Source organism: Talaromyces marneffei, chromosome 5 (genome assembly GCF_009556855.1).
Source record: "Talaromyces marneffei chromosome 5, complete sequence".
NCBI classification, from domain to species: Eukaryota; Fungi; Ascomycota; class Eurotiomycetes; order Eurotiales; family Trichocomaceae; genus Talaromyces; species Talaromyces marneffei.
Window position 1 is genome coordinate 897,669 of NC_072352.1, and position 1,090,761 is coordinate 1,988,429.

General features: G+C 46.3%; 386 protein-coding genes, 3 non-coding genes and 1 pseudogene across 390 annotated transcripts in view; 198 read left to right on the forward strand and 192 right to left on the reverse strand.

Annotated features, from left to right (window-relative positions):
• Positions 1–724: 724 nt before the first annotated feature.
• On the reverse strand, positions 725–1,762 carry EYB26_006649 (uncharacterized protein; the record flags this gene model as incomplete). The annotated part of the gene is made up of 3 exons (XM_054265925.1): positions 725–1,292; positions 1,349–1,485; positions 1,553–1,762. The coding sequence occupies 3 exons, from the start codon at positions 1,760–1,762 to the stop codon at positions 725–727; spliced, it is 915 nt and encodes a 304-aa protein (XP_054121900.1).
• Positions 1,763–2,167: 405 nt separating this feature from the next.
• Positions 2,168–3,814, forward strand: EYB26_006650 (uncharacterized protein; the record flags this gene model as incomplete). Its single annotated transcript, XM_054265926.1, has 6 exons — positions 2,168–2,260; positions 2,322–2,438; positions 2,531–2,746; positions 2,814–3,321; positions 3,372–3,517; positions 3,599–3,814. The coding sequence occupies 6 exons, from the start codon at positions 2,168–2,170 to the stop codon at positions 3,812–3,814; spliced, it is 1,296 nt and encodes a 431-aa protein (XP_054121901.1).
• Positions 3,815–5,928: 2,114 nt separating this feature from the next.
• EYB26_006651 (uncharacterized protein) lies at positions 5,929–7,643 on the forward strand (the record flags this gene model as incomplete). Its single annotated transcript, XM_054265927.1, has 4 exons — positions 5,929–5,969; positions 6,026–6,366; positions 6,437–7,198; positions 7,255–7,643. The coding sequence occupies 4 exons, from the start codon at positions 5,929–5,931 to the stop codon at positions 7,641–7,643; spliced, it is 1,533 nt and encodes a 510-aa protein (XP_054121902.1).
• A 1,117-nt stretch (positions 7,644–8,760) lies between these two features.
• Positions 8,761–10,125, forward strand: EYB26_006652 (uncharacterized protein; the record flags this gene model as incomplete). Its single annotated transcript, XM_054265928.1, has 1 exon — positions 8,761–10,125. One exon carries the CDS (start codon positions 8,761–8,763, stop codon positions 10,123–10,125), a length of 1,365 nt encoding a protein of 454 aa, XP_054121903.1.
• A 695-nt stretch (positions 10,126–10,820) lies between these two features.
• Positions 10,821–11,366, reverse strand: EYB26_006653 (uncharacterized protein; the record flags this gene model as incomplete). The annotated part of the gene is made up of 1 exon (XM_054265929.1): positions 10,821–11,366. One exon carries the CDS (start codon positions 11,364–11,366, stop codon positions 10,821–10,823), a length of 546 nt encoding a protein of 181 aa, XP_054121904.1.
• Positions 11,367–13,522: 2,156 nt separating this feature from the next.
• On the reverse strand, positions 13,523–15,368 carry EYB26_006654 (uncharacterized protein; the record flags this gene model as incomplete). Its single annotated transcript, XM_054265930.1, has 5 exons — positions 13,523–13,685; positions 13,755–14,642; positions 14,705–15,009; positions 15,074–15,154; positions 15,207–15,368. 5 exons carry the CDS (start codon positions 15,366–15,368, stop codon positions 13,523–13,525), a joined length of 1,599 nt encoding a protein of 532 aa, XP_054121905.1.
• Positions 15,369–17,380: 2,012 nt separating this feature from the next.
• EYB26_006655 (uncharacterized protein) lies at positions 17,381–18,310 on the reverse strand (the record flags this gene model as incomplete). The annotated part of the gene is made up of 1 exon (XM_054265931.1): positions 17,381–18,310. One exon carries the CDS (start codon positions 18,308–18,310, stop codon positions 17,381–17,383), a length of 930 nt encoding a protein of 309 aa, XP_054121906.1.
• A 1,044-nt stretch (positions 18,311–19,354) lies between these two features.
• EYB26_006656 (uncharacterized protein) lies at positions 19,355–20,284 on the forward strand (the record flags this gene model as incomplete). The annotated part of the gene is made up of 1 exon (XM_054265932.1): positions 19,355–20,284. One exon carries the CDS (start codon positions 19,355–19,357, stop codon positions 20,282–20,284), a length of 930 nt encoding a protein of 309 aa, XP_054121907.1.
• A 701-nt stretch (positions 20,285–20,985) lies between these two features.
• On the reverse strand, positions 20,986–22,653 carry EYB26_006657 (uncharacterized protein; the record flags this gene model as incomplete). The annotated part of the gene is made up of 2 exons (XM_054265933.1): positions 20,986–21,922; positions 22,007–22,653. 2 exons carry the CDS (start codon positions 22,651–22,653, stop codon positions 20,986–20,988), a joined length of 1,584 nt encoding a protein of 527 aa, XP_054121908.1.
• Positions 22,654–24,081: 1,428 nt separating this feature from the next.
• On the forward strand, positions 24,082–28,260 carry EYB26_006658 (uncharacterized protein; the record flags this gene model as incomplete). Its single annotated transcript, XM_054265934.1, has 1 exon — positions 24,082–28,260. One exon carries the CDS (start codon positions 24,082–24,084, stop codon positions 28,258–28,260), a length of 4,179 nt encoding a protein of 1,392 aa, XP_054121909.1.
• Positions 28,261–28,812: 552 nt separating this feature from the next.
• On the reverse strand, positions 28,813–30,161 carry EYB26_006659 (uncharacterized protein; the record flags this gene model as incomplete). Its single annotated transcript, XM_054265935.1, has 4 exons — positions 28,813–28,887; positions 28,956–29,029; positions 29,091–30,077; positions 30,143–30,161. 4 exons carry the CDS (start codon positions 30,159–30,161, stop codon positions 28,813–28,815), a joined length of 1,155 nt encoding a protein of 384 aa, XP_054121910.1.
• A 680-nt stretch (positions 30,162–30,841) lies between these two features.
• On the reverse strand, positions 30,842–33,534 carry EYB26_006660 (uncharacterized protein; the record flags this gene model as incomplete). Its single annotated transcript, XM_054265936.1, has 5 exons — positions 30,842–30,864; positions 30,918–30,993; positions 31,046–31,961; positions 32,028–32,509; positions 32,587–33,534. 5 exons carry the CDS (start codon positions 33,532–33,534, stop codon positions 30,842–30,844), a joined length of 2,445 nt encoding a protein of 814 aa, XP_054121911.1.
• Positions 33,535–34,500: 966 nt separating this feature from the next.
• Positions 34,501–37,427, forward strand: EYB26_006661 (uncharacterized protein; the record flags this gene model as incomplete). The annotated part of the gene is made up of 22 exons (XM_054265937.1): positions 34,501–34,545; positions 34,654–34,677; positions 34,805–34,928; positions 34,981–35,013; positions 35,063–35,102; positions 35,162–35,170; positions 35,225–35,289; positions 35,342–35,466; positions 35,517–35,589; positions 35,650–35,678; positions 35,732–36,119; positions 36,177–36,208; positions 36,262–36,338; positions 36,386–36,429; positions 36,489–36,517; positions 36,571–36,585; positions 36,650–36,661; positions 36,722–36,763; positions 36,831–37,004; positions 37,062–37,214; positions 37,273–37,331; positions 37,391–37,427. The coding sequence occupies 22 exons, from the start codon at positions 34,501–34,503 to the stop codon at positions 37,425–37,427; spliced, it is 1,629 nt and encodes a 542-aa protein (XP_054121912.1).
• Positions 37,428–37,951: 524 nt separating this feature from the next.
• EYB26_006662 (uncharacterized protein) lies at positions 37,952–40,388 on the reverse strand (the record flags this gene model as incomplete). The annotated part of the gene is made up of 9 exons (XM_054265938.1): positions 37,952–38,545; positions 38,609–38,715; positions 38,772–38,867; positions 38,922–39,032; positions 39,089–39,487; positions 39,681–39,693; positions 39,781–40,045; positions 40,134–40,216; positions 40,272–40,388. The coding sequence occupies 9 exons, from the start codon at positions 40,386–40,388 to the stop codon at positions 37,952–37,954; spliced, it is 1,785 nt and encodes a 594-aa protein (XP_054121913.1).
• A 1,708-nt stretch (positions 40,389–42,096) lies between these two features.
• EYB26_006663 (uncharacterized protein) lies at positions 42,097–44,084 on the reverse strand (the record flags this gene model as incomplete). Its single annotated transcript, XM_054265939.1, has 3 exons — positions 42,097–43,417; positions 43,489–43,528; positions 43,586–44,084. The coding sequence occupies 3 exons, from the start codon at positions 44,082–44,084 to the stop codon at positions 42,097–42,099; spliced, it is 1,860 nt and encodes a 619-aa protein (XP_054121914.1).
• Positions 44,085–49,282: 5,198 nt separating this feature from the next.
• EYB26_006664 (uncharacterized protein) lies at positions 49,283–50,834 on the forward strand (the record flags this gene model as incomplete). Its single annotated transcript, XM_054265940.1, has 2 exons — positions 49,283–49,421; positions 49,501–50,834. 2 exons carry the CDS (start codon positions 49,283–49,285, stop codon positions 50,832–50,834), a joined length of 1,473 nt encoding a protein of 490 aa, XP_054121915.1.
• A 2,129-nt stretch (positions 50,835–52,963) lies between these two features.
• Positions 52,964–54,885, forward strand: EYB26_006665 (uncharacterized protein; the record flags this gene model as incomplete). Its single annotated transcript, XM_054265941.1, has 2 exons — positions 52,964–53,047; positions 53,137–54,885. 2 exons carry the CDS (start codon positions 52,964–52,966, stop codon positions 54,883–54,885), a joined length of 1,833 nt encoding a protein of 610 aa, XP_054121916.1.
• A 627-nt stretch (positions 54,886–55,512) lies between these two features.
• EYB26_006666 (uncharacterized protein) lies at positions 55,513–57,502 on the reverse strand (the record flags this gene model as incomplete). The annotated part of the gene is made up of 5 exons (XM_054265942.1): positions 55,513–56,428; positions 56,485–56,919; positions 56,979–57,221; positions 57,284–57,390; positions 57,449–57,502. 5 exons carry the CDS (start codon positions 57,500–57,502, stop codon positions 55,513–55,515), a joined length of 1,755 nt encoding a protein of 584 aa, XP_054121917.1.
• A 484-nt stretch (positions 57,503–57,986) lies between these two features.
• Positions 57,987–59,642, reverse strand: EYB26_006667 (uncharacterized protein; the record flags this gene model as incomplete). The annotated part of the gene is made up of 2 exons (XM_054265943.1): positions 57,987–59,147; positions 59,217–59,642. The coding sequence occupies 2 exons, from the start codon at positions 59,640–59,642 to the stop codon at positions 57,987–57,989; spliced, it is 1,587 nt and encodes a 528-aa protein (XP_054121918.1).
• Positions 59,643–60,196: 554 nt separating this feature from the next.
• On the reverse strand, positions 60,197–61,648 carry EYB26_006668 (uncharacterized protein; the record flags this gene model as incomplete). The annotated part of the gene is made up of 1 exon (XM_054265944.1): positions 60,197–61,648. One exon carries the CDS (start codon positions 61,646–61,648, stop codon positions 60,197–60,199), a length of 1,452 nt encoding a protein of 483 aa, XP_054121919.1.
• Positions 61,649–63,278: 1,630 nt separating this feature from the next.
• On the forward strand, positions 63,279–66,905 carry EYB26_006669 (uncharacterized protein; the record flags this gene model as incomplete). Its single annotated transcript, XM_054265945.1, has 4 exons — positions 63,279–63,378; positions 63,433–63,702; positions 63,874–64,955; positions 65,007–66,905. 4 exons carry the CDS (start codon positions 63,279–63,281, stop codon positions 66,903–66,905), a joined length of 3,351 nt encoding a protein of 1,116 aa, XP_054121920.1.
• A 1,238-nt stretch (positions 66,906–68,143) lies between these two features.
• Positions 68,144–69,373, forward strand: EYB26_006670 (uncharacterized protein; the record flags this gene model as incomplete). Its single annotated transcript, XM_054265946.1, has 1 exon — positions 68,144–69,373. The coding sequence occupies one exon, from the start codon at positions 68,144–68,146 to the stop codon at positions 69,371–69,373; it is 1,230 nt and encodes a 409-aa protein (XP_054121921.1).
• Positions 69,374–69,591: 218 nt separating this feature from the next.
• EYB26_006671 (uncharacterized protein) lies at positions 69,592–71,693 on the reverse strand (the record flags this gene model as incomplete). The annotated part of the gene is made up of 4 exons (XM_054265947.1): positions 69,592–70,433; positions 70,488–70,615; positions 70,679–71,401; positions 71,470–71,693. The coding sequence occupies 4 exons, from the start codon at positions 71,691–71,693 to the stop codon at positions 69,592–69,594; spliced, it is 1,917 nt and encodes a 638-aa protein (XP_054121922.1).
• A 519-nt stretch (positions 71,694–72,212) lies between these two features.
• EYB26_006672 (uncharacterized protein) lies at positions 72,213–74,861 on the reverse strand (the record flags this gene model as incomplete). Its single annotated transcript, XM_054265948.1, has 3 exons — positions 72,213–72,618; positions 72,698–74,729; positions 74,795–74,861. 3 exons carry the CDS (start codon positions 74,859–74,861, stop codon positions 72,213–72,215), a joined length of 2,505 nt encoding a protein of 834 aa, XP_054121923.1.
• Positions 74,862–75,991: 1,130 nt separating this feature from the next.
• Positions 75,992–78,085, forward strand: EYB26_006673 (uncharacterized protein; the record flags this gene model as incomplete). Its single annotated transcript, XM_054265949.1, has 7 exons — positions 75,992–76,202; positions 76,275–76,493; positions 76,555–76,816; positions 76,907–77,176; positions 77,259–77,566; positions 77,626–77,856; positions 77,958–78,085. 7 exons carry the CDS (start codon positions 75,992–75,994, stop codon positions 78,083–78,085), a joined length of 1,629 nt encoding a protein of 542 aa, XP_054121924.1.
• A 1,071-nt stretch (positions 78,086–79,156) lies between these two features.
• Positions 79,157–79,840, forward strand: EYB26_006674 (uncharacterized protein; the record flags this gene model as incomplete). The annotated part of the gene is made up of 1 exon (XM_054265950.1): positions 79,157–79,840. One exon carries the CDS (start codon positions 79,157–79,159, stop codon positions 79,838–79,840), a length of 684 nt encoding a protein of 227 aa, XP_054121925.1.
• A 961-nt stretch (positions 79,841–80,801) lies between these two features.
• On the reverse strand, positions 80,802–82,391 carry EYB26_006675 (uncharacterized protein; the record flags this gene model as incomplete). The annotated part of the gene is made up of 3 exons (XM_054265951.1): positions 80,802–81,245; positions 81,320–81,629; positions 81,697–82,391. 3 exons carry the CDS (start codon positions 82,389–82,391, stop codon positions 80,802–80,804), a joined length of 1,449 nt encoding a protein of 482 aa, XP_054121926.1.
• A 1,740-nt stretch (positions 82,392–84,131) lies between these two features.
• On the reverse strand, positions 84,132–85,442 carry EYB26_006676 (uncharacterized protein; the record flags this gene model as incomplete). Its single annotated transcript, XM_054265952.1, has 4 exons — positions 84,132–84,518; positions 84,599–84,812; positions 84,916–85,202; positions 85,275–85,442. 4 exons carry the CDS (start codon positions 85,440–85,442, stop codon positions 84,132–84,134), a joined length of 1,056 nt encoding a protein of 351 aa, XP_054121927.1.
• Positions 85,443–87,524: 2,082 nt separating this feature from the next.
• Positions 87,525–89,092, reverse strand: EYB26_006677 (uncharacterized protein; the record flags this gene model as incomplete). Its single annotated transcript, XM_054265953.1, has 5 exons — positions 87,525–87,760; positions 87,826–87,953; positions 88,023–88,397; positions 88,515–88,909; positions 88,988–89,092. The coding sequence occupies 5 exons, from the start codon at positions 89,090–89,092 to the stop codon at positions 87,525–87,527; spliced, it is 1,239 nt and encodes a 412-aa protein (XP_054121928.1).
• A 726-nt stretch (positions 89,093–89,818) lies between these two features.
• On the forward strand, positions 89,819–91,764 carry EYB26_006678 (uncharacterized protein; the record flags this gene model as incomplete). Its single annotated transcript, XM_054265954.1, has 7 exons — positions 89,819–89,988; positions 90,055–90,148; positions 90,225–90,349; positions 90,409–90,567; positions 90,642–91,011; positions 91,090–91,497; positions 91,564–91,764. The coding sequence occupies 7 exons, from the start codon at positions 89,819–89,821 to the stop codon at positions 91,762–91,764; spliced, it is 1,527 nt and encodes a 508-aa protein (XP_054121929.1).
• Positions 91,765–92,731: 967 nt separating this feature from the next.
• EYB26_006679 (uncharacterized protein) lies at positions 92,732–93,508 on the forward strand (the record flags this gene model as incomplete). The annotated part of the gene is made up of 1 exon (XM_054265955.1): positions 92,732–93,508. One exon carries the CDS (start codon positions 92,732–92,734, stop codon positions 93,506–93,508), a length of 777 nt encoding a protein of 258 aa, XP_054121930.1.
• Positions 93,509–94,561: 1,053 nt separating this feature from the next.
• On the forward strand, positions 94,562–95,531 carry EYB26_006680 (uncharacterized protein; the record flags this gene model as incomplete). The annotated part of the gene is made up of 2 exons (XM_054265956.1): positions 94,562–95,029; positions 95,241–95,531. 2 exons carry the CDS (start codon positions 94,562–94,564, stop codon positions 95,529–95,531), a joined length of 759 nt encoding a protein of 252 aa, XP_054121931.1.
• Positions 95,532–98,827: 3,296 nt separating this feature from the next.
• Positions 98,828–100,226, reverse strand: EYB26_006681 (uncharacterized protein; the record flags this gene model as incomplete). Its single annotated transcript, XM_054265957.1, has 2 exons — positions 98,828–99,045; positions 99,104–100,226. The coding sequence occupies 2 exons, from the start codon at positions 100,224–100,226 to the stop codon at positions 98,828–98,830; spliced, it is 1,341 nt and encodes a 446-aa protein (XP_054121932.1).
• Positions 100,227–102,723: 2,497 nt separating this feature from the next.
• EYB26_006682 (uncharacterized protein) lies at positions 102,724–104,325 on the reverse strand (the record flags this gene model as incomplete). The annotated part of the gene is made up of 2 exons (XM_054265958.1): positions 102,724–102,913; positions 102,977–104,325. The coding sequence occupies 2 exons, from the start codon at positions 104,323–104,325 to the stop codon at positions 102,724–102,726; spliced, it is 1,539 nt and encodes a 512-aa protein (XP_054121933.1).
• A 1,984-nt stretch (positions 104,326–106,309) lies between these two features.
• EYB26_006683 (uncharacterized protein) lies at positions 106,310–109,459 on the forward strand (the record flags this gene model as incomplete). Its single annotated transcript, XM_054265959.1, has 1 exon — positions 106,310–109,459. The coding sequence occupies one exon, from the start codon at positions 106,310–106,312 to the stop codon at positions 109,457–109,459; it is 3,150 nt and encodes a 1,049-aa protein (XP_054121934.1).
• A 326-nt stretch (positions 109,460–109,785) lies between these two features.
• On the reverse strand, positions 109,786–110,806 carry EYB26_006684 (uncharacterized protein; the record flags this gene model as incomplete). The annotated part of the gene is made up of 3 exons (XM_054265960.1): positions 109,786–110,327; positions 110,387–110,464; positions 110,548–110,806. The coding sequence occupies 3 exons, from the start codon at positions 110,804–110,806 to the stop codon at positions 109,786–109,788; spliced, it is 879 nt and encodes a 292-aa protein (XP_054121935.1).
• A 2,061-nt stretch (positions 110,807–112,867) lies between these two features.
• EYB26_006685 (uncharacterized protein) lies at positions 112,868–114,454 on the reverse strand (the record flags this gene model as incomplete). Its single annotated transcript, XM_054265961.1, has 2 exons — positions 112,868–113,969; positions 114,027–114,454. The coding sequence occupies 2 exons, from the start codon at positions 114,452–114,454 to the stop codon at positions 112,868–112,870; spliced, it is 1,530 nt and encodes a 509-aa protein (XP_054121936.1).
• Positions 114,455–125,147: 10,693 nt separating this feature from the next.
• On the forward strand, positions 125,148–126,399 carry EYB26_006686 (uncharacterized protein; the record flags this gene model as incomplete). Its single annotated transcript, XM_054265962.1, has 3 exons — positions 125,148–125,275; positions 125,343–125,725; positions 125,780–126,399. 3 exons carry the CDS (start codon positions 125,148–125,150, stop codon positions 126,397–126,399), a joined length of 1,131 nt encoding a protein of 376 aa, XP_054121937.1.
• Positions 126,400–126,740: 341 nt separating this feature from the next.
• EYB26_006687 (uncharacterized protein) lies at positions 126,741–127,505 on the forward strand (the record flags this gene model as incomplete). Its single annotated transcript, XM_054265963.1, has 1 exon — positions 126,741–127,505. One exon carries the CDS (start codon positions 126,741–126,743, stop codon positions 127,503–127,505), a length of 765 nt encoding a protein of 254 aa, XP_054121938.1.
• A 394-nt stretch (positions 127,506–127,899) lies between these two features.
• On the reverse strand, positions 127,900–128,696 carry EYB26_006688 (uncharacterized protein; the record flags this gene model as incomplete). The annotated part of the gene is made up of 4 exons (XM_054265964.1): positions 127,900–127,980; positions 128,048–128,195; positions 128,261–128,461; positions 128,560–128,696. The coding sequence occupies 4 exons, from the start codon at positions 128,694–128,696 to the stop codon at positions 127,900–127,902; spliced, it is 567 nt and encodes a 188-aa protein (XP_054121939.1).
• Positions 128,697–130,315: 1,619 nt separating this feature from the next.
• Positions 130,316–131,122, forward strand: EYB26_006689 (uncharacterized protein; the record flags this gene model as incomplete). The annotated part of the gene is made up of 2 exons (XM_054265965.1): positions 130,316–130,967; positions 131,064–131,122. 2 exons carry the CDS (start codon positions 130,316–130,318, stop codon positions 131,120–131,122), a joined length of 711 nt encoding a protein of 236 aa, XP_054121940.1.
• Positions 131,123–134,373: 3,251 nt separating this feature from the next.
• On the forward strand, positions 134,374–136,313 carry EYB26_006690 (uncharacterized protein; the record flags this gene model as incomplete). The annotated part of the gene is made up of 7 exons (XM_054265966.1): positions 134,374–134,454; positions 134,528–134,669; positions 134,773–135,158; positions 135,240–135,686; positions 135,750–135,919; positions 136,013–136,089; positions 136,138–136,313. The coding sequence occupies 7 exons, from the start codon at positions 134,374–134,376 to the stop codon at positions 136,311–136,313; spliced, it is 1,479 nt and encodes a 492-aa protein (XP_054121941.1).
• Positions 136,314–136,663: 350 nt separating this feature from the next.
• EYB26_006691 (uncharacterized protein) lies at positions 136,664–138,370 on the reverse strand (the record flags this gene model as incomplete). The annotated part of the gene is made up of 2 exons (XM_054265967.1): positions 136,664–137,928; positions 138,028–138,370. 2 exons carry the CDS (start codon positions 138,368–138,370, stop codon positions 136,664–136,666), a joined length of 1,608 nt encoding a protein of 535 aa, XP_054121942.1.
• A 1,245-nt stretch (positions 138,371–139,615) lies between these two features.
• On the reverse strand, positions 139,616–141,259 carry EYB26_006692 (uncharacterized protein; the record flags this gene model as incomplete). The annotated part of the gene is made up of 1 exon (XM_054265968.1): positions 139,616–141,259. One exon carries the CDS (start codon positions 141,257–141,259, stop codon positions 139,616–139,618), a length of 1,644 nt encoding a protein of 547 aa, XP_054121943.1.
• Positions 141,260–141,888: 629 nt separating this feature from the next.
• On the reverse strand, positions 141,889–143,103 carry EYB26_006693 (uncharacterized protein; the record flags this gene model as incomplete). The annotated part of the gene is made up of 3 exons (XM_054265969.1): positions 141,889–142,246; positions 142,337–142,479; positions 142,600–143,103. The coding sequence occupies 3 exons, from the start codon at positions 143,101–143,103 to the stop codon at positions 141,889–141,891; spliced, it is 1,005 nt and encodes a 334-aa protein (XP_054121944.1).
• A 471-nt stretch (positions 143,104–143,574) lies between these two features.
• EYB26_006694 (uncharacterized protein) lies at positions 143,575–145,442 on the forward strand (the record flags this gene model as incomplete). The annotated part of the gene is made up of 5 exons (XM_054265970.1): positions 143,575–143,706; positions 143,760–143,854; positions 143,909–143,998; positions 144,061–144,880; positions 144,936–145,442. The coding sequence occupies 5 exons, from the start codon at positions 143,575–143,577 to the stop codon at positions 145,440–145,442; spliced, it is 1,644 nt and encodes a 547-aa protein (XP_054121945.1).
• Positions 145,443–150,262: 4,820 nt separating this feature from the next.
• EYB26_006695 (uncharacterized protein) lies at positions 150,263–152,142 on the forward strand (the record flags this gene model as incomplete). Its single annotated transcript, XM_054265971.1, has 2 exons — positions 150,263–150,770; positions 150,824–152,142. The coding sequence occupies 2 exons, from the start codon at positions 150,263–150,265 to the stop codon at positions 152,140–152,142; spliced, it is 1,827 nt and encodes a 608-aa protein (XP_054121946.1).
• A 1,859-nt stretch (positions 152,143–154,001) lies between these two features.
• Positions 154,002–155,898, forward strand: EYB26_006696 (uncharacterized protein; the record flags this gene model as incomplete). The annotated part of the gene is made up of 6 exons (XM_054265972.1): positions 154,002–154,385; positions 154,450–154,697; positions 154,756–154,929; positions 155,177–155,385; positions 155,479–155,562; positions 155,744–155,898. 6 exons carry the CDS (start codon positions 154,002–154,004, stop codon positions 155,896–155,898), a joined length of 1,254 nt encoding a protein of 417 aa, XP_054121947.1.
• Positions 155,899–156,597: 699 nt separating this feature from the next.
• EYB26_006697 (uncharacterized protein) lies at positions 156,598–158,185 on the forward strand (the record flags this gene model as incomplete). Its single annotated transcript, XM_054265973.1, has 2 exons — positions 156,598–156,713; positions 156,766–158,185. 2 exons carry the CDS (start codon positions 156,598–156,600, stop codon positions 158,183–158,185), a joined length of 1,536 nt encoding a protein of 511 aa, XP_054121948.1.
• Positions 158,186–158,438: 253 nt separating this feature from the next.
• Positions 158,439–159,641, reverse strand: EYB26_006698 (uncharacterized protein; the record flags this gene model as incomplete). The annotated part of the gene is made up of 4 exons (XM_054265974.1): positions 158,439–158,462; positions 158,533–158,735; positions 158,785–159,018; positions 159,113–159,641. The coding sequence occupies 4 exons, from the start codon at positions 159,639–159,641 to the stop codon at positions 158,439–158,441; spliced, it is 990 nt and encodes a 329-aa protein (XP_054121949.1).
• Positions 159,642–160,808: 1,167 nt separating this feature from the next.
• EYB26_006699 (uncharacterized protein) lies at positions 160,809–162,660 on the forward strand (the record flags this gene model as incomplete). The annotated part of the gene is made up of 5 exons (XM_054265975.1): positions 160,809–161,087; positions 161,150–161,207; positions 161,272–161,751; positions 161,813–162,042; positions 162,103–162,660. 5 exons carry the CDS (start codon positions 160,809–160,811, stop codon positions 162,658–162,660), a joined length of 1,605 nt encoding a protein of 534 aa, XP_054121950.1.
• Positions 162,661–162,849: 189 nt separating this feature from the next.
• Positions 162,850–164,030, reverse strand: EYB26_006700 (uncharacterized protein; the record flags this gene model as incomplete). Its single annotated transcript, XM_054265976.1, has 4 exons — positions 162,850–163,277; positions 163,328–163,702; positions 163,766–163,951; positions 164,003–164,030. The coding sequence occupies 4 exons, from the start codon at positions 164,028–164,030 to the stop codon at positions 162,850–162,852; spliced, it is 1,017 nt and encodes a 338-aa protein (XP_054121951.1).
• A 628-nt stretch (positions 164,031–164,658) lies between these two features.
• EYB26_006701 (uncharacterized protein) lies at positions 164,659–165,531 on the reverse strand (the record flags this gene model as incomplete). Its single annotated transcript, XM_054265977.1, has 2 exons — positions 164,659–165,103; positions 165,209–165,531. The coding sequence occupies 2 exons, from the start codon at positions 165,529–165,531 to the stop codon at positions 164,659–164,661; spliced, it is 768 nt and encodes a 255-aa protein (XP_054121952.1).
• Positions 165,532–168,922: 3,391 nt separating this feature from the next.
• Positions 168,923–170,273, forward strand: EYB26_006702 (uncharacterized protein; the record flags this gene model as incomplete). Its single annotated transcript, XM_054265978.1, has 3 exons — positions 168,923–168,925; positions 168,982–169,543; positions 169,603–170,273. The coding sequence occupies 3 exons, from the start codon at positions 168,923–168,925 to the stop codon at positions 170,271–170,273; spliced, it is 1,236 nt and encodes a 411-aa protein (XP_054121953.1).
• A 511-nt stretch (positions 170,274–170,784) lies between these two features.
• On the reverse strand, positions 170,785–174,166 carry EYB26_006703 (uncharacterized protein; the record flags this gene model as incomplete). Its single annotated transcript, XM_054265979.1, has 6 exons — positions 170,785–171,485; positions 171,536–172,649; positions 172,701–172,765; positions 172,815–173,477; positions 173,529–173,729; positions 173,782–174,166. 6 exons carry the CDS (start codon positions 174,164–174,166, stop codon positions 170,785–170,787), a joined length of 3,129 nt encoding a protein of 1,042 aa, XP_054121954.1.
• A 3,954-nt stretch (positions 174,167–178,120) lies between these two features.
• EYB26_006704 (uncharacterized protein) lies at positions 178,121–179,077 on the reverse strand (the record flags this gene model as incomplete). Its single annotated transcript, XM_054265980.1, has 1 exon — positions 178,121–179,077. The coding sequence occupies one exon, from the start codon at positions 179,075–179,077 to the stop codon at positions 178,121–178,123; it is 957 nt and encodes a 318-aa protein (XP_054121955.1).
• An 822-nt stretch (positions 179,078–179,899) lies between these two features.
• EYB26_006705 (uncharacterized protein) lies at positions 179,900–181,640 on the forward strand (the record flags this gene model as incomplete). Its single annotated transcript, XM_054265981.1, has 2 exons — positions 179,900–180,177; positions 180,236–181,640. 2 exons carry the CDS (start codon positions 179,900–179,902, stop codon positions 181,638–181,640), a joined length of 1,683 nt encoding a protein of 560 aa, XP_054121956.1.
• A 142-nt stretch (positions 181,641–181,782) lies between these two features.
• On the reverse strand, positions 181,783–182,940 carry EYB26_006706 (uncharacterized protein; the record flags this gene model as incomplete). The annotated part of the gene is made up of 3 exons (XM_054265982.1): positions 181,783–181,863; positions 181,943–182,580; positions 182,655–182,940. 3 exons carry the CDS (start codon positions 182,938–182,940, stop codon positions 181,783–181,785), a joined length of 1,005 nt encoding a protein of 334 aa, XP_054121957.1.
• A 784-nt stretch (positions 182,941–183,724) lies between these two features.
• Positions 183,725–184,246, reverse strand: EYB26_006707 (uncharacterized protein; the record flags this gene model as incomplete). The annotated part of the gene is made up of 2 exons (XM_054265983.1): positions 183,725–183,830; positions 183,912–184,246. The coding sequence occupies 2 exons, from the start codon at positions 184,244–184,246 to the stop codon at positions 183,725–183,727; spliced, it is 441 nt and encodes a 146-aa protein (XP_054121958.1).
• Positions 184,247–186,052: 1,806 nt separating this feature from the next.
• On the reverse strand, positions 186,053–190,651 carry EYB26_006708 (uncharacterized protein; the record flags this gene model as incomplete). The annotated part of the gene is made up of 4 exons (XM_054265984.1): positions 186,053–189,630; positions 189,680–190,193; positions 190,257–190,562; positions 190,613–190,651. 4 exons carry the CDS (start codon positions 190,649–190,651, stop codon positions 186,053–186,055), a joined length of 4,437 nt encoding a protein of 1,478 aa, XP_054121959.1.
• Positions 190,652–191,233: 582 nt separating this feature from the next.
• Positions 191,234–191,819, forward strand: EYB26_006709 (uncharacterized protein; the record flags this gene model as incomplete). Its single annotated transcript, XM_054265985.1, has 2 exons — positions 191,234–191,341; positions 191,391–191,819. The coding sequence occupies 2 exons, from the start codon at positions 191,234–191,236 to the stop codon at positions 191,817–191,819; spliced, it is 537 nt and encodes a 178-aa protein (XP_054121960.1).
• Positions 191,820–191,915: 96 nt separating this feature from the next.
• On the reverse strand, positions 191,916–192,746 carry EYB26_006710 (uncharacterized protein; the record flags this gene model as incomplete). The annotated part of the gene is made up of 1 exon (XM_054265986.1): positions 191,916–192,746. One exon carries the CDS (start codon positions 192,744–192,746, stop codon positions 191,916–191,918), a length of 831 nt encoding a protein of 276 aa, XP_054121961.1.
• A 1,336-nt stretch (positions 192,747–194,082) lies between these two features.
• EYB26_006711 (uncharacterized protein) lies at positions 194,083–196,218 on the reverse strand (the record flags this gene model as incomplete). Its single annotated transcript, XM_054265987.1, has 5 exons — positions 194,083–194,829; positions 194,881–195,548; positions 195,603–195,752; positions 195,813–195,981; positions 196,117–196,218. 5 exons carry the CDS (start codon positions 196,216–196,218, stop codon positions 194,083–194,085), a joined length of 1,836 nt encoding a protein of 611 aa, XP_054121962.1.
• A 1,517-nt stretch (positions 196,219–197,735) lies between these two features.
• Positions 197,736–199,323, reverse strand: EYB26_006712 (uncharacterized protein; the record flags this gene model as incomplete). The annotated part of the gene is made up of 2 exons (XM_054265988.1): positions 197,736–199,077; positions 199,130–199,323. 2 exons carry the CDS (start codon positions 199,321–199,323, stop codon positions 197,736–197,738), a joined length of 1,536 nt encoding a protein of 511 aa, XP_054121963.1.
• Positions 199,324–200,618: 1,295 nt separating this feature from the next.
• Positions 200,619–201,392, reverse strand: EYB26_006713 (uncharacterized protein; the record flags this gene model as incomplete). Its single annotated transcript, XM_054265989.1, has 1 exon — positions 200,619–201,392. The coding sequence occupies one exon, from the start codon at positions 201,390–201,392 to the stop codon at positions 200,619–200,621; it is 774 nt and encodes a 257-aa protein (XP_054121964.1).
• A 1,785-nt stretch (positions 201,393–203,177) lies between these two features.
• EYB26_006714 (uncharacterized protein) lies at positions 203,178–204,444 on the reverse strand (the record flags this gene model as incomplete). Its single annotated transcript, XM_054265990.1, has 2 exons — positions 203,178–203,813; positions 203,896–204,444. 2 exons carry the CDS (start codon positions 204,442–204,444, stop codon positions 203,178–203,180), a joined length of 1,185 nt encoding a protein of 394 aa, XP_054121965.1.
• Positions 204,445–204,803: 359 nt separating this feature from the next.
• Positions 204,804–206,779, reverse strand: EYB26_006715 (uncharacterized protein; the record flags this gene model as incomplete). Its single annotated transcript, XM_054265991.1, has 6 exons — positions 204,804–205,736; positions 205,789–206,105; positions 206,156–206,198; positions 206,251–206,336; positions 206,505–206,674; positions 206,769–206,779. The coding sequence occupies 6 exons, from the start codon at positions 206,777–206,779 to the stop codon at positions 204,804–204,806; spliced, it is 1,560 nt and encodes a 519-aa protein (XP_054121966.1).
• Positions 206,780–208,049: 1,270 nt separating this feature from the next.
• Positions 208,050–208,740, reverse strand: EYB26_006716 (uncharacterized protein; the record flags this gene model as incomplete). Its single annotated transcript, XM_054265992.1, has 3 exons — positions 208,050–208,139; positions 208,221–208,414; positions 208,491–208,740. The coding sequence occupies 3 exons, from the start codon at positions 208,738–208,740 to the stop codon at positions 208,050–208,052; spliced, it is 534 nt and encodes a 177-aa protein (XP_054121967.1).
• Positions 208,741–209,555: 815 nt separating this feature from the next.
• Positions 209,556–210,242, reverse strand: EYB26_006717 (uncharacterized protein; the record flags this gene model as incomplete). Its single annotated transcript, XM_054265993.1, has 5 exons — positions 209,556–209,693; positions 209,746–209,794; positions 209,851–210,096; positions 210,167–210,177; positions 210,237–210,242. 5 exons carry the CDS (start codon positions 210,240–210,242, stop codon positions 209,556–209,558), a joined length of 450 nt encoding a protein of 149 aa, XP_054121968.1.
• A 2,287-nt stretch (positions 210,243–212,529) lies between these two features.
• EYB26_006718 (uncharacterized protein) lies at positions 212,530–213,339 on the forward strand (the record flags this gene model as incomplete). The annotated part of the gene is made up of 3 exons (XM_054265994.1): positions 212,530–212,682; positions 212,739–213,074; positions 213,124–213,339. 3 exons carry the CDS (start codon positions 212,530–212,532, stop codon positions 213,337–213,339), a joined length of 705 nt encoding a protein of 234 aa, XP_054121969.1.
• A 354-nt stretch (positions 213,340–213,693) lies between these two features.
• EYB26_006719 (uncharacterized protein) lies at positions 213,694–214,710 on the forward strand (the record flags this gene model as incomplete). The annotated part of the gene is made up of 1 exon (XM_054265995.1): positions 213,694–214,710. One exon carries the CDS (start codon positions 213,694–213,696, stop codon positions 214,708–214,710), a length of 1,017 nt encoding a protein of 338 aa, XP_054121970.1.
• A 370-nt stretch (positions 214,711–215,080) lies between these two features.
• On the reverse strand, positions 215,081–216,446 carry EYB26_006720 (uncharacterized protein; the record flags this gene model as incomplete). The annotated part of the gene is made up of 4 exons (XM_054265996.1): positions 215,081–216,041; positions 216,098–216,170; positions 216,229–216,342; positions 216,431–216,446. The coding sequence occupies 4 exons, from the start codon at positions 216,444–216,446 to the stop codon at positions 215,081–215,083; spliced, it is 1,164 nt and encodes a 387-aa protein (XP_054121971.1).
• Positions 216,447–218,043: 1,597 nt separating this feature from the next.
• On the reverse strand, positions 218,044–220,031 carry EYB26_006721 (uncharacterized protein; the record flags this gene model as incomplete). Its single annotated transcript, XM_054265997.1, has 4 exons — positions 218,044–219,420; positions 219,611–219,851; positions 219,914–219,949; positions 220,009–220,031. 4 exons carry the CDS (start codon positions 220,029–220,031, stop codon positions 218,044–218,046), a joined length of 1,677 nt encoding a protein of 558 aa, XP_054121972.1.
• Positions 220,032–220,292: 261 nt separating this feature from the next.
• On the forward strand, positions 220,293–221,569 carry EYB26_006722 (uncharacterized protein; the record flags this gene model as incomplete). Its single annotated transcript, XM_054265998.1, has 4 exons — positions 220,293–220,333; positions 220,382–220,547; positions 220,605–221,264; positions 221,318–221,569. 4 exons carry the CDS (start codon positions 220,293–220,295, stop codon positions 221,567–221,569), a joined length of 1,119 nt encoding a protein of 372 aa, XP_054121973.1.
• A 591-nt stretch (positions 221,570–222,160) lies between these two features.
• EYB26_006723 (uncharacterized protein) lies at positions 222,161–224,688 on the forward strand (the record flags this gene model as incomplete). Its single annotated transcript, XM_054265999.1, has 4 exons — positions 222,161–222,256; positions 222,329–222,446; positions 222,497–224,011; positions 224,066–224,688. 4 exons carry the CDS (start codon positions 222,161–222,163, stop codon positions 224,686–224,688), a joined length of 2,352 nt encoding a protein of 783 aa, XP_054121974.1.
• A 612-nt stretch (positions 224,689–225,300) lies between these two features.
• On the forward strand, positions 225,301–225,897 carry EYB26_006724 (uncharacterized protein; the record flags this gene model as incomplete). Its single annotated transcript, XM_054266000.1, has 1 exon — positions 225,301–225,897. The coding sequence occupies one exon, from the start codon at positions 225,301–225,303 to the stop codon at positions 225,895–225,897; it is 597 nt and encodes a 198-aa protein (XP_054121975.1).
• Positions 225,898–226,059: 162 nt separating this feature from the next.
• On the reverse strand, positions 226,060–226,347 carry EYB26_006725 (uncharacterized protein; the record flags this gene model as incomplete). Its single annotated transcript, XM_054266001.1, has 1 exon — positions 226,060–226,347. One exon carries the CDS (start codon positions 226,345–226,347, stop codon positions 226,060–226,062), a length of 288 nt encoding a protein of 95 aa, XP_054121976.1.
• Positions 226,348–228,096: 1,749 nt separating this feature from the next.
• On the forward strand, positions 228,097–229,113 carry EYB26_006726 (uncharacterized protein; the record flags this gene model as incomplete). The annotated part of the gene is made up of 3 exons (XM_054266002.1): positions 228,097–228,644; positions 228,700–228,992; positions 229,043–229,113. 3 exons carry the CDS (start codon positions 228,097–228,099, stop codon positions 229,111–229,113), a joined length of 912 nt encoding a protein of 303 aa, XP_054121977.1.
• Positions 229,114–229,777: 664 nt separating this feature from the next.
• On the reverse strand, positions 229,778–231,301 carry EYB26_006727 (uncharacterized protein; the record flags this gene model as incomplete). The annotated part of the gene is made up of 2 exons (XM_054266003.1): positions 229,778–230,563; positions 230,642–231,301. The coding sequence occupies 2 exons, from the start codon at positions 231,299–231,301 to the stop codon at positions 229,778–229,780; spliced, it is 1,446 nt and encodes a 481-aa protein (XP_054121978.1).
• Positions 231,302–234,788: 3,487 nt separating this feature from the next.
• On the forward strand, positions 234,789–235,331 carry EYB26_006728 (uncharacterized protein; the record flags this gene model as incomplete). Its single annotated transcript, XM_054266004.1, has 1 exon — positions 234,789–235,331. One exon carries the CDS (start codon positions 234,789–234,791, stop codon positions 235,329–235,331), a length of 543 nt encoding a protein of 180 aa, XP_054121979.1.
• Positions 235,332–235,969: 638 nt separating this feature from the next.
• EYB26_006729 (uncharacterized protein) lies at positions 235,970–238,891 on the reverse strand (the record flags this gene model as incomplete). Its single annotated transcript, XM_054266005.1, has 9 exons — positions 235,970–236,129; positions 236,190–237,088; positions 237,153–237,251; positions 237,301–237,558; positions 237,609–238,070; positions 238,125–238,370; positions 238,434–238,574; positions 238,644–238,711; positions 238,792–238,891. 9 exons carry the CDS (start codon positions 238,889–238,891, stop codon positions 235,970–235,972), a joined length of 2,433 nt encoding a protein of 810 aa, XP_054121980.1.
• Positions 238,892–239,295: 404 nt separating this feature from the next.
• On the reverse strand, positions 239,296–239,666 carry EYB26_006730 (uncharacterized protein; the record flags this gene model as incomplete). Its single annotated transcript, XM_054266006.1, has 3 exons — positions 239,296–239,370; positions 239,438–239,552; positions 239,635–239,666. 3 exons carry the CDS (start codon positions 239,664–239,666, stop codon positions 239,296–239,298), a joined length of 222 nt encoding a protein of 73 aa, XP_054121981.1.
• Positions 239,667–240,635: 969 nt separating this feature from the next.
• EYB26_006731 (uncharacterized protein) lies at positions 240,636–242,306 on the forward strand (the record flags this gene model as incomplete). The annotated part of the gene is made up of 3 exons (XM_054266007.1): positions 240,636–240,699; positions 240,764–242,071; positions 242,164–242,306. 3 exons carry the CDS (start codon positions 240,636–240,638, stop codon positions 242,304–242,306), a joined length of 1,515 nt encoding a protein of 504 aa, XP_054121982.1.
• Positions 242,307–242,824: 518 nt separating this feature from the next.
• Positions 242,825–244,699, forward strand: EYB26_006732 (uncharacterized protein; the record flags this gene model as incomplete). The annotated part of the gene is made up of 3 exons (XM_054266008.1): positions 242,825–242,926; positions 242,990–243,131; positions 243,195–244,699. The coding sequence occupies 3 exons, from the start codon at positions 242,825–242,827 to the stop codon at positions 244,697–244,699; spliced, it is 1,749 nt and encodes a 582-aa protein (XP_054121983.1).
• Positions 244,700–245,779: 1,080 nt separating this feature from the next.
• On the forward strand, positions 245,780–246,583 carry EYB26_006733 (uncharacterized protein; the record flags this gene model as incomplete). The annotated part of the gene is made up of 1 exon (XM_054266009.1): positions 245,780–246,583. The coding sequence occupies one exon, from the start codon at positions 245,780–245,782 to the stop codon at positions 246,581–246,583; it is 804 nt and encodes a 267-aa protein (XP_054121984.1).
• Positions 246,584–247,086: 503 nt separating this feature from the next.
• On the reverse strand, positions 247,087–247,183 carry EYB26_006734. The gene has a single exon. It is a non-coding gene; the product is annotated as a tRNA-Lys (tRNA).
• Positions 247,184–247,333: 150 nt separating this feature from the next.
• EYB26_006735 lies at positions 247,334–247,430 on the reverse strand. The gene has a single exon. It is a non-coding gene; the product is annotated as a tRNA-Lys (tRNA).
• A 757-nt stretch (positions 247,431–248,187) lies between these two features.
• EYB26_006736 lies at positions 248,188–248,284 on the forward strand. Its single transcript has one exon. It is a non-coding gene; the product is annotated as a tRNA-Lys (tRNA).
• Positions 248,285–250,365: 2,081 nt separating this feature from the next.
• On the reverse strand, positions 250,366–251,321 carry EYB26_006737 (uncharacterized protein; the record flags this gene model as incomplete). Its single annotated transcript, XM_054266010.1, has 6 exons — positions 250,366–250,568; positions 250,637–250,695; positions 250,760–250,811; positions 250,869–251,013; positions 251,075–251,108; positions 251,248–251,321. 6 exons carry the CDS (start codon positions 251,319–251,321, stop codon positions 250,366–250,368), a joined length of 567 nt encoding a protein of 188 aa, XP_054121985.1.
• Positions 251,322–251,796: 475 nt separating this feature from the next.
• Positions 251,797–252,463, reverse strand: EYB26_006738 (uncharacterized protein; the record flags this gene model as incomplete). The annotated part of the gene is made up of 4 exons (XM_054266011.1): positions 251,797–251,895; positions 251,957–252,089; positions 252,151–252,378; positions 252,444–252,463. The coding sequence occupies 4 exons, from the start codon at positions 252,461–252,463 to the stop codon at positions 251,797–251,799; spliced, it is 480 nt and encodes a 159-aa protein (XP_054121986.1).
• A 527-nt stretch (positions 252,464–252,990) lies between these two features.
• EYB26_006739 (uncharacterized protein) lies at positions 252,991–254,500 on the forward strand (the record flags this gene model as incomplete). The annotated part of the gene is made up of 3 exons (XM_054266012.1): positions 252,991–253,624; positions 253,674–254,338; positions 254,393–254,500. 3 exons carry the CDS (start codon positions 252,991–252,993, stop codon positions 254,498–254,500), a joined length of 1,407 nt encoding a protein of 468 aa, XP_054121987.1.
• Positions 254,501–255,682: 1,182 nt separating this feature from the next.
• EYB26_006740 (uncharacterized protein) lies at positions 255,683–257,070 on the forward strand (the record flags this gene model as incomplete). Its single annotated transcript, XM_054266013.1, has 4 exons — positions 255,683–256,118; positions 256,167–256,246; positions 256,295–256,773; positions 256,824–257,070. The coding sequence occupies 4 exons, from the start codon at positions 255,683–255,685 to the stop codon at positions 257,068–257,070; spliced, it is 1,242 nt and encodes a 413-aa protein (XP_054121988.1).
• A 736-nt stretch (positions 257,071–257,806) lies between these two features.
• EYB26_006741 (uncharacterized protein) lies at positions 257,807–258,672 on the forward strand (the record flags this gene model as incomplete). The annotated part of the gene is made up of 2 exons (XM_054266014.1): positions 257,807–257,847; positions 257,898–258,672. The coding sequence occupies 2 exons, from the start codon at positions 257,807–257,809 to the stop codon at positions 258,670–258,672; spliced, it is 816 nt and encodes a 271-aa protein (XP_054121989.1).
• Positions 258,673–258,915: 243 nt separating this feature from the next.
• EYB26_006742 (uncharacterized protein) lies at positions 258,916–260,008 on the reverse strand (the record flags this gene model as incomplete). Its single annotated transcript, XM_054266015.1, has 2 exons — positions 258,916–259,827; positions 259,889–260,008. 2 exons carry the CDS (start codon positions 260,006–260,008, stop codon positions 258,916–258,918), a joined length of 1,032 nt encoding a protein of 343 aa, XP_054121990.1.
• Positions 260,009–262,094: 2,086 nt separating this feature from the next.
• EYB26_006743 (uncharacterized protein) lies at positions 262,095–264,333 on the forward strand (the record flags this gene model as incomplete). Its single annotated transcript, XM_054266016.1, has 6 exons — positions 262,095–262,136; positions 262,192–262,458; positions 262,521–262,668; positions 262,727–262,814; positions 262,871–263,785; positions 263,832–264,333. 6 exons carry the CDS (start codon positions 262,095–262,097, stop codon positions 264,331–264,333), a joined length of 1,962 nt encoding a protein of 653 aa, XP_054121991.1.
• Positions 264,334–264,469: 136 nt separating this feature from the next.
• On the reverse strand, positions 264,470–265,456 carry EYB26_006744 (uncharacterized protein; the record flags this gene model as incomplete). The annotated part of the gene is made up of 1 exon (XM_054266017.1): positions 264,470–265,456. The coding sequence occupies one exon, from the start codon at positions 265,454–265,456 to the stop codon at positions 264,470–264,472; it is 987 nt and encodes a 328-aa protein (XP_054121992.1).
• A 584-nt stretch (positions 265,457–266,040) lies between these two features.
• EYB26_006745 (uncharacterized protein) lies at positions 266,041–267,967 on the forward strand (the record flags this gene model as incomplete). The annotated part of the gene is made up of 6 exons (XM_054266018.1): positions 266,041–266,140; positions 266,191–266,577; positions 266,630–266,913; positions 266,965–267,183; positions 267,238–267,312; positions 267,368–267,967. The coding sequence occupies 6 exons, from the start codon at positions 266,041–266,043 to the stop codon at positions 267,965–267,967; spliced, it is 1,665 nt and encodes a 554-aa protein (XP_054121993.1).
• Positions 267,968–268,145: 178 nt separating this feature from the next.
• Positions 268,146–269,819, reverse strand: EYB26_006746 (uncharacterized protein; the record flags this gene model as incomplete). The annotated part of the gene is made up of 6 exons (XM_054266019.1): positions 268,146–268,357; positions 268,416–268,467; positions 268,538–268,644; positions 268,707–269,007; positions 269,071–269,198; positions 269,297–269,819. 6 exons carry the CDS (start codon positions 269,817–269,819, stop codon positions 268,146–268,148), a joined length of 1,323 nt encoding a protein of 440 aa, XP_054121994.1.
• A 520-nt stretch (positions 269,820–270,339) lies between these two features.
• On the forward strand, positions 270,340–271,871 carry EYB26_006747 (uncharacterized protein; the record flags this gene model as incomplete). The annotated part of the gene is made up of 5 exons (XM_054266020.1): positions 270,340–270,687; positions 270,751–270,894; positions 270,962–271,091; positions 271,142–271,769; positions 271,832–271,871. The coding sequence occupies 5 exons, from the start codon at positions 270,340–270,342 to the stop codon at positions 271,869–271,871; spliced, it is 1,290 nt and encodes a 429-aa protein (XP_054121995.1).
• Positions 271,872–272,582: 711 nt separating this feature from the next.
• Positions 272,583–275,380, forward strand: EYB26_006748 (uncharacterized protein; the record flags this gene model as incomplete). The annotated part of the gene is made up of 4 exons (XM_054266021.1): positions 272,583–272,737; positions 272,811–273,257; positions 273,305–275,046; positions 275,103–275,380. 4 exons carry the CDS (start codon positions 272,583–272,585, stop codon positions 275,378–275,380), a joined length of 2,622 nt encoding a protein of 873 aa, XP_054121996.1.
• A 609-nt stretch (positions 275,381–275,989) lies between these two features.
• EYB26_006749 (uncharacterized protein) lies at positions 275,990–277,527 on the forward strand (the record flags this gene model as incomplete). The annotated part of the gene is made up of 2 exons (XM_054266022.1): positions 275,990–277,299; positions 277,362–277,527. 2 exons carry the CDS (start codon positions 275,990–275,992, stop codon positions 277,525–277,527), a joined length of 1,476 nt encoding a protein of 491 aa, XP_054121997.1.
• A 223-nt stretch (positions 277,528–277,750) lies between these two features.
• On the forward strand, positions 277,751–278,599 carry EYB26_006750 (uncharacterized protein; the record flags this gene model as incomplete). Its single annotated transcript, XM_054266023.1, has 2 exons — positions 277,751–277,931; positions 277,998–278,599. 2 exons carry the CDS (start codon positions 277,751–277,753, stop codon positions 278,597–278,599), a joined length of 783 nt encoding a protein of 260 aa, XP_054121998.1.
• A 209-nt stretch (positions 278,600–278,808) lies between these two features.
• Positions 278,809–281,295, reverse strand: EYB26_006751 (uncharacterized protein; the record flags this gene model as incomplete). The annotated part of the gene is made up of 2 exons (XM_054266024.1): positions 278,809–281,132; positions 281,217–281,295. 2 exons carry the CDS (start codon positions 281,293–281,295, stop codon positions 278,809–278,811), a joined length of 2,403 nt encoding a protein of 800 aa, XP_054121999.1.
• A 1,070-nt stretch (positions 281,296–282,365) lies between these two features.
• Positions 282,366–284,187, reverse strand: EYB26_006752 (uncharacterized protein; the record flags this gene model as incomplete). Its single annotated transcript, XM_054266025.1, has 2 exons — positions 282,366–283,404; positions 283,460–284,187. 2 exons carry the CDS (start codon positions 284,185–284,187, stop codon positions 282,366–282,368), a joined length of 1,767 nt encoding a protein of 588 aa, XP_054122000.1.
• Positions 284,188–285,776: 1,589 nt separating this feature from the next.
• EYB26_006753 (uncharacterized protein) lies at positions 285,777–287,549 on the reverse strand (the record flags this gene model as incomplete). Its single annotated transcript, XM_054266026.1, has 5 exons — positions 285,777–285,967; positions 286,028–286,154; positions 286,214–286,861; positions 286,915–287,016; positions 287,169–287,549. The coding sequence occupies 5 exons, from the start codon at positions 287,547–287,549 to the stop codon at positions 285,777–285,779; spliced, it is 1,449 nt and encodes a 482-aa protein (XP_054122001.1).
• Positions 287,550–288,827: 1,278 nt separating this feature from the next.
• On the forward strand, positions 288,828–289,932 carry EYB26_006754 (uncharacterized protein; the record flags this gene model as incomplete). Its single annotated transcript, XM_054266027.1, has 3 exons — positions 288,828–288,896; positions 288,950–289,075; positions 289,123–289,932. 3 exons carry the CDS (start codon positions 288,828–288,830, stop codon positions 289,930–289,932), a joined length of 1,005 nt encoding a protein of 334 aa, XP_054122002.1.
• A 1,436-nt stretch (positions 289,933–291,368) lies between these two features.
• Positions 291,369–291,689, reverse strand: EYB26_006755 (uncharacterized protein; the record flags this gene model as incomplete). The annotated part of the gene is made up of 1 exon (XM_054266028.1): positions 291,369–291,689. One exon carries the CDS (start codon positions 291,687–291,689, stop codon positions 291,369–291,371), a length of 321 nt encoding a protein of 106 aa, XP_054122003.1.
• A 3,409-nt stretch (positions 291,690–295,098) lies between these two features.
• On the forward strand, positions 295,099–297,651 carry EYB26_006756 (uncharacterized protein; the record flags this gene model as incomplete). The annotated part of the gene is made up of 3 exons (XM_054266029.1): positions 295,099–295,798; positions 295,847–296,916; positions 296,965–297,651. The coding sequence occupies 3 exons, from the start codon at positions 295,099–295,101 to the stop codon at positions 297,649–297,651; spliced, it is 2,457 nt and encodes an 818-aa protein (XP_054122004.1).
• A 1,122-nt stretch (positions 297,652–298,773) lies between these two features.
• EYB26_006757 (uncharacterized protein) lies at positions 298,774–299,803 on the forward strand (the record flags this gene model as incomplete). Its single annotated transcript, XM_054266030.1, has 3 exons — positions 298,774–298,887; positions 299,089–299,685; positions 299,762–299,803. The coding sequence occupies 3 exons, from the start codon at positions 298,774–298,776 to the stop codon at positions 299,801–299,803; spliced, it is 753 nt and encodes a 250-aa protein (XP_054122005.1).
• A 383-nt stretch (positions 299,804–300,186) lies between these two features.
• EYB26_006758 (uncharacterized protein) lies at positions 300,187–301,702 on the forward strand (the record flags this gene model as incomplete). Its single annotated transcript, XM_054266031.1, has 3 exons — positions 300,187–300,228; positions 300,297–300,445; positions 300,514–301,702. 3 exons carry the CDS (start codon positions 300,187–300,189, stop codon positions 301,700–301,702), a joined length of 1,380 nt encoding a protein of 459 aa, XP_054122006.1.
• Positions 301,703–302,156: 454 nt separating this feature from the next.
• Positions 302,157–303,270, reverse strand: EYB26_006759 (uncharacterized protein; the record flags this gene model as incomplete). The annotated part of the gene is made up of 3 exons (XM_054266032.1): positions 302,157–302,342; positions 302,400–302,971; positions 303,030–303,270. The coding sequence occupies 3 exons, from the start codon at positions 303,268–303,270 to the stop codon at positions 302,157–302,159; spliced, it is 999 nt and encodes a 332-aa protein (XP_054122007.1).
• Positions 303,271–304,417: 1,147 nt separating this feature from the next.
• Positions 304,418–306,108, forward strand: EYB26_006760 (uncharacterized protein; the record flags this gene model as incomplete). The annotated part of the gene is made up of 2 exons (XM_054266033.1): positions 304,418–305,036; positions 305,102–306,108. The coding sequence occupies 2 exons, from the start codon at positions 304,418–304,420 to the stop codon at positions 306,106–306,108; spliced, it is 1,626 nt and encodes a 541-aa protein (XP_054122008.1).
• Positions 306,109–306,578: 470 nt separating this feature from the next.
• EYB26_006761 (uncharacterized protein) lies at positions 306,579–308,217 on the forward strand (the record flags this gene model as incomplete). Its single annotated transcript, XM_054266034.1, has 3 exons — positions 306,579–306,620; positions 306,709–307,640; positions 307,737–308,217. The coding sequence occupies 3 exons, from the start codon at positions 306,579–306,581 to the stop codon at positions 308,215–308,217; spliced, it is 1,455 nt and encodes a 484-aa protein (XP_054122009.1).
• A 137-nt stretch (positions 308,218–308,354) lies between these two features.
• EYB26_006762 (uncharacterized protein) lies at positions 308,355–310,188 on the reverse strand (the record flags this gene model as incomplete). The annotated part of the gene is made up of 3 exons (XM_054266035.1): positions 308,355–309,546; positions 309,612–309,747; positions 309,798–310,188. The coding sequence occupies 3 exons, from the start codon at positions 310,186–310,188 to the stop codon at positions 308,355–308,357; spliced, it is 1,719 nt and encodes a 572-aa protein (XP_054122010.1).
• A 1,107-nt stretch (positions 310,189–311,295) lies between these two features.
• On the forward strand, positions 311,296–313,166 carry EYB26_006763 (uncharacterized protein; the record flags this gene model as incomplete). The annotated part of the gene is made up of 5 exons (XM_054266036.1): positions 311,296–311,497; positions 311,560–311,565; positions 311,631–311,682; positions 311,738–312,484; positions 312,557–313,166. The coding sequence occupies 5 exons, from the start codon at positions 311,296–311,298 to the stop codon at positions 313,164–313,166; spliced, it is 1,617 nt and encodes a 538-aa protein (XP_054122011.1).
• A 1,082-nt stretch (positions 313,167–314,248) lies between these two features.
• On the forward strand, positions 314,249–315,369 carry EYB26_006764 (uncharacterized protein; the record flags this gene model as incomplete). Its single annotated transcript, XM_054266037.1, has 2 exons — positions 314,249–314,712; positions 314,787–315,369. 2 exons carry the CDS (start codon positions 314,249–314,251, stop codon positions 315,367–315,369), a joined length of 1,047 nt encoding a protein of 348 aa, XP_054122012.1.
• A 1,087-nt stretch (positions 315,370–316,456) lies between these two features.
• On the forward strand, positions 316,457–318,076 carry EYB26_006765 (uncharacterized protein; the record flags this gene model as incomplete). Its single annotated transcript, XM_054266038.1, has 1 exon — positions 316,457–318,076. One exon carries the CDS (start codon positions 316,457–316,459, stop codon positions 318,074–318,076), a length of 1,620 nt encoding a protein of 539 aa, XP_054122013.1.
• A 1,154-nt stretch (positions 318,077–319,230) lies between these two features.
• EYB26_006766 (uncharacterized protein) lies at positions 319,231–320,643 on the forward strand (the record flags this gene model as incomplete). The annotated part of the gene is made up of 5 exons (XM_054266039.1): positions 319,231–319,426; positions 319,506–319,562; positions 319,628–320,081; positions 320,148–320,243; positions 320,319–320,643. The coding sequence occupies 5 exons, from the start codon at positions 319,231–319,233 to the stop codon at positions 320,641–320,643; spliced, it is 1,128 nt and encodes a 375-aa protein (XP_054122014.1).
• Positions 320,644–321,724: 1,081 nt separating this feature from the next.
• EYB26_006767 (uncharacterized protein) lies at positions 321,725–323,502 on the forward strand (the record flags this gene model as incomplete). The annotated part of the gene is made up of 2 exons (XM_054266040.1): positions 321,725–322,932; positions 323,025–323,502. 2 exons carry the CDS (start codon positions 321,725–321,727, stop codon positions 323,500–323,502), a joined length of 1,686 nt encoding a protein of 561 aa, XP_054122015.1.
• A 669-nt stretch (positions 323,503–324,171) lies between these two features.
• Positions 324,172–326,058, reverse strand: EYB26_006768 (uncharacterized protein; the record flags this gene model as incomplete). The annotated part of the gene is made up of 5 exons (XM_054266041.1): positions 324,172–324,692; positions 324,761–324,841; positions 324,890–325,143; positions 325,200–325,290; positions 325,345–325,411. 5 exons carry the CDS (start codon positions 325,409–325,411, stop codon positions 324,172–324,174), a joined length of 1,014 nt encoding a protein of 337 aa, XP_054122016.1.
• Positions 326,059–327,719: 1,661 nt separating this feature from the next.
• Positions 327,720–328,556, reverse strand: EYB26_006769 (uncharacterized protein; the record flags this gene model as incomplete). The annotated part of the gene is made up of 2 exons (XM_054266042.1): positions 327,720–327,920; positions 327,984–328,556. The coding sequence occupies 2 exons, from the start codon at positions 328,554–328,556 to the stop codon at positions 327,720–327,722; spliced, it is 774 nt and encodes a 257-aa protein (XP_054122017.1).
• Positions 328,557–329,815: 1,259 nt separating this feature from the next.
• On the forward strand, positions 329,816–331,309 carry EYB26_006770 (uncharacterized protein; the record flags this gene model as incomplete). Its single annotated transcript, XM_054266043.1, has 3 exons — positions 329,816–329,870; positions 329,920–330,286; positions 330,343–331,309. The coding sequence occupies 3 exons, from the start codon at positions 329,816–329,818 to the stop codon at positions 331,307–331,309; spliced, it is 1,389 nt and encodes a 462-aa protein (XP_054122018.1).
• Positions 331,310–333,691: 2,382 nt separating this feature from the next.
• On the forward strand, positions 333,692–334,757 carry EYB26_006771 (uncharacterized protein; the record flags this gene model as incomplete). Its single annotated transcript, XM_054266044.1, has 2 exons — positions 333,692–333,940; positions 334,002–334,757. The coding sequence occupies 2 exons, from the start codon at positions 333,692–333,694 to the stop codon at positions 334,755–334,757; spliced, it is 1,005 nt and encodes a 334-aa protein (XP_054122019.1).
• Positions 334,758–334,985: 228 nt separating this feature from the next.
• Positions 334,986–335,435, reverse strand: EYB26_006772 (uncharacterized protein; the record flags this gene model as incomplete). Its single annotated transcript, XM_054266045.1, has 1 exon — positions 334,986–335,435. The coding sequence occupies one exon, from the start codon at positions 335,433–335,435 to the stop codon at positions 334,986–334,988; it is 450 nt and encodes a 149-aa protein (XP_054122020.1).
• A 411-nt stretch (positions 335,436–335,846) lies between these two features.
• Positions 335,847–338,599, forward strand: EYB26_006773 (uncharacterized protein; the record flags this gene model as incomplete). Its single annotated transcript, XM_054266046.1, has 3 exons — positions 335,847–336,000; positions 336,058–336,112; positions 336,163–338,599. 3 exons carry the CDS (start codon positions 335,847–335,849, stop codon positions 338,597–338,599), a joined length of 2,646 nt encoding a protein of 881 aa, XP_054122021.1.
• Positions 338,600–338,804: 205 nt separating this feature from the next.
• Positions 338,805–339,980, reverse strand: EYB26_006774 (uncharacterized protein; the record flags this gene model as incomplete). Its single annotated transcript, XM_054266047.1, has 1 exon — positions 338,805–339,980. One exon carries the CDS (start codon positions 339,978–339,980, stop codon positions 338,805–338,807), a length of 1,176 nt encoding a protein of 391 aa, XP_054122022.1.
• A 494-nt stretch (positions 339,981–340,474) lies between these two features.
• On the reverse strand, positions 340,475–341,589 carry EYB26_006775 (uncharacterized protein; the record flags this gene model as incomplete). Its single annotated transcript, XM_054266048.1, has 3 exons — positions 340,475–341,266; positions 341,327–341,502; positions 341,556–341,589. 3 exons carry the CDS (start codon positions 341,587–341,589, stop codon positions 340,475–340,477), a joined length of 1,002 nt encoding a protein of 333 aa, XP_054122023.1.
• A 402-nt stretch (positions 341,590–341,991) lies between these two features.
• EYB26_006776 (uncharacterized protein) lies at positions 341,992–343,005 on the forward strand (the record flags this gene model as incomplete). Its single annotated transcript, XM_054266049.1, has 1 exon — positions 341,992–343,005. One exon carries the CDS (start codon positions 341,992–341,994, stop codon positions 343,003–343,005), a length of 1,014 nt encoding a protein of 337 aa, XP_054122024.1.
• Positions 343,006–353,009: 10,004 nt separating this feature from the next.
• On the reverse strand, positions 353,010–354,252 carry EYB26_006777 (uncharacterized protein; the record flags this gene model as incomplete). The annotated part of the gene is made up of 2 exons (XM_054266050.1): positions 353,010–353,995; positions 354,075–354,252. 2 exons carry the CDS (start codon positions 354,250–354,252, stop codon positions 353,010–353,012), a joined length of 1,164 nt encoding a protein of 387 aa, XP_054122025.1.
• Positions 354,253–355,332: 1,080 nt separating this feature from the next.
• EYB26_006778 (uncharacterized protein) lies at positions 355,333–355,942 on the reverse strand (the record flags this gene model as incomplete). The annotated part of the gene is made up of 3 exons (XM_054266051.1): positions 355,333–355,726; positions 355,827–355,858; positions 355,919–355,942. 3 exons carry the CDS (start codon positions 355,940–355,942, stop codon positions 355,333–355,335), a joined length of 450 nt encoding a protein of 149 aa, XP_054122026.1.
• Positions 355,943–356,239: 297 nt separating this feature from the next.
• EYB26_006779 (uncharacterized protein) lies at positions 356,240–356,950 on the forward strand (the record flags this gene model as incomplete). The annotated part of the gene is made up of 3 exons (XM_054266052.1): positions 356,240–356,378; positions 356,446–356,502; positions 356,634–356,950. The coding sequence occupies 3 exons, from the start codon at positions 356,240–356,242 to the stop codon at positions 356,948–356,950; spliced, it is 513 nt and encodes a 170-aa protein (XP_054122027.1).
• Positions 356,951–357,176: 226 nt separating this feature from the next.
• Positions 357,177–359,639, reverse strand: EYB26_006780 (uncharacterized protein; the record flags this gene model as incomplete). The annotated part of the gene is made up of 1 exon (XM_054266053.1): positions 357,177–359,639. The coding sequence occupies one exon, from the start codon at positions 359,637–359,639 to the stop codon at positions 357,177–357,179; it is 2,463 nt and encodes an 820-aa protein (XP_054122028.1).
• An 86-nt stretch (positions 359,640–359,725) lies between these two features.
• On the forward strand, positions 359,726–361,462 carry EYB26_006781 (uncharacterized protein; the record flags this gene model as incomplete). Its single annotated transcript, XM_054266054.1, has 4 exons — positions 359,726–359,941; positions 359,995–360,093; positions 360,156–360,329; positions 360,389–361,462. The coding sequence occupies 4 exons, from the start codon at positions 359,726–359,728 to the stop codon at positions 361,460–361,462; spliced, it is 1,563 nt and encodes a 520-aa protein (XP_054122029.1).
• A 327-nt stretch (positions 361,463–361,789) lies between these two features.
• On the reverse strand, positions 361,790–362,148 carry EYB26_006782 (uncharacterized protein; the record flags this gene model as incomplete). The annotated part of the gene is made up of 2 exons (XM_054266055.1): positions 361,790–362,043; positions 362,115–362,148. 2 exons carry the CDS (start codon positions 362,146–362,148, stop codon positions 361,790–361,792), a joined length of 288 nt encoding a protein of 95 aa, XP_054122030.1.
• Positions 362,149–362,664: 516 nt separating this feature from the next.
• Positions 362,665–365,173, forward strand: EYB26_006783 (uncharacterized protein; the record flags this gene model as incomplete). Its single annotated transcript, XM_054266056.1, has 2 exons — positions 362,665–362,889; positions 362,957–365,173. The coding sequence occupies 2 exons, from the start codon at positions 362,665–362,667 to the stop codon at positions 365,171–365,173; spliced, it is 2,442 nt and encodes an 813-aa protein (XP_054122031.1).
• A 1,303-nt stretch (positions 365,174–366,476) lies between these two features.
• Positions 366,477–367,306, forward strand: EYB26_006784 (uncharacterized protein; the record flags this gene model as incomplete). The annotated part of the gene is made up of 2 exons (XM_054266057.1): positions 366,477–366,978; positions 367,050–367,306. 2 exons carry the CDS (start codon positions 366,477–366,479, stop codon positions 367,304–367,306), a joined length of 759 nt encoding a protein of 252 aa, XP_054122032.1.
• A 911-nt stretch (positions 367,307–368,217) lies between these two features.
• EYB26_006785 (uncharacterized protein) lies at positions 368,218–369,032 on the forward strand (the record flags this gene model as incomplete). The annotated part of the gene is made up of 2 exons (XM_054266058.1): positions 368,218–368,757; positions 368,817–369,032. 2 exons carry the CDS (start codon positions 368,218–368,220, stop codon positions 369,030–369,032), a joined length of 756 nt encoding a protein of 251 aa, XP_054122033.1.
• A 372-nt stretch (positions 369,033–369,404) lies between these two features.
• EYB26_006786 (uncharacterized protein) lies at positions 369,405–371,159 on the reverse strand (the record flags this gene model as incomplete). The annotated part of the gene is made up of 3 exons (XM_054266059.1): positions 369,405–369,462; positions 369,522–370,860; positions 370,910–371,159. The coding sequence occupies 3 exons, from the start codon at positions 371,157–371,159 to the stop codon at positions 369,405–369,407; spliced, it is 1,647 nt and encodes a 548-aa protein (XP_054122034.1).
• Positions 371,160–371,689: 530 nt separating this feature from the next.
• EYB26_006787 (uncharacterized protein) lies at positions 371,690–372,421 on the forward strand (the record flags this gene model as incomplete). Its single annotated transcript, XM_054266060.1, has 1 exon — positions 371,690–372,421. The coding sequence occupies one exon, from the start codon at positions 371,690–371,692 to the stop codon at positions 372,419–372,421; it is 732 nt and encodes a 243-aa protein (XP_054122035.1).
• Positions 372,422–372,799: 378 nt separating this feature from the next.
• Positions 372,800–374,328, forward strand: EYB26_006788 (uncharacterized protein; the record flags this gene model as incomplete). The annotated part of the gene is made up of 5 exons (XM_054266061.1): positions 372,800–372,965; positions 373,024–373,052; positions 373,102–373,364; positions 373,413–374,092; positions 374,144–374,328. 5 exons carry the CDS (start codon positions 372,800–372,802, stop codon positions 374,326–374,328), a joined length of 1,323 nt encoding a protein of 440 aa, XP_054122036.1.
• Positions 374,329–376,641: 2,313 nt separating this feature from the next.
• Positions 376,642–378,283, forward strand: EYB26_006789 (uncharacterized protein; the record flags this gene model as incomplete). The annotated part of the gene is made up of 2 exons (XM_054266062.1): positions 376,642–376,704; positions 376,769–378,283. 2 exons carry the CDS (start codon positions 376,642–376,644, stop codon positions 378,281–378,283), a joined length of 1,578 nt encoding a protein of 525 aa, XP_054122037.1.
• A 478-nt stretch (positions 378,284–378,761) lies between these two features.
• On the reverse strand, positions 378,762–380,767 carry EYB26_006790 (uncharacterized protein; the record flags this gene model as incomplete). Its single annotated transcript, XM_054266063.1, has 5 exons — positions 378,762–378,835; positions 378,904–379,597; positions 379,656–379,933; positions 379,991–380,329; positions 380,398–380,767. The coding sequence occupies 5 exons, from the start codon at positions 380,765–380,767 to the stop codon at positions 378,762–378,764; spliced, it is 1,755 nt and encodes a 584-aa protein (XP_054122038.1).
• Positions 380,768–382,453: 1,686 nt separating this feature from the next.
• Positions 382,454–384,576, reverse strand: EYB26_006791 (uncharacterized protein; the record flags this gene model as incomplete). Its single annotated transcript, XM_054266064.1, has 3 exons — positions 382,454–383,691; positions 383,748–384,021; positions 384,079–384,576. The coding sequence occupies 3 exons, from the start codon at positions 384,574–384,576 to the stop codon at positions 382,454–382,456; spliced, it is 2,010 nt and encodes a 669-aa protein (XP_054122039.1).
• A 6,844-nt stretch (positions 384,577–391,420) lies between these two features.
• Positions 391,421–394,303, reverse strand: EYB26_006792 (uncharacterized protein; the record flags this gene model as incomplete). The annotated part of the gene is made up of 3 exons (XM_054266065.1): positions 391,421–391,860; positions 391,926–393,941; positions 394,000–394,303. The coding sequence occupies 3 exons, from the start codon at positions 394,301–394,303 to the stop codon at positions 391,421–391,423; spliced, it is 2,760 nt and encodes a 919-aa protein (XP_054122040.1).
• Positions 394,304–394,919: 616 nt separating this feature from the next.
• EYB26_006793 (uncharacterized protein) lies at positions 394,920–396,209 on the forward strand (the record flags this gene model as incomplete). Its single annotated transcript, XM_054266066.1, has 4 exons — positions 394,920–394,934; positions 395,007–395,102; positions 395,154–395,886; positions 395,938–396,209. The coding sequence occupies 4 exons, from the start codon at positions 394,920–394,922 to the stop codon at positions 396,207–396,209; spliced, it is 1,116 nt and encodes a 371-aa protein (XP_054122041.1).
• Positions 396,210–396,515: 306 nt separating this feature from the next.
• Positions 396,516–397,886, reverse strand: EYB26_006794 (uncharacterized protein; the record flags this gene model as incomplete). Its single annotated transcript, XM_054266067.1, has 1 exon — positions 396,516–397,886. The coding sequence occupies one exon, from the start codon at positions 397,884–397,886 to the stop codon at positions 396,516–396,518; it is 1,371 nt and encodes a 456-aa protein (XP_054122042.1).
• A 384-nt stretch (positions 397,887–398,270) lies between these two features.
• EYB26_006795 (uncharacterized protein) lies at positions 398,271–399,295 on the forward strand (the record flags this gene model as incomplete). Its single annotated transcript, XM_054266068.1, has 2 exons — positions 398,271–398,599; positions 398,671–399,295. The coding sequence occupies 2 exons, from the start codon at positions 398,271–398,273 to the stop codon at positions 399,293–399,295; spliced, it is 954 nt and encodes a 317-aa protein (XP_054122043.1).
• Positions 399,296–400,111: 816 nt separating this feature from the next.
• EYB26_006796 (uncharacterized protein) lies at positions 400,112–401,998 on the reverse strand (the record flags this gene model as incomplete). Its single annotated transcript, XM_054266069.1, has 1 exon — positions 400,112–401,998. One exon carries the CDS (start codon positions 401,996–401,998, stop codon positions 400,112–400,114), a length of 1,887 nt encoding a protein of 628 aa, XP_054122044.1.
• A 2,039-nt stretch (positions 401,999–404,037) lies between these two features.
• EYB26_006797 (uncharacterized protein) lies at positions 404,038–406,588 on the forward strand (the record flags this gene model as incomplete). The annotated part of the gene is made up of 7 exons (XM_054266070.1): positions 404,038–404,065; positions 404,124–404,462; positions 404,515–404,667; positions 404,718–404,791; positions 404,842–405,211; positions 405,265–405,404; positions 405,464–406,588. 7 exons carry the CDS (start codon positions 404,038–404,040, stop codon positions 406,586–406,588), a joined length of 2,229 nt encoding a protein of 742 aa, XP_054122045.1.
• A 774-nt stretch (positions 406,589–407,362) lies between these two features.
• Positions 407,363–408,218, forward strand: EYB26_006798 (uncharacterized protein; the record flags this gene model as incomplete). The annotated part of the gene is made up of 2 exons (XM_054266071.1): positions 407,363–407,679; positions 407,747–408,218. 2 exons carry the CDS (start codon positions 407,363–407,365, stop codon positions 408,216–408,218), a joined length of 789 nt encoding a protein of 262 aa, XP_054122046.1.
• A 367-nt stretch (positions 408,219–408,585) lies between these two features.
• On the reverse strand, positions 408,586–409,881 carry EYB26_006799 (uncharacterized protein; the record flags this gene model as incomplete). Its single annotated transcript, XM_054266072.1, has 4 exons — positions 408,586–408,914; positions 408,969–409,098; positions 409,154–409,576; positions 409,636–409,881. 4 exons carry the CDS (start codon positions 409,879–409,881, stop codon positions 408,586–408,588), a joined length of 1,128 nt encoding a protein of 375 aa, XP_054122047.1.
• A 3,575-nt stretch (positions 409,882–413,456) lies between these two features.
• Positions 413,457–415,067, forward strand: EYB26_006800 (uncharacterized protein; the record flags this gene model as incomplete). Its single annotated transcript, XM_054266073.1, has 1 exon — positions 413,457–415,067. The coding sequence occupies one exon, from the start codon at positions 413,457–413,459 to the stop codon at positions 415,065–415,067; it is 1,611 nt and encodes a 536-aa protein (XP_054122048.1).
• A 449-nt stretch (positions 415,068–415,516) lies between these two features.
• Positions 415,517–418,346, reverse strand: EYB26_006801 (uncharacterized protein; the record flags this gene model as incomplete). The annotated part of the gene is made up of 5 exons (XM_054266074.1): positions 415,517–415,740; positions 415,806–416,902; positions 416,949–417,168; positions 417,233–418,165; positions 418,226–418,346. The coding sequence occupies 5 exons, from the start codon at positions 418,344–418,346 to the stop codon at positions 415,517–415,519; spliced, it is 2,595 nt and encodes an 864-aa protein (XP_054122049.1).
• A 1,752-nt stretch (positions 418,347–420,098) lies between these two features.
• EYB26_006802 (uncharacterized protein) lies at positions 420,099–421,445 on the forward strand (the record flags this gene model as incomplete). Its single annotated transcript, XM_054266075.1, has 5 exons — positions 420,099–420,248; positions 420,301–420,336; positions 420,406–420,623; positions 420,685–420,797; positions 420,859–421,445. The coding sequence occupies 5 exons, from the start codon at positions 420,099–420,101 to the stop codon at positions 421,443–421,445; spliced, it is 1,104 nt and encodes a 367-aa protein (XP_054122050.1).
• Positions 421,446–423,419: 1,974 nt separating this feature from the next.
• On the forward strand, positions 423,420–424,157 carry EYB26_006803 (uncharacterized protein; the record flags this gene model as incomplete). The annotated part of the gene is made up of 1 exon (XM_054266076.1): positions 423,420–424,157. One exon carries the CDS (start codon positions 423,420–423,422, stop codon positions 424,155–424,157), a length of 738 nt encoding a protein of 245 aa, XP_054122051.1.
• A 679-nt stretch (positions 424,158–424,836) lies between these two features.
• On the forward strand, positions 424,837–426,171 carry EYB26_006804 (uncharacterized protein; the record flags this gene model as incomplete). The annotated part of the gene is made up of 1 exon (XM_054266077.1): positions 424,837–426,171. One exon carries the CDS (start codon positions 424,837–424,839, stop codon positions 426,169–426,171), a length of 1,335 nt encoding a protein of 444 aa, XP_054122052.1.
• A 775-nt stretch (positions 426,172–426,946) lies between these two features.
• EYB26_006805 (uncharacterized protein) lies at positions 426,947–427,403 on the forward strand (the record flags this gene model as incomplete). The annotated part of the gene is made up of 2 exons (XM_054266078.1): positions 426,947–426,955; positions 427,008–427,403. 2 exons carry the CDS (start codon positions 426,947–426,949, stop codon positions 427,401–427,403), a joined length of 405 nt encoding a protein of 134 aa, XP_054122053.1.
• Positions 427,404–429,266: 1,863 nt separating this feature from the next.
• On the forward strand, positions 429,267–431,694 carry EYB26_006806 (uncharacterized protein; the record flags this gene model as incomplete). Its single annotated transcript, XM_054266079.1, has 2 exons — positions 429,267–429,634; positions 429,870–431,694. The coding sequence occupies 2 exons, from the start codon at positions 429,267–429,269 to the stop codon at positions 431,692–431,694; spliced, it is 2,193 nt and encodes a 730-aa protein (XP_054122054.1).
• Positions 431,695–431,978: 284 nt separating this feature from the next.
• Positions 431,979–433,767, reverse strand: EYB26_006807 (uncharacterized protein; the record flags this gene model as incomplete). Its single annotated transcript, XM_054266080.1, has 6 exons — positions 431,979–432,741; positions 432,796–432,826; positions 432,881–432,948; positions 433,006–433,123; positions 433,180–433,564; positions 433,618–433,767. 6 exons carry the CDS (start codon positions 433,765–433,767, stop codon positions 431,979–431,981), a joined length of 1,515 nt encoding a protein of 504 aa, XP_054122055.1.
• A 4,030-nt stretch (positions 433,768–437,797) lies between these two features.
• On the reverse strand, positions 437,798–438,751 carry EYB26_006808 (uncharacterized protein; the record flags this gene model as incomplete). The annotated part of the gene is made up of 1 exon (XM_054266081.1): positions 437,798–438,751. The coding sequence occupies one exon, from the start codon at positions 438,749–438,751 to the stop codon at positions 437,798–437,800; it is 954 nt and encodes a 317-aa protein (XP_054122056.1).
• A 1,575-nt stretch (positions 438,752–440,326) lies between these two features.
• On the reverse strand, positions 440,327–440,854 carry EYB26_006809 (uncharacterized protein; the record flags this gene model as incomplete). The annotated part of the gene is made up of 2 exons (XM_054266082.1): positions 440,327–440,619; positions 440,686–440,854. The coding sequence occupies 2 exons, from the start codon at positions 440,852–440,854 to the stop codon at positions 440,327–440,329; spliced, it is 462 nt and encodes a 153-aa protein (XP_054122057.1).
• A 1,726-nt stretch (positions 440,855–442,580) lies between these two features.
• EYB26_006810 (uncharacterized protein) lies at positions 442,581–445,033 on the reverse strand (the record flags this gene model as incomplete). The annotated part of the gene is made up of 2 exons (XM_054266083.1): positions 442,581–442,691; positions 442,751–445,033. 2 exons carry the CDS (start codon positions 445,031–445,033, stop codon positions 442,581–442,583), a joined length of 2,394 nt encoding a protein of 797 aa, XP_054122058.1.
• A 580-nt stretch (positions 445,034–445,613) lies between these two features.
• EYB26_006811 (uncharacterized protein) lies at positions 445,614–446,961 on the forward strand (the record flags this gene model as incomplete). The annotated part of the gene is made up of 2 exons (XM_054266084.1): positions 445,614–446,098; positions 446,157–446,961. The coding sequence occupies 2 exons, from the start codon at positions 445,614–445,616 to the stop codon at positions 446,959–446,961; spliced, it is 1,290 nt and encodes a 429-aa protein (XP_054122059.1).
• Positions 446,962–447,291: 330 nt separating this feature from the next.
• On the forward strand, positions 447,292–447,771 carry EYB26_006812 (uncharacterized protein; the record flags this gene model as incomplete). Its single annotated transcript, XM_054266085.1, has 4 exons — positions 447,292–447,387; positions 447,462–447,493; positions 447,588–447,669; positions 447,745–447,771. 4 exons carry the CDS (start codon positions 447,292–447,294, stop codon positions 447,769–447,771), a joined length of 237 nt encoding a protein of 78 aa, XP_054122060.1.
• A 646-nt stretch (positions 447,772–448,417) lies between these two features.
• On the forward strand, positions 448,418–449,945 carry EYB26_006813 (uncharacterized protein; the record flags this gene model as incomplete). Its single annotated transcript, XM_054266086.1, has 4 exons — positions 448,418–448,614; positions 448,682–448,709; positions 448,765–449,278; positions 449,329–449,945. The coding sequence occupies 4 exons, from the start codon at positions 448,418–448,420 to the stop codon at positions 449,943–449,945; spliced, it is 1,356 nt and encodes a 451-aa protein (XP_054122061.1).
• A 1,236-nt stretch (positions 449,946–451,181) lies between these two features.
• Positions 451,182–452,622, forward strand: EYB26_006814 (uncharacterized protein; the record flags this gene model as incomplete). The annotated part of the gene is made up of 2 exons (XM_054266087.1): positions 451,182–451,277; positions 451,336–452,622. 2 exons carry the CDS (start codon positions 451,182–451,184, stop codon positions 452,620–452,622), a joined length of 1,383 nt encoding a protein of 460 aa, XP_054122062.1.
• Positions 452,623–452,774: 152 nt separating this feature from the next.
• On the reverse strand, positions 452,775–454,045 carry EYB26_006815 (uncharacterized protein; the record flags this gene model as incomplete). Its single annotated transcript, XM_054266088.1, has 2 exons — positions 452,775–453,559; positions 453,631–454,045. 2 exons carry the CDS (start codon positions 454,043–454,045, stop codon positions 452,775–452,777), a joined length of 1,200 nt encoding a protein of 399 aa, XP_054122063.1.
• A 315-nt stretch (positions 454,046–454,360) lies between these two features.
• On the reverse strand, positions 454,361–457,248 carry EYB26_006816 (uncharacterized protein; the record flags this gene model as incomplete). Its single annotated transcript, XM_054266089.1, has 8 exons — positions 454,361–455,029; positions 455,078–455,373; positions 455,425–455,559; positions 455,609–455,743; positions 455,796–456,739; positions 456,791–456,942; positions 456,992–457,149; positions 457,224–457,248. The coding sequence occupies 8 exons, from the start codon at positions 457,246–457,248 to the stop codon at positions 454,361–454,363; spliced, it is 2,514 nt and encodes an 837-aa protein (XP_054122064.1).
• Positions 457,249–457,623: 375 nt separating this feature from the next.
• Positions 457,624–459,582, reverse strand: EYB26_006817 (uncharacterized protein; the record flags this gene model as incomplete). The annotated part of the gene is made up of 3 exons (XM_054266090.1): positions 457,624–458,802; positions 458,865–459,076; positions 459,231–459,582. 3 exons carry the CDS (start codon positions 459,580–459,582, stop codon positions 457,624–457,626), a joined length of 1,743 nt encoding a protein of 580 aa, XP_054122065.1.
• A 508-nt stretch (positions 459,583–460,090) lies between these two features.
• EYB26_006818 (uncharacterized protein) lies at positions 460,091–463,268 on the reverse strand (the record flags this gene model as incomplete). The annotated part of the gene is made up of 10 exons (XM_054266091.1): positions 460,091–461,167; positions 461,218–461,572; positions 461,627–461,798; positions 461,854–461,946; positions 461,999–462,320; positions 462,379–462,578; positions 462,634–462,961; positions 463,020–463,045; positions 463,114–463,153; positions 463,212–463,268. 10 exons carry the CDS (start codon positions 463,266–463,268, stop codon positions 460,091–460,093), a joined length of 2,670 nt encoding a protein of 889 aa, XP_054122066.1.
• Positions 463,269–464,847: 1,579 nt separating this feature from the next.
• On the forward strand, positions 464,848–465,425 carry EYB26_006819 (uncharacterized protein; the record flags this gene model as incomplete). The annotated part of the gene is made up of 3 exons (XM_054266092.1): positions 464,848–464,979; positions 465,040–465,181; positions 465,247–465,425. The coding sequence occupies 3 exons, from the start codon at positions 464,848–464,850 to the stop codon at positions 465,423–465,425; spliced, it is 453 nt and encodes a 150-aa protein (XP_054122067.1).
• Positions 465,426–468,336: 2,911 nt separating this feature from the next.
• Positions 468,337–469,689, reverse strand: EYB26_006820 (uncharacterized protein; the record flags this gene model as incomplete). Its single annotated transcript, XM_054266093.1, has 1 exon — positions 468,337–469,689. The coding sequence occupies one exon, from the start codon at positions 469,687–469,689 to the stop codon at positions 468,337–468,339; it is 1,353 nt and encodes a 450-aa protein (XP_054122068.1).
• An 874-nt stretch (positions 469,690–470,563) lies between these two features.
• Positions 470,564–471,904, reverse strand: EYB26_006821 (uncharacterized protein; the record flags this gene model as incomplete). Its single annotated transcript, XM_054266094.1, has 2 exons — positions 470,564–471,820; positions 471,872–471,904. The coding sequence occupies 2 exons, from the start codon at positions 471,902–471,904 to the stop codon at positions 470,564–470,566; spliced, it is 1,290 nt and encodes a 429-aa protein (XP_054122069.1).
• Positions 471,905–472,598: 694 nt separating this feature from the next.
• EYB26_006822 (uncharacterized protein) lies at positions 472,599–473,107 on the forward strand (the record flags this gene model as incomplete). The annotated part of the gene is made up of 3 exons (XM_054266095.1): positions 472,599–472,631; positions 472,691–472,741; positions 472,787–473,107. The coding sequence occupies 3 exons, from the start codon at positions 472,599–472,601 to the stop codon at positions 473,105–473,107; spliced, it is 405 nt and encodes a 134-aa protein (XP_054122070.1).
• Positions 473,108–473,480: 373 nt separating this feature from the next.
• On the forward strand, positions 473,481–475,766 carry EYB26_006823 (uncharacterized protein; the record flags this gene model as incomplete). Its single annotated transcript, XM_054266096.1, has 5 exons — positions 473,481–473,754; positions 473,817–474,518; positions 474,569–475,367; positions 475,425–475,683; positions 475,749–475,766. The coding sequence occupies 5 exons, from the start codon at positions 473,481–473,483 to the stop codon at positions 475,764–475,766; spliced, it is 2,052 nt and encodes a 683-aa protein (XP_054122071.1).
• Positions 475,767–476,380: 614 nt separating this feature from the next.
• Positions 476,381–477,002, reverse strand: EYB26_006824 (uncharacterized protein; the record flags this gene model as incomplete). The annotated part of the gene is made up of 3 exons (XM_054266097.1): positions 476,381–476,458; positions 476,522–476,814; positions 476,888–477,002. The coding sequence occupies 3 exons, from the start codon at positions 477,000–477,002 to the stop codon at positions 476,381–476,383; spliced, it is 486 nt and encodes a 161-aa protein (XP_054122072.1).
• A 404-nt stretch (positions 477,003–477,406) lies between these two features.
• Positions 477,407–479,192, reverse strand: EYB26_006825 (uncharacterized protein; the record flags this gene model as incomplete). The annotated part of the gene is made up of 2 exons (XM_054266098.1): positions 477,407–479,038; positions 479,091–479,192. 2 exons carry the CDS (start codon positions 479,190–479,192, stop codon positions 477,407–477,409), a joined length of 1,734 nt encoding a protein of 577 aa, XP_054122073.1.
• A 302-nt stretch (positions 479,193–479,494) lies between these two features.
• EYB26_006826 (uncharacterized protein) lies at positions 479,495–481,647 on the reverse strand (the record flags this gene model as incomplete). Its single annotated transcript, XM_054266099.1, has 2 exons — positions 479,495–481,363; positions 481,423–481,647. The coding sequence occupies 2 exons, from the start codon at positions 481,645–481,647 to the stop codon at positions 479,495–479,497; spliced, it is 2,094 nt and encodes a 697-aa protein (XP_054122074.1).
• Positions 481,648–483,396: 1,749 nt separating this feature from the next.
• On the forward strand, positions 483,397–485,433 carry EYB26_006827 (uncharacterized protein; the record flags this gene model as incomplete). Its single annotated transcript, XM_054266100.1, has 1 exon — positions 483,397–485,433. One exon carries the CDS (start codon positions 483,397–483,399, stop codon positions 485,431–485,433), a length of 2,037 nt encoding a protein of 678 aa, XP_054122075.1.
• A 553-nt stretch (positions 485,434–485,986) lies between these two features.
• On the forward strand, positions 485,987–487,709 carry EYB26_006828 (uncharacterized protein; the record flags this gene model as incomplete). The annotated part of the gene is made up of 5 exons (XM_054266101.1): positions 485,987–486,014; positions 486,077–486,135; positions 486,197–487,454; positions 487,504–487,577; positions 487,632–487,709. The coding sequence occupies 5 exons, from the start codon at positions 485,987–485,989 to the stop codon at positions 487,707–487,709; spliced, it is 1,497 nt and encodes a 498-aa protein (XP_054122076.1).
• Positions 487,710–488,646: 937 nt separating this feature from the next.
• EYB26_006829 (uncharacterized protein) lies at positions 488,647–489,387 on the forward strand (the record flags this gene model as incomplete). The annotated part of the gene is made up of 4 exons (XM_054266102.1): positions 488,647–488,774; positions 488,830–489,036; positions 489,116–489,260; positions 489,325–489,387. The coding sequence occupies 4 exons, from the start codon at positions 488,647–488,649 to the stop codon at positions 489,385–489,387; spliced, it is 543 nt and encodes a 180-aa protein (XP_054122077.1).
• Positions 489,388–490,863: 1,476 nt separating this feature from the next.
• Positions 490,864–493,194, forward strand: EYB26_006830 (uncharacterized protein; the record flags this gene model as incomplete). Its single annotated transcript, XM_054266103.1, has 12 exons — positions 490,864–491,017; positions 491,077–491,134; positions 491,197–491,335; positions 491,404–491,482; positions 491,532–491,718; positions 491,791–491,896; positions 491,947–492,071; positions 492,141–492,185; positions 492,235–492,338; positions 492,391–492,446; positions 492,505–492,620; positions 492,675–493,194. The coding sequence occupies 12 exons, from the start codon at positions 490,864–490,866 to the stop codon at positions 493,192–493,194; spliced, it is 1,689 nt and encodes a 562-aa protein (XP_054122078.1).
• Positions 493,195–493,452: 258 nt separating this feature from the next.
• Positions 493,453–496,165, reverse strand: EYB26_006831 (uncharacterized protein; the record flags this gene model as incomplete). The annotated part of the gene is made up of 3 exons (XM_054266104.1): positions 493,453–494,024; positions 494,081–495,844; positions 495,928–496,165. 3 exons carry the CDS (start codon positions 496,163–496,165, stop codon positions 493,453–493,455), a joined length of 2,574 nt encoding a protein of 857 aa, XP_054122079.1.
• A 901-nt stretch (positions 496,166–497,066) lies between these two features.
• On the forward strand, positions 497,067–497,786 carry EYB26_006832 (uncharacterized protein; the record flags this gene model as incomplete). Its single annotated transcript, XM_054266105.1, has 2 exons — positions 497,067–497,469; positions 497,530–497,786. 2 exons carry the CDS (start codon positions 497,067–497,069, stop codon positions 497,784–497,786), a joined length of 660 nt encoding a protein of 219 aa, XP_054122080.1.
• A 189-nt stretch (positions 497,787–497,975) lies between these two features.
• Positions 497,976–499,140, forward strand: EYB26_006833 (uncharacterized protein; the record flags this gene model as incomplete). The annotated part of the gene is made up of 4 exons (XM_054266106.1): positions 497,976–497,986; positions 498,067–498,421; positions 498,477–498,709; positions 498,768–499,140. 4 exons carry the CDS (start codon positions 497,976–497,978, stop codon positions 499,138–499,140), a joined length of 972 nt encoding a protein of 323 aa, XP_054122081.1.
• A 546-nt stretch (positions 499,141–499,686) lies between these two features.
• On the forward strand, positions 499,687–500,388 carry EYB26_006834 (uncharacterized protein; the record flags this gene model as incomplete). The annotated part of the gene is made up of 1 exon (XM_054266107.1): positions 499,687–500,388. The coding sequence occupies one exon, from the start codon at positions 499,687–499,689 to the stop codon at positions 500,386–500,388; it is 702 nt and encodes a 233-aa protein (XP_054122082.1).
• Positions 500,389–501,064: 676 nt separating this feature from the next.
• EYB26_006835 (uncharacterized protein) lies at positions 501,065–507,656 on the reverse strand (the record flags this gene model as incomplete). The annotated part of the gene is made up of 5 exons (XM_054266108.1): positions 501,065–501,209; positions 501,266–503,935; positions 503,992–507,337; positions 507,389–507,429; positions 507,484–507,656. The coding sequence occupies 5 exons, from the start codon at positions 507,654–507,656 to the stop codon at positions 501,065–501,067; spliced, it is 6,375 nt and encodes a 2,124-aa protein (XP_054122083.1).
• A 5,648-nt stretch (positions 507,657–513,304) lies between these two features.
• Positions 513,305–517,768, reverse strand: EYB26_006836 (uncharacterized protein; the record flags this gene model as incomplete). The annotated part of the gene is made up of 3 exons (XM_054266109.1): positions 513,305–513,463; positions 513,516–513,704; positions 513,755–517,768. 3 exons carry the CDS (start codon positions 517,766–517,768, stop codon positions 513,305–513,307), a joined length of 4,362 nt encoding a protein of 1,453 aa, XP_054122084.1.
• Positions 517,769–518,596: 828 nt separating this feature from the next.
• Positions 518,597–519,952, forward strand: EYB26_006837 (uncharacterized protein; the record flags this gene model as incomplete). Its single annotated transcript, XM_054266110.1, has 4 exons — positions 518,597–518,796; positions 518,859–519,034; positions 519,098–519,735; positions 519,791–519,952. 4 exons carry the CDS (start codon positions 518,597–518,599, stop codon positions 519,950–519,952), a joined length of 1,176 nt encoding a protein of 391 aa, XP_054122085.1.
• A 96-nt stretch (positions 519,953–520,048) lies between these two features.
• Positions 520,049–520,598, reverse strand: EYB26_006838 (uncharacterized protein; the record flags this gene model as incomplete). Its single annotated transcript, XM_054266111.1, has 4 exons — positions 520,049–520,115; positions 520,184–520,286; positions 520,354–520,459; positions 520,527–520,598. The coding sequence occupies 4 exons, from the start codon at positions 520,596–520,598 to the stop codon at positions 520,049–520,051; spliced, it is 348 nt and encodes a 115-aa protein (XP_054122086.1).
• A 1,320-nt stretch (positions 520,599–521,918) lies between these two features.
• On the forward strand, positions 521,919–523,436 carry EYB26_006839 (uncharacterized protein; the record flags this gene model as incomplete). The annotated part of the gene is made up of 3 exons (XM_054266112.1): positions 521,919–521,985; positions 522,147–523,011; positions 523,067–523,436. 3 exons carry the CDS (start codon positions 521,919–521,921, stop codon positions 523,434–523,436), a joined length of 1,302 nt encoding a protein of 433 aa, XP_054122087.1.
• A 250-nt stretch (positions 523,437–523,686) lies between these two features.
• Positions 523,687–524,923, reverse strand: EYB26_006840 (uncharacterized protein; the record flags this gene model as incomplete). The annotated part of the gene is made up of 2 exons (XM_054266113.1): positions 523,687–523,893; positions 523,952–524,923. The coding sequence occupies 2 exons, from the start codon at positions 524,921–524,923 to the stop codon at positions 523,687–523,689; spliced, it is 1,179 nt and encodes a 392-aa protein (XP_054122088.1).
• Positions 524,924–525,605: 682 nt separating this feature from the next.
• EYB26_006841 (uncharacterized protein) lies at positions 525,606–527,605 on the forward strand (the record flags this gene model as incomplete). Its single annotated transcript, XM_054266114.1, has 5 exons — positions 525,606–525,677; positions 525,732–525,811; positions 525,877–525,955; positions 526,010–526,951; positions 527,003–527,605. The coding sequence occupies 5 exons, from the start codon at positions 525,606–525,608 to the stop codon at positions 527,603–527,605; spliced, it is 1,776 nt and encodes a 591-aa protein (XP_054122089.1).
• A 189-nt stretch (positions 527,606–527,794) lies between these two features.
• EYB26_006842 (uncharacterized protein) lies at positions 527,795–529,316 on the reverse strand (the record flags this gene model as incomplete). The annotated part of the gene is made up of 3 exons (XM_054266115.1): positions 527,795–528,199; positions 528,265–528,939; positions 528,990–529,316. 3 exons carry the CDS (start codon positions 529,314–529,316, stop codon positions 527,795–527,797), a joined length of 1,407 nt encoding a protein of 468 aa, XP_054122090.1.
• Positions 529,317–530,069: 753 nt separating this feature from the next.
• Positions 530,070–531,619, forward strand: EYB26_006843 (uncharacterized protein; the record flags this gene model as incomplete). The annotated part of the gene is made up of 3 exons (XM_054266116.1): positions 530,070–530,624; positions 530,677–531,154; positions 531,207–531,619. The coding sequence occupies 3 exons, from the start codon at positions 530,070–530,072 to the stop codon at positions 531,617–531,619; spliced, it is 1,446 nt and encodes a 481-aa protein (XP_054122091.1).
• Positions 531,620–531,668: 49 nt separating this feature from the next.
• Positions 531,669–534,030, reverse strand: EYB26_006844 (uncharacterized protein; the record flags this gene model as incomplete). The annotated part of the gene is made up of 6 exons (XM_054266117.1): positions 531,669–532,106; positions 532,155–533,053; positions 533,101–533,525; positions 533,590–533,645; positions 533,704–533,878; positions 533,936–534,030. The coding sequence occupies 6 exons, from the start codon at positions 534,028–534,030 to the stop codon at positions 531,669–531,671; spliced, it is 2,088 nt and encodes a 695-aa protein (XP_054122092.1).
• A 1,365-nt stretch (positions 534,031–535,395) lies between these two features.
• Positions 535,396–536,355, reverse strand: EYB26_006845 (uncharacterized protein; the record flags this gene model as incomplete). The annotated part of the gene is made up of 3 exons (XM_054266118.1): positions 535,396–535,601; positions 535,661–535,775; positions 535,837–536,355. 3 exons carry the CDS (start codon positions 536,353–536,355, stop codon positions 535,396–535,398), a joined length of 840 nt encoding a protein of 279 aa, XP_054122093.1.
• A 1,069-nt stretch (positions 536,356–537,424) lies between these two features.
• EYB26_006846 (uncharacterized protein) lies at positions 537,425–539,950 on the reverse strand (the record flags this gene model as incomplete). The annotated part of the gene is made up of 1 exon (XM_054266119.1): positions 537,425–539,296. One exon carries the CDS (start codon positions 539,294–539,296, stop codon positions 537,425–537,427), a length of 1,872 nt encoding a protein of 623 aa, XP_054122094.1.
• Positions 539,951–540,319: 369 nt separating this feature from the next.
• Positions 540,320–540,906, forward strand: EYB26_006847 (uncharacterized protein; the record flags this gene model as incomplete). Its single annotated transcript, XM_054266120.1, has 5 exons — positions 540,320–540,351; positions 540,522–540,600; positions 540,661–540,721; positions 540,782–540,813; positions 540,877–540,906. The coding sequence occupies 5 exons, from the start codon at positions 540,320–540,322 to the stop codon at positions 540,904–540,906; spliced, it is 234 nt and encodes a 77-aa protein (XP_054122095.1).
• A 1,114-nt stretch (positions 540,907–542,020) lies between these two features.
• Positions 542,021–543,718, reverse strand: EYB26_006848 (uncharacterized protein; the record flags this gene model as incomplete). Its single annotated transcript, XM_054266121.1, has 1 exon — positions 542,021–543,718. One exon carries the CDS (start codon positions 543,716–543,718, stop codon positions 542,021–542,023), a length of 1,698 nt encoding a protein of 565 aa, XP_054122096.1.
• Positions 543,719–544,565: 847 nt separating this feature from the next.
• On the forward strand, positions 544,566–546,486 carry EYB26_006849 (uncharacterized protein; the record flags this gene model as incomplete). Its single annotated transcript, XM_054266122.1, has 2 exons — positions 544,566–545,965; positions 546,027–546,486. 2 exons carry the CDS (start codon positions 544,566–544,568, stop codon positions 546,484–546,486), a joined length of 1,860 nt encoding a protein of 619 aa, XP_054122097.1.
• A 1,962-nt stretch (positions 546,487–548,448) lies between these two features.
• EYB26_006850 (uncharacterized protein) lies at positions 548,449–549,996 on the reverse strand (the record flags this gene model as incomplete). The annotated part of the gene is made up of 2 exons (XM_054266123.1): positions 548,449–549,688; positions 549,773–549,996. The coding sequence occupies 2 exons, from the start codon at positions 549,994–549,996 to the stop codon at positions 548,449–548,451; spliced, it is 1,464 nt and encodes a 487-aa protein (XP_054122098.1).
• Positions 549,997–550,497: 501 nt separating this feature from the next.
• EYB26_006851 (uncharacterized protein) lies at positions 550,498–552,900 on the reverse strand (the record flags this gene model as incomplete). The annotated part of the gene is made up of 2 exons (XM_054266124.1): positions 550,498–551,646; positions 551,698–552,900. 2 exons carry the CDS (start codon positions 552,898–552,900, stop codon positions 550,498–550,500), a joined length of 2,352 nt encoding a protein of 783 aa, XP_054122099.1.
• Positions 552,901–553,474: 574 nt separating this feature from the next.
• EYB26_006852 (uncharacterized protein) lies at positions 553,475–555,013 on the forward strand (the record flags this gene model as incomplete). Its single annotated transcript, XM_054266125.1, has 2 exons — positions 553,475–554,454; positions 554,515–555,013. The coding sequence occupies 2 exons, from the start codon at positions 553,475–553,477 to the stop codon at positions 555,011–555,013; spliced, it is 1,479 nt and encodes a 492-aa protein (XP_054122100.1).
• Positions 555,014–555,578: 565 nt separating this feature from the next.
• Positions 555,579–556,505, reverse strand: EYB26_006853 (uncharacterized protein; the record flags this gene model as incomplete). Its single annotated transcript, XM_054266126.1, has 4 exons — positions 555,579–555,930; positions 556,015–556,115; positions 556,178–556,407; positions 556,466–556,505. 4 exons carry the CDS (start codon positions 556,503–556,505, stop codon positions 555,579–555,581), a joined length of 723 nt encoding a protein of 240 aa, XP_054122101.1.
• Positions 556,506–557,002: 497 nt separating this feature from the next.
• Positions 557,003–558,327, forward strand: EYB26_006854 (uncharacterized protein; the record flags this gene model as incomplete). Its single annotated transcript, XM_054266127.1, has 5 exons — positions 557,003–557,100; positions 557,172–557,263; positions 557,317–557,375; positions 557,427–557,568; positions 557,618–558,327. The coding sequence occupies 5 exons, from the start codon at positions 557,003–557,005 to the stop codon at positions 558,325–558,327; spliced, it is 1,101 nt and encodes a 366-aa protein (XP_054122102.1).
• Positions 558,328–558,683: 356 nt separating this feature from the next.
• On the reverse strand, positions 558,684–560,098 carry EYB26_006855 (uncharacterized protein; the record flags this gene model as incomplete). Its single annotated transcript, XM_054266128.1, has 4 exons — positions 558,684–559,007; positions 559,069–559,430; positions 559,484–560,016; positions 560,076–560,098. 4 exons carry the CDS (start codon positions 560,096–560,098, stop codon positions 558,684–558,686), a joined length of 1,242 nt encoding a protein of 413 aa, XP_054122103.1.
• A 909-nt stretch (positions 560,099–561,007) lies between these two features.
• Positions 561,008–561,880, forward strand: EYB26_006856 (uncharacterized protein; the record flags this gene model as incomplete). Its single annotated transcript, XM_054266129.1, has 6 exons — positions 561,008–561,010; positions 561,160–561,216; positions 561,287–561,302; positions 561,384–561,509; positions 561,575–561,787; positions 561,846–561,880. 6 exons carry the CDS (start codon positions 561,008–561,010, stop codon positions 561,878–561,880), a joined length of 450 nt encoding a protein of 149 aa, XP_054122104.1.
• Positions 561,881–562,273: 393 nt separating this feature from the next.
• EYB26_006857 (uncharacterized protein) lies at positions 562,274–563,367 on the reverse strand (the record flags this gene model as incomplete). Its single annotated transcript, XM_054266130.1, has 2 exons — positions 562,274–563,300; positions 563,354–563,367. 2 exons carry the CDS (start codon positions 563,365–563,367, stop codon positions 562,274–562,276), a joined length of 1,041 nt encoding a protein of 346 aa, XP_054122105.1.
• A 1,147-nt stretch (positions 563,368–564,514) lies between these two features.
• Positions 564,515–566,385, forward strand: EYB26_006858 (uncharacterized protein; the record flags this gene model as incomplete). The annotated part of the gene is made up of 3 exons (XM_054266131.1): positions 564,515–565,218; positions 565,270–566,037; positions 566,091–566,385. The coding sequence occupies 3 exons, from the start codon at positions 564,515–564,517 to the stop codon at positions 566,383–566,385; spliced, it is 1,767 nt and encodes a 588-aa protein (XP_054122106.1).
• Positions 566,386–568,060: 1,675 nt separating this feature from the next.
• EYB26_006859 (uncharacterized protein) lies at positions 568,061–570,060 on the forward strand (the record flags this gene model as incomplete). Its single annotated transcript, XM_054266132.1, has 2 exons — positions 568,061–569,995; positions 570,049–570,060. The coding sequence occupies 2 exons, from the start codon at positions 568,061–568,063 to the stop codon at positions 570,058–570,060; spliced, it is 1,947 nt and encodes a 648-aa protein (XP_054122107.1).
• Positions 570,061–570,853: 793 nt separating this feature from the next.
• On the reverse strand, positions 570,854–571,375 carry EYB26_006860 (uncharacterized protein; the record flags this gene model as incomplete). The annotated part of the gene is made up of 2 exons (XM_054266133.1): positions 570,854–571,005; positions 571,087–571,375. The coding sequence occupies 2 exons, from the start codon at positions 571,373–571,375 to the stop codon at positions 570,854–570,856; spliced, it is 441 nt and encodes a 146-aa protein (XP_054122108.1).
• A 1,174-nt stretch (positions 571,376–572,549) lies between these two features.
• EYB26_006861 (uncharacterized protein) lies at positions 572,550–573,716 on the reverse strand (the record flags this gene model as incomplete). The annotated part of the gene is made up of 3 exons (XM_054266134.1): positions 572,550–573,172; positions 573,291–573,438; positions 573,498–573,716. The coding sequence occupies 3 exons, from the start codon at positions 573,714–573,716 to the stop codon at positions 572,550–572,552; spliced, it is 990 nt and encodes a 329-aa protein (XP_054122109.1).
• A 4,948-nt stretch (positions 573,717–578,664) lies between these two features.
• Positions 578,665–579,783, reverse strand: EYB26_006862 (uncharacterized protein; the record flags this gene model as incomplete). Its single annotated transcript, XM_054266135.1, has 3 exons — positions 578,665–578,841; positions 578,899–579,591; positions 579,655–579,783. 3 exons carry the CDS (start codon positions 579,781–579,783, stop codon positions 578,665–578,667), a joined length of 999 nt encoding a protein of 332 aa, XP_054122110.1.
• Positions 579,784–590,844: 11,061 nt separating this feature from the next.
• EYB26_006863 (uncharacterized protein) lies at positions 590,845–592,689 on the reverse strand (the record flags this gene model as incomplete). Its single annotated transcript, XM_054266136.1, has 7 exons — positions 590,845–591,126; positions 591,186–591,736; positions 591,804–592,032; positions 592,092–592,200; positions 592,254–592,369; positions 592,428–592,466; positions 592,522–592,689. 7 exons carry the CDS (start codon positions 592,687–592,689, stop codon positions 590,845–590,847), a joined length of 1,494 nt encoding a protein of 497 aa, XP_054122111.1.
• A 3,112-nt stretch (positions 592,690–595,801) lies between these two features.
• Positions 595,802–597,838, forward strand: EYB26_006864 (uncharacterized protein; the record flags this gene model as incomplete). The annotated part of the gene is made up of 4 exons (XM_054266137.1): positions 595,802–596,027; positions 596,085–596,371; positions 596,437–596,533; positions 596,598–597,838. The coding sequence occupies 4 exons, from the start codon at positions 595,802–595,804 to the stop codon at positions 597,836–597,838; spliced, it is 1,851 nt and encodes a 616-aa protein (XP_054122112.1).
• Positions 597,839–598,428: 590 nt separating this feature from the next.
• EYB26_006865 (uncharacterized protein) lies at positions 598,429–600,421 on the reverse strand (the record flags this gene model as incomplete). Its single annotated transcript, XM_054266138.1, has 4 exons — positions 598,429–598,641; positions 598,730–599,183; positions 599,257–600,043; positions 600,124–600,421. 4 exons carry the CDS (start codon positions 600,419–600,421, stop codon positions 598,429–598,431), a joined length of 1,752 nt encoding a protein of 583 aa, XP_054122113.1.
• A 7,091-nt stretch (positions 600,422–607,512) lies between these two features.
• Positions 607,513–608,970, reverse strand: EYB26_006866 (uncharacterized protein; the record flags this gene model as incomplete). The annotated part of the gene is made up of 1 exon (XM_054266139.1): positions 607,513–608,253. One exon carries the CDS (start codon positions 608,251–608,253, stop codon positions 607,513–607,515), a length of 741 nt encoding a protein of 246 aa, XP_054122114.1.
• Positions 608,971–610,400: 1,430 nt separating this feature from the next.
• EYB26_006867 (uncharacterized protein) lies at positions 610,401–611,874 on the reverse strand (the record flags this gene model as incomplete). Its single annotated transcript, XM_054266140.1, has 3 exons — positions 610,401–610,769; positions 610,840–611,146; positions 611,213–611,874. 3 exons carry the CDS (start codon positions 611,872–611,874, stop codon positions 610,401–610,403), a joined length of 1,338 nt encoding a protein of 445 aa, XP_054122115.1.
• A 1,247-nt stretch (positions 611,875–613,121) lies between these two features.
• Positions 613,122–614,089, reverse strand: EYB26_006868 (uncharacterized protein; the record flags this gene model as incomplete). Its single annotated transcript, XM_054266141.1, has 5 exons — positions 613,122–613,161; positions 613,221–613,436; positions 613,493–613,554; positions 613,611–613,942; positions 614,002–614,089. 5 exons carry the CDS (start codon positions 614,087–614,089, stop codon positions 613,122–613,124), a joined length of 738 nt encoding a protein of 245 aa, XP_054122116.1.
• An 808-nt stretch (positions 614,090–614,897) lies between these two features.
• EYB26_006869 (uncharacterized protein) lies at positions 614,898–617,019 on the forward strand (the record flags this gene model as incomplete). The annotated part of the gene is made up of 4 exons (XM_054266142.1): positions 614,898–615,224; positions 615,299–615,572; positions 615,623–615,767; positions 615,816–617,019. The coding sequence occupies 4 exons, from the start codon at positions 614,898–614,900 to the stop codon at positions 617,017–617,019; spliced, it is 1,950 nt and encodes a 649-aa protein (XP_054122117.1).
• A 446-nt stretch (positions 617,020–617,465) lies between these two features.
• EYB26_006870 (uncharacterized protein) lies at positions 617,466–619,889 on the forward strand (the record flags this gene model as incomplete). Its single annotated transcript, XM_054266143.1, has 3 exons — positions 617,466–617,471; positions 617,551–617,661; positions 617,779–617,874. The coding sequence occupies 3 exons, from the start codon at positions 617,466–617,468 to the stop codon at positions 617,872–617,874; spliced, it is 213 nt and encodes a 70-aa protein (XP_054122118.1).
• A 514-nt stretch (positions 619,890–620,403) lies between these two features.
• On the reverse strand, positions 620,404–625,362 carry EYB26_006871 (uncharacterized protein; the record flags this gene model as incomplete). The annotated part of the gene is made up of 1 exon (XM_054266144.1): positions 620,404–625,362. The coding sequence occupies one exon, from the start codon at positions 625,360–625,362 to the stop codon at positions 620,404–620,406; it is 4,959 nt and encodes a 1,652-aa protein (XP_054122119.1).
• A 2,547-nt stretch (positions 625,363–627,909) lies between these two features.
• Positions 627,910–628,572, forward strand: EYB26_006872 (uncharacterized protein; the record flags this gene model as incomplete). Its single annotated transcript, XM_054266145.1, has 1 exon — positions 627,910–628,572. One exon carries the CDS (start codon positions 627,910–627,912, stop codon positions 628,570–628,572), a length of 663 nt encoding a protein of 220 aa, XP_054122120.1.
• A 3,445-nt stretch (positions 628,573–632,017) lies between these two features.
• On the forward strand, positions 632,018–632,749 carry EYB26_006873 (uncharacterized protein; the record flags this gene model as incomplete). Its single annotated transcript, XM_054266146.1, has 4 exons — positions 632,018–632,107; positions 632,160–632,473; positions 632,590–632,660; positions 632,730–632,749. The coding sequence occupies 4 exons, from the start codon at positions 632,018–632,020 to the stop codon at positions 632,747–632,749; spliced, it is 495 nt and encodes a 164-aa protein (XP_054122121.1).
• A 2,107-nt stretch (positions 632,750–634,856) lies between these two features.
• Positions 634,857–635,989, reverse strand: EYB26_006874 (uncharacterized protein; the record flags this gene model as incomplete). Its single annotated transcript, XM_054266147.1, has 2 exons — positions 634,857–635,506; positions 635,578–635,989. The coding sequence occupies 2 exons, from the start codon at positions 635,987–635,989 to the stop codon at positions 634,857–634,859; spliced, it is 1,062 nt and encodes a 353-aa protein (XP_054122122.1).
• Positions 635,990–639,144: 3,155 nt separating this feature from the next.
• Positions 639,145–641,271, forward strand: EYB26_006875 (uncharacterized protein; the record flags this gene model as incomplete). The annotated part of the gene is made up of 4 exons (XM_054266148.1): positions 639,145–639,382; positions 639,438–639,724; positions 639,815–639,911; positions 639,968–641,271. 4 exons carry the CDS (start codon positions 639,145–639,147, stop codon positions 641,269–641,271), a joined length of 1,926 nt encoding a protein of 641 aa, XP_054122123.1.
• Positions 641,272–642,498: 1,227 nt separating this feature from the next.
• EYB26_006876 (uncharacterized protein) lies at positions 642,499–643,272 on the forward strand (the record flags this gene model as incomplete). The annotated part of the gene is made up of 1 exon (XM_054266149.1): positions 642,499–643,272. The coding sequence occupies one exon, from the start codon at positions 642,499–642,501 to the stop codon at positions 643,270–643,272; it is 774 nt and encodes a 257-aa protein (XP_054122124.1).
• A 5,966-nt stretch (positions 643,273–649,238) lies between these two features.
• Positions 649,239–651,008, forward strand: EYB26_006877 (uncharacterized protein; the record flags this gene model as incomplete). The annotated part of the gene is made up of 2 exons (XM_054266150.1): positions 649,239–650,133; positions 650,274–650,290. 2 exons carry the CDS (start codon positions 649,239–649,241, stop codon positions 650,288–650,290), a joined length of 912 nt encoding a protein of 303 aa, XP_054122125.1.
• Positions 651,009–651,615: 607 nt separating this feature from the next.
• On the reverse strand, positions 651,616–652,401 carry EYB26_006878 (uncharacterized protein; the record flags this gene model as incomplete). The annotated part of the gene is made up of 1 exon (XM_054266151.1): positions 651,616–652,401. The coding sequence occupies one exon, from the start codon at positions 652,399–652,401 to the stop codon at positions 651,616–651,618; it is 786 nt and encodes a 261-aa protein (XP_054122126.1).
• Positions 652,402–652,812: 411 nt separating this feature from the next.
• Positions 652,813–653,490, forward strand: EYB26_006879 (uncharacterized protein; the record flags this gene model as incomplete). The annotated part of the gene is made up of 4 exons (XM_054266152.1): positions 652,813–652,869; positions 652,970–653,030; positions 653,182–653,311; positions 653,388–653,490. The coding sequence occupies 4 exons, from the start codon at positions 652,813–652,815 to the stop codon at positions 653,488–653,490; spliced, it is 351 nt and encodes a 116-aa protein (XP_054122127.1).
• A 687-nt stretch (positions 653,491–654,177) lies between these two features.
• On the forward strand, positions 654,178–655,566 carry EYB26_006880 (uncharacterized protein; the record flags this gene model as incomplete). Its single annotated transcript, XM_054266153.1, has 2 exons — positions 654,178–655,426; positions 655,487–655,566. The coding sequence occupies 2 exons, from the start codon at positions 654,178–654,180 to the stop codon at positions 655,564–655,566; spliced, it is 1,329 nt and encodes a 442-aa protein (XP_054122128.1).
• Positions 655,567–655,745: 179 nt separating this feature from the next.
• EYB26_006881 (uncharacterized protein) lies at positions 655,746–656,591 on the reverse strand (the record flags this gene model as incomplete). The annotated part of the gene is made up of 2 exons (XM_054266154.1): positions 655,746–655,962; positions 656,029–656,591. 2 exons carry the CDS (start codon positions 656,589–656,591, stop codon positions 655,746–655,748), a joined length of 780 nt encoding a protein of 259 aa, XP_054122129.1.
• A 283-nt stretch (positions 656,592–656,874) lies between these two features.
• On the reverse strand, positions 656,875–658,678 carry EYB26_006882 (uncharacterized protein; the record flags this gene model as incomplete). The annotated part of the gene is made up of 2 exons (XM_054266155.1): positions 656,875–658,360; positions 658,416–658,678. 2 exons carry the CDS (start codon positions 658,676–658,678, stop codon positions 656,875–656,877), a joined length of 1,749 nt encoding a protein of 582 aa, XP_054122130.1.
• A 742-nt stretch (positions 658,679–659,420) lies between these two features.
• On the reverse strand, positions 659,421–661,360 carry EYB26_006883 (uncharacterized protein; the record flags this gene model as incomplete). The annotated part of the gene is made up of 5 exons (XM_054266156.1): positions 659,421–659,885; positions 659,933–660,344; positions 660,391–660,473; positions 660,525–661,192; positions 661,243–661,360. The coding sequence occupies 5 exons, from the start codon at positions 661,358–661,360 to the stop codon at positions 659,421–659,423; spliced, it is 1,746 nt and encodes a 581-aa protein (XP_054122131.1).
• A 4,090-nt stretch (positions 661,361–665,450) lies between these two features.
• Positions 665,451–668,181, reverse strand: EYB26_006884 (uncharacterized protein; the record flags this gene model as incomplete). Its single annotated transcript, XM_054266157.1, has 5 exons — positions 665,451–666,515; positions 666,566–666,728; positions 666,786–666,892; positions 666,950–667,642; positions 667,702–668,181. 5 exons carry the CDS (start codon positions 668,179–668,181, stop codon positions 665,451–665,453), a joined length of 2,508 nt encoding a protein of 835 aa, XP_054122132.1.
• A 1,177-nt stretch (positions 668,182–669,358) lies between these two features.
• On the forward strand, positions 669,359–671,617 carry EYB26_006885 (uncharacterized protein; the record flags this gene model as incomplete). Its single annotated transcript, XM_054266158.1, has 2 exons — positions 669,359–669,622; positions 669,683–671,617. 2 exons carry the CDS (start codon positions 669,359–669,361, stop codon positions 671,615–671,617), a joined length of 2,199 nt encoding a protein of 732 aa, XP_054122133.1.
• Positions 671,618–672,281: 664 nt separating this feature from the next.
• Positions 672,282–674,191, reverse strand: EYB26_006886 (uncharacterized protein; the record flags this gene model as incomplete). The annotated part of the gene is made up of 4 exons (XM_054266159.1): positions 672,282–672,293; positions 672,352–672,898; positions 672,950–673,993; positions 674,154–674,191. 4 exons carry the CDS (start codon positions 674,189–674,191, stop codon positions 672,282–672,284), a joined length of 1,641 nt encoding a protein of 546 aa, XP_054122134.1.
• A 721-nt stretch (positions 674,192–674,912) lies between these two features.
• Positions 674,913–676,809, reverse strand: EYB26_006887 (uncharacterized protein; the record flags this gene model as incomplete). The annotated part of the gene is made up of 4 exons (XM_054266160.1): positions 674,913–675,763; positions 675,822–676,023; positions 676,086–676,124; positions 676,180–676,809. 4 exons carry the CDS (start codon positions 676,807–676,809, stop codon positions 674,913–674,915), a joined length of 1,722 nt encoding a protein of 573 aa, XP_054122135.1.
• An 823-nt stretch (positions 676,810–677,632) lies between these two features.
• On the reverse strand, positions 677,633–679,824 carry EYB26_006888 (uncharacterized protein; the record flags this gene model as incomplete). The annotated part of the gene is made up of 5 exons (XM_054266161.1): positions 677,633–678,338; positions 678,399–679,197; positions 679,259–679,315; positions 679,387–679,685; positions 679,745–679,824. 5 exons carry the CDS (start codon positions 679,822–679,824, stop codon positions 677,633–677,635), a joined length of 1,941 nt encoding a protein of 646 aa, XP_054122136.1.
• Positions 679,825–680,369: 545 nt separating this feature from the next.
• EYB26_006889 (uncharacterized protein) lies at positions 680,370–682,089 on the reverse strand (the record flags this gene model as incomplete). Its single annotated transcript, XM_054266162.1, has 3 exons — positions 680,370–680,795; positions 680,900–681,903; positions 681,963–682,089. 3 exons carry the CDS (start codon positions 682,087–682,089, stop codon positions 680,370–680,372), a joined length of 1,557 nt encoding a protein of 518 aa, XP_054122137.1.
• Positions 682,090–682,499: 410 nt separating this feature from the next.
• On the forward strand, positions 682,500–683,697 carry EYB26_006890 (uncharacterized protein; the record flags this gene model as incomplete). The annotated part of the gene is made up of 4 exons (XM_054266163.1): positions 682,500–682,653; positions 682,712–683,044; positions 683,108–683,310; positions 683,374–683,697. 4 exons carry the CDS (start codon positions 682,500–682,502, stop codon positions 683,695–683,697), a joined length of 1,014 nt encoding a protein of 337 aa, XP_054122138.1.
• A 231-nt stretch (positions 683,698–683,928) lies between these two features.
• On the forward strand, positions 683,929–686,237 carry EYB26_006891 (uncharacterized protein; the record flags this gene model as incomplete). Its single annotated transcript, XM_054266164.1, has 4 exons — positions 683,929–684,042; positions 684,107–684,201; positions 684,267–684,930; positions 685,011–686,237. 4 exons carry the CDS (start codon positions 683,929–683,931, stop codon positions 686,235–686,237), a joined length of 2,100 nt encoding a protein of 699 aa, XP_054122139.1.
• Positions 686,238–686,421: 184 nt separating this feature from the next.
• Positions 686,422–688,170, reverse strand: EYB26_006892 (uncharacterized protein; the record flags this gene model as incomplete). Its single annotated transcript, XM_054266165.1, has 1 exon — positions 686,422–688,170. The coding sequence occupies one exon, from the start codon at positions 688,168–688,170 to the stop codon at positions 686,422–686,424; it is 1,749 nt and encodes a 582-aa protein (XP_054122140.1).
• A 704-nt stretch (positions 688,171–688,874) lies between these two features.
• Positions 688,875–690,692, forward strand: EYB26_006893 (uncharacterized protein; the record flags this gene model as incomplete). The annotated part of the gene is made up of 2 exons (XM_054266166.1): positions 688,875–689,703; positions 689,773–690,692. 2 exons carry the CDS (start codon positions 688,875–688,877, stop codon positions 690,690–690,692), a joined length of 1,749 nt encoding a protein of 582 aa, XP_054122141.1.
• Positions 690,693–692,434: 1,742 nt separating this feature from the next.
• EYB26_006894 (uncharacterized protein) lies at positions 692,435–693,604 on the forward strand (the record flags this gene model as incomplete). The annotated part of the gene is made up of 6 exons (XM_054266167.1): positions 692,435–692,498; positions 692,586–692,669; positions 692,734–692,885; positions 692,947–693,198; positions 693,272–693,383; positions 693,450–693,604. The coding sequence occupies 6 exons, from the start codon at positions 692,435–692,437 to the stop codon at positions 693,602–693,604; spliced, it is 819 nt and encodes a 272-aa protein (XP_054122142.1).
• Positions 693,605–695,295: 1,691 nt separating this feature from the next.
• On the forward strand, positions 695,296–696,534 carry EYB26_006895 (uncharacterized protein; the record flags this gene model as incomplete). Its single annotated transcript, XM_054266168.1, has 7 exons — positions 695,296–695,325; positions 695,404–695,439; positions 695,493–695,589; positions 695,650–695,737; positions 695,790–695,883; positions 695,940–696,273; positions 696,326–696,534. 7 exons carry the CDS (start codon positions 695,296–695,298, stop codon positions 696,532–696,534), a joined length of 888 nt encoding a protein of 295 aa, XP_054122143.1.
• A 508-nt stretch (positions 696,535–697,042) lies between these two features.
• On the reverse strand, positions 697,043–697,624 carry EYB26_006896 (uncharacterized protein; the record flags this gene model as incomplete). The annotated part of the gene is made up of 2 exons (XM_054266169.1): positions 697,043–697,553; positions 697,608–697,624. The coding sequence occupies 2 exons, from the start codon at positions 697,622–697,624 to the stop codon at positions 697,043–697,045; spliced, it is 528 nt and encodes a 175-aa protein (XP_054122144.1).
• Positions 697,625–698,483: 859 nt separating this feature from the next.
• Positions 698,484–699,356, reverse strand: EYB26_006897 (uncharacterized protein; the record flags this gene model as incomplete). The annotated part of the gene is made up of 3 exons (XM_054266170.1): positions 698,484–699,184; positions 699,248–699,272; positions 699,324–699,356. 3 exons carry the CDS (start codon positions 699,354–699,356, stop codon positions 698,484–698,486), a joined length of 759 nt encoding a protein of 252 aa, XP_054122145.1.
• A 775-nt stretch (positions 699,357–700,131) lies between these two features.
• Positions 700,132–701,192, forward strand: EYB26_006898 (uncharacterized protein; the record flags this gene model as incomplete). The annotated part of the gene is made up of 4 exons (XM_054266171.1): positions 700,132–700,177; positions 700,246–700,300; positions 700,365–700,705; positions 700,768–701,192. 4 exons carry the CDS (start codon positions 700,132–700,134, stop codon positions 701,190–701,192), a joined length of 867 nt encoding a protein of 288 aa, XP_054122146.1.
• Positions 701,193–701,249: 57 nt separating this feature from the next.
• Positions 701,250–702,233, reverse strand: EYB26_006899 (uncharacterized protein; the record flags this gene model as incomplete). Its single annotated transcript, XM_054266172.1, has 3 exons — positions 701,250–701,297; positions 701,353–701,988; positions 702,042–702,233. The coding sequence occupies 3 exons, from the start codon at positions 702,231–702,233 to the stop codon at positions 701,250–701,252; spliced, it is 876 nt and encodes a 291-aa protein (XP_054122147.1).
• A 346-nt stretch (positions 702,234–702,579) lies between these two features.
• EYB26_006900 (uncharacterized protein) lies at positions 702,580–704,415 on the forward strand (the record flags this gene model as incomplete). Its single annotated transcript, XM_054266173.1, has 1 exon — positions 702,580–704,415. The coding sequence occupies one exon, from the start codon at positions 702,580–702,582 to the stop codon at positions 704,413–704,415; it is 1,836 nt and encodes a 611-aa protein (XP_054122148.1).
• Positions 704,416–707,422: 3,007 nt separating this feature from the next.
• Positions 707,423–708,906, forward strand: EYB26_006901 (uncharacterized protein; the record flags this gene model as incomplete). The annotated part of the gene is made up of 3 exons (XM_054266174.1): positions 707,423–707,691; positions 707,751–707,912; positions 708,012–708,906. 3 exons carry the CDS (start codon positions 707,423–707,425, stop codon positions 708,904–708,906), a joined length of 1,326 nt encoding a protein of 441 aa, XP_054122149.1.
• Positions 708,907–709,051: 145 nt separating this feature from the next.
• On the reverse strand, positions 709,052–710,419 carry EYB26_006902 (uncharacterized protein; the record flags this gene model as incomplete). The annotated part of the gene is made up of 1 exon (XM_054266175.1): positions 709,052–710,419. The coding sequence occupies one exon, from the start codon at positions 710,417–710,419 to the stop codon at positions 709,052–709,054; it is 1,368 nt and encodes a 455-aa protein (XP_054122150.1).
• Positions 710,420–710,691: 272 nt separating this feature from the next.
• EYB26_006903 (uncharacterized protein) lies at positions 710,692–711,194 on the forward strand (the record flags this gene model as incomplete). The annotated part of the gene is made up of 2 exons (XM_054266176.1): positions 710,692–711,125; positions 711,173–711,194. 2 exons carry the CDS (start codon positions 710,692–710,694, stop codon positions 711,192–711,194), a joined length of 456 nt encoding a protein of 151 aa, XP_054122151.1.
• A 361-nt stretch (positions 711,195–711,555) lies between these two features.
• On the reverse strand, positions 711,556–712,261 carry EYB26_006904 (uncharacterized protein; the record flags this gene model as incomplete). Its single annotated transcript, XM_054266177.1, has 2 exons — positions 711,556–711,891; positions 712,001–712,261. The coding sequence occupies 2 exons, from the start codon at positions 712,259–712,261 to the stop codon at positions 711,556–711,558; spliced, it is 597 nt and encodes a 198-aa protein (XP_054122152.1).
• Positions 712,262–712,682: 421 nt separating this feature from the next.
• Positions 712,683–714,605, reverse strand: EYB26_006905 (uncharacterized protein; the record flags this gene model as incomplete). The annotated part of the gene is made up of 3 exons (XM_054266178.1): positions 712,683–713,998; positions 714,073–714,443; positions 714,547–714,605. The coding sequence occupies 3 exons, from the start codon at positions 714,603–714,605 to the stop codon at positions 712,683–712,685; spliced, it is 1,746 nt and encodes a 581-aa protein (XP_054122153.1).
• Positions 714,606–722,656: 8,051 nt separating this feature from the next.
• Positions 722,657–725,928, forward strand: EYB26_006906 (uncharacterized protein; the record flags this gene model as incomplete). The annotated part of the gene is made up of 5 exons (XM_054266179.1): positions 722,657–722,900; positions 722,970–723,675; positions 723,723–723,946; positions 724,001–724,697; positions 724,749–725,928. 5 exons carry the CDS (start codon positions 722,657–722,659, stop codon positions 725,926–725,928), a joined length of 3,051 nt encoding a protein of 1,016 aa, XP_054122154.1.
• A 631-nt stretch (positions 725,929–726,559) lies between these two features.
• On the forward strand, positions 726,560–727,937 carry EYB26_006907 (uncharacterized protein; the record flags this gene model as incomplete). The annotated part of the gene is made up of 4 exons (XM_054266180.1): positions 726,560–726,688; positions 726,745–726,878; positions 726,927–727,381; positions 727,432–727,937. 4 exons carry the CDS (start codon positions 726,560–726,562, stop codon positions 727,935–727,937), a joined length of 1,224 nt encoding a protein of 407 aa, XP_054122155.1.
• Positions 727,938–728,403: 466 nt separating this feature from the next.
• On the reverse strand, positions 728,404–730,053 carry EYB26_006908 (uncharacterized protein; the record flags this gene model as incomplete). Its single annotated transcript, XM_054266181.1, has 1 exon — positions 728,404–730,053. The coding sequence occupies one exon, from the start codon at positions 730,051–730,053 to the stop codon at positions 728,404–728,406; it is 1,650 nt and encodes a 549-aa protein (XP_054122156.1).
• A 510-nt stretch (positions 730,054–730,563) lies between these two features.
• Positions 730,564–732,006, reverse strand: EYB26_006909 (uncharacterized protein; the record flags this gene model as incomplete). The annotated part of the gene is made up of 3 exons (XM_054266182.1): positions 730,564–731,418; positions 731,476–731,904; positions 731,971–732,006. 3 exons carry the CDS (start codon positions 732,004–732,006, stop codon positions 730,564–730,566), a joined length of 1,320 nt encoding a protein of 439 aa, XP_054122157.1.
• A 683-nt stretch (positions 732,007–732,689) lies between these two features.
• EYB26_006910 (uncharacterized protein) lies at positions 732,690–734,982 on the reverse strand (the record flags this gene model as incomplete). Its single annotated transcript, XM_054266183.1, has 2 exons — positions 732,690–734,513; positions 734,560–734,982. The coding sequence occupies 2 exons, from the start codon at positions 734,980–734,982 to the stop codon at positions 732,690–732,692; spliced, it is 2,247 nt and encodes a 748-aa protein (XP_054122158.1).
• A 356-nt stretch (positions 734,983–735,338) lies between these two features.
• EYB26_006911 (uncharacterized protein) lies at positions 735,339–736,830 on the forward strand (the record flags this gene model as incomplete). Its single annotated transcript, XM_054266184.1, has 4 exons — positions 735,339–735,461; positions 735,519–735,891; positions 735,949–736,742; positions 736,792–736,830. 4 exons carry the CDS (start codon positions 735,339–735,341, stop codon positions 736,828–736,830), a joined length of 1,329 nt encoding a protein of 442 aa, XP_054122159.1.
• Positions 736,831–737,929: 1,099 nt separating this feature from the next.
• Positions 737,930–739,547, reverse strand: EYB26_006912 (uncharacterized protein; the record flags this gene model as incomplete). The annotated part of the gene is made up of 5 exons (XM_054266185.1): positions 737,930–738,399; positions 738,458–738,785; positions 738,841–738,969; positions 739,022–739,103; positions 739,177–739,547. The coding sequence occupies 5 exons, from the start codon at positions 739,545–739,547 to the stop codon at positions 737,930–737,932; spliced, it is 1,380 nt and encodes a 459-aa protein (XP_054122160.1).
• Positions 739,548–742,010: 2,463 nt separating this feature from the next.
• Positions 742,011–743,107, reverse strand: EYB26_006913 (uncharacterized protein; the record flags this gene model as incomplete). Its single annotated transcript, XM_054266186.1, has 2 exons — positions 742,011–742,110; positions 742,161–743,107. The coding sequence occupies 2 exons, from the start codon at positions 743,105–743,107 to the stop codon at positions 742,011–742,013; spliced, it is 1,047 nt and encodes a 348-aa protein (XP_054122161.1).
• A 407-nt stretch (positions 743,108–743,514) lies between these two features.
• On the reverse strand, positions 743,515–746,562 carry EYB26_006914 (uncharacterized protein; the record flags this gene model as incomplete). The annotated part of the gene is made up of 3 exons (XM_054266187.1): positions 743,515–744,474; positions 744,526–746,192; positions 746,250–746,562. 3 exons carry the CDS (start codon positions 746,560–746,562, stop codon positions 743,515–743,517), a joined length of 2,940 nt encoding a protein of 979 aa, XP_054122162.1.
• Positions 746,563–749,403: 2,841 nt separating this feature from the next.
• EYB26_006915 (uncharacterized protein) lies at positions 749,404–750,681 on the forward strand (the record flags this gene model as incomplete). Its single annotated transcript, XM_054266188.1, has 1 exon — positions 749,404–750,681. One exon carries the CDS (start codon positions 749,404–749,406, stop codon positions 750,679–750,681), a length of 1,278 nt encoding a protein of 425 aa, XP_054122163.1.
• A 771-nt stretch (positions 750,682–751,452) lies between these two features.
• EYB26_006916 (uncharacterized protein) lies at positions 751,453–753,099 on the forward strand (the record flags this gene model as incomplete). Its single annotated transcript, XM_054266189.1, has 3 exons — positions 751,453–751,558; positions 751,609–751,660; positions 751,719–753,099. The coding sequence occupies 3 exons, from the start codon at positions 751,453–751,455 to the stop codon at positions 753,097–753,099; spliced, it is 1,539 nt and encodes a 512-aa protein (XP_054122164.1).
• A 507-nt stretch (positions 753,100–753,606) lies between these two features.
• On the forward strand, positions 753,607–758,101 carry EYB26_006917 (uncharacterized protein; the record flags this gene model as incomplete). The annotated part of the gene is made up of 4 exons (XM_054266190.1): positions 753,607–753,698; positions 753,771–756,941; positions 756,990–757,716; positions 757,769–758,101. 4 exons carry the CDS (start codon positions 753,607–753,609, stop codon positions 758,099–758,101), a joined length of 4,323 nt encoding a protein of 1,440 aa, XP_054122165.1.
• An 892-nt stretch (positions 758,102–758,993) lies between these two features.
• EYB26_006918 (uncharacterized protein) lies at positions 758,994–759,473 on the forward strand (the record flags this gene model as incomplete). The annotated part of the gene is made up of 3 exons (XM_054266191.1): positions 758,994–759,083; positions 759,138–759,370; positions 759,440–759,473. 3 exons carry the CDS (start codon positions 758,994–758,996, stop codon positions 759,471–759,473), a joined length of 357 nt encoding a protein of 118 aa, XP_054122166.1.
• An 838-nt stretch (positions 759,474–760,311) lies between these two features.
• EYB26_006919 (uncharacterized protein) lies at positions 760,312–761,576 on the forward strand (the record flags this gene model as incomplete). Its single annotated transcript, XM_054266192.1, has 7 exons — positions 760,312–760,387; positions 760,446–760,483; positions 760,537–760,578; positions 760,641–760,754; positions 760,817–760,950; positions 761,004–761,181; positions 761,241–761,576. The coding sequence occupies 7 exons, from the start codon at positions 760,312–760,314 to the stop codon at positions 761,574–761,576; spliced, it is 918 nt and encodes a 305-aa protein (XP_054122167.1).
• Positions 761,577–762,380: 804 nt separating this feature from the next.
• On the forward strand, positions 762,381–762,718 carry EYB26_006920 (uncharacterized protein; the record flags this gene model as incomplete). The annotated part of the gene is made up of 2 exons (XM_054266193.1): positions 762,381–762,406; positions 762,493–762,718. The coding sequence occupies 2 exons, from the start codon at positions 762,381–762,383 to the stop codon at positions 762,716–762,718; spliced, it is 252 nt and encodes an 83-aa protein (XP_054122168.1).
• Positions 762,719–763,089: 371 nt separating this feature from the next.
• On the reverse strand, positions 763,090–765,255 carry EYB26_006921 (uncharacterized protein; the record flags this gene model as incomplete). The annotated part of the gene is made up of 2 exons (XM_054266194.1): positions 763,090–764,252; positions 764,511–765,255. The coding sequence occupies 2 exons, from the start codon at positions 765,253–765,255 to the stop codon at positions 763,090–763,092; spliced, it is 1,908 nt and encodes a 635-aa protein (XP_054122169.1).
• Positions 765,256–766,616: 1,361 nt separating this feature from the next.
• On the forward strand, positions 766,617–767,238 carry EYB26_006922 (uncharacterized protein; the record flags this gene model as incomplete). The annotated part of the gene is made up of 3 exons (XM_054266195.1): positions 766,617–766,787; positions 766,919–766,928; positions 767,030–767,238. 3 exons carry the CDS (start codon positions 766,617–766,619, stop codon positions 767,236–767,238), a joined length of 390 nt encoding a protein of 129 aa, XP_054122170.1.
• A 594-nt stretch (positions 767,239–767,832) lies between these two features.
• EYB26_006923 (uncharacterized protein) lies at positions 767,833–768,710 on the forward strand (the record flags this gene model as incomplete). Its single annotated transcript, XM_054266196.1, has 6 exons — positions 767,833–767,843; positions 767,898–768,140; positions 768,209–768,241; positions 768,301–768,361; positions 768,429–768,473; positions 768,549–768,710. The coding sequence occupies 6 exons, from the start codon at positions 767,833–767,835 to the stop codon at positions 768,708–768,710; spliced, it is 555 nt and encodes a 184-aa protein (XP_054122171.1).
• A 327-nt stretch (positions 768,711–769,037) lies between these two features.
• Positions 769,038–770,422, reverse strand: EYB26_006924 (uncharacterized protein; the record flags this gene model as incomplete). Its single annotated transcript, XM_054266197.1, has 2 exons — positions 769,038–770,342; positions 770,390–770,422. 2 exons carry the CDS (start codon positions 770,420–770,422, stop codon positions 769,038–769,040), a joined length of 1,338 nt encoding a protein of 445 aa, XP_054122172.1.
• A 510-nt stretch (positions 770,423–770,932) lies between these two features.
• EYB26_006925 (uncharacterized protein) lies at positions 770,933–772,324 on the forward strand (the record flags this gene model as incomplete). The annotated part of the gene is made up of 2 exons (XM_054266198.1): positions 770,933–771,145; positions 771,197–772,324. The coding sequence occupies 2 exons, from the start codon at positions 770,933–770,935 to the stop codon at positions 772,322–772,324; spliced, it is 1,341 nt and encodes a 446-aa protein (XP_054122173.1).
• Positions 772,325–772,698: 374 nt separating this feature from the next.
• Positions 772,699–775,361, reverse strand: EYB26_006926 (uncharacterized protein; the record flags this gene model as incomplete). Its single annotated transcript, XM_054266199.1, has 7 exons — positions 772,699–772,911; positions 772,974–773,081; positions 773,144–773,529; positions 773,586–773,698; positions 773,747–773,823; positions 773,874–773,931; positions 773,980–775,361. The coding sequence occupies 7 exons, from the start codon at positions 775,359–775,361 to the stop codon at positions 772,699–772,701; spliced, it is 2,337 nt and encodes a 778-aa protein (XP_054122174.1).
• A 591-nt stretch (positions 775,362–775,952) lies between these two features.
• EYB26_006927 (uncharacterized protein) lies at positions 775,953–776,434 on the reverse strand (the record flags this gene model as incomplete). Its single annotated transcript, XM_054266200.1, has 4 exons — positions 775,953–776,076; positions 776,128–776,137; positions 776,199–776,223; positions 776,282–776,434. The coding sequence occupies 4 exons, from the start codon at positions 776,432–776,434 to the stop codon at positions 775,953–775,955; spliced, it is 312 nt and encodes a 103-aa protein (XP_054122175.1).
• Positions 776,435–777,572: 1,138 nt separating this feature from the next.
• Positions 777,573–779,832, forward strand: EYB26_006928 (uncharacterized protein; the record flags this gene model as incomplete). The annotated part of the gene is made up of 6 exons (XM_054266201.1): positions 777,573–777,740; positions 777,860–778,315; positions 778,376–779,052; positions 779,105–779,300; positions 779,357–779,728; positions 779,782–779,832. The coding sequence occupies 6 exons, from the start codon at positions 777,573–777,575 to the stop codon at positions 779,830–779,832; spliced, it is 1,920 nt and encodes a 639-aa protein (XP_054122176.1).
• Positions 779,833–780,640: 808 nt separating this feature from the next.
• Positions 780,641–781,994, forward strand: EYB26_006929 (uncharacterized protein; the record flags this gene model as incomplete). Its single annotated transcript, XM_054266202.1, has 3 exons — positions 780,641–781,029; positions 781,114–781,791; positions 781,877–781,994. The coding sequence occupies 3 exons, from the start codon at positions 780,641–780,643 to the stop codon at positions 781,992–781,994; spliced, it is 1,185 nt and encodes a 394-aa protein (XP_054122177.1).
• A 6,394-nt stretch (positions 781,995–788,388) lies between these two features.
• EYB26_006930 (uncharacterized protein) lies at positions 788,389–789,652 on the forward strand (the record flags this gene model as incomplete). The annotated part of the gene is made up of 2 exons (XM_054266203.1): positions 788,389–788,972; positions 789,037–789,652. The coding sequence occupies 2 exons, from the start codon at positions 788,389–788,391 to the stop codon at positions 789,650–789,652; spliced, it is 1,200 nt and encodes a 399-aa protein (XP_054122178.1).
• Positions 789,653–789,973: 321 nt separating this feature from the next.
• On the reverse strand, positions 789,974–790,922 carry EYB26_006931 (uncharacterized protein; the record flags this gene model as incomplete). Its single annotated transcript, XM_054266204.1, has 3 exons — positions 789,974–790,526; positions 790,594–790,718; positions 790,776–790,922. The coding sequence occupies 3 exons, from the start codon at positions 790,920–790,922 to the stop codon at positions 789,974–789,976; spliced, it is 825 nt and encodes a 274-aa protein (XP_054122179.1).
• Positions 790,923–791,176: 254 nt separating this feature from the next.
• On the forward strand, positions 791,177–792,199 carry EYB26_006932 (uncharacterized protein; the record flags this gene model as incomplete). The annotated part of the gene is made up of 5 exons (XM_054266205.1): positions 791,177–791,452; positions 791,505–791,724; positions 791,772–792,049; positions 792,105–792,118; positions 792,169–792,199. The coding sequence occupies 5 exons, from the start codon at positions 791,177–791,179 to the stop codon at positions 792,197–792,199; spliced, it is 819 nt and encodes a 272-aa protein (XP_054122180.1).
• Positions 792,200–792,365: 166 nt separating this feature from the next.
• EYB26_006933 (uncharacterized protein) lies at positions 792,366–792,791 on the reverse strand (the record flags this gene model as incomplete). The annotated part of the gene is made up of 1 exon (XM_054266206.1): positions 792,366–792,791. One exon carries the CDS (start codon positions 792,789–792,791, stop codon positions 792,366–792,368), a length of 426 nt encoding a protein of 141 aa, XP_054122181.1.
• A 5,287-nt stretch (positions 792,792–798,078) lies between these two features.
• EYB26_006934 (uncharacterized protein) lies at positions 798,079–799,623 on the reverse strand (the record flags this gene model as incomplete). The annotated part of the gene is made up of 4 exons (XM_054266207.1): positions 798,079–798,246; positions 798,310–798,990; positions 799,049–799,061; positions 799,121–799,623. The coding sequence occupies 4 exons, from the start codon at positions 799,621–799,623 to the stop codon at positions 798,079–798,081; spliced, it is 1,365 nt and encodes a 454-aa protein (XP_054122182.1).
• Positions 799,624–800,773: 1,150 nt separating this feature from the next.
• EYB26_006935 (uncharacterized protein) lies at positions 800,774–802,892 on the forward strand (the record flags this gene model as incomplete). Its single annotated transcript, XM_054266208.1, has 3 exons — positions 800,774–800,788; positions 800,845–801,236; positions 801,290–802,892. The coding sequence occupies 3 exons, from the start codon at positions 800,774–800,776 to the stop codon at positions 802,890–802,892; spliced, it is 2,010 nt and encodes a 669-aa protein (XP_054122183.1).
• Positions 802,893–803,226: 334 nt separating this feature from the next.
• Positions 803,227–803,925, forward strand: EYB26_006936 (uncharacterized protein; the record flags this gene model as incomplete). Its single annotated transcript, XM_054266209.1, has 1 exon — positions 803,227–803,925. One exon carries the CDS (start codon positions 803,227–803,229, stop codon positions 803,923–803,925), a length of 699 nt encoding a protein of 232 aa, XP_054122184.1.
• Positions 803,926–803,997: 72 nt separating this feature from the next.
• EYB26_006937 (uncharacterized protein) lies at positions 803,998–805,227 on the reverse strand (the record flags this gene model as incomplete). The annotated part of the gene is made up of 4 exons (XM_054266210.1): positions 803,998–804,507; positions 804,567–804,662; positions 804,714–804,985; positions 805,044–805,227. 4 exons carry the CDS (start codon positions 805,225–805,227, stop codon positions 803,998–804,000), a joined length of 1,062 nt encoding a protein of 353 aa, XP_054122185.1.
• Positions 805,228–806,190: 963 nt separating this feature from the next.
• Positions 806,191–807,214, forward strand: EYB26_006938 (uncharacterized protein; the record flags this gene model as incomplete). Its single annotated transcript, XM_054266211.1, has 4 exons — positions 806,191–806,359; positions 806,437–806,489; positions 806,563–806,717; positions 806,773–807,214. The coding sequence occupies 4 exons, from the start codon at positions 806,191–806,193 to the stop codon at positions 807,212–807,214; spliced, it is 819 nt and encodes a 272-aa protein (XP_054122186.1).
• Positions 807,215–807,587: 373 nt separating this feature from the next.
• EYB26_006939 (uncharacterized protein) lies at positions 807,588–808,887 on the reverse strand (the record flags this gene model as incomplete). Its single annotated transcript, XM_054266212.1, has 4 exons — positions 807,588–808,144; positions 808,200–808,727; positions 808,782–808,802; positions 808,857–808,887. 4 exons carry the CDS (start codon positions 808,885–808,887, stop codon positions 807,588–807,590), a joined length of 1,137 nt encoding a protein of 378 aa, XP_054122187.1.
• A 398-nt stretch (positions 808,888–809,285) lies between these two features.
• EYB26_006940 (uncharacterized protein) lies at positions 809,286–811,418 on the reverse strand (the record flags this gene model as incomplete). The annotated part of the gene is made up of 5 exons (XM_054266213.1): positions 809,286–809,533; positions 809,586–809,834; positions 809,886–811,088; positions 811,149–811,297; positions 811,354–811,418. 5 exons carry the CDS (start codon positions 811,416–811,418, stop codon positions 809,286–809,288), a joined length of 1,914 nt encoding a protein of 637 aa, XP_054122188.1.
• A 343-nt stretch (positions 811,419–811,761) lies between these two features.
• On the forward strand, positions 811,762–812,868 carry EYB26_006941 (uncharacterized protein; the record flags this gene model as incomplete). The annotated part of the gene is made up of 1 exon (XM_054266214.1): positions 811,762–812,868. One exon carries the CDS (start codon positions 811,762–811,764, stop codon positions 812,866–812,868), a length of 1,107 nt encoding a protein of 368 aa, XP_054122189.1.
• A 152-nt stretch (positions 812,869–813,020) lies between these two features.
• On the reverse strand, positions 813,021–814,601 carry EYB26_006942 (uncharacterized protein; the record flags this gene model as incomplete). The annotated part of the gene is made up of 6 exons (XM_054266215.1): positions 813,021–813,144; positions 813,194–814,049; positions 814,102–814,137; positions 814,195–814,354; positions 814,418–814,474; positions 814,533–814,601. The coding sequence occupies 6 exons, from the start codon at positions 814,599–814,601 to the stop codon at positions 813,021–813,023; spliced, it is 1,302 nt and encodes a 433-aa protein (XP_054122190.1).
• Positions 814,602–814,731: 130 nt separating this feature from the next.
• EYB26_006943 (uncharacterized protein) lies at positions 814,732–816,264 on the reverse strand (the record flags this gene model as incomplete). Its single annotated transcript, XM_054266216.1, has 1 exon — positions 814,732–816,264. The coding sequence occupies one exon, from the start codon at positions 816,262–816,264 to the stop codon at positions 814,732–814,734; it is 1,533 nt and encodes a 510-aa protein (XP_054122191.1).
• A 155-nt stretch (positions 816,265–816,419) lies between these two features.
• EYB26_006944 (uncharacterized protein) lies at positions 816,420–816,812 on the reverse strand (the record flags this gene model as incomplete). The annotated part of the gene is made up of 1 exon (XM_054266217.1): positions 816,420–816,812. One exon carries the CDS (start codon positions 816,810–816,812, stop codon positions 816,420–816,422), a length of 393 nt encoding a protein of 130 aa, XP_054122192.1.
• A 351-nt stretch (positions 816,813–817,163) lies between these two features.
• EYB26_006945 (uncharacterized protein) lies at positions 817,164–818,908 on the forward strand (the record flags this gene model as incomplete). The annotated part of the gene is made up of 2 exons (XM_054266218.1): positions 817,164–817,330; positions 817,390–818,908. The coding sequence occupies 2 exons, from the start codon at positions 817,164–817,166 to the stop codon at positions 818,906–818,908; spliced, it is 1,686 nt and encodes a 561-aa protein (XP_054122193.1).
• A 1,226-nt stretch (positions 818,909–820,134) lies between these two features.
• EYB26_006946 (uncharacterized protein) lies at positions 820,135–821,025 on the forward strand (the record flags this gene model as incomplete). Its single annotated transcript, XM_054266219.1, has 6 exons — positions 820,135–820,171; positions 820,229–820,248; positions 820,331–820,365; positions 820,425–820,438; positions 820,516–820,851; positions 820,916–821,025. 6 exons carry the CDS (start codon positions 820,135–820,137, stop codon positions 821,023–821,025), a joined length of 552 nt encoding a protein of 183 aa, XP_054122194.1.
• A 465-nt stretch (positions 821,026–821,490) lies between these two features.
• EYB26_006947 (uncharacterized protein) lies at positions 821,491–823,669 on the reverse strand (the record flags this gene model as incomplete). Its single annotated transcript, XM_054266220.1, has 6 exons — positions 821,491–821,691; positions 821,773–822,893; positions 822,952–823,102; positions 823,156–823,186; positions 823,236–823,245; positions 823,306–823,669. The coding sequence occupies 6 exons, from the start codon at positions 823,667–823,669 to the stop codon at positions 821,491–821,493; spliced, it is 1,878 nt and encodes a 625-aa protein (XP_054122195.1).
• A 747-nt stretch (positions 823,670–824,416) lies between these two features.
• On the forward strand, positions 824,417–825,415 carry EYB26_006948 (uncharacterized protein; the record flags this gene model as incomplete). The annotated part of the gene is made up of 3 exons (XM_054266221.1): positions 824,417–824,476; positions 824,537–824,817; positions 824,869–825,415. The coding sequence occupies 3 exons, from the start codon at positions 824,417–824,419 to the stop codon at positions 825,413–825,415; spliced, it is 888 nt and encodes a 295-aa protein (XP_054122196.1).
• A 586-nt stretch (positions 825,416–826,001) lies between these two features.
• EYB26_006949 (uncharacterized protein) lies at positions 826,002–828,559 on the forward strand (the record flags this gene model as incomplete). The annotated part of the gene is made up of 7 exons (XM_054266222.1): positions 826,002–826,116; positions 826,175–826,198; positions 826,263–826,314; positions 826,370–826,384; positions 826,438–826,460; positions 826,513–828,394; positions 828,448–828,559. 7 exons carry the CDS (start codon positions 826,002–826,004, stop codon positions 828,557–828,559), a joined length of 2,223 nt encoding a protein of 740 aa, XP_054122197.1.
• Positions 828,560–828,942: 383 nt separating this feature from the next.
• EYB26_006950 (uncharacterized protein) lies at positions 828,943–830,309 on the reverse strand (the record flags this gene model as incomplete). The annotated part of the gene is made up of 4 exons (XM_054266223.1): positions 828,943–829,442; positions 829,524–829,830; positions 829,888–830,105; positions 830,159–830,309. 4 exons carry the CDS (start codon positions 830,307–830,309, stop codon positions 828,943–828,945), a joined length of 1,176 nt encoding a protein of 391 aa, XP_054122198.1.
• A 1,101-nt stretch (positions 830,310–831,410) lies between these two features.
• Positions 831,411–834,428, forward strand: EYB26_006951 (uncharacterized protein; the record flags this gene model as incomplete). The annotated part of the gene is made up of 2 exons (XM_054266224.1): positions 831,411–833,823; positions 833,884–834,428. 2 exons carry the CDS (start codon positions 831,411–831,413, stop codon positions 834,426–834,428), a joined length of 2,958 nt encoding a protein of 985 aa, XP_054122199.1.
• A 4,068-nt stretch (positions 834,429–838,496) lies between these two features.
• EYB26_006952 (uncharacterized protein) lies at positions 838,497–840,010 on the forward strand (the record flags this gene model as incomplete). The annotated part of the gene is made up of 5 exons (XM_054266225.1): positions 838,497–838,960; positions 839,012–839,134; positions 839,199–839,253; positions 839,304–839,443; positions 839,536–840,010. 5 exons carry the CDS (start codon positions 838,497–838,499, stop codon positions 840,008–840,010), a joined length of 1,257 nt encoding a protein of 418 aa, XP_054122200.1.
• A 689-nt stretch (positions 840,011–840,699) lies between these two features.
• EYB26_006953 (uncharacterized protein) lies at positions 840,700–841,666 on the reverse strand (the record flags this gene model as incomplete). Its single annotated transcript, XM_054266226.1, has 6 exons — positions 840,700–840,736; positions 840,808–841,058; positions 841,112–841,317; positions 841,386–841,452; positions 841,523–841,581; positions 841,645–841,666. The coding sequence occupies 6 exons, from the start codon at positions 841,664–841,666 to the stop codon at positions 840,700–840,702; spliced, it is 642 nt and encodes a 213-aa protein (XP_054122201.1).
• Positions 841,667–842,164: 498 nt separating this feature from the next.
• On the reverse strand, positions 842,165–843,757 carry EYB26_006954 (uncharacterized protein; the record flags this gene model as incomplete). Its single annotated transcript, XM_054266227.1, has 1 exon — positions 842,165–843,757. The coding sequence occupies one exon, from the start codon at positions 843,755–843,757 to the stop codon at positions 842,165–842,167; it is 1,593 nt and encodes a 530-aa protein (XP_054122202.1).
• Positions 843,758–844,203: 446 nt separating this feature from the next.
• Positions 844,204–845,951, reverse strand: EYB26_006955 (uncharacterized protein; the record flags this gene model as incomplete). Its single annotated transcript, XM_054266228.1, has 2 exons — positions 844,204–845,814; positions 845,880–845,951. The coding sequence occupies 2 exons, from the start codon at positions 845,949–845,951 to the stop codon at positions 844,204–844,206; spliced, it is 1,683 nt and encodes a 560-aa protein (XP_054122203.1).
• A 523-nt stretch (positions 845,952–846,474) lies between these two features.
• On the forward strand, positions 846,475–846,574 carry EYB26_006956 (annotated as a pseudogene). The gene has a single exon. The product of its transcript is annotated as a tRNA-OTHER (tRNA).
• Positions 846,575–846,905: 331 nt separating this feature from the next.
• EYB26_006957 (uncharacterized protein) lies at positions 846,906–849,487 on the forward strand (the record flags this gene model as incomplete). The annotated part of the gene is made up of 4 exons (XM_054266229.1): positions 846,906–847,046; positions 847,124–847,420; positions 847,478–848,645; positions 848,694–849,487. 4 exons carry the CDS (start codon positions 846,906–846,908, stop codon positions 849,485–849,487), a joined length of 2,400 nt encoding a protein of 799 aa, XP_054122204.1.
• Positions 849,488–851,195: 1,708 nt separating this feature from the next.
• On the forward strand, positions 851,196–851,996 carry EYB26_006958 (uncharacterized protein; the record flags this gene model as incomplete). The annotated part of the gene is made up of 1 exon (XM_054266230.1): positions 851,196–851,996. The coding sequence occupies one exon, from the start codon at positions 851,196–851,198 to the stop codon at positions 851,994–851,996; it is 801 nt and encodes a 266-aa protein (XP_054122205.1).
• Positions 851,997–852,378: 382 nt separating this feature from the next.
• On the reverse strand, positions 852,379–852,822 carry EYB26_006959 (uncharacterized protein; the record flags this gene model as incomplete). The annotated part of the gene is made up of 1 exon (XM_054266231.1): positions 852,379–852,822. One exon carries the CDS (start codon positions 852,820–852,822, stop codon positions 852,379–852,381), a length of 444 nt encoding a protein of 147 aa, XP_054122206.1.
• Positions 852,823–883,971: 31,149 nt separating this feature from the next.
• EYB26_006960 (uncharacterized protein) lies at positions 883,972–886,347 on the reverse strand (the record flags this gene model as incomplete). Its single annotated transcript, XM_054266232.1, has 1 exon — positions 883,972–886,347. One exon carries the CDS (start codon positions 886,345–886,347, stop codon positions 883,972–883,974), a length of 2,376 nt encoding a protein of 791 aa, XP_054122207.1.
• Positions 886,348–887,341: 994 nt separating this feature from the next.
• Positions 887,342–888,586, forward strand: EYB26_006961 (uncharacterized protein; the record flags this gene model as incomplete). Its single annotated transcript, XM_054266233.1, has 2 exons — positions 887,342–887,655; positions 887,713–888,586. The coding sequence occupies 2 exons, from the start codon at positions 887,342–887,344 to the stop codon at positions 888,584–888,586; spliced, it is 1,188 nt and encodes a 395-aa protein (XP_054122208.1).
• An 891-nt stretch (positions 888,587–889,477) lies between these two features.
• EYB26_006962 (uncharacterized protein) lies at positions 889,478–889,792 on the reverse strand (the record flags this gene model as incomplete). The annotated part of the gene is made up of 1 exon (XM_054266234.1): positions 889,478–889,792. One exon carries the CDS (start codon positions 889,790–889,792, stop codon positions 889,478–889,480), a length of 315 nt encoding a protein of 104 aa, XP_054122209.1.
• Positions 889,793–890,556: 764 nt separating this feature from the next.
• Positions 890,557–890,916, reverse strand: EYB26_006963 (uncharacterized protein; the record flags this gene model as incomplete). Its single annotated transcript, XM_054266235.1, has 1 exon — positions 890,557–890,916. The coding sequence occupies one exon, from the start codon at positions 890,914–890,916 to the stop codon at positions 890,557–890,559; it is 360 nt and encodes a 119-aa protein (XP_054122210.1).
• Positions 890,917–891,311: 395 nt separating this feature from the next.
• On the forward strand, positions 891,312–892,622 carry EYB26_006964 (uncharacterized protein; the record flags this gene model as incomplete). Its single annotated transcript, XM_054266236.1, has 5 exons — positions 891,312–891,542; positions 891,593–892,015; positions 892,332–892,340; positions 892,395–892,481; positions 892,545–892,622. The coding sequence occupies 5 exons, from the start codon at positions 891,312–891,314 to the stop codon at positions 892,620–892,622; spliced, it is 828 nt and encodes a 275-aa protein (XP_054122211.1).
• Positions 892,623–892,763: 141 nt separating this feature from the next.
• On the reverse strand, positions 892,764–894,756 carry EYB26_006965 (uncharacterized protein; the record flags this gene model as incomplete). The annotated part of the gene is made up of 4 exons (XM_054266237.1): positions 892,764–893,509; positions 893,583–893,887; positions 893,949–894,057; positions 894,150–894,756. The coding sequence occupies 4 exons, from the start codon at positions 894,754–894,756 to the stop codon at positions 892,764–892,766; spliced, it is 1,767 nt and encodes a 588-aa protein (XP_054122212.1).
• A 1,181-nt stretch (positions 894,757–895,937) lies between these two features.
• EYB26_006966 (uncharacterized protein) lies at positions 895,938–896,602 on the forward strand (the record flags this gene model as incomplete). The annotated part of the gene is made up of 2 exons (XM_054266238.1): positions 895,938–896,038; positions 896,110–896,602. 2 exons carry the CDS (start codon positions 895,938–895,940, stop codon positions 896,600–896,602), a joined length of 594 nt encoding a protein of 197 aa, XP_054122213.1.
• Positions 896,603–898,065: 1,463 nt separating this feature from the next.
• EYB26_006967 (uncharacterized protein) lies at positions 898,066–899,175 on the forward strand (the record flags this gene model as incomplete). Its single annotated transcript, XM_054266239.1, has 3 exons — positions 898,066–898,378; positions 898,433–898,884; positions 898,945–899,175. 3 exons carry the CDS (start codon positions 898,066–898,068, stop codon positions 899,173–899,175), a joined length of 996 nt encoding a protein of 331 aa, XP_054122214.1.
• A 170-nt stretch (positions 899,176–899,345) lies between these two features.
• EYB26_006968 (uncharacterized protein) lies at positions 899,346–900,641 on the reverse strand (the record flags this gene model as incomplete). Its single annotated transcript, XM_054266240.1, has 1 exon — positions 899,346–900,641. One exon carries the CDS (start codon positions 900,639–900,641, stop codon positions 899,346–899,348), a length of 1,296 nt encoding a protein of 431 aa, XP_054122215.1.
• A 709-nt stretch (positions 900,642–901,350) lies between these two features.
• EYB26_006969 (uncharacterized protein) lies at positions 901,351–901,904 on the reverse strand (the record flags this gene model as incomplete). Its single annotated transcript, XM_054266241.1, has 4 exons — positions 901,351–901,379; positions 901,474–901,523; positions 901,592–901,800; positions 901,866–901,904. 4 exons carry the CDS (start codon positions 901,902–901,904, stop codon positions 901,351–901,353), a joined length of 327 nt encoding a protein of 108 aa, XP_054122216.1.
• A 233-nt stretch (positions 901,905–902,137) lies between these two features.
• EYB26_006970 (uncharacterized protein) lies at positions 902,138–903,343 on the forward strand (the record flags this gene model as incomplete). The annotated part of the gene is made up of 2 exons (XM_054266242.1): positions 902,138–902,209; positions 902,291–903,343. 2 exons carry the CDS (start codon positions 902,138–902,140, stop codon positions 903,341–903,343), a joined length of 1,125 nt encoding a protein of 374 aa, XP_054122217.1.
• A 1,805-nt stretch (positions 903,344–905,148) lies between these two features.
• EYB26_006971 (uncharacterized protein) lies at positions 905,149–906,267 on the forward strand (the record flags this gene model as incomplete). Its single annotated transcript, XM_054266243.1, has 1 exon — positions 905,149–906,267. One exon carries the CDS (start codon positions 905,149–905,151, stop codon positions 906,265–906,267), a length of 1,119 nt encoding a protein of 372 aa, XP_054122218.1.
• Positions 906,268–907,312: 1,045 nt separating this feature from the next.
• Positions 907,313–908,841, forward strand: EYB26_006972 (uncharacterized protein; the record flags this gene model as incomplete). The annotated part of the gene is made up of 6 exons (XM_054266244.1): positions 907,313–907,409; positions 907,513–907,549; positions 907,611–907,707; positions 907,763–908,477; positions 908,534–908,696; positions 908,763–908,841. 6 exons carry the CDS (start codon positions 907,313–907,315, stop codon positions 908,839–908,841), a joined length of 1,188 nt encoding a protein of 395 aa, XP_054122219.1.
• Positions 908,842–909,494: 653 nt separating this feature from the next.
• Positions 909,495–910,684, forward strand: EYB26_006973 (uncharacterized protein; the record flags this gene model as incomplete). The annotated part of the gene is made up of 2 exons (XM_054266245.1): positions 909,495–909,881; positions 909,968–910,684. 2 exons carry the CDS (start codon positions 909,495–909,497, stop codon positions 910,682–910,684), a joined length of 1,104 nt encoding a protein of 367 aa, XP_054122220.1.
• Positions 910,685–911,057: 373 nt separating this feature from the next.
• Positions 911,058–914,477, reverse strand: EYB26_006974 (uncharacterized protein; the record flags this gene model as incomplete). The annotated part of the gene is made up of 7 exons (XM_054266246.1): positions 911,058–911,543; positions 911,605–912,203; positions 912,258–913,689; positions 913,749–913,904; positions 913,971–914,092; positions 914,155–914,239; positions 914,298–914,477. 7 exons carry the CDS (start codon positions 914,475–914,477, stop codon positions 911,058–911,060), a joined length of 3,060 nt encoding a protein of 1,019 aa, XP_054122221.1.
• Positions 914,478–915,006: 529 nt separating this feature from the next.
• Positions 915,007–916,380, forward strand: EYB26_006975 (uncharacterized protein; the record flags this gene model as incomplete). Its single annotated transcript, XM_054266247.1, has 4 exons — positions 915,007–915,191; positions 915,248–915,254; positions 915,319–915,467; positions 915,525–916,380. The coding sequence occupies 4 exons, from the start codon at positions 915,007–915,009 to the stop codon at positions 916,378–916,380; spliced, it is 1,197 nt and encodes a 398-aa protein (XP_054122222.1).
• A 1,763-nt stretch (positions 916,381–918,143) lies between these two features.
• On the forward strand, positions 918,144–920,124 carry EYB26_006976 (uncharacterized protein; the record flags this gene model as incomplete). Its single annotated transcript, XM_054266248.1, has 7 exons — positions 918,144–918,187; positions 918,247–918,324; positions 918,379–918,665; positions 918,717–918,787; positions 918,857–918,912; positions 918,983–919,695; positions 919,754–920,124. The coding sequence occupies 7 exons, from the start codon at positions 918,144–918,146 to the stop codon at positions 920,122–920,124; spliced, it is 1,620 nt and encodes a 539-aa protein (XP_054122223.1).
• A 1,033-nt stretch (positions 920,125–921,157) lies between these two features.
• Positions 921,158–923,600, forward strand: EYB26_006977 (uncharacterized protein; the record flags this gene model as incomplete). Its single annotated transcript, XM_054266249.1, has 5 exons — positions 921,158–921,289; positions 921,344–921,474; positions 921,533–922,085; positions 922,141–922,900; positions 922,957–923,600. 5 exons carry the CDS (start codon positions 921,158–921,160, stop codon positions 923,598–923,600), a joined length of 2,220 nt encoding a protein of 739 aa, XP_054122224.1.
• A 460-nt stretch (positions 923,601–924,060) lies between these two features.
• On the reverse strand, positions 924,061–924,967 carry EYB26_006978 (uncharacterized protein; the record flags this gene model as incomplete). The annotated part of the gene is made up of 2 exons (XM_054266250.1): positions 924,061–924,822; positions 924,899–924,967. 2 exons carry the CDS (start codon positions 924,965–924,967, stop codon positions 924,061–924,063), a joined length of 831 nt encoding a protein of 276 aa, XP_054122225.1.
• Positions 924,968–926,074: 1,107 nt separating this feature from the next.
• On the forward strand, positions 926,075–928,401 carry EYB26_006979 (uncharacterized protein; the record flags this gene model as incomplete). The annotated part of the gene is made up of 2 exons (XM_054266251.1): positions 926,075–926,087; positions 926,138–928,401. The coding sequence occupies 2 exons, from the start codon at positions 926,075–926,077 to the stop codon at positions 928,399–928,401; spliced, it is 2,277 nt and encodes a 758-aa protein (XP_054122226.1).
• Positions 928,402–929,011: 610 nt separating this feature from the next.
• EYB26_006980 (uncharacterized protein) lies at positions 929,012–931,474 on the reverse strand (the record flags this gene model as incomplete). Its single annotated transcript, XM_054266252.1, has 1 exon — positions 929,012–931,474. One exon carries the CDS (start codon positions 931,472–931,474, stop codon positions 929,012–929,014), a length of 2,463 nt encoding a protein of 820 aa, XP_054122227.1.
• Positions 931,475–932,821: 1,347 nt separating this feature from the next.
• On the reverse strand, positions 932,822–934,521 carry EYB26_006981 (uncharacterized protein; the record flags this gene model as incomplete). The annotated part of the gene is made up of 2 exons (XM_054266253.1): positions 932,822–934,063; positions 934,141–934,521. The coding sequence occupies 2 exons, from the start codon at positions 934,519–934,521 to the stop codon at positions 932,822–932,824; spliced, it is 1,623 nt and encodes a 540-aa protein (XP_054122228.1).
• Positions 934,522–936,326: 1,805 nt separating this feature from the next.
• On the forward strand, positions 936,327–939,216 carry EYB26_006982 (uncharacterized protein; the record flags this gene model as incomplete). Its single annotated transcript, XM_054266254.1, has 7 exons — positions 936,327–936,449; positions 936,518–936,622; positions 936,680–937,774; positions 937,832–938,458; positions 938,514–938,793; positions 938,849–938,939; positions 939,000–939,216. The coding sequence occupies 7 exons, from the start codon at positions 936,327–936,329 to the stop codon at positions 939,214–939,216; spliced, it is 2,538 nt and encodes an 845-aa protein (XP_054122229.1).
• Positions 939,217–940,483: 1,267 nt separating this feature from the next.
• Positions 940,484–942,735, forward strand: EYB26_006983 (uncharacterized protein; the record flags this gene model as incomplete). The annotated part of the gene is made up of 5 exons (XM_054266255.1): positions 940,484–940,526; positions 940,585–942,196; positions 942,255–942,424; positions 942,483–942,506; positions 942,566–942,735. 5 exons carry the CDS (start codon positions 940,484–940,486, stop codon positions 942,733–942,735), a joined length of 2,019 nt encoding a protein of 672 aa, XP_054122230.1.
• Positions 942,736–943,522: 787 nt separating this feature from the next.
• Positions 943,523–950,272, reverse strand: EYB26_006984 (uncharacterized protein; the record flags this gene model as incomplete). The annotated part of the gene is made up of 6 exons (XM_054266256.1): positions 943,523–943,573; positions 943,631–948,451; positions 948,516–948,869; positions 948,933–949,583; positions 949,660–949,948; positions 949,995–950,272. The coding sequence occupies 6 exons, from the start codon at positions 950,270–950,272 to the stop codon at positions 943,523–943,525; spliced, it is 6,444 nt and encodes a 2,147-aa protein (XP_054122231.1).
• A 1,210-nt stretch (positions 950,273–951,482) lies between these two features.
• Positions 951,483–954,480, reverse strand: EYB26_006985 (uncharacterized protein; the record flags this gene model as incomplete). The annotated part of the gene is made up of 5 exons (XM_054266257.1): positions 951,483–952,761; positions 952,826–952,935; positions 953,008–953,040; positions 953,099–954,367; positions 954,424–954,480. The coding sequence occupies 5 exons, from the start codon at positions 954,478–954,480 to the stop codon at positions 951,483–951,485; spliced, it is 2,748 nt and encodes a 915-aa protein (XP_054122232.1).
• A 3,122-nt stretch (positions 954,481–957,602) lies between these two features.
• On the forward strand, positions 957,603–958,455 carry EYB26_006986 (uncharacterized protein; the record flags this gene model as incomplete). Its single annotated transcript, XM_054266258.1, has 2 exons — positions 957,603–957,947; positions 958,012–958,032. 2 exons carry the CDS (start codon positions 957,603–957,605, stop codon positions 958,030–958,032), a joined length of 366 nt encoding a protein of 121 aa, XP_054122233.1.
• Positions 958,456–959,445: 990 nt separating this feature from the next.
• Positions 959,446–961,349, forward strand: EYB26_006987 (uncharacterized protein; the record flags this gene model as incomplete). The annotated part of the gene is made up of 2 exons (XM_054266259.1): positions 959,446–959,593; positions 959,659–961,349. 2 exons carry the CDS (start codon positions 959,446–959,448, stop codon positions 961,347–961,349), a joined length of 1,839 nt encoding a protein of 612 aa, XP_054122234.1.
• Positions 961,350–961,976: 627 nt separating this feature from the next.
• On the forward strand, positions 961,977–962,744 carry EYB26_006988 (uncharacterized protein; the record flags this gene model as incomplete). Its single annotated transcript, XM_054266260.1, has 3 exons — positions 961,977–962,010; positions 962,064–962,137; positions 962,316–962,744. The coding sequence occupies 3 exons, from the start codon at positions 961,977–961,979 to the stop codon at positions 962,742–962,744; spliced, it is 537 nt and encodes a 178-aa protein (XP_054122235.1).
• A 493-nt stretch (positions 962,745–963,237) lies between these two features.
• Positions 963,238–964,029, reverse strand: EYB26_006989 (uncharacterized protein; the record flags this gene model as incomplete). The annotated part of the gene is made up of 4 exons (XM_054266261.1): positions 963,238–963,339; positions 963,393–963,789; positions 963,857–963,942; positions 964,003–964,029. 4 exons carry the CDS (start codon positions 964,027–964,029, stop codon positions 963,238–963,240), a joined length of 612 nt encoding a protein of 203 aa, XP_054122236.1.
• Positions 964,030–964,503: 474 nt separating this feature from the next.
• Positions 964,504–966,054, forward strand: EYB26_006990 (uncharacterized protein; the record flags this gene model as incomplete). The annotated part of the gene is made up of 1 exon (XM_054266262.1): positions 964,504–966,054. The coding sequence occupies one exon, from the start codon at positions 964,504–964,506 to the stop codon at positions 966,052–966,054; it is 1,551 nt and encodes a 516-aa protein (XP_054122237.1).
• A 439-nt stretch (positions 966,055–966,493) lies between these two features.
• On the reverse strand, positions 966,494–967,612 carry EYB26_006991 (uncharacterized protein; the record flags this gene model as incomplete). Its single annotated transcript, XM_054266263.1, has 3 exons — positions 966,494–966,952; positions 967,017–967,463; positions 967,571–967,612. The coding sequence occupies 3 exons, from the start codon at positions 967,610–967,612 to the stop codon at positions 966,494–966,496; spliced, it is 948 nt and encodes a 315-aa protein (XP_054122238.1).
• Positions 967,613–968,186: 574 nt separating this feature from the next.
• EYB26_006992 (uncharacterized protein) lies at positions 968,187–969,662 on the forward strand (the record flags this gene model as incomplete). Its single annotated transcript, XM_054266264.1, has 4 exons — positions 968,187–968,426; positions 968,504–969,016; positions 969,093–969,439; positions 969,503–969,662. The coding sequence occupies 4 exons, from the start codon at positions 968,187–968,189 to the stop codon at positions 969,660–969,662; spliced, it is 1,260 nt and encodes a 419-aa protein (XP_054122239.1).
• A 434-nt stretch (positions 969,663–970,096) lies between these two features.
• Positions 970,097–970,757, reverse strand: EYB26_006993 (uncharacterized protein; the record flags this gene model as incomplete). The annotated part of the gene is made up of 2 exons (XM_054266265.1): positions 970,097–970,484; positions 970,558–970,757. The coding sequence occupies 2 exons, from the start codon at positions 970,755–970,757 to the stop codon at positions 970,097–970,099; spliced, it is 588 nt and encodes a 195-aa protein (XP_054122240.1).
• Positions 970,758–971,488: 731 nt separating this feature from the next.
• Positions 971,489–972,968, reverse strand: EYB26_006994 (uncharacterized protein; the record flags this gene model as incomplete). The annotated part of the gene is made up of 4 exons (XM_054266266.1): positions 971,489–972,104; positions 972,168–972,296; positions 972,357–972,692; positions 972,751–972,968. The coding sequence occupies 4 exons, from the start codon at positions 972,966–972,968 to the stop codon at positions 971,489–971,491; spliced, it is 1,299 nt and encodes a 432-aa protein (XP_054122241.1).
• A 448-nt stretch (positions 972,969–973,416) lies between these two features.
• On the forward strand, positions 973,417–976,687 carry EYB26_006995 (uncharacterized protein; the record flags this gene model as incomplete). Its single annotated transcript, XM_054266267.1, has 12 exons — positions 973,417–973,451; positions 973,541–973,704; positions 973,770–974,194; positions 974,248–974,469; positions 974,523–974,640; positions 974,701–974,817; positions 974,873–974,898; positions 974,952–975,162; positions 975,213–975,283; positions 975,331–975,770; positions 975,823–976,035; positions 976,093–976,687. The coding sequence occupies 12 exons, from the start codon at positions 973,417–973,419 to the stop codon at positions 976,685–976,687; spliced, it is 2,637 nt and encodes an 878-aa protein (XP_054122242.1).
• A 501-nt stretch (positions 976,688–977,188) lies between these two features.
• On the forward strand, positions 977,189–978,175 carry EYB26_006996 (uncharacterized protein; the record flags this gene model as incomplete). Its single annotated transcript, XM_054266268.1, has 5 exons — positions 977,189–977,199; positions 977,391–977,514; positions 977,574–977,621; positions 977,690–977,917; positions 977,981–978,175. The coding sequence occupies 5 exons, from the start codon at positions 977,189–977,191 to the stop codon at positions 978,173–978,175; spliced, it is 606 nt and encodes a 201-aa protein (XP_054122243.1).
• A 994-nt stretch (positions 978,176–979,169) lies between these two features.
• Positions 979,170–980,266, forward strand: EYB26_006997 (uncharacterized protein; the record flags this gene model as incomplete). Its single annotated transcript, XM_054266269.1, has 3 exons — positions 979,170–979,294; positions 979,356–980,089; positions 980,151–980,266. The coding sequence occupies 3 exons, from the start codon at positions 979,170–979,172 to the stop codon at positions 980,264–980,266; spliced, it is 975 nt and encodes a 324-aa protein (XP_054122244.1).
• Positions 980,267–981,228: 962 nt separating this feature from the next.
• On the forward strand, positions 981,229–984,477 carry EYB26_006998 (uncharacterized protein; the record flags this gene model as incomplete). The annotated part of the gene is made up of 1 exon (XM_054266270.1): positions 981,229–984,477. One exon carries the CDS (start codon positions 981,229–981,231, stop codon positions 984,475–984,477), a length of 3,249 nt encoding a protein of 1,082 aa, XP_054122245.1.
• A 181-nt stretch (positions 984,478–984,658) lies between these two features.
• Positions 984,659–985,965, forward strand: EYB26_006999 (uncharacterized protein; the record flags this gene model as incomplete). Its single annotated transcript, XM_054266271.1, has 2 exons — positions 984,659–985,044; positions 985,104–985,965. 2 exons carry the CDS (start codon positions 984,659–984,661, stop codon positions 985,963–985,965), a joined length of 1,248 nt encoding a protein of 415 aa, XP_054122246.1.
• Positions 985,966–986,784: 819 nt separating this feature from the next.
• EYB26_007000 (uncharacterized protein) lies at positions 986,785–990,491 on the reverse strand (the record flags this gene model as incomplete). Its single annotated transcript, XM_054266272.1, has 4 exons — positions 986,785–986,866; positions 986,922–989,805; positions 989,864–990,294; positions 990,352–990,491. 4 exons carry the CDS (start codon positions 990,489–990,491, stop codon positions 986,785–986,787), a joined length of 3,537 nt encoding a protein of 1,178 aa, XP_054122247.1.
• A 974-nt stretch (positions 990,492–991,465) lies between these two features.
• Positions 991,466–992,029, forward strand: EYB26_007001 (uncharacterized protein; the record flags this gene model as incomplete). The annotated part of the gene is made up of 4 exons (XM_054266273.1): positions 991,466–991,589; positions 991,661–991,785; positions 991,857–991,928; positions 991,994–992,029. The coding sequence occupies 4 exons, from the start codon at positions 991,466–991,468 to the stop codon at positions 992,027–992,029; spliced, it is 357 nt and encodes a 118-aa protein (XP_054122248.1).
• A 523-nt stretch (positions 992,030–992,552) lies between these two features.
• On the forward strand, positions 992,553–993,266 carry EYB26_007002 (uncharacterized protein; the record flags this gene model as incomplete). Its single annotated transcript, XM_054266274.1, has 1 exon — positions 992,553–993,266. The coding sequence occupies one exon, from the start codon at positions 992,553–992,555 to the stop codon at positions 993,264–993,266; it is 714 nt and encodes a 237-aa protein (XP_054122249.1).
• A 125-nt stretch (positions 993,267–993,391) lies between these two features.
• EYB26_007003 (uncharacterized protein) lies at positions 993,392–994,306 on the reverse strand (the record flags this gene model as incomplete). Its single annotated transcript, XM_054266275.1, has 3 exons — positions 993,392–993,618; positions 993,670–993,762; positions 993,814–994,306. The coding sequence occupies 3 exons, from the start codon at positions 994,304–994,306 to the stop codon at positions 993,392–993,394; spliced, it is 813 nt and encodes a 270-aa protein (XP_054122250.1).
• Positions 994,307–994,641: 335 nt separating this feature from the next.
• Positions 994,642–996,948, reverse strand: EYB26_007004 (uncharacterized protein; the record flags this gene model as incomplete). The annotated part of the gene is made up of 4 exons (XM_054266276.1): positions 994,642–994,747; positions 994,805–996,614; positions 996,685–996,718; positions 996,778–996,948. The coding sequence occupies 4 exons, from the start codon at positions 996,946–996,948 to the stop codon at positions 994,642–994,644; spliced, it is 2,121 nt and encodes a 706-aa protein (XP_054122251.1).
• A 728-nt stretch (positions 996,949–997,676) lies between these two features.
• EYB26_007005 (uncharacterized protein) lies at positions 997,677–998,482 on the reverse strand (the record flags this gene model as incomplete). The annotated part of the gene is made up of 2 exons (XM_054266277.1): positions 997,677–998,286; positions 998,340–998,482. The coding sequence occupies 2 exons, from the start codon at positions 998,480–998,482 to the stop codon at positions 997,677–997,679; spliced, it is 753 nt and encodes a 250-aa protein (XP_054122252.1).
• Positions 998,483–1,000,270: 1,788 nt separating this feature from the next.
• EYB26_007006 (uncharacterized protein) lies at positions 1,000,271–1,002,009 on the reverse strand (the record flags this gene model as incomplete). Its single annotated transcript, XM_054266278.1, has 2 exons — positions 1,000,271–1,001,733; positions 1,001,802–1,002,009. 2 exons carry the CDS (start codon positions 1,002,007–1,002,009, stop codon positions 1,000,271–1,000,273), a joined length of 1,671 nt encoding a protein of 556 aa, XP_054122253.1.
• A 1,786-nt stretch (positions 1,002,010–1,003,795) lies between these two features.
• EYB26_007007 (uncharacterized protein) lies at positions 1,003,796–1,004,379 on the reverse strand (the record flags this gene model as incomplete). Its single annotated transcript, XM_054266279.1, has 3 exons — positions 1,003,796–1,003,883; positions 1,003,942–1,004,230; positions 1,004,286–1,004,379. The coding sequence occupies 3 exons, from the start codon at positions 1,004,377–1,004,379 to the stop codon at positions 1,003,796–1,003,798; spliced, it is 471 nt and encodes a 156-aa protein (XP_054122254.1).
• Positions 1,004,380–1,004,926: 547 nt separating this feature from the next.
• EYB26_007008 (uncharacterized protein) lies at positions 1,004,927–1,006,521 on the reverse strand (the record flags this gene model as incomplete). The annotated part of the gene is made up of 6 exons (XM_054266280.1): positions 1,004,927–1,005,146; positions 1,005,200–1,005,768; positions 1,005,817–1,006,176; positions 1,006,232–1,006,315; positions 1,006,368–1,006,422; positions 1,006,481–1,006,521. 6 exons carry the CDS (start codon positions 1,006,519–1,006,521, stop codon positions 1,004,927–1,004,929), a joined length of 1,329 nt encoding a protein of 442 aa, XP_054122255.1.
• A 516-nt stretch (positions 1,006,522–1,007,037) lies between these two features.
• EYB26_007009 (uncharacterized protein) lies at positions 1,007,038–1,007,447 on the reverse strand (the record flags this gene model as incomplete). Its single annotated transcript, XM_054266281.1, has 2 exons — positions 1,007,038–1,007,157; positions 1,007,205–1,007,447. The coding sequence occupies 2 exons, from the start codon at positions 1,007,445–1,007,447 to the stop codon at positions 1,007,038–1,007,040; spliced, it is 363 nt and encodes a 120-aa protein (XP_054122256.1).
• A 1,051-nt stretch (positions 1,007,448–1,008,498) lies between these two features.
• EYB26_007010 (uncharacterized protein) lies at positions 1,008,499–1,011,266 on the reverse strand (the record flags this gene model as incomplete). Its single annotated transcript, XM_054266282.1, has 7 exons — positions 1,008,499–1,008,788; positions 1,008,850–1,009,054; positions 1,009,106–1,009,274; positions 1,009,330–1,010,317; positions 1,010,432–1,010,534; positions 1,010,838–1,011,083; positions 1,011,147–1,011,266. 7 exons carry the CDS (start codon positions 1,011,264–1,011,266, stop codon positions 1,008,499–1,008,501), a joined length of 2,121 nt encoding a protein of 706 aa, XP_054122257.1.
• Positions 1,011,267–1,012,490: 1,224 nt separating this feature from the next.
• On the forward strand, positions 1,012,491–1,014,349 carry EYB26_007011 (uncharacterized protein; the record flags this gene model as incomplete). The annotated part of the gene is made up of 8 exons (XM_054266283.1): positions 1,012,491–1,012,604; positions 1,012,675–1,012,739; positions 1,012,840–1,012,924; positions 1,012,991–1,013,038; positions 1,013,089–1,013,149; positions 1,013,199–1,013,754; positions 1,013,809–1,014,109; positions 1,014,161–1,014,349. 8 exons carry the CDS (start codon positions 1,012,491–1,012,493, stop codon positions 1,014,347–1,014,349), a joined length of 1,419 nt encoding a protein of 472 aa, XP_054122258.1.
• A 1,582-nt stretch (positions 1,014,350–1,015,931) lies between these two features.
• EYB26_007012 (uncharacterized protein) lies at positions 1,015,932–1,017,080 on the forward strand (the record flags this gene model as incomplete). The annotated part of the gene is made up of 5 exons (XM_054266284.1): positions 1,015,932–1,015,992; positions 1,016,050–1,016,093; positions 1,016,147–1,016,243; positions 1,016,299–1,016,971; positions 1,017,026–1,017,080. The coding sequence occupies 5 exons, from the start codon at positions 1,015,932–1,015,934 to the stop codon at positions 1,017,078–1,017,080; spliced, it is 930 nt and encodes a 309-aa protein (XP_054122259.1).
• Positions 1,017,081–1,018,654: 1,574 nt separating this feature from the next.
• On the reverse strand, positions 1,018,655–1,020,221 carry EYB26_007013 (uncharacterized protein; the record flags this gene model as incomplete). Its single annotated transcript, XM_054266285.1, has 4 exons — positions 1,018,655–1,018,750; positions 1,018,804–1,019,663; positions 1,019,717–1,019,891; positions 1,019,970–1,020,221. 4 exons carry the CDS (start codon positions 1,020,219–1,020,221, stop codon positions 1,018,655–1,018,657), a joined length of 1,383 nt encoding a protein of 460 aa, XP_054122260.1.
• Positions 1,020,222–1,020,705: 484 nt separating this feature from the next.
• EYB26_007014 (uncharacterized protein) lies at positions 1,020,706–1,022,843 on the forward strand (the record flags this gene model as incomplete). The annotated part of the gene is made up of 4 exons (XM_054266286.1): positions 1,020,706–1,020,714; positions 1,020,794–1,020,850; positions 1,020,946–1,021,791; positions 1,021,842–1,022,843. The coding sequence occupies 4 exons, from the start codon at positions 1,020,706–1,020,708 to the stop codon at positions 1,022,841–1,022,843; spliced, it is 1,914 nt and encodes a 637-aa protein (XP_054122261.1).
• Positions 1,022,844–1,023,146: 303 nt separating this feature from the next.
• Positions 1,023,147–1,024,040, reverse strand: EYB26_007015 (uncharacterized protein; the record flags this gene model as incomplete). The annotated part of the gene is made up of 2 exons (XM_054266287.1): positions 1,023,147–1,023,689; positions 1,023,744–1,024,040. 2 exons carry the CDS (start codon positions 1,024,038–1,024,040, stop codon positions 1,023,147–1,023,149), a joined length of 840 nt encoding a protein of 279 aa, XP_054122262.1.
• A 1,105-nt stretch (positions 1,024,041–1,025,145) lies between these two features.
• EYB26_007016 (uncharacterized protein) lies at positions 1,025,146–1,026,912 on the forward strand (the record flags this gene model as incomplete). The annotated part of the gene is made up of 7 exons (XM_054266288.1): positions 1,025,146–1,025,170; positions 1,025,262–1,025,302; positions 1,025,368–1,025,394; positions 1,025,466–1,025,541; positions 1,025,619–1,026,149; positions 1,026,202–1,026,625; positions 1,026,684–1,026,912. The coding sequence occupies 7 exons, from the start codon at positions 1,025,146–1,025,148 to the stop codon at positions 1,026,910–1,026,912; spliced, it is 1,353 nt and encodes a 450-aa protein (XP_054122263.1).
• Positions 1,026,913–1,028,209: 1,297 nt separating this feature from the next.
• EYB26_007017 (uncharacterized protein) lies at positions 1,028,210–1,032,368 on the forward strand (the record flags this gene model as incomplete). Its single annotated transcript, XM_054266289.1, has 6 exons — positions 1,028,210–1,028,222; positions 1,028,287–1,028,438; positions 1,028,517–1,028,640; positions 1,028,692–1,028,886; positions 1,028,948–1,032,267; positions 1,032,339–1,032,368. The coding sequence occupies 6 exons, from the start codon at positions 1,028,210–1,028,212 to the stop codon at positions 1,032,366–1,032,368; spliced, it is 3,834 nt and encodes a 1,277-aa protein (XP_054122264.1).
• Positions 1,032,369–1,032,998: 630 nt separating this feature from the next.
• On the reverse strand, positions 1,032,999–1,035,939 carry EYB26_007018 (uncharacterized protein; the record flags this gene model as incomplete). Its single annotated transcript, XM_054266290.1, has 4 exons — positions 1,032,999–1,033,045; positions 1,033,094–1,035,191; positions 1,035,242–1,035,472; positions 1,035,532–1,035,939. The coding sequence occupies 4 exons, from the start codon at positions 1,035,937–1,035,939 to the stop codon at positions 1,032,999–1,033,001; spliced, it is 2,784 nt and encodes a 927-aa protein (XP_054122265.1).
• Positions 1,035,940–1,037,051: 1,112 nt separating this feature from the next.
• On the forward strand, positions 1,037,052–1,038,971 carry EYB26_007019 (uncharacterized protein; the record flags this gene model as incomplete). The annotated part of the gene is made up of 10 exons (XM_054266291.1): positions 1,037,052–1,037,085; positions 1,037,138–1,037,241; positions 1,037,314–1,037,563; positions 1,037,618–1,037,648; positions 1,037,714–1,037,804; positions 1,037,862–1,037,899; positions 1,037,956–1,038,044; positions 1,038,112–1,038,464; positions 1,038,527–1,038,695; positions 1,038,766–1,038,971. 10 exons carry the CDS (start codon positions 1,037,052–1,037,054, stop codon positions 1,038,969–1,038,971), a joined length of 1,365 nt encoding a protein of 454 aa, XP_054122266.1.
• A 505-nt stretch (positions 1,038,972–1,039,476) lies between these two features.
• Positions 1,039,477–1,040,145, forward strand: EYB26_007020 (uncharacterized protein; the record flags this gene model as incomplete). Its single annotated transcript, XM_054266292.1, has 1 exon — positions 1,039,477–1,040,145. One exon carries the CDS (start codon positions 1,039,477–1,039,479, stop codon positions 1,040,143–1,040,145), a length of 669 nt encoding a protein of 222 aa, XP_054122267.1.
• Positions 1,040,146–1,040,236: 91 nt separating this feature from the next.
• Positions 1,040,237–1,042,050, reverse strand: EYB26_007021 (uncharacterized protein; the record flags this gene model as incomplete). The annotated part of the gene is made up of 3 exons (XM_054266293.1): positions 1,040,237–1,041,427; positions 1,041,498–1,041,896; positions 1,041,955–1,042,050. 3 exons carry the CDS (start codon positions 1,042,048–1,042,050, stop codon positions 1,040,237–1,040,239), a joined length of 1,686 nt encoding a protein of 561 aa, XP_054122268.1.
• Positions 1,042,051–1,043,042: 992 nt separating this feature from the next.
• On the reverse strand, positions 1,043,043–1,046,799 carry EYB26_007022 (uncharacterized protein; the record flags this gene model as incomplete). Its single annotated transcript, XM_054266294.1, has 6 exons — positions 1,043,043–1,044,157; positions 1,044,220–1,045,165; positions 1,045,221–1,045,452; positions 1,045,801–1,046,246; positions 1,046,298–1,046,324; positions 1,046,536–1,046,799. 6 exons carry the CDS (start codon positions 1,046,797–1,046,799, stop codon positions 1,043,043–1,043,045), a joined length of 3,030 nt encoding a protein of 1,009 aa, XP_054122269.1.
• Positions 1,046,800–1,050,139: 3,340 nt separating this feature from the next.
• EYB26_007023 (uncharacterized protein) lies at positions 1,050,140–1,053,906 on the forward strand (the record flags this gene model as incomplete). Its single annotated transcript, XM_054266295.1, has 3 exons — positions 1,050,140–1,050,196; positions 1,050,264–1,050,628; positions 1,050,690–1,053,906. The coding sequence occupies 3 exons, from the start codon at positions 1,050,140–1,050,142 to the stop codon at positions 1,053,904–1,053,906; spliced, it is 3,639 nt and encodes a 1,212-aa protein (XP_054122270.1).
• An 800-nt stretch (positions 1,053,907–1,054,706) lies between these two features.
• On the forward strand, positions 1,054,707–1,056,800 carry EYB26_007024 (uncharacterized protein; the record flags this gene model as incomplete). Its single annotated transcript, XM_054266296.1, has 4 exons — positions 1,054,707–1,054,891; positions 1,054,975–1,055,056; positions 1,055,117–1,056,157; positions 1,056,225–1,056,800. The coding sequence occupies 4 exons, from the start codon at positions 1,054,707–1,054,709 to the stop codon at positions 1,056,798–1,056,800; spliced, it is 1,884 nt and encodes a 627-aa protein (XP_054122271.1).
• Positions 1,056,801–1,057,237: 437 nt separating this feature from the next.
• On the reverse strand, positions 1,057,238–1,058,152 carry EYB26_007025 (uncharacterized protein; the record flags this gene model as incomplete). The annotated part of the gene is made up of 1 exon (XM_054266297.1): positions 1,057,238–1,058,152. One exon carries the CDS (start codon positions 1,058,150–1,058,152, stop codon positions 1,057,238–1,057,240), a length of 915 nt encoding a protein of 304 aa, XP_054122272.1.
• A 2,868-nt stretch (positions 1,058,153–1,061,020) lies between these two features.
• EYB26_007026 (uncharacterized protein) lies at positions 1,061,021–1,062,293 on the reverse strand (the record flags this gene model as incomplete). Its single annotated transcript, XM_054266298.1, has 3 exons — positions 1,061,021–1,061,845; positions 1,061,906–1,062,220; positions 1,062,291–1,062,293. The coding sequence occupies 3 exons, from the start codon at positions 1,062,291–1,062,293 to the stop codon at positions 1,061,021–1,061,023; spliced, it is 1,143 nt and encodes a 380-aa protein (XP_054122273.1).
• Positions 1,062,294–1,062,701: 408 nt separating this feature from the next.
• EYB26_007027 (uncharacterized protein) lies at positions 1,062,702–1,064,096 on the forward strand (the record flags this gene model as incomplete). The annotated part of the gene is made up of 1 exon (XM_054266299.1): positions 1,062,702–1,064,096. The coding sequence occupies one exon, from the start codon at positions 1,062,702–1,062,704 to the stop codon at positions 1,064,094–1,064,096; it is 1,395 nt and encodes a 464-aa protein (XP_054122274.1).
• Positions 1,064,097–1,064,361: 265 nt separating this feature from the next.
• On the reverse strand, positions 1,064,362–1,065,902 carry EYB26_007028 (uncharacterized protein; the record flags this gene model as incomplete). The annotated part of the gene is made up of 3 exons (XM_054266300.1): positions 1,064,362–1,065,312; positions 1,065,373–1,065,819; positions 1,065,894–1,065,902. 3 exons carry the CDS (start codon positions 1,065,900–1,065,902, stop codon positions 1,064,362–1,064,364), a joined length of 1,407 nt encoding a protein of 468 aa, XP_054122275.1.
• Positions 1,065,903–1,066,685: 783 nt separating this feature from the next.
• Positions 1,066,686–1,069,193, forward strand: EYB26_007029 (uncharacterized protein; the record flags this gene model as incomplete). Its single annotated transcript, XM_054266301.1, has 1 exon — positions 1,066,686–1,069,193. One exon carries the CDS (start codon positions 1,066,686–1,066,688, stop codon positions 1,069,191–1,069,193), a length of 2,508 nt encoding a protein of 835 aa, XP_054122276.1.
• Positions 1,069,194–1,070,116: 923 nt separating this feature from the next.
• On the reverse strand, positions 1,070,117–1,071,438 carry EYB26_007030 (uncharacterized protein; the record flags this gene model as incomplete). Its single annotated transcript, XM_054266302.1, has 6 exons — positions 1,070,117–1,070,154; positions 1,070,233–1,070,566; positions 1,070,672–1,070,867; positions 1,070,936–1,071,060; positions 1,071,121–1,071,160; positions 1,071,230–1,071,438. 6 exons carry the CDS (start codon positions 1,071,436–1,071,438, stop codon positions 1,070,117–1,070,119), a joined length of 942 nt encoding a protein of 313 aa, XP_054122277.1.
• A 288-nt stretch (positions 1,071,439–1,071,726) lies between these two features.
• EYB26_007031 (uncharacterized protein) lies at positions 1,071,727–1,072,214 on the reverse strand (the record flags this gene model as incomplete). Its single annotated transcript, XM_054266303.1, has 3 exons — positions 1,071,727–1,071,903; positions 1,071,973–1,072,022; positions 1,072,076–1,072,214. 3 exons carry the CDS (start codon positions 1,072,212–1,072,214, stop codon positions 1,071,727–1,071,729), a joined length of 366 nt encoding a protein of 121 aa, XP_054122278.1.
• Positions 1,072,215–1,072,583: 369 nt separating this feature from the next.
• On the forward strand, positions 1,072,584–1,073,688 carry EYB26_007032 (uncharacterized protein; the record flags this gene model as incomplete). Its single annotated transcript, XM_054266304.1, has 5 exons — positions 1,072,584–1,072,602; positions 1,072,655–1,072,893; positions 1,072,957–1,073,272; positions 1,073,329–1,073,425; positions 1,073,481–1,073,688. 5 exons carry the CDS (start codon positions 1,072,584–1,072,586, stop codon positions 1,073,686–1,073,688), a joined length of 879 nt encoding a protein of 292 aa, XP_054122279.1.
• A 1,810-nt stretch (positions 1,073,689–1,075,498) lies between these two features.
• On the forward strand, positions 1,075,499–1,076,929 carry EYB26_007033 (uncharacterized protein; the record flags this gene model as incomplete). Its single annotated transcript, XM_054266305.1, has 1 exon — positions 1,075,499–1,076,929. One exon carries the CDS (start codon positions 1,075,499–1,075,501, stop codon positions 1,076,927–1,076,929), a length of 1,431 nt encoding a protein of 476 aa, XP_054122280.1.
• Positions 1,076,930–1,077,655: 726 nt separating this feature from the next.
• Positions 1,077,656–1,078,504, reverse strand: EYB26_007034 (uncharacterized protein; the record flags this gene model as incomplete). The annotated part of the gene is made up of 4 exons (XM_054266306.1): positions 1,077,656–1,077,718; positions 1,077,812–1,078,035; positions 1,078,097–1,078,355; positions 1,078,418–1,078,504. The coding sequence occupies 4 exons, from the start codon at positions 1,078,502–1,078,504 to the stop codon at positions 1,077,656–1,077,658; spliced, it is 633 nt and encodes a 210-aa protein (XP_054122281.1).
• Positions 1,078,505–1,079,041: 537 nt separating this feature from the next.
• On the forward strand, positions 1,079,042–1,079,923 carry EYB26_007035 (uncharacterized protein; the record flags this gene model as incomplete). Its single annotated transcript, XM_054266307.1, has 2 exons — positions 1,079,042–1,079,445; positions 1,079,554–1,079,923. The coding sequence occupies 2 exons, from the start codon at positions 1,079,042–1,079,044 to the stop codon at positions 1,079,921–1,079,923; spliced, it is 774 nt and encodes a 257-aa protein (XP_054122282.1).
• A 983-nt stretch (positions 1,079,924–1,080,906) lies between these two features.
• Positions 1,080,907–1,082,010, forward strand: EYB26_007036 (uncharacterized protein; the record flags this gene model as incomplete). The annotated part of the gene is made up of 2 exons (XM_054266308.1): positions 1,080,907–1,081,831; positions 1,081,883–1,082,010. 2 exons carry the CDS (start codon positions 1,080,907–1,080,909, stop codon positions 1,082,008–1,082,010), a joined length of 1,053 nt encoding a protein of 350 aa, XP_054122283.1.
• A 1,242-nt stretch (positions 1,082,011–1,083,252) lies between these two features.
• EYB26_007037 (uncharacterized protein) lies at positions 1,083,253–1,083,930 on the forward strand (the record flags this gene model as incomplete). Its single annotated transcript, XM_054266309.1, has 1 exon — positions 1,083,253–1,083,930. The coding sequence occupies one exon, from the start codon at positions 1,083,253–1,083,255 to the stop codon at positions 1,083,928–1,083,930; it is 678 nt and encodes a 225-aa protein (XP_054122284.1).
• Positions 1,083,931–1,084,274: 344 nt separating this feature from the next.
• EYB26_007038 (uncharacterized protein) overlaps positions 1,084,275–1,090,761 on the forward strand; it is a gene marked incomplete at both ends in the record, with an annotated part of 6,742 nt that continues 255 nt past the window's right edge. The window contains 14 exons of the mRNA XM_054266310.1: positions 1,084,275–1,084,423; positions 1,084,473–1,084,953; positions 1,085,041–1,085,169; positions 1,085,215–1,085,440; positions 1,085,498–1,085,632; positions 1,085,699–1,087,556; positions 1,088,078–1,088,219; positions 1,088,291–1,088,397; positions 1,088,479–1,088,696; positions 1,088,753–1,088,968; positions 1,089,029–1,089,342; positions 1,089,396–1,090,129; positions 1,090,181–1,090,547; positions 1,090,609–1,090,761. The exon at positions 1,090,609–1,090,761 is cut by the window's right edge and continues 255 nt beyond it. Coding sequence (XP_054122285.1) covers positions 1,084,275–1,084,423; positions 1,084,473–1,084,953; positions 1,085,041–1,085,169; positions 1,085,215–1,085,440; positions 1,085,498–1,085,632; positions 1,085,699–1,087,556; positions 1,088,078–1,088,219; positions 1,088,291–1,088,397; positions 1,088,479–1,088,696; positions 1,088,753–1,088,968; positions 1,089,029–1,089,342; positions 1,089,396–1,090,129; positions 1,090,181–1,090,547; positions 1,090,609–1,090,761 — 5,229 coding nt within the window. The remainder of the gene's footprint in view (positions 1,084,424–1,084,472; positions 1,084,954–1,085,040; positions 1,085,170–1,085,214; positions 1,085,441–1,085,497; positions 1,085,633–1,085,698; positions 1,087,557–1,088,077; positions 1,088,220–1,088,290; positions 1,088,398–1,088,478; positions 1,088,697–1,088,752; positions 1,088,969–1,089,028; positions 1,089,343–1,089,395; positions 1,090,130–1,090,180; positions 1,090,548–1,090,608) is intronic.

Below are 1,090,761 nucleotides of genomic sequence, written 5' to 3' on the forward strand. Positions count from 1 at the left end.
ACATCATGTTATTGCCAATTCGGAACCACGAGAATGGAAACTTTGGCGAAAACCGGGGTCTGGAACATACTTAATCTAGAATTGGAGCGATTTGGGACCCTTAATTTGCATTTCATTCTGTGGCACGAATGATGATCACAACTTGGCCCCAATCTGCAATGTCAGAGTGTCACCACCCCCGCAACTGAATCTATAAGAGGGGGGAACTAAGGCGTCTCGAAGACGCTCCCTCGTGCTTGATTGACAACCTAGTATAAACTGGGAAATGTATTCAGGATTGGCAAAATGTAGATGTAGCATCGAAACGAAACGAGTTACGAGCATGCTAAGTTGGTATTTCCAGGCATTTTGTTCACAGTTGAGATGTACGGGGCTAAATCCACAAATCATGTATCCTTATACGCTCAAACTGGATTCTGAATGTAAGCATAATCAAATCAAGCATTCTAGAGAGTTGTAAAATGGTTCAATTCCTAATGCGGACCTAGTAGGGAGCTTGCTGTGATGCAAACCGACAGATCTAGCTCGTAGAATGCTTCCAAAACCACCAACGATCATGAATCGGGTTTACTGCCATGTATATTGGGAGACGCGCCATAAGGGATATATACGGCCATTCCCCCAAGACCACGAAGTTTAGGAATAATGGAGATACTAGTAGGTCGCAATTGATCAACTTGTTTAGTCCTAGCTCCACTAGGTAAATGGCGACATGGACTATTCTTCAAAAGTTCCACACATCCTCTAGCACGTCAGCATGTGCAAGCCAAATCAGTGCATTTTCACCTTCTTCCTTTTTCAACTCTGCAGCTTGCTTAATTATCTCCCTAGCCTGCTCTTCATCCTCATGGAAAGAGTCTGTAGAAGTCACCTTGACCCCTTTTCCAAAAGGAGCATCCGGGTAATTAACGAACATTGGCGTATGGAAACAGTCGCCCCCTAAAAATGCCCACTTGACTACCCCATCTTTACGCTTCACACGAGCTAGTGCAGCCATATTTCCAAGGCAGTGTCCAGGAGCATCAATGAGCCAGAAGCTACCGTCACCGAAAAAGTCATGGGCGTTCTTGAACGGACCCAACGGCTGCCACTTCTCCGGTGCAGTAGCGGGGGACGGAATGCCATCAATCGGCAACACTGATTCTTCTTTACTCCAAATGCGTCCATCAAAACCGCCTTCGGGATCGGTTGGCCATGTTGTGGATGTCCATTTCAAAGTATCTTCGTGGCAGAGGACTTTTGCATTCGGGAAAAAATCCGATGCTGGGAATATATGGTCCCAGTGTGCATGACTAGCTGTCGTTTAGTTAAAAGTAGGTATTCTTTTCAGTGAGCTGCTCCATCATACCTAACGAATATATATTTCACATCCTTCGGATCGGCCCCAACTGAAATGACGTCTTGCGCTGGATCACGTTCGGCTGGAATCGTGGAGAAGACTTTGTGCTGGACCCGCTGGATTCGGGGAGGATATAGAGACAGATCCTATTAGGCCATATTAGCTTATATGGACCACTCTTGGTTGTGATGAAAGATAAGATGTGCATCTCACATGTGCCACTCCAAGATCAAACCAAAACTTGGTGTTTGATGGAGCATGTTGCATGAAGAATCGCCACGATGTCCCGTGGAATTCACCCTTGAGACCGGCAATTGCCAGAGAAGCGTTGATCTTCATCCATCCCGTTTCAAATGCTGCTATAGAAACAACGGCGTCTTCGGAGCTCGCGGATGGGAGAGGATTGCTTTCTTTATACGACATGTTTAGGTATATGTCTTTGCTCGAAATAGCGATAAAGTATGCCTTATTTACTCTATTCTTATGTAGAGTAGCAGTGTATTTACACCATCTTGATGATATAGTATGATCGTTAGAAACAAGTCCGACTTAGGGTTACACAACCCTCGTATTCTATATGTTCGGATCAATTCCTTCGGCCCGATTAGATCTTCACCTAAATATCGATCGTTTCGTTCACCGAAGGATCCCTCCCATCTCTGAGACGAGTTATGCACTGGATTTCTCGTAACTAGTAGAGTCAATTTCCCATTTACATCCATTCACTGCCTAGCGCTACTTGACTAGGAAACGTAAAATCGTGCTAGACTCTGACCATCCAATAAATAACCAAATCAATCCTTGTCAAACTCTCTCCAAGTTTCGAAGATGTCAGCTTTCATATTTCCACTTGATATTCCAATCGACAGCCCGTTTGGGATCTACAACATTCCCTTCGGGATATACAGTACTAAGGACAGAGTCAGTCATTCATTTCTGTCTTCAAGAAACATAGCCCTTTTTTGCTCATTGGTGAATTCAGACTCCACGGGCAGCCACAGCAGTCGAAAAATGGATTATCGACCTTGATGCTTTGCTGAATCATGGCATCTTCAACAATAGAGAGCATGCGAAGTTACTTCAAGGAGTATTCTTGCAGGTTAGTAAACAAGGACACGGATCCTTTAGAAAAAGAGATTTTGGGAATTCCACGTCCAAGGATTATTAGCTGAATATGGTTGGTGACAATAGCCTGTTCTGAATGACTTTGCTGCATTGCCAGTCACTGTTCGCCATTATGTTAGGCAGACTCTCATCGAGAACCTGAGCAACTCTGGATCTCCGCTTTATACAAACCAAGAACTACAAACAGAAGCATTACTGCCCTTAGGCGAAGGACAGATGCATCTGCCCATGAAGCTGACGGACTATACGGATTTTTATACGTCAGTGGTGCATGCACAAACTGTCAGTACCAAGCGGACTATATCGATTTCCTCTGGTGTTTCGTGCCGTGAACTAATAGAACAAACAGGCCGGTAGAGCAATGAATGTCCCCATTCCACCAGCATTCTGGGAATATCCGATGGCTTACAATGGCCGCGTATCATCCGTATTGGTCTCCGGCACCGATGTTATTCGTCCCAAGGGATTTTATCCCTCTGAGGCCGGTGACGACCGTGCCAAACTGCAGCCCTCACAGAAACTGGACTTTGAAATGGAACTTGGTTGTTTTATTTCCCACCCTGTCGCACCGGGAGATGTGGTCAGCGCCAACGATGCGTGGAAGCATGTGTTTGGATATGTCCTCCTTAACGACTGGTCCGCGAGGGATACACAGCGTTACGAGATGCATCCATTCGGGCCATTCCATTCAAAGAGTTTTCTGACCAGCGTTTCGCCTTGGGTGGTTACTCCCGAGGCACTTCAGGGCAGCTTGGTCGGCCCGACTCCTTCGAATAAGATGCCCATTGACGCTCATCTTCAGAGCGATCCAAATAATCATGCTGGGTATGATATTGAGTTTTCAGTATTCTTGTCTCGTAAGTTATGTCGTGAATTGGAACAAATGAAAGAGACTCACGACATAAAGGCAATTCCTCTACGCCCGTTAAGATCTCACGATCATTTCTGAAGGACTCTCATTGGGACTCCCTTCAGATGATCGCCTACCAGTCTTCAAGTGGCTGCGGCTTGCATACAGGCGACCTTCTCGGCTCCGGCACAAATTCTTCGCCGGTCAGTATAGGATAGCTCAGATCCGAATAGCATTCTTCAATGATCGTTGTTTGTGTTGTTTAAATTGCTAACTCTCAATAGACACCAGAGGAACGGGACCCATTATCGCCAGTTGGGTGCGGATGTCTTTTTGAGGCAGTTTCGGCAAATATTAATCTTCCCATGGTGGCGGATCAGAAGGTTACCTGGCTGGAAGATGGTGATCGTGTGACCATGGAAGGCTGGTTCACTACGCCGGACGGCCAACGAGCAGGATTCGGGCCGTTGACTCATTTGGTGGTTCCAGCAAGGCCGTAGACGGGATTTCTACTACCATAAAATTTTATTATTTGCCGGGGGAAGAAGTCACACCATTCTTTTGGTATATGCTTCTTGTAATGATCAATATCAGGGCTACCTAGCTAGACAAGATCCACTTCACCTCTGTTTCGCTAGTCGCATTTCCTCAGATCTCTAAATCCTCCAGTAGATACCTACCTACTACCTATTTAGCGCCCTGTGGGCCAATGCGCAAGATGTGATACAGAATTCTCTCTATCCTTGGGTATAGTTTGTTGACGACGAGAACATGGCACGATATGCTTCAACACAAACCTACTCCCAAGTTCATTGGCGTTTCTCGGCTGTCAACCAGCCATTCACCAGGGCCCACACCCCCATACCTATTAACATAGACGCGGGGAATAAACATGGCCTGTCTAATATTTATCCACCAATCATGTCAATCTGTTCCCATCAACCATCTCACACCGTTTGTTATTGAAGCTATAAAAATTAGCAAGAACACATAGCAATATCTGGGTAGTAGGTATGCTGACATGAGCTCAAACCTTACGTGGATTAATCAAAGTCAGGAAAATGAGCTCCCATCGCGTGGCAAAATCCTATGCGAGCATAGGGCTATCATTACCCGACTCAATCCGGACCCATCAATCATTCATATTAGTCAAAATTATTTTCTAGTCATAGTAATGTTTGAATATTTTCTAGGCGCGCCAATATACCACAGCACAGACATTGTTTCGCGGAAACTAACTGGTCATGCTCTCCCATGACAAAGTCAGCTACAGATACACACCCTGGTAGATGCGTTTGGGATACAGCTCTTCAGTATCATAATGGCACATTCTATATAATTACTGCAAGCTCTGAGCGGTGTTGTCCGCAGGGTGATGATAGGGTGTGGTCGCGAGGTTCTTACGTCAAGGGTGGCAATGTCTGGGATTCGACTTCTTGGTCCGGCCAGGCGTATTTTGATGAAGCAGGGTTTGATCAAGATGTATGTACTTCTCATGCTGTTCATACGAAGTATACATTGGACCACATAGTATCATATAAACAGCAGAACCTTGATAATCTCATAAACTTTTGAGACGATTGTGGAACCGTATACGATAGCTCGATCGCACTCCAGGCGTCAACGTGAAAGATTTCGCGATGCACATTCGCACCATCAATCTCGAGACTAAAATTCTACCTCGGAGCCGCTTTTCATGAGAGAACCACCGTCCGGTGTATCTAAAGGGTTATACATCTACAAAGGTGGGAACTACCACTACCCCCTTGCGACGATCGAGATGAGTTTATCTCAGGGAACTGATACACAGCAACACATTCCATAACAGGACTCAAGAGCAACCACAGCGCGTAGGAAACGTGGCTAATAAGGTGATGACAAGGTCAGCTCCGATTAGCCTCCAGTTTATAGGAGTTATGCTGGGTTTATTTTACTGTGTAGTTTGGGACATATCATCCCTGTCCAACGCCAGAGGACTTCATTATGTTCAGGTACCCAATACCCGCCAATGGATCAGATGTTGTAGACCCTTGGAGATATGTTTTCAAATAGAAGAATACTTTTGATTCAGTTGCTCACACCAACAATAACTTTAAAGGCTATACCTCTTTCGGATTTGTATATTGTTCTGGGAACATTTGACAACGTCGTAATTCAATAGGATGGTTGACATGCTTGCCCAAATATACGAACGAGTCATAGGCCTTGACCTAACTTATTACCGGAAAAAAACAATCAAGTCAGGCAAAATCAGCTGCCAGAAATTTTTTTAGCGCAATTCCCCAAATGTTGGGGTTTGCGGAGGGTGGAAAAACAAGGGTCCCTGAATCCGGGGTCGATGTGAGTGGTGGAAAATATTTCAGTCAAGCAAGCCGTAGTCCGGAGTATATTAAAGCGAAATAACGTTTTAGCACGTGTGTTTGGATATTGGTCCCATCCATGATAAGATGATAATAAATAATGATAAATACTTTGTTACTGACCGCGGGTTGAGAATCTATCTTTTGTAGTCAAAGCCCATTGCTCCGTGACTGAGGATCTGACTGATAGGTAGAGGCCTGGGGAATCCAAACACAAACATACGTCTTGTCTAGTGATAATTATCGTGGCAAACATGGCGGTGAATATGTTTCACTCGAAGAGAGTGTACAATTGGTATGAGACTCATTTCTCACTTGGCGGCACGACGACTCAATGCTCATGTTTCTTAGGTACATCTCAATAGTCGCCGCGGCGTGTATGGTGTTATACGGCTACGATGCCTCTGTTTTCAACTCGGTCCAAGGCTCTGCAAACTGGAAAGCATGGTTTGATCATCCTAGCACCAACCTTGTCGGCACAATCACCACCGTCTACTCCGTCGGAGCCATCGTCGGTGGTTTCTTCTTCGGAGGACCCATTGCCGATTATTTTGGCCGTAAAGTCGGCATGGGTATTGGTTGCGTGTTTGTTATCGTCGCCACTTTCTTGCAATGCTTTGCTCCGTATCACAATATTGGATGTTTCTTGGCTGGAAGATGTCTTATCGGTATTGGGCAGGGTATTGCATTGAGTGAGTGCCTCTTCCCTTGGCCTGCATGAGAAAATTGAGAGTCGTTTGCTAACAAAGATTTTACTTGTAGCTTCCGGTCCAATTTACATTGGAGAACTCGCTCCTCCGCATATCCGTGGCAAAATTATGACCCTATGGCAGACGTTCTATTCTGTCGGATCATTCATTTGCTTCTGGGTCAATTATGGCTGCACAAGGCATGTTGCGAGCCTCGGTGAATGGGACTGGAAGATGGTTGTCATTTTCCAGCTCATGGTCCCCATCATCATTCTCGTTTTGTTGCCAACGATTCCTGGCACACCACGATGGTACATCCAGAGACACAATGATATCGACAAGGCCCGAAACGCCTTGCGTAGCGTCCGCGAGACGGAGGAGGAGGTCGAGGAAGAACTTACCCACATTCGCGGAGCCTTGGAATACGAAAAGGAGGCCATTTCCAGCACATACAGTGCCCTCTGGAAGGACAAGTCTATTCGCAAACGTCTGCTTTTGGCATTGGTGATCAACGCCGGACAGCAATTGACTGGACAAGGATCTTTGAACTCCTACTCTACCATCATCTACCAGAAGGTCTTCAATTCTGCCAGTCAAATTGCGCTGATTAATGCTTTGAACGCCACATTCGGTATCTTGTTCACACTCAATGCTATCTGGATGGTTGATCGATTTGGTCGCAAATTCCTTCTGATCGTTGGTGGTATTGGCATGGGTCTGATCATGATCATTGTGGCATCAGTCGAAACTCAAACTCCAAACACACCTAGTGGAGCTAAAACGGAATCCGTTGGTATCGCGCTGGTATTCTTACTGTTCTTTTTCATCTTCTTCTGTGAGTTGAATCCGTCCTCCACGCCCCTCAAGTCAAAGATTAACGGTATATTACAGACAAACCTTCCTGGGGAGCCACAGTCTGGATCTGGACATCAGAGATCTTCTCCATGAATGTTCGCGCTCAGGCAGTTGGAATGGCCTCGCAGACCCAAAACGTCGCCAATACCATCTTCCAACAATTCTTCCCAACCTTCCTCAGCCACGATGGATTCTACGCATTCTACTTCTTCGCTGGAATCAATATCCTTCTTGCCATCTTCGTGTTCTTCTTCATCCCAGAGACCAAGAATGTTCCCTTGGAAGAGATTGATGTTTTGTTCGGTGGGGCAAACCATTCTTCCCAGGGAGAGAACATGTTAGCGGAGAGCAAGTTGCAGGGAGCGACTCATGTTGAGCATTTGCCTGCAAGCAAGGGATCTCATGTTGAGAATTCAGCGGTTTAATTTTGATAAGCGACGTCCTGTTAGTACCAAAGTCAAGCTTTATATAAGCACTGCCTGCATATGGCTGGAATATATCTCCTCTGCCGCACTCTCAAGTAATGTACGCCCAACTTGATATAATAATTACGACCTTGCATTCTCTTCAACATTCGTGCCCGAAATAACAAAAGGGAAGCAAAGCTGAGATCAAACGCTAGAAACCCTAGAATCAAAGCCGTTAGTTCCAGCGCGATGCCCCTCTTGGAATCCACGAGCTGACAAGAGCGGTGATCATGCTACATAAGATGCTCTTCCAGCTACCTTATATCCCCAATCTCCAAATTCCAAGTGACCAATTCCTCTCGTCTGGTTATATTGGTTGTTTGTCCTACATCTCGGTCTAAGTTCTCCTTTTTTGAAACCGGGTGCTCGAACAAGCATCTAACAATCTCCAACGACTCATTATGGTTACTGACTTAGGCATAGTCTAGCCTATGTTTGAGACATGGATGACAACCCTGGAAGACCATTACTAATCAAGCCTCTCCATTTTGGTGCAGGACCAACACAGTAGGTACATAGCCAAGCGAATAATATTCTGCATTAAGAACGATACCTGGAAGCTGCATTCCGCCGTTTTCGCTTTTGGCGGCAGTTATATATATTCAAAAAGCAGACTCATCTGTTTTAATTGTTCTTTGCTCAGTGGTGAATAATTCGTTCAACCGACAGTCGGACCTAACCAGGAAGCTCATTGATCAATTATTCTGATCGCCAATAAGTTAAGTTAACTAACTAACTAGTCTCAGCTGTTGATGTATAATACACGTCATTTAAAGTGGGGACACAGGGGAGCTTTCGTGGCAATTGGATGTCGACATCGCGATATAGCGTCTTTTCCTGTAGAAGTATATAAGACGCAAAAAAAATCCTTTGTCTGCTTGTCAATTCCTCCTGCTTAACTTCCTATCTTCTTCACAGCCCTCCTACGTAGCTGTTGACCTGGTTGTTGTCAAGCTCACCGTGTACAAAAGGTGGGGGTTTCGATAACATCGCAAAGTCTTCGATCGGAATTCGTTCCGATCATTCACTTATCTCCCCCAATCAACCCCTCCCAGGCTTCATCGAGTCAGCAAAAATGGGCTCAACCAACCACTTCGACGCCAAAGTCCTCAGAGCAGAAGGCTTGACATACTTTACTCCAGCCAACAATGCTGCGGTCGCCCTTAGCGAGGATACCACTCTGGTACCCACGCTATTCCGTCCGCTCAAAATACGTGACGTGACTCTCAAACATCGCATCATCGTGTCGCCGATGTGCATGTATTCCGCCGAGGCAGACCCTAAATCACCTGCCTTTGGCGCCCTGACGGACTACCACATTGCGCACCTGGGTCATCTCGCGCTCAAAGGCGCTTCACTAATCACCATTGAAGCCCAGGCGGTACAGCCTAACGGACGTATATCGCCCAATGATGTGGGGTTATGGGATCACGACCTAAACTCCGAGCAATTCCGTGGCCTCAAACGTGTGGTAGATTTTGCACATGCGCAGGGCGCGAAAATTGCAGTGCAATTGGCGCATGCAGGACGCAAAGCGAGCGTTATGCCGCCTTGGGTAGCTGCTGAAGAGGGGATGCGCGGTTTGAGGGCGGAAACTTCCCAGTTTGGATGGCCTCAGAATGTTGTTGCGCCGACGGGTGGGCTGGACATGGTTTGGTCCGGGGGTGGTGCGGAGGATAAGCAGTACCATGTACCACGGACACTGTCAATCGATGATGTCAAGGAACTTGTCCAGGCTTTTGCTGCATCTGCTGCGACAGCAGTGAAGGCTGGTGTTGACGTTATCGAAATTCATGCAGCGCATGGGTATCTTTTGCATCAGTTCTTGAGTCCCGTGACCAATAAGCGAACAGACGAGTATGGCGGATCATTTGAGAATAGAACTCGCATAGTTCGAGAAATCGCAACGGCTATTCGCACAGTGATTCCATCTGGAGTCCCACTGTTTTTACGAGTCAGTGCAACAGAATGGCTTGACGGTACCGACGTTGCCAAAGAGTCTGGTAGTTGGGATCTTGGATCTACAATCAAATTGGCCAAAGACCTTCCTAGCTTAGGCGTAGATCTGATAGACGTCAGCTCCGGCGCAAATCACAAAGATCAGAAAATCGATGCCCATACATCCTACCAGATCGACCTCGCCGCTCAGATACGCAAAGAGTTGCACGAATCAGGGGTCCACAATCTACTGGTTGGTGCTGTAGGCTTGGTAACTACATCTTCCCAGGCCAAGGATATCGTCGAGGGTGCGGATACTTACCCTAGCATTGTCAAGGATGAGGCCGAGGCGGCCAAATCTCTCCTCAGTGGCTCTGAGCCAAAGGCTGATGTTGTTTTTGTTGCACGTCAATTTTTGCGTGATCCTGCTTGGGTACTCAATGTCGCCAAAGAGCTTGGAGTGAAGGTCTCTGTGCCACATCAGTTCCAGCGCGCTCTTTGAGTGGATATGTTCTAGGATAGATGCCGTTGCAACCGTTGGGTCTTTGCTGGTACGTGTGGGGCAGGTGGCTGGTTCTTTTGTACCGGGTTGGAATATAGACTTTACATAATCATAGAGTCAAGTAACTATTTTTTTGTGGTCATTGAAGAGTCATGTGAATATTAGCATATGCGTATGAAGATTTTGTTGATGCCCATAGTTCCGACTAAAAACCTTGCAACAATCGATGGTCAAATCTTTCTAAACCTTCAGGCACGGCTTTACTATTCCGACTCCACGGGTAATCATTTCTCCAACGGTCAAATGCTATATTCCTTTATGTGGGGTTTAGTGTAATATGGTGTTACGAGGGTCTACGGGATACTTTGGAAGATAAGTTGTTGTGGAATCAAAAGTAACAATTCTGGATATCTGTAACTGTGTTCCAGACACACTCTGAATGAGAAGAGAAGAAAATATACATAACATATACATAACATATACATATAGACCAGACACACCACCTGTGATGTAAACGAGACTATAGTAAGGTCCATAGTCCTTTGAGAAGAAGAAAAAAAATCAAGAGGTAACTCTCATGAATGAAGGAATGTATAATGCCGTCGAGGCATCCTTGAGAGTTTCCTTGTGGTATCATGTAGTCATATCATATAGTCATATCGTATGGGCAAATCATACATCATATAGTCACTGATTTATGACGGGGGAACAGGGCCGGTAGGTTGACCAGGAGCATTGGTATCAAAGTTGTAGAGAGTCTCATCAAGAATCTCCCAGGTGATGTCAGCATGACCGTCGGCGCAAGCAACACCGCCCGAAATCTCGTCAAGAACGGACAAGCTGAAGTCAAGACCAGGAGCACCCTGGGAATTCCAGGTACTGGCATCAGGGGAACCCAGACCGCAGCGTTCGCAACCATCACCAATAAAGAGGGGGATGTTTGAAGGCACACCGTTAAAAGAAACAACAACTTTCTTTCCGCAGTAGAGACCAAGGTTGGAGCGGAGCTGGGTGTTGTTCATGGCGACGATGTAGTTGGAGTTGATGTCGTTGAGGGTCAAGGCAGTGTCGTGATTGCACATGACCGGGCCCATGTTCTGGTATTTGAAGGATGTGCCGCAGGCGTCGACTTGATCGACGTCGAAGTAGTAGGTACCAAAACCGGCACCACTGAAGATGGTCTGCTGACCGAGAGCACCAGCGAAGAGACCGGCAGCAGCGGCAATGAATTGAGCCTTCATTTTGATTATTGTAGTAGTGAAAGAAAGAAGGACAAAAATGTCAAGTATCTTTTATGGTAAAGAAAGACTTGGAAATTGTTCCGTCAAGGAATGTGAATGTAAAAGAAAGACTGACTTTGGAAAAGAAAGAAAGACTTTGTCAAAAAGAAAAACGAATGACTATATCAAGAAAGAGTGGCTTGAGTTGATCATCGAGGAAATGAATCTAGAACATGGACGAGGTGTCAGCCCCTTATATATCCAAAATCTGACTTCATGTGACTCAGCACAAAACCCAGCCCCATGTTTAATTCCCTGTTCCTCGCTCCGTGAAATGTTTTCAATAGAACCTTCTCCTATCTCCTGAATAGATAATTGGGTCTTCGGAGCTTGTCTCCAATATCCAATCACAGAGTGGGGAAATATGGAGTGGCGATCCTCCACGAGGTTTTTCACCCAGGTCCGCGGTCTCCACAGAAAGTTCTTGTTTTTTCGTAATGGCGGTAATATTTCCATTTCCGGCGATTTGGGGAACGTTCTAGACCGTAGAGTGTCAGGGGAGCGTGCTCTTCCTCCACTTCAGTGAGCTCCGCATCTAATGTTGAACTTGTGATTGGCCTCACTCATAATGGAGACAACAAATGTGTGTGTATGGGTGCCCCTGTGCCAGCCTATGCGTTCCCTAAAGGTGATTGCTATGCATCGCCATATTGAAGACACTATATTGAAGACACCACATTGAAAGGCATATTCCCTCCCACTGAGTCGCGGATAAAAGAGCCGCTTCGGCAGAGTGACACAGCCGGACGAACACGTGGAGGGAGGGCGGTTAACGTACCAATGGCGATCGGCAATCAACTGTCTAAGAAACAACCAAGCAAAGCATTGATGAAGAACGAGCATGTGCAGGCCGCAACATCGTATGGAAGACAGTCGGCCACGCCGAACGACGATATTGGGAAATTTAGGAGCCTGGAATGATGCTAGGCTGGCATGATTCGCTACCAACGGGGTGACGTGCCAATGTGTGATGGTTCTGAAGTTTCTGGCATGCTACTTAGTCAGCCGTTTTGGACCTGTCGAGGGATACTACGTACTACATAGGATGTAGAGGAAGACATAGCCGATACCGGTAGCCGGTGATATCTGCCGGGCGAGAGTCGGCGCACTCTGTACTACGTTGCATATCGTGCGTGCCTCGTAATCAAGCGTCGTGTCGGACCAGACTTGCTCTCTATGCGCATGGTCTCCAATTGGCGGTCATGGCTTAGAATAAGCTTACAAATGACGGCAGTTCCATGGTCAGACAAAGAATGCGTGGAAATGCGACGACGATGGATGAAGAAAGAAGAATAGAGTTTTGGAACTAGCGGAGACTAATGCGGCTTCTCAAGTTTTGATTGGCCTGAAAACCGAACTGGTGGCGTCTGCAAAGCAAGCCCATTGGCCCCACCAACCCACCCCATATCAGCCTCATCTGGATCGTCTCCACAAGGAGATGTCTGTGGTGACGTCTCATAGGATAACATCGACATGAAAATCAATTCGTGGCAAGAAAAGGAATAGCCGGATGGTTTCTAGAAAAACGATATTGGTACTAGAAAACTCTTGAGAGCGAAGTAGTCTCCGTACTCACTCATTTGTTACTGGTTGATGTCCTTGCAGTGAGGTTGGATAAACCTTCGTCCATCTTCTACTCGGTTGCCACGCAATCTACCGGAGTAAAATCGAAGGGTTTTCACTTGATCCAAACGCTGGAACCGGGTGTTTCGAGTCTGTGTGCAAATGTCGCTCGTCTTTTACCGCAGTCGTGGTAGACCCTTTGGGCTACGAATCGAAAAGCAGGTGGTGTGTAAGCCCTCCAGGGCCGTGTCAAGATCTACTCTATTATAGCAGTACTAATATTACCATCAACACCAATTTGACTACCTATGTACAAGGGTAATTGCACTTCACCCATCCATGCTAGGAATTGGTCCAGCTGATATTCTGTCACTCAATACCATGCGATCTACTATTCCATGATTTCACGCTGTATCGCGCCAAGATATTTCCAAGGTTATCAATTACATCTAGCTATCATTGACATTAAATATACCCACACATTATCTAGGTACAAATCACATGCCTAACTGCCTTGCAACAACTCAGTCAAATGTCGTGCTCATACCCCAAATCTATCCAAGACTTGCCAAGGTTAGAAGTAATCGGACAGTCGTAGTCCCCAAGACGCATCCAGTGTCGTGTGTAGATGGAAGCGCCGTCTGTGGCCCGGTTTGGTTATTGTACCCTAGTTGCAGTAGCGTGGACTTTTGCGAGTTATATTGAGGGAATCCGTACCTAGACATACTATGTCAGTTTTCGAACATGTCCCATGTTACCTTTGCTAGTAGAATCAGTAATACTCACTTATTCAACCCGTTCTCAGGATCAGTAGCAAACGCTACCCATGCCTTCCTCAAATAATTCGCAATCTGAGTTTCCTCCTCTGTACGAGCCACAAGACTTTCTAAATCCTTATCCGTATCGAAGATAAGCGGAACTTCACTGCCATGCCAAGCTCCAGAATCCGGGGAATTTGTCAACCTCAGGTTAGGAAACTCCCCAAAGTATCTATATCGCCAAGTCGGGACGTGATTGCTCACAGACGCCTCAGCACGATAACTGGCGGGACAAGTGTAAATGGCAAGGTTGAGATAATCCCACTGAGCCTCGGTAAAAGTCACATTCTGGGCTCCAAAGACTGGGCGAAATAGGCCGACTTCGTAGTTGTTGCTTCCCAGGAAGAGTGGTCGTTTGATGAAGGCGCCTGCAGCTGAGCGTGCGACGTAATCGCTGAAGACGGTTATGTTGTCGATGGTCGGACCAAATTGGCCCGTCGCGCTGGCTATACCTGTGCTGACTGGGATGGCGTCGTGGATATCTCGCCAATCTTTTGATCGCATGCAAGCGAGTAACTTGTCCGGGTTTGAAGTTGCATTTCCGCATCCGAGGGTGGAAGTAACATTGTACCATCTGGAGGCCGATGTGGCTTGGTCCGTTTGAGCACCCGGTGTGTATACTGTGCCAGACTCGGAGATGAAGCCCGCCACAATAGGATCTGAGGTCCAGGCATAGGCGTAAAAGTCGACCGATTCTCCGCCCGCCGATTGTCCGAAGATTGTGATACGGTCGGGGTCTCCGCCAAAGGACGCGATGTTATCGTGGACCCATTCTATGGCGAGGCGTTGGTCGAGAAGTCCGAGGTTGTTTTGTATGTTTGGGTCTCCCGGAAAGCCGAATATATTCAACCGGTAGCTATAAGCAAAAGATGGAAGTCAGCATCTTTCAACTATCAAATGTTCGTCAACAAGACTGACTTTGCAGAAACTATGATCACATCCTCACGATCCACGATGTACTTTCCATTATACGCCGGGTTATTAGTCGTGCCAGTATTAAAACCACCTCCATAAATCCAAAATAACACTGGCTTCAACGTGCCATTGGCGGCCCGCTTCGTCCATATATTCAAAGTCAGACAATCCTCGCTGTATTGCACACCAGGTTGTTCTAGAAGATTTTCCAAGATTGGTATCGCCTGCGGCGTGAGACTGAGCTCCTTCGATCGAGCCACAAGCTCCCCTCTGGATGCGAACGTAGCGTTTGCCGGACAGGTATATCCCTATTCTTGCTATGAGCCCTAGACAACTAAAGAATTTGGATTCAATTAACAAAACTATACTCACAAACTTTGTAGCATCTAAAATCCCAGTGCCATTATACTTCACTGGAGGGGCCCATCGTAATTGCTTGATTGGAGGTTGAGCCTGTGGCGAATTAGTATTCCAGCCATCTTTATGTGTTTCAACGTTCACTGACGTAAGGTATACCCAGGTATTCTTCGACTTGATTCGTTGTTCCTGATGCGTGTTTGCCGTGAATCCGACATGAAGTTGTTTGAGTACTCGGGAACGAGGTTGCCGTCTCGCATATAGACAATCCAACCCCGAGCAAGAGGACAAAATCTGTTCTGGAAAACATGTGCATATATATCTTGGTCTGTGGAAGGGGGGGAAGCCCTTGATATTTTACTGTTCAAAAATGGGTAACACCCATAGAAATCGTCTCACAATTAGACGTCTTCACAAAGATAAAACAAAACTATAATATCTTTTTGCAGAAGCAGGGTTTGAGTTGAGGTACCATTTTTTTTTTCTTTTTCTCAAGGCACATTACTCCACGGACGAGGGACATCATCCAAGTCATGAGCTCACCTAAAATGCTAATGCACTCGAATGCGTGCGTGACCAGATGTTACTCAACTGGGTACTCGATAGCTGGCGGGGGTGGTGGTGGGTTACCCTACATGGCCCCGAGACATGGTGATGCTACTTACCTCTGTGGGAAACACTTTTCAAAGTATTACGTACCGACAGGACAGCTCAATAGATGGGATGCCTATTTCGAAGACGAGCAGTGCTGTGTACTACCGGGTACCTTATCTCCGAACCTATCAAATCCAGGTCCCACGAATCTGCACAAAAATCAAGATGGAGCTAGGGTTCCTTCCGAGTCAAAAGATCGTGTACTCTGACCCAATAGCATCCATCTAAATCGTGTAGTTCGTGGATCACGTTCCGCAAAAAGTTCTACAAGCGGCGAAGTAGCAATTGTGACAGGTGTGCCCCGCAGCCTTAACGATTCGATGCTGTCAAATGATTTACTACTCGTACATAGCCCGCAAGACACTCAAACATATGTAATACTGTGGAAACCATATCCACCAGGCGGATTACTTAACATGTCTATATTCATTGTAAAATTGAGAACTCTAGTCTGTTGGTTAATCTTTCTCGGGTCACAAAATTACGTTGAAGATAGTCCGAGTAGCGAGGGAGATCGTCGTGGTTTTGATCGATGCACCATCTAGGCGAACCATATCAGCTACCATATTGATTTGTGTCTCCACATCGACAACGAGCGTATTAAAATGCGATAGTACCTAACCTTTCTTTAAACAAATTCGATTTTTTCCACTCACGCCTGTACTAGAGACAACGTATAGGCCGCTTGCAGATGCATCAGCTGTTGGCCGGTTAAGGAATGTGTCAGTGAGCCAAGCCCTAGGTGTACCATACCATCCATGCCGTTCCCGTACCTGAGGAATCGGCCCACCTCAACAAACACCCGGAAATGGTTTAAATTCGACTGCCACTGGAAATGAGTGCTAGCTTTAGTTTAATTTGGTTGTAAATACAACCGATTACTGTTGTCGAATTCGTCACATATATAGACCGCGTATCCTATAATAAACACCCACGGTCGTCGTATCGCCGGATGCAACAAGACTGGGTAAACCCGTCCAGTCGATATCGCCCATCATGTATGGGGCGCTGGCGCAAATGTCGCCGACTGTGCTTAACAGCTGGGGTTTAAGTACAGTTTTATTGAATCCAGTTCATAGATGAGAGACTTTTCGGTTCCTGGTTCGGCCGCTCCTCCTTGGGTGAAAGCTAACATTGCGGCCTTCGACGGTGATCCTAACAAGATAGTAGTATTTGGAGGATCTGTGAGAGTGCCCGCTGTCGGATTGCTCATCGCATCACCTCTCGCCATGAACCACTACAGTTGTTTCGCTGAAGTCTCATCTTACCTCTACTAAAACACTTACATCTCCGACGGGAATCCGACAACAGGCCACGGCGCTGATTCCCAGTGGTTTGTTCGGCGTTGAAAGACCGCGTAGTACAACATGGCTACGACAAGCCTCGATTGGTCAAGACACCAGTTGATAGTCCCCCGTAAACACCGCAACTATATGCCACGATATATGCGCATGATCGGGATAGCCAAGGTGATTCCGCTGTGTCGATTGATATGATGGCACGCATTAGACCGGACGCCCAACCATGTCTGGGCTGATATGGTGCGTAAATGTTGGTAGAAATTGCACGTGTCTGGTCGTGAAATATATATATATGCATGTATGTATGTTGAACACGGAGCAGATCTCCAATGACGAGACCGCAACTCAGCAGTTAGCTTCATGGCAGTCATGAACCCGGGGACCGAGAGGCCGATCCATTGAGTTGACTTTTGATACGCGCAGTGCGCTTGAAATTATACAAATCCTTCCTCCGAATCGGGATATCGCCGTATTTCTTCTCGAGCTCCGCCAGCACTTTTCTCGCCGGCACCTTCGAATTAAACATGGTAATGATCTCATTCTTGATCTCCGGCGACAAAAACAACTGCCTCTGCTTGGCATGCTCTGCAGCATCTTCCGACAGAGGATGATTATGCACATCAGACACCATGGTCGCCTTCCACGACCCTTCATCTCCGGGCTTAATCTGAAATCGGAATGGACATGAAACTTTCCTCGTTGGACGGGTATAACGACGTCGACGATCAGCCTCAGTGACTTGGTGACTGTTCTTGTATGCTCCACCGCGATCGCAGCCGAGCGTCACGCTCCGGACATATCCCAAGGCGGTTTTGTTGGAGCGCTGGATGACGATACCGTAGCCTTGTTTGTGTTTTGCGAGCCAGCGGTTGATTTCGTCGGCGACGTCCCTGTAGCCCATTTGCATAGGATACATTGTCATGGATGGCAGGGAACCTCGAGTTTGAGGTTCATCGTCGGAGATAGTTGGCATCGCGTTGTTTGAGAACGGGTTTGTGTAGTCATCCTCCGAGTCGCTGCACAGCGAGTCCGAGTCGCTTGCTTCTCCGGCTGGTCGCAATTGCTTTCGAGTCGTGTTCTGTGTCGGTCGGAATTGGCCTTGGAGCGCGTTCTGTGCTTCTGCTATCTTAGCTGATGCCTTTGAATTGCGGAATATAGGGGTGTCGGTCTTGTTTCGAAACGATGGCTTGTTCAAATAAGGTCTGAAGTCGAATGACGTCGAGTCTGAGGTTTGCATTGAAGGCCCTGGGGCCGGGTCTAATGCCCATTTGAATATGCATGACCTGAAATCCGCCATTTCCAATTCCGCGACGCGGTCAATTGAACGACGAGGTAGGTAAGCCTCTAAGTTGGGTGGTTTGAAAATAAATCAAACCCCAAACGCGTTGAAAGATAAATGATTTGGTGGAATTGCGCCTTACCTGATTAGGGTTAGCATCGTTGATATCATTCTTTCTTAGGGTTATCTTCAAAAGTTCACACGAGACGTCCGGCTATCCACTTCTAGGCCATGAGTGCCCTATCTGAATCGATATGAAACAGTGAATGATCCATAATAGTTACTTGGCATCCACTTGTTGTACTACGCAGTAATATGGATTGACTTGCGGGATATCGCGATGAATCAATCCTTACACTTAAATTAAGAAGCACTTTATCAAACGCCTGATGCGCTTGTTCCGCATCATCACAATCACAATTAATCCTAACAACGTGTGATACGCCAGCATACCATAGTATAACTAGTTAAGTTACGTTAGTAAGATAAGACCTGCTGACAACGCTCAACCGAAGCGAGCTGGAACACATCAGGACAGTCCTACGACAAGGATTCTTCGAAGGTGTTCATGTCCACAGTCGCTGGCGGCGGCAAGGTGGAAACTATACCGTACCAGTAGGGTTTCTGCTCGGTACGACGGATCCGGGAGCCCTCAATTGGCCGGGATGGACGTCGCAGATACGGTAACACTAACCCCCATTGCGAGTAAGATCAATAGAGCATGTCTTGCCTTACTTGGCAGATCATGGTACCGCAGAAATGTTTTTCGTTCTTCGCATGGACTACAGAGTATGTTTTATCAGTGATATGGCTGCCTACATATAGTACGTGGCGCCTACGTAACTTAACTAAACTCTTAGTTTGCTTATGGCCAGTCTTGGCAGCGGTTCAGTCGACTCTTGATCGACGGGGTAGATAAGGACTTCCTCCCTCACCAATATTTCCCCTTTCCCCAAACTTCAATCGATCAAGCTCCTTTCTACGTCCTCTCAACCTCCTCTATCAGTTCGATCGCCAACCCGTGAGCCGGCAGCGAGCGCTGCTGCTGGCACTACCGCCATCATGCAGTTCGGCAAATCAGTTGGAACAGCGTGCAGTACCTTCGCTATAACCAATATCGACGACCTCTTCGTCCTCGTAACTTTCTTCGCCGAAGCAACCACCAGCACCACCCTCTCCCCCCTCAAGATCACCATCGGCCAATTCCTCGGCTTCACGATAATCGTAATCATCAGCATGATCGGGTTTGGCGTCTCGCTCGCCATTCCCTCTGAACCGATTGGCTTCCTCGGTCTCTTGCCTATATTGCTCGGAGTATGGAAATTACTCGAGGTTGTCTTCCCTCCTGAGGAGGAAGAAGAAGGAGCAGCGGCAGGATCGAGGATTGCGAGTATGAAGAGCATATTCAAAGTCGCGGCTATCACCGTGATGAATGGGGGAGACAATATCGGAACATACGTTCCTCTGTTTTCGCAAGCAAAGGGCGCAGAGATAGCGGTTTATGTGGTTGTGTACTACATCCTGCTCGGCGTGTGGTGCTTGGCGGCATGGTTGTTAATGGGGCAGAAGTATGTTCTACGGTTGGCGGAGAAGTATATCGCCTGGGTGATTCCGTTCCTCTACATGGGCCTCGGGATTTACATCACCGTCAAGTCGGACTGCTACCCGTGGTCTATCGAACATATTGATAACCGGTTCTTGGCGAACCCGGGGGAGACTATTATGGCTATTATTTCTGCCGCGGTGCTTTCGGCGGCCATCGGAACGATGCTTTGGGTTAAGTTGCGGAAGAAGGCACTACAGTCTGAGTCTGCCCAGCAGATGACCGATGCTGAGGATCCGCTGGATAAGAATGCAAGCCCTCCTTTAGATCGCGCGGTTGATGATGATGCACATGCAGACAGCGACACGATTGGCATAGTAGGGGTAGATAATATATTACCAGTGGACGATACACTTCGCAAGGGTGGGAACAAGGATCAACAAACCTAAAAGCATTTGCTCTTCACGAACACCTACAGTATAATCATTCCAAAACCCAAACCGTGTCTGCGAAGCTACAACCAATCATGGAATAGCGGAAGCACACGGTGAGGCAGACCGATAGAAGTCGTTTGCCATCAGGTTCTTTCAGTACGTATGACCACGGGCTGGTGCTCGTTTGAGATTTTGAGGACCACTTGGAAGCAGGTTCTTCCTATATAAAGTGATGGGATATTCCAGTAAAGTATAAAAACTATAGATTTAAGTAATTATAATTACACTGAGCCTAGTCGGCCGTTGGACAAAACGGCGAGCCCATCTGCGACTACCGTCATTCCTTCGATATTGGGAGTTGGTAGTCTAGTTTGGTATCCGGTGGGACGAGTTCAGCTGGCCTCCTGGTACATGGAGGATGCTGTCAAATGTATCCATTGATGCATTCTTGGTATGAGAAATGATTATCTACATGATTCTTGTATCTCTACACTTGAGCATCAAGTGATGTAACAAGCATATATGAGTATAAGTTTTTGATTGGATATATCAGTCAATTTGAGGCCTTGGTTCACAAATCCTGAAACTAGGGCTTGATAAAGTACATAAATCTATAGGACGTGTTTCTCTATCGTAAAAAGAAGAGTCTATATCAATGTACGCTTCTCAAATAAACACCATGTAGAAAGTCTGATAGCGCTGTTCGTAAACCATGATCAATAGATGTAGACAAACTCATCATTCTTCCGGTCCGTCAAATCCGCAAACGCATTGTCGCCAATGTCGTCGTTTTCAGTGGACTCGTTGTTCTCCTCAATGTCATGATAATGTTGCTGCATAGAGTGGTCCACCAATTTGGCCGGCTTGCCGTTCTGAACACGCTTTCTCTCCTGCAACTTATTGAGGAATAAGAGATTAGCCCATTGGATGATGATAACTGCAACCAGCGATGAAAATATAGCAAGACAGCCCCGAACACCAGGGTGATAGGCTGGTGCATCTTTTGAGTTGAAGAGCAGAGGGCCGACAATGTTCCCGGCGCTGCTAGCAGCATTGTATGCGCTTGAGATGAAAGATCGCTTGGTTGTTCCACCAGTGTTACCAACAATCCATGAGATTACAAGCGGGTTACCTCCGTACAAGAATGCCAAAAGGTAGTATCCTACCAACAGTGGACCTTGGTTTCCCGAGTGAGGGATCACATAAAGCATAGCTAACCCTGCAACAACAGGAAGCATCAATCCTACCAACACCGCACCCTTGAGATGCGCTTTCTGCGCAAGCCAACAGCTAAGCAGGATGACAATGCACTGCAATGCACCAAACGGCATGCTCATCAAGCTGCTCTTCTCGGCGTTGAAACCGAAGCCGGAGAGAATGGTAGGTCCGAAGACGTTTGTGACGCTGGCGCCAACATTGAGCATCATGCTCATGGCTACAAATAGCCAGGTTTTCGGCTCGAGGACTGCTTCCAATACGTGATCCCATTTGAACTCGCGAGTGCCAGCGCCGGTTTGGTTGGCACGTAGGCGCTCGATGGCTATGACTTTTTCTTCCTCGTCTAGGAATCGAGCGGATGGGATGTCGTTGTCCAGGAGAATATAGATTAGTGGCACTGAAGCGACGGTTAAGAGTCCGACAAATAAAAAGATGCTTTAAACAAGTTAGCAATCAATCAGTACACCCCGTGAAAGTTCGTTTCGGCGATAAAAATGGACAGATAAACTAAATACTTACATTTGCCATGACTTTAGAATGTCGGAGTGGATATGGGAAAGACCGACACTCAGTCCAGCTGCGAAGATATTTGCCAGTCCATTCGTTCCATACCACGCAGCCACTCTGACAGGTTGTTCCGCTCTCCTGTACCACTGGGCAGTAATCATACTAAACAGCGGAAGACATCCGGCTTCAAACAGACCCAGGAAGAAGCGAGTAGCCATTAAACCGCTAAAGTTTGTGCACGCTGCCATGCATGTCTGCGCAATGCCCCAGCCCAGAACGAGTATGGGCATCAGGATTCGGTGCGGAACACGAACAATAAGATATGATGAGAATGGCTGCCATGCTAACTGCGCAATTGAAGAAATCGAACCGATGAGCGAGTATTGGTTGCCAGTGAGTCCGGTATCCGTCTTCAAACCGAATGTGGCTCCATAACCCAGGACAGTCTTGTCCAGGATTTGCAAGAAATAAACCCAGATGAGAACGACGAGGATAGTCCTGTCGGTCTTCCGACAGATTCGCCTGGACTCGGCTTCTGTGATGATTATTCTTGGAGGATGTGTAATGCTTGGTTTCATGAGATCATTGTCAACCATTTCATGTGCAGTGGAACTCTCCACGTGTAGAGCGCCGGGTTCTGGGTTCTTGTGATCCGTCATCTTCTATAGATTATATTGAAACCATGCAGGAGCGACAAAGGAGTTTTAAGATATGAAGAAATACGGTATGGTTACTTGAGAACGCTGCAAGGGAGGTGAGAAATATAAGAGAAGAAAATCTGAAAACTTCCTACCAGTGACTATTTAAACCTGTATATATCGACTTCTCCACGCTTTCAGTATTCAAACAGGAATTATGGAGTAGACGTTGAGAAGAAGCAAAGCCCGTGGGGTATCGCCAATCGTAGTCGGGGGGTGAGAAATTCAATTGCCGACGAGCGAAACCTCGTCATGACTCTCGCTTGTGCGCTTGCGTCCCACACCCAGCTAACCCTAAAGATAACGAAAATATGGAGATTAGAGGGTACAATCCCCATAAAATTCGAACCCCGACGTCCTGAATTCAATACCCGACGTGGAGACTCCAGAAAACCCCCACACATCGAAAGGATTGCATGTCGGTTTGTTCCGCTCACGTTGATCCTGCTTCGATAGATTTAGGGTTCCAAGGTTGGTTTTGATAGCAGGACGATCATATGAAAAGCTACACAGGACGCACACATACTGTAAGAATAAGCATCAGAACGCCATAACTCCAAACGTCGACCTCGTGCCAGCTGAACTTTCTGCTTGAAAACGTCGGCTATTGACAAGCGCAAGTGGGCATTCTCAACAATAAACTTTCGGCCAATGTCCAATCATGCAATACACATTGATGGGTTTCTATTCGTGGCGTTCAAAGTACGTAGTTTTGAGTCTTTTGACCATCGTGCTTTCCTCGGGTTTGTTATGCCGATGCCGATGCCCGATCGGATGTACGGAATACCATTGATATGATACAGCCGTAGCCCTAGTTTGACTCGAGACTCCGATATATTTCTGGCGCTTTGGAGCATTGAATCTTCGGTCTTGCTCTTAAAATCTGGGTTGGAACTATTCCGGCGACGGAAGGGTTCGCAGAACAACAGCATTTTATCAGTATGAAACTAGATCTATCCAATAATACCCTCAGCCCAGCCTCTGTCCCCTGCAGGATACAAAACTGGTGATGGACGCATCAGCCTCATAAGGTTTTTTTGCAAATGCTATATTATTGGGACATAAACACAACGCGAGCTATTTCCCAGTGAGGTGGAATGAAATCCGTGACCTGTGCTCAGCCGCATTTCCTGCGCACCGTAGACTATTTTGCGCGGGTTTGATTGGATGCATCTCGCCTTTGAGGATGACAGATCTATCGAGCCTTAGGGGCTATGCTCCTGTCAGCCTCATGAGGTGGCAGGGCTACCCCAACGTTGATGCCTTCGCAGAATTTTCGTCCGTATAACAGAATAGATGGATAGATGTTAATTCACGCGATTCCTGGCTTGGTACTCTACCTCGTGTTTTCAAATATTAATTCACTTCAATGTCTTTAAGCGCTGAGATATGGCCGAAGCAATCGGACTACTGACTGGCCTGATCGGAGGCTGCGATGTTATTTTACGTGCCTCGACTGCGATAGTTGCCTATATCTCAGACATCAAGGATGCGCCCAAGGATATCAAAAACCTTAGGGATGAGATAGAAAACCTCGAAGCAATTGTTTCTGCGGTACGAGGTTTTTTCCAATCACCGAAAGCGAGTCGGCAGGAGTTCGTCGCCTCTTCACCCATTACGTCCATTGTCCAACAATGTGAAAGCTTTGTCACGGAGCTCAAGGAAAAATTCGAGGTTGACGCGAGTAAACCAAAAGCGCTATGGGTCTTGGGATCAAAGGAGCGGTATCGTTCAGCCCTTCAAGATGCAAACCGCTACACGGGCATATTTCAGCTCGGTCTGAGTCTTAGCGGCTGGGGGCTTCTTTCCAAGTCATCTGAAGAAGCCATGGATGAGATGAAAGGTATTCGCAAAGACCTTCAGAAAGTGATAAGAATAATAGAACCTATCGATGAGATGAAAGCGGACGTCAAAGAGTGGAAGGATCATGTCAAGCTTATCGAAGGGGCGATGGAATTCTGCAAAAGAACGACTGGGGATACCGATGCAGTTCTGACAGTCGAACAAGTCTTAATGAGAAAAAATGAGGAATATCTGGCAAAGATTCGGACGCGTGAGAAGGAAGGGCTTTTAAACTTCATCTCAGAAGACAACTTCCTTAACAAACACCTTGATGTTGTCAAGGTCCGGCACAAAAATACGGGTTTGTGGATCCTAGAGAAGCCCTCATTCAGAAACTGGTTCCAAACGCCCTCAGATCACAAGTCTCTAGAAGGATCAAGGATACACTCCACTCTTTGGTGCCATGGTGCGCCTGGAGCTGGGAAGACGGTGATATTTAGTAGAATGGTTGATTACATGAAACAGCAACAGAGCAGCCTAGATATTGTCGTTACGGCGGTCTATTTGAGTCATAACAATCCATCAATGCATCATGTCGATCGCATTTTGCCAGGTCTGGTCAGGCAAATTTCGGAGGCATTATACGATGGTCATGATAATGTTAAGTCATGGGTGAGGGAGCTCATGCTGCTTTGCAAGGGTCCACCGGAAAGAAGTCTGTCGCCAAATGATTACATCGACTTGCTCCAGAAATTGACGACCACTGGTAAGACCTTGATTGTTTGTTTCGACGGACTCGACGAACTTCCAGAGAATCACCGAAGGCAACTACTGCAAAACATAGTGACAATGGCACGCTTGCCCAGAATCAAACTGCTCCTTATGTCCAGGTCAAATTTCAACATAGGTAGCCTACCATGTCGAGAGCTTCAGATCTCTGCCCGCGACTTTGACCTCCGAGAATTTCTGACTTTCGAATTTAATGAAATCCACGGATTGATGGTTCAAAACAGTCCTGTAGAAAAGGCGAACAATCTTCACAGGCTTGTGATTGACAGAATCATCGCAACTTCAAAAGGCATGTTTCTTCTCGCAAGCCTCCAGGTGCGCCAACTTGAAACAGCTACCTCTATTCGAGAAATTGAAGACGTTCTTAGTGAACTACCAGAGGAACTAGAAGGACAATATCAGAGTTATGTCGCTCGTATCAAATCAGGACCCCGTGCAAAGCTGGCTATGAATGCTCTGAGGTGGGTTACGTTTGCATATCGTCCTTTAACCCCAGACGAACTGGTTGAGGCCCTCGCTGTACGATATGGGGATTCCGATCAAGATGAAACTGGATTTACCGGTATTGGGACAATTATAGAAGCTTGTGGGGGGTTGATTGCGTTTGACCGGAACACAAATGATGTTCGACTTGTCCACGAGACACTGCGAGAACATCTAGAAAAACACCAAGTTGAGCTGTTCAAAACCACTCATCTGTCGATCTTGGCGATTATCGCGACTTACTTGAAGTTCAAGCCTTTTGGGGAGTCATGCTCTCCGATGACGGATAAGCATTGGTTTGAATTACGGCACATTTTAAAAAAGTACAAGCTGGCGGAATACTGTTTTCGACACTGGGACTATCATGTCAAGCAAGCTGGAATACCGGCATTGCCTGTTGCACTTCAGATTTCAGAAACAATATCAACATCTGAAATCCTTTTGCAGTTTGTCACATTGTTGCGGTTACTACCTTCTCCTGCATTTGAAGCAGGACAATTTACACCGCTGCACGTCGCGGCCCTGTGGAAAATAGTGGCCTTGATACCAGTGATCATGAGAAGGAGCCCCTCCACGCTGAACAAAAAGTCATCTTATGGCTTTACGCCGCTTCATGTGGCCTCTACAACGGGGGACTACTGTTTTGTTGAAGAATGCATCAAGTTCGGGGCAGACATTCATGCTCACGATAACCAAGGCAGAATGCCCATTCACCACGCAGCGGCATTTGGAAATTCGGCACTACTTCCCCTTTTGTTAAAAGCGAATGGTGTCGTCTCACCTATCTCTGGCGAGACTACAAAGGATTACCATATGAGTCCACTCCACGTAGCCATTTCGAATAGGCACCTGGAATTCGCCGAAGGTCTACTACAACATGGAGCTGACCCAAATGCTACAATTGTTTCGACGGGCCAGACAACACTCCACTATGCATACCAGTTCTGCCCCAGCGCAGTGATTCCGCTTCTTGATTATGGAGCTGCATTGACGGCTAGCTCAATTAATGGTCGGACATGCCTGCATTGGGCGTGTCTGGCGGGTAGTATCTCCCTAACTATGCGTCAAGTTCTCCAAGACCAATCGGCAGAGTCTCGAGATTCAGAAAACCGTACACCTCTTCATATTCTATCAAGTGCGAGACAGGCAGATATTGATACAGCGAGATGGCTTGTAAAACTCGGGTCGAATATCAGTTCTAAGGACAAGGATGGAATGACGCCTTTGCACGTTGCCCTTCGCGCACAAAATTTTGAGTTGGCCGATTTCCTGGTTACGAAGGGGTGTGAAATTGATACTGCGAGCACGGATGGCGATATGCCAGTCTTGATAGCGGCACGAGATAACCACTGCCCGGAGAGCTTACTCATGAAGATCGCATGTACACTCAGTCGGCCTGGCCGGGATACCTTGCTTCATCTAGCTGTCCGCCGCCAAAATGCGGATGAAGTATCCGGTCTATTAAAGTGCAAGCTTGACGTAAACGCTCAAGATCGCCGTGGTGAAACGCCACTTCTTAGCGCGGCCCGTCTCCATCGTGTCAAAAGATATTCTACTATGGGAAGATCCCGGTCTGACATCGTCAGTCTCCTTCTGTCTAGCGGGGCAGATCCTGACGCGCAATCCCAGGGGGGGTTGACACCAATTCAGATAGCAGTGATACGAAATTCATCGCAATTGCTGGCCCAGATGCTGGGATCCGAATCAACCACAAACTATGGGAAGAGCGACATATTGCCGAATGGCACATCATTATTGCACTATGCTGCTATGTTCTCCGTACCGTGTTTTGAAATCCTTTTTGTACATACAACCAAATTCTCTCCACTAGCTGATCACTCTACTCTACTAGTTGACTTGATCTATCAGCTACAGGGCTCTGAATCATCAATCATCCAGAATGAAAAGTTTGGAGTAACGACTGAGCCGCCGTCGAGTCTCGACAAAGGTTACCGGATACCTGGAGGTCATCAAAGTCTCGAGCTGGAAGATGAGCCCACCATTTGTCAAACCTTATTATCCCACTGCATGCCCTGTGAAAGGTTTGTCTCACTTTGCGAAAAGATATGCATTGTGGCAAGTGCTATGCCCGACGACCAGCGATTGGAGATCTTGATCGACACATCTGTAGACGAATGGTACGAACGGATTACGCAAGCAGCCAGCCAGGATGCCATGCCCGATATGGCCTTGACACCATGTCAAAGGGTGGCAAGACGAGCATATGAAGCAATGACTCAACCCAGTCGTGGGTTTTCAGACAGCATAAACATTGCAAACAACGCAGAGAATTTTACATGGGAAGACGGCGTATCATTGTTGAACGATAGGAAGAGGTCTAGTCGTTTGGATTTCAAAAACAGAAGCAGGTTCAGCTTGAGGCCTGTATTTGGGGAGGAATCGCGTATAGATGGCCGACGACCTACGATGCACGGCATCATGTTTTCTGGAAGACAACTTAAACATATTGACAGGAATCGTGAGCGGACAAATATGAGCCTTCTCAGAAGATAGGTAAACAGTTTCCCGGATATAAATAGTTTTACAACGCAGCTTCAACCAAGATCATTCAGCATGTTCTGTAGCGGTGATACATGGGCCAATCTTGTTCCTAAGTTCTTCTATCAATGTGTGCGTGTTAATTCATGGTTATAGTACTTGATGCTGATCGACACGAACTATTCTTTATTTCAATTGCAGGAGAGTGGAGATTTCTCCAAATATGTCGTCGTTAGGGAATGTAGATATTTTGCCTTAAATTAGAGTGCAAGTTTTTGTTTCCTGCTTGTCAGAAATGTTTAAAGATCGTAAAAGTTTTTAGTTTGCAGAGTCTACTAAGCTATGACTATAGTCTTAGGGCTTTATGGCTTGGAAACGCTGGAATGTTACACATTCAGAGCGTAACCGTATAATATTTGGTTACAGAACATTATCATAGTGTAGCAAAGGCCTAGAATATGGGGATGATCAAGGAACTTGTTCCCCTACATGTCTACCGCCACGAAATTTGAGTTGTCATGATAAAACTCTCAGTACTGATTTTGTCAAGACGAGAACCTGGAGTTACTATACTGACACTTGAGCACCCTGGAGTCCAGATGGACCCTTATAGAGTTGTTGCTCTATTATAGATGTATTGACCTATAGATTTTATTTGTCAGTAACCGTGATGTCCACAAAGACAGAAACCATTTAGAAGAACGACTTACGTGTTGAAGACCTAGATCCGCTACGTTTCTCACACCCAACAACCGCATACAAGTTCTTATTTCGTCCGCCATAACTATCAAATCGGGTCAACAGTTGGGAATCAATAGAAATTCGGCTTGGAATATGGAACTCACTTTCAATTGTCCTCTCAACTCCACGAACCCCTCCAGCACCAAGTCCCCAGAATACTGATCGACCAATACCGACACCTTTCGCACCCAAACATATCGCTTTTACAACATCTGTACCCCTGCGAATTCCTCCATCAACTAGAACATCCACTTTGTCAAATACCTCCGGGCAGTATTTGCGGATTTCCAATAATGTATAAATTGACGGAGGAGCGGTGTCAAGTACACGGCCGGCATGGTTCGACAGTATGATACTCTTCACTTGAGGAAATTGAGAAGCGATATACGCATCTTCATGTGTTTGTACGCCTTTCAGAACAATAGGTAGTTCTGTGTGTTGCGTAACCCATTCCAGTGTATCTTTCCAAGTCAGATCATACGCCGGTCCAGAAATTGATGCAACGGCAGGTTTGAGTCGTGACGTGTTCTCAATTTTGTCTTCTGCTTCTCTTCTACCACCTTCTTTCCCCCCAAGCTCATGTTTCCCTGGAACTGGCTCATCAAGTGTCAAAACAAGACATTTGATTGCTTTCAGCTTATTGATTCGTTCCAGCACTACTTCACTTTCTTTCCGGTCTTGTTGAACATAAAGCTGGAATCCATGACTTTGATCTGGACCAGCATCGACAATCTCTTCGGGAGTCATAGAAGCATTATTTGAGATTATGTGCATAATGCCTAATTCCCGACATGCCTGAGTGATGCCTGCCTCTCCAGCAGGATGGAATCGTCGGGCCATTGCCATGGGGGAAATGAAAATCGGGAGTCCTGAGAGCTGTCCCATTATTTGCGTGGATAAGTCGCATTTGCCAACGTCGACAAAGATGCGGGGACGCAACAGAATGGACTTGTAGGCTTCTGCGTCCAGACGTTTGGAGATGAGATCTCCTGAAGCGGCAAAGTTGAATGCCCATGCTTCTTTGCTGATTAGCCGCGTGGCTAGTTCTTCGATCTCATCTAGGCTTTTCAACGCTTCCAGCGACGGATATTCTGGATGGTTTGATTCAATTTCTGCTTTCTCTTTTTTGGGGTTACAGTTTTGTTGATTTGCTTACCTTCAAAAACTTCACCCATGATGGTAATATATATAGTAGATTGACTGCGTTAACGAACGCTGGATTGCACTTCAATGAAACGGATGTAGCATAGAAGAGAATTAACATAGAAATATTAAGTCTTCAGCATAGTCAGTGTACATACGACATGTCATCTATTTGTACCTTGCAAGGTTGGTAGTCAATTGACAACAAAAATTGTGGTGTCGGCTATTGACCGTTGTTCTCAAGTTCAATAACCGACGAAACATTATTATGTACATTTTACCCTTCCCCGAACGCATTTTTCCCCAGACATGAGACCAACAGATTAAAAGTAGAAAAAGTAAATATCCACAATGTTCGATTATGGATATATTTGAGGGCGTTTTGCTATCTATCTGAAGCCCATATTGGGGCCTGTATTTAGGCCGGTATTAGAGCACGGCACGTCCTGAAGCCTAGATTTATTTGTTAATAGGTTGGGACACGTGCTTGTTGGATGTGTTGGTAAAAAATCGACTGGAAAGTGGCTAACTATTTAATCAGAAGTAAACATACAATACAACATTTACATATGCCCGAATGTAATTCCTATGGAATCCCAATTATGGTTTCAACATAGCTAACTATAGACTGTCATACTAGAGCTCTGACATATCCGAGCAGGAAAAGCATTTAATATGACAGCATTTCGGACAGTATGGATATTTTGCAAATTCAGAACAATTGCAACATCGCCACTGTGTATCATACGCATTAGATGTAGTTCTAGAATTCCCATCCATGCTAATACCGAAGTGTGCACTCGTGTCTCTAGAAGAGGATGCCGTTAAAGCCGATAATGCAACAAGGATGGGAATTGGAGTCAGCTGATAAAGCATATTAGAACTTTCTTTGATTCAGTTCGGTGATGTATCTCACCAGATATGATTCAGTAGCCCTATCGTGAAGATGACTGGCCGTATATGCCGATGATAACGAAGGGGTGATCCGCCTATCTGCATTCTCATGTTTAAAAGGCAAAGGTCTCACTGAGGGAAGAGGAGGTTCTTCGAAGCCTATATTATCTGTATTCGGTCCTGTACTTCGAGCCAACTTCGAATCGTCACCAATATCTGGCATGTCGTTTTTGAAAATCCAAACCTTTGAATGTTCGCACCGAGGACACAATTCTTCTTTATTTTGACTGCGTGAGCCCATATCTCTTCCCTGGATTAAGGATGAAATATCACAAAGTTGTGGTTCATTGTTGTGATTCAGTGACATGCCAAACATAGTAGTAGCAATTGACCCAATCACTGCACCCAGAAGCGAAGCAGTCCACGTAGTGATCCAACTGGACATATTTCCTGTTGCATCCTTCTCCGTCAATTGTCTGATTAGTTCTTCGATTTCGTTTGTGGCCATCCACGACGACTTGAGTGATTCGTGGATGGTTACGAAAGACTGCTTGTGAAGCTCCAACAAGCCTTTCAGTTCCGAGTCATTTGAAGGGTTTTCCATTTGGCCGATTAACGTATCGAGTATAATTCCAGTGCTTCTATGTAACTCCTGCCGAAGAACTTCAATTGCAAAAATCATCTCCTTACTCCTCAACCCACCAGTGCGGACTTTCCTGCTTCTGGTACGTAGTATTGGGGAAATGCCTTGCTTTGTGGAGTCAGCGCCAAATTGCATTGCCTTCTCATACTTCTGCCGTGATTTGAGACTTTCTATATTCAAACCAAGCTTTGTATTATCAATGCTGTTCAGGGCCTGAATGAACTTTGCGGCTACATTGGCTGCATCCGGCTCCATAACCGGTATTTCATGCCTAATTACCTTGACAACATTTTCGCTTTTTGGAACCACGTTAGACTCCGTTCAAACCAAACTCAAATCCAACCAAAACAGGCTTACTTACAGGCCATGTAACCACAGAAGTGTATGAACCAGTTTTAGAGAGTGGCTAATCGCGTCCTTTAACTCCATTATCTTTCCAAATAATTTTTTACCTTCAAAAGACCAGTTTTTGCTCTCCGGATCTCCATTTGATTTCGATATTTGCGAGCTGACAGTGGGATAGTATACTTCCAAAAAGTGTAGAAGGCGATCCAGTGGCGATTTCATGATTTGGAGAAGACGGGTTATGTCGGTAGTAAATTGTCCACTGGGAAATTCAGACTCATATCTTTGAATATCTTTTAGAGTAGCGTCAAATTCATGCAAGAATTCCACAGCTTCCGCAAAAAGCTCGTCATCGTCGTCCTCCTCCAAAGTCTGTATCGCCTTGGCCACAGCCTGTATGCCTGTCGCTATGTACTCGTCCGACCAACCAAAGTATGGAGCGGTCATTATGCTTTCGAATGGGCAAACGCCAAGGTCGGGGAGTAGATGAAAATGGACCTTAGAGAAATACATTCCTCATTAGTAATGGTCTATGGTTTATTATCTTGTGCAAGTCTCCCCTCAATAATACCTACCATCTTATTATCCGTGACTGGGGGCTTTTTAACCTCAGTTGTAGGAACCCTAGAAAGCAACTCTTTTGCATATGCTGCCGCCATTCTTGCCGCATATCGCTGCCATGCCTTGTTCTTGTGAGAGTCAGCGTAATCGCATATTCCCCGTATGACAAGACATGGGAGGATGTTCATCAGGCCTGCTGCTTCCATCTCAAAGCATAGCACACCACCAAATTCTGAACTCACTCGATCTCTCTCAATGCCATATCTCATTACCTGACTGCCTGATGCAATAGTGCCATAGTGTATCACAGGTTCCTGATTAGCTCGTGGCTTTCTTCTCACGATCTTGTCTCTGTCACATTTCTCACAAATAGGCCCTCCAATATGACAGGAGTCTGCTTCAAAAAGGATGTCTTGACCCGGACTTTCTATTTCCGCTCTTGGCGTAGATGCATATTGCAAGACTTTGCTTTCGCCTCTTAGGTGGTTACTCCGCATTTTTGCAATGGCCTTCAGCAGAATTTGTGGAGGCGAATTTAAAAACCCTGTTCGTTGAAAGCCACCAGGAGTGTTTTTCCCAAAGTCGTATTGCACGACTCCCCCATGTCCCTTATCTGGGCGACTGACCACCACATCTCCAAGTCGAATGTCGTTCTCTACGGTTGGAACGCCACCACCCACACCGACCATGAGCCCGAATTGGATAGAGGGAAAAGTTGACTTCATTTGTGCCGCAACCGCAGCAGCTGAACCTACCCCAATCTGACCATCTGGAAGGCATGCGATAACCACCTTATGTCCACAAATAGAGCCAAGTGTGTATATATTTGTATCCAGGCCATGGACATGAGTGTCACTGTGTCTCTCGTCCAGCATGTCTTGTGCGGCGGCGAGTTCGGTAAAGAGGGCACATACCCAGCCAATGGTGTAGTCTTCAATCCGGACTGCATGTGATGCTGACATATTGATGGTACGCTGTAAATGTCGATGCTATACCTAGCTATTACACCCGAGGTAAGTACCCCAAGGTCGAGTAGTAGTCGGTATCTAAACGAGGAGGCGCGCTGATTGTGTGTGAGTGAGACACCCATGGAGAAGAACTCATCAGCCTTTTCTGACTTTCTTTTTGTTTGTTCTGTTTGTGTTTTTGCATGTGTTTTCTTTTTTTCCCCTCCTTCCGTTTCATCTGAATTCAGCCTTGCCATTGCAAACTGATCCCTGTCAAGGAGGCGGTCAAACCTTTCTGCTCCAACCAATGTAAGACTGTGTAATATTCATCCTCATTAATAATCAACCCGTAGGTTCAGCTGGTACTGGTAGATAAGACACTGGGCAGGTCAGTTGATTAATGCTCATTTTCCAGTTGATTTTGAGTAATACCATCGGGGTTGCTCCCTTCTGCATAATCGTTTCCAGATGATGACATGTTGGAAGGCCAGCACGTATCTAGTATTTGGTCCATAAACCAAAAGGGAATGGACATCTAAGAGAAATGCAGAACAGAACCGTCACACGAGAGATCTTATATCAGATAGCCCTGAAAGCATCATGATCGTTTTACTGATAAGGGTTAGAATTGCCCCTCATTGAGGAAACCCTATAATCAAGAATTATGATTCGTTCGATAAGCAATCACATGATTTCGTTATCCGATAAGTGGGAGAAATTTAAAGTGGAATTTCTTTAGTGTTCTTATTGGCCAATTCCTTAGCTCTCCTTCCCCTAAAAGGACTAGCTCCGAGTCATGAGCTTGGCATGCTGATAAGAGTCATACCCCAGAACATTTTTTTTACACAGCGCCAACCATAGTCTTTTCACTTCAAGACTAGGAGTGAGCCCACAACATTCCCTACACCTTCATTTCTACATAAGACGAACCTTGCGATTATCGTCAATACTTATCGATATTTCTCCGAAACTTCGAACATAATGTCATCCAACCTCGAGGCCGAATCGCCTCACAACAACTTCGATGTACGTATGCTACGCACAACTTGGGATCGATCACCACAGATGTGGCGTGCAGACGCAATTGATTCACACAAATGAGAAGAACGAATTGGCTGACAGTTGTTTTTATAGACTATCCTCGTCCTTGATTTTGGCGTATGTTATTTCGGCAGTTCCTTAACCCCTGTTTTCGGCCGGCCACACGACAACAAAGCGATGTTTCTACCGCACGGCTTCTGAGACCCTTTTAATGGCAAATACTAATTTCCGTCATTAATTACAGTCTCAAACCAGTCACCTTATCCTTCGCCGACTTCGTGCTCTTGGCGTCTTCGCTGAGCTGCTTCCGTGTACCACCAAGATCGCTGAGCTGACATGGAAGCCCAAAGGAATTGTGTTCTCTGGAGGTATATAATTTTATAATGCTTAGATCGGACGGAGATCTGATTGAGATACTAGGTCCCGCTTCTGTCTATGATGATGGCGCTCCCCGTAAGGTTTTCGTCTCCCCAACGCCTGTTGTACGTACTCATATATGTAGATGTTGACCCCGCTGTTTTTGACCTCGGTGTGCCCATTCTGTGAGTTTATTTTCTCTCCATTCATCAAGATTGAATATGGACTAACACATGGCATATAGTGGTATTTGGTATGACTTATTTCCTTATTGAAGCACAGTACGACGCTAATACTATCCTCCAAGCTATGGTTGCCAGGAGATCGCTTGGCGCATCAACTCAAAAAATGTTGCCCGCGGCGAGGCGCGAGGTTCGCACCCCTCCGTACACCATCTAGAATCATTTCTGACGTGGTTTTGTAGAATATGGTCACGCCGACGTCAACATCGTCAAAGTCAATAGCCATGTCGACCGGCTCTTTGCTGGCTTGGGTGATGGAATGCCCGTTTTTATGTCCCACTTCGACAAGCTAGTTAGCCTGCCTGAGGTCAGTGAATTCACTTCGGATTTCGTAACCACTCTTACTAAATTCAATAGGGCTTCGTGGTCATTGGTGCTACCAAGAACTCAGAGTACGCCGGTATCGCTCATAAGGAGAAGCCCATCTTTGGTTTGTCTTCCAAACTACCTTGTGGCTCAACAAAGAAATGTTCTAACGCAAGGTGACTAGGCGTTCAATTCCATCCTGAACTCGAACATGTTCGTTACCCCAAAACATTGCCCTTAAAACTCTCGCTGACAGTCAATTGTAGACACCCCGCGGCGTTGACGTTCTCCGCAACTTTAGCGTTGATATCTGCGGAGCCCAACCAAACTGGAAAATGGGCGACTTCGTCCAGCTCGAGATTGCTCGCATCCGTGAACTCGTTGGTCCCCGAGCACTCGTCCTTGGTGCTTGCAGTGGTGGTGTAGACAGCACTGTCGGAGCTAAATTGATGCGTGAAGCTATCGGCGACCGCTTCAAAGCTATTCTTATCGACAATGGATTCATGCGTTTGAACGAGTGCGAGGAGGTCAAGAAGACACTCGAGGAACACCTTGGCATCAATCTCACTGTTGTCAACGCTGGCGAGCTCTTCATGAGCCGTCTTGCGGGTGTTTCTGATCCCGAAAAGAAGCGCAAGATCATCGGTTCGACTTGTACGTACATTGAGATGTCTGGATTCGATTGATTTATGGGTACTAACGACGTCAAAGTCATTGATTTGTTCGAACAAGAGGCTATTAGGGTAAGTCCAACTTTATCTCACAGTATACATGTCTTTCTAACGAGATTTTCTAGATCGAGAAAGAAGCAGAGAACACCTCCAACTCCGGAAAGGTGGAATGGTTTTTGCAGGGAACCCTGTACCCTGATGTGTAAGTCATTTTGATCTTATGTTTGAATTCAAGCTAATGCATTTCAGTATCGAATCTTTGAGTTTCCGTGGTCCTTCAGCCACCATCAAGAGTAAGCGATTCAAAAGTCGTGTAGAGGATGAAGTGGATAAAAACTGACATTAGAGCCAGCTCACCACAACGTCGGTGGTCTACCTGAGGTAAGCAATACCGTCGTGCTCAACAGGAAATAACTTGACTAACTATCATGTAGCGAATGATGAATGGCGTAAGTTAAATTACACTCACAGATTTTGATTTTCACTAACATGGCTCGATTTTGACCTATTTAGCAAGGCTTGCGTGTAAGTACACCTTTCAACTCTTCATAAACGCAGAGAAGACTGACATGGCTCTTTTCACAGCTTATTGAACCTCTCAGACTTTTATTCAAAGATGAAGTGAGGGTAAGCAAAAACTTAACATCGGTAATCTCATCGTCAGTCATACCAAATACTAATAAACTTCATACAGGCAATCGGTCGCCAACTCGGCATCCACGAATCCCTCGTAAACAGACACCCCTTCCCCGGTCCCGGTATCGCCATCCGCATTCTCGGTGACTGTACCGAAGAGCGCGTTAAGATCGCCCGTCAGGCCGATCACATCTTCATCACCAAGATCAAGGAAGCCGGTCTTTACGACCAGGTAAGTCGTATCACCACACCAGCATCAACAAACGCACGCTAATTATTTCTGTTGTAGATCTCTCAAGCTTTCGCCGGTCTCGACACAAACCGTAGCGTTGGTGTTTTCGGTGACCAGCGAGTTTGGGGATACATTGTGATCCTCCGCGCCGTTCGAACCAAGGATTTCATGAGCGCAGAGGTGTTTAACTTTGATCACGCTTTCCTCGGAGTAAGTCACGTCTGGGTTATCTTCATTCTTGCACATGTAACTAACCTGTCTACCTCAGGATGTTTCTCGTACCATCTGCAACCAGGTCGAGGGAGTGTCCCGTGTCGTCTATGATCTGTAAGTAAAAGTCTCACCCTCCATTAGTTTCAAGCACCGAGCTGACATTGTCTTTCTAGAACCTCAAAGCCTCCTGGTACCATTGAGCTGGAATAAACAGCATCATGGAAAGCGGACAAACAGAAGATAAATCACTTGTCGAAATGAGCTAGAAGAAACATAGGAATTGAATTATATGGCGTTTTGGAGACTTTCTTTTGGGGAAAAAGCACATAGAGCGGGAAGGACGAGGACGGGGGTAGAAATCATTAGCGGTCTGCTGAGGAGAGATGCAGAGTATAGTATAAATTATAAGTTATAACAGAATAAAAGTTCTCAATTATCTGTTTACAAGCAGCTCTGGTGCGGATGCTGTAATTTTGGCTCTAATCTTTTGCGGTGTTCTGGTATCTTTCAACCTGGTGAGGAAATCAACCCTCTATATTTAGCCTAGAATAAGAGAATGTGTTTAGAGAATAACACCAAGCAAACCAAAAACCCTATAGCCTATTTTCATTGCAGGTTTGTATCATCACTGATCTGGGCAAATCTTATGCCTATATTCATTTGTGCCATCGTTCAACATTTTTTCTTGTTCCATAGCAAGTAAGAAACGCATCAGCGTACCACCCGATAATACCCTAGTTATAGTAGGTAACACTGTACACGCTGAAACCAATAGGTTTCTTGGAGTACATAAGCTTACCCGCACCATTGATCTCCAAATATACCCCATTAGCAGTCTGAATAGCATACTCACCACTTCCCAGGTACGTAATATTATACGTATGCGCATCCTTGGCCGAGTTGGTGAATTCGCTTCCAGTAGTGAGGTATCTGCCATCCACAGCACTGTAAATATTGAACGTAGTTCCCTCCTCGGTAAGAGCCTTGAGAACCCATCTCTGACTCTTCGCATTATGGCTTGAAGAAGCCTTGCTAGTGCTCAAAGACTGGCTGTTTCCGCCGTCGTTGGTCAGAGCGTAGCCTTTGTACTCAAATACGAGATAGTGGCCCTCAGTCATGTAGCCGCGAATACCTTTGAAGCCGTCCTCGAAGTAGAGGGAGTCTTCTTCAGTTTGGTTACCGTAGGGGATGCCGGAGATGTATTGGCTTCCGGAGCAGGAGCCCGTCCATTCGACGTGGCAGAAACCACTGTACATGCCGATTAGTTGTCCGGCGGAGTTGGCCATGGGCGTGTTTGGGGTGGGGATGATAGGGATGCTGTAGTCTGGCTGTTTGTGATATTTAGCATGGGAATTTATGCTTAGAGTGCGTGCAAGTGGCGAAGGTCTTACGTTCTCAAAATTAAAGGCGTTGACAAGGTCGGACATGTGCTCGCGGCGCCATTCGTTTAGTTGGGGTTTGACAATGTTCTTGTAACCTCTGGCGGTGAGGTATTGCTCTGAAGTTTCATTCATTAGTATAGATCACGATGTGTCGGATTTTAGAGCAACTTACCGAGGAATTGAATGATGGACGAGTGATCCGAACGTTCATTGAAGACGTGACCACCACGAGTGAATGGAGAGATGATCATGAGGGGGATACGGACCCCTTTCGACATGTTAGTAGGCTGACTTATGTTTCCTGATGGGAGGAAATGCTTACCAGGACCAGAAAAGGTGTAGCCCAAAGTTCCATGAGGATCCTCAAACCATTCACCAGCGGTGCCATTGGGAGAGATAAGGGGCATAACAGCGTCACCCCAGCCACCGCCCTCTGTCTTTATTAGCTCATTTCTTTCTATGTGACTTGCCGAAAGGTGATATACGTACCATCGTAGTTGAGGAGAATAACAGTCTCATTTCGATCTTTACCGTTAATAGCAGACCCAACAACTTGATTAATAAACCATGACGCATCAAGAGGGGTGTTAGGCGAATGCTCCTGAAGCGCACCAGGAGGGAACACCCAGCTGACTTCAGGCAAGGTTCCAGCAGCAGCGGCCTCCTTAAATGCATCAAGACCGTTTTCACCGTCAAAGGCAAGGCCACGTTCGTACAGGGTAGAATTGGTGGGTGCGTTTTGGAAGGCCTCAAAATAGAAGAGACCGTTGTTGGTGGCCCAGTTGTAGGAGTTTTGGTATGAGCGCCAGTCCACGCCGGCTTCGTCGAGATACTGGGAGAAGGCGGGCCACTTCAATGGGAGACAGTCAAGGTTAGGACCAGAGCAGGCTGTTTGAATTTGTTAGTTGAATCATGTTATCATGTATATGCTTGATGAAAACTTGCTATTGGCTTGTTGGTCGTCTAGGACGACACCACCGGCGCCAAGGGGCTGGGGACCTCCAGGCACATTAATAGATCCGGACTAATTCAGATGTGAATATGGGATCTTCCAGCATATTACTCACATCAAGATACATACCTGCCAGAACCATCTGTTTGGGTCAGTGTTGGAAGCGATACTTGCCTGAGACGGGAATATGTGAGCAGCATGATATGCCTAGGCAACGGTGGGAAAATACATGATAATGATCGGCAACAGTATAAGATTCAGCCAACGCAAAGTGATACGGAATTTCCTGACGCTTAAAGTAACCCCAAGACTGGGGAGTCGAAACCTGCGCCCAAGCATTGTTGAGGCCACCATTGAAAGATCGGTGGGTAGGAATCCAGTTGTTGGCACCGGCGCAGAGACACTGACTCTTATTGTAGTTCTCCTCTCCTCCAAGGTAGTTCAACCAGTAAGGGAGGAGGTAGTCAGCCTTGGTGGTAACGCCAGTGAGGTTCCTATAACGTGTCAGGAAGTTATGTCTTTTTGTTTTCTTATATGCACTACAACAGCATGTCATGCAGGCTCGAAAGAATCTCCACTTACTGGTACCAAACCGATTTGCCGTCAGGGTTGATCTGGACGTTTGGATCCGCAAAGCCTCGCACTCCTGACATAGTACCAAAGTACTAATCAATGTTAGAAACGCCCTCCCTCATGTAAACCAAACAGGGTTTCACTCACGTGCTGAAACGAGCGGTTCTCCATCATCAGCATGATGACATGTTTGATGTCCTTCAATGATGCCGCCGCGTTCGCGGCACTGGCAAGGACCAACAGTGCAACAAGGTTCTTCTGCATTGTGTTTTGCTAGACCGCTGCTCTATTACAGGCTAGGCACAGCTTGGCCAGACAATATTGCTGAAGGATTGAAGACCTCTACTTATACAAATATCTTGAGATGCCGATAGATGTCAGGTTCAAATTATTCAAATGATAACGTGAATAATCGAGAGGCGTCGTAAGCTTTCTGGGCGATAAAAACTTAATCGACATGTAATCCCATGGTTCCAGTTCAAGAGATCACACGTGTTACAGTCTGACGGATACTGTTGGTTCATGGACAGCGAATGCAAGCATACAAAGATCGGAATAAAAACTCTACAGTAGTATGGAGTAGTACTGTTTCTCTCCCACGTGGATTGATGATCCTAGCTCGTTTGTTCTTGAATTGTGCTGCCGTCCTAGCATCAGAAAACAGTACCAACGTTAGAACATCAATAATCAGCTAGTAAACGACAGAGGGGCTAAGCTCTCGCTCAACCAAGCTTGTGGGAGTAGCGTAATGCAATGTCATGACTCGACTGCCAATCAGACAAAGGGTCAGCCAACATAAAAGGAATGGTAGTTCTATCTCATCTTTGTCTGCTACTTTTAGATCTTGAATATCTTCGGCCTCTAGATTGGCATTCACAGGTCCCGGTCTATAATTGAATAAGAGAAGCATATATACGCAGCAACATTACAACATGTACAGGAGCCAGATGATATCGTTCGGACCACCATGGAAGTCCAACTCGAATATATGGGGTCTCCACTAACTTAGTTATCGAAGCTCCATATCTCAATGCTTATATCAGCCTCTGTAGCGTGCATTGAACGCCGCCAAGAGGTGTGTACCTATATAACAGAACCAATGGGGGGATCCCTCGTACTTCAATAACGGGCAAGTTATTGGTCAAGCCACAGGGGATTCAAGTATCGCCCCTCGATACCCTCGAGTCAGAAAAACATAAAAATCATCCGGTCACGGACCATTTCAAATGTTCTCTGAATCAGGGGATTGTCGGACAATATCCGGTTCAGATAGGCCCTCGGAATGATGACCGATTGTATTATAAACGTCTACTTTCCAAAGACAACATCAAGAGCAATCGAGTATCATCCAGGCATCGCCCCTGAAGATAGTGGTATGCAGATTAAGCATACATACATAACTTAGGTTACATTGGTGTCTGGCCCTGAGGCCTTGCAGAGGAGTTCGCATAGAGAGTGGTCACATACATAGCGTTGTAGGGTCGTACGTCCAAGTTTTACGAGAAGTCTTTTCTTTACTTTCTTAGCACTACCCAGAATTTCTCCATAATCGATTCATCCATCTTGTATGTATGTTGTTATGTTACTTCAATTTACATACAACTCTGTATTGTACAATAAATAGATCATCGCACCAAGGCGCGCATTTAGCACGGGGGAGACCATGAGTCTAGACGCTTAGTGAGTGTCAAATCCGAAGTGATCCCTTTGAAACGTGAAGCGAACATCACAATTTAACTACTACGAGCAATTTCCACTTTCGGGAATTTCCGATCACATACCTCGTTTTGGAAGGGAAAGGGAGGGTACAGCCGTACAAGGCTACCAGCCCTAAGTGAGCACTTTTTTCATTGCACGTGTAGGATCCAGTCTAGAAATCGATTCGATTGGCGCTTTTTTATTGTGTGCAGAACAAGAGGAATTGCAAACCATACTGTATCATCACCATTGCCTACCTAGGTACCTATCGAACTCATATAACTTCACAAGAAGCCGACTCCCTCAACATCTGGGCAACAACGATAAACCCACCAATGGCTGGCGCGCCAAATGACCCCAGACACAAAATATACGCAAAAAACTCTGCTATATAATTCCCAAATCCGTGCTTGATCCGGGCATTAGCCTTCCCCCTCTGTATTTTTCTCGCACTATCAACAAGCCCCGTGAAGTTTTGCACAAGTAACAGAGACAGGAAAGGCTGGAGCGGTAGGCCCATCCCTACAGCCAACCAACTCATTGTCCACGCTCGTTGAGCCACAGTGCTCGATCCAGTTTTGAATTGTGTCATGCCGCCGATGACAGCCAAGGGCAAGGCGACAATGCAGACACGTACAGCTCGAATCAGCCACTCGCCAATGGCATGATATTGCTTGGGGTTGGCGATGCTGAGGAACTTGCCGCGGCGTTCTTCTATGGTTTGGAATCGATAGCAGTTGGGGCAGATGAGTAGAGGTTTTTTATCCTTTTTATCCTTTTTGGCTTTTTTTGTCTTCTTTAAGTTCTGCTCTTCGTTGGTTTTGTGGCACTCGGATGATTGTACAGGGGCTTCCAATCCCCCTTCGTCAGCGGGAGGCGTAGTCTTCATAGCAGAAGTCGAGGAATGAGCTTCCACATGCTCGTCTTCCAGCGTCGGCGCCAGTTCATTCTTCTCGGTAGCCATTGGCTCCACTTCGCCAGCGAAGTAGATCTTCTCGCCGAGTTGAAATTCCCACCGTTCCTCTGAAGACTCTTTCAGGGCGGCAGAGAAGACAAAAGTATCTTCTACTTGAAGGTGTGTCCTTTCAAGATTTCCAATAATTCCTTGGAACTCACCTCCACGCTGTGAGGCCTCATCCATCATCTCAGTGTGAACAAGATACAAAGTTGAGTATCGAGGAGTAACCAAATTGCCCAACAGATTGACAAAGGACATGATCACATATGGTAGGACAGTAAACGAGAACGCCGCATATCCATACTTGGGAACCTGGTCGCCTCGAGATCGGTACAACCCGGTCAACGCGTAGATGATCTGGACAATCGAGACCAACGCGGACGCAAAGCTGTAAGCCGATGAAAGTTTAAATTCCGACTTTGGGAGTTGATTCTGATCTGAGCTGTCGCTCGAAACAGAGACTGGCTCGATGACAGCATTTGCGGGTACATAGGCCAGCTCGTATCCATCCGGCAGTTTGTATGTTCCGAAAACTTGATAATTGTGGCCGACAATTTCGAGGCGTGTAGAAGATGCACCTATCTGTAGCCATAATGGACTTTCCACTCTTAGCTCGATCGGATCGCGGTGTGCTTTGCTGAACGAAAAAAAAAATATTAGCTACTTCAAGTAGTCCGCAATTGTTTCACCAACTGTATCCCAACTTACAGCTCTTCGGCATATTGTTTGATCTTATCCTTATTTTTAGCTGGATATTTCAACATGTCAGCAACCTGTTACAAGTTCATCTAAAGTGTAAACGCACACATCATTTTATAAGCTTCATACTCATCATCGTCATCATCTCGCAACTCCTTGGACAAGAACGACAACGACCGAAGCGTCTCCCCCGAAATCGGTTTCCAATCCTGCGAACGAACAACCATACACAAAGCTCTCGAGCGAAGAGCTTGCTGAATCGGATCCTTATAAAAAGCCGCATGTCGCACCATAGCCAGCAGTCCGCGGCCTGCACCTGAGCTGGGCAAGAAAATCGCTAGCACCATGTTCACAATCGTTATACTGACGGGTTCGCCAGGGAACGAGATGACGGTGGCAGCGTGGGATATGTAGTTGCCCAGGAAAAAGGACGCCACGTCTATCCATGTCGTCGGCGTACACCAGACGTTTGTATTTGGGTCATAGGTCACACCTGGGGGGAGAGTGACGGTATCGCGGGCTGGGAGGACGGCGGCCCACGCTCCGTATACGAGCGCGAGTAGGGCCAGGATGTATGTCCTAGGGATGAAAAATGAGTATGCCATGGTCGCAAATATAGGCGACAAGCACAGATCTAGCGGACGACATGAACTGGTTGTTGGACAGTGAAGTTATCGTGTGTTTTTACTATTGTCAAAACACGGCTGTCACAATAACTCAGGAGAAAATGCGATCATCGCAGGTGCGGCTGAAGTCAGCTCGAATTCTACATGCATTGAACTATTCCAGGAACCAATCATACAATGGTTGATGCACAATCTAAGCTAGATATAGTTAGGTGTATGTGCTAACTCGATTTTATCTACGTCTCGTCCAATAAAACAGTCCAAAAGCTCAAGCTGGCTGCTTGGATGAGCCCCATAGTGAAGCTCCCGCTAGCCGTTCCTGGACAGCCTGAAGATGCTACGGAGTATACGTACTCTGTAGATAAACCGACACTAACTAGTTAGCTAAGCTCAATCCGTATATGTTTATATACACAAGCTTTTTAGAGCTTATTGAATTACTTAAGTTACTACAGAGTAACTAGTTAGTTAACTAGTTAACTAGTTAGTTAGTTAGTTAACCTAACTAACTAGTTAGCTAACTATAGTTATCTGAATCTTATGCTTTATTATACGGGATGGGATGTTAGTAAACACGAGATCGCCTACGCAGTATATAACTAACTATATAATTTTGTTCGAACTCATCAAAAATTTCAATGTCAATACTACAATCCCATCTGATTCGCATCTTACCACATCCCCCATACACGAGCGTTGACAATCTCTATTGTTCTCCTCCGGCTATTTTCTAAAGGAATCTTATAGCTGGTACAGAATCCGCGTATAAATATTATGGATGTATGACTTTTTCTATTTGAATTTGACGCCGAGATCCCTTGTACAAGGCTACCTAGGTATGCTATAAGCCCATGTTGGAAGAGTATATAATAATATTCTTAGTAACGCCGTTATGTATAGATTATTGTCTGAGTATGGACCTGAATTTGCCGTGTAAATTCCATTTGCAAGAACTAACGTACAAAACCTATGGGCAACCATCTTTTGTATATGTTGATCTATGTACTGAGTTCCCTAACCCCCGAAATCCCTACAATATAAGGTATATTTGTCTGTATCACAATTCATTGATATATTTAATCTCATATCTTAATAATGGCCTATGCTAGTGATTAATATATAGATCCCAATATATGATTCCTTAATATATACACCAATATACGCCTGATATACGGAGGAATGTATGGATCTGTATTATATACCGCTGCTTATTAATCTATGCTGGACACTAGTTAACTACATAAGTTATATTATGCGAATCTATGCCTCTGATTCTATATAAGGAACTATGTTCCAGGTAGTCCTTAGGTATCTTGATATTGGACCAAACCTTATATCTACCGGCGGTAAACCCCTCCAAAAACTTCATACCCGCGAGCAAGGACTTCCTCGATTCTTACTCTTTGCCCTAGAGAAATATTGAACTGACTAAAATCTTACAATCCAAAGGCTTCGAGATACGGGATATCGAGCAAATCTCTATTTCGGATTCTAGAGCGCCTAATTCGTACATCCTGATTTCCCCAGCACCTCATTGTAAAGCGCGGGATTAGTATATGCTTAACTAAAAAGTGCCAAAGGACCCTATCTATTGTTGGTTCTGTAGCGTTTAATTCGCCTACCCCTGGAGAAGGTATCCAGGAAACAATTCCCAAGGTGACCCTCCCCGAGACCACGAGGTCCCCGTTGTTGATTCGTACGTTCTGGAGTCTCCAGCACCTGATTCTGGAGCGCTAGATTCCTACTACGTATATGCTTGATCCGAAGGCGCCAGTGCCACCACCCAAATCCAACGTCAAGATCCCCGTTTCTAAGGACGCAGGAACATGCGTGCGAATGTCCTTGCAGTCCTATTTCGCCTATGTCAGTACTACGGTTGACAGTACAACACACACCTCTAATAGTAACGATACAATGTTGCCAATATCGTTCGTTACGTTCAGGCACCACTTCCAGCGCCCCTGTTGAGCCAAAAAGCCGTCAAACTCGCGATACCGCTACTTCTCACCACTAAGCAGATGTATTAAGTAACTGTATGTCATGAAGCACGAACCGTAATCTTCTTCTCTGAGATCCTTTTATCCCATTTGTCGTTGTCGATATAAGCTTATCCCATATAAGCATATTCTTGTGTAACACACAGCTCTCTGCTTTAGATCTGTCAATCATGGAATCTACCGTAATTCTCACGGCATCGATTCGTGATACGAATCGTAGGCCCTCTGCCCGTTCTTTGAATATTCCTTTTGCTTGCACCAACTACATGTCCGTCGTTATCGTTTCGTGGTCTTTTGAGGGACCGCTAGTGCCGGAAGATCAATCTCATGATCTGGCGCTGTTGCATGTAAACGAACGACGGAACGCGATTACAGGTACCTACCACATTACGGAACAGAGTTAAATCGACAATTACTTTGCTAAATCATTTGTAGTATGATTATCCGGTCTATTGCCCTAATGACTTGAATCCAGAAGTACAAACTGACAGTTTCCTCATTTTGTTGATATATGTCTGTTTCCCGATATATATATATAACCGTGCAGGCAGAGTCCCGAGTGTGCTAAGTAGGTAACTAGTCGTTTTGCACATATTAACCCATCAATGGATACATGTATTAATGTAACAAACAGGACGTTTTCAGGTTCTAGAGCGTCCATTGCATTTTTAACACAGGACCCTAAGAATAGAGCTGTGCAACTCCATTCGTCTATCAGGTGAGATAGTCATATGATGGCGCCGAGAGGGGCCGGACATGAAGTCTATCTAGGGATATCTACCTAGGTATTTGATGACAAAAGATGTAAGTGCATGTATGACTTTTCGCCATGCTAACAAGAATAAATAAACATGTGCCACCGACTTTGGCTCAAGAGGAGCTGCCCTTTTGAGGGTTCTCGGCAGTCGCCCACTTAACTATCTGCATATTCTCGCCGTTGAAGTACAGGCAATGATAAGTTTCGTAGTCGAAGTTTGTAAATGTCGGTCGTGACTACAGTCTTGCCGATACATTGCCCACTCCGCGAATACTATCTATACAAAGTATGATTGGGAAGACTTGCCCTGGCTGTGGTGGTGCGGGAGAAGGATCTGGAAGCCTTCATCTCATTGGCTGGGTGGCCCATTTACGTAGTACGCATGTCCAAACAAACATCTCCATGGAAGACGGGGAAGAAGATGTGGGGAAGACAAATGTGCATGACACAAGGCCAGTCGGAGCACCATTCATTCATTGATTATGGAAGCTATTCGCGAATCGGCAACTAACTACTATGAGTATGGTCGACGCGGGGCATTCCTCATCTCACTGGTTTGCAGTCTCATAGCCAAGTCATTCGAATTCTACAATGCGGCTCTATCGAGCTACTAACTACTGTGTTTTTTTATGTGTCATGCAGTGGTGATTGGGAGTGCGGTAGTGAGATTTTCTCAAGAGAGGTTATGCTCGGTGTATGGAGACTTGGGGCTCTGATGGTGACGTTCGGTGTTCGGAAGTGTCGGAATGCAAGGCTGATACACGAAGTCTACTCCGTACAGAGAGCATAGGTGAACGGCGTGCAGCTGACACTCTGATGTTTCTTGACATCTGTGATTGAGATCGATTTCGATGGTTCAATGAATCAAAAAGTGCGTTTCCGGCAATATTACTTCCGATTCAAGCGCATTCGATCAACTCTATTGTGTGTCCAAGATCTTGTCTACCCGAGTTGTCTTTCGGAGCTCGGCTCTGCATCTTATACGGTACCCAGTCAGGCCTACCGTATTCAATGCAACTGTTTCTCCTCCCCAGCCACCTATCCGATCAATTGTGTGTGGCGTCGCCTGACACAAAGTGGCAATCACCTGCCCCAGAATAGAGTGTGATAGAACTCTGACTTCTGTTACCTCGGCATAGCTCTCTTAACATGCAGTATTGTTGTGTTTTTTCTCCAAACCAAAAATGCAGATGTCTTCTCAGTGGGACGTTAGTATCATGCTACTCCCACAACCAGGCCGCTATTGCCGCTGTCGGCTCTCCAATTGTCACCACTGTTAATATCATGATCATCACATACGCAGTGAGCCGTTTCCGGAGCGAGGCTGCCAGGGTTGGTGTTTTTTTTTTTTTTTTTTTTTTATCGCTTTTTGCGCGCCAGACTTAGGGTTTTATTGGCCCTTTCGGTATATGTACCTGGATAGGTATACCGATCCGATAATCCAGGCTTCCCGCAGATGCTGTAGAGAGTCGAGTTTTATGCGAGCAACGGCGTCATGTTCGCATTCATTGTAGTTGCGAGTGTAATCCCGACGATGGCTGTAGAATGGCAGGGGGGGCAAAATATCGAGACGAAGAAATCGAAAAGGTTTCATCGAACCAGATGATAGATGTAGAGCATGCGCCTTCATCAATTATCACATGTCACGACTGGTAAGCTTTTATCTTTGAAGAATGACCTCAATCTTAATATAAGTAAATGGGCTGCATGAAGTTTAACACAATATAAGCAATCAAAACACGTATATACAGTGGAGACTGCGAGGTAAATAGTTTATACTGACCTGCATAATATTTTTCCGTCCCTGTTTCTAGGGCTTTGCCGTCAAATCAGATAGGCCTTTACAAAGTAGAGCTAACCCAGCGGTTCCATTCGAGAGTGGACACAGGAATAGCTTCCTATTCTATACATTCTCCCGTATGAGCGGGGGAGTCTAACCCAGTAGAGATATAGTTTAATTTATTAGGCTTGGATTGGTTTATATTCACTGGTCTGTTATTATGGATTCGTTGCGCTTGTTGCGATTTGCCGCAAATTGTGTTTCAGGTGGGCCTGAGTCAAGACATTCTTGGTGCTGAAGATCATCTGCCTCGGGTCGGCGTGGTGTTGCTGGCCCCCATGATTGGTTTCAATATAACCCGCCGGGGTTTGCACTTTTGCCCGATTTAATGTGCTTACTCTGTAGTATGCTGTAGTACGTACTACTCTCTGTACATAGCGTAGTACTAACTAACTTACGGAGCACAGAGCTATATCATCGGCGACACAGATTTCTTCATATATAAGCTCTGCTTCATACCGCCATGAAGGAGGTTTTGTTTTGTTTCTTGTTGCGTGCAATCGGTTGCTGATCACTCTGAGCTTACTCAAGAGGTTGGGCCATTCAAACCGTGTAACCGGCGACAAGATATATCAACTCCAAGATGAAGTCTACAACTACCCTCACCGCAGCCGCAGTGCTGTTGGCCGCGCGTAGCGTGTCTGCCGACGTCAACTACCCTCCTCTTCCAGCGGACCTGACGACCCCGTTTCAACAGCGCTTGGCGGTTTATGGACCTGGAGGTAAGAGGATCTTTTTTCCCGAACCCGCATTGCGACAAGTAGAATTGTGCTTGAGCTGTAAATTAACCTTTGTGCGCAGCCGTTTCTGTCGGATGGAACACATACGCCTCCCAGAACTCAGCTTGCGTCCAATACGGAACATCCAAGACCAATCTCAACTTGAAATCTTGCTCAACCTCTAGCTCCACAACGTACGCGAGCTCGCGCACGTATTCCAGTGTCGTAGTCTTGTCCAACTTGGCCCCAGCAACCACTTACTACTACAAGATTGTTTCTACAAATTCTACCGTCGGGCACTTTCTCAGCCCCCGCAAGCCAGGTGACCACACCCCGTTCAACCTCGACGTAGTTGTTGACCTGGGTGTCTATGGTGATGATGGATACACCGCCAAAAGAGACGACATCCCCGTCGTTCAGCCCGCGTTGAACCATACCACCATCGGCCGCCTCGCCACTACAGTGGATGACTATGAAATCATCTTGCACCCCGGTGATTTCGCCTATGCCGATGACTGGTTCGAGAAGCCTCACAATCTCCTCCATGGCAAGGACGCATACCAAGCTATTCTCGAGCAGTTCTACGACCAACTTGCCCCTATCGCCGGAAGGAAGCTTTACATGGCCAGCCCTGGTAACCACGAAGCTGACTGTACCGAGATTCCTTATACCTCTGGATTGTGCCCCGAAGGTCAAAAGAACTTTACCGATTTCATGCACCGATTCGGATCGACCATGCCTAGCGCATTTACCTCTAGCTCTCAAAACCCCTCCTTGCAAGGACTCGCTGCCAAGGCCAAGAGCCTCTCCAACCCACCTTTCTGGTACTCCTTCGAGTACGGCATGGCTCACATCGTCATGTTCAACACCGAAACCGATTTCCCCAACGCCCCTGACGGCCAGGGAGGTTCTGCTGGACTCGGCAGTGGCCCCTTCGGCGGCCCCAGCCAGCAACTCGAATTTTTGAAAGCTGATCTCGCCAGTGTCGACCGCGCCGTAACACCCTGGGTCATTGTCAATGGCCACCGTCCCTGGTACACCACCGGCGGCAGCTCAGCAGGATGCGCACCTTGCCAAGCCGCCTTCGAGGACATTTTCTATAACAATGGCGTTGACCTCGCCATTTTCGGTCATGTCCACAATTCCCAACGGTTTATGCCCGTGTACAACGGTACCGCAGACCCCAATGGAATGGTTGACCCCCAGGCACCAATGTACATTATTGCCGGTGGTGCCGGAAACATTGAAGGATTGACCGCTGTGGGCAGCGTGCCATCGTACAACGCCTTTGTGTATGCCGATGACTACAGCTACAGCACCCTCCGATTTTTGGACTCGAACAACTTGCAGGTGGATTTCATTCGCTCCTCGACCGGAGAGGTTTTGGATTCCAGTGTTTTGTTCAAGAGCCATTGATTGAGAAGTCATGTACTGCAAGAAGACAGGGGGTGTTGATGAAAATATATACTTTCGCTAATTTTACATAATTAATGTTTTGAACTCATTTCTACGCTCATTCTCCAGAACGTGGTGTACAGTCTATAACTATGTTTTTTATCGAATACAGTGTATAAAGGCATGAAATCTGTTTATATAGCGTAGAAATCCTAGCACGAAGATAATCTCATAAAGATGTTCACAAGCTGAAGCGTCATACGAACATAATGAGTCTAGTAGCACAGTGACCATGTCGGAAACCACATTAGGATCCTTTAAACGGCTGAGATCGGCCCGCTACATCGTCTCTTAACCACGGTAACTCCCCGAATGCACATTATGCATCACATGCATCGTCGAAGCCCTAGTCCGTCTACCCACAAACGCCGAAATCAAAACAATCATGGCATCTCTGAATCGACAGCAGCAAGGAACGCCCTAATACTCAGTAACTCAGCACCCCAATGCGCCTGCTCAGAGTCCACAGTCTTGTATCCACTGCTGATGTCTCCAGAATGATTCATGTAGCCGGTTACCTGCGACTCTCTCCTACCGACATAATACGGCGAGGTGGAGTAGGCATACTGGAACAGACAGTCGAAGAAGAGAATAACTTGAGTACCCATGTAAAGCTTCCTTCCAGCGATAGGGCCAAGTTGGTCGTAACTATCATTGAAGGAATGCCGATGTTGACATCTGCATAAGAGGTAGAGAGAGATAGCCTCGATGCAGTTATATGTCACTTCATGCATCTGCTCAGCCCCATCCTTTGATGAAAGACCATGTTATTCTGACCACGATTATCGTCAACAATAAGCATATTAGGCGGTACATATCATCATTAAATAGAACATAGGAGTTGATAAATTTACAGATTACCCTATTGGGATATTGCACACAAGGATATGATTGGCTCGCTCAGCTTTCCGCAAATAGATTATCTAGCGTTGTAGCTTATTCGGGGGGATTTCATTGCTACGCCTGATACAGCTAGGTAACTTTCTCCAAACGGCGGGCGAAAGACCATAGACATTCCGCGCATAGATTGGAGGTTCAGAGTCTGTCTCCGGAATTTCTTATTCTAGTACATGCACACGTGCTAGCTTAGATCAACCGACCAATTGGCCTGCATCGGAACATGAAATAAGCCACGGACCACGAATGCCTACGTAGTAAGGTACCATGCAGGGGCACAACTCCGCCGATATTTTTTATCGGCACTAGCTTTCGGCGGAGATACATAAGGTTCTTCAGCCTTGGAATGATTCCAACATCAAACTCAATCGACTCCCTATCCGACCTATCCATTCATAGAGCGTTATCGAAAGACGCTAGGCATATTGCTGACTAGGTATATTGTTTACCATCAGCTTAGTTTGCGTTTGTCAATCCGTTGATTGGATGCCAGGATATCGGCATGCTTGATAATTGGCGCATATCGTTACAAATAGTTATGTACCTTAAATTGCCTATTTCGGCGGAAATAAATATCCAACCGCTTCTTGTAAAATGTTTGGTGCGTCGTGTCGTGCTTGGTGTAGCACCCGTCAGGCAGTCCATACCATATCAGCCTTGAACTTTCCAATGCCAACTGACAAGCTCATATGGTCGACGCCATAACCCAATGACTCAAACAAACTGCATATATACTCAAATTAAGGTTCCACAAGTCAGACCACTTACAATCATATACTATGTACAACACTCTCCACCTGACAAATTCCCGCCAATCATCCCTGGGCAAATGATTTGCATTAAGGTTGCTATTCCAATTTATCATTTTGGATGAGATATACGCGCCGATGCCATCAGCCACGAGTTAATTTAATTCTAAGAGCAAGTTTTCTGAAGGGGTCGTATACACCCTAAAGCATAAGCTGAATGTACGTAGTGGTGGTATCTCGGATCGGAATCCTGGGTTTCCACCGAGATTGGGGAATGGGGTTTCGTGGTTACGGCTGAGGTTGATATATCGACACTTTGGTACATACTGGCTAACTACATACGCACCTAACTGTTATCTATATTTGATCCGCCAGTGTTCTGCGAAATAACAAAATAAAGCCCAGCTATCTTTCTACAAGCCCATTGCGAATCGTGTTAACCAGATGACCCCTCCAACTGGTAAACGACCTGCAGCATCAAGCACCAGGAGTAAGGCGTGTCAGGAATGTCGCTCCGCAAAAGTAAAGGTATGACTTAGATACATGCCCTCAGAAGCTTTTCGCAGTCAAAGTGACCGATGCAGAAAAATACAGGTAACTGACGAGTCATATGACAGTGCGGTGACCAACGACCCAAATGCTGTCGTTGCGTCAAAAACGGTTACAAATGCCAATACCCAGATCCTCTCGAAGTCAACTTTCGCAGCGAAAACGACAAGGCCGCCGCGCGCGCTGAATCGTTATGGCGCCAGAGGTCGACTGTTCTTACAGAAGGGCGGAATGACTCTCCGCGTTCCAAACCTAGTAGACGAAAAGCCTCGCCATCGCACACGACTATAAGTCGGGGCGGTTCCAGCAATGCTTCATCATCATCATCATCATCATCATCACCATCATCGATCAATGGATCTCCACGAACTCATCGTGAGATTGAAAATGATATTCGACAGGACGCTGTCACGAGATTCTTCCGAGATTTCGGGTGCACGTCGAAAATGAGGACGCCCTGGCTAGACTTTTTCCGCATGTTGCCTACATTCTATAAAAAGCCATCGGGCGACAATTCACCTATTGTGAATATTATTCTAGCTGTATCGTTAGCGTATCTGAGTCGCGATGGCTCATATCCGGGGTGCGAAATCATGGCTCGCACAGAATACTGCGAAGCCATTGTCAAAATCAACGCGCACCTGCAGCAGCAGCAAACCCAAGTCCCCATTAACGAGTTACTCGCTTCAATCTCGCTAATGGAATTTTTCGAATCGTTGATGCCGAGTGCAACTGATTCGGGCACCGGGAAGAAGTATTTCACGCATCTCCGTGGCGCAGTTGCCATGGTTCGAATGATTGAGATGCAGCCTATGGATAGATCGCATTTTGATCCGAGAGTGGTTAATACTATTTATTTCCAGACTATCATCACCTGTATACGAAATCGGATGCGTCCGCCATTGTCGATTCTAAGCTGGAATGTGCAGACTAATAGCGCACTGCCGCGGAACCCTGGAGCGCTCATATTGCATTTGATGTACCAGGCGGCCTGTTGGCAGGCAGATATGGACACCGCAATAGCCAACGCCAGCATTGACCCATGTCAAGCCGAAGCCCAAATCATCGAAACGCTTGCCACGCTACGCAACGCCGACATTCGTATCTTGCGATGGGAGTCTACCCTCCCACTGCATCTCGTGTTTAATATCAGAGACATCAACGACCAAGGCGATGAATACCCCCTGAGTCGTAACCACGTTCTTTTGAGTCTTCCAGGCGCACCCCGGAATATATACAGCTTCCAATCCTGCTGGACCACCAGTCCCCGAGTCCTCGCCTTCGTCGTCCGCGCTGTCCTGCACAGCAACATTGTCAAATGCTGTACCTGGATAATAAGCCAATTACAATCTCAATACCAATATGGTTCCCAACCCCAATCTCAAGCTTCGGCCGAAGACTGGCTATTCCAAAGCCACATCTCGCGCAACGTCATAATCGACATGATCGAGCAAATATCGTCTAGTGTAAATTCTTTGCTTATGGACCCCTTTATTACGCCCCAGCAGGTATCTGAGAAACAACGACGGGAGTGTGAAAACGAGAATGATATGGGCAAGAGCATGCGGTTGATGGGTCTACCGTGGCCATTGTCCGTAGCGACCACGGCGTTGGCGGATGAGTATGTCCTCGCTGGTGTGGGAGAGAAGCGGGCGAGGTGGTTAAGGGTTGTGTTGGATTATGTGCATGAGCATGTTGGTGTGTCTCCTTTACCTCCTAAATGGGTTGTGTTTGTTTGTGTGTTTGCTAATGGGTTTTGTGGTAGGGATTCGTCATCCGGCGTTGAGGGAACCTTCGCCGCAGATTGGGGTCATTAATAGGAATATATTGGCGAGTCATGATGAATTTGTGTTTCCTTTTCCTATTCATGGATCCGTAGATCTGTCCTCGCAGAATGGCTTTGGGAATTTGTGGTTGTGAGAGCAGTCTTTGTGTTAGTTATAGACCCAACACATCCGCGTCTTTTTCTTCTTTTTGGGTGGTTTCCTGCATGTTGAAGTTGTGTTTTCCCTTCAAGGCGTCTGTCGGGGTTTAGTTGAAATACAGATGATTTGGGAAAACAGCGGGGGACATACATATACGGACCAGAAACACTAATATATACCCTCCAAATCCTTAAGGATTCAATCCATGGATGTTAAAATCTCACACTTCGCCGTCCTAAATGTAGTCAATACCGCGTCAATACCCATGTGGGAGCATATCAAATGCACAACATCGGCGCGAATATCCGACATAGCCCCCTTGTGACTGGGCTCATATACGTCGCACCACCTTGCGAATGAGGAAGTTAGGTGCGAACAGAGAATCCCGGGTTTGGTTTTCCCGCCCTTTCTGGGGTTCGATGATGATTCTTGGGATCATATGCCTGGTATTGCGACTGTGAACGAATTTGCAATCTATTCTTGCGATCGCAAATTTCCTGCGAAATGGAACTTTTGTTGTCAGGTAGAACTCGTCGGCCCAGGGAGACTCAACAATGACTCATTCCAGTCAAAGTCCAGAAAGAAGTCTAGGTCAGCCATCTCCATGGTATAGTCGTTGGCTGGTTTAGTACCATTATCGACTACCATCTCATTCTCTTGATTCCTTTTCAGAACCACCTGATGAACAAGCATTGTGGTGCTCCGAGCAACATTAAACCCCATTCTCGCTTTGCCTGTAAGAAGTTCTCCGGTTTTTTCTTCAGGGGTCAAAGTCTCGCTATAAATACTCAAACGCTCAAGGAGGTAATTAGTTCGCGTAATAAAGTCGCTCTGGACGAGTTCGAATTTGCGCGTCAATTCCCATCCTTGTCGTATGGCGATTGTCAGTGCACTGTCGTCGGCGAGGTAATAATACTTGGAGCATTTCAATAGAATTAGAAAGGAGACAGCGGCTGCTAAGGTCTTGTATATTCGTGTAGGCAGTTTGATGAGCGGCTCTTGTATGGTAGATGCAGCTTGAATCATGCCAATGGAACACATGTATCCTTGCACGATCCATTGGGATCGTTTCTCGCTGCCTGTGGGGTCAATATCATCGCTGTTGTTATCTGCAGCTGAGATGGCAATGATGTAGAGTATCAATTTGCACGTGCAAAAGGATATGTAATCAACTCGAGTCCAGTATGGTGATAAATGCGTTTCTGCGACGCGGAGTTCGCTCTCAATGATTGGAACGACATAGTCTGCTTTTGGGATTAGACCCGTGGTTGAAGAGTCATAACTACCGAGCGTTGTAATGATTTTCAATATATGATGAGCAATGTGCAGTTGACAGTACAGCGTATCTGGAAGCCAGGTGGGTTTCGCAGTGAGCGCATCTAGCAGACCACGATCCAACCGGACGGTAGGAGGGATTCCAAGTTGACCATTTATACTTTGCTTATGGTTAGTTGTCGATCTTTTCGTAATGTTCAAGACTGATAAACCCACCTAACGTTACTAACAAAACAAAAAATCCAAGCTATCCGACTAGGGACATTCACGGCATCATGGACGGCCGAAACTCGATCAAATTCCGCTGAGAAAGCCGGTCGATGCAAGCCCATGCGAACGCAGATCTGCGTCGCCATATTGACAAACGAAAGAGATGCATCCATTGGCAACTTCTCGAAGGGAAGGTTCCAATAACCCAGCAGTAGAAGAGCTTGCATGGAAAGAAAGTTTGCATTTGTTGGACGGATGGAGTCATACGCCATGTTGGTGACTTCGTCGACTAGAGGCGAAAACAGGTGTATCAGGTCAGGTTTATCTCTTAATGCGGTGAGCATGACTGTCCAGAAGAGGAGTGGACATTCGTCGGACTGTGCAATGAATGAGGACGCTGGTGGTAAGATTGGGCAGATGGGGTGGTAGTATTGATAATATCTGACGACAAAGTCAATATGGATGAGTTCTCATTCAGTGCTGTATTTTTGACTGCTTACTCCGTGAGAAGTTCCTTGATCAGCGCTGACGATAATTGCACGCTACCAATTGACCTTGATGTCGGTACCACAAGATCATCTAGTAGCGCATTGACTTGGGATAGCGGAACTCCATCTGAAGACTCTGATAACTGTACAGCTGGAGTGTGGGATCCATTCGATGCGCTATCATTTGGTTGTTCTTTCAGGGTATGCATAGCCTCTTTAGCTTCTCGCAACTCTTGCTCGATCTGTTGCAGGCGTCTGGGCACGATGTTAGAAATCAAACAATGGATTTGATTTGATTCTTGAAATGTTGCACATACTGCCTTCTCTTTGTCCGCTTAAAAGTCGGATCTACAGCACAAAATTTGCCTGCCTTGGTGCATCTCGAACATCCCGCGGGAAATTTCGATGGCGCGTCGCATGCCAGCTGGTGCCGTTAGGCGCGTTGATACTATCTATCGGCTTGAGGCTATAGGTAGACTTACTTTCATCTGGCGGCAATGTATGCACGCCACAAAATTTGATTTTCGACCTCGCATCGTGAAGCGATGATTCGATAACAATCCGCTTGTGCGATGAAAGGCGGTTGAGTTGGAGACGTTGAAATAAAGATTTCTGCGACCAGAAGAATCGAATCGAGTTAGGTAGTTCCGCCCTCCTGCATACCACGTAGTACACTGTACCACGAGCCCCAATAGTCTGGCATCTTATAGATTTTATACCAAGTACTTTTATACTTTATTTCGTCGGTGGTAAGTATTTTCTATATAAAATAGATCTATCTTGTTAAATTTAGTTGTAGCTATACCTCGCAAGTATACCGCCTGTGTATATACCTAAACCATAGGAATCGGGACTACCTAGGTACGTGACAAAAACTTTGGAATCTTTTTAACAAGAAAATCACGGATCGAAGGCAATTTATAGACCCTGAATGAGCGAAGATCATTGATTATCAATATACATATTAGAATTAACTAGTTATCTAGTGGATATATCCCAAATCCCTACAATTATATTGACTCACCACCCGTCCAAAACCCTCAACCTCGTGCGCACCCCATCCTTCGGAGAAGTCCCAATACCATGCGTACTCAACTCAAACTTGCCATCCGGATCCTCAAGATCCATCTGAAACCTCCCTACAAGCGCAGCAACCAAAAAAGCCAATTCAGCCCTCGCAAACCCCGATCCAATGCAACTCCTAGGACCATGTAAGAAGGTAAGAAATCCGAGGTGGTTCTGGACACCACCGGAATTGGCTCGTCCTTCACCTAACCAGCGTTCCGGATCAAAGGTCGATGCTGTTAGTCCCCATAGTTCTGGGTCGTGGTTGATTATTCCCATTGGGATGATGAAGCCTGTGTTCTTGGGGATATGATACCCTGCAACTGTCGTGTCTCGAATGGATGCTCGAGCTGTGGCGGGGATGGAAGGGTAGAAACGGAGTACTTCGTTGCAAAAGGCGTGGAGATATGGGAGACTATCAAGTTCCTGCGCCGTGATGATAGATTCTGGATCGCTGATTGAAGGCAGACAATCGCGCACTTCCTTTCGCAGTCGGCTTTGTATGTCTTGATGCTTGCAAAGAGCGTATACCGCCCATTGAAGAGAATGACTGGTTGTGCCATGACCAGCTGCGAGGAATGTCATCATCTGATCCACGAGATTTTCATTGGTAAATGCCTCGCTTCTCAGCGCAACGGAGATGATGTCCACTCCAGTTTGTGACTCTGGTTTGTTCATTTTCTCACGCTTTTCTTGAATTAGTTGGCGGCAGAGTTGCCGAATATACTTCGATCCTTCGTTCAATTGTCGCACCCGCGCAGTCGGAATCTTCGTCATTAGCACCTCGTAATTCGAAGTGAGCAACGACAAAATGGCCCCGAGCAGAACTTCAACGCGAGAGGGAGGAGTTTGGGTTTTCTCATAATGCTGGACGAGAGCGTTTGTCGGGTCTCGCAAAAACCGAAAATCGTGGTCCATTCCGGCAAGACCGAGGATGTCGAGGGTCGTTCGGGTTGCCCAGGTTTTCATGACGATGACGTCCGATTTTGAAGATCCTTGGTGCGAGATTTCATGTTCAAGGACTTTGACGAGATCTCTCGACTTGGACCAGAAGATCGGGTAGAGATCTTTGATGTGGCGGAAGGAGAATGCTGGCATTAAACCTTTACGTTGGGCCTGGTGCAATCATGAATGTCAATCGAACAGATGGGTTGAAAGCTCCAAGGAAAAAAAAGACAAGCATACCTTATGTGTCTCGCCTTCAGATAAAAGCAGCCCATCACCACCAAACACATACAATTTCCGCCGGACGGGCTCGGGCTTCACAAACGCCGACGCTTTCGTTACAAGAATATCGTTCAACGCCTTTACACCAGTGACTAGAACTCTCTCGTTCATATCCTTGCGATAAAATCGAAGGAGACCATTATTCGGCACAGTCGCAGAGGCATAGCGCAGGGATGATACCACTTTCCGTGAGCTGGTAACCTCTTTCTCGTCGTCCTTTGATGGGGGTTTTGCTATCGCCAGCGGGATATGCTTGAGAGGAGTAAAGAATTTCGGGTAAAGATATTTCCTATAAATGAATCGCACGACCAAATATGCTAATATCGCTAGCATGGCCATGAATGGCTGAAGAGGACTAATGGGGGCCGAAAGAGGCCGCCACATATTGCCTAGATTGGCCGTCAAACCCATCATATTAAGTACGAAATTAGTACTTCAGATGTCGCATTGATATTGTTCAAAGTATCATGGCCCATATCGACTCAATAGTACTGGCCTTAAATATAGACGTCTACATGTGCACCTTGCTTCAGAAAGGAAACCGACTTCGGTATCTAGGCCGATCTTAAACCGAGCCAAACACTTAATGACTTCATTCTAACCATAAAGAATTTGTTTTGCTCAATAATGGGATCCATGTGATATAGACTATATCGGAAAGTGATCAACATCGGTTCTTTGTCATTTGCATGCATTTTGCGCCAGTGGGAATCCGATTTCGCGTCCACTGGTTCATCCAGTCTGATAAGTATGGCGATACCCCCCTTAAGGAGTTTATATAACACCGGACCAACAAATGCATTGTTCGATGCCCAACCTGGAATAATTAACGTACAATTTATCCATTCACATCGTAAGGGCTAAAGTGTGGTAAACGCTGTATTGTTGTATGTACATGATAAACACCCAAACAGCCATCAATTATGAGAAATCACCATTCAGTCCTTCCACGTAATAGTTTTGGTCTGAACCCACTCCTCCAGGCCTTCAACGCCATTAAACCGACCATATCCACTACTCTTAAACCCACCATGCGGCAAACCGCTCTCATCATGTATACTCATGGCATTAATATGCACAGCTCCCGACTGGATCTGCTTCGCAATTCGGAATGCGCGTCTGAGATCTTCTGTGTATACAGAAGCAGCCAAACCGTACTCGGTGTCATTGGCAAGTTTGATGGCTTCTTCGTCATTTTCAACTGTAAAGAGAGATACTGTAGGTCCGAATGACTCGGTGTGGTAAATGTCCATTCCTTCCTTTACGCCTTCTAGCACTACAGGGCGCATGGCGGTGTTGAGTTTGGCGTTATGGTTGGGATCACCGTGTACGACCTTTGCGCCCTTTGAAATGGCATCGGCGAGGAGTTTCTTGTTCTTGGTAACGGGCAGTCCGTTTACCAATGTCAATCCATCAGGGGTACCAAAGATTTGATCGATTGTTTGCTTGAAGATTTCTTTGAATTGATCTGCAACAGCTGAGTGGACAATCACACGTTCTGTGCACATGCAGACCTGACCGGAATTCAGGAAAGATCCAAGAGTTGCACCTAGAGCAGCGTCTTGGAGATTGGCGTCCTCGCATACGATGGTAGGGGCCTTGCCGCCAAGTTCCATGAGAGTTGGCTTGAGGAGTTTCGCTGCTTGACTAGCGATAATTCCACCGACGAGTGCGCTACCAGTAAAGTTGATCTTGCGGACACTAGGCGACGCGATGAGTGCTGATGTGACTTCGGCGGCGTCTTGCGGGCAATGAATGATGGTATTGAGACATCCCTTCGGAAGCCCGGCTTCGTGGAAAATGGAAGCAATCTTGTAGTAAACACCGGGGCTGAATTCAGAACCCTTGAATATAACCGTGTTGCCCATCGCCAGAGGACCAAGACATGACCTAACACCGAGGATATAAGGCGCATTCCATGGAGCGATCGAGAGGACAACACCGAAGGGTTCGCGAAGGACCATGGCGGACCTGCCTTCATCGCCGACTGTCGGGACAGTTCCACGGATAGTAGAAATCAATCCTGCAACGGCCTTACATGCTTGCACCGCTAGATTGTGCTCAAAGTCGAACATGGAATCGACTTCTCCGGTCTCATTGTGGACAACTGTGCGCAATATCTCCTTATCCCGTAGTAAGAGGTCTGCAACCCGGAGGATAATGTCTCTTCGATCGTTGGGCTTTGTTTGTGACCATGACTCGAAAGCGGCTTGTGCGGATTCGACTGCTCTTTTGGCATCTTCGACGGAGGCAGAGGAGCATTTGTAGACGGGTTGGCCGGTGAGTGGCGAGACTACATCGTACGTCACCTCGGTAGTGATTTCCTTGCCATCTAACAAGAGAGGGATGACCGGTCCCAGAGGGTTACTGGGATTATTTATCGAGCCCATGATGAGATATCAAGGGGTGTGTCGCGCGTACTCGGCACTTAATCAGGAATGTGAAGTTGCTATGAATGGAAAACAAGCTGGCGACTGGGATTAAACAAAAACGCTGCAGAAAATTTGGAGATTGCGGGGCATTTACCATTTATCAATCTCCTCCGCACAATAATGATTCAATTCATATTCAACGTTTAATAAGGGCGCACGCACCCTCTCTTGTCTCCATTTGACCCTCTTTGGTCCCTCTATCATCCATATGAAACGGGTATTACCCGCCTTCGGCTACAAAATTCGGCACCCGGGTTTGAATTCCACCATTCTACTACATACTCTACGTTGGAGGTATTTAATAGAGGCGATTATTAATCATATTACAGAGTATGGACGTCTGCAAGATCCTGACTGGCTACAGGGCTATTGCTTACTCCAACTGTATCAAGGCTAGGCGGACCTGGTTCTTCATGAGCGAAAATTTGCCAAGTTGCCAAGTTGCCAAGCCGACCCGGGAATATTGAATTTATATACGGTGCTACATACATATTCAACGGAGAATGACGACGTGCCTGATTCTACAGTCTAGGGAATAGGGCCCTGTTCATGACTAGAAGATCTGTGGAGTAAACGTGGAGTCGACGAGCACTCTAGGAAGAATCCGGAGTACGTAGATAACTATCGACTTTCTTTTGCAGGGGAAATCTATCGGGGAGAACAAGGTTTCAGGTGTCCAATCGTAAAATGGGTTTCGCCATCTGACCTGCCGAGATTAGGAGCCGTTTCGGGTGTGGTAGTTCTGATCCCACATCCGCAGATATTGTCCATTGTCGAGTGGTGTATGTTAACTACCCCAGCAGTATTGGTCACGAAGGGGTCGTTTCACTCATTAGATCAACTTGTTTCTAATATCTGTTTCAAGTGGTTCCGATGGAGCGAGCGTCGGTCACAAAGTTCCTCTCAGCTATGCCTTTTCTAACGGCTGTAAACAACGCAAAGCCGGGCGAGCGCCATACTGTGAGTCTATGATGCCCCTCAACTTTGGCAGGTTGACGGGGAACGATCTTTTTGTGCAGTGATTTTATTCGCTTCCTGAACTCTCTACTGCCTTCCTTCTCGTGTGGATATCGTTGGTTAAATCAGCCAAACGAGGCTTATAGACAAGCCATAACATATTGGACATTTGCGTCCAGGGATGAATCTGAAGCTATTGTTCCGGAGACCGTAACACCTCCCATGGTGAAGTTGGGACTCGAGACAAAGGCAACGGTCCATGCACGGCATGCTAATTGTAACAAAGTGAAGCATTCTGAGACCTATCTTTATCCGCGGATTTGTTGTACGAACCTGGACGGAAGAATCTGTGCCGCTATAAGTATGGCACGTCTACCCTGTTAGATCATCCAGTTTGATGGTCAGAAACGATACAAGATACTACTTATATGACATCACATGAAACACCAATACAGCACTGAAAAACAGTGCAGTTGACAAGCGGCTGACTTTCGACCGCTAATCAGGTGTAGATGAGTTGACCAATCACTCCAGTACTGGCCTTACCCCGCCGACTCCGCTTCCACATTCCAAACATCGTTGTGCTATTATCACCACAATCATTGTCGTTTATTATTATTGTTCTGTGATCATGGCAATGGAGTCTTCGGTATCATTTCATAGCCAGAATTCTGGAATGCAGATAGGGATTAATTACGGCACAACCAATACTTACTTCGGTCCTCAAGCAGGTAGATAAGATTATGCAACCTGTTTCAATTTGGGGATCTTATTGACGAGTACAGACCCCCTAGACAAGCTACCAATTGCGTATGGGGCCGAGTTCGACTCGTACGCGGATCAGCATGAAGATTTTTGTCTTCCAGGCACCAGGACCGAGCTTCTATCCCAAATCCTAGCCTGGGCCGAGTCACCGGACGGGAAATGTATATTCTGGTTGAATGGAATGGCAGGGACAGGGAAGTCTACTATTGCCCGAACGGTTGCGAGATGCTTTGAAGAAAAAGAGCGGCTTGGCGCCACTTTCTTCTTCAAACGGGGCGAAGCCGATCGGAGTAATGCAAGATATCTGATATCTAGTATCACGAAGCAGTTAGCCACCAAACATCAGCAACTGGAGCCTGATATTGTGAAAGCTATTAAAAATCATCCAAATCTCTTATCTAAATCTCTTAGCGAACAATTCGACAAGCTACTTCTCTAACCTTTACTCACATTCAATCCAGATCAACCAGCAACGGTGGTGGTTATTATTGACGCACTAGATGAATGTGATCAGGAAAATGATATCCAGATTATACTTCGACTTTTATTTAACTTGCAGAAAGTGACGTCTTTCTGTCTACGCATATTTCTGACCAGCAGACCGGAACTGCCAATCCGTCTTGGCTTCAGGCAGAGTAATAACCATCAAGACTTGGTCCTCCACAAGCTTCCCAAACCAGTTATTGAACATGACATTCGCCTATTCCTAGAACACAAACTGTCAAAAATACGGGACGACCATTTACTTCCCCTGGAGTGGCCTGAAAATGAGAACACGGAAAAGTTGGTAAAGATGGCTGTCCCCTTGTTTATTTTTGCAGCCACCATCTGTCGGTTTATTGGGGATATAGACTGGCTCCCCGAGGAACGTCTTGCAGCTGTTCTCCAAGATGAAGCAGCAACATCAACATCAGATATTGAAAGAACGTACCTACCGGTATTAAATCAACTCATTAAATCAAAGAATGAGCGTGATTCCGAGCAACTCATAAAAGAGTTTCAGAACATAATTGGAGTTATTATTCTTCTCGCTACTCCTCTTTCCGTTGTTGTCCTTTCACAGCTGACTGGAATACCCCAACGTAATATCAGCAATCGATTGAATAGATTCCACTCAGTCCTAAATATACCAGAGGAGCCTCACCAACCAGTCCGAATCCTGCATTTGTCATTCCGAGACTTCCTCATTAACACAACAAGTATCTTCTATGTGGATGAAAAAGAAACGCACCAGAAGATATTCCTGCATTGCCTCCGTGTTATGAACGCTGCCTTGAAGCAAAATATCTGTGGTCTATCAAGCTACGGGACACAAAGAACAGATATATCTGATAATCAAGTGAACAAACATATCTCAACAGACTTGCAATATTCCTGTCGGTATTGGATATATCATTTTGAACATAGCCATGGTCATATCACTAATCCTGTAGCTTTTAATTTTATGAAAAAGCACTTCCTTCACTGGTTGGAGGTACTGAGTCTAATGGGTATTATATCACAGGCGGTGGCAATGATGGATATACTTCAGTCAGGCGCTAAGGTAAGTTTTTATGCATTTGCACTCAAGTAATGACTAAAATCAAGTATACAGGATCCTAAATATTCCGACTTTCTCTATGACGCAAAACGATTTATTCTGAAGAACACCTACATAGCAAGTCTTGCTCCACTCCAACTATATTCTTCTGGGCTAGTATTTTCACCAATGCAAAGTACGATAAGAAAGATGTTTTTTGATAGCAGTCCCAAACAAATAAGCATACTACCACAAGTGGAGGATTATTGGAGCCCAGGACTACAAACCCTCGAGGGCCATTCAGCTTCGGTTATGTCGGTGGCCTTCTCTTCCGATGGCCAAACAGTGGTGTCAGGCTCTGTAGACCGCACTATCAAGCTCTGGGATACCAAGACCGGTTCTGAATTGCAGACGCTCAAAGGCCATTCGGCTTCAGTTACATCAGTGGCCTTCTCGTCTGATGGCCAAACGGTGGCGTCAGGCTCTTGGGACAGTACTATCAAGCTCTGGGATACCAAGGCTGGCTCTGAACTGCAGATACTCAAGGGCCATTCAGCTTGGGTTTCATCGGTAGCCTTCTCGTCTAATGGCCAAACAGTGGCGTCAGGCTCTAACGATGGTACTATCAAGCTCTGGGATACCAGGACCGGTTCTAAACTGCAGACGCTCAAGGCCCATTCAGCTTTGGTTACGTCGGTGGCCTTCTCTTCCGATGGCCAAGCAGTGGCGTCAGGCTCTTGGGACCGCACTATCAAGTTCTGGGATACCAAGACCGGTTCTGAATTGCAGACGCTCAAGGCCCATTCAGCTTTGGTTACGTCGGTGGCCTTCTCTTCCGATGGCCAAGCAGTGGCGTCAGGCTCTTGGGACCGCACTATCAAGTTCTGGGATACCAAGACCGGTTCTGAATTGCAGACGCTCAAAGGCCATTCGGCTTCAGTTACATCGGTGGCCTGCTCGTCCGATGGCCAAATAGTAGCGTCAGGCTCTCAGGACTGTACTATCAAGCTCTGGGATACCAAGACTGGCTCTGAACTGCAGACACTCAAAGGCCATTTAGCTTCACTTACATCAGTGGCCTTCTCTTCCGATGGCCAAACAGTGACGTCAGGCTCTGTGGACTGCACTATCAAGCTCTGGGATACCAAGACCGGTTCTGAACTGCAGACACTCAAAGGCCATTCAGATCCAGTTACATCGGTGGCCTTCTCGTCTGATGGCCAAACGGTGGCGTCAGGCTCTAACGACTGCACTATCAAGCTCTGGGATACCAAGACTGGCTCTGAACTGCAGATACTCAACGGCCATTCAGATTCAGTTTCATCGGTAACCTTCTCGTCTGATGGCCAAACGGTGGCGTCAGGCTCTTGGGATGGTACTATCAAGCTCTGGGATACTAGGACCAGTTCTGAACTGCAGACGCTCAAGGCCCATTCAGCTTGGGTTTCATCGGTAGCCTTCTCGTCTGATGGCCAAACAGTGGCGTCAGGCTCTAACGACGGTACTATCAAGCTCTGGGATACTAGGACCGGTTCTAAACTGCAGACGCTTAAGGCCCATTCAGATCCAGTTACATCGGTGGCCTTCTCGTCCGATGGTCAAACGGTAGTGTCAGGCTCTTGGGACCGCACTATCAAATTCTGGGACACCAAGACTGGTTCTGAACTGCAGATGCTCAAAGGCCATTCAGCTTCAGTTATATCAGTGGCCTTCTCGTCCGATGGCCAAATAGTGGCGTCAGGCTCTCGGGACCGCATCCAAACATTCTCGTCTGACAGACACGATCATGACTCAACTCCATATAATTCTAATCCTCAAGTATCTGTAGCCAATTCCTGGGTTTCCTTCGCAGGTGAAACTTTACTATGGCTTCCTCCCGAGCACCGTTTTAATTGCTCAGCTAGCAAGGATGCCACCCTTGCCCTAGGGTATATTGATGGGCGGGTTTCTATTATAGGCTTCCATACATCATAGATTAACTCTCATTCTTACTGTACTAATCTCTACTATTTTCTAATATCTTTTTCCAAAGGAGGATCTGGGATAGCTGGGTATTTTATATTGATTTCCTTCGCATTTTTCTACATCATTCAGAGGTGATGTGGTAAAGTTGCCACTTAGATCTCCTTTTAGCAAAAAGCTATCCCCTTAGTTCTATTATATTTCTTCAATTGTAAGGCCTGCGTTCCGCAAGTGTCCTTTTGCGCTTTGCTCCCTTGTACCTACTTTTTCAACATACTATTTAAGAAAGTTATTAAATCCTTGGTTAGGGTTATCCTCGTACGATTGCCAATGATGTCGGATAAAGGCGTTTAGCTCAGCAAAGAGCTCCTCGATTGGATTCAAATCTGGATAGTGTGGGGGTAAATATACAAGTTTGACACCAGTTATTGAACACATCGCTTCTATATTTTCAGGATGATGAAAAGAAGCGTTATCCATAACGATAACTGACTTTGGTTCTGACCATTTCCTATAATGATGAAGCAGCTCCTTAATAAAATCTTCAAAGAATGAGGCATCAATGGAGCCTCTAAAGATATAAGATATAAGAACTCTATCCTAAGTATAGGCTGAAACGATTTGATTTCGTTGATCGTGATAAAATTTGATTACTTAAGATGGCGCTATGCCAAGAGGAGACCAGCCTGTTATTCTGAAGCTTACTCACTTATTACATCCTGATTTAAGTTATTTATATATATTAAGTAATATGATCACATAGCTCACCATAACTCCTTCTATAGACAAAGCGATAGTTAGGTTATGTACCTCGAATGCATCCCATGCAATAGCTATAGGATTTCATCCAAAATCGGCCAATCATAATTAATTAATCGCATAGCTAGACCATATATTAGGCATAGCGGAGGTCGTTTGCTTACCATGCATGGACTAGTGTGGGAGTAGAATGGCCAATCACTGCTTGTCATTATGAGTAATTCTTTCTAAGTTGAGTCTCTACCAATGATACTCAGTACAATGGGTCACCTCTCTACATCGGGATGCGATAGCCTCAGATTTGAGAATATAATATGAGCCAAGTCTTCTTGGGGTTCCATGTCCTTGCTGTCTAGCAGAACACAAAACGCAATCCTGTGTACAGGCTTTCTATTAGCAGGCTGTTCGCCCATGCTCCATCTAGCAGACCCCCATTGATACCACCTGTACCCCTTAATTCTATGTCAGACACTCACCATCTGCTACGCGACATGAATCCGTCATCATATCCCGTTCCAGCAGGATTGTACACAATACCAGACGACTTGCTTGACCTACGACCAGATGAAGAAGTCGACCAAGACCTTCTCAGCCCTAAACCAGTCACAGACGAGAAAAACATATGGTTCTTCTGGCATGCTAGGTACAAGAATATGCATCCATATACACGACGAAACGTTCGTTCTTGGCACAGACGTCTTACAAAACGTGGCTGGGTAGTACGTGTACTAGACCGGGACCCTTCCTCGCCCCTCAATGTTGCCAATTTTCTGGATATCTCTAACCCGGGTATTTTCCCTGGTGCGTTTGTGGACGGTACGATAGGCGGAGATTATGCACCTCAACACACCTCCGATCTTGTACGGTGGCCGTTATTACTGAAATATGGCGGCGTATATGCAGATGTAGGGTTGATGCAAATCGGTGATTTGAATCGTCTCTGGGACGAAACAATTGGCAATCCAGAGTCACGGTTCGAGGTCCTTTCTTATAATTCCGGAGGTGTGGATGGTCGCGGTTTAATGAACTACTTTCTTGCATCTAATCGCAACAACCCGCTTTTTGCAAGATGTCATCGCCTTCTTCTTGAGTTATGGGCCGCGGATGGTGGGCAAATGAGCACGGAGGGAATGCACAGTAGTCCCTTGTTAAAAGAGGTACCGTTGATGGGTGGTAGTTTTACCATCCAGGAAGATGACAAGGTTCTCGGCCCGGATGTTGTCAGTCGCTTGCTGACGGATTATATCATTCAAGGACAAGTCTTGACTATGGTCATGGGACTTATCGACGATGAAGATGGGTGGGATGGACCCCAGTATGTCGCGGACCATGTTTACGGCATCGAATTCATGGAAGGTTCTCAATTGATCAACGAACTGACACAATGGGATGGCCAAAAGGCCTTTGATCTCATGTCGCTTGCACTTCCAAAACCAGGCGAGCCCGAAAGTTCGGAACAGAAAGAAGCACGAGAGATTGTGGAAGGCTGTCTACAGCGAAGCTTTGGCTTCAAACTAGCACATGGAATGATCTTGAGAGTATTCAAGGTTACGCTTAGTTCCTTGTGGAGGGATAATCCGGGCTCGGATAATGTGCCTGGGACATATGCGCATTGGTTTCGACATGCTACGACGTATTGGAATCAAGACCATATTCCGCCGACGTTGGAGTTCAAGGTTATACCAGCAATCAAGAAGGGTCCTCTATTAAGAGCATTATAGATAATTATCTTCACATGCACACGATGACATATTTTTTAGTTAGTACATATATACAACACTTCAGTATGCATCGTACACAAGTTTGGCATTATCGCATCTTATCATCTTATCATAGAAGATAAAGAGCGTTCAATCTCGTTATGTATACGTTTTGCTACCTGGAATTAATCATATCGAAACGGCAATATACACATCTGACGTTGTGATGTAAACGGCAACTAAGCAACGTCCGCCATCAGCCATCTCAACAACCTAGCCAATTCCCTAATCCCACCGCCCTCTTCGCTCCAGACCTCTAGCCTCTCAATAACAACTCTCACACTATCCGCCCACGCAGGGGGGACGACTACATACTCCGCCGAAGATATCCCATTGACTTTCCCCCTGAAAGCAGCAATCAAACATAGTGAATGATTAAATCTTACGCGACATGCTCCCCAGGATCCTGGATGTCGGAAAAATGGATTTTCGGTTTGAATGCGATATACTGATAGAGCTAATCCTTCACTGGCTTTTGTACCGTATAGGCGAGCTTGTTCGTGGCTGAGGGTTGTACCGCAGTGCAGACAAAGATAAAGATGAGCTCGGCAAAGAAGCTCGCGTACCTCGACGTAACGTTCACGGACGAGTTTGACAAGTTCGGGTTCATTAGATGGTGGCAGGGATTCAAGCGGTCGATTGAAGCGGAGTACTGGTGGGAGATATTCAAGCCACTGCTCAAGCTGGTAATCAAGTTTGGACAGTGTTTCGGCGAGAGTTGATGCGGTTGCAGAGTCTATGTCAGGGCTGAGAATTACGACAGCATTTCGAGTGCGATTGAGAAGTCTGCGGAGAGAAATTTCGGCGAGATAGTAGTAATGTGAGGGCGAGTCTTCGATGGATTGTTCGTGGTGATTGCTCCCTGTTGAGGATGAATGAGGTAGATTTGAAGAGGTCGAAAACGTTGGAAGGGAGAATGGGAAATCTGATTTGTGCAATGTGCATGAAGGTAGATCAGCCAATTCGTAGCGGACCTCGCATTCGGATTTGAGACATGTCCAGTACAATCGTTGCTCGAGGCCTGTTTTCCTTTAATATAGAGCTGGGGAAGAAGAAAGACAAATGAGTGACATACTTTGTTCCTGTTTAGATCTCTCCGTCCTCCCATCTCGGTGTTTCACGTTATAAGCCTCCCATAACATTGATGCGGTACGAAACATCTTCCAGCCCGGGATCGGCTCAATATTGTACTGATACCACATTCTATTACTGTCAGTCAGTCATAACCTTGACCCTTGAGTTCAACCAAAAAGACTATTTGCATACCCAAATAAACAAAAACACACAACCCCCAACAACGAGTCGTCCAAATACGCCGTCGACATCCGCTCTCTCGCCATCAAGAAATACCCCAGTGACTCTCTCATCCGATGTTTCGGAATTGAATTGATTACAAAATCCCTTTGCGGAAACCCTTCATACGATATATAAGCCATTTCCGTCCTCCGATCGTCATGCGGATAATTCCCCCATATAGCAGCTAGCGACAGTACCAGCAACACCAAGCACGACGACGGACTCCAGTCGAACCCTTTTTCCAAAATCTTGGTAAGATGCTCATCTAATTCATATGCGTCGACGATGGGATTTTTGGTCTGGATTTTAGTCATGTAGATATCCCTTAACTCCAATATGCGTCGTCGTTGAGAGCCGTCGTAGCCAATCGTGTTGGGAAGCATGATTTGTTGATGACGGGGGTCAACATTCTTCTCTTTTTCCGCATGGGCATATGCAGGAAATGTATTTACTGGTTTGTTTCTCGGGAAAATGGGCCAGCTGAGAATCATATCTGATCCAGTGATAGGTGTTTTTGGAGTGTCATTTCTAGAGATTGTCTCCAGATCGACGTCTTCAAGTGAGATCTGCCAGTCCCGTGCCACAGTAGTGAATGGAGTCCGTCCCCTATCTGTTCTCTGAGCTACTAATTCAACGAGAACCTTCTGCTGGCTCTCAACGGCTCCAAGTATACGTTGACCCCACGATTCAAATCTTTCTCAAACGTATCAGTACAAAATAACACTTTCTCGACATTGCCATTGGGGGAGGAGGTAACGTACATTGAAAAGGGATCCTTATCCGGATAAACACACGGCACTCCTTTCTTCAGACATTTTGCGCATACCGGCCTTGCCGAGTCACATCTTGTTTTGCTAATGCGACACTCGTCGCAGGCCGCTAGGACGCGAGTATGCTTGCGAGTGACTCCCTGGGACGAAGACTCTGATCGGCTGAGTTTGCGCTTTTTGCTGGTCGGTTCAAGGTTCAGATCAGTGTTGTCCATTTCTTTACTTGTTTTTATCCCCCGTTTGATAATAATCCCTGACAATTGGTGTGTGACCAGGGTGGATGAAGGTCTCGACGTTTTGGTCGGTGGGGGGAGGTTGGGAATAAATTAACTTCTGAGCTAGACCAGTAAGACCTGAATGTTTATGTGCATTGATGTTTCAAAGTGAACGTCTATTGCGCTTATTGGCGCAATCCAATCAAGGCCGACACTACGCACTTTATGTACAATTAAATACTTTGGAAGACGAATTGATTAGACTACGGCTGGAAGATAGTAGTTCTGAGAGAGCTATTTAGATCGTAGGCTTGGGTTACGATTTAATAACTTCTAGATCCTTTCATGACAGCCGATCTGGATCCTGTGGGGTAAATCCCCATTTTCTCACAGCCTTATGGTTCAACGAAAGAATTACTGGCAGAGGATTCTTGAAGGTGTATTCATCCAGATAAATTGTACGAAAGGCCTCGTCATATCGTCTAAACGAATCTATCTGTATCCAAGTCTCGTAGCAAATTACAACCCCAACCAATATCTCGTCTCGGGTACCGTTAGTGCTGCTTTCCCAAGTATATCCACACTCGACGCTCCCACCAGGACCTCATAAACTCCCTTCTCACTTTTCCACATACTCTCAATCTCATCCCAGAAACTGGTAGCATATCTGTCAACCGCTATTCTTACTGTTTTTTCTTCTCCTGGTTCGAGAAACACTTTTTCAAATCCATGTAGTTCCTTGATTGGCCGCGGTGTGGGCGAGTTGGGTGCAGATATGTAGAGTTGCAGGATTTGGGCGCCGGCTCGTTGGCCGGTATTTTTGAGGTAAAACTCCACGATGCTGGGTTGTTCAGAGTCAAATGTTTCTGGTGTAATTGTAACAGTCGGCGATGTGAGTTCAAATGTGGTGTAGGAGAGACCGTGACTAAAAAAAAAACGTCCCAGAATTAGTGAAAATTAGTGAAAACAAAGCACTTAAAGCAGAAGTAGACAGATGAGCTCACCCAAATGGAAACAACACATCCCTCCCAGTTGCTTCATAAAACTTGTATCCAACATAAACATCTTCGCTGTAAAGTACTCTACCTCCAACGCTCGCAAAACTCAAATAAGCAGGATTATGGTTAACATGCACAGGCCACGAGAGGGGAAGTCTTGCGCAAGGGTTGACATCGCCAAACAATACATCTGCAATTCCATGGCCGGTCTCATTCCCGCCATACCACGCTTGAACAATACATGAAGCTTCGTTGGCCCATGGCATAGTAATGGGCGTACCGGATTGATTGACAATGATGGCTCTGCCTTGAGTTGCGGCGAGTACCTTTGTAATCATCTCGTCGACTCCCGGTGGAAGATCCATGTGTGGTCGATCGAAGCCCTCGGATTCCCATTCCCCGCTGAGGCCGGTGCAGATCACTGTATAATCAGAACTAGCAGCGGCCTGCACGGCATCATTAATCATTTGATTCGCATCCATGCGTAGACAGGCACCAAGATGTGCTGCTCCACCGCCAAAATTTACCATGCCAATTGTTTCCATGGTTGTGGTGTTGGCAGAGCCAAACTCAATGCGCAGCTTGTACTTTTGATGTTTGACAAGCAGTTTTGAGCCAGTCATTTGCACTGTACCCTTACCAAAGAATGAAGTACCCCGAGTTTGCTTGGATGTATTGTCGATAACCAGCTCGTCGTCAATATAAAGGTTCGCGGTCCCGAAAACACTTAAGCCGAAATCCCATGTACCTGAGACGTCGGGTCTAAACTCTCCAACTAGCGATGCCCAGAATAAGGCGCGATTTAGTTCTGGGATTTCGTTGTAATCCATAAGCTGAAAGGCTGTGCTGGCGATAGACTCCGTGCCAAGCAGTTTTCTGTCTGTTATAGTAGGAGGCTCGTTGTAGAAGTGCATGACGGCGCCGCTTAGCATACGGTGGATGACTGGCAACATGTTGTGCGCGTAAGCTCCGACTTCGTATGTGACTTCAACATCGTTGGGAAGAACCTCAGTAATCGCATCATACAGCGAGACTGAGTAATATGGAAGGAGAGCTGCACTTCCTCCACCGCAAATTTGCAGATGCTTCATATGGGAACCAATTAGGGCTATCTTCCTGATATTCTTTGATAGAGGCAAGATACTTTGCTCATTCTTCAACAAAACGACGCTGTTAGAGCATAATGTACGATTGAGCTTTCGGTCTTCCGGAAAGTCACGGCCTTGTTCAACAGGGGAGACTTTGGTCTGACTAGCTCTCTTCACAAAGTTTAGTACATTGCGAGACCGCGCATCGATTGTCGACTGCTTGATGAGACGCGCTTGGACTGCAGAATCGATGTATTTCCCACGGTATCTCGAGACCCCAGGCATCTCAAGGTCAACTCCTGCTAGCATGGAGTCTATTGTCGTGTATGTTCCATACCAATCACTCATAATAAGCGGCTGCCACTGCCACTCATTCCTCACTACACCTTCCAACAGCTCTCGGTTATCCGCTACATGCTTCCCATTAATTTTATTATAGGAAGTCATCATTGCTCCCGGTTTTGCATCCCTCGCAACGATTTGGAACGGCCGCAAATACACCTCCCTCAACGCACGTGGAGTAATCAAACAATCCACCGCCCTCCTTTCATGTTCCTGATCATTCCCCACAAAATGTTTAACGGTCGATATTACCCCGGATCCGTCTTGCTCGCATCCTATAATCATCGCCGCAGCCAACTTACCGGATAAATGCGAATCTTCAGCAAAGGACTCAAACCCACGACCACCAAGAGGAGAGCGTTGTATGTTGACAGTTGGCCCTAGCCAGCAATGGGCTCCCTTGGCGAGGCATTCTTGGCCGAGTAAGTTGCCGGCTTGCCGAAGTAAGGATTTGTCCCATGTTGCCCCTAGGGCTGTGCCACAGGGAATGCACGCGGCAGGTACGCCAGCGAAGAATTTGGTGCCTCTGATGCCGTTCGGACCGTCGGTAACTCGGATGGGAGGGATGTTATGCGCGGGGATGGGGTGAGTGTGCCAGAAGTCCGTTCCTGGTGGATTTTTTTTTCTTAGTCCAATGTATCAAAGCTAGAGTTGTGAGTGATGATCGAATTACCAGACAGAAGTGCAATTTTGTCATTTTGCCTCAATTTGGCCAGGACAGCGTCCACATCAAATGTCATTGTGGGCGTTGTATATTGGGTGACTTAGGTATTGAAGCTACTTCAACAGTGTATGACCCTGAGGCATATGAAGCATACCAAGGAACGGTTTTTGTAACTCGATGTTACTACCTAGGTAATATCCGGGGCCGAATTTGATATTTTAATGAGTAACTCGAAAATACTTTTTTCGCAACGAACATCCAGTTGGGGACTCTGTCTCTGAATCGACATGTCTCGCCTTAAATTTCAGTGGCATTTTCACATCGTGTTGATGAAAGACAAGGATTTGGCCTCACTCAACAGATAGTACAGATTGTAAATCGGGGAGCCTCCCCATCCCCGCCTTCTCTATCCTTGTCAACCAGAAAACATGACCTACTACTTGGCAAGTAGTACTTGCCTGCCCGCCGAATCAAACCAGCCTATCGGAAAAGGGCGCTTCTCTTTCAATAGACGATTTCCGGCTGTCACATTATGGTTTCATGAATTTATCCAGTAGTGCCGAAACTATTTTGTATTTTTTTTAAAGATTTCTTAGTTGACGAATAACGATGTCGGGGAGTCTCCCCGAACTTACATGCGGGGGCGAGACTTCTCCAAGAAAACCCTAAATCTTGGCTTGATTCTGGGGTCCCATTCACCAGGTTTTTTGAATGGGGATTTCCTTGGCGTGGGGGTTAAATCTGGAGAAAAGTTCCTTCTGAACAAAATATTCTACATAGTTCACGGTATTGGGCAAGAAGAATGCAAAGGCCGCCTGAACTTTGACCTGGTCAACTCAGATGTCGGTTTGCAAAATCAGCAAATCATTCGTTGAATGGCTAATATATCGTTTAGCAAGCGGTCGAACCCGCTTGGCAGCTGGTCATTCCTTCCTCTAAATGGGAGAATTGTGACCCTAAGTTATACAGCTTCGAAGTGCAGCAGGGGCCGTCATCGTTTAGGGAAACTGTAACTTCAAAACATGGAAAAACGGGAGAAGGTATTTAGCCACCGGAAGCTATCGTTTACGGTAATACCGCTGAACATCAAAGCCTCCGTCTTATAAAGAGGACATGCTCTCCCTTGATCGAGTCCCACCTGCCGATCCCAAACATCATCCATCTTGACATAAAACATACCAACCTTCATATGTAATAGGAATCACAATGGTCGCCATCAGTAAACAGCGACAAGAGGATGTCTCTGACCCCATGCTCACTGGTCTCCTCAAGGACGACCATACCCCATGGTACCGCAAGCGGAACCTTCGCTCCCTATATCTGATTCTTTTCCCTGCCTCGATGGGAATTGAGATTACGTCTGGCTTTGATTCACAGATTATCAATACGGTGCAGATTGTACCCTCGTGGAACAAGTGTAAGTCTTGCGTTGTCTTTCCGTTGAACCCCGCGGGATTGCTACTGAGACTGATGGTGGTGGCATGACTAGACTTTGGCTCTCCAACGGGCAATATCAAAAATGGAATTCCGGAATATGCGATTGATCCTTCATTGAAAGGATTCCTTGGAGCTGCATATTCGTTGGGGGCAATCTGTGCTTTGCCGTTCATTCCCTGGGTGAACCAGCGATTTGGAAGACGATGGACTATATTTATTGGATCGATGATTAGTCTTGTCGGTGCTTTGATTCAGGGATTTTCCAACGGCGGTACGCATATACTTACTTCCCTCTTCTTCTGCCTTTTTCATGGCTAATTTCAATGTCACAGTGGCAATGTATATCATTGCCCGTCTTCTCCTCGGCTTTGGTATCCCCTTCTGCATTGTAGCAGGCTCCGCGTTGATCGGTGAACTGGGCTATCCCAAGGAACGGCCCATCCTAACGTCTCTTTTCAATTCATCGTATTTCATAGGCCAAATCGTTGCAGCCTCTGTTGGACTAGGGACGGTGACTATTGCCGGAAACTGGGCTTGGAGAATCCCTTCATTATTGCAAATTGCGCCGGCATGCATTCAAATTGCAACTGTTTTGTGAGCATTCTTCTACTCGATTTCTTTTTCTTCTTCTTCTTCTTCTTCTTTTTTGCAAAAGCAGTGATCACTGACAAAGGATATACAAAGCTTTCTGCCTGAGAGCCCCCGTTATCTCATCAGCAAAGACCGCTACGAGGAAGCCCAGGCAATCCTGGTCAAATACCATGCCGAGGGCGACGCCAATTCGCTCTTCGTCAAAGCCGAAATGGCCCAGATAGAGAAATCCATCAAACTGGAGATGGAAGATTCCAAGCAGAGCTGGCTTGATGTGTTCAAGACATCTGGGATGCGGAGGAGGTTGTTCATTACGGCTTTCTTGGGTCTGTTCACGCAGTGGAGTGGGAATACTTTGATTACGTGAGTTGAGCCTACAATCCTGGAGAAACGGAAAAAAAAAAAAAAAGGGGAAGAGAAGGCTGACTAGGATACGCTGGAATAGGTACTACTTGAGCGATATACTCAATCTCATCGGCGTCACAGACAGCGTAGTCAAATCCAAAATCAACATCGGCATCGCCTGCTGGGGTCTAGTCACCGGAACAACAGCTGCCCTGTTGGCACCACGGTTCAGACGAAGACCAGCCTATCTCTTGAGTGCTTGTAGTCTATTAACCGTCTATATCGCGTGGACCATCTCCATGGAGAGGTTCATCGATACGAAGAGCCATGCTGCTGCCATACTAACCATTTTCTTTATTTTTGCCTATTCTCCGGCTTATAATATTGGATATAATGCTTTAACGTATAGTAAGTACTCCTTCAAAGAGATTCAAAGAGAGGGGCCATGGCTGACAAACTCTCTATAGCATACCTTGTTGAAATATTCCCCTATACCAGCCGTTCGCGCGGTATCTCTTGGTTTCAATTCTACGGCCGCGGCGCAGCATTCTTTGCAACTTATACAAACCCCATCGGACTGGCACGTATTGCTTGGAAATGGCTGATAGTGTATTGCTGTTGGCTGGTCTTTGAAATTGTTTTCATTTACTTGTTTTTCCCCGAAACGGCGGGAAGGACCTTGGAAGAGCTTTCGTTTTGTGAGTGTTTTTTCTTCTTCTTCTTCTTCTTCTTCTTCTTCTTCTTCTTCTTCTTCTTCTTCTTCTCTCTCTTCTTAAGCAGATTGAACTAATGGAAGCAGTGTTCGAGGGAAAAGAAAAGGCGAATGAAGTCGCAAATGCGGCTGCGACTCAGATTTTTGAGGGCGCCGAGAAGAGAACTATGGACGCCGCGCATGTTGAGGTTGTGGATGAGAGAAGAGCTGTATAATCGATTCCATGCGTGAAATATCAGATGATATGAGTATCGTCTTTTTAGTTAGGTAGTTTTTACCTATACGGTATGAGTTTGGATTGAATTACTTGAATCGTTTATATAGTAAATCGCCAACCTCGTGCATTGAGTGGTATAGCGTGCATTACAACCATGCCTATGTTCCATCACCACGGGAACAGCAATATTAGTTACTGACAACCACAGTCGTCGCATTTTCGGCTTTTCCAAAGTTGCAAGGTATCTTCAAAGATCATCTGATCTTTGTAAAAAAAAGTTCTGAATCATCCAACGACGGGTGCATAAACTGATACTCCGTAAACGCCATTTCTCCATGAACGGATCCAAACATGGGATGAAGTAGCAGGATGTTGGCACAATACAATGTAACGTAAGTTAGTATAGATGAATTCTTATCTATACTCGAGTCATTATCGCATTGTTAGTTATCCTTGTTTGGTCGCGCTGACCAACATTCTGCCTCGCCTCTGTGACGGAAAGGGCTAGATCGGCTCAGATCCACATGATCCGGTTAAGAAAGAACAAAACACCGACATGTCTGCATGCGTCGGCAATCTCATGTACAGGTCATATGGTTAGAGCTTAAAGCCGAAAAATATAACTACATACAACCCTTGGTAGTTACCAGGCAGTTAAGTAACTACTAATGCACCCTCGTTGGCCCCTCAGCTCAACTAAGCCCCTCCACGGCACGCCTGAGGGTCAGAGCTGAGCCGTTACTAATCATGCGTTAGTAGTTAACTAACTTAGTTAACTTAGTTAACTAGTTAGTTACCTATAACTAAGTTACTTAGTTAAGATTTCCCGAGCTTTTGTTGGCGCCATCTTGGTGGTGTTGACTTGGGACCCTGACATCAGAATACGACATTGATGGAACGGTTCTATAGTTATAGCTGTTGAACTTTTGGGTGATTGTTTGAAACAGAGCCGAAGTTCTACGAGTATAAGAATGGACGTAGATTCTTCGAATTTGTATTATTATTTCTTTGTTGTAAGCATATTATTATTATTAAAGATTAAATTAACTCGCTCTTCGTCCAAGTCAACATGCGTTTCCAACCACTTAGCGTTCTGGCTATTCCCGTCGTCGTTGCTGCTGCTTCAACAAGCAACACTGCTCTGCCCTCTCTCAGAGTACCGGAGTGCCCTCGCTACGGCGTAGCCACCATCAATAAATCCGATCCGGACCGTACACCATTCCCACTCACGACAGCATCACTATGCTACAGCGCGACATCCCTTGAAATCAAATTCGAAGCCTACAACGAAACAAACTTCTACTTCAACGCTAGCCAATCAACCAACGACAATATCTGGGAATACGAAGTAATGGAAGCCTTCATCTACCACGGCACCAACGATCCAACGACCTACCTCGAGTTTGAAGTTAACCCCAACAATGCCACTTATCAAGCCTTTGTCTACAACCCTTCCAAGATTCGCGCGGCAGGTGCGCCCTTTGATCATTTCTTTATAACTGATCCGGCGGCCGACGGTTTCTCGGCCTCAACTACTTTGGACCCGGGGGCGCAGACTTGGACTTCGACGGTGCAGATTCCCATGGCTTTGTTTAATGTTGATGTGCCCAGGGGCTCGTTGTGGCGGATGAACTTCTTCCGTACGATTACTTCGCCGGATACATATCCTGATCAGATACTCGGTGCGTGGAGCCCAACTAGTCAGGCTAGCTTCCATATGACCCCGTTCTTCGGCCATGTGGTGTTCGTCTAGGCCTAGCTAGGCTCGTATTGTTGCAGTCATGATGCATACATATTAATTGTTTATATTGCTACGGTCTTGGAGAAGTTGCTACATCTTTTGTACATACTGTGAAGGCTCAAACAATAATCATATTGGCAGCTAGAATCGAGAAAACTAAGCATAGGGAAGGAAAGAAAGAAACAGGAACATGAGGCTATTCCCCAGTAGCTATATCCGTGGCGTGCTCACGTGACAGTAATAACCCTCTTCCCGCAGCCCTACCCGCGTGCTCTGGATTCACGTGGTCGGGACTACGTTTCTCCGTCTCCGCAACCGCGCGAACGTCAAACCGCACTTGCTTCCGAATAACTTCACGTCCGGCCGTCACACATACATTGAAATTTCTTTTTTTTTTTTTTTTTTTTTTTTTCAACACTGAGTTGAATAGCATATCCTACATACATGCGGTATCGGCAACCTTGTCGGGGATACCCCAGCATCGGCACATGACTCGAGTGTCCCTCGTAAGTACGACTACGTAGTACAAACTGGACCTCTAGGAGACTAGAGGAGATAAAATAGTTCAGTTTTCGATCATGTTTCCTGACGTCTCAGCTTTGGAGACAATGAACTGACGTACCCATTAGTTATACCTTGGAAGCCGCCCTTAATAACCATCAGTATAGATATATATATATAACTATATATATGTTATGTATGGATCCATGCAGATGTATTCGCTGCATGTCATAGACTTCACGAGACGACACGAAATTAGGTACATACCGATACCGTACCTACCTAGGTAACGGACGGACGGTAAAAGGAAATTTAAAATTTAATGGATGTGCAAAACTTTGGTCAAAGTATTTATGAATTTAAGAATATCCAAGAAGGGAAAAAAAAAAAAAAAAAAAAAAAAAAAAAAAAGAGAGTGAATAGGCTTGGTATCTAAAACAGTTAAACATCCACCCGCTCAAGAACACACATCCTATGAACTATACTGCCGCTGCAAAATGTCCAGCAAATCGACCATCTCATCCGGATACATCCTCTGCCTCTCCACGACCAGATCGACTAATGTATTTATATACGCATTCCCCTCGTGCAAATGCCTCACTTCTCGGAGCCGTTGCTCCGCCCAGTCACGATGGATGGGGTCTTCGGTCTCAATCATGACCATGAATATTGACCAGGGCATGCGGTGGAGGAGTTTTGGTTCGACCGAGTATTGTTTGTAGAGGAGATCCAAAAGGGTGGTGACGGCTTGGCGTTCGACGTCGTTTGGTGGCCGGGATTTGGCGTAGAAGATGCGTCGGTGGTACAGGATTTGAGCCTCAAAGGCGCACACAGATAGATAGATGGTGAATAGGGCGCGGTAGGCGAAGAGCGAGGAGGAGGTGAATCTGGCGGTTATGAACATGTCGCTGTAGAGCTGTTTCATGAAAATGTCGGTCAGTATATGTTGTGTACTATTTGATTTGAGAAAAGACAACGTCTAAGACTCACCTCTCGGATTCTCATTATTTCGGCGTACAATTTGTCTGGAGTCATCGAAGGGTCATCGCTATTCCCCAGAGCTAGCTGCCAGATCTTATTCCCGATGATGATAGAATGGTGATTAAGTTCCAGGGCTCTATGATTCTCCATGTCGTCTAATATCTGTGTCTCGGGGTATTCCTCGGCCCACAGACATCGGCCCCAGATGCGTGCACACTGATGTAAGTAATCCGGATGTAGTGCAGAATGTCCGGACTCGACTAATGTATTGTATAAAGACCCCGTAAGGCCTCGGGGATGGCCGGAAATCTCCATATATCTGTCCCCAAAGTCAATAAGACACTCAAAGAAAATGAACTGAAATAAGATTAGGGGGGACAACGTACAAAATCCAAAGCAGAAGCTGCGACGGAATAAACGACATCACATTCTTCGGTCTCAGACCCGTCGTTAATATCGTATCGGCAATATTCCTGGTCACAAAGATCTCCGGATGCGCTTTGAGCATACACCGTACGCCCTCTATATGCATTTGGAAATGTTTCACCGAGTGTCCGAAATTCCATTCATATGTGATCATGAGAAACATGACGGAAAATATCATTTCGGATTCAGATTCTAGCGCCTTTTCGACGGTTCCGGGCTCATCATCATCATCATCATTATTATTATTGGCAGCGTTTCCGTATTCTTCGAGGTATTGGCGGAATTCTTGTACCGCAAGTTCATAATGATATTGGGCGCGTCGTTTGGTTGCTTCTTTCTCCGCTGCGGATGAGAAATTTCTCTGGCGATGCATGTCACTCGCTGCGATAGCGAGCATCATGCGCATTATTATCTTGTTGGTTGCTGCGGGACCTTTGTATAGAAGCCTGAGGCTACTCCATTCCCAGTTCTTCATATAATAGAACACGACTGAGGAGGAGGGAAAATATCGAAAATAGTTTTGGTCTGCGGCGGTCATGGTAAGTGCATTGGAACAGGTTATTTCAGGACTGCTCAATTCCATGGCCCTGGGATCGAGAAGTGGGGTGATCAATTCTGATATCGGAATGGTAGGCATCGACACGCCCGAGGACATGTTCTGCAATCCTTCATTCCAGGGCCAGGGCGTCGTTGTGACTGTAGTCGTGGTGGTGGTGCTACACGCTCCTCTCCCCAACAGCTCCTTTGTCGTCCACGACGCCGATGTCGATGGCGCGCCATAATTCCGCCGTAAATATGCCAGATACCATTGGCGACTTTTTGCCGCAGGCTGTGCGTGTCGAAGTTGCAGAGTCTTGCCTGATTGTTTACTGCTGAATCCCCATTCACAGGTGATACCCAGCCTGTCGCAGCGATGGCATACAGGCCGAGTTTCGTCGCACTTCACTTTGCGTTGGCGACATGTCTGGCAGCCTATGTAATAGGCGGGTCACTCATTAACCAATGCACCGTCCGAGTATTTTCTGTGTTCATGTGGGGAAGCAAACTGCTCCTCTGCACACTGTACGGAGTACTCACCATTTTTCGATCTCGGAGCGTTTCTGCCGGACATAACTTGCTCACGGTTGTTGGATGGAGATTGAATACGTTTTGCTTAGAGGCTAGAAGGGAGAATAAGGAAGCTCTCAGGCCTCGGACATCTGCCAGTGGGGGTGATTCAATGATCGAGAGGAGTCAAAAATAAATTAATTCGTAGGCCTAGCCGACGTTGACTCTCGAGGGAGGCCGTTGACTAGTTAGCCGCCCCGGATAATGTCAGAGTGGATGAGTGGATGAGTGGATGAGTGGATTGGAGGGGGGGATTGGGGGTGGATAAATAGTTTAGTTAGTTAACTCAACTATTTAGCAGCCTGTTATCTAATTGAAATTGCTGGATGGGAAGGTTGAATGTCGCGATGTTATCTCAGATTGCCAGGCTGTGGTCAGGTGACTTGGCCTGGGGCTAGATCGAAACAGCTTTTCTGTGGTCTGAGCGCGCGACGCAGACACTTACTCGTCGTACATCGCAGTAGTATACGTACATGGTATTACGCGTACGAGGAAGTTACCAATCCACCCTGAGCAGTCGGATTTTCGTTTTCTTTTTTGCAACGGAACTTTTATAGTAGGTTAGACATATAACTCGATTTTCACGCAAAAATCGGCCCTGGTGGTTGAGCAGAGGAGGGGTGTGAAGGGACAATGATGACGGGGTATGAGGATATTACCTGTTACCGTCGACTCCTCCGTACACACTCTGTAGTACTGCCAGGAGACTAGCAGTACTACTCGATCCCCCTGGCTTGTCTCAGTGACCCTAGGCATCTCTTAGTGGTCCTTTTGCTCCATCGGCTGTGAATTCTGTGATTGGCTGCATGCAAAACCGTAGCCAATCGGATGCCCGCGATCCAAAGCCACGCTACTCCGTAGTACAGAGTGGGAGAGTCGACTCAAGTCGAGACTTGAGATGCAAAGCCCGCGAGATAGGGGGGATGGTTTACTGGGCTTGCGCTCAGACAGTCAGACTCGATATTCGAACCACACCTTTCCTTACTGGGCTAGCCAGTCTGGGAGCCTACGATAAGTAGCACTCCGGAGGACCACGCCACTCTGTAGACTAACTCTTTAGTACGGAGTATGTGCGGAGTAGCCCACGGATTACGGAGTCTGCACCCTTGGACGTTTGCTACAATTGGCCACAATGGTGGTGTTGGTGAAATAAAATAAAAAATGCATTCATGGGTATATTCAACTCGCGCCAATCGCTGAACGACAAATCATTATATACATGATGGAGACGGACACCCATAACAGAATTATTTACAGAACCTCCCACAGTGCCCGGCTCACTAGCGCTCTAGACGGATATGCGTGATTGCCTCGTTGGCTGAGGAGGAGCGACATAATTGACATGGGCAAAAGACCCCAACCGCTGTTGGCCTAGCTGGTCCTCCATTGTGGTGAAGGGATGCGATTTCGAATTCGAAAGAGTCGCATATTTGGTGGTCGGGTTTATGACTGACAGCTCTAGGGTTCCTGCTTCGGAGTCAATGTCGCGCAACGACGATTTTCGCCGTCCCTCTCGATAGGAAAGCGGATTATTCGAGGAGAAGGTATATCCAGAGGATCCTAAATCGAGATTGGGGTCCATTCTGCGCATCCAGTAGACGTGCATGCGGTCCAGGGCGGTTTTGAAGTCGTCCAGGATGACGGTGTCGCAGAGGCATTTGAATATAAATGATAACTAGCCAAGTTCCAGTTTGATCAGTAAACAATTCTCAAGATATGATATCTTTCTGTAGAGAGGTGGGAAAAAAAAAATACCTTCCAGAATGGCTCAACACCCGTCGGTAGGGCTGAGGAGAACACCCCCGTCACACTCAGAATATCGAACACGGTAAACGCCAGTGATAGACACATGGATAGCAGCATGACGCCAAATCGTGGGCTGACTTTGATGAGCTCCAGAAGGCTGAAATCGTACTGTTTTTTGATAACGTAGAATAGCGAGCACGTTGTGAATAACCACCACGGGTCACTAACAAATCCGATTAGCACGTTCCCTTTCTTTCTTTTTTTCTTTTTTCTTTTTTCTTTTTTTTCGTCTTTATTCCCACACCAACGGAATCGAGAAGTCATACCGAAATAGAGGCTCGAGTGGCCTCGTCTTCAGGAATACCTGATTAATATTATTGAAATAGGTGAAATTCGCATAAATCTCCAGAACCCAGTACGGCTGCACTAGGATGACGCTAATAATGTAAAATCGAGAGACGTTCGGGGACAGAAACGGTCGGTTCTTCATCCAGGCAATCACATTGTGCAGACTCCAGGAGACGTTTAATCCGATCGCCGTCACCGACAGATACCATCCGTACGCGGGCTCGTGTGCGAAAATCCAGGTTCCGTGGAACATGGCCAGAAACAGCTGTTTTTCCCCTAGTTATCAGTATTCTTGAACTGCATCGCCTCTTGTATCTTCAGGTGTTTGTGTGCTCACCTCGGCGAGAATCAACTTGTGTAGCAGAACCCTCCTTCGCATGTTGGCGATGGTAATGGCAAACATCACCAACAGCGCTCCTACCAACAACCCCTGCCCCCATGCCTCGAGCACGAGGGCGTCGGCCTGCGTGGGCCGAGTAACCCTTTCTGATTCCGGTACTCCCATCTTGGGTATATCGTACTATACACTAGGCATAATGATATGACAGCCGATGGATCGGATAGTATTGGACCAGGAAGCGCGATCGTCGTTGGAATATATATATATGTGTGTGTGTGTGTGTGTGTGTGTATATACACCTATATGTATATCGTATATTGTTCAGATAATAGTCGGAATCGTGATAGATATCAAGTCTTTTGTTTCATGACTTTTCCGAAAATGGTTTTCTTTTCGTTGCGAAAGTCAACGGGCAACAATGTCGCTTTGTCGAAACTGTACTGTATGACTCGACAAATGTTTCAAGATGCCGCTAAATCTTTATAACAATCGCTTCACAGGAAAAACGAGTCTTCGCTCAATATGCAAAACAAAAAAAAGCCCAAGTTCCGAATGCACGATGACGGGGTCAATGAACTAGTATTATAATCCGGGGAAAGCTGGGGGGGGGGGGAGTCGGTTGGGTGACTCTCCTCTTTTTGCCTCAAACTAACTACGAAGCACACTACGTAAAACTAAAAATTCGCACATAGACTTTTTCAACATCTCGCTAAGCTAGCACCAAACCTTATACGAGTTCCAAAACTCGCTGCCATTTGGAAAGTTTGAACGAGGAAAAATCGCCGAAGTTTGCTCCAGCGAACCCAAACTTCGCAGAGTTTATGGGGAACGGAGTTGGATCCATATCCGGCCGATTTAATAAATTAATATGGCTAGTGAAATCTTAAATGATCGCCTCTCCCAACGCACTTGTGGCAAGGGAAGGCATCTGATTCGCCTTGTGAGTCAGGACCGAGGTCAATGCACGGAAATGATTCAAAGGATCAGGACTCGAGAACGTCAGAAGTAAACAGACGGAAAGAAAATACTGCATTTTTTTTATCAGGTGCCGGCTAAAATCTTTCTTGCACAGATACTCCCGTATAAAGGATCCGTGGTTGGTGGGCGCACGGGAGCGTTTCTTGAACAGGGAAGAATTGCCTGGGTGGTGATGCGGTGGCGACTCGCGTCTCAACGGGGCCACATAACTACCGTGTATGAGGTACGCAATCCAGACCGACGCCACCTCGTGGCCCTGTCGGCGTCAACGGTCCAATCCCTCGCGCGACATTTGTTGCACTGCGAAGCGAGACGAATCAGATGCTGCGGGGTACGCGTATTTGCTAATCCGCGAGTGGTTTAGTGACTGTGCTTAGCTTTTCAATTTTCCGTTTCTTTGTCAGCCCAGCCAGTCACGGAGCGTCGGCTACTTTACCCGCCGCCACATCGAGCGTTGGTCGTCGGCATTTGGCTTGTCCAGGGTCTGCCGAGTCTCTACGTACTACTATAGTCCATACTCCATACTACATAGTAGTAAATTAGGACTTAGGTAGTGCCCTGCCGTTTTAGCCATACTACGTACTAGGAACTAACTAGTCGGTCGGTTTATCATCCGGACTCTAGCATGATCGTACCACAGGGAGAGGCGCATTTTCCAAGAGATGAACACGCCATACTATCGGTTATAGTCGCGGAGTATACGTACTACGTACATAACTACCTAGTAACCTAGTACTACTACTACTACTGTATGTGGAAGTCCGGCCACGCTAAATCTGCACTAGGGTTAGGGCACTAGCATTAGGGTTCGTAGGGTTATTTATAATGGAGAATCTTAGGTCCCGCAGTAGCGTATCGTCGCAAGGAAGCCCGGACGCCTCCCATTCGTTCATGGAGGACCCGAATTTTGCCATCAGAAAACGACCCCAGATTTCCTCGGAGACGGATGCAACTACCACGACAGATGTATAGTGTGTTGGGACATCGGTTCAGGCAAGTGGTCGAAGTATTCCTTCAATTTCATTCAAGAAATTGCTATCCTGGTCTGATTCCCGTTTGTGAACTGTCCGTCCATTCCGTCCTCCATCGGATCTACGGATATATAAAATCCCTATCATGTACAGACGGTTAGGTCCCACCAGGTCTGGTCTATACACAGCATTCCTAGGTACATGCCTCAAAAGTCAAATAAATATTAGACTTTGCTAGGTTGCTTCTAGCAGTCCATCCATGGATATATATTATAGACGCCATAAGGGCCACCGATATTTATTTATCGCTCTCAATTGCCTCCTTCCATTGCTCCCGCGCCTGCTGCAAAAGACCCGCATCAGCCAACATCTCCCAGCCGGTCAAGGCAAGACCCTTTCCGACAATGATAGCTTCGCCGTGTGCAGCGTCGGTTCCCGCCTCAGCGGTAAAAGACGGGTGATGGGGATATGCGCCCGGCACGCCGCGAATAGAGAACACGCTGTGCAGAGTTGGGACGACGTAGCTCACGTTACCTGTATTTCTTGTTAGACTTTTGGGTAATAATATTTTGAAGGAGGTAGGTTGGGGTGCAACAAACCGATATCCGATGAAGCGGTCGCGACTTGCTCGACCTTCTTTATGATGGAACGGTCGTAAAGACTCATGTTCTTTTTGTATCGTTCACACAGTGTATCGTTTAGCTTCATGTCTGTGTATAAACTGTCTCTGTAATCGCAATGTCTTGTTAGCATCTTCCATCGTATCCGTAGCTATAGAGGAGAATAGGGGACATACTCTTCCATCTTAACCTCACATCCCGTCGCCAACGCACCGGCTTCAATGCAACTCCGCACACGGGCTGTAAGCTTATTCAAACCCTTCAATGTCGGACTTCGCACTTGCCAATATGCCTTTGTGGAGGAAGGAATGACATTGGCCACCTTGGGTGTGTCGAGGAAAGCGCAGTGAATACGCTCGTCGGGCAGAATCTGCTGTCGTAGGATGGCCACGTTATTGTAGGATGCTACCAAGGCGTCGAGAGCGTTAATGCCGTCCCATGGGTTACCACCGGCGTGCGCATTTTTGCCTGTAAACTCGACCTGGATCTGTTTGCGGGCATTGAAGAGTACGCCTGCAACACCATCGCCTAATATGGATGGGCCGCCGTGACTGCCATCGTGTGTCAGTGAACGATGACACGGGATTGCTTTTTTTTATCTTTTCTGTTTTTTTCTTTTCTTTTTTTTTTTTTTTTCTCGTTTCTTTTTCGGGGAAAAGGCAACTCACGCCATCAACGAAATATCAACTCCCTTATAAGCTCCATTATCAATCAACTGCGCTTTTCCGCCGCCATTCTCTTCGGCGGGAGTTCCGAGGAGTTGGGTGCGTCCCGGGATACCGAACTTCTTCAACGCGGCGGACAACGCCAAAAATGCGGCGATGCTACTCGTGGCAATCAAGTTGTGACCGCAGGCATGGCCCATATCTGGTAAAGCATCATATTCCGCATTAAAGTTAATAAGAGGGCCTTCTTCGGGGTCACCGCTGCTACTGCGCGCTTCAAAGGAGGTCTCTAAACCAAAGGCATGGCGAGTCACTTGAAAGCCTTGAGACTCCAGGAAATTGCAGATTGTGTCGTGAGCATGATGTTCTTCGTAGGCAAGCTCGGGGTTAGACCAGATCTAAGACAAAATAATTAGTCTTGGGTTTTGTGTCTTGTATTTTGTCAAGACGGTTGTAGGTGCTTGTCAAGAACTTACCTGTCTATTTACTTCGCGCAGTTCGGTCTGTAGTGCTTCAACGGCAGAGTCAACAACTGCCTTTACTTCATTGATATCGATCTCGGAAAGTGTTGCCGAAGGCATTTTGGAAAGATACCAAGACAAATTAACCTTAAGAATTGACAGCTGATAGTGAAAATCTTATGAGCAAGGGGCGGAGAAAAAGGTTGCACCATATCCCTGCACTGCACAACAGCCATCTTATATAGATAAGACCCCCAAAAACAGCCGAGGCATCGTCGTCTAACGTCGTCTAATATCCACCCAAATATATGGCTGTGAACCCTGATAACGCTTTTAAATCCACTTACACTATATTTTATCTCTACTTATGACACTCGTTATACAGTCAAAGCTGCTATCAACACACAAATTGAAGCATTTTCTCCAAGCATTCCCCGTCGATCATCTGTGCCGCATAAAATCGCCAAGCGTCAAATTGCCGACGTGCATGCAGCTCTGCCGATGGGCCAATCAGCGGCGCGATTCTGCCGATGCAGTGGGGATATATCGGGGCAACAGATATCGCCTCAATATAGGAGAGAAAGGTTGGCCCCCATTGGCTCGAGCTTATCCTGGCAAACCTTGGGTAGACTTGCAGTCGAGATAACCTCGATTACAATGCCATTGAACATACGTTATTCATTGTCTAAGGAGCATACTGGAATGTTGTATATAATTGATGATGTTGTCCATGCATTGATCGGTTCTGTCTTCCGTCAAACGTCCACAATCAAGTCCAAGACTTATACTCCTTTTTCACCTTGATTGAGAGATCCTTGGAAAGGAGAAAGTCCAGTGTCAACAAACATGGAGAAGGTCCACGAGCTGCCGTCTGAGACGACGCAGATCTCCGACCTCAAAGACATGGCCGCCAGCGAGATGGCCACCGACGGCAAGGACATTGACTTGGGCCAGATCCTACAGGTTGAGACCTCGCCGGAATTGGAACGAAGGGTTCTCATGAAGATCGACTATATGTCAGTTCACTCCCGTCGTCGATCTATACAAGTTCGATTTTGCTAACGGATGATGTAATCATATAGTATGATCCCCCTCATGGGCGTTTGTTATATGCTGCAATTTATGGACAAGCTCGCTTTGAGCCAGGCCACTCTATTCGGCATCCGTCAAGACTTGGTATGATAAACTTCCTTCTTCCCCTCCCCCTCCTGATCGATTGGTTATAGGCTAACGGGTGAGTGATGTCATATAGCACCTCCATGGCACGCAATATGCGTGGGCATCCGCTGTATTCTACTTTGGTTACTTGCTCTGGAGTTGGCCAACCACATACCTGATCGTCCGATTGCCCTTGGGAAAATATTTGTCTGCCTCGGTGTACGTTTCTTCCTATCATACCCTACAGAGAATATCTGTGTGGTCCTAACGAACGGTAGCTTTATCTGGGGAGGTGTTCTCATGTGCCATGCGGCATGCAAGAACTTTGGTGGCTTGATGGCTGCCCGATTCTTCCTCGGAGTGGGTGAAGCTGCCATTGCTCCAGGTTTTGCCTTGCTCATCGGCATGTTTTATAAGAGAGAGGAGCAGCCAATGAGGTAGGTTATATTACGTTCCCATTTAGCATTCGGATTTGTGACGCACGTTTCTAACCATCAACCAACAACAACAGACAAGCAGCCTGGTGGGTCGGAAACTGTGTCGCCAACGCAATCGGCGGTTTCACCGGTTACGGCATTGGTCACATCCACACGTCCAATATTGTCCCCTGGCAATACATCTTTTTGATTCTCGGAGCCGTGACTTCAGCCTACGCATTCGTTCTTGTTCTCTTCCTCCCAGATTCCCCGTCCAACGCCAAGTTTTTGACTGCCCAAGAACGAAAGATCGCCATTCACCGCACATTGGAAAACAAGACCGGTATTTTGGATGCTGGAAAGTTTCATGGCAAGCAAGTTTTGCTTGCATTGAAGGATCCCCAGGCATGGCTCCTGGTTTCTTATACCTTCTGCGTAAACTTGTGTAATGGAGGTATCACCACTGTAAGTTCTATTTCCCGCCCTTCCCCATCATAGATTTGTGTATTCAGTACATGGAGGAATACTAACAAACGCGCACAGTTCTCCGCCATCATCGCCACAGGTTTCGGCTACCCCGCATTCAAGATCCTCCTCATCTCCATGCCTTCCGGTGTCGCCCAGCTCATCTTCCTTTTCTTAACGTCTGGCTTCGCCACCTACGTGAAATCCACACGTATCATCATGATGATTGTCAACTGCCTCGTCTCCATGGTTGGATACCTTCTCGTTTACCGCCTTAGCAACGACGCTCGAGTCGCCAAGATGACTGGTCTCTGTCTCGGTGCAGTCTTTGCTGCCAACATTCCCCTGTCGCTGAGTTTGATTACTTCGAATGTGGGCGGTATGACCAAGAAGAGTACCGTTAGCGCCATGCTGTTCATTGCTTACTGTCTTGGTAACATCGTCGGACCTCAATTCTACTTGGCGTCTGAGGAGCCTACTTATGATGTTTGTCCCCCCCCCCCCTCTTGTCTCATCATTTCCGTGGAAGTAAAATACTGACAAGCAATATAGACTGGTATGCGATCTGCTATTGTTGGCCTGTGTCTAGGTATTGGCTCTCTTATGGGTCTGTACGTTTACTATTCTTGGGAGAACAAACGACGAGACCGACTATATGGATCTCCTGATACATTGACCGCTGATCAGGAGTTGCAGTTGGAGCTCCTCAACGTGACTGACCAGGAGAACAAGTCTTTCCGCTACGTTCTGTAAATAGGGGTGTTTTTTTTTCTCTTTTGTTCTACGCTTCTAATGTATAGCTACCATAGCACGGCGCTCCACCTAGTGTGATTGGAGATGCAATTGACACTTTAATTGAAGGATATTGAGTTATGTTTGATAGCCTAGCCATTCCTCACTAATCTACATATTTTTTTTTTTAAATTCCTTAAAAGTGAAGAGAATCTTTTCAACTATGTAGCACTCATGGTCCTTTCTTGAATAATTAAAAATTAGAAGACGAGCTGAATTTTCGTGTTAGCGTTGAACAGTCCTGAGCTTCATTTCAAAATATCAACTGTCTTCACTCTCAGGTCGCTCAAATGAAATAACCCAGACCTATCAATACGTTCAAGGCAAGTGACAATAACAGACAGAAGAGTGGAATGATTTTAACTAGATCTTTGTCCAGTGGGGAGATATAAAAGATTGACGTTTGATACCTCTATTGACTACACAATGAAGATCAACATGAAGAGACAGTCCTGGGTTCTGATCCTCAATGTGAGAGCACGTAAAAGTTGTCTGTAATCACCGAGGAGCTATATCAAGGTTCGATTCGATTGTTTGCAATTACAGGCGCTTGTTTAGTACTCCAGATATTGTGCTTGAGATCTACTTTTATGATATAAAATCTCGGATTGGCCCGCTACGCACAACAACGAATGTTTGCCCTAATTGCCCGACAAACAGTCGTTGATTGCTCGAACTTTCCCTTTTTGGTTGTTTGCACTTATTGACTTCGAGAAAAGGCAATTTTTTTCTCTTCATGTCAAATAGTTCGCCTGCTATATAAAGCTTAGTGTGGTCTGGGTCAAAGGATATAAAATCGCTTGCTGGCAAGGAGTCTTTTCTTTTTTTAACATCGACACCACACGTATCTCAGAGAGATCCGCAAAAGCTCATCCTGCCTCTATATCCTCTTTTCTCAATCACCTCAAACCAGACGACGCGGGCGGACATGGCCTCCCAATCGCAATCTTCAGCTCAGGATCAAGAAGTAAAGGAGCTATGCGTCATGTGCAACAACAGCCCAGCTCGGCGCTGTGGACGTTGTCGCAGCGTCTTCTACTGCTCCAAAGATTGTCAAAAGCATGACTTCTCTACTCACAAATTCCTCTGCAAAGAGTATTCGGAACAGTATCCACGACCTTCGCCAGATCACAAGCGTGCAATACTCTTTCCAGCCGACAAAAACAAGCCGCGCATGATTTGGATGCAGTTTAAGTCTGGGTATGATAGTGGTTATTACTTCAGAACACCGGACTATAGTTGGATTGGAAACGCTATGCCAGGGTTCAGATACGTCGAAGTCAACAAAGTACGGGGCAGAAGGCTTGGCCGTGGGTTCTCACCAGGCTCCCGCGAGAAGCAAGATGGCTACTGCATCAAATTTATGTTCCGTGATAACTACCTCGTTGACGGCTCATTTACTAACCGTAGTATTGAGGCGTGTGTTAGGCCATGGGGACCACTTAGACGTGTACCTCATGGCCCAGTGGTCGTAAGCAGAACAGTGCCAGATGCATTGGATAGAACATTGTTTGGCGAGGACGTTGACGATGTTACACTGGCCGATTTTCGACATGCCATCAACCATTTGTGGAGCTACTACGGCACAGCACGCGAAAAGTTTTCTGAATCATCGCCTCTTCCTCCTTTTCCCTTTGCTCGTGCTCCACCGCCTGCTCCGGCACCTGCTGACGAGGACACCGAGATTACGCCCTCACAGGGCTGAACGGCGATGCGATACTCAGCATACAGGACTGTAACGAGGTTGGGAATTTGCATTCTGAAACACCCGATTGGGCTATCTTTGCTATTCGTTAAGACGGGAACGACTCCATCTTTGGGAGTTTGACGGCGATATGCTGTGCATTACACTGAATGGTGCGATGGGGTTTGGATCTGCGAACAATTTGGTACACGAGGCCATGATTTGTGCCAGTACGTTACTCGAGATCATATGGGGAAAGGGAAAACGGGGCTACTTGAAAGGTTCAAATACTTCGTCCACTGAGAATGAGCAAGCTGCTTCATGATTCATTGCAATAGGTAGCTTTTCACAACTAATGAAATGACTCTTGGAATTTCGTCTTCTTTCCCGTTTTTCAATATGAGTTTTGTACAACTGTACAACGTCTAGAGATTCAAAGTTCTACTAGTAGATTCTCTCTTATGACTCAAAACAAACGAAGGAGAATGAATAGAACAGACAAATTGTCACATCTCGACCAGAATTCCAAATAGTTTCCATTCCAGTCTCTCTTTCAGTGGCTAGGAGCAATATGTTATCCACCGACGGATTCAGATGGGGGAGCTGAAACCTTGGATGATGAAGTTGAAGCTATCCATGGTACACGGGAATATCTCCGCTATCGCCGGAAAATATCTCAGCCTTATCTCCCCTTCACAGATCTAACCAATCGGAGACTCTCTGCCGGGCACCAAGCTCTCTGATTGGTTCATATATTCAACGATTGAGCAACAGCAGAAACACAATTCCAGAGAAACAAAACAAAATGGCCTCACAAACACAACCTTCGCCTGATGTGGAAAAACCATGCGTAATGTGCAACAAAGGTCCCGCTCGACGGTGCGCACGATGTTGAAGCGTTTTCTAGGTATTGGTCCCAGGCATGCCAAAAGAGCGATTATGCCAGTCACAAACTGCTCTGCAAGGCCTACTCGGAGCAGCATTCACGACCCTCCCCGAACCATAAAGGCGTCGTATTCTTTCCAGCCGATGAGGACAAGCCTCGCATGATTTGGATGAAATGCGAGGAGCACGATGACGAAGGTTATGACTAACTATACAACACCCGACTTCTCATGGGTCGGGGGCAACACATTATTCTCGCCCCCTGGAACATGGAATATTGAAGAAAACAAAGTCCAACGCCGTAGGCATGGCCGTGGTTTTGCGGGGTGGGCTGATTCAAATGATGGTTATTGTGTTACATTGGTTTATCACGATAACTATCTCAACGATGGTTCAGTCCCCAATCGGAGTATTGCAGCGTCTGTCAAACCTTCTGGGTCGCTTGCACATCCATATAGCGGTCCCATGACTGTGCACAGGATGCTTCCCAAAGAGGCCATTGAGAATATAAAGTTTGCCCAAGGCCAACCGGTATCACCTGGACAAGAGGCCATACTCATGAGCATGTTCGGAAGTGCTTCATATGTCGAGGCGTTTCACAACATGGATGAGTGCATGTATCCGAATGCAGAGTCGGCTCATTGTCAGTCAACTATGGTTAGGGGCGTTATTGCCCCAGTATCAATATTTCAAGTACAGAGATGAAGCAATTTATCTCTAACATTGTGCTTATGGAAATGCTCAACTTTCTTTACGTTTGTGCACGAGGAAAGTATGGATGAAAGAATTCCACTTGAGCATGAATACCGTGATATTGGTCGTCGCTGGTCCAAGTTTTCCATGGCAAAGTGAAAGCAACAGGTTCTAGACCAGCTATATTCTGCTTTCAGAAGCTTGCCATTCCGGAGCGATAGAGGTGATTGAGAAGGAGTGGACTAAAGGTCCCTGGGCAATGGGAGCCCCTAGCCCGGTCATGATGCCGGGTAGCATGACCAGCGAGGCTGGCGAAGCAATCCGATCAGTTTTTGATAAGGTCCATTTTATTGGTACTGAGACGTCTCATGTCTGGAAGGGATATCTTGATGGAGCGGTGCGTTCAGGTGAAAGGGGTGCGGCAGAGGTCATTACTGCTCTCGGTCTACGGCCGGCTAAGGTCTAGGTAGTAGAATAAACCTGGAAGTAGACTTAGTCAGATCTGCACGACTCTCTTTGATAATTTCGTTACGTTGCTCAACCCTTCTCATAAATATAACACATTTAGCGCGTTGATGGGCTGCGGATACGATCTAGCTGTATCAATTTCTCAGTTATGCTCGGAGCGGCTTGCTGAGAGCACTATTTTCGTTATGTGTGTCGTGGTCGTCATGGTTTTAGGCACACCAAGCCAAATAGGGAAACCATATTGACAGTATTACGAGCATTTCACTCATACTATTTAGGCAATCATCTTTTCCCAGAGGGACATACGCATGGAGTTACAGTACTCTGTATCCGTGGCTAATATTGCCAAATAAGACCAACGCATTTAGTAGTATATTTTGAAAAATGAGGTCATGGCGATAACATTGAAAAAGCAGGGAGTGAAGGGGTTGCTTAGCATATCATTAATAATAGTTCTACCAAGTAGTAAAACCACCAATGCCCGTTCTTCATAACATTGAAATCGTCGGGATCGTGTGACCTGAAACCAAATACACGTACCTCGACTTGAAGCAAATCACTAACCGTGAAGCCCTATTTACCTAGGGAATCGGCAAGGTGGAAACCCCTGGCTGTACACACTGCCAGTGGGGAGAAGGGGCCATTACAACAACCTGCGTCATGGTTTCGATAGATGGAGAGCATTTGCTTAAAGGCAGCTGTGCGGACCGCCATTCAAATAGCACTGGTAATCGTTGTTCCCTACACCGTAATACGGTGTTAATCAGGTCTTTGGAGTGTTGTACTCACTACACCACGCCTCCGAATCCAGTTTTTGTCGTTAGCACTCTCCATACGAGGTCCCTTTACACCCTTGCTGTATGCTGCAATAGAGCCGGTCGTCTCATATTGATTGCGTTACATATGCCAAGTACAGATGACTAAATTATAGATTCACTATCAACATACAAAGTGTTGCTAAAACAGAGCTCATCTTAGCTTCGCCATCTGCATGGTTACTAGACTCTAGCACCGCGTTGAGGTGTGAGCTCGTTGCGAGAGGCCGTTTCTTCAACGGGAGGCAATTTTTCAATGGGAGTGGGGTCGACGCTACATATGTACGGTCTCACTACATCGCATTGCAGCTTTCATGTTCATTATTGTGATCCAAACCTTTCTCCAAATGAGCCTCTCGCCATTTCCACGCAAGCCGAAGCCGAAAGAATTCAAAGCGACGATACTAAGTACCCTAACCCTAGAAACCTGTTGGAACAAAATTACCGCTTTGCCAAAAAGGAGTACCCCTTAGTGGAGCTTCTTGGTAATGCTTCGTATAGGGTTATGTGACGTGCAAAATCACGTGATTTATTTCTAACAAAACCCTAACTCAAAGCCATTTCACGTATCCACGGAGTTGGGAGGGCCTAGAACTCACCAACCCAAAACATAATTTCCTTGTCTTACATCTCAGTTTAGGTTTACGATACGATCTTGGCCAAATCCCGAGGGCATCCATCCGTGGACGAACTGGTAGATACGAGGTTCGCCATCTCGATCTATCTCCCCGCTTGCGAGGCTGCCACTATACCCATGCTCCCAGCTACTTTAGCTGCATTCAGCTGGAGACAAAAACGCAATTGTACGTATATGCTTTGACCGAGTAACATAAAAAGCAAATACTTGAGAAAAAGCTCAGAAAAGAAAGCAAAAAAAGCAAAAACTAAGCGAGTTGCAGATAGTTTGTACCAAATAAGTATATGATCTACAAGGACCCACGTGTTAGTTCTTACCGGGGTTGTATTTCCATGAATACCTCTTTTTGAGTTTGATACGAGATGGAAAATTCTGTGCCTGTTTTCCTTGGGTCCAGCCAGCCTTGTAGAGTCCTTGGACTAGAGAACGGATCGAGCCGTGAAGTTTCGGATAGATACTTCCAAAGTTCGACACCAGAACTTTCTATGCTGAAACATAATGGAGAAACTGGGCATATCATGAAGTCAGTCAACACTAGCGTCCAAGACAATTCTAAAATCTTGCAGGGATGACTGTCGTTCATTCCTGCAAGCGAGGATTAGTTGCATAATTGCTCTTCTCCCCAGTCTAATCAGATCTCTTACTCTATACTTGATTGTTATTAAGCGCCTAGCAAGCAAGCACTAAACTAATCTGGATCTTGATGGACCCTCGAGGTGGAACAAGACGTATGTGGCTTGCTGAGTCTGACATGTACCGCACTTTTGCGGTATCGGGAATCGGAATCCTGCTGTGGTGCCTGACAAGAAACCATGGATGGATTGACTCGTGGGTCGGGCTTTGATAGCCCTTGGGAATTGATCGGCGTCGAATGGGTCTGCAGTGGAACTCCCAAGTGGGACTGGTTCAATAGCTTCTATATATCTCATATTCATGGATCTTGGCATCGCCATATGTCATAAATCCAAGGAAGTTGATCCAAATCGAACGTAGAGAAAACTCGGATCTTTTACCCTTACAAGTAATACCCGGACCAATCCACTTGAAGTACTCTCTACCGTTGGTAGCGAATTGCTTCATCTAAATACAAGCAATACACAGTAAGTCAAGAAATGGGCGGGAAATATGCAAGCCACACACACGCAGCCAAGATTCGATATCGGTGATTGTAGCCTTAGCTTCAAGCTAAGTTTAGCCAAGCCACTTGTTATTGTTGTTATCGTTCGAAACTGGACATGGATGAGTAAGACCTGGATTCTGAATGAGGCCAGTTCGTTATCAAGGACACAACGGGTGGTGCCACGCTTCTCCAAGCGACTAGTGACGCTATCACCAACAATGGACCTGAGATGTCCACGAATCTTGGCTATCGGAAACTTCACATGTCGAAGGTACAGCTGAGTTAAAGATTGTATATGCGACAATCATATTTCAAATTATATTGTCGCCTACAACTTCCAGTTTCGGTGGTTGTTGGTTTGGTAATGAAAACAATAGCCAGATCCGATGGGGTGGCATCGAATGAGAGACATGTATTATTATTTCGTGTGATATGTACAAAAAGGCCATCAATGGACAAATATGTAAAACGATTGGAAGCTAGAAGGATTAACCTCCAATACATAACTATCTCAGTGGCATAATAGTAATGCGAAATAAGATCGGTCATACAAGGATCCCTGGTTGTGGGTACCTTGTTTAGGGTTTTGGACTCGTCACAGTCAAAATTGAACAAGCATCAATTAAATTCTGTACAAAAGCTTTTGACAAAAAGCAAAAGCAGTCACAAAGTATAACAGGAAAGAAGTCAAACAAAAACAGAAAACTTTCATATCATTTATTTCAGGATGTAATGAACTCGTAAAAAATGTGACTGAAATACCTACTCGGGACCACGATCAGACGTTGGAACAGCTCAGCTGCAGGCACAGTAACCGCAATGCAAGTGATAAGTGTCACCATGACTGAGCCTCCGTAGGGGATTCCGTGGTGATTTCGAAGACTCTCGAATACAGGGATGCCCACAATGTAGGCAAGAATAGATTGAAGGAGGAAGTAGCCTTTGATAGATCAGTATTTTTGCACCGGATGAATAAAAGAGAGAATCGATCCACTTACTCAGTGACCGACGACCAAGGAACAGCAAGAACTTGTTCTGCAAAACCCGCTGCAGAACTTCGTACGTCTCCAAAAGGGTGAAAATACCCAAGATTGTAATATAAACATCGTCTCTTGCAGAGATATGCTCGGTTATGTAATTTTCGTCAAGGCCGGCGGTAGTGTAAGGATTTGAATGAATCCTCCATTCCGAATAAAACAACTGTGGTCGATAAGCCACCCACAAGTACTGCATGAGAAGCCCGCCGATGAGCAATAAACAGCCGACAAGCCATGTGGGAATGCGCCGAGGCTGACCATTTCTGGACCTCCAGACAAGACCACGAAATTGGACGGGTATACCAATCAATGCGTTTTGTTTGAAGTCCATGTGCATTACCATATCACACATTAGCAGTCCGGATACAGTGTACCAAGCCCAGGAGTTGCACCACCAGGCAGCGATAACGAAGAAGATGCCGAACTGCACTCTCCACGCGGGCCGTGTGTGAGGCACAATTACCATGATCATGTAGACAGTGTAGCTTTGAATGTAGACCGCATTGATCATCCAAAGTGTCTGCGTGGGAAAAGCGTAGTTGCCCGATTGAGCTCTGAAGCCATGCGTGGTCCAGAATAAATTAAATACGGAGTTCCAATATGACAGTGTCGTGGAAAGCTCGATTGGAAATGGCATGGAATTATTGTTAGTGGTGGTTTTGAACTGCCATATTGTATTAAAAGTATTAGAAGTCATCGACCCTTTGACGATTGCCAGGCAGATTGCAGCCGGAATACATAATTGTAAGGCGCGAGTAAGAAGCGAGCGCGCAATTACCGGCGATGTTGGGTTGCGGAAGAAGGGGATGGCAATTGAACGTGCCGATAGAAAAATAATGGATCCGTATAGGAAATATTCATTCCAGAACAGCACCGAGAGCACTTTTCGCACAATCTCCTGGCCAAGAGGACCATGAGGATTACCGGAGGCATACACCGTCGTCGGTGCAAAAGTCTGTAGGAACATCCATAGGAAGGACTGGATAACGAGTATTCCGCGAAATCCAATCAAGTACTCTTGTTCATGCTTTGTTGGTGGTGTCACAATATGCTTTCGCAGTGACTTCAGGTCGAGTTCGACCATGGTGAATTATGAATTAAACTGATCTTGATGTCGTTATCTGCTCGATTCGAGCGTTCTGCGAACCACCCGCTAAGGTGATACAAAATATATCAGAAGTAACAAAAAGAAGGTTGCTCAGAAACTCGACTGCATCAAAGAAGCAATTGCAGATAACCTCAAAGAGCCAAGCAGACCTGACGCTTGAGCCTGTCCATGAGTTTACTTGAAGAAGTCTTGTCCAAAAAGCCAAATAACAGGATACCAGCTAGCTACAGGTGGCTCCACAGGGGCAAGCTCCGTGAAAACCAGATACAACCTATCGTCCTACCTTTGACCCAGATTTCGTGCTACCACATCCAGCCAATCTCCGGCATGGCTATGTAAAGACAATACGGAACTCCGCCCTCCGCGTATTCTATGGATTTTGAAGTAAAAAAAAGACAAGTACACCTATAACAATTGCATTATTATCATACACTAACTGCCAAGGACAATCAGGTAAGAATCACAGCAGCTACGGCCCTAGTTGTTATGCATGTACGGCTTTGCTGTCACCTAATGTCGCCACTCGGTAGTCAGAACAGGGATTATTCAGGAAGCTAGGAAGCCAAGATATGATTTTCGCATCTGATTGGATTGATGATAATTGGGTTACTTGGCAAGGACTCTTATTTCGTCTCTCGGTTCACTGTATTCGACGTAGTATCCCGTATGGGCTAGGTACCTCGGGCGGGTACACTGCAATTAGGGCTAATTGCATTGCAACATATCCACAAGCCCACTCAATCCTTCCGAAGATTCTCAAAGTTATGAACCAGATGATGTTTTACAAGGATGAAATTGCAGAATCGCCATCAACTTCCTAAAAAAGACGTCGCTGGAAATCTGAAAAGGTGGATCTCGAGAAATAACATTAGTTAACTAGTTAAGTTACGTTAAGTTGCTAACTAACTAGTTATGCCGTCAGCGCTGAGTCAGCTCACGCAGCGTACATTTATTTCCAGGGGCGGAGAGACCTGCTGCCCTACTCTTCCATAAACCAGACTGATAGGCTATGGAGCCACTAAACAATACCCGCTCTCTGATCAACGGCGAAGCTAGAGGCTCACTACTCAAACTCGGTCCTGAGCTCCACTTCTGCATCCTACCCAACTCATCTTTTCCTTATCGTGGTCTAGTGCTCGTATGCTTCAACTACAGAGTATGTCAGAACAACTAACTACTGCAGAGTAGTACGTTTTTTACAGGGGCCTTCTGCGGTTATTGAAGGCTGGACAAAATATCCGCACAAATGATACGATTTTGCTCAAGTTACACAATATACGGAGTACAACGTCAAAAGCAACGTGGGCGTATTGTTTATTGTTTATTTGTTGATTGCTCTAGGCTTATTTGTGACAACTCTTGCATCTTCTTTATTCGACTCGATTGTGCAATGTGTTATCTCATTGCCTAATGCCAAAGAGATTGATCTGCAGATGGTTTCAAAAGTCTCGATAATCATGTACGGTATTCAGACCTTCGCCTACTCGAGAATGATCTTGATCCGTTTCCGTCTATTGTTGTATTTGTTTCCTGTAGCAAAAGACCCCTACCATGTTGACACTACTGGTCCGGCTGTTGTCCAGCAGCTGTCGACCTGGATGAATTACTCATGCACTGCGGATTAGCAACTTATCGAATGTGGCGGCGGGAAACGGGCTTGTTTGATGAAACAATTGCTTAATTTAAGGCTGAACTATGCACATTGATCCTTTCGGCCCCAAGCGGAATTTGAGAAGTTCTAAGGATCTTTCTTCTGCTGTTACTTTTGTTGCTATTACAGACAGAGTACTCGCAGTATGCTATATCTGATCGGCATACCGACTAGGGTGTCAGGGGTTTTGATCCTTCAGGGTTGCAGACGCCACCGACCAACTGACACTTAACAATTAGTCTAGAGACATTAGTGCGCATGACAGATAAGATTGAGTGCAACTTGAGTCTTAAGCCAAATCCCTTTATTAACACTCTTGTTCATCACTTTGATTGTATCAGTTTGTCATACGAAATCAGAACTCCGACTCTTGAGATGCGTGGCGTATGCCAAGATCCTGTTGTGATCGTGGCTGGACTAATTATTGAATATTATTGACACTCACATTCCTTTTCAGCTGAATTACCCTTGTGTACGGAGTACTCTGTAGCTTCAAGATAAAAGTATTTAATCAATATTCAAAAGTGACCCACATGCAATGGGATTTCCTGCAGTCGAGATACCAAGACGGACCGAGGATCTTCAGGAACTCTTATCTATGAGGCTCCCGATGTTACATGGAATTCTCGTATTCTGAGCCCCTATCATGCTTACAGTCAGATTTCACATGAAAAAATTAATGTATCCGTATGTAATTCGGTTGTAATGTCTATATACGTAAAATGCAAATTAAGAACCGGCTGAAAAGATCTACACTAAAATCATAGCCTCATAGAAGCGGCATCAATACCTAACGTTCTCAGATCATCCGGCAATACGACCTCAGTTGCGTGGAGTCGGGTTCCACTTAACGTACTTACTCACTTGACGTGCATGGCCGAAGAGACCAATGACCGCAGTGAGTACGAGCTGTGGAAGATATGTGGCCGCAAATATTGGGATTGTGTACCAACGACAAAATTCAGATCGGAAGTGGAATGTGACCCAGAGTGTGCCAACAAGCGCAAGGAGACTGTCCCGGGATGTATTAGCTCCAGTTATGGAAAATTCAGCGCAAAGAAAGCTTGTAACATACCTGAAAATGAAGAGCCACCAGGCAATTGGATATTGGAAGAAGAGGAGCTTGTACAAATCGTCGCCGCTCTTGGGGAACTCGGTTATAACCACACTCAGCACAAGACAGAGATACTGAGTAATGAGATAGTAACTGATTTCTCGAACAAATAGTAACGAGAAGATTCCAAAACGTTGGCGCATGGAGCGGTGTTTGCCCTCTCGCGACCGACTCCACACTAGGTGAACATGGCGCATACTAGCCTGTATCCACCCTTGGGACCATCTCAGACGCTGTTTCCAGAATGCAGAGAATGTGACAGGTGCAAGCTCAAAGGAAGTCACGTTAATGTCGTGTACTGCTTTTGCTCCGTGGCCAAAGGCACGAAGAGCGGAGTCAATATCTTCTGTAAGCATGGAGTCGTCCATTTTTAACTCTCGCAGGAGCGAGGTACGCCAGTAGCCGTTTGAACCACAGAAGAGACCAAAATGAAACATGGCAGAGCGACCAGGGTGGGAAACTGCGTAGATTTTGTCGAATTCAATGGCGATCATTGAGGTAAGGAAGTTGTCGGTAGCATTGAGCACCACACAGCGACCCTGGACAATGTCCAATTCTTTGTCTTTGGCAAATTGCTCCATTGCCCATTTGGGGGCGTATGGGTGTGGGTAGTGGTCACAGTCAAAAATGGCCGAAATGTCGGCATCGGTCTGTATCACGTTGCAATAGTAGTTGATGTTGTCGGCTTTGGATTTTGAGCCTGGCACCTTAACAACCCGCATGTTTTTGGGGTATTCATCCGCCAAGGCAAAAAGTTCAGATTCCAGAGGTTGAATGGCGTAAGGTGTGTTGTATAGCAGGTTGACTCGGTATCTGTCCCGAGGGTAGACAATCTCTTCTAGAAGGTATTTCAGACGGTCCATGACGATATCTTGCTCGTTTGGTAAATAAGCTACAACAATAATGTCAAGCTTTGGAAGTTTATTTTCTGCTGTAGGAAACACCCAGTTCTTCTTGGAAACCTTGTCCACAGCTCTTTTGGCATCTTGAAAGTTTCCTAGAGCAGAAATAGACTCTATAACAGTGGCTGTTGCAATGTATGTGTTGGTCATCAAGTAAATAAACCAAAAAACTTCGTTGATTCCGGATGTGGCATTCATGTAAATGGTGGTGGAGAAGACGAAATACGACAAAACAAGAACGAACGGCGTCCAGTCTTGGACACCGTCTGATGTAGTCGTGAATGCCCATGCGACATCTTGGTAGACCTTTTTTAGGCCACTCTGCACATTGCTGCGTCTTTCAGACGACCGAATTGATTCAACCGGGGTCTGCAATGCATTAACCTCAACGTCAACCTGTTTCTCCATGTTTACAGGTATTGACACTGAGTTGTTAATGTGACAAAGATTGTCATACAATCATGGATTGAAAAAAGAAAGCAAGTCGGCAAGTGCATGAAGAGAAGAATTGAGAGAGAAAATTATAAGTTTTCTACAACAAGTCTAAGCTAACGAAAGATTGCAGTCTACTTAGATCCTAGTCAACTACCTTAGCACAACGCTTTTCTACGTATGTATTTAATCCTCCTCAGCAAGTATTAGCCTTGCACCCACAAAGACCCCAGTCATACACTCGAGTAACAAAGTTTCAATCTTTCAAGACCGCTGGCGGAAATATTTCGAGGACCAATTGGCATGCAACGTTGCGCGATGATCCCAGAAACATCGAAAAGCGCCGAAGTTGCCAAAAGAATCATGATTGACGAATAAGAATTACCATACGACCGCACGCACAGATACAGACTACGTACAAAAATCACCTCCAGAAGTTTAACAAGCTGATCGATAAGACTCTGACCCATGTGTTGATACTGGGCCGCCGCTGCATTAAGCAGGTAATCTTCTTAATCTACTCTGAAGCTTGAATATAATCATCCCTGTCTTGGGTAATAGTATCATACCTAACTCAGTCCCATTGTTGTGCAATCACCGAAATGCATAAAGATTAACATCAAACTAGAACGCATCGAGGGGACCAATCCACCCATTTCCGTCGTGGTTCCAACACTGAGCTTACTATCTATGCTCTATCTGTTCTTCTCGCGGGTCGAATATACACATGTAGTAGTACATACCCCATTTCATCGGTGTTTGCTTGTTGTCTTGGCTGGTATAACCTGATCGGTGACGCCGCCAGACAGATTTAGGGCTAGTATCGGCAGCTGATTGTACCCATTTCCTAAACAGGCAATACTTCCACCCGGCAATGGGGCCAGTCTATGAGCCGCGGGGCGCACCAAAATACGACGTATTTCTTTTCAGGACAGTAATGTTTTAGTCTCGTGTCTTGTTCCTGGTTATCAAAGCGTGTACCCACTAGGTGGCGATGGTAGCCGAGCTCCGACGTGTATAGAATTTCTTTTTCTCCTTTTTAACTTCCAAAATAATCTGCAACTGAGAATGTGATGCAATGCAATGCAATGCAGCATGGTTCAATCCGGAGTCCCATGCTTCCACTTTTTTCCGAACCAGCTACGTGTAGTTAACTATGAAGTTGCGCGATTATGAAATAAACTGGAAAAAGAAACAATAGGCCAGGATCTCAAGGGCTCTGGTCCTTGCCAAGCCAGTCTTGATGACTTTGGTCGCTTGTTATAGCTAAGATTTGTGATCTACAGGCACGATGGTGCTAAAAAAGTGACGGGTTACAGACTTACAGTTGGATCACTGCCGATCAAGCGGCCCACTGTTGGATCGTTTAGACTTTTACGTCAGAAGATAAGCAATCAGTTAATTAAATTAACTTACTGATAGTAAATTATTTTTGGAAGGTATCAATTGTTTGTTCGTATCGGTCCATTACTAGCAGTAATATTGATTATTGTTGATATTGCGAGATAACATCAGGATCCTTGTATGTCCGGCCAATTGCGACATGACCTTCGGCCACTTGTTCTATCTCCTTGTCAAAAATAAGCTACAAGTCTTGACTTTGTTACTTGAGAGCATCGCCCTAAGGTAGCGTTTCACGGCTTACCATAAGACTCCTCTTTCTCTGCCGATCAACGAGCAAGTTTTGGCTGCCGGTCCGTTGCATTCTCACACACGGATAGATTGGTATTTCACCTTCCTAATTAAATCTCGGAGTTGTTCCTCGTGCCACCGTATAACCTATTGGTTTCTGAGGTTCGGGGTTTTCTTTACACAATTCCGAGCAGCACAGCATACGAGTCAGAGCGGGAATCTGTCGTTGCTGCTTTGTCTCTTTCATTTTTTTCTTTCTTTCTTCTTTCTTTGTCGATACCTCATACTGCTGAGCACATAGTATCTTGGCACATTGTGCAGGAAGACAATGTTTCCTTCAGCATGGCGAGGTCTCCTATTCGCTTTCCTCGTGGTGCTAAAGACTGCTCAAGGTGCTACGATCACTACTAATGTGGAGGATTGTGGCTGCGGATTCTACGATGAAAATGCAGATCTATATTTCACAGACTCAACAATCGTCTATTTCAATGAATCCAGCTCAATTCCTTCAGATTTCGTGGTTGAAGAATTCGAACATCGCTATGACCGCGGTTGGAATAATATGTACCGCATGGGTGCGGCAGTGGACAATGTCCAAATCACCCGAGATGTCACTGCTAAAAACCTCACAAGCTTGGAACTTTCTTGCCATCCACCGGAGAAAGAGCATCTTGTTGTTGGTTCGAGTATACGTACTTCGCGCCAGGACATCTTTTTCGGCTCCTTCCGCACCACTCTTCGACCTGCACGACAATGGAGTCTAGGTTCTGTGATCTCCATGAATCTAGTTCATAATCAGACCGAGAGCTGGCAGATAGATGTCATGAACACCGACAACCGCAATCAGTCTTGGGTCGATATGCTCATGCGCGGGCAATTTGCCAACACGTGGCTCGGCAGGAATTTCACCAATCTCACTGCAGAAGGCTTGAATCCATGGATGTATACCGAGTACCGTGTTGACTGGACTCGTGATTCGATCAACTATTACATTGGTGATGTACTGAGAACGAGCTACAATACTTCTGTCAATTCCAGCATACCATCGACACCGGCACCGTTGAAGTTTCAGCATTGGTCTACAGGAAACAAGTACACTTCCCAGGGTCCACCCATTTCTACAAACCTGGCAAATATTGGGTATACCAGGCTGTTCTTTAACTCTTCTACTTGGAACGAGACCACACGCACTGCTTATGACCAGAGATGCTCTACACAAAAAGCCTGCAACATGAATGATCTATCCTTGCGCGGGTCCTCACATTTTGAGCCTGAAAGCTTAGATCCTTGGAAACAGTATCAGCCTCCGTACAGAATCAGATGGGCACCACTCATTATCGATATCGTTTTTGCCGCCGTCTTTTTGGTTCTTACTGGCAAAACTCTCTGGCGACGGTTCACCTGGCATAAATTGATGATCTTCCTGGGTGTTCATGAACGAGATCCTCCCAAGCCTAGATCCTTTGATGCACCACCTCCCTCAACTGCATCTATGGACCGAGACTCACAAACCAACCGTGACTCTGCCGATACTGGAAGTAATTCACCGGTATCTCACAATAATGAGCACCCTAATATCCATCGAAATGAGTCGTTCAACACGTTGCCTCCATACAAGGGCAGTCAGACTCCTCTTCCTCAATATCAAAGTCCCGCTGTCTCTCGTCGACCTTCATTATCAAACATGGCTGGAAACTCCTTTGCTTATCCGGTTAGCATAAATGGTACTATTCAAGTTGAATCGTCTCGAGTAACATCTCGTGCTGCTTCCCGGGCACCTTCTCTGCACACCGGTTCTATAGTGGACTATTCTACCACTCCAGGCCAGGAGGTACAGGCAACCGGCGTTACGAAAGTTGAAGACAATTCTGAGAAGAATAAAGAAGTCGTCAAGACCGAGGCTGTTCCTGTCGCGAAAGATGAACAGACAAAACCCGGCGAAGCCGGTAAAGATGGCAAACCCGCGGCTGGTGCTGCTGCAGCTTCTGCAAAGCCACCCCGTGTCGACTACCTAGCAGGTTTTATCTCTATCAGTGCCCTTCTAGTGACGGTCAATCACTTTGGTTTGACCTACTTCGGTGCTGTCATTATGCCCGGAAACTCTCCCCATTATCAAAGTGAGACCATTGCCCGAAAGACGTTTGCCACCTACTTCCTTGACCCGCTCTGGATTGGACCTTTCTTGATGATTTCGACTCGGTTCTTGTCATCAAACTATATCCGTACCGGAAAGCTAGACAATATGGCTCAGAAAATTGTTGCACGACCTTTCCGTCTATTGACACCTGTTGCTTCCATTGCGTTTTTGGAATACTTCCTTATGGATGCTGGTGCGCTCAACTGGCTTGAATATCTCCCTTCCGTTACTTGGTCAGACTGGCCTTTTACAGCTATTACTCTAAACCCGGGCACTTTCATCTCGGAAATCATTCAGCTCGCTTTCCTGATTCCGAACGCAGCTCCCATGATTACAACCAACTACAGCACTGGTGTACTATGGACAATTCCCGTACAGCTGCAGGGTGCATGGCAAACTTTGCTTGGTCTAATCATGATCCGACAGATTAAGACACCCTGGAAGAGATTTTCCTTTTATTTTTTCTGCACAATCATGCACTGGTACGCTCTCTCATGGGGCAGTTATTACTACGTCGGTATCCTCCTCGCGGATCTAGACCTCACCTACAAATACAAACAGAAATGGCTCTACCCCAGACCATGGTTATATTGGCCCGTTCTCATTCTCATGGCCTGTACAGCAATTGGAGCTTTCAGTATCGATCTCGTTACACAGCATAACGGAATCAATTACGCACAAATCGAATACGGATGGCACCCAGACCCAAAGACAGGTAACAGTTTGGCCCAGGAAAACTCGGCCCCATATCCGGACTACTTTATCCCTCGTCTGAACGCGTTTTTGGCGACGATTACCATGCAGGGCGTCGTCGAGATTTCGCCAACATTGCAAAAGATGCTTTCTGTCAAAGTGTTGCAGTGGCTGTTCCCTCACATTTTCAGTATTTACCTGATTCACGGTTTTGTTATGTGGTCTGTTGGCTCATGGGCTATGATTTCCATGTTCTCACATGGTTATCCGTACTGGCTTTGTACATTGGTTACTGCAATTGTCTGCTATGGCACCCTCTTCGCAGTGCTGCCCATACTCACTCCACCTATTGAAGCGCTCGGTAAGGGTTTCACTCAGAGACTATGGCAGTTCGCTAGCTCAGAACCAGTTGAGCGAAAGCCGACTACTTATCCATTTGGAGAGGAGTTTTTGACTACGCGTGACCAGCTTGAGAATTCTTCTAAGCCTGGAAGTTTGAATGGCGTGTCGCCTTCGCCTGCTCCTTCGTCTTCAGGGGGTGTTACTGTTGTAAATGAGAAAGACGTTAGTGGGAAGGGGAAGGAGGTTGACTTGACCGTGAGGGAGCTCAAGAATGGGCGGATCATGGAACATGTCAATGAGTTTTAGATTTCTCTCATTTTGTTATGCATACTTTTATTTCGGCGTTCATTTTTTGTGATTCTATTTATAGATATTGGTTTATAAGTATATATGACGATGCGATCAGCTTGTAATAGATGGACAACATGTTAATAGTCAATAGTACATTTTGATAAAATGTTTACTATTTCTTTATGATTCTGATGGTCTAAATTTTTCCAGGAGCATACTACCTAGGTAGTAGTATCAGTAGTTAGTGTACAAATCACAGACTAATATATATACGGTTCATCAATGGTGTACATCTACCAATGGAGAGGAGTATTTACAATGATAGTAGACATAGAAATGAATCAAAACTTGAAAATCTGGTCCTTTTTATATCCCAACTCCCCCAGGATACCTGATTCTCCCCATCCTTTCCCAGTCAATGCGCTCTCCATCGCAGGAGGTCCGCAAACAAACACTTTATCCGTGCGAGCAGGTAACACCTCCTTCAAGAGCTCTTTCGTAACATGCCCCTTTCTGACGGTAGACCCCTCCTCAGGCTTCGAGACTGTATAGACAATCTTAAATTGATCAGGGAATCTCTTCGCATAACTCTCAAACTCCTCGCGTAAAAGAAGGTCGCGCTCAGTATTCACTCCAAAGATTAGTGTCAACTTCGTGCGATCTTCCGGGTTGTTCAAAACTCCTTGGATAAGTTGATAGAGCGGGGTGATGCCAGCACCTCCGGCTATGAGAGTTATGTGGTCGTGTTTGTTGGGAATCCAGGAAAATGCCTTTATGCCGAATGCGAAGAAGAGGGAGTCGCCTGGCTGTAGGGAATGTAGGTGTGTGCTGACTTTGCCGCCGGGGTACTTTTTGACCATGAGGTCAATAAAGCCTGATTTTGCTGTATTAACTAAATTAGTATGTGGCTAGTTAAGCGAATCACTAGTGACCTAGACATACAAAGATTGCTCACTGGTGTATATGGTCGAATGGCGGGTGTCAGGCTTCCCTTGGGCCATGACAAGGTCAATACGGATGCTGAGGTACGTTAGTTAGAATTCACAATCCAAGAGCTCGTACCTGAATCAAATCATATCAATAATCGAAATGGTGCTACTTACAAACGACCGTCAGTCCAGTCTCATCCTGGGCATTTGGAAAAGCGAAGCATAATCTCTTCGTGTTATGATTGATATCCTCTATTTGTTGCAATGTAAGACTACCTGCCATTCCACTTCCAAAAATCTTTCGAGGCTGAGAAGATGTCGAGCTCTGCATATATGAATAAGCTGTGTAAAGACCACCGGCTGCAGCAACACCAAGCACCAGACTGCCGGGGATACCCGCTTGCTTGATAATGAAGCCACTGCGCGATGCCATCTTGTTGTATTTGTTACCCCTCGTGGCTTGTTCTAACACGCTCAATCAAGGGTTTCGCAAGCGTATATGTTTGATGAGATATCGCCAGAGGCGAAGTACCACGTCATACTCTCTTTTATATTTCAGATGGCTGAACATGTAAACATGGCCTGATTCAGCTTACTCCGCAAAGCCCCTGCTCCTTCGTATACTCTGTAAGACGTATAGACCCACTTCTGGCAGACTTCCAATCAACTAAGCTAAGATTACTTATCTCCGGGCCATAAGACGAATCAAAGTACAGTCCTAAATCATCTTATCCCCGACGCCCGACAAATGTCAGTCAATCAACATCAACGAGAGAAATCGGCCAACAAAAGTACCGACTGCCGGTGTCAGCCCATTAACTTCTTTAGTAACTAAGCGACGTACATGTAGAAGTATCCTCAACGGTGACACCAGTCAATAGAAGCACCGACTACGCTCCGAGAATCTGAAGTCGACTGCAGGTACACAAATGCATCAAGCATGCATCACACAGTACAGTACCTAGGGCAACAGCACGGCAAGCCCTAAGGCCGTCGAACGGGGGAAACAAGTTACTCTCAATACCCAGCTAAATGATACAAACAAAAGTGCTATATTATTAGTGACAAGCCGCCGGCCTAATACAATGCTAAGGACCTCAGTCATACCGAATTATTGCCTAACAACATCATCTCTTCGTCCACCGTAGTTGCGCTAAATGTGCCAAGCAGTCACTATGCATATGATTTCGCTCAGCGACAACTCTTCCTGAAAAGAAACATATCTCAAACCGACACAATTCAACATTCTTCTAGTACCGTAATTTTATGTACAGACATAGCATAGCGTAGGGCTACTAAGTACGCAAAGTCTAGACCTACCTACCGAATGCGGAAAGCCTTTTCTCTGCCTCCCTAGCATGACAGCCGATCTGTAAGGAAGCTCCAGAAATGATCTGCATAGATAGCGATCGGGATCTGTGCTCGGTGATCAATCTAGGTCCCCGGAGTCCATGCAATCCATTGAATCGTCTGCTTGCGTGCTCTTGTAGGAACCCCGTTGTGCGATTTAGATTAGATGCATCATGGCTGCCTAGGTACGATATTCGATCTGTTTGTGATACTGGCTCATAATCCTAGCCCATGTAACTCTTGGATATTGGTAAAACCCCCATACGTAGTGATATAGTGGCGTTCTGCCTACCTATGTAAACACAAATACCAGCAAAATAGCAGTTCAATTAATCCACCCGTCCATTCATCCTCGTCTATCCTCAATAACCGAAAAAGAAAGCGGTATTTTGCCGAAGAAGGCGTAGTAGGGGATGAATGAGGAAGAAGAACAAGACACGGAAGCAAAGAAAGAGGATGGAGGAAATACGGGGAAGGCGAGAAGGAGAGTGAGAAGAAGGGCATGTGCTTCTATTACTGGGAAGAAAGGAGACCATCCAAGTCCAAAACAGATGAAAAAGAAAGTAGAACAAGACTGCTAGGGCTAAGATGACAACTACGAAGAGGACAACGAGGACGTTGGCGACGACAACTCAAAGGATGAGCCGCATAGACAACAGAGGGTTCGTACACGACAAGACTGAAAATAAAGCAAACGACGACCTCCTCAGAGGGCGACGAGGATGGTGATGTGGCCATCGTTCTGTATATCATGTTATTATCTAAAGCTCACTGATTAAAGAATATGACTGGATGAAGTTTGATAACTTGTTAATTGTTCAAATGTATGTATTCGTACATTGACTTTGAGTCATGGAATTCTATCCTGCTAGAAAAGATCCCAAAAATGATTTTTCCATCAGGAGATGGAATAAGGTAAAAGGTGGAGGTGAAAAATACACAATGCAGCTCTATTTCGGTACACAAAATGGGTATATCTAGTCGTAAGAAAACAATGAGATCCACAAGGAATCTGATCAATTATATGATCAAGGATGTGATGAAGTGTGATGGGACTGGGATCAGATGTATGATCAGGTGGATGGTCCAAGATGATTATGATGGTTGCGATCGTCTTTGATCGAGGTATGCGAGGCGTGGAGGACTATACAATGGCGTCCCGTTGATCAATCCACACTAATTCCGGGTGGCTCTCAACATCATCAAGATGCACCGTCGCCGAATTCGGTATATATTCGCTAATTCCATGTATTTCTTTCAATGAGCCGAGTTGTCCAGCAACAAACTTTTGAAATAGGTCATGTATATGAGTGTCATAGTATGGGTTTATACCAGGTTGGTAGCCGCGGATCGATAGGGATTCTAAATTCGGGGGAAGGACGTCGGCGAGAGGTATGCTGGAGGAGGTAAAGTCACTGGTGGTGCCGTTCGCCATTTGAAAAAGACACCGCACGCCAATGCTCAGTCTTCGCAACGCTGTAAAATTTCGCAGACATCCCATTTGTGTAAAGACGAGTTGAACGACCGATTTCTGATTGATAAACGCCTTGCGTTCTTCTTCTGTCTCATCGATGACTGCTTCCTGTGTCTCGTCGCGGAGATATTCTTCGAATTCTTCTCGTTCTAGTTCATCCGAGTAGTCCGCGTCTGTGTCGAGGTTGAGCGATTCTAATGATTCGCGATGGACCAGTAACGCCCTGAAGATCGCGGGAAATGCCATGTGCCAATTGCCCGTGTCTTGAGTGGCTCGTCCACCGACAGAGTGTGTGAAATGTCGGAGTATTTTGGAGGACGCGATGATCGAACAGAGGAACATCGTTGGTAGAACAGAATGAAGCAGCTCGATGTGATCGAGATTGGACGACAATGGGGCGATATCTTCACGACCGTTCTGGTCGATTTCCATCCCGCCAACGCAAATGTGTTGGATGCAAGGTAATTGGTGAAAAAGCGACATATGGTATAATAGGTCGTATTGGTTGAAGTATAATGGGTCGTTATCAAGGGCATCGTCGGTGTGGAGCAAGTCGACGCGCCGTAATCTTTGGAGAAACACGGAATTAAAAATGCTGGTAGAATGTAATAGGAATTGTTCGAGTGGTAGCGGTGGGTAGCCTTCTTTCATGAATCGGCCTATTGGGCGCATTTTTAGAGAGTCTAGGTTAGGACAAACGGACATGAGGACAGCTGCCAAAGATTGAATCATGTGTGAGCCGCGAGTATGTCGACCACCTCGAGCACGGGATCTATATAAGTCAGCTAAATGATCCATATCAAAACTGCAACGTTGGGTCGGTACGCACGAATGGAAGCCACTGGAGAAATCAAGGTCGAATTGTCGTTGCAGCAGCATATTGAGAATCAACTCTTCGTCTGCACCGTACCATCCGGCATTTCGAACAGCTAACCGTAGCAACAATCCGTCCTCTTCGCTGACATATCTCTGGTAGGCAGTTGGCTTGTACCATCCATGAAATTGCGTGTCTCTGAGAATATCAATGTGTTTTATATATAACCCCAACTCTGGCTGGCGCAGGATCGCTATGAGCAATTCAAAGGCCTCGTCACAGTCTTGTTCGGACCGTAATCGGACCACGTCAGGAATATTAATCGGATCAAAGCCCGGCGCAGTCTTGCCCATTTCCAAGCTCATGACATTGTCTAGCGGAAGCAGTGTGCTGGTCGAAAGAGCGGCCATGGTAGACACGCGGAAGAAGAGGGGGATGTCCATCTCTGCGTCCATGGATGTAGAAGGGGAAGAGGAGGGGGGAGCTGTGAAGACGAATGAGCCCTCATGAGGCGTAACGTGCTCCCACCCCAATCGACTCGCCGTTTGTATCTTCTCTGCGACCGAAGTCATATATTCTTTTGCCTCTCGACTATTCCACCCCCTTGTCACTCCTACCCCCTCGTCCGTCTCCTCCTCGATTAACCGGTCGTTGTAGTACCGCAATGCGTGGTCGTCGTGGTCATCAATAAGCCGATCTACAGCGTAAGAAGGTGCGAGCAGAGGTCCATCCGGGCCAACGCCTTCTCGAAGCCCGAGAACTGCCAGGGTGGATGTGGTGGTGGTTGTTGGTTATTATGACGGATAACGATTGGCATGCCCGAGGGGCCGGGGTGGGAAGGAACGACAGAATGCAATTTATAGGCGAAACATCGGTATATGCTCTTATTATATAGATCCGTCCTTTTGTTCCTTCTTGGTGCCCTTGTTTTGATTTGTTCAATCGATCAACGGAAGGGATGTGTGAGGGTTGATATCGGTTGGTATTTGGTAGCGCTTGCGCAAAGTGAGGATCGTTCCGCACTTATGAAGGGGGAGACAGAAAGGAAAGAGAAAGAAGCAGGTCCAGATGATGATTATCAAAGAAAGAATGCCATTGAGATCGTCCCAAGGCGGAGAAAAAGGACGTAGAAAGGTAATTGGGCGAGGATCTCTTTTTTTGGTGGTAGTCTAAGACAGATCGGGGCAGCGTAGACTAGAGCAGATACTAGACACCGGACGCCAACAGATGCGAGAGGTGGCAGCAGTAGTAAGAAGTGGTAAGTACTAAGACGACGTCAGGCAAGTACCGTGAAAGAAAGGGAAGCTCCTGCTTGGCGGGCGGCGACGGCATGTCCCTCAGTAGGCAGTTTCTCTGCCTGATTTGCTATCTGGCCTGGCTGCTGTACTAAAGCAATTTGATATTTCAATGCTCGCTGGCAAATGGGTGCTCGAGTGAGTGATCGATCGGTCCCTGGCGTGCAGCAGCTGCAGTGGCACCTCGAAACGGAATAGCCGGGAATCGCGAAGGTCAGGAAAGAATTGACTTGTTAACGAGTGCGTAGTGCGTACTCCGCACAGTGTATACAGTGTACAAGAATGGGTAATGGATGCTGGACAATGTGGATATGAAAGGGGAGCAGCACGGCGAAAAGAGAGAAAGCGTGAAACTGGCTGATAGTCGCGGGTGGAGAAAGCTGCACGTCGTCGATAAGTATTTTCCTATTCGAGGTACTCCCTCGGTATTACCGCGCTATACGTAATTTACAGCGGGATTTCGCCGCGGTCTGCAACCTTGACCCGCGCGTAATACGTATTGCCTACTCCATTCGAGCGGTTTGGCAGGGTGTTGGCACTGTTGGCTATGATGCCCAGACCAGCACTGCTCCTTGACTACGGAGTTCTCCGTATGTAACTAGAGTATATAACTAGCATGAGTCCTGTCGCAGTCAGGCTCGGTGGTGCAAATCTCACTACATCAAGGATGGCGGGTGTTGTACCTGTAGTGTACTACAAGGATGGCTCGGGACAATAAACGGTCTCGTCTCAACAGAGTACCGACCGGGTACATAGTAAACCCGAGAGGCAGTCTCTTCGTGCGTATAAATACATCCTGCGAGTAGTTAATCAGACCCCAAGTCAGCAACCCAACACAAATTGTAAATTGGCATGGCACATGCTGCCGTACTCCTGCATGGGTGAGACTTGCAGTCTGCATCATCATCATCATCGGTTTGTTGCTAGTTACTACGGGGTCGCTGAATGCGAATTCCGTGCAAGTACAGTACTTGCCTGATTCAGTTGCTACATGGTGCGGATAAACGTAGTCCCGCGGTCCGTATCTCCACTCGTTGTACAGAGTACTTCGTATGTATGAGCACGGCTCTAGTTAACTAGCAGTTAGTAACTTACTACGTACATAGTTAACCTAGTTACCTATGTAACACACGTACTATACTATACGCTCGTAATATTACGCGTCATGAAACTTATCGGTGCGTCATGTAACTAACTAACTTAACTACTATGTAGGTGGTGATTTAGCGCTGCAGATCTGGGCTATACCGCGTTTGGAGCAGCACTGGCTCAACTATTTGTCGTTATTATTCCCCCTTCGCGCACTCGCCGCCAATCAGCACCCCGAATGCCTCGTCTAAATCGGGCGCATCTCGGCTGGCTTTGAAATGTCAGATGCATGTAAATCATCCCTGCTACGTCGTAGGCGTACTTGCCTTTTGCGTACAGTACTGACAAGGTAAGTCAGATATGATTGGTGGACATTTGTACATACTACCAAGTAATTTACTATGTATACTTGTGTCAACATTGGGAAACATACATAACTTGGTACATAGTACATGCACATTCTTGTGATGTTCTCGGTCTCTGTACAGTATCCTCCCGTAGGCGAGTACATAGTATAGCCACGACACCAGCCACTCCTTTACGGCTCTACATGACATGTCTCTGGATTGATCTCATGTAAGCAGAACGTACACGTACTGGGCATTATGGTGGTACGAACCTCAAGTAAGCATGACGCATCGAGAAACCACTAGTCGACACGTGAATGACATCTAGACATTCCACCTTTTTCTAGAAACAGTCACTATATGACTAGTATAGTTCGCGCACTATTTCTCACTATAGACAGGGCTATGCTAATGTTTACGGCAACCACTTCGAATCGCCGCCTACCGAGACCTGTCTTTCCAGTTCAACGGAAATATAACGGCGGGTACGACGACGATCTTATCAAAAATTGTCGATCTATCGGCTGATTCGGGTCCTTGCCAGGTAACTTAGACTGATCAAAAAATGGTGGTGATATTTGCTTCGACATTGGCGGTCAAATAGATGGGCAAACATGGGCGGAGATGCCCAGACATCCCCCATACTAGCCAACTTGCTCCAGACCGTTTTAACCCCTGCACTGAACTTAGTAGCCTAGTTAGAGAGGGTAGTACCACATATGTCGGCTGTTCGTCGCTGTGCCGCATTTGACAGCTATACAAACCCTGTTGGGTAGCACGGTATGCAAATCGATTGACAGCCATCGCCAATCAATCGCGACGAAAGAACTCGTACACACACTAGAGCTGGTAAGAGTTCAACTGATAGATTAAATACACCCATTATACCCCCATTCGCCTAATGAAAAACTTGGGATGAATTTTTTTTTTTTTTTTCGATGACATCCTTTCCCCATTCATCCACCACTCTCTTATGAGATAACTTACCAGTGTTACGACTGGCGCTGATCAACTGTATACGCTATTTCGGTAGTCTTTAATTTTGGCCCCTGGTATTGGTTTGATCGTACAAGTGATCTTCGAATATTCTAAAGCCGATAATTGGGTTGGCGACGTAGTTGTAGACGCTTTGATAGAACTGATGATTTTTGACACAGCTGCGGCGTAGATTCAAGGATTTTTACAGTAATTTTCGGATATTCTCAAGACACTTACTGATGGAGTAGTGGACTGAGATTTGGGCGCTTTGATAGAATCAATGCTAACAACTGTGCTACGTAGGCGTCTGTGGCATAGGGCCAAGGGTTTGATATCTATAATTAGCACAAGTTCTACTACGTTAGTACGTATGCCAATCATTATTTATCAGGTAATAAATGTGTATAGAAAATAAAGGATCTCATCTAAACGTAGTAGCTCCTGCGACAAGCCTTAGAAAACGTATCAGACAAGTACAGAGAACTAATCTTAAATAACTCATTAAGACTGATAACTATAGAAAGCGGCATATATTAAGTTACTTAGTTCTACTAAAGCGTAACTAGCTTACTAAACTTAGAGTTTAAAGAACTATGTAACTATACCTAGGTACAGTCTGGTTTGAGATATTATAGAATGAATATTGATAATATTTAAGGGGTTCGGCTGGCGAGGCTTCTTGATACACAGAGCAGGACGTTGAATACAGAAGGTTCACTAGTCGTGTTTCATTTACTTTCATTTTGACTTGAAAATAAGAGTACCGTTGTGAAGTTTTGGTAGGAACGTATCTGAGATCGCAGCTGCGTACGGAGAAGTAGCATTATACGGTATATGGAGGGAATACTTCTTTGCTAAATCTTTAGCTATTAGAAAGTCTATTCCACTCATATTCCAAGGGCCTAAAACTAGTAACAGACTTAAATCTGACCGTCAAGATGCGGTGAACGTAGGGGCAAGCTAACGTTTCTTATAGACATCGTACTTAAGAGTTTTAGAATTAACTTCAATTTGGGTGCATATACCCAATGCAGATTCGACCATCGTGCCTCGAGCTGGAGACTGCATGGGATAGAAGACGTGGGCAACTTTAAGAGACTTTTCTGTATTGAAAAGTATCGACCCGTTATACTATTAACTTAAGTACTTGGAGAAGAGAAGTCAACGTACGGATTTTGTTGATTTCAATTCTTGCTTGTTCTATATTTCTCTTCTTCTTAGCAATATAAAATGATTGGTCGCAGTACCGTTGCCTGTTATATTACGTATATTAGAATATCTTTTTCTATTAAGGAAGAGTATAGAAAAGATAACGACTCTTCGTAGTACTACTATCTCGTAGATAGCTGAACTAAAATTTCTCATATCTTGTAAATTAAGTCTTGGTAGTAACATCGGTACACCTAGACTAAGGAGCTAGTAAAATTACCAAGCTCTAGACTCAGGCCTTTGGTAATGAAAAAGTTAATAGACCCCATTAATATGAGAAATACTAGCCAGATGAGTAAATATAAGGCTTTCTCAGTCTCTGTGGCCTAACGAAGAAGAATAAGTTCAGGAAGAGGGTATGGCGTCCTTGTAGATAATCTAGAGTCCACAGGGCCAAGCTCACTCTTTAGATCGTCGATTATCTAAGCCACAAAAGAAAACCCGCCAATCAACAAAGTTATTTACTCGTAGTACGTATAATAACTGTTAATAAGTATTAATAACTTAACAAATTAACAATAGGGTGTGGTACCTTGTCTTGTGGGCCAAGACTAAGCTAATTAAAATGGGTCTTTGACTTTGAATGTTCCTTGTTTATATATATTATTATATCCACTTTGTCCACTGAATTTATTCGCCCAATTTTGAAGTTTGGACACATCTTGAGTAGTGTTAATCGGATTTCCAGATCTGCTGGCAGCTTCCATTTATGTCTCGTTTCTTTATATCCCAGTAGTATCTATCTGATTCTGTGAACTCAACTTGGAAAAATATAACATTCATTCGTAGCGGTTGAGTTTGGAAACCACAACTCCCTGCATGAACTGACCTAGCCACTCATCTCATGTCCAATTCTTGGTTGGCAGTTATTGGCTTCATCATCTATTTTACAAGGACCGGTTTTGATGTGGCTCGTCCCATGTCAGAGTTCTAAACAAATGAACCATGCATAGCCTGGTAATGCAGATGTTGGTTTACTCTTTTCGATACTGGTTACGTTCTGTACGTATCTGGCTATCCGATGATCGAAACGTTGAAGTCAGCCATTTTCTTTTCTCTCTCACTAGCCACGTAGTAGTAGATATCGACCAGGCAGGGCTCGAAGCCGATATGACGGGACGCCGACTCCCCGCAAATATCAAATCATGCTGGCCACCTCCGCAGACCCATTCGGCTCAGTCGATACTGAACCAACAGTCAAAATTCATGGCATTCGCCGAAGCATTGGATGTCTGGTTACGGCGTCCTCCGTTCTCATATTGACACAAACACCCAAGTCACACCCGCGGCGATCCGATTTATCCCAACCGATTCAGCTGACTTGTCCCGCACGTCAACGACAACCGTCAAACAAAGAAACCGAGGTTGTATCGCTGCGCCGCATTTTCAGTAATAGATGATTGATTGGCGGGCCTGACCAACAAGGACTACGTAATTTGATTATCTATTTGCTAGGGAACGAGGTCATTGTTGCCGACCAGGGTCTCTTGAGACCGGGGGTGGTCGAACCACTCTCTTCAATATACAGTTTGACATACGTGTTCTGTCGCATCATGTTTTAATCCATGGATTGATGGATGATGTACTTTGGCTCGGAGCACAGCCGAGTTGAGCCACTTGACAAGCTCTTCGCACGTTATTCCTCGATCAGGCAGCCCATTCGCGGCTACTCATGCGAGACGTCTAGTAGCAGCTGCATCGCTGCAACATGCATCTGTCACCTGGCTATTGCGTGGCATCGGTGGAACGGAAATAGAAGGATAAAATTGAGGTGAACAAAGAGCGTGTTTTTTTTGTTTCTTTTTTTCTTGCCAATCTAAATTCTGGAGTTGAGTACTCCCCGTTTCAGTATCATCGCCCGATGAGCTGCAGACCCTTGTCCGCCACCCAGCGCCCAGCCTCCGAGAGCAGGGGACTGACTGGCCTGGGGTATGTGTACTATGAGTAAGGATGTTTATTGACCACACACCGCATGAGTCGGTCGGGATTTATGTGTTTATATTTCATGCATATGTTTCTTGTGCTTGGTCTTTAGATGCGGACGAATCATCTAGTGTAAAAGGTGGAATGAAATGTGATAGGAGAAAGAGAAAGTGAAGCAGTGATTTACTTGTGTCGAGTCGTCATCAATCATCTCGCTCAGAACGCTTGTTTTTGGTGATTGGACATGTACGTACGTACTACATCGTAGCAGATGAAAGAAATTCATTCACTTTTCAGCGGTAGCGAATCGGAGCTCGAGTTGTACCTGGAAAATCTTCCAATAAGACGGCTTAAAGCGGGGAAAGTATCCACTATGCCACGCGATGTGCAGTATGGCGTCCTTTGCTAGGCCAAAAGTAGCAGGTATATGGTTCGGAGGAGCCGATGATTGGATCAGACGAAACAAACTGGAAAATTGAAGGCCCACTGTGGATGACTGCTTTTGTGGGTCATAAATAGATTATTACTACTTTGGGATCTCCTTCTTTGTTTGGTTAGTTTCGAGAGAGATAAGGCATCAAGATGTTTGGGCATACTGAATGATGCTTAGAAGCTGGATGCCCTGATGGGCAAAGAGAGACTGGTAGAAAATGTGTAGGTAGTTATCTACAGAGTACAAGTTTCAAGAATTTTAGCTGTAGTAGGAGTAATATTGTGAATGTAGACCGGCATCCATGGATATATATATATCAATATACAAAGGTAATCAATTAGTATATCTAGGAAATATATTGGACTGGCCAATACGTACGTAGGTATATATATACACCAATGTAAGATTTCTCCTCGGTGCGTTTAACTGAATCTAACACGAGTTCCAAGGTTGATATGGCTAGCAATAGGATGGGAGACGAGCACCCAAAGCTAGATTTCAAGGTGTGTCAACTGGTATAAAACGCCATCATGCACATAGATTCACGGATTACCTGAACAAGTACGTAGCAATACGATATCAGCAGCCATAATATAGACTGCATTCAAATCGCTGATTAAAAGCCACCTCTGAGGCTCGCACGTTTGATCAGGCGCGGAAAATGTTTTTTTGAAAAGAGGCTTGGTTCTGAGATAAGCCCTAATTCAGCATCGTCTGCGTCCATACAAGATATGGTTTGCAATTAGCCGACATGTTCAGTCATCTACCAGTGAAACAAAATGTGACCGACTCATCATTGAATTGGTTGAAGATTATTCCTATCTGTCCAAAGCTGACTTCAACAGATTGGAGATCTTCAGTTCAAGTGTTCATAGAAATAGCACCGCGGTCAAATACTGTATGGAGGAGCTTGAAAATTTTCCTACACCAAGACATACTTACAAGCGCGATCGTTCTGTCGATTCATGTCCACTTCGAAGTCTGGTCTACTAGTTAGCTCGCCGGGTCTGATGAGCGCGGACTACACTGTCAGGGGTGATGTAGGAAGTTGAGCACCCCCCTTTCGGCCTGTGACTATGGGTTGATGTGATCTTCAGCCTCGAGAATAGAGATGAGGTATACGCATGTCTATACAATGTCAGGGGCTACAACTCGACTATATTTGGCACCACCACTTTTTTTGGATTCGAGGTTTTAGTTGGACGTGTTGATGTTGGGTCTCAAAATATGAGACCGCAATCTGAAGAAGCTTCACCGATGATTTGATCATTTCTACCCGCTGTCAGCCGAGATTATGAGAGGCCTGCGCCGAATCTCGTAGTCTCGATAAGCTTGATTGTATCCGTGAATATGCCGTTGAGTTTCAGTGGGATTTTGAAGGATTTCTCATGGAAATCCAGAACATGTCAACCCAGTTGTGGATGGAATAAATATTGCGGTAGTAGGTGACCACTACGACTAAGTGAGTGTTGAAGTCTCTATTAGCTGGTTTCTATTTGCTCAATCAAGGTTCTCATCCGTCTTAAGAGAGTATTACGTCTAAGCTGCTATTTGGATGGTGGTCGCAAGCGATCATATACTCTACAGTGCCTATTGATGGATAAAGTTGCATGTGGCTTCAATGAGCTCCAAACGGTACTCGGCAATACGTTTTCGTGCTCCAAGCTTTTGTCATATCTGTCGAGTGTTGACATTATGAAGGCAATAGTCCTGTTGGTGGCCAAGCCCACTATAACCAAACTCCCTTTCGTTCTACTACCGAGCATGCGGTGGCTGAATTTACCAAAGAGAGTGATCAACTGATCCTCACAAGCAGGCTATGGGAATTCCATGAGACGCGCGATTAATTGAAAAGCTGTGGTGTAGAAACGACGATAGACCATCTACATATTTTGGCAAGTGTGGCACACATGTTCCTCAACCCGATTTGCGCTTTCTGTGGTGTGGAATGATTGTAAGATATCTTTGCTAACGCTGTCCTCCTAGTATACGATGTACTTTTATATGGCGGATATGATCTAAATATTTTAGATGCCGTGGGACTGCTCCTGACTCGGACAACGCACATCTGGTCTTGACAGACTCGAAACCGGAGGTGATTTGTACTTTAGAACATCTATCCAGGCAATCTAGAAAAGTACTCACCTAGTTTAGTCCGGCTTGGATACTAGGCCTTATGAAACATCACGTATTGCCTTAAAACTGGTGCGAGGCATGGACATGAATCCTTGTCAGATTTATATTGGTCAAAAGTCCATATCGAAACGAGTTGTCTGAGTTTGTATGTCACTTAAAGTCCTACCAGTCACTATTCCATCATTTTGCGTACATATCAGTGATTCGAATCGATTGATAAATCAAAATTCTATATTTATGTTCAAGGGACCAATCTTCTGGCATCCATAGCAGTAACTGCGTTGCTTCCGGTATCTATATGATCAGTGACGGCTCAGTTAGGCATGGCGACTAGGTAAAACGAGGCAGAATGCATATTCAAAAGGATGATTGAGGTGCAAAAGCCTAAATGATGTCGTGTTTAGAAGCATACAAAGCGTGCCACCCGGCTTGCATTTCAAGCACAGGGCCTACAGTGAATCTTTCACCTAGAAGGATCTACGTTGAAACAGCCCGTTCTTACGGATTCTGGGTTGTCCTGTATTTGTGTCCTATGGCGTCGAGTTCCTTCAGGTAATATTTAACTTTTTTAAGTGTGATTTAAATAGATGCACGTGGCTTTGCTGATATTCAATTGGGACGACCTGGCCTAATTGCTGGATGTGTAAAAATAGAACGGGCGAAGGGCTGGGTATGGATTGCTTTAAACGCTACCGGTATAGCTCTGAACCTCCTGCCTACAACGGGGGCTGGTAGTTGGCCCGAAACAACGCCAAGTAAGGGTGAAATATAGGTAGCAATGTGCTGGCATTTAGCATCAGATTTAAACACTTCAAATTCAAGAGTCAAACGTTTACAATTAGCCATCATGTAAATGGCCACGTGCGATCCTGTACGAAGTCTCGCTGAGTTTCATGTAGTACATAGTAGTATTTCTATGTCTAAAGTCATTAAAGTCATGGGTAGAGTGGACTCTTTGATACTACGCAATTAGTGGATCTGTGAGAATCAGCCGGCCCTAAAACCACCGAAAATTCCTAATTTTATGCGGGTTACGGAATTTCTTAGCGGGTGGTTGACTGTCAATACTCAATGGGAGGCCTCCCTTGCCCGAAATTCCAGCCTTGATGGACCCGTTGATGAATAAACGAAGCAAAACAGGACCATAAAGTAACATCGTCAACACACTGCTATCCATTGCACATCGAAACAAGTAAACAACTACCGGCTGACTATCCACTGATTGGACCACGACCCCAGATCCCAAGCTTTAGCTGGTCAGCGTCGCATTATGAGGCGGCTGAGCTAGTTTGTCTGAAGGGGCTGGAAGCCAGGGGTAGTCTAAATCACACACTACGCTTGATCAAGTACAGTGCATTTCTCTCGGACGAATCCTAGAGCAAGCCTCGGATCACCGGGTCTTCACTCTTCAGCTTGAGGGACGAAACGAAATGTCTTCAGGGCTCCAGGTCTACTCCATCCTAGCATGATCCTACCGCATAAACAATAGCATTGCGCTAAAATGGCGACTACCACTGCCATGTAACGGTTTACCTACTTGGCTACGAAAGGCACCTCTCTTTCGAGTAATGTCGGGCTGTCTCATAGTTTTGTTTATAAAACGGCGTGTGTCTGCGCCTATATAACTAAGCAGGCACGACCCTGATTTTGAAGGCCAGAGTGTGGCACGGCATTGATCGAATATTACCACGTTCTGTGTCTATATACTATAGTATAATATCACATAATGTATATCAACACCAAAAATTTGGGGATTGCCCTTCTGGCCCCCAGTCTCGTCGCTGCGAACTCGATGAAGGCTCTCCTCTCCAAACGGGATGCCACAACTTACCAGCAAAACGCCATCTGTACCGCGTGAGTAATCTAGGCGACATACATTGATGACCCAGAAGCATATAGCTAATTTGATTTCGCCAATCAGAGATCAACTTCTCCGCTACTACGGAACAATCAACACTGGCCTCTTCGGGCAAGACCTCTGGTGGCAATCCGCAAACTTCATCTCGGCTCTGGCGACATTTTTCCAGCTTGACCCAGACTACGGCTCCATTCACAACAACATCTTTGCTGCAACCCTCTCCGAAGCCCCTGGGTATGGCAACTACCAAAACTTCCTCAACGGCTGGTACGACGATGAAGGTTGGTGGGGAAATGCATTCTTGGATGTCTACGATTACACATCCGACCATGCCTATCTGAACCAGGCTATTACAATCTATAACGATATGGTCGGTGGATTGGGAACACCATGTGGTGGTATTTGGTGGGACAAGGATCGGTCATATGTGGCCGCTATTTCAAACGGTGGGTTCGTACCTGTGACGTTTCAAAGATGGAAATACTAATGATTTACAACAGGCCTTTACACTGAACTCGCTGCTGGTCTTGCCCACCGCACAGGTAACGGAAATTACCTCGCCAATGCAGAGGCAAACTGGAACTGGTTCTTCAGCTCTGGCATCGTCGGATCCGACCACATTGTCAGAGACGGACTCCAGTCCGGCAACAGCTGTTCACTCAACGGCAATGTTTTCACATACAACCAAGGAGTGATTCTCGGCGCAGCAGCAGAGCTCTACAAAGCGACCGGCAACCGGGCCTACCTGGACACAGCAGCAGCTCTTGCTGATGCCTCCACTGCCAGCGGTTCGTACGTGACCAGCAGCAGCGGCATCTTGACTGAGAGCTGTGACAAGAGTGGCAGCTGCGATACGACCGCTGAGATGTTTAAAGGCGCTTACATCCGAGGATTGAGGAAATTGCAGCTCGTCGACCCGGAATCCAACTGGTTGAACTATATCACTGCCAACGCGCAGAGCATCTGGAGGAACGACCTCATCGTGCCGAATGTTAACGGCAACTGGGAATGTACTGTTGGCTCTGCTTGGGCTGGTCCTTTCAATGGCAACCAGGCCAATGCTGTCACTCAGGGAGCAGCTTTGGATGCTCTCAACGCCGCTCTTGCAGCAACTCGGTAGATGATCTCAACTACCATTTCCTTCTAGGCGATCAATTCGCGCCCATCCTGTACATAGTCACTTATCCTAGTTGGAACAAAAATTTCCAAGTCCCTCGTGTCTTTGACTTTACCGAGATAGCTGCAAACCTTTAAAGGGGTATTAGATATCGCACGCACTTCCCTTGACATGTTCGAAAGATATTTTTTAAGTAACTCGAGATCGTTTATTGGCCGCTCATTATTTGGTTGATGCTTTGTTTGTTTTCCATGTTTGCATTCTCCATTCCCGCTCACAACCACAATTTCAACGATTTTGTATTTTGTTTCTATCAGGCCGCACGTCCACACATTCTCATCATCATGCGCAGACCTTATGTACGAAGGTTACCAGCATGGTATTATCGGGTGATTAAAACAGATCTAGACGTGTATCCACAAGACTTTGATGAGGATCTTTCCGATCTGGAGGTTAGCAACACTTGCAGGAAGGAGGAGGTAGAGTCTAGAAAACGTGATGACGACGACCACCAAGAAGAAGAAGAAGAAGAAGAAGAAGAAGAAGAAGCTGATGACGATGATGAAGACTTTGAAAATGCCCTTGACTTGGAAGATGGGCAACCCTCTGAGTCAGAGGATGCGATGTCTGAAAGATCGTACGACGGATCTGATGCAGACTATTACTATGAACCAAAAGAAATGCGTGAAGACCGCAAACGGGAACTGCGAGAAGAAAAGGAAAAGGCATACGCTTTCGACAAAACTAAAGAACTGGAAGTTCAGAATGCGTATGACATTACGAAGCTGGAGAAGGAGAACCCAGTTGATTTACGTCTTTTTGACCCCAATACCAGCAACCTCTTTAGTATATACTCTACAGATTGGGTACAGCACTGTTACTCCTCTTCGCATCACGCTTCACCGTATATTGAGTTTTATGTCTCGGACGAAGATCCCTTACAGCCATCGTCAGAGCGAGAAAAACACGCAGATAGACGGCCACATATACATTTATGGGTCTCTCGACACTCCTTTCGAGTCATTCCATCCCCCTCAACATGCAACTCTCGACGAAATCAAGTTGAAGAGCTACGATGGCAAATACAAACTCACGGTTCAATTCTTTAGCCACGACTATATAAGGTTGAAAGTTGACCAGAGAATCTTTTTTCAGAAGACGCCGCGGCCTCCAAAAGCTCCGGATTTCTTCGAATTTGTTGGTATCCGGCGTAATAGAGAAAAGGAAAGATTGGAGAGAGAAAGAGAAGCAAAGAAGCGGAAGCGATCACCCTCGCCCCGTGATTTTTGGTTTGATAGGACTCATCCGTGGCTTTAAGTTTGAGGGAGTACAGTCACTACAGTGTATTATTGTCTTTGGGTCCTGGGACGGGGTCATATCAAAATGGTGTATCTATGTAAGTATATATATACTGTACCAACAGAACTTGGAGCCTCCATAAACAATCAACGATCAGCATAAAATCATTCTATAAACGTGGAATGAAGCTTATTTCGAATGAAGCTAATCAGTATCCTCACATTGTGTGAGGCCAATATCCTCCCTTCCATCTTGCCAGCTCGAGCAATTCGTACACCGAATAGCCTTTTCGCATTGGAACATACGGATTAATTCATCGAGACTTTATAGACATATATAAGGAGCGGCTTACCTTGCGATTGATCCATTTCCTGCAATATTTACACTTCACGGTCCTCTTGATCATTGACCCGTCATGTGAAATCAGGACGTAAAAGTGAGCCAGTCCGTATAAGACCATGCCGACGCCGAGGAAACTTATCACGTTGTTCAAGAATGCCCTATATTTGGCTTAGCTTCCATCCACCTAAATTTCAACCCACGGATCAAAAAAGAAAAAACATACCCATAAGCCATGACTAGGGCTCCATCATCCCGCGCCTGTGCCAGCGTGTTGTAACCTCTGGCACGATCATAATTCGGCCCTTTTTTCAAGACCTGGAATTTCTCGTCGAGATTACGGTGAATGAAAGGCAGCAATGAGATAACCGGAAGAATCACGTCGGAAACAAATGATGTTACGACCTGTGTGAACGCTTGACCGATCCTGAGAGAAAAAAAAAAAACACACATGGGTTGTAGTGTTAGATCGCTAATAACTCCCCAAGGCTGGACGGAAAATAGTATCAAATGGATGGAGTTTACATCAAACCAATAGCGACTTCGAGAACATTGTCTCGCATGGCAAAGTCGATAAAGCCATCCCAAGCATGTCTGATGCGATCTGTCGCATCCGAGCTTATAGTCAAAATAGCATCTCGACCGTCTTCTAGGCCTCGCATGATTTCTGGCTAAGTTTCCGGAGTCGTATACGTCACTCAGAAGAAGGCTGCACGAATTGGAGAACGATAGAAAGTATACAATTTGAAAATATCGCAACAGTTCGACTAAATTAACAAACAAATAACTAGTCAACTAACGAATCTCTGGCGGGGTAAGGGGGTCGTCCATCTCCCAGGTGACCGCACGGATAGATAAAAGTGGATTAGCATACGTAGGAGCTATACGGAGTACTACGAGTAGATCGGCCCGCCATTAAGAAATTTTTTTTTTTTTTAAGACCTCCTTCGTATGGTCATCTGAAACAGCGATCATAGCGACTTTCCACATGGCTGTAACTAAATCTGTGTGGTGGAACCTAAAATGGCCAAGTTGACTGCAAAGTACACACGAGGCTGTTATGGCGCGGAGGCGATCTATGAGCGGTGGACCAGGTCGGTAAACATTGCTCGCAATTGTTAACGGCGCGAAGAAAATTAATGCACCACTCTATTGCCGTTCAGGCGATTGTTCTAGAAGAATAGACACAATTAAGGTTGTGTTGCAAAGTACGTAGTTAAGTTAACATCAAAAATTTCATCCATACTCCGTAAGTGTTCTCACCAAAGGTACATCCATCTGGGGAACTGTGCCTTGTACATGGAGTTCGGCCAGTTAGGGCTCGGCGGAAGAATATTCAATGGGTTCATGATCAGCCACATTCTGGGATACAAGTCAGTGACATCCGTATAACAACAGCTTCTTATACATGAGTGGTCACCAGGGACAGCAGCCTGTCGACAAGCAACCCAATCAATTCAACGATGGGCTGTCAATCACAGCCTAGTCGCATGGGAAAAGTGGAATCGGTGAACTCAATTTCCAACAAAGCGCTGCGCTAAGATATCCATGGATCCGAGCCTTGGGTTCCGGATATATTGACACCAAAGCACGTTGAAGGTCATTTGATGGAAGCTACATCCGGCTAAGAAGATAGGCCACTAGCCCAGGCGGACTTATGAAGCCTCACGCCATCAAGTCTTAGATAGTACGAGCCGTCTCCGCACCAAAAGGGTGCAAGAACAATGAGGGGCAACGAAACCAGTATTTGCTTCATCGCTAGGCTGATCCGGATACTATTTCCTGCCTCCCCCCTCTTTTCCAACAGGTGAACTCATCCTTTTTGATGCTCCTTTCTGCTCCTCGCATGCTGTCACAATGGTAAGCGAGAAATCAAACAAAGAAAATCACGTACATGAAGAAAAAGAAAAACAAAACCAGGCAAAACACTGTACGTGATTTGTTGATTTCAACAAACACGCCCTGAAAGATAAAAGAGACAGATTCGTGACATAATGCCGACCTGTCTTCCCATGACTCGTTCAACCTTCCTTTTTTTCGATGCCCTCAATTCTTTTTCAACCGGACCCTTTCATCATCATTACTTCGTTGTGTATAATCCGCTTTCAATAAGCTTAGTCGTGGGTCGACCGGGTGTACCTGGATGTGACAGCTGAAAAATATACTCCATTGCAAGGTTCGGAAAGAGAGACAATAGCATCGAGTAGGTAAACACCTACGTACTTGTTTCCTTCCTCCCAAGATTGCACACCGGCGGTCAATAGCTTACAACGCTACTACCATGACAACTCCTCCGACACACTACAGGACAATTCTTCCTCATGGCGCGAGCTTTGCAATCAAGCCTGAACAGTTCGCATCCGATAATTTGGAGCGCAAATACCGAGTTCAGAAATCGGTAATTCGTCAATCATCTCTACACTGTTTCTGTCTCTACTGTTATCAGGGGTTTGCACGCATGGAGGATTTATATCGCCACGCCTCCGACAGCGGCGAAGGTCATTCTCAGATTCTCCGCGAAAACCGGAATAGGGAACCTCGCGGATTCTATAATTTTTTCCGAGAAGCTCTGAATCTGACCGAGGCGCATATTGATGACTGGACTATCTGCCACATGCGAATACCCGATCTCTTTGATCCCGCAATCTTGATGGAGTTACTCAAGACGAAGAAGGGCTACGAATCTGCCATCGCCTTACAAGAAGCTGTCATCATGGCCACGTCGTTGCGCGCCACATGTCCAATATGTTACCGTAGTTTTAGTCTCCACGCAACGCTGAAAACACACTTCAGAGATCATGGATCGGAAGAACATACCAAGTTGTTGGCCGAACCAGACGGCAGGTTTGATACTGGAAGAGTGATAATGGAGCTGGTCAATTCAGCCTGGAACCCAACTGGCAATATTTTTCTAATTGAGCCTCAGATGAAAAGTATGGTTTCTTTTAATTCCATTTCGAAATCATTCTTTGCAATGCCGTTTTCTCTCTTGGGAGCTTTGCTAACAGCATGGGCACTTCTATGTATAGCATCAACCACGATATATAATGTGATCACCGGAGAAACACGTGTGAGAACTGTTCGTTGACCGGTTGACCTCGACAAAAAAATCAGTGCATTTTTAGTAGCGTTCCTGGGAGGCTGTTTTTCGCGTCTCATCAAAATGACACACGAAACAAACATTTGTGTATATGGATATAGAATGATGAATACATTGGCGATGAATTCACGACGGATATGGTAATCTTGATGGACACATCGGTTTTCGGGTTTATTTGCATGAATTTAGAAGTTCGCAGTTTTGGTTTATGCTCGGTTTCGCAAGGAAATGTATTGGGAGACACACTATATTTAATTCGCGATAATATTGGAGTTGTTTATGTCCTCTGGTAGACTTCTAAGGCGTAAGGCATGCATTACAACTCGATTTCAGACCGTTGTCACGTTGCCTAACTGGCTTGCGATCACAATAGCGATAGAAGTAGCCCTCAGTTTCATAGAAAGTGGTGCCAACTGTGGGGGGTCTAGATCTACAAGTTCTTGGAGCAGAGGTTAGTTAGCGGATTGTGTGCTTATTTCAGCCTTTCAGGAAATATTCCGGGCCGATGGGCAGTCTTTGGCTTTCACTCTACCTAGGTACGGATTAGATTATACAAAAATCGATGTAGTTCCGTGTCGTACGCCAGTTACTGGATCCCCTCGTTGAACAATAATTTTACACACTTCGGCAGGACTGGACGATCCTGTAACCTTCGGAGGGACTAAATTCCTGTGACACTCATAGGTCTATTTAAAGCGGTAGAAGATTGCCAGTTAACTACATGTAGTCATGTACTCCGTATGTGCTCAGGTAGATTACTAACGGAGCAATATATATTGATATGGGTTAGACGCGACGAATGTAAATTTGTTCATTCCGCATGGGCCTCTGCATACCAATGGATCCATAACTTACATGCCCCTTGTGTCAAATAAACATTCGGGCACCACGAGGGCTTGAATGTCAGATAAGAACAGCAGCAATCATGTAGGCCTACACAACGCTCAATTGAGTGGCTGAATGGGCCTGTTGCCCACGCACAGTAGCAATTGCTTCTCGCAGCATTTCACCACATCAACTATTGAAATTCCCAGCCTGATTGGAAGAAGAAAGGGGGAGATCATTGCAATTTCCAGTCCACGTCATGCGCCGACGAATCCACAGGCCGCTAAGTGATTCCAGGGCATTTGTGGGCTCAGCCCGTGCGACGAACAAGCTTTAGGGGGGGGGCACGCTGCGGCCTGTCAAATGCCATTTTTTACGCCATTCTTCTCCATTTTTGAATGCCAGATCCCGGATTAGTGACTCCGGGCAGGGAATAGAATTGGTTGAAATTTGAGCTGCAATTTAGTTGGCGAGCTGCTAGGTAATTCGGATTCATAATCCGAATTTCTCGTCTAGAATTATTTTGAACGCACAGTCTCGGACTGATACTGCTAGAGTATACTCTGTATAGACAGACCATCGACCATTTCATTCTTTTCTGATACTCCTTCCGGCCCGCAGTTCATCAATTATTGGTTCTACATACAAATCGGAACGAGCACAATATTCTCAAAATGGAGAACAAACGCACATTCGATAACCTCCTGATATTCTTTCTGATCGCATTGGCTCTACTTTGCCAGTCAGTGGCAGGTATTCCTCACATCGATTATGGTAAGTTTGGACGACGAGAATTTTAGCACCGGGAACCTTGCCAGTGATTAGAGATCTCAAATATGCTTATTTCTGACATATTTTTTCAATAGATTCGGAAGATGCCCCGGACTTATTGACACGAGGTATTGAACAAACCGTTCTAGAAACAGGCAAGTCGGAATTTTACTTTCTTTGATTGCAAAAAATCTCCCCTCAAGTCTAGCTTGCATGCGTCAGTAGCGTGGAGTCTGATGAACATATGGCCTATCATTCCATTCTGATAAATGCAGTTTCTTCTTGTGTGGGGGTTGTGCTGTATGTCATTTTGACTGACTTCTTACTGCAGTGCAATGCTGGTCATGCCCAGAGCCATGCAGTTTGATGACTTGTTGCAACGATGGATATCCTTTTTGTACAGATAACGATGGTTTTTGTTATTGCAGTTCATAGTAACATCATTGGAATAGATGGATAGTTGAATTAATGTCTCGGTTCTCATTATCTTCATCGCTCACCTAGGTGCATAACCCAATTTATTGCGCTGTGGCACATGCTATACCAGCTGCGAGTGTGACAGACTTCTATTATTGATAATCCCTGAGTTGTGACAATACCACGCTGAATCATTAACATCCTTACCAACGAAAATGGGGCAACGATCTATCATGACAACATGCCGATGGGCTCGGAAAATCGCAGATGGCAACTTTCTATTGAAACTTTGCGGGCACATACATGTGTATCACTGATCAGATTTCCCTCTAATCTTTTATGCTCTGCAATGAACCAAAGGACGGACTCAATCTTGAAATATATCCGACTCTGTTCAAGGCAATGGTCATGTTCATTGCTGACGCGACAACGCGTTATCGAATGGAGTGTTTGTTGACGCACTCAAGCATTATGAATCGAATCTCAATATCCTCATCTATTATGTCTAGACTGAAATTCTGTATTCGGAGGTAGTTGACATGGTATGGCAGTGCTAAGCAGATTGTGTTGTAGATGATGGGATGCGTCTCGGGGAATTCAAGCATTCCCCGGCGAGATTGACACGGGTGCCCAATGCACCTGAAGCAAATGGTCTAAGAATTCCAATCGCCTCTAGAGATGACAATTTATTAATGCATTAGTGAATTGCAATAAACGGATGCCATCTGATCATCTCGGGACGGACTCTATTCTATTCAATTGGCGCGACTTCGACATGCGTCTCTGACTCTCTGCCTGTCATATAGCGGTGGTATTTGTGATCTGTCATTGAATTATCGGAGAAACAAAGATATCTGAAGATGATCGACAAAACAATTCCCATTGTGAGTCGTCTTCTATCAATGCAATATAACGCCTTTTCCGGTCGATCGCTGTAAAAATGGAACTATGCCATTATCCCCAATTAAGTCGGTATGTGTTCGTAGCATTTTCCAGTAGGGCTTGTCCACTATTTACGGTACCGGTAAGTGCTAGTGTCATGAACGGACATTGTATTCGGAGTTGATATCGCCGATTGGCATCTAGCTTGCTATTCAATTACTCAGATGAAAGTACAAAACTATGTCATGGGACACTTTGCGGTCTCCGAGATTTTGAGAATTTTACACATTCTGTTCAATCTTACTGTGGGCTAAGCAGGATACCAGTGTAATAAATCGTGCATTATGGTGTCCGCCGCGGTCGAGCTTCTCAATTACTCCCTTTCTCTAAAATTCCTGGTTGGAACTCTTGCGGTCTTGGTTCTGGTTGGTTCTGCAACTTGATTCTTATGTGACATTTCTCAAAACAGGAATTTTTGTGCTAATCGACTCGTATTAGAACATTGTTTTTCGAGCACATCAAAATGCTCTGTCGAATTATCCCGGACCATGGATTTCCAAATATACTGACCTTGTCGCGAAATATTATTTCCTCTCAGGCACTAGGCCACGCTATGTACATGCACTTCATATGAAATATGGTAAGAAGCATCATGGGTTTACCACCATTACCTATTGCATTTGCATAATCCGTTTTTGTTGTATGTCGTCTAATTGGAAGCACCATTATCAAATAATATTTAGGTCCCGTCGTCCGAGTCAGCCCCTATGAACTGGACATTTCTGACATTGATGCCGTTAAGGAGATTCATCGTGTGGGAGGGCGATATCTAAAATCGGAATTCTACGAGAATATCGGCCATCGAAGCTTGAAGACATTGTTCAGCACAACTGACCCAACCCATCATGCAATTCGACGACGACTACTGTCCGCGGGCATGGCACGCAATAATCTCACTCAATTGGAGCCAATAGTTATGGAGCGAGTACAGCTGACCATTCGCCGTATGGGGGAAGAGAGCCAAAAACGCGGAGTTATTGATGTGTTCAAATGGTGGACGTTCATGGCGACAGATGTAATCGGTGAATTGAGCTTTGGAGAATCCTTCCGGACGTTAGATAAGGGTGAAGTGAGTTCGGACATGAGGGAAAAAAAATCCATTGTTAAGGGAAAAACAACTAACCATTTGACTAACTATTCAAATTGAAAGAAAACTCAATACATCAAAGACTTGGAGAACATCTCCTCCTTCATGGCAATTCGCACCACTTTTCCGACTTTGCTTCGATACGCGCAATTTCTCCCAATTTTTCCAGTTCTCAAAAGAGTTTCTGCCGCCGGTCAAAGAATGTTTCAATACGCGCAGCAAGCCATTGGCCGATACCAATCAATGCTTGAGCGTGATCCCGATCCTAAGCAGACTCTCTTTACAAAAATGTTCAAAGGCGGCTCTGAGGGACTTACACAGTTTGAGATTACGTTGGAAGCCGGTGGTTATATAGTAGCAGGCAGCGACACAACTGCTATCACATTGACCTATCTTGTATGGGCGGTTTGCAAGAGACCCTCAATACGTGATCGATTGGTGGCCGAAGTTAAAAACTTACCAGAGGATGTGAAGGAAAAGGACCTACGTGACTCACCATATCTGAATCAGGTAAGTTTCTTGGAGAGATCAGCCTCTGTATACTCACTCAAACATGATATTTATCTCCTGTAGGTCATCCACGAAGCCTTGCGGCTGCATTCAGCGGTCCCTAGTGCTTTGCCACGAGCTGTGCCGCCTGAGGGAGCTACTTTAGTTGGCTACAATATTCCAGGTGGTATTACGGTGTCTACGCAGGCATATTCTCTGCATCGTAACCCAGAAATCTTCCCAAATCCAGAAACGTAAGGCATCCTTATTTGTTCCTCTTTTTTTTTAAAAAAAAAAAGGTTCTTTTGCGAAGCATAACTAATGCGTCATCACACCTTTTTATACAGCTTTGACCCTAGTCGATGGGAGAATCCGTCAAAAGAGATGAAGAATATGTTCATGCCATTTGGAGGCGGTTCTAGAAGTAAGTTCACTTCTCAAAATATTGGAATCCTAGCTAATAAATCTGGAGTTTGTATCGGCATTCATCTGGCGTGGATGGAATTACTGCTGGCCACTGCCCTTTTCTTTCGCACATTTCCTAACGCGTCCATTTCCAAAAAAGATGGAATGTGTGACCAGGATATGGAAGCCAAGATGTTTGTACTTGTATCACCTAAAGGACGACGTTGCTTGATTGAGACTTGATGGGGCCCCTGAAAGCTGGAACATATCTCAATTTTCCTCAACGATGGACGGCACGTAAGCATAGTTACATGGCAGCTGGAAGGCAAAATTCTTCATAATGATATTTTAACCGTTTCAGTGTCTACAGTGTTAATAAATTAATTGTAAAGCTTAAAAATGGGAGTCGAGATAAGTTTCATGCATGGTTGGCTCTATCCTCGATGCAAGTATCCTATTTCAACCTCTAAGTACAAGCTTTTAAGCTGTCCATTTTGAGATTCGTTTGATTTATAAACTACTGAGTTAGAAAGCATATGATTGAAGCAGTAGCACGTTTAATAGAGGCAAGAATCATGACACATGAAATATCTCTACTCCTTCTCGGTGTTGACAACATCTCGCGCAGCATAGGCATCAACTTCTTCAGACGCAAACTTCCTTGCACTGACTTTCCTTGAAAAGATAATATCTAGCTCCTCGTAAGTTCTGCCTTTAGCTTCTGGTAAGCGAAAGTACGACCAGATAAATATAATAAGCGCAGTGCCACCCCAGAAAAAGCCCGTCTTGCCGGAAGCATTCCATGCCGTTGGGTTCATAAAGTATGGTTCGAGAACCTGACTCACGATGTTGACAATTTGATACGATACCCTAGCAAGAGAAACCGTCAAGGCGCGTAAGCGTATCGAAGATGTCTCTGCCACAATTGCATAGGCGATGGGTCCGACGGTTAGTGAGTAGACCAGTAGCCAGAAAATGCAAAAGCCAGCCTCTACCCAAATAGCACTGGTTGAGCTGGATGCGGCGTTTATTATTCCGATAATTAATAAGGTCACACAAAGAACTCCCTGTCCAGTAACATATAGAGTTCGTCGGCCAAAGTGTGTGATCAGCCACCAGGAACAGAGGGTACCAAGAAAAGCGATCGCGGTGCCACCTAGGTTCAATTGATACGCATGATCAGTACTCATGCCTGCCGTTGTGAAGAAGTAGCTTGGTGAGTAGGCGAATGAACTGCCTGACATGATCTGGCCAACGAATGCGAGACAGCAGATCTCAGTGCGGCGGAGGTCGGTTCCCTTGAAACAGTCCATATATGAGGTTCCAACCTCCAAAGAAGACTCAATTTTGGCGGTATGCACTAGCATGGCCAGTTGACCATTAATTTGTTCCTCTCTTTTGTTTCCACCAAGGCGGCGCAATGAGTGTTTTGCTTCCTCCAGACGATCATGTCGAACTAAGTACCATGGTGATTCTGGGGCGAAGAAGCAGACAATCATGAGAGGTAGCGGCCAAATCCATTGCAACGCAAACGGGATACGGTATGACCACTGATCTGGTCTGTCCACTAGTCCTTGCAAAACGCCAGCAGCAATGAACTGTCCAATTGCCCAGCATAAATTGACGTATACAGTGAGATAACCTCGAAGATTAGTTGGGCATACTTCAGATGCATAAGCTGGGCCGACAATCGCAAAAACACCCCAGGCTAAACCACAGAGAAGTTCACCAGCCACGAGGACTCCGTTCGATGGTGCGAAGAAGACGATAAAGAGCAAGGCGTTGAGGAGGCCGAGGGAAATTATCATGACCCAACGATAACCAACGACTGAAGTCAGATAACCGTTTAGTATGCCACCTGTTTTTGTTAGCTTGGACAAAGTTCATTGAGTCTTCGTCCTCAGCTTTTGAAAGAGAACAGTGGGCAAAAATGGCGAAAGAAGGAGAGAAAAACTACCAAAGATTGTTCCCACTGTACTGGACATGTTCAAAGCAGATTGCCAACGAGCCGGAATCTGCCATCCGGTGGTGCCACCATAATCGACACCATATTTCTTGGTGAACTCTGGATAGGCGAAGAAATTTCCAATCAACACGAGGTCATAACCTTCCATGATAATCGAAAGTGAGATAAGCATAGACCATGCAACCGCCTTTCGATTTGCGCTCAACGCTTGCCAGAGAGTCTGTGAATGCTCTTCGTCTGACGCCAGTTTGGCTTCGTTAATAGCACCGCTGCCTAACGTAGTTTCCACATGGCTGGCAGCGGACTTTTCGACATTGATCTCCAAAGACGCCATGACGGGAGTTGAGTTTCCTTGCCTTCGACTGCCTTAGTCGACCAAACGGAAGTTTTAGGGAAGAAAACAAAGGAGGGAGAATCTTTGCAGTAGTTATGAGATTTTTGAAGCAAGGTGGTGGGACATATTGCATTCAATATTAACACCCAGAACTTTTGCACTAGGCGTTTCGACATGGGCTCGAATATCAACCATGTGATTGTATGGAAAGTCAGTCATTCTGAATTTTACCGACGAGACCAATCGCCAGCTTACAGAATGAATACCTGACTGTGGAAAGGCGTATGTTTACTATGTGGGGAACTTGGATAGTAATTAGCCTTTTACCCCGGAATGCGGAGGGACAATCTGGGGGCGTTCATTCAGAACTTTGAATTGAACTTTTGAAACTCAATCACTGACTCAAAATCAACGTCAGGGAGATAGAAACCAATAAGAGCTAGAGCTGCATCCACGAATTTGGCCTTTGGCAGCACTTCCCTGTCCAAAGATTGCTCTAGCACAAATTTCTTCTGATATACGAATGATGAATTCTTCGATGTGGCAAGCAACAATGGACAACAATGATCGAGGCCAAAGGGCCTTTGTCCAGAAATTTAGCCGATAGCCAAGCTCTGCGAGTCAGGATTGGCTCAACATGTCATAATGTCTGAACAAAAAGCTATCTTCTCTGTACGTAGTGGTTTTTGGACACTGACATGCATCGCGTTAAAAGGAGCGCGATTGCAAGGATTCATTCATATTGGTGGACTTTCATTTTCCCGGACAGGGAGCGACATTCCGCGACTAGGGAGGAGAGGGGAAAATAAACAGTTCTAGAGAGCTATCGCCTCCATGAAATGTTTTGAGTATAATCCGATTTTAAAGTTTAAAGCAGTCAAGTCAAGAAACTGTGTGATGGTTGACAGAACAACTGTCTGTTGTTGATGCCAAGGCCTTGAAGATTGTATAAAGGCCTTAGACTGAGTTAGCCACTCTATAACGCAACAAGAGTCTTGTTGATATATCCTACATGTTCGTGAGACCCAGTCGAGCTGCGGCTTACTGAGAGTTTCCCAATCGTGCACTACCGACGCCTATTGAAAGGTGGATAAGAACTCTCAACCTGTCGTGAGGTTAAGAAACGCCCATTGCACCCTAATCATGCTAGCGCGGCCCAGACCATGATAGCTTCAGTGTATCTAGCTGTAGCTACTTCGACGCTGTAATTCATAATCCATACCAATATATTCATGTATAAAGTTGCTAGACAACATAGTGCTGCTCTGTCCTTTTGGCCCCGCTATCTAAACAAGCGAGCAATTCCTTCTCATCCCTGGGGACAAGCTTGACCTTAAAGTCCCTCGGAATGGCCACAAGTGCACTTTTGATGGCATTGTAATGCGCATAGTGGGTATTCGGTGGGAATTCCTCGCTCGCTACAATTCGATAGCTACTCAGCAAACGTATCAATGCCGTATAAATCACGCGGTTGGCGACGAATTGTCCTGAACAGGCCCTTGCTCCAGCGCCAAAGGACATATGTGGTAAGCCTTGGATGGTTCTTTCGACGGGGATGTTCTCTGGATACTCCAGCCATCGCTCCGGGTTGAAGCTATCGGCGTCGTTCCCGAAATGGTCAACATCATGATTCGCCGCTTGGAGATTTACCAACACCATCGTCTTGGCTGGTATTACGACGCCGTTATCCCAGGTGATATCGACGGTGGTCTTTCGTGGTAGATTCATCGCAGACGCAGTATAATATCGCTCCGCCTCCTTGACTAACGCATTCACATACGGGACCTTTTCCTCTATGAAGGATTCTAAGAAGACGTCTTCCATATTCGAGTAGTACCGTTGGATATCCTCGTAGGCCCGCTCCTGGAAGATCTGCCCTGCTTCTGTAGCCAAACTGCCGATGCAGCTTGTTAAGGTGGCAGGAATAGTCTCGAATCCACCGGACACAAGCGACAGACAGATTGATGAGACCTCTACGTCAGTCAATCGGGTTTCCTCTCCCTTGAGGATGGCAGCCGACACACATGGTTTGTCTGTGCCATTCCGGATATTTTCTCGGACAGTGTCGAGTAGAAAAGATAAATATTTGTCTCGTCGCCTTCGAAGTGTTTTTGCACGTTCTGTCTTTTTATTTCCTGGTAGATACCGCAAAATAGGGATGTAATCCTGGTAATTCTCCGAGGCGGACCGTAGCAGGGAAATGGCAGAACCAACTTCTAGGATTTCCCGGAGGAGGTCATCGTACACACCTCTCATGCGAATGCCATAGCAGAGTGTCAGGGTAGTATTCAGTGCCAAACGTTGGATATACGGTCTTATCTCGAGCTCTTTGCCCCCCTTCCCATCGGCATAAGTGTCGGAAATCAAATCATGGGTCTCCAAGTCGAACATATCATGGTATGAGCGGATCGCGGGTCTCGAGAGAACCGTACCGGCTGCTCGGCGCCTGTTACGGGTCGAGTCATCCCACGGACTGGAGCCGATGGTGAAGCCCTGCGTAGATGAGATAACGCCATGGAAGGTGTACAGAGTCGGCCGGTCGATGAGTGCAGATTGGTGCGAGACGAGGATTCGACGAGCATCTTGGAAAGAGTTGACCACCACGGCGGTTGTGTTTCCTAGGCGGATCTGGAAGACGGATTTGTTGTACGTTCGCCATAGCTTTTCGCAGACGCTTGCATGGTCGTCGCCAAGGAGATGCAGATGGCCGATTATTGGAAGGGCGTTGGGGATCGAGAACAGGCCAGCAATAGGCGGGTCAGACAGATGCGAATGGAGAAACAATACTACCAAGATGGGAAACAATAATGCCCAAGGATAGAGCAACAGCCATTGCCAGGACCACGTCCCCTCTGGAATAAGTGAGAAGGGTGACAGAAATGTGTACATCCTCAGCGTTACTTTCTGCCCTTCCCTTCGTTTTCCTGACTCCTCTGAAAGTGGAAAGGAGTCAACGACTGCGGGTTAAATCGCAGGGATAGCAGACTTCATGAAGAAAATTATGGAAATTGGAAGAAATCCCCTCTAGAGATGATGTATTTGGGAAAGTACCCCTCTATGCTACACTACATGAAAGGCGGTCTATACGCATGCCATGACGTTACACAAAGAACGAGGGCTAGATAACCCTATCGCTCCACGTAACCCTAAATAGTCTCGCCGTCTTTTGCTGTTAAGATCCCGGAATCCCTCATTGCTAAGCTTTACTACACCCGCATATGTCCAACGTTAAGTTCCACTTGAGTTGCGCAGGCTCCACTGATATCGTTATTCCTCCTAGTACTACGTACGAACAAATTGGGTCGATTCAGGGAAACCAGGGTCCAAAAGATTCCGGAGGATCAGCAGTGTTCCTTTTGTGGCGTAGGAACGCTCCAATCACCTCGCGTTGATATCATAAAGGAAATGGAGAGCTCCATTTCGGGAAAATGGAAAGCAACCAATACAAGTCTTAAATTTAAATGTACTCTTACCTAATTCACATAAAGACTGCGGACAGAGTTGGTCGGGACATAAAATCACTCTTCTCCTCCCGCATCTGCCCTATCCACCGTCTCTCCATGCACCTCATACCTCGTTGTGACCTGAATCTGCCCCGGCATACTCGCTGAGCCGGTTAACCTCTCCGATGAAAGGCTGAAGCCCTTAGTGGCGCGTGGTTTGAGCGGTATCGATGCCGACAAATCCCCATTCAATCCGAAGCCGGTCTCAATACTGGAGAGGAAATTTCGCAGATACAGGACACATGTGCATACCAGGCAGCTACACTGGATGATCTGCGTGGTCACAGAAACAGTCCATTCGGCGAAGTAAGGGTCTTCGGCGGTGGATAAGTTATGCCACATCACCATATCGGTAACACAAGCTGCAATTGTACTACATGAAAAAAAAGAAAACCAATAGGGTAAAAAAGAATCAGTGCGACTGTATCAAATCGCCAATGTTGTATTGATTGGTATTACTCACCATAACCGTAATACAAAAGGAGTGGAGAACACAACCTTGCGCGAGATAGGCCACTGCACCTGACCGATAATGTAGATAGGTATGACGATCAAGGCGGTCTCGGTGATGCTGTTGTACACATCAAAGACGATCCACCATGCGGTCTGTTGCACAACAATATTAGCATGAGCTCTGAACGATGGAGCATTCAATGGATTTCGCCCCCCGCGTTTCCATTCTTTCTGGAAACTGAGCCTTTTTTTTTTTTTTTGAGGTTGCCCTACCCTATTGATACACCTGCCAGAAGCGTAGTTCCATGTTTGTGGTACCGAGCAGGAAAATGAGACCACAAAGATAGAAATTAAAGTAAAAAGAACGATGAAGACGCTAATGCCGTGCATGACTCGTTTGTGTCGTTGGTTTGGGGATAATTTGACTAGAAGGAGGAGGAGGGAAAGTTTTGACAAAGCCAGAGACACAACGTAGAGGATATTCGCTGCCATGGCGGCTTTCATAGTCTTGTTTACTTTGTCGACAGATAAAGTGTTGAAAGGTTTACCAAACCCGTCTGCGGCTCGGAGAATGGTGGCCAGCGATTGTGCGGCGCAAAAGACTAATGCCCCTGTGAGGAGGTAGTCATCAAATTCAAAGCGCATGGCCTGGCGCGAGATCTTGACAATCGAGCGCATAACGTAGGCGAATGCGGCGAGGACGAGTAATAGCCATGTCGCGATGAGGATAAGTGGAGATTTGTTTGTTGCGGTGATCCGAACGCCAGGGATGGCCATGAAGAACGATAGTAATCCTAAACGGCAAGTGAGGGAAGAGATAAGAATACAAAGGTAAAGTCAGAGATGAAGATATAAGAACGGTTGCGGGAGAATGAGTCAAGAGGAAAGAAAGGTAGATAGATACGTTTCAGAGACACGGCTTTCTATTTGGTATGGATGATATACTTGATGTCCCAGGAAGGTAAGGGCAAACCGCATCTTTTCAGCCGTCACCTCTACACATGGGTGAATGTAATAATACAGTAAAAGCAGTAACTAGTTAGTAGCAGTACGGAGTAGTTGGATGCTGAGCTGATTATTTAATGTGGTAACCCCGGCACCCTCAGGGCATGCTGCTGCAGTGCCACGTTCTCCTTTCTTTTTTTTTTATAGCTTTCCTTACATGATCATCCATCCTTTTTGTCCCTTCTTCTTCGTGTTCTTCTTTAATTATTTCCATTAGTAGCTTTTGCGCACCTGAACTCTATGATGGAAGCAATTGAGCTTCAGTCCAAGACCACCGTCTCTGCCGCACACGAGACGGATGGCAAGTCGTCCATGGATCGTGAGCAGCGCGACCGTGCCCAGCTCTTGAGACTGGGCAAACGGCCTGTTCTGAAGGTACCTCTTATTATACCAGTTGTGATATGTTTACCTGCTTATACATTGATCAGCGAACATATGGCTTTATGGCTATCCTCGGCTTCACAACCACCATCCTCGTCACCTGGGAGGGCGTTCTTCTAGTTTTCAACATTGGTCTAGAAAAGTATGTCTCATGCTCCTAACGACATGTATAAGAGTTGTTAACTAAGTATTATAGTGGCGGCCCTGCCGGGATGATTTATATGTACCTCTTTGCCTGGGTCGGCGCCTGGTGCACCTTTGCTTCACTATGTGAGCTAGCTTCCATGTAAGTATAACTAAGTATAACAAGATATAACATTGAATGAGTGGAAGACCTAATATTTAAAGGGCTCCCATATCCTCCGGTCAATACTTCTGGGTCGCAATGCTTGCACCCCCCTCGTGTCAACGTTTCCTGTCCTATCTGACCGGCTGGATGACATCCATAGGCTGGCAGGCTCTGGTCGCCTCGACGGCCTACATTTCCGGCACGCTGATTCAGACATTGGTCGTCATCACAATCCCCTCGTACGAAGCGACCAGTTGGCGAGGGGTCCTTCTTATCTATGCGGTACTCCTGTTTGGATTCGCTATTAACACCGTCGCCCGTCGCCTACTGCCCACCCTTGAAGGCCCGGTACTTTGCCTCCATATCCTGGCATTCTTCGGTGTGCTCGTTCCGCTATGCGTGCTCAGCTCCAAGCGTGAGTCAGGTGAGGTCTGGACTTACTTTGTTAACGAAGGCGGCTGGGACACACAGGGACTTTCTACCATGGTCGGCCTACTTATGTCTATTTTCTTGTTCACTGGTGTTGATGGCGCCATCCACATGTCGGAGGAGATTAAGAACGCTGCAATCGTCGTGCCCCGCTCCATCATGACCAGCATGGGCATTAACGGGGCCCTTGGTTTCGGTATCCTGCTCGCTGTAGTCTACGCTACAATGAACATCGAAGATACTCTCGACAGCCAGGCGGGTGAGGCTGGGTACCCTTTTCTATACGTATTGCAAGATGGCATTGGGTCACTCGGTGGTGCGGTGGCCATGGGCGCCATAATCGCCGTGATGCAGACCTTTGGTAACGTCGCTGATATGGCAGCTGCCTCGCGTATGTGGTGGGCTTTTGCTCGCGACAAAGCCATTCCCGGCTGGAGCTTTTTTCTCAAGGTAACAAACACCGGGTCCTAATAAATCAGTTAAATGGTATTGATGTTGTTTAAAGCTCGATTCTCGCACCTCCCTACCCATGCGATGTATCTTATTCACGGTCATCGTGTCTGCCCTCCTTTCCCTGATCAGCATTGGCAGCACGACAGCTTTCAATGATATTGTCGCCCTCGTCACATCAGGCTATTACTCCTCTTATCTCATGGCGAGTGGACTCCTCTTGTACAGACGGTTGACAGGAGCCATCGTCATGCCAGGCATGGAGGACTCACCATACGAACCGGTCAATAATGTTGGGCGACGACTTGTCTGGGGCCCCTGGCGCATCCCCGGTATTCTGGGTGTTTTGGTTAATGCATTCTCCGTCATTTACTTGACTGTCGCTCTCTTTTGGTCCTTCTGGCCCTCGTATTACCCCGTCACGGCTGAGAATATGAACTACAACATACTCATCATCGGAGCTACCTTACTTTTATCCATTGCCTATTACATCTTTCATGCACGGAAGGAATATACTGGGCCGATTATTGAGACGGTGCCATCTGATTTCGAGACACGGTGAAGAGAAAATGCTACTCTTATACTGAATGGCCAAGGGTGTACAATACATATAGTAAAGATATAAGAGGTTGGGTTGTAGCACCATATATATGTAGCTTCGGATTGAATTATCTCCCTCGGACGCTCGAGATGATAACTATCGGCGATGACTCGTGTCCAGACGATAGGCCTGACTGGTGGGATTATGAATCGTTTACCGTTCTTCAAGAATGGATGTAGAGAGTCTATGCCTCACGTTCACAGAGTGATAGTTTTCGTCCCCCGCAAGTGCAATCTTCGTAATTTTGATAGTACTGAGTTCCAAAAGCAATGGAAGAAATTCAGCGTTGACTATGAGGTATTCAAACATTAGAGGACTACACCCTGGCCATGAGGTATATCAAAAAACTGGAATTGGCAGTCAAATGTCCATGGGAGAGACGCAGCAATTGATGTCCTTGATGCAATGATATAAAATTCGATTTCGATACCGCGACCTGTCATGACCGATAATATCTGAAAAGATTGCTTGCTACACAAAGATACTCCATTGAAACAACATAATCTGAAAAAATACTCTGTATTACCAACTTAGGCACCATCTTCTGAGACAGTGTTCAAATTTTCAACAGGAGATTTGTTCTATAACCGTGGAAAACGGACCAGAGCTGAGAAGGACTTCATATACTTCTCAGATCATCAGATACAATCTAAATCAAGGATTTCGTGTCTAACTCTCGATGTCACAACATTGAAATGGATGAAGCAGAGATCTTCCCAGCGTGCATCTATATCTACATACAAACAACAGGCCAGAACCTCTAACCTCAAGCTTAATGTTTATTGTTCTTAGGTAAGTTAGTAGTAATTGGTAACTAGTTACTTAGGAAACCTTGTAATCAAGGATTTTACGCTAGAACCAGCTAAGCTAAGTTGAGAGCAGAACAAAATTCCAGGATTACCGCTCGATTGCTCGATATTCTCCCTATTGCTAGTTGGGCAGCGATTCTTTTTATAAGTTATGTGAAAATCTAACAAATTGGGTCAACAATTTTGAGGAAGGTGAATACTTTCCCATATGCCGATGTCCATATTGACATTTCACCGTGCTCAATTCACCGTAATTCACCGTTCAAATCTCGTGTATGAATCCACAAAATCCGAGTCAACGACATTCATTGTTAGCCAAATTTGGATTAGCGCTAGATATTTCCAACGTCTTGTACGGGGTACTCTGAGTAAGTCTGCACTTGTAACTAATATAAGGGATATGGAGAATACTCCTCATGACCTATTGAATATCCTTTGGTGTTCGGTCCTACTGACACAGAGAAGACTTGAACCATTTTAAGGCAGCCCCCTATTAGAAATGATGCCCAACTACCGTAAACTACCGTTAACTAATACCTAACCGAATTCGACTTATCAGAATCGGGTACCCGATGGTGTGGGTTTCCTTTATCATAGGGTTAAGAGTGTTCATCCGAGATAGACGTAGAATCATCAACTTTAATCATTGATTATTGTTCATTAATCAATCAAACGATAAAAATCGATAATTATGGAAGAGAGTCACACAGGAACATTCAGCTCAAACAATCTTAATAAAAGAATCACAATCCGTCCGGCAATTGTGTCCGATATACAATACCTACCAGCCATAGAAGAGTCTGCATCGGAAATATTTAATTCAATATCCGACCTCAAATTCATTGCTGCGGACCCGCCTCTTTCCACTGATATGCTTCATTCTTTTTTAACCTCAGATCATCTATGGGTTGCTACCACCAGAGAAGACAAGTCCGGGACAGAAATTCCTGTTGCGTTCCTGGCAGCGAAGTGCATTACTCCGGTACGACGCAGTCAGCGCAGTGCCAACAATAACAATTTGTCCGAACATCTATATATCGTCGAGTGCTCCGTCCATTTGTCGTTTCAAAGACAAGGCATGGCAGGCCGCATGTTAAGTACCATTGCGGACTACGCGTGCGAGCATGGGTTCGGATGGTTAACCTTAATAACGTTTCTGGATGTGCCGTGGAACGGAAGATTTTACCAAAGACACGGATTTGAAGAAGTTGAAGCGGCAGGCATGGGGGATGAGTATGTTGAGATTCTAAGGGAGGAATTAGACCAGTGGAAAGATTGGAATCCGCACAGATGGAGGAGGGGTGTTATGGCGAGGAAATTGTGATTGTATATTCCGGAAGCAAGGTTGTATTTACGTATCCCGCGGGGGTCTTAACTGGGATTTATACCTGGTCGGGTTGGACGACTGTTATAGATTGTGTCAATGGTCCAGCTGACTTGAGCGTCTATGCAAAGCTATATTCCTGGATATAGTCTCTAGGTACCGCTAAAAGTGGTGATGTTCTACGAGGAGAACTTGTCCAAGGGTTGAGCAGGACCGAAATGAGTACTGAAGACGGCGGAATCAGTTCCGACACCTCGGGAGGCTTGATGCCGAATGAATTAATATGGTATTTACGGTTCGGCATCCATCCTCCTTTTAGATGTTGAGAATAACACCTCTGTCTCTCTCTCTCTCCCCTTGAGCCTCAACAAAAAATCATTCGGCTCCATCGACTAGACACTATTCTTGTTCGTAGAACTCAGACTTGGCATGTGATAGATCACAATGGAGTTTTGAGTTTCCCAAAGTCGGAGAAATTAATTATTTCGGCAAGCCACAAAGCAAGATAGCTCTATAATATGGATGAGAAACGCCTTAATACAGCAAGTGCCAAGGGGTAGTAAAATGTGAAGAATTGAACCCGTGGAAGTGGTTCCGTGTGATGCATGAAGCTGTAGAGTTTCATGTAACTACCCGGCAGCTTGGAGAGACTGCTTAACAGGTATATTATCGTAGATAGGGATAGTTACATAGTAAAGACAACCGCTCTTGCTGCAAGTTTTACGGTGCAGGCTTGGCAGAAATGCCATAGATCTAAGCGGTTCTAACTTTCATACAAACTTATAAAGTGGCCGAGTGGAAATGACGTCCATGTTTCCTCTAGTCTCATTCGTTGGATTCGAATGCCTCGTTACTTTTTGACTCTTTACCGTACCAAAGTAATGGTTAAATGGGGCATATATATATATATCCACTAGAGGAGTTATGACACCTCCAATCGCTTGCACGTACTTGAATTAATAGTAGCGATCAGATCGACCGAATGTGGAGGGCTTGGAGGTCATAGCTCAAGTCCACCGGGGGGTGAAGAAATTGGAGTATTGGTCTCATTCGGGAGAAGTATACGCGGTAGACTGTATTCTGATTTGTCAAACATGACGCCGCGAGTAGGATGTCACGATAATAGGTATAGGAAGCTAGCAAGCAGTTCAGGGCTGTTGTCTGCTTTACGGTGGTTTGGAAGTTTATACAGTAAGTAGTACGTACAAGCCATTCTGGACTCAATCCATTCGTCGCCTTGTGTTTTGTGCTCTTTGGGAGTTGGACAGAGGGGCAATCACGAGATACAATGGGAGTTACTGCGATTAGGGTTTGACTTGTCACGCCGTGTACTGGAGCATCTGAGATATACTTTGAAAGCCCTGGCCGCTATTGTACGGAGCAGTGCTTCGTCAGATCGTGACATTAAACTCGTAATCGTGCTCGTACTGCAGCAGCCACCCCCATCGCTATCGATTGGAAGCTTACACAATGTCCCTGCCTTGCCTATAACTATCGATCTATCTGCTGGCTACCCACTGATAAGCCCACGGATCGGACCGGCTGGGCACATTGCAGTAGCAGACACGTAGTCAAGTCGATCGTACAGAAGCCAAGATCTGCTGGGCGGCGGCGGTTCGAGAAGAATCCATCAAATAAAAAGTAGAAGCTACGGCAGAGACATACAGAGTAGATAGCGCGTCTGGTCCGGAGTCAACGAGGGCTTCGAAGTGGGCTGGTCAGTAGTACGTACTACGAGTAAAGCCTCCCAGTCGGAAGCGAAGCGCGGACTCGTAAGAGAAGAAGAAATCGCTAGAAAATTAGGACGAACTAGTGATTGTAGACCAGGCCCAAAGAGGAAATGTAATGTCCACTTATCTTCACAATTAAAAGCTCCTGATTGGCTGCTCATGCACGATCCGAGGCCGGAACGCGGCATTAGAGAACAGCCGGCGGAATTACGCACTCTGATTGGCCGAGACCAGACACAAAGGGTAGGCGCCAACTGCCCTCGTCCTTCCTTCCTGCTGCTCAGTCTCGGTCGGTCGCTCCTTCCTTCGCGCTGGCTGAACCTGGCTGGCTCTCCCACTGTTTTTCCCTCATTTCTCCGGCCATCCACACCCACCACGACCTTACCATCACCATCACCATTCTCCGTGAATCTCTTCGACCTCGCTCTCCCCCACGCACCTGCGCTATTCAGTACATATTATCTTGATCAGCTCATGCAAATGACCTCACATATCCACGTTTTGCCCCAAGCCACCCACTATCCTGTCCACTGCAAATTCGAATCCCGGTCCAACTTTCCACCGCCTTCTGCCGTGTCACTAGCTTAGTCGGCGTTGACCTCACTTCGTCGAAACGAACGTCTTCTCCAGACGGACAGATCCTTCAGCTCAATTCTAACGACATCCGTTCTACAATCATAGCACTTTTCTCGCAACAATACATTCTCGTTCACCCCCCGACATCGCTATAATATTGATCTCGCCGGCGCTTTCCCCTATCGCATACTGGGCTCTTCGACACTTCATGTCATCCTGCGATCGGATGGATGTCTGAATAATACAAACGCAAGCGGCTGGTCGTCAGTCTGATGGCGTCTTGGCTCGACCTACGAGTTCTACATAATTGATCAGAATATTCCCCCCCCCCCCCCCCAAAAAATGGACAACCCTGTTCCATTCACACCCAATGCTCTCACACCCGAATCCTCTCGTCGTACCAGTCCTCCCATGTCTGCCTCTGACTCGGCCCCGGCCGGCTTCAACTTCATCTCGGTCGATCCCTCATCACGAACAGAGAGCTCCTCCAGCCGAACACTCATTCGAGCCAATGCGGGTCGATATATATGGAAGCGCCGCAAGGCCGGCACCAAGGAACCCGTCAGATCGAAACCATACGAAAGACCAGGCATACAGAGCCCTCCTCTATCCAGCCCTCCCGCACATGATGAGGTCGTTGTGAAGTCGGAACCCGACAATCAGGAATCTCCTGTGATAAAAGAAGAAGATATCACCCCATCTGACACCACTCTTGTACCATATAAACGCGAACCGTCATCTGATACGATTGATTTGACCGCTTCGCTTAGTCATGGCTTGAAGACACCCATGCTGACTGTCTTCGGGACAGAGGTACCCGAGGATACTGTTCGGCGGACAATTAAATACTGTTAGTATTGGCCATCCTCATTGATTACTAGATTGCATGCTAACGATTTCTAGCCGCCTCTGTCGTTATGACAAAAATGCTACCTCAGGACACCAATTCCGATACGCCCACAATATCTGATATATGGCTTTCAAGCGCGCTGCGCAGCCCCGCTCTACTTTCAGCATTTTTATACGGCACACTCAGCCATGAGTTTGTCCTTGAGCGTATGCAAAGCGGAATGCCTTCGAGGCAGAGACGGCAGAAAATGCTACAAATCATGACTGCAGAGAACGAATCGATTAGGAGGATTAATCAAGCACTGCAAGACCCAATGGCTCAAAAGACGGATGAGCTGCTTATGGCGGTGTTTCTCATGGGATATAGTCGTTACGACGAAGCCGTTTTTTCGCCTGGTCGTGACACCCACAAATCGCCTTTTAATGACGTTCAGTGGGCCAACATATACTCATACCTAGATTACGACGAGGTACATGTCATGGGTCTGATACGATTACTTGAAATACGAGGCGGCTTCGACGCTATTGAGTTGGCCGGTTTAGCCGAGATGATGTCTCTTGCGACGGTCATGTTTTCGTCCAAGTTTTTGCGAAAACCACTTTTCCCTTATACACCAATCATTAAGACGGCCGGACGACACCAGCAACCCGACTGGCCTCAGCCCATCCAGTTCCTTTTGGAAATGTACAAAGGAGGCGATTTCCCCAAAATGATTGAGCTTGGTCTTCCAAGTGAACTTATTACTCTATTCAAAGATATGTACAGTTACAACGCTGTCATTGAACTATACATGCAAGGCATTTTTGCTGGCTCTTTTGTGGGCTCCGATGCGCCAATTATGGCCGATCGCCGAAACTCAATCCAACACCGAGCTTTATCGTTGCCGACCGCAGACGAGTTGGGCATGGGCGAAGTGTGCCCAACCTATGAACCACTTAGGCTTGCTACGCTGATATATTGTTTAATTACTATCTTTCCTCTGGTTCCCGCCATGGCTCCTTTCTCTCAATTAACCGCACAGCTGCGGCAAGCTTTGTTCAGCCAATCCCTGCCGAAGGCCTGGAAATCCGTACCCGAGCTCTTTGTGTGGACTTTGGTTGCTGGCGGTATCGCATCCAGCAAAACTGAGACAGTTACCTGGTTCGCCGCGATGTTGAGTCAGGTCGCTGTTGCAACGAATCTATCGACGTGGGCAGATGTCAAGAAGATACTCAAGTCTGCACTATGGCTATCGCCTATTTGTGACGAAAAAGGTGAAGACCTGTGGAAGAAAGCCGATAATCTTCGCTCTCAAGTCCAACGCCATCAGGAGCAACAACAACATCAACGACATGACGTACATATGCGATTAAGAGCCGAACCGGCCAGTTAATACGTCAACGTGCTTCGATCTATTTTTGGACTATTTTTTATACAACTTGGCTGTTTGATCTATATACATACATGAATATATATTTATATATACGCACAAACATATATATTTGGAGTCCGGGCAGAATACCCCAAATGTGATGACAGGAAATGACGTGTACCTCCACTTGTGTTTTGTTGTTTTGGTTTATTTGATTCCTTTTCGATTCCATTCTGTCCTGACCAACCTCCCGGCCATGGTTGGGGACCATTTATAACTTTGAAATTAGGTTATGACGAATATACTCAACTTGATAAATTCATTTGGCAGGCATAGTAGGGAAATCATTTTGGCCCTTACTAGACTAGAGTATAGGTAGTGCCAAATGACAAGGGACATCTGCAATCCAATGCCTGAAATTGCTCGAATTCGTAGCTGGGTACTCACACTGATGTCTAGTTCCCCATATCTCCCCATCGTTTACCCCAAAAGGAGAGAAATCCCACGACCTAGCTAGCTAGCTACATTATACCAAACATCCTCAACTCAAGCGGGGCCAACATTGTTAACATGAGGCTCTGCTCTATTCGTCACTCCCCCACATACGTAGATAGCTACTTGCGTAATTAATTGCTCAAAAACAAACGCACGCATGGACCGGTCCATTTCCACTTTGGTGTACGCATCAGAGTAACATATACGCGTGGACTTCATGTGCGGTATGTACGTTATCTGTTGATGATGGTAGCACTCCATAGAAAAGGGGGAGTATTCAACGCAGCAATGGGATATCGTATTACATCTGATGGGGAGGGTAACACATGTACGTCCCAGGAGGTATGTCCAGTATGCAAGTGTGGGCAAATCTTCTTGATGTTATTCCATTCTTATCTAGGATCTAAATATTGAGCTAGTTAGTATACTTACCTCATCAGGAGAATAATAGATAGAAACTGCATATATCAGTACCTATATATAGCTAGTAAGCTAGTTACTATGTGTATGTATATTGACAAATGCATCACTTAACTGTAAACGAGCTCGATGTGTGCTATACGTACTTAGTAAGGCCTTTTTTTTAAAAAAAAAAAAAAATAGTCCATACAAAGGCTTGTGCATACTATTCCGACCATCACATCTGCAGTTGGGCGGTGATCGTCCACCTCCAAGGCTTCTTGTGCAACATTGAACTCGACCGATTAGGTTACTAGATTTTGATACGATGCTTTGAGTTACCTACCTACATATATATTTATATATAAATATATATATGTACATGGTGCATAATTGAAGATCGTCAACGTATTTGGGTGGCTCACCACATGTGTTTTGTGTAATTGCGATTTCGGGGGTTTGGTCTTTACTGCGAGGTATGCATATATGTACACGTACTATTTACGCGATTGTGGAGCATATCAGTGTTTTCTTTTCCAGAGTATTGATTACATAGTGGTGATTTACCATTAGATTATCTATTCAAATGATCTAACATAAACTACGGTAAAGGCCCAGTAGTTATCGTCAAGTTTCGTTTCTTAGGTGTGTCTAGGAATGAGGCTGGGAAGTACGGTTGTGGAAATTGCCTATTTGGGAAATTACTTGGATCGATCCATTCGGTCTCCAGCCTTGCCTGGAATGTGCATATACCTGTACTACACATCGAAGATCTCTCTTTTTTTGGGATAATTATCGCTTATACAGGATTAGCTAAGATAATATTAGAATTTTCTAACTAACTAACTAGTTAATTTTCAGTTTATGGTTAGAAGCATGAAGCAGGACTTCCCAAACCCTCCCAGTAATATCGACGAGATTCACGAAGAAGATCTAGCCCACAAGCATAGAGATTCAGACTCAGATCTTCCGCAAAAACGCTAAACATGCATACAGATACGGAGAATAGCGCTACCGACACCGAAGCGATCTCCTCACCACACTTATCATCGCCTCTAGACCTTCAAGCCCTCATTTCCACGGCCTCACCACACCACCCCTCCCATTGGCCGCTATGGCAAAAATGGTCCATCGCAACAATCTACTGTCTCCTGCAAGTCGCAGTAATGCTTCTCTCGACAACGTACACTAGCGTAGAAGCGCCCCTACACACGAAATTTGGCGGCTCTACACAGGTCATTGCTCTGGGACAGTCCATGTTCATAGTCGGAAATGCGGCTGGACCCGTGTTTTTAGGCCCGTTGAGTGACCTCGGAGGACGGAAATGGGTTTATGTTGGGAGTGTTGCGATGTATGGGTTGTGTCAGATTGTAGGTTCTTTTTTTTACCTAGCTTTTAGGGCTTGGATTATTGTCCTGATAAGATTGTGTATAGGGATGTGCTTTAGCACTCAATCTGCCCATGATGATTATCTTCATGCTCCTGTCTGGCGTTGCATGTAGTACAGCAATGTCTAATATCGCAGGTACCATTGCTGATCTTTTCGGTAATGCGGATAATACTAGTCAGCCGTTGGCGCTCTTTATTGTGTCGTCGACGTCGGGCTCGAGTCTAGGCGGAGTCGTGGGCGTGTGGATTGTAAATAATCCTAATATGGGGTCGATCTGGATTTTTTGGATCAAGTATGATTGCTTGTTAAACAAAGCAAAAGAAAATTGAAGCTGACAATCTGTGTGATAGTGTGATTCTAGCCGGGGTTTTTGTGTTGATTTTGGCTATCTTGCCAGAAACATTACCCCGAGTTGTGATATCTCGAGCGACACGGAGCTCACAAGCAAAGCAATCACAGTCTGAGAGTGATGAGCAGCAAAAGGAGATTACAAAATTGAGAATGGCCGTACTCAAAGAAATACGGTTTGTGACGACGATGTGTTTTCGGATCTTATTCACCGAACCTATTGTCACATGTTTGGGGCTTTTCAATGGATACATATACGGACTGTTGTTTTTGTATCTGTATGGTGTTTTTGATGTGTTTGTTGTTAATAATCGCCTCTCGTACGTGTCTCTCTTCTCTATTCATTGTCAGTGTCAAGAACTTGAGGGACGAAAAGAGTCAAATTTAAAACACTAACTCTCAACCCATGTTGGCACGTTACAGTGTCATCGCCGCAAACCTGACATACCTCAACTTCGTCGCCGGCGTGGTAATCATGTTTCTCATCTTCGTCCCCATCCAAACATCCCTCTACAAGCGGGACCGCTTGGAGCACAATGGGATCGCACGCCCCGAAGCCCGCTTCTTACTCTCCCTCATCACTGTGTGGGGATTCCCCATCTCTTTGCTCTGGTTTGCATTTACGTCTAGTGGTAATGTATCCTACTGGTCACCCGTAATTGCAGGCGGCGTGCTGGGGGTCGCAGATCCGCTGTTGTGGTTGAGTATACTGAACTACATCACAGACAGCTATCCGAATGTGGCTGGCAGTGCAATTGCCGCGTTTCTTATCCCGAGTCAGCTCTTGGCGGCGGGATGTGTTCATATAGGTATGTGTGTGTCTGTTTTTTTCTCTTGTGTACCTCCTTTTTGCCTCGGTACTCTATTCAGGGCCGGGCACTTTTCCGGTTTGGCTAGAATCGACATGCCTACCCCGTGGGGCGTATATCTTTCGGCCCCCTGCTTAGAATTTTTTCCCTTTTTTTTTTTTCGTGGGCTGATATTTTATAGGTATCCTCATGTTCGAAAACCTGAGCACTAGGTGGGCATTCGCTATATTGGGGTTTGTATCGTTCGGCGTAGTAGCTTCAGTATACGTTCTGTATTTCTGGGGACCGGCACTCAGGAGAATGTCGAAACTAGCCATGAACCCGAGCCCGTCTTAATCCTAACAATAATAAACAATTAATCTACCTTTTCAATGCATTGATCCCGAGTCCCTTGGCTTTCTCGGCATGTTACCATGTGTGCCGTATCAAACAGTCAAACGTTCCTAATTGGCCCACACAATACCCCTCGTCCCCCAGACTCCCGGACCTCGTATCTGAATCCAAACCGTCCCGCAAGAAGATCGTTCATGTTCGTGGTTCGATGGTCAACCATTGGTAGGGAAAAGGGCCAAGGAATGCCATGCAAGCGGGGAAACTCGACAGGATGACAACTACATTGAGCTTTTGGGCACTGGTCGTGGCTCGGATAATTCTTGGGGAAAACTCATTCCCCGCAAAAAGGAAACTACACATCCAATATGCCCTCCCAGCGTGAATCAGAGTTTGAACCCCCGGAGATGGAGGAGGATAAAGATTGATAACCATCAAGTAATATAGTAGTGAATGACGGTCTAGATACTCGGCAGTTATAGTCGGTAGGATAGGTGTAGTAGATTTGCGACGAGAGAGTGGTTGAGGTCTAGCTTAGGAATGAGCGCACATGTGCCTAGAAATAGACAGACATTTATACTAAGCTCTTTCAGATATGACGAAGTAGCTTAAATAGCCCGTGTATTTCCCCTGTTCTGGATTGAAAGGTTTGCAGTTTTGTGCACGATCATTAGCTGGTACTAAGATACGTCCATATACTACGAGATGGAGTCACATATTGCAAATGTTGAGAGGATAGTGCCTCAGGAGGATAAGCCTGAAAGCTTTCATATTGCCAAAGCTCACGATGCTGCTGAGAGAGGATATGCGGCAACTGATCGGTAGGAGAATCATTGTCCATGCCTGTCGTTCAGCCCACTGACTACATAATAGATATGGCCAACCTCTCGTCGAATTCGACGCCGCTGCCGAAAGACATCTGGTGCGCAAAATCGATTTTTTCATCATTCCAACAGTTGCCCTGCTGTACCTCTTCTGTTTCATCGATCGTGCCAACATTGGAAATGCCAGACTCGCTGGCTTCGAGAAGGATCTCGGTCTAACAGGAAACGACTACAACATCGTCCTATCCGTATTCTTTACCTCATACATCGTATTCGAAATCCCGTCCAACATGGCATGCAAATGGCTTGGTCCCGGAAAATTCCTTCCAGCGTTGACCTTAGGGTTTGGTATTAGCAGTCTCGGAACCGCCTTCGTCAACGATATTCACGCTGTTTCTGCAGTTAGATTTTTGCTCGGTATGTTTGAAGCAGGTTTACTACCTGGTATTGCATATTACATGTCGAGATGGTATAGACGCAGTGAACTCGCTTTCCGGCTATCATGCTACATTGTCATGGCTCCTCTGGCAGGCGCCTTTGGAGGTTTGCTGGCATCGGCCATCCTCAAGCTAGGATCTGTCGGGAGCCTGCACACATGGCGCATGATCTTTGTCATTGAAGGTATTATTACCTGCGGCCTTGCTCTCATCGGATTTTTCACCATGACCGATCGACCATCCACCGCTCGCTGGCTCAGTCAGGACGAAAAGGACCTTGCTATTGCGCGCCTTAAGTCTGAGCGTGTCGGCGTAACTGAAGTTCTTGAATCACTTGATAGCCGAAAAGCGCTTCGTGGAATCTTTTCACCTGTTACCTTAATGACTTCCATGATCTACCTCTTGAACAATATCACCGTCCAAGGACTAGCAGTGTTCGCACCAACCATCATCAGGACAATCTACCCTTACGACAGCGTCATCTCACAACAATTGCATACCGTGCCTCCTTATATTGTTGGAGCGTTTTTCACCCTTTTCATTCCATTCATGAGCTGGAAATTTGATCGTCGCATCATCTTTTGTATCATCGCCTCTCCACTCATGGTCATCGGCTATATCATGTTCCTCGGGTCTGAGAACCCCCAAGTCCGGTACGGCGCTACTTTCCTTGTTGCGTCTGGCGCATTCTCCTTCGGGGCGCTCTGCAATGCTAATGCGTCTGCAAACGTTATTTCCGACACTGCCCGATCCGGTGCAATTGGTACTGTTGTCATGTTCGGTAATATCGGAGGCTTGATTAGTACATGGAGTTACCTCGCCTTTGATGCGCCTAATTATCATATTGGCAATGGGCTGAATTTGGCTTGTGCTAGTGTTACTTTCTTGTTAAGTGTGGGGTTGTTGATCTGGATGAAGTGGGATAATGGGAAGAGGGAAAAGATTGATGTTGATTCTGTGTTGGAGGGCAAGTCGATTGAAGAGGTGCAGGCTATGGATTGGAAAAACCCGGCTTGGAGGTGGAGGTACTAAGGAGGAAGCATTCGGTTATTCTGTTTTCGGGTGTGTCTCTCATTTTAAAGGTTCGGCAGAGTCTCAATCCTGTATCTTGATGTTTTGGAACGATAAATCGAGATTTGTATAAATGAAACTTATCAAACTACAAGATAACTAATAGTGTTGAGCGTTATCTTGAGCAGTGTTTGATACAACTAAAAGCAATCATCAAATAAGGGACATTCATCTATAATCAATAGATCATCACAGTGATCTGTCGTTCCAACATTCACATCGAGAGCCTTTCGTACGCCTGGATGTCATCGAGTCAGCTATATGTCAAGGTATGTTAGAAGTCTATTTGAACACCATGATTTTCTTACCGTAGCCAAATCATCAACAGATGTTGAATCATTGTCAGTAGAGTTGTCAGTATCCGAGAATCCTGGCTCGTCATTTCCCAGCACAACCGAAGAAATATCATCAATGATGTTCTGGTATTGCTCTACTTCCGGCAATCGTTTGCTATCTATGATGAGTTCCTGTGATCTGATGTCTCGAATGATATCCTCTTGTTGGAATAAGTCTCAAGAATTAGCGTACTGTGACAATTCCGGTGGATAAACGGTACTCACCTCCGTATTCTTCCATGAAGAATTTAAGAATAACGGGGTCATTCCTCTGTCGGGGCTTAAATCCAAGTAGCATGGCAGCAACATGCAGCGACCAAGGGCCGTCGAACAGGGTTTTGGCGATAGCGATGGCAGCGTAGACCTCTTCTTTTGATGCAGGTGGTGCATTATTGCGGTAATAGAGATGGGTACGAGACCACATAACAGGGTTTGCCCATTTGCTCCAATTCCGTTTATCTTTTCAATTCAATTGGTAGTAGCTGAAAGAGACCCAAGTCCATCATTTCTCGAAAGTTGACGTGTATGCACTCCCCATTGAGAAGATCCAAACCTCCCTGAGTGAGATATTCCCCGAAATAATATTTTCCGTTACGCATCCTATTGAAATATTTGAGGTCTTTATGAGACTTGCAGTCGCAAGCTGTGTTCAGGACGCTGAGCAAGTCTATATCTTTGGCAAATACGCCCTTTGGCATATTTCTGGTATCAATAACAAAAATTTTGATATTATTGAAATCCCTATCCTCCCACCACTTTGTATATCGATAGAAAGCGTACTTGATCAGGAATAGGAGGGAACTGGACCAACTCATAAAGTTGCAATCAGTCTCATGTCCATAAACCGGTTCCATGTGTTGAAGAAGACGTTCAACTGCATCGCATCTTTCAAGATCGAGAAAGTTCTCATTCAGCGGTTTAGGGGGGCAAACATAGGATTCAGTAGTTGTTCCGTCTGTCGAAGGGGCAGTGAGACGAAAGAGATACGTGGGAATCTGCTCGGTGTTAACGAGGTTATCCGCTGTCCAAAATGGCACCTGATTCCGAGACGCGTTGTCGTCTGTGGATATAGAGTGAGGCATAATGTAGATTTGTTCTTTGCAAGTATGGTAACGCAGCTGGGTTCGGAAATGACAGGAGTTTAGGGTTATGTAGTCAGATGGTAGGAAAAAAGTAATCTGAATTAGATGATGAATTCAAAATGTCCGTCTGAGCTGGGCAACCAGACCGAGTTTATAGTAGAATTCAATCATCTAAGGCATAAAAGGCTTTCATGCAAGGCTGTTTATCCTGAAGCCTCCTGCTTGTTTTCTATCATGTGTGAAGGTGGCGGTGCCTTTCCGCACTGCTCATTTGTTGAATCTCATACGGCACAGGTGGTTATTTGGATACATTTCCTTGATTTAATTTTGAAGATGATTCTAGAAATCATTATTTATACATTTATAGGATTTGTTTGCTTAGTTACTTTGGGATTGATTGATTACTGTTAGCCGCTGGTGTTGGCCCTAACCTGCGTAAAAGTAATCAGTGAGCCACTGAGCATAAAGTTGTGAGATGCCGAGCATTTAGAGTCACTCATTCCAGTTCAAGGTTTACCAAGGTATCGTTATTAAGAATTAATCTTGACTTCAATTTGCTTGACTATCTACGGTCACAATTCCAGCAACCCTTCAAGCCCTAGCCCTAGCCCTAACTGCCTAAAACCCTAATTTGGTAGTCTCGGCTCTTTCCGGGCGTATCATCGACCCGCGGCCGAGACGGACTGATAAGATCTCCCATCTTCCATCTCTCGAGAACTCAATTTGGTACTGAAGATACTTATCATACATCGATAAATAATGGATCCGTGTAGATTGTCAGCGCCATCTACGGCGCGTAGAAAACGTCCACGCCCCGCATATTCTTGTATTGAATGCACGCGTAGAAAGTTGCGCTGCTCCAAACAGATTCCCTGCTCGGCATGTATCGAACGAGGTATTGAGCAGCTATGTCGGCGTCGCCCTGAGAGCGAGTCAGTAGCTGGAAGACGATCTTGCCGAACAACAAGAACTGAATCGCCTACAACAAACAATGACTTGAGTCACGCTTCAAGGAATACTCCAGCTTCAGTTATTTCTTCCTCTGTCCTATCACCTCCGCAATCTACTCCTACAGCATCCGATGGCATACAGATTGCGAGATCTCATGCTCCATTAAATCGACCAAGGCAGAAACCCGTGGAAAACATCGCCCAGGATGCAGCGGTAATGCTGGAGTTCTTGGCCCTCAACCGCCAGCGTGTGATACAGGTCGCAAAAGTTGGACAGCCTCAACACTCAGGCAGAGACAGCAACACGGTTGAGACTTTTGATCCACTTTTAACTCTTGAGAAAATCAGGGCAATAATGCTTTATCACGAAGAGTCGATTTCTTGGATCCATAATGTCGTGCACTTACCCACCTTTCGCAAGCAGTGTGAGCAATCATTCGCCGATCCAACTCAAATTGAAGGGTCATGGGTTGGCTTATACTACGCCATGCTAGCGGTAAGCTTATAGGCGACCGGGATAAACTTTCACGATGGTGTGGCTGATAGAGAAATGCACAGGTAACTCTCTACCATATGGATCCCTTGCTACTCCAAGAACTCGACATTCATCTTCCTCGTAAGTCTCTCTCGGCGGCATCGACACTAGTACTTGCTAGCGCATGAGCTCATAGATAGTCTAGCCGAAATATGCTATCAGAAGAGCATCGACAGTCTTAATGATGCCGACTTTATGGTTAATCACAATCTTTTCAGCATCCAAGCAATATGCCTACTTATATATATTGGCCACAACATTGGACAGTCTGACAGAATATCTGTGTTACTAGCGAGTGCAGTCCGAATAGCGCAGTGTCTCTGTCTCCATCGTCTTGGATCCGACCCAAGAGAAAATACCAATACAGTTGAAGAGTCTCCGCGGGCCATGCAACAACGTCTCATTGACCGCGAGATCTCCAAGCGTGTCTGGTGGTTCTTAGTCCGGCAAGACTGGCTGCAAATCCCTTTCAATAACACATACAATATCCACCCAACGCAATTCAACACTCCAATGCCGAAGAACTGTGGAGAAGAGCCATCTCTCATGTTTTCCTCAAACGCTGTTATTGACCATGACCAGGAGCACTACACGCAAGGAAGTTATACTATGGTGCTTAACCATGGTTAGTCCACCCATCGCTGTACCATAAAAGGTATCATGCTAACTTGTAATATTCATGGCAGTGGCTGTTTTGATTTGGAAAACGCAAGACCAACTGTGTCAACAAGGTCACCCAAATGCAGTTGAAGGTGGCCTTCACAAGTTGTATGGAGAAGTGATACAGTCTGATCGTGAGATGAGAGAGTTGATGGATAAGATGCCGAGTTTTTTCAGGAATGCATCTAGAGACCATGAGCTTCCTACTCATATCCGACAGCAGCGGGAGGTGTTATCGCTTTCATATGCACATAAAGTACGATGATATCTATAAGCCCGGGTGGATAGAATAGTGGTTGACTTATCTGTTAAATAGTTCTACTCGATACATCGACATTTTCAAATTCCCAGCTTCAAGGATCCATGGTTCGCATATACCAAGGTTTCGTGTCTCCCAATTATGCGCCGGAGTCTTGCCACAATACTTTCGCTACCAGAGGGCCCTTACACATCCATTGTCAGGAGCCTGTGGACAGTAAACACACAAGTTTTGACGACGGTAGTGTGGCTTCTATTCGAACTTATATTTTCAAGGGGTACCGGTCCACAGTTGCTTGACCAAAAAGAAATACGTGGCCTGTCATTAAAGAGCTCGAACTTTCTCCAACAAAACCAGACCAAGAGCCGGATCGCGAAACGAGGTGTCTCCCTGATAAACACTCTCTTGGAACTGGATAGGAGTGTAGAAAGAGGCGATGACACAGAATTCAATCTTCAGGAAATTATATCCCGTGTTGAGAAGAACGATCCGGACTCAGGTAGAGGGTCGGGTGGAGTGGCTTCTACTGAGCTCAATGGTAACTCCTTTGTGGATTGGCTTTCTAGGGATGCTGCAATCTTGGGTTTTACAATGGATATGTTATACAGTGTATAGAATCAGATTATGTCAAAATGGATATAAAAGATATAAAACATCGGCAGGATTGGTTGGAGACGACGGCTCTGATTTCCAAATCCTCTTAGCTGAAGATGTAGGCAAGACAGGGTAATCAACCTTGCAATATTTGGGTCGCATCCCCAATAACATTGAACTACTGCCATGATTGAGGAAATCGCAACTTAGCTAGCTTTCCATTTTCCCGGCTTCTGGTTCCTTGCGAAGTTCCCCAATAGCATTCTCGTCCGATGTACCGTAGGTGTCCGCATAACGCCCGGCCATCCATTCACCCACTGTAATAGGGGGGTACTTTGCTCCTTCCTGACCATACTCACAGCTGGGCAGGCAGCGGATTGTGTAGTCAGGGTTTCCAGAAAAGAAGAATGGTACACTAAAGCGCTCTTTTCCACTTTTATTGATTACCCGGTGCAAGGTAGAAAGGTATCGATCGTTTGTCCATCGCATCATCATGTTACCTAGGTTGACCACATAGGCCCCTGGGACTGGGGTAACATCAATCCATTGAGAAGAAGTGTTGTTCCACACCTGTAGGCCGCCTACTGTGTCTTGCAGTAAGATCGTTATGGCGCCGAAATCTGTGTGGGCACCAATTCCTGGGTCATTCATTAGCAAACTCGGCATGAGAAAAGACCAAGAGACTTGCCTCTCTCTAACTCTGATGCATCGGGCTCCTGAGGAGGGTAGTGAAGCAGACGGAGCACAGCAACCGGGTGCTGGCAGAATTCGCTGAAAGTATTTTCATCCAAGTCTAGGGTCCGAGCAAGCATTTGTAGAATCCCCATTGCTAGCGATGTGAGTACACTGTGATAACCATCTACCACATTTCGAAAGTCTGTAGGGTTGCTAAGTTCTTCCGGGTACTTGTTTGGCCCTTGACCAAATTTTTTCCCCATCACATATGGATCATTAAGCGGTAAATCTTTGGCAAGGTAGAAGCCTTCTTTCAAATCTCCTTTTGTTCGTTTCTCGAAATTCTGAGCCCTAAGACGCTCGTATCCGCGATTGAAGCCTCCAATGTCTTTCGTCCTCCGTCAGCGGTCACGGCAACTTATTTCTGAAAAGCGGAACGTTGGTGGTCTACCTTTACTATATCTCTCTTTGACTTCGATTGGCAGGTCAAACAGCTTTTTACTTTGGCGAAGGATAGAATCTTGTAAATCGGATGAAACCGCATGATTGACAAGTTGAAAGAAACCAAATTCCTGACAGGCATGCTTCAGTTCCCTGACAAGATTCTCTTTTGCAGCACATTCCGGACCGTAGAATGCTGGCTTCGAATCAGTACAAGCCTATCGTCTTGGAAGTTTTCGTTGCTTACGCGCAAAATCAATGATTGGGGGCTCCATTTTACCCCAGTGGTGGTCGACGAGAGCGAAGTTATAAGATAACGAGTAACCAGGATCTAGGTAGTAATCGGTTTTGTGTGCCTTGGGGAAAGAAAAACAATAAAGCAAATGAATATGTGACACCACTGCCTTTTAAGTGTGAAACCATTAAATTCTCGGTCGCGGGTGGTGTGCTTATCAGTTTGCCCTAGGTAGTTACCTATCTACCGTATGGAGCTAGTTATCCATCCGCGGCCGAGTGCTGATGACATGAACAACGATATGTGATTTTGGCTGTACTGTACAACAGGTTCTCGTTCGAATATAGGGTAGAGTTTCCAAATCGTTGTCTTTTTGAGAAAAGAAAAAAAAAACGATCTCTGTGATGGACTTGAGGAGGCTGCGCGTCAAATCAAAAATCTCCAGGATCAGGACAGTCATTTGAAATGGAGTAAGAAGCAATATCTTGGCAAGATGGGCAAATGTATAATTTTGCATGACTTTCTGATTCTTCACAAGTGCAGAAGCACTCTACGATATCTGGAATCGTATGCTTCGTGTATGGAATCCACACTACCCCCCAGGCACTAGTGTATAAACATTTTTCAAAAGGGAATGCTTAAACTCATTAATGTACAGTATAGTTAATTCAAATAGGAACCGCAATGACATTCCCTACATTCGAGACAATAGTCTTGCTCTTCCCTCCCAAACACCAGCAAGTACCAGGCGTCTGCGAGCCCGTCCCTTGAACGTTGTAAGTGCATCCAACGTCTGTCCGGCTCTGAAAATAGTTCATTGTATTGCACATACTCAGACACTGATCGAATGTTGCCAGCACAATCGACGATAATGTCTCCTTTCCGCTGCCACTGAAATCAGAGTCGCAAATAATGCGGTACTGGAGGGGTCCAAGACTCTCCGTGTGCGTTGTGCCGTTGGCGCTGGGGCATATATCGGTTGATATGGGGATGGCTGTGCTTGATGGTGTCGAGCTTGTCGTATTGCTTGCCGTACTTGACGTCGCTGAGATGGCAGTACTCGCCGGAGTTGGTGTGGTTGTATTGGATGGCGTTTGGCTTGTTGTTGAGGAGCTACTATTCAGTTAGAAAACATTATTCGTTATTGTATCTTTTCACCTCTTATTCCTTTTTTAAATCTTTCTTAAAGTGTTCAAAGAGAAAAATCTTGCAACGTACTTTGATTTCTTGCTTGCTAACACACCCCCTACACCACCACCCACTGCGCCGCCGACGATGAGTATCACAATAATACATACAAGCCAAAAAGTTGTCGCCCGCAAGCCGCATATTCTTCTCGTCCCTTCTTTTTCATCATTGCCGACTTGTGAGGGCGGAATATAACCGGGAGAGCCGCGAGGATACATTGCCTGAAGCCCATCCGACCTTTGATCATGGACTGCTTGGAGACCATCGGCGTTTTGGTCATGGACCACCTGAAGACCGTCCCAATCGCGGTTCCATGGCAATTTTGCATCTTTCAGGGAGAAATGCTTGCTCATGTTGTCTGCTGATAGTTCGTATGAGGATACGGAAAGAAAGTTGCGCTTGTCTTGAACAACATGAGGATGAAAAGGCTACTCGCAGATATTGACAGACGTTATGTTATGGCTCGGTTATTGCGGCGCAGAAATATGCTTATCGACCAGCCCTCATTGTGGGTATTGGCCAAGTAACCCCCTTGATAAAATGGCGCACACAGTTCTACTGTAGTACACACAAATATATAAGGCAGCCTATGCCAGATAATAGAGACCATGCGCCCCTGTGGGCAATTACATTAACATCAATCTTGACAGCGTCAGACCAAGCAACCTGGTAGCTAGACGCTAGTAATAGTGATAGTGCCCCGAGCTATAATTTTAGAGGCGTTACAGCTGAGACGCTAGTAGCCAATAAATGGGCTTACTCTATGAAATTTAATGGTGTACTTTACACAGCCAGCTCTACATGGCTGGTTTTCTTACTAGTAGTGGGTTATCGAATGGCAATTCTGGGCAGTTAAATGCACACTGACTCGGCGATTGGGTGATATTACATAGTGTGTAGACTGTAGAGCCAGACTTGACTCAAGTATGACGGGTATGATGGTATGCAAGCACTGCGCCGCATGGTACTGCAGTGGTGACATAACCAAATGGGTGCCTCTCAACGATCTGCCATTATCTAAAATTATCTTACTAGTGCAATTCGTTGAGTATGGTTCTTTGCATAGGTACAAAAATAGACATGGACGATACCCGATTGATATGCAGGCAGGGCACGGCGTCTAACCTTAGCCACTTAGAACAGCCATAACGTACTCCCTTCTAACCTTCTTACAGGAATAAATCTAATCATGTCGCTAAGTAAGTTATATACCTAGATAGATTAACTAGTTAACCAACTACCACGATAAGCGCTTGGGTATACTCACTACGTTTCAGTCGAAGTGGTAAATCGGGACGACCCAATCGTTGATTGGTAGGCTTTAGACATGAAATTCTCACTAATGCATGAAATCCTCTTTCTAAATTCTCTGTTTCATATTCCTTGCAATTGTTTGCTCTTGAGCTGGAACTCTTCTCTAATGGTCAGATTCTATGCCTACGAGATCGATCTCTTGCGAATTTAAGTGGCGACCATCTGCGACTCTGTTCACTGCATGGGCTTTCCTCCCGTCGGCTGCCGTATGCTGTACGATCGCCCGGATCATTGTTGGAAGCCAAGCATACAAGGTTGTTAGTTGATTCTATCGTTTTGACCAAGTAGTATTGCGAGAGTTGTATAACATCTTGTCCCGATGGCTTCTGAAATACTTAATGGTTTACGGTAATCATTTGGTCGAATAGGGCTAGCCCTTCTCAAAGCCTCAAGCCGCGACTAGCCCGTAGTGTCTACCAATGCCCCTGGAGACCGACCACGTACTCTCAAGAAGTGTTAGGGTCCCTTATAGGGGCTCCTAGTCTCCCACTTCCGCCAAAAGAAGCGTTTGTGTACGAGTACGTTTGGGGTGATATGTATATCCATAACCCTAAGCTGGCGATCTGCTAACAGCTATATGACTGGAGGCAAATCACGCCATGATGGAACTGGAAGCACCAACGCAACGAAAGTCGGATCCCTCAACTTGCCAGTGTGTTGAAGGGTTTGGTTGATACAGTGACTTAATTATTTTTAATCTCTCATGAATATATGATTCTGATTCTGCGGTCAGAATTTGAACCCTTGCCCTCAGCCAATAACGTAGCACCAGCCGGCGTGTCCGTAACGTTTCACAAGAACAAAAACACGTCATTCGCACCCCAATTCCATGCACCTAGACCGCATGTAACTGTACATAGCTCAGATGTCCTCAATGTTACCGATCTCAAGTCATGGGACCATTCTACCCCAGCTCATGGTCACACTTGAGTAAAGATCTCGGCCGTTGATCATTTCCACTCCAACCGAGCGGATCGGATTTCTAGAAACCCGACAAATAAGTATCCCTGCTTTTTTGGCTGTCAAATGACATTTAGAATACGTCGGCTAGGCCGGGCAACTGCGTGCTTATTTGAATGATAAATGCCAAGCTACCTGTTTGAAGGTTTGTAGAAGTAATCTTGCACGAACTCGGAGGGGCGCCAGTAGGCGTGTGTTACTGCAACTGGGTGAGGGGGGTGGCGGAGGGGTGTTGGGCTGGAGAAGTATCGTCTCGAGTATTCTTATCAGGATAATACCTTGTAGCTGTAACTATGTAGCTCTTAGCCAAGAAAGAGCAATAAGAATAGATAGGGTGGGACTCTACTGCATTTACTGACCATGAGTCATAGCCATCGATATAATACTGGTAAAATGTTATCCATAAGACCAAAACTCTACCTATCAGATCTATGTCCTGGTTTCTGTCGAAAATATGTGTACGGCCAACTCTAACGTGCAGGCTGGAGACGGTATGTCTAACCAGTTGGTGAGCTCCAAATCGACCCATGCACTTAATACATCATAGGCTCAAATAACCAAGATCAAAAGCCATTCAACAGCCACCTTTGATCTGATAGGTCAACATTTCCCAGACCTGACACCCATTCCCGAGTCTTGTACTAGGCACATTGAACCCTTGTACGTATGTAACCAGGAGGGGCTTTTTTTTTGCCCCCCTCCCCACCTGAACATACACCCTCAACTTTGAACCAAGAAACAAACAACAAACCGAAACTGCCGAAAAGGTTGGATAAGGGTACCTAAGAAGAAAGTAGCAGATCTTCCCGAGCTGGCTGCGTACCTAGACTCCGGGACGAGCCTACAAGTTAAGTTATAGATAGATTAAATGCAAAGCTAACGTCGATCATTGTGTCCTCAACCCAATTTGATATCAGACACAAATCAAAGATGCTGGTCAGAAACCACGCGCCATCAATAACGTGGTTTATTAGATGTAGTAGATGAGCTGACCAAAGTTGGAAGGGGCTTCATGTTTTGGTGATGTAACCAGTTTGCGTCAATTCACTTCGCCAGCTGGGGAAAGCTCCCCATTGGTGGTACTGTGGAGGGGTTCGTGATGGTATTTCTTCCAAACAGGAACTGCTGGAGACTTGGAAGAGCGACTGCATGGTTACTACGTGGTAGGGTATGCAATGTAGCAATGGAATGGGGGTGATCATGAGACGTCAGAGGATCAGGGTATAGGTACATAAGTTGGATGTATCGAGGCGGGGTAGCTGTCTTGGTATATATGTAAACGAACATGGTTTCACTCATTCGAAAGGAAATAAATGCAAAAAGTCAGAAATTAGATCCACAGAGATTCTGTGGAAATTCATGGTCAACCCTTAATCGAAAACGAGCAAAGGGGAAAGAATGATATCTCTACTCATTGCCCTGTTAGCCCTAACCAGGCTCGCGGCCAGCAGAGCCGTGTTTGCGCATTACATGGTATGTATACCTCTAAACATTCGAAGCAAATCTCTCTCCATCTAACGACTTTGTAGGTAGGCACAATGACCTCCACCGAGGCATCCCAAGACATATCCGATGCCATCGCCGCTGGTTTCGACGGCTTCGCACTCAATACGCACACCATCAGCGCCACGGACACCTGGAACGCGGACGCAATCACTTACCTCCTCGACGCCGCCTCGGGCACAAGCTTCAAAATGTTTCTGTCTTTCGACATGTCCTGGGGCCTCGACGTTAACAGCCTCGGCTCATTCCTGACACAATTCACTAATCACTCACAATACTACACTACCTCCGACGGACGTCCATGGGTCAGTACATACAGTGGCGGTGCGTCGACTACCAACGACGAATGGGATTCGTCATTCATTCAACCCCTTGTGTCGCAGGGAGTGACGCCTTATTTTGTGCCGAATTTCGATGATTGGTCTGGTTACCCTACGGGATTCTTCGATGCGTTCCCTGTGGTGGATGGTGCGTTTAGTTGGGAGAGCGCGTGGCCTGGTCCGGGGACCGCGGCCGCGAATGTGAGTGATACTGTGGATGAGAGTTTGATTGAGCAGGCACATGGCGTTGGAAAGGTTTATATGATGCGTGCGTTCCTCCCTTTTTTTTTCACGGCGGGTTCGTTGGCTGATAGAGGATGAGGGAAGCACTGTCGACATTCCAATTCAAATACACCAGCTCAGACCAACAGTGGTACCGCATCGGCGAAATCAATCTACCAGAACGCATGGCTCAAATCCTGGCCCTTCAACCGGACTTTGTGGAAGTCATAACCTGGAACGACGCTGGCGAATCACATTATGTCGGAAATTTTTGGCCTGAGCAGATCGCCGGCACGAACGAGGGGAATTATGCGAATGGGTATGATCATACGGGTTGGCAGCAGGTTATCAAACCGTTTATTACAGCCTACAAAAACGGGGCGACGGAGGTAGGGCAGATGGAGAGCCAGAGTGGGGGGCCGGAGGGGGCGGTTTGGTATAGGACGCTTTTGACGAGTGCGAGTTGCGCGAGTACGATTACGAATTATCAGCAGGCGAAGGATGCGGTTAATTTCGCTGTTATTTTACCTGCGTCGGACACCCCGTATACAATCGAAGTGTATAGCAATCATAACTTGATTCGCTCGTTTTCGGGTGTGCAAGGACTCAATTATGAGTCTGTGCCAGGTTTGCAAGCGGGCGGAGGACAGTATATTCGCGTCCTGGATGGTGGAGGGAATGTGGTGGCTGTAGCGAATGGGACGAAGGATGTGTTGAGTGAGAGCGCGGATGCGTCGGTATGTAATTGGAATTATGAGGTTGTAGGGTTGTCATAAACATACCCTAATGGAGGGCGGTTAATTGGGAAATTTTTTGATTGTTACTGTTTTGGAGTAGGATCTGTCAATTGTCTATCTCAATAGGCTTGAACGTCTTAGGATTTATGTAGATATATCTACTACGAGTAATTTCGATGTTGATTATGACTATAGATTCGAACTATTGAGTTGCTAAAGAAATGAAAAACGTGAAATATCAAATCTCATTTAAGCGTACAAGATGCAAATGCAGACGTAATCAAACTCATAAGAAATATAAACGAACTTGAAATTCTAGAGACTGTACAAGTTTCGGAGGTAACAGATTTTTGATCGTATAAGATCGTCAAAATGGGCTTCTGAACAGAAGTTGTAATGACATACAAGACAACATACCTGTCATGTTCAGAAGTGAAAAATAGATATTAGACAATAGCGTAATCAGTCGCTACCTCTAAAAAGAGGAATGAAAAAGAAACAAAACAAAGAACATATGCAACATTTTATAGAACAGAGAACGAAATAAGCTCTAGATCAGAGCCAAGATGGCGACAGCACCAGCAAGGACACCGGCCTTACCAACCTTGACGGCTGAGGCGGCACCAGTGAAGAGAGGGGTGGCAGGTGTGGTGGTCGAGGAGCCAGGGGTGTAGGCAGGCTTAGAGGAGGGAGATGGCTTGAAGGATGAAGGAGCGGGACCAGTGGATGTGATTCCAGCGGGGGGAGGGACAATAGTAGTACCTTCCAGAGACACGGAAGTTGGAACTGGAACCGGAACCAGGGTGGTGGATTCACCGCCGGGGACGGGGACAAGAGTGGTAGATTCACCAACGGGAACTGGGACCACGCTGGTCGTCTCTTCCCCAGGGGGGACAATGGTGGTTCCGGCGGGAACGATGGGGACAGTTGCCGTGCTTGGCACAACCACTGCAGGAGGAGTAGAGGTCGTTACTGCAGTAACAACGATGGTGCTTGTTCCAGTGACGGGGATGGAGAAGGTGGAAGTTCCGCTTGTGGTAGGGACGTAAGTCACAGGGCAAGTGGTTGTGGTGTAGGTGATTGTGACAGCAACTGGAGTAGGGGTTGCTGTAGCTACTGTTGGAGCCACCGAAGTGTGAGGCTGGCAAACATCCTTGGTGCAAGTAACAGTCTGGGTAACAACGATGCTGCTAGTGCCAGTGGTAACTGAAGTTACGGTGCTAGATCCAGAAGTGAAAATAGTAGTACCAACTATATCAAGGTTAGCAAATATATGATGCACTCACGGCGAGGTAACATACCAGGGCAGGTGGTAGTAGTATAGGTCAGAGTCTTGGTAACCACGGACTCTGGGGCGGATGAAGTGCCGATGGCGCCGGCAGAAGAGAACGCTGGGATGGGGCTGACTGTAATGGTTGAAACAGGAATGCTCGTTTCAGCAGGAACGCTGGTGACGGCAGGCACAGTAGTTTCTGCCGGAACAGTGGTTCCAGCGGGCACGGTGGTCGCGCCAGGTACAGAGGTCTCACCGGGCACCGTAGTCTCGCCAGGGACAGTGGTATCAGGCACAACAGTTGTAGGGACAACAGTCGTAGGAGCGACGGAGGTGGGAACAACAGTAGTAGGGATAACAGTGGGCACACCAGTCGTATGTGGCTGGCACACCTCCTTGGTGCAGGTCACTGTCTGGGTAATAGTGATGCTGCTAGTGCCAGTGGTCACGGAAGTAATGGTGCTAGAGCCTGAAGTGATCGTGGTCGTTCCAACAGGGCAGGTAGTGGTGATAAAGGTGATGGTCTTGGTGGTGATAGACTCGGAAGCGGGTCCAGAAGGAGTGACGGTGATAGGTGCCACGGTGGTAGGTGCCACAGAGGTTGGTCCGACAGCGGTAGGTCCAGCGGAGCTAGGCACAGGTGTCACTGTTTCGCTCACGACGGGAACGGTGCCAGATCCAGGAGCAGACTCTGAAGAAGGAACCGAAGTCGGCCCAACTGAAGTGGGAGCTGGGGTACCAGTGACTGGAACAGTGGTCTCACCGGGGGCAGTGGAAGAAGTAGTGTGTGGTTGGCAAACCTCCTTTGTGCAAGTGACGGTCTGGGTGACAGTGATGCTGCTGGTTCCAGTGGTGAGAGAAGTGATCGTGCTAGAGCCTGAAGTGATTGTGGTGGTTCCAACAGGGCAGGTCGTGGTGATGAAGGTGATGGTCTTAGTTGTCACGGGCTCTGTTGCAGGGCCAGAAGGAGCAATAGTGGTAGGTCCGACTGAGCTAGGGCTTGGAGTTCCAGATCCAGTTACGACAGGAACAGTAGGGCTGACGCTGGTAGCACCAACGCCAGTAGGACCAACACTGGTGGGAGTAACGGTGTGTGGTTGGCAGACCTCCTTAGTGCAGGTCACAGTGGCAGTCACAACAATCTAACCTGTCAGTCCTGCGCTGCTTCATTAGGTTGGCATTCTTGAACTTACAGTGCTGGTTCCAGTCGTCACGGAGGTAATAGTGCTGCTGCCAGAAGTGACAGTGGTGGTTCCAACTATCTCCAAATTAGTAAATATACATTTGGCCACAGGAAAATTGCATACCTGGGCAGGTGGTGGTCGTGTAAGTGATAGTCTTGGTGGTTATTACTTCTGAAACAGTTGTAGGTGCAGCAGAGCTGATAACAGGGACTGAGGAAGATCCACCGGGCACACTGCTGGAGCCGCTAGGGACCACTGGAACCGAGGAAGAAACTCCGGGGACTGCAGGAGTGCTAGAAAGACCAGGTACTCCTGGAGTGCTGGTCCCGATAGAAGCCGTAGTGGGGGAAACATCGGTAGGTATGGAAGAGACACCGGGTATGACAGGAGTGCTGGAGACGACGGGTACAACTGGAGAACTGGATACGACAGGCACAACCACAGAGCTGGATACGGCGGGTACAACCACAGAGCTGGAGACTACGGGTACAACTGGCGAGCTGGAGATGACAGGTATGACAGGAGTGCCGGAGATGACGGGTATAACAGGAATGCTGGAGATGACAGGCACGACTGGAGAGCTGGAAGAGACGCCGCCGGTAACGATGGTAGTTCCAGAGACGGAAGTGATGGCCACACTAGGAAGAGTAACGCTAGCAGATGGGATAGTGTGAGGGGCGCAGGAACCCGTGGTGCAAGTCACAGTGTCTGTGACGACAATAGTGCTGGTTCCAGTGGTGAGCGAGGTGATGGTGCTGGAGCCGGATGTAATAGTAGTCGTGCCAACTAGAGTATGTCAGAGACAGAAAACCCATAAGCCTCGGTATTAGAACTTACCAGGACAGGTGGTGGTGGTATAGGTACGAGTAACAGTAGAAAAGATCTCAGACCAGACAGTAGTAACTGGAGTGACGGTAGTAGTGTGTGGACGGCAGACTTCCTTTGAGCATGTAATGATGTCTGTCACGATAACGGTGACGGTTCCAGTAGTGAGTGCAGTGATGGTGCTGGTACCAGAAGTAAATGTAGTTGTTCCGACTGAAATTACATGTTAGTGTTTTCTCTCGATACAACCGAGGAAATTACTTACCGGGGCAAGTTGTGGTAGTGTAGGTTGAGGTCTTGGTAGTAACACCACCGGTTGGAACAGCAGGAACAGAAGCAGCGATTGTTGTGGGAATCCATGGCTGAGAGCTGAGACCAGCGGGCGAAGGAGATTCAGCTGGGGGAGTGACAGGAACGACAGTGTTGCTCTCTCCCGGAACAGTGGTGAGGGAGTTGGGCGGGCTCCAGCCTTCAGTGGATGGCTGCCAGGCCTCAGAGCTGTGCCATTGGGAGTGAGGTTGTACACTTAGGCTTGGGCTTTGAGGTTGAGGGGCGGAAACAGTAGTCTTGTCATCATCGCATGGCGTGGTTTGTGGTTTGCGGGCAAGGGCAGTGCTCGCCAGGAGCACGAAGATCGCAGACACCTTCATTATGATTAAGTTGAGTTGTGTAGTCTTCCAACTCTTCCGAGAAGTGGTTCTTCACGGGATTATAACGACAGACAAGCCTTGGGGCAAGCGAGTGATCGGCAGATATCAACAGCTGCGTAGTTCGAGGGGAAAGTAACGAAGGTCTTCCTCGAAACGCCTACTCTGTAGTTGAAGAACCCAACCAGGAAATGCGAAACAAGAAGAGAATATATAAGCTTGATGAAAGCAGAAATCAGAGACAGTAGCACAAGAAGAAAAGAGAGAATAACAGGATGAGAGAAAAGCGAGTGGGGATGAAGAAGAGGGAGTGGGCGCATAAACGTAATATAAGAGCAGAAGCCGGGATGGACGAGAGGATTGCATTGCATCTGCATGGCCGTAGGCTGGACTGTGGGGAGTGTAGCTTGACTTCATCATGGATATAGCTCTGATCCATGTAATTTATGGCGCCAATGGAGTCCTGGTCGGCGTTCTGATTAGCGAGCAGTCGAGAATCGACGATCAGCGGAGTGGCGCTAACACTTTCGTCTAGGAGACTAAAATAGGGCATGTCGTACGGCTAGTACAAGGCCATCGAGGGCATCTATTCCTGTACGGAGTATGATGAAGAATCGAAATGTTTGCTCGATCTGGCTTGGGGATGATGCTGTTGGACGAGGGTGCATCCTATGAATAGCACCTCGCGCATAAAACAAGCCAATCAGAGCGCCGTCTTGGGGTGTACACCGTACTTGGCAGGAGCGTCCCTAGCGGCGCCTGCCACATGCGACCGCGCTTGCCTCTTTGGGACTTGACGGTGGGGCTTGCCCTGGTCGCGACTTCCTTTTTTGGAAGCAAACAAATATCGAGCTTTCTTTTCCCGGCCCGACTGTGTGCCTTCCCCCATACTCGTAGTACACTACTCATCGACCCTCTGTCTCTACCTGAGACTGTCGTATACTCGGTTAAGTTATTCCTTCCTGACGATTTGATGATTTGTTTCATCGCTGAACCCCACAGTCACGCACCCTGCACGGACATTGGCCGGTTGAGTGCCATCGCGAAACAAGCTCTGGATACTCCATGTCCCTACCAACATCCAGATCGCCCCGATGACCCTCACAGGAACGTGGTTGTCATTCGATGGTCATGTCTCACCGATGGGTCTACAATCAAGCATCGTTAATTTATTCGGACTCCCTGTAGATGCATGTCTGAGATGACCAGCACGGTAACGTAAGGATGTTGGTTGGCAGCTACACTCGTCATCTATGACTGCCAAAGGTCATCTTCGGGATGTTGCACGGTAGATACCACGTCACTACAGTAATACATCACAGACGGCAACTTGTACGAATAACACCCGGCATCTCTGCTGACCAACTGCTAACGGAGTATATTGGTACCTTACACGATAACCATAAACCCGATCCCTCCGTTACTTTGGATCATGGCTGTGCAACGCCCTCCCATGTCATACAGTCATACGACATAGTTGCCTAGTCTCGTTTCAGGATTCGACTACTACGACATGTTCTTGAGAACGATGAGCTTGAATCGAAACAAAACAAACTACAGCCTGAAAATGGGAAACCATAAATACATCTCTTGACGCAGACTGGACGAAGCTTGACGCCCAGTGAGCGCCCACCCAAATGCTGAAGAAATCAACTGCTAACGCGGCGTACTATTTTTGACTCATCAGTAACTACGTACTCCGTAACTAACTTAACTAACCATGTACTCCGTAGCTATGTATGGCAGTCAGCGGCTACAGATCAGCAAATCCAATGGAAGCCGACGGATGTACAACGTCTGAAACACAGGGGTATGAAACAGAGTTGGCCAATCGCTAGTCAGACTACAAATTAAGCGCTGGAGCCAAGACCCGCAGCGATGGCTGGTTGTCGTTGCTCCGACGGGCCGAGAACATTATTTCAGCCACGTTATATCTAAACCAACTCTCTAACTACTAGTTACGTGGTATGGTATTGTCCAATTATCTCTTCATCTACGAAGCAACCTTCAGTCCACATTTTGAGTCGTCCTATCAACGGATCCGTCCCAACCCACCAGCCACAACACTCCGACTGTGGCGTCGCACTATGAGTTTGTAACGGCCCGTCTTGGACTATGCGCACTTACATTCTTTAGTGCACACTCTGCTGTGGGGGACAGACAGATAGAGTGGTGACCCTTGTTGTTGGACTAATCTACCAGACTTTTGATGGGAGAGAACATTCGCTTCTCAGACTGGAATATCCAGAGATTTCCAAGTTCACAGAGCAGGGTTACAAAACATCATAACCAAGGCTCACATTTCCCCGAGGCGCCAACTCGACAACTCAACGACCCAACAACCCGACAACCCGACAACCCGACAACCTAACAATGCAAGAAGGAATCAAAAAGACCCACAAAATGTCTCGAAATCCAATCCCTACTATTCCGTGACGGGCAATACAAATCTATTTGGGAGCTGTCGGCTTGACCCGGTTCGGATTGTTTGGTGACCGAAAATGTGCAGATTAAGACATACATAACCGAGATGCTTAACTGTGCCAGTTCCATGGAAGACAATATGGAAGCGATTGTACATGCAGCAATTCCTTGATGTCAATAAAAGCCCGAGTGAGACATCACGCACTACCTAGGTACCTAGATGCTTATTTGTGTATGTATATTTCCAAGGAAGAACGAACACGCAAGTGTAAATGTTGGATTCGTTGCTCGCGGGCTTTGCTTCTACGTGTGCGGAGTACACATGCTATGCGTTTTCATCACATTCAAGGATCAATCCAGCATGTTTGTCTCATTCTTCCACCACGTCCAGCACTGCAAAGCACGAATGCCATTAATCCGGTCGAACAGAAAGTTGGACATGAATAATACACTGGATCCCTCAGCGGGGAAATTTATCCAATATTTCTTCCGTACCTAATAAATGGCAGGGATAGGATAATTCTGGACTTGCCGTGGAATTCGATCGATCACCCAACAAACGTCTGGAATGGATGGTGCGTAGCCCACTAGTACTACGTATGTAACGATATCAAGGTTCGGAAATTAAGATGACCGCGAGGATGACATGTTCTATTTCCTGGGTGGCATGTGTAGAATATTACTAATGGGCATTAAGGAGCGTGGGGTTCATTCAGGGAAGATTTTGGGGGGGGTGTCCCTGGGTCGTGGTGGTGTAAATTTATTTATTCGTTGTCGAAGTCTACTCTGTTTTCTTTTGCTGTTCATGAAATTGCGTTTTTCTATTCTATGATTTATAATTTTCAAGGTTGGGCTTGATGAACCTCGGTAGGCTTAAATGGAGAGGTAGGTATTCGGATTATATATTTGAGTATATATATAGTGTAGTGATATGTCACCATGAAAATAGCCCGGAGCAATCCCTACATGTAACGCCTATGGAACTTTAGAAATATAGATTTTTGTACATGCCCCCCAGTTGACCTGCCGTGTAGATAATAAGAACAAGATCAATTTAACAAGAATCCCTGCTCTCATTGAAGTGGCGATTGCCAACTTTGAAAGTTTGTGAGCAAGGAAGATACGCAATATGATCGTCTCGAGGCTTCTTGCATAAAAACCAACGCTAGGATTTTTGACCGCGTTGATTGCGGAACATGGACTTTATTATGTGTTTGAGGGCATGGAGTTCCCTACCTTGGAACGGAAGGGTCCTTTGGGATATGTCTTTGACTCGTCGACTTTCAAGCAAGTTGGGCTACAGTTATTATACGATTGTCAAACTCTCAAGCCCGGTTGAGCGAGAAAAGGAATATCCCCCCTGTAACTGTCATACAGTAAGAGTCGTCTTCTTGCCTGGATAGTCGACTTCTCGGCCAAAATATATTTCATGATTGATATTATCTGTCAGGACACGGTGACACAATGCATCCGATGTTTATCGACAGGCAAAATGTCTCAGAGTGATGTCAGACTACCCACGGAATATGGCGTTCACAAGTTCTGCAAAAGCTCCTTGATTTTGGCCAATTGCTCGCGTAACCGGAGGGCCGCGTTATGGTTATCCGGCTCTGCAGTGTCATCCTCCTGATCATCATCTTCCAGTCCTTCTATCACGACAGACTTCAGTAAAGACCGGTATCTCGGGTTTTCAAACACACCAGGCGGGTCGTGCTGCCTTTCCGAGAGATTACCACAGGCTGAAATTCTGTATTCTGCGGGCAAGCCCAACGCGTTATCCATAAGTTCGAATTGATGCTCAAATGCTTGTATAATGATCTTCATATACAAGAACCCCTGTGGCAGAGAGAACCCTCCAAGTTGAAGGCCGGGCTCACATCTAACGTTGGCAGCTTCGTGGGGGAATTCTTGAAGAGCAAAGGTTAGACGGGAGAATATAACGTCAAACATGCGTATAAACAACAAATATGTCGTTATAATCATTAATATCGTCGGTTTGTTAAGCGTGTATTTTGCGGGGTGCATGTGCCAGAAATTGGTTGAGCTCACCCTGTCTTTTGTCTTCTCGGATTCTGTTGGTTGCTTGGACGTAGACTTGGTCCAGGTTCTGACAATATCGATAAATTCCGCGGTGCTTCGCAATAGTAGCCCGACCGGGTTTTCATCGAGTTTCGAGTCATTCGGTAGATTGAGGTATGGCATCGATATTCGCCATGGAGGAGGGCAAGATTGGTTTTGTAGAAGCAAATGGCACTCGGTGAGGAAGTGATTCAGTCTCGACAATGCGGATAGTGTATCTTTAGGATATGAAGACTCGAGGCTTGAGACACTCTTATCTTCTCCGGGGCTTTGTTGTGCAGAGTCTCGAGGTGTTGGCGGGTATACCTCAGGGCCAGCTGAAGGGGTGGTGGATTGGTCAAGAAATCCTTGAAGTAGATCGTGGCCGTTTGATTCAAGAGGCGGGCCTAGGAAGGAGAATAGGTCGTCCATCGTGGTAGAGAAGTTGTCTGTCTGTATACCTGATATCATCGGGTCCCAAGATTGGGGCTGCAGATATATTGCAGAGTCTGCCTCAGGTTGTGGCGTGTCTATCTTTGGTGATGTTCTTAGAGCATTCTGCTGGGTTGTTGCACTTGGAGACGTTACTTCGTTCAATGAGTGACGATTGTTAGCTTGAGTCTTTTGTGGCGTATCCAGAGGCATCCATAAATAAGATTGTTCTATATTATTGAACAGAGGTCTCCGTAACGGCCGTCCCATAGGCTTTGCTTTACTTGTCGTACAAGTCGCTCCGGCACGATTGCATCGAAGACATGCGCCATCGTTTTCGCGGCGGCACCGCAATTTCTGATCTCGACAACGATCACAAGCTGATCTCCTGACACTATACATCTCAAATACGGCCGAAACGGATGAAAAGACAGGAACATAGAAGAGATATCGTTGGAGATTGTGCAGTTGTCTGAAGAGATTCGGTGTTGGACTAAGCCAGGCTGGGATGAGTGGGGCCGACTCCGAAGTTCCCTCCTACTGGCCAATCAGGAGAGAGAGAAGTACCCGAATTATAAGCCCTAATTTGTATCGATATGGATGAAAATAGATCAATGAAGAAAGGTATAAAGTGTTTCTACCTGCTAGATATGTGCATAGAAGCAAAAGTTACAAGGCTTATCAGAAAACCACGTTCCTCAAGACTGGTGCACAAACCCGACTCTCACCTCTGCTATTTCCTTCCTTTGTTGACCTCGACATTCGTTTCCTCATTTCTTATTCAAAGATCTTTGTCTCATCTACTTATCAAGAGGATTCATAATGTCCAGTGAACATGATCAGGCTTCTCCTGACAAGGAGCAGGCCACAGCATCTACACACTCGACGGACCAGAATATCATCGGCAACATGGCCGTCGCCAATCAATTATCAACCAAAAAAAGCTACAGATTCTGGGCTATAATTGCAACATTGTCTATCGCTGGCAATCTTGCATCTCTTGAGGCTACGATTGTTTCAACCGCCTTACCAACAATCATTACCGATTTACATGGTGCGAACAAGTATCTATGGGTTGCAAACGCATATTTATTGGCAATGTAGGTTCCATAACTTTGCATATAGCAACATCAGACTGACAATTTTGTTGCGGAATAGGACTGTATTACAGCCCATCTATGGTCAATTGGCAAATGTATTCGGAAGACGATACCCCATGGTAATCGCAACGGCACTCTACACACTCGGAAGCGGAATATGTGGCGGTGCTACCAGCATCGAGATGTTGATCGCAGGTCGAGTGATACAAGGTATAGGAGCCGCTGGGACAACAACCCTGACCGAGATTATTGTTTGCGATATTGCGCCTCTCCGAGAACGAGGTTTCTATCTTGGTATTGTCATGGGCACAAATCTGTTTAGCTCTGGGCTTGGCCCGCTATTTGGAGGATTGATTGTGCAGAAGACCACCTGGAGATGGGTGTTTTATTTGAACCTTCCCATAGGCGGCCTTTCGTTGGCTGCACTGATCTTCTTCCTACAAGTGGAATACGACAAGGAAATGACAATCACCAAAAAGCTAAAGAGGCTGGATCTCACTGGAAGTGTCATATTCGTGGGCTCCGCAATATCCATCTTGATTGCTCTAGCCTGGGCCGGTGCAACTTACTCTTGGTCCTCCGTCCAAGTGATTCTCCCACTTGTTTTGGGTTTTGTTGGCCTAGGATGCTTTCTGGTTTATGAAACATTCGCCGTTGATCCCATCATGCCACTTCGCCTATTCCAGAATCGAACCTCGCTTACAGCGTTTTTCCTCACGTTCCTCCATGCTATTAGCTTCATGATGCCACTTTACTTTCTGCCAATATACTTCCAGTCTGTCCTCGGTGCTGACCCAGAACGTTCGGGAATTGACCTACTGCCTACCATCTTCACAGTCATACCAGGTGGCATAATTGCTGGAGTTCTCCTGCAGCGAGTCGGACGTTACAAGCCAATTCACTTCATTGGATTTGGAGCCATGGCGGTATCATTCGGTCTATTCTCGTTATTGGATGAGAACTCTTCCACTGCAGCATGGGTACTCTTCCAGATGCTCATGGCTATCGGCCTCGGCCTCATCGTGCCTACATTACTTCCAATGGTGCAAGCCGAGTTGACCGACGCAGATACCGGGAGCGTAACCGGAGCATGGACTTTTCTTCGAAGTTTTGGAATGACCTGGGGTGTCACGATTCCATCTACTATTTTCAATTATTGGACTAGCCACTTGTCGACTCGGATTCAGGATCCAAGTGTGGTCTCTTTATTAACTGGTGGACAGGCTTATGAGCATGCCACAAAAGATTTTGTCGATTCCATAGCTGATCCGATCATAAGAGCTCAAGTTATCTCTATTTTTTCAGATAGCTTGAAAAAAATGTGGCAAATAGGTATTGCGTTTGTTGCTCTTGGGTTCTTGGTGGTCTTTATTGAGAAGGAGGTTCCTTTGCGAAATGAACTGGACACAGAGTATGGTATCAAAGAGGAAGATATCAAAAAGGAACCGGAGGTTGCGGTGTAGAAGGAGGACGTGCTGAATCAAATTGTGGGATGTATGATTACCCGGGTATATCTAGAGGGAGGAAATAATACACATCTTATGTGTATTCACACTCGAACCCAACAAATCTTTCAGTAGAGCCACTCACGGTGACGTTATAGATTTACTTCGCTTTCTCTGAAATCCAAGGAGGCAGCAATTGGTAGAATACACCATGTCCTAACGTCGCGCAGATGACCCCAACCTATACGTTAACACATGTTAGTCCATATTTAAATAACATACCAAACCCATAGGCATGGATTTGAAGCTACAGCACTTACCCAGTGTATCCAATGGTACCCAGGAAACCCACTACCAACGTATACACCAAAGCAGCGGGCAGGGTTCATACTAGCACCAGCATATCCCGGTTTCTCATACCCAGACCCCCAGCTCAACAACCCCAGCGCCAGACCTACAAGCCAGGGCGCCAACGCCGGTCCATAGATCCGCTCCTGGCGCGGATTAAGCGCAACACCAAACGCAAGAAAAATTAGAATAAGAGTGCACATAAACTCCAATACCAACGCCTGTCGGACCTCAACTAAATTCGTCTCGACGAGACAGCCGCCAACCGCAAAGTCAGATGATCCGTAGACGTCTTTGAGCACTAGCCCTGCGAGAGCACCGCCGGCTGTTTGCCCAATCAGATACAAGACCATACGTGGGAAAGAGATGAGGCGCGCGAAGAATGTTGCAAGAGTGATGGTGGGATTGATGTGGCCACCACTGACGGGTGCAAAACAGTAGATGAATAGGGTGAGAAAAAACCAATTGGTGATTCCACCGACAAGAGGACCTAAGAAGGAGGCGGTTCCGAAGACGCCAGCCGAACTTGCCGCCGTTGATGCTGATGATGACGACGTCGGTTTGGGTTGGATTGCAATCCAGCCGGTGATGAAAATGAGCAGAAATGAGGCTGTAGTTTTCATCAAACGTCCCAGAATCAACATCAAATTTGCAAGTATGTATAGATATCTCAGGACTACCCACCTACACCCTCTACGATAGCAAACTTCCACAAATTCAAATCAAGAAATCCACGCAAATCCAAGGCTTCGGAAATTCTCATAAACGGTGCCGCGTCCGGCACTGCCTTGAGATAATCCGAATTCTTGGGATCATTGCGATCCAACACCAGCGACTGATTGCCACCAATACGACCGGCAAAGGGCTGCACGGCCGGCAGTGCGCCCGTGATAGGGCTCTCATACCTCCCTGGCAGAGCAATCTTAGTGTCACCCATTTCATTGTCTGGCGGTGGACTGCGTGGTTCCATTTTTTGTTGTCTGTTTCGGCAGTCAACAAAAGATGAGAATAAAACTCATGCAGTTGTCAGTGTATCAGGAAAAGAGAAGGCCATCTATCAGTGGCGGAAAGAATCGGAGAGGATGTCACTGCAACAGCACGAGAAAATTATTTGTAAAAATCTTATAATTGGACTTTAAGTCTCCTATAGTTGATATTTTTGAAGAAAATCAAATTGACTTTTTGAGACGATCAAAATGGAGAATGGTAGTTAAATTATCATGCGCTAGGTAAGACGCTTAACTACGGTGTAACTACGGTAGTTAACTTCGTTGAGTTAGTTACTTTTAAATTAGTTAATAAGTTAGTTACCTTTAATAAGCAGCCTTGGCGGTGTGGCGGTGTAAGCAGATGACTAATGCTTGGTATCAACCCTAACTAACTAACCAGAAAAACGCCCAGTCAAGTGCCATTTTTGTATTGTGACCCCTAATTCATATGCAAGAGATATGTACGGCCGTTATCACTTGTTGTTTGTTCTTGCTATATATGCAGTTGTTTCTTGGCCCTCGGCACTTTGTTGATCAACCTCAATAGAATAACTTTGGATAGGGTTGCCTCCTCAGATCGAGCAATATAGAATTAGTGCATTCGTAACAATCAAAACATTCATTGAGTTTGGGTATTGGTTCTAATGCATTAATAAACCCCTCATTGACATATTCAAAGAAGCAAAATACATCAATAATGAAAAGGGTAGTGGCGCATAAGAGTATGCCATCCACCAGTTCAAAGACTAGCATCAAGCATATTGCTCAATCAGAATCCAGAATATGAAATGAAAATAAAGCGAAGATGTTGCCTTCGGTATCAATAAACTTGGCGATAGAGTACATTCCTCTTCCGAGAGTTTGTTTGTCTCTGCATCAGTAGTTATCAGTCAAATTGCCCTGAAAGAATAACGTGCAGAAATCGCTGTGCAAGAATCAAGTATCAACGTACTGAAATATCCTCCCACCGCCATTTACAATCTTTTCCAACGTTTCATCCATATCTTCAACTGCGAATGAGCTCGTGGCTCCCAACAGCGGTCTCCATTGTTGCTCTTTTATGGTCACATCATCTCCTAACAGAGAGCTCGTAGCCGCTGCACTCATGTCGAAAAATTGATCTTTACGAACCAGGTTAAGACTTCCCCGAAAATTCCCCTTGTTGAAAAAATAGACTCTCTCGATGCCATCGAATTGTTGATCGTAGCCTTCTTCGTGGATGTTCCATTGGAAGACATCTCGATAAAATCGGATTGCGCGTTTGGCGTTTGTCACTGGGAGTTCCATCCAGCATGTTTCGCCGTACTATAGTTCAGAAATGTTTGTAAGTTCTTCCATACTTGTTTGGTGGGCAAGGGTTTAGCCTCGTGGATCTCAGGCTTAGTAGTAAAATTAGGATGTCTAGATCATCGCTCGGACACTGAAGGGGGCCACGTCATCAATTCTGGGGGCATGAGGGGCTTGGTAGGGGTCATTTTCATACACGACTCATTCTGATGGTACTATCTTGGCTGGATTTGAAGTTCTGTTGTTCAATCCTTGTACGGACCGAGTGTTGACGGTTCGGGAGAAATGAGACGGTACTCTGATTAGTGCGTATGTCCAAAGTGTTCCACAGTGTTGACAAATAATCAGATACACTCAATTTGAGCGGATACTTTCCGATGCTTAGAAATTCAGGGTCGTATTATGATAGAATCAAAGATTTAGCCGTGTCTTAGAATCAATATTTGACCAAAATAGTCTGATGCTAGTCTGATACCTAGGTAAAGAGGAGATGTGGAAGGCAAACACATTGCAATAGAAATAGGCACATCTTTAAACCAAACCCACCAGTCTGACACTGGTCTAAAACCTCAGTCTAACCAAGTGATCAACAAGAGTTCAGTATGTTAGTTCCTCGGCATCTATAATTAGTCCCTTCGGCAATATGTATGACTTGCCACGCAGGAACCACGACCCAAAATAGATTCTCATGGTATGGCAGGTTACCGATATCTATTGAACCAACAGTCTCAAAAGCTCAATGCTGGGGAAGTTGAACCGTGCCATGACTCGTTCGGCTTGACACTCTCCAATCGAGATGAAATCTGATATGTGAGGATTTTTGGAACATCGTATCGATCATGCACAATTCTTCCTTGCAAACACTATACGGAGATAGCGAAATGAGATCTAAGATCGGTTTTCTGAAGAAAATTATAAAAATGGGGATGAGTTCGCACGAGTTGCAGCAGTCTGTGAAGAAGATTGGATGGTCAAATGCGCGGACTACGTGGTACCTAGCTATATCGCAAAAGATATATTATGGAGGATCCTAGATAAGATCTGTTTTAGCATGAATTTGGACTTCGATCCAGAATACTTTCAACGCTATTCTAATCTCTTGTAGCACATTTGTCGGGCCAATGTTCTCGGTGGATAAGGACTAGATGTTCTATATTAAGCCACACAAAGAGTCTAATGTTTCTTTAAAGGCAACCAAAATCAGTTGAAATGCTACAATTTGTTGTGTGCTCAAGTGAAAGACTCCAGATGCAATGGAACCTTGGAATGCAACGATTGGGCTAGTTGGGAAGAATGATCGATAAGTTCCCTGAGTCAGTTCAAAGGAGCGTGTTGGGGTATTCCCGACATAGCACTGATGCTAAATCACTTTAATCTTAAAATAGATTCCTGGAAGAAGTTGTACAGTCCCATTTGAGCATCTACCACAGTGATTAAACCCATTCAATACTTGGCATACATATCCCTTCAACTGTACAGAGCTTTGAGATCAACATAGTTCAAGCTTCGTTTCATCTTATATCTCTCACCCCGAGGTCTTTGTGGATAATTTGTTTGCCTTATACGCGACTTTAGACGAACGACGATATACAGGAGCAAGGTTGGAAAGCCTGTCATGAATAGCCTATTCGGAGGGGGGATATTTCCTAAGCTCTAATATACTTGCATATCGAATCTGGTCTTTAGGAATTTAGAGTGACCAGACTTCAAGCTCCACCCCCAGCGCCTACGAGATCCACCATGTATCTTCATGTGTAAAAAAATTAATAATATCAAACTGTCATTTCTATACACAGCATCAACTACTCAAACACGCCCCTCCCTCTCAACCCTCCCCTTATCCAACACAATATAATAATCCGCATCACTTATAGCCTCCAACCGATGCGCAATCGTAATCACCGTACTCTCCTTCATCTCCTCGCGAATGATTTTCTGTATCTCCAGGGACGTCTCATGATCAATCGATGCTGTTGCTTCGTCCAGAATCACAATGGCGCTACGTCTCAATGCCGCTCGCGTCAGGCCAATAAGCTGTCGTTGTCCTTGGCTCAGATTCCTACCTCCGGCTTCGATTTGAAAATCTAATGTCCAGCCGTGGCGTGCACAGATCCGTTGTAGGGCATCGGCGCATTCGTGATCTGAGAATTCATCTGTGGGATCAAGGTTTTTGCGGATGCTGCCGGGAAATAGGATCGGGTCTTGGGCGACGAAGGTGATGCGTGTGCGCAGGGCTTGTTTGTTGACTTTGCTAATGTCGATTTTGTCGATGAGGATTTGCCCCTTGTCTGGTTGGAGGACGCCAAGCAGGCTTAAAGCCAGAGTTGATTTTCCGCTGCCTGTGCGCCCGATTACTGCTGCTGTGGAACCGCCGGGGATGACTGCTGAGATATCAATCAGAGACGGGTCGAGATGAGATGCGTAGCGGATTGTGGCGTTGTCAAAGACAATGTCGCTGCCGAAGCGTGGCCAATAAGCCGGTGGATCTATTTCGCCTTCTGGCTCTGTTTCAACATGACGGAGTTCGTCAATACGTTCCACGGAGACAAAGTCCATCTGAAGTTGGCCGTATTGTCGACATAGAGCATGGGTCGCGTCGACGAAGTTGTTGGCTGTCACAAGGAGGAATGCAACCAGACCGGCCGATGAATTCGTATACAGTGCCAAGGCAGTCAGTAGAAAGGTGGAAATACTTGACAACGCTTCAAAACGGTACGACAACCAGCTCTGAAGGGACCAGTAGAAATGGTCCATTCCTTGGAACTTATCAACAACCTGGATAACGCGGTCTTGGAAACGAACTTCTGCGTGAAAGGCGCGCACGGTGGTCAATCCATGCAATAACTCGCCAAAATTAGAGAGCAATGGACTCAAAGACACCATTTCCAATCTTCGTAGACTTTGCGAAAGAGGCAAAAACCACAAGAATATAGCGACAAAGCTAGCTGTTAAAGCAACAGCAAAGACAAGGAAAGCCGGAGTCATTGAGGCAATCACGACAATAGAAGAAACCCAAATAATTATTTGGAATGCTATTCCTGTAAATTGAAGGCTGATATTACGGTCGACTGTACCGATATCAGATGTTAGACGATTCATCAATCGGCCAACAGGAGTAACGTCGAAGAATCGAAAAGTGGCCTGACTGACGCGCTGCATAACCTCTCTGAACATGGTTTTTCCAGCGCAATACACAATCGTTAGCATGAGTAGTCGTGCTATGAGCATAATCACGGCTCGAACAGCGGCAAATCCAAAGTATACAGCCAACCAAGGACGAACATCTTCTGCTGGAGATGGCATATGATTGCGGTCCAACGGCCAGCTGCGCATACTGACATTGTCATAGCCCATGATGGTCGGCGCATGCTCCATTATTGCCCATTGTGCACTCAGACTTGTTTGCAATTCGGTATAGCGGGGCACAACCATGAATTGACTATATGCTTCACCCCATACCTTGAGGAACCAGGACTGTAGAATAGCCAGAGCGCGGTGAAGCACTATGACGATGACAAGAAGTGTCCACCATTTGAGATTTCCAGCTTTTATATAAGCCCAGTACACGCGAGTCTGCACACCCCAGTCGGCTCGATGTTCTTCTTCGATAAATTTGTCCGCAACGACTGCAGAGACTTCATCTTCGGTCTGCTCACTGCCGGGATGCTGTGTTTCATCCTCGTAGGCGCCACGGATGGAAGAGATATCTTGCTTTCCAACGCTCCGGACCTTGCCTCCAGCAACTTCCACAATCTGATCAGCATGAGATTGCACCAAAGACACACGGTGCGTAACGAGTACAATTGTGCGATCTTGCATCAATGGTCCAAGCAGACATTTGCGCACGATGAATTCGGCTGTATTATGATCCAGTGCAGACAATGGGTCATCCAGAAAAAGAACCCTGGCTGCGCTATACACTGCTCTTGCGAGAGCCACTCGTGCCTTTTGTCCGCCTGACAGTCCGATTCCATTCTCGCCAATGAATGACAAGTCGCCATGTGCAAAGTTGGCTAGATCGGGGACCAAGGCGCAGGCTTCTAGGACACGCTTGTATCTTTGTTCATTGTATGGTGATGAAAACAGGATGTTATCACGGATGCTCATACTCTGCAGCCAAGGTGTTTGGGCACAATATCCTACCATTTCGTTCGGTAAATGAGAAACGCCTTTCAATTCATCAAGTTCGCCGAGTAGAGCTTGCAATAGTGCAGACTTTCCAACACCTACCACGCCACAAACAACAGTCAAGCCTTGCGGGATAGTCAGACTGACATCCGATAATACTGGAATGTGCTTTCCAGGCCAAGCAAACGAACAATCTTCCAACTTGATTGGTGAGACATCAGACACCATCTCCCCAGCCCTTGCCTCCTTGTTCGGCTCTTTCATAAAGTCCTCAATCCTGCCCATTGCAATGGAAGCATTGATAAACATAGTGATCAACGATGGAATCTCTTGCAATCGCTCTTCTAGCATCTGAAAGAGCTGGAGCGCCGGGAAGATGACATCGATGCTCAACGGGTGACCTGCAAGTATCGTGTAGCCGTATAGAGCAACGACGGGGAACACCCCACTGCTAAAGACTTGCACAAACGAGATCGCAATCTGCAATAAGCTCGTAATGATCTGTACATTTAGCTCCTTGTCACGAGCTTCCATGACCTGGCGAAGCCAATGGTTCTGCCATCCGTACCAGCGAAGATGGCGAAGGGCTTCCACAAACTGCGACGAGATTTGTAATCGAGCATCAGTGACGGCTCGGCGAATTCGACCCCATCGCAGAACATAGCGAGTGATGAAGCCATTGATGACTTGAGAAAATATGACTGTGAGTACTCCCAGGAAACACGAAGGGCCGAACAAATTCCAGACAAGAACGACAGCAATCACGAGACCGATGGGCTTATCGATAATTTCATTGATTTCCCAAAACCGCTGTGCTACTTCATACACATCGCCTCGAAGTAGGTTAAAGATTTTACCCATGGATGCGGTTTCTTTGGCCACTTCTTTCTTCCGATCTTTGCTTGTCCATGGAATCAGACCGCATAATTTTCTGCTTTTTTTGCCTTGTTCGCTGTCGCCGTTGCCGTTCGTGTGACCATTCTCTGTGGTGCCATTCTCCGGTTCCTCCTTGCTCGACATTTTCTGGCCAAATGTATTCTTTCGTGACAACGCTTTCTCATAAACCATCATGATCATTTCTCCTCTGCTTCGCTCATAACATCTTCGGCCGTACCAGAGGTTGAGAACTTGCGTTTGCGCAAACAGCAACCGCACGAGGAGCATTATTGCTGCGTAGATCATGGCTACCCTCTTGTCACTTATTTCGTCAGACAGAACTTTCAGGAATTGTTGCAGAAGAAGCGGTGACGAAAAGTCTGTGGTCAATTAGCATTTGGGCCTCTATCGATGAGGAAGTATACTCACTGAAAGCCATCTGTACAAGGGAAATGCAGCTAAGAATGAAAAGGTCTATTCCATTAGCTCGCAGTAAACGTCTCAAAACAGATCCCCGAAGTTGCCGAAAGTTTTCATGGAGCCTTCTATGCTGAAATTCAAATCCAAGAAGCCAAACGTCATCTTCGTTTATTTTCCGTTTTCGTCCAACGGAAATCAAAGGCGACATCCACGAGACGGTGAGAAACTGCCACAATGACAGGTCATCCTCAGGACTGCGTAGGGTATCAGATGGTGTTTCGCCGACTTTGCCAATACCGTCTTTAGGTAAAGAAGGTTCTCGAGCTGGCATTGATAGAATGATGGTTATTGATCCTACCGAAGCTCCGATGACTGACTTGTGTGCAATACGACTCAGAAGATGGTCAATGCTACCGACGCCGGAGATGCTGTATTGTGCTAGAAAGGCCAAAGCATAGAATGCGAGAAACGAAGTAGGGGCCGTTCGTGGTCTTTTGATAGCTAATACAAGAGATGCAAGGCCCTGGTGGCGTCAGTACTGCATAAGATTGACGATAGACATAGTCTAAAGAAAAGCAAAACCTACCCATGCTACTGTAAACATGACATATCCAAAGAAAGGAGTCTTCACAAGCTGCACAATCTCAGCGCCAAGACTGATGAGAGCAAGTACAAGAAGAGCCCAAGCCTGTGACGGCTGTCGGCGCGTCACCGGAAGCTCATCTGGCGTAGTATTCTCTTCTGAAACAAATGGAATGGTCCATTTCGGCCGCCATCTGTACAGATATTGGCTTCCGAGCAGGTACTTGACCGCGATAAGCACGATTACGAGCGCCGGGATAGATGCAATATACGGCAAAGCACATCGTGAGAAGGTTGCATCAGCGGAGTTCTATCAAACAATCAGTTGAAACCTCGACTGATTGAAATTCTATGACTCACCCATAAGGGATAGCAGCTCAATTGTTGATCATCTCGCATGATGACTTCAAGAAGCCTTAAAGATCAATGGGGTGAAACTACAGCAACAAAGCCGAACGCTTAAAGGTCGCCCCAGCAAGTCACCCGAGAAGCTCAAATAGACCTGGCTGGTTTTAAGAAGACATAGATTCTTTGGACAGACATGGATTCAGATGATGACAGAGAGGTCAGGTATATTGGACGTTGAAGAATAATAGACAGATGGCTCCGGCGGGTCGGGCCCGTAATACCGGTATGGATACGACGCGCTAAATTTAGCACGAATTTTGGAGCCGGAGTAGATAGTGGGGGGCATCATTCTTCCTTTTGAAAGCACAACCTAGGACATTTCTTGACATCTTCTGAGTTCCTCGCTCTTGACGCGAATAGCCAATCATGCTGTCGACAGTCTAGTATTATTTTGGGTATGACACTACACTAAGTCCTGAATAGAGATCTACGTGGCATGGAACTCTGTTCCACAGCTAAGATTATCTGGATATAAACCCCTCCTGTTCCCCGCTCTATTTATTCCATACCTTCGACATTCTAGGCTTTTTCTTCATTGACCCTAGTCTCTCGGACACATATTAAACAAGAAAAATGGCAATCAAAGATGATAGCGACATTTCCGAAATCACCGGTGGCTGCTTATGTAGATGTATCCTATACACAATCCACTTCAACAACGACCATCCTTGGCCACCAAAAGTACTTCCCTGCTCCTCCTACAACCGTATACTGACTGACAATCAGATAGTCAGCATCATGCCAATGTACCATGTGTCGAAAATGGACTGCAAGTCTTTTTCCTCAATTCCTAACTCTATCTGCAAAGCAAATCACTCCAGAGCTGTCCACATATGCAGCATACAAAGAATATCGTTCCTCAGAGACCTGTCTACGCGGGTTTTGTGTACAATGCGGAAGTTCGCTGTTGTGGAGGACGGAGCAAAAGCCGGAGGAGATCGATGTATTTCTGGGAACGATTGATGAGAAGTGGCTTGTTGATCGGAAAGCCGACATAGCGACTGCTACTGGGAACGGCAATAGCGAGTCTACGGGAAAGACTCTGGGGACACCTATGCATGCGCAGTATTACTATGAGAATGTCATTGAAGGCGTGACGGACACTGTGCAAGGTGGGAAAAGATATCTCACACATTCGTCGCAATGCGAAGGCTTCTAGTTTTTGAGGTATAAGTATACCTCGGTACTGGTCATGAAGGCTATTAAATATGTCACAGGTGATAGTGGGTTTGAAGTGCCTATATAAGGTACTAATCTATTTACCAGGACTTCCTAAAACACAAACAAAGTTATGTGCCGTCACATCCGTCAATGCATTCTTGACCATATTCCACACATTCAAATCATACGCCTCGCCAATATGGCCCACCGGATCTAGAGGGCAATAATCCTGCACATATACATTCCACACTCCCGCCTCCTCGATCTCCGAAGTGGACGTAGGTGTGACCAGCTCATCATCCTTGGAGATAATAACCGTCACATCATTACCCGGCTGAACAATGGGGGTGCCATCATTCAACTGCGCAACAGCCGCACCACCATCCGCCAAATCATTGCATGCATCGCAACCAAACGTATCAAGCACCTCTTGCACAGAACCATCAACCCCCAAAGCTTGAGCCAATGTAATCAACCCCGCAAAACTAGTGCCGTGCGTTGGCGGCGCAATAGCGACGATCCTTTGCACAAGCTTCGATACGCCGGGCTCGAACTTCGGCACATATAACGACTGGAACGCGCCCTCCGAATGTCCTACAAGATCTATCTTAGCGCTACGCGTATTCGCAGCGACCTCCTTTATGAAATCCGCAATCTCGACGGCGCTTTCCTTGATTGGCAGAAAACCGCCCACGAGCGGGAAATCGGGGTATGCGCCATACGTGGCCCGGTAAACGCAGAAGCCTTCCGTCTTGAGCCAGTCGCCGAGATAGTTTATGTCTTCGTAGTAGGTTGCACCGAGGCCGTGGAGGGTTATGACGGGGTTGTGGACGGAGATGCAGGCGTAGTCGTTTGCCGGGTCGGGGATGAGGGTTGCTGAGACGAGTGTTGCTGCGAAGACGGAGAGAATCGAGGAAGAGAGCATTATGGCGTTTATATATTATATTGCGCGCATGGACAGAGAAAACAATGAAATTGTAATTAATTAATGAAGGTAGTAATTAGGGTAATAGGTATTTTCAAAGAACGAATGAGCGTATCTAGGGGTGTAGATAATGCCCGGCTTGATGGGGTATATAAAGAGCAACAAGAAATCAGACACATGCAAAAAGACCTAGAAGCAATGAAAAGAAAAGAAATGGAAATCAAAACTCCATCAAGCTATGCAAGTGCAAACTGCAAAGAATAGTCCGCTCCATGACCTGAATAAGGCTGGCTGGCTGGGTAGACGTAGGACAAAAAAGAAAAATGAGATCCGTCACGTCGGCGTTCGGCAAGCTAACCAATATTATGGGAGCATACATGCTAACTAAAAGCCTAACAACCAATCCGTCAGCTTAGAGTTCACTAAGGCCTTGGAAGGCAAGCCTTAGCTCCCAATAGTTCGGACCTGGGCTTACGGATTATCGTCCGCAGTTTACTCTTCGTCACTGTTTTTAGGTCATGGGAATCAGAAAGATCGATCGAGTGTGGATAGAAGCAGGTCCGAGCCCTGTCACTTCAATATTTGGGATGGTCCGAAGCGATTACGTATACGTGCATGGATTTTGCCCAGAATGTGATGGTATGGAAATCCGGCGCTGTCATCTAGGTTTCCTAAATTATCGACGCCCGGGTCGCGGGTCTCGAAGAACAGAGACTAATTCCTCTGTTTGTTTGTTCGCTTCGCCGGATTGTGTTCTGGTGCATGCCAATTAACTACGGTGATGTTTAATCGTTCGGTGACAATCGGGGTCCCTGAGCCTGAGCCGAAGTATTCACGAGCTCTTCAACTTGATGGATTGCCCCAGTTTCTGTGCGACGTGCTTTGGGCCTCTCACATTGTCACAATCACAGTTACATCGCTTTATGAAACTGACTGAACTCTTCCAGCTATATGGGGAAGGATGTTTGGAGGGTTGGTATGATCTCTGCCGTTGTGACTACTTCATCATACTACTAGTAAATCGATGGCGCTTTGGTTCGTTCTTCGGATCATATTCTGAGAGCAATGTTTGCAGAATACCTCTGAACCTCGTGGTTCCTTTCATTATATCATAAGAATACCACCATGCCGAGAAACTCGTCGCTCATTACTCATCGCTCATCCAGGTCTCAAGCTCTCTCGCTATATTCACACTGGAAAGCCATCAAAATACTTTTCAAGTCATATCTTCATCGCCCGATTGTGTAATAATGTTATTCAAATGCACGTTTGACATGATCTTCATCATCATAACCCTTCATCCATATCATCAATCAGTCATAACCCGTGTAATGGATCAAGGAGGAGACCCAGGACGAGTAGTCAACTCCGGCATAAAACTTCCCCATAACCGCAACGAATGCCGCTTCTCAACAAGATTAAACACTTGGCCCATGAACTCTCGCTCCGGACCACCAGGCGGAAACGCCTCCCATGCAACTCTTGTCGCAAAAGCAAGTCGGTTGATCATGTTTCCCGGTGCACGGCGAAGGTAATCCTCCAGGCTACGTGTGATTCCACATGCAAATTGGTATTTCTCCGGCATACTGACGGTGCCTTCGGGTCGATCATCAATAGTGGAGAATATCAGTCTGATCGCGTAGTAGAAGCACATAGTTTGTAGCAGCCTCAGATCTGGGTAGACAAGTGGTGGTGGTTCGACAATCTTCATTGTTCGTAGGTCACGACACCGAAAGATCGGGAATGGGTCGGTAGACGATTGGGGTATTTCCATCTCTTTTATTGGGCCTCCGGAATAAGTATCAACGTGTTTTCTCTTCCATTGTTCGAATCGATTCGTCAAATCGCTCAAGGCATTCCATAGGCGTGCCTGTTTGGCGCGTAATTCGCCTTTTCCTAGTATTTGTGACTCTTGAGCAGCAACGAGGTCATCATGTTCTCCCAGTAATGCAGGTATTTCAACGACAAGATCAATCAAATAATGCAGCATATCTTTCGTAGTCGTGCCCATAGACCATGGTATATTTTTCCAAGCATCGTTGTCCATGAAACATGGTTTTCGATCGACGAGTGAGACTCCAACCTGGAAAAGTGTAAGCGGTCATTTCTTTTGGCACTGGGGTTATGAACCCACCCAGTATGGCCGTAGCTCTGCAAATAACAGATGTTCAACACCTTGGACATGGTTTTCTGGTCCTCGATGCTGTATCAATTGTGCAGCTCCTCTAACGTGCGCCACGACGCCCGCATCCGACGTTCGTTCGATACTCTCAAAGGCCAAAAGGAGCGTTACAGTAACCAGTGTTGCTTCCGAGCGACTCCGTTCTGGATCCAACAATGCCTCCTGCAGCGACCGCAAGACTTTAGGGTAAAGTTTTATCCCAGCCGCTTCGATACGAGGGTCTTTGACAGTGCGGCCAAAGAATGTCAACGATACAGCATCATAAGCACTTGATATCAATGGAGAAAACATTCGAATCTCAGCACCGGCCCGCAAGGCTCCCGCGTGACCGGAGCTTGCGTCAACTTCGGGGCTAAAAGCGTCAACAAATCGTTGTATAAACAAATCTAGCATTGGTTTCTGTGGCGCAAATCGAGATAACGGACCACTCCAGTCTTCATCAACAGTGATACTGTCAGTACTGCTACTGCTGCCGCTGCCACTGCTACTACTGTGTGAGTCACTGAAACCTGAATATGGCTTCCTTGATCGAACGAGGTGCCATCCTTCCAGGGTTTCACCGTCGTCGTCTTTGTCGTCAAAGCTAGCAGGAGTAAGCATCCGCAGAGGTAAGTTCTCTACTAGATATCATCAGCATGTCATTTGCGACGAAGTAATCAGGTTTCTCTTCTCACCTCTTTTCACAGTGGCTTTCGAGAGACGATCTTGACGGTTAGTTCGGATACTGCCAACTAGATTATCAACTACGTCGATTGGTTCTGAACGGATTGCTTGGAAGAGTCTTTCGAGTTCGGCTAGTTTGCGAGTCCGCGCTTCTTGTCCGCCTTTGCTCATAAATCTTCAGTAAATAATCAGCTAATTCTGTTCAAGAATTGGATACGTACCTTGTTGATTGATTCTCGTCCTCAACTCCTTAATCTCGTTTCGGAGATTTTGAATCTCCTCCGCCTGGGCGATAGGCTGCGCTTCATCGTCATCCGGCCCAATATCGTAGACACATTTTGAAGGATGGCCATGAGCACAGCAAGCATGGCATGGCTTGACTCGATCACACTATAGCATAAGATCCTAAATGAGCCCATTGTATTCAAGATATTGCTTCTTCCGTTGTAAAAGACATTAATCATATCCATACATATTATGAAGACTTGCAGAATAAAGATAAAGATAAAGAGAATAATAACAAACCTTGACTTTACGCAAACGACACACACGACAAGATCGCGACTGACGGGTAGCAGTTTTCTTGCCTTTGGGGTTCTGTCCCTCGCCACGGCCTTGGTCCGCCATTGCGGCCAGTAGCGACCGGGGAGGGTTACCGCCGCTGTGGCTGGGGCAGCGCAGAGCCCAAAGTTCCCCTGGAGATCGATCGATCTACGCCTAAGAACGACTTTCAAGCCCTAAACCCCAGAAAGTGGCAGAAGCTGAGAAGATTATGGCTTTTTTTTTTTTATTGCGCAGTCCACGAACAGGAGCGTAGGAATGGGCAGTCTGAGATTGTTAGATCTCGGAGTTGCTCGCTCGGGAGAAACTGTGGCCCAAAAAGCGATCTGGTTTGCTTATTTAGCTTTACAGGCTATGGCACAGGGCCCATTGGCATACGGCGAAGGCCGTCGGCTATCACCAATAATGTCGTCAAGGATGGCAGCCGGGGCTTGGTTCAGCTAGCCTCGTTATAGTCGATCACTTCAAAGCCCCACCGAGGAGACGTCGATTTGGCTCAAGAGAATGCCATCGTCGATTCGTTGCCCATGTATCACATCCAGATGGTCGGCTCTCTAAACTCGGTCTATCATATTGAGCATGGCCAATGTTTCGATGATTTTCTCATATCCTTGGCCATCAATTTCGATGCCTGTAGGACCTGGATTCTGACTGTCACGCTTGAGCGGAATAGGCTCCATCCGGGCGATGGGGCTTTCTGTGAGCGCTATGGGTGCATTAGCTCAACGGCTCAACGGCTTGGATACTTGATTGGACTGATCCGCAATAGCTCCTTGCATTGGCGTCGAGAACGGAGATGCTATCTGGATTTTGAAAATTCTGGCGCAAGCGAGCCATTCAGATTGAAGAAGAATGGTCTGAGATGACAAGCCACTGCACACCGGCCACACCGCACCGTCTCGCCGTCTGTCCGGTGGCTGCTTGCAGTTCTAGTTCGGGATGATGACTGAGATAACAAAGTTTCAGGATCGAATTAGTTGGGATATCCGCACAAACATGGAAATCGGGATTGAAGACACGCTATATTATACGAAGCAGAGATGAAAACCCGCATGGATACGAGGACGAGAATGCGCAGTACGCAGGACGTAGACTATATGGTAGAGACCTGTCCGATTCATTCCCGAACATTGGCCGCGATCTAAAAAGCCCCGCAGGAATAAGATTTGACGAATTGTCGGATCAAGATGATGATGAGGATGATGAGAAATCGCTGGGCAAATTGACGAGTTGATGGCCTGGGCTTGTGTATGACTAGTCAAATTGAGTCCGTCGAGTCATGAGTTGAGGTTGTGAAGTGGTGTGTCGTTGTGGGCAGCTCCTTCCTTTTCTGATATTAGTGCCTGCTGCTGCCTGAGACTTCCACCAGCATTGCTCTTTCCTCGATTTATCTAACTAACTTCAACCTCATGATACTACTGGAAAGATTACTGAGACTGTGTGCCCATCGTCTACTTGTGAGAAATGGTTATGATTGGCTTCAAATTGATCGATGCATAAATCATTCAGCGAACATACACAACGAGCCTGATATCCTGGCGCTCACTTCTAGTGGGCCAATTATAGACATATGGTCAATGGCATTATAGAACATAACGGAATCCCTTCTGCAACCGACGAGCGGCCGCAATGTCAATTCCTTCAACTTCAGCAGTCTTTTGCAGGCGTCGCAGGTCTCGTTCGGTCAAGATACCGTCTTCATTCTCCATACGCTCCAGTCGCTTGTTCTCCGCCCTGAGATCAACATACAAGATCACACCGACGATGAAGGCTACTCCCAGCATGGCAATACAAATGCCGAGAGCAGGGCGATAATGAGGCGCATCCTGGTCGCGGTAGGTATATGGAGTCCAGATACTGGCTGAATTGGCAATCGAGTTGATAAAGGCATATGCGGCAGCACGCTTTGCCTTAGGACGAGCGATAGTAGAACCAATCCAGCCGAACAAAGTGCCGATCATGCAGAAGGCAAAGTTCATCAGGAAAAGCGACAAGTAACGCGGGCCAAAGCTGGATGTTGTCATGAAGATGATGAACCCAATGATGGAGATTGGAATGGGAATTATAAACGCGATGAATCGCATCTGGTACTTGTCCGACAGATGGTTGTGAAGGATGGAATAGCCAACCATGAACACGTATGGCGGCGCAACAAGCAGCAATGAAATAATATTGTTGTAGCCCAGAGTCTTAGTGAGGGTTGGGAAGAAGTATTGGAAGCCAGTGGCAGCGGCGATGCACATGTATGCGATGGCGAACAAGTAGGTACGTTTGTCGGTGAATGCGAGCTTTGCACCGCGCCATTGGCTCATGCCACCGGCTTCATCGGCGTCGGCCTCTGCGGCATCAATGGCAAGCCGTCGCATTGCAACAGCCTTCATTTCGGGGCTGAGGAGCTTCCAGGTTTCGGGGAAGTCGGGAAGGAACAACATGATGAGAATACCGATGAAGATTGTGACTGATCCTTCAATAATGTACAGCCATTGCCAGGCGGCCATTCCACGGGCGCCTGCGAGACCGGACAAGATGCCAGCGGCGATGAGATTTCCAAAGGCACCACTGAGGAGAGAACCAGAGTAGAAAATACTCATTCGAAGAGCGAGCTCTTTCTTGGTATACCAGCTGGAAAGGTAGAACAAAATACCGGCAAAGAAAGGAGCCTCGACTACACCGAGGATAAACCGACACGCGACAATCGCGCCGTAGCTTTTGACCTGGCTAGTCAAAGCCGAAACCAAACCCCAAACGATGACGAAGAAACCGATGTATAGAGATGGTCGTCCTGCATAATTGAGGGCCAAGTTGGAAGGGACTTGCATCAAGATGTATCCAACGAAGAGAATGGATAGACCGGTCTGGTATTGGTTGGCGTCCATGTGCAACGAGGTCATAAGACCTTGCAATTTGGCAGAGGCATAGTTGTTTCTATCAATCAGTTAGATTTTGAATATCGCCCAAGTCTGTACCATTGGCTTACCGATCGATATAATTCATGAGATATACAGTAATGACGAAAGGGAGGATAATGGAGTCGATGAGGCGTCGCAGCTTTTTCTCTATGATTTTTTCTTCAGGAGTCAGCTCGGTGAGGTGGATGATTTCCTCATGCGTCATTTCGCCCTTCTCCCCCATCGCATCATGGTCGTGGATGATCCCTTCTTCGCCTGCCATGTTGACACCAATACCGAATACTCACAGAGCACCGTCTAAGGATGAAAAGAAAAGAAGAAAGTGAGCACCGCTCTGGAAAAAGAAATGTCAAACGTCAAGCCGATCGCCATGTGGTTTATATACTTGCAATTTGAACAACCAGCGTGGGGGCGATCACATAGATTACACAATTGCCGGCCTTGTGTTACCTGATCCTTTTTGCCGATATCTATAGAGGGCAAAGACCAGGTTCATTATTCAGGTCCAGATTCGATAATTAAGCTTAGACCCTGCTACTCCATACAAGGTGGAGGGAAAGGTCAAAACGCGGGGTGTGATACAACAGTACAACTTGCTACTGGTCCAGAATATTGAAGGGCCACATTGCGTGGGGGATGTGCTGTGTACAGTTTCCTCATCTGGGAGCTTCCCCAGCTACTACCTGGCTGACTTGGCTTAAGGAGCTTGGTCAAGCTTACCTGTGCGTTTAACTTCTGAAAGCTTTGAGCGGTACCCGGTGTTTGCCTCAGAGGCGGTGTTCTTTCGTCGAGTGAATCAGGAAGGAATACATGAACATGATCTCAGATGAAGTAGTACACCCGTTGTATCTTCCAACACAGTATTGGATTACATCTAATGAAGAACATTCCATTCATCTGCTCCAGCTTCAAATCATCTACTCCGTACAATGTCATATGATCCTACAGAATAATCCAGTCAAGCAGCAAAATCTGGGGGAGGGATGTGAGGGGAAATGGCCCCCCATAGCTAAAGGGAAATCCACTCAACCTCCACCAGAATAAGCTAAAACCACAAATCCCGGAAACCCCGTCCAATGAAAAGTTCTACACCCTATTAAAATGCGTTCAAGTGTCCAATTATATCCTCCGAAACGGTCAATTTAGCCAATTTGAGCTGGTCAGACGTAATTCCGTGGGGGTTTCTGTCAAGGAATACTTCATTCGGTATCCCGGACATTCATTTGGCTCGCGGATATAGTAACTATATATTTGGGGATCAGACAGGTCAGCAAGGATTAAGTTAAAGTTGTGGCGATATAAAGCGCATCGGCGAACCTATGATGTGGATATGGTATGTCATTTGAGGAGGAAGACGGAGTAGAAGCTTGTATACTAAATGTGACTTGAAAACGCAACAGAACTTGCATTGATATCGCTCGGAAAATTGCATGCAAGTCTTCACATGGAAATTATTCGGAGAAGAACAAAGGAAAGTCAATAGTATTCCCTATCGCGCGCGCATTACTCTCGAACATGTTCGATCAAACTTAAATATCATACAGCATTGCCGTCATTTCATGATTTGTAAACCGGAAGTGCCTCCTCATCATCGCCCTTATCCCCCTTCACCGACGAATCATTACCATTCCCTATCCCTCTCTTCTCATCATGTTTTCCGGCACGCTCAACCCCGGATCGATATTCACCCTCCTCCAAAGCCCTAAAAACAACCTCCCTACTCTGATCAACCCTGCCCACCAAACACCCATCCCTCCAAATCCCATTCTCAAGTCTCATCCCTTCAAAGTCTGTCTTGTAGATAATACAATCATTCACAACACATTTCTTGATCGTAGATCGCTCCACCAGTAAAACTCGTCGAAGCAAACTGTCGTTGACCGTTGCCTTCTTGACTCTCAACACATCCGAGATTGTAGATTTTGTGATTGTCACGCGTCGGATGTATACGACATTCGACACCGTCGCAGACTCCACTTTCGCTCTCTTGAGCGTCAATACGTTCATGAGAATGGAGTCCTTGATGAGACTCCATTTCACACTCGGCAGTGTGTCAAGCGTGCTATTCACAACATGGCAGCGTTTCAGGTAAGAAGATGTTATAGAGCTAAGAGCGATTTTGCATCTGCGTATGCGTGTCTTCTCGTCCGCGGATTTGGTGTCCGCGTTGATGGAGTCGTTGTTGATGGTGCTGGCGCTGCTGACGCTACTGAGACTGGTGGAGCGTTTGAGCCTTTCGGAGGCTTGGGGTTTGGATTGGGGGTAGTCGTTGTTGATGGCGGCGAGTATTGAGATTGCGTGGGGGCATGGCTGTGGGTGCGAGAGGTGCATTGTAGGGAGTAGCTGAGGAGTTTTGTCTCTAGTCTAGACATTGAATTGAATCTACCAGTGTGGGTGGGTATGAGGAGATTGTATTGTTATTTTGAAAATGAATGGTCCTGTACCATCTTTTTCTCGGTTTATGGAGTATCTATTGACATTTATATACTTTTTTGTTCTGGTCTACAGAATCTCCTCAAGTATTCTGCATTTGTATGTCAAAACCGAGAATATCACGCTATTCAGCCAGAAATGCGGATGCCTACCCTGCACACCAACAACGTCATACTACGTAGTAGAATGGGATCAAAGCAATTAATCATGCATATCGAAATAATTGTTCTACCTAACCTATGCATTCTATCATGGTCTATTAGATTAGATAGAGCTATGGATTATATGGCAGCCTGGAGGTTCAATCTCGGAGATTGATATAGACGCTCGGAGTAGGCTTGCTTAACCCTACGAGGTAAGTCGGCCCTTGAAGTTGACCATTTGAACTACATCTTTATACATACTCAATCAGTTTAAGTGTGATAAGATCGATTATTTATTCGAAATCATGATGCCTAGTTTTGACGTCGTTGTTATGTCTTTCTACTTATTACTGTTAGGGTTTGTTTTCCGACAGGTTCTACCCCGGACGGTGATATTCCCGATCTTTATCTATGCAAGCCACGAGTCAGATTAACTTTGTAGAAAATGGAAGCTGAATATATCGCTCTCTGGAGACCGAAAACATGATCCAGTTGGGAATACATGCATACGTTGAGTGTGACGCTAAATCATGCACTAAGGTCATTCCGAGTCATTCGACTGGATTCGATATACCAAGTGTCGTAACTGTGTCGATTTGTTATAGATAACTTTCTTTTCCGATCTCACTGGATAGAGATGGTGACACATCTCCAGTTGTTTTATGGAGATGCAACCTCTCCCACCAATCCTCCATCTCCTGGACGAGATACTCCATCAAATCCTCTCATCCGCCTGCCTAAACAAACCACGTTCTGGAAGGAGCCGGTTATGGGAATACAAAAAGCGTTCCACAGTCCAGAATATTGCGTTTATATGCTCCTCATTCAGACACATTTCGCACCCTTCCATATTCGAGTAAGAACCTCGAGCTCCTCCGCTGTAATGATCACTGGAGCCAGCTGTCGAGCAAGCGATTTCATTTAGAATATCGTTATCCCTTCATTGCAGAAATTGGAGATGGAGGGACTTCGTCGAAGCACCTAGCCTCCGGCTCCAAACAATGTCTATTCTACTTTCTCTCAGGTAAACTTTTTCTTTGAGATGCTGACATGCTCTCTCCAGCAACGAACGGCTCCATTACACACAAGTCTCACACTCGGTTTACACGACGAAACACCAAAGATGGTATTCGAAATCATCTCTTGATCTCAAGACCTCACCTAATTTTGTCTCTACAAATCCCGGAAGCGAAGTATCTACCATGTCGATGGACGCTGCCTATAGTTCAATCGTGGCTGCAGGCTCACAAGAGCACACTCAAATACATCATGATCAATGAATTACCGTATCGGAAAGTAGAGACCTGGCTATTCAACGCCATGTAATTCCCTAATCTGGAACACCATCTATCTCGATGGCTGTGGAGATCGCCTCTTGATTTGGACCGGGCTACGGCTGACACGGAGTTGCTACTGGCGTTAAAACTTCGTGTGTTTGTGTGGGATTTCACTGCGAAGGGTAACGGATTTTGGTGTGAATAGGAGCTTTACGTGCCTTTTTATCGTACATCGCCATTCAAGAATATTACTCTATACACCCTCATTTCCTCCCGTCTTTCGTCAATCCTGTTGGCGTTGTCGTCTTCCACCATTCAAACGCATCCCTCATTGACTCCTCGAGCCCTTTGTTTCTTTCAGGCCTATACCCCAACACTCTCGTCGCCTCGCTGATATCGTAATACCTCGTCGAAACCGCATCTCCAACATCATCCGGCGAAATCGCCGTCTTTGTAAACAAACCTGCAAATCTGAGAATGGCTTTGAACAGCCAGACCGGAATAACTGTATACCCCCCATAATTCTTCTCCGGGTCATTGTCGACGACACGCCAGATCATTTCTTGAAGTTCCCTGAATGGTTTGGGTGTTCCATCCGTTACGAAAAAGGCGCGGCGGTTTGCACTCTCTCCGCCCTCCTCATCATCATCATCAATCTTGCCGCCATTCTTCGGAGACAAACCGAGGAGGTTATTCATAGCCAGCACATGCGCCAAACCCACATTGTCAGCCGAGGAAAAATCATACATATTCTTCCCTGAGCCCAGGGAAATCTTTCGAGGACTCGTAGCCACAAGCGGGAAGAGGTTCTGATCTAACGTTCCAACCACGCCGTGTGTACGGATTGCGCATGTTTTTATCCTCAGATCTGTAGACAGGATGAGGGATTCTGCTGCGGCCTTTTCTCTCCCCAGAAATTATTACCTTGTCAGCAAAACAACCTTCAAATGAGAAAAGAAGGGGGGGGGAAACAGGGCTGACCTTCGATCTCGCATACTCACTATCCCATTTTCCCACCTCCCTATCTTTCAAATGTTGCGTCTCTGCTTCCGTGGCATTCACAAAATCCATCCAACTATCTGGTTTCACGGCATCGCAGGAACTCGTATATACCAGCCCTCTCACTTCTTCAGTCCGCTCGGCAATATCAAGAACATTCTTAGTCCCTTCGACATTGATCTTCCACAATCCCTCATTGCTCAATTGCCTCTTGCGTGCGGCAGAGGGGATTATGGAGGCTGTGTGGATGACTGCTTGAGGCCGGACGGCTTCAAAGACTGCGGATAGAGAGGTGGGGGATGTGATGTCTGTTTCATGGAAGTGTAATTGATCTTTGTGTTGCGCGAAAGTTGAAAAGGGGTATGTCTCCAGAGATGGGGTTGTGAGATCCAGGACGTGGATTTGCGCGTTTGGGTGATGTTTTAGCAATGCTTTGATGGTTGCGAAACCGATGCAGCCGGCGCCTCCTGTTATGATTACTTTAAGTCCTTCGTGCGTGGTGGTCTTGGGTTGAGGGATTGATTGAGACATCTTCTTGCTTTATTTTATGATAACCTCCAAGTTAATTCTTTAGAAATAGAAAAATCAGGGGAATAGAGATAATTATATAGTGCGGACTTAGTCGCGCCTCGCCATGCAGGCTCAGCACGACATTCCTATTTGGGATTGGTGACTATATCTGTTACATCCCGACAGATCCAACATCCAGCAATAATAAGAGCATACAATGACAAACACACTCTGGACTACTGATAATGGTGTATAAAGAACATTTTAATCCATTTCTTTTATACGGGTAATATACACACGCGCTAAAAGAAAGCGGAGACAATATGCAAGTGACAAATGAAACAGACAGTCGGTTAAACGGTATTTGATATTACATCTCTTTATGAAGAACCCTCGAGCTCAGCCAAGATCTTCTCACCCTTGGCACGGGCAGACTCAAAGTCACCAACCATGTAGAAAGCAGCCTCAGGGAGGTCGTCACCTTCACCGTTGATGATGGCCTTGAAACTGCGGATGGTGTCCTTCAAGTCGACGAGCTTACCCTCGATACCAGTGAAGACCTGGGCGACGGTGAAAGGCTGGGACAAGAAACGCTGCAACTTACGGGCACGCTCGACGGTAAGCTTGTCGGCTTCGGACAATTCGTCCATACCCAAAATGGCAATGATATCCTGGAGGGACTTGTACTCCTGGAGCATCTGCTGGACACGGGTGGCGGTGTGGTAGTGGTCCTCACCGACGACACGGGGATCCAACATACGAGACTTGGAGTCGAGAGGGTCGACAGCAGGGTAGATACCCAACTCAGAGATACCACGAGACAAGACAGTGGTGGCGTCCAAGTGAGCGAAGGTGGTGGCAGGGGCAGGATCAGTCAAATCGTCAGCCGGCACGTAGACGGCCTGGACGGAGGTGATGGAACCCTTGGTGGTGGTGGTAATACGCTCCTGCATGATACCCATGTCGACGGCAAGGGTGGGCTGGTAACCGACGGCAGAGGGGATACGACCCAGAAGGGCAGACACCTCAGAACCGGCCTGAGTGAAACGGAAAATGTTGTCAATGAAGAGAAGCACGTCCTGACCTTCCTCGTCACGGAAGTACTCGGCAATGGTCAAACCAGTAAGAGCGACACGGGCACGGGCACCGGGGGGCTCGTTCATCTGACCGAACACGAGGGCGACCTTGGATTCACCCTCGAGCTGAATGACACCAGTTTCCTGCATTTCGTGGTACAAATCGTTACCCTCACGAGTACGTTCACCGACACCAGTGAAGACAGAGTAACCACCGTGAGCCTTGGCAATGTTGTTCTACGCTTTCGTTAGTTGTCGTAAACAGTCAGGCAGAAAGGTAAAGACGTACAATCAACTCCTGGATAAAGACAGTCTTTCCGACACCGGCACCACCAAAGAGACCAATCTTTCCACCACGAGCATAGGGGGCAAGAAGATCGACGACCTTGATACCAGTAACCAAGACCTCGGCGGAGGTGGACTGTTCAGCGAAGCTGGGGGGTTCGGCGTGGATAGGAGCGAACTTGGTAGCCTTGATGGGACCACGCTCGTCAATGGGGTCACCAGTGACGTTCATGATACGACCGAGCGTACCAGGACCGACGGGGATACTGATGGGAGAGCCAGTATCCTTGCAGGGAGCACCACGGCTAAGACCCTCGGTACCTGGATGGTGTTAGTGATGAAGATGGCGTGTTTGAGTCGGCCATACATACCGTCCATAGCAATAGTACGAACGACACTCTCACCCAAGTGTTGCTATTGACCGTTAGTTTCGTTCATTGAAACGTACTGTAGCTTGAGTACTTACGGCAACCTCGAGCACAAGCTTCTGGCCGTTGTTCTCGGTCTCAAGGGCGTTAAGAATGGGAGGAAGGGACTCGGTGTCGAATTTCACTATTATCCATATCAGAAATCGTTGTTGTCATTGAATTCACTGGTTTTGGCAATGAAATTGGCGTGGTGTTGTGTCCAGAAAAGATTTTCCTCAAGCTGAGCTTGCCAGCTTGCCAGCGCCCATGCCAAGACCTCCGGGTAGAAAGCGTAGAAAAACGTGTTACATACCGTCGACGACGGCACCGATGACCTGGTGAATCTTTCCAACGAGGTTGGCATCTGTGCTTGCAAATCGAGCAGAGAGCGCAGGAAGAGCATTGGAACGAAGAGGCTCGAAAGCGCGACGAGCCACAGTCGGCCGGGCAAAGGCAGCCCTGCCGAAGGTCCGGGCGAGGCCGCTGTAAAGAGAAGAAAAATTAGAATCCCGACGTCTATAGTCGAAGCAGAAGAGGATGGGAAGGAGAGACAAGCTCAATTGACTCGTTGACATACCTCTTGAACATTGTGATGTGTGTTTAAGAGCGAAAGGGGGGAAAAAAGATGGGGGAGAAGGAGAGAATGAGATGGACTTTGCCAGAGGAATGAACTGAAGAGTTCTGGAGGTCGAAGGGGAGAGGTGCGACGGGTTTGCTGGCGTTGCGCTTCGGACGGCGTGTTTTTCCGGTTCCCGTGACCCGACCACACCCGACCTAGCAACCGTTCACCATCAACAGCAAGTAACTCTCGAAGATTGACCACAAAATTGGTTTTATGTGTTTCTGCCAGTATACTGCGTCTACGGATATGATTGTTTTACGGCTTTAGTATTGACCAGCAATATACAATTTCTCTGTATAGCTACAATAGGTGGTTCGTCGTGCCCTTCCAACCCGTTCCGTAGTCGGGGTTTCAGGCCCCCGTACTAACCCATCTCATCCAAGTCATTTTCTCGTCAAGTTTTTCACCTGCACACGAATGGATATTAGGCCGGGTTCTGAGTTGAGGAAAATCATCAATTGCAGATATATTTTCACAGTAAGATATAAAATTTAGGAAGTAAGATCAATTGGTATATGCATAGAGTAACAATTGAATTGACTTCCATACATATAAAATATGTCGTAGCTCACTGAGCTGTTGGTGCCTGAGGCAAAGCCGGGTAACCGGGTGTAAAAAAAAGAAGATTGGAAGATTCCACAGGTAGCCGTGAGGGATGACGTCCCACCTAGAGGGAGGTACAGTATTGGGACTTTTTATATTGGTATTTTGACTTCGTACATTATGGTGGTACGATCAATTGATCCTCGTTACATTTGTAGCAGAAAATCCAATTGCTCAATTATATTTAACTAGGATAAAGCTCCCTAATGCAATTAATGCCTAATATATTATATCATTGATATCTCCCTCGATCCGAGCGATCCGTGATTTATACCAGTTGACTTGCTTGTATATATAGCAATATCAAAACCTCGACTTGATGCATGTAGGCACTCGTTGATAGTGACATCACTTGTAATTGACTCAAAATAGATAGCTCTTTTCTCTAATATAGCTCACAAAACTAATAAATCCAAGTTACAAAGGAAATAGATTGACTATAGCACAAGTGGTAGACGATACACGGGATTTTGCTCAATTCGATGGCAACTAAAAAGAAGAGTGAAGACTCAAGGCGAGATATTGTATATATTGGAACATGGCGAATCTATCTTTCTCGCTCTGTCAGTCCTCTAATCTTATTTTTGCCAAGGTCCTCCTCCCAAAGTTGTGGTTGTTGTTGGTTATTATTGTTTATGAGGACTTGGCAGGTGGGCTCTGGACGTAACCGGGACCTTCGTAGTTGGGGCTGCTGATACCGGTGATGGGTTCAATCATTTCTTTCTGTACGTAGGAAAACATTGGATTAGCAATTGTATCGAAGAGAAGAATAAGAAGAAGCAGAAGAATTAAAGGAGGACGCACCTTGGCATATTCGTTGCTGGCCTCTTGCCATTCCTTGGTCAATGTGCGAGGAGGCTCCCTGGCAAACAGACGAGTAGAATAGAACACAGCAACAGAGATGGCAACCAATTGGGCGACCTTGGACAAGACCTTCCAGCCTTCACCCTTGGGAGTTTCCTTGCGAGGACCGTGGGATCCGAACGCGATCCAGTAAGCTGGTTTATATTAGCTCAATTCATTCTGCAGCAAGGAAAAAACCAGCTGTTCCGCGACAGCTCGTTTTGTACGTACCGGCCTTCTTCTCCTGCAAAGTCATCTCGTGCCAGTCAACCTTCATACGATCCCGGAGCTGCATGAACAAATCGGCCTGTTCCTGAGGAGCCATACCCTCCCAGCGCTTCTCGATACCGGCGAGCGTGGGGTTGGCAATGGCGTGTTCAGAGGCGGAACGGGTCTGTTGAGCAGCTACACGAGCCATTGGGGTGGCAGCGGCTCGGACAGCTGGGCTGCGAGCAGCCTGGGAAGCGGCGCGAACGAACATTGTGCGTTGGGAGAAAAACGAATTGTCGAGAAGAAACCGAGGTAGTGTAGTCGAAGATCGAAGGAAAGGAAAAGAGAGCAGTGCTCCTCCAGAGAGAGTCGATCAGCTACAGAGTGTGGAGTAGAGATTGGTCGACCAGGTGTTGAAGGTGGTGATGATTTGCTCTCCAGGTGAGGTTTCGTGAGGTGGAAGTTCGGGAGCCGGGTTTGGTCATGGACGGTTTTTGCGCGGTTGTGATTGGTTGCCGGGTAAAGGCGCTAGTCCCGCGGACCCGAGACTTTGCCGTCTGTTAACAGCACGTCGTACGATCATGCATCGAGTCTTGACAATATTTATTCGATACGAGGCTATTCTTGCAATGTGTACGTCTTAAGAGGCCCATGAATTTTGACATTAGACGCTATCTCGGTACTAATATCCTGCAAAACAATGGTCACGTCGAGCTCTCATCATTATCAACGCAAATCTAAACAAGACTAAGGAGAAAGAGCAGAGGATATGTCTTCGTGCTGCTTCAACAAGCTCATACACATTTCATCATCAGAAACAAATGCAATGCGAACTAGGAAAACTATTCGCCTGTCAAGTCCCAACCAAGCGAGCTAGCGAACCTCATAACGTAAACGAAAGAAATCATTTATGGAGTGAAATATTGGAAAGCCGCAGTCCTTTTCATATATCAGGGGAACGCGAACATTTGAATTGTGTGTGTGTGAATTTTACAGCAGTGCAGTCTGCAAATGCAAGATTGTGGAAGCACATAAAGGTCCATATTTCCCCCCGGAAACCGGCCGGTGTGTGGAGAGTCATGTAATTTATTGGCCCTTGCCCTTGCTGACCTCGGCGAGGACACTCTTCCATTCAATGTCGGACTTGTCATCGGCGTGGATGGACTGGGCGACATTCACGGCGTTCTTGAGAACCTCGCGAGTGCTGGCGTAAAGCATGGACAACTAGGACAATCAGGAACACATTCTAGCCAAGTCGACAAGCCGAGGAACTTACGCGGGTGGGAGTGTCTTGGGGAACCCATGAGATGAAGATGATCTTGCTCCTGTAGAATCACGCTTAGTCGTGTCCCATCTGATACCGACGGGGGGAAAAGTATACCTCTGACCCTCTCCGGGAATCTCAAACTGAACATCGTAGGTAGCATATCTGGGGGCAGGGTTTCCAGCAGCATCCTTAGCATCGGCGAGCTTTGTACGGAAAACCTCCCAGTCGGCATCATCGGAAACGTCCTCGACGACGACGCGCTTCTTGTCGTCGGTGATCTTGTAGATGACGAACTTGGTCTTTCCACGGCTCATACGGAAGTCGTTGAACTTGGTGATGCATTCATCATCGATGGTGACACTGAATTGGTTAGAATGGCTATCGGTCGTGTGCGCTTTATCAACGACAAGCGAATGGCGAAGTAACGTACCCTGATGCGAGCTGTTCATGAGTTAGTCGCAATCAACATGGAGGATAATTCGCAGAGCGTCTCAACTTACAGACATGACGATAGATATGAGTTGGTCTTAGGAGAAAGGTAAAACTGTGAAAGAAGCATATGTCAGTGGCGGTATAAGGATGTAGTTAATATGGGTGCGACCGGATTGCGGGGAGGGGGTATTCAGCAAGCTGGAACTCAGCGATGTAGTAGCAGCCTAGCAGAAAATACTGAAGATAGACAACGTACGGAGAGAATTATGATATGAAATGTTCAGTGAAGTGAGAATGTGTGAGATTGACAAGTTAATGTGCGAAATGGTGTAGGTTGGAGAATAATATAGGCAGCCTGGCAGGCAGACCGGGAGAGATGATGGAGGGGCTAAGCTGGCTTGTTTACTCGGGGGGTTCGGGCCAATCAGCGCTTTTGTTGTGCTGGGGGGGTGGGGTTACCAGCCTGATTCCTGAGGCCACAATCTGCGTACAGTTTTTGGGATCCCTCACGTGGTAGGAGGCACTTGTCTTCTCTTTATCTTGCGAGGGTCACCACGAAGATGAGCTCCAGGGACATCGGATGCCTGTTTCAAGATGTTGAAGAGTGAAGTCGGCATGGTAATCAGATTTGGGCCGTTTGTCTCATAATGTTTCATTGCATGTCAGATTAAAGCGGGCTTCAGAGCGAAAAGTTGATACAGCAATACATCGCGCCTGTCTCAACGTGTTCTGTTCCTGATCCTTGACGCAGAAGTAGCAAATACTCGCCGTCATCGCCGCCTTAGGTAAGTGGTGATTAATCAAAAACCGAGCCAGTACAGACTTTCTACACCCAGGACCAGCAGATACAGTCAGCGATCCCGACTCCGCGTCGCCATTTCTCGCTCAGAAAATTCAGAGCTGCGGTCCGGTAGATCCTCAAAATACTCCGAAGTTGAAAATCGTGGATGTGCTGATACAAATCGACCTTTTTGAGCTCTGCTCCCAATTCCTCGAATTCATCCTGCGAGTTAGCGTCCCGTCTTCGTTGTGGTAATAATAGATACCCAAGCTTGTGTAGTACTCCATACGTGAATCCATCGTGATTAGCCTCCTCGGCCGTCAACAGATTCATCAACGGGGGAAGATTAATACATACGCCCGCCTAGACCAGGAACGCTTGTGGTGAAGAGGAGTCCGCCGAAGAGACGAAGTCCTTTACGTCTTGGACTAGACTGGCCACTTGAGAGATCTGGTCTTGTAGGATGTAGGTGTGCCCCGCAATGTTGTATTTTGTTTTCCGAGACTCGAATTCTTGGAGGCTGGTGGACTCTGAGGTTTAGGTGGGCTTGACGTTATGGAGCTACAGGTTGGCGATGAAGTGATAGTGATCATCTGTTTGAGTCCTATTCAGTTCCTAATCCCTCGTCGGAGCCTTTGAGTTTGTTATATGTCCGGTCCCAAAGCGAGACTTTTGCAGATGTCGTTGTTGAAGTTGATGAAATCCGTACAGACGAGCGTGCTTTCTGATCATTGACACTCGGATTCTGTGACGACTCCGAGGCTGGCACAACCTTAGCACTGAAAGCAATAGGTCTGACGACTTGTGGCAAATAACCAAGGTATATTCATCATGTCTATCTCGACTACTTTGTTGTTGCTGCCGAAATGGTTTGTAGGCGTTGCCTGACTAGCATCGCAATGTCGTCCTAGGAATAACTAACAAGATTCAGATAGTTTTTTTAATGATCAGATAGGCATTAAATGATATCAGGATATCAAGCTGCGCTACAGCTGATGAACTGGTAATTCAGGGCTAAATGCAAGCCTAGAGTACTGCTTCCATTCAAGTACAGACATACTACTGGTAGTTCTTTACATATTGATATATTTACATTACACACGCAAGAGGGGCACAAACCAAAAGATCAAAATGGGTCTATTCTATACCAATTGGATTACCATACTAATAACCCTATGTACCGTAATCCTGTCCACACAAAACGGGGCCTCGGTTTTTGGCGGGGTTCTATTTTTTCCTGTTTTCAGTGGCACAACCTTTTCGGATATCCGACCGACATGCCGTGTCAGCGTCTAGATCACTCTGGAAGCAGGAAGGATTGCATGCTCGAAGTAATGATGGCAAATCTTCGTGAGCTCAACCAATACAGTACTAGGTCGGAATTAAGGACCAGTAGATTATGATAGAACATGGGAATGTTTACTAATTCAAAGAGTCTCCACATCTAATCAATTAGAATGTCTCCTCATTCGTCATTTGTGGAAGGGGTTGCGACTAAGTTGACTATAAAAGACATATCTCCGCTTCCTTGCGGGTTTGTAGATAGATTTTATCCATTGAACAAACTAGTGGTATTCAATATGTCGACTCCCAAGATCACGCTGTATACCAGCCATCTCTGCCCATGGGCACATCGTGCTCACATTGCGCTCAAGGAGCTGGGACTCCCGTTTGAGGAGGTGCTGATTGACTTGTCGGTTCCAAGAGAGCCGTGGTATTTGGAAATCAACCCTGTACGATTCGCGCATCCATTCTCGCATGTTTGTGCGCCCGGCTAACTGGTAGACAGCGCGGCCAAGTCCCTGCACTCGTCTACGATGGCAACATCATCACAGAGTCAGCCATCGTAGCTCGATTCCTGGCTGATGCGCACCCATCACATCTCCTACCTCCCTCCACAGGCATAGAGAATGCGCTCTACCGTGCACGCCTCGACTGGTTCGTGGATGCATTTATTAGCAAAGTGAACCCGCACTTATTTGGCAGTGCTCGCGCTGCCACTGAAGAGGATCGCGACAAGTCTGCTGAATTACTTGTGGCGGCTGTGGCCAAGGATATTGAGCCTCGTTTGGTGGAAGGCAAGGGTCCTTTCTATGGTGGCAGTGAGACGTTGACTTTTGCTGAGGTATGATTTCTTATTAAGCCGTGTTGGGAAAAGACTGACCTGAATAAAGGTACTCACTGGCTCATTCCTGCTTCGTATTAATGGCCTCTCCAATCCCGAACATGGCCTGCTTAGTGCAAAGCTCCCTGCTCTCTTGGACTCGGTGCCCAAGTTCAAGCGCTGGTTGGAAGCCACTGTGCAGCATGCGAGTGTGAATTATATCTGGGATGCGGCCAAGGTGGCTGGCCATACTAGGAAGGTATTTGCTGCACATGCTAGCAAATAGCAATCACTTCCTAGATTATGATCTATGAAGATATGCAAAGATATATAGCGGAATGCGATGATTTTTAATTCAGTCAGATTGTTTCAAGTAGGATTGCCCAAGGAACAAAGCAACGTGACTACAAACGACCCGCCTGCCTTTTTCGGCCGTTTGTCGTAGACTCCCGACAGTACTCTCTCCTTCCTTTATTTTCCTGCTCCTGCCTTTTCTTCTTTTCTATTTCCCTTCTTCTCTCCCCCTCCTCTTGTTCATCAACAAACTCTTGACTCTCGTCTTGACATATTTTACTTTTCTGTCATATACTATTCATCTCTCTCGAGCAACTGACAAGACCACGGCAACACCGACAACATCATGGGTACTCGCAACCTCATCTGCATCTGGTACAAAGGCCGCTTCATGGTCGCCCAGTATTGCCAATGGGACGGCTACCTCGAAGGCCAAGGTGCAACAATCCTCCAATTCCTTCTCGTCCCTGGCAACATCGAACGCCTGAAGAAAGGGGTGGGACACATTACTCCAGTTAACGATGAGACCGTCCAAGAGATACTTAGCAAACACCGTTTCTCCACCTTCAAAAACAATAAAAAGGTCTGCGAATGTGGTGCAGCCGTGCCTTTCTCTGTTCAAGAAACGTGTTTCCCGCCAACCTTGAATCGCGACACAGGTGCTAAAATCTTTGATATCATTGCCGCGGCTAGACTTGACGATTACATTCCTATTCGCTTGCAGCTGGACTTTGCGACGGATGGCCTGTTCTGTGAATATTGTTACTGTGTCGATCTTGATGCGGAGGTCTTTGAGGTCTTTGGTGGTGCCACTCGCATCCCCAACACCAAGGACGATGAAAAAGTTGAACCGATTGGTAAAAATCGATTTGTGGAGGTTTGCAAGGCTGAAAAGGAAAAGGACGTGCCGCTGTTGGGCAAGTCGATGCCGTTGTTGCTCAAGTCCTGGCCGCTGGCTCAGTTGCCTAAGGATCTCGATGATATGTTGAGTCAGGTTGCGGCTGACAATGTTGGGGAGTCTGAATATGAGGACGGAGGAAATAATAGAGAAGATGATCTGGACAAGAATGAGAAGGGTACTTTGAATGACGAGGATGACAAGAAGGCCGGAGATAAGGACAAGACCGTGACTGATGGCGATGACAAGCAGCCCGACGACGCGAACAAGAACGCCGTGGTTCCTGATGAGGTCAAGGAAAAGGCTGAATACGAAAAGAACATCGAAAGAATCGCCGAAGATTTGCTCATAGAATCAGCCCAACAGGAAATCAGAATGGAAAAGGAGAGGGCCGCCATGCAGGCGACTGCAAATGCTGGAAACAAGGAACGTACCTTCACTCCCAGCATTAGAGAGACTAAGTGATGTGACCAGATACTTAGAGCGGCATGCTCTGAATCATATCAATTCGAGAAGGGGGTATTGCGAGATTATCATTATTTCAGGGGTTAGAAGATTGTACTATTACACAGGACAAGGCAGTGAATAGTAATGAAATCAAAATGGACATGTAATAATTAAACCTTTTTTCTCTTCTCTAAGTATATACGTGGTAAACAAGCTCATAAAGAAATGCCAATATCCAAATTCCATACGCCGACACATGCTCGCATTATCCAAAGCCAACCAAACCAAATCGAGTGAAATGTAGCTGTAGTATATATATGTATGAACAACGCATATGACACAAATAGAGCATATGTACATGTAGACGAAAGAAAACAAAAGGCGAGAATTATAGAAGAGGCACATGCAACAACTTCGGTAACTGTCTCGGCACCGATCTAATGGCATTCATCATCCTCCTGCGTAACTGCAGGAGGATGGTGACGACTCGCCGCTCAAGTCTTGTATCGCCTCGTGAGCGCAGCCATACCAACACAATAGAAAGTATTACACTCTGCCAGAGGAGTTGCCGCAGTGTATGGAACAGAAACCATTTCCCCCATGACAGGATCCAAGAAAAGAAATTTGATGGTTTTCGAAGTGAGGAGTGAGAGTGATGGGTAATGGGCAGGGAATCGAGTTGTTCGCGCAGAGCGGCAATTTCAGTGGTCATTTTTGTGAGGGCTTGTTCGATGCGGTGACGCCAGTCTTTTCCTTGTGATAGGCGGCGTTTTCGTTTTTTGCGTGTGCGGTGGTTGGTATCTTCTTCTCCGAGATTATCGTCGTGGTGGGAGGTTTCGGAGAATGAGGTGCCGGTTCGAGCTTCTTGGAAGTCTTCTTCTTCATCGTCGTCGTCTTCATTTTCATCATCTTCGTCATCGTCGTTATCGTGCTCGTGTCGATGCAATCTTACGTCTGCTTCATCGGGCTGACTGACAGGACTTAACACCCTCAATCGCGAATCTCCAGACCGTCTTCTGTATATCGCCAAATCCTCATCTTGATCCTCAACATCTACTGGCGATGAGCGCTTCATTCGATCTTCTATACTTCCATATCGTCTCGGTGCACTAGCAGTAGATACAGACACGGGTGGCAGAGTTCTGTTCACTTGTATCGGACTCGAAGACGACGCTGACGACGATGCGGCATTATATTTGATTTGATCCCAGACAAACTCGAGTTCTGCCACGAGCTCTCTCGCTTCTGCCGTTTGGGAGGCGTAGAGATGCATTGTGTTGATTAGGGTTGTGATGTAGCGCCGTTTAGCCTCGGTCCGCGAGCTGCCACGTTGCGAGTACCATGCGTCCCTTCAATAGATCAACGTCAGTATAATCATGGTTTAGGAAGCTAAGAGAAAGGTTACCATTTTTCGCGCTCTGCTTGTACGTCTGGCGCGTCACCAATTGGTCGGTCCATGATACCCTCCACATCACCCTCTGTATATCATCACTTAGCATCAATCCAACCTTGCGTGATCTCGGGAGTAGAACGAACCCATGCTCTGCTTGTATAATCCATATAACTTCAATCTCTCCGCTGCCGGAGGACGGGCACTGCCCGTCCTCGGTATCTTCTTGACCGTATTGAGCGCATGGACAAAGACTCGATCTGTACGCCAGAGTGAAAAGCAATTGTTAGAAAATCTGTTAATGGTATGTATTTTTGTCCAGGCGAGTAAAAAAAGAATAATTCGTACCGATAGAGTCCGACATTGCGATCCGAGGTTTCCTCTCTGCTTCTGCATGAGCTTTAAGAAATCGCTGGCGCGGCCCGCATGCCAGCTGAACCTGTCGTTATCGCGCAACTAATTTGAGATAGATAAGGTTGCTGGAAGATATCGAGGTAAATAAATGAAAAGAATGTCGCGTCGCAGTTCAATAATTATTGGAGCACGTTCGTTTAAGTCGATACTCCGACGGAGAAGGGAGCGGGTTATCTCGGTAAAAATACCTGAAGCAGCCGAGCGACAAGCAGCTGCTGCTGTCAGGAACGCGACAGGGGCGGATTATATCAGAGGCGTAATGTAGTTGGTATGGCAATCAGAGGTCCATTTGTTTATATCGATTCAAATATAGAGAGAAGCAATCAGCGTTCGAGACGGGAGGAACGAATTGGACGAGGTCGCATGTCAACGATAGCAGTTTAGTACGCGATAAGAGATAGGTGTTGGTAATTGGTTGATACGAAATGACTTGTAGCTGGAACGAAGACAGCACTTAAGCAGGATAATGATAGTCAATTAGTCTTGGAAGAACATATGAAATAGAAGTATTCTGAAAGATAGTAGCAGAACGTGTCAGTGATGCTTGCTCCGTAAGAATGTGATGATGTCCAACGATTGAACCGCGGCTCAGAGACACTCCACAGCGAGCTAGAACAAACTGGGTTAGGTTACCGTACAGGCTGTTCCTCTGGTTGAAGAAACATGACATCTTCAGGAGGCCCATATTGACAGTCGGAATGATTCTCTTAGATCTTCGCTTGTCCATATCCTTGGCGGATTCTGAAGAGTACTATTGTCATTGGAGCTGGGGGGGTTGATGCAGCATCTGCTGCTTAGGCTACTGAAGAAGGTGAGAATCTAATATCTTTTTTTATCGGTGCAAAACAGATTGCTTCATCAGGTCGAATCGACCTGGCCGTGTTTGGACGGCATTTCGCCTCCAATCCAGACCTGCCTCAACGACTTTTTTGAAGGATATCCCTTGACCAAGTATCATCGTCCTACTTTTTACACTTCTAGTACTGAAGGGTATCTGGGTCGGTCTCGTTATGACGAAAGTCCAAGCCGTGAAATAATGAGCTTACTTACCTGAACGTACCTTGCGAGGACTGCGGTTCGAAAATCTATAGATATTGAGCGAATAGACATAATACTAGCACAGAATTGTTTAGTCAAATGACTTGATTCCTCTTTTTTATTTTCACATTCGTATGATACATGACCATTTTCTGCCATAGCACCTCTGCTCAGATCCCAAAATTCATCGACATAAAACTCCCCCCACGAACAAGTTGACATGAATATAGACGAGTACAGACCAATGAGCGCTGGGAAAAAAGTTTGGATATCATCTCGTGATAATGATAAAAAAGCATACATTTTCTTTTTTTCAAACAAAGATTTTCACGTAACGTGCGACCCTCCATATGTGTTGTACTGCGCCGGAAGAAAAGCAAATAAAACAGAAGACTCGGAACAAACCTTTGGTTCGCAGCCAAAGATAACGCCAAAGTGCCACAAGAGAAGAGTTTCGATGTTTCTGAACACGGTTGAAAGAAACCTCACAAATTGACGCAAAATTACAGCTAAGACTGTGTAGGAACGCCAGTAGACTGCGAAGCACCCCGGCCACGGTAGTTTCCTCGTCCTCGGTTTCCATATCCACGGTTGTATCCTCCGCGGCCATAGCCACGTCCTCTACCACGTCCGCGATAGCCACGATAGCCGTCCACACTGCCTTGACCGAACGTTTCAATGTTTTTCTTTTCTTCTTCACCACGGCGTTCACGAGGACGAATTGTGTTCTCTTCCCGATCTCGGATCTCGCTCGAAATGTTGTCGAAGAATGACGATGATTTGTTGTATGCTGAAGGAGCTGCCGAGGGACTTGTTGGTACCTCTTCTGGCTTAGTCTCCTTCTCTTCCTCGACAATAGGAGATCCAGTAGCGATTGCTTCCTTCACTAGATCTTGTTTATTGAACTTGGCGTTCGCGGATTCAAAGTCAAAATCGGTATCTGGAAGCTCTAACTTTTTGCCTGCAACATGTGGACCACCTCGCGGGCCGTGGGTGCGGCCGCCTCGTGGGCCATGGCGTGCACCGCGATTCATACGGTTGTTATCGTATGGTTTCAGATCATTGAATCTCTTCGTCATGTCGTCAACACCGGCCTCGGCCGGTTTCTTTGCGCCAGGTTGCGGAAGTTTGGCCATTGCCGCTGCAACAGCAGCTGTCGCAGCTCGGGTGGCTTCCGTGATAGCTGCTTGTGCTGTGCTTTGAGATGCAGCAACTGCACCCTGCTGCGCGGTTGAAAGTGGGACTGTGGGCTTAACAGCTGGGTTGGCGATGGGAATGGCGGGTATGAATCTGTCATTTTTAGGGCCACTAGGAGGCAATTTCGACGGTATCTGAGGAGCAGGCGCAGTTGCAGTTGGTGCTACAGGGGCAGCTCCACGGGCGACTTCTGCAACGGTAGGCTTGGGTTCGACTGGAGGTGCTGGACCTTCTGGCGCGGCACCAGGTGCTGGAGTCGCGGTCTTGCTGGTCGGTTGAGGTGTAGGAAGCTCTGACGTGGGTTTAGGGGGGTTAGCAGGAGCTCCAGGAGGTCCACCAGGGGCACCTGGACGTTGCTGGCCAGGTGGTCCAATCGGTCCCTGGTGTTGAGGAAATTGACCAGGCGGGCCAGGTGGGAAACCCTGGCCGGGAGGCGGGAACCATCCAGGAGGAGCACCATATGGAGGGAAACCTGGGCCAGGAGGTCCATAGCCAGGAGGACCGAAACGCTGTTGACCGTAGGGAGGATAACCGTATCCTTGGAACGGAGGTTGCTGAGGATAGCCAGGAGGTGGACCAGGTCGGCCACCTGGAGGACCGGGGGGTCCGGGGGGACCAGGAGGGCCTGGAGGAGGGCCTGGGGGAGGAGGTTGCTGTTGAGGAGCTTGAGCGCCAGGGCGGGACATGCTCTAAATACATTTATCAGCGTTGGGATCCAGGTCGGCAAGAAGCAAGAAGGAAAGCAATATAAGCTTGAATATCAGAAGGAAGGCAACGGAAATATCCACACGGTTTTGCGCTCTTGGAACAGGTCTGTGTTTACATCCGAAATACTTCATCATGGAAAGGGCAGGTAGGAGGAAATCGATCAAAACTCACACCGAGGATAGCAGGATCATCTGGAACTTGCGAAGGAGGTACTTCTGGCTCTTTCTTCTCTTCGGCGACACTAATATCCTTTACATCACTGCCTCTGAAAACAATGTATTCGTAGATAGTCGTAGATGCAGGGACCTCTTCAGTGGAGTTGCCTCGTCGTCCTTCAGTACCGTGCGAGACGACATTCTCAAGTGCGATTGTCGAGGCTTCGGGGTTGATTTCGTGAAGTGTGCCGACATAGCTTCAAGTAGGTTAAACGAAAGTGATCAAGACTAATAAAAGCGATGGGGAAAAATGGCATACCGAATGTCGCTCTTTGAGATCAAGTTGAACCGCTGGCTATTTCAGGTTAATACAGCACACACAAAACTATCGAACTGTCTCAGGACTGGACTAACCCTATTAGATGGTTCATATCCATTTTGACAGATTTGCGCGCACCCGCGCTTTGAAAGAAGAAGAGCGATAAATAGCAGAAATAAAGAATGTAGTTGTATCAACGAAGATGGGTTCAGAGAGGGATGTTGGATGACGAGGAAGCTGCTTGTGGCTTGAGATTGATCACTACGGCGGCCTTCGGCAACCACAAGAGCAGTTTGATTGACAGCCCACGCCAAACTCCGCACTAGCCCCTTTAGCTACCAATCTTTTTAACAACACATACTACGTACAAAAATTGAAAATGCCGCAGTCATCACATCGAGAAGATTTTTTCCAGACGGAGTAAGTGAGTCTTAGAAAAGTTGGTGATCAATTAGCTAACTCGCATAGTGCGTCTATAGAAGATAGTGATCGCAAGGTCGCCAAGTCCAAGAATGAAAATGGCAGTCCTATAAGATTACAAAGCAAGATATTAGCCATTATAGCTGATCCTTTCAGTACAAAGTCTGTTTTTGTTGCTGAAAGTGCTGGTTTAGTAAGGAAAGTTGGCCTAGAAGTAGGTAGGCAAATCTCTTGAATTCTAGACCAGACTTTTATGTTGACTGAAATCTAGACGGGTGAAACATTGGGTCTTTACAGAGGCCCAACTGCCCCTGTGACAAGTGTTACATTTAGCCCAGATGGCAAGTTGATATTTGCCGGTTGTTGGGATAAAACCGTCTGGAGCTGGGATGTGCGGTCCAGACAGCCACAACGACGATATGAAGGCCATTCGGATTTTGTAAAGTCTGTGACATGTGCCCGCATTGGTGGTAAAGATATTCTGATCTCTGGTGGAGCCGACTCCAAAATCATAACATACGACATCGCCAGTGGTGAGAAATCACAAGTTTTGAAAGATCACTTGAGAGGCGTCCAAGACTTGTGCATTGATCCGACCACTTTGGACGAAAGTCAACAAACCATCAAGTTGTTCTCAGCTGGAAGTGAGCGAGAAATTCGAGAATATACAATCGGAGTATCAACGGCCAATGTCGAGGATCCACTCATTGTTCACGAAACAAGTGTATACAAACTATATTTCGACGAAGATGGCGACTTGTGGACCGCTTCTGCTGACAAGTCGGCAAAATGTCTTACGCGAGACAGCGGCTGGAAACCAAACTTGACTCTCGAACATCCAGATTTTGTCAGGGATGTGGTAGTCTTTGAACAAGGAGGTTGGGTCATCACGGCATGTCGCGATGAAGAGGTTCGAGTATGGAACAAAGCGGTATGTTGGGTCTCGCGCTATTTGGCATAATAGACCAATGCTGACTTGAATAGACGGGCGATCTTTACCATACTTTCACGGGGCATTTTGAAGAGGTGACCGGTTTACTTTTGATCGGAAGCCTGGTTGTTAGTGTAAGCATAGATGCGACTATCAGACAGTGGAGTCTCAAACCGGTAGACCTGAAAAAGGCTATAGAAGAAGCTAAAAAGAAACCCGTCGAAGAAGAACAACCAAAGCAGGAATCCATGCTGACTGAAGAAGAGGAGCGGGAGCTGGCCGAGTTGATGGGAGATGATGATTGATTCCGAGACCGTGTTTAATCTGGCAAATAGCTCGGCGATACCTTGGGGACATACACTCCGTATTCACATCTTCATATTCAATTGGTTGATCAACATACAGCTATATTTTACTGAGTATAAAACTGATTGTATATTCGTCACGTGATTCTCTTCTTGGCATGCCTGTTTGCGGCCGAGCCGATCTGGAAGGCGTCTTCCGAGCGTCATCCCCTCCTTCCTTGGTTCCATCGTCTGTCCGTCGGGTCTGCCATACAAATGCAACTGCCAAATTATTCTAGCATCTTCTGATCCTTAATCATTCATCACTTGATACAAAACAGAAAGACATGTCCTTTTTTTATGAGACGCTGTAGACGAATACATTCATCCTTATCTATTAGCGGGACCAGTCCCTGGTGGAGCATCCATACCAACTGCCATTTACATCATTGTTTCGTTCGGTGGGGATCGGTAGAGCTACCCCTCGACGCGCGACGAAGCTACTTATCACCTTTAACCTCAACTTCGTTAGCAACAACTGCGCGAGGATCAGTGAATCGCTTCGACATAAATCACAGGAGCAGCGGTTTACGGGCAATTTTCGTACCAAACATGGCCGATAAATCTAATGCACGTTCCGAGGAGCAGCACGCGACAACGGATGCGTTGAAACTAGTCAATCGTCTGAGCGAAAGCCGATCTCCTTATGTAGGTCATCCTGTAGTTGAGAACGCATTACATCGCGCAATTTCAAACGAGATCACATATTAACGTTGGTAGGTCCGTGGCCACATGCACAATCCAGTTGCCTGGCAACTATGGGACTCGAAATCTATTGAACTGGCAAAGAAACATAACCGACTGATTTTTGTCAGTATCGGTTACTCAGCTTGTCATTGTGGGTGCTCAGTTTACAAATGTGATGGTTTCATGCTGATACGAGTCTAGGGTGCCATGTGATGGAAAAAGAATCGTTCATGTCGACAGAAGTAGCGACCATCCTCAACGACTCATTCATACCGATAAAAGTTGACAGAGAAGAACGACCGGACATTGACGATGTTTACATGAACTACGTGCAAGCCACGACAGGCTCGGGCGGCTGGCCGCTAAATGTTTTCCTTACTCCAGATCTTGAGCCCGTCTTTGGAGGAACATATTGGCCGGGTCCACAAGCAAGCTCACAGTCTCAATGGGGAGCCGAGGGTCCCATTGGGTTCGTTGATATTTTGGAAAAGCTCCGCGACGTCTGGCAGACACAACAAGCCCGGTGCCTAGATAGTGCGAAAGAAATTACAAAGCAACTGCGCGAGTTCGCAGAAGAGGGCACCCATACACAACAAGGAGCCAAGGGCGGTGGTGAAGATTTGGAAATTGAGTTGATTGAAGAAGCATTTCAGCACTTCGCATCTCGATATGATCCACTATACGGCGGGTTTGGCCGGGCGCCTAAATTTCATACACCAGCAAATCTCAGTTTCCTCATCCGACTTGGTATGTATCCGTCAGCTGTGTCGGATATTGTTGGCCAGGATGAATGTGTGAGGGCCACAGCAATGGCGACAAACACCTTGTTAAATATTGCTCGCGGTGGAATACGAGATCATATTGGACACGGCGTGGCACGATATAGTGTAACGGCCGATTGGCTATTGCCTCATTTCGAAAAGATGCTGTATGACCAGGCTCAGCTGTTGGATGTCTATGTGGATGCTTTCCGGGCAACACATGAGCCGGAACTCTTGGGTGCCGTCTACGACCTTGTAAGCTACCTGACAAGCGAGCCAATACAAGCTTCAACCGGTGGGTATTATTCCTCCGAGGATGCTGATAGTTTACCTACGCCAAACGATACGGAGAAACGGGAGGGGGCGTTTTATGTGTGGACCATGAAGGAGCTTAAACAAGTTTTGGGACAACGGGATGCCGGAGTATGTGCACGACACTGGGGTGTGCTTGCAGATGGTAACATTGCCCCTGAAAATGATCCTCATGATGAATTCATGGATCAAAATGTCTTGTCTATCAAAGTCACACCGAGCAAGCTTGCAAAAGAATTTGGCTTGAGTGAAGAAGAGGTCATCAAAATCATAAAATCAGGAAAACAGAAGCTTCGAGACTATCGAGAAAAGATACGCGTGCGACCTGATCTTGACGACAAGATCATTGTGGCATGGAATGGATTGACCATTGGCGCACTGGCAAAAGCCAGTGTTTTGTTGGAAGAAATTGACAAAGTCAAAGCACAGCAGTGCAGGGATTCTGCGCATAAGGCTGTGGAGTTTATCAGAAAAACGCTATTTGAGCCATCAAGTGGTCAGCTTTGGCGTATATATCGTGATGGACATCGCGGAAACACGCCTGGATTTGCTGATGACTATGCATTTTTGACGTCTGGACTTATTGCCATGTATGAGGCGACGTTTGACGATAGTTATTTGCAGTTTGCAGAACAGCTACAAAGTGAGTCGTCTATTTCTAGCACGATCGAGATTTATTGGGCTAATATCTGAATAGAACATCTCAATCAATATTTTATGGCACCCGGAGGAGAATCTGGTACATCAGCAGGATACTACACGACATCGTCAGAACCCATATCAGGCGAACCAGGTCCGTTACTCCGACTAAAGAGCGGTACTGACTCGGCGACACCATCAATCAATGGTATAATTGCGCGGAATTTAGTCCGACTGGGAACACTTCTAGAAGATGATAACTACCGACGACTAGCACGACAAACCTGCAGTACCTTTTCGGTGGAGCTAATGCAGCATCCATTCTTGTATGTGAACATACTAGATGCGGTGGTTGGTCTGGAGCTGGGTATTCGAAATATCACTGGCGTTCTCGCGACGGATGTCGTGGCTACACCGATTCAAAAAGATGCCGCAGCAGAAACACAAGCGAATAAGACCACGGCAGACGTCGTGCGTGAACGAGTACGCGCGGAGGCAGGCTCAGGAGCGTCTACATCCGTGACGACGGTGTCGATGGTCGACGTCCGAGGATCAAATACATCGACATCAACATGGCTCCAGTCGCGAAATCCGTTATTCAAAGATCTCAAACCTGGTACGCCACCGAAGAATTACTTGCTTATCTGCGAGACGGGCAGTTGCCGGATGGTGGATGTTTGAAAAGTTGTATAACCATTGTCTTTTATCCGATATGTTGCGGTGTTTGTTTATATATTCAATTTAGTTTGAATCTAAGTGAGTCATGCTCTTGTCTCTTGTCAAACAATTACCAATAAAAAATAGTGTTTAGGAATAAATAGTGTTTAGGAGTACAACGATTATAGACCTGCTATTCAAATGACTAGGAACCTTTTCTCTATCTTTGAAATTCTGGTTGCATTCTTAAAGGACTTCGTATTGATCTACACGTTTATTCAAATCATCTTTATGATTGTTGCAAAGTCTACAACTTAATCATCCAATGAACAGTAATCACACAAGTGAGTCTGAACATGAACATGTCACCATATGAGAAAGCCTTGTCCAAGCCAAAGGAGCTGTCTACCACAAACGTATATGTAGACAACGACGAATAATGGAAAACTCCGTCCAACCCAAGAAAATCAAGCATAAATATAGGACAAAGGTAGAGCAAATGGTTAGGGATATATTCTAATCTACAAATCAACACACTTTCAACAATTCCCAATCTCTTCATTTCCATCTTCTCCCTCCTGGAGTTCATCAAAACAATTCCAACTCAACTTAACGAAAGCAAGGAAAGAGAGAGAGATGCTGCCCGTCAACCTCCTCTCCCTCACCCGCCCCGGCACAATAACATACCTCGACATCAACGGCGTACAATGGGAACTCTGGCTCTCCCAAATCCGTACTGACGCGATCATGAGCGACGTCTGGCAATACATCGACCCTTCCATCCCCGACAATCAGATTCCACGTCTCACTCCCCCGCCACCTGCTACACCAGCCACGACCGATATCGTTCGTATTTTTGCCGAAAATGATAATGATGATAATAATAATAACAACAACAACAAGGCAGCGGTTAGTTGGGCCGTAGCAGCCCTCGTGCAGGACTGCGTACGAGAATGGAAGTTATATGATGAGAAAATGGAAGCGTTGAGGGTCATTAGGGCTTTTATACTCTGCACGACTCCTGCGCAGTGGACTATGCATTGGGGTGTCGTTGGTGGGGGTCCGTTTGTGGATGTGAGGGCTTTTTTGGCTTCTTTGAGTGCAAGAGTTGGAGTGATTAGGGCGAATCGGCAGCGGCAGCAGCAGAGGTTTTCTGGTGGTAGTGGTGGTGGTGGTAATATGGCGGTGGCGCCGGAGCATTTTATACCTCCTTTAAATGGGGTTTGGGAGTGAGTAGTTTTGTACTATGGAGTTGGGGTTGGTGTTGTTTTGCTTATTGACATATATACTTTCTTTGTATTGTCTGTATTCAAATCTCTGTTTCGAGTATTCAGTATGTCCAGTCACTACTTATTCCCATATAAATAAACCCTTCTGTCATGTGAGCAGCTGAAACTACCGCACAGAATCAAGAATCTCCACAATCGAATCAAACTCGGGCAACCCCGTATACTTGGCCAGAACATCTGTCAACGTCATCTCAGCAATCTTTCTGATCTGCTCGTCGCTCGTAACGCCCACTTGCGACAATCGATTGGGGAGGCCCAATTGCGCAACGAGTTTTGCGACTGCGTCAGAAGCGGATTTCTCTTGCCAATAGGAAAATATAGAAGCCGAAGCGGTATGCTTTCTGCCTACAATATGTGCAATGACGTCACCAACCAACAGCGCGTACGTCGTCATGTCCAATAATTGGTGACATTGATGATTGCAGTCACTCAGCTGAGGGCAAATTGCTGTCTGGCAGTGTCTGCCATTGTACGGTCTACAAGCTGCATAAACCAGGATAATTGACACCAGCAGAGCGAGAGAGGGAAGACCTCTTATCAGCTTATCGACAGCGATGAGAAAATGCCTGGCTGAGGCTTGACTGCAGTCGCATTTGATTGGCCGTTTCGATCCCCGGGCACGGACAGCTGATTTCTTCGGGCGGGGCCGAATCGACGGGGCTGCTTTGGCGCAAGTCATCAACGTGAAACAATGGCCTCTAAGATTCAGGGTGTGGCTGGCCTAATATGAGCATAATTTTTGCTCGGTATTCGAACTGCGTGGAGATTGCGGTGACTACGTCGCAAATAATGGGTGCTTAGGATAGGAATGTGTACCGGAATGCCAGCCTCATGGAGTTGATGCTGGAGTGGCAATGAATGCATTCTGGACCAAGTAATGGATAAGCGCCGAGGGTGTTTCGTCGGCGATAGTATCAGCACGATTCAGTAGTAAGTACGCTACATAGACAGTCTCTCGTTCTCGTCGTATGTAGTTACACTGTCTACAAACGGCGCAGCGTGAAACGGCAGTCATACTGCGTATACGTACTAAGAAAAAGCCCCGCAGCCAATCATTTCTACTGCCAAAGCGGGGACTGGCCCCCTTTGTACTAAATTCAGGGGATGCAACCAATCACGGCACTCTGCATAGTACACATGCCCCCACTACGCGACACACCCCTGCGTGCTTTGATTATATCTTGTCACCCCGAGCATCTTTCAGATTCCGCCCTCACCAACCATCTCCTGATCCCAGACTGCCGCCCACACAGTGGGACATACTACGGAGTAGCAGTACTATGCACTAGATCGAGCAGGATGCCAGCACACGTTACTCACACAAAACTCGTCCGTCACTCCAGACTGATAGACAGCCATCCGTCGATCGCTCTTCCCCGCCATCGTCGACCATGTCACAGCATGTAGAAATACGATCGAGGATAATCGTCCGATTTCGTATATGACCCTGAGTCTGCCATTGCAGTCTGCCCACGCACTCGCCCAACTACTAATACGGCCAAGACCCTTGAAAGCACTTCGGACCCTGGAGCACCGTGTCACCGCTATACAAACCTTGCCAAAAAGAAAAGTCTGGCGGCCTGGATAGACTTAGCACTATCCATTTTATGATTGTTCGTTTCCACCTCATTTCCGGTCTGACCCCTGCCATAGTCAATATAACTTACAGCTGTCAGTGATGCCTACAGAGCACACTATACTTGACTTCTATGCTAGTGCAAGCTATATGTGATAGCATGGTAATTAGGTGGCTTCCCAACTTCCCGACTCCGTAGTAATTTCAAGATCGGCACAGGCCCGCTCCTTCCCTTTTGGTTCCAAGATTGAGGCCCACTCGCGCCTTCCAAACTTTATAACTTCTTGGGTCCCTTTCAACTTTCCTTTCGTTTCTTCTTGTTTATTCTTTGAAAGACTTCCGCTTCCTTTCTCTACTTCGCCTTTTTCATCTACCTCGCTGTTCACTCCTTTACAGCGTTGTTCAAGCAGTCGATCTGCTTAGCCGTTCCTTACCACCATCACCATCTTCATCATCATAAGCCCCTCGCCACTCGCAACTTCCTGGAGAAGCCAGTCTACTCACAGTTGATCCGTTGCAATCGTCTGAAACCTCGGATCTCGAATCTCGAATTGTAAGAAATACAAAATGAAGGGCTCATTGTTCGTCGGCGCTTTGTGCGTTTTGGGTGCTGCTGCCAGCCCGCTCAACAAGCGTGTTTTGGTCACCGATATCGAAGTCACCGTGGTCACCGTCACCGTTACTGAGACTCCTGGCGCTGCTACAACCTCTGTGCCTGCATCAACCATCTCTGTCGCAGCCACCACTAACCCCGTTGCCGCCGCTGCCAACGTGAACACCGATTTTCCTCTCCCACCATGGACTTCGACTGAGACTGAAACAGCCATAGTCGTACCCTCGTCTACGCCATCTACACCTACCTTTGTTGCCCCTGAACCTACAATTGTTGCTCCCGAACCTTCTATCACTGCTGACCCAACCACCGCTGTTGTCGAGACTACTTCTACATCTACCAGCGTTACTCCAGCTGGCACTGACGCTGCCTACCAAGCCAAGATCCTCGACTCTCACAACATCCACCGTTCCAACCACTCTGCTCCAGCTCTTGCCTGGAACGAAACCCTGGCCCAGTCTGCTCTTGCTTTGGCCAGTACCTGCGACTACCACCACGATACGTGAGTCTATACTATCAGAGTACCAGTAATTATCGAGCATGACTGACTTGTGTAGCTCCCTTGGCCCCGCCGCCGGCTATGGCCAAAACATTGCCTTTGGCGTCGGCTGCGACAACGTCGACCAAATCATTACCAACATGATGTACAACGAGGAAATGATGTACTATCAGGGATTGTACGGAGAAGCCAACCCCGACATGACCAACTTTGAGAACTGGGGTCACTTCAGTCAGATTGTCTGGTTGGACACCACCACCGTCGGCTGTGCTACTGTAACTTGCTCGCCTTTGGCCGAGTCTGGCTCGAGCATGTCCTTGCCATTTACCGTTTGCAACTACTACCCAGCTGGTACGCTTTCCCCCTCACACATGAAATCTAAAACGTACTAACGAGACTAGGTAACTACGGCGGTGAATACAGCGACAACGTCTTAGCACCATTGGGCAACCCCATGGTCGTCGCCCCTTAAATGTATGATGGTATATACAAAGTCAAGATATATGGACAGTAACTATTCTGTAAAGCCTAACAAGTACTGATTTGTTCTATATTCATGTTCATATTCATGTACATGCTTTCGTTTTCATCATATTTTCTTTCGATTCTTTTCCTCTCCAGCTCTGGAAGATCATCTTTTGATTCGACTCTTTGAATAAAAAACCACTTACATTCATCAACACGCTGGCTGTGTTTGCCCTACGGTTTGATAGTAATCAAGACGGGGTTTTGACTTGTTATTTTTGATTTCACGTCGGCATGGCGAGTATTCAAATGTTTAGACTTTAGGGCGGAGTCACTAACGTCTCTGTTTATTTGTAATTATAGGTAGTAACTAACTTAGTTAACTTGGTTATCAGACGATAGAATTATGACGTGTAGCCGTCTGAGGACTAGGGCTAGGGCAGGTTCAGGGTTTGTATTATCTAGAGGAAATCAGGGCAATTCGGGTTTGCGAAATCTTTTTAAACAGATAGATAGTTAACAGGGGTTTAGATAGACATGCACGTATATAGGGTATATACAAATCAATCGGACACATGCAACACGCCATGCTAAATTCCAAGAGAAGAAGAAAAGAAAGAAAGAAAAGCCATAAAACACCAAACGTATACGCTCATTTCAAGGGGAACAGATCAACGAGCCCTCTCAGGCCTAAACAAATTCTCATACTCATCAATCAACAAATCCCTGACGGTCTTTGCCAAGGGCCATCTCGCCGCAAACTTTTTCAGGACTCCCAACGAATTCCCAAACTCATTTTCCAGTCTTTCTTTGAGAGTGGCGTCAAGAGATGGGATGAGTAAAGCGGCCATTTCGACGAGCATGGCTAATGCGATGGCGTCGATGATTAGGGGGCTTGTGCCTCGGACCAGACGCGGGTCGTTGAGTTGGGTGGCGAGATGTTTTGCGGTTGAGATTAGGTGCATGCTGGATGGGTCGGAGGTTGGGTTGTGTTTGAAATCATTGCTGTTGGGGGAATGTTTGGATTGTAGAATAAAACTGCTGGGAAATACAGGCGACGTTATACCCGATGAGTACGATGCTGATTGGTCATAGAAAAAGTTTCGTTGCAGTTTGATAGGCGTCAGTTGGGAGGTTTGCCGGTAAAAATATATCATTGCCGAGCAGGCAATGACTTTTGATTGAGAGAGCATTTGCGCGATGTGGTCGGGTTGGGAGATTATGCCGCCAATGGAATATTTGTGGTCTACGTGCTCCATTAATCGGGGATAGAGTCTTTCGAGCTGGTTGGACGTTGTTGTGTCGTCGTAGCGAGAGTTCCGGGAAGAGAGTACTGAGCCTAGGAAGTGGGCTGCGGTTATTCGATAGGCGAATGAAGGTAATGGGTCGACGAGTTGGGCTCGATTCTGGCAGTGATTGAGGAGGTCCTGGATTGTGTCTTGTCCGTGGGACGGTGACTTTCATTCAGTCAGTAACCTTCCTGTCTTCAAAAAAAAAAAAAAAAAAAAAAGGGGGGGGGGTTATGATATACTTACGCTGTATATGTGCAAATCCATCATCCCCTCATCACACGGCAAAGGCACATCCGACGCAACTCTATACAACTCTGCACTCTCCTCAATCAACGCGCACAAGAGACTCTCCACAACAAACAGCTCCCAATAACATCGCCGCCACATTTCCTCCAACAAGGGCGAGCCGTAGCCATGCACAACAGAAAACGAGTACCGATGCATACCGAGTTTGAGTGCGAGACTCGTCGCAGATTTGATGAAGCGGATTGCATCGAGGAAATTGCCGTGGGCGTGCGCGGTGATGGAGAGGAGGAGCATGCACTGGACTTGATAGCCGTCTTCTTCGGGCCGCGAGAGGCACGAGAATGCCTCTCTTTCTAGGGCGTTTTGTGCGGTGCCCTCTCTACCGGGCGACTGGGATGGTTCGGGTAGCGATCCTGATATTCTCCTCCTGTGGCCACGGTTACTTGTTTCATGCTCTGTGGTAGTGTTACTATTAGTGGTAAGAAAGTGACTGCCGATGTATTGCATTACGGCGATGACTTTTTCAGGGATATGCTGTGTTCCTAGACCCCCTTCCAGCACTTGTAATGGAAGTAGTAATGGGTGTGCATCGTGAAAGTATTGGTAGTATGCCCGGATGCAGTAATTGGAATGAAGTTGTTGTATTTTCTGACTCATTGTGCTTGTTGATCTGTGGTGTAGATGTTGTGTCGTTCGGTTATTGTAATTATAGTTAGAAGGGCATGGGTTCGGATAGAAAGGGGCTTGAATCGTCGGGTTAAGGACGTTGACTGATGAAGGAATTCGTTGAGCCATGGGTGCAAATGACTTTTGTAAAAAAAAAAAAAAAAAAAAAAAAAATTGAAGTTCTCAAGGAATATCAAATTTTGATATAATGTCGTCTGTCATTAGATATTGCTTTTGACCATTGACAATATACCCGTTCCACCTGATCAGGTTCAGATTGATATCACACTCGATTGAGATTGTGAAGCGAGCTAGAGCATTGGGATATCAAAAAATTCGCATGCAGTTTTGGTGCGCGTGTGCTCGGAATCCCTCGGAGAACAGAATGTCGACCGAGCCCTGACGGCCAGATACTGTCCTCGCGATATTTAAGAGAACTGTTGTTGCTTTTGCCGTCGTCGTCGTCGTCGTCGTCGTCTTGACTCGATTGTCGACTTCTTGCGGAAGCCTACTCGTACCAATAGACGATTTGACGAAACCCTAATTCAGCCGAAAAGAAGAGACGACACGTCTATCATTCATCGAACCGGACAAAAGTTGAAACCAACAGAGTCAACGGACCCATTAGGGCTCAGACTCGCATCAATCCATCCACTAAGAGGTTCAGACCAGCATGGCCCAGCCAAGTTACCTGTATAATGTGTACATTATGCAAGCAGGTCACGTAGTAGATTACTTGTCTAGGCAAAAGGTTGTAACCCCGATGACAGGCTATAATTATACCAATTATCAGTTCGGCCACCCACGGTCACACAGTGCGTACACTTACACAGTCATACTACGGTACATGCGGCTTTAAAGTTGCAGCTCCACCTTTGCATGATATTCCGGGCTCCATCGAAGTGCATCTGGATGCCGGGACAAGCCCTTGCCACCATGGAACTGAAAATTACCGTGTCTGGATATCTCCGTCCAACGAGTTGCTCAGCAGTACCGAGTAAGTTAAGTTAACTAGTTATTACTAGTACTATGTTGAATACGTAAATCCTTCGAATGAAATTGAACATACGTGTACATAACAAGCTTTCCAGGTAAATATTCTCCCAACGAATCACACTCGACGTGCACGCGTCTGCCCCGTTCGGCGAAGGAAGCTGGGAGAACCCCGATGCTTGACGCTACTATAAAACGACGCAGTGACTCCGTAAGTATTCGCAAGACTTCTAGAAGGCGAGCACAATGTGGCCGGAGTATTAATTGTTGAGATTTATGCTTATATGCGACAGGGATGCCCGGCCCTGTCCAACCATTACTCCGTACGAACAAGTCCTATGGACTGACTTGTTTCTTAGTACGTCATGATTTGGAATAACCGCCTAGTTAGTTACTTTGTATACCTACTATATTTACTCTGTAGTACAGAGTAAACTCCACTCGCCGCCTTGCTTTCGTTTATTTTCTTTCGTCTTCGCTGGCAATGATTACATTGATTAGCGCTGAAGGCGAACAGTCAGGAACACCTGTTCGTTCATTCGCACATCCACCTTGAAGTCAGATCCGATCCATCGGCATACTTTAGCCACTTTGGTTAGTATTTACACTTTTCCATGCGCATATGGTCGCCGAACCAACAAAGCTCACACCGCCGACCGAGTCAAATCATCTTGGATCCCCGTTTCCTCGTTACTCCATCGCCGTTTCTCTCCTGTCAGTTTCACATCTGATGATCAAACCAAAACGGGGAATGGAAAAGGAAAAGGAAACGACGCCGGAGTTAAGTCAAAGGGACTGACTGATTGCCTGCGACTAGCGGAGAGTCATAGGGCTGTCTGTGGGCCGGTTACATTACCGGTAATTACGTACAATAACTACGCATAAATTACGCGAACTTGCATAAATTTCCCGCCACACTTTCCCGCATAAGGCTAGACCGAGGGTTAGGTCTAATTAATTGGCAATGATTTGGAATTATGTTTTAGCATCTTTTTTTTTTTTTTTTTTTTTTTTCTTGTCTGTCCATCAGATCTCGCTTCAGCTCGGCCATTCACCTTGACGGAAAGGAAGCTGCATGGAAAGTCTGCCAGTCGGATCTGCCGATGTTGAAACCAAAAGGACACTGAATGCATGGTATGGATAATGGATGGCGTCAGAGCTAACTAACCCCGAGCAAGAGCGAAACATGAATAATGGTCGCCGACCTCGGGGTATAACTAATGCCTTGCAATTTACGACCTTTTGCTACTCGGTGTGTTTAGAACGCAACGAATGGGCGTTATGCTCATATATGAGAGTGTATGATATTCTTGTTTCAGCGCTACTGGTGCTTCGAATCTATACTCCGTGCTCAGAATGCAGGTTATCGTAGTAGTAGTACGTATATTCCAGAGAAGAACTTTTGTCACTTAGCAAAATGAGGACGGAGTGTGATGAGTGCATGGACCTTGAACCATGATCGACTTCTCAAACATCGGGGAGGGTTAACCTGAATTAATCAGATGTACCCCTAAATAAAGGGGAGTTCCTAGCTACTGGATTGTTTATGCCACGAGGGCTTCTTTCTAGAGAGCTATCTGTTATGGAACGCTTGTCACATCGATTTTGCGAAACTATACAAACAGCCACCCTCCTAACAGGTACCTCGGAATCGTCGCCTATTGCAATATTGATATACATAATTCGAAGCCTTCCCAAGGTATGCACACGAGGTACCTCTAGATATCCATACCTCATAGAAAGCCCCACGGCTTATGAGATATCCCATCAAGGTCCAGCGTACGACCCAAGACCATCAGAGATAGTTAGCGTCTCAAATTCCCAAACAACTAACGCAATGATACTTTTTTATGACAAACTGTGCCAGACACCTCCCTCAGCATTACCTCCTCCGGTCTAGACCACACGAAAGGACAAGGAAGCATCTCGGCTGATATATCCCTGGAGTTTACGGTGCTGTCGTCAGAACATTAACCTAAGTTTGGAAGCAATGCCTTTCTACTACACCGTATGCCGTGGGTAAAAAGCGAACCTATATTCTAAGGATCGTTGACGAACATTGCATGAGGTATGGACGACTGCGCTCAGAAAAAACCAACCTCTCCAGGCATGAAGCTTCCATTCATTTCCTCCCCAACCCGGATCAATTTCACGAGATTGGCCATCTGGAAAAGTGATGGGGCGTCTTGGAATTGAGCCAAATTATGCACAGTAAGCCTCTAGCGTAAAAACGCGGGGATCTTGAGGGTATGTATCACTGCCGGTTAAATAGGATTACTGTGGCTTATACCGGTAAAAGTCGGATTGTACTATGCGTACCCAGTTATCTATTGCTAGCTAATGTATAGTGGGCTGACCCCCATATAACCACTAGTTATAGCTGTAAATGACTACACAGTCGACAAATAAGGCATCGGGCTACAGATGTCTGTCAATCACGTTGGACACTTCCTACTAACGAACCTTCTCGTGCCTGCTTTCCAGAATGGAAGCCGAATCGTCAATACAACTAGTGTGGCCTACCAAATCTCGCCCGTCCGGTTTGACGACTGCGCCTTTTCTGGCGGCAAGACCTATGATCCGTGGACCGGCTATGGTCAGGCAAAAATCGGCTCAGATCCTATTCACGTACGGCCTCACCAACAGACTCAAGCAGCGAGACATCGTCTCATTTGCCTGCCACCCTGGATCCAATCTCGACACCAAGCTTGGCTCTCATATGGTCGTGGGCGACTATGTTGACATCCTGCCCATAACGAAACGCAATACAGGCAAGGAATTTGCTTGTGTTGTTGGAGATGAACCGAGGTTCAAGACGTATGAGCAGATCGGTGCCACGCCTCTTATTGCTGCGCTTGATTCGGATCTTGCGGTACAGGCTCCGGCTTATTTGCAAAATATTCTGGTTGTGCAGCCTCTTGTGGAGCATGCTTATGATCCTGATCATGTAGAGAAGTGTTGGAACCTGAGCGAGAAGCTTGTTGGTCAAGAGTTCACATTTACTAAATTTCCGCTATCCAGAGATTAGTCAAGTAGTACTTAAATGGACATACGTCATTGCCCAAAAGTTACAAAAACAAATAGACACTCTTAGGACCGACTACGACTGATAATTGTCGGCCGACGAGATGAGTCGGTGTTGCCGTATTGGGCCTAGCGCAGCCCTAACTGCCTTTTGCAACTGACATCACGATCACAGCAAACATTCTGTCGGCTGTGGTCAAGTCTTTTGACAAAGCTTACTTGGTTTCCTAATGCGTTTTTGGCGTCGTCTTGGGTGACGAATTTAGCTTGTTGGATCCGGCGCAAGCGCCCAGCTCAACCTTTGCAGTTGCATAATTATAAGAATCATAACTACTCGGACCCTGGAAATGGGATTTCGATTCCTCTCATATTTCGTGATGAATCGGTTTTTGATCTTATTTTCACCACTATGTAATATCTGCTATCTGACTATCCATGTCGATCTATCTATGCATCACACGATCTCACTCATAAAACATAGATCATGCAACTCCCCTCCAGGCTTCAAGCTACCCGCCCAATGCAACGCTAGCAATACGCACTGCGGTCTTCCGAAGATGCTTGGTACGACCAAGTGGCCGGACAAACGGGTGGGTATTGGTAACAGTCTTGGAGACACATGTCTTCACTCTGGGGAGAATCTCAGTCCCGCGGACTTGGTGGCACGGCATATGATTTATACGCATGCAGAGGGGCAAATACCGAGAGAACAGAAAAAGGTAAGATATGCATAGCCAATTGAGATGTGGATCTTGATCGGGCCATCAGATAACTCGCATAAATAGTGAAGGAATGGGTTTGACTTTTGTATGTCAATTAGTTTCATCCCGACTCAACCTCGGATATGCGCGGCACTGCCCACCAGTCATGGTACCGCCCTGTCGAGCCAACTTCTGGAATCTCGACCTTGATTGGCAATGACTTCTTTCCATTAGTCGTCGGAACAGACGAGGACAAGTTCATCTTGCCGAAAATCTTGGTGACTGTCTGAATCGCAATACTAGCGCCTATACATGCTCGGAGTGAATCCTTTGTGTTGCGTTGCCAGTCCGCTTCAATGGCCGGTCTGCGCACTGCTTCACCGCTATTTTGTTGTTTCTGTTGCGTTGTGGTTGTGACAAAAGCGCCCTGCGCAAGGACCGCTTCCCATGCTTTGCGAGCATCGGCAATTGCGCCGCTAGCTCTCTTGAGTAAGTCGCTATCAGTCTGACCCTTGAGGGTTGCATTGTCCTCGTATTGGTCGTATGAGATCAATTCCGGTAGACTTATGGGCAAAAATGGTTTCATACGAAGTTCATATCGGAATCGGGCGCTGGAGTATGCATTTTGCGAAGCTGCATGAGGGAGAACCCTGTGGCGCTCGAGGAATACGTATAGCGCTTGAAGGCCAAGAGATAATGTCTCTGTTGCTATGAGCCAGAGACTATGACGGCCGAGGATTGTGAGTGTTCGTTCAAAGGTGGCTTCGTTGCCCCTGAAACGTTTGCTTCTTCTGCCCTCTGCGTGAACGAACGCTTGTATTCGTTCAATGTGGAGTTGATGGCTGGAACATAGATGTGACAAATACCAATACATTCCGCCAAGTTCCTCTGGGGCGTAAATAGATAACTCAAATCCCATCTGGAAGATTAGTTCCATTTGTTTTAGTTTTTCGTGATATACCCAACTGCCTAGTGGATAAGCATAGGTTGATTGGCCGTTTTCTAGGGTCAATGATACTTCGCCGGTTAACATTTGAAGATGTGTGTCGAGTTCTTCAGCCTGGAGAAACACCCAAGTTAGCTCAAGGTCTCTATCTAGGCGTCACTTTCAGCTATATGTGTACCTCAATTTGAAGATTATCCCATTCCACAATAGAGTGACACAAGGCACGGCGTACTCGAGATCGATTCAAACACGAAGTGCGAAATGTATCAACGAACGGCTGCCAATAATTAGAGAATATACAACTGGATTGGACTCGATACACTCACGTGAGCAACCCTAGCCACAAATGAATCCATACTCTGATGTATTTGAAACCGAGGATCACTCGGTAATTCAATCTCTTCATTCTCCGGGTCGAGCAACGTGCTCAACGGTAGTACAAGGTCTCTGAGGTCGTCGTAGAATAGCTGCTTGACGGACTTTGAGCCTAATATCTTCATCTCATTCACAATAAAGGCTTGCATAAGACAGCGGATATATATCCCTGGATGCGGTTTTCTTGATGCAATTGTCCAGACGCAGACCTAAATATCATTAGTTATAAGAATCGTGAAGTGTAGGATGCGATATATACTCTTAAGTCGCTCGGACTGCTATAAAGCAGTATGTCATGCATATCAATGGCATCTTGAAACAACCGTTTTAGGTAATCGATAGCAGCCTTGATTTCGATCGTAACCATTGGCCGAGGCGGTATCGTACTGGCCAATTTTCGCTGAATCTTCAATGTGAAAGACTCTGGAACGGGTGTTCCATAAGTTGCCGACTTCTCAACAGGAGCAATCAACGACAGACAAGCCTTGAAAGGCTGTTTATCTTGCGAAAATGCTGCCTCCATATCCTTACTTAACGCCTCAAGGAAGTGACTCCTTAACTGTAACCTATCAATCAATGCATCTCTGACAGCTATACTTAATCCATCCTCCCCAAGCTTCTGCAAATAACCAACGGCCGCATCGAGGACTTTCTGCGCAGGCTCGATATCAAACTCGCTGAGTAGACTGCGATTATAAAGTTGAGGAACAAAATCCTCTTCCTGAGCAGTATCAGAAACACTCTTCCCTCTTGAGACAAACACATTGATGCCAACCTCATAATAATATTCTTGAGTAATCCTCCGATGGACCAAGTCACAGCACTTGACCAACCCCAAACAGTATGCCCTTAATACGAGGTGCACTAAAGCTTGCTGTTGCTCGTTCTCTGATTGCATTTGAGTATCACCGCGGTGGAAGGTATATTCGTCGAAGGATTTGGGGACGGGCCAGAGGAGTTTGTCGAGATATACCGATGTGAAGAGGGTTTGTGAGAGGGGGTGTCCCATATGCCATGCCATCTATTGCATCGTATTCATATTTCTTTTAGCAAAGTTCATCTTAGGTAGCACGGGTAAACAAACCTCATGGCATAACAACTGATCCATGAGTCCCAACACTTCTTCCGGTTGTAATTCTCGCATCACATCGTAGTCATACTCGAGCGCTTCTGCATGGCTTTCACCTGGGCCTAGGTATCCACTGTCCATCTTGGAGTCCATGATCTAAAATTCCTCCCAGGGGTGGTGAGCATAGAACGATCATCGTTGAATTCGGCATCTTTCGCAACAAACCTCCAACGCCCCGACGGCCTCGAATAATGTGAAATCGGCATCTTTGACAAGCTCGCCTTGCTTTAATTCTGTTCAAATGTATCCGTCAGTTTCGAGCGGTTGCAATAGAGTTAACGAAAAAGTAGTTCGCGGGGGAGGAGTGACGCACTAGAAGCAGCGTTAACAAATTCCCGAGTAATGTCCCGCGCGACCATTTGCGGTGTTGAGGCCAGACGAGGAGGGACAAAAGTTGGGTCATTTGGGAGCATGGCGGAATTTATAAATGAGGTTTAACCTGCAAGTATTGACATGCAGATGCGGAGAAGCAAAGAGTGGAAGGGAATGTCATGCGGAGTGTATTATTTTCATGAAGTGGGAAAGAAGCAGCGGCTACCATATGCTTAACTATGGGTCTCCGTGCCTGAGTCTATAATCGTGAATTACTTGTGTCACCGAATACATACGATTTTACGGTGGAACAAATTGAGAAGAACAGTCTATTTCTTCATGGAGATCGAAAAAGAAATAGTCTCCAAGTATTGCTACAAGAATAAGATGTACAACGACCCTCTTGTCTGTCCGGCAATCCTTCTTCACCTTTGCCAGATTACTCAATTATCTTCCTTTTCCCCAGCAACTTCTCGGCTCGGACATGTATCGTAGTGTTCATCGCTTATTTCTCGGCGTGAGCAACCTGTGCATCGGCGCCGACTTCAGTGAGATGCTTGACTTCACCCTGCTTTCCGCTCTGTCCGTAACTGTCAGCCCCCATCATCCACCTCCAAACCAGGTATCCCTCAATGAATATTACTAACCTCCCACTTGGCGAACTTCAAATCGGATTGTCCACGGCGTTCAGCATCGAGACGTTGAGTGTCCTTGAGGGATCGGCGGACCGCACGCGAAGCAACGGCAAGGTATTTGTTGTAACTGTTTTCAATGACATTCCTCCGGTTAGCGATTGCGACCGACAAAAGAGAGCAAAGTGTTGTGGAAGCGACGAGAAACGTACGTTAAGCCGGCGGCTTTCCAGGCGGCAACCATTTTGACTGATGGTGGAGGATGTGAGGAATGGAGGTTCTTGGTGGAAGTTGTCGAATTGTCGAGCTCATCTCGGGTTCAGATGGAAGGAGACGAAAAGTCCGCCGGGATGTCACGTGGATCAATATCACGTGATATAACATGGATATCTATGCCAGGCAAAGGGGCATGATCTTTTGCAAAAGTAAATTAAATAAATTTTCTACTGGAGGTCTCTTAGCATATAATTCCGCAGTCCGTTACAGTTTCAAAGTAATCTTTCATCTTGGTGGCTGTCAGATGGCTGTTTGTTAGGTAATGTGTTGTGGTCCAACACCACTGTTATTATCCAGAGATTGTTTGTATTCTGAATATCACAGCCTAGATCTTTATGCTAAAATACCCGATTCCTTACAGTTCTAAAAAGCTAGTAGAGCATCTTTAAACTAATAAGTATAGAAAGCGTCTTTGTATATATAGTAAGTAAGAGAACAACAGTCCTCTCACATATCAAAACTCACAGTAATCCAACTCCTCCAGCTTGAGCATCACGATTTCCTTTCTACGTAACGCAACATGTCTTAACTTAACCCCACCTGGGCACTCAAGACTAGTGCCCCGAGTCAAACGGCCCTCTCCATGAATCTTCCCTTCGTCCCTTCATCCTTATCTCTCTCTTCTCATCCTTCTCACTTTGACATTTGGGGGTGTCGGTTCTATTTCTTGATATCGTGGGCATCCCCTTCATCTTCAATTTGTTTTCTAGATATTCAAAGTCTCTCTATATTATTACCAGCAGACATCAACCTCGGAGAATTCTCTTCCTTCCTCGCCCGACGGATGGAAAATATTACCACGGTCACCTCACTTTTTGCTCTCCGTGAGTCGACTCGCACTTTTTTGACTGCCGATTTATGCTTTCCTTGTTCGAGAGACGCTTTTTGATCTGAATATTGGCGCCTATTTGGCTTCTTGACGCGAGGCCAGTTCAGAATGGCACGCGAAGTGAAGAAAGCTTTGAATCGCCCTCCGACGCGTAAGCTGGTGCGATGGAATGGTACGTCTCATTATGGATAATCTCTTCATTCATCCAAACATCAGAAAACAATTGACATGTTCAGATGATCTTGACGAGCTCCTTCTCCTCACCATCCAGTCCGTCTGCAACAAGGAAGGTGTGAGGCTTCCTTGGGCAGAGGTTGCCAAGTCTATGGGCAATAATGTCACTGACGGAGCAATCATCCAACACCTTGCCAAGTTGCGTATCCGTCGCGTCGAGAAGAATAAACAGGTCCCTCCTCCTTTGCGTCGTGGTGGCGGTTATTTTGGTGCTTCTAAGACATCGGAAGCTCCTGTGACGCCTCTGTCTCCAAAGGAAAAACCAGAAGCCGTGATGGAGCGTCGGGCAAACCGGCGCAGTCAGACTAAGATCAAGGTCGAGAAGGGTGCTGCTAGAAAGATCACAGATATATCTTCAGATAGTGATGAAGAATGGACGTCCGATACTCCAAAGACCAAGAAGTCTAAGCAGCGTCGCCCTCAGAAGAAACGAAAAATTACTTCAGTGGAGCCCGAGCGTCTAGAGCCTCCAGTAGATGACGTTGCCAGTGATGATGATGCCACAGTTGAGGTTACCGAAGCTTCCCAGCGAAGTGATGAGCTGGTGGCTGTTGGCGCTGACTTTCTTGACTTTCTCGGCAAAAACAAAGCACAAGAGGAAGACCGTGCAGCTACTCCTAGCGAGGATGAATATCAACCAGATACCAATAAGTCGTTGATCGTTACACTCAAACCCGGCACCAACAACATGCGTCGACTGAAATACAAGGGCACTGGTGTATTTCAAGACCGAGACCCTGAGCAGCGCTGGGAGATGCCTGCACCTGGTCCAAACGGCGAATTCTGGGGCTTCAGTAGGGACTATTATGGGCCAATTCCCCAGTCCGCTCAACACTCCCACAATCCCGGTCTCCTCCGCGGAGAGTGGCCACGTGAAGTCGCCTTGAGACAGTATGAAGCACCTCAAGCAGTGACATGGTCAAACGAGACTTATCATCCAGATCCGAGACTTGTGCATCCAGCAGTATTTCTAGAGGACCCGAACTGCGAGCCTCAGTTGAAGTTCCATCGCAAGCTACGCACCACAGAGGAGAGCAATCCTGGGGCTCGAGTTTTCGACCAAGGAGGTCCAGCGTATCAATCGTACGCCAACACGCATCGAGAGCTTCCAACATACCGCGACTCGAGCTGGACCACAACGCCAACGCATTCGTATAGGCATCTTTCTCTGCGTGATTCAGGTTACAGCAGCGACTTTGATACCGTTCGCCCAAAGACTGAAGAAAAACCGGATACTCATCAGCTGTTGGACACGAAACACACTGGAACAAACGATGCCCTTGTGGATCGTCTTGAGGAGCTGCCGCCTGGTAAGATATTTGCTGATGGAATGATTGACGAAACCCTCGTCGCAGAAGCAGCAGGTTTGGATTGGTGGCAGCGCTAATTGTTATATACCCAGTGAACAAGAACTACCTTGATAACCCAACGGAGCAGCTGGCAGACAATGAGCAAGACAGTGGAGTCGAGCCTTCAGCATTTGACGCGGCCTTCGAAAGCTTTTTGGAGCCTATCCATGTTGACGATATATCCGACTTATTTTGACGCGGTGACGGGTGCTTCTTGAAATTAAGACAATTTGATTTACTACCTTTGAACTTGGAGCTGGTTTTTGATGCGTTTTGGGAGTTTCTAGGAAAGGAAGGGACCTTCTCCAATTGTGTTGTTCTCTGGCACATTCTTTATTTCTCCTCACAAAAGTCGTGCAAAAAACATATATCATTTCTTCATGGTGTACTTTACATTTCTTCACTAAGAATGACATTTTTCCTGCTTCAATTGGCTGCTATTTCGTCCTGATGATGTTGACCCACGTGACTTGCCGGATTCTATGAGGTTCGCCCGACCCGGCAAGAAATGCCAAGACATCTGGGGAATCTAGAAGAAGCTGGAAAATATTTTCGGTATTTTGGTCGGCTTCATCTTCTTCCTTTCTATTCTCCATCCTCAATTCCTCCTCCCTCCTCCTCCATACTTTCGGCGTCCCGGCTGGCTGTGTGCTATTTATTCTATTTATAAATCCTTGTATTATCTCTTTTATAATTCCTTGTACTCCCATCACAATGCAGCGCGCTTTCTCATCCAGATCCGCTCTTACCCGAGCTCCTTTCTCCAAGCTCAGAGCCTCGGGTGTCAGCGTGCAACAGCAGCGATTTGCCCACAAGGTACGTCTATACCCATCAAAGAGGGTTATGCGATGAGTAATTGGGCTTACTAACTTCTATTAGGAGCTCAAATTTGGTGTTGAAGCTCGTGCCCAGCTCCTCAAGGGTGTTGACACCCTTGCTAAGGCCGTTACTTCCACTCTCGGACCAAAGGGTCGCAATGTCTTGATTGACCAGAGCTACGGTTCTCCTAAGATCACAAAGGGTATGTCTAACGAATTGGAATGAATTGGCTTTCATCTTGATAAGTTTGTGCTAACTTGTATAGATGGTGTCACTGTCGCCAAGGCTGTTGTCCTTCAAGATAAGTTCGAAAACCTCGGTGCCCGCCTTATCCAGGATGTCGCCTCCAAGACCAACGAGATTGCCGGTGACGGTACCACTACTGCCACAGCTCTCGCTCGTGCCATTTTCTCCGAGACCGTGAAGAACGTTGCTGCCGGCTGCAACCCCATGGACCTCCGCCGTGGTACTCAGGCCGCCGTTGAGGCCGTTGTCGAATACTTGACCAGCAACAAGCGTGATATCACCACCACTGAAGAGATTGCTCAGGTTGCTACCATCTCCGCCAATGGTGACACACACGTTGGTAAGCTCATCTCCAACGCTATGGAGAAGGTTGGCAAGGAAGGTGTCATCACCGTCAAGGAAGGCAAGACCATCGACGATGAGCTTGAGGTTACCGAGGGTATGCGCTTCGACCGTGGTTACACATCCGCATACTTCATGACCGACGCCAAGGCTCAAAAGGTTGAGTTCGAGAAGCCTCTCATCCTCCTCTCTGAGAAGAAGATTTCCGCTGTTCAAGACATCATTCCCGCTCTCGAGGTCTCCACTCAGCTACGCCGTCCTCTTGTTATCATTGCTGAGGACATCGATGGTGAGGCTTTGGCTGTCTGCATTCTCAACAAGCTCCGTGGTCAACTCCAGGTTGCCGCTGTTAAGGCTCCCGGATTCGGTGACAACCGTAAGAACATTCTCGGTGACCTTGGTGTTCTCACCAACGCCACTGTCTTCACTGACGAGCTCGACATTAAGCTTGACAAGCTCACCCCCGACCAGCTCGGATCTACTGGTTCCATCACCATCACCAAGGAAGACACCATCATTCTCAACGGTGAGGGCAGCAAGGACGCCATTGCTCAGCGCTGCGAACAGATCCGCGGTGTCATGGCCGACCCCTCCACCTCTGAGTACGAGAAGGAGAAACTCCAGGAGCGTCTCGCTAAGCTCTCTGGTGGTGTTGCTGTCATCAAGGTCGGTGGTGCTTCCGAGGTTGAGGTTGGTGAAAAGAAGGACCGTGTTGTCGATGCTCTCAACGCTACTCGTGCAGCTGTTGAGGACGGTATCCTCCCCGGTGGTGGTACTGCTCTCCTCAAGGCTTCCGCCAACGCTCTCACCAACTTGAAGGGTGCCAACTTCGACCAGCAGCTCGGTATCGACATCATCTGCAAGGCCATCACCCGTCCTGCTCGCACCATCGTTGAGAACGCCGGTTTGGAGGGTAGCGTTATCGTTGGCAAACTTACCGATGAGTATGCCAGTGAATTTAACAAGGGTTTCGACAGCTCCAAGGGCGAATACGTCGACATGATTGAAGCCGGTATCCTTGACCCCTTGAAGGTTGTCCGCACCGCCTTGGTTGATGCCAGCGGTGTTGCTTCCCTCCTTGGTACAACTGAGGTTGCTATCGTCGATGCTCCTGAGGAGAAGGCCCCTGGCCCTGCCCCTGGCATGGGTGGTATGGGCGGTATGGGTGGCATGGGCTTCTAAACGCCGTCGCCTTCCCGCTTATCCTGAAAACACACCTTCTACTTTGTCGATTTGAGCGTGTATTGCATTTGTAATATGGCAAGTTTTTTCTTCCGTTTTTTTTTTCCTTTTCTTTTCTTTCTGATGTGTTACCACCCTCAAACCCCTTTTATTCCCTCCGCTTTCACGGCCAACCTTGCAACCTCTAAACTATTAGAAATCTCCGACAATATCTCCACTCAATGCTCGCATTTATTTTCACTTGAATTTGGCGAAACTAAAGATTATGGCTGGCTTGGTTTGGAAAAAACGGTTTACTGTACTATACGTTACCATGTACTTTAATCTTCCTCTCTGACTGAATGAAGACGAGTATCGTTCGATTTGGATGTTCTTAGATGTGTTCGTTAGACCTAGGCGACGGCCTCATAAGCTTATCGGCATCCTCGTTTAACATGTGATGCAATACCTAAAATCAGAATGCCTCCGCTATATTGACTTACCTATCGATGATGATTAGGGGCACCTCTTATTACTTAACGGGCATAAGGTTTGATATTATTCGTAGAGGAATGGGGAGACCTTCTGTTCTATGGCCAGGTACTCTTGCCAAAAATGATGCTGTAGGTAGGAGCTGTCCTATATGAAGGATCAAAAAGCCTACTTATAGATTAGATTAGGTACTTGCTTTTATGTTCGTTGCTTGCAATTCCTCCATTTCTAAACAGATTTGATCCTTTCAAGATAAAGAACATAGTGGGTAGAGATTCATAATGGCTTTTGTCTACTCGAAACAGTAACAATGAGCATTCAATGGCTTTAAAAGCTTCATATTCTTTGAGATACGAGACTATGATGTTGTTGTTTTATTATCTGTATTGTTCTTGTCAGTTCTTTTTGCTTATTGTCAATATTTAAAGGGTGCACTCCTTCCAGCTTCCAAGCTGAGGAAGATTAATAGATGCTATAGATCATGTCGAAGCGGCCCCCAGTATCTCTTGATTTCAGTAAAACAGCTCTGTATCAATGAATCAATCCTGCAGCCTTCAGCCAGTTTCGATCGCGAGTGAAAGCACACCCTTGGAAAGAAACAGTCGAGAAATGGGGTCAGACCAACCCCAAACAGCCAACAATGGCGCCGGCATCAATGCAGATATCCAGGAGCGTTTATATGTCCTGCAGCTAATGATTGAGAGGCAGCAGCAACAGATCGAAAACCTACAAGAAATAGTCTCCGGTTTACAACTCGAAAACTTACAGTACCGATTTTCAGAGTTGAGAGGGGCGAACTCGGATGATATCACGTTGTACAACGACTTGGAGCAGCGCATCGTAGAGCAGGACCGTGAGATCTCGGGCGCTTATGAGGAGCAACTTCGCCAGCGGGCATTTGAGCTAGATACACTTAACAATCAGAGCCGTCATTCCTCTTCGTCCCGGAAGTTGATCGACACGAACTATGTCACCCACGAAGCCAACATCAAGTTAGACATGGAAGCTGTCACATACTTGGAAGACCAGAATCCGCATAGAATAGCCCGGGTAACAGGAGGGTTCGAAAAGCGATACGGCATTTTGGTAACCGACTATTATGAATTCGGATTCTGCGATGCGCCGGACGCAGTTATCAATGCTCTAAACAAGAAGAGTGACTTGGAACACTTGCCTCGCTATCGGAACTGCGGTGGTGATGATTTTAAACTGAGAACTATTGGAATTTGTGAGTCAATCATTCATCAGTGGAAGACATACAATACGCCCTCTGTTGAAATATTTGATTTTTCTATTGCGCATACAGAGAGACTGGTTGAGCAGGTCAACGATATGATTGAAATCTTGGATGATGAAATCCAGGACTCCTCATCGGATGATACTGATCTCTCGGATGAATGTTCTATCATTTGAACATTCGGGGCTCTCTATTGATCATGTTATTAGAGACTATGGTCATCAAGATTAAAATGACTATGGGTAGTCTAGCTTCTTCTAATCGTGTATGGAGGATTCTGGGTGGCTATGATAGACAATTGAGTCAACCCACCATCATAGGATCTGATGTAGAAGTGCAATTGCTACGTTCACTGGTGCTAGAAAAGATATAAGCCAGTTTCAAGGGGTTGTGGCCGGTAGCTGCCTTATATGAGGATTGATCAGTTCGATGCCAGTGATGGATCGTTCTGAATGTTCACTCTAATATCCACTCTGTTCGGTATCATATTCTTCACATTTCCGTACAAGTAGGGTGTTCTGCTTGATTGCAGCCGGTTCGGCCTCAAATAATAGCGGTTGGCACAGCGATGTAATCAACTTTTTGACCTCGCCTATGATGAACAGGCTTGACAATAATTTAGGAGCATCCTGGGGGGAAGAAAATGTCAAAAATCAACGAAAAAGAAAAAAGAATAAGTAGCCCGATGCGGGACTCGAACCCGCAACGTTCAGATTGCTGAAGATGAGGCCTCAGATGATAAGAGTCTGACACTCTACCGATTGAGATAACCGGGCATGCTTGGTGGTTGAGAGCCTGGAATAGTGGTTGACAGAGTGGTAAGGTCTATTTTGACCCGGCCAATAAAAACAAACCTTGATGTTCACATAATTTAGAAGGCCTCGGGGGAAGAAAAAATGTCGAAAAAAAAAAAGAAAAAAAGAAGTAGCCCGATGCGGGACTCGAACCCGCAACGTTCAGATTGCTGAAGATGAGGCCTCAGGTGATAAGAGTCTGACACTCTACCGATTGAGATAACCGGGCATGCTTGGTTGAAGAGCGTGGAAAACTTTCGACCTATCATGTCAAACAATCTTTACCAGGTTCCTTTTACCTTCCTCTACCTGATCTCCTTGCGGGGAAGTTGGTCATGGCAACTTGTGAATATGTTTGGCTGTAGTCCCCTATTTGGTCTTCAATTCTTACTGGACTTTTCGATTTGGCATAATGTTAATGGACCTTTGATGTCGGGAATAAAACCTGGTGTGTGATTGTTCCAGGTGTTTTGTGGAATTACTCTGGGCATGGGAGGGGATACTGATATATATATATCTAGCGCTGGTCATACGGTACTCGTACCCCTGGCCGACCGCTAGTCTCCCCGTGGCACGTTCTGGTTGGCTTATTAGCTGCCACTGTCTAGACCTTATCGGACTGCTTCCTACAATGCGGAGTAGATCGCTATCTTATTCATGTACGTAGTTACACAATGGATGATACTTGTTGATTTGTTATCTCTCACACCCATGTAATCATTTCCTGAACCTCTGTACGATACCTGGCAAGGTATTTGGATGACATACTGCAGCACACTGCAGACGACTATCGCTGTACAAGAATCCGACAGAGAACCCTAAAATTACCACTCAGATGACCCTCAGGTTCTTCACTCCTACTGCTCGGCGCGCCCTAATGACAGCAGCCCACCCGGCGGGATGAAACCCGTCTGATATGATTCCATCGATTCCACTTACAATTGGTTCATAAGCCGGTTTTCCAGCCGTAGTCTTCAACCAAGCATGCCCGGTTATCTCAATCGGTAGAGTGTCAGACTCTTATCACCTGAGGCCTTATCTTCAGCAATCTGAACGTTGCGGGTTCGAGTCCCGCATCGGGCTACTTCTTTTTTTCGTCGAATTCCTTGATCTTCTTTTTTTATTCTTCTAGCAGTGGAACTTTTGGGTATGCTATTGCGAGGTTGGATTTATTTTGGGACCTGATAATAATGTGATACTCTAGACTGAAGAATATTTTCATCGTGCCCTTGGGTGCAGAAAATACCTCGCTCCCTCCCAAGGTCACGAACTGCCATATTTAATATCGACCCAATTCACACTTTACCTTGACTCGAGCTGACATGCGTTGATTTACGCAATAAATCTTCACGTCATATCATAACCTTGAAGTGCTGCGCAAAAATGAACTTTTCAGTGGTCCACCAGTAATCTCATCACGTCTCCGATTCTCCTTCACGAGTAGACCACAACAACAGAGAAGTGACCAACGTACCACCACAAAGCCCAAGGCCATACCATGGCCCAGAGGATACCGTGGGGATTCATTAGGTCGATACAATTGACACCCTACAACAGCACCAATATCACCGATAGAGATCTGAATAGCTGCAGCGACGCAGCGCTTGACCTGGCCTGAGACATTTGATGCAACCCATGTGAAAATCAGGGTTGCAGACAGAAATATTCCAGCACAAACAAACCTTGACATCAAATAACAATGCATTTAGAGTCTTGCATTCCCTCTGTGAGAGGAACCTGGCTTGTGCTGGGAAATCCTGGATGAGAAAGAAAGAGGTTCCCGCAATCAGCACCATTGCAATGCCTTCGATAGCGAAGATCCAGAACCACCCATGTTTGCCCGCAACGCCGCTCATGTGTCCTATTCCATAAGCCAGGATTCCGCCAAAGGGGCCAGCGAGGGAAGTCAATGTATAAAAGAGCGTAACTCGGCGCACCTGTGCTTTACGTCCATACCACATACCACATTGAAAGATAAAGGATCGCACCAGGAAACACACCCGCCTCTGTCACACCCAGAAAGAATCTCGCAGCCAACAATCCCCCGAAACTAGTTGACAAAGCCATTAGCGTAGCGACTATGCCCCATACACATCAACGTCGGTAACCATATCCGCGGCGAAGTCAATTTCAGTGCCCTATTCGAAGGAATCTCGAATGCGCTGTATCCAATGAAGAATAGTGTGACGAGGTATTTTTCGCTAGTCATATATAGGTGGTTAGATTGTCGAGTTTTGCGTTGCCGATGTTGGAGCGGTCGAGGAAGGAGAGGAAAAATAACAAAGTGATTGGTGAGACGATTACCCAGTCGAGTTTGCGTTGGAGGTGAGTCTTTTCCTTTTCTGTGATGCTATCGTTATGATTATCATCTTCTGTAGCCTGTTCTATGTCGGCTGCAGTTTGAGTCGTAGTTTTTTTCCAATGATGGCCGCCATTTTGCCATTAAGATTGGCAGAGGTCACCCAGAACCCCTAGGTGTGTTTAAAAACTCGAATCATCCTCCTAGGCCATATCCAAGTTTATATTCCTTTCAAAATCTTTAAGAAACATCATACAAACAACCATCCACATGGCGTCATCCAGTACTTCATGATCATTCTCATCGCAGATAAGATTTGCAAAATCTCCTTCCTAATCCTGCCTAGCATATACATTGATATCAGATGTAGCAGGTTCATGAAGTGGATTTTGAGTAGATTATTTCTGCAGATCGAAGGTCAATTAAGGTGTAAGTATACAACCCTAATTGCTTTAGTTGAGTATTGCACCAGGTGCGGAGATGGTCACGACATTTGGAGTGACTTGTAGATCGTTTAGATATGTATATGGATAACACTATGTAGGAGTTGTAGCTAGTAATATTGCTATGCTGTTTTCACGTTATTTGATGTTTGTCTTCATGTATTGGCGATTAAATATCAGGCTTTAATAGCGTTCAGCTATGCCGGAGCTCTATCATGCCCGAAATTCATATTCCAGAAGGATAAAAGGACGCAGAGGCAGATAGTTTGATGATAGAGAATAATCAGAAAACATATATAGTAAGTAATCATAATGAACTGCCATACTGTCATACGAGCACCGCGAGATCAAGTTGAACCACTATATCATACCCTAACATGAAAAATACACCTCAATAGTGCAACAACCTATGGATTGCGTGATTACAACTTCTGCCTCTCCCTTCTCCTCGCAACCTTGAGAGCCTCCAACCTTAACGCAAACTCCTTGATCGCAGGAACATGAACCTTGTGATGCTCAGCAGTGGCATATTTGGTCTTCCCGTCCGGAGATTCGATATATGCACTGATCAGGGCCATGGTTTTGCCGTGTTGCTCCACTTGGCAGTTTATTCGTATCGCCGTTCCTATTCCGAAGTTAGCAGCTGATTTTGGTACAATGATTTGGTTTTGGAGAAAGGGATGGTATACGTACCCAATGGAATAGCTTTGAGGTATGAGATGTTTAATGTTCGTGTAACGCCTGCCAGGAATCTGCAGAGATCAGACTTTGCCTTATGTAAAGAGACATACTTGTAGAAAGATTTGTCAGGCATACTCCCAATATCCTGGCCGGGAAATAGTCTGCATGGTAATCGCAGTGCACATATCTACCGCCCAGTCAACATCCACCATATTCACTGGGCTTTTGACAGCAAAGTACTTACCAAATATAACGCCATAAGCTCCTCCATGAAGGACGCCATTCATATTACACCATGTCTCGTCGACCGTCATTTCCCAGACACATGAGCCAGAGGGATCGGCATCGATAAATCGGAGGTCTTGGGTTAGGAGTTTTGTGTCGTAGCCCTTTGATTGGAAATATTAGCGGTGAAATATTATGAGGCAGGTTTCATATGGGGATGAGTACTTTGAAGTTCTTTTCGAGAACCAATTGTTTATATCTGTGATGCTGGTCAGCAGGTGTTCGGTGACATATATAACTCAGGTTGAACATCGACATATTTTGCAAGAAACCAGAAATACAAGAAGGATAATTGAAATGGGGCCATAGATCAATTAAACCAACGTTAGAGAACTTACAATTCCATGAAGCTCTCTACTGCCTCCGTGGCATCCTGTTTGGTGAAAGGTTGACGTCCATCCTTGGTAGCCATTGTTCCTAGTCACCGTTCTCTTTTTCCAAGAAGCCGGTAAATATTTTTGAAACTCGGTCTAAAACATCAAACAAGCAGACTAGAAAATAGATATAAAAAGATCTCACAGGATAGCTCGAGTATATGGCGAGTGATGGACTAATTGTTTGTCCTTGAGGGGTCGCGAGGTATGCATACATGTATGTGAGTCTTCAGATGCATCGGTCCGAGGTAAGTTCCTTCCTACACATTTCGCACGATGATGGTATAATACACCTTTGAGACCTCTTGATAGGTGTTAAAGTGGTGGAGCTCTCTTGAGCTGTTTAACAAGCTAGTCCAGCCCTGCTAATATAATTCTACAGTTGATGGTAAAATAAGTTCAATCTTGCTTCCATAATTTCCCACTAATATTTACACACATTCTAACTGGACGGAAAATAAAAGAACAAACAAATCGATGCTGATGTTTATGACATGAAGAATAATTCCTTTTCTAGTACTGGTTTCCAGGGTACTGGGCGTAAATCTGTTTTGGTCGCAAATGGACAGGAGTCACATTTTCGGGGGTTCCAGGGATAGTCTTCTTGAGGCCCTGTAGAAATATCCGTTAGTTCATGTTGTTGATATTTTAGAGAAGTGGAGAGGAGACGCACCAGCTTCTCAAATACACATTGGTTTAGGTCAATCTCTGGTTTCCGGCATTCGAACATGTGGTGGTTGTTGTTCTCGAGGCATTGCCAGTGAGCGTTGAACTGCTTCAAGCAGTGGGTGTTGATATCCTTGATCCTGTTGAATGTCAGTACATATTCCCTTGTGGTCCTTCGCCCTTGACGACGTAGGTACATACACGCTGGCCGCACAGCGGGTGACTTTGCGACCCTCCTTGAGACAATCCAACTCTCCACGGCCATTGGCCTCGGCCTTGCACTTCATGTAGTCATCGTTATAGGCACGGCAGCGGTCTCCGATAAAGAAAGATGCGCTCATCAAGGGAGCGGATGTGGCGCCAATTTCCTGGACCTTGGGGATGTCATTTGGCATCGGCGTCGTGTCGACGAGGATGTGTTGACTGAATCTGTTGGCGGAGTTCAATTAGCATCTTGTATATACTTGAAGCCAAAAAATAAGTGGGAGAAGTACTGAGGTTCTCTGGCCGCCATCTTGTCGAATGTTTAGGGCTGGTAGGTGCTCAATTCCAGATTAATTGATCAATGAAGACGAGGTCGGAATTTGGAGGAGCTGCGAAGTTCACGGCAAGCCCTTTAGCCACGATCTGATTGGTTTGTGCCTTCCGGAGCTGTGATGCTGACTAACCAGACGATCACCAATTGACGATTAATAGAAGAAAAATAAGAAGAATTAGAAATAAAAATAAAATAAAAAGAAATAAAAGTCTCAAGTTCTATCTGCCTTCGTTTGTCGTTAACTATTCATTGCTGTCTATTTTTGTAGAATCATCACGTGACCTTACCGCATCAGGCGCCAATCTGAATGTTTTTCTTGGAGCTCCGCGCTAACAACCAAGCTCTCTCAAGAGTCTCACCAGCTTTATGAACACCTCCAGCTCGGGGTTTTTGCTTGCACACTGACCTAGTCGCTCTTTTGAAATAACGCTCTTCGTTCCGTCAAGCGAAATCTCTCATTTGAGCCTTTAATTCTATTCTGCTGTCGATTATCCAGGACCATCATGTCGCTTTTTGGTGCGCAACCCCAGCAACAACAGTCTGGAGGATTGTTCGGTAGTCCAGCGACCAAAAGCCCGAGCCTATTCGGTAATACACAGCAGCAACAACCTGCAACAGGCGGCTCGCTATTCGGCAACGCACAAACCAAACCAGCCACAGGGACAGGTCTCTTCGGCTCGAGTACTACAGCTCAACAACCTGTCGGTGGTGGTGGATTGTTTGGTGCATCAACAACAACCCAAACACAGCCGCAGCAGCAAACTTCAAGTTTATTCGGAGCGTCGCAGAACAAGCCTGCTGGAGGGGGTTTATTTGGAGGTCAACAGGCCCAGACCGCAGCTCAACCACAGTCGACAGGTCTCTTTGGAGCAACAACCCAACAAAAACCGGCTGGAAGTTTGTTTGGAGCAACTACACAGCAACCGCAGCAGACAGTGACGAGTTTGTTTGGGGCGACGAATGCTGCGCAGCCGCAGCCGCAGCAGCAGTCGGTATTTGGTGGTGGATCCATGTTCGCGAACCAGCAGCAGCAGCAACAACCACAGCAGCAGCAACAACAGCCGCAATTGGGACAGTCTTTGGGTCAATCGCAATTCGGATCTTCGTTATGGTCACCTGGTCGTGCGATTACTGGAGGTATGTATTCCTCTCCGGATTGGTCTCTAGTATATAACTAATTGAATAGTGCACCGTACGGTACCTGCACAGATGGAAATCATAAAGGATAAATGGGATCCTACAGTTTTAACATCGCCTTTCCGCGCATACACCTACAATCACCCCGGTGAAGACCAGGCGCCCTTTTTTCAACCCACATCCGATGACGACCCAACAAAATGGGAAGAAGCACTAAAAGCTCGACCGGGTCCCGGCTACGTCCCGGTTATTGTCAAGGGCTTCATGGAACTGGGAAAGCGCGCAGCCCGACAAAAGGATTACCTCAGCGCTATACAAACGCGCCTACACGAAATCAACAATTCCTTGACAGACCTACTCTCACGCCACGACCTGAAGATTTCGGTGAGAATAGCTGACTGTCGACGAAAACATCTTGTGCTCAGTCAACGGTGCCTTTCTCTTGCAGCAAAGACCCAGATTCTAAGGAATCGGGGGTATGCGATGGATGATGCGGAGGAGGAACTCAAGAAGAAATTGATACAGTTAGAGCGCGCGATTTTTGATCCTTCAATAACGGGGAGGGCGGAAGAGATTTGGGCGCGGATGCTTGCCATACGGGAACATTCGAGACGGCTTGCTGCTGAGATTGAGAAGGCTGGATCTGTTGGTGGTGGTGTGCAGAACGATGGGGATGATATGCTTGATGAGAATGCCATCAAGACTGCTAAGAAGGTATGACCACATCATGGCCCTTACTATGCAAACACGTTGCTGATTATTTTATAGATCCTCGAAGATTACGCATCTCAAATCCATCACCTCAACAAAGAACTAGCATCCGTACGCAAAGAATTAGACGAGGCGCAAGAGCTGGTTGGCACGAATAGCCCTTGATCAGTCTTTATCTTGGTCTGCAGCTCTTGTTAACTTTCTTGGGTGTTCAGTTAGCTTGTTCAATAGAAGGATTTTTAATGCTACGTCTTCATATCTCGTGGTATCTGTTTATTTAGTTCAAACACATTGATTGGTTAGTCATTATGCGTGGGATTACAAAAGAACTCGGCGTTGGAGCGATTTGTTTCATCTTTCATGTATTCTTAAGTTAGCGAGGGGACATAGGAAAATAAAATAGTCATAACATATTTCGAATTGGTACAGAATGGGTATACCCGAAACCCGAAGTGTCTAGTTAATAGATATAGTACATGATATTTGTCAGAAGATCCATGATTTCTTCCAGTTGATGAGGTTGAATGCGGTATTCACGCATATAAGAGCGGACGATACGAGATGAGGATGGCGAGGATTGTCGAGTTTATAGGAACTTCTTAGCGAAGTCGATTGCGAATGGGGCTGTCCAAAAGACATTCTGTCAGCCCGTGGAAGATCACGACCTGGTGAAGGTTAAGGCTTACAGAGATAAAGAAGGATACCGCCGACAACAGCGAATTGGATGGTCTGCTGTGCCTCGATCTCGCCGGCCTATTTGTTCGGTAGAGTCAGTATTTCGTAGTTTGATGGGGGATAGATTTGTTGTTGAGTGGTATCAGATGTGCTTGTTTTCGACGGTCAAAAGTGCGCAGGACGGGCTTGAAAGGTAATGGCTGAGTGAGGAATAAGAGTGTACCTTGATCTCCTCCTTGGATAGTTGTTGCTCTGCTCGCAAATGATAAGTTAGTGATAGTTCGATGAGGCGATTATGAAGTTTGAAAAAAGTTCACGTGTTGAGTTTGCTGAGCTGTGTCACTTACCTCCGCCGAACATTTTGATTGATCAAGACTTGGTCTTCGACAAGGAATATATTATTGGTAGTGAATAAATGATCCTTAATTATTGTTGGTGATTAGATGTGAGAGACAATGAAGTGAAATTTAGGCAAGCTTTCAGCGGAAGTACCGTAAGAGTAGAATGCACGGACCACACCTCCTGCCGAACTTTCAGAGTCGCCTGCAACTTCGCGTTTGTTTCTTGACCAGCCACTCTCGCTGCATCACTCTTCTTTCGAAAAACGAGCATTCAGCATCGGGAGAAGTGACCAACTGCAGGAAGAAAGAGATTTATACAAAAAGAGTCAAGATGTCAGCATCGCCCGAACCCCAGTCAGACTCCCCAGCCGCTGATCGCGACGAACTCCAAGCTGAACTTGACGACCTCAACGACGACGGCGGAGATGCAGCGGACGACGCAGGATTGTCTGACGACGAGTCTGTCCTCTCCGAAGTCGACGAAGCTCAATTTGAAGACTTCAACCCTGATGATGTCGACATTGAGGATCGACCCGCTCTCGACGTCGATGCTGAGAATCTAAAGTTGATTGGTCGTCACAAGCGTAAGAGACGTGATGATGAAGATGGGGAACCAAAACGGACACGGGAGGGGAGGAGAGAGAAGAAGAAGCGTGCACAGAAGGATTCGGATGTTGAGTCTGGGGATGGGAAGGCTGTGCGGCGAAAAGCGAAACCGAGACGAGAGGCTACACCGGAGGATGACGAGACGCTGAGTCCTGAAGAGAGTAAGTCGAAAACTCCATGGCGACTGAGAATGATATTAACAGATGTAGGACGCCGCCGTGCGCTTGATCGTGCCATGGACGCTGCTCTGAAGCAAAAGACGAGACGACGGAGAAAGGCAGATGGAATTGTAAGCTTTACAGATGAGAGTAATTACAGTGTATACTAACAGTCCTAGGACCTCGAACAAATGGCCGACGCAGAAATCGAAGATATGCGAAGACGCATGACAGATGCAGCTCGCCTCGACGCTGAGGCCCGTCGTCAAGGCCAACCGGCCATGCACAAACTCAAGATGCTACCAGAAGTTTTAAATCTGCTGAATCGCAACCAATACACAGCCAGTCTCGTGGACCCGGAAATAAATTTGTTGGAAGCCGTCAAATTCTTCTTGGAGCCGCTCGACGATGGCGAGCTTCCTGCCTATAGTATTCAGCGTGATTTGATGGATGTGCTTGGCAAGCTTCCTATCAACAAGGACTCTCTCGTGGCTAGTGGGATTGGCAAAGTGATTGTGTTTTATACCAAGAGCAAGCGCCCTGAATTGAAGATTAAGCGACAGGCTGAGCGCCTCTTGGCTGATTGGACTCGACCAATCCTTCAGCGGTCGGATGATTACTCGAAGCGTGTATATGAGGAGGTCGAATTCGATCCTACGTATGTTTTTATTCTCCTCTTTCTTGCCATACCAATGCTAATTTGAACAGACGCCTGGTCAACCGCGCCAATATCGCTCAACAAACTGCCGAAGAAGCGCGTGCGCGTGAGCTCCTGCCACCTCGTCTTGCCAACCGTGCTCGTCGTGAGATGGGTCATACCTCGTACAGTATCGTTCCTCGCTCGACGGTTGTTCAAGACAACAAGTTTGCGCGCCCAGTTGGTGCCAGTGGAGAGGATCGTTTCCGTCGCATGAAGGCACGGCAGTTAAATGCAGGTAAACCGTCGCGCAGGTGATAGCCTTGGTGTTTGTACATTAGTTGCCTTGAATAGTCTCTTCCTTTCGTCCTTTTCCCTGTTACACATATTGACAGGTTTCATGCTTGATCTTCATTCTTCATCACTTGGCGCGGTGGGCTTGGAGTTATGGTGTTTTGTTGCATACGGTTATTTCAGTGAATACGAGAATCCGGGATTAGTATAGAAATTGTAATGAAGCATTTCTCTGTACTACTTTATAAGCCTCCTTCACTGCCGAGTATGCCGCGATGCTGAACATGCAATGTGACTTGACGTGAATCGGGTCATCGGCGAAATGGTGAATGGAATCACGTCCTATCTTAGTTTCTAATATTGAGATAAACTAACTAGAATAGACTGAAGCTATATACATCGGAAGCAACACACGTGACATAAAAAAAAACCTTCCGGCCAGACCCGGACCTACAATGACGTCGTACCACAAGAAACAAGCTGATTGGCTCGGCTGACGCTCGGCGCCCACCAATGATCCCCGAAAGGTGACACTAGGGCCGAATAGGAACTACTACAGCTTCCTTACGTTGCCAGAAAGTTGATGGTGGCGCAATGTCATTCTCTTTTTCTGGTTGATGTCGCCTGTCTATATAATAAACCAGCGTTCTTCTCCCCTGAAATCCAACCATTCAAATCGACTACACTTACATCTCCAGCAGCTGCAAAGTTACAGCAAGCTCCATCGAGTAGATCATACGATACACATCATACACACAACATGAAGCTTCTCACCAAAGAAGAAGAAGCTGCCCACTACCGGTACGTCTCTTTCAACCTCTTTGCAGTCGTTTGGAAACTAATCGAAACAGGGCCGTCCTCCAAGGAGGCACCTTCGGTACCGTTGTCGGTCTCGTCGGCGGCTGGGCCGGTGTAATGATGGCCTCTCGTCGCTTCCACACAATCCGCAACCTGACCCTCCCGATGAAAGCGTTCCTGGTCACATCATCTGGCACATTCGTCGGCATCATTGCTGCCGACCATTCCTCTCGCCAATTTGAGGCTGCGCGAAACGTCAAACTCAAGTATCTGGGTGAACGAGAAGAGCGACTCCGCCGCGAGGAGTTATCACAGATGTCCTTTGGCAACAGAATAACCGCCTGGGCACGTGAGGAGAAATATAAAATTATCGGTGCAACATGGATTGCCTCTATTGTAGGCAGTTTTTTTATGGTTAGCCGCAACCCGTATCTATCCGGCCAACAGAAAATTGTCCAAGCGCGTGTGTATGCGCAGGGTTTGACGTTAGCGGTGATGTGTGCTAGTGCTGCATTTGAGATTCAAGATCAACGCAGGGGCCAGGGATTGTTGGAAGCTGCGAAGAAAGGAAGGGAAGCAGTCAAAGAAACTAAGAATCAGCCTGCCGAGCATCACAATCAGAGACATGATGAGAATACGGATTTGTGGGAGGATATGGTTGCGGCGGAGGAGCAAAAACTCAAGTTGCGTCACAAGTCGCTGTATAGCCACGAGGAGAAGAAGGGTGCTGTGACGGAGGCGATCAACGCTAAGAAGGAGGAGGCCAAGGAGGATGACAAGGAGAAGAAGGAGGAAAAGAAGGAAGAATCTGAGGAAGAAACTAAGTAAACCCGTTTCTTCTCTTTTGTTTCTTTCCATGCCCTCATGACGTTGCATATGTTTCACGGAGTTCTGGTTTGGCAGCGAGGTTCGATTGTTCTGATATATAGATGTACGTAATATAGGTGTTAGAATCAATTGTTTGTACAATAGCCAATCCGTTCCAAGTATTACTAACGATCTATGTATTCCAGTCTATATACGCCATATCCTGTCTATGTACCTAGTGCCTATATCTATGCTTTATAGCGATTAATTCGTCCAATCACGAAACAAGTTACTCTCCAACGCAATATACCCATTCACCATCTCCATTCCCTTCTTCCGCTGCTCCTCAATGCGATCCCACGTCCATTCTTCGCTCGACCACGACGCTGCATTTTGCTGTTGCTGCTTATGTAGGATCTCCGGCGCCTGATCCCCTAGCTTCGAGACTTCTTGCACAAGCTTGATTTCGTCGAGGGTTGTATCCGTCAAACCGTCCAGGGTTCCCGGTGTATCGATCGCCGAGCTCGTCGCTGTCGTCACCGCAGGACCATTGGCTGGGCTGGTGTTGTCAGGACGCGGTGGTAACAATCCACTAGCCCTAAAAACCCTCTCGATCGGAACCGTCAAGCGACCCTTCTTAATACAATATTTACTCAACCCAATCGCCGCCACCGTCTTGTCCCCCTTTTTCGCGCCCTTTTTCTTATCGGCGATAAGAAATACGGTAACGATATACATCCACTTCTCATCCCAAGCCGCAACGTGCGATCTTAACTCAAATCGCTGAAGAGGCTTGATCTCCCTCTTGAATGAGCAATACGTGGCCCCCAACGCAATGAACATAGGCAGCTTCTTCTTTGGGGCGGGTTTGCCCTCTGCAATAGCCGCAGCGGCGATTTCTTCGTCGAGTTCTTTGCTCACGATCCCGGCGCCGGGGGTGTATAGAGGTGTAACGGCAGCAGTACGCGAAATGTCCATGTCCGCAAAGTATGTGCTGTTGGATTTGTGGATGTTGTAGTCTGTTTCCATGATGGAGACGTAGCTGTTTAATGAAGCCGCAGCAAACACCGGGTGGGTTGGGCGGCCATGAAGGTCAACGGGGGCGAATTTGGGGGTGAAGTTTAGCTTGAGGGGGTCACGACGGAGATTGCGGAATATTTGGTAGAAGACGTTATACTTGAAGTTATTAGTTTTTTTTTTTTTGAAGATCTGAAAGCCCCTTTGATAGTATACGTACTGTCCATGCAAATGGCAGGGATTTCCGGTTGAGTAGCGCGAATGCGACTATCAGCGCCGTCTTCCAAGATACGAGTGACGTCCATGTTGAGACGTCGCTGAGAGTGGATAGGAGAGCCATTGTAGGTTCTGGCTTTGGCATATGTCTGAATTGAGTCGTGTTCACTGATTCAGAATCTTTTCTTCTGTGAACGCTTTTCGAGAAGAGAAAAGAAAAGAAGATGGATTCTCGAGATGGCGATTGCCTGCGATGGGGCGGTTTGGGAAGCCTCGGCCGAAAAATCTTGGCATCCAATGCCCTAATCTAACGACACGAATGGTAAGTTACTCAATACTGATTTATTCAGATACCATGTTTGCTCTCCGCCAGTATTATATTTAAACATTACTGACCCTGGACGGGGTGGAAGTGCAGTATATGAAACTCGCTCGCCGACATTGTTTCTATGCCTTTCATGAAGGAAATTATGGATGAATAAGATGCAACTTAATAATGACATGGACTAGGTTGACCAGCCTACTTTAGAAAGGATATGAATGACTAAAACTCGATTAATCCTTGCAAATCAAGTTATTTTGTGGTGCAGTTTTGCCGTGTCATCAAGCTTTCATTGCAATGGAGAGAACACATCAGGAACAATGCTAGTTTTACCTCCGTTAGAAAGAAACCTAACAATGAGATAGCCACAGAATGATAGTCAAAAGTCAAGAAACACAAACACTAGCCTTTAGACAAAGGCTTATTGGTTATGAGCTGCTTCTGAAAGGATATTGTGTTGTTTGTCTGGGCTAGCATAGTGGAAGCAAGGTTTCAATATTGATAGAGGTGAGGTCTACTAAGCAGTAAATACGGTATATGCCGTAAGCCATGGCTTTGCCAGACATTGTTAGAGTAACCCAAACCCTTTTGAGAGTGTTGCTAATAGACAACGTCGGGCAAAGCCGTCGTTCCACCGGGGCGCACATATGACTCGACTGTTGAGGAAACAAGCCCTCTGATTTACCTTTTTTGTTTCCATATCTGGAATACTGTCAACAATGTGCCTGCTCAACACAGCCATTTCCACAAGTATAAGTTCCAACTTATTTGCTACTTGGTGCGATTTCAGAGTACAAATACAGTTTTCTGTTGCTATCTCTCCATGAACTTATCAACCTACACAAGGCCACACTTAGTAATGAACAGCTCAGATAAAGGCCCAGTCTCCAAGCGGCTCAAATCGCATCACAATCCCCAAGACACCATCGACAAGGTTCGCCCTGGGGATGATGTCTGGATGGCCCGTTTACACGTCCGGTTTAAGCAGTACCTTAAATGGCTGCCACCTTATTTCAAGTGTTTTTGTGATTTATTGCCACCTGATATTGGGGTTAATATTATGAGTGATGATGGGTTGGAGACTAAGGAGATTGCTATGCATTATCTTACCTCGAGGCACAGGGCATTTATTGATCATACGGATCCTCCTCGCTCAGAATCTCGAGACGATGGTGATGATGGGCTAACGAGTTCTTGAAAGCATTGGTTGTGAGACGTGACGAGTTTTGGTGAGGACAGATTGGCCATGGCGTTTAGCGGCGAGATATTTTGGTTCGGTGGCTAGTTTGAGAAGGCAATGGTGATGGATCTAGTGCCTCCGGTCTTGTGATTAGGGCTTCGTAAACCCATGCCATTTTAATAAGCCAATCACCTTTCAGATTTTGATATCAAGCTCCCTCCCTCCTAAAGAAACGTTTTGTTCGCATCAATATACTGTTATTATTGTTTAAACATGTAAGAATACATAGTCAGAAAGAACGCAGAAAAACCAACAAAGACAATCACATGTCAGCCTTAGGTACAAATGGCTGTGGTGTAAGAGAAAATGCCTGGGATATAATAAGGAAGCCTGTTAAGTGGAATTTCTTTGCTTCTCGCGGAAATCACCGTTGTTTTGTTTGCTTGTAGGGCAATTTTGCAATTCTCCTATCTGGGTTAGGGGCATATGAGTTCATATATCCCTCTGAAAGAGAAGCATTCTTTCCTACTTTCAGTTATCACTTCAACAGACCCCTCAGTCATCAAAACCTCACCAAATATTCTCATCTCCCATTATTTTATTTTCAACACAATCAGAACTTGCAATAGCATGGCAAAAGACTCAAAGCAGAACATGACCAGCCTCTAAAACGAGGAGCAAACCCACATCCTCGATGCCATCGACGAGATGCGAGACCTAGGCGTCAACGAAGACATTTCCATTCCACAAGTCAGTTTTACACAATCATAAACTTCTAAAACGCATCAATACTAACTAGTCTTAGATCGTCGTCGTCGGCGACCAGTCAAGCGGCAAATCATCCACCCTCCAGGCAATTACACACACGCCCCTCGCCGTCAACAGCGAACTGTGTACCAGGTTCGCAACTCAAATCGTCCTTCGACGGACCACTGAAGCTTCGGTGAAAGTTTCCATCATCCCTTCTTCCCGTACGGATGAAGAGACGAAGCAGCACCTGTTGAAATTCACGCGCGAATTCTCGGAGGAGGAGTTTAATGAAGATGGTATCTTTGCGGGGGTTATTAATGATGTACGCCCTTCTCTTCCCCTTGAGGATCCTCTTTGGATGAATATTGACTGATGGAACTATAGGCAGCAGAACACATGGGTCTTCCTACCCCCGGTGCAGAGAGCAAAGACGGCTTCGACAAGAGGTTTTCAGGAGATGTGCTTCAGATCGAGGTATTCGGGCCCAAGCAGCCTCACCTTAGTGTTGTTGATGTTCCAGGGCTTTTTCATAGTGGGTGTTCTTCGTATTTCTATTTATTGATGGTGTACTGATCATGTTGTGATTCTAGACGACACCATCTACCAGACCAAGCAGGATCTGGAGATTGTTCGCTGCCTTATGAAGGATTATATGGATAATCCAAGAAGTATCATACTGTAAGTCAATATGACCTAAAATATCCGAGGTACAGTTCAAAAGCTAACAGCAACAGGGCCGTGATGGATGCTCGTGTCAACCTCTCCAACCAAGAAGTCTTTCGTCTGGCACGCGAAGCCGGTAAAGACGGCTCACGCACCGTTGGCGTAATCACCAAATGCGACGCTCTTCAGCGCGGAGACGAGAAGGAGGTTCTTAACATTGCACAGAACGCCGTCGAAAAGTTGACGCATGGATGGTTTCTGGTCAAGAATCGATCAACTCAAGACCTTAACGACGGCGTCACCCTTCAGGAGCGAGACGTTAAGGAAAAGGCCTTTTTTCAGGCCGCCCCCTGGAATTCGCTATCAAAGGAGCGCGTGGGAGTCGAACCGCTTACACCCTTTCTTTCCAATTTGCTCTTGAATCATATTAAGAAGGAATTTCCGGTGCTGTTGACTGAGATTGAAGCTGTCGTGACCAAGACGCAAGAGCAGCTGAATGGTTACGGAGAACCTCGTCAGACACTGTCTCAGCAGCGTCGGTTCCTGAGACGAGTGGCAACACAGTGCCAAAAGTTTGTTGAAAGCAGCTTGAATGGTGTTTATCTCAATGATACGGAGTCTCAAATCCCTGCTACATTGCGATGGCGCATACGTACAGAAAACGACGCGTTTGCGAAAGACTTTGCCAAACGGGGACACAAATGGGTCTTTAAGAAACCCGACAACCAAGATGACCCAGTGTTTGCCAGTCATGAAAACGAAAAGCTACCTCATATAAAGGATATTTACTTTTGGATTCGCAAGCTTCACAATGAATTTAAAGGGATTGAGCTTCCAGGAACTGTGAACCCTCAATTGATTACGATTATCTTCCGCAAGCAGACTGAGCCATGGGGAAAGCTTTCAACGACTCACCTGTCCACCGTCAAGACTATTGTTGATCAATATCTCAAGTCCACCTTACAAAAGTCATTCAAGATTCATACGTGCTTCAGAATCTGAAAGATTCCTTCGCCCGCGAATTCTTGAAAGACACTCAAAAGCTGATGAAGAGTTGCAAAAACTTTTGGGAGATGAGCGTGAAGGTGTCTTGCAGACAGTGAATCATTATCTTGCGGGGACCTTGGAGAAAGTACGCTCTGATCGTGAAGCACAGCGGCTGAAAGATGCTGGGTACCAGGAAGGTGTTGAATATAAGTTGAAGTTCGAAAACGTGCCCAAGCTTAGAAGAACCAGCAACGACACCAGTGCTGTTCACAACATTCACGACATCGTCAAGTCGTACTACAAAGTTGCTATGAAGCGATTCCTGGACAATGTTATTATTCAAGTTGTCGAGCGTCACGTCCTTGGCCTGAACACCCCTCTGCGTCTGTTTTCTTCTGATTTTGTGGATGATCTCGAAGATGACGAGATCAAGTTCGTTGCTGCTGAGAGCTCTAGTATCAGCATGGCTCGCTCGGATCTTACCACGAAGCTTGAACGCTTACAGAAGGTGCTGGATATTGCGCGTGGTGTTTTGTGGAGCTACTAGAATGGATTTCTGATTGCATTTCTTTCTGTATTAGACTGAGAAACCTTGTATCACCCTAAAAATGCCTGCAAAAGACTGGTTCAATTTATAGTGCAATGAAGCCTGATGATACATTCTTTCCATATCTAAATCAAAACTAAAAAATAGCCATACAGTTAGGAGGACTGCTCACACCTCGAGCACAATTCAATGGACTACTGCTGACAAAGAAAGTCCACCTATTATGTTGCTTACAAAATTCAGCCAACCCATCCAAATCAAACATCTCGCCAATAGGCAGACCCCAACCCGCCAAAATGTGATGATGCAAATCAAACTCCTCCTCAATGGCTGGGTAAACCTCAAAGCTGACGGCATCACTGGCAACGGCTGAGAAATGGTTGTTCCAGAGGAATTTGAGGACACGCTCGGATTGCTCAATACCGGCGTGTTGGGGGACTGCTTGTTCGGAGTAGGTTTTTCGCTCTGCGGCGGACATTGCATTCCAAGTTTGTGGGAGACCTACGCGGAGGAATAAAATGTCTCCTTGTTTGAATTCAATATTGCTCTCTTTTGCGATGGCGAGGACGTCGTCGAGAGTGACCTTGTGGCGTGTCAAGGCATAGTCCGGCTTCAGACCCTTGGTGCGCTCAGCCCAGGAGGCATAATCGATCAACACACCACGACCAGCAATTCCCTTCTTAGCCCAATGCCCAATACCAATACGAGATGAATCGGTGTTCATAATTTCTTCCACCGTTGTACCGCCATACCACAGCTTTCTTTCGGGGTTCTCCTTGTCTGGCCAAGGGGCAGAATGATGTCTCAAACCATCCCATTGAGAGGACTGCTGAGGGTTGAAGTGGTACTCATCATCTAATGCGACGCCATTGCTGCCATCCACGAATTTGATCAAGTGGTTAAACGGGCGACGACCGAATCCGGGCGGGTTGAGGTTCTCGAGTTCCCAGTTTAGGCATACGCGTTCTCCAGACTGGATTTCAGTGCGGGCAGCAGAGGAGACGACTTCGGGGGTTAGGAGACGCAGCATTCCAAGACCTTCCTCATACGAGCCGGAGGCAGCTGGCCAGTACTGGCGAGGGTTGGGGAGGTCCTCGTACGTTGCAGGGAGAGGGTCGGACATTTTGCCTGTGCTTGAAGATGTACTGCCAAGCGGAATTATAGCGACAAGGATTGTTTATATATATTATAGCAAGGACCAAAAGAATATAGAAAAACAGGATAAAGGAAAACGATTGAGGGAAAATATAATGTGTTCATTTCAAATGAGCGCCGGCTTTTCTCCCGGGGGGTCCTCCCATATCAGGAGCATCGGAGATGCTCCGAGTGGGGGACACCATGCTCCGATACTTTTATTCAAAGTTACAAACTATAGCAATGAGCTTGGACTGGCTTATATGCATTCTTGTTGAAAGGCTTAACTTAGAACTAATATGATACTATCTATTATCTATTATAAATTTATATACCCAGTATGGTTGTCATCTTAGTTGAATTTAGCCAGAATTTGAGAGACCTGCTTGGTCTGAGTACAGAGTGTAGGTACCGTACGTACCACGACACAACGAGTACCGGTAAACCTCAATAGGTTTGCCCCACCGCGGGTTCAATATCTGGTAAATCTCCGACTCAACCTCATTGGCTCTTTTATTTCAACTTCAACTCCATCTACTCCAGAACTAGTAGCTACATTCATCCTACTTGGCGATGTCAGATTCAAATAAAAACCGGAATAACTCCGGTCGCAGGGTAAAGCACTCCCGAGGTGGCTGTTCCACCTGCAAACAGCGCAAGATCCGCTGTCCAGGTAAGTCCGGTCTAGAAACATTGGGAAGCCCGACACTAAAGATACAACAGAAAATAAGCCAATATGCAACCGCTGCATAAGTGACAACAGAGTATGCAATTATGGTATACAGCTACAATGGGAGGACGACTCTCGTAAACGCGGTATCAAACATGGACGCACGACTCGTGCTGACCGCGTTGCCTTGTCGGCCGCTAAGACGACGACATGGCTAGGCTTTCCCCGAGGTCAGGGCGGTAGATATTTTCTGAATACATTTACGTCTGATATCGATGGAAAATTTGTGGTGCCTGTGATGCAGGGACTGGATTTCGAGAGGGACATGATTTGGAAGAGAGATGCGATGCTTCATATTACGCCCACGCGAATGCCGACGTTGAATTTCGCAGCTTTGAGGAATGAAACCCTCGATATGGATGGAATTCTGTTTGATTATTGTAATTCGTTCTTTGCGCGTCATCTAAGGAACAGGTACTGATCTACTCGCAGATGACAGATCCGTCTCTCACTCTATAGTACTTCTTGACTCTCCCACAAATCTTTTCCGCAACCTGATTCTTCCATTGGCAACCACAAACGAAACAGTCATGCACATGGTTCTTGCTCTGAGTGCATTGTCACTCGCAGCAACCGGACAAACACAATATTACCCCTTGGCACTGCGGCATAAGCAACGCAGTATGCGTCTAATTCGAGAACAAATTGCGTCCAATGCTATTTCTGCCGCGAATGATGCGAACGTAATTGTTATTCTGATGCTTTCTGTTTTTGAAGTAAGTTTTTCTCTCTCCTGATGGGTAGATTGCTCTAACCCGTGTGATCAGATTTCTGATAACTGCCAAGTATCATGGTCAACGCATTTATGCGCTGCAGTTGATTTGATGCGTCTAGCTGGTAGTAGATCTTCTGCTCCGATGCAGATCAACTCTCAAGTTATTGAGTTTGTCTCGAGATTTTTCCTTGTCAAGGACGCACTGGGGAGATCGGCGTGTCGCAAAGTTGCCAAAGTGATGCACGAAGTACCGCCGGTGGACTCCAACGAGGCGAGTTGTTGTTGATCGATCCATTTGATCCAAGGCTTATGAACGTGAATATAGATTGATCCCTCGATTGGGTGCTCATACGAGCTGGTCAATATAATTTCGAGAATTACGGATTTGGCAAGAGATATGGTGAGACATCAAGCCATTAAATCCCCATCATTGAAAGTTACTAATGTACTTTCAGCGAGACCCGGCAGCCAACAAAAGAACATGGCACAGCGAAACGCGCCAAGTAGAAGAGCAGCTAGATACACTCATCCAACTCCTCCCTCCAACATATCTCCAGCATATGGACGCCTTGAACGCAGAAATCCTGACCCCACCACCCACATCCTCCGGTGACCCCATCGCAATCCTCCTTAACACCTCCCTTCTAATCCAAACAGCCGCAAAGCTCTTTTTCCAAGCCACTCTGCGGTCCCTCAATCCTCAAACACCCCAAGCGCGCTCCCTTATCACAGAAATCATTGGATATACCCAACAACTTTCACCAACTCATCTTCGGTCTGCACATTTGTGGTCACTGTTCGTCGGCGCGGTGTATTCAACAGGTGATGATGACGAGCGTGTATGGTTCTTGGATCAGTTTGATATTCTGGAGAAAAAGTCGCAGGGTTTGGTTGCTAGGGGCGTCTTAACAAGAGTAAAGGAGATTGTGGATAATGTGTGGAAGAGGAGGGATCTGGATTGTGATGTTATTGGTGTTTGGGAGTCGCAAGGGGACAGGATAGGGGATTGGGAGAAATATGTCCAGCCTTTGAGTGAGGGGTTATCTTTAGGCTAGAGGAGTTCTATCTGCATGAAAACTGCTAGCGTAAATCTGATATAATGCAGAGGTTACTACTTGTAATAAGTGATTATCAGGTGCAGAAGACTATCATTATAATAGAGTACTAACTTGGTATGCAAGCATCTATCTAGCTATACTGAGTCTGTTCTTCTCTAAGATAACAGACTGCACACTATACAGCATCCCCACGGTCCTGTTTCACGGGAATATCTCTACCACCCGACGCAACTTGAGCCGTCGGCAATTCCAGCATATCGTTTATATGCTTAGTGTACATTGGCCTTGTACTCCTTAGCCGCACACCGTATACCTGCAGCAGAATATACAACGGAATAAGGCCAAAGCTGCATATTATACATTGCGTCGCAAAGGTCCATGCATATCCTATAAGAAAAGTTACAGTGAGTACTTGGTACATATTTGACTGAGAGTATGGACTTACCTGAACTTTCAACCCAGTAGTATATGAACCAGGGATTGATGAATGCCGAAAGCTGTATTACCAGGCGGTATTAGTATCAAAAAGAGAAGAAAAAGGGAGACGATGGGGTGTGGGAGGCTCACATTGATAATGACAGTATAAAACGTAATAACTTCATTCGCGTGCTCCGGATAATTGTCAACAATATATGCAGACAATACTGTATTTCCAGTTTGCAATCCCAGAGTATCTGTCACCAAAAGAAATCAGCCAATGCTTCTCATACTTCCAAAATTTCGAGGGTGAACTTACACAAGAAAAAAGCAACCTGCCCAACCATCCAATGCCAATCCCTATCAACACTAACCCCCCATAGCACGAGCCCCACCGACGACACAACAGCGGCCGGATAACCCAGCCAAAGCCTCATTTCGGGGACACGAGTGCCGCCATTCTTTCGTGTGAGATGACTCATTAGTTTGTCACTTAGGTTTCCTGAGCAGACCACTTCGGCGAATAGCAGTCCCACTAAGAGGCCAATTAGGAGGAGACCTTGGGTGCGGGGGAGTCGTTGATGTAGGCGTCTGGGACGAGGGTGGAGATGCTGCAGATCCTGTTGAAAGAGAGGGATCGATTAGAATGGATATAATGTGTAGGGGAAAGAGATAAGGCGTACCACCAGCATTGAAGGAAGCAGTAGCCGAGAACGCTGATAACGATTGTGTGATAGCGGAATAAGTTGAAGAATTGGATTGTTGTTGTCCATATTTTGGGATGAGGGACTCCGGAAATTTTTTTCACGTTCTATGGAGATTATCAAGATGTCAGAAACTGTGGGACGGAATCTATAAGATGAAGAACACCCAACACCGTCCCAGCATTCGCCGCAATAGTCCACATACCCACCCTCAGCCCCCTCTCATGCTCAAACGAAATATCATGAATAATCACAAGCCCAATATTTGCCGATGGCCCCGCCCCCAACCCCTGAAAAAACCTCGCCGCCATATAGCCTTCAAAATTAATCGTCTTGATCGAAGTACATCCACTCGCCAGCACAGCTAACGCTGTACACGCAATCAACACCGGTCTTCGTCCATATGTATCCGCCAATGCGCCTACAAGCAACGGGCCAACTGCAAGGCCGAGACATGGTAAGGCAAAGCTCCAGCTTACCTGCGAGTAGTTGATGTTGAGTTGTTCTTCCAGAAAGCCAAAGGAAGGGATGGGTGCGGTGGTGAAGTAGGTTAGCATAAAGTAGCTATAGACAACAATGAAGAGACATGTTGATTTGCGGAGTAGCGACCAGTTGAGAGGGTCTTTTAGGTCGGAAGTAGGTGTTGGACTTAGAGGGTTGCCCTTTGGGTCGAGTTTTTCGAGGCTTGCTGGTGCCGTGATCGGATGGGTGGTTTTTTGGATATCCATTTTTGCGATGATAGAATGTATGAACCCTGTAGCAAGAGCATGAAGGGAATGGGAGATCATTTATATTCATATCCATATCCTTTATTAAAAGCATTATCGTCATCTAGTTAGACCAACCTGCCTGATTAAGCTTCCTTCCATGGCTTGGCTTGTTAGGGCTACTGGTGTGATGCTCTGATAAGAGGTCACTTCTGATTGGCCACATTGGTCATCTCCTCGACTTTCCTGATTCGGAATGGCTCTAGATTGTGGGGACGTCCATATTGGTTCTCTATTGCTCTTTTGCTCGAATTACTGAAAGAAGTAAATATCGTAGTGTCGCATCTGCTACTTTGAATAATTCGTGTTATCTTGAGGGTGGGTAGTTGTGTGTCTCAAACTATATCTCCTCAACTTGCCTTATCCGGCTCGACTCTTGGAGATACTTAAAGATCATTATCTGTCTCAGACCTCGTTGGTTTTGAGCTTACTTGATGAGCAATTAAGCCTTCAGATACCATCTGGCCAAAAGCTTAGCACCATGTTCCCTATCGCTGGCCTAGCACTATCAGCCTGGTTGCTATACGTCTTGGTCAAAGCAATCTGGGGATGGCAAGCCAAACTACCTGGTCCCTGGTATACAAACATCACCAGCTTCGTACTGAAATATCACGAATTCACAAAAAATCGTCGACTATGGATTCATGAATTGCATAGAACATATGGACCAGTTGTTCGTGTGGCTCCGAATGAAGTCTCATTCTCGAACCTGGAAGGAATGAAGGAGATTTATCAGAGCGGAAGGAGTGGATACGACAAGACTGAGTTTTATGATTTATTTAAGCAATATGGGTATCGGACGTTGTTCACGACGCCGAGCAAGGTTGATGTTAGTAGAAGACAGCCAGAAAACACTTATCCAGATGTTTGCAAATACTGACAAGAGTGATAGCATGCTACGAGGAGGAGGATACTTGCAGATAGGTATTCGATGACGAATTTTCTTCGTGCGCCGATGCTTGAAGGGTTTGAGAAGAGGGCTGCGTCGGTATTGAAGCAATGTGAAGCATCTCGTGGTGGTTATCTGGATGTCTACGTATGGGCCCTTTCATGTAACCGAAATACCATCATAAGACTCTGCATCGAGACTGAGAGTCATATAGGTCACCCTGCATTGTTATGCATTGGACTGCGCTTCGCATTTTCTGTTCAATCCTGGCGGAACAGATACTTTGAATAACGTGGAAGACTTCAAACTCATGCAAGAGCTGTCGTATCATGATAGTATCAAACGTAAGTCCTCCGATGCTCCACTCGAACCGTTGATTCTCAAATCGAACTAGAACGATATATCCAACATTACTGGCCAGCCTTGAACAAGATCTTCGCATCTTTCCTCAGCCCTAAGCGAGTATCTCTTTCGAGAAGCTATGTTCTTGAACAAGCGCATCAACAAAGCCCTCACGAGTCATCTCTCATGCACAAATTGCAAAGCAAGTCTTCTGAGCTCGCTCCAATCGAGATGGCAGCGGAATGCATGGATCATATGGCGGCTGGAATTGACACTACCGGGGATAGTCTTTGTTTTCTGATGTATGAACTGTCGCTGCCGCGCTCACAACATATACAGCAACGCCTTCGCCAGGAGATCTCCCAGAATCCGGATGCAAGGATAAATGAATTACCGTATCTTGATGCTGTTATCAAAGAGGGTCTACGCCTCTTTGCGCCAATCCCGATGAGTTTGCCTAGATATGTTCCTGAAAATGGCAGAAATATCTGTGGTTATGACTGCCCTGAAGGCGCCATAGTGAGCTGCCAGGCATACTCGCTTCATTTAGTGAATACAGGGGCGTTTCCGAATGCCGAGTCATTCATGCCTGAGAGGTGGTTGCAGAAAGAAGGAGAAGCCGAGAGGAATAGACTGTTCTTTGCTTTTTCTGCTGGTGGACGAGGGTGTATAGGTAAACAGTAAGTTTTATACTTTGATACGGTTGTCTCTCGGTGTACTAATTGGTGCTATTGTAGTCTAGCAATGGTGGAAATGAAGACGTTATTGCGGGGGATCTATAGGCAATACCGAACGATGATAGCGCCTGAAATGAAAGGCAACATGTCAATTCACGATCAGATCATAGCGTCCAGACCCAAAGATCAGACATGTCTTCTCGTTTTTGATCAGGTTTGAACAAAAAACGATCCTCGAATGTGAACGGAAAGGAGCCGTGGGTCCTCGGTTCTTGGTTTCGGGAGCAGCCATTGCATTTGAAACATATATTTGGTCTAGTCACAATGGGCAAATAGATTGATCCCAAGTCATTAAGTAAAGGAGACATCCGTACCAACATCTGTTGTTCTTATATGAAATGGAAGAAGTAGAATGGAATTGTTGAGGCAGGTGGAGCCCGGCGGTTGCTCACAACAACGGATGCCTCAGGCCACAACCGTCCGTCTGTTGTCCGACAGTCCCGACTACGTAACTGGTCCCTCGTTACTCCCTTAAGCTTCTGTGCTGGAGCATCGCATGATCTGTATCCAGCACTGTCCTTAGAATTGTTCTTTCTTATACTTTGGCCATCACCGCGTGCTCTACGTCAAGTGCTCAGTTATTTGCATGTGACCAACCTCCCCGGAACGTCACCATCTTGCCACGATTCCATCTCCGCCCGAGCTGCTAGTAGCTACAAACTGATCCACAAATCCCCGTATCGCCCACCTTCCTGTCGCTATCCTCCAGACAACAAGTAGCTGTGATATTCGGTCTAGAATAGGAGGCAGAAGAAGATGGTGGATCAACGTCCTCGCGCTGGAAGCAGGAGCTTCACAGCTCCCAGCTTGATCGGCACGAACGGACACTTTGCGTCTGTGGGGGATGCGGCGCACGATCCCAAGGCTTATGAACATGGAGTGCAAGTAATTGACGAGGAAAAGGAATTCAAGTGAGTCTTTACCGGTTTTAAATTTCTACTTTGAGACGCCTCTAATCGGACCTTACTAACAAACAACTCTCAGTCCCAATCTATCCAAGTACCTCTCGCTCGAAGATGTCACCAATGCCGGCTTCAACTACCACCTCATCTCCGTATTCGGATCGCAATCAACCGGAAAATCCACACTCTTGAACCATCTTTTCGGCACTCAATTCTCGGTCATGTCCGATAAAGAGCGAAGGCAAACAACAAAAGGTATATGGATGTCAAAGAACAAGACGAAACATGAGGACCCCAATGCGCGTATGGCAGATAATATCCTAGTCATGGATGTCGAGGGTACAGATGGTCGCGAACGCGGTGAAGATCAAGACTTTGAGCGCAAAAGCGCTCTGTTTGCACTGGCGACAAGCGAGGTGTTAATTGTCAATATCTGGGAACATCAGGTCGGGTTGTACCAGGGTGCGAATATGGGGTTGTTGAAAACGGTGTTTGAAGTGAATCTGCAACTGTTCCTCAAGGATAAGAAGTATGCTTGCTTTTCGCTTTGAGAGAAATTAGCTAACGTTGTGATAGCACAACTCATCGCTCCCTTCTCTTCTTTGTCATTCGTGATTTCATGGGCAATACGCCGTTGAAGAACTTGGAAACTACTCTTCTCGAGGATTTGTCGAGGATATGGGCATCGCTATCCAAACCCCAAGGCCTAGAACGCTCAACCATCCATGATTATTTCGACTTTGCGTTTTATGGACTGCCGCATAAAGGCTACAAGCCGGATGAGTTCGCAGCAGAGGCCAAGAAGCTTGGGTCACGGTTCCGTGAAGGTCGACGAGACCGAAAAGAGCAACTTATGGGTGCATCTATTGAGAATGGCGTATTCTTACCCGAGTATCACCGGAGAATCCCTGCCGACGGGTTTGCGCATTATGCGAATGGTATCTGGGATCAGATAGTCAACAATAAGGATTTGGACTTGCCTACACAACAAGAGCTACTCGCGCAATTCCGATGCGATGAAATTTCGAGAGAGGTTATTGCCGCCTTTGATGAGGCCATTGCTCCATTCGAGGAGAAGCAGGCTGCAGGAGTGCGCGCTGGTGAACTCGTTATCCTTGGAGGATTGGGTGCAGCTATGCGAGGTGCGCGAGTGAAGGCTGTCAAGAATTTTGAAACGGAGGCCAGTCGTTATCACAAGGGTGTATATCAACGAAAACGCGCCGAATTGGAGGGCAAGATTGATACGAGACTGAAAGCCCTTTTCCAAGGTCAGTTGAATGCAGCACACAAATCCGGTGTTAAGGACTTTAGTGATGCTGTTTCCAATGCTGTCAAGGCTGGCCAGAAAAAGGGTGCGAGCTACGACTTTGCGGAGATCGTCAAGCAGGAAACCAAAGCTGCCCTTGAGCGATATGAGAAGGAAGCTCGCGCGTCCTTGGTGGAAGGTACCTCGTGGAGCAATTATAAACAAGAGCTTAAGCTGTATCAAAAGGATCTCGCGGAAGTCAGCGGGCAATTACGCCGTGACGAAATGCGACGACTTGCAACAAGAGTGGAAAGATGGGTGCGATCTCGCCTGTCTGACTCTGTTAGTCTCGAGTTCAACTCTCTCGGTTCTGGACGTGGTGGTTCTGGAGCGCCAGAGACTGGCGAGAAGCCATCAGAAAGTAAAATCTGGGACCGTATTTGGAATTTGTTTGTGGAGACTGTTTTAGATGCGGAACGACGATTTACGGACCGTGCTACTAGTTTTGATGCTAGTGTTGATGAAGTGGATGTTGGTCTTTGGCGGCTCCGGAGAAAATCTTGGGGTGTTTTGCGTCTCAAGGTTGAAGAAGAGATGATGGAGGGCAATTTGCTGTTGAAGCTACGTGAGAATTTTGAGGATAAATTCCGATACGACGAAGCAGGTGTACCACGTATATGGCGTCCTACCGATGACATTGAAGGAATTTATACTCGTGCCCGCGAGTCTACTCTGACGCTTATACCCCTCTTGTCCAAGTTCCACCTAGCGGAGAACAACGCTCCTCCTCCTCTTGATCGATGGGTTGGACACACCCCCAGCTCAGCGACTGCTGCTGACGAGGAAGACCTTACACCAATTGGCGGCGTTGATGAAGAAGATGGCAAATCTCTAGAAGAAGAAGTGACCATCCTCAATGATGCTAAGCGCCAAGATCTCACTGTGCGTTTCAAAAAGGCCGCCGACGGTGTCTACGTCGAAGCCAAGCGCAGTGCCATCGGTGGTATTACACAAGTACCACTGTACTTTTATGGATTGCTTCTTGCGCTGGGTTGGAATGAGATCTGGGCTGGTACGTTCTTCTAAATCAAATCTATCTGCGAAATATACTAACGAAAGTCTACCTAGTTCTGCGCAACCCGGCTTACTTCTTCCTCCTATTCGTCTGTGCAATCGGCGCATATGTAACCTACCAACTTAACCTCTGGGGCCCCATACTGAAAATGGCCGATGCAGCGTCCAGGCAGGCTCTCGAAGAATTAAAGAAAAAACTACGGGAGTTCCTTGAAGCATCCGATACCGGACGGCAGGCCATGGCTATGTCTTCAGGAGAAGAGTACGAAATGAGCTCATTGAACCGAGGCGGAAAGAGAGTCGAGGATGAAGATGAGAATGATGATATATAGATATATAGGTCTCCTTCCTTTTCTCCTGACACTGCTCGTTGGTATGAATATGTACTAATGCAAAGCGATACGTTGTTGCTTGATGTAATTATGATACTGGGACATGAATGATATAAAATTTAGTAGTTCTAAATGATAGTAGATGCAAATATCAGTATTTGGCTATCCCCAATCCCCTTGTTCTTAAGGGGCAGTCCTTAATATCAGGAATTTACATCATACCTAGGTACGGATTAGGCTTTCGTACGCTGTATGTGTGGACTGTCAGGTCTGCAGCCCCTGAGGCCGTGGAGTGAAGGTATAGCTTGTGTTACTTTGTAGAGGTACATACAGATGACGGCATAATATAAAATTCAATTGGCTATATAACTAGTTAACTTCTATGAAGTAGATTTCGCTTATTTAAATAATAGCTTAAGGCATCTCGATGATTGGGCGGAGATAAGCACCTTGATAATCGAACCTACTTCTTAATTGGAAGGCAACTAGCTATTTCTCAACATCAACTTCTCACAATTACATGTATATTTTCTTATTCCAAGGTTTCACCATTCCAAAAAGCCATGCAGAGTCTTAGCACCATAGCCCATTGAGGCCGTAAACAGCAACATGCCCCTCCGCTCCCACCACGGCTGCGCCCGGTGCAAACACCGACGACAAAAATGCGATGAGAAACAGCCCAGTTGTACTCGCTGCAAAGAAGCTGCCGTGACATGCGAATATGTTATTACTCTCAAATGGGATGGCCGGGTGCCTCGGAAACAAGAACAAACTTCATCTCGACGGAGGCCGAGGCGGAGGATTGCTTCTGCTACTTCTTTGACGGTGTCGGGCATAGGACATAGTCCCGAGACTCGACTCCTTAAAGACGAGGGGCTCAAATTAATGGAAGTAGACATTTTTTATGGTCTAGATTCCCGCGACAAGTTACTGCTGAATCACTTTATAACCCATGTTTCTCAACTGATGAGTCACGCCTCCGTGCGCGATCAAGCATGTCAAATCCTGCCTGTGGCGCTGGGAACGCCCTATTTACTATATGCTACACTAGCCTTTTCGGCACTTCATCTCTCAACTTTGCAAGGAGGTGACAATGGAGGGGGACGGATATCCGATACATTGGTTACAGACATTCTGGCGTGTAGCATCACCTATCTACGACAGGAACTTGACACCAAAAACCCCACTTCCGAGAATACACCAGCTCTGTTACATACCGTGAAGACTTTATGTCTCTTCGAGATCTACTCCGGCAAACATGGCTCCTCCTGGCGTGCCCACCTAAAGGGGGCGCGAGCACTGCTCATAACCACGACAGCCTGCCGAAACACAACGAATGAATTGCATGGAGGCGATTGGTTAATAGTGAGATGGTACGTTTCCATCGAAGCCCTGTCCGCATTAACGAATGACGACACCCGAAATGAAGAGCAGCAGGCTATTCAGCTCATAATTGATTCGGTAGCAACCCAAGGCTCTGTGCTGGATGTTTATGCGGGTTATGCGGCGGATTTGCATTTGGCATTCAAGGATATTGGGGGGTTAATGCAGCGGTTTGCATCTATGAGGGAGAATTACTGCGGCGATGACATTCTGGCTGATCTACTGAGACATTGCGATGAATGCATCGAGATTGAACAACGAGTCGAAAACATGATCCATCGAGATCGGGACGGCGGACTCAAGATTCCAGCTGAAATCTCACTTACTCCAGAGGAGTTTCAGATGTTTAGCGCTTGCAATACAGAATATCAGTACTCAGCGCTCCTACAGATTCGCCGACGACTATATAACATGCTCTCAGGATCCGAGCAAACCCAGCAGTGCGTTAGAGGTGTTCTGGATGCAGTGTGCAACGTCCTGCCGGTTACAGTTTTGTCGCCGTGGATTTTGCTTACGACGCCTATATTTACCGCTGGGTATGCCTTCTTATTTCCAATACAGTGCAAGATCGGCTCAAGCTAATGGTAGTGGTCTACAGATGCGAAGCCATAAACCAAGATCGAGAGACGGTCAAACAATTACTAGTGGAACTGTACACGGTTCTCCGCATTCGGAATATCCTCAGAGCACTCGAAGTATTGGAGAAACACTGGGAAAGACCAGATGATAGCTACACAGACGTGGCTGATTTCCTGCCTTTTTGAATATGGTCAATAGGGGCTTGCTGTGCCTAGGACAAAATAGGAAAGTCGAGGAGATGCGAAATTCAAATACGATAACGGCGATAACGATACCTAAAGATAACGATAAGAACATCCATCTTTGTATGAGGGGAATCCATCATCAATCAACATCACAATATAAACACAACCCATTCACATTCTCCCCTTCACCAGGAAATAATATTTTTTTTCTGCAATAAAAGAAATGACAGTCCGTGCCTCAACATTAATAAGTGTCCAATGGCCTCCAGACCCCATCTCCCAGGGCCCAGACACCCTCGTCCTAAGCGTGGGGACATACTATGTCGATCTGAGAGTAAATCGTGACGACGGCAGCATCTACTGGGCTTTGGCTGGACGAAGAATAGTCGTTTCTGAGGAGCCTCGTACGTCCCCTTTCCTTCCTTCTACCGTAATCTCTCATATTGCATGGTAACTGACTTTGGGGATAGGAAAAGTAAAATTCACACACGAAATCGACTCTCATCACACCAGCCCTGCTACTACAGAGGAAGAAGAGGAGAATGGAAAAGGGGAGGAGGAGGTCGCAGATGAAGGCCTCTTCACAAAATTGCCTAATGGCGATGATCTTGAGATAGGCGAAATGCCTGCTCCGCATCGCGGGGGCAAGGTTTCAGCTTATAGGGAGGTGTGGCGCGAGTTGAAGATCGGGTTTGATCATAGTGACTCTGGCGAGGGTGATGAGACGTGTTGGATGTTGGAAAGTTTGGATATGGAGAAGAGGAAGAGGACGTTTTATTGCAAGGTTGGGAGGTTTTTTCTTGCTTTACGGCGGATGGAGAGTTCGGAAGTTGAGTTTTCGGCTATCAGGCAGGAGCAAACACCTTCCCAAACAGGGGGCAAAGAGTGGGTTACTAAGTATAGTATTGGCAAAGAAGTGGATGATATGTTCCACATGTCGACATCGTCTGAGTTTGTGCTGGAAAATGTAACCACTGATAGAGTGTCGTGGAAGGTGGACGATCAAGTCGTTACAAAGAGCAGGGAAGATGGTGCAGTACGGGAGGTTTGTGTTGTTAGGGCTGCCAATTGATTATTTTGTTCATATAAAAATATGTCCGACAATATAACGATATACATAGGGCGAATAGAGGAGAGTGGTATCACAAACAAACAACGCCCACCAGCTTATTCCGAAAGAATCAACGCCGTCCCTCTGGTATATTTCCTATAATACGTAATACTCCAGACCCAACCGCCCATCCTCACGTATAACCTCTAACTAGAACCTTCAGCTTATAGCTATTGTATACCAGCTCCACTAGTCCAATCCAAATTCCATCCCTGATCCAGATCTAAGGGAATATTCGACCAGAGGCTCAAATCCTCATTATTCCCCCAAAAACCACCCATAAGCCCGGACGCCATTTGATCGGGGTTATTACTGTTCACCATCGACATGCCCGAATTGGGGATCATTCCTGCGTTTGGTAGCGTCATGATATTCTCTAGTTGGACACGTGAGGAGTCATCCCATATTGAAGGGGTCGTTGTCGGATTGTTTATGGCTTGATTGTGTTGTTGGTCTGGACAGTCGGCGACGGAGCAGTTGCTGAAGTCGATGTTTGATTGGGGAGGGGTGTATAGTTGGAAGGGGCTTGGCTGTTCGGATGTAGAACCCTTGACAGAATGCTGACTAAAAATGCTGCTACTGCTGGGAGTAGGTTGTTGCTGTTGCTGTTGCTGCTGCGGCTGCTGATTAGCGGAAGAACGATTCCGGATTTTGCATGCCTTTTTCCCTGGTATGACGGTAACGCTGCCAAAATACGGAACTGAGACTTTGCAGGACACGTCTGCAGAGCATTCCATTTCCATGTTTTTGCTGAGTCCCTCCAGAATGATGAGTGATTGTTGCGCGACAGTGCCGGCATGTTCCATTGCTGCGTGACGGAGGACTTCTGTCGTGGCGTCAATGATTGCCCAATCCTTATCGTCCTGCTCTGGGCTGTGATTTGGAGCATCTTCAGAATATCCGATAACATTGATAATCAAAAGCATGGCCGCTGAAAAGGCTTGAAAGTCGATAAAGCGGCATATATATGGACTTATCATATCCCCAGACCGCAACTTGTTATATGCAAGCAGTGCGTTCCGAGATGATTCTAATGCGGCTTCTCGGCTGAACTGATACCGGCGGTCGATATGGGATTGTAGCATGAATGGCAAATGTAGCGTGGCTCGCATATAGTGGAACATGAATGGCAACAACAACCGCTCAACACCTTCATCAATAGACAATTTCTTTTCCGGAATTTGCTGCTGCCAAAAATGATCCGGCATGGATCGTGCCATGGCGCTCATGTCTTGATCTAGCTTCAAGGTTTCAGCAATCGACATCTTAGCTGGATCCTCCTGATTTCTATCGATTATGGGACCCATGATTAGTGAAAGTTGAAGACAATAGGTTTCCATATTGCGAGGTTCTGTTTTTAAGCGCCGTTCGACCTGTGGACGGTACAGGCGTTCCTGAATTGCATATGGCAGCCCTAAAATCATGCAGAGAAATCGATCATTCAAGCCAAGCATTGTCCAAAGTTTAAGACGCCGGTCGTAAAGTTTGTCATCAGGATGGGGCTCTTTGGCAGTGGATATGTGCAAGCCAGCCAACTGTGCTAATTCAACTCCACGTCTCGTCGTAAGCCACGCCTTTCGTGGCCGTCCAATGTTCGTATACCACTTTGAAAGAAGTAATATCGCCTCAAGACTGGGTAGAGTGCCGCACAAATCTTCATCCTTGATAATCAAACGATCAATCGTGTCCACACAGCGATCAGCGTACTCACACGGAACGATCGGCATTTCGAGAGAGTTGTAATCAAACCCGGCCGGAAGTTGGTCGATACACATCAAGTGACAGAGTATGAATTTTGCAACGTCTCCAGGGGAATTTGGTATTTCAAAGTAGTCCCGCTCACCAACGAGAAGTGACATGTCCTTATCATGTAGTTCAGGAAACATGTGAAACCATACAGACCACCAATCCACAGCTAAGTCTCGAATGCGAAGGAGATCGGCACGAGGTGGAATTAACTTGACGAGCTCGTTTCGCGCTGCAATCGCCTTTGGCGAGATGGCCTGTGTAGCGGCAACATTTTGGTTGCGTGTTGCAGTTCCCTCGGTGCGAGAAATAACATTGTTGTTCAGAAGCTGTAGTACGGGTGCGTTCTCGATCTGATGACTTTCCGTGATTGGCGCACCCTCGACTATCTCGCTTGCAACCGTGACGGTCATCTGCTTCCCCGAAACATTGTGCTCAGGATATTCGTCTATGTAATGCTTACGCGTCTGCATAGGCGGGTCCTTGGGATGATCAATCTGAGCGGGAGACGCGGAAGATGATGACGGGGTGGATTGATCCATCCGCTGCATGATATCTCTTACCACATTCTCTAGCTGTGTTACTCGCTCACGAAGACTGTAGGATTGCTCTCCTGATAGAGGACCGGTGACCTTTGGATCCACAGTTCCATGTTCTTGGTCAATGCATTCGAAGCCCCTCGAGTGGCATTCATTGCATATACTGGGGCGATCTGAGTCATATGTGCAGCGAATCTTTCGTCGACGGCCTGTTCAGGTTAATACAGTATTCAATTGAGGAGACTATCATGAAAGTCGCATCCAACGTGGAGGGATTTGCAATGGATGCTCACATTCAACACAACTCTTTGTCCCCTTTCGCATCTTCTTCCGGGGCGGACCCTGGGAGTCTAAGAATCGAGCCGCGGACATTATGTATACGCACTGTTTCGACCAGACTCAATTGGTAGCTTCCGTGGACTTCCGGTCGATTAAAGCTCACACAGGTCAGAGGGGCTCACAGCCTCAGCATCAACAACTGGGACAAGAAAATTGGATGTCTCTGGCCCGTATTGTGTGTACGCGAGACAAAAGTAAAGAAAGCAACCTAGCAACTATCAAATTCAAGATCTTGCACGCGACGCTGTCTTGTCCTCCTCGATGATGAAAGACAATTGGCTAGAAGCTTCGACCAGGCAGCAAGATTGAGCAACTTGCAATCAAAAGCTTAGATCTGCTAATTAGCCGGATTTAGATTGGAGACAAGTCTTAACCCCGACTTTCGTGTTATCTGATGAGTAGTTAGGGGTAGCTCTGGCAAAAGGCTAGGCGGACGAAAAAGCGGAAGTTGTGACGCTCTTGCGCGATGCGGTTGTATCAAAGCACAGATATAAAGGCTCGGTGATGGCCGCCTACTCGTCTACTCGCAAGTCGCGACGTGGCAGACTGGCGATATGTAGGAAATAGTTCTATATCGAAGCATGAAGAAGTGAAGCACGTTGATCAGCTACCTAACTCAGTTACCTAACTTTAATCAAGTTCATGATTACGCAAGCTAACGGACGAAAACGGCCGGATTATATTTTCGCAAAAAAAGATAAAAAGAAAAGTGGACCGGCCCGCTAATTCAAAAAGTTTAATTTTTTGCAAAACTAAGAAAGTTACCGCAAAGTTAGGGCTGAGGACGGGCGTTTTTTTTGGGACGAATGAGAAGCTCGAATTTACTGTTTTCCTATTTGAGAAAGCGATGTGTAAGTGCGTATGCGTAGTCATGCTCAGTCATGGATCCTTGGCTTGACTGTTTAAGTGATCTAATTTGATTACTGGTGTGTTGATCAAGATGGTAATTAATAAATTGATATAATCAATCTAGGTATTGTTCCTCATATTCGCCAAACGCCAAAGCAAAGTGCCTATTGATTTGGTACATCTATGCCTGTCATCATCTATCAAAAAGAAGGAGATGTTATCTAATTAGTAAATTGAAGTCCCCGCGTAAGAGCCTAAGCAGCGCCCATGCCTGGTTGCACCTTGCCCTTGAGGCTCTTCCACTTCGGGAAAACCGATATAATGCAACAAAAGCCTCCAAGCGCAATCGCAAGGATAAAAGCCACTTTGAGACCGTCCATGTAAGCATGCAATATACCCGGTAATTGGGCTTCAGTAAACACTTTACGCAGGTCCGTGGCTCCAGTGGCAACGACAAGGCCGGGGCTCACGTCGGGGGCGTAGATGGGCAATTTCTTCACCAGGGTGTTTGTGAAACCAGCCTGGGCGCCAGAGATCCAAAGGGCGCCGCCGATAGTCTGGAAGAATAGCGTGACGGCAGTAACGTTTGAAACATCAGAAGAGTCGACGATGGCTTGGTTGACAATAATAGCGATCTGACTGCCGAGTCCAGCGCCAAAGCCACAAATGACTTGGTACCCGATCCATTTGCTGTGACCGGTGCCGATGTCGAAGGTGTAAATGAGACCTGCGCCGATGGTCTCAATGACTACGGCGAGAATCATGAGATAGCCGTATTGACCGAATGCGGTGATTAGAAGACCAGACATGATGGCGCCCAAACTGCTGGACAGGATGAAAGGGACGTTGCGTATACCGGACTGAGAAGCCGAGACATCCTTGATGGATTGGAAGTAAATCGGGAGGTAGTAGATCATGATGAACATGGGTCCAATAACAAACAAGACGTAAGCACATCCGATGGCGATGGTACGATCTTTGATAATTCGTTTCGGGATCAAGGCGCGTTCTCCAGCATATGCTTGGACAAAGATGAATGCGATAACCATCAAACCGAATCCGACCAATAGACCAACAACTTCGGAGTCGCTCCATGCCTTGGACACGCCGGCCCATTGCATAGCAAGGAGGTAGCAGATTGTGGCGCCAATGATCAGAGTTGTTCCAAGGGGATCCATTTGTAGAAGTTTCTCCCTGAGCGGGGCGTCGACTGGTTTGGCTGTGGCGGGAGTCTGGAAGAAGAAAAGGATGATAGCAGCGCTGAGACCTCCGATGGGAAGATTAATGTAGAAACTGTTCCGACAATTAGCGTCATCTTCTTCGCATTCTTTCATGGAAACAAACTTACCACCACCTCCAGGAAACATTACTAGTAAAAACACCACCAAGCAGGGGACCAACCACACTAGCAACAGAGAAAGTTGCTCCCAACACACCAGTAAGCGCAGGTCGCTGTCTAGGCGGCGCCGAAAACGCGATGATAATATAAACACCGCTAGAAATACCAGCACCACCAATACCAGCAATAGCACGACCAATAATAAAAGCAGTACTATTCGGAGCAACCGCGCAAAGTAAAGATCCAACCTCAAAGACGAATATGAACAGCAAAAAAGACGTCTTCATGGGGAAGTATTTGTACACTTTTCCGGATGTAGATTGAAATGCGGCCAGCGTCAAAAAGAAGGCGGATCCATACCAGGCCACTTGGTCAAGGGAGTTGAAGTCGTCTGTGATTTGGGGGATGGCTGTGGCGACGATTGTCATGTCCAGAGCGATCAGGAACATAGATAGGATCAAAGAAATGACGATGAAGACGAGTTTGGCGGCTTTGGGATATTCTGGTTCGTCATTCTGCTGTTCATCCGAGTCGGTTGGGGATGATGCTTCCTTATCGATTGATTTTCTTTCGTTCTTTTCATCGCAGATAGACGAAGGTGCATTATTGTTCGTCTCGCCAGATGAGATTGCTGTATCTTTCACGACGGCAGACGCGGACTCGGTGTTGTCATGATAAGTCTGGCCTGAGAGAGACGACGCCCGAGTCACCGTATGGACGTCTAATGAGGATGCCATGGAGACTATTTGCTGTAAGTATCTCTCAATGGTATCCAGGGTAGAGTCACGTCAGTTGCTCAAATTTCCAGCAAGCAAGCAATTGCTCAAGAACCTTTATCAGACCTCGCCTGTGCTGAATGCAGGGAAAAGGAAAACTTCTAATGGAAAACGGCTCAAACGCCATCCCTATATACTACGAGCATTACTTCCTCCTCTCAGCCCATGAACACAAATAACTACCTAAAGTCCGGATCCCCGATAGCAGACATTGTCAGATCCGGCCGAAAATCGCTTTTCCAATGGGGGTACATAGCTACGGAGTAGAGTCTGAGTGGATGAACATCTAAGTTTCAGCCGTGAAAAAGAGCTGAGGCTGCTCTAATTGGCCTTTTTCGCTTTTGGGGCTCCATAACCACAACTGACGAACGAGGCAAAGATTTCGTGCGCGATTACTAAGATGACGGTAGGTAACTGGAGTCTAAGGCGTGCAAGGAACGGAGATGTTTCGTCCGTCCATGTTGTTTGGGCTGCCAAGAGCGCTTGCTTATTCATCTACGGACAAAAAGGTGGCCGATCATTATATGTTGACCACTAGGATGTGTAGATTATGTTTGTTGATATGACTTGTTCGTATGGAGTATACGGGCTTGAGTACCTGAATGCATGCGAATTATATTGCGAAGTTCGGCTTGCCATTTGAGGGTTGGATACCGACCGGTACGGCCGATTCAGCTATCCCTCTAGTTAGTACTTGCCTCTGACTCGGGTGGATCGAATTAACGACACAGGAAAATATATGATGCTAGATTTATGAGAAATTAAACATTTTTTCAAGAAGTTGCGGACGGAGAAAAACTTTCCTTCCGGTGGTGGCTTGTATGAACCGCGTGTATCATACTCTGATGGAAAAGGAATCTATCAAGGATATCATAAGCAAACTTTTTATGAAACGGGGTATGTCGCTTTCTTTTCCTTTATGCTTGCCAAGAGAAAAATGGATAAGGTAAGTCTCAAAAGTCATGATAAAAAAGAATGTACTCGATTCATCACATATGAAAAGGGGAATTTGTATAACCAAAAAAAATCTCATAATATGTCTTGGTGTTTCAACCAGAAAGGAAGAACGAAAGGAGGTTCAAGGTGATATCAAAAACGACAGCTGAATTGACACGAGCAAACTTTTGTTTCCCTCAAATGAACACCACCGATTTCTTCCCAAAGCTAGCTTAAGCTCACAACAAACGAAAGCTATAAAAAGAAAAATAAGACATTTGCGCGTACGCTACAAGTACCAAGAGAGTTGAGAGATCGATAACATTCCAAGATTCAAGAGGGATTTGGGGTATTGTTTTGAATGAAAAGACAGCAAAAATCTTCACTTCAAATAGAGAATAAAAACCGGCTTGCAGCATCACTAGCAAAAAGAAAACATTCTGTGGATGAGGTAAAAGCAAAGATAGGCAGACAATTTAGAAACCAGAGTCATCAATTTACCGAGAAACAAGAAGGGGTATTTGCCTTACAACAGCAAAAAGGACCGCGGGATAAAAATTCACCAAGCATGGATTTTCAAGAGCTGAAAATCAAGACAATGAATAACAATCAACTCAAGCCTGGTAGCCGCCCTGGTTGAAGTTGTTATTCTGGTTGTTACCAGGCTGCTGCCAGTTGTTACCTGCGTTGTTTTGTCCACGACCGTAACCGCTCGCATTCCCAGGAGCTTGATAGCCCTGTCCCGGAACAGCTCCAGAGAAGTTGTTACCCTGTTGATCCCAACCACGGCCAGCCGGAGCAGGACCTGAATGTTGTCAGAATACACGCGTGCCTCGGCCGTGGTGATTCTACTGAGCGGGCTCACCTTGAGGACTCATCGGACCTCCGGGCACCCCGTACTGCGGGAAGTAAGGGGATGCGTTGAAGCCAGGGCCACCTTGTTGAGCTTGGTAGCCGTCAAATTGACCCGTAGGCGGACGATCCTTGCCCCACTATATTCCGTTAGCTTCGAACCTTCAGTCATTTGTTATATTTGCATGATTCAACTTACGCTACATTTCAGTGGACGACCATTGACTTGGTATCCATTGAGCTGGCAGATAGCCATGGCTGCATTCTCGTGAGTATCCATCTTCAAGAAAGCGAATCCACGGTCTGCCTGCAAACGGGTTTCAACAACATAGCCAAAGTTCTGGAACAATGGAACGAGGTCGTTCTGGGTGGTGTATGGAGTAAGGTTTCCAACATAGCAAGTTGTTTGCCATTGAGGAGTCTGAGCGACGACCATGTCATAGCTATTGGCGCCGTGAGTCGGGAAGTGATGGTGACCGAATGGTGCAGTGGGGGTCATGCCCATCGCAGCCATAGCCTGCTGCTGCGAAATGGAAGGCTGTCCCTTCTGGTTGGCCCAGTTGCAGCGAATTGCCCTTGAACCCAGCCATTCACGGTCCATCGACTTCAAAGCTTTCTCGGCGTCCTCGAACTCGCGGAATGCGACGAATCCATATCCCCTAGAGCGGCCAGTCTTCATGTCCCACATGACACGAGCTTCTGAAACCGAGCCAAAGGCAGAGAAGGCTTGCAACAACACTTCATCATTGACTTCATTGCTCAGATCGCCGACGAAAATGTGGAAATGGTTTGACGTGTCCTCCTTGTGGGTGTTGTTGGACTGGTAGGCCCAGTTCACGCGGATTTCCTAAACCAATAAGTTTCACCTCAGTATGATCGATGGTTGGGGTCACTACTCACGGACTGATGAATGCGACGGCCGTTGAGGGTCTGCATGGCTCTTTCAGCGGCGCCGGGGTCGTCGTACTCGACAAAGCCGTAGTTCATGCCTTTGCTTTGGAACTGTTGCTGATGATGTCAGTCTGTGAGGATGGACACTTGAAAGGTTGAAGACAGCGAGAAAACAATCGAAGCGAGTTTGACTGCCGAATGGAGGGGTCGCAAGATGAAACATAGCAGGAATGTGACCAACGGTGAAGAGAGTTAATACTCACATTCTTGTCTGGAATAATCTTGACGCTCTGCACGTGGCCAGTAGTCTCAAAGATTTGCTTCAAAATGTCTTCGGTGACTCGAGCATCCAACCCGCCAATGTAGAGAGCTCTTTTATTTGGTTCAGGAGCTGCCCGACGCACAAAGCCGCCCGTGCTGGTAGGCGACATCATCTGCCCGGACATGGGTGAGGTGATGGCTGTGGGAATTGGATTTGTATTTGGGATAACCACGGGCGGCAACGAAGGAGGAGGCATGTGAGCACCTGTCCCCTGGCCGTTTCCTTGGGCGGAGTCGAATTGGGGCTGGCCTGGTGCTCCGGCGGATGGTTGGGGGGGAGGGGGAAGAGTGGACGAGCTCGTAGGCGGCGCGTTTTCTGCCATGGCGAAAGGAGTGGGCTGGATTCGAATAGTTTATTGTCTGTATAAGGGTTGGGTAAATCTTAGTACGGAGACAATAAGAAACTGATGGAGTGGGTCTTCAGGCACAATAATAGAGAACCGAACAAGAACAAGAAACCCTTTCATATAGAGAAAACCCATGAAAGATGAAGAGGGAAGAATGTTGACGAGGACGAATAAGAAGGATGAAGCGGTAACAGATGTCGTTCGGGAGGGAGGGTACGTAATTGCATACCTAAGGCACCAAGTATATCTAAATAACCAAAAGCTCTATACGCCTTCCGGTAACCAGTATCAAGCCGAACGAATTACTTTGCTATCTTGCTCGATGCGAGAGAGAATGCTGAGGACGAAACGATAGATTGGGTAGCGATGCGCTTTGAGGTCGAACGGACGTAGAGGAGAAACAAACGACAACGCGGCCACAGCAAAAAGAAAATAGGGAAAATAGCACACCCGCACTAGTAGAAGGGAAAAAAGAGCAAGTGTAAGAACGAAGCGAGAAGCGAGAAGCGAGCACACTTGCGAGCGAGGTCAAACAATTGAATAAATGAATAAATACTGGCAAGTATAGGGACGATAAGCAACGACAACAATGGAATCAATAAACAAGCGAATTGAATGGGAGGAAGGAAAGAAGTTTGGATGGGCAAGAGCCTCTTGGGGGAGGAGGGGGCCCGCTAGCCAGAAGGGGTTTAGCGCGTGTGATCCCTTAGTGCAAAGTTGGCCGGCCCGGAATCCGGAGAAGATGTACCTCAACCTAACTATTGAACCTAGCAGCAAGAGTGCGAGTTACACCTTCTTCGCGCCTCTCTTATACACACGGCTAGCTGCCGTTGAACCGGCTCAGGTCGTGCAGCTGTGTGGATTATTGCAGATACGATACAGAGGGGACTGAATTCTGATTCGACATACCTCGGAAAGGTTGTCAGGCCATCCGTCAAAAGGCTCCAAGCCAAGGGCTCCAGGAATTCACGTGTTTTTGACAGCCAACGAGGTGCCACTCGGCCTTATCAGCTTCCAGACCAAGCAGAGGAATACTGATTGTGCAATGTACACACTGGCACACAGCAGCCCCAGCATTCCTCGTCTCCACAGCTCCATTGCTTACAACGAGTCTAATTGAGCCAGGCTACCTCCTTGCATTCTTCTCTTCAAACACCGATAAAGGTTTTCGGTGCAAGGCGCTTTATTCTTCAAGGCCAGGTGTAGGCTTCGTTTCATCGCGTCGTGCTTCACAGCTATCAACGGCCCAACAGCATGGCTACCCCACGGTCTGCAGCAACTGCCGAGTCTCTTGCAATCTTATCAGATGCAGTCAACCAGACGGTATGTCATTACTTATGGCACATACAAGCGCACTGCATGCTAACACTACACAGCTTATTGACACTGGACGCTTCTTCAAAAGTGCTGGGTCTTTGCAAAGCCGCGCACAGCTCAAGGCCTCCATTCCTGCATCGTACCAGCGATTTCAAACTGCCTTGGACACACTGACTGAACAGATCGTAAGTCTCCGCAACATTAATCCATAACCATGCTAATTCTTGAATAGTTTATTGCAAAAGCGTTTCTGGAAAAGGACTACGAAAGCGTAACTGCGAAGAGACTTGCACCAGAGCCACAACCCATACCAGAACCAGCACCTGTCCCGGAACCTGTCACTGCTCCTGAACCTCCACCAACCGAAGATGTTTTCATGCCGGAAGCACCTGTTCCGACTGTAGGTGAACAGGTTAAAGAGACTATTGAGAAACCAGAGCCAACGGAAAAGCCGATCAAGACAGAGCCAACGACAATGCCGGACTCCGGCATCTTCGGCGAACAGCCGATAGCCAGCACTGAACCTGTTACTACCACTGCCGCGACAGAACCAATCGAAGCTTTGAAAGTGGAAGAAACAGCCGACAAAGGCACTCAACAACTGCCAGTTAGTATGGGCGACGAAATGAATTTCGACCAAATGCTTGCTACAACTGGCCAGGCTCCGAATGATTTTGATTTGAACTTCAACTTCACTAACGACGAGATTGGAGATCAGAACTTCCTTGCAGGTGCAGATTTTGGCAATACGAATGCTACAATGGGCGGAGAAATCAACAATGATAATGGTGCGAATACTATAAGCTCTCTGCTTCCAGGAATTGAGCACTACGCTTCCAATAATGCCGGCGATAGCTTCAACTTTGACCTACCGAAGTTAGGTGATCAGCAGAACGGTGGTCAGGATGATTTGATGGCACCGGGTGAATCTAGCTTTGATGACCTGTTCTTGGAGAAGAATGACCTAGAAGGCGACGACAATTTACTTGGAAGTGGAGAATTTATGGAATTGGGGGAGCTGGATGATTCTTGGCTCAACTAGTTTGGATTGATTCCAGGAACTGCGGAAACAATATGTTCGAAGCGAAGTCTGCTATGTTCTAAACATGACCTCGTTATGGAGCCGGTTCGTCGAGACGGACATCAACGGCGAGATGAGGTTAACTACAAGCAACCAATATTTATCCACACATGATGCGAGCTAAACAACAGAAATTAAGGTACTGACAACCCGCTGTACTGAGAAAGATCACAATGCTTGGGCATCAAATCCATCATTAATGCCAATAGATTGCTCATAGACAACATACAATAAATAATTACTACCTAACTTGCCAATTTGCACTAAGTAATCAATAATACGAAAATTGAGGCAACAGCCAATTACCTTGTTGATTGGTGAATCATGTGAATTATCAAGCCCTATCAATCTATGTGGGCGAGAGTGCAGCTTGATGACCATATTCGTCCAGATGTCTTGAATTGAGTTGTATTCATTCTCTTCTCCTTTTTTTGATTCATGACTCAAGTAAGTATCGAATCGATCTGTACTCTATACACCCCGAAACACTATCATACCTTGGCACGGCTTTGTGCATCTTTATCCAATATCCATATCTAGAGGCGGGGTCAGCCCCTGAACAAACATCGAAGAGCTGAATTAATTGTGTAACCACAGTCTTGCCCTTCTGACTGCGTATAAAAGCAGGCTCGAACTAGGTGTTTTCAGTACCAATGAACGTGAAAACCTCTTCTTTCTTTCTTTCTTTCTTTTAGACTGAAACTGACATTGTTGTGGTTATGTGCCAGACGCCTTTGGTTTATACGACTACTGATTGCCTTTTCGACCTGCTAAATAATGGATTCGTTCCATGAAAAGACCACAGCCGAGGAGGTGCGAGATAATATATAGAAGGCAAAACATGTATTGAACGAGAAGCTGCTCGGCGGAAAAGTTCGACGTTTGAACACAGGCATACACAAGCGAAACAGATGATTACTGCCGGATAACTGGGGATGGATGACTTCGTATACTCTTGCGCAATAGGTGTATTCAATTCACACCTGATCCTTTGTATCTAGCTGATTAAGACTATATTGCAAGAAAATCGTATCAATCTTAATCAAGAATTTTGTCAGGTCAACGTTCAACAGATAAGTACTAAACAGGCTTTTAATAAATTCAATGAAAAACTCACCATCTCCCCTTCTTAAACCCAATCTTCTCCAACCTGCCCCTTTCCACAAACCCGCGCTTAATATACCACCTCCTCAACGCATTGCCTCCATCCGGCCTATCCGTATCAACAGCCATAACAGCCAATATATTCCTTAAGGAGACACCTACCCCATTCCCTCCAGGGAAGACTATCGTCGAGACCGCACCACCATTCGATGCACTATCTCATAGGAAAGATGCAGCACTGACTCCGCAGCCTTGAGAATGGCCGCCAGAAGCCTCGACCCCACCGAGTTTGATTAATGGTCTGGATGCACGAAGAGCGTCAGCTCAACGGTTGGTGCATATGAGAGCACGTGGCCTCGGTAAGGTGAGAGGTATGTATATCCAAGGACGAGGTCAGAGCCATCCTCTTTGTCCTTGTGTTTGAGGTCTTTATCGACCGCGACAAGGTACGGTAAACGGTGTTCTTTGAGGTCATTGTATTTACCTAGGATGGTATCAGGTGGTGGTGGGGTTTTCATAAAAGTGAGGACTGTGTTTAGGATGTAGTGGGTGTTTATGGCGCGGATTTGGGGGAGGTCGGTGGGGGTTGCGTCGCGGATGATATATGTAGTCATCTTTTTGCCTTGGAAAATGTTCAATGTTTTTTATTGCTGGGTCGGTCAAACTGTCAACTGGTGATGGCAAACTAATTGTGGAGTCGGAGTAGAAATCAGATAACGAAAGATGCGGGTTTTTGCTGAATGAAGAGAACTCCTCCCAGTTTGTATATGGTCATGTTGTATTTAGTTGGTTATTCCCAACACCATTTGTATCAATTGTATCAGCAAATCCCAGTATTATGCCAATTTAGTGATTAAGAGTGCTCCCAGCTATCACAGTTAGACAGGCTCAGCCGTCTAATAGACTGCCCTCCATCCCTGTATACGGTCAACTCTCAAGACCAGAAAGCACTGTATACACCAGGATGGACAGAATCAATCCGCTAATCTGGGAGCTTTTCGAGGTCGACAATAGCTCCCATCCTTTCTAGAGATTACCAAATCAATAGCATGGCAGTAATGAGACTCAATGACAATGCGTTTAGTACTAGTAGGCAGGCACAGAGAAAACAGCGTCATTCTGGCCTAGGATCCCTGGCTTATATTTAGTCCCTCCATCTCAGCTTTTGCCTTTTCAAATCTGCTGGCGTGACTACGAAAGGAAAGAACAATTACTCCATTTATACCTTACAGTCGATATCGTCCTGGCCAATAATCATAGAACGCCACTATGTTTAGACCCCATTTAAAAGGTAACTTGCAAGAGACCAATCACCAAACGAGTACGTGGCTGACTTACAACTCCTACACCTTCAGTTCGCTCTTATCTTTTGATGGTTTCTCGTCTAGCATGAAAGGGTCTGTAAAGACCGAATTTGAAATCACGCTTCAATTCTAAACTTCGTAAACCGATACGACGGCAGACCCATTATATATAAATCATGTTATCTCGTGTGTATCCGAAGCCATTCCACCAACTAGCGTTCAATCTAGAATTTTACGATTAGGAAGGAGGTTCTGTATAGAATGCAAAGTTTATTATGTTCTAGAGGACGGGCCACTCTGTATGCACCCACTTCTTACTTAATGGCCACATGGCATCCGGTGATGTCAAAAAGGATCAACAAAGCGCAATCGCACATGGCAATCGAAGCTTTGAAACTGCCTACCTGCAATCCTCCAGTCATCAAGATTTTCTCTGTGGTCATCTGTTCTTTTGAATTCGCCTCAACATCGCCTATTCGGGAAGGATGATGTTATAAGTGAGTGCTGAGACGGAGTTGCCGTCGAATGGTGCTCCACCTAGCCTTAAAAGTCACGGGTACCGCGGAAACGTTGCCATGGGCTTACTACATGCCAAGTCAAGTTGTTCATAATGGTCCATATCTGGACTACTCCGTAGATCTAGAAGATATAGACTGATCCAGGATTTGGTCTAGATTCCACTCAGATAATCCGAGATTCCAGTCCCAAGAACCGAGGCAACCGTTAACGTGGGGATGGTGCGCCTAATTCATGGTGATGTAATAGCACCAATAGAGAGATTGCCACGCAGACGATGTTATGATCAGAATGAGGGAGGTAGATTATACATAGTATGTCGAGGCAATGTTCATTCTGCTCTTCAGAAGAAGAAGTAGTTCCAAGCAAGACGAGAGATGTATTGTAATTACCCTGCGTTCGAAACAAAAATCTGAATTTGCTACGGAGGACCGACCTACTATGTAACTAACTAGTTAACTCACTAGTACTCCGTAGGTTGTAAACTAGTTAGCTAAGAGTCAATGATGTCATGGCACAACCATGGTTCATCCCCGCGAAAAGAGCCGCCACTATCAAGCCGCCGCCCAATACGTTTTACCGTATTTTTACACAGTACTTAGTAATTTTTTACACAGCTGCACGTTATTGGCTCCCATCCTGGGCGTAGTAACTACTATATCGTAGTAGTATCTCGGACGCCAATGCACTGCATCGCCCATAAATGCGCGTTCGATGGCCAGTGTACATTGTCTAGACTCTCAGACAGACAAATGCTATATGTATATGCCCAATCTTCAAGTGATCATGGGATTCATCCTCAAAAGCCCTAGGCACGGCATGAGCTCTCCTCGGAGAAAGGTGATCCCCCACATTCGTCTACAGTCTAGACTGCGTCGCACTAACCACCATAACTGAAACTACTTAAGTAGCTAACTTCAGTGGTGCTCGTGACTAAATGCTGTGTTGGGTAGGACGCGCCGCTGGGCGTTATTGGCATGCTGATCAATGAGCAATAACTAATCCACCCCCAAAGGACTGTGAGTCTACTGCGTAGAGTAAATTAAGCTGAATATAAGTACTTGTTGGTACATTATCGAAGTGTCATCGAGTGCGTTTGCCGCGTATTAAGCGTTACCGTAATTTTAGCCACTGGTGAGTTTCAAGCCAAGCTTTGCGTAATACGTGACTAGCGCAATACGGGACGAACAACGCAGCCAGTCACAGCGCGCGGCGTTGATCTGCGTCATCGGCCCATCCGATCCCATTCCACTCGCTCTCATCTCCATCTCGGGATTCTTTTGCGCTTCTCTGGTCTTGTTCATTTAACTACCACACAGCACATTGCACATAACTATAACTCTGATATTCGGATTGTCTCGCGCAGATCAGTCATCGGCTCGACTTGACACGGCGCATACATATTACATGCGTATGTACATACAGACAGCGCCCCCGCTGACACACACACACACACACACCCGTAACTTATTCCGTTGTTCCGCCGCTGCAGGACCACATCGACTAAAGCAGCCTTAGTCCTGCTGACCCCATTCCGAAAGATCCGTTCTGATTATTATTTATCTACATTTTTTTATATCTCTCGTGTGATATCTTTTATCCATTTTGCTTCCTTCATATGACTCTTTCTGCCGCCGTCTGACCACCAACCCACCCTCGAATCTTATCGTCCCCGCCGGACGTCGTACACATCGGACGTTTTGTGACCTGTTGCGCAATTCGAGCAGGGAACTGGGTCTAGCGAAGTTATACTTTGGTCACACTACAACTCCCAATCGACAGAGTATACTCCCTCAGAATTGAGCGCAAGAGATCCAAAGGTGTGGTGCATAAGTGGTCATTGATCGTCGCCGCTACTATTGATTTTCCTGCGGGACATCACTCCCGACACAGAAGACTAAACTGTACGTCCCTCTCATCTATCACATTTCCATTACCTTGTTTTAGGTTTATAGGCCCATCCCTTGTTTATATTTCCTTTTTTTTTTTTTTTTTTTGGTCACTTTGTTTTTTGTGCCAGATCAGAAGAACGCCGATCGGAGTCGTCACACCTGCATTTGGGTCATCTAGTTTGTGTTTGCAATTGATGAATGTACGACAATAAATACAAGATGTTGTCGCATTGCGAGCTGCAACCGAGATTATTCTCTCTGGCTGTGCTGCCCTTGGTTATTGTTACGGTCCCAAAGTGCCCAAAAGCGCAATGCGCTATCGTCCCATGATAACCTATGCCGTAGGCAACCCACGTGCTAACCATGGACCGAGTAAACAGAAATCAACATCTTCGTATTCAGATCATATCATCCTCCGATCTTGGCGCAGAGCACGTCGTCCCGATCTCACAGCTCCGTCCGGCACACATTTAGTTGAGATTTGCGAGAAGCTATTGGAACGGCCGCGAGAAAGTGCAAAACGATTCCTTCGTCTGCGGACTTTTGCTAGTCAAATAGTCGAAGCAAACAACACAATGTCACTCAGTGTTCCGAGGCCGGGTCGATCCCGGCCGCATTCAGAGATCTTTGTTGGTGCGGATGAGGAGCGAGTCGCTCAGTTTATGGCTGCCCAGATGCGGGATAGCGATTCCAGCAACATCTCACTTAACGGGGGAGGCTCTCGTCCCAGATCTCGGGGTCGATCAAATAGCGATGACTCGAATATTATGAGTAACGGCGCGATGCCGACGTTGCGCAATGAGCGAGTGGTTGCTACGGGAAATGGGATTACTGTTAGTGTTGCTTTGGCCGAGCCTTTGGTGTTTTTGCCGGGCTATGATCATAGTGATCCAAGTACGAAGAGGTCGGCCATTTTGAGAGGGCATTTGCATATCAAGACGACGAAGTCGGTCAAAGTGAAGAAGGTTTCGATATGTTTTCGTGGGCAGGCGCAGACAGATTGGCCGGATGGTACGTATTCTCCAGCGGTTCTTCAATTTCTTTCTAACGTTGTTTCAGGTATCCCTCCTAAGAAAATTTATTTTCACGACAAGAAAGACATTATAACATCGGGAATGATTTACTTCAACCAAGGAGAAACCTCCATTGTCCAGAATCCGTACGGCGCTCATTACTACAAAATCACAAATACGATACCATTATCAGCTACAAAAGAACCCAAGATATACAGCGTGACTACGACGACAAGAGAATTGTTGAAGAACGGCTCTACAATGACCGTGAACAGAGAGACTGCCAGAGACCTGAAACGATTATCTTTGCAGTCGAATCATTCACGCAGTTTCAGCAAGAACGAAACCTCCAGCAGCAATCAATCTCAAGCTGTACGAAACTATCGACTCTTCCCTCCTGGCGATTATCTATATGCATTCGAGTTTCCCATCGACGGATCAATGCCAGAAACGATCAAGAGTGAACTCGGTTTTGTGCGGTACGACCTCGAAGCCATCGTCGAACGATCTGGCGCTTTTCGTCCCAATCTACTCGGCAGCACAGAAATTGAGGTGGTACGAACCCCAGCCGAGGGATCCTTGGAGCAGGTCGAGCCTATTGCCATATCCAGAAACTGGGAGGATCAGCTTCACTATGACATTGTCATTTCAGGAAAATCGTTTCCCCTGGGAGCACAAGTCCCAATTGCGTTCAAATTGACACCCCTCGCCAAGGTCGAGTGTCATCGAATCAAAGTCTATGTGACGGAAAATATTCAACACTGGACGCAGGACAAGTTTGTGCATCGATTACAACCGCCGAAAAAGGTGCTGTTGTTTGAGAAACGGGCCGATTTACCCAGTGTCAGCACGTATCCTGGAAGCAGCATGAGAGTCACCGCTGGCGGTGGTGTGCCATGGGATCAACGAGAAGCAGCTGCTCGAGGGGAGGAACAGGTCAATCGAGGTGTTTCTAGCTTGTTGGGAAATCTGTCGAATGATGTAGGAGTTGGACCTACTGAGATGGAGTTTAGTGTGCAATTGCCGAGTTGTCATACAATGAAGGGGAAAGATGAGGCGCATCGGTTGCATTTTGATACAACATATGATAATATTCAGATAAATCATTGGATCAAGGTACGTCGTCTTCTGTTATTTGATCTAGAACCTCGGCTAACGATATAGATCGTAATGCGTCTGTCAAAAGTCGACGAAAAAGATCCGAATAAACGGCGGCATTTCGAGATTTCTATTGATTCTCCCTTCCACATTCTCTCTTGCAAAGCGACACAAGGAAACATCTTCCTTCCAGCATACAGCGACCCATCTTCAGACCCAGCAATCATCCAGGACGAATACTCCTGTGGCTGCCCCGGAGCACCAATGACTCGACGAAGCACACCAACCAGTCGCATCAACTCCTCAACTTCATTAGATCAAATCAGCAACACTAGTATCGACTCCAACGGCGCAAACCAAATCCGTGGCCTCCCTCGCAGCTTCACCAGCGGCTCAGGCGGCCTCTCCCGCCCAGAAGCAGCGCACATAGCCCACGAAGCCCCCAACGAACGCGATGCGCGACCCATACATCTCTTGCGCGCACCCTCCTTCGCACCTCCGGCATTCGAAGAACTCGAACCACCGCCACCACTCATCACTCCTCCCCCAGAGTACGCAAGTATCGTGGGAAACAACGACCGGGAAACCGTCTTGACGGATTACTTTAACCGTCTATCCTACTTCGAGGAACAGGATGATGAGGAGAGGGGTCTGGGAAGGGTGGATGTTCCGCTTACGCCGGGGGGACGGGTGCATCGTAGTATGGATGTGCCGAGGGAGTGGGTGAGGTTGGGAGATGCTACTGTTCAGTAAACTTCGCCTTACACATATATTTTGAGCAGAGCGGTAGCTCTGCGTATATATACATACTTTCACTCACTTGAAACAGCATTTTACGATTTACGACACTCATGATACGCGACCGACATGTACGACTCGATGTCTCTTTGTCTTTCACTTATCCATATATACACACTTAGACCACGAACGGCGTTCATTTGTCCATCTCTTTTCTTATATTCTTCTTATTGTTGCATCATGCTTTACCCTGCATATAGGTTGGTGGGAGGATCTCTGTTATTAGGCTCGGAGGTGGGAAAAGTGTGTCTATATGATTCAATCCTGTTTATATATGCTATAACATACTCACATACTCATGGAAATATTCATTGTATATAACACCAGTTAACTAACTATCTAGTAACTAACTAACTAGTTATCTAGTGAATAATGTAGTAATCGCTTCAACATGCCTTGGCTGGTCTAGCCGACAGCTTAGATCGTTTTGGGTATTTATCTGGGCCGTGAGTGGGGAATCTCTAATCTGTCGATGTTGATAAGAGACTTGAATCCCGAGGTGGCTCTCCTTCTTGCTAACTTCTTCATTAATGTTTTCTTGTTTAAATTTCATCTCTGGCTTTTATGAACGGAATTGCCTATCTTTAGGGTACTTTATTTAAGTCAGTAACTAACCATTTTGTTGCACTGGTACCAAGATCTTAGGTGCTTGAATCTCAGATCTCGGATTTCGATCTCGATCTCGATTGATTTGACGGAGTGCAGACCAGACGAGTTTTTAGCGGTAAGTAATAGGCTGGCTCCTCTCAATTCAACACGTCACATTGAATTTCTCTGTTTTCCTGCCCCAGTAAACTTTGAAATTGTTCTGGGCATCGTTATTTATTGTCATGGTCATACAGCCTGGCTACACAACCATGCACAATCTCTCGATTCTGCACTTGTTGTGGCTTGAATGATTGGTTGATTGCCTCCGCCCCATTCTGAGTCTTCAATATTTGGATAGATGCATTGTCACACAAGTCTCGAGACTTTTCGCGAACTTAGCACTTACTTGCACTTTCCGTGAGCATTTATCTGACATTCATCCTAGTTTTTTTTTGAGTCAACAACAACAACAGCAACAGCAACAGCAACATGCCAATCCAAATCCTCCCCCTACAACAAGAAGACATCCCCGGCGTCGTCGACTGTATCCAAGAAGGCTTCGCCGACGACCCATACCATCTATGGGTCTTTGACGGTTCAAAGGTGAGTCTTCTTCCCCCTCATATCCATACCCCTCTCTCGCCCATCTCTCGGTGAATCTTGGCTAATCTATCGAGGCCGCTCACCGAGTCAAAACCCAGTCCCTACCTAGTACCTACTGAGCTAGGCTAGGCTAGGTAGGGGGCACTGGTTTTTTCTCGCTGCCTTGCCCCTCGTTCCTTTCCTGGGAAAAAAATGATATAGTTTAACAAAGACAGGAACTCAAGTTCTCTCACTGCAAGATGTTTATGGGGGATTAATAATGCTTTGTTTTATGTTGCGAAGGAAGTTGGCCACCACCAACAAGAAGAAGATGATAATGGTGATGATGACAGTCAACAGAAACAGCAGCAACAGCAACGGGATGGGAGGATTGTGGGCGTATCATGTTGGCTTGCGCCGCAGCCCGCTTCTACACCCCAAAGCTGGTATGCATGGTATCAACTCCAGCTTTTGTCGTTGAGGCAATTGATTACGAACATCCGCTTCCTCGGCCACGGCGGCTTGATTACGCAGCGGTACTGGATATGGAAAGAGCAACAAACAGCCGCCCAGCAAGAGATATGGACTGATAAAGAGCGGGGTTATTACTTTTGTAATATGGTGACTGTCCGCCCCGATGCTCAAGGGCAAGGGATTGGGAGACAGTTGTTTGAAGTGGTGATGGATCAAGCCGATAGGGAAGGGGTCAAGTGTTATTTGGAGAGTTCGAAGGGCGAGCCGAATGTGAAGATTTATGAGAAGTTGGGGTTTGGGTTGGTGAAGGAGATTGATTGTGCGGATGGGGGGGATGTTTGTCGGGTATGTTTCTACTGTATTCCCTTGTGGTCTCTTGAGAGGAGTTTGGTGTGAAGGCTGGCTGACTGGTGATATCTAGTTGTTTTGCATGGTTCGGGAGCCAAAGGGTGATAAATCTTGATTGTGGATGGGCTGACTGTCGACAATTTTTGAGACAAGTTGATAAACGGCGTATACAGACTGTTTTCGATATTAGCATGCGATTCTAGCTAAGAAGTACGTACGGAGCACATATGGAGTAGTTGAATAGTTTGTTAAGAGTAGTTAAATGTAACTTAACTTAAATCCGGGGAAGGATTACATAATTAATGCCACCATGGCACCAATGACGCAGACCCACTTTTAGTGTAACCGGTACATACGTAGCTCCTGCTCAACCGCGAATAACCTCATCCTCACAACTTCGAGAATACAACTTCATCGCACTGCCGTCTACTCGCATGATGATGAACCACGACTTTGCTCCCCACGGAGGATAAAAGATATACCACCGACTCAATAACAATGAAGAAAACACTCCTGCTCGTCTTTATCCACGGATTTAGGGTTCGCCCCTCCTCCTCCTCCACAGTCACAGACATTGAAATTAGGCCGCTGATACTTGAGTTCCGCAGGGCGGCAATGATACTTTCCTCAAATTCCCAGACCAACTCACCGCTCTCGTGAGACATGCGCTCCCCAATATATCCGTGCAATACGTGACGTACCCCAAATTCGAGACGAGGGGTGACTTGAAAGAATGCGTGGGGAGGTTTCGGGAATGGTACATCTATCTACATACAAAACACATATTGAATCATTCTCCTAATGTGCTTTTTTTTTTTTGGACAGGCTCCAGAATAAAGTAATAGACATCGAAGTCGCCAACTCCACCCCCTCACCAACCATCGATCCCTCCGTACACGTTATCCTTATCGGGCATTCAATGGGCGGCATCGTTGGCGCCGAAACTCTTTCGCTGCTCGCCTCCGAACAACCCATCCCTTCCCTGTCTGCATCACAAACAAAAGAATCCGCGCCTTTCTTCATGTTTCCTCATGTCCAAGGGTTGATGGCGTTCGATACACCGTTCTTGGGAATTGCGCCGGGAGTCGTGTCGCATGGCGCGCAGGAACATTATAAGACTGCTTCGGCGGCGTACAATACTTTAAATGAGGTGGCGGGGATTTTTGGATATAGGGGGAATAAAGCTGTCACTGCTGGCACGGCAGCGACGACCACATCAACGACGACAACGACAGCTGGTTCTGTAACGTCGAAATCGGGAATATTGCCCCTCCCACCAGCAACGACGGACGCAGCTGCAGATGCTGCGGCGACACCTTCGTGGTCCCGATGGGGGAAAATGGCCATGTTCGCCGGTGCAGCTGGCGCAGTTGCGGCCGGCGGTGCAGCAGCACTGTACTCGCAACGGGAGCGGTTCAGTGAAGGATGGCGATGGGTGACTTCCCATCTCGAGTTTGTGGGTTGTCTTGCGCGGCCCGGCGAGCTACAGAAACGTGTTGCTTCGCTTGCGGATATTCAGCGAGAAAGGGGGATACAAGCGATTAATTTTTATACCTGTCTCGGCCAGGGGGCTGCGCCGAGGCCTGTTGATCCTGCCTCCAATAATGCGACGAAGTCACCACAATCCTCGCTCTTCCTGCGAATCCCCCGCGCCAAGGATCGCACATTTTGCCATCTCCCCGAAGACTTTGATGCCAACGACCACTTGCTAGCGGGGGACGGAACACTGGACCATCCCGGCCTGCGATGGGTTCTTGCGCTGAATGATAAAGCATCTGATGAGACCACGGCGCATATCAATATGTTTGGGCCGAAGGAGAACCCAAAGTATTACATGTTGACGCATGAGGCGGCGGATGTGATTGTGAGGTGGATTGATCAGGGGTGGTATGCCAGTGCTACTACTGAGCGGGAGGGTGGTGATGACGGGGCGATGAAGGAGCCGGAAGAGGGAGGAGAAGGGGAAGGGACAGGGAAGGGGAGGGAGGACAAGGAGGACTTCATTGTTGTATAGAGTTCATGGGGTTGTATAAGGTATATGGATGGAGACGACAGATGAATGTTAAGTTTCGAGACAGTATATAGTTATATCTATTATAATCACATCATTAACAAGAATCGACTGCCAACGAAGTAGTTGTACAACAGCCCCAAAGTAAAGAAGAAAAATTATTATACCGCAGCGGCATGTAATAGTAAAAACGAAGATAAATAAATATATGCTTTTGAACCAGGACCAAAGTGCTTGCTCAAAGACAAGCGAAAGTGCGAATGGAATTAAAAGAAAAGAAGAGAAAAGAAAAGAAGAGAAAAGAAAAGAAGAGAAAAGAAAAGAAAAGAAAAGAAAAGAAGAAAATGGTCATGTGCTGAGAATGCCCTTACAAAAAGAGCAGGCCAATTATACAAAAAAAACGCCGTCGTCATAGAATTAGAAAATAGCTCGTTTCAATCGAGTTCAGAGAGGTTGATTAATATCCGGAGTGATTAGCGCCAAAAGTCGATGAGCGATAGTGCGTGCTGGGTGCGTATTCGGAGCCTCCGTCGGGATAGATGGTGAGGCGGCGATCTTCTTCGTTTACTTCCTTGATGTCCCAGTTGTTTGATTTGACGCCGACGGAGAATTCGAGGTCTTCTTTTGTGATGGAGTCCCAGTACTTGGTTCTTTGTTAGTTTTGATAAGATATAGCGGGGAAGACACGTGAGGGGGGTACCTTGTAGATCATCATGACGGCAAACAAATTGCAGATTGTGCCAAAGAACAGACCATCGAGATAATGCTGTATACTGTCGCAGATCTTGGCGCTCAAGGCGTAGACCAGGACTTGTCCAACAACAAAGAAAAATACGCCCAATGAAATATGTCCCAACGGCCACCTGTCATCGAGCGTGTTCCAGACGAGCAATAGCTGCATAATAACGTAGATTGCAAGACAGATCGCGTTCAACACATAAACCACGACAAACAGACCCACGGGATTCGCAGGATCGAATCCAACCCATCCCTTGAACGTGAAAAGAGAGATGATGTATGATATAACGAACATTCCTGCCGAACTCGCTCGTAACAACCATACGGAAAGATTTGTCCCGTCTTCGTAGAGTTGGAAGCCCACAAACCCGTTGATCAAAAGGCAAGTACAGGTGGCTGAGGCGAGACCGTTTTGACCGGCCACGAACCAGGGGAATGGGCCGCTGCCGGGTGGGACGACGCCTGCATCGACGACGAGGGAGATTGCGGTGAGGAGCATGTAGAGGTAGAAAAAGTCGGTGATTTCTTTGCGGCCTGTTCTCTGTCAGTATCGAATCCCGACGATGTTTTCCCGAACGGGCGCATAACTTACCAACGGCGGTAAATTTCGATCGAACATGCAGAATCATAATAACGGTCATGGCCAACGCAGCAATATGCGCAAAATCAGATGCAGCCTGGAAAATGATCGTATTGCCCACGTCGATGTTTCGCGCATAACAAGTTGCTAGGATTCCACTGGAGCCCTGAATGGGCGACTTTGGTCCGATCAGCGCACATTGCGGTATGGGTGCCGTTTGGCAGAAACTGTCTAAAACGGTGATTCCGCTCATTTTGATTTTGATTGATATTTTCGAATCGCGTCTTTCAAGATGATCTGGGTGCGGCAACAGTAGTGGGAGGAGAGCCCTCCAGTGCCAGGCAAGAACGCCCCGAGAGGGAGGAAAACGAGAGTCGGGTTATTGTATTGTAGCGAGCGATATGGTTTGCGTGTATAGCAAACCACGTAAAGTGTTGAAGGGTCGAGGAATGGCGATTCACCACAGACTGAGCAAGACCCGACGAGAGGCTTTGAATCAATCTTTGAACGACTCAGTCGTTGGATCTGTTGCTCCGCCAATGTCTCACCCTGGCGCATCACGTGACGATGTTCTAAGTTTAACTTTTGCTATTTTAGGGTTAGCCCCGGATCCACATGGAAACCCACCTCGACGACGCCAAAATCACGTGGTACCGATCTATAAAATCGTAGCCAATCAGAGCATTCGTTTCAGTTGACCATCTACAAGAACTCTGCTATAAGAACCTAAGAATAGAGTAACTCCCCTAGTCAGAGCTATAGAAATATAGCTCTGTTGGTTTATCTCGGTACCAAAACACGAACCAAGGATTGGGATATTCCATGGTGGTGACCTTATTAATATGGTAGAACCGATTCCTAAAATTCGGCGCTCTAACAAGACGGGTATGAATCATATATTCCAGATAAGTTATTGTTGAGATACAATGTAAGCATCATCTCGTTATTTTTAATAAATTCCTTTACCAGCTTGTTTAAATTGCTAGTACTGTTTGGCCTATCCTGCTTGAGATATTTATCTAGCCTATTAATTGATCCCTCCCGAATGTGCTGTGTTGCATCCAATGATTGGCTGTTATTCCTTGCACTTCTGACACAGTAGTATACAGTAGTTGCACACGAAGTGAAATGTCACCTGCTGCCTTCTGCACATCTTCTCCCCTTTTGATTTACCTCAAGAATCGAGAATCGGAAAAATAAAATATTTCGATGTCCCCAGGAGCAAAACTTCCGAGAATCCGATCTCGCCGCAGCAGTTTATATACATATCCCACCTTCGCCATCGATAATTCTTGCGACCTGAACTGATACAGACTGCGCTCGACCTTTGATGCTTTGGTGTGTAAGCGACGATTATAAATCAACGCATCCGTCCTGTAACGATCACCACCGAAGTTATAATGGCTTCGCAGAAAGTCTACTCTTACATAGCAGCCGGCTCAGTCCTCTTGATCTCTATCCTCGTACTGCGCCGTAAGAAGGCAGCGAAGGAGCAGCAGCCTCCTGCACCACCAAAGCCGCACCCGTTGGCAAACACACCACCTGAGAAACTCCCTCAATACATTCAGGAACTCCTTGCAGCAGTTCCTGGCTGCGTTGTTCTCCAGAGCGATGTCGAGGCTTTCCAAAAGGCTGTAGATTATAGCTGGGCCCAGCAGAACCGCGAGATCATCCCCGCGTGCGTCCTGCTCCCGCAAGACACGCATGAGCTCAGCAAGATTGTTGTAATTCTGAAGAAGGAACACGAGAAACGCAATCTGGCTGGGTCACCGGTTGAGAGCTTTTTTTCGATCAGGAGTGGTGGCGTCAATCCAGGCCTTGGGGCGTCAACCGTGAAGGATGGCGCTGTGATTGACCTCAGCCTGTTTTCTGAAATTATTCCCGCTCCTGATGGAGTTACTGTAACTCTTGGAACAGGTTCCAAGTGGATTGATGTTTACAAAACTCTGGATGAGAAAGGGTTGACTGTGATGGGAGGAAGAAACGCACCCGTTGGTGTAGGTGGGTTGACCTTGCAAGGTAAGATTTCTTCGGCGCAATATCAATTATACCGATGATTTCAATGCTAAGAATCCGGAATAAAGGAGGCATATCGTTCTACTCTCCCAAATATGGCTTTGTCTGCTCCAACTGCGTGAGTTATGAGGTTGTGCTCGCCGACGGCAAAGTTGTTACAGCGTCTGCCTCAGAAAACCCTGACTTATGGAGGGTGTTAAAGGGAGGCGGAAACAACTTTGGCATTGTAACTCGATTCACACTCCGCAGCTTCCCTTCTGCACCTTTGTGGACTTCGGGAATAGTGACACTGGCCGCTTTTCAGTATGAAAAGTCACTGAAAGCCTATCATGACTACCTTGCTCACACGAGTTCTGGCAAGCCCGGCGCATTTGATGAGGACGCTGCTGGTCCGATCCTCAGTTTTATCTATATACAGAAACTTGGCTTTCAGATCCTTGCACTTTCAATCCTGTATACCAAGGTTCCAGAAAGCAAGAAGTGGCCGGCTCACTGGGATGCATCGGGCTTTAAATCGCTGCGAGGCATCCATAAAGACCGAGTGGAGACCAACACCAGCGTTGTCGAAAGATTTGGTAGTACTGCACCAGCTGGAACCCGTCACGTACAAGGGACGACGACTATCCGCAATGATCTTGAAACTATAAAGAATGCTTACGCTATTTTCTGTGAGACTACAACTGAACTACGCCGCGTGGATGGACTTGTATTTCCGTTTATCTTCCAGGCAATCTTGCCAAGATGGATGAACAAGGGAGACCCAAATATCTTTGGCCTTGAAAAATGTACTGAGCCATTGATCATCATCAGTTATTCCGTCACATGGACTAAAGCCGAAGACGACGAGTTCGTTCGATCGACTATCCGGCGCAGTATAGAAAGGATAGAGGCAGCCGCAGAAGCGAGGAAGACGGGTCACCAGTACCGCTTCATTAATTACTGCATGGAATGGCAGCGGCCATATGAAGGCTGCGGCGAAGAAAACCTCAAACTCATGCACGAGGCGAGCCACCGGTATGACCCGACTGGGCTGTTCCAAAGCGGGCGTGCTGGTGGGTTCAAGCTAGACATCTAGTAGCGTAGCTAGGTGCCTGTGCGTATAGGTCCTTAGTGGCGTAGTATTAATTTCAATCTCAAAAGCCAATTCGTCCGAAAACCAAATACACGGTATCGTAGTACGTATATTCTCTTCCTTGACTAAGAAATAGTTAGCCACAATGCCCAGCTTTTGGACTAAATTTTCCGGTAGCTTTCAGGGAGATATGGTTTCTGAAGTGGATAAAACGCTCAGGCTTTTTTAATACCGTATCTTTAAGCTTTGGAAATCTTCCTGTTTGAACCGTTTGGCCCCCATTTATTTATAGGATGCATTAGGTAGGTACGGAGTTACAGCGCATTTGCGCTTTGCTAGAATCAGCCAGTGGCTTTTTGTAGGTAAACTATATAAATCCAGATGTACTAAGACCGCTCAAAAAGTTGGAGAGACAGGATGTGTCCATATACAAAGCAAAGGAATAGGTTAACGAGCACAATTAACCCAGCATAATGGCCAACATAACCAATATAGGAAGCGCGTCAGCATTCTGCGTAAGGCCAATGTCAAAAGTCCTAGTCTCTTTCTCAAACTTGAGAGTGCTAACAGCTGCATGTTTCTTTTTGGTTCTCTTTCTCGTAGTGCTCCATTCTGTCCCTCCTGCTCCCAGACAAGATCACTTTCCCGGGCAATGAAACCTACGCGGCCTCTCTCACTTCCTATTACTCCGCTCAGGAAAACAGCGTCAGCCCAGCGTGCATTGCATCTCCGCAAAGCGCCGAAGATGTCTCGAAGATTGTGCACACGCTAACCACCGCTGTGAATACCAATGCTAGTAATAGCTGCCCATTCGCCATCCGGTCAGGCGGCCACACGAGCTATGCTGGCTCCGCGAACGTCCAAGATGGAGTCACGATTGATATGCGAGGTGTGGATGGCGTGCAATTAAACAGTGACAAGTCCGTTGTCTCGGTCGGTGCGGGTGCGAGCTGGGGCAGCGTATACGAATATCTCGATCCTTACAACCTCAGCGTAGCCGGCGCGAGAGATTCGACGGTCGGGGTAGGTGGTCTTATCACCGGTGGAGGCATCTCCTATTTCGGACCTCGCTACGGCTGGGCGTGCGACAAGGTGCTCAACTACGTCGTCGTTCTCGCGAACGGATCAATCGTCAATGCTAACAAGTACGAGAACCCGGGGCTGCTATGGGCGCTACGCGGCGGCTCGAACAACTTTGGCATCGTGGTTCGTGTAGATCTACAGACTTTCGCGCAGGGAGAGATCTGGGGAGGGGTTGTGTTCTACGACTTCTCGACTATGGATGAACAGATCGAGGCTATAGCTGCGTTCAGCCGCAACGATACCTACGATGAGTTTTCTTCGCTGGTGCCCAGTTTTGGGTATTTTAATGGCAGCTCGTTTATCGTCAACAGCTTGGAGTATACGAAACCGGTCGTGAACCCACCGGCTTTCCAGAAATTGATGAGCATACCGTCCTTGGGGAACACAATGCGTCTTACCAATATCTCAAATCTGGTCGGCGAGGCGGAGAGTCTACAGATGAATGGGCTACGGTACGTTTGCCTTTTTTTTTTTTTTTTTTTTTTTCACACTGATATCCCATCCTGCTAGAATAGTTGGGTAGCTGATTGATTGGGCTGTGGTTTTAGGAGTGCGTCTGCCGCCGTGACCATAGATTCATCGGTTGAAGCACTGAGAGCAACCGTGGGAGCCTGGAACGCCAGCGTCTCCTCCGTCAAAGACATCACCGGCATAGTATGGGCGCTTGCCATGGACCCCCTCCCGCCTGCCATGTATAGTCAACACGCTGCAACGAACGCTCTCGGCTTGACGAGCCGAGAAGGCAAATCCTTGATCATAGTCAACTTGCGTGTTACCTGGATTAACGCAGATGATGACGCCAGGGTGGACGGCGAGATGAAACAGCTCATAGCGACTATGGAGCGAGAGGTTGGTTATATTGGGTCTCTGGATCCGTTTGTGTATTTGAACTACGCCGCGCCGTGGCAGAAGCCCATTTCTAGCTATGGACAGACGAGTATGCAGAGGTTGACCAGAATTCGTCAGGAGTACGATCCACGACGGGTGTTTACAAATATTGTGTCCGGCGGATTCAAAATTTGGAATTAATCAAAGCTGTAATGGAGGATGGAAAAAAAAAAGTAATTGCTACAAATTTAATATCTTCAAACTTATTGTTACCCCTAGCGAAATTATAGTCCTTTCTTCGTTGGGAAATACGAGCTGTACGTGATCTTCCAGTCCATCTAAACCCTCTGACAGACCAGCTTCACGCGGGACGGGTTGCTCATCTTCAACAACATATCGTAGTTAACATCATCCGCACAGTTCTGTGCCCGTTTCCTAGCGTCGACTTCGGTCTCGCCTTTCCCCAACCTCGGACGCACGCGATGCTCTTTGAATAAACACGCTATAAAAGCCACCACCTCGGCCTGTGAGAACTTCATGCCGATGCAGTTCTGCGGGCCCTCCGACCACGGGAAATATGTCCCCTTCCGTGGCACGAATAGCTGTTCGGATTTCCCATCAGAATGACCAGGAGTCATAGTATCGGATGGCAAAATCCAGCGCGATGGGCGCCATGTATATGGGTCATCCCAGTATCCCAACTCTGTCTGGATGCCCAGTAACATGGGGAAAACCTCAGTGCCCGCAGGAATAGTGAGCACCTGATCTCCCCCCGCATTGAACGACTCAATAGTTTTAGAGGCGATCTTAGGCAATCCTGTGATCGGAGCGTAGAGCCTTAGCGTCTCGTAAAGCACTGCCTGGCAGCGTTTGAGATCATGGAAAAGAGAGTAATCCCAATCCTCCACTTTTCTGTCTCCAATCACAGTTGTAAGCTCTTCGCGGAGCCAGTCCTGGACATCAGGGTTCGCAGCCAGACGCATCACGATGAAGCCTAGAGTATTGGCAGTAGTGTCGTGACCTGCGATATTCATCACGAAGACGTTGCCGAGTATCTCGTCGATGGAAAGCTGACTCCGTTTGGGCGCCTTTTTGACCGTGTCTCCTGCGTCTTCTCCTTGCTGCGAATCACTTTGGTCAAGGGCGCGCACGAGAGCCGGTATGATCCCATCGTGTTGTGCTTTTCCTTCACTAAGGGCCTTGGACTCCTTGTTCACGACATTGAGCATAGAACTCTTCATAGACGCAGCTGCTTGTCCAATCTCAACCCAACTCCGCGGAACAAATCTACCATTAAGGAAGCGGTAGGGCACCAGCATAAGAAAGATGAGGTATTTGTGCACAATGTAGAGACAGTCTCTGTAGCTTTCCGTGCTGAACTTTCTATCTTTCAACTTCACTGAACCTATGAAGTCGTAAGGTTCATGGAATGCCACTGCTGCGAGCACGTTCATGGACAGCGTCCGTAGATCTTGCTGCACATCTGGTATGTCACCCGGAGCTTGGGACTCCCAGTAGCGTGCGATAGACCTTTGGCCAGTCGAGTCAGTTTTGGAGACTTCTTTTTCCTGCCAAAGGGAAGAATTGATACTCACTGGGCTTGGCGCAAAGTCTCATGCCATATGAACTTCGTATTCGCCTGGTTGAAAGGTATGGAGACAGCTTTGCGATGACGCGGCCAATCCTCCAACTTGACTGTGAGAATAGAATGTCCAAATACGGCAAGAACTTCTGTCCAGGTGTTAGAATACGTTTTCGTCAAAGTATCAGATTAGACTTACGGTATTTCTCCACTGGGCGCACAAAGTCGCGCCATCGTGCGAGTATCTCCTGAATCGCGTCCGGATCTGAGAAATGCAAGTGTATACCTCCTGGCGAGACGAGAGCCCATACGGGCCCAAACCGGCGTCCTGGGCTGCTCTTCTCAAGAAAATGCCAGTTCCGATGAGAGAACCGCACAAAGTCCGGGTATGAGCTCCATGGAATCGACAAGAATCCCAAGAGTTTCCATACCAAAGGCTGGATAATGACCCAGAGAATACTGTTGGGATCAATGGGGATTCGGACGACGGGCACCTTCATACATCGCGCTTTCTGGACGTTGGACTCGAGACAGAACAGGGTCCAGATCACGTAGCCCAGAGCTGTCCCCAAGAGCACATGAATAAGCATGGTATTTACAGTACAGTACCTATTATCGATAGGCACAAACTAGAACTAGCTGGCAAGGGGGGGGGGGGGTTCTAAGAGAAAAGTCAAAGCATAATACAGATATATACACATATTACCCTAGGTTAGGTAGAGTCTGGTTCGTAAATGTGGTCTTCTTTCTTTTCCCCTCCGGAACTTCGCTGAACCAGACCGTGTCTACCAACAAATTTGAACAAGTTGACAAAGCCGTTTATGTATGCAAGTATGGATGCATAGTTAGCCAACGCTCCACGAACTAGACCTATGATTGGCCAATAGGGGGCGTGTTCGTATCGTACTGCCCTAAAATAAGTTAACTTATTTCCTGTACTAATTCTGTCCCCTTCCCAACTCGGACTATCCGACGGTCAGCCTAGTAGGCTAGTGCCAACGAACGTCACCCCACTACAGAGTAGTGATGCAGAGTAAGTACAGACGTTGGAACCAACCTGGTAATTAGATTAGTTGCATCAAATTGATATGTCTTGACATGAGATATTGCCAGGGGACTAGCACTTTTTGGCCCCCTTCTGTACGCTGCACTGTTCTGCACCTGCTCACAGCACTAGTGCAAGTCAAAGCGGCAAACGTTGATGCAATCCACCACTGAACGGTCACCCCAAAATATCTATAGAGGATAAAGGGAAATCTCGGTGTTGATACCTCCACAGCTACTGGTAGATAACAGCTACAATGCTAATCGAGGCCCTGGTCCATGGTCAAGGGTCGGTATATTGCTTCCTTTACCTCCGAGGAGACGGGACAGAGGGCAGAGAGTGGCTAATCGGGGCGCTTTCTCCGAAAAATGATCCTAGAATCACTCTGAATTTTTGGCAGGCTTACTCAGAGTGCATTTTCGTACCGTAGCATTGCTCGGTACTCTCGTACCATATGCGGAGCTTAGCTGCTGCTTCTTTTTTTCGCCTCTAGTCTAATCAGGCGGATCCTAGATCTAGGAAAGTCTTTTGTAGTTTTTTCTGGGCTCTAGTCATGTATCAGTCCCCCCCTCTCTCCCTTTTCGTGCCTATCCTCAACTCCAATTTTTGGGTTGCCGGTTTGATTTCCTGCACCACCACCATCTAGTCCGTCATGTCACCTGCTTCCAGCTTCATTACGACCCCTTTCACATTCCAGTCCTGGCCATTGGCCGCGAAACAGGAAGAGCTATTGATCGCAGGGAAAGCGGCAAGTTGTCTGATACTTGCGCTGATCTTGTGGCGATTATGGAGGTTCACGGTCTCGCCTTTCTTGCATCCTGAGCGGCCGAGAGAACTTCCGTATTGGATCCCATGTAAGTTTTTCCTTGGGAATGCGGCCTGGACTTGTGGTCATTGCTAACAAGCTGTTATATAGTTCTTGGTTAGTACAAGCAAGATCATCAGATTTGCAATTGACCGGTTGGTCCTGACATGATACGTTCTTAGCCCATGGCCGAGCTTTTTTCCAGGACTCAAACGGGCTCATTGCTAGGGCTAGGTAAGCAATGCCATGACAGCATTGAGGTCACTTCAAAAATTAATAGAAGGTGAAGAGACCATTTTCGATATACGCAAGAGCCCATCGCCTTGACGGCGTTCGGCGTAACTTTCTACGTGGTCACACAAACCAAACAGTCGGCCGAGGTGTATAAGAACAAAGACACTCTGTCGTTTGAGAACTTCGTTCAAACGCTCATGAGAAATAACGGCAACGAAGAAGATGTCATTCAGCTCATGTATTCCTCGCTCCCGGCGGACAAGATTGGTTTCCCGAATCCATATGGCGAGTCTCTAGGGGTTCTGGCTCAAAAGATGCACGCCCATCAACTTCACCCAGGTGATCAATTGGCCCTTTTGCAGAGCCAGGTCACTCAACGTATCGATTACCTCTTGCGCATGGACACGCTGCTCGGAACGTGCAGCCCGTACGCAACTTCTAGCAGCCCACAGCACATTGAAATTCCTCTCTATAAATGGTGCTCCGACTACTTCATCCGTCTCGGTCAGCATGTCTACTTTGGCGAGAAGCTCGATCAGATCGATCCCGCGCTTCCAGATGTGTTCTTCGTGTTCGATGAGCTTATCTTCAAGATGCTGTACCAGTTCCCGGGTTTCTTGTCCCACGACATGTCCAAACCCAGAGCCCAGGTGATTGCTTCATTGAAAAAGTACTTTCAGGTGCCTCAAAGCGAGAGACAGAGCAGTGCTGCGTGGCTGATCAACGCCATGGAAGACGAGATGAGAGCGATCGGAGTTGATGATGATAATTTGGCTGTCGTGATTTTCCATCTCTACCTTGCGTTAGTCTCCCATTTTCCTAAAAAAAAAAAAAAAAAAAAAAAAAAGGCGCAATAAGGCTCATACTTTTTCAGGATCAATACGAATACAAGGAAGAGCGTCTTCTGGCTGCTGACCTACCTTCTCCATAATCCCACCCTTTTGGCTAGATACCGCCAGGAAACAGGACCTGCTTTCAAGGACGGCGAACTAATTGACGCATTGTACATTCAGAACCCCGCCACCTGCCCAGAAGTCTCCATGATATGGCATGAGACACTCCGGGTCTCTGGCTGGGCAGCTTCGGTGCGATTGATCATGGAAGACACAATGATCGGCGGGAAAGTCTTGAGCAAAGGTAATCGTGTGATCGTGCCTCATCGACTACTACATTTCGACGAGAGCATCTTTGGTGCGGAGCCGAACAGTTTCCGGCCTGAGCGATGGCAGCAGAAGGACAATCTGGAGCGCAGCCCGTCCTGGCGGCCGTTTGGTGGCGGCCAGACCATGTGCAGCGGCCGGTACCTAGCACGTTTCTCAGCGACGACCTTTGTGGCGATGCTGTTGCAGCGCTTCGATGTGGAGTTGGTGGGGAGTCCGAAGCTGCCTGCGGCCGACGAGGGAAGACCGGTGTTGGGTATCATGTCGATCAAGGAGGGACACGATTTCAATGTCCGACTCTCGCCGAGGAGGAAGGATAACTAGATACGGTGCTACGTAGTAGTTTTGTTTTGTTCTGCAACTCGTCAAGGATTAAGATTGTCGATCTTCACATGCTAGATACTCTTTACAATGATAGATAGACATTGAGCACAGCCTATCTCTCGTGGACTCCACATAGTGAGTCTCAAATATGCGATACTCTATACTCGATACAGTAACTATACCGGCAGATGGTGAGCACTCTGTAGAATGGTATGTACCGCGTAGTAATCATGGTGGGTGCTGTTCGCGCGCCATTACCATTAGTTAGTTACCCACCGCCCCGCACCGCGATACTCATACTCTGTGCTTCGTGCTATACTCCGTACTCATGGTATCTATACATATCGCGGGGATATACTTCGTGCCAGGGCAAATTAGCATTTAGCAAGGAGTCAACGGCGCACTGTGTTACAGTTACACTGCATTGGAGAGCGTAGGTCTGGGTGGCCGATTTTCCCTCGTCGAGCTCAGCTCGGCCATGTTTCCGGTCTGCCAGCGTACCTTATACTCGTAGTATCCTCGTAGTAGGTACAATTATACCGTATATGGGATGGGACGTGTTGTTGGATTTGGTTAGTGCCGCCCCCAATTAGGCACCACATACAGAGTAGGTACTCCGTGCCCTAGTAGGTACTAGGTACTAGGTACTAGGTAGTCGGTACTGCTAGACTACTAGTACGTACTACTACGGTACTAGGTACATCGTCGACTAAAGTTTGCCAGGGACCCATACAGGCCCCGGCTCAATTAAGTTATGTTAGCGCGGTGGGACCAGGCCGTGCTTCCCGTAAAAGTAAATAAATGCCCCGCACCAATAGTAACGTGTGTTAAAAGCAGGGAAATCTATAGGCCGATAAACTACACCTCATCATCTCACCCTTGTCTAGTCACTCTAGTCCACTCTCTTACAGGAATGCAGTGCAGGAAAATGGACCTAGAGCATTGGATTACAAATTTAGTTACGGAGCTGGAAATACGTAGTCACATTACGTGGACACTAACCAAATTCAAATAAATCTGGGGGCAGGATCGATCATAGCTAGCTAGCTAGACGTTCAAGAGCTCCTATGCCCGCACACAAAATGGAATCAACTACTGCCAAAGGGACCATCGTCATTACGGGCGCCAACGGCGGGCTGGGAAGCGCCGTCGCAAAGGAGATTGTCTCCAAGCCTGAGTTCGCCGCATACCATGGCCTCTACCTTGTCCGAGAGGCGGCACACGCGCCTGCCCTCGACTCCGTGCTCGCCACGAACTCAATGCATCCTCACGAAGTTCTCTCGACGGACTTGACCGATCTCGATGGTGTCCGCAAAGCCGCTGAAGCCATCAACCTGCAAGTCGCAGAGGGTAAGATCCCCCCGATACGGGCTCTGGTCCTGAATGCTGGATTCCAGGATTTCGGCAAACAGACCTGGACCAAGGATGGATTCGATACCACGTTCAGCGTCAATTATCTGGGACATTGGCTCTTGACGCTACTCTTGTTGAAGAGCATCGATAAGGAGGCCGGCAGAATCGTGATAGTTGGCAGTCAGGCTCATGAGTAAACACTCCCCTTAGATGCCCCTTGAGGACATGGAATAAGCTAACAGGCATCTTTTTTTCCCCCCAACTCAGTCCTAACGATAAGCGGAATGACTCCAGCAAAGCTTTTGTCGACGACAAATACAACCCGATGATCCGTGACAAAGAGAATTTTGAAGCAATTGCCAAGGGACAATGGAGTTCTGCGGTGGAGGACACGACCTGGCGCAGCGGGTTCCGTCGTTACGGTGCGTCCAAGCTCTGCCTGACTACGATGATGCACGAGCTCCAGCACCGCATGAATACGGATCCTCAGCTGAAGAATGTGTGCATCTTGGGCGTTGACCCGGGTGCCATGAGTACTGGCCTACAGCGTCATGCATCGTGGCTCATCCGCGTGCTGATATTCCAGATCATATTGCCTCTTACATTGCTCTTGATGTCAAATCCACCCTTGCGCCCAACTCAGAAGTCAGCGTCGGATATCTTGCAGGCGGCTTTCGATTCAAATGAGGTCCTAGGCCAGTACCCCAAGGATCTGTATTTCAATGGCGACGAGCCATTGGAAACGAGCGAGGAGTCGAGGGATGCCCAGAAGAGAGAGTTGGTGTGGAAGGAAAGCGTACGCTATACACAGCTGAAAGAGGGAGAGACTATCCTAGCGGCCTGGGAGTGAGGGTTGTGTCGTCCGTTTAGGCTGGGTCAAGTGGTTTAATTAATATCAGACTTTTAGTTGTCACTTAAAAGTCCCACCAAGGACTTCGTATCACGGTGATAAAAGAGCTACGTCTGCTGCTGATACAGCCATTTCATTTTCAGTAGGACTAGCAACAGGGGCGCTCTTATAGTTAGGTATCTAGCCGGAAATCATTTACAACATAAACACTATATTGTCACGAGCAAACCATCCAATAGGAGGATAAAGACATTGTAAACATACGTACTGCGTACTTCTATCTACGTGTATCCTGATTATTTCCTATATCTAGTTTAGCGTCCTCAGCCATCTATCAAAAGACCCAATGTTTCAAACCTCCCCCCACTTGGTAGCGGTAACTGTAATTGCTTCCCTATCGCTGCGTCCCAGATACGGAGCATATACTTTTTCTTCCCTTTGGCCTCGGTAAAGACCGGAAACCGTTTGTTGTGCTACATTAGTACTACAAACCATAGATACATTGCTGCATGTTCGATTCCATATCAAGTGTTGGCTGCATGCCAGCCAACCAACAGTCTCGGCTCTTGCTACTTCGAGGGTGATTGGTCAGTATTAAATATAGTATTATAAAACCGCCCGCTACAAAGCCTCTAACTATGTAATATTAACGAACTTAACTGATAAGTGATAACTACATAGACATATACGGCTGAGTAAGCCTTCTGCAGTGCAGTATCCATTTAAAATGTGGGCTCGGACTCGTAGCTGCACGCTGCACGCTGCACGCATGCAATGAGCTGTTCCGGAGCAGATAGTAGGAAACAAGCAACGACGGCTGGTTCTCTCGGTGAAGACCAATACGATATTGAACCTATTCCCAATTCCTGGCAGATGCGCCTCCCCATTATCTGAGTCAGGGTTACATCCGCCAGAAATCCGGCGCTCCAGCTTGGAGCTCTTTTTGTGATTGAGTATTCCTTGACTAGAAGCTCGTCTGGTGTCTGGTGCGTAACATCGTCATTTTTGTCGCAGCTTCGTTACGGACCATCTGATCATCATTTTTTTTGACTTGTCATTTGTCTTCTTGGTGCCTGTCCCACTCAACATGCTCTCTGAGCTTCTTATCAGTCCTGTTGCCCTACTTCTGGGCTCGTGTGTCGTCTACTGTCTGGTATCGTTCATCCAGTACTGCCGTCGTCTCCCTAACATTCCCGTCATCGGAGCGCGCAAGGACGACTGGTTCCCCATCTTTCAAGCAAAATGGCGCAACACGTTGAACTTCAAGGCTGCCATGGAGCAAGCCTACACGCAGCATCGCGACAGCGCCGTCATTCTCCCCGTCGTTAGTGGGGGTGACAGCGTCATGCTGCCGTATTCCGAGATAGAGTTTGTCACCGAACAGCCAGATTATATACTCAGCTTCAAGGAGCGCGCCGCCCAGATCTACCAGACTGATCACACATTCATGAACCCGAGGATAAATAGGGCGGCGCGCTATGATACCATTATCCGAACGGTTATGACGCCTCAGGTCGGGAATCTGATACCCGCGCTATCAGATGAGGTAAATTGGGCTTTTGATGAGTACTGGGGCACCGACACATCCCAGTGGAAGGAGGTATGCGTCTTCGAAACGGTGCGCCATATCGTCGGCACTGTTGCGAATCGCGCCGTCGTTGGTGCTCCGTACTGCAGGGACCCTGGGTTAGTGAAGAATGGCATGGCTTTTGCTATAGATGTGCCCTTTAGCGCCTCGATTTTAAATCTTTTCTGGGAGCCATTACGGCCCTTCATCGCCCCTTTCGTCACCATTCCAAACCGTATCCATACGCAACGGTTCCGGAAAATCGTCCTGGGGGAGATTGAAAAACGATTGCGTGACTACGATACACGTCGAGCAAATCCAGATGATAAATCGCTTGACCCCGAGCCTAATGATTTCCTCCAGTGGGCGATCCAGCAGGCAAAGGCATCTGGTGACCCATACATGTGGCGGAGCGAGACTCTGGCGGATCGTCTTCTGATCCTCAACTTTGCTGCCTTGCATACATCATCTCTCTTCGCGACATGGGCTATGTTCGACCTTGCATCGTGTGAACCCAAGGTCCTCGATGAGCTGCGCGAAGAGATCACATCGGTGCTTGCCGCGCATGGCGGGCAGTGGAACAAGCGGGCAGTTGCTGAGCTCGAGAAGCTGGACTCTACCATGCGCGAGAGTGCGCGGTTGAACTCGGTCCTCGCCGTGGGTCTCAGGCGTGTTGTCCTCGCCGATAATGGGCTGACTACACCGTCCGGCGTGCACCTACCCAAAGGAACGCACATCTCTGTACCAGTCTACCCCGTCATGCGGGACGACGGTCTCTACGCTGACCCTAATACATTTATGCCATTTCGGTTTTCTGAACTGCGCCGTAAACAACAGCAACGCCTTGAAGGAGGAGGAGACGAAGACAAAGAACAAGAGAGTAATCAAATTAACACGAAGCGCATCCCTAATAATTTCACAGCCACCGGTCCTGACTTTCTCGTCTTTGGCCACGGGAAGCACGCCTGCACCGGCAGACACTTTGCCGCTACCATGCTGAAACTCATTCTTGCTGAGGCTCTTTTGAAATACGATTTCGAGAGACACACCGAAAAGGTAGAGGGGCCGTGGTATGGAGATTTCCGCCTCCCGCCGATGAAGGCTTGCATTAAGATCAGGAGGAGAGAGACACCAGCGTAGAGTAGGCTGGATGGGCTTGCTCTTGAATAATATATACTTACGAGTACTGCCTAGAGTTCATTCGTACATGACTTTCTTCGGTTTCTTTTTCTTTTTCTTTTTCTTTTTTTTTTTTTTTTGGTTAAGACTCGCTTGTTTCTAAGAAGGGATATCCTGTATGTCCAATTTGGCTATACTACGAGGACGGTAGTTGGTGTCGGCAAGTATAAATTGGCGTGCTAAAATGGGCAATTTTACACCGGCTCGTATCATGAAAGATATATTTGCCAGCCGTTAAGAGCTAAGACGGCGCAATCGGATTTGTTTTGGTGTGGTGCAGTATACTTAGTAACTGCTGCGGACCAGCTTCGGGTCCCCTTCCCATCGCCCGAGAAGAGGGGTCCGTCTCCTCTTAATGTTACATCTTATGGATACTAAGATCACCAAGCCAGCCAGTCCACACAGTGAAACGGATGATGGTCGGATGTGTACTACCAGCACTACAGTACTAGTAATTGTGCAAAATCTGAAGCGGGCTAGGTAGGGCATGTTGTGTGTCTGCAAGGCGTCATTGGCGAACCCTGAGTGGATCATGCTAGTAGGGTGAGTGTGAGTGACGGACCGCAGATGCAAATAAATTAGTTATATCCTGTAAGGATTATCATGCAAATGTACTCCGTACAATTCTTGAGACCGATCCGTCCAATGGGCATCATGTGAGCTGAGAGACGGCTGGAACAAGCAATTCCACCCGATCAGGAGGAATGTTGATAACATACAGAGTAGGTATAACTTACGGACATGCACCACCACACCCTTGCGGCGTACCCGCCTATGGTTTTTGGCCCCAAAAGTCTTGGTTTTTGACTCTTCCAGTCTGATGAAAGGACGAGGCGCATACTCCCCGGCCAACCTTTATCCTCTCTCCAGCCCTGTTTTCTAAACTGAAAAAAAAAAAGGTAAAAGCGCCCAATGCTTATTCTCCGATCTCAACCTTACTCGCCAGCATATCGATAGTCAGAAAGCTATGCATCAAGAATAAGATCTCTCAAGAAGAGAAGCCGAAAAAAAGAGAGATAGAGAGAGAGAGAGAGAGTGTGTGTGTGTGAGAGCGCTCGCTCGCGCGTTCTTCTTGATGTGTCTATGACCGGCGTTCCTCTCTCCCCGCACATATTATGGCTTCTTCAGCAGTACCGATAGATCTTTGCGCCATACCGGCGGGAGTCTCACCAAATGGAGTATACAATTTCGTCAACCCGCCGTCGCTCTTCACAGCGCTTCTGGTCATCAGTGTAGCTTTGGGTGCCATCTCGACGATATTTGTGTTGGGGCGCCTTTTTGTCAATCGGAAAAAGTTGAAGATCGCGGATTGTAGGTGTTCACCCAACATCTTCTCTTTGCGGACACTCTACGGAACGAAGCTAAAATTAATTGCTTTGAAACTTGATAGATATGACATTTATTGGCTGTATAACCAACATTACATATACAGGCCTCATCCTTGCTAGTAAGAGGAGCTTCAATCTCACCTCCCATCTAGTGATCGCTCTTCTCACTGTGGACGTTTTGCAGGGCCAGATTCCTACCGCCATATCTGGGACACTCCGGTCTGCGATTTCAATGGCCAGTCGCTCAAGATCCTGTTTGTCCAGACCATGTTCTTCGGCCCGGTGTTCTTCTTCACCAAGGCTGCCATTCTGTTGTTGTACAGCCAGCTCTTCGCGATAGAGACGCGCTTCAGGATCGCTATATACATTAGCATTCTCGTCACGCTGCTCCTGTATCTGTCGGAGTTCCCGCTGGCAGCCGTCTACGCAGCGCCGAGGCCGGGCCACTCGTGGGATTCTTTGCTGGAGAACTTGACGACTAATGCACCGCGACTTGCCCTCGGCGGAGCCGTGCAGAGCGCTATCTCAACTGCGCTGGATATTTACATCTTTATTCTCCCTCTTCCCATTCTCCTGAAGCTCCAAATGATGCCCAGACAACGCTTGCAAGTTCTCGGCATCTTTTCTACGGCTCTTCTGTGAGTACTGCCCGCCATTGTTCTTTGAAGAGAAAAACAACAAAGCTAAGATATCTTCCTCTGTAGCGGAGTTGGCGCTAGCGTAGCGTCACTTATCATCAAGATTAGGCTCATGTCGTCGGCGGACTCTAGTTGGCTCGGTGCTCAGGCCACCATGTGCACGTAAGTCATTCCCCATCTTGCATTGCCCTTTTTGCGAATAGCGTGAAACTGACGTGTGTGCGACATACAACGTAGAATCGTCGAAACTAATATAGCGCTTATCGTTGGCTGTATGCCCGCATTTGCGCACTTTGTGTCCGTCTACATACGCGGCTCTACGTTCATAAAGACTCTACGGTCGAGGCTGATGAGTGGGACTGGCCGCACGCGCAACGTCTCGGCACCTTCGAAGGACGTGATTACCTTTGGCTCAAACCAGCCGCCGAGACGGAATAACTACTTTGAGCTGACGGATACCATGTTGCTCGAGACGCGGTCGCCAATGGTGGATGGCAGGTTAGAAATGGACCACCACGCCAAATCGAGTAGTACTCAGAGTGGAGTGGAGAACGCTGTATGATAAATCGCATTGAAATATGTACGTAGTTATGAAAAAAGCACGTCCTGGATAAATAAGCATGAAAGTGAACGGACAAAACTTAGCGCAGTTTTCAATCTCTTCTTTTCTTTTCTTTTTTCTTCTTCTAATATTTTCACTGCTATATAGCAAATGAGATGGGTATCCGTGCTCGGTCAGGGCCGTGCTGCACGTACGCAGGTATGTCCAAAAGGAGAAAAAAAGGGAACATTCCAGAAATGGAAGAGAAGGGTCATTCGAGTTAGCCTCATTAACTAACTACCATTCTATTGATATAGGGACGCCATAAAGTTAATACGGAGTATACTGACTGGCTTAGCAGCTCGCGTATTTAAGCCTGTGGGAGGAGGCCCAGAGGACAAAACTACTCAGTATGGTAGTAGTGTACAAACTCTAACGCCTCTGACATAGCCCGCCACGAGTGATAATACGTATAAACCTACTACCATAGTATATCAATCAATAGATATCATTCGAAGCAGTAAGCCAATACAATCCAAAGAGGAATGTTCCATGGAAATTCCGCCCACGTGGTTCGCGTGGAAGCAAAAGGCGGAGGTCAGACGGCATGTTTCAACCCCCCCCCCGTCGCATCTTGGCTTCGCTGCATAGTGGTGCATATCCAATCTGCCCATCTGCGAAGGAGTACATACTTGTAACTACCTACTATGTAGTAGGATACGACGGCTATCCCCGGTAATTTCGTTAGTTAAATGGGGCCGTAGAGGGATAGCAATCCTGCAATCCTGCAAGCGGTCAAACAATGCTCGACCACCGGGTTCCTAATCTCCGGGCTAGCAAACCTCCTGATTTGTGCTATGGAACCGGATTCTTGATATCTAACCATCCATATAGTTACGTAGCTATCAATTAACTATCAATATACGCAGTACTCACCCCACCCCTGCTAAGCTAACTATACATTTGCACGCCACCGCGTGGTCGACCGGCGCAGAGCCCAAAACAACACAGGCTAAAGAGCGGGAAAAAGTCATTGTTGGCTAGATACAAGCACCGGTATCCGCAGCTTTGGGATACCTATAAAGAGCCCCTCCCCACGTCAATGCATCAGAAGCTTTCCGAGATCCACGAGCAAGGTTTGATCCCACGCTCTGGGCTGCCGTTTGCAACCTTCTCCTCCCGTGTCGCTCTCTCTCTCTCTGCTGCTGTCTGCGTTTTCTCTATCGAGAAATCAAAACATGGCCGACCATATGAGTCTCCGTCAACTATGCGTAACGATCCCCCTCCGTTTTCTTTTCATTTCATTTCCCCTCCAATTCTGTCGGATCCGATATCCCTCCCTTTGGCTGACTTTTGTCAATGGATACAGTGTAAGGGCTTGACTGTTCTTCTCGGTGCCAAGAATGTCTTGCTCCCAGGCAGCGCGGGATACAATGAATCGCTATCGTCGTATTTCTCGCCCCAGGCATCCTCAGTCCACCCGTTGTGCTTTGTCACGCCGCAAAGCTCATCAGATGTGTCCAAAGTTGTCTCAACTCTGGCGCACAGCGGCATATGTAACTTCGCCGTTCGATCCGGAGGACACACTTGGTTCCCCGGCGCTGCGAATGCGCCCTCGGGTGTGACCATTGACCTGCGCGGTCTGGACTCGATCAAAGTCCACACACAGAACTCGAGCGTATCTATAGGCGCAGGTGCGACCTGGGATGTTGTATATTCGAAGTTAGAGACCTACGGGCTTAGTGCTGTTGGTGGTCGCGTGTTAGGAGTAGGCGTGGGAGGACTGACTCTCGGGGGAGGCATTTCCTTTTTTGGTCCTCGCTATGGTTGGGCTTGCAACCAAGCACTCTTGTATGAGGTCGTTCTCGCCAACGGATCTATCGTGGAAGCCAGTGAGAGCCACAATGCAGATCTCTGGTGGGGACTCCGCGGAGGATCGAACAACTTCGGCGTCGTTACTAAAGTCATTTTGGCAGCCTTCGAGCAAGGCCCCTTGTGGACGACTACCACTGATAATACACTTGCCTCGGTCAACGACCAGGTCAGCATCTACTCTCGAATCATGCAGTCACAGAACTACGATGAGAATGCATCTTACCTGTTCGGTTGGGGCATCTCGCAACCACTGAACCAGACTGTGCCTATCACCTTGAACCAGCTTGTCTACACAAAGCCGCAAGGTAACAGCACCCCGGAGTACTTCCAGGATATCGTGAATCTGCCAAACCTAGCCCCTCTCCAGGCCGCAGTTGTTAATATGTCGACGATCGCTGTGGCGGGAGCCGCTGCACAGCCGCCACAAGTTCTGCAGTATGCATATCCCACCCTCTCTCCTATCCTCTGCTTTTATCCAAGCAAAAGAAAAAAAAAAGTATTGGCTCTTCTTACTAACTCTAAAATAGATACTTCACTGCAACAATTACATATGTGCCTACGAAAGAAATGCTCTTGGCCACTTTCAACGCCTACAATAACAGCGTAGCATCAATCCAGAACCTTAAAGGGGTAACTTGGACTGTGATCATAGAGCCCCTCCCACCGCAGATCTACGCTCGTGGAGCTACCAAAAATGCCCTTGGACTTGCCGACAACACCCAGTCGCTCGCCGTGTGTCTGGTCTCGGTATCCTGGGTTGACCCATCGCAGAACAATCAGATATACGACCTGTCGCGTGGTCTGCTGGATACCATAGAGAAGGAAGCAAAGAGGCTCGGCGCCTTTGACCCATACATCTATCTTAACTATGCCGCGCCGTGGCAGGACGTCATCGCGAGCTATGGCCGAGAGAGCGTCAGTCGGTTGCAGAAGCTGCAAGCGGAAGTTGATCCCCACAAGATATTTCAACGTCTTGTTCCTGGAGGATTTAAAATTCCTTGTTGAACCTAAAATCTTTAGCCATAAATAAATTATTTTAATAGATATTGTATGTCTGCGTTGGTTGCAATACAATGTTCAGACTTGGTGACCTCTCGGGGGGAGTAGATAAGAGCCCACCTGCCTAGTCAAGGAGTTGCTGGTAGAAGGACATACGCCGGCTTGGAGCAATAGAACTAGCATTTTGCTTTACTACGTAGGGTGTCGACGTGGTGATTATATTCCCTCGTTGACTATCTTATAAAATGGGGGAGAATTATCATGGCGCGAGCTCGTTCTCTGCCATTATGCCTGATTGCTGTTGATATGCCTCCTATTACTCCGAACCCCGACTACCGGGGCAACAGATACTCCGATCTTCTAGTATATAACTGTGTACGCTCTAACTAGCTTTGTGTAGCTCTTTAAGCTATGTCCTCTACTGTGACTATACTCGTAGTAGCTCCGAATCAAGCCCGGCTCTGCACCCTGATAGGAATGCGTCTGCAGGGTCAATATACTAGAAGTTTATTATTTGGCTTGCCCCTAGAGATGAGTTGCGCGGAGAATTGACAAACACATATAATAAAATTCGAGGAAGCTTGACTATCTGCGCCTCAAATTGCAAAAATACCACCAATTGCATTGAGACATGTAACGCATGTTCGAGCAAGTACCTAGTTACCTAAGGTTTCGCTAAAACTGATACCTAAAGTCCGGTGCTCGATCACTCCATTCGTCCTGTGGAATGGTAACTCCCTCCGCCAAAGCTCTATCCTTCTCTCGCTCTCTCTTCTTGTAAAGGCCCAGTACAACCCACCATCCACACCATGCAAATACCAAACAACCAAGTGACCATGAATGACCCAACACGAATCCAGGCGCAGAAGAAGTTTGGTATACCTGACCTGCAACAACGCCTCCGATATTGATTAACGACAACAAAATGCCAACGCTAGCCGCTCGTTTGCCATCCGGGGCACAGTTTGAGGAGAGCCAGGCAATGTTCGTTCCGGTACACAAGTAACTTGCCGTTGAAATGAGATATGTTGCGAAATATTGAACGCCCGCCGAGAGACGACGGCGACTGTTGGCAACCAAAATGGCGTAGCCGACTATGCCGAAGGGTGCAGAGATGATTAGGGACAGGAAACGGGCTTTGTATTTGTCTGATAGAACTGCACCGATGGCATAGACAATTGCACCCCATAGATTTACTATCAAGTGGTTAACAGGAGTTTCCGAGGAGAATTGTTTAACTACAAGGGCGCGAGTAACTACTTACCCGGAACGACCAGATACTGGGCTTGGATAATCGAATAATGGAACCCATCCTTCAGGATGATTGGAAGAAATGTGCCAAAGCCTAGGGCTTATTAGCATAAGTCATGTTGAAACAGAACCAAGGCTTTACCATAAAGAATCGTAACGACACATATCTGTATACTTCCGTGCAACCAGCTCTTGACATCCTTGGCAGCCATCTTGACATCTTTCCATTTGTAATGACTCTGTCCACCACTATACGCTGCAGTTGCCTCGGCGCGGTGTCGCATAATTACTCTGTCGTTTTCGGTCAAGAAGTACGCAGTCTCAAAGTTCTTGGGGACAATGAATACACATAGCCCTGCGAAAACCAGGGTAATGATCCCTTCTATGATGTAGAGCCTTTTTTGTTTTCAGGTTAGTTCGAGAGTTCGTACAAGTACAGAAGGGTGATATACCATCGCCAGCCTTTCATTCTAGCCACACCATCCATATATAGGATTGCATATGCCAGTAAACCGCCAAATGCTCCGGATAAAGCAGAAGCCACTGTTTATTCCGTCAGCTAGTTATGTAAATCCCAGATATGACCCGAAATCTCACCGAATAGAAAAGATATTCTCGTAGCCAGTTCTTCTCGCTTGTACCAGTCACAGAGGAACAATATCATTGAAGGGAACAAACAGCCCTCAAAAAACCCTAAAAGAAGCCTAGTCACGGCGAGGGATGGAAAGCCCTGTACAAATCCAGAGCACATGCAAATCAGACCCCAGCAAAACGCGATGAATGGAATAACTCGATTGTACTGGAGACGTTTTACTAGAAGGGAGGTCGGGAACTAGGTTAGGTAGTTAGGCATGGCATGACTCAAGCGAGTAAAATGGTTTGTTGTGTGGAATCCATACTTCAGCAATGATATAGAAGATATAGAATATCGAGATGCATATCTGTAGGCTTATTAGTGCGTTGATAGATATTAAGATGGAGTGGACACTCACATTCAATTGGTTCCTCTTGAGTCCAATATCAGTGCTGAGACCCTGTGTAGCTGCAAAGCCGATCCTTGAAAAGAAATACTATATCAGCAAAGTGTATCGGAGAATCCTTGGCTAGAAGAGTACACACATTACCATGATCAAGGTATGAGATCAGCATCAAAAACATCATGACCGGTGCAATGAAACAGTCCAATTTCCAGACCACGGCCCGTTCACGTTTGGCATATTCTTCATTTGAAAGCCCCTCGCCGGCGTCACTGAGGGTAAACTTAGTAGGTTTCTGATACTCGATTTGTGATTCATGTTCTTTTTCCTCCATTGTTTTTGAGACCTTGTGTTTTATATTGAGAAATAGGAGACAAAGCGATCAAATGAATCTTTAGTATTCCGACGGTGAAATCAGACTGTATTTGGGAACTCGAATATCTGTTGTTGTACGTCTTATATGTAGCATATTAACGTCAAAAAAGAAAGCAGAGAGATCCATGCTCAATTGCTAAAAGATTATGCATAAAACGCCACCTCCACATTACGCAATAGTGAATTCTTTTACCCCAATATTTCCCCAGGTTTACCACATAAGCGTGTATATTGTTACAATTTGATGTAGTACTAACTACATGGTGGATCGGAGATCATCCCGTAGCATAGGGCACCCGGCTTGTATCCCGGACGGCGAACCAAGTATTTGGAGAACCGCGATGAAAGTCAGAGACTTTGTACAGGTCTGAAAGGGCAACGATCTATAAGGCATAAGTTGATTGCCAGGGATGACTGATATACTTGGAGGAGCCTATAAAGAGATATGGGTATCATTCAAGTACGTGTATATTATAGGAAGCATTTCAAGTTATTGCACTAGTTATTTGTAAACCAACGGCACGAGGACTCCATCTTAGACGAGAATCTGTAAATACAATTCTTTTGAAAAATTAAGATCCTTCATGTTAATTAAGACTTACTTATAAAGTGAAAAGGAAAAGTTAATCCATGTCCTCATTAGGAATGTGGCATTGGTAAGTTTGTCTAAGACTAGGGCTATCGGCATGGAATACAAGAACCCCTATTACAAGATTTGTTTGCCCTTCAATAACAAAAGGAAACTATTCTTGAGCAATTTCAAGTATTATTCGTTGAGCCAGTTCCCGCCCAATGCCCACGGTACATTATAAATATCAAATTCTTTTAGCCCTTCTTCGTCATTGTTCACTGAATGGAGTACACCCGCCGGAACAAGACTTGAATTTCATTAATAACCTCCTTCAACATGCCAAATGTACAGATCGGATCATTAGCCTCGATTGACAGATTTCTGCAGATTTCCGAGTTGCGAGTCAAGCCAAAGAGCGAATTTCTGTCAGATTGGGCACAAATCCCATATATACATGGATCTATATTTTATCAGTGTTTCCGGGGAATCTTACCAAACCCTGAGCGGTTCAATGTCACGTTCAATATCTTCGCTCCACTCATATATAGAACTCATATATAGAGGGATCCCAGTCACGGTTAGCCAAGCTTGGATATCTTTCATTCCCAATACTTCGAGGGGCAAAGCACAGTTGAATATTCCTTATGATGCACCATCTGCTACAACTAGAATATTCCGTATATCTGATCAGTCTTGCATAAATCGCGCGAAATAAAAATGAAAATCTTCATCTATTGCCCTAAGACTGTTTTTTACAATCAAGAAATAAGAAACAACGTGTTGAAGCAAATTTAGTATCCAGAAAGATCCATGTTGTATTTTAATAGCTCGAATATTAAACAGTACCTCCACATTAACTATAAATAGTGGATCTTTTACCCCAGGTTTTACCCACACAGACTAAAAGTGTGGATCGACTACGTATTATGTGCCATTGATATAAGACCGGAGATAATCCGGTGTGGCACTTGCATATTTTCAGTAGGAACGCTCATGCATTTGGAGAAAGGCTACGACCACAAAAACTAGAGACCAGGCAGGAGCGCATCCTAATGAGCTAACGCCTTCTCCAACATAGGAAAAGCAACGTTTGCAGTGTGCAGACTCAACGCTGTAGCAATCTCCAATACCTCCATGATCTCTTGTGGGGTTGCCCCATACCCCAACGCATTTTTGATATGTAGCTTCAAACCCGGTACGTACAGATGGGTTGCTGCAACGTCAAAGGCACAGTAGATCAGCTCTTTTACCTAATACATCCAACCCGTTTAGTGACTGATTTAATTAATTATAGCGTTTGGTTGTAGACATACCTTTGGCTCTAGAGCTCCCCGGTCACCATGTTCAGTCTTCTTGGTCCACGGCACAGATGAAAAGTTCAGATAGGCTTCAAAAAAGTCTGGATCGAGCCGTAGAAAATCTTCCCAAAATACGTGCCAGTATCCACGATTCTTTGTAAATTCCGCTTTGAGTTGTTCTTGTCGAGTGTCAAATGGTGTTGCTTGTCCGGCTGGATGGTTCTCTTCTCGGAGTACTTCCGCGAGTACAGGGATGCCAATGTTGCACGCATGTATACCGAGGGTAGACGTTAATTCTATCACCTCTACTATCTCCGCAGATGTAGCTCCATTTTCAATGGCTGTTTGAATGTGTTCTTGTACACCGGGTGCATAGAGATGAGTCGAAGCGCTGTCAACAGCCAAGGCACAAAGAGATTGGACTTTTGGGGTTAGAAAGCGGTGGGTCTTTCGTTTGGGGACACTGCGTAGGTCGAAACTCGCTTTGAAAAATTCGGGACTTAGATTCGAGATGCTTTGCCAGCCATCTTTCCAAGCGTGTTCGCCGAATTGGGCGACAAATTCATCTCTGGCGGATTCTGACGACATGGCGTTTGCATATACTTTAATGCCCTTGGTATGGGATGCTGAAGGCTAGGAGACCGAGGTTGTTAGAAACTCTGAAATTGGTAAACACCTTGTGAAGGGCAAATGTGGGACTTTATATGGCTATCCCCTCAATGTTTACCCCCCACACAGGGTAAAATCTACTCGAATACACATTACTGTATACGTGAGGGGTTAGGAAATGTTTTAGGAAAATTACTTCAAACTTCATTCATGGCTTTGCTCATTGAGCTACTACTACTACTACTACTACTACTACTACTACTAAATCCTGAGTACAAATGAATTCATGAGCCCTAGAATCTAGACTTGTTCTGTGGATTGTCCTCCCATTCAACATCATGCGCAAAGATAACCTGCACTCCTTGGTTTTCCAGCTCTATTATACGCTCAATTGTCTCCTCTGCTTTCTTTCTATCGGCGTGAATGCAGCATACATGGCTTGCACCATCTAACCATTCTCCAATTTGCGCCTCTTTGGGCATTATTCGCCTATCATGACATGCATCTCCACCGAGATAAACGTATGATCCGGTATCGGTCTAGACGAGTAGATTTATAAGCCCAGGAAGATGCCCAGGAGAGTGAACAATTTGGACGGTGCCGTCATTAAAATATCTAGTACTTGGATGTTCATCTCTGGGAGCGTAGACCAGGGGTTGTCAAAGTGTGCATCTCCTGGGAGCTTGGCTGTTGTAGTATCCTGGGTTTCACAGTCAATTTCAGGATCACTCAGTTCGATAGTTCTATCCTCTGGTAATATACCATCTTCGAAGAATGAATGACTACCACGCAAGGAAGATGATCCGACAGGTTTGAACAAGTCCTTCTATAGACCAGTCGTAAAACTGGCCAATCAAGGTCTTGACTTATAAAATACGACTAAAAACTCGAAATTGTTTCTGCCCTCGTAATTATTATGCTAGCGGTATTTTTCTACGAATGATACCTGACTCGTTTTCAATCGTCTTTATTGCCTTTCGCGCCTCTTACAATGTTCGCTCCCTCATATTCTCCAACCTTGATTCGTCATGTCGAGTGCGACATTCGTTGAGACAGAGCGCACCCCGCTTCTTTCCACGAGATCTGACGAGGCAGCGGATGATGAAGGGACCGCTCCATCGATCATAAACCCCGATGACGGGTTGAGAAGAATCGCAGATTCGCTTCCACCCTCGATCTAGCTCATTGCGACGATCGAGTTGTGCGAAAGATTTGCTTACTTTGGGACCGTTGGACCGATGCAAAACTACATCCAGAATCCCAGGTTTGATCCACTGCGGCCAGGCGGAATCGGTAGGATGCAATATCCGCCATGATTTCTATGCCAGTCTAACATGAGTAGGGCTTGGACAGGCATCTGCGACAATGGTGAACCAGGGATTTATGCTGTGGTGCTACATCACTCCGATACTGGGCGCCGTGGTTGCAGAACAATATATCGGGAGAGTGAAAACTATTATTTATTCCTCGTCCGTGTACCTCTCTGGATTGGTCATTTTGTTTCTGTCCTCGTTATCAATTGCGCAGGACATGGAAGTGTCGCTACCTGGATTATTAGTGTCTTTGTTCTTGATCGGCATGGGTACTGGCGGTATCAAGACCAATGTCAGTTCGCTGATCGCAGAGCAATATACTGGTCCCAAAGAATCCAGACGCGTTCTGAAATCAGGGGAGGAAGTCATCGTCGATAGAGATTTGACTATTCAGAGGTACCTATCGCGGCCTTGATTGCTTGGTATTCGTTAAATGCTAACATGGCAGTAAGCATATTCACAACCTTTTTCTTATACATTAACGTGGGCTCTTTTTCATCCCTACTCATCACAATGATTGAGAAGGAATATGGCTTTTCTGCCGCATTTTCTCTTCCAGTGATAGCTTTCTTCATTGGTTTCGTGATCATCCTCGTCAGCAAAGACCAATATATCAGCCGGGACCCCGATAGCTCCATTATCTTCAATGCCTGTAAGGCATTCTGGATTGGTATCAAGCACAAGGGCAATCTCCACTACGCAAGACCAAGCTACCTGACAGACCAAGTTCCAGCAAGAAGGCTCCCTTGGGATGATTACTTCGTTGACGATTTGCGAAGCGCCTTCGCCTCATGCAAAATCTTCATCCTATATCCGATCTACTGGGCAGCCTATTTACAATTTCTAACGAATTTCGTCTCCCAAGCTGCGACAATGGAGACACATGGAATTCCCAATGATATCATGCCGAACATAGACTCTATCACAGTCCTGATTCTCCTTCCTGTCCTGGACCGCGTTGTATTTCCTTTCCTGCGAAGGCTGGGAGTTCCCGTTCACCACGTGAATAGAATCACGATGGGGTTCCTGATATGCGGCGTTTCGATGCTCTATGCCGCCTTTGTTCAACGAACTATTTACGCTGCGCCGCCTTGCTATGACCGCCCAAGGGCCCCTGAATGTATGGGCGGGAAGGTGCCGAATCAGGTTTCTATATTCCTCCAGTCGCCTGCGTACGTACTGGTCGCTGTCTCGGAGATACTTGCCTCCGTAGCAGGTGTCGAATATGCCTTTACGCAGGCTCCCAAGTCAATGAAATCACTAATTATGGCCCTGTACTTGTCGACCGTATCGGCGGGGGCCTTGATAGCCATGACGGTTTCGCCGCTGACAATCGATCCGAAACTGCCATGGATGTATTTCACTCTCGGGGTGGAGAACTTTATAGCTGGCGCTTTTCTTTGGATTGTCCCGATTTAATGATGCATCGGTCTGGGCTGGGTTTCATTTGTTCGGAGCCCGTTTCAACGCATAACATTAGATGCTACGATTTGTACGGTTCATATACAGTGGCGCTTGTAGGCTATAGTTAGCCACAAATGTAAAAACAATAAAATGACCATTTTGTCCTTAACGTGCAAATTGGCCGCCATAGTAATCCAGCCAAGCTAACCTAAAGTCAGCCCCCCCACGGTTCGGGACGCCCCTGAGGAAGCCCCGGCGAATCAGAGCAATCCAACTAATATACGCCAGACATAACGTTGCGTGTAGTTGTATTTCATTGAATTCCAACATTTAGTATCTACGCCACAAAAGACACCCGGCTATACACGGAGTGCTTGTGTTCGGATGGTATAGCTGCATGTCACATCGTCGGTCTACAGGGTGTGACCGGGGCCATCCCTATCCCTCCAGGGTATAACGTATACGCTAGATGGGGTTTTGCAGGTGGTACAGCTTTTCCTTTCTAAGTGAGACCATGACTGCAATGGAAGAGCAAATAACGTATAGGGGCCCTTGCGGCTTCATGCCTCCGGGCATGATGAATTTACTACTACTACTACTACTACTACTACTACTACTACTAGAACATGACAGGATGTAGGACTTTATAAACTCAATTGTGAGACTGGAGAACAAACAGAACTAGTTTTGCTATTTTAGCTGATCACTGCTATCCATGTTTGGAATATGAAACCACAAGATACATTATCATCACACTTCGCTCACGCCAGGGAGTTGTGATGCCCCAGTATGTGAATCTTTCCGCTGCAGCGATGAAAGCCACCACCCACACTGTTCCTGGGACCTTCGCCAGAACCAGAGGTAGGTCAAGATCGATATCTGTTGTAGGGGCTGCTGTTCGTAGAGTCATTGTCTGGGACTTTTCTGTCGAGTCGTCTGTCGCGGGCATAGTTATCTTTCAAGTATGGACATTCGGGCTATGATCACGATTGTTTCTGGGTAGCAATACCAATCTCACATTAACGATAAACTTCAAAGTGAAAAAATAAAATAAAAAGTAAGAAATCCTCGAAAACAGTACGGTGAAAGATTTGCGATGAGCCAGGTCACGGAATTGGAATAAGCCTGATTGGGTAACATCGGACAAAGCGATGTTTATCTTGAACCAATTGGCAAGTTGATGGAATTGCCCCTGCCTAGACGGTGGTGCCATATCTGACTAGCCACTAGGCGAGGGATATAGCCTACGTGAGCTCACACAACAGTTAGCTTAGGCAACCACACAATACTACGTAGTAGAGAGATATTCAGTGCCTTTCCACGCGCACGTGATAAGTTGTATCGGAAATCGGAGGAAATGGAACTCAGCGAGAATCTTGTGTAGCTGGACGTGTATAGAAACCTAAGTTAATAGTTAGGAACCGACTCAAGTGCTAGTCGAATGAGCTATATCCACTATCTCACTATATCTTCTCCCCCTCCCCCTCTTCTCTAAAATAGGGGCTGGGCTCGGAGGTGTAGTTATCTCTGGCGTGATTTCCTTAACAGAAATGACACAAACAAGGTTTGGAATGAGACTGAGACATAAGTAGGGTACTCCGACCTTCCACAGGCCTCTGTCGATTCGGTCATGGGATTTTTTCCATAATTAGACAGTTGCAATGTGCTTCATAATATTCTTTTTTTTTTCCACGGCTATGTTTGTCACTGGATCTGTTTTGCTTATGACAGCAGCATCATGGTCACGACACCCCAATGATGACAGCGCTTAGTGACCCCCCGAAGATCCCTACAATTGACTGGGCCGACTTTGCCGAAGGAGACACTGAAAAACGGTTCAAGTGCGCCCAGGGCCAGGTAGATGTCTTCAAGAAGTTTGGATTCGTCAAGCTAACCAAATCATGGTCTCTCCGATGAGTTGATCCATCGACTATTCGATGAAGTAAGGAGATATCTTGGTAAGTCGTCCGGCGTAGAAAGCGTGCAAATCCACAGTGCTGGGCAACGTAATTCTCGTTTTCAAAGAAGGCTCTTCTTGAATAGTAATCGTTGATGACATGGCGCTATGAGATCGATATACATTTGGTGAGACTAATAATGGTCACAAAAAAAGGTGTTTAGGTCGAATGGCACGTAGTCTGAAGTACACAATTTTCATCCACCGAGGTACTCATACCCCCATGTACTAGTCTGCTATCAGGTTCTTGCATAAATCCTATGTCGTATTTTGGAGAATGTGGAAGATTTGGAGACCAATGTGGTATAGAAACCTTCTAAAGCAACGGTTAAGTGGGAGTTACCCCAACAGCATAATTGTGGAGAGCACGAACTTGTTATGTCTTTTTGCATCTAAGAAAACCAAGGTTTCAGCTTGTGTATCACTATTACCTCAACAGAATGCCTCAGGATTTCCAACAATCACTGATTATTGAAATGAAAAACAACATGATTGACGAATCAACTGTTGGGTTCATCGGCTTAGGAGCCATGGGCGCTCCCATGGCAATGCATTTGGCAGAGAAATTGCCTTCCGGAACAAAGATTTATGCATTTGACGTAGTTCAAAGCGCAGTCGATCAGTTAGTTACACAGTTTCCTAGCAGAGTCTTTGCAGGAAAGAACGCCCGAGACGTTGCCGAAAAATCCGTGAGATTTACCTTGTATCTAAGTATATAGCTACAGTGAATCTAACTCCATGGCTCCTTAGAATATTATATTCAGCATGGTTCCTGAAGGCGCTCAGGTCCGTAGCGTTTACTTACACCCTGAAACAGGTATATGCACAACAGACATCAACAATAAGCTCCTCATAGACTGTTCGACGATCGACACTGCAACAAGTCTCGATGTCAAAGCCCATATCGAGAAGAATTTCCCTTCAGCATTCTTTTACGATGCGCCTGTCAGTGGTGGGGTGATCGGGGCAAAGAAAGGAACAATCGCTTTCTTTTTGGGATGCGCAGAGGATGATGGCAATCTTCCAAAGATCAGCACTCTATTGAGGATGATGGGGAAACAAATCATTCCATGCGGTGGCCCCTCACTCGGTCTCGCTGCAAAACTTTCAAACAACTACCTATCCGGCGTAATTGCCATTGCATGCTCCGAAGCGTTCGATATGGGTATGCGATCTGGTCTTGATCCGCGTGTTCTAGCACGAGTGTATGCGGCAGGAACAGCACAGAATACGATCAGTGACAGATTCTGTCCCGTTCCAGGCATTGCTCCGGAAGCACCTTCTACAAAAGGTTACAAAGATGGATTCAAGGTGCAATTGATGAAGAAGGATTTTGGTTTGGCTGTTGACATGGCGAAGAGGGTGAATACACAACTCGTCCTAGGTGATGCAGGACTTGCCACGTATCAAGCGGCTAGTCAGGATCCGAGATGTAAAGATTTAGATTCGAGAGTGGTGTATAGGTACTTGGGCGGTGATGAAGATTGGGAGACTCGCTTCAAATAGTTACAATTGCCATCATCAATCATCTCAGTCTTCTAAAATGGATGTTGGATTGCAAGAATGAACGTACATGGGTTTATAGTCTTGAGGATGTTCATTTTTCGGCAACAAGAGGTGTCTAATGTTGAATATTCTATTAAAATGCTTCATTTCTGCTCATCTCTGATACAAGTTAAATCCACTACTGGATCTCTTCCGTGTGGCTGTCTTGTTATCATTAGGCATGATTATTTATAATGTGACTTTCTTTCCCAAATCCCGAACATGCTCGCCCTTCTCGGCCATCTCGTTAAGAACCTTTTCCGCAATCTTCATTGCCTCAACACCCGCCGGTACACCACAGTATGTGGTTGCGTGTAGAATAGCCTCCCTGATTTCGGTTTCGGTCAATCCGTTTCGAACAGCACCCCTCACATGCACCGCTAATTCGGGTGATCTGTTGAGCGCCATCAACATGCCAATATTGATTAGTGAACGCTGTTTGCGCTCTAGACCAGGACGAGTCCACGCATATCCCCAGCAAAACTCGGTGACCAGCTCTTGACCAGCACGAGAGAATTCGGTGGAGCCATTGGCCAGGGCACGGTCGACGTAGTCATCACCTACGACTTCACAGCGCACTTTAAGACCTTCATCGAAAAGGACTTTGTGGATGTCGGGATGATTTGGATTTGTCGACATATTGCTGTTTATTTTTGTGATTTCTCTTCTCTTTCCGAAACACTCTCGTCGATTGTCTGTTTGACTTGGTTTGTAATCGTATCTATGATGTATCTGTGATAGGGAACTTGGGAGGTTGTAGAAGAAAAAATAATTGCGTACTAATGAGGGGAGATTTAAATTGGGTGCTTATTGTTAACACTATCAAACCCTAACTAATCCAATCTGTCCGCCCCACGTCGGCGAGATGGCTGTGCCGCTGTGGAGAAGATGTGGGGTGAGCTTGGGGTATGCATGGGGTACCAGTTGGGGTAAAATGCCCACTTGAGGAGAGATCGATCGGCTTTGCAACTTCCCCAGATCTCGTCCAGCTGCCAGTTCACTCCTTCTCCAACATATACAGATGCATCAGTTCGGTAACTCCTCGCAAACATGCATGAGGGTACTCATGGTACCGAGCATACTGGGCCTACCTCCAGCTCCTTGCCTTCTGGGGGCCAGGCAAAACGAACGAAGCGGTTTCAATGCCATTACTGCCAGCGATTGTTTGCCAGGCTAGAGCATCTACAGCGACATGAAAGGACCCGTATGTTCGATTCTCCAATTACATCATCAAGATACACATGACCTAACAACTTACCAGACACACAAGAAAAACCATTTGCTTGTGTTCAATGTGATCAACGCTTCACACGAAGGTAATCCTGAAGTTCAATCGTCTTGCTATCCAGCTCTCTGATATTAACAGTGACCTACTTACACGCCACGAGAGACTGTTACATTCGCTGAATAGGAGAAGTAATACCGAGTCAGAAAAGAGCGATAGTCATGGGTCGCGAGTTTGGCGAAAACGAGACGCCAGAGTGGCCGGGCTGGATGAGCAAGACAACAATACAATCTCCTCTCCCACCATAATGTTGGCTCCTACAAGGGTTTCTGATGAAATCATTGATCAAAATTTAGCAACGCAAAGTCACGGAATTTCGCTCGCTACACTGTCAATGGCCGCTGAACATGCGGCCATGCAGGGAATAATACCTCCAGAACAAGACGATCAGGTCATTATATCTACCAATCATGATAATAGATTGCCTTTCCCAGAGACAGAAGCTCTCGGATCTCGATCGATGGATCCGACTTACGGATTCGATTTCGAGGACACGCTCGATAGTCTGGCAACCTTTCTAGATAACGGACCGGTCGCATCTCATCATTTTCCATCCTTTATCAGTGCTGAACAACCCATTCCTTTTTTTTCGCCGGGGTCTGCTTCGAATGGAAATGACACAATACACCAAGGCTACCAACCTCGAGAGAACCTTACAGCCTCGGCTCCTGAGCAGTCAGGTTCATTTTCTCGATTTGGCTCTCGTCTTCCGTCTCTACAACCAGAGGAATCACCTGGTCAACGTGAACAGAATTCCAGCGCGTCAAAGAAGCCAATATCAGACGTCTCTTTTGAAGATCGACAGGTTCTTGCCTCAAAACTGAAAGAATTTGCTGGAGTTGTGCCCTCTGATTTTCAGTTACCATCACGTCTGGCACTATCTCGCTACTTGGCCGGTTACATCAACGGGTTTCACGAGCATATGCCCTGTCTGCATATTCCGACCATGTCAGTTCAGAATACTTCAATCGAACTACTACTTGCCATGGCAGCTGTGGGTGCTCAATATTGCTTTGAGGGCGAAAAGGGCGTGGAACTATTTCATACAAGTCAAGAAATTGCTATGCGGAGAATAAGACGGCGCGATGTGCGTACTGCGGATGCAGATGCAGAGCAGCCACAAGGTGGAAACTTTGGTTGGTTCTTGGAAGATGGGGGACTCGACTCACCTCGCCAATCTTTGCATGTGCAGCCATCTCACTTGAATGGCCCATCATCTGGTCTTCTTGGTCTGCCCATCGATCAAGGTCATGGTGAGGATTTAATGCAAACCGCACAGGCATTATTTCTTCTCATGGCAATGGCAACGTGGGCTAAACACCAAGGGATTCTCCGTCAAGCGCTTGCTATACAAAGCATCTTAGCAACTCTCATTCGTGAGGATGGACTCAAGATGGCTCCAGTGGTCAACAACGACTTGGCTTGGGAGGACTGGGCTCACTACGAAAGTATCAAGAGAACCAAATTTATTGTCTTTTGCTTCTTCAACCTTCATTGCATAGTTTATAACATCCCATCCTTAATCTTGAGTTCTGAACTGGACTTGCCTTTACCCTGCGACGCCAATGAGTTTAGGGCGCCATCTGCAGTACGGTGGCGGGAGGCGAGAAAGAAGAACCGACGCCCGGAAGCAAATTTTCAGTCTGCTTTCAATAGTCTATTTGACAGATCTAGCCGCGTGAGCTTGGAGAGTTATTTACGCATCTCGTCACTGGGAAACTACGTTCTCATCCACGCCCTTATCCAACGCATATTCTTCATACGCCAAATCGCGGGCTACCCTACTCCTTCTCAGCCCTCTGCATCTGTCCAGCAAAATGAGCAGAATCAGGATAAGGATGAGGAGACTTCTTACTTGGAACAAGCTTTACGAAATTGGCAATTGGGATGGAAACAGAACCCAGAGTCCTCTTTGGACCCTTGGGATCCCAATGGGCCGATTGCATTCAATTCGACGGCCTTACTGAGACTGGCATATATTCGCTTGAACAATATTTTCATCGGACCTGCGCATCATACTCTTGCTTCACGTGATCCCAATCGAATTGCTGATTCATTTAGAGAAAGTTCTCCAACTAAGATACGGCGGACGCGCAAACTGGTCAGGGCGGTACTACATTCGGCACATGCACTGAGCATACCAGTAAAGATTGGCATTCGACTAGTGGCACGTACGCAAAGTTTTACCTGGTCTATACAGCATTCTATATGTTCACTCGAATGTGCTTTCCTTTTATGCAAATGGCTTGAAGCCCTTGCCTTGGCAAATCCTGAGACGGAAGTATCTGATGATGAGAAGAGAATTTGTTGGCTAGTCAAGACAATGTTAGATGAAACCGAGTATGGAGTCAAATGTGGTGATGAAACGGCCCTTCAGTCTCCCACTCTACTTCGACAATTGAGTGCAGGTGTACTGCGGGTATGGGCGCAGATTTTCAAAGGTGCTCAAACATGGGCAATTGTGGATATAATAGGGACAGCCTTGAACACCTATGCTGATATGTTAGAAAACAGCTGATCCAAGTCTCTCGCCGTGCAATTTCTAAATGAGAAAAGAACGATATAATGATATCACGAAATTTGCTGTAATCAATAGGAATACATAGCATGTCACTACTCTCATATTTTTGGACCTCTACCCAATACCTTGAAACCCAATCAGTGATGTAAGAACACCAGTCTGTAGTCTAATGTGCTCTTTTGAATGGCTGGTTATACATTGCTTAGGTTTCATCTTGGTAATGAAAATCAATCACCAGCTTACCCGCCTGCCCTGCTTCGTACGCATAAACAAGCTCATTCAACTTTTCCAGTGGAAACGTCTTAGTTTCTGGCTTGATTCTATGTTCCGCAGAAAATCTGACCATCTCTCGCAGCAGCTTATTACTACCAGACAAACTTCCTATAACCCTAATATCGCGGAAAACCAAGTCTTGCGTGGACACGACGAACCCTTGCTTGGGAAATGAGACCACAACACATAGGCCATGGTCTTTGAGCATGTCCACCCCATACTGATAAGCTTTCTGGCTTTCTGGGAGGATAATAACAGCATCAAGACCAAATTGACCAGGATTTGTGTTATCGTCTTCTTTCTCAATGGGCGCAATAGCTTCGGCTGCAGTTTGTGTACGAGAATCGATTATCATAGCCCCAGAAATATTGTTCAAATTTCGGACTAGTTCAAGCGCTGTATCGCTGTTGTCAACTCCATAAACCTTTAATCCCATAACCGTCGCATATTGTAAGCCTAAATGCCCTAATCCGCCTCCACAGCCGATTATTCCAAGTCTTTGACCCCGTTTAAGGCCAGTCTTTTTTATTGCTGCATATATGGTGATTCCTGCACACATCAACGGGGCTGCTTCCACCTGCGTAAGCCCAGATGGAATTGGTGCAACTTGTCGCACATCAACCAAGGCATATTCTCTCCATCCACCATCCATACCAATTCCATTCGTCTTGACATGCGGGCAATATACAGAGTACCCCTTAGGGTCGCTATCTGGAGTGTTTTCTTCAAGACACTCAGCGCATTTCCCGCATGGATGATATGCACGAGAGCTAACTCCGACCCGGTCACCAATCTTGATATCTGTCTGAGCCGGATTGGCGGGTAGCTTGACAACTGTGCCGGTATATTCATGGCATCCTACAAGCGGAAACGAAGCTTTTCTGGCTGCCGCCATTTCGCCAGATGCAATGACATGATCTGTATGACAATAGGAGGCGGCATCAACCCGGATGAGTATATCGTATGGATGGACTGGGTTTGGGACAGGCACGTTTTCTCTAAGGACGTACGGTGTATTGAAAGCGTCGAGGTGCTGTGCTTTCATTGTTGTTGGCGGTTCGGCTATAGCCTTTAGGCCAAGGTCTTCATTTCTTGAATCTGACATGATGTACGACGTACTGATATTGAGGATCGGTATCTGGATATGATGTTGACGAATATCAGCTCGTTTGACTCGCAACAATTAACGGGTGATCACCCTAGAAGGCCAATTCTAGATAGCATGGATTTTACTCCAATTCAAGTGATAAAGTTCACCTTTCTCAAAGGCATAATCTTCCCCAACTCCCCACATACGGGGACTTGGTCTTATGTACACCCACATCGGTGCTGTTTTAGATGGCTTGTAAGATATTTATTTTTCTGATAATAGTTATCTTCGAAGCCAAGAATAGCACGAAGACTGCGATGTAAGCGTTTACGGGATTCTGTGCGCATAGTACTACTACCTGATCAAAATTATTTGGGTAATCAGGAACCTAGAATTTTCCGTATGAACATTATAAATCTAGCTAGATACTTAATACTCACAACATGGGTAAGAAACCTCGAACAAAGTAAGAAGTATATACATAACATCCGACCGCAACACTTAAGGCACTACTGATCGTTCAACCACTTATACACAATTCTTGCGTCTTTCCCCTTGTATCGCTCATCACTGGCAGCCTCTTCAAATGCCTCCAAAGTAGGTTTATCCAAAATAGTTCTTGCGCCTACCATTTCTGCCAACTGCGAGCCCATACCAAGAACCTTTTTGCATAGCTCAATTCGGAAACCCCCTTCATAGTCCCGACTAGCTGGGGCGTTGGGATGCACACCAGGGACAGGATTGCTTTGTGATGTCACCCAACATTGTCCACCGCTTGTATTAATGACATCTGTGAGAAGCTTTGGATCTAAACCCATCTTGGTTCCAATATTTAGTGCCTCGGAGGCCGCTAGACTGGTGATTGCCGAGAGGTAGTTGTTGATGATCTTGAAAGCTGTTCCGGCACCGACATCACCACACAAAAATACATTTTCGGGTTTGCCCATGTGCGATAACGCGGATTTCACTTTTTCAAAGACTTGCCCATCATGGTTAGAAGCTGGATCGGCACCAACCATGAACGTCAAGGTCCCAGCCTGGGCACCCATGGGACCTCCAGAAACGGGGGCATCGACGAATGCCAGTTTCCATCCTGATGGGAGTGTTGATGTAGTTTCACGGCTGGCTTTTGCAATGTCGAGTATAGTAGCTGTTTCAATTGTGCCGCACTCCATGATGATCTTGTTTCCGGTGGCATTTTTTGAGGCGAGGTCTTTGACTCCAGCAAGAATTCCCGTCTTCTCGTCCAAATACACGCTTCGCACGGCTGGCGAACCCGGTAACATCGTAATAACGAGGTCCTGCAAAATAAGCTAGGGTCAATTTCCGAAGAAATGTAAGGCAGAACAGGGCATAGGTACAGCTGCTTGGACGGCTTCATATCCAGTTTTCACCACCTCAATCGGGCCTGTTCCTGCGGCTTCTTCTTGAAACGTCTGTAAGGCATCTTGAACAACATCACATATGAGTGTTTTATACTCTGACCCAATTTTTTTGCGAAGGTTCAAAGCCATCGGGTATCCCATAACCCCGAGGCCTGCATTTTTGCGTGAGTAGATGAACTAAAACGTAATAAGTGGCAACACCTACCTATGAAAGCTATAGTCTTTTCTGAAGAAGCCATATTATGTCTCAATTAGATGTCTGAAGATTTGTTTATACCTTCGAATACCAAATCTGGAATCTTGACTGTGACTGGAGGTGATAGACACGAACTGTTTTGAGGGGCTATACATAATTTGTATGCCGGAACATCCGGACTTCTCCATCAAATAGCACGGGTTGGAGAAGCTACAACTCTAAACAAAAAGATGGCAAACTAATAAAATCAGAAGTTACATGGTCACGAAATTAACTGAATCGTGATTACCTTTCCCCATAACCCCCCCGCATGTTGGGGATAGATGTGGGGGAAACTACATATTTAACGAGAGATGCACATATCGGAGAACTTGGCCTAGCATTATCTGCTTCAAGGGAAGAAATTTGATTCTTTTTACAACATACATCTCAGCAAATAATTTCCATGTCCGTTATTACCTTCCCTACCGCTTCATCTGAAAAAGATGTCTTTGTAACGGTATCGGCACTAGAAGGGGGCTTTTTGACTCTCCCAGAACACTTATTCGTTACCGATGCCGAGCCCGGTAAAAGAAGGACACTTCCATCATTATGTTTCTTGATTCAACATCCTTCCCAATCGAAAAATGATGCGGGTAGAAAAACAAACATAGTGTTCGACCTAGGTCTCAAACGGGATTTGCAAGGATACATGCCGGCTATGCAAGGCCATATCGCCGCTCGTCAACCGATTCATACGACACCGGATGTAGCGGAGAGTCTAAGGGCTGGAAATCTTGATCCAGCAAGAGATGTTGACTATGTGATATTGAGCCATGTTCATTGGGATCATGAGGGCACTCCGTCAGATTTCGAACGAGCGACTTTTATAGTCGGACATGGGACCTTGCATTTATTAGAAAACGGAGCAACGCATTACCCAAAAGATTTGTTTAACCCTCAACTGTTACCAAGAGAGAGGGTATGGGAATTTGAGGCCTCCCCATTACCAGAAGCGGCGTTTGGTCGAGACCGAGAATATATAGGAGAGAAAGCAGCTGGGATTACAGGGAAGAAATGGCAGAAACTACAAAGTGTCTCGGGTGAGACTCTGTTCCCCGCTGTTATAGACGTCTTTGATGATGGGAGCATGTATCTCATTGAAAGTCCCGGTCACTTGTTTGGCCACATGAATCTACTAGCCCGTGTTGGTGCGACGAAATGGATCTATCTAGGCGGTGATTGCTGTCATGACCCGCGTATATTGACCGGCGAGAAGGGAATCGCCTTGTACGACGATGGTACTGGAACGGGCCACTTGCGTAGTGTTCATGTCAACACAGAGGTTGCAAGGGCGACTATGGATCGAATTCAACATTTACTTGGGTCGGCGACTGGAACGGTTGATATTGAATGTATCGTTGCACACGATGGGGACTGGCGAGAAAATAATTCCCATCGATTTTTATCGCAGAAATAAATATGCATCCTGATAATCTTCAAAATAATATGACGGGGAATCCGAGTGTGGTGTCAGATTAGGCATACCGGTAGTGCCACTAGACAAGGAATATAACCTTGGAATCCTCACCTAGGACTCATACCACAAAGATTAGATAGACAATACAACACGCGTATATCAGTGCTTCTATTTCTCGTTTCTATCCTCACATGAAACTATTTTTATTAACATGGATCCTCATAGTCAAAACAGCACTTGATATTTGAATAGTGAAAAAGACACCCGCATCAAATAACACATGATGACTCTCAATAGATCTAGAAAGAATGTTCATAATATGATCAATCGAAAATAGCCTTTGATCCCAGCGATATTTCATGTGTTGATTCCATGTCCTGTTCGAGATATATGGCGATTGCATAATGAGTACATATGCGTCGTTCGGAATTGAATTACGGGCAACAGCACAATTAATATTCGTCGCTCTATATTAAATGTTGCTGTAACGCTCTCATCCTGTATCATTGATTATGAAATGAACCTTGAAAATACTATTCGGGCGATTTTCCACAGCGTGGAAAGATCAGTGGACCAGGAAGGATGGCTACAAATTTTCACGTGACTCTTATAGCCCTAACTATGAAGCTGCAGGATTGAGTACGTATACCCATAGATCGACTGCTAGCATTGGGGTTTGAATTATAACATCAGTGAAAAGAATTCATTCTTCTACTATTACTCACTAGGTTAGCGCACAACAGCTGTTGGCTACATTGTCAGCAAGGCAGATTTCACTGACCTCTCAGTGTTGTACAGTCAAGCTGGTTCATTAAACGGCGGCGTATATGTCTGCAAGGAGCAATAATTTTTACAATTCTTGCTTAAGAAAATCTAGTTACCTCTAGTTAGTTATCTCCAGCGTGTTAAGCAATACTTTGACACAGAACGCGATACGTCTTTTAGATCAAAGTTTAAATGAATACCAACGCGAATATCATGAGCAACGGAATAAACCCCTCCATAGCTAAGTTCTTAAGCCTCTTATGCGTAAAGGCCCAATAATCTAGAGACGAAGTGTTAGACAACTTCTAAAAATCTACTTCATACAATGTAGAACGATATCAAGATCTGGGACTCAATCCGGAAAGCAGAACGGATAAATGTGGTTGTTGGTCCAATAGGGGTACTGGTTGGTTCCGAACGAAGTGTTATTGCTTCACCACCATAAAAGCTCTTAGTCGTCTACGCCTGATGTCAAATTTAATTATTATTTTACCCCCGTAAGAATTATTTTGTGTTATTTCATACGACTGTGTTGTGTTAGCCACAACAAACGGACGATGAGGATAAAACACATAAAGTTGTACCCAACGACGTGCTTTAGCCAGGGTTGGATATAGGATTTGAACGATAAGATCATTAATGATGATATATTATTTATTACTATTTCTGTTAGCATGATTCCTCACAAAGTGGCTTACATTCCGTCGAAAAAGGTGCGTTTGGAAATTGGCAAAGCGGAGTATACTCACCCCGGCGGAATCAAGATCGTGGTTAAGACCGCTGCGGTCGCAGTCAACCCCTTCGACTGGGTCAATCAGGACATCGGTGATGTTTTTTTTGTCGTAGATCAAATATTCTTTCATTATAGGGCGCGATTTAGCTTGGGAAGCTGTCGCAATCGGTCCCGGTGTTACGCGATTCAAAGTTGGTGGCCGGGTTGTCGGCCATGCCGTGGGTATGGATGAGCGAGATAATAAGTCGTCCGAGGAACCCGGTGTACAAGAGAGACCCTTCTCGTCTAGGGTGGCTCTACAAGCGTGGGCTGCAATGCAATTCAATTGGTGACAGCTGCCGAATACGATTTCATCACAACCACCCCGTCACATAATCATGGCTACCTCAAAAAACTCGGCGCTATTGCAGCGATATGACTACAAGCGCCCTACGGTGATCGCCGACACTACTGCTGTATTGAAAGGAAGTGTGACCGTGGTTGCCGTTGCGGTTGGGCAGAAATATTTGGGTTTCTGTATTGACGTCCTTTCAGGAGGGAATTTATCGCGCAGGCCAGCTTTGACTCGCCCTCTTTCGCTATGGACATGGGAGTATCCATGATGTCGCTGAAAGTGAAGGCAGCTCTGAAACGTGTGCAAGTCAAGTTTATCTGGGTACTAACAACATGGCTGATGAAGTTGGCAAGGCTATCTATGAAGATTTTCTTCCGCGGGCCATTCGCGATGGCTGATTCATCGTAACACTAGAGCCGCTTATTGTTGGAAAAGAACTAAAGCATATTCAAGAAGCCATAGATTTGAATAAGAAGGGAGTTTCTGCAAGAAAATTGTTGTTACCATCTAATTGAGCCTCTAGTTGGCATGCTATATATAAGGGGGGGTGTAAACGTTCAATGCATATATACAGTGATAGCAATAAGGAATCAGTCACTGGACATAAAGATATCAATGTGCTTCATGATGTTGGGTGTTGAGCAGAGGGTACCTAGCCTATGAACTTCCGCGACGTGTTGCTAGTTTAACAAGTAGGAAAAGTTGTAGATTGATATGATATTCCATATTCATGGATGATAAGTACCGGTATTACGCAATCCCCGAACATACTCAGAGTAACTACTGGTATTGATACGGGCCCACTACGGTATCCGTCTCCTATCTCCATCTTGGACGGCCACGAGAAAATTGACGACAAATGACATTGCTTTGTGAGATATATCCAAATTGCCACATTGTCTACGAGCCATAGACAGTACTGGATTAAAAATGGAGATCAGGGATTATGCAACATGTATAGAACTATACGGAATGATGAACCGACCCAATGATGTTTTCTCTACAATCAGCACGAATATCGATTGACATGCCTAGGTATTCTCGCACTGTAGGAAGATATATAGCTGTAAGCTATGTGTCATAGTATTAAAGGAACATCGTTCTTCTCTCTTGAAATTAACCATTGCGATTTTCCCCGCCTCTAAAGTTGACACTGCGGGACGGCGCGCTGGAGACTGGAACAGGGATTGCAAACCATTTACTCTTTCAGTCTTGGTGCAAAAGTACAAGATGAGTTATACCAATTACTGGCTTCCAGAAGTTCCACGTTGCGTTTCATGTTGATCAGCAGTCATCTGCCAAGGTATCTACTAATGGAACGTAGAAGTTGATTGCTTTGTAGCTATCTAAGACTACTGTAGGACAAGCTTGACCGTTGAGTCATTCCAGCTTGTGACTGAGAGGTAAAAGATCATGTGTTGCTCAAACATGTAATTGGTGCAATCCCCGGCGATCAGTCATGTTCTTTATGTGCTTCTCGTATCCGTATTCCGAAGCATGGGCTTCCAATATCAACTGTCAATATCAACTGTTATCATGCAACCTGCCCTCATTAGAGGACTCCACAACCCTAAGACCAAACTCTATAGCGGGGTCTGTGGGCTGGCAGTCCCCCCGAGTTTCCGTACTTGCATGCATGGCCGTCAATCATTTTGCAGTCTGTATTACATACATGGACAGGATGCATTGAAGGTGCAAGGAGCTCTTGTCTGAGGCAAGTAGGTCCTAGCGGTCCCAGTCGCGACGCATGCTCCTTTCAGATGTCCCGTTCAATGATGGCTGAATTGAATGGTCCGGAATATCCCTGATAATTGCCAGACCCGCCAACTAAACCTAAGATGGTTTTATTGCTCTATACTGATTTCAAAACACGCTCAAGAGTACATTCAACGGAAATCTAAATAATAATGAAAAAAGGTATATGCCAAAAAAAAAATGGAGACCGACAGCATATATCAAAAAAAGGCAAAGAAGACCCAAAATCCATGTACCAATCTAATTTTAACCCTTGCTAAATGCCCAACCTGATTCCCGATGCATATTCATAACCCAGAAAACAAAGATCGTAATGATTGAAGCCAAATCACTCGAAAAAAGGATTTCATGACTTCAACGCCAACACAGATGACAGACGCCTATTTCGATGACGATTCTTTCATGGGGCCCATCATGACAGTGGTTTTTTCTGTCGCCGTCCATTTCAGTCTTGTGAAAATGCCCACTGGGATCACGGCATCCCGTAAAGACGTATATATTTTTGAACCAGTTGCACATCTTGTATGAGTTTCTTGGCGGTATTTCGATATTGGCATAACTACTTGCAGATGAGCAGAAGTATTGTTGGAGAGAATGGGGGGTTCCGAAACTTACATACTTTAGGTCCACAGCATTGATGAAGAGTGTATAAAATTGGTCAATTTCCCAGGTGTGGTATCGATTGTGTCCAATATCAAGACCGATCTCGTGAGTTTGTAAAATGTAGTTGTGGTGAAATTATCAGGCCATTTTCACTGAAGGCATGCACACAACACAACATACAACGGCAGCACAGCAAATCATGGTCAGTCGTTGAGATATTTTCCCCAGTCTAATGTATCAAACAGCTTCTAAAGTGGCGGCAGTTTCATAGATATAAGTCTTGAGAATTGTCCAGTCTGATGATGTCCAGGATGTTATTACTACCACTCGTGCCATGTAACAAGATAGTGTCAAATAGCGTCAAGCTAGCCTAGGTAAATAAAGCTCCTGGTAACATGGGTGCATACACTAAGGGGACTACCGGTAGTAGTAATTACTCCGTTTTAATTTGAAAGCAATATAATAATATGGAAACACCAATTGAAACGAGAATTTCATATCAGAAATCCGTTGTAATATATTGTAACGTTTCTCCCTACAATGCAATTCCGTAGACCCGGAACTATACCGGTACACCCCCATCTTCCCGCCATTTAGATCAAAGAATTATTCGTCAACGGCAGGACTTTAGGCTTTAGGTTATATTAGAAACATGAAGAAAAACGAGCGAAGCGGGAAAAAAAAGTGGTTATAGCCTAGGGAACATCCATGTACAGAACCATATTGATCTGCTACACCGGCATCCGGTTGAGTTCCCCTCTCTAGAACTCTTGGCTTACTCTAGGATACTTTTGTAGTTTGTACGGCATGCAGCTTCCGTTAAAAGCCCAGGTTTCATACTAAGACTCTTGAAGATCGACTAAAGCCCCTGCTTAGTTTACCTCCTCTTGTAAAAGTCACCCAGGTCTGGCTTTAAAAATATATAGACACGCACACACGTGGCGCTAAACAGGGGTTGTGAAACACGAGCAGCTGTTTTTCAACTGTTGATGTCGCCAGTTCGGTCCTGCTTTATACGTATTGATCATGACTGGCCTCGGAAAGAATCATAGGCCTAGAGCGTTCCTGGCTCTACCGGCGTACACCTTTGGGGGGGAAAATTTTTTTGTACGAAATATAACTCCTTGTCCGAGTTTAGGTGAAGCCACTAATCTGGAAAGTTTGCCAGGATTGAAGTGACTTGGTTTTGTGGCTGAACTCAAAATCAGACAAGACTCATGAGACAGGACAAAAATCCGAAGTTGAGACGCACTAGTAACTGAATCAACGTGGATCAGCCTTTAACATGATCGATCCACAATCACGACTGGACAGGATCATCATTGTGATGATCGGAAACATATTCAGCCTCCCGTTTTCAAGAGAAAGATACCACGGCCATTTGATCTAAAGTCGGCGCTTAATTTACGCCCCATATAGCTCGGTATGGAGTCTGCGAACGAGCCTAGAGTCTTAGACCGCCGGGGCCGAGTGAGGTATTTGGATGAGTGACGTCGCCCTGTCGATCATGATTCCCACTGCACTGCGACACCAAAAGCCATATAGGTTAACCGAATGGAAAATATTCTAAGGCAGAGAACTAGCACTAGAATTCATTTCAACCATCGCCCATTGAGCACGTCATGATAAGCTCCTCCACTTTGCTGCAGCTAGGTAGCTATCCAGTCTCTCAATTGGCGGCAGGGATTATCCTCATTGTAACATGGGGGAAAACGACGACACCGCATTGCGAACGGTCAGACAGTATCACGGAGGGTGTGACATATCTCCACAGTCATGCTGTAAACCGGTCTCAAAATTCAATATACCAGGCAGAAATAACTCTACAGCTACGTGCTTATCCATGGGCAGTGGTCTGACCATCTTGAGATAACATGTGAAAGTGGACATTAACAGGGTTGTGTCAACTGTCGACCAGCTATCCACCTAAAGAATGAAAAGAGGCCTCAATCGCTAAAAGAAGGCGAATTGTGCCGACTGGGTTTGCTCTCCACTGATCACTTATTGAAATCCAAGGGAAATGAAGCAATTGAGCGACGAGGCATCATCTAGAAACCCGCTCGCTTAAGCGGCACGGCATTTTATCTAGCCGATCCACTTCAAGACTTCCGCTCTAGTACTAGCACTTAAAGTCCATCATAATTCATAAATAAGGGTTGACAACCCTCGGTATTCGTAAAGTACCGAAACGGTCAAACATCAAGTGCTATAGGCCAAGGTTCGGCGGATTCCGCGCTGGTACCAGTCGAAAAAAGAAGGATGCATAGACGTATTAGCATATGCAGTCAATTTCTGCTAGTGCTTACTGCTTAGTGGTGTAGTAATCCTATAAAGCATTCTAACTAGACATGCAATTCATTATCCACTATTCTGTATGCGCTAAAGGGAATGACAAGGGACTTGGGCCTCTCCACAAGGGGAGTGAAAAAGAATTTCTGGAGTACGTACGGAGTAGAACGTACGTACTATCTTACTCCATGCTCCATGGAGTCTAGACCGATAAGGAATAGCATGACATCAAACAAAGAAAAACATTTTAGGGGAACGCTTTGAGGCCAGTATGTAACCTTCCGGGTAAACACGATGCAAGAGTCATACAATGAATCCGCAATATTTTTTTTATCTGAGCTCCAATCTCATCTAAACAAATCAAAAATACCTCCATTAAGCTCATTACATTGGTCGTTGAGAATATTGTTATGCAAAAAATTGAGCTCAGGCCCCCGGACTAATATACCAAGAGTCTAGCCCGTATTTACAATAATAATGAACATGCCATATATGCACATTCCTGGTATCTTATCAGCCTTTTTATAGTAACTATATAAAAACGGCTTACAAGTTCTCTTCGGGGACATTACGGATAAATCTGGAAAATGGGTATCTAAACTAATTCAGCGTGATTGACCTCGGGATTCAAAGCAATAGTATAAAACAATGCCGTATCGGATCCGTTGGACGCGCACTAGTCGCAAAATCATGTAATATACATAAATGAGCTTGGCTGAATGGCTGAGTCTAGAGCTTTCACAAGGTTACGTATCTGACTCGCTTGCAGCTCAGGAGAAGCACGAAGTTAGCTCTATTAGGTTTATATTTCAATATTTTTTGTCTGTTGAACAACACGTATCATTGCTTGATACTTTCTCGGCTTACTCCGTCCTTTCAAGCCATGGCTGGTTGTGGAGCCGAGGAGCGAGTTATACTTTCCGGAAAACTTTTCCAGCTTTTTCTACTAGAGAGTATACTTGGCATCAGGTTTTTTTCTAACTTCGTACCTATTATATTATCTGAAGGGATGATACTATAGAATTTCCAAATTGCCTAGAAGCCAATCAGCTAGTTTATTTAGCATTACCTCACTGTGAAGTATGAATATCACCAAATTTCTGATTCTGAAAATCGCAAATCCGTGACTATCCGGGTATAGCTGGGGTCAAGATGTATCACCAATAGCCTCACTTTGATTGGCGGCACAGATCCCGACGCTCGCCTCTACATGGAATCTGCTGCCTAGGTACGTCGGTTGATGCCAGTTTATCTAGTAGAAACGCAATAGAAATGTCTTGCATCGGGATGTGAGCCTTTGACGCGCCATAAATGCCATAGCATGAGCACAACGGAGTGGAAACTACGTACAGCTACTACTGTGGTATGTATGTAATTTAGGTCGTCCAGATAAGGCTCGGCCCGTTCCCTTACATCACTGCCGCGAGGCTTCCACAAAAGCAGTACCATCTCAAGTCTTGCCTCATTTGAAGCAGGATAACTCGATTTTCCTATCTTTTGTTCGCTCGTGCTTATTTACGATAGCTTGCCATCGGGAAAATATAATGTCTTAGTGAAACCGCTGAAATTGATATGAGTTAGAGTTCGGGTTGTGTGCTCCGTTTTTCTTAACTTAGTGGATGGCGTCTACTCATAAGAATACCCTGAGACATGTTTCAATTTATGAAGTGCTCCGTGTTATCTTTGATGTCTGAAACTCCCTTATACACGTAATGTCCAAGTCGCATATGGAGACAAGTTCCCTCGAACTATACGAAGTTGGAACCTCGGGGGAGCATTGAAAGCAGATGAAACCAGACTCCACTTATTCACGTTTCTTCACACGAGGTTCCTTCATGAAGATATGAACTAAAGCTGATGGATCCTGGACATGTTCAAACCTAAGGCATTATTGTGGGTAAATGGGTCTTGAAGGCTGAAGATGATAAATTCACGCTATACTCTATCCAGACAGATATCTATCCTCCATTATTAGGGCTTAACACAATCAAATTCTATGGTTCAAGAAAGTTCAATAGGTAGCATTTGCCTCATTACTCGGATACGAATGTAGTTTTGCAAAGGAATAGGACTGGCTCTTCTCCAATAGCCCGTGGAAATTACATTCTATATTTTCTACTATTGATGTTTGATGCGATATTACGTCTTAGCATGCGTATGTATGGAGCACTTGGCAGGTTAGTCTGAGACGGTCAACGATGTGCAGTCATCCGCAGAAGCTTAATTTGAGTGGAGACCTTTGCTGTTCTCCTTTGCCGGTCGGCTCGGATATATTCCGTCGGTGTAATGGACCTATCCAACGACCTGGTACAAGTGACTCCGTATCAGTAATCTTACGTCGTAGAATGATACGGACTCTAACGCCCGAGTACGAGTGGATAGTTAGTGGGCTAGTAATACGAGTGCAGTTCCCGAGGCACGACCGTTGGCGTCTTTCAGATTTCCAGCAGGACCCGGACTTTTGCCTAGATAGGGAATCTTTTGACAACGTTTATCAGCCCATACATTTCCGAACGTTCTAGTTTCCGCCTTTTATGGCGCATATGTATATCAGAAACAAGGGTCGTATTTTTCTGAACTTTTGAGATCCTTGTCACGAACATGGATGATCGACAGGGCCGAAAACCTAGATGTTATCAGAACTAGTTAACTACATAATGAGACCACTCGGAAGATGTCTGGCCGGTCAAGTAGAGTAATTCTCCCCCTTAACACCTATGTACTATAACACGCTAAGTGATGGCGACGACTTAAGACTCTTCTCTCTTACATTACTATCGACCAAAAGTTGCATGCAGTCTTTGCATTCCTTTTGAACCTGAAAGTCTGACCGCTATGTCTGCAATGGAATAATCTTTAGGACGGTTCTTGCGTATACGAATAAATTAATTCACTATGTTCTTGTCGAGCCGAGTTGAATCAACTTTCTACGAATTTTTTACAACAAACATGCTGATCAAGATTTCTTAAACGCTAAGCAAGTGTACTTGGCATCTATATCTACGGCGCCTTATCGGCCTTGGAAACGAGCCACACGCATACAAATGTTTCCTCATGAGCAACTCATATCCCTGCGGGATCTTGAGCGTTGTCTCGAATAGGCACCTCTGTACAGTTGGGATAGCTGATCACCAGTGATGTATCTCGCAATTCAGCGCAGTATGCTGGGATTTTTGTATGTCTTAATCCTGTCACCTTGGTGCTTGCATTTGATTTTCAGATGGACTTTGAAATAGTCTGCCTCCTGCGCTGTTGATTGTTGGAATATGGGCGCATCCTTCAGGGAAAGTACAGATAATGCCGACAGGCTAGCCCTATATAAACATCGGGTTTTTGTTTCCGAGAGGTATGTGTATGTAACATGACCGAGAGATGTTGTAAAGCCATTGGAAAGCGTTTAATCTGCTCTTACTTGTCAATCGAGTATATGTGCCTGGGCACACTCTCAGTTCTCGAATCATCATAACTTAATCTCAAACAATGCTGTACAAATAATACATTAATCTCATGTCTAATTACTAAGTATCAACGTATAATCAATCCGTTCAACAACGAGCTTCGTGCACGCCCTACTCGACTCAATGATTCCAGATCTACTTCATCCCCAGGATGCTGTCGAAATATGGGCGCCGTAGAAACAGTCGCAATTGACGATGCTGTCTGCCTATTCTTCTTCCTTCTGCCTTGATATTGTATGTATGATTCATACGTGTCCATGCTCCCCCTGCTTCTTCGAGATGAAGGAGGATGAATGGCTTGTTTCGGTTTGTGTGGGAGCTGAATATCGAACTCAAAATAAGCCAGGTTCGGATCTAGGTCCGCTGGTGGCTTAGATGGGTTTTTGTCATCATTGATGAAATTTCTATCTGCTACGAGAGGCTGGCTAAGTGTTGGCGTTCTCTCGTGGTGTGTGCTGTTACCCCTTTTCTGATAAATGGATCCCCTGGAAGAACGATCTCTGTAGCTCATCAAGTCGCTCGAGAATTGTGACTCTGGGTAGGACTGTGATTGAACCCGATAGCTGTCTTGGTCCAAGTGTTTGCGGTAGTAATGGTAGTAGTAAGATGGAATCGTGACCCTTGACGTTCTGGCTGTTGCAGGTCTGCCAGCCGTTTCAACATCAAGCTGCCGATCCAAATTGTTTGGAGTGAGTGTCAACCAAGATGACTCTGGGAACTTGGCCCTATATTTCTGCGGTAAACCAGGGCGAGTCTTCGGATCAGTAACTGTATTGACTTCGCTGATGGTTGATGAGCGGGCAGACTTGAGGTTTGGGCGATATACATGAACAGGCGACCATTGTTGTTGTTCTGGTTGTAATGCAGAAAATTCGGTTGATGCGGAGATGCGGATCATCTCTTTTATCCCATGTGACTTTCGTCTCTGGAGCTTCTCCGTTCTAAGTTTTTTATTTATATTGACTTTTGGGAAGCACCAATTTCGCGTTTGGGACCCGGGTCGTCTCCGCAGGTAGAGTAACACGAATACAAATGCGCCTATAAATGCAAAAACTAATATCGACAAGCGCGAGCATAAAATCAGTATGCCGATATATCAATCATTCAAGAAGTTGATGAAAGTGTAACTTACCGACAACACCGACAATCACGCCCGTCTCGTAGCCATGTTCAGGGTCATCGTTGCCGCGGGCTTCAATATATTCATATGAGCCGGCAACCGTCGTGTCCAGCACGTTGTCAGAGCGAGAGAACCGATTATTTACCAGAAATTCAGTTATTCGCAAATTCGACTTTGGAATCTTTCCCATAATGGACCTTGTAGGTGGGTGGAGATAATGATGCGATATGAGTAGCTTGTCGTGTGTCTCGTGAGATATTCGGAGCAGGTAAGACTATAAAAGAAGGAAGAGGAAGGCGACTTTGAGAAGGGTAGTAAGATGCCTATTATCAGCCCTGAATGTGATCCTTGTGGACCAAGGGGCCTCCTTTCCTACAGCACTGTTACTTGGAGAAAATCTTTGGGCTGTGATGTGGCACGAGACACCTCATATCGTTCGCTGTTGAAAGCATTACAGAACCTGCGAGGTGGCGCAGAGTAAGCATTGTTAAGCAACATGGTGTTGGAGGAAGTTCGTGATGAGACAATGCCGGTCCCATGTATATCGTTAGGGTTAGAAATGTGAAACCCGAAGCGGCGGTGGGAGTAGTCTCACCATGTGTTCCCATACACGAATCGTCTTGTCTATGACGGTTATCTAATCATCCACTAGTTAACTAACTAGTTAACTAGTTAGTTATACGTTAGAATACTTTCTTACTCATAATAACACTCAATACACGATTCGCAAAATGGGAAATAAATAGTGATTGCCTATCCAATTCAAGAGTTGCCCGAAATCCCGAATACATTCATCGGAGTTGGGAGCCTTATCCACCATCAGTCATGCATGAAAACGTCCAAGAGGCCCAGCCTCATGAGGCGCTATTTTATTGAACTGACAAGTCTAAGGCTTGCGACTCCTATCTTACCTTCCCATGACTCAATCGGGAGGTTTTGAGTAACGAACTTACTCGCGACAGGAACAGCGCGACTGTGGCGCATGTGTTAGATACAGTACCAGGAGAACAATTAGTATTGAAGGTGACTCTAATAATTCAGTAGTGAAAATCAATCTTTCCCATGGGTATGCGCCATAAATGCTACCAAAAATAAAAATACATTGGGTACGAGTACCCCAAAGCTAGAATGTCTTGCAATGGCGCATAAGCAGGCCACTCTCGGAACACATAGCCTCTCAGCGCCCGATTTAGATCTTGTTGCCATGGGCTGATATTGTCGCATTCAAGAAATTCCCTCCTTTCCTTCCATCCAATCCGAGACACCGGGCTTAATAAGTTGCGGGCGTCGATCGAATAGCCGCATTAAAGCTAGAACTCTCACTCGCACTCGATCGAGGGCCTGCTCTACTACCAATAGAATCCGAAACAAGCGTCTTTGAAGGATTCCAATTAACATGACCGGGCACATCATTAATCTCTTCCAGCTTATCGCCGACTTTGACAACTGAGAATCGAATCATTCGAGGGTCGAGGGATAATGTTCGGCGGACGGCGGATTGCACAGGTCCTGAGGCATCGAAGCGCATGATGAAGTGCCAGCCTTCAGAGTATCGAGCTTGATGTTTTGTGGTGGGTTTGGGGAGAGTGAAGGTTCCCCAGTTTGTGTAGCCGCGGACTACGCCGCCTGAGCGGAGGACTTGGACACCGGCATTTTTGGCGATTCTAGTTGAATGGAACGTGAGATTAGTATTGCTGAGGACGTAGGTAGAGATTTATAGGTTGAAGATGGTTGCGCTGATGAATTGGTGATGGGTTGACATACTCCTTCACCTCCTTAAGACTGCCCGGTCGGACCTGTGAAATAGTCAGCACGCGAATGCTAGTAAGGCAACAAGAAGAGGAGAGGGAACATACAATGGCAATTAATTCGTATAACATTGTGTTGACTCGGATGAGACGTCAGGCGCGCGCTGCAATATGTAGTTGACACTATTCCAATTTTTTCCGGCTGTCAACGTTTGCGGAGACCGAAGTCGCGCCAAGACTTGCTTATCGGCTGGTTGGTTGATAAGATTAGACGGCAAAGCTGTCATAGCTCTCTCTCTCCGGAACGAAACTATATCTTCCTTCCCATCATCCATTCCACCTTTTTTTCATTTTCTTCCCACAACTCTCCCCTCTTCCTCTGACTCCCTCGTTTTTTCTGTCTTTGATACCAATCGACATACACGCATCATGTCTCTCGCCGCCGTCACTCGCCCATTGGCATCTCGCATGCTCTGCCAACGTCTCCCAGTGTCCGTTGCTGCTCGCCGGACCCTTCCCGCTTTCCCGCGGGGAACATCCATGAGGAATTTTTCGAGAAGTTCGCAGCGTAGGTGCCAATTGTGCTCAATCAGAGCAAAAAGAAATAGAATTGCCATGCTAATTGTTGATTATAGTCGAGGTTAAGAAATACACTGAATCCCACGAGTGGGTTGAGCTTGACGGCAACATCGGTAAGTCCAACATACTTCCAGTGCGACGACATGCCGAATCCCATTGCACAATACCCTCAATTTGTCTCCTTTTCCACTCTGGCAAGAATGAAATATCCTTTCCCTCGGAGTCTAATAATTTAAACTTCCAGCAACAATCGGCATCACCGACTACGCCGCCAAAGCCCTCGGTGACGTCGTATACGTCGAACTCCCTACCGCCGATCTCGAGATCGCAGCCGGCGAACCCGTCGGCGCCGTCGAATCTGTAAAGTCTGCCTCTGATGTTCTGTCGCCCGTCTCCGGAAAAGTGATTGACGGAAATGCTGTGTTGGGTGACAAGCCCAAGGCTATCAATGAGAGCCCTGAGGGTGATGGATGGATTGCCAAGATTGAGATTACTGATCCCAGTGAATTGGAGAGTTTGATGGATGAGGAGACGTATTTGGAGTCTGTTGAGGATCATTAGATATCGACTGTCTTTGTTGTTTTGATAGTTATCATAAGAGCCTTTGGAGGTTGTGTTGTTGTCATGATCTGGTAGAGCGTTGCTTAGACTCAATTGAATTTTCCAGCCAATATTCCATCATTAATAAATAGCGAGCTCATATACAAATGGATAGGATTCATGTAAATAACTTTCTATCTATAATCAAGACAGGATATATACACCCAATGTCCAGTAAGTAGTCTATCTACACAGGCGGAATCGATTCACGACAAATCGGACACTGCAACCTCAACCTCATCCAACTCTCCAAACACGTGCTATGGAAAATATGTCGACAAGGCGTCACCATATATGCTCTTCGACCCAAAATACTACTTGCGCCATCCGCCATACTCGATGTGCCGACACCATGTGGAGAGACAATGATGGGTACTTCGATGTCTTGCATGCATATAGCACAGTCAAAGATTTTCTTCTTCTTGTCCTTCGGTCGTGATCCCCTGTCTAACTGGGCACGACTGCTTCCTGCTGCACTGCTTGGTATAGCATCTCTTTCCTCGGCGCGGAGGTAGCCGATAGGTAATGTAGTACCAGACTCTAAGTCGTCGCCAGTTCCAGATCCAGAGGTGTCATGTATGACGGGGTGGTAGTCATATGCTGGAGGAGCCCAGCCATTGGGAACAAAGAATCGAGGGCCGAGAATATCTTGACTGGCAAGAATCCAGGCTTGGATCCAGACCCAGCCGATCATCACTAAGGCTGTTGTCGTGTCGGTACGGATGAATAGAACGTTGCCTTCTGCAGTGAGAAAGTAAACGAACGGAAAGACGCGGAGGATGCTCTCTCCCACAACAAATTCCCATGTCAGTGCTTTGCGACAATTACGCATAATGTTTCGGTAAATCTGCGGTGTCCAGAACGATAGATAGATAAAGCTGAGAATTTTGGCATATATCGCTCCGACTTTAACTGGGAATAGAAAAGACCATAGTGTGACGATGCTCAAACAGCCTAGAGCAAAGTAGAACCGTGCATACATAGTTCCGACGTCTGCTCCTATCTCTGATTGCGAAGGCATAGTATTGCCGGTTTGTGTAGGTACAGGGGTAGTCGTGGCAGCTGTGGGGGTAGGTGTGGTTGCGGCAGGTCCAGTTTGATCTGGGGGCAGGACAACGGGAGTCGCGCCCGAACTTACAGCTGCAGCCGCAGTAACAGGCGGAGGTAGGGTTTCTTGATTGGCAGTTGTATCGGGTTGACGATCCTGGTTTCGTCGTTCGGGTACCTGTACTGCCCAGACTTCCATCATAAATCTCATGCCTATGTAAGAGACTGAGAGGAACACGAGGAAAGCAGCCGCTGATATATCGATAAAAGACGTGTCCGCGAATAGAGATAACAATGTCATCGTCATGACCATTGCATCACCCATTGCCATCAGCGCAATGGAATAGAAACTGATACGGCTTCTAGTGGAAGGTGTACATGCTTCTTTTATCTGCCGCATCAACAAATACAATTGTCCCGTCATGATTGCACCTAGTGAGTATATGGTTCGTGATGCGAACTTTCGATACTCTTCTTGTTTCGGCCCGACGACGTATAGGCCCTCAGATGGAGGGAAATCCGGTGCGCCTTTTGACTCCAGCAGTATTCCACAGTCCGGAGAGAACACGACAAAGGACATTTCAATCATTGGTGGAGGGGGGATTGGTATTCCCAGTGGGAACCTGAGTTCCTGCTCGATCTGATCTAATATTGTACGATCCGGGTTGCTGCCGCCAATGTTGACTGGACGTTGTTGTATGTACATTATGTACTCGCATTTCGCAGTTGCGAAGGCCGCGGGATGGGCTCCTCTGGGGAACGAGGACCATGGAAAGAAAGTGGTTTCATATCTCCGTCTCCTAGCAATGTTATCCGAAAGCACTTGCACCATTGCATCGTGAGAAATGTTGAATGTGTCGTGCGAAAGTGCCAAATGAGGCAAGGACAAAAGGCCGTCATATTTTTCGCTCGTAGTCGTTAATATAATTGCGCCTTGGTCGGGGAAATGCAACCCATACGTCGACATATACCATGTGCTGCCCCAGGAATCATCGGTCTCGATTGCTAGATCTGCACGAATTTGCCGCACTGGCGTTCCGGCCTGTTCAATCTTCTGTTCATCGGTACTTACAAAATCAACGTATATTCGTCCAGTATCCCCTGTGATATTTAGACCAAAATCTTGGGTAATAAAATCATTTTCTTGCATCAAGGCAGTCGTATTTAGATGTGGCGCATGAGGTAACGTATGCCTAATCCAATCTCCCCGAAGCTTTCCCGTAACGTTGTGATACACCGGTAGCGATAATGACGATAGGTTAACGGATGGTGCTTGGTTTGGCAACCCCAATTCCGGCGGGCTCTGAAGTCCTCCACTCTCTAGAGCAAGTTGGATATTCCGTCTTGCTCTTTGCTGTGCTTGTGGTAACAAGTCCCAGGAGTAACTGTCATTCTGCCTCAACCCTGGTATCGGAAGCCATCTATCTGCTGGAGGACTAAAATCGCCGTATACAGAGTTGTTCAGCAACTTGATCGCATTTTCCTCGTGGGCAAGCCGTCTTTCACGTTCGCCGGTCTGATCAATCAATGGACCACGGGACGATGAGCTGAGCAGGATGTAGACCGCAACAACGAAAAAGAAGAAGCCCCCGCGGTTATCCATTCAGGCCAGCTGAAGGTGTCATCTCACCACAGGTTGGCAACAATAGATTCTCCTAAAAGCGATAAGTAAACGTCGAAAGTACGAACATGGTGGTTCCAATCCCAGTGTTGATGGTTGTTGGAAGGATGACGAATGCGGAGGCTCCAAGGTTGCTCTTAGGTAAGGAGGGCGGAGTAGCGCCGCTGCAAGCCTTAGGGGTCATTCTTATCATCTTGGGGTTGCCGAGCTCCGCTTCGCCTTCTCCATCCAACCTGAATTCCACTCGCTCTCATCCCTCGGCCAATGAAGTGAACATCCAGACAGTAAGTGTCAATCGCGAGGCTAGTATTTAGCAGATCACTAATTGTTACTGCAGAATGTCTTGACCTTGAGGCCATGGCGTCAAATTCAACTCTTCCTATTCCTCTACCTCCCCAAACCCCCTCACCTCCGCTGGACAGTCACGATCAGCATAGTCTGGCTCCGGAGCCACAATACGATCCAAAAGCGCTCTCGCCCATGCACGGAATTATGCAGAGCGAACGATTGAAAGTGGATATGGCCAATATGGGACCGACGAGCCCGACAAGCCCGTCTTTCGGCTCGTTCTCGAAACATGCATCCAATACAAATGCTGGGTCGGGGACTGTTGAGCCCAATCCGTTCAACTTTCAGCCTATGGCACTGGCAAAATCGCCAGTTTTGAAATCGGTATGGCTTTGCGCAAGGCTCATGAAGGGATCATAGAAGCTAATTGAAATGTTGGGTAGAATATCGGTCAGCGACGTGGTCACAAATACAAGCATAGTAGCATTTCGCATCAGATCTTTCTGGAACCACCACCTCGAGCTCCCCTAGCATTGCCCGCATCTTTACCGATACCAACGCTCAAAGAATGTCGAAGCAGCATGTCCAAGGATCAGAAAACGAGGTTTTGGTGGAGCGTATGCCATATGTTGATTGCTGGATATACATTATGGTCGGCACATGGCTCTCTTGCTATGACGGCACTTTCACATCTTATATTGTTCGACTCTCTTGGTGCGTTGCTTTGTGTTATAGTGGATGTTCTGGGAAACTTCGAGGTGTGGAAACGGTCCAGCGTTCGTCATCCATTTGGACTGGAGCGAGCAGAAGTGCTGGCCGGTTTTGCTGCATCTGTCTTGCTTGTATTCATGGGCATGGATCTGATTTCTCATAACCTACAACATTGGCTTGAAGCTTCCCCGGGCCATCAACCGCATCATTCGCATGAACACGACCGGGTGTCAGCTGGGTCGGTGGACCTCACAGCGGTTCTCGCGATCGGCTCAACTTTAGTTTCTGCCATTGGGCTGAAGAATCATGCGCGTATCGGCAAATCAATGCGGTTCGCATACATCGAATCTCTTCCGTCTGTCCTTAGCAATCCATCCCACTTTCTCACGCTTTCATGTTCTACCCTGCTGCTACTTTTGCCTTTACTCTCTGTTTCACTTTACAATTGGTTAGACAAGGTATTGTCTCTGTCTATGGCTATATCTATGTGCGTCCTCGGCTCACGTATTGTGAAGACCTTGGGGTCCATGTTGCTCATGTCCTTCTCTGGCAATGGCGTCAGTGATGTGATGCGAGATATTCAAGCCGACCCTGCTGTTACAGCAATTGATGATGCTAGGTTCTGGCAAGTCCATTACGGATTATGCATGGCAAATCTGAAGCTGAGGGTTACTGGTACTGAGGAAACATTGATCAAGCTTCGTGAGAAAATCACAAGCTTGATCAGAAATCGACTAGGCGGGGGATATGGATCGGGTGGTCAGAAGTGGGAAGTGACTCTACAGTTTGCTGTAGATAGACCGTAATTTTAATTGTTAATATTTGTACATATCAATTTTCTGCTCCTCGTCTGTGATATAATGTTGTAGTTATACCGTTAGACGAACGATTTTATGCATATGACTGCGATATAGAAACTTTCATTGCTAGGCAAAAGTAGCATGTACACTTCAACAAATGGAATTGTGTGCTAATATTGAAATACATGAATCTATCAATCCGCTTATCTGGAACAACGCTTTGCAGCGGACTCGTGGTACAAGTCAGGACAGGGACATATCACCATCCCCGACCTTATTTTTCACATCTCCTTCAAATTCTCTCTCACAATGCCGCAAGGAAGAGATCACTTTTTAAGAAGTCGCAGCCAAAATACCCGCCTCCTCCGTCCGCGAAATCAGACCTTCCCGCTCATCCCGTCGTCGACGCTTCTCGAGAATAGCCTCTCGTCGTTGGGCGAGAATCTTGGTCTGTCTGTTCTCAACACCTTGTAACCAATAACCGAAACTTCCACCGACACCAGCGAAGAGGGGGTAGACCCAAAGGGATTCTTTGCCCAGGAGAGGGCGCATTTCGATTCCGAGTTGCCAAAGACGGACGGCGATGCCTGCGGGGACGGGTCGTATTAGTCATTGAGAATTCTCACGAGACGAGCAATAGACAAGCAACAGAACGTACCGAAGCCGCTCCAGAAGAGAACTTTGTGAACCATTGTGTTATATTATCAAGATGCGTGCGACGATGCGCGATAAACGACCGGAAACCCGGGTCTATGGAAAGACGTTTTCGATTGTCGGATAGACGTCGAAAGGAAGGAAAATCGGGCAATTGTATTCAAGGCTCCCGAGACACAGTTCAATCGTTACTATGAGTGTCTACTCGGTGTTTTAGTAGACTCGAGGTGCTGTTTGTTCGATTGGAATTGTCAGGAGCCGAGAGTTGAAGTTCTTGAGCAGGTTCACCCGGAGTCATAGAATCGGCCCCGTCGTTGGTGGTGTCGATCCATTGGCCAATCATACGCGCGTTATTTATCGTTCCGCCTACGGCACCTTTTCTGCCGGATATATTCTTGAAGGAGCTTCATTTCTTTCATCTTCCTGTAAACGACTTGTTTTCCATATACTGCTCGGACAATTGATAATGCATGACTTTCATCCGTGACAAAGTTATCCTTGTGCTCATTTGAAGGCTGCTATAAAAGTCTCGTGCTGGACACGATTCTTTCAAAATGGCAGACTCCAAGATGGTGAATGGAGAATCAACTCCTTCAGACGATAAACAGTCGCAAGAGACAGCAAAAGTCGACCTGCTTCGGCCCAAAAAGTACAAGACTTCAGAATTACCTCTCACGCAAGATCAACAAACTGCGATCCAAAGCCTGCTCGTCGCATTTAAGAAGAAAGGAGGTTTTGATAATTATCGGAAGAAGATCTGGGCAGATTTTGATAATTCGGTACGTTCTTCCACCCATAAGCGAGTCAAGTAATTTGTGCAGATCTAATAGTCGAATACCTGGATAGGAATTGAAAGCCAAATTCACAAATGCTCTACAAGAACTTGCCGAAAAAGAAATCGAAAGAGAGCCCGCCCATCTATCGCGTGACAGGGGTAAAGCGGCGACGCTGATCGAAGGTGCAGTCGACCGTAGTGATATATACAAGAATACCGAGCATGACCTGGAAAGCTTCATGACCCAGCATCTCGAGACCATGTTAAAATCCATCCGAGAGATTAGACGGAAGGAAGCTGGCGAGGAGGTTGCGCTGAAAGAGGAGATCGCAGGCAACAAAACAGAAGAGGACTACGATCGCTGGCGCAACGAGAGAAGAGCAGCACGTGAAAAGATTCATCAAGCCGAACTTGCGGAACAAGCTCGTATCGATGCAGAAAGAGAGAAAGCTAGACAAGAAGAAGCTCGGAAACGACGAGAGATTGAACGAAAGCGGGAAGAAGAGCAGAGGGAGCGGGATGAAAAAAGGCGAGCGGAACAACGTGCTCTTGACGAACAACGAGAAAAGGAAAGACAAGAGCGATATGAGCGGAGAAGAAGAGAGGATTCCCGCGACAGATATCGAAGCTATAACCTTCCTCGAGGCTACGACCGTTACGAAGGTACTAGCATGTCAGCATCTCGGTATAGAGATCATGATCGACGGACGAGATCCCGAACGGGCACGCCCAAGGCTGCTACTCCCCCGCCACCTCCCCCAGTCGATGATAAGAGCTTGGAGGAGGCGGCCTTGCAATTACTCCTCAAAGAAGGCGAAGAGCTAGCAGCAAAAGCAAAGCAGAAGCCAGAATTTGATTTCGAAGAGGCTGAAGCCATTGAAAGCGGCCGTAAGCCTTCTGCGCGCCCAAAGTCTGTCACAGAATCCCGCTTCCCGGCTACAGGAACCCGAGATTCGTCTCGTGATAGAAGACGAAAGAGCCGCACTCGTTCGCGCACGAGGCGATCTTCACGGTACGAAACTGAAGGCAGGAATAAGTCCAGAGATGGGTCTATTAGACTTCGGGATCGGGAGGATGATAGGCATTCTGTGCGCAGTCACAGAGATGAGCGGAGAGACAGAGCGGCAAGGCAGAGTCGTAGTCGGTCCAAGGCTCGCAATGACCGGGAACGTGATAGGGATGACCGGAGTCACAGGGCCAGCAGACGCAGCCGCACCAGATCGAAAACTCGAGATAGAGAGCGCGACAGGGTTGACAGCCGCGATAGACGCGAACGAGACCGTGATCGTGAACGTGATCGGGACCGCGATAGGGACCGCGATAGGGAGCGAGACAGAGACCGCGACCGTGACAGAGAAAGAGATCGGGACAGGGATCGTGACCGTGATAGAGTTGATCGAGATCGTGAAAGGGATCGCGACCGTGACCGTGATAGAGACAGAGATAGGGACCGTGACAACTTCCTTGATCGCGGGTATGATCGATATACTGGTCGCGATATGGATCGCAGTCGCGAGCGAGAGCAGGCACGAAAACGGTCTGCAGAAAGGGACAGAGATCGTAGCAGAGACAAAGACAAAAACCGAGACAGACCACGAGATAGGGATGATCGCCCGCGGTCAAGATCTCGCCACCGTCGCTCTCCTTCTCGTACAGACCGGTCTCGTACACGCCATCGTCGAGATCGATCAGGTTCTCGCACTTCTACTCGCCGAAGATCACGCACTCCAGACCAATTGGACATTGATCGGTATGTCCCAGTCACCAGCAACCGCAGCCGATCCCCTCGTCGTCGGATGCGCTCTCCTGAACGAGAAAGAGACAGGGAAAGAGACAGACCACGTGATCAAGAATGGAACAGAGAACCTCGTGGTGACAGATACATCCCTGGGGTTACTACAGGAGACCGAGATACAGAAGGGGATAAATCAGGAAATCGGGATCGTGACCGGAACAAAGACGGCGATAATAGTCATGATAAAGATGGTGCTAGAGATCATGATAGAGACCGCGACCACGACCGTGACCGCAATAGAGACACTGATAAGGATCGAACGAGAGACGAAGATAGAGAGCGCGACCGACCTCGAGCTCGTGATGTAGATGACCGGGACGATCGGGCCAGAGATCGCGATCGTGACAGGGACAGGGACCGTGATCGTGACCGGGATAGAGACAGGGACAGGGACAGGGAAAGAGATAGGGAACGAGAACGGGAACGAGGCCGAGATCGAGATCGAAGTCGCGACAGAAGAGACCGTGACAGAAGAGATCGATCGAGGCGATAGGCGAATCAGTTATAGCAGAAGTCATAGCCGATGATCCAGGCTTTATTTTCATGGCGAAGTCCCGCAAAGAAAGGCTCTATCTTGCTGTCAACCTTTATATACTTATTGCCCATGCCTGGACGTCAGTCATGGCACATGTACAATAACATTTTAATCGAGTCAAGTTGTCCATCTAGCTAGGTAGTTACAATCTATCCTGACCATATGTAGGAAGGAATGCAGGTATCTATAACATCCCTATGCAAATATTTGCCCGCCGGCTTGACTTGCATGGTGGAGGGAAACAGCTCCGAGTATTCCTACCGTAACCTCTAATGACACTCAGGTACTTCCAGCACCAAGAAGCATGAATGCTGCACCTGAAAAGGGGGCATTAGATCCTTGTTAAGAGGCGAGAAAGTATAGTTTAGCGACAGTCCAAACTCTTTCAACCCTCCTTATCTTCCACATAGTCGTATTTATTCCAAACAGAGTCAATCACTCATATACCACTCTAAGTAAGGTCCGCCGTCGAACCCACTACACCGAGACATGAAACATATAGCACTAATGAGATCCACTAGTGTCTTCTCTGTTAAGCTTTGGGCGTCATGCATTGATGAAGAAATGCATGGGGAAGCCTCCCCATTGGGCGGTGACTCCCTACAGGTCAGCGGCTAAAATAAGCCCTGGCTGTTTCAAGTCTTGGTGTTCATTCCCATATATCTGAGTATGCCACGGTCTTCGAAATTTGCTTTATCTTCCTAGTCAGCGGTTCCTTTGTTTACGAGTTTTCAGGCATGAATGTCTAGATTACCTAGCTAAAAGAGTCTTCAAGTCGAAAACGGCGGCGTTTGTTGAGTCTCAGTCCTAGGTCAACCAACCCTAACACTTCCAGAGTGAGACAAAGGAGCTTTGTGGACCTCTGCTGATCTGACGAAGGTTGAGGTTTGGGCGGTTAACTATCGCCAAAGGTATGACTACATGTTATTTGTATAGGCCTCTTTGTTTATTATTGCTTTATACGTTAAATGGTATTGTTTCTGATGCCGGCTGTATGCTCATGGCTATGTCTGAAATGAGTCAATCTTGACTTCGGGGTAGCGATTCAGCCTGATAAATAAGTTGACTGTTTATCTTCGTTTTCTTTTCGCGTTGTTTTCTATCTCTGTAGTCTCGTTACTGATAACTTAACAGGTGTACATATTTGAGGCATCTAGCTGCTGGGTGAACAGGGTCAAGATATCTCATCTTCTTCCTCAAATCACACTGCGGATATATACTCTGTTCCAAAAGACTATTCAAGTCTCGCTTGGTTGTCGTCATGTCTGGACCAAGAATACAACTCAACAATGACCCAAACGAACTTCAACCCCCGGGGGAATCAACACCAAATACTCGCAAGACACTACACCAAAACATATTTGGCAAATTACGCCCGGTCCCACTCCAATATCACTGGACAGTTTGGTTTGACAGGCACAACAATCCGGCCAGCAACGCCACCTGCACCAGTCCAAGTAGCGACAGCAGCAGCAACACACAATCACAAGAACAGTATACCTCACGTCTCACGATCCTATACGAGGACATCGCCGACATCGCCAGTTTTTATCGAGTATACAACAACTACCCCTGGGACAAGATCCGTTTTCGTGATACAGTACACATATTCCGTAAGGGTGTAAAGCCGGTATGGGAAGACCCCGAGAATATGCAGGGTGGATGCTGGACGTTCCGCGTACCGAAAGCCAAGGGACAGGAATTTTTCCACGAGATTGCTATTTTGGTGATGGGGAATGAGTTGCAGGCTGCTGTGGAGAGTGGTATGTTTTCAACCCCCCTCCCCCTCCTTTGTTTTGCCTCTGGTAGGAACTGATATTCGAGTAATAAATAGAGCACGACCATGTCCTTGGAGTTAGTATCTCGGTTCGGTTTAATACGCATTTGATATCTGTCTGGAATAAGCTTGGTTCCAATGAGCGTTCAGTCAAGATACTTGAGCAAACTATCATTGATCGACTGTCGCCGGAGTTGAGACCTGCTGATAATAAGAGCTATGTCTCGTCTTCTTCCTATTTTTACAAGAGGCATGCGGATCACGACGGGTTTCAGGAGGCGGTTGAAAGGGTGAAGGGCTCTGAAGAGGAGTGAATTGTTTTGATGCGAGAGGATGATCAGCATTCTATGCTTCAAGAAGCGAGTATATTTTTTTTTTCCTTTGTTCATACATTATATTAGATTCACCATTTATGTAGTCGAAGGTAGCATTCTATCAATTTCCCAACTAATCAAAAGCTTCATGGATATGTCTGACCGTCACTTTCAGTGTCTTCGTTGCCTATACTTTCCTCCTGGTGATTTCAGCTTCATCAGTTGGAGAAACATTCTGAAATTCAAAGAAAATCGAGCTCATGCTCCATAGCAAGGTAAAATGGCTAAAATATTCATGTGAAGGCACGAAATCGCAAAACTCCATGACAGCGAGAAGGACTGGTCTGCCTTGACCTGGCTCAAGTATTCAAATTTCAGTTGAATATTTTGGGGCTTGAATATATATTGATGCCCACTTGGAGCTGACCTCGCCCTCGGCATCCGAGGACAATGTATACTTAGCTCTTGAGAAATTTGAAATATATTTTCTAAGTGGTGATTGTTGAAACTCTAGCTGATCGAGATGTACAAGACTAAACTCGCAGAAAAAAAAGTACATACGAAGTTGACAAGCCAAGTATCTCATCAAAATGAGTATATAAGAATAAGCTGATTGGCCTAAATAAAGGCGGAGGCTAGCCCCGAAAAAGGGAATATATACTAATTCTAGCCAATCAAAAACCGGATCGTCAAAAGTCACCCTCCAATCACAAAATCAATCAAAACATGCAAGTTTAATTGGCCAGGATAGCAATCTTCTACCATGCAGTGAATCCAAGTCTATTTCTGCTCCAATCTCTTAAATCAAATTTAACGACCACTTTGATTCATAAATTATATTGATGATACTTCTCAATGAAAGCAACGTCCGCATAAGCTTGAGATCGATTCTCCAAAAAAAATTATAAAGAATGATTCAAAAACGAAGTCATGCAGAGCGCGATGAAGACGATAGAGTTTCGTCGTCAAAAAGGTCTAGAGCGTCAATGTCACCAGCACCAGATTCATTGGGAGGATTAGAAGAGAAATCTGGGTTACGACCTTCTTCTGAGCGACGGGATGCTGTCAATATCAATGACGAGGAGGAAGAGGAGGAAGAGGATGACGATGATTATACGTCTTCCTCTGGTATATCCTCCTCCGATGAGGATGATGATGAAGAAGAGGAAGACGATGATGAAGATGAAAACAATCCCCATTCCGAACGCGACAACAAAGAAACAATCCCCTACATCCCCGGCCGCCCCAAACCCCAAATATCTCTCCCCCCAAACTCCGACCTGTTAGCTCGAGTATCATCATTCTTACCTCAACTACAAGCCGCAAATGCGGATATCGAGCAGAGACTTGCCAAGGGTGAGTCGTTGGAGGATATGATTCTTGATGATGTCAAGGATAATGAAGCTGAAGAAGACGGAGAAGAAGGAGGAGGGAAGGAGTATATCGAGATGGTGAGTTATCCTCCACCTTTTCTTTTTATAGATGTATGTTAATGCTGACTTTGGTATAGAACTTGGGATTGGGTGTGCTCAAGGAGAAGAGGAGGAGGAGAGAGGAAGGGGGTATCGATCTGGATGATGAGAGTCCATCGGACACTGATGAGGAGGAAGATGAAGCCGAAGAGGATGGCGAAGGACGGGTTATGGATCAATTGATGGGATTGAAGGGTCGGTCTGTACAGAAACAAAAATTGAAAGCTGGTATTCAGGAGGTTGAAGAGGGATAATTACACCACGTCATCTTATGGTCTACTGAGGTCGCTCGATGTTTAACGTGAATAGAGACGAATAATATTAATATTTCAAGCTCTCGCTACCTTCCACTTTTAAAACTCATGACTCGAAATGCTTATACATATTCATCCATATCCTATTAAACCATAACCTCTCAAAAAACCGTAGCGTACTTCAACAACGCAACAAAAACAAAAGTCTATAACCTCTTCCCACGACAATGGAAATTCAATCAAAAAAGGACTACATGCTAACATGCAGAGAATACAGAAGAATAATTACACTACAATGTCTGTATAAACCCATCTCCAAGAATATATGATATCGTGGCATCGTGATCGCGAAAGGTCCAGAATGCTGATTCCTTATGATACTTCCTTGATGCGGCAGGTCCAGCCTGATTCCCGACTCAATAGCGGCAAGCTGGAAGGGTGTATTAGTAAAGAACATCCAGATAGTAGATAGTAAAAGGGGAGACAAACCTTGCACCCAAGCACCAGCCAAGTTCGTTATTCTTAATCTTCTTGGCAATCTTCACCTCACGAGATAGCGGTATCTCGTAACCAGTGTGAAGAAGACCGAGCATAAAGTTGAGGTCTAAACAAGATTCTGGGCGGCCTTCGAGTTCTTCCAAAGCCCCCTCGATACCTTCGAAAATACCCCAGTTGTCTTTTCCACTGCAGACTATCTCAGTCAGACGTTGTAGCTCATGAAGTGTGAAAGAGTCCGGCATTCCGAGTGGCTTGGTCCTGTCGTAGAAGTAGGAAAAGATATAGACATCCTCCTTGGCGAAAGTCTTTTCGAGAGAAGGCTGATGAACGCCGTTGAATGAACAAGGGGCCAATTTACAATCAGCTTCCTTGTGCAAAATCTTTTCAGTAATACCACGGCATTGAGCGGGTGCAGACAGTTCCTTAGGTCCAACCATGGTGACCGAGACCTTGGGTGCTAGAGCATGGCCATCGGGGAACGTGAGATTGACCTGTCGTTCCATGCCGGGACCAATACATGGGTTAGAAATTGATCGGTTTAACCAGGACAGGTCGGTCGGGCTGGCTGCCAATTTGGCTTCAACAATAGATTTGTGAATCGCAGAACGAGCTTCCATAAGGCCGTATCCAAGATGAGAGTGCTGGTAAAGATCAAATTCTCGTCCACCGAATTGTAATTCGTACTTGTGATCGCCTGGCGCAAGCTCCTCGGGCATACCACCAGAGGGGCTGTCAAAGGTTGGTTGGAAAACAATCTGTGTCGAGGCACCGCCGAGATCGAAAACAGCAGCTGTTGGTGTTTCGTCAGGGCCGCCGATCTTACCGAGAAGATAATTGGTGGTGATCCAAGCATAAACGCCTTCATCTTTTCCGTCCAAGATTTCGATACCTCCTTTGTCATCCGAGACGACGGGGAATGGATAGACGGTCTCCAAACGATGTCTCACTGCCTGTAGAATGTTTTTGCTCATGTCTTCTCCAAGCAAGCGCAAACCTGCGGTGGCTTTCACGGAAACTGGTGTGCACGACTTATACTCATCAGGAACACTTTTCATCGCAACGTCCATCAGCACATCGAGACTCTTTGCGGCGCCTTCGGCATCTTCCCTGTATGAACTGAGACCGGCACCACCTTCTCTCTTTGGGGTCATCTTGAAGACTTCATCCTCGAGTTCTGGTGTCGGTCCGCAGTTATTAAAGCGATAGACGTGAATACGAGAACCGGTACTTCCCGCATCGATCATCAAAACATATTGCCGTAATGGTTTCGAAGGATCATGAGGTTTGGTACATTTTGTCGTGGAGGAATTTGTAGCGTCCGAGACAGCGCCTAGTCTTATTAGTAGCTGATCGACTGACTTCTGAACAACGTCTCTCACCTGATAGATTAGGAACGGATTGCCTCGAAGGAACTAAATACAACAAAAACAAAAACGCTCCAGCAATGATCAAGCCGGCCTTGACGAGTCGTGACCTTTGCGTCATGATGGATTTCTCTGAATGCATTGGCGAAGCCTTGTTGTAGGAATCGCCGGTCGGTGGCACCGAAACAGGAGAGGACCGTTTCCGTGCGTGCGACGAAAATACCGAAGACTGATGGCTTTCTTGATTGTCGATACTAGTGGACATGCGAGCAGATACCCAGCTGAGCAGCGCCTGCTTCCACAATAGACAAACCACAATAGACAAACCGACGAGCCCGTGTGTAGACCGATTATTAGGACGATAACATGGATGACTGGACTAAACGAATGGCATCCAAGTCGGATTTGTTGGACTTGGTGAGATGGTGTTTGTATGAAGTCGAGCGAAAAAAGAAAGAGAACCAGGATAGAATTATTCCCCAGCGACAAAAGGGGCGGTTCCTTGCCTATTAGTGACGGAGATCGGTCTGGGATAGGAGGGAAGGCTAAGGCTAGATAGAGTGGCGGTTGCGGGTCTGGCCTAAGACCTCCGCCAGCCACTGCCACACAGCTTTGGTTCCGTTCGCGGCTATCCATACAAGCAAGCTTCGTGAATATCGATCAACAAAGTCACCACAGTTTAATGCGTTGATTACAGTGAAGCTTTATTTTCTTCTCATTTATTTATCGTTGATCGGCTTTTTCCATTTATTTCCCACTGAGACGACTTATCTTGCTTTACATACAGTAGCAAACATGAGTTCCCTCCGGAGCATGTCTTCGACATCCCTCCTCCTTCGACAGGCATTCGCTGCATCACGCTACACAGCTACTCCTAGCCGACTATTTCAGGCATCTCTACCAATACGGCCTATAGCTAGAGGCCAGACCCGCACGATCCTCCGACCAGCTGGCGTCATCCTCAATCCCACTCAGACAACCCGAACTGGCAGACCCCAACGATACTCTCGACCGATCAACGACGAAATCGAGGCCGACACCATCCAGCTTGTGGACCAAAATGGAGAACTCGATGTGCCAACACGGAAATCAAATATAGTTCTTACGATGCGCCGTAATGAGCAGGTCCTGGTTCAACTGGACCCTGGAGATTCTTCGCGCGTGCCAGTATGCAAAATCATGTCCTTATCTGAGTTCCGAGAAGAAGAACGGGCAAAAGAGAGGGCCGTTAGGATGGCTAAGCACGCGGCCAAAACATCAACAAAGCAGATTGAGTTGAATTGGTCTATAGATCCACATGATCTTTCACATCGGTTGAAGAAGCTGTCTGGGTTTATTGACAAGGGCCGGACGGTGGAAATTGTTTTGACAAGGAAAAGAAACAAGCGTATTGCTACGGCAGATGAGATCAAGCAGTTGATGGACCGTCTCAGGGCTGCCATTGAAGAAGCTAACGCTCATCAAAGCAAGTCCATGGAAGGGGAGATTGGTAAAACGCTGACCATCACCGTGGAGAAGAAGAATTGAGAACGTGGACTCTTTGATGTCATTTTTGTACTATTATATTGTATATTATTGTATATACCCATTATATAAAAGTCATTAGCACGCCGATTCAATCGTTTTTATACCATCTATTTGCCTTGCGTAGCATTGGCTCTACTAGTACTACTGTGTAGTGACATCTACTGATTCCGCAAATACTACTCTCTTATTGGTCGTCCCCGCTGACTAAGCCTCCCTAAAAATTTTGGGCGGAGGCTCGGCATGATAGCCTGAGAACAGGTCGAACTGTAAACACTTCTCTCTCCTCCCATCATTCTTTCTCTCTTGTCTTGTTTTTCTTCCTTTCTTTGTTCATTCCATTCATTGATTGATTGATTGTGACGTATAGAGGAATACACAATGGCCGGTATTACCAGATCAGTCAACCTCCTCTTGAGGAGCAGCAGGTCCTCCTTGTTGCGTCCTCGCGCTGCTAACCCAGTGCACCATGTCCTCTCCAGCGAGAGATACGCAGCTCGTTCTTTTGCGACTGCTTTCGAGCGAACCAAGCCCCACGTTAACGTTGGTAAGTACATAACATTCCATTGGATGTTCAACTTGCAGATGTTGACTGATCCTGGCAGGTACCATCGGTCACGTCGATCACGGAAAGGTGCGCATACCCGACATCAATTTTTTACATGACGTTAACTCTCGTCTAGACCACATTGACTGCCGCCATCACCAAACGCCAGGCTGAAAAGGGCCTCGCCAACTTCCTCGAATACGGTGCCATTGATAAAGCTCCTGAAGAGCGAAAGCGTGGTATCACTATTTCCACCGCTCACATCGAGTACTCGACCGACAACCGCCACTATGCCCACGTCGACTGTCCCGGTCACGCCGATTACATTAAGAACATGATTACTGGTGCCGCCAACATGGACGGCGCTGTTGTTGTCGTCGCTGCTTCTGATGGTCAAATGTAACATATCCACGAGCTGCCAATTATGGACACTGCTGATAAGAATAGGCCCCAAACCCGTGAGCACTTGCTCCTCGCCCGTCAGGTCGGTGTTCAAAAGATCGTCGTCTTCGTCAACAAGGTTGATGCCGTCGAGGACCCCGAGATGTTGGAACTTGTCGAATTGGAAATGCGTGAACTCTTGACCACCTACGGTTTCGAGGGTGAAGAGACCCCTATCATTTTCGGATCCGCTCTTTGCGCCTTGGAAGGCCGCAAGCCCGAGATTGGCGAACAGAAGATTGACGAGCTCATGAACGCCGTTGATACCTGGATCCCCACCCCCCAGCGTGACCTTGACAAGCCCTTCTTGATGTCCGTTGAGGAAGTTTTCTCCATCTCTGGTCGTGGTACCGTTGCATCTGGTCGTGTTGAGCGTGGTATTTTGCGCAAGGATTCTGAGGTTGAGATTATCGGATACCAGAAGAACCCTATCAAGACCAAGGTTACCGACATTGAGACCTTCAAGAAGTCTTGCGATGAATCTCGTGCTGGTGACAACTCTGGCTTGCTTCTCCGTGGTATCAAGCGTGAGGACATTCGTCGTGGTATGGTTATCGCTGCTCCTGGAACCACCAAGGCTCATGACAACTTCTTGGTCTCCATGTATGTCTTGACTGAGGCTGAAGGTGGTCGTCGTACTGGATTCGGCGCCAACTACCGTCCTCAAGCTTTCATCCGTACTGCCGGTATGTTCCCTTTCAAAGTCAATTAATGAGCGATTTGCTAACGAGTTATAGATGAGGCTGCTACTCTCAGCTTCCCCGGTGACGATCAGTCCAAGCAGGTCATGCCCGGTGACAACGTTGAGATGATCTTGAAGACACACCGTCCCGTTGCCGCCGAAGCTGGTCAGCGATTCAACATCCGTGAGGGTGGTCGCACCGTCGCCACTGGTCTTATCACTCGTGTCCTTGAGCAGTAGGCTTAATCTGAGCCCTCAGTTAAGCGAGAGTTCTATGTACGATGATGGAGTGTATTCTAGCCTCTTCCTTTTAGCAAAGCGCTGATATCAATCTGTCCGGATCTTGGAAAAAATGGGAATGAATAGAGAAAATGACGAATCAAGGAGGAGTTACTTGTCTCTATATTCTTTGAGTGTTTCTTGATTTATCTGTTTATATTTTTGTGGTGTATTCATTTTCAGAATTTGTATTAAGTCCCCTCTTTTTTATTTTAATGGTTAGCTAAGATTACTCTCCGCTTATCCAAGGTCAACGGGTTGATAATTATGCCAGCTTTCTTCACCACAATATCCATTCCATAAAGAACGACCTAAAGAGTTAGAAATCAAATACAGTGACAAACGAGCTTCAAAACAAACCCGCCGTCATCGGCACCTGCCACTGCGGCAAAATAGAATATCAAAGCAGCACACCCTCTTATTCAATTTACATATTGCTACTGCACAGCCTGTTGTTCCCTCCACGGCGCACCATTCGCCCCCTTTTGTGAATGTCAGATGTGAGGATTTGGAATGGTTCGAACGTTCCCCATCATCATCATCATCGTCGTCGTCGTTGTCGTTGTCAGGAACAGGGCAGGAAGAATGGAGTAAACTCGACGAAGCCACAGCAAGAGGTATAACCAAACCACAACTCAGCAAAGCAGCAACAAGGACATTCTGCGCATCTTGTCATTCTCTGTTGACCGTGGTTTGTAATGCTGTGCCTGTTGTGGTTGTACAGGTATATGTCGTCTACCAGACAAATATCGTAGGGAGCTGAGGTCATTTCTACATAGGCATTCATACGCTTGTCCAAGAAGATGATAATATACTAATTTCTCGTCTATCAATTCCAGGAGGCTACCTACAGTAATCGATTTCTAGCTTAGATTGACTTCGAGTGACATCCATAAAAGTTTCGCGGCCGTTTTTGATGATCACCAACTAACGCCTCGGCTCGCAGATCTGATAAGTAACTAGCTACGTAGATACGTACATGTACTCCGAGTAAAAGCAATTTACTCAATTCACGCCCCGCCATTGAACGTTCCTCTTTCGGATGTACTTCCGATGATACAGGCCAATGGCTTGCTTTCCTGCTGCCGACAACCCTGACGAGAGAGAGGCAGTCTGAAGCTCAATGCGCCTCTTGCGCCTGGTCGGATGCATCTATAATGTCTGTTGCGGAAATTAAGAAATGTGTCTATATCTTAATATCCCTTCTTTGATTCGTTTGTAATGATCTCTCATATCAACATTCGACGGTGGTGGTTCGAGAGACGGATGGATTATCGAGTGGTAGCGTGAGGTACGAGGATGTTGTATAGTACTTAGGGCTCGTTGCTTGCTTGTTTCGAGCCGAAGTGTCGATGTGCTACCTAATCAAGCCAAATGCACGATATCGTTCATTTTATTCCCGCCTTGAACATGAACCTATCATTAAATACTTAGCAGATACATATATATATATACTCATAGGTCGACAAACAGGCCCATTGTATCTAAGTAGCACCTAGCAATTGGACGACACGAACTCTGTGGTAACTATATGTCAAGGGTCTTCACAAAGACACTGCCAGTTCAGCTATCTTTCTTCTAGACAAGCCAATCCTAGGTAGATATGATCATACAACCCCTTCTATGGTTAACCTTAAACAAATACCATTAAAGAGAAAAAAAAGGGTCTTCTCACTCACACGAACAGGAGATCCCCAAGGTTTATCAAGTCCGATTCGGAGCCTTCCAAACCTTGGAAAAGCATGAAAATCATTTCCAACTTGTCTAAACTCTCGGTTTTATTGATTCCTGCAGGGCTACACATGTACTTTGATTGCAAATAATCACATTATATCAATAGGTGAATTCCAAGAATGCCAAAAAAAAAAAACAGAGAAGAATAGTAACTCCGTTTGGGACCGGCTCACATCCAGAATTTAAGATTTCTGTACAACATGAAGGAAAAGTACCCCTGATAATCCGCGCATCTATGTTTACTTGTATTTGTTTATATAGATGCATGATAGATTGATTGCCTACCTTGGTTGGGAGATCTCAATATTCTCAATTCTTTCAATATTGTCTGCATGAGCTTTCGTCTTGCCCTGAGGCATGATTTGAAATTTGTCACTCTTTTTATATGAACAGTCCGTTCCCACCTAGTCCAGTCTACTACTCTCTTTCGGATTCTGTTTATTCTCTGTGCTGATTTATATAACCTTCCCTATCGTTATACGTTACGTTCTTGTCTTTCCATTCGTTTTCAAAAGTATTCATTGGGGGAAGACTTGAAAGATGAAGACCGCCACCATCCTCCCTTTTCTTTGCGTCTTGGCTGCTGCGGCTCCAACTCTCAATGTTAGTTGCTCGTCCACCGACTGAACTCCTGGTAAAGAATGAAGGGAACTAATATCATAGATAGAAGGGCCCCGTGAAAGATGTGCATGGACTCCAGAATTCCGGTGCTGGTGATGCTGGTCGTGGCGATTTCCACGGTGAATCAACAGGGCACCAATCGTCCGAAAGTGAGGACCATGGGGATATGCTCGGCGGTCTGAAGAAGCGTCAGTCTTCTGGAAGCGGTGGTCTTGGTAGTATCCTCGGAGACCTTGGCCTTGGCCAAAGCCAAGGAGGACCTGAAGGCGAACGTGGCGGTGCCTTTGGTGGACCACCAAGAATGTCCCAATCGTCCGGAAGTAGCGGTGGCCTTGGGAGTTTGCTCGGTGATCTGAAGAAGCGTCAGGTTCCTAATCCTGCTGATCTCATTGAAGACCTACTGGCAGAGCACGGAGGTAGTCACATCCGAGGATTTGAAGGCGAACGTGGTGGTCCGGAGAAGCGTCAATCTTCTGGGAGCGGTGGTCTTGGTGGTCTCCTCGGAGACCTCGGCGGTAGCCATAGCGAAGGATCTGAAGGCGAACGTGGAGGTTTCTTTGGTGGACCACCAGGAATGTCCCAATCGTCCGGAAGTGGTGGTGGTAGTGGTGGCCTTGGGAGTTTGCTCGGTGATCTGAAGAAGCGTGAATTCCCCGGCCCTGAGGGTCCTTTCTTGCATCGACCTGGACCGGATATCAAGAAAGAGGGCCCTCATCCTGGGCCCAAGCCCGGTCTTGACTATTTCAAGAAACTTGCCGGCGAGGGCGCGAAAAAAAATGAAACTTCTGATTCCAAGAAGAGCGACTCCAACAACAGCAACTCTAACGACGACAACGACAACAACGACTCCGACTCCGACGACTCCCTCGTCAACGTCCTCGACGGCTCCGATGCCGCCGTGACTCAAAACGCGCAGAACCTCACCGTCGGCGCCCTCAGACACAAACGTCAACTCCTCAAAGACTTGGGCGGAGAGCCAGAATTCGGCAACAGAAATGAGGGCGAGGACGACGAGGACGAGAGCCCTTTGAATATACTTGATGGCTCAACTCTGCAGATAGACCACAACATACAGAATATAACTATCCTCCGCCGCTACGAGTCCCACCACCAGCAACAGCAGCACCAGGGTCATCATCATGAATCCGGCTCCCTCGCCACGAAAACGAAGAGATGGTTCAGCGCTCTTTTCGGACGGCGTGCGCCTGAAAATGCCGCTGTCTTGCGTCGACGACAAACCTCATCGTCAACGTCATCTGCGTCTGCGGTTCCATCTACGTCCTCTGGACACACACGACGACCAATTCTCAACGCCGCGGACGGCGACAACACCACCGCCAACGACAATTACAAGGAAGACGAGGACGCGCTCATCAACGCCGCCGATGATTCAGGAATGGACATCAGCAAGAATATAGAAAACATCACTATCCTCAAACACCGACGCGGCTCCAAGAAAGGCGACAACCGTGACGATGACAAGGCAGTAACCAACGTTCTGAATGGTTCTGAGCTAGAAACGAATGAGAATGCGAATAACGTTAATGTCGCTGATCTTTAGTTCCCCCTTATTTGTCTTGTTTTCGGGGTTGATGTTTTTGATGTTCAGAGGGGGGAGGGGGAGTGACTGAATATACATACAACTTGGAAGTACCTGTGTGGTGAGTATGGCCATTAGTCGATGTTTTTCTTTGGTGATTAGATATTTGTAATAATTTCATTCTTTTTACTTACCTATACAACATCACTTCATCTACTGGGTCACCTTCAGGCTCATTATATACCTAGATATAAGCCAAGTCATGCTCACGAGGATGGAGCGAATAGAATAAAACGCGTAATAATACAATTATTCTATTTCCTTTTGCTAGCATATCAATTATAAAAAAGAAGAAAAGAAAAGTATGTGGTACACAGTACACAATTCATGATTTGAAAAATGAAAGAAACCAAGCAGACCGACAAACTCATTGGACAGGCAGGGCAGGGAACGACAAGGCAAAGAAAAGTCTAATAGTCATGCTTTTGAGAAAGGAGAATTACTCGCGCGAAACGTCACGGCCAAAGATCTTGGCTTTGATCCAGTCCGTGGCCACGAGGATACGGTTTCGTGCTATACCATTCAGCTTTGATTCTAACCACCAGAAAGGAGAGGGGAGGGGATGGGGGGAGGAGACATACCGCTAAAAACCATGCTCAAATACGCACTTCGCCAGAAGAGATATGTCATCGTACCACCGCTGGCAATGTTTCCGCTCACCCAGCTAATATCGGCAACAGCTCGTTCCTTGCCAATATACGCCAGACTTCCTTGATGCGAGTACTGGAAGGGTCCAATCTGTTTGGTGCGACGGAGCTGACGCTGGCGTTCCTTGATCTCGGCGAAGATTTCGTTACGTGCTTCGTCGTTCTTGGCTTCTTGTTGGGCCACGGACAATTTCTTGAGTTCGTCTTCGAGGGCTTCGGTTTTGGCCATGGTGTTAAACAAGCGAGCCAAAAAGGCACCTTCTTGGCTAGCCACCTGAGCGGTAGGAGCGTAGTTTGTGATGGCGCAGTCGCCGACGGCCCAGATATTTTCGGTGCCGTTGACAACCAAGAATTCGTTGACGGCGAGACCGCGGCGAGAGTTCTTTTGTGCGGGGATTTGGCTCATGAGGTCCTTGACGACGTTGCGGACAGCGTTACCGGTGGCCCAGACAAGCAGACCATAGGGGATCTTCTCGAGTTCTTTGGTTCCGTCGGGTTTGGTGACTTCAGCTTCGATGTATTTGTCGGTTACCTTCTTGACCATTGTCTTTGTGCGGATGGTGATTTTTTCTTCCTTGAAGCTGGATTCGGTGTATTCAATCAGTTGTTTGGAGAACATGGGGAGGATCTACCAGCGTTAGCTTCTCGTCACCAATGTCTAGAGAGAGAAAAAAGGGGAGGGCTACATTAGGCAGAGCCTCAACAAGCGTGACATGGAAATTGTCCTGGATACCAGGAATCCACTTGCGCAAATCCTCTTCAAAGAAATCCTGCAATTCACCAGCAAACTCGACACCGGTGGGACCACCACCGACGACAACCATGTGCAAAAGACGCTTGACTTCGTCCTCGGTCTGGTCCTTGAAGGAGGCGGTTTCGACACAGTCCATGATACGTTTGCGAATTTTCTGGGCGTCGCCGACTTCCTTCAAGAAGCAAGAGTTTTCGCGGACACCGGGGATACCTTACTAAGCATTAGCATATCTAGCTAGCACCACAACAAGGGAAGGAGGGGAGGTACCGAAAGTAGCATTCTCAGCTCCAACACCGACAACCAACATATCAAACGGGACAACGGTATGCGACACATCACCCTTGATCTCGGAATCATCGCTGATGTATACCAAGCGCTTCTCATAATCAATCTTGGTGGCTTCAGCCTCGTAGTATTTAACGGCCGTCTTCTTCTGGCGCAAGATGTTGCGAATGGGTTCCATAATAGAGCGATGTTCAATCAGACCGGTTGTGCAAGACGGCAGCAGGGGCGTAAACAGGAAGAAATTGCGAGGCGAGATGACGACGACATTGTAGTTATCGGTGTCGAGTTTTTTGAGCAGACTGACGGAGCCCCAGCCGGTGCCTATAACGAATTGGATTAGATGGGGGATAATCAAATTGATTTGAATTAGTTGAAAAAGGATAACAAACCGAGAATAACCAAAGTCTTCTTGGATGGATCGGGCTCAACCTGCTCTTCAGGATGACGCAGGAGATAGATGCTATAACCAAGGTATCCCGTTCCACCCAACAAGCCCAGCACGGTAAGACGATAGGTCCATCTGAAAAATCTGAAGCGCTTCTTTTTGGGCGCGGCGGGAGCAGGAGCTTCAGTTGCGTAGGCACGACGAGCGAAGATTGAGCGCTGTTTTGATAGAAGCTGTGATGCAGATGGTCGTGCAGCAGCTTTGGTCGTCGTCACGAAGGAGCGCGATGACGAGGTGGTGGAAAAAGATTTTGTAGCTCCTCGCGCGAGGGCTGCCGGAGCAGCAACAGCTGCAATCCTTTGACGGACCAACATGATTGATGGCGTAGTCACTGACTACGGGATTCAATCGATTGCTGTCAATGGGGGGGGGGGGGGATGTCAGGAAATTGACAATTTGATGATAATAAAGATATGGACACACCGGGAGTAGCAGTTAGACTAATAGACTAAGAAAGACGGCGGAATGCCGATTGCTCGGCACAGGCGGGCGGGTCTCGCTCAGAAACAGAAAAGCAGAAAAAAAGCCCGTAGTGTAGTGGTGCTCATTTGGGTAAGCCGGTGTGTCTCTAACTAGCTAACTTATCTTTCTCGTCCTTTCTTTATCCTTTTAAGTTGGTTACAGAGAGGACTCCGTACTTTTTGATACCAACACGCTCGCTCGCTCGACGGCCGTGGCACTTGAATGTACGTACACACGTAGCCGAGGGTCATCCCTACCAATTCTCGCAGAGACCCTAGTACAGTAGACTCATAGTACTGTACGATCGCCTCCATATACTCTCTCCTCGCAATCAGGGAGAACCATACCATTTGCCCCGGAGGTTCCCGACTTTGACCTTCCCCAAGCCTACGTACTACAGAACCGTAGTTGGGTTAATTTCTCAAATTGGCTGCCCAGGTAATCCGGCTGAATGGAATTTCAGGATCTAGAATCAGATCAGCAATATAGCCGATGAATTTAGTTAACTAACTCAGGGAGGCTTAGGGAGCTACGACTGAGGGAGTCCCACTGGCCGGTACGGGACATAGTATTATCTAGCCGCTGAATGCGCCCACCTACGTATTATTTTCCAGATTGAGAGTGCGAGAGAGAGAGAGAGAGAGAGAGAGAGAGAGAGAGAGAGGGAGAGCATGTGATTTTGCTTACATAGTACAGCTTTTTAACTTTTTTTTATCGATCCATGAATCATCATTCTCCAACCCAACCCTAACTAACTCACCCTACAGAACCGAATACTCAGTATACACATACATTATGTATTTGGTAAACAAGTCACACGAGCAGAAAATAACTAAACTCTGTTTATGATTCTTAATTCGTTTTCTCCAAAGGAAGATATTCCCAGCACCGAAACCTCCCGCCAATGCTCGTACGTACTCCGCAGAATACAAATATTTAGTTCCGGAGCAAGGGATGGGGCCGGGCAGATATACTACGTATACGTCTGTACTATGTAGTACTGCTCCTTCGAGACTTCAAGCTGCCAATGGCTTTAAAAAGTTAGCTCTCATTTCTTTTTGGCATCAGAAAACGAAATGGACAAAAAAAGTGAACCGGAATTTTCCTACAATCACGCCGCTCACTTAGGGCTGCAACCGGCCGGTCCGCTCCCCTTTCAAGAAGCATCTACTCTGTACACTTATGTATTACATTACTTTCTAGTTTCTTGAGAAAAATGAATGTATCAAATCCACCTTGACGGTAGAAGATTCATGATATGCCAAGACTAAAGACTAACGCCGCGTATGCTAATTGTCTCCCTCCATACATGCATCGAAAAAAGAAATATGCAAGTAATGACTGCTGAGTCAATGCTCGAGTGATGGAAAAAAAAAAAAAGAGTCAGCCTCCGGTTTTGTCTAAATGACGCCGTATGATCCATGCAGTAAGAGAGTAAAGAAATTTGATAGAAAGATGTTGTTGGTCATCAATGATAAACTGGTACGCTCATAAGCCAGGTAAGAGATAATTTGTACAGATGGAAGGGTAAAGGGTGACTAGTATTGGCTGGGAAGGAAATTCGGTTGTTGAGGAATGACTCCCTGCGGTAGTCCGTCGTGATGGAGGTATGGAAGGACGCCGGTCCGACGTTCGGTAAAACTCTTGCCGAGAGGTTGGTAATGCATTTGGTCCATCGATAGGTGACGAGGTTGATGGAGAGATGCAGATGGCGGCGGAATAAGGAGAGTGTTGACGGCTCGCACGGGGCGGTAGGGTGAGTTGCGGTTGACGAGGAAGAATGAAGGTGAAAGGTGGTTTTGAGGCGTGTGCACGTGGAACGCAGATGACGGTGAGACTGCGTCCGATGACACCGTCGCGGAATACGGAGACTGTCGTCGACTGGGATCTGGAAGAGATACGGTCGAGTTGTACAGCGCCATCGGGTTCGAGGCTTGTACTGCTGGGACAACTGGCGCAACGGTGGAAGACGGAATTTGTTGTGACCATGTTGACGAAGGATTGTTGAAGACAGTCGACATCGCGCGCACGTGAGGGAGCGGAAGTTGCTGTGGCATTGAAGCGGCAGGCAATGTAGGAGGAATGAGAGCCGTCGAAACCGGTTGATATGTGGTAGGTTGACTCAAACGAGGCACAGGAATCGCCAATGACGGCACCGAGAGAGGCATGTTTGTACCAAGGACCGGTGGGAGGACGGGAACAGACGGCATTGAAGTCGCAGAAACCGGTACAGCAGGCATCGGCGCCGAGTAGCTAGACACCGCCACTCGTTTGCTTGGATTCTCTTCCACATCATCCTCCCAGTTGCGTTTGCGTGAGTACGGCGGGAACTCCAAGTTGGGTAGTGCTCGTGGCGATGTGTTGAGTCTATAAGGAGTTGTAGCAGTGGCGCTAGCTGGATTCCATGTCGACCGTGACGGGATTTGAGTTTGTAATTGAGTTTGCGGTTGGAGATGGTTTGTCGACGGCGGAGACGGTAGTTTCGACGCTGGTGAAACAGGATGATTGTATCGCCTGGAACCATCTGCTGTAGGTGAGATTTGATGAATAGGCGTTGTCGGGGCAAACTCGTTCTCTGGAGGCATGCGTGAAGCTTTTTCGAAAAAGTTGGCGAAACGACCTAGCTTCGAATGCCACTGCGTCCATTCTTCTTTGGAGACGAATAAGTTGTACCGAACGTTGCTGAGGAACTCGACTTCCATGATGTGGATTTCTTGCACGGTGATTCCGGAAACTTCGGCCCATGTTTTGTTCGTGTAGGTGTTGTCGTCGAGGACTGTTTTCAATTAGCTACTATTCAATCTCAGGGCGCTTTTCTGAAACAAAACTCACATTTGTTACCCATCATCAACGCAATCGTCATCAATCGAAACTCGCTCCCCTTCTTTCCACGAACTCCGGGATTGAACTTTTTCAGGCGATAGATGAACAACAAGGCCAGCAGTATAACGTTCTGACTGACTTGGGTCGTAGACAATACAGTCGATACCCATTTCTGAAATCCAACTGTAGGAAACGCTTCCGGAACAAGGGTGTATTTCTGTGGTGTAGAATCCTCGATCATTTTGAGTTTCGATGTCTTTTCAAACCAGAACAGGCATGCAATCTACAAAAGTTAGCTTGATATTCGAACCATGACATGATACTAGGTCATGGTACACACCTGAGCTGCGAACTCGGGTAGATTCCCCCCACTCTTTCTGATAGACGTAGGAATCTGCGAGTACGACGGTAACGGTTCCTTCTCACTTCTCTTGTTGCTTTTTGTATCAACGCTCTCCTCCACCTGCGCAACCTGCTTGGTCAACGGAGGTAGGTAATTCGGAGCCGCATTCGAGACGGTATTCGCTAGCGGAACACGATTCGACGAGGATTTGGCCGCATATTGACCGTTATGATGGTGATGATGATACGCATACGTCGACGACGGAGCAACCTGCGAGTTCAAAGCCACGCCGTTCATGTCGGCGGGAGGCGTGGGCAATCCGTCTCTCAAGGGGGCAGACCAATTTGGCAGCCCCGATGAGATTGGGTTCAACGTGAGCTTGCTGAGAAACGAGAGCGGCGAGTATGGTTGGTATGTATATCGAGGATGGTTCAAGTCCGAGGTGGGAGGAAATGGCAGCGAGAAGGATGGATATGAGGTGAGTGCGGGAGACATGGGGGTTCCTGGAGGGAAGGAACTGGGGATGGTGGTAGGAGTTTAGGTTTCATGAGTCAATCATGAATTCTCCTGTTCGGCGCTCTTTTATTGTCTTTTTGTGGGTTGTCTTTTTTGTTGGTGGTGAGGGTCGTCAAGGTTTGGCGTATATTTCCGGTACAGTCCAAATGAAGGAAGTCCCCGCCGAGTCTTATTCTTGTTTTATTGCTGGCAGCCTGCTTCAATATTTGTTGATTTGACACAAACAATAAGCTGGAATCAATCAAGGATGCTGCAGTGCAAGGCAAGTGGTGCATTCAACCCTGGCAGATAGGAATGGAGGTAGATGTAATGAAGGGGGAGCCAATGCACAGCAATAGCCTCCCATGTTATTTGATGCAGTCTTGGATCTCCAGTCAACTCTCAGTCCATCTGTCACTGAGCTCTCAGTTCTCACAGGACTGCAGCTGTGATCGGATTGGATGAAGTATTGAGAGAGTATGAGCCAATATAAGTATTGGCTGGTTGACAAGGAAGGTATGTATTTCTTTTTTCAGGATCCCTCTTGAATTGGCTGACGGCGACACGGATTGGCAAGGGAGGGATCCTCTCCTTCTTTAGATGGGGTAGTTTTATACTCTCGTAACAACAACTAGTTGGGCAAAAGAAAAGAATTTGTTCCATCAGAAAAAATGAGGATGAAAAAGGAAGGCACGGCAAGTGATAAATGATTACCTCATTGATGGTATTCCAACAGCCGTCCGGCGTTATTTTGGATGTATTGGTATGGTCACGGCGCTGTGTTAATGGGACTAATAAGTTTTAAATTACCACACGAACTTCCCTTTAATAGTGCTCCTTTGACCACCACAGCGAAGAAAGAGGGGGTTAAAAAAAAAGCAAAGATGCTACGAACAGACAAACAATGCGCATCTCAGTCATCCAACTCCCAACTCCGTTATCCCATCCATCGAATGAATCATATGCTGCGTATGTGGTAATAGTGTAATAAATAGTGAAGTACGTACGTGGTAGGTAATACAGAGTACCGACAGACTAGACAGAATCAATCAATCCCTCGACAGAGTTAGAAAAGATGGATGGGACTAGGAAGGCGAAAGTTAACCAGGTCCACCCACGACCAGCGCCCGCGCCCAGCGTCCATGTACATTGTAATACGAAAAGGATGGTTGAGTTGAAACCACAAATTTAGTTTCTTAATTAACAGCCCAAATCTTTTTCATTTCGTTGGTCCCTGGTCGACGAGTACGGAGCATCTAAGACGAAAACAGGCAGTGACTTGACTTTAACCCTGCACAGTGCTAACGTTAACTCACTTACGGGTATCTACTAACTAACTTACAAGTATATACTACATACATACTACACAGAGTCTAAGAGCAAGTCCATGGCGAGGGGTGGATGACGCTAGTAAATTGTCCAGTTCTGGGCCCATTCACCTGCTAAGCCTGGCAACTTAGCAAGCCAACAATTCAAGGATTCAACCTGAATCCTTTGTTTATTGTGGATTTTTTTTTTGCTTTCTTTTTTCTTTTTTTTTTTCCCCCTTGTTATGGAGCCCACTGCACATGGCGTACATACATCTCAGACATACCCTTACTAAAAGGTGGTATCGCGGTATGTACGACTACGACGACATGCGGAGTAAATTAATAGCCCATTCAATTGATATACCATACATACGTATGATATTACGACGATCAAACTACTCTCTGTACATGGTACATACTACATAGTTATTAGTAGCCGTGCTAGAGTCAGGATTGACGCTCATTTGGGGCTGGCTCGGTTTCTGATTCGGCACTCGGCTGAAACTGGTTACTGCTGTACTATGGTGACTTGTATCAGTCAGTCAGTCAGTCATGACCTTGGACTCTGTTTGTTGAAGGTAATATTAGATGCCTGCCTGCGGAGTGGTCGTTAATTAGTTAGTAAACTCCGCCGAGACTGATGTCTTACGCCTGACTAGCCGACTAACTAGTTTCTTCAAGGTCATATGTCCAGGCCAGCCAAGTACGAAGGTCACAAAGAGTACTCTGTATGGATCATCCGTATGGTCACAGAGCCCCCCGCCCCCCCCAGGTCCATAGATCGGTGATTCATGATACGACGATGATACACCGTCATACACGGAACGGAGCATTTCTGGCGATCTGATTGGCCGCGACAACGTTTGGTACGAGCTAATTTTGTATTTTCTGACATATTGACAATTTGACACAGACTGGGACATCCAAATATGATCCATAATTCCATATGCGAAGTTAGTATTACATCGTATACAGAGGAAGTATGGCTCGGAATAAGGCTTCCAACTGGCTGACGACGCCGCAGCCAAACATGGACGATTCGTGAAGAATCAAGAAAGGGGGACGGATCGGCCAATCAGATCGAAGGGACAAAAATGAGAAACGAGGGCGTTAGAGATAGTTAGTTAGTACGTACGTAGCTAACTAACTAACTACTCTCGGAGTAGTTAGCAGGCAAGCGAAAAGAAAGCGAAAGGAATGAGCTGTACTGAGTAGCACCGCTAGCACAGAAAAAGGAAAGAGCACGCATTCCGCCCAATAGCACCGCGTCCCGCTAGGCCGAGAGCGGTTATATTGCGTGGACACAGTGGCCAGACTGGGACTGGCGGGGGTCATGTCCATTTCTCGGCTCACCCAGCCAGTTACCACTTTCTTTCTTTCTTTCTTTCTTTCTTTCTTTCGGTTCTTTCTTTTTGAGGTCCAATGTTTGATATCGTACCGACGGTCGACCGGCCTGGATGCAGGCGGCAAATGCTGATGACTTACTGAAGTTACATGCGGCAAAGCAAAGTCACTCGAGCCTCTCTGCCTTGGCCGTCTGATTGGTCTGGAGAAATGAAGTCAAACTTACAAGACGAAGAATACACGGAATTGCGCTGGTGGTACGATAGGCCTCGTGAAGGCGGCGTGATCGCCGTAATCTTCGTAATCGGAATCGCCGTAATTACCATCTTCGCTTCTCTTCTCCGTGGAGACCGGACCAGGCTATGCTACACATAATACGGCCTGCCTGTAGTAGTAATAGTACTACTACTGTACGGTGTAGACGTAGTAACTAGTTAACTGTGGTTGAGACGTAGACTTGACTTGCCTTGACTCTCATCGCCCCGACCGACCGGTCAGCTCATCCATGACCATCCGGCGTACCACACCAACTACAGCATGTACGATGGATACATACTCTACATACGTAGTATATTCCACTCCAACTCCATAGTAATCCACCCCACCGTCAACGACTGTCTCTGGTCTTACCAACCGAGGGGGTCAAAGACAATATAACTTTCATTTCTTTTAGCCTATTAGACAGCCTGTGTAGTCTGTACGTCCTTGGTATTTCCAGATCGGCTTTACCCACACAACTCGCCACGAGCGGCATTGCGTTGGGTTGCGTTGCGTTGCGTTATGTTTCAACGCGACATATTTTGCCTAAGCCTCTGGTCGTCATTTCTTGTGTGAACGTTCTATCCGGATGGATGATTCGTTAATTTGTCCAGTAAACTCTATGTAAGACGGCCGGGGCACTTCTGTACCCAGCCGGGTCTGGTCCCGTCTGTCTGTGCGTGTGTTTTTATGAGCAAATTGACAGTGAAAAAGCCTGAAAGTGACCTCCTCCGTACACTGCGTACAGACGGACAACGCCCGTCACAACGGACTCTAACTACTACCGGTAGTACCGCTGATAACTTAGTGCAGAGGACGTACCGCTCTGCTTCCCTGGCAAGCCCTGATTCGTGCTCGAGACTGGTTACGCCCATCCTCTACTCGGTCGAGGTGACTCCTCCATAGTACTACGTAGTAGGTGGCTAGGTACGTACTAGGTACTGGTAAGTTGTAAGTTGACTAGTTCTGGTAATTATGAAACTCTGTGATCCAGTCTAACGTCACAGACTCGTTGACTTTTACTAAGTTAGTTAGTTACACATTTAACCAAGTTACCTAACTACTGTAGAGTCGTGAGACCTGTAAAGAATTAACTAATATTCGCCACGAACTGATTATCATATACAAGAATGGTAATTAAGCCGACCTCCAATCCGACTTCCGAGTCTTTTTTTTTTTTTTTTTCCTTCCCACCTTCCCTTTCTTTCCATTTTTGATGATCAACCGACTAGCCATGTTTTTCAAGTCAAGTGTATCATCTGAATGAAATAATCGGCGCTTGTGACGGTCGCCGGTCGGTGGCCGCGGAACGAACACCACCATATCCTCCTCTACTGAGCTGGGCCGGGCTGGGCTGGGCAGTGCTGTGGTAGATGAATGATGATGATGATGGATGTGATGCATGCAAGGCGATGCATCTCGTCTTTCTGCCTACGGGATTACTATGTAACTTATGCAGTGTACAGAGTATCCGTCAACACTGCGTACCGTACCTTTGACCTTTGACACCTACGCCGAGCATCGATCGCTTGCCCTATTGAATTTGTGCATTTCCTCGGCGTTTATGTATCCTCTGTCACTAACTATGTAACTTACTATTGAATCTATCAATCTCATAGTACGTCGTTAGCAGCCGCTTGACCACAGAGTAACTAGCACTTAACGGACTCTGTGATGATTATGAGACGCATTCCCTTCGTACCTGGGGTAAATACTCTCTCTGTATTGATGGCAGTGTATGCAAGTCTCCATCCCATATCCAGTCATCGACCAACCAGACTCGTGACTCGATGGTGTATCATATTTCAATAAAGCGGAACACGCCGGACAACCTAGGAGGTAAGTAGTACATACCATTACAACACACTGCACAGAAGTTCGTATCTACGAGTAGGAGCCAACCTAACGGATGGAAATAGAAATGGACATGCATGCAAAGTAAATAAATAATCCGATCGAATTTAACCTGATCTGATCTGATCTTCATTGGAGCTGAAATTTAAAAAAACAAACAAACAAACAAACAAACAAACAAACAAACACGGTTCATAGGCTCGAAGTATAATATCGGCCCTAGGGACCCCAAGGATTGATTGGGCGATTGGAGACGAAATGAAAAATGTCGGTGAATAATAAATTGATGGTATTATGACTAGGTAACTGGACTTGTGATGAGCCTTTTTGCAAGGGTGAATTGGATATCCATGCATCACGTGGAAAGCAATGGAGTGATAGGTTTGATGAGCCCGGCTGTACATAGTAAGTAACTTATAGTTTAGTATAGTAACTATATATTTTGGTGCCTTATTGAAGCGTTGTATCAACTTATCAAGGATGTGTCTGACTGCTCAGCCTTGCTTGAAACCTACATACATACGGCGGACAGAGTCATACGGACTCAGCTAACTAACTAGTTAACTAGTTAACTAATTAGTTAATGAACTAGCTTTCGATAGGTCTACTGATCATCGTAAAACCTATTAATTGTCATTGACTCAGTGTCAGGTCAGGTCAGACCGTCGCCCCCGGATGGACATGGACGGGATGGGATGCCTACCTACATGTATGTACTCTGCAACTGAACCTTACTACTCCGTACATGCGCTTCTAATTATTTGGCCCCCCTCGCATTTCGTTCTGACTTTCCAAGGTTCTATAGAACCTTTCAGCAACAACAACTGCCGAGAAGGATAGTTAACTATCTGGCTTTTACTCCGTCCGTTGTACCTAGTCAACCTACGTGTTGATTTATGCCTGTCATTTAACTTAGCGTTGACACTAAGTTAGTTAACTTAAGTTACTTAAGTTAGGTAGCTGATACATTACGTACACACTGTCTTACCCTTTCGGACGAGTCCCGTTTCCAAAGAAGTTGTTTACTCGTCTTCCTCCATGTCGATATAACCTGGCCCCCCCCCCCCCCTTCTGAATCCAATAGCTAGCCAGGAGGTCCTTAAGGGGCAGATAGATTAAAATGAAGGACCATTTTTGACGCGGAAAGGCACAAATTCTGGACTAAGCAAGCCCCGTGTTAACTACATCTAAGCCGACTTTTGCGTCTACGTGTAGTTATACGTATAGTTAACTACTCCGTACAGATGTATACAGATACTAGTTACCGTAGGGACTAGGATGTTGATCCCGACAGTGCACGACGACTTGACTTGGAACCAGTTGTCTGCGTAGCTAGGGTATGTACGTCTGCTGAGAGGTCCGTCTTGTATGTTTCATGCCTAGGCATGAGCGGGCCAAGCCGCCATCAGTGATGATGCATCAATGCATCTCCATCATTGCATCCATCGATGCCCGGGTTAAATCTAGGTTAAGTTGATACCTAGGCAGCACAGGCGTCGTCGTGGTAGTACTGTGTTGGATGATGCCTTACTTGCCTTGTGTACACGTATTACCTGGTGACCTGCCCGAGGTACGGGCACTGTTTCTGGAGTGTTGATTTTCAGCTTCAACGCCTTGCTTACTTCCAATATTTATCTTATGATCCGATCCATGGATGTTATTTAATCTTAATTTCAAAGGCAGAGAGGCTGCATATACGTAGTAGCAGCTACTACATGTTATACACACCGAGGTGCAACCAGGATACATGTAATTAATTGGTCTTGGATTTGTCTTTTGCCCTTTCGGTTGTATATATATACCTTATGTATATATGTACACCTTGCAGCGACATTGAACCGGTCAAAGTCAAAACCCTACACATAAAACAAGAGTAACTTAATCATGAGTGAAGTAGATTGATTATATATATCATACAAACATGACAGACAAAGGGAATAGAATAAAGGTGTATCACGTATCACGACAAACAGGCTATTTATATCAGGTGTATCACAAACAGACGACAAAAAAAAATAAAATAAAAATAAAACGACAAACATCCAACAGCAGGAACGAACTCAAGGGGATGATGATGATTAAAACAACCACCCCTTCCGCTCCTTGTCATTGGATTCTCTTGCACTAGATTCTCGATTGGCGTTTCTAGACCTCCCTTCTAACTGACGCAGACTCTCAATCTTTTGAAGAGCAAGTTCGAGCGTTTCCTTCTTCTTGATCACGTCCAAATGCCTACGGACGCGCGGATCCTCGCGCGCAAAGCGTTCGACTTCGCTGTCGGAGAGGTGGCGACCTAGTCGCTGGTCGAGTTCGCGGGGGAAATTATAGTAGAATTCCGAGAGCAGTTCGACGTTCAAAAACAAAACGGCGGTTGAGGTGAGTTTGTCGGCTACTACATCCAAAAATACTTCGGGGCAGTAGTATTTGTTTTTGTAGGAGGCGCATTGCTTTGACCGTACGGCTAGCATGCGCATTTTGATGATGTCGGCGCGGTCGCGGAGGAATATACCCTCTCGGCCTGAACAAAAAAAAAAAGAGTTAGTATTTCATCTCACAAAGCTCTTTAAGAAGACGGGGACCTACCCTTCTCGAGTAATGCTGCGCTGAATCCTCCTGCACCACCCGCACCATTACCGTCCAAGACAACATCGCCCTTTCGTACTCTGTCCACAAAGGATATGACATCTTTGAGCTTCCGCTTGCCAATTTGGTCTTCTACTCGTTTCAGTGCACTCTCGCAGGCTGTGAGCTCTTCTTTCAATACTTTGCTGACACTCTCGCGCCCCTTGGCCCATTCCGGGTCTTCAACCTCAATCTCGAATTTGTACGGCTTGATGCAATTCTCGACCTGATCACTTGTGCTGAAGAAGCGGTCGTTGAGAATTCCGTTGCACGCCTCCATAATCGCATTCTGCGCGTATGGGTGCGTTGCAAATGTGGACTGCGCGACGAGGTGCTCGACATGTTGTTGCAGAGCAGTAGCCACGACGGTAGTTGCGACCCTGCCGATTCCAAGCTTTGTAAGGTTCGAGGTTGAAGCGTCTAGTTTTCGATGCCAATATAAATTCTCCGGGTCCGCTTTCGGCAGGTCCGTCAGAGGATCTACTTCCACTGGCGCGGGTGTAAGATCCTCGACCGGTTTATTCCAGTAGCGTTGAGCAAGGATGTCCATAACCCTTTGGTCGAGTTCATGCTTTAGTAACTCTCGCACCTGAGGGCGTCCAAAGCTTTCAGCAAAAGCCTTGAATGAGTGCTTAAAACTATCCAGGCTCTCTGCCAGATACGATTCCGCACTCAGAGGTCGGTCGTTGTACTGTACTTTGAATTCGTAGGTAGCTTCCTCCAGTTCTTGACTGATGGCATCTCTCGTGCCTGCGAGACTTCGTGCCATTGTTTGTTCAAGAACGTTCATCAGCTTCTCTCGTAGTATCGGCACTCCCACCGACGTCTCCGAATCCGGTCCGAAATAGCCTGGGTGTGCCGAAAAGTAAGCCTTTTCATTCTTTACGATCGCATTTGTGATGTTGCCACTTCCGCGAGAAAACAGTGTAGTCGTTTGTGGTACACGGGACACAACACCGACGTATCCAAGTCGCAAAGGATATTTCTTATCAGTAAGTATGCTGGCTCCACGCTCGGCATCCACCAAATCCATCTTTGTAATCACACCAATTGTACGTTCGCCTCGCGGATCGACTCGTCGGCTAGCACGAAGAGCTGTGGAATTTGCCAGATCGACATCGGCTGCTGATATGGCGAGGATGATATTAGGTGCTTGAATGTACTTGTCGCAGAGATCAGAAATCTTTTGCTTCAATTCCGGCGGTTGGTCTCTACCAGCAACTTGGATATAACCTGGTAAATCGATCATGGATAGATCGGGGACGTGTGGTGAATATATATGCAATTGAATCGGATCGTCAGAAACGCAGTCCTTGTCGCTGACAGCCAAGTTTAGGTCGGTCAACGTTCGTTGAATCTGAGAAAAATCTGTAATCTTCCCTAGCCCCAATGCAGGGAACTCGCCATATTCTGCCTGAGCGTTCGGCGTGTTGATTAGTGTCAGCTCAATCGGGCGACGAGTCACCATATTCGAGCCCTTTGGTAGGAATTCATGTCCAACAATAGCCTCCAAAACAGAACTCTTGCCCGAGGATTGCGATCCGATAACGACGATTGATGGAAGCGTCAAAGTATTTGATTGTCCAACTTGGGTCAGAATATTCCTAATCTCAATCATTTTCCGAGTTAAAACCATCATCTGATCGTTGTCTGCTTCTCTTCGTGTTTGATAGTCGCCATCGTCCGTATTCTCATAGGCGTAAGCACCTCCTGCTGCTGCTCCGACTGCCGCAGCGGCGACGTGATCATTTGGAGGTTTGTTTCCGCCATTCTCTCCTTCTCCGCCAGTTTGCGACTGTTCATCGAGGCGAAGTATCTTTTGCATCCATTCGGGGAGCTCAGTTTCGTCCCTGACTCGCTGCCATCCACGACTCGTCTGCGATGCGACATCCTGGACTCCTTGCAACAAATTCGACGCAGCACCGCCAGCGGTTTCCCAGCCTTGGTTAAACAAATCCATCGCGTAGTTTCCGGCCTCTGTTTCAACCCATCAGTATATACCTCTCAAATGCAGACTAGCAAATGTCAAACATACGAGTTGCCTGGTATTGCAAATAAGCCACTCCCGCAATCATTGCTCCTCCAAACATTGCCGGAATACGCGCCAACTTCAAAGCCAATCGCGGTAGGATCCGTACAAACGAGATATTTCGTACAGCGGGAACATTGTTGTGTATAGAGCTGGCACCGACCGGCCATGCTCGGCCCCTGACCGCAACATTATCGACACGCAAAAGACCGCCAGTCCCCCGACTTCCGACAAAGTTGGCATGGCGAGTCAACAACAGACCCCTCCGCAGTTGCGGAGCGAGGCGTTGGGAGACCATCCTCCCACTCATAGTGAACTAATTCTCATGCGTTGTAAGATGTGAAGATCGAGGTCCGTATCGACATGATCGCGAGATCTTTGTCTTGTGGCGAGTGCCGGTTGATGAATTGAAGTTTAGGTTAGCTTAGTTATTCCGTTGATGTTGTAGAGATCCACTCTGGCTACTATAAAGTCAGGCATGCATGTGACTTGGGGTCTGCTCACGTGACATCGACAGCACGAATAATGGCGTCAGTTTCACAGTTGCCCAGAATAGTTAGGCTGATATCTGTACAACTGACACATACATCGAGAGACCGCTCTTTCGCTCCTGATAAGTGTTTCTTTTCTTTTTTTTTGCATTTAGATTCAATAATAACAGCTGTTTTCTTCTCTGAATTGTTTGGACCTGTACCTATTTCTCCAGTGCACCGTTGTTTATATGTGAGTGTCGCCACTATCAGAAAATTCGATGTGTCACGCCACACCTTACCTACCTAGCTAACCTCCCCAAAAGATAAGCTAGATCTCTAAGAGGCTACACAACTGGTTCTATCTTTCAAATTCAATAGAAACAAGAAGAATACGACATTGAAAGAAAACGGAAGAGCTGTTTTACTCGTATTAGAATTGCAGAAGGGTCTGCCATGTGCCGGTTTCTCGTATGTCTCCTCTATATAAATATACACGTATATGTATGTTTCTTTTCACAGCAACAAGACTAACAGCAACAGGTATACAAAAGCAGAAGCGATATCCTTCTAAGCAAGCTGGTCACAGAGCCAAGTCATTCCATCCTAACACAATCCTATGACTCACGACTGAGATTGGTAAGATGACTCATCTCATATATCTATTTGCACGCCTAATTTGATCTACAGGATACCCGCCGCCCTGTCAACGGCGATGGCTTCGGTGTAGGCTTCTACCCGGACCCCAAGATTAGCCCAGAACCCTGCATCTTCACCTCCACCTTGCCAGCATGGAACTGCGAAAACCTAGAACGCCTAGCAAGCAAGACAAGCTCAAATCTGGTCTTTGCTCATGTCCGAGCATCAACCGAAGGAGCATTGGCAGATAACAATTGCCACCCTTTTCAACATAATTGTCTCATGTGGATGCACAACGGCAACCTCGGAGGCTGGAACTACATCAAACGCCCACTTGGCGAGTCCCTGAACGATAAATGGTATCTCGGCGTCAAGGGTGGTACCGACAGCGAATGGGCATTTGCCCTGTTTCTAGATCTGATGGAGAAAGAAGGCGCAGATCCAAGCTCTGATCCCGGCCCCGACGGATTCGGGCAAGCGTTTTTGCGGCAGGTCATGTTCAAGACCATTGCCAAAATCAATGAATTTATTCGACAGATCCCCGAGAAACACAAAGTGACTGATCTTGAGACAAGGAGTTTGCTCAATTTCGCGGTTACGGATGGACATACAGTGGTTTGCACGCGGTATGTCAGCAGCAAAACGGATGAACCAGCAAGTCTATATTTCTCGTCTGGCACGAAGTGGAAAGAAGGAAAAAAGGAAGGGCATTTTAAGATGGAGCGTCATGATAAGGGGGCTGATATTGTGCTGGTGGCCAGTGAGCCTCTCACTTTTGAAAGACGTAAGTTCCTTCGACTTGACAAAACAAAATTGGGTTGCTAATATCAGATAGATACCTGGGTGACGGTCCCCACAAACTCAGTCTTGACGATACACAAACAGACCGTGTTACTGCATCCGATAGTAGACGAGTTCTACAACGATGACCCGAACTACGACCGCTCATCGGTGTACGCTCTGTCCAAGGGGTTTGCGCCCCCAGCAGTTGTCACTCCGAAGAAGAGCACAGCAGCTGCAAAAGCGAGTTTGGCACAGGATAATGGGCCCAAGAAACTCGATTCATTGGCACAGAAAGTGATGCAGTTGGAGCTTGCATCTGGATAGTTGCACATGCAAGAATTTTTTTTTTTTTTTTTAAAAAAAAAAAACCATGTTATCATAGTACAAGGGAGTTTCAAATTGCACCAGGAGGATCATTGGTTTGGCGTATGGGAGGATTGAAAGCGTTTCGCGAAATTTGGTCTACTTGAATAATTTAGGATTGAAGTATAACTATATCTGGGCATAGGAGTTTTGTATGAAAACGAAACCGTTATATGGACATTGAATTTGTTGGATAGAAATATATCATACAGTCTTTAGACCGTGGCCCGCCACCGTCAAAGCCAATTAAAAGTAAAGTGAAAAACCTCATCCCTCATCAGCCGCAATATTAGCATGCTTAAAATATTTCATCCCAACCCAAGCAACCACCACCCAAACCCATGCCATAACAGCCGTCAACACCATCAAAGCCGGATAATATCCTACAATCGGCAACGTAGGGTCATCCTCAAGTTCTGGCGGCGCATAAGGCGTTTCGCCGACATCCCAGGCCCAACTCCAGACGCCAAAGGAGCTGCCTATCCCCACAACGAAGACGAGCCAGGTTACGAGCAGGATTATCCAGCCCCACCATTCGGTTTCGGAGTAGTCCCAACCACCGACACCGACGCTGACGCCTACGTCGAGGGTGTTGGAGGCGCTGCTGGAGAGTTCAGGGGCGATGAGGGGTGAGCGTGCGCGATGGGTTGTGGGTGAGCGACCGAGGGGACGGGCAGTGGCGTCTGTGGCTTCGTTGGCGGATGAGGTTTGGTGGTGACGGTGGTGGTGATGATGAATATGGTGGCGGGAAGATAGAAAGTAAGAGTCGGAGCTTGATGATGGTGTTGCCATGAGTGGTGGGTTGATACTGCCACTACTGCTGACAGACGAAGGACGTAGATGTGTAGATGTTGTCCTTCCGCTATTCATCGTATTATTATTAGTTGTCGTGTTTGCATTATAATTCGATAACGAGATATTATCTTCTTCATCCGTCGTATCACCTATTGAAGTGGGCGACTTGTTGATATCGCTCGATACAACGCCTCTATCCATCGTCAAAGAACGAGGCCAGTATCCAGAATAAACACTCGTATGACCATCGCCGTCACGATCCATACTTTCCCTCGGCGTCAACCCTTCATCAGTCAGATGTGTAGAAGATGGTGGTGTAATCCTGCTCTTGCCATTACCTGTTGAGATACTCAATGGCGACTGTACCCCTCTGGAATTCTCAACGCCTCCATAATTCAGTTGATCCCTTGCAGTATTAGCGTTATTGTTCCTCTTTTCCTTCACTTCCAGCCGTGTACCCAATAATGCAGTCTTGCGTAACGAGCCCCGCCGCCGTCGCATTTTTCGCTGGTGTTGGATAGCGGTCGCCATTGCTCTGCTTGTACCACCCGCTCGCGAACCACCGGAATATCCATCGTTGCTGGTAGGGTTGCGCTCATCGTTACGATTAAGAGTACGATCAATCTCGTCGCTGTGAGAGGGCGACGCTAGCGCTTCGTTATTATTGACAGATGATGACTGGCTCATGCGTAGAAACGAGAGTTTGGACAGCAATGATCCGGAGAGGCTGCGTTTGTGGCCGCTGCTGGCGCTGTTGGAACGTGTCCGTCCTGGTGACTGTTGGTCGCCGTTTTGTATGGTGTTTATTGCTGTCTGTGGTGACAATTCCTCCCCATTTTCCATTGGAGTTGCAATAGCAGGTAGCTAATCTTCCATGAGAGATTGACGTGAGTTATTGATTGTTGGCGGAATTGGAGTTTGATGTAGCTGTCTTAGTACGGAAATCAACAGCGTTGTTGCTCTGCCTGTTTCCAGACTAGCGATTTATCTGACATGTAGCAATGATTGTTAATTCGTAAGTCTCATTCAAGACCATATGTTCAAAAATAATTTCCATTTCCTTTTGTCTCCAATTCGTAGATGAAGGTGTATACAAAAGGAGACGCTGGTTGGCCGGCTCGGCGCCGGAGAAAATACCATTCCGCCGCGAAAACACCATGCAAACCTCCAGAGATCAACCAAGATCCCGCAAAAAGATTCGACAGAACCACCAGCATTTCCACAACCATGGCTGGCCGACTCCCATCCCTGACGACACGGGTGTCGCAGCTCTCCATTTCTCCAATTACCGCAACCAATCGCTCGCCTCTCCTCTCTCTCCTCGCTCCTCAATTCCATCAACAAACCCGCACTGCCTCTATCCTAAGCTCCCTCTCCGATACACCCGGAGCATACAACAAGCGAATTCGAAGAGGTCGAGGTCCTGCCTCTGGAAAGGGTAAAACGTCCGGAAGAGGTCACAAAGGTCAAAAGCAGCACGGAAAAGTGCCCTATAACTTCAATGGTGGTCAAACGCCCGAGAGCATTGTGCATGGCGAAAGGGGATTTACCAACTAGTACGTCCCCTCCTATCTTCTTTTTCACTTCATTCAACTTTTTTTTCCTGGATTAATCTGACGATTGATAGTTGGTCTACGGACCTCGTAACCGTAAACCTCGACAAAATCCAAGACTGGATTGACCAAGGCCGCATCGACCCCAAATATCCCATCACAGTCCGCGAACTCTTCCACTCCAACTGCGTACACCAATTCCGCGACGGCGTCAAATTGCTGGCTCGCGGTAAAGAAAACGGTCTTAAACAGCCCATCCACATAGTCGTATCACGCGCTTCTGCCGACGCTATTGCTGCCATCGAAGCAGCCGGCGGCTCCGTCACAACCCGTTTCTATACAAATGCATCCATTAAGCGGATTTTGATGGCCAAAACACACCCATTCTACTCATTGGCTTGGTCTGAGAAGAGCGGTAGTGAATTCCTCATGAAAGCTTTGGGGGCTGCCAATGAACAAGAGGCAGCAGACCTTAAAGAGTCGAAGATTATGGAAAGAGGAAATTTTACATATCGGCTACCGGACCCAACGCACAGAAAGGATATTGAGTATTATCGTGATCCGGCTCATAGGGGTTATTTGAGCCATTTGGTTAAACCAAGTGAGGGACCTAGTTTGTTCTTCTTGTCGCCGGCGGAGAGGAAGTCTTCGGCTGGTGTTAAGAAGGAGAAGACTTTGGCGCCGAATAGGCTTTGGTAGTTTTCCTGTCTTTAGCCTGGTTTTCGTCACGGTTTCTTTGTCTTAGAGTGCTAGCATTGAATGTATGTATATTATATTTGCAGGTTGGTTCTGGATTGTATGAATTGAAAGTAGTTGGGTTCATTCTTTAAGTGCTGATAAATATCGATATACATATCAATATTGTAGACAAGTTGCGAGCATAACGTAAACCATATCATAAGATGGAGAGGAATTGTTGAATGCAGAGAAGTTATGAAATTGGCTAAAAATACAACAAGCTTGTCTGCATCGCATCAAGCGCATCGAAAAAGAAGAAAAAGAGATGCCGACGAAAGACATAGATCTCATGAGAAGAGAATTAGAAATACAGCTGAGCATCCCCGATATCAATTTGTGAGGGGAGAGAAGGTCATAAGCGCAAAGCTGAGCAGAACAAAGCAGAGAAAAGAGTTGAGGACATTTCGTAGAAAGCAGACTAACGCCTAGATCGTTCCTGACGACACAGGCATACCATGAAATAACCAGAGAAAAGAAAGTAACCGACGCCGCTCACAGGTACATGCTCTGCAACAGGGTAAATAGGAAGGACATGGGTATCATAAGTGATCGTTGTGTTGGGGTATCAAATAAAGACGTCCAGTAACCAACCCTAATGCAAAGTAAAGGAAAATCAACTCCAAAACGATTCGTGCTAGACTTGTACCCATATTGTCGTGAAGAAAAAAAAAGAAAAAAAAAAAAAACTATAAAAGATTTGCTAGAATGCATCAAAATGTAAACAGACCATTGCGGGAGAACATCTCTGGATAGTTAAGTCGCTGTGGAGGCACTGGGCTATAGTCGCCATGACCGCTCATCGAGATGTTCATCCGAAGACTCGGTGAGAGTCGAGAACCAATTGCATCCAAGAACCTGTCGTATGGTCCACCGAGAGGCCGTGTCTTTGTCAAGACAGTGACATATCAAATCCAAAGCTTCCTGATAGCTGGGGTCATCTTCGTGGCCTGCAGGAACGGCGTCGTGATTCCATTCACCTTTGATAATGCTGGCATGTAATCGTGGACCAAATCCGTGCTGAAATGGACGAGACCCTACTAACGTCGCATAGATGACGACGCCGAGCGCCCATATATCAACCACCGGATCGATCAAGCCCGTGGACGAGAGAAGGAGTTCTGGTGACGCATATTCTAAGCTTCCCGCGACGCTTGTGCTAGAACCACTGGGTCCAATGTTTTGGCGTGGAGGTCGATCAGCAGGATTGTCATACGTGTCCAAAGACTCGCTGCTGGTGTCGTTGGCCATCCATTCAGCCATACCAAAGTCGCAAAGTACAAGTTTGGCACCCTCTGTACCATCTTCGGACATTTCGGGATCTAGTAAACAGTTCTCAAGCTTGATATCCCGATGTACAACTCGCATGTCTTCGTGCAAATATCGAAGAGCAGAAGCCAGCTGATATGAGTATTTTCTAGCGAGCTTCATGTCTAGACCACCCCGATTGGCTTTAATCAAATCAAAGAGTGTTCCGCCGATAAAGAGCTTTGTAAAACAGAACGTAGCATAGTCTGTTTCATACACTGCTTCCAGTGATAGGATATGGTGGTGATTCAGCTGTCGCCAAATTCGAACTTCATGATCGAATTCGGCTTGTACCTGATCGTTCTCTCTCTCATTTTTGCCGCTAACATGCTTCCTTACAATCTTCACCGCGAGCCGCCTGGTAGAGCCATCGGCCCCAACTTTATATGCTTCTTTGACCGTACTAAAGCCACCGAATCCGATTTGTTTGCCAAGAACGTAGTCTGTGCCCACCATCTGGCCCTCGTCATCAGGTTGAGGTGCTATGACTTCCTCAGGAGAGCTCCACATAGACAGAAAAGCTCTTGCTGGTGATTTGCCACTAGATCCGGTAGATGGACGAGAACGTTGTTGGCGCATCGTCTGTCTCCAACTATTGTGTCTATCAATTGTGTAACTGCGTGGTTTGCCGTTATAGGATCCTGCTACGCCTGTAGACCACAGATTGGGGTCGTCAAGGGAGGCAGCTCGTTGAACAAGAGGGGATGAAGACAATGGTGAAAGCAACATATCCCTGGGACCTTCACGTGGATATTCATAAGGTGTCCGTACCTCCTCTAATGGAGACATTGTCGATACCGAGGTGAGTGACGTAGGCTGATCCGTATCAATAGCTGAATTTGCATTTTCATTCCTCCTAGAAGTGAAAGATATGCCGCTGTCTGGAGACGTGACTTGCCGCGACTCATCAGTTTCACCATTCGACTCTTTTGTGTGGGGGCTGTCATAATCTAGGATTTGAACCCTACGTAGTGCAGACGGCCGGGGTTTTTGTATCGATCTTAGACCGAATTCTGGGAGGCTGCCTTCGTTTGGCTTGCCCTCGGGCAGCGATTGATCTGAATGCAAAAAGGCCTCAAATGACCGTCGAAATTCTTCTGGACGATGAGAATAGCTCATCTCCGAGTCAAAGTCCTTAATTTTATTATCATCCGACCGAGGAACTTGCATCGGAGGTGTCGCTGTATGAAGCTTATCTATCACCGGATTTTCTTCACCATCCTTTTGTCCCTTGAGCGAGGCTTCTCGCCCCGAGAACTGTTCCTCTCCATATCGATTATTTGTGCTAGGAGGCTGATCTCTAGCGAACCTCGTGTCAAGCCTCAAACCGGAAAACGATTCCCTCCCAGCATATGCCATGCCCTCGATGGGAGCCGGGGACTTATCTTGACACGAAAGTTGGGGATGGCGACGAAATGCAACGATGCATTACCGATAGATCGCAAGTCACTCGACGTCGTGTGTTGTATACAAAGTCACCTGGTGTAGACAACGCAAGACACCAGGTAATAATGTTTTAATCAAATTGATCGCCGTCGCTGGAATGTCCGTACTACCCAATGTGTAAGCGCAGCGGTACGTAGCTACTATGTATCGCGGTAACTTCGGAAGGAGTGGCGACTATATTGAGGAGGGTCTAGGTGGCGGTTGAAATTTTTGATCCGTTCTATCCGATATGAAAGATGGAGATGTCAGATGTCAGATGGATGAAGATGGAGATGGAGATGGACTGATGGAGAATTAACTTACGAGAGGGGCTTTCTTAGAGGAAGCAACTATACAGCGCCAAGATCCACTCATATTCCGTCCGTTAAGTAAGTGGAAAGTTTATTACGTAGTGTACGATGCCTTCTCCGAGATGGCGTCTCGTATTAGTAATACCGTACCGTTTACGTATTTCGATGTGGATATTTAACTAGTTAGTATTATTTACAGAATACTTCGTATTATTGAGTTCCGAAGAGAGCGGAAGTGGAGAACTGCATGTGGAGAAGATCCGGCGTTTGTCCAATGACAAACTGTATATTACACAGTGTATGTCCACCCATAGTCCCTTACCGTAACGCTACCAGTCAGATCCGGTACGAAGTGCTCCGCTTTTCGCTGGAGCTTCCCGCGTTTGTTTTCTAAGAGGGTCTCCAAGTATTGAAATCATGAGTTGCAAACATCTACAGAGTACGTGTGAACAACATTCTCATGACAATCCTAGTCAATGACATGCATGCCAGCTGCAGTTTGTGAGCTCTATTTTTCTCTGATTCTCGCAAACACCGAGGAGACGCCAAGTTTAGGCATCGGAGGCAATTTCGGAGCAATTGTGTCTTTCGCCTCGAGCTCAGAATAGAAAAGATTTTGCCTAAAAGCATCATTCCAATCAGTGGCATCCGAAAGAGAGCGTCTCCCAAATTGCCTTAAAGTTCGCCCTATTTATGATCCTCAACTTGCAATCCGAGCCTTAGAGAACCCGGGCTTCGTAGACTGCTGCAGTTCGAAGGAGATTTCTGTCCTGATTACATAAAGACTTCATGGAGGTTTTAACCTTCTAACTAGTTAGTTACCTAACAGGAAAGATCGATTAGGTTGACTTTCATGATCGAGTCAGAGAATTGAGTCCACTTACCACGCCTCACGTGTACGATGATGATTCAAGAGAAAACAGCAGACCGGCCCCTTCTTAATCAGCGTGGATTCCAAGGCTGACATTGACAGATAATCAACGTATCCCATCTGTTTTGAATATCAAGATAAAATGAATCATGAGCATAATAAACACGATAACTTATATTTGGGGTTAGTTAAATGTCAATGAACAAAAAACATCATGTGACGTCAAATATCAAGATAAGCGATAAGCGCGCGGAGAGCGCTTGTTCCCAGCTCGTAAATGCCACCATTCAACCAACCCCTTAATATTTCCTATCCCAAGTTTCACATCAGATGGAGTGACAACCCACGAATTCGCCTGCACAACGTCCTCTGTTTTTCTTCACTTGATCGGGGCAAGACTCCGAAGAGTTGCTCATCGCTTTTATATTTGCCAATTGTTCTTTCCAGCTGTGCAGCGTGCTGCAGCATTACGTTCCTTTACCGCCCCCCGCTTGCCTGCGCTTCCTCTTATGGTCTACCTTCCTTTTGATTTTCAGCCAACAGCGCCACTTCGTCTATACGAGTACTCAGTTGATCTTGAAAAAAAGTTCAGAAGGGTTGTTCAAATACCATCAATTTCCCGACAATCGTGAAACGCATGCGCTCCCTTCGATTCGATCACGGCGATCAGCGAGAACCGGCCTTTCGATTTCGACGGAATCTATGACTCTGACTTGGCCGGGCGTTGTCATTACTTATCGTCATACGTTTCCTGAGTGAATTTATCGAAATTTCCCACTATAACTGCAAAAATGACGAGACCGCAGATTATCAGAGCAGGTTTGTTCTTTCCCATATAGCACATTCCACCGCGTTATTTCCTGACCCGTGAATCTAGACACAATTGATCTGCAGGATCACCACGCTCCCTCAGCCCAAGACCATTCTTCATCCAACACACGAATTGTCGAAGGCCGAACCGGTCCCCATCAAAATCAATCGTTGCGCCGTGCTGAGCAAGAAGCCAGAGATGACTTGCCAACGAGTCCTCGGGGTTCACTCGACCATTTCGACGGCGGAGACCAAAATCATCATATAGATATCGTTTACGATGAAGCAGACGATTCTATGGCAGATTTGAAAGGGGAGGACGGAGACATTGGTGACGAGGAAAGCGATGACATGATGGATGATGATATGATGGACAAGATTTCGTCTTCGCCATCTATAGACGACGGTAAGCCGAGCTGTGCATGGGAATACAATACAAACATCTAACGCGTGATCAGAGGATATCGATTTCGACTTCGTTTATGCTCTACATACATTTGTTGCGACAGTAGAAGGGCAAGCGAATGCCGCTAAAGGCGACACTATGGTCTTACTCGATGACAGTAACAGTTATTGGTGGCTTGTTCGGGTGGTCAAGGATGGCAGCATCGGTAGGTGGATGTTTTGCTCTGGAATAAGGACTTGTCTGACTTTGTCTTAGGATATCTACCTGCGGAGCATATTGAAACTCCCACAGAGAGATTGGCTAGGTTGAACAAGCATCGAAATATTGATGTAGGTCCTATATGTCTTATTGGATACTCGGCGTTTTACTAATCGGTTAGCTCTCTGCCACGATGCTCGGTGACAATGCAGAAAAATCCAAGAATCCGCTTAAGAAAGCCATGCGCCGCCGCAACGCAAAGACAGTCACCTTTACTTCGCCGACATTCTTCGAGCCTTCTGATAATGATTACTCAACCGAGGAAGAAGAGGAAGAAGATGCAGAGCAAATGGAGGAAGAGGAGAGTCGAGCTGAATCCCAAGATACCCAATATGACATTCAAGACGAGGATATGGTTGTCGAGCCACTCAGACCGAAGCCGCAGAAGGAGAAAGTTTCGCGAGTGGTGGAGCCCGAAGAAGAAGAGATACAGATCGAACCCTCAAGCCCCGAGAAGCCACGTCCTAGCGACGAGTCTTTTGAAAGACCTGGTACGCTATGTACTTTCCATTTACGGCAGTCTTTTACTAATTCTTGTTTACAGCTCGGTCGAGAAATGGTACACTACGCAATACGGATTCCTTTTTCAACGACGACACAGCAGAGACTAAAAAGATATCGATCACTCCAAGTCTTCTTCGCGATGATAGCACTTCAGACAGATTCAAAAGCGAACCACAAGAGGTATTTACTTTTACCTGCCTTCATACGGCACCTGTGTTATTTGGCTAACGGTTGTTCAGGGCCGCGCGAGTATGGAGTCAATCGAAAAGAACCTGGCTGCTGGTGACAAGAGCAAGCGCAAGGACAAGAAGCCCGGTATGCTTAGTGGATTGTTCAAGAGAAAAGACAAAAAAGGCCGAACGTCGGAAGACGACGGCGAAGATATGGAGAAGACGTCAGAAGAACTTTCACGATCATCTCCACAACCGAAGGTGTCAACCGAATCATTACGGGAGCATACGAATTCTAAGCCTTCTGGTTTGCAAAGACAGTCAAGTAAGCTGCACAAGCAGCCGCCTGCAGAGAATACGCCGGCCAATCAAACGCAACGAACCGTCCAAGAGGCTGTAGTATCTATGAGCGAGGCATCTTCACCTGTTAAAGAGGATTATGGCTCTTCAATCCGTCGGGTGGTGTCACCATCAACCGGGCCTACTGTCGCACCACTTCAAGTGCGGACCTCATTTGAGAGGAATGCAGCCGCTCCTGAACAGCGAACACCGAGTAGTTATACTTCATCTCCAGTGAAAACATCTCCGGTCAAACTGATGAATACGACATCATCTATGGGAGCCAACTCAAAGATGTATGACGACCCTATTGCAGAGGAACCTATTCAAATAATGTCTAGGGAAGAGCAACCGACGAACCCATTCTCTTCACCGCAGGAGTTGAGAGGCAATACTCACAGTGATGAGAGCTTGTCCGACTCCCTTGTGGAAGTTTCTCCCAGTCAAATTCCCATGAGTTCTCAACCTCCGGGCTTGGTTGTGGATACCTCTTCTCAGGAGGAACGATCTGTTTCTCCGTTGTCTACTCAATCATCTTCACCAGAAATCATCGAACGGCCTGACCCGAAGGGCGATGAGACGACACCAGTATCTACCGTTTCCTCTACGGCGACAGCGACGTGGAGTGATGCGAGCTTGCGGACTTATCTTGATGATGAGAACGATATTCGGGATCTTCTTATCATTGTACACGACAAGTCGAATGTGCAGCCCGCTGGACCCGACCATCCGATTACTGGTAGTCTTTTCAAGGAGGAGAGCAGGCGTTTGAAAGAAATGTCTGGGCGACTCGATGACATGCTCGCAGGCTGGATCTCGCGAAAGACAGATCATCGAGTCAGCAAAGCCTATTGATATCTTCTTTGGTGAAGCCAGACCATATTGACACATTATGAATAGCGATTAGTATATGACCGTGCCATGACCTCCATGGCCAACAGCACTGTTCTCTCTTGTTTTTTTTTTGCTTCATATCTGTTGTATGACTTTCTTTTACACCCATCCTGGAGATTTTCTTTACCTTGGCCTATCTGTCTTTTCTCTTCTCTTCAACCATATAACGGCGGGCACTGTTTGCCTTTTGTTTCCTGTTCCTCTTTTCTGTCCTTCTCATTGTCCCCTTTGGCGGCATTGTTTTGACCATTTGCAAACTGTCTCGAAAATACCCATGTTCATGTGACATACAATTATTTTGCGTACAAGGTTGGCTTGCGCAACGAAATCCAAATGAAGTTTTCCTATTTGCGTCGAGCCTCGTGTTGTCACATGTAAATTAACTGGCCAGTACTACATACGTTAACGTCGCCAAGCGTGATGTACGGCTAATTGGCTAGCTGATACATGTAGGTAGGCAGCAGGCAGGCTGGCTGGCTGAAACTCTTGGGATTCTCCCCCTCAGCGGGGGAGTTTTGCGGCTGACAACACCACCTTTCCCTTTGGGGATATATATAAGCCGCCACGGGATCAGGCCTGGTGACTGCGATGATAAAAGATGCGATGACTTGAATCATCTCCTTATTCTTCATCATTCTGAAGAAATTATTCCCTTCAGGTACATCCTGGTCAACTCCCAATAATCACTGAGATTATCATAACAGCCACCTCGGCTCGCGTAACTACCCTTCAGTCATGTCCGGACCATACTACCCTCCGGACTATCAACACCAGCCTGGTGCTGGACAACCGGGTTACGGACAGGGATACCCAGACCAGTATCAACATCAACAACAACCACATCAATATCTCGACCCGTCGGCGCAATACAATCATCCTCCCCCGCCACGGTCTGCATCTGGATCACCGTATCCTCCTCCTTCGCAAGAAGGGTATAGATATGGACAACACCCACAGCAGCAGCAGCAAGGTTATGGGTATGATCAGAACCATCAACAGCAGCCTTCGTATGGCGCCAGTCATCAAAACACCGGAACGGCGCATGAGTACTAGTGAGTATACTTCCATATCCATATTTCTACACCTTCCTATGCATGCTAACCACTTTCCATACACCAGTAACGCGCAAGACAGCAGCCAAAAGGTCCCCCGCATAGAGCACCAGAACTCCCCCGACAACGACCCTGAAAGTGGCGACCGCGGTCTAGCGGGTAGCCTCCTAGGTGGCGCCGCAGGCATGTTTGCCGGGCGCAAAGCCAATCACGGGATACTAGGCACCGTCGGCGGCGCCATAGTAGGCAGTATGCTCGAGAACCAGGTGAAGAAATACAGCCACAGTAGCGGAAATGGATCTTCTGAGCACGGAAGTAGTGGTGGTCTTGCTGGTATCGGATCATCTGTGTTTGGGTATGGTGGATCGTCTGATGCGGGCAGTGGGTATGGGAGCCATAAGAAGCATAGACATCATGAGGGACGGCACCATAGGCATTCGTCGAGGTCGTCGCATCGGTCGAGGGGGAAAAGTTCGTCGTCAAGTGATAGTAGTGATGACGAGAGAAAACATGGAAGGAGGCATGAGGAGAGATATTAATGATCTTATTTGTGCTAGGGTTATGATGCCATGATCATGATGGGATTTTGGCAGAGTTGTTTCTTATTTTATTTCTTTGCCATGTGTTGTATGATTTGTTGTATGAGTTATACTTAGGGTATGTTTTGATAAACAAGGATTTCTCATACTATGGCTATACATATATTGACGCTGTCTTGCTGCTGTTATATCTTACAATCTATATGCCTCAGTGTAAATCATTGAATCGACTCTAGATGAGGAAATTAGGGTTAGAACTGAGAAGATTAAAGCATTCTTCAAATTAATCAAGAAAACGTAGTATGCTCAGGAACGAATAGAAACGGCTTCACAGAAGGCCTGAAATATTTTGAAAGTTGCTGCTGACTTAGCAGCTAGCACCACTAGGAACATTCTTACAACTGCTACTCCTCTTTCCACCAGTGATATTAACACCCTCCCAAGTCCAGCCGGAGCAGCTACCGCTACCACATAGAATATAAACATCAGTAGCAGAGCTGGTGACGCTGCCTGTAACACCATCAATGGTAAGACCGGTAATGGGGACACCGGTGGTGGGTGTACCGGTAGGACTTCCATTCTCGTAGTCCTGCTCGATGACGATGCCGTATTTGGTGATGCCGGAAAGTGTGATGCCCTTGTAGGTAACGCCAGAGACGGAGCCGGTGGCGCCATAGACGGTTTTTATACGGACGCCTGGTTGTATCTAAGTTAGTCAAGTCTAGGAAATGATTAAGAGAGGCATCGTACCGTTTTGGGAGTTCTTGACGGTGGAATTCTCAATGTGCACTGTCTGGACGGTGTTGTCGGAGCGGCCGCCAACAGAGCCAATGGACAATCCATGACCACCGGAGCATGTACCGCCAGTAAAGATGATGTTCTATAACTGAGAGTTAGTGCGGTCTTTTTGTAAAGACAGAGGGGGAGGAACTCACAGTTCCAGAGTTAACGGCCAAGCAATCATCCTGATTCTGCACAATAGCATTTGAAATAGTAACTCCATTAGAACTACCAACATCAAACGCATCAGTATTGTGAGCACCAGTAGAATCACCAGCCGAGTTATCAATCGTAATGGAATCAAGAGTGAGTGTCTCAGCGCCGTTAATACTGAAAACTTGCACGGGAGAGTTCAAGACCTTGATGTTGCTGATAGTCGATGACTTGAGGTTGTGGGCATAGAAGAACTTGGGCTTCGTCTTGCCACCGTTGCTGCCCTGACCATCCCACCAGCGGGCTCCGTCACCGTCGAGAACAGCGCCAGAGGCTCCTTCGACGGTGATGCCAGTGCCAGAGACGGAGACGAGGGGCCCGGTCCATTCTTTGTACCCGAAGGTGGTGGTACCTTCAAAGATGACCTTTTATTTTCATAAATTAAAGATGAATTCAGATCAACACAGTGTTAATTGAAACTTACCTTTGTCCCGGAATTCAGACCAGTCAAGTCGAGTGTCGTTCCCGACGGCACAGCAACGTTCGACAAGACGATGGTCGAGCACGAAGTCTTGGACTTGCTGGCTGATGCAGCGCCGTTCGAGCCTGAGAATGTACACAAAGTAGCACGATTATCCAGCGTAGCTGGGGCTGTAACAGCTGGGGCTGGCACGGCCAGCACCACGGATGAGAAAAAGGCCAGTCCGGCAAGGCCGATGAAGGAATGCATCTTTACGAGACGGAAATGTACGAGGAGAGTGAGGTAAAGATCGAAAGAAGAGAAGAATGTGGTTAATCAAAGCAATGGGTTAAAGAAAACTCCCGGAATCTGGAAACAGGCGAAGGGATAGAATGGGCTGGCGATCTGGTTGCTTTTATACCACTTCTGGGGAACCGTAACTGTTGATATTCTGATTCTAAGTATGTACCCACACATATCAAATATCTATGTTGAGACATGTCAATACAGTAGATCGTCTTACAAGACCTTAACTATCGGCACAGACAACCGCTTCCTATACAAACTTTCAAGGCTTTCTGGCCGGAGCTTTCACGATCCGCAGCTCCGCAGCGGACGCGTTCATAGCCTTGAAGTCAGAAGCATAAATGAGCGGAGAAATCGCACCACTTGTTTGAAGTTGTCTCGGTTCTCGGAAACTCAGATATAAAGTCCACCAGTCTAGCAGTGATTATAGGCATGCCTTTGTTTCTGATTAGTGGATTATTATACTCCATTACGGAAACGAATACGATCAAGCTTTTTACCTAGCAACTAATTCCAAGTTAAGGAGAAGGACCGTGATGAGAGACAGATGATCCACTAAACCCTAACTTGGTCTCCACCCCTGTCTCCGTGTTTGGCAGCTTTTTCTCCGTTTCTGGAAGAGTCACCCCAATTGTGTGTAATGTGGGTTGGGAAGTATAAATATAAATTGCGATCGAGGGGTGTTTGTTTCAGTTAGAAATACCGGTACTTATCGGAGATGAACGGACGCGCAAACACCCTGCCGATGAGTTTACAACGTCAGAACATGCCAAGAGTTTCTTGATTCGTGGGTAAACTTCAACTCATACTACGTAGTAAGTAAATGGCTGGCAGGGGATCAGAAATGTTGTTTGTATCAGAGAGTCACCTATAAGATGGTCAGATCTTGAATGTTGGTTTCTTTTGCTTTTGGTACCAGTAGCGCAAGAGGCAGAAAGCTTTATTTAAGATGAAACATGCTCTACACGTCATCATGCATTGCAGCTTATTCCTTCACTATACAATAACCATCCCTATAATATGACTGTAATGGTTATCCTCTACCTACTGAGTAGACTCAACCGACAGGATAGGGGACTTAATAAAGCGTAGTCTTGCACGTGTTTGGTTGATAAGGAATTCGTTAAAATGCTATGGCAGGTTATCTCATACGGTACAGTAAAGGTATAGTTAACCACTTAGTTGTAATGTACATAATAACTCTCATGCTTCGCCGTAAATCAAATAGATTTATTCTTTTACAAGCTTTTTTCCTTGCTCCATCCTCTCTTTCAATACGTCGCAAAGTTCTTCAAGAGTCTCCTTGAGAATATCCTCTGTCTTGCTTCTTTCTTCTGAGCGGGGCGCTCAGAGCGACTGTCGTTCAGACATCAGGTCAGATCCACCAGGCACCTTATTGAATCATTGGTCCAAACCGGAAAGGTTGCTGTTCTTCGCTTGGTCAACCTCTCCTTGACGTACTTCTGAGAACCACGTCTTCCATCTTTCCGGACGGAACCTTCTTGACTAAGCCCCATAAGTCCTTGGAGTTTTCTTTCTTCAAGGAATAGGTATTTTCTCCAATAAAATTGCTGGAGCTTAGGGTTCTTCTCAAAAGAGCTCCGACTCTCTTCTAGACCCTCCTACCATGCCTCATCTTCTAGCCTGTGAAGCTTGTTCTTGTCTTGAATGGGAGACCTGAGTTTTTCCGCTGAATCGACGCTCACGCCTCCTTTTATGATGTCGGAGGTTTGTTGCCAAGTCTTACCCACTCCATCCTTTGCTTTGGGACATAGCCGTCGCCCATTTGCTTGAGCTGGTCATAGCTGCTTCCAACCGGTTCCTTCACTCCCGGGTGGGTTTGTAGAGAGTCGCTTGCACCGTCCCCTACAAGGTCGAATATCTGCGACATATCATTATGCAGACTTGCGCAGCCTTGGACGCTGAAGAGGGATTGAATCTTTCCTTGTTGGAGATATCCCTCGTTTCATTATATACCTCCTTGACGATCTTGTCAAAGTCTTGGTCGTTCTTCCGGACCTTTTCGAGATCGTCGAATGCAGTGTCGACATAGTCGCGCGCATCAGAGATTGAGGACAGCGTGGCTCTCAACCAGCGGAATACATCGTTTGGTTCTGGGATCTCTGCGATGGAGTGGACCGAAAGCGAGCGTTGACGAAACGGGGTTGCTGTCTGGCGCACCGCACAACAGGCACTGCGGATTTTCAGAGTGTCTTGTACATTTTGCCAATGAAGGAAGATTAATTGGTTAAAGAAGATGAAGATATTTTGTCAACCTTGAAGTATTTATGGTTGGGAAGTTGTCTCCAAACCTTGAAAGCTCGTGAAAGCTGCCATCAATGTAACAGAGCTTGACAGGTGCGTTCCTGGATAAAGGTTACCAGCAGGTTATATACCTAGGGCTTCACAACGCACGTGATGGTCTAGCAGGGGAGCCCTAACCCTAATGTCGATCCCTGTTACAATAGCGGACATCCTATTGCACGGCCAACTAGTCCGTCGGCGTCAAGTGCCGAAAGACCCCGTGTCATAGAAAGGTTCACCTTATTAGGCTATTTGTACTATGAGTGTCGGAACAATGCGGGCGTTGATGCTATTCCCAATTCCGGCAATATTGCATCTTCATCGCTGTCAACCTGTGGCCAGTCAATAGAACACTAAACCGGATAGATAAGCTACATCATCTATTGTGTTAATTTTCCGGTGTCTGAAAATGTATACTACATATCTTACTGACCTTCGTCACTGGAAGATTGCCGCCCATCCTCCTTCTCATCTGCCGATGCCGAGCCAATTGGACAAAACCCCGCACATTGTACTGAATATCAATCGCGGAGATGCGGAGAGTGAGGGAACAACTCAATTTTAAATTAACCAGTTTTCTCAATATACTCCGCAATCATGCAGACTCGGATCTCGTAGGTTTATCTCGGTCTTTTCAACAAGCTTTGGCCATTGTCAGCCGATGAGCAAGCTTCTAGTTCACGATGGACAGAGTGTCGGTCAATGTTCATGTCTTCCGCGATGGTTTCAAGATAGCACGTGGGGATGTTGATTCCCTGTTAATGTTCATGTCGTGTCATTTCCGGGAAAATTGACTGCAATCAGTATGGGAGACTCCTGCATAATGCATGTACTGGAGATGCAGCTTCCGGCAGATGGACGTATAGACCAGGGACTTTGAGGAGCTAAAACGATTAGCCCGAGCTAAAACATACCGTAATTTCGTTTAATGAGTTTCTTCTGGAGGGCAGAGGCTGAAGTTCAATTCTGAGTGAAATTGGAATCCACCCACACCGTCCAGCACTGTAACGCTGTGCCTACATCCGCTTTCTATCACGCCCCGACATTCCGCGGTACCACGATCTTGAATAAAATCAATTGTAAAGATGAGGGGGTTGCTCTTAACTATCACTATCCTTGGCTAGCTATGAGATTCAAGTTTAACAATATATAATGGTGGAGTTTCCCTTGAAGAATCAGACATTATCAATCACAACAGTCAGTCATAGTCAGCTCGAACAGAAGCAACCGACACAATGTCTGCCTTGAACTCTTTCACAATGTACAAGAGCGCCATCATCTTGGGCTCTTTGCTCGCAACAGCTGGTGCTCAGCAGATTGGTACTTTAACCACTGAAACCCACCCCCCTTTGACCTGGTCTACTTGCAAATCAGGTGGTAGCTGCACCTCAAACTCCGGCTCCATTGTGTTGGATGCCAACTGGCGTTGGGTCCATAGTGTCAATTCTAGCACCAACTGCTACACTGGCAACACTTGGAATACAAACATCTGTGATACTGATGCCAGCTGCGCTCAAGACTGCGCTCTAGATGGTGCAGACTACTCGGGCACGTACGGTATCACTACCTCCGGCAATTCATTGCGCTTGAACTTCGTCACCAGCTCCAACGTCGGATCTCGTACCTACCTGATGGCCGATAACACACACTACCAGATGTTCGACCTGTTGAACCAGGAGTTCACCTTCACTGTCGACGTTTCGAACCTTCCTTGCGGTTTGAACGGTGCCCTCTACTTTGTCACCATGGATGCCGACGGTGGTATCTCCAAGTACCCCAACAACAAGGCTGGTGCTCAATACGGTGTTGGATACTGCGACTCTCAATGTCCTCGTGATTTGAAATTCATCGCTGGTCAGGCCAACATTGAGGGCTGGGCGCCCTCCAGCAAGAACAACAACACTGGAATCGGCAACCACGGATCTTGCTGCTCGGAGCTTGATATATGGGAGGCAAACAGCTTCTCAGAGGCCTTGACTCCTCACCCTTGCGATACACCCGGTCTGACTGTTTGCACTGGCGATAACTGCGGTGGTACCTACAGTAACAATCGTTACGCCGGTACCTGCGACCCCGACGGATGTGACTTCAACCCTTACCGTCTTGGTGTCACTGACTTCTACGGCTCCGGCAAGACCATCGACACCACTAAGCCATTCACCGTTGTTACTCAATTTGTCACTAACGACGGCACCTCCACCGGTACCCTCTCCGAGATCAGACGTTACTACGTCCAGAACGGCGTTGTCCACCCCCAGCCTTCTTCCAAGATCTCCGGAGTCAGCGGAAATGTCATCAACTCTGACTTCTGTGCTGCTGAGATCTCCACTTTTGGCGAGACTGCTTCCTTCACCAACCACGGCGGCTTGCCCAAGATGAGCGCTGGTATCTCAGCTGGTATGGTTCTGGTCATGAGCTTGTGGGACGACTACGATGTCAACATGCTCTGGCTCGACAGCACTTACCCCACAAACGCAACTGGTACCCCTGGCGCTGCTCGTGGCTCCTGCGCTACAACCTCTGGTGACCCCAAGACCCTTGAATCCCAATCCGGTAGCTCCTATGTCATCTACTCTGACATTAAGGTTGGTCCTTTCAACTCTACTTTCAGTGGCACTGGTTCTACCACTGGCTCTACTACCACCACGACCACCAAACCCTCTACTTCCATGAGCTCTACTTCCACGACCACCAAGACCTCTACTTCTACTGCCAGCACTTCTACTGGAACTGGAGTTGCTGCGCACTGGGGTCAGTGTGGTGGCCAGGGATGGACTGGTCCTACTGCCTGTGCCAGTGGATTCACTTGCACCGTCGTGAACCCTTACTACTCTCAATGCTTGTAAATATTTGCTTCTTCCTTCGCCAATGGAATGGGCTATGACAAAAATAGGAGGGCTAGGTTGGAGATGTCCAATCAAAATGTACCCAACACGATGCGTTGTGGATGTTGTAGATGTACCTAGTGTCCATTCGTTTATACTTATGTGAAATTGAAAACTTTTCTTATCAAATATATGAATAGGAACGTATATTAACATCGTAAGCGCTAGCCTAGTTCGCAGCATATGTACTAATGGATCAATCAACTCTATAGGACAATCACCTCCATCTGTACTTTGGTTTTAGGCTCAGCTTAGAGCACTCGAAAGATGACTATCTACATTAGGGACTACTACATAGGTATAATATGTATAGAAGTTATGCGTTTAGATTAATTAAATGTTCCAAGGTTACTTTAGTGTTTGGCGACATAAATTTGAACAAAATAACATCATGTCTAGCTAACTGCATCTTACTTCAGCATGGGTAATACATTCGAAACCTTGGAAGCCTGCACTCCGTTAGTGGTCTGTGCGATAACGTCGTGCTTGTCAGCGACTTTTGCTAAGGCATGGTTCTGATCTCTTGTTTTGGAAATGGAATCACTGTGTTGCGTGCGTAATATTCGTAAATATCTGTCCAACTCTTGGTCGGCAATGGCAGCACCCAAGTCGAGATACGGGTATAATGATTCCACTAGCATGATAAACGATGCATTATCCCAAATCTTCCTACCAGCCCCCCACATGACCACAGGATACAACATATCATCAACGGGGGGTCAGTCATGAACATTGCTTTCATCTCCAATGCCACCAAGTTCTGCAAATGAGGTTGAAGCTGTTGTCCGTATCTCTGCCAGAATATGGTGTCTGTGGCGGAGAAGCCGAACAAGCACCCTGTCGCGACCCAGGATGCATGTTCTTGCTCCATACTGAGACGGTCTCTGGCCCAGGCATGAGCCAGAGGGTGCATAGAGAGGACAAGGGAGCCTTCAGAAGAATCGACAGACACAAATGAGAATATTTCAAGCTGATGAATTGCTTCAACAAGCCGAAATGAATCCCATGTAGAACATCCTGCCTGAGCGAGTGGTGATAGATGGGACACATGCCATCGCGTCAACGAAAGCATGTCATAGTTGCTAGAATTTTCGAGACTCTTGGCAATACCGTTCCATGCCGCTTCAAATAACGACGTAATAGGAAGGGGTTTTGGTGCGCATAAGGCCAAGACTGACAACAAGTCCAGTGCATCATTGGCTGATTCTATGTTTGAAGAGTGAAGCATTTCAACCGAGTCTCCAAACATCGTGTAAACATCTTGATGCCGTGACTGAGTCTGAAATGACCGAAACGTAAGCAATCGCTTCCGATGCTGGCTATATGCCTTAGCGTAGTCTTTCAGTGTGCAATGACCGCGCGATACGTAAGACCCAGCTTGGATGAGTGCAAATGGGTGAGATGCCAACAGGTCAACAACAATAGATGCATCGTCTTTGAGCACCTGGTGCCTATGATAAGGCACACGAGCAGCCTGGAGTAGCAGCTCGCAAGCTTCATCATGTGGTAATCCGTCGAGACTGATCCACTTTGCCGTGGCGTATTGCTGACAGTCGACGTTACGGGATGTCAAAATCACTATTCCTGATGTGCTTGTCGGGAAATATTGCTGGTAGTCCACCTCAGGATTATCGGCGTTATCTAAAACTAACAACCAAGGCTCATTTCGATCCGCAAGACCTTGCCGAACATCCTCCCATGTCTGCATGGGGATTTCAAGCCGGTTCGCAATGCTCGAGAAGCCAGCCTGGACCAAAGCTGTAGTGCTCACATCGACCCAAAATATTCCCCAAAGTCTGGTCTATTAGCATTGTTAATACTTGATATGGACATTGTACTCACAATTGACGAACACGATTAACCAGTTGCAGGCAGATTTCACTCTTGCCCTGGCCACCCACCCCAGATATGACAATACAGCACTGGTCTTTAAGTGGAGAAATTTTGACCGCATTGCGAACAATGTCTTCTAACTCGCGAATATTATCTCCACGCCCTGTAAATAGTCTGTTAGGATGGCGAGTCACCGTCCAGTGTACAGGATTTGTGACTGTTTTAGAGCCTGCAAATATAGATTAGTTCATTTGGGGTACCATTTATATCCATAAAATATCAAGACCACGCACCTGAATGCTCTTGAATGGCTGGATTTTGAACTGGTCTATCGACATTCCTCCATTCCTCCAGCACGGCCTTGGTGCAAGCAGCCGCTGTAGTTGCCGCATATCCTTGCCAGAGTCTGTCCTTGTGGCTGTCAGCATAATCGCATAGGCTTTTGATTACTATAGTAGGGACGTAGTCCCACGTTCCTGCGCTCTCCATCTCGAAGCCAATCACTCCTTCATGTGCAGTGATTCGGTCTCTATCCTGCCCACTCTTTATCACTTGATTACTGCATGCCATTCGACCAAAGTGAATATAGGGTTGTCTTGCTTCTCGTATTTCGGCAGTCAAAGGCTGATTCTCAGAAAACTCCTTCCCAATAGCCTGCCGAAGACGGATACGTTCAACCGATTTTGTTCCATCACAGCCTAATTCTGTGCAAGACGCCACCAGTGCCTCATCACACACTTCATCATCGGGTTCATTACATTTGTCGCAAATGGAGCAGACCCCCTGTTTCCAGTGTTTGTGAACAAAATCAGCCTGATGTAGCTGATCTTTCTCAGGCCCCGGGTATGCCGAATCCAAAAACTTCTTGCGAGAGCAAATCTCAGAATAATAAGCCTGGGTCTTTGTCTTAAGCCTTGTAGAGGTGAGATATCCCGATAGCTTTCCAACAAATGCCCGAATTTCTGGACTTGCTCGGCCAAGGCGATCTTCCACTTGTTTCTGGTGAGGGTACTTCTGGCCAACGTCTACCTGAATTACCGAGGCGCTAATAATAACATCCCCAAGAACAATCTCCTCTCCTGCAGGAGTTCTGGGTGCTCCTCCGCAGATACCAACAAGGAAGGCCACTTTTATGTTTTTAAAGCTCGAACGAAGCTGAGTAGCCGCAGTGGTCGCGGGTACGATGCCTATGCTCGGCATGTATACCAACACTACATGTTGGTTGCCTAGCCATCCTGTAGTGTATGTATTTTGATCTCCCTGTTTTTTCCTGTATGAAAACTCACCCACCTCGTAGTCAACTTCTAACAGAGCTTCAACAGCACTCCACTCAACGGGCAGAGAGCAGATGATAGCAATCTCGAATTCGTCACGGCTTTGGGGTCGAAGGAGGGGAGCACTTTCCATAATAAAATGGTACAGTATACTATACCGAACATATAAACAGTCAGAGCGTCTCTGAAGGTAATAATGGCTCTAAAGTGGAATGACCGGAATTAAGGCGAACCGTGTCAACTCAGTAGGTGCAAAGCGAAAGCATGAAAGAATGTTTTCGGCGTGTATATTTACATCTGTGGAGATGCTCAAGGGAAAATGGTGGCTATCTCAATTGCGTCACAGTAAGCGCCGACAACAGCTCAGCCTCATACAGTTACACCCCCTGCATATTGGTGGAAGCGCGACGTGAGCGAATAGGTCAAGTATTGCTCTTCCAAGGTTGACTCTTACTGACAAGGATTATTAGTTTTATTCGCATAACACAATTAAAATGATACCTTATGTTGTTTTGCTAAGCCTGCTATACCTCGTCGTGTAAGTACCACACTGGCTACAATTTACAGATTGAACACACGACGCTGTCTATGGCTGCCCATGTTGATTTTTGCATATTTATAATAAAAAGGCTACAAGTTTTCATTCAATAAAAAACATTTACATTCTCTATTACTTGACAAGGCCAAGGATCTATCCCCTTGTAGTCAGTCTCATGAGTTACAGGTACTTATCTCTGGGGTTGCGTTTAGGGTTAACCCTACAAAGAACGAAGCCCAAGTCATAAGCATCAGAGACATCACAGCTTACAATGCAAGAAGCTCTTGACGTGAGTTGGTAAATTTATGACATAACTTAGAAAACATGCTCATGCCCGATGAACTAGTATGCTGTATGAACCAGTAGATAGAAATGTGAAGGTTCATACATTCACACCGTAGATAGAACGCGCTTTTTGGAAGATTGATTGTTTCGCTTTATTCGGCCAAGCTTCCTTGATACATTAACTCGAAATTAAAGATGAGAAAGAGCCCGGACCGGGGTAAACGTCAGATGATTAGGCACGCATTACTGCATGATATTCCCGCAGCCAACAATGTAGATCAAGCATATCCCACTGGCTCACTTCAAATTTGACATCTGGACTATTTATTTCGACGGCATCCTAAATGATGCTTAATGGCTGATCATAACTACTTGACAGGCCTCAGCCCGCCACCTTCAAGACTAGTTAGCACGGTATGTAGATCTCGGAAGCTGTCACTATCACTGCTAGACAGATTCTTGACGAACACCTGTTCGGCAAATTTGGGGAAGCTCGTATTTGAAATAAGCAATTGTTTCCATTGGCATTAATCCTGGTATGGTTCTCTCCGCACTAGACTTACAGGTTTGCGTATATGACATTTATGAAGATCTAATGCAAATGCATTTGTCCATCACATCTGTCACTTCGTAAAACCAAAACCTCAAAAATCAGTCGATGCATCCTGGTAGTCAGTTGTGATCGAATTCAATGAAAACACGGGCTTGAGCGTACGTACATGCTGAATACAACGAACCGGGTCTCGATGCCTAGGTTTATGAATCCGATCTAGAGACCCTTGAATGCACTGAGGCAATTTAGTCTGCAGGAATTGGGGCAGACTTCAAATTATTATGACAAGGATGATAATTAAACCAGCCAGCCACGTCTACTGTCAGGCAGAAGTTTGAATGCGAGAATCGATGGTAGTGATATCCTCGAAATAATGTGTGACTTTTTTCTGGCAGGCAGGCAATCTAGAGAGATATATAAAGGGCCATGAAAGTCCTCTATCGTCGTGATTTTCTTGGAGCAAGCAACCAGCATTCCATCATACGAAGATTAATCTTTTCACCACAAACATGTATTTGTTCGTATTATTCTCCGTACTTGTCTCTGTGGACATTGCATCTGCGTTGAACCTGCCATTTCCATGGCCATTCTGCGAGTCTACTACGACGTTTACTCTGTCTGGAGACTATACTGTTACTAGGACTGAGAGAGTGACCACGGTACGCACGCTGAGCTCTCTGAACATGTGGTATCTATACTAATATGGTACAGGGTACTACCACAGTCACCAAGACTGGTTTACCAAGTGTGAGCATGGCTCTCTTATGGTTTTCAAGTCTACATTACTCGATGTATGAATGCTGACGACGGTAATAGGTCTCAATCGACACCGTATCCGTTACAAGGTATACGCCTACAGCTATTGACTGCTTACCTACTGGAACAACCATCAGGCCGTATCCATTTCCCGGATTACCGTTGGCAAAGCGTGATGTAGCTCCTGCAACTATTACAGGTTGTAGCCCAGTGACCATTGTGCCACCTACAATCACGGGATTCCCATGCACAGAAGTCATAGGTTCTTTTGAAATAGTGTAAAGTCTCTCAAGCATAATGTTTAAACCTTCACCACTGGCTAAGCGACTTTAATTGCAGAACCGATACCGAGACAATCACCACCAGCGGCACCGCTACAACGACTGTCACACCTACCATAGTCCAGACCGTCACCGAAACATGGGTCCTCCCCACACCAAGTGTCTATAGAGGTAAGCGATACTTCAACAACGCAAAAGCCATTAGATAGGTAAACTAATGTTCAAGATAAAGGTGTAAACTATTACCAATATCTGAACGACTACTTCTACCCCGACGGAGACCAAGGCTGCCTAACCTGTGGTTACGGCGGCGGAGGCTACGATACCGCAGACTGGAACGGCAATTACAGCTACTACACCAACGGCACAACTCAACAGATCAACTTCGAGTCCGAGAATTACCCAAGCTATTCGACCATATTGTGCCAACTACCAGGTCAAGCCGCTGCAACCGATTGCTCACAATGGACCGTCGTGTTCCAGGGCTATCTCCATGCCACACAAACCGGAAATTATACCCTAGCCCCGTACCTGGGTGAAGACAACGCGCTCTTCTTCTGGGGTGGGGAAAAGGCGTATAGTAGCTATGAGAATAATAACACCGATGGCGGAGTTAGTTATACTCAACCGGCTGGCCTTCCGCATACGTTTGATTATGAGATGGTGGCTGGCGAATATTTGCCGATCACGTTTATTTATGCAAATGGGTACGGGCCGGCGTTGAATAGGTTAACGATTACGAGTCCGAATGGTACGACCTATCCGGATGATTTGGACTTTTTTGTGCCGCCGTGCCCTAACAGTCGGTTCGTGCCATAGTCATGGATGGCGAGGTAGCGAGGAATGATCGTCGTGTGAAGTCTTGAATAGGTATCCAGAAGTACACGAATAAGCCGGGATATAATATTACTAGCTAGATAATTAATCAAATCGTGGTTGTTTTGGGTGAATGTCTCCGGTTTCACAGTAGGCTCCTTTTGAGACTTTACATACTTAGGTTGGGTTGAGGCACCACAAGATCATATCCAGAGCATAATGGCAATGAGGTCGAGGTTGTGAAAGGAATCGAATTAGAAGATGATATCAGTACATAGTTAATTCCATGCGTGACTTACGTAGTTTTCTGTTTGGAGTAAATCCTCATTCATGATGTTTCGGGATTGAAGATTTAAGCTCATAATCATGCAAACTACGTACTAGAAAAATGCATGCGCAAGCATGCACATGAAGAACACTGTGTCGTACAGCCGTTCATACATGATTTTGCAAGAAGCTTCGGTAAATATCCTTCTGTGTGTCGCTTGATTTTTGGACGCTGACGCTTACCTGTTTCGGGGCTATGGTTCTCGAGGCATCTTCGTAACTTTTCTGTTTCTAACCGCATACAATTGGTATTCCATCAATTCATAAGTCGATTCATGATATACATACGTTCAAGTATTAAGAAGTGGATATAGAGGTTACCTAGGTAGTCCCAATAACCCTGCGTCACGGCTTTTGGCGGGATAACCCTAACCAGTCGTGCATCAATAACTAATATATCAATATGTACCTACCTAGGCAACGATGTATGGACTAGGTATACAGCGACTAATTTATTCTTTTTGTGAAAAAGTATAGCCACTTGTAGCCACGTAATTGAATTCGATTTGAATGCCTACAGATGTATCCCTAGTGTCTCCCATGGCAAGGCCAGATACAAAACGCGACTCAGCCAGGGCGCCTCGAGCAACGGGCTGATTCGCCACGGCTTAAAAGCCCCTAAGTTTGAAGATGATCCCCAGCATCCCCTTCCACCCTGCGTCATTGGATGTCTCAAAAAAGAACGCTAGGCGTGACGTCAGGAGGTTTATATTTATTCTTTTTATTTCAGAACAAACCATTGGCTCGTGCTTCACGTTACTACGTACTCCCGTATTTTTGGTCTGAATAGTGAGACAGGCCGGACGCAAGGAGTGCCATTTAACGCTACCTTTGAGGCGAACTAGGGGTACGCTCTGCGATCGTAAGCGCCAGCCATGTATTGGTATGATTACATATGGAGTAGTATACACCTAACTTAACGATACGCGATCGATTAAGTATTTTGCTTATCGTACGAGCATTTTTGTTCCCATGTTACTGTACGGCATTCGATCTTCCCGCGCTTCTACTACGTAGTAGGTACGTACTTAGGGCTTGTGGCGGGAGGGCGTTGACATACGCACTATGGGTGGTATACACATGACTCATCAGATATCTGAAACACGAATAATATCTAGTCTCAAAAGCATCCAAATTCCGGTCTTGACTACAGGACAGGATTTCTTCTCTCTCTTTGATTTCTCACTTCTACTTCCTATCCTCACAAATTACTTCGCTCAATCACGTGTCAGCCCACGACGAGCCACTCCTTATTGCAAATCGCTGGTCGATTGCAAACCTCTCACACCATCTTCAGCAGTATTGCGTCTCCAAAGTTTCATACTCGACTATTGCATTCGGTATTTGAGTGATATCAGTCTCACTGTAATTGGCATATCCACTCGATAGATGCTAAATTGGTGACGGTTTGCTGTTTCGGAGTTCCGAATTCTCGTGGTATCCTCGTTATAAGCCCTAATTCGGACATCTCAGACACGCTCTGTCGCAGCCGACCAACTTACCCCCATTTCGGCCAAGAACGCTTTCTATTGCAGTACTATACTATTTTTTCTCTCTTATAGACTGGCGCCGTCTTTTTGTATTATTTCACCGAATCCAGTACGAACGATTCTTATGATTCCATTCAACTTGCGGAGGAAGGGAGACAATATGATTGTTCGGCAAACAACTACGACTATACTATTTCTACAGCTCATACTTTTACTACTATCTCACAACGTCGCGTCGATCAGTTTATCGCAATTCCAACAAATACAAGGGTTCTCAGATTCCTGTGAAAATGTGTGGCAAGAGGATATCCCCGGCTGCATCAGACATGATTTCACAGTTTCCAACGATTGCTCACGGAATTGCCTCGCGGGTGTGAATATAATTAATGCGGAAGTACTGGTCGCGTGCGCTGAGGCTCGGGTCAACAGTAATACACTACTGGGCCAGTTTTTGGCTGGATTTGGCGTCTCTGCGCTCTGTGGGAATAGTGTTACAATGGCGGGTTCGACGACTGCGACCGCGACTGCTATGAAAACAACCACTACCACTACCAGTACAAGTGCGACGAGCGTTCGCACGACAACGAGTGCGGCTACCTCAACCTCGTCATCAGCAACGACATCGTCTACAGCAACGTCAATCACAGACCCCAATTTGACCCTTTCATTTTCCAGCACGACAACTGCTTCACCAACGAGCAGCATCGCATCAACCACAACAAGCGCGAAGACTTCATCAACGTCGTCATCAAATACAGAAGCTAAGGGATTCGGGGGTGTTGGAGACGCGTTCGATATCCTCGGCGGCAAAAGCGCGGGATGTCGATTGGAGTATATGTCTTGGAAAGTAATGTGCTTGATGAGCGTTGTTGTAATCGCGCTTGCGAGGGAGATATAGTAGTGATAATGCAGTTAATGATACCCAGAGAAATCGATTCCTTTTGATTGTGTTATATCTGTTGAGTAACGTAAACATCACGACCGCGATAAATAAGGCAGCGGGCTGAGGCAGTGACCGTGATGCGCTAACCCGATAGGGAACAGACAAATCAACCACGGAATGGGCTTATCGGCTTATCCTTATCAGTGAGAAATCGCAAATCGCGGCTGCATCAGGACCCTCCTGCCTAATTGGGGCGATGCCCGCAATGCAACACATCGCCTCACTTGACTCGTTCGAGTTACCTTCATTCCTTCTTCTCCTTCTCCCTCTCCTTCTCCTTTTCATTCTTTTCTTTTCCCCTAATACATACCAGCTCTCCCCCTTCACTCCTCTCAGCCGATCGCATTCTCACCACCTCTATCGATCGGCTCGTCATCGACTCCACATTTCAAGGTTAACCCGCACTCCGCTGTTATCTGCCTAGTGCATCTTGGAGTCCGATAACGCAGTCACGCGCCCTTATCTCCACTGGGACAGATCAGCCTGACTCAGAGTCAGCTGGCATCTGTCTTGACGTATATATACTCCATTCCGGTCAAATATCTGAGCCATCGATTATACTCCAAAATCGTCAACTCTTCGCACATTGAACGGCTGTTTACCAACAACCTAGAGCCTAACCTAACCCGCGGAGATGGATGGTTCTCCACTCACTGCATACTCGCTCCCACATCACTGTGAACCCTCGTCCGATTTCTTAGCGTTTCTCTCGTCTACGTTACATATATGCATTTCCAATGAATTGGGTCTAATCTCGTCGATACTCGGCTGTCTGAGCATTGTCTCGTGGCTATTTGCGCAATTACCCCAGATTTATAAGAATTACAAACTACAATCGACGGCCGGACTGTCTGCATTCTTCTTGGTTGAATGGTGTCTGGGAGATACTGCGAACTTGGTCGGTGCCTTGTTCACACGTCAAGCGACATGGCAAGTGACGATCGCTTCATACTACGTTTTTGTGGATGTTGTGCTCGTCATTCAGTATTATTGGTACACTCATGTGAAGAAGACGGACAAAGGAAAGGATAGTGTTGGTGGCTCATTCAATGAAGACCATGCCCCGATCTTTGATGGGATCCGTGTAGGAGATGGGAGCCGACCCACGGATAATATGAACCCGACGCAAATAATGCGCCCTTCCGAACCAAAGGATGTGGGCTTGTTCAAATCAAACGCAAACTCTCCTCCTCGCTTTTACTCACCTTCCTACTCGGAAAAGTTTGAGAATCGCCGTGTACGTGGCACCGGTTTTCCTTCCGGAAGTATGCCTCTAGGAGTGTCGCCGAGAACCGTTCTCATGACATCCATGTTGTGTGCTGTGCTAGCAAATGCATCTCCAACCTCTGCAACCCCGTCAACCGCTGTGTCTCCTTCTCCCTCTCAGCTGCCTTCAATCTTCGACTCTATCATGGATCCCCACAACATGGACATTGAAACAATTGGCCGAATTCTATCATGGATATCTACCATTCTATATCTCGGCTCACGACTTCCACAATTGTATAAGAATTATGTTCGCAAAAGCACCTCCGGTCTTTCGCCTTTATTATTCATGGCTGCCTTTACCGGGAATTTCTTCTACTCTGCATCGCTCCTCACAAACCCCAATGCATGGTACGACTACCCACCCTACGGCGGAGGCGGATGGGCCGATGCAGGCGGCAACAATCGTGCTGAATGGGTCGCCCTCGCAACACCGTTTTTCCTGGGTGCAGCTGGCGTTTTGAGTTTGGATGCATTCATGGGTGTACAGTTCTTGATCTATGGTGATCAAGGTGACGAGCCACTTGTGACGGTGGACGACCCAGAAGATCCAGGCCACAAACAATGGCGACGCGTGAGCGGATGGATGAGAGGATGGATTCCATCTGGAGAATTGAACAAGTACCTCCGCAGCAATTCTGGAGAGACACAGTCTCTACTTGGTGACAACACCAATCGTACCAACGATTATGGCGGCGTTTGATCGATTCATACATACTATCTTTCTGTTTTGTCTTGATTTTTTTTTTTTTGGCATGGGGGGCGGGTTGAAATCATTTACACAACATGGCGTTTTGGTTACTGGTTATTCTCTGACATGACCTAACTAGAGAAGAGGGTGAATCGCGTTTTGCATTAATCTGCTTGTTATATATCTTGCATCTAGGGCGTGCGAGCATAGGATACAACTGTACATACTGGAGAGAGCAATTGCTCCACAGATATCATGAATTGACATTCATACATTATATACATTATAGCTAACTCCCCTTCATATCCCCACTACCGGTAATCACCAACTGTAACTCTCCTTCCCGTTAGGGCATCCTGCGCAAGCTCAAAACCTGATACCCCGTCTCCAACCGACCGTCTCCTTCTCGACATCAGAATTTGAGTTTTGATGCCTCTCAAACCAATCCCACTCTTGTTTTCGAATCGAAGCCATTCCCGACATTGCTCCACTTGGTGGGTGCAGGGAACCGCCCAGCTTTCAAGGGCAGGTTGGCCAAGAACGGGCGATCGATTTTTTAGGTCGTGAGTAGAGCGGTGCAAAGGTTGTAACTAGTCCTATATTCGTAAAGTGCACATGGAATAATACTTTTGGTTGATATGGACAGGGTCGAGATGACGGTCGGAATAGTCTTAGTGCGTCATATGATGGGATGCCGCCAAAGCCAAACATGACATTCCCTCGGAACTTGTCTTCAAAATCTCAACATCACTCACGATTCAATCAAGACAGAAATAAATCAACAATCATGTTCGAGGTTTGTATTGACTCTGAGTTTTTAATTGAACCGCCGATTTAATTGTATACAGAGACATGCAGCAGACCGCTATCGCCTGCGCCTACACCGCGCTCGCTCCGCCGTCCTCACCTCCGATGAAATGGTCGAAGTGCGTGCCGCCCAACGCACCTTCGAAGGCGCCTACATCCGCACCGCCCTATCCTCCTTCTCCTTTGCGCTTATTGTTCTGAAAGTCTTTACAGCAGAGTTTTACGGTATCGGGGCATTATTCGCGGTCTATGGTACGGGCGTGTTGATAATCAGTGCTTTTCGAAGGCAGCAGGGAAATCGGCAGTTCTTTTCTGAAATTGGAGAGGATGGACTCCGCCGACGCAAGTTCAGGACAAGTGGGAATGCGGTTGTGTTTTTGACGGCGTTGAGTGTTGCGGCGTATGGCAGTTTGATCGGGTTGACGCTCAAGCTGTAATCACTGCGAGCAACCATTTGATTTTCGGAGGGGTGACATTTTCTTTTTTTCACTACTCGAAGAGAGATTCAAAGAGAAAGGCGGATTGATACGGTCTCTACAGAGTACTGGGCTATCGTTCCGAGGACGCCTCTGCGACTGCACTGCAAAAAAGCAACGTACGAGCCAAGACTTTCTACGACCTCTTTCAGCTCGCAATACCCTTTCCTCACCGCCAAGCAGGGCGGAAACCACAAATTCCCAATATTCAGTCAGCCCCGGTGGAAGGAAGGACAGCCAAGCCATTCCGACATGTGTGCCTCCCTGGCTTGCCGGCTGGCTACGTTGGGTCCTGGTCGATCGTCGCGAACCGTGAGACTATTCGTGGCGGAATGTCGTACAAGATCTTGGCATGCTCGAAAAACATTGAAAGAAAGGGAGGAATCTGTCTGCCAAGTCGCTGGCCAAGCATCGGTGTCCGAGATATTCTTGCTCCCTTTCAGACTCTTATCTGAGGATGTGTTTGACAGCCATCAATCGCTTACAGATCGTGATATTGGATTTAACGGACATGGGCACGGAGCGCGATACTCCGTGTCTACATCAAGCTGCAAGGGAGAATTTTCCATTTTGTGGTGTATATAAATGATTTGGCATGGTCTTTACCAGTCGCCAAGCCCCATGTTATGAGGAAGGGAGGTTATTCGGTTGATATCATATGCGCCACGTTTGGGAGACAAATGCATCGAAAATGTGAATTTGAGGTTGACACCCGTCTTGACTCTGAGCTAGAATCAAAGTATTCTGGCCCCAGCGGAGATCGAGATCGTCCCCGAGAGTGACAGCGAACGAGTCAACGACGGAGTGCTCGGAGTTTTTTTGTAGACTTTGTTATTCTATTCGTATCAGCAGTACATCAGATCTGAGCAAATTTCTTTTTCCATTGGTGTCTTTTCAAATAAAGCAAAGACCGTACGAACTATGTTATGTACCAACTATGCATATATCATAGTACAGAAGGTGTTGAGGGGTAACTTAGCGGAGGTAGTATTATTGTATAATCCAGACGGGAACGGTCCACACTGACGACAAGAAACATTACATATGTAATAATCACTGACTTCATCGACTACCACCACCCCAAATAGTTGATCTGTCGCGACAATCTGCCATTAACTTAATTTCAACGATTTCTTTTGTCTTTCATATCAGACTGTACTCTACACTGCACACGGCGTCCTGTTCCACCGTGTACTCGGTACACCACATACTTTGCTGACAAGAACGAACGGGACCATAAATCCGGTGCCCGAGTCGATCCAGTGGTAACTATACTACTACTACATGTTTACTCTGTAGTAGTAGTACAACGACAGAGTATAAAGCGACAAGCGCCTCATTTTCGACAATTCATTAACGGAGTGAACCAGTCCGGCGGAGGTCCGAACGTCCTGTGAGGCTACTACTCTGTCCTCCTGCTGAATACATAGCGAGAAAATTAGCTTAGCGGCAACAAGACCGAAAGCAAGGCAAGAAAGTGGTGACGCGCCCGCCGCTGCTTGACGTCTTGACTGGCTGGCTGATCACTCGACTACTCGAGTCATCCTCAACCTCAGTCGACTCCTCTATCTACAACAGACAGACACATCAGACAATCCAGTTTCTTCTTCACCTGATCTTTCTATCGATTAATCAGTCGCCTGGCTGTCACTGCCTCCGCTATCACGTTGTTCTTGACTCTTCTCTCTGCCTGGAAGCTACTCGGGACCCACTGAGACTAGTCGCGCCGCCTGCGTGCTTGGTGCCAGCCTTTTCGCTGGCTGAGGGGCCTTCACTGAAGCAGTATATAAGTTATTATATCCATCGTCAGCTATCTCTCACAAAATGGACGTTACTTCCTCGTCGCCGCCACCAACCCCTCCATCCCCCCATCAAACTCCGCCGTCGCCGTCGCCGTCGCAAACCTCACAGCCGTCGTCGTCTTCCTCGTCGCCCACATCTAGCTGCCCCCTCAAGCCGAATATTGCAAAGAGAATATCTCCAACCGGGATACCCAGCGACATACCAACCAGCATCCCGCGCTCTACTTATAATCCCCCCAAAACCGTGATCGGACGCGCGCTAGGGAACGAGCTGCATACGGAAGCCCACAAGCCTGTGCAATTGACCTCTCAGCGCCGCCTGTCCAAGGACGGAGTCGGGATGGCCCTGTCTGACACTCCGATTTCTACCGCGCCGAGTTCTCCGCAGATGTAAGTCATACATATCCGAGGTTGTGTTGTTTTAAGAGTCATGTTGTTTTTTTATATTTTGTGTTGAATGTTTGTGTTATCTTATCTGTGATCGGCAATGCGAGATGATGTCGCGTTGAAGATTTTAAGATTTTTCTGCCCCGCGCTTGTTACACACGCATACTTGAACATCAAAACATGGCTATTGATCACATCGCATCACATCACCTTGCAAGTCATCTTACTGACAATATAGACGCGCGCAATTACAAACACCCACCTCGTCCACCGCCACAACTCCCAAACCCCGCGCCACAACCCTCGACATCCCAGGCCTCACCCGATCCAAAGTCTCGCCCGATGGACGCATTCCTGAACGCGATCTCGGTTCCAAGCTGATTATTGTCATGGTCGGCTTGCCGGCTCGAGGCAAAAGTTACATCACAAAGAAGCTGGCCCGGTACTTGAATTGGCTGCAACATGACACGCGCATCTTCAATGTTGGAGAGCGACGGCGCATCGTAGCTGGCACGGGTGGTCAGGACCCGTCAATGATGCACGTCAGGGCTAGGACGACTAGCTCGATTGATCAACAACTCGTCGAATCTGTGCGTCGGATGAGTGTGACTGCAGTCACGTTTGCCGCGTCGCCTCCTTCGCTGCCTGAAAAGGCTGATGCACCCCCACCGCCGCCTCTGTCGATTTCACCGCCTGCTGAAATCCTGGTCAATGGTCAACCCGTCGACGCTCCGGGACCAACGCTGCTGTCACCAAGAGAGAGCTTGGCTGTCGATGCAAATGTTGAACCGAAGCGCGAATCTATCGACCAGTCTGCCGCTTTCTTCGACCCTCGAAACCGCGAAGCAGTCCAACTCCGCGAACAGGTTGCGCTGGCCACATTGGATGAATTGCTGGATTATATTCTTGATCAGGGTGGTAGTATCGGTATTCTGGATGCAACAAACAGCACACTTGAGCGTCGCAAGACGATCATGGACCACATCCGTCGACGAGCCGGTCCGGAGTTGGGCGTGCTATTCCTTGAAAGCCGCTGTGTCGATCCTGTGTTGCTGGAATCGAATATGCGACTGAAACTGTCTGGCCCAGATTACCGAACTCAGGATCCCAGCAAAGCGCTCGAAGACTTCAGGAAGCGAGTGGCTCTCTACGAAAAATCCTACGTCCCTCTGGGCGAATACGAAGAACTAAACGACATGCCATACGTACAAATGATAGACGTCGGCCGAAAAATCGTCGCACACCAAACAAACGGTTTCTTATCCTCACAAGTTGTTTACTACTTACTTAATTTCAACCTTTCCCCCCGCCAAATCTGGATCACCCGCCACGGCGAAAGTATCGACAACCAACTAGGCCGTATCGGCGGCGACTCGGAGCTGAGTGAAAACGGCCACAAATACGGCAAAGCACTCGCCAAATTCATCGACTACCAACGTCAGAAATGGGAAGCATATCAAACGCAGAAAGCCATGACCAGCCATTTCCCACCTCACCCTGGTGACAGTACACCACCAAACCCATCGTACGGAACACAGAGCACTAAACTGCGCAATTTCTGTGTATGGTCTTCAATGATGAAACGCGCTATTCAGACTACATCGTATTTCAACGACGACGATTACGATATTAAGCAGATGCGAATGTTGGACGAATTATATGCCGGCAAGATGGAAGGTCTGACATACGAGGAAATAAAAACCCAGTACCCAGAGGAATACGAAAGTCGTCGGAAACAGAAACTTCAATATCGATACCCCGGTCCAGGTGGAGAAGGGTATCTGGACGTCATCAATCGTCTGCGAACAGTCATAGTCGAAGTCGAGCGCACAACCGACCATGTTCTACTGGTTACGCACCGCTCCGTCGCACGTGTCTTGCTCGCATACTTTTTAGGGTTGGATAGGGATCACGTCGCCGGTCTCGATGTCCCACTGGGTGTATTGTATATGCTAGAACCCAAACCATATGGCGTTGATTTCAAGGTGTATAAATACAACCCTGAGACGGAGTGGTTTGATTACATGCCTGATTTTGAGTTGCATCAGGCTCGAACTATCTAATATTTTTCTTTTTCTTTCTTGTTTGTCTGGTGTGGATCATTGAGTCTGGCATTGGTGGTTTAATTGCATTTACGGCTTGTTTATTTGGTATTTAGATGGATTGCATGGTGTTGGCGTTCGGATTGAATGTATGGGTGGATATCGATGTATGAATTATGTTTTGATGACTGAATTATTGACTGGGTGTACATGTTTTAACTTACCAATCTCTGTTTTCTATAATGAACAAACAATTTGAACCACGTCATTTATATTCAGTTTATTATTATATTCATATCTACATGTCATGAACCAGGCTTATTCCCACCCTCATCACCACTACTATTATTCCGCTCATGGTTGTTGGTATGGTGGTGGTGATGCTGATATCCACTCAGCCCCGGATACCCATACTTTGAAAAACTCCTCCTCCAAATCGACAATGGCCGTCCGTGTCTATCGGTTGTCCCGCCTTCGATTACATTGTGCTCATTGCGCGGATTTGTGGGGTCTGGTGTCACGGTCTCGTAGCGGATTGTAAATGAGTCGTGTCGGGATATGTGGGACATTTCTATCTCGTCCTCGTCTTCTTCGAAATGGTTGTTGTGGTGGTGGTGGTTGTTGTGGTCGTCGTCGTCGTCGTCATCGGAGTCGAGGATGCTGGTTTGGGATTCGACGTCTGTTTTGGAGTTCATGCTTTTGCTGGGCAGGTTTGAGTATGAGGGTGATGTTGGGGAGAGTTGTTGTTTCTTGTTGATGTGGGAATCGCGACTGCTTTTGCTGATTAAGGTTGAAGACATGCGGCTCTTCCGATCGAAGTGTTGGAAGGAGCCTTGTCGACTGCGGTGTTGTGTTGCGCTGTCCCTGACCACTGCTGCGGGCGGTACAATGGGACCTTTACTATCGTTTTCTCTGTTGTGTTGGGCCAAAAATTGTCGCCCCTTTTTGCGGTAGTCGGAGGATCGCTCGGCTGAGCGGCCGCGGAAGATGTTATTTCCAAAAATGGTTTCGAGAAGGGGCGCGACAGTGGGGATGCAGGCTGCTATTATAATCGTGTTTCCTTCGATGCTGGGGGGATGTTAGATTGGGGATAGAAAGGGCAGGGGAGGGGAGGAGGTGTACCTCGTCCATAGGAAGACGTCAAGGGATGTATCTATCAGAAGCTGTCAGTACGGAGTCATTGAGATAAGACAATGGGTGGACGTACATGTATAATCAGTCAGAACGTCCAGACCGGTTAGACGAGTTGCTTTGTAAATCGACACCGCGCATGCACTGGTATCATCAGCATGACCTTCCAAATGTTTCCATGGGGTGGGTGATAGGACGTACAAAATACCCATTCCAAGAATAAGCATCAAGCCGAGTTTCTTCTTCCGATTCATCTGTAACCTATGTAGTACCGTCGCTGGATATATTGCTAGGAACAGGTCTAGGAATGCCGACAGTGCTATACCCTCAATCAGTCATCATCCTCTCTCATTATCAACGGATGGCAATGTATACCTCCTGCCCCAATAGAATAATAAGCCAGCACACTCGGATCCCAGCACCTTACACCCGGCAGATCATGTATCGCTGGCGTCCAAACCGCTCTCGTCGGCGAACACTGCGCAAACAAGATAAACACACAGCCGAAAATAATCAAACTCATCGATCCGACCAGCACCCAAAGAAAAATCGTAAATCGCCGGGTTGGATTCAATATCCGAATTAGCAAAGCGGTAACACCCAGTTTCGGCACTGTGAACGAAAATATCCCCGGAGTGAAGGAGATGGTGCTGTATAGTAATGCGTTGCGTTCTTGTTCTTCACTGAGCAGGGTGCTGTGTTGGCCCATGCCCCAGTGGATTGAGACTGTGACTAGGATGGCGAAGAGGAAGCAGCAGAACTCCAATACAAATCAGCATCTGCAAGCGCCCAAAAGAATGGATCGGGAAGTACCAAAGAAAAAGCCATCAGATAATCATCCAATCCAATCTTATTCACAATCTTGCTTCGGGTATACAGCCTCGCGCCGGTGAATATGGTGCTGACTGCCACAAAGGCCCAGATTATGCCCTGGGTGGCGCCGACGGAGACCTCGTCGGCCATGTCTGTTTCTTTCAGGAGTGCATGTAGTCTGTCTGTTCTGTCGTGACCAGTCCCAGCGGTATGGATTTGACAGATCTGATCGATGGAACGGATGAGATGGGAGTACGGAGTTTTGATGTAAAGTTACTCTATGATTCACTCATGCATGCATGTAAAAGCGCGGATCGGAGGTTAAAAAGGAAGATCAGAAACTCGGAGAAGAAAAGATCAGCCGAGGAAAAAGAAACAAGACTCTGTACGCCCCCTCATATTGTCGGGGAGTCTTCAACATCCAGACTCCAGCACGCCTATAAGACAGAACAATAAGGTTAACATGGCGGCCGCAAATTCCATTCATTGTCCGGAGTAACTTGTCAGTACGTACTAAGCCCGTTGCTAAACCGCTGCTAAAGGATTGCTAAAGCTAGAAAAGGGGAAATTTTTGTCAGATCGGCGGTGTCTGTCATTTGATAGAGGCAAAGTAGGCGAAAGTGGATGCGAATGCCCACTTGGACTGGCACTAGTGCTGACCCTAAGGTAAGTTTACGTGTAGCCAACAGAGTAGCGGTCCACGGGTTTGGGGACTAAACTGTCTATAGTTTATACTTAGACCTAGGTTACCAGATAACGAACGGCGTTCATAGGTCTATATTGCGCTGTGGTATGGTGGATCGATGGTTCGCCGTCTGGATTGTGAACGCGGGGACCAAAGTCTTGACGGAGTCGGGATCAATTGAACCCTAATGAGCCGACTAACTTACGTACCCCTTCGCATCCACGTGAATATTTCAAAAAATCTTCACGAAGTATCTCAGCGGACGCATTCACTTTTGAGTCAGTCTTATCATCTTACTTCGTATGTACATACCAGACATAAACCAACTACATACATACCTAGGCACAACGAAAAAGCATGCAAGCCGTCCAGGGTTGGCACGGGATCGGACCGGGAGACCTTAATATTAACCTTTGAGACTAGGGGAAGTGATCTAATCTCACGCGGAGATTTCCCACGGCCCAAAATTGAATGCAAAGCCGACAGTGTCGATTACTGCCGTATTCGGCATAGATGGGGTCGTTTCTTCAGGTGTTATTGTGCACTGGTAGCCAATCGCGAGTTTTAGATTTTGGGGGTTTCAGGGGTAGAATTTACTTACTACGAGCATTTCTTGGCTACGACGGATGGAATTAGGGCTAGAGCGACGGCATGGGGGCTTGGCGTCAGGCGGCCATAATGGAGACAGACTATGCTGTATAAGGGTATATAAACAGTGTTATTGCTTCTAGAGGAACACATGTCTGGGAAAAATTCTCCCGACTCATGATACTCTAAACCTTACTCCGTAGTTACTACGTATGTAGAAGATTGAACCGTACGTACCGGAGAACGTACTCTGTACATAGGATTGCGGGGATACAATGCCTGAAGCCTTGTCCGGAGTATTAGAACCAACCCCGTTGAGGACTACCATCTTGTATGGTTTCAGAATAGAGTTGTAAATATTGTTATTGATTGAGAACCCCACAACATGGACTCAAGATATTGAATATCGACTTGGATATATATACAGTAGAACCTGGCTATCATGTGAAACTTCTCGATACAAGATCTAGCGTGTGGTGGCCTTTTGTTCATTATAGCTAGGTTCTGCTGTATTGTGAAGGTTGTGGCTTGATGTTATGGCTAAGACCAGCTGAGCACTATAGTGGTACCATTGATTTCTTTTAGGGCTTCGCCCACGCTGCCCTAGATTCTCAGTACCAGTCAAAAGGGAATTACCGGGCAGAGCCGCATCAGGATGGTTATAGGCGACGATCAACGGATCTTTGTTCAATGAGTAGTCCTATTGTACGGAGATTCCTGGACACAAGATCTAGGAATGGGGATGCCTTCTATCCACCATGGCTAGATTCTACTGTAGAGAAAGCTCGTTAAAAATTGTCACTCTCGAATCCTTCAGACTCCTTATTACTGAACGTAAGTAAATCTTCCTGCAATTCTATTGGTCTTGCTATGGACGCCTCACATTTCAGCTGCATATCCCCGCCCCGCACCGAAATTGACTTGACTGTACCTCCATCGACGTCTTTCTCAATCTATATCATCAATGTTACTATAAGCTCTGCTTACCGACATTAACAATGGCGCCTATTTGGGCTAAACTTGAATCTAAGCTTAAAATTACCCGACGGGGTGGCCCCGAGCCTGCGTTAACTTCCCCGTCGACGTCCCAAATAAAGCCTGAACCGGCTCATCGGTCAGCCTCTAGTCACTCATTTTTGACAATTAAAGAATGGCTTTGGAATCAGGCATATGGCAAACTCAAAGCGAGCGAGACCAAGTTAGTCGAAGCATACGAGAAATTGCTATCGGCTGAACTGTAGAAAAAAGACAACCCGAACTCAACAGCTTCGGGTCCGAGGGAAATAAGATAGGGCAGAACTTGGAGACAAGATCCTTGCAGATGCAACAGTTAGTACAATTGGGACTGGAGCGGACGCAGAAAGCAGCGAATATAAAGGGCCGCATCGGTGATGGGTTGGACGTGGTGGATTCTCTAAGGGGAATAATGGACCAGGCCGTGAGCGCATCAGCAGAGGCATCTATCGCCTGGGTTGGCATCTTCTTTGGGCTTGAGGCCAAGAACTGAGATGTTTAATCCTCTTTGGCATTGCCGACAACCGATAAATCCTGGCAAACCCAGTCAAACAGGCAGCTACTAATCGTAACGGGATTGCCTACGTCGTATTGAGAATGAAATGGTAGTGGGATTTGGCGGGTCTCCTTCTTGATGAAGACAAAATAGAGAAATCCTCAGCTAGGCTACGAGCTAGATTAGAGGAACATGTTACCCAGCCCTATCAAAAATTGCTCTTGTTCCAGATCAAGTGTGCCTGCATTTACTACCAAAATCAAGGTATCGTTCTCATAAGGGACATGTTCAAACTTGATGATTGGGAGACTCAGATTCAAGAGATAAAAGACGCTGAAGCTGCAGTGCAAAGGGACTCGGAACAATACAACTCTGAGCAGGTCAAGTCCCACCTCCATGATCTCGCGGTGACTGCACACTCCCAAGAGAAGAGACTCGGAGATGTCTTTTAGGCTATCCGGGATAATGCCAAACAACAGGAGAGACGGCATGAGGGCAGGGCTATAAGGACAAACAATGCATCAAGGATCTTTACGTGACGGACCCTCGCGAGAATAAGATAAGTATAGAAGATACGAAGGGTGGCCTTCTCAAGGACTCCTACTGCTGGATCCTTGACCACGCCGATTTCCAGCGATTTCGAAGTGATCCGGTGCATGTACATCGACACTGGAGGTCGGCATGACAATAATGCGCCTTTCATTCGACCCGATCAATAAGTCCCGTCTATTTACGAATACCGGCGTTCTAGATCTCGATATACACTCTATAGCAGATGAACCAATCACTGAGGCTTCCTCACTAGGGTTTGTTCGACGTGGCTATGGAATAAGTACTGATTATAAATGGATAACAAAAGATGGGAACAGAATGCTTTGGCTGCCTGCAGAGTGTCGGGCACAGGCATTAGTCGTAACAGAATCAATTGTGGCCATCGTCAACCGCTCAAATCGTGTGATGATGATGCAGTTCTCCTAAGCAACGGAGCATGAACGATTATCATCTCGTTAAATATACTGAATCAAATAATTTTCATATGTTACACATCGAATTAAATGTTGAGATTCTCTCGCTCTCTTGCTTGGTACCAAGATGTTGTTCTGATTCTGCTTTCCTCCGATTTTCACTCCTACTTCATTTAGCGGTCGTAGCAAATCGCCGTTTCCTTCATTTTATTAACCTTTTTAGATCAAGCTGAAACCTAGCCTTCTTAATGTATAGACTTAGTCAGAATGATATATCGAAAGTTTCTTGAGGACTAATGTCTCTCACATTTTTCAGCAACTCCTGTTTATAATTATGGTCGTTAGGCCGTTTTATTTCACAGTTAGTATCTGACGCAGATTCCCTGCTAACACAGGAATGTCTCTCGAATTCTCATATGTCGTTTAATGCATCTAACATGTTTGTATATTGTCTAGGACATATTTCACTCCGTGGACAACAACGTCCGGCTGAGTCAACTGAATGAAATGTCCACTCTCGCGGGCATATACAAGCTTGCTCTTTGTCGAAATCTTCAGCCATTCCTTCATAAGACTCTCACTCTTCTGATCAGCCGTCCTGATCAACTCTCTAACATGACCCCTTTGCTCCTCAGTGCCATTCCCTCTCTCAACTCCCGCTTTGTACAGCCCAGTCCAATCCCTACTCCGGAAGCTGCCAATAACATAAACCGGCTTGTCCCCAAGCAGTGGATGTTGTTTATTCAACTCCTTCTTTCGCAGTGTCTCAAAGCTCAGTGCGTACTGCTCCTCATCCTCCTTGTGCGCAATCAGTTTGTACTTTTCGGTGGATTCGTCGCTTTGGAAAGCATCCCACTCTTCCTGCATCAATTTATGCTCTGCCGCAACGCCAATGCCAGAATAAAAATCAACACCTTCGGCAATGGCTAGGAGATTTGGATCATTTACGTCCAGAACCAGTGGCGCGATCTCATGGTTGGCGTCGACGAGCACCAGGCCGGCGATATGTCGACCAATTCCCGTCAGGGCGATGAACTCACTTATGAGTACACCGGCCCAGGAGTGACCCACAATGATGAGAGGATTCTCAATGGGGGCGTTCTTGACCAAGAGCGAAAGCTCTAGAGCAATATTCTCGGCCGTGGGCTCCAGGGGCGACAGTTCCGAGTTACGATAGCCGGAACGGTCATAAGTATAGCTTCGCAGCGAGGGAGGAAGAAGCCGCACCACGGCTGCCCAGTTGAGACTGGAGCTTGCTACGCCCGAGATGAATAGGACGACGGGTTCATTGGAGTTGTTTGGTTCTGGCCCGTGGGCATATAGGGCGAGGGAGTGGGTGCCAATGTTGATGGGGCTGGCGTTCGAAGAGAGAATTGATGGGGACATTGTGAGGTATTATGTTTGAGTTATAGGCTCCAGGTTCCAAAGCCCTAATGAAGTGGTTTATGAGATATAAATCGGACGACTCCCGTCAAATCCAGCGCAATATCAATTCTTTCTGACTACTATGGCGATTATAAAGGGTTGGCAGAGAGGTATTTATACCGACAACTTCACAGGCATAACCACATGTGTCAGAGTTAGTGTCTCCATAGTATATGCTTCGTGACGTGATTTCAAGTCATTATTTGATGTGCAAACATTCTATTCTTCTATAGGAAGGTCAGAATAGTTGCATGTAACTTATTAATATGCAGGATTAGTAACTAAGTGGTTTGCATTGTTTGTTTGGATGATTTGCCTAACTACACTGTTTGCTTCCTTTGTACTGTTTGTTTTCCACTTGGTCTAGGTACATGGGTCATCTGATCACGACGGCCCTAATTGGTTTATTGACCAACTACAACTATTTATCAGGCATGATGGATTAATAGAATCGTGACATCGAGGCTGGTCGTATCTATGAGTCAACAAACCCCTCGAATAGATATGTTGCAGTTGATGTATGAACTGTCTGATTGCTGGGATGTTTTCGCCGGCGCTTCGAAGTAATGGCCCCAAGTCGATTGATCCCGGTAACAAAAATCAAGTCAAATACATGGTATTCTACCATTTACTGCAGTTTCAAATTCTTTCAATCCTAATTTCTCAGTTTTGTGACTCTCCACAATGATCCGTAGTAATGGGTTGTCTGAAGGTTTCCACTCTAGGCTTGTTGGTGATATTTCGTCACTTGACGTAAGTAGTTGCTCAATCGTATACTCGAATGTATCCTGATTGTGGAATGTGGCTCCTCCCTCTGGCCCTTGGCCAAATAAACAGGTCAAGGAGGTAGCCGAGCATCTTGAGAACCTTAGTGAAGAAATCTGCCATATGCTTGTTTTTCCATGAGTTCGTCCAACATGGGTCCATCAAGACAAAATGGTGAGATGCAGTCAGGTTGAATCCCGTACCTCCCTTTCCTGTTGTCATGAACCATAGCTGCAAGTGCTGCTGGCCATCCTGATCCTCACCTTGGAAGCGACGAGCTTAAAGAATGCGACAGCAGTTTTGCAGACGTTTTCGACAATTCGACAACTAGAAACGGTGTGTAAGAAGAAGAAAGTGAATGGTGGCCGGAGCGCTTGTATCATAGATCATTGGTTGTTTTTCTTTGCCCGAATTTGTGGTTTTAATTTTCAAATGTTGCCTTGCTGCTTCGCTTTCAACAGATTCGACTTGATGCCTGTCTCTAGAAGCCAGACCCAACAGATGTTTCTACCGTTTGTCATCTTCTCTTTTTTCGCTTATCATCTCATCGTCTGATGGGTGATTCACCCAATGCATGACGAAATTTTGCAGCTGCTGTCAGTCACCACGGAGACCCAATAATGTGGTCCAGATTTCGACTTGTGGTAGAGATCTTCTGGTTTGCGCTCTGGAATGGGAAGCATGAACTGTGGAAGTAACCCGATAGTAAGCAAGCCCAGCCGCTGCGAGCATGTGCGTACTGCATCAATGGGGAGGTTGGATTACCGTGGACTATGGACCACCGCTGAGAGAGATATCGACTGATTCTTGGAGAACGGTACTAATGTTCCCGGCTAGTCTGGGTCCTTCGCATCCAACTCGGCGATACTCTTGCGACCTTTGGGGGTATTTTTTCCCAGGAAGCATTTTTCTTATAGGAAGCAAAGGCCTGAGAAAGCGGCTAACGGGTTTTTGTGCCTTCAAATATACTGCGGTACTCGAGATGCGCGAGCAGATATGTCGGCGGACCTCGATCAGAGGAGGCGAGGAATGTGTGAAGTGCATGCCGTGTCTCTGAGGAAGTCCTGTAACGTTTGACAAGGCCAAGTCAGCTCAATCCTTTTCATGACAAGAAAGCAGCTTCACCCTACCTTCTCGCGGACTAACGAAACAAAACACCTTTTCTGTCATCTCCTCCTTCCTCTTCTCATACGACATCTGTGTGAGTGCCGTATGGACCATATTGTAATCTTCGATAGCAATCAATCTCTTATTGGCGTCTTCATAGAACATAATGATGCCCAAGTCGGCGATGTTCATTTAATCGATGGCTGACACCTAGCGCTTGGGCTTGTCAAAACCCAAGCCAGACACCTTGGCATTACCGGTAAGGCAGTGAGTTTGAATCACCTGCACGTCTTGATCGGGGAAGTGTTCGGATGTGTTGCCTTCCCCGCTCATATTTTCGCAAACTCCTTCAAATCCTCGGTAGCGTGTCTGATATATGTCAAATTCGTCTCTTCCCAATCGTATCAATCCGAATCATTCTTCCTCAGTGCAACATTCTCGTGTTGTAGTGGAGAAAACCGTGCCAACGGCACACGGATTCGCGCATTTTGGTAATTCGTACACGAGATATGGCCGTTTCAATATTTGTTTTGAGGTTGATACCTTTTTCTTTTATGTCTGACACAAGGTACTGTCTGGTATGACCCAGATCATTCTTTAGTTCCCCCAATAGTAGGGTTTCGGTGAATCCCCAAATACGAGACTCCTTGAACATGTACATGGTTTTGACGATGCCAGTCCCAAGTCCTCGTTGCTTGTAGCATTCATCATCGAGAATCCAACCCCACGATATCTCGTGTATCTCCATCGTTGACGGCAGTAGCTTGTTGTTGTTCGGGACTTTATCCCGATGCCAACCCATTCGACATCGTTTTTCATTCGACGATGGCAACCGCTGGTTGAGGTCATGCTTGTTGCTGCAATTTCTAATGTAATTCCCTTGTTGCTGTTCGCCACTTCAGAAAATCCATGTGGACATCTATCAATGCCATGCTTCAGGCTAAAGCACTTCTCGCATTCCTGAAATGTTATGCATCTTGATGCTATATGCCATTTGCTTGTCTAGTTGGGCTAAGTTTTTATTCGACTTCAAAAGTGTGCTTGCGTGGTTTGGTAGCGCTAGGAGTGATGTTTGTCTCGCCCCGAGTCTGGTTGCAGTAGCTTTATCCGGCCATTTACTCGTAGCGGTGCGGCGTATCATGTTGACCACGTATCGCAGAGGAGAAATTAGGAGTCTGGGCAGTGGCCGAGACTGTATTCTGCGCATGCCAGACTGATAAATCACGTAAAATGTAGGATTTTGAAATGATATGGAGCGTGGCGAAAGCTCCCGATACAAAAATATATATATATATATGTATATATACGAGTAGAAGATACCGTCAAGCTCAGCAATCCCTGCTTATACGAAGGAGAATAAATCAAAATGAGGAAGACGAAAAATCCTCATCAGGGGGGCAGAAGACCTCTTTTTATACCCAATCCTGAAAAGGGGGCATATGACAAAGCTTTGAAGGAGTTGCCCGCATTGTAGGGCGTCTTGTCACCGACAGAAGAATTAGGCAATATCAAAGAGAATTGTAAGAATGATGCCCCAGACAGACAATGGCAAACAAAGGCTGGAAAGGAAATGAATGGCGGTGGTTAAATGGAGTGTGTCGGCGAGATCTGTGGACGTTTCCGAGGTTGTTCGGGAAGAAATGATGGAAGGCGTTGCCCATTGTCCTTTGGCCGGTCATTGTATTACGTAGGATCCCGAAGAAAATTGTAAATTTCATTGATGCCTAAGGTACGTACCGGGGTATAATGAAAATGTGTTCATTGCGTTCTTTGTCTTCTATGATACCTACTAGATGACTATGCTACATTCTCGTCAAGACAATTGACATGATGCTGTACATTGGTAATTCGGCTATGTTCATATATGATATTGGATACTGACCGACGTTGCAGTTGTAAATTAGATACTCGAATCAACTCAAGCGTTGCCCTGCACGGTGAAAAGAGGCTCTGTGGTTGTGGTATTCATCAAATAAGCAACAACACCCGGATACCCGCTGCGATGCGCTTCGTCCAAAGCCGCTTTGTACTGTAATTTACATGTCAGTGATTGCCCAATATTATAATGAACTGATTGCGGAGTCTTACCTTGAAACCAAAGTTCAAAAGTAGTGCTGCGGCGAGACCGATGCAGACAACAAGTGGGCCAAACATGTTGTCAAGATCCTTGCCACTGCGCTGACGGATCAATCGCGCTCTCTTCTCATGCATATACCAGCCCCATACGGATGCAAAGACAGCGAAGAATGTGTAGATAATGGCCAAAACTTGTGCGATCATGTTGTCCATGCCCGCGGCGTTGTATAGAGCTAGTGATAGCGAGGCAAGCAGGATGCTGACGTGTTGCCACTTGATGAACGTTCGCTGGTTGGCTAACCACACCTTGGACTCAACACGCACTGGTCCTGTATCCTTGATCCAGACCTCAGGGGCTGAAACACCAGGGGGAAGTTTAGAGGTTCCCCGATGTGCCTGTGCATATCGAGACATGGAGAAAGATGGGAACAAAGTACCCAGGTAAGAAGTGCTTGTTGCCCCTTCTCGGCTCTCCGCAGGCTGAGTGGGTGTCGCTTCTGCTGCTGCAGATGGCTGGCTAACCTCTGTTGTACGGGGGATGTCTCTGGCAGTGATCTGCTTCGAAGTGCGTTCGACGACTGGTGATGCGCCGCTCATAATCGCCGATCGTCCAGGAGATGACCCTCTTCCAGCACCCATACGCGATATGGGTGATCCCATCATTGTCTGTAACGGGCTAGCTTTCGTTCCCAAAAAGCTTCCAACAACAAGTTCTTCCTCCGCACGCTGTGCTTCGCGCTCCTGTTCCTGTTGGAATGCCGTTTCAGGATCTTGACGAATATCATTTTCGAGCTCACCGAGCCAGAATGGTAGAGAGTTGATATTGTCCTCAAATAGCTGTGCCACTCCATGAACGAATTTAGAGAATCGTGGAGCTTCTTTCACGAGATGTGATACCATGAGATCATGCAACCATTCTACATTACGAACACCATGTCGCAATTTGATCTCTAGCAAGGCGTGAGGGAAGCGCACAATCTCGCCCTTATTGATAGAGCTGAAAGGGTACTGCATCGCCAAATCATCGATATCCCTGCGATGCCAGTCTTCTGGATCACGGCATGGTCGTTGGGGATCTAAAGCGTCCTCTCGGATGAGCGCAAGGTTGGTGTCTAGCGAAATACGGATGCGAGAATCTCCGGGAATCTGGAATGCGGTCCTGGTATAGTTTGCGCGAAGCATGGGCTGCAACTCATTCTCCTTGATGAATGACTGGAGCTCTTCTACTTCATTTTTCAAAGCCTTGGCTTCTTGGGACTCGCCGTGAGCTCTGTCTTCGAGACGAGTTACCTTTTTCTCAAACTTGTATTCACCTTTGAGGAATTCCTGGACGTGCTTTTGCTTGAGTTGCAGTCGTACCTCACGGCTGCGATCTTCTCCCACAATTTTCTTCTCCAGGTAGATCGCTGGAGCTTCGTTCAAGTCTCCGGACCAACGGAGTCGCAGCGAACCGGCCTCTGGAGCGCGTGTGACTTTCTGGTTGTATAGATCGAATGATGAGTTATCAAAGTATAACGATGTGATTGCCGGATCTTTTTGCGAGACATCCAGTTCCTTGGAGGTTGTGGGGTTGTATAGCAAGACAGGCAGACGACGCAGAATATGGGTCTTGACCTCCACAACATTGTCCGGGTGCACCCAGAATTTATACGAAACGTACGCATCGTGACCGAGACGACTGTCGCTGCTAATTTCTTGATTTTCTGTGTCTTCAAGGCCGCGGAATTGGCGTGTAAAGGTGTACATCGCAGATAACCGATGCAAAAGAGGCGAGTAATCTTCAGAGTTGAAAGACAATTGAGATAACCTGACCTGGAGAAGTGGCCGAATTCGATAACGTGCACCGCGCTTACGGTCATGTTTCTTTGCAGCCTTGAGGAAGCCGGAAAAGTTAATCCGGCTGTATCTCTCCAACTCGCTCACCTCCTTGGTAATTTGGTCGAGTTCTTGGACAACCTCATTTACAATCTCTTTCCGCTTATCGTCAGATGCCTCATCTTTGTCGCCGGTGGGCTTTCTGGCGAGAGGCATAAGCTTAGCCTCGCAAGCATTAGTGCGGTCTCGCAATTGCTGCGACATTTCCGACTGGAAGGCATTGACCTTGTCCAACTGGACATTGATCAATTCCTGCACAAACGATTCCTCGTCTATTTCGGTCCATGGCTGGGGTTCCGAATCGCTGTCGTCTCCGTTAAGTTCGCGTTCGCGTAGAAGGCTCTTGAGCTTTGCGTAGTCAATGTACTTCCCCTCCCATGGCGGGTATATGGAAGCTTTAAGCGTTTTTCCGAAACGCATGGTGAAAATCTAGACTGGACTGGCAAACTAGACTTGTTAAGCTCAATTGTCATCAATTGGTCCCAAAGAGGTCTTAAGAACGACCAGGAAACAATTCAATGATCAAAATATCCGTGAACTGGTTCTGGGCGAATTGTAGAGAATACGAAGGGAAGAAGCCCATGCAAGATGAGGATGAGATGAAGAGAAAGAAGCAAAGAGAGCTCCGCAATCGTCATGGATTCCTTTCATTGGAGGGGCACGTGCCTCCGATGCAGCCTGTTTATGGACGGGAGCAATTACGAGATTGTGATTGGCTACTGATAGGGCGTCTCCACCTTCGAGCAATCAATGCAAACACGCGATAAGTGAGGTTACCTCGGAAGGATGTCATAATCGGAGGATTTGCAGCGCAGCTTACTACATATACATATACAAGAATAGTTTAAGTCGTCAATTGCCATTCCTGGTGGTGGTGATATTGTGAATAGTTCTTATGAGGAGTGCTCATATTAGCTTGTTGCCTGTATTTTTTGTTCAATTCTGCATTCGCCGAGGTTACACAAGCATACGGAGCATAATCGTCCCAATCTGAAATACAATGGCATCCCCGACAGACACAATCGATTCACCCACGTTAATCGAGTCCTTCCATGATGCACTGCTCAACATTCACGAGAATCCATACCCTCAAGTACCAAATCCACCCAACTGCAAAAAACGTGCCTCGGTAGCCGTCATACTTCGAGTCCGGCCCCAATATAACCACCTCCCACAATCGCCAGTCAAAGGGACAGATAAAACAGCTTCAACATCTCGGCAACTCAGCGAATTTTTTGCCCAGGACTGGGTCCAACATGGTGATCCAGAACTATTATTCATCAAAAGAGCATCGAGAGTTGGTGACCGATGGACAGGACATGTAGCGCTTCCCGGTGGAAAACGAGACCCGGAAGACCAAGATGATAAGGCCGCCGCTGTGAGAGAAGCGCAGGAAGAGGTTGGGTTGGATTTGACTACGGAGGATTTGATATATATCGGCAATCTTCCGGAGCGTGTAGTGACTACCTCGTTTGGCAGTGTTCCGTAAGCGCACGCAACTTCTCCTCGAATCTTCAAAGGTAGGCTAACGTTATATTGATAGGTTGATGGTTTTGTGTCCGTTTATATTCCTGTTGACATCCAATAACGCCCCCGACCTTACCCTCCAGCCCACAGAGGTAGCGTCGATCCATTGGGTCTCGTTGAGAGCTTTACTATCACCATCGTTACGTTCCGTGGAATACGTCAATGTCTCAGCGCGCTATGCCAAACAGTATGGCCTGATAAGATGGGGTTCATCGCGCTGGATGACTGGCATGATGGAATTTTCAGCTCTGCGACTTTTACCGACCGAAAGTTTATATTGCAGCACTACTCCAGGGTTTCTCCCGGACGAGACTCACCAAAACAACATCTCTTTCTTACAGAGATTGAATCCTTGGGCTGTGCGACAAGTGCCGCATGGTGAAAAAAACCGGGAATTACTCCTATGGGGTCTTACACTCGGAATTATGGCAGATTTCCTGGATTTGATGCCTCCGCACAACGCCGTTGATCTTTGGAAACATCCTACATTTACTGCTCCTGATTTGCGGTTAATAATTTCGCTCCTCACCTACTCCATCCGTAAAAGGAATGCGACGAAGGTCAGAGCTACTCGGAGACCCAGTCAAACCGCGGCAGATGACTCAACCATGGCGCTATCTGTTGAAGATGTGAACGGGCAGACTCTTAATGCTGATACTAAAGATGGAACAACAGTTTCTGGTCATGAGCATGCGACTGCTATCCTATTACAGGGCTACTATGACCGACTAAGGCTGTCGTTGGGCGTATTTGCTGTCTGGAGGCTGGGTCTGGCATCAGTTGCGTTTTATTATATATGGAAGACGCTACGACGGCCATGAATGGCATATTTTCTGATAGACAAAATGATGATAGACCAACTAACCTGTACAAGCTAGCCCCATCTAGATTTGATTGATTATGTACTTGCAGCTGTCTGGCAGAAGAGGCTGTGATTGGCTAAGACGGCAGAAGCTACCCCACACGTAACATGTTACCTTTGATAAACAATCAAGTCGTAAGATCAACCAACATCAACAACACTTGAGCAATTGAATACAGATCGTGCTCCCCCAAGCCCTGTACGCATTGCCGTCAGTACAATTTGCTATACTACATCTGAAATCTCCAGAATTATCAACTATCTCATCAAATCTCAAAACCAGAAAAACATGGTCGCGACGCAAAAGCTGTACCCTCGAGGTACCATGAAGCGCATCGTCAAGGCACACGCTGGTCGCAGCATTAGCAAAAATGCAGACGTTCTGGTGGGTAATTTTCTTGCTATTCTCATTCCTTATTTGAGAACCTTTGAAGAGCTCTAAACTGACTTGCCCATTAGATTTTTCTCGACTACATGCTGTTCATGCAAGAGTATGCACCCCATTCCCCCGATCTCCCGAGACCTCATTCGCAATCAAAGTCTTTACCGCCGTACAATTTACTTATATACTCCAAAAATCAATAGACTCATGCGCGAGGCATCAATTCGATCCCGAAAAGCTGGCGAAAAGGGTATCTCAGCAAAGAACATCCGCAGAGTTACAGAAGTTAGTGCAACCATTCCAGTTTCTCGGTTGCCCACCACCAATGAGCAATACTGACTCGAGTTATTATTGGAATAGTCTACTCTCCGGAAAATGAAAGGATAGCGATCTTCCTTTGTCGATTTGTTTGTATGCTACATTAGCGGGTCGGGCGTTTTGGATGGGTGTATATATTGATTTATTCTGGGATGGGGTGGTTTCTGGCGTTTTCACAATAAATTTGGATTTGATTGGAGACCTTCATGTTGTATCATGGCCGAGGGCATGAGATTAGAGAGTTTGGTGTATATGAATCAACGTTGCACTGTGCACATACTCCGTAAAGTATATTTGCTGCTGAATATGCAATGAATACATATTCGGTTAAAATCAGATCGTCGATATTCAAATGTAGCCAAAGTAATTATGTATACAAGTCTACAGAGTAGTTCGGAGAATGTAACTCACATAGGCTGTCGAGCCGTTGAGGCTGAAGGACAGGCTGACCCGCCGAGTACGGAGAGCCCAGACGGGGCAACCACCAGCCTTAAATCCTGTCGCTTCCATCGACTTCTTCTCCTCAGTCACACCCCAACCGACTTTCCAACTCTCTCCTGCTTCTTCTTTCTCAATCAATTCGTTTTAAATCTGTCTTTCAACAACCACCCCATCTCACTACGTACTCAAACCAACCTCTGGCTGCTGCCTAACACGTCTGTCAAACTCCCAAGGCTGCACACGACACTTCTCCACACAGACCCCGTCATTCACCATGTCTGCCGCCATCAACAACCATCTCCCTACACAGACCGAGACTAAGTCCTCAAAGAAGAAGCGTGCCAAGAATGAGATGTCCGCCAATGTCTCCGTTTCTGATCCTACGCCTTCGAACCCCGATCTTGATGCCAAAGCGGAGTCTATTGTCAATGGCGTCGAGGACGAGACTGGCATAATCAAGGAGCTTCAACGGTATGCAACTCGATGTAAATGGTATCTGTGAGGATAACAAATTGATTGATTGATTTTTGTATTGCAGCAACCTGCGCAACGCCTCCAAGAAACTCGTGAGTGACTCATCCAACATACTCAATAGGAATGAATCTGACTCATGTCTGGTAGAACGCCACAGCCAAGGTCGACAGCATTCTCGCAGAGAACCCCGGCAAATCACTTGACCAGCTCATCGCCGAAAAGAAAATTAATGCCGACCAGAAAGCCCAGGCTTTGAAGAAACCCGCGCTCCAAGCACAGGTTGCACAAATCGAGGAACAAATTGCCCAGTACAAGCAGTTCGCCGCACATTATGAGGAGCGTCTGGTCAGCCAGAAGACTTCTTTGGAAACTGCACATAAACAGGAACTCGACGCTGCTCGCGAGAAGGCCGAGGCTGAGGCCAAGGAATCTCAAGAGGCGACCGTTCGTGCGCAGTTGTTGACCTTGAGTCAATTCTTGCGCTCTGCAGCATCTTTTAGACGTGCGGGTGATGCCGAGTCAGCCGAAAGCCAGGCATTCGAGGGCGTCTTGCTGCAGGTCTATGGTGGTAACCAGGATGCCGTTGCGTCTATGTTGAAGTTGATCCATGGCGTTGATGACAAGGTCACTGGAGTTGATGGTCAGGTTTTGGATGTGACCTGTAAGTACTATCTTTGATGGTATATTGTACCAACGCTAACCAAATAAAAGACGCCAAGGTGAAGAGGCTTTCCAAGGAGCAGCCCGCACCCGCTGCAGAGGCCACCGTTGACGAGACTCACGCTGCGGATTCCGGGGCCGTGACCGACCAAACCATCGCTAATGCTGGTTTGACTGAGCTTCAAGATACGAGCGTGTCTGCCGCCGTGGAAACTGACCAGGCAACCCAAGCTACTGAACCTGTTGTTGCTCCTTCTCAGACTTCGGCAGAGTCCACCTGGGAACCCCAGGCATCTGGTACTCTGACCACTGATGAATGGGTCGAGGTGACACATCCAACTGAGAGCGAAGCCGAATCACCATCGACTGCAGCCGCAGCTCAGAGCTCTACTAGCTGGGCAGAGGATGTTCCTACTGGTGCTGCCCCAGCTGCAGGTGATGGATTTGAGCAGGTGGTCCACCACCAGCGACAGGGTAGTGTGCGTGGACGTGGAGGTCGCGGTCGTGGCCGTGGTGATGGATTCCGAGGCCGCGGTGGACGAGGCGAATTCCGTGGTCGAGGCCGTGGTGGACGCGGTGGTGAACGTGGTGAATTGAAGGGCGGACGCGGTCGTGGTGGAGCTGCTGGCCAGCAGGGTAACCGCCGAGAAGCTGTTACAGCCAATTAATATCCGCCAAATGTCAGCATCGATTTATGAATCACCATTGATGCTGAAGTAGCGGCATATTACGTATTTCACGATCTTCATTCTCGGGCCTTGCAAGACGCTTTCCACTTTCACGGCCAATATCCATCACCCCAAACCGTCCAAGGCTGATTTCTTTGCCTGCTTACAGTATCTCTCTTCTTGTATGTCTTTATAACTTTTCCTAGGAAGGCTAGGCGTTAGTACGGTGAATCGAACGGGACTGTCGCGGGGTCGATTGGGTGGGAATGGTTACGAAAGACGACAAAGTTCCTGGTCCTACCTGTTCTCATCGTACAGGCTGTTTATTGCAACTCTGCAAAAAAAAAAAAGTTACTAATGGTTGTCGTGTCATTCAGCGTTGCATATCATTTCTCATGTCTCTGTCATTTTCGCTCGCGTTGCAATGATTCCCAGTTGCTTGCATTTATTGTCTTTTACTTCCTTTATGAAACGTTTTCTACAAATTGGTCACTGGCTACAAAAAGTCGGTTGACCACATCTGTATTACTGCTACAACATGTTTATTTTGACGGATTCTTATGGCTACGCGGGATGGGATGACAGGGTCATATAGCATGGACGGGGTTTAGAGTGCTAGATATCGCTGGTGTTGGCAGGATAGTCGGTCTAAAAGACAAAAGAATGATTGATCGTGGATATCTTCTCGTATGAATCGTCTGAATCGTATCGTCGTCGCACAGAGTAAACAATGACGTAGCCAGACGTCCGTCAATACCGCCGACGCGCTAGGCCCAAGATGGGAATTGTCCAGCCCGCCTTACTCCGCCGATCGATTTGCACCTCCTCTTCCGATAAGTTGTAAAGTCTCCGTCGACTCTCCGAACCCTTTACTCCGGAGTCCGTACTACGTACATAGTAAATCGCCTAATCTCAAGCTTAAAATATCCACCTGCTAGCGTATTGAATACGCTAATACGCACTTGCAGGCTGCTGCAGTTCGTTCGAATACGGGGTACCGACAGATTCCTGACCAGTTCGCGAGGCTTGTCTCAGGCTGGACAGCTATGGCCCCTACGGAGTATTTATGAAACGTGTGAAACCGCCAGCTGTCTTTGATATAAAGTTTCGTGTTTCACGCTGGGATTGAGCTTGTGTGTTTTATACTCTGTACGAAATAAGTTTGCGTTCGACGAACTATATCAACTGCGCCTACGCTGTTCTTTATCGAGAAATTTGACAAAAACAGCAGCAGACATGACAGCTACACAACCCGCCTCGTCGCCGGCGTGGGATCAGTCACAGCGCAAAAAAGTGTTGCGCGTGATATTCATATCTCTACTGCTTGACCTGGTACGTCTTCAACCTCTGATCATCGAAATAACACCAGCTGACTCTTGGGATGCAATAGATATCATTCACATTCATCCTCCCCCTCTTCCCCTCCCTGCTCAACTTCTACCTCCAACAAGACCCCTCCCCCTCCTCCCTGCTGAACCGGATATTCCATTACTTGAACGCCTACAAAAACGCATTCTCCAAACCCATCGATTCGCGCTACGACATTGTCCTCCTCGGCGGCGCATTGGGCTCTTTGTTTTCATTCCTCCAAGCGCTCGCCGCCCCCGTCATCGGGCATTTATCAGACCGGCATGGCCGACGAACCGCCTTGCTCTGGTCCATGCTCGGAAATCTGATCAGCGTCGCATTATGGGTCGCCGCGACAGACTTCAAGACCTTCCTCGCGAGTCGGGTGGTGGGTGGTCTGAGTGAAGGAAACGTACAAATGGCGAATGCGATTGCGACGGATATCAGCGATGAGTCGCAACGAGGCGCGACGATGGCGATGGTGGGCGCTTGTTTCAGCATTGCATTCACCTTTGGGCCGGCGCTGGGCGCGGCGTTGGCGAATGTATCAATTATAAAGAAGAATCCGTTCGCGACGGCGGCGGGGGTGTCGCTGGGACTCATTTTGATAGAGACGGTGTATTTGTATGCTTGTTTGCCGGAGACGCATCCCCGACTTACTCCAAAGTCTGAGAAGACGAATTGTGCTGCTGGTGCTGGTGAGACTAGTTCATCGACCGAGCAGGATGAGCAAAAGAAGGCCGATAGCAAGCAAAGAGTGTATACCAACAACCCAGCTCTCCTCAACCTCATCCATTTATTGTTTCTCCTCCCCTTTTCAGGCATGGAATTCTCCCTCCCGTTCCTCACCACCACTTTACTTGCTGAAAGCAACAACAACGCCAACCCCTCCGCCGTCAACGGCCGCATTTTGGGGCTAGTAGGCCTCATCGCCTCTCTGCTTCAAGGAACAATGGTCCGCCGTCTCCCTCCTCTCCTGACCGTGCGCATCGGCGTCATCGTATGCGCAATCGCCTTCTTCTCGCTGGCAAACATCTCCTCACTCAAAGGACTGCAAATCTCGGCATGCTTTTTGGCGATCACCAGCGCCACGGTGGTCACCGGCTTGAATAGCTTAGGGAGTCTGGAAGCTGGGCCGGGTGAGAGAGGCATTGTGCTGGGAAGATTGAGGAGTTGGGGTCAGTTTGGGCGGGCGTTGGGCCCGGTGTTGTTTTGTAGTTTCTTTTGGTGGGTGGGCAGGCAGGTTGCGTATACGGTCGGGGGTGTTGTAATGCTTGGTGTTGTGGGCATTGTGGTTCTGTTTTTGAAGGAGCCTGTTCGTCGGTCGTAAGGACTGCGCATGTATGTATATATAGATAGATAGATGATACCACGTTGAAAAAGAAGAAGAATTAATTGCTTATGCAGGGTATAAACTAAAAAGAGAGGAGACAAAGTCGTAGACTAACTATAATACATATCAAATCAATAGATCGATCGTTTTCACCTCATTCCATCATGATAACACAACCCCCCACCCTTCGCGCCATAACCCTCATCTCCTCGATAATACGCCCGCCTCGATGCATGAGCTTGATGATGATGATATCCCTGCGCAGCCAACGATGGCGCTGCGGCCTCACCAAGACTCCCCCTCGCCTTCCCCAACAACCAATCCGTCAACGTGACAAACTTTGCCGTCCGGTCCCATCCATCCGCTTGGTCTGCATGCTCAATCGTGTGGCCCGCAATCCTCCCCTTTTCATCAAACGCAAAGATGAACAGGCCCTCAAAACGACCTTCTTTGCCGGGTAGGAAAATGGGTGCGTCGCCGCCCAGGAGCGTGCTTAGGCTTTTATTCACCCCGGACCTTGAGGTCGACAAATTGCTGCCGGAAGTATTCAAGTCGGATGCGGAGGACGTTGATGATGATGGTGATGATGATGTGCCTGACGGTGTGTTGTGGCTGGTCTTCCATCTAACAACTAACCTCTCCTCGCCACAATCCACAGCAGCATCATTGTAAGGATGGTCACAGCACAGCGCGGAGTCAGCGCGGACCATGCGCTCGCTCAGAATCTGGAGTTTCACGTTGCCCAATAAGGGGAGACTGCTCCATGCCACCGGTACCGTCCAAAGAGCTGCGCGGTAGAGGACGCGGCCCTTGACGTTGGGTAGATGGGGGTGGGTGGAGGGGAAGAGGTGGAGGGTGATTTGCGGGGAGAGCATGTCCGTGGGGAGAGGGTTTATGAGGATGTTGGGGAGGAGAGGGGACAGTCTTCGTAGTGCTATATAAACACGAGCTTATTAGTATATTTATAATCTTTGTGGATAGGAAGAGAGGAGACGGGGGGCGTACTCTTCCCCAACTTGACAACCCGCTCATCGGGCGGTTTGTGATCTCTTCCTCCCTCAGTACCAGGCGGTAAATCATATTTCACCGTTTGGCCAGGTTGGTCGACGACCTTATTTCTATTTTTGTCGTCTTTTGTTCTATTTCTGTTGGAGTGGAGAGTAATAGACGACGATCTCGGGGAGAAGATCGCATCGATGTCACGGCGATCGTGGAGGCGCGCAAGTGGTTTGGGGGTTAGTTGGCTGAAACACCGGCGATGGCAGCGACATTGGCGTGTGTTTACAGCATCTTGTCGACCAGGAACTGATACTCTGGATGCCGACGGTGGATGATATCGGTATCTGATGCCGGACGTAACTCGACGAGTAATGGTGGAAACATTGGCGGAGGTGGATGGAGGGAGAAGAGGCTTGGGCATCACGAAGACCTTGGCCGACCGGACTTGGTCATTGATTGCAGTGACGGGAATCGTTCTCTCGTTATGAATGTTTCATTCCAGGGGCATTTCTGGTGTTATTGTTGTGTTGTACGATAAAATAAGTGATGACGTTGTTTGGTGGCCCGCACCAGAAGCTTGAAGTAAGCATGCGCAGCCAATCAGGATGGCCAATTCCCAAGCATGCTCTACTCTGCAACTATACCTCGACAGAATGATTATACTCCTTTTGAACTGAGAAGTCTACAACAAAAAAGTCATCTATCATACTCGTTACAGCTCCATACTAACATCAAATCAAGCAAGCTCATCATCGTCCTCCTCCATCCCCATAAGCCTCCTCTCCCCCAGATCCCGAATCTTATCCTCCAAAATCGACCGGTTAAATCTATGCGCAATCTTCACTGCCGCCTCGATCATCTTTCCACTACGATCTTGCAGCATGCCCACTAATTCGAGGGCTTTCATACCGCGCTCTTCGCCTTCTCGGCACTCAACGGCCAGCATTTGAAGTAGGATCTTGTCGATTTCGACTTCTCTTCTAGCGAGTTCAGCACGCTGGTTGCGTGTCGCGTTGGTGGTGGAAATAAGGTCTTGGAAGAGACTATAGAACAGATTCTCACGAACGAATGCTTCTTCAAACCGGGCGGCGTCGTTGCGGATCGTGCCCGACTCTTCGTCGTCGTCTTCGTCTGATTTCGACGGTTTTGTGGAAACCGGGATTTTGAAGTCGAACTCGCTGAGCAAGGGCCGCGGGAAGTACGGGTGAGTCTCGCCTCCCTTGAGAATGATGCAGTGGAATTTGTTTTGTGCAACGGCAACAGGCCAGTAGGTCTCCTCTTTACGGCCTTTGGATAAGCGGTCGAGGAGCTTTGTGTCGAGAAGAGGGACCCATCGGGCTTGGCCTGGTGTTCGCCAGTGTTGGAGGATTAATAAAACGCCTTCTGAGTCGTAAATGCAGGGATCCTAAAATCGTTAGCATGCCATTGATTTTGAATGTCAACGTAGACATACCCCATTATCAGAGAAGAAAACATTCTTCAACTGTTCTCCCTCCGTTATTGCCACGATATCCTCGTTCTGACAAATCTCGTCTCGTTTGACGTTTTCAATGGAATATGTCAACGCGGCACATCCGTTAGGTCCGACAGGTCCATTGCCGATGGTCATGACATAGTCTCGCCATGCTGCACAGGTGATGGCCAGACTCTTTTGTCTGTAAACGCGGAACGGCGTTCCATACAATGTATAGATGCGAACGTAGTTGGCCGACGTCAACACCACTATGTAGGACTCGCTCAGGGCGATGGCTAAAGAAATTAGCTTGTAAGGCAACCTAGTCACGAATCATATTTGCTGACCTTTTACTGTTTCACCCGGAGGCAGCTGGGTTCGCCAATCTCCTCGCGTTGTCCATGTTTCGTGAGGGCGGTAGTATATCATTGCTGGACCGTCATCTGGGGGAGACGACGATGTGAACAGCGCCCCATTCTCGTCTATGAACGTCAGTACACCACAACGGGCGGCACATTTCAACGTACTTACTTAGACAAGCCTTGTCATACCGATAAGGATCCGTAAAATGGAAATTTCGGTGCATTTCGCTGTCATAAAACTCCACTGTGACTGTGTGGTGCGACTCCTGGTCGACTGTCCATACAACTCCAGTCAGATTTAGACCTGTACACCGTTAGTTAACAGTTTCAGTAATGCCGAGAATACGACAACATACATAAGTAGCGCCGATTGCCCCTCCAAGGTGTACTTCCTGGCTGGAACACCTCATGTACAGTCGGTTCCCAATACGATGCCAAACGTTTCGCATCTGGACCGTCGAGGCCATCCAGATGCCCATTTGTGCGTTTACCATGACCGTTGACTTCTTCCGCATACCCAGCACCATCATCGTCTTCCACGAAATTCTCGTCTTCATCCATACCCAAAATATCATCCAAAGAGTCAGGTGAGCCGGCTCTTGTAGGCCTATTTCCGCCATCAACCTTGGATCTGCTGGGTATCTGCTTCCGAGCATTTCCAGATGTCTCTCCTAGCGGGCCGGACCGGACAGAGAAGGACTCGAGTCGTTTTTCGAGAATGGACTGGTACTCTGTACCCACGAAATTCTCGTAGATGTAAAGCTCGCCATCGGAAGTAGTGAAACATAACAGGTTGATCGAAGGGTGCCATGAAAGATTGATCACGTTTCCGAAATCATACCGTTTCAAAATGTTCTGTGTACTCGTCTCCCAAAGCAAAATCTTGCCATCTACACCCGCCGTAGCGAGCAAAGCGCCATTAGGCGACCACCCAAGAGCCGTGATATCGCCGTTGTGTGAGCTGGTGAATGATTTCTGTGGACTCCAGTCTGAGGTCGAAAAAATAGCAACTTCCCGTGTCGCCTGTGCAGTAGCGAACGCTGTTCCATCTGGATGCCATACAACTCTTGATGTAGCCTCGTCCTCCGGTTCCAGGCGTCGAATAGCACCGTCGATTTTCTTGACCAATTCCGGTTCTTCGGAGGCGATCGAGTAAATGTACAAAACTCCATCCGTGCAAGAAACGGCTATGAATCGGCCGCTGGGGTCAAAGGAGACGTGTTTTGAACCCTTGGTTTGTTCGCGGAGGTATTTTACGTTTGTCATGTCGTCGACATTGACGACTTTGACTGTGAGTTCACTGTCTCTGTGTCAGGATGCATTCTCACAAGCAATATGTGGGATAGCTTACTCGCTAGCAACAGCAACCCACTGCCCATCACTCGAAATTGCAAGATCGCGAACAGGCAGCGCACATCGTACAAGCAATTTGTCCATTTTGCCGGACTCGAGATCGTAGCGCCAGACCGTTCCATCTTCAGCGCCAATGATAAAGCAATCATTCTACCTATCGTCAGCACACATTCTTTATAACCATAATAGAGGTGTGTACCGTCGCAGTAATTCCGAAATGTGCCTCAACGCCCTCATCGATCGTCCTAGGTTCGCCCTCGTCGCCAACGGTGTAAATACGAATCGCGGAATTCGATCCTGCAGTGATTACGTGTCGGCCGTTGGGGGTATATGTTAGAACAGTTGTTCCGGGGGTATCTATTCCAGAAATTGAGCATCAGTAAGCTCCTTCTCATGTTGTATCAACTTTTGGAGGATGTGATCGGACGTACGTGCTGGCCTGCCCCTCGGCCGCATTGTTGCGGAGCTCATGACGCTTTGTATCTATCAATTGGATCGATTTAATCAATGAAATATCGCAAATATAAAGTTCCAGTCCATGAATTGTCGTTATTTTGTTGTATGTCTGTAGCCTTGACTATTAATTGAGGTTATATCGCATGCCGGTTTGATACATGTATTGGTGAGACGCGTTAATTGCGGAGACGCGTCGGCGCTGCCGCTCCTTAAACCGTTCTGGGAATCTAACTAGGGCTTAGGGCAAGGGTACCTCAACTGAGATGACATTCGTCCATCTACTAACTTATTTGCATAAATCAAACTATATCCTGAAAATTAAGCCTTGCAATTGTCTATGCACTCTCAACCACCACACATCCAACTATATCTATATTATGAAGTTGCAGTCGCACCACTCGCCGTCAAAAAATCAAAATCAGCCCCATCCTCTGCCTGATTCACAGACCGAATATACAAACCCCTATACCCACGTTGCGACTTCTTCTCACTTACACTCTGCGCAATCTCTTTCCTCCGCTCAGCAACTCTCCTCTCAATCTCATCATCCGAAACCTCTAGATGCAATCTCCTCTGCTCAACATCACAGGTGATAATATCGCTCGTCCGGACAATTCCAAACGGCGATTCTGGGAGTGCCGACTCCGGTGATATATGCAGAATAATAGTTCCCCCTGCCGTTCCAGACATTCTCCCATCAGAAAGACGCAACATATCCGTAACCCCCTGAGCACCCAGTTTGCGCGGTAATGGGATCAAACCGGCCTCCGGCATGCCGGGATTTCCCACAGGACCAATGCTCTTCAACACAAGCACCGAATCTCTGGTAACAGGCAGATCAGGATCATCAATTCTTCTCGCCATATCAGCCGTATCCTCAAAAACTACTACAGGACCCGAATGTCTCAGAAGTGACCGATCCTTGGACGCAGAAGCTTTCATCACAGCTCCATTAGGCGCAATATTCCCTTTGAGCACAACAAGCGACGAAGACGGATATAGCGGATTATCCAACGGCCTTACCACTTCTCGCGAATATGCAAAGCTCTTGAATGGTGATTCATCGAGAACTTCGCCCAAGGTCTTGCCTGATACAGTCATTGCATTTAAATGCAGTAATGGTCGTAGGGTATGTAGTAATGCCAACATGCCACCCGCATTGTGAAAATCCGTCATGTAGTTCACTCCACTTGGCTTGAGGTCTACAAGCAACGGTGTCTTGCGGCCTATATCATCGAATGTCTGCAACGTTATCTTTCCCTGGATCGCTGGATGCCGGTTCGCGATTGCGAGGAGATGGACAATGGCGTTTGTGGAGCCGCCTATTGCCTGTAACACCGTAATTGCGTTGAGAAAGGATTCTTCAGAGAGAATTTCTTGGGGCGTACGTTTTGCGGCTGCAACTGCCACAGCGTTGGAGCCTGTTTCTTCGGCGATGCGAAGTCGCGCGGAGGATACGGCTGGGGCGGAGGCGCCCTTTAGGGGCATCATGCCTAGGGCTGCGGTTAGGCAGGCCATTGTGCTTGCTGTGCCCATTACGCCGCATGTTCCTGACTATTAGGAGCGTCAGGGAATGAATATTTCCTGACACAGAATGGTTTGGGAGGAAGACATACTGTAGGCGCCAATTCCTCATTGATGGCGCTAATCTCCTCAACATCAATCGTCCCAGCTCTGTATGCAGCCCAATTATTTCGACAATCTGTACAAGCACCCAGTCTCTCGCCTCGGTGACTACCCGGCATCATCGGGCCGGTTATCAGAGGCAGGACAGGTTTGTTGGCTGATATTCCACCCATCAACTGCGCCGGCACCGTCTTATCACACCCTACACCAAAAGATCAGCAACAATCACATCCTACTAGAGCCCGGAGAATGATAGAAATGAAGAGACAATCCCCCAATCATAACACACGCATCCATGGGCTGCGCCCGAATCATCTCCTCCGTATCCATACTCATCAAATTCCTCAAAAACATACTCGTCGGATGCGCAAACGATTCATGCAACGTGATGGTCGGGAAATCAATGGCCAGTCCACCCGCAAGTTGCACGCCCCTTTTGGTTGCTTCGATTAGTTGTGGCACGTTTGCGTGGCAGGGGTTGTAGCTGGAGTATGTGTTTATTATGCCGATCAAAGGGCGGGAGAGGGCGTCGTCGGTGTAGCCTAGGGCTTTGATGAAGACCTTGCGCAAAAATAGAGAGAAGTGTGCGTCGCCGTAGGAGGTGAGGCCTTGACGGAGGCCGTTTTTGGTGGTGATTGGGGTTGTAAGGTCGTAGTCATCTTGAGCGGTGGGGTTGGTTTTGTTGTTGTTCTTGGAGGGCAGAGACATTTTTCTTCCTTTCCTTCTGGTCTGAATATTGTGTCCTTATATGAAGCTATTCACTTACCCTAATATATACATATTCTGCTGGTTCCAGGTGCTAACTTGGAGGGGATGATGTATACGGTGGCTATCGAGATTTCCCCAGTTTTTAATTTAGAATACTCCACAATTGCGATATTTGAAGCGGATTTGGGTCATCTCGGATATAAGTCCGTTGTAAGTCGCGCTTCTACATATAGCCTTCTTAGAGTATCATAACAAATATATTGGAAAATAGTAATTATTTTATTAAGTATCAGTATCTGACAAAAGGAAACTAGAGACTAGACAACATTGTACAAGTATCCAACAGATTCGCTATAATAATTGGTGAATCATACCTCGTCTTCAAAAGTCAAACTCAAATCACATCATTCCATCCAAACTAGTCATTATTGAGATAGGTTGGTTCTTGGTATCAAAAAAGAATTCTCCAGACATTCGTTTACCATGTCAAACTCGCAATTTATGTCGATTAAACACCACCTAGGGTTGGAAGAGTGGTGCCGTTTGCGTCAAAAGCACGCTCGACTTCCTTCTGGAAAGTACCGTTGGTGGCAGACTGGCCGTTGGTGACACCATTGGTTGGCAACATTGCCTTGCCACTGGATCCCCTAGCTGTGGCTCCAGTCGTCGAGACTCCGTGGAGTCCATTGACTGCACTAGCTCCGACTCCATTGACACCATCGGTTGACTTCTCCTGCAGATGACTTTCAGCGGCAGTATGAGGCTTGCGAGACACTGCGGAAGCCTTGGGAAAGTTGCTAGTGGGTGAAGCACCGCCCCAGTTGAAAACTGGTGATTGCCAGCGATCACCCTTAGCAGAAAGCTCCTTGAACTCAGTAGCTTTGTTAGTGACACCACCAGGCAATTTGATGTCCTTGAACATGGCATCCTGGTGAGTCATTGCCATATGAACCTTGGTTCCGCGCTCGGCGATAGCTTCGGCCTGCTTCTTCTTCTCAGTGATGACGTGACGAGTAGCATCGGCGTAGCGGGCGAAGATATTCTTTGCATTTTCAGGATCCTCACGCATGGTCTCCTGGGCACGCTGAGCCTCGGTCTGTACCTGGTAGGCAAATGCGTCTGCCTTTTGGAATGCCTCACGAATCTGGGCCTCCAACACCTTCTCAAGAACAGGTCGGACAACATTTAACAGCATGGGTCGGAAGATGCTGAAAAGCATCTTGTGCTTGGACTTCTTCAGCTTGATGGTAAGGTTCTTCACGTTGACCTTGACACTATCAAGCTTAAAAACTGCGTTGTGGTCATTCTTCTGTGCTTTGGAGGCAGCAATCTTGAAGCCGAAGCCTGAACCACCAAGAAGAATGTCCATGACACCGATGTCGGTGAGGGAAGGGAATCCTTGCTTCTTCTTGAAATAGTAGCTCACATCACGGAGATCAGCTTGGATGCCAGATGCAGAAATCATAACCTTGTGGTCGTCGAAGCTGCTGATCTTCTTACGACCCCACCGCCAGTAGTTGTCAGTGCCGAATTCTAAAACATTGGGCATCAAGTTGTCGCTCTCGATGATAAGGTTTTCGATAACCTGCAAAAGTCAGTATTGATACAAAATGCAATTTTAAAATGAGCGCGCACCATGTCAACAGCTGGGTCGGAAACCTCAATTCGAGGAATAGGAATGTAGCTGGCATTCTCAAATATCTCAGGAACGATGACATTGGTAATGTCTTTGATCAAATGGGGCTTGAACGTCGGCTTTCCATACTGGTCCTGACCCAGATCCTTGAAGAGTCTCTCCAAAGATTGACGGAAAGCTCGGTTCTGTGGATCTTCGTCAAATTGAGTGGCCAAAAACTTGGCTTCATCGGCAATACGATCTGTGTGACTTCTGTACCGGTCTCGAAGCAAGAAGCGACCCTCATCGTACAGCTTGTTCCACTGGTCATTAGCTTCATCTTGCATGATGAACCCTTGCTCGCGCAGGCATTTTCTACGCATCATTAGTATGACAATCTACCCTTGCAAATGTAATAAAACGGCTCACCGAATGTAAGTGTCGACACCCCTAAACCATTCCTTCAACCGCGGGTCCTGGTCGGCATCGCGATAGATCGTGTTGAGCGAATCAAAGAAGTCATCGGTCGATGTGCTATTCGCAAATCTCTCGATTAAAATCTTGAGTCGCATCAGCATGTCCTTCTTGCTATCCATGAACCCTACATACCCTCAAATTAGTTTCGGCCTTGTGTATAATAGTAGTCTCTCTGGCACCTTTAGTAGCGGTCGTTCCTTGCGAAGAGATATCTCTTCCATGTCCAGCATATGACTCAGCCAAACTCAAGAGAGTCTCGATGGCTTGTTGGTCTGTGGGATTGTTAACATTGAGACATGTGTAATGTTTTGCATTCAAACGTACAATCAGAGTGACCCTGGATCTCAACAATCATCTTCTTCAAACGCCAAACGATCTGTTCACGACGTTCTTTGGGCATCTTGGAGGCCAAGAAATCCTTAATACGCCGATTATATTCAGAAGATACCGCTTGTGCTTGTTCAGTAACCTGTCGAACTTGGTCCCGGTCTTCAGGTGCAACATTCTGCTCGGCGCGCTGTTGCAGGGTCTCCTTGGCAGCATTGACACCAGCACGTGCGTCAATCTGAGAGACTGAAGCATCTTGCTGACCACCAGTTGCAGCAGTAGTAGCAGCATTAGCTGCTTCTTGAACATCTTGCTTGCTCTAGAATATGTTTAGTATGCCTGTATGTATGATCCGTGATACCACGGCCATGACTTACAGCAGGTTTAAATCGGTCGGTCTGTTCCTTGAATTGTGCTTTCAATGACTCCTTGTTGAGGTCAGGCTTGTCATGCCAGACATTCTCTTCGGCAGGTTGATCGATTTGCGCAAGAGCGTCCTCGTCGGGTCGAAGCTTGGAGGCTGCCTTGCTCGCGGTGTCGCCAGCAATATCTCGAAGGAGGGTGACAGCATCACTCACTAATACAAAGAACATTAGCGACATGAATAACGAAAACGCAGGAGTTGAACTTACACAACTTGCGGAATTCTCCATTAGTGATCAAAAGCGTGCCCAGGGTTTTGAAACCCTCGGCGGCCTGATCGGCATCTCCGCGAGCAGACTCCTTGCTGACAGGGCCGGTAATTCTCTGAAATTCTTCACCAGTAATCTGTTGGGCATCCCAGATGAACTCTTGTATAAGCTCGCCCTCGTTCTTGGTAAGGAAGAGTAGCTTTGTCTTGTCAATAACATCACGAAGGTCCTTGACCAGAGTTCGGCCATCTTCAGAGAGTTCTTTTGGTGGAGACGAGAGCCATTTTGACTTGATGGCGCTGTTCAAGGCGACATCACATTGCTTGTTCTGTGGTCAAAGTTAATTTCCGTTATATAATTGCGACTTCCCCGGGATTGGAGCTTACTGATGGTAGTTTCCCGTTGGCAAATGCTGTACGAGAGAATATGTCAGTTCCGGAACACAAAGACTTGTCACACGATCGTTTGTCAGTTACATACCACTATAGATGCCGTATATTTGTAGCTTTGTGCTAATATCCTGTCACTTTTATCAGCATACACGCTCAATCGAGCCAACATGAGATGCCTCAACATACAGCGTCCCGCTGCTGGGCATTCATTGGACGGTTCACAGCGGACTTCTTCGCACCCATGATGGCGGTGTATACACGTTGTCAATGGGGTGGAACTATGATTCAAGATATATAGCAGACGCCAAAACTAAGTGATGATGAGGTCAAATATGTCGCAACGGATTCGATAGTGATCAATTCCAAAGTTGTTATTAGGCGTACAATGGACAGAATGATGTCAAACGTCGCGTGTGCGTAACTGGGGTATCACAATGAGGAATGGAATGGGAGGGAGAATGTTGGGGGAGGAGAAAGGAGAAAAGAGAAAACAGCAATGGGTCGGCGTGCCAGGGGGAGGAAGGAGGGTCGCTTTAAGAAGGGGGGGCGGGTGTGGATAGGATATTCCGACCAGTTAGTTGCGTTACCTCATGTCGTGTGCCTCGAGGAAGGTACGAACTGCCGGAAGGAACCTGGGAAGGAGGCACCCAGGCAGGATGTGCATGTGGCAGGCGCGACACAAGACAGCGAGCGCAATTAGGGTTTGTTGACGTCACGTTGTCGTGAGGATGGGTTGAGGAAGGGAGCTCCCCAAGGGCCCAAGCTGCCCCCACTGCCTGCCAGCCAACCATCTCAATTCCACCATGTCCTATCCTATGCCATTCACTGCTGGCTGCCTTACATAATACTGGATCTGTAGCTAACTATGCCTTGCCACGAACCTGTGTAGTGTGTACACTACAAGTGTACGAAGTAGTCATACTAGCTCCCAAGCCACCACAGCTCAAGTCAACATCTGGATCGATCGTCATCAATTTTCATATTTACTGCCTCTCGATTTCTCCAGAGAGTCACTTTGACGTCAGTTGTGATATCGTTAGCACAAAACATAAACGAGTTCTGAGGATGTCTCTCTCTCGACTAAAACCTTCATTTTTCTCCAATGGGAAACACCTCCGATTGATTTCGATGATGTTGATAATGACGACGATAATTACTAAGAACGGCGAGTGCACACACTACCGTACAATCTGCCTAGTCCCGTGTCGCCATTGACCTCAGAAAGGCGATCGTGATACCTGACTCAGAACGATCCCAGCCGACACCTGTTTATTAAATCATCCACTAGATAGTTAATTCAGGTCCGCGATATGGCTCGCGTGGTCTCATACATGCTACGTATGTAGTAAACTACTATGTTAAACCTCCATGGATGATATATCCTTAACCTTGGAAGCAAGTCGATTGATGTTACGATGAAAATTAGGTCATGATGTAATAATCTATAATAAGCCAACTAGCCCAGTGGTGAGTGGATACCTTATGTCGATCATATTAGCGCCCTGTGCGCCAGCCCTAAGCCCTAACAGCACCACGCCACCCCTATTCCTGAGTGCCTTTATTAGTATCAATGTTTTCGCTCAATGATTCAATCGAAGGATAAGTAGCAGTGATTGATTAACATATTACAGCTAGACATGGTACTATATCCTTTGGAACCACAAGCACCGGACTGCTGCTGCCTAGGACAGAATAGAATAGCCGTCAACGCGAAGGAATGAGGTCAATCAGACTAGGCAAAAATTTCCAACATCCTCGTAGAAATCTCCCATACGCCCTTTAAACATTCACGCCGACAGCCATTTAAATTTCCTCCGCAAAGATGGATGTTGAAACGTTCAAGAAGGAGAACGTCTTCACTCTGGTGTGTCACAAAGACACATTCGTGGTCCATCGGTCCATCGTTTGCGAGCAATCCACCATCCTTAATAATGCCTACAATAGCAGGCTAAAGGTTAGTCGATGGAGGCTTTATTCGGATAATCAGCAGCATCAAGGAGCTGATTCAACCTAGGAAGGATTAACCAAGCAAATTGAAGTTCATTTCGAAAAGGAGACCCTTCAGCACATGTTAAACTATATGTACAGAGGAAAATATGACGGTCCCAGCCTGCATTCACCGGAGCCTCGTGCTTGGGATAATTGGTTGGAGCAAGGTAACTCAATTATTTGGTATACTACATTACAAAAAGATAACATCTTGGTTAACCCTTTGATGCAGGAGATAAGTCCCAACCAGTGATTGATTTAGAGGACTCCAAAACAGAACCTGAATCGCTTCCTATGTTCGATATGCTTCGGCCGCATATTCTTGTCAACTCCATAGCCGACTACTACGATGTTCCTGGACTGAAACAACAAGCCAATGAAAACATAAGCTATATACTGAAGCGTTCTTGATCTGCTGGTGGTATTGCTGCTGCAGTGGAACTTGCATTCGAGTGTACGCTTGATACGGCAGTCCATACAATCATGGCCTCAAATGTGGCTGAGCACCTGACCGATTTGATTGGCCGCAAGGATTTTATTCGACATAAGGTATTCAATCAGCTCTCGCTCAGGATCATACAAGAGATATATAAAAGATTAGTTACCAGTGAGCACTGGGTCAGGGTGGTCGAAAAGGAAAAGCTGGATGAGTCAGACTGGTATAAACACAAAGTCTCGGAATTGAAAGAAACCATTGGTAAGATTGAGAGTTCCATCAAACTTTTTTCGTCGTTAGAGAGGTGTCGATATTGCCGCAAAGCCTGGAATGGTTCAATCGAGAGCCATTCGCCATACACGATACGTTGTAGATTCTGTGGGAGAAGGTGCAAAAGCTAAGTGCTTTCAAAGAACCAACTTAGGGCTCATGAAAGAGGCTATACTTATCAAATTACACACCAGTATCTTCCATTTTTACATTTCGTCAGAAGTTTACTTAGTAGACCCAACCCTAGAGGTTAGAGAAGTATAAACCACTGCCCAGGTTAACCAATTCACGTAAGCGTTGAGTGTCACAACCAACGTTGAAAATGGATGTCCTCTTTCACCGAGAGTTATTGATCTCATTTGTTGCCTGAGGCAAGCAGAGCGTTTGTTTTCACTCGCCCTTGACAATTCTGTCTTTTGACTTTCATTTTCTTCCTCTTTTTCTTACCCTCTTCATATCCTCTCTGACATCCACACTTGAGGAGGACTCTGCTTCTCGATATTTCGATTTCATCACCACCTTGTTTGCAACCCTCTCGATCGACTCTGAATTCGTCTATCAAACCAAGCTCCTGCACTGAAGCACCCAATCCCAAGGCTCTGGACACTATTAAAATGGATACGCTTCCCACGGAGATTTACGATCGTGTAAGTTCTTTGCGAGTAGCAATGTGAATACCTTCTAGGACTAATCAGGCTTTCTTTACAGATCATATACTATGATGAGAGCCTGGGGAATTGTGATCGTGCCTCTTGGGTCTCGCATGGCTCGCAGATTGAATCGCTAAGGGAATTACGCCAGTGGCCAGCATCTTACCGGATACATTGGGAGTGTCTCAAAGCATTAGCTGCGCTGCGTTTTGTCAACAAGGCTTTTTGCCGCTGCGCGTCAAGGGCGCTTTTCCAACAAATAAACATTTCTGCCGATTTTAGTCCAGAATTTATACGCCGATTTCAAGAATTTTCCTTAAGCGATTGTACTTTGTATGTTAGTTAAGTAGTCTTCGACCTGGACACCTGGGAAGAGCATGAGCAAGGACAAGGACAAGAAGAAGAGCAGTAGCAGCAGCAGCAGGAGGAGGAGGAGGAGGAGGAGGAGGAAGACAAAGCCGATGAAGGACAAAGAGAAATACACCGATATATCAACTTGTCTGGTGAGGTTGTCAACAGAATTCTGTCTCTTAGCCAATCTTGTGAACTTAAGGTCCATCCACATTTGGCCTTTTCGTAGGGAGGGCGATGAGAAAGGAACAAAAGAAATAGTGCTTCAGGTGCTCAGGCCAATGGCAAATCTGCCTTTCCATAATTTGACAGAATTGGGATTGCCGATAGGAAATACCACTTATCTCCAGGACCTCTTCGGCAACAGCACTCACGACATGGCAGTCATACAACTCGCGCAACAAATTCAACATCTACATCTCACTGGTTCTCTCGACTATTTTGAAAAAATGATTGGCCTTAATATGCTGTTTGCCTCCACCAATCTCCTTTCCCTCTCAATTGAGGGTGCTGGGACAAATCATGATCCTCTTGCACTTGATGAGATTAAGTTTTGTCAGTCTTCTCCACTCAAGTTTCTGGAGCTGACTTATACCACCGTTTCCTCTAATCATCTCTTGGCTCTACTAGAACAGTGCAAGGAATCCATCCGATTTCTTTCATTTAGCTGCGTTTTATCTGACTCCTGGGCCATGGTTGCATGTACTGTCCCAGATCAGCAAAAACTTGAAGTTGTTTACGTTTTTATTGACTTATAATATCTTCGATGGCATCCAGGAAGAGGAGCCTCAAGGGTTGAGAAGGCCCTTAGACCTATTCTTCAACGGAGATGAGAGAAGGCTCGCCTGGTGCGCACTTGGTGATATACATCACCAAATAACCATGAACAGGCTTGCTGCCGGGCTTGAACCATTGTCAGATGAAATGACACTTCATTACCTCAGTCGACCGCGCCTGGAATCTGTCATGTCAGAAACGCAATACCAGTAGTTGATGTCAAGGTCATGGAATTTCGAGCCGCATTTTTGACTACTGGTAATATTGGCATGGATCTAGATCAACTTCCTAGATTCTGCGCTATCAGGGTATTATGATTTGAGCCTTCAGGACGTCGAAATATCCCGAGCTTTTCGCTGTGGAATATTGCACATTCTTGGGGGTTTTGTCACTTTTTTCAATGGCGAGATTGGAGGGCCAGGGGAATGGATGGTTGTACACTCCTATATTCGAGCCTTATAGCAACGCTGTTTCAAGGACTCATACCAGACTATCCAGAAGTCATGAGATAGGGATGAAACGTAATTTGATTTGAATTTGTTACCAAACGCACCTCTCGTTACTAAATTGCAGTAACTCCTGGTTGATGTAGATATGCAGAGGTCTAAGTTTAGTATTGGAAGTGATTTATTGTCCACTGATACTCGCTCTAAAACCTTTCAATGTTGAGCAAAACTAATTCCATGCATCAACTCTCTCAAATAATGGGTACACGTAATTCCGATAACTAGTTAGTTAACTTAGCGAGTCAACAGCTTATATCAGCACATGGCCTTGACACAAACTCCAACCTTGGAACGTACACACTATCATATACCTAGTGCACTTCGTCGCCAACTCATGCTAAATTACCGTCTTCCACAAAATCCCAACTCCGCGACATCAACTCGTCATATTGTACCCGGGGAATAACGGCACTCAAAGGCTCAAGATCAAGTTGCTCAAATATATCCGTTGAAAACTGCTCCAGCCCTTCCTCGAGCCGGTTTGCATTTATCTGACGCTGAAGATCGCCAAGTGCATGGAAAATATAGAAGGGGGGAAGAGGAATATTTTCATAAAACAAACCGTCGGTAGAATGTTCAAATCCATTGAAGCTCTCTCTCATGAAATAAAGCTCGAGCAATTTCAGGTTTTTCCTCATCTGGAGGAGTACGTGAAGCCATGAGCCTTCGAGCAATATTACATATTCAAAGGAGAGAAACTTGATAGTCTCCTTGCTTCGCTGCAACAGATCCAGAAGGTGAAAGGAGTCAATCTCTATATAACTCAGGTTCAAGGATTTGAGTTGCAGAGTTTGGTTACTGCTCTCGGTTCTGTCCAGGGGATTCAAAACACAATTATCGCTCACTTCGAGAGAAAGAAGTTGGGATGCGTGGTTGAGTACTGGATTTTCAAGAGTGAGTGGCTCATTTATAATCATGTCTGTGATAGTGATAAGACTGAGATGTTGGAGCTGTTGCATGAATTGCCTGAAGATAGGGTAGTTTGGGCCGAAAGCGAGCATGACTCTTAGTTGAGTCAGGGACTCTATGGGTATCGTCCACTCTATCACGGTCTGGGGTTGTAGTTTTGCTATGGCGAGAAGGATCTGAGGAAACATGCGGTTAACTATTACTTTCTGTTCATATTCGTACCCTTCCTCTTCGATATCGGTGGAGTAAATGCTGACGGCCTTTAGATTGGGGAACTTGGCCAAAAGGAACCGAAGGTATTCCGTATTCTCTTCTGATAATGCCAGGCTTGGTGGTTCTTCTTCTTCCTCTTCTTGGTTGTCTTGGCCTTCTTCCTGCCCATCTTCCTGTCCATCTTCTTGACCATCTTGATCGTCTTCGTCTTCATCTTCATCTGGATCATCCTCTCCAGCTTCATCCCATAAATCCTCATCAGCCGGAGCAAGATGACCCTCATAATAAACCTCAAACTGTATTTCACGCACATGCGGCGCATACTCCCCTATCAATCCTACAAGATTCTCAACAGTCGACATATCCGAATCCAACTTCACGACCACATATCGAAAGAGCGATCTTGAGGCGCTCCTGCAAAATGCCTTGTTGACTAGACGGAGCGTCTTCAACGTTCTATGACCCCGATCTGAATACACTCTGTACGCAGGCGGAAATGAGATCTGACGAACACGACGCCTTTCGACATGAGGCGAGTCGCTGAGGCTTTCAACGTAGTACATAATCTGCAAACGGATGATTATTAGTATTCGCAATGATAAATTGGTATTGGTACCTGCAGGAGAAGTACTCTTACACGGTCATATAACTCTATAGGTAGCCGGTCCATCTCCCTAGTATTTTAAAATCGGGTATTTGATATATATATAATTCAATCTAGTTTGACCGTTAAGCAAAACGTATTATTGCCGCCGTAGCACCTGGCTATAAATATAGATAAGAAAAGCATGTATACATAGTAAGAAAAAGAATAAGTGCAATTGATCCTAGGGGAAAACCCCCTTTTTATAGACCTCTCACACGCGATCCCATGCAGCAATTGACAGGGCATCTCCGTGCCATACATAAAGACATTGTACAAAGATGTTTCGCGTATTGACAAAGCTAAACTCCCAATGCAACACTGATGCGGCATATTCATATCGCCCATACAAAGACACCAGATGTAGATAGGGCATACAGGAACAAAGCCCTAAAACGGCCATGGCTGTTAGATGAACAGATATCGGGATGTCCAATTCGCGAATCTAACGTTGAAGAGATTTCTGATATACGAGCTTGTCTACTAATTTACAGTTGAGAGAACATTGGTATTGAATTTAATCAATTCTAGATATGATTCATATCAATATGGAGAGGCCTTTCCTTGTATTATACTACTATTTATTAGAATCCGGTGACTGACTGAATAACTTGATTAATTGTATCTTTCATTCTCGATAATCTTCATTTTGAAACGGAATTAGTTACATGCAGGAGTGTACAGGTTCTGATTCAAGTAGTCATTGCCTTCGGCAGCGCCTATCCACAATTGAACAGGAGTATTTCGCAAATTAACGTGCCGAGAGCTGAATGAGATTTTGGGTTCGTATCAGCTCAGCAATGGCTTGTGGAGTTCTCTGCATCCCATTTCTGTGATATTAGTTCTTCATAATACTTGTTGTTCGTGATAACTTCCAGAGGTGGGTAGTTGAGGTGCAAATATGTCTTGCTCGTCCACGGCTTTAGGCCTGCAGCAATCCTATTTGAGTTTGTTTGACGCTGGATATCACCAAGTGCGTGCCAAAGGAAACAAACCTCAAACTCAGGGTCTTCACTTCCTAGTTCGTCAAGATATGGGTCACTTGGCATGAAAAAGAACGTGTTCAATTTCGTCAGGTTCTTCTTGATTTGTACTAAAACGTGAAGCCACGACCCAGAGACGAGCTCGAGATAATCAAGTGAAATAAACCTCATGGACTCCTTGCATGCTTCCAGTAAAGCCAGAAGATCATAAGAGGTGATTTCCAGCTCACACAATTTCAAGGACTCCAGTCGAAGTCTTAGGCCAAGATCGAATTTAACGAAGGATATCAAAGTAAGGTCGCCAAGAATTGAGAGGGAGAGAAGATTAGACGAAGACTTGATTAGTGTGTCAAGATCTGTCAACCCCGTTGGAGCACCAATACTATCAGCAACCCCAATAAACCCCATGAAATCCAGGTTTTGAACGTGTTGTAGAAAGTTCCGAATATCTGTCTGATGGTCGCCATTGTCAAGTAACGTTATCAGATGAGTAGCACCATCGAGAGGCAATCTCAGATCAGTGACCTTGTGAATGACACCGCGAGACTCCAAGTCAGCGATTGTGATAATGATCTGAGAAAGGAACCCGATCGCTTTCTCGAGTGGGACGAACTCCTTAGGCCAAATACTAACAGCCTTCAGATTGCGAAACTCGGTGATGAGAGATGATAGGCGATTGACAGCTTTTCCTGACAGCCTGAAATTCCCTCCTTCATCAACTTCTTCTTGAACATCTTCATGTTCCTCGTGTTCTTCCTCGCTAATCTCATCTCGAAGGAGATCGTCCAGATCTTTGTCCCCGATATCGAACTGTATGAGACGAACATGTTGAGCATATCGACTCGATGATAATGTCTCGAGTTTTGAGATAGAAGATACTCCGTGACCCAAGAGTGCACGAGCTCCTCCGAATAGCGCTCGTGATGCGCTACGACTGAAAGTCTTATCAACTAGACGGAGATTGCTCAAGGCTGTTCGGGCGTCTTTGTGAATCAAGTACATTGGTGGATATAAGCAAGGATCTTCATATTTTGGGATTTCTTCGAAGCATTTCACGTAGGACACGATCTACAGGTAGATGATTAGTGGGTGATTGCATTAGTATTTGTAGTGTCTTACGCGGTCATGTATCTCCGTAGGGAGTCGCTGCATCTTGGGATCTCCTAGTGGTATGACTCGAGTCTTCGCTTCAGTCTCACCTGAAAGATGACTTGAAAGCTGATCAGGGGGTGCGTAGTTGAACAATGAAGATGATGGTCAAATGGAAAGCGTTGAGCGAAGGAAGTGGTGGTGGATGTAAGGACAGAGATGAATGGAAAGAATAGACTGAAGCCAAACGAACAACACCGTGCCAAAATAGGAAGGAGACAGAAAAGCAGGTGACTTCAGTCAAGATTACGCGTAGTATTACCATCGGGTAATAAGAGATTTCTACCTGGGATATGCAGAAGAATCTGGCTATGATTTACAGAAGGCTTCCTATTTCGAAATATTATATTTGATACCCATTCTAATCGAAGAATAGAGTACACTTTGATGTACTAACTATATGAATGGGAGCGGGAACACCAACAAGATTTTGGGGATTTTCTGTGGTGATGCGTACGATATCGTTCCAACTGCAAAACCCGTAACAATGGTAAAATGATATCTGCATTGTTTCCTCAGGGCGCTTAGTGTCATATAGCCATTCCCCACAAAGTTGTAGCTTTCTGTTTTGCTCTATTCCTGTTTACTTTTCCTTCATATATCCACCGCGATCCCCATACAGTTCTTCTTCATCCCCCAGTTTTTCTTTCGCTCGAGTGAAACACACAGTCCTGATACAAAACATAATCAGTTCAAGATGGAGCGACTGCCCACAGAGATATTGGGCCATGTACGTCGCTGCGAGTAATAATACAGTTCAATATAGTACTAATAAGGTGCTCCCGACAGATCATATCCTATCTTGAGTCTCACAAAACAACACTAGCCGCTCTGCGTCTAGTTAATAAGACGTTCTGTTATAGCGCGTCAAGAGTCCTGTTCTAGGTCGTGCGTTTGAAGCGGGATGATGAAAATTCCATGGGTAACCTCAAGATTTATGGTGACATGTGGCTTGAATTTGGATTCTTTCGACGCGACTATAAACCGGGTTGCCACGTACTTGGCGAAATACAACGCAAGACGAACTCGCACAGGCTTGCCGCAGGGCTAGAACCACGGCCAAAGAAAAGGTTTCAAGCACTTGATCTCCAGCCTTTACAATCTGTCATAACCGGGACACGATACAAAGAGCTGAACTCACAAACTTGGGATGCCGAGAAGGATGACGAGTGTCATTATTATTCTAATAGCTATTTGACCGACTGACTGAGCATGTCAGATTCTTTGGTTTGTGGTATTTGGACATAGACTGTTCAATCTTGGAGACCGTTCATTTTGTTGGTGCTCCGAGATAGTTCGCTGAACGAATTGACTGAGTACATTTACGAGTGCGAAATGAAGTTGGATGTAGACCAATACCAGTAAACATAGTTTAAGTTAACTAGTTAATTCCTCCGTATATTATTAAACGTGAAAATCATGTGCTCCGTGATGCAGGAAGCGGGGCCGCAAACTAACTTCCTAATGTGGGGACCCATACAAGCTTAAGCTCTTTCTTGAAACTTCAACAAGAGCTACGTACAACGATGACAGAACGAATAGAGTGCTTCTAAACTTGGATGGTAACTAGCTTCCCATTATGGCCGGCGCAAAGGGGAAGAAAAAGCAATCGCGCCTTGCCTTTGCCCCGATCCAAGACTCTCCACCGTCCCATCGAACGGATGCATCTCAATCAGCGCTTACGCCATCTAGACTTCGATATACGAATCCGTTTACTGGGAATATTACCGTGAGGGGACAGTTGCAGTTGGAGGATTATGTGAGAAGTTGGGGAAATTCGATGGTGGGCGGTGGTGATAAAGAAGAGTTGGCCGAGCCCGGGCAACCTTCATCTGAGCTTGATGCGAAGCGGAGTATGCTCAAACAAATGCTCTTCTCATATTTTCATACCGACGCTGACTTTATGGGTCTGGAGATTTATCAAATAGCTCCTCCAAACAGACTAAACCTGATCCTATATCAATCCCCCAAGAAGCTTCATCCGATGACGAAGTCATTCGACCTTCCAAACGACGACGGATCGCAACTGGCGCGGTGAACGATAACGGGTCCGACCAAGATTCTCATACGTCAGCTTCACCGAGCGAAGAGAACAACTTACAAAACAACGATACCACAGACGACGACTTCGAAATGGGACGCCGTCCGACCAAGCGAACCCCGCATAGACGGAGTCAGCGACTCCTCGCGAGCTCACCGACAGAGACTAAGGCACGCAGGAACTCCTTGAAAACGGACTTGTCAAACATAAGAGAACCGGAGGACAGTGATGCAAATGAGCTGGCATCTCCTGGCACTCATCGCAAGCGCACCAGCCGTCCAAGCCGCAAGCAAAAAAGCCCATCTGTCATTGATCTCGACGACTCGGACGTGGTTATTACAAGTCACCAGCGGAAGAAACGCAAGCAAAATGATCAACCCAACCATGAGCAGGTAGATGAAGGAGAAGATTCGGATGATGATATTATCGCTCCTACCCCGTCACGACGCAGCTCTAGGAAGTCACCACAGAAATCCGTTGATACTGGTAGTGAAGAGCTTCCAAAGACTCCAAGAAAATACTCTCAACAAGACGAGCTGGATCTTGAAGAGGACTTGGAGGATCTCAGGGACACAGGTGAGAATCTATAGTCTACGAGATTGAAAATTATTAACATGCTTGTCAAGTCGTTCGAGAAAAGCGTACACGTGGTTCGGCGGTCAACTCAGCCAGGAGCAACCGTCAGAAACATCTAGAAATGCTACGACGCCGTCGTGCTGGCGAGAAGGATATTTCCGAGGAAGAGGACGAAGACGAGCAAGAAGATGAAGAAGAATCTCAGCCGCACTATGCAAGCACCGCTGGTATGAACTGGGATGACTACTCAAGAATACGAGACGATTCAGACAGCGACGCCGCATCGATCATCGAAGCGAATGAGGATCTTGACGCAGATGACTCCTCATTTGTTGAAGATGATGGCGAACTAGGCGTCCCTGTCAATGTCCCCTTTGAATTCAGCCGCCACCGCACAAAGACTACCCGAGACTGTTTCCGTGACGTCGTCGAATGGATGGTTCACAGCAAACTCAACCCAGCATTCCACCGCAACGACGATGTATACAAATTCGCATTCATAAAGATGAGCGATGAAGTCGTTGGACGAGCCGGGTCGCAACTGATATCTACTGTATGGAATGCAGATTTTGTGAACACGTTGCGTGCTCGTCCTCATCTTGATGTTACTGCGTATCCGCTCGATGAGGGTCATAAGTGCGACGCCTGCAATCGGTCAAAGCATCCGGCTTCTTCAGATCTCAAATTTACCGGAAAGCCATACTCTGAGGAGACCCTTGAACCGCTATACGAAAGTGACGATAGCGACAGTGACGGTAGTGATACTAGTGATGTGGATGGGAACAGCCACGACAGAGATCGCGACGGCCACATTTTGCCGTCTGAAGATAGGCATTATTACCTCGGCAGGTTTGTACACCCCCCTCCCCCCGAGATCCCAGAGCAACGTAACTAACCTGAGAAAAGAACATGCAAATCTAATGCCGTCCTTACCCACACTCTAATCCACTGGCGCTTCCACCTCTACGAGTGGGTGGTCGACTACCTCAACCACAAAGAAGAGCTACTATCAAACCCGCAGAAATCCCTTGAACGGGAGAAAATGTCGGCCAAGAAACGAACCAAATACGCCAACCATGTGGTTGATCAGATGGATGAGGATGGGGAGGTGCAGCGTCTGTGGACTGATTTCCATCAGACTATTCGGACGGTTAGGGAGATGAAGGTTTGTTTTCTATCCTTAGGAGATGAGTTAGAGTTGAGGGGAGTGGCTAACGATAGTGAGTGTAGGACGTTCGTCAGTTCTGAGACATCTCCAGTTGGTATGCTTTTTTTTGGATTCTATGGATATACTTCTCTCTTGACATAACTCGTTCAATGATCCCTTATGATACGCTTTTCCCTCAGACGGACGCCTAGGCATGGATAACCACCACTGACTGTTGGGACATATTATTTATGAATATGATGAACATCTCTATGTCGACATATTTGCTTTCCTCAACCCAAGAAGTTCCCATGATAAGTTGTTAGAAGAGCAAAAAAGAACCAATGACATCCATATCTATCAAATCAAACAATTATTTTAATACATCGAGTCGAGAAGAGAGAGAGAATCAATTACACAATGATACATGACCATGACAGCCAAATATGAAGACGAGAAAGAAAAAAACACCACACAGCATACAAATACACAACACCATAACCTTTAACCTCCGGTGATGTGGTACAGTATTGATCGTGCATGGAGTTGAATTGTAATATGAACGAAACAAACAGCGTCGAAGTATGGCTCCGAAACTGGTTTCGTGTTTTGTATCCCTCTGACCGACTTTTTTTCCCCAACCGTAGACAAAATCGTGTCGCAAATCGGGGGATCAAGAGGAGATATTCTTATATTATGATAATGTTTCCGCTCTTTATAGAGCAGCCTTTGGCTGTTCGGTACCAGCAGCGCTGAGCGCGGCGCCAGCAGCATTTGCACCGGGAGTAAGCATCTACCCACCCAATTAGCATTTCCATCCTTTTCAAATCAACCTTCGTAGTCAGAAAGGACAAACCTCATTAGCACCCCTCATCATTCCCTGCTCCCTCTCCATCTGAACGTACTGCTCCTCCTCCGCAAAAGCCAGCGCCCAGGGGACACCCAAAAGGAAGGCGGACGTCGAAATCACCCAGAGCGCTTTTCCGCTGAATGAGAAAGTAGATTTTGTGGCGTCGGTCAACCCGTTAATAGTGGCGGTGATGCGGCGGCGGGATTGAGGAGGGATGATGTCCTTGAGGGCGATGATGCGGTCGTACAGGGTTTCGTTGATGGGGTCGTAGGCTGAGTCTGTTTCGGAGATTTCGGATTCTATTCACCAGTCCGCCAGATTAGCTTGAGAGATGGGATTAAAAGGGTAGGGATTGGAGAGGAACGGGCGTACCGGTATCGGTGAAGTCATCGTCTTCTTCGTTATCAGACACGAGGAGTGCTTCCTTGGTTGGGATGGGCTTTTCGGTGGTGAAGTGCTCGTCTTCGACCTCGGTGAGCTTGACCATTTTGGCGGTTGTTTCAAAGAATTTGAATATTAAAACTAAGTAAGGTCGTTGAACTGGTGTATTCCAACAGATGGAGTGTCTTCGGAAAAGATGGTATGGTTGATGTGGTTGATGTTGTTCTTTGAAGAAAACGGAGAAGTTTGAAGTTGTCCAACTTTTTCCCGATTGCCCATCTTAGACTGGAGTCACTGGACCAACCGCGGAGCTCAGAGGATCCACTTGGCTTGGCATCGTCAGCTTTTTAGTATTTCCTTCAAAAAAGGTTACAGACTATAACATCAATTATTTGATTTGAATGTGTTTGATTATATATAGTACAAGCGCCCATTCCAACCCTCTCTGCCAAATGCAAATCTATCAATAAACTACATAGAGAAGAGAATTATTCAAAAAATTTTCATCTCCTACAGCCTTCCGAGCTTCCACTTGGAAATCCGATCCTGGATCTCGTCCCATGGGAATGCGCGCGGGCTATACCCTTCCAGTTCGCCTTCCTGAACGACAACCGTCGGCTTGCCCGTCCCCTTTCCGGGATTATGGACCTGTCCGCCAAACACTTGTCTCGCGACACGTCGCAGATCATCTATCGTCAAAGCCTCAATACGATCGCACATCTCTTTAACACCAATCTTGCGTCCGTGTACCTGCACCTGGCGTCCAAGATCCTCCAACTCGACCATGCGAGACTCTAGATTCATTAGAAGCGACGACCGGAGCTGATTCTTTGCGCGGTTGACTTCGGGCATTTGTAATGCTGAGAATCCTTTGTCCAGGGTCAAGGCTTGGAGTTCGCGGCACATGACCTCTAGCATCTGTGGAGTGCGCGTTGGGCTGCACGACGCCGAGATACCGAATAGACCGCTGTCGGTGTAGCTATGGTTAAAGGCGATGCAGCTTTCGACCCAGCCGTGCTGGTTCAGTACGTTTGTGTACAACCGGGAGTACATGCCCTTTCCGGGCCCACCGGCTGAGAAGGAACCGCCACCACCCAGCAATGTTTGTAGAGTCGCAAGTGCGTAGATATCGGGGGAAGAGATGGGGAGGGCTTCGAATGCCAAGTGGATATGACTCAATCGAGGATGGTTCGGGTTCGCAGGAGGGGGGATGGGCGGTAGTGTCAAGTAACCACCAGTATAATGCGCGGCGCGAGTCAGATTAACTGAGGACGGTTCAAGCAACGACGGATCAAGTGCTTTGACCGTCGCGGTGTTAGGAGCGGCAGAAGATAGATTTTTGAAAAACGGGAGTTTCGACAAAATATTGGGCTGCGACGTTCCGGCTTGAGCATTAGTCGTGACATTTGCAGTCGGCGTGCTGAGATGAATAGTAGGCAACTCCCCCTCTTTCTCCCCCGATAGCGTAGATTCCACCCCTTTGCCATGAAGCGCGGGACCTTCGGCGGATTTCATATCCCCAAAATAATGCTCCGTAAGCCTTACCGCTTCCTCATGCGCAACACCCGCAAACGCAACGACTATCCTCTCCGGTCGGAAAAACGTTGCTCGATATTTCTCCACCACGGCTTTGTTAATCTCTGCCAATCTTTCCTGAGGACACAGCAACGGGTTTCCCAGCGTATTGTTCTTGAATCCAGCCATGTGCACGAGCTCCGGGAGAATCAGTTCGGGTTTGTTCCAAATCTCGCTGATCTCATACTCCGCCGTCTCCAGTTGCTGCTCTACCTCTTCCTCTGTAATCAACGGATTACGAATCGTCTCCGCCAATAAGCCCAACGTCGTGGGCACGGTGGAATTAAAACTGGCGGATTGATACATCAGAGACTCCCGAGACGACGCACATTGTATGTTCCCGCCCAGAGACTCTAGCGCTTCCAACATTTCGTCGGCGGATCGTGACTTTGTGGATTTGAATGCGAGTCGATCCATTATATGGCTTACGCCGCGGATGCTGTCGTCTTCGTATCGGGACCCGGCGTCAACGTAGACTCCAACGCCGGAGAAGGGGCCTGGTAGGGATTCGCTAGCCACTCGGATGCCATTTTTGAGGGTTGTGATTTGATCCAAGTCAGCGGGGTCCTACCAAATTAGTATTGCCAATAACTTAACGGGTTGGGGTGGAGAGAGCTACCTGGGCTATCGTTGATGTGCTGGCTAAACCTCTGGTGTTCGCACGCTGGCTGCGTAAAATCGGACCAATAGATTGGGCGGTCCGCAGAGCCGCTCGACGCATATTGTAGCACTGACCAGGGTACGTATTAATAGGTGATAAGGTGAAGAAATCGCTGTCGCGTGGTCGAGAGGATGCGGATGCAGCGAGTTCGATATTTTTACGCCCGTTACGTTATGTCTTAGTCTGTCGACTGCGGACCACTCCGGAGCAATTCCGGAAACCTTCCAGCTAACCCAATCGGGACACGGCTATTGTACATACTTCATAGTATTAATTTGAGAATTGACCGGTTTGTCTGTTTACATTATTGATGGATTTAAATGAGATTACTATTGTTGTTAATGACTAGACAAACGGTCTATCTAATGCTCTGCAGCCCATTTTCTATATCCGTCTAAGCAACCTGCATTAGCCACGCTGGCGGACGTCTTGATATTCAATCCGCAAAGTATCTGTTTCACCGCATTCTCAACCTTCTTTCCGTTAGAGGTCAAAGGAATCTCATTGCCCGGGCAGACATCAATAATGCCCGGCACATGACGTGCGCTGAGTTCCTTGCGAATAACAGCTTGGATCCTAGCCTTAAGATCCTGAGATATCGGTGGGATGCCTACTTCGATAGCCTCTGGAACAAGCTTGATGAAAAGAACGACAGTCTCGTCACTATCCATTCCTTCACGCCTTCGTCCGATACACAGAGAATCCTCAATCTCCTGAGAAAAGTGCTTCAGAATGACATTATATATTTCGGCACTTCCAAAGCGGACTCCTGCTGGTTTCAAAACGCCATCACTTCGACCAAGCATCGTCAATCCTCCTGTATCTGGGTCGATCCGAACATAATCACCATGGTGCCATACAGATGGCCCAAAGACGTCGAAATAGCTCTTTTTGTATTTTGCTTCTCCCTCAGGGCCAGGTGGCCAGAACATGACGGGCTGAGCAGGGAATGGTACAGTGCAAACCAAGTCACCAGGCTCGTTTGATTTAGTAATATCGTTTCCAGAGTAGTCGTAAGCGGCTACGGCCATTCCCAGTCCTCGACATTGAATCTCACCTCTGTATACAGGTGATATCGGACAGGATGCACCGAACAAAGATATAATGTCGGTACCTCCAGTAATCGAGCCGAGCATAACGTCTGGGTGGAACGATGAGTATATGTACTCGAATGTGGAAGGTGCTAATGGTGCCGCCGTACTGAATATCGCTCTTAGCTTCTCGAGTTGCACAGGGCGGTTGGGGTGTTTGCGCGGGTTTAGAGAAGCCTGCTCAATCATTGATAAATATTTTGCTGACGTGCCAAAGTGTGTGATTCCAAGTTCCTCAATCAATCTAGCCATAGCCATCTCTCCCTTTCCACCTTCCACATCAAAGGGTCGGAAGGGGCTTCCGTCATAGACGACAATGGTGGCAGCACTTGCAAGCCCTGATACAAGCCAGTGCCACATCATCCAGGTGGTTGTAGTATAATAAAATAGGCGATCGCCGGGTTTTATATCGCTATGTAAGACGTGCTCCTTTTTATGTTGCAGAAGAGTTCCCAGTGCGCCGTGAACGATAGGCTTGGGAGCACCTGTTGTTCCTGAAGAGTAGAGTATGTAAACAGGATGATCCGGGTCTAAGGACTCGAATTTTAGCGGTGCTGTAGAATCCTGTGCTTCGTGAACAAAGTCTTTGTACCAAGCAACAAGCCCGTTTTGGGGCCTCACTTTGTTGAAATCAAGCTCGGCCAATGTTATAGCTTCTAATATCACGACATGCTCTAGGCATGGTAATTCTTTCACAATATCCACAACCTTGGGCTCGGTGCCATGTACCTTGCTGTTGTAAAGAGAAGCATTGTCTGCAAACAAGATTCTTGGTTGTACTTGGCGAAGACGTTCTACAACCGCATGGACGCCGGTGTCCGGGGAGATTGAAGTCCAAAGAGCTCCAATGGAGGTTGTAGCCAACATTATCACCACGGCGTCGACGTGGTTGCCAACAAAACCACCAATGCGGTCGCCCACTGTTATGCCTCTTTGGCGCATAGCATTTGTGCATACTCTGACACGCTCTCTTAACTCTCTCCATGATACAAATTCGCGATCCGCCTCGGTGGCACCGATAATGGCAATTTCTTCGTCGCCTGGGCACTTTGCTGGATATAAAAGATTCTCGGCGAAATTTAGACGGCTTCCCTCGAAAAAATGCGGTCTGGGAAATAGCAAGGATTTGGAGTCTAGAACCTAGACGGAGCATGTCAATGTGCGGTTTATGCTGCGTCAATGATTCAGTCCCTTCGTACCTTCGAATATGGTGCATGTGCTTTGACCCCTGTGTAATGCCAGACCTCTTCCCAAAAGTCCCCTGGTTGCGAGATACTCCATTGCCAGAGGTCGTCGTAGTTCTTCAGTTTCAGGTTATATCTCTGTCCAACATGAGTCTTAAATTTGAACATCTCCGTCTTCTCGGGAGCTGAGGGATGCCATAGTTCTATAGCCTCGACATCGTCATTGATTGAGGAAGGCATCTTGACGGAATGCCTTCTCACTAGGTAGTCGGGATGTGTCTAGCAGATGCGGGAATTATGATATGGGTCAATTGAGAAAGAAAAGAGGAAACAGGAGGAAATGACAGGCTAGGGAGATGTTTCTTGTCCCCCAGTTTTGGAAGGAGCAAGAGATCGCGGGGAAGATCCGCGCTTTCTGGTCGGAATCCGTCACTGACCATTGCTGGCCGCGCAATCATTCCGCAGTTCTCTACTGCGGTACGAGTGTCGCAGCCGGAAGATTCACATGTTGACTACTTCCTCAAATCATTAAGTTACAGATGAAAAGAAACAGAAGAGCAACATCGAAGACACGTTGGATTGTTACAGAGTACTTTCAACCAGCGGAACCCAGCGTGATTGGTTACGGTAATTGTCTACCAATACATAGTACAGCTCACCTCCTGGAACGTGACACGGGCCTGAACCATGTATGCCGCAATTCAGATTCAGATTCAGAAGCGGAGGCGGTCTTTGTTCTGTTGCAACAGGCAATACAGTGGCAATGGTGATGCTATGAATGTCTACATAGTACTACGTACGTAGACTACCCTGGGTATAGACATCTTGTCTTTGCTGTTTGCGGCATTTTTGGATGATGCTACATAGATGAGGTCATTAGCCGGTCGGGAGTCAAACGGCACTATCGATAATGAATCAATCATTCTTTGACAGTTGATACTAGTAAAGAGAATGTCTCCAGAGTAAATCGCAAAGTAGCTAACTAACTAAGTTAACTAGTTAACTAACTAGTCGCTTCATAAAGATGATATCAGCTGGAGGCAAACCGGTGCAGATTGGCCGCCCCTGAGCGAGGCTACAGCCTGTATCAGTGAGCCACTGAGCGTACGGACAGAACTTCAGGCGCTGGACTAGTCAGCCTGAAGATGCAGCGATTGCTCGGATTGATCAATAAATCGTCCATTTTAGGCTTGGTTTGCGCACTAGGTCAGCCCAGCTCCGGCGGCGACATGATCCAGGGGCAGCGGCAAATTTTTTAAATTACTTACGTCTTAGTATTACTCTTACCGTTCGGCGTTATAGACCTACTTCATTGCCGGATAATCGGCGTACCCGTACCGTTATATTGTACGCATAAATTATCCGTACCGTCACATACGCCGACCCAAGCTCTCCGCTAGACCACAGACTAAGCAGACTAATCTTACGATCATTGAACTTTCGGCTTTCCCAACATCTCTCTCTGCTTCTTCGTCAACAACACACCTCTCTGTCTTCGGTCAGGAATATTGTCTTCTATCCGTCCCTAATTCTTGATATCTCTGCCACTTCTCCAGTGAGACTTCTGAAACTTGAATATCTGTTCAATTGCCTGAGCGGCAAGGGTTCTCTACGGTCGAGAGATTCTCCCTCCCCGCACGCGCCCCCTTTGACCGCTGCTCTGCGGCTTCGTCGGATGCACTTTTGCTGTCCAGTTTTTCTAGACCCCATTGTATGTCTTCTCTGTCTTGATGTCCATTCGACTTCACCAGATCCTACGTTGGATACGTTGCTGTTCTAGCAGGGTGTACTTGAGCAATCAAATGACGTGCTGAAGAGTTTGACTAACGCTGCTTACTATAGTCGCTTCGAATCCGATTATCGAACACGCTCCTTCAATCCTTCAGGAGCGATTCGATGCGTGTATAACCTTCGGTTCTGGTAGAATATCAGGCCTATTCGACACACTCTCCTTTATAAGATCGTTGCTACTGAAGAAGATAATTTGCGATGCCTCATCGACTGTCGAATACTTTTTCAAGTAACTCCTCGCCATCAACCGCTTCATCCTCCGCCGAGAAGGGCCTTAAAAGTTCATCAAAGACCGGTCGGCTGAGTCAACTGTTTTCGACATCGCCAAAATCCAAGGCTGAGCCTCCTACTGCACACGCGACCCTTCTCGCAGCCAGCAAATCGAACACTACCCCGAGCGCCGGCGTGCCAAGAAGTTCTGTATCATTGTCTCTTCCCACAATTTCACTATCCACGGCCACTGCCGATAGCCGCAATATGGACGAACCGCCAACAACGCTGTTTCAGCCTCCGTCCCAAGAAGAGATGAAGCGTTTGACGAAGCAGCATGCACAATTCGCTCCGATCAGCCATCCAAGCCACAGGTACACAAGTCGGCACCCTGGCGGTCCATTCCCCGAACCAGTAATGGACGAACCTCCTTATTATTACCTTTTGACTACATATATCAGTTATTTGATCCTGATTGCTTTTGGCCACGTTCGAGACTTTTTTGGCAAGCGATTCAAGGAAGAGAACTACCGCCACTTGAAACCACGAAATGGCTATGGCGCATTGAATAGCGACTTTGATAATTTTTACGTCCGCCGATTGAAATTGCGCATCAATGATTGTTTTGAACGTCCAGTCACTGGTGTACCAGGTCGTTACATTACACTTATTGATCGTTCTACAGATGACTATAACCGACACTTTTACTTCACCGGCACGACTACAGATACATTGAACATGAGCTCTTACAACTATCTTGGATTCGCTCAATCGGAAGGTCCATGCGCCGATGCTGTTGAAGAAAATCTCCGAAAGTACGGCATCAGCACAGTAAGTACCCGTGCCGAGGCCGGAACATGCGATTTGCACGTCGAAGTGGAAGACCTCGTGGCCAAGTTCGTTGGAAAAGAGGCGTCGATGGTTTTCTCTATGGGATTCGGTACAAACGCAAATGTCTTCCCGGCACTGGTCAGCAAAGGGTGTCTTATCATTTCGGACGAACTGAACCACGCTTCTATCAGATTTGGAGCTCGTCTATCAGGAGCTTCTATTGGCATGTTCAAACATAATGACATGAAATCATTGGAAGAGAAACTCCGGGAAGCTATTTCTCAAGGCCAACCACGTACACACCGGCCATGGAAGAAGATTCTGGTTGTTGTAGAGGGTCTTTACTCTATGGAAGGATCGATGTGCAATTTGCCAGGACTGATTGAGCTCAAACACAAATACAAATTCCACCTCTTCATTGACGAAGCACACTCTGTTGGTGCCGTTGGACCTCGTGGACGCGGTGTATGCGATTACTTTGGAATTGACACCAAGAATGTTGATATCCTAATGGGAACGCTCACCAAGTCATTTGGCGCCAACGGTGGTTATATTGCAGCTGACAAGTCAATGATTGATGCTCTTCGGGCTTACAATGCCGGTGTTATCTTTGGAGAAGCACCCACGCCACCAATTCTCACGCAAATTTTGACTTCCCTCCGGCTGATCAATGGCGATATCTGCCCAGGTCAGGGAGAGGAGAGACTGCAACGGTTGGCTTTCAACTCACGATATCTCCGACTTGGATTGAAAAGACTTGGATTCATTGTTTATGGACACGACGATTCCCCTATTATTCCTGTTCTCCTCTTCAACCCAGCAAAGATGCCAGCATTCTCTCACGAAATGCTCAAACGCAAAATCTCCGTGGTCATCGTCGGTTATCCTGCAACACCCCTGGTTTCTTCTCGCGCTCGATTCTGTGTCTCGGCAGCCCACAACAAAGAAGACTTGGACCGGCTTCTCACCGCATGTGATGAAATTGGCAACGTCCTCCAACTCAAATTCTCCACTGGTATCGCCGGCGGTGCCCTTCCACCCGCAGAAGGACTTTCGCCTGAACAGGAGAAAGAATACTACCAACAGCAACAACAACGACTCAACAACCCCAACGCCACAGCCGTACCCCCCCGATGGCGCATTGAGGACGTGGTTCGTCGCGGTGCTCTCGATACGAAGCGCCCCTTGGTTTAAAAAGAAGCACCTCCGCGTGCTTCTTCATGTATAGGAAACACTCTTAATACTCGTTTCTCCGTGTATGTTTATATATCTCATCACCCACATCAAGGCTGGCTGGCTAGCGTGACCTTGAAGTCTCTCTTTTTTGTTAATCCCGATAAAGACAGTAATGGCTCAAGTCTGAACGAAGGACAGGAACTTATTAGATATGCAATGCATTAATATGACTTATAATAATGAAAGCACGATCTTATATAATATAACCTGAGTAGTTCAACCGGTAGAAATCACTTCAGTATATCGGGGGAGGTACTCGTCGGGTATTGTCCCGAACAGTAGTACATCAAAAACGTCGGATAATCCGCCAATCCAGGGTTTATCCACCAATCACCGCGCCGCCACGCTGAAAGTTGGGGTAATCCACTACGTAGTATAGTTATTAACATCGGCGAGTCCTCCGAACAGACAGTCTCTTATCTTTTCTCCTTTTTTGTGGCCTCCGGCAATTTTATCGCAATTGATGCGCTGATACATTGTCGACATTGTATATACAGGGGATATATTCGTCATGGCAAAAGTATTCGATGCGGCTGAAGGTATGTTCATTGTCTGGAGAATGCTTCCCCGCATTTGCTGTCCTGTCTGACAATCACGACAGTCGCGAAACACAATACTCCAGAGAGTTGTTGGGTCATTCTATATGGAAAAGTGTATGATGTAGGTCTTCTTTGGCTTTCAGTCACCCAATTGCAATTTACACAGAGAGCTGACAACACAGGTCACCGATTTCATGTCCAGCCACCCCGGCGGTGTGAAAGTCATTCTCAGACTGGCCGGCACCGATGCCACCGAAGAATACGATCCCATCCATCCTCCAGGTACATTGGAAGACAACCTCAAACCGGAAGCCCTTTTGGGGACTGTCGACCCAGAAACACTCCCCAAACCCACCGCAGACGCACAACAACAATCATCAGAAGAAGACCAGGGCCCACCGCCCATGGAAACCCTCTTCAACCTAGACGAAATCGAACAAGTAGCCACAAAACAAGTCAGCCGCAAAGCATGGGGATACTACTACTCCGCTGGAGATGACCTGATCAGCAAAAACTTCAACCGCGAAGTCTACCGCTCCATCTTTTTACGACCTCGCGTCTTTATCGATGTCGGAAAATGCGATTTGTCGACGACGATAGTGGGTCATAAAGTCGGCTTGCCGATCTATGTATCGCCAGCGGCAATGGCTCGTTTGGCGCACCCCTCTGGCGAGGCAGGTATTGCCGCGGCTTGTCGTGGGTTTGGCGCTATGCAGATGATTTCGAATAATGCGTCCATGTCACCTGAGCAGATTGTTGAGAATGCTGCTCCGGATCAGGTTTTCGGATGGCAGTTATATATCCAGATAGAACGACACAAAAGCGAGGCAATGATTGCTCGGATCGAGAAGCTCAAGGCTATCAAGTGTATCATTTTGACACTCGATGCGCCGGTGCCCGGTAAACGAGAGGATGACATGCGCACCGACAACACGGCTAAAAAATTACCTGTGCTGTCCAGCAAAGTGGTCGAAGAAAAAGCAGAGACTCTGCCAGATGGAACACCAGTGCCCAAAGATGGAGGTGGTGGTGTGGGCCAGCAATTGTTCGCTGGAACAGCTTATGATCTGACTTGGAAGGAGACTTTGCAATGGCTTACGAAAGTTACAAAACTACCTATCATTTTGAAGGGGTTGCAGACGCATGAAGATGCTTATATTGCGTCGTTGTATGCTCCGCAGGTGAGAGGTATCATTTTGTCGAATCACGGTGGACGTGCGCTTGACACTGCGCCGCCGGCTGTGCATACATTGCTTGAGATTCGCAAGTACTGTCCTGAGGTCTTTGATAAGATCGAGGTTCTCGTCGATGGTGGTATTCGACGAGGCACGGATGTTGTGAAGGCGTTGTGTCTGGGCGCCAGGGCAGTGGGCATTGGTCGGCCTGCGTTGTGGGGACTTGGTGCTGGTGGTATTGAGGGCGTTCACAGAACGCTGGAAAGTAAGTCGCACTCGCCTATGCTGTTGATAACAGATGCTGACATTTGTAGTTCTTGCGGATGAGACCAAGACATGCATGCAGTTACTGGGCGTAGAAAAGGTTTCGGATCTCGGCCCTGAATACGTAAGCCATCCTTTCCATTCATGCAGAATGAAAATGGTTACTGACACCTTGCAGATCAACTCAAGAATTGTAGAGCAGCAAATTTACGATGGTCCCTCGGGACTCGCAAAAGCGCTTCGTGCCAGACTATAGTCTCTTCTTCGCTATTAACAGACTCAGCATTGAATATACAAAGAAGCTTGGCGTCTATGATCAAATAGCAATCGACATGTACATAGGCTGAACAAACAATAAAAATAAATATCCACGTAAGTTACCTCAAGACTCATCACTAAGATGAAGCAGATAAATCCGACGTTTAAGACTCTTAAGTTATGGAGTTTATAGGAGGCAATGATTGATCATCAGGAATTTGTGAGCTTGCTTTAATTACCCGAGTACGAGGCGTGTTCGGAATCTCAATTTGGAAATCTGATTCTTGTTCCTACGGTGTAAGGATCGGTGTTTTCACCGTGATGTTCATCTTCGATTGTTTTGGTATGTGAGGCTATCTCAATTGATTTCCCCACGGCTGTAGATGCATGACAATCCCTGAAAGCCGAGAGGTATGTATTGGGACCTGCACCTTCTTATATGCCTATGTTTGGGCATATATATGGTTCATTTATTCTACGTGTCGCATCTATGTCGTTCCTGTGTGATACTGTACCGAGGACATGTAGAAGCTTTCGAGACTGATATTGGTGAAGACTCAATGACAATGACTCGAGCTGATCGTGAACCGGTCTCCGGTTCTACCATTACATTGCAAATAAAGCTAAGTATTAAAAACTTAGAGATATGTTTGCAGAGAATAAACTGCAGCATTGTCCTCCTAGGACACAACAACTCGTGAAGATCTCACAATATTCTAAATTACCTAAATGGGAGGACGTTAGGGCTTGTTATGGTCACCTCTGATTGGCTGAAAAGCTTCAGCTTGGAGGTCATGACATAACCTAGTTAACAGATCTTATGAGCTCATCAATGGAGATCCAGAAAGGTAAACAACATTCATTCATCATCTTACTGATACAGTGATACTAGCACTCCTATTATCGTCGAATATATCAGATTTTTTATAGTCACCATGCCTCGTCTTCCAGACCAAGAAGACAACGTCGTCACTCGCATGCGATATCGCTTTAAGGAAGCCTGGGATTGCTTCTGGGACTTTGCGCTGCGCGATAACGTGCTCGAAGTTGCTATTGGTTTAATGTACATGCCAGCAGCACCAACTCATATATATAATGAGCTAACATCTTACGTGTAGTATAGCAGCAGCATTCACCAAGGTCGTCAACTCCTTTGTATCCGACCTATATTTACCAATCATCAGTTTGCTGCCATTTCTGAACCGAAATTTGGAGGATAAATTCGCCGTCTTGAGGAAAGGAAAGCATTATTCTGATTGGGGTCCGGATGGGTATAATACGCTTGAACAAGCACGCGATGATGGAGCGCTGGTTATGGCTTATGGGTAAGTCATATTCAATGCACATGTCGCAATTTTCATTTCGATTTATGGTGGTGGGGGGGTTAACAATATCTTTATGCAGAACATTCTTGAATACATTCATCAGTTTCGTCAGCATAGGTTTGACGCTCTATACCGTGGGACAGGTGTATACGTATTTCTCGGAGGATGTGGTGATCAAACGTACCGTCAAATGCAGGTACTGTAGGAAATGGATCAGTTCTAAGGTATCATCTCTTACTGTTTGGTGTCATACATACGTTGCATTTAGGGCTAATATCTGGATTTCAGGCAGTACGATGCGTGAATTGTACCAGTTGGCAGGACGGAAGGGAGGATCAAATACGCAGCTAAGTAACACCACAGAGTCGGGGTACGGGTGTATTTCAATGATGTGCTTGTAGACCTAGGCATGTCTACCTGCCTGGCCAGAGCCAAAAGCAAAACTGACAATAATATATGCCTGTCCAATCAGAGAGATCAAAGCTTGACATTTCTCAGTAATATAGGTGGATTATTCTTGTCTTCAGGAAACACACATGCGTGTAGGACTAGTTTGAATCGACATTGTTAATCACACAAGCAACAAGCGATTGCATTATCTACCGTGGTTACACAGTCCACGCGTGGGGTCAACGGAATCTATGAGACTAAAGCAGTGACAAGCGGGAGATAACACGGACAAATGATATAAAGACCTGTACGACTTGTATGTTGAAGATGGAGATTGTGCAAGATAAAAATGGCATCCACGAAATGTGGAATGTTGACAACTTCCAAAGATGGACCACTGCAGCCAAGGGGTAAACTTCTTAAAGACAATGAGCTTGATTTAATCAAAATTAGAGTTTTTCAATTAGCGCAAAGTGTTTCTACTGTATATCTATGATCCAAGGGATTGAATAAAGGTCCTCATTCTTACTGACCAAGCTTGAAGCTTGAGAGAAGTATCCGAATCAAGAAACGGCTTATACTCTACTATCTAAGCAGGATCCTTGAATATAGTAGAGAGGAAGATCTAGGTAGATGATAGAAGTGCGCAGGTTAGAGCCAATCACATGCTGGCTCGCTATTACTGCTTGCCATGACGGCACGAAGGGGTTCTTGCCTTCATTCTAGCCTCATCACTCAATCATCCATGTTCAACAATTCTTGTTTTATCTTCCTCAAAAACTACTTTCCCTTTTCTATCATATCAAGAACTTATTTCTTCATCCCTATGGTATCCGCTTCTAATAGGCGTCGTACAAGGTAGATTATTTTCTCGATTGCGAATCCACTCTAGCATTGATACCATACCTTGTATCACTAGGAATGTTCTAATCATGGATACAAGCTGCCTCACTCTCAGGAATGCACATCCAATGAATGCACTGGCTGCATTTCATCTCCCGCCCGGACGATATGACATGCTCACTGTGCAACATTAGCTAGCTAATCGCCATCAATACATTGTAGCTAATCGTGCTTATCGTCCTTGATGGGGCTTTGATGGCTTGCTTTGGGGAATGATATATCCTTCCTACTCATCCTTCGTATTTGAAGTGGCGTAGATGACACCTATGTATTCAGATGTTTTGCATGCACCTCTTGGCTGAGATAATTTATCCCAAGTCTTAGCTATAATTAGTTCAGAATCTCATTCCATCCAGTCACATGGGAAAATAAAGCGTTTTGGGCAGGTCATGATATTGAGTTATTGATTCCTGCTCTCGTTTCATTTCGAATTTTGTTCTCTGCAAGCTTTCCACACCCTTTCACTTCAGGACAAGGGGGTGACTCCAAGGCATATCAAGGCCCATCTTGGGCATTTCGACTTTTCCTTCCAGGATGTCTACTGAGGATACCAAGGAAGCTACCGAACGAAGAGAACCGAAGAAACCAAAATTCATCAGCTACCTATGGGACACGTTCGACAAACCGCCAGCAGAAAGGCGACTGCTGACGAAGCTCGACACAGCACTTATTTCCTTTGGTGCAGTTGGTAAGTCCTCCTTGCATGTTCAACTGTCAGACTTTTATCCTGATATGTGATCCAAATAGGGTACTTCGTCAAAAGCATCGACCAATATAATATCAACAATGCCTTCGTTTCCGGAATGTATGTGACAATATTGTGATGCCGAGCGGTATATTTGGGCTAACGGCGCGGTTTAATCCCAGGCAAGAGGATTTGAAATTATACCAAAACCAATTGAACTATATACAGACCGCTTGGGCTTTGGGTTATATGTTGGGGCAGATTCCAAGCAATATTATTCTCAGTCGGACACGGCCAAGATACTGGATACCGAGCCTTGAGGTACGAAAATGATTCTTGTGAGATTCAATTAATTCAATACCAAGATACTGATCATTTCTTGTTATCAGGTTTGTTGGGCCGTGCTTACTCTTTCGTTATCAAGATGCAATCAAGCATACCAATTTTACATAATCCGGCTACTCATCGGTGAGAATTATAATCGCGTTCCCAGTTGTACGATGACTGATAAAGGAAGGCCTCTGTGAAAGCGGGTACTACCCAGGGATTCAACACTCTCTCGGTTCATGGTATCGAAGCGACGAACTGGGAAAAAGAGCTTGTATATTTCAGATTTGCAGTGCCATGGGCCAGATGGCTTCGGGATACATAATGGGCGGAGTATACCATATAGGCGGTGTCGGGGGCTATAGAGGGTGGCAATGGTTCGTGCATTGAGGAGTCATATATCGGTGGTTGGGCTGAGGACTGAACTGAATTCATACTTTTTGATCTAGGGCTTTTATCATTAATGGCTCTATTTCATTACCGATGGCTGTTATGGGATACTTTATACTGCCGGATGTGCCTGAGATTACACAGTCATGGTATCTGAGCGAAGAGGTGAGTTGATCCTATAGTTCTGTGCTTTTTAGCATGCTGACTACTTGCAGGAAATCAAACTCGCACAGTTGCGAATGATCATGGAGGGCCGCAAGCCCCGGTCCAAGTACACGAAGGAGAAATTGAAGAGAATTTTCACTTCGTGGCACATATATCTCATGTCTCTTCTATACGTGCAAGTCAACACCTTCTATGATTCCGAAATCCGGAACCCATGCTAATCAAAAAAAAATTAAAAAATTAGAGCTTTCAACAACGGAATTGCAAACACGCAACCGATTTTTCAACAGTATATCTCCCCCCTTTCTCTTCCTCAACATTGGTACTCACTATTATAGATATCTACGCCATTCGACTGATCCTCGGTACTCAATCCCACAAATCAACAATTACCCAACGACCACGTCGGGAGTACAGATACTGATGACTATAATATATGCTTGTATGATTTCAAACGGACCTACTCTAATCATGTTACTGACGACTGTTGTTAGGGCTATCCGATACGGTCCTGCGAGGCAGACGTTGGCCACCTCTTGTATTTGGTGGAGTGAGTTCAACTCGATGTCAAATCCGTTTGAAAATGCTACTTACACCTTCTAATGCAGGTTGTAAATATCATCTGCTATGTGTCACTGGCCATTTGGGATATCCCCGCCTGGTGGAAGTGGACATGTCTCATTTCAGCAGGTGCATCATTTGGCTTGAGTGGGCTTTGCATGGCGTGAGTCCATCGTCAAGACTACACCTTGGTCAAACAACTAATGAAAGTGTACAGCTGGGCCAACGAAGTCTGCGGCAACGACAGCGAAGAACGCGCCATCACCATCGCAGCCATGAACGAAATCGCATACATCCTACAAATATGGCTCCCACTACTAGTCTGGCAACAAGTCGATGCACCACGATACTTCAAGGGCTACGTCACAGTGTCCGCCATGTCAGTCATTTTTATCACCATGTGCTTCGTGGTTCGCAACTTGCACAACAAAGAATCGTCCGCTGCCCGGATAGCGCAAGAACATACCACGCAGAGTTGCATTCAATTACAACAACAGCATGAGCGCATGGTGGAGGGAGAAAAGAATGGTTCGGGTAGTAATATTCAGTTGTCGCGATTCAAGAGTGTTGAGACTTCGTCTTCGGGACAGTATGATAGCGAGGCGATTTCTCCTTCAAATGACATTTCGCCTTACGATGAGGAGAAGGGGCTTGTTTCTAGAAGATTGTACGTACAATCTCCAAATGAGTCTGGTGACATCAAGGGAATTGAAGCTCAGCCGTCACGATTGCTCTGAATCCAATAACCTTACTCAAGCAGACGTGTAACTTCGGGGGATGTCTTTTCCTTATGCCATATTGTTCTTGTTATTTGTTGAAGATGGTTACTATCTAGGTAGTCTTTGCTCTCTTGAATTATTTAAATTCTCGTTGACTACCTAGGTATACATAAGAATCGAAGTGTTCATACAAAAATCTAAGATTATCAAAACATGCCTCGTAAGTGTATATATATACACACAACACAACCTCACCTTACTTCAGCGCTGACCAATCTACTCCGCCGTCTTCAAAAACTCCACCAAAACCTTACTCTGCCTCTCGAACTTCTCCAACCTCCAATGCGCATCCTCCAACCTTTTCGCCACCCAACGCATCCTCCATTTCACATCAGACGGATATTTCTCTGGATCGCCCATGAGGTGTAACTCAGCTTCACACTTTGCAATCGTCTGATTTTCTCTGGCAATCATTTCACGCACGATACCGAGGTCGAGTCTGTTGCGTAATATGTCGTCCTGAGTGAGATATTTGAATGCGGAGTGGTAGATGGGTCGACCCGGTTTGATGGCTGCGGGGCGACCATTTACGGCTGTCACAGTTATGAGTTCCTTTTGTTCCAGGGCAGACAATGTACGTTCACCGTCTGCGCTGTTGAAGAGGTCGGATACAATGATGTTACTATAAGGGACGGAGCCGTTTTTGTCTTCGGCGATGGTTTTGATGAGATACCAGGCTTGTTCGCGGGTCCAGGTGGGAGCGTCCTGGGTGTAGGTTGAGTTGGCATCGAAGACGTAGGCTTTTGCAATTTCGGCAGCGGCTTGTTCGATTATGTGTTTGAGGGCGCCTGGTCATGGGGATTAGTTTTGATATAAGGTGGTAGTGATCGTGGTAGATACTCACTTTTTGGACTCTCGCCGGACTTGATTCGATGGGCCATGAATTCCAGATCAGTCAACCGGCCGCCGACAAGCTCAATACATCTATCCAGACCCTCCAATCCTTGTGGTGGTGCCTTCGGCTTGGTAGATGACTCGTCATCATCCTTATCCGCATCTTCATCATGATTGTGCAAATACCGAAGAATAAAGTTCCTGCCAACTTCCAATGAACAGTCGCCTAAGGAAATTGAGCGAAACACTTGACTGGGCAGCGCTTTGCCAAGTGTCTTGGAATATGATGCATCTGGAGTTAAGAAAATGACATGCGCGATGTTGCCAGTAATCAAAGCCGCTCCCCACTCGGCCAGTTTTTCATCCACAATATTGCTCTCGCGTCCTTTGTGCAGGAAGTTGTCGATAACAACCACAGGTCTCTTCTCCGGATGCGCCTCTAGATAATCGTCATCTGACATGATACTGCCATCCTTCTTCTTGCTCTCGAGCGCAATCTGTCTCAACGCAGTGGCGGTATTTGTCCATATTTTACTCAGCTGGGAGTCTAGCGTCTCGGAAAACCCAACTTTGGTACCAATAATACCTTGAGAAGCCAAATCAATGAAACTGTTGAAACTATTCATCCACGAGAATATTGGCCGGTAACCGACTTGCTGAGCTGCAATGGAAATGGTAGCTGCATCACTTCTTGCATCTTGAATTTGGTTGCAATCGATAATGAGTTTGTATTTTCGATCCTTTAGAGCCTGATCGATGACAATTTCTCTCTTGCCGGATCCGTGGGGTCCCTGGACGACGATGAATGTATTTCCGTTCTCGCCTAACCATGCTTGTAATCGATTGATGTCTTCTTGTCGGTCATCCGATAACGCTCGGAAGACTTTCTTTTCGCTGCGGTTTTCGGATAAAAAGTTGGCTTTCCGAACTTCATCTCGAATCCACGACCATATAGCCTTATCGTCTACATTGAACAGGTCTTTCACTTTCATCTTGATGAAGAATGTGCGGATAGGATCAAATATGATGACCGTAATCCCTGCAATGAGTGCTGCGATAGCAGGAATTACGATGCGAGGATGGGTGAAGAGCCACTCCCTGATCCAATGGGCCTTGACCTTGCGTTCGTAAGTTATCCTCAGGACAGATCCTCCACCACCACCGCTGACTGTTTCGGGAATTGTGACCCCATGAATGCAACTCCGGGCCAGAATAGCATATTTAGCTCTTGTGAATTCAACCATTGCATATTTCGGAAGAACCTTAGAGTCAGGCGGCTGTCGATCAATGTCCTTGATCTTGCCATATCGGCGAAAGAGGGAATACAAAGCTTCTGGCGTCAATTCCTCCGGAGTACTATTCGATGATGACGGAAGAAACTCAACTTTCAGCCTCGGACTGGGGAAGTGGTACATATCCTCGATCCAAGGCTTGCCCAAAACGCAACCTACACCGACACGATCCAATGGGTTAAACCATGGATGAATAGGATTTTTCTTCAGGTATTCTTCAACCGCAGCTGCTATTTCGCCTTTCGGCCTTTTTTCTCCATCGGGCAGTGAATATTTGATAAACAACCCTCCTTCACTGAGTCGAGGTATGACCTCTTTGATGTTTACGTGCATGTCTGGTGGCAATGCGCGTCTCACGATTGCCCAGTGATCGGCTGCTGCGTAAGAGGGTTTGTCGACGCGTTTTAGGACTTGGTTGACGGCGTACGAGTCTCCAATCCAGAGAAGTCTGTAAAGCCATTGGAGTCTGAGCGGAAGTATATCTATGTTAATAGTTTATGGTTAGCTATACTGTACAACACAGATTGAATCGCAATAAAGAGTCAGCGGGGTATTGTTATCCTACTATTGATGAACAAGAGCCCCTCATTAGGCCCAACAGAAATGTGACCCTGCTCGAGAGTCTCAGTAATCGAGTAATTTGTCGATGCATCTGTTATTGTTGTTGCCGTCGAATTGGATCGTATTAACGCGACTGGTGTGCAGCGTCCAACCGTGGCCTGTTTGTTGAATGCCGACCGGAAAAAATCGCCATACCGTTGATGGCGGTGGCACTGAGGCCGAATGATGGCTGGCAGCCGCATTGTACTGCACAGTCCCCGTCACTGGTTTGCGATAGCTATCACAAAGTCATTTTGCGCGATTGCGATGAAATCAAAAGAAAATCAAGAAGTGAGGGTTTCCCGTATGACGTCGACCCTTGGACCGAGTTCCTTGCCTGTTTGGGGTTAGTGTCTGATCCGTCCACTACAGTCGAGGCTTCATTCTTTTTACCCTTCTTTTGCGTCGCTGCTTATGATGAACAGATTGTAAAACATGGATTGCCATATGGGATTCCAAGACGCTGAATACTGAGGATAGGTAAGCCATGCCAAAGATAACTCAGCGGAGGCATAAACAGTGTGATAATGCTGATCGTGAAACATCCAAATTCCAGAACTGGTAGCAGGGAACTGTGATGAGTCCCCAGAACACAGCATAATACGTTACAAGCTCCGCGGTAAGCTTCTAAATGGCATTGACTAAGCTCTTAAGCAGGCTTGTGCAGGTAACCCTGTAGGCAGTAGCCCGCGTGTATTTGCCTTTTCCGTTCTTTTGTATGACTCCTTTATCGATCTTCCAAACGCTGGGGTGCATTCCAACCCGAAGGCAATGCCGAATGTCACAGTTCTACTGTTATAGACAAACCCTTAGAAAGTTGTGTATAGTTCTTGAACTCCAGACAACGAAGTTCTCATTGTGTTGGCGCATAGCATCAAGTTCTTCCCGTTTATAGCCGCCAAATGCGGCGCCATCGACTCTTCGTACAAGGCTGACTTGCAAGCGCCGACCTTTGACTCAACCCGTCTGAGCCACCATATTTTCGACTATTATTATTCCTACGCTGCAAATTCTGCTGATCGTCCATAAAATGGGTGGGCATGTCATGCATTACTTATTGTCTATAAAAACAGCACAAGGACGAAGATTATTAGACAGCCTATAATGAAGCTCGAGGAAAGTGTTGCCAATGACACAGCATCTATGTTCACCTCCGGGTTTCTCGCAGATGTATATAACGAGAAGCCTATAGGATCTCTAGGAGTCGATAGAATCGTAACGCGTTTCCCGCCAGAACCAAACGGTTTTCGTCACCTAGGACACAGCAAAGCCATTGCCATCAATTTCGGCTTCGCAGAACATCACGGTGGAGATTGTTATTTACGCTATGATGACACGAATCCTGCCAAAGAGGAGGAGAAGTACTTCATGGCTATTGCGGATATCATTCAATGGTTAGGTTTCAAACCAGCCAAGATTACGCATTCGAGTGATTATTTTGATGCCCTCTATGAGCTTGCGGAGGACTTGATCAACCGTGACGGTGCTTATGTCTGCCACTGCTCTAGTATGTTATGATTTGGCTGTTGTGTCCTTTCTAGGTCACTAACGTGATATCCAAATTCAGAAAGTAAAACTGCCCAGCAACGGGGAGGCAGCAAAGGCGCTACCCCTCGCTACGCTTGCTCTCATCGAGATCGTCCAATTGATGAATCACTTACCGAATTCAGAGCAATGCGCGACGGCAAGTACGGATCCCAGGAGGCATTGCTTCGCATGAAACAAGACCTCGAATCCGATAATCCACAGATGTGGGATTTGACTGCATATCGTGTCATTGCACCATGCAAATCCGATACCAAGGACCAGCCAGCCAGCGAGTAGAGATCAGATGGTAAGGTTGGGATCCACTATCGTACCGGCGACAAGTGAAGGATATATCCAACATATGACTTTACACATTGTTTGGTGAATAGCTTGGAAGGCGTTACGCATTCTCTCTGTACGACGGAGTTTGAGACGGCGAGAACTTCGTATAATTGGCTGTGTGATAAGTTGGGTGTTTATAGGCCAATGCAACGGGAGTGAGTAGTATCTTGCATACCGATAGCTTCTTGGATCATATTCACGTTGCTAAGGAAGTGATACTAACTCTGGTTGGAAGATACGGCCGACTCAATTTATCAGATACAGTACTATCGAAACGGAAGATCATGGACCTGATATCGAACGGGTATGTTCGTGACTGGGACGACCCTCGATTATACACACTGATTGCTCTTCGACGTCGAGGCGTTCCGCCGGGAGCAATATTGTCGTTCGTCAATGGGCTTGGAGTTTCCAAGGCCCCATCGACTATTGCAGTCCAGAAGTTTGAGCAGTCTGTTCGACAGTATCTAGAAGTGACAGTGCCGCGCTTGATGGTTATCCTTGACCCAGTTCCTGTTATCATTGAAAATCTTCCTGAAGAATACCTTGAAATGGTAGAACTATCGTTTTCCAAAGACCCTACATTCGGGGTATGTTCATCACAATCAAGGACCACTTTTTACTCGCTCATACTAATTCAGTCAGTCGCACCTTGTCCCATTTACTCGAACAGTCTATATTGATCGAAGTGACTTTCGCGAGACACCCAGCAAGGACTTCTTCCGACTCACTCTAGGCACATCAGTCGGATTACTCAAAGTTCCGTTTCCCATAACCGCGACCAGTTTCGAGAAAGATTCAAGTAGCGGACTTGTCACGTCAATACACGCTCGATACGACAAACCTAAAGATGGCACAAAGTTCAAGAAGCCAAAGACGTGAGTAACCTTTGCTTTTCTCTGTGTGATAAGTGTTCATCACGCTGAGCCTACACAGCTACATCCACTGGATCTCAGACTGCCCATCACTAAACAGCCCCATCAAAGTGACCGTTCGTACATATAACCCTCTTTTCACCTGCAACAACCCAGATACGCACCCCGACGGCTTTCTTTCCGTGATCAACCCACATTCAGAGGAAATCTTTCCGGATGCTATGATTGATATTGGTCTTCACGAAATCATCCGTAGAGCGCCATGGCCCAAGACCAAAAGCGAGGTCACGTCAACAGAGGACTCGGAAGTTTTGCCGGAATTTATCCGGTTTCAGGGCATGAGGGTGGCTTATTTCTGTCTGGATCGTGACAGTTCGGCTGATTCTGTGGTTTTGAATCGCCTTGTGTCTTTGGAGGAGGATGCGAAGAAGTGACTGATGCAACGCACCGATGCGTATATGAGGGAATATTGATGCAAATAATTTAGTGAGCTACTTTCCCAGAGCATCCATGTCATCAAAATGCTTGAATTATTCAAAAGATTTATGAAACCCCTATGGTGGGGTTTCGGACTTGACTTAATCAGCTCTAACCCTAATAACCCTAAAAGACTGAAGCCACCACAGATGTAAGAAATATGTTTCTCGTTTTAAACATCTAAGCACCGAACACAGATTTTATTAGTACCTTGTGAATAGACATTGACATCAAATTACAACGACTATTCTGATACTCAGAGCGTCTCGTAGTATATGGTATTTCTAGATTGCCGTTACCTAAGGGTGCATGTGATTGGCGGGTCAGTCTGGAGACTGAGTTAGAGCTAAAATTAAATTTGATGATCTCGACTCTTACAAAATCAATCACCAACTACAATTGACACCTTCGTTATCCAATCGTTCAATTCCACGGACAAACAGACTATATCGAATCGATCCAACCTACTAAAACGACGAACTGCGATAAATACATTATTCACAATGGGTTGGTGGTGGCCATCATCCTCCAGCAGCAACAAAAATGCGCAATCAGATAGTCTTCCAACACAAAAACTAGACAATCTGCAACAACCATCGATATCATCACAACCAGAACCAACACCCAGTCGACAATTAACACGCGAAGAAAAAGCTGATGCCGAGCTACGCGACTTCCTCAAAAGCCTCGAGTCCTCTGCAACACCACCACCCACCTCCACCTCCTCACAACGCCAATCATCAACCACAACTACAACACCACCCTCCCCCGACTCAACAACACAACAAGAACCACCATCTTCCATAGCCCCTGACTCCCTCTACCCCGACACCATGTCCTGCCGCTCCGCCTTCGACTACGCCTTCTTCTGCCAATCCTTCGGCGGCCAATGGGTAAACATTTATCGGTACGGCGAACTACGGAGTTGCAGCGAACACTGGGAAAACTTTTGGCTATGCATGAAAGCGCGCGGCATAAACGACGACAACACCAGAAAGGAAATGATTAGAAACCATTACCGCAAAAAGGCAGTGAAATATAAGACGGGCCCGAGTAGTGAGGATGTGTGGGAGGTAAGGATGGAGCCGTTGAAGGACACGTTTCAGGGAGATTTTGAGAAGATGGAGAGGGAGATGCAGATTGCTGAGCAGCAGCAAATGCAGCAAATGCATGAGATGCCGGAAAGAGAGGCTAGTCCTAAATGATCAGTATCTTGTTCAGAGGTCTGGAGGTTGGCAAGGAGATCATCATTGTATGGTTATGTATATGTATGTGTGTAAGTTAGCTTTAGATTGGATATATACCCATTTCAACTCTTGCATCGGGTTTACTTGTTATCTTACATTAAAGGGAGAATGACAATCTTAGAAATTGCATCCTGGTAAACCTACCTTAATCCTCCAGTTGCCGCTAAGCGCGAATGGTAATTTATCGTACAACTACGGAACTACAATATCTAGAGAGTAGTTTAATATTGGATATCTTATTGATTGATGCCATAATCATCCTGATACAAACAAAAGAAACTATAAACTATTCACAGCTGGAACGGAAGGAAATAAAAAACATGTTGAACAGACCGAAAGGAAAAACATTCTAACAATAAACGAGAAAACCTCCCTTTCCACTTTCCAATTTATGAAGATCATGAAAAGAAACAAATGAAAAAAAAAGCGCTGTCATACATCCATACATCACATCATAGAACATGGAATAGCATAGATAAGAAAAATAGTCCTTCCCTCTATGATCTATTCATGTTCAAGAGGAGGAAGGGGGGGGGGGGGGGGGGGGGAAGGACTTTTGGGTATTTGGTTGGATAGACCAGAAGTTGTACTTCTAATCCGAGATGCATAAACTTTTCCGGTCTACTGTAAAAGTCTAAGCAGAGACAGCTGCGGCGACGTGAGGAACGGCATCGGCTGCTGGGCGGCGGACAATACCACCAGTCACTGGAAGAAGGGATCCAGTTCCCATGAGGTAGGTATCGACTTCACGAGCGGTTTGACGACCTTCGTTGATACCCCTGTATTCCAATTAGTAAATGCACGAAATGTAAAAAGTGGAAGAAAAATAACCTACCAAACAATAAGAGATTGTCCACGTCGGCAATCACCAGCGGCGAAAACACCAGGAAGGTTGGTGGCATATTGACCAGGAGCAGTCTTGACGTTCTTGCGAGCGTCACGCTCAATCTCCTCTCCAAGAAGACGGTCCTCAGGACCCAAGAAACCCATAGACAACATGACCAAGTCGGCAGGGAAGAATTGCTCACTGCCTTCAACGGTCTTCATGTCCCAACCACCAGAGGCACTCTTGGTCCACTCAACACGGACAGTGTTGATACCCTTGACATGGCCATTGCCATCATCAACAAATTCCTTAGACATGATGGAGTACTCACGAGGATCCTTGCCCATGTGAGTCTTGACCTCAGTGTGACCGTAATCCACACGGTAGATACGAGGCCACTGAGGCCATGGGTTGTCGCGGGCACGCTCTGGGGGAGGCTGAGGCAGCAACTCGAAGTTGACAACGCTCTTAGCTCCGTGGCGGACGGATGTACCAATGCAGTCATTACCGGTATCACCACCACCAATGACAACAACGTGCTTGTCCTTGGCGGAGATGTATGCACCATCGGCGTGCTCAGAGTCGAGGAGAGACTTGGTGTTCTTGTGCAAGAATTGCATGGCAAAGTGAATACCCTCCAACTCACGGCCGGGGATCTTGAGGTCACGAGCCACGGTAGCACCAGTAGCAATGATGACCGCATCATTGCTCTCACGCAAAGATGAGAGAGTAACTGCCTCATCAGGACCAACGGCAGTACTGGTGACGAACTTGACTCCCTCAGCGGCCATGAGGTCCACACGGCGCTGAACAACCTTCTTGTCGAGCTTCATGTTGGGAATACCGTACATGAGGAGACCACCAACGCGGTCAGCGCGCTCATAGACGGTGACGGAGTGACCAGCACGGTTGAGCTGATCAGCTGCGGCAAGACCAGCAGGACCAGATCCGATGATAGCGACAGTCTTGCCAGTGCGGCTAGGAGGAGGACGAGGAACCATCCAGCCCATCTCGAAACCACGGTCAATGATGGCACACTCGATCGACTTAATACCAACAGGGTCTTCGTTAATGCCGAGAACACAAGCACCTTCACAAGGAGCAGGGCAGACACGACCGGTGAACTCAGGGAAGTTGTTGGTCATCAACAGACGGTTGAGAGCATCCTGCCATTGGTTCTGGAAGACAAGCTCATTCCATTTGGGAATAATGTTGGAGATAGGGCAACCAGAGTCGGACTGACAGAATGGAACACCGCAGTCCATACAACGTGCTGACTGGTACTTAAGCTCATCCTCGGTGAGACGGGTCGAGAGTTCGGCCCAGTCACGAGTACGGGTGGTAGGGTTGCGGTACTTCTCACTGCGGCGGTGGTACTTCATGAAACCGCGGGTCTTGTCAAGGATAAGAGCAGTACGCTTCTTCTCCGCCTTGGAATCGCTGACGCTGTCTTCGATATCAAGAAGGTCGGCCTTCTTCTCCTCGTGCTTGTGCTCCTTCTTCTCTTCTTCAGGGGCAGGAGTACTGGGGAGCTTGGGTAAGGTGAATTCAGCCTTCTTGGCAGCCTCAGCCTTAGCAGCTTCCTCAAGCATGACACGCTTGTAGTCAGTAGGAAGAACCTTGACGAAGCGGGGAAGAGCACGGTTGAAGTCAAGGAGGATACGGGCAGCGAGCTCAGAGCCAGTGTAGTGGTGGTGATCCTCAATGAGACCGCGGACGAAAGCGATTTCAGCGGGATCTTCCAATCCAGACACCTCAACCATTTCCATATTGATCTTGGAGTGGAAGTCCTGGTTGACGTCAAGGACGTAAGCAATACCGCCAGACATACCAGCAGCAAAGTTACGTCCAGTTGGGCCAAGAACAAGAATTCTACCACCAGTCATGTACTCACAACCGTGGTCACCAACACCCTCAACGACAGCAGTGACACCGGAGTTTCGGACAGCGAAACGTTCGGCAGCAACACCACGGAAGTAGCAGGTACCGCTGGTACCACCATAAAGACAGACATTACCAATGATAATGTTCTCTTCAGCCTTGTAGACGGCATTGCGAGGAGGATAGACGATCAGGCGTCCACCTGACAGACCCTTACCAACGTAATCGTTGGCATCGCCCTCAAGCTCTAGTGTAGCACCAGGAGCAAGGTAGGCACCGAAAGACTGACCAGCGGAACCCTTGATGTTCACATGAATGGTGTCTTGAGGCAGACCAGCTTCTCCGTAGCGACGGCTGATCTGGTAGGAAAGAGTAGCACCCAAGGCACGGTCAGTGTTGACAACATCGCACTCAACACGGCAGGGGAGACCCTTCTCGAGAGCAAGCTCGGACTCGGCAATCAACTTGTTGTCAAGACGGACGTGCAAGCGGTGATCCTGCTTGCGGACGTTGTAGGTAGCAACACCAGGGCGCAAAGAATGAGCAGGTGTCAAAATGAGAGACAAGTCAATGTTCTCCTGCTTAGCAGAGCGGATATCGTCGCGGACCTTGAGCAATTCAGCACGACCAACCATCTCGTTGATAGTGCGGATACCAAGTTTGGCCATGATAGCACGGAGTTCGTTGGCAACGTAGTAGAAGAAGTTGATAACGTGCTCGGGAGTACCCTTGAACTTCTTGCGCAATTCAGGATCTTGGGTGGCAATACCCACAGGGCAAGTGTTAAGATGACATTTCCTAAATCGTTACAGTTAGCCAATAGCCCAAAACGCATGATAGGAGGGTATCCGAACCTCATAAAGATACATCCCATGGCAATCAAAGGGGTGGTAGCGAAACCCCATTCTTCAGCACCGAGCAAGCAGGCAATAGCCACATCGCGACCAGTCTTCAACTGACCGTCAGTTTGAACAATAACACGACCACGGAGATCGTTCAACACAAGAGTCTGGTGAGTCTCAGCAAGACCCAATTCCCAAGGCAAACCAGCAGCCTTGATACCAGTCCATCGGGAAGCACCAGTACCACCGTCGTGACCAGAAATGAGAATGTGGTCAGCCTTGGCCTTCGCGACACCAGAGGCGACAATACCAACACCGACCTCAGAGACGAGCTTGACGGACACGCGGGCACGAGGGTTCGAGCACTTGAGATCGTAGATAAGTTGCTTCAAATCCTCAATGGAGTAAATGTCGTGGTGAGGAGGAGGGGAGATGAGACCGACACCAGGGGTGGAGTGACGGGTGCGGGCAATAGGGCCAGAAACCTTGTGTCCAGGAAGCTCACCACCCTCGCCAGGCTTGGCACCCTGAGCCATCTTGATTTGGAGCTCATCAGCGTCAGCAAGGTAGTTGGATGTAACACCGAAACGTCCAGAAGCAATCTGCTTAATGGCAGAACGCATAGTGTCACCGTTCTCCAAGACTTTGCTTCGCTCTGGGTCTTCACCACCTTCACCAGTGTTGGATTTACCACCCAAACGGTTCATAGCAATGGCCAAAGTAGAGTGAGATTCCATAGAAATAGATCCGTAAGACATGGCACCAGTAACGAAGCGACGGACGATCTCGGTCCATGGCTCGACTTGATCAATGGTGATAGGTGTACGCTGTTCGTAGTCGAAGTCAAGCATACCACGGAGGGTACAGTTCTTGATAGCCTCGCGTTCAGAACGGGCATAAGCTTCGTAAGACTTGTCATTCTTTGTGCGGACAGCATCTTGGATGTTAGCAATGCTTGTAGGGTCGTTCACGTGTGGGTCACCACCGTCACGCCAATGGTATTCACCAGACTCGGGGAGGCCGGGGATTTCAATGATGTGGCGAGAAGGATAGCCTCGCTCGTGGAAAGCAAAGGCATCTTGAGCAATAAGCTCGAATGTGACACCGCGGATACGGCTAGCAGTACCAGCGAAGCATCGGTCAATGACAGCATCATCAATACCAAGAGCTTCGAAAATCTGAGCGCCCTTGTAAGACTGTAGAGTAGAGATACCCATCTTGGACATGACCTTAAGGATACCACCGTCGCAGGAGGCCTTGTAGTTAAGAAGAACCTGCTCATCAGACAGAGGCTTGCGGATAAGCTTCTCGCGGTTCATCTTGAGAATACATTCCATAGCAAGGTAGGGGCAGATCGCGTCAGCACCGTATCCGAGGAGGACACACATGTGGTGGACTTCACGAGCCTCACCAGTGTCAACAACAAGAGCGGCCATAGACCTCCACTTGTTGCGGACCATGTGGTGGTGAACGAGACCAGTGGCCAGCAAAGCCGAAACTGGCACGCGATCGGCAGAGGTTGCTCGGTCAGAAAGGATGAGAACCTTGTCGCCTGCGGTGATAGCCTCAGTAGTAGCCTCGCAGATACGGTCGAGAGCATCCAAGTATCCCTGAATACCCTTGGCCTTCTCGAATGTGATATCAATGATTCTCACGTTCCAGTCAGGGTAAACCTTGTTGAGATTCTTAATAGATTCGTATTCATCCAGAGTGAGAATGGGAGAGGGAAGCATGAGACGATTGCACTGTGTGGAATCAATCTCGAGCAAGTTGCCTTGAGGACCGACGTAGCACTCTAAGGACATGACAATTGCCTCACGGATGGGATCAATGGGCGGGTTGGTGACCTGTGCGAAGAGTTGACGGAAGTACTCGTACAGAAGACGTGGCTGTTGGGCCAAAACGGCCAAAGGACCGTCGTTACCCATAGAACCCAATGCTTCCTTGGAATCAGCAGCCATAGGTGCCAAAAGCAAGCTGACCTGCTCGAATGTGTATCCGAAAGCCTTCAATCTAATATCATTCTGAAGAGTAGATTCATCGAGGTTGACAGTGAAGTCGTGGCTCTGTTCCTTGAGGCCCTTCTCGACATTAGGGAGGGTTAGCAATTCCTTGTCCAACCAGGCACGGAAATCCTGTCGGTTAGCGACAGTCTGCTTCAACTCGGCATCGTCGATAATGCGACCAGCAACAGTATCCACCAACAACATCTTTCCGGGCTGAAGACGACCCTTTTGCACGATAGTCTCTGGATCCAAGCTGATAGTACCAACTTCGGAAGCACAGATAATACGGTCGTCATCGGTCACGTAGAAACGGCAAGGGCGGAGACCGTTTCGGTCAAGGTTAGCACCGCAGTAGCGACCGTCAGAGAAAGTGAACAGAGCAGGACCGTCCCAAGGCTCCATCTGGCAAGCAGCCCATTCATAGAAAGCAGCCTTGGCGGGGTCCATGGCAGCATTGTTTTGCCAGGCCTCAGGAACCATAAGCATCACAGCTTCGGGCAAGGAGAGAACGCCGTTGATCATGAGAAGTTCGAGCACGTTGTCGAAAGCAGCAGAATCAGAGCCACCATCCTCGACAATAGGGTAGAGAGAATCCAGGTCTTCGCCGAAGATATCGGACTTGAGAACACCCTCTCGTGCCCTCATCCAGTTCTTGTTACCTCTGAGTGTGTTAATTTCACCGTTGTGAGCCGCCCATCGAAGCGGTTGAGCACGGTCCCAAGAGGGGAATGTGTTGGTGGAGAAACGAGAGTGCACGAGGGCAAAGTGACCTTCGTAGTCGACATTGACCAAATCGTGGTAGTATTCGTAAACCTGAACGGGAGCCAATTGACCCTTATAGACGATGTTTCGGTTGCTGAGAGAGCAGAGGTAGAACCAGTTGGCAAGGCCAAGGACGTGTGTTGCTCGCTTTCGTAGAACGTACAATTGGCGCTCGAAGAGTCGCTCATCGAATTTTTCTGGGTCTGTGATCTCAGGCTTGTTTCCTTCACCATAAGCAGACTGCAGCACAACGAATGGCTGCATGATCATGGGCTCGCGCGACAAGGCAGCCGGTCCAAGCAAGGTTGAGTCGCGAGGAACTTCACGCCAGCCGAGAACGCGGAGACCGAGAGATGTGGCAATCTCTTCGAAAGAGGCGATTGAATCCTTCAACGTCTCGTTGTCGGGCTTGAAGAAAAGGTTACCGGCGGCATACTGTCCCAGAGGGGGGAGTTCCAATCCGGCGTCGCGAGCGAAGTTTTTGACGAAGAACTTGTGGGGGATACTTGTCATGACACCAGCACCGTCACCGTCGCGCACATCTGAACCGACAGCACCACGATGAGTCATGTTGCACAGCAAACTGCGAGCTATGAACAGTTAGATGAGGCCATTGAATGAGTGTCAGATTGAATACATACCATCGCTAACGATTTTGTGGCTCGGCTTACCCTTGATGTGGCTGTATTATAGTCAGTCGCTGGAAACTCGACGCAATCGGGACAAAAGTACTCACGCAGCAAAGCCTACACCACAAGCATCCTTCTCAAGTTCAGGGTTGTAAAGACCCTGTTTGGCAGGGAGAGCATCAGCCCAACCAAATCCATTTTCCGCCTTATACTCGGTATACTCCTGAGGAGCTTGCTCGTCAATTAATTCATTTCCGTAGACTTCCTCCAAGAGACCCATTCTTCCGCCGGTGGCCGACAGAGGAATGCGTATCAGTGTGGGAGAAAAAGGTGACTGATGGTCGAGTTTTGATGTAATTTGCTCCTTTTCTGATTATTCAGAACAAATTCGTCGTTAAACTTTTTCGTGGTCGTAAAAAGCGAGAGAAACTTTTCGGGTCGCTCTCTTATTTTGCCTGAACAGCGGGGTGAATGCCGATAGTTGTCGTCACGACGACTGGGGTGGGTCAGCAATTGTTCACAGCGAGGATAGTACTTTTTCGAGGGAGGTGTGAGAGCAAATGAACCCAGCGTCTGGTGTTTTTGTAGGAGGAGTGAAAAAGTGAAGAGAAGAGAAGAAGAGGGAAAGAAGTGGGAGAAGAGAAAAAATAATAAATAATGGTGGAGGAGGGGTCGGCTGAATTGGTAAAGCAAATGGGTAGGCAGGGCAGGGAAAGCAAAGATGGGGAGGAGCGGCCGGAAATACATTACTTACTGTACGGATTACTAGTGGTTTGTTTCCGAGGACGTATTGCCAGTAGTCAAATTACAATTACTCGAACGTGATTTGTACCCAGGAGTCGAAAAAAAAATTACAGGGAGTCAGAGAAGTAGAGTAAAGAATTGTGGGGAGAATTTTTTTTCCTCTGGTCTGGTCGGAGAATCTTGGGACTGAAAATCGTGGCAAATTCTTGGGATCGAGAACATTGTTAGGCTTACAATTGCTGTAACATGTTTGGCTAGAATGGAAATATTGTAACGAATAATACGGGTCCCGGGACCGTTATGCTTGGTCCCCGTTTCGGGCGGAATGGGCTGTACCGGGTGTGTGTAATTTATTATATTTTTCATTATGTATTCTCAATTTCTTTGCACAGCCTTGGCCTGACTGCGTGTTCGGAGATGTTCACTTGCCCCGTTTTCGTCTCCTTCACTAGAGTCACTAGCTGAAACAGTCACTTTCGTAGCAAAGAAGAATGTCAGAAGACAATTGATCCAACCCTTTCTTAGGGTCGTATATAATCGGCCCAGTGATATGGTTACAATCGATATCAGCAGATGTTGACGATGAGGTCATGCTCAGTCCCTGGCTGCTGCACGACTTCTGCAGATAAAGCTGATAAGCACGCACGGGCCAATCACAGGCCATCTAATTCCATGACAAGGCTCGTGGCCACTGGACACCAAGCCCCACTACAGTACCGTATGTATGGTAAGAACGTATGGAGAAGGTATAGGTATATATTTCCCGCTGACTGTATTACCGTATTAATAAATAGCGGCCGCCGACCGGAGGCCTCCCTGGCTGTCCGGCCACTCACAGAGCTGCTTACTCCAGCATTGACACGAATTGATTTGCTGTTGCCATGTCGGACTGTAGGCCTCCGGAGCGGAAATTTCGCCAATACTTTTTCCCGTAAATGTTTGTAGTAACCATACGGGTCACGTTTTTACAATGAATGTATATAAATTGACATTTTCACAAAAAAAATAAATATTGAATTCACAATGAAGATGATCAATCTCTTGATCCCGATTGTTTCGTGTTGTTCAGTCCTTGTAGTGTGTTTGCTTCTCTGCAGCTACAGTCGGCCGAATCATTTCCTTGATGGGCCGAAGTATCGCCAATCCTTTCCGCCGTGCATTCTCTAGCTTAGGCCAGGAAATGAGTTAGCATTAGCAATACGGAGTATGTAACTTCAATATACAGTAGCAATAGTCAATCTGGTCAGTGACTCACCAGATCGTCATGTCCCTTGCTAATTGCCAGCCAACAGTTCCCTACCCCGCTTACAGATTTCCCGTTTCCATGACTCCTCCTCAAACGTCTTCTATGGTCTCGAAATAGAGAATGAGATCAACAATTGAGTCGTTCTACAAATACACAATGGCCCTTCCGAGACTATAGTAGAATCGCAGAAGAGTAAGTGTGTATACTATGTAGTATGAACATCGACACCGTTTGCAGAATGCCGAGCTTCGAGCGTGTTCCGGAACAGGCAAGATGCCCTACTTTTCCTGAGCGGGTATCCAATAACGTGACCGGAGCCGTGATGGAGCCGTAACTAGCGTCCGTAGTCCCGGCTCCGGAGGGGAAATTACCGTATCATACCTACAAAACGTACAGTACACTTGCCTAGTGGTTATGCACTGGCAGACACCGTGTGAGGAAATGAGCATGCATCGGAACGCTCCCCAGTTTACGTATTTTTATTACAACCGTGCCTGCCGCCAATAAAGCGACATGTTGCTTGGCGAGGAATAAGCGATTGATCTCAATTTGCTTGCTGATAGCCATATTAACAGCGGCATCAAGAGTGTCTGATCGAAGTGGCCTGGAGAAATAACATGCAAATAAGATACAAATAACGAAAAATGAAAAATAAAAAATAAAAATAAAATAAGAAAAGTCAATGATCATTACTCTATCCACTTCAAGTATACATTTCCCAGGCTCAAGTCGTCCACAAATCGACACAACAAATCAAATCACACCAAGTACAAACTCAAGTTGAAACGAGCAGCCCAAGGGAAAAAAAGAAAAGAGGCAACGAGGACGTGCATGCAGCTAACGGAAGCACTGACCCCAAGAGCTTACAAACTGGAAGGCTTCTGAAGGTGCTAACTATTGGTTGACAATCAAAGAGCTTTTTCGTACGATTTTGAGGCTAGTTCAAATACGTGTTAGGCTTTCGGCTGGGTTGGACGGAGAATGGAGGGCACCCCGGCCGTAAAGCATGAAGGACGGATGTACCCCACGCTGCCTTGCTGTCCTGCATCATGTAGCGGAATGGATGCACACGTATGCATTGCGATAATGTGCGCTGGACACGAGACAGCAAAAATTATGCGATGATATAGGTGCAATCCTCTCGTGTTTAGATACTCGAGACATTCGTGTAGATTAATTAAGATGCCATGACTTTCATCTGCTTGCTCTTGTCTAGAATAGTATTCACTTGCATTCCATCCAAGATCGAGCGTGGCTAGTGAGATCTGGCGCTATACCGAATATAGAATCCTATGCCGAGTTTCCGGTTTTCACGTGCTTGTTTTACATACAATTCGAATGTCTCTTTGCGCTTTCAATCCATTCATTTCCATTGTTTGTTTCAATTCTTGACCAAGGGCATAACAACAGCCTGGTGAATCCTCTGGAATTCGATTTTAAACGCATCTCAGCAATTGCTCGCCTCACTGAACTGGACACAGAATACGGAGCCTTTGGTAACCATCCACAGTCACTGTGTACAAGTCAGTAACATACAAATATACCGTATTGCACAGTGGATACAAAACCCAAGCCGACATCGGCTAAGCGGGAGCCTCAATAGTATATCTACTATATCCTCGCTTATTGGCTGGGCACTTGGTCTATGGGTAATTATGGGCACCTAATTACCCCGAAAAGAGCATGGTTTCCTGGAAATAAGAATTATCAAATTGGAACGGTAATGGAAAATAATCCATAACTTAAGTTTAAGTCGAGTTTATCTTCACGCTAGTAAGTGTTTTGGGTTCCTGTAGGGAAGCGGCTTTTGCTGTTTGAATTCATTTGTTAAGATTTGATGAATTTCGAAATAAGTCCGTTGGTTGGCGATCTGATGTAGATGAAGACTTAAATATCTGGGCAAAGTATCGGACTGAGCTAGGTACTAATATTGTGATGCGAATTCTCTCTTCTTTTAAGGTGGTGGTGAACATTGTACAGCCAACAGTTCGTTCTCTGTCTATGCCACCGTTCCATCCACCGTTCCATCCATCTCATTTCATGTCTCATGCCTAACCTCGTTATGTTGCCACGGTCCCATCCGGAGTAAACACCATAAAGTCCGGCAAACTCCCCACCTCCCTCATACGCTCCATACAGTCTGTGACTCTGTGTATGCATACGAATTTTCCCATACGGAAGCTAGACAATCAGAATATGAGATGGGAAAAAGAAAAGAAAAAGATGTGATGACACGCAGCTTTATTCGATGCATAATCCTATGCAACCCCGCTCCGGGCCTACATACGTAGCCGTGCTAGTAGATATTCCAGATGTCTACTCCGTAGAGCAATATGCTAGATAATGTTTGAAACTTGTCTGTCGAGTACGGATGAATTAATTGAAAAGGGTAATAGGATCCCACTCGAATTGCTCGCTCTGTATGAGATTCTCGGGTCCATAGACAGTGGAGGACTTCCCATACAGACTTATTACAAACGTTACAATACATGAAATAAAATATCGAGGAATCGGTCACATGATACCGGAAACCTCTTGGCAAGGTCAAGGCCCGATTTTCCCCGACAGTCCTCTCTTTTTGCTTTTACTGTGAGCGAGGAGTAAAAAGGTCCTTGGCAGCTTCGTCGAAACGCAAAGAAAAGCAAGAAAAGCTAAAGAAGCTCACCGAGAAACCGCTTTTGCTCAAGTACGGGTACGTGAACGCCGTTTGACTCATTCGAAATTGGCAGTTGTCTTTTTCGGGAGGATTCGGAACTCCTCCACTCAAATGTCAGTCTCCAGTGGCCAATTTGCAATTTGATCGAAGCGTGGTATTGCTTGCTATGCAGTTGTCCGCTTGCGAAAATCGGAGGCGATTCCTCCCCTCTTTCTCGGGTTTCTGTTTCTTGTCACGACTCCGTATGAGGAGAACAGGCGAACAAAAGGAAGAGCTCATGTCCCATTCTCCTCAATGCGATGCGACCCGATGCGGCAACATACGACCGACTGGCATACAATAACAACACAACATGGTTTGTTTCTCCGGCCAAACCATGTGTGTCACGCAGCTCCAATAAGCAGTTTCGAAGTCCTTTCGCATCGCATGTACATTGCTAGGTGGTTCAGTAGAAACGAATAGCAAATCAATTAGATACCGTTCATGGCTCTGAGCAAAATATGGTCTTACTACGCATTATCCAGTTCTGTAGGTATGATTGTTGTGTGCCTTTTGAGCGGGATCTCCGTCAGTCAACTAAAGTTGCCGAAATAGGTAATTTTGTAGTCCTCCTCTTCACGTCGAATCTTCTCCAATCAGCCACCTATTCACGCCATACAATGGATGAACAGCAGCTCAGGGGAATCTATGCCTTTCTTGGATATATTTCGTGTCTATCATTTGGTATTATATTGGAAGGAATAGACAAAAGTATTGTTTCCCTAGTTTTGCCTACCCGCCAACTACTGGATTTATGGAATGATGCCACCTGCATCGTCAATATCAATTTACGAATTTCGATACACAAAGACCATTTGAAGATGTCTTCGATAAGTAGCTTACGAAGCTGCTCGTTTATAGTTATGTCGTATAATTAATGAATATGAAGGACATCTGTTGGTGGACATTGGAAGGCGGAGTTCCAGGATTGTCAACAACCGGAAAAAGAATTACTAGACTTTGACTGTCCTGGACCCAGTGACCAGAATGACATGGATGTATTGGAGGATTAAAAGAAACATGGGTAGGCAGCATTTATATTGTATTTTGGATACGAGCATTATAGTCAGGGAAAGCAGGAGAAAGAACATAATTCTTTATGCCAGTTGACAAGTTTTCCCTCATCCATGAATACTCTATAGGACTATGCTACAAGAAAACAGATATAGAGATTTTGAAGTGTAAAATATAACATGAAGAATACATGCTAGCAGAACTTAAATCAAACGAACCGCCACTCTGCTTAAAGATAACGGAGTTCCCGAGCCCGGCGAACCAAAGGTGGAATCTTGCGGAGAAGGGGATCATGTGGGTTTACCTCTACGATAGCCCTGTAGAGTCCATCGAGTCGCTGGATGAAGATGTCCATGATCTGTGGCGCGACTTCGCGGATATCGGGATCCTAAATCGGGAAAATTAGTGATTGCTGATTTAGATAAAGGCTGTAGACTTACTCCGAGATTCACGGTTTGAAGCACATATTCAAGCCAGGCCAAACGCTCCTGAACATTTGTCACGAGAGCTGTGGTGATCGCAACTCCCACAGATAATGACACAATAGGCGATACGGTAGTCAGATAAGCCGGGTCGAGGCGAACAAAAAAGTTGTCGAACAGATCAGCCTGCTGCGACGATTGTAACCACTTAGAAGTTGTCAGTATGTAATTCGACCGTATCTACAAGAGTAACTTACCCTGACGGATGCCTCCTCGAGGTTTCCTTCTGAAGCCAACCGAGTAATGTCGGCTAGTTCAATCTCCTCCGGGGAACGTTGCGCAGGTGCCGGAGGCTGTCGAGCAGGAACAGGCTGTCGAGCAACGTTCTCGCGTCGTGAACTCAGCTGCTTCTGCAACGCTGCCACCTCGCCCTGCAAAGCAGCCTGAGACGTCGCCATTACATCAATAGTCTCTTTCAAGCTGTGGACGGCAGAAACTAATTGGTCGATCTTAGCAGAGTCATGCTTGCGTTGCGCTTCGTAGTGTCTCGACTGAGCCTGGAACAACTGCTCAAAATCACGCAGAGCCGTCTCCGATTGACGAGTGAGTGCAGCTTGTACCGCAGGAGTGATGACGCTTTGAATCAACTTCGCTACTTCTCCTTCAACCCGAGAAGCACTAGAGTTTGCGACTGCCTCAGAGATGGGGTTTAACACCTCTGGCTGCTTAACTGCACGAGTCAGTGCATTTGGCAGGCGCTGGCTTAACTCACGTGGGAAGTTTTGACTGAAATGCGTGGAAATCACACCTTCTAGTTGTTTACCGACGGCAGTAGACGCTGAGTCAACAACGGCAGGCAAAACTTGTTTTTCAATGCTTTGGCCGATAATGCGAGAAAGGCTCTTCTCGACATTGTCGGCAAGCGTACTTGACACAAGTCGAAGGATTTGATCAGTCTTGCTAGCTGATGCAGCATCCCAAGCTCGACGCTCGTCATCAAGGCGCTTCTGAAGTCCGTCGAATTCACGGCTGAACTCCTTCGTAACCTCCGCGGAAACACCCTTCTTGAGCTCTTTGATCAATTCACTGGAGACACTCAAGCTGGCGGGAGGTGCTTGCTGAGCCTTCGTTTCTGCAACCAAGCCTTGGCTCTCAGCAGCTACAGCAGGGGTATCTTCTCGTTCCGGTTGTGTAGTTGTGGCCGGAGTAAAGTACTTGGAAAGATCATGCGCTCCAGACGGCTTGCTGACATCCTTGGACTTGTCCTTTCGCTTCTTTTTGGTTTTGTCGGCGCCACTGGTCACCTCTGACTGTTCGTCAGCCGACAATTTACCCAAAGGCTTGACTGGCGAAGTAGTCCTAGAAGCCGCTGTATTCGAAATAGTATCGACAGAGAGATCCGTCACCTTCCTGGCGATGTCCTTGGCTGGTGGCTTCTGTACACTACTAGTGACAGAATCTCCATTCACAGAAGGCTCATCAACCACATAACTGGGGAACGTCTGTAGATCTTTGACTTCAATGTAACCCTCATCCAGCGCATCAATAGCCTCAATAATCTTATTATCTTGTGTCCATCCCAGATCTTCCTTTCTGATGTTCAAACAAGTCACGCCACGTGAGTACATGGCATAAATCTCAAACAATCCAGTTTCTTCCTCCGTAGCACGCGGTGAACCCATGGATTTGCTAAGAGGGAGGATATCGAGACTTCTCAATTGACCTTTGGAAGCAAAAGAGATTTCACGGATGCCACTCAAGCATGCTGTAGATTCAGGCTTGGGCAGCGAAGCATCCTTCTCCGCGACACGCCTGATATAATCTGCCTGAGACATAGGATGCAGATTATATTTAGGCGCAGATAGATGAAGGAAGTAAACGGAATTCCTCGTAGGATGACCAACGACAATAATGCCCGATGAAGGATGGTAGGCAACGCTACAAATGGCATCGGATTCATTCTCGTGTGGAAAGTTCACTTCCTGAACCGCTTTTCCAAGCCCAATATCCCAGAGCTGGAGAGTGTGATTCTGCTTGAGACCAACGAGCACATATCGAAGAGCGACTGCTTTAACGAATGGGCGCAGCTTGTCGATAAATTGAACAGAAGTGGGCCAAGACTTCTCATTTGGTGAGCCGGTGACAAATGTTGTCAAAGGCACACGCACTTCAGGGGGCTGTGAGCCGTCCATGGTCTGGCCAACTTCTTGGATATCCCAAAACCGCAACCGACCAGTCTTGTCGAGAGAAGCGACGACGGTGTCGTCCCCACTGAAAGTGAAATCTTTGCCTGCCTTGCCCGTGGAGATCTTCATCGCGCGTTCCTTGAAGAACTTTTCAGTATCAACAATACGTTGCGAGCCAGACACTCCGTAACTGGGATGGGCGGCATATTGAGGAGAAACAATGTAGATGTTTTTTCCGCGACCGATGCCGAAGAATTCCGGATGACGAGAGCTGGGTTTGGCGCGCGTTTTCAGCTGGCCACCAGATGTATTCTCGTCAGAGGCTGGGTACGGAGGGAAAATGAGGCATTCACTTTCCAAAGTGTCCAACTCAAACAAGTCATTATCTCCTTGAAAGACTGGAGCCCAGTACACAGTCCCACTAACGCCAATCGCAATGATAGCTTGGTCTTTGGCGGCATTGGTATTGGTTGAGGCAGCGTTGCTCAATGCAACGTTGAAAAGACGGTCACGAGCAAAGCGGAAGACTTGCTTGTCGCGTCCATCGTCTTGGCGAATAATTCGCAGTCCACCATTCTTTGCTAGAGCATAAACAATATACTGAGCAGTTGCCGATGTCAAGCAGCGGTCGAGCTGATCAAATTCTTTCTTCAGACGCGCAACATCCATGATACCATCATCACGGACGGCAGGAAGCTTGCCAGTATCTGGTTTGAGGCTGATCGAGATGAATGGTCGGAGAGGGAAGTTGAAAACGCGCACAATACGCTCTTCGCTCTTGTCAACACCATCTTCAGCACTTTCCCAGCTGTCTGCCAACTTCTCCTCTGTACCTAGATTTTTCAAAAGTTTGGCTTGAGCAGCTTCGTCCACCACTTCCTTAACAGTGTCGACATGTTCTGCTTGAATAGATTCGTCTAGTTTACCGGCCTGTTCTTGCTTTTCAATCTCTTTCTTCAATTCGGCTGCGGTATTTGGGAGTTCTTGGACAACAGCATCCGCAACTTCCTCGACAGTTTCGTCCTCTACCTTGGGTCTGGGAGCCTCCCCGAGGTTGGCTCGGCTCAAGGCATCCTCCACCTCTCGGTCTAACTGTGCGGCGAGTTGGTCAACCGCCTTCGAGACTGTCTCCTTTTGGTCAGCCAACTTCTCGTCAGCAACAATAGTCGTCTTTTCCAACGATTTGACATGCTCGTCCGAGATGGTAATGGAATCTTTCTGGCGATGAGCGGATGTCTCGGTTGTAGGAGTGCAGCTACGGGACTTGGGTTGCGGGGTTCGACGAGGTGAGGCGGCCGCCAACTGTTCAAAGGGGTTGACGTATGTGAATATACTACCCTTGGGTTGATTCGACTTTGGGGCCTCAAAGTTCGTAGCTTCCTTGTCGGCAGAGCCAAAGACATGCATAGATTGTTGTTCAGGGGCGGCTATAGCCTGGTCACTGCTCTGGGCACGACTGGCCTCTTCGGATTTGATCTGAGAGCGATTCAAGAGCCGCATGAGCATATCTTGGGTTTCTGCGTTTGTAGTGGAGCTTTCGGGGGCGCGACTAGCAGTAGGCGCAGACGGACCTAGAGCGGGAGACTGAGTAGAGGCGGGGCCAGGTTTGGCCATGAAAGAAGCGACAAGATCTGAAGCCGAGATAGTGCGTGAATGATGAGTTTCCTCTTGATGAGTAGCAGAAAGAGAGGGCGATGAACCAACAGCAGCTGACGGTTGTGGCGAGCTTGGTTTTTTTTGGCTAAACTTCAAAAGATTGAGCAGACTCATAGCCTGATCGGCGCTAGCTGTTCGTTGCTGGTCGCCGCGTGGTGTTGGCACGTTGGGACTGAGAATGTCTGAGCCATGGTGTGGAGGTGTATTGACGGGACCAGGGCTGTAGATCGGCGAGGAAACAGATGGGTGTTGATAGCCATGAGGGAAAGGGTATGCATGCGACTGCAGACCAAACCTCTGACCATCAAGTTGTGGGTTAGCTGCCCGAAATTCCGATGAAGGATAAGCTGCGGCCTGGGCATCTTGAGATTGCATAGGACGCGGCTTCATGCTCGCGAAGAGAGCCTGAAGATCGCTTGGGGTGGACATTTCTGCCAACTCGTCTCTTGATAAGCTAAGAGGACGCCCGTAACGCGACGACTATCAGGTTCTCAGAAGGAAAACTCAGCTGGCAGCTCTGTTTCAAGAGAGCAGTAAGCTTCCACGCAAGCAAGTTCCGGACAGGGAATCGGTCAATAAAGAGATAGAAGGCTAAAATTGCAACAATCGTAAGGCCGTAACGAGGATGACAGATTAAATGAGAGAATTGAAAAGGAATTAATTGGGTGTGGAGAGAGAGCAAAAGCTCAGATGAGGTGAAGGTGAGGTGGAGAGAAAGAGAGGCGAGTTTCCAAGCTGGGAAGGAAGGCTGAAGGCCGGAAAGACGATGTCTTGGCAGGCCATTTAGGTAAGCGTCGCACACAAAATGAGCAGCCAATAAGAGGGAAGAAATCGTCATGCCCCTTGGGGCCTGAGGCCGCACATGTTGCCAGGCCTCTGGGCCTTTGGGGCCTCAGGCTGATGCGGAGGTTGTTTCAGATGCTTGTATGACATCCTATGAGTTAGTACTCCACCACCACGTATGGCATGTTTGAGGTATGGCTCAGCCCCAATGGCATTCGTCAACTGAGTGAGATAGCTGCGCTTCTCTTTATTTTTAAAAATCATGGACTTTCTTCTTCATTGAGACTATTTCCTTGCAATTCGCTTCAAATCTATCGCATTACGTTCCCTTATCCTGGCGATATCAGATGTTTGTTTACCCGTTGCTCCCTGAGATGAGCTGAGATCAACAAATCTAGAGAAGGATATCTAGCTACACCACCCAAAATATTTCAATTGACGATTAAGGCTTGCTTTTCATACCCATCCAACAAAATGTATTCCATCAAGAATTTACTTCCAATTTTCCTCTCATGCGCCTCTGCTGCCACTACAGGAGTCGTACGCCGAGCTACCGTTTGCAACAACTCCCCTAGTCTGTGCAGCAAATCATACGGCGAAATAACTCATCTTGGAGCTCACGACAGCGCTTTTCTGCGAGATGCGAGTACAAGCTATTCTGTTTCTGGAAATCAGTGAGTATTAAGCCCTGCCGTCATTTGGCATGGATTTAATGATCAACTCCTAACCGTAACAGATTCTTCAATACAACAGTCCAACTCTCCGCAGGCGTACGGTTGGTGACTGCACAAGTCCATAAAAACAACAACGATTGGCATTTGTGTCATTCAAACTGCGACCTCCTCGATGCCGGAACACTAGAATCGTGGTTAAGTGAAATCAAAATCTGGCTAGATGGAAATCTCAACGACGGTAAGGCTACCGAAACATCAAAAGTATAGCCGGACAGGAGCTGTTTAAGGCTGACAAACATAGTGGTGACTGTTTTGCTGGTCAACTCAGACGACGCTACCGATTCCGAACTCGCCACGGTTTTCGAAGCATCCGGCATCACCAATTACGCATACACCCCTACTTCCTCAAGCGCCACCACAACATGGCCGACTCTACAAGAGCTGATCAGTAACGGTACCCGCCTCATGGCCTTTGTCGCATCCCTATCCTCAAACAGCAATGCCCCGTATCTCATGGATGAGTTTACATATATTTGGGAAAACCCATTCAGCGTCACATCCGCATCGAATTTCTCGTGTCTGCCGGAACGTCCTTCAACAGTATCCGGCAACACCGCCTCCGCCCTATCCTCAAACCGTCTCCCATTCATGAACCACTTCCTCGACACCAACGTCGGTCTCGGCATCCAGGTACCTGACGCAAACGCCGCCGCAACAACAAACGGTCAAAGCGGAACTGGCAACCTACTCACAGCCGCCGAAACCTGCAAATCCGCTTACTCGGGCCGTCAACCCAGCTTTATACTTGTCGACTGGTTCGACAAAGGTCCCGCAATCGACGTAGTCGATCAATTGAACAATGTCACTGACGCAACCGGCCGTGTCGCTGTACCCACCACCAATGCAGACGATAACAACAGTACCAGCAGTGGAACATATGTGGGCTTGCTCGAACTCGTGGATGAAGTCAAGAACGGGGCTAACCCTAGCTTAGGCAATTGGATCTGGGCCGGGGGCGACTGGATCAGCATCCTCGGGGGTGGCGTCTCCTTCTAGTACGGGTAGTACGGGTAGTACTACTTCGGGTGCTAGTAATCAAGTTATTGCTTCAAGATTATGGTGCATAGCGTTGGCGTCCTTGGTGGTGTATGCATAATACGGTGCTTTCCATCATATCATTATTTGAGTGAGAAATCAAAAGCGTTGTTGCATATTTCGGTTTTAGTCTTCAATATCATTCTACTCTCGCAAATCACTCCTTGCCCAATAATTTATTAACAGCCGCAACCTTATCCTCAAACGACTGCACTTTATCAATCCTACATCACACAGAAATCAGATCCGTAATCTCATCGCCTGCCAAAACGAGAAAAGAAAAGGGACATACCTGGACCCACTCCTAATATCAGACTGAATCCTCACAACACCCTGCTGATGCAATATCGTATGCGCCTGGCCAATGACTCGGTGCACTTTATCCCACGGTCCTTCTATGCCAACAATCAGCCAAAAAAAAATATTAAAGATAAATGGAAGAAGGGGTGGGGGAGGATATACCCAACGTCGTTCCGGCAGAGTGCATCACATATTTTAGGCCCGATCTTTCGATTAGTCGTTGCACATCGGCGATTTGTGCGGATACTGAGGCGGAGCCTGTTCCTATCTATTTATTTTTGGGGGATAATATTAGTTTTGGGTGTTGTTCGTTGGGGGTTTGGCGAGGGACGCACTGGAATTAGGCAAAAGTCGGCTGTGCAGTGGTCTGGGGTGGGGATTGAGTCGATTGATGATGGGGACGACATTTTGCTATTTGAAGTTTGATACAGTTCTTGTATGTAGTAGGAGGTAGGAGATAGGTTGTTGGTGCTGTATGTCTGCTTCAAATGTTGGAATCCAAGATGTGTAGTGTATGTGGTTTTGATGAGGAGAAATTAGAAACATTCCCCGCCCTCGTTATAGAAATAAATATGTTCCCCCTCCACACTGATGATGCCAGTTGTAGGGTATCGTTTTCTACTCAACATCCATACTTTCCTTTATAAATATATATTAATCCACATTAATCTTCAACCCGAGGGGCCAGTACAACTTCTATACAAAAGAACAAAGTACGTTGAACTATATGACGTGACACAATTGAGCAATACCGCTCGAGCAACATACTTCTAGAAAGAACTTGCAAAGAACAGCATACAATCGAGCTGGGGCTACATAGTCACCAGGTCCGGTTGAAGAATTACGGAGAATTGTATTGCCACTAGTCTGAGGATCTGCGTATCGGGCACGCGACAACAGTCTCAGCCTTGCTGATCAACATTTTTTGCGCATGAAACTCGTGGTGTTTCGCAGAACCGGAATATATGAATACATGCATGATCAAAGGGTATGACAATGGACGATCCTAGTCCCTAGACCACAGTGGCACGGAAGAATCAGTCGCTATTGACCTCACATTCCTTGTTCTCCTCGGCGTCATGATATGACAGACGGTCACTCTCAACTATTCATCAGTTGTTTTTGGCGGGGCGACTGCTCCTTTCTGCTGAGTTGCTTGCCGGCTGCCTGTGTTGTATGGCTAACCACCACAACAGCTGGCCTGCTATTCCTAGTGTAAAGAACCCGAATTCAATGCCGAGAGGTTAAGCAGGAGTACCACAGTAGTTATGTCGTTTTCATGGTTGAATCGTCTTGGTAAGTTGTATCGGTCCTGGATCAAGGCCAACAACGATACCTCACTCTATTCCTTGGTCATGGGAGATCGCCAGGATGTAAGAAGAACAAGAGGAAAGCTTCACCAATCACAATACGGGGCATACCTTAGATGAATAGAGTCATATCATGCATACATTAAGGATTTCAAGGAGATATAACGACGGAGTACTCGACGGAAAGAATCCGCAAGCGGAGCTTCCAAAGTTCTCCAGCCTTCTAGTGCTAGCCACTAGCCCCGGAACAGCCTAGCACGCTGACGCCAGAAAGCTCCTGCATCCACTCCGCACTAACCTTTCGCTAGTAAGACGAAGCCAGCTCTCTGCTGCTCCTCTCGCCGCTTTCCTCTAATTACTCCCCTGGACCAGCCATTGCATTACCTTGTCCAGTGCGCAGCCTGTCTCTATCTCACAATGGCTGGTGTCTTTCAAAATGTGTTTGGCGGTGCTGCCTCTTCTGGCGCCGTCAGGAGTGATGATGGTAGGTCTGGTCGTTGGGCGTTGGGCCTTGGTTGTTGGTCCCGGTCGCGAGACTCCTATCTTGTGAAGCAATTGCGTTGGGATCGCAGTCCCAATTGCATATTTATCGCATTATTCTACACTACCAACCTCAACAGTAATTGACTGATCTTTTGTCTACAGATTTCGCCGATTTTGCCGCTGTCCCCAATCCTTCCCCCGCAGGCTTGACATCCGGACAGTCTGCCCCAGCAGCTGCCGTCACCGGAGCCAGCGCCGTCCCATACACCGCATGGTATCGCGTCTGGGAAAGAGTCACCCCCCAGGATTTCCTGCAAGAGGCATTCATTCTCCCATTTTTGCTTATCCTTCTTGGATTCCACTTCTGGGGCACACGCAAGAACAAGAGCAAGGCCAAGGCATGGGCAGTCGCCCATGCGCCTATTATCGAAAGCGAATTCGCTGTTGTCGGTTTTGGCAGCGTCGCTAAGGGTACCTCTGTCGAGGGTGCTCAGTCGATTGACCCCGAGAAACTGTTGAAGGAGAAATCCAAGCAGGAGTATCAGTCGTATGCTACCGGTCGTCAAAACGTTGCTTTCCTTGATGTCTCCATCAAGCTTGTGAAGCGCTACAACCCTATTGTGTTTATCATGGACAATGCGTTGGGTCTTTTCTTCGAAAGTTTTCCCCCACCAGTTGAAAGAGTCGAGTCTACTCTGTACACTTTCGATGGCAAGGAGAAGGAGATTGTCCCCACGCCAGGTGGTGATGTTTCTTCTCTCAAGGTGCCCAATTCGACTTATGACGGATTCATCTGGGCCGTTGTGCACAAGAATGCCATGCGTCAGCTCCGTCAGGACCGTTACGATGCCTCCATGACTTTTACCAAGGACAACTCCAAGCTTCCCGCGTGGGTGACTGTGATGACCGAAAGTGCCGAAATTACCGATTTCTTGTTGACTCCTCAGTTGATCAAAGCTATTGAGGAAGCTGGTGATGCTTTTGAGTACTTGATCATCACTGACCAGCCTATTGACAAGCCATTGAAGTACGTTCTTTGACTGTACTGTACTATTCTAAAGTTCAGAGCTAACTGTCTACAGAATCGAAGAAGCCGTCCCCAAGAAACGTATCCAACTCTCCCTCACCATCCCCTCAAATGGCTACGCCTCCACCCTTTCTCTCTACAGCTATTTCCTCCGTCTCCCCGACACCCTCGCCTCCGGCGCGCACTTCCGTCCTGAAGTAACCCGCAAACTGCGCAACGCCCGCGAAGAAGAAATCCGCAAACTCCGCCGCGCAGATGAAGAAGAGAAAGCCGAGGAGCGCAAGTTTGCCGCTGAGAAGCTCAAGAAGGACGAGCGCGAGCGGTTGTTGCGTGGCATGACGGCTGAGGAGCAGAAGAAGTTTTTGGAGAAGGAAAAGGAGAAGGAGCAGCGGAAGATGATGAAGAGGAGTACTCGACGAGGTTGATTTAGTAGCGCGGGTTGATATGGGTTCTTCATTCGTCTTGTGTCTTAACTTACCGATAATTTATCTCAGAGGATGATGGATAGAATGTGTGTAGAGATCACGGCTCGTTGGCTCACGTTACTTAATTTCCCTTCATTTCGAGCAGTATATTATTATTATCATTTATAACTATGCTAGAATGCTTCCATACTTTTATGAATAGAGAATGATATCTACATATATCAAATTACCTAGGTAGCGGATAGTCCAATCAACGGCTCAAAACACACTCCCCCTCCGTCCCAGCCTGACCCGGTTGCGTCCCCATATACCATCCTTCATTGATAAGCCTCCTTTCAATATCGAGCCAGTACTCTGCTTTCCCGTTCGCAGCTGATTTGAGATCGAGGTCACCTAGGCGAATGTCTATCCCAGCCGGCAAGTCTGTTCCGCTGCTCAGATGGGTTGAAGAAGGTATCTACACCTCTCATCAGCTTTCTATCCTTTCATAAGGAGACGAGGAATGAATAGCATACTTTTAAGAAAACAGAACAATCCCTCAACGTCATCGACATGCTCGTCTCCTTTGACCCTGGAGATGGCCCATTCAGGCCAACTTCGTTATGTATTCGTTGCAACGACAGAAGTTTCTGGAGTATCGGATGCTGATACAAAGCTGATGCAATCGTATCAATCTTCTTTGGCAACAAATAAGGAAATATTTGCCTTATTGTGCGTTGCATATCGTTTTCGTTATCAGAGGTAAGATCTAATGGGCAGAATTGTGCTTTTCCGGGTTGTACTGCCACTGCAGTAGCTAGAGTTGTAGGATTTTGGGGGTTGAGCGGTGAATCAGCGCGCTTCATGTCTCGTAATGCGCAGGTACGACATCGTCGTGCCTTGGCCGGGGCGGAGGGGGACTGAACGAGCCATTTCGGTTTTAATTCCACTATATTCACCCCTGCGCTCGTTGTGGGAGGAGTGGTGGTGGTGGTGGTGGTGGTGACGGTGGTCATATCAGTAACCAGCATGCCCAGCGGCTCATCTTCAGCTAGATAAACACCACATCGAATAGCAGGTCGCTGTCCCAAACGCTCTTTTTCTTGCAAGTCGGCGTTACATCTATGAATAATTGATGGCGGTACGCGCACCATAATCTGATCAACTAGCTCCTCATCCCCGAATAAAGGACGAATCTGTGTGCGAAAATCATGCGCTGTTTCGCGGTAGGGCAGGCCATAGCGCACATTTTTGCGGAGACGGAGTAGTTTGCGGCTTGTGATGTTGGTGTCTGTGTCTGTAGCGATATCAGGTTCGAGATTGTCGATGTCGTCGATTTCTGTGGGTGGAGGTGTTGAGCTGCCGTAGTGAGGGATTTCAGATGGTTGGTGTTGAAGCAGGACTTGGTCCTCTGCAGCAGGGAGGATCATGCGATAGACGATGTTGACGCCTCCCTCGGCGAGGTAGTGCAGTTTTATGTCGGATGAGAGCTCAGGGATGGGGTCCATGATGCAAGATGGATGCTAGTTATTGGCTAGCATATGATATAAACAGCTCAAAGTTGCATCTTGTACGAGGTCCAGCACTGTAATTCGACTATAGATGTATTAGCCATTGTACAAATCAACGATTGCCAAATCCATACTGTGCCTATCGAGATAGTCTAGCTGCTGCCTAGGTATGTTATATTCTTCCTTGCTCACGACTTTTCGCCGTTGTGCAACAGAGGCCTAGATAGGTAACCCCGTACAAAGAAAACCCCACATCCAGGGGATCTAAGTGGTGCCTAATTTTGATCCCGACAACCAATACGAGCAGTGCACTCCAAACAAATCATTCTTTCAATCACTAACCCAGACCAGACCGAGCAATGAAGGCAAACATGCCTACAGAGTATACATATATGACTGTCAAAGCGCTCAGTTACACTTAATGCCCCCATATGCTCCACGCTCGCTTATAAGAAGCCAATTGGGGCACCGCGGCGTTTCTGCCTAGTGATGCCTAGGTACACTAGCCTCTTCATTAGGTTTGAGGCTCTTGGCCCTGTCACCAGGAACACCTGGGCATCAAATATATAAAGGCCCCAGCTCACTGTCGAGATGTTTTCTGTCTACAGAGTACAACCTGGGAAGTTCCCCTAACAACCGTTTATTTCCTATCCTTCAGATTCAAAGATTGATCGCGACAATGGCTCCTCCACTGACTCAGGAAACTCGCTTTGCCCTTCCGGGGCTCACTCTGCCTTTGAAATGGAAGCCTGTAAGTGGCCTTGAAGTCAGTCCATTATATCGCTATACTGACAGCCGTAAACAGAACGAGGGGTTCGGGTCGTACAGAGAACTCTTTCCATGTGCATTGGATCCGTCCCAGATGGATACGGGTGGATATCTCACGTGCGTTCTCTTCTGATACCGTCCCATCACCCCGTACTGGAAGACGCCAATTTATAGCTATTTAGATTCCTCAGAACGAAACGGGAGATACTTATGATGAGAATTATGAATACCATTACCGACAAGCCCGATTGGGACAGGAAGGTGTGTCCTTTTGAATTTGTGTCTGTATGTCGCGCAGCTAAAGCGGCATGGTAGATTTACAATCCAGATATCACGTCCAAATGGGCGACAGAGATAGTCGACAGCGGTGCAGATGTAACTCCAAAGATGTTGGAGTGGATCTGGGCCGAGCTCAAACACAAGGCCGAAATCCTCAAGGAGAATGGCGGTATGGTGACCGCATTCAATCCCGGCGTTGTCATATCTGATACCGCCATCTCCAAAGAGCTGCGAGAAGATCTCAAGACGGCTGTACTTCCACTGGAGCAGGTTCCAGAAGATGAGAAAGATTACCACCCAGGATCTGACCAGCGAGTCGTTGATTTGGTGCATCCATCTTTGTTCCCGGTTGTCTACGGCCGCACTCGGATCCTGTGTGATGAGATTCTCACGCGGGATGGCTACTTGTCCTGGTCCGGAAAGACTGAAACACTACCCCAGCACTCGGATCCAGAAGGCATTGTAAATTCAAAACTCAAACTTTTCAGCACCAAATTTCAATGGTTACCCTGCGATGTAGAATTTGCAGAAGATGACGAAAAAGGATGTCGAATTATTTCATACATCAATAATCTGCAGCCACAAAAACACAAGGACCTGTACCAAGTCATTGAGAAGGTGATCACCAAAGCGATCCCTCTATGGGACGAAAGCCTAGATGAAGCGGTCAGTGAGCCGAAGGCTAGGATTTCGTACGAAAGTGTCGAGTATCTACCATCTAGTGATCCGGAACCTGATTGGCAGGAAGACGAGGACGGATACGAGGCATGGCATGCAAACCGACCGATAAAACAACCTGAGCCTCAAGGGGATTTCCAGCTATTGAAACACGATCTCGCTAGCTCTAGAGAGCCGATTTCCTTACGCAAGCGATTCCGTGAAAAGGGATTGCAGATCATTGTGAAATTGGCGAATATCGAATTGACGCCGGACAAGCCGCGTTATGAAGGCGGAACATGGCACGTGGAGGGGCAGTTGGTAAGTCTACTTTGCTCAATGGTCAAGTAATGGATTCTCACATTATTGCAGAATGAACGTATATGTGCGACGGCAATCTACTACTACTCCACAGAAAATATCACCCAGAGTACGCTGTCATTCCGAACACGAGCGGATCTTTATTCGTTCGACGACGTCGACTACCCGCAAAGCCGACATGAGTTTCTGCAACACGTTTATGGTTTTGGCCCTGACACAAATGGCTGGGGTGACTGCCCTATCACACAAGACCTTGGTGATGTATCTTGCCATGAGGGCCGTCTCCTCACTTTTCCCAATGCGCTACAACACCGTGTTTCACCCTTTGAGCTTGCCGATAAGACTAAGCCAGGACATCGCAAGATTCTCGCCCTGTTCCTTGTTGATCCACACATTCGAATTATCTCTACAGCGAATGTGCCTCCCCAGAGGGCGGACTGGCTTGCTGAGAGGGACCAGTTGAGAGCGACTCTGCTTGAGAGGAAGCTTCCCGTTGAGCTGACGCAGATGGTTTTGAAGGATTTGGATGATATACCAATCTCAATGGAGGAGGCGAAACAATACCGGGAGGAGCTGATGGAGGAGAGAAGGGCGGTGAAAGACGAGCAAAGTGACATGTTCTCAATCGGTAGTTTCAGTCTCTGTGAGCACTAAACTGCAGCCTGGGGGTCCCTGAAAGCGGGGAGTAAGGCAATTATTACATAGTTACCCACAGCGTAGGTATCTCCCATCTGGTACCTACATAAGTTACGAGCAGCTAGCTAACCGCGGATAAATTTGAAATCGTGGATATCATAAAGCCTCTAGTCTAAATATATACAAGCCGCCGGAAGAATCAATCAATCAGCAAAATCTAGCAGCAGCCTTCGTCTCATCCCTCGTCGCTTTCAAAAACGGAATCAAATCCGTTCCCCCCGTCCCGTAAAACACCTTTTCTTCCCTCTGCTTCGTACCATCATGAGAGTTTGCAACATATGATGTGGCACTCGCAAGGTTAACTCTATTCTTTCTCACATCCTCATACTTTGATGATTTGGGGGCTGGCCTTGATGCCGGCAAAATCACATATCGCGAAACGATTTGAATGTGCTTGTCGCGGAAACCGCCTAGTTTCATGACCACTGCGTTGTAGGCTTGTCGTACGTCCGAGGAGACGGGGAGACTGAGTGCGTAGGGACGGATGTTGGCGATTGAAGCCACATACTCGAGGAACCGGCGATGGGGGCCGGGCATATAATTTCTCATTTCCTTCAAACATGTCAGTCGGCGTTCAATCTTTAATCCAAAAAGGAGGAAAAAGGGAGGAAGGCTACCTTCATAAAAGCAGTATGTTTATCCTTAATCGTCTTCCCTTCCACCTCTCCACTGGCAATATGCTGAATCCCCAACGCGATATCAATCAACTGCACCAAGGAGCTCTGCGCGTTACTGCCACCACTATACTGATGCCATCGTCCCTTATCATCGCCAGTATCATAAAACACGCCATTAGGCAACCCTGCCGCACCCATATTCTTCGACCCAGCCAACAGCGGCCTAATCTGATGATAAAAAACCATAGGGTTGGTTCGTTCGTACATTCTTTCCAGTATATGGCCGATCTCATCTATGCATTCTCCCATGCCATTAAGCAGATTTGTGAGGATTGTGTTGCGGTTTGATGATGTGCTTTCAGTCGTGCTACCGTCGTTGTCATCGGCAGTGGTCGTATTGTTGATTGTGGTGATACTGTCGAGCACCAAACGAATCATTTTTGCGCCGCAGGCTTCCATGGCGACGGATACGACGAGGAACCAGCGTTCGTCGTCGGTGGCAGTGAAGGAGTTGATGGTGTCTATGTTGTCGGGGTTTGTAAGGTCTGTTTCTTCGTTATTGTTGTTGATTGTGGTGAAGTTCCAGAGATTCAACGCTGCGTATGTCGCGCAGGGAGGGAGTTCGAGGTGCTCTGAGACTGCCAGGAAGGGGCAGGATATGCTTGGTGGTAATTTCTATCCATCAATTAGTACATTGTTATCTGTTATGAGTAAGGGGAACGAACATCTTCAGCCTTCTCACCACCCCAGATATATGCATGCGTCAGGAAAGCAAGAACAAGGTACGCCCTCTGCCACTCTCCTTCATCATCTGCACTAAGACCCTCAACCGACAAAACCGGTAGGTCAAGCACTTTCTGTCTGATCTCGCCGGTCTGAATGAGTTGAGGCAAATCGGAAATAACATCTTCCCAGGGCGAGAAATACGGGGTTGAGAGTCTGTGGAGAGGGAGTTTTCTGTTGCTGCTGTTACTGTTGATGGGTAAGAAGCCGGTTTCGTAGGAGACGCGGAACTCGTCGAGGGGGATTGGTGATGAGGGGATGTTGAGCATTGTGAATAATTATGTTCGGGGATGGTACAGTTCTATGATGATGCTAGGATGTGTAGGAAATGTATGCGGTAGATGCAAGTGTTGATGGGTAATAGATACTTCTTCGTCTTCGGTTCTGAGAGAAACCTGATATCCACCCAGATATATACTGAAATAAATACCTAAAGACTTCAGAAGATACTACTATCCACTTGAAGTATCAAATTTGAAGACCAAAGCCCACCGGGTGACCCGTATGACAAAACTAAGTTATATATCACCTCCTGGTTACCTAATCCCCAGTCCCAAACTCACATCATATGGTAACCAAAACCACACCGAAAAATGCCGTCGCATATCCATTTTTCCGTGAATATCCATCAAAAAAAGATAAGCATTGAAAGTTCGGAACCTCGTGGTTGGTTAGCTCTCTTTGTAATCTTTGGTCCAAACATTCAATTGTTTTAGATGACGTCGTTTTAGGGCTTGTAGGACGGTAAAGAACGGTATCTACCGGTAGTTGCTTCAAGCACAACACGGAAGCGGGAACGGAAGCGGGAACGGTGGCGGTGATGGTACGGGGGTTCGTTATCTTTACGACGGATTCTCGTAGTTAGATTGTGATGATAGTTGAGATACGTCTATGATTAATTTGATTTTTGGTGGGGATCGTGGGTAATAAGTTCTCTGACCTTCTCCTCTTCGTTGTGAAGAATCACAGTTGAGAAAGTCGAATCTTTGTATATACATAAAACAATCCGAATATAGGACAGAATGGCCCCCTCATTGATAACACCCGTCTCCAGCGCCGAAGAGACAACTGCTAGCAAAGTGACAATCAGCAAATTCACACCTCCATCCTACGCCAGCAACGCCCAAACCCGGGAGTATGCAGAATCTCTCGATAGAACTGACCCTTTGAGTGCTTTCAGGGAGAAATTCATCATCCCTTCAAAAGCGAACTTGAAAGCCACCAAATTGGCAAAACCAGGGCTTTCGCAAGATGAGAGTATTTATTTCTGTGGAAATTCTTTAGGGCTTCAGCCCCGCGCTACGAGTAAATATCTAGAAGCTCAGCTGGACACATGGTCTTCGATTGGAGTTCTTGGTCATTTCAGAGATCTTGAGGATTCGCCGTTGACGTCATGGCAGCTGCTGGCTGAGCAAGCTGCAGGCGACATGGCAAGGATTGTTGGCGCGAATCCGGAAGAGGTTGCGGCTATGGGGACGTTGACTGCGAATTTGCACATGTTGCTGGCCAGCTTTTATAAGCCGACGGAGAGCAGGCATAAGGTTTTGTTGGATTGGAAGGCTTTTCCTAGTGATCATGTATGCAGAAATCATCAAGTTCATTTTCTTGACTTTGCTAATTGTGATGCAGTATGCGATCGAGTCCCAAATTGAGTGGCACGGCCTAAACCCCAAGGATTCGATGGTCTTGATTGGTCCCGATGAGGGCGAATATGTCATTTCAACCGAGAAGATTCTGTCAGTTATTGATGAGCATGCCTCAGAAACCGCATTGCTGTTACTCCCCGGTATCCAGTACTACAGTGGACAGTATTTTGATATCCCCACAATCACCAAGCATGCCCAGTCTCGCGGTATCGTGGTGGGTTGGGATCTGGCACATGCCTATGCCAATGTCGATGTTAAATTGCACGATTGGAATGTCGACTTTGCTGCATGGTGTACATACAAGTATGGAAATGCCGGTCCAGGAGCAATTGGTGGTATTTTCGTACATGAGCGACATGGTGTTGTAGACTATAGCCAGGGAGAGGACAAGCCAGTGTTCCGTCACCGCTTGACTGGTTGGTATGGAGGTGATCGATCAGTAAGATTCAAAATGGACAATAGTAAGTCTGACTCAGTTATTCGTTATGCAAATACCGTCGCTAATATGATTAGAATTCAAACCAATCCCTGGCGCTGGCGGCTTCCAGGTTTCAAACCCATCTGCTATCGACTTGGCTGCTTTGTGCTCCTCTCTATCGGTATTCAATAAAACTTCCATAGCACAGATTCGAGCCAAGTCTTTAAGATTGACACATTATCTCGAATATTTGTTGCTTGCCGGAACAACGGACGAAACGAGGAAGTTCCGTATTATTACTCCCTCAGACCCCAATGCCAGAGGTGCTCAATTGAGCTTGTTGCTCAATCCAGGCCTTCTCGATAAGGTCGCTCAACGATTGGAAGATGCTGGTATCATTTGCGACAAGAGACAGCCAGATGTTGTACGAGTAGCTCCTGCACCGTTATACAACACTTTCACAGAGGTGTGGATATTTGTAAATGAGCTAAAAACAGCTATTGCATAGTTAGTTTATATACATGAATAATATTGTTAGACGGTTGGTGGATCAAAAATCATAGAATTCCTGTCGTAAACCAATCTTCCGTATTGCGCAGAAAGTCTTGTCCTTGGGCAAAGAAATTTTCGGCAAGCATGGAGTACTGGTCTCCATATATATCTGTCTGTGTCAGGAGCATGTTAGAGTCAAAGCCTTGGTCCGGTTCTTGAGGGGCCAGCTGAGTATCGCCGGGAACCTGTGATGTCCTTCGTGAGACTCTGATTCTCGTCGGTTCTGGTAGAGGCGTCGTGCTGGAAACTTCATGTGCCTTGTTTCCACTTTCTGAAAACAGGGTTGAGCCAAATAAGCTGCTTCTCTCATCTGAAAAGCCAGAAGAATAATCAAGTATCTCCCAAAATCGAGATAAATCAATGACAAGGCTTTTGTCTTGTGTTCTAGTGTATGGAACATAGGATGCCGTAACAGCTCCATTCAAAGCTTGCAGTTTCTCTGCCTGTAAACTGATTAGTGACTGTTTTCAACACACTTCAATTCAGCATACCATTTTCGCCATGTGTGGCCACTCCTTCCCTAGATCCTGCACAAAATTCAGACAACTCTCGAAACGTTCTTGTTTATCTTTTCGAATGCCTTCGTCTTCGGTAAAACTGAGTTGCAGCTCGATAGTCGCCACGACAGCAGCGCAGTAACCCAAGAAGGGATCAGATATTCGAAATCCCTTTTCCTCGAAGTAACTCACGAAATAAACAATCCAAGAAGTATGAGTCGATATCATGTCCGACGAATGTTGTATGAAGATTTCAGGAATGGTGCTCCGATGGTTGCGAAGACTCAGAGACAACAAGAGTGGATGGTTGAGGAGGCAAAGGATTGTATGATACATGAATTGATTGAAAAACCAGGGGCCCCAGTAGTCACGATTAGACTGCAAGTCATCTGCGGATCTATCCGGAAGACCGGAAAATTTGAAGCGATGGATATACGGGACACGAGTCTCACTGTCCATCTGCGACGCAATGATTTTCGAGTATTCGGATTCTGGTGACCATGGCAAAACCCCATTCGACTTACCTCGGCGTTTTACGTATCTCGCTGTCCGAGAAAAGGTCTCACTTAATTGTAGATAATATGCCACAATGCCTTCGTCTTTCATCCCTCGAGTGATCCGGACCTCGACACCAGGGTTCGCAGTTTTGGTGATATCAGGGGCTACCCCGGTACTCTTGGGATATTTTACCAGATTTTCTGGACTGGCATAGTCTAGTATGTGCACATCTTCTCCGTGAAATCGTCGTAGCAGACAGATGCTCCAGAAACACCTGCGTCGTTCCTCTCTGACCACGTGATCAAGTATAGAAGTAGGTTCGTACGCAAGGTTGGCACACCTGGCGAGATTCATAGCCAAGCTACTAAGTATCGTGGCTTGATGAACATTGCCATCTTTTACTGTTAGCGATTGATTAGTGGAAAGGAAAAACAGGCCATACTGGTATAGTCCACCATGCTCAATAAACAGAGAGCTTGGAGTGTAGATATCTCGACAGGACCACTAAGGACACGCTTTATGACACGTTCGCGTGCAGCTTCCATATAAGATGGCACCAAGGCATGTAGCGAAGCTGTGTTGCCGCCTGCGTCGTTCAGTATATCGGGTGAGCAGAATCTGATGGCCAATGCCAAGATAGTATAAACAATTTCAGGATCCCGATGACCTAAACTTGCCAAGAAGGTTTGACGATGAAACAATGCGAGCGGTTGGCAATCACAGTAGACCAAGAATGCTTGCGCAATTTCGAGCACCTTTTCCCACGGCGGCAGAGAAACTTCTGCGTTGCTTTCCCAGTTTGGTAAAGAAGGAGTGGTATGCTCCTGATAAGACTGTATATCCGCTTGACTTTGTCGCTCACTGCGCCTATAAGCACAAGAACTTGGTGTCAGATGTCTAATAATGTGCGCTTCGAATTAGTGAATCTCACTCTAGATTAGATAAAACGCGTGTCATCTGAGCCTCCAGATGTCCAAGACGACGTTCCTGAAGTCCCCCCCCCCAGATTAGTAGAATCCTAGATTCGAGAAACGAGGAAACATACCACTCCCGGAGGCCCATCAGTCGAGCTTTCCGAGCGAGCATCAAGAGCCGAAGTCTCCGACACTCTCTGAGAGCTGGGTCGACTGGCTCGACTCCGAATGTACGTGCAAGGCTGACGAAGCCGTGCACAATGAGAGCAAATCGGCTGTTCACCGGGACATTTGGTCTTTTTGCGCCTGCTGATTCGTTAGCTACGGAATCACTCGCCAAAAGAATCAAGGGGGATTAATCACCTGCATGGCTCACAGGCCTGACCGACCCGCTTGCGACGCGGAGTGTATGGGTAGTCCTGGCGATGAGCTCTGTGTGAGTGGGTATTCTCCGACATAGCCGGTTAAGGACGAGCCATTTCAAGTTGAAAGAGGATGCGGTTGAAACTGAGTTGGTTGCACAAGGAAAGTAGCTTAACTAACTCGGAAGGAGCCGTTCTCGCTGTGGGGCGGCTCTTTCCTTGTTCCATCTCGACTTCTTTTCTTTTCGCATCAACACTCTATGCTCCATGAGTATTTTATGTCAAATAAGGAGAGAATACAGAGAATCCCCTAATTTTTCCAGTCAGAATATCAATTTGCTGTGCAGTCCAGTCCGAGTACAGAGCAATCTACCAGTAATACCCATCATGGGAAAGCTTCGTTCGAACTTCATAGTTCGTACCGTTACACATGAATACTAGTACTTCTCCTTTCGTCGATATAGATCCAGACCTTCATTAATGCCTATCAGCCTCCGTACCTAATAGCTAATTACGGAAACAGGAAACTCTGAAGAACGAATGAAATGTTGATGGTGGCAAGGGCGCCCGGCAGAGCATTCCGAAACCGGGACATTGCCACTCAAGGTACCATCAATAGGAACGTCATGTAGCATCACTCGTGCCTGACCATTGAGTGGATACTTAAAGAGGAAATAATAAAATTTTCTTTTATCCATTTTTAGCAGTCAGCGAAAAAAATCTTTCGAGTTGTTTTGCGATAATATATAAAGACAGGTTCGGTCCGGCCGAACGGATCTCCTAGCTGTGGGTTAGGGAGGGTTACCTAGGGTTAGCCGACGAATCTATTCAGACCGTTAACTTTCGTGGCACATTCGATCATATACCATTCTACCAAAGCTTTCTCAGAGAACAATACGAGACGAAAGAAACCTCCTATCGTCTATAACATAGCACACAAATATACGAAATGACCGAGCAAGATCCAACAACCACCTCCACCGGAGAACCCTCCACATCCAACGCAGACCAACCATCGCGTTCATCCTCCCTCTCTTCATCGGCAAAATCATTCTTCAGCCGCTGGAAACATCAAATACACAGCAAATGGACCACGGATTGGGCACCGTTGATGAAAGCCAAAAGCAACTTAGACGATGACTACAATTTTGTACCCGGGCGGTATTATGGACAGGAGAGGAGGGGTTGATTGCATTGTTTGGATTGGAATTGTTATACCTCTATTGCTGGGTTGGATTGTTTTTTTTGGGTTCGATCGGTGTTTATGGATCTCGTCTCCTCAGCCTTCTCGATACACACAGCGTCTCCTATCTCCCGGAAAACAAAAGGTCATCAAAGGGAGCTTGTTTTCTGACTGAATCACAAAGAATATAATCGTCAGGAAAATCTATTTTCTATAATAAGAGTCGCTATATACAATGATGCCCGCATAAAAAAAATATCCATAATCTATTCACCCACTTACTGAGCACCGAAAACCTTAACCCGCTCCTCAACAGGCTTGAATTGCTTCTCGCCTGCAGGAGACTCGATAGATCCAAAGACGAGCTGAGCCTTGAGATCCCACTCACTGGGAACATCGAAAGCCTTGGCCAAGCCGGCGTTGATCAGAGGGTTGTAGTGCTGGAGGTTGGCGCCGAAGCCGAGGGTCTCAAGGCCAGCCCAGACTGTGATATGTGTTAGTTGTGTGGTCTCATGTTGTAGAGCGAGAACAGGGAGAACTTACGGAACCACTGGTGCATAGCGTTGGAGTGATCAGCCCACTCAGGGAACTTGGAGCCAAAAGCAGGGAACTTTTCAGCATAGGGCTTGATGTGAGCGGGATCTTCATAGAAGAGGATCTACAGTGATTCGGATTAGCCTTTCACTCATTCTGGTTCTGATTGAGGGGCAAAAACATACAGTTCCATAAGCAGCCTTGAAAGCATCAAGCTTGGGCTTAGTCTGACTATCAAAGACCTCCTGGGGCACGGCACCAGAGGCAACAAGGGGCTTGAAAGCGTCTACAGCAATATCCCAAACTTTCTCATGGTCACCGTGCAGCGCAACAACAATGCGGGTAGATTGGGTGTTGAATGAGCTGGGAATGTGCAAAATGGCCTGGTTAACCAATTCGACAATCTCGGAGTCGGGGACAGTGGAGTTGCGGCCGAGGTTGTAGTATGTGCGTCTGCTCTTGGCGACTTCGATGAGAGTCTCGGTGGAGGGAGCCATGTTGATGGTTGATTTATTGAAGGAGGTTGAGGGGGAGGTTGAGAATTGTCTTGTAGCTAAGGAGATGGGTTTGAGATGAATTGAAAAGGTTGGAGAAAGAGGGGCACGAAGAGGAGTAGATATAGTCGCGGCCTTGAGGAGGGTCCCACGTCTGAGAGTGGCCATGGAAAACAATCGAAGAGGAGTGGAGCTAGACGCCAGAGCCATTGTGAATGACGAATGAGGTGAAAAGTTGCAAACAAAAGGGAGACTGTTACAATGGATGCAGGCGTGGTATTTGACAGGTGTGATGGCCAATGGATTAGAAATATCAGGAGATGTCGTTAGAAAATTTGAGATTATCCTCGAGTTTTGTAATTTGTGTATGGTATTTCCGTATTTCCGATAAGACACTGTAGACTCCTTATCTGTGGTAATTTCATGTACAAAAGTAACCTGGAGTGGATATATACCATTGAGATTAACAAATCAGAGTTGATAATGATGATGAATTACATGTTTTAGCGTAGATTTTATGACTGGCGATTGTAATGCAATTACCCGGCGCCTGCTTGAAAGGAGCGGAATTCACCCGCTGCCTGTTTATGCCGTAACAATACTAGTTCGTTAGTTAACTAACTAACTTAACAAAAGGAGGCAAATCCAATTAACTAAGCATTAGCAATCATCATACACTAACTTAACTAAGTTAACTAACTAATTAACTCTAACTACTCCATCACTAGCCATGGATTCAAAGTGGAGCTCCTGAAGTTCCATCGGATATACGGAGTAGGTATTTCTGTATTGCCGTCGCGGATGAAGCCACGTGATTTTTTAGCAGGGTTAGGGTTTGTATAATCCAGGCCACTATAATCAGGAACTATCATCATCAACCTCCACTTGAGATGTGTAGACTCACCATTGAGTAAAATTCATCGATTCTCTCCGTCATGTGAATTCTCAACGTTGAAGTTGATTTTGTGAAAATATCAAAAGGGCGCTGCAGCCTGCTGGTTGAGATGTGTCTGGGTGTCTCGTCTCCCGTATTGTACAACTTCCCCTAAGGGGCGAGGAAGTAGCTCTGCGAAAGGCATCATGGCGGTGTACCGTTCTCACTGGGAGTTGTATGCTGTATTTGGGGGATAACAATCGTAATTCTCAAGCAGGAAGTAGATTCAAAATCTGATTGGTGAGAATAATACAAAGGTCTTTTGTTGGGGGGTTCTGTATGGCCGGAAGTAAAATCATGAAGATGATATTATGTTATAGGTAATATAAAAATCTATATATACAATCACCGATGCCTAGAGCCTGGCCACTGATCCATCCATTCATACTTCTGTCCCATTTTACGAGCAGCCATACCCTGCAGCGGACGATCAATAAGCTTGTGCAAATCAATTCGATCCTCCTGCGTGAAAAGCGTCGGATATATCGCAAGCATATCATTCAGAATGCGCGAGAATCTAAATGGATTCTTCTGTCGCAATGTCCGATTCCATCTCTTAACGGAATATAATTCACCAAAGAGCATTTGTAACCGTTCCCGGCAGGCTTGACGCACAAAACTTGGGTAGATGGTTACACCCAGGCGTTCTAGGTCGCGAAGTAATATTAATCCTCGGGACCAAAGGATAACCATCCCGCCGCTGACTGGGTCGAGTATCTCATGTGTTGCGTTCTTGTACCAAAGGGGTGATTTGAAGCCCCAAGCGATGAGGGCCATCTGCATTCGCGGGTTGAAGATGTGTCGTATCATGGTACGATTCTTCGCCAGGATTTTATCAGGGTCGATCCCACTTGATCTCGACAGACTATGCAGAAATGGTGAATCCTCCCGCACCACGTAATTCTGCGCAAGCCACAAACTCAATTCCTGAATTCGTTGCCATTCATCATGCCTATGCATTCCCATCCGTTTCAATAATTCAACCCAATATTGAGGGTCGATTTCAGTTCCGGATTTTAAGGCTAACTTCAAGATTCGCTCCGCATACCCGACTTCATCGATCTTGGGGTCTTCGGAGTATGGTTGAAGCCGACCCGGAAGTCGCGGCGTCAGAACGGCGTAGAACATGTGATCGATGCTTTGCTGTGTCAGTGGTTTGGCATCAAGGTACATTCTATCGACAACATCTGAAGCTGTCGACCATTCTTTCGCTGATAATGAAACTCGAAACTGAATGTTATCCATATCGTCCTTTGCCACCTCGTTGAGGATTGCTTTGGTGAGGTTGTAGAGCCTCCAATCTCGAGCCATCAAGTAAGAACACAGCAAATTTTCCTGAACAGCGACATCTTCCAAGACATCTGGATGCTGGTCACTGTGGAGTAGATCTTCGAGGACAATATCTTTGTGCTCTAGTGCTAGTCTCTCTACTAGTCTTGTGAATGCGCAATCGCGGATGGTGATGTTTGCCTTGCGAAGTGCCTGCATCTTTTCCAATATATCTTTCGGTCCGTCTGCTCGCAGAGCAATCTCCCGTAAGGAAAGTGGTCCAATGGCCTGGACACCAAAAATTTGCAGGCCGTTTGTTATCATATCCACCGTCAACGCTTTCGTAGCAAAGAGTCGTGCACCGAATTCATCTTTAAACGTCTTTTCTTTGATCCAGTCCTCTTCCTGATTTTTTGGGTCGTCCGGCTCGGTTTCCTGCTGGCTATTGCCGGATACTTTGGCCTGCTCAGGCGCAGCAAGTGAGTCCAAAACAGATGGATCCAAAGTGCTTGATTTAATTTTCTTGATCCTTTGCCTCACTTTCTGTGAAAACGTGTGACTTTCTGTATTCGCAAAATTTAGAATCCGTTGCAGAGTATTCGAGTCACGTGGGATATCGCCTCTTTTGACCAGAAAATCATGCATATACGTAGCATCCAACGAAAGTCCTTTTTGAAATAAAAAAGGAATCACAATTTCATATATTTGGTGACCCTCTGTTGCCAGACAGATTTCACCGAATGCTCTCACACCCCGTCCATTTCCAAGCGTCATCGTTTCGGGAGAGTACAAAGACCAATCCGGCGGTTTCTCAGGTATACATGACACAGCTTGTGCCATCACCAAGACGATGTCATTTGGCTCCTTTAAATGGATGGAATGCAATTTGCGATGCCAACCGACAGCTTCCTCCGGTAAACCTTTACTGAAGAGTCCGCCGACAACCATTTGGTACAGTTTGCTCCAGCGTCTCTCGGTATTCACCCATAGTTTCTCGGCATATTTGGTCGTATCGTATAAAAGTTGTTCGTCTGCTAGTCCTGCTTCGACGAATGTCTCCCAAATATAGTCCGCGGTTTCGCCTTCGACGGGGAGCTGAATATTATCACTTCTGTCCACAATGCCCTTCCATATTTCAAGTACGCCCTGGTGACCATATTTCCGCTTTTTATACTGTAAAAGTTCCTTCCATAGCTCAAAATCGTGTTGTCTTGAAGGGTCGTCCACAAGTCGCCTTCCTTCTTTAGCATAGAACGAGGATTCGTATTCGAGACGATCTACGTCCAATGCTAGCGACAAGTCACCTCCTCTATGTTCTTGCCCAACATCTTTTCGCTTTGCTCTGCTCAACGACTTTCGACGATCGACACCGACAATATCGTAAACCTGTAATTTCACGCTCGGTTCTGCGCCCGGGGCGACGCTCGAACTTTCGTAAGGAAGCACCTTCGCATGCGAACGTCTAATTTGGCAATTGGCGCACTTCCCATTCCGAATGTCGAGTCGTTCAATACCTGCTGCCGTTGAAGATGTTGAAACCAGTTCATTGAGTAAGGAGATAGTGGACGGCCTCTTCAAGAGCCGCAGCAGAGCTGGGCGCATTAGGTATGGAGATAGAAAGTTTGAAAGTAGTTGCTAGAACTACCTCTCAACATCTTTGCCCATCAATTCCTCAAACTCTGACTTGATAAACGTTGCTAATTATTTTTGTGAAGCGCGCCGATACTACTTGCCTAAGATGAATTAAAGCTTCATGTTTGCACTGTTTGTCTTAGTTTAAGTCACATGACTGCCTAGGAAGAATCCGGCAAAGTCAACAACGTCAAGCCAAAGTCAAGGCTTGGCGGACCCGAAAGATTGCCGGAGCTAGTCGCACCTCATCAGACCACAGACGTTTGCTGCTTCCTCTATCCTGCCATCCCCGACACTCTCCCCTCAATTACCTTCAGGTTCTTGTCAACAACTCTCAAAATGGTTGCTCGTACCATTCCTCGTCTTGCCGGGTAAGTTTTGGAATTCAATTGCTTTCCGATTGGAGCCGCACACAACGCAACTGCGGAAGAAAGGAAGGAAGGTGTGGTCATGTTGAAGATGACGTGCTGTCGTTGATATCACAGAAACTAGTCCTTCAAGGGACAGAATGGGCTAATCAATTGTGTTCTCTCTGTTATAGCTTCGTCTACCGCGAAAACCGCGTTCCTTACTACCAGCGTCTGTTCCAGTCGCACGATGGCAAGCGTCAATGGTGGAAGGTCAGTCCGATGACGATAATCACAACTACCAACCTCGACATTCGCTGACTTGTTCTACAGACTGGCCGCTCCGGTGCTATTCTCTACCCCTACTACATCTCTCTCTGGGGTACAACTGCCAGTATGTGCTCGCTCAATCGCTCCGGAATCTATGCTCCGTGCTAACTATATCCAACTTCAGTCACCACATACGCCATGATCCGCTTGACCTTTGTAAGATTCAATGCCATTCAACTTTCCTTTTGAATAATCACTCATACTAATTCACTCAAACAGGGCCACAAGACTTTCTTCGGCAAGGAGTAAACGCATATACATCTTCGATGGCTTTCCTTTTACAACTCCCTTTCTTTCGTCCGGAAAAACCAAAAAAAAAACTGGCGAAACATTCATACTTCAAAGGGATGTACTTTTATCAAATCAATCGAGAAAAAAAAAAGAACAACATGGTTATCGAAGTTTGTATATAAAGGAATAGATTGAGATGTTCCCCCAGAAACTACTGAGACAATTTCTTTTCTTTTGTTTGATATACGTTCAATCCCGCCCTTTTAGAGGTGTAGTACTCGTTTTCCTTCCATTTCGTAAAGACCATTCGAATTAATGGTGCCTGTTGACGACGGTACTGGGTTATCTTCCAGTAGAGTTCCATTTGATATATACTGATGATCCATCGAGATAGGTATCGTAAATTCATCGAGCAGTTTTCCGAGGTCTTCTGTGACTATAGCTGAACATTACTCTACTTGGATTGAGCGAAAACATTTTGTAGACATACTGAATATATTCACATGTCAAAAAATAAGAGTATATACAAGTAAAAAAAAAGATGAAATGTTATCAATCTGATGACGAATAACAAGTGGCAAGAAACAAAAAGAAAGTTGGAAAAGTTATCAGTCTGATGACGAGGAATGAGTGACAAGAAACAAAACCCAAAAATCGCAAGAGAAGAATGAAAATACGCTATCAATCTCAAGAGAGGAGCGGTTTGTCTAATCAATTGCAAACATTTGAAAACAATCAACGCGCAAGAAATAAATTCTCCCAGTCAGAATGAAATATGCCCAAATAGTTGAAAGTGCCGGAGTAAACAGAATCCCCAAAGACCGCCAGTGGTATCATTTTAATGTAGAAAGAACAAACAGCCCAGAAAATATAAAAATACAACAAAAAAACCACATCAAGTCAGTCCTTTCAACTGATTGATTGTGCATGGAGAACGATGCAATTATAAACCATAAGAAGATGCCGCTTTCCGAGTATGAACATGAAGAAAAAGGGAAAACGAACATAAAAAACATTAGGTATTATGTCGTAACGGTCGTGAATCTGCAACCCGGCGGAACGCTGACTAGGAGAATCTCAGGTAGTATGCAGGGATCAAGGAAAGAACAAAGGAAAGATGTTGAGGGAAGAATTAGTGGCCATAGGCAGGAGGTGGAATTTCCTCTCGGCTATGATCATCCCAGAAATCTGGGAATGGCCTTGATCCGGAAGGATCAATTTTTTGTTCTTGCATTCTGCGAGCCAATTCAGCTGCCATTTTGGACAGCCAGACCTGTTCCCTGGGGTTGTTATTGTTGATAGGGACCGTTGGCGTATATTGAATTGCTGAGCTCGGCAGAGATACGGCTGTGAACCGATTGCTTGCTCGGTCGTTGCTAGGCAATCGGATCGTATTGCGTGGCGTCGCGTCTGGATCTGGCCAGGTTTCCGCAATCATTTGAGCCGAGCGACTAGAAGAAGGTTGCGCAGCCTCTGACATTGATAAATTAGAGCGCCGGAGGGTCTGGTCACCTTGACTAATTCGTCGTCGTTCGTGAATAGTTGGCAAATGCAAATCATTTTGAGGACCAAGTGGTGGAGTTACTGGGTCATCATTCTTTTCCTCGGAAAAGTGAGCTGGAGATGAGAAAATCGTAGGCGCACTAGTGGCATTCTCAGAAGAGAACACACTGTCTCCGCTAACACTATCCACGTCATCTGTGGTCTTTGGTCGCCGCAAGTCAACGACTCGCTTCTTGCGCTTCTTTGTATGAGACCGAGAGTGTCGGCCAGGTCTTAAATATGATCCAAAACCGCTGAAGTTGCTCGATCCACCGCTCTGCATCGATATGGTGCTAGCATTGTCGACGAATGAATGCAGAGAACCAATATGAGAATGAGTTCGGGATAAAACTGGGCTAGTAGGTGATGTCAATGTGTTGCTTTCCCCAAGTTCTGCCGATGCGGTCCAGGCCCTATATACAACATCTTTGATAGATGGTGTGAACAACGAAAGGGTGCGCTGTGAGTCAGTCAATGCAGCCAGTCGAAGCAAATTCTTGTGTGAAAATAGATTATGAATCTCGACTCCGGAGTCCAGCGATAATGAAGCGACCTCTGATGGGTTGAGCGCATTTCCTGATGCGTCAACGGGGTCCTGAGGAGGGCTTGCAAGAGGATCTTGGCCGGGACCTGATTCCGATGACAGATCTAAAGTATTGACTGATTCTGATTCTCTATCGCGATACTCTGGCACCCACAGTCGCAATGATAGTCGATGGATAATAGCAGGCAATTCGTCCATAAAAAGAGCGCGCAACTGACCCTCAATCGCCTTTTGTAAGTAGTCCCGAACAAAGGAGATTGAATCGAATGTGGATGATACCTTCAACGATTCAAGAGGGTCGTTCCTAAACACGACGGTGATTCCCTTTTGTTTGGAGAAGACCAGCACGACGAATCCCGATAATCGAAACTCCGAGAGCGTAATCTGTAGTGGAATGGTTAAGCCGGAGGCGGCAGCCAACGGCTTCGGAGATGCGAAAGACGGCCGAGTAACTAGGAATGTATTCAAAGGATTCGCCTGTACTCTTGTCTTCAATGTCAAAAACGCATCGCCGTTATATGACATCTTAAAGATACCGCGAAACCGGTCCTCGGCAAGGTCGCCAACTTCGAGAATTTCCAGATCCGGCGGTATGGAACCTAAGTTCAACTCTGTAACTTTGATATCGTCGACAATAATAGGCGGCTTTGGCGATTTGTTCAACGCCGCCGTTAACAGGTCCTGAGCGCGGGTGTAAAAGCCCGCGTCGGCCATCAACGGCGACCAGTTGAAGTTGAACGCCATCGCGACGTGCGACTAGGCAGGAGAAATGCCAAAAAGGCGTCGATTATTGCGACAACAGCATGCAAGATAATATTGTACGATGAATCTTTTGTTTATCGATGTTGCTGGAGACGACCAAAGATGGAGAACCGAGGGGTCTGGCCGCGGCGTCGGCGCGTGAAAAAGTGCGACTGTTTAATCTTTCTTTCCTATCTTTCCCGTGATGTGCGGATATCCAATCATGCGACCGAGGTATTTGACGGTCACGCGAACAACTGACAACGCGAGGAAAAAGTCGAAGCAATTATGTAGAAAATGGCATCGCTTGATAATAAATGTGCAAAAGTGATTTCGGGAGCGAACGGATTGCTCTCATAGTAATTTCAAGAAAGGGGCCGAAAGTCAAGCGTCGAAACGTTAGTCTGTGGCTGGAACGCGAGAAAAAAAAAGCCTTTGCCGTTCGCCCTTTCCCTTTACGTCAGAGTGCGGGATCTCCTGTTTCTCCACGCTCAGCCTGGATCTGCCAATATCTACTAGATGTACTGTAGTTACATCCTGTGTTATACGGGGAGGTACTAATGGTATAGCTATAGTGTTGACGTTAATAATCATGTCTTTCTCTTTTTGTATAGAGACTTGAGAATGCACAACAACCGAATGTAGTAGATACATTATGTAAGAAAACGAGCTCCCAAAACGGAAAAGCGTCAACTGCCGTCAGAGCAACAATGCGCTAGATCATAACAGGAAAGATGTCAATAACAGCTCATTTATCTCCAGACAGGCAGACGGACAAGACAACCATCATCGTTCATCCCACATCGGCTATATAGAAGTAATCATCCGACAGAATATTGAACGCTACGCAATGCGAACGGTGCAGCAAAGAAGAGTCTACGGCAAGCGGAAAACAAACGCCCCCAGAGCAGTTTTGGAAAATGGCAGTCCTCTCAAAACCACGAGTAGCGAAGATTTATCCCTTGACCAGGTAATAGAGGAAGACGTCTCGGACGACATGGTTAAGGAACTTGAGGTCCAAGTTGCATCTATTACCCTCGAAGATGAGACCCCGACGACAGTTGAAATCGGCACGAGCGATCCACAATCCCCGGTGAAATCGCCAGTCCAGGTATCCCAGCCGTCTGTCGGAACACCGGCGAGCTCGAAGCGCATCAACACTCCCAAGAGGCCGTTGTGTACGCCTTCGAATCCCGCTCAATCTACGCAGTCGCCAGTCAAAGTATATTCGAGTCAGAAGCGACTATCCTTTACACCCAGACCACCGCGCGCTAAGTCCGTACGAAAAACCAAGCCAATCGTTAGGCTTTCGTCTGGATGTGTGGAAGATGAAAAGACAAATGATTATGTTCGACGAGTTCTCGATGAAGCTACATCACAACTTGCGGCCCGGGGAGTACAAAAATTCACTTCATGGGCTGCGCGGTCAGAAACCGCATTTGATCCAGTTAAGATCGCGGAGGGATCGTATGGAGAGGTATATAAGCTACGATTAAAGGAGGATATATGCAAGCGCAATATATCAAAGTCAAGACTGGCAAAGCTGCAGGAATATGGTGAAGGAGTCTTCAAAGTCGTACCGTTGCGTGCACAAAAAGGATTGGGATCGAAAAAGTTTACAACAATAGACGAAATTGTGGCTGAGGTCAAACTGCTCAAGCTTCTTGATCCCATTCCGGGATTTGCAAGGTTTAGAGAAGTACACGTGGTACAAGGCCGGTTTCCGCCATCGTTCCAAGCCGCTTGGGATTCGTACAAAGCTGCCGGGAAAGACTGTGAGAACCCCAACCCAGCAAATAAGAGAGCATATAGCGATCAGCAGCTGTGGGCAATTTTGGAGATGGATGATGCGGGAGTTGAATTAGAGAAATTCAAGTGGTCTTCCGTCTTCCAAGTCTACGATATATTCTGGGGCGTGGCAATGGGTCTGGCGAGAGCGGAAGAGTATGCATTATTCGAACATCGAGATCTTCATCTCGGCAATGTTTGTCTCCGGTCAACAAGAGCGGATGGAGACATGCAATTGCTGGCAGCTGTCGATGCAAACCGGTTGGAAAGTTCCAGCGGGTTTGGTATTAGCTCATTGGAGACCACTATTATCGATTATTCATTGTCCCGTGCTGAGCTACGGTTGACAGACGATCCAGAAGAAAAAGTTGACATTGCCTCTACCGATTTGGACAACAAGGGACTTTTTGATGCTGTCGGTCGCGACGAGGCTGAGATCCTTCAACGAAACACTTATAGATTGTATGTCAAGGACAACTCCAATGTAAAGAAAATCAAGAGGTTTCAGCTAACATAATCACAGTATGAGAGCACAACTATACACTGGTCTCCCGCTAGCAGAGGAAAAGCCGCCGGTGATATCGGGAATTTGGGCTGATTACGCACCGAAAACAAATCTGATATGGCTACTTTTCATTCTCAAGATGCTAGTGAAGCAAATAGAGCAGAAAGACTACACTTTACATAACAACATGCCACAAGGTCAACCCAGACAACCACTACAGTCATGTCCGGACAAAGCCAATATACAACCATCTGCCGGCTCCCAAACAAAAATGTCGGAGTCGTCCTTCAGCACGGCTGAGAATAACGCCGGTGAAGCACTGACGAAGTTACAAGCGACGCTCACCGATAGGCTGCACAAAATCCTTGAGATTCTCGATCTAGAGCATGGAAGAGATGACATGTGTTGTGCGGCGGATTTGGTGGCTTATGCGATTGATCAGCAGTGGTTGGATGAGAGTGATTTTTTCCTTGCTTAAGTTGATTTATCTATGGGCGATATTGGAGTATTTGTGGAACTCTAGGTGATTGGGCATTGATCTCGGTTTTGTTTTTGCAGTCCTGGGGTTTTCCTGGTTCAACATTGCATTTACGGTGGCAGATAATAGAAACGCATTGAGACGATTTATGGAGAAATATATCTAGCATAATTTGGCACAAGGTACTGACTTTACGTTATCTCTTATTGATAGAAAGTACGTCGTTGTCTACGAGAGAAGAAAAAAATGAGCATCATACAGGGCAGGTATAAGCAAATCTACTCCCATTGAGCTTTCGAAATAGCTTGAGAAAGGTGTATCAAAGGTATCTCCCATTTGAGACGCCTGAATTGCGTGAAATCTAATGTAGAGTCGTACCTCAAAGGATACATAAACAAATTGAACCCCGAAATTACCCCTTTCTCCCGGTCCCCTTGAGGATCTCCAAGGTGTGATACAAGCCTCAGTACGATAATCCATCCTCGAAACGGAGTAGGAGACGATTCGACTATCCCCTCACCTGCAAGCAAAGCCTTAAAAATAGGTATTGTATTGTGATTCGTTCGAGATGCAGATGAGGATGAGGAATCGGTGCTTGATGCTCCGCTTCTGATCTAGACGAGAGTCAGTCCAAGGGTGATATCGGTATCCAAGGGTAATTGATTTACTTACGGGCAGCCCAACAGCGAGATGTAGCAATGGTCCATCTATTGCTACCGGACGCACGGCATCGCTGACGGTTGGATATCTCGTTCATGGGCTGAACGCCAGGAGACACAGTATTTTTTGACAAGCTCAACTTCGGTAGTAGACGACATTGTGATCTGGATAGTGCGAGGATTTTGGACTCCTAAAGTTTCTTCTTGGATTTCAAGGTGCAATATCGGAATTAATAGGAGATGAGTGTATCGTTTAAGAGACATTGGTCGGTTTGTCGTAGTTGAGTATCTTCTCAAAAAATTGGTTTACTCTTGCCATCATATTACCCAGGTTGACAAAGATGTTAGCGACCTACATACATAACGCGCCTCAGCGGGACCTACTCCTCGCTTCTATATCGCTTCTATATTCTCGACTCAAGGTAGTTTCATAGTGTGATGGATTAAAACAACAACAATAATGGTTGGTGGTTGGCACTCTCCATGGCGTGAAGCTCGAAAAGGTAGTACTGGACTTAGGGCTAGGTCACCCCTTTGCCTACCGCCTGAAATCCCTCCTGAATCACATCAACATCCCCCTGTGACAGACTCTTTGTCTAGCTTGTACGTCTCTTAACAGCCTAAAACATTGATTTGATTGAACTTGTGTCATCCCAAATCTTTTTGCTTATGTGTTTCATTGCTATATCTGCGCGAGAATAAGGACTATCTGATCAACGCTGATATTCCGGGCAGTTCTTCCTCAAACACGTCGACGATAAAGGTGACCATTTACTCGTCGATGACGAATACAACATCACGGGTATCATCGACTGGCAATTTGCGCGCATCGTGCCTGCGGCAGAGGCCTTTGGGCCGTCTTATGTCGCCCCGGATCTTGAGTCGTTATACTCTTCTTCGAGTGGGATATCGGCAGATGTTAGATTACTTACGGGTTCGCTGAGAAGTCGAGGCTATCATGATCTCGCTACGTTTGCGGGGGGTAATGAGGTTATGCGTCGGTTTCATCATGGATTGGCTGATGGATTGAGCTAGAATGAAGCGCGGGAAGTGTTGGGAGGGTTGGCGAGTTGTGTTTTGAGAAAGGGGGGGATGATTTGGATGCTTGGATTGGGGAGATGGGTATGAAGTGTCGGGATGATCCTCGATAGGGGAATGTACAAGCCTTGTTGCGAGAGCAGGAAGGGGATGTTCACTAAACAGGCACTCAATATGTATCTATATTGCACTATAACTATGCCCCAACTCAAATAGTGGAAACCATGAAAAACTCCATGAAATATTATAAACAACGAGCTATTGTTTACGACTCACTGAAAAAAAAGCTCAACAAACTACCAGTCGCCAACCCAGCAACAAGCATCATACTCATAAACCCACCAGCCGCCTCCCGCTCATCAACAGTGATATACTGTCCAGCACCCATCATACACACACTCCCCAAGAACCCATTCGTCAAACCAAACCCTAACTGAACAACAAACAGGTAAAAGAAATCACTATTGATAACCGCCCCATTGCCTGTCGCATCCCTGCCACTGCGAATATTGCAGGCAAGATACATAGGAATAAAGATTAGACGCGACACAGAAAATGCAAATACTGCGCGGGGGTAGCCTGCTGCTCGAGCCAGAACTGGTACGATGGGGGACATGCGTCCGATCAGATCGCCCATATTCCAGAATAGAAAAGCCAGCGGGATGAAAAGCTCAGGCTCAAAGATGCGAGATCGTGTCGCTGGGTTGTGGACTGATTGGACTTTGACGGTGAACACGGGGTAGATCATGGTCACCGTGAAACAGAGATAGACTGCGAGAGCGAGCCATTTTAGTCGAAGAAAAAGTCTCCAGAGGCCCACGGTTTTGTGAGTTGGTGCAGGAAGTTCGGGTGCAGGGTTAGTAGCGTCTGACATTGTATGTGCGTTCTGGATAGCGCGGAACTCCCTGATGAACCACCGTGGTCCGGCGGTGCGGCTCATGAGCTGTACAAATGAAAACAAGGCCACCAGAGTGACCAAGACAGCAAATAGGAAGTACGTTAGTGCCGATTTGTAGAATTCGTCACCGTCGTCATTCTTTTGGTGGTCACCATCATGCCTTCGAGATCCACCAGCTGCGTTTGTAATAATCTGAACAATGCAGGGAAGCACACCCGCAATTCCCTGTCCTGCCATAATAGCTTGCGTATATTCTGGACGTCCGAACCCAGAAACATACGCAAAGACGCCATTCTGGTTCATGCCCACTGCAAAACTAGCCCCTAGAACCATCGTCATGACGAAAATGAAATACAAACCAACAGGGACCGCGCGGAAAAAGACCGTGGACATGGCTTGGAGAGCAAAGACAGCGGTCAAAATCACAAGAGAGACTGCAATTCGTATGGGATAGGATGCATTTTGTTGCAATTTGGCGAGGACCAAGACGCATAATAAGTTCGTTATTGTTGAGACTGATAGGATGGAGGACTCATAGTGCTCTAACGCCCAAGGATTTTTCTCGAAGCGGCGACGGAAGTAGGGCGCAGCGGCGAGGAACATATTCCTGTCGGTAGTCTCCTGTTAGTTAAGCTCTTTTGTATCTCCGTATTCCATTCACGACTTCAACGATGCTGATAAGTGGCTATACCATGCCCATAACATCGCCACTCCCAGAAGCAAAAACACCGTATAATCATGCCATGAAAATGGTTTCTTCAAAGAATTTAACCCATCATTTTCCTCACTGGAAGCAAGCCTATCCCGTGTGTTTCCCGTCCCATCCGTACCACTGAGTAATTCATCGTTCTCGACAGGTTCGTATTCCGGATCCGTTGAGGAGGGGAACACCCTGGATAGAAGGGTCCTGCTCATGGTCACTTGCTGTAAATTCGTTTATACAATCTGGGTACCAATCAATTTCGTGATATGGCCATGCTGACGTTGAGAGGCGTTGATGCACTCGGATCAATAAGATGTGTGACATTACTAAGGATGATACACTCCCCAAGTGACCGCCATCGTCACATGGGCGGCGCTTTATCGCACACCGCCCACCTATCAGCACTTGTTCTGCCGGTTTTATTAGGTTACTGCAAAAAAAAATCAACGAGATGGCTGTTTGATAGTAGTAGTATGTAAGTTCTATAGCATGTCTAGCATGTATTCACAAGTGATAATATATATCAGAATGCAGTCTACTATTACAAAGTAAAAACATGGGAACATCAAGAGGAACGTGGGGGAGAAACTTCCCCAGAAAAGGGTATCGGAGAAAAGAAATGCGAATGTCATGGAGTAGGGAGTTTTAATGTAGTTTGTGGTACGAGCGACAGTCGAGATAACAGTATGAGACCAGGTATGTTAGACGTCACGTCAGGCTCTTCCCTGCGGAAGTTTCTCGTCTTCATCTTGTTCGGCTTCGTCAGGTTCAATCTCGCTCTCGTTCTCCCTTTGTTCACGTTCTAGTTCCTCCAATTGTTCTTCAAAGGATATATTTCTCGGGTTCGTTGGCGGAGGTGTTACATCTCCGCCGGTCATTTGCCATTCCATAAGCTTGGTGAATGCACCATCTGGACGGTTGCTCAGATCCTGATATGATCCAATTTCGGCCACACGGCCTTCGTTGCCCAGTACAATAATCGTGTCTGAGCGCTTGATGGTCGAGAGTCGATGAGCAATACTGATTGTTGTGTTGTTTCCCCGCAAAAGGGTAGCAAGAGCGCTATTAACAAGAGTCTCAGACTCGGCATCAAGAGCTGATGTTGCTTCATCAAGAATAAGAATATCTGGGTTTTTGATAAGAGCTCTGGCGATAGCAATACGCTGTTTCTGACCGCCTGATAATTGGGCACCACGTGGTCCAACGTTGGTCTCAAGTCCAGATGGGAAGTCACTGATAAACTGGCAGTTGGCCTGCCTTGCGGCGGCTACAATCTCAGCTTTTGTGGCTCCAGGTACACCATATGCAATGTTCTCAGCTATAGTACCCGAGAAAAGCACAGGCTCTTGGGAAACAACTCCAATCTTTCGACGCAGAGCCTTGGCGTTCATTTTTGATATATCCTTGCCATTGATAAGGATACGGCCCGAGACTGGATTGTAGAAACGGAGTAAAAGGGATGCAATTGTCGATTTACCACCACCAGAGGGTCCAACAATTGCAACATTAGAACCTTGTGGAATCTCAAAATTGAGATCCTCGAATATAGTCACTGCAGGTCGAGTTGGGTAGCTGAATGTGACATTTTCAAAGCGTATGGGACCTCGTGCGCTCTTAACCGCTTCTCCTTTTGTGGGAGAGATTTTAGGCTCTCGGTCTTGCAGCTCAAACAATCTACTAGCAGCACCAACACCCTTCATGATTTCAGAATAGAAGTTCGAAAGACCAAAGAGACTGGAGCCGGCATAGACGGTATACATGAGGAAGGAAGTAAGCTCTCCGAGAGTGATTCCACCAGATTGAACAAGACCGCCGCCCACATATAAGAGTATGAGAATCGTCATATTACCCATGAGACCGGTCTATTACGGTGTTAGTATTGCAGATACACAGTAAAATTGTACTGAACTTACGGAACTGAAAAAGGAAGCACTAATGAGTGATTCTTTTTTACCCAATTCAAATATCTTCTTGACTTGATTGTTGTACCGGGCGACTTCCGAGACTTCAGCCGCGAATGCTTGACTCGTCTTCACGTTTCCGAGTCGTTCCTCCGCGATTTTAGTAAGAGTACCCAGATTTTTCTGAATCTTGCGGCTAAGGTTGCGGATTGTACGACCATAGAAAAAGGCTGCCACACCGATAGGAGGAAGGAGAAGAGCTAGGACACTCGACAATTTCAAGCTGACGTATGCCATGGCTCCAAAACCAGCAGTACAGCTCACAATCGACCGAAGACCGTCCGAGAGATTCTGAGTGATAGATTTGCCGACAATCAGAGTATCAGAACTCAATCTTGAAATCAAGTCACCCACTCTATTGGCGTCAAAGAATTCGGCGTCTTGAACGAAAGTCCGTCTGAACAGTTTTGAACGCTGTCTGGCCACAACTCGCTCACCCACAATACGGAGGATAATAATTCTGCCGTAATTGGCAGCAGCACCAACGCAGATGATTCCAGCAAGTGCGCCGTAGAACATGGGCATGCTCATTCCAAAGAGACCTTCAGCGTCCTCTCCTTTCGTTGCCAGGTCCATGATCTTGCCAATCGAAAACGGGATAGACATGGTGATGCTAGAAGAGATCAAGAGAAAGAAAAACGCGAGACCTAGCGACTTGGCTTCAGGTCGCGCGATTTTTAAGAGTCGCCATATCTCGTTAAGAGCAGGCTTCTTTCCTTTTTCTTTTCCATCACGTCCTAACTTGGCGCTCAGATTGATTTGTGCCGCCTGGGCTGCCTTTTCCGAAAGCTCGAATCCTTCATCCTTGTTTTCCGTGACTGGGGAGACGTCGCGGTTCCCCTTTTGAGGTTGAGGTAGCGGCGGCTGGGCGTTATTTAGTTTCTGTGACACGGACAGACATCGAACTTGAGACAATATCGAGGACCTCGTGGCTGGCTGGGAGATCGGAGCGGTACTAAGTCCAACACGGCAAGAAGATGCCTTGGAAGTCAATTTCGAGGCAAATGATCTCAATTGATTACCATTTCGGATCTTGGTGAAAGCCTGGCTCGGAGTAATATGTACGGTACGGTATGATCCTGTAACAATTGAGAGGATAGGCCCTGTCTCAGCTGCCCTGGAACCGAAGGCAGCCAGCAGCTTTGAGCTGCGCATGGCTGAGGCTGATTAATTCGCCGGGATGACCGATTTCGGACGAGACAGCTATATTTCCATATCACTCAAGGTTATCACTGTTGCGACACTGCCATGACCGACGCAGGCCACACTGCTGTTCTGTAGACGGTCGAAAGCACGAAGACAAAATATCGCGATAGAACTCGGATGTCAACGTGGTAGAATTGTTGGTAGAGAGCAACTAGTTACCTACCTACTTTGATCCGGAGTGGATTTTCGTAATGACCGACCACTGCCGGCTTCTCCGACGGGCAACTCCAGCCTTTCTGCCACCGCCTTCCCAGATAGGCTTGTCTGTTTGATGAAGCTCATAGAAACTCATAGAGCCTTGGTTTTATTCAGGCGTTGCTGTACTGAATTATAGGAGGATACTGGATATATTCTCTGAATTCTCTCCAGAAATACAAAGCAAGACTTATTTCTCGCAAACATCGCTCAAGATCCATTGGTACCAGCCAGTCACGACGTCAGCTACCCCACCCTTTTAGAACCCCTCCAGCAGCAGAGCTTTAAGAAGACATTAAAAGAACAAACATCTACCTACCAAGTCGCCATGGTGCTCGACTACAGTAAATGGGACGCCTTGGAGCTGTCCGACGATTCGGACATCGAAGTGCACCCCAATGTGGACAAGCGCTCGTTCATTCGCGCAAAGCAGAACCAAATCCATCAACAACGGATGCAGCGTCGCCACGAGATCGAAACGCTCAAGTATGAACGAATAATCAATGATGGTCTTCTCGAACGCATCGACAAGCTTCTCGGCGCTCTTCGCCAGCATGAAGATTCGAGTCGGAATCCTGAGGAGCTTGTTTTCCAGTCACTGATTGAATCTGCTGGGGACCCAGCTAAGGATCAACCTCCCGCGCCACCTGCTGGTATCTACACCCATGAGAAAGAGCAGCCAAAGTACTCGCAAATGATGAGCTCGCTGGTTGATCAGGTTAAGAAGGAAATCACAGAGTCCAAGTCAGAGAATGGTTTCAAGGCGTATATTACGGGAGTTCAAGGGCACAAGGACAAAGTTCTAGCTCTTCAGCAAGAATTACTACAGAAGCTGACGGAGCTTGAAAAGGAAGAAGCAAGCAAGATTACCAGTGACAGCATACGCACTGGATTTGATAGCTCATTTGTCGCCAAATCGGATCCAAAGCCAAAGGGAAAGACTACCGAAACAAAGGTAGAGCTTCTCAATTCACCGTCAGTTGCCACCAATCAGGGTGCCGTGGCACCATCATCAGGCGCCGAAGCGGATGTAGAAGATGACGATGACGAAGAGGTAGATATTAAAGTCAGTGACTTAGCTAAGAAGCTTGCCAAGATACCTATGACGGATTACAAAGCATTATTCCAATTCATATCGGCTAATCCTGATGTCGTTGCGGAGAAAGAGACGGATGGATTACTAGTCGAGGCTTTCAATAGCCAGATGGATGGGAAAGCTGAATATGCTCGTCAATGTGTACACCACGGTCTGTTACTGCAGTATTGCCGCTCATTAGGCCGAGATGGTATTTCGCTTTTCTTCAAGAGGTAAGTCCATAACCCCTTCAACCTTCAGAAGATCATACGTGCCTAACCACAATCATATAGAATCACAACAAAAGACCACCAAGCCGCCACATTATTCAGAAACGACGTAAACGAGACCTACAACAAAATCAAAATCCGCGCCGCAGAACTAGCCAAGAACAGAAGCCCCGAAAATGACCCAGCCGGCGTCGAACAAATCCAACTCCATGCCGTCGACCCAAACACTCAAATCAATATCAGCATCCCGCCAGCCGACAGCACCAATCCCGAAGAAATCGAAGCCCGCAAGATCTTTGATTCTTTCCCTCCAGGCTTACAACGAGCACTGCAGTCAGCATCCCTGGATGAAGTAAACAAAGTGCTTGGTAAAATGAGCGTTGAGGAAGCTGAAGAGATTGTCGAGAAGTTAGGGGAAGGTGGTATGTTGAGTGTTGAAGAAGGGATTGTGGATGCTACGACGGAAGAAGGGAGGAAGAAGCTTGAGGAGATTGAGGCGGAGGGCAAGAGGGAGAGAGAAATTGAGGAGATTGGGGAGCCAGCTGAGGATCAGTTAGACTAAACAGTTAGGCATGGAGATATACTCGGGATTGTCTTATTAGTTAGGATTCATTTTTGAGGCGTTGTTTACGGAGAAGAAGTCAAATCGCATGTATTATGCTACACGACTATATGTACTTAGTAATGCCGTTGATATGAGTCCAAAAGTTGTTTGTCTTCTACATGTCACCGTGGACAATTACTACTTAGTATTGGCTTGCAGCACATTCGAGAAAAAGGAAAACTCCATTGCATTACCTATTAATCCATGAACAAGAAGGGGAAGGAAAGGGAAACAGGAGATACGTGTATAGGGGTCAAAACAAAAAATATGATCGTGAGGCTCGATGGTCGGATACATGTAGAAAACAGGGAAAGGAGAAAGACTGATCCTTGAGTAAGAGCCACTCGGTGATGATCTTAATCCAAGAGGGTTTGGGATAAGGAGAGGGTTACTCTCCCTGACACCCACACAAAAGCTGGCGCATCTCGCCCATCAACTTCGCATTCAGATACAAGTGCTGAAATACAAACCCACCACACCGCGCTCTTTTATCTATTTATTGGTCGTTCATAATGTACTTCTCTTACACTCCAGTCGCACCAGGAGCATTACCGTCTTTTCGCAAGTCAAGCAAAAGCTCACGGAAGCGCTCCTTTCCAGAACCGCTAGCACCGCCCTTGACACCCTTGCCGGATATGTCCACTAACTTGGCGATACGTTCCCAGCTGGTTCCGCCGGCAGATGTGTCTTCTCTGTTGGCGAGGAATTCCTCCGCTTCCTTGCGGGTTTGGGCGCGAGCCTTGTCGGAACGGTTGCCGTAGGATACGTAAAAGTCGTCAATATCTTCTTGTGCTTTCTTGATGGTCGCGGCTTTCTTTTCTGCGGAAGTTTCAGATCGGCGGGCTAGATCCGCGTCTCTGCGCGCTCGCCATTCCCTGTGACAAAGAAACGTCATGTCAGAACGGCTAATTATGGTAACAAATTGCACGTTGGCAACTGGGACGAATGGCAATTCTTACTTGACAGCGTCTGATTCTTCTTCGGGTTGAGTATAGCTAGAGTAGCCCGTGGCTGGGAAAGGGGAGCCGGTGCCAGTAATGGTTCCACCGGGCGCAACGGCCTGTAAGAAAGTATGTCAGGGCCGTCACGGATTTAGGTGAATGAAGAGCAGGCAATAGCTACCTCGTTCTGTGTATCAATCGCAGGAAACGATGACTCAAAACCAGAGATCTCTGCCGCACCACCTTGCTGTGGGACATAATCGTTGCCTCCCAATAGATCATCATCCTCTACAGTTGCAGCCTGATCGTTGGGTGTAGCGAATTGGTCGGCATCGTCGCCTAGCGCAGCGCGTTCGCGAGCAAGGAAGTCATCGGTATCGGCAGCGTCGTTGTTGACGACTTCGGTTTGACCTGGAGAGCTGTTAGATAGTGTGTTTAGGGTGCTGTAGACCATGGGCGGAGTACGCACCTTCGTTGAAGTCTTCCAATGAGGGGAATCTGTCGGCCATGTTCGGAACGATTGACGTGTATATCTATGAGACTCAAGATTGTAACGTAGGATCAATGAATGCAATCAAATTATTTGCAGCTTTAGATTATTCAGAAGTGATGATTTGAGTAAGCGTAGTTGACCTCAAGTTGGCAACTTCCTTATTTACCTGTGGTTGTCGGGCGGCCGGGATTCTGCCACCGCCTTTGCCTTTGCGGAGCTTGCTTATCGTTTGGGTTAGTTATGATGCAGCTGTGTAGCTTCAAGATTATCGTGGTTGACTTCAAAACATTGCCACTTTCCAGTCAATTATGCTACTGAATACTAAACCTTAGACTATTAATTAACGATCTTTGCTTTTATTTTTCTTTACCAATATCTCTCATATTACTATTCCTTCATACACACTATTATTTACGAACCAAGAGCTCTTCACAAATTATTCACACAGTGCCTGTCTTCTATACCTCTCACTCTTCAACACGTCAAAGTCAAACTTGAACGTCACTCAGGGCTATGGCTTACAACGACGACTCTGTTCGCGCAAAGCTCTCCGCGCTCAATGAAACCCAGGAGGGTATTGTCACCGTCGCGCAATGGGTCATGTTTCATAGGTAAGTTGTACCCAGACTCGACACTCGAGGATTTGGAAGATATCTGGTTAATTCTCCTATTTGTATTACAGACGCCATGCGGACCGTACTGTCCAGCTCTGGCTACAAAAGCTTCGAGACTCCCCCGCGAACAAGAAACTAAATCTCATTTACCTTGCCAACGGTAAGATGGTCCACGAGACCCGCAGCTGCGAAAGACTACTAACACGATTACAGAAGTAGCGCAACAGTCCAAAGCTAGACGCAAAGACGATTTTATTATTGCATTCTCTCCAGTATGTGTTGCTCGACTACAAGTCAGAGAGTCAATGGGCTAACGTGAATAGATCATTGCGGAAGCTACAGCAGTCGCATACAAAGGCGCATCCAGTGAAATTCAACAGAAGATTCGACGGGTTGTTGAAGTCTGGAGACAACGTGGTGTCTTTGAATTGCCGATCCAGGAAGCTGTAGAAGCTCGTGTCAATGGTATGCCATCTTAGCCCCGTTTCGTACTCGAAGAAGCTCATGGATGTAGAATTGGACAAGAACCGTTCCTCCGGAAAGAAGCCTATGCTAGGTGGATCGCTTTTCAGTTCAGGATCCGTACCACCTGAACTCCAACCACTGGTACAGCTTCAGCTCAACGTTTCAAAGGGCTCCGTGACGTCCGGTACGGCTGTCAACACAGCCAACGCCGAGTTTGACAAGATGAATGATCCTAACATACCGACGCCTCCAGCACCCGTGCATGCAGCCCGTCTGAGCCAGCTTCTCAAGTCACTAGCGAATGCCGAAAGCTCGGTTTCCGAAATCATCAAATCACGCCAAGCTCTTATGGAAGGTCTTGAAAAGATGCTTGAAACCAATCGTACCGCTCTTTCCAGAGAAACCGCTCTCTTGACACAGATGGGCGAACGCAAGAGCGACACAGAAATGCGGAAGCGCGAGGTCGAGGATGCGATTATGCGTGGTCTTTCTGCGGAGGAATCTTTGACCCCGGCTGACAATGCAGGCGGATTAGATAATGAGCCCGCTCGACCTACCGTTGAGGCTTTGACACCTCCGCCTGTAGAGTCGCTGACTCCTACAGGATCGCCCGTACGACAAGCTGTGAATGATGCCCAACAAACTCAGCAGCATCCTTTTACTTTGTCGGAGGATCATCAAATGGATTGGTCTTCGAATATGCATTCTGGTCTATCGCTCGAGGAATCTGGCGGGGATGAATCTAGGAATGGTTTCTGATCAGTGCGTAGAAGGAGAGCTAGATTATTGATCCAAAAACGAACAAAAATACAAGGGAATTCTCGAGACATCCAACAAAGTTGGGTCCGCTTCAGCTAGATATTTACGCACTTAACTCATCTAAAGACCTAACGATATATGAATGGTAGTTCCGCAACCTTGAGTTGATGATACCCAGGTACGAACAAAGTACTTAACTTCAGTGAAAAAATGTACAATTCAAAAACAGATAAATTAACAACAAACGCTTCAAACGGGCAGCAGTCAAATCACAGAGCGCATGATCATATACCCCGATGATCATGATGCCACTACTATATAAATCCCAAAAGAAAGTAGTAACCAGAAAAGGTCATCTAATTTAACAACCTAGACAAAAATGAGTCAAGGTCGTGATAACTATTAGTATCCCCCTGCCAATAAGCATGGCGAGTATTCCTTCGATGCCTGATGCCAATACTATCACCGCCATCCCAAGACCGAGATATCCTACGCATTAATCGTGGCGGTTTTTGTTGGCCGTTAACAATATCCTCTTGAGGGGGTGGTGTCGTTGTGTCGCTATTAGTATTACTATGTCGTTTCGGTTTCAAAGCGAGAAGAACAATCATCCCGATCATTACCAGAATTAGGAGTAGGATGATTTTGCGTTTTGTTGTTTTGCGTTGGTAATTACTTGCCTATTCATTCCAGTAAGTCAGCTAGTTTGCATAATCCTGGGGTTAAAGAGTATAGACGCACCACTTTAAGCTCCGTATCAGCCTGTTTAACATCCGTCGCCATGCGCTCAACATTATAATCTATCCGATCCAGCATAGTCCCCTGATCGATGATCATGGTTTGTAATTCCCGGAATATATCCGACAACTCAATGATGCCCTTTGCGATATCATTGATTTCACGCTCGCGCTGGGCGATTGCGACGTCATTTGCGCCGCTGACGACGAGTTGTTGCTGCTGTTTTTGGGATGTTTGTTGGAGTGTGGTCTGGGAGAAGGACTTGTCGGCGTCAGATTCCATGAGGGAGGGGTCGGAGTATTGGGACTGGATGGGCGTTGAGACTCGTTCGAAGGGGGAGGCCATGCCTTCTAGCTCACGTAGTTCTGTTACAAAAAGTCAGTATTGATAGACGTTGAATGACCTGGAGTGTGCATACTTCTTAAATATGTGGACTGCTTCTTCCTAAACCGCGCACTAGCCTCCTGCACCCTCGCCGCAAGCGAGATCTGAATATTTTTCGCCATCGTCTCATCCCCCTTGGTCACGGCACCAAGCTGTTTCTGCTCTCGCACCAAGCCATCGATCCTCTGGATCGCATTCTGACAAGCATGAAAGCTCCTCGTAATTTCTTGGGTGTACTGCTCAATAATAGCCTCTTCTTCCTTTCGCACACCCTCATCCCCAAAGCTGGGAAGGATATGCTTCTGATGTAATTTATCCAATCGTGCGGACTTCTGTGCGATATCGGCTAGCACCTCCGACACTTCTTCCTGTACGTCTACCCATCGAGGGGGCAACAAGTCCATTTCAATGATTGCATCGCCATCATCTTCGAGGCCGTCAGCGCCGGCGATGAGGCCTCTTCGCTCTTCGGATAGGGAGGGGGAGTCGGTGAAGCCTTGGGATGGGCCGAAGTAGCGTGGCTTCTTGGTCGGGTGGTGCGCGAACGATTGGCGGTAGGAGATGTAGCTATTCTAATCAGTTTGATGTTCCGTTTTGATGGTGAGCTATTGGTAGGAAAGACATACAGATTGGTACGATCACGCCACATTGTGGCAGATCTAGCTTGTCACAGCTCAATTATGTCGGTTTGTTGTGGTGTATCATAATCGTTGTCTCTCTTCTTGGGCTGTATGTGTTATTGACTGTTGGTGTCAGTGTTGTTGATGTTGTCGTTCCTATATGAAATCAACAAACACAATTGTCCCCGGGGACGGTTGAGCGTAAGATGTTTATTCTTGTGGTATTGGCTGGCTTGAAGCTATCTGTTATCGTTGAGATACTTCGTCACTCTCCCGTGTGGCTGGATGCTGTCATTCCGTTTAGGGTTTAGCGGCTACAGAATTCCTAAGGCAGCAGGGTTCTACGTTTTGATACCTCAGGCCCTCAACTGGGGGAGAAGGTTTTTGAGATTGTGAGATTCATACAGGTATGACTGCTTGCATGGCTAGACCCATGTTCAAATGCGCCATGCATACTACTTCGTGAATGTCTGTCCGTCGCATTAGCACAACGGGTAGCCTCACTCCAATCGGCACGACGTTAGAAATATCGACGGGATTCACCTAGCGTCTGAAACCGAGACAAGACAGCTGTAATCGTTCATAACGACTAATATAGCAGGCATGACCCCTATCATATTTGCATGTACTCCGTACATAGTATTTCTTATATTCTTGACAAGCAAAGAGAATACAGAAAACCCGGGACTATATGTAGGCGGTCCACGAATCAGGCGAATCAGAGCCCTTATCATTAGCTCCTCCTAAGCCCCTTTAGGCATAACGCAATCAATCAACATCCGCCCTGCCTTCAACTTTCACGTCCCCTAAACAACTCCGACTACCTACTAGAAAATCACCAACCAGGACTTGTTCAACAACCTTTAGGCTACCACCACATATCACAACCTCCCTTCGATTCACCTGTTTGTATTCCTACTCTACCACACGCTTTCACCATGGTACGTCCCTCGCCAAAGCAAATTTATTTCTATCAACTCTATCGTCGTCGCGGCCGCCTTGTGTATCCCCCACACTGCGGGGCAGCCCAAGACCTGAAGATCGTGAATGAGTTTAAACGTTGAGTGACTGACGAGGTGTTGTTGGACAGGCTGATTCTTTGACTGAAGAACAAGTCTCCGAGTACAAGGAGGCCTTCTCTCTTTTTGTAAGTTTGGATTTCTGGTTGTCGCAATGTTGTGGTGGGTGGTTCGCTGACTAGCCGTTTGGATGAATAGGACAAGGATGGTGATGGTGAGTGACGCCACGAACACCAGACATATAGTCTTCGAACAAAAAGTTATTACTGCGAACAGATATTAATAACATCAATAGGTCAAATTACAACCAAGGAACTGGGCACCGTCATGCGTTCCCTCGGCCAGAACCCTTCCGAATCCGAATTGCAGGACATGATCAACGAGGTCGACGCTGACAACAACGGCACAATCGATTTCCCTGGTATGATGCAGCCTCTATTTATCGCAGCCGTTTCCGATCATAAGGGCAGATACTGACTGCCTTAGAATTCTTGACAATGATGGCCCGCAAAATGAAGGATACCGACTCCGAGGAAGAGATCCGCGAGGCTTTCAAGGTGTTTGATCGTGACAACAATGGATTCATCTCTGCTGCTGAATTGCGCCACGTTATGACCTCGATTGGCGAAAAGTTGACCGACGACGAAGTTGATGAGATGATTCGCGAGGCTGATCAGGATGGTGATGGAAGAATCGACTGTAAGTCTACCGTGTCCTCCATGAAATAAAAGAAAGATTCTAACAGATGGTGTTTTAGACAACGAATTCGTCCAACTCATGATGCAGAAATAAGCGCCTTTCGTGTATCTGCTCGATCGTGCTATGATTGTGATTCGTTCTTCCTCGTTTATCTTGGACGTAAATAAGCGGACTCTTGATTTCTGTTGTGGAAACAGGCGAAGTTGCAATACTATTGAATGGGAGCAAAATTGGTGTGTTGGGCGGTTTAACATCAGTTATCCTTTGTGGCATGTGATGGGTTGATTTTTTTTTTCTTCTTCTTCCTCTTCTTTCTTCTCTAATATTATACACAATTTGGGAATTTTCTCTTTACCCAGCTTTACAATTAGACGATACATCCTCGTCGTGTATTGAATCGCTTTGCTCCTATGATTTCCGTATGATTTCGGGTCTTTGTAAATTTTTGCTTCTAAGCGTGACAACCATTTAGTCTTTTCTTCTGGATTAACGATTAAAACGAAAAAGCTCCATATACTGCCTCGCCAAGTCAACCCCAGCATCCATATCATCTTCCTCTTCATCTTGCTGTTGCTGTTGCTTTTCGGAAACCCCACCCCAACTCCTATCCAACGCGATAGCCTCACGCCTCTTTCTCCGTCGCCTATTCTCTCGTTCTTGCCAACCCGGTTGTCGGCGCTGCGCTATCCTTTGTTTTAATTCCCGACCTACATCTGGAATAAGGATTGCTTCGCGGATGGTGGTCGGTAGTTGTTTGTTATTGGTGGTGGCGTCGTTGGAGCTATAAATTTTTGTCCAAAACTCCCGAATCAAATGCGAGATCTGCTCGTATTCAAGTTGTATCTCGGACTCAGTAGGAATATAGGGCGTTTCCATAGCCGAATCAATATCCCCATCTACATCCATCGCCAACACACCGCTATCTTGGGTCTTGTCAAGGCCTAGAGACGAAGAAACTGGCGATAAAGCATCCGCAATCATCGACGGCCCTCTCCACTCAACCTCCATAATCGTGCCCCTGGGCCTCGCCTGCGGCTGTGTCTGTCGCACTTCACCTAACCGCACCCTAAAATCGCCGACATCATACACCGTCCCCGTCACCGTGACGGTATGTCGATGACACCAAATCGGTTCACAGCAGCGCACAAAATGACGGAAAATCTCCGACGAGGAAGCGATCGGGACAGTGGACATGATCATCCCAGACTCCGTCTTTTCCCTCCCTGTTATGGGCTGATTGGTCTGGGTTTCATTATCATCGTCTTCAGAAGCATACACAAACCCAAGCTTGGGGTGGTTCGTCATTGATAGGAATTGGACATAACGTGCTCGCGGTGCTGGGTTGGGGGCATGCGCGGATGCTGGCAGACAAGAAGGTGTGTCGCGCATTAGTTTGTGTTCTAGGCCCCAACGTCCGATGGGGATTGCCTCGTCGCCGTAGACGGAGCGCAGGCGCTCTGTGAGCGGGCCTAGGATGTTGGGGGCATTAGGGCTAGAGGGTATGAAGAAAACTCTGCTGGGTGTCAGAATGTCTGAAGATTTGAGGAGAAGAGGTGGGGATTTTACCCTGTGTGCGGCATTGTGTGAAGTATGTCAGAAGAAGCTCGGAAACTCAATTCTGAAATAGAGGGACCTCTACGCGGACCAGCGCATGCAGTTGATTTTTATTTTATAGTAATTGAACTATGATGCCAGATCAATGTGAGCTCGACGACCGAATATCAATAGCGCCACGGCGTTGGTTCCTTTTGTGTATTTATATTGGTTAGTGTCTCATGTCTGGAGTTGTTAAACTATTGTGAAGCTATCCGTAACGAGGTTGACGTTGTGGATGTGGGGCCGCCAAGCTTTCTTTCAATAGCCTCAGGCAGCGGCTGTACCTTATTTCGACACGACTAACTACATACAGACAACTCATTAATTGATGGAACGGTCAATTGATGGTTCGAAGAGATATCGTCAACTGTGGTAATCCATGCGTACGCTATTCACGACTGAAATTTAGTCACCTTAGGTGATTTGGGCGTAGGCACCCAATTATCCATGATCCACCCAGTCAGCCTGGGTGGAACTGTACCGACACCTGGCACTAGGCTACGGTAGTTGCGCATCGCAAAGTTACCTGGCCTCAATTGACCACAGAGCACAGTTGTCAGAATCTACAAAACTGTGTGAGTGAGCCTTGAAACCATCCGGTGAATCATTCAAGTAGACAAGGTATCAATGTAGATGAGTAACTAAATAGTGTCGGGTGTACTACGTAGTACGGTAATACGTACGGAGTAGATTAGAAATAATATTCAGGGGTTCTCCACGATCCTTCCCCCTGTCCAATCCGATAGCGGCACCACAGCCAGCCTGCCATGTACTAGTCCGAAGAAGGCAGCTATACACACTCTCTATCTGTTTAGTTATCTGTTCCTTCGACAATTTATGCAATCCCTACATTCTCTCTGCTTCTTACTGACCTGCATCGCGACACCTGGCCCTCTCTCGTTTACGCCTGTCATTATGCCTCAACTTTCAAGATAGATCATTCCATTCCGATTTTAAGATCTGGATAACCAATTGCCATTGTTGATGTCATCGCAACTCTTATTTACTGTCGCTATCGCTTATTCCAGTCAATTGTGAGCACGTTGGCTGAGCAGTCAACCCAGTTGACCTATTTCCATAATCAATGACGCCTATACCACCAATTTATCGGCCCTAAATATCTCTCACATCATGCCCGTCGTGCGCAAAAGACTACTCATACCCGCTTTCATTCTCACATTTCTCATATACATCATATACGACAGCATCAAATATGACGACTATCCCCCCGAACCTCCTCCACCTCCAACACCCAACTTCGACAACGACATTTTCGTCGATGAACCAGTCCATTGGCACAAAATTCCCGAACGCTACCCCGTCAAACAATTCATCGAAATACCGACTGGCAACAAATCGCCCATCCCAAAAATTCAGTATGATTTCCCAAAAGAAAAAACATCAGACCGTCGCAAACGACTGGAGAGACAATCCGCCGTCAAGGAAGCTTTTCTCCATGCGTGGACTGGATACAAAACACACGCCTGGCTGAAAGATGAAGTTTTACCCATAAGCGGTGGATATGTGAATAGTTTCTCGGGCTGGGCTGCGACACTTGTGGATGCACTCGATACATTGTTGATTATGGGGCTAGATGAAGAGTTCCAACTCGCGCTGGATGCGATTGAGCAGATTGATTTTACGACCACTACGGATAAGAGTATTAATGTCTTTGAGACTACTATTCGTTATATGGGTGGGTTTTTGGCAGCATATGATTTGTCCGGGGGAAAGTATCCGATAATATTGAAAAAGGCAAAGCAGGTGGGTGATTTTGTGTATGGGGCGTTTGATACGCCGAATAGGATGCAGGTGTCACGGTGGGATTGGAAGGCGTACGTTCACCTCCCGGCCTTTGTTTCAGTTCTGGAACTGATATAGACCAGATCTCTTGCGGGAACACCGATGCGTGCTTCACCAAACACCCTGCTTGCAGAAGTGGGTTCGTTGAGTCTTGAGTTTACACGACTGACTCAATTGACTGGAGATCCTAAATACTATGACGCCATTCAACGTGTGTCTGATAACCTAGAAAAAGGGCAATCAAAGACGACAATACCAGGATTATGGCCGATGATTGTTGATTTGCAGAATTTGAAATTTCAAGGCAGTCAATATACTCTTGGAGGAATGGCTGATTCAACATACGAATATCTCCCAAAAGAGCATCTCATGCTCGGTGGTAGCACCAACCAGTATCGGCGCATGTACGAGAAATCCATCGAACCGATCAAAAAGAACTTGCTATTCCGTCCGATGGTCAAAGACAACGTGGACATCTTGTTCAGCGGCACGCGTAACGGCAACACTCTTGACTACGAGGGACAACATCTAACTTGCTTTATCGGAGGCATGTTTGCCATTGGCGCAAAGATTTTTGATCGCCCAGAAGATCTAAAGACTGCAGAACAGTTGGTTGACGGGTGTATCTGGGCATACGACGCTATGCCGACAAGCTTAATGCCGGAAATCTTCAAGATGATTCCCTGCGAGGACTTGGACAAGTGTTCTTGGGACGAGAAGAAGTGGCTGGCAGCCGTAGCCAAAACGGCTCATATAAACGCATTGGATGACGAGACCATACACAAGTTCATCAAAGATGCAGGTCTTCCACCCGGCATGACGCGCGTTGCCGATGGTAAATACATTCTACGGTACGTCCTGCCCTTCCAGTTTACTACGTAGGCTGCTGATCTGACAATAACAGCCCCGAAGCAATCGAATCCGTCTATATCATGTATCGTATAACAGGTGACAATAAATACCAAGAAGCCGCCTGGCGCATGTTCAGCAGCATCGAGAAGATGACGCGCACCGCGATTGCGCATGCAAGTATCAAGGACGTCCGCTTCACGGACTCGATGCAAGTAGATAAAATGGAGAGTTTCTGGTTGGCGGAGACACTCAAATATTTCTATCTGATTTTCTCCGAGCCGGGACTCGTCAGTTTGGATGATTATGTGCTGAATACCGAAGCGCATCCATTCAGGCGGCCGGCGTAATTTGACTTGTATGTCGGATATTAACGATAGAAGATGGAAGATAGAAGATAGAAGATAGAAGATAGATTCGGCGGAAATGCATGCACAAATTAAAGACATCTGTGTAACATAACCTCTTTAGAACAACATAGAAAAATACCCCAAAAAGCAAGTATATCAGAGCGGGCGATGTGAGACGATTCGGCTACAGCGCCTCCCTTCCCTCGGGATCAGGCCATGTCACGCCATGCCATGTCATGCCACACCGTGCCGTGGATGACTTCCGAGGAGTTACTCAGACCCCTTCACATTCACAGAACAAATATTCCGAGGAAATTGTGATAGCCGGTCTCTTTACTCCATTTGCTATTTCAAACCAGTCTCACCTGAATAGTTAACAATTCTATCTCCGTACGGAGCCATTCTTTCTGAAGTGTTTGGTGTAATATAAGGTCCGATTTCTTATCGTAGCTTTCGGATCTGATTAGATTAAGACGAGCCCCACACTCGCTATCGCGGCACACGCACCGTAAGGTTACGGGTATTTCGTCCTTCTCGGAGCATACATATTTGCCACTGCATACTGTATTACTATCGGGTCCGGTTTCGGATCCATTGGAGTACCCTGCTTGATAGAGGTATGACACCACAAAGGTCACACATTTCTTTGGTGCGTTGTTGACTGTATAGAGATCTGGTACGCAATTATTGCATTGGAAGAATGGCCAAGGCCGGACAAATATTTTTCTGGACAGTTTCAAGGATAAGATATTATGTAAGTTTATTGTACAGTAACTAGTTAACTAGTTAGTTAACATAATCGTATGCTTATCGTCCGGTAGGTAGAGAGTTCCTCACGCCACCCACTTGTTGACTTACCTTACTATAGCTAGTGAATGCAGAGCGCATATGCACTTGTTCCTGGGGTATCGCCTCAATATCATACTCTTTGCTCTCTTAAATAACAGTTCATGCCATCGCCGCTGCTTATAAAACATTTCTAATCGCTGACAGACCGGAAACAAAACAGAGGGTTTACCCGCCACCCGCCGTAACACATGCAAACGGTTGCCCTAAATCTCGCCGAGAAATATTATCAGATTCCAGTGGCCCCTCTGATTGGCCAATCTTCCGAAAACTCTTCTCCACATTCTGTCCAATGCGGATTAAGGCTTTGGGCCGGTGGCCGGTCCTCCTCCCGTTTTGCCATTTCTTTCTTCCCTTTTTCTTCTGGGCTTTCGCTTTTATTAATCTCCACGTTTCTCTTTTCCTGATTTCTTGTAAACTCGACTGTTCTATTTACTGATCAATCTGTTAATACCCACCACTCGATGCTGTGTCACAACACATCCGCCTCAACGATTGTCTCTCGGTAACTTTCAATCCATTCATTCAACGTGTACCTCTCCACAATCTCACCGTCCTTACGCCTCGGTTCGTTTGCGCGTGCTCGACGGTGTGTCTGTGCAATTCGGTCTGAGAGATTGTTTGTATCTTTTAGAAGTATGTGTTTATTTTGCTTACTGTCTACCATTGAGTCATCTTGCTTTGCTGCTCGACATGGCCCCCGCATTGCCTCTGTGTGGCGGTTGGCGATATCGGCTCATTCTGGAAGTCAAACATTGCTCAATTCAACCACTTGAGACTTTGAGCAGACTCAAAATTAACCCAAAAGACGAAATTAATGCTAATCAATATGCAAGCAGGCAAATACAGAATGCCGGCAACAGTTGCGCCTCTCGCTACAAAAGCGGGCATACCCACCACATTGACGTCACACCCCGACAATCCCATCCCCGAGGAGCCTCAGAACATCCCTCATATATCAACTAGTCAGATAATACCAAACATAATCCAAGACTCGCACTCGACTGCCTCAAACAGATCAGTTTTTGCGCTCTCGGAAAGCGGCTCGGATACCGCCGAAACCTCAACAACGGAGCATTCCGATGACGGAAATGGCAGCCAATTCGATGATGCCGCTTTAGAGAAACCACAAACAACGACCAGGCCACGTCGCGCCTCGACGGTACTCATATCAGAGAGTTCGGAGGATGTGCAGAGGCTACTCGGTAACATCGGTGCTGGTGGAACACAGTTGGTTGAAAAGGTCTGCTGTGGTGGTGGATGCTGTTTGTCGCAAGCACTGGAGCGTTCCGAAATAGTCGTTTTGAATCCCATCAAGACGCCAGATAATCCAGCATATCGCAGCTTGAATTTGAAGATTCGCACTCTTGCGCTGGATAGCGAATTGACTAACATCGTTCCTCTGCCGGAAAAGACCGTCTCTTTTGCCCCTGTCTCGTCGGATCTTGTGGACGTTCAACTCGGACCGAAAGATCATCCTCCCGAGTTTGTGCAGCCTCATCCTCCATATGACGTTTTCCGCGCACCGTTGCACCATGCCCGGGAACTCACAAAACCCGGTGCTGAGAAACGCACATATCATTTCGATATCGACGTGACCGATTATCCCATTGAAGGTGGAGATGTTGATTTTGTTGTTGGTGGTGCAATTGGGGTTTGTCCCATGAACAGCGATGATGCTGTAGATGGCGTTTTTAACTGTTTAGGTATCCCTAAACCCATTCGCGACAAGAAGATTCTAGTGCGCACAACTTCTGGACGTTGGCCGACCATCTGGGGCGATGAGAAAGCTCGGGAACTAGTCACCACTCGTCGGGAGTTGCTGAGGTGGTGTTCCGATATTCAAAGTTATCCTCCAACTAAGCAGCTACTTCGTGTCATGGCCGAATATGCGTCTGATCCTCATGAGAAGAAGATTCTTACCTTCCTGTGCTCTGCTCAAGGTCAGAGTGTTTTCTGCGACCTCCGAACCGGGGTTCACGTTTCCATTGAACAACTTCTACAAGCTTTCCCTTCGAGTCTCCCACCTCTCGACTACCTTCTTTCTGTTCTCGGAACGCTGATGCCACGTTTCTACTCTCTTTCCCAAGACCCAACAATCTCATGCACCACTCGAAACGGAGACTGTCGACGCATCATCGAAATCGCCGTAACTGTCCACAAAAGCAAAGACTGGAAACACGGAACGCGAAGCGGTGTTGGCTCCGGTTTCCTGCAAAGGCTAGCCGATCAAGTAATCGCCGCCGAAAAACAGGGCATTGACCCTAAGACTCTCGATATTCACATCCCCATGTTCCGCGGGCTCATGGCCAACCCTCTCGCTCGCGAATTCATCCTCGACGGACCCATGCTTCTAATTGGTGCCGGCGTCGGCATTGCCCCTTTCCGCGGCTTCGTGCAACGACGCCTCAAATCAGCCAACTGCGCCAACAAAGTCTGGGTTTTGCAAGGCGTTCGCGACTCATTACTTGACGAACTGTACAGCGGAGAATGGGGCGTGCACGAAGAACAAGTGAAAAAAGTTGTTCAAAGCCGTAGGGGCGAAAGTCGCTACGTTCAAGAAGAAGTCCGCCATCAAGCCGATTTGGTGTGGTTCGTTATCAATGCCCTAGATGGCCGAGTTTTCGTCTGCGGTAGCAGCAAAGGCATGGGTGAAGGTGTGGAGGAGGCTTTGATTGAGGTTGCCATGGCCAAGGGCAATCTGAACCGGGAAGAAGCAAAGGAGTTTTGGGCCCGGAAGAAGGATGCTGGTCAATACATCGCAGTAAGTCATGTCCCACGCCCACATTTATAAAAGCAAATGATTGATTTTGATAGGAAACGTGGTAATTTCACCTTTCGGCTACCTTCGTACATTTACGTTCCATTTCTGGAGCACATCGTTTGTATCTACATTTAAATAGCGTTGCTCTTTTTCATTACCGGGCGTTTTCTTCAACATTTTTTAAATATCTTTGACAACAAACAAAGCCTGCATGGCCACCGAATCATTTCGATATGATTGTCTAGGCTTTTTTCGGTTTTTATTGTACATCCTATATTGAGAGGCGTTTGTTTACTTACCGGTCGGCATGTTGCTTCTATATACTACTACTACTACTACTATTAGAATATGCCTCGTTAGATATTGGGATGGATATATAGTGTTACTAATAAACCCGCCTCGTGGCAGTTTTTCTTATTGATCTATTTCTCGAAACCTGGAAGGGGTTGCTTCAAATTTGTTCGGATTATGTAATTTGATTCGGGTTTGGGATCGAATACCTGCATGCTCCAATTACCAGACCTAGACATATAAAGCCTTTCCGCACATGATCGAGCGGAAGGTTCGTGGGTAGGGATCGATGCGTACATAACTAGGTAAGTATACATGCAAGCGGATAGGGTTAGGAGTGTCAGGTGACCCATAGGTACTTGACGATGCATCATCATCAAGTCCAAGGACCTAGGGACCTAGATTCAATCAATTATAGAAAAGCGAGTTGCGAGTCTGTTAGTATGACTGGCAAGTACTAGACTCTGTCTCTACTACAATACGTCCGGAGAGCGGACAAATATGTACAAAAAGGAACCCCATTGGGGTACATATGCAAAATATGAACATGTTTGTTGATTGCATACACTAACCGATTGAGAATCCCCGTGAATGTTTCTTATTGCTAATAATAGGGCCATTGATCACTGGTCCATTGATCAGTCCCCCGGTACTGGTCGAACTAGTACTTGTCCTGTTGCCATTGCTCGCTGCCGCGGAAGTTGCACATCCGGTCAAACCTAAAGATCAGCAAGGATCAGTCAGCATAAAGAGTAAAAGAGGAGCAGAAACCTGGGGGCTTCTGAGATAAAAAGACTCACTGCATGCAGCACTACTGCCTTCCAGCGAGTTCGCATTCTGACTTGCTTGCCCCGATCCAACCGAACCCAAATACCCATTCGCATCTGATACGGAACTGGAACCCAAGTGATTCCCATCTCCGTCGTCGCTGTCGAGTTCTAACCATCCATCCTCAATGGGGGATATGTCGCCGAGGTCGAGATCATTGGCGTTGATGCCGAGGGGTGTTGTGATGTTCTGCCGGGGCAGAATCGATCTGGATCCTAGAATAACTGGATGGCCGTTTGAGTAGGTGATAATGGCACTCATTATGCTGAGTAGGAGTAGGACGGTGAAGTTGGGACAATGTGAAGGAAGCCGCATTGCTACTCCTCGAGAGCTGCGTCTATTCTGATCCAAATATGGCTGTTCCGTCTGAGACAATATGACAATTGTTTCAAAAGGCGATTCAAGTTAGGAAAACGGAAAAATGTCGAAAGCAAGAATGATGGGGAATGAGCAGCCTTCAGACAACATTAAACACTGAACGACAAAGATGAAGCTAGCATCCATATATACTCGGAGCACATTGGCCAATCACGCTACTCTTACGCCCTTACCACTTCTGTCAAAAAATTACTAGAAAGCTAGCAGTATGTGCGATCAAGAGGAATTAAACTGATATCAGATCTATGCCATGGCTGAACCGGGAATTTGGACAGTAATAATAGTGATAATCAGTATCTCCAATGCGACATGTATGAGCAGGCACAACTGCTTATTCATGTTTATGTCTACCTAAATGTGATCCGAATTGGGGAAAAGATGCTCAAGATGCTTCATGTTTAAACTAGGATCATGGGTGTAGAGGCTTTAAACCTTGTTGGTCAACTAAACAGAAGCATTGGTTGGGACAAACACACTAATGGATAGCCTCCGAAAGGGTTAAGAAATGAGGTGCTATTGATCTTGTCTTCCGGTATTGTTCTAAATTCGGTGTGATCAGCTCTCCGAAATCCCACCTTTGTCCTGATTGGTTCTGCTTTGTAACTATGTGTAACATGTATTGCGTGACTAGTGAGAAATAAAGTTTTCTTGGTACTCGCGTGATTTGATGTCAACTGTTGCATGGTGGAATAGTAAAAAAGTATGCATGGGCGATCTGATACAGGTCTCAGGCCCCAGCCGGCGGCACTGAATTCAGTTGGGGATATACTCATAGTTGCAGGGTCTTACTAAAGATTGTATAGTGAAGATGGATAGTAGACAAAAATATTGGACATGAATGTAACTCGAAGTTTGTTGTTTGATGATGTACAGACATGACGGTAGCATTGCCAATTTTAGGTGCATTCAGTATCTACGAGAAGAACGATATGACCCTATTCTCTTGAAAGAGACAACCAGGAGTTGATGACACCTGGAATGTTATTATTAGATAAATTGAGAAGCCATAGATAGTCAGTTATATGAAAATAATTAGATTAGATACATGTATCGAGCGTTACACTCCATTGGAAAAGGCGAGTCCTCCGGCATCAGTATCGACTTTCATCGATTCCGACAGCCCACAGACCTCAAACAGCTTTCTAGGAGTCAAACCCTCAGGTGTGCCTACCACTCCTTCAGTCTTGAGTCTCTCTAGCGCAGATTTTATGCCCATGTACGCCGGGGCCAAGGAAGCAAAAGAGAAAATCATAATGCGGAAGCCCATTTCTGCCGCTTCCTGTGTCGTGATTATAGGGGTGGCTCCATTTTCCACCATGTTTAATAACAGCGGCCAGGGGGCTAGATCTCTCACAGCTTGACGGGCTTGCTCCTTGGATGTGAGTCCTTCCAGAAGGCCGACATCAGCACCTAGATCGCGCGCCGCTTTCAGCCGGTCGATACATTCTTCATAGCCGTGTTGCTGGAGTGCATCAGTCCGAGCAATCAAAACAATATCTGATTGAAGTCGATCAATGGTGTATTTAGCGGTGCGAAGTCGCATTAGATATTCTTCTTTGCTAACAACCTTCTTTCCAGCTAGATGTCCACATCGTTTACTGAGTACTTGATCTTCAATATGGAATCCGGCCACGCCTGCTTGGATATATTGCTGTACTGACTTTGCCACCATGAGAGGTCCTGTGTTTTGTCAGACGATTCTTATTAGTAAGGATGTCCATACTTTTCTAGCTCCGATGGCAGAAAAGGAAAGCTGGAAGAAAGATGGAAAGAAAAGCAATTTAATCCTATTACATACCCCCATAGCCAGTATCCATATCAGCAATCAACGGCGGTCCGTTAGGATCGAGATTAGCAATCATCTCCGCATTGGTTTTCATATCATGCAGTTGAGCGAGGCCGAGGTCAGCCATCCCTAACCGTGATGCTGTAGTTCCTGCACCAGTCTACAATATAAGGTTTTAATTCGGGTAACATTGCAATGGAGGAATTCAAATGGACCTACCATATAGAGGGCTTTGAAGTCAAGTTGCATTGCAATACGTGCTGACAGACCGTCATAAACGCCGGGGCAAACAATCATTTCATTTGCTTCAGTCAACATTCGACGAAGCTTTGTTGACCTTGGAATAGGTAGGAAAGGCATATCAGTTCCCTGCTCACGTCCAAATTCCTTGTCGACGTAGTAGCGCCCATTGGCACCAAAGGTTATGGTAATAGCCATGGCGTTCATAGGATCTTGAGGAATGAACATAGAAACTTTTTAGACTGCTTCGGCGTTTTGGAGACAAGAAGACGTATAATAGTTAAAGGAATTTTAAAGATACATCTTTTCTCTTCTCTGGAAGCCAAGGGTATCTTGATATTCGACAAGGTTTATAGTCGGTGATCGTGTGCCAGTAATAATGATCCACGGACATCGCATTGCATTCCCATGATTGTCCATGTCACACAGTATCGTATCTGCTAGTATGCCAAAAACTCATGCGGTTCGTGGAGATTGCTTTGACGTGTGGTCTTAGCACATCCCGATGCATGAATGAATCTTCGATCTTCATTAGTTATGGAAATTGCTTTTCATATTTTATTTGAGTTTATTGGACTTCGGACATGTTTCTACATGTCAGCAACATCAAGCAGTTTCACTATCTATGTCGATCCTATAGAGCGCATTAGCAAGCGGTATTTGAAACAAAAATAATAATAATCATCATAATAATAATAAAAAAAAGCAACAACAATTTACTATAAATGAATAAAAATGTCCCGTGGAAGCCAATCGTCAAATATTCCCACTGATCTCGAAATTGACATGAAGCGGAAGTTGCATATAAGCTCCCTATCAAACTCATCACAACTAGAATACACAAAAAGCAATGTCTTGTCAATTTATACTTTTATCGGAGGCTCCACTACTAGATCTCGCTTAAAACCAGGAATGAATTCTCGCAAAAGTTCTTGATTCGAAAGAATCAGGTACACACCGACATGAAAACTTCGGGCTTGGACAAAAATACTGATAGCGGAAGAATAGCCATCGCGTGAGCCTCTGATCATCTCCTACGGAGTGCAGCCACTTCCATCGTGGAGTTTCAAATACCCCGCAAACTATATATACAGACATGTGAATCATAATGGATTGGACCTCAATTCGGAAGCTAGTGATTAGCTAAGATGATCAAACTTGACCCCATTATAGTTATTTATTTCCCACTACGTACATGTATCTTTATCCTTCCTCTTATCAGACGGTCTATTATAACGCCGTAGTCAGCCCAGCTCTCTTTATCCATTACTCGTATAGCTAGCAATTTTGAAACTGAGCCAGTGCCGTTCCGTCGTCGAATTCAAGAAACATACAGTGAAAGCCCGATATATAAGCTCTTAGGATCCGACGTTACTTTAGCCTTCCTGTAGGTGGGCAAGGACCTTATTTTTCAATCATGTGCATGGGTAGGGCGATCTGCCTAGGTACTCATACGGACCTAGATCATCCACCTTAGTCGCAAAGAGGTACAACCAAGATAAAAAGCGAGATGTATATCACCGCCTGGTACCTAGTCTCACCTGATACTTGATTTTCAACATACAAAATCAGCAAAACGAGCTGTTGTAAACTTGTAATAACTCATCCAGATATTGTATTGATATCTGGGTTCCCGGTTTCGTAGGCTGCCTAAGTGTATAGAGGCTCAAATATGAAATTGAATGTCATACACCAACGAATCGATATGCCCATTCTATGTTGAGAGGACAAGACATCTGCAGACTTGTCAGAGAAGATAGATGGAAATCACGGGATAGGGCTACGCATGTCAGGTGATCTTGAATGACGACGATGCATCACTACCCTAATATGTATACAGTCTTTGTGTAACTTTTACTGTTTGATTTTTTATCTAAAGGAATGCAAAGGAACTACGTAATTCCAAGGGAAATCCAACGAGGGTCAACAAGTGAGCGACATCATTGATTTATGTTTCTTCCTTCTCCTGCTGTCCCCTCTAAAGTGATCGAATAAGATGAAGACTCTGATAATTAGACACAGAAAAAATCACCTATTACAATTATATTCAATCAAATTCCTGTTTAGATGGTAAGTGGTACGTTACTTGTTTACCCAAAAACCCTTCTCCCTCACCTGCATGTATTCAGTATTCTATTAACTTGACAATAATCATACTCTCAGGCTCTGGATTCGGCATTACCTTCAATGTGGCCTGTAAGTACGCTGTAGGCGAGATTAGCTATCCCATAAGCATTGTCCTGGATGTGTAACTAGAACAATATACCGCTAAGCGTCCCGGACTGCCGGAAATATTTTCAATTGGTCTTTGGGTCTCGAATTCAACATGGATGGATCACAGATGGGTTGCAGTACAAATTCTTCTCGCTGAATACCCTTGAAATGAAGGTATATTAAATCTATCTGAGAGTATATGATACTCAACATGCTGTCTGGTAGGTAACAACATGGATGAGCTGCCCAGGGTTTTGCAGCTGACATTACATTTGACCATTTTTGGTATATATATATATATATGTATTTGTAGTTAAGAGGTAAAAGATTATCCTTATCTTCTTCTTCTCCGCGTACTTCCATTGTCTTACGGTCCGAGGTGGCAGAATATCAAAATTTCCGATTGTTCTCAAGTATGCATGACAGACTGTTCTAGAAGCCGTGTGTAAGACAAAATATTAATTATATTGCTTCCACGTAGCTTGTCGACAAGATTCAAGCTGTTGTGACTGTATCACAATATCAAAGTGAGACTTCAATTATGCCTGACGTCGTTTCTGGAAGAGACGCCACAGTTACACGACTCTCAAGATTGAGTTGCGTCACTGTTATGTACTTCGTCCCATAATCGGGATCGGATTATTCGATACGTCAGTAAAATCCTTTGGCATGGCAACTGTGTCACAGTACACATGAGTCAATTCAAGCCTGAGGAAGTTGTAGACGGTTGCACAATCAGACTGCTGTCAAAAATCTTGTATATACTCTGTGAAACCTCGGTAAATTGCCAAAGTCTATGCCCAGGATGCCAACTGTGGTCCGCATTGTGAAAGTCAGAGTTCTTTGATAGTAAACCAGATACGTATGTTGTGCTCCGTATTTCGTGAGGGCTACTAGATACCTTACAGGCAACCCGAAACTGATACATCACTTACCCGAATCTTGACCCAGGCGTTCTGTACGATGTGTGGAGTAAGACTGGTTTACTGCAGTAGATAGGTTCTTGTCTATGTATTGCTAGGTATTATACGCATTGATTGCTTCAAACAGAAAATGATGTCTCAATGCACACACATGACTACGCATGTAGTATGATAGCGCTAAACAGGCTTGATTCAGACATACTCCATGACTTGGTTCGAATGCAAACAGTAAATCTAAAGCGAGCAAAAATGTCCGAAAATCATCAAACGAACATGCATGTAATCGGTGTTTGGTTCGTGAGTCATGCTATCTAACTGCCAGAGAGTCAAAAGTTAAAACATCCCCTTCAAGACTGAACTATTAAAAAAAGCGTCGAAAGTGGCTGAAAATGACTGCGTATTGTGACATTGTCTGTAGATGTACTAGACCCTCGATCCATTTGTAATTTATGAAGACTCGACTGATATCGGAGAGACTTCCGACACCTTCCTATTTAGGTCAATTTGTTGCACAACCTGGTCTCCCCGATGCCAAAATCTTATCGCACCTAGTACTGTTGCTATTGACATACCCACTGTATCCGCATGGCCTAGGTTCGTTACTACGCCCGGCATTTCCATAACTTTTTTGAACACAAACTTTATCTTCGTAGCAAGATTACTGTTTTGGTGCGTGAACCGTGGATGTCAACTTTGCTTTGTCAACTCTATTCAGGAAAACTCAAACAAACGAATACTAATACCCACGTTAAGTCTAGCGAGTTAGATAGCATGGATGCCCCCTGAACTAACCCCTATTCTTACCGTACACTCCCCCGTAGAGGCGTTGACCCGTAGAGTTAGACAGACAAGGGGGGCTAAAATTGTTAGCCCTAACGCTAATCATCCTGACAAGTTTGTGAACTTTGGTACCAGATGGGACCCCGAACTAGTTAACTACAACTTACAAAGTTAAGATGGTCACATGTTAAGCTAGCTAGTTCATACAGTACCTATTCTGAAAAACGACTAGATTCCGCAGTGTATCAAGAGTTTCATCTATGCCGTACACAGCAGTCACACAGCTGGAGACTGGAGTACAATAACTACATACACTAATGTATACAACTATACATCCTCCGAACCTCCAACAGTCTCCGCAGAATCCACACCATGTGGCAATTTTACTTTCCTCCCAAACCTCGCTAAAAACAAAATTTTGGTTTTAATCTCTCAAGGCTGAGTTTAGACTAGAAACTCAATGAACCATGCAATCGATACGGGCGGAGGTGTGTATATTGCGGATATTGGTAGCTAAACTGAATTAGGGCTACAGAGAAGACGAAATACGTACCGAGTTTCTCCAACAATCGACATACAACGTACATAGATGAATCGTAGTATGTCCACGTACTGCCTACATGATAGTAAGTGGCATTATGATCTACGTATCAGAGTCACCGAGTCATTAAGCACTACATGATTAGTTCACATCTGGCACGAGAATATATCTAAAATTCAAGAAGATCGAACTAATCATTTCTTGCATCGCTTTTTGGTATATGTGTTCAATTTCATTGCGATTGAATTTGTAGATGTATATAGGTATTATTCTGACGTATTGTACGACACATGGGTCCTACACATGAGCATAAACCAAAAAGACGAAAGCAACAACAAGAAAATAGACAGGGTATCATCATCGATCAGACCGTTCAACAGACAACCTTGGGCAACAAGTAGGAAACGAAAAAAATAAAAAATAAAAATAAAAATAAAAAAAATGCAATGCGCCGGATCCACGCAAACCTGGAAGAGCACAGCATGTAGATATACAAGACGTTCAAAATCAAAAGTCAATACAACATGATAAATTCTGATAGACAAGTGAAGAAACGAAGACCTTCAGCCCGTTTCACAATGCAAGCTGGATAGAGGCATTAACTAGGTGATACCAATACTCAACTGATGATGGATGGAAAATATGTCGATGGATCGGTTAGAAACCACAGGTATGATGGTAGATTCGTTTATCGATGTCTCGAATGCGTCGGAGATGCCATATGCGAATGAGGCGGTGACATTGATGTTTCGACGTCACTCATCGGCGAATGTCCTCGCGGGATATGCTCGCCATCACTATTCCGAAGTTGGTTTCGGAGAGCAGGTAATTGTCGCCGTCGGGCGTTGATGAACCAGTTGCTGATCTAGAGACAAATATCAATATCGTGCTTGATAGTAGATGGAAGCAGGCGTAGACAAACCTGACTTATGGACAACCCCGTTCTAGACATGAAAATCTGCTTATCCTCCTCTGTCGGATACGGATGATCCAAATGCTCATGAAACCAGGCACGCAAGACGTCTGTAACGGGTTTTGGGAGATTCCCTCTTCTCCTCTTACCGCGCGAGTCGAGCGGATCACCGCCTGCACCCATTACACCAAAATTCCCTGAGGAAGCTGGTAGAGTGTGACTGTGTCCAGCCATAGGCGAAGATGCTGGGTATTCATAATCATTGCTTTGATTGGAATGGTTGCTGCTCGGATACGAAGACCCATGGTAGGATTGTTGTTGTTGGGCGTACCGTGGGTCAAAGGCATTCTGATTACCGTACATAGCAGCGCCGCCAGACGTTGACCGATATCTAGGGTCTTCTTCCATACTTGTTCGGTATCCTCTTCCAGCCCTTGATCCTGATCGACTGGGCGCATCGTCGTAGGAACTCATTGGACGGTCATGGTGACGACTCGAGGATTGTAGATCTCTTAACGGTGGTAATATAGGGCTTGGTCCTCGGCCACCGCCGGATGTTGCTGATGAATGGGGGTATGGAAGTGAAGACCGTGATTTGTTGTATGAAGTGGGATCTGGGGTGCGATGGCGATCTGTTGGGCTGGATTGTGAGGAGTAATATGCGGCTTGATCTATTTCATTATGGAGATGTTCGGGGAGGAGCTAGAAACAAGATCAGCAACTAGGCGACAAAGAAAAAAAACTTAAAGAATATGAGATACGCACTTCGCGAAAAGATGGGAGAGTCTGGCTGCCAGGCGCAGAATATCCACCGGTATAGGTAACAGCCATACTGTTGTTATTGTAATCTTTGCGATGATTTCTCTCTGATCCTCGTCCGGGTGGTTGAGACATGCGGATTGCACCAATTCTAGGTGGATATGTAGTATTCCTCCTCTGCTTTTTCCCTTTACTTTCTCTAACTGTTGTTTCAATTCAAGAGTTGCCTCGATTGTATGTATATAGTCCGTCAAATTCGTTGAGCCGCACTTCGTTAAAATCGTAAGTTCGTTTCTGTTCTTATTTCCTCCCAACGATAATGCATCAATTCTGAGATATCGATTGACCCATGCCAAACTTCATCAATCCGGTCCAGTTCAAGTCCTTCCAATTCCAGATTGTGAGTTGAACTCGGCCGTATAGGTTGTGTGGTTACTCGTCGGCAGTGGTTATCAAAACGCTTTGCGTCTGACACAAGGCGAGGTGGGTAATAATAGTATAATAAAACAAGTTATAAATAAAAAGAAAAAGAAAAAAAGAATAAAAATAAAAGAAGATAAGATAATAAAGCCGATCCAAATATGTATCTGAATGAAGAAAGAGAAAAAAGAAAGAAGGAGTCCTTAGCTCAATTGCCGTAAAGAAGCCTACTAGACACAATGACGATGATTATTAGAGGCAAAAAAAAGAGGAATGAGAATCCCAATATAACGAAACAAGGAAAAGAGGAAAGAAAAGAAGGGAACCAGATGTACACGAGATCCAGGGATCAGGGCCTACTAAATAAGTCGACGCAATAAGAATTTAGCTTCCACCTCTTTCTCCATTTTTAGATCGTGACAGTAGTAAGGTTTTTTTTAAGTAGTGACCTAGTTGGTTAGACCTGATTCTCCAATCTAAGGAACCCATGTACATCGTGTCGTATTTACTTACACATGTATGTTTTGTACTAACTTATGTACGTATGTAACTATGTGTATACTGTCATACATGAAGGTAGAAAAACACTAATTAACGGGCCTAAAACCGAATACCGAACCCCATACGTAAAAACCTAAGATTTTTATGGAGCCCTTGATCCCCTGTCTGGTCTGTCCTGTCCGGTCCTGTCCTGGACAAACCGTAAAACGACATGCTGGGTAGGCAACTTGGCTTAACTGGGACCAAAAATTCCGATACTTTGGTGGCCCAATTACAGAATTACTACAGACTACTTGAGGGGAAATGGCAGGACTAAATTGATTTAGTTTAAAGTTAGCTGCTGTAAAGTTCCCAAAAGTAAAATTTTCGTGGTTCTTTTTCTTTTCTTTTTTTCCCTGCTTTTCTCGGTCCATAGGTTTCACGGAGAAAAGTTGACAGATTAGACAGTTTTCTTTACTTATCACTAGGTCGTGCTAACTAACTGCTAAGCTAGCAAGAGAAGCCCAAAAGTGGGCGCCGGCGAAAAGTGGACGACGGGCTGAATCAAGGTTATGCAAGGCAATGACCCTAAGTTCCATTGCTTCTTAGTATGTAACTATGTATGGTATTCCTTATGGGGCTGTAGACCCAAACTCTGTTTCTTTTCTCAATTTTTCGGGTGCTTTTTCTTTTCTTCTTTGGTTGTTCCTTAGGGCCGAGAAGGTCTTTCTGAGGAATGTACGTACCGCAGAGTTGTAGGTCCTTGAATGTATACCTTGATTTATGAGTGCTAACAGGGGTATGTAGTACTACATACATAGACACTGGCAAAATATTGTATTTCTTCATTGTCAACGATTGCTATGTAACTGCCAGTTTTCCATTGTTAATCTATCGATCTGACGATGGATCATGCCATCCATGGGATTGGCACCCACGATTTGGAGTGGATTGTGGAACCATCAGGGTGGATCAAGCCAACTACGTACATGTGCAGGTAACACTACCTATTTCAATGTGTCTAGTACGTAGTAGGCTGTATTTCAGAAATATACGTTGAATCATCCATACTACGTAGTAGACTCGAAGATTGCTGGGGGGGATTCCAATTGCAAAGAACAGGAAACAGACTCAGATCGGATCGATTGGTTAATTCGTTAAATTAGTCGCAAACTTAATTGCCAGCTACTGCGAACCACACTGTAAGACTAACTGTACATACTTAACTCCGTCTGTACATATTTGGACTAGTGGGCGTATCTAGATGGTATTCCAATACGGAGCTCCACGGAGTAATCGGCGTGTTGTTAGGGCTTTGGCTACATAAGCGTCCTGACTACGGAGTACTAGCGGAACCTCCGGTGGAGCTTCAACGAGAATAGGCATAGCTGGGTTTTTTCTCGCCATCTTCAGAATTGGAATGACGATCGTGTCAATATACTGCGTACATACCACATAGTTTGCTCCCTACGAAGATACGTCTCGGGAAGCAATCTGTGCTTGAATAATAAATTGTTGGAACCACCCCCAGAACACGCTCCGGAATTTGTCTGTCGCATCCCGGTTGGATTAGTGAGCCCTAATCCGCAGTATGTGAGTCGTACATTCTATCCCCTCTAGCCTAGGTAGTACGTAGGCAGTTACGGAGTACAGTAATGTCCTACCTCTTAAGGCTCCCTGTATATCAAATCGAGGCGAGATTGGCGGCTCCATCTGTCATGCAAAAGCTTATGAGCAGCCACGGGACCTGACACGCCTGTCAAGCCGTAAGGAGGCGAGTCTAGGACTGATTGCCCGGTAATTATTAACTACGTACCGGCGTAGGGTCTAGTTGCTCTCGTAGCTAGCAATCGCAATTTCTAGGTCGTTAACTCGTTAAGCTCTCTAGGTGGTTTTATGAACTGTTTCGAGCGTTTTGACGCGGCAGTACTACTTACTACATGCAGCTTACTCTGCTTGAATCATGCACCGGACCCTGCACACTGCAATCCTGATCCCCCATACTCCATACTTCTTACTGCAGTAGCAGGTTCGAGCTGCATACAATTAGCCTAAAATGGGCATAGGGGGAGAAAGAGAGAGCGGGAGGGAGCAATAATGAAAGAGTTCCGGTAGTTACATTCCCGCGTTCTATGTCCGTGGAATCCGCAGAGTCCGTACCGTGGATGCCTTGCCCCGATTTTGCTTGCTTTTATTCTGTTTTTCCATTCCACATTAAATCATTGCTGTCGGGGAGAAGACCTCTCTGATGCATACACTCTTCGGGGTAACTAGTTAACGGTTAAGGTTTTCCACACATCTACATTATCTAATACATATTGCCACTCCGTCAGATTAAGTTACAGAATACAAGAAGACTATGGTAGTTAGTTACTCCAACAACACACAGACATACAATCCTGTGCGAACCATAAAATCGGACGCAAATCCCACTACGCCAAGCGATTGACCTCAATCACCTCATGAGTCAGGCAGGCAGTCAGCATCATCCATCACACGTATCCATAATCTCCAAAATTGTTGAGAAAAGGGATCTCCGATCTTGTCTTTAGAGCCATAAATTAGGGCTCTTCCTTTTTAGTACATTAGTATTGGGATCCTCGTTGGTACCTTAAAAAGAGGTGTCAGCACCTAACTGGGCCAAGTGGATTTGATCCATAACTTTGTTTGAGAGATGCGCAGAAGGAACTGACCACACAGGAGCCAGGAAGTACGAAAAAGAGAGAAATTGTTGAGTATGGGAAGCATAACGGCGGCTGATGATTGGAGGTGGCTGATGCCGTGCCGGTGGAATACTTACATGTATGTACGTTCTTTATGCAACATGCACTGTGCCAGCTGCCAGCTGGCTTTGAATACATGGATACTAAGATACATATTGGTACCTAGGTAGTCTCTACCAGGCCATGGCTAGGGAGACATTGAATGAAACCACAATATGACTTGGATTGGTGGTCATCGGGATATATTCCCATCCGAATATCCGTCAAGATAAGAATACTAAGTTACTGACTCGTATTAGCTAGTTACGTGCTTACTAGTTAGTCAAAAAGAGCGAATTCCATGGCGTACGTACGTACTATGTAGAGCCGAGGTCCAGAGCCGAAGAGCTGATCGCCGTAGTTGTCAAATGCAGATCCACGCACCTGATAGTTGTGCATTCTCGCCCGTACATACGTAGTATGTATTGCTGATACGGTAATACGTACACCATACATAAATTAGCATGGTATTTTAGGCTGGCAATAATCGGACATATTAATTTGAGTCTACATACTATACTACTTCGTAGGTAGTATGTAACTAGTAGCACTACAAGTAAGTTTCTGGTTGAGCTGGTTAACTAACCGGTTTGGTATTTAGCAGTATGAACTATTAACCACGATTAGTTGGGGCATGTGCTGCCAGCCTGTCAAACAACTCAGGGGAGGAACAATTCTCTATTAAGGTTAATTGATTATTTGTCAGGCCATTAGGACAGATCCCGATTCATTGCCGATCACAGATACCTACATGCTACGAGTATTATCATTATCATTATTCTTCTTCTTCTTCTTCTTCTTCTTCTTATTACTATTTTCTGCTACCAAGCATAACCTGAGAGATTAAAATGCGAAATATATGCCATGTACTTGCTGCTTGACAATAATCGTATTATAATACAGTCCTGAAAGCGGCTTGTAGCCGTGGCGAACACCTGTTCGTGCCTCCTGTACAATATAATATAATATGTACGCACGTAGTAAGATCATAAGATGCTGCTGAATCCCATCTTGGCCGATCGATCTGAAAAAGAAAATTGAAAAACAATCAACCAATCAGAACCGCTACACTTGTCACCCAAGGAAGGAGCCACCTTCCCAAAAGAGAGGAATATATATGGGCATTGGAAGGAAGGAAGGAGCCAGCCTGGCAGGCGCCGCCCACTTCGATCGCTCCTTCCTTATGCACTTTCTGTCGTCTCTCGAGCCCCTTCCTTTTGATGACGCTCTTACATAAGCCACCAACATAAGTTGTTAACTTAACTAACCTAGTTAAATTAGTCAATTAACGTAACTAACTTAACTAATTCTGACTTCTCGTACGCAGACTGTCGTCTGTTGAGATATCCATGCATCACCATGTTCATCGCTTGTCGACATGCAGCTGGCGGACTGTCCGATGCTACTTGACAGGTCAAAGTGTCTGTTGCTTCCTCGATTGGTCTGGTCTGGTCTGTCTGACAATGGCAAGGCAATGCTGAGTTGAGTTTCAACAGAGTTCCAGTCAGTCCTAGCTAGGCGAGGTTCGTAGCGTATACATGCTACGTACGTATTGTTCTGTCAGAGTGCTGACGATCCAATCTCCACCCATTTTTATTGACCTACATAGCACACCATGAATGTCGAATAGGGATGCATAAAATCCGGATGGGGTCGACGGGGTCAGAGCGATCGCTTATTTTACTTATCATACCAAGCCAGCCTCAACGCAAATGGGTACAGCCACAGTGCCACATTCCAAGGAACATCGAGTTTTGACGTGACAAGTTGACGACCAACTTTGCCGCCTCGGGGTCTCATACAACTGTTTCGGTTTCATGATCGCGAAAATTCCAGGGATCGAGGACGTTTTACCTTTCTGGGGTTTGAGTTTCGACGATTGTTAGAATTCCTTCCGTAGCGATGTTTCATCGTCCCCCAACAATACGATACGTGGGATTCATAGGTTGTCGCGCCGGAACGTGAAAAAGGGCCAGCCACATGCAGCCCAAGAATTGGGTAATGTGCCAATCCATGCCGGCTAACTACTCGTAGTAGAAAGTGTGGTGTGTGTGTTGTGCTGGCCCCGGCCACTAATGCGGTCTTGATGGATTGTCAGAATGTCAGCCGACTGAGTTAATCGTCCATCTATCCACTCGTCGAGACCTTGACTACGTCACAAAAATGCCAGTCAGGGAAAGAGGCTTTTCTTTGACCCTCATCGAAAAGCCAGTCACGATGGAATACAACAGGAGCACATCCATTTACGGAGGGAGTCCCGAGGATATGGCGCCAGTCGTGGGGCCAGGGGCAGAACAGCGCTAAGATAGCGCCCCTCTTTTCTCCTCTTCAGGAGCCGGAGTCTGAGTACAGTGAGAATTAGGAATCGTGACGATGCGAAACTTTATCCAGGAACTTGTGCCAAAAGTCTAAACATGGTTCAGACGGAGGGTGGTTCTGCGGATGACATACGTATTGCCCCTACTAACTAGTAGGCGTGAAAATGGTATGCACCTCGCTTAGATGACAATGTCGGATTGGACACCGACACAGTGGACACTGCAATGACACTGACGTGCAGAGGAGCGCAGGAACGAAGCACACACTACGGTTCGGCGAATCCTCGGTTTAGGTTGGGGGTCTTTTTTGAGTGTATCGCTGTATGCGGGGCTGACAATACAATCGGAATGACAGGCTAGCTGTCATCGATACTAGTTCGTTGAAATTAGTGGCGTGCAAATGTAAATTCATCTCGATTGAGTCCTCGTTCTTTCTTGACTAGCTCAGTTTGAATCGCTTTCTGATGCAGATCACAAATTATTGATTGACCCTGGTTGACAGCGTGACTGGCACCCACAATATGGAGCCAGCCTCGTAGAATTTCCATGGAACTCAATTCTCTGATTGGGCAACACATCGAGACGATACGCACGTCCGTCCAATACCGACGAAATATTTCCGCATCCGGCATGGAATAAGAATCGATGATCCACGATACCAGGCGTTCCACGTTTTTAGATCGAGATCGAACATTGTATGGCGAGTTGTGGTACAGACAGCCCCAACCCTGGAAGCCCACGGAGTAGTGTTTAACCCCTGAGAACTCATTCGGTACAAAGTACGCGGTGCGTCGAGTTTCGACTATTGAAATATTCAAGACCCTTCAGATGATTGTCTAGGTTTGAGGCAAATATGCCAAGGATCAAGGAGGTTGACCTACGTCATGCTTATTTTTATTTTTTTTTTTCACGTGCCGTGGCACCTGTGTCCTACGTAGTACGACGTTTGGGGCTTGATTCTTCTTTGAGCCGTGGTCAAACAGTGACTATGTATATGATCCTTTGAGATTGAAGCATAAATATACAATAGATCTTGAGAGAATACTGTAACCGGTGAACCTGTAGCTTCTAGCAGCACCATACAGAGAGGCCGATACCTTCTCCCTTCCATACCACTAATATGATGCATGTGCAAACTCCGTCCCTGGATGGCATTCTACAGATCGGATGGCCCGAAAAAAAAAAAAAAACAAAAACAAAACAAAAAACATGTAGCCCTTCCTACATACGCAGTGCCACATCAATGCAACTAACTGCACCGCCACAATCCCGTATCTCAACGACTAAGTGTACAACATGCAAGCAAGATCGTGATTAGATCGAAACGAGGCTACATTAGGGCATGCCAACCTATTGAATCAGAGTACGTATGCCTATGCGGATAGCCTCATGCCATGCCATGCAAGATCTCAGATCTAACATACATTAGGTAGCATCCCTGTATGTATGTACATACTTTATGTCCTTGCTTCTCCACGGAGTGGGCGGTTGGATATCCATTCGAGAACTCGGTGCCGACTTTTCTCCTGAGTTATGTAGATAGATAACTCGAGTCACCTAGAGGATGCTACAAGATGAATGGATGGATGGACGGATGTATAGTAGGGAGTATTATAGGTCGGGGTCGTCGATCAGTTGCGTTCCTGTACTATTCTGGACGAGTTATAAGTTTATGAATGTACTCGTAGTTAAAACAAAAAAAATCTGTTTAGTCTCTTCAAAACCAATGATAATGTGTGGCTGATATCGCGTTTTGGATCTCATTCTATTCGGTAGGGAAAGTGGTAAAGAGGAGAGAGGGCTTGTACTACGTACTACGTATAACCGTATATCTATCCTCAAGTATGCGAATGTAAATAATCTAAACTTAGACATGACTCGTGTTCATGCAGTCGGTTTCAAGCCACACTGTGTCTTAAGATCCATATGATTCAACCTCGAAGTTTCGATTGACGTTCGTGAACGAGAATTTCATTTTTGTCAGGTCCCAAATCTATTATATTTGTAATATAGTGTACCAGTAGGTAGAGTCTGTGTACTATTTGCATAGTTAACTATGCATTTCAGGTTAATTACATCGATCATCTCTTTGTTGAAAACTCGAAACCCAATCGGGCAAAATTAGGGCTAGGCGCTTACCTGCCTATTTCGGAAATTAGTACGCAAAGTATCGTATCGACCGATGTCATATCCAAAAATACTCCCAGTAAGTGTATTCAAATGTAGATCTTGGATTTGCCTTAGCAAATGGTAACGAACTAATGCACGATAAATCCCATCCCCACGCCATGCCGTGCTATACATAGGGCGCCCACCAACTCCCCCTAGCTAGGTACATATGCGTCAATTTCATGCAACCTACAACCTCGGTACGTTGTCACACAGGCCTTGTCAAACAACATCACCAAGACATGTTGGGGTGAACCCCCATTCATCTTCTTCACTTCCCGTTGTACAACATAGATTTTGACTAGTGTACATATCATGAGTATGTGATGTAGTCTAAGCGTACTCATCCGAAAATATGATATATGACTCAACTTCGGATATTGGAGTCTGGACTCTATTCAGGCCGAATTTACTCCGTTTTCGTCTAGCTACGTAGTAGATACATACGCCATGCACGTTACCGCAGTCAATAAACATGTGGTGCATCCTCCTTCTTTTCTTTTCTTTTCTCAGATTATTGATCCGTCCATCAATGGTCTTCTCAATAAAGTAAATGGGGTTGATCTGGAAGATTATTCTGAAATCGAAAATAGGGAAAAAAAGAAAAGAAAAGAAAAATATACGTATTCTGACAAAAGTAAGGTTCTACTATCCATGACCTATGAATGGCCGGTTGGGAAGTCACTGGTCAGGAATGTGAGCTATCACATAACCCATCTTCAAGATCCATGTAATGGGTACGTGCACGTATGTACTAGGATTGAGAAAAAGAAAAAGGGAATACCCAATTAGATTCTTTTAGTTTGTTCGTTTCTTTTTTTTGTAGTTTATGTCAACAGATCTTGTGACTTTAAGAAATCTCTCTTGCTATAGCTAACTCGATGGCTTAATTGGAAATCATGCATACTCATCGTGGCGAGACATATGCGCCCCCTCCAACGCAAGGATTAACGATGCGTCTTGCAACCAAAAGGTCAGTCGGTCAGCACTTAGTCTTAACCACTAGTTACTCCTACGTACGTGCGTAACAATAAATCTGAGATCAAATTCCGCACGGACAATATTTCCTTCCACTGGACTCTCCGAATGGGCCGATTCCATAACTTACTTACATGCCTACCGAAGTACATGTTATAGTATCATACAATAATACTTCTACTACGTATGGATCCACGGTCTAGCTTTTGGGGGCTCATTTTTTTTTTTTTTCTTTCTTCAAAATACCACATAGCACATTCTACACTACATACATGCTACATTGCAAGGCGGAAGGCCGCCCCCTTTCTTTTGTGTCTATGCAATTCAAGTCCGACTATCTCCGTTGAATGTGTACAAGGCTGCTTTGTACTATGGAGCTTTTATTTACTATTGATGCCTACTCGTCAAAGAGACAGGCAAAACATGAGTCAAGACTTGGAATTGCCGAAACATGTTTCCGGAGCTGAGGTATGCGATCTCAATCATATAGTACTAGTAGTACGTACTTAATTTATGACGTTCCTTCATAACAATACAACTACGTACATATTTCCGCCCGGACACTAGTTCTCTATTGCTATTATCTAGTTAGCTGCTTTCGAAATGTCATATGCGTCAAAACGGCTTGGCTTGGCTTTGTCCTCCATATCCTTTGTTCTCGAGATACCGTTCAGGCTGATACATCTACCTTTTGTATTTGTTTCCATTGTTCGTGGTGCGATTCCTCGGAGTATATAAAGTCTTAGGAACTGCCGATCTCCCAACACAAAAACCATCCAGTCTTTTGCATTGCATCACGAACTCACAAAGATAACTCCCTACTCTGTATCCGAGTCATTTTTTTCTTGTTATGGCTTTGATCGATGCCATAGTTATGCTAAATGCTTTAGATCTATCAAGGATCAGCCTCGGTTCTCTGTATGACAAGTGCTGTTTCTACAAACCTGAAATGAACAATTGTACTACCTTCAAAAAGGTTGAATGGGGAAAACCTTCAACTCGCGTCTGTATAACGAGTTATCCCATCTCGAAAAACGAACATTTCACTGCAAAGCTTTTATACTCCGCTTCAAGGATATTCCATGCCGCCCAACCTTGTATTCTCGCGGAGCGCATAGAGCTAAGGCCTCGAGCGGTCTGTTATTATGGGGGTTACACATACACCAACAACGCATTGAGAGCAAGTTAGCTGGCTACATTACACAATGCATGTCAAAGAAAGAAATTAAACAAGACAAAACATAAACCAAACGTCAATGGATGAATCCATGAACCATTGATCCTGTGATTTAAATTGAGATTGACAGTCCATATGATATAGCTATGCAAGAAAGTCCACGGATGTCGAGCTTCTTTCTTTGTTGTGATATTGGTTACTGCCAAGCTGCATATGCAATATCTTTCACGTTTGTCGGACACTGTTCATAGGTGTGTTCAGGTAAGGCAGAAGACCTTACGAGGGTGATGGAATTTTTCCAAGGTTGCCTCCCTTAGCATCTCCTATGAACAGAGCGTTCGGTAATTGTATTTGATAATATAGACCCCTGCCAATATTAGCGTTGGTTGTGTCGGCTATGGCGACCAGCTAGGTAATATCTCAACAAGTACATGTAGATACTTTTATAATGGCCCGTCGAGTAAAATGCAAGAGACTTGAATGTATGTATAATTATGAATTGAGATACTATGTATTTACCAATATGCATCTTCATTCGGAACGAAAGGCCTGAGAGGTATTCGTGCACAGATGGGATGAGGTGATGGTTATACATATTTTGGGCGATCCTTCAACGGCGTGGTGATATTTGTCAAAAGCCTATTTCGACGTTGTTCTTTGATTCAAATGAGTTCTGTTTAAGAAGTTTCTGAAAAATGATTGAGCGATTAAAAACAATACTACATAGGCACACGTACAGCCACTGACATGCTACCTAGGTGGGAAACAGCCACGTCCAATGTGAGGATTACACTTATACTATATACACTATAACTATACATCCACAATAATAGATATGCCGCAACTTCGAGCTTACCTAGATATGTAAGATCAACTCAGACATTCGAGCTATCTAACAAGGATGTCCATCCCCAACGAGCTTAGAAGCAGGGTACAACACGCTGGTCAATCCGCCGGCCATCGGAACGGAGATATCACCAGAGTCGCTAACAGTAACGTTTGTGCAAGTGATCAACTCGGTAATCACCTGCCCAGCGTTAAAACCTGTTCCGGAGATTTTCAAGCTGTAGGAACCGGCGCTTGAGCCAGAGTTTGAGAACACGGTGACGACCTGGCTTCCGGTGCTGCCTTTGCGGAGGGCGATATTGTTGCTATCTTGGTAGATTGGGGAGGACTGAGATAATGTTAGATATGAATCGGCTACGGTATAAAAAAAAAAGATAGGGTCTATACCTTGTAAGTAGTGTATCCAGTGTCCTGTTTAATAACAAAGTTTCGGATTTTGTTCATTTGCGCAACCCATTGATAAAGCTCAGCAGAAGTATCGAACCCACTCAACCAAGTCGCTTCACGGTTATTAGGATCACTGCCACCATTGTAATGCTGTTCCTGACCAGCATAAATAATGGGAATACCGTCTGACAAGAGTGTGAAAGCAAGCACATTTTTGGCTAGTGAGAAGTCCGAGGTGTAGCTTGCGAATCGCGGGTTGTCGTGGTTCTCAGAAAAGGTGCCTAGCAAGTTTGAGTCGCTGCAGTCGGATTGGACGGTGTTGACCATGTTATACAAGTCTGAAATGCTGCCGCTAGTGCTCTCAAAGGCGCGAATCATGGGGAAGTACGTTGGGTAGTTGAGGACTCCGTCGAGATAGTTTTGGTACGGGCATGCTACGGTTGCGTCGCCATTGAAGACTTCGCCAACGCAGTAGACGCCAGCTGCCTTGACCCAGGCTGGCCAAAAGTCCTTTTGAACTTCTAGCGCCGAGTCAAGGCGGAGACCATCAACTGTTCCGATCATTAGCATCGGGATTTTCCTGACGGAAAAAAGACCCAAGGAGAGAGTAGTACGTACTGGAGTAGTTTGAGACCAATTCCGGAATCCAGCTGTACCAGATATTCTGCACCTCTGTGCTTTCGGTATTGAGATCTGGAAGCGAGACAGTATTGTCGCCTTCCCAGCATTGTTCAACCATGGTAAAGTTGGAGTAATTGATGATTGGGCAGTAAGGATGGAAGTAGCTTTGGCTGTTGAAAGGATTGAAAACAGAGTAGTCTACGTCTGTGCCAGCACCAGCGTAGCCCTTTTGACAAAAAAGTTAGTTCAGCCGAGAATAGACTTGAAAGTTTGAAGTAGACTTACCATGTGGTTTGCCACGACGTCAACCATGAGGTACATACCACGAGCATGGAGAGCTGTAGACAAAGCTTTCAAGTCTTCCGCTGTACCGTAGTTCGAATTGATAGAGTAACTGTTTCTCCAATGTCAGTCGCAATTTCAATACATCTCAACTGTAAGACGTACATGTCTTGTTGCCAGTAGCCGTGAAAAGCCGTTCCATCTCCAGTAGATTGAGGTAGCTGCTCAGTAACAGGAGTGATCCAAATGGCCGTAAATCCCATGTTCTGGATATAATCTAACTGTACAGGTCATTAGCTTTGCCCAGACTCACTAACCTGGTCATTCTACTCAACATACCTGGTTGATAATTCCTCGCCATGATCCTCCGCAGTATTGCTGTTGAACGTTAGTTCACATGGACTTCCAAATCATCCAACCTTTTAAAACATACGCGTGCTTGAAGATCGCACTCTGCAGTGGTCGAATTGTCCGTTCGAGCAAATCGATCAGTGAGAAGGAAATAAATAGATTGTGAGCGCCATTCATCCGGGGTTGCAGCTTTGACAACCTGTGCCAAAAGACCTGCAACTGTGGCGCTTGTGATGAGCGACAGCTTCATCTTGATGATGATGGTTTTGATTGAATGGAATAGAAAATTATAGACAATGAAGAGAAAGGCGAATGATTTCAGGAGATAGAAAGTCTCGGCATAGCAATATAAATTCCCATGGATGTAGTCTTGATACCATGCTCTGAAAAGAAAAGAAGCCACTCTTCAAGATGCCTTCTTTTAAATATATGTTTCTTTCAAGATGATGTTCAAGGGACTAACTATCTTTGTCTTTCGAAGAGCCGGATTTAACCCACAAACCATCTTAGTCAGTTGATCAAAGTGTCCCAGGCACTGTGACGTTCTGACAGCGGGGGCGGAGATTAGTTGGGCGATCTCAACCCTTCACGGCTTGTGGTCCTTGCTTGCAACGCGAGGACCGCATATACAGCCTAATCTTTGGTATACGTCAAGAATTACTTGATCTTGGATTGTGCTACAGAGTCTTAGTCTCTGCATGATTCTATTGTACCCACCACCTACGGATCAATGTCGGCATAACCGGCAAATGTGGTTTGTTTTCTTGGGGAAAGAAACTAGCATTGTCAACGACTTTTGATTCACCAGCAAAGATAGCACTCAACTATGATAGGTTGGTTCGCCCTGGATGGAAACCATTAAATTGTGGTGGTGGATACGCACGTAATAGTTAGTATTCACAAAAGTGTATGTTTCACGAGGGATGTTATCTCCAAGAGGAGAAGGGGCCACTCACAGGCTCGGGTTTTATTAATGGAGAATGTATCCATCGGACCGCTCGGTAACTGTTCAACTACACTCAGTCATAGAGAACGTTTCTTGGCTTGGGTATTAACAACTGCCGAACGTCTATCTGGGGTAGTACTTGTATAGACCCTGTGGAGCAATAGAACTGGAATACTGAGAAGGATTCCGCCGCCTATTACATCATATTGCACTGTGTACTTAATTTATAACTACTCTCGTATTTCAAGCCACCATAGACTATTTGTACCTGAATAATAGGCAGACTTCCCGTGTGGTTGTGCACTATAGGAGTATGAAGCCGCCGTTATACGGGGAATATATGGGGAAATTGACAGTGAATGCATTCCATACAGTATTTGATTTTCCCACCAATTGGGCTTCGAATACAGCACCCTTTGCATACGTACTCAATAGAATTCTAATGGCGATTCAGTAGTGGCACACTTGATGTAGAAGTTAGTTAGCATGAGGCTAGGTAGTTATACTACGTAAGACGTTGATGCCTGAGCGGAAACTTTAGCGCCGGCATATCCTTGACTTGGGCTGCACCCCAGCAGCGCTAGTCGTAGTATACGTAGACCTCCACGAATTCTTCAACCCCCCCGAATTCTAATATAGATCGACACCCCCTCTAAGCCCAATCCGGTAGGTGTTTATTAATGATTTAATTTTCTCATTTGATGTTTCAAAATACAAATCTATGCCAAGTTTATTACCCGGTATAAAGCCTTACGAGCTGTATTTTATTTCAATCTACTCCGTATATTTAAGTTGAAAGATTGCTTGGCTTTTCAAATCCCTTCCTGTTCAAAATCTCAAAAAACACACTATATATTGAATTAATATTCGATTGGAGGTCGCTCTTTTTTTAACGAGCGGAATTGATTGAAACTGTATAAAAAAAATTTCCGAAATAAGAATTCTGAATTGCAGTTATTCGTTATTCTAAGGCGGATTTTAAAATTACAAGATGGGGTTGTCGATGTATAGTATAGTTACATACGGGGGTGTTGATGCAGATGTGTCGGTGTCTACGTATAGTTTCGCTAAAAATATACGAAAAAACGGTCGATTTCTAGAATTCAAATCAATTTTTAAATTAACGGATTACACGCGTGGCCGGGACTTTCTCAGTCGTATTGGCTATGACTTGTTTAGGGCATAATGGGCCGACCTAAGCTTGTTCTGGCACCATTCAGTACTCTGTACAAGGAGTACTGCATACTACACTAGTATACACTGTAGTGAAGCAAAGCGAAGAGGTAAGTGTACATCTCAGACGATGGACCCTTGAGTAATGAACTAGAGCAAGTGCCGTGACCTTGTTGATGGCCTTACTCATGAACGCTGGATAAAGATTTAGGTAGTTACCGGACTCAGGCACGGCACGCTAACTAAGGTGTCAGGGGTACATCCGAGAGAGGTTACCGGTAGACCCTTTTCGGGATGTATTCAAGACTGAAATTATTTTCAGTGCGTACTCTGACTTCACGAGTCGGAGCTCTTCTGAAGTATCCTAAATCACATGCCGACCGGTCATGTCAACGACTTGTAGGAATGAAATCAGCAGGGTACATCCCGGAGTCAACTCCACGATCAATCTTCACCGTTCGGCAGAAATCAAACAGCGGTCCAAGAGGAGAGAGAAATGCCGGTATGCCATTCTATTGGTTGATTTTCGCGCCTATGGATCCTTGTAAACTGCAATATTTCCGTGTCGAATCCTCAATGTCACCTCAGTCGGACATTCGTCGACTCTTCAGGCCACTCAAAGCCCGGGCTCGGGCGACTCGGTACTCGACCAGCCAACAAACACTCAGATCTGCGGTGATCGCCCGAGATTGCGGGGTTTTGCTTATGTACACACTGCGGAGTACATACGTAACTACTACTCCTACGTACGCAAATGACAACATCAAGAGTCTTCATGGAATTGATGAGTCGTCAACACGCGGAGAAAAGCCGGGGAAACGAAAAGACAAGGAGAACCAATCTACCCCGTACGGTATCCATACTACTGCTACATGCAGTCAATCCCGAGAAAGCAAGGGCCCGGAAATTTGACGTTGTACTTTGTAGACCGTATACCCGCTCCAGCAAGGTCAGATGACTATCATCATGCTCCAGCAAATGCCGTCTGGTAGTTTTTAGAGATCTCACTGGTCAACGAAATAGATTAAACCTGATTGACCTAGATTATGCATCTCTAGCCATGATCGTCATAGATAAATAAGGTACCCGGCCGGCCATCGTAGGCCTACTTAAATACGGAGTCTTAGCTCTCATCTTCCCTGTAAAAGTTGCGAATAATCACTCAAGAACTTTGTCGATCATCGTTAACTTGTTTTCGCATTCCTCTTTCCGTTTCCTTGCTTTCGTTTGACAGGCCGACATCATGGCTGTGACAACTGCCTTGGCCGCGTTGAATCTGCTGACCTTGGTGCAGGGAGCAGCGGTACAGTTTGCCCCACGCGCATCAGGATCGCTGGACACATGGTTGGCAAGTGAAACTCCTGTCGCACTTCAAGGAGTGTTGAACAATATCGGCTCCAGTGGTGCCTTCACCGAAGGAGCGGACGCGGGTTCTGTCCTTGCGAGCCCTAGCAAGGCTGACCCAAATTGTACGTTTATATCATTCCGACATCCCACTCAACCTCTCTAATCTTTTTCTTTTGTAGATTTCTACACATGGACTCGAGATTCAGCTTTGACCCTTAAGACTTTGATCGATAACTTCATCGCGGGCACATCTAGCCTAGAATCTACTATCCAAGAGTACATCAATGTTGAAACGATCATCCAAGGAATCTCAAACCCGTCCGGAAGCCTTGCAGATGGTACTGGACTTGGTGAACCAAAGTTCAACGTCAATGGAACTGCATTTACAGGTTCTTGGGGCCGTCCACAGAGAGATGGACCTGCGCTAAGAGCGACTGCAATGATTGCATATGCCAATTATCTCATTGTGAGTGTTGTTGAACCCTGCTAAGGTTACCCGATCCCCAAGTTCCTCTAACCGTAATGGAATAGAATAATGGCCAAACCTCTACCGCAAAAGAGATCATCTGGCCCATTGTCCAGAATGATTTGGCCTATGTCGCCCAGTACTGGAATCAGACCACATTTGGTAAGTCCTCTCGAGTCATTTTCTGATTCTAGCAACGATTTTCAGCGCTGATACACGGAAACAGATCTTTGGGAAGAGACGCAAGGATCATCTTTCTTCACAACAGCAGCCCAACACCGTGCCTTGGTTGAGGGTAGTGCTCTCGCTACATCCCTCGGCCAGTCTTGCGCCAACTGCGTCTCTCAGGCCCCCCAGGTCTTATGTTTCCTTCAATCCTACTGGACAGGCTCCTACATTCTTGCCAATTTCGCCCAAAATGGCCGTACAGGTTTAGACGCCAATTCAATTCTAGGAGTCATTGAAACCTTTGACCCAGCGGCAACCAGCTGTGATGACGCAACTTTCCAGCCTTGCTCCGCGAAAGCCCTCGCTAACCACAAGGCTGTTACGGATTCCTTCCGAAGCGTATACACTCTCAACTCAGGCATCGCTGCTGGCTCTGCTGTTGCTGTTGGAAGATATGCTGAAGATGTATATCAAGGAGGTAACCCATGGTACCTGTCTACTACTGCCGCAGCAGAGCAGTTGTATGATGCCATCTATCAGTGGAACAAGATCGGCTCTATTACCATCACCTCTGTCAGCTTGGGTTTCTTCCGGGATATCTATCCTTCAGCAGCGACGGGCACATACGCCTCTGGCTCATCCACATTTACCGCTATAATCGCGGCCGTGCAGAAGTACGCTGACGGATATATGAGTATCGTTGAAAAATACACACCAGCCGACGGGACACTTGCCGAACAATTCCAGCGTGATACGGGCGCACCACTATCTGCCTCCGCTTTGACATGGTCTTACGCAGCTCTCCTCACGGCAGCTGCCCGCCGCGCCGGTACAGTGCCAGCATCATGGGGCTCTAGCAATGCAAACACCGTTCCAACGACTTGCTCCGGAACCTCCGCAACTGGTAGCTACACATCCGCGACCAACACAGCCTGGCCCACGGCACCCACTAGCAGTGCTAGACCCTCGTGCTCTGCCCCTGCTAAAGTAGCCGTCACATTCCAGGAGGTCGTTACGACCAGTTTCGGACAAAACGTCTATTTGACAGGCAATATCTCCGCGCTCGGTAGCTGGTCCACCACTGCTGGCAAGGCGGTTCTGTTGAGTGCACAGGACTATCGCTCAGCCTATAACCTTTGGTATGTCACACTGAATCTACCCAGTGGCACCGCATTTGAGTACAAGTTCTTCAAGAACGCAAGCGGTACGATCACTTGGGAAAGTGATCCAAATCGGAAGTATATCGTGCCCAGTGATTGTGGTGTGAGCACTGCTTGTATCAATGATAACTGGCAGTAGATGGGAACATAAGCACTGGCGATTTTATTTGAGGAAATGTATATAGGAAGGTGTATATGAATATTTTGTATAACTTCAAAACCTAACCCTAACGAGAGACAAGGGAATCAATTTAACGTACAGTAATTCTTGACTGTATTTAGAAATCTTGCTTTACATAGAAATAGATAGCACTCTGATATACTAGTCCATCTCAACAACGGCCAGGAACAAACAACGCATCACTAAATGGACCTAAGGTCAAATACTATTAGTATAGTCTATATACGGAGAGGTCTTCTGATCATTATGACTACATTCTATTATACTCTCGAAACTTTGGGTCTGGTTGATGAAGAGAAATCGCACAAGAACTGCCATGTTATAACGTGTATAAGCAGTCTGCCTCCATAACTTCAAAAAATTAATGTACAACAAAGTTTCCAGAACTTGTGATAACAGCAACAACATTGGTATATTTGAATAAAGCAGCCCAAAAAATCCACTAAAACAAAAACAAAAAACTCACGCCGCCACCGCCCACCTTCCATTTCACATTAATGCATCAAACCATGTCGTAATTCATACTTATAGATTATAATTAAAACTCATCATGGGAAGAACTGATTAGAAGGCGATGTAGAACCAGGTGAGGTTGGCGGAAAAAAGGAATCCTGAGGATGAGCTTGGTGATTATTGTTTGGACGGATACGAGAGAGGATATTGATGATATCAAGAAGGAACTCCTCGTTATTGATATCGCAACCGGGATAGTTTTGCATTGCGGGATCTGTGTGCATCATGGACACCCTTCGGTCTTGGCCCTGTGTATACGTTGTCAATAAACAATCAAAATCAAAGAGAGAGAGAGAGAGAGAAAAAAGCCGTATATTTGGGGATGGAGTTACTCACATTGATTGATTGTATCGCCGTCGAACCCTGGAATACATCCATAACTACCTTTGCAACCAACACCGGGAAATGAAATGGTAGCAAGGCATCTGCGCTCCTGAACTGAGATAGGTCGCTCATTGAGAGCTTCCATGCCAAAAATTGAAGCCATTGTTGTGTACCAGCAATATCTAGGCTTTGGATCTCGGCAACACTGGCAACAGGAATCGGCTTACTGAAGTGATGGCGACGAGTCATATCTCGTAGGTTGGTTCGGCCTGCAGTCATGCTTGCTATAAAGGTATCATCGCATTCAATGGCTATCCAGTCATATAGCTCTGGTGTGAGCTTCTCAAATATGCTGACGAGGTTATAGAACCCGTATTGCACTATATGATCTTCTGTCGATAGAATGGCGGGCTTTCGAATGGAGTTTCGAAGCATGATTGGCCTCGCCTGTTGAAGGGCGTATGCTCTATGATTGGGAATGTTAGTCGAATGGATGTACTTGAGACACGTTTATATAGAAAATGTCCTGCAGGACTCACCTTTCAGTGACAAACAATAACCAAAATACCCTCCTTCGCTCCTCGGCCTCCTCTTCCCCAAACGTAGAATAAGTAGCTTCTCGATGCAATCCAAGCGTCAGGGCCAAAGACGTAGCTTGACTAAGATAAAACCAAGCCTGATCTTGACGGTCTAGATTGCCGTAGGCGGCAAATAGAAAAAAGGAGGTAAGTAGTGATTCGATCGTAACTTGCTCGCAGATGTTGACGCATTCGTTTCTTGCACTGATTGCTTCAGTCAAAATCTCTATTCCAGATAGAGCTAGTGAAGAATCATAATATGAAGATGAAGATGATGGGTCAATCATGGCGTCTAATTGAAGCTGGACATGAGTTGCAGCACAGAGGGCGGTTAGGAATGCATATCGCTGTATGGTAAGTTGTTCGGGATGTTGACTGTCGTTGAGGATCTGCTCGGGATTGACTACCGGTATGATCGGATACAGGTACTTCAAGTAGACATTTATATGTGCCAATATTACCATAGCAGACAGACGTCCGGATTGTGTCCGTGACTGGGGTTGGGGCTGTGGTTGAGGCTGTTGTTGGGGTTGTGCTTGGGGTTGTGGTTGTGGCTGTGGTTGTGGTTGTGGTTGATTTGACATTAATGGGGATTGAGATGGTGGTTGTGATAGCATGGCAGTTTGGTGATAGCCACTACTAGTATTCGGCAGCTCATATTGTGAGTCGACAGATTCCGGTGAGGAATAACTTTCATATGTCTGCTTTATATTGATATTCCATGGTACTGGAGCGGACCAGCCTTCCACTATCGACATTTCCTTGAAAGTCAGCCAGCAACTCATAGGGCCCAGGTAAGAAGCAGACGTTTTCAGGGTTTATACTCACGTGGGACCATCAACTCAGATTGACTTGCTTGATCAGTAATACTTTGAGGAGGAGTCGGATATTGCGATACTAATGTCTGCAGAGGTGCAAGGGGATACAATGTACGGAACTTGGGCCCCTTTCTCTGCAAGACATCGTAGTATGAGCAGGACAACAACAGCCGTTGGCACTTATCACATGGCTGAGCACGATTGCATTTGATCTTGCGTCGTCGACAGTTGTCACAGGCCTGCTTTGAAGCCTTTTGAGGAGGTGGAGAGGAAGATGCACCACTTCTGGGTTCGAATATGGAAGCCATGGTTAGGATGATAGACAGTTTTCTCAGATTCACTTATCGCCAATATCGAAGAAATTTGTTTTTTTGGTCGTTTGACATCGTACTGCCCTAGCCGTACTTTGGTGATCAATTATATTAGGTGCCGTACGATCATTAGCTTGAATATAGATGGGCTGAGTGAACTGGATTTTCGACTTCTTTTATTTGACTTCCTTCAAGTGGATACTCTGTAACTATACCATATTACATACACGATCGGTCAAATCGACTAAGCACCTTTTAAGAATAATTCCAACAGATATGGATGGTGACGTTGGACTTGATTTCAACCATGCCTAGTCCTCCTCCCCTCGCACGTATTGACAAATGGGTTAACTTGGGGGGGGGGGGGGGGGAAAGACCGGGGAAAATACTTAGGCCTAGTATGGACGACTAAAACCTCCGCATAAGCTAGAGTATATTTCGGGAGCCACTTTTACTAAACTAACAGCGTTTTAGTCGGAAAGATTTCGCTTGAAAGATTCCAGGTTGAAGGGCTGAGTTTGACTGACGGTGAAGGAATAAACGGGAGGCGAATGGAGCCCTGTTAGTACTGTACATACGTAGCAAGGCCGAAGCAGACTACGCTAGTTTGTAGCCTGGGGGTGGATCATTCTACGCCCCTTTGGGTTCTCGGTGTACCTGAATTTACACCTCAAAGACATGTTGTGTTTTCAATCAGGCAAGTCAAAGCCCTAAGGTACATGTGCCGATAATAGGCAGGGGTTGATGTGTATGGCTCCCAAGGCCGAGTGTGAATGATTGACTCTACTCCGCAAAAACCGTAATCAATTTTCACCAACAATACACATACGACCGACAGACTAATTAAATCTACGGAATAGGGACGGGGCTCCGTCGCATGACTTTACCGGGTTTTTCATAGGTCGAAGGAAGATACGGAGTACGGACTAGTACCAATGCGAGCACATAAAGAATGGATGAACTGTAACTATTTCACCAATCCTGAAACAAGACGCTTTAATTGTTCCGGGAGATGTTCAAGTGCTTACGGAGTAAGTAACTAACATGACTGACGCTGACCTTGAGACATATTCTTGGGTGGGATTGAGTGATGCATGATTACCCATTGATTTCGAGTTCTGAAATGTCGCTCTATACGGACGATCGTGATTATGCATCTCGCTACCCTTGCACCAAAGCACTGAATGAGCCTATCCCAACTTGATTCTTGATTTTTTTTTTTTTTTTTAGATTTCTAAATGCAGTCAGTTCCCCGCGCATTAATAACTCTAACTCCATACGATACGATACGACCGAAAATCGGAAATCGGATTCGCTGTTCAGCCCTTTCCCTTCCAACCTTCTCGGTCATGTCACTTGTTTTGAACATCAGCTTAACTGATCCCGGCTTGGCCGGAGCGATAAATTCCACAATAGTGAAAGTCTAACTTATGATCTTCCTGGGCTAATACTCCGTAGCTCAATTAATATCCTTACAGCCAACGAGCGAGAGGGATAGCTGCAGGAACGACCGCCGCTAACATCGCCGGTGGCCTGACCGGCAGATGGAGAGCGCAAATATGGGGTACAATACCTAACAAGGCAGTCGCTAGAAAAGAAAAAGAAAAGGGACAGGAAGACGATGCCGAAGAATCGTTGACCGAGAGAACCCGAGTCATCATCGCGGTGCATAACTTCCACATTCCCAACACGTAGGTAGTCACAACAATCACGCCCACGAAATCCCCCATCGGAATCGATGTAACTACCATTTGTCATTTAAGGGAAAACTACAATGATGTGGATGAATATTACCATTCAACATTTTCTAGCGCCTTGACATTTGGGGGGGTGGTGCATGATGATGACGAGTTCAGCCTCTCTATATCCAAGGAGGGTGCCCGAATCGCTTCACAACTCAAATCCTTCGTAACTCTAAGTTGTGTCCCTTGACTATTTTTGCAACCTGAAACAGCTAACATGTACTACTCGGCAATTCTGGTTGACTCCTGTCGATTATGAAAATACGTCCGTAGTTCCAAGGTTCTACTATCTAAACAGTCGGCAAAATCTTAGAGCGTCGGCAATCTATGACTGAGGCGCATGGGTACCCATTTAGAAGTATATTACGAGCATTAATGCGAAAAAAAAAACCTGTAATGCTTACAGAGGAGTACGTAGTAAGCACCAACCTCCATTGAAACCACGATGAGCGATTTTTTGGCCTAAACAAATAGCATCACACAGCGATAGATAGATAACACGAGATAGTACTCGGTCCTCTGTACTCCGCACTTACTGTCTAGGGCTTGGCCGGAGATATATGTAGTGAGATATTCACTTCGCAGGGCCAATTCTTGAAAAGAGCCAACCAACAGAGGAAGAAGTAATCGAGCTAGGCTTGTTGAGTTGGGGAAGACGAAGAAAATAACGCACTCGCCACAATCCATGTATCAATCCTTCACTCAGAGACCGCAATAGTTGCAGTACTCTGTAAGAATCCATGGAGATGAGCACCGTGCGCGGGCCTGCCAGACACACTAATGCATGGCATTCACCAGAATCGTCCTTGACATCGTTTCTTGCACGTGAAAGTGCGTATCCTTTTTCCAATTCCAAAATCAAATGTCTCCTTGGCATATGCTGAAGAGGGGTTAGTGGGCATAGCAGACTGGCGCTAGGGCTAAAGTTGGCTGTCTGTTCAGTGTTAAGTCACTTCACTTCTTAAGTGAGCATTGATCGATCTGATTGACTTAATACACAGTAAGTTAAGGGCTGCTCATGCGCCTGGACAGATCTAGTTACTACGTACGTACTCGTACTAGACTTGTAGTAACTAGCGTATGGAATATACCCCAGCATAAGCATGTGAAATTGGGAGGCATGCTGAGCGCTCATGCTCAAAAGACTGTCCGTACGTACCGTAATTACACAATCTTGACTTTACCAGTCGTTGAGCTAATCAACTCTGTACTCCATAGACTCGCGAGGAAAGCAATATGATTAGACTACTTTTAGTTGTTTTTTATGGAACCATCGAAAAAGTCCGGGGAAGGAAAAAAGCCAGATCCAAAGCCAAATCCCAACAAGAACATTCCAGAATATTGTTGGCACATCACTCAACAAATACGGAGGAGTCAGATTCAGGAGGTCAGAACGGTCAGATTCCACGGACCGAGAACTCGTAGGAAGGACGAAGAGGATTAATCCTTCAGCCGGGGGCCCTTTGGCAGACCTTGTTAACAAAAATCGGCAACATCTGCCGATGGTGGGGTTGATGACTTGGTGATGATTTGTTGTCCCAAGGTTGCATTCCCTATGTCTTTTTTGGAGCCAATGGAAACTAGTATGATTTTGACGCTTTTCAAAACCTTCGTAAATTGCGTAGACTTGGAGCTCCTCGCACCAAGCACTACAAACGTTAGACGGTTAACTAGTCAGTACTAGCCGCTTGCTTCCTAGCCAAATGGACACTTGAGTGGATACTTGAACGCTAACGATCAATAGTCAGAGCCGTTAGTAACTTAGTTAAGTACTAAGAGTAAGTTAAGTAGCCCGGTCGAGTTAACTAGCTAGTTAACACATCTTGTTTCGAGACCTGCTGGACGGCGGCGGCGGCGTGCTTGACAAACGTTGCCAACTCCGGCCCTTATCAAAATGCAACCCGGTGAGTACCGAGCTTCCCTGTGATGCCGGTAGCTCGGCTCGTGTTTGATAACCTACCGATTGTATCGTTTTTCAATTAAACTCGGTGAGCTGGATACGAATTCGCCTTACGAGTCAGTACGTATGGGGACGGGATCAACAACGCTTCAATCACGCCAGTGGAGTCTGGAGTGAAACACACAATACGTACGTACTAAGATGAGTCAACCATGACTGTACGTACTTATCAAGTTGCGGAGAAAAGGACTCTCCATTTTTGGGTTCTAAGCTTTTTTGCGCTGTACTATGTAGTGGTAATCCTGAATCGAAGGTTCGAAACTGTTCAGAACTCCAGGTAGCCACATGACCGTGTTGTACCCACAGAATGGCTGGTCATTCACATCACATCTCTACAGAGTATATACTACGTATATAACTAACTACCACGGGGGCCGGTTCCATGGGGTGGTCAGACTCTATCAAATGCGGCAAGTTTCTGGAATAATCAATCTGTTGCCTCGAGGCGGTTAAGGTTTGACAAAATCGCGGTGGGAGTGTGCTGCTCTTTACTGAATCAGTGAATGTTAATTTACTTGTAGAAGCTGGAGGCAATTAAGGTTTTTAAGGCCGGCCAAGTTCTCATATCTACGAGACTACAAGTAAGGGGAAAGAGGGGTTAAGGTTTTTAATCAAGGGAACTCGCCGATTCTGATGGAGATCCCGAAAAGCATCACTTGCCAGAAGGTTTGCCAGAAGGTTTGCCAGAAGGTTTGCCAGAAGGTTTTGCCAGAAGCCCTCCATGTCGCATGTCGAATCGACCTGAGGCAATCCCCCTCAGACCACCACCCCATTTTTCCTGATCCGGTTTACACTTCCCAGGTGCACGATCATGCCACAATGAAGAAGCCTCGCACAAAGTTCGAAGGAATGATCTTGGAAGAATCTTCCCGATTAAGTTTTAGGGCCGCTACCTCTACTCTGTAAGTTCAACGAGTACGTAGTTATTGAGTCTAAGCATCGCTTTGTAAATTTCCGTGCTTCTATTTGATTGAACGGTGACGAGCCTCCAATTGCTATTGGCTTCTGATTGCCGTGAGTGTCATGGCTGATATAATGGTTCTTGTTGGCAGGGGATAGTTATCTCAATGCGAGCGAGTGTGACTGCATACCTCCTTTATGAGGGATAGGTATCATCCAATAAGATCGAGAGCAGCTATATGGCCTTCGGATTAACCGGTAATTCGATTGTACTCTAGCAAATGCCTAGGCAGCACTCTGAGGATCAGATATCAAAATCAAATTTACCGGACCAATTTTACTGCGAAAGGCCAAGCAATTCATCAATGCTTTTGCATACTTTCCCATATATTGCTCAGCCCCTATGAGCGCACGACATGGTTGATTCTACTTTTTTCACTACCATAAAGTTTCCCCCCCCCCCCCCCAACGGACAAGGTTGGCAGGGTAATTGGCATCGACGCTCAAAACCTTACTCAATTCATAAGCGGGGAGATGTGTATGTTGATCTGGAATATTCTCTTCTTCGATTGAATTTCCTAATGAAGGTTGAGGACGTAGTGACGCTGTACTATAGGAATTTAAATCTGGTGACGGCGTCACAAAGACAATATCCTGCACGGATCCTGTTGATGTTGTAAGCACTGATGACCCTAATGAGATGAGAGACATGTCGGACAGCTTGGTCTTCAAGGAATATCTGAAGGAAGAAAGCAAACACAATATAGACAAGAAAAGATATTCGAAACTCACCCAAAGCCGAATAATCAGTCGATCACTGCCCGCGACGGGATAGCGGTGAGGATTTCTGACCTCGTTCCATATCCACAAGGCCCCAGTAGTAATCCTGGATCATTGGGGTGAGCATCGTCAAGAGGCATGCTTTCCTACATCGTGAGCACATTACTGTTTTCTAGCAGATCCGCAATCTGAGAATAACAATATGAGCTGCCCGTCATGATAGGGGTATGTGGAAGATATACTCCAAGGATTGCAGACTAATGTGACCCCTATGAATAAGTCATCCTCTCATTTCCGGCATCCATGCTTCTCAACGATTCGGAGGGAGTAATAGCATCGACACCCTCAGTCGCAGAACGGTGCAGAGCGGTTCTTTCACTGGCGCTCTTCTTTTTCTCTGCTGGACGGCTGGCCATTGCAGGAGAGTTCTCATGACTCTTAGGAGTCCAGTCATCGAGAAAATCCCTTGACCCATGAATGCCACTATCAAGGATTCCAGCTGATCATCTTTATCTTGAATAACCTTCAAACTAGCCTTGTCTCTACTACGATGAACTCGAGGTTAACGACCCGTCCAAACTGACTCCAGTTGCCGGGCTACTTTTCATAGCCCCTTATCACCTCTACAACCACAAACCTCATTGCCTACTGCCACGACAACGACCGACCCATCACCAGCCGCTACAACCCCCTCCCCTCCACCCCCTCGGAACACCTCGTCTTCGTCAACATTATCGGGCCTCTCAGCCGGCGTCGGCGTCGCAGCAGTCTCCGCCCCTTCTTCTTCTTCCTGCGAAGACGTAACTCCAAAACAACAACCAGATAGATCAACAAGCCCTTTCAGGCAGAAAGTCAGGACCAGTCGGCGACTACGACTACAGGAATGCATATGCAGCAAAAGCCGCCGCCGTCGTGGAGGAACTGAGTCTGTTTGGTGGCGTGCACGGGATGGCATCGAATGTAGAAGCTATGAGATATAAATTGACGGATGTGTAGTCACCTGCGTTTGGGAGGAAGGGGGGATTAGATGCATTGGAGGTGATGGAAATCTGAAAAGGGAAGTGATTTGTTTGAGGGTTCTGGATACTTGAGAGCAAGCGAGCGATGTGTGATTTTCTGTAGATATTGCCGAATATATATAAAATGCACATTGTAAGTAAGGTACTGTCTGGAACGGCTTCTTGTTGATGGATTCGCTGTGTTTGTTATAAAGGCGAGCGTTCATAATTAGAAGATAGAAGGCCGACAATGGAATGTGTTCAAGAGAAAAGAAACCCCTTTTGAATTTTATATCTAAATCAGCGACACTATTGTGTAGCTCAGACGAGCCTCAACACCCCAACACATGAAAACAAAAAAAGTATATACAATAATACAATGGAACTCAAGCCAAACCCCAATCCCTAATAAAAGCAAGCCAGAACTCAACTAGTCCAAATCAGTATAATAGCAGATATTGAGAATGAAACGTATCAGATGCTTGTTGTAATGGATTAGAGTCAATTGTCTTGTAGAAGAACTTCAATAGTCATGCTATGGTCGTCGGCCCTTTATTAATGGATGAAATAATAGCAGAACGCAAAATGATGTGCAAACTTAATCCACGGTTTCCTGTCTATAGATAGATGGTCGTAATGATAATGATGGTTATTATAATGTGGCGATATGGTGGTATAGCAAACTGGGTGGGAAGATGAACGAGCTGATTAGTTCAACCGCCAAACAAGTTCCAAGACTTCGTCGCCTCCCTCAACACGGCGAATATAGAATTGTCGAACCTGTCCTCCCTCAACAATCACATCCGCAAGTCGAAGCGAAATCTTATCTTCTTCCTTTGATCGCAGAGGACCCAATGTACGCACAAAGGACTCGTCAGTTGAGCCGTTGAGGTCGTCCCATGTCTTTTCCATGGCGAATGCACCGTAGTCGTCTGTGACACTTGCTCCATGGTGAATGACGGAGTATCCGTTGGTTAGAAGCCATCCATCAGCGAATCTCCATTGGCGAAGTATACAGTTGGTGCCGCACACGTCGCGGACAGCAGTCATTTTCACGACATCAGCCTCGAACCATGACTTCCAGTGATGAAGAGAGACTGGAACAGAGCGTGCAGCCTCGAACCATCCTGAGGCGTCGGTCATCAAATCTAGCTGGTTGAGACCAGTCTCTATTTCGAGCTTCGTGCGGGTGTACTGATAGACACAGTGAGCAATCTTTCCATCTCCGTGATCGGTACCGGCGTCACATTCGCCCCAGATCCGACCGAGTTCATCCATAAGGGGACGAGAAAAGAACATTCCGGCTCCTCCATAGGCGAAGATACCAAACATCGATAGCTGACTATCACTCTCGGTCACGGTACCAATATAGTGCGGCTTCGTGACGTCGTATTTGTCTAGCATCTGCAATAGTCGAGACATGGACAAGAAGAACGTGTCATCGTCCATGATGCAAAACCATTTCGTCTCGGGACGAGCGTTGTCAGCCAAAAGCTTCACCAACAACGAATACCGATTTTCGTAATCGACATCAGACTCGAAAAGCTCGATGTTCAAACCAAGGCTCTTGGCTTTGCGCTGCGCTTTTCTCTGATCTGCGCCAGGCTCAATAAAGACCAAGAATCGTGTGTTTGTATATCCTGCCCAAACTGAGAATGCATCCATCGAATCCATCAATCTCTCCATATTCGTGGAAATCGCAAAGTCGATATGTGAGGCATCCCTGAACGGTAGCGAAGGCGGGACTCGTACAGTGATTGGTTCCGAGCAGTTGACGGTAGTCTGCACATCGGAAGACAAAGTTGTAGGCGCTGTGTCGAAAAGGTTCACATCCATCTTGGTCGTGATCGGGATCTCCTCCTTGTCGGTAATAACGGCATAAATTTCACGCCGGGTATATTTGACATCTCCGCTCAATCCATATCTCTCCACGACGCCGGTATCAACATTGCAAGTTCCCGCACCGGTTGTGAACGAGGAGGGGCGTTTGGTGGTTGCGGTCTGTTCGTGATCGTAACTGGAGGGGTAGAACTGTACTCGGCTTCTGGAAAAGTTATAAGAAAAGAAGAAAAATGCAGCTGCTATAGTCGCTACTAATACTAATCGGATTCTTTTCCTTTGTCGAGTGGCTGGGCCCGCGAAGAAGGCGTCCTTTGCGAGGGCCATGATGTCCGACTGTCGCCGTGTCGCCAGTTCGTGGAATTATTTGGTTGTCTTGATGGTCGGAAGGAGATAGTGTTCTCAACACGGTGTCAAATCAATCCGTCGTCGAATTGGGTCTATGGATGTCCAAGGAATTGTTTGTAAAGCGAAATCGAATTTTCTGAGCACAGCCTACTCCTGGACTCAGCTCCTGGACTCTGCCCCTGAGACGCGGTGGTTGAAAACGAGTGTCGGCGGATCACAGAGCCGCTTAGGAGAAACACATCCAGCGAGCGACAATATGATTCAGGATGATTGTTTCTCGACGGGAGAATTATAGGTAGACCGACGATGCGAGTGCAGACGAAGAGGAGAAAGAAGTTCAGGAGATCGTGCAGTGTCTCAGAGTTGATGATGAAAAAGATGGAGCACGGATAACAGACTGACAGGAAAGGGAAGGCGGCTGAATACGGGCACTAGGTCCGATCAGTGGCCAATCACGTGCTGGCTCCCTCCACCCTTCCTGTCTCGGAGTCTCGACTCTTACTCTGTATACTGCGTGTATGAGCGTGAAGACTCAGACTATTTCTGGATACTACGCGCATCTCCAGGTGTCCATCAGTCACGTTTGATGTATGGTCGATTGTGTCACCCTCTCACCGGAAATGAGGACAGCTGGCTTGAGCATGGCCGAACCCCAGTGGAGAGCGATCTACATGCGCTGTGGAAATACATGTGGATCGCAGCTTATGACAGTCCATCATTCGCCCCAAGACATACACGAGTGCGTACGCATGTTGATCTGTTCCACATTGCTTGGCCCTGCTTACTAGCCTCCCGTGGGCTGTATCAAGATCGTCCGCGAATCGTACACTGCGTACCTCTTAGAGGCCTAATACCTAGGATCCAGGGATGGACAGACTTTGTCCTCCTATATGACAGTCCCCCAGTGATAACTTCTTCACTTGTAGAAGCTCATCCAAGTATGGAATACACTGTGCGACGGACGGCTTATCGAACTACCCGTTCGATCGTTATTTGATGATGATTATTGATAAAAACCAGTTTTATCAACCTCCTACGTCTCGCAAAGTCTCAGATTTTGACCGAGCAACAACGTTGAAATCAAATATATGGGAAAGATACACGTTTATCAGAAGTTCTCCATATGATGTAGGAGTGTTGCCGGTCAGTACAGAGAAAACTGTAATATGATATCAAACCAGAACGTTTGTCATCTGCTGTTTCATGTTTGGATGTCTCACTCACCTAGAGCTTGACGATCTTACACTACACTTGCCGAACCTGGGTTCGATATTTCATCCGAGGAAGTTGATAAATTTCATTTCTCATTCGTTGTATATATACATTAAATAATCTTCATAATATTTGACACAGTTCGGTAATTCGAACATCTTTAGCAATATCAATATCAACCATTACCTCCAGACGATCTAATAAGTATCGTTGGAAATATAGTTCACATTGGGGGCGAACTTCATTTCCACCGCACCAATATCAAAGACACTGACAACATTCTTCTGGAAGGTATCTCCCAAGATATACAAATCCTGCGAAGGATCATCACCGCCATCCTCAATACCGGAGATGCACGTATTATCACCCACATACAGAATCATGTCCAAGGGGTTGACGATGAATTCCTTGCCGCCAATGGTGATGGAGTGCGCGGGGGCTGTAGCCTTACAGTCAACAACGTAGGCACCTTGGGTAGCGTTGTAAACAGCTGGAGGAGAGAAAGCCGCGTTGACTGCGTTGGCCATGCTGGTTGGGTAGTAGTTGAGGGTTGTGCCGGAGTCGACCTGTATCAATAGTTTAGTTTTTTTTTTTTTGTCATCGTATCGTTCATTAGGGCTGTTGGGGGTGACATACAATGTACCTAGCACCCGATACGCTGGAAAGAGCCTTTCCATTCAAGTTGATGTTATCAACTTCAATGGTGTAAAAGTCGTAGCCTTTAGAGTATCCAGAAATGGAGGTGACAAGAATAGGGGTAGTGGCAAAAGTCTCGTCAAAGTCGATAGGGGGTAGACCTCCAAGGGTGAGGTATCCGGATGGGCCAGAAACATCGCGAAGAATAGCAAGACTGAAGTACGAGTCGACCAATCCTTCCTTGTACATGGTAGTGAAGAGAGGGTTGTAAACCTTTTGTGTGCCGTTGGAGGAGAAGGCGCTCGTTCTGGTGTGGCGATGATTCAATGTTAATGCATGTCAACCTCGATAGATGAAGGGAGGCGGTACTCACAGAGCAGGATAAGCAAAACCAGCGAGGCCTGAGGTGGTGCCATCACCGTACCAACCAGCATAGTTAGCCAGCGCAATAGTCTGGTGCTCGACTTTAATACCAGCCATGGTGACAGCCTCGGTGCCCATTATACCGGTCAGGAACTCGCCGTCACCATATCCAATTTTGAACCTTTCATTCTTGTTTGTCTTAAACGTCTTTTCGACTTTGTAGGGAGTTCCGAAATTACAGTACGATTCGGACTCATTCTTCTTAGTTGAAACATCCACACATTTGAACCCAGATTCGACGACCCAGGTGTCACTCGAGCCAGTATCGAGGATGACTTCAAAAGTCTGCGTACCAATCTTAATCTCAGTCGCAAATTCCTGGCCCTCAAGCAGAGAAATCAACCCCGTAGAGGCATTGGCTGTAGGGGTAGTCAAGCCCTTGAGATTAGCGGCGCTGTGTCTGGCGCTTCCACCAGTCACTTTTTTCAACTGAACGTAGTTGGGTGACTTGGAGAGGCTGCTTGATTCAGCAAAGGCGGTTGGCTTCCAGGTAGTTGAATCGAGGCTTCTTCTGTTCCGGTGAGATTTATTTGACTTGATGGGGGTGGCATCTGCTCCGAGAGAGAGGAGGAGCATGGCCGTAGCCACGGAAGAACCAGAGATGAAACGCATTGTGAAGAAATTTCCTGGTTAGGTAATTACCTACAACCTTTACAATGCTTTTCGTTGATCAGATAGTTACGAGACTCCTGTCGATCTGGGGACCTCGGGAGTTTTCCCAAGGTTATATAGCTTATAGATCGTATCAGCAACGGAAATTGACTTGTAGGTCAAAGCAATCTATTCTACCCCAATAAAGCCTGGGCAGGACACTATCAAGCTAAATACTACATTCTCCAAATATAAAGGTATGATTTTTGAAGCTACGAGACGCCACTTTACTCTAGCGCTATCAGTGATGGATGGCGGGACGGAGCATTTACTCCATGTGTTAGTCGAATTCATCTCATTTTGCCAGAAACAAAACGCATGAAAAGATGCAACTATGTACTACAGAGTAGTCGGAACTTTTTTGGTGGTAACTTTATTTTCAACGACTAGCCAGGAACAAATTTCTTCACCTGCCAATTAGGGAAAGGGCCGTGTCAGCCACAAGATAGCAGCGTAGTAGAATTAAAGTACCCCATTCACTCGGCTAGCTTAAGCCCGCTGTTGGATCTACCACGTAGTAGAGGCAGCTGATTGGTATTTTGTTTTTATTATTATTTTGGATATTAGTACTATTACTCTGTAATTGGATATGGAATACGGAGTAATTAATGACTATACTGAAGATAGAGATACGTACATGGGAATTCTCATTCTTGTCTACCTTGGTAGCTGTGGTATTCCATGCACATTTAGCTAGTATCTAGGAATAAGATACACCTCGATGATAGATGTCAACCATATTGTACTACGGAGTATTCAATTCTGTATTAGCAAATATAATCGATACCCCCACATGTGAGATTTCTAGTACTATGCAGCATCTGTTCGCTGATTTGTAACCCGGTTTCTTGTAGACAATCGATAACCTTGGAATGCCCTTTTCAATTTCAGGATTTATATAACCGTCAGGTGGTCCAATATCAATCCCAGGACCTCGATCCGCAATCGAGAAAATCCGAGAAGATCGAGGCTTTCTCTTTCAAGGTCTTTGCCTCTTCTTGCTCTCCTCTTGCTCTCCTCTTGCTGTGAGCAATGAGTTTCTGGACTTTAGGAGTTCTATATGGGTCCCCTAATAGATCAAGATCGACGAAATCTTCATTATGATATCATATGATAATATCGAGTTCCAGTGCGATGTTTTGATTCTATGTATAAACCACAGCCGCATAGACAACTCATTGATAGTCAACAAATAATTAAAATAATATCTACAGGTACTTGGAGTAAAAGTCTCCAATTTCTTTGTATCTACAATCAAATGTCAGCAGACCTTTACATAACTATTCCATGCAGAATACGGTGCTTACCCTCGGTAATACTCCTTCTTATTCTCGGGATCCTCAAGATTAGCTCGTGCACCCATCCAGCCGTGGTGCATGGTAGCATAAGTATCAACATAAGAGCCGAGGGTGCTCTTGTCAAAGGCGGCCTTGTATTCGGCGGTAACGTCTGTAGACTCCTCCTTGGAGGCGAGGACGACGTGAGGGATGACTGCGTTTTTGGCATCGGCTCCGTCGTACAATCTAAACCCCGTCAGGTACGGTACTGAATCGTTTGATGTTTGACTTATGAAACTCACCCAGGATGAACTTGGCCGGAGACAGCGAAATCACTTCCTTCCGTCGAATTGAGGATGGCGATCTAATATGCCATTAGCATCGGGGTTGTCCTCCGTCAATCTGAGATCAAATGTTTACCTTCCCACCCCAGCACACCCCCAAAATGCCCCATTTCTCAATACTGGGATACTTGCCCTTGGCCACAGCCAACCAAGCCTTCACCTTGGGCAAAACCAACGGCGGCGCAGCAGTGTCCTTGAAGAACCCCTCAAAAGCAATTCTCTTCTCCTCGGTGTCTGGCGGAAGCCATGAATGGAGAGCATATTCATTCTCCAACACATCCGGAACGAACGTCACTGCGCCGGTTTGTGCGGCTAGTAGGTCTGCTCCCTGGAGGGTTTGGGGGTAGAAGCCGAAGATGTCGTAGATTACAACGAGGCCGGTTTTGGAGGATGTGTTTCCGGCAACGTCTTGGATTTTCCAGTAAGTACCTATTTGGAGCTCTTCCGGCAACTGTCTGGATACTTACAGGTATCAAGATTGGCAATCTTTACTACGGGGACCTTTTGGTTTGTCCCGATAGGGGTACGGGTGCAACAACTCTCGGCAGTCGACATGATGTATATATGTGTGTATTGTGTATGTACAGATTTTTGCACTCGCGACAATGGTTTGATGCAATAAGCAAAAATTAAACCAGGATGAAGATCCATTGAACGGGTTTTATACATGTATCCATCGCCCAATACCCTAAGCCCCGCTATCATAACAAAAAAAGCAGGACGGCCTATCCAAAATTGCCTATCACGGCATTACCCCTCGGCCGCGTTCTTCATGACTCCCGGGATATTTATCTGCTTGGAGCCAATGAGAGAGTGTAGATTGGTAGGTCCACTGGTAGTTGATGCCCTGGATCGGCCCGGGACCGGTCAGTTTGTATTTGTTCTTTCAGATCCCATTCGTAGTCAAGACTTGAGGGAATTAACTTAAATGGCAAATATGATATCAAGCGCGGCCAAGAGTAATGAATGAGTTGGGAGGAAACTAAATTGATTGGACATCTGGAAAGGCATTTGATGAGTTTTGGCGGGACATCAGGGCAGGCACCAAGGCACCAACGGTATTTCTACGGGAGGGTATACAGACCACTACCGTAGGGCAAGACTCTCCCGGAAAGGAAAGTTGATTCCGCACAAGCAAGATAGACAGCTTTGAAGGAACGAACGTCCTCTTGCTCTGGTTGGTTAGCTCTTCCAATCGCGGTCAACCACCTCGAAATTCCGAGATTCCGTTTAATTTGACAATTACCAGAAGATCCAATAATGGAATGAAGCAATCGCCGTCCCATTACCGTTGACCTACCATATCACCACCCCGCCAATTTCTCCGAATACTTTCCGTCTACAACAGAAGGTGCAGTTCAAAATGACTGCCACAGTCCAGTCCCTGCGCACCCTGCTGCAACACTCCACAATTGAAGACCACGACGAAATCCTCAAAGCTAGCAATGAAGTTTTGAAAAAATCCAAAACCGATATCCAAGCCCAACATTCCAAGGTTGTGGCATTGATCAAACTCGATCGCTACGACGATACATTGCGTGTTTTCGAAGATGCGGGAGATGCGCTGAAGGAGAAAGCCGCAGTGGAATATGCTTATGCGCTGTATAAATGTGGGCGCTTAAGAGAGGCTGCGGAGGTTGCTGCGAAATCTGCCGGCGGCCGGGGTGCGAAGCACGTGGAGGCTCAAGCTGTATGTTTTCCTACTCTGTAGATGGATTATTACTTCTTTGAGAGGATCGAGGCTAACGTGTTGATCTTGTGCAGAGCTACCGTGCCGAGAACTTTGCCAACGCCGCGACAATATACGAAAGCCTGTTGGGAGAGGAGGAAGAACTAGGAAATGAGTACAACGATTTGCGTATCAACACCTGGGCTACAGATGCGCAAAGATTATGGCAGAGAGAAGGCGATCTGTCCCGAACGAGGAAACCTGCTCGGGAGGATCTAGAATCATTCGAGACGTCCTACAATGCGGCTTGTGCAAGTCTGGCGAGGGGTGATCTCAAGCAAGGCGAGATATTGTTGAAGAGAGCAAAAGGTTCGTTAGTAATCGATGAGTAGGAGCAGACAGTGCGCTAACTTGGACAGAACTTTGCAAGACATCCGAGGATCTGTCGCCCGAGGAGAAAGAGAGCGAACTACTGCCTATTACGATTCAGCAACTTTACACGCTTGTCAGCCAAGGCAGAGTAGAAGATGCCGAAGAAATTGTGAAAGAGATTTCTCTTGATAAGTAAGTATAGCATCCCTCTGGTTCATTGCTTTTGCTCATATCGTTTAGCATTGCAGAGAAGTCGACCACGAGAATCGCCCAGAACAACATCCTCATCACACAAAACTCGACTATCAATCCTTATATACTACACAAGCAATTTCACAACGCACCGGAGCCCGAAGGCAGCGATACGTTTTTCAAGTTTCAGTCGGATGCTCTCGAAGCAAATTCTCATGCTCTAGACCTACAAGTCCAGAAATACGATGGCGTCATCCGGTCGACCACCAAGGCACTAGCACAGCGCCCTTATCCATCAACAGAGCCCCACGATAATCTGTTGTCGATTTACAATGCTGCAGCTCGAGTGCGCGGTGAAACCCATCCAAAGGCTATTCAGGATCTACGTTCGTTGCTCGACCGACGGCCCAAGGATATCGGCCTAGTCCTCACTATCGTTCAACTATATGCTGGGGTTGGGAACACTACATCCGCCATCAATGTCTTGGAAAGCAGTCTACGGGCACTTGAAGAGTCGATTTCCGAAAGCGATCAAGCTGTGCGCTACAACCCCGGATTGATCAGTGTGTTGATTGCGCTGTACCAGTGCGAAGGTCGCAAGTCCCATATCAAGGCGGAACTTGGCAAAGCAGCATCCTTCTGGCGTCAACAGAGCAGTCCACAACAACCCTCGTCCCTTTTGCGGGCAGCCGCCGCTTCACTACTCCATTCCTCAGATCCTGCTGATCTAGCCATTTCTCAGGAACTGTTTAGCACTCTCCGGCAAAAGAATCCGGCGGACAAGTTTGCGCTCGCAGGTTATGTAGCATCATACGCCACTAGTGATATAGGAAAAGTCCAAAAGGAACTCAACATACTGCCGAGGTCTCAAGATCTCGTATCCGACATTGACATCACGGCCTTGGAAAACGCCGGCGTACCTCAATCACAGGCAAGCCTTGCAGCCAACGCCGCAGTCATCGCAGGCGCCCGCAAGAGAGCGGCAACCAAGGAACAACAAAACGCTCGTGCCAAGAAGCGAATCCGCAAGTCGAGACTACCCAAGGACTATGACGCGAGCAAGAAGCCTGATCCAGAGAGATGGCTACCGCTGCGTGACCGGTCTTCGTATCGACCAAAGGGCAGGAAGGGCAAGCAAAGAGCGGCGGATCGGACGCAGGGAGGAATTGTCAACGAGAAGGTTGAAGCAGAGAAGCCAAAGGCTGCGACTGCGGGTACTACGTCGGCGAAGAAGAAGAAGGGCAAGCGATGATTTACAGTGTTCTGTATATCGTACGTACGTAATACCTATGGACACAAGACAATACAGAGTGGTACCTTCTCAAAATGATCCACGATAACGTAGTAAACACAGCCACGTACCACCCAGCCAGAACCGTACTAGCGCTGTAATTAATACCCCTCCCTGGTGACGGGATAGGTACCGCAGAACCGCAGAACCACAGTACCCCTCCAGGAGAGCCACAGCTTACGGTACCTAAGTTAGCTAGTTAATTGGTTGTATGTTGTCATGTCATCATGTAAACAACAGTCATTAACTACCTAGTTAACTAATCATCTAGTATTTCATTTCAGCTGGGTCGAACACTGCCTTCTTCTTATTCTTCTTCTTCTCCTTCTTCGCTCGCTTGTAACTCACGCTTCCTTCTTGTTGCTTTGCTCTTCTCGTCATTGCATCATCAATTGATTGAATAAACCATGGGGGTGAGTGTTGCCTTCGATGCTTCATGCACGGCATGTAAACAGAGTGACACGATACTAACACCATCGTGCCATGGAACAGTTCGCATCCAAAATCGCAGCCAGTCAAAGCGGCGGAGGGGTCTACTCTGGAGCTCCTCCAGCTGGCTATACCGGCGGCCCTCCCCCAGCCCAAGGCGGCGCGCCTCAATATGTATGTAGTATTTGCGTACACTTCTTATCTGGTCATCGTCAAGGCTGCGTTCTTATCTTATATCGTATATACCGTGACAAACGAATGAATGCCTAACTGATGCCTATCGATATACAGCAGCCAGGCCAACAGCAGTACCAGGCATATCAACCCTCTCAGCCACAAGGAGGACAGCAGACCCCGGTAGGTCCATATTTATTTTCTTCGTATTAATCGCTCACTCATAAGACATCCGTCCTCCTTCCTCGTTCGTCACCAAGCCTTTTTCCCCAGCGCACCCCTCTTTTCTTCTTTCTGTCCATCGCACTTTTCCTTCCAACCACACTTGCTTATTCATTTTCATTATCTCCTTCATCCGTTGTTTTCATTTTATTTTTTTATCGTTTCTTCTTTCGTCTTCTTTCGTCTTCTTCTTTCTTCACTTCTTCTTCACAATGTCCCGCCCGTACGGACAATACCCAGGCCAACAGGCTCCCTACCCTACGTCATCCCCGCAACCACCGTATCCCGCATACAGTGCTGCTCCTCCATCTCAACAACAGCCTCCTTCTTCTCTCGCCCCAGGATACCCTCCCCAGCAATCACAATATAATCAGCCGCCACAGCAGGGTGGTTATTCAAGACCTCCTGCGCCTCTGCCGCAATACGGTGGTGGTGCCCCGCAGCAGCAGTCATATGGTCAACCCCCTCAAGGCTTGGGACAACAATCTTATGCACCTAGTTACAGCAATGCCGGCGTTCGTTTATCCATGTTTCCATCGCTTTGTTCATTATGTTATATATTCGTATAACCTTTCGCTGGAATGAAAACTGACGTTGCAACTAATAGGGCTCCTACGGCGCGTATCCTCCCCAAGGACATCAACAAGGACCTCCAGGACAATATGGCGCCCCCCCTCCAGGCGGCGCTCCCTACGGTGGAGGCTATGGTGGTGCCCCTGCTCCCTCCGGTCCCGGTCGTCATGCCACACCTCAGGAGCTTTCAGCATACCGAAACCTTTTGATTGCAACTATCCAAGAGCGACAGCTTCAGTCATTTTACCCACCCGATAAACTAGAGAATGTCGTTCGAGGCCTCGAGAATGCGCCGGATCGCATTCAGCAGCTCATGCGCGAATGGAATGTCGGCCAGGAAGTCGCCATGGATGTCATCAAACTATCCTTGTTCGATACTGTGCTCTACGTCGACGATAGTGGCTCTATTCAGTTCGAGGAAGACGGCAGCCGGTTGACTCAGCTGAGACAAATTCTGGGTCTCATCTCTACCGCCGCATCCAAATTCGACCAAGACGGAGTTTCCATTCGATTCATGAACTCCGACGAACGAGGCGACCATATTCGTAGCCGTGAAGACGCCGAAGCTCTTGTGTCGCGTGTCCGTTTCTCCGGTCTTACTCCCATGGGCACCAGCCTGAAGAACAAGGTCCTGGATCCCTTGGTTGCTGGTCCCGCTCGATCTGGCCGTCTTGAGAAGCCTGTGCTCGTCATCACAATCACTGACGGGCAGCCCGCTGGTGAGCCTCACGGTGCCGTCAAGGATGCCATTCGTTCGGTTACCGACGAGTTGGCTCGTACTCGCTATGGCCGTGGCGGTGTCAGCTTCCAGTTCGCCCAGGTCGGCACGGATTTGCATGCACGACAATTCTTGGCTAAGCTTGATGAGGACCCTATTCTTGGTGGATTGATTGATTGCACTTCTAGTAAGTTTGACCACACCGAATGTGGATGACGGCACTAACGGGGCCCAGGCTTTGAGGTCGAGCAAGATGAAATGGCACGAGCCAACCCTCCTGTTAATCTTACACGAGAGCTCTGGGTATGTCTATTCTGCCAATATTTTAACAAGATTAGGGTACTAATTTGTCGTCTAGGTCGCCAAAGTCATGCTTGGGGCCATTGACGCTTCTTACGACACTAAGGACGAAAAATCACAAGCCCCTCCCCCTCCAGCCGGAGGTCAGTACGGCGGTTACGGTCAGGCACCAGCATACGGTCAGCCTCAGGGCGGTTATCCACCACAACAAGGTTACGGTGGCCAGCAAGGCTACGCCCACCCCCCACCACAGCAGGGCTATGGCCAGCCTCCTCAGCAACAAGGATACGCCCAACCTCCCCAGCAGCAGTATGGAGGATACAGCTCTCCTCCACCCGGTCAGGGCGGACCATATGGCCAGCCTGGTTACCCGCCTCAACAGGGATATGGAGCGCCCCCTCCTCGTCGTTACTAGATGGCATAACCCCTGCTTTATGAAATTGCGAGCTTTGAAAGGTTTTAGGAGCATGAATTGAGACGAGATACACGGAGAGACTACGCGAAGGAGGAGAAATTGAGTGACGATAGCTCTGTATAGTGTATGAGATAGTTTTACCCAAAATTCACATCCTTTTCATCATCATCATCATCATCATTATTTCCCTGTTGATTCAGATTCCAAGGATTATATACGTCATACGTAAAGTGGTCTACTTTACCGAATCATGGATAGAACGACCTTGAATGTATGTTCCTATAGGAATGAATATGTACGTACACCACACCATAGCTAAGTTATGTATGTACACCTCCCACTTAACATGCGAACTAGCAAAAAAACAGAAAACCAGGGTATACCGAAAGCATTAAAAAAATCCCCCCCCCCAACAACAAGAAAAGGGGGAAAAAAAACCAAAGTAGATATGCCACACATTCTATCACGAACAAAAAGAAAAAGAAAAAAAATAATAAAAGTGGAGAAAAAAAAATCACAAATGCCCCCTTTTTATCGTCCCAAAGCCCTTGCTGAATAGATCATGGATGTCATGCGATTTCCGGCGCGCAGCGGATGCGGAGGCCATGGAGTCAGAGCGCGGGATTGCTGCTTCTTCATCTTCTACCGGTACACCATGCTGGGAATTATGGTGATGGTGGTGGTGGTGGGCGGCGTCGTCTTCGTTCCGGGGCCGGTTGAGGTATTCATTTACTTCCCTTTCTCGGGCCAATTGTTCTTCTTCCTCGCGCGCAATCTCCAGGCTGGATTGGATTTTACTACTGTCTCGATCCCAGCCCTGTTGTAGTTCCAAGGCAGCTGCTTCCTCGAAGCGGCGTTTGATGGCCGGGTCCTTTTCGAGATGTTGGAAGATGTCGACGTCCGTCGGGAAGAAGTATTGCCTGAACAGGGTCACGGTGGTCTCGAATAGCAGGACGGACGCGACGATCAGAAACAACACGGCCCAGAAATTGAGACTGCGCCCGATCCGATTCAGGAAGTTGCCGCGGACGTCGTAGATGGATTTTCCGGATGTGGCGTCGTTGTAGCGCGCGGAGAGGATCATGTTCCACAGGAACCAACCTCCGATTGAAACGAACAAGACAATGGCGGAAACAATCGTTTTGTAGTGGATTTCGAGGAACTGGAGTTTGAAGTTGATGATTGTTACGCAAGCCGTGAATGTGAGAAGGCCCATGGGGAAGATGGTGTTGTCCACGCCTATGAGAGATTGCCCGAACAAGCCGTACATGGTGTAGAAGACGATCATGGCTTCGATGACGGCCATTAGCGCCCAGCCGAGGTAGATGCGGATGTTGAAGCCTTGGTTGCGTTGACCCTTTGTGTAGAGTTCAGGGACGGCGAGTAAGGTTGGTGCGGAGAGGTCTTTCTCCAACACTCCCAAAAATATAACTGCAAGAGATGTGAACAAGGTGTTGAACATACTCAAGGACCAGTTTTCGTACAGACTGGTACCTGTGTAGCCGTTGTATCGTTGATACAAAGTTTGACTAAGATAGAAGAGCGTCTCCTTCCAGAATGTTCCGAGAGTGTATTTGCAAATCCGGATATAGTTCCAGCGACCATGAACAAGCAATAGCTTGAGCAAGAAGCGGAATTGCGCGATGGAGTAATCCGATATTCTGGCGGCTTGGAGGCCTTCCTTGCCAGTAATACCAATGCCGACATGCGCTTCTTGAATCATAGCGATGTCATTCGCGCCGTCACCAATTGCCAAAGTGATTGCGTTCAGCACATGCTTTCGAACAGATTTGACCAAGAAGGCCTTTTGCTTGGGGCTGGCACGGCAGCAAATAACAGAATCGACCAGAATGGCTAGCTTGAAGAATCGAGGCATCAACGTCTCATCCCGCTCAATCATAGACAGCGTCTGACCATCAACTACCAGCACAGAATGTGCCATTCGACCCTTGCGGATGCTACTGATGGTGCTGACAATGGTCTTTTCCACGTTGCCAACCTCATGGTCCAATATGATGACCTCGGAGTACTCCTTCACAAGTCGACACGAATGACCAATATTGATTGCCGTCTCACGTTTGTCGCCAGTAAGCATCCAAAGTTTGATGTTCGCACGTCTTAGCTTGTCAATTGCCTCTGGCACTCCCTTTTGGAGTTTGTCTTCAATCGCAGTGGCGCCAACGAGCTCAAGTTGTGTTTCAATTTGCTCGCCCACCTTTTCAATCTTTTCCTGTCGGTCGACCAAACTGGTGCTTGCCTCTTGGTATGCTCGCTTCCATTCTGTATAGGTAGACTCGTCTAAAAACCGGGAGGCATACATCAAAGTACGCAAACCTTCTGTAGCAAAATCATTCAGATGCTGGAAGCATCGCTCAAACACGGCTTGGTCATCCACAACAAGGCTTTCCTCGACTAGATACCCGTCGTCTTCCTCTTGGAAAGAAGGCCGGCCATCAGATGAAGCCATCGAGTTTCGGTTCAACTGGGTCGATGGTCGGGGGGTGTAGAACTCGCCGCCGGCGTCCCTGTTGTTCAAAATACCGCCATCGGTTTCACGGTCCTTTAGCCAAACCTCAACGCTACGACGTAAAGTATCACGCTTTCCGGACAGTCCACTCGACCGTCTTAGGGATAAGCTTTGCCTCTGAATGCTCACAGGACTTTGGTGCTCGCTGTTGCGTCGCATGGCCTCAAAAGCTTCTTCTGCTTTCCGTTCGCTAGCTCGTCTCTGGATTTGCACAGCCTTTTGCTGCGCCAAAGACGCCTGTCGAAGCAACTTCGTGATGGTCGAGTCTGCACCTTTACAGAACAGGCAGATGCGTTGATCAGGCATGCGAACAATCACGGACATTCTCTTTCGAGCACTGGTGAACTCGATCACGTCCAATACTTCGTAAACTTCGTCCCATGGGTCATCTTCATGACCAGATGGATAAGTTCGCACAGTTAATGTGTTTTGCTGTCGATCCATGAACAAGTACCCTAGTTGCTGGGCTGCCGTGACCAATGCCAACTCATCAGGAGACGTAGCTTGATAAGTAATATTACCAGCCTCGTCTCGTTCAGGTATGCAAGTATGGCACAGTGCCAAAGATAGAATGAAAAACTTGGCCTTGCGAGCAAATAGAGTATGTGGTTTCCGTTGGATATACTCCAGCATTTGTGTGGTATTGCCCCCACGGAACGGCTTGCCATGCATTATGGACTGAGGACGAGATGGTAGTTCGTGCGCAGACGCCATAGACATTCGGATGGACGATGTACGTACACTCTCCACGCCGGACTTCCGACTCATTGCTTTCTTTCCTTTGCCGCTTCGCTTTTTGTGAATCAGCCAGTGCTTGTCAGCATCTCGTGCTGCTTCCTCGCGAAGATCAGAGTCATGAAGCCACGCAGTACCAGCAACAGTCATCATGCGGAATTTCATGGTGTTGTTTGTCAGCGTACCGGTTTTGTCAGAAAAGATATAGCTGACCTGACCGAGTTCCTCGTTGATAGTTGACGTTCTTGCCTCAAGAGGGGTATCTGATTCCTCATCGTACATGTCGACGTCGTTGAGTAAAAGCATCTGACCAACTTTGACAATTTCCATGCTAACGTAAAGAGATATGGGAATCATCGTATTGAACATGATCAAATAGGAGGTAAAAACTGGACCGATAGAAACAACCGCCTTGGTAAGATACCATGCTTTCTCTTGGTAGTTGTCATCCCAGACACTGTATGCAATGGTGCAAATCATTGCCATGAGAAGAACGATGGCGACGATGAGGACAACGACGTAGTTAACCACAGTCTGCAAAGCGGGTTTCTTGATTCGAGGGTTCTTGTTTGCGTTCATGCGAATCTTGCACTCTTCTCCGGTGTAAATGACCATGGCGTAAATTCGTTCCGTGTTTCGTAGAATACTTCCTCGATATAGAATCTCATTGTTGGTGATGGGTAGTTTCTCGTCATTAACAGTAACGTTGCCATCAAATTTGTAGAGATCGATGTTTGGATCTTCCACTGTGAAACGAATAAGATTCTTCCGTGCGATGATGTCCTCGGGTGTTTGGCAAGCTTTGGCTACAGGATGACAAGGTTGTTTCGTCTTGAGATTGGTTTCACCATCCAGAGCCATGGTTTCAATATGCGCAACGCCGTTTGGGCCGTCCGCATGCAAAAGTACAACGTCTGCAGGCACTGGTTGATTGCGCCGAAGCTGAATAACATCTCCAACTCGCACATCGCGCCACTTTACCGCCACCCAATCTCCGTCATCTTCGAGGGGTAATGTATCCTTCGATTTCGACTGTTTTGGTGCTTGCTTTCGTCCATGCGGCTGCAGAACATGCACATAGCGGTTGTTCTCTTCTTTGTCCAAACGATATCGCCGCAGATCATCGAAACCTTCCTTGCCCATGGAGATACCAACAAAAATCAATAGCGGGACGATTGTCGTAAAAGTACCCGTCGTACTCAGACCAGGAATCATCTGCAATATGGACACCACCAAAAAGTAAAAGTTGGCGACCTTGGAAAATTGCGCAAGAAACTGTTTGGGAAAGAAGCTCCACAAGCTATACCGACTCGAACGGATCGAATTGTCAACGTATGAACTGCCCGATCGCTCGTCGACAAGCATGTCCACTGCGCTGACATTCAACTCTATGTGACGACCATCTTTGGTGGGCGGCAAAGGTTTGATTCGAAAGACCTTCTCTTTGATTGTCTCATTCCATTGACTCAATCGTTCATAAGCCTTCGTCTTGCATGCCGTGGACTTTAACCAATTCTGTCCCACAATCAGGGATAAACTATATTTGAGCGGAGTTGAATCGGAATATGCCAACGAGATCCAATCTTCATCCTTTGAATGAGCTTCCAAAGTTGCAACCGGCTGAATTTCCTCTTCTGCAACAACATATGCCTTTTCTTGTATATCCGAGCCCTTTGCCCTGAAAGGTCGCTGCGGTTGTAGTTCAATACTCGGCCCAGTAGTTTCCGTGGCCGATTGAGTTTGTATGTTCCTTGAGAACAACGTTCGTCGAAGCGAATAACCTCGATCTCGAGTTCGTGACTGCGGCGAGGGTGGGGAAAGAGGTGTGTTGGTAATCGCACTACCACTACTGACAACTCTTTGGCTGCTGGGCGGGACCACACTGGGGAATGATTCAACATCTGTATTGATCTTGAGTCCCGTTGCAGTTGGTGGTCTCTGCGCATCTCCACCTTGCCTTGTAGGCGGCCCTCGCTCGATTTCCGACGAGAACCGTACTTTCCCCGGTACATGTTTGGTGTTTGATACGTCGACTGACCTCCGCGCTGGCAAAGTCGCTGACTGTTCAATATGCGACTGGGCTGGTTGTGGTGAATCGTCGGGTCTATCATCGAACGGATTCGCAGCGACTGGGGTAGTAGTCGTCTCGTCGCCATGAGCCGTAACCTGTTCTGGCGATTGAGCGGGCTGGTCTTCTTTTTTGGAGCCCATTTTGTAACCCCTTTCCTCCAACGGTATGCAACCCAGACGCCTCCTATTTAATTATCTTCTCCTCTTTCGCTCCGGTGATGCGATATTTTCACCTGTGATTCATAGCGTTATGCAATTTTGCAATCGGACCGATCGATCGGTGGAATTGAAATCCGTAAATACTTGAGCAAGTCGTGGACACTCGTAAACGCCGTTGTCGTCGTTGTCGTAAAGTCAAGTCGTCGAAGTGGCGTAACGGCACGAGATTTAAGGTTCCGAGAGCGCTCCAACTCCAAACCAAGAACGATGGGGCGTGTCTTTATATACAGAATCAATCAGGGAAGAGGAAAGAACAAGAACCGAAAATAATAACAAAGCAAACAAATAAGGCAGCACAATTCGAAACGGGCAAGGAAAAAGCAATATGCAACACGAGTTCAGGACGCAAACGTGGTGGAAAATAAAATGGGGATGAAGACGGGCAGGAGCAGGCTGACTGGCTTGGATGCAGCGGCGAGTCGCTGTCGGCAATACAGCTCTGTACGGCGGCACGGCAGTCTGTGCTACGACGATGTGTGCGCAGTACACTGCAGATACGAAAGTTACAGTAAAATAACCGGAGTCGAGCCCGGCCCTGAAGAATGCGGCCATGTGATTGGCCAGTTGTCCCCGGGCTGTGTGAGACGGGGTGACGTTTTCGCACCGGTACGCTAATCCCAGAATGGCTTAAAGGGCTAGGTGTCTTTGTTCCAGAATGTCTCGATCTGGTTAGTCTTTGCGACTTTATCGATAAGCCCCAGGTCTCCCGTTTTTCTCCTTCTCCTCTGGACGTCCGGTCTCGATGGATTCACACCGTTCATCAGTTGATCCAGTTCTTGAACTCCTGCATATCGATATGCAACTCCGTTGGGGGCACAAAGTGGCAAGAGACTGGCCCCCAGCCTCAGGTCGTCGTCAGACAACTCGTGTTTGAGACTCGGAGTATCGTACTGTTCACTTCCAACCCTGGAACTGTCGTCCATGATTCCACGGTCCAGAATCCACATCGTATTTTTCCCTTTCTCGAGACTTATTCTGCTGCCTGGCTAGTGCAGACCAGTGATGGACTTCGCACATACCCAAATAGCCAGTCGAGTTTAATAATTAAGCCTTTGTATAGTTACTCTGTAACATAAGTGTTATAATCAGACGTATCAATTAGAAACCCCACCAACTGACTGGCTGTTTGACACCACCACTATTGTGACGCTGTTAGTATTTACAAATGAGATACGGAGCGCCAATTTATGTGCAATAACCTTAGTCTAATGCGTCGATGCTATGTCTAGACGATTTAGCGATGTTCTGCTTTCATTGTTTCGAGACTTGATTTCGAGGGAACGAATATACTATTGCTGTTGTCCTGGGTTGAGGTAATTAGAAATAAGCCTACACTCTGCATTCCGTGTCCGGCTGGTGGCTAGGCATTGTGTGAATATCGCATGCACTCCTAGGTTCTTAGTGGGGAAGTTGAAAGCCTACCCTTGACGATACATACTGCTTGATTCGTAGTGATTGGAAATTGCTATACTTCCACTTTTCTTGAACGGATGGAGATCCATCATCTCGAAGTTGATCCCGCATATAATTGCCCTAGTTCCAAGACCCACCTCAATCTTCGAGGAATTTTCCTGCCGATTGCTGTTCTTGTCCGTAAGCTTACCATTTTAGGAAGGCATGTAACCCTAAACTCCTCCTAGTAAAAGCAATAAGAAACTTAGTATTCCGTAATTTCATCTATTTCTTCCGCTCATCTTTGGCCAAGTTACGTGGAACTGTCTCTTTCAAAGGGCGATAGGGCCAATAGGGCGCGTGAGTAGATAATTGATGTCCAGGCAGCACCCTCGCATATATACCTAGGCATATACCAGTCCACCTCCTATTCGCTTTTATTTTCGCGGATCAGGGTCCCTCCAGTATCAGCCATGGAGAGCGTCAAGTGCAGAGTGTCTCATCCATGCGGCTCTGCTCTCATTTTCTTGCCGATCACATGATCTCGCCTTCAATTGAATTTAAAAATTGCCAAAATTAGCCCGTCGCATGTTACATGGCGGCAATGCTGAGATATTGGCTCACTTTTATTGGCTACCTTGAGGCTTGGAACCAACACAAAGTTCCGGCTGTGATTGATCAGATTGCGGCCAAGCACGGTCTAAGTGGGAGTTGATTCAGCCTCAATGGCTCTATTCCATTTTGGGCTGGACTGGTCACTATTTACGCGAAAACAATTGGCTTTTCTTACAACTAAATGACTAAGGCAGCCCCTTAGTTAACTATTCTGTAAGTTAGTTTAAAATTACTTGCAAGAGTCAAGCACGGTCACGGAGTGGGAGAGAAATTTATCTGAGATTATCTGCTCCCCTGATCAAGGTTTAAATTCTGAGAAATCCCCCTTTCAATATTACTCCGAATATTTTTTATCTTTGCGATTACAGCCCGATTACAAGTCCCTCTTTCGAGTATTTTCCTTACTCGCCTTCCTCTTTCTATCTCCCAACCAGTACTCTCGTTTTCGAACAACCACCAATCATGCGTACCTCCTTCGCTGCAACAGCCCTTAGCATGGCTGCGCTTGCCGCCGCTCAAGGCGGCCTTATTAGCAATTTAGCCTCATCCGGAGTCACCACCGCATCTCCCACAACCTTCGCGTCCGGCACCACCACCATCAAAATGTTCGAAGCCGGCGAAACCAACCCCGGCATGACAGATTATTATGGTAGCATCATCAGCGCCGACGCCGTCGCTACCACAGTTCTCGTCAACTGCCGCAACCCCTCCGACAAAAACTGCGTTGGCGGAGTGACCATGGTTGGAGGGCCCTCAACTTGGCACCTCGCCGTTACCACTATCCAGCCGGCCTATGGCGTCGACCTTACCATCGCCGTCATCGATGACTGCAAAATTACAGCTTCTACCCAAGCGATTTGCGGAAACACTATCGAAGGTACTGCGTCCGCTGGCGGTCAGAAGACCACTACTGCCAGCTCCTCGACGCGGACTTATGCCAGCTCCGAGATTTACTACGACGATTTGCTTATTACTGCTGGTGTCGAGAAGTTGACCAGCCCCCAGGCTACCCAGACCCCCAAGGGTGCAGGTGCGGTTGCGGCCCCGGTCCCCACGGGTAACTTTGGATTGACTGTTGGTGGAATGGCTGCTGCCGCTGTTGTTGCTGCTGCTGGGTTATTGTAAACAGTGATCGATCGTTTGCTACGCCGTACTATGTTTATTAATTCTGTGATGTCATGACGTAACCTCAACAATACCACTAATGTTTGCTGCACGTTGTTTGTGATGCGAGGTGTTTTTGATTCTCCACTCGTCAGTAATCTATAATTTGTAAGTTTTGTTTGATTTATTGTCTCCAAGCATGAGCATCTCTCTTCCGTCGTAGCGATACCTCTTGGAGATTCCAGGCAAAGATCAAGACAACCTCGAAGTCTCCACCGAAGAGACTCAAGCAGATCATTGAGAGTAATGATGTGCCTTTTCGAGCTTCTATGATAATTGTAGTTTGAAATATCCAGACACGTAAGCTACAGTCAAGTATAACCCTGAGATATCAATCGAATAGTAATAATCGGTCAACCTTCTATCAAGGATCTAGGAATTCCATTTTCAGAACTACAGAGACAGCAGTCCTCACATCCCTCGGGAAGCATATCCTAGGGACATACCGGGCACATAGGTCTTTGTAGCCCCAGATTGATAAACACGTATCAGCATTTGCTATCTCTGCCCTAGTAAAGTCGTGAATCAAGTGCTGCCATGAAAGTCCGCAATTGTGCGCCACTCATGCTACATATTTTCGAAGGTGGGAAACAAGGATTGATCTTCAAGGCACCTCACCTCGTCCGGCTATCCGATAAGAGGCATTGCCCTCCTGGACATAATGGAAGAAAATGAAAATGACTGCTGGTGGTCTGATTGGCCAATGACTGGATAATCGATACATTACTAGCCATAAAAAGCTAGCCTGATGAAATATATCGCGATCCATCCAATCCGCTTTCATATCGTACAAAAAACGGTCCACTTGCAGTAAACAAACAATAGTGGGGCATGAAAATACCCCCGGTTCAGATCAATCATTGGCTCATGATTCTGCATTTTCGGGGTAAATTTGGCCGTTTCGGGGAGCTAAGCACTGCATCAAAGTGGGTTGCTGCTCTCATCGCATGTTGTTGCATATCAGACTACCCGATGGTATATGTAGTGCAACCTTCGGTACCCAGCATGCACATGATGTGCAAACTCCGGAAGACGGTGTCCTGGCTATCGCGACATGGACGATGTCCGCTTCCAAGTTCAAATAGCAGCTTCGTACGAAGATCTCTTCATCAAATGGCGATGGGCCTAACAACGTACCTACAGTTTGCAAAAGTATGTTGAGGCGCTTAAAGGTATTCGGACTCAATTCGCAGGATTGGTGTCGAGGAAAGATGTGCTTTATTTTACTGCTATTCTGCAGAGGTATGAAATCACACCCACTTTCCTTGGGAAAATAGTTGGTGTAATGGTTGTGATGCTATAATCCTTCATTCCCTCATGCGATGGACTAGCTGGCCGAGCAGGTTATGTACGAGATTGTAAAACGCTAGTTTCGGACAGCGTTTCTCTTCAGAACTTTGTATTGGTGAATGATAACATGTATCTATAGTTACATGCAGATAGTCTTTATAAGCACTATTCCTATTGCCGGCACTAGTTTCATGAGAGCGAAACATATTAACCAAACAGATAGCGCAGGCTCGTCCGCTCTCACATCCTCTCACATCTCCAATAGTTGCTTACTTCGCTAACACCCCGTATACTGCTTAATCGAGTATGACATACATGAAAACCCAAACCTCAATGGGCCAATTGCAAGAAGTCTTGACCTCAGATTACACAGGGCAATAGTGCCTTGGACTCAGAATGGGCTGCATGTCTCAGATGTGCTTCCATTGATCGTAGTATGGGTAGGCAAGGTCTGAAACGCACAATGGAAGGCCTGCGATGCTTTGATAGGTACTGTGGGGATGGGGTTTCTGAACGGACTGTGGTTGTGGATCCAATGCTTTCTTTTGATACCTGGGTGCAGTCTAATCCATATGGCTTGAATGATTAGAAACCTCCTTAGCCCCATGTCTGACATCTAGACTCGGGAGGAGGGTTACCGACTGGTGTTGTTAAATGGGGGGGTTTGTATCTAAACTACAGCTCATCAATTCTAAACGATCGAGTGATTTAGTCTTTTCCAACATAATACTCCCTGAGATATCTGGGCATGATTATCATCATGACCTTGAATAATTGTTTGCCATTGTAATGACTTTATGGAGAGGAACCGTGCCTAGTGAGTCAAAGACGACCGCCTTGCTCGGGAATATCATCTCGGCCATTCTGGTCAAAGCAAATGAGACCCTATGCATGCTTACTGATATCAAAGCCTGTGTTGTAATTCTCGCGGAATCAAGGCATTGATATGTATACTTCCTACCAAACACCCCATATCATTGCTGAAGCCAACAAAGCATGAACTTTCGTCGTTTCCATTGGCAATGATGAGTCAGGAAGGCAGCGCATCAGCCTCGAAGTCGTTCCCTGAAATAGGCTAGCTTATTAAAGGGCAATCCCTTTATACGAAGTGGTGGCCATTCGTGAAGCATTTCAGACCCCACCTGCATATATGCTCGCTGTAGGTTTTATGATATTCTTTCTATTACGTTTCCAGCCAAATGTGCAAAACATCGAGATCTCGAAGTAGTTGTTACTGATAATGGGCCAATCAGATATGCTAAATACGTTTTCAAGAATTCTTGGGCTGTGAGTCAAAGATACATTTGCCTAAACGAATGAGTGCTTGTTTAGAAATTCAATTCGTGTAGTCCCCTAACAGTGTTCTTTTTAACCCTAGCTAAAGATCACGCATCTTGTTTAAGACCCTGCTGAAACCATGTATATGCATTAACTGTTATGGCTCACATGCCTCAGGAGGCTATCTCTATCCATATGATGAGATACTATAAGATAGCAAAGGCCCTCCCGTCTTCGAAAAAGAGGCTTATCAAATGCGAGCTTATACTTCATTATATGAAGCTTTCCGCAAAGCTTAAGCTAAATAAGATTATATAGAAGTACTCTTATACTAAGCCATTTTTCTTTAAGCTTCCCAAGCGACTCTCACTAATACATTACAAGAATTATTTCCTGAATGGGCAACATCATTCGGCCTCCATGCCACAACGCTAGTATAGCTACGCTTTGACATTACTGCTTGCATATGATATCTTGTATATATCATGACTCATTTTGAGAGGTTGCATCTTAGTGTTGTATATCATGGCTTGACGGAGAACTCCTCGAATAAATACGCTATACAACACCAACATCGACATCCTGCATATATACCAGCCTTCTACCCAATAAATCATAAATGAATACGATGTATATTCCTGAAGTTGAAGATGCTTCAGTTCATACGTGTCTCACTGCCAAAGGAGAGGTATCAGAAGACAATATGGAATTAATATAAGGCATGCAATCTTATTCAGCAAAGAAACATCCCAAATACGAGAGATGAGGAGGTTCCAGTGTCAATTGAGGGATCAATTGCGAGAGCATGTACTTGTAGAATCAGTAATCGCAATATAAAATGGGACAACTTCCCATTGATGATCATGGGTTCCTTGAATCAAATCTCTCAAAAGCCTCAACTTTTGCTAAGCTCTCAATTCCTCTAGCCGTTGATTATTTCCCTCGGATTTTCCTTCGGATTCCTGACACCAAAAATAAAGTTCATTACATCTGCCCTGATCCTCATTCTGCCTTTAACGGCACTTGCTGCTCCTTCTCCTGCGCCTGCTTCTGCTATTGATCCTGCCGCTGCAATTCCTATCTCTGATGCCGCCAAAAGCCGCATCGCTGCTTTGAGTGATGATGAAATCTTCACCAAACGCAATACAGAAGTCTGCGAGATTATCAATGTTTCTAGCTACGTGTACTGCCGCTCTGGACCGGGCACTGGCTATTCTGCCGAATATGAACTTTATGGTGGATACACATGGGGCTTCACATGCTATGAAGAAGGGACGTGTGTTGATGGCAACTGGTTCGTAAAAACTTTTCCCTCTGAAAACCCCCACGAAGTAATATTGAGAATTTGACTGTATATGGGATGACATGACATGGTATGCCATAACGTGAGGCTAATTTCCGACATTCAAGCACCTGGGACTGGAACGCAGATTTGGGCTGCTTTGTGAGTGGCTATTACACTTCAGCTGGATGTTCTAAGGGTAAGTTTGTGCATTTACATGAGTTATCATTATGTTGGCCTGTTACTGATTCAGTATGCTATAAAATAGCCAACCTCGGGCTTTGCTAAACTGGTACTTGCCCTGTCTACCGCGGAGATATGAAGTTTCCCGCGCAAAAAAAAAAAAAAAAAAAAAAAAACATGCCGCTGTTCCTATAGAAACTTCTATATTCGGAGTGATCTGTGTAGGATCTGGGTGGAAACAGGGGTCATGGCGTTAGTGTTGTGCGACATGCAGTATTTGACATTTTAGTTTAAACTTAAATCCATTCAACATGGGTTTTAGGTAGTACAATTCGCCGCAGATTGAAATGGAAAATTCTGTCGGTAAATTATTGCCCAATTATCTTCTCTCTTCTTCATGCGGCCTGATTCTCCTGCGCTGCAATTTATCGTAAGCAATGCAGAATCTTTACAAAAGTGATATTGAGCCAAGACCAATGCAACGACACCCATTTGCCAGGAAAGAGTAGGCTGAAGAGATAGGCACCTAACTAGTGCAGACTTAATTTTGGCTTCCCCGGAACACGTAAGCTTATACTTAATAACTAACTATTAACTAACTAGTTAACTAACTAGTTAGTTAACTTAGGTATCACTGACCCCGCAGACGGGAAACCCTTTTCAGCCACCAAGTTCTTTAGTTACTAAGTACCTGGGACACGGAGAGTTTCTCAGTACTCTGTAAATACTACATATTTAGTATGTATTTTTGAGTCACCGGCGTGGAAAACCCCAGCCCCCAGCTACACTTCGTTTACTGGTACAATCTTCCGGGCTCGTTGGTTTGTAAAGCATTGCAACCCGTTCTGCAATGCAACCTTCTAACTTTGACATCGATTTCAACTTGCATCGTACATAAGAATGCTAGCGTACTAATGCGTTCCATTCCAAAGACCCAACGCAGCAAATTATTATCCTTCTCTCTATTGATTTACCGTCTTTCAAGTGAAGACTCGATAGCCCGCCAGTTAGGGCATGCGAGGTCACGTGATCACGTTCAGGTTTCAAATAATGGACTCGATCCATGGATGTTGATTAGCTCTTCGTTATTTCCTTCAAGAAAGTGACTATGCTTTCGATCTGAGTGATGATACTACCTGAACATGCGGGTGTGATATGAAACCATGACTAACTACGACCTTGGAACCTCGGGAAAAGTTGGGCACAGACAAGACGCCACTCCAGAGTCCACTCAGTCCAGTCATTGAAGCCATGGCCTGAAATGAGTAATCGACCTCCCACCATGGTTATATGAGGCCCTTCGTAGAATTCAAAGCTGAATCGATTTGGAACACGGTTCTGTGCTGAACTAATACATACCATTCACAAATTAAAAGTTCGGGCAACGTCTCAGTGACGCTACCCATATATATCTAATGCACGGTGCCAAGTCTACATCAAGTACTAGTAGAGTGATACAGAAGAAAAATATATAACTTTGATATCTATATATCCATGACGGCCTCGACTGAGGCACTTGTAACTCCAGAGAGACTCTATATTTCGAGAGTGCCAGTCATACTTTCCTGTCACTGCTTTCATGGCCATCACATGCCTTGATTGAGGGATTCGTCTTAAACAGCATCCTCCTCCAAGCGGTATTTAAACCATTGCTTTGAAATAACAAGCACATACGACCATAGGGTGTGGAAAACAGGGCTTCCCGTCCGCTCAGCCGTACTTAAGCCACACGCCGGCTGGTTAGTAGTTGGGTGGGTGACCACCAGCGAATCCCAGCTGTTGTATGTTTTTTTCATTTTTTTTATCTTTTGGTTTTCTAGGAGTTCATAGATTGCTTTTTGTAAAAATGATGCCCTTGAAGTGGCTCGTGAGGGCCTGGGAGTGGTTCCATTTTTGAACCAATGAGGAAGGACAATTTTAGCCGTCATATTCGGACGTCGAAGTTGGAGTGTCTTCTATGGACAAATCTGTAGCTGGGTGACACTCACAGTGAGAAATGTGGTACTGAAAGAGTCTATGCATTGATTTGTTACTTCATATTTTGCCCTAATGGTCACACGGAACCCTGGCTTTACTATCAACTAAGTAACCTGCCATGGCAATCTCTTGAATACTCCTTGCTCGTATATCCCGTCCTATTGAAGCCACAAAATACCGCCTAATTTTAATAAGACACGTAGAATCCTTTCAACCCGTTCTAGACACCCTTCGATTAATCATTCTTTTCCACATGCAGGATCAATTCATAACTGGCCTCTCCATGCCATACGTGTGCATTCCAACGTTCATAGCCATGCATGTATTTGAAGATAGTGTCTGAGAAATGACAGTGCAGTTTGAAACGCACCCGATTCGCGTGGCCCGTATTGCGTGGATTCCAAAGGATGAAGCGATGTGGCTCTGGAAGTGGATACATGCAACTTGTACGGCCGATTTTTTCGAGGAGATCTAAATATGTTGTGTGGTCATTCCAGATATCTAGTTTTTTGTTGTTTGTTGAATCCTGTCCATTTATTCCCCAGATGTGTTGACGAATAGTGCTGAGCTGGTTTTCGAATTGATCTTCACCAGCAGGCATCAATCTCAGAGATCGTAGAAGTTTCGCGTTCTCCTGTCCAATACCTATGAGGAAAATTGGGACAGCGTCAATATTAGCAAATGTGAATTTGTTTTTACTGTAAAACACACTCCGTGCCTCATCATAGATCCCACGGCTCGTCATCAAAAGAGACAAGGGATTGTTATCCCTGTTCCGCTGAAGGAAGACCTTTGCTTGTCGAGGGCTCGGAGCTTCTTCTTTCATTGCGCAAATGTTGATCCCGGGGCAGCAGAGAGTCATTTCGTAAACTATGGTCCGCAGCTCTGTTGTCGTGTCAAGTTAGCCTAAGCAGGTCAAGGTTGGAACGTTCTTCATTTTGCATCATCATACATACCAGGTGGAAGGCGAAGAAGTGGAAATGGCCCTTCTGGTTTAAAGATCTTCACCACTTTCTCATCAAAAGGAAGCACCCATTCGCTAATATTGCTGAGATCTACGCTCTCGTCATTGGCATCATTGCTACCTCTCAATGGGCCTTCAGGAAACCCTCCCCAATGCAATTTAGTAACGACATGCTGGATGAACTTTTGTCTGGTAGCGATTATCTCTCGGCAATCGCGAGAGGGGCATTGATACTCGTTGTCGTCGTCTTCAGGGTAGAGAATCCTTTGAATTTCCAACACATCGTGAATCCCGTCAGCTGGTATACGCCATTCGTCAATATACTGAATCAAATGCCTGCGTAGACCAGTCTTGTTGCCGTACTTCTTCTGACAGAAGCGACAGACCTGCAGTTCCCAAGGCATGTCATCGGTTGTCAGTCAGGGGAAGAGAAATAGAGGTCGTCCATCAAAGAAAAGCTCGTATCTTTTCCAGCTTATCTGGGGGGATGAAGTGGTCAATGGTCTGTCGGATTTCAGATCTGGGGATTTGACGAAGTTCAGGAGAGACAATATCAAGAAGAAGCCCTTTCCTTTCTCAGTCGTCGGTTGTTTGTTTGTTTGCCCGGCATTGCCCAACTCCTTAGGCCCTAATGTCCCGTGCCCCGTGCCCTATGCCCTAGTGCCAAGACCTGAGAAGCTCTTCACTTCCTTTGTGTCAATCAGCTTTATTGGGTTTGGGATGTATCATTTGCTTGTATGGATCTCTCCCAGATGATTGGTAGCCTAGCATCACAGTTATTCATCCCTGCAATCATTCATCTAAACGTCTTTGATAAGGAGACTGTCATAACTAAGTAGAGATCATCATATTATACGAGGACATCACTAGCATCCAAGAAACTTATGTACACTCAGTGGCGCCAAAATGAATGTGTCTTTTCAATAAGTTGATGACGCCTCAGAAGCATGAGCATCAAAGTCTCTTGCAGGCTCTGTCAACGCCTCCCTCCAGATGCGGAAACATCGTATAATGTGTATCGTCTTCATATTGGATCAAAACGCTATGAGGTAGCCTCTGAGTCAGATACCTCATCACAGCCACAGGCGAGTTTCTATCCTTACCTCCATGCCAAATTCGCACAGGGTTAAAGTCGACGTCCTTGAATTTGAACCCCCCAGTCCGGGGATTATAGTAAATCGGCTTCAAGGACAGTTGCACCAGCACCTTGTACAAATGTCTCATCTAATAATACGTCAATTAGATAATTCCTGCACTCTTCAGGGGTCTTTTTTCAGTTATTGGTTGGAGTTATCGTCTTTGATGGGCGCTACCCATTCCGTCTCTTCCGTTTCCTTCCTCTCCTTACCGGCATATTGGGCTTCTAACCACGCATCAACCCGCCTCACTATCGTGCCTGAGGTGGCTATTGCTCGGAGTCCACGGACTATCAACCCGAGCAAAACACCGAGCCCAGAAGGCCAGTAAACTGCCAACGTACGCGTCAGCCTCCGTATGCGTGACATATGATGCGTGCCGGCTTCCCAGGGCCCCCCACTCGCAAACAAACCCACACCAGCAACCATGTTCTTAGGCAATGCATGTGCACAAGCAAGGGCAAAAGGTCCACCGCCGGAGAGACTCGTAACCACAAATAGATCTAAGATCATAGTTACCAGTCGCAAATGCGTGGACGTCATTTGGCCAATCCATGATATTGCGGCCCGGCTGAGGCGTGGGGAGTGCCAAATCCCGGCCTGTCTAGCACTAGATGTCTTATGTCACAGCGCCGAGCAGTAGCATCTGCAGGTTCTGCTTCTATACGTGATGATGGGAAGCCGTGGAAATAGAGCAGCGGGCTGCCGTTTGGATTGCCGTATTCGGCAAACCCTAAGACACGGCCATTGGGGAGTTGAAAGGTTTGGGAGTGACAGATTTGCAGAGGTGGTGTGGAGTGTGTGTGGTTATGCGTATTACTTGGCCATGCGATGCGCCTCAGCCTGGGTTTAATTGGCATTATAGAACAAGCGGGATGATGACTCAATGTCTATATTGATCTAGAGTCATGACTCGTGAGACAAGAAATTCCAAGTGAGACCACGATGGATGATGACCCTCGGTGAATGGACCGAGATAATGAGCTGCATAAGCTTAAAAGACTACAAACATGTATAATTAATGATGAACGAAAGTGTTTAGTTACATTATCAACACGGCATATAAAGTCGAAGGATGCTGAATACGAACTCGTCAGGTGACAGCGACCTTTACCTAGTGCTTACTCTGGGTAGGAGGCCCATCACCGCCGAGCGCAGATGTATAACTCTACCCCAACCCTACGTTAACTATGGACAGGTGAAGATGAGAGAAGTTTCTCATACAAATTGTGGAACTCAAAGACGGAGGGCACAAGAATCGTATAACTACATCTCCAGAGTCAAGGACAACTCGGAAATACGTGGTCTTGAAAATGAGACGTGCGGACTTTAATGCATGAAACTATACAAAGGTGCTATAGGAATTACGGTAATATGTAGAAACAAATTGAGTATTTCCGGCACTAACATACTCAGAAACATAAACGTTCTCCAGTTACAATGGAGTAAGATCCGAGTCTGTAACCTTCTACCGAGGCAATCTCCCGTAATGATCAGATACCAAGCATCTTACTGCATAGTTAAATAGTGGGTACCTTAAGATACTGTAATGACTTCAATACCTGCCGGCATGAAACAACGCCACCGACGAAAACTCCACCACCAACCGCCAGCCTAGTGTCGGTGAAGCAGGTCTTGCTGTAACCCTGATGGATGGGTTGAAGGGGGATCGCCATATGCCATGTCTTGGGATGTTTTCTTTTTTTTTTTCAGCCGTAAGGACTGGAAGTACTTTTCGCTTGCCCATGTGCTTGTTGTAGGTTAATTCTCATCAGATCAGCCGCTTGAGGTTTAAGTTGGACCATAAAAGACCGTGTCCCATTTAGGCATGCACACAGAAGGATTCTCCGGAGTACCCCACAGTGGCAATTCTGTTTGTGGGGAGGAGAAGGCTTAGAAATTCTTCATGATTATTCATTGACTGAAAATGCCGAGACTTCCAGATTAAAACTGACCTTACTAAAGCCCAATATAGCTTCGTCTTCCGTCCTAATAGGGAACCTGCGTCCGGCACTAAGATTTGCCGTTAGCTTCGGTTTTGAGAGCCAGTCACAGCACCGGAATAAATTTATAGTTTCCGTAATGCCTTTCAAAACGGTCCCCGGACTACGTAATTCTCGGCATTTGACTTGCATTGATGTGCAAGGCGTAGATGCGCTGATGAACTCGCTCCGTCCTGTCCAATCACGTCGGCAGAATACTGGCGACTTGATCAATGAAGTTGCGGAGAAGCATGTTCACCGGAAATTTAAATTCAGCAACGGCGATATTCAGGTACAATGAAATCCTGGGGATAGGAATCATGGGAGGTCTATAAAGAGGGAAAGAAAGCTCGTCGTTGAGTGTTTCTTTGCTCCCCATCCCATCGCAATCATCCTCATCATCCTTCTCAGCTCATATTCAAACCTTGCAGTTTGTCCATTATGACTTTCTCTCGCCTCTCCTCCTCCGTGCTTTGTGCACTGGCTGCTCTCGGCCACAATGCGCTGGCAGCTCCCCAGTTCTCTCCTCGTGCTACAGTCGGCTTGGATGCCTGGCTTGCCAGTGAGACTACCTTCTCCCTCAACGGGATCCTGGCCAACATTGGTTCCAGCGGTGCCTATTCCGCGAGCGCCAAGCCTGGTGTCGTTATTGCCAGTCCCAGCACAAACAACCCGAACTGTGAGTGTGCTATCATCAATCCTATATGAATATCAATCCCTGACAAACGACATAGATTACTACACCTGGACGAGAGACTCCGCTCTCACCTTGAAGGTGCTTATCGATCTCTTCGGTAATGGAAACCTCAGTCTCCAGACCGTCATTGAGGAATACATCAATGCACAGGCGTATCTGCAGACTGTCTCCAACCCCTCTGGTGATCTCTCAAGTGGTGCCGGTCTCGCCGAGCCCAAGTACAACGTTGACATGAGCCCTTTCACTGGTGGGTGGGGCAGACCTCAACGAGACGGTCCTGCTTTGCGTGCTATTGCCTTGATTGAGTTCGGCAATTGGTTGATTGTAAGTACTCTTCCTAAAAGTCATAGACGGTCAGGGTTATCTCAACTCTAGCCCTAATCCGAAGTCTTCGACGGTCACTGACTCTTGCAGGACAATGGCTACTCTAGCTATGCTGTTAACAACATCTGGCCCATCGTGCGCAACGATCTGTCCTACGTCTCCCAATACTGGAGCCAATCCGGTTTTGGTAAGTCTTTCACTTTGCCAGTATGCAATCATTTGCTAACTTTTTTGTGCCATCAGATCTTTGGGAGGAGGTCAACAGCATGTCTTTCTTCACCGTCGCTAACCAGCACCGTGCTCTTGTCCAGGGAAGCACCTTTGCCGCCCGTGTTGGCGCATCATGCTCATGGTGTGACTCCCAAGCCCCCCAGATCCTCTGCTACATGCAGACCTTCTGGACCGGATCCTACATCAATGCCAACACTGGCGGTGGTCGCTCCGGCAAGGATTCCAACACCGTTCTAACCACTATCCACACTTTTGATCCTGAGGCTACTTGTGACGACGTCACCTTCCAGCCTTGCTCTCCCCGCGCCCTCGCCAACCACAAGGTCTATACCGATTCGTTCCGCTCTATCTATGGTGTCAACTCTGGTATCGCTCAGGGTGTTGCTGTCTCCGTTGGACGTTATCCTGAGGACTCCTACTACGGCGGTAACCCATGGTTCCTGTCCAACCTCGCTGCCGCAGAACAGTTGTACGATGCCATTTACCAATGGAACAAGATCGGCTCCATCACCATCACCAGCACCTCTTTGGCTTTCTTCAAGGACGTCTACAGCTCCGCCGCTGTCGGCACCTACGCCTCCGGCAGCACTGCCTTCACCTCCATCATCAGCGCAGTCAAGACCTACGCCGACGGCTACGTTAGCATTGTTCAGGGTCACGCCGCTGCCAACGGTTCCCTCTCTGAGCAGTTTGACAGAAACTCCGGTGTAGAAATCTCTGCTCGTGACCTCACCTGGTCATATGCCGCCTTGCTCACTGCTAACTTGCGTCGTAACGGAGTTATGCCTCCTTCCTGGGGTGCTGCCTCCGCCAACTCGGTCCCCAGCTCTTGCTCAATGGGCTCTGCCACTGGTACTTACAGCACACCTACCGCTACCGCCTGGCCCAGCACCTTGACCAGCGCCACCGGAATTCCTGTCACCACTTCCGCCACCGCCTCTGTCACCAAGGCCACCAGTGCTACTTCTACCACCACAAGCGCCACCACCTGCACAACCCCTACTTCCGTCGCTGTCACTTTCGACGAAATTGCCACAACCACCTACGGCGAGAACGTCTTCATCGTTGGCTCCATCTCCCAGCTCGGTAGCTGGGATACCAGCAAGGCCATTGCTCTCAGCGCCAGCCAGTACACTTCCAGCAACCACCTCTGGTTCGCTACCCTCAGCCTTCCCGCTGGTACCACCTTCCAGTACAAGTACATCCGCAAGGAGTCGAACGGTTCGATCGTTTGGGAGAGCGATCCTAACCGCTCCTACACTGTTCCTTCCGGCTGTGGTGTTAGCACTGCTACCGAGAACGACACCTGGCGATAAGCGATTATGAGTATGAATAATGGGGAATACGAAAAACGCGTACGCGCGAAAATTTGAAAGTATATATTAAATTTTTGATTCAAGAGCTGTGGAGGCTGTCACAATTTTCATTTCATATGTAGCTATATTTATCTTTATCAATGGATGTCCCCATTTTTACTTTCACAACATGGCTCTCGAACTTCCAAAACTAAATAGGTAATTATTTCTAAGATATCTTACGAGAGTAAGTAATAAATGTAAATTGTGCAGATCTCCAGAATCTGATCAAACATAATCTTCACCTCTCATTATTACCAGAAACAGGGATTTCCTAATACTTTGAAAAGAGTCCCGAGGCCATCACCTGGACACAGGTATGTTTACGCGGTTAGGGCTAACAAGCCGTCTGGCTTCACTCCGCTCGGCCGTGGAAGGGAAATTTGACAACAGATGCTCCCGTATGACCAGACATGGGAAATGATTCATCAAGCCCGCTGCTTCCATCTCAAAACATAGAACATCTTTTTCTGCTGCAAGTCCATCACGAATCACCGCATTCTTCATCACCTGGTTTGCCGACGCAATCAAGCCATAGTGAATAGCTGGATTATCATCTTCATCGCTTCGGTCACGTCGCCTTCATGAAATTCCTCATCTCCACACACTATTTCACAACTCCTTTCATCATTACTGGGATGGACAATGTGTGACTGATATAATCGATCGCTACTTAGATCTGGTCGAATGTTTTTTTTTTTTTTTTTTTTTTTTTCGTAGCTTCGGCCGCGTTTCAAGCACGCTCTTAATCGTTTCGTCCAGCTGATTGATGTCCTTCCATCTCATACTTAGCTTTGATGTCACCCATTGCGGATCTAAGCAGACCGGGGGGGGGTTGATCAACAATCCTGTGGTCCGAAATTCTTGATTCTGCATGGTATGATTTAGAGTGACGGCTGCAAAACATTTTCTTTCCCGAAATGGAAAATGGCCCCCCGTCCTCAGCGACGTGACATTGGATCGAATTGAATTTATTCTTTCATTTCGAACATGGATCAAATGTTTACGTACATATGGGTTCAAATTTCTAGAAGCGATTAGAAATTGATCTTGACTTGATCCATTTACGTACAATGCCAGCTCGCCGATTATAAAAGAGTGCTTGCCCACCGTTCAAGGTCGGTCTTGTTCAAGCAACTTAACTTCTCTCCATCAATCAGATATATTTCTTATCAGACGAAACTAAAGATGTCTTTCCCATCCATCGCCGCTGCTATCATTGCAGCTATGAGCCTCGTCTTTCCCGTTCTTTCAACCCAGACCTTTGTCAACACTGGAACTCTCAGTGGCTGGTCCAGTCAAAATATTGAACACAAGGGTAGCATTAATCAAGTGACCGACGTAGTTTATAATGGTACAACTGCTCTCAAATTCACTCAGGTCTACGACTCCTCCTATACTGGCCGCTATCACTCCGAGAAAGCTAAGACGCAGGTATATAAACTCGGCGACCAGGGGTTTTACGGCTTCGCATTCAGACTACAAGAAGACTGGCAGGCTTCTCCAGCTCAGTCTTACAATATTGCCCAGTTCATTGCCGATTTTACAGACACCGGCTGTGACAACTGGATGCCATCAAGTATGGTCTGGGTTATTGGGGACCAGCTTGCAACGAGGGTCAAATTTGGCAGTATCTGTGCCCAGCAGATTCAGGAATGGAAAGGACTGGTAACAGTGACTCCTGGAGAATGGCACAAAATCGTGATCCAGGCAAACTGGCAAAGCGATAATGCCGGCTATTATAAGATGTGGTATGATGGCGCGAAAGTGGTCGAGGAATACAACCTACCCACCATGATAGATGACGCTCGTCCCTTTGATTTCCACGTCGGCATCTATGCGAACGGGTGGCATGATCAGGGTGAGAATTTAGGAACCCAGAACACGCGGGAAATCTGGATTGACAGTGTTGGCATGGGCACTACATTTTCCGACGCCAATCCAGCATTGATTGAGGGTTGATGGAGGTGAAAATCGCTTGGGATTATTTCACATTGAAGTCTGCTGTATAGCTCAACGAACCACGATTTAGTCCACCTAAACTCAGTCTGCAGTACAAGATACTGATATCTCCCTGTCCCCTACTTTCACCCTGCGGAAATTAGAAGTAGTAGTCGAATTGACACACCTGCTGTAATGTCAAACGAGGGGGATATATGTGCTCAAATTTCTTCCATAGAGTCTATACTTTCGAGTCTATTCCAGGCATGTAATCCCACCCTTAAAGGTATCAATATCAACATGGCATACTGGTCTTCCTACGCAGTTAGTAATGTCTTCCTCAAAATCGCATTATGTTGGGCAACCCAGCTTGTCGTAGATTCCTCGATAACTGGAATCCGTATTGAGTATTCCGATGAGATCAAATTACTAGCTGCAATTATGCCTACTGGTAATGGCATCAAGACTGTCAACGCGGTCAGCATAGGTCATCTTCATCTAGATCATATTAGCGGTCTGGAGCATTTTCTAGATACTGATGTTTCAATTTATGTCCAAGAACAGGAGTTCAAGCATGCATGTTGGGCTGTAGCAATTGGCGCTGACTCTGGGGGTCTATCTCGGGCGCTATATGCACCTGTAACGCCCTATGAAGTAATGTTGTATTTTAATAAATTGAAGAATTTCTTCATCAGAAACTACGAATCGTACCCAAACCGAGGATCTTGTAACATCCTCTGATTGAAATTATCATCATCTTGGGAGGGGTTGGTACCGCATGATGATTTCAAATGTTACATCGGTATTTGGTCCCGTGGATGAATTGTTTTCAAGTTCTCAGCTGGAGTCACCATGATGGATCATGCCTGACTGAGCAAAGTCAAAACTTTGAATAATGGCCATGGTCGATGAATCACATCAACAAACCACCAGCCCTTCACATCCTACCGTCACTATCGATCCCGCGAGGAAATATGAATTACTTGGAAGTAGCGGTAACATGTATTGCAGGCTTTGCAGGTCCTGATATTCGTGACATTGATTGTGGACTCCATGATTGCTATCGATGTTGCCGTCACCGGAAGCACTGATCGATTGCTACACCTGATTCAAGCGAGATCTAAGCTTCGATAACGAACGAACTCCTAAGTTCGGTATTTTTATCTTCCAATGTCGTATCTGTACATCTAACCAGAGTTGGAAATCTACACAGCAGTACTCAAAGATGCAAGTGATTGATAACGCCGGATGAAAACGATCCGCTCACCAATGACTAAGCGGGTCATGAGTTTCCGTGGGACTAGTTAGTTAACTACTACAGTAGTTTAAACATTTTAGGGCTGCGAATCCGGTAACACAACTTAAGGTTAGAGCTGTATTTCATGTTCAAAAACAATCTACAAGGCTGCATGTGCGATCGCCCACAGGTGTTCTAACAAGAGTCGCCAAAATATTTACTACGTATACGTACTCTGTAGAAACGCCTCGCGAAATAAGCATAATGCTCACCCCGAGAGCGACGACTCATGCCACAATATTAAGCTCTATTATTCGTAAGCCACCCGTAGCCCTTCTCCATAACGCGGATACCATATCCTCTTGTTCGAGATGGAATGTTCGATCGAGCACATTTTGGGGGTAGTCGGAGCAGCTGGGATAGATACTCGGCCTCACCGATCAGTGCATAACCCTTTTTTATTGTTTTGGTTTAACCCTTATTAATACTAGTATACGTACGTAGCATTCATTTAGAGCCTAGAGATGACCAGCGTCGCATCCATCGATATCAGATCGAAGATCGATCGCACTCGAACGGACAGTAAAGATCTCATCGTGGAAATGGCCCGTCCACTAAATATTTAGGCTGGCGAACTACTATAGAAGGTATGATATGATGTACGGATGAGGCGAGGGGGATAAATTGATTCTGGGGCTGGGGTACGACAGGGAACGCAATGTTGATGTTCATATCATAATCATATCAATTGATGGTTGATGGATTTGATTGATGCCTCGGCACAAGACGTGATAAGGTTCAATAGTCTGATGTCCAGTGATGCGCTTGTTCGAAAGCGTCCTTACAGAGTACGCACGTTCAAACGTTGTAGAGTAGTATGTTTGTCGCAGCGGGGAGAGAGTTCGGTTTCTGAAACACGAACGTTGGAACCAACTCATTCGCGCCCCACTATACCCCGTTCTCAGCCAATAGCAACGCGCCAAGCCGCGCCCGCCCCTTTTGACGTGCAGCAGCAGCGCGGGTGTGCCTGACGCTAAGCCCAATGCGGTAATATCCCCTTGCACGAGGCGAATCATCGTCAGCTCAGTCAACTGTCAAGCAAGTCTCGCAACTTGCAAGCGAAGACTTAGCTACGTACCTGCATGCGTCGAGCAGGGTTCTTCCCAGACCTGAGAAGAAAGTCAAGCAACGCGCTAACTATACTGTGTATCTGCGTGTTGGTATGCGGAACCCGTGCAAAATAGGGTCAGACGCATTATACGTAGTATACGTACTAACTATTTGCCAGACTAGTCGAAGACTACTCCGACGTAACTCCGTACTTAGCTCTACTCCGGAGGGAGAAGGGCTCGTGAGAAGAAAAGCCGATGTTGCCAAAGTAGTGTTCCGATTTCCTCCCGTTCCGTACTGAGACGGAGCACGGAGGGTTAGGCCCAAAACATTCTAGTCCGATCGTATACGTATCAATTGACTCGATTCGGTATCTTCGTAAGCGCGAACTTTGAAATGTGCAAACTTTTCAGAAAGATAGGTTAACTACGTACGTAGTTACGTACTCCGACAATCCGAACTAGACAACCCCTAGTATGCGCACTTGACACACGCCCAACAAGCCAACTGAATCCTTTTAGGATTCTTCCCACAATCGGGTAACCCAGCATAATAGAATCATGTACGGTACGTATCAGTTGTCTTCTTTCTTCCTATATAGCGGTTTTCTTCAAATAGAGGGTGTGATCCTTCTTCCCCATATGGCCGTGTTCCGTTCTCCGCACCAATAGTAATGGAACGACGCCACATCGGTGGGTAACTATGTGTTGCCATGTACGGAGTATGTCAATATGGAATTGTAACTTTATGTCGGCTTTGCGGGTGAGAACAGAATCCTTCAAAGGGAAAATCCTTGAGAAACTCAGCCGGTCTGTTGCCACAGGTTGGACTGTCCTACCTAACTAACTGCTGTAGCTGCCTATACGAATAGAACTGGAAGTCCTTGTGCTACATATCCATTTCCCACGGTTGGCCATTGCACAGAATTGACTTACCCTTACTATATAGTAGTTAGTTAACTGGTTAACTAACGTTAATACCAAGATTGACTAATCCGCTTCAAAGTCAAGTCAATAAAGTTATACTCAGTGTGGCACTCAGCTCCAGCTGATTCCCAAAGAGGAAAATGATGAAAAGGCTTTCGACACCCGCATTGTTGTGTAATCAGCCATTGCGATTGGCCAACGCTAACGGTCTAGGCACGAAATGACATTGACGATTCTTGAGCATGTTGGCCTGGTTCGTCATAGGATGTGTGGCAGAAGAGAAAAGAGTGTACGATTCTTGTGTGGAGAAGGGAAGACGCCGTTGTTGATACAGCGCAGCAAGCACTGCGATTTGTTGGCTCCGTGGTCGATGGTTATACAACGTAACCATCACGGACAATCTTTAGACTGATGTCATGATGCCGAAAAACCCTAGAGCATGGAAAGATTTTGGTGTGGCGTTTTCAACGATCACGAAACTTGAAGGAAAAAAAGAAAGAAGGAAAAGCGGGCTCTTACTTAGAAGTTATGTTATTCCTTGTCAGGCTTGTCTTAGTCACTCACTAGAGCTATCCTAGTCCATATTGGGGTTGGGTCCGTTTCATATTGGGGTTCGCCGTCCAACTCCGAGCAACTAACGTACAGAGCAGCATGTTACAACCCGACACCCATGAACAACGGTGTTCTAGATCCTGTCGCTGATTGGTGGTCAAGAGTAACACAATGCGTCTGTATCATAGAATCAATCCCCAAAGGCAAGGCTGAAAGATAGCGGGTAAATTGTAACGGAAAGCGTCGGATCTATTTTCAATCTGGCTTTTGCACGTGAGAAACTGACAGCCGAGGATTACGCGTAGTAGGTAATGTGGCAAGTCCTTGGATCAGCACCTTAGTCCTCAACTGCTTTGAACCCTACAGAGAGAAGTTTGGGCCAACCCTAGTTTTGGGTGAAAGACAAGTTAGAGCTAGACTTTGTGGAAACTGGATGATCGTCAGGCACGGTTTGCCATTCGTGGGCAGACCCGACACCACCTTCGAACAGCGCAGAGGTCCGTATTGGCCCAGAGCGTGCATGTCTTCGTTAGCGCCGGGAAGACTCAAGTCACTGAGTCAGGGTGTGCTAAGCAAGGAGACGTACGAAGCACAAGTAGTATGTAAAGTGCCTCCGGATGATAACATTATGTACATTGTACGTTAACTTAGTAACTAGTTGAGCAACGCATGACTTTGTGGTTTGACACAGTGTTGAAGTTAAGTTCGGATGGGGGTGGTTGATCGCTCAGACAACACCCAAACAGGCCAAGGATGAACCATGAACCCCTGGACCGTCCTGCCTTCTCCACTCTCCACCGCCGGTAGACGGCGTCTGACTGCCGTCGGGGCTACGATTGAGTCTGTCGGGATCAAGAATTTGTCATGCAATCACTGTAGTTAACTAACTTAACTAACTACTAAGTTACAGGTTACGGCATGTAGTAAGACACACAATTCCTGTTTTGTTGTACGGTCACCGTCAAGACACGTGACTTTGATTAGATCAGCATCGCAGCCAGCCGACGATAACAAAGTTAACTAAGTTAACTATGGCATCCTGACAAAGGTCGATGTATCTAGTAACTTATCTACTCCAGCATGACCGGACACCCGACTAGTCAATTCTGAGCCAGAGTCGTCAGACTGGCTGCAATCGTCCCCAAGATCAACCAGTGCAAGGTGCTTTCATTGTATTTATGCTTTATGCTGTCGATTAGCCAGTGGCTAGCGTCTTGGCGGCCTAGTTGGGACTAGTGAACCGCTGGCTTGTCCTGAGCCAATCACAGCGCCCGCTGAGAGCAAAGCAGAGCGCCCCCCCACGAGACTCCTGGCGTTGCCCAGAGCGAGCGTGCCTGCCTGGGCTAGCCGCTAGTCCCTTCCGAGTCTGCTGCTGGCTGTGCCCGCCAGTCATCCATCCTTTTTCTTCTTCCTCTCTCCTCCCCTCTCTCCCCTTGCCAATCCATCTGTCTGTTCTCAAGTCGTTTTCTTTTCACCTTCCCTTTTCATTCCCTTTCTTTTTTGTTCGTCGTGTCCTGGGACCGCGTGTTCACTCATTCACCGCGCCCATCCACACTGTCATTCATTCTATTTTCTCGTTCCCAGCCTCGAACCGATTCGATTCGCTCGGCCTTTCGTTCTACCGACACGGTCCCTACCGCTGACAGCCTCAAAGGCATTGACTATTGCTTGATTATCATTATCATATTTATCTTCACAATTCAGTCACACAAGACTTACTCGCCGGATCTGGCATCACCGATTGTTTGTTCTCCTCCCGAGACTGCGCCCCATCAGCGCTACTCCCAGTAGTACTACTATTCACCATACAGCTGCCTGGATCAGCTGTTATATCATCTTCAACCCTCTCGCCAAACTCGAGCCCACCATTTCGTTTTTAACCATCTCTTATTCGACATATTCTCCATTGCAGCTCTGGAGCGCCTTGAATTGTTTATTTCGACACACGGGTCTTGGACTATCGACTTCGATCACCACACATTGGCTCTAGATAGAAATATCTATCCAATTGCTTAACCATCGCCAACTTTTTGCGATCGATACCTGATCCAACACGGAACGTACCTTTTTATTTCACCGCGCATGAAATAGAAAAGGATTTTTTTTTTCCCCCAACAGAAACCATTTGATAACAATTTATTCGATTTACCAATTTATCTACAATGTCTTCGATAGACAGCCAACCCGCTGTTGCGGGCTCAAACGTCGCTACCCCAACAAACTCAACTCCCTCACCATCTATGACGAGCCCTGCGGCTTCTGCTCCTTCGAGTTCTGCGTCCCGCCGGCCGCCGCGTAAGAGCACACTGACCCAGCAGCAGAAGAATCAAAAGCGCCAACGCGCAACACAGGACCAGCTGGTCACCCTGGAACAGGAGTTTAACAAGAACCCAACCCCGACTGCGGCAGTCCGCGAACGAATCGCTCAGGAGATTAACATGACCGAAAGATCAGTACAAATCTGGTTCCAGAACCGACGCGCCAAAATCAAGATGATTGCTAAGAAGAGCATCGAGACTGGCGAAGACTGCGATTCCATTCCAGATTCAATGCGGCAATACCTGGCGATGCATTTCGACCCACACAAACCCGGTGCTAGGGAATTATTTGGACGACCCAATGGACTCGGTGGACTAAGTAACGGTTACGGCATGGAAACCACCCCTGGAAAGATCGTCATTCAGCACTTCACGTGTCGTACCCTGAGCATCGGTAGCTGGCGACGCATTGGACAAAATGCCATGGATTTGGTCATCTTCTACTCGCCGGATAAGGCTACTATGACTTATTACATCAACAATGATTCCGCCGGGTACAAGATTGAATATCCGTTCTCGTATATTAAAAGCGTCATGCTAGACAACGGCGACTTGACTCCGAATGCCAACGGTATGCCCACGCGACCAGGTGGTTTGGTCATTGAACTGAACCGGCCTCCTATCTTTTGGATGGATTGTTCGAACTCGGGTGGATTCTTCCAATGCGGCGATTTCACAGAAGACCAGCAAGCCAGTCGCGTCATGACCCACCATCTTGGCGGTCATCCCAAGGTTCTAAGTGTGCAACTAGCTAAGCTTGTGTCTTTGGAAACCTTTCAAAATCGCTTGGACTTCAACTATTCCGTTTCTGCGCCAATCACTCCTCCTCAGGATATCCATCGTCCCGCGTCTCAGCCAAACCGATTCACATTGGCCCAGGTGGGCATATACCCTGATTCGCACCTAAGTGTTAATCAGATGCCTCGTGGCCACAAACGTCAACGCAGTCGATCAGTGCCAGCGGCCATCGATTTGTCATACTTGCACACGCCAATTGCTCCTTTCCCTCTCCAACATCCTCAGGTATCGCATATGGCGCCCAATCCGAACATGTATGCTCCTATTCCTCAGAATCCAAATGCCCTACACGCCTTGGGAAATGATCTCCGAATCAACACTGCTGCCACGTTTGTTGATCCTCAATCCTATCCCATGTCCGCGACTACCATGTCCGACTTTGCTGTTGCCAGCCCGTCATTTTTCAGCGCGGCGCCTCCGACGGAGTCAATTGCCATCACCGGCAATCCTGGAGATCAGTTCAATATGCCTTACGTATCACCCTCGCCAATGTTAGATCAGTCAAAGATGATGAACCAGCCACCGACCTCCATGGCTAACTTCAGCCACGCCGACCCTCTTATTGCCAACCACTCGCCTCCACTTTCGACTCTGCACAATACAATATCAAACGACATGTTCAACTTTGGTGCGGATCAGCAACAGGGGATGACCGAAGATGGATTCGTGTTGAGTGAAATGTATGCGAAACATCACATCAACCAATTTCCAGATGGCCCAAGCTTTGACTTTTCCATGAACGCGTTATCAGAAACGCAGTCCCCCATGCCTAGTGATATGCATGGATTTGAAACGATCCAGACCACTTCGGCTTGACCGGACTTGGTTGTTACAAATTATTTATGGCGTTTGATCGGCATGGCGTTTGGGGCGATTATCCTATGTCTTTTGGTGACATACTTCATGATATCCTTTGCTATTATTTCCCTTCTCTTCTTTATGACTTCCCCCATATTATCATTGCCTACCGGCTGGCCAAATTATCCGGTACCAAGGCATCGACTTGGTGGATAAGTTACTGTGCTTACGGATTGCTACATTCATCCCTACGGCCGGTTCTGTAGTGTGGACTAGGTCCATTTTTCCATTCTGAGATCTTTGGTGATCTTGACTTGCGCAATGTTCTCGCATTTTCGTTCGTCTTCGCTTCTTGACATGTTTTATTTGCGTTCAAAAAATATCTTTTCTATTCATTTTTTTTTATGAAAACAAACGGCTTGAGTTTGATGTCAGCATGTCAGCTTTCACTTCTTTTTGTCGACTGCATTAGCTTTGAATATTTGTCAGGCATTGTCTGACCATGTTAGCATGGGGTAGTTGAGAGGAATAAATTCTTACATAAGATTCGATTGACTGGGGTATCCATATAATACAAGTAAAACCATCCATCTATACACGACTGCAGGCTAAATACAGTACAGCATCACTCCCAACCTTTCGGCACTCTAGCCTTTATCCCTCTATTTTCTCTCAAATATCTTTCCAAGACAATCTCAACCTTGGCCAGAAACCCTCTATAATCCATGCCCGGCTGATCTGTAACGGAGTGCGTGACCCCATCTTTGCACCATACACTCCAAGAACCCATCTGCGCTGCCATGAGCGTATCTGTCCCCAACCGATCACCTACCACCACAACCTCGTCAGGCTGATTAATCACACCTCGTTCCCGAAACCATGCAAGCACATCAGGACCACAGAAAGGTTTCCTCTTCCCGCCTGCACCTTCTATACCCGAAGAAGGCTGGACACGAAAAACCGGGATCCTCAAATACTTCAACTTTTCTTCTAGCGTCCTCGCCTCATTCTCATATTTCGGTACGTCTGGTCTACTCCCCGCCGTATTTGATACAATCATCACCCCATCCGGGTTCGTGTGGATATTAAATGGCGACGTGGGCGACGTGCGGAGTTGCTCGAGCTTGTCAAGGTACGCTTTTGGGAGTGTGGTAGTATGTGGCGGGCAGAGGGTGTTGTCCTTATCGAGAACCAGGGCTTTTATTTTTGGTGTTCTCCTTTCACCATTTGTCTTGGATTCTGTTGTTTGGGAGGAGGAGGAGGAGGAGGAGGCTAGATGTTGGCCGATTTGTTCTGGGAGTTCGAGAAAGGTTGGTATTGTGAGATTGGGGAGGAAATGCGATGGTTGTTTGAGCAGGGTTGAGACTGTTAGGTTGAAGGCTTGGAGGTTGGTGTTTAGGAGGGGGGCCATGGTGTCGTTATACGCTCATATTATGTATTTCAAGGTTGCAGGTACAATGAATGGTACAGTATGTAAAGAAATGTTTCTATAGATCAAAGTTGAAAAAAGTGTAGTTGATTGAAGCTAAATGATAGGCGGAAGCTCACCGCAGAATCTCATCTCCGGCCCCACGCTTGGAGTTCCGCCGACCTAGAACTTTGACTTTTCGGTTTCACTCGAGGACTCAAGAAATCAACTCGACACCCTCCCTACCCCTTACGAACGCCTACGAGATATATCAATTCCGCAAAACCATACTTCTGTCCACCTTTACATAACGAAAGTTCTTGTTACGTAGCGTCGCGCGTCCTTGTATTACCAGCAATCGAGCTCTGAACCTGTCGCGCGATCAACAGCGACCACCACAGGACAACAGTCACCATGGGCAAATTAACGAGCACAATCGGTATTCCCATCAAGTTGTTGAACGAAGCACAGGTACGACTTTTGAATCCGCCTATGTTTTGCTAGATTTGCGCTATGCGGTCGGGGTTATCGCGAGAGCTAGACTTGCTGATACGGATGTTTTGACATATAGGGCCATGTTGTCACGCTAGAAATCACGTCGGGACAAGTATATCGGGGAAAGCTACTTGAAGGTCCGTTCTATCCTTTTTTTCATCATATCTGGGAAGGGAAGGGAGATGTGTTGCGTAAAGGAACTAGCGACAACTTTGCAAAGCCATGCAACTCTCTCATCGACCTCTTCCCATAAAATATTATACTATGATGCTGACGTACCCTCTACAGCCGAAGATAACATGAACGTCCAACTCAAAGATATTACAGTCACCGCGCGCGACGGCCGAGTCTCACATCTCGATCAGGTTTATATTCGTGGAAGTCATGTGCGATTCTTTATCGTGCCGGATATGTTGAGGTTTGTCTTTTGCCTTTCTTTCTTTCTGTTGGCAATTATCTACTTTGAAATTTCCTGGCTAACGGATGATTGATAGGAACGCACCCATGTTCCGTACTCGTGGACAGCGTGGTAGAGGTGTTGGTTTGGCTCGTGGTAAAGCCACCGTTAACAGAGCTCGGGGTCAACGACGGGGTTAAACGAGTCTGTCTGTCTTTTGATGTTTCGCGTTATGGGTCGGTTCCAGCAAGCTTCGATAATCGATTTCGCCCGATCCTGAGTTTGTTCAACTTGCTGTTTTCTTCGGTCGATCAAGCAGAGATGCTCAGCCATGAATGCTAGAGAAGGTGAACTTCAATGCCAACAGACACTCTGGCTTTCCGAATACAGCGAATACAGCGAATATGGCTTCATTTCATCTTTCACTTTCATTTGCAGAATCTCTTCGAAACAACGAACGATGTCGCCAACGAGCTAGTTACCGGATTGAACTATGTGACGAGCGACATACTGGATCCATTATATTTCTTAGATTAAATCAAAAAGGGAATGGAGTTTTCGTGTTGTTTGTCAGTCAAACTATTGTGTTATAATCGAATATCACGTCAGGTATTAGAAAATTAAAGGGCTTGAATTCAACTTGACGGAGCTTTTTGAGATTAAGCCTCCACACTCGTACACTGTATTGCGGAGTTTAGTTGGAGATTCGACCCCGCTTGAATTTCAACCAACATTCCAATTTATTATTCTCCGTTCTAGATACCACCCACTTCCAACTATCTCATCCATATAGAGATCCGATTTACATTCACACGGGCAAAGCCGAAAATAATGAGCGCAGCATAATTCCGACCATCTTCTTCAACCCAGATACAACGGGTGCAAAGATGCCCTCCCCCGCAGCTCCTGCAGGCCACGATCAAACCTCCAAAACTACCACCTCAAAGCCAAAGAGAATAACCAACCCCCTCCGTATTCTCATCCTCACACCCTCGACTCAATCAAACCAGACAATCCCTGTTCTGTTACAATCACTAACCGGCGTACCCGCCACACCGCCTCTTTCTTCTTTGTCATCGTCGACAGATAATCCAGAGCAGAAGCAGTCATTTGCAGGCTACACAACCCACGCCCCATTCCAAATATCGAATAAATACTACTCCGCCGACGTACCAATATGGGTTGACGAGATTCCCACAGCCTCATCACCCCCTCAATCATCAACTGTCGCTACTATCCCTACCAACGAAGAGGCGATAGAAAGCACCTCGCAATGGAAAACAAGCTTCCTATCCGATGAAGCGCGCGAAGTGCGTGACGCAATTGGCGCTATAGTTCTGTGTGTACGCAATCCGGCGCTGGCGATTAGTAGGGCGGTGCCGAAGGAGGCATTAAGTCTTGCTACTACGGTCGGTTCTTCGACGTTACAAACGGCCATTGAGGAGGACAGCAAGGATGCAGCTGAGAGGGAGGATGTACGATCTATCAAGGAGTTGATGGGGATTGTGAGTGAACTCAAAAGCAAGATTGAGGAGGAGCGGAATGGCGGTGATGAAGATGAAGGCGATCTGGTGGGAGGGGCAGAAGTTCCAGGGATATTAGTTCTGATTGATGAACACCGCTCCTTGTCATCAATTTCGAAAAAGAAGCACGGATCCGGGATTGATGATGATGATGAAAACCTCCAGGCTGAAGAACCATTTTCGTCATCCTGGTGGGAAGAGGTACTTTACGAGCAGGGCATATTTGGTATGGAAGTTATACAATGGACGCCCTCTTCATCAACCACAAACACAGATGTACCAGAAACGAGAAATATATACGGCGAATTAGAAGGTTTACCGCGCCTGAAAGAGGTTCTGTCTACTCATGAATGGACTGCATCTTCTTCAAGAGATGTTGGCGACGAAGACGACGACGATGACATAATGGCCTTCCTCAACAGCGAGACTAGAGGCGAGGAAAGCACCGGGTTCAAGTTCGAGGTTGATCAACTCGAGCGTGAAATGATGGGTTTGCGATTCGCTATTAACGGTGGTGATAACGAGGATGATGATGCCCATGAAGAGGAAGAAGACCCGGAGTTGCAAGTTGAGAATCTTGAGGCGCTGATGATGCGTATGAGGGCCATCAAAGGTTTGTTTCTTGTCCGAGCATACAAGTTGGAAGGATGGTCAAGCTGACTTTGGTGAATAGATATGTCATCCGATTTACCAGAGAGTAAACGCAAGGCATTCGCGGCCAAGGCTGTTAAGGATATTATGCGAGAATTGTGATATACCATTTGCATCAAATGCAGACAGTGCTAGTCGCCATTAAAAAAAATAGATATTCTAATAAACTACACCCCCAACCGTTTAACCACTCTATCCCATTCGTCTTGCGCCATCATTCTGCCATCACTCATGACCATCAATTTTTACTTCCAGTATGTGACGTTACCGCCAATGATCGATTAGTCGACACGGCTCTTTCCTCGCATGACTCTCCTGCGCTGCGCCATCATGTGCGTGTAGAGGATATAGCTCCCTGGAATATAAATCCCCAAAACAAGGACCAAGAACCACTTGTAATACTCATGCACATATTTCTCCGCATGGTCGAGCGAGAGGTACATGAAAAAGCATTCAGAGGAGATGCCAATGGGATACAGGACGAAGAAGGTGTTGTACCTAATCACGTTAGCCATTGCCCATTCCCTTCACTACAGGAAAATCGAGAGAGAAAGAGGGAGTTACCTCAACCACTGCCACCACCCCGGCACCGACAACCCACCAAGCTGCAACACGAAGAATCCATAACGAATACACTCCGTTATCCCCCAAGCAAACATGCATCCAAAGAACGCAAAGTCACCATACTGAACTTTACCAGGAACGCCCATCAGCCCTTCACCAACGGATTGTTGCACAAAGGGGATATCAGGGAAGTATTTCGACAAAACACTATCGTACAACCCCGACCCTTCGCGGAAGGCGTACATAATGCCCCAGACAACCGCGAATCGAGAAGCGACCTGCATCGCTGTTGTGATCACGGGTGCGCGGACGACGCCGATGAGGGAGTGAAAGATTTCGAGACCGGCGAGGGATTGAGTTATCAACAACAGCGGGAAGATCTCCGTCGGGATATTGGAGATGGTTTGGAGGTCATCTTGTTGGTATTTCTCGAAGAGCGCGAGTGCGGTGCGGATGGTGCAGGTTGCCCAGAGAGCAAAGTTGAGCAGGTTGTACAGGAAGAGGTATGCTCGTGTGAGGCCTGAGGCGGACTTTTTGCCTGCGGGGGACTTTTTGGGTGGCATTTTTGTTACTTGTTGACTGAAAAGACGGTGCTTCTGATGCGAGAAATGCAATTGAGGGAAGACACGATATATATACAAAGGAAAGGGCAACTCAACAAAATACTGTTGGCCCGAGCTCCTTCCCCAAAATTGGCCGCTCTAAACCATCTTCGGAAATCGAGCCGCGGCTGCATATGAGCTGGGACCACAAAAGCAAGGGGGCGCTGATAAATTTATTGGTAGGGTTAGGGTTTTTCTATACTGTGTCTGTTCTTGACGTCTACGCTCTGTATAGTTGATGCATCTATTCGTGCTGCCTTAATCGAACCTTGACATCAAAAGAAGGCAAAAACGCATTCGCCGATAAGCTATGACCTGGCACCTTCAGTTCCTTTCCACCGCCCACAGATTCAACGTCCCATAGTGAAATAATTGAAGCTGTGATCAGCATGACTTCTCTTTCGATCAGAGCACTAAAAGTCTCGTCTCCGGCAAATGGTAGGACTGTTTGCCAGCCAAAAGTTTCCTTTGCCGGGGGCGATGAAGGAGGAGTAGCAGCCCTGGAAAGAAATCGGTGAGGTGTAAAACGTTTCGAGTCCCGGTAATATCTCGAATCGACATGGTGTGCACCACTGGCGAGACCTAGAATGTCATCCTTGAAAAATTGGTAGGATCGGGGATGCTTTTCGCTGTCACGACCAAAAATAGTTGCATCTTCCTTTGACTCGGTCAGAGTGAGATTTGCAGTCAACTGTCGATAAGAAACCGGATTCGCGTCCAAACGTATCGTTTCAGCATACGTCGCTTTCAACAACACACAGCCCGTGAAAAGCTTCTCCGTATCAATCGATAATATCGGGGGTTCCGCTATAGGCAGACCAGTCACTTTTGGATCTGAGCGAGAGACTTTGATATGAGGCGCAATTTCCTTTCGCACGGCAGACAACAATTCAGGATCTGAGAAGATGTGCAGTATATTCCAAAACACCAGTTTCGATGCATCTGTAGTTATTTTCCATAATAACCAGGCATCTAATCGAGCGCTTAGAGAAGCTGAGAGTCCTGATGTTCGCCAACATCGCATACGTTCCTGTACAATGTCCGAGACGTCGTCCAAGTCCCGGAACTCCAGAGGAGCGTTTCGGCCGTCTTCAAGCGCAGAAAAGGAGGCTTGGAGCACTGATATGGTCTTTTGGACGCGATCTCGAGCAGCGTATGCAGCAGAAATACCCGGTGATGGAATCCATCGCGGAGCGCCGGCGACTAATCGCACATATTCCTGGTCCCAGCTCGTCAAGTCTTCCACAAGTCCGGGATGGAAGTCCAATAGTGCTTGTCCCATAAGGACATAGGCAATGTGGTGGCTTGCAAAGCTCCTAGTCAATGCAAATAATCCCACTTGGCAGCTTTGCGAGTTGACGCCATTGCCGTCCTCCACCACAATATCAGTATTGCGTTCCCAAACCATTTGATCGACCAGACTTCTATTAAACGAGACAAAATTCGCAGTCTCGCGCTCCAGAACTTTAGCTAATGTAATTGTAAATTTCGACAGATATGATTCTTGGGTAAGAAGTGTCAATGTAGCGTTGACCGCCTGCCGGGCCTGTGGCGACAACCTGCGAAAAGCACCACTGTCGCCTACAAAGTTCTCCATAACTCTCGGAAAATAAACTCTCAAACGAGCGTCGCCGTTCTTGATGAGTGTTCTGATCATATCTGGTGAGTACACAAGATACTGTGTCTGCAGCCCCATTTGAAGAGCCACAACAGGCTCATTCATAGTTTTTCTATCACCAATTAGACATTTATACCTAAACCTAGATAAAAGAAGGGAATACGTACCGAGCATCAAGTAAGAAATCGCGATGCCGCCAGAAATAAGAAAACGCATGCCCTAGTCCCGGTATCCAATACGGCAGTTTCCGCACACGGCGCGGCTCACCGTCCGCAGAGTCTGCATGGCTTTGGCTTTGGAGTCCGGTGATGGCGCGGGTTGAGAGGATGGAGAATATGAAAATAGCCACGAGGATGAAAAGAGAGTATTGCTCGGCGCTTTCTTTGACTGTTTGGATTAGGGTGTGTGGTGGTGAGGGTTGGGAGTCCATGTTGGCGATGCTCTTTTTTAGAACGCGGTGTATATGTTTCGTATCGGTATTGATATCGATAACTCCAATGCTGGCTCAATTATGATGCATGAAAAGGCATTAAATGATGAATAGCCTTCTCTATGTTTGAGCATGCATTATGACCCGTCAGTATGATACTACTATCCGGAAGAGAAGAAAATTGCCAGCAACTTTCTGAGAAATGTAAAGTTGAGTCGCTTCAATTCTGTACTATGCAGTTTGAAGATCGAAGATTGCATGCATCAAAAGACTGTTAGTTAAGTCTGATGATAGTCGTGTGTATAAGTGCCAGGGAGATGAAACAGAGCTGAAGTGGACACAGGGACACCAAGCCTCAACGGAGATCCATAGTGGATCGCCGGGTCTAGCCGTATTAGGCTCGAGTCAGGGTCGATGTCTTAGGGTTACCTCCCAGATCTGGAAAAGCATTCATCGTCAATCATTATCTAATATTTATTGTTATCAGAGAGAACAGCTTCTCGTTCAGAGTCTCCTATGTAAATTCTTGTAACGAAATGTTCTATATCTCCCCTAATATCTGTCTGTCTATCAAGATGTACTCTGATGTCGAGAATACGAAGCCACTGAAATAAACCACAACCAAAATCAACGTCGTTACACGATACTTCAGACTGCTGTAAAGAGGATGGTAATTTCTTTACAACTGCCTCCCATTTTCCCTTGTGCGCTCCACACATCTATCATAAGACAAGCGGTTCATTTACTCCAAATCCCCATTCAACGTCTCCACGACACGCCCATCATCACCCATTAATTTAATCGGTCTTCTAGGCTCATGAATCGTCGCCGGAGTAGGAACAGCCGGCATCGTCGGTTGCAGTGGCAACGTCTCATCCGCACTCGCATTCGCAACAGCCGCAACTTCAACATCTTCACGTTGCTGTTGCAATTGTTGATCTTCTCGCTGTCCTTCTCGGGGCAGCTGAGAGCCAGCAATCTGAAATACGATCCGGGGAGGCTCCCGGGTAGTGGGTGGAGCGTTGCTGCGGTTTCGATAAAAGCGTAGACCGCGGGTTGATATTGGTGTTGCTGTGCTGTGAGTGTTTAGATTGCTTGGGAGGCAGATTGGTTCTTGTTCTCCGGAAGTGGAACTCAGTGCTGTTGAGATTGTGCGCGGGATGTGGTAGCCTGCTTTGCCGAGGGGGACGCTGAGGCCATGCACAAACTATCCAAGTTAGCTTTGGGTCATCCCATCATGAAGCAGAGACTTACAATAGAGCAAATAACCAAAAACCAGACCACGATATATGTCACCTCCGCCGTCCTGACGGCATCGGCACGTACCTCTCCATCAACTATTATTTCCTCCAGCAGAAACTGGCGGCAAACGGAGAGATAAAAAACGGCGCCAACACCGATTGGACCGAAAAATCCTACAAAGAGCGCTTGAGAGACTTGCTCGATTTGATGGATGTACTTGTGCATCACAAACACTACTGGTAGACGACGGAACAGTAGAATCAAAATACCCAGGACGATCAACCGATAGATTGGAATGATGTCGTTGTGGGCAAACAAGGCCCAGGGACAAACGGCCCCGAACCAGACGAAGATGGCCAGATTGAGTAACATATCAATCGTAGGTTGGAGGGAGTCATCCATTGTTTCGAGACGGAACCAGTCACTATTTTGTTAGTATTTTGTGTGAGAAGAAGGGGGACCTGACCTACTCCTGAGTAAATGCGTTTCCGGCTATGAAACAAGCAAGCAAATCATCGGTGCCGATTAAGCCACAGGTGCCCATGATAAATAGCTAGGGAGGTCAGCAAACCGAATGGTAGTCTCAGGAAGCTAGGAGACTTACACCAAGCGAAATCGCAAAAACAAGAAAACTCTCCCTATCGACGTACCGCTTCTCCTCCGCCCAATGAAGTAGCTTCATAGACAACCAACCTACCGCCGCACCATACACGACACTCAACGCAATCTCATAAATAAGCGTCTCATAAATCCACAGAGCAATCGCTTTTCCTCCTCCTCCACTAAATTCTGGACCCTGGGTATACTTCATCAGGTACAGAGCCAGAAACAAAAATGGATACCCCAATCCATCATTCGCACCAGACTCGGCAACAATAATCCTCTGTAAAGGACGCGGGATATTCTTATCAGCAAATTTCCCCTTAACAATAGAGTTGGACAAGACTGGATCAGTCGGCGTGACGCATGCACCGACTGCTAGCGCCTGGATGAAGGATATATTAGGCACAAGACTCCAAATCAGTAATCCGCTCGAAAGCCACATAACAGCCATCCCAGGACCAAGAAGTAGAGCTAGACTCTTCCATTCCGTCTGCAAGTAACGTCCGGGTAGTTGGACACCGGCAATAACCAGCTGGACACCCAGGACGAGACGGGTGAAGTACATGGTGATAGCGTCCAGGTTGGACTGAGACCCCATTGCATAGTCCATTGGTTTGATGAAGTTGGCTGCATGGGGGGAGAACGTTATGCCCGCCAATGTGGATATCACTGTTTGCTGAATTAGCATCATGACAAGGACAGCAGAAAAGAAAACTAACAAGCCTCAGAGAGATAAAATCGTTCCTTGAACAGATACGACACCAACCCAAATATGGTTATAAACCCTCCCAGAACGGAACATACAATATTGAAATTGTTGATTTCAAGAGACGGCATCTTGACTGCTCTCGTAAAACTCTTCCTATGTGACCAAATCCTTATAAAGGTATCGTACGTTATCGATTTATCCAACCCCCGAACTTTTCGGGCTTGTCGACAAAATGGTTCTTCCACAAAAAGAGCCGATATTCAGCAAACGTTATTCAATCATAATTTTTAGGGTAGCAGAAGATAAGAACGATAGACGGGGTTGCTCGCCGAGCATTGGGTGTTGATGGATTGTGACGTTGGAGTATGCCACTTTGGCGATGTTGATATGTCCACTTGTTGTCTATCTGCCTATAATCCTAGAGTAGTAGAGTGTGGTTTATCGAGGTTGATATGCAAATGAGTTGTGAACAGTCACCAAAGAGCGGGGGGATTTCGTTGTTTTTCTGCCTTCGTAGGGTTTAATAGGGCTGTGTCATGTGATTGGCCGATCAGACAAATTCAAAGCCTGAGCGCGCGTCGTTGCTAACTTGGTACGTGCTGTTTACGTAGTGGTGTCTAGACCCTTCGTATTAAGCGGCCTGATCTCTAGATATTGCTTTTTCTTCTTTTTTGATATGTCACTGAGTTGATAAACTTGATATGATACGTGGTGAGGGGTGCATTGCCACTCATACTTCTTAACGCCGCATGTAGGAATTATATGCCCGAGGACAATGGAGCCCTGCACGTGGAATGGTGTGATGTTGTGCGACCTTATATCAATCCATGCAAATATTATTGCTGCTCATAATATTGATTTATCGAGAAGACTCCAGCAACGATAATGTCATTATTTATCATAAATTCGGGTCCAACTCACTTACAGCCGTTACATATGTAGGGTTCATTCAAAAGTCATCAAAGTCATCATCAGCGAGTTCGTCAGGCATATCGTCATCAGTTGCTCTGAGTCCAGGTGCAGCAGATGATGCCTTCTCCCCAACTCCTCTCCTGGCCCCGTTGACGGCTAATCTATCTGCCTCTTCGTTCCCTGCATCACGGTTATGTCCCTTGACCCATTCGAATGTAGTAGTTACTTTTAGCGAATCCCGTTCATTGATTTTCACTAAAATCGACTGGATGAGATCTTTGTTTTCGACTGGCTTTCCATCTGATGTTTGCCAGTTGTTGCGAATCCATTTTCGGAACCAATTAGTAACGCAGTCAATGGAGTATCGACTATCTGTCACAATGGTGACAGGGCGATGCCGTGGTGCTATTTCAAGTGCTCTGATAATTGCTGTCAACTCCGCACGTTGATTTGTCTGGCGGTGGCCTTTTAATGGCTCGGAAACGTTTCTGCTAACAACAAAATAGCTATGAGTAAAAGGTTCCAAATGAAAAAAAGTCTGATGGACCTTGGAAGCCTACCTTGTATCATTCGGTCCGAAATAAACTCCAACACCAGCTTGCGCAACCTTTTTACCATTGCCGAGTGAACTACCGTCGGTATATATTCGAAGCATACCAGGAGGTCCTGTAGGCTTCGCTTTGGTGGTAAGCTTCTGTCCTGGTTCTTTGTACACTATTTTACCCGTCTTAGGATCGAGCAGAACATTCGGATCAAACCCATCTTCAGCACCTGGTGGTAAAGGAGCAAATGTCGCCGGAATCTCGGTATCTCCATTAGCAGCATCCGTAGGATTCGCAGTTATCAACCCCCCGGGTCGTTGCAACGACGATTTATTATTTCCACTTTCCTGGCCCATGCTCACAAACTCCTCTGCCTCCTTGCGTGTGTCAAACTTTTTGTACCGAGGCCGGGTGAAGCCTTTAATCTGTTCCTGAGCTTCTGCCCAGTTCGAATATACACCAGGAACTCTGCCCCTTTGTACAGCATAAAATCGTGTGCCATTCTCGTTACGGGTGGATGCGCTCCCGTCACGCGAAGATACCTTTTGACCCGTGAGGAACGAATTTGCTTCCTCTAAAGAAGGAAATGACTGGACTGTCGTATTCCATTAGGAATAAATCAACTGAGAGATCCTTAAACAATAGGCGCAGCAGACACACTCACAGACAGCACCCTTGAAACCCGTAACTTGAGCAAGACAGTCATTCCAATTGTAGTATATCCCCGGACGAAACCCTTCCTTGACAGCGTAAAATTTCACAGCTGCAGTACGTTTCCTTTTCGTTCCACTGGTGGCCCCTCCCGACGTTGGTGTTTGCGTTGGCGATGCTCCGCCTGCGAGGCTAGGCCCAGGACTCGGCGACGGAGTTGTCTTCGCGGTTATGGCGTGGTTATTCATGTCGTCGTTGACCTGTTCTTCGTGCGGGAAGGCCAATTGCGAGATACGTCGCGACCAACTGGGGCCGAACGAAAAGGTGTTCCAGGTGCGGTGACGTTGGTGCTGTAAATTTCGCTCCTGCACTGTTGATGGTAGATATGAACAAGGTGCTGTCCTCGAGAAGCGGATCGCAGTGATTATTGCCCTTGCTGGAGGCACGATGAACGAGGATGTATCAATCGATTGCGCTTGGTTATTTGACTTGCTCTGAAAAAAAAAGACAGAGCCCGCGGCTTTCAGTAGATTCCGCAGAACGGGACAAAGAAACAAATGCTAAGTAGCAGAGTGGTAGTAGTGAGATGAAAGCAAAAGACAGTGTGAGAGGTAGAAGGTAATTGAAAGCAGGTTACCAAGGGCTGATCACGAGGAATTGATTGGCCAGGGTTCCCCGGATGGAGGGGGGAATGGAGAGGAGGAGGAGGGGGATAGCAATGAGACGGGAGAGGGGTGGGTGTAATGTTCCAACTGGCTTCAATATTGAGTCGAAGAGAGACAGATTCTTGCGCGTTTGGATTTGCCTGGAATGATCTAGGAACAGAGGCGCGTTGCAATCCTTTGCATGGTTGTTTGAGTTGAGGTGATTGTCCAAACAAAATAAGTTTGGGGAGAAAGAGGGAGCTGGAGCTATGACATCGAAAACGTGGTTACATTACCGTAATTACATAAGATATCTTGCTAAATTACCGTATCACCATACACTATTAGCTTATTCCTGAGCATCAAATCGATCGTATCTCGTTGGTCTTGACTACGATTTCTCAGACCTCCTACAGAACATAGTCTAAGATAAACTTTTTTTGATTCATTGTCAATCTAATTACACTGATTGTGGCCCGACTGCAGGCATAGCTAAACGAAATTTGAAAACATGCAGACAAAATCTGATGATATTTTCGCAGAGTCCATCTAGCATTCAAGCTTCAGAAGTAAAACCTGACTTGCCCAACAATCATAAAGGTCAATCGACTTTACTGTCTGGGCATATACTTTTGAAGAATGGAAAGGATAGTAAAAACATCTTGACCTCAACGGCTAACCAGGAGGTATGCAGAAGAGTGAAAGAATCAAGAGAGACAAGGTAAAACTAGACTGCAACCACCGTTCTTGCGAAGAAAGAGATGAATGCAGAGAACCACAATTATCTCTTTTCTCGCATGACTCTTCAACTCCTAATCCTTCTGTTAAAGCGACTAATCAATGAAGATATGTGTAGTCCACCGAGAGCATATGGAGGACTATCACGATGGAAAGTGACAAATAAAGGGGGATATGTAGGCACGTAATGTGTCGATAAAAGGGTATATCTTGGCCTGAACATAGCCACAAAGATATGCAAGCTCTCTAACAGACCGTATGAAATGGTGACAGAAAACATCAAGGTCACAATCAGACGCTGCGAGCATCGTTCGTCAAGGATAAGCACGTCGTCAATCAGTCGAATCTGCATGGCCTGTCAACGCCAGATGTCGGAGCAGCCGCCACAGAAATCAAGTAGAAACGGAATGGGATGTAGATCAGGTCACCACCCGAACATCACATTATGATTATGTATGAAAGTCATGGCCTCGTAGACAACAACTGGCATCAAAAATGAAAGCTAGTGTCGTCGAAGACAAAGGAAACGTATGAAAATGTCCGGCTATGCCATATGTACAATCACCGGCATATCGAAAGACGACAAGGGACAACCTGTAAAAACAATCATGTGCGTCAACGAAGTAGTTAACTAACGTAGCAAAGCTTCTAGAAGCTACCATCAAATATGCATCCGTGCGTTTTTAGCCATTCTCTTGGACGCTGAGAAGTATGAAAGCACGTAGGATGATTTAAGGCGAAGAGATACGTTGGTAAAATAGGAGGTACGCGACTTTGTTGTCGCGGGTACCATATCTTCCAAGAGGCGTCCTGTTACCAGGGGAGTTCGTAGAGGCCGCAGGTGACGAAACACCATTGACGACACCACTGGTGGACTTCCTGCTTGCGTGACCGTTGGGTCCGCCGTTAACTTGACTCCATCCGGTTTCATCATCGATCTGGCTACTTGGATCGATTTGTTCATATATATTTGGGTTATTGTCGCGCTTGTGCTGTTCCAAAGCTGCCGCGAGAACTTTGGGATCCTCCTCGCTACCTGCTTCGGCCACGTCCTCGCTGCGCACTCGACGAATAACGGTGTCATCCATCCTAATCCATTCGCGACCATCCTGGCGTCTCACATCGACTGTATAGTGGCCACCACTAGCATTCTTTCCATGGTGGTATATAACACCAATAAGTCGATAGTGTGGAAGACCACCATGAATTGCCATAGCGTTGCGTCGATGGGGTGGGAAAACTTCGCGGGGTATCTCCAATTCCAAAGGATACCCGACTTTCTTCCAAATCTTTTGAGTACCGTGTGTGACACTGTCGTATTGAAACCGCTTGAGATGGAGAATAAGTACAGGAGGCAGAGTTTCAATGAAGACCTGCTTGGTAGCAGCAACCTTGGGGCCTCTAGGAGAGCTGAAATCACCATGAAGAGTTTCTGGTTTAGTAAGACCTTTCAAAGCGTCAATGATGTTGTTGACTTCAGGTGATCCAATATCCAGCTGTAATGGTTGATAAGGCTCCAGCGTCACCGAGTTCTTGTTTCCAGGGACTTTGAATTCTGAACGAATCTTCCCTCCAAAAATCTTAGTGATCGGTGACTCGAAGTCAACATCACCTGATGATCGAGTGATGGCAGACTTTTGTTTATGTCCGACTTCAAGCCACCCAGAAGCCTCTGACGGCTCGCCAGAGTCTGCATTAGCTTGCATAGTACCACTTTGCAAAGCATGCGCACATTCCTCATGGAGTTCTTCCAGAAAGAAACCAAGAAACTCTTGTGCGTCTTGTTGATGTCCGCGCTATACGATGTTAGCTTGAGTTGTTCCACGATTGAGGAGAAATATCTTACTCTCATATCACGGAAGCGCGGGAGCTGTCGAATCACTTCATATACAAACTCCGGGATAAACGCTTCTCCGTATTCTTCCAGTTCTTTGTGCTTTAGTCGCATGCGCAGTTGATCTTCTGAACATGCAGCATCGATCACCCTAAATTCTCTCATGAACATGATACTATTCAAACCATTCTAGTCAGCAATTACACACTGTGTAGGGGTCTGAGATACATACGTAGCATCAATCAAAGGCACGTCGCTTTTGAAGCTGTGAGTTGCGCGGTGTCCAATGTAATCAAGGAATTGGTAGAAGGGCACACAAAATGCCAAAATTTGTAGTACCTAAAGGGAAAAAAATGAGTTCACGAAAATGACGATGATTGAGCAAAGGAGACATACTGAATTCATATAGCACATGTTACCAGTGTTGACGAGGCCCCTAGGCTCTAAGAATGCAATCTTCTCGCCAAATTGATCCACGTTGGGACCAAGACTTGTCAAAACATCACCGAGTGACTCACTGCGAGGAGCCTGTAGGTTGCCTGACTCGGCTGGCACATTCGGTACAACACCAGCAGCGCGAGCTGTCTTCGAGCGAACCAAATCAGCCCACGACTTAGGAGCTGCAGGAGCGGGTGTTGTTGGTTGTTCATGGGGTTCTGGGCTAAGAACTTCGCCCGTAACCTGCGAAGAGTCCGTTTGCTGGGCCTCTTGAGCGCACACGGATTGCTTTGGTGTGACAGGGGCCTGGGGTAGTATTGGGACCACGGGTACTATCGTTGTCTGTTTGGGAGTCTGGGCTTGGTCTTGAGAACGAGATGCAAGATTTGTTGGTGCGGTGGAAGAAGGCGTGGTAGGGTGAGTCGAGTCAGACTCCGATGGCGCCTGGGAGGTCGTAGGTGTTTGCGGCTCCGAGAGACTATCACCTTGTGTGGATGATTGTTTTTCATCAGCATGAGCTATGTCTTGCTTTTGGGACCCCTTAGCAGGAAGCTCGACAGAAACATTAGAGGCTTGCAGTGAGCGACCACTGCGACGTTTGTGTGGAGCACGAACAGGAAAGGGTTCGTCTGGCACAGAAAGCCAAGGAAGCTAGAAGAGAAATGTGAAGTCAGAATTGGGTTATTGATTAGATATATGACTAGACTTACAGGTGCACGGAATGGTATGCGTGGTAGTAGACCGCCCTTTGGTAATTCTGCGACTATAGCAGGAGATGAAGCCACGCCACTTGATGTCGATAATACAGATTGCACAGACGATGGCGGTCGCTCATGACCATCGATTGTCATTTGATGTTCACTAAGGGGAGGAGGGGATACAGCAGACTGGATAGGTGTTGACGCTGCGGATGGTGGCTGAGGATATACATTTGATGGAACATGCATGGGTGTTGGAACTGGCTGCGAATGCGGATACGAAGAGACTATCAACGGGCCGTGGCCGTAAGGAGGTTGCTGGTATAGACGAGGAGGTGGTGGTCCTGGAGGCATAGGGACCCCTGGTGGCGGTGGATGCATTTGAGGGTAGCCATTGTACCATGGTGGTGGATAATGTTGTGCATAGACAGGAGGGATGTGACCGTTAACGGGAGGAGGATGGTAACTCATGTACGCTGGGGGGGAGCGCATGTTGGATGGGCCTGGGGAGTAATGCATATCATGTTGTCGCCGGGGGTGAGGTATGGGCGGCTGCCCATGGGGCATTGCCGGCAGATGATGGTTTATCATGTCCAGGCAGATAGTGCGGGTTGCCTTGCCTCAAAGGGAGCCATGCGAGACAATGACTAGGCAGCATCTAAATCCCTAAACACAGCAGGATGAACGGTCGCCTATGTTGCCATGCTTGTGCACAGCAATGAGCAACTCGGAAAAGGTGTGGTTGGGTGGTTGTTGTGACGCTCGACGTGTGGTGATGCTGGGAGTCAGAGATGAAGTCAGCTTCAGCCTTCATTTTTCTTTTTTGTCTCGCTTTTCCCAACCACCGACATTGACAGAGAAATAAAACTTACCAGTCACCACGAGGCAATGTATCAAGAAACAATCGATGAATACTATGAGTAACGAATAGAATCCCCAAGCAACGCAGCTTGTGACGAGTAATGAGGGAGTCGTGTGTAGGTCAGTCTGGTTGGCGCAAGGAAATCGCAGGCCCGAGAAAAGAAGCGCCAAGACCTTGCCGCCTTGGAAATTAGACGCCGCGCTTATTTACTATGGCGCTCTGTCTGGTGCCTCAGGCAGCAATATCTGACTCGTACAATATTTTGCTCATATGAATTCTTGTCAATTAATTCTAACTAATTCATTTTGACTCTGACTCATATCCAACAAATAATGTGAGTTAGCAGCGATAAACTAGAAATCCAAAACTGTGTTCTGCTTCAATGCGATGACCGCGCTGACATCACCTTATTTGACGACGGCAAAGCGGACCGAGCATACCTAACGTTCCTTCTCTTTAAGCAAGGAGCACCTACAAGGTTGCTCCCCGCCGGAACCATCGAGGGGCAATTTCTGTCAACAACCATTCCAGAGCGCATCGCGCAAGTGGCCCTCTAGTGGCCCTTCGTGCTTATCCGGCATCGGCATCAGGTATCGACCTTGATCATTCTCAGCTTTAGAGGACGGTCGGATTCGCAAATCTCTCATTCGTCGATTCGTCCCGGATCCTTGAGTCATTTTTAAGGTCTAGGCTCTAGCTTGTGAAGACCCAGCTAGCTGAGAATACTTGACTATTCTACGAATCCTCATTTTCTTTTCATCGGTGTCCTATCCTGGGCAATATTATATTTCTGCTTGACTACGAGATATGTCGTCCTCAGGACAGACCGTTCGTAACGTCACCAAGTCCACCGACTACTCTTCGAACATTTCGTCGTCGCCGGCTTCATTCCAAGGAGCATCCAATTCCATCGACAGCGGGCCTCAAAGGCGATCCGGAGGTAACGGTAGTTTTGGTGCGGGATCAACAACGAGAGCAATCTCAGCGGCGAGAAATAACCAAGCTAAGAAGGGTCAGCACAAGAAACATCACCGCCCAAACCTGGTGAACGAGGATGTATATTCAGAATCTGTAGGTGATGCCGATTAGGTTCCAACTCTATTACGTGGAACCGTCTAACCTCATATTTAGGCCATCATGAGATCTGCCACAAGCCGAAAGGGTCAGACTTCGATCACCCACCTTATGAACTTTTCCCTACCTCCTCGCCCTCAGTATCATCCCAGTACACATCGTCCACGCCGAAATCCAACATGGGGAATGGGATCGGGCTATCACGCTATTGACAAAGCTCGATATGTCCATGCAAACTATCGGTTTATAGTGGATCCTCGTAGGAATTACCACGCCCAAGCAGCAAATGCTGACGTCCATCTGGATTGGGACTCGGTGCTCCAGGTGCTGGCATCTGAACAAACGCAAGCTGCGAGCTGTCCCATATGCCTTGGCATGCCAGTCGCACCTCGAATGGCTAAATGCGGTCATATATTTTGTTTTCCGTGCCTTATTCGGTACATGCACTCAACTGACGACGATGCTTCAGTACCAGAGAAGAAAGCACGCTGGAAGAAATGTCCCATCTGCTGGGACACAATTTACGTCTCAGACACACGACCAGTTCGGTGGTTTGTTGAGCAGGAAACCAACTCCCCGGTTGAAGGAGGTGATGTTGTATTACGTTTGGTGAAGAGGAACCCTGGAAGTACCTTAGCCTTACCCCGTGACGGCGCGGAGGAACTCAATGCACAAGACGATATTCCATGGTATCATGCAGCCGAAGTTGCAGACTACGCGCGGATTATGAAAGGCGGAGAGGACTATATGATATCTCAATACAATGCTGAAGTCGAGCTCCTGAACCAACAAAGACAGGAAGACGAGCTTCTATTTGGCGATGACTCGACCTGGGTTCAGAAAGCTATCAACAGCATCAAAGACGCCCAAGAAAAAGTTCGGGGTATAGGGAACCCACCACCTGTTGCACGTACCGAAAAGAAGCAATCGCGAACACCACACTTTGATGAAGAGCCAGTACAGGAGCCGGATCACAGCGGCCTCAACAGTACGGCCTATGACGCTTCTTCATCCGAGATAGTTGATGAAGTGGCTGCTGGTGTAGAAGCAGTCGATTTAAACGGAGATGATCATCTTGAATCACGAAAGAAAGAGAAGCACCCCTCAACTCAGATGAAGACGTCTGCAGCCAGGGATACCGCAGGAACCAACACCGACCAACCATACTATTTCTATCAATGCTTGCCTCACTTTTACCTTTCTGCTCTTGACATCCGAATTCTCAAAGCCGCCTTCGGCGACTATTCATCCTTCCCGGCCACCATACTCCCGCGTGTCGAACACATATCGACTGGCCATGTGCTTGATGACGAGTTGAGGAAACGAGCCAAATACCTCGGTCACCTACCATATGGTTGCGAAGTGGGTTTCCTGGAATGTGACTGGACCGACGTCGTGGTACCCGAAGTCTTGGAACGGTTCCGACCCGAAATCAACAAACGCAGACAACGAAATCGCGATAAAGAGGCGCGTGAAGAAAAGGACAGGATTAGAGCCGAGAAAGAAGAAGAAGAGAAGCGATGGGCAGCCGCTCGTCGTAAACGACCCAGTTTCGGATTCACTACAAGCGAACGCCCATTCTCCGATCAAGACTTCTTACCCTTAAGTAGCGGCGGCCCCTTTGACCCAACAGCTATCATAGATAGCGAATTCGCAGCAAACTCCCCACCGAACGGGTCACCAACCAACCAATCGCATTCTCGTTTTGAGGCTCTCGCATCACCATCCACAAGTCCCCCCGTTGCGCGCACCGTATGGGGTACAGCAGCCGTACAATCAGATCCTCACCAACAACCCCTTCACCGCGGCCCCGTCAATGATGGCTGGCTACAAGGCTGGGAAGAAGATTTACTAGGTCAGCGAGAAGCTGAATTACTTGCTCAGGCATCTGCTGAATCTTCCGCCACTGCAGCTACTAGCGGCGGCGGTGGCCGAAAGAAGAAGAATAAGAAGATTACGTTGATGTCTACTAATATTCAACGAGGTGCTTAGTCCCTTAGACCATGGGACGATGTATAGGTGTATATCATTCATTCATGGATTCCTGTTCTGTTCTCAAGGGAAGCGCAAGGTGTTCGAGTTAAGGAGTTTTGTCATACATACAAAGATCCAACTAGTTATAATCGAGTTTTGTGACTTTAAGATAGCTCGCATCTAGGTTACCTATGTAGTTAACTATGGGTCAGTTCTATGGAACAAGCTTCATTTATGATAACAATCGAAATAAAAATTATTTTTTATTTGAGTAACTTTATTCATTATGATGGCAGTTATACATTCCAGGATATGAGTACCCATGCCTGAGTGAGATCATCGGCGTAACAAGATCAATATAACCAAGAAACCATGCAGAATAGCCGTGCTGTACATGGCAAGCTAAAGCAATATCTAGCAGGTGGACGTAAGCAGAAAGAAAAACATAGAAATACAAAAATGAGCTAAAGTCGATGGATACAAGAGAGAATAAGGGGAAAAAGTCATGATTGATGGATCATGGGCCTTGAGCAATCAAGTTCTGATTAGTATGAATAGGGGGAAAGAGGTAATGTTAAGGTGAGTAACTATACACAAGAAGGAGATGTAAAATGGGAGAAGGGTTGAATATTTTTGGTGTGTGGATTGAAGAAGAAAGGTTCTTGGATGCTTGAAGCATACTTTAGATGACGTACTAGAGTTTCACCAGTCAATTTTTGCTTGATATGTTTTGACAGGAGAGATAAACTTACTGGAATGAACAAGTAAGGAACACGTTTCTCATATTCCGTCCAAGCATCACCATACTTGGCCCGACAACGCTGAATGTCCCGCCAGCATCGGTGCGAAATCATACACGCAAAGAACACAGGATAGAACCAAGGGAATGCGCTGCTGAATCCCGTAATGAGACCCCAATTGAGCGCAAAGTACAAGTCACAGGTATAGTGAACCTTACGAGCCAATCCGTACCAGCCCGAAACAAGAATGGTGCCTTGAGGGGTTTTGATGACGTCCGGGTTGTGAACGGTTTGCCAAGGTAGCTGTGGGAAAGCGTTGCGGAAAACTGTTGTTCCGCGCTCCATTTGACGGAAGCGGTTCTTTTGGCTGTTGGCAGTGTCCCAGACCCAGTAGACGAATAGGTAACCGACAAAAAGAGCTGTGAGGGCATAAGGGTTCCAACGGTAAGTGTCGGGGTGGTGGTTGGCGAGGTAAATTGTGCAGTGACAGTAGCTGAGGGGAACACCAGCAAGGTTCCAGAAGATGAGCATAAAGCCCCATTTCTCGTAGTACATGTCCCTATATCAGAGTTAGAATATGTTGGGCGCCTTTGACAAGAGGTAGACTTACCAAGTCGAGATAATACATTCCTCTCCCTTTGAACAAGCGTTGGCATACAAAAAGTGCGCCATCAAAAGGAAGCAGACCTCCCCAGAAACATAGCCGTACAGCTCGTATTGACGAGCAGCAGTGCCCATGGTAAGCAGGAGGAGGATATACCATGGAAGTCGCACTTCAAAAAACATCTTGAAGTCGAGGATGCCAAACATGCGTGGGTTAAGCTCGGCTCCCATGAAGAAATCATAGATCGGGTAACCGGTCATGCGGTGCTGGGCTCCTCGATACAAAGCAGAAAAGTATGCGATGAATGAAACCAGAAAGCCCGAAAGGATAGCGACACTCAATAGAGGTCCGAATTCATCGATGATGGTATACAATTTGAAAACACCACTGAAATGTAGACCCAAGGCTACCGCTAGCGTGACATAGAACGATGACACGGCTGAGCAATAGTAGGGTAGCTGCTTTCCTCCCTCGTGAGGCAGAGGTCGTCCTGCCAAAGTGATACCAGGGAGTACAATATAGCAGATACCTTCAAAAATGAAGAATACCCAATACATCGTCCATGCCTTGAGTGATGGGTAAGCCCCCTCATAAACCAAGTGGCCAAGATGTGCGAGAAACTCTGGAATGGTTTGGTCTTTTGGTAGAGGTAACCCTCCGTCGTAATATGTTGCTCCAATCCACATGTAGTACATCAACAGTGGGAAGCCGATCATCAGCGAGAGTGTGCCGTACGATCCTCCAAATTCAAATTCGCCGCTGTGGTCGACCTTGGGATCCGAGCCTTCGATCCAGCCATCAATAACTCTTGGTTCGTTATCTTTTGCCTTTCCATTAGCGGCAGCAGCATGTCCGTTGCCTTGAACGGGCAAGTCTTTTTCATCTTCCTTCACTTCAGCCAGAGGCGCCTTGCGCCTCCGAGTTGACCTGGTGCCTTCTGGGGCAGGAGATACCGAAGACATTTCTGTGGCTGATTCAGGGGATCTTGTAGCGCGACTTCGTGTTCCACGACGACCAGGGGTCTCGACAAAATCTGGACGATCGACTTTTCTGCAAAGGATTGACAAGCACAAATGGTCAGCGCAAGTTCTTATAGCTGTTTGGACTCAATGGCGCAGCAATGGCTCTTTCCGAATGAATAAAGGGGGGAGGGGGACGGGTGGTGGGAACAATAGGTAAGAGCAGGATGAGAAGTTATATAGTTACTCACCTGGGGGTTTTCCCCGACTGAGAGCGTGTTTGCGGCATGACTTCTGATGTTCTCTCTTCCTCGGAACCCTTGCGCAGCGAGAGGTCAAATTGGAAGATGTTGAACAATCAAAAACACGAAAAGAAGAAAACGACTGGCCATAAACAAAAACTCGGGTGGAGACAGCAAGAAGATTACACGTTACTGCTAATTCGATACGCTAGTAATTTTACGCACAGAACCAATGGACCCTGACTGAAAAATATTGGCCGGGGTGCAGTAGCGCCTTTTCATTGGACAAATCACGGGTGTCAAATACCGATCTCAAATTACTCTGGAGCCTCGTAATTTATTCTTTATACTCCGTTCACCTTTAGGGCAACAATGCCAAACAGCTTCATTTAACCCCAGACATGCAAAGATGAATCCATACTTAGACTCACCTAAAATAGAGTAATTTCGATTTTTCAGTATATGTCAAAATTGAAGCTTCTCTTTTTGTTTTCTTTGCGGAAGGATGGCCATATTTGCTACATCTGGTATTTGAGTGTCAACATTCCTGGATCCCTCGGAAGCCGCACGCCGACTTAGGGCAGATAATAATTCCGGGTGGATCACAGCCCTAACCCTATCTAACCCTCGCTTCAGATGTTTAACAGTCTTTATTTGGAAACTCGTCGTCTGAACGATCTATATCACGTACATAGACTATATGTCGATTCATGGCGCCCAAACCGACATCCATATTGATGTCCATACCCATGACCCTGCACATGGTGATCATAGGTCAAAGTCTGATGGACATCTTTCGCTGTCTTCTGGTTCTGGGATTGGAGTTAAAAATGCTTTCTGTGGGGAAGATTGGGTACTTGAGACTACGCTCGTGGAGAATGATGTGTAGCTAACAACAGAAGGTATGGAAATCGAGGAAATGATGCCAACGGTAGCTGGGGAGGTGCTGCTACTTTCAGGAGAGGGAGAGAGAATAGCAGAGACAGCAGAAGTCGCAGATGTTGCAACCAAGGAAACGGGTGAGCGAGAAGGATAGGAAGTAGCGGTGGAGGCAACAGAGGTAGCACCAGAGGTAGCAGTGTGGGTTCCAACCAAGGAGGAAACAGCCAAGCCAGCATCGCGAGCAGAACTGGCAGAAGAAGCAGCGGCAGCATGCGATGCGCTAGCCAACGCCCTGTAAGGCGTCACCCCAGGGAAAAAGGTTGTCGGGATTGTGGGGATAGGAATAGAAGACTTTGTACCAAATGCACTCTTCAAATCTGCAGTCATAGTAGTAGCCGAATAACCACTAGGAGCAACAGTGACGGTAGTCGGGGTGCCAGTGTAGGCAACATAGTCATGACCACTTGCCAAACAGAATCCCTTGCCATAAGCATTGTCACATGTGTATGTTTGCGAATCTCCGGACTCAGTCCACATGGCGAAATTTTCGATCGTGAGATCATAGCAGGGGTTACCCGCAGGACATAGGACTTTGATGGGACCACGTTGCAAGCCATTGCTTTCTGTTCCCTTCCAGTTTGTGATTGTTATATTGGAGTATCCGACTCCATCACCAGATGCTTTAGACATTTGGGCCCAAGAAGTGTCAATGTCAAGAGAGTATGCATTGCCGTGGCCTATCAATGAGAATTAGCACCTCAAGTCTTCATACGACGATTGCATACACTTTCATACCTATAAAGTTCGCAAGGAGGATATTTTGCACAGTTCCGCTACCCCCGTTACTCTTGATCATGTACATTTGATTTGATGACCAGGTATAGATGTTGCGGTAGGTGATATCGCTGATATTGGTATCTGCCCCTAGAGACCCCATAGCACATCCACCGCTCCAGTTACAATAGACGCTTTCAACGAGGATGTTGGACGACGGTGACTGTAGCATTCTGTGTAAGCTTTTGGATATAGGCTTAAATGGCTCTTGTAGCTTGTACGTACCTTGACAGTCACGCATTCATCCTTGTTAGTCACCTCAACCTATCCATCTGTCAGCCTCAATTACTCCATGTTGCCATATATCTGCAAGACTCACATCATGGACCCAAATGTTTGACCCCGTGACGTCAATTCCATCCAGTCCTCCCTCATTACCACCACGGATTGCAACGTTATAAACCTCACCATCCTGAACGGTGTCTAGCACCAAATGGAACGCAGGCGAATCCACGAGAATAATATCATGCACAGAGAAAGAATCAACCTTCTGCAATCTTACTAATCGAGTAGTGGTCGACTTTTTATCAGCATGAAACTCATATCCCAACCCTTGCATAGCACCAGCAGAGTTACTACTGAACATCTCAAAATCAGACGCATGCTCAATAAGAATCATATTTCCGCCGTCGGTGCCATTTCGGTAGATTATCCCATCAAGTTGCAGTGCCCAGCCAGTACCTTTGTCCAAGGTGGCCCAGGTGGACATTGCATACCTTCCTTCGGGGATATACACGAGTCCTCCGTGAATGCAGTCCTTGAAGGCGGAGACTAGCGGAACGCCCAAGTCTGTGGAAAGATCGGCCACAGCACCGTAATCGAGGACATTGCATGTCTTGATTGCGGCTTTTTCGGTCACTGTGGTCAAGGGACCAACACGGCCGGTGAGTTGGGCATTCGAAATTGGTATAGCTGCCAAAAGAGGCAGGGTAAGGAGTGACCAGTACATTTGGAGGTAAAGTCAAGAGTGACAAGAAACGAATGTGGTGGGTATAAACCCAAAGTACAAATGAAAGTTTAGAGAATGAAATAAACAGAGCGACAAAAATGTACCTGCATATGAAGCCAATCTGTTCCCGAAAATCTAATAAAAGGATGTAGTTAACTAATGGATGATCAGTTGCTTATATACGAGGCAGTCTATAACTAAACATTGTCATAGCTGCCACTATCAATCTAAACGAATCAAGGTTTTCAGGTCCGTACTCCGTACAGTGTCCACTGTCCACCGTGCAGACCCCGAAGAGCCAGGGAGAAAAATCAGTCAATCTAGGATAGTGAACACATAATATCGACTGTTAAGCTTTTGGGCGTTTCAGACTGACGAGGGGTACCCAGACTTAGCGCCGGAGAAATTCCCTACTGGCTTCGTTCCCCTGAAACACATCCTAAACGTTTCCCAACCAAACAATGCTAGAATAGACGTCCTTGGGATTTTTGTAGATTGAAACACCACAGAATGAGGTTCATTTAAAGTGGGAGACGCAGACGGACTTTACACACGCTTTATTACTCTTGCCTCATTTAAGAATCGACCTTGAACATAGTTACGAAAGCTCACATGAATAGACCCTCCGCCATCGAACTGATAACACGTTCGACAAAGAATTCTCCAGTTTGTTACTCTGTCCGACAGATTCATTGGTAACTAGTCACAATCTCCAGCTGAAAAATTCGACTCGGCATATGTTCATATGCCCATCTGATATTGAACGTTTCCAATGCATCATCAGGATGATTGACTATCCATCCGTGATGGGAAGGGCAAGTACCTAGTAAACCCTCAATCCTACAAAATCAGCTGCATACAAACTATACCCAGCACCTCCATCATTCCCAATAACAACCTCATTCTCACCCTGTACCCATCCATTCGTCAACACGCCCAATGTCGCCGTATCCCACCATCCCCGGCCGGGGCCGAACAGTTCACTGTGCCGTCCACTCATAGGAACTTCCAATCGTGTCGGAGTACCTCCATTGATCGTGACCGTGATGTTTCTTGCGTTCCATCCACTCCAGAATGAAATTTCATTGTTGATGTAGTCAATTTCAACGAACTTCGTGCCTGCGCTGGTTGCTGAGATGGCGGTGACTGCAGTGCCACCGGGGCGGATATAACCTATCTTTGAGCCAACGGGGGCACAGTAGCCGATTCCGCAGGCGGTGGAAGTTGCGTATCCGGTTGTAGTAAACTTAGTGTTTGAGTAGTACGTGCCCTCCGGAGGGGTGATGGAGATGCTTTCGATTGATAGTTGATGATGGATGGTGAGTGAGTTGGTTGTTCCCGCATTCAGGGTTATAGGAAGGGATACGCTGGCTGTGTTTGGCGCTACCGTCACAGTGCTGGTCTGGCTAGAGGCCGAAGATTTTACGGTCATGACCTCGCTGGCTGAGTTTGTAGAAATGAATGTAATCGATAGTGTGTAGTTGCTACTGTCGGTAAGCCCATAGATTGCTTCGAATGTGGTGGAGTTTCTGCGTACACATCAGCCACAAGTCAGCCATCGGAACATTTGTTTCCCAAGTCATACTCACCCGGTTGATGTCCCAAATATGTTCGTCGAATACTCTCCTAACGATGTAGTATTTTGCAGTTCGAGCAACATCGTGCCATGTGCCTCAACTTCTGCAGTATACGAGGTCTTGACATCCTGAATTGTAACATTTTTCCAAATATCTTTGACCATACCGGCATATTGAATGCCAATATCCGGTAAGGCAATCGTCAAATATCTCTTCTCATCAGCCCAGTTCACGAGTGCCGCGACAATTCTCTTTCCACTCAAGGGTCCGCTCCATACGTCATATTCATCCTCTGTATATCTCCTGCTCAGATTCGCACTCACACTTAGCTCATCTTGGTTATAGCTAATAACATCTTTTTGTTTGAGTATTGCCAAAGACTCCTCATTAATAGAGGTAGCCGCATCCTTCAGCGCAGCGCCAATCACCAGGGGACTCTTGAGGATTGCCCATAACGAAAAATGAGTTTGTTCCTCGGCAGTTGAATAGACATTATTTCCAACTTCCAACATATCAAGATCTGGCCACTGGCCCGGTCCAGCGAAATCCGTTTGAGGTGCGATCTGGTTCACTAATCTATATATACTCGTCCAGGATGAGGAGATGTCATTACCAATTCGCCAGGAGTTTCCCAGCGATGGCGCCCAAGCTGCAGGGAAGTCGACGCCCCACTCACAGACTTGGAATAGGATGGCTCGATCCTGTTGGGAGAGTGCATTTGACATGTTTGCGTATCGTGGTTCTGGGGACGTGCTGGGTGCGTAGTTTACGTTTGGGTAGTTGGTTGCAGCGTCGGAATAACAATTGTCATCTATCCCTTGTGTCAATCAAAAAGTACCTACTTAGATGAAAAATATTGGAAGACTCTGTACATTTCAGCGAATCTACCCCCCAAGATGCAAAAGTCTGCGCATCCTGCAATTCATGATCTAGAGGTTGAGTTAGGGTTGAGTGGCCAGAACCCTAAGTTATTCCAACCCATCCGAATAAAAAGACTTACAAAGACTCCCTATTTGATTCGGAGGGCTACCACAAAGCAGAATTCCAGCATCTTGATAAACGCCAAATAGCAGTCCAAGACCATGAAGATACTGTCCCAGTGCCGGGAACCCCGATGGGAAACGAGTCGAGTCCCATGTCAACGAGCCATTCGGGAGTCGATCAGCAACAGTCCAGCCACAGTCAGTAGTTACGTAGCGATAACCGAGGGAGGCGAGGCCAAGGTCAACTAATGCTTGGGAATTGGAGTGTACGATAGCTTCGTTTGGTGAGCATCCGTAATGGTTGTAGGTGTTCCATCTTGTTTGGTTGTTGGTTAGCAGTTTCCTAGGTTTTCCTACAAGGGTCTGTCTACTTACCCCATTTGAGGAGTTTGGGCGAGACGATTTTGTGTACGAGCGTGGGTAGGCGGACTACTCGTGAGTCCAACTCCTACCATGCTCGCAAAAGCGAATATGTTCATCATCATTTCCTGGGAGATCAATCAAAAGACACCGTGCACCCTAAATGATTGCGAGTTTCTATGGGTCTTTGCTTCCAAGGTTCTCGAAAAGTATTTCAGATATTAACTTTATATATATTTCGTAGCAAGTCAAATAAATTATCCGATTGCTCTTCGGCTAAATCCTATGCCCCCCAAGTCGGAACAACTGCCAGCTATTTCGGTATTTACGTAGGTCATAGCTACATAGGCAGATCAGTATAGTAACAACGACCTACCTGCCAGATTAGGCGAAATCCCGGCAATGCGGGGAAGTCCTTGTGATGAAAATCCTAGAAATATGCATAATATACCAGGGGTTATTATGCTCAATGCATATGTTAACACATCAATTGGATACAGCATTAGTAGGCGATTGATCAAATTAACCGGTTGATCTTAGGGCCGCTCATTAGTAAGAACCGAGGTAGTATATAATCCTGGAGGTCAACTTGCACTTTCTATCAGCATTCATGTATATTTCATTCGTATTATATACACTCTTAGAAATCTTTCCAATTCCCAACTTCTCGTTCCCATGCATACGCAATCTTCAATATTGTCAACTCATCCCAGTACCGTCCCACAATTTGCATGCTCGTTGGCATCGTAATAGTCGGATTCTCCCGACTCGGAACAAGTCCGATGGGCACCGCAAGAGCCGGGTGACCTGATGCATTGAAGGGGCTTGTATTCTCTAATTTTCCCTTGGATGCGTCCATATGTTCAAGGGGGGTCGCATCGGCAGCAGGAAGTGTATTTGATTCTGTGATGGTTGTGGGCATAACCAATACATCGTATTCTCCAAGTGCTTTGTCGTAGGCATCTTGGAGTTTGCGTATCAAGTTGACAACTTTAGGATAGAGGGTTGAATAGTGTTTCCATGCGTATTCACCAGCTATTAACCCTTCCTTTGACATTACACTCATCTAGTTGAGTTAGCATCAACAATCTTTGCTTCAAACGACAAAAAAGAGGATGGGAAATGAGGAAAGATAAAGGAAAGTGCCTTCAGAAGCGTAAAAGAACATACCTTGCTGAGCACCTCTGGTGTATACGGCAAGCCCTTCTTCTCAAACAAGTCGGTCAACATCATTTGTCTTCGTCCTGTGGCTTTTCCTAGCATTCCCATGTGATTGCCCATTTTGCTCAAAACGACAATTACAGTTCGTGCTTGCGAGTGGATCGGAATATGAACGTCTTCTACGGTTGCTCCAAGTCGACGAAACACATTCATAGCATCTTGAAATTTGGCCTCAACACGAGGGTTTATGCCCGGTAGATCCAGCCCTTCTTTCAGAATGCCAATTTTCAATCCCTTGATACCATCTTCTTTGGTTTCTTCCAGTAGCTGTGCATAGTTTGGTACCTGTTTAGGAAACGGCGCGCCAGCTGTTTGTCTGTCATCCAGCCCATCAACGCCGGCAATGGCTTCCAGAAGTATTGCATTATCCAAGCAAGTAGTTGTCATTGGGCCCACATAATCCAAACAAGCATCATTACTTGCTATGCCGGTGTAAGGGACTAAACCGGCTGTAGGTTTGAAGCCGTAAAGCCCACACAAACTTGCCGGAATTCGAATGCTACCACCCTGGTCGCATCCTATTCCCATATCCGTCGCTCCGCTGGCTACAAGCGCAGCGGTTCCAGAACTACTCCCCCCTGCAGAGTATCCAGGTGCATAAGGGTTGTGCACAGGACCTGTGGCAGCAGTAGCACTGACGGCGCCGCGAGAAAGATTCTCACATACTGCTTTACCAGTGATGATGCCACCTGCATCAAGAATACGGGTGACTACGGTTGCATCGGTTTTTGGAATCCAGTCTTGAAAGGTGTCCGTACCCAGCAGACAAGGTACACCTGCGACTGCTATATTATCTTTTAAACAGACGGTCTTTCCCTTGAGAAGATCAGATTTCGGCTCCGTGCTCTTTGCATTGAACTTCCACGCCCATGCACCAAGTGGGTTTGTGTCTGAGGTTGGGTAATGAATGTCTGATCGTGGGTAAATGATTTGATCTGGTGTTGGCTGATAATCTGCGGTTATGGTAAGTCAGGTATATCATTCCATCTAAAATGCATGTTTCAAATCTCACCATGCATGTCCAAAACTGTCTGTAAAGACTTTTCCATGCGTTCTAGTAAAGTCACATAGTCGTTAACTTCATTCTCTGGGAGGGAAAGCCCAAGGCTTGCAGCAGTTGATCTGAGTTCTTTCTCCATGATGGCGTATTGTTTTTTCGTTGAATATTGATAGAAACAATCTGCATTCTCAGGATATACACAGTCTGAAGAAACCCCTCATGGCCAACACAAAAGAACCCTAGTTAACCCTAACCGTAACGTAAGTGAGGAAGGGTTGTTCTTATCAGTGGGTACGGACCATCCGAAGATTGTCGCCGGAGAAGATAACGATAACGGATGCGCCGAGGGCATTCCGGTGCGCTTATCAGCCCCGCAAAGCCCTAATTGATTCTGGTTCTACTCATCTAATATCAATACGTAACGAATTAAACATGAAATGCTAACAAAAGAAGCTATTAAAGACAAAGATATAGAATGATCTACGTTTCTTTAATTATTCTTTCATTTACACTTTCTTTTTGGAGATTCATATCTACTCATTCAGCACAATGGTCCATATTGAAGAGAAATATCAGGTACCCCGAGACTTTGAAGGTTTCGGGGAAGAAGGCTTTGACCCAAAATGGCCGAACGGCGCTCGTATAGCTGTGTCATTTGTTCTGAACTACGAGGAAGGTGGCGAGCGTAGCATTCTTGATGGTGGTATGTAGACTCTTCTGTCGAATGTAATTGAAACCAACTAACGCAAATGACTGTTTAGACAACATGTCCGAGCCATATCTGTGGGAAAAGGGAGCGTCCGGCGGCTACAAGGAGAACGCTCGTTATCTGAATGCCGAGCAAGACTTTGAATATGGAAGCCGCTCTGCTTCCTGGCGATTGATCCGACTGTTCAAAGAATTCGGTTGGAACTTTACGACTTTTGCGGTCGCTTTAGCATTGAAGAAGAACCCCACTTTTGCGAAAGCACTGGTTCGTGATGGTCATGAGATTGCTGCTCATGGATACAGGTGGCTTGATGTGTGGGATTATAATCTTGAAGAAGATAAGGAGTATATTAAGAAAACGCTACTCTTGCTGAAGGAAGTGAGCGGTATGTTCTTCTGTCTCGGTCTAGAATTTCATTCATTATACCGTCAAAGCTGACGACACCTAGGCGAAATACCCGTGGGTGCCTACTTCGGTCGCGGAACACCACAAACACACATGTTATTTCCAGAAGTATGGAAAGAACTAGGTGCAGAGTTTCTTTGGTCGTCTGAAGTCTATAACGACGACGTCCCATACTGGCTGGATCTTCCGTGGGAGAAGTCGTTGAAGGAAGCGGAACGAACGGGCATGTTGCTCATTCCATACAATGTGTGTTTAGTCCGTCACCCATGAAACTTTATCTTCTCTACTAACGAAAGGTAAAACAAATAGTACGATTGCAACGATGGCAAATTCCACATGGCCCCCGGGTTTGGCAGTAGTGTAGGTGAGACCTACGAGAACTACCTGAAAAACACATTCGACATGCTCTACCGCGAAGGTGGAAAACTGATGAACATTCCTCTTCACACACGTATTATCGGAAAGCCTGGTCGATGTGAGGCGTTGAGGAAATTCATGAAATACATTTCCGAGAAACCCGGTGTCTGGGTTACCACGAGGAGGGATATTGCCAAGCATTATAATGAGAAATTTCCTTATCAGCCTGATGGGAAATGGATAGAGACAGCTAAGGAGGCTGAGCAGGCAGATTAAGACTTATCATGTATTTATAGAAGTTTTTAAGTAATGATACATACATATATGTGCGTAAAAGGCCGAGAACCCACAGTGGGGACTTCCATATCTAGTTCGGTTGGCCCACCCGAGAGATAAGCCCTTTATCAGTACTGAATCCATCAACAATTTCGAGCTATAACTAGATATGCTTCGACATGCCAAGTTGTCGCATCTAGGTGCAACTCATATTTGTTCATAGTTTCCATTATGACAGAAAACCTTCGATTAACTGCGGGGTCTCCCTCACCGTTGCCTATAGGATTCAATTCTAAGAAAAGGAGCAGAACAGCGTGCACTCGCTGCAAGGACAAGAAACAGAGGGTTTGTCCCACCTCTCGATACCTAGCAGGATATGATATGGGGCTAGGCTGATGGATTGTGTTAGTGTGATGGCAATTATCCCGTCTGTGGAAATTGTCAAAAGGTAGTTGCAGAATGTGACCTACATGTCATTCGTGCCGATGACCGATTGGTAGAGGAGTCAGTGCAATCAATCGCTCAGGTAGAACAGTCCAAGATGCCTCATGATGTTGACAAATGAATAGGTATATCAAAGCGCTGGAAGACCGAGTCGCAGAACTTGAGATTAGATTAGATTCCTCTTCCACCACCACCACCACCACCACAGAGACCCCTTCGGCAAACCAACAAGACATAACAATACAATCCCAAGCAGCACAGAGAAATGCTCTTGGCGAAATAGCTGAGTTCTTGACTCTTGGCCATTTCGAAGGACCGGCCTATGTAGGCTCGTCATCGGGACTTTCATTAGCGCTCAATCTGAGGGAAATGGTTCAGGCATCCGTTTGGAACAAGGCCTTGGCTACAACGGATGCTGCCGAAGATGGGTCAAACGTATCAACTCCAGAGACGGGCCCTTTCCCCATCGATACCCGTGTCAGAGATGACAGTATTCGCATGAGACCCTTGACACTGGAGGAAATTCGGAAAAAGAGTGCCGGCCCTCCATCAGAAGAAGAAGGGTTAAGATTTATATCAGCGTACTTTACACGGGTTGCAACGCGGTATCCATTTATGGACTGGGAAGAGATGGAAAAGCTACATTCGGACCGGCTTAGGCTTTCTACTAGCAACAACTTGTCGAGACGGGAAAAATTTGGGACGTTCAAACTATATCTTGTGTATGCCATTGGATCTAGTTTGCTTGCTTTGACGGAAAAGGATTTTGCATCATCGTCCTCCTCAGAGGTAAGTGTCCAACGTTGATCATGAATACACATATATTACCAGTGTGTATGTGTACCTAGGTAGGTGCTGACTAGAAGTAGAGTCTATATATGACGGCTCTACAGCACATTTCTGCAGCTCGAGAGTCGCGGTCCATACACAATATCGAAGCCATGACGCTACTTGTGATCTACCATCTACGATCCAGTGCAAGTAGCCACGGTTTATGGTACATGATTGGTTTGGCGATGAGAACATGCATTGATCTTGGACTGCATCGGAAGAACAAGGAGATCAATCGAGATTCAATAACTAGCCAACGCTATCGCACTCTTTTCTGGACTGTATACTCACTTGAACGTACAATCTCAATCTCCCTCGGACGTCCAGTCAGCATTGCTGACCGACACATTGATGTTGAGCTCCCAGATGTGATTGGATCAACTGCAATGAATCGGAATCCGGAAACATCATTTGTCAAGAATAGCAAAAGTCAAAGTAATGCGATGGCGATCCATCTTTTCCGCATCCACATCCTCGAATCTCGAATGCATCACTCAATCTACCGAACGGACAAACCCCTATCCGAACTTTGTCAAAAACTAACTCGTCACTATCATGAATTCGAGGCATGGAAAATGGACTTGCTTCGCTCATTCCCAGATGTTGATCTGGACTATCCGATTCTCTACTATCATCGCGCAATCCGTCTGCTTCTTCAGCCATTTCTCAGCATTCTACCTTGCACAGATCCGTATTATACAAGCTGTCTCGAATCCGCGCTGGAAATTTGTCACATCCACAAACGGCTTCATCAGACACTTGACTATGGCCACTCTTTTATTGCCGTGCAGACTGTTTTTGTAGCAGGTGTCACCTTACTTTTCTGTGTCTGGACCAAGACATCTACCGTCTGGTCTGTCAAAGTTAGTAATGGTATTCGTGCTTGTTCTAATGTACTCTTCGTCATGGGCGAGCGAACTATGTGGGTCAAGAAATATCGTGATGCTTTTGAGTTGTTGACAAATGCAACGATGGAGAAATTGCAGGGCAACTTGAAAGAACAGGCAGGTATATTAGAGACAGCGCTGAGTGTTTCCGGGTACGATCATAATCATCGACATCATCATCAGCATTATCATCAGGCAACACACTACGATGATGTACGGAATCGCAGGTTTGAAGAATATTCGCAATCGGGTCGAGGAGATTCGGGCGCGATGCAGATCATCAATGAACTGGCGAGCTGGATTGACCAGGATGGTCACTCGGTCTGGATGCCTGACTTTGAATCTTTACAGGGTGGAACGGGTCACCTAGGATTCTAATATCCAGATAGGTACACAGATACTGAACCTGATGAATCATGAAGGTTATGTTTTAGTTTATTTATTAAAATACCTGGGTAAGAAGTACCGATAATTGTCAAGTAAAGTATATTAGAGCATTACAGTAAGTTTCAGGGCTATCTAGCGAAATAACTTGATGAACTAAAATGTTAAGAAACCCAAATCAAACAGAAAGGTATGCCTTCTCGCTCATAATGACATTCTCATCGGCAACTTGGCTTCCATCGTCCAAGCCATCCAGAACCCTTCCTCTTGTAATCATGTCTATCGAGTCTCCATCCAGCATGCCCTCTGTAGCAGTCATATATTCGAATGTATTGGGTGTATCTGCCTGGGCCGAAGTAGGGTAGATGGGAACTGGCCACACCAGGTTGAGCAAATAAAATACGAATCCACCCATAAAAAAGCTCAAGAAAAAGCCCAAGCTATACATGCGTGTACTAGCCGCATTGACACTTCCTGGATTCAGGCTTCCGGCAACTCCATGCACGACAAAAACCACACCACAGACCCATGCCACCAAAGCACGGAGGTTCCATCCGTGCCAATAGGCGTATGGTGTTCCGGGAGCTTTAGTATAGAGCGATGGAATATGGAAGTTACCCTTTCGAATAATCCAATAGTCGACAACCATGATAGCACAGATGGGCATGAGGAAGACAGTGTAAGAGCCGAGGAAAGTCAAAAACGACGATGCCGAAGCAATGATCTTCCATGGCACAAAGAGGGGTGCAAGTAATGCACAAATGACCTGTCCCCGCACAATGTTGAGATATCGTGGAAACAATCCACTTGAATCAGCACCCACTGGGAGTGAGTTTGTGCCTGCATTTGTGGCAATGATGGCTAAAATCATACCGAGACTCGCGAAAAAGATACCAGCACGTGCAGCAGGACTCCAATATTCAGTCAAAATAGCGTTGTACAGGTCCCAAACATTCCAGTATGTCTTTCCTAGGATCGCAGTGGTAGCACTAGTTGTCGCGCAGCTGACGAACATGACGAGGACCTTGGAGAGTAAAATACCGACACTTTGAGACCAGGTGACTTGTGAGTAGCGCTTTGCGTATCTGGCAACGTCAGGCTGGTTAATCAGGATAGGGCATAGGGCTCCCATGACGGAGTTGATAGCTGAGATCATGGGCCAGACGAGAGCACTGCCGTGTAGGGAATTCTTCTGGAAACTGAATGATCCGATAGAGCCACCATTTTCGTGAATAGCCCAACCCATGACACCGAAGAGTGCGACAGTTGTGTATACGGCCTTGAAAACAAACAGATGTCGGAGGATCGTCGGATGGAGGAACATGACCGGGAATTGAACGATCCAGAAAATGAAAAAAGCGAGCAAGTTCTTGGAGGTGATACCTGCGTCTGCTGGAAGATGATTGGGGATGCTATCCCATTTAGAGCCAATCATCGCCCTGAGACATACCGACGTCAATTGGCCTCCATAGTATGACTGGACAGCGAAATAGATGGTAGCAACAGATGCTCGAACAAAGATGAACAACTTTGCTCCTCCGATTCCTGAGCTTGCGCGTGTATAGACTGGAAATCCGACGTGGTATTTGACTGCACCACGAGAGTTTAGTATAACGATGATACTAAGAAATATCGAGCCGATGACTGCGGCGATCATTCCGTGCCACCATTGCAGACCCTTGCTCACAAGTGAGGAGCCCAGATTGTAGGATGAAGGACTGAAGGTGGTAGTCAGGTAGTATGCGAAGAAATGCAGGGCTGTCCATGTTCGCTGAGATGGCGGAGTGGGCAAGAGATCGGCATTGTAGTAGGCCTCGGAGGATTCTTCCTTGTCTGGAGATTCATCTGCTTGAATGGCTTTTTTGAAGGATGACCATGAAGACATGGCCTCCCTGGCTCGGGCAAGTTTGTTGGTGGCCATGGCCATATTGACTGCAGAAGGTTATTGATATTAAAGCAGTCGATCTCCTGGTTCCATGTCACTATGGGTCATGAAGCTACCGAAGTGAAGTTTTTTATTTATTTTTGAAACATTTATAATATGTAGCTATAAATACAGTTGCTAAACCGCGACAGGCTTATCAGTTGAGTCAACACAGAGTGGGCTGATGATCAATGATAGATAGTGACTAATAAGAGAACCATGATTTCCCTGCTGGGCAGATAAGTGGATAACTTACAACAAGAAAGAAGAATAGACAAAGAGAGAAAAGCAACAGGAGAAAAAAATGACCGGATGCTCCGTAGAATGATAGGCGCTTCTAAAGATAAGCGAATCCATGGATAGGGCCACTTTTATACCCACTCATTGATATTTCTCGGAACCTCCGAAGATAACCCTAATCTATCCGGAGGCACCGTGAAGATGATTTCGGTTGGAGAAAAATTGCAGGTCTTTCCTATACCGACGGTAGACCTTTGGATTATACGGTTGGAACTTCATGATATGTGTCATGAAATGGGTCCTGGATGGATTCTGAGATGAGGACTCAACTCTTGGCTTAAACCAGGAAGAAAAAGATCCAACCTCTTTTATGATGAATTGTCCACTAACTTTATTTCCTTTAAGTAAGAAAAGGGAGATTATTTATTCTACCGGAAAACGAAGTAACGAATCCGTGTGAAGACGACATGCCAAACAAACAAGATGTCGCTTCCTTGCAAAACCAGGAAAACATTCTCCCCAAAACTCGACTTCTCATTGTCATCAGCTGTATCTCCCTTGTCCTATTCACGGCTTTTATCGATCAAAATGGAGTTTCAGTAGCACTACCCATCATTGCATCAGACCTCAACGCTGAAGACACCATACCATGGGCCGGAACATCGTCACTGATCGCGAATACAGTCTTCTCAGTGCTTTACGGACGCCTGTCAGACATCTTTGGGCGCAAGTCCGTACTTCTAACAGCATGCGTCATATTAGCAGTGGCAGATCTGCTATGCGGGTTTGCCCAGAATGCGCCTATGCTCTACTTTTTCCGTGCAATGGCAGGTTTGGCGGGTGGTGGTATCACCAATTTGGCAATGATATTTGTGTCTGATGTCGTGACTCTCGAGGAAAGAGGCAAATATCAAGGTATCATTGGCGCATGTCTTGGGGTAGCCAATATTGTAGGCCCCTTCATAGCTGCCGGCTTTATTCAGGCACCAGTTGGATGGAGAGGCTTCTTCTGGACGCTTACGCCAATTGTAGCTTGTGGTGGTGCTGTATGCTGGTTCGTTCTACCGAAATCCAAAGTGACTGGCGGTCTTCGAGAAAAGATACGCAAGATTGATGTCTGGGGTTGTCTGACATCGTCCGCTGGAATCGTATTGTTGTTAATTCCAATATCTGGAGGAGGGTTGTACTTTCAATGGGATTCCGCAATGGTCATTTCCATGTTGGTGTTTGGAAGTTGTGCTCTAGTTGCGTTTGTCATTATCGAGTGGAAGGTGGCCAGGATTCCAATGATGCCAAGTAAGTGCATAGCTCCAATCCTCATAGGTCACTTCACAATATAAGTGTGCTGATCATCAAATTGAGTAGTGAGTATCTTCAGAAACCAATCTGTTGTGGCTCTCCTCGTTCAAAGCTTCTTGCTCGGCTGGGTATACCAGAGCTATCTTTACTACCTTCCACAATACTACCAAAATATACGCGGGTACAGCGTAATTGTCAGCGCGGCGTTGAGTATCCCTCTGGTATTCATGCAATCAGTTGGATCTGTGGTGTCCGGTGTATATATCTCTCGCCGCCACCATTACGGAGTGATTCTTTGGAGCGGCTTTACAAGCTGGACAATTGGATGCGGTTTGAGTATACTCTTCGATCAAGACACCAATCCGGGAGTGTGCGTTGTGGCACTTCTTCTCATCGGAATCGGTGTCGGATTCGTCTTTCAGCCCACCCTAGTTGCATTGCAGGCTCACTCACCCAAGTCTCAAAGAGCAGTTATAATCTCGAGTCGAAACTTCTTCCGCTGCGCTGGTGGTGCATGTGGTCTCGCGATCTCGGCCACTATCCTGCAAAGTGGGTTGAGAAGCCATCTTCCAGCACACTTAAAATATGTTGCATCGTCGATATATAACTTGCCAACCTTTGATGACCCTGAAATCACAGCAGTCGTCTTATCAGCATACATGAAGACCACAAAGAATCTGTACATAACCAACACCGTTGTGATTGGCGTGTGTCTATGTGCCTGTGTATTAGTCAAAGACCGAGGACTGAAAATGGAAGACGATCCTGTGAAAAAGGAGTCATCAGCGCCGGGATCCACGACTGTCACTGAATCAGGATCTGATATCATGCCAGTGACAGATCAGATTACAATTGAGGTTGCAAAGATGGAGCGTGGAGATATTGAAAAGGGTGGTGCAATTTCAGAGTCGGCACAAGACGACAATCATCATCATCATCATCATCATCATCATCATCATCATCATCATCATCATCATCATCGTTGAATTGTTTTCAAAGAAGGTGTAAATAAATGCATAGCGATCAAATTTCAATTTCAGAAATTTACCTATATGGGAGTGGGGGCTGTTTGGTTGTTCTCAGTAACTGTCCAAGTCAAGGTACACGTGAAGGCTTGATTGATACCAATATCGTACCTTCTAGGACCACAATACTGTATGCGTCTAAGCCTCGACACACTCAGCAAAATGACAAGCCTTGAGCAAACATAGAACGCGCTGAATCATCAGGGCCAAGTATCAATGTATGATCTGTAATTATTGGCCTGGTCGCCTGGCCAATCATCACCACTGTGTTGAAGAGACATGGTGTGCACAAAAGTTCTAGGAGTCAAAGATTGACGATCTGCACATATAGCAGACAGTAGAATCTCCCCGTATCTTTGAAGTTTCTTGGTGTCTCTAGGTAGATGAGTCGTATTTTCCCCTTTCTAGGCTCCTTCCATTTCTCCTTTCATATCAAACGCTTAACCTTCGACACGAACATCGGAGCTTCAGTTTCTCGGTTTTACACCACAAATTTCCAGGCATAAGACGGTTGCCTTGAGATCATGCTATACTTGCAGGCCTCTTACAAAGAGCCGAACTGTCAGGCGCCCGCCAGACAAAGCTTGCAATCCCTTTTCATGACAGATTATGTCATCTCAGTGATGTGAAAGCGAAATAAGTCTGGCCCAATTGCAATTATTAAAAGCTTCAAAACAGACTGTACTTTGTTCATCGTTGGCTTCTTTGTCGTATGACAGGATTTTCGGTTGCCAACAGGCAAGAGTTTGTCACCAAGTGTCTTGAAAGATATGCTAATTCTTTATCCATACGCTCCGAAGATCAAATGTGTACTTGGTGCCTAGGTAGGTTACCCCTTAGGAAAAAAAATTACTTACTATTATAGAAACTTCAATGAAACGAACCACTCGGAACTCAATTTTTGGTGGAATGACTATCAAGTACGTAAACCTTTAAGAAACTACGCTTTTGGCTTTTATTCTGTCATGAACTCTGGACAAAGTGTTCCAAGTCTATCGACAAATCGACTTGACCAACACCAAGAGCTCTCTTTACAAGAGATGTATAAGATTATGGCTTATGTTTCATGCGCTTCTACTACTGGAAGTTCATCCGGCTTGTTGTCTCGCTTGGGCAAACGAAGTGAACGTCTCGATCTGCAGTTGGTCACAACTACGAGGCAAAGATATGAGGCCTAAAATGACAGATCAGTGTCAGTTACTAACTTTCTATTACTAGCAAACGTTATCCAGGACACAATATACCTTGATGGAGGCAACTTATGGTGGCAATTGTGAGATGCTGGGCAGGATGCATTCATTGAAATCTTCTACTCATGATTTAGCTGATTCAGGGCAGAAAGAAGAGGTGTAATGAGCGGATCTCTCGGGCTTTGTGTTAATCGCTGCCATTAGTGAGCACTTTTAGAGAATAATGGCTTGTAAGATTAGGTATAGTTGAGCATGGACGACATATATCGGAGAAATTACAAGCATTGAGAATTGATAGAGAAAAGAGTAGTAAGTATGGATTGTACGTACCTCTCTTCTCGACAGTGGGGCAATATGCGGGACAGTGGGAGCTCTATTTTGACGGACTTGTCGGCCTCTTGTCTCCTTACAGACCTTCCTGTTTCTTTTTCTTCTTAAAAGTAACCCAATTTACTTTCTGCTTTATCTTTTACGCAACTCACTGCAGCTCGAAAATCCTCAAACGCCATCGAAATGCTGATCAAAGAATCTCATGTCGACGTGCCCACCAAGGCCGGTGGACAGGATGGATCGATGAGTAAGTTGACGTCTCCTAGGCACCGATCTGATATAAATAAGGAAATAGACATTCTTTTCCGGTGAATCTAATATTGAATCACTACAGGAATATACATTTTCCATCCGACCATTCCGGGCTACCCCAATGCTAGGTTCCCAGGCGTCGTAGTCTTTAGCGAGATTTATCAAGGTATGTATAACATCATCAGGTTTAAGCAGACTGATCAATTGATTTTTTTCTGACATTGAAATAGTCACTGGTCCCGTGGCCAGATTCGCAAGACAAATTGCTGGTCAGGGATACATCTGTGCCGCTCCATCGAGCTATCACGAATTCACGGGCCCTGAGGCATTGAAGTACGATGTCGAAGATACAGACAAAGGCAATCTGTGGAAGATCACCAAGGTACATTTTCCCCCGCCCTTTCTCTTCACACAAATACACTATATATTAACGGGGATTGTAGAAAGTACAAGCATACGATGAGGACGCCTCTCTGTCCGTAGACTACCTCCTTTCCCTGCCCACATGCAACGGCCGCGTAGGCGCCACGGGAATGTGTCTCGGTGGCCATTTGGCATACCGATGCGCACTTGATCAAAGAGTCAAGGCTGCCGTGTGCTACTTTGCGACTGACATCCACAGCGCGACTTTGGGAGAGGGCAAGAGTGATGATAGCTTGAAGCGGGCGGGTGATATTAGGGGAGAGTTGATTATGGTATTTCTCTCTATTTCTCTGCAGATACTTTTCTTTTCTTTTCTTTTCTGGCAGTTGGCTGATGATGGAATAGATCTTTGGAAAGAATGATAACCACGTCCCGGCCGAAGGACGAGATTTGATCCGCAAGACTCTGCATGACAAGGGTGTTTTGTTTAGTTTTTATGAAGTTGCTTGGGCTCAACGTGAGTATCACTTTCCTATGTATGTCTACAATTGTCCAGAATACTAATGATATAATGATATGATAGACGCATTCATCCGTGACGAACTCAGTAAAGGCCGCTACGACCCGGCCATTTCGAAGGTCTGCTTTGAGATGCTTCTGGAATTGTTCAATCGGACCTTGAAGCTGGATTTGGGTGATCATGACGGGAAGAAGCTAGAGATTGAGGACGTGTGTTAGATTCTCTCTCGCGGTTCTCTTGACTCAATGGCCGAGATTTTAGTTTCGTTGTGCTCTCTTCAGAATAAGCCAGATGATCCATGCAAGCAACATAGCTTAATCTTTCTCGACTTTTAATGATAGTCACATGCATTGGCATCATACTTTCAAGTGAGGTGGGCTGAATTAATTGCAATAGCCAGCACGGCCTCCGTAACGACCTATCTAGGTAGCTACTCATAGATGACTTCCACGCGATCCCCTCGAACAACATGAGAGTTGATGTAATGTCGCTTTGAGTCTTGACACAGCATTCAAGTAAGGACCAGTGTCAAGCTTTTGGAATGGCCACATAGAAAAAGTCGGTGGCTGGGCCAGGTTGCACCGCCTTCTTTCTCGTGGATTGACACAATACTCAAGCGAGGGATGACTGGGCAGATAGGATAGATAATGATAATGTAAATGCAAGAAGGAGGTTGGAAAGAGTTACGTACTTCTCAACCAGATGTGAGTGATGCCCAAAATCAAGGCACACACATGGAAATGCTGTGGTTGGCTGCAAGGGTATCAAACGTTGATCCGACATGTTTATATGCAATCATGTAACCGGCACATCCTTGATGGGAAAGTCCAACTAAAAACGTGAAACTACGGCTTAGTCAGTCAGCTGTTTTACCTTTAAGTTAAGTGCTAACTACCTATTTCACAGCTTAACCACTCTGAAACTGCTCGCGACCCTTGCTTGTAGGGCTGTACTCTCAGCATAAACACAAGCGGTGAGTACAGAGTACCTAGCAAGTGCAGCATGATCTGACTCAGGAATTGTACTCTGTACGACAACATCAACCATTGCATCTGATTGATCAATTGGAAAGAGATTTCATCTCAATTCATTATTGAATTCAAGGATTTCAACATTCAAGGGAGAGCGAGGATTGGTCGTACTATGTCCCGATAGTGGATGGGGGTAGTACAAATAGTGCGTACGGTACTGCAAAAAACACAAATACGAAACAATAAAACGTCTAATTATAGCCCATTCAAGCCATTAGCGTGGCCGACTATGCCTATCGTAGTAATATCCGTCCGTGCCTGATTGCTACGTGGCCAATAATGCGCGCGCAGGACGGAGCTAACGGCAGAGTAGTACGAGAGTACAGCGTATTCTGGTATTGACGACCGACATACAACGTCTGATTAGTCGACGAAGCTTAAATTAGCTAAATTACTTGGCCTGATGAAAGTAAATTAGTAAAAATACACCACTCGTACAGTCCAGCCTCAAGGAAACAGCTGCCCTGTGGCTGGTTGGCGTACCAGGGAAGTGTAATTTTACGAGCCCTGTTTTCTGTTCATATTAGTTTATCTTGGCTGCTGGCTGTGTCTTGTTTGCGTCTGAAACATCAATCAACTTCATCGCCAACCTGACCAACAGCTCGCTCTCTGACTCTTCTCACGTCGACATATTCGCCGACCACACACGCCTCGCTCTTTGTCGTTTGTATACCGACAATCTCGATTCCACGCGCCGATTCGCTACTCCCATTCTTTGTCAGACAGAAGTTAGAGCCCAGTCAAAGGCTCGCGGCCCCGTGGTCGCTCGCTGTTGTTGCCGGTCGGGGTGAGGATACTGCCACGATAGCAGACAGTCAGACGATTCAAACTCTTACAATTCGATTCAATTAATTTGGCGGCAAGATTAATTCGTCAAAATGGGCTCGACGCAATTCGGGAATTTCCATGTGAGTGGTGGCTGCGGATGCGTTTGAAACGGGCACGAGGGGGGCTTGAAGCTAATCTGGACGTGATATCTTGAACAGAACTTTTGTCGCGATTCAACGTTACCTGTGTGCAATGTAAGTAGGATTGCTTCGATTGTCGTCGCGCGACGCATACTGATATCATATAGCTCTTCGTACCCAGCAATCAACCTCCCAACCTAGCCTTCGGGGGCTGTGCGCTCACCGGTATTCAACTCAGCAATGGCAGATATTTGGGCAATTTAGGTGAGTCTTTTCTCGAGTACAGGGTGAGAGCGCGAACAAAAAAACATCTGACCAGAATAGGTTCGATTTTGGCCGCTTTTATCGCGATAGTAACCTGCATTTTCCTGTTTCTCTTATCGGAGCGAAAACGTGCGGCTGTGGGGAGAAGGTAATCAACTCTCGATAAGATCATCAATCGCAAGTGATACTGACATGGATAGGGAAATTCAATTATTCTTGCTCGGCTATGTCATTATTTCGATTTGCGAAATCTTCACCGTTGGCGCATTCCCACTAGCGGATAATGTTCGCAAGGTTAGTAGTACATACAACAAAGAGGATATAGTATGAGACCATGCTTATCGAAACAGGGATTCTCCGCCGTACATATCGCCGCTATTTCTGCTACTTCCTGGATCTTGCTTTTGAATGCTCTTGTCGGCTTCCAGCTTCTCGATGATGGCACCCCTCTGTCCGTGGGTCTTTTCGCAGGTTCGGCAACGGTACTCTTCATCGGAACCGGTTACATTGCCTTGGACACCGGCTTCAGTTGGACCGGCCACTTCGATTCTAGTCTATCAGGCGACAATCGCAACATTGGCCTTTATGTGTTGTACCTATTATTCCCTCTTGTCTGTCTGTGTTTCTTCTATATCTTGGAAGTCATCCTCGTCCTGCGCGTGCTTGGCGAACGCAGACCATTGAGTATGTGCTCTCCCTCCGTCTTGGATTTGATGGTCCTGTCTAACATGCATAGTCTACCTCACTGCTGCCGCTCTTCTCTTCGCCATCGGCCAAATCTTTGATTTTGTCATCAGCCCTCATATTTGCAATCCTATCAACGGCAAAATCAACGGCGCATTTTTCGAAACGCTCTTCAGCTTCTTTTCTGTCGTCTGCGTGTGGCTGTTTTGGAGCAGCATTACCGAAGATGACTGGCCGGCAGTGACCGGCGGCTACTCCTAAGCTGTCGTGCGATACTTGCGCGTCGCCTATGTATGCGAAAACAAAAACAAACAAAAAAAAAAAAAAAGATGCCCGTTCGCGACCTTGCTTTGCACAAGCTGCCTCTTGTGCAAATGCCTAATCTCTCAATTCTCGACATGTTCTTGATAATATTGAATTTCTTACGATTTATTTGCTCTATGTCTGCGATATGATTCCCTCTTTTTGTCTCTACTTGATACCTCAGTACATATCCGCCCCTATTTGTCATTTGATTCCTTGCAAATCAAATGTATCATGGTCATGCGTATGATGTGATATTTTGATGTGTGTATGTATTTATGTATTTAATTTTGACCATCTGGTTTCAAATGTTATCAGGAATATAAATAAATATCTACATATGTAAGAAACGTTCATTCATCGTGAAGTACTTGCTGTGGTGGCTATGAACGATAGCCCATATCTACCTGCTAAAACATGATGTCAAGTACAAAAAACCAACCGTCAAAGATCTCAGCAGAAAGAATTATAATTGCACCTTAACATCAATGCAAGGAATAGTCCATTCCCTCCTCCCCAACAAACTGCGCAACCACTCTAGTCCAATACCAGTCCATTCTTCCTGCCCTCGTCCAGCGACAGCAGCTGTACCATCCGCAAGCATGACCGATGTCCTCCTCTTGATTTCTTCCATGGCAGCACCCGCCACCGCAGTCGCAGTCGAGTTAATAAACGACGCGAACGACTCATTCCCAAACCCAACAACACCATCAAACGCCGTGGACATAGTCGCATTCCCTCCTACCATCGAACCGTTCGAGCTGATGGTGTAAGACGGAGGCGAAAACCGCGGCGCAAACCAGTCCCCTCTCAAGTCAAAAAAGCAGCGATCGGACCATTGGCACGACGACGTAAAGAGAATTAGAAGTAGAGCGGAGCAGTAGATGCACGGTCGGTGCAGGATGTAGGTAAGAACCACGAAGGAGAGGATAAAGAGTGGAGAGGCATTTGTTGGAATGAAGAGGAGAGGGAGCCAGCTATTCCTTTTGGTTAGCCGGTGTGAGATGGTTAGAGAGGAGGGAGGGAGGTACCTTCTGAGACAGAACATGGCTGAATGACTGGCGACAGATGGTGTGGAGGAGATGAGATGAGATGAAGCGATCTCGTGTGATTTCTTGATTCCTCAATGATAGAAGCAGGTAGGCAGATCAATTAACGTTAATGGTCGTGAATTTGCGCTTCGTCAGCGAGCAATCAGATCTTGGGACAGAAAAGGAATGACAACGTGTATATAGTCATAAAATAACGTCGCAATATTTCCCAGGTGAATGAGAGGTGGATATTCTGTATACTTGACTTGAAAGATCGTTGGTTTGATTGATCGAGTGCCGAGTGGGTTGTGGTTGGAGGCTTTTCCGGGAGGCGTAGTTAGCTTGTTTTGAAGCGGAATTAGATGTCAGCGGATCTTGGCGGATAAAGGTGTTCACTGCTTCCAGCCATATCTTAGATTCATACTGTATATACATCCATGCAATCTAGTATATTATTTGATAAATGAAGTTTAAAACTAAGATGAAATGCATTGCATCTTACATTTATGTAGTAGAGACATTAGTTAATTTGATTGCCTAAGCATACGATCTGTCATATGACTAATCGCATCGTATCGTGTCTCGAGTCTGAAATCTGGTAACCCTAGGCCGAAGAGATAGATATTCACTTGCAACGATACATCAGTAGTAAGATGTGATCAGGTTAGTCGGCATATGTGACGAACAAGCCGTGATTGGGGCCACTTGAATTTCACTGGGATGGTTGCGACGTCGGATCTGCGCTGATAAAGTGGGCAGTTAGACCGATGAAGGCGGCCACTGGTATAATAATGCCGGAGTTGATGGCAGCGACTTCGATTACCGCCGAGCATTGCCTCTGGGGTTTTTATTTGATTGAATCGTTCAACGGCATGATCACTTCTTCTTGGTCACTACCGGCACACCCTCAGTCTCCTTCAACTCAGCCAATCTCTTCTCCCTCTCAACCAGTCGATCCTTCTCCTCTTTGATCATCTGATCAACCGTCTTCATAGCATTACCCAGTCTTTCCAACTCGGCATGCTCCGTTGCCTTGCTATAGGGATTCCCGGGGCTATCGCCATCCGGAATCTCTGCAGTTCTCCCACCTCCACTTTGCGTCAGGGCTTGCTTTGCTTTTCCACTCTTCGCCTTGATTTGCTGATTCGCGTTCCCGCCACCGGTAAGAATATCATAAAACTGCTCAACGGGCTCATTGAAAATAACCTCCTCATAATTCTGACTAACAACCTTCTCTCTCCTCTCCCGTTTCCCTTCAACATCTTCTCCGTATGGGTGGAGCTTCAAACTATGCCATAGCGTTTGCGGCTTCTCATTCGATTCAGGCACAAAATACAGCTTTATCTGAATCTCGAATTCTCCCCAACCCGTTTCGGCGACTTCAAAGGGTGGCTGTTCGATTGTGCGTACGGATTGGGCGTATGTTTCGTGTAGTTTGAATTGCACTTTGCGGAGCCAGTAGGTTATGTCTTCGCCGTTGACGCCCTTGACGAAGACGCGCCATTGGTGGGTGTGGTCCGGGGGAGCGTTGGCAGGCTTATTTTCAGGATCGAAGGGGTAAGCTTCGCTGCCGAAGACTGTGGAGGTTAGTATCTTGAGCTTTGGCTGTATTGGCGATTGCGGATTTGTAGTCGGCTTACCGAATGGTCTATAGACAGAAACGCCCTATATCCATGTTAGATTGCGCGGGGTATTAAAGGCGAAGCAAGTACATACCCTAACGCGTTTGGTGCCAGTGGGAGCAGGCATATTTCAGATTTGCAGGAGCTCTGTAGAAAGGTCACTGAAAATGGATTGAAAGTAATCTAGTTGAATAAAAGAGGAGCTGTTTTAATCATTTGATGTTACTGGACGATTCATCCGCGTATAAGTGCACGTGACCTCTCGTGTAAAAAGCAAGCTCAGCTTAGCCAGCCAATAATAGGAAGACATTCAAGCTTAAAGCTGCTTCCTCAGTACATCGATCGACCAAATCGAATAATTTATTCAACCTCGTGCTGAATAGTCATTTGAAGGTATCGCGAGTCCACCCGACTGATAAAAAAGTTGAAGGTATATAGATTGTCAACTGCGAAAACTCGATGTTCCTGATTTGATTATTTCAGCTCATACAAGATTGAGCACGACAAGTTCCATTTCTTCACGAGCATCCGAAACATATCAACTGCCGATTGTACATGTACTTTTCAAGTACCAGTCGCGTACTTTTTTGTAACTCAAATGACTTTAATTTACTATCATTTTAAAGACACATAGTCTTCTATGTTTATGCATCAGTCAGACCAAATGGACGAAACGCGCGGCTAAGCTTTTCCCGCCGCTCGAACAATTCGGCATAGCTGCCGACAGGCTCGATCCACAAGTCACATTACGTAGCTATACCTTTCGATCTACAAATTCAACTTCAATCTGCACCATGACCTACATTAGGGTACTCAATTAATATCAGCATTCTCACTCATACTTCTCAACTATCTTGCGTGAGAAATCCAATTATTCTTCCAATTGATATTTGCGGCACATCATGGCAGCAAAACGTCTCGTGGTAGCAGGTGGAAGCGGATTTTTAGGTATGTCCAGCTTCATTGCAAAAAACTCCAAGATTCAAAGCTTGCTAACCTTATGCTTTTGGAAATAGGATCCAGAATATGTAAACACGCCTCCGTCCGAGGCTGGGAGGTTGTCTCACTCAGGTACAATTCCATCGACACCAACACCATACGTCCGCCGTGCAAATCTAATTGTGTCATACGATAGCCGCTCCGGAGAGCCCCAATGGGACACCGTAACCGCCTCCAAAGAACGCCCCGGCTGGGCCAGCGATGTCGAATGGGCAAAAGCCGACATTCTCAAACCAAGCACATACAAACCATACCTCAAAGATGCGACGGCCGTTGTGCATTCCATGGGCATACTGCTGGAGGCGGATTACAAGGGAGTTGTCTCGGGCAAGGAGTCGATTATTAGCGGGTTACAGAGAGCGTTTAGTTCGACGAAGAGGGGGACTCAAGATCCGCTCAATAGAGGCGTAGGAGAGGAGTTAAGGCCGCAGGAAAGTGATGGGCAGTTGACGTATGAGGTTATGAATAGAGATACAGGTATATTGACATATCTATCTCTTGGTGTTATACAGACAATACTGACTAATTCTCGATAATAGCAATCGCGCTTGCGCAAGAGTCCTCCTTTGAACATGTGCCAACTTTCGTCTACATTTCTGCTGCCGGCGGCGCTCCGATACTCCCAAGCAGATATATAAGCACCAAGAGGGAAGCCGAATCCATCATATCCCAATCCCTACCCGATCTTCGAAGTATCTTTATCCGACCAGGATTCCTTTATGATTCTAGCAGAAAGTTCACACTACCCATCGCGCTGGGTGGAATGATCGGTGCAGAAGTTGACGCTGTTCTTGGAGGACGCCTTAAGTCGCTTGTGGGGTCCATGACAGAAAAGCCACTCAAGGCAGATGTTGTCGCACAGGCAGTCGTGGAAGCTATCGCAGACGGGACCACGAGTGGGGTGGTCGGAACAAAGAAGATTGAGAATTTGGCGACCCAAGCTTGGCGAAAGACTATGCTCTAATTCGTGTTATGCTCCAACGATGGTATACTCTATATTTTGAAGAGAGAGACACTCCGCTCACAGTGCTGTACCACGCTCAAAACTGTCTCTGATCTCTTTCGTGTACTATAATAATGTATGTTAGAAAAAGCTTTCAATAGAAATAGAAAAGCGCTCTCACCTTATCATAAAATCGGGCAAGCTTTTGGTTGAACTGCTTGTTCTTCTCGTTGATGTACGTGACATCAGCATCCTCCTCGCCGCGACGGTCTCGTCGCTTCTTCAGTCGAACCTCCTCTGCCTTTCTCAAGTCAGATACCAGTCTATCAACTGCCGCACGATCCGGTTTGTTCTCAGTGAAATCAGTTGAATCAGCCGTAGAATAAAATGTGCCATTCCGGTCTACCGCAACAAGCTCGCCATCGTCTGTTTCCACAATTTCTAGTCCTCCACTGGCAGCCGCGCGTTCCACAGCGGCTATCTTTTCCTTTTCGTACGTATCCAAATCAGTCTGCATTTCTCGCAGTTGCCGCTTGTACACTTTGCGAGCATCCTGGCGGTAGTCTTGAAAGGCTACATCATCGCGATGTCGTTGCTTCTTTTCCATGCGTCTGTCCCATCGTTCGGATTCCTCGATCGTCCAGTCCCAGGCTCGCTTGCGTTCAAAGTCCTCGCCGGCTTCCTCCGTGTCAGCTTTTAAAAGGTTATGGGATGCAAATGCGTGTTTGCGTGACAGGTTGGAGAGCAGGGCCGGATCCGTGGCAAGTCGTTGAGACTCGGCTACCGTCTCCTTCAGGTTACTGTCGGTGGCGCTTTTCTGAGTTCGTGTTAGAACAGAAGTAGAGATCAGAAAGAAACCTATCAACTTACTGCACGGGCTTTGAGCGCTTTGAACCTTTCTAATCGATCTTGTGCTTTGCTAGAAGCGCCATCGTTGCTGCTTGAAGCCTGTAGTTGTTCGGAGTCTTCGCTTGATTTGCTGCGTTTTGAACCCTTCGCGTCTTCTTTCGAGGTTTCAGTTATATCAGTTTTCGGGACTGGTTCTGCCTCAACAGACGACATCTTGATGACAAGGAATGCTGCTTAATAACTTTGCGCGGTGCTTCCAGGAGATATTTGATCGAATCGTTGGCCAAGTCAAATTCCATACTGAGAAGCCGCGACTAACTTAGAAATTACGAGGTTTAGATTATGTCATCCGCCGTCTTAGTTAGTTAACTAACCCCTAGTTAGCGCTAGTAAAATACATGTAAGATACATGATCATAATACCAACCCCGCATGAGCCTAGTGTCTAAACAGGAATAGCTGTAACTTCAAGTTAACATGTTTGATCGCCTCAGGAGATCTGTCACTTTTTATACTCTCATAGGTTTCTACCACATTGTATTGAAATCAGATTGAGACGAATGTCTAGATGTCGAGGCTTGCTGTCACACCTGTCGAAACGACAGCCACGTTACCACCGTTGGCTCTCAAACGGTATCGCTCATACCAACAATTCCGCTGGCGTTGCGAGCGACTCCACAGTGGCCCCGTCCCAAGTGCTTCGATATGCTCTAAGCGGAGACCTTGAGACTCATACAACATCAAGGAAGACGACTCAGTTGAAAATCAACGACAAGCTCGAGCTCATTCTATCAAAAAGAAAGCTTGGAAAAGAACACAAATATGGAAGTTTGATCTCCTTGCCTGGCAGTGCACGCGTACCTACAGAATTGCGAAACGTATCCGACTTGCAGGAGCTAAAATTATGGTTCGAGCAGTTCATAGTTGCTGGCTTTTGGCCAAGCTCAGAGCTGAAAGTCTCACTGAAAGATGCGCTGCTCAGATGTGAAAAGTTGAGTTCCTCGCTTGAGATCTTGTCTGTGTTGACTACTGTCATATCCCGACTCAAGGATGCTGAGATTCCCATTCATGAACCAATTCGGGTTGCTGGGTTACATTACGCATTTCAAAGTTTCTCGGCGCCTGCCATTCGCCATCATTTGGCAACAAGCAAAACTCCATTGGATCCGAAGACCACAGATGAGTTGACTCAATGTCTTCTCCAGACGCTCCGAACGGTTCGCCTCGCCGACCCAGCTTACGATACAGGTCCCATGTTAGAGCTCGTGGCAGAAAGAACTTCATCCATTTCAAGTCCAGAGCCAACATTCCTTAACTTGGCACGATTTGGCGAAGGATCGAATTCGCCCTTTATTGAGCTTCTATGCGAGCTAGGAGTAAAGAAAGCCCATAAACAGTTGTGGAATAACCTGATGGAGTACATCTCGAACATAAAGCGCTCCCCAGAAGGTGTTACTTCAGGTATGGTTAACGATGCGTACAAGTGTATCTTGATATTTCTCAAATTCGGCAGGACAGACTATGCGATGTCCTGCATGGATGACATATCGAAGTGTGTCAAAGATACCTCGCCATCATTACACGTATCAACAGAGCTCGCTGCCTTTCTGAATGAAAAAGGATTGATAGTCCCTGCAATTGTCGAAAGACCAATTCAAGAAGCACTGAATCAGGCGCTAGAGCAGCAGGGCTCAGAATCCACCGATGACGCGAAGTTCGACGACGGCATGACTGACTTCTCCATCGTACAGAGCCTACTCGCACGTATCAACGACAACGGCACATCCGTCTCAGCATCCAAGGTTGCCGTTTTGATCGATGCTCTCAATGATTGTGCAGGGTTGACGATCCCGTTATTCACTGAATCATTCGAAAACGGCGACGTCGAATATGCTTGGTCCCCGCAGTGGATTCCCGGAGTCTCAGACTCGGCCATGATGTCCTTGTCTCTGCAGGGCTCGCGAACTCTGGGTCTACTCCGAGCTCAGATAGTGAGTAGGGGAATCATTGTTGATTCAGAGCGTTCCCGAAATCTCGTACAGCTGGGACACCTCGTGCGACGCGAGTTTATTTCGTACAATACTCAGAAAGATGAGACAAATCCTTGGACTAAGACCGGCTATCTCGTTGTCTTTGACCGGATATCAGCGGAATATCTGCTTATCTATATGGGAGAAGACATTAAGATTATTGATCCAGAACATCGTCCTCATTCTGAGCAAAGTCCACTCATCGACTACAAGCAACATCCGTTACTTGGCTCGCTTTCGCATATAGCTATGCCTACCAGTATCCAGGACTTAAACAGAGATATCAGGGACGTGATGACGCCTGTGAAGAACGCAGCTAGCCTCTATGTTCTTGATCTCGATCCTGGAGTTAGTTTGCAGCCATGAGTGAGCATGGCAGGAATTTCTTGTAAATTAACCATACCCGAATCATGTATGTACAAATTTGAAAAGTACGGAGTAATTCATGCAAGTGTGGACATGACAAGACGGCAGTTAGTTGCAGTAGTTGACAGGACCCGACGGAAGGAACCGACGCCATCCGCTTAAGTCTCAATTTCAACTCAACCTCAACCTCAATCTCAACCGCAACCGCAACTTCAAGCAACTCAACATCTTTTCTCCTTTGAAAATCATCCAAATAGCACCACATTTTATTCATGTCTCTGCAGCCTCCATCACTTTAGCTTCAAGTCAATGACAGCTCAAAGAATTACTGTTTTTGGTAGACTACATTATGCAGGCGCCCGTACGACAGGCGACAGCAGACAGGATACGTGCCCACACCCATCGAGTGTCCACAAGTACATGTCGATGGCTTCAACTCCGTGCTTTCTCCGTCGTATTTAGGCGAATTTATCCGCGTTTCCTTGGCGACAAGTTGTAGCAAATGCCGCACTATTGACAGATGTGACCGACAACACTAGAATGGTTCTGCCAGCCAATTACAGAACTGAAGATGTTGTCTACCAGAAATTTACAGGTTACCTCGATGTTTAGTCTTCTAGACTAAGGTGCATTTGTACCTGTGAGCACAAGTAATCTCGGCACCGAATCGGCTATTTCTAGATGTGATACGTCTGATATTTCTGGTGCCACAACCAGACTACTGCATGCATGTACGTCTTTGTTAGTGCAAATGCGTAGGACGGCAGCATACGTCTTGAACAAAATACACCGAACAACATATTTGACAGGTCGCCCGTTACCCATGCTAGTGCGAAATGATGATGATCTCCCTCAACTACGCCGCTCGGATTCGTTGCAGACATCTCTGGTCATGTATTCACCGGCTGATCATAGCCATTGCTATGTGCCAAGGGAAAACACGGACGACGCAGAATCAGCCAGAAAGCTGTTCCCTGTTCGCCGTTAGAATCGACGTAATGCATCATGCATGAGCTTATTCGCTTCCATACCGAGCGTAACCGGGTGTTTGCAGACACGAGTCGAGCAACTAACAACAGCAGGTCGCAGCGCTTCCCAAAAGTTCGGTTTACTCTCGTACTCCGTATTCAGCTAGCTAAGGGTTCGAGCGGAGGATGCGCTTCTGATGGTCCCCGGAGCGAGATTTTGGGCAGCCAGTAGCTGGTTGGCTTTTTACAAGCCATATCACTTGCTTCTTCCTGTCGCCGGAACTTCGTCAACCCCGAGAACTGATCCACTCGCTTTGCTTTTCTCCCTGTCTCAACTATGCTACCACGTACACGCGGAGCATAACGAGCAACCCGATCCAGACCCAATAGTAACTAGTTTCCCTCTGAATATAGGAGGGATCAAAGATGGGAGATGCTCTAACGGTAACGCCGCATTGGATATCACTATGTACAAATGAGCTCACCATTGACAGCCTGGCCCATGTGCAGGGGTCAAGTCAACGTGTTCGGGTCTGACAACTGTCAGAAAGTCAGGCCTGATAGATAGAGGCTTTGTATCACACGAAAAATGGGAGCGATTGGTCATACAGAGTACAATTAGTGTACGGAGTAAGCTCTCCAAGTAAGGGTTACTCCTGGATGGCAGTACTAGTTCGGTTACACACCCGCCCCGGCATGATGTCCTACGCCGTGAAGACGCCAATCGCCGTCAGCTGCTCGTCGTTTCTTTTGGAACTTGGCGGACTTTTGTTGGTGGACGATGCTTTGTCATTGCAGAAATTCGCTGAATGCTCTTAAGCGAAGCGATCACCATCGAAAAAACTCCACACTATCCTCAGCATTAATGGGTCTCATTAGCCGAGTTCATTATAAATGAAAGGCTGTGTTTCATTCAACCCCCGTTATGCGAAATTACTGCGTCTGGACGAATTATTTCCAACGAACGCCGAATTTCGGAGTGTACTCTGCATACCATATCCTCATACTCTCCTCAGATAATGATGCATGCCCGTGATGTCAGAATGGATTTCTTTTCTTTTTCTCTTGCAGTTTCTCGGGCTTAGCCAATGCATGTCTGCCTCAGCTCTGTCTGGTCACTAAATGAGGAATTTCGCTCTAGCAGCCGATAGGCTACACACATTACTGAATCAAATCTAAGGTTAGCACGTTCTTTCAGCCCGTGGAAAATAGGTAAAGCTACTTTGCCTTTTCTAATAGTACCCGAACATGCGGCCGGCAACCTGACTCGGTGATCGCGGCGAGAGTATGTAGGCGTTCATGCAACGAATTTTTTCAGAAACGCTGCGATACGTCAGAGATGCCGTTATTATACAGCCTGCATACTTATCTCAAAATGTTTTTGACTTGCCCTTGATCTTCCTTCCTGTTTAAGCAAGTCCCACTGTTCGATGTGGCCAAGCTTCTAGGGACATGCGAGGTTTGACTCGTTCATTTGCTCGTGACTCTGACTAGGGCTGTAAACATCTGTGTCTAAGTCATAATGATTAGGTTTTGGCTAGCACATGAGCCGTGGTTAAGGTACTTAACCTCATTAAGGCCTGGGTTTGACGATCTACTTCCCCAAGGACTGAAACGAGGCATGACTGTGCCATCTACACTTTACTTTTTGATGGTATAGCAAGCTACAAACCTTCAGCTGGCGAACATCCAAGCTCTCAGTTCATCACGGCCCGAGTCTACGCACCACAAGATAGATCGAGCTAAACATGATCTACCCCTCACCTACGTTCATCGTACTAGTCGGATAGTGGTTCGTAGCATGTTCACTCAACCAAGCATTGACTGATCACGCCTACGAATACCTGATGCCACCATAGAACTTATCAGCCAAGATGACAAAGAACCTTTCCTGATGGAGCTGTAGCAACTGAATGCAGATATTGTACATGCTGATATACTTCAAGTGACGGATCTAACCTGAATCCTGAAACGAAAATGCCGCTCAGACACCTTTGATTCAGCTATTCTGAGAGAGTGTGCACTTTGGCAAAGACTAAATGCCTCGCCAACAGGATAGCCGTGATACCTACTCCGTTGGCGTGAGCTTCCCCGAGATCCTTCCCGGCGTACAGGCTCCATCTCATCAGTTAGAAAGGCTGTCAAGGCGTCAACAAAGCGAACAGCACGGTCCTCACGACCCTCTAATGGGAACACAAAAAAACGAATATAATGTCAATTCCAGCTTTGTGGCTCCAGACAACCGGTTACTGTTATCACCGTCATCGTCGAGTTCCCAATATAGCATACCCAGCTCTTCGATTTTCAGGTATATAAAGATGACGATAGCCTCTGGATGTGGATGAGCAGAACTGATCAAAGTATTAGTTCCGTCTATCCTGATCATTCTTCTCAGTCAACATATCCTCGTTCGCCTGAAGAGTTCTATCAACCTGTTTACTCTGGAACAGAGAGAGGAGGCATGAGCATGAACACTTCTTTTAGCGAACGGAGACTATCCATAGCTCGTCAAGAAGAGCCGTTCTCTAGGTGAGTAGAACAGTTTCTTTTGCTTCTATCATATATACACACACATATAAATGTGAAGTGTTCCTGCCTCTCATCCATTTGTCTAACTCACTTTGTTAGTACAAGACATACTGGCCGAAGACGCAGCGGCATACCTATGGGGTTTGACCGTCTTCTGAATCCTTCAGAGCAGACATCACATCCCGCAGAGCGAGCATTTGTCAATGACTCTCCTCCTCCAAGGCTACGACTACACATCCGTCAACAGCCCATCGCAACTAGAGCATGCTCAGCAGGCGAAAAGGACCGTCGTACAATCGATCCACCGCCAATCTTGCAATTGCTCGTAACCGATTTCAGGCCAGACTCAAGGACTGACTTGGCAATATTACAGAATTCACGGTTTGCAGTAGCTTGTCTATTGTATTCTGTGGGAAAGCCAGGACCAGATGGGGAAGAAGTGCTTGTCCACAGCTCCCAAGTGGTAGAAGCTACCAGAAGACGCCAGCGTGATGATGGTAGATCTCACAATACTTTTCGAGTCGACTCGAGGACTACTCAACGTATCAACGAACAGTTAGACCAGTCGGATCAACGTCCTGTACAGATATTATCCGGGAGAACGTATGTATCTCCTTTCCACACGCCATACGATCCTGATCCAGAAACTGCACCGTGTCACCATTACCAGCAGCAACATCACAACACGAAACCAACTCCAGCAACATTTTTTGTGTTTGCCGATCTCTCCGTCCGTACAGCAGGCACCTATCGCCTGAAATTCCGTCTAATGGACTGGGGTCTAGCACAGGAAACCGGCAAACCGCAGCCCATTCTGGCAGAAATCTTTTCCGATCCGTTTAAAGTATACTCGTCCAAGGATTTCCCAGGTATGAGAGCATCGTCTGCTCTGACTTGGAGTTTGAGGAATATGGGGATGTCGGAGTTGAAGCCAAGGGATGGGAAGGGGAAGGGTGTTGCGAAGAAGGAGAAGAGGAGGGAGGAGGATGATTGATTTGAGTTAACTATGTAACTCAGGGGTTGTAGTTGTATTATGTGTGGACTTGTTATATAGCCAGACTAGATTGTACCATTTACAAATGTTTGTTAGATTTGAACCCGTTGATGTAAAAAGTAATGTACAATAGTCTGATTGAAATCTACAATTCAAGCCACGACGCAGGCAACGTAGGCTTAAAGTTGGGGTCATCCCACCTACTCCTCAACTTAAGAATATGCTTATGATTCCACCAACCCGAATCCGCCCTTAAACGGCTGAAGATGTCCAAAGCCTCCGGGTGACCATCTTCACGCATCAAGACTGCAAGATTTCTCGTTCCCTCCGAGTCGCCATGCGCACTCGCCATTTCATACCAATTAATGGCTCGACGACGCCAATCCATCTTTCGGAAGAACCTGGCAAACCAACTGGCGATCCAGGCTCGTTTGGGATGTTTTTGGGCTATTCTTTGGTCGCGGGAAGGGACCTCGCCTTTGGAAATAAGGTAGTAGTAATTCCCCAGTCGGTAACAGGCCTCGCCATGACCCGACATTGCGGCCACCAGCATACATTGCTCGTATGATTCCCAGTCATCTTTTTCCTTTCTGAGATAGGCATAAGTGACGAGTGCTTGTGGGTCTCTGTAGTGGAGTGCACCGACTTTCATCATTTCGTCTGCTTCTTCGTGTCTTTCAGCCTCGTTATACATGTCAGCGAGTATCCTCCATGGCGCTTTGTAATCACCCCGGAATGTAATATCGTCATACAGCGACGGCCGTCGATTGGATGGGTAAGCCATGTCGTTGAGGTGTCGGTATAAATCGAGAGCTTCCTCTGTGCGTCCCCATCTTCGCGCAATGTCTGCCCAGACCATGAGGGCTCGTGGATCTTCCTTTTCGTAAGCAAGCTTTTTAACGGCTTCCATCTCACGTGAAGTGGGTGCATGAATTCCCATGCGCTGGATTTGGAAAGTAACTTCTTGACACAATGCCCAAGGAAACCCAGCGTCTGCAGTGGCCACCCTAGCCCAAGCGGATACTTGTCCTTCCCATGGACCGCTCAGCCAGATCGCGCGCCCGATTTCATGGACAGTAGCTGGGTCACCCTTCCATATACTCTTGAGAGCATCAGCGGTGGGCCTGGAGTTGTATGCTTGATCTACAAGTCGCCTGCCAATCTCGAGAAACACTTTGGGCGTAATTTTGCCGGCGATCAGATCGGATGATTGAACCATACTATATATGGACTTGTAATTCTTTTCGAATCTAGTTTTGACTTCATGGTAATTTTTCTGCCATTGCTCTGTGGGAACCGTATTATTGAGTATTCTGCCATAGCCCTTGTTTACATTTTTGGCGGCGGGAGATTTTCTGATAAAACCGCGTTGATGCGAGGCGCTAGCTGTGTAGTGTCGTGTTGCTGAACGGTCGGCTATAATCGTTGTCGCTGATATGGTTCGAGAGGGGAGGAGCAGAGCACACGACCGGCAAAGTGGCCACCCTAACTGAGACGATCGTTGAAGAGACATAGCGGCGGTACTACATCTGAAGTAAGCGACTCGGATCGAGTAGTTTTGGATGAAATGTGGTTTGGTATTAGCAATAGATGGTGGGAAGTCGTCGAACAAAGAGATGAAGGGTCGAAGCGGATATTGTTGTTGCGGAGGAAGAAGGCCTCCGATTGGCCAATCCGGCAGTGCTCAGAGCAGTCATACTCTTAGAAGTTTGAAGGAAAGTCTCTCAACAAGCTATATCTTCATCCCACTTCTAGTTACCCAAAATCAGACCTCAAACTCCCTCCATGGCATCAACTACATCAACGACAGTCCCATCCACCCCGCCCATCTGCACACTCTCCTCCCTCGACCACCTTGTCCTAACCGTCAAATCCATTCCAACCAGCATCAGCTTCTACACTCAAGTCCTAGGCATGGCCCATCAATCCTTCACATCACCTTCAGACCCTACAAGCACACCTCGCCACGCCCTTTTATTCGGCAGCCAAAAGATCAATCTACACCAAGCCGGCAACGAGTTTGAGCCCAAGGCAGTCACAGCGTTGCCCGGTACGGCAGATTTGTGTTTTTTGACCGAAGAGGATGTCGGGGTTGTGTTGGGGAGGCTGAAGGAGAAAGGGATCGAGGTATTGGAAGGTGGGAAGGTGGTGAAAAGGACTGGGGCGAGGAGCGCGTTGAGAAGTGTCTACGTGCGAGATCCGGATGGGAATTTGATTGAGTGAGTTCTACTGGAGGCTGGTAGCCGTTTGCTGATTGATTATTTAGGATATCCAATCCTACCGTGTAGTATGGTCGTAGTTCGAGAGACTGGCTTCAGTTTCTGATTTACGGTTTTGTAAACGAGATAGTCGTCATAATGAGAATCAAATATTGTAATAAGACATCCGTTAGAAGTAATCTATATGCCATTATTTCAACTGATAAAGTGGTAAAACAGCGACTCAACCTTGATGCCCAGGTAGAATCAGAAATTGCATCAAAACCAGACGCTTCTTGCTCCCATTGAAAGTAGATAATGTACAAATGTGACCGTCCACCAATTGCATATGCATGTAAGCTGACCTCCTTTTGAAAAAGAAAGTCGACCACGCCGCATAGATACTTGTCCTCCAGGCCAGACCCGAGAACATGCCCCTGATATTGTTCTCCTACTCCATCACAACCTTCGCACCGAGACCCTTGAGTGTCTCAATAATCTTCTCACACTCATCCTTGGCGACATTTTCCTTCAAGAGCTTGGGCACACTCTCAACGAATTTCTTGCTGTCGACTAACGAAAGACCAAGCATTGACTTGATCTCCTTGATAACCTTGGGTTTCGAGGCGGCCTCGAACGATTCGAGCTTCAAGTTGAAGAGAGTCTTTTCTGCGGCGGCGGGAGCTGCTTCTTCCTCTTCGGCGGCGGCGGCGGCGGCACCTGCACCGCCTGGGCCAGCGGCGACGGCGAAGCCGCCAACGGGGAGATCGGGGATGTTGAGGCGAGACTATATCGACAGAAAGGCATTGGTAAGTATATTGTGTCCTTTTCACAAGATATGCACGAGCTCATCTGGAACGGTCGTGTGTCAATGCCCAGTGGGAAAAAAGACCAACCTTCAAGCTAGCAACAAGATCTGCAGTCTCCAACAAAGTCAATTGACTAATCTGATCAACAATCTGTACAATCTTTGGGTTCGCAGGTGCAGCAGCAGCATCAGTAGATTGCCATCGACGAGCACCGGGCACCGCTGTCCGTCGTCGTTGCTGGAATGTGGAGGAAGATGTCGAGATGCGCAAGAAGGGAGCAGATGAGGAAGTAGAGGTGCGGACAACCTGTCTGCAACAGCGAGCTGCGGCTTGTGAAGTGATCGACATTATGGCGGATTGATTATTTCAGAAATGAAGAAGAGAGGGAGAAAAAGATAATAATACAAGAAGAGTTGGACCTTTCTTCTTCCCGGGGTTGTTGATGCCGGAACTTCTTTTCTGAAACTAATTTTCTAGGATATCACGTGATATATATCACGTGATCTTATGTAATCAATTCCGGTTGAATGACGGTATTTTTCGTATTGATATCAGAATCACCATAGACAAAGATCATATTGAAGCGAAGAGAACTGAAATTGAATATACACATTACATTTGATGGATCTGCTAAGAATTGGATAAGTCATGTATTTCCATTGTCTTCATTTTGAGAACATAATCTTCTCACTACTTTTAAGAAAGAGAAATATTAATAATAACAAAAAAGTATAAGATATCAAATCCATTAGTTCAGTTCATTCTCTTCTTAATCCTCATCCCAATTAGGGTTCTGGCCAGGTGGTTTGGGTCCGCCAGCTTGACGAGCAACAATAATTTGGTCAACGCTCAAGACTGTGCGAGCAGACTCGGTTGCCAGGCGGATTGCCCAGCTCTTGGAAGCCATCAGGTCCAGGATACCTTCTTCCAAAGCATCAATTGTACCTGTCGTGGAGTTTCCGAATAGATCCACACCTGTTGTCCAGTATGGATCTTCGTCATCTTCATCCGATTCCTCTTCGGACTCCTCTCCGGAGTTTTCTGAATCTTCCTCTTCGTCTTCCTCTTCTTCGGAGTCGGATTTCTTGTTGCGTTGGTGAGCAGTGTATAGTCGTGAAAGAACCTCGGTGGCATCAAGACCAGCGGACTCGGCCAATGATCGAGGAACAACTTCGAATGCTTCTGCGTACTTCTTAATGGCATACTGGGCCAATCCCGGCGTCTTATCGGCAAAGGCAGAGATGCGTTCAGCCAGCTGAAGTTCTGTGGCTCCAGCACCAGGGACGAGACGGGGGTCTTTGGTGATAGCTTTGACGGCGTTGACGCCGTCGTCAATAGCACGTTCAACATCATCAAGGTGGTTTTGTGTAGCACCTCGTAGAACGATGGTAGCAGTTCGAGTGACGGTGTTGGCATCCTCTTGACGGAAAACGGTCACACGGTCGCCTCCAATCTCTGTGGTTTCAACAACATCAATGTTGCCCATTTCATCCGGCATAGGTGCACCGAGACGAGCGAGCGGTGTGGCGCCAACAACACGGCAAAGGCGACGGAGTTCAAACTTCGACATGATCTTGATAACCAGAATATTGAAACGGTTAAGGTAGTGCAGAGCCAATTCGCCCACTGTGGATCCAGCAACAACAACACGTACACCAGAGTCATATAATTCCTTAATGGCAGCTTCGAGACGGTCTTCCTCTCCTTTGGTAAAGTCGAGCATCTCCTGTGCATTCTTCAAAAGAACAGTGCCTTTGGTCTCGGTCTGGGAGATATCGATAGGGCAACTGAAGACGCCGACCTTGGCCTTGCGAGCCTTCTTGATTTGTCCATCGGGCTCACGGCCGAAAACCATACCTTTAATCACACGTGATTGTTCCAAGCTACCACCCATGATCTTGACCACTCTAACATTATCGACGTTGAAGTTGGTGGGGTTCTTAGGAAGGACGGCAAGCACGGCTTCGGAAACGAGGGCAGCAAGGACTTCTTCATTGCCGGACTGCTTGCTAGCGATGACAGTGATGAGGGCTTTGCTGAGTTCTGTGGCAGAACGCATTTCCTTGAGGCGGTCCACCTCGAGGTCTGAAAATTATTAGCACATATTCTTGCACAACAAACTTGTCCTCTTTCTGGATTTCAGGGGGTGGAAAACAAACCTTCCAAGGTCTTCAAGGCAAATCCCTGCGCCTTTTCATATCCATTCACGATATCACTTGTCTTTAATCCCATTCTCAACAATTCTTCAGCCTTCTTCAACAACTCTCCGGCGAAAACAATAACCAAGTTCGTCGCATCGCCCATCTCGGCGTCCTGTTGCTGACTAGCCATCACAAGCAATTTGGCGGCGGGGTGCACAACATCCAATTCTCGTAGGATTGTCGCAGCGTCTGAAGTAAGGAACATCTTTTGTAAATGGTTGATGACGATCTTGTTGCGGCCATAGGGGCCTAGAGAGGACTGGACGGTCTGGGAGATTGCTCGACATGCTTCGATGTTGCGGATCACGGCACCGTCTTCGGCGTCATGGCTGACAGAAGATGTGTTAGTTGCATGATAATTCACATAATAAACTATGACCCCACGGGGAGATCATAAGTCAGAAAACATTATTAGAACTCCTCAAATCGCACCTTTGATATCCAGGCTTGAAGAGGCCGGCCTGGGAGGGACCGGGGATTGACAACGACATAGCTCTCGCACAAACGCTGGTCGAGCGCTCGTATCACTATAAAGAAGATAAAAAGGGTTGGATAATCGGACAAGATGAAAAAAGAAAATCCTTGGCTTCAAAGATTATTTATTAATCAACAACAACCTTCAACTGACAAAGCTTCCAGTCCATCGAAAATGTTCAGCGGGGGTTAATTTTTGGGAGAAGCTTCCCGCCAGTGGCATGCAAACATAGCAAACATCCATAGCGGGGATTTAACCGATGGAACGTTCACTCACTGTCTACATACTTACTTCCCTTTGTATGTATTTACTTCTAGCTATTGATCAGACACTTTCAGGCCTTGATTTACTATATATTCAGCGCCAAATATTTTCTCATATGGTTCGTCCAGATACGCTCTTATGCAGCACGCGCCTTGTCACCGTCGTCTCTCTACCACTCTCTCTGTATGGAGAAATATTTAGAGATGTTCACTACTATATAGAAATCCAATGTCTTCCGCTTTCGAACAAATTCCATGATATGTTTCCTTCGACTGGTTGATAATTGCGCACTCTTAGAGACGCACATGCTGATCAAGCAAGTACAGCTTCTCAGCCACTTGTAAAGGATCTGTAAAGAATCAAGTGTTTTGGTCCGAAAAAGCCGCTGTTGAAAGCATGGCTTGAGGATACCATACTCCGTCCCGACTCCCTAATCCCATCAGTACAGAAAAAATCTCACTATCTTCTTGGCCATGAGGGATTTCCGCCGTAATGGAAAAAAGGAAGAGCCGAAAGACGTCACGATTTCAGATGACACCAACGAAGAGAGGAGAAATAGGGGATACACCTGCCTTTATCAATGAAACAATCGAAAGGTTCAGCCAACCAGACAATGTTTTGTCTACCGAAGTTCTTCAAAATGTGGTATTGCATCAGACTCGCATCTGGACGCCATCCAACCGAAAATTGAGGTAGTCTTTCGGTCGTTCAATGCTGCTCAGATATACCTCTGCTCGAACATATCACCAATTGTCAATGAAGGGCCAACCTTCTTGCACTTCGGGGCACTGTATCCTGCCTATCGTCCTTATCCAGACGACTCATGGGCATTCATCGTTCCCACTGTTACTACAGAAGATCTGTTTTGGTAAGTGCATAGTCTAGACCACAGAATCTACATGACATCACTGACCAGAAGCGAACAACAGCTATAACCCTTGACTCTGCAGCTTATTGAGTAACATGTCCTTCAGTTGACTGTTGGGAATTGGTGGTCAGTGTTCCCACTAAGGGAGATGTGGCACGATATTTGCTAATTTCATCATGCTTATAGCATTGAGAAGCATTCGATCTCCAGCTACTTCCCAGGGATTGTTTGGCATACGCCCATCGATTGATACTGCAAGCTTTGAGGGCATCATAACTTATACTCTGTAAGTCTATATGCATACTCACTTACTCTTCTCCTTCTACCATGGAGTACCGGACGGGATCGATATCATCACGGTCCTCGGAAATTTACTGGACAGGGACTCTTTCTTTATAACCTGACTCCTTATTCCCAGGGTCCTGAAGTTGTTGTACCAGATGGCCAGACACCTTTTATATCACGCCTCACGTATCATACCGAATGGACGTCTGTCTGCATTGGGATGTCGACGCAGTAGAGGTTACTTCAGGATTTGTCCTCTGACGTACCTCGAGGGTATATGCGAACTCGCTGTGCTTGTGTTACCTACCTAGGTATACATATCTAGACTGTCCGTCGAAGAGTTTCCAGTCGGGCTACGGTTCATATTCTTGACAGTGCTATATAGAACTACAAAGGTTGAAATCCTCGTAGCTAAATTTAATTTCGATACATTTCCAAATTCTTCTTGTCACATAGAGCTCGTGATGTTCAAGTCCGCGTAGAATAGCACGTGAACAAGATATATACCAAGTCACGTATACACCGCATCAAATGCTGACGCCCGTGCATACATCATCATCAGCAACAGTTCACCCACTGCAAATGGGGCCAAAGACTGCCCAGGTGTATGTGGTAGTGACGCCGTATATAGTTGTATGTCCATCGCCACACATCTGCGTAAAGCGTTCCAAGATCGTTACAGATATTCATAAAGGATCCTATAGATTCCACATTGACCAAATTCCACAGTTGGACATAATCGTAACAGAACAGCAGTTTGGTGTAGTAGTCGTAGATAAATTCCTGGGATGATCTTCTGCATGCATCGGATCGACACATTGCCCCCTTTGCCGTGTAGGTAATGGGCCATTCGGGTTTATGGATACTCGCATAAACTGCCCTAGTAGTGGATCTATCTATGCATGGTATGTCAGACTGTATACAAGATGCTTACCTAGGTAACGTGGGTGGGTAGTGCGGTATTGATTTATCTGTTCGCATTAGTTAGGGTTTATAACGGTTGATCTGTTCAAGTCCGAAGACGACGTAACATCATTTGAAGGACACAGATGCAGATAACGAACTGTTGGGCTGTAACCCTCAGAAATAGATGGAATGTATAGAAGCATGATTTTGTTGTTGACATTCTGCGCACGGGTTCTACTGCATCCATGGATGTGTCAACTGGTGGGTTGAGTACTGATGTGACTGAAATATATATAACCACCAACCAGTTAATGTACATTTATATATCTGTATACATCCGTACAACATACCTAAGTGGTTACGAGGCACTTGGGTCAAATGTTCCTTCGACGCCCCCTAAACTTTAAAGATGGTTATATATCTAGGTAAAGCCCGGATTTAGTGGGTTATGATAGACATCAAAAGCGAGGAGAGATTGAATATCTTCACTAGATGAACGAAGAACATTAGTGCCCATATGGGCATTCTGAAACTACAACCTTCATGCAATGTGAACATGTATAACCTGCATGTGGTCGCAAAAAACCGTCAGCATCGTCGTCATCGTCATCGTCATACCAGTTGACTTCAGGGACAGTGGCACGGTACTGGACAAAGCTGCCGTCAGCCACCATGGGACCGTTGCAGATCAGCTTACGGAGCACGTACTCTGTAGTTAGTACATAGTTCTATGTTAGATACGTAGTGCACTCGACGAATCAGTATGGACTAGCAAAGTGTATTTTGAGCGTGAAATTGTGGTTAAATCTTGACATCGATTTTGGGGTCCGAAATCTGGATTCGACACCGCATGGCATGGGACTTACTTGAAGATACATGAAGAATGATAAGTTCTGTTTTATGTGTTGGATACCTACCTGATTCGGGGCACTCACAATCAATCCTGTCAGGTTTCAAGGTTTGTACTACTACGTACTCTGTCTCAAGTGCCGAGCCTAAGAAGTAAGAAGTCACCGAAACTCTGAAAGGTGGCTTACCGAGTGTAAAAATTTCTATAGTTAGGTCCCTTTTTGACGGGGGGATCCGAGGAAATCATTTCGTAGGGTATTTCCGACAGAACTACGTACTCTGAAACCGAGCTGTAATGCTGAAGATGATATTTAGAGAACTATAAAGTTAACTGTCATTAAGTATGTGTAACCTGCATAGAAGTCACACATAAATATGCAGAGGTACTCCATATAGACACCTTCCTGGGTAGGACGATCTCATCATGACAACCAAACAGATCCCGAGATCGATAAAGTTATGATCAAGACCTTGTCAAGCCATCGGCCACTTTTCACGCCTCGTGCGAGTGAGTTAGTTATCGTTGATAAGTACGTAGTACAGGCCAGAGTCAAAATTTAGAGCATGTACTACTAGCATCGGCGACTTCCGCCAATGCATTTTTTATCTTGACTCTGAATGTTTGATACTCAACATGTTGCGAATGCACCTGGGCACTCAATGCGATTGCGTTGATAGCATCCATGGCAGCCTTATGCATCAGCACGAAGCATGAGCAAGAATAAAATCCGGAACAAGAAAACTGAATTTGTCATTTTCTTGGGCATGATTGTCCCTCGACTATCAGCACTTGAAACAAGCCCTGGTCATATAACCAGCTACTACGTACATCCTTGTCATTTACCTGCTTATCCTTAGGGTTGGTTACCTCACGGAGTAACGTATCAGACTTCCGGGTCTCGCCATTTGGATTGTCAGGTTGTAGTGCTTATTTGTTGTAGTAGTGCATTATTGCATGACCGTTGGGTGAGGTTACCTAGGTAATAATGCACACCGCACTCTGCACCCATGTCAGACTGACAATAGCAGTGACTGTACCAATATGAACATGACTAGCGAGTTGGAACAGTCCTGTTGGATGAACGACGATCCAAAAATACGATTCCAGTACCATGGATTCTTTCAGCGGACCGAAGAGAAGGTGTTTCGTGACCTTGTCTACTTATTACTTAACCAATACCTTAATTACTCGTCAGGTGTGGACAGGCGGTTGATTGGCAAACCAGCAACTAGGGAGTACTGTGTGTAGAAGACGTACCCATGTTTTGACTCGTACAAATTGGCAATAAACACATACGACAAGGGTAAAAGTCGGGGTTGGGTTTCCATGGATCATGACTCCGGACCGCACCTGGTAGCTAACATACATACTGTGGTACCTCTGTAAGACGAACCAGTGTCTTGATACTGGAAGTGCGTACAGGTTCAATAGAATGGATCTTCATTCACCGGAGAAATTTGGACATGGTAGTTAACTATCCCAAAAATTAGACGGCTTATAACGAGGACGCGCTCTATGATCGTCATAATGCAATAACTCTTATATGACCCAAAAGTTACTGCTCCATCTGAGTCTCGCTGAAGAGAAAGTAATGACCGAATCCGTTGTTTTTTGCTGCAAATCCATCACCCTTTCCCCAGAAGTAGGGACCGGGGTCTCATTTAGCGATGCAGTTTGACTGTTGGTTGGTTGGTTTCGCCTGTCGGGATTCGACATTCTAAGTTCCAACTCTAATCGTCCCGATATAGGGTATACAAGCTCATAATTAACATAATTAAGTCCGAAGAAAATTGACACGGACCAATTGCTTCTCCTTGCCACCCTGGAAGAAGAAGAGGTCACTGCGTCGCATTTTGAAGAATTTAATCCCGAGCTGGGTCCTCTCTGCCAGTCCACCAACATGTGCGTGTTGGTTCAAGGGATCGATTTCTTGAGGAAATCATCCTCTGTAGAGTCGGGTTGTTTCCCCATCACAACCTCATGAGCAACTAATGCATCATGCAGAACCGGTTCACTTGCTAGATGCATATGTCATTTTCAGTCCACTCCTCTCTAGAACCTCGCAATGAGTGGGCAAACTTCCACTATGCCGCATGACGGCTGAAGCTAACCAACTTTCTCTCATATTGGGCTAGTCGCACGACCCAGAGTGGATCGCGACGACGAAAAGAGTTGTGAACTTGTGATCCATGTGGCCAGGCCATGCTCTCGGAAAGTTCGAAGACTTTGAAAAAAGTTAAGGGGCGTGTGGTTGTATTGTGCGGCGTATTCAGCATTACGCGAAATATACGTACGTATTGAATACACCTTGCTTTTGCCTAGTTACGTATACGGTACACTGATCAGTGGTAAGTAAGTTCCTTCAAATTCATTCATATCGTTTTTTCCCTCTGTACTACATTTCAAGAGTTGCCGATGACTGAGGCCTTTTTTTAGCTGCACTTCCAGCGATGGCTATCGGCAATTTTCCACGTAGGCGAGACTGCCGAGTTTCTTACTTTCTTGAATCTGTGGCAATCTACAGAGGACCGTTTGTGTTGACCCGCCATAAAACCGCTTATTACCTGTTCGGGAAAATCACTAGCCTTTAGGGCTCAAGGGACCACACCAGTAACGCCACTAATGATTTCTAGCCTCTGCCTAGTACCAAGATGGCTCATACATTCTGTACTCTGGGCGTTATCAACGTAGCGCAAATCCATTTGCAGTTCTGCACAGCACTTAACAAGCACACAAGCTTGCCAACAGCCTCGTGGCTCTGGCACTGGGGTTTCAAGCTTGTACATTCCTGCATGCTGATGAAACTTACGAGAGGATAGCCTACCTACTAGTACATAGTAGTTCCTTGCTCTCCATAGACTGCCCAGATTCGACGCCTAAACGTCGAATCTTGCGTGAACTGGCCCACTGAAGCTGTTCTATGTGCTGACTGTATTGAATATCCAGGTCCACTCTCTACGCCACGGGTTAGGACCATCCAAGACAAACCGGCTGGGAGGAACTTAGAGGTAACTACTATATTATCTCTTGGCCGGTATCTGGATAGTGGACACCAGATCGTCTAGATCAGACAGACTGTGATAGCTTTGCCACATAGCTGATGGTCGATTGATGAGTAGCTTTCAGTAAATGGTCGCGAGCCTTCACGTGCAACGGTACGTACAGATGAGTTAACTACTCCGTAATAACTAGCAAATAATTACTCCGTCCTCTAGAATATGACTGTTTGTCGTTGCTTTTTTTTTTTGGTCGTTGACCAGTAGGATAGCTCGAGGTTTGGCCCGGTTCTAGATGACGAGAGAAGCACCCGGTTTTAGGGCATGCATAGAGTTCAGAGTACTATCTTGGCGTGGTCCATTAGTATCTACAGAGTATACCTCAATGGAGAAGGAGGTAGCAATCCATGAGTGCACTTCTGCTCAATACTGTGTAGTGATAGTTCGCTGCATATGCAATTGATCACATGAAGCTGGAGTTGTTAGCAATACAGAGCATACTCCGGAGTAGTTATGATAGCTAGTTGACTGGGTTGACCAATGAGTGGTTAGTTCATGCATAGGATGTATTGTATGGTCATGTAAATACGAGACCACGGAACCAGGCTCAGCCGGGGCTGGCTGAGCCAAGCAAGTGATTGGCTGGCTGGCGGTCTCCGTCACGTGATAATGGAGACTCCCGTACTACTCTGTCGGCCAGTGGAGATTAATCCATCCAGAACTAAATCCACTAGTGATTAGTTGACTTACTACTCGTAGTATTATTTGACTCTCTCAATTAAGTTACAGAAAACTTACCATTCTCAGCATTCTGTTCCTCTAGTGTTAAGAACTAATCCAACTTAATGCTGCGGAATATTACTGACCACTGACCATTGACTGTTGACTGGGTGTTGACCGTGCTGTGGCTAAACCTACGCTGTCTCCTATTTCCACTTGGCCCTGTTCGTTCTGTTCCTGTTCCAATTAATCCATCCTCCTTCCCCTACTATTATTATTTCTTCCCTCCTCTTGCAGCTTCAGGGCCTCATGTGGAAGCAGCGCTTTTCGCCCAGAGAAGATCAAGCCTCTCGTTCTAGAGATTCGGGACTCCATTTATCTGATCTGTCTCTTTTTGGGCGTTCGAAGAAAAAGGCATCAGCATCGTTAGCATCTGGTAAGTCAGGTCACTATTGATGTTTGTCTGACTCGGTTTGACTTCCGCACGCACCTCCCCCGAAATGCGCAATTTTGCATACTCACGCAATGCCATTGATTCTTCCTGGTTCAATGGGCACATAATACTGCAATTAATCCAATATCTTCCTCTTCCGTTGTTTTCACACTCCCCTCGCTGGCAGTCATATCGCATGACCTGGTATACCTGGTATCAATCATCATGGGTCCCCGTTTCTGTCCGCTGGCCCCCTCCCCGCGCTCATCACCAACACCCAGCTCATTCCGCCCCAATGCACCCTAAACTCGGTTTTTCTTTGTGTGATGACTTCATCTCATTCATTGAATGACCGAGTCATTTTTCTTTCTCCCTGCTTTATTCGCCGATATTGTGTCAGCCCGGCATAATATAATGCCATGTTGAAAGATAGGCTAACAAAGAGTTTGTCCGTCAATCGGCTGTAGATCAGCACCAATATTCTGCTTCTCCTTCTCGCTCAGACTCTGTCTCGACAACTCGATCATTTCGTCCATCACTTCTCAATCCGTCTGAATATCGTTCGGAGAGTCTTCGGTCGAGACAGTCATATCTCTCTGGTCATCACACAGCATCTAGCTCGGTCTATCCGCCGCAGTCGCAGTCGCAGCACTCAGACAGGGCGAAGCCGTGGTCGGCTTCGTCTTATTCAAACCGCTCACAAACTCCGTTTAATAATCGCGCTGGCCGGAACAGTACCGCAATGATGGATATCGACCGCGCACGAACCCGTAGAGAGCGCACCTTTGTCGGTAGCGCATGCGCCGTGTGCGAAGAACCCCTAGAACATACCTTGCGCGGTGAACGAATTTTACAATTTTCGTGCACTCATGTGTCGCATGAGGCTTGTTTCTACGAGTATATCAAGGAATTTGAATCTCAATATTGTCCCACCTGCAATGCGCCGTTAGGTTTGGACACTAGTCGAGGTGGAAATGTCTTGGATATCGGTAGGTCTAGTCATCTCTTCCGGAACGGTAGTTGTGAAGGGTCTACTAAACTCGATTATGTGCGCACAGAGAAGTTGAGTAACATAGTCCGCTCTGCGTCAGTCAGTGACGCTGCAACAACTCGAAGCACTCTGACCACCCCGACTCCGTGGGATAATCGTAACCATAGCCAGCAGGCTCATCAAGAAAGTCTCAGATCTTACCAAATGCAGCAGCAACAAGACCATAATAATTTCAACAGGCGGGACAGTCGTGACACTAGTAGTCAACGAGAAAGGATTGAACGATTGACTTCAAACAGTTCTCGAAGACAGACGAGCCATAGCCGTCAAGACAGTGGAAACACTGGTGTAGCGTCGTCGGGTGAATATACCGACGGGCAGCAACAGAGCACTGGCCGGCGACACGATTACGACGTACAAGCCATGGAATCGGACTTGAGTCCACGGTCCGGCGCAATCAAGAACCCGATCCCTGCTCCCATTGTCACTGTGCGCAGCGAGTTCCCTACGCTTAATCGCTCACGCCAGCAGCAACCTTTGACTTGTGTCGTTACTGTCGAGGTTCCCGATGGTCATTGGCGACCAGATATGGACGTTCTTCGTTTTACGCCGTTGAATGCTCAGCTTCCTCCAGAAGATGTCTACTCGCCGATTCGTTCACCGACTGTCAACTTATCGCGTTCTGCTCCGGCGGAGTCTCGGGAGAATCTGGACGAAATTGCGGAGGACCTTCGTTTGCGAGTTGAGAATTGGCATGGTTTAGAATTCCAACGGTACGTATTTCTGACTAGGAAGGAAGAGCGTCGCTAATTTGTATAAGATTCGGCAAGCTCCTTTTACACGGATCTTTAAATGTTGGCAAAGATCGGGAATCGTGGCAAGAGCTCGAATGTTATCTGTTTGCTGAAATGCTCATTTGCGTAAAAGAAAAGAAAATGGCCTCGGACGCGGCAGCATATGAATCCAAACGCAAAAGCGGTCGTTGCTCGTTGAAAGGCTCAATTCTGATCAAGAAACATTTGCGCGAAGTCGTTGTGGTGACAGGTACAACAGCCGGACATTTCTACAAACTAGACAGAAGCTAACATTTGATTATAGAGGAGCCAATTCTTACATTGAACCTCATTGTCAGTGATCTACCTTGCTTCCATCTCCGATTCCAGAACAGGGGTCAATTGGATCTGTGGCGTCGCGCCTTTGCTGGATTACACAATCCAGAACCTGTGAGAGATTTTGATGCAGACAGCGCAATTCGGGAAGAGGATGATTATCGTACAACCAAGACCAACAAACGTCAGTCGTCGGCGACCTCCTCCTACGGTGCCAACAAATCCAACAACACTGCGTTGACAGAGTACACCAATTCCATGCGAGATCCCCGCCCCGCCCCTAGTTTCCATGTTCCACTAGACTTGGTCGTTGTAATACCAGTCTCGTCATCTATGCAAGGGTTGAAAATCACTCTGTTGCGCGACGCCTTGAGGTTCTTAGTACTGAACCTAGGCCCACGTGATAGAATGGGTTTAGTCACTTTTGGATCGAGTGGTGGGGGTGTGCCTCTTGTCGGAATGACCACCAAAGCATGGAATGGCTGGGGCAAGATTCTAAACTCGCTCCGACCTGTTGGTCAGAAGAGCTTGCGAGCAGATGTGGTTGAGGGTGCCAACGTTGCTATGGACCTGTTGATGCAACGGAAGTCGAACAATCCTATCTCCACCATTTTGCTGATTAGTGACTCTTCGACTTCCGATCCTGAAAGTGTTGACTTTGTCGTGTCCCGAGCGGAAGCCGCTAAGTATGTTGATATTTTATGATTTGCACTGAATAGTTTTAATGACTTATCTAGGGTTGGAATCCACTCTTTCGGCTTAGGGCTCACCCACAAGCCCGACACTCTGATCGAATTGTCGACTCGCACTAAAGCTTGCTACACGTATGTCAAAGACTGGATGATGCTTAGAGAATGTGTTGCTGGCTGTCTCGGTTCTCTACAGTCGACTTCCCACCAGAATGTCAAGCTTAAGCTACGCTTACCCGAAGGCTCACCCGCCAAGTTTGTCAAGATAAGCGGTGCTCTGCACACTACAAAGCGCGCTACTGGAAAGGATGCCGAAGCTGCTCTGGGCGATTTGAGGTTTGGCGACAAACGTGATATTCTTATCCAGCTTGTTATTCAGCCTGATAATGCCACACAGGAACATGTTCCTCAGGACCCTTGGCAAAGTCTTGTATCTGGTCTTGAAGCGCTCGGCGGCGGCTCTGATGGTGACGAGCAGCGAGTGATCAGTGTAGAGGAAGTTCCCCTGATTCAAGCTGACCTTACATACGGCGACATTCTGCGCGAAGGACATTTGACGCACTCTCCTCGTCCGTCGCTCTTGGCTATTACCATGCTTCCTCCTAACCCACGAGCCAAGCAGGGAGGACGACCTTCAACTCCTCCTATCCCTCCTCATCCATCAATTGTCCAACGACGAATGGAACTATTAGCATCGGACATGCTAACCCGAGCATTGACCTTGGTATCTCGCGGCCAACACGACCGTGCTCAACATTTACTTCATGAGACCCGAAGTATCCTCAAGGGTCTTGGAAAAGGAGGTCTCCCACCTCTACCTCCTGGTGCTGGTAAGCCCAGCGGTCTTTTGAACGACTCCAACAGTCCTTCAGGGACACCTAACTCGACGTCTCCACGCTCGTCGCACTTCCAAGAAACAAACAGCTCATCCGCTGCATCTGAGACAGCTACCATTACTCCTGTTGCTGCTGTTGATCAACACGTCATGTCGGCTCTCGATGCTGATTTGGAAGCAGCACTCGAGTGGATCAACCATCCGGCCGTCTTCGGACGTGATTCCCGCAAAGCCGTGCTTCAAGCTATTGGTGTCGTTTCGTCGCAACGAGCGTTCACATACCGCACGCCTTCTGAGTCCTTGTGGTCAGATCGTGTGGCTGGTGTGAAGCGACTGGCCGATAAGTCCAAGGAGTGGCGTGAGATGGGCGATGATGCCTTGACCGAAGAGTAGTCTTTCTCTTCGAATTGGACAGGTCGACCTCTACGAGTCATGATTTCCTTTTCTTCATACTTTATTCATATTTTCTTCCTTGATATTTTTTCATATTCCCCTTGTTTATGATACCATTTCGTTTCGATATAGGTCTGCATTTGACTCTATGTATTTGTGGGGGTCAGGGTGTTTGTCTTTTCTTCTACATATATCCATTGACTGCCTGGTGTGTATATGACTTGTTCTACTGCGTGTTCTATATTCCACTGCGGTGTCTATACCAGTAGTCGTAGTACTACAGAGTATACATAGTACATACTACTCTGCACGGCTCCTCGTAGTACGTAGTATCAGATAAGCCGGAGATCAAAATACACCGAAAAGCCCATTCAGACGCGCCGCCAAGCCGAAAACAGCTAGCCCGTCACTGCTGAGCTTACCTAACCCGATCCCGTCCGGCCCGGTGAAGAGCGACAAAAAAAGTCCCCAACCTTTCGGATTCAGTTAGCCTTTGGTAAGCAAACTGCATTTTCTCGGAGCGGACTATCTTCTCTTCTCCGTCTCCTGCCTGTGTGTCTCTCTCTCTCCATCCCCATCTCCCCCGTGAGTTTGTAATTTCACATCAATTGCATCTTCACATTCTCACACAATGCTTTCCCGATCATTGTGGGCGCGCCAGGTTGCGCCGCTCAGGCGCCAGGTCGTTGCTGCACCTTTCGCAGCTCGTCGTTCAGTGACCACCGACGCCGCCTCAGCGCATGCTGAGAACATTCCTCAGGTATGTGCCTTATCGTCAAAACAAATCTGTATCATGCTAACTGTAACCTCCTACAGGAAGATGATAAGCCCTTCACAGTCAGACTCTCCGACGAGAGCTTCGAGACCTACGAGCTTGACCCACCTCCTTACACTCTGGAGACCACCAAGAAGGAGCTGAAGCAGATGTACTATGACATGGTTGCCATCCGGTATGTCTACACTCAAGTGTTATACTATCCCCTATCTAATTGAGGTAGACGAATGGAAATGGCCGCCGATCGTTTGTATAAAGAAAAGAAGATCCGTGGTTTCTGTCACTTGTCCGTCGGTCAAGAAGCCGTCGCCGTCGGTATCGAACACGCCATCACCCCCCAGGACAAACTCATCACTGCCTACCGTTGCCACGGTTTCGCCCTGATGCGCGGTGGTACCGTCAAATCCATCATTGGCGAATTGTTGGGTCGCCGTGAAGGTATCGCCTACGGAAAGGGTGGTTCCATGCACATGTTTGCTCCTAACTTCTACGGTGGAAACGGTATTGTCGGTGCCCAGGTGCCCGTCGGTGCTGGTTTGGCGTTCGCTCAGCAGTACAATGGCGAGAAGACTTGCTCTATTGCGCTTTATGGTGATGGTGCTTCTAACCAGGGTCAAGTCTTCGAGGCTTACAACATGGCTAAGCTCTGGAACTTGCCTGTTCTTTTTGGCTGTGAAAGTGAGTTCTTTCCTTAACTCTCAAATGGTTTGAAAGAGGCTAATTAGTAGACAACAAATACGGAATGGGTACCTCCGCCGCTCGTTCTTCCGCCCTAACCGACTACTACAAGCGCGGACAATACATCCCCGGTATCAAGGTCAACGGTATGGACGTCCTCGCCATCAAGGCCGCCGTTCAGTATGGCCGTGAATACGCCACCTCCGGCAAGGGCCCCTTGGTCTACGAGTATGTCACCTACCGTTACGGAGGACACTCCATGTCCGACCCCGGTACCACCTACCGTAGCCGTGAAGAAATCCAGCGTATGCGCAGCACCCACGACGCCATTGCCGGTCTCAAGCAGAAATTGCTCGACTGGTCCGTCGTCACTGAGGAGGAGCTCAAGGCCATTGACAAGGAGGCCCGTGCCTTCATTGATGAGGAGGTTGCTGTTGCTGAGCAGATGGCTCCCCCCGAGCCTACCACCCGCAACTTGTATGAGGATATTTTCGTTCGTGGAAGTGAGCCTCTTTGGATGAGGGGTCGTACCATTGACGAGACTTACTACTACTAAATTAGAAGTCCAGTCATTACTAATGTTCAATAATCACCTTTTGTGACGGACAACACAAACTTTTGTCTATGCTTTATAACTTTGTATTACGGAGTTCAAAAAGAAGCATAAACTATGTACTTGAATTGGGAGCCACATGTATCTTTTCTTCTTTCACATCATTTCCTTTGTTGTTTAGAGTTCTTTCATTTTTTTTGTTGTCATTGACGCTGGTGAGGTGTCTGGCGAGTGTAATCTAGCTCTCAACGCAACACACATACAAATTGTAAAACTTATTTACACTCAGGGGCAGAGAGTAGATGTCAATTATGAATGATTCTTGAGATTAAAAGGACAAGACCGTAGCTATATGAGTAGGGTATCTATGAATAATATTAAAAACAAATATCACGCGAAAATAAGAAAGGTCAAAAGGCGAACAGCTTCCCCCTTACTATCTCATATTTGAGAAAGCAAGGAAGGAGGGTTAAGTAGAACTCTCCCTCCCAGGCTCCTGCCTCAACATCTCCATAATCATCTCCTGCGCTTGCTCTAGGGAATCTAGTTTCGAGGTGAACGCTTCTCGGATTTTGGCCAGTTCCGTCTCGAATTCCGCGCGGAGTTCATTCCTCAGCTTCTTCAGAGCCGCTGGAGGGATGGCCGTTTCTGTTCCTTGGGATCCTTCTGCGTCTGCTTGGTCGGGAGTTGAGGAGGAGGAGGATACGCCGTTTTCAGTGGCGGTGTTGTTGGTGTCTTTATCATTGTTTTGGTTGCCAGTCAAAGCAGCAACGATAGGCGATGAGGTCCTATCGGCCTTTTCCAAATGTTTATTCAGTTTCGTCAATGTCTCCAGAACGGCTGAGGTCAGATTACTATCAACAGCTGATCCCGGAGGTGTCGCCAGAGGTGGAGCATAATATGGTTGCGGTGAAGGATAAGGGTATAATGGATGTGTAGCCGGATGAGCCGGGCTGCGGAACATGGTGTCATATCCATCTGGCATTTTCATGCCTGGCGTCGAGGGTGGTGGAGGACCCATTGGTCCTGCGGGCAGAGGATATGGCCCAGGGCCATATGGACTAGGCCCTGGCGTCAATTTATTAGGTGTTGCTTGCCATGATCCCGACGGCTGTGCAACACTAGCCGATGGCGTATCTCCAGTAGATTTCCGCTTCGTAGCGGGAGTCGAAGACGACGGGGCGGGCGACGAGGGCGACGACCCTGATGCTGTCGTTGCAACAGCAGTAGGCGGTTCCTTCCTTTTCCTCATCGCGGCCCTCTGATCCCGGACCTCAATCCTCCTCTTCTCCGAAACCTCAAACTTCTCCCACGTCGGAATCCATTCGTCCAGCACCTTCTTCCATGGATCCGTAGCCTGATCCGCCTCAATCTTTCCCTCTTTCAAGTCTGCAAGGTACTTGATTCTCTGCCTCGTGACAAGATCAACTTTTCTCCGCACAGAGTGCCACGAATACGGACCGCCGTAGTTCTCTATAAACTCGTTGGCGATGTTCTTCCACCATTCGCAGAGCTTGCTGCGCTCGCCGAAGGTGGAGCTATGCTTGATGCACAGTTCGAAAAGCTTTATTTCTTCCTCGGTGTTGAGGCGGCGTGCATGATTATTGCGGAAGCCTGGTTGCGGAGGGTAGCCCAGGGGTGGCATGCGTTCTCCTAGTCTTTGGCCTGGTTGTCGTGCTTGCTTTTCTGCGCCGTTTGTTGATGAAGTTGCGGCTGGATTGGCCTCATTTCTAGAAGACCTAAAATGGATATCCTCTCCTTCAGAGTCGCCTCGCTCTTCTGCGTCCCCGTCTTCTTCGTCCTCTTCATCATCATCGCCAGATACAGAAGCACTAATAATACTCTCCGGCCTAGCCATTGATGCATCTCTAGGCGGCGTTGCTCGCCCATTTGCCGCGCTAGAAGATGTATGATTACTACTATTTTTATCATTCGCGGCTTGCCCTGAGGGCTGCATCACAGACGGTAACCGCCATCGTCCATATCCATTATCCTGTCGAGCCGACTGCTGTTGTTGTTGCGGCTGTGCTTGCTGCTGTGCCTGCTGCTGTCGTTGCTCTCGCTGTTGAGTGGCAAGTAGAAACGAACCGCTTTTTCCTTCTCCCTGCCAAGGGAACATTTCTATCTCTCGCCCTCGAAATGTTTAGCGTTGATGCTGTGTTGTATAAAACGATGTTGATCACCGTATCGTAACAACGCGAGAAAAGAGACAAGAGAAAAAAAAAGAGCAAATGAAATTTACGAAAATTTTCGGGTAAAAGTGGATTATTGATTAATTTCAAAGCCAGCCACCGCGGAGACCGTGTGTAAAATTGTGTAAATTTTTTGGTGGCTTGGCGCGTAGGGCATATTCATTCTATGGTACTGTATTTTTCATCTGTTTACATACCCATAGTACGTTAAGTTAGTTAGTTCTTATGAATGTGGAATGACACGACTTGGAAGAATCGAATATCATTTACAGTCCCAATGTTATACAAGTACAGCTGGACATACATGCCAACACCCAGATGATGTAGAATCTCCGCTTCTATCATTACATAGTAACAATCGCAATTGAACAAAAAAAGGCCGAGTTAATACAGTGAAGGAAAACGAATCGCCATGGAGTTGAGGGGGAGAGACCAGACTACCGCCTGCGAAGGTACCAGGCAAAAGCAGGCGTCTGAATACTCTCGCCAAACGGACTGGGCACCTCCGAGTAACCCGGTCGCGCAACGGGGTGTCGTAAATAAACAGCAGCGCAGATCTTATGGTTGACCTCCAAGTACCGCGGAATAAATGCAAAAGCATTCATAAAATCGCGAGGCCGCCAGGGCGTTGCATACGGCTTGCTGGCGTCGACGGGATTGTCGCGCATTTGAGCGATGGCCTGTTTGAGAATTTCGAATTCATCTTCGGTGAGTTCGGAGGCATCGACAGAGTTGGGGTTTTCAGCGGCCTGTCTGAATGCTTCTTTCAGTTCCTCACTAAGGCCACTGGTGGAGTCTTCGGCGACGACATCGTCGGTCTTTGTTGCGGCATCTTTCTTATTACGGCGGGAAGGACCAGACTCGGCTTTCTTTGCTTTCAAGAGACCGAGAAGCTCAGAAAATTGCGACTCGAGGCTATCGGCGAGAATCGTGCTGGTGGCGGATTTGGAAAGAACACTGCGAACAACTTTCTGGAATCCACGAAGCTCCTGTTTCTTCTTTGCAGGAAGGACGTCCTTTTCGCGAGACATAATGGTCTTGGCTTGAGCAAGAAGACGTTGTAACGTCTCCTTGGGATCCTGCACTTCTTTAGACACTTCCTCTTCTGCCTTTGTTTCTGTGGTTGATTCCTCGGAGTTTTCGGCCTCGTCGGTTTTTGATGCTGCTCTTTTCGCTAGACGGGTCTCTCGACGTTCGAATTTATTCTTTGGCGCACCTGTAGCGAACATGACCCGTTCAGGCTCGACTTGGAAGAGATCGCCGGGGTTCAGTAGATAACCAGGGAATTGCATCTAATCTGGTCAGCACCAACAGGTCATCAGAAGTGATGGATACGGCGTAAAATATACCTTCTTCCCATTAACAGTAACAGCACCGTGCACCACAAACTGCCTCGCCTGTCTCGTACTACTGGCAAACATAGCTCTGAATATAGCAACATCCAATCGTCGCTCCAACGGCGCAAAGGTCATATTTGTATACGGCGTGCGTTTGGGTGTGAGTGTTTTACCTTCACTCTCCAACCCAGAACCTCGACCGGCAGATATAATGGATCCATCATCTCTGGCAAGTTGTTGCGGGTTCATGGGGACAACACTGGCAAGTCGGCGGGAGAACATTCGGGTCCACTGAGACTCGCGTATTTGCTCGCCGTGATATGATCGGGCTGTGGATTTGGCGGTCCATTTCTGCTGGAAGAAAGTTCTGTTGGCGGTTGGGGGAGCGCGGAATCGATGTAGGTTATATAAGTTGTATTTGCTCCATGATTGTCGAATTTTCTACCATAGTCGAGACAGTCAGTGATGCGCTTTAGAGTCACGATGCAAGCAAGCATTGGTACTTACAGCCTTGCTCAAAGGCGTTGTTGCCCTATTCCTCATGGTGCCGGTGAGTTTGTTGGATGAAAAACAACCTCAACTCTGCTCAGCAACTGTGTCGACTTTCGTCCAGATATTGCTATGCGGACGGAATCTTCCAAAAAAACATCCAGCTCCTGAGCGTGCACGTGACTTCTTTTCAATATTTGCACTGTTTGTCTCCGTTCCTGCCCCTTTGTGCCCTCGGCCAATGACATTCTCCCCCTAGCTCCACTAGCGCTAGCCCTTCTGCCTATAAATACTTCCTTCTTCCCCCGTCAACTTTGAACTTTTCTCTTCTTTCTTTTCTTCATACTTACCTTGTTTGGGTGGCCGCGATCATCAAGGCGGGCCACCACAGATTGGTCCCTGCATTGCACAGCGCGGAGGACCGGTTTGTCCAACGGCCTTTTGGGTCTTTGGCAGGCGTATTCTTTGGCTTCCTTCACCTCTGGTGGACAAATCTTTCCTTTTCATCATTGCCTTCACCTTGTGCGAGGGCGTGGAGAAGAGTAAACACGTCTCCAGGAAATTGTGTAGCATTCCCTGCTCAATCTCGCGTTTATATTAGTTTGACGAGTGTCAACAAATCCCTCGTGGTACGAGCGACTGGATGTGGTACATGTGTGTAGTGTGAGACTCACGAGTATGGAGTTTGGTTTCTAATCGTACAGTCATAGATTGTTCTAACTCTGCATACATATATATCACTGCTCAACCTGTGTACCCTCCCTCCCACTTAATCGCCCCCCCGACGGAAAAGCATCAAATAGCGCCTCAGCCTCCTCAGGACTCATATCTTCTTCCTCGAGCAGCTGACGAGCCATCTCCATCGTCTCCTCAGTAATGCCAGACTCTAAAAATTGGCCTTCGCTGAACGCCAGTCGAGACAGCACAAGTCGATGCTTCTGCTTTGTGCCACTCAAACGCGATAACCCTTCATGAAGGTCCTTGCCACCACCGCTTCGGATAAGCTTGAATATCAAGTGCATCAGTCGGTTGATGAGAGCTGTTCGGATACTGTGCTCTGGACACAGGGTGTATAGACGATCCATTTCGTCGTATAACGTTCGAAAAAGACGTGGGAGGACTAATGGGTAGGAGATGATGGCGGTTTTGCTAGCGTCTGCCATCATATCAAAGCTGTAGAATGTGATCATCTCTAGAAAAGTGAGAGCTTCTAACCGCATTTGACAGATTTGTAGTGGAAGATAGTCTTCTTCGCCTTCATCGGGCTCGATGCGCTGAAAGAGAAGACACGTGACACGCTCAATGAAGTGAAATTCGACCTGTCGTTGTTCTTCCTCGGTGGGCAGTATTGTCCCAAAGGAGTTTTGTCGGAGACTTGTTGATAGAATTTTGAGTGATAGGACAATATCCTGTAGAGGTTGGTGGTCGTTCAAAGTCATCAATAATATATCAAAGTGTATATTGCGCCATAAATGTTCGTGAGATTCGTCATCTTGTCGACAAGCCAGCGCTAAGAGATACATGATCTCTAACGCAAAGGTCGAGTCGACATCTGTATGTAGGACTGTCTGAGGCGTCCTTCGACTTTCGCCCTTGACTTTCGAGGACACCGCAGAATGTTCAAAGCGGGTGGCCGCATTGACGTAGATCGATGCCTGGAGGATACCAGCCAATTCGGTGATAAGCTGTGGACTAATCGAGTATAAGTCGAGCAGGAGAATGAACTTGATTGAAGCCATAAACACGGGTATAACTTTGTAGAACTTTTCTACAAGAGCACGATCCCACAGCTGTATTAGGCAATGAGCATATTTCACAGCGTAGTTGGACGTCACCCCACTCATTGTCTCCAACACGATGGAGGAAATCTTTCGATCCGGTTCGGATGGAAATGCTAGCCCAGCCATCACCTCTAAATCACTCTCCGAATTGGGATGGTTTCTGTGATTCAAGATCTGTGTCATGTAGAACCCTTCTTCAATGCCTTCTCCTGGAACATGCTGTCTTTCATCGGCAACGGTGTCCATGGAATTCAATGCCAGTGTTTCAGCATCCATAGCCCCAATCTCCTGGCTTAATTGGAGAGGTGCCATAGGTATTGGAGCGTCGCTGACTTTGCGCTTTCGTTTCCCAGATACAGTCGGCGTTCCTCGTTTCGATCGTCCACCGGAGGACTTTGTGGGAGACAGGACTCCAATTTCGTCGTCATCGAAGCCATCGCGAAAGGGGAGTGTTCTCTGTTTTCTAGGTGTTTGGGGTGCTTCCGTTCTTTTCTTTGCACGAAGATTGTTGACTCGCAGTGTTTCGTCCCGTAGCTCTTCTCTCAGAAACAAATTCTCTGTTTCAAGTTTTTGTCGATCGTCAATGGCTGCTTGCTGTACGCCTTTATTCTTCGTTGTAAGGTCCGTTAATTGAGTTCGGAGGGAAGCAATCGTGCGCTCGAATTCTTTTGCTTGTTTGGTAAGGTTAGCCCGTAGTATAGCCACCTCGCCGGCTTTTTTGGTCGCGTCTTCTCTCGCTAATGCTAACTGTTCATTAATCGCATCATATTGGCGTGAAAACTAGCGTCGTTAGCTTTGCTTCACTCCATAAGTTTAGAATACGTACCTCCTCAATCCTCGCTCCTATCTCATGGTCATGGTTGTGCTGAACAGGCTGGACGTATCGTGTTTGAACCGGTGTATATTCCCTCTGACTTGGGGCGCGACCATGTAGCACATTCTGAGCAACCCGCGGGTTCGAATCGACGACATCTTCCAACGGTTCGTCGTTGTCTAGAATATCGGCGTCCAGATCGATAACCTCAACATCTCCATAGAAGCCCGACTGGCGCTGTGGAGGAGCACTGTATCGTAAATCGTGATTCAAATGATTTCTGTTCGTCTGAACACTGGTGCTCTGGGTTCGTCCGCCGGGCTGCGGTGCTTGTTGAGTAGCTTGCCAGGCGCTTTGCTCGAGTTGAAGCAGTGTCCCTGCGGGGATTGCATCAAAGTCAAGGCCATCGTCGAGGAACTCGTCATCGCTGTCCATTCCACCAGCCTCTGAATGGTGCCATTAGAATCAAGTCTTTCGCTTGATGTTCGTTTGTTTGGAAATGCAACTGTTTAGGGTAAACTCCGCGCTCCGCACGAGATTCACCCGCCGGCGCCAAGCCTTGTCGCACCGGAGGAACCAACCAAGGCTCCTCAGTTTTAACTGACGTCGACTGCCTCCATCTCCCCCAGTGGACACGAAACACAACACTCACACTCTTTCTTCATCCCCCTTCATCCTTCACCCTACACTTCTCTTGATTTGGTCTGCATCTGTCGCGAAGCTAAATACTTTGTTATTTTCGTCCGTGACAGCGCAGAACACATCTACTCCTTCCTTCTAATTTCTCCATAATGGGCCGAAGAAATGTTAGGTTTCCCCATCGCTCGAATGGCGACCAGGCCTTGCGGTCGAGTTTTTCAGAAGTGAGCGATGGCGAGACATCAGCCAGCAAAGATGAAGGCAATCAACAAGAGGTGAATTCTCGACTCTAGGGCGCAATCGATGTGACGATCAAGCTAATAATAGCGCAGACCTCCGACGCTCCGGCTCTCTCGGACTACGAAAAAAAGAAACAGACCTTCATCACTCGAACGATATGGACCTTTGTCATGATTGCCGGGTTCTTCAGTGCCATGTTCTCTGGACACATATACCTCATTGCCATCGTTACCGCCGTCCAGATTATCTCCTTCAAGGAGGTTATTGCGATTGCAAATGTCCCCAGCAAAGGCAGGAATCTCCGCTTTACGAAATCACTGAATTGGTACTTCTTGGCTACAACCATGTACTTTCTTTACGGAGAAAGTGTCATCTACTATTTCAAACATATTCTGTTGGTTGATCGGATACTGTTGCCATTCGCAACCCACCATCGTTTCCTTAGTTTCATGCTTTACGTTTTCGGCAAGTCACCGGCAACGTATCTAGAGTGAGCACGGCGAACAAAGCTAACGTTTATAGGCTTCGTCTTCTTCGTGGCCACGCTGCAAAAAGGCCATTATCGTTTTCAATTCACCCAATTTGCTTGGACCCACATGGCGCTGTATCTGATCGTCGTTCAAGCCCATTTCATCATGAACAACATCTTCGAGGGCATGATCTGGTTCTTCCTCCCGGCATCTCTCGTCATTACGAACGATATCTTTGCATATGTTTGCGGTATCACCTTCGGTCGGACGCAGCTTATCAAGCTATCGCCAAAGAAAACAGTTGAGGGTTTCATTGGGGCATGGATTTGCACCATCATCTTTGGCTACTTCATGACCAACATTCTGATGCAGTATAAATACTTTATTTGCCCCGTAACGGACTTAGGTTCCAATGTTGTGACTGGCTTAGAATGCACCGTCAACCCAGTCTTCATCCCGACCACATATCACCTGCCTGATTGGCCTCTTCTGCCCACAACGATTCGTGTTGCGCCGATGCAGTTCCACATTCTTGTTTTTGCAACATTTGCATCTCTGATTGCGCCCTTTGGCGGCTTTTTCGCATCTGGCCTGAAGCGCACGTTCAAAATCAAGGACTTTGGCGAGTCCATTCCGGGACACGGCGGTATCACCGACCGCATGGATTGTCAATTCATCATGGGATTCTTTGCGTTTATGTACTACCAAAGCTTCATTGCGCTTCACAAGGCCAGTGTTGGAGATGTCATTGAGACTGCAATCAATGGCTTGACGGTCGAGGAGCAGCTCGAGGTTGTCCGTGGACTTGGTAAATACTTGTATAACCAAGGTGTTGTCACAGAGACGGTACGTTCTTTTACCAAGCACTTAATGGCCCCTTGCTAATGTTTATCAGGCTCTTGAATGTATAACTGGCGAGCTTTTCAGGCGATAGACCCGGGAATAACCCTCTTCTTGACGTGATTTGTACGGAAACCTCAACGTTTCCCGGATTGGAACTTTTTTGACTTCGAAAAACGGCGTACAAATCCGAATCTTACATATTTTAATCTCATGAAAAGTCATCAGCCCAATCGCTTTTAGTGTGCATTGAGGGCGTTTTTGAACAAAATATTGACGACAACGGCCTTACTCTTGCAAACAATATTTTTTGTCCTATTCATCTTCATCCGAGCCGATCCTGCAGGTAGGAGAAGGGATATAGCGCGCCTCCGTGCTACCACCTTAGCCGATAAATCATCGACTCAACCTTTTTGTCCTTCTAGGATTCGCTCGTGTCTTTACTTCAATTCCTCCTGAATCAGATCAGGAAATCTGATTCTCGCGGCAAGGACGGACCCTCTACAAGGGAGAGAAGAAGTTCTGTCTCTATTTGCTGTATTCCTTCTGACTTTTTCTACTCCTGGTCATGATTGTACACCTCTTTGGACTTTATTCTCTGTGCACTTTTCTGGGATGGACCTCTGATTTCGATGGGACTACGGGTTTTATAAATGGTCGAAAGCTCGAGTTGTTTTGTTTCTGTTTCTATACAAAATGGGATGGATGTTGGCATTTTAGTATTGGTATTAGTATTATATTTATTGGGTTAATTTTTAGTATCTATTGGAATGATTTTATTTATTTTTTCCATTTGACTGTGTCTTCGTTCTGTTGACTTTTGTCTACCTACGTAGGTGAAGTCAAGAAAGATTCAAGAAACTTGAGAGAACAGGTATGTCGGTTCCATTTTATCTACACTACAACGAAAACGATACGTCTGCAGAGATGCAGGGAGCTTTTGAGAAACACCAGGGAAAGAGCTGAAATGTGAAGGAAGGGGGTATCACTCAATCAATATGTGAACAACTCGAAAACCACTCGAGGAACCAGCAACAAAAAAAGGAAAGACCCATCTATAAATGCGTATGTCCTGAACAAATGCAACCAATCCAGATACGAAATGCCGAAAGACGAAAGATGACCAGACCAGATCAGACCAGGAGACTCCGTCAACCTCAGAATACCAATGCAACGAACTCAATGATGATGGATCACTCCTCAACCTCCTCCATAGTATCCCTGAAATAGCTCGAAACAACCTTCTTCTCCGCCTCTGCGCGTTTAATATCCAACATGAACCGTACCGTGCCATCACGGCCTCGATCACTCAGACCCGGTTTCTCGCCATTCGCAGATACCGGTGTAAGTGGATTTGGCGGAGGACCAGCCGCTGCTGCTGCATTCTCGAATTCTCGGTCTCGCTGGTCTTTGCCTTTGCCTTTGTTTTTGTTATGTTTGCCGTGTTTGGGGCCGGGACTGGGACCAATGCCGTTGGTTGCTTTGGCGTTGGCAGTGGCGAGTCTGGTATCTCGCCAGTGGGTGAATCGTGGTAGTCCTTCGTCTTCGCTCTGCTTGTTGAGCGGGATGCGGATTGCTAAAAAGGCTTCAAGTGGGTACTCGGGACCGACGACGGTGGACGAACGATGATGAATGTATAGATCAAGCAAGTCCAGCAGTGTTTCTGTTTGTCCGTCTCGTAAGCTTTTACTAAAAGTCTGCAGAAGAGAGAAAGGACATACCCATCACCTCAGCACGTCCCACTTTCCAACTCTCATATCCTTTTCCAGCTTCGACATCTTCTAATCCAGCATTAAGCAGACGTGAAGCCAGTTCCAGACATGCAAACGCCATGGTACCCGTGGTCTGCTTCAAAGGCGCAAATGTGCGATACAAATCGAGAGAGACGCAGTAAGCGACCATCCCGACTTCATCTTCTTTTTTCAAGCCGTATTGCTTGAGAAGTTTGACGAGCAGTTTTTGAGGGTGGCGGTTGCGGAAATCGAAGCCGGATGCTTCTAGCATTAGTCTTTCGAGGATGATGACTCCTCGGGAGTGTTGGTCAAATATCTGAGCAAGTTAATGACCGATCAATTATTTGAAGCAGAAGGGGAGAGAAGCTTACGGCATCGTCAGAAGATACTTGCTCTGAGGGAGGAAGTTTCAGATTATATGCGGCGCATACGATATCGCGACTCTTTTTGAGAGTATCTTCAATTTTACAGGCGGTGAATAAAGCCGCCGCTGCAGCATCCTTGAACGAGTCAATAATCCGAACTGAATATGTAGATGCAGAAAAAACTCACCATATAACTGTACTGGCTGTCAGGATGAACAAGTCTGAACTTGTGATAGTACACACAAGCAGTATTATACGTTCTCACGGGTCTGCAAAAAAAAAAAAGAGAGTCAGCGATTTTGATCAATTCATTCCAACAGTTGAGACGGCATAAACCCATACAGTCGAAGCGCTTTGCGAACATTATCAATCCACGTCACGCCAGAAATTCGAATATCATCTTCGCGTTGCGGATCAACTTCAATCGCCGCTAGACATTCCTGGATCGTATGTTCAAAAACATACGGCTTCGCAACCTGAATAAAAGACGGATGCGGATTCGGTATTTGCATTGCCCTTGGTCCTGTGGGCGGTTGTTGCTGATGTTGCTGTTGTTGAGGCGACGTTTTGTGGCCTTGGTCTTCTGTTGCTGGTATGGCTGATGCGTGCGCAGGAGGAGGCCCATGGTGGTGTGGACGGTTGTGAGGATTATTTCGGCCAGCAGGATGATTGCCGCCGCCGCCTCTTCTTTGGCGATTGTGGTGCCCTGCCATTGTTTATTATTTATTTTTTTATGTTTAGTTGTTGTCCTGGTGAAGATGATGGGATGAATGGTTGTCATAAAAATCGAAATCACGGGTTCGCCTTTGATACCGTAATGGATACCGTCCTTCACCGCCTGATGACTAGAACCACCTGATGACTGATTTTGACGGGTTACTATATAAAATATTTTGAAGCTTTACAACACCATATAAGAATAAATTATAATAAATTTCTGGTGTAGCACTAAATAAGATATAAGGAATCGAACAAGCATAAAAATTAGTCCCGAAAACGCGCAGGGGGCCGGATCGCGCGGCCCCTACGATTTGTAGTAACAACCACCCCATTATCCTCTGTATGAGCCTCAGGCTGCGCTTTTACCTTTACTTGCTTGGAAACTTGCTTTTTTGCTCTTTTTGGAGCACTTGGAGTTGCTAGAACATCATTTTGAAGCTGTAAATGAGCTAACTTAGCGAGTTCTTGCTCGTCCTTAAGGCGTTGTTTTTCCGTAGCCTCTTGCAGGCGCTGTTCTTGCTTTTCTTGCCGGATTTGAGCTCTTTCAGCCTTTTCTTGCTCTTTGGCTTGCTTTGTAAGCTCTTGTTGAAGCTTTTTATCATCTTTACGAGCCTGCTCCTGCGCGGCTTGCTCATCCTTTTTGAGTATATTATCCCGCGCTTGCTGCACCTTTGACGGGCTCATAAAAAGTGCTCCACCTTCATTTTCTGTAGGAATATCGAATAATAAAGCCCTCCCCTTGGTTGAGCGCTTTTTCGAATGAATGAGGGCTCTTTGTAGACCTGCAATCTCATTTTTGAGTAGAATATTCTCTGTAGAAAGGTGGAGCACCGTATCCTTGAGTTGAATCGCTTTTTGATCATATAAATCCTCAAAAACGCCTTGTACAAGCTTCCGAAGCCGTCTCCAATCCTCAGCGGGAATAATTGAAGCTCCAGAATCGCTAGATGAGGGCCGGCTCTCGATTTTCTTAGTAAATTTCTGTATAACGAGGTCCGGATTGAAGGGACATAAACCGGTATGCTTGAACGCTGAGAGTATATTCTCGCTTGTAAAAGTAGCCTCCCAACTCGCCCAAAAAAAGCCTAAAAAAGTCCCGTTTTGTAAGCCGGGTGAAGCCCTGGCAATCGTTTATAAAGCGCCTCAGTTGCTCCGTATAAGCCGTAGAAAGAGGTGAGAAAATAGCGACATCAAGAGGCTGCAAAGTATGTGTTGAATGAGCTGGGAAAATTGCTAATAAGATTCTATTTTTATCACAATATTCAATAAAGCGCATTGTGACGTGGGAGCCATGGCCATCTAGGATAAGCAAGCGCCATCCCCGGCTTGCTTGAGATTTGGTCTCTTTATCAAAAACATTGACCAACCAGGCGAATCCGACCTCATTATTGGTCCATCCTGACTCTGAGGTTGCAAAGAAACAGCGGTGTTGCTCAGCATCAAAATCTTGAAGCCATGAATCCTGCAAATTACCTGATTTGGCCATATAGATAAGAGCAGGCGATATAGCGGTTCCATTGGCACAAATACAGCCAATTGTAGTTATCCATTCCCGGTTTCCATCCTGTAGGTGTTGCTTATATCCTCCTTGCTCATATTTGCGCCGGGTAAAGATTCTTCGCTCTTTTGTGCTTACACCAAGCATAAAGCCCTTCTCATCCATATTATAAATTTGGTCTGGCGTGAGGTTATATTGCTCGATTTTCCGGCCAATAAGCTCAAAATATAATGTGTATTTGTATGCTGAATCTGCCTTCTTTCTATCCGAATCGAGGCCTTTGGAATAGCGAGAAATGACCTTATCCGAATGAGCCTTGAGCCAGCGTGAGGCCCAGTTTTTGCCAGGCTCTTTACCAGATATCTCCCTTGCAAAGTTCTCCAACATGGAATTCGTAGGTGGCAGGCCGCGCTCAGTGAGTTGATTGATCCATTTTATAAGCGTTCTCGATTGCTGCTTGCTCAGTAATCGTTGATTATTATATTGTGCTTCTTTTGAGCCTGTAACACCGCGGAAACGCTTTGAAAGATTTAATTGGTTGACACCGTATGTTCTTGCAACTAAACTAATATTAGGCTTTTCGTCCGGCTTCAAGGAGCGTAACGCTTCAAGTGCGAGCTCATATGAAGCCATATTGGTTGATATATCGCGCTTTGAATTATTCGCGATTTTTCGCGATTTCTACAAAAATCAGTCATCAGGTGGGTCTAGTCATCAGGCGGTGAAGGACGGTACTGGTCCGTGCGCATTCTCCAACTATCAAGTATCAAGTATCAAGTATCAACCAGACCAGACATTTTGATCAATTATGATCGTTTCTTGAAAAAAAAAAAACTTTAGCAAATATTCTTGGTTTATTGAGTAAGGTCTGCGGGAAGAAAAAGGTACTTTAAATCTAAGATACAGCAAACGCCAGTCAATCAACGGCTCTCGATTCGCTCAATATATATTTAAACAACTAACCACGTCCGTATTTATCAATCAACTCACTCATAATCGAAACAGCACCAGATCTATACCCACCTCCAAAGATAGCATGATGATTCAAATGATGATACCTAGACAGACCAGTCAGCAACGGCGATGTTGAGAAGATAGAGAGACTCACAGTTCATAAAGCTTCACCCGATCCTCATACTCCTCCACCGGCTCTGTCCTAGGGACAATAGAATGATACTCATCAAAAAATGCCTTCCCGAAACCACCAAACATATGCATTATCCCCAGCTCATATTCATTATGCGCATAGCAAGCCGAGGGGTCATATACTAAACCTCCTCCTTCGTTTTCGGTGGAAGAAGATCTAACGATTCGGCCGTGACTTGCATTCCCACTCCACAAATCCCCATGGACGACGACGGGGTATATCCCTTCTCCCTGGCCATTTCGATCGTAACCTAGGTGGTCGTCGCCAAGTAACCGTGGGACGACCTTCTCTGCGGTCTTGGTGACTAGATCTCGTAGTCCGGCATCTGAGCCATTTTTCCTCTCGGACTCTTTCAGGATCATGAGTAATCTCTCATTCGAGTAAAAGTCTTCCCACGAGTCGTGAAAGCTGTTGGGTTGGCGCGTATTTCCGCAGTATGTAGGTACTGGAAACCCATATTTCTTCCCCGTCGATGAAGAGGATGAAGGGGCAGGTGTACTATGTAACTTTCCCAACCTCTGCGCAAAACCCGTTTCCGATTTCGCCGTACCAGAAGAGCGAGGGCGACCTGATAAATCCAGAAACTCAGTAACCAGGAAATAGCCTTTGTTGTCTTCTAAAGAACCCCATCCCAAAGCCCTGGGACAGAAACCAGGCACAACATCGGCAATAGCATTCAACGAGGCGAATTCGCCTTCAAACATCTCTTTTCCGTCGGGGGATGTTTTGACAAAGTACTGTCGTTCTTCTTCTTCTTCTTCGGATGAGCCATTGCTTGGTAGAAATACTGTGATACGTCCTGTGTTGGAGAAGCCTGATCCTAGGCCGGACGTTGATAGAGTGGCTTTTGATGGATCGAGATTGGGAAGAGACAGCGCACGGAGGATGGATTGGGGGACTGGTGACATTGTTTCTTTCGTCTTTTTCTATAACTTTCCCAGTTCATCAAGAGTTGAACTTGACGAAGTGAAAGTCAAATTATCAAAGTTGCATACTTGTATAGAAACGTTGATGAGCGCGGGTCTCATGACGTTTGCGGGGCATGTAAGGTACTCAAGCTTATCTCGACAACCTATTACTACGAGATACAAACGAATATCCAAAATACTGCATAGTGTAGAATAATATCGCGTTACAATTGCTAGATGTACCTATGTATAAACAATACCCTCGCTCACCGATGCCAAGAATGTAAACCTAATACCAACTATCGCATGAATAAAAGACGTTTCTTCCCATGTACATGAATGAGTAGTAAACATTATAGTCAAAACAAGTCGAAAAATAAAGCAAATGAGACTCAAACCAAAGAGCTCTATACATTCATATATTTACGGATTTGATGCAGAGCTGTTTTTGTTCGTTCTCTTACATCCAAATCCGAATCTTCTTCGACGCTGCGAAGCCGATCAATCACGCCAAGTGATTTGAGCTTTACTGCTCGTTCGTAGGAAGCCTGACGATCGCTTTGGTCGTCTTCATATGTCAGGTTGATTACCACCCAGACGCAGTTTACTCGGACGACGCGGTTGGGATGCTCAAATAGCCACATCAAGTTCTTGAGTAGCTCGCGGTGCGTGAATAGAAGATCTCGTTGTTTGGGTGGTCCCGCTGCAAGGTTGACGAGTACATAGGTAACTGCAACAAGAATCTCGGCTGGTATGGGTGGAGGAGGAGGATTAGCCGCTGTGTCGCGCCGAGTGGGATTCGGTCTGGGACGCATCTTTTCTGCCAGTATGTTTAAGAACTCAAGATGGCCGATTTCGGCCAGAAAGAAGTCAACAATCTCGGCTGCACCGTTGCCGCACATAATGTTCCGGACCAAGTCTAGCGCTTGCTCTTGTACCGCGATATCATCTTGTCTCGCCTGTCTTGACTGATCAATCTCCCCGCTCATGGCCAGCTTCTTCCGACGAGTTGGGTCTGCGAGAAGAGCATCAAAACCATTATCCCCGGCTAGTGCATTGTCTCTTGATTCTTCGGCCCTTGAAGCGTCCTCCATCGGATTGAGTAAATCAACCTTCTCACCGGCCGAGTTGGATGTTCCCATGCCCATCTTGAAATCTGCCGCAAGACTTCGTTTACTGGTGGGATCCATTGACATGATTTCTGCTAGCCACGGGGCACCAAGACCAGTCACGATCTTGTTTTTAATGTCATTTGTTGAGTTATATGCAATATGCTTGAGAGCCCACAGTGATTCCAAGCGAAGTTTCGTATTATTGGAGTGGGCGTGGTCGCAAAGGATGGGAAGGATACCAGCAGATATTATTGCCTGGGTCTGCATTAGCTCATGTTTTATGATTCCAAAAGAGAGTGTACGCACCTCTTTCATAGGACTGAAATCCAACGCAATGTTGCATATCACCGATGTCGCTGCAATTTGTACCTCAATATCTCGATGTTTGATCAACTCAAAAAGAGGGGTGGCGACTCCAGCGTCAATCAAACTCGTTCTAAGTACACTAACGGAACGTGTAAGGGCCCGGGCGGCACCGCACGCTGCAAGTAGAGTAGGTATAGAGTTGCCATCTGCAGCGGTATTCTTTGTTCCTGTGGTCTCCTGTGTTTCTAGAGGTGGTCGTGGCTTGAGAGAGTCGATTATGTAAGGGACAACCCCGTTCTCACAGATTGCTTTTCGATACTCATCTCTAAATGGCGCAAGCGCTGCCAACGCCCGTAAAATACCTTCTCGGAATCGCATTATATGACAGGTCATCGGACTGTAGCCAACGGGTCCTAATTGAAGAGCGGCTGGTACTGCAGATAACATATCTTTGTCTTTGCTTTCGGCGTACCACATGGGCTTGCCATTTTCGGAGCGTGGGTTGTAGGTTTCTTTGAGAAGTTGAGAGAGAATTTTGATAGCGGTTGCTTCAACGGCATGCTTTTGCAATTCTTGCGTGTCCATGACCAATGCAGCGATGATGGATGGTACTTCCTCTTTCAGGCTGAGTGCCGTTGGAATCATACCATCAAAGTCAGGGTCTGACTCGTCCCTGAAATCATAGTCCTTGTCAAGCATCCTCAGTAATAACGGAGTTACCAGGTAGTTGAACATGGGAATTCGATGCTTTCTGGCGAGTCCAAGTCTGAACAGATCCGTAACTAGACGAGCTGCCATCACACGAGACATACCGTTCTCCGTTCTGACCATGTGGAAAAGCCAAGGCACAAGTGCACTCTCGTCTTCTTCATACGGAGGCGCTTCTAAGAATGAGAGTGAGCGCTTATGAAACGACCCAATCGGGACTAGAGGGGGGAAATTTGTAGAAGCATTGTTTTGCGCAAGGGGGACAACGGGCAGTAAAGCGTCCATAGGGTTCGTATGGTTCTGGAGAGGAACAGCCGATCCTGACAGATACGGCATTCCCCATGGATTCTTCTTAATGTCCGTAGGCGAGAACTCCGGTAGCCGTCCCGGAAACACGGTGACAATACCCGGTGATGAGAGGAAATGCTCTGCACGCCACTTTGAATTCTCAACGATGATCGAAGTCGCACGCAGGATTGGCCCCAATTTGGCTGCTGGTGGAATTGGCTGTGGGAGCGTGGGCAATGATCCGTCTTCACCGAGATGGTTCTCTGCACCAGGCAGTACGAATCCTTGAGCCACGACAAAAGACGCAATCTTCAATGCCAAGGCATCTAAAACACCGTATTCCGCAAGAGCAGCCTTGTGGGTCTCCTCAGTGCATAGTCTGGTGATAATATTCGCGGCAAGAGTTGCGCATGTCTGTGTTGTCGTAGAGGACGAGCATTGGGCAATTATACGAGCAAAACATCCAATAGAGTCAGGAGCGAACAGTATCTCTGCCAGCCGGTTATCTTGAGGCCAGTTTATATTTTGTAGTGGGTAGCGATCCGCAATGTTGCTTAGCGTTTTGAGAATAGCTACTGTAAGTGACTGCGGGCAATCAGGTGACGAGATAATGGCAAGCATGGAAGGAATGGCTTCGCTGGCCATGATGGGCGAGATAAAAGCTGGACCACCTTATCTGCTGTTAGCTTTCGAGTTCCATAGATGTAAGTCAGGCAGGGTTCGTTTACCTTGAGCCAAGCTTCCTGTGATAATGACAGCCTGCAAGCAAAGTTCTTGATCCTCCGTCATCGACGCCCTACTTGTGTAATCCCCTCCCCGTTGTCCATCGGACATGACTTCCTTACTGGCATCATATTCTTCCCGTGACAAGCATTCCAGAATCCGCGACAATATCGGCACAATGCCTGAACTGACCCATCTCTCCTTCCTCTGATCGTGTCCGATTATTTCATGCTTCAACGCCCGCAATGCTGCCGTTTGTTCGGAGACGGAAGTGGAATTTAGTAATCGATTGAGCAGCGGCCCCTCATCCCGGGCCATCTTGTGACGAGGCGCTTCTTATTCCTGTGAACGTTGTCGATCGTTAGATCGAGAGATGGGTGGAATGTGCTCCGATGAGCTAGTTATCTTGTTGCTGAGATTCGCGACTAGAGGGACAGGTTGGTCTCGATGCGTTGGGAGATAGTAAGTTGAGGTTGAACTGATAGTAATCAACGGTGTACCGGAGATGTGAAAGTGACAATGGCAAATATATGGTAGGTACTTGGTGATGTCGTGCAGGTGACTATTGATGAAAGCTGGAGATTGTAATTCGCGCCCAAATTAATCTTCCAAAGCAATCTTGTGCGTCTAGAATATCAACATAAGTTGTGGTTGATAATGAACGAGGGTTGGTACTGGTCCGCAAACATGGATGATACATGCCACTACTTGCTTTATGCGGTCTCGATCTCTTGGCAAGAGCTCTATCAATACGGTATCTTACCGGCAAGATGTAACACTTCGATGCCTTTACAACTTATTTTCACGGGTAAACCCGTTTTTGCAGCGTAATTACATAGCCTGAGTCACGTGTCAGAGCTAGTTTATCGGCATTGGGCCCCGAGCACCGTCAATAACACCACCGGTGTTTGATTGGCTGATTGTTTGATAGCCTTTATATGATTCTATTCTTCATCAGTATTTGTTACAAACTTCATGGATTTGACAGCAACAAGTGTGGTGGGCATGTTATGTCAAGCACTATGTCAAGTGCGTAGAGGGCGCATGTGGTAGATTCTATCTAACTTACGCCGGTTCCCACAACCATTCCATGGCCGGCTGAGCCACTTGCTGCATTTCCTTGACTCTTCGTTTTTTACTTTTCATATCTTTTTTTTAGCTATCTATTTGGTGTAGCAGTCTGAATCACATTTTCTAAAAGATCAACTCACTTTTCTTGCACTCGGTCAGTAAAGCCTGAAGCCGCTCCATTCTATTGCCGGTGTATCAGATTTAGGGAAAACCAACGAAACTACTATCAGACTGAAGTAACTGATCACTCTGAACATCAAAGTGAATAACAACAACAACAACAACAACAACAAAAGAATAATATAGGAGTGAATTGTACATCCCACTCGATCCTTTGCCAACGTCACCCTCAAAGCTGGAATCTCCACACTAACAAGGTCCCCACTACCTACCATCCAACTCAAAGACAAACAATCAAGCGCAGCGCCTCCATATTTGTACTTGGCAACATCCCTTCAAGAGACACAAGTCGGGATTCCAGCATGGCATAATCACGAATGTAAAACGAGTTTCTATTTTCTCTTTGAATGTATCCAACAGAGATGTCGCGGCAGCCATAGATCGAATTTCCTCGGGTAATAACGTCCTCTTCCCCAGTATGCCTATCGACTCCTCCGAGGCTTTCCAGGCTATCGGAAGAACAGTGCCGTGACCTGGTAAGTTTGTCAATACTTAGGGGCCTTGATTTTCCCAGGCTGATATTTGTTCCGGTTTACATGTACGATCTAAGCGTTTTTCAAATACAGGTCTTTCTGAAATCTATGAAAGCGTCAACGCACTGCCTTCCCAGGCGGCTATATCTTTTCCAATTTAGTATAAACAAAGCAAGAACAATAGCGGGAGACAAATCGGCTAAATACGTCGTCTCCAATGGCGCAGCTCTAGTATGGGTTTGACAGAGAGCGAGACTTGGTTCCGGTGCGTGACTTTTCAGATGTCTCCATCAGTGCAGAGACGATCGATCGATCCATGGAACCACAGAAGGTTGTGTCTAGTCCTGCCTATTTACATAGTAACTCGAGGTTGTCTCAGACACTCAATTTGCATTCAAATTTGGTTGCAAGGAATTAGCCTGGCAGGTAACTGGATGCATGCATGCACTTGGCCCAGAAAGGAAATGTTTCATGTTTGTTACAAACTGACGGACCGCGAAGCCGACCATCCATGATCAGACGACATGCTACAAGTACATGATACCAGGTATGATGCCAGGTATGATACTTGACACTCCGGCACAGTAGATTGATAAGATCTCAATCAGGAATAGGCTACCACTAAGACGGTTAGTGCATCAACAGCAAACTTCTTCCCAAAAGAGCAGGCATAAACGCACGCCCTCGCCTGCACGTTACGTAAAACGTGATGTCGGGTGGCAAGTAACTACTGGCTACTTGAGAGGTTACCCCGGATCACCTTCAAATTGGGGTTGCTGAACCACTGGACTGGGGGGGGGTGGCTTCATTCTTTGTCAATAGAAAGGTATTGGGTACAAGCATTTAGTCAAGTTAGGGCTATCATGAACGACTAGCTTGGGCAGGCAGATCAGATCAGATCAGATCACATCGGTGATGGACCTGCGTGACAATACCGTACGTGCATCCCCAGCAAAGTGCGGGATGGTACGGTAATCCTTACGTATGCTTAAGTATGATAGAAAATTTGCATGTAGCCTAACTGCTTTGAGACTAGAGTCGATCGCACTGAGTCTCTGACAGCTCCATTGGACGTTCGTGGGCTCCCTAGCCAATCATTTCTAAACCTAAACGGGAATATGGGTCAGAAACTGGCTGTGTGCGTGACTCTGGGCGCGGGCTCATATATGATGCCGCTTTTCCTCCATCCCTCTCTGTCTATCTCGTTTCCTCTTGTCTCTTTTCCGACCTACGTATTTCTATCGCTGATACACAGCGGAGCACAGATATGACAGGCCAGCTGTTCGCCATAAAATCAACGGCACCAAACCAATCAATAATTCAGCCAATATAAACCAAGAATGGTTAGTGGCGCGACTGTCGAATCCTGCGCTATTCCGTCCCTGTCATTTGGTGTGGCACGTGGCTGGATCGCGGCCGCTGAGTCGAAGCAAACATGCCAGGAGCCATGATCGTCTCGTCTCCGTCCTCTGCAAGCTTCCAGTCTGGGGCATGCTCCTCTCCTAATCATTTTTCTGCTCCTGGTGCAACAAGCGCCTCCGCTGCTCAATTTGCCGCGTCCTCGCGTGTATCTCCTTACTCAGGCTTCAATTCTCCCTCACCATTCGCCGCCCCCGCCGCCGTTGCCAACTCTGCCTCGTCCCCTGCCCTTCGTCAGCATCGTCGCTCCGCGTCTCGCTCGCTTTTGTCTCACAGCATAGAGGAATTACGCACTGCCTTGAAAAACCACACTGTAGCCACTCCTCCCTCGCAGGATCCCGCCTCGGGCCCCTCAGGGGATCATTCTCGCGGCTGTATGTCCGCTGGACCAGACACCCTTGGGGGCGACTCCCGCCAGTCGTCGACTAATGCGAGCAATAATGATAATACGACCAATCCGAATAATCATGATCCGATTCAGCCAGCCCAGACTAAATCCCAATCCCAGCCTCCGAAGGCTGCACCTCAGGTTCCAATCGCTACCAATGCAGATACAAGCGTGATTGCCATTTCGCCCTCAGATGTGAAAGGAAAACGTCAACTGGCCGATGCTACTGAGCGTCCCACCGCCGTTGCAGAAACAAAACAAAATGGGGAAGAAACAGAACAGAGTCGGCTGAAGCGATTACGACCGCCGGCACCAACCGTCAAACTGTTACCTCGACGATATGAATTGGTGCATCCGAACGATCTCGTGATTTTAATTTCTAGCATGATCATGGAGCTGATCCAGTACAATGACACCATCCCCTTACAAGGTGGCCGATTGACTCGTTTTCACTCACGGACACCGCCCCGTATCTCGGTACGAGACTATTTACAGCGTTTGACGACGCATGCGACATTATCGCCTCCGATTCTTCTCAGCATGGTTTATTATATCGATCGTCTATGTGCTCTATACCCCGCCTTCACTGTTTCGAGCTTGACGGTTCATCGTTTCTTGATTACGAGCGCTACGGTTGCTAGCAAGGGTCTCAGCGATAGTTTCTGGACGAACAAGACATATGCACGGGTTGGAGGTATCACAATCACCGAGTTGGCGATGCTCGAGCTGGACTTTTTATGGCGCGTGGAATGGAAAATCGTTCCACAGCCTGAAGTGCTCGTCGATTATTACCTGAGTCTTGTCGAACGATGCGAAGGATACGCACTAGAGCCGGAAGAATCTGATTTGGCATCGGCGACTTCCGGCAACATGGAGGGTGTTGTTACCACTCCACCTTCAACCTAATATCATTACTTGATCGTTTATCATTGCATATCTCTGGGGTTCTTTTTCTTATCACTATCATCATCTCATGAAACTAGAGAGATCATCTACCGGTGTTCCTGGTTTTCTTTCTATTTCTTTCGGACGGTGACTCAAAAAAGGTTCTGGGCGGCTTATTTTCCTCTTTCGTGTTTTACTTCTGGACTCTGTCGAGATGAGTGTACGACTTTTATTTTGTATTTCCGGCTTACTTTCTTGTATCTATTCATCTTATCACTAGCATTATCGGGTAGTGGAACTTTTAGCAGCATTATTACCACAGATAATATCTATTTGTGCTTTATATGACCTCTACTTGCAGTCTCCGTAAAAAAGGTTTTACGCCAAACCACCCAAAACTACCCCGCACCTAAAACATAGTACGTAGTTAGCTATTTGTGTTATAAGGGCTGTTATTTAGATGTGTGCCTGAGCAGCTAAAAATTGATTTCTTGCGGGTACTCGTTCTTGATCTATTTGTGTATCTAGGTATTGATGCGTCCGTAGGATCAATTCATGAAGCTTCAAGGGGCTTGGATAAATGAGAAAACGCGATACCAAGAAGCCGAACGAAGACTAAACAGTTATCCCTCTCAGTAATTTTTTTTGACAGCCAAGACAAGCTTTTAACCATTAGGTACCTAAACCTAGTCGGGTTAGATCGGGATTAGTCCCACGCAAACCCTGTACAGTATCAAATGAAGTACAAATTATCGACTTATCTGATCATGATATGGGAAGGAATTAGACATTATGGATGTGTCTGCCCAAGAATCTAATGGGCCCAAAATAAAGCCGTTGAAAGGACATATTGTGTCTGTTCCTACAGTGCAGGAGACAAATCCGACATTTGAATTCGGTTCGTTTTCCCCCAAGTTGTTTCAAGGATAAATTCTAACATATGCCCAGGCGATGCATATACTGTTGAAATAATACAGAAATGTGCTTCACAAGTCACCAAGTATGTTATTTCGAGTACTTTATATACGAGGAACATAACAGCTAACATTGGATGGAAGAGTGCTCGACAAGGCATTCCCGAAAGATCTAAACCTTCCATTCACGCATCTCCGTAGATTCGCGAAGAGGGAATTTTTGCCGGATGCAATCAAGACTCAGATCGACAATGAGAAGGAGAAGACTCCGTTGCCAACAGCAGTTACGGAAGATGGTGCTGAAATAGAGAATGAATCAACACAAACACCACCACCACAAGTGACGATATTCGTCCTGATACCACCGCCATTACCAGAGGCGGATCAACTGAGGATCCTCCTAGCACCATTCGTTCCTTCTTCAATATCATCAAACCCACAAAATGATGAGTCTGGAGTGAAGGCATCAATTCCAATCCACCGCGTAACAATCCCGCTCCAACCCCCTTTCAACTCCCAGCAAGCAGAAACGTGGTCCAAAATATACTGGCCTACAAACTTCAACGCCGCCTCTCCACGCGGTATGATTGCGCCTCCGCCCAAGATCTTGAATGTCACGCAGACGAGCATCGCGCCGAATGCGGGGTATTATTTGTCTCTGGCAGGCCAGGTTGCGCGAGAAGCGAAAGGGGCGGGAAGAGGGAGGGGGATTGGGGTTGTTATCGTTGACCCTGCTATTGCGGCTAGTTCGCGGAGTAATGGTGCTACCCTAACAGAGGATGATGAAGAAGGGGATAATGGCGTTGTAGCCGTTGCAGGAGATGCGAGATATTGCGCTCCTGGGCTTGCGAGCAGGGACAATCTAGGGGAGGGGGTATATGAAGCCGATTGTGAGGGCGGACCTGAATTTCATGCTATTATGCGAGCGGTTGAGATGGTTGCTACGAGACGGAGGGACGATAAAGTTGCGATGGCCACTGATAAAACTGCATCTATACGCAACACGTCGCTTACGCCGCTCGAGTCGCATTATTTGTGTCGACCGGCGTCTCCGTCACAATATACATCAATAACTGAAACAGATACGCATACCAACCAAAATGCAGGCCGGATACTTTCTCGAGCTGCGGGTGGATATCTCTGCACCGATTTGGATATATACATCACACATGAACCGTGTCTAGCGTGCTCGATGGGTATGCTACTGTCACGGTTTCGAGCAATCACGTTTCCGCGACGGGGTAGACTTGTCACCGGGGGGTTGGCCTCAATGGAGATCCCACAGTCTTCGAGCAGAGCAAAGCTCGAAAGCTCTGGAAATATTACTAATGATAATAATGATGAGGAGGATGGTGGCAACGAAGATGGAGGGAAGCCGCCACAAAAAAGGGAAACATATTACGGTCTACATTGGAGGAAAGAGCTGAATTGGAGAGCGATGTGTTTCGAGTTTGTGAATGACGAGGATACTGATTTATATGATGAACAGGATGGCATAGAAAGGATTAGTGATTATCATGCTTGATGTGTATAGAAGTGAATCGATCTCTAGATCTTCAAAATATTTAAAGGCCAACGAAGGAGTTCCCGAGAGACCTTTTCTCCTAATGTATACCATAGCGAGTATATTTACTTGCCATCTAAAGAATTATAAACCAAGTCCATATAACGTTAATAAATGCATAACAATCTACAGAGTAGACAAAAGAGCCTCGGTTTGGTGATATTTCCCAAATAGGACTAGCTCATATAGGCGCAAAGCAGAGAGGGGCCGTAAGCTTAACTTTTTCCTCGCGGCAAAAAATCGTCGCCGACCCCCCGCAGACCTTCAGAATTTCATTCTTCTTTCATTCTTGAACCAACATTCGAGCTTGCATTCAGTGGCGTTATGAGGATCCGCGACTTTTGACACTACCATCTATGCATTATTAATTATTCAAAATTCGATCCGTGCGAAGTACATTTATCAGCGCAATCAACACCCTTCTGAGTCATCAGCTATAATGCGCATTACTGCGACAGGCAAACTGCGATGATGCAGAGCGAAATCAAAGTCGGCCTGGGGAAGGCCCAGGTCATCGATAACGTGCCGAAAGTTATCAAAGAGTTGAAATTTGGCGCATTGTAAGTTTTTCTTTTCAGCATCTTCATTTGTCTAGAGCTCTAATAGAGCGACGCTAATACCTTGGTCAACAGATCGGACAACGATGTTATCAGCCAAGCCGTCGTCGAAATCTCGGATAGACGGTTCTACGATCTGGAGCGAGATCGCGTCGTTCAAGAAAATGGGCCCCTAGATCGCAGACTCGGTATTAGCGGTAAAATGGAAACCTGTCTAACCTGCGGATTGGGACACAAGGACTGCAACGGCCATTTCGGACACGTGAAATTAGTACTTCCGGCTTTTCATATTGGATATTTCAAGAGAGTTATTGGCATCTTGCAGGTTATTTGCAAGGAATGTTCGACGATACTATTGCCAGAGGCGGAGCGTCGCGCTTTCCTCAAAGAGATGCGTCGGCCACGACTGGATAATCTGCGGCGTTTACAGATTGCGAAGAGGGTCGTTGAACGCTGCAAGAAGACGCGAGATTGTCCTCGGTGCGGTGCGGTTAATGGTGTGGTGAAAAAGGCTGGTACAGCGGCGCTGAAAATCGTGCACGAAAAGTTCCGCCACTTTAATCAGTCGACTTCCGCGAAAAAGGTTCCGCCTATCAGCAAAATCGTGTTTGATAATTCGTTGGCAGAAGCTAGAGCTTCGAACCCGGATGTCGACAGATTTTACAAAAAAGCCCAAGATGATTTGCACGCGCTTCGGGTTATGAATCTGTTCAAGAAGATTACGAATGCGGACTGTGAGCTTTTGGGTCTTGATCCTACAGAAGTCCGTCCAGAGACTTTTCTTTGGCAATATATCCCTGCTCCGCCGAACTGTATTCGTCCATCGGTTAGCCAGGATGGGGCGTCTAATGAAGATGATTTGACCGCAAAACTTGGCGATATTGTGCAGAGCAACATAACACTAAGAAACAACTTGAGAAAAGGAGCACCGGTGCCTACTCTGATGGAATGTTGGGACTACATGACGCTACAAATAGCCATTTATATTAATGGCGATGTGCCTGGTCTGAAAGGCGAGGCTGGCAAACCCACTCGCTCGCTGGTTTCTCGTCTTAAAGGAAAGCAGGGTCGATTCAGAGGCAACTTGTCAGGAAAGCGTGTCGACTTTTCTGGACGTACTGTCATTTCGCCAGACCCTAATCTTCGAATTGACGAGGTCGCAGTTCCGGAGTTAGTCGCAAAGAACATGACATACCCAGAAATCGTCACTCGTTACAACTTGGAATATTTGCAGAAATTGGTACGCAATGGTATTAACAAATGGCCCGGTGCGAAAAAGGTCATCAAGAAGGATAGTGGATTGACTATCTCGTTGAAACACTCGGCGAAGAGTTTGGACACAATATCGAAGCAGCTGCAGATTGGAGATCTGGTGGAACGCCATCTTGTTGACGGTGATATTGCACTTTACAATCGACAGCCTTCCCTTCACAAACTTAGTATTCTTTCACATTTTGTCAAGGTCCGTCCGTATAGGACGTTTCGCATGAATGAGTGTGTCTGCAATCCATACAATGCCGATTTCGACGGTGACGAAATGAACCTGCACATTCCTCAAACTGAGGAGGCTCGTTCTGAAGCGATGGAACTCATGGGTGTGAAGAATAATCTGGTCACGCCAAAGAACGGAGAGCCCATTATTGGAGCTATCCAGGATTTCATCAGTGCGGCATATGTATTGAGTAGCAAGGACAATTTCTTCGATCGAAGATCTTTTACACAAATCTGTCTATACATGCTTGGACCAGAAACGCGATTCGATCTTCCGCCTCCGGCTATTCTCAAGCCTCAGATGATGTGGACTGGAAAGCAAGTGTTTAACATCCTTATGCGTCCAAACAAAGATGATCCTGTAAAGGTCAATATCGATGCCGCTTGTCGAGAGTTCAAGGCACCAAAGGATGGGCAGCCAAAGGATCTAGATCCAAATGACGGTTGGTTGGTCATTCGAAACTCTGAAATCATGTGCGGTGTCATGGACAAGAGCACTATTGGTTCTGGAAAGAAAGACAACGTCTTCTATATTATGTTAAGAGATTTCGGTCCACCTGCTGCGGCTGAAGGAATGAATCGGCTGTCCAAGCTTTGCGCTCGCTGGTTTACTAATGTTGGATTCTCGATTGGTATCACAGATGTATATCCAAGCGAGAGGCTGGTTCAGACGAAGAATGAGCTAGTTGAGAGGGCCTATGCTGCTTGTGACGAGGTTATCGCCCAATACAAGGCTGGAAAGCTCGAGAAGTTACCGGGTTGTGACGAGCTCCAGACTATGGAGAGCCAAGTATCTGGTATTCTGTCCAAAGTTCGTCAACAAGCTGGTGAGGAATGTATTAAGCAACTCAGCAAATACAACGCCCCTCTTATCATGGCCACGTCTGGATCCAAGGGTTCCAGTATCAACGTATCACAGATGGTTGCTGTTGTCGGTCAACAGATTATCAGCAGTGAGCGTGTGCAAGACGGTTTCCAGGACCGAACATTGCCTCACTTCCCGAAAAATGCCCGCCATCCGCCTTCAAAGGGTTTCGTGCGGAACAGTTTCTTTTCTAGCTTGTCGCCTACGGAGTTCTTCTTCCACGCCATGTCTGGTCGTGAAGGTTTGATTGATACTGCAGTCAAGACTGCCGAAACAGGTTACATGTCTCGTCGTTTGATGAAGTCTCTTGAAGATTTGTCGGCCAAGTATGACGGTACTATTCGTACCTCATCTGCCAGTATTGTGCAGTTTAGCTACGGTGGAGATGATCTGGATCCGGTGGACATGGAAGGCAAAGCCAAGCCTGTTCACTTTGATCGGACATACAACCATGCCATGGCCGTTACACATAATAACAACGAGCGAGGTCTGCAGCCGTCAGAAATCAGGGCTATCACCGAGGAATTACTGTCTGAGGAACGAAAGAGATATGTTCGCAAGGGTCTTTTCGGCGAAGATCTTCCTTATAAGGACGACAGCGACTACGGTACTGATCAATTAGAGAGTGCACGTGCCTTCCTTGACTCAATCCAGGAGCATATTGAGAAAAAGGCAGTCGCTATGGAAAAAGCAATGGACAGCGCTCTTTCAGATCAAGAAGCTCGAATGGCTCTTGACCATGTTGGAAAGCTGTCGGAGGGATCATTGAGATATTTCATCAAGTCTTGTCTGTTCAAATATGAGAAGGCCAAGATTGAGCCGGGACATGCTGTGGGCGCTGTTGGAGCGCAGTCCATTGGAGAGCCTGGTACTCAGATGACCCTGAAAACGTGAGTTCTTCTCTCCAATCGAAAAGAGTATAATGCTAACGAGAATAGTTTCCATTTTGCTGGTGTCGGTAACTTGGCACTTACACAGGGTGTTCCCCGTATTAAAGAAATTATCAACGCTTCGAAAGAAATTAGTACTCCAGTCATTACTTGTCACCTTGCCATCCCGCATGAACTTCACGCAGCGCGTATCGCCAAGGGCAGAATCGAAAAGACATTTTTGCGTGATATTATCCATTACATACGAGAGTCCTGGACAGACAAGGAAGGCTACATTACAGTCAAACTCAACTGGGACACGATCGAGAACCTACAGCTCGAATTGTCCCTCAGACAGATCAAGGATGCCATCACAAGTCACCGCCGCTTCAAGGGCAGCGATCTTACGGTCGACGTTCTTCGGTCGCACATCAAAATCCGAGTGGACATGGACCCGAGCAGCAAGGCAGGATTGAGTAAGACTGATATTGCAGCGACTAGTGCAGACCCATATCTTCGGTTGAAGCATCTCAAGCGTATGCTGCCGGATATTCAAGTATTGGGACATCCGCAGGCCAGGCGTGCTATTATCCACTCTGAGCGCGGGCTTAATAAGTTGCTCGTTGAAGGATATGGCCTACGAGCATGTATGAACACCGATGGAGTTGAGGGAGTGAGGACAAAAACCAACAACGTCATGGAAATGCGGGCTGTGCTGGGTATCGAGGCGGCGCGAGAGACGATTATCAATGAAATGGGTGAGGTCATGAAGGATATGGACATTGATCCACGACACGTAAGTTCGACACTAGTATAATCAAAAAAGAACACCGCTGACTTGGTTTTAGATGCACCTTCTCGCAGATATCATGACTACAAACGGCGAAGTTTTGGGGATTACCCGTTTCGGTATGGCCAAAATGCGCGATTCAGTTCTACAGCTTGCATCCTTCGAGAAAACTGCCGATCATCTCTTCGACGCCGGCGGAACAGGTCGTACAGACCGCGTGGAGGGTGTATCAGAGTGTATTATTATGGGCAAGACCGTTTCCCTCGGTACGGGCGCGATGGAAGTCGTGCGCAAACTCAACTTTTATGAGGGCCATACGGGGGCGAAGAAGACGGTGTTCGAGGATGCGTGGTCTGAGGCCCATCGTGAGACGAGGAGGAAAAAGCGGTAGTAGACTACCGCGAGTCTATTTAAGTGTTTCTCTGCTATTGGGCTTGTACTGTATGGGCATGATGATAACTATGTATTACGATAGAGTTGAATCAAGTATGACGAGTGTATACTTGCAGTATCTTTGCTGAGGGTTAGTACAGAACTGCTACCTAGAGCACAATGACTCATGAATGTGACTGGGAATGAGTCACAGGGTTGCCACACTAACAGAGAATACTAGTCGGCAGTATCCCCAAAACTGATCAGCTTCTCAGAAATCATGTGCAGGCATCAGTTCGAAGAGTCTCTGAGTCTACCGCGTACTCCGTAGAGTAGCTAAGATGGGATGGTCTGTGGCGGGGCTCCCTGCGGGCCGGGAAGATCCATACAAGCTTATCGTGAACAAAGCCATCTAAGAGGTAGCGTACATGTCTATTGTATGTTGGACAGGTCTAGAAAAATAAATAAGAAAGGAATAGAATATATGCTCAAGGCCTGGACAAAGTAAGCATAATATAATAGAGCAGACTGTTCACCGCCACATGGCTCGTTGCTCTTCACAGCAGCAGTCAGGCGGTCAGTCACGGCTGTCAGTTGGACGACGTCTGGCGGGGCTTTGCCTCCTTGAGCTGAGCCTTGTCTGGCTGCCTTGTGCTTACTTATGTAGCAGTAGCTTACTTCGTCGGTCGGCTACTCCACTTCCCCTCAAACAACCCGTCATCATCTTCATCATCCTCCATTATCTATCTTCCTTCCTTCATCAACCACCATCACCTACTTTGCGTTTATCGTCAAGAACTGCATAGTTCATCGCTTATAACATCTTTTTCGAATACACACATTCAATAAGTTGGTTCTCCATTTAGACACCCTCGAGACGATAGCTTGCTTATCTGACCGTCACAGCAGCCATGCGATCCAAGTTCAAGGACGAGCACCCCTTCGAGAAGCGCAAGGCTGAAGCCGAGCGTATCCGCCAGAAATACGCTGACCGTATCCCCGTACGTCCTCCCTCTTCTGCTCTCTGTATCTCATATCTCTAATAGTTCGTAAAGGTCATCTGCGAAAAGGTCGAGAAATCCGACATCGCAACCATCGATAAGAAGAAATACCTCGTCCCTGCAGACCTCACCGTCGGCCAGTTCGTGTATGTCATCCGCAAGCGCATCAAGTTGTCGCCCGAAAAGGCCATTTTCATCTTTGTCGATGAGGTGCTTCCGCCTACTGCGGCGTTGATGAGCAGCATTTACGAGGAGCATAAGGATGAGGATGGTTTCTTATATATTACGTACGTCTCATTCTTGATCCGTGGATCAAGTGTAGCGCTTAAATATACATGATGCTAATGATGGGATAGATACTCCGGCGAGAACACATTCGGTGACTGCTGAAGAAGAAACCATGACGACAACCCCTACGAAATTGCTAGATAAAGCGACGTGAATCTAACCTGGACTGAACGAACATGCTTTGCTTTAGAAGTGTTGCAATATGTCTTTGCTTTTTTGCAATCTGACGCCGACCGGTCTTTCTTCGCCTCGACTCCTCGACTCCTCGACTTGTTTGATCGCTTTGTATACGAGAATGACATCAGATTGTTGGTTTCGTGCTGGCGTTATACGGATCACATATTTGCTAGTCTGATACGAATGTTATTGCTTGCTTTTGTACGGACGTTATCTATATCACAATCAATGCTTTGGGTGACTGCCTTGTCGGTCTGCCGAGGTAGATAGTTAGTCAAGACCCCGCGTCTGGCTTCTGTCAGTAGTCAGTCCGCATACCTTGGTAGATCAAGTCAGTTAGCCATCACAAATGAAGTTAGTTTTACTCATCCAGTAGAAAGTCGTTATTGTACCTCTGTACGTAGTAAGCACTAAGTCGGACTTAAACCGGACCCGATCCACAACTCCGGCCCATCATCGGAACCTTCCCAGTCCCAATCAGGAATAGCGTAAACCGCGCAATTCTCCAATCCCAAAATATTCCATTGCAGCCAGGCCGTTTTTTCTTCTGCAGTCAGTATCAAGCAATCAATCAAGCATTGATCTTCTTCTTTCTTTCTTCTTTTGTTTTTATCTTCTTGTTGCTTTCTTTCAGTAGGGTTCAGGTCTTTTAGTCTGCAATCTTTTCTGTCCTTGTTTTTTTTCCCTCCCTCGTCTTTTCCAACCAGCTCGAATCGTTTTCAGTGTTTGTTCAACGACAAAAAACGAAGAAATGTCTCCTGCAATGGCTACTGTTGGCGCCAGCTCGGCTGCCAAGGATATTAAGAGAGAATCCGGAACTGCGCGATTACTCGGCTCTGGTATGTTGTCTTGAAACTGTTTGGTGCGAAGGATGAATTGTTGACTGGAGTGTGATAGGATCCGCTGGTATTGCGGAATTGCTTGTTTTCCATCCTGTATGTCTTTTCCGATATATCGTTGAGTGCGGGGCAGGACTGACGTTGGATAGGTTGATACGATCGCAAAACGATTGATGAGCAACCAAGGCCAGGTACGTTATATACCAGCAAAGCGGAAGACGACAGGAATACAAAGCTGACGTGCATGCGATAGTCCAACACAGCTGCTGCCCTGAACCAGGTCATTTTCAAGGAATATGCGACTGCCTCTGTGGGCCGGAAATTCACCTCTCTCTTCCCGGGTCTCGGATATGCTGCTGGATACAAGGTACTACCCTCTTTTTGTCTACGGACAGGCACCTTGATGAAGGAGGTGTACTAAGATGATAGGTCCTCCAACGAATCTATAAATACGGCGGTCAACCTTTCGTCCGCGATTACCTAGCACAAAATCACGGTTCGGTATTCGAATCAACCTTTGGCAAGGGAACTGGAAAGGCTATCATGCACGCTACCGCTGGAAGGTTCGTCTCCTCCCTCTACATTCTGATTTGATACATTATATTCATAAGAACAGTATCGTCGGAATCGGTGAAATCGTCCTCTTGCCCCTCGACGTCCTCAAAATCAAACGCCAGACCAACCCCGAAGCCTTCCGTGGCCGTGGTCTGTTCAAGATCATCTCCGATGAAGGAATGGGTTTGTACCGTGGTGCTGGATGGACGGCTGCTCGTAACGCGCCTGGTTCATTTGCTGTACGTCTTTTTAACACCCCCGTTTAAGGTGAAGATTTTTATACTAACGAACGGAATAGCTCTTCGGTGGCTCCGCCTTCGCAAAGGAATACATCTTCTCCCTGCAAGACTACAACGCCGCAACCTGGGGCCAAAACTTCGTCGCCTCCATCTTCGGTGCCAGCGCATCCCTCGTCGTCTCCGCACCTCTAGATGTCATCAAAACCCGTATCCAGAACCGAAACTTTGAGAACCCCGAGTCTGGTACCAGAATCATCGCGAATATGATCAAGAACGAAGGTGCAGGCGCCTTTTTCAAGGGCCTTGTACCCAAGCTATTGATGACCGGTCCCAAGCTGGTGTTTAGCTTCTGGTTGGCTCAGACTTTGATTCCTGCTTTCGGAAAGGTCCTTTAACCTCTCTCCCCTCGTTTCATCAGTGGGCAGGCATAAAATGTTGTAATCGGTTCTTTGTTCTATTTTCAATTCGGTTGGCGAATTGTTTGATTTTTGATTTTCTTCTACTTCTTGTTGTAGATTTTTTTTTGTGTGGGATGGGGAATGGGGTTTATTGAATGCATCATGTATGTAATTTTATTAGTTAGCTGTTATATATAGACTCCTCTCTAAGATTCAAGTGATAGTCTACAGCATATTTTCCAGTACGTACTCCGCATATAGTAGAACATCATCACGATATAACTATCGTATGAATTAAAATCTCTAGATACCAGATTCGTTCGATCAATAATGATTCGGAGCACTCTCTATATTCATATGTATAATGCCTGACCTGATAGTTATCTAGAGATTTTAATTCATATGATATAGTCACTAGATGAGGGGGGGCCGTCTGTTCGTTATAGGCAGGTTCTACTCGGTAGTTAGTTAACTTAGTATTCAAAAATTCGAGCGCGTAATCAAAACGATTGGTCCGTGCGTCCAACTGAAAGTCTCACGACGACGAATGGGAAAGTTCTATATACACATACACAGAACCCAGACATTCCTCATCGACATCTCAACTCTCCCCTTGTATTAACATAAACCTCAAAGTAAACGGACGGGGCAAATTGATACATATCAAATCATCCATCAAACTCGCCGCGGCAACAGATTCCGAACATCACCGTCCATCATCATCATCACTATCACCATCATCACAACCACCACCAGGCACACATCCGAATCATCCATCCATTCCATAGAAATAAAACAAACATGTCCCATCCCTACCTAATCTCAAAGTACGTCCTCCCCTTCCCTTTCCCTTCCCTTTCCACCTTTCTTTTTACCATCCCAACCTGACGACTGTTCTGGGGGAGGAAAACAGAATAGCAGACCCCGTCTTCGCCCTCATAATCGGCTCAACATCCGCCGTGCTCAGAATCCAGCGGGACATGCGCCATGAATCGGCCCAGTCTCAGACCAGTTCGCCACCTGGGATTACAGCTACTACGGCTCCCGCAAAGACGGAGGATGTCTCGCTTTCAAAGATCGCGGAGATTGGGGCCAGGAGGGTTGGGAGGTGGTGGCGAGGGGAGTTTCAGGGGTTATAGTCTTGTGTCTTTTTGGTGTTTGATTTACTTGTAGTAATTCTGTATGGTTTTATTTGAAGAGAGTTTAAAACAGTTGTTCATGGAGTTAAACTGATGGATGTACGTTATGGTGTATGTTATACTAGTTCGTGGATGATTACTGGATTGAGATCTATGTTCGATATGTTTAGCTACGAGGAAGCAATCAAAGAATAAGAAGGAATTGATTGATTAGCGCATTGCGCATCTATGCTCATAAAACATAACCGTCATGACATTAGCGCCGAATCTCGCATAGCAAGGAATTTTTGGCCAACAAAGGAAATGATAAGACAAATGAAAAGAATTTTAAAAAACTCCAAAGCTCATCAAACTTCAAACTCATTAGGCGTTTAGTCGAGCTCCTCAGGGCGCTCCTCAACCTCATCAGCCTCGCGGGTAGCAGAAGCACCGGTAGCTCCGGGAGCAGCTCCTGCTCCGCCATAGGCTGCGGAGATGATGGGGTTAGCAACGCTCTCGAGCTCCTTCTGCTGAGCCTCGTACTCGTCCTTGGTGGCGGTCTGGTTGCTGTCGAGCCAGCTGATGGTCTTTTCGATCTCAGCCTCGAGCTTCTCCTTCTCGGAAGCGTCAATGGTGAGCTTGCCCTCGCTGAGGGTGTTCTTGAGGGAGTAAGCATAAGACTCAAGACCGTTCTTGGCCTGGATACGGGTAGCCTCGGCCTCATCCTCAGCCTTGTACTTCTCAGCCTCAGCCAACATGCGCTCGATTTCCTCCTTGGAGAGACGGCCCTTGTCGTTGGTGATGACAATCTTGTTGCTCTTACCGGTACCCTTCTCAACGGCAGAGACGTTCATGATACCGTTGGCGTCCATGTCGAAGGTGACCTCGATCTGAGGAACACCACGAGGAGCAGGGGGGATGCCAGTGAGCTCGAACTTGCCGAGCAAGTTGTTGTCCTTGGTACGAGCACGCTCACCCTCGTAGACCTGAATCAACACACCGGGCTGGTTGTCGGAGTAGGTGGAGAAGGTCTCGGACTTCTTGGTGGGGATGGTGGTGTTGCGCTTGATGAGAGGAGTCATGACACCTCCAGCAGTCTCAATACCGACGGAGAGAGGAGCAACGTCGAGAAGCAAGATTTCGTTGGTGGACTTGGAAGAAGTGTCACCAGAAAGGATAGCAGCCTGGACGGCAGCACCGTAGGCAACAGCCTCATCGGGGTTGATGGACTTGTTGGGCTCCTTGTTGAAGAAGTCGGTGACGAGCTTCTGGATCTTGGGGATACGAGTGGAACCACCGACCAAGACGATTTCGTGGACAGAAGACTTGTCGGTCTTGGCATCACGGAGGACACGCTCGACGGGCTCCATGGTGGAACGGAAGAGATCCTGGCAGAGCTCCTCGAAACGAGCACGGGTGATGGAGGTGTAGAAGTCAATACCCTCGAAGAGAGAGTCGATCTCAATGGAGGTCTGGGCGGAAGAAGAGAGGGTACGCTTAGCACGCTCACAGGCAGTGCGGAGACGGCGGAGAGCACGAGCATTGGTGGTCAAATCTATTTCACATGTTAGCATCTGAGGAGTTCTTCAAGAGTCAAGTGCGGATGAAAGGGAAGGAGATGGATTCATATTGGGAGTCTTCATATGCATTCTTCAGATGGTTCTGAGGAAGTCTCCAGAGCCAAGCTCCAAATATCAAATAAGAATGCAAGAGACGGGAGGGAATGAGAATTCATTTCGGATTTTTGACGTACCCTCTGTGAAAGTTGTTAGCTTATCAATTCTTGTAAAACAGATGGGGGTATATCACATACTCTTATATTTCCTCTTGAACTCGGAGGCAAAGTGGTTGACAAGGCGAGAGTCGAAGTCCTCACCACCCAAGTGAGTGTCACCGGCGGTGGCCTTGACCTCGAAGATACCGTCCTCGATGGTGAGGAGAGAGACATCGAAGGTACCACCACCAAGATCGAAGATGAGAACGTTGCGCTCACCCTCAACCTTCTTGTCGAGACCGTAGGCAATGGCGGCAGCAGTAGGTTCGTTGATGATACGGAGGACGTTCAAACCGGCAATGAGACCAGCATCCTTGGTGGCCTGACGCTGGGAGTCGTTGAAGTAGGCGGGGACAGTGATGACAGCGTTGTTAACGGTACCACCGAGGTAGGCCTCAGCAGTCTCACGCATCTTGATCAAGACCATGGAAGAGATTTCCTCAGGTGTGAACTGCTTGACCTCACCCTTGAACTCGACCTCGATAACGGGCTTGGTGGCCTTCTCGATGATCTTGAAAGGGAAGTGCTTGGCATCAGCCTGGACCTCAGGATCGGAGAATTTGCGGCCGATCAAACGCTTAGCATCGAAGACTGTGTTGTGAGGGTTCATGGCGACCTGATTCTTGGCAGCATCACCAATGAGACGCTCGGAGTCGGTGAAGGCAACGAACGAGGGGGTGGTTCGGTTACCCTGATCGTTGGCAATGATTTCGATACGGTCATCACGGAAGACACCCACGCAGGAGTAGGTGGTTCCCAAATCGATACCGATAGCGGGGGCCATGGTGAATGTGTATGTTGTGTGTATGTGGGTGTGTATGGGAAGAGGGGTATCACGGGAAAGTAAGGAAATGAGGATAGAAGATAGTGTACAGGGAATTCACTCGAGGAAGTGCGAGTAAATTAAATTAAGCTTGAGAAAATGTGAGAGTGAGGAAAGAATGGAGGAGCAGGAGCAAGAGGAGGGCTGATACATATAGGTGTGGGCGGTGAGTCGAAGCTTCTGCGGTGCCAGATTCTAGTGACTTCCTTGGGATTCCACGGCGGGTTGGGTCCTTCCACTATGTGCCAGAGCTCTCTAGAAGCCCAACTGTTATTGGTTGCAGGCCATAGCCCGATGGAGCCAGAGGCTTCCCTTTTGCCTCTTTATTGCTGGCTATTTGATCATTACTGAGTCTTTTGTGTGCTATTCTGTATACTATTTTTGTTTGCAGAAGGGATTGTTCTTCAAAAAAAAGTCATGATGTCTACAAAGCGGAAGGTGGGGCGGCCTGATGACGTACTGTACTAGCGAGTGCTGCTGGGAATTTTCCTTCTGTGTTGCTCCCACATTTTTCAGGCTCGCTCTCAGCTCTTTGTTTTGGCGGGGCTTAGTTAAGTTACCTCTGCGCATCACCATGACAAAATCTCTGCTGTTGGCCGCCGCCTTGCCTGATTTGGTTAGCTTATGTCATGGTCCGAGGCAGCATCCTAGGGTTACAAGCATACAACCCTGAGGCCGTCATCGTATGATCAAGAACATGAGCCTCAGGTCTATGGGTCATTGATGAGTTAGCATGGAGCATCTTCATTCTGGCCGGTGATAGGTTGCATGTCTCTAACTACACAACTATCAGCTTACTAGCCTGTGACATCTGACAGATATGTCGTTATAATCGTGTACTCCATCCATGCTCTGTAGTATAACTACGGTGTGTACTATCACTACGTACTATGTACTATGTAAACAATCCCGGCCACGAAGGCTGGGGGCTGACGGCCGAAGGCTGAGAGTGCACTATGGCACTCCCTTGCATCAAGCTTCCAGCCAACGCAAACAAAATTAAAGTAGTTAAATCTACACAGAGTCGTCGCCTGGCACGGCACTCAATCTGGGCGCAGGCGGTCAAGTAAAACTTACTCTTAGCGTGTCGACGCTCTCGCCCAATCAGCAGCTGCAGACGCTATACTGTCCCTTGCTCGCTTGATCACCTTCGCGACCTCCAAAACATCGCGTTTGACTCTTTCACTTTTCTTTCTTCCTTTCATCACTCACTCAACTCGAGACCTTTCCTTCATCATCTTTCTTTCTTCATTAATCCTTCATTCATCAACAAACAAACAAACTCGCGACAAACCATACCCCTCATTTCAATCACATTCAAAATGGGTGACCACTCAGTGACCGATTACAATGACCCTGCTGCCAATGCTCCCGACGCAGCTGCTTACGGAAAGGGCAAGGGCAAGGCTGCCGATGCGTACGGTGACGTGAACATGGGCGAGGAAGAAGACGACGAAAGCTCTGAGGAGGAGGAGGAGGAGGAAGATGAAATGGTATGACCCCGCATGCGGATACTGTTTGTTTTGCGATTGTTTGGTGTTTACCAATGCGATCAACAACGCCATGGCACTTGAGCAGTCCTCTGTTATGAAACTTTTACTGACAAGTTTATTTTTGTCTACAGGGCGCCGAAGGTACAATTTTCTCCCACCTGATGACTAGCATACCACCCAAGCAGTATTTACCAGCCGAAAAAATAACACGCGCAACACACGACTAACTAAAAAAAATCTAGACGAAGATGAAGATGAAGGCGACAACCTCGAACCCATCTCAGCAGATAACATCATCGAAGGCGGCCGTCGCACACGCGGCAAACGCATCGACTTCGCTGAAGCCGCCGAGAAAGCCAAGGCAGCGGGCGACGACCCAATGGATGACGAGGATGATGAAGATGAAGATTTCCACGGGGAAGATAACGACGGTGATCATATGCAGGAGTAGACGATACAGCCATGACTACGCGCTGCTTATTTTCCTGCATGATGGGGAGAGGGATCCCAGCTGCTCTGGGGGTTCTTATGAGATGATGCATTTATTAATTTCAAATTTTCAAACACAACGAGATGCGAATGGGAACATATATACGATGGATGATCTCCCTGGAAACATGGTGTTTGCCCAGAACCGATGACAGTTAGTTGGGATTACTTACCCATTACAGGGCTATGATCAAAACAACAAATCAAAACAAAATATCATTCTCCATGAATAATCTTATATCAGCCAATTCAATCTCATTGTAGAAAAACATAGACTGTAAATAGCTGTAGAAAATTGTTTTCATAGGCTGATGCAGCCAGCTACCGGTATGCTCAAGGATAAGCTTATCTCCGCATCTAGGTACGGTAAACCAAAACATGCCAAGCGCTCTCGCCGCAAATGATATCCGGACAAGTTCATAACATCACAAGTCGAGTCAACTAACCAGATACCCCATTTCGAGATTCACAGCACCATGTCCGCAGGACGATAATATTGAATATTGATTTGAATAACATCTGAGCCTACAAGGCTCAACAACCAGATTTCCATACCATGGCCTCACGGTACGAACAGCCTTACACCTCTGCTCCTTTGTCACTGCATTAATGAACGAATAGCTTCTCCCACTCAAACCTCCACCAACGAGACCCGCGCTCCTCCTCCTCCCTATTTGACTCCTACAGCGGCGACAGAGGCTCTCGACCTACCAGCAGCTCACCCGCCACAAATGTTACGTCTTCGACCTATGCAGGCGCATATCCTGGTTCAGTGAGTAATGGGTATCCGAACGGGGGTGGTGGGTTGTATCCCGGTGGTCAGGGGCAGCAACATGGCTACAGGGCTGCGACGCCGAATTCAAGGTTCGTTTCTTTGCCTCTTCTTGACTGGTGATGCATAGAGCTGATTGTGTGGGTGTGTGAGTTGATAGGGGTCATTATTCGGATGCGGTGTTATCGGAACTGTGAGTTTTCTACCATCACTTAGACGTGGAGAGCATGTGAACTGATGTGTTATTTCAAGAGAGTCTCAAAATGATAATGAAGTCGAAGGAATAACAGCCAAGGTCAAGGCGCTCAAAGAGGTACATCCATCCTTTTTCAGCTCAAACAGATCATCAATCTCGGACTAACATGGATGCTATGCTATAGCTTACAGTAGCAATCGGCGATGAAATTCGCTCTTCATCCAACCTGGTATTTATTTTATTCCACCATCCTGCAATCCACTAGATAAATTTCAGTCTGACGAGAATACTTTCAAATGAACAGGCAGATACAATGAACGAAGCCTTCGACAGCACCCGCATCCGCCTCCGAGGAACCATGAACCGAATGCTGCGCATGGCAGAACGGACAGGTGTCGGCTGGAAAGTTTGGGTTGGATTCTTCCTCGCGGTGTTTTTGTTGTTTGCTTATGTTTGGCTATTTTGATCAATGCCCATACGTATTGAGGAAATGTTTATTCTTCGTTTTGATTGCTTTCGACTTATATTATCACTATTAATTGTTTGATTCGCTGGGAGGAGGAAGACAGTATATAGCAAGCATGGCTATTGCATGGGTTGGCGTTATGTCGTTTAGGGCTTGCTTGTATTGATATATACAGGTATCAAGGAGAATGAGACCTTTAATATTCGCAGCTCAACAGAAGAGATTTGGTTCTAGAGATAAAATTCATTCGGGGTATCTATCTATGCCAGCCATATCCGTAAGCTATCAACTAAAAACGTCAGCTCGAAAACAAGACTCAATCAGGAATCAGTCTAGACTATCTCTAGGTCCCCCCCGTCTCATAAACCGACCAAATCTACTCTGAGCCTGTCTCATTCGCGCGCTCCGCGCAACTTGGCCCCGGGCATAGCCTGCACTCGTTATGGAAGCACGTAGATCGTCATCTTCTTCGTCATTATCAACACCCATCATAGGTGAGGGTAAAGTTTCATTATCCGAGTCGGTCTCAACACCAACCCCACTCCAACGTTGCAGAAATCGTCGTTGCGCCTCTGTTTCGCGAGTTCGTGCTTGCGGTGGTGGCGGCAGATGAGTACTACTACGTCGTGACCCTCGTCGCGCTGTATTCGCACTTGCCGGTGTTTGCGTATTAGTTGAGACAATGCCATCATCTCCGCCACCATAATGAGCGAATGGATCATGTGTACCAGTGTGGTCTCCATCCAAGTCCGAGTCATCGTTGTCTTCTAGTTCCGAGTCCGTATGTTGCCATTCTTCGGCTTCTGGGATATCGTCGTCCATGTCTTCGTCTTCCAGGTCATTTGCTTCTGGAATATCATCATCCAAGTCGCGGACCGGAATCTCATCACCACCGGGCATTTCGTCATCATCATAAGCATCCTCTTCATCATCGTCGTCGTCGTCGTCATCGTCGTCGTCTTCATCCGGATATCCGTCAGGTATATCATCATCTAGATTCCGATCCATAAGCTCTTCTTCATATGCCTCTTCACCTTCTTCGACAAGACCCTCCTCATCACCAGAGTCCTCAAACCCATTATCTTCGGCTTCAGGGATATCATCATCCAGATCTCTTTCAAGTTCATCCGCTTCATTCCCATCCCCTTCCCCTGCGACACCGGCATTGTCCCCTCCCATCATCATATCCTGCTGCTGCTGTTGAAGCATCGCCTCCCCACCAAAAGCATCCATGTCCATTACACCAGCACCCCCAGCTCCTGCCGCTGCCACCATAGCAGCAACATTCAACTCCTGCTGTGCCGCTGCCAATCCTTCCTCCCGCTCCGCTTCTTCTTCTCTCATCCCCTGCATCGTCTTAGGTATACCCGCGGGTTTAATCCATGCCGCTCCAAATGAGGCAATGTTCTCTTTTCGTAGTCTTAGAGCACGTTCTTCGAGCTGCAACATGGCGAGACTATTGGAAGGTGTGGTTGAGGAGAAGACGGCGCGGGTTGATGTTGGTGCATTCGTGAGCAGGTTGCCATTGCCATTGTGGAGCTGCTGTCGTCGAGTTGCTGATGGCTCTGAGCTGGAGGCATTTGTGCTGCCTCTATATCGTGGACGAGAGGATCCGAACCAGAGCTCGTGTGACTGTTGTTATTAGCGGCTGCTTTTACGCGTCGAAAGATTGGACTTACATCGCGAGGCGCTACAAGAGGAACAGACAGCATCTTGAACCTGCTTTGTAGAGCAATATAAAATGTAATTCCTTGTTTGCTGTCGTAGGAGATTTCTTAGCGGGAGAAGGTACATGTAAACATTCCGTGGGAAGCTACCATAAGTCCGCGGGGAGTGCTGGGCTAGGGCTACCAGCAGAACAAATTCAGACTGTCATCATCGCGTCAATTGAACGCATACTACTCAATCGCAACTACAGGTAATGATTGATTGCCCAAAATAATTACAATTATGTTGTGTCGCGGGAGAAGAAAGCTGTTGTTCTTGCAGACCATGTGACAGTGCAAACAGTGCAAACACTATCGATTACATACCTAAAGGCTAAAGCAACTGAGCGAACTATTTCCGATATGGCCTGACCTGAAGAACCATCGGCTGACAGTTTTTAATCTTGAGGCAAACTTCTCAGCTATAAGACTTTTCCCCTCATTTTTTTACTTTGAGAATTATTCATTACTTCCTAATCCAACGTTTACTGGGCCAATTCCATGTCTACCGGCACAATGGTGTCTTCTCGCCTCTACACGCCATTGAGCAGAGCTCTTCCCCGGCAGATTATCTCACGGCCGGCGCAAATAGGTTCTCGACTGCCCAGGACTCGCACCGCGAGGTTTTACAGCTCTAAGAAGGAATCCAAGGACCAATTCATCATTTGGCGACCATGGCTTCGTCTTTCAATTGGAATTCCATTCATTGGCGCCCTCATTTATTCAATGGTTTGCAGCTCCTGCATGATTGACCAGAAATAGATCGCTAATACATGTCAGGCCACTGAAAATGCCACCCAAACAGAAGCTCCCTCAATTGCGGAAATAGACAAAGCGCTCAAAGAAAAAGCACCCATCACCGACGACTCCCCAATGCGCCTCCGAATGGAAAAATTAATCAAAGAACACCAAAAGAAAATAACAGACGAACTGAGCCGGATCGACGGCAAGGCCTTCCAAGCCGATACATGGACCCGTCCCAACGGCGGCGGCGGTATATCCTGCGTCCTCCAGGATGGCAACGTCTTTGAAAAAGCCGGCGTCAACATCTCCATAGTCTATGGCGAACTACCGCGCCCAGCCATCGAGCGAATGCGCGCAGACCACAAGTCCTTTGTCGGCGCAAACGTGGACTCACTCAATTTCTTCGCTGCGGGTTTGTCGCTCGTGTTGCACCCGCATAACCCCCATGCTCCAACTGTGCATTTGAATTATCGATACTTTGAGACCTCGGACCCGAAGGACCCGATTAACGGGGATAAGAATTGGTGGTTTGGTGGCGGCACTGATTTGACGCCTTCTTATCTCTACCCGGAGGATTGCAAGCATTTCCATCAGACGATCAAAGATGTCTGTGATCGCCATGATAGTACATATTACCCTCGTTTCAAGGCCTGGTGCGATAAATACTTTTATATCCCGCACCGCGGCGAAGCGCGGGGCATAGGTGGCATCTTCTTCGACGACCTCGACGCAAATTTCCTACAGAGCTCATTGTCCTCGTCTCAGAACCCGCAGGAAACTCTGTTCTCGTTCGTTAGTGACGCTTTAGGCTCGTTTTTACCTTCCTACGTGCCCATCCTAGAACGTCGAAAGGATATGCCCTTCACCCCGGAGCAAAAACAATGGCAACAACTCCGTCGCGGCAGATATGTTGAATTCAACTTGGTGTATGATCGCGGCACCAGCTTTGGTCTAAGGACACCCAATGCCAGGGTGGAGAGTATATTGATGAGTTTGCCGCGAACGGCGAGCTGGGTATATATGGATCCTGTGTCTGGCACGAGGACCGATGCTTCCGCCGCTGCCGCCGCTGTTCTAGCGGAGGAGACTGGTGAGCAGACGGAGGAGATTTCGAGGCAGATGGAGATGATGGACGTTTTGAAGCATCCTAGACAGTGGGTTTGATTCTTGAGCGCTTTGGGTAGGGGTGTAATGATTTGTTGGTATATGTATATAATGTGTATTAGAAAAGTTGGGGTACGTATTGTACAATATCTGCCATTTATCTTCTGTTTGAAAAAGATACAATGAAATGAATGCAAGAAATATAGCGAATGATGTCCACCGAATAAAAAAGAAATATGCAAAGGAAAGACTGTAAATGGTATAAAACCCCGATATATGCTTGAAATATCTAGAAAACATGATGCAGAAGAAGAACAAGAAGTAGGTACATGAGAAAAGAATCAAGATTATTAAAAAAATATCTAACGAGAGAAACCACTTACATCGAAGTTTCTTCCCTTCTTTTTACCGGATAGGTTTCGCTTCGCGGCCCATCATCGACCAGAACTTGCCGCAGATACAATACTTCTCTGCTTTCCAAGCCAGCCCTTTTGCATATCTGCGCCTCCTGTTGTGCCTGAAGCAGGATGACGGTAGCGCGCAACTGTGATATTGTTATGTTGTAGACGGCCTTGGAGGTCGTACCAGGCAGACATGACAAGAGCCAATTCGCGGGATTGGCGGTTGATTATTTCTTGGAGTTCGATCTATCCGGAAAACGTTAGAGACTGAATTTATTGATTCGTAGGCCTAGGAAGTGTGGACATACCTCGCGTTGTTTGGGGATGCTGTCATCTTCTTCATCACCCCTGGCTTCCTCGATGTGCTTGATTTGTTCTTGTAGTGATTTGATGAGATCACCCTGTTGGTCGATGTGCTGCAAATCATCATGTCAGTTACCATGTTTTGTCTTTAGTCGAGAAACTAATCAACACTCACCTCAGCCCTCTTCGCAAGCGTCTCGGCGCTCTTCTCCGTAACCTCCGCAAAATGCTTCAACAACTCAATACCCGATTTCTCAGGCGCATTCGGATTCTCATTCTTCGCTCTCGCCGCAAATTCAGCCAACAAAGTCTCAATCTCCTTCATAAATTCATCATCCTCGGCACGCATTGCTGCCTGTTTCTCATCAAGCAAAGTACGCAATTCGTCGCGTTCCACACACATGTCTCTGACCAAAGCCTGGGAGGCGTCGATCTCAGCTTCGAGGTGGTGTATCTTCCGGGTAAGTTCGTCCCAGTCTTCGCGGACTTTGGTGATTTCGCTGGAGTTGGAGTCTTTGACTTCAGCGATCATGTCGAGTTTTTCTTTGCTGACGAGTTGTACTATAACAAATATAGTAAGTATTGGATAGCAGGAGACGCGCTTAGTGGGTACTGACATTCTGCTCGGGCGTCGTCCAGCTGTCTCTTGGTACTATCAATCAGGTCTTCTGCATCGGCAAGCTTTTGACGAATGTCGGCATATTGGTCGTAGAGTTTCCAGTATTCGTCACTATCACATGTTAGTTTCGTCAAGATAGCCTTGAGAGAGATTACGTACCTTTGCGAAGACTTTGCTTGGGCTAGTTGTGCCGTCAAGACTAGATTCTCAGAGTATGATTCAAGGCTAGATCCAAGCTGTGCATAGTTAGCATCAAGATGGTGAGCTCCCAAAAAATGGTGCATACCGTGTTGGTGGTCTTCAATTTGTGAACCTCCTTCTTCAACTCCTCATTTTCTGACTTCCTGCAGGAAATTAGCAATAGAGCTTATACACCACAGAAATATACTTACAACTGTGTCTCCCTTGCGCCAATATCGTCAAGATCCTTCTGCAAGGTACTTTGCAGTCTAGGAGAGGCATTTCCAGGCGTATAGGAAGGACTATCGGTTGAACCCTCCAATTCTCGAATGCGTTCACGCAATTCACTAATCAAAGCTTCATCTCTATCCCGCTGTTCTTCCGCACTCTGAAGACGCTCGGTCAGAGCGTGATTGTTGAATTCTAACTGTTTCTTCAAACTCTGAATTTCATGACGATCCTGCTCGATGCGCGGCAACACACGTCTATATTCTTCAAGCTCCACGTCGCGTTCCGAAGACCGCTTCTGGTTCGAATCGGCTTCTTTGAGTTGCTGTTGAAGATCCTTGACCTGGTTTTTCAGGGCCTGGTTCTCCTTCTCGAAGTCCTGGCTTGCTTGCAGTTTCTGGCGGTATTTCTCTGCGGCGTTCGCCTTGCGAATCAATTGCTCTCTCTCGGTTTTCATCTCGTCGTAGTCGTCCTGTAATTTTTGGAATCGTTGGTTCTTGACGCGCATAGACTCCAGGGACATCGTGAGACTATCGATCTCATCCTGAGCAGCCGATATTTTCGCTTCTTGGTTGGCAATGAGTTCCTCTTGCTGTCGCGATCTGCTTTCTAGAGCTTTGGTGCTGAATCCGACATCTCCTTTACCCGATTTGAGCGTAACCAATCGATCCTCGGTTGAAGCGAGTCGGGTTTGTAGAGTATCATTATTCTCCTGTAAGCGAGCTAGCCGGTTATGTAAATCCTCTAATGCCTTCTCCATCTCCTTCTTTTCTGTTGCCAACCGGTCATTCTCCGCCAAAACCTTGCCTACACGTTCCTCAAATTGTAGTTCAGGGTCGACGGCGAGATCACGCTTCGCAGCGCCATCTCGATCCTCCTCGTCCGCCGACAGATCCTCATGTTGCGAGTTGTGAGCCTCCTCAATTATATTCTTGAGTCCCTCCTGAGTCGGTGTACTCAGCTTCTGCAACGTTGTCACGTACGTCTCGGCGTTGGGCGAGCTAATAGCAGCAATCAGGAGTAATTTGAGCAATTTATTCGTCTCCTTTAGCGAGTTCGACTCGGAAATAGCTTTGAGATCCGGCGACGGATCCAATCCGGAAGGAATCTCGTCATCAAATTGTTTGCGAATATAGCCCGTCAACAGTTTGTGGAGGTGTTTGAGGTTTTGCCATTTTGTGACCCAGTGGTCGGATGGGTTCCGCTCGGGGAGTTCGTCGAGGAAATATTGAGGGTCAATGTCCTGTAGGATTTCCCATAGGATGATGCCGTCGCTGAGTTCTTCGGTGTCTCTGATCGTCTTGCCGAGGGAGAAGCTGTTGATCCATTCGAGGAGGACCTTGGCGACACTGTGTTCTGAGGCCATTTTGTGTTTACCCACGGGTATGGCCCAGAACCATGAGACAGTGAGTCAAGGGGTGAGTTGGGTCTTTTATTGCCAGTAAATTTGTTTAAAGATTAACATTGCAATCTTTATGAATTTGAAGACAGCTCAGTCATAGTCTGTATATAATCAAGGTAGACTAAGCATGTTGTACATCAGGAGCGTTTGTCGCGCTGTCTGCAGATCCGCGCGTTACTCTGTCTGACGGTCTGATGTCTCCGCTCTTAGCCCCAGCATGTCCCGCCATCGTTTCGGCTTGATCTATGAAACCGTTTACTATTTAAGTTATTCAACACTGTCGAATTGAAACCCGATTTGAAAAGTTGCGCATAAAAGCAGAGCTATTCTATTCAAACGAACGTCATCCAAGTAATCAGACCGTCACCAAGGAACGCCGATTCAAGATGTATATAATACAGTACTAGCCCATCATAACCCTATTGATACTTCATAACATTTATCATAAACCGAGGGAGCAGCCGTTAGCTGCTTGTCTGCGGACATCAAATGGCGTTTCCAACAGTCTGACTCCTCCTTTAACAATCGAGATCGTGAAAGTCTTCAGACCGGTCATTACTGTGTGCCAAAATCGCCATTAATTGTAACAACCTGGTCCTCTTCGATAACGGGGGGGAAATTGTTGGACGATGTTTGGATGGTCTCTATAACAGATGAAGGAGCTTTGGCAGCGAAGCCCCTGATGATATGTTAGTATGTAGTCGAAAGTCCGGCGGGGTGAAGTAATTACTTGAATAGAACTAGAAGATAGCAGTTAGTGTATGACTCAGATGAAGACGAGGTCACAATTGAGGAGCTTACTGAATTCATGAGTTATCCAACCACCCTGCAAAAAGGTTGTCAGTATATGTTTACATAGAAATCTAGATCACAGCAGTACTCGCAGCAGCAGTTATAGCCTTCTTGGCCTCATTCAATACCCAATCCGGTGTGTTTTCAGGGTAAGAAACGATGAAAGATTTCTGGACCTGGACTGCGAGGGCAATTTGGAAGAGCCCAAGGATGAGAACAATAATGTATTGGTGGAAGAGCTTCATTGTGGTGGTTGTAGAGAAATTGATGTAAGGCCGAGTATAGTTCCGAGTATACTTCGGTATCGATACACCACTGAGCGGAGCGGGGGACTTTTGTAAGAATGCGGACAGAAATTGAGAGAGTGATGGGAGGCCAAGTGTATAGAGAATTCCCTTGTTGCTAGAGCAGTGTGTTATATGATTTCTGAAGAAAAATGTGGTCTGATGGCGATGAATGAAGAGAGGAGGAGGTCACAAGCCCATTGCGTCACTCTGCGGAAGGACTGCCCAATCGATGCCTCAGGTGTCCATGTCACACGACTTTACTTTTTGTCCTGTTTGTCCGGTTGGTCGTGTTTGTCGTGTTTGTCATGTTTGTCATGTTTGTCAAGAAGAAGGACGGCACTTCTTTCCTTGCACATTGACTATGTCCATTTGCCATCTTCATTCCACGCTTCACTCTCACTTTCGATATCTCTCCTCCTTATACAACACATATATTTTGCATGTTCGCTTGTTCAGATCTGATTTAATCCTTCTGCGTTGCGTTTTAGCGTGCATCAACCATTATCTTCGACCGTATCCCAACCTCGACCATTTCCATACTTACCTCTCTTTTCTCTAGACTCCGGTGCGACACTTGGATAATACCATCGGGTAGGATAATCTTGTGGCAGGACAGTGGGTTTAAGAGTGCTTCAGTGGGCTTCGGATTCCAGGTTGTCTCATCAATCGGGTTTGGGCGTTTCGCATGACCTCTTTATTCTCAGTCTCGCGAAGGTAGCTAGCTAGCTAGCAAGGAAGCATTCTACAAGAGCCTGTTTTATCGTCATCTTTTTCTGTCATCACATATTGCACTTTTTACGAGAATCAGAATTCTTTTGGGGGTCTCCGTGGCCTGATACGTTTTTCCAAAACCAGCCACGTTGTGGTAAGAGAAGAAGAAAAAAAAACAAGCCATATCTGATGCTATAAGAGAAAAAACAAAAGAAAGAAAAGAACAAAAAACGGCAAAGGCACAGAGGAAAGAAAAAAGTAGGAGCTTGGCTTCAAAAGAGAAAAAAAAGCAGAGAGAGATCGTTCCCAAATCAGGAGTGCTGCTAACTGATCCTAACATATATATTCGCTCTGTCCATTCCTTGTACATCCACTCATCTTCATCATGTCGTCGGGACTCCCTTCCGACGAAGTCGCCGAGGATTACAAGAACTCGTTGGAAGACTTGACGACAAATGACAAGTTCCAGATCAGCAATTTGACCGTCATAGCTAAGGAGAATACAGAACATGCCATGGCGATATCACGAGTTCTGGAGAATCATATTCGAACAGTAGGTGTCTGCCCTTCCTCGAGCGCGTGTGTTTATGTTTGCTTGTATATGCGTATTCTTGTTTTGTTACGTGCGTCGTAGTTGCAGCCTTGAAGAAAAGCTCTAATTGCTTTTGGTAGACACCGCCATCTCAAAAACTACCTGCTCTGTACGTAGTCGACAGTGTTGTGAAGAATGTAGGAACACCCTACACTCTCTTCTTGGGCCGGAACCTTTATCAGACTTTTATGAATGCATACACCTTGGTCGACCAGCAAACGCGGAGGAAATTGGACGAGATGCTCAAGACTTGGAAGGAGCCTGTTCCTGGCTCTTTAGACCCTCGACCTGTGTTCCCGGTTGATATTACTCGGAGCATCGAGAACGCGCTGATAAAGGCCAGAACTGCTGCACTTCAACAGCAGCAACGAAATCAACCACAAGATTCGCTTGCTCGGGGTCGAAATTCTGCAACGCCGCCGTCATGGACGCATACTCTCACACCTTCACAGGGTGCATCACATCGATACCCACCAGCCAGTTCTCAAGCAGGTCATGGCAGCATGAATGGACATTCTCAAGGAAATGGATCGGAGGTGAGTTTCATTACGTTGTATCGACTGCGTTTCGACTGGACCTTCCTAACTTGTCAATAGTCACATACTCCTCAACAAGGTCAAAATGTAGATCTTGCGGCATTACACCGTGACATAGAAAACCTGATTGGCACTGCACGAGCAGAGTTTGCTGCAAACCCATTTGATGTATCGATACAACAACGCCTGAAGGCGTTATTAGATCTCCAAGCAATCCTGCAACGCCAGCAACTTCCTCCGGACCAACTGAAACTGGTCAGAGATCAAGTCTCGGCTCTAGCCCCGCCAAAACCCGCAGCAACCCAGCCATTTTCTCATCCAAATGTACCTATCCCGAATATATCAACGCCGTCGACTCAGCCAATCCCACGAGCAACACCTCAGCCCAATCTGGCTGCCTTGCTAAACCCAAACACACTTGCTAGTTTAATTCAAGCAACGGCAAACCGCCAGCAATCCACTCCCACGCCAGCCATTGGCGGTATTGTTCCCCAGATTCAGCCATCCACCACTCCCCAACCAGCAGCAACCCCAGTAGCGGAGAATCCTCTCATTGCATCACTTAGAGCACGAGGCCTTCTTCCTCCCGTACCTTCTACAGGAACGCCTCCAACGGGGGCTTCATTTAGCCTCCCTTTTCTCGTTCCCGGACAGACTCCCGCGGCTTCGGTTTCTACACCGCAAAGCACGACCGATATCACGATCAATGTTCATATGAGCACAGCTTCTATAAAAATGTGAGTAAATAGGAATCTGTATCGCGATGGATGTCTCTAACGGTATTTCTAGTCCTCGTCCCGTGTTGATAAACAGTCTTTACGACGCAAAAAACAATCGTTGTGGTACCTGTGGACGACGGTTTATATCTACAGAAGAAGGCAAGCAGCAAAAGGCTCGCCATTTAGATTGGCATTTTAGAACCAATCAACGTATGACGGACTCTATAAAACGTGGCCAGAATCGTAGTTGGTATGTCGATGAAAGGGTATGTCTATTCGCACCCAATTCTTATTTAGACATGTCTACTAACATGGTATATAGGACTGGATTAAATCTCGAGAGTTTGACGACGACAGCGGCGTAGCAGGCACCGGCGGTACTGGCACCACTACCGCTGAGGAAGAAGCTGCAAAGAAGCAGCCACAAAAGCAATGGATTCGCGCGCCAAATGATGTAACATTACGCAATGCACCATGTCCAATCTGCCAGGAAAAGTTCGAGTCGACATGGTCAGAAGATGTGCAAGACTGGATATGGCAGGACGCACTCAAAGTAGGGAACCGTGTTTATCATGCTAGTTGTTATGCGGAAGTTACCAAGGATGGTTCTGCTACTTCTGCTGCTGCTCGTGCGGGGACTCCCTCAGGACGTACAGGTACACCGGACTCGGTGCTGGGGAAGAGAAAGGCCGAGGTGAGTGGCGTCATATAAGTGGATGGTTAAAGACAGGTGCTAATGATTTACAGGATACCGATTCACCTGGTTCAAAAGTCCGAATCAAGACAGAGCCTGCATGATCTATTTGCATATCTTATTCTTTAGAGTGTATTATAAGACGCTAGACGGCTGAAAAGAATGCCCAGGACATACATATGTCCTCTAATGTTTTCATTTGGCTCCAAACTTAGTGTCAAGACAGAGTCGCTGTGGTTTCGAACAACGGATCTGAAGCACTTTTCAATTGCATTGCATTTTCTGGTCGCGTTACGTGCATGGGCTCGTTGCATAGGTAGTTAAGTCAATTGATCTCACAAAACGAATGAAGAGCGTTTATTCTGTGGTCAAATAGTATCATATATATAACAGCAACCGCCAGGTCAAGTACAAATTAAGAGAAAAGAAAATCGAAAGGAGCGGAGATTACAAAGAGGTATGAATCAACTTCATTGTCCTTGACAAGGAATGAATAAACCAATTCGCGAAGATGTTTTCAACGTCGCCCCATACTCAACCCGGGTTGCATCCCTTGATGCTATTGTGTACTCCCAATCCGAACTGACCCTTTCTCTTTCTTGTCCTCAGCCTTGGTTGGACTCTCCTTCACACTCCTCCGAGTAGTCGACTCCATTGCCAAAGCACCAAGTATATGAATACACGCCAAAATCAATCCTACCTGAAACAACATCCCATCCTCAGCGACTCGTTATACGCTGTTAAGTACCACATCCCCTTAATCGACGCAGGGCGAGGTTAGTAGTCAACCAATGACTTGGGCTGGTCGTGCTCAAACGGCTGCCTGATGTTGACCCCTCCTTTCGACGCCCACACATTTACCCTCCTCCGATGACAGAGCAAAAAGAGCGTCCAGGACCCACCCCGACGATAATGAGTACAACGATAGAAGTAAAAGGGGACGATGTGATAGAAGAAGAGGAAATACAAGATGTATCAAGCGTGGAAATGGAGGACCACCCTAGCGACATGATAATTGTCCTCGCCGAACGCAAGCGTGTAGGCGTGCCCCAACGATCATCAGCCCCAACAATAGAAGAGAGACTAGCCATACTACAACAAGTCAAATCCCGCATCAAAACAATGATTGCCGAGGATATTCCCCTTTTCACAATGGAGGGCATTCGAGATGTCCATGAACAGGTACAGAAATGTATGGCGCAAGGCGGCAAGGGAGACATATTAGTGAAAGGGTTGGATGGGATCATGGTTCGATTCCAGCTTCATATTGGACAAACATATGACTGGGCGGATTATATTAGGTGCGTTGTTTCATAAGAGATGTTTTGTTTTTGTTTTGGAACATCGTTTGCTAAATGAATGGGGGGGGGTTTGGTTTTGTACAGTGTCAATCCTGTCATTGAATATGTCCCCATGCAACATCTTATATCAGAGAAATGGGTCAAGCATCGTGACCCGGAGTTGGCATTTTGCAATCTCGTCATCTATCACAGAGTGAAGCTTCTTGAGAAAGAAAGACGGGTAGTTGCTGAAGCCAGGCATGCTGGTAAACCCAAAGAGGAGGTTGGGCGAGATGTCGACAACTGTTTACATGAGTGGGTGTCGAGTGAGCAATGCAAACAACTACAGAACCTAGATGTACTACGAAAGGATGCAAGCCAGATAAAGAAGATCGTTGCGTTTGCATGTGGATCAATTACACATTGTGATGACCGATCGAAAGGAAGGTCATGCTACCAGCACGGCTTGATCAAGACGTTACGCGAAATACTCACCCGGGCTCGACAGGAGGATGTCAGCCTTACAAGAGAGCAAAGAGACGAACAGATTCAATGCTTCATCCAAGACCCAGCCTATACAGATATCGATCGGGAGATTCTCCAAGACGACTACGGGATTGCTACTATAATTGAGAACCCAGAGGGGTTTTTGGAGGTTGATGACTCGACGCTTGTCCTTTCGTTTTCACCGAATGTGCCGGTGAGGCAGATTGTAGTTGATATCGCGAAACCGGCGGCTATGATTTGGGATAGGATTTGGGACGAGGATAAAGATGTGGAAGTGTGAGTACCAGTATTCTCCGTATGGTTACCATTGTTGCATTCTTCTTTGCCAGCTCTGACAAAAACGTCGTCGTTGTGTGTCCAGGACGGATCCAGATTCAAGTCGTGTGAGGTGTTTAATTGACGGGTTCTATGACCAGGTCGAGTTTCCAGAGGACAAGGCCCATTTCGGTGATATTGCTATCTATAGACGAAGAGCATGAAAGTTGTCAATAGACGAAACTGATTCTCCTTTTCTTGCCGTTCTATTGCTGTTCCTTGGTGTCTTTTTTTTTTATGCAAATGTTGTCGCAAGCATGGTAATACTACATACGTAGGCTACCTATGACATGCAAATTCAGCTGAAAATCAACAAGGGACGGACACACCGAACTAAACATTGAATACGAACGAACGAACTCCTGTCAGGCAAAAAGAAAAAAAAAAAGTTTCATGCATGCATCCTTTTGATCCTTTAGGCTTTTAACCCGGATGAACCGACGATACTAGTTAGGGAGTATATAGTGGCAATAGCCCTAAGGCACTAGTTCGCATTGACGGTTCCCAAGATAGATAGATGGCCGATTCTAGTTTGACGATCACATGTTTTTGTTTCTGACTGATCTGGAAGAGTTTCATGTGATAGATACAGAGCATATGCATGGAGTACAAGTACATACATACATATGTGTGGTTTTTTTTTTCTCCCACTTCGGTTCGGTTTTCAGCATGTCATGCAGGGCTACTATAGTTTATCCCAGGTGAGACAGCGAAAGCTAGTACAGCTACTACTATACAGAGCAGGTGTGAAGATGATGTATCAGAAAGAAACAAACATGACGATCTTTAATAGTCCAGTTAGTTAACTGGTTAAGTTAACTATAACTAACTAATATAAGGATGACTCAGACAGCTCAGACACGGCTCAGCTCGGCGAATCCATGTCATAGCAGTTTGTTTATGTTATAGTTAGTTACTCGTAGTAAGCTTAGCTAAGTTATAACTTAACGTCATCGTTAACTTAACTTAAGTTATAAGTTATAACTATACGATGTCTCAAATTTCGGATATGCTACTCTGTAAATTGCTAAGTTAACAGCTGTCACGGGTGCACGCTATATGCTCGTGTATTATGACTGGGAACGGAGGAACCAAGTAACCTTACTCCGTATGACATATAGCAGTGCCCTCCAAGGCCCAAGGCATATGACTGCCCTGACGCAGGTAGCACAGTCATACGTACCCTGGCTCGTTCACGGTCGTACAGGAAAAAGCAAAGAAGAAAAATCTCCGATAGGGTTGATTGTATTTAGCGCTAACGCTATTGCTATGCTTGGGACTTGCAGTAACAGGAACTGTTCCGTTGTGTTGTGCCACTCCCTTCTTGACTGACAGATGTACCATGTAGTAGTTACTGGTTACTACATATGTACCTGTATGTACATGTACATCATGCATGTACATACTTACTACGTACTAGCTAGTCATTAGATGTCTATGCGTAGTAGTAGATACGAGGATACTACATACAGAGTCGTATACTGTGTAGTAGTACATTCACCGCTGGACAGAAGTTGAAACAGAACAAAGACACGGCATAGCATATATACATACTTGCGTATCTACGTAGGCTCGTGGCTCTTCGCTAAACACAACTGACACACAGATCGGCACACAACCGAGAACTGGAGGAGAGGAAACCTCCTTCAAGATCGTCATGGTCCTCGTCCTACCATCTCATCCATCTGCTGTCGAAGCCTCAAAGGGTCTAGATGTGTCGATGATTCGAAGGAGAAGTAGTGCCCACCCTTGGGAGGGAGGCCGAGCAAATACGGAAAGCAGGGTTAGGGTAGACTATACTAGGGTAATCCGTCATCTCGTAATGTCGCGTCGCATAAGTTAGTTAGCATAAGCTGGCTATTTTTACGACTCCCAACATGAAGATGACAATCAAACCCCCAAAACAAACAAAAAGCAAATCGCGAACCGTCTCCGTCATATGCAACGTTGATGTTTCAGTTCAGCCATGACGCCATGACTCAGTTCTTTTCTGTTTGTTTATTCTGATTCCTGCGAACTCTGTACTCCGAGATGGATGAAAGCACGGAACGTGCACTCATTTACCGCCACATGTTTCCTTGATCTTGAATTCGACCGAGAAGAAAAAGAAAATAAAACCTCCTTGCTTTGACTGCATTGAATGGCTCTTCAGGCAGGCAGGCGGTGACACACCGCCTGATTGTATTCAATGACCTTCAAAGGGTTTGCTGTGTTGTCTGCGTGGCTTTGATTGTATAACTCATGCATCGTTATCTCGTTAGGCAAAGTGGTTAGTGTTGACAACCAAGACAAGGGATCCCAGCCGATGCCTGGCGATTCGATTAGACTGACTAGCAGACATGGCCGATCGGCAAACACGAGAGCTGGTTCATTGCACGGACACTTTAATCATACGGAGGAGGGTGCATGAGATTGTTGATACGATCCTAGCCCGGCTCTAGTTGACTAGCTAACTGCTTCGTTGACTAACCAGACTGCAGATCCAAAGTAAGTACCAGTCCATGCGTGCTGAGTACGGAGTAACTTAGTCTGTACTAAAGTTACGTAGTAGGGCAATTGCGAATCTGACGGGCTAGGGTACACACCGTTGCAGCCCTAACTCCTTATCGCTACGACCGTTTTTCTCTCAACCCACGAGATTGTCGCTGCCTGGCTCCTCCATCTACGCCACTCACTCGCCACACTTGCAAAACAAAACATATCAGACGCCGCGCAAATGACGATCGGCTCGCCTTGTTTGCGTCGCAGACCATGCAGCTCATGGCATGGCCTGGCCTGACCATGCGGGTTCCCCAGCTTGCGTGCTTCCATCGACCGGTTTCATGCCGGTATGTATGAGTATGACGATATACGAAAGGATTTGCAGATTAACCGAGGCAAATTGAACATGTCAGAAAGTTCCGGTTAGTTACTACAGAGGATGGTAGGGCTTTACAAAAAGAGGCAAATCGTGAACACGTCAAGCCAAGTACTTACCACACTCGGATAGGACGGCGCTATAACGAACCTCCTGTTATAGTCTAGTAAGGACATGGATTGATGCGATCCAGTTTTGGTGGCCGAGTTTCCTCCGGCAAACCTACGTGAATAATGGAGAATAATCGCGAGTTAATAATAATATACAGTAGTAGAGTTACTAACGATGGAGTAGAGAGCGTCGTGCTGGCTATATTATTATTACGCTGAAACAAGGACGGACGGACCCATCCGAGTTGCACCAAAACACCACACAGTGGCTGGACAAGAAACCGTTCAGCCTAGTTAACTGAAAATGTACAGAGTAAAGTAAACACTAGGCTGATCTCGGATCTTTTCTTGTCGAACGTTATTTAATATTTATTACTAGCTTAGCTCCAGCTTGAATAAATCTAACCAACCATGGCTGCTGGCAGCCGAGACCTTGGTTTTCAAGTGGATTGTCAAGTGGACACGGTGGGCTGCTTAGCTTGTGAGGGACAAACTTCTCGCAGCAGTAGACGTAACTAGGCAAATGCATGCACGATGCCTGGCCTGATCCTTCAGCCAGAAACAGACTGAGATTTGATTGACTGCAGCAGCGCGTCTCACAAGGGTCCAGCCGCTACTGACCGTTGAACTCTGTCGCAGTTCTTGCTCCTCCGTAGTACATACGTAGTATAATATAGTACGTAGTAACTTAGGTCTAACGGCTCAATTGTTTTCCGATGGGCGATCTGGCTCGCTTACCAGGCTGCTAGTGAGTACTTAGTTAGTTACTACGTAGTTAACTTACTTAACTTACTTGCCTAACTCCTTGGCCAACTATCTAACTAATCAAATAACCAAGTTAAACGATTAACTAGTTAGTTAACTTAGTTACAGAGAGATACAGAGTATAAGTCCGGTTCAACGGGAACAAGAACCTGGAACTGGAACTGGAGAATCTGAAAAGAACATGTTCGACTGCTTGGTCGAAATGTGCAACCCTGTAATTTAAATTCCTCATTTCCTCTTCAAACAGTCAACCCATGGGTTCGGTCCTTTAATTTATGCCGCTTGTTGCTACGTACAGTTTATGCCAACTCACGGTCCGAGACCTGATTCAGGCATGAGGGTGTGATAGGTGTCCGGGATATTGGTACCTGTCAGATCTTATTTTGGAGTTCATGTCAAGATGGCAGCTTTTCTGGACGTCGTAAGGAGGGTATTTCTCCGGAGAACTCCGTTTGTATCTCAACTAGTATTATTTATGGAGTCCGGAGGAGCATAAGGTCGGCTAGCGTCAACCTCAAACGTGGCGTGACTGGTGTTCGACCTACGGCTGGAACATAGTAACTCAAGCCATGCTAGTTAAGTTACTATGCAGTAATTTGCAAATCGTATCGACATCATGATCCACCAGCTCCATCGCCCTAGTGCGCCGTGCTACAGCATGACTAGACCTTTCTGGCGGGGTTCAAAATCTATCCGTTGCCTCATTCCATTCTGCCAATTTCCAAGGACCTGAGTGAGAGTCTCGTCTTCAGGGATAGCAGCTGTCTTCCGATCAAGGATGAGTACGAATGGCCGCACATAGGGTAGGTAACATACAAGATTTGTAAGTGTACACTGGCTAGGACCAAGCAAGCTGTATCAGATCTGGGCCAAATCAAAACTCAATGCAACCTGGAACGCGCTCGTCTGAGGTTATCATCGCATGAATAACATGAGACTGAGGGTGGCAGTTATGTAGCTACTTATTTCCTCCTACATGTAGAGCCATGATGGTTAAACGAAGTACATACATGGCAAAGAAAGTTCAAACTAACAACAGAGAGGATTGAGCATGGATCATGGTTTATATGGATCACCAATGGAGAACGCCATCTGTCCTGTCTGCTGCTCGACTCAAGACGAGAGGGGGCGTTCCACTGTGAGTACTACAGGCGTAGTTACTACTACAGAGCAGTTACAACTTATTGTTGTACTGTGCATGCTCTTAGACTCTGTACATACGCAGGAGAGTAGGTACTAGGTAGGTACCATGTACGATGCAGCTCATTAGGATCGCCTCTTCCCACTTAGTCAGTACACTAAGATCACAACACTTGAGTGAACTAGTTGACTAGTAGCTACCTAACTCGTCTAGGAAACTGAAGAGATCCCCAATCCAAATCTAAAATCCGAAATCAATCTCATCCCTACGAACTCATCTCGTTCTCGCCTTGTGGAGGCCGACCCTTCAACAAATTAATCCCATTAGCCATGCACAACAGTACGACCTTAGTCTCGTAACCATACCTAATTCCGGTCTAGAACTTTTCTATCAAGTTTCTTCTATTTACTCTCAGACTCTTGTGTGTCTTTTTTTTCTTCTTGAACATCTCCCCCCCCCCCCCCCTTCCCCTCGTGCTACTGACCGGACCTCAGAGCTGTTACTCAAATTGATTGGATTGCTACATCCACCTACTACGTACACTACGTACCTTCCCAGGTATAACATCGCATCTTATACATACTACCTACATGATCCGTCTAACCCAATTTCAAAGCAGAGACAAAAACAGAGCAAAGCAAAAACAGCACAGGCTCAAACACTGCTTTTCCAACAACCCTGTCGACCCGCCCAAAAACCAAATCAGACCTCATCCCCAACTCCCTTTTCTCTTTCCCTATCGACCTAGAATCGTTCTTCATTCGATCCACACCCGACTCCAGCAGAACTGGCAGCTCAGTACCGAACCCTAAAGTGTCTAGATTTCCGTTGAAGGCCTAAATCAGTTTTGACTTCTGGCCCAAACAAAACTCTTGTCCCTTTTTGCTTCTCGTCAACATCATAGAGAGCCCCGGACACTTCACTCTTTACCAAAAAAAAAAAAAAAAAAAGAATCAATCCGGCCCAAAACGATCATTATTTGGGGTGAGCTTCCAAGGTTGTATACCTGAAACAAAAATTCCCCAAGGGATCGTTACCTTGCGCCTATCGACCTGACCTGACCTGACCGTTACGTCTGTCAACAATCAATCTTTATTTTATCTGTCAAATCATCCGATTGGTGCTGTAGTTATACATTGGTGTACATTGTAGGTAGGTACATTTTCCACCATTCATTCCCCTTTTCTTTTCACCCTAATTTTGTTGCTTGCCTTTTTGTTGTTTTGCTTGCTTAATTGCTTATAATGTACCATACAGTACATGATCTCATCTCCTAACTGGGTTGACCTGACCGACTTGACAACAACAACAACCACCCCCCCCCCCCCCCAATTCATTCCATTAGCATCATCACCACAGCCACGTCGTGTTCAACCAACCAACCACAACCCTATTGGATTACATCTCGTCTCGCATTGCCACAACGAAGCTTACTTTTTACCAATTTCATCACCTCAACCAAGCATTATCCATGCTTGCCGTTAACCATCTAGGCTCGACCTAACCAAGATTTTTTTTTTTTTTTGTTTCTTGCTTTTTTGATGAGTTGATACAATACGACACGACACGACACAACAGCACGTACCGGTACATCCACATAAAAGAAAGAAATCCTCGCGTGGGATTTTCATCTACCTGATTTTATTTCTATTTTTTATTACTCAACACCACGAAAAGATACACTTATGATCCTCATACATCCACCAACGATACACCCCATATCCCCCGCCAAAGTGGATATCTCACTGTTACTCAAACCTGACGATGAAGAAGAAAACCCGCCTTCACATCAGCAGCAACAACAATATCAGCAGCATCAGCACCAACAGACATATCAGCAGCAGCAGATAAATCGTCCGACATCATCGTCTTCTTCAGCGGCTTCGTCGAGGAGGACTTCCATGTTAGCTTCAGGCGCACCGACGCCGAGGGGGCCACCACCAGGAGGGCCAGGCCCAGCGTCAGCAATGACACCGGCAACATCAGCAAATCCAACGGCTATACTAGGGTCAACGCCGGCGGGGACAAAACGGCATTCGTCATCTTCACTAGTGAATGAGCCGCCGGCAAAGAAACAGTCAAAATGGTCGTCGGATGAAGATGCGCTGATTATCGAGTTGCGCGGTAGGGGGATGAAGTGGGAGGATATCAGCAAGAAATTGCCCGGACGAAGCGCCATCAGCTGTCGGTTGCATTATCAGAATTACCTCGAAAGGAGGAGTGAGTGGGATGAAGATCGCAAGAACAAGTTGGCTAGATTATATGAGAGGTGAGTATATCAGCAACTGGAGGTATGTGTGTGTGGGGGAGTGTCTGTAGACTAATGAGTACAGATTCAAAGCCGAAATGTGGGCAAAAGTGGCGGAGGAAATGGCTATTCCATGGAGAGCAGCAGAAGCAATGCACTGGCAACTGGGTGAACAAGAAATGGCTCGTCGCGCCGGGGTTGTGCCCTTCTCCCTATCCAGCGGTTCCTCCATCGAGCCACCCCCGAAAATGCGACGAAACACCACCGTCATGCCTCGACTTCGAAGACAATCGCTGTCCGTATCCAGTATTTCGCAGCGTTCCGTACCGCATCCACCTCATCCGTTGGTGATGCCTCCAGGAATGACTCCAGGAATCCCTCTTCAGGGACTAGCGCCTCAATTACTACCCCCAGCGCATCACGCTCCTCCTCATCCTCCACCAGCGCATCACGCTCCGCCACCTCTACCTCAGCCCCTTCCTCAGGGTCAATCTCAGGGACAGCCTCAGCTTCCATCGGTCGAAGAATTGGCGGCCGGTGTACCAGTATACAGTTCTCCCCATACACAATCCATCATGAACCCTTATCATCAAGGGGTTCGGCCGGCACAGCAACAGCCACCGCCGCCTCTAACTCGTCCTCATCCTCAATCAGACATTTCCGGCATGTCACCAACGATGATCCCTCGAACGAGACCATGAGCCAGTTGATATTTTTTATAAACCATACATCGTGTATATACAGTTCTTGATTTGCATGCATAGCGTCTGAAGGCAACGAGGAAAGGGAGGCAGAATGATCCGTACATTAGCGACTAATTTTGGTTATCGGGTGGATATTTGTTTGTTTTGTGTTTATGATCACGCGTTTGAAGATATGACGATTGATACCACTCTTGTAGGTCACTTCGGTTAGAATAGATAGGTCTGCTGGCTGCATATTGGCGAGAAAAATCGAAAGAAAGAAAGAAAGAAAAAACGAGGATTCGCTGCTACCAGCTTGTTGGGTTTGTTGGACAAGGTTCACGGTGCTGGAGCTCTCGAAGCAATCGCCCACCAGTTATCCTTCTCATATCCAGATTCGATGACAACACCACCTGCGGCACAGATATCTCTTTCGAGCTCGTTTTCTTCGTATAGATGATAAAATCGGTGGAATACTTTGTCCTGTACTTGTTCTGGTGATGTGGCTTGGTCTTTCGATTCTTGTTGTTCATATTTATTTTTCGTAGCAACAGCGGGCTTGTTGCGCAAAACCCAAGGAACCATCACATCTTGTTCTTGACCTTTGTCCCAGCCTCTGCGACTGGCTTTTTGCTCTAAAGCCCAAACGTAGATTAATGCTTTTCCCCCGGTATTTGCTTCTGGGTCCGTGGGATTGTCTGGTACCGGTTTCAATGTCTGCAAGATAGCCGATATGGCTTGAACCCTTCTCTCTGGTGTGGAAAGGTGATGTACTACAGCAATTGATATGGCAAAGTCAAAGTAGGACTCGGGATGAGGCAGGTTAAGAATGTCTGCAACGACGGTTGAATGCGGTTGGTGTTGCGTCGCAATTTGAACAAGAGCATCGGATCTGTTATAAGTATATGTTAGTAAGGCCCTTAATTAATTAATAGCTCGTCGTGTATAGTATAGTATACCTGTCGGACGCAATGATGAAAACGTTTTGATTGACTTTGAGATATTTCCCATTGCCGCATCCTATATCAAGGCCGATTGAACCGGGCTTTTGCTCCAGAAGAAATCGTTCGACAATCGGCCATGGCTATTCCGTCAGAAGGCTTGAGGATATAATTGTAGATCAAGGCATGTATAGACGTACCTTGTATCTTGTCTCGGAAAAGTGACTGGCAATCTGCTGATACACCTCATGCACATGCTTGGACTCGTACTCTTCGGCATTCGGCTTTATGTTGGAGCCTTGCTCGGATATGTCATGATTGGCCTGTGATTTATCTGTTGTAGCCATTGTCAGGTAGCAAATATTTGTAGAGCATGAAGTTATGAAGTCGAAAAAAAAAGATCGACTGATAACGAGGAAGGAACTGATACGATGCAATACCCCACATGCTCCTTCCCTTTCTGACACGCTCCCCGCACCGACAAACATTTTGGTTCAGGAGACATTTCTCTAACTACAAAGTACTGTTTATTCCTCTATACGTGTCATATCGCATTCTACCCAAGTGAGGTGTCACATCATAATTTCAATAATTGAACAGAATGGCCTTCCAAGCAACGCCCGCGGACATCTCGGTCATCATCTCAACAGCCTCGGCCACTCAACCGACATCGAATGAACCGTCTCTAGCCACAGAACGACGCGTCACACCATCATGGAGCATATCTCAACTCAAGCGGAAGCTCGAAACTATGACTGGGGTTCCCCCAGGCAGTCAACGATTATTATTCAAGTCTCCGGGACGACCGGACCAGTGGATTGAAGGAGAAGATCGATTGATTGGCGAGTGGGGATTGGTGAGAGGATGTGAGATTGAGGTTTGTTTTCTGAGAGCCTTGTGATGGCAAGGGGGAAACTAATGAATGGCAGGTCCATGATACACGCCCAGCAGCAGCAAGGCCCAACTTTGCGGATTTGTCATCTGTTGAGAAATATGAACTACCCGCTGAGAAATACGAATCCTTGAATAATTCTGTGCTTGCTTGGAAGAAATCTCAGAAGCTAGGCAGGTTCGATCCTAACACGCAGTCCCCGGAGGACCTCTTGCATCAGCAAATAGCAAAGGATATTGAGGCAATTGAGAAAAAAGGTATGTTCCTTGAAATAGCCTTTTGAAGATATGGTCTAACGACACAGATATAAAACTTCTTTCTCGAGCAATCATTCTCCCCTCCTCACCACCACATATCCGTCGTGGTACGGTTCGATATATTGGTCCAGTCACCGAAATCCCATTCGCTCCACTCAAGGATAAGAAAGTCACAACTGAAGATGGCCATCCTCTTGAACCGCTCTGGGTTGGTATTGAATTGGACGAGCCCACGGGTAAAAATGATGGAAGTATAGCTGGAAAGAGATACTTTGAATGTGCGGGAAACAATAGAGGTGTGTTTGTGAAGCCAGAGAAGGTGGAAGTAGGTGATTTTCCACCTTTAGATTTGGACTTGGAGTTGAATGATGATATGGAAGAGATTTGATTATTGGTATGTTCGGCGACTCAATTGCTGCTGTATCAGTCTGACCAATTCTACAGGCTGCACGGTAAATATGTTAGAAGGCTATGAAGATGATTAAGTTCGAATCAATTGCCGTATATAGGAATCAACATATTGTACAGTCGACCGTCACATTATAAACCACCAAGATATTGCCAAAATAAAGCCCAAAATAGAATATGGTATCGACAAGAGAAAAAGAAAGAAAAAAAGCTAACCAAACGGTTTCAAATGACTACTCAACACCTTCAATATGATAAACCGTCACAATAAACTTGGACACCGTATCCTCCACCGTCGCATTGGCGAATGCCTGCGCCCATCCTTCCTGATTGAGAGTATCATATCTATGCATAACGTCAGCCTCCCAGAACGGGCTTATCTTGGGTACAATCCTTGCAGAGACAGAGGAATCGGCGCATGAGTGCCAATCAGATGTATAATCGTTGCCTTCGCAGGTAGTATTAAAACCTGGGTTGGTGGAGCCGGTAGCGCGGGTTACGGTGAATTTGTAGGCGCATGCGGCAGGAGAGCAGCCGACAGAGAAGCCAGAGACAGGCCAGTTATCTGTTGCTATCTCTGTGGTTCTTTTGGTGGTGATAGGGCTGGCCGTGGTGAGGGTGGCAAGGGCCATGAGGAGGGTGGTTGATTTGAGCTGCATGTTGATTGTAATCGCATGTATTGCGCAAGGATTGTTGGACAGATGATATGTCAATTGGATAGGTTTGGGTATCGATTGATATCAAGTAAATGTTGATTCTTGAAGATCGACAGAGCGCAGAATAATCAGTCAGAGCAAAAGAGGAACAAACAAAGATCAGCATATTTAATTTGAACTACATCATTGCTTTTTTTTTTGCCTAGCTGGCTATGATATAATTATATCAGCATAAAAATGTGAGTCAACCCCAGTCGTCTAATGATCTTTCCAGTAATGATCTGTCAGATATCTTGAGACATGCCTAGGCTCATTCCACACACTACCGGAAATGTTTTCGCTCGGATGAAAAAGGAATTGAATAAACAATAACCACGTTGGATTCTGATCCACCTATTCTTGGCTTCTACAGCATGTACTTGAATCCTCGCCAATAGTATTAGGATCAGTGCAATCAATGGGAGATCAGCCTTGTAGATCTTAGGCCTGCGAGCATAGCCTGCTATATGTTGAGACACAACAGGGCCATAAGAATCGACCACAAAGTTGCGCCCCAATAGAATTGTGATTTGTTTGGCTACAGTACACACAATGTATTTTAAAAAAAAAATAATGGAAATCTTTTAATAATTTGTACATTAGTTGTGACCTGGGTGGGATTTTGATGTGATACATCCTTCTTGGGGTTGCCCAACTTTTGCATCGCACTACGTCTTGTACAGGCTAAGATTTACAAAACGGACAGGGAACGGTATGAAGTTGATAGTAGAAATATCGTTACTGCTTTTATCTGCAACTATGTTTCCAAATATCTAGTCATTTTAGGGCTTGTATCCGATAACTCCGGCAGGAGCGAACCCTAACACCTAGCCCTAATGCTCAGGACAACTCAAACTCGATAGAAGGGACTGGGGGGAAATGGATTGTGACGGAAATCGCAAGCTGCACTCATATGGTATCATTCTTGATTCTCACTGATGTTTATATCTGCTTAGTGAATGGGATTTTGAGTGAATGTGTCATCTAGTCTGAAATCGGGAAAATTCAATGGGATCGGGGAATTCATAAGTTCTTGCTATACATATACCCGTGCCGCTAGCGCGCACCTCACACCGCGAAGCGGGTGAGGGTGCGCGTCACATAAGTGATATTTTGTATGGAAATTGCTAACAAATTTATATATTCTCCTCAACCCAACGAATTAAATTTGGATCTGAGCGCCTTGGGTAAACCTGCTCAACCAAATTCAATATAATATTACGATCAATTGCCGCCTCGTCACTTGCTGTAAGCGGGGGAGGCAGTGATCCCAAAGGTGCCTCCCGGAGCGCTTTAAGCCTCTTTCTCTCAGCCTTCTTTTCTTCAGCTGTAGCACGCTTTTTAATGGCTCTATTCGCATCTTTTACGGTGAGGATGCCCCCAACCTGCACCTGGCGCTTGCTTTTTTTAGCGGATTTGCGTGCATTGAGCGTTTGGAGGCGCTCAATTTGAGCCTGTTGTTGATCTTTGATATGGGCCTGCGTAAGGCTGCCGTCGAAAATCTTTTTTAGACGCCTCCGGATACCAGGAATTGCATCAGATATCTCATTTAGCTGGGTGTCAACCTTATTAATTGATCTTTGAAGCTTGTACGCAGTAGTTGGCGGAGAAAATGAAGCATTTGTAGGTGAACTCGCAATATCAGGCTCCTCGGTGCCATCATAAATTTGCAACTCCTGCCCTTCTTGAAGATCAGATTTTTGAATCAAAGGACCAACAATTAGCTCTGGATCAAGAGGCCAAAGCCCACGCGCAGAAAATCCGTTCCGGATAACTCGTGGAGTAAGAGCCTCAGCACGTACACGAGCAATATTGGCTAAAAAATCAATCTTATCGTAAAAATAGCCTCCTAGGTGCGCTTGGTCATTAATAGCCCTTCCATGGATACGTTTATATTGCATAAACGGTAACCCATCTAGAGGCTGTAAAATATGCGTTGTATGAGGTGGAAAAGCTATAGCAAGGATCTTATATTTGTCGCAATAGGATAAGAACTCACTCGTAATATGAGCATCATGATTATCCATAAAAAGTAGGCGAAAATTGTTTCCTGCTTGTTCTCGTGTGTGTTTATCGAAATGTTGAAGCCATTCATATGCAATCGTATCATTTGAATAACCTTTATCACTTATAGTGATAAGCCAGTCCTCCTCTTTTAGATATTTAAACCAGCTCTCAAGAATGGCCTTTCCAGTAAAAATAAGCATTGGAGGAATCTTATTCCCAGTAGCGCTTATACCCTCGATTGTAGAGACTAATTCTCGTGAAGAAGAGCTTGGAATCTCTCTTAAAGCATCTGGATATCTTGTTATAACTTCTTCATCTCCTCCTTGTCCAATTTGGAAGCCAGATTCGTCAAAATTCCAAATATTAGAAGGTGTGATCTTATAGTTTTGTATTGCGATTTCTAGACGGTCAAACCAGGTCTGTATGACAGCTGGGTCCTCAACAATATGCCGTTTCGGATCGATAGCCTTTTGCTTCACTTTAACGTATTCGTTGCCTAGTCGTTTAAGAAAGCGATAGACCCAACGATCTCCGAGTTGAGGGAGACTATCCGCGTTGGGGTGCATATTTTGATGCACTTTTTCGGCGTAATTCTTTATCATGCGGACGCTTGGAGGGATTCCTCTGTCATCTAGATCATTCATCCATAGAATTATAGCGCGTTCTTGATCGTCCGTCAATCGCTTATGCGCTGGTTGTCGGTTTAGTTGAGAAGTGCCGCCTAACACACGTCGCCGGAGCCGTTGGTAATCCACACCGAATTGGCGCGCCAAAGGCTTGATTTTTTGCTTCGGATTTTTCCTAAGTATCTCTAAGGCCTCTGAGATCCTCTTTTCCTCTTCTTCGTATTTATCTGACGGCATTTTGGTGGTGTTTTGGGGGTTTGTAATGACACGGGGAGTTTGAAATATCAGAAATATCACTTATGTGACAATTTCACTTACCGTCCTTCACCGCCTGATGACTAGAACCACCTGATGACTGATTTTGACGGGTTACTATATAAAATATTTTGAAGCTTTACAACACCATATAAGAATAAATTATAATAAATTTCTGGTGTAGCACTAAATAAGATATAAGGAATCGAACAAGCATAAAAATTAGTCCCGAAAACGCGCAGGGGGCCGGATCGCGCGGCCCCTACGATTTGTAGTAACAACCACCCCATTATCCTCTGTATGAGCCTCAGGCTGCGCTTTTACCTTTACTTGCTTGGAAACTTGCTTTTTTGCTCTTTTTGGAGCACTTGGAGTTGCTAGAACATCATTTTGAAGCTGTAAATGAGCTAACTTAGCGAGTTCTTGCTCGTCCTTAAGGCGTTGTTTTTCCGTAGCCTCTTGCAGGCGCTGTTCTTGCTTTTCTTGCCGGATTTGAGCTCTTTCAGCCTTTTTCTTGCTCTTTGGCTTGCTTTGTAAGCTCTTGTTGAAGCTTTTTATCATCTTTACGAGCCTGCTCCTGCGCGGCTTGCTCATCCTTTTTGAGTATATTATCCCGCGCTTGCTGCACCTTTGACGGGCTCATAAAAAGTGCTCCACCTTCATTTTCTGTAGGAATATCGAATAATAAAGCCCTCCCCTTGGTTGAGCGCTTTTTCGAATGAATGAGGGCTCTTTGTAGACCTGCAATCTCATTTTTGAGTAGAATATTCTCTGTAGAAAGGTGGAGCACCGTATCCTTGAGTTGAATCGCTTTTTGATCATATAAATCCTCAAAAACGCCTTGTACAAGCTTCCGAAGCCGTCTCCAATCCTCAGCGGGAATAATTGAAGCTCCAGAATCGCTAGATGAGGGCCGGCTCTCGATTTTCTTAGTAAATTTCTGTATAACGAGGTCCGGATTGAAGGGACATAAACCGGTATGCTTGAACGCTGAGAGTATATTCTCGCTTGTAAAAGTAGCCTCCCAACTCGCCCAAAAAAGCCTAAAAAAGTCCCGTTTTGTAAGCCGGGTGAAGCCCTGGCAATCGTTTATAAAGCGCCTCAGTTGCTCCGTATAAGCCGTAGAAAGAGGTGAGAAAATAGCGACATCAAGAGGCTGCAAAGTATGTGTTGAATGAGCTGGGAAAATTGCTAATAAGATTCTATTTTTATCACAATATTCAATAAAGCGCATTGTGACGTGGGAGCCATGGCCATCTAGGATAAGCAAGCGCCATCCCCGGCTTGCTTGAGATTTGGTCTCTTTATCAAAAACATTGACCAACCAGGCGAATCCGACCTCATTATTGGTCCATCCTGACTCTGAGGTTGCAAAGAAACAGCGGTGTTGCTCAGCATCAAAATCTTGAAGCCATGAATCCTGCAAATTACCTGATTTGGCCATATAGATAAGAGCAGGCGATATAGCGGTTCCATTGGCACAAATACAGCCAATTGTAGTTATCCATTCCCGGTTTCCATCCTGTAGGTGTTGCTTATATCCTCCTTGCTCATATTTGCGCCGGGTAAAGATTCTTCGCTCTTTTGTGCTTACACCAAGCATAAAGCCCTTCTCATCCATATTATAAATTTGGTCTGGCGTGAGGTTATATTGCTCGATTTTCCGGCCAATAAGCTCAAAATATAATGTGTATTTGTATGCTGAATCTGCCTTCTTTCTATCCGAATCGAGGCCTTTGGAATAGCGAGAAATGACCTTATCCGAATGAGCCTTGAGCCAGCGTGAGGCCCAGTTTTTGCCAGGCTCTTTACCAGATATCTCCCTTGCAAAGTTCTCCAACATGGAATTCGTAGGTGGCAGGCCGCGCTCAGTGAGTTGATTGATCCATTTTATAAGCGTTCTCGATTGCTCCTTGCTCAGTAATCGTTGATTATTATATTGTGCTTCTTTTGAGCCTGTAACACCGCGGAAACGCTTTGAAAGATTTGATTGGTTGACACCGTATGTTCTTGCAACTAAACTGATATTAGGCTTTTCGTCCGGCTTCAAGGAGCGTAACGCTTCAAGTGCGAGATCATATGAAGCCATATTGGTTGATATATCGCGCTTTGAATTATTCGCGATTTTTCGCGATTTCTACAAAAATCAGTCATCAGGTGGGTCTAGTCATCAGGCGGTGAAGGACGGTATGTGACGCGCACCCTCACCCGCTTCGCGGTGTGAGGTGCGCGCTAGCGGCACGGGTAGAGTGTGAGTTCACAACCCTACGCTACATTTATATACTAATACAATAGATGCCCTAATCTCAGGAGATCACCATATGCAACAAAATTCAATGATATGTACGTATATCACTTGATTTTTAAACCCGTTGTGTCAGTCTCCGGTCAATTCCTAACCGTGCCATTAACATCAAGCTTGCTGAACCGAGAGCCATCGAGCCAGCGTAATATATCGCGGGGTGAAACGCATCGATTCCTCCCTTTTCACCTCCACCGGTATTCAGCAAGTATCCTGCAATGGGAGCTCCCTACAGAAAAATTGTTAATAATCACATTAATATTCATTCCAGCATGTTCCTTTCAACACATACCAAAAGGTAGCCGCCACCCCAGCCCGTAACCACCATACCCATAGCGACAGAGACCCTTGCCGACCCGAACACATTGCCCACAACGGTTGGCATTGTAGCAAAGAATCCGCCGTTAGCCATGCCATTGACAATCACAAAGACGATGAGTGGCCCCAAGGAACTAGAGACAGGCCAGAGCACCAACGCACTCAGGGCACTAAGTAACAAGGACGAAAACACAGTGTTCAATGGTCCAATTCTGTCCGAGCTGAAACCGCAAAGTAGACGACCGATGGCTGACGAGAAATTGAAAGCAGCCACCAGACCTGCACCTGCGCTTGGGGTCATATTCAGTGAGTTCGTGTAGAGAGGCAGGAAGAACGGGGGCACGAAGAGTGGGAATGTTGCAAGTGCCCCTCCCAGGAAGATTAGAATAAACCGGTAGTCCCGGAACAGACGCCATTCAACGAAGGATGTCGGCCGAATCGGCACGCGCTCCTTGATGAGATATGCTGCTGGCAAGCCCGTAGCCAGCGTGATGAAGCCCAGCACTCGGAATGCCCATGCGATACCGAGGGCCTGCAGAAGACCATTCGTTACGAAACTGATAATGGCACCACCAAGCCCGCCACCTGCAAAGACAATACCATTCGCAATTCCTCTTTTGGCCTTGAAATATTGAGCTGGTGTGACAGATACAACCTATCGGTGCCAGTCCAAATAAGCATCACGTTACATTCTTCGGGGGAGCTTGTCTTACCATAAAGAGTAGGCTGCGACAGAGTTGAATTAGCTATACTCCATCTCATGCCTTGGATGGGGATATACATACCTTGTCCCTAAGCCCATGACCAGTCCAATGGTCATGAACAGCCCAACCACATTTCCCGTCGTAAATCCGGCCATCACTTCACCGATTCCAAACAGAGAGATACCCAATAACCCGCTCAACTGTGTACCCAATTTACGTACAACTCTGGCATTGAGCACAGCCATGAACGAGATACAAGAAGTCGTAAGCGAGCCAACAAAGGCCAGCGTCGAAGCTGAGCCAACTCCCTGCTCGACGAGCGCTGCTTGAAAAACACCCCAACAGTATGTTGTGCCGACGAACCAAAAACAAAGCAGTGCACACGCAAAGATAACAACCCATCCATAGCCGCCATCGGGGACTTCGGAGTCTGCGGCGAGCGAGGCCCGCATTACTTCGTCATCTTCGCGACGTCCTGTGGAGTAATTATTATTGGTGTTGTAGACAGCGGCAGCTGTGGTTCTTGCGACATTGTCCGAGTGAGATTCCAGTTCAATGGCGGTGGTAACAGTGGTCGTGGCCATTGCTCAAGGCAATACCGGTACCTACTATGTAATCAATCGTGTGAGTGTGGCGATAATATAGCATTAACTGATCTTAAGATAGTTATAGTTATAGAGAAAAAGAAAAGATAATCTACGAATAAAGCGAGATGACTCAAAAATGATTACTAATTTAAGGTGGGTAAGTTATCCTTAGTTACCTAACATAGTTAATCAACTGATTCTGGCCTTAGGTTACTGTACGGTAGCAACCCTAACTCGTCCGCTTTTAACATATCAATCATAGAAAAATATTAGCGCCGAGTTGTTTTCAAGACCGCTAGAATCAACTATATCCAGGAATTTTCATGGATGATAGTCATGCCATAAGCCAATTGCTGGCCGAGAGCCTTTCGTTTTAGGGCTATGTCTGTGACATGAAGTTAGGGTTGATCCTCCATGACCACACATTGCTGAAAGAATTAACTGAGATCTAACTTATCTTGTAGTCGTATCCTATGGTTGCTGACAAAGATTGATTAGATAAAGCAAGGAACTTGGTTAACTAACTAGTTAACTAACTTAGTTAACTATTCAATGCAATGGGATTATGCTACGCTGTTTAGTACAATGTCTCGCAACAGTCTCAAGATCATTGTGAAAGTCAGTCTTTGTACCAATACCAAACCCTCATGTTTTGAATGATCATGTACAGTTATTTGAAATAAATGCAAAGAGCCTGGAAGATTTAGTAAGATGACAAAAGGATGGTGAAACGATCTTTGTTGTTGATTGTTTCTTGAGAGATGAGGGTTGAAAGGAAATAATCGAGATATGAAGGTCAGTCTTTCGCCTTCCACTTCAGCCACCCACACAAAGAAGGAGCAATGACTCCCTTCGTTCTTGGTTTTATCTCAAAATTTGACCATCAATTTATCCCATTCAATATTGTTTCATCATCAGGCACAACACAGACAAGAAATGCTTATAGAAGAACGAACAAAGCAATGCAGAGCAACGTAATCGAGATTCTTCAAGGCACGAAACGCTTTGCGTACATGAAGAAAAGTACATATGTATCCTTTCCCGTCCTCAAAGGCGATGTCGAGACACCTTCCTCAGAACTGTCGCAGTTCAGATGTGGAAGACCAGATAGGAACAGTCTCGAAGCCGCTGGGACGACTACGCATAAATGGTGTCTGAAGAGGTATTTGTCTACTTGAATAGCGATCAGACATAGGCAGAGAGCTGATACATCCTCAGATGAGTTTGGATTTTGACTGGCGACAACCTGCAAATCCAACAATATCGACTCTACCATGGCCACTCGAAAACGGTTCCAACAGCAAGGGTCTACGTGTCAAGTGTTATCGAAATGTCATATTCACTTGGTTGTTCCACACACCCGTGCTGCTGAACTGGATCGAGGACAATCATGGGCCTCAGAATCACGGCCGGGAGTGTTTCCTTTGTAGGCTACATGGGCTTGCTTTGAGATTTTGGTCCAGAAGCCGATACATTGATACGAAATTCAATAGAGATGTCGATAAATTTTGGTGGGATACCCATAATCCTACAGTTATCTCAAATTTGGACGAGGAGAATGATGTTGAGGAGTATATGAGAAGTCTACTGGGTTTCCTTGACTCGCAAAGGTGGGTTTTTATACATGCTTCGCGATTGTATCGGATATACTGAAACCACATAGCGACTCTAGATTGACTCGGCTCATTTTGGCGCAAAAGCAATGCGTCAAAATATGCGAGCAATGTTCCTCTAACACCCAAGTTTCAGAGGATGATTTCTTTTTGCAAGGAAAAGTTTCCCGCGAAGATATCGAATACCAGCCACTCTGTCAATTCCTACAATTCTACAAGTTAGAGGATGACAGATGCGACAATTGCGATGGGAGAAGACCGCATCATTTTGTCTATGGGCTTCTTGATGCTCCTCCAATCCTTGTCCTTCATTGCCAACCTCATGTTGATCATGACAACCCCTTCTTCGTGGATCAAAAGTATACTTGCTATTTGAGTGGCAAGCCTACAAGATTGGAGCATTCAATGGCATTTTCAGGTTACCCGAATGTATCTTTAGATCCAAACACCATTTACTGGGCCTTCTATCACTTGTATGGCGTCATTCTACGTGAAGGAGATACCAACTCCTCGGGCCATTTTGTGTGTGCGTTTGAGCAGAGGCAGACGGGGCGCTGGTTATTCTTTGACGACATGATGGGAAGTTTCGCTGTAGAATTGACCCGAAATGAATTAGACAACAAAATTGAGGAAATGCAAAAGGGTACTTGGAGGATTTTTATGTTGATGTACCGGAGGCTCTTTCAAGTGCCTATGCGACAGCTGACAACAGTTACATCTTCGTCTGCAATTGCACTGCAAAACCAACAGACTCAGGAGGAGCTTTTGATGTCAGAAGAAGAGGATGTTGCAGACGATGGGCTTCACGGGGATCCATGTAATCCAGGGACACGAAATGTTCAAGCAGAGCAACCGATGCCAACAGAACGGCCGACGGAACAGGATGTCGAAGTTGAAGCAGTTCCGGAATCAACTACCTCGAATCCTGATACTGAACAGACAAGAGGAGAGACGCAGGGGGCTGCAGACGATGCGTCAAGTAACAAGATATTAGACGTCCAAGCAGAGCAGCCATTGCCGGCAGAAGAGAATGTCACAGTCGAAACAGATCCGGATACATCTACCTCCAAACCTGGGATTGGACAGACAAAAAGCAGAAAACAAGCCTCGAAGAGTGCCCAAGACGAAACCCAAGAGAATGAAAATGAGCAGACAGCAAGTTCTCAACCAGCATCTAAAATAGGCAGGACTAATGTCGAGCCTTTCGTACTACCCAATAAAAAGGGGGCAAGAAGCAAAGCTACAAAGAGAACCCACGATAAGGCATTGGACGAGGATGATGAAGCGGTGAGATCTATACCAGCATCTAAAAGAGCCAGGACTGGGACCAAACCTTCCACGCAACTCAAGAAAAAGGATACAAGAAGCAAGGCAACAAAGAAGATCCGTAAGGACGCTTCAGACAAACATGAATATGAGGAGGCGGAAATACCAGCCCCATCAACCAAGAGAGCCAAAACTGGCGTTGAGCCCTCCACAGGACACGGTGGTAGGGAGACAAGAAGCAGAGCTGCTGCTAAAAGGGCTCGTGGGGAGACTCCAGATGCAGATAAAAATGGAAATGAGCAGATTGAAACTTCCAAACCAGCATCCAGGAAAGCCAAAACGGCTAAGCTCTCTGCGCAGACTAGCAAGGCCCAACGCAAGAAGTGAGTCAGGGTATGAAATTGTGAGTTTTTATTTTTGTCTGTTGTCGCATGTCTAACATTGTTGATTCATTTGCAGTATGGTCATTTCAGTATTTATCTAGATGTTATATGCGAGAATGTCATGTATAATTTTTAATCATGTATTTGACGTTGTCGTGTAATTAGTAGAATAATAGATCATCCACCACATTCGGATAACCCTACAAAACTTCATCTCGACAAGAACCATTTCACTTGCCATAAACCATCCATACAGCCCTGTTCAAGAACTCTTTGGACAGGATTCGCAGATACTGCAAAAAATATAGCATGAAAAATTAAATCTCGACTCGAGAAAGATGTCAATAGACACCATTATAACAACCCTCCTCACCCAACTCTCCAAAATCTCTCCACCTCATCCACTATCAGAGAACGACAGCCTTCAACAACATCAACAAAATCACAGCAGGAATGATATATTCACCAACCTCTCTCCAGCAGACACAATACAACTCAAAAACCTGTTATTAACGCTACACTGCCTGTTCCCTAATGAGCTGCTACTTGCACTGGATATACTGGATAGAGGGTTCGTTATGCGATATACCTACCATGATAACAACAACCTCAACAATAATATCGACAATGACAATGACGATACATTAATATCCATCGTCCAGTCAACCTCAAATCATGACCGTGACGCCGGCGGAGGAGGAAAAGTGTATCACGTCCACCTCAAGACATGGAACTGTTCCTGTCCTGCTTTTGTGATGAATTGTTTCCCGCCGTCGACATCCGATGATATCAATGGCGATTCCGATATGATTGATGATGTGATCGGAGGTCAAGATTTTGAAGAAGACGCCTGGTTTGGAGGCACAATCCGAAATCGAGAATCGTCCTACGATGATCGGTCTGTGCCTATATGTAAACACATGCTGGCTTGTGTGTTGGTGGCTAAATGCCCGAATTTATTTGGGAGGAAGTGTTTGACGTATGAGGTCAACAATACTGATAGGGCGAATGAGGTTGCCGGGTGGTGTGCCGCATAATATACTATATTCTGAGACGAGGGAACATGTCTAGTATTTATTCCTACTTGATACACGGTACAGACAAAAAGATTATGACCCCCTCTTTGAGCTCTTCTCCTTGCTCGTATCCTTTTCATCCTTTGCCTGCTCGCCATTTGTGGCAGATGTAGATGCGCCGTCCTTCTTGGCTATCGCTGTTTCTTCCTCTTTCTTTCCTTCGAGTTCTTCCTGTTGTTGGCGATTCTGGATCTTGTTCTCGATCAAATCGTGGAATGCTGTGATGGCACGGATCAGACTGCTGAGGTAAATTGCCATCAGTTGATCGTTTGTCTTGACGCTCATGGCGCGTACAAGCTCGCTATTCTCGATATCGGATTCGGTACCGTTTGCCTCGTTGGCGGATTTGGGTGTGGACAAGTTGGGAAGAAGGTTGAAGATGTCTTGGAGGTTGCCCAAGATGGCATGGTTGACGGGTAGCTCGTGGTCGAGAACTTTCTGCAGGTATTGTCCGATATCTCGTAGGCGGAGGTGGAGGCCTTGTAAGGATTGTAGTTGTCCTGTTATTCTGTTGCTCAGCGTACCGACTGCGACATCGCGGATCTATCAGGCGTTAGAGAGTGTCGGAGACAACTGCAGATGGTGTGTATGATGTTACATACATCACGGAGGAGATGCTCCACTCCGATTTCTTCAGCCTCCTCAGCCTCGATTATAGATGGTGTGTGAACGAATGTCTTCGACGTTGTAGTACCGTCCTATACAAGATTAGCACGGATCGCACTGCTGATGTAAGAAAGCAGTCATACATCTTTGATCTCCTCGACCGCAAAGTATGCATCCGTTGGCACGCCAACTTCCTTTGGCTGAACATCAATAATGACAAGTAGCGGGTTGGGTGTGTATCGCTTGAATAACTCATTGATCTCCAAATCGGACGCACGCAGCTTTGGTCCGGAGTGGTACCATCCTATAAGCTTCTCCCGGGCGTTGATCTTCTTGAACATGTCGTTCATCGATTCGACAAAGTTGTGATCCAAGAACCACACGGTGGGGTCTTTTTCATCTTCCTCGAAGGGAACTGCACGGGGCAACATTAGCAGGATGGATCATATAGCACGACGGAGCTTGGTTCCCACCTGCAAAACTGTTCGATACCCTCACGTTTGTGCCATCGTTCTGTCCCAGCAACACTCCGACGACTCGCTTTCGGGTTCCTTTGGCGGTTCGGCCGTAGTGATCTGCGGCAGAGAGAAGGACGAGGGGTGCCACGGAGACTGTGCGTGTCACGAGGGACAGTGTCTCTGCCGTGGTGGCCGGCATGGTGTGAGCGACGGGGGAGGTTTAGGATGCCGCGCGGCGATGGCGATAGGATTGTGAGGGGACACTGTATGAACAAAGTGATGGCAGCGGTGTCGGAAGCAGGAGCGATGGTGGGAGAGCGGTAGATGGAGCTGTGGTTGTGGTGTAGAGTCGAGATGGATGATGAAAGAGGAAGCTACCTTGCTGATGTTAACTAGTTAGTTTACCTTAGAAACCCAAGTTAGTTAGGTAGTTACCTTACCGTAAGAATAAGCTGTTTAGTGTTTACGACGGAGTAAGTTACGTTAGTTACCGTTTGCGCTAGGTACCGCTGGCGGCCTGAGGCATCGAATTTCAGGTCCGTGGCGCGAGGCTTTTCTTTCAATTCGACATTGAGTTTTGTAAGTTAGTAGTTAGTTAAGTTAGTTACAGAGTAGGTATCATTTATCGTGGATGAATCAACATGAACATGCTTTCTCTGTAGTACCTCATTATCATTCGCTTCTCCTAGTTATCGAACACTGTTTAGCAAAACATAGAGGAAAGCCGATATCTTCACGACAATTGATCGTACACACGAGACATAGCATGTGTATATCCACGGCAATACAATCTCTGCGCAAACGAATCATGGAGTTTCCGGAGTTCAGAAATAAAACTCCAACAGTAGAAGGAGACTGCTAGATGTCACTTCGGACGTGCGGAGCCAACATTGGAGATGCTGGTCTGGCAGGGTTGCTTAGTTGGTAGTTAGTCCGCCAGACTATCCCGAGGTCGGTCTTCCCGTCTTCCTCTCGTGCTTCTTCCCTCTTCTCTTCTTCCTTCCTTCGCATCAGAGCTTGATCAAGTCAACTTCTCTCGATCCACCGCCTTTTTTTTTTTCTTTCAATCTCCTCTTTTTCCTTTCTTCTACTTCTATCCGTCAAGAGAGATCTTCCGTCGCGGTTAGCGCTCTCGATTTTTCACCCTACCGATACCGATACAATGGCTCCCATCACGCAAGAGACCGTCGACGGTCTCAAGGATATCATTCACAAGCTCGAGTCGCGCGTTGCCGATTTGGAAAGCCGCCTCGTCCATGGCAGCCCGGCTTCCAACTCGAAATCGCTCGCCGAGCAATTCCGAATTATCTTGATCGGTCCTCCTGGCGCTGGTAAGTTGGAAACAGCAAGTCATTCGGACATGTGGCCGATGAGTCCTGATAATTGACCTACGATTGTGATTGCACAGGCAAGGGAACCCAGGCTCCTCGTTTGAAGGAAAAGTACTGCGTGTGCCACTTGGTGAGTCGCGGTTGATTTTTTTTTCTTCTCTTTTCCGCATTAAGATTTTCTAACCAAATTCCCCCCCCGACAGGCCACCGGTGATATGCTGCGATCTCAGGTCGCCAAGAAGACGCCATTGGGTAAGGAAGCGAAGAAGATCATGGACCAGGGTGGTTTGGTCAGCGACGAGATCATGGTCAACATGATCAAGAGCGAGCTCGAGACCAACTCGGAGTGCAAGAACGGGTATGTGGACGCGACAGGCCGGTCACCAGTACGAAACAAGTATTAATAAAAGCAGATTCATTCTTGACGGCTTTCCCCGTACCGTTGCCCAGGCTGAGCGCCTAGATGACATGCTGTCCGCGCGTAATGAGAAGCTCCAACACGCCGTTGAATTGCAAATCGACGACGCTCTCCTCGTCGCCCGTATAACCGGTCGATTGGTCCACCCTGCCTCTGGACGCTCATATCACAAGATCTTCAACCCGCCTAAGCAGGACATGAAGGACGACATTACCGGCGAGCCCTTGATTCAACGTTCCGACGACAACGCCGCAACCTTGGAAAAGCGATTGGCCACCTACCATGCTCAGACCTCCCCTGTTGTCGACTACTACAAGAAGACTGGTATCTGGTGCGGTATTGACGCCAGCCAGGAACCTGGCCAGGTCTGGAAGAGTCTTCTCGGCGTTTTCCAACCCAGCTCCAGCATCCTGAGCAAAGTTGGTCTGTCCAAATAAATTCGTCTAACATAAAGCTTGAAAAACCGAGTGGGCGAGAGAACGCATATAAAAGATTGGGAACGACAAAAGTTGCGAACGACAATAGATTTCCACATTGTTCATGGCATCACATGTTAGGACTGTGATGAATGTGCTTATGACTGTCTAATAATGCAAGAAAAGATCAAGTCCTATATTACCTGCGTTTTTATCTATCTTTGGAATGGCAATGGCGAATGCCAGTGGATATGAGCAGTGGAAATGAAGCAATCGGAGTACGCCATGCTTCTATTTTGTATAGTAATTTATAGTGCTTCTTCTTGCGATTGGATGTCAATGATTTCATATGTTCATTCTTTCCATCCGGTAAACCTCCATACAGTGGTAACTCTTACAAAGCAAGAGGATACTCAACACTCTCAATCTTCTCCGGATAAACCAATCCATTTTGCTTCCTCACTTCATCCATAACCTCCATAATCACAATACTCTCTTCCCACGGCATGCCCTCACTTTCCTGTTTCTTATCTCTCAGACACCGGGCTACCTCATCCGCCTCCCAATACATCCCATGCCCACCATCAGGAAAGTCACCCTCCACCTCCCTGATCTGCTTGGACTCATCTTGCGGTACAACGCGGTATTTAACTGGCCGATACGCAGGGCCAATGATCTGAATCTCACCTTTTGTGCCCTGGATACGGACCGAGGGCGTCCCCTTGGGATGCGAATCGACTGCAAATGCGGTCATGGCGACGGCATGCGATGTCCGTCTGTTATTGTTTGGGGTCGTTGTAGGGAATGTGAGGAGAATGGTGGTATCTTCATCTGCGCCTGTGGCGGTATATTTCACCATTGACGACTGAATAGCGGAAGGGGGTTTGCGTTCTGAGGGAGGGAGAGTGTGGTAGAGGGTTTGAAAGACCCATGTTAGGGAGTAGATTCCCACTGTCGACGCCATCAGTTAGGTCACCCATCAAGATAATGGAAAAGGGGGGCATACGGTCAAGCAAAGCACCCCCCGCAAGATCCAAATTCACCATGCGACTCGCAACATCAAACCCCTCGGCATTCCCAATACTCAAATCCGCCTGAACACGCACCACCTCGCCAATCTCCTCCCCCTTTTGGATTATATCGCGCACCTGCACACTCAGTGGGAAGTATCTCGTCCACACAGCCTCCATCAAAAACAGACCCTTGCTGCGTGCAAGATCAACAAGTATCTTGGTCTGCGCTGCGTTGACTGTAAACGCCTTTTCGCACAGGACATGTTTCCCGGCTTCCAGCGCCAGACGCGCGTTCTGGTAGTGGTGCGAATGGGGCGTAGCGACGTAGATGACGTCTACGTTGGGATCGTTGACGAGCTCGTCATACGATCCGTAGGCCTTGGGGTTGCCTGGGATGGAGAGCTCGGTGATGAATTGCTGTGCGCGGCTGGCGGAGGAGGAGCTTGCGACTGCTGTAACGGTGTGGGTTATGTCGGAGGCATCGCGGGCTGAAGGGTCTTTGAGGAGGTCTTTCACGAAGGCTGCATATGTTTTTTAGTATCTTGTCAAGGTTGTGGTGGCGTCTTAAGACTCACTTTTGGCGATACCTCCGGTAGCTTTTCATGAGTCAGTGAGAGTCATCAAGACAAGAAATTGATATAGACACATACCTAGAATACCCCAACGGGCGTTGTAAACCATCTTGCTTTTCAAGTAGGTTGTTGTATGTAAACGAATCTTGTTGTTCAATGTCGACGGGCACAACTCTGAATGTATACACCAGAGTCGAAATATCAGAGAGTTGATTGGGACCTAGTTTCCGACTATGTTTATAGAAGCGTTCAGCGTGAATCAATTGATCAATGGAACAATGGATGGAAGTAAGGTACATAATAAATGTCGCGGGTTGACCTGCCCTCGTTCTCCAAGTGATGCCAGTGGGGAATGAGGGGTATACAAAATATTCCAATCTTCAATCATTTAAGGTCGCTACACGCTGGCTAGACAAAAATCAAGTTCATACATAGGGGTAGTCATCGAAACAAGCGCCATACTCATAGGTAGGTACATATAATAGCAAAACTTATTAATCAGCCACATTATTTAGCAGCAGCTTTCCGCCCACGACCGCGACCTTTACCCTTGGCTGCCGGGGCTTTGCTGCCCTCTGCTTCTTCAGCATCGCCTTCAGGATCGGGATCGGGTTCAGTCTCAGTTGCAGCGACCGGTTTCGAGGCTGATATCGGTTCGTTATCGTTGTCGTTGTCACTTCCGTTCGGCATGAATGCTTGTGTGAAGAAAAGCCGGGCTTCTTTGGGGGTTATATTTGCGAAGCTATAATGGTTACCTGCAATAATCAGTATCATACTCAGTACAGTGTCAAATGGGGAGGGAATTACCTCGAGGAACTTGGAATATACACCCCTTGCCCGCCGTGAATTGAACGCCGTTGATATCAACCTGTACCCTTCCAAAACACACGTAGAATACCATGTGCATCCGTTTTGAGTTCTTTGGTTTCTTGACTCCTTTTGCTGGGAGTTCGACAATCCCACTGCCAAAAAATGGTTGACTAAGTAGTTTGGCGACACGGAATGTAGAATCTTTGACATCTCGTGTTTCGAAGCCAGCGGGCGAGAATGCGATTTCTATATCCATCAGTATATATTGTCTTACCATCATAGATGCAGAAGCCGTACCTGTTACCTCTTCTTCGTTCAAGGCAGTCTGCTTATCTGAATTCCATTTCTTGGTAAATCCATGCAAAACTCCCTCTTTGGCTTCCCACCTATCCCTCTCATCGGTATCGTCATCTGAATCTGAATCTCCCTGCTTCTTCGATTTGGATTTTTTGCTGGATCCCTTGCGCTTCTTGCCTCCTTTCTTCTCTGGCTCAATATCTTCTATACGAATAATTTCCTTGATTGTGGATAAGGGATATCGTTGTCCAAGATCTGCTTCTCCGTCGCCATACACACACCGCTCGTTGCGCCAATATGCCAATGGTCGCACCGAAACCCTACCTGAGCGAGTATGCGCTGCTTGCTGGTCGGTCGGTACTTCTCGCTTCAATATATACAGACTGCGACCTTTCAAGGGTCCGGTGCGATTGACATGGTTTTCCACCACTTTCTCCAATTCGGGATCCAATGGTTCTCTTTCTATTGCTGGAGGTAGTTTGGATATCTTGGCTTTCTTCGCAGGTCGTGCTTCGTCTGTTTTCTCTTGTGTAGCTTTCTGGGCTTGTGACTTTGGAGGTCTTCCAGCGCGTTTTTTCTTAGGCGGACTATGGGGTATATCTTCGACTGGTGTATCAACGTCGTCGTTCGTCGTCGCTGGGGCTTTTCGCTTTTTAGTGCGCAAACTAGCTGATTGAATCGGGGACGGTTCGTCTTCGGAGCGGTCGTCATTCTGGACATTGGTAGTGTCGTCAGGCGTCGCTTCACCAGTATCGTCTCCATAACCATCGTCACCAATCTCGTGCACGCCATAGTCATCTTCTACAGACTCATTCTGGTACGCGCTCACGTCGTTGATCTCTTCGTCTTCCTCATTGTCGTCATTGATGGGCAGATTCTCATCGTTCGCATATGTGTTCACGGCACCTTTTTGTCGCGATCCATTTACAATAGGCGCAGTGTTTGGCCGCCGGTCATTCAGCGGCTGACGAGCATGTATTGATTCATTCGCATCTTCAGTTGTCCTACCCCTCCGCTGGCGGGCAGAAGTTGGGCTAGAAGGAACATCATTTTGTGCAATAGGTGACGATCGTAAACCCGGTGTTCGTCGCGGAGATCCACCCAGTCCGCTCTTCCTTGGTGATCTTGAGGCAGGTGGTGGGAAGAACGGAGAGCGACGAGCAGCTGACCGAGAAAGAAAATCGGTCGGACCTGGACCGTCGTCTACATTTCACGAGTTAACCTATTACTGTGTTGTAGAAAGAAGATATGCGCGAGTCATACCTTCGTCTATTGACATGCCCTCCGATCCCATCATTGTCTCGTTTCCGTTGAACCGTACGGGGGACTTTTCTGGCGACGAAAATACTCCGTCTAATTCCTCCATCCCATGCTCGTCCCGTCGGCCTTCTTTGAGTGTGATACCCGTCCTCCTTGAAGAAGTCAATCTCACACTCGCCGGATTGTGCATGTATATGTTGTTGCTTACCTTCCCTGTTTTCCGACATTGGAATAGTCATAGTCGCGGGCTTTTGCAACTCCCCGGGGAGCCATGATAGTCGAGATTCTTGACGAGCAACACAGTTCGAGTCGTGTTCGAGAAGGCAATAGTATCAAAAGGATCAGCAATGAGTAATTTCCCTCGCGTGCTGAGTCTGCGACCGGTCAAGTGTTGAACGATTGCACCGCAGTTCATGGATCAACAGTCAGTCTATTATGGTAAAGCTACGCAGATAAAGAAAGCGGAACGCGCCAGCACCCCGTGGGTATGCACTAAACCCAAAAGGACACAACGCGTTCACGTCTACTCGCCCAATTGAGTAATATGTCTTCCTTCTTTCTTCTCCTCCAGATCTATGTACAACATTCAATATTCAGACACAACATAATAGGCACAATGGGGCGACCGAGCACCAAAAACAAAACCACAGCCACCAACAAAGAGCCCGAAGACCCGACCGGAACTCTCTCCTTCATCCCGCCCACCATCAACCCTACTCCCCTCCTCCAAGGGCAATCATATACAGTCTACTCGCCCTGTCCACAAGCAATCCAACCCATCGATCCAACAGCTATAACCACCAATGACTCCAACAAACCTACGGAATGCGTCCTGGGCGTCGACGAAGCCGGCCGCGGCCCTGTACTCGGCCCCATGGTCTACAGCGCATTTTATTTACCTAAACACCTCGAACGACCCCTCTTGACGGAAGAATATAGTTTCGATGATAGTAAAGTGCTTACACCCGTCGTGCGCGCGCGGTTGATGCAGTCGATATGTACGCCCGGTGCGTCCTTGCATGATTCCTGCGGTTGGGCTGTGAAATTACTTTCTGCGCGAGATATATCCGCTGGCATGATGAGGCCCAGTACCGGGGTTTATAATCTGAATGCGCAGGCAATGGATGCCACTATTGAGATTATACGAGGGGTGTTGAACGAGAAGCACATCAATGTGACGGAAGTGTATATTGATACCATTGGCAATCCGGCGACGTATCAGGCGAAGTTGCAACGGTTGTTCCCGACATTAAGCATAACGGTTGCGAAGAAGGCGGATTCGTTGTATCCGTGCGTTAGTGCAGCAAGTGTTGTGGCCAAGGTGACGAGGGATGTTGCGCTGGAGAGTTGTTATCAGGCGTTCTACCAACAAGAACCGAGCCAGGATGTTGAGGATACAGATATGAAAGACTCGGAGACAACACCTGCAACAAAAAAAGAAGCAGCAGGATGGGGAAGCGGTTACCCCTCGGACTCCAAATGCGTAAATTGGCTTCGACAAAATATGGACTCCGTATTCGGCTGGGGCAACGAGTGCAGATTCAGCTGGGGCACCGCAAAGGAAATGCTCGAGGGCAAGGATGCGATTAGGGTGGATTGGCCTGCTGATGAAGATGATGGAGCTGGACTCGCAGATTTTTTGTCAGGGCCGCAGAGGTCGACGACATCAGGGAATTATGAGGATGTAGGGAATTGGTATGGGACGAGGGTTACTGCTTTCTAGTGTCCACAAAGCTTGTATAATGATGATGTATGATATCACTAGCCCTATCTGAATGAAACGCCAATGAATATTAGTTCAAAATAAAGGTCATAAAGGATACAAAATACAGGTATATAAAAAAATGAAAAATGAAACCAATGAACAAAGAGTGTCTAAAGGCTGGCCGTCGAAAAGTAATAATTGTCCCAGAGATATTCATAGTCATCCAGTAATCCCCCAACAATATCCAAAAGAGGCTTGCCCTTGAGTTTGTCGGCCAATCCTCCAAGCCATGGTCTAACAGGTGTTAGTGATAAGAACAATATCATGTGAAAGGACAACATACTTGGTGATATTCTCATAGAACGCGCCGCGCATCATCCACCAACCCATCGCCCATCCTCTCTTCTTCAACTCATCTCTCTCCAAGCCTGTGAGACCGCGCAAACCGCCTGCAGCACGCTCTGCAAGATCTCTCTTCGCAAGCTGTCGACTTCCATATTCCAATCCAAAGCCAATCAACCACGGACTCCAGCTTCGCTTATTCTTCGACCATCTCTGCATCGCCAATGCATATATGACCGGCCTCAAAATATAAAGAATCTCTGCAAACTGTCCCTGTCCCGAGACGCGATGGAGTAGCGACGCAGGAGCCTTGACGTCATCTGCCGTGAGTACTTTGGAGATGAGATAACTCGATATCTCACTTGCATCTGGTAGGCTAGGCAATGTGAGACCAGTCCGGGGCATTGTCCAGCTTAGATCTGATGACGACACGGACGGCTCCTCAATCGGCTCATCCATTCCATTCCAATCTCCCGCCGCAGCCTCCTTCTCGGCTTCAGCTGCACGGGGATCCGTCTCCCTCTCCGGCAAAGGCGGACTAACCAGCGGTCTCGAATTCGTCAATCGCAACAATAACAGCCGACAAACCGCTTTCGCGAACTCTATAATCGCAATTACCCGCCAACGAACCTTTTCGCCTCGACGGCGTGCGGTCATTTCCCATAGTAATTCAGTATATTGGATTATCTGTAGTGCGACGGCTAGTTTGCGATATAGCGGGGATTTGCTGATCCAGTATTTGGTGTATCGCGCGTGCGGGGAGGGGATGGGTCGTGGGATGGTGGAGGGGAGTTGAGAGATGACGCGCGAGACGAGAGAGTCATGGTATAGGGAGAGGAGTTGGACACCGGAGTGGACTATACAAAATCAGTTTGTGCCATAGATCTCTTAATTTGAGGATTGACGTACCGCATTCTGAAGGTAGTTCTGATTCACGAAATCGGCCTGCGATATCAATTGTCAGCCCTGACCGCGACATGCTCATTGACGTGGGCAATCTACCAGGAATAATATATGTAAGAGACCTAAGCGCCGATTCGACCTGGTTCACTGTATTGACGTTCTTGGTCACAAAGTTCTCGTATGACGATATCCATTTCGAGGGTCGCAGGACGTCTGCTTTGAGTTCGCGGAGTGTTTGTCGATGAGACTCCATTTCTACCTGAGAATCATCGAATATGGGTTCAGTCAATCAGCAATTCAGATGAAGCGGTAGGGTACTGACATATCGTGGTGCTTGTGAGGAGACTATAGCACACGACTGAGTTGCGCAATGGAGTGGCTGGTATGACGGATCAGGCACATGTACGGGGTACGGTACTGTAAGTAGGGAGACTAACTACATAGTAGCTCGGTTTGCTTCCGACGCTGCGGGCCGAGGCATTTCTTTCACTTAGTATAACTGCCATATGCGATATCAACCATCATATCATTACTTTGAACTTGATAAATTTGTATGCCATTCCCAATTGCTCCTATATGGCTCAGCAACGTAAAATCAATATCAATATCTCGTACAAGAAATTTAATAAATAGTAATCAAATCTCATCCGCAAATTTCCAAAGCCCATCTGGTCGCATAGCCTCCGCAACTCTCTCCAATATCTTCACCCGCTCCATCCGATCAGCTTCAATGCGATCCTTGGCCAATTCTTGCGTAGACGGCATGTCTGTCCGCCAGAATCCCGGGGGTGAGCGAGCTCGTTCATAAGCATGTCTGTGCTTGCCAAACTGATTAGCCAATTGCGTTGCTTTTGCTTCAATCAGCAACCCGTTCAGTGTCTGTTCACTCATCTGCTGGAGTGTACTTTTTCTATCTCCTAGGTGCTCTTCAAGGAGAGCTCGATGTTTCTCAGCGTCGTATTTGATCCCTGTTGCGCGTACCATGGCACGAAACTTGTCACCGCAGCAATCAGCCCGCATACATCCGGGAAGACATTTGCGTTCGGAGCCACGAACAACGTCTTTAAAGGCGTAGTCGAGACCCTGGTTTCTTCCCGGATTAGGCTTGAAATGACTGAGATTAAGGCAGTCCACAGGTAACTCTCTGAAAGGTACAGACTCCACGATTGCTTCCCAATCCTCTTCACTGTTTGTGTTTGCGTTTGTTTCAAGTTGAAATTTCCGTTTAGCGGCTGCGCGCTTCCCTGTAGCCTTCATATAATTCGTAATTGTCTTAGTAGGTCCATTCGATGACGGCGTCTGATTAACGCTGACTGATGGCGTTTGATGGCCTGGACAGGGAACAGGTATCGCTGACTGCACTGGGCTACGGATTGCAGGCCGATCAAGTGCAGGGCTTTGTCTCTGTGGGCGAGCTGCCAAGAGATCATCAAGTCGCCGATGCGCATTTGGGTGTCGAACTGGCCCTTTGGAGGGTGTGTTGTTTTCAATGGTAGCAACTTTCATCACCGAAGGGATATAATTCTGATCCTCTCCATCTTCGGCAACAGTCGAGATTGCAGATGCCCCGCTATCGCAAGTCTTTCGTCGTTTGAAGGCTGACTCTTGCGGTGTCCTAAAGTGATTTATCTGATTTGTGTCCTTAGGTTGGAAAGCACGACGCTCTCCGCTTTGAAAGCTCGGAGTAGTAATGGGTCCTTCTTGCTGTAGTCTATATACACCGTCCTCAAAAACAGCAAATCTCCGGCTACGGGGTGTGGTCACTGCGTCGCCAACCTCATCAAGATCCTCAGATGCAGCGGGGAATATCTCCTGACCCAAAGACGAGCCCTCCAGGGGTCCAGTAGAAAGAGGCTCATCCTTGACACGGATTATGCGTGATTGATCACCGTCATTGCTTTCCGAATGAGTTCCGCTCACTTCACGGCTTAGAACCGGTGGTATTGGTGAAGAATTCGACGCTGTTGAGGCGACAACAGAGCTGTTGGGAACATTGTGTCCCATAATTTGGGTACGGGCCGATGCTGGAGTCGAAGGAGCATCGTTCTGTTGACGGACCACTTGCGCAATCGGAGGGGCCATGTTTTGTGCAGACAGTCCGGCACACCAGCGCTGCCATTGCTCGGCTCTTCTTTTGTGGTGCTTGACCTGAGCCCGAAGAGAGCTCATGATCTTGACCAGAGCCGCGGTTTCCTTGTAAAGGTCATTGTAAGAATCCTTCAGGCGTTGAATGCTCGAGACAATTGGAACGTCCAGATGGCCTTCGGGCCAAGCTAGAGCTGTTATGTTTGCAGGATCGTAGGTATCCTTCAATTTCTGCAGTTTCACCTCGATAATTCTATCATCGCTGCCATCGTCCCCTTCTTCTTCTTCTTCTTCTTCTTCTTCTTCTTCTTCTTCTTCTTCTTCTTCTTCTTCTTCTTCTTCTTCTTCTTCTTCTTCTTCTTCTTCTTCTTCCCCTCCTCCTCCTCCTCCCCCTCTTCTTCGTCTTGAGCTCCTGGGTTTGTGGCTTTCTTGTAGTGTCGCAAGTCGGCAAGTTCGGATTGTAGTTTTTTTATCCGCTTCTGATCACATCCCCGTTGTCCTTCTAAAGTTCTGATCTTCTTCTGAAGCCTCTCGGCATCGTATTGATGTTGTACATCCTGTTTCGCAACTTCATTCCTCGCGGTGTCGAGATCCTTTGAAATCGAGATCAGACGTTGGATTACGGAACCCATTGTTCCTTGTATGGAGTTGTGTATCTTTCCATCAATAATGTGCTTGAAAGATCACCAATGCCTGGATGTCATTTTGTAGCTCGAGGGGTTGACAAAGTGCAACGCGTGACGCGTCGTTTCCCTTGTCCATTTAATGGAGGCCTTATCTTATCGGCGGTGCTATCGCTTATCGCTTAACTTAGGTACTTATCGATCGAGGCGGAATTGCCCGTGGTCAAACTCACCACTTGAATAAGTAACTTGCAAGCACGCTGTATTCGGTTGAATTTGTCAGATCTCTTTTCTATGCGGTCTGTTCAAGCAACTATATGATCTTTGCAAGTGGTCAGCCCTCTATTTTGGAAAGCCGGGATGTCAAAGCGATGCCGGAGCGATGATACAATAACTCCCTCGCCCAAGCGTCAACGGACAATAGGCGACGAACGAGGAGGACAAGACTATATATCGAAACTCAGTGATGAAATACTGCTTCAAATTCTGTCATCTGTGTCTATAGACACTCTTGTTAAATGTCAAAGGTAAGCGCTTTCCTCGCAATACATGTCTAATTGTGTTAGCCGTGCTGACCCGCCACCAGGGTCTCGAAGCGATTCCATGCACTTGCCGGCGATTCGGAACTATGGAAACGACGATACTTTGCGCAATGGGTGTTACCTCGAGCCCGCGCTGTCCCGCAATCGAGACATTTGAAATCATCATCCACCGGGACGGCTTATTCACCGCGAGTGTCGAAATGGCTCGGTCATGGCCACCTTGCGACGGAGGACAGTACCTCCATTCACTGGAAAACGCAGTATCGACTTCGCCACAACTGGTCTAGAGGGACTTGTCGACTCGATGAACTAGAGGTATCGCGCCCGCCGTTGCCTCAAATACTGATCAAGCTGTACTCGGGTGTCGTCATTACTGCGGACAAGGAGCATGGGTTACGGGCTTGGTCTACCAAACGGCCAAAGAAACAGTTAACGGGGCTGCCATTTCCGAAAGAGGATGCTACACCAACTGCTCTTTACGTGGCCAAGGGTTCTCCTGCTTCGTGTATCGAGGTGACTGTTGGTTTTGATGACGGCCATTTCAGCGTCTACAATCTAGACGTGACTCGCGGGGAATTCAGGATACGTTTTTCGCAGACATCTACAAGCGATGCCACCACCATCACTGCTATAGCATCTGCTCCTCCATACCTCCTCACGATATCAGATCATAAATTATTTAATCTCTATAAGATACCGCCTCATATCACTCAACATGAAGAATCATCGTCACCGGATCAGCTCCGTTTACTGGCGTCGTTGGAATCCAACAATACGTTTGCGCCAATGTCACTCTCACTCAGATGCTCGGCTGCCGAAGTCATAGCCTCAATAGCATACAGCTTCTTTCATATCAGTAACGGCTGGACCATTGGAATACAGGAGCTGCGATTCAACAAGGACGGTGAACACATTACTTCCCGTCTAGCCACCACGGTTGCAGTGCAGCCAAAAGCGGATGAACATGAAAATAATGACCCCTCGATAGAAAGCAACAACGAACCCAACAATCACAGCCGTGGATTTACAAGTCTCTCCTCGACTACTTCCATACAGCACAAGGAGGCTCCGACATCTCTATCATACTCTCATCCTTTTCTTCTTACGTCTCACAGCGACAACACTTTGACGATGTATCTTGTCTTTTCGTCGGCGGACAAACTCGTTATCCGAGATAGTCGGCGTCTCTGGGGTCATACGTCGTCGGTGTCAAATGTGCAAGTGGGCGACCGAGGGAAAGCAGTATCCGTCAGTCCTCGGGGAAACGAGATTCGAATATGGGAGCTGGAAAGCGCAGTATCGTCTTTGTCGTCGCCGCTCAGCTCTCGCAGGCGGAGTATAAGGGGCGAGTCGAGCGTTCAGATCAATTATGAAAAGTCTAATACTCCAAGTTTTTCACTCAGTACGACTTCCGGGGCCCGGGATTGGAGTCAGCATGTTTCCTATCAGAGAGATCTGGACGTTCTTTCTGACGGTTGGGTCGGATTTGACGAGGAGCAGGTTGTTGTGCTGCGTCAACGAGGGTTGCGAGCACAATTTTTGGAATGTTACGATTTTACGTAGTTAGACATTTTGGTATATACACCTGAGGTACCTACCTACTTGTACATATTCTACCATGGATCAGATAGCAGTCTGTCTGATACATATGTATACATAGTATACGACAAACATGACGAAGATCACGAACAATTTTCATCCAATCGGTCGCAAGGCTATGTGATGTACCTTGGTAGGACGTACCCAGGGACCTTGCGAGGGACACAATTCCGAGGCAAAGTTGCACACATACTTAGCTGAGTCGTATAGACCTGGTGGTCACCAGGTACCTTCGGGGAATTATTTGAACCGATTATTTAAATAATGCATGCGCCATGCCATCCATCCCTGTCGATTTCAAGAAGGGTTGACTCATCGTTCTTCTTATAACTAGTCAACTAACCAGTTGGCTAGCAATCAAGTTCACTAGTTAACTAGTCGACATCTCTCTTATCTTTTCTCTCTTCTTTAAAAACCGGCCTTCTCTCTGCCTACTACGACGACACGACACGATGCATTCGTTCGCTGAGGATGTGCCGAATCGGCGCTGCCGTGCTTCGAGCGCACGCTAACAGACGGTGGATAGATTGGCCATATATCGAGATGGATATCATCGGTGAAGCGATGATACCTACCTAATGGCAGACTGAATGGTGCAGAATGGTCAGAGAGAGACAGAGAGAGAGAGAGAGAGAGAGTCTGGTTCGCCACTTAAAGGGTTGAGTTTTCTGCCAGAAAGTGGCTTCCCTCGTGCCTTCCTGAACCGCTGCCCATAGCCCACCGCCGCCGACTGCTAACAGTGCATACATACCGTACCGTACCTAACCTAACCTAACGCTGCCAGAAATGAAAAAAAAAAAAAAAAAAAAAAATACAATTTTGCTACTCCACACATACCGACCCTCGCTCACTCTCTCTTCTCTAAAACTAAAACTCTTCGTTTCTCGCCTCCCCACCAATCAATCTTCAATTCTGTCTTGCTGTTGATTCTTGAATCGAGCACCCATCGCTATTCGAATCTAGGAATTATATATATAATTCCATTCTTCAGGTACGACGACCAGACTGGCTGCATCTCACTCTGCCTTTTATCCCACTCTCTCTTATTGCGCACGCCAATTGATTTGATATTTCGCTTTCGACTCACCCCTCGGCCTTTCGCAAGCACTTGCCAGTTATCTGACTCTTATCTCTGACTAGCTTATTCTACTTTTCCTCTTCGGTCCTTACGATCAACCCACGTCGACATAATGGAGAACCAGTCTGGAAGCCGTGGCTGCTTTAACTGTGAGTTTTCTGCTTGTCGCTTCGTTTGCGATCCATGAACTGACAAATTGGCAACAGGTGGCGAGCCTTCTCACCAGGTAAATATCTCAACAGACATATCTATATATCCCCAATACAAAAACAGTCGAGTCGAATTGGACTAACCTGATTGCCCTGCAGGCCCGTGACTGCCCCAAGAAAGGCACACCTACCTGGTGAGTTTATATTGGACGGCTCTGCTTTATGTATCGTCACGCTGACCTGACTTGAATAGCTACAACTGCGGTGGTACGTTGAGCGCATCCTCAATCAATCCTCGCCACACCCCCCGCATGACAACAAATCTAACATGATTTTCATCACAGGCCAAGGACACGTCAGCCGTGAATGCACCCAAGCCCCTAAGGAGAAATCCTGCTACCGCTGCGGTCAAACCGGCCACATCTCCCGCGATTGCCAACAGTCAGCCCCCGCTGGCGGCAACAACGGTGGTTTCTCCCGAGGTGGATTCTCTGGCGGCGCTGGCGGTCAGGAATGCTACAAGTGCGGTCAGGTCGGACACATTGCTCGCAACTGCTCTCAGGGCGGTAGCTACGGTGGTGGTCACGGTGGCTTCGGCGGTCGTCAGCAGACCTGCTACTCTTGCGGTGGATACGGCCACATGGCTCGTGACTGCACACAGGGTCAGAAGTGCTACAACTGTACGTCCAATGTCTCCTTTTTTTCATACGTTTTGCCCAAGGAATACTAATATACGTATTACAGGCGGCGAGGTCGGCCACGTCTCCCGTGATTGCACAACCGAAGCCAACGGCGAGCGCGTCTGCTACAAGTGCAAGCAACCCGGTCACGTCCAGTCCGCTTGCCCCAACTAAACGACTACTCTCTTCTTTTCTTAATTTTACTTTCTTTTGTTCTTTTCTTTAACAAAAATCTTATATGGACCGGTCCGCACGATTTCATATCATAATGACTCTACCTAACCGACATGCATTGAGACGAAGTCTAGCTCTCTGACTGATATTGACGAGAAAATGATTCGAGGGAGGGGATGGTTGCGAAAAAAGGGAGAAGAAAGGGAGAAGGAAGTGAGAAGGAAGGAATGGGATGGATTGAAGATCCTAAAAGGAATAACGGAAGGGTGCACTCAAAAACACGCATGAATCATGATGTCTCTTTCTAATTTCTTTCTATCTGCTGCCGTTGCTGTTTATAAACCCAAAAATGATTCCCTTTTTGTCTCATGATAGGAGAGAAATTTCAATATGAGGAAATTGAGATGATACTTAATATTTCCATGTCTATAACTTACTTAACTTACTTGTTTGACTATTGTTTGACTAAGATGAACAACTACACATCATAGCCCTCTTGAACCGAGGCACATCACCACAGAACCTTTCTTCTTCATCCTTGTCCACACCCCAATCTTCCTGGAATGGGTTTAGGGCGTATTGCATGACGCGTCCGAGGATTTGTCGGTCACCTTTGTGCTCAACTCGTTCGATGACTTCGTCTAGGATCCAGGATCGAGGAATGAACTGTGCCAGCCAGCCAGCCAGTCAGTCGGTCTTTCTTATGATCACATACATAGCTTGATAAAAGGGGAGGGGGGTGGGTACCTTCGGGTTCACGGATTTCATTAATTCTTTGCGCTCTTGGTCGGTTCTTCCATCTTGTTTCCAGTCTTCGTGGATTCGATCCTTCCATAAAGACAACCACGCCGCTATGCGTTTGCAGGCGGATTCTTCTGTATTCCCGACTCCGCCGACACCTTCATTATGGAAGAATCTTTTCGCGATTGCTTGTCTCTGCTCATCTGTCTCTAGTTCCTCAGTACCAATATCAGATAATCTTCTAAAGAAATGGTTGAAATCAAGCTCCAGATGCTCCATGGTATCAAGCAACTCCGAAAACAGCGTCTCAAAATCAGATTCCTTGCTGGTCAGCAGACCCAATCGCCGGGACATGAGTCGCACGTATTCGTTCTTAAAGACTGCCCTGTATTCTTCGCATGTACGGTTGATGATTGTTTCGGCGCGTTTGATGAGGATTTGGCCAAATTCCTCGGTTACGCCCTTGGTGATGAATTCTTCGTCGTCGACTCGTTCCGCTCCACCGATTAGTTCACCGAATGCCTCTCCCAAGCGAACTAGATTCCACCATATGACTGAGGGTTGGTTCTTGTATGAATATCTCAGATAGTGGTCGTCGTGGTTCGGTGTGTATGAAGGATCGAAATTGTCCATGAATGCAAAGGGGCCAAAATCCAAGGATAGGCCGAATATGGAGGTGTTGTCGGTGTTGAGGACGCCGTTCATGAATCCATATGCTTGCCAGGCAGCTACCGTTTTGGCGTTTCGGCGCACTATTTCTCTGTATAGCCGTGTGAATCTGTTTTCTTCCTGTCCTTCTTTGCCCTGAAGCTCTGCAGCTGGGATACCTCGTGGCGGGTCGTCGACATTTACATCTCCAGAACTACTACCTTCATTGGGTAGGTTGACTACCCCAGGCAGTGATTCCCATCCAGGAAAGACATCTTCGGCGATATATGTTGCTAGTTGTCTGACAAGATCTCGCTCATTGCGGGAATGAAGGATATCGAATGAGCCGATTCGAAGCCAGCTCTGCGCAAATCTGGCGACAATAGCGCCAGGTTCTATTCGTTCGCGCAGGACTTTGGATTTTGGTAGCAATGTGAGGGATAGTGCTCTGGTAGTGGGAATTCCGAGAGCATCGAGAGCTACACAAGTCAGAACCGCGACTTTCTTTTTTCTACTACATAAGAAACGAGGGCAAACCTTCAGACACTACGTATTCACGAATGCTTGAACGCAAGACCGCCTTGCCATCCGCAAACCGGGAGTACGGTGTTCGTCCAGCACCTTTTAATTGTAGTTCGTAGCGGACATTTGTGCTGGGATTTGTCAACTCGCAAAGACTGATAGCACGCTATTCCAGTATTAGCATTCCGTATTTTGTAGTACCCGGTGCAATGAACATACGCCATCTCCGAGCTGTCCTGCCCATGCACCACTAGGATACAGTCAGATGAGCGTCGACATCAGCGGTAGTGAAAACTAACAATTGCCATCCTGCACCGTGTTAGCCTCCGACTTCTTACTGGAAAATACAACGATTGCGTGGGTATGTACCTCCATAGCATTGCGCCCAAGGATAGACTCCCCCTTCTTCCTCATTCCAGAGAATCTTATTCCCAGCTACTAGACTGACAAAGTCCTCTGTTTTTTCCTCGCCTGGTTGCAATCCTAGGTCCTCCATTGCTCGCGGACTAACACCCAAAAGCTCCGGTTCTTCGGCGGTCTCGGGACGGACATAGGTGTACATTGCGCCTTTGACGATGCGCGGGCCAAGTGTTTCTCGCGGCGCATCGTGGGACTGTTTTGGCGTCTCGAACGCAGGATCCGGCGGCAATTTCGATGTAAATGTATTCGATTTGGGGATGGTGGCTAATGTGTTGTACGCCGCTGGCGGCACAGGAGTCAGTTGTGAAGCCATTTGGTGAATGCGATTGTGGATCATTCGCAGAGAATTCAAAGGTCGTAGAGAAATGAGACGTGACATCAACAGCAGATACAAGAGGAAACAAACAAACCACAAGATTGGTTGTCCTTGCGAGAAGTCGGATGAAGTGATGGACAATTAATTGTATTAAAAAAATCGCCGAGGAAAGTTACTAAGCCGAGGGATCTGGAACATACACACGATGACATCACAATGGCCAATCAGTTTCTTTCTTCATTGTTGACTATACATAGTATACTCTGTACGGAGTGCGGAGTAGTAACTATACATCTTCTTATTTACGAGTTATGATTCTGGTCAAACAAATATTGATAGCTTGGCTTCACTTGGCCTATTCTGTCGCAGTCGACTACGGTACCTATCTCCACATTAACCTTCAATCGACGGGCCAAGTCGATGAGGGGGTACGCCAACGACATTTCTCGTGCCATCGGATGATGCTTCATGGCGCAATCTTCTAGCATCGGGGTTTGTCTGATACGACTCGCCTATCTTCGTCTGATCTAGGGACCAGACTCCACAGTAGTAGGGCAGGTACTTGCTGCGAAGTATCGGATCTATTCCCGGTATACCTGTGCCTTTCCGATAGCCCATTCATTATAAAATGGACCCAGATCCATAGAAATGCGATTGTTTTACACAGCTTGGAAACCCCACTATCTCTACCCCCCTCAACTTCAACGCCCCAAACAGTTCGTTTTCAGAAACACATTTAGAACAATGACCAGCGCAGCAGACATCCCGAATGTCAAAGTTGGCGAAAACGCCTCAGTGCCGGTGGTAAGCAAGGTCATCTCACTATTAAAGCATCGTCGGGTATTCTAACATGAGTTTAACTAGCTGGCCTACGGAACCGGCACAGCATGGTACAAACGTGCCGGCGACTCTGGAATCAACCGCGAACTCGTAGAATCCATCAAGACCGCTATCAAACTTGGTTATCACCACCTTGATGGAGCCGAAGTGTACGGAACAGAACCCGAGCTTGGTGTGGCCATCAAGGAGAGCGGCGTCGCAAGAGAAAAGCTATTTGTTGTGACCAAGGTGTACCCAAATATTGACGATATTCCGAGTGCCATTGAGCAGAGTTTGAAGAAATTGCAGCTCGATTACGTGGATCTGTATGCTCAATCCCCTCAGCAAGTGTGAGTCAATGACCTAAAAGATTGCAGATATCTGATCCATGCTCCATTCAAAGCCAATTCCGATAAGGAGCTCCAAGATACCTGGGCAGCTATTGAGAAGGTGAAGGAGTCAGGCAAGGCGAAAGAAATTGGCGTTTCCAACTACACCAAAGCGCACCTTGAGACTACATTGAAGACAGCCAAGATCCCTCCTGCCATTAATCAGATCGAGTTTCACCCATACCTCCAGCACGGCGATCTACTTGACTACCACAAGGAGAAAGGCATCGCTACGTCTGCCTACGGTCCTCTTACCCCAGTCACTCGAGCTGCAGGCGGACCCCTGGATGACGTTCTGGCTGGGCTGGCTAAGAAGTACGCAGTTACCCCGGGGGATGTTGCGATTCGATGGGCTATTGAACGCGGTGCTATAGCTATCACGACGAGTAGCAAGGAGTCTCGCCTCACCGAGTATCTACGTGCCGTCAAGTTCAACCTCACCCCGAAGGAGGTGGAGCAGATCTCGGAGTTGGGTAACCAGAAACACTTTAGGAGTTTCTGGAATGACAAGTTTGCAGCAGATGACCGTACATAAACGAAGTCTTGTTTGGTATATAAGAGTGATAATAGATAGAAATGATACAATCATTCTTCAATCCCGCTGTCCCACGCGTTGGTGACTGAATGTTGCTACCGTCGGTAAGGAACTGATTCGTAATGGGCGAAAAAACACCTCGATCGCTCCAGCTACGGCGCTAAAGTTCCATCTAGGATCATGAGTAGAGGAGGTAGACATAGATTGGGTTTCACAAGAGTAAAAAACAACTTCCTACCGCCTACAATAGTCACATCCGTTGAATGAGTTTAATTAAGAAAAGAGGAAAGAAGGAAAGAAGAAAGAAAAAAAATCGCCGTGAAGAGTGTCGACCGGGTTTCCCGCTTAGTGACCCGGAACAACAATCCGCCGACGAGCTAGCCAATAACAGCTCGCTGATTTGTGACCAGTCTTGGCGCTGAGGTTGCCGGGCTCTCCCATTGCTGAGGAAAGACCTCACCTTCCCGATTGCTCACCTTCCACCTCGAATTCGTGTGTCCTTCTCCACGTCGCTTCCCCCTCCTTCTGACTACAGGGTCTTCCCCTCTGTCTGTCTGACCCTTATTGAGTCAATACACAACGCACAATGCGGCCGCAATTGCTCCGTGCGGCCGCGCGCTCGAGACAATTCGCCAACGCCAGATCATGTCGGTCCTTTGCTACCACGACGCGGCGTAGCGCCGAGGTCGAGTTGACCATTGGTTAGTGGGGATGCAGCTGTCAATTGAAAGTTCTATGGCTAATTCGGATTGTTTTTAGATGGCAAGAAGGTCTCAATTGAAGGTACAGTCGGACTGCAATGGACTTTTGTCTTGAAGGCATTGGCTGACATATCCATTGTATATAGCTGGCTCCGCTTTGATTCAAGCTTGTGAAAAGGCCGGTGTGACTATTCCAAGGTATGTAACTTGCACAATCTTTTCCAATTGACTTGCCTTACTGATATTATCATAGATACTGCTACCATGAGTAAGCTCCTACGTTCGACGTCATGCCATATCCGGATACTAACTATTCTCTAGGAAATTATTGATTGCAGGAAACTGTGAGTATATATTGTTTCTGCTCTCAACAATTGCCGTACTAACAAATAAAAGGTCGTATGTGTTTGGTGGAGGTGGAAAAAGCTCCCAAGCCCGTTGCATCATGCGCGTGGCCCGTTCAGCCCGGTATGGTTGTCAAGACCAACTCGCCGTTGGTACACAAGGCCCGAGAGGGTGTTATGGAATTCTTACTTGCAAACCATCCTCTTGACTGCCCCGTGTGTGACCAGGGAGGCGAGTGTGATCTCCAGGATCAGTCGATGCGTTACGGTGCCGATCGCGGTCGCTTCCACGAAACCGAAGGAAAACGTGCCGTCGAAGACAAGAACATCGGCCCTTTGATTAAAACTTCGATGAACCGATGCATTCACTGCACCCGTTGTGTCCGTTTCATGAACGATATTGCTGGCGCCCCTGAGCTTGGTACTACCGGACGAGGAAACGATATGCAGATTGGAACATATTTGGAACAGAATATCAGTTCTGAACTTTCGGCCAACGTCATCGACCTATGCCCCGTTGGTGCCCTTACCTCCAAGCCCTACGCCTTCCGAGCTCGTCCATGGGAGTTGAAGCATACCGAAACCATTGATGTCTTGGATGGTCTCGGCTCCAACATCCGCGTGGATTCTCGCGGAATGGAAGTTATGCGAGTTATACCCAGACTTAACGACGATGTGAATGAGGAATGGATTAACGATAAGACTCGATTTGCTTGCGACGGATTGAAGACACAGCGATTGACTAACCCTCTCATTCGCCGCGAAGGAAAATTCGTTCCAGCAACTTGGGAACAGGCTTTGACCGAGGTCGCTTCCGCACACGCTAGACTGAACCCTAAGGCCAATGAGTTCAAGGCTGTTGCTGGTCAGCTAGTCGAGACCGAGTCTCTCGTTGCTATGAAGGACTTGGCTAACAAGCTTGGCTCCGACAACTTGGCTTTGGACATGCCTAACGGCGGTGCACCAATCGCTCACGGTGTTGATGTTCGCTCAAACTATCTGTTCAATTCCAAGATCGTTGGTGTTGAAGAGGCAGACGCTATCCTCCTTGTCGGTACAAACCCTCGCTACGAAGCCGCAGTCTTGAATGCTCGTATCAGGAAACAATACTTGCGCTCTGATCTTCAAGTTGGTCTTGTTGGAGAGTCGTTTGAAAGCACCTTTGGCTTTGAACACTTGGGAGCCGACGTCAGCAGCCTTCAGTCCGCTCTTTCTGGAGAGTTTGGCAAGAAGCTTGCTTCCGCTAAGCGCCCTATGATCATTGTTGGAAGTGCCATCGCCGAGCACCCCGACGCCAAGTCCGTTTTCGAGACCGTTGGTCAATTCGTTGAGAAACACGCCACCACATTCAGAACCGATGAATGGCAGGGATACAACGTCTTGCAAAGAGCTGCTTCCCGTGCTGGAGCCTATGAAGTCGGTTTCACAGCTCCTTCGCCGGAAGTTGCCAAGACTACACCCAAGATGGTCTGGCTTCTTGGTGCCGATGAGATCAACGCCAGCGAAATTCCCAAGGATGCCTTTGTTGTGTACCAGGGCCACCACGGAGACCGTGGCGCACAGTTGGCAGACGTTGTCCTCCCAGGTGCAGCATATACTGAGAAGTCTGGAACTTACGTTAACACGGAGGGCCGTGTCCAAGTCACACGTGCTGCAACATCTCTGCCAGGCGCTGCCCGTGACGACTGGAAGATCATTCGTGCAGTCAGTGAATTCTTAGGCTCGCCTTTGCCATATGACGATATTGAGGCTCTTCGTGACCGCATGGAGGAAATCAGCCCTGCCCTTTGCAGATATGACTTGGTCGAGTCTACTTCAGTACCAGCTCTTTCCAAGATCCAATTGGTCGACCAAAACAAGGGTTCCAAACCAACTGGTGCCGAGTTCAAGAAGGTTATTGAGGACTTTTACTTCACAGACGCTATCTCCCGAAGGTATGTTTTCAGTTGAGCAAACATGGAAACCACAATAATTAACTTTTTTTTAGCTCCCCCACGATGGCTCGTTGCTCAGCTGCCAAAGCCACCGGCAACCCCGAAACCAACTTCATGGCTGCCGGTGAAATGTCACCACAAGCCGTCTATGGCAACATGGCATAAAAGAGATTTGTCCAGCTGTATCATCGCACCATGTCGGCGTTTCATTTCCTTTGTGCTGCTTGCTTGCTACCTAGCTTGAATTGAGTGTATGTGTCAACAGTAATTTAGTCTTTCCATTTCTCTTATAAACATGTCTTTTCTGTTCCTCTTCCTTGTCCCTTGTCACTCATCCATCCTTTCCCCCTTCTTCTCACCCTCTGTTACGAGGATCTATATCTGTGTACTTGATTCTCAATTCTGCATGACAAAGATAGCAGCTAGAAGGTGTTTTTGTACATAAAGGGAACGTTCGCAAAATGCAAGTTAAAATGCAAGCTATAAATTGTGTCCAAGAAGTTTGATATAAATCTAGTTGTGTCTCTAGCTAGATAATAATTTACAGATTACAGCTCATCATCATCCGTTTCTCCTCCAGTAGCTTCACCCGTTTCATCTGGCTTACGCACCTTCTCCGTCTCCCGTTTAGCAGTATCGGCACCTTTACCTCTGCGCAAAAATGGCAAGTCTCTCCTCGGGGGAGGTGGCGGATCAGCCGCTCTGGTCAAATTCGGACGTGAAGATTTCTGTGGTTGCTCGTCCGGAGGAGATGCCATTCTCTCCTCCTCAGCCTCTGATTCAGTCTCTTCTTCTAATGGTTGAGGCGTTTCGGGTCTTTCATCTTCCTCAACTCCCTCTTCCTCTTCCTCCTCTTCTGCTTGGGCCTTAGCAGCAGCGACACCTCTTCGAGAGGGGGTTGGCTTGTCGATGTCCATTTTCTCGAATTCGTCATCTGAATCTGATGGCTCATTGTCTTGTTGTCGGGCTGGGGCTTTGCGTTTGTTGCGTCGACTTTTCGGGGCTTCTTCTTCTTCTTCTTGGTCCATGGTTGATTCCAATTCTCGCGCTATATGGGATAACTTTGAGTTCACCGCATTTTCTTGTAGCTAGGAAATAGAAAAGGAGAAGGGAGATATAAATAGCATACCCTTCTCAGAATCAACATTCGCACTCGCCAAGAGTCTCTGCTGATTCCTGATCTTGAGCTTCTTCTCATTAAGAACCTGCGCAAAACTTCCTAGCAGCATGTTTTCATGCTCCCTCTTGGACTGCACCAAATCATCAAGGCTGGTTTTAAGGTCCTTGATGGATTTTTCAGCGGCTTGCAGTTGGGTGGTTAGAGTTGAGATTTGGTGCTCGTATACATCTGTGCGTGAGAGCATGAGGCCCATCCATTCGAAGAGTTCGATGGTTTGGTCATCGTTTTGGGATAGTGTTAGAGTTGCGACGCGTTGCTGTTATGTTGTTTAGCGATATGCTTCGCGCCCGAGAGCCGGGTGTGTGACACTTACAGTGATGCTATCAATCTTTTTACGAACGTTAATCACCAGCTCATTAACCTCGTCCTTCGCCTTTATCAAAGCCGTGGCCTCGATCTCAGAATCCTGCTTTGGTCCTAATTGAGATGTATCAATTTGGATTCTGAGCACAGATTTCAGTATCTGTTCAAGCTCTTGATCGGTCCCTTGAAAGTTCTTTGCGCGGATATCCTTAAGACGCGATTGTCGCACTGTATCTCTATGTTAGCGTGTTCTTCAACAAGATATACATGTGCATACATACATGACCCTACATATGGATTCTCTCCTTCAGTCGCGATGAACTTCAGGTCCAATGCTGTTTTGCCAGAGGGAGCTATGTATACAAGTACGAATTCATTGGCATTGTCGGACCTGGGGATACGGATCACCCAGTCCTTGCTTCCTGCTGGCATCGTCACCTCTCTGAACCTCAGATGCTGTGAGGATTTGCTATTTTACTAGGAGCTGTAGTGATGCTACGAAAATCAATTGGCGTCATGAAAGAAGCTGAGCTTTCCCCCAACCTCGTCTGCCTGGAGGCGGTCCGCCCAGAGATGACCAATGAGCGGGCAGCATCATTGATACTATATATAGTCCGACCATACCCCGTCTTCTCCCTATTATTTGAGTATCTATTCACCGTAGGAATCCATACTAACAATTATCATATATAAGCGATTGACACCAGAGCCCCCTATCTATTTTCCACGCCATATCCTATACTACGTTGTATATAGTAAGGAAGCGAGTGCCTTGGTGGGTGAGCTGCATAAATAGGCGCGGCGCTGTAGGTAATTACGCGTACATGTAATACCATGTAATACCATGTACGATGCTCCCAGCCCCGCGTTACATCTCTGCTTTGACCTGCCGGAGTATGGAATAGTATGGAATTCTTGGCGCATGTTTACCTCCTCGTGGCAGTAATGTTACCGTTATCACGACGCATAAGTTACTGATACACCCAACATACACGATACGATAGTCCTCCTCGCTATCTCCAAGTTGATCCTAGTCTGGATCTGTTCTTCCCAGTTTGAAATCCAATACAGCGACCTCAACCACCTTCCCAGCCACATTCTGTAACCACGAACAATCCAAGAATCAACACTTGTTACGATACCACGACAATTTGCTCAGCCCGTTACGATCATCTCGGCGTCGAGCGCTCTTCCACTTTCTGGTATTCTGCAAGATTGCGGACCGAGGTTCTGTGACATTCCTCAACACGGCTGTCGATTATTCAACCTCCGACGACCTCTTGATCGAGCCGATGATAAATATCCGTACGTCCAGCTCATCGGCTCAGAAGTTGTGCGATAATTATGATATTTTACTGTCAGACACGGCCTATTGTTACAAGAAATCTGGGCTTACAGTAAATATCAACTACATCACACGACACTAGCTGTTGATGATACCACGATCGAGCTTCCAACGACCCAGCGACCGACCTGCTTTGCAACTTCGACCTCACATGCTATTCTAATTCATTTAATCGCTAGTCTGTCATGATGCAGGCAGATACATTTCACCTACTGCAGAGCGAAGCCCCGCCCATTGAATCTTGGGACGACGATGGAGACCTCCAATGTCTCGACGACATACAATTCCATGCCATTTCTACTACAACATCCGTGACCGGCTCCTTGTTTCGATCCGGCCATCGTGATTCCATTTCGTCGCGCCGCTCAATCCGTTCCGATGTCGAATCCAATGCCGGCGATGAGGACTGGCAGTTATTACTCCGAGACAATGATGAAGCAGGAACCGAAGAGGCGATCGCCTCTGCACGCAACGCCGGCATACCGATACCGAACAATGTACCCAAATCGGCCCTTTTGTCAGGCTCAATCAAGAAATTACAGTCGAAACAGAATAAGAAGAGCATCATTGATGATTGGTCGGAGGATCTTGAGTTTCCAGATGCCGATGTGGAATTGTCTCTCAAATCGAATGGACAAGAGTCATTTCCAGAATCCATACATCAGATCCATACTCCGTTGATGGCGAGTCCGGCAAAGACCAGAGATTCTGCCGAGAGCCCATTCAGGGTTGTGGAAACTACTACACCTCAATCAACAACCGATGCGAAAGATACGATTCAAGGTCTCGGATTTCACGACATCAAACAAGAATCACAAGAATTACCAACAACTACTACAAACATTCTATCAAACTTGAACCTGCCGCATACTCCTTCTATTGGCAGTCACTCTCCTGCTGTTGGAGTCGCAAGAGATGTAGACGATGACTTTGAGAAGGATTTCGAGTTTCCCACTCAGGAGATGACTCTTAAGCTTTCTCCACCGCCCAGTCTGCCAACCATGATACCTAGCATCAATGATGATATCTGGGACATCGGTTGGGCAGATGGAGATGGTAATGGACGCTTCGGTGGCGTAAAGCGAGATGGGCGTTCGACACACAGTTCATCGGTGTCGGCATTTAGTCCCAGTGCCTCTAGCTGCCTTACTGCAGAAACTGAAGATGACATTCTAGATGGACTGATCCTGCCCGATGGACCGTTCAATTTTGAGGACAATCTTAAGAAGAGAAAAGTCCTTCGACCAGATGCTGAGGAACCCAGTCCCAAATCCCAGCCACCCTCCAACAACCACAAAACTTCCGCAAGCGACAACTTCTTTGATGAATTGGATGTCGATGATGGAAGTGTGTTTACATCACTGAAGGCGAATGTGAACCGAAATGTCAAACGCAAATTGGATGCTCGTCCAATAACGCCTAGTCGCTCAGAGAAAACGATCACATTCACCAACAAGGCACCGTCCGTTGGGACCAGAATTCCACGACTCTCTAGCCATAATAGGAGCCGCCCCAGTCTGGAGCCCGTCGCTGAAAGTGGTAACCCTCTTACTCAATTCAGGAGACCGCAATCCCGCCTCGCGGCGCATAGCAACCGAAATTCTATCGAAAGTATACATACATCTCCTCCAGTTACTCCATCGTGTGGTCGAAGATCTCTCGGTGGCCGGATTTCAAGAGAAGGCATGAACAGTGACCGTGATCTCTCCTCGAGTCACGCACAGCTTTTAAAGTCAAAACGCTCGGCCCCCGCGATACGTGGACCTGAAGAATCAGCGTCCGCCGCACCTTTCCAGCGACCATCGTCGAGGCAAGAAAGCGCATTTATGATCCCTAGTTATGCTAGACCAAAGACCCCTGTCGATAGATCGACGGATTCGAGACTTGGCAGCCATCGATCGCAGGCACCTTTTCTACCTGCTGGTGCGTCACAAAGCCAGTCTCATCATGCAAGTCTCAAGTACTCCCGGCATTTCCGTCGATCCGACTCAGAGACGTCTCAAGATTCTACTATTGGACAAAAGTCGACCTCCCGTCTTTCACATAATCTACGCTCCGACACCCACGGACTCCATCATGTCCATTCCGCCAGCGAGGGCTCCAATATTGTGGTTAAGCATCCAGTGACCCGACCGACCCGTCGGCGAAACTACGGAGACGGAAACGAACTAGAATCTTTTGATGATCTGCCGACATCTGCCATTGCAGAAAGCCAATTTATCAAAACTCCGGTAGGCCATGGCCCCCCCAGATCTGTACGAAGCCGACTGGCACAATCTCCAACCGCCTTACGTACCGAAACGCCAGTTCCTACCATGACATCCAGCGCCCCTTCTCGGCCCAGCTCTTTCAAACCTCGATTTGCAAGAGATACCAATGCCTCAAGAATTGCACGAGAGCAGAGGATCGCCTCACTATCTCTACCTTCACGAAACCGAGATAGCACGCCTCTCGCTCCTTTGAGCACCAATTGGAAGGGACAGCAAACTCCCCGACAACCCGATTCCATGCTAAATGCAAGAAGCAAGAAGGGCAAGGCATCCCGGCCTGGAGGATCTAAACCACAACTGATCAAACCAATGGGGGTTAGTGAAGCAAAGAGTAAGCTATATCGCCTCATTGCTACCATTTTGATATGAAACATTCTAACTCGCCTCACAGATGTCCAAGGTATGCAATATAACCCCAGCACCTACCGATGGGAAGGCAACGAAAATGAAGTTGCGGAGTTTGACTCCATCAACATCCCCAAATCTCCCAAGGTAGCGCCAGCACTTATCACAAGCGTCGGAACTATCAAGGGTGCCCAAGTTGTTGGTGGCATGGTCTTCGATCCTCAACGGATGTGCTGGCTCAAACTTGCGTCCACGCAACCCGGCGCAGATAAGGTGGCGGTCATCCATGACGAGCTTGAAGACGTCTTTGCAGGGTTAGAGGACCTTCAGGAAAGGCCGGGACCCAAACACCGAAGAAACATCTCGGAAGCATCTGTCCCAACAGAGGTCTTTGACGATCAGAGCGGTGATTCATCAGAGGAATGGCCAATCACCGAAGAGTTTGACGTAGGTCCTGAGTTTGTCAAACGTCAGAGAGCCGAAGAAGACAGATGGAAACGGAAAGTGAACAAATGGGTGTCGTCTGAACGGCACAAGCTTGGGGATGGCTGGCGGTGGGCCATTAGGGATTTGGTTCCTGGTGCGAACTGATTCGAATGGCTTTTTTGAACTTTATTCTTTTTTAGCGATGTGTTACATTTCGGACAACTTGCACCTTGTTATACTATGACGAAGTTAACGACCACGAAACAGAAAGAGGCATTTTTAGAAAACGGCAAGCTAAAGACGCTGTGTATGCGCTTCTTGCCTATTGCATTGCATCAACTTTTCATGAACCTTGACGAGATGACGACCAGCACACGAATTGGCGGGTATACTCCTGATTGTTATTGTTTCCTCTTTCTGTACTTTTTTTTGCTGTTTACGTGCAGCTATGTATCATGTTTAATCGCTTTCTTCATTTACCGGTCTCTAGGCTGACCGTTTTCGAGGAAACGGGCTTGGAGGTTTCTGCTTCTCGCTTTACACTGTTGCTTTATTGTATATGTACTTCTAGTTTCTGATTATTCGTCTCTTGAATGGTTGAGGCCCTATGACCTTTTTCTCGATTTCCGTAGTTATCAGATATGAGGTATGCATGAGAGTTGTATGCGAGCTTGCTGCTTTCAGTAGTTAATTGTCCCATGCCAAAGCCCTCGCCTATTCGGCCATAAGATATCATGCATATAGTATAGCACTATCATTCGTGATATATCATGAATTCTCTATCCTATAACTCTATGTAGATATCAGTCGATGTTCCAGACCTCAATAATACCGATTGAAAACCCCCATGACGCCGAGACCTAGCACTTGAGACCAGGATAATAGCCTATTGGGGTTTAGTGAAGACTTAAAGAGGCAGAAGAAAAAGAAAAGTGGCTACATGAAGTACTCCAGTCTAAACAATCGGAATGTAGAGGGACATTGAATAGAAAAAGGTTAATCTCTTCATGCACAGCATAATGCAAGCAGAAGGATCCGCTCCCAGTTTTCAAATCTCGGCCTCTTTCTGTGTCACCCAAAATCAATACATGAAGATTCTAATCGAAGTAGTATCCGTGGCTCGGAAGGTAAAATCGAAGAATTATCATAAATGGGCGAACCAATAATGGTGTGGCATCCCGGCCATTCCGGACGTGCATTCAGGCAGTGTAATGTGGTTGATATGCTTAATCAAATGACGTCGGATATGGATATATAATCCTCTATTCAAGTACCACATCGTCCTCTGGGGATTCATTCAGATGGCTTTCTTCTTCTCCGAGTCATTTTCATGGTTGTTTGCTCAACTTGAAGAAAACGGAGAAAGTCCCTATTTTTTTCCCCTGTTGTGTTTCGGACAATAATCGCACATGATTGAACGAGTGCACAGTTATCGGCGCGTTGGAGGGGACGACTGACGTCATGCGTAACATAATTACGATTAAAATGACTCGAACTTAGACTTTGGATGTCATAATTGATCATCCTAAGGATTGAAATAACGATTCACGGATCGACGTTCTAGGGTTTGACAACCACCGAGCCCTAACTCTATCAATTTCAACCGACGATACGTACGTAGTAAATGATATGACATGCATCTCAACAACCCGTTGGACCTAATCGGAACTTTTTGCCCCAACTAGTAGTCCACCATAATCTGGGCGGTCTAGAAAATTCCTTGGGCCTGAGTTTCCTATGTTTCATCAAGAACTGGCCAACTCTATAGTGGAGAGGGGGGGGAGAAACATATTTCAGGCTTACAGTACACAGCCAACGGGCAAGTTTGCGCAAATCGTTAACGATTGTTCAAACAAACGAACGGGAAAATGAGAATCATTGAAGAAGAATGGTGGTACTATTGTTCCTCGCTGTATGACGAACTGGTATGACCATTCGGATGTCCAGGAACAGAGAAAGCCCAATAGTCGGCTACTATCTTCCAACGGATATGCAACGACTGGTTCCTCCTGTAGGCACTTGGGGCTTCTGAAAAGGCTATTCTGAGACTGCAAGGCTGCATGACACGGCGTTGGTCGAGGCTGTTTGGAAGGCTGTGATTTCGGTAGATGAACAGGCTTCCTTTTTTTTTTTTTTTTCCAGACGATTTTCTGTTGAGTAGAATTTCACAGTTCTCGGGGCAATATCGTACAGTATGTTATGCAGATATAGGCTCAAATGTCCCGAGGGGCTCTTTGCTTGATTAGGAAAGTTATTATAATTGAGACGTTCGTCACAGACTCTTATCGAGTTTACTGATACGCATTTCTCGATTTATTACTTGTTTAAGTGCTGAAACCCAGTTGCCAGAAGAGGAAGGGAACCTGTGTCATGCCAAACCCAGATATTACACAGTATACGCAAGTTTAAGAATGCCCCGAGGCTTTTATCCTCTGCGAACCTGAGTTCAGCCCGAATGGGATTGACAAGGCCACTTTGATAGGCAGGTAAAGCTACATGGTTAGTCGGTACGTCGTCAGGTACTCTTTGTAGGGTTACTGTTACAGTAATGTTAGGGCCCGACAACAGCCATGATCACACAACAGAACATAGATATTCTTCAACCCGATCGTACAGAGTCAAGAGGCCACACGGTTCAGCGCCCATCGTATCAAGCGAGCTCATGGGAAATCCAACATACATACCCAGCCCTCATCGGTTCGGGCGGTAAAGGGCAAGAGAAAAAGCAATTAAGACGCACTCATTCCTTAACACCCACCCCCGGCTAGCTGACAGACTGCAGAATCAGAAAATGAAACTATTGCTGCACGCGATACAGAATTAAAAAAAAAAAAAAGAAAGAAAAGCACTCGTGACATGGCCGCCACAGCCGACTGCGTACAACAAAATGTGTCATGTCAGCACGAAATGAGAAAACAGAAGAAAAAGCAATGAATGGAAATAATTGAAGCCTGACGAAGAAGGCTACCCCACCCAAGTCAGATATTGGGCGACAAGTTGCAAGCAAGGCTCAAGGCAGTCATTTATCCTGTCTGTCATGTCAATAATCTGTCCACAACGATGGCTGGGTATCGATCGACTCGTGGCTGTCCCGATAGGACGCTAACTTTACCATCCGGACAACAGATGGGCGATGGCAGGAGTCGAAGTGTATCAACGTGGCAAAGGAGGGGTGAAAAGCAAGAGGCCGGGGCGGTTGTACCTGGTCTAATCTTCCTATTTGTTGAAACCATCCCAACATGTAATGACAATACACCAGCCTCTTCGACTGTAGACAATCGTGGACTAATGAGGGTGCTTGTTTCAGACCCCATCTCAACGCTCATTGGGCCTTTGGCTTTCAAGATGGCTGTGTATGCTTGCCAACGCATCCAATGGCGATGAAGCCTACATGCCCTGCTCCTTCATAAACCCTGGCTACTATCTCTCCACGTTATCTTCACTCTATACCAAGTAATATCCGGAGTGGCTACAGGCATTGCTGCCAATGTCCGAAGTAGAGACAAGCTGTATCCAAGCCATGCGCATCATCTTTTCTTTGCATAGAGATACTCGATAATACCGCATCCGGTCAAATGGGTTAGATGTGTACCTGACAGAGGAATTGATAGTACAGCATGCAGCTAGACAATCAATGACATCTGCTGAACCGCAGCAGTGTCTCCCAACATCATGGTTCTCCTGACTATGTACCACGCACGAGTTTCATACTTCTTCTACGAATGAGGTCTTACTTCATGTCTCGGTTCTCGTGGTTCCTATGATGTCTGGTTGCTAACAAACAACTCATCCTCCCTCACCGACTTTGTGTTGTCGTCCCAAGTATATCATATTTTCTTCATTGCTTTACTTCTCCGAAGGACTGCTGCGAGGCCGATCTGCATCTAGCCTCACTTGCAAGGTCAATCAAACTGCATAATTTTGCCTTCTATCTGTACATATACCGTGGGATGCCCGTTTCTGTCCACCATCACAAAAAAGTTATATATGACACTCAACACCCGCTGAACAGGTCTCATATCCACTTTCCCCTTGTATCATTATACTTCCTGTTTGCTTCACTGCAGCTGTCTATTTACCTATCGCATCTCTGATAAGGTGATCCGTTCGTTATATATAGATATATCTCTCCTGATACTATACTATACTATACTATACACCTTGACTCTAGTCAGCCTTCCAATTTTGGCAGATGAGCGAGGCTGGACTATTCGGTACTCTATCAACCCCGTCATGAATGAGTACAAGACACGACCTTCACAAGAGCAGCATTATCACCACACAAGCGAATCCACATCAATGGCGACTGTTTATGAGACCACCGCAACTGCAGAGCTTCCGTATCACTCATCCGGAACGTACAATGTGTTACAGCCTTATGGCTCATATTCCTCTCATTTACCACCGTATTTTGAGCCCCAAGCTTCCATGGGACTTCAATCACCCGATATGAACACGGTTCCTTCTCTACGTCATGATCAGCACCTCAGCCAGCACCATCATCATTATAGACAGGGAGGATACACCGGATATCCCGTAGAAATGTCATCGACCCGCTCTGCGTCGATACGCGGCATACCAGAACATGAAATCGAAAGCCAGGACTCGATAAATGAACAGACAATGTCGTCTGAGCGCATCAATCCACCGTTGGAAGGATTTCCGCAGGTTGAAGAATTTGATAGGCTAATGGAAAGGTAAAAAACCCCTTTCCAATTTCTTGGTTTTTTCCTTGGCTCACTGTTTAGTTATGTCAATGAACTTTCAGTAAAGAAACAGGATAAGGCGTTGATTAATGCCCAGAGGGCTCAGCAAATCCGTATTGTCCTGACGGATCCAAAAGATACCAGTGTCGGATCAGCTCAGTTTAGGTGTGTATTCCTTTCAGTGTCTGATATCTCTATATCCCGGAATGCTAAGTCTTAATGTTATCAGATTTTGGGTCAAGAAAATGTTCAAGCTTGAACCCGCTGATAGCCGTCTTCCCACTGTAAGTTGAAATTTGAAGCAATCCCCAAGTCTCGGTATTGACTTTCCCAGAACAGGAAGTGGATATGTCATGAAGGGAAACCAGTCGCCATTCGGGAGAAGTTGTTCAAGATATTGACCCGGGCACATCAGCAATGTCAACATGGGGGTCGCGACAAGACATCAGCTCAGGTCCGTCAGATATATTCATGGTAAGACATGCCAAGTTTATTCCCTCGTTTATCTGTATAGCAGATGGAGAATCCCTGTCAAACAGTCATTTCTAATATGCACTCTTCTTAAGGGTACCGAAAGAATTGATATCCCGCTTTGTCAAGATATGTCCAACATGTCAAGTTCGTCGTGGAGGATCACACCTTTCACCTCCGGATTCTAGGCGAAACTCTCCCCCTATGGAGCTCAGCAGAGGCCAGCCACCACAGTCACCAGTAGCTTATATGCGCGCACAACCAGTGCCGCCGATGGCGTATGACGAGTATCGAAGAAACTCCTCGTCTTCCTCATCGTATGGTTATTCCGATAGCAGAAATCGAGAATGGGGAGCATATTTGTCCCCTACCTCCCGCCATAGTGAAACAGCATGGTCCCCTCCCCCTTCCCACCATCAGCATCACCATCATCATGGCGGTCGCCAGGATACAGCAACATCGTCCCCTCCTTCGAGGTCAATGGCAGGCGAGAACTCTACGTCTCAAGCGCAGTATCTCTCGGGATATGTAGGGACTCACTCAAATAGTCGATATCGACCTGGGTACTGATACCACGGTCATGTAAAATCCGTGTATGCATGCATGTCTGTGTTTTTATATCAGAAGAATGTTTTATGGAAGACTGTCTTTCAAATTCGGGCCGGCTATATTTGATTTAGCTGTGGATGGGGTTTTAGGGTTATGATCAAACTGGATTGTTGATTCTGTTACCGTATGAAAATGTTGTATGGAGAAAAAAGTTCTTCGATTTATTAAGGGATAAGGCGAGCAGTCAAAGACGAAAGAAATATGAGCTCGGTGATCCCCGAAAGCTCAGTTACATGGTAAAACCAAGGAAGGGCACGCATGACCTTACATATAGCTATAACGACAGATTCTCATTCATGAGTAAAGTACATATACTAAAAAGGACCCATATGTGTACATAGGGGGCAATAAGAGCAAAAAAGTTTTTCCTCTATCGAGAAAGGCGGATTGCACAACTTATCGTTCGTCAATAACAATATCACCATCAGAGGTGTAAAGTGGTATTTTTGTTGAACCCGAAAAAGAAAAACATCAAATTTCTTTAACCATTCATTGCTCTACTCTGCTCATTTCGTTCTCTCGCCACCGGCTGCTCATGGGGATCGACTGCCCGTAGAACAACGACGAGAAACGATCAATTCATGATGGACATGAAGGTATAATCGTAATAAAGAGGTAATCCAGGGGCGTTGGATTCGTCCAGTCAAGATTTAAACAGGAAGAGCAAATTTCTTTCCTTTCATCACCCTATTGGAGAATAAGCACTTGGCTACAACGAGCTCAGAGAGTAAGATATCCAGAGCAGATAGATGACTTACTTCGTGTAATAGATATAGAAAAAATCCGAATAGAGGACGGTCTGGATAATTCCTGCAAGGACAGGGATCGCATGGAAAAAGCCCTCGAAGAAATATCTGTAAATCCAGTTGGGAATATATAGCGCTCGATAGAGGCCCAGCGCAAAGAGATAGTGGGTTGTAATAGTATCTGCCTCGCCGGTTCGTTGTAGCATAAATAACTGCGGCAAGATCGCAACGGATTCCAGCCAGATTGAGAAGGTCCAGAGAATCTTTTGGAAAGTCAGTGCAATTGGTCACCCCGTCATCACGCACACAAACTGACCTCAGAAATGGTGTAGTGCTGAGGAAAGAGTATGGCTAGAAGCGCACTGAAACCAAGAAGGTATTCCACCTTAAAAGTGTCCGTATTTGGGTCCTGAGTCGGTTTGTAGTCATTGAGCATGAGATAGATGGTATAGAACGAGGAGCCGATGAAGAGAATCTTGAAGACGGTGTTATATAGAGAGTCCGTGAATGTCCAGAAGAGATCTGCACTCATCCCAGTTAGTTACTGTCATGTACCGATGTTTCCACGAGTCCGCTTTCAGGTAACAAACCTAAGTAACGCGTTACAAAAACGATCAAATATAATACTTGTGATTTAAACGACAGTCCCGAGCAGCTCTGTAAAGCAGGTGTAAGTCAATTGATCCTCGAGGCATGTTCAATGGAAGTGCAGTGGTCGTTGACTGACGCTGGTTGATTTCATCTTTTGTAGAAGAATGAGTATAGATATGAGATGCGAGAAATCCGCTGTTTAATATCAAACAAAGTTAGACTCTATTTGACCCCAGTTCTCCCTCGGCAGTCACTCACCTAGAAGCCTGAAGATATTCATGTTGAAAGTCGAATCGCAATGCGATCAAGAATGGACACGTTTCCAATGAGACGGAAGGAAGGAGAAGCAACTTGCTAAGGGAAACTGTGAAGTGCTGATTCGTAGAGCCGGTACGAAACAATCGAAGTGTAGTTATAGGTTGAGTGCTTTTTTAGACAAGCTAGATTGGTAGACGAGGCACAATTGTTCAAGGGAGGGACGAGAGAATTGTTGACAGAGAAAAGAGATACGTATATCTAAAAAAGAACGCGGGTGCAGATCTACCCTACCCGCCAGGTGGAGCGGCAGGGCGGCAGGGCGGCCGCGCGGATCTTGGAGCTCCCCGAAATGAATCAGCAATACTACGTACTCCGTACAAGATGAGCGTTGCTATCGAGTCGTTTGCATGATGGATTGCAGAAAAACGTATTGGGTATCATACTCGTGATTGCGCTAAATATACATACATCTATCGTACATGGCTTAAAGAACGTGCGGGCGTATCAGAAAGCACAAAACCTAAAAAGCACTACTACTACCTTCCAGCCTATCTTCTTCAGTCATTCGTTGAAGGTGGATTTCGGCAAGTTCACTTCGCAGTGCGTTGAGAGCGCTTTCGCGCTGCAGTCGGTCCCAATCCCGCAGCCCCTGTCTTTTCAGCAGCTGCTTCTCCACTGCTTGTTCCACCAATTTTTCTTCATCTGCCTTCAAGTTCACAAGTCTCTTTTCAATCGAAAAATCAAATGCTAGTGGTAACAGTCTCCCACCGTTTATGACCGTGGGTAATGTGGCTAGATAATTCACCTTCGTACTCCGCTGGTGACTGACCGGGACATTGTTGCTATGTCGATACGATGCACGATGAAGGTCATGAGCTGGAGGACTGTATGCATATCTGTTCCGGGGTCCCGTGGGCGGTGCATGTGGCGCATGTGGTGTAGACGGAGCACGTCTTGGTGTTGAAGAGGCTGACCATGTCGGGTCACGACTAGAATAGCCGGACGCTCCTCGAGGCTTCGTTGGAGCAGATAATAAGGATACATTAGATGAACGATTCTGAGAAGATGATGAGGTGGATCCATTAGGTGCAGTGGGAAAGGTTTTGTCTTGCGAAATTCGCGATGTGTTATATCTAGAATCTCTTAAACCATCGTCTCGGTCGTCGGATACAATGCCTGCACGGTGAGATCTCGGTGACCTACTACGACCAGGGCGATCGCGGTCTGTAGCTGTCCGATCCACAACCTCTTGTGAGGCATGGTGTGCTGCGGTTGTCGGAGCGGGCACGGGCTTCTCAAACTCTGAAGATGATGGCGACACGGTTGTAGATAATGAAGAAGCTTTTGCGATGTCATCATTTGGAAGCCGCCGAGATGATACGTCCTGTGCAGGAGATCGGCTTTCCCGACCCGAAGACGGAATCCGGAGTCGCTCATTAGCAACAGGGGGAGAAGATCTCCGCGAAGTAGACCCCGAGTTTAAGGCTGACGTATAACCCGATGGTACTCGCTTATTAGGTGACACTGTCCGATTACCCTGACCGGGGTCAATCCTGGGCGAACGTCCACCACGGTGTGGGCTTCTTGAACGAGCTGGCGGGCGGCCATACGAGTCACTTTCCTTGAATGTTGATCTTGGAGGCGGCGAAACATCTGCACGCCTTCCATGCGATGGCGAGGGCGGTCGACCTCTCCTCGGGGACCTTGGACCATAAGGAGCCCTGTAGTTATCACCAACGCCCCTCGTTGGCTGATCGTAGGATGATCGCTGATTATATGGCGAGCGAGATCTCCATGATTGAACAGGGGATGGGGGGCGATCGCGCCGTGGAGATCTGGGTCTCAAGGGCGAGCGTGCGCGCTGAGGTTGACGGTAAGATGGTGGACTCCGCGAACGACGGAAACCAGGAGGCGATCGGCTTCGATACCTTTCTGAAGGATGACCACCACGGGGTGCCCAGGTATCGGCGCCTAACCGTGGAGGTGATCTATTTCTCGGACCATGAGGCGGAGGAGGGGAGCGAGGTCTTCGTACGCGACTTGGAGATCGTGAACGAGAATATCTGCTAGAGGGACGATAACTTTCGCCGCCTCGTCGCTCTTCGAATCTCATTCTAGGGTGTCCTTCAATTCGTCCAAGGTGGAAACCGTCTTATTAGTCCGTTGTGGTGAAATTAACGAGTGCCGTGATGGTTGCGAAATGAATCTGAGCCCAGCTCTATAAGATCCCAAGAAATGCTATGTAAGAGGTGTAGTAAAAGATCGAGGGAAGAAGGTTGAAGGTCGACAAGGCTCAAGCAGAAAATAGTGCGCTAGCCATTTTTGTCTTAGTACATATATATAGTGGGACGGGGACCACGAATTCTACTGGCGGATTGCCATATTACATCCATTCATAAATATCATCAAGTGGTCTAAGAAATGGCCAAAAGGTGGAAACAATATAGGGGAATTGATTAAGGCGTCTCCGTCAGACGCTGATATCATAGAAATACACGTTTGTCCGTAATCAGAAATAAACCAGCTCATTGGTTATAGCTTCTTATAACATCGCTGCAATCAGCGCTTCCCGTGACGGTGCTCTTCCTTGCGAATCCTCTTGCTTTCACTGGCGATCATATCACTAAGATCCTCCTGAAAGTTCCACTGCGAGAACTCTTGCTTCTTCTCTGCGTCGTACAAGCCTTTCAGGTGCTCCTTGCTAATTCCATCATTGCTTTGTAGCATTTCGGGGTCCATCGAAACCTCAACGTCATCTGCTTTCTTTCGTTTACGCTGAGACTCCTCACTTCCCAGCAAAGGTATAGATGTTTCTGGTGCTTTAAGGTCATAGACTCTATCGCCACCGAAGAATCCGGAGACTCTTGATGCCTGTTCAGGAATAACACGGTATGCAGCCTTCGGTTGCGTGATATCCTCAGTCTCTGTCCCTCGGTGATGTTTACGCACGTCAAATTCTCCGCCAATACTCTCTGCTGCGCCAAACTCAGATGGCACGGTAGACACTAAGCCGCTCGGAGTCTCTAACCCGCTTTGTGCATGCATAGCGTTCATTGCATCTTCGTCTTCTTCCTCCTCTGCCTCCTCGTCTTCCTCCTCGCTCTCTTCTTCAGACTCTTCCTCCATGGGTTGCAATTCACCCCACAGATCTTTCTCAACGGGCTCCCCTTGCTGAGCCGTTTGTTGAGTCTGAAGTACGCCAAAAATATCGCCACCATACAGGGGCCGGTTGTGCTCATCAACTGGGGGTTTACCATAACCTCCAGGATGAAATCCCCACATGGCACCTGGAGGAGGCGGGGCATTTAAGCCTGGAATTTTCAATGCGGGATATGACGGTGGTGGGCCAAATCTTTGTTGATTGATTAACCATGGTGGAGGAGCTCCTGGTGGAATATTAAGTGCTTCCTTCAGCTCGTCACTGAGCTCGCCTGGACGCAGATGGCGCAGATTTGTCTCATACTCCTTGCCCTCGTAATATACCTCCCCATAACGCGTTAGTTCTGGCTTGGTTTGGAACCTGAAGAATGCTTCGTATAGTTTCTGATAGTCGATATCAAGACGGCCCATCTTGGGTTGCACGCGTTCTCGTTGCTTTTGCTTTAGCGTGGCTTGCTCTTGCTTTTCCAGTGCCGCATCACGCATTTCAGAGATTCCAGTTTCCTGAATGAATTTTGGCAGTGCGAAGGCGGGTTTCTCAATGCCTCGTTTGGAAGACAGATATTCACGTTTGAGCGACCAATGAGTAGGTACGGGGACAACATTTCGATGTGCTTTGATGTGAACTAGCAGTCGAGGGTCTGGAGCGGACGTGTCAGTCCATTCCACCAGATCTGGTTTTTGTACCAGCGCTTTGAGTTCAGCGATGGATAATTTAGTCATTTCTTTTCGCTTCTTCTTGGACATTTTCGGTTCTTCTTCTTCGTCTGGGATGTCATCGTCGTCGTCAAAGAAGACTTGAGGCTTTTCGGTTTCGAGTTTCGTCGTTTCCTCCTCGCCTCCTTCAAATTTGCTCGCGATATCCTTGTACATCGCCCAGAGACTATCATCAAGCTGAATGGTGGCATCCTGCTGTTGATCTCGATCTTTCAACTCGGACTGCGACGGAGTAACGACCGGCTTGTGAGTTTCGCCAGTTTGAGCAACATCTTCGTTTGGCGCTTGAGTTGACTAACAAAATTCGACGCAGTTAGTTTCCTTATACTCACTTCAGGGCAAAGAGTAAGATGACGCACATTTTCTTTTTTAGCTTTTCTCCGAGCTCTTTTCAGCTGGTTCTTGGTCGGTTTGCTTGCTACAGCCGGCATAGCAGGCGATTGTGTGTAAAACTCTTGACGTTGTTAGACTATCGGATAGCTCTATTTTTGACTGGTGTGCATGCGCCTCTGGCAAGAATGATGTGTATCGTAGAGAATTATTATTGAAGTAGACTACTAGTTATTTGCCTTCCGCTAAGTTTCCGGCATTGATAACGCCAAGTTTGCCAAGGCTGAACCTTCAATAATAACATAACATTCTGTGATTGGCCTCAGTGCCGCGGCGGTGGGGACGGATGCCAACGGACTCTGCTCTTTGATAGATGCAGCAGTGACAGAAAATGCAGGAAAACAATGTATTTAATGGATAATAAGCATTCTTGTCTTTCCGATCTTGAGCATATACATAGGGGATAAAACATTACAGAGCTTGAATTACCTTTATAATTGTTTTCTGTGTTTGTGCTTCCATATCATATCAGGCCAATCAATCGTTAAGTAGGTCGAATCACTTATTATAATCTTCGCGAATATGGTATGGAGTCTTTTACCAGATTTCCAGCCATCAACCCATGGCCGGTTGGAGTAGCTGGTTATCTCGTATCGTTAACAAACGCCTGTTTCATACAGGATGATTACCGATAAGGTCGCCGGATCGAGCCCGGCACTGGTCATTCTTTTTTGTTTTTTTTTGTCAATTCGTTTCTTTATATTTTTATATTCTATTGATTATTAGTTAGGTAAATAGACAATATCAAATTTTAAGCTCGTTATTATATATTCTCAAATACAGACTCCCCTGGCACCAATTGGTTATTATAACTTACTCTCTTTACTCAAGTTACCCTAGGCATGCATTTGACAAGGAACATGTGCGAGGTTCAACCCAACGCATCTGTTTTAACTGGGTAACGTGGATCCACATCCGTGACTGTATTTTTCTTCTGACAGTCTGGTCTAGCTAGCGCCGCCTATTTCTCATTCGTCTGGCCTTCAATCGCTAACATGCTACCTGAATTTCTACAGAGTAGTTACGTGCGCTACAAAGCAGATACAAATACGTTTGCAACATGGCTACTGGAGACGGCCAACCAATGTGGCTATCATCCACCTACCCTCTCTACTGCCGTTCCTAAGGCGAAAAGGGTAAACACAAAGGCAAAAACAACAACTTAGATGCAGATACGCTTCACTATAGTGCGACTACTAAAGATCTGCAAAAGCTTGCCGATATAGTTGCCAATTCTGCTCTCACGGTACCTAAGTCAATTCTCACTATCGCGAAACGCGCCATCAGATTAAGAAAAGCGGTCACTTCCTGGTTCTTAGGCCAGGGAGACTCTACGAACAATAAGCGTCATGCTCATTTCATCACTACGCTGGAGCAGATCTGTGAGACTCTTGAATGGAAGACCAACCAGTCCTCGAAACCAGACGTTAAGCAGCCAGTGCCGACTTCTAAAGCTCAAGGTGACGATGGCGATACAGAGAGGTTTCTCAACAAATTCGCTGTTCTCACAGTGGAGGAACCTCAGAATACTGCGCAGACTCAACCGACACCCGCATAATCGAAGAAGATTGTCAAGGTGACTGTTGTTGAAGAGGACGACAATGAGGCAGCAGACTCCTACCTTGGTCATTTGTTCTTCAAGACCCTCTGCTTACTTCAAGACCTGAACAACATACGAATGTTCATTTCCATCACCTGGTCGGAGTATAGAGATAAGAAAATTGACCTTATGAACGCAGCTGTTGTGACTGACAGTGCTTTGCAACTTACCCGAGATCTTGTAGAGGAGGTGGAGGCTGACTGGCGCACGTCGCTTACGGGGAAAAGGGATCATGTCCAAAATATTGTCTACAATCTCGCTGTTTCTACCCGCGGCATTTCTGCGGCTCCATCCATTGAAATCGGCCTACCATACAACAAGAACATGGCCGATATAGCCGACTGGTGCTATCTGCCAACTAAGGTCCTGCTTGAGTCCTTTGCAAATGTTCTCCAGGACAACAATCAGCCAGTCTTTAAAAATGGGTATTTTGGTTCCTATAATCCGGCTGCGGACAGAGAACGGATGTCCCTAAGTCAAAAATTCAACGAAGACAAAATCATCCTTCTTTCGATTTTGCCAGAGTTTTGCATGGTCGATACATTCAAAATCCAGATGCCTACTGAGGACGCGATTACTCGAGGCCTTGTTGAATTTGCCAAGACCAAAAGGGTCACTTTGTGGCTTTGCTTCGCCTCCCAGATCTTCCTCGACGTTCATCACGTCATGCGATACAGTACCATGGGTGGTGCATTTGGGGATCTCCGAATGTCTGGGCTTCGCATCCAGAAGACTATCGATGACTTCCTGCAACTGTCTAAAACACATCCTCAGCCCAAATTCTGGCCAAAGGAGGGTGACGAAGAGATTCGAAATATAAGTTCAACCGTGAAATCATGGATCATACAAGATCTGTTCTTAGATATTCGAGTCTTCTCTGGACTTGATAAGATCGGCTCCACGCCCGAAAAGCATGCACTCTTCTCGCAGCATTCCATCCTGTGCGGCTTGATCCTGTTCAACCTCAATACTCGTATGCAGTTAGTTGGCCAGCAGCTCGTCACCCAATGGTACGACGTCCAACAACTGGCTTTCTTGCACAACCTTGCCATAAATTCCCCAACGCACAAAGACCTAAGATGGCCTGATATGGGTGCTTTTGTTAAGATCCATGGCGAGTCTCATATCTTCATTGGTTCGCGGCCGAAAAACGCGAAATAATCGCTGAACCGGCTTGAATTAGCCACGGGCATCTCATCCGCTGCCAATTTTGCCCGCAATTCCCGGAAAAAAGGATTTCATACCCCTGATGGTAAAAATTCCCGCGTGCGCAAGCCCACCACGGAGATTGCAAACTTGTTTTTCGCCTATTACGTTGACGGTTCTGAGCAAGATGCCGGGTTTGTAAACATTAATAGAATCCTGGACAAGCTCTTACAGAAATCGAAACTTGAATCACATAGCAAGGAGCTTCGGAAAGCCAATCCAGAACACTTCATTACCCGAAAGTGGTCTTATACCCACCACATTGACGCACTGCAGCTCCTCGCCTTCCTGAAGGCCAAGCTATATGAAGAGGAGCCTATCATCTTGTACAACTACTTCGGCATGCATAAACGCTCCGTAGAGTTACTAAGACTGATCCGAGACAAAGAGCACCACAAATTTGTCCAATATTTCACCTCAGCGTACATGCCTGATGAGTCTTTCATATCGAACATCGTTATCCTCACCCATCACGTTGCGCAAGGCTCGGCTCAAAGTGCGTGTGCAATGGGGCTTTCATCTGATGGGACTGGGATAGTGAGTCGTATCGTTATGAGCGTTGGCGACGTGATGCGGGAATACTTGAAGAAGAATGGAGATGTTGCATGCAAAGAGCTGAGAGTGTTTTGCAGGAACAAGAAGGCAATTCAAGATGACGTTGCTCATGATAAGGGCAAATCAGCCGATCTGGTGTATTCTTGGCTCAGTCTTGAGGATGTTCTGGGTCCCAAGCGCGTGGCCTCGCTCATGACTGGGATCCCGATAGCCTGAGGGCGATGATTCGAAATGTCGCTTTCTGTAACTCATTTATAACCAAAGCCAATAGATTTCTCAAAAAAGAAAAAATAGGGATCATAAGCAAAGAAAGATGATAAACCAATAGATTTCTCGATACTATCCAGGAAGATTCAATCAACGACCAAGAATGGAAATGGAACCAAGGACGATCGCGATGAATCCTGATTCCTGAGTGTTGTATGATTCTATCATTTGAGGACGAAGAAACAAACCGGTGCTATAACTGAGTTGAATTGAAGTGATTTCGTCACTGTCGAAGTATTCAGGCTTTCTAGGAAGAGCAGTCAAAATACCGCTGAGTACTTTCGCGAACACAGATTTTCTCGAAAGTTTGACTTGTACACTTGAGAAAATGAGTCACCAGTCCGTTGCCTTTACACAGTCAAAGACTCGCAAAGCGAACCGGACAGGGATATGGTAGGCATCGTTACTACCCAGGACTGCGCCGAGGATGGTGGCCAGTGCTAGCGCGACAGGTTGTGTTGGAACAGTTGGCGGCCATGAATTGGCAGCTGGAACAGCATGCTTCGTTAGACTGCGTTGTCTTTGAATTTACATGTTGTAGGATCATAGCAGGCATTGCTGCCGCAACCTGCAAGTCCTTGAGACTCGGTCACAGTCGCAGTATTCTCCGCTTTCCACAATACCATTGCCGCACTAACTTCCAGTATCAGTGACGACGACTTCGTGATTTACCAAGAAGTTGGATTGAACGCTGTTTCAGCATATAGCAGAACAGATATTGCCAACAGTGCATTGTGAAAAGTGTTCGAGATTGGATGATGTCGATGGGTTCATGGTGTATTGCCCATTAGATTCACAGGTACTCGAAGTCAGCGGACAGCATTGTGATGTCCTGCTGACATGTCGAAGAGTCACAGTCATGTACGGCACCAAAGGTATGTCCTGACTCGTGTCTGAGAAACTAGCTTCGCGTACTTCAAATAGAGATGAAAAAACTTACGCAAAGACCTGATGTTTTAGCCACGTACAAATAGGCTGCCGTAACTACCGGTAGTAGTAGTGCCGCCAGGCCCGCGACCTCAGGTAATTAATTCTTGAAGAGACACACTTTCAGACCTAGATTGATCTCTGTCAGTCTGTGTCAGATCTGCCATTGGCACAGTACGCAACCCAAAACATGGATAAACTACCAATAGAGGTTCTCCGGTTGATATGTGGTTATGTATGTGACCGAACCGACCACACAATCTATGTGCATGCTAATTATTTGACAGGTACGGGCTGATGAACACGAAGACTTCTCTTCTTGGACTCTTGTGAACCATTGCTTCATGAGGTTTCAATTCCGTTCATCTATGAAACTCTGAATGTGAGGTTCTCAGACTACACGTCTCTCCAGCACATTGTGACAGAGATTAAGGAAAATCCTCGTCGGAAACAATTTCTCATTCATGCAAGACGCCTCAATATTATGGCAATGCCAAATAATGGTTACCAGGAAGTCTTTGATTTGGATAGCCTCAGGGGCTCTCATGGCATTTTTGGTTCTGATGAGGATCTTAGGGCTCGGGACCTTATACCTGATACATTCGGCTCTCCAGGGGTTTTCTTCAATAGACATCTGTCTGAACCTTTAATACAGACTTTACGTACTTGGCGAGAGCCAGAATACTATAATGAGAAGAACTGGGAACCGTTGATATGGTTGATAGGCAATATGTCGCGCTTAACAGAGGTGAATTATCTGCTCAAAAACATGTTCCCAAAATGCCTTCTTGAAGTGATCCACAAACACCACTCGACCTGTCAATTGAATGTCTTGGGCAGACAATGGTTGCAGCTTCAAGAACCAGGGCTCGAAGGATCAACACCCAACATAGTACCGGAATTGAGGGATCCCTTTGAGATGGACCTTCTACGATCAACTTGTCTACATGCACTTTTAATAAACAATAATGGCTACAGACTCGCAAAAACTCAAGTGGCAGTTGAGAACATCTTCCCTTTAATCACCATGGCACCAAATCTCAAATATATAGATTTAATGGAGGGTGCTGTTGGTGAAATGAACGATATCACAAAATATAACCAATCTTTGGACGAGTATATCAGCAAATCAAATATTAGTCCACAGTACTTAGCCACTCCGATTTCCTTGAGACACCGAGGCTACGCCTTCGATTCTCTCAAGGAATGGGCTAAGTCAACAGACTTCTCTTCTCTGCGAGCATTCGAGTTTCCCAACTCATACTTTCCACTTGAGATCTTGAATCAGGTTTCCAAGTTCCCAAAATTGGAATATTTACATCTTGGTCTTCAAAGTCCTATTGGAATGGCGCAAGATCAAAGCTTTGCAAGAGATCTAAGTTCTCTATTTGCTAGTCTAAATCCGCTTAAGTATATTCGCGTTTGCTATCCTCGAGATACAACTATTATCTATGAGATATTTGCCCACCATGGTCGAACGTTACAAGGATTTATTATTGAACCATACATGCCTCCTGGTTTAGAGGCATAGAGAGACACCCATTATATCCTCTATTTAATGCTTCAGACCTTGTCATCCCGGGTAGGCAAGCACCTCATCTTAAAGAACTCCGGCTTCCACTCAGAAGTTCTTTATTATTAATCAAGTTTAAAGTCTATATAGAGCACTACAGGCTATGACAGACTCGGTTGTAGCCTTGGCTAGGTCCCGGGGCCCTTAGGGCCTCGGCGCCTCAGCCCCTAACAGTCTCGGGCATTACACAAATCCAGGCGCTCATCTCGCCCCTATACGGCGTATTCGCCAAGGGGCCTTCGGGCATGCTTATAGGACACATGCCTATAATGAGCCCTCATAGTCTCAAGCATAAGGGCACTTCTAGCCGCCATTACGCCGAGCTAGGGTGCCCGTCCCCCTATCCAACCCCCGTATCCTCCCAGCCTCGCAGGGCTTCCCAACCCCAATGATCACCAAGCTCAGCTTCTCTAGTGGCTTGCTCCTTATCCCGGAATAGGTTGGCACTGGCTACAAATTGCAGCAGCGCCGTGGTGGCCTTGGGCTCACTAAAAAGTCGTGCCTCTGGGGCGTCCTCTGCCGCTATAGGTAAGGGCACACCGGCGTCAGCCAGCCCCTTATACAGTATCCTCCGGGGCCCACGTCGTCCCCGGCACTCAAAAATAATGTGGGAAATCGTCTCTCTAAGCTCTCCGCAGGCCCTGCACTCCAGGGAGTCCCGGGCTTTGATTCGGTGCAAGTACGTGCCAATAGGGGCATGTCCTGTTTTCAACTGATAGTAACAGCTCGCTACACGTTTAGGGGCTTTGGCGGCTGTCCTATCAAGTCCCCAGCCTCGTGGCATCTTATAGGCTCTTCCTCGCCTATGGGCTCCTTGTACAGCGTTCTCACGAGCCCAATTCTCCACTGCAGCTCTTCGTGCCTCGGTGCAAGAACGCCTAATATAGGCTAAGGATAAGTCCTCAAAACTAGGCTTAGGGGGCTTGCTAGCAGCACGCTTAGCTGCTTGGTCTGCTTGCTCATTTCCTTCAACTCCATTGTGCCTAGGCACCCACTATATCGTCACAGGACGACCGCTAAGCCTAAGCCGGGAAGCGGCCATGTGAGCCCTAAGTGCTAGGGACTGTCCAGCCCCAGGCTCCGTCGATTAGAGGCGCTTGATGGCGTTTCGGGCATCTAAAAGGACGTGGATAGGCCCTAGAAGATACCTCTCCAGTGCCCATTCTAGTGCCGAAGCCACTCCCACGAGCTCCGCGTCAAAAACTTCAAACCCAGTGCCTATAGATAGCTCTAGATGCTCCCATGGGGCCTTTAGCACCGTCTGCAGCGCCACTCTAGTGCCTATACGTCTGTTGTCTTACCTAGAGCTATCTGACTATAGGGTTGTCCCTAGGCGCTACTCTGCTGCTTCTATTAGAGCTCATTCAGTGCCTAGCACCTAGATAGTGCCTGGAAAGGTTGCTAGTGCGCTTTGCACTATCCTCTCGATTCCACCTAATAGGTCCTTCGTTAAGCGCTGAGCTAGGTGTTTAGCAAGCCTCTGGCCTATCCTTTTAGGCACTTTATCGTTACTTAGAGCCCATTCTCGGTCATCTAGAGGCTGCTCTCCAGGCTGTGCGTGGGTATCACTATATCTAAGCGTGACTGGGAGTAGCTGCGCTATTGGGTGGGTCTTAGGCAGTCCTAACAGCTTTATTATATATCCAGCTTTCCTAGTATCAAGCAACACATTCGCTGGCTCTAGGGCTGCCTTACAGATTAGGGCCCCTATCGGTGCCTTAGGAAGTATGCCTGTAATACCCCTTACTTAGCTATTAACTAGGCGCTGTAGGCCTAACGCCTACGTTTTTTAGCCTTGCTACTAGAGCTCTGATCCCTAGAGAGCCTGCGCTTGCACTGTGGCTCGCTGCAATCGACGTATAAGCTCTAGGGTGAGGCTGTTGGCCCTATATAGCGTACGGAGTCTCATCTCGGTGCCCCGAGCCTTTTGGAGGCACGTGGAATAGTGGCTCTTTAGGGATAGCTGCCTATCAAGGATAACCCCTAGCCAGCGCACAGTATTAGGCATGATTTTAGCTCTCACACCCCCAACTGTTATTCTTGCCCCCCTAATATTACGCCTGAATAGGCTCTCACGCTGCCTTATAAAGAAGGCTGCATCTGTCTTGCTAGGGTCCAATTGAACGCCGTTCTCAACCCCCCATTCGATTGCCACCTTAGCGGCATGTTGTATGGTCTTACAGGCCTCTTATAGAGCTAGCTGCTGTAACTAGCCTCTGGTCGTCTATAAAGGATAGTCCCCGCACCTCCGGAACTGCGCTCTTAATAGCAGCTGCTAATAGTTATACGTACAACACAAAGGGGATTGGTGACACCGGTGAGCCCTGAGGCAAGCCTGAGCTTATAGGGACTTCCTCACTAATGTGCCCGTCAATAACAAGCATAGCACGTCGATTTAACATGAAGGAGGCCACCCAGCGTACTAGGTCTCCATCCCCGTGCCCTGGAGACCCCCTATAAGCTTGCTCTATAGAGACCACATAGTCAAAAGCGCCCTTGATATCCATAAATAGGCATGCTCCAAGCTTACCATTGCCCCAAGCATTCTCTATCTCCCCTATAAGGCATACCACGGCAGCCACCGCGCTGCGTTGACGCCTCGCACCAAATTGGCCCTCATAGAATAGCCCTTGGGCTTCTGCATAATCTGTAATAAGCCCTGCAACGGGCTTCTCAACTACCTTGCCTAGGCATTTTAGCAAGCTTATAACGCGGTAAGCCTTTGCCACCATATAGATACCCTTACCGGGCTTCCTAAGGAGGATCCCTTTGGCGGTTTTCCAGGCTGCAGGGTGTATCCCAAGCCTAAGGCACTGCCTAACTAGCGCTATAACACGCCCCTGATCGAGACACCAAAGCAATTTAATAGCCCTGAAGTTGAGCAAATCCGTGCCTGGAGCTTTCTCTATCCCCTGGCTAAATAGGGCATCTCGTACCGCTATCTTATTAGCTAGCTTATAGACGTCTCTAGGCTCTAGGAGCTCTATCTCAGCACTAGATTCCGGACCTTGAGGAAAGGCTTGCTCCCTAAAGAGTATCTCCTTTTCACTAAACGTAGCCGCTATCACCCTCTTTGACACGGGATCAATTAGGGCTGGTATGGTGCCGTTGGTGCTTGGTTTAGTATATTAGAGTGCTGCCCAATACTATTTTTGCTTAGTGAGTACACCCTCATCTGTCCCCTATAAAAAGGCTTCTTAGCACTCTCTTTTAGCCCTCCTGATAGTGGCGTAGTACGTTTTCCGGGCCTTACGGTGGCTATCCTCACTAAGCTCTCCGGTGTGATAAGCCTTATGAGCCTTAGAGTATAGCCTCCGTGCCTTTATTATATAAGGTCCCTACTAGCGCTTGGAGCGGGAACAGAGCCTAATTAGCTTAGCATGCCGCCGGAGCACGTCTATAAAAGATTGCTTAATCTATTCTACTTCTCTCTCTACATCCTTTAGAGAGCAGTTATCTGTTAGGCTTGGTTAGGCACTTATAAACTCCCCCCAGGTGCTTATCGCTGCTTTTAATACCTCCTTATCCTCTATTAGAGCACCTATCTGCTACCTTGTAATTATTGCTTCTTAGGGGCTATCCTCTATATCCTCCGGGGACTCCCACGAGGCCTAAATAACTAAGTGATCTGACGTAGTAAGGCCGTCTGTCTCGATTTCCTAGCTATCTAATAGTCCTAGTGCATGATTACTGATTGTAAGGTTAATAATCAATATGCTAGGCACCTTCTCACCCCTAATACTATCCCTAGAGAGCTCCGTCTTATAGGGCCTCGTAGGCACGTCTAGTTCATTATTAATAAACAAGTCATGCCTGGTGATAAGATCCTCTATGGGCTTAGCATCTTTCCTATCTGTGATTAGGGCATTCTATATAGGACTGTGGGCGTTGAAATCCCTAAGAATTAGACATCGTCCCCTAAAGATAGAGTCCTAATTGATGTCTGTAAGGGCTCTCTGGTTACGCCAAGTTACCCTAGCGTACGTGTGAGAAGTCCCTAGCCAGCTGTTATAACAATTTACCACTCTAGTGCTTCTCCCACGCTCCACCACGTCCACCACTATAAAGTAGGGGTGGTTAGCGAGGTCTATACGGGTATTGATCACTACTCTATCCACTATATCCCTTCTTACCGCCGCTACTACTCGGGCATGCTCCCGGGGGCACTCTGGCCAGTAAAATAGGAATCCTAGGTGGCTAACATCATACTTACCCACTAGGGGTTCTTAGAGGTATGCTATACCCGTATCTGCCTCTAGCGCTGCCTCTAACACTATATATACTATAGTACTAGTACAGGCACAGTTATGCTAAAACATTAATATAATTCCTAGCTTAGAGACGCTTCATTGATGGTTAAGGGAGAATGCCAGTCTGCTTTCTTGTCTATATTTGTTTGCACATCTATCTCATGGATTCGGAGCACCAAGCGGAGCAACGTTTCACCACCTCCAGGTACGGAACAAAGCTCATTCTGCAACGCTTTACGGAGCTCCAAAGGACTTTGACATGTATGTTTCATGAACCAGGAATAGTCTCATATTCCTTATTACCCCTTGTTCCACTGTATGATTCATGTCTCAGCCCTTGTTGTACGGTAAACAAACACCTGTTGGAGGTGCCTTTACAAAGGCACCGCGTAGGCTTATATACGGCCTACGTACGCCTCTAGATAGCTCCGGGGAATCAGTTATCAATTGGAAGTTATCTTACCATATTGATCAGCTCACTCTTAGGCTGCATTGGACTAGCCTATCCTGTCCTAACTTGTGGTGTTAGGACCGGGATAAACCAACAAGGGGCGAGATGAGCGCCTGGATTTGTGTAATACCCGAGACTGTTAGGGGCTGAGGCCCCGAGGCCCTAAGGGCCCCGGGACCTAGCCAAGGCTACAACCGAGTCTGTCATAGCCTGTAATGCTCTATATAGACTTTAAACTTGATTAATAATAAGAAGAATATAAAACTGATTACTGGAGGCTCCTTAGTAAGCCTTATTAGGTATACAGAAGTATTGAATTTATGCTGTAGACTAGGTTTTTAATCTAGGGCTGATATATAGTTCTCCCAGTATAGCGCTCTTAGCGAGTACACCAGTTTTTAACGAAGATCTCCATATTGATTCGCCTTACTGCGGATTAACCCACTCGACACACTGATCAAAGATCCCGGGCACCCTTTTTCACCACTTTTTCTACCCCAGCTTGTTATTCGTTGTAGATATTTCCTAGTGTTAGCGTCATTATGCGTTCCGTTCCCCTCAGTCCCTAGGTACGTATACATATTTTCATTTATTGCCGTCTCGGCGTACTATTTTCACGTTATTATCGTTGTTTTGAAGCTGGGGATACATGTCGAGGTTTTCCATGATACTGGCTGACTCAGCCAGCGCCAAGCCAGGAGCCTTGGCATTTCACTTCTTATATAGTAGTATGCCCGCTGCCCAATTAGAAGGCACCGCCGGCCACTAGGCTTAGATACAAGTATGAACAATCATGATCATCAATAACGTAAATCCCAAGCGACCCGCCCACCCAAGCGACCCGCCCACCTCTCCGAAAAATAACTCGCTATATTGATTTCAAATCCCAATTTCAAACCCACATACAAAAATATATACAAAAATCTAACTACTAGTACGGCTGGGACATCGATTAATTCTATGCCCTTCAACACCACAACCACTGCACCGAAATTGGCGGCGTACAACTGCTTGAGGAGCTGGGAGCCCCGGCTCGGCCGGAGCAGTAGTAACAGCTTGAGATGCCTCAATCTGACCTTGTACAAGCGCTTGAGCTTCCTCTCTAGTAATCCCTTGCTCAATTGATATCTGTTTCTTAGACTTTTGGCGCTTTTGCTTCTCTTTTTCATTTGCAGCTCGTAAATCATGCATCTCTTTCCGTACAAGTACAAGATCATTCATTGTTATTTCATAGGCTTTTGATATTCGCATAATTGCTTGATCAATCACTTGATTTGGGGTTCCTGTACGCTCATTTATACGTTTTGTAATTGTAGTTGTCTGGCGTACGAATTGACGTATATTTTGAAGTGTTTGTAAGCAGGATGATTGTGTATTGCTTGATCGACTTGGAGGGGGGGTTGGTGTCTTCAATTGAATATTAAGTTGTTGAATAACTCGATCCGGATTGAATGGCACTAATCCGGTGGCTACAAAGCTATTCTGAATAGTTCGAGCTTTATATGCCTCCGTACGAGCCTTTGGGAATGCCATCAAAAAGTCCAATTTGTCGATATGATTGAATCCATCCCTCATTCGTTGCTCAACCTGCTGCCCATAATGTCGCTTTAAAACTGCAAAACAGCCAACATCAAGAGGCTGTAATAGATGTGAAGAATGAGGTGGCATGCAGATTGGAATAATATTATTCTCAGTGCATGTACGATCAAATTCTGCAGTCAAATGGCTTCCATGGCCATCAAGAATCAACATTCTATATGATCCAATTGACCGGCCATTAATATAAGGAATAGCCCAACCAGTTGAATTTGTTGCTTCAATTGCAGTCACCCATTCTCTATTTCCAGGTTGTAAAAGCTTTGGCCGAGCATATCGATCGCTTCCGGTAATAACCTTTGCAGTTGCGCAGAGTCCCATAGCAAAACCAGTCTCATCAAAATTGTAGATATCTTCTGGTAGGATCCCATACTCAGATATAGCATCTCGTACGCGATCAAAATGTTCTTGAATAATCTTCGGATCTTCGCATTTAGCACGTTCATAATTATATTTCCTTGCGAATTTGGAATCAATTTCTGGACGGCGTTTAATCAGATTGGTTACCCAATTTTTTCCAACTTGTGGTTTGCCATGTTGTAATAGAAGATAATTGACCATTTCTCGTACGAGAGAATGCCGGGGAGGTAATCCACGTCGATCTAAATCAAGAACCCATTTAACAAGTGAATCCTCCTCAGATTGAGTCAATTTATGGTGGTTGGCGCGCTTTTCACCTTATATTCGATGCCTTTAAGTCGATCTCGAAGAGTTGTACGAGGAATATCATAAATCCTTGTAGCTTCACGAATATTGAGAATTCTTCCATTTTTCAAATCAGAAATAGCTAACTGGATCTTTCCCTCTATCTGAGCTGATTTTAAGGGATCTTTCTTGCGAATTGGTGGCATTTTGACGCGTTGAAATATGAGAAATCAATATAGCGAGTTATTTTTCGGAGAGGTGGGCGGGTCGCTTGGGTGGGCGGGTCGCTTGGGTGGGCGGGTCGCTTGGGATTTACGTTAATTCTTAATACTAGTTATATAATTAGAAAGAAAGCTAATTTAAATTATTAGCTAATTACATAGTTACGTTATGAAGTTAATAATATTCTGATAAACTAAATATTAAAATAAATATTCTGGAATTGAGTTTATAAATATAAACTCTAAAACAGAATATAAAATAGAATTAAAGACCTATAATTTAGCTAAGAATAAGAATTACTATATAAGAAAGAGTTTAGCTAATCTATAAATATAAATCTATAAGTATAATAATAAATTTATAAATAGATATATTTTTAGAATTAAGATTTAATATAGTAGAATTAAGATATTTTAAGATATAATATATAATATTCTCTATTAAAATCTCTTACATATATAAAGATATTTATCTATTCTTCTAGCTACTGTACTTTATTATCTTAAATTAACTATAATAACTTAAGTATATATTTTTCTATTAAACAGAATATATATTAATTTACTTATTATTTTAGACTTAGCTTTTATAAAGCTTTTTATATATAGAATATATCAACTTCTTTTATTAATGTAACTAGTTATTCTAGTTATACTCTAATAGTCCATAACTAAAGTTTTTAATAATTTAAGATCTTTAATATAAAAATGAAGTTTTATTTAAGATAATAGTTTATAAAGACTAATTTAATAGTAATCTACTATTATAATTTTTAAATTAATAATAAGTATTAGATATACTTAAATAACTAATAGTATTAATATTAATTAAATAAAATAAACCTTTAAGATAATAAATTTTTAAATTTAAAATATAATACAATACTAATTAGAGTTTAAGTAAAGTTAAGATAAAAAAGATTAATGTATTTTTAAAAATATTTTTAATAAAATTATAAATCTACTTTACTAATAATAATAAATTGTAATTAAATAAAATAAAAAATTTTTATAGTATTAAACTTCTGTACTAAAGAAGTAATAAAATAATTTATATTTTATACAATAAATTAAGTTAAAAATAATAATAAATAAATTAATTTAAAAATTATTAATATATTTTATAGCTTCTTATATTTTAAAAACTATAGTAACTTTTTAAAACTATTAATAAAGACTTTAATATTATTTATTAAGTTAAGAGTATATAATAATATAAATCTATAAAGGATGATATTTTTAAATTTCTCCAAATATTAAAATATTTTAAAGAAAATAACTAAGAATTATAAAACTAGTTTTACAATAATTTAAAGAAAAATATAAAAGATTATATTTTATGAATTATATTATAATTAATAATTTTGAAGTTAATAATAAAAGCTATATTATATATAGATTAATAAAGATTAAATCAATAATACTTAAATATATTCTAAAGGAGAATAAAAAATAAAAATAATAATATTATAATATAATTAAATACTATATTAACTAAAGAAAATAAGAAAATATACTTTAATTATAAAATATTAGAATATTTTATAAATAAATATAAATTAAAAAAAATATTAAAAATAGTTAATTAGATATAATAATAGATTATAATATAGTAGTTTATTTATAATAGTAGCTTACTTACTAATTATATTATATATACTATTTATAAAATTAATTTATTTAATTATCTTTATAATATTATATTCTATATTATTTATAAATATTTTTCTAAAGTAATAAAATACAATATTTCTCCTATTAAAATACTTATATTATTTAATTATTTAAATTATTTTTTTCATTTATCTATCTGCTAATAGTTTATTATTAATAGATTATATTTAATTCTATATATTTCTATAATTATTTATTAATATCTTAATATAAATAATTAATCTTAAATATAATTTTTTTTAGTAATTCTAAAATATGTTTTTTATAATATTAATATTATATATTATTATATAGTTATATCTCTTTGAATTATTCTAATAATATATTTTTCTATGATTTTTCTAATATTTTTAATAATTATATTTTTTTTATATAATTACTAATTGATAAGTTTATTCTAGTTATAACTATTATATTAATTAATATATTTAATTATAAACTTTTTTATTACTAGAAAATAGTATATTTATTAGATCTTTTTTATTATTTAGTTAATCCTTTAATATATATATAATAATAGACTATATATAATATTCTTTAATAATTTTAGTAATTATTAACCTTAGAATAAGCATAGATTTTTTTAAATTATTAGTTTAATTTATATAACGTAATTCACCAGCGAACCGGCCACCCTAGCGAACCGGCCACCTCTCCCGAAAATAATTCTCTATATTGATTCTACATATTTCGACGTGTCAAAATGCCACCAATTCGCAAAAAAGATCCTCTACAATCGGCTCAGATAGAGGGAAAGATTGAATTAGCTATTTCCGATTTAAAAGATGGAAGAATTCGCAGTATTCGTGAAGCTGCTAGAATCTATACAGTCCCTCGTACCACTCTTCAAGATCGCATGAATGGTATGCAATATCGACAAATAACACGCGCTAATCACCATAAATTAATTCAATCTGAGGAGGATTCGCTTGTCAAATGGGTTCTTGATCTAGATAAACGTGGATTACCCCCCCCCCCCGGCCACCCTAGCGAACCGGCCACCTCTCCCGAAAATAACTCTCTATATTGATTTCGAACCCCAATTTCAAACCTACATACAATTTCTATATAAAAAACTAATAACTAGTACGACTAGGACATTGATTTATTCTATGCCCCATAACGTGACAACCACTGCAGCGAAATTGGCGGCGTACGACTGGCTGAGAAGCTGGGAGCTCTGGCTCACCCGGAGCAGTAGTAACAACTTGAGATGCCTCAATCTGATCTTGTACGAGCGCTGGAGCTTCTTCGCTAGTAATCCCGTGCTCAATAGATATCTGTTTCTTAGATTTTTGGCGTTTTTGCTTCTCTTTTTCATGCGCAGCACGTAAATCATGGTTTTCTTTCCGTACGAGTAAAACTTCATTCGCTTTTGTTTCGTAAGCCTTTGACAACCGTATAATTGCCTGATTAATTTCTTGATTCTGATTCAGGCTTCCTATACACTTATTTATACGTTTATTGATTGTAGTTGACTGGCGTACGAATTGACGTATATTTTGAGGTGTTGTTAAGCAGGATGATTGTGTATTGCTTGATCGACTTGGAGGGGGCGTTGGTGTCTTCAATTGAATATTAAGTTGTTGAATAACTCGATCCGGATTGAAAGGCACTAATCCAGTGGCTGCGAAGCTATTCCGAATAGTTTGAGCTTTATATGCCACCGTACGAGCCTGCGGAAATGCCTCTAGGAAGTCCATTTTGTCAACATAATTGAATCCATCCCTCATTCGTTGCTCAACATGCTGCCCATAATGTCGCTTTAAAACCGCAAAACAGCCAACATCAAGAGGCTGTAATAGATGTGAAGAATGAGGTGGCATACAGACTGGAATAATCTTATTCTCAGTACATGTATGATCAAATTCTGCAGTTAAATGGCTTCCATGTGTTACGGGCTAGTCCCGCCTAATGCGCACTGTAAGGGCATATTAAAATAGAAAACATAACATGAAGAAAAGAAGGAAAGAAAACAACAAGATTCTCAGCTCGTACATGCAGTTCATATAGGGATAAGGAGCTCGCTGGTTCGGTCAATTCCTCCGTACGTTCAGCACCGTCTTGGTGCTTGTGAGGGAACTTCGTGTGCCATTCCCGTATGTTCGGGGCTTGCTCGGTAACGTTGGTACGGCCCTGGGAATAGTATCCCGGATGCATTTCCCAAGGGTGTTATCCTTAGGTGTCATGCTCAGCGCCTGTCCGGTACTCGGGAATATCTTCACGTGTCGCACGTTCTCGGTGAGGGCTTGACTGCCCGAACCTATTTCATATGAGGTCAGCTCATAACACATGGCCATCAAGAATCAACATTCGATATTTTCCCCTTGTACGACCACTAATATAAGGAATAAAATGGGTTTTAAGCCATTCTAATCCTATTTGATCTGTAGTCCAGCCATGTTCACTAATATTAATCCTCCAATCACTTGGTAGATTATCAAACCAGCCCAATCGTACATTTTTCTTTGCCTTGAAAATAATGTATGAAGGAATAGCCCAACCAGTTGAATTTGTTGCTTCAATTGCAGTCACCCATTCTCGATTTCCAGGTTGTAAAAGCTTTGGCCGAGCATATCGATCGCTTCCGGTAATAACCTTTGCAGTTGCGCAGAGTCCCATAGCAAAGCCAGTCTCATCAAAATTGTAGATATCTTCTGGTAGGATCCCATACTCAGATATAGCATCTCGTACGCGATCAAAATGTTCCTGAATGATCTTTGGATCTTCGCATTTGGCACGTTCATAATTATATTTCCTTGCGAATTTGGAATCAATCTCTGGACGGCGTTTAATTAGACGGGTTATCCAATTTTTTCCAACTTGTGGTTTGTCGCGTTGTAAAAGAAGATAATTGACCATTTCTCGTACAAGAGAATGCCGGTTCGCTGGTGGATTACGTTAATTACTTCCGTATTCTAGATTATTATTATTATTTTCTTTTTCTTGGTTACTTATATTATTCACTACTAGAATTCTATTTCATTAATAATAAGTATAGTAGGAAGTATAATAATATTTTATTATTATATTATATTTTATATCTTTTGGTATATTAATTTTTAATTATTTAAAATCTATAATATAGTTTAGTTTTTTAATAAGCATATTTATAATACTATTTTCTTTTCTCTTGATATATTTAATTTAGAATTTAAATTTACAGATATTTTATTTATTATATTTATCTTCTAACTAATTTTTTTATTATAAAATATTTTACCTTATAGTAATTATTTCTTACAATTATCTCTTCTTTAACTTTTTAAAAATAGTATCTTTGTTACTTATATACTTCTACTATTATAAGTAATTCTTTATAAATATTATAATTTCTTTTTATTATAAACTTTTTTAAATAGAATATAATAGATTATAATTTCTTATTATTATATAATTACTTAAATACAATTCTAATATATATTTTAATATATCTAGTTATATTATATTCTCTTTATTTATATTATATAGTATAAGTATAGATATCTACTCTTTATATTAGATCTTCAATTTCATTAAATAATTTTTCTCTTTATTTATTCTATTTAAATTTTATTTCTTTTTTAAAGAATATAAAATATAGATATTATTAAAATTAAGATTTATATTATTCTGTTATTTAAGTATAAATATAGGTTTATTTAATATTAATTTTTAATTTTTATATATATTATATGTCTTATAACTAGAAAGTCTCTAATAAATTTATTTTTTAATTTTAATTAATCCTTTAATTTAATGTATTATTTAATTACGAATAATATAAATCTTAATTTTAATAATACCTATATTTTATATTCTTTCAAATAGATTAGCATGCTATCTATATTCTTTTTTTATAAATAATTTAATAAATTTATAATATGTTTTGAATAATTTTATTAATACTTCTCTTAATTCTTTTTTATGTTATTTTATAGTTTTAATTAAATATAATATTACCTTGGATTATTTCTCAACTATTTTATTATTCTTTTTTAAAATCTATATTACTTTTTATACTTTTTATCTACTTAAATTAGTTTCTAATTCTAGCTCTACTTTTATAAAACTTTTCTTTAATTTATTTTATAGATTTATAAGTTATTTATACTCTTTTATCTTTATAGTATCTAATTATTAACTAAGACTATTTTTATTATTTAATTAATAATACAATTTTATTTTTATAATTAAAGTATTTTTAATATTATATTATATTTACTTATTACAATATATAATCGTAATTATAATAATAATAATTTACTCTATAATCTCCTATTTAATTTATAACTTTTTAATAATATTAGAATTTATATAGTTTTTACTTATTTTTAAGTTAAATAAAATTTATAATAGTATTTTATTATTATATATATTATTTTATTATAATAATTTATATAGAATATTATTTTACATTTATATTAAAATAATAATATATATTTTAGATATCTACTTTCTTTATATTAATATTAATAGATATTATTTTTTAAAAAGATATATATATTTAGTATATATAATAATCTTTAATCTCATTAAAAACTATTAATTAATTTTCTTATTAGAATAATATATAATCTAATATATTTTTTAATATAAATATTTTCTTTTAAATTAGAATAATATATATATATATATATCCATTACGAAGTATCTCTAAGAATATTCTCTAAAGTCTAAATTATCTAATTATAAGTAGAAGCTACAATCTTATTACTATATCAATACTATATTAATACTAAGCCAGCTAAATCTATTAATAATAATCAATTTAATATTACTTAATAACTTTAGATATATCTTATTATTTATAGTACTAGTACTAGTATTATATATATTACTGAAGGCTATACACTTATAAGGCCTAGTAAAGCTTATTAATATATATAATAATCTAGAATACTTCCTTTAAGAGTAACACTATCGTGTGTACTTCTAATCTTAATTATATAATAATATATCACTCCTACTACTACTAGTACTAATAAGTATAGAGTATTAAAAGGATAATTATATTATACTTAATTGTAGAGCTAGTTTCTAAGATAGTATAAATAAGATTTAGTATACTCCTATAATTAAGCCTAGATAAACTCTTATAATAAATATATTTAAAATTATATAATATAATATATACAAATTAAAAGATAACATAATAGTAATATTCCTCTATAATCTTATAATTTTATAAGTCTCTATTATTATTATTTAAGAGTTATAATATAATAAATATAATAATCCTATCTACTAATCTATAAGTTAGATATACTAATTACTTTATTCTAAATTAACTAATAGTATATATACCTAAATTGCTCTATATATTAATATGAAGATTAACCCTATTAGTTAGACCTATATTGTTATATCTCTAGATTATTATATCCTCCACTTATAATATTAGTATAAAGAGTAATTCTATAATCTCTATATCTATAATATATATAATAAACCTAAGTTACTAATATTTAATTTACTTAACTAAGAGTCTTAAATAATTAAATACTTAATTCTTGGTAATATAAATATCTATGATCCTATATAGGGTAGCCTAAGTACTAAGCTTAACATTAAAAATATTAAATTACTTAAAATTATAGACTACTATAAGATTAATCTAATTATAGAAGAAAATATTATATAATATAAGAATATAACTAATTAAAATCTACTATTAATTTAATATTCTTATTTAAAAGCCTCTAATTATCTAATTCTAATAAAATATACTAATACTATATAATATAATTCTAATTACTAGCTAATCCAAACTTAGCTTCATATTAATATACTAAGAAACTACTAAAGCATTAAAATTAAATAGCTACTAATATTAAACTACTTACAAAAATCCTTAAATATAATATAACTATTCTAAATAATATATTTAAATCTTATATTAAGTTTACTACTATAGCATTTACTAATACAATTTATTATATAATTAATAAAATAATACTATAGATATGCTCTAATAAATAAAGTAATCTATAGATTTAGTGTGCCTATTTATACACTTAGAATAAGAAAAAATAAATATATAGTAGAGATAATAAAAGCTAAAATAATATTTCTAAATAAATTATTCTTTCTAATAATTCTAGAAATTAATAATACTATATATCTAAAATAATTACTATTCTTAAAAATATTATACTATAACATTAAAAGTATAGTCTATTCTATACTACTAGATAAGACTTTAAATAAGAATAATATTTCTAATAGTTTTTAGTATAAGATAATAAGCATCTCTATAATATTTAAAAGATATCTTAGAATTTAATTTAATATAAAGCTTATATTTAATATATACTATAAAGCAGTAATAGCTAAAATAGGTACTAGTCTAAAAATACTATAAAAACTAATAGAATTTATATAAAAAATCACTCGTAATTTTATATAATAAATCTATTAGATAATTATAATATTTTAGATATTTTATAGTATTATAGTATAGTACTAGCTTAATAATATAATATGAGTTTAACTTATAATAATTACTAAGACCTTTATAATAATATAAAAATAAGTAGTATATCTTATTAATAAAGTATTCTAGATTATAGTAGTAGAAGTACTTAATATTAAATTATATCTATTCTTAATCTATTGTTAATTAAACTAGCTTATTAAGGCTATTACTATTTAGATTTATATAGAATTAACTTATAAAATTCTTAAAAGTATATTAGTATATTATATTAAGAAATAATTTATACTTAGTAATTATACTTCTATAGAGGTTTATACTTAAAAATAAATAGATACTTATAGGCTCTCTTAAGATTCTTAACTAGGACTTTAGGAGAGTTATAATATAGATATATATCTAGGTATTATAGTAAGAATCTCTATCTATACTAATTAATAAATATAAAACTATAGTATTAGTATATAATTATATAGTTAAGAAGAACTCTTATATATTAATACATACTAATAGTAGTAGATATTAAAGCTATATTAGTATATTAATAATAATTTCTTAATATTAATAGTAATTTATAGAGTATATTAGTATAGAAGATATATTAATAATCTATATAGTAAAGATTTATAGAATTAAGTTTATACTCTAGATACTACTTTATTTTATAAAGAATAATAATATATAATATAGAAAAGTAGTAATTTTTGTAAATAGGTAACTAGGACTTGAAGTTATATATAAAATTTATAAATAATCTCTAGATAATATTATATGTAAGACTGACTGTATTAAGCTATATTAAAAATACATAAATAAAGATATTAATATAATTCTATACTAGATTCTAGGATATAAAAGAATTCTAGGTAATAAAGTAGTAATAGACTAAGCTACTAAGCATACTATACTTATAGATATTTATTACTAAATTGTGCTTAGCGATATTAAGAATTAGACTATATTTAATACTGTAGTAAAGTATAAGATTTAGTAAAAAGTAAAGAATATAACGTAATCGGTAAGCGAACGGGCAGTGTAAGCGAACGGGTATTTTTTACCCGAACTCTGCGCTCTATTCTATTTACTAGATTTCAACGCGTCAAGATGCCACCAATTCGCAATAAAAACAAAAAGGATTTAGATGAGCAAGAGGGCCGGATCTTATTAGCTATTTCCGATTTACAAAATGAACGAATTTTACGCGTGGCTCAAGCTGCAAGTGTTTATAATATACCCCGGACGACTCTACAAAGAAGATTACGCGGTGTTCAACAAAGATCTGAAGTACGCGCCAACAGCCATAAATTGACTCAATCTGAAGAGGAATCGCTTGTCAAATGGGTGCTTGATTTAGATCGACGTGGATTACCCCCCCGGCACTCTCTCGTACGAGAAATGGCTAATTATCTTCTCTCACAACATGGAGATCAACGGGTTGGAGATAAATGGGTGTATAACCTTGTTAAACGTCGCCCAGAAATCGATTCAAAGTTCTCACGGAGATATAACTACGAGCGTGCTAAATGCGAAGATCCAAAGATAATCAAAGAACATTTTGATCGCGTACAAGCTGCTATATCTGAATATGGAATCTTACCGGAAGATATATTCAACTTTAATGAGACTGGCTTTGCTATGGGACTTTGCTCAACTGCAAAGGTTATTACTGGAAGTGATCGATATGCTCGGCCGAAGCTTTTACAGCCTGGAAATCGAGAATGGGTGACTGCAATTGAAGCAACAAATTCAACCGGTTGGGCTCTACCTTCGTACATTATCTTCAAAGCAAAGAAAAATGTACGAGTAGGTTGGTTTGATGATCTCCCAGATGATTGGAGAATCAATATTAGCGATAATGGTTGGACTACAGATCAAATAGGATTAGAATGGCTTAAAACCCATTTTATTCCTTATATTAGTGGTCGTACAAGGGGAAAATATCGAATGTTGATTCTTGATGGCCATGGAAGCCATTTGACTGCAGAATTTGATCGTACATGCACTGAGAATAATATTATTCCAATCTGCATGCCACCTCATTCTTCACATCTATTACAGCCTCTTGATGTTGGCTGTTTTGCAGTTTTAAAGCGACATTATGGGCAGCAGGTTGAGCAACGAATGAGGGATGGATTCAATCATATCGACAAATTGGACTTTTTGATGGCATTCCCAAAGGCTCGTACGGAGGCATATAAAGCTCGAACTATTCAGAATAGCTTTGTAGCCACCGGATTAGTGCCATTCAATCCGGATCGAGTTATTCAACAACTTAATATTCAATTGAAGACACCAACCCCCCCTCCAAGTCGATCAAGCAATACACAATCATCCTGCTTACAAACACCTCAAAATATACGTCAATTCGTACGCCAGACAACTACAATAAAGAGACGTATAAGTGAACGTACAGGAAGCCCAAATCTGCTCTATATAGACTTTAAATTTGATTAATAATAATATATTTATATAAAAGTAAATATATAGATATTAAAATTTTTATATAATATAGACTATAATAGAATATAAAAATAATTTTAAAAAAGTAAATAAGTATATTATGAAGAGATTAATTTTTTTATTAACATAAGATTTGTAGATTATTAGAATATTAGAATATTATATTTTTATATTATTTTTAAAGAGATATATTTAATTTTTATTATATAATTTCTAATAGTTAGTTTATAAAATTTATAATTAATTAGTATTAATTTAGATAGATTTCTACATATATAAAGTTATTAGAGAATTGGAATATTATAGCTAATAGATTAGTTTCTAATAGTAGTTATATAATTTTAAAAAAAAGTTAACTTAAAATAAACTACTAATTAATGATATAATTTAATTATCTTATAAGATTAATAATATTCTAATAAACTAGATATTAAAATATATATATTATATATAAAAGACTTATTAAAAGCTAAGTCTAAATAATAAATAATTAAATATATTCTATTTAATAGAAGAATATATATTTAAGTTATTATAATTAATTTAAGATAATAAAATAAAGTAACTAAAAAAATAAGTAAATATTTTTATATATATATAAAAGATTTTTAATGATAAATATTATATATTATATTATAAATATATTTTAAAGTATCTTAATTTTACTATATTAGATCTAAAATTTAACATAGTTATATAATTATAGATTAGTTAGTGATATACCTGCTGTTGCTAGCTACGGTCTAAGGGCTGCTATCCAGGTGTGTGCCTGAACCCGCAGGCATCGATATAAAAGGTGGCACAGCCACGGGAGGCGCGCCGCAAGGCGAGCCACAGAGAATGTAAACGTACAAATGAAAACAACGAGTGCAATCCCGTCAAACACGGCAAACGCAGTAAACATGGCAAACAATGAAGCCGTAAACAAACAAACAGTGCAAACACGTCCGCCAGCTCTCCTGTATGTTGTCCTCATCTCCTTCCGCCGATCCTAATACCCACTTCTTGTACTAATTCTTGCACTAGTTCTTGCACCAATTCTCGTACATTAAATCGCACGCTAGTCCTTGTATTAATTCTATAAATCCACTACTTTCATTCGTCTGCTTTCTATATGTGACTCCTTACTAATCCATATATTCATATCCCTATTCTTATCTTGTAGCGCTTCCCTGGTTAATCTATTTAGTTATATCGATCCAAGGTTCTTATCAGCTTTATTATTGATTAATATTGGTGAGTAAGCTGACCTAATGCTTATATTATCTGCTTATATATTCATTCGCTCTCCTAAGCTATAGCGTATCCTATTTAGTCAATTCAGTATTAGCCAATACTTACTTCTCTTTATATATACCTATTATTTAGAGATCTATATTATAGATAAATTAAGTAACCATCACTACTGCTGCTTTTTTATTAAGTAGTTTTTACAGATTTATTATGTATTATAATCCTTTAATCTATATCTATATAAGCTCTCTCTTATTATAATAAATAGTTAAGAATTATATATTTTACTAATTGACCAGATAAACCGCATATATAATATAGATTCTTATATTTATTAATATACTAGAGATAGTACCCTAGTCTAATATATTCTATATAGATCTAGATTAGGATTAATAATATAGCTTTATAAAGATAAGACTAGTATTAAAGAGTATATCTGAAGAGTTTTAATATAAGCTTTTTAATAAATTTCCCACATTTCTACTTATTCTATAACTTCTTCTATAACGTAATCGGTAAGCGAACGGGCAGTGTAAGCGAGCGGGCATTTTTACCCGAACGCCGCGTACAATATTGATTTCAAATCCCAATTTCAAACCCACATACAAAAATATATACAAAAATCTAACTACTAGTACGATTAGGACATCGATTAATTCTATGCCCTTCAACACCGCAACCACTGCAGCGAAATTGGCGGCGTACGACTCCTTGAGAAGCTGGGAGCTCCGGCTCAGCCGGAGCAGTAGTAATAGCTTGAGATGCCTCAACCCGACCTTGTACGAGCGCTTGAGCCTCTTCTCTAGTAATCCCTTGCTCAATAGATATCTGTTTCTTAGACTTTTGGCGTTTTCGCTTCTCCTTTTCATGCGCAGCTCGTAAATCATAGTTTTCTTTCCGTATAAGTAAAAGATCATGCATAGTCGTTTCGTACGCTTTTGACATCCGTATAATTGCCTGATTAATCCCTTGATTTGGACTTCATGTATGCTCACTTATACGCTTTGTGATTGTAGTTGATTGGCGTACAAATTGACGTATATTTTGAGGTGTTTGTAAGCAGGATGATTGTGTATTGCTTGATCGACTTGGAGGGGGGGTTGGTGTCTTCAATTGAATATTAAGTTGTTGAATAACTCGATCCGGATTGAATGGCACTAATCCGGTGGCTACAAAGCTATTCTGAATAGTTCGAGCTTTATATGCCTCCGTACGAGCCTTTGGGAATGCCATCAAAAAGTCCAATTTGTCGATATGATTGAATCCATCCCTCATTCGTTGCTCAACCTGCTGCCCATAATGTCGCTTTAAAACTGCAAAACAGCCAACATCAAGAGGCTGTAATAGATGTGAAGAATGAGGTGGCATGCAGATTGGAATAATATTATTCTCAGTGCATGTACGATCAAATTCTGCAGTCAAATGGCTTCCATGGCCATCAAGAATCAACATTCTATATGATCCAATTGACCGGCCATTAATATAAGGAATAGCCCAACCAGTTGAATTTGTTGCTTCAATTGCAGTCACCCATTCTCTATTTCCAGGTTGTAAAAGCTTTGGCCGAGCATATCGATCGCTTCCGGTAATAACCTTTGCAGTTGCGCAGAGTCCCATAGCAAAACCAGTCTCATCAAAATTGTAGATATCTTCTGGTAGGATCCCATACTCAGATATAGCATCTCGTACGCGATCAAAATGTTCTTGAATAATCTTCGGATCTTCGCATTTAGCACGTTCATAATTATATTTCCTTGCGAATTTGGAATCAATTTCTGGACGGCGTTTAATCAGATTGGTTACCCAATTTTTTCCAACTTGTGGTTTGCCATGTTGTAATAGAAGATAATTGACCATTTCTCGTACGAGAGAATGCCGGGGAGGTAATCCACGTCGATCTAAATCAAGAACCCATTTAACAAGTGAATCCTCCTCAGATTGAGTCAATTTATGGTGGTTGGCGCGCTTTTCACCTTATATTCGATGCCTTTAAGTCGATCTCGAAGAGTTGTACGAGGAATATCATAAATCCTTGTAGCTTCACGAATATTGAGAATTCTTCCATTTTTCAAATCAGAAATAGCTAACTGGATCTTTCCCTCTATCTGAGCTGATTTTAAGGGATCTTTCTTGCGAATTGGTGGCATTTTGACGCGTTGAAATATGAGAAATCAATATAGCGAGTTATTTTTCGGAGAGGTGGGCGGGTCGCTTGGGTGGGCGGGTCGCTTGGGTGGGCGGGTCGCTTGGGATTTACGTTAATTCTTAATACTAGTTATATAATTAGAAAGAAAGCTAATTTAAATTATTAGCTAATTACATAGTTACGTTATGAAGTTAATAATATTCTGATAAACTAAATATTAAAATAAATATTCTGGAATTGAGTTTATAAATATAAACTCTAAAACAGAATATAAAATAGAATTAAAGACCTATAATTTAGCTAAGAATAAGAATTACTATATAAGAAAGAGTTTAGCTAATCTATAAATATAAATCTATAAGTATAATAATAAATTTATAAATAGATATATTTTTAGAATTAAGATTTAATATAGTAGAATTAAGATATTTTAAGATATAATATATAATATTCTCTATTAAAATCTCTTACATATATAAAGATATTTATCTATTCTTCTAGCTACTGTACTTTATTATCTTAAATTAACTATAATAACTTAAGTATATATTTTTCTATTAAACAGAATATATATTAATTTACTTATTATTTTAGACTTAGCTTTTATAAAGCTTTTTATATATAGAATATATCAACTTCTTTTATTAATGTAACTAGTTATTCTAGTTATACTCTAATAGTCCATAACTAAAGTTTTTAATAATTTAAGATCTTTAATATAAAAATGAAGTTTTATTTAAGATAATAGTTTATAAAGACTAATTTAATAGTAATCTACTATTATAATTTTTAAATTAATAATAAGTATTAGATATACTTAAATAACTAATAGTATTAATATTAATTAAATAAAATAAACCTTTAAGATAATAAATTTTTAAATTTAAAATATAATACAATACTAATTAGAGTTTAAGTAAAGTTAAGATAAAAAAGATTAATGTATTTTTAAAAATATTTTTAATAAAATTATAAATCTACTTTACTAATAATAATAAATTGTAATTAAATAAAATAAAAAATTTTTATAGTATTAAACTTCTGTACTAAAGAAGTAATAAAATAATTTATATTTTATACAATAAATTAAGTTAAAAATAATAATAAATAAATTAATTTAAAAATTATTAATATATTTTATAGCTTCTTATATTTTAAAAACTATAGTAACTTTTTAAAACTATTAATAAAGACTTTAATATTATTTATTAAGTTAAGAGTATATAATAATATAAATCTATAAAGGATGATATTTTTAAATTTCTCCAAATATTAAAATATTTTAAAGAAAATAACTAAGAATTATAAAACTAGTTTTACAATAATTTAAAGAAAAATATAAAAGATTATATTTTATGAATTATATTATAATTAATAATTTTGAAGTTAATAATAAAAGCTATATTATATATAGATTAATAAAGATTAAATCAATAATACTTAAATATATTCTAAAGGAGAATAAAAAATAAAAATAATAATATTATAATATAATTAAATACTATATTAACTAAAGAAAATAAGAAAATATACTTTAATTATAAAATATTAGAATATTTTATAAATAAATATAAATTAAAAAAAATATTAAAAATAGTTAATTAGATATAATAATAGATTATAATATAGTAGTTTATTTATAATAGTAGCTTACTTACTAATTATATTATATATACTATTTATAAAATTAATTTATTTAATTATCTTTATAATATTATATTCTATATTATTTATAAATATTTTTCTAAAGTAATAAAATACAATATTTCTCCTATTAAAATACTTATATTATTTAATTATTTAAATTATTTTTTTCATTTATCTATCTGCTAATAGTTTATTATTAATAGATTATATTTAATTCTATATATTTCTATAATTATTTATTAATATCTTAATATAAATAATTAATCTTAAATATAATTTTTTTTAGTAATTCTAAAATATGTTTTTTATAATATTAATATTATATATTATTATATAGTTATATCTCTTTGAATTATTCTAATAATATATTTTTCTATGATTTTTCTAATATTTTTAATAATTATATTTTTTTTATATAATTACTAATTGATAAGTTTATTCTAGTTATAACTATTATATTAATTAATATATTTAATTATAAACTTTTTTATTACTAGAAAATAGTATATTTATTAGATCTTTTTTATTATTTAGTTAATCCTTTAATATATATATAATAATAGACTATATATAATATTCTTTAATAATTTTAGTAATTATTAACCTTAGAATAAGCATAGATTTTTTTAAATTATTAGTTTAATTTATATAACGTAATTCACCAGCGAACCGGCCACCCTAGCGAACCGGCCACCTCTCCCGAAAATAATTCTCTATATTGATTCTACATATTTCGACGTGTCAAAATGCCACCAATTCGCAAAAAAGATCCTCTACAATCGGCTCAGATAGAGGGAAAGATTGAATTAGCTATTTCCGATTTAAAAGATGGAAGAATTCGCAGTATTCGTGAAGCTGCTAGAATCTATACAGTCCCTCGTACCACTCTTCAAGATCGCATGAATGGTATGCAATATCGACAAATAACACGCGCTAATCACCATAAATTAATTCAATCTGAGGAGGATTCGCTTGTCAAATGGGTTCTTGATCTAGATAAACGTGGATTACCCCCCCCCCCGGCCACCCTAGCGAACCGGCCACCTCTCCCGAAAATAACTCTCTATATTGATTTCGAACCCCAATTTCAAACCTACATACAATTTCTATATAAAAAACTAATAACTAGTACGACTAGGACATTGATTTATTCTATGCCCCATAACGTGACAACCACTGCAGCGAAATTGGCGGCGTACGACTGGCTGAGAAGCTGGGAGCTCTGGCTCACCCGGAGCAGTAGTAACAACTTGAGATGCCTCAATCTGATCTTGTACGAGCGCTGGAGCTTCTTCGCTAGTAATCCCGTGCTCAATAGATATCTGTTTCTTAGATTTTTGGCGTTTTTGCTTCTCTTTTTCATGCGCAGCACGTAAATCATGGTTTTCTTTCCGTACGAGTAAAACTTCATTCGCTTTTGTTTCGTAAGCCTTTGACAACCGTATAATTGCCTGATTAATTTCTTGATTCTGATTCAGGCTTCCTATACACTTATTTATACGTTTATTGATTGTAGTTGACTGGCGTACGAATTGACGTATATTTTGAGGTGTTGTTAAGCAGGATGATTGTGTATTGCTTGATCGACTTGGAGGGGGCGTTGGTGTCTTCAATTGAATATTAAGTTGTTGAATAACTCGATCCGGATTGAAAGGCACTAATCCAGTGGCTGCGAAGCTATTCCGAATAGTTTGAGCTTTATATGCCACCGTACGAGCCTGCGGAAATGCCTCTAGGAAGTCCATTTTGTCAACATAATTGAATCCATCCCTCATTCGTTGCTCAACATGCTGCCCATAATGTCGCTTTAAAACCGCAAAACAGCCAACATCAAGAGGCTGTAATAGATGTGAAGAATGAGGTGGCATACAGACTGGAATAATCTTATTCTCAGTACATGTATGATCAAATTCTGCAGTTAAATGGCTTCCATGTGTTACGGGCTAGTCCCGCCTAATGCGCACTGTAAGGGCATATTAAAATAGAAAACATAACATGAAGAAAAGAAGGAAAGAAAACAACAAGATTCTCAGCTCGTACATGCAGTTCATATAGGGATAAGGAGCTCGCTGGTTCGGTCAATTCCTCCGTACGTTCAGCACCGTCTCGGTGCTTGTGAGGGAACTTCGTGTGCCATTCCCGTATGTTCGGGGCTTGCTCGGTAACGTTGGTACGGCCCTGGGAATAGTATCCCGGATGCATTTCCCAAGGGTGTTATCCTTAGGTGTCATGCTCAGCGCCTGTCCGGTACTCGGGAATATCTTCACGTGTCGCACGTTCTCGGTGAGGACTTGACTGCCCGAACCTATTTCATATGAGGTCAGCTCATAACAAGAATCTATATTCTTACTACTAGCTTTAAGCTTAATAGATTCTAGTATATATAGGGTTTATATATAATTAAGCTTCAGAGATTAACTAGTATTAGCTTTATTATTATATTATTATTATCTTTATATATAATCTTCTTAGGTTATAGATTTTATCTATTACTAAGACTTTCTACCTTAGTATTTTACTTATAGGTAATATTTTTATTCTAAAATAGTATAGAGTAATATCTTATAAAGAGATTAGTTTAAAATAGAGTCTTTAGACTCTATTCTAATATTATTACTTTAATAGGTATAGACTTATCTTAAAAGATTAGACTAGGAGAGCTATTACTAGATTTTATAACTAGAATATAGTAATAGGGGCTTAGTATATAATACTAGTAAACTTTTATTAGTTAGATATAATACCTAGATTAGGTAATTATATAAGTAGATAAAATATTTAATATTAAGTTTATTTATAGGATCTTTAATATAGATATTTTCTATAGTATAGTTAATATACTTTATATAATCTTTTTCTCTTAGTATTAGATAATCCCTAGTATTATAAGATCTGTAGTATATATAAAGAATCTAATATTAATAGTATTATATAATATACTTATACATCTAACGTTAATACTTAAAGCATTATTAAAGATTAGTAGTTTTATTATATATTAAGTAGTTATATTAGTAGTCTTTAATAATAAGTTCTCTATAAATTATAAAGTTAATAACCTACATATTATTAAAGATAATAAATAACTAGATATACATTTATAACATTCTATTCCTTTATCTTATATTCACTAAGTAGCTAACCTATATATATAATATTAATTCGTATAGGGAGCTATTGGACTATTAGAGGATAGAAAGATACCCTTTATCCCTAAGCCTACACATATAACTCTAAACTAGCCATCACATAACTAAAGCTAGGAGAATTTTTCATAAAGCTATTAGCACAGATACCCGGAGCTGGTTAGCATATCGCCTCTATAAGTCAGTTGATATTGCTTTTGGTCATAGTAATCTCTCGAGAGGCCTGAGTGTCGTAAACCGGTTGCTTGGCAAGCGTCTAGATCAGAGTAAACTCGTCACTGAACGGCGGTTCGGTGGTATTCTGCTTAAGAAAGGGCAGGTAGCCAAAGTAATAAACAAGATAGCCTTAGTTAACTAGATCTATGAGCAATAGTATACTCAAGGTTAAACAGCTAATTCAAGACGATAGAGTAAAACTAAATACATGGTAAATGAGTGTCCTTATATACTCAATCGTCAACATAGTCATCAGAGCGATTGCTCTGTCGGCTCTGTTCTATCCTTCATAGTCAACATAGCCAGGGCTCTGTTGGCTCTGTTACCCTAACCCTAGTGGTTGCGGATAATCCTTTGTTCCATCGTGCAGTAGTGTCCGTGGACTAGCGTCTAATCTATTGGTTGTGACTTTCTTGATTCTCTGACACTGAGACACCTCTTTCTGCGTCTTTTCAACGCTCAATTCGCGTTATACGATCTGCTCATTCGTTGGGGATTCCTTCACCCAGCGTGCCAGGTGCAAGAACGCCTTAACCACAGCGGTTGCCAACTCGTGTGGCATGTCGATCTGATGCTCATCTTCGTGCTTCTTCAGTGCCGTAAGGTCTTTGATTGCTGCTGCTGCGTATGCGCATATATCAGGGTCCTCTTCGAACCGTGGTGTAGGCCACGGCGCACCCCTTTTCGGTCTTTTTGGTGGCATGGCTCAACCACGTCGATTAAGATGCCCAAAGCCGGTAACTGGGCTGCTGGAGGAGTCTTTTATAACTTGGATTCTTTCCCGCAGTACTTTTTACCTGCGTAGGTACGTTTTCGTAGGTGCGCGAAGTTTTTGTACGCATTCTACCTGCGTAAGTTATCTAAAGATATACTATATATATAAAATAAAAAATAAAAAAAATACTATAATATAAAGTATAAGGATACACTATAACTTTAAAAGAGAGAAAGAGTTTATTTATTATAATAAATACTAGAATTAAAAAATTTTAATATAAAAAGTAAATAAATAACAAATTTAACATAGTTAAATATAGACTATTTAAAATTATAAAGAAACTTAAAAATAATAACTACTAACTCTAACTACTAATAAGAATATAAATATACCTAATATTTTATACCTTATTATTAGAACTAAACTAATAAAGAACCTAATAAACAACAAAGACAAAGCTAATAATAAAAAATATAAATAAAGTAGAAGAAATTCTAAACAGAAAATAAGAAAATAATCAGATCTATTATCTAGTTAGATAGAAAGGATATAAACTAATAGAAGATTTATAAGAACTAGTTATTAATTTAAACTATTATAATAAAAATTAGAAATATCAAGTAATAACTAGTTTAGAAAAGAAAAAGCAGTAAGCTAGGAAGAATTATCTATAACTAGATTATTAGTATTATTAGAATTAAATATAATAGCAATTAACTCTTATTATTTCTACTCCTCTATTTATTTTACTACTAGCTTAGCCTACTTTTAATTAATCTGATTTTTTCTTTTATCTTATCTTCTTTTAACTTCTCTAACTTTTCTATTTCCTTTATATTATAAGTAAAAAAATCATCCACCTACTTCTAAAGCAACTTCTATTATTTATAAAGATAGAGAATCTTCATTATAGCCTCTTTTTTCTTATTCTTAAGTTTATTCTAAGCAGTAACTAATTTCCACTACTTCTTATCTAAAAAAATTATATCAGAATTAATATATTTTATTCTTAAAGTTCTTATATACTTACTATAATAATCAGAACCCCTCACTCTTTATATAAGACTTATATAAATAAACATAATAAGTGCAAGGGAATATTAATAAGAAACTATCTTCTTCAATACAACATATAAGACTATTTTTCTTTATTAACGACTTTAATGATATAATTAGCTCATCACTATAATAAGAGTATTTAAGGAAATAAGAACATACCTACAATTCAGCAGGGGAACTCAAACTATTTATTACACTGTTGAGACGCTAGCCTTTAGAGGAGGGAATTATTAGAGAATTAGCACGTTACAGTCAATAGATTAGTTCCCAATGCTAGTTATGTAATTAGAAAGGAAGCTAGTTTAGGCTGCTAGCTAACTGCATAGTTACCTTATAGAGTTGATAATATTCTAGTAAGCTAGATGCTGAAATAAGCATCCTAGGACTGAGTTCATAGAATATAAAGTAGGAACAGAGACTCATGATTCAGCTAGGAATAGGAACTACTGCATGAGAAAGGATCCGACCTATGAGCGTGAACCCATGAACACGATAACAGATCTACGATCGTATATATATCAGACCCAGGACACCTCAAGACATACCTGGGGTATGATATGTGATGCCCTCCATCAAGAATCTCTCATGTATATAAAGACACTTACTTACCCTCCTAGTTACTCTACTTTACTGTCTTGAATTAACTGTGATAACTTGAGTATACGTTTGTCGTAAACCGGTGCTTCACAAGCGTCTAGATCGGAGTAAACTCGTCACTGAACGGCGGTTCGGTGGTATTCTGCTTAGGAAAGGGCAGGTGGCCAAAGTAATAAACAAGATAGCTTAGTTAACTAGATCTATGAGCAATAGTATACTCAAGGTTAAACAGTTAATTCAAGACGATAGAGTAAAACTAAATACATGGTAAATGAGTGTCCTTATATATTCCATCGTTGACATAGCGATCGCTATGTCTACTATGTTACCCTAACCCTATGATTACGGATAATCCTTTGTTCCATCATGCATTAGTGTCCGTAGACTAGCGTCTAATCTATTGGCTGTGACTTTCTTGATTCTCTGACAACGTTCTTCTAACTATCGGACAGGATATATACTTAGTCACTCGTCATCTTAGACTTAGCTTTCAATAAGCCTTTTGTACACAGAATATATTAATTTCTTCTGCTAATATAACTATCCTAGTTATACTCTGACAGTCTACAACTGAAGTTTCCGATAAATAGTCTGAATATAGGAATAGATTATAGAAAGCTTGCAGTAGTGATTACTTCAGGAAATGGATAGGATCTCTGCTAAGTGGGTGGTTTCCTCAGCAAGAACGTGGGATTGTATAAGAATAATCGCTTGCCCTACGGGTATCCTAGCTGGCCTAATGGCCGCTAGAAGTGCCCTTATGCTTGAGACTATGAGGGCTCCTTGTAGGCATGTGGCCTATAGGCAAGGCCCTTGGCAAATACGCCGTATAGGGGCGAGATGAGCGCCTGGATTTGTGTAATGCCCGAGACTGTTAGGGGCTGAGGCGCCGAGGCCTTAAGGGTCCCGGGACCTAGCCAAGGCTACAACTGAGTCTGTCATAGCCTGTAGTGCTCTATATAGACTTTAAACTTGATTAAAAAAAAATCGCTTGCCCTTTCGAAGTCTTCGTCTGGGCTTCGCTCTATATACATGAAGACAGGCACCGGTCAGGTGCCTTATCGGAGCGGGGTTGTAAACTCTAGTTTTCCTGAATGCGCGATTGCCGCCGTAGTCTAAGGCCGGCACTTGAGATATCCCGTGTGTTACGGGCTAGTCCCGCCTGGTACTCAGTATAGGAGTAAAAACCGAATAGAAAACATAACATGAGGAATAAAGGAGAGAAAGGAAAAACAACAGGTTCTCTGGGCATATAGAATGTTATATGGGAAGGGGAAGCTAAGGGTTCCAGCAGGTGTTGCATAGCGACGTAGGAATGTAGACAAGTAAGAATGTCGGCGCTGCATGCTTAGTGAGGGCTTCGCCCGAACCATACCAACATGAGGTCAGCTCATAACACCGTGCGTGCCTTAGATCGCTGGCCATAATTCCGTAAGCCCATTGATTGGCCGCAGCGATCTGGCGATGGAATCAGTCATTACATAAAATATAATAATAAAGGTCTAGTATATAATATTAATAAATTTTTACTAAGTATAATTGTCAGATAATCCGGATATCCAACGAGACAGAAAGACTGGACTCTCCATCTTGAAGGCCAGCTAGTGACCTTAGGATATATATTTGGGCACCTAGATTTCAGCCCAATGTCTACCCCTCTTGATAGCTCACAAAAATCACCCCGCCAATATGTCTATATAAACCCGGCTTTGGAACCTGATGTATTCAGACAGAGGAACAACTGAATATATACAATCTTGCTAGTCACTTCTTCCTTTCCATCCATATAAGATACTATTTAGGATTGACCTGGAGTAAACCCACCAATCCGACAATAATATCTAGATTAAATAATTATATAAGTACATAAAATATTTAATATTAAGTTTATTTATAGAATTTTTAATATAGATATTTTTTATAATATAATTAGTACGTTTTATATAGTTTTTTTTTTAAATATCAAATAATCTCTAATATTATAAAATCTAGTATAATATATATAAATAATCTAATATTTGTCACGGATCCAACTCCGTTCCAGGCTAATACCCCAAAGAAGGCGAAAGCGGTGAGGTTTCAAGACACCAATGAATCCCCGGAGGATCTTTGTTCTATGAGTTTCACGTCCTGGGAATAGCTTCACGGAGAGCTTTGTTTATTGCTTTATTGTATGCTTTCGTTGTTAGATCTTTGTACGGATTTGCAGGCTTGCTCCGTCAGGAATCATGCCCTGGAGCAAGCCTGCGCAGGCATAAATAGAGGCCTGATCCCCATGTTAGATAGTTCTTTTCTTCAGCTCACGTCTTGTTAGTTTTCTATGCCATACGTTTTACATTGATATCCTCGCTCCGTTACAATATTAATAATCTTATTATATATTAAATAGTTATATTAATAATCTTTAATAATAAATCTTTTTTTAGATTATAAAGTTAGTAACTTACTTATTATTAAAAATAATAACTAGATATATATCTATAAAGTTTTATTTTTTTATTTTATATTTATTAAGGATTCCTTCATCTGGCGTACTAGATATAAGAACGCTTCAACCACAGTAATTGCTAGCTTATATAGCATATCGATCTGGTGCTCATCTTCGTGCTTCTTCAGCGCCGTAAGGTCTTTGATTGCCGCTGCTGCATATGCACGTATATCAGGGTCCTCTGCGAACCGTGGTGTAGGCCACGGCGCACCCCTTTTCAGTCTTTTTGGTGGCATGGCTCAACCACGTCGATTGAGATGCCCAAAGCCGGTAACTAGGATGCTGGAGGAATCTTTTACAACCTCGATTCTTTTCCGCAGTACTTTTTACCTGCGTAGGTGCGTTTTCATAGGTGCGCGAAGTTTTTTCAAGGCTCAAGCATTCACTGAAGAACAAAGGTGGATCCAGGTCCGTGACAATCTCGACGCACCGCTGTTTTAACCAAGGTGGTTCCAGGTCCATGACAGAAGAAGCTCATTAATATAAATATTAAATTCTAACTCCACTCAAGGTATTATCATATATAGAGAGCTTATTATTCATAGTGATCATCCGACTAGTTATTATATCTACTATAATTGCCATCACTATTAATGTACTGCTTTGTATTTTCATAGTATCATTTAGATATGAACTATTTGCATTCTTTCTTGGCGAGTCTAGAAAGATTTTGGAAATTATGGCATATATGTAGCAGACAATTGACTAGTAGATCTCTGATCAATCTTAGCCTCATCAGTTGCTAATTCTTCAAAGGTGTCAGTTACCTTCTATACGTTATATACACCCAGCCTGCAACTATATTGCGCGCGACTGGACCGTCTTGGTAAACTCACTACGGCTCTTTTGGGAATATCACTGATATGGGCCAAGTAGTTGAACCCTTGAAAATGTTCCTCATTGGTTACTGGTATCGTTACTGGGATCAAACAAAGAATAACACAATCCTGCCTCTCTCGGAGGTCCATCTAAACCAACAACAACTCCTTCAACACAAATTCAGGTAACTGATAACTTGTATCCCATTCATGCACAAACTGCCACTCCCACTCTTCATCATCCTTAGAGCCAGCAATTACCAGCAATGGTCCCTTGGATGCACCTTGGTATTGGAACGGGCGAGGAACTAAACCTGGTCCACTGGCTCCTCGGTCTCTAGTGCAAGGAAGCATAATAGCAACCAATGGATACTTCTTAAATACCGGTGCGATCACGGAACGGATCTTGTATAGGGTTCTCATGTTTAGCCTTGAAGTTCCACCCTTGTTGTAGGTCAAACCTTTACTGAGGTCATCTTCGAAGTACTTCAGGCGAAGCCAGGTGGGCAGAGCTCGAGAACGACCGATAACGCACGCAAGCCATTCCGCCTTGAAGCCTCGTTCGGTAATCCGACCCCATACACTATCGTCTCCATCGTATGCAGGATATTGTTCATTTGTTGGGGTGCTAGCCGTGGGCGGTAGGAGATTCGGGCGTGATGGTGCCCAGCCGAATCCATGCTCATCTCGTAGACGTGGACTGCTGGAGACGAGAAAACCCGTTGATAGAGAGTTTCCCACCGCGGACTTCCAAAAATCCACAGAGGTTTTAAAGAGCTTTGAGCCGCACACCAGACTCCAGATCAGAGTTACATCTCGGTCCTTGGTGGCGTGTCTGTGGTTCAAGAGGCATGTTGCCTGCTCTATACTCACTGGGGGTATCTCACCTTCTACCGGGCGATCGGTGGTGGGGATGTAGTGCTGCAAGGTCAAGCACGGCGATATAAGAGTGAGATTGCTGTATGCTAACACATCATTGACGACATCCCTCAGAGATATAGTATGGTTATCTTTGCACAAGATGTGGAGGTTCCAGCGGCCGCGCATACCTTCCAAGAGCGTCCAGGCACGAACATTCCAGTCGCAAACGATGATGGTTGCCACTATCGCCTCCTTCGCTTCTAGAGAGCATGGCTCTATACTAATATTCATGAGGTCTCGGTCGACTAGCAAAGTGACTCTGCTATTAAGGAAGTTATTGTTGATTTGACCCATCGCCTCGTAACGCAGATCCATGTCTGTGGGAATGCAGGGGCTGTCCATCCAATATGAACTGCAGCCTAATGCCTTCGCAAGCTTAGTGTATCTGCGGTGCAGGCAAAAGTTGAAGCCAGACTCAGGCCGCCCCCCTTGTCCATGGCTCCACACATGAGACACTGCCATGGTCTCCGTAGTCACCGGACAGTATCGGATATACTTTTCATCGGTCTCTTCCAAGGAAACTGCCCTGGCTCCTTTGATACTTTTATACGACTGTTCGTCCCAGGTTGGGTGACTGCAAGCAGAGCCAGGGCAGTCGGCATCATGAGCGGATTGCTCCTGGACACCATCCGACTCAAATCTCTGACAATTGCCCGGTGCCCTTCCATCACAGACCCTCAACCCACTGCTACTGCTATCATTACTGGCTGGAATGGGCTTTAGATTGCATCGCGAAGCACGGTCTCCGAAATGGACATTGTAGATCTCAAAGATTCTTCTAAAATCCTGCGTCACCGAGCTTAGATCGGTTCGAAGGAGCTGAAAAGCCCATTTGCACATATAATCCGGTCGCATCTCCCCGATTGTTTCTCGCCCAGGCATTGCCAAGGGGATGCTATGTCGATAAAAAGAGGTCCCAGTTTTCATCTGGATTTTTGCATCGCACCAAAGTTGAATTAGTATGGCCTGATGCCACTCTACCCACAGAAACGCCTGAAGAACGAACCAGGCTCGTGCATCAACTGGGGACTTTGAGCTCTGGACAAATAGCCCTGTTGCCGTGTCAAGAAGCGTGGTCATATCGTCTAGATACGCGCTGAAAAAGCCAACTGGAATGTCCCGCTGCATAACTAAGAACAGAGCGATTCGCACAACGTTCGTACTTGGCCTGGAAAAGACACGAAGACTAGACCATGCATATTGATCTGGTGTTGCAGTTGTTGTCCTCTCCCCCGCAGATGCGAACGAAGGAGACGCGAAGTACTCCTTTGGCCACGGACCTTTTGCAAGGGGTTGCCCGCGTTTACCAGTAATTTCAAACGGAAGCTCTGGAGGGTGTGAAGGAAGGCGATCCAGCAAAGTACACGCCCTATCAATAATATCATCCCTGCTCCATTTTTGATTATGAATCAGGAAGCTACATATCATCAGCGGGGAAAGCAAATCATCCAGTTTATCCACGTGAGAGTCCAAATCCCCGTTCTCAGGACCTAGAAATGCAAACGCATCTCGACACCACCGCTCTAGCCTAGCCTTGGTTTCTTCAGTGCTTAGCAAAGTAACATTTGGTCGTTCACCTATCTCATTGAAAGACTGGAAGCGCATTTCGATTGGCAGAAGCCAGCTAGGCTTATCAGTTGGTTTATACGTATTTTTGTCGAGAATCTCAGCCACCAGGGCTCTGCTTAGACCCTGCAAAGCCATTCCTGACTTTTTTTTTTTTTTTTTTTTCGGTCTTTATCTAGCTCTTGAGCCTTCAAATGTGCTGGTGGTTGTAGTTGTGTTCAGTCTGAAAAAGCACTAAATTGAAATTTTAAAAGGGGAATCGTGATACTCGACTCTGAGAGACCTGTGGTTCCTCCGCTAGCTAAGGATAGATACCCATGCTAAGCCTCGTATTCATGCAATCAAGTATTTAGTCTGCTGCCTGACCATTGGCTCAAAGCTAACAAACTAACAAGTGCGGTGCGGCTGAGCCATAGTGAGTTAAACAGACTGGGAGTCAGGTCAGGGACGAAAAGATCATTGAATTAATTGGTGAGTCCGCCTGTCCCATGTCCGAGGAAAATCAAACTGAATGAAACCCATTGATTTCTATATACTCCCGTGCCACCAAAATTCATTATATAGCCTTTAAAAGCTGTTTTCTGTGCAGAGTCATGGTGGATATGTTTATTATTTTTAATAGTTATGAGACACGACCGTTGTGTCAAAGTCTAGTTGGGGATCATCACTCACTGGTAAGATTTTCTATTTTCATGTGATAAAAGATCATCCACCACCCTCAGTGAGCCTGAGCAAGTCGCCTATCCACTTTAAGAGACCCATTCTCAGCGTCAAAGTTAATCGTGTAATTACTGGTACCAGGTGGTCTACCGGGATTATCATTTGTACCTCTAGCGCTGGTGACATGGTCTGAAAGAGACACTGCACCAGTATTTCCATCATCCATGGCCCACGAGCCACGGTCAAGAGTAGAATCTAATCTTATCCTCAAGGTTAAAATTGAAAAGGTATAAAGATCAATGTAAGGTTACTTAATTAATCAGCTTTTTCTTCTTTTCATTATTATATTAGTTGTAATCTTATCTCTGTCAAAATGATTAACTTGAAGATTGTTATCTCTGCCTTGGCCCTCTCAGCTCTCGCTGCTTCTGCCCCTACCCTCGGTAGGAGTTTCTCTATTAACCAAGTTCCTATTAATGTTTCTCGTGTCCACCCAGCCGCTGAATACGCTAGAGTTTATCTCAGACATGGTGTTAATGTTCCTCATCATGTCGCCTTAGCTGCTAGGTCTCCTCATGCCGACTCTGTTCCTGCCTACCCTTATCCCCATGATGTTTTGTACCGTTCTCCTGTTAAAGTTGGTAATGACATATTATTACTCGCTCTTGACACTTCTTCGGCCGATTTGTATATATTTACCTTCATTCTCTATATTTGCATATATAAAAACTAACTAAAATATAGGTGGGTTAAGACTAAGTTCTCCCCTAGGGCTGGAACTCATGTCTATGATCAAAGCACTGGTACCTTGCTGCCATATCATCATTGGCAGATTAGATATAGTGATGGCGGCATTGCTGGAGGCGATGTGTATAAGGATATAGTTAAGATTGGCGATATTACCTCATATGAGCAGGGTGTTGAAACTCTTCTCTACCTCCATACGTCTCATTCACTCCTTACGGATGGATTAGACGGTGTTGTGGGATTGGCCTTCCCTAGCTTGAATACAGTGCTACCTACACCGCAGGGAACTTTCTATGAAAATGTTAAGCTGAACCTCCTGACCCCTGTCTTTGCTGCTTCCCTTAAGCATCATGCACCTGGTAGCTTCGACTTCGGCTTTATTGATCACACGAAACACACTGGGGGAATCCTCTATAAGCATGTTGATCCTACCCGTGGATATTGGAATATTAGTTGTGATGGATACGCTATTGGTGGTGGTGCGATTACTTTTGATGAGCCTTTCTACGCTGTAATCGATACTACTGGTAGTCTCGTCCTCCTTAAGGAAAGTATTGTCAACATGTACTACGTCAATATTCGCTCTGCTTTTTACTCTCTTGAGCACGGTGGGTGGATCTTTGATTGCCATGATCTCATCCCTTCCTTTTCTGTTAGGCTTGGTAACTACAAAATTACTATTCCGGGTCCATACCTGAAGTATACAGAAATCCCTGGTACTCCGCTTTGCTATGGTGGTCTCCAGAAGAGCCCTCACGATGACTACGGTATTCTCGGCGTTATGTTGCTTAAGACCCAGTACGTTATTTTCGACGCCCGGAGTGGTAGACCTCCCCGGGTCGGCTTTTCTAAACAGCGGCCGCCGGTCTAAGGTTTGAGCCATACCGGTAGGATAGGGAATTTACGCTAGTAATAACTAAGATGGGTTGAGTGAAGAGAAAAGTCATGTTATGATATCAGCCTATGTAGACTTTAACTCGAATATGAATTAGGGAAAGCGACCTTACTGTTGCGAAAATATCCTGTATGATGCTTAAGGAACTATCACGAGGAAAAAACCACTTTGGTATGGAGTTATGGGCGAGTACTGGATCAACTAGATATCAATCACTAGCAATAAAAAATGAAAAGGAGATACATTCTAGGTGAATTAAACTTCTAAAGGTAAGGAAAATGGGAAATCTCTGAATCTCTGATCAAAGATGTCCACAAACAACCCCCCCACTGACTAGGTAGAAAACCGCGCCCCTATTTGAATTTAGTTGCGGTAGATGACCCATAGCTCAACCCCGGCAACTCTAAAAAAATCTGCCAAAGATGGACGAAGAATCGCCAGGTCTGTTATTACTTTCTCCCAGCGCACGAGAGCCTTCAGTGTGAGTTGATGGAGGGGTGATTGCCGCCTGTTTCATCGTCGTGGTTTATGACTTGGTGGGATGTGGGTCGGGTGTTCATCATGGGCTTCGGGTCTCAGACGCCTTTGCACCTTTACCAGCCTTGTTGTTCTTACTCGAGGTGTCTTTGATCTCCTTAGCCATGGCCTAGAGGTCGACTGCCGAACATATCAGCCCAGCACAATTAACCCATGGGCCAGTTTCAGAACTTACGATGCGGACGCTTCTTCCCTCTCCGTGTTGGTGCGTTTTAAAGATTCGATTCAGGCGGAAAGAGTTGTTTGTAATTTATAAATAATTTATTCATTCTCAGCAAATTTAATTAGAAATAACTAAGGGAATCCGAAAAAGATAACGTCAAAGTAAAACTATTCGGACGTGATAATAGAACGCTCAGGAATAGTGAGTGCAGACGGGGTAGCCTCAACAGAGCTTGGGACGGCTACTGCGGTATAGGACCGTGCTGCCTCTTCTCCTTGAGAACTAAGAAAGTCCTTCAAGTTTTTCACCGCGGGCAAGTCAATAAAAATAGAAAACTCGAGATCAAGGTCTAAGTTGAGCTCTTCGCGGAAGCGACTAGGTATAACCATTGATAGAAGAGAGTCCACGCCTATGTTGGCAAATAAGCAGTCATCTGCTAGATCATCGAGAGCAACTCCAGTCTCTTCTGACACAATTTGCATGGCTCGCACAATAATTTCATTGTTCTTAGTAGGCAGAACTGTCGCTTCACTTTATACAGAAGCTGGTTCTTGTAAATCATTTCGTTTCGACTCCACAGGAGGAAGGCTCATTAATAGACTCAGGAGCGGTAGGCGGCTCCCTGGTCATTGAAGATGCTGGAACTAACTTCGCCGCTGGAGCAGATGGTTTAGACTTTGCCGATGCTATCTGAACACCTTGGGATTTATGCCTCTTATATGGATTCTGCTTATCTGCAGAAGCAAGGATGACCATGAATACGCCACGAGGTGCCCCATTTGAGCTTAAGGAGGAGAAGCAAAAAATCAGTCCCGTTTGAATCTCTACAGTTCATGACGAAACCAGGAGTTTGAGTCAACACGTCCAAAGCCCTGGGTTTATTGGAGGACCCCGAAGTGGGAACACACAACTGTCATCTGTCAGCCCCATAAATTGTTGCTACTGTTAGTGAAGTCTGTATTTGCTGTCGGACAAACTTGTTCTTTTCTTTAGATCTCCAAAAGAGATAACGTTAAATACTAGTCTACGATCTAATTAGTGCCGTCAACGGGCGTATATTTCCCTCAAATTAATAACACTTTAAATCATGGGATATCGCAGTAAAAACCTAATCTAGACCTGTAACATGTGCACCTCCGTGAGGGTTTAGTTTCCGGCGTAGGAGCTGTTGCATCCGTCCACTCTCATCACAGCTTGCAAAACGCCACCATCCGACATACCACCGACCGAGGGTCTTAAGGATACTCTAGCGCACGGGACCTGGGATTGGAGGCCAGTTCTTCCATAGCCCCTCTGCAAACTCCAAGTCACTATCTCTAAGGAAAAATATCATAGCACCAGTCTTGGAAAGAGACTGAGCCGATCGATTTCCCTCGGTCTCAATAATTTTCAGCATGGAAATTTTGTTACCAAAGCGTGATAGAGCAACCATGCGTGGAATCTCATCTGTGAGGTGGTGATGGAGCTGCGGTGCAAAGTCATCAAGCAGGGAAATAAGCTCAGCACCCGAGAATCTCCTTGGGGTTTCTGCGACGGAATCCAGGTACGATTTAACAGCACGAAAGCCCACTATGAAAGCTCGGTGTTGCTCGAGGTCTTCGTCCATGACCCCCTTCTCCCCTGTTTGAGCTTCAATTGTTGGAAAGATGCTTTCATCCTCGTTATTATGATAGCCGACGCTAGAGGCAGGTTGGGTGGGTCGATGGGCCACTGAGTGCACTGGCGGGACTCGATGGCCCTAGTGCAGAACCTCACTATAATAAGCTTTTTAAGTTAGTTGGTGGGGTCCCGGAGCATCGGTGGGGCCGTACCTGTGTGGTGGTGTGGACCCAGATTTAGGGTTGTTCCCGGGGGGGGGGGGTTACTTCAAGCTCGAGAAAGTCCTAACCATGGCAGATCGTTTGTTGGAACCCGTTTGGGTAGCAATATGACTATCTGAGCTGTTTCTTTATCCTTGTTTTGTTGCCGAGGATCGTTCTGTTCAGAGAATCTCAATGATGCATGAAAAAGACAAAAGCGCAAACACTACCTACTGAGGCAGCGGCGTCGCCATCTATCAATGAAACAACCACGGCGTTAGGAAGGCCAGAAGCGTTACTAGAGAAGAGCCAACACGATATGGAAAGCTCCACGAGTGAAGAAATGGACGATGAGGATACAGTGTATCCCACCTGTCTCAAGGCCGCCTCAATAATGATTTCTCTCTATTTAGCTATCTTCCTCGTGGCATTGGTACGGACTACTCCAGTCACTCTGAGATAAAACTTGACGCCATTTTCTAGGACCGGACAATTATTGCTACCGCTATTCCACAAATTACCGATGAGTTCAATTCTCTGAGCGACATTGGGTGGTATGCAAGTTCCTACATGATGACCAGCTGTGCGTTTCAGCTCTTCTACGGAAAACTATATGTCTTCGATCCCACAAAATGGGGGTTTCTCTCAGCCATCATGCTATTCGAGATTGGGTCTGCTATTTGTGGAGCAGCACCCAACTCAGTCGCTTTCATATGGGGGCGGTCGATTGCCGGGTTTGGCTGCTCCGGCATCTTTTCCGGGGCTATTGTTGTGATGGTCCCACACAATCCCGCTCGCAAAGAGGCCCTTTATTCCAGGGTCTTTTCGGTGCCATTTTTGGCATTGCATCCGTTGTTGGCCCGCTTATTGGAGGAGCATTCACTACTCATATCACTTGGCGCTGGTGTACGTCTTGATTTCCCCTTTTGTCGCCTTCGCTATAGATTAAGATAAACTTAGTAATTTAACTCTAAACTTATTTAGTACGACTCTTATTCTATTTCTATTTAATAGTAGACTTTAATTCTTAGGATATTAAGGTAGAAGATAGATCTAACTATTTTATGCATTGGGACAAGGTGGATTATTGTAGTGGATGTGCACCAGGTTGGGTCATCGTGCGGGTTTTCAGTGCCATTTTATGAGTTCAAGGAGTTTCAGGAGACATTGCTTGATCATCATATTAAGAAGAAAAAGTATTAACCTAGTTGGGGCATTACAGCCTGTTGTGGTATGCATCTCCAAATTGAATATACACGAGTCGTTGTTCTAACAATCGATCCAGAGCGATAAAGACACGGAAATATGCAGATTCCTTGATGAGCAATGCGGTAGGTGTCAGTTCAGTCACCAAGGTAACAAGACCAAAGACGTTCGTTTTTATTCTAGAAACTAGCAGTGCAAAAACTTCCCGTAATAATCCACTTGATAACAGGAACATGGGATTGAACCTCCACAACAATTCTCCTCCGACCAGTCCCAAACAGCAGCTGCGAGAGTGTTTGTACCATAGGGGGCACTATATGAAACAGTTATGGGTTTACTGATGAAGTCAGTGCCTGTATCAGCCTTGGCTGCATAGCCCGAGATGCAATCTCCGGTACAATCGTCAATCATCCATTCACAGGTAAATGAGCAAGTTTGCTTATCGCCTTCATGCACCTTGATATAAAATTGTGTCGTTAGTCCATCTGAAACTGACCCAGACACAGTCACGCATGGAGTCGCGGCCGCTGTAGATGTTGGAGGGAGTGATGTTGTCTTTGATGGAGTCGTGATCGGCACCGGACCGCCGCTGACAGTGACCCAGGGCTACACAGATAGTCGATGGAGATTGGCTGGCCTCTAAGAGGACCAAATCGCTCACATAACCGAGAGTAGCTCCGCCGGACTGGGTAGAAGTAAAGATATAAGTGGGAGCTGCTGTTCCGATTGTAGTTGGGCTTACACAGACCGTGGAGGCATAAGTATTTCCATTTAAGTCGACGAGGATCTCGGTCGGGCAAGCTACAATGTCTCCGTTGCTTTCTGTGTATGTATACGCAAAGCCCGTTGGCGAGGTTGTGGTCGCGGCGGGCGTGGGCGTGACCATCGTGTTCGTGGCGGTTTCTGCGAAACTGATCTCAGCTCCATACAGGGACTGCATGAGATCGGCCTCGGCAGAAGCGATTGCTTCCTGCGCATCCAGGGCCTCCGTGGTTGGGAGAGGATCTGCAAAGTAGGTCGTGCCCATAGCGAAGACGGTAAATGCAGCGGACTCGTCAGAGGTACTGCTGGAAGTACTGGATTCGGTTTGGGTGTTACTATCATCTCCTGAACCATCACTACCACCGCCTCTACCACCATCACCGCCGCTACCAGGTGGACAAAGAGGACAGCCATAATGGCAGTAAAGATGACCTAGATACATGAAAGATTAGCCTTGTGCGGTAATAGCGATGAGATGGGAGAGTGGGCTCTAGGCTTTACTGACACTTCCATTTGGAGTCTGACGAGTCCGCAGAAGTCTTGGGTCCACCGCTGGTCGAAGTAGACGAATATATCGTCGACTTTGAGTTCATTTGAGTATCAGTAGAGTTATCTGTGGTTGTAGGATGAGGGTAAGGAGTAACAGTGGTGGTCGTTGGAGCCAAGGTGGCGCCATTTACGACTGACGTGATGCCGCCAAAAACAGCCACCCATGGCGGTTGGAAATATGTATAATTTCCAGAGGCATAGCTCACACTGGAAATTGTAGTAGTAGATCCTCCTATAACTGTTGTGTTACCACCAACCGTGCTTTATGTGCATTCGCATTAGTATCGTTTTATCTTATGAGAATTCCGTCTCAAAAACTTACGGAGTGACCACGATTGGGAACGAGGGAGGTGTGATTGAAGGCGTGTGCACGAAGCTACTCTGACCTGATGTAGGCCTCTGATACCAGACTGGAATGTCACCGATCACAACTGTACTCGCATTAGTTTAAACGGTCAAAGAGCGAGGAGAGAAAGAGCGCCTACTCGGATCAATAGGAATTTGCGTGGGTGCAATGACCGACCCAACTGAAAGATATGTGTAGGAAGTGGTACTGTAAGTAATTGTGGAAGTAGCGGTTGAGTAGCAGGAGCGGCATTAGCAATAGCCTGACAGGTATCGCCACTGACCACAAGATAGAACTTATCACAGGTGGAGACCATGCCCGTTTGGATGGGTAGCGGGGTGCTGATGCCATCACCAGTACTGGAAGTAGTGGTGACAAGTGTGGTTGAGGTAGGGCTACTTGATGATGTGGTAGATGTTGCTACTGTTGATGTGCTGCCGAAGTCAATTTGGATGCAGTAGTCGTATCCGCTGAGAAGCTCGCAGGTTGACCATAGGATTCTAGCCATTATGTCAGATAACATTCTCAACTCGCGTGTGGAATAGGATTTTTCATAGATGTCAACAAAAGAAGAGGATATGGTTTCTTTTACCCAGGTTTCAAAATCAATGGTAGTAACCCCCAACGCTTCTTCAACTACCGTGCAGGAAAGTCCTGTTTGACCCTCGACCCAGCCGCTACATTGTGAGACTGTTCCCGGGAAAGCAGTCTCCGGAGGAGCGACCAGGTAGCTTGCAGCCAACGTTGCAGCCAAAGACGCAGTAACTAGGCGAGTAAAGACCATGTTGCTTTCAGGGGTACTTGTTTCGATACTCTAAGTGTTGGATGGTGTTCAGGAGTACTGGGGAGTATCTCTTTGGGTAGAACTAGTTATATATCAAGTGACAAGCCCATGCGAAATGAGCGCATTCACTTTGTCCAGGTGAGATAGAAGCCAGACGACGTGACGAGAACTATAATGACTCGTTATATTGCAACTGCATGGACAGTAAAACCTTCAGTCCAGCCACCAAAGTAACCCCAGGAGTTTTGTTCCAGTACGGGATCCTCATGGGTTGCATGTTAGTCAATATGAATATTAGTACAGCGGCGTGATGATTCACTCGTATTCGCCAACGCAGAAATTACATACACGGTGAGGCGATATGTAATTTCCATCTGTCGAAACTAGACGATACTAGACCGAAGGATGAACACTTGAACAAAACAAGTAAGAAATAAAATCAAGAAGAAAAAAAAAAAAATCCTAAGAGCTCGGCCCTAGAAACTAGGAACCCTTGCTTGCTTTGAGAATCACAAATAATTTGCATACATATCATGGAGCGATATTTGCTTGCCCTGAAGTCCCACGCATTCTCCCCTTGTCATTTCACTCCATATATCAAGCTAATCTTGCATGCATACCACATACATACAAATTAAATTCCTTTTCCACATCTATCTGTCAAGGCAGTCCCTGTGAATCTGTGTTCCCCTTAAATATTCAGTCGCTATGTGGTGGCCTAAGTCTTCACTACTTTTGCTAGTGGTTAGCTTGGTCATTGATCAGACAAACTCAGCAACAGTACCAACAATTACTGATCGCTTTAACATAATATCAAATGGAGGCTGCACGGGTTCTATGATCTCCGATCTCAATACTGCCATGACCGACGTCGACACCTTGATTTCATCTCTTCTCGAGGTTATAGCGGTTTCCACAACTTCAACAACGGCGAGAGGCCAAAAGTGCCCAGGATGGTGTTGTGGCTAGGAAGTTGCTTACCAAATATTTTGGTATCCAATTTGTAAGCGTTGATAGCTCGAAAAGGCAAGCTCCGATATCAGCGTATGCGGCGCACTGGAAACAAATAAATGGTATTTATTCTGTGAAATGACACCCCCTTTTCTGAAGGGGGATTCCGAATAAGAGACCACGGGATTCTAATCTTCAGACTAGCTGTGGCTACACTTATGAATGCATTCATGTCAAACGGTGTGTTGACAGGGCCAGTGCAATCGAAACTTTCAATGCTTTGCACTGGTACTTCCACTGGTCCTTCAGCTCTTTGGAGCAAGTTTGGCTGGTACTTTATCCTACCCTGCGTTATAAATGTGATCCTCTTCAGCTGTAGCTAACTCATTACTCGTGCATCAGGTCCGCACAGGTATTTGAAGTCGATCCTACAGCCCTAAATGGATTTAAAGGCGCCGTGGATGATACAGGTGCAGCGATACTCATCCAGGACGTCATACCTCGAGACACAAAAGCGCTACCATGGCTCCTCACTCCAAAGATGTATTATAATGTGGAATCTGCAGAATACGGGACCGACCTGTGTGTAGCACCTGAAGGAAGCAAAGCTCTAGCTATAACAATGCAAGGCGCCTCAAAAGAGACTCACAACGTTCGCTCAAAGACTGTTGAACTTGCCGAGACAGAACCCATTGTCTTATTTTGCCCTGGACTATTTGATGCTACGACCAAAATGCTAAGCAATGTCGTTGGGGAGGAACCACAGCCCTATTTTGGGATACAAATAAGCACAGTTATCGCCGAGGTTTCTCTTACTGTGTGTTCCATGAGTTTCTCCACCTCGTCACTAATTGGGTGTCGAATACTATTCTTGATCATACCTGTTCGTTCCTGAAATCCCTCCTTTTCTCCCTCCTTGTTGTCTTCGTCAGTAACTGCTTCATTTCTAGATGACATGGAGGAAATATTGCTTCTAGCTCAAGGCTCATATGTTCAGAAAGACTCAAACGGCAAAGTGATCAAAACATTCACCTCTTTTGATTCGACAACTAACGCGCAAACCTACGAATATTTTATATTTGCATGGAGGTACTACAAGCAAACTTGGACCTATGTCAGAAACACCGAAACAATAACGGCACCTGCTGCCACTTTCTACGATGGCATTCTTGTTCCTTGGAATGATCCTGAGTCTTGAGTGATTTATGGTTGAGAATCCTGAACAAAGCTATCTTATTTATATACGCATATTTTTTTTTGGTCCTTTATTGTCAATTGTTTGTTTTCTTGTCTTGGAGAGGGTTTGAGGGATTTGCCCTAGTCTGTTCCTCAGGTATCAACGTTGCATGGATAGAACTGTAGCTTTGTACCAAGAATACTAAGGCTCATTCATTCGTCTACGCTGATTGAGCTTCCATTTACTATGTAATTACACCAAAATACACCAATCAGAAGATAAACTTCTATTATTTACCTACCGGTGGTAGTAGTAGTATGTGGTAACACTCCGATGTGTGTGTGTATTTGACTCGTATTTGACTCGTATTTGACTCTCGTATTTGACAATTTGTCCTCGGCAATGGAATGAGCGAGTCCTCATCGAGAATAATGATCCACAAAAAAAAGCTTGTATCGTCTCTCAGGGAACGAACTAACCTCATAAGATTACGGAGTACGTACTCCGTGGAGACCGGCGCGTCGACGATGCTACACTACTACAGCCACAATCTTCGAAACCAATCGTATCCGTTTGTGAATGACTTTGTCGGCATATTGTACGCATTTCACAGGTCTTAGCTTCTGCTAGTAATCTACTTGGATTTAACGGAAAGCCGTCTCAGGAGAGAAGACTGAAGACTGACTTGATCTATCAAAATCGTGGCCCAGGAGGCGGGTGTGCCATGAAGCACGAGGTACCGTCGTTAGCTAGTTGTAGGAGAAGGGACTTGTTAGGGCACAGCGCAAGTCATTCATTGTGTGAGAAACTTTTGGCTGACCCTAGTAATACGTAGTAAAATGGGTGGGAAATAAATCAAAGTAATGCCGGTTAGCGGATAAAAATGAGGTATTTTCTTGTCAAATACAAACTTTAGTATAAAGCCACCAATAAATACACAAGCCATAATTCATGGTCTTATCTGAATTAGTTCCTAAACTGAGCGTAGCGTAAGGCTTTTGCCAGAAGATATTACCCATCAGAAGGTTGATTTTTGCAACGTATACCTGACCGGCAACAATTGATGCATTCTTTTCCCAAAGACAAATAACTGGAAAAACGCTCACATTACGGTCGTTCGATGTTGCCATCGCCCGTCAGTAGAAGGGATGGCTAGGCTCGCCTGGATTATATCTCTCCTCATGGCACCGATAGTTAAGCGGTCCTTGCTCGGCAGCGCTGCCTCTTTAATGCTGCTTTATATGGCATGGGAGTTTTATATGCTGCAGCCATCCAGCCTGGAGGAATACCCAGTGATCTTTGAGCCACTCAATATGGAGATTCTTGGATCATTAAGCGACTGGGAGATGCCCAATAGGCGGCCGGAGTTTTCAGATCTTCCTGCCATGAAAACCCTAGATCCTGCTTTCTTGCCAGACTACGAACAAAGTTTCTTTTCGTTTCGCCGGCGACGGCTTGTTTTTATTGGCGATGTACATGGCTGCTTTGATGAACGTAGGTTTTTCGGACTTGCGAAGGCATCATCACTCTCGCTGACTCCTTTCATAGTGGAAGAACTCCTGAGGAAGATCTCTTTGACCCGGCGAGATCATTTGATCTTCACTGGTGATATGATCAACAAAGGTCCCCAAAGCGGAAAAGTCGTTGACCTTGCACGACAGCTAGGCGCTTCGTGCGTCCAGGGAAATCATGAGGACCGCATCTTACTCATCAGAACAGATTTACAATCTCGTGGGATTCTGGATTCGGGATCCGTGAACGCATACGATCTACCCGCATATGATTGGAATGATCGTCAGCTAGCCAGGTCTCTGGCCGATGACCAGGCTGCCTGGTTGCAAGAGTGTCCTGCGATCCTCAAGATCGGACAGGTCAAGGACATGGGCGAGGTGGTTGTTGTTCACGGCGGACTGCATCCTGCTGTGCCCCTCGAGCAGCAAGAACTGACAAGTGTAATGTCAACGAAAACAACGTTCTACAGAGCCTTTCCATGGTTTAGAGTAATTATTTCATCTCTCCCCCCAAGTAGTGGATAACTCGGATTTTGACAATCTTCCTAGGTTTACAACCAGCTCAATATGCTCCTCTTACAAGGTTCAATTGTGCCTGCACCTCCATACACTAACCTGACGACTGTCATATATGGCGGTCAGTCCTTTGAAATTCGACAGTATACCAAGGGACTTAACTCTGGGTGTGTTCACGGTGGTGATCTAACTGCCCTTATTATTGAGGATGGTGGGAAGAGTCAGGTTGTGCAGGTGAGGTGCAAAAAACATGTGCAATCTTGATTCTGTACGCTATCATAATATGAGCTTGGGTAGAGGCTTGAAGGATCTTGAAGGATAAGTGACTATGTCATCAAGGTTCCTGGTGAAATACATAGTTATATATACTTTGTGAAGAATATCTGGATATTCTTGCAGCTAGAAAACTTTTATTTGTGCCAGCTTTCCATAAGTTATATACCTTCACCATCGATAAGTATCTGCTGTATCGCTAGATGAAATTCTCTGGCGAGAGCTAGCGGCGTGCGCCCATTAGCATCCAGCGCATTGAGGTCTGCACCCCCGCGGACCAGGCAGCGCACAATTTTCTCCGGTGCGTCCTCTTCGACATTGTCATTCATACACGTAGGTGAGACTCGCTGCAGAACGGGCTCTATTTTACGCACCAGATTCTCCCTACCTGGTCGGCGACATACAGCGGCCCTGCCAACCATTCTCACCGGAGGTTCTGGGGGTATACAGCGAAGCACAGCCTCGTGGAGAAGTGTTAGTCCCCTCGTGCCTTTCATATTCAGATCCACACCGCGGTCAATGAAAAGCTGCAAGATGTCCCCCCGCTGAGCCCTTACCACAATCGACAGCGTCTCCAGATTCGGCGCATAGCCATATTCGAGAAACAGATGTACGGTCTCGAGCGTGCACCTACCAACCCATGTCTCAAACCATTGCTCAAATCTATCCGGCGGATAGGTCACTCCACGGTCAAGCAATAGACGAAGGGTACCAATTGTGCCGTGGATCGCTTGGTCTAAGAGGATGCCAGGATTACCATTCGTTAAACCTATATCTGCGCCATTGTCCAACAGGAACCGAACTATCTCCGTTGAGAGCTTGGGAGACGATACAGATCTGTTTAAAGGATATGCCCCCTGCCAGGGAATGTTGAGATCTGCTCCAAACTCGACTAATAATTTGAGGAGAGATATCTCTCCCTTGGCAATTGCGCAGTTTACCAAGCCACCGAGCTCCATGTTAGGCTTCTGTATGGGAGATTTATGCATTAATAAAAGCCGGACTGTGCTCTCGTGGCCCGATAACAGCGCATCTAAAACGGCTGGTTGGGTTGTGCCCCAGCCAGGAGAAGGAAATCCATCAACATTGGCCCCATGCTTCAGCAGTAGGTCGACTATCATGTTGTTTCCTATATTTGCTGCTATGCTCAGCGGTGTCTGCACGCTGAACCACGGCTGGAAAGAGATACTTGCCCGGCGAATTGGAATTATGCCAATGCAGGCGTTGACGTTTGCCCCGTAATGAAGAAAATGGTTGACGGCTGCTTCGTTACCTGTGGCAACGGACCAGAAAAGCCCTAGTTGTAGTCTATTGTCTCGTACATGGCGCTGGTAGAGGCTTGGAAGGAGGACTTTATACAGGGAGCGATGAACTTGTAGTAAATGGGCAAGAGCGCTCTCAGGAAGGGAGGATGCAATGAGCAGGACTAATTCAGTTGGCAGTTCTAATAGCGTCATCTTGTAGAAGGATCAGTAAACGCATAAAGGGCAGATAGTTGGGTAGAGGTCGTTCGAGTGAATTATAATACAACATAATAACAGGCCAGATGCACGAGATTTGTGGCCAGTCTACGGCCAATCAGAGCATGGCGCACACCAACAACATATGAACTTCCCTGCAACCGATTCGACATAATCATTGCATTTGGACGAGGAGAAAATATCTCGTCATGCGTCCACGATTGGTGATAGATGGTACCCCTATCGGCTATGTTACTTTGAGGGGGCCTAATGGGTTACATATAAGCCATTGGAAATAAACTGAGACGTTGAACCCATATTGGGCTGGGCGAACAGAACCGTTTGGGGATCCAGGAAGCTGGCATGGTTCAACCAAGAAGGTGTTGGAGGTAGATTGTTGCAAACAGTACGGAAAATTCAATGTTGTTTGTTTCTTGTGATGACTGTTCGACTGACATGCAAGCATTCTATAATATACCGGTACATGATTACAAGCCGCCTGCTATATTTTGACCAAGAATCCCTATTCCATCTTTCAAACAATTTCAATAATATACATACGCAAGTCTGATACAAACCAACACACTTTTTTCTGGTGGGTATCATGCATCCATTAAATCGCAATCAAGTAAAAATACAGTGTTGTATATGTTTTGTATCATAAGATAAAATTCGACAGGCACCCAATATGAGCGTGTGAGTAGGCCTATTTCTTCTTCTTGGCTGATCGTGATTCTGGATGGAAGTGAAGAACGTTAGCAAATGCACCCAATTGTTCGAACTTGCAACCAAAGCCTCGGTGCGTCTTTGCAAAAGTCCTGTTCCTTACCTGCTGCAGTTCTCTTCTTCTTTGGTCGTCCTTTGCCACGTAATTTCGCGCTGTAGTCGCCGATTAATCAGTCACAGCTCGCCCAAGCTTTTATCATATAATGACGTGAAGGACATACATCTGAATAGCTTCTTCCCGGTCGTCTTGTCCCTCGTCAAACGTCTCCAAACCCAGAGGCTTGTATGTATCTTGTAGATCGCGGAAGGACACAGTTTTACGGGGGTAATATGCCGCAAGAGCGGGACCTCTCAATCGTTGTCGCAAGATCTTGTTTCCGAGTCGTAACCGTTGTGGGTTGAATGTTGTTGCGAAGATTCGACATTGGGTCTGAAGCACCAGCCTGCATCAGTCCTGAGTTCTGATAAATGAGGAGATAAATGTCCTATACACACCTTCACAAGATCCAGAATTCGACTCCGGGGTACGGCCATTTTGGCGTCTCTGATTTCCCCCAGGTATCGTTCAAAGAATAGCGAGACGGATTATTTGAAGATGGGATTGGAATGGCCCGAGTTAGCGGTAGAAGTTCGGAATAAAATCACGTGCCCGCCCGGCCAAAAAGTTAGTTACCTACTACCGTAATGGGACCTGCTCCATCGCGACTCCGACAATTCTTAGTGTCCTCGGCTTGATCGAAGATTATTCTTATTACCCAGTATTTACGATGGCTACGAAGAGATCATTCAAGGATGCCAAAGATGGCGCGGAGATTTCCAATCCACACAAAAGACACAAGGTGGGCACTATATGCAGGCAAAAAAAAAAAAACTGCCGAGTCTCTTAGCAACTTATTTACCATAACATCTTTTCGTCTTAGAGCAATCGCGCCGGCAGCGACTGTCACAACGCAAAATATGAGTACAAATTGACCGTGGACGAGAGCAGGCTTGTTCAACAATTGCAAGATGTAGTTGACCAGGTAGTCCACCGCCCGCAAGTGTTACACAACATACCTGAAAGCTCAGAAATTCTCAAAGTGATGACCCAACTACACGCCACTCTGGCGGCTGCCACGATCAAACGAGATACAGATACGAAGCACAGAAAACCTAAAGAGACGAAACCAACGGCGCAGCCTGTATCCCTGCCCGACCTTCCTTGCATCCACGATGCTTCGTTAGAACGAGCCGTTTTCACGCACCCAGGGACGCCTGTACATATTGCACCAGAAGGCATGGAGCAAAACTACGACCGGTTGGAGGTACTCGGAGACGCTTACGTGGAGGTGATTGCAACAAGACTGATATGGGACCATTTCAAGGATATGCCTGCGGGGCGTATGTCACAAGTTCGAGAAGACCTCGTTAAAAACGAAACCTTGGCTGGCTTCGCGTCGCAGTACGGATTCGATAAAAGAGTATCCGTCTCTGCTCCAGAAGAACAAAAAGCACAACCTAAAAGATGGCTAAAAATACGGGGAGATGTGTTTGAAGCCTACGTTGCGGCGGTGGTTCTTTCCAACCCTGACCATGGATTTGACATAGTCGAGCAATGGTTAAGAGAGCTGTGGTTACCAAGGCTCTCGCATGTCCAGCCTGTACAGACAGTGCTCAGACACAAGGAACAATTAGCGAAAAGGGTTATGAGCAAGGGTATCAAGCTGCGATATGTAGAAGAACAACCGGCGAAACAATTGGACGGAGGCATGCAGACATATTACATAGGAGTGTATCTGACAGGCTGGGGTTGGCACGACCAGCATCTGGGATCCGGAAGTGGGCTAAATAAAGCTATTGCAGGGGACGAGGCTGCCAATAAAGCACTCCAGAACAGCCCACTGATCGATCAGGTGGCAGCGGCCAAGGCAGCGCATGATCGACAGGCTAGTGGAGTGAAGGAAGTAGGTAGTAATACTCAATTGACTGAATAGATGAATAGTCAGGCGATAGGGATATGATAAGGGTTCATTATGTACATATAACTATGTAGTAAGTACGTCTCTGTACGGAGTATTCATAGGAATATTCACATGCTTCGACGACATTAGGCTTTAGATTACCGTACGAGGCATGTATTTACCGTAACCAGGATCCCTGTTCGTATTGAGATAGGCTTCCGTGGTGGGCCCGTGCCGATGCTGCCTAGCGCTGTTGACGGTAGCCTATGTATGTATTTACTCTGTACGTATGTACGCGAGTACATATTTGTAATTGTGCATTCGGTTGACAGTGGACTATGCAATACACAACAGCATCATCGACAATTCCCTAACAATTGAGTCAATTGATTCCGTGTTTTGACAATGGCCCAAAGCCTGCATCGCAGCACATTCTGATCGAGTCTGCGACAGAAATTGAGTACCGGCAGATAACTAGTTACGCATTCTCGTACTTAGTCATTCAGAGTCATCTGCCCCTCCGCTTGTGTCTGCCACTGTCTGGAAAGGTGAGTCACGGGTGACTAACAGGTGTGGGCCAGTGGGTCCGCTAGTGACTGGTCAGCAGGAACCCATTGCAGAGCCACACTCGCTGATTGGCCAAGCGGCCCACCATCCCATCAATTGATCATGTCCTGTCGCAGAACTCAGATCATCCTGCACGGTCATGCACAAGACTCAGGCTGGCATTGACAAGTAATGGCTGCTCAATTGATCCAGCCAATTCATCCCGAACCTTGGCTTCGTCCATCGTTGACACGCTCGCACTTTCGTGGTTTATGCAGGTTCAGCCAATCCTGACCACCAATTAGCATGGATGCCTGTGAGCAGATGATTGGCATGGCGAATGCAATCTGGCAGCCTGACAGTGACAGCCCAATCAACCCGTCCCGCCTATTGGGAACTCGTGATTCGTGCGTCGACATTGATCGAGTGACCCAGCCGCCTATTGATTTTAGTGTCACACTCCAGACTAAAACCCTACTTCACTAACCTAACTATCGATATCGGCAGATGACGAGATATCGAACAAACCCAACAATGTGGACTCGGTGCGGAAAAGGTCGAATTGAAGGTTTACTTAAAGCAAGCGCGTCCTCCTTTCTCGTGCCCGAGTTAACGCTCTCCGACTTCTTCCCTCCCAATTCTGCCTTTCGAAACGCATCCAGGCTGAATTGAGAACGTGGCTCTAGGCAACTGCCCAATAACCCAAGTCACCAAGCTTATCTCCGGCTGTACCCCACCCCAATTGCGCCTCACTACACTACATCGCCCCCCGCAAATCGCATACGGCCCTGCCTGTAGCGTATAAGAATCAGGCCCCTACCCTGGCCGCAATTCAATTTCAGTTGAGAGACTGATTCCCGACACTTTGCGAGCGTATTCAACCCAGGACACCGTTTCGCCCTGAGAAAGAACTCTTCGCCCGGTGCCTCCTTCGGACCAACAAAAGCCGGTCAGCCCTTATCGCCGGAAAGCGTCCTCTAAACGCCGAATCGCCACCGGCTACTAAGAAAAGCGACAAAGAGTGGCAGCCTGACCTGACAAATCAACTCAGCCTTCTTTCACGTGCACCCAATTTCCATTGTCTTCCACATCGCCTTTGGCCTCAGTCTCCGTCATAAAATCGCCCTCTTTTTCCCCTACTTCTCTGTCGTTGAATCCTTTCTGGACTTCTTTCGAAACCTTGACTCACCCTGACACTATTTTCCGTGTAAAGAACAAACGGTACAGCCACTAAATCAGGCATGACAACGCTGCCTCCGCTTCATCATCAACACTACAAATCCACCTTCGCGATGAATCGCCTACCATCCGTCTCCAGCCTCATGTCTCCCCCAGAGCCCAAACCGTTCGACAGCTTCAACTCTGGTTTTCCGCCGTCGTTGACAATGTCTTCAGAAGATGTTGTCAAGTTGCCACCCATTTCAGACGATCGAAAACGCAGTCGATCCGACATTGACTTGCCCTCGCCACCAGTCACTCCATATACAGGAAACAAGAAACGGAGGTCAAATGCAGAACAGCTGGAGGCTGAAGTGGGTGGTAACAACAATAGGGACCCGGTACTCTTTCCTCGCAACGAATCAATCCCAGATGTCCACAATGACGAGCCTCTCTTTGGACCAGTCCTCCCCTCTGCTGCGGAAGCATTGATCGATCAGCACATGAATTCTCAAATGGCTCGATTCCACACCAAGGTCAACAAACCGACTCGCGACGAATATAGGCTAGCCTTATCCTGCGTGCCTATTGTGGCGACACAATACAATCGGGACCCCATGGCTTGGGCGAGGGAAGAGAGAGAGACTCTGGAAAGACAAATGGCAATGATGGACCGTGTGGAATACCGACCGGGCAACTTTAAGCGTTTAGCACCTGCACCTTCAAAGAAGACCACTAGCGCCACTCAATCGCGTGCTGCCAAAGCATCCCGGCCTCGTCGGACGCCGAAATCCACGCCACAACAGCGTGTACTGGACACTTTTGAAATTGAATATTCGCCCTCATCGAAACCGTTGCGAGCCATTGGTACCAACCGAGATGATACCGACTACAATGCGCTGAAGGATTACGCCCCGCCACTAGAAACTCTTGGAGGGAACACCAAGGGTCTCAAGGCAGACTGGAAGGGTCAGATGCTAGATCTCAGCAATGACCCAGACCGCGGTCTGCTAGACCCTGCTGAAGTTAATCTTGCCGCCACTCTGCGGCTGTCCTGTGCAACCTATCTTTGCAGCAAGAGGAGGATCTTCGAAGCTCGCGTCAAAGCTCTGAGCATTGGCAAAGAGTTCCGGAAGACAGACGCCCAGCAAGCTTGCAAAATCGATGTCAACAAGGCTAGCAAGCTGTGGACGGCTTATGACCGAGTTGGCTGGTTCAAACCGGAGCATTTCATCAAATTCTTGAAGGCATAGTTCCTGAACTATCCTCATTTGCATTGGCACAGCTGGACTGTCCAGATTCTCCCTCTTATTCTTTCTTTTGATTAACAGCATTGCTAGACGTTTATTTGCATCCAGAAGGCTTCCCCCCTCCTGTTACATGATTAATTTGCTTTTGCATATGACTGATGATTACGTATTTGGCATGGATCTGGTTTGCTCTTCTTTTCAGGAGTTTGTTTGTGGGGCTCTTCACTCATCGAGCGTTTATACCTCATGTGATACGGCATATCTGTTGCATTGATCTCACAGCTTTTCCTTTGGCTTGAGACTCGTGGCTTCTTTGTATTTGGAGTTTTTGCATAACAATTTGACCCATACCTCTCCTACCCTTTTTTTTTCTCTCTCTTTCCGGCCTTGTTGTGTTGTAGCAGATTGACCGGCATATTAGCTGAATTAGACTATTATCCAGATTGACACATCTCGTCTACATATCCTCCTCCAATGTTCCGTAAACCGTAACTAATAGTTAACTACATAAGAGGTGTAGATCTACGATAGATGGTGAATGTATATCATTCGACAACGTAGATCTTCAATTAATGCAATATCTAGGTTCAGATCCACCCATGAATTATACTGTATATGTGGATATACATATACGATGTACACACACACATGGTCTGTCTACTCAATAAGGCTGATTGACCCATGAATCTAGAAACCGGCTATGCATTGTGATTGCTAAAGATAGCAAAGCAGAAAAGGTGTGGCGCGGCCCACACCTGAAACGGTTTTCATTTCCCTGCTGCCTTGAACCTTCCCAGTAATCCGGTACGCCGTACGAAGGACATACAGAGCGTATTGTAACTTATGTTCGTCCGTAACACTCAGCTCCCTACCTACCCAACCTTGATCCGGCAGACGGTACAATCCATTCGCGCTAAACCACCTCAGCACGGGGGGATTTGCTTAGTTGCTTCAACTTATCCACCCTGTCCAAAACAGGACAGAGTTGTCACTGTTCTACATTTCACCAAACACAACCCGAGAGTACCGGTGACCAATCTATAACATCATGTCGCAAGCAGCAGCGACTCGGACTGATTTCCAGGATGATCCGGATCATCACGGAAGCGATGATGGAGACAAGAAGAAGAGCAGGAGACCAGCAAGTGCGTATTAATCCATGCATCGAAATTGAAAGAATTGAAGAAGGTTCTGGAGGGAGACGGAATGACGCGCCTTGGAATTTCATCACTGACAATCAATCCGTAGATACTGCTTTCCGCCAACAACGTCTCCGAGCATGGCAGTAAGCTCTCACCTAGAACTCTCGAGTCCCACGAACGAACAGAAGCTGATAATTAGCATAGACCAATTCTTACACCCAGATCGGTTCTTCCGATTTTCTTCGTGATTGGAGCCATCTTTGCGCCCCTAGGAGGTGTGTTATTATGGGCTAGCGAGCAGGTACGAAAGTTCCCATTCAGTCTTCCTGTATGGTTGCTAAACGGTCTCGCAACAGGTCCAAGAAATCATTATCGACTACACAGACTGTGATACCCTTGCACCTTTATCTAGTACAGCAGCTCTTCCATCGGGCAGAGTGACTTCATCCTTCAAATCTTCGGCACAGACTTCTGTTACCACCTGGCAGCGCAATGAGACGGACGAAGCGACCAAGACGACTGGTTGCTCACTATTCTTCGATATCCCCGAACCTCTCGGACCTCCCGTGTTCCTATATTACAAATTGACCAACTTCTACCAGAACCACAGAAAGTATGTACAATCGCTCGATACCGACCAATTGCAGGGCAAGGTCGTCGATAATGCGACTATTTCAGGCAGCACTTGCGATCCTTTGACTACGGATCCGGCAACCGGCAAAGCATACTATCCTTGTGGCTTGATTGCAAACTCGCTATTCAATGATTCTATTTCCAGTCCGGTGTTGGTCAATGAGGAAACCTACAACATGACAGACAAGGGCATCGCCTGGCCTAGCGATAAGGAAATCATCAAGACCACCAAATACAATTATTGGCAGGTCGTCCCACCCCCAAACTGGCGGGTGAAATACCCAGAGTACACTGCTGAGAATTTCCCTGACCTTGGCAATGACGAGGCATTTATGGTTTGGATGAGAACTGCGGGTCTTCCTACTTTCAGCAAGCTGGCTCGTAGAAATGATACGACTGCCATGCCAGCCGGCCAATACAGATTGGATATTCAAAGCAGTAAGTAGACGTCAATCTCCTGGTTTTGGCAATGTATGCTCATCGGAATTTCCTAGGTTTCAATGTCACCGAATATGGTGGTACCAAATCGATCATGATCTCCACCAGAACTGTCATGGGTGGAAAGAACTCATTCATGGGAATTGCATATATTGTTGTTGGAGGTGTTTGCGTACTCATCGGTGTGCTTTTCACAGCTGCAAATCTGATCAGACCAAGGTATGACACACTGTGCATGTTGTTTCTCGCTAATACATATACTAATGTCATGTCAATTGTCAATAGGAAACTCGGCGATCACACTTACCTCACGTGGAATAATGAACCTTCGACAGGTGCTGCCACTGGACATGATCAGCGTTGATCTAGACTAAAAGCCCGCCTTACCCTAATCCTTCGATCCCCTCGATTCCCTCTCCGATTCCCGTTTACGCACTCGATGACAACTTACTGGTTATTTCTTTTTCGGCCATTCTAGGGGTGTACGTGCATAGCTTCTTTTCCCTTTTTGTACGGAAAATTGATCTGTTTATCTTTTCCCTTTCACTTTGTTGATTCGAGCAATTATTATTTTTTTCTCCTTTTTTGTACTTATATATTATCGGCTGAGGATATTAGTCCTGTTGGATTTTGATTTTGCACGCTACTTAGAGGCTTTCTATGGGATACACACATACTGCAAGTTTAGTCAGGAACAAATGAGACTGCATTGACATTCTTCGCGACCAGCCATACATTCCAATTGCATCATCGTCAACTCTACCGTGCGGGACTATTCAGTATACCGTCCGTCACCTGGACATGACTCGCGTAAACATTCTTTTCCTTTCGTTTCAGTGTCGTCGTCCAGGGATTATTCTGGCTGGCACCTGGACATGTTTCTTGGTAAGTAAGCCATTCACCGCAGCCCACAGCCACCCGATACTATGCACCGCTGTATACATACACATATGTATACTTGAATATATAGATGACCGTGGGTTATTGATGTCTTAATAGCGCAACGATTTGTACAATATGCATCGGATTCTTCGCCACACGCTCCTTCTCGCGATAGTTTCCATCACAGTCTTTACCGGCTCAGTCATAGCCTCCACTCGAAGGACAGGAGAACACGAAAAAGTTAACACAATTCAAAACTCAAGCTCAGAGGAAGCTCAGCGACAATGGCTCCCTCAACAACGGGGAGTCTGTGGCACCGAGGAACCAAGCTCACAGCTGAAAGATGTACATAAGCGTTTGTCCCTGACGCAATATCGACATGCAGCAGGAGGGGGTGTTGACGGTAATGCCAGTCTTGCTACTGCCGATTCATTTCCTCGTATTTATGTCGAGACGTGGTTTCATGTTGTTAGTACAAGTGATCAGGCTGATTTGGTGACGAATTCGATGATTTCTTCTCAGGTATGTTTTGTTTGGCCCCCCACCCCCCCAGCTAACTTATATATGAAGTTTGCCAGAATTTTCATGCTGAATCGAACCGGACATAGTTTCAATATCTTCAACAAGCATACCAAAATACGAGTATATATTACAAATTCATGGGTGTAGATCACAGTGTCAACGACACCTGGGCACGAAACTGGGATTCGACGGCTATGAAACGGACGCTTCGCAAGGGTTCATACGGCGCTCTCAACATCTATTTCCAGACGGATCTCGAAGTCCCGGATCCTGCGGGTGCCAGCTCTCGACTAAACCTAAACGCCTCTTTCAATCATCGCTATCACGATGATGGCGGCCATGACCTCGACGAAAGAGATGTAGCATCTTCTTCACCGTCACCAAATCTCCTCGGCTTCTGCACCCTTCCAAACCCCGAGATCAATGATACCAGCAATATCGACGACTACTTCAACGATGGCTGCAACATCCTTGCCTCCACGATGCCCGGCGGCTCAATTGAGCACTACAATCGTGGCGGCACCACGGTCCATGAAGTAGGTCATTGGCATGGTTTGTTACATACATTCCAAGACCAGACTTGCGCTGTGGGTGCGAGCGGGGATTACATCTCTGATACACCGCAGCAATCGACGCCGACGGAGGGATGTCCTGCCTGGAAGGACTCGTGTCCGGATTTGCCGGGGTTGGACCCTATTTCAAACTTTATGGACTATTCGTCGGATGATTGTTATCAGAGCTTTACGAGGGAGCAGGCTATGCGCATGAGGAGTATGTGGGCGACGATGAGGGAGGGCAAGTAATATCATCTAGTTACCACGTTGTTGTTGTTGTTGTTGTTGTTGTTGTTGTTGTTGTTGGTGTTTACATAGGCAGTTTTCTCATATGGCGATGCATACGGTGCCTGGCGTAATAATTGGATACTCGGTGTTACATAGGTATATAAGGTTAGCTAGCAATACTCACCGTAGCCAGAAAGATGAAGAATACTAGAGAGCATGGAAAATACTTTTCGTACTATGTCCAACTTTCGAAGTTTCGAAGATTACATTGTACTGAATCAATGATCTGGAAGAACGCTACTCGCCATTCACAAACTAACGAACTGTATAATAAGACACGTTTCGAAGAAGTAGAAATAAAACAGCTGGCAAGTGCCACTACCCCCAAAAGTGACTAACGCTTACGCTTCTTGCTGCGCTCATCGTCCACACTCTCCTTATCCTTCTTCTTTGCCTGCTTCTCCAACTCGTCCCAGTCCTCACCGCTCTCTTCATCAACACTGAGGTCTTCATCACTAGCTTCGGCGCTAGCATCGTCGTCAAAGTCACTGTCATCCTCCGAGCTCTCTTCAGTCGCGTTCAATTCGGATTCGGAAAGCTCAAAAGCAGACTCTTCCTCTGATTCAGAATCCTCAGAATCGGATTCAGCAGCCAAGAATGACCAACCTCCTTCGGCGAAGAAGCCGTAGGGGTCGGCAGCAACTGTCTTCATGATTGTGCTCCAGTTCAAATTGAGAGGTCCTTCGGTGAATGGGATATCTACCGAATCAAGCCAATCCTTGACCCCTTCCAATGATTCCACTGGAATAGTATTGATATGGATGGGTGGCCGGTTGAAATCCTTAAGGACAAAGACAAGATCAAAGTTTTTCAGACCGAACTAGATGTTTTATGATTTGATTAGAAGTCATCTTGAAACAACGGAAAAAAAGAAGACTCACCTGTACACGCTCTAAATGAGCAACTTCAATCTCGTTCAAAGTAACAACCAGGAAGGGTGGCTCAGTCAATTGAACGATAGCATCCGTAGTTGGTTGAATCAAAACATTAGATCTGTTCGGCACACCACTGAATCCGATTTCTCGGAATGGAATATCCACGTCAACACCTTCATCTTTACCAGCATCCGAGATCTTCTCGGCGAAAGCTTTGAACTCTCTATCCAAAGCTGCTCGGCGACGTCTCTCCTCCTGCTCTGCCTCGAATTCCTCCTCGTCTCCATAGCGATGCTTGCGGCGACGATTACCCGTCTCGTCGAATTGCATTTCGGTAGCTTCTCGAATGAACTGGACGTCCTTTGTCTTTCTTTTACCGATTAGGATCGGGGTCTTGAGATGCACATGGATGATCACAATCAATTCATGCGCACATGGCTGGAAAAACAAATGCTTGACATTGCTGAAGAGAATATCGACATGCTCGTTTCGCAGTGGTGATTGATATCTCAGACCGTTTTGATGGATTTCCACTTCTCCGGGAACTCGCTTTCCGTCCAAGGGTGGACGAAGGTAAACATCTGGCAACTTCACAGGTCGTCGGTCTATTCAACATGGTTAGCATATCGCAAATACTCCTAAATGATTGGGATACATACTGCGAATCTCCACGAGCTTGTCTTGTTCAACCACGTCTTCCATCTCCTTGCGCTCCTGCTCCCTACGCAGCGCATTCTTGCGAAGTTCAGTAATATCTTGAGCAATGCGGGCAAATCTATCGTTATCTTTAGACCGGAGGGTCAAGTTTCGAACGAAGTTGGCGGACGGGTCTTCGAATGGCTGATCATCCTTTCGTCCAACACCTTGGCCAGGAGAGAGGAAGTTGATTCGCAGATACGCGTACTCACCTTCATCGCTCTTGCTGGCGTTCTTGATGGTGTTGATATGGAATGGCACGGGTCGGCCCATGATGGGCACGATGACCGTAGAAGCTTTGTGGTCAACGTGTACGGTTAGGTCCTTCACACTAGAAGGTAGCTGATTGTCACGTTTGTAGGACTCGAAACGCTTGAATTTCTTTTGGGCTTCCCCGTTACCATCGCCTGTAGTGCCGGCAAATCTTTCCAGACCTTCCTTCATCTTCTTGGCAGCGAGTTCCTTCTGATGCTCTCGGCGACGTGCTTCAGCACCTTCATTGCTTTGTGTTGGCCTTTCAGCACGTAACTTGGTCTTTGTGATGTTTTTGCTAGCGATGGCACTGGAACGAACATCCGTCTTCTCCTTTGCAGCTTTCTGGGGCTCCTCCTCATCACCAAAGTAGAAGGACACCGAGTCCATATCAATACCTGCATCTTTAGTGAAGACGTGGGCGCCTGTCTCACTAACACGCACAGTGTCGGTTATGACCATAGAGTAAACGGACTTCTTATTGTCCTTTGAGTCGGTGTCTCGGACATCTGTTAAGCCGATAGAGATATAGAGGGTCATACCACTCTTCAAAGTTCGGGTATTCTTTCCGTTGAGAATCATATTGGAATCTTTCAATTCAATTCCAATGCCAGCACCGACATTCTTTACGAAATGATTCTCTAGATCAGGCCGTTTGGCACGGACCATACCAATGGCCTTGTTGTACAAATCCTTGGCTACCACGCCATCACGGATATCTTTAATAACCGCATCGTAGACATTCAAGAGGAATCCGTAATTTGCCTCCTGAGCCTTTGTCGGGTCCACTAGATATGTACGCGCGATGATGGCGCTGTATGTCTTGTATCTTATGCCAAAGCCGGCAATGATGATGCCGGCATGAAGCTCATCTGAATTTGCAGTAGCGGTCAAACGCAAATCGTAGTTTCCTCCACTCTGAACCACTGGTCCATAGGCCCAGTCAATCTGTTGAGGGTCGAATCCCGGCGGAAGTTTTGCCAATTTATTGAAGAATTTAGAGTCATCAATCTTGGCATCAATTCTTGCGGCCAAAGATTTATGGGTTATCTTTTTACCCTCGTCTAAGAGCTGTGACATATCATCGACGAAATATTCGGACATGAGACCACTGCAGGCCCTGGCTGCGTTGCGCATCGACACCTACTCAAAGACTGATTAGAGCTCAAAGTCAATTTGCCGAAGATTGAATATGAAAATACCAGTTCTTCTTGCCCCTTGATTGAAAATGCCGCTGCAGAAAGAGCAGGAGAGATATCAACTTCCTCCTCATCTTTCAACTCCTCTGCAAAAGCACGTTTCCATTCATCAGCGAAAGGTCCCTGGGCGTTGTCTTTGGGCAGAGTTCCGACTTTCTTCTATTTGAAGATGGAAATATTAGCTTCAAGACTCAGGAGATGAATGTTGCACATAAAGCTTCTTACTCCGGCTGCCTTGATGACTTCTATGCATTTCGAAAAGGCCTTTGCCTTGTCTGCAGGATCTTTTGATGTGACTAGAATCTCGACCGGAATCTTGCCTCCCTTTAGTGGTTCCAAATGTTTCGCTGGTTTTCCGCGTGTCAGTAACCGAGGGATCAGGATATTATGTTGAAAGGTTTTTTCGCACCTTTTTTCGCAGTAGTCACGATATACATCGTGTCCACAGTGAACACAAAAAGAGTAGCTGGAAACTCATAACCGAGCAGCCAAAACTATTTAGAAAGGATATCAGCCGTGTGTCAGGATGCGAGACAATTTTTGTAGACTTACGTGCATCGCATTAGCTTTCTGAAATGCATTTGCCTCATCTGTCTTTCCCATCAAGATAATAATAGATCCCACTCCGCCAAAAACTCCAGCCCCCGAGCGCTTATCTGCCTTCCATGCATTGTAAAAAGTCGACAGGCGATCGAAGAAGAGCGTCTTGTCTATGACGATATCCTCCGCCATGTTGAGCGAGAGCGACCAAACGAAAGGCTGAGTTGACAAGTATGCGATCGATGGTTTGAAAATCTGTCAAAATGTGGCGATCGATTTGATAAACTGACGGAAATTTGAAAGGATGTCCTTCAAATTCGAAGGATGAAGTGAGATATTAACAACGGGGGTATCTGGGGAATCGACTTTTTGAGGTTGGAAAGTTGAACGACTGAAGACGCGAGGCGCGTTCAATCATACCGAATTTGGTTTAGCGCCACGGAGAACGAGCCAGCAAACAAACAGAGCAAACATTCGGTTTTTGAAGATGATATATCAGTTCCATTCTGCTGCTCGTGTCAACTGACTCGAAAGTACACGACGCTCTTTTTTTGGTGTATAGATGATTTTATCGTTCACTTCACTCGTCATGGTTTTCTGATCTCGAATAACACTTACCTCCGTTACATAAAGCGATATTCTGCCAGTGTACATTATGCAGAGAGTATACAACGCGCCCGATTTCCCCCTCATACGAGCTCGGCCGGATCGTGATTAAGAGATGGCTTCCTCGGTCAACTTCAGAGTTGCTGAGACGTCAGACTCAGATAGCGACAGTTACCGCCAAAATCCTCGCTCTCATGCTGCTACTGGAGCGTCTGCGGCAGGTACTCGTGCCCTCAGTGCACAGCTTATAGCCTTTTACTTTCGAGCGCCGGTCAAAGCGTTTTTTCGCACTCGTGTTGAGTAAGATTGAAAGCATTATTAGTGTGTGTATAGTAGTTATTGACAGTTATCAATAGTTATATGGTATAAAACCCTACTTGATTTTGTTTCGTGCCAACCGTTGGCTCACAGATTACCGTTCCCGCAGGCCTTTCCCCGAGCGATAAACCCCCGAATCCAAGAAAATAAATGGTCGTTCCATACAACTACTCCTGGCTTGATCGCCCACGCTGTGCGCGTTCATGGCTGGAGGTTCTTGCCGAATCAAGTGCTCCCTCCCCTACTTGCCAACACCACGTTAGTTCCTCGGCTCCCTTCCTTTGATATTCCGGATAACTGATTTGGAAACGAAAGTGTCGGCGCTATTCTTTACACATCCTATCTACAAGCTTTAGGTGCCCTTCATGCTCCGGCGAAGGAAGGAAAAGGAAGGATCTACCCCCCAGCACTTCCTTCCAGTACCTTTGCAGCAGGTTTCTCAGCAGGAGCGATACAGTCACTGATTGCGGCGCCTCTTGATGCTCTCCAAGTTCGATTACGTACAAGCGGCGTACTGGAAGGACAGTATCAAAACATGTGGGAGTATGGCTGGAAGAAATTGAGGGAGATTGGCGTTCGTGGAATATTTGCAGGATGGTCGCTCTCGTTTATGCGCGACTCTCTCGGGTATGCCGTCTTTTTCTCTTCCTTTGAATATGTCAAATCGCAAGCATATTACTCTTATATCATTTGGTATTATGGAAGTCTACAACGAAAGGACCCGTCGAGGATTACAGCTCTTCAAGACTACAAGAAAACCACGATCAAGCCACACTACGCTCTTGAACCCTGCTTCCTTCTAGGCGCAGGAATCGCTGCGTCTATTTCTCAACAGATCATCTCATATCCTCTGGCAATCATTCAAAATTTACATTATGGTCGTTTGGAATACCTGGACCATCAGGCTACGCTGCGTCACTCGCGCCCGCAAATGTTGAAACACTACTATCACGCCTACCAGGAGACTTTCAAGCGATGCCAGAAGAGAGCCAACAGAAGCGGAGGTTGGATGCGATGGCTCTACAGAGGGTTTTTACGCAACAGCATTCGTCAGGTGCCCAGCACCAGTGCCGGCCTTGTGATTTTCGAGCTTATGCGGAGGAAATATGCCACTGCGGCTGACACGCTACTTATTCAGAAGGACGGCTTCGATATCCTCTTGACCAATTAAGGTTGGGGCCAACGGGTTTTGGTCTCTAATCGTATTTAACGAACAATATCGTCTGCACATATTTGTTTATATAGACGGGCCGCTTTGACTGGCGATGCCCTTCAACAGCTCTGTGGTCCTTGACGAGACCCCAACATGTATATAGTTAAATCTTAGATATAGACTTTATGAATCAGAAACCCCATATCACCAGGCCAGCCTATGACTAATGGAGCAAGAATGCAGCCATTCATGGCCCGCCAAGTGAGGGAACGTCTTTCCTCAAGGAGCGATGCACAGCAGGAGTGCTCGACCATGATGTCATGCTGGCGGCGGCTTATTGGCGAAGACTCAGTCAACTCAGACGATCTGCTACAACCTGTGTGTTGGATAGTGAATCGTAAGGAACTGCTAGCAAGTACCAAGTAGTCGGAAGTACGTCGCACGAACTGACGACGGACGATGATCAAGTGGCTCACCGCGCTTTCCCCGAACAAGGTTAGTTCCCCTAGGCCTGTTTCGGCTGGCCACCACGGCGCGCTGTTCTCCCTCTGGAGAAAGACGGGGCCGATCCGCGAACATAGCATAACATAACTAACTCACTCTCGTGTGTCCTTCCTTCGTTTTCATCCTCTCTGGACGGACACTGGACTGGGCAGACAGCATAGATAGGCTGTACTCATGCTCCGTAGTACGTAGTACATATAGTACAGACAGAGTACAGCCTCATCCACCAAGTCTCCTCCTTACTACTTTCCCGCTTCTTCAGCTTGCAATTAAGTCTCCTTGGCTGTCTGCCGTCGTCCCCGCTTCATCGACAACTGTTGAACTGTACCGTGCCACTGCCGCCCTTCCTAGGCTGCGCCCTATCAGAGCCCATTTCGTCCATATCCACTCGACCGCGCCCATTCTCCATTCCCCCCAATCCGCGTTCACTCTGGAGATTTATTGGGATTAGCTGGTGGATCAGCTGGATATTGTGGCATTCTCTCGATCCGCTCTCACGTACCGTAGTAGGTGCATCCAGAACACACACACACGACACAGCAAAACTGATCACCTGCTCCTTGCATCTGTCGGTATCACAAGTGCCTGAGACGGTCCAACTACGCTCTTTCCATCCTGCGTATGTACTAACCCCGACATAGCATTCCGCATCGGAAAAAGAACCGTGGAACTAACCACGCTGCTCCACCAGCCAGTCCCTGTGACGACATAGAGTTAACTGCCTTCCAAGTCCCCTCGTGGCTTTTTCCGTGCCTAGTTTCCATCGTGTCTTTCTTTTCTTCCCCTCTTTTCTTCTCCTCGAAAGGGCTGATATCGACTCAGCCCGCCGTTAAACCGCCATCATTTCTTCGCTAAAGGAAAAGGGGTCCTCTACTCCGGCGATACCTCTTCAACCTCTGCATCCGCATTCTAGAGACTCCGCGGAGAATTCAAATTCGGGACTGGAATTGGAGTCAGAAAAGCCCAGACACCGTGGCAGTAACCGACGATCCTCCGCATCTTCCAATTCTCAGGCCTCCGACTTCTCAATCTGGAGTGATACGGGCGACCCAGCAGAGCAGCTCGCCAGCGAAGAGGATCCTCTTCGGATCAGGCTCCGAAAGCCTGAAGACGACAGGGGACAGGGGCCCCGGTCGCGCACGAGGAGAGTCCATTACGGCGATGAGACGTTATTGAAAGGCGATATAGATAAGGAAGCTATCGATATCCCGAACGTGACCCATCGGCGTGTTTCCCGAACACAGTGCATCTTAGCAGTCGTGATGTCGCCAAACGACATGTCAACAGCCCGTACCAAAGGGCTGGTGGGCAAGCCACTCTTGTACGTTGGACTCATTGCCAGCCCGTGGAGCCTATATCCACTAACAATGTTCCGTCTAGGTATTTCACAAGTGTTTTTGTATCACTCGGTGTGTTTTTGTTTGGTTATGATCAAGGTGTTATGTCTGGTATCATCACGTAAGTGACCGAAGCTGAATTCATTGAGAGGCTTTTGACTAACTCTTTTCAAAGCGGCTGGTACTTTAGAGATTATTTCAACCAACCTTCGAAAGCGGAGATCGGTACGGTCGTTGCGATCCTCGAGATTGGCGCTCTTATTTCATCGTTATTGGTTGGCAAGATTGGAGATATAATCGGACGCAGGCGAACAATCTTATATGGGTCCTTGATTTTTCTCGTTGGAGGAGCCTTACAAACATTTGCTACAAGTCTTTCTATAATGATGCTGGGGCGAATTATTGCTGGATTGGGAGTTGGTGCTCTCTCCACTATCGTCCCAGTATTTCAGTCCGAAATCAGTACGTCGTTCGCTATGTAGTCGTTCTCTGGGAATTACTTATCAGGAATAGGTCCCCCACACAATCGTGGAAAACTTGCTTGTATTGAGTTTACGGGCAATATTCTTGGATATGCTGCAAGTGTATGGGTTGACTACTTTTGCAGTTACATCGAAAGCAACTACTCATGGCGTATTCCATTACTGCTCCAGTGCGTAATGGGTAGTCTCCTTGCAGCTGGCAGCCTTCTCATTCCCGAATCTCCTAGGTAAGTACTTTTTGCCCTCTCCTGCCGACTTGGAACACATTCTAACTTGGATGTGTCAACCCAACTTCAGGTGGCTACTAGACAACGATCATGATGAAGAAGGTCTTATTGTTATCGCCAACCTATACGGTGGCGGAGACATTCACAACGAGTTGGCACGACAAGAGTACCGAGAAATTAAATTCAACGTTCTTACGCAGCGACAGGAAGGAGAAAGATCATATGCAGACATGTTTCGACGCTACTATAAACGTGTTCTTATTGCTATGTCTGCGCAAGCCATGGCACAATTGAACGGCATTAATGTTATCTCATATTATGCTCCACTCGTCTTCGAGTCTGCTGGGTGGCCCGGCCGATCCGCTATTCTCATGACCGGTATCAATGCTCTCACCTATCTTGCATCTACCATCCCGCCGTGGTATCTTGTTGATGACTGGGGCCGACGTCCGATTTTGTTGTCTGGAGCGGTTGCTATGATGGTATCGTTGAGTCTAATGTCCTATTTCCTTCTGATCGATGTGCCGGCCACACCAAACCTCACTGTTATTTGCGTCATGGTCTACAACGCTGCTTTCGGAGCCTCGTGGGGACCGATCCCCTGGCTCTATCCTCCTGAGATTCTGCCTCTAAGTATTCGTGCTAAAGGAGCTAGTTTGAGTACTGCTGCAAATTGGGCGTTCAATTTCTTGGTTGGAGAGGTGACTCCTGTTCTGCAAGACTTGATCAAATGGCGCTTGTATCTCATCCATGCTTTCTTCTGTGCTTGCAGTTTTGTTCTGGGTATGTTTTCCTTCAGTTCCCAACAGTAGTCATTGAGGGAAGTACTAACGTCTATCAGTTTATTTCTTATATCCTGAAACAAGCGGTGTTCGCTTGGAGGACATGAATGTACTATTCGGAGACGCTACGACCACGATGCCTACGCCTGTAACACAAGGAGAACGTGACTCTTTGATTGGGGTCAATTCACCTGTTCCCTCACTCGATCTTCATCGCCAGCATGCGCACTTGACTGCCGACAATGCCATTCCAGGTCTCAATATCGACCCTCCTGCCATTGACCAAGATAACAACGGAAAGCCCAGCAGCGTCGATCAAACCGGCGAGTCCCAAGGATTTGGCGGCTGGATATCAAACATGCTCAACCGAAACAGAGACCCAGCAAAGAGGAGTCAATATCGCCCTGTTGACCAGGATGAAGAGAGCTGAAGACTCGATTATATGTTTCCACTTAGCTTCTTCACTGGCTATAAAGGGACATTTGCTGATTTGCAAGGTTAACCTCTCATCTATTCGTTTCAATTTCTTCTTCTTTTTTTTTTCTCTTTTGCGCCTACTTGCTTGCATGGGTCGTTTTCTCTTTTCTTTCACTTCTCTTCGTGGCCTTTTTTTCACCGTACATCTCGGGTTATCTTAATGGTGATCTACATATCTATAGACTGCTTCCACGCAATTATCTCTCTCATCCATCACCTGTTGTGCTCGAGCACGACAAGCATTTTGTGTTACAGTCGAGACATGTTCACATTCATCCGACTACATACCTATCATCCACTTGCGTGAAGTTGGATATCCCTCATGTTGTATATATATGTGTAGGTGTAGTTTCAGCTGTATACCCAATACCCAATAGAAGATTGCTATAATAATGTCTGTTAGTTAACTACGTAGTTAACATACTCTGTCGCCGAGTTAAGTTAGTTGTTTGTTTGTTTCTAGTAGAGTACGTAAGCCGATAAGGGTCCGCCGCTTAAAATAACTCCCAGCGGACCAAGCGGAGCTAAAGGTTTTGGGAAGTGGACAACTTGCGATGCTCGAGACTCTCTACCTCTTCTCTCCTCTGAAACAATTCTTCTTTTTCTTCTTCTCCGACTCCTGAGTTGATTGATTCGATTCTTCTTTCGTTTACTTCTTTTGTTTATTAATTCGATCTCCCTTCTCTTCAACCCACCTCCCGATTTGTTTATTCGGTTGCAATATTGTTTTGAACACCTCTCCTGTTTTGTTCTTTGCGTAAGTGGCACGGCGACGTAAGAACAACAACAACAACAACAACATTTAATATACCTCCATTCGACTTGCACTTCTTTTCCTACTCGTTATAGTAATGCTTCTTTCGATCTATCCCCTCAATTGAATTTAACTTCGACAATCCCGCCTGCGAGCTGAAACCGCGCGATCAAAACACAGGTCGTCATCAGCAATTATTCCTTGGCTTCTCCGTTGAGAAGCAACGCCAGCGATGGCTTCCAATTCGACATTTGCGTCCGGAAGGGATCAAAAATCAGAAGTTCGACGAAGGAACGTTGGAGAAGCCGCGAAGGGTGACAATGTTCCTACTATTTCCATCTCGGACACTAAGGGAGTCGTGAAGGTTCGTATTAGATGTTCGAACTAGTCCACCGGATGAGAAACTAATTCGAGTTAGAAAAACTCGTTCCTTGGTGTTCTTGACGAGTGGGAATTCGTTATTGCTCCCATAATTTTCACGGCCCTTTCGTTCTTTACTCGCATGTATCGTATTGGGTTGTCCAATATCGTGACGTGGGATGAAGCTCAGTATGTTTTGGCCATCTGTCAACTGTAGGCTCTATGCGCTAACGATGGCTTACTACAGCTTCGGAAAATTCGGCTCCCACTACCTCAAGCGTGAATTCTACTTTGATGTCCACCCGCCCCTCGGTAAAATCCTTGTTGGTCTGTCGGGTTATCTGGCGGGGTATAACGGTTCTTTCGAGTTCAAGTCAGGAGAGCAATACCCCGAAGATGTCAACTATACCTTCATGCGAGTGTTCAATGCCTTCTTCGGTGTCGTCTGCGTTCCTCTCGCCTACTACACGGCTCGTGAATTGAACTTCCGTCGACCAACTGTCTGGTTGGTCACTCTGATGGTTCTATTCGAGAACTCATACGCGACTATTTCCAGATTCATTCTCCTCGATTCAATGCTCCTTTGTTTCACCTTCACCACCGTCCTTTGCTGGGCCCGATTCCATCGGCTACGAAACCAGAGCTTCTCTGTCGAGTGGTTTGCATGGCTTTTCCTCACAGGTGTTAGTATCGGCTGTGTCTGCAGTATCAAACTCGTGGGTCTGTTCTGCACTGCTCTTGTTGGTCTTCACACTGCTGAGGATCTTTGGAATAAGTTTGGTGACGTCAAGATGCCTGTTGTAAGTGCTCTGGCTGATCAGCTATAAGCCAGACTATGCTAACATATCCTTCAAGACCACACTAGCTCGTCATGTTGTTGCGCGAGTGATCTGTTTGATTATCGTGCCGCTCCTGGTCTATATGTTCTCCTTCTACCTCCATTTCTTGATTCTTGAAAACACTGGACCCGGTGATGCCCAGATGAGTTCTCTCTTCCAGGCCAACCTCAAAGGAACCGAGGTTGGCCGGGATAGTCCCCTTGAAGTGGCAATTGGCTCCAAGGTTACTTTGAAAAACATGGGATATGGTGGAGGACTTCTTCACTCACATGTACAAACATACCCCGAAGGATCGACCCAACAGCAAGTGACCTGCTACCATCACAAGGATGCCAACAATGATTGGTTCATGTACCCCAATCGCTACCAGCCAGAATACGACCCTGAGGCACCATTGAGATTTTTGGGCGATGGAGATGTCATTCGTTTGATCCACGCTCAAACAGGTCGGAACCTACACTCGCACAGTGTTACGGCCCCTATCACCAAGTCTGACTGGGAAGTGTCCTGTTATGGCAATACAACTATTGGCGATGAAAAAGATCACTGGAAGATTGAAGTCGTCAGTGATGCTGCCTCCAGGGATAGGAGCAAAATCCGCACTCTTACGACCGCCTTCCGACTCCGCCATGAAGCTCTTGGGTGTTATTTGAGAGCTGGAACTGTCAATCTCCCTCAGTGGGGTTTTAAGCAGATTGAAACAACTTGCGTCAAAGAAAACAAACCCCGCGATGTTTATACGCACTGGAATGTTGAAACACATGTTAATGAGAGACGTAAGTTTTCAACATCAGAGGATGAAACAACAAGGTTACTAACTTTATTGTGTTAGTCCCTCCTGGAGACCCAGGTTCATACAAATCGCCCTTCTTCAAGGACTTTATTCACTTGAACGTTGCCATGATGACGTCGAACAATGCACTTGTCCCTGATCCCGATAAGCAGGATGACTTGGCCTCCAAATTCTGGCAATGGCCACTTTTGCATGTCGGTTTGAGAATGTGCTCTTGGGATGACAATATCGTCAAATACTTCCTGCTGGGAAACCCCCTCGTCTACTGGGGAAGTACTGCCAGTCTCTTGGGATTCGGCCTGATCGTCGCTTGGTACCTCATCCGATGGCAACGTGGTTATGTGGATTTGAGTCCCAGTGAAATTGATCAAATCCACTACGCTGGTATCTACCCATTGATCGGTTGGGTCCTCCACTATCTCCCATTCGCCGTCATGGCTCGTGTCACCTACGTCCATCACTACTATCCTGCTCTTTACTTCGCTATCTTGACGGCCGGGTTCTGCGTTGATTGGGTTACCCGAAAACTCGGCACAAAGGTACAATGGGCCATCTATATACCTCTCTATATTGCTGTAATCTCCTTATTTGTCGTATTCAAGGATATTGTCTTTGGTATGGAGGGATCAAACCGGCAATGGGAGTACTTGAAGTGGCTAAGCACATGGCGCATCAGCGATTAAGCTTCTCGATATGAAGTTGGAAGCCTGCTATAACTTCACACTCCTATACACGCTCCTTCTTTCTCTCTCTCTCTCTCTCTCTGGCCCTCTTCTCTTTGGTTGAGATGATTCTTCTTTTGTATTTTAGAAAACTTTATGCCTTGTTGGTTTCATGACTCGATATTTGAAAGCTATTAGCTAATTGTGATTATTTGCCTAAGCTGAATCTTTGTATTCTGTAGATAAAGATCATGACTAATCCTATACTATATTTCGCATCCCCAGTATAAATACCATCGACCATACTGCTCGATATATTGAATTATGATTACAACAACCTAGGTACACTAATACACCCGATATCAATAAGCAAACCGACTCCCCCGATCTCTCGGGAGCCGAAAAAAAAGGGTATCAAATAATACACACATGAATAAATAACGAAGAAGGCAAAGGACCGGTAAGCGATACGTGCGATCGATCAGCAACACCCACCACTCCAACTCTTCCCACCCCGATCCATAGCATCGTTCAATCCCAACGTAATCGTCCGCGGAGGGGCCGTACTCATCCCACCATTGGACGCACCGTATCCCTTCACGCCACTGCGTCGATCATTCAGATCATACCTTCCCGCTTCAATATTTCGATATATCCTCTCCGCGACTTCGAGAAACGCCCGTTCGACTCCTTCGCCCGACTTAGCGCTCGTTTCAATGTAGCGAATTACATTATTTTGCCGACACCATTCCTCGGCTTCTTGGCGGGTGACTCTTCTCTGGTTTTTGGTTTGTCCTTCTCCCTGACTATCCGAGGATTTCTCGTTCCCGGCGAGGTCGCACTTGTTTCCTACGAGGACCACGACGATTCCGTCCTCGGCTATTTGGCGAAGATCCTGGAGCCAGCTCGTCACTGAAGCGAATGTCGATGGACGAGTGATGTCAAATACCAACAGGGCACCAGATGCGCCGCGGAAGTATGAGCGTGTGACGGATTTGTAGGTTTCTTGGCCTGCGGTGTCCCATAATGATAATTTCATTTTCTTTTGTGTTGATCCATTCTTCTCCGGAGTGCCAGTAGCGGGGGTTTGTAATTGCGTTGGGCTACCGGTGGTATTGTAATGATCGATGTCGAGACTCTTGGATGCTGGGGGGCCGACTGGGACAACGCGCGAGCCGAATTCGACGCCGATAGTCACATCGTGGGTTGGCGAGAATCGTCCTTCACAGAGTCGTATTGAGAGCTACCGCAAAACATATTAACGTTAGCCATACCTGAATGCTCAACGGTCTTGCGCAAGGTACAAATGGTTGACTTACGCTGGACTTGCCCGTTCCCGAATCACCGATGCAGACGAGCTTTGCTATGTAGTCCCATGGTTGTGACATTTGACGGGATGGACGGAGTGTATGTACTCAGGGAGAGTTTAATAAATCAAATTTGGTTGCTTTGTGGGTGGGTTCGCCGTAAAGATCGTTTCTCACGAGGTCATATTATGTATGTATGTATGCTGATCGATCTTTGCAGAGCGGCAAGGTGACGTCGATAGAAAACGGGTTGGAAAGATTCCTCGGCTCGGGAACTTCTCCGATTGTTGATTTGGAACCAGACAATGTTGCGGATTATATGTCCTTGCTGACTGTCGACACAGTGCACTTATATGGAAAGCTCCTGGTGAGAATAGGCCGAAACATGTGCTTTCGTTACAGATTATATTGGACGAAAAGGGCAAAAATAATTCCAGGCATCTCTACCTGCAGATGCCGGACCCCTCACGTGACACTCCGTTGGATTTCATTTACTCCACCGGTTGTTACTCAACATTTATGCCGGTCCTTTCGATTCGGTGCCTTGTTTTTATCTGTATTCTCTTTGGTTGGAGTACGACTTATCTATCTGGTGTTTTCTCTTAAGCCACCCTCCACGAGATGCTGCATGGTTGGGTGATCACGGCGATATATTTCGCTGTACCGGTACCGTACGGGGGAGATGGAGATCCCGAGGACCCATCGAAGAGTACGGAGTAGTAGTGCCTATCTAGCATATGAATCATCTCAGCAAAACTTTAACTAACACATAATACCGACTACATCGTTGGAAATGACCAGAATATCATATTTACCAAGTAATCCTCATTAGGTAGCATTCGGTGACTCGCAAGGGCAAGAGTAGATGTTTGCGGGAAAGTGGCAGAGTCTAGCGTTATCTCTGGATTAGTTATCGGCCTCTCACATGACGCATGTCATCCTCCATCGTCGTAGTTACTCACAGTCTCACACTCCCTCTCTGACTGACCTGCACCACCAACTCTTGGATGCTTATCATCCTTTCTCTTCATATTAATAAGGTCCGGCTCTGTTCATTTTACCACTGATTTTCAAGTCAACAAATAACTATCTGCTTTACTAACACTTATTGTCCAGCGGTTGCAGGCTACACCACACCAACTCTTATCTCCGAGTGCACGACTTCTTCCCATCTGAATAAATGGGACCATGTTCTCTGAATGTACGTTTATAAATCCCTAGTTGGAGAGCGAGAATCTGACAGTTTAGCAGATGCGTCTCGCTTCCTAGCTCAGTCTCAATCACGACTCACCACACGGCCCGAAGAGAACCGCACGAATGAGCGTGATCGGAGACCGAACTTCAACTTCTCCAGATACAATAATACCTCACGTTCCTATATGAACCGAAATGGACATCCGTACCAGTCCGGTTCCTCACAACTACCGCATCTCCCCTTTGCATCTCGAGCATCCGCACAACCTGCACCTCTCTTCTTCAGCGCTACCGACGAGTTTCTCGAAGACGATGAACATGAGCGTGAGCGCGAGATAGCAGACTATTATGCATTGCAGAGGTCACGCCGGAACTTTGGCAATATACCTTTAGAAGAATCCTCCGAGCTTGACGACGCTGATAACGAGTCTCAGACGTTCCAGAGCAGAGGTGGAAAAGACGGGCCATATACGCAAAAGGGTATCAAGAGCTCATGGAGGGACGATAGGCTGCTGCATTCTCAAAGACGAACAAGGAATGCCTCACCACCACCTTCGGATCTGAACGAACGAGATGAAGATGATGAGAGTCATGGAAGCCCGTTCGGAAAGGGAAAGATGGTGGATGTTGGACTTGATAACCCAACGAGCTCCACAGCTTCGTTTAACAGCACTTCTGACGTTGCAGACGATGATGAGGCCCCAATACAGAAATTCCGCAGACAACCCGAAGCTCAGAGTGATTACATAGACGGCCCTAGTGATTCGTTAGTCCGGGATAGTGATAAGCAAGGCCTGCTCCAAGGACGCCCACCAAGTTCGGGAGCTTCGTCAATTCATAATACTATGGATCAACCCCCGGGCTCAGAACGTCCTACTCACGATGCGTTTTGGGGTCATCTTTTCCTTATATGTCTCATCGGCTTATTCGCGACTGCATTTCTCGTATGGTTGCATACAGCACCGCCATCAGATGGTAGATGGAAGTTGGTGGACACAATCTATACCACCATCCACAAGTCCTACTTTCTGCTTGGTATCTACACACTCGTCTCCATCCTCATATCCCTTCTATGGCTCGCACTGTTACGGTCTTACGTTCGATTCCTTGTTCACGGAATGATCATCGCTGTCCCGATCATTCTGTATTCCTTTTCATTGTACCCATTCATCTCCAGTTTCCGTGGTTCCTGGCACGGCAAAACTTTCCAGGATCATGTCATGCGATGGGGTTCAATTATTCCCTTTATCTTGGCCACACTCTGGATATATGCTATTGTACGAAATCGGCACTCAACAGGGAAGGCGATTAGCATATTGGAGTTTGCATGTCGTGTGTTGGCCTCAAACCCAGCTCTTCTCGCCCTTGGTCTGGGAATTCTCGTCGTTACCGTCTCATGGACCTGGTTATGGATGATTATGTTTACACGAATCTTTTTGGGTGGATCGATTCGCTCAGATAACTCCTTTGTCATAAGCATCAGTAGCTGGTGGCTGGGTGCTTATTTCATTCTGGTCTATCTATGGTCCCTTGGTGTCATTGCGGGTATTCAGCGATCTGTGACGGCAGCCACAGTGAGCCAGTGGTACTTCCATCGTTTGGCTCTTCCAGCACCCACATCTGCACAAATTGTGAGAGCTGCCATGTCTCATGCCCTGACAACCCTTTTCGGATCAATATCACTGTTTTCTCTCATAGTCCTACTCCTCAGACTCCCTCTTTTGGTCTTGCCCAAACGCATTGCTTCAGTCATTGCGCTATTTGCCTATTCCCTCATTCCCTCGCCTATCGCAGCTCTCGTCAACCCTTTAACTCTGACGTATGCTGCAATTCACTCCCAACCGCTTGCCCAATCAGCCCGTGGTTTCACACAGATGGCAGTATTTTCCAGCTTCAGTACAACTGGTGGTCTATACGCCCCGTCGTCAATATCTCGCGGCGGTTCCAACGCTAATTCCTTGATATCCTACCGTCTCTCAAAAATGATCCTACACGCCTGCCGATTTGCAATGTCCCTTGCCCTCGGATTCGGCGGTTGGGTCACAGCAGCCCGCAACCTGGACGTGTCCGGCGGCAACAGCACCATCCGCGGTAGTCTGTACGCATACATCATCGGTCTGATTGCAGGCACAATCGGGTGGGGTGTTCTGGGATCAATGGAAAATGTGCTAGCATGCGTCGTGGATTCTGCATTGGTCTGCTGGGCAAGCGAAGTTGGTAACTCGGGACGTGAGGCCACGTATTGTCGAGAGGCAGAGTGGCTGTTTAGAGATGATGTTTTTGCGGCGGTTTCGGGTGACAATAGATGGAATAGGGCTTGAGTTACTTTATTATCGAGATTCCAACACGTTTACCCCCTTCCCTTTGAAAGGGGTCTCTCTTTCCACCAGCTCAGTCAGTTTCCTTCTACGACTCGGAGTTTGCTAGATAAAAGGATCATTTGCATGTATGTACGAAGACGGAGGATTGGACAAGGTCATATCAGATTTATCGACACTAGCTATTGCATTCGTCTCAATGGAATCAATTTTTGAGAAAGACATACAACCTAAACTACATATTAAATAGAAAAACCGGGATGACGGTCAGAAAATTATCTTGTATTAATAATAATAATAACCAGCATCAACGAAAATTCAAGGGGCCTTGCTCGCGCGACACCAGACTCCAGATTACATTCATCACATTCTTAACGAAGAGAGAAGAGAAGGGACTTGGGACCCGCCAGAATGGTATCATATAAAAAGAAATGAAAGATAAAAAACCGCAAGTGAACAGGCCGGAGGGTATGGATATCAAAAACTTCCATATGGAATAAAGACGAAGGAGCAAGAAACAAGCAAAAGCAGTGAACAGTAATTTATGCACAATTGTCTCGTTAGGAATCGCTCAAAAGGACAAAAAGAAAAACGATACATTGTATAACCATAATCAAAGCTTCAGTCGAGCTTTGAAATCTATATTCTCCTTCCTGCACCATTCGCGTAACAAGGCAACCCCAAACCGGACTGTTTCCATAGGTGTCGTTGTGCGACTAAATGGTAAAAAGAAACCACCAGCATATTGTCCGATCTTGAAATTGTCGTGACCTCGTTCTGTGAAATTGCGGGACCGACTTGACCATGTCTCTGGGTATTCTTTGGCGAGGACATCATCTGAAAGTTTCCGACAGCCTTCGAGCCATAGACGGTTGGCTTCCTTGTGATTTTCGGGGAGACGGTTGCGAAGGTCTAAGAATTCCTTTTTGTTGTGGCTTCTGTTGCTGTTGTTGCGGTCAGAGGTTACTGTGTTTCCGTCACTGCCTGGAGTCGGGACGGGACTTTGTTCGCCGGGGAGAGGACAGACCGCGAGTCGCTCCAGATCCAGAGTGTTGATAGTGTCCCGAGACACAGCACCAAGGACAAGACATAGTCCGTGTAGATGAGGATAAGCAGATGTGGTCCTTTCCACCACACGCCAATATGGAATAATGGACCGCCAGGTCTCAGAATCACCAATTTGTCGGGCGATTGATCTGTGACGGTCATTTGCGACGAATGCAACAATGAAGCAAAGTATTGATTCAATAGCGGATGCTGCAGCCAGCTTTCCACCCAAACTTGAAACGCTATCGCTGCCAGTGGCTCTGGCCCTGGAATATCCGTCTGCGGTGTGTTTTGATTCCCGGCCTAGCCCCGTGTATTTTGTATACTCATCGCGCCACGATCTTCTTTCCTGATCTCGAGCCCTCATGACATCGCTGTTGGCAGGTGACATTTGTATAGCCTTGTCTGGTTTTGGTGGTAGGGATTTACCACCTGATGAACTCGAGGGTGTCTTGACTTCCGCATCCGCATCTGCAAGACGTTGATGCCTGGATCGATTGTCCTTGACTGGAGTAGGAGCAACGGACTCTGTTTTCGAAACAGCAGGTCGCTTACTTGATGGTGATTTGAACGAAGTGGCGTTCGAGGTCCTAGCCTTATCTGAAGGTACAGTCTTGCCGGCTCCAAACGTGTCTTGTAGTGGTTGTTCATCCATTCGATCGTCATATGGAGAACGCTCTCGTTTTCTTTCTCGGAACTTCGATTCATATCGCAAAATATCTCCATCTTCATCCCCAGATAACGATTCCTTTGACGCTCTGGAAGGTAGACTGTCGGATAATTTGCGTTTGCCACCGAATTTGAGTAGAGCGCCCACTCTTTTCCTGTTCGCTCGCCCATATTTCAACTTGACTATAAGCTTCTTGGGTGCTGTGGTTCCTGTGGCAGAAGATGGCGCCCCCTTTATTCTGGCAGTGGTATTTGATGCCGGTGATTTTTGATATGGAGATGTAGATCTTAGATCCGTATCTTGAGTCCTAGTGTTGTTGTTTTTCCCGCCAGTAGGAAGTGGAGTGGTTTTGCTTGTCTCTTTAGGCTGTCTATTAGTAGTCGACTTCTGATCAGGACGTATTCGATTATGAGCCGGAGCTTTTAGATTCGTAGTTCCGTTCCTGCTGTCAACTTTGGAGACGGAGGTTGTTTCTCGTCTTGAAGTAAGGGGAGACTCATCTTCTAAATGAGCAAGTTCCTCCTCAAGTTCAGGCGGTAGGGTAGGGGATAGTAATTCGGGTAGACCGGGAGTGGAAGAGGTTGGGGGGAGTGTAGGAGAAAGAAGGGCGGGAATGCCGTTCGGCTTTTTGTCTGCAGGTAATTTTTCTTCCGCAGACTCGGGAGGAGTCAATCGTGCACGCTTCGATGCAGGAGCATCACTAACTGGCCTTGAAGAATCTTTAAGCGGTCGTTTGGAGCTTGGAGAGGTCGCGTTTGCGCTTTCATTCAGTCGATCATGCGAGGTTCGTTCCTTTATTGTACGAGAAGGAGGAACTTGTAGGGTATCGTGTTTCTCGTTTCGAGTGCCATCGCGAGGCGGTTCTCCGTCGTCGGCCGATTGCTCTCTTGTTGAATCCCCCTTCGCCCTCGTCTTATAGTCGCTTAGACTGATCTTCTTCTTTGCCGCACCACTCTGTGTTGCCGCAGGTGTAGTAGGTGTAGCGACCCGAGACTTTTCATCATCTTGTTTGGCCATGGCCCTTCCGTCGTTATCTGACCAATCTCCGACAGCAACAAGCAGAGAGTCCGCGTCGTGGTGCATCAAAAAGGTCATGTACTGTAGTTGCTGTTCTTCTATCGCAAAGGGGCCTTTCTTCCCCACTGCCCAATTGTTGACGAACCTATTTCCAAGGCGAAAAGGTACGTCTGTTGGAACAGTGAGGAGGTACGGCGCGGAAGGAAGGACCTCGTCTTTCAGGCGACCAAGGCGGGTGCTGACCGATTCTAATTCAGCAGGCACGACGGGCTGGTCTTCTTCTTGCTTATTTGAGGACCCAGAGGAATCTGTTTGTCGCCGGTCCACCGATTTCGCTGACATTGCCGATGGACAAGAAGACGAGTGAGTTGCAAACGACCTCGATTATGCCTGTGGGCTCTAGTAGAACATGGCCTTGCTTCTTCGTCGCTAGTCTTTGTTAAATGCATAAAGAGATGTTTTTGCAAGCTAACTATCAATCGAATGTTCGAGCCGCAACAAGTTGCCGGTATGAACTATCTTTCCGATAAGACCTGGTAATTGTTATGATCGCCCCAACTCTCAATTTTCCAACAGGTGTCGTCGAAGATTCACCCCGTGAACCGCGACTTGGAAACGTATGCTTTGTCCTTGCTCGTCAATTCGTATATCGTCAGGTGAAGAGTCCTTTGTTTTGGATCGGTTCGAGTCAATTAGCAGCGATATGGCAGCGGCCATGGAGAGGTGGCTCGCTGCCAAAATAAACAACAAGACGGTTTCGTAAATCGCGTGTCGAGCAGACGTCGTGGTGTTGAGGAAATTCACGATGAGGCGTTGTTGATACAATCACACGCGGTTGCGGGCGGGCGTATATCGATTGTCTGACCAGGAACCTGGACAGTGGAACCTAGGTTGGCCTTCCAAATGGCGCCGCGCAGCGGGGGGTGGGCGCTGGGAACGAAGCTGTACGAGGATGGATGGTAGATTTGTCGATCCGAAAGATGGATGGATGGCCTATTCTTCTTTGGTTAATTTAATGGTAAGTAGATGCATGTATATTCGGACAGGCGTAGAGATCAGATCGGTCGGAGCATGCGATTTATTACAATAGGTTAAGTTACCGTAATTATCAGAATGTCCAACGGGGAAAGAGCGAGCCACTCCAGACGTCCAGGCTCTCTCGGCCTGCCTCAGGCCCTAAGGCCCTTACATCGCCTGTTTGGGTTAGTGCTGAGGCGCTTTCCTAATGAGGCCATACGGACCCCACTGTCTAACCCGGCTAAGTTAGTGCTACTTTTCATTCATGCATGATTCAAGATGCATTGCTGACTGGTATGAAGTTTGAACTCGTATCTCCTCGTATCACTCAGCTGCGGTGATGGATTGACACGACTCCCTGATGAACATCTATACTCGTAGTAAATGCTATAGACCGACTTCCTTCAGATATAACTACATGTCTTGTAGAAGCCCCAAAGGTGGCAGAAATGTCAGTGGGGGCCCAGATAAGCAAAAATATGAATGCATGGGAAGAGAAGGACAATAAGTAGTAGTGATCAAGGATGAAAAAAACGGAGGAAAATTAAAACCACATATATGTGTATCCAAAACGCCGAATGTATCCCAATATTTCACAGTGTAGCCATCAAGCGGGCATGATATAATAAGTCATCGCAAAGGGAGGAGAATAGCCCCCTCAAAAAAAAACAGCTAATTATCACCTCGCTGCCAAGTCGTCTCTTGCTTGGTGCCTGGCAGAAGCCAATTCCGAGACACGCTGGCCCCTCGAGGTCGGATAGAATTGGACTGGTCGTCCCTTTTGTCATCAGTGGAAGCCATAGGCTCGTTACGGTCTGCGGGAATAGGGGGGAAATGATAAGGTTTAGAGTCTCGGTTCTTGGGAGTCGCTGTATTCAGAGGCAAGAGTGAGTCGCGATTGCGGAAGTGGTCAGCATTGGCTCTTTGATCGGCGACGTCGTCGTGACTGTTTCGATCGTAGAGATAGAGCCCGAAGAAAGTCAGACCAATGCCGACTGCTTGAGTGGATGTCGTCGAGCTGCCAAACCAGATGATTGCCACGACAATAACGAATACTCGTTTGATCAGAGATGCCACCGAGTAGGAAACTGGAGAGACCATCGATAAAATGACAAACGCCAGAATGTTCTGGGCAAAATGAGACACGCCGTTGAATACAAACTCCAGGAACAAAGCGCCGTGGTCCAAAGAATCTGTTTTCTCGGTGAGGCTGATGGCTCCATTGCTGAGGATGTCTGATATTAGGGAGAATCCTTCTGAGAATAACCAGATGGGTAAAGTAAGGAGGAAGGCAAGCGCCGAACAGTAATAAAGCAGGTTAAGTTTATCAAGTTTGCGTCGTGCACTGGGGGAAGGGTCCGCTTCTGCGCGCGATGCTTCGTTGAAGAGCTTTTTCGAGAAAATATTCTGGGACACAAACACCAACGCAGCAAGCAATGCACAGATTATTCCAAAAAAGTTGGTGGAGAAGCCCGTAGCGCATGCCAGCATCACTCCCATTGTGAGAGGAACTAGCGATAGGTATGTCGCTCTTGCATACCTAATTCGGAAAAAAACTCGATACGCCAGAACCGTAAACAACGGTGAAAGACCCTTAATGGTATGCACGAGCGAAACTGGAATTTGGGAGGTCGCCATTGAGCTCAAGATATGTCCAAGCAATTGGAATCCTGCCAAAGGCAGGGCTGTAATGATCACTTCCCGTGATGGTCGCAGTATGCCATTACGGAGGGCGGGTATAGCGGTCTTCAGTCCAGGAAAAAGGGACGAACAATATGTGAGGATTAGACACCAAAACGACACGAAGGCGAATTGTATGATGGTAAGAGTGACAGGTTTGGGAAGCGCGGTCAATATGGACTTGGACGACGTATTGGTGACGGCTGATGTCATGTACCAGATAATACAGAGGCCCTAAGTCCCTAGTAAGCGATGTGTTCTCCTGGGTAGGACGTAATGTGGGAAGGCATGTTGCATAGGGTTTCTCTTACAATCAGCTTATATGATACTGGAGCTTTCAGGGCTTCCGCTATTTCATGTGCGTTTGCACTCATACTAGCATTCCGCTTTCTAATCGTGGTGATCGTTTCGCTGATGCTTTTACGTGGTCGGTGCTTCGACGCAGGCTTATGATGATCCCAACCCGCATATCCGGCTTTCCGGGGTTGCCATGTATGATCTTGGTTCCCATTCTGCTCCTCATGTGGATTCCCATTTGTAGCGACTTCAGACGTCTCATCAACGAAGGCTGGAAAGGCGTCTATCGGACTGCTCTGCGCTTGCAGACTTGGATCTCTGTGCGGTTGTGACCATGCGGAAGGATGCCGAATGGACGGATGGCGTCCAATGCCAGTTAAGGTAGTTGTGCTCATGATACTGTGTCAAAGATACCGGCCAGCTTCGATTGAAATCCCTTATATATTGATATATGGGCAACTTTCGACGAGTTCGCCAGGTGTTGTTGGGCCGCGTATCCAACAAAAAGTTGTTTAACGGAACGTGCTTTGATTAACGAGTGGAAATGACGACGGTGGTCATTAGGAGGAGGGCGAGGTTCGTCAGGCACTACCAAAACAAACATATATCGACTTGTCGAAACGAGCGGTGATAATTCGGGAGTGAAGTAATTGCGACAGGCGACAAGTAAAACATCATAGAGCTGCAGAAGAATGGATTGGACGAGTATCACTTCGGTGCTGACTCCGTAAGAATGAAATGAAACTGGGCCAAAACGGCTTGTAGCGTCGTCGGTTGGTCGGATTACGGAGGCCACCGTGCCGCATCGGGATTCGCTCAACAGCTTATGTTCTAGCCAGATACGGCTTAGCTTGTACTGCGTTCTACAAGACTACAACAGACCAACGGCCGGGAAACGTAACCTCATCTCAACGACAGACGCGTCCATGTGAAAGTGAGAATAAGGATACTTCAGTGTACAGGGCGCAATGTAATTGAAACATGCGGCTATATCCTACCGCCTCGAAGCCGATTGGGGCGTTGGAGGATTTGAATCTTACCAGGAGCTCTGTTATAAGAACTTCTACGCCTGCTACATATGTTTATTAAAAAGACACGAGTTTTTACTGGCTTTCGAAGTTCGTGTCGAGAAACGTGGTGGTGATGCACAATTAATCTTTATACCATCGAGTGGACGTCAACAACCAGGAATCACTGTGCCCAAGACAGGCAATCTTGGCACGCCGCTCAGTTGACAATGTTCTCTTTGTTCTCCTATTATACAAGGCGGGTTCCAGCATAAGCAATCGCTAGTCGTTCCTCCTTGAGTGTGGCCTCGAGAGACGCTATTATAAGTCCGTATCGTGTTGCTGTACTGGATAGATAATGGTGGTATCATGGCGTAGAGAGTATTGACGAGTAGATCGAGCTTGAAGACCATTTGATCAAGGATCAAAGTGCTGTTCAACCAACTACACGAGGCTGAAATAGTTGTGTGAATAGAAGTTCCTCTTATCTATACAGCGTGCTTACAATAGAACAGATGATAACGCAAATAAGATTGTTACAAAACAGACAAGATGTCGTCCTGTATTGTAAAGTGAATGCTAATTGCTTGTGTTTGACTGGGGCGTTGCCTTCCCTGCCTGGGTAAGCACCTGTCTGTGTCGTCTCTTTCCTCGCTTCTCTTCCTTCCCTTCTTTCCTTCTCTTCTTCCCCTCTCTATCTTTCTTCCACCTCTTCATCCTCTGACCCCAAGTCATTCCTTCCCCCATTTCCTTTACTTCTTCTTTCTTTCACACTCTCTTCCTTGATCAGGGCCTTCTAGTTTAGCTCTTTGCTTCCTCGTCAAGAGCCTTGCAGTGACTATCTTGGGAGAGACTGCTTCGTTGATCCTCGCTTGGAAATCACACACCTTCTCTCATTGTTGTTTTTGCACTGCGTCCCTTCTCTTTCTGTCAAATCAACCATTTTGATCCAGCTTATGAGCCTTTTCTTTCCAGAATCTACTTTCTGTCATCTACTCTCTTCTCTTTGATCCCTTCAGCCATAGAAACTCTCTGTTATTGCCATCATCTTCTATTTTGAAGGACCATCTGCTCTGTCTACTTCGTCAGTCATTCATTTTTTATTGTTGTCGGGCAGTCATTTGTTTTCTGTCTTACTTTACACAATCTCGTTTCAGAAAATCCCCCTTTGGAAATCATTTCAGCCCTCTAAAATGCTAGAGTCGTCTGCAAATACTATCTCAGTCTATTCGCCCTTGCAATCTGGCTCCGATCATCCTCTGGAGTCTTCGAAGAGTGGCGTCGATATGAGCCACTCATTCGGAAAAGAAATAGCAGTGAGTCAAATTGTCCAAATCCTGGTCTTCTTTGTCATATCATATTGATTGTGCCGTGTGTGCTTCAGGGAAGCAAACATCTCGGTTCTGGCTACGCACCTAGCCCTCTCATGTCCTCAAAGCTGGGGAATAAGCAGCCTTCAACTGGTGGGCTCGACGAGTCCTCAAGCAAGGTCTGTCAATACCCTCAAACATCATTGTGCACTCTTGATTGACTGTTTTACTCACAGAAAATGGACCCTGTTCAAACCGGTATGGACAAGATACTTGCAAAATTAGCCTCCAATTCGCAGTCCGCTGGAAAGACGACATCTTTGCCTCGAGGCATGGCTGGAAAATTAGATGACCAGCAGCCGTTGCAGACGATGGACAAAACTCGTGAATCACGCTCTGTCAGCACCCCCCCTCAAAGCAGCAACCAGGATCGGTCGATCTTCGTTAGGGCTACCGCGAGCCAAGCCACGGTGGTTTCTGCTCAGGCTCCCAGCATGCATGACACTATGAACGAGAGATCTGGAATCGATGCAACTGAAATGATTCGTTTGCAGCGAGAACTGATTGCAGCCAACTCGCGTATTGCACAGCAAGAACAAGAACTGGCAGAGACCCGTGTCATTCAACATACTTTGGATCAGGCCCTTGGTCCACCATCTGAAGCTGAATTCGTCGATCATGACACCGCCCACCAGAAAGCTCGGGATCTTCAAACCATATTCAACGCCTCTGCAAAGGGGTTCAACCAAGACCATGATATCTGGACGCAAGATGATGCTCACTCGGACATTTCTGAATCTTTCTCAGCTGGAGCGTACAATGCCAACCGAAACTTGTGGAGTCTGCCCACCCAGGCAGCGTTTGGAATCCAGGGCACCGAAAAAGCCTATCATGGTCCTTCTCACGGCGTGCAAGACCCTTCCCCTCATCCCTGGACACCTTCAGCCAATAGCACGGGCATGACTGCATCGGCTGTTCCTCAGCAGCAGCGAATCTTTTCGGGACCACCTCCCGCTCTAGATGGAAGATTTGCAGGCGAACATCCCTATATGGGTGGCATTGGCCCTGGTTTACGGCGATCCGTTTCACAGATGAACCGCGCCCCCGCCTACTTCCAACCAGTGCCGTCGACATGGGCAGCATTTAACAACGCAGTCACAAACAACGTCGGTGCCAAAGCTCCTCTGAGTCCTACCTTCAATGCCTACCAGCAAGTTGAACTCATTCCCATACCACAATACCAGCCGCATCCTATTGGCACTCCTCTTTCACCTACGGCTGCCGAATTCACTTCTAGTAGCGCAGGCCCCAATCCTTGGCCAGCAACATCTGTGAGTATTTATGGATCAAATGACATTTCCATCTTGTTCATATACTGATGATTATAGACTGGACGGGCCTCCTCGCCAACCTATGTTATACCGATGGAGCCACTCAATTATCGGCGCTTGCTTGACAAGAACGTTTCCTGTGACTGGAAGTACATTGTGGGTAAAATCGTCAGTAACAGCGACCAGCAGGCTTCCATATTCCTCCAGCAAAAACTCAAGGTGGGGACTGTGGAGCAAAAGTACGATATCATTGAGGCCATTGTGAGCCAGGCTTATCCTCTGATGGTCAATCGTTTCGGAAATTTCCTAGTCCAGCGCTGCTTTGAGCATGGAACTCCAGAACAGGTTATTGCAATCGCCAATTCCATCAAAGGTAATACTCTGAGCCTTAGTATGGACGCTTTTGGTTGCCATGTCATCCAGAAAGCGTTCGACTGTGTACCCGAAGAGCACAAAGCCATGATGGTTCATGAATTGCTGCGACGCATTCCAGAGACTGTCATCCATCGCTACGCTTGCCACGTTTGGCAGAAGCTTTTTGAACTAAGATGGAATAACGAACCTCCTCAAATCATGATCAAGGTCAACGAAGCACTTCGTGGAATGTGGCATGAGGTCGCGTTAGGAGAAACCGGAAGCTTGGTGGTTCAGAATATCTTTGAGAATTGTGTTGAAGATGAAAAGGTATGCAACAACTGTTAAAGCTAGTTTCGCACTTCCATACTGACCCAATCCGCAGCGTCCCGCCATCGAGGAGGTCCTGGCAAATATCGACCTTCTCTCTCATGGCCAGTTCGGAAATTGGTGCATTCAGCACATTTGCGAACATGGTGCTCTCCGTGACAAGAATCGTGCAATCGAACACATACTTCTATGGTGTGCAGACTATAGCATGGACCAGTTTGCTTCGAAAGTCGTCGAAAAGTGCTTGAAGATTGGAGGGCCGGAGTTTCTAGATCGTTATCTCGCGCGTGTTTGCACTGGACGAGCAGATCGCCCTCGTATGCCTCTCATCGACAGTAAGTCAAGGGGACCCAATAATTTCTTTATGGCAACTTGGCTAACAGGACACAGTTGCTGGTGATCAGTATGGTAACTACCTAATCCAGTGGATCCTAGTCAATGCTGCACCCCATCAGCGTGAGTTGGTGGCAACCCATATTAGGTAAGTATTGTCGAATGACATAGTTACTCTTTTCGAAGCCTCACTAATAGATCCCTAAAGGAAGCACATGGTTTCTCTGCGTGGCTCAAAGTTCGGTTCTCGAGTTGCCATGTTGTGCTGCAACCCTTCTCTCGCAACTCGACCTGGCCCCGGTGCAGGCGCCCAGGTGAATCGATTTGCAGCAGCAAATGATGATCGCTTGCAGGCTGCAGGTAACTCTGGTAGCCGATTCGGCCGTGGCAATCACTGGGCCCAGAACTATCCACCTTTTCGCTAAGAATTCGACACCATTCAATTTCGATACGTTTTGTCGATACGACGACAGCCAGTTTTATTGATATGCATGATTAATGATCAGATTCTTAGGCAAATTCTCTTCTTTCATTTGGTTTGACGCACAGAAGATGTTCCTTTCGACTTGTCAATCTCTAGCGTGCCATCTTTCTGTTGGATTCCAGAGACCGCGATCGTTATGTCCATCATCAAAGACTTTATCTTACAATTTTTGTATTGGGCATCACGTCAGCTTGTGGACCATCAATTTTCTTATAAACCAGCACATATCCGAAGATACATAAGTTCCCAGGTCCAACCAGGACGTCATTCAACTTCGCGAGCATATCGAGGGCTTTGGTTTACCACGGAATTTCTTTGTTGTTGTCTTCCTTTCCTTTAAGAAATATCTTTCATATGTATCATATTATCAAATGTGTCAAGTGTTTCGAAGTGGATTGACAGGAAGATTCAGTTTTCATAAGAAGCAGCCATCGTTGGTTTCGTCGATATCAAGCAAACTGTTTCTGAGTCGTTCCCTGGCTATCCGCTCGGGATTTTCTTGACTCTTTTCGTCATTGCGGGGTTGAATTAATGCGTTTATTGTGCATATGTATGATACGAGCAGGCGTATAGCCAATGAAAACAGTCACATCTGAGGTAATGATTCGTTAAAAGCTGTAAGAGAGGTTTTACTAAGGCGTAGTAGTACGAAATAGATGCAGGGTACGATTCTTAGGGTCAACGTATATATGGAGATCGTTCGCAGCTGTTCGCTATTACTTGTTCAAAATATTGTCATATACCCCTATGTAATTGATTGTAATGTCAAGAACTACAAATATCGTTGATACGGAGGTGTGGTTGTACGGTTGGGGGTTGAAAGCTACACCTATTGATATTACGGTAGGTATTATGTATCCGAACCCCGCACTAAGCATTAAAAATATAGCTGAATGCCATAACCACTCTACATACAAGCCTTTGCAGCAAGTAGACGATTTTAGGAACTATACTCATCTTAATCTTTCCTCCTTATGGTATTTTATTAGGTGGTCTAAGCGTTGTGGCATCTACATGATCTACTAACCCCAAAATGACAATTTTAAATTACACTCAAGACATCATCCACACACCTCATCCGACCTCGCGGTTTCTTTGTTTCCAACCCCAGAATACAACGGCAGGTTTATTTTTTTGATAGAGCATTTACCGAATAATTTCTTTACGATTCGACTCGAGAGACGGGAGATACGTGGTGTTTGTCGACTATGGCATCATTAGTAGATGAAGACGATGACCGCGACATTGCCGGTATGGCTTGCTCCTTTAATCACCGCAATAGGCCTTTACTGAAACGAGGTTATGATAGGGTCACAAGATGGGAGTTCCGACAATGAAGATGAGCAGATGCGAGATGTCGACGACGGCGATGGAGACAATGAACAAGACCAGGAGCAAGAACAAGACGGGGACAGTCCCTCCAACAATAGCCAAACGTCAGAAGGGGCTGGAGGGGTCTCTCAACAAGATACCAACGCAACTGCAGAGACGGATTACCTGGCCACGTTTCGCCCGACTGTACGACCAGAATGCCTCACCGCGTCAGTATACGATATAGTCCCGACCACTGCCGTACCTCAGAGCACGTCCATCAACACAGTGACATCTACCGCTGACATGCGGTGGGTTTTCACGGGAGGATCGGATGGATATATTAGAAAATACAATTGGGTGGATTCTATAAATGGCAAATTGATGTTGACGGTGGCCCAACGACATCCATTTGTCGATAGTGTGGTCAAGGCTGGTGTGCTTATGAATTACTGGGAAAACATGGATGGGCCTCTTCTTTCCCCCGTTTACTCACTGGCAGCTCAACGTGAAGGTCTCTGGTTGCTGTCCGGCCTGGAGTCAGGCAGCATTCGCCTCCAGTCTGTGCGCCATGAGGAGGGCAAAGAGATAGCTCTGCTCAAAAACCATACATCGGCCGTATCGGTACTGAACCTCATGTCTGATGAGCAGTCTCTCTTATCTGGCAGCTGGGATAAACGGGTCCTGGAATGGGATCTCAATGTTGGAAAAGTGAAGAATAGCTTCAGGTCTGGCGCAAGCCAAATCTCGGCAATAGAGATTCGTCCTGAGTCAAATCTTCCGGTTCCCCAAGATACAATGGAGGCCCGGCCCAGTGGAACGTTTTCATCAAATAATGACCTGCCAGATTCATTTGCAACAGTGAATGGTACTGATGCTCCACAAAACGCAGGTGATGGCCTCAATCCTCCGGCAGAATCGCCATCCGATTCATTGTTCGGTGGCACGGACTCTCTCTTTGGGGATGCCGATGGTAATATTGCAGACGGCGGAGCACCGTCAAGCGATGCTGAAAATGCCAATGACGACGCCCTGTTTGGGGGGTCTTTGGAGATGAATATGAATCCCCCAGAGCAGGAACCACAAGGAGAGCCAGAGGCCAGCACACAACCGAATGGCAATGAAGCTCCTCCACAGCAGCTGCCGGCAGAGACCAAACTTGATCCAAATTCCAGCTCTGTGAAGACAGAATTACCTCCAGCTGAACAGTCAATGTCTGCTGTGGAACCGGCCGTCAACGGCCTCCCTCATGCAGAAAACCTCGAGTTTGCTACAATAAAACAAGAACGTCAATTTTCGGAAAACGCATCCAAAATAACGTCAGATACCACCTTTCTTTCTGCTTCGATAGACGGGCCAATTTCTATTTGGGACAGACGACAACCGAACCCTGTTGCTCGCATTAACCCCCGAAATGTGCCACCTTGGTGTATGAACGCGTGTTGGTCTCCGGATGGGAACTATATCTACGCAGGGCGTCGAAATGGCACAGTTGAAGAATACAGTCTCCACAAAGGCTTAAGATCTCCTGAGCGTGTCTTCAAATTGCCCACCGTCGGCGGAGCAGTAACTGCTCTCAAGGCAATGCCTAATGGACGTCATCTTCTTTGGTGAGTTTAAGCATAAATACTTTTTTTTGGAGGACGACTATACTAACAAACTATTCAGTGCCTCACACGATATTCTTCGTTTGTATGACTTGAAGGAAGAGGCATACAAACACTCTGCCGTTCCTTTCCTGGTCATCCCTGGTCATCGCACCGGTGTTATTTCTCAACTATTTGTCGACTCGACTTGCAGGTATATGCTCTCTGCAAGTGGAAACCGCGGGTGGGAGGGTAATACTACCGAAGTTTTGTTGGGATATGAGATCAGTGTGTGAGCAATTTTTGCTAGACCATTATTTTCCGTCTCACTTGGGTTGGTTCTGTCACACCCTGGCCTATCACCCTAGTAAGTTTTAATATTCTCTACTATAGGCTCCTATAAGCACGACGAAGATAATTGTCAAGGTCATGCCGCAGCGGTGGATCTCATAGATAACAGCGTCAAGGTAAGGCAGGCCGGAGGTAGGGATGGTGGCGATGCCAGGCTGGGCGCTAGGGACGAAGGCGGGTTTGCACAGCTTGGTGTTTGGTTAGAAACTTAAGGACCCGTCGTCTCGTAGCTAGCGACAAGCAGGCTGAAGAGTTCGTCTTGGATGACGCGGGAGTCGTGGACAGGCGTGCGGCCCTCCTTTTTGGCCATTTGGGTTTCCCCCTGGATGGCGATAGTGACGACGCAAGTAAGGCGAGTGAATGGATGAGGGAAGGCTGGAAGGGCATGGCGATGGCATTGTGAAGGAAGTGGCTGGATATAGTATCATTGACGAGGCGCCGATGTGCGCTCCATTCCGGGCCAGTCATTAATGAGATATGGTGGCCTGGCAGAAGACTATAGAGCAGCTCGCCAAGATAGTATGATCGATCAAATTCTTTAAGCCGTCGGTTGAGATATTGTATGCCTCTGTTGGATCAGAAATGACTACCCATGGCCGGGCGAATGGACGAATGAAAAGTTGCATAATTGGGCCATCGGGCTCCATGAGCCGTCGAGCAACAGGCCACTGAGCAGGTTCTATCTTACTTGCCCTAGGTATTGAGTGGTATTGAGTGGTTCACATACGTTTCCCTGACTTGTTAGCTACTAAGCAGACGAACAGTACTAATCCGAAGTATTTCAGAGTTTACAGACCGCATTGAGCTCCGTTCGTTCAATAGAACAATATCGACTATTTCTAGAATGTGTTAGGTCATAGTAGACTTGGACCTTTCTAAATCGATCTAATGTAAAGCATTCTTTCTATTATAAACATATTGCACCGAATTACATGTCTAATATTACCGCTGCCCGTCAGCCTGGAACACCTGAATGGTGCATGGTTGCAAGGATAACCCTCAATCTGTCCAATCTAAGGCTTCTTTTACCAATCTACCCACTTCAGCAGCCTAGGAAGCAAATTAGCAATGAAATCGGAGGGAAGGAATGATAGAATGAGAACTTACCAAAGGATCTCTCATCATGGTAAAATGGTTTCCATCCATGCTAACGCATCTCGTCTTTCCCTTTCCAACCAACAATTTCCACCCATTATCGCCAAGATTGTAGCGATTCTTGACTAGCCATTCCATGCTGTTCGGCATACGTACTCCCTCCTCCCATGTTGGTTTAGGATCGCCAGGGTTCTTGACGACACCATCCCTTGCCCAGATCAAAGTCGTTGGAGGCATGTCACTCGTGTCAATCTCAGTTGACTCCAGGATCTCAGAGTATGCGGTAAGCTCTCGCACAGTGGCTCTGAAATGAGGGAGTAGCCACGATGGCGGTTTAGATTTTCCGTCGCCCAGGAGGCCGATCTCGTTACAAAACTGGTGGAACACGGGAGGAAGTGCCTCTAGTTTGATAGGATAGGGGCTATCTATGAGAATGAGATTTTCAACCTTCTCGCCTCGTTGGATCAGTTGTCGTGTCATTTCATATGCAAGGACACCACCTGCAGACCAACCGGCCAATAGATACGGTCCCTCTGGCTGTCTGGTCTTGATGGCGTCGATGTAAATCTTGGTCACGGCAGGGACTCCGATTGTGAATTCATCAGGAGTTCGCATGAAAGGACAATTGAGGCCATAAACAACTGTCTCATCATCCAAAGGAGGAATTGCGGCATAGGAAAATGCTGCTCCAGAGCCATCAGGAAGCACGAATAGCTTCCGCTTGGCCGCCTTTAGATTTCCGGAGAGCAGCACTACTTGAGCAGGAGGGTAAGATGATAGGTCAAAAGTCTCTGTCTTCTTGATGCTAGTGGGCTTTTGCACCTCGTGATCTAGGTCCTCTGTACCAATTCTCATAACGTTGCTTGATGGTCCGGTGGGCTTCTTCTTGGGCTCATTAATGTGAAGACTGATTTTAATCTGTTCGATTGTTGTATTTTCAATCAAAAAATCAGGTGGGAAGACAGTGCCTGTTTTTTCTCTGAGCGTTCCCAGAATGGAAAGGCTCATGAGCGAGTCCATGCCTATCTGTGACAAGTCCAGAGAGTCATGAATCTCCAGGATATCCATACCCATCTCCTCGGCAATTGTGGAACGTATGACATAGATAGGATCGTCTTCGTCAGAACCAACTGAGCTGTCACTCTCTGAATCTTCGGGAGTCATAAAGCTGGAAACGGAGCTTGACACGTTGCTCTTGGTAAAGCCTGTGTTATCTGTAGCTTCCTCGAACTGGGAGAGATATGCCTTCAGTTGACCAACGGACCCATAATCGATGAACAGCGTCCCTCCGACAGCAATGTCAAGCTCTTCTCGTAGACGTGAGCTTATTGACAACGACATCAAAGAATCCACTCCTAGATCTTCAAACTCAACGTTATCATTCAATTCAGACATGGAGCATCCGATTTCCGAGACAAGAATGTCAAGTGCCTTGCTCAGCATGGGTACTCCAGGCTCAGCCCCGGCGGCGGCTTGAGAAGCCACTTGGAGTGGTTTGTTGACTTTTGGCGTTGGGTTTTTTGTCATTGCTGATATATTCTTGGTATAAGGCTTCTCGCTAATTGTGTTGCTTACTGATGGACTTTTACTCTCAAGACCTAACAAGGTTGGCATGAGCTTGCGAGGCACTCCCTGGAATCTTACACCACCGAAAACGCCAATGATTTCCGTTCCTTCAAGAACATAAACGTCGCCAGACACCATTGTACTGTGCTCACTCACGAAGGACATTTTGACATAAGAGTAATACTCCTTGTCAATCGATGGTTTTCTAACAAATCGCATAGTTTCCCATCCATGAGAAATGTAAACCTGGTTCGTCGAATCCACCGCATCCGTTGCATTCATGATGAAACCAGAGATGTGGCAAGTATTGTCAATGAAGTAAGGATTGAACAAGAAGGTCCCATCTTTTGAACTTGTTCGAAATTTGATACGCGCTATGGCCTCGAGATTCTCACTGTCGAGGCGTACTTCTTCCATGCCACGAAATGTGTCTGAATAATCAACCAGAGCTGAAAAAAGTTTGTAAGCCATGCCTCGATGGATCTTATGTATGCCAGCGTTTGGGGCTTGTAATGTCCTGATCCGCGCATTGACTAGATACGCACTGCGCTTGAACTCTGCAGCCCACATTTTGGGATCTTCAAAGTAAACGACACATTCAGCGTACTTTGTGACAGGTTTGCCGTCTTGCTTTGACTGGAATGTTATCTTTGCTTGTTTTTCGTTGCCGACAATCTCCGCCTCGATTTGGAGGATCTGTGACTTTCTGGTCATATCTAGGATGAGCGGAGAAGATGACTGCATGTTACAGATATTCACATCGAATTCTTCAGTTCCGGGATGCAAACGTTCGAAGGCATACTTGGACAATGTGTAGGCCATATCTGCATTGATAGAAGATGGGAAAAGTGGTGCGCCGCCGACTTTGTGACCCGTAATTATAGCCTTCAAATGAGGATCATGCAAATCTGCTTCAGCGGTAACGACGGCGCTATTAGCGTCGACAATCTCTTCAACAATGCGATGTATGGAAGAAGTTGAAAATGCGGGGCTACTATTTCGAGTCCCGGTGGTATTATCGTCAATGGATCCCTTGGTAAGTGTCCAATTGTTGGTATAATCCAGCCAAAAGACCTTGGAATCGAAAGCATATGAGGGAAGTTTGAGCACTCGAGTGGCCTTCTCGACCGAATGATGAAATTCATTCCAGGCAATTGAAACACCAGATTCGTACAGACGAGACATGGAGCTTGTCACAGTCTTCCATGCATCTTCTTTCTTATGTAATGATGGCAATGCCGTGATATCACCAAGGATGCTTCGAGCCAGGTTTGAACAAACGGGGTGCGGTCCCAACTCAAGCCAGAGGTCATCCCGAGTCACGACACCACTATCAATACCAGTGTTGATGGCACCAATGAAGTCGACCGTGTTTCTGCAGTGACGGCGAAGATAGCTTGCATCGACAACATTTGGTCGGTCAATTGTAGTGCTGAGACATGGCGAAAGCACTGGAACTTGTGGCGGATGGAAGACCACCGATTGTGCAAGCTTTTCAAACTCCTCCAGGATAGGTTCAACCTGAGCAGAGTGAAAAGCAAAGGGAACTTTGAGCTTGATCACTTGCAAATCCGATCGTTTTGCTGCTAGTCTGGTACTAACTTCCTCAATAGCGTCGCTTGGTCCGGCAAGTACAGTCTCAATTGGAGAATTGATACATGCGATTTCGACTTCTGAAGTACTAGTGATGTCTAATAGTTCGTCACTAGACATTAACCCTTTAACAGCAAGCATAGTATGGCTGTTCATCGTGCACAAGGATTCGAGAAGATAGGCTCTCCTAGCGACAAGAAGTACCGCATCCACCTGAGATAGGATTCCAGCTCCATATAGCGCTGCATATTCGCCCAGTGAGTGGCCAACAACTGCCGAGGGAACGACTCCCCAGGACTTCCACAGGTCGACTAACGCAATTTGAAGGCAGGTAGTGGCAACCTGCGAAACAACAGGAGACTTTTGCAAAGCATCTTCAGAACTTCCATCAATTGCCCCAAGAAAAGAAGGCAGTCCCTCTGATAAGACGATTTGATCCAGATGGATCAATTGCTTTCTGAAACTCTCAGATTCTTCAAAGAGTCTCTTTCCCATTGTCGAATACTGGGCTCCCTGACCAGTAAACATGAAGACAACGTTGGGAGAAGTTTTGAGAATTGGTGATATGATATGTTTCGAATTCATGTATGATTGTAGACTCTGTCGGAGGTTCAACATCGTGTCGATAGAAAAGGCCTTGCGGTAAATAAAATGCTGCCTCCGTGCCGTAGTTGTGTATGCGAGGTCTGATAAACCTATTTCCGTATTCCCTTCGACCCAAGATAAGAGTCGAGCAAGGTTTCCTTGAAATGAAGCCAAGGATTTTGCAGAGACCGTCACGACATTGAAACGTCGGTTGTCCTTGCCTGAAATGACTCTGTCGGGTGCGTCTTCGAGTAGCATGGCAGAATTTCCTCCAGCGGCGCTAAAGTTATTGATAAATATCAGTTTTTTCCTGGTCTCCTGGGGCACGGGAAATGGAGTCAAGCGCGTGGCAATATTGACACCTCGTTCTTTGAGGTCTGCTGGGAATGTCCTGTTCAGTGTCCCCTTAATACCGCAATGGGGAGGTATGAGGTTCTTCTGGAACATGAGCAAAGACTTTATGAGCGCGGAAACACCAGAAACGGCTTCTCCATGTCCTATATTGGCTTTCGCCGATCCGATAAATAATGGTTGATTGGCTGCACGTCGACGGGCACCTCGAGGCGCGAAAACATCCGTGACAGACTGGATCTCAATTCCATCTCCTGCCTGCGTTCCCGTTCCGTGCATCTCGACATAATCGACCAGTCGAGGGTCAACAGCTAGATCGTCCATGATATTCTGAAATAGAAACTGTTGGGCGCCTGCGTGGGGATGGGTAATCGAGACAGCTTCTGCGCTGTGATTTGTCGCTGTGCCCCGTATGACACCTAATATAGGGTCATTATCGGCAATTGCATCCTCTATTCTTTTAAGGATGACAGTCGCAACACCTTCTCCTCGGCAATAGCCATCAGCATCATTATCAAAGGTCTTACAAGACCCTGTTTTAGAAAGAAATTGACCCTTGGACAAGCCAGCGAAGATGTCTGGGTTGGTAAGAATATTCATGCCCCCGGCAAAAACAGTGTCGCAATCGCCAGCTCGAAGCGAGGTACAAGCCAACTGAATTGCGGCGAAACTACTGGAACATGCTGTATCTATGCTGAAACTAGGTCCGCTAAACCCAAAGTGATAGTTGATACGACCCTAGGGACAGGTGGTCAGCATGATCTCGGCGAGGTTTTGGTCGAAACTGAAGTCAATTACTCACTGGTCCAAATGCTCGTACGCCACCAGTAATGAAATACGTATCTATATTCTCAGCGGCATTTATCTCACGCCAGTCATCACTTGTCTGACCATAAAAGGTTCCAATACGATTGGCTTGTGTAGACGGTGTACGATTCATGACGAAGCCAGCAGATTCCATAGCTTCATATGCCGTGACAATCGCCAGACGCTGCATAGGATCAGTCTGTTTAGCCTCTCGCGGTGACATGCTGAAGAATCGAGGGTCGAACAAAGCTGCATCCTCAATGAAACAGCCATAAGGAGTATGTGATTTGTTCCGCCCGTTTCCACTGGGGTCTGTATGAGCTGCGGCATCAAAGCGGTCCGGGGGAATCTGAAATCACTTGATGAGCAATGACTTTCTTACAGCATTAGGGATATACGAGGTTTGACATACTACTCGATGCACGTCGAGACCTTGAGAAAGCAGATCCCAATATGCCTCGTGATCAGCGGAGTTGGGAAAACGGCCAGCCATTCCTACGATGGCAATATTGCAACCTGCGGGCTTTGAAGCGAGATGTGGCGCAATATGATTCGCATGCAACCAAGAGCTGCCGTCCTCCAACGAAAGGTTAACCCTATCACCAACGCTGCCTTTGAGAGACGCACAGAGCGCATTCCCAGTAGCAGCAGCACCAAACGCAAGAACACGACATGAAGTGCAGGCACTATCAATTATCGTGCTGGAGCAAGACTTGACGAGAGTGTTCCAATCTACACTTTCTTGGAGTATCTGGCCAATGGAATGCTCAAACAATTCTCGACTTGTGGAATATGTGAACTCAAGGACTGGTCGAATCTGGTTGAAGTTATCCAGTAGAAGCAATGTTTCCTCTGATAATACGTCTTCAACATTTGTGAAGAGATGAGGTGCGTGATAAGGGCCGTAAATCGGCAGATCTCTGTGGTTAAAGGACTGTGTCTTCTTGAATTGCTCCCAGAAATTACCGTGGACGGAGGGTGGCCCGCTGACAGCTGTAGAATTGGAAGCGACAGCGCTCACGTAAAGTTTGTTTGCGTTCTGTAAACGCTGTTTAAGCTCAACCTGGTTAGAGTGTGTTCTTCATATGAAAAGATGCAATGTCTAAGAGAAGAAATCAATCCTTCGAACGTCAACTCACCTGCGTTCTGTTAAAAGCATGAATAGCCGATGCTACAGCCTGCAAGTCCACACCTGTGACAAGAGAGGTCCAGCTCTTTGATTCATGTACAACGGGTTCTTGGAGCCTGGCCATACGACCTACGCAAGAACCAAGACGAAACGCAGTTCTCACGGTTTCTACAGCAAGAGGTATCAAATGTACCAAAGAATGGGAACAGGCGATGGCAGATGCCGACAGTAGACCTATACAAACACCCACAATGTGTGAGCCCTTTTTGATGTAGTATTGCGGATTCTCTTCTGCTAAACTACAAGGTGTTAGACAAACTCTGCACAAAAAAATCAGTGACATACCCGATGAAATGCGCTAACTGTGCTAGGCACGTCAACGCACTTTCGAGCGAGGCGACTCGTGGACATCGTCGTTGATATTCGTCAACTAGGCCTCTAAGACTAGAAAACTGAGGGATGCCAACTCTTTCGGTTCGGGAGAGCCGGCATATTTCATCTTGGAGCACTATTTTGCTTCTCTCGAGGAAGTTTTGTAACAGAGGCGTACGCTTCTTCTTAAAAAGATGATCGAGGAAGGGGCAGACATCAACAGTCTGGTCACCGTATATCAGAATATCCATTGTTTAGGCGGCCAAGATAGTACGATCTGGTTATATGGGTCTCTTCTGAAGTATGGTGCAAATTGTCTCCGTATTCCGGTTGGTAGGAGGATATGATTTCACGAGGTTTTCTCGGCTGGTTGAATATTCCTCTTTTCGGAGAGAAAAGCTGGGTTACCACGTGTAAGAATACTTGAGTTGATCAAGAATACTTGAGTTGATCAAGAATACTTCTCTAGTGACAGCAAATCGAAACTGGTGAACGTAATGTTCTTATTGCTACGAGTTCGGACTATACATAGGAACGGAGATTGATTATTTTGATACTTAATTGATATGCTAACAAAGTCCGATGATATGATACATTCGGATACATCTCCAAGGGCGTCAAACAGACAAATATGGAAACCTCATAGAATCCTCCACGTGGACTCTTGACGAACCTGTCGGTTTGTAATAACGTGAAGATATGCAATAACGGACTTTCTAGCCAATTGATATTGTTCCCAAAAATTGCCCCGATATCTACATCCGCATGTTTAATAGTTTCACCCTTTTATAACCCCTTCCCCTTGTCACCTCGTAATTGCATCGGACTTTGCTCAAGGACGTTCCAGTTGGCATCTACCAGCCTACCGAGTCCGTTGATAAGCCCTTCTTCAGTCATGTATCTCTTACCCCTGCAAGCCGGACTAACTAGTTAAGTCCGGCCATATATTATCTAAAGCGCAAAATTAACATCTAACATACCCTCTTTATATAAAGATCATGCTCAGTTTATAGCATTTGTCAGCAAATAGTGGCAGGAGATAACTAATCGTTCAGCTCGAAAACAACATGTAACGATTGATTGAACAATAAAATAGTTGAGAGGGTGATTTGCGAATTACTCGGGTATCGTTAGGATGAAATCCTTGCTCATGTATAGCGGTATAAATGTCCTTTATGAAAGCCATAGGACTCGGGCGTATCTAATCCTGGAAGTAAGCCCTGAAGTAAACCCAATTAATGGACATGTGCAAGTATCAGCTTGCATAGGCCTATTTATAATGTATAACACACTTTCCCACATTTAGTTGGCAGTTGGCAGTTACTGTAGGTGCATGAAAAGTTTATTGTCCCAAGATCCAAGGCGCTGAGGATTTACTAGTGAAAGATATATTTGAAGTAGATGAGAACTCTTCTTAGATATAATGGCGTTCACTGGTGTACTTGAACTTGATATTCTACGTCAATTGCTATGACCGGCCGTGCTCATTGCAATCGGGACTCCCCAAAGGCCAGCGAACTCTTCTAGTACACTTCTAAGACTTCTCTCGAGGAGAGATTTAGAATGTGAGGGCGTAGTATCGCCATCAATGACGCCTCGGTCACCGTCGAGGACTTCCAGAAAGTACCGGATTAATTCCTTTGGGGTCTTCAAACTCACGGGATAGGCGTCCTTTAGTGCTAAGACAGGCTCGCCTTCCTTGTACTTGAGGTAATGAACGAGAGTCGGGTGGTCGGGGTCAAGAACGTCCAGCGCAATGAGATCTATGGATGACTGTCTTCGCTCCCCAGAAGGTGGAACAGATATTTCTTCCGTGCGGGCGCTGTTAGTAGATGTAGACAAGATATCGATACCAGGATTTGTGCTAGTAGATCCTGACCCGGCAAGACTTCCCCTCCCTCCCTGTGTACTGGAGATATTTTGGGGGCTGTTGTTGCGTGACTGTAGCCAGTCCGAAGGATGTCGCGCCATTGCAACAAAGCAGACAATCCGAAAGACTCGGTGAATGGCCGCTGGCCACCAGAGCGGCTGGTGGGCCAAGGGCATCAGTCTATAAAGCCTGAGTACTTGGCCGCAGTGAACAAGCACCTCCTCTTCGGAATCCTGTGCAATTACCCAGGCTTCAGAGGATTGTGTTCCACTCACGCTAGGGTTCCATGTGGCACGATCTGGCATAACCCCATTAACGAGCGCTTCATCAATCTCGCGAAAGTCGGTCATGACATTCAGAGATATTAAGTGATATATAACCAAAGTCACCAGTGAAAATGGCGAGTTTGTGGAAGATAATGTGGAAGAATGGAATGCCAGTGTGAACCACTCTAGTAAGAATCCTCGCACTTGATGCAGTTGTACTTGTATTGCCGAGTTGGACAATGACTGTGCCTGCTGCCTCCATCGAACTTGCCCGTTTGCGAATGTGTGAATCCACTCACGGAGATGGCATACCATACTTTGAAGTGGCACCAATAAGAGCCGAAGGGACAACTGGCTTGAACCGGTTTCTCGAGAAACACGCAACTCGCCATTGATGAATCGATGATAAAAATCCCGGAGTGACAATCGTTCATTGCTCATAGGCAAGCCTGACCCCAAGGTAGCCCACTCGGCAGCACTTGAGGTTTTCCAAACAGTGTCATCTTCGGGCATTGGATCTACCAGCATCTCGACAGAGACTACATTAGGTTTGTCATAGAATAAACTCCATTCCTGATCAGCCATTGCCCAACCATAAACAAGCCTGAAAAAGAAAATATCAATATGTTAAAACCCCCTTGAATGTAATTGTTGGTGGGTGCACTAACCGGGAACGAAACCCCTGGTCTTTCAATCTGCTCCACTGGTCATGAAGATTCATATCGCTGGGAAACTCTGTAATTTCTGATTTCGGCAGGGATGTGGCGCTATGAAACAACTTTGGCAATTTCCGTTAGCACAATGGCCAGTTCAAATTATCTGCTGCGAGATTTGCTTTAGAATCGCTTACGTGGATATACATCTCCCTTTGAGCACTTGAAATCTGTATGGCTTCAGCAAAAGATGAATAAAACGATGAATCAATTGAGAGAAGAACGCACTCCCATCAACCAACGTTCTCCAGCCCACATACCCAGATACAGAAGCAGAAGGGCACATTGCGATATGAGCGGCTCGACGGTGATTGAAAAATCCCGCTCAAGGATTTCCGAAAAAGCGAGTCGACAGATCTCTGCCACTCCGATAGCAAAGTCATGGGACTCTATCGAAGGAGTAGCGGCTGCGCCGACAGCAATCATCAAAAGCAGTAAAATTCCCGCAATTTTTCCATGCTTGGGCAATTGCTTAAAAATCTCATTGGGTGTGAATGAGGGCCCAGGGCAGAGTCTAAAGTACTTTTCAAAAGAGTTGCAGTACGATTCAATCAGAGCATCAAATACCCTAGTCGGTGGAAGGCTGATCAATGCCTCATTTAAAGGGTTAATATTGGCACTACCAGACGATGCTGCATTGCGATTATGAATTGTGCGCGATTGCTGAAGAAGCAATTGTGTTACAACTAGCAATTGATCTCTTGTTGTGTTGCTTATAGGCTCGGCAGATGCGCGGGCTTTTTTCCGACCTGGTTGAGGGGAGTCGAAGTATCCTCCGAACCATTGGTTTTGCGTCTTCAATATATGCTCTAATCTTTCGATGTTGAAACGTGCTTGACTAAAGCATTGTATTGACTTTGGGCGGAAGTTGGTAGGAAAGAGTCTTTGCGGCGAGTCCTGGATGGTCACAGACTCCCTGTCACCCTGTGACTCGCCACTGTTCAGGGCCATGTCATCTTCAAAGGAACCGCGTCTATATGGTTCGTCAGTAGCATTTCCAGCTAGCCCAGTCATATTAGCGTCCAACATGGGTGGGTTACGCCAATTACCCATCATTGTCGTCGGTGTCTGGTGCAAGTAGCTTTCCCACTCCGACGTAGGTAACGAGTCCGTGATTTGCTCAATCTCAATTTGTCGTGAGATCTCTGCTAGCCAATCCTGAGGGAGAGTGGTCTGGCTAGAGAGAGTGTCCAGTGTCCATTGCTGCAGTTGGAAGTGCGGCGAGTAGACTCCGGAGGAGGCTTGGAAAAGCTCTGCGGCCGATGTCGTGGATGGCGGATGCGATTCAGCGGCGGCTTGAGGTCCAGCGGAGAATGGTCGGACTCCGCTAGTATTCCTCGTCATGTCATCGGGAGTTTGACTGTCGCCCTCGAGCTCGACTTGCCTCTGCGGCTGAAGCGTTCGATAATTTTGATCCTGCGATCGGCTGTTCCCAGACCGACGAGCAGCACGGGGCTCACAAACCAGTTGTTTGGAGATGCATCGCATGCACGGAACCTGCCAATGGAATCAGCCATTTCTTGACTCTGGGGTACAAGGGTGGGGGGAACTACCTTTTTGTCGCATCGCGCCTTGGACCTGGAGCAATTAACACATGCAATATATCGCATGTTGCTCGGATGTATTCCCGCGCGATGGCAGGGACCGCGTCGCTAAATTGTGAGGTGTTGAGAAGCAAAAACTGACACGGATGGATGCATGCAAGGTAAGGCAGGCTTTCGGGTAGAGGCTGACCTAAGATTTAAATAGGTATACCTAGGTAAGCCTTCTCCCGATTAACCAACAATGGCATCTACCATAGAGCGTCTTAAGAGAGGCCGGGGAGATACATACCGATATGCAGCCAGTGATGTCTAGAGTATGTAGAAGTTCCTGAATGACCAATAGACAATGCTTTGTACGCTGATGAATAGAAGTCTGCATAAGCTTAAGGTCACTTTGTCAGGTTTCATAGATTAGCCTATATACACATTAACAAATCTACCACTACATAGTACTATGTAGTAGTCTGAAGGAAACGAATCCTTGCGGCATGAGTTGTTGGGGTTCACTAAAATAGAATTGCTTCGTATGCTTACCTCCAAGGCTGATCAGCTGCAATTAAAGTTGTTGTTCAATACAAGTAAACAATTAAGTTATATAATAGAACATGATATAACAGAACCTAGTTTCAAAAGGGAATGTTCGGTGGTAGGATATTGGTTTGATAGATTTTACCCATACAAAAGTTTCTAACTAGAATCCTTGGACTCAATTTCTTAAGTTCAAAAAGATAAAGACTCATGCACTTTTAATGTACTACTACATATACATAGCCGAGAGTCCAGAAGCTGGAGGCTTAATACATAGAGTATTATACCCTAACTTAATTGGTCGGTGTGAGATTATAGTTACGAGTACTGGATTTGTAAGCCCAATCCCACACAAGCCTACGTAGTATATACCATTGAATAATTGGGGCCGGTGATTTTGTTAGTTAGTACGTTATTAAAATATGTCCTTAAATCTTACAGGGATCATGATTCATGACTGGTCAATCTAATATTTTGATACGAGACCGCCTGCTTTGAAAGGTAAAGCCTGGCGATTAGTAATTAGTTAGCAGCAGGACATTGGTCAAGAAAATGATACCCTGATTATATAACCCTTGTATGATTTAGGAATAAAAAACGTACTAACAAAAAATCGCCGGCCCTAACCGTAGTATTGGCGTCACGATGGGGCGGATTTGCAGCCCTAATGAAGCTGTTGCAGTCTAGAAGAGTGGAGATGACAAGTTGACAACACAGATCGTCCATAAGAAAGCGATTCAGTGGTGAGATTATGCACTAACTTATTGATCCTGTGTATGAAGTCAAGAACTCGATGCCTGTCATACTAGGGATGCGTCTAGAATTATCCAGACGAACCGTATGGAGAATCTTTGCACTGTAGGGCAGATTTTTAATTGGGAAAGGTCCCATCTTAGTCTCCTTGATGCATGCATAATTCATTAGAGCTAGCAGGCTCGCGTAAACATGTGCGGAAATTCAAAGGCGAAGCACAGGTAACCTCGGAAGGGTAGATATAGTTAAGCGCTAGGTCGGCTTTATCATCGACGAGATAGCCAATTGGATATGAATGGGAAGTTGGTCCCCTCAATCGGAAGGAGCCTAGATTTTCGTTAATCATGTACGTGGACTCCAGGACCCTTGGAGTGTGTACGTAGTACATTGATGTCTGAGTACCAGTAACAATCCTATGGCCCCCAAAGATAAGGAGCTAAGCTCTGAGAATTCAGATAACGATCAAGCGTAGGGCCCTGAAGTAGTTATGCTATACGACTTAAGTGCGTACATACTACGTAGTACTGCACCCAGATATCGATTTTTTGAAGTCTTCCTAGCATATTATCTACGTACGTACTAGGTAATTACTTTATTAATCTTACTACTCCGTACACATGTACTGTACTACATGACTGGCTTCAGGCTCTGAGCCCATACAGGCCTGGGTTATATAATCTAACACCTAGGGAATCATAACCCTGATAACCCTGATAACCCCAAAGCAACTACGGAGTACTCCGTATGTAATGTCGGATCGCGGCTTGGCGGCTTGGCGGCAAGGGAGCCGGGTGTGGCTCTTTGCATGGCGGGCCCCACCTAATCATGCACCCACCCCACGGCAACGCCGTTACTGGGCCGGCGACCCACGGTTATAAGCAACCCTAAAAACCCTAATGGCGCGCCTGAAATGCCCCTTTGGGATCGATTCTACCATGTTAGGGTTAGTACGCCATATATGATATTATTACTTATGCATCATGGTTATTATAATCCCACCCCATGTTTTTGAAACATTGGGCGTCCTTAGTATCTGGAAACGTTACCTACGATTTACACTGCCTAGCTAGCCAGCGTCTGTGCGCTTTCCAGATTCTCAGACTGCCAGCAATTCTGCTATCTGGTTTATTGCAAACTGCGGGAATACATCAAAAAATATCTTCTAGAGAGGTTATTGGTAGAAAAGTGCTACTTCATTAGGGTTAGGGTGCATTACAGGCAATGAGCAGCATCCTGTCACGCCCAGCTATTGATACCTGCCCTCCAGCCATGCTAGTCTGGCGGCACAGCCAAGGATCGTATATGGCCGATGTTTTCCTTACCAAGAGGGGTAGAAAAGGCATGGTGATTCCATTGAACGGAATGGTTAGAAAGTTGCAGATCGTCATGTACCCCTACGTGGTGAAAATATGGCATGCATGACAACTAGGACAAATGGCTGTGTTGACGGACATTTGAATTCGATCCGTTTAGATAGCTACCTACGGAATTTGTGACTTGATTCGACCGTCACAATCTTTGCATAACGCCACAAGTCATCAATTAGAAAAAGTTCAGCAACAAGTCTTACACTAGTCGGCGAGGCACCCAAAAAGTCCGATGAATGCATGAACCGTTCTCCGGACGTGACGGACACTATTTCGGAAAGATATGGCAATGTCCGGGTTTTCTGTCATGTATCAGTAGCCGGAACAAGGAAAGATAGGCTGACTATTGAATGCTTTGGATTGGTGACTCCGAGAAAGCTGATATAATTAATATAGATGAGATATTTGATATGATTAATATATGAAGCAGTGATTACAACTTTTACGGACATTGATAATTCGTTTATTTCTGAATCCTGCTATCTTTCCTTGACACCGTTCATCCCGCTGCGAAAGGATAGATATCGTAAATTTTCTATTATGCCTGCCTCATACGACCTTCAAGGGAAAATAGCCCTAATCACCGGTGCAGGCCGCGGTCTTGGTGCCTCGATTGCCAAAGAATTGGCTTCTCATGGCGCATCCGTTGTCGTCAATTACGCAAAGTCTGTTGGCCCAGCTCAAGCCCTAGTTGATGAAATCCAGGCCTTACCTGGGAGTCCCAAAGCGGTGGCAATCCAGGCCGACGTTAGCAAAACGGCAGAGGTAAAACGACTTTTCGAGGACGCCATAAAGACATTTGGCAAAATTGATATTGTGGTTTCCAACTCCGGCATGGAGGTATTTTCAGCAGAGGAAGACGTGACTGAAGAGCTATATGACAAGGTCTTTGCACTCAACACGCGCGCACAATTCTTTGTCGCGCAGCATGCCCTGATTCATGCCTCAGAGGGAGGTCGTCTCATTTTGACGTCTTCCGTTGCTGCAACCATGAATGGTGTGCCAAATCATGCGCTATATGCCGGATCGAAATCTGCAGTGGAGGGTTTCACGCGCAGTTTTGCGGTCGATTGCGGCAAGAAAAGAATGACGGTCAATGCTCTGGCACCTGGTGGTATCCTCACAGATATGTATCTTGAAAACTCTTGGCACTATGCTCCTGGCGGCAAACCCGGCATGCCCATTGAAGAAATCAACGCTGGAATTGCGAGCTTGTGTCCACTAGGGCGAACTGGGAAGCCAACTGACGTTGCGCGAGTCGTGGCTTTCCTCTGTTCTGACGAGGCCGAATGGGTGAACGGTACGCAAGCCCTATTGTGCGGTTTTCTGAACCTTGAAACTAACTTCTTTTTCAGGTCAAGTCATCAAATTGAGCGGTGGCTCAGTTGCTTAGTGTAACGGCCTTTGCGCGTGTGTTTACGGCATGGTTCACCACTTCCGACAGTTGATAAACATGTTGTGCAGCCAATATTACCTCCGTGCATCAATTTGAAACGGAGTTGGATATTAATGACCAGACGCCATGTGTTCTGCATAGGTAGCAATTAACCCTGTCTATTATAATCTCAATGCAACCGAAGTATGATAAATCTTATGTTTCGTTGGAAACCAACTAGACTGAAAAGCAACGCGCATACTAGATGTATTAGAAGAAGGGAAGGGGACGAAGTCCCAAGATGTTTTATTATAGTACAACAGTTGTAGATGTCAGCGTTTCTATTTTTATTTATTTTCAAATAAACCTATCATTGATGCTAGCTACATGATGCTTAGTGCAATTTTAGGCTTTCACGGCTGAATGACCCGTCTTATCTTTCAAAAAGCTACGTTCACTAAGACCACTTAGGTAGTATTGGCCGGTATCCAAGGCGATTATAATAAGGCTCATCTTCGCATATATACTCGAATGGGACGGACATATGATATTCGGCATTGAGATAGTTTAAGGGCACATCAACATCTCATTGCAGGATACTGTACAGATACTGTTTGGGGGGTCACTGAACGTTGTCCCAGCGGAGAAATGCGCAAATCAAACATGCCGGACTTCCGCTTGAGTACGCACATGCAGGAAGGATTGTGGAAATGGAACATCGACTGCTTTACGGACTTTTTTTGCGGGACCGATCCGTCAGCTGCTTCCAGTGTCCCCAATGGGGTTTCGTATGTGTCGGACTGACTTCGTACGTAGGTTGTGATATGATGCCAAGTAACTCCCTGAAACATTCCGCAATTTCACCTTTAAACGTATAATGAATGGCCTGCATGTAGTGAAATAAGGAAATCTCAACCAACGATAGAGAATTTGTTGACGCCTTGAGAGCATTCACGCAGTATAACCCAAAAAGTATTGGTTCATACAAGACAAAGGACCCCAATAGATATGGCTTCAGAAGACGTTTGGTGCGATGTTCTGGTCGTTGGAGCAGGTCCCGCGGGCTTCATGGCTGCCTTGACCTTGGCACGCTATAATATCAATGTAAGGATCATTGACGCTCGGCCTGAAAGAATTCAAACTGGACATGCCGGAGGTAACAGACTCCATTTGTACCATGGAGAAAAGTGACATGCTGACTAGTGACTCTTCCGGCAATAGGTGTGCAGCCAAGAACGCAGGAAATTCTGCAGACTTTGAATTTGCGTCACAGACTGGATATTCAAGGTAACCACGTCAGCGAGACAGCGTTCTGGTCAATCAATGAACAGGACACTTTTGAGCGAACACACATCGGCGGAGAAATACAGAATCCCACCCCTTACCCCTGGATCTTGAGTATCCCGCAACGAGAGACGGAGCGTGCTTTCGATGAGGACCTGAATACTAGAGGCTGCACCGTTGAGCGCCCTGTGGAACTGATTGACTTTACTTACACTGACGATGCGGAGTACCCGCTTCTCGCTTCAGTCAAGAATCAGTATACCAATATCACTTCTGTCTACCGAACAAAGTACATAATTGGGTCTGACGGTGCCGCGAGTAAGACAAGAAGCCTACTTGGATTCGGATCCGAAACTCATGGAAATGACGACGTCTGGTGTGTCGCCGACTGCTACCTGGATACCAACTTCCCTGATGTGCGACGTCGTTGTGCGATTCGCTCTAAACAAGGAGGCATTATGTTGATCCCCAATCCGCGAGATATGAATCGCATTTACACACAACTTGACACAACAGATCTGGACATTGTTGAGAACGGAGGATTGAATGGAGTCAATGGCGACATTAGCAACGGTGACAAGGTTCTGCTCCGCCCAAAATACGGCGATGTCGCCTTGTTACAACTTCTACGAAAGCGCGTAAAGGATGTTGTAGCTCCGTACAAGATGGAAATCAATAAATTGGTCTGGATCAGTCAGTATCGATTGCATCAACGTATCGTGGAGTCCTTCTGGGACCAGAAACGCGTGTTCATCGTTGGAGACGCATGCCACACCCACAGTCCGAAAGCCGCCCAAGGATTGAACGTCAGCATGGCTGACTCGTACAATCTCACGTGGAAATTGGCTCTCGTTCTGAAGGGCAAGTCTGATGCGAGCATACTCGAAAGTTACGCTATCGAGCGTCGCCAGCTCGCACAAGAGCTCTTGGATTTTGATGCGAAATTCTCGCACCTTTTTGGACGAAAGGATTTCTTGGACAATTCCAAGTTTCATGATGTCTACGACAAAGCACACGGATTTACATCTGGAGTCGGCCAGCAATATCAGCCAGGGCCGTTGACGGCTGTTGACGAATCTAGTATGACAATCATCAATAGCGGTGCCGTGGAACCTTTGACCCCGGGCAAGCGTTTGTACCCATTCAACACGCAGCGTCATATTGATGGTACTCCTCTCAACATCCTTGATGATTTCCCTTCCAATGGTCGCTTTCATCTTGTGGTCTTTGTGGGAAACGCAATTCTGAACAAACGCTTGGGTCCACTCATTGACTATCTGGCGTCGGAAGATTCAGTTCTCACGCGTTTCGACAAGACCTCCGGTACGGTTTGGGGCTTTGAAGATATCTACTCTACAAGTCAGCAGAATCGGCACCGGATCATTGACATGTTTCTATTCCATACTGATGACAAATATCAAATCAATCTGGACGACCTTCCAGCGCCGCTGAATTCATGGAAATACCGCATATATTCGGACAAGGATAGTTCGGTGCATGCGAGCCTAGGAGTTGACCCAGAAGTTGGTGCAATGGCACTTGTTCGGCCGGATGGGTTTATCAGCTTGGTGACTGGTTTGAATGAAGGCGACAAGATTACAACCTTTTTGAGCAAGTATTTAAATTAGGTGTTGTATTCTTTTCACAATTTAGAAATGTCAATTTTCCTTTAAAGTAGAAGAGAAATACAGTGCACGCAAGATAGTGAAAAGAGTACCCTCAGTGGTGTAAAGAAGACAATCAACATACATCCTGGCCTTGTATAGATTAATTAGAACCATACACGCGTTCCGTACAAGTGCTTCTTTGCAATAATCGAATAGCTACTTCTCCGGCTCCTTCATTAATAGCCCATTGATTTTGTACATACATACCTTTGCAAGAGCTCGACCGTTCTATCAAAAAGACCTACCCTACCTGGGGCCACTTGATAATGACTCTTGTATGCCCCGTAATCACTGATTTTAGGCTTTCATAACAAGACACATGCTGATTTATTGATAAGAAGAACGGCGGTTTAGTCTGGAATTTGGGCCCGTATGTTCCATTTTGTCGGCGTACAGCCCTTTCCTGACTTTTTTATTGGTTCGATGTCCGATGGACAAGGAAATGGGTCCTATATGTAATGGCCTTATGAGTTTTCGACATTATAAAAGCAGGTCATTATCAAGAGTGTCTTGCTGAATTATTTATAAATATCACTCGTCAGCATATTTCTAAAGATCAGTTAAGCATTTCCTGATATTATAACGAAGATGTCTTCTGAAAAGCTCGCTCTCTCGTTCCAAGGTCAGCGTTGTCACGGTCAATGTGTCGATAGGAGGTTTGCTAAAGAAAAGCAGATTACATTCAACTCCAAACATGCACTTTTGAATGGGGAGATAGTTACGATGCAAAGGTTCAGCCCACTGCTTTTGTACGATTTATGTTCGCCCGATGCTAATATTGAATATTATTTTAGGACTGGGCTCGACTTCGTAAAATCATAAGTCCTACACTTAAAGTTTGCATATCCCTCCCCCAATCCTCCACCTCGTTCAACTGTACGATGTTAGTCGAATCTAATTTCTGTATCATCATTACTGTGCCTACAGATTGATTATCGTATCGTGATGGATGAACGATGGTACTGGCCTGAGATGGAAGCCGATGATTTCATTGCTATGGTTTCATCGGAAGGGTTCTTAGGTGACCCATGCATCAAGACTCAACATTTACTGGGGGGTCATTGGTACGAACCAATCTCGGAGACCGAAGTCATTGGGCATCATCAACTACGTGCAGCTCATTCACGATATACCGATGCTTCTTTGCGCGAGGTGGCTAAACGCGGCCATGGCCATGCTACCAACGAGCTGTTCTACCGCCGTATCGATGGAGTTTGGAAATTTGCAGGCATTCGGCCTTTTGTGCGTTGGAATGAATGGGACTTTGAGCAGATATTTCGTGGATTGGAATTCTCAGAGCAAAACGAAAAGGGAACGGGCAAACCGATCTTTAAGGCCCTGCCTAGAAGAACATAGAGTATAAAATGCAACTATCACTTTTTAAAACTCTCGATATCTGGGTAAAGCTTAATCAAGATCTACGTCCTTTCGTTCCTTTACCATTCATTCTACGGGGTTCAAGAACGGGATGTCTATTTCTTTATATGAAAATATAACAATGAACATTAGTCGAGTCACATGAAATTGCTCGCAATCCATTTCCATAACTTCTTTCACTGTGCTGCTCGAAATTCATACTAGAATTTAAAATGCCAAGCATCCCAGCTATGTGGGCATCAAAATGTTCAAAATCTAATCGAATATTACGTTCTTGAACGACTTTTGGAGATGATGAAAATTTGAAAGCCACCAGATTGATATCACTTACTTGTAGTTAGACTTCATTTCCAGTGCTAAAATTGAGAGAAGAATCAATCTTAGAAATGATGGTGTTCTCCTCAAATTCAACACATCATCTTTTTAAGTATTTAAATTGGAGGAAGTTCATTGTGAGATATGATGATCTTGCTTACGAAAAGTCTACCTTGGCAACACGCTCATAAAAGTCTCTGCCTTGAGTTTCGGCCACTTGAAGCTCCAAAGCACTAGGTTGGCGTTCACCGTGTCCGGCCTGATCGAGAAGTTAGTGGAAAGTTGAAAGTGCCAAACATTGCAATGACTCACAAGGGTTCCAGCTCCCCAGGCGCTTCCACCATGAGCCTCGTTAACATTAGCTAAGAGGTTGAGTGTGGTTTTATATCCGAGTGGAACAAAATTGATTCCGTGATGAGCGAATGTGCTCATCATAGCCAAGGCAGTCGATTCTTGTCCACCACCTAAAGTGCCTGTGGAGATGAATAGACCAGCGTATTTTCCCCATAGGCCGCCTGTTCCCCAAAGTCCACCTGTAGAATCCCAAAATGCCTTCCATTGAGCAGGCATGTTTCCAAAACGAGTTGGAACACCAAGAAGGAAGGCGTCATATTCAACCAATTTTTCCGATGATATTATTTGATACTGATCCGACTTCGGAACCGCGTGCATTTTTTCCAAAACTTCAGCTGGAAGGGTTTCGGCAATTCTAAAATGATCGGGATCATCAGTCAGTTTTGTCTCTCAAAGAAATTAGCGGACAGTAGGTTGAGTACTGATAAATGTCGGCATGACCTCCAGCCGCTTCAATGCCCCTTTTCTCGGCCTCAGCCATCTGCTGAATGTGGCCGTGCATCGAGTACTTGTAGTTACATCCAGTGATTAGTTTAGCTCTTCAATGTCAACCAGGTACGATACCTACATAAATGATAGCGATCTTGGGAGCCATGTTTCTGTTACCAGATCAACCGATGAACTTGAGGATATAATTCCAGGTATGAATTGATGGAGGCAAGTAAATCTACCGCGGCGATGCTATAAATACTAAGAGACTCTCTACATCCTGTGTTTAAGGATACTCATGATCCATCAGATCAGACAACAAAAAAAAAATATAGCAGATTAGGGCATCAGATTGTCCGAAGGACCGGACAATTGGCCAATCAGATATAGGTATTGTCTAACATCACTCCACGCTGATTAGCTAGAAGTCCGTAGCGTAGCCCTAATTAGAATAGTGCACACGGTGATGGTGCCCCTTCTCTGTATGCCCATCAATAAGTTCTCTGGTATTCGAAAATTTGACTTCTTTTCTTTGGAAATATCTTTACAACCTCTTTTAATGGGGTGATAATACTTAATTTGAATCCAAGTTCACTTTTTTCTTTTTACCCGACTTTTGCTGTTGATTTCAACAGTCACCATGGAGACTGAAAGAGTGCGGGAAAATCATGCTGAAGGGCCACCACAAAGCCCTATGCATGATATGTCGCCATCTGAGCAAGGAGTCGACACCGATAAAATTGAGCCTGAAACCGAGATTTCAAAGCCAAGCAGCAGTCGTCCACCTTTCTCATTCAGCCATGAACTGATCTTCACATCAACCCTACTCTGTGGACAAATCCTTGTCCAAGCTGGCATAGGCCAGAGCCTGGCACCTCTACACATTATCGGGGATCATTTCAATGTCAGCAATAACGGTGAATTGAGCTGGTATATCGCTTCGTTTGCCTTGGTTACCGGCACGTTCATCCTCGTCGCTGGGCGACTAGGCGATATGTACGGCTCAAAGCATATATTGATAATTGGTTTCTTGATCTATGGCTTCTGGTCCCTAATTGCAGGCGCGGGATATTTCACACGCTCAAGCGATAAGTTATTCGTCGTGTCTCGTGCATTGCAAGGCGTTGGTGCCTCTTTGGTCCTCCCAAATGCCGTCGCTATTCTGGGTCGTACATACCCCCCTGGGCTGAGGAAAAATATGGTTATGAGTCTCTTCGGCGCGTTTGCTCCCGGCGGATATATCTTGGGGTGTCTTTTTTCTTCCATTTTTGCGCAGTTCACCATATGGGCTTGGGCATACTTTGCGATGGGTATTGCTTGCTTCGTACTCGCGACTGTGGCATATTTTGCCATTCCAAAACCATCATTAAAACCTGACGCCAGTAAAAGCTTCGACTGGCTAGGCTTCGGGTTTGGTATCGCCGGTCTTTTATTGTTCAACGTTGCATGGAACCAAGGCCCTACTGTTGGTTGGGCAACCCCTTATGTTTATGTTCTTCTTATCCTCGGCGTGCTCGCATTTGTTGGATTTGTCCTGGTTGAACGACGGGTGGAGAGGCCTCTTGTTCCAGTACAGCAATTCAACTTGCATATTGCATTTGTGCTTCTCGCTATCCTAGCCGGGTGGTCCTCATTCACCGTGTGGCTTTATTACATCTGGCAATTTCTGGAACAACTTCGCGGCGCATCCCCCCTTTTAACGACAGCTCAAAACACGCCTTCTGCTATTTCTGGATTTGTGGCTTCGATCACTACTGGTTTCTTGATTGGCAAAATCGGTGTGCCTCCCATCATGATTTTGGCTATGCTTGCTTTCTTCATCGCGAATGTGCTTGCAGCAACCATGCCTATAAATCAAACATACTGGACGCAAACCTTTTTCGCCACAATTATCGTGCCGTGGGGCATGGACATGTCATTTCCAGCTGCTGTTATCATGCTTTCTGCTGCTGTTCCGCCGGAACATCAAGGCATTGCAGCAAGTTTAGCTTTGACAACGACAAACTACGCAATGAGCATCGGCCTCGGTATTGCAGGAACGGCTGTGAGTCATCTTGGTGATGGCTCAGACTTACTCGCCGACTGTCGCCATGCCTGGTACGTAGCAATAGGGCTCAGTGGCCTGGGCATTGTCATTGCTATCACTTCTATGCTTTACGAGCGTCGGAATCCAACATTAAAACCGCATTAATCAGTCCTAAGTACTGGTTGCAGATGTGAATCATTATGTGAATACTTTAATTTTGCATCGGATAAGCAGGTCTTCATTTGAGGTGGCACAACTTTCTTGCTCGAAATTGATGTCTACCTGTCATGGCTGCATGGAAAGACCCTATATCGGTTTCTTGCACTGTGTTGGTTTGTACTTTTGATCATATAGATATAGTTTCGTTTTCGGTTGAATGAAACTTGTTGATACTCTCCTGTCACATTTTTTTCTTTTCAAATTCGCGTACCTAGGGCTGGCATTCAAGTAACGTGACAGATGAATGGAATTTCAGGTCCATTCCAATTCACTCTACTCTTGAGGGGCCTAGGGCAATTTCTTGAGGAATTGGTATGGAAAAAGCTGTTTTCTATTATTTCAAAATTACTGATACCTATAATAGATGTACACCAATGAAGTACTATTACCGTTTCTGACTTGTTTTGAACAACGCTTCACCAATAACTACATTTAAGTCTTTCCTTTCGAGACCGAGAGCAGCATTCGCGAGGAGTTCATCTTCAATCAAAGTACCATGTCCCTCACCGAGAAGATTTCCAAGAATCAATTTTGCAGCACCGGGTCCAAAATTGCCTTGTTGAAAGAGTGCTTCGCCCTCCTTGCGATGCTCGTATGCGTCTTTGGTGATTACTTCCCACTTACATCCCGACTGTACTTCCAGTTGTTCAAGAAGTTTATTTTGGGTAGTAGTAAAATCGCTGATATAAACATATTGGTTCTCGGTTTCTGGGTGTTTCAGTACGAGAGCAACTGCTTTGGCAACAGTAGTCCTTGTTGTCGCATTGAACTTCTTGGTGCCCGAAGAGTATATCACTGCAGTCTGTGAGGCAATATCGAACCCTAAGAATCCTGATTCAAGGCCCTAGTCAAATTGCATCAGCCATTTGTTTTGTCTCCACTGCAGGATGCTCTAACTGGTCCCATACCCAGTCAATAAAAGCAGCATTACTGATTCCTGTCCAAGTGAAGGATGGGTTTTCTCTTGCCATGACTCTCAAATATTCGAGGATTACCCGTTTATCTTGCAGTGCTGGTACATTTCTTAGAAACGAATCGTTCAAGGTATCTGCACCAAACTCAGAAGGAATAAACCGTTTAACACCGGCTTTGACGGCCGCACGAATCAGATTCATTTGGGTCTGAATGCCGCCCTTGGAAACGCTAGCAACTACTGCATCTTGGGTTTTGAGAGCACGTATCATGGCTTGCTCATCATCAAATGGAATTTTGACCGCTCTCAAAGCGGTCGAAGGAACGCCCTTAATGAGCGGCGTTGTAAGCTGGAACTTACAATCCGGGCGCAAAATAACGGTCACGATAAATGAAGCTTCTAAAAGTGCACCCAGAATGTGGCTACCGAGATTGCCGGTTGCCTTGATGAACGCAATTATGGTCAGTTTAGAACCGCTGTTTAAAATTCGGCCAAGGACCAGCCATTGTCAAGACTTCCATCAACACGAAAGAAGAGAAATTTACTCACGCCGAACAATGCCACAGTGGAAATATGTCTATCTTGAGTCATCGTAATAACCCTGACGGCTTTGTAACTCCCAGAGAAAGTATGAATAGAAGGCGAAAGCAATGACCGAAGGTCATCTCGATAGATATGGCTGCTATGGATACACTATACCAGTATTTCAAGAAACGCCACGAAGCCTGTGTCGGAACATCCTCACCACACTCTACGGAGTTAGAAGTTTCTTTAATTATGTCTATACGGATTTTCCGTAGTTCTCAACGAGTCCGAGCCCGAACGAGCCATGCTGACGATTGTGCAAGAAGCTGGTTGGACGGCTGTCCGTCGGACAACCACCGTACTGTGATTCTCCGGAACACGATCCGTCGCTGACCCTATTAGATTTCTATAGAGTGATGTTACGAGTAGGTCTTATCGTTCGGAGATTCTCCAGACTGTCGGTCCCCGTTTTCGATATGAAAGAATGTTTCATTTTGCGTCAAAATCAATCATGAGGACGATGTTGGGTCGGAGGTCCTTATAAGAGTCGCACTTGCAATATTGATGGCTGAGATATAGAAATCACATTCAACTTTATCTTCTACTCGGTTGTCAGAGTAATAAATCTTCACTTTTCACAATGACGTCCTTGGTAGATGTGGCAATGCGTATCATTGCCAATGCAACTCTGGTGGAGAAGTCCTTGTCTGATCACGGACACCAATTTCCCTCGTTTGACAAGGACGCAGCAGAATCGTTCCTAGACTTGTCGAAAGAACCCGCTGCACAAACGGCTCGATCGAGCCTGATAGATGACAGCAAACTTCTACTCGATCTTCTTCTTGGACCAGCCGACCTCATCAACCGTCTATGTCAAAGCGTAAGAAAGAACTTATCCCAAATCCAAGTCGTGTCAAAGAACAAGAACTTCGTTGATCAGAAACATCTCGTCTCTAGCCTTTTGAGGTCGCAGCACAAAGTCTGATCTACAAGTACAAGCTTTACGACCTGGTTCCCCTTGACAAAAGCACGACTTATGCGGAACTGGCAGCCAAAACGGGATTGCCCGAGTATCGTATCCGGACTGCAATGCGACAGTCTGCGCTCAATAGAATCTTTGACGAGCCTACTCCCAATGTTGTGGTTCACACCGCTGCATCGGTTGCTCTAGTAAAGAACAAAGCTCTTCAGGACTGGTATGGCCACTTTGTCGAGGAGGTCTTTCCGTCATCCGCAAAACTTGCCGAGACGATGAGCAAGTACCCTGAAAGTACGGAACCAAATCACTGTTCATTCAGTACGGCATTCAATACCCCTGATCCTATTTTCAAGTTCTTCGATGATCATCCAGATCGTCAGGCTCGGTTCTTTGGGGCCATGGCTGGTGTCGGCAAAGGAGAAGGCTTCAGCCTACGCCACATTGTGACCGGCTATGACTGGTCAAAAGTCGGATCTGGCCTGGTTGTAGATGTATGATAAGAGCATTAACCCCAGCACTTTCTGCGTTTTGTTTTGAGGCTAATTATGTGGTTTCAAAATATCCTAGGTTGGGGGCTCTTCTGGCTTTGTCTCTATGGCTCTGGCCGAGTCTTACCCAAATTTGAAATTCCTCGTCCAAGATTACGAACACACAGTACAGGGGGGCAAGAAAGCACTTCCTACTCATCTTGAATCTCGCGTTGACTTCGCCACTCATGACTTCTTTACTCCTCAAACCGTCAGTGCTGATGTCTACTTTATGCGACATATCTGTCACGACTGGGCACAGCACAACGCTGTCAAGATCTTGAAAAATTTAGTTCCGGCTATGAAGCCCACCAGTCGAATTGTGATGTGCGAACTGGTCATTATGCCTCCAAAATCGATGAATGGATCCCAGGAGAGGCAACAACGGTAAGAATATATCCCAGTTTTCTGGCCCATTCTTGTTTTGGGGCTAACATATATACTTTACAGTGCTATGGAAATGACCATGTGGACCATGGTAAATGCACAGGAGCGTACACGGGAGGAATGGGAGGAAGTCGTTCGCTTGACTGACGAGCGATTAGCGATCTTGAGCATCAACCGCCCAGCCAACAGCTCCGATTCTTTGATTGAAATCGGCTGGAAATGATATATTATGACCAACGATAGAGTATGTCAAGCTGTTTAGATCTACGAGATCTGTATCGTCATTACAATTACTTTAGTCGGTGATATGATGGTTAGTTGGATTTCAACACAGCTATCTCCACAATCAAGCTATCAGGTCCTTTCTCCTACATAAGATCAGATCCCTTGTAGAAAACAACAGATTATACCGCCAAATAATAGCTTGTACAGACCAGCCAGGGCAAATGGGAGCTTTAATAATATATTTATAACACTTCTGAGCGACATCGATGTGCGGCACTATACGTAGACTTTTCGGAGCTGTAAGGTGACCTAGGTAGCTTGATAGAACTTGGAAGGGACATGTAGATGAGCGCTAGCTGGCTAATCATGAAGCTATCCGCATTGCCATTCATACTCCGTCAGGCCTTACAAAAAAGTAGTCATAAAAGCTCATTAAACTTGAGTATCATTGCCAACCACATCAACCTCAACATCTTTCTCCCAAGGTTTGCGCCTCTTTGTAACTTTGCTGGGTTCGTCGTGACCTGCCAAGACTGTATCTGGAATTTCCTCAATTCCAGGTATCGGCTGATTATTGGTGATTAATTCGACAATGTGAGCAAAAGATGGTGGGTACGCCGGTTCAACATCTTTGCCTTCCTTTTTCTCTTCTTGAGGAGGTGCTGAAGTCGGCTGTGTTGACGATGTTGCCACTGCAGCATTGGAATCTTCAGTATTACTGTTTTCGGCTGCCGTCTCCGTTGTTGTGTTGAGCTCATCATGTTCTCTGAGCCAATTCTTATAGTTCTTTAAATCTATAGACGGACTGATATTCTGTTTTCTATACCCTCGTTAGTTCATGATAACCCTCTCGGAACACCACGTTACTATATCATTGATTACGTGAGACAAACCTAGAAATATAAAAACACTTCGCCTGGAACACAACATCATCAGCACCAGCAACCTCCGCGTCTGACGCTGGTTGCTCTGGATGACCCAAGATTGTGCCTAGACCTTTGCGGAATTCGAGGTCTGAGGAGAAGTCGTATGTGGATATGAATTTGTAGATGTCGGCTTCTGTTGCCTGTGATGATGATTGTTGAGTGGTCATTTTGAGGATTGGGTTTTGTATGGCTGGGCGGAAGATTGGGAGAGCGTGAAGTTGTAGATCTTGTGTGAGGCTTTGGTTATGTGAAGTCCTCTTTTTGATTCTGATTCTGAAGTTGAGTTGAAGTTGAGTTAAAGTGGATACATGTGAACGAACTGTGGGGAAGAAACCTTGGGAGATTTAAAGATGAGGGGATGATCCGCACCATCTGAAAGCAAATCATGATTGGAGGATTTCTTAAAGATACATCAACTATAGAATTACTACATAGTAGTTAGATATAATAAGCAGCTGTAGGATGTATATTAATAGTATGTCTAAGACAGACCTCATAAATTGAGTGGCATTTTTCCATGTTCTCTTAAAGCACGCGACCACAGATCATCCGATATGTACAGCTTTGTCTCTTCAAGCTAGCATATATATATATACACGTGTTCCTTTATAGCTACTAAACACTGCCAGATCGTATGGATCATTAGCGGTTTGGTAGTAAGGTAGCGAGCACTGATTCATCTTGCTCGGTTATATGTCGGTCAAGGTGTCAAGATACTGCGGCGCATAGCGCGTGGTCCAGTACCTCTGCCAAAGTGGCATGAGTCTCGTATTCGAAAAGTGTATCCGCTCGGAAGCGGTTTCAAGGCCACCGTGGAATAGTAGTGAATATGCTGATGTGATGATTTGTAGCACAGAGGATGTGAGATTGTATAAGATGTGGAAGCAAGTCCTCACGCTCAACTTGTGATTCCCTCCATCCTCTCCACTGGCGGTGACGCTGCATCTCGACTGTGATGAGGCTTCATGAAGTTGGTGCTCTGACAACCGGGACAATTATGAACGATTTCATGAGCAAATAGGTCACAGTCTATACAGAAATGATTATGGCAAGCCGAGCACTCGTAGCGGCTGCTGACACTCATCCCCTTGGCTTGGTTCTCAAAAGCTCCCCATTGATCCGCGGGAGGTACAGTTGGGAATTGGATGCCGCAGGCATAGCAATTGGTGCTGCGTAATGCCCGTTTCCAGGGTACTTCAACCCAGTTGATGAGGGGAAACAAATGATGATAAGATCGGGCTAAATGTGTCGAGAGAATCAATGTGAGGCCGCAAGAAGGACATTCCGCTGGGAGACCGCAGACTTTATTCCCACATCGTGAGCACAGATACCCGCCACAAGACGGTTTTGAGTGGCAGGCACATAAAGATGGAAAAGATTCCACTGTCCGGGACGGGAATCCCATCATCAATAGAGCACTACTCGATTTCCTGTAGGAATATGCTGCTGGCGGGATTGTAACGTCCATCATCAGTTCCCTGAAATGTTGCTCGTTAAGAGCCACGCCGTAAACACTGTCATCTCCCCCGTTAGTTTTTGCGCACAATTCGCGGCATATTGCGACTTGTGCGGCCAACCCAACTATGCCCACGCGGATTTTGTCCGCGATAAGGGACTTTAAGGTCTGGTGAATGTCTCCCGGATCCGAGGACAGAAGTGATCCAAAGACTATTAATACTTCTCGGGTACCATGACTGGGCGTATGACTGTAAACGTATAAGTGTAAAGTCCACGAAGCAAATTTCCGCAAGGACGGAGCAACCTACAATAGTGCACCTCTCGCCATCTCCAAAGCATTTTGCAAGCTAGGAAGTCCCTTCGGGTCGTCTGGTCTCAACGCGTGAATTGCAGTGATGTGATCTGTAGGGTTTCCGCTCATGTCGCTTATTCGTACGGCTAGGCCATCGCGCATGCCAATAACTCCAAGTTGTGAGATGGGATTCTGTTCGAAGAACTCGATGACGAACTCTTGGGCGTATCTCAGAGCTAATAAATAACGTGTTGGCCGAATGTCTTTTTCCGCCATAGACTGAGAAAGGTCAAGGACTAGGATGAGATGACGAATGATTCCTCGTTGTAAAGGTGTGGTATCTCGCAGTAACCTATTGAGAGCGATGCTGTTAGTCCCCGAACAGTATCAGCGCAAAAGGATTTAAATACCTCTTTCTCTTCCCAGCCTCTAATAGTCCCTCTACCGTCGAACTGATCGTACCATCCGCGCCCTCAACGACGGATTCCCAGGTCCTTGAGACCTCGAAAGTGGCACCCCCGCGCTGCTTCTTCCGAGTAGAGCGCGTTCCAGCACCACTCGATACTATATGGGCATCGATCTCATCTTCCGATCCAGAACCTACATATTCCTCATCCGAATCAGCCATATTTTCAGGTATACGGTTCGTGATAAATGGTGTTGCAAAAGTTGCCTGGCGTTAGCTCGTCTGGTCGCGCGGGAGCTCCAAAAAAATGATCCAAGCTTCAACGTAAACTGCACTAGTTAGTATTTCTCTCCGCAAGGGCTGCTGCTTTCATTCTGAACCAATCAAACACCCAAAAGCGAACAATGCAACGTCAATGTTGGAACCTACCGTTTGGAAATGTTGCAGGGCCGGTCTCAGGACGTCGTTGTTTGCTCGGCCGACGGTAAACGCTGTTGCGACCCAAGAGAGAGTCCCACCCACAGCTATTCGCCGCTCTTATGCGACGTTCCCCTCATTCGCTTCTCAATTTTCTTTCACCTCACTTAACACTCGAAGGTCTTCGCTTTACCACCTTCGGTCTGCAATTCAAATCCCTTCTGTGAGATATTGCTCGTTTGAAGCGCAAACAATGGCTCGCTCAGACCGCGATACGCTTCCTGATGTGTATGATTGACCTCATTGATACGCAACATCCCCATAGTTTCATGTTGAAGCTTTAATTTAACTATACTAATCTGTATGGCAATATACAGGGTGAAACCAAAACGATATGACATTTCTCTGTACAATTTGGAGCTTGGAGGCTCTTGGAGCTACAATGGCACTGTCAAGATTGATACCACTGTATCTAAGCCCACCAAGGAGATTATCTTGAACGTGAAGGAAGTGAGCGTCGAAAAGGCAGAGGTTCAAGCTGGTAATATCCTATTAACTCTAGGCTCGCACATGAACATTAGCTAATTTTGTTGTTTTGAACGATAGGCTCCACCTCCGTCAAAGCTGTTGGCATTTCCTACGATAAGGTTTCAGAACGTGTGACGCTGGCTTTCGACAAGGAAATTCCTTCTGGAGATGCTCTGTTGACTATCGAATGCACGGCGACTATCAACGAGGCTATGGCGGGATTCTCGCGCTGCAAGTACAAAGCTCCTGTTACACCATCCTCGGCCACTCCAGAACTGGACGGATTTCATTACATGATGAGCACTCAATTCGAGGCTTGTGATGCTAGAAGAGCCTTTCCATGTTTTGACGAACCGAACTTGAAAGCTGAGTTTGACTTTGAGATCGAGGTTCCAAAAGATTTGGTGGCTTTGAGTAACATGCCAGTCAAATCGGAGCGCGATGGAAGTAAAGAGGGGTGGAAGATTGTCTCTTTTGAACGGACTCCGATCATGAGCACTTATGTGGGTTTTTGATTCTCAATTCATCATTTCTTTGGCTAATATCATTCGTGTAGCTCCTGGCCTGGGCTGTCGGCGATTTCGGATACGTCGAGGCAAAGACAGAGCGCAAGTACAACGGAGCTAGCATCCCTGTTCGAGTTTATACCACCAAAGGTCTTGAAGAGCAAGCCCGATATGCTCTAGAGTGCGCCCACAAAACTATTGATTACTTTTCAGAGCTTTTCGGAATTGAGTATCCTCTCCCCAAGTCTGACCTTCTCTGTGTCCATGCATTCGTAAGTGCCACAGGCCCATTTTTAATTGAGGAAATACTGACGCATTGATGAAGGCTGCTGGAGCTATGGAGAACTGGGGATTAGTTACATATCGTACCACCGCGGTTCTATTCGACGAAGGCAAGTCCGATTCACGATACAAGAATCGCATTGCCTACGTGGTCGCTCATGGTATGTCTCCCACTGCAACATATGATCTCAATCTAGGGAAGTACTAACGAAGTCCTTTAGAACTTGCCCATCAATGGTTTGGTAACCTGGTCACCATGGATTGGTGGAGTGAACTTTGGCTGAATGAGGGATTCGCAACATGGGTCGGCTGGCTTGCAGTCGATCACTTCCATCCAGGTAAGGGGGGTTCTTTTGATCACTTCAAAATACTAGATACTAACTTATGAGATAGACTGGAATGTTTGGTCTCAGTTTGTGGTACGCAATGCACGAGGTATATTGAAAACAATTGATATTGATGAATTCTTCAGGCTGAAGGTGTCCAACAAGCTTGCCAACTCGACTCACTACGCGCCTCCCACCCCATTGAGGTTCCCGTGAAGAACGCTCTCGAAGTGGACCAGATTTTTGATCATATCAGCTATCTGAAAGGTAGTTCTGTTATCCGTATGCTCAGCAGTCATCTCGGCCAAGATGTCTTTATCAAGGGTGTATCGGACTACCTCAAAAAGCATGCATATGGTAAGTTGCTGGCTTCTACAAGATCGATACTAGATAACTGATATGTTTAGGAAACGCCACGACAAACGATCTGTGGTCAGCACTCAGCAAAGCGTCCAACCTGGATGTCAATGCTCTCATGGTACGCTAGAAAACTCACAATCTGAATATCACCGCTAACAGATGTAGGATCCGTGGATTCGCAAGATTGGCTACCCAGTAGTTACTGTTACTGAGGAACCCGGTCAAATATCAGTGCGTCAAACAAGATTCCTCTCATCTGGTGATGTCAAGCCAGAGGAGGATGAGACTGTTTGGTGGATTCCACTGGGCATCAAATCAGGAATACAACCAACTGAGATCAAGCTGGATTCTCTTACCTCTAAAGCAGATACTCTCCGAGGCATCAGCGAAGACTTTTACAAGATCAACAAAGACCAATCTGGTTTCTATCGGACGAACTACCCACCAGAACGTTTGGCAAAACTGGGAAAGAGCCTTCATTTGCTTAGCACAGAGGACAAGATTGGCCTTATTGGAGATGCCGCTGCTCTTGCCGTTTCAGGCGAAGGCACCACTCCTGCATTGCTCGCACTGATCGAAGGATTCGCCCAGGAGAATAACTATCTGTAAGCCTCTGTCCTAAATTTTCTTTAGAGCTGATACTGATGGTTACTGCAGAGTATGGCAACAGATTTCTTCATCACTCGCTAGTCTGCGAACCACATTCTCTTCTAATGAGGCTGCGGCTGCTGCTTTGAAGAAATTCAAGCTGAACCTAGTTACGCCAGCTGCTGAGAAGGTGGGTTGGGAGTTCCGTTCCGACGAGGACTACTTAACTGGACAGCTTCGGAAACTACTCATCGCTATGGCAGGAGAGGCAGGTCATGAAGGGTAAGCCCCGGGTTTTCTTCGAGATTGCTACAGAGGGCTAATACACAATCCGTTTAGAATCGTGGCTGAAGCAAAGCGTCGCTTCCAACTCTGGGCTTCTGGGGAGGACCCTAATGCTATCCACTCTAATCTGCGATCCGCTATCTTCTCGCTCAATATTGCAGAAGGTGACCGAGCAGAGTTCGAGCGGGTCAAGAACGAATTCCTCCAGACCGACTCCGTAGATGGCAAGGAGATTTGCCTCAGCTCCCTTGGTCGCACAAGGAATCCTGAGTTGATCCAACAGTACCTGGATTTTATCTTCTCGGACAAAGTTTCTATTCAAGATATGCACACTGGTGCCGCATCCCTGGCCGTCAACCCCATTGGTCGCTACGCGCTCTGGCAGTATATCAAGACCAACTTTACCGCAGTCTCGGCACGGCTATCGGCCAACAACATTGTTTACGATCGCTTTGTGCGACTAGGACTGTCCAAGTTCTCGGATGTAGCCATTGCCGATGATATTGCGAAGTTCTTCGAGGACAAGGACACCGGTGCATTTGAGCGGACTTTGGTGATTCTGTCTGATAGCATCCGGGCCAATGCTCGTTACAAGGAAAGAGACGAGCAGCTCTTGTTGGAGTGGTTCCAAGCCCATGGCTATGCTTGAGTTGTTAGCAAAGAGAGATAGTAAGAATTAATTGAATGCATGACATTTCCATGAGTGAGTTACTAGAATGTAACTAGTTAACTAGTTAGTTACTATGTAGTTAGAAGATAGGATAGTAAGTAGTATGTCACACGGGATTCTCGTTCAGTTGGGTCCTGTAGGTGGCTCGCGCTAAGCCACTTCGGGCGGGGCAGTCCACCACCTGCTGCTCTCGCTGGCTGACACGGACAACTCAACCTTACCCTGTAACCTCTTGCTTCTTCAGTTTCCTTGCTGGTCCTGTGATATCTTCTATCTTGTGGACTATCTCTTGCTTCTGTCTCTGGACATTGCCTCATTCCCATCCCCAGTCACGGTCCCCCAAGAGTACTTCTTCTCTGTGCCCCCCTGTTTCATTTGGCCAAGTCATCTCGAATCTCACTTTAACTTTACGTCTTACGTCTCCTTTTCTCTCACAACAACTCCACTGACTCATAGACACTACACATCTTCTCGCCCATCATGAATCCAGAGTGGTACGTGCTTTATCTTGCTGGCTGCAAAGCCGTAGCTATTCGCCTCTACCTATGATCCTAACCTTAATGTGATATCATAACAGAGTTATCTCTCCGCCTTTTCATCATGTCCTACCTAGCGGTTGCGCTCTGACGGCCTTCGCCTCTTCCGTTCCACCTCCGAAACACCCAAGTCTGACATATCATAGATACGATTACCTCTTCAAGCTCCTCCTTATTGGAGACTCCGGTGTTGGAAAGTCCTGTTTGTTGCTTCGATTTGCCGATGATACATACACCGAAAGCTACATTTCTACGATCGGTGTCGACTTCGTATGTGACCTTGCAGCTGTTTCTTTTGATATCATACTAATATGGCGTTTGCCCAACAGAAAATCCGCACTATTGAATTAGATGGAAAGACTGTCAAGTTGCAAATCGTACGTGAAGCCATGTCTCTTGACTAGATGCGATCGATTCATGGATCACTAACCTACTTGCTCTACAGTGGGATACTGCCGGTCAGGAACGATTCCGAACAATCACATCTTCTTACTACCGAGGAGCGCACGGCATCTGCGTGGTCTACGATGTGACCGACATGGACTCTTTCAACAACGTCAAGCAGTGGTTGCAGGAAATTGATCGCTATGCCACTGAGGGTGTCAACAAGCTGTTGGTCGGCAACAAGAGCGATATGGAGGACAAGAAGGTCGTCGAATACACTGTGGCTAAGGTGCGTTTTTTTTTTTTGGCCGGAAAGCAGAAGGGGCACTCGGTACTGATAATCTGTGTTCAGGAATTTGCGGACAGCTTGGGAATCCCATTCTTGGAAACTTCCGCCAAGAGCGCATCCAACGTCGAACAAGCATTCTTGACCATGGCCAGACAGATTAAGGAGCGTATGGGTACTGCTACCGTCAACAACAAGCCTACCGTGCAGGTCGGTCAGGGTCAAGGCGTTCAATCTGGCTCCGCGGGCGGTTGCTGTTAATTGGGATCTTGACTTTCTGGGACGATCGTGTATGGCGATCATACAGAGGTGGATATGCGTTATGAATGCCTTTGCAACGGTAACGAGGACATATCTTTCTGTGGCGGCTGGGTACCGATGAATATGAATCCTGCATCTACTCCATCATTGACATGGATTATGATCGAGTTCATATTTTCCGGTGGTAACCTCATTTAGATTCTTCTATTGTTATCAGTTCCTGTGACTTGTTGTCCCGTCACTCGAAACCATGTCCAACTTCGCAATATACCTAGCGCAGAATTTCTCGACGCCCTTGATCGATCGTTCTACTCTTTGCTCAGTCACTTACGTATCATGTCTCTCGTCTTCAGGCCTACTACTTCTCTACCATCGGTTTGTTTTCTTTTCTTTTCTTTTCTTTTCTTTTTCCTGGTCTCGCTTCTTTTCCTTTTTTGATCTGTGTAATGTGAGATTGTTTGTGTAGGTTGATTGTTACTTGTCTTTTCTTCCAATACGGAATAATGATTCGCAAGAACACTGAATTTAGAAGTATATATTACATATTTACTCGAAGCATCAAGAAGATCACATGTAGTTGAGCAGGAAGCCAGACAATGCACCGTAAAGAGACTGAAGTGGCTAGTGGGTGGGTACTTCTTAGTCTACCGAGGCAAATGGTCTGCAACGTCATAACCAAGGCTAATTAATCCCATTCTCACCATACGCTTCTGATTGATTCTCGTCCACAGTTACCCTCGGTGATTCCTTAATTCTTATCGAAGTGGATCTCCGCTTATTCACATTCAGCCCTTGGAAAGTGATTGATATACTGTGCATTCCTTTTTGAAAAGGGGTTGTCCAGGACTGCTACTCCCTATAACTATTATCCCCGACTTCGCCTGTTCCCTTCTTTGTTCAAAGGTATTTATTTACTTTCCACCGGATCTTCTGCCCATGATGAACATATTCTCACTTTAAATTTGTTCTTCTATAGAAATATTATCTAGCAAAAATGTCTCAAGCGCCACTGGAAGAACAAAAGAAGGCCGTGGCCGCATCGGCTGCCGCGCAGCAATCTGATAACATCGCGCACGCTTTGGCAGGCGCAGGAGGGGGTATTCTTTCGATGGTTCTCACGTATGGACTATCCCAAGCCGCAACTCCCCAAAATCGTCGATTCTAATATAAATGTTTATAGTTACCCCCTCATTACCCTCTCTACTCGCGCGCAAGTCGAATCAAAGCGCGCCCAGTCCTCAACTCTCGATGCAGTGCGACACATCATCCAACGCGAAGGAATTAGCGGGCTCTACTCCGGCTTGAACTCAGCTCTGTTTGGAATTAGCATGACAAACTTCGTTTACTATTACTGGTACGAATGGACTCGCGCTGCATTCGAGAAAGCCGCAGAAAAGGCCGGCCGTGCCTCAAAAAAGCTTACGACTATTGAAGCCATTATCGCAGGTGCCATCGCCGGCAGTGCAACAGTGCTCCTCACAAACCCGATTTGGGTTATTAACACGCGGATGACCGCTCGTCGGAACGAGGCAGGCGAGCAAGGACTACCGGGTGCTGAGAAGCCAAAGCAGTCTAAATCAACGATCCAGACTCTTTTGGATTTACTCAAAAATGAAGGACCTAGTGCCTTGTTTGCCGGTGTGCTTCCGGCTTTGGTGTTGGTCATCAACCCAATTCTTCAATATACTATCTTTGAGCAATTAAAGAATGTCCTGGAGCGAAAGCGACGAGTCACTCCCAAGGATGCGTTTTATCTCGGCGCTATAGGAAAGATTCTTGCGACGAGTATTACTTACCCATATATCACTGTTAAGAGTCGTATGCACGTTGCCAGCAAGAACGATCCCCGCCAGACTCTTAATGGAAGCTTGAAGAAGATTATCAATGAGGAGGGATGTGCAGGTCTCTACAAGGGTATGACTCGACAACTCCTTCTAATACTCCGGAATTTTTCTCTTGTCTGACATTGTTGTAGGTATCATTCCCAAGGTGACCCAAAGCGCTATTACTGCTGCTTTCCTCTTTGCGTTCAAGGATGTTCTATACGATGTCATGGTAGCAGCCCGCCGACGCCGCTCAATTCCCAAGTAAGCTCAAAATGAGCAAAGGGGCAAACGCTATCTGAACGTAGACTACCCCGCCGCAGAGCCAATATAACAGATGCTCTCACCTGAGAGATCGAGAGGCATACCCACCACCAAGTCAGCCTTCACGGCCGCACAGCCACAACTCATGGGTCTTCTACTGCAAATAACAGCATTGATTGCAGTTGTATCGACCATACCAATATGTCAGAAGAGATGATTTTATCATATACCACCAGGCGCATACACTGGTGCAATGTATCAATAGTATAGTTGTTCGTCATGATTGCGAAAAAACCTAGTGATTATGAATATTTTCAATGATGTCGGGAGCATACGGAAACATACGTACCGTAATCAATCAAATCATTTTCTCTCGACCTAAATGTGACCTGTCTGTCCCTTGAAAGATCTATTTTACCGAATTGGGAACAACGCGATTTACTGTGCGTATACTGGGGCACGTGCATCTCCGCCCCGGGAAAGCGCCTGGTTGACGCGTTGCTTCCTTCCACGGCGACCATCTTATCTTAGAATAATATCTATCTCCCATACTGCTTTACTCTTACTCACTCTTACGCTTCACGGTCTACTAATAATCTCTTCTTTAGAAAGCTAGCTCTTTTTTGATATTTTTTTGACTCGCGATCTAGCTCGACTTTCGACTTAATCCGCCAGTGGCGTTCTCATGGGCGATCTTTTTGTTGCTCTGGCGAACTTGCGATACCCCCATTCTTTAATCTTCATTTCGTTTTCGAGATATTCATTTACTGAGCTGAGCACCTGCCGTTGCCAATACCGAAAAATTGCGACTTATTCAATTTATCTCTCATCTCATCTATGCGATCCCTGCCTAAGTCTGAGCCAAATCTGAACCACAAGTCATTTCGCGCATTCATTAACCGCCGTCTCCACCTCGTTGATTCTTACTCCTCCTTACCGATCCAAAAGTCATGAACATATGATGATATGAGCAGCTCGGATAAAGATCAAGATGCAGAGCATCTTCTCTCTAAGTTTCAATTTCACCGCCGACCGCTAGTCAACGACAACCCTTCAGCTTCGTTTTCCAACATTGGACACCAAGCAACCCCACCGAGACGTAGAGGCAGACCGCCGAAACGAGCTCTCGTTTTTGATTTGGCGGCCTCGGAGAGTTCTCAACAACAGGATATTCCGCCAAGACCAAGAGGAAGGCCTAAAAAGAACCCAGTGGCACTGTTGGAGTCACCGGACTCCGAGAACTCGCAACCTGTACAGCATGCAGTGAGAAGACGTCGTTTGCATGCGGGATCGTCATTGGACTCCCCAGGTTCATCTTCAGTAGACGCACTACAGAGTCCAGGGCTTCAGACGAGTCATGTGACCCATGATAATTTTGCTGCTGTTCACCATAGCAATCGGCATTCTAAAAGCTCGACACCCCAGCAAACCGGTGCTGCCACTACTAGTTCTCGCTCGAGACGGTCCAGGGCCCAGGTCGGGAACTATTACTCCAATGCCAATTACTCAGGATACATCTCTGTCTCTGAAGCCGAGCACGAAATCAGGTCTGAATCGCAGTCACAACAAAAGGCCATTGGTTGCTCCTCGCGTCCAGTAGTACCATTCACATCAAGGAAGCCGGAACAAAAAAGAATTCAGGTCATTTACGATGCTCAAGGAGTTCGCATTACTCGACATGGGTACACTCTACTACAAGATATACCTAATCTTCCTAACACAGCTCCCTATTCACCGCAAAGTAAACCCTCTAGTTACGCCCGCCAGTTCAGAAGTAAATCGCACATTCCGCTACTCCACGTCTCATTCAGCGAGGATGAAGTATCGGCCATCATTGGGCTCTTATCCCCTTATGGCGTCGACCCACGTTTGTTTGAAATGAGTCAGGCAGATCAAGTCATACACATCGTCAAATCCGTACACAGCAATCGCCTGGAGCGGGTTCTGGAGGAATTACCTCAAATGATCCAACTCCAGGACCTTCTCAACGACCAGGGCTTTGACAATCTCATGGCATATCATCAGGCTGCCGACTCTGCAGATTCCTTCATCGACAATCTCTGCAATGAGATGATGTCCAAGCAAAGTACATTTGATCAAATATCGCGGTTACTTGTACTGGCAGGTGCCCTTCGCAGGCGCCGTAAGGCTGATATACAGGCATTTTGTATGGATACGAGATCGGGAGTTGTTCCAACCAAGCCGTTTTACATCAGTGCCAGCTATCAACGCGCACCTATACGGAGAAGCGAACATCGAGTCTCGGTACTCGATAGGTGGCCGAAGCGGCTATCAGAAGAATTCACCTTGCAGAAAAGTCATACCTGGAAAGGCGCGTCAAATGATGTCCTAAACCTTGCTTGGTCCCCGGATGGGTTCCGGTTTGCTGTCGGTGCGGCAGCCCAATGTGATGAGCACAATATGCAATACAACCGGTCCAACAATTTGATATTAGGTGATTACACGCACAAGATCATCAAGGAGTTGCCGGACCATCGTGTACCCTATCCTGTCGCGAACCACAACAATTCTCATCTATATATGAGTGTCACGGCTGTGCAGTGGTTTGACGACACTCTTTACACATCTAGCTACGACAAAACAGTCAAAATTTGGGATGTTTCTTCGTACACTAATGCAACTTGCCGGATGACCCTCCGACATGACCATAAAGTTCAAATAATGGCGCGGTCACCCTCAATCGCCACTTTACTTGCAACAGGAACAGATTCAACTTTGCATTTGTGGCATTTTGATAGTGTTAGCCAAGCATGCCTTGATTTGAATTACATGGAACAGCGCATAACGAGAAACCCCCGCGCGATTAAAGAATCCGACTTTACACCTTCATCACTAGCGTGGGGTTTGTCAACACTGACTCAGGATTTATTTGTCGCAGGCTTTTCTGGCAACGGTCACCATGGTGGAGATGCATGCAGAGAAGGGCTACTGGCCGCGTGGAAGGTAGCTCAAGGATCCTTAGTACCGGTACCACTGCAACCAAATGCGCAGAACATTTTCGATGTGAAATCCCATCCTTTCCTTCCCTGGTTTGCGACTGGGAGCTCGGTCTCCGCGGTAGGCAGGAACGGAACGGGTAAAGACATTCGGTCGTTGGTGCGAATCTACGAACCCTCAACTAAGCCAAGGTGTGCCATTGAGCTTGACTGCCCAGCCCTCGATATCAACGACGTCTCATTCTGTCCCATGGACCGATTTCACATATCGGCTAGTTGCACGGACGGCATCACTTACGTATGGGACTTTCGGAACCCATCACAAATCTTGCACAAATTATGCCATGGGGATGCTATAAACCAGCTTGATGAGGAGCTCACAAGAGAACAAGCAGATGTTGGGGTTCGAGTTGCCTTGTGGGGTAAGGGATCTGACGAATTCATTACAGGCGGATCTGATGGTGTTCTCCGGTCATGGGACATTCTCCGGGCACCTGAGGATGTACATGTGCGAGATATTGCTGTGATTGAGGATGAGATCATGTCAGGGGCATTCTCGCCAGATAAGTCAACACTGCTCATCGGGGATGCCGCCGGCGGTATCCATATTCTCGAACCAGGTTTGAGCTCAGATCCCGTAGAGCAACTGCATTACGAGCTATCACGCGACACTGAGCTATCGGTGTCTTCCGATTCCGGGAGAGCAATTGGAAAAATGCTTCTAGAGACCGGACAACTTATACAGCATCCTCGTTATGGGGTCGGCAAAGGAGCAGCTTACCAAGGCCCATATGCCGCCTGGGCTCGGCCAGAAAAGACACCCAACAATATGCTAGCAGTAACGCCACTAATTGCGGAGATACAAGCTTTACAGCTTGATCAAGGCACAAGCAATTTACCTGCCGGCGATCATATCATTGATGAACTTAGGAAGACCGCAGAAATTCGTAATCGCGATCCAAGCCTGCTTAAACGCAAAGACAGTCCTCATCATCGGCCGAAGAAGAAACATCGAGCCACAGACATCATCAATCTCTGTAGCGACGAAGAGGAAGATGCCAAGCCATTGAAACCATCTCGCAAGTCGGCCAAGCCTCCCGTGTGGATTGACCTTACTGAGAACACTGACGACGAAGACTCCGGCAAAAAGGTTATCACTATGCGGATGAAGCATGAAGAGAATTCAGACGATGATGCAGAAGACTACTGGTTTCCAGATAGTCGTGAAATAGACCCGAACATCCGATCCTCAGACTAGTTGGGAGTTGAATAATTGCTTATGTGGAATGACACCATGTGGCTGAGCGTTTGCTTTGTATTTGATACATCAAATCAAACAGAAAGATATCTATCTACTCCGTAGATGGTCAGCAAATGCAATGCATTGATTATGACAAATACAAATATCACGACCGTATTCAGATAACTGGATAACGGAGATGTGGCTGTGTAGCCGCCAAGCCGTTGTTGAGCTAGAAGCTGGGTACCGACTCGCTTGTGCTGATTCCGCCGTGTTCTTTTCCAACGGTACCCAGGGACCGGTACCGGTACCTGAGTTACCAGATTACTCCGAACCATATCAAGACGCATCGCCACATCCAGGCAGGTGCGATTCCTCTCTTATAAATATTTTCAACGGCATCTGGAGAACTCATCAACTTGCAGTTGCTCATCATTATCTCGGTCATCGAGCCTTCACAACTACTCTTTCCACAAACTCTCGACTTTCTGCCTCATCCATGTCTTTTGCCCCTCCTCCCGGACCGCCGCCTCCGCCTGTACCTCCAGGTTGGAAGGCCCAATTCGACGACCGCTACAAATCATGGTATGTACTTTTTGCGCCCTCTTCAAAATCATCTATATATACTGATTTTGCCCCAATAGGTTCTTCGTCAACCTCAAAACAGGCGTTTCCCAATGGACCGTCCCAGAAGAATCCGAACACCCCGCACCACTAGACATCGGTGCGCCACCATCATACCACGACTCCGGCCCAGCGAACCCTGCCATCGCCGCAGAAGCAGCTCGCGAAGAGAAAAAGAGCTCTCATTTAGCTTCCAACAATCCTTATAGCACCGGTACTGGTGCTTCTGGTCACCAGAATATGGACGATGATGCGAAACTGGCTGCGCAATTACAAGCTGAAGAAGATGCGCGAGCGGCTGGAAACAGGGATCGTGGAGAGAATTCGGGGTATTATAATAACGCCTCATCGAATAATTTGTCGTCGGCTCCTATTGCGCCTCAACCTACTCCCGGTGGGTATGATCAGCAGCAGTCGTCCGGCAATCGTGGATTCTTAGGAAGGTTGCTTGGCAAGTCGCCTAATAAGCAATACAATGCTGTTCCTCCTCCTCAGGGACAGTACCCTCCTCAACATGGTGGATATGGAGGTTATGGTTCGCCACCACCACCACCTCCCCAGGGATACGGTGGATACCCACCACAAGGGGGATACTACCCTCCACAACAAGGGTATTATCCGCCTCAACAAGGATACTACCCCCAACAGGGCTACGCACAACCACCACCTAAGAAATCTGGAGGAGGTCTAGGTACAGCCGGCGCTGCTGCTTTGGGTATTGGTGGTGGTTTACTTGCTGGTGCTTTGATCACGGATGCTATTCAGGATCATGATCAGGCGGAATATCAGCAAGGATACGACCAAGGTTATGACAACGGATATGACAACGGTGGTGGTGATGATTTCGGTGGTGGTGATGATTTCGGTGGTGGTGACTTTTAGTTCCTGCATCCCTTATGCTTTGCTTCTCAAGCCTTTTTTTTTTTCCCTACTGCTTTACTCGATTGATGACTTGCCGTTTTTCTTCGTTCATGAAGCTTTTGCTACGATTCTGGTACGGCGAATACCTTGCTCGTTTTGGCTTTATCCAGTGCATATTCATTAGGCTTACTTTAAGAGCGATGAGAATGACATATGATGATCTGAAATGAAAGTCCAAATATATTAAGCATGCAAACATTGAGAATCGCAGATGTGAATTCTTGAAAGGTTCCGAGACTAATCAGAGCTTGAACTGAAAGTTATCGAATTGGGTAATGTATGAGTGTACTTGCCTGATGGGTCAATCGAAGATGGGAGCATGTACAGGAGGTGCAGAATAGAGCATTAACCGATGGAACATTGAATTATCAAGTAGACCAGAAAGTAGAGCGCATACTAGATGATCTTGTATGGTGAGATATAGCTAGCGACAAATATCACGAGGAGTATGAGAGAGAAGGACTGGAGCCTTGAATAAGATTTTAGATAGTAAAGACCCATTCACTTTTACCGTGGTCTTCTGAGATACCATTGCCCCCTTACTGCTAAATACCTAGGTATGATTTGATGGCACGGAGGTGTTATTCGTCTATCTGGTATATAGCATATAGAGCTTTTTGGTCGTTGAGATAGTATACGATTTTCCCGAAAGATTTTGAGTCAATGAATATCGACGGAGATGAAAGTCGCCGAAACGTTGGCTGATGCGAGCCATACAGGCGATCTTAGTATGCTTGGTTTAGCATACTGACTGTCATGCGAAACCCAAGTCTCATTATATTAATACAATTGGGTCGAATATGGCCCGACACGAACAATCGGATACTGAGTGGGTAGTCTGGTAAGGTCTAAATCTTGTACTCTAAACATGCTGTTAATAAAGGGACCTGATCTCCTCATGGAAAATCATATCATACCTTGAAACTCTATATTCTCGAAGCCAAGCAGCAATCTCCGGATGCCCTGTAGCCTCTGCCCAGACCGCTGCTCCCTGACAGATGCTCAAAAAGTCCCGGCTTCTGCCATCATAGTGATCTAGAAGTAGTTGCAGCATGTCTTCTCGTCCGTAACATGCAGCAGCAGTGATCGCTGTTCGGCCATATTGTGGTGCAGTTGCTACAACAACATGCGCTCCACGTCGAAGAAGCTCTACTGCAATGTTGATATTACCGGTCTCTGCTGCTGTTTGCAGTGCAGTGAGACCTCCATTTGGCGCTGCTGATGCGTTAACGTCGGCGCCTCTTTCCAGTAAAGTGTATGCGAGTTCCAGTTCTTCAATTGCGATCGCCTCTTGGAGAGGTGTGCCTGTGAATTCAACTGCTGGTACTTGGATTTCTGCGCCCTCGTCAAGTAGATATTTAGCCAGCCCTATTTGTCCTGCATGGATTGCTGATTGCAGAGCAGTCGGGCCGTCTTCATACATGTTGACGTCGGCCCCCATTTCCAGCAGAATCTTGAATTTTAATTGCATTTGATCTTCGTCGATTCTTTCCCCTGAAACGGCATAGATGTTATTTGAAAGAGCTCTCCATGCTCTTGCAACTTGTTTCGAGTAGGAGGCCTCAGACAACCCCGACATGATATCTTGAATGCTTCTTAATATCACAGTGCCGTCTTGTTTGTCATGTATATATGCCACTGCCAGAGCCAGAGCCTCCTCATGGAGGTGGCTGGGACCCAATTTGGCATAATGATGGCACAGAAAAAAGATGATTTCGCGCGGACATCTTTGCTCTATGGCAAAACAGAGCGCATCGTTATACACACATAACTCTTCTTTCATAGGAAGTTTGAGATTTGCACCAGATTCCAGAAGAAATTTCATCATTGCTAAATTTTGCTTGGTGATCGACCAGGCTAACGGGCTGATATAATCGTCACAGACGGAGTTGACATCGCTTCCGTGTTGCAGAAGGTAACGAGCTCCCTCCACCCAGCTGTATTCCGCAGCTGCACAGATAGCGGGCACACTTTCTCTTCCTCCCGAACCATTTTTTGTTAGGAACTCGAGCATTGAGAGGTTTTTTCCGGATGCTGCAGCTGCGATAGCTGACAACCCGTATCGCGGTGATGGGGGTGCATGTATATCGGCATTTGACTTTAGAAGCAGCTCTGCAACGTCAAAATGACCATTCTTAATGGCAGCTTGCAGTGCAGTCAATCCTCGTTCATATCCTGCGGGGGCATTCACATCCGCGTTGCTGAATAGAAGCAATTGCACCATCTCTATATTTCCACTCTCGGCCGCAGCCTGTAATGCTGTTCTGCCATTAACCCTTCCAGGAGGGGCATTGACATTGGCCCCGTTCTCCATGAGTATCGATACTATTTCGGGGTAATTAAGTCGAGCTGCCATCTGCAATGGCGTATCTCCCCAATTCGGAATGATTCTCGAGTCAGGATTGGCTCCTTGTGAGAGCAGCCGGTATAGAAGAAATATGTTTCTGTGTTGGACGCTGTGTTGGAATGCAGTATAGTATAGAATGGTCTTGTAATTAGGGCTATAATCATCTGAATAACCAGACGAAGACTCGAAATTCGTGATATAGGACATGGCACTCTCAACGTAGCTCACGCCCTCAGCCGTAATACGAGACAGTGGAGAAAGGTCAACGAGTGCTCCGTTGGCTAACAGCAGTTCAACCAGAGACATGTTGTTCATCTCGCATGCAATTTGAATTGGTGTTTTGGCGATACACTGGTGTCTATCCCGGACCTTGTTGTTCAATCGATAGGCGTCTGACCATCGCCATGATTTGGGTCTGTACTGTTCACCAAACGGAGCATTGACATCTGCTCCTTTTGCAATCAAGAATTCGACCATTTTCGCTTGATTTGCGTATACTGCTGCTTGTAACGGAGTGCCAAAGTAGTCTCTCACATATGAATTGACCCTTGAGCCTGCTTTCAACAGCATATCCACGGCCGCTAGATTCCCTAACTCCGCAGCATTAATGAGAGGAAATCCGCGTTCAACATTCACAAGCATGCCATCTGGATCCGCACCGAATGAGATGAGGGTTTGTAAAATGTCCAAGCTAGCTGTGTTCCATGGTAGGTGTCCTTGACTGAGGAAGATATCTGTGTCTAATGGCAAGTGTTTTTGACTGAGGGGATTGCTGTTATCTAGGTAAAACTGAGGAGGGAAACCTGCCTCACAGAGCAACTGTAGCATCCGCTGATCTTGCCTTTGTACCGCTATTGTAATACAGTACTCTTGTAAATATTCCGCGTCCAGAGGTAGATCATTATCGTGACGAGTCCTGGAAACAAACGCTCGGTTAAGAATCTCTTCAACCAGTTTCGTGTTTCCGGAGTTCACGGAGGCTGGTAAGATCTTTCTCATAAATATCTTGCTCGTGGTGGTCCGCAGGTTGAAGATATAAGCGAAGAGAGACTTGTTGAATTTCTTTAGAAGCCAGGTGACTACATTGAAAGTCTGACTGTGCTCAAGTGCGTCGTTGTTGGTCAAACAAACAAAATACTGCAGAAATCTTTGCATGGCGGCAAGTTGAGATGGCATCCCAAAATCCGTAGATCTGAATGGAGAAGAAATGAGACCAACTTCGGCGTCACTTGGTGGGAAATAAGAACTCAAATATCGGCGTCTTCTTTGACGCGTTTTAGGGTCCTTAATCAATATAAAAACTTTCGAGTCTTCGAGCTTCAGTGCATCTCCGACAGCCATCTGTAGTAGCTTGACCCCGAATTGCGGGTTACGTAGAATATCAAGCTGCTTTCCTGCCGGATCTAGCATGTTAGAGATGGTCGACGGAGGGAATTCATTGTGAGATGTTTGTACTAATCACCACTATTAGAAATTGCACACAATTTAGATATTTTGCACCGATATATTTACCGATCAGGGCTGGAAAATCCTTCTGTAACCTGAACCATAACAAGTAGTTGATGTCCGCTTCTTGGAGTGTGACGGTGTCGGCACTAGGAGTGGACACCTGGACGCCCTCTGGAGACAGGATATATTCTGTATATTCCAACTGGTTTGCAAGAGTAGAGGATACCTCGACATCAGGACATGGAGTAAACACCTGGATACCCTCGGGGGTAGGAATATCTTTCGCATATTGCAATCGGCTCGTCAGGGTCGTATTTCGACCGATCTCCCTCTCCATGTCCTTACGTGATATCTTCTTCCCACGAATATTGAAATCGGTATCCTTGCCCTCTAGGGCCCTCTTCTTTATCTTCTGGTCTGCCCATGTGTAGTCAAGGGCATTGGCATATTTCTGCAAACCCCATTGCTTCCACTTCGTGGCATACTGGCTTTTGCTACAGACTTGTCCGTCAGTGGAGCTGTAGTTGCATCATCATGGAGGATGTGATTACGTTGGTTGGAAGCCGTATCTCTCCTTCATGGCATCCATCACCTTTTCCAACGTCCCATGGGGCGCAGTATAGAGAGCAGTAATCTCCTCCTTGTACCCGTCCCATACTGATGCTGGAATTCGAGGGGCTTTCGCGGACATTTTTTTTGGTGGTAATTCATTGTGACTGAGGATAAAAATAAAAGAAAGCTCGAGGACGAGTGAGATTTTATCAGAGTTCGAGGCTCCTCTCTGCATCGATATCTATCTCAGTCGCTCGATATGCTTTGAGGCACCGCAGCGACATGATTGGTGCATTCCACAATCCGATTTGCTTCTGATTCGTTCAGACCAAAATCCGATGCACATTGCTTTTTCTTCCGCCCGTAGATGAGCAAGGGTACAGCCTCTCTCCACTAAGGCTGAGCATGTGCGCTAGAAGTGTCAGGCGCTTCGTGCTGTCTTTCCGATGTAGCCTGGTCGTACCAATCACTGCCCCCGCTATCTAAGCCTCGTAGACAAGGAATTCATCCAGAATCCTGTTTCGCGGCCACGAAAGCCGAAGTCTGAAGACAAAACGAAGGGGAAATGAAAAGAAAGTCAAGCCCGATCCGCCCCAACACAAACTGTTCAAAGCTCAGAATTCACGCTGCTCACTGGACGAATGCAAAATCTCAATTGTTTGCATGCAGGAGCTATTTATTATACCGGTAGTTTCTCAAGACTCTGCCGATTTCTTAAGAATCTTAAAAATTGGTTTGCCTACAGGTTTGTCAAGGATTAGGTACAAACTTAGGTTCCTGCCCGTAATGACCTAGGTAGAAGTTAAGTGCCGCATACGTTCGATTCCAATCTTCCGATCTCAATTGAAGGATTCCAAAATCCGAAATGCATAACATCTATCATTGCTTGCCAGGAACACTCGACGCGATCTCATAATTTCTTCAATGCTCATTGGATGCATCCAAAATATTGTCTCCCTTCAATGTTACCTGTTGACTTCCAAAGCCTTTGAGCTTCCAAATCATGGCACTGTCAGAAATATATAAATGCCTTCCCCCAAGTAATTATTCGTCCTTCCTATCTATTGTTGAGCAAGTCCTCTCACTCTCAATCAAGGAGCATATATCTTCAAAATGGCTTGGCCAACAGAGACTATTATCGCCTTGGTAACCCTACTTATCGCTTGTCTACCACTGCTAGTACAAGCTTGGTTCTACGTAAACCGAATGCGACAAAGAAGGAGAACTATTGGGACAGGTAGGTTCTCTATCGATCCAAACCCGAGTTCTACTATGAGACTGGTATACTCACATATAAAACTTATCTAGATCTCTTACCACTACATCGAACCCCTAGCTACCTAGCCCCTCGAGCCCTCAATGACAACGAGATGGACATTCCGGGCCTGTTGATCAATCTGAATCAACTTGAAAGAAGTCTCGACATGCAAATTGTTTGTTCAAACCTCGCCCATACCCCGTTATAGATGCAATGCCTTCATCAACTAACGCTTGCTTTAAATAGTTCGTGTCGGCAGACAATCCATTTCCCATCGCCAACATCCCCATAGCAGGTGACAGTCTAAACACTCTAAGAGTATGTTGTTCCTGGGTCCAGTTAGGGTAGCCCCATACAAGAGACTGATATGATTGACTATTAAGAGAATTACTACCGGTCTTTCCTCTATCTCGGTCTGAACTTAGCTGTATCGTCGATCGGAAACGTGGATGGCAGTCCTCAGTGGCAAAACAACGCGGTTTTTTTTTTTTTTTTGGCAGACATTGTACAATATATATAGAGCGATGGGATGGCATGTACGAACAAAGCTTCCCAACTTATGATCTCAATTTTGGGAAGCAACAAATTTTCTCCAAGATATTTCCTAATCTGGTAATACGTTAACTCCGAAGGATGCGAAAGTGCTCCACCACTTTGGCCACGGGGAAGCTTTGTAGATAGCCCAACTAGCCTCATCAGGGTAGAGGGCGATAGTAATATGACTCATTAAAATCAAACACAACGCCAGTTTACCCGGTGAGTATTAGAAGCTAGAATCCAAAGTAAGTATATAAAAGAGTTGAAAGGTCTTGGATTTGAAGCTAATTTCTGTATCAACTAGATCTTGCTCAAGAAATTGCAACACTAACTGACTAATCACGACGCTCTCATTGGTATAGTCACTGTTCACACAAATCTGCATAGAGAGAGAGAGAGCAGAAAATGGCAACCATCGAATCTGCCCGCGCCGCCTCCCTCGTCGACGCCGAACAAAAAGCAATCCAACTCTTCACCGAAATCGAGCGTACCCTCATCCGCCCCGGTGTAAGCGAAAAGACTCTAAGCGACGAAATCCACGCCCTCGGCGTCGAACGCTTCAACGTGCGCACTCACTGGCACAAACGTCTGATTCGCAGTGGCCCAAATACCTTGCGACCCTTTGACGATAACCCACCCGATCGAATTATCGAAGAAGATGATATTCTAGTTGTTGACTTGGGTCCCGTGTTTGAGGAATGGGAAGCTGATTTTGGGCGGACGTATGTGCTCGGGAATGATCCGAAGAAGATCCTGTTGAGGGATGCACTGGAGCCGATTTGGTTCCAGGTTAAGGATTGGTATTATCAGCAGCAATCTACCAAAACTGGAGACGAAGGCGTGACGGGCGAAGAGCTTTATGCGTATGCATGCGAAACGGCTGAAAAGGCGGGATTCAAGTTCGGTGCGCCTATAGCTGGACATATTGTCGGCTCGTTTCCGCATGAACGTATCCCTAGAGATAAGATTACGCTTTACATTACAAAGGGGAATAATGAGGCGATGACTCGGCCGGGGAAGGGGGGCCATTTGAGGCATTGGATTTTGGAGATTCATCTTCACGATCCGGCGGGGGAGTTTGGGGGCTTCATGGAGCAGATTTTGACGGCTGGATATTAATTAGGTTTAGATGACCATAGAATTATGTACGTAGTTGCTTCTAATCTATACTAGCTAGTTAGCTTATTCTTGTGTACTCCGCTAATGCCGAGACACGACACTGAACATCATCGCGTTCATACAAACTATCTCCTCCGCGCCGCAGCACCCGAATCACGCCCTGTAGCCGAACCTGCACCACCAGCAGTATTCATCGGCGAAGACGTGGCACCAGCCATCCAGCCCGCAATATCAAATCCAGGTGCTCCAGCACCAGCACCGGGATTGGCACCGGCAGCCGCAACGCGGGTAGCGGATGAGAGAGGGCCTGCGCGGGATTGTTTTTCGAATTCTTCACGCATTTCGGGGTCCACTAGAGTCACGTTAGTACAGGGTACCCAGATAGAAGGTGGAATTGACGTACTGTTTTCTAGCAATTTGGGAATTCCGAGAGTGGCCACGAGAGCGAAGACGGACATCAAGATCATAGGGTTCTTCAACAAAGTCAGAGGGGAGACTACAACCCGTTAGTATATTACATCTCTCCATCTGCAGAGAAGAGACGTACATTTCGGCCTCTCCTCATAGAACCCTCGTTTCGCCAAAACCTTGGCTTGCACGACTACATCAACATCCCGCAGTCCCTCCCGACTCTTCAACTTCGTGTATCGCTCCAGTCCACGATTGTCCCATTGATTACCGCGGAACGTCTCCCAGATCCCCAACACCGTGCCATCGGCGGCAATGTCGACTCTGCACGGCGCGAAAATATATTCTTTCGATCTGATGTCGAGGAGGTATGATTCGGCGCCTGTCGATGGCAGATCCGAGAAGTGGAACTCGGCGGTATCAGTCAATGGTGTCGAGATTACATGTTTCTGGTCTGGGGACAACGACGAAGGTAATGTTGTCAAGGTTGCGTGCGTGTTTGGTGGGAGGACATGGGGATTCGGGAGGATGTTGTTCGAAGGGATCTGGATTGTGAGCGAGGATGCTGCTGATTGGAGAATGAGGTTTGACGATGATAGCAATGCTATCAGATGCACCAGAGGGCTCTTCATTTTAAAGTTGTCTGTCCGATGCGCCGGATGATTATGTGTTACGTTGATCAGACGAGTTGAAGTTGAACTTCGGGGAAGCTACCAGCGCCAAGTCTTCCGGCCGGTCCCACAGCCGCCGCCTGCTAACATTACGGTACGTACTCTGCAGTACAACCAGTCATTTAATGCTAGGGTTATTAGGGTTATATAGCAAAGGTATGATTTGGCTCATGCTAATATAGATATACAAATTCGCACTATGGTACTACATGGTAAATTAAAATGTACAAGAAATTGCAAGACACGCAGCCTTGATATGATGGAATAACTCAACCGAAACGAAGCCGAATGAAGGCTTAAAGCTTGGCCCTTGGAGCGGATTGCTCTTCAGCAAGCTGTGCGTACATGTCGTCAATCAGGACACGGAACTTCTTGACGATAGGAGGACGCTTCATTTTCAATCTGCAAACAGTTAGACAACTAATAAATGAACGTGAATAGACGGTTGATGAAACTTACGTTGGCGTCAAGAGCTCATTCTCAATGGTGAACGGTTCGAGCATCAAAGTGAACTTTCGTACTCGCTCGTATCCAGCAAATTTATGTTTCTTCGCCGTCCGGTCAAAATCCTGCAACACTGCCCTTTTGATCCTATCGTCGTCCAACACTGACTTGATTTGTGCCAAATCCGTAGGACTGATCTCCTGGCCCAAAACTTTGCTAGCAAACATAGCAAAAGTATCCGGTTGAACACCGAAGATTCCAACCAATGAAGTCTGCAGACTGTCTCCGTGCACATAGGCTTGCGCCAAATATGTGTGCTGGGCCAGCAAAATACCTTCCAGACGTTCTGGAGAAATGTATTCACCCTGCGCCAACTTCAGGACGTTCTTGCGGCGGTCAATGATTCTGAAACGGCCTAGCTCATCGATCGTACAGATATCACCAGTACGGAACCAGCCATCTTCGGTAAAGGCAGCAGCTGTTTCCTCGGGATTCTTGAGGTACTCACGGAAAATATGATTTCCACGTAACAGCAACTCTCCTCGAGGGAGTGGCTTGTCGTCCACGAAGTACTCCATATCAGGGATAGACACCAAACAAGCCTCAATACCAGGTGAGATGGCACCACAGTTATTTACCGAGCGATCTTCCACGTTCTGCACGATAGCCATAGCATATGACTCGGTAAGGCCGTAGCCCTGCACAAATGATGCTCCTGTAACAGCTCGCATAAAGTTGTGAATAGATGGATCCAAAGGTGCCGAGCCACTCGCCATACTCCTAACCCGGTCCATACCTAGAGCAGCCGCAACTTTACGAGTCCAAATGCGGTCATAGATGGCATGTTTCTCCGTCGTATTAGTCGTATCTGGGTTTTCGAGGTTTGCCAACTTTGTGCTTAAGACATGTCGTGACAATGCACCTCTAAAGCCTGGGGCATCCACAGTTGCGGTACGAACTGCGCCAGCAAACCGGGTGTAAAGGCGTGGCACCGACACAAAAGCTGTTGGGCGCAACGTCTTCAAATCATCGACTAGTTCCAGAATCTCTCCGTGATAGTAACCAAGACCACCGCCAGCCCAGAAAGATGCTTGCTCAACAAGACGTTCCATAATGTGGGCCAGCGGGAGGTATGAAAGCGCGACGTCGGTATTACCCCATTTGGTAACAATTATGCTGACAGAAAGGGCCGAAATAGCATTCTTGTGAAGCAAAACCACGCCTTTAGGGGGTCCTGTAGTCCCCGAGGTGTAGTTGATGGTAACAACATCTTCGGGAGTAGGTGGGTTATAGGGGCGTTTGAGAGAAGCGCCGAGTTCCTCCACTTCGTCCATGGAGTAAATTGTCAAGTCCATACCACTGGCCATTTCATTCAAGAGAGTCCGCTTTGACAGGCCTGGTTGCTCATTTCCATCAAGCGGATCCAAACAGACAATGAATTTGAGACCCGGCAACTTTGGTTTCAACTTGATAAGGGTAGGAACGTGTGGGAGAGATGTAACGACGCATGCCAGCTCGGCATGGTTGATGATATATTCGGTTGTATCAGCGCCCAAGACGTCGTAAAGAGAAACTGAGTAAAGCGACTGGGAGGTACACGCCAGATCCGTAATCTGCCACTCCGGCCTGTTTTGGCACCATAGTCCAACACCATGCTTTCCTCCTGGATGACCGTGTTTTTTATGCAACTCCACGAGGCCGACTCCTAGGTTCGCTCGTCGTCGTTGAACGGTTTGGTAGTCAATCCACTGGTAGGGACCGAAAGACTTGGTTGTCGCATCATACGGACGTCGGCCGAGGCATCGACTCTTGGGTAGCCGGTTGGCTAGACGTCATTAGATTTATTAGTAAAGAGCATCCGGAGATAGTGTAAGAAGTGCAAAGTAGTTAGTTACCAGTCGACTCGAACATCTCATGTAAGGTAGTAACCTATGGTATTGTCAGCCACTTGGGCCAGGCTATAAAAGTCGTGGGCAAGTAAAACATACCGCCGGATCCAGGGTAGTTAGAAGCTCGTGTGAGTGGTTCCATGCTCGATAGATTGGGGTTCGACCAGGCTGCGCTGAGCCGGGAATAGGGACAGAGTATGGGGAACCTCTTGGAGGAGGTTTGCGGAGCTCCTCTGCTTTGGCGATGTGAACAGGTTTGGAAAATAGCATGGTGGCTGTAATTTCTTCACTGTTGGTTGGGTTGTTAGTCTGCTGGGGGTTTCTGCAGGCGGGGGATGTTAGCTCAACGCTAGACGAGGGCTTACAGTCAGCTGAGTCAGGGTGTAGACTGGGGTCATCACAAAGAAAAGGAAGAAAGAAAGAAAGATGTGGAGAAAGTAGGAAAATACTATTGCGTGTTATATATACACGTATATATACAAAGAAGGGAAAAGGAGTACCCGAGCCAAAAGAGGAGCTATCGTCAACACATCAACGTAAAGTTACCAAGGAACTGCAAAAGATGGAGATAGCCGGCGTGATCTACTCGATCAAGCAAGGCAGGCACAAAGCATGTGCCACATCACTTTGCAAAGCCCTCCGATTGGCTGAAAAGTATCCTAGTGAAACATGCCTCGGCTTTATCCCCAGACGGTTTAGCGTGCTGCGTTTCTTGTTCTGATTGGACGTTGGACGAATGCTCTTTCATTTCGCTCTCCTCCTGCTCTGTACCCCTCCGTCTCATCCGGCCGCCGGATGATCCGTCTCGTGTGAATACCACTCTTCTCTATAATAGACTACGTAACTTAGTACTCACTTGACATCCATCGTATTCTGTTCAGTGTTACGATTGCTTGCTTTCGTCGCTCTGGCGTCGTATTGTTGTATACTTGTGCCTCCTGAAGACGGTGACTCCGCAGTTGATTTAGTCTGATAGTGTGATTGCTATGGCCGGCAAGTCATGTATCAAAGCTCCTGGTGAGATAGTTGATGCATGGCTCATTACTGTTTAACCGCTCCAGGTTTGTTTCCAACAGCTGCATACCACCATTCCAGACGTCCTTCGTGATCCAACTGATATGCGGTGTGATATACACATTCGGAGCCTTCCACAACGGGTGTTCTTTGGGCAAGGGTTCAGGATCGGTAACATCTAGAGCAGCTCCTCGGATTTGACCCTTGTCCAAAGCTGAGATCAAGGCTTGGGTGTCGACATGTCGACCGCGGGCGACATTCGACACGAATGTTTTCTTTTTACTCAAAATCTCAAATTGCTTATACGAGATGAGCTTCTCCGTGTCCTTGGTTAGGGGCAAGCTGATGACCAACACATCGAGGTCTTGAGTGAGAAAGGCGTTGATATCCTCTTTAGAGGCGCCGTGAAACCACTTGGAAGGAATGATCCCCTCTGGATCTCCGGTCCCAGGAACACAGAACTGGTGATACGTGTTGTCTCTCCGAGATTCTGGCGTCTTACGCTCGCTGCGAGTGTAAGCGTAGATTTCCATTCCCATTGCTTGAGCGATCCGCGCGCATTGCCGGCCAATCGACCCATACCCAAGGATGCCCCTGTATCAGTATGAGTGGGATGCGATATTCATGATACAGTTAAGAGAACTCACATCCGACGTCTATACGAGCTCTCTACATTTGAGAACAAGCTGGGCCCTCCGCTGCCCTGGATCTGATACTTCAAAAACTGACGTTGGTTCATCAGCCAGGTGCCAATTACCCATTCTGCTATCTGAGGTCTTATTATAATCATCTTTGTTAGCGACTGCAGCCTCGTTCAAACAGCTCTTGCGACCTCACGAGTATAAACCACTAGCATTGGAGAAAATTGTTTCCTTTCGGAGATACGTTGGATGACCAAGCCATGCATCTGCACCCGCAGCTGCGAGCTGGACAAATCTCACTTTCGAGATGAGCTCAGCCGGCGGTGGGAGATAGTCCACAAAAAGTAAGGTCGTATCCTACCAGTACTCCGCCGGCAGATCTTTCTCGTTGACAAAACTTCCATCATCCTTTACCGAATTGACCCATTTAACCTCTAAGCCTGGGTACTTTGTTGTGATCCTCTTAATCCATTCCGTGTCCGGGTCTTTTGGGAAGAAGAGGAGCAGTTTATCCTTGCCCAGAGCACAGGTTTGCCTTGTAATACCCATTTGTTCCAGCATTTTTTTCAACCGTGCAAATTATGCGCCTTTGAGGATTCCGAAGATTGACACACTGTCTGCTTGCCCGGCGGTCGTTCACACTACATTTGAATGATCGAGATACGCAGCGATGGAATGATGTGAGGTCTTGCACTACTAACGCCATACCAATTGTCGGCGCAACCGATACAATAGGCTGTGAGCCATAATTATATAAATATACAGCTGTAGATATGCCCCATGGGGTTCCTGGTCGGTTATGCCGACAGCGATACGACGCTATTAACCCCTTAAGGGTTCTGACAGGCCCTAATTCCGCGACTGATGACTGGAGTTAACCTCTACGCTAGGACGATATTACCTAGTTTGCTACTACCGGTATCTCTAAGTGGCGATTTCATTTATTTCATTCATACCTTCAGCCCTACCATAATTGACAGCTGTCTGCACCCGACCTTGGGTACCCAGCTCAGCCATGCTCCACGTCATGGCCCAACGACATGCGCTGTTTATTCGGTCGATTTTGGAATTCCGCTGAGGTTCTGAAAGCTTATGAGCGATATTGCGGGAGTGGATCTTGTGCCGGCTACGAATTAGGAGGTTTTAACCATACGAATATTCAGTTGGGAGAAAGATGTCTTGATGGTGTTAGGGTTACGCGCTGTAGTTCCTCCAATGGTCCAATGGGTTTAAACCTACGGAGAACACGGCCGAGGATGACAGTAGGTAAAGCGGATAGGTAAGTTAAGTTATGAGCCATGACAACAGATCCATGGCATTCAGGTCACACAGGCATAACGCCAAATCAACCAGCTGCGCATGCAGTGTCAAACAGTAAAATGAGTGTTAACCCTAACATCACATGTAAAGAAAATCAAGTATCCCGATGCTGCCTTTTACCTATAAGATGTAAATTTTGGGATGATTTTGAACGGCAAATTCATGCATCTGTGCTCTTATCATTCTTCCCATCTTCCTATCAAAACCCTAACGTCGGGCAGGCCGACGTCGACCACCTATATGTTACATCCCTACGGATGATCCGACTACACCCCTGTCTCCCGCTGATAGTTAACTAGCTACAGATATCGTCGACTTGAAGTAAATTATCGATAGTTATTTGGAAGCTTTAAGATAATGACCCAATCAAAAACCCTCGGTTTTGGTGATCTATCGTCAAATGGGGTTCATTTGCATGTTCTTCTTCTGTTACCAGCGTACAAAGGTGATTTCCTCATTCGTGCAAGTTAGGGCTAGGCATCCGTGTCTCACGATACCACGAGAAAAGCTTTATTGTTAAAGCAGCTCATCATAATTCTCATATTCACACATATCAAACATTGACTTATCGAACAGCTTCATCTACAATGCAAGTCTTATCATGCATACAAGAATGTTTAAAAAATCTTCCGCCAGATGGAAGTCGGCTCCTGCGACTCATAGACCGCATTGTCCGGCTCAATCCGTCCAGTATCAAGATCGGCATCAATCGGGCGCACAAACTTGGTGCGGAACACAATCTTGTGTCCAAGATACAGCACCACAAAGAGAATCAAACTGATGTAGGCAACGAAGAAGCTCGAAACGTTGAAAGTTGGGATGAAAGCGGTGAATCCCTGAGTCAGAATGATAAGGACGTTGAAGAAGAGGCCGTACCAGGCGAAAAAGGGCTGCCACATGGCTTTGTATGGGAGTAGGTCTCGGGAGATGTTGCGTGCAGCCAGAGCGCGCATGAAGGCGATGTGGCAACCGTTCAGGACGGACCAGCTGATGAATCCGGCCACGCCGGAGATGTTGACGAACCAGTTGAAGACGGTGCTGCCGTTGTTGGACAGGTTCAAGAACGCCAAAAGACCAATGGTGGAAGTCACGGCTACACCGTAGTAGGGCACACCCTGGGCGGAGGTCGTCTTGAGGAATCTGGGCGCAAAGCCTTCTTGCGCAAGACCAATAAGGATACGGCTTCCACTGTAGACGTTGGAGTTGGCCGCGGACAAAACGACGGTCAACAGGACGCCGTTGATGATACCAGGCAAGACTTTGACGCCAGCAAGATCGGCTGCAATAACAAAGGGGGATGCAGAAGCGTCTGAGCCGCCAGAAGCCAATCGGTCGTTTGTGTAAGGCACCAACAAGCCGATGAAGAAAATCGTGAGGACGAAGAAGAGCAGGATACGGTAGAAGGTCTTGCGAATAGCAGAAGGCATGGTCTTGCGTGGGTTTTCACATTCACCAACTGCAATACCGACCAACTCCGTACCCTGGTAGGAGAAACCAGCTTGAATCAACACAGCCCAGAAACCGACAAACTTCGCAGTGGGGCCAGTAGATTCGAGCAGATAAGGTGCAAAAGCGCCTGGGTTGCCCCAGGTGTGGAAACCAAGGTATGGTCGATTCCCGGCACCAGCATCAATGCAAATGGCGAAAATCATGAATCCGACGATAGTGATGATCTTGACGGTTGAAAGCCAAAACTCGAGTTCGCCATAGAAGCCAACGGGAAGCAAGTTGGCGGCGGTAATGCAGACCCAAAAGACGGCGATAAAGATACCGATAGAAACGGATTGGGCCCAGTACTGAATGATCAATCCGGTAGCTGTCAATTCTAACGCAAAGGTAATAGCCCATGAAAACCAGTATATCCAACCCATGGCGAAACCTAGACTGGGGTCGACAAAGCGCGCGGCGTAGGATGTGAATGCACCAGGGATGGGGATGTAGGTGGCCATTTCTCCGAGGGAGGTCATGACTGAGTAGACAATCGATCCGACAAAGAGGTATGCGATGAGAGCACCTGCAGGCCCGGCGTTTGCGATGGCAGTTCCACTACCAATGAAGAGACCAGTTCCGATTGTGCCACCTTTAGTAATAAACGCATATGAGCTTTCAAAGTCGCGACTGCAGCAGAGGATAGAAAATACAACGAACCAATGGCAATCATCTGTAAATGCCTGCTCTTGAGCTTGCGCTTCAAGTCCGGCAATGGGAGAGATTCTCTATTCGCGCCATGTTTCTCGACATCGTGCATCCCATTATGCGAGTCGGGGTGAGGCTCGGTCACGATGGGTTCGGTCATGAACTTGTCATTGTAGGATTTGCTGGCGTCGGGAGCGGTTTCGACCTTGTCGGAAGCCATCCCAGCTCTTCAAATGTTGTCTCTCTGGATTCGAGAAACAGAAAGATATGAAGAAGAACCCGTAGAGGCAGCTGTTCCGCCTTGAACCCAGATGCAGATGACAGTAACTAACTACACCAGCCCTCAATAATATTACTTAATTGATCCGGAATAAGAAAAAAGAAGAGGAAACCAAGAAACACGATCGAAATTAATATATTTCATTACTCAATCACACGGGCAGTGAAAAAAAAAAAAATCTCGTCCAAAAACTAGCTATGGCCATGGAATTAGAGTATTTTCGGGGGGTCCACCCATTTTGCCTCTGCAAATTTTCTCCGCCCATCATACCAGCAGTACACACCGTCGACAACTTAGGTGCGGAGAAATTTCGGCTAGGGAATATTTTGAATTTCCAAGCGTTTCAAAGCGATGTTCTATATTATTAGAGAGAGGTGTTTCGCACGGGGTCGAACTTTGCATTTGGTGGAAATCCGGCCTTATTAGGGTTAGCTTTGGAATCTATGACTTCAATACCTGGTACGTAGTTACATTACGGACGGTAGGTTTAGTGTCAAAGAGTCGGTTTCCCACCAAAGCTCAGCCTCTCTAATCGAATGTCAGGTTGTTGATTCGAGTACCCTATGAGCCATCCCGACGTATTCTTGATCATATACCATATAGCACTAGGATACTCCTTCCCGAAACGGCCCTAGCCCTAACGCCGCATCCTGGGGCTTAAAGCTTGGACTGACGACGAACTCTTTTCCTGCAGCAAGATACTGCTACGCAGAGTATAGAAGTCTACAGCTTCGAATGCAATAGTTAGGGATATTCCTCGACTGATCTAGAACAGCTATCGGTACTGTCCGCCAGCAGTGTCTGAGTGTATCCATGCAAACCTCATCGCATTATGCCAACCACTCGGTATCCTTCCGGGGGTGAGACATTAGCCACATTACGTACTCAATATAACTTGGACCTCTTTAAAAAAGCTTACCTTCGTTTTTGTACTACGTACTCTCCGTAGTACGGAGTATGTGCCAGGGAAAGTTATAACTTATAAGCAAAGCAACGTGGGTCGGATCCATCCGGACATGCTCCTGTTTCTGACAAGCGCGACGGAGTTTTCCGTTGACCCTCACATTCAATGCCAGAGGACATATATCCTTATTGGTTGATACCGCCTGGTTACTTGGAGTGGCAATGATTACTTTGCAAAGAGATTTGGTCCCGACACACTCGTCTCAAAAGACACAGCGAGACCGGTCGCTGAGTGCCAGCAATTCTGTTCTGAAACTGTGGGTAGTTGTGTTTATCTAGTTACGTAGTATTCCAGTAGCAAATGATTATATGAAGCTGCGAGGTCAACTTGAGTTAGGACTTCTAGATAGGGCTAGGGCATGGGGCTGCTTCAAACCTCCTTGATCCTGTGAGACGTCATCGCAGCTAGTACAAGTACAACTCGGTGCAGACAACAGACTCGATGACAAAATTCACATTGTCAGCAGTAGAAGAGGGGAATGTTATTATCCAAATTCACTATTATCTGAGGTACAACTAAAACACAAACTGTCGCATGGAGGTAGGAGATATTATGGAATCCTATAAAACAGTGCTATAATCATGTACTCGTCATAAGATCGTTTCATAAGTCAAATGTGCAAACCAAGGTAATAATCAGGGCATATAAAACATAAGCTAGAAGGGTATTCGATTAAAGTCAAAACGTAAAAGGGACATCAATGCCAAATCTTCCTCGCTCGAAGTTTCGTCTGTCCACCACCATCCTCATAAGTTCAAGGGATCAGACGTCAGCATGAACTGCAGTGGTAGTATTCCTTGGCTGCAGAGCAAGACGAATCGTAAATGCAGTTGTAATGGCGAATAGCAACCTAATCAATCTATCAGCCATCCAATCCATATCCTCGATGGAGACAAAGGGGGAACTACCATTCAAAAGCCCCAAACACAGTAGCAGCCTGCAACGAACTGCAAAAATTTCCATGGCACGCCCTGGGAGGCGGTAACGAAGCACCCAGCGCAATAAACCCCGCAAACCAGAAAATCATGGTAACAATCTCAATCACCAACACAGCATAGTGGTGCGACAGGTTTGCGAAGAAGATGGGCACCAGCGACAGGTATGGGAGGGCCACAAGGAGGGTCCAGATGGAGTTGAAGAGGTCGAAATTGATGGTGTTGGAGGAGTACCATGACCATTCGAGTTCGACGTTGATGGCTTTGGCTCATTAGTGGGGGGCGTGTTTATCTCGTAGATTTTGAGGAAGGCTCACCATATGCTGTCAGACCGAGGATGATGATTGCGAAGACGGCCTGGACGATGCGAACGGGAAGCACCCAGTTCAGGTGGTGGAGGCTGTGAGGCATGTTGACGTATTGTCGTAGGAGAATATCGACTGAGGTAATGCAAGGGTGGTGTTTTAGCCAGAGAATAAAAGAGAAAAGAGAAAAGAGAGAGAGGTGTGCTGGCCATATACTACAAAACAAAAAGAGGAGAAGGCGCCGTTGCGCAATGACGACCGTGGCTGAGGAACTTAATCTTAGTTAATTAAGACAATTAGTGCCAGCTGACTGTGGCTGGAGTTGTCATTTGTACATTCCTAGCTATATTATTCGTTGGCATTTGCTATTATTATTTGTTGTATTTCTCTACTACAGAGTAGTATTTCTTCATTGCCCTGGTTTTATTCTGAATGTTTACTGGAGGGCCGATGGTATCACACTGCGGAGGATTACACTTCAACATTTACATAGTATGGTAGTATGTAATAGAGGCATACTTCTACTACATAAGAGTTGTTCTGTCGTACAGGGTATCATTCATCATTCATCATTTAACGCTGCTAGTTTATTTTACCGTCATACTTGACTCTCCAGACCCCTGCAATCATGCCCTACGCTCCGTCGCAGCTCCTCACGCAGTCCGATCAGGCAACGCAGTCTTGTCCGCTCCAGCGGCACTGGCAGCTTGGAACGACTGCTCAAAGTCTGCAATAATATCATCAATATGCTCTGTTCCGACCGAAATACGGATCGCGTCTTCGGTGACACCAGAGGCAATACGCTCTTCTTCGGAAAGCTGTTCGTGGGTGGTTGACCAGGGGTGGATAGCGAGGGTTTTGGAGTCGCCAACACTTAGAAATTTCATTAGAATTGACTTCGCCGATAGAGAGGGGGAAGGACATACTTGGCAAGGTTCGAAATCAACTTGAAGCCATCAACAACCTGACTTCCAGCGGCAGCACCGCCCTTGACACCAAACGACAAGACACCACCGAATCCACGAGGCAGATATTTCTTTGCAGTCTCATGGCTGGCATGGCTTTCAAGACCAGGGTAAGACACCCAGGAAACATTCTCATTCTTCTCCAACCACTTTGCCAAAGTCAATGCATTGCTGGCATGTCTCTCCGCACGCAAACTTAACGTCTCCAATCCCAACAGCAACTGCTGGGCCGCAAACGGGTTCAACGCCGAACCCAAATCACGCAGAATCTCAACTCGCACACGGATAGCGAATGCGATAGGCCCGAAAGTTTCCCAGAATTTAAGGCCGTGGTATCCCTCGGCAGGCTCGACGAATTGAGGGAATCGAGCGGCGTGCTTGCCCCAGTCGAATTTTCCGCTGTCAACGACCACGCCGCCGATAGTGGTGCCGTGTCCGCCGATCCATTTGGTGGCGCTGTGCACGACGATATCGGCGCCGTGGTCGATGGGGCGCGCAAAGTAGCCACCGGCACCGAATGTGTTGTCAACCTGCTAATCAGCATGTAGCCAGAACAAGAGACTGTAGAGATAACATACAACTAGAGGAACACCCTTTTCATGCGCAACCTTGGCAATAGCCTCGAAGTCAGGCACGTTGTATCTCGGGTTTCCAATAGTCTCCACGTAAACCGCCTTGGTGTGATCGTCAATGGCAGCAGCAATATCCTCTGCATTATCGCCATTCACAAACTTGGTCTGAATGCCCAAGCGCGGCAGAAAGACCTTGAGCTGGTTGTAGGTGCCGCCGTAGAGGTTGCTGGTAGCGACGATGTTGTCTCCGGCGTGGGCAAGGGCCGAGATGGCCATGAACTGGGCTGCTTGGCCTGACGAGGCTGCGACGGCGGCAACACCGCCTTCGAGAGCAGCGATGCGTTTTTCGAAGACGTCGACGGTGGGCTAGACCATTGTTAGCTGTGACTATTTCAAACGACAAGAGAGTAGCATGACGCACGTTCATGATGCGGGAATAGATGTTACCAAACTCTTTGAGACCAAAGAGTCTGGCACCGTGAGCAGAGTCATTGAAGACGTAGGACTTTGACAGTCAGTTTAATTCATTGTAAGTAGCAGTAGAGACGAGAACGAACGGTAGTGGCATAGATGGGCACAGCACGGGAGTTGGTAGCCGGGTCAGGTTCCTGGCTATTCGGTATCAGTAAAAATTTCTATTGTTATCAATGCACATACAGAGTAAACCTACCCAGCATGAAGCTGTAAAGTCTCGAAGCGTTGACCAGCCATGATTCAGTTGGTCAATTGATCAAGGAGTAATTACAAACAGTAAGCACAAAACAGAAGGGTATATAATAGATTCAGTGGTAATAAAAGAGTAAATAGTTACAACCAGGAGAAGGTATATATATATATAATATACACACAGCTTTCAGCAAGATACCCCTCAAATTGCGTGATCGCAGCTGGAGCTGAGAAGTTTGCTTGGGATCGGCTTCTATTGGGTGAGGGGCAGGTACCTACCGGAAATGGATGGATCGCGTGCGTACTGTGTGGGGGTGAGACCGTATAGATTTTGACTTGAGGCCATACCATACATGTATGCGACGGAGTCAATTGCATGAGATGAGTCTGGAAACCATTGGACACTATAAAACATGGCATATACCGTTGGTTGATTATGGATATATTCAATCGGCTGGTTTGAGACGACGTGCCTACTCGAACGGGGAGACCTCCGGCATCGGCGCTGGGAATGACCACTACCATTACTACATCCTATGAGTATGGCTGGCACAGATTCAATTACACACTCGCAGGAACGGCAGCAAGTCCACTGAATCCGCGATAGCCGACAAACATATCCTCTGGATCCCATTTTTGACGAATGGCAAGGAATTTCTTCAAGGCAGTGTCGCTGAGGACCTAGACAGGCGTGAGCATCAAAATGCACAAGTAGGGCATTTACTTACCGGTGTTATCCTCTGATTTACATCAAAATCGGCAATGTATTGCCCGCACGAAACCTTCGCCGCCTGAGTATACTTGTCGAGCATCCAACGACTCATGCGAGCATCCCACGAGGGATCTCTCCAGCAGGTCATTGAAGCGATATAATAATGCTGCGGGAGACTGATGGCCTGATCGTTTTCGTCTGGTACATAGTCGGCAATGTAAATACATCCGATGGAACGGCGGGTGGGCAGATCCCACATGGCTGGTTTTATTGCCTCGACCAGCTAGTAAGAGCAAAAAGTTGAGCGAGTTATACCTATATTGGGGGTGATAATGATACATACCTCTTCTCTTGCCACCCCCGGGCGATCCAAGATGCTGTCACACTGCCATCTCTCGCCATTTCCATACGGAATAAGCCTGTCTTGAGCATATTGTCAGCTAAGTTAGCAGACAAAGCCCTGAATAATCAATCATCGTAGCAGGAGTAACATAACTAGTTAACTAATCTATTCTGGATTAGATTATCACTCTCCACATCGTTCTCAGTCCGGGGTATCAGGCCACACAGTCATAGAATGCGGAGTATCTCACCCCACACCAGTGTGGCTTGCAACATTGAGTTATCAGATGGAAAGATAACATGAATTGCTTCTCTATATGTACATTAGTCATAAGTGGTATCTCAACCTCATCTTTGACCAGAGAGAGCATGCTTGACCCTGAACCGCCACCACTGGCCAATACCAATTATTGACCATAATGATCCAGCTGCAGAATGCATACAACTTCCGCCAAATCCACCCCCCCCCCCCAAAATAGCTCACGCGGCACAGCAGACAATTAAAAAAAGATTGTGACGATAACAGGATACGACATCTGATCCCAGATATCCTTGGCCAACATCTCCGCCATTCTTTGATCGCCGCGGCGCCGTTCAGATCGACAGGGCCAGGGAGTTAGGTCAAGTGGCTTATCGGTTAGTTACATGTAGCGAATTATATTACTGTAGCAGTTACTTGGTTGAATTACGTCTAAATGGTAGATTGTGAAAGAAATTCATACTGAATACAGCCAACTAAAAATGCTTTTCTGCTATCCTTCCCACTAGCATATGAGAAACAAGAATCCAGGGAATCAACCATAAGAAATGATCTAACGCCAATGAGTAGGTCCTCCTCTCGTCCAACGTGCACGATAGTCCCGACTGTGTGCAAAAAGATGGAATCAAACTTAATACATTAATGGAGAAAAAGAAGTATGAAAACACAAGAGGATCGAAGTGAAAAGGTTCCCAATGCTGAAGGTTGTTTATTGACCTGGAGGTGGAGGGGGAGGAGCAGAGCCAGGCTGTGCACCACCAAGCATAAACCCAGGAGGGAACATGGGCATACCAGGAAGCTGGAACCCAAAGCCTGGAACAGCGGGTGGAACGCCTGGGTTTGGCGGGTTGGAGTAGTCTTGATCCCCACTACCGCCATACATGCCGCCTCCGTTCACGTCCATGCCGCGGTCACGTCGTTGATATCGATCGTTTTGAGTCCGGGATGATTGAGGCCCGCGTTTACCGCCTTGGTCAGTTGCCATGCGTCGGCTGATTGCTGTATAGGAAATGCACGTTAGCAAATGCATACTCGTTCACCTAGACGAGGTGAGACAAGCCTTTGGATGAAACTCCAGCGCCGATTTCAATATCAGGCTCTTCAACAACCATGCCACTTTCAATTGGCTTACCACCAGTACCTCCATACTCGGCAGTCAACATCCATTTGCGATCGGCTTCTGTAAGGCGTTCAATTGGGATCACACTAATTCCAGTCTGATAATCACTGCAGTCGCGAGGTCCAAAACCCACTCCCCAGCGAGTCTATTCAAAATATTAGCATCACAACACTGTATATAATAGTAAACAACTTACCCTCAATTGCATGTCGCCGGATTTGTACGTCTCCATACCCTCTCTGGCGTTCATTGCGTCGCGTCTGTTGATCATCTTAATAAATGCATGTCTCTTGTCGACATTAACAATACATGTTTGCACAACACCATATTGATTGAACAAAGCACGTAGATGCGATTCGGGAGCGCTATAACAAGTTAGCAATCAGTTATTCTGTATTCAGGACAGAAGAAAAAACTTACGTAACACCACCAACGAAGAGTGTCCGGCTCAAAACTTTGATATTCCCCTGTCCAATCGAATAATCCCACTCAACCAACTTAGGTCCAGGAGGAGGCAACGAGACGTCCTTTTGAGGAGGCGATGGCGAGCGTCGTCTGCGGCCTGGCGGGCTGCGTTGGCGATAATCATTGCGCCGACCACCTCGACGGCTAGGAGAATCTCCGCCATATTCACCATATACCGGACTCTCGCGACGGCGTGGGGGCGATACTTCCCGGCGGCGGTCCCAGCCTGGAGACCCCGAACGGCGACGGTACTGGCTTGGAGGCGAACGCATGAAGTTTCGGTCCCTGCCACGATCCCGATCACCATCACGATCAAGACCACCCCAGCCTTGTTGGCCGCTCATATCTGGCATATTATAAGCGCCCGGCGCGGCACCCATATTAGGCAGTCCAGCAACAGCGGCCGGGTTGGCGTTGTTTGAAAGACTAAGAATTTGAAGGGCGGTTGCCCATTGATCTTGGGGGATTCCTTGTGCAGCGAGAAGCTGTAGCAATTGCACCTGCTGGAAAACATCCGGCGTAGGTGCTGTGGGCTGCTGAGCACCAGCGGCAGCTTGCGGAAGCAATGCAGCCAGAGGGTTGGGTTGAGCACCAGGCATAGTATTAGGCATGGCATTTGGTGCAAAATTACCTAGCGCTGCGAGAGGGTTTCCATACGGGTTTACGTTTGGTCCGGTCGTTGCCTGGGCGGCCTGGTCTACAGACGTTGACGCAGAGAGTAAAGGTGTAGCACTTTGTGCGCTCAGCATACTCAAAGGATTAGCCTGCGCTAGGGCTCCCGGTGCTGCTGCAGCCGAAGGATTCTGTTTAGCCATGTCGGCCAAAGCTTTCAAGATGCTAGATGTATCGGGAGTTGCAGAGGCGCCAGCCGCAGCACCCTGGAGCCCCGCGAGAGGGTTTGCACCAGGTGCCGGGGATCCTTCTGGTGTTGTGGATTCAATATCTATACAGTTTAAAGGTTAATGATTAGAACCGTGTACAAATAGAAATACTTAACAAGTCGCTAGTTCCTCGAACTGCATATTGTCGAACATGATAGATCGCGGGTTTGGCTTACTTTTAGTTGGTAGAGCATTCAGCTTCTCTTTGATCGTGGCGAGCATAGGCAAAGGGAATGTTTGACCACGCTCCCAGATATCAACCAATTTTCTGATTTTTTCCTATAATAGCCGAGAGCGATACGTAAGTTCATCTATCCAGTCACGAAAAATAATATGAGTTTGTTTTTAGGCATGAGTCGGATACTCCCTATCTTAGGGCGCGCGGATGTGGTGATAGCGTCCAGCTGGGGGAATACGAATGGGCGACTAGCGACAAATGCGATGCATCTTCTAGACATGCATACAATGTCCACGTCGCCAATTTCTATTCGAATCCAGAGTCCGCCATGGACTGATGTTGCTAGGAGGCAATAAAACAAAGGGAATGTTATGTGAATATTCTTGTAATTCTCTAGAGCGTACCTTTTGATCCTCAGGTGCATTGTTTATGATATCGGCCATCAGAACCGGGAGAAGTTCAGTTACTCTGTTGACACCGGCCGCAAATGTACCATCAGGGGCGGCACTTCCAAGCGGTTGACCAGCCTTGCGAGCCGCTTCTACCCATTGTCGAGTTACGGAGTCTACGACATATAGGACGCCCAACTTGTGTGTTCCTGGAGTTCTCTTGAAGTGTGTGTATAGCTTCTGGACTAAAACGGACTCGGACTGTAAGAGAAGAATAAGTCAGCCAATCGACCTGAGCCGGCGATTTGATGAAAGCGTGCTTACCTGAACGTTGGCTACACAGAGCTGGGTGATGCTGCCGATCTTAGAACCTGATACACCTGGAGGCTTTAGACTTTGCATAGACTGGAGGTAGCCATCGAGCTCTGCTACGGCAGAAGACATGGATGCCAGTGTGACTAGACTTCCAATCTAGTATGGAAGTACCTTGTCTACTGACGCTGGCCAAGTTGCGCGGAGTGCAAAATCAAGAAATGAAAATTTTCGTTGAGAGAAAATATTACTCTGCGGCCGCGGGAGGGGAAGAAAAGGTAAACCTATGTGTGGCCCAAGCAGCGATCGAGTCACTCGATTCTCACGAGCGCGTGTTATGACCTGGCAGTAAATCTAGGCTAACGCGCAGGCGACGATACTTCAGTACGAATACAGTCTCACACACCAAGTAGATGTGAGAGTTGGCGAGAGTTGGCGAGTCGGTAATAGCGCTTCACTTACGATGCAGAGGCGACTCGAAGATGAAAAAAACAAGGATGCCGGATGAGGGTTGAGTTGTTGTTGAAAGAAAAGAAGATTAGAGAAGTTGGGAGAGGAAGGAAGGGAGAGAAAAAAGAAGGAGAGGTTGGACCAAAAAAATAACTAGCCTGTTTGTGGCATAGTCGGGCAAGTCACCTGACCATGGTTGACAATGCGGTCGGCAAGCTGCCATTCGCTGCCGCTCGCTCGCCGTCGCTCACTGTGACGCGAACAATCTCTGTACTCGACAAGAGTATCTGCAAAAATATCGACACAACAAACCTCACATACGTAATGACTATCTCAATGGCGACTATTTATTTATTCATCCATATCTGCCCTTCGACGGCAATACATCCATAGGGCAGTGTCTGTCTATTTTGATATTTATTTATCCTTTTTCCATCGAAAACCCAATAGGACTGGTTTTTCTCCGGTACGGAGTAGAGAGGACTCCGTGTGAAGTAATAGTAGTTGTGCTCTGTAGTGAACATAGTTAGAGCAGCCCGACAGTAGCCAGCTTCAAGCTTGACCGAAAACGAATCCGTCTGTCCGGGCGGCAGGCACCGTGACCGAGGTGTGTGTATGTCGCGAGGCAGCGAGTCTGCACGGCACCGCCAGCGGCAGTCGGCAACGTCCCTATGCCTCTTTCAGTCTAGCCCGGCAAAAACGGAGGCCCCCCAAATTATTCCATCCAGCTTTCTGTCATTCCTGCCATTCCGATCTCTTTTCTTATCCTCTCCCCATTACTATCTTGCCTTCTGCGCTCTTCTTGGTGTTTGTTGTGCAATTCCCCCCCCTCAACAATTGTATTATACTCTCTCATCCAAGGAAGCTTTCTTGCTCTTCCCATTCTTTAATAAATATATCATCACAATGGCCTCCTCATTGCGATTGGGAAGCTCTGCTCTCCGTTCTTCTTTGTCCAAGCCTGCCGTCCAGACTGCCGCCTTGAATGGTGTGCGCTGCTACTCTGCTGGCAAGGCTAAGGTACGTCAATGGGCTAGTCCTCACTGATTGACCCTGAATAATTTACTGACGATAGCTTTGTTGTGTGCAGTCCCTTAAGGAGACTTTCGCCGAGAAGCTCCCTGGTGAGATTGAGAAGGTCAAGAAGCTCCGCAAGTACGTCATTTTTGCTCACTTTTTTCCTTACCCCTATGCTCTGCCATTACATTCAAACCACTTGCTCTAACTATAGCTAACGCAATTCGTTTTTTTCCAGGGAATATGGCTCCAAGGTCGTCGGAGAAGTCACCCTAGACCAGGTCTACGGTGGTGCTCGTGGTATCAAGTCCCTCGTTTGGGAGGTAAGAAAAGATCCACCTTTCAATGTTTTCCCAATTAATTACGTATGCTAATTTATTTGATTATAGGGTTCCGTCTTGGACTCTGAGGAGGGTATCCGCTTCCGTGGCCGCACCGTTAGTAGCCCTCATATCTCGCGCACAGAACATAGCTGATGGAATCATAGATCCCTGAATGCCAGGAAATTCTTCCTAAGGCCCCTGGTGGCGAGGAGCCTCTCCCTGAAGGTAGGGCAATTGCGCACCTCTTGAAAGTGAACAAAGCTCATGTTGATAGGTCTCTTCTGGTTGTTGCTCACTGGCGAGGTCCCCAGCGAACAGCAAGTCCGCGACTTGTCCGCTGAGTGGGCTGCTCGCTCCGACGTCCCCAAGTTCGTCGAGGAGCTCATTGACCGCTGCCCCAACGACCTCCACCCCATGGCTCAGTTCTCTCTTGCCGTGACTGCCCTCGAGCACGAATCTTCCTTCGCCAAGGCCTACGCCAAGGGTTTGAACAAGAAGGAATACTGGCAGTACACCTTCGAGGACTCCATGGACCTCATTGCCAAGCTCCCCACCATTGCTGCCCGCATCTACCGCAACGTCTTCAAGGATGGCAAGGTCGCTCCCATCCAGAAGGACAAGGACTATGCCTTCAACTTGGCTAACCAGCTCGGATTCGGTGACAACAAGGACTTTGTTGAGTTGATGCGTCTCTACTTGACCATCCACTCCGACCACGAGGGTGGTAACGTCAGCGCTCACACCACCCACCTTGTCGGCAGTGCCCTCAGCTCTCCTTACTTGTCTTTGGCCGCTGGTTTGAACGGTCTTGCTGGTCCTCTCCACGGATTGTACGTATTTCTCTTTTTCTCCCCCGCAAAGTACAGTTGCTAACGTTCTTGTAGGGCCAACCAGGAAGTCCTTGTCTGGCTCCAGAAGATGAAGAAGGCTATTGGCAACGACCTTAGCGACGAGGCTATCAAGGACTACCTCTGGTCCACCTTGAACGCTGGCCAGGTCGTCCCTGGTTACGGACACGCTGTGCTCCGTAAGACCGACCCTCGTTACGTGTCTCAGCGCGAGTTTGCTCTCCGCCACCTCCCTGACGACCCTATGTTCAAGCTCGTCAGCCAGGTCTACAAGATTGCCCCTGGTGTCTTGACCGAGCACGGAAAGACCAAGAACCCCTACCCCAACGTTGATGCTGTAAGTTCTATCCTGTTGACTTGATGATGATCACATGCTAATTATTTGAAGCACTCCGGTGTCCTCCTCCAATACTACGGTCTTACCGAAGCCAACTACTACACCGTCCTCTTCGGTGTTTCCCGTGCCCTTGGTGTCCTTCCTCAGCTCATCATTGACCGTGCTCTCGGTGCTCCTATCGAGCGTCCCAAGTCCTTCAGCACTGAGGCTTATGCCAAGCTTGTCGGCGCTAAGCTTTAAATTTAAGAGCTTAGGTATGACGGAGCGAAAAGGGGAAAAGGAACAATATGCCATTGATATCCAATTGGTGGGCGGACAGATCACACTGTCCATCTGATTTACGGTCTTTGACCGATGTACAATTTTTATCTTAACTAGACTGGGAGAGGAAAAGGTCGGAGGCTTGGGATTGTGTTTAATAATAGCAGTCCCTTTTATGACAATTCATTTCCTTTGTGAGATTAGTATACTTCTTTCTCTTCTTCTTCTTCTAGCATCTCTTCTCGTGGTCGTTTTAGAGCATGGTTGAAGGGAATGATGTCAACCTCTGTCTGGCACATGCAATTGTCCAGTCTGGCATGTGATTGATCGAAACTAGTAAGTACTACGAGCATGGCCACAGCAACACCTAAGCAAGGGCCCGTTGTTTACGTGTTCTGATACTCACATCTACACAGTACTTTGCAGAATTCTAGACGCCAGAAAAAAGCAAAGAAAAATGCACCGACGACAATCCAGCTCAACATTCCTTTTGTAGCAGCTTGGGGATGCTTTTTTTTTCCCTTCCTTCTTTTTTTCGTTGGGGCCATGTTTCGTGCTGCTAGACGGGAGAGGGTTAGTCTCCCAGCTCCAATTCGGGGATTGGCCCGAGCATTCAAACATGATCTTTGTTGGTTCTTGATGCGGAGTGAGATACTCCGAGTATCCACTGTCCAGTCTCCATGCTGCTGTGAAATGAAGGTTGAGCAAAGAAATACAGAGTCTGGGGCATAGTACCAGCCAGCATTGTTTGTCAGGGTGCAGTTGTCTATATATGTCAAATGGCAACACGGAGATGTAATTAATCATCACGGTGCACAGACGCAGGATCCCGTTGCAACTTGAGACGACAAGTCCGACTCCGAAGCTGGCCAAGATTGATACGATACATACTATGTACTAACTGAGATGCCGAGCCGCCCCGATTGTTCTTAGGTCTACTTAGTAGAGCTCATACTGTGTCGTATGAAGCGTACTGCGCGATAATGTCGCTCTATACTCCGTAGTATGCATGTTAGTAAACTAGATACAGGCTGAATTGATCAAAAAGTTCACCGTAGCTCCCCCCCCAACCCAATCAAGGCTAGCGCAGCGCATGTTACGCTCCGGACCCCGTTGGTCTGGCCGACGCTCTCCCTCGGCTTGTAATGTGGTTAGTAGTTATCTGACCTCAGCGACCTACCTACCTACCTTCCTTTCCAGTGATCTGTCTCTTTTCTTTTTCTCCCCTGTCTGCATCTGTCCACCTCAGTAAGTAACTATCCTGTCTCAACGTCCTCGTCATTGTCTCTGCGATTCCTGTTTGTTTGTTTGTTTGTGTGTTCGTCTTGTCAAATCAAATTGACTGATCAATCAATCAATAGCTTTGTCGGCAACCCAAACAATCTCCGGTCGGCATCTGAACGCATCTCCTCTCCTCAATCGAATCTTTCCTTCTAGACATCTACACGTGTCAGTGAACTTCTGACAGTTCTCTCCTCCCTCCAGCCACTCCTCTCTCCAGGCGACGAAGCCCCCGAATATCCCTTGGTCAGGGCCCCTTTCAGCGTTCTAACGTTCAGAGATGTCTGCTCCTACCACGAAGCCGCTCGAGAAGAAGCCGGTCAAGTTTAGCAACTTGCTACGTAAGTTGTCAGGAGATCTGAAAATGTATGAACCAGCATAACTGAGTGGATTTGCAGTTGGCGCGGGATTGAACATGTTCGAGGTCACAACACTAGGACAGGTATGATGACATGCCAGATCAATCACGAGAATACAGATTGCTAATTGTACTAGCCGCTGGAAGTGATCAAGACGACCATGGCTGCCAACCGTACCGACTCTTTCGCAAGCGCCATGAGCCGTATTTGGGGCCGCGGTGGCATCCTCGGCTGTAGGTCGCTTTCCTCAAAACTGCGTACAGACAATCACACTAACATGGTTGATAGACTACCAAGGTCTCATTCCCTGGGCCTGGATTGAGGCTTCCACCAAAGGTGCCGTACTGCTCTTCGTTGCGTCCGAGGCCGAATTCTACGCCCGAAGCTTTGGCGCATCTGATTTCGGTGCTGGTATCGTCGGTGGTATGTCCGGTGGTGTTGCTCAGGCTTACGCAACTGTCGGATTCTGTACATGCATGAAAACTGTCGAAATCACCCGACACAAGATGTCCGCCACCGGTGTCCAGCCCCCCAGCACCTGGCAGACATTCATGGACATTTATCGCAAGGAAGGTATCCGCGGTATCAACAAGGGTGTCAACGCCGTCGCAATCCGTCAGACCACCAACTGGGGTTCTCGCTTCGGTCTTTCCCGATTGGCCGAGAACGCTATCCGCAACGCTACCGGTAAAAAGGACGGCGAGAAATTGAATGCTGGCGAGAAGATTATTGCCTCTGGTGTCGGTGGTGGTTTGTCCGCCTGGAACCAGCCTATTGAAGTCATCCGTGTTGAGATGCAGAGCAAGGCTGATGACCCCAACCGTCCTAAGAACTTGACTGTTGGCAAGACATTCAAGTATATCTACGAGACCAATGGTATCAAGGGTCTGTACCGAGGAGTTGCTCCTCGTATCGGTCTCGGAATGTGGCAGACCGTGTGCATGGTGGCTCTTGGTGACCTGTAAGCCCCCCTTTTCTCCCTTTTCGGTCTGATCATCCAACTAACAAACAACAGTGCCAAAGAAGCTGTAGAGAAGCTCACGGGCGAAAAGGTCACCGCAAAGCACTAGGAGGGTTTGAAATACCCCTCGCCCAACGACCACGACAACGACATGCGTTGCTGCAATTATATTGAATAGTGTTTTTTTTTTCTTTTCTTAAAAAAGATATTCTCTTTTTGTTTCGTTTCAATACCCCTGTCACTTACTATATCGACTATACTGGCGATGTGTCATAGTTGGGTACGACTATAGAATAGGTTGTTTATTATAAATGAAAGTGTTTGTCCAACTATATATGTACGTAGTTCCATGGTAGATAGACAGCCCGTTGTGCCTAGTACATATATATATATATATATATAGATTATTCTCGAAGCTGATTTCTCTCGGAGTCAACGGGTCAACAGGTCAGACACGGTAAAGTATCAAGTGAATCTTATGAACATGCTCAACCGCCGGCTGTTGTTAAGTCATGATCTAGTATAGCCATGTACAGCCTTCATGATCACGAAATTTCAGCATGGTATATACTAATTTCACATAAACTTTTAGGGTAGAGAGTCTATATTGGATGTTGTGTTAAAAATATATATATACTATCAGGCTAGGAGAAACCCAATCATAAGCTTGATATATATATATATGTATGCATATAAACTCTATTAGAGACGCGCACCCAGTCAGAACATTCTGACGCAAACTCCTCAACAGCCTTTCTATTCGTGGGCTACATGGATGGCCAACACGTCTGCATGGTTCATGAAAGTTCCATGAATGAAATCAAATGAAGCCCATGAAATGGCTACCTAAACAAGCAATGACCGACTCTTGATATAAAACCTTATATCAGGCAGTTACTTCAATGTTACCTTGCCATACTAGATTCTCTGCACAATGGGGCTGTTGTTGTTCAATTGACACCGATTCATTTGGCTGATGAGTCACGTTTCATTCCAGGGAAAATGGAAAAGATCTAGCACCGATCTCAGATATCACTTTAGAAAAGCCTGAAGGAGAGCCAGAGTCAGCGGCATGGAAGCAGACAAAAAAAAACGCGTTTCATGCGATGGCTTCTATATTAGCCCTAGAATGGAACCCAGAGGATCAGCCATAGGCTAGGTCTTGGGGTTGTTGTGTGATGAATGGATGTTGAATGGTCCAGTCTCAAATTGAGGAAGAAGGGGGAGGAAGCTACGGGAATGAAGTGAATGAAAGCAGACACTGAGGCCGTTCCAGTTCTCGGCTTGAAGTTATCTGTCAAGATTATTCACTTGGGATAGAGGGAACATTCTCGTCGCTCGCCTTACAAGGTTTTTTTTTTTTTTTATAAAAGTATGATAGAGAGGCAAGCTTTCAAAGAAAATATTTCAATTCCATGATACAAGTACATCAAGTATAGCAAATACAAAAGAAAATCTGGATGACAACAAAACGGGGAGGTCTAGATAAAAATATTTATGATGTAGACTCGCAACAATGAAATTTTAGGCTTCGTATAATTTCACAGGTTGGGAAGAAGAGCGGGGAGAGGCACAAAAGGGGAAGGGAGAAATTTGTGTGAAATCTAATACATTTTGATTCTTCTTCTGTCTTCTATGGCCCTTGTTTTCTTTCTTCTCTTATATCGGAGTACAGGATTGCACTTAGACGGTGAGGCCGAGGTCCTCAGCGAAGGGAAGTTTGTGCAAGTCTCCAACGACGGCGATGGAGGCTTTTCCGGAGACAAAGGATTTGGCCAACTATATAAGTTAGTATTGAAGGACAACCATAGAATAATGACAGAGGGACATACGTCTTGGACTTGTTGAGGAGAAACCTTCTCAAAGCTTGAAGCAAGCTCGTTGATCTGGTAAGGCTTGCCGCCATTGATCAAGGCAGCGCCGGTAAGCTCGACGCCAGTCTCGGCAACCTGAGAAGCTTCCAAAGCACGGAACTTGGCCAATGCAATAGCCTTCTTGACAACCTCAGCGGGAATCTCGCCAGCGGCAACCTGCTTGATAGCCTCAGCAGCGCGTTTGGCAACGGTAGCAACACTATCGGCCTTTCCGGAAACGGTAACGGCGAACAATCCAGCGTCAGAGTAGGCGTAGTTCTTGGTCGAAACGCTGACACCGGTCTCACTCTCAGCAGCCTTGGCGAGAAGAGAGAAACCAGGAGACCACTTGATGGTGGACTCACCGCCAAGGAGAGCAGCGAGAACATCGGCCTCAGCCTTGTATCCAGAAGCGCCGTACTGAGCAGAGCCGGGGAAGCTGATGACAATAGTGTTACCGGCCTTGCTGGCTGTGCGTTGTTCGCCTCCGTAGAACTTGGAAGGAACGGTGTCCTTGACCTTGAACTGACCAGCGGCAGCGCCAGCGGGGTGTCCAGCAAAGAACTGGCCCACCCACTTGGAAACTTCGCTAGAGTTAGGTCCAACGGAGACGAGAGAGATGTTGGGCTTAGCATAGGCGCTCTGGGCGAACTCGGCGAGACCGTCTTCGGTGAAGTAAGCTTCGAAGGGGGTGGAAGCGGCGGCGAACGAGGCTTCACCGAGACCACGGTGGAAAGCAGTTGCATGTGCGGACTCCAAGGCCAAAATCTCGGGCTTGGAGAAGAGGACCTGCTGGCGGAGCTTGATGGTGGGAAGAACCAATTCAGCCCACTCGTAAGCTGTTCGATATTAGCGCAATTGTTTTCCTTGTCAGTTCAAAAGATAAACACACCATTGTACTTGGTCTGTGAGGTAACCTCTGCGAGAAGCTCGGCAAAGTAGGGAAGGTCTGCAGACAGGAATTTGGCTTGGAGGACGACGTTTTCGCGCGTGTTCTTGGCTGTGAGGTTGCTACCTAGAAGCTCTGCCTCGCGGGTGATACGCAAACCCGATCGTTTGTATGTAGACTAGATAGAAGAGTAATGATATAAGTATCGATTACATGCCAATTGATACGAATCTTGAATGCATTGGCGAGAACACACCTGGAAAGCATATCGGGCAAGAGCATCAGAAAAGCCGGGAACAGGCTCGTAGCGAGAGCCAGCCTTTGCAACAACCGCCAACAAAGAAGTAGCACCTTCTAGCTCTCTGTTGGCAACTTTGATGCCTGCGGCCTCAGCGGTCTCATACTGAGTGCTGGGAGAAGCAGCAGAAGCAAAAGCCCGACGACTGGTGGAAGACTGTGTCCGGAGCGCACGCTGCGCTGTGCGACCGAAAGAAGACCTCGACAACATGATTGCTGTTGATGGAAGGAGGAATTGGAACGGGAGAGTAAAATGGCCGGCAATTGGGGAGCAATTGAGCGACCCTGGGGTGGCGTAGAGACGACAAGCTGCTGTTTAGGTCTGCCAAACCGACGTTTGAAAAGCTTCAAGATCCGAGCCGACCCTGGATGACCGACCATTAGCCGCGCGCTGATTGGCTGGGCGGGTCACTGCGGGCGGAACCGGATTTTACTAAGCTACTCGACGTCACGTGATATGTCACGTGATTAGGTCGCGTGTTTGTCTTGTTTGCACGGAATTTCGCAGCGGGACGCACTAGTGCCAAAAAAGCAAGTGGCAGCTTCTGACAATAATTTCGACAATTTGATACCTCCAAGGCTGTGTCCCTCTCTTTGACTCACCTCACTTTCTCCGTGCTCATTGCTCATGCTATTGTCTCGGTGACCCCCATTACCCCTTCTAGAGAGGTTGGCATTCCTCTAGAAGCGTCACAATGTCCCAAGTAAGTGTGACAACAAAGCATTGCTTTTTCCGTCTAGAAATAGAAACGTTCTGAGCTCCAGCCACTAACATCTTTGCAGTATGCCGCGGAGCTGTGCACGCTCCTAGTTGAGGATAACTTTGGAGATTTGTTCGGAGTATGTATCATTGCGCTTGATCACTTTCGACTTTGACTTTCGGAAATTGGTCAATTCCTTCACATTTTCCTTTCTGACTCACCGTCGTTGCACAGCGGATATATTCGACTCTTGTCCAATATGGTCGCCTTACGCTCTTTCGTCTCCGAGATCATTCACAAGTCTCCCAGAAACAACTGCTCCATGCCCTTGCTGCCCTCGTGCAAATGCATCTGGTGTACCATTACACCTCAACCGATGATGGATTCACCTACTATGAAGCCAACATAGACGGTGCTTACTATCTGATACGGACAGGAAAAGTCTTGGAAGTGGTAGAAGAAAGGCTAGGCTCATATGCTGCACAAGTCATGGCTGCTATCGCCTATCACGGCCATATTATGATCAGCGAGCTTGAAGCTCTACCGGAACTCCAAGCCAAAGATGATGCACACTATGGAAATGGCGACAATGCTGATGAAGACATTAAGAATGAAGACGATGTCAGCGAGGGTACCGTGAATGGCGTCGAGACTAACGGCGCCGCTAATGGGGATGGAGACGATCATCGCCCATCCAATACTCGTCTACACTCGGCGCTAAATTATCTTGCTGGGCATGGCTATATTTGCCAAGTCAAAGATGTCCATCTTCACAGTCTGGCAGACAACACTCTGGATGCTGAACGAGAAGCCACCATATGGGCTGGAAATTCGGACTCCAAAGGCAAAAAGAAAGCCGCGGAGATTGAAGACAAAAAGAGAGAAATTCTCAACGACCGTCTAGATGCTGACCTGAGCAGGGGATTGACGGCTTATGCCCATCCGCCTGTTACCAAAAGACGACAGGAAAACGGGCACTCCGAGAACCCCCACAAACGTCGTCGTGTAGACTCGGATGACGAGATGGGCGACGAGAATACTTGGGACGAGGGCGACGTGGAGGACCAGGAGACAATGCGGGTAAGACCGAGCTTATTTATTAGTTATGGATCACTACTAAAAAGTTTCAGCCGACTCTCGTGGTTCGTGTGAATTATCAGAAATTAGACGTGGTTTTCAGAAACCGTCGTCTCGTCGAACTAGCGTTGCAGGGCACGTCACCAGCTACTGCCGAAGTGTACGAAACACTCTTACGTCTCATCGAATATAAAACACCTTGTTGCCGAGAAGGCATTGAAATTCCCCGTGAGGGAGAAGAAGGCGAAACAAATTCTGTAGCTATCACGTTACAGCGACTTGCAAATGAGGTTGACCCTCGTCTAGATCTCAAAGGAACAATCGGGCCACCAGGAAACCCACAAGCAAGCAAAACTAATAAGCGGTCGTTAGCAAACGGCGTGAATGGAATTCACCACGAGGATGATGATGACACAGAAACGACACGAACTCATGAAATCGATCAGCACCTCAATCTCCTAGCTCTGCCGCCATACAGTCTATCTACGCGGCGAAGTCAAGGTACCATACCGGCATGGTATGTAGAATACCGACGCCTTGCTCGTCAACTGCGCCACCTCGAGATTGAGCGCATAGTCGGGATAAGATTCGGCAAACTAGCTCTTCGAGTGATTCAGATTCTGCTTTCCATGGGGAAACTAGACGAGAAACGTCTACAGGAAGTCAGCCTCATATCACAGAAGGACCTGCGTCAAGTTCTCGCACAAATGCAGGAGAATGGGTTCGTGGACCTGCAAGAAATTCCTAAAGATGCACAACGCCTGCCCAATCGAACAGTCTTTCTGTGGTTCTACGACCCAGACCGCGTCGGTCGAAACTTACTCCACGACACTTACAAAGCCATGTCACGATGTATCCAACGTCTACGCTTTGAGCGGACTCGACTCAAGGACTTTCTGGATAAGACAGAGCGTACCGACGTGCGAGGGGATGAAGAAAAATATCTTACTGAAGCAGAACTGGAGACTTTGCGGCAGTGGCGTGAGAAAGAAGGCTTGATGCTTGGAGAGATAGCTCGACTAGATGATCTGGTCGCTGTTTTTAGGGATTTCTAACCTTTACGAAGTCCTCTTTTTATGGTCTCACGGTGTGACGTGTATTCTCCAAAAGTTCAAAATCATGATGCATAGCGTGGCTGTATTATAGGCGAATTTCGCTGATTGGGAGTTGCTGTGACTTTTCAAGATGTGTGACTATTTATTTTATCATGGCATCTATTGCTTCATCGGCATAGCTTAGTATTCCGGCAAATGACTGATTGTATCCATCAACCATGATCTTCACCACAGGTATCGTACAATCTCCAGAGTTAAGATAAAAGTAATTAGGCTCACTCGAGCCCAGTAAGAAAGCCAGATCTACCGACCCTTTTTATTTTCACCTTTTCCAGCCTCGTCCTTCTGAACAGCAGCCTTAACAACATCACTCAATACCTTCGCCAAGTATCCGCCGACAAAATACGCAACCACCGCAATAACAACTGTATACACCGCCGTCGGCACCAACGACCGCGGAAACACATTCCACAAAAACGGATCTAAAATAATATCCGCCATGACGGGCGGCACATTCTGCATTAATGTTGTGTTGGTGGTGTAGTAATCGGCCGCGGCCCATATGCGTAGGAACAGGACTGATTCTGCATGAGACGTCAGTGCGAGGGGATCCTCTTCTCGCTCGAGGGGTGTTCGGCTGCGGCGTTTGCGGGAGTTGTGTTGGTGTCGCGCTTTGGAGGGATTGATATTTCCGTGGGGTGAGGCTGGCGAGCGGTCGCGGGAGGCGGGTGGTAGTGATGTGCTGGCGAGAAGGGCGTCGGAGAAGTTGAGCAGGGATGTGAGGAGGGAGCGGGATGAGACAACTTCTTGGAGGGTGTATGTTGTCAGGTCAAAGGAGGTTGGTTGCTGTCTTCGTGTCAAAACTAAATCACAAGTTCGGTCTGGAGAAAGGGGAAATACTGTAGCCATCCAACATATCCGCACCTCGTATCTTTGCCCCGGCGTGAGGTCCTCGAGATAAAACCATGACTCCGCCCCGTGTGGTTCCTCGTCTGTCGGAAACGATGCATTCAGATTCGTCCTGAGCATGAAATCAGTCGGCGACAGACGGTCCAGACCTAGATCATCGATGGCCGCGTTCTCAGCGGGTACGGCCCATGGTAGCGGCGCAACGAAGATTGTCTTTTCGGTATTGGCAGCTGCGTGCTGAATAAAAAGGAGGATGGAAATTAGGCGGAGGTAGAAAGTCGAGGCCATATTGGAATGGTGTATGCATGGTCCTTTTAATATGGACGTGGGTATGTGACAGGCGTGAGGATCTACCGAGCTCTCAAGGTGGTGTCTTGCTCATCTACAGAGTGCGTGACCAAGTGACAGTAGCGTTTCCTCTGACTGAATATACACTCTGTTATGTCCAGAGTTGACGACGTCATGCGGCGAGGTGGTGAATGAATGGAAGGGCTGTCAATTGGGCTGGGACATTTCGACCGGGTGTGGAACGTCAGCAGTTGCTGTATATTATGTATAACAGGCCAATCAGTTCTCTGACCCGAAATCACAATGGCAATGTTGATCTACTCCGTATGGTCGTGCGTAGCTGTACGACGGTGTGATGATCGCCTTGAGATCCAGCGGACCTCAGAAGGAAGATGGAGCGTCATCGACGGCATCGAAAACAGCCAGCCAATCAACGCACGAAGCACAGAGGGGCTTGGCAGTAACCCAATTGTAAAGCATAAATCCACGGCCCCGCTGGTTCTTTTGGGAAGCCAGCCAATCATACCAAAGAATCTGCCCTGTCCACGCCCCAAACGGGAATAGGGGCAACGCGAACCGAAGAACTAAGTGTGTTTACTGCTTAGCTTTGTGTACTAGTACCCCTAGTACCCCTAGCAGCTCTAGTCGGCAATCTAATATGGAGTGGCCTTCCGAGTGACAGTACAGACAGACAGACCGCCAGGGGGCCCGCACCCGTGTTGCTGGCAAAGGCGGTGGACGGCCCTGCATCCGCGCTACGCTTGCTTTTTTCGCTGTCCACAACAAAACGTTGGGCCCTTTTCTTCGTCACGCTTGTCTCAGACGCTCGCTGGGTCTATCTCTGTGGTCTGTGTTTCTGTCTAATCCTTAATTGACTTCAGTATCCCGGAGTCTCCTTCTGAATATTCTTTCTCCCTTCCCTTTTATTTCCATCGTCCATATCATTGTCTTGCTCAGTTATTTGTAAGTTCGAACTCCCTTGGTTACCCCTCCGTTGGAATGCGGGAAGACCACCGTCCCCCCTTTTTCCCCCGTCGCATGACTGTTGTGATTATCTATCATCACATCGCTAATCGTGTTGTAGTAATTTGAAAAAGACGGCAAGATGAGAGAAGTTATTAGTTTGAACGGTACGTCTACCCCTTTCTTCTGCCTTATCTCGACCCGTGTTGTTTTGTTGTTGTTGATGAGACGCGTTGTTGACTTGTTTCGTGCAAATAGTCGGTCAGGCCGGTTGCCAAATCGCCAACTCTTGCTGGGAGGTACGACATTTCGAATAAGAACGAATATCAAAACAAGAAAACTCGAGAAACTAACGTCTAGATAGCTCTACTGCCTTGAACACGGTATTCAGGTATGCACGATTCGCTGCTCAATAACAAACGCCCTTTATGTCGAAAAACCGGCTGACAAATTCTGATATAGCCCGATGGATACTTGACTGAGGAGCGCAAGGCCCAGGAGCCCGATGAGGGTTTCAGCACCTTCTTCTCCGAGACCGGTATGTGAAGGATTCAAAAACATTCAACTGGACGAACCATGACATCCCCATCTAACACCAACTTTTTTCTGGATAAGGCCAAGGAAAATACGTTCCCCGTACCATCTACTGTGACTTGGAGCCCAATGTGGTTGATGAAGTCCGCACCGGTACCTACCGCAGCCTTTTCCACCCTGAACAGATGGTCACTGGCAAGGAGGATGCTTCCAACAACTACGCCCGTGGTCACTACACCGTTGGCAAGGAGATGATCGACCGTGTCTTGGACCAGGTCCGCCGTGTCGCCGACAACTGCTCTGGTCTCCAGGGTTTCCTTGTTTTCCACTCCTTCGGTGGTGGTACTGGTTCCGGTTTCGGTGCTCTCTTGATGGAGCGTCTTTCTGTTGATTATGGCAAGAAGTCCAAGCTTGAGTTCTGTGTCTACCCTGCTCCTCAGAACGCCACCTCCGTCGTTGAGCCATACAACTCTATCCTCACCACTCACACTACCTTGGAGCACTCCGACTGCAGCTTCATGGTCGACAACGAGGCCATCTACGACATCTGCCGCCGCAACCTCGGTATTGAGCGCCCTGGATATGACAACCTCAACCGTCTCATCGCTCAGGGTATGTTCTATGTCGAAGGTCTAGCGAAGTCAAATTGCTAACTTTGTTTCAGTTGTCTCTTCCATCACCGCCTCTCTTCGTTTCGACGGTTCCCTCAACGTCGACTTGAACGAGTTCCAGACCAACCTTGTGCCATACCCCCGTATCCACTTCCCCTTGGTTGCATATGCTCCTGTCATCTCTGCTGCCAAGTCCCTCCACGAGGCCAACTCTGTCAACGAGATCACCATGTCCTGCTTCGAGCCCAACAACCAGATGGTCAAGTGTGACCCTCGTAACGGCAAATACATGGCCACCTGCTTGTTGTACCGTGGTGACGTTGTCCCCAAGGAGACTCACGCTGCTGTTGCCACTCTCAAGACCAAGCGCACCATCCAATTCGTCGACTGGTGCCCTACTGGTTTCAAGATTGGTATCTGCTACCAGCCCCCTCAGATGGTTCCCAACGGCGATCTCGCCAAGGTCAACCGCGCAGTGTATGTTTATGATCCTCTTGAAGCAGGCTGAAAAGGGACGAGCTAACAAATGAATTAGTTGCATGCTTTCCAACACCACCGCCATCGCCGAGGCCTGGTCTGCTCTCGACCACAAGTTCGATCTCATGTACTCCAAGCGTGCTTTCGTTCACTGGTACGTTGGTGAGGGTATGGAGGAGGGTGAATTCTCTGAGGCTCGTGAGGACTTGGCTGCCCTCGAGCGCGACTACGAAGAGGTTGCCAGCGACTCTCTCGAAGAAGATGAGGAAGTTGAGGCCGAATACTAAGCTTGCCTCGCCCGTACGCACACACACTAACAGACGGAAATTTTCTTCGAAAGAGGGTTGTGTAATGCTTCGTTATATACCCAATCCATAATCTTAGCTGTTCAAATTTTTTTTAATAGTCCCCCTTTTCCTTTGTTACATCCTTCCAAATTGCCGCTTCTGATTCGATTTCTTGTTACTTTTTTATAACGTCTTCTCTCCTGCAACCCAATGTTCTAGGCCAAAAAAAAATTTCCTTGATGTTATTCAGACTGTGTCTAGAATTGAGGGTTGTTGCACCTATTCCTCGAATCACTGATGTTGATGACAGCTTGAAATTGAACAAACCGTTTTACAAGTATACTATTTCCTTGTAATTGAAGCCTAGGCGATAGGTGAAAGGGGCATTTTAAAACAATCCGTATTAATAAGTACTAAGGTTGTTGAACGTTTTATATTGTCGTCGCATAGCTTGCTTCCATATTGAAGTCATGGATAAGTTAGTTATATATTTAAGGGGGTGCTTACAATTGACAGCACCAACACCGGCAAGAATACGTTCGAGAGTTGCTTAGGTATTCGACTGGAAATATTTGAACCTGAATGCTATTGAGATGATTCGAATTATTCAAAATTTACCAAGTCAATTGCAATGCTTTGAATAAGATATAAACAGAACGACGGATTATACTTGTCGATGTAAATAGAAAACCAGTACAAACAATGACGGGACAGAAATCAATTACCTGCGCAAAACATTACCCATGATGCAAAATATACGGTAATACGATTACAATACTACCGCCGCCCCAAGGGTCTAAGCTAGCTTCCGCTAAGCACCTCACCTACCATCGCATCGTCACTGTCCGGTCAGTCTCTCCCCCAACCTCCACGATCTCATTTGATCTCTCCCAACCCTCCATTGATCGGAGCTTTGTTGCTTTTGAGCTCATGAGCTCATTTGTTTATTGTACAGTTGAATAGAAAGCTCAACCTCGGATATTCCCAATATTAATTCTTTCCGATCGAATCCCCTTGTTGCGACTTCTGCTCCCCAGGCTGCCCTCTTTCGATAATTCCGCAAACAAAGTTGACAACCAACCGGGCCGGATCGCAGCGCTCTACCCAATTCACGAATATAATTTGATTGGAACGACATCTAGTGTGTTTACCGCCTGTGTCCCCGTGTTGGAAATACAGGTTAATCGTTCTTCGTTATTAGACGGTCCGTCAGTGGCAGGTGGTTTCTAGCCGTTGAGGAGTGCGCGGTATAGGAGACGACTATTAGAATCGGGTCTTGCGGCCGAGAGAAGAGAGTATGGCGGAAGCAGGTGTGTTGGCTCCAGCAGGTGTATGTAGTGCGTTGGGGCTAATCCTCGATATCTTGGCTCACAGCTCCTCCCAACCTGAACCTCACCCAGGAGGAGAAGAAGGTATTCTTTCAATTGTTCCAAGCGGCCGATACGACCAATCTTGGGGTTGTCACGGGCGAACATGCCGTTCCTTTCTTTGAGAAGACAAAGCTCCCTCCTGATACTTTGGGTCTGGTATGCTTTCTCCAAATCTTCTCTTAGTACAGCTTCCATGACGGAACGGATTTACTCATATGTTGTGGTTTGAAATAGATATGGCAAATAGCAGACAAGGAGAATCGTGGACTTCTCACGCCCTCAGGCTTCTCGATGGTGTTGAGGCTTATTGGACACGCGCAAGCCGGGCGTGCTCCCACGGATGAACTGGCTTTGCTGCGTGAGTGTACCTATCAGTGTGATTTCGAGCCAAGCTAATTGAAATATATAGCCGGCCCTCTGCCTCGATTCGATGGTATTCAGCTTGCTACAAGTACGCCCTCTCGTCCGTCAACAACAAGTCCACCTCCAGGAGCCCCTGCCGCCCCTGGGGCTGCGGTCAGAGTTCCGCCTTTGAATCCGGAGGATGCGAATAAGTTCAATTCTCTATTCGAGAAATCAGATACACCGGGTGGATTTATGTCAGGTATGTGATGAGCTGTGTTTGAAAGTATAATCGGATATACCTGGCTCACTTAGATGCGTAGGTGAAACGGCAAAGCAGATCTTTGAGCGTGCACGGCTACCAAACGAAGTCTTAGGCAGGATATGGAATCTTTCCGATACGAAACAGCGCGGCCAACTTGATGCTAGCGAATTCATAATTGCCATGCATCTATTAACTTCTTTCAAGACTGGTGCGATGCGGGTTATCCCAGCGGCTCTTCCTGCTGGCCTGTATGAAGCAGCATCACGACGGGCTGTTGGCCGTACTTCGACTGGCTCTCGCGCGACTCCCGATGTCCCGCCAGTACCGGCCATTCCTACACACTTCACTGGCCAGCGGACGCAGAGTCCATTGAGCAGACAACCCTTCACACCCCTTTCGGCACAGTCTACTGGTGCCGAGTGGCTGATCAGTCCCCCAGAGAAGGCACAGTTTGACAATATATTTGCAACCGTTGATACAGCAAAGGCTGGAATTATAAGTGGCGATCAGGCAGTCGCGTTCTTTACCAATGCTCAACTACCCGAAGATGTCCTTGCTCAAATTTGGGATCTTGCGGATATCGATGCCGACGGACAACTCACAAAGGATGAGTTTGCGGTAGCTATGTATCTTGTACGGCAGGTACGGGGCAAGAAAGAGCCATTGCCCGCAACGCTACCTCCCGCTTTGATTCCTCCTAGCATGCGCCGAGCAGACCCAGGACCTATTGCAGCTGCCCCTCCACCAGCACCGGCACCAGCACCGGCATCAGCACCACTTCCACGCTCAGCAGCTGACGATCTTTTTGGCCTTGATGCATTTAGTGCGCCAACTCCCGCAACACCTGCTCAGATCCCGCAGTCTACTGGAGGCTCCAATGCGCCAGTGTTCCAGTCTCCTGGATCACCTTCCTCGCGAACTTCTCAATCGGGTCCCTCCTCTCTCTTCAAGCCATTTATTCCTTCGTCTCAGTTCGGTCAAAGTCTCGGCCCACAACTAACGGGTGCTGTCTCTGCGGCGAGGTCCCCCCCTCCTCCTTCTGATGATCTATTGGGTGATAATGAGCCGGAAGAGGCGAAGAAACTCACCAATGAAACAATGGAGCTGGCAAATTTGTCAAATCAGATTGGAACTTTATCCAAAGAAATGCAGAATGTGCAGACGAAGCGTGCCGCAGCTGAGCAAGAGTTTACGCAATCGTCTCAGCAAAAGCGTGACTTTGAAGCCCGTTTAGCTCAAGCCAGATCTATGTATGAGAAGGAGGTGAAGGACTTCAAAGCTTTGGAGGAGCGTTTGAATGCTTCGCGAGCTGAAACCAAGAAGCTCCAACAGGACTACGCTCTGATTGAAGGTAGCCGTCAGGATCTGCAAAATCAATATGAGCAGATTTCTGCTGCCCTTGTTGCTGACCAAACCGAGAATGCTTCCTTGAAAGAAAAGATACGCCAGGCCAATGTCGCAGTCAGCGAGCTAAAGCCAGCTTTAGACAAGGCCCGCTCTGATGCTCGTCAGCAAAAGGGTCTAGTTGCTATTAACAAGAAGCAGTTGGCTACGGTTGAGGGCGAAAGAGATAAGATTCAAGGCGAGATCGATAGCTTAGCTAAAGAAGCTCAAGAAACTCAAGAGGCTGCAGAGTTGACTCGCCAGGTTTCTGGCCCTACTGGCGTAGCAAGCCCCGCGTTATCTACTGCCAGCCAACAAACGAATCCTTTCTTCAGACGGACAACGACAGAAACATCTGACCGATCTGTTTCTTCGGCTCCCCCTTCCACACAAGCAACGTTTGATAGTCTTTTTGGACCTTCTTTCACCCAACCATCGACATCTACTCCACCGCCACCAACCTCATTCGGTCCAGCATCGCCTTTTGCACCACGAGCACAAGAGACTTCAGCAAGTCCCGACAACTCCGGTATACCAATTCCATCTGTATCTCCACTACCCCAAGCTACAATGGAGCCACCCGCACCTTCTCAATCGCGACAAATAACACCGAGTTTTCTACCACTAGACCATAACCTTGAATCACCGTCCAACAATACATCCACTGCTGTCTCCCCACCGGCTAGCCGTTTTGGTGCACCGGATGAGTTTGGCACGCCTTCAAGGACTGCATCGGCAGTTCCGTCAGTAGGAACCGGTGCTAATCACTTTGCGGAACCTGAGGCAACGGCCGCGCGATCTCCCTTTGATGAGTTTGAGCCCCGTGTAGCTTCACCTGCTCCGTCACAGAACAACACGACTCCACCTATCTCGTCAGTGCCGGGGGCTTTCCCAGAGGTACCAACCGAAAGTCAGCAGCCAGCTGAAGCTGCGCCGGAGCAGACAAAAGAACAGAGTTTTGATGAACTATTTGGAAACTTTGGACGTGAGCGCTCTAAGTCACAAAAAGCCAGCGACTTTGATGAAGCTTTTGCTGGGATGAAACCACGAAGCACCCATAGCACCGAACCACCTGCACCAGCCAATGGAACTGGCGAATTCCCTCCCATCAGAGAATTCGAGAACGACGACGATGACGATAGCACAGACAGCGAAGCACCTTTGGGATTCGATGACAACTTCACTCCAGCATCTCCTCCCCGCCATGAGGAGCATTCCAAGAATGAATCGATTGACTCGACGCAGCTGCACGCGTTTCCAATTCCAGGCAGTAGTGTGACCATTTCGCAGCCCCCGCCTCCTGATGCTCAGCGGTCTCCACCTAGCTATGATACATCTACCGCCGATAAGAAACCGGATGACTTCCCTCCAGCATTCCAAGGGTTGTTACCTAGTCGAAGCGACCCTACCGCGGCACCTGACGCTCCTCATGCGGTTGAATCGAGTACTGGCGCACCGATTGTTGCTGGAGAACCCCAGAGAAAGGCAGGACCAGCAGACTTTGACGCTGCTTTTGCCGATCTCAGCCTAGCGCCTGCAAAGGAAGATGAATCGGAAGAAGAGTCAGAAGACGAGCCAGAAGCTCAATCTCATCGCCCACAAAATGATTTCGATTTCTCGTTCGATGCCCCTGCCGCAGTCCCAGCAGCCAAATCTACTGCACCCAACACAGCTGCAGCAGATTTCTTCAGCTTTGACAGCAATGTCGCCACATCAACAACTTCTCCAGCAGGAAATGGTAATGCATCCGCATCAGCAGCGGCAGACCACGACTGGAACGCTCTTTTCGCACCCCTGGATAACGCCAAGCCTGCCTCACCACATGACAGCAACGGCACTGCTACCGCTGGTGCAACTGATGCGCGAAAACCAGGATGGGCCCTTAACAATGATACTGGCGAAGATGACTTGATCCTGAAACGATTAACGGGGATGGGCTTCCCACGCGACGAGTCACTGGCTGCTTTGGAGAAGTTTGACTATAATATTGATAAGGTACGTCTATGTAACAGTTCCAAACGCATATAATCCATGACACATAATAGCTAACATCTTTGTGTAAACAGGCCGCCGATTATCTCACTTCGAGGTCATGATCTAAGCACAAAATGAAAAATACGTTGTATATACTATTCTACCCTACCCCCATTTCATATGTCTGTCTCTCTATCTACACCACGGTCTATCTATATTATCCATTTCTTTCTCCTATTTGTCTGCTATCCAATCCATGGTTTTGTGCCACCTTCTTGCCTGCGTGTTTGTTCCTTCATAAATCCTTTTGCCGTTTGTTGTTGTACGCCTCTTGGCCTTTTGAGTCATATTTATACGTCTTTTTGTGCGTTTTATCGATAGTAGTGTACATCTAATTCAAGTTCTTATGAGATAAATAATTTCATAGATGTGGTTCGCGTCTTGAGTTTCGGCTCGTGTGCATTGTTGTTGAATCTACTACTTTTTAACGCGAGAAGTGTGATGTTCATAACGATTTACTTGGACAACTTAAGCAAGAGCCATGTTTGAAAGCAGCCACCAATTGCAATAACGTTCAATACAAAGTATAATATTATACAAACATAGGTCTACAGAGCTTTTGCTTCAATACAAGACGCCAGAACATAAAAAATGCAATATGAATTGCCACTTAGACCCTTTCCATCAATCGAGTCGAATGTGTATCGCGAAAAAACATGTCCTAAACAGTGGGCATGTTTCATGGATAATGATCATGGGCTCTTTTCGTGTATGGTTGATACTCGTTGCAATGAAACAACTATGAACTCGTTAGAAAGAGAAAAATCACGGGTTGATATGAACTTACCAAAATCTTCTAGAGATCGTTGCCTCGGACTTGCTCGCGGGCTTCTACCATGCATCAAATTGTCAAAGCCAGTAGAACCTTGGAGGAGATAGAAGATGCCACCCATCACGCAAAACACCCCGAAAGAAAAGACCCATACACGAACCACAGCAAGGATCGATGTCGGTCCAGCCACAAACCAACCAAATACGCAGAAGATAGTGGCGATGACGTCGACAAATAGTACTGCTAAAACTAGTTGCCAGGATGGGAGCGACGACCAGAAAGGGCCATTCGCACGCGTGATAAAGATCAGCCAATTCTCCGTCAAAGCAATTTCCAGGAACAAGACAGAATCACGTTCACCATATCCTTGAATAATACCTCCGTTCTTTCCTCCCACTAGCATGGTGCTCAATGTAATCCATGACCCAGAGAACAAGACTAGTCCAAGGATAATTGACATGCCCCATAGCCTTGGAAGATTCCATTTGACTGGAGTTCTTGAATATGGTGCATTGTCATACGCGATTGCTAGTGTCGCAATATCTGCGAAAATTGCAATGAAGACAACCAGTTGAAGATTGAGGCTCTCATTGTAAAAGGCAATCCAAGCCCCAAAGAAGAATTCTAGATGCAGTGATAAAGCGATTCGATAAACCACATATGCGTACATACGATGGAATATTTGACGTGAGATCTTGAGTGCATCGATGATTGCTGATAGGCCAGGAGCGAGAAAAACAATATCTGCAGCTGAACGGGCAGCGTCTGACGACCCCTCTACCGCAATACCTGTGTCTGCTTTTTTCAAAGATGGTGCATCATTAACACCGTCACCCGTCATGGCAACAAGATACCCTCGCTTTTGCAGAATGTCGACAACCGCGTACTTATGTTCAGGGAATACTTCAGCAAAGCCATCCGCCGCTTCGACGAAATCATAGACTTCAGAGCCAGGCATATCTCCCCCACCGCCGAGACCCAATCTTTCTGCATTGTAGACATTCGTGCCTAGGCCTAGCTGTCGTGATGTTTCGCGAGCTATACCCACTGCATCGCCGGTCAACATCTTGACTGAGAGGCCAAGAGTTTTGGCTTCGCTGATGGTCTTGAATGTATCATAACGAGGAGGGTCCGAGCAAGGCATGATACCCAAAATTTCCCAGGGATGACCTTCATACTTTCTAGCGATTCCCAGAGAACGAAAACCACGTGCAGCAAATTCAGCGACCTTGCCCTTATATGCAGCATCAATGGCTTCTGGAACGGGATGGTCTTCCTCAACTGTCTTCAAGACAAAAAGAGGTGCACCTTTGACGCAGGTCATTTTATTTCCTCCTGGTGACCGGACAACCGCAGTGACTTTTTTGGATACGGAATCAAAAGGATGGAATTCGAGAACATGGTATTGAGATAGACGGCTCTTGGTGTAAGGATAATGATGGAGGCTCTTCAAGAAGGCTTTGTCGATGGCATCAAGACCTTTCTTCTTTCGTCCAGCCGCCAAACAGGCAGTTAGCATGAGGTCCTCTCGATCAACACCAGGGACGGTATATGGCTCTTCCAAGGACAGTTTGTTCTTCGTCAAAGTACCGGTCTTGTCCGAGCAGAGGATTTCGACCCCTGCGAGTGATTCGATAGCTGATAGCTTCTGTACGATGGCCTTTCTCTTTGCCAAATATGCAGCCCCAACTGCCATTGTGGTTGTAACAACTGCAGGAAGACCGACCGGGACACCAATGATAGTAATACTCAGTGTAAATTCGAGGATTCTGATGATCTCAACTGATCTGAAGAATGAAGCAACCCAAACGGACATGATGGTCCAAATGACAGATGCAAGCAGAGTCGCTCCAATTCTATTTAGCACTTCTGTAAAGTGACCACCGCCGGAAGAAGCAGAGTTGACCAGTGCAGCTGCACGGCCTACAAAAGTGCTATCGCCAGTCGCCGTAACCAACAAGAATGTCTCACCTCGTTTAACAGCAGAAGAAGCATAACACGTATCTCCGAAATATTTGTCAACGGCAAAGGATTCGCCAGTGATCGCAGATTGATCGATTTGTATGAATGCGCCTTCGGTCATGATTTTGCCATCAGCTGGGATAATGGTACCCTAAAAATATTAGAAACAGGACCCGAGAAATAGCGAGCGAGCTACTGTACCTCTTCTATATGTATGATATCGCCAGGAACAACTTCTGAGGCTGCGACCTCTACCACACGACTATTTCTGAATACTGCCGCCTTCAAAGCCAGGGTTTTCTTGAGTTCGTCGACGATTGAACCAGCTTGGTATTCTTGTACGAAGCCGACAACTGCATTTAGAAGCAGCAGTCCACAGATAACACCCAGATCGACCCAGTCTTGGAGACCGGCCGCCAGAACCGCTGCAGCCTGGAAATCGTACTATGATTAACAACATACATCTTATATGGACGGTGTTCAGAACTTACTTCCATCACAAATTGAATGGGACCGACGAAGAACATGAGGAATTTCACTATCGGGAGTTGCTTTTCCTCCTTTCTCATTTGATTCAGTCCATACTTTTTTCTCCGTGAAGCGACTTCTGTGTCGGTCAGACCTGTGTGCGTATTTGTTTGTAACTCTTCAAGAGGAACATGACTACAGCTGCTTGACTCGTCGGCTGGATCTTGTTCTTCCTCCAGGTGACCATTGTGTGATTCGAGCTCTTCAATGAGGGCGTCCAGATTTTCGTCAAACTTGGCCTTTTCGGGGGACGGACTCCGTTCTTCGAACTTGAAGCCGTGAGGCAACCCCTGCCAGTCACTGGCCTCGATTGAAGATATTGCAATCGATGTCCTCACAGAACCGTCTCGGGTGCCGTCATACCTCTCCATGGTGTTCAAGTTGATTTGGTCAGCGTGGTTTCTGGGTTCTCGAGTGCTGATGATAGGTTTCGACGGGACTGTATATAGGGGTAACGCTGCAGCTAGGGTATGATCGTAGTGTCGATGTGTTGAGGTATACTGAGGAGTGAAAATAGAAGGCTGATGAAGGTATATCGATGAAGTCAACGTATATACTATATACTAGTTCATGTGCCGAATGAATGGCAATCCAAATGTTGTGTGGAGGAAGAGAGAAGGCATCTTGTGTAGGTAGCAAGCGTAGAAGACGCCAAAGAGAAGGAGATGATGCACCAACGGAAGGTGGTAGGTTGGGCTGAGGGTAAGAGCCATCCACCTCCTGCCTCCTCACACCTTCTTATATTCGCAATCGGAAGGAGAACTCTTTCATCTTTCTATATCCCCCAAGATAGCCACATCCTTGGATTTTAATTGCCCTGAAAAGGCCTCTCTCGCGGCTGCCTCTTCGTTCACGCACATCCATAGTTGCAGATACTATCTGCGCTACAGATCAAATGTCGGAAATCATACGAAACTTCCAATATTTCTCATATCTCTTCAAAATGGTGCAATGAATAAGGTCTCAATTCTGTGCGTCTATCTTTGCTGATTCTTCATGGCAGAGGTCTCTTCCAGTAAAGTCGCACTGGTAGGTATGCTGCTCGCAAATACACCTCAGAGTCGTCTTTCGCTTCAGAAGCGAAGGATAGCCTTCCATATAACTCCTCTGCACATGAAGATCGGATACAAGGAATATATTCCAATTTTAATTGTATCTACTACTCTTCGATTGACGGGCACACTTTCGCGCCTCCTGGGACGGACCTTGGGAAGTCTCGGTCATTTCGATCATTTCATTGGACCAGAAGACATCTGTTGACATTGAATGCTTAGATAAGCAACCCGACGTCATGTCCGATAACCTAAGATAAGGAACGAACAAAATGTTCGAACAGAAATCCGGAGCATCAGAGTTCTCTCTGCGGTTGACTGTCTATATCTATGAGCCATTGTCTCGAGTGTGTGTTACTAATATACACGAGACTGTGAGAAATTGTCGTTATCGTTACTGTCTGAGATCTCGCGAGGCGAGACGAGACGCAATGAACGGCAGACCAATCCCGGGGTTCTATTGGGGTAGGCATAATCACAGCTGGTCTGTTAAGTTGAAGCGCTAAGAAAGATGCAGATCCTGAAAAGAAAAAGTACTTCCGTGTCCAGGCCAACCATGTTGCACCTGCCGGATCTCAGTATTCCAAGGAGGCCGTCAAGAGAAGAAAGCTCGACAACGAGGTATACCTTCGTGAAATGATTGCGTTCCTGTGAATGAAGCAATTCGTGGCTCACTGGTGCTTTTGAAATTAGCAACGACAACGCCAAGTCGCTATCGATCGACGTGTGCGACGAGAACGCGTGCGAAGATCAAGATGTATGGACTACGTATTCACTAGGCTAGGTGATGAGATCGGCAAGACCTTTATACCGGGGTTCGCAAGGAAATCTCAGCAAGGAAGGGTCTACGTTAGCCAACTCCAAAGACATAGTTTATGCAGTCTAGGCTATTCCAATGTGTATGACTTTGCTCGCCATGGTCCATCTGGAACTCTTGTTGCCGGTATCGCGCTACATTCGACATAGATTTTTCGTTCTGTGGCTGATTGTTAAATAGCAACATGTTTGCCAAATTCGACTGCGATAACGTGAGTTCCTATCTGTATCCATGTTAAACAAAGAAAGAACTAATTGATAATTTCCTGGTTGACAGGATGTGCCCACCAGCTTCGAACTCAAAGACTGCGGATGTGTGGAAATACGACATAAAACAGAATTCGGCTAGTTCTTTGGTGCAGTATGAGGTCGGTTGATATCTTTTCTTGAAAGTAAGACTGATCTTTTGCTGACTAGAAAGACAGCTATCGTCTATGTCTCTGTGCGATTCTGGGTATCTTTTGTAAGACCTCTCTTTAACATAGATCGCGGGCACCTCATCGTTGACCAACGTTGTAGAGCTACATATCTCAACGGGACGTCAGGCGACTCAATGGCAGAACTTGCGCAAATTCCCGATTTAGATTCCCATACTAGGAACACTTCTGGTGAGTGAGAACACTGCTGAAGTTATCCACCCTGCTAATAAATGTATAAATCTAACTCTACTCACAGTCATCTCATTAGCATCTACAAGGTCCCTTGAGATAACTTTCTGGTGTTCGGAGGCTCGACCTAACAGCTCTTCGGATCCAATATTCGCCGTCGGGACATCCGACGGATTGCAAACGATTCATATCGACACAACCCTCAGAAGTGATTCCAAGAATGTTCTTAGAAGGCCGAAGGATGTACTTGCCGTGGAATGGCTCAGTCGGACTGTGATAGCCTCTGGATTTCGGGATTCATTATTGTTTCTAAGTGACTTGCGCAGCAACGACAGTGTCCAACGTATCAAGCATCCAGGTATGATTGGAGAAATAAAGAAGATCGATAATCATCAGTTGGTTGTGGCCGGAACTCGTTCTGTCAGTCCTATTCATTCTCCAGACTCTGATTACATTTTTACTAACATTGTTTCCCGGCAAAGCTTCAAATGTACGATTTACGCTTTCCAAAAACCGAAGTGAAGACAGGCTCAAAACGGCATCGTCGTGGTGGTGCTTCTTCGACAAAACCATATCTAGTCTTTGAAAACTATAACCGTGAAAACTACCATTCGATGGACGTTAATAAGGAGCTGGGGTTGCTTGCCACGAGTTAGTATCTCGAAAACTATGCATTGCATCTTCCAAGACACCACTAACACATTAACTCGACGTTTCATAGCCACCGAGGACAGACGGAATATCCGCTTCTACTCTCTTGCTGATGGTTCCATAGTACAGTCACCTCATTCATTGCGTGACACTTATAATGACCGTACATTTATCAACAAGATCCGATTCGAAGAATATCAGTACCCTATGCATCAGCGACAGGAACCACGATTATTGTATGCTCAGGGTCCGGACATTGTTGAGTTGGCATGGTGACCTTCTACTTATGCATATGAGCGTCTTCTAACGATCCATATGATACGTGAATTGACGGCATTTTCACGGATTACCAATTTTCAAATATTTTTCAGTTGTTACAGGGGCTGGTCCTCCATGGCATTGCATTTACGTGGTGGATGTTGCATATGATGCATGATTGTTCGGCGCGTTTCGCGGATCTGCCCTGCGTACTGGTTTAGCAATTTGGCTATAAAAAGACGAGAACCAAAAAGGGAATCAATCCCTTGCAGGGCGAAGCTCACACCATGGAGTTGTTGAAGGTGTTCTAGTTAACCAATATGGGCTAGTACAAAGCGAGCCATTTACGGCCCCCAATGCATGCATGTCATGCCCGCGTTATCCAGCTTCGAGCTAAATAACATATTTCAACTCTCAATAGTACGCCGCCCTTACTTACTGCACCGTGATCTAGATAAAGAACAAAACCGGTTCTTGATATTCTGAATTGTCCGGCAATATCTGTATCGGCATACTTATAAAGATGAATTCTTCACGCGCATTGAGGGCGTTGGCTCCTAGGCTGCCAACAAGAGTCTATCGCGGACCTCTACCAAATCTCGCATATCATGCGACGAAGATGAGCCCTCATACTTACATATCCCGCCTTCGTGGTATTTTCCCTATGCAACACCGACACCAGTCCACCACCACACCGACACCCCAATCCACATCCACACCCACATCCACCAAAACCTCCAATGTCAGCAACGAAAACGCCAAAATCTCCTGTCAATGCGGCACCGTCACCTTCCATGCCTCCCTCCCCAAACCTCTAGGAGTCTACATCTGCCACTGCACCGAATGTCAAAAACAATCCGCCTCCGCCTTCGGCATAACCGCCATGTTCCCCGCGGAGGGCATGTGGCCTTTACCAGAGGACATACAGCCACATGTGGGCAAATGGACTCGTACCGCCGACTCGGGGAATACGCTTGAATGTTACTTTTGCAAGTGTTGTGGAGTGCGGGTTTTGCATCGACCAATCCTGCCGGATGGGACGGCGAAACCTATGCTTTCGGTGAAAGGGGGTTGTGTGGAGGGGTTGACGTTGGAGGGTGCTAAACATGTATATGTGAGGACGGCGCTGGTGCCAGTTCCGCCTGATAGTATATTGGAGGTGCCGAGTGCGAAGCCTGAGATCAAGGGTTGATTAAATAACCTAGAGATAGCTTGTAAGTACGGTACGTAGTTTCTCTATCGACTTGTATGTCTAGTATACAAATGCAAATATATTAGAGCAATCAGTCTAAACCCCCCGCCAACCACTCCCCAACCTCAACCCCAATCCCCTTTGCAAGTTCCCCGACCCAGTCCCCAGAGACATTTATGGACCACTTCTCACCTACGTCGGCCGTCATCATGGCCGTCGCGCCTCCGCCGACATTCTGACTACTGCCCCCCGTGGCTGGGACAACAAGTCTCAATCGACGCAGAGTCGCAAGTTCGTTATATATTGCATCTGCTGTAGGGAGGGTATATAACGCGTTTGCGGGAGGATTGGGATCAATTGCGTGGTATATAGCAACTAGACGTTCGAGGGTGAACGGGCGGGCTGTTAGGAGGGTTGAGGAGCCTGTTAATTGTGTTGTGCCGCCTCCTCCTGCGCCTCCGCTGGCGGCGTTATCACCGGTGATGGCGCTTGTAGTCGCCGAAGTAGTCGCAAAGGCTGAATCGAGCATTGATTTTGTGATTTTTGTTTTTACTCGTTTCCCCTTTTTAGGTGTGTTGCCATTATCATTGTCATCGTCCGCCTGGGCTTGGGAGAGTAGTTTCAGCCGTCGCCTGTGATGAGATCGTTTGTTGCGTGCTGATAGTGATGAGGATGAGAATTTGGAAAAGAAGATTGTATCGAGGCGCTGTGGGGTATGCGAGGCGACGTATGCTGATGTCAAGACCAAGGTAGGGAAGTATGGTAATGATGGGAGTTTTGGCGTTGAAGTCAATGAATTTAGCTTTCTCTTCTTGGTCTTGGGATCTTCTTTGTTCGTTCCCTCTGGGGCAGAAACAATATGATGAACCAGCATCGATTCACCCTGAATCTTGAACATGGCTCGATTCCGGAGTAAAAGTCTCGTAAAATCCCATCCTTCGCCGGAAACCTCCCCGTTTTGCATAGGTTGAAGAAAGCGAGGCCACAGCTTTTCACAAATCGACCGGAACGATGGGATTGTGCCTGCTGTAGGACCAACTAGCGAGTCATAGACTGTTGCCACGAATTGTGCATATATACCCTCCATAGAAGTAGTAGAAGAGATCTTGCTGTTGTAATCATCAGGTAGCACGTCGACTTTCGGAAGGCCTGCAGCTGTGACTATGGTGATTGCTTCTTTGCGCGTGTATGGTGGAAAGTTGATATGAGCGACGCCGGCAGATTGAAGGAATAGTGGACGAGGGGTCGTATTCATGATCAAAACCACAGTCAACGAAGGTATCTACTTTCGTTAGCGGAACCCCCCAATCTTTCATAATCTGACCATCATGTCATCAAGGAGAGAAACTCACCATCTCCCCTAGCCTCGCCAACGCGGCAAGAAGCATCTGTGACGCGTCCCTCTGCCTATCAATCCCATCTAGCACAAGCACAAATTTCTCACCTCCCACCTCACCATCCGACTTCTTGCTATTCCTCGCAGCCGCAAAAATATCACCCAAATGAATCAAAAGCGTGCTGACATGCTCACACCTTCCCTTGCCGAATTTCTCCCAGTGATCCTGCATCCCGAACGAATGCAACGTCTCGAGTAATATCTTTTGCAGTAAATGTCGTGACGTGATACATTCGACGCATCGGATGATTGCGTGTCGGGCTGGGAGGGAGTCGAGCACTGCGGAGACGAGTGTTGATTTGCATGTTGCGCTGATGCCGTAGAGCACTATGGTTGAAGGGGATGGTATTTGAGGCTGTTCAAAAGACAGTCAGATAATATTCGTTTCCTTTGGGAAGTGGATTAATGCTTACATCAAGAAGAGCAGCGAGCTGACGAATTTGCGTCTTTCGACAGGGCCATTGCTGGCTCAAGCTCTGACTTACTTGATGAGGAAGGGGACGAATCATTGCATGCGCGCCATGTATTGAATCGATCCTTTAGAATATTTGAAAGAAGTTCAATAAATAATTCAATAGTCACTTGAGGCAGTCGAGATGATAGGTATGCAATTGAATTGGTGTTCTGTTGTCGCGCGTTCCTGAGCTAGATATTTACCGCGGAGATCAAGATAGCCCTGGTCCGTGCGCGGCATACTTATCTTATCTCTTCATTTCTAGGTAGTTAACTACGTACCTTGACTTCTCTACTTGCGACTTTGGCTCACCATGAACGGAGAGGAATATAGAATATGGATACATTCATCTAAAGCTAAGCCGGAAGAACATTCGAGTACAATAAAAAATTCTCAACCTAAGGACAATACAATCTATCTCCCTTTGATGCCAGCTCGATGACGGCAAGCCGAAGTATCGAGGCATCGAAAAGAGAAAGAGAAAGAGAACCAGAAAGATACACAAAGGTAAAGACATGTGTACAACAGGCGTGGGAAAATATCCATTCTAGAATAGATACATATTCTCAATGCCATTAAATAAGATAAAAACAAGCATGAAAAGATGAAAAACATAACATAGAAAACGAGATGAACGAAATAAAAATCGAATCAGATAAAACAACACATGTGATAGAGGGTATCGATGAGAGAGGGCTCGAAAGAGCTTACTTCCATTGTAAGAGATAGCTCGGCACATGCAGAATGGGGGAGAATAAACAAGTTGTACAAGTCATCAAGCGATGCGTCTGTAAACAAGAAAAGTATGATGAAAGATCTTGGGAGATTGCATCAACCATGAAATCGCAGAGATGACATAAAAAAGATAGTCTTCATAACTGCGTCCAAATGTCGAAAGATTGTCTGTCCAAAATCCCAGCGTCGACGCATGTTCATGTGTGGGGCCGTAAGTTCATAATATCGTGGCATCGTCTCAAGTAAAATACAAAGTCCGTGTGCTGCACGGAAGGTGAGCGAAGATGATGCATTTGTCGAAAAGGGAACAACTTAGTAGAAGCCATTGCCAACGTTGCCATAAGCCTGACTCTGAGGAAGGCCTTGATTGGGTGCGTGGGAGAAGTTTGAAACCTCAGGTGGGCCAGCTGTGGGAGGTCCGGCGTTGAAGCTGTTGGTTGAGACGAGTGGCTGTTGAGGATTGAACTGCTGAGTCGCGGTTCCATTGCCGTTGAACGAGCCTTGTGGCGATTGCATAAAAGGCTTGGGAGGGACTTGCATGGAGGCAGGGAGCTGGCCAGAAGTCATGTCATTAGGAGTAGCCTGGCCACTGGGGTTGGCACTGGTACGCCCAGACGACTCAGCTCCCGCGATCTTACCAGCAATGCGGCGTCCATGGGGAGTTTGACGAATTGAAGGTAAAATAGGACGCACGGCCTCGATGATGCGGTTGCGGTTGTCAGCGTCAGCGAAGTCCATTGCAGTCTGCACCACGTAATTTGCGTAAGAGTCACGGAGCATTGCATCGAGCTCACGGGGCACGAGGATTTCGTCAATCATGCGACAGCGCATGGGGTACTCAGCAGTGCGAAGGCATTTCTCGATGACATTGGAGCTGAACTTTTGCTTCGACAACGCCGGAATGTTGCCTAAGAAGCTCTGGCACAATGGGTCGGTGAAGTGCGGCTCAGAGAGATCAAGTATGTACTGGACAACGTAGTTACCAAATGGGTCCTGGACCAACGAGAAAGCATTTGATGTGATCTGTGCAATCAGACGAGCACGTTGCTCCCCAGAGGCATGATCAATGCATCGTTGCAACACGCAGCATCCATGGCGGTGAGTACCAACGATAACACAGTGAGCACCCACAGCATCGTAAATGAATTGGGCATCTTCGGCCGACAAGCGGTTGAGACACTTTTGGATGACGTGATTTCCATTCAGATCTTGCACCAAATCGACGACGTGACCACGCAAAGCGTCGATAACCATTCGAATCTGTTGTGGGGTGGAAACGAATTCAATCATCTTCTGTAGTGCTCGAGTCCCGTGTTGGTTGAGTGCGATAGGAACCAACTGAGGTGCTGCATTGTGGATGAGGCGAGTACGCTGATCGTCGTTCGAGTATTCAAGGAGCTTCTGACACAGGTAATTGCCAAAAGGATCTGCAAAAGGCGGACAAGTCAGTATAGAACATCCAGGTCAAAGATAAGAAGGCGGGACGAACCGGTCATAAGTTCAACCACATGCATATGGGTTTCCTCGAAGATCATTTGAACATGATCGGCATTGCGTTCTTCAAGCTTGCGCTGAAGATAGCGGCAACCATGCTGGTCTTTACACAAACCGTAAAGTTCACCCCTGTACTGCTCCAAAGGGAGATTATTGAAACGCGAAACCTGCTGAGCTTCGCTCTCACCGCTGCGGCTGAGTGCAACAGTATTGGGACGTGCTGCAGCCCTTGGTAGCTGGAACATACCGTTCTGACCAAACCCAGGGTAGGGGGCCTGAGCGGCGAAATTCTGGTTTGCTCCACCATTAACAGGCATGCTATTATTCAGGTAGGGTTGAACACCGTAGGGGTAGAATTGCCCCTGTTGTTGAAAGTTGGTAAGGCCAGAAGAACCATTCTGCCCAGCAAGAGAAGGACCTGAGACCGAAGCCAGCTGGGGCCCAAACGGAGTAGCAGTTGCCTGGAGCCCCGATTGTGGGTTGCTATTGGAAACAAGAGTGGAATCCTCGCGCTCGGGGGATTCTTTGGCAGAGCGAGTGACACCAGCAGGAATACGACCCAGGCTGGCATTGTGCTGATGAAATTGTTCAGCATGAGTTCTAGGAGGCGTTATAGCACTGCTGTTGAAGCCATTTCCTTTGACAGTGGGCAGGTCATTAGTCGAATAAGACGACTGCAGAGCAACTGGGCGAGCAGAGGAACTAGCAGTTGGAGTAGTGGGTTCTTGCTTGCCAAGGTACATGTTCAGCTCCACAGAGTGACGAGCGACATGACGAGGTGTAGAAGCTGTGTCGCTTCCCAAGGGATTTCCAAACTGAATATCTGAGCGGAACATGTTCAGATCGCCCTGTGGCATGGATCTGTAACGGTTGTGATGAGAATTCCAAGGTTCTGGGGTGCGAGAATTGGCCAAATCGAGGGCATCAGAGTTGGCAGAGAGCTGAGAATTCGCTGTCAGCTTGAGTTTTCGTGAGATCTTGAGCTAAAGTACTTACCAGCCCTGAGTTGTGAGAAAGTGTAGGAAATTTGTCGTCAGGGTCAGTCATCTTCAGGTAACTCTTGATATCGGGCGTAGGCAAACGATCCTCGTCCTTGGGACCGCCTTTCTCGTCCCCGAAAAGGAGTCGAGCAGCGTTGAACGGCTCCATTGCTGGGCTGTTGTAATTTGCTGTCACTGATTTCAGTTGAGCAGCCAGGCTCGTAGTAGGCATAGAGTAACGATGTATGCTGATGATTGCAAAGAGAGGTTAGTCTAACGTAAATAGCTTAGGAAAGCGAGGGACACAGAGAGTATGCTGAGGATGAAAAGCGAGAGTGGTGAAAAAAAAAGAGAGTTGAGCAGTGAGGGGGATCGAAGACATATTTATAGCGAAATCTGATCGGCTTCTGCCATTGATTGCAAATTCACAATGGCAGTCAACAGTCTTATTGTGCTTTATTCAACAGACCGGTTGCGGCAAAAGTGAAAATTCGAATTGGTCATGTGAATAGAGCTGTCGTGCGCTGAGATGTACACAAAGGCAGAAGGATAGTGTTGTGTTATTGGGGAGAACATTGAAGAGGGGAGGAACTCACGAAGGACCTGGCCTGTAAGTGGCTACTGAGTCTGGGAAGTACTCCTCTTCTTCAGAATTACGCCTTGATCCAGGAACGGAATGGACAGAGAAACGATGGCTGTTTGCATTGGCAGTAGCACCGCCATTTCGGGTCTGGGAGGCTGGTGGAGGTGAGGTCACCTGTGAGGGTGAGAAAATGTTGAAGATACCTGGAGATGAAGTAACACTAGAGGTAGAGAAACGTGTGGGACGAGCAAAAGCTGAAGGAAAGCCACCATCTCGATATTCCGGTGGTGTAGTTGGCTCACTGACTGGGCCAGATAGACCTGCTTGCGCAAGATCGCGAGCTAATTGGTCAATCTCTTGTCTCTCCCTTTCGTGTTGCAAATCCAGCAACTTCATATCAGCCTCGAATCGTTTTCTCTGTTCGCGCATATACTCGATATGTTGCCGCTTCTTTTCAATCTGCATACGAATCAGTATAAAGAAAGCGACATACTCGGGCTGGTGACTTACCAACTGAGATTTGTGAATATGGGTTGCCTAAAGCCAGATTGTCAGTCCATTTTCCCGTCACAAACATTGAAAATGTGAATAGAGACAATTGGGCAATTGAAGCCCCAGGAAGCAGTGGCATTTCCTCACAACCCAGGTTCACCTAAACAAAGCCCCAGTTGTGCCTCCACTCCAGCCAACTACTACCACATAGTACAGAACAGAACAGAAATTGCAAACAGGTGAACGGGGAGCTCACCGAAGACAACAAATCCAAAGAATCAGCTGGAGGTGTGGGTTGCTGGTTCAGGAAGCTCCAAGATGACAATTTCCCGGCATCGGTTGTGAATCGGCGCTGGAGGTTTGCGCGAACGTCGGTGGTGGGACGTGAAAAGGCTGACATCATATTGGCAGGAGGAGACAGGGGGGTATGAGAGGAGAACGGAGAGTCGACTGGAGGCGACCGAGGCGATGGGAAACGCAGCTCGTCTAGCCGCTCGCTGAAGCCGGTTTTGAAAGCCATAGTTGAGGGGCTCGTAATCGTACAGATAGTAGGAGAAAGAAGCTATACAGGGGAAGCGGACATGTCAGCAAATCAGAGAAGGGGACAACCGATTCAATCGCTCAGTAAATGCAAGCTGGAGAGCACAAGAGACAAGACAAGAAATGTGGAAGAACACAAAATGAACAAATATACACAAGCAATATGCAACAACAGAGTGGATAAGCGAGCGAGTGGTAAAGAACGAAGATTATTTGTGTGACTGGCGTGTTATTATTATCAAGAAGCAGTGAATGGCTGGGGGAGAGGGGCGGGAGGCGCATCAGTTGGCGGTGTGTCCTGGGTCTGGGGGGGCAGGGGCAGTGGCAGTGGCAGTACATTAGCAACGCAAGGAAGGAAGGAGGGGAGGGGTCTTGGAGTTCGCGGGTTGAGGGGCCAAATCGAAAACAATCAATCAGCACATTAATAATTCTCGACTTCAACAGTGCCTTGTTCTTTATTTCCGAATGCATTTATGTGGTGCTTATTTCTGTTTTGCTGCGTTTGCGCTCTTCTGGTGAAACAGGGCAATAAGACTTACAGAAGATGGCCCGACTATTTGGCCGCCAGGCACTAACTACAGGATCACCCTATAACGAACTCGACAACGACCAAGGACGAAAATCGCATATCGGAGAAGCCTCGAAGATGGATGTACCGACGATAGTCAGTCTTGCCCTGGAGCACTTTGTTGTGCAGAGACGAAACGCTTCGATCGAAGGAGCAAAACCGGGGGGATTTTGAGCTGGGTCGACGGGGTTCGGCTACGGAGGAGGAGTTCGGGCTCAACAACGACGGTTTGATCTTAGTGGGAAGCTCTTCAAAAGAACGGACACGGTCGACCAAAGTCACCGGTCAAGAGAGAAAAATAAATGATAAAAATTGATACAGTGTAATGTACAAAAAATGCGACGAGGGGAGGAAGAGAGAAGAAAGGAGGAGTAAGAGTGAGGGAGACGGAGCGGCGAGACTAAGTAGCGAACAGTTGGTAATCTCATCTCACTAGTTAGTTAATCCCACCAACACTAAGTACACTTTTAGACAGCAGTCTAGTTTAGTGACTAGTGAATGCTAGCTAAGTGCTAACTAATGGCGGTAACTCTCCGGCGAGGCGGGGAGGCCCAATCGACCTTTGCCTCGCCGAACTGGCTGAAGAGTAAGCAGTAACTTGTATCCTAGAGTCACTAGACACTCATACTTCGATTGAATAATGCAATCCGACAACCGGAGCTGGCATTGCCAGCGTGTTTCAGGTTGACAACATCCTAAAGTCTAGCATCGTTGAATGCGTTGAAACTAGTTTCCATCATCGTGCTGTCCGGCGCCTATGACTTACATACTGGCCCGGAGCGGGCACCATATTTAGAATTAGTTACGGTCGGATTAACTATTGACTTCTAGCTTCCAGCATCTTGCCTACAGGAAGGAGCGTCAATCGGCTGGGCGAAAGATTGGGTTTGACTGAATGGGCATAGGCATAACTGAAAATATCAGATTCTTTCTAGAAGCAGGGTTCCTTTGGCTGCAGAGGTCTTGCAGGAGAGAACCAGAGTGCTGGCTTCTGCATGCACACTACCTGCTGGCATACACATCCTTGGAGTCTTGCTTGGGCTAACCATGGACACAAGCACAGAGGAATGGCGGGTAGCGGGCCTTAGCCTTAGCTCCTGGAAGAGCCTATGGTACGGTAGCACTTGGCCTGATCCACAACTAACCGTGCCTATAACTACTTGCCGATCCACCGTGGCCTGCCACGTCTGTTTGTCTAGACACTGCATCAATTCGTCTCCTTGTAAGTCATACACGGAGTATTTGATGAGGAGAGGTCTTCGTGCAGTCCAGAGTGTGCATTTCAATCAAGTAACTTAGGGCTATCTCCCCAAATTGACCGACTTGATTGGGTGTGGAATAATGATTGAGGCTCCACCGGGCATTGTCTGGCTCCATTGGTTCGTGCCGAGGGGAAGCGGTGTAGAATGTCGACTGTAGAGTCCTCTCTGTACGTACTTTCTACAAACACTTCATCATATCTCTTCTTTGTTGTCCCTGCCAGATTCTTTTGACATCAAAGATGTCGCTTTCAGTTGAATAATCTTCGGACAACCACAACCACACGATTGTAACACAAGTCACCATGTCCGTCTCGTTGTCATGCTTGGCCGATTTCTTCAGCATCTCCCACTCGCCGCTTTATTTCTTAGTGCGCTATCGCCGCTCCATGATCCACCGCACAGATGAAACTGATACGTAGATTGTCTTCTTCCCCACACTCCATCTGACACTGGCATCCATGAAAGAAGACTCGTTCTCTGATCAGCAACAATGCGATTGTCTCGATCAGTCCATTTTTCAATTTGCCTACCTCATGACATAGTACGTACATCGACTTCGCATGCGATATGCTGATGCTCGGCTTTTCTCGATCCAGTAAGCAGTCAATCGCCCAGTGACCCCTCAAAGTCGTGTCGCCAATGGCTGGTACTGAGGTCCAGCGCTTATACGGACGCTAAGACTGCACCATCCCGAGTGAGGTTGTTAGAGAATCGTACTACACATGACTAATACCACCTGGCATTCGTCAATTGAGAGCATTCTGAATTATTGATTATTAGCCACTTGCTCTGTGATGCATTTGATTGGTTCCATTGGGCGCCAGAACGTGCCCCTCATCCATCTACGTTTCACAGCGTCCGCCAGCAAACAATTTGCGATTTTTCAAACCCCCGATGAAGGCTAATTATTGACTCGCATAAGTTTGACCAACAGCTTGAAAGAGGTGTTGGCTTGAATTAATGCTTAATCGCATACGGTGCAGTGACCTAAATAGCTAGCAAACCCTAGGTATCAGCCTCATCAATCAAACCGATTATCAATCATATCAGCGTTGACCCCACAAATTGCAAGTAGCCTGTCAAAAGCAAACACGACGACGATGAGGTGTCCAAGCCTTTCTAAGTAGGTATAGAGAGATACAGGAGTGATTAGCTGTGTCGCTATGGACGAGTCAAGCGTGATTAGATTGCTATTTGTGTTAAGTTAGTTAACTAACTAAAGATGGTTTGGGTTAACTAAGTTACTTCTGGGTAACACCTCAGGCATGAATGGAGCCTCAAGGCTCAGGCATCCACGGCGATAAGCTAATCGACGCTAGCAAGCTCCGAGCTTGAGTGATTAGCTAAGCGTCCCGCAAAAATCATCTCCGGCCCCTCTCTAAAAGAAAAAGAAACGTACGTCCAAGAAAAGTCGCGTTGAACATTGGGCTGTTTTTGCAACTCTCATTCCTTCGAATAGTTCTGACTCGAGAGTCAGACCGTTGCACAATATGCCTCCGCGCAAGCGGCCGCAGCCCACTGCAAGATCGACTGCAAGATCGACTGTGGTAAGAACAAAAGCTTGGAAGACCTTGTCACCTTCCTATCATGCTTAGTAGCTAACATATCTTACAGAAACCTGCGCAGGATGCGAAAAAGACCGTTAACGATGTCGACGAGCAGTCAACGCCATCTGCCGCAAAGGCACACAGCCATGCGCAAGATACTCATAAAGAGGAGGATTCCCACGCTGCCCCGAAAAACCGCAGAGCCGACCCTTTCGATGCGCTACTGGAACCTTTCTACTATAATAAATCCTTGACGGACCCTATCAATACCGCACGAGATAAATGGAACTTGCTGCCTGCTTTTTTGAAGGTCAAGGGTTTAGTGAAGCAGCATATCGATTCTTATAATTATTTTATTGAGGTCCAGCTCAAGAAAATCGTGGAGGCGAGTTCGACAATATACAGCGACGCCGACTCCGCTTTCTTCCTCAAGTAAGCTTTGCATACCATTTTTGTCAGTATATGTTGTTCTAATCTAACTTTTGGTTTGCAGGTTCACCGATATCTACGTTGGAAGTCCTCGCAGAAGCGATGAGCCCAAGGATAGTGTGGAGTCTGACTCCACCGTTACGCCGAACGAGTGTCGATTGCGCGATATGACCTATGCTGCCCCGATCTTCGTGGACTTTACATACAAGCGTGGAAAGGATAAAGTCACACAACGCCGTGTACCCATCGGTCGCATGCCTATCATGTTGAGGAGTTCCAAATGTGTCTTGTCGAACAAAAAGCCCAACGAAATGCATCTGCTCAACGAATGCCCACTTGATCCCGGTGGTTACTTTATTGTCAACGGTACAGAGAAGGTGATTTTGGTCCAGGAACAGCTGAGCAAAAATCGTATCATTGTCGAAACGGATCCGAAGAAAGAGATCGTACAAGCCTCCGTCACCAGTTCGTCGAATGAGCGAAAATCAAAAAGTTACATTATTCTGAAGAAGGACCGCCTGTATCTCAAACACAATGTTCTGAGTGAAGACGTGCCGTTGGTTATTGTCCTCAAAGCAATGGGCGTTCATTCTGATAAGGAAATGATGCTTCTTGTCGCGGGCGTTGACGATGTCTATCAAGAAGATTTTGCCATCAATTTTGAGGAAGCTATCAAGCAAAACGTCTTTACACAACAGCAGGCTCTCGATTGGATCGGATCCAAAATCAAGATTAATCGAGGCAAGATTGGCGGATATAAGAAAACTCACATTGAGGAAGCCATCGAGGCTATCTCATCAGTCATTATTTCTCACGTGGAAGTCACCGATATGGATTTCAGACCCAAGGCTATCTACGTGGCTAACATGGCAAGGCGTGTGTTGATGGCAAAGCATGATTCTGATATGGTCGACGATCGAGATTACGTCGGAAACAAGCGACTGGAACTCGCTGGACAACTTCTCGCCCTTTTATTCGAAGATTTATTCAAGAAATTCCAATTCGATATCAAAATGAACATTACCAAAGTTCTTGGCAAAAGACGTCGCGAAATTTTCGACGCTATGAGTGTTGTGACGCTTCATGGAAATCACATCACCCACGGAATGAATAGAGCTATTTCAACTGGAAACTGGAGTCTTAAGCGTTTCAGAATGGAGCGTGCTGGCGTGACCCATGTGTTGAGTAGGCTCAGTTACATTGCTGCTCTGGGTATGATGACTCGTATTTCCAGTCAGTTCGAGAAGACTCGAAAAGTCAGTGGTCCTCGTGCTCTACAGCCTTCGCAATTCGGCATGCTTTGTCCGTCTGATACCCCAGAAGGTGAGGCATGTGGTCTAGTTAAGAACTTGGCACTGATGACACACATCACGACCAACGATGAAGAAGGTCCGGTGTCGAAGCTGGTCTTCATGTTGGGAGCCGAAGACATAACGACACTAAGCGGAAAAGAAATCTATGGTCTAGGAGCTTATATCATTTCCATGAACGGTACTCCGATAGCTCTGACTAGGCGGCCAAAATACTTCTTGAACGCGTTCCGACGACTGCGACGCATGGGCCGTATTTCCGAGTTCGTGAGCATCTATATCAACCACCATCAACGTGCAGTACACATCGCCACTGATGATGGACGAATTTGCCGACCTCTCATTGTCGTTGAAAATGGAAAACCATTAGTCAAAGCTAGCCATCTAGAGAAACTACGAGATGGTTCGATGCAATTTGACGATTTCCTTGCTCAAGGCTTGGTCGAATACTTGGACGTGAACGAGGAGAACGATTCAAATATCGCTATTTATGAAAAAGACGTCATTGATATTACCACACATCTTGAGATCGAGCCCTTTACTATCCTTGGAGCTGTTGCTGGTCTTATTCCATACCCACATCACAACCAGTCACCCCGAAACACCTACCAATGTGCTATGGGTAAACAAGCCATCGGTGCCATTGCATCCAACCAGTTCTTGAGAATCGATTCCCTTCTCTACCTCATGGTATACCCTCAGAAGCCTATGGTCAAGACACGCACCATCGAACTGATCAAATATGATCAACTTCCTGCCGGTCAAAATGCGACAGTGGCTGTGATGAGTTATTCAGGTTACGATATTGAGGATGCTCTCGTGTTGAACAAGGGTTCTGTTGACAGAGGATTTGGACGATGCCAGGTGTTCCGCAAGTACGTGGCTAATCTGAAGAGCTATCCAAACGGTTCAGAAGATAGACTTCGGGGACCCGAACTTGACGAAGAAGGAGCCCCAATTACAAAGCATGCCCTCCTTGACACTGATGGCTTAGCTGCAGTGGGCGCGGTCGTCAGCCAAGGTCAAGTGTATATCAACAAGGAAGTTCCCGCCGCTGCCTTTTCAGCTGGCATCACAGGCTCTGACGTGGGTAGACCACCCGACTACAACCCAGCACCCATGACATACAAATTGCCGGACCCAAGTTACATTGACAAAGTCATGGTCTCCGTTACTGAAGGAGAGAGCAAGATCTACAAAGTCCAGACTCGTCAAACGCGTCGACCCGAAGTTGGAGACAAATTCTCCTCTCGTCACGGACAAAAAGGTGTTGTCGGTATCATTGCTGAACAGGCAGATATGCCATTCAACGACCAGGGCATTGTGCCTGACATTATCATGAACCCTCACGGTTTCCCGTCTCGAATGACGGTCGGTAAGTTGCTAGAGCTTGTGGCAGGCAAAGCCGGTGTCCTCTCAGGCCAGCACGGCTATGGAACGGCGTTTGGCGGTAGCCCTGTCGAGCAAATGTCTGCTATATTGGTGGACAAGGGTTTCAGCTACGGTGGCAAAGATTACCTAACATCCGGAATAACGGGCGAACCTCTACCATTCTACGTTTTCATGGGTCCCATCTATTATCAGAAACTGAAACACATGGTCCAAGACAAGATGCACTCTCGTTCTACCGGACCACGCGCCACTTTGACCCGCCAGCCAACCGAAGGTCGTTCCCGAGACGGTGGTCTTCGTCTCGGAGAGATGGAACGAGATTGTCTGATCGCCTACGGCACAAGCCAACTCCTTCTTGAGCGTCTCATGTTATCGTCTGACAAGCACGAAGTCGATATATGCGAGAAATGTGGATTCATGGGCTATCAGAACTGGTGTCAACGGTGTCGCTCGTCGAGAGGGGTTGTCAAAATGACGATTCCGTATGCGGCGAAACTGTTGATTCAGGAATTGCTGAGTATGAATGTTACGGCTCGGTTGAAGTTGGGGGATGAGTTCCCGGAGAACAAGGGCATGTAGAAGTATATCATATCATTATGCCCTTGTTTCTTGTTACTGTTGACGAATTTGAATATTGGGAGTGTGGCGATCTGTTTTTTTTTTGTTTCTTCTTTCCCATGGCATATTTGCATAGCGTGGTTGTTGTTTGTCTAGACAAAAAAGATATATGTATTCATAGAATGAGGATAGAAGTACATGTGAAGAATATGAGTCTTCGTTGGATTATTCGTGGTTTAATTCTTCTAACTATTTATGTAGTTGGACAATGGCGTAATAGCGTTAGGGCTAGCTAGTACTGACGTTCGTTACGGAAGCTTCCTGCCATTCCTTACAAACGGGCAACTACATAGTCAAGGATATTATATTACTTTTACAGTCTCAAGTCTACATTTTGAATAACAAAGTTCACCACAGAGCACACCTCTCCGGTCCTAATGGCTACGCAATTGAGTTCCGGACCCAACCCAGCATCCGCCGCAATGTTGGCGTTCGGAATCTCGCTCCGGATTACGAAGAACAGTCGACAGTGCAAGTGCATTCGCATCAGAGTATAGTCAGCATGCATTTGCCTAAGTTTTGTTTCTTGTCCTTTCCAGAGAGTTGCCGAACTGATCCGTGGAGGAAGTTTATTCAGTCTATTGAGATGATATTCATCTTGCCCCTTCTCTCCTCTCTCTCTCTCTCTCTACTTCTTCTCCTGACACACTACATGGGACAAACATACATAGAGAAGCAATCGTTACTTACAATCCCCATCTTGTCCGCCACTTCTACCAATCCTTTCACTAAAGTCAAAGCTTCAATCGTCAACAATCAACATGGAATCCCCTTCCAAAACCGCCCCGAAGGCTAAGATTCAACACCCCGACGATCGTTTCACTCTTCCGGGCTTTGGTCTTCGATTGGACTACACCCCGGAGGCAATGAATGGATATGGAGTCAGGACTCGTTCGTTGTTTCCGACTGTGTTGGATGATAGGGATATTGAAGCGGGATATATTGAGTGCGTTGGTTGCTATCCTTGCATCAAATCCTTGATGAATAGAGCGTTGTGGATGTTAAAAGATTGGCTAACGCTATTCACAGTCAACCCGTTGTGACGATTCGAGAGAAGAAGATGCTTCAGCTAATCAATGAGTTTACAGATAAACAAGATTGGTTTGAGAAGGTGAGAATAGTCCTTCAGGACTCGAATGCTCGCAAATAATAGACAGCTGACTAAATGGAGGTGTTTGATGCATGCTACATCCAAGTTTGGACCAAGGAACTAAGAGAAGACCCGGAAGTAACTGAGAACATGATCGACTGGTTAACCGCCGAACTCAAATACAAGGCTAAGATTGCCAGGAAGATTGGCTTCATTAATGTCTTCAACGCCGATGTAGTCAAATCCTGTGCAGATTTCTTCCAGCACGAGAAATTTCGGACAGAATTGTGTAATGCGATCAAGAAACTTGAGCAGGGATTGGGGACGGCTCCAGAGTACCAGATGGCCACCGAGGAACGAGAAATGGACTACGTACATCCGTCGTTCTTCCCAGTGGCATTTGGCAAAACAAGGGTTCTTCCAGATCGTCTAATTGGTCTTGATGATGCCGTAGCAAGCATGGGACAGGGAGAGATTATTCCGGTGCCCCAGGATCCAGGTCCTTCGCGCCATGAATTGAGCTGGAATATCGCCTCACGCTCGGATATCATGCCGCGTCCTTACAGCTCACGGTTTCAATGGCTTCCTAGCGATGTCTATTTCCGACCTGATGGGAGTTCTTATTTCGCCAGCTATATCAACAATATCCATCCATCAAGAGATAAAACACTCTATACGGTGCTGGAGAAGCTACTAGACAAGATTATTCCCATGTGGGATCTGACACTCACCCCAATCAAGAGTCCGATTCATCCTCGGGCTCGAGTCGAGTTACAGGAAGTTCGTTATGTGGAGAAGGAGCCCGGCAAGACAGAACCAAAGCCGGTTGAGACTCCGCAAGAGGAACGGGGTGACTACGAAGAGAGATTACGGTTTTGGAGAAGGAAATGGTTCAAAGCCGTGCAACCTGAACCGGGAGAGTTTGCACCGGTTGGCATCCCGCCTGAAATCATGAACGATCTGCCCCCTACTGAGCAGAACAAACATCGCCTATTGGACTTGATGAATTTGAAGAAAGAGTATGGCCATCGCGGGTTGCAAGTTATTGTTAGGATAGCAGATATGGCTCCGACCCCTGATCAACCGATATTTGAGGTTCCATGGCATATGGAGGGGCAGATTGTACGTTTACCTTTTTTTTTTTCCTTTTCCTTTTCTTTTATATATGCTTACAAAAAGCGTACCTCAGAACGAACACCTCTGCGCTTCGTCAATCTATTTTTTCGAGATGAAAAATATCGAGAGTGTCCGCATGCATTTTCGTCAAATATCCGACACCCAAGCCTTCTCAGACCTGAACTATGAGCGTGGAGATACCATCTGGCTCGAAGACATCTTCGGTATGAAGCATGACGAATCCCCGGTGCAGGAAGTCGGGTATATCGAATGCCCCCAGGGAAGAATGATTACATGGCCCAACACCTTACAGCACAATGTCGTCTTCACCTTAAAGGACAAGACACAAGTGGGACATGTGCACGCCATCAACTTCATGCTAGTCGATCCCAATATCAGGATTATATCGACCGCAAATGTGCCCCCACAGCGATTGGATTGGAAACCCGAGACGGAGGAGGCACAGAAGAAAGGTATAGATGTGAGGAAAGCTCCGATGGAGGAGAAATTCAAGATTTTGCCGAGAGAGGGTGATTTCCCGTGGGTGTTGGAGGAGGCGAGAGAGATTTTGATGGAGAATACGGACGAGCGGAAGAAGTTTAATCACTACCAGAATGTTGCTTTTCATTCGAAGAATATTTCGCTTTGATTTGTCTTTTCTCCTTCCTTTTTTTTTTTTTTTTTTTTTTTTTTTCACGAGGGGTGAGTTTGGTTTTGATTCGTTGGATGAAGAGGAGAAAACAACAAGATAGTTATGTAGATTTTTAGTCATAATAGAGGTCTCTAATCCTTTGAGGAAGCAGAAGAAGATGCGTCGATCCGGTTGGGTACGAGAAGTAGGATTGGATCAGTTTTTTACTCCCATATTCTTGTACCTAGGTATGTTTGTAGCAGGTCAATATACATGACGGGATGAAATTCTCACCTACTCGTACTGCTTACATTAACTGGCAAGAATCTAGCGAGAGAGCTTGGAAACGATCTTCTTGGTCATGGGCGATGCTGAAAGCCACGAGGAACAACACGAGTGATGCTTAAACGCCGACGCAAATAGATAGATAATCGTTAAATATGGGATTGGCATGACTATACACAATACCTACCAATAATTCCCCAATATCTCTCAGGAGAAACTCTCATATGACCAACGTGTGGCGTTCCGATAAACATTTCCAACTCCACTTCTCTGCTCTTCGATGCCAGAGCTGCATGTTCCTCAACATCCTTCCCAGGCACCAGCTCATCCGCATCCGAATAGAGATAGCACATCTTGATCCTCTCCGTCGGAGTCCTAGCGACAACAAACTCAGGATCCAAAATCGCCTTTCGCGTATCTGCCAGTGGGTCATCGCCATAAACGACAACGTCATCATTCTTATCAGGTCGTTTCCAGAATACCCTCCACATCAAGCCCAGTGATTTCCTCGTGAAATAGGTGCCCCAAATCATTGTGCTCAGTAGAGCGTAAGCGAGCTGTCGAAGGACAATTGTCTGCGGTAAGGCGTATGAGAACGCTTTGATTGTTAGTGAAGGCGTCGGTTTACCAGGCGCGCTGTCTATGACCATGCTCGAGACTCGTAATGGTTTACCAGTAGCGGTTTTGTACGCTTGCAAAATTTGAGCTGTTGCGAATATGCCGCCGTTGGAGAAGAGATGGATGTATACCGATCCATCATTTCCGTCCTTTGATGTTTCTGCATCGTCGTCCCCTTGGGAAGCAACGAGGATATCGACCAGCGGCTTTAATCGAAGCCGATACGAGGCTCGTGAAATGTAAAAATCTCCGGTATTGGTGAATAAGAATATGATGCGTGCGGAGGGCACGAGCTCGGCATATTTGACGACGTATTTGACTGCTGCCCGTGGAGGCGCATTCATCCAGAACGCTAGGATGATTGTCGATGGTCCCTTGTTGTCATCTTTGAGTTGTATCCGTGGCTCTACGGAGTATACTGAGGGCGCAAGACGAATAAAGGGTGCGAGTGGATCGGACTTTTCCATGGTTGCTGACATCCTTGGATGTTCCCTGTGTATATTGCCAATGGCTGGGCTCGGGAACCTTTGAAACGGTGTGCTAGATATCAAGCCAGCGTTACACCCCGATAAATGTCAAGATAACAATTCTGATATCAGGACGTCTGGATCCTGAAATAGTCAAGGATGGTCCATGTTGACGGGGTTCACTGTTCGCTCCTTGGGTGATCCACTTCCTTTCCCCCAACATTTGCCGATGTGTTGAGATAAGCTTTGTACCTCGGTCCCCAAGGTACGTACCGCACACGTCCAGACTCCACATATGCACGTCCTCTCTTCCACGCTATGTAGCTTAGGTAAGCTTGGCTTGGCGTAACTTAATATCAACTTCAACACATCAACTGAAATCGGCGATATCTTTTTCATCGTCATGGAGGGCGATTGGAGAGGCGAGAATAAAAAAGAAGTTAACCCAGAAGAATGCGATTCGAAACCAGGACGGGAAACGCGCACTCGCGTAGGTATGGTATCGGAGTGAGGAAGGAAAGGAAGGAGAGGGCGATGCGCAGGGGCTACAAGCCGCACTCTCTGGGTTGACAACTATAGATTGCAGTGGCCTATATACTACACAATTATATATATATTAGGAGGACAAAAGGATTGCGATGTCTTTGCAATTCATAAAGTATGAAGTCGACAATGGACATGACAGATGATGCTGGCACGATTAAGTTCAGGTATACTGTCGGTTTCATTGATTCTCATGCCACTTTATATATATTGGTTGTTTGCTACATGCTATTGCATTGTCTGCCGGCCGTCATGCTATAAATACTAAAGAAACATTGTATGTCGGGAGAACATCCATCACCCACCATGCGATCACATTACCTAGCTATCTATCCAACTCGAAACATCTACCAGCGCAGTTTGTTGGTACAGTTGGCTCTAACATTGAAATGGAAAGGATCATATCAGTCATATCCACTAGGTATAATGTATCCACTCTATCCACTACGTACATCCCCACTATATATCCACTATGCATGTCATGTCGATTATGGCATGCGTCAAGCGAGTTGACAATTCATGTAATGCGCTGATATTAATATTATGTTATTTGCTCTTGAACCTGCCGTTCTTTGAGGGGGGTAATGCTTAGGTTCAGAGAAGGGGCTGGCCGCGACTTTTGTCGTCGGTCGCGATATTGCTGTATCAGATCTACACGTTGAAACGTACAAATGAGTCGTGATTTGACTGATCGCTGCTCATAGAACATGGAGCAAAATAAAAAAAAAGGTGTCTAAAAAGGGGATTCACTGAGAATCAAAGTAATAATGGTTCCGAAGATTGGGTGCCTAGGTCAGAATAACAGCGGGAGAATCAAATGGACCATTCAGGTCGTCAACTGAGCTTAATCCAAAGCAGCAGCGAATCATAGGATTCATTTCCAGAATCGACATGTCAAATTCAGAGCTCTTAACCGCTACTATATTTGGGCCTAGGCACTGAAGTATAGGAATAAGTGGTTCTTGTGAGGGGTTGGGAAGGTACATCGTGTTGTGTTTGTCGTGCTTCCCAAACGGGAAACGACGTTTGTCGCGAGCCTTGCCTCGCATTGAGAGGCTGGGGAACGTCTCAATTTTACTCCTGAAGGATAGTTATATTCTCATAGCTAGACGAGAGCCACCTACAAACGGAGTAACCGCTAAGTCATTTGGTCATGTACTGGGGAGGAGCAAATGCAATGGATTATGTAGGAGGGTGGGCGATGCCTGAGGCTCATAGTTGTAGGATGCACATTTGATAATGACATACTCAGCCACCAGGTCGAGCCACTATAGGAGAAATCTGAGATAAGATGAACGACTGGAATGCTTCCAGACTCAAATATAGATACATGTCTGTAAGAATATTTGACAGTCAGGTTATGAAGCCAGGGGAAGAGGAAAGACCTGAAAATGGGGAAGGAAAAGCACAAAATAATAAAGAAAAAAGAGGGGAGAGAGGGATTCGACCGCGCGGTCTTGTAGATTCCAAAGATTTTGATACGTATCGTAACCTATGTCCCAGAATGGAAACTAGAACAGCCTACTAGCTTCGCTTCAGTCACAACAGACGCCGTCACGTCTACTTCAAAGATTCCTCGTATATGATAAACTAAAGAAAACGAAGTCTTCTATCCCGGGCCAGTAATAAAGAGAACTTTATTACTAGTTGGAGACAGGGGAGTGTATCACACATATAGCTCCCTGATACTAGGAAATGGCAACCATGCGTCCATGGAAGAGGGAAAGCCGTGTAAAGAAGCTGGCGTTCGACCGCTAGGCCATCTGGTCATAGGTGTTGGAAGACCAAACAGTAATGGCTTATACGCCTCGAAGTAGGAGGTGCCTGAGGCTCATGGTTGCACGAATACGCCCGATGACGACGTCATCAACTCATTGGGGAGAGAGAACATCGAGACCATCTTGAACGAATAAAGCTATTTCAGCTTCAATAGATAGCATCATGTCATGTTAACAATTTAGATTCATGCCTCAAACTGACTAAGCTTAAATCTTGGTCCTGCAAAAGACGGAGACACCATGTCCACCCCTAGGAAGAAGATGGAGGAAGTTGTCGCTATAGCTTGTCTCGTAATCTAAGCGCGTACGGTCCGGACTTCGATCTCGTACTATTATGAACTTGCCGTAGGACAGATACCACGCGTCCGTAGGGACGAGCGTATACGCAGGAAAGTACCCAAAACGTGTTGAACATGGTTATATTTCAGACTCAGTCTAAATAACATGCATGATTGCCTGAACGCCATTTCACCTCCCATGCTCAAACCCAAAGAAGAAAAGACACTATGCTCAAGACGTAATCTTCATCCCAGAGGATGCAGAAGGTTTATCGCTTTCGACCTTCGACGTCGCTTCCAGATGTTGGCGTCCCCGAATCTCCTCCAAGACCCTTCTTGCGAGCTCGTAGTGTCTGACCTTGTCCTTGAAACTTGGGTTTGTCGTCAGCCTCTTCGATGACTTTACCATCCTCATCACGCTTTGGAACTGGCTTGATAGCATAGCCAAAGAACAGCTTATTAGGTCCAAGTCGTAGTGGTTGTGGACCATTCGTCTTTCGTGTTGGAGGCGGATGTTTAGGGTTAATTGAGCTTCCAGCAACGGGTGTATTGGGCTGTGGGGTAGGTGTTTTGCTGCTCTTCTTTGCATTCAGTCGGTGTCCACCAGAAAGGAAATTCGATGATTGTGCTTTAGCTCCTTTCGTCACATCGTCCGATTCGGGGGCAATCGAGGCGTAGTTGATGGCTTGAGCCATGCTTCCATGAGAATGGACCACACCGCCACGAGCTGCGCCGGCTTGACCGCCGGCCGGCGTGCTTACGCCGCTGGGACGTGTTGGCTCTTCATATCCAACTGGTGGCGCAAAGTCGACTTCTAGATCCGTTTCTAGCACTGAGATGGCTTTCTTGTCACCGTCAGGCTTGACGTCTAGAACTGCGATTTCGTAGACTTGGTCGTTGTAGGCAAATGTGAACGCATCTCCTTTCGTAAGACAGGAAAAGTTTCTGAATGCGTTTTCTAGCACTGCTTTAGGGTCACTGATGTCAAGGAAGGAAGTTGACTGTGGCTGGAGTTTGATGAATCGACCAGGTGGGAGGTCGGTTGATTTCACCTGGATCAGATCGCCGGGCTCCAGAAGGAGAGTTTGCATCAACTGATAGCAGTAAGTATGTGATTAACCATCCCATCCGATATAACTCAGTGATGAACATACCCAGAAAGGCAAATATATCTTTCCCTCCTCAGCAATAAATTCCAAAACACCAGCATGTGTCATCCGCTCCTTGGCGCCGTTATGTAGCTCAAACAACATCGGATATGTAATGTGTAACCGTGTCAATTTATCCAGTGCACTAGGCGGCATGATCACTTTGCCTCCATGGTTGACATTTTCTCGCTCTGGGCCGGGGAGCATGGCCACTGGATAGCATCGGTAGTATTCATCGAATCGACGGGCGGGTGCTCCGTAACGCATGGCGCCGCCGAGGATACCTTCCATGGCGTCTGGATTGAGGAAGTTTGTACGATACTACGGCGAGAAGATATTAGTATTATGGTGCAACGATCATGCGACAAAGAAGGATGGATGGATGAGGTACCATTATGGTGTGTTGTTTGCACAGTAATCGATGCGGGGAAGCTTTCGCGAGCTCAATATGGCAACAGAGATGGTAGAAAAATGAAATCTATCACAATATATGCGTATGTCGAGCTGTTTATGTAGAAAAAAAGATACCGGATAAAAGCGAGGAAGAAGCAGAGTGACAGTGCTGAATCACTGTAGAATGATAGACTGAAAAGTGACCGGTGACGCAAGTGGAAAAGGTAGCTTGATTGATTGCTTGGGGAGCTGCTTACTTGATCCGCCATGATTTTCCGCTCCGACCCCGGACTGTTATTATTCGCCTTCAAACAAAGCTCCAGTGGAACAAGCTTAAGTTTGTGCTTGTCACACCACCTCCCGGCTGGTCCCCCAATTACAGAAACAAATTTGCTAGCTACTCAGCAAAATGTCCAGATCAGTGCGCCCCAAGCGCGCCGGTGAAGATTACGCCCGCACCCACCAAGCCGAAGAAAATGAAATCGACGGCCCTTCTACAACCAAAAAACTACGCTTCGATCTCCGCAACCCATCCGCACTAGCACCAGACGAACTTGAAGATGACGAGATCCTGGACGCGGACGAGATCGGCCGTCGAGGCCAGGGCGTTCGTCGCAACGCCGTCAATCTAGACGGGTACCAATCAGACAGTGAAAACGAAGGATTCGATGCGCGAGTTGAAGCTAAAGCCAAGGCTAAACGACGGGAGCAAAAAGAGCAGGGCGGTGGCGGTGATGAGGATGATATGTTCGCCGATGATGTGGAAGAAGAGGCTGAGGAGGAAATGGGAGAAGACGAGGCATACAGGAAAAATAAGAAAAATGTGCGGTTTTTGAGCAACGAGGACATAGAGGGACAGGCAAACAGGTCGCGCGGTGGTCGCGCTGTTCACGTTGACCTTGCGAATCCACTCAAAACACAAGCCGCAGAAGATGTGGAGAGCGAAAGTGAAAGCGAAGTTGACGAAGCAGAACGTGCACGAGTCGACGAGGGCATGGATGAAGAAGTCGGAGCTGGTGGTAAAAAGACACATGCGCCATTGATTGATGCATTCAATATGCGCGCCGAACAAGAAGAAGGTCGATTCGACGAGCAAGGGAACTTCGTCCGAAAAGCTGTGGACCCCGACGCAGTTCACGATACATGGCTGGACGGTCTGTCGAAAAAAGACATTCGTCGCGCCAAAGAAGCGGCGGATAAGAGGGAAAATGAGCGACGAGAACGCGACAAACAGAATGATAGTATACTCGCAGCCGACCTTTTGCGTACACTTATTACACACATGGAGCGCGGAGAGACGGTATTGGAAGCACTTGCGCGATTAGGAAAGGGTCTGCGCAAGAAGCCGAAGTGGCAAAAGAATAAAAATAGAAAGGCAAAAGAAAATAATGCAGAAGACGTTGAAATGGCTGAAGAGAACCCAGACGAGACAAGGCGGAAGAAAGCTATTGACGATATTACCGGCGCGGCCGACTTGCTTCTAACGAGAGGCCAAACGGAAATATATGATCAAGAAAGGGAGATTCTTACACGGCAATTCAAGCGAGAAACGGGTGAAGCATGGGTTGATCCACCTGAAGTGGATGAGCGTCAAGTTGCAAGCGAGATTCAAGCTCCAGCCGATGCAGGCTCATTATGGGAATACCGATGGTCTGATGCGCGGGATGGAGGGGAGACGCATGGTCCATACGATGGTGCTATGATGCAATCGTGGAATGATGCGGGATATTTTGGGGAAGGGGTAGAGTTTCGCAGAGTAGGGGGAACAGAGAGTGATTGGGGTCCTGTTACTTCGTTCTCATGATAGGATATTGAAGATACCTGTACGATAAAATAATGAAGTTTGAAGAAGCAACCAGCATATAGCTCCAAATACCATTAATGCGCTTAATTGGTCATATCATACATTTTAATAAACATCAAATAGGCTTTCTCAGGGAAAAAGGCCCTGACAGAAAGATACAACAATTGCTGCTTTTAAAATCCAAACCGCCGTCAGAGGATCGCCACTCTAGGTACGCCGTCACAAGATACTCAAAAATGAAAGAAAAGAGATGGAATGGATGGTTTTACGATATTTCCATCGCGTCGCCATTAGTGTGTCCAAGACTGACCTCGCCGGTCTCGCTGATGAATCGCTTCTCAAAATCGCTGACAAATTTAACGCTTCGTGCAGGGTCGTAGAACAATCGGTAACTGCGTTGAATATCGTCGACATTAACTTCCTTGGCTTTTCGCTTTTCGCTCAGCAACTGTGAGGTTGTGATGATATTGCTGGCATAGCGCAAGCCAGACTCCTGACCGATCTTAGTAAGAAGAGCCAAAGCATCAGGTGAGAGGTCGACCTCTTCTTCTTGGGCTCGAATTGCCAATATTTGTCTGATTTCATCGGATGTGTAAGGTTGAGTGCTGATAATGGACACACGATCTAACAGGTCAAGGGGTAGACCATGTGGTGAGGAGTAGTTGGTTCCACGGATACGTGTGATGCCACGGTTGCTGGCCATGATAACAATTGGTGCCAATTCCGCTTCCAGGGCTCGGTTGATGTAAGAGTAACACTCAATATCCAGCATGTGGACCTCATCAATAAACAGAACACCAGGTATTATCTCAGCTTTGCCCTCTTCTTTCCATTCAGCAACTTTAGTGTTGATCTGATCTCGAACCTCACTTCTGATTTCGCCTGTGTCACCCGAAAAGAGAGCCAAGAAGCCTTGTGAACGAGAGTTGATGACGTCGATCTCATGAAGACTGACGGTGTGCACAATCTCCTTGCGCACTTGAAGTTCGCCCTCGGGAGTTTGAACGAATTTGGCGTCAGGTCCCATAGCATCGTAGTCTCTTGAGCGCGCATAAGAGCGACCGAGCTTGGTAATCTTGCCTGAGGATTTGTCGATGGAGATGACATCTCCGGCCATAACGCGTTCGCGAGTCATTGAATCAATCATTTTAGTGCCCATGTCATAGATTGTCTCCATATCGGTAGTCTTGATGGTGAGTTTTCCTTGTTTATTACCCTGAGTTTGTCAGCACTCTTCATTTCGCGTCATGTTCAACACCAGCTTGATCTCACGTACCCCTGTAACACTTCGGTCGATTTGAATTTCCACCACCTCACCCTCGATAATCTCACTTTCTTCCTTGATTCTCACACCAATAGACTTGCGGAATGCCTGAGTGAGTGCTTCAGTTTTGGACATGTCCAGCGAGAAAACTTCTGATGAGGCGAGTGTGGTAAAAGGTACATCGGGGCCTAGTGATTGTGCCATGCCCATGGCGATTGCAGTTTTACCCGTACTAGGAGGACCAGCAATTAAAACGGCACGACCTGCAATATCTCCTGCCTTGACCATCTGCAGGATAACCGCCGCTGCTTTCCTCGCTTTCTCCTGGCCAACGAGGCCCTGGGATGAAGGCCTTGGTTGCAATGTATCTGGGTCGACGCCGAGGCCGCGAATGTGCGAGTGAGCTGCAATGAGGTTGAGACCGCGGAGCTCTTTGCTCTCAGCGATGGTAGAAATAGGCTGCGACGGATTGAGGTCAGCGACTTCACATCGACATCTTGGACAGAGTGAGCTGTTTCGAAGGAGGAACTTACAGCAGCCATTTTGGATGGGGCTAATCAAATAGCCTGAGCAATTTTCGCGCGCTTCTCCTCCTGAATAAATTGACTGAAAATATTGTTCACACCGTTTGGTTAGCGGTTATCTTCTAATGACTGATGGATCGATGGCTCTTGTTGATGATCAAGCTGCTCCGGTTTATTTGATTGATCGCTGAGCTTCACGCGAAAGTCAGGCTGGGCAAGAACTTGACCTGCCCTCACCGCCTTCCTGGCCGCCTTTCCTTTGGTGCTGGGCATCGACCAATCATATCGCGTCGATAGGCGCTTGACGACTCCCTCCACTCCACTTATGCAATATGCTCCGTACCTCTGTGTACATGGGTACATTTTCTTCAGCGTCTGCGACTGAGCGCGGCCAATCTTGCGCCTGCCAAAAGCTATTTTTCTTTCTTCGTTGCTCTTTCTCACCCTGGTAACCACTGTCAACACTATCCCCCTGATCTTCATTCTACCTGTTCTGCTCTGCTCTCTTCATCGGTGTTTTTTGACTGCTTACATAAGATGAATGCGAGGTCACACATGCTTGAGGAGAACTAATTATTGTTTTGATACGACTCTGTGACCTCTGCTCACATACTGTGTGACTATGGCTTCTACATGGTGGGTTTCGATTTTCCCCTTTGCAGTGACAGGTCGAAGCAATCGTTCAATCTATTCTCTAGTCTAGCTCTGTGCATGGATAGCTATTCAATTCTGACATGATGTTCCTCCATCAGACAGGTCTAAGTTTCGCTGTTGGGTTGAGAGTTTCTGGCATACTTCGATATGGCTGAGATCTCGCGAGCCTTTCCTCTAGCGCCAGCGTCGAGTAAGCAGTCGCCAGCGCGCGATCCGCGACGTGCTTCAAGGCAAGAAACTGCATCCGCCGTCCCTGCTGTCGCCAACGTTCCAGCGCCACCTACAAAACCCAAATCCTACGGAGAAAGATTGATTGAAAACCTATCGAGCTTGTCTACAGAAGTATCAATCGCTACGACTCTCAAGAATGAGTACGCAAAAGCCAAAAAGGCCCAGACAGGCATCAACCAACACTACGAGAAGCTTCGAAACTTGAATCAGTTCCCCGCCGCGAGAGACCTTGTTGGTCGGATTCGTGAAACCCAGAACAAGGACGTCGATAGTCTGAAGGAACAACTGAACGTGCGCAAGGAGAACCAGAAGAATCTAACAAAGCGCGCTGCTGCGCTGGTCGATGTGGAAGCGAAAAGCGAAACTACTCCTTCAGAGGCGCTGAAGGATATACAAACTGAAAGCAGGTCCACCAAGCAGTCACTTCAGAATCTTAAGGAAAACATATTGAAGCTAAGCCGAGACTCTAGAGAGATACGGGCAACAAGCGATAGGAAACTTGCAGAACTGGAACGTGTCTCGGGATCTCAATCGGAGTTACTACAAACTATCAAACGACGTCAGGATAAGGACTTTGAGACGCTAGAAAGAACTCAGGATGATATACGTGACATCAATGAGCGCGTCAGGAATTTATCGTATGAGCGATCGCCTGCCAAATTCCGAGAATCTCCGCGACAGAGTGTTGACCAGAAAGCTTTGTCGGCGTTGGAAGATCGTGTGAAGGCTCTGGAGTCATTCAAGGATCAAAAGAACAGTGCTACACCAGAACACAGTCTTTTGACAAAGAGCGTCAACCAAATTGTCACTCGTCTTGATGCAATCGAACATGGAAGCCGCCCCATCCCTGGGGCTACCGCTCCAACACAATCTCCATCTCCAGCTCTTGAGGAGAGAATACGAAAGGTTGAAGAGAACATAGAAGCTATCAAGGAAATCATGGAATACAAAGATACCATCTTGTGCGACGATATCGACACCAGGCAGAAGAAGATGGAGCAGCGGCTGGAGGAGACCGCCGGTCGAATCAAGGCCGAAGCAGCTTTAGACTTAGAGAAGGCGATATCAGAGGTGAAGACAAGTGCACCAATCAAACAACCGGATGTATCATCCAGCCAGGGAGATGCTTTTGAGCTATATAGTGAACGGTTGGAATCTGCAACGATCGCAATTCGCTCGTTGGAGAGTCGTTATGCTACCATTACTGCAGAGGCTCTTGCCCGTCAAGCCATACCTCTAATACATAGCCAATTCCCGGCCCCTCAGATACTTCACAACGTTGTGGAGAGATTCCATGTCATTGAAATGCACCTTGCGCAGATCTCAAGGCTTCGTGACCTACCTCAAATTGTGGATGCTCATTCGCAACATTTGGTCGCTCTTCAAGCCCAAGCAACGCAGACGCTCACAAATGTCGAGTCGAACATATCAAATAACACCAATTCTGCTGCTCTTGTGGAAATGCAAAAGAACTGGCACGACGTTTTACAGAAAATTGATGAAGTGCAGAAGAACTATGCCGAACTCAGGGAGTTGGACAATAAGCTCTCCTCATACGCCATGGAAAATCAGCAAAAGGATGATCAGTTACGACAGACATTGGGCGAATTGAACAAGGAAAAGGATCGGGTGGTCGGAGAGCTTACTTCTATATCCGGGTCTGTCGACGAGCTCAAAGTTCAGGCACAAGCACAGAAGGATCAGCATACAGCTCTAGCTCAGTCAACAAGCAGTCAAGTACAAACCGTTGAACAGCGGCTGACCGCGCGGGTCAAAGAAATTGGGGATTCAATTCAGCATGTAGAGCAGAAAATAAGTGAGACGCTTAGTGCAAGTGGTCTGGAAGACGCTAAATCGAGCATTGAGAATTTTGAGGTCGCCCTTCAACAGCACGTTGAGAGCTTGACCTTTCAGCTCACACAGTTGGAGGACAAACAAAAGGCTACTGCGTTAGAGCTATCGGATCTTCAGAGAGGCGGGAATCAGCTTGACAAATTCCCAGAACGGCAAAGAGCCGAAGATGACGAAGAAATCAAGATGACGTTAGAAGAGCTTGCACAGAGAATCGATGACTTGGAGGGTGCCAAAGAGTCAATTGGACGAAGATTCCGCGATTCTCATTCTCCGAGATCAAACCGATCTCGGTCACCATCACAGTCGAGTAACTGGTCTGGTGGTCCTTCTCGAGACGACGACGAGGAGAATACCAGGTCATTCAACCATAACAGTCGGGTACCTCCCGGAAAGAAGAGAAGTAAACGAAAATTCGCCAAAGTCTCGGGTGCATCTTTCGCATCTCCAAGGGCGTCCAGTTATGGAGGTACTCCGCCCCGCGCACCAGCATCTTTGATTGACAGAACCGGACCGCCTCCTTTCAAGAAGCGACAACGATCCATGATGGATCTAGTGGAGCACGGCGATTGATTTCCATTCGAGTGACGGGGATATCCTCTTCTTTTTCAAGCAACCCAGCAGGCGCATTTTTCATTCCTCACCACAATTTTTTCCCCCTAAGGTCGGTCTGTTTCTCTTTTCGGACGGCGCCGTCATTCGTATCATCGTCGAGGAGGAGGAGGAGGTATTCGAAGAAATACAAGGATATAGGCGTTTTATCCCGGATTTTTTTTCTTCAACAAGATACCAAAGGAGCGGGCCATTGCATATACTTTATTCCTTTTTGTGGAAGATAGACTGGGCGGTAGGCATGCGACAGGCACCGAGCGAATGGAAGATCCGAAACCAAACGGAATTTGATTCTTGATCTTCTCTGGGCGTTTCTCGTTTTGTTTCCTTTTTTTTTTTTTTTTTTTTTTTTTTTTGTTTTGCAGCTAATTACTTGATCATCTATGAGGCGAGGGTCTGGTTTCGGGATGACAGGAGTGTGTGAGGCATCATTGTGTTTTCTGTTTCGAGAGGAGAGGTCCTCATCACTATTACTGTAATTACTTGTTCTGTACTCATAGTGCCCTATGGTTCACAACGATACCGGGGATTCAAATATTCAAGATTCCATCCATCCAACAAGGTGTAGGGATATCTGTAGAAGTTAGGGGCTAATCCGGCTACGCCAACCATTCCATCCATGACTGGGGTTGGATCTATCGGACGCATGCATACGTGACAAGCTAGTAAGTTAATCATGCTGAACTTTGTCAAACACACCTTCCATGAACATCATAATTATGTATCGATCTATAAGTCTATGTATGTTATTACAGTGAATTTGCCTGCCTCCTCTCAAACCAACCAAAAAAAAAAAAAAAATGCAGATATATGCAACCACCCGCTAAGTCAGAAATCTACACAGTGTCATGACCACCGACTCGAATCCAAACAAATGATGAAAATCACTCAATATCATTCTCACGGAAGAACTTAATCACCGCTATATCAGAGCTTTGTCAGTCAAATAATTCAATAACCAAAAAAGAAGGGAAAGTCATGAAATAGGTATGATACATACCCTGCCTAAACTCCTCCGGCTTCTCCGAAATCACCCAATGACCCGCATCAATACCCACGATCTCAGCATTGGGGAAGAAATGCTTCACGGCGGGTACTCTCTTCTCACCGACGTACTTGGATTGCAGCCCACGAACAATCAGCGTGGGACCGGTGTATGTGGGTAAATCTGCGTTGTTGGCGGCGTTTTCGCGGTCGAATTTCCAAGGGAAATCGGCCATTTCGCCGAGATTGGAACCTAGAGTGTCTAGTGGAACACGGAACTTGAGGGTTTTGTTGTTGTTGTCGGGGTCGCGGATTAGATTTGTTAGGAGGAATTGGCGGATTGCGACGGACTGTTCCAAAAAAAAAAAAAAAAAAAAAAAAGGTTAGGACACTTCCCAAAAAAAAAGAAGGCACGAAGGTAGGAAGAGGCTGGGCAAGGAAGGCGGGGATAATACAGGTTCGTATTTGGCCAGTATCTTATCAGCTTCACTCTGCTTCGTCACACGGGCTTCGGAAATCTCCTTCATGCCCTTAACATAGTCATTGAACGGAGAACCTAGCATGGCGGAAACAGGCGCATTATCGACGGGAATCAACGCGGTGGCTGTCTCGGGCGATTGCAGAGCAAGGACCATGGCGGCTTTGGCACCCCTAAGAATGAGTCAGTATGCTGCGTTTCGTGTTGCACAATTATGGAACACAGAAGTAGTAGTCAGTACATTGAGTGTCCTATCAGGGCAGCCTTTCCCAGGCGGTGTTGCTTGATGAAGTCGGATACGTCTTCGGCGAGGTGGGTGTATGTGTGTTCTGGTGCGTGCGGGGAGTCGCCATGATTTCGGAGGTCCTGCAAATGCGCTGTCAATTCCATTCCATAAACACAAGAATATGAGAGGCCGGGACTCACCACAATGTAAATATCCCGATTCAAATCTCGTGCCAGCGCTCTATCAATCATATCAGTCAATATCACTCTCTATCTTCTACCAGAAACGCACGGAAAGTGCGGAACGTACTTGCTGATACTCCTATTATTCATCTTATTCCCCATAAACCCATGCATAAACACAATGGGCTGTCCGCTGCGCTTCTTGTCTTGCGCCGACGGCTCAATCAATTGATATGCCAATTCGACCTTCAACGGAGACGACGATGAGAATAGACGTTTGGAGTGAGCAGTGCAAAGCCCCGCGACGGGCCTGACCCGTGTTGAGAGAAACAACATGTTGTGGCTGTGTCGTGACAAGCTTTGCAGTGTTGGTGTACAGGATTGAAAATGCTGAAGATCAAAGTTAACTACCGTAGTTAGTTAACTAGTTAATCTACGGCGCTGACGCAAGAGATATACACCGGCATGGAGCTGATAAGATAAGCGTATCTCCACGTGATAACTAAGGCGTTATCTTATCGCGCTCATGCATTGTCTCTTTCAGCATTGACACATGAATGGAACAATATATATAGGTGACTCAATGTAAATAATGAATCGTTTGCTTTATTTTGTATCTCAAATCTACTCAGCATCCAACAACTTGGGTACATTCTCCACCAAATATTCAACAATCGCATCGGGACCCCGCTCAACTTGCAATCCATAAGGGATGGCGTGTGTCTTGATGCCAGGGCGAATCTTTCTTGCAGTTTCGAAGATGACGGCCGATTGTTCGGCTGTCCACATTGATGCGCAGAACTTTTTTTTTAAAAAAAAAAGTTAGCTAAAACTATCTTGCATGAACTTTGTTCATGGATTGTGGCGCACCAGGACGTCAGGTTGGTGTTCTGTGACTTTGGGCTCGACTTCTTCAATTGCTAGGTGATCATTAGCATACTGGGGAAATCCAAGGTAGTGACTTCAGGCTTACTTTCGCAGTTATCGACATGGATGATGGTATAGTGATCCTTGAGAGCTTCGATCAATCGACCAATCAGTCTCTTGGCCCTCTCAGGAGCAGTGTTGACTGTGACAAGTCTGTAGGGGCCTCTGGGTTGGGCGTCTGCCATTGTGAATGAGTTTAACAAAAATTGCTTTAGTAAATTGAATACGAACTTCCAAACAGAAATGGCGCAGTTTAAACTTATAAACGAGAGACTTCCTCAAGTCAGGACGTCCGGTTGTTTGGGGGGATAAGACTTTTGCCGGCGCTGTTCTGTTCATCTTCTCCCCACTTGACATTCCTTTATATCAGACATTTTGCGATGTCGGAAACCCATTTTACTTTGCCTTCACTGTTGCTTTTCGCGTTCTGGATATTTATCCATCTTTGAATACATTTTGCGCATATATATATATATATATATATATATCGACTGTTGTTAACAGATCCTATCGACGAAACGTGAATGTTCCGGTCAATCAGTAGATTCAGCCCAATGGCTTCATCGTTTTCCCGTACGTTTCTTCCACTTACACAGGTTGTTCTTGAGTTAATTCGAAATTTCAGGTCTTGTGCGCTTCGTGCCCAAATCGAATCCTTCCAAGATCTTCATTGGAGAGCCCGTCGACGCCAACGTTGATGTTGGTTTGGCTCTTTATGATGGCAAGGATGTCCACGTAAAACGATTCACCGGTTCTTCTATTCTTGCTCCAGGCCAGGCCACGGAAGATGTTGAGAGCATCAAGACTGTGCTTTCGCCATTGGCACGGGAAGAAGTTGGCACCATTCGATGCATTGGCTTGAACGTATGCTCTCCAACATCTCCGTGAGGACAGATCTCAATAAAATAGCAGCTAACTTGACGACAGTACGTCTCGCACGCCAAAGAAATGAACCTCGCCATTCCTGATCTACCCACAGTCTTCCTCAAACCTTCCACGGCCCTGGGAAATCCATGGCCAGAGCCCTGTCTCCTCCCCAAGATTACTCAAAAGGACAACACCGGCGATTACGAGTCTGAATTAGCCGTCATTATCGGCAAGACGGCAAAGAATGTCTCCCAAGAGGATGCTCTGGATTACGTCCTTGGATATACCACTGCAAACGACGTTTCAAGTCGAACCTCACAGACTAACCAGAGTCAGTGGTGTTTCTCCAAGGGATTTGATGGAGCTTGCCCATTGGGTATGTACTCTTCTTGACCATGCAGCATGAATGCAAAAAACTTACTCTCTGATCAGGACCCGTCGTCGCATCGACCTCTATTATCCCAGATCCGGCGAAACTGAAGATCAAGGGATCCCTGAACGGCAACGTGGTCCAAAGCTGCGGTCTCACGTAGGCCATCTTCCTTCCATACTCTCAAAAAGAAAATCCGCTAACGTCCGTGAAGAGACATGATCTTCACCGTCCCACAGCTCATCAGCTTCCTTTCCCAAGGCACAACCCTCCCCGCCGGCACAGTCATCATCACTGGAACCCCTCCAGGTGTCGGTGCAGCAAAGAAGCCTTCACCACAGTTCATCAAGGAGGGCGACGAGTTCCGTGTTTCGTTGGAACCGCATATTGGAACATTGATTACCCAGTTCAAGAATGAGTAAATATAAACCTCCAATATAAGCCTACTTCCAAAGTACTTCTGGAATCTGGGGACTTGGGGAAGATGTTCACACGGGGTAAAAGTGGAGCTGTAAATAGAGTGCTAAACATTTATCCGGCCCGCAATCCGTTTTTGCGGCCAATCACATTTCCTTTAACTCCTCATCCACCCCTGCTCATCTCATCGTATCAGCTTCAATCGTAGCCTCTTTGGGCGTCCGCCTGGCTGTACCTTGGAAATGCCTTCCATACGGCAGTCGTTTGTTATCTTTGCGGTCGCCTCCTTCCTATTCTTCTCGTCTTTCGTTTGGCATTATAGGGCAGCCTGGCCTACGCAATCATCGCCCGATATGTCCGTCACCCATATTGTACTTTTTCAATTCAAACCCGGTGCTGATACCGCGGCTATTGACGATGTACGTTTGTATAATTCGGTTTAAAAGAAAGAAAACAATGTTGTTGTTGTTGACAGCATATCGGTCCAGGTCTGTAATCGCATGCTATATTCATGCAGAAGAGTATCAATTATGGTTTCCTCTTTCGATACTCGCCAGTTAAAGGGTCTGAGTACCTAGGAGCTTTTTCATCGTGGGGCACGCTTGTGGAGCCAGGATGGGAGTTATATCTTTCTTCCCCCCGTTATCAATGACCTATATACATTAAGGCTCTTAGAGCTTGCAAGCCGGCCTTGGGCCTCGACAAGACAAGATAAGCGTCTTTTTTGAAAATTATGTATCTTGCTTCAAAGTTCGTAATGAAGGCGGGAAATGAGATAATAGCTTTTCCTTTGTCGAATGTATATACAAACAATGTCTCAATCCTCACGCCTATATGCATCTAAAGAATCTACAATATGCTGGACTCGTACCTTTGACTGCATCTGTAATCTGATCAGCCTTGTTATATTTCTGCCTCGCTACTCATAGCCAGGTGGCTACAAGGCAGTACAACTGGGAATACCCTAAGATTGAAGTGGGACGTGTACGATGAGTCCGGGAATAGGTTGGATCCGGGTTAACCAGTTACACAAGGCCAATCCTCCTGTATAGATATAGAGGTACTTTGCTTTTCGAAATGATAACGCACCTTGGAAGGAAAAGATAAACCCGATTAAGATTTTTAGATTTATTGTGGTCCGTCATCAATACCTAGGGAAGGTTTCATCTATATATAAATGTAGTAAGTATATTGACTTCATGCAGATAGGCCAGGCGCACCCACCAAATCCAGAAAACTCTCTCTCTCGTCCTCTCATCCCACTTCGAAATTTCCAAGTACAAGCAGATTTCAAACCCCCACTGCATCCATGGATCAATTGTAACTAACCTGCATTCAAAGCCCGTCTACTGGGGCTATGTATCGGTACCATCACGATCCAATAGGCTAACACCACCCCCGCCAGAAACTAGCTGCATGCATGGTTTGTCTCAGCGCCTAACAAGTTAGAATAACGATGTCCTATAATTTAGGTCTAGAATCTTCCGATCGCACACTTTTAATGCATTCCCGAGATGGATTGTATAGCTGCGCCACAAGCCAATGTATGAAACTAACTGTGCCGTATGTACGGAATACCTACTTTTTTATGCGACTCTGCCTCCCTCCAGGAGCGAGATTGTTACTATTTTCGGTCGATGAAAACCCCTCGTCCCGTAGTTTGCTTTTCAGTCTATAAGATATCGCAGGCCTGCCGACGGCCGGAGAGGGTTTGCGATTTTGTATTTAAAATGTCTCTTCTTTTTTCTTATTAAAGTATTAACTATCTTAAATTAAATTTAGGGATATTCGGCATCCCGAAAATCCTCCACGACAATGGGGGAAAAATCGAGGTCTCCTTCCTTCTACATTGTAAATGTAGCCGGACTCCTACTTGTATTATCCGTTATTGGGAGCACACTCAGGTTTACGGTAATATCAGTTACGCTGATATCATGGCTGCAAACGCAATGGCTGTCATATACATCCGCCCTCCAAAGACGGCACTCTAGGCGACTCGCGGCAGCAGCTGATGAGAATCGGACTCGGCGACGGAAGCAAGTCGCTGAAATCTCGGAGGCGGTTGGACAGAATGTTATTTCGTTACTGGATAAGAGGAGACGGGAGCTTGTACTCAGGTTGGATCAGGAGGCGGAGAGGAGGAGACAAAGTTATCGACGGGATATTGTTACTAGGATTACGGATGATCTGGTGCAGTTTCAGGAGGGCGAGAGGATTAAAGATGAGCAACGTCTTACACTTCGAGAGTACAAGATATGCCAGCGACAGAAAGAAATCAAAGATACAGAAGAGGCGCTTCTGTCACGACAGAAGACACTCGACGATCTAGAGCGGAGAATACAGAGCAGCGAGGGAGAACTACAATTACGGCAGAGGAGATTAGACCTGCAAGAACAGAAAGCAAAAGATAGGAAACAAGCTCTCAAAGCACGACAGAAGGAGCTGGATGAGCGAGAACAAAGAGCAAAAGCCGTAGAGGAAGAGGCTCGAAGAATGCATCTAAAACAAGAGGAAACCAAGATACAACGTCGAGTTGTGACCCGGCCAGCGACAGTCGCTACCCGATTCCCCGAGAATTCGTTTTCTCCTCCTGCCTCTGTCAACAAAGCTATTACTCTACCTGCGAACTTACTAGAATTCGCCGACGACCTGAACTCATACCCCTTTAGATGTATCGGAGTGGCGAAGACCGGAACTCGATGTGGGCAAAGCATGATCTCGAACTATGCCAAATCGGCTGCTAGCGCACGCATCAAGGAAATGACATCACCTGGCCCCGGAGACGTTGCTCTCTTTGAAATGAAGGCTCTCCGAGAACTGGCGGACTGGATGCTGTGTCCGCGCTGGCATCGCGATAAACATCCCCAGGGGGCTGGGATTGCGAGTAGATGGTACAGCCAACTCAGTGACGCGAGAGCACAGCTGGAAACCCAGGCAATGAGCTCATACAAGACACCCCCATCTGCCGGAGCGCCAAATATCTTTGGCAGTGCTAGTAGTACTGGGATTAGTACAGGGACAACGGCTAGCAGTTTCGGCTCATCGACGCAATCGGCAGCTTCACCCACGTTCCACGAAAGATGGGATTCTCAATCCATGAGCTTTCGATTGGAGAGAACGACGACAACGACCTCGGCTTTTGGGCAGCAAAAGTTTGAAGGTTCTGCGGCAAAGAATCTTACCTCTGTGTTTGAATTTATGTCTCAAGAGTCGGCGGTTACGAAGAAAGGATTCGATCAATGGTAAGAATGGTCTTTGGGAATATATGCATTTATAGAGGGTCTTTCTTCGGGTTGATATGATATTTTCTGGGAATCATTAGGTGGATTAGGAGTTGGGAAGTTGGGAAGTTGGGTAAATATGTTATCTTCTTTGGAGCTTTCCTGTATTATTCAAGCTTTCGTGGAGTTTGCTTTCCTTCCTTAGGGTTTCCTTTTCTAGTTCTTGCTATTATGTTCCGTATTCTACCTATTAGCTATGCTTCTACGTGTAAATTTTCTTACCATTTCTGCATCTTGTTAGGGTATTGACTCGCCCATGGACCACAATTTATAACCCAACTTTCTCAGTCACCCATATGCTGTAGATCTGACTGAGCCCCAAGCCATGGCTATGGCCGTACCAAGGTGCTGCCTCTAGTTATGCCATAAAATTTAATATATCAGCAGAGAAGTCTGCTATCTAATTTGAAAAAGAAGTAGAAATACAATCTCGTCATGTTCAGATAACATTCGGCGCCCCGCCAATCCATACTTCATACACGCAGTTCAATTCACAGAAGGTTGAAGTGTCTAACGTATGGATCACTGACTTGGAATTTGAACTCGCCCCGGTGCATACAGTGGCTTTGGTTTGCCATTGCTATCACAGCTAGCAAACTTCCAGTATCCTCGGTTCGGTATAGTCATAACATGAGTAATGACCCATCTTGCCGGACCAGGAAGAGGAGGCCAATCCTTGTACAGAGAATCTTCATCCGTGGTATCGACATTGAGGAAGAAGAATGGGGGGGGCATTAAATCTGGTCATTGATGTCTGGTTCATAAAAATCAATCCAATATATCAGCGAAAAAGCATTTTTCTCGGAAAGATGGCTGAGATTTTCCCCTCAAGTCGATATCGACTCACCACACTCCGGAATCCTTCTCTATCCCACAGCTTCGTTATTGGAAGCTTGTCTCCGTATTTTCTGAGTTCTAGGAGACTTTGTAGTTCAGATTCGAGATGGTGATTAAGCGCTGGGGCAAATGAGTCGATGATACTGTTAAGGTGAACGGCGTCAAAAGCCGATTCCTTCCCTTCTAGGCTTTCGAGGTAGTTACTAAATTCGTCCAAGCCTTCATGGAAGGATTCTGAATTTTTGCCCTTGTTAGCCAGTAGCACACCATTACATAAAAATAAAGGCTGACTCACTATGCTCTTCGACATTTCTATCAAGAAGCCCCTTCTCGCCAACGGCCTCCTCAATCTCCGGGAAAAATTGTTCCTCTTCGCTGGTATGATGCTCATGGAGCGCAGAGTACCAGCATAAGCTATATCCGATAAAGTCCCTTAAATCCGCCGGTTGTATGTTCGGTCCTTGGATGTATATGCCGTTAAGGCCACGGAGGAGTGCGTTGTGAACTACACACATTGTACTTGCAGTCTCCATGTACGGATCCGAATTGCCAGTCTACAGAGAGTTAATTAATGGTTGTACTTGCTCTGTCTCATGCCAGTTTAGGAGCGGCTTACGATTCCTTCCCTGTGCTTTGGTGTCTCGATTAACGGATATGGACCGTCAGCCCATTGCCATCGTTGTAAAGTAGCAGAGTTATTCATGGTCATGTAATTGTGTAGAGACTGGATATTATCAAAGATGGGATTTTGAACTGAGGTGGAGTTCGATAATCGTTAGGGTTATTAAGTTATGTAGGGAATTCCATTCCATGCAGTACGGGAAGATTCCCGTCTGACAATCGCCCAATTCTTTCTGTTTGTTTGATTGCAACGGAACAACCATCTGTCCAGCGACAGAAAATCTCGTATACGAATCCATCCGAATTTGAAAAATCGGGTTGAGTGTTTATGGTGTTGCCTTCGTTGCTACCGATTTTTCTTTTTTTAAAACACTTCGGATGGGTAGGTATATACCGCTACCGGTATAAGGTAGAAAAAGTTCGGAGTTTAGCCACCATCCGAGCTACCTAGCGTGCACCGGCCGGTAGGTAGGCTTCAAGCAATCAAGCTTCTGAACATATGTTTATAAGATCAGGATGCAGCTCATGAAAGTAGAAGTAAATTAATAAGACACAACAACCAATCATTAACCAATTATTGACCAGCATCAACTACTTTATCATCACAAAACCAGCCAAAATGAAAGTCCTCCTGCTCGGCGTCACTGGCAACGTTGGCTCGCGGCTGTTGCCAGCCCTAATCGCCCACAACCACACAGTCGTCGCTTTCGTGCGCTCGCCCTCTAAGCTCTCTACCGAAACCAAATCCAAGCTTGACTCTACAGTCATTGGCTCTGCCACGGATAGCGCCGCCATCAAAGCTGCCATCCTCAACAATAATTGCGACGCGGTCGTCAATGCGTCAGGGATAGCTGCTCCGACATCATTCCATTCTGCGGGAGAGTTTCCAGCCATCTTTGCGGCGGTCGTAAAGGCCACCGCGGAGGCGGGGCGGGAGCGTGGAAAGGCGCCTATTAGATGCTGGCTTATGAGTGGGTTTGGTGTATTGGAGGCTCCAAAGAAGCCTCATTTATTGATTGACTAGTGAGTTTTCCGTAACTACGTACTAACTTACGGAGTTATCGAATGAATGCCATTCATTCTGTATGAGAACTTGGTTGAGCTCTGAATTTAATGCGATATGTGATTTAGCCTCCCTCTCTTTCCAACTCACAAGCCGAACTACCAACTCATCAAATCATACACGACCGACGAACTCGCATGGTCACTTTGCTGCGCAAGCCAACTAATCCCCAAATACGACGGGCCGCAATACCCTGCCCCCGCAGACTGTTCTGCCGATGACCTCGTGGTCCAGGCTGATTCTCCGCCGCTATGGAGTCAAAAGTTTGTCAAGATACCGCTGATCGGCGGTTATTTGAATGTTCTGTCGCAGGGACAAGACTATTTTGCGACGATGGAGAGTATTGTGGATGTGATAGCCGGCGATTTGGAGAAGGGACTCGACAGTGAATATGTGGGGAAGAGAGTAGGCGTTAAGGAGAAGAGCAGGATTAAATAGAGTGGTTTGTGGGTGGGCAATGTATTATTATTATATTCATGACGTGTTTTCTTGTCCTTCATATATCTGTTGTTTCACCAACTACAAAAGGCTCTTTAACCTCTTCGTGCCGTAGCCCTAACTCATCCAGAATTGGCAAGTCGAGAATACCTCGGTGGGTTCTGGCCAGTCCGAGCTACTCTGTACAACAACAACAACAACAATTGGACAAATCTCTCATAGAGTCTCCTGTTGACACTATCCACTCCACGCGATTCACGCCTGAATCACGTGCCTCCAGTACATGAAGCTATCCACAGGCCATTCATTCCACGGCCTTGCAGAACATCTTAGAAGCATATCCTATCGATACCTAGGTAGTATTAAAGGATTCGTTAAAGGATAGGATATATTATATAGGACTAGAGTTAGATTGAAGTTCTAACAGTAACAATTTACTAACTTATTGTCAGCTTTATGAGTTGGGTTGTTAAACAATAATTAACAAGTAACTAACTGATAGTTATCCTATGAGTTGATGGTATCATACAGTACCTATGCTACAGTAAACTGATATGCACTAGAATAGGGCGCGGGGCTAACGCAATGTCTGCATAGAGGAGGTATAGCCACAACTCAGCACACTGTAGCCAATTCATACGCAGTAAAGTATTTATTATCCTATATATACGAAATGTACTTTAATACTGTAGAAGACTGCCTGGCCTGTATTCTATGTATTCTATTCGGGCATAACTGTAGAGTAGTTACCTAACGTAAGTTAACTAATACACGTAACATACGTAATCCTGAAGGGGGCCACCGGTGGATCGGTCCACATTCGGCGGACGGTCGCTTTCTCAGCCACAGATTCTGCCAAATGCCACTTTCTGCCGAGCACTTCCTTCCAAGAGTCACTTTCGCTCCTTCAATTATTTGACCGACGCAGATTGTGCTCACCAGGCCACCCTCGTTCCACTATTCACCAGACCTTTTATTAAACAATGGTCTGCCCAAGCGATATTTGTATCCACAAACTACCAGCGCTGAAGGTGGCCGGTGCAAACAAGTTGGCTGATTTTCACGATGCCTCAAGGGAAGACCCAAAGCTGTTTCGTGAGGCCTTGATCAACGCACTTCTCGCTTTTGAAATAGATCAACACATCCTGACTCGAATCCAACTCGGGGATTGTTTCCGCCGTTCGCTTCAGGCGCAGAGGCAGACCACACCGTATCGTCTCCATACCATCGTCGCGGAATGCAAGTCTGGAACGCTAGATGAGGGCTCTCTGGAGGCGAGGTTTTACGCGCACGGCGGTGTTCGCGCCGTGACAGCACTTGCTGCTGCGGCGACGGACGAGAAGAACGTCGTGAAACAGCTCAAAGGCCTTCCGGATAGTCAACTGCAATCATTCTTCCGAACGGTGGACATCATTAGTCCTCATCGAGACTTCCTTTTCATTGTGGAGACAGTGGATAGGAAAAAGCCAGCAAGATTATCAAAACGAAAGCATCTCCCAGAGCCACGTTCCCGCCGTCGTTTACAGGAGAGGCACAATGCGGACGGCTTGCAACAAGAACGACTACGTAACCTCCCCGTGGAAAGTCATCGACACAGACACAACCAAGACTCGCGTATCAACTACGGGGAAACTGGCAACTTTCGGTTATTGGACGAAAGTGACAGCAGAGTATTAGATGCGTTTCCGCCGTCAAAGAGGAAGCAAGCAACAAATACTTCTACCGAGTCAGGCACGTGCTGTGCGTCGGCCTTCAGTCCGCGAGGTACTCCAGATGGCCAGGTTGCTGCTGCGGACGATAGCCAACCGATGACAAATATGCTTGATTCAGGAACCGCACCCGGCCCGTTGTTGACATTTGCACCATGCACATCGGGCTCGGGACAAGCAGGACGGAGCTTCACTCAGTGTAAGTCTAGCGCATCAATCCCGACTTGTACACTTGCTCACCCATATACAGATAACGAATTCTCAGCTGCCATTTCTACCAATTCACCAGGTGTGGAAAACAATGTATACGGTCGAAACGTCAACGATTGTGATTTTGAACACTATGGTATTGATCTGGATAGCTTCACCGCTTTGTAAAAAGCACAAGAAGGAGCAACGTGTCTTGGTCGGTAACATGTATCATGGGAGCTTCTTTGCATTTTATCCATTCCCCAATGAGCAATGCTTTCCCATCTGCAGTTGGACAAACTACTTCGCCATGGTATAACGTCAAGAGTTCGCCCGGAAAGGTTTCGTGTGGTGTGGGTTCGAGGCTTTTGTTGCAGGGGCCACGAAATCGAATGAGGAAAGCCATTCGTCCTTTGGTCTGCGATACAACTTTTTTTTAGAATCGCAAGAGCCAGAAGGGAATTTTGGGACTCACTTCTACGTCCCCACGGTCAATCAGAGGCCTAATCTGGGTTACTCGATCTGGATGGCTGCATTGTTCAATATCCAAGTTTCCGCAATATGGCCGCCAATGTCCTTCACGCGAGACGTCGTTCAACCATGATGCAAGGGCCTTTACTTGCTCCTGGATCCCACTCATTTGGTCTGAGGATATCCGTCGTGGGTGTGTTCTGTCAACGATTTCGCGAACTATTTGTTCCTGGCTAGAAGGTGGTGCAATTTGTGTCAATCACATATGTCGTGCACTCATGAACTATGAAGATTTGCTTGAGATGAAGCTGGTCAAACGGCATTTACTGCAGCAGGCCTGTTCACGGCGTTTAGACATCGCCAATTTTGAAATTGACCCCATTCGTTGCTGAATCACGTGACGATCGTGGGACTTGATTTGCGGCGCAGTTGGGCTCTGAATGTTGAATATTAATTTTGCATTATTGGAATATTGATGAAGCACATGCTTGCTCTAGCAATTTGTCGCGAATAAACCTGCCGAATCGAGCTAAATCTACTGGTCTTATTGAATTCATTGAAGTTAGCGAAATTCGTCGCATCTGCAAATAGTACCCTCCGCGTTGAAGTCCTGGACGTGGCGAGGAAATAGTCGCTTTGCAAGGTTGAGACGTCGGATTCAGTGAGATCAGTATGTCACAGAGCGAGAGGCATCGTACAAATCGATCTAACGGCTACAATGGCTAAGCTGTTGGCTCACAGGAATTGTGCTGCTGATCTTATTACCCAGCGACCGCGAATATCAGTGCCCAACCGCCAGTTCGACGACATCCTCCATTACGACTCGTTTGCAGTCAACCGGCCTTGCATACTTTTATGCGCACAATTGAGACTCCGGACCTAAGAAGACAGAAGTTCAGATCTTATACTTCGCGCTAAAAGTACAGTCTTCCCCCCATACATCCCACGATAGTCTCTACTATGTCCGAGTTGCCATCAGCAAGCGTCCCGTTGCAGTCACCAACCTGCACCCGCGTCGATTTCCTTGATCTACCTATCGAGATTCGCAATAACATCTACAAACGAGTGCTCGCCGTGCCACACCCGCTATACATTTTTCAAGACTCGAGATCTCGACTAGAGATTTTTGCGCCGGAAAAACCACATCAGTGGCTAGGGTTATTGTTTAGCAATCGCCAAGTATCCGAAGAAGCTAGGACAGTCCTTTATGGGAACAATCAATTCCATTTCATGGAAACAACGCCGCGCTTGCTTACGTCCTTTTTTAACGTCATCGGATATTCGAACGCAGGTTTGCTTTCCCGCCTTAGCATCAAGTTTCCAACTTTCGAGATTTCAAAGGATCGACCTGGAGAGATCAGGATTCATACAGATAGCCTTCAGAGTATCCAGCTTCTTCAACAGAGATGCGTTAAATTGACGAGTTTGGAGGCCCTGGTCTATGACCCGAGCGAGGCCGTCACGGACGACTGGGAGATACAATCAGTTCGAGACGTCTTGGCAGAAATCAATACGCAGTTCAGGTGCATTCGTTCTTTGAAAGAAATAATTGTTAGAGTTTACACCAAACCTCCCTCGCCTTCGATAAGAGCGTTGATGAATGAACTCGGCTGGGTTGTCGTGGTGGGCGGTATATAGGTGTGTCCTAGTGCATCCAAAGCAGGGAATCAAGGTAGCATCGTCCAATCTACGGTTCATATGAACTCATTACAGCCTAGATGTCCCCCCGTAGAGTTAACTCCCAGCTAGGAGCAGTCAGTTTGTCTTTTGACGCTGTGGGGTTTAGAGGGAAGATGTCTTCTGGCCAATCAAAGCCTTCTTACAAGGGGTCTTCGCTTTAGCCTTTCGCCCGTCTCATAGAACGGCTGATAGTTAGGTAAACTGTAACCGCTTGCCCCTAGTAACCTAGAACACGACAACTTTCCCTCCATCAGCATCAGTTTTTACACGGCGAAAACCTCATTATTTGACCCAGACTCACCATGGCATCTCCAACAAGAGAAAAGACTAGCTTCCAGCATAGATTGCGCCAGCGCATTTCTCGATTGCGAGACAGATCTCGAGGTTATCTGAACGATGACAGAAAAGACTTGCTCCGCGACAGTCAAGATGAGACAAGTCTTGCAAACGCGTAAGTTCTTATGATGTATTATTCCCAAGTGAAGCTAATCAGCGAGTAGATCGACTTCAGCGTCGCAGCAGCACACAACATCGACGAGCAGCATATTGTGTTTGACTCAAGCGAATGATCCTGGGATAGGATCGTCAACCAATATCACAAACGATAAAGCCCAGGTTCCATCCAACGACAGTGGACAAGGCCGCGCTACCGAGTCTTTGCCTTCGAATGACAACACTGGTCGAGTTTCTGCCCCTTCGGATCTCTGGAGCGTAGCGTACCGCGAGGCAGTGGAGAGCTTTGGGAAGGAACTTGATGTTGCCATTCTCGAGGCGGGGAGTGTCATGGAGCTATTCACAAACCTTGAAGAGATTGAGAAAGGCATTACCCAGAAAGATACCTTTGTGAGACGTCTTGGTTATTTGCAGTCTGTGCAGGGGCCTATTGAGACATTCAAACTTGCATTGGACCTGGCTAGCCCAGCGGCAAACATTAATCTAACTGCATCAACCGTTGTTGGCATTGTCAAAAACGTGACTGAGGTAAGATGACTTTCCCCCCTCCCTCCCAAAAAAGTGAAGCGAAGTAGCGATCATTTGCATCAGAAGTGCTAAGTTCTAGTTACATAGATTATCATCAGTCTTGCCGAAGTCAAGACGGAATTCGCGGCTAAGATTAAGGACATGCACGAAAGAATTTCGTACATAGATGATTGTGACACTCTGGGACAGAAAACAAATGGACAAAACATCCACACGGTAATTTGCAATACAAAGTGGGAGAACTCTTCTAATGGTTTCTAGGCACTCGTTTCAGTATACAAGAAATTATTGGAATTCTATCAAGTTGCGTTCAAAACATTGACAAAGAAAGGAGTGAAGTTGATAACCAGCATGGTTCGAGCGAATAGTAGTCTTCCTACGATCGCCGTCGACTTCGTACGGTCTTCCGAGGCTCTGCAGGGCCACGTAAGCAATGCAACGGCAAAGATCTTGGATGAGATGAGAACCGTGCTCTATGATGCTAAAAGTAAGCCTAAACGCCTGCAATCCTACTATACTGTATGTTCTTACATAGTGGTGGCAGTTATCCTGTGGTTAGACAATAACAAGTTGCTTGCTCAAGATATATACTATGAAAACTTGAAGGACCTCCGTGCTGACGGAGCCTGTGAATTCTTACTGGAAAACACCAACTTTCAGAATTGGTACCATACTCCCGGTTCGCGGCAATTGGCGATTTGTGGCCCTATGGGCTGTGGGAAAACAGTTCTTATGACGTTCTTAGTAGATGAGCTTACACGACAAAGTACATACCAATTACCAACTCCCAAGATATTGAGTTATTACTGCCGCGACAATGAGACGGGCGAGACGATTTACATACTCTCCACTTTGATTTTATCTCTTCTACAGCATCTACCTGGCCTGAAGAAGCCATTTTACGAGTGGTACGGCGAAGCTCTTGTGTCTGGAACGAATCCAGCGGCAAGTACCAGCAAAATGGGGGCGTTGATGCAAAAGCTGCTGAAATCGGTGGACCGTCCAATTTTCATCCTTATCGACGGTCTGGATGAGTGCGATAGCAAATCGCAACGGTCGCTTCTTGATTTTTTGAAACGTTCGGCGCGAGATACCCCTGGTCTCAAGAGTATCCTCTCTTTTCGTCGTGAAAAAAAGATCCTAGATCGACTCGACGGAACGCCAAGAATCGACTTGAGTCGTGACATTGACCGAGACCGTATTATCGTTGAGAAAACGGTTGAAACGCAGTTGGATGGTTTGTCTGCAGACGTCAAGGCCGAGGTTATCAAAAAATTGTCTAATTCAGCACAAGGGAGCGCCATATGGACGAGGATGGTAGTTGAGCTAATCAAGGAAAAGGACCTGAGTGCATTAGGTTTGATGAAGCACTTTTTGGAAAATGAACCTCTACCACAGGATCTCTCCAACACTTACCTCGCATTGGTTTCACGGCACACCGATCTTGAAAGTAAACAATATCTTTGGATAGCGCTCAAACTTCTCGCCGCCGCACTCAGACCTTTGAGCATCCTAGAGCTTGCATGGGCCGTTGCACTCAATGCCGCTCCTTACGTTTCCAGCGTGGAAGCCCTGGCTGAATATGTAGATGACAAAAGAGTAATGAGTTTCATTGGGTCATTCATTATGCCATCCGACTTCAAGGACCCTAAGAAGCGTCAAGTTCAACTTGCCCATCAGTCCGTGAAGGAATTTATCAAACAGCACGCCCCTAGTGAAGGCAAAAATCTCAAAGACAATCAACAAGACGCCGAGAACCTGGAGACATTTATGCTAGAGACTTGCGTCAGGTACCTACTCCTAGAAGAAATTGGCACCAAAACTCTGTTCTCTGAGGAGCAAGCCGCAATTGAGGTGCTACCCCAAGGAGATGATTTATTTGGTGACATCCATGATACAGCCGAGTACGATAAACACTGTACATGGGAAACATGGGAAGAGAACATGATTCCTTACGACCCCAGTGACCGTGGGTTTGGCGAGTTCTTTGTTTACGCATCATGCTACTGGCCAGAGCATTTCGGCAGGACCGCAAGCGATTCTTCCCCAAGCCTGGAGAACATCGAAACTCTGTGCAAAGTAGGCTCGATTCGACTCTCCAACTGGATTGAACAGAAACGTCGTCCGGACTGCGCAATCGAACCCAGATTTGAGTTTGACAGTGACTTATACGATCCTCTCAGCATCACGTCTCTATATGGCTCGGAAGCTATGCTCCGTCATATGTTGATGACGTCGAACCTGAGCACAAACAATTTTTTTGGGGATTCCGTTATGAGGGCTGTTGACCAGGTTCTTCAGTGGGGGGACGTGTCAAGACTCGGGATACTGTTCTTGGATGATCGAGTTGGTCGTCAACTCCAAAATCTGGACTTTTTTCGTCTCGTCGTTAGATATTGGTCGAAACCTAAAACACCTCACGAAAATTGGGATACGGTATTTGATCTCGTTGATCCTGGATCAAATGACGGGGTCCAGCAGCAGCCACCGCAGTGGGTCGATGAACTCCTAGATATTGCTGTCGATGCAGATTGTGAGCCCTTGATAAACCGGCTTACGAAATTTGCGGCAGTGGTGGAACATCGTCGAGATCCTTCCCGGGAGTAAGTTACGACGACATGATGCGTACGTAAATTACTATGTGGGCCCATGGATTTCGATCAGGACTGAAGATATGATCAGTGGTTTGGCAGTTTTGAGATGACAGGCCTGGCAGTTGTCTTCCGAAGAAATATGTAGATATGATCTTATGGAGGATTTGCTAGTATTGCAACAGAAACGTGGGTGTATATATGGAAATTGACCTAGAGATATTGAAATTTCGTTTATATATAGTCATAAATATAACCCTACTATAAGTCCATAACTAAATAATTATCTTATTATATCTCATAGAGCAGCACTGTAGCATATATGTTTAATTATTTATAATTTTATATACAACCATTCTTATAGTTTAGTTGCCTTTCCTATTTGCGTTAGGTAGGAAAAGCGTGCTTAGGCTGATTTCATACGGTATTAGTGAGGTGCTGAGGAACCCTGAGGTTCAGTCTGTGACGCCCCATATCTCCCTGGTTTTTCAACGGTTAATCTCAGGAAGTTTCATCCATATAATTACAAATAGTCACGCCTTTCAAGCGTTGTATCTATTGGTTATGAATGACTCTGAGTCTAAGGCTGTCTCGACTGGAGAGTTGGCGACTTCCAAGGCACGATCATGGTCGCGAAGTCTCCGAACATCGTGCGATTTGTGCAAGCAGATGAAGGCATGTATACGACCTTGGCTCGGTCTTCGTGATACCAATGATTCATAGCTGCTAACTGGGGCACCCGTTAGATTAAATGCCAAAGAAAAAATGAACATGAAAAGTGCGCACGATGTACTGCCCGAAAACTAGACTGTATGACAACACCGGTGATTAGGAAGAGGCCAAAAACCACCAAGTGGGTAGTTCAAAAAAAAAAAAAAAGACATCACATAACTACATAAAATGCATCGGGGACGCTAACTATGATTGAATCCAGGAACAGAGATTCATACTATCAAGATATAGAAGAACGAATTAAGCAGATGGAGTCAGCTATCATTGCTTCCGGGCTACAGGGGCCGGCGGGGCTACTAGTAGGAGGAAAAGAAGACGAAGGAGAAACGACCTCCTCTGATAAGATTGAAATCCAGGCCAAGCTATCTAATCAGCTCACGAACCTGGTCATCGATTCTAATGGGTCCTTTAATTTCATTGGCAAGCACCAGTTTTTCCAATCATCTGCCTGTTTTGTACTGACATCAATATTTTAGGATCGGCCTCTGGCTTTTCACTATTCTCTCCTCATGGAGTTCGCTGGATTTCGCAAAAAGTGGGCGACAAGAACGAGCTAGCTCAGCTTTATCGTATACTTTCGAAACATGATTACGAGTCTTGGGGTCATGGCAACGTCGATCTTTGGGCGCCCAAACCACGGTCAGAGCACTCGCCTCTTCCTACAAAAGAGGTTGCGTTGGAATATGTCAATTGTAAGTGGAAGAGTTCATCCCATCAACTTGGTAAGGGTGTCCGGTTTATACGGTAAATAGGCTACTTCACAACGTTCAACAATGTCTACCCCGTGATTAATCGGAACGTGTTTGACTCCTATCTTGAACGGCAATATTCGTCAAATCCTCCAACGAGTAGTGCCTGGTACGCATTATTCAACTCAGTACTGTGTCTAGGTAGTATAAGAACCACAGGCGAGCGAGAGAGGCATGTAAGAAGTAGCCGTCTCATCGACTATACGTCCGTTGCGCATGAGACTGGCGTTGGATACTTCCGCAACGCAAGCTGCTGTTTCCATGACTTGTTCTTCAACCAGACTAATCTGATGGCTATGCAAGCGATAACTCTCATGGTAAGATTTCCTTATTGACTTTTGTGGATGGAGCAGACCTGACGGATAGAAAGATGTTCATCACAATCTCAAGTTCAAATCCTCAAATTTCCTACACCTTGACATCTGCAGGTCGAAACATAGTATATTCCTTGGGCCTTCACCGGAGCCTTGATGGCGCCGGTCTCTCTCCGGAGGAATTCGAACAACGTCGAAATGTCTTCTGGGTGTTCTATATGCTAGAGAAAGCCATATGCCATAATCTTGGCCGACCATCCGTCATAAACGATGATGATATTGCCGTTGAGCTACCACCAAAGAAGCCCGGGTTGTTACGCTCACCTAGCGGGGCGGGTATTTATGATATTTTCCAGGACTCAATCACACTAGCTATTATTGGAAGTCGCATATATACCGAGTTATATTCGGCAAGTTCGCAGACCAAGTCCGAGGAGTATCGTATGAAGATGTTGAGCAAACTGGACAATCATCTCCAGCGCTGGCGAGATGCGATGCCCATTGATATTCGGCCGGAGCATCCTATCAATTGCTCGGATGAGCAGTATGTGTCTGTTGTCATGATGCATTTTACTTATTTGGACGCTGTAATAATGCTACATCGTATATCAGGCCATCAGCAGGAGTCATTTTTCACAGATGGGAATGCCATGCATATGAAGAGTAATGCCCGATCACTAAATTCCAGAGCCAACGCAAGCCAATTGCTCTGTCTGGCTGCTGCACGAAGAACGATTCAACTTCTGAATACCATTAGCCACAATAATGTGCAAAATCAACATTTCATGTGGTACATATATTTTCTCCTACCTCCCCCTTATTCAATTACTAACAGTGATAGGTGGGCACTCTACTACCCGCTCAGCGCAAGTCTCGTTCTGTTCACCAATATCCTGTCAAATCCACAAGATCAGAATGCCGCTTCTGACATCCAGTTGTTGAACCTTATCAGTTCGTTCATCACTCAATCTGTCCAACCCGGGACATCCTTTGCCGACACTCCGACGTTGAACATGTTTAAGGAGCTTTATCGTTTAGCCACACGTTTTGTGGCAAGGGCCGCTCCGCGGTCTAGTCAGAAGGTGAAGAGACCATCTGAAAGTGACGATTTGGCCGCACAATCGGATCGTTTCTCGTCATCTCGAGGGGAATTGGTGTTAGACAAGACCGCTTACGCAGACTTGAATACGCAGACCATGACGTCGTTTGTGAGTATTCTCAAGACCTCTTTCATCTTGGCAATAGACTCACAATAATTTAAATGAACAGGCTCCATTCGAACCAACAAAATCGTCCTCCGACCCGACCAACATAACCGCGACATGGCCTTCTCCAGATATAGACAACAGCCAAATGGACCAACCTACACAGAATAATAGTACCGCAAGCCTCCACCACTCACAACCGGAATCATCCACCAAA